The following is a 1,153,433-nucleotide window of genomic DNA, read 5'->3' on the forward strand; positions in this document are numbered from 1 at the left end:
AGGACTCCTGCAGAGGTGATCAAATCAGAGAGGATTTAGTTGTTGAACACAGCCACAGGGTATTCTGGGGGATTAAGTTGGCTGCAGAAGGTGATAGCACCTGCAGAGGGCCATTAGGGCCTGCAAGGGGCTATAGTGCCTGCAGAGGGCGATAGAGCCTGCAGAGGGAGGTAATGCCTGGAGAGGACAGTTAGTGCTGCAAAGGACGAAAGCACCTGTGGGGGAAGAGTAGTGCCTGCAGGGGGCGAGAGTGCCTGCAGGGGGCGATTAGTGCCCTTAAAGAGTGAGAGCTGTCCACCGCACAGCCTGTGATAGAATGCTCTTAAAGACTCACCTTTGCAGAGAAGTGTTGGGAGTCTGTACTGTGCAAGATACTGAAAGCAGGCTAAGGGGAGGCTGAGTGGGTAAGAACTCTTGCTGTTCAGGCACAAATTCCTGAGTTTGAATCTCCAGCACCATAAAAAAGCCAGGTATGGCCATACATGCCTGTAACCCCAGCATGGATTTGGGGTGACAGCAGGGACAGCTGGACTCTAGGAGCTTACTCACCAACCAGCCCAATAGAAAAACAGCAAGCTTCATTCATGTTCAGTGAGAAATGCCATCTCCAGAAATAAGGTAGAGAGTGGTTTAGGAAGATACCCCATGTCCTTCTCTACCCTCCTGGTATGCAAAGACAGTGCGCGCGCGTGTGTGCGCACACACACACACACATACACACACACACACACACACACACACACAGGCACACACACACTGTGCACATGAACAGGAGATGATACAAATGCCTACTTTTTACTCTTAGGTATGTATCTAAGAAAATCAAATTGCTATTCTGTGTTAAGCTAGCCTAACACAGCCTTTGCTTATAAACTGTAGGCTTGAGTAAAAGTGAGTTGAAGTTTTACCTCAATGTGTCAATGTCTGCCTGCTTGTTAAAGTCCCTCCCCATTAATTTGAATGCAAACAAATGGTAAGAAACTACCTTAAGAAGTAGTTACCAACTATCTGGGCAAAGGTCATACTTTAGATCCTATTTGCTAAGGAAGGGAGTTTTTTTTTTTTTTTTTAATTGATACCTGCAAATGTTATATGCTTATATATTGCTACCTGCAAACCATCTATCTCCCGATGTTTGTTCCTGTAGTTTCTGTCTCTGTAAGCATTCATAACTCTGATCAAAAATTCTTTTGGAGGGAATGGGACTTGGAGACCACCTACAGGTATCCACTGTTATCTGACCTATAAAAGCTCTAAGAAACTGCTTTTTTGGGGGGGGGGAGGGGTTGCTCAAACTTGCCAAAGCATTAATGCATAAGCTGAGATCTTCTGTGTCTCAGAGTGCATGGCTGATTATTTGCTGGGTAGAATTTCTAAAACACACTCACAGAGAGAGTATAGGAGAACACAAAGAGGCAAACACAAGGCCAGGTGACCTATGCAGGGCAAAGGCTAGTAAGAGGAGAGTTTGGGGCACAGAATACCAAGGAGGAACCACAAGGGAGGAGCAAGGCTGATTTGTGGAGAACTGAGAAAGCCTGGATAAGTTGTGCAAGGAGAAGATGAAGTCCTGAGTGAGTGTGTATTTTGTCCATGTTGAGGACCCAACTCCTCAAAGCAATGGGAATGGCAAAGCCTTCACACCGGGGTGAGACTTAGAGGGATAGCAAAATCTTTACACTGGGGTGAAGCCTAGAGGGATGGCAAAGCCTTCACACCAAGGGTGAGATTTTGAAGGGTGGCAAAGCCTTCACACTGGGGAGAGACTTGAGATGGCAAAGCTTTCTTCTGGTCAAGGGCTGGTATTGGCAGTGTGTGCAAGGATAAGTATTTACCAACAACTGATGAGTGTGTGCAAAACCTTGCAACTGTAGCTTCTTTCTCCTGGATATTTACAGCCTGAGACTGCTGCTCAAAGAGACCTCTTACTGAGGCTAGCTGTACCCTACTGAGGCTAGCTTCCCCTATGCTGTACCTAATAAACAAACTGAAGTTCCAGGTTGGGGATTGTTTGGACCACTCCATCAGAGTGCCCCAGCCTACCTGACTCCAGTTTTCCTATGCCCACATGTCTTTAGTGTCTGTCCTTTTTTCATTAATTACTTAACTACCCTTAGTCAAGAATCCATGCCATGCAAGCACTCAACATTGATTTATTCCAAAGAGATAATAGTTGGTTGAGAGGAATAGAAGATTATAAGAATTTGAATGTTGATATTGCATTTTAGATATCAATTTGATGATTCCGGGGCTGCATAAACCTGGGCAAGTTTACTCAACTTTTTGTACCTTGGTTTGCTCATCTATGAAATGGGGTTGGCAATTGTACACATATCTAATGGTAAGCCCGAGGAATCAAAAAGACAAGTGTCTGATGTAGTTGAATTCTCAAATACAGCTCTCTTATTTAGGACATTGTCAGTGGGTAAAGGAAATATTTTCTGGTTGCTGTTTAAATTTCAAAGTCACATGAAAAGTTTATATATCCTCCCTTTAGTAACTTTTCTGTATTAATGATAGTAAAATCATCAACAATACTACCTCCTTCTATATAATCAAGCATGTTTCAATCCTCAAATGTAGGATGGACACAAACATGGAAATAATCATATCATAGTAACTTTATGACAAGCTAAGAACAAACTGAAAGTACACTCATCTGCTGAGGCAGGTAGGACCCTGAGTTTGATGAAATAAGGAAGCATACTTCAGAAGACTTCCTGGGAGAGGCTTCAGCTCCCACTCGTAGAGCATGTTTTAGAAATTCCCAGAGATAATTGCCCTAGAACCAAAGAGAAGCAAGAACCCAACTATATATGGAAATTCTTGGATGCTCCCATGAGAAATGAGAATACTTGCCAGGGAGCTCCCTGTGCTCATTGGCTATTTACAGAGGTGACCCTGTTGAGACAACTTATGTTCTTAGCTGTTTGAGTATATCCTGGCACCTCAGAGGTGAAATTCCTCCAAATGCCATGTGCCCAGAATGAATTGTGCATTTTCAGGTGAGATTTCTTCATGCCCTTGCAAGGCTTATGCTTTCCTCCACCACTTTCCCTTCAGGCTAACTCTGTAGGTTGGGGCCCTGAGAGGATGCCAGGGCGAAGAGGGTAGAGGTGGGTGTTGGGGTAAGACTAGAGAAGCCAGAAAAAGGGTGTGGATCAGCACCAGATGTCCAGGAGTGAATCAGGGTTTTATTTCCCCAAGACATCATTCTTCCATTTGTAAACACATCCTCTGAATATTTACTCTATACCACATACAGCCAGTTAGCTAAAGTAGATACAAAGTGACAGGTAGAAGCTTTACTGATAGGAAGGTGGCTTTGCTGTGTCAGGAATACCCATAATAGGGGCAGAGCTGGCCTAGCCAGCAAGGCCAAGGATATTTTGTTAGGTGCCTATGGCTTGAAACAGCAATATAAGAGCAAGAAAGGGTTAATTCAAGGAGGAGATGGAAGAGTGAAATGAGGGGAGAGGTCTCTGTCAAGTTTTCAGAGCAGACAGGCTCTGTAAAACTACACAGCAAATCAGTCAGCCTCCCAATGCATTCGCCAGCTCCAAGCTTGGGGCTGGTGCAGATGCTCAGCTCTATAAACCCCACTATGAAGTGCTTGTAATCCCAGCACTGAGGAGGGAGAGACAGGATGCTTATTGGAGCTTGCTGGCCAAGCTGCCTGGATTATTGGGCAAATTTCAGACCAGCGGGAGACCCTGCCTCAAAACCATGGCAGGGAGTATTTGAGGACTAACACTTAACCTGCCCAATGTTGTCCTATACCTTCTACATACACACTTGTATAAATATATACATATTTACTCTATGCTACATACAGCCAGGTAACTAAGGCTACATGTGGCATAGACACACATAAATAGAGGCACTATGAAGTACACACATACACACACACAGATATAGACACCCAGACTTACACACAGACACACATACCACACACACACACACACACACACACACACACACACACACATGCACACACATGCACAGGCACATACACATGCAGAAAGTAAGCTCTGACTTGTGCTGTTTCCTAAAGACATGGTAAGTCAGTTACAAAAGACATCCTGCCTGATTCCAGGTTGAGCCACACAGCATAGTCAAATTCACGAGACAGGTGGTCATAGGACACTGGCATGGAAGGAGAGGGACTAGTTGGGTACTGAGAGCTTCAGTTTTTCAAGATGAAATGTTTCTGGGGATTATGTGCACAGCAGCGTGCATATAAGTACTACAGAACCAAGTACCTACAATGGCTAACACAGTAAATTTTATGTTACAAGTATTTAAAGCATATTAAAACTGAAAGAAGAAGAAGGAGAAGAAGGAGAAGAAGAAGAAGAAGAAGAAGAAGAAGAAGAAGAAGAAGAAGAAGAAGAAGAAGAAGAAGAAGAAGGAAAGAGTCACCTGTAATGTTTTCTAGAGCTTGGGACTGTTGGAAAATTTATATCACAGATACTTCTGACCCAGTGTTTATAGATGACACATCTCTACACTCTTCGGTACAACTGGAGCTTATGATACAAGCCATTGGTAGCCTGCTTATCTTCCTATATTTAAGACATCAAAAATTCCTTTGCACATGACTAAATATGTACATTACTCTTAAAGAGATGATAGAGAAATCCCCAATTAGTCAATTTTTAAACTCTGTTCCATGACTGACATCATGATTATCGACACCCTTACATTATGTATTAGGTTACCTCCTCGGGTTACACTCCACTGTTAGAATTGCTGTCTGGATGACTTTCAGCCTCTGAGCGTCTGCTAAGACTGTTGCCAAACCATCCATAAGAAAAGGCTGTGTGGCACTGCATGCTCCCGAGACATTGTGTGTTGTTCTGACTTTCAATCTTTTTTCATGTTTGATCTCAGTTCTGCAGTCTCAGGCAAAGAGGACTTGGGGGTGAGGTGATATTGGGTCTGAATCCTTGCGCAGCACTGACCACCTCCACTGCTGCGTAGTCTCCATTTTCCTCCTTATCTACATACCTGACTCCCCCTTTAGTACCAGGGACATAGAACCTGGCTCTGCCTGGGCTGTGGCAGCAGCAATGACTGGGGACTTTTTACAAGGCCTTCTAAGGAAGAGACAGAAAGATGTATTTCTAGAACTGAAGGAGATGGGAACAAGGAGTCCACACTGAAGCCAAGAGCACCTCTATCTTTTTTTCATCTGTTTCCAGGCTTGGAATACTTTGGTTGAGTTTCAGATATTTTATCATTCAGAACAAAGGGTTCCCAGCTGGGAAAGCCAGCAGGCATCCTCAGTGGGTGCTGTAGGTTCATTATCCCCAGCCCCTTCTACAAGGGCAGCTTGCCAGAGTCACTGACTGTGGGATTTTTCTCATCAGTAAGAAATGAGCAGGGGCCAGGGTAGGCATCTATAGGCAAGCCTGCTTCTCTCATAATGCAGTTTGGGATCTAGGCAGATACCAAGTGCAAGACTGCCTTGGAAATGAGGGTCTAGGGTCTGCCTGTAACCAGCCAGCTGTTCTTAAGGGCCTTCTCCACCTGCTCTGAGGATGCTGCTGGGTTTTATGGCCCTGATTCTTGTAGAATTCTGGCAGCCTCTCAGGGAATCTGTCCTCTCGGGGAACCTGACCTTTCAGGCAATTCTCATGCCTGGAACATATTTGATTTCATGAAGATCGACTTCCTCCCAACAGAAATCACGCTGACATTATAACTTTCCAGTGGAGGAAGGGGTGATCTGCTCATTTGGTGAACTGTGCTCCCTGAGGCCCAGAGATTTCCATTAGTGTTTCCTGGCCTGGAGAGTTCAGTGTGTTTTAGAGGTCCATGCACCTGGCAAATGTGAGATATCTTCAAAGAGAACAAGTTTAGCTGAGATGGGCTAGTCATTTGAGTGAAGTCACTCTTGGCCCTCACGTCTTGCCATTTTTAGTCTCTCCGTATCAGGCCCCTTTCTGCATTATCTCCATTTAACTTTTCCAGCTGCCCACACAAGGGAGAGTGGGGCAATACTGTCCTGTTACTACCCCAGCTGTTGGAGCTCTTTGTCATTCATATCTGACAATGAGTAGAAAGTACTGAAGAGCTTCAGAGAGAGGAAGTTGGCTCCCTTGCACAGTAAGCACACGATTGTTCTACTCTGGAGAAAACGATGTTGGAGGCAGAGGCTTACAAGAGGAGGAATGCAAGGGTTATGATTGGTTCTGCTGGGAGCGGAGGGAAACAGAATAGCTATAATGATGGCAGAAACAAGAAAAGAAAGCTGAGTCTAGGATACCTATTAAGAAGATGTTGACCAGGCTGTGATGAATTCTGTCATCTGTAAAATATATGCAGTATCCTTCAAGACTTCTTTTTCGACATTGGAGATTAAACCCATTCTCTGCTTCTCTCCCCCACCCCCGGCTCTGTCTCTGTCTTTGTCTCTGTCTCTGTGTGTGTGTGTGTGTGTGTGTGCGCGCGCACGCGCGCACGTGTACAAGATATAGCCTCCAGGTCTAGGTGGCACAGTTTTACTTGGGTAATGTTGATGAAAAAGTTTGCTCTTATTTGTCTCACTTGACCTTCACATCGCAAACCCTTAAGGAGAAAAACCTCCAGGGCTTTTAGTTCTGAACAGTTTCTCATCCAAAAGTAGCAGAGCAGGTGGTAATTAGCTGAGAATGTAGGGCTCTAAGTAAAACCCAATGCTCCTGATTGCCAGGCTCCTGTGCCCCTCCTCGCTTTTTTTCCCTTCCCTCTTTTCCCTCTCCCTCCTCCCTAGTAGTGCACTGATGTTACGAATGAACTTTTAGCCTTAGATCATGATACTAGCTGAAAAATCTTTAGCCTCAAGAGCCCAAAGCGTTGCCTTCTGGAAAATGAGGGGGCTTCAGTATGGGGTTCGAGTGTGTGGAGAGCCCACAAGCCCTGCTTCTTCAGTATGTCATGGGTAGCTGCCTGATTTTGATGTGCACATCTCAGCGCTTGGTCTCCACCAGGCAAAGGATTCAGAATGAATAGGGATTTTGTACTTCACTTGGGCCAACCATGGTTTTAATAACTTCAAGTCAGGACATTGGCTGGCAGGTTTTCTGGCTGCAGCTTGCACACGCCCAGGCCCGGGAGAGCTATACCACAGTCCATGAGGATTTCCATTCCTGCTCACTTCCCCCTTCCTTTCAACACTGGCAGGGCCCATTTGTACATAGTTTGACTAAGAAAAATCCTGTTGCTTTCCAAGTGACGCTTCGTTGTTTATGTTACACAAACATCTGAAAAACCAGCATTTCCTACTCCACACCAAGCCAGAATTGACTGCTGTCTTTTTATAATAAAGCAGCATGTTTTGTTCCTCGCTTCTAATTGGAAGACAGAAGTCTCTGCAGACAGAAAGAGTGTGTTTATTGATCCAGCTTCATCCCAGAAACTGGCCTGCACCACAGGGGATGAGCCAGAGAAAGAGAGCAGACTTTAAATAGTTTGCAAATCCTCCTTAGTGGCATTAATGGGCAGTCGACTGCAAGGTGCATTAAGACTGCACCTGCCAAAGTAAATGAAGGCAGAACGAGCTATTTTGTAATGACCTGAACATTCTGTGGAACGACTCATTTTCTTAGTTTCTTGGCTCCTCATGCTGATCTGAAAACACAGTAGTTCCCCAAATGCAGGGATAATAAAGCTTTTATGAATGCAAGAACAAGCTTTGCATGCCCAGAGAAGAGCAGATTCATCAACGAGGTCTCCAAAGAAGCAGCAGAGAGCAGAAATCTGGGGCAGCCTAGCTAAGCAGCAGCCCACGAGGCCAGCCCTGGTCCTTGGAGTAAGTCTCCGTCACCTCCAGTTTTTCTTATCCTATCCTCCCACGCAGTTATACTTACTACAGCAAGAGCAGGACTGGGTCTGGCTTCCTAGGACCTTCTGTGACCCCCTTGATCATGTCCCACCCCAGAATGAGCTAATAAGAGCTCTGAATATACTACTAGCAAAGGTGTGGACCTGGGCTTGAACCCATGGCTGAAGTGAATGCTATTCCATCTGGTGTCACCAGCTGCCTGCCCAGGTTCTGGCCTCCCTGACTCCAGTGGCTTTTTGCTTCCTATGTCTGACACCATTTAGTTGTCGTACTTGCATACAGCCCCAAGATGTCCCTTCTGCCAGTAGAGAGCTGTTGCAGTGTATCTTGTCCTTGCTCCCACCAGGAAAATGAATAGCCTTGCTTGCCATGGGATTCTAAGGGAGCTCTCCTCTGTTGAAGGTACCCCTGGTTACTATTGACAATATGGAAAGCCAGTATTCCAAGGAAATGAGGACAAATGTGAACAGGAGTTGCACAAGGCAAGAGAGTTTTGGGTCCAGCAAATCTGAGTTCCAATCCAATCCTTGATTAAACACCAAAGGTGTTTACCCAGCCCTCCTTAGTGGCTGCCCTTAGGCACACAAGGGTGGATTAGTGTGCCATAAATAATGCTAAGTAGAGCACTCAGCAGAGGCCATGACTACAGTCTTTTCCTCTCACTGTCTCTCTTCACATTTCTTTAACCACTAAATACTTAGTTATGTTCTGTAACCCAGAACTGAAGGACAGAGGAATCCTGTAACTGAGGCCTCAGGGTTTTGATGGATTAAGTCTCGGTCTGGACGTGTGCTTTTTAGTTCTCAAACTGACATTTAGTTGAACCATAGAAAGAAATTTACAGATTTATTACTTTCTTATAGTATTTTTTCCATGATTTTCTTTTAATTGTAGCAGAATATATTTAATGGAACTTGCCTTTTTGGTCACCATTAAGTGGGTATGTCAGTAGTATTGGGAAAATGTCTACCATTTCTAGATTTTCTCTGTGGGTGTGCATTCATAAGCCATCTCCCCAGCCCTATATATCTGCTTTATGAAGAACTTCCAAACTGTAAACCACAATGGCTTCCCATCTTACACTTTTCTCTGACCTTTCCTAACACTTCGTTTGTCTTTCTTATTTCAGCCACCAACATGTAATGTCATCTCAATATAGTCTTGATTCACATCCTGCTAGTTACTGAGGATCACCAGCATACTTTTGTGTGTGCTGTGGCTATTTATGTACTTTCTTTGGAAAAATATATCTGTTGAATTCTCTTCACTGCTTTTAAGTGAATTGAGTTTTTGATGATTTAGAAGGATTTATAGACTCTTGATATTAAACCCTTATTAGACATTTGACTTCCAAGTAATTACAAGTTTATTTTATTTAGTTTTATTTTTTTACATAAATTCCAAGCACTTTCTAGTGTAACTTAATTGCCTTGAAACTGTTCAAATCTTCCAATGCCATATCTTGAGAATTCAAGCAAGCATGGGAACTTCTCAACATCAGAAGACAGCAACTTGATGTTGTGAAGCAATTTCCTAGAGTTGAATATTTCATCCAGACTCTGCCCTCCTTCTTAGCATCCTCCACTCTGGCTTTCCCACCCAATCTCTAATCAATGAGAATAGTACATATTTACAGTATTCAAAGATTGTTCCACAGCACTATCCCAGCCAGTGTATCTCTTCCACAGCCTTAATACTTTTGCTATCCAAAGAGAAAGTGGCCTGAATTGAGAGGGGGAGAAAAACAAGTAAGGCACAGGTACTACTTCAAGTCCCAGCCTTTGCATTTCCACAGCACAGAACTCTCCATGGTATGGTTAGTCTAGAGGGCAGGAAAGAAAGGAAGCTGAGTCTGCAGGGTCCATGAGCATGGCCTTGTCCAAGGAAAAGACAGAGACGGATGCTGTAACTCACAGGAGAAAAAATGCTGTGATTAAATGTTTCAGCCCAAGTAGACCTGAGCTATGCAGAGAAAGGAAGAAACAAAATGAAGCCTCACAGCACCAGGCCAAGGAGAGATAGACAATTCCAAATCCAGGTGGTAAAATCAAGAATCTCTACACAAAGTACTGAAAGGATACTTGGCTTAGCATGGGATCCTGGGCTGATGTCATGAGATATCTATGGCTAGAGGAAGCTTCCTGCCAGGAGAGGCCAAGACCCAGTTGTAATAGAAAATTTTGCTTGGTACCTGCAAAACACAAGAAACATACCCATATTTATGAATGTGCACACACACACACACACACACACACACACACACAAGGTTGGGGGATAGAGAAATTAGTTGATATGGTAACAGAAAAGAGGCATTGGCTCCTGCCAACTTCTGCCCAGAAGGGATGCCAGGGTGGCAGGCTCTGAGTGCCAAGAGACAGCGAATGTAACATGCTATATTTCTGGGTTTTTTTGTTTGTTTGTTTGGTTTGGTTTGGTTTTTTTGGTTTGTTTTTTCTCACTATCTTGCCAGATGCCCATGAAGGGAGCTCTACCCTAGCCCATAAGCAATCAAGACTAATAGAATACATCTAGCAAAATGGACAGACTCACTGTTGTCTTCAGGGCTAGGCTCCCAGAAGGGACCCACCTATCCTTGTTGTAGAGTGAGGTTATCATGTCCCACAGAGGAGGAAACATGTACTCTGGAGGAAAAGCAGTTCCCAAATAGGGCTTTATTGCTCTGGAGACATCTTTCTGGTCCAGGGGTTAGAAGTTGGAAAACTTTCAAGATGCTGCTCTTCCTATGGAATAGTGGATAATAAGACTGGTTCCATGAACAGCGCGCTGAGGCCTAGGGAGAGAAGATGCTATGCTCATCCTGTGCTCAAGCCCATGCATCTCCCTGTCATGCTGGCCTCAGGGCAGGAGAGTCATATAGCTTGAGAGTTTCTCTTCCCTGGGTATTACACTTTCTTGCAGGCTCTGCTAAAGGCATAGCACTCTTAGCAAAATCAGTTTGTTATTTCCTCTGTGCAAAGCCTGAGGTCTACATAGCTAGTGCCTATAGTTAGCCATTAGGTAGCAGAAGACTGTAATTAGGGCCCAGGCTCGGTTTGATTGGCTGCACACCACTGTGTGACTTTCAACAAGTTTCTTCTCTGGCCATGATTTCTATGTGTTTTGGCAGTGTTGGCCCAGTATTAATAATGAAGGGTCAGAGCCAGAGCATTTGACTGAATCTGCTAGTTACTGTCTCTTTGGCTATAGGTAAATGGACCTCCTCACTGGGAGCATGTTTCTTATGTGCGCAAAGTGGCACATTATACTGTAAGGAGTAAGGTTTTTCCTCCCACATCTAGTCTTGTCCCGCCGTCACTCCTACCGAGACTCCGTATTTGATATAATGCTGTTGGCCAAGTACTAGTTTCTTATTGGCTAGCTCTGTCTTAATTATTAACCCATTTCTATGTATTTCCACGTGGTCTTATCTTACCGGGGAGAGGTGGCTGGTGGTTCTGCTCTCTCCAGACTCTCCATCTTGACTCCTCCTTACTCCTTCCTCTTTCCTCCTTGTCTCCTAAGTCCCTCCTTATCTTCCTTTGCTATTGGCCAATGTGCTTTATTCATTAACCAGTATGAGAAACATACATACAGAATGACATCTCCCATCGTTATACTATCCGGGGACAAGGCAGATGGAAGCCTTGGATGGCTGTTCCAGGAAAGTGCTGGGGACAGACTGCAGAAAAGGGTGTTGAAAACCATACCCCTGCTTTCCTCGCAGCAGTGCACACCCTCTCCACTACTCCTCCCTGCTCTCTACTACTCCCGCCCTTTCCAGGTATTGCCACAGGCTATAATTCTGCCAGAGGACATGCCAATGGTTAGCAGGTACATGTCCGATGTTAGGATGTCAGGTTACTTCAATACTGCTATATTCGCAGTATTTTCTAAATTACACATCTCTCTGGTGTTTATTGACTGAGCTAGTGAGTGAGTAAATGGATGGAGAAAAGCACAGTTCCCTCAGGCTGACTGTCACTGTGTAGACATTCTACCTCCTGCCTACCAATGAGCTGCACTGTCATGGGGCTAAGTGACAATCCATTATGATTGCTCTGTGAAAGAACTATAAACAACGGTGGCACTTTAGCTTTAGGAACAAGGTGCTTGTGATACTCCAGCACAATGGGATACGCAGGTGTTTCTGAACCTTCAAGTGACAAGGAGGATGGCTTGTGATCTCCTGAGGTGGTAAAGCAGAATAACTAAGGATGAGGGCTCTTCAGGCAGACAGCTTGAAGAGAGCCAGCTCTGGCCTCAGTAGCTGTGACATCTTGGGGAACCCGTGCCTGTACTTGTCCCCATGAAGGAGACTGTTCTTGGGTTTTTGAAAAGATAAAACATCACATACACAAAGAACTTGACACAGTAATTCCTTCATACATGCTCATATGATATTTTCAGTTTAGATTTATTTTAGACACTGCAATGAAATCCTAGGGACAAAAACAAATCTTTTTTCCTAGCAGATTTCGAAGCCTGAGTGAAAGGAAGTCAGCAAAGCCATTTAAATTATATGTGCTCAAGATATCTTGACTGATGTTAATCCAAGCATTTATGATTGCTTACTGTGTGTTTACCTTAGCCACTGGGGAGAAAAGAAAGCATCAAGTACACATAGTACAGCATGTCTAAAGGACCTGCATAAAAATTTAACACCATTGGGCATGGCCGTGCAAGCTTGTCATCTCAGTTACTCCCGAGGCTAAGGTGGCAAGATGACAAGTTCAAGGCCTTGCAATACAACTTAATGACACCCTTTCTTAAAAATTAGAATAGGGCTGGCAGCATAACTCTGTAGTAGAGCACTTGTCTGCCATATGCTAAGCACCGGGCTCAGTTCTCAGTATTAAGAACAGATGAGAGCACTGTATGCATCATGTTTCCAGTGGTTGCTGCAAATACACACATTTTTTGATAGAGTACATTTCCTTTCAGGGTTGCAGTGGAGCTAAATAAATCCTAACCTTTCTAGACATTTGACCAATAACTAGATGTTTTAACCTATGGTGCACAATGAAAAGGCATTTATGTCAATATCAACAGTTCTTGACTCTGTTATTGGTAAATTGCCCTCCTGTCCCATTTACCCAATTTTCTAATGGTCTGTATGAAGCTCTAGGAGAAGGAGGAGCCCACCAGCCTGTGCCCTCCCTCCCAGGACCCTTGCCAGCACCAAGCTTGTTTTTGAGCATAGCCTGCCGGGTAGCTGGCGGTGTGCTCGCCAACTAAACTTCACCTAAAAATTACCAGAGCCAGAAGTGTCTGGACAATACCTAGGAAGACTAATGCTTACTGGGGTTGTGAACATCCCACACTGGCTCACCATTGGTGGTATACAGTAAGCAAGGTTTGTGATTAATTGCTCCTTAGCCACATTTGTGTATGGACCAAATGCTGTTGTTTGGGTGTGTGTGGGGTGGGGACTGTTGACAGAGAAACTATTCAGCTTTTCTAAACTCATTGATTACAAATATATATATTATATATTATATGTTATATATTATCAGTCATATCCCAAGGACTGTTCTAGGCTCTGTTTACTTAGTGGTGATCAAGAAAAGCTACCTCCCTTCCAAGGGACTTAGACTCTATAGGACAGAGATGAACAAGCTAAAAAGTAATTGTAGTCATGGCACATGTTAAACTGAATGTCATGATGGAGAGTCCTAAGAAGAGGATGGAGTATAAGGGATGGTGAGCTTTCTCAGGCATAAATGAGCCAGTTGTAGGAGGATCTGTAATGTATCGGCCCCAATCAGGAAAGAGGATGTTCAAAGGCTCTGAAGACTGAAACACACCTTATTCTGAAAGAAAGGTAAACAAGCTTTTATTGTGACTGTGTGGTGAGCAAAAGTCACCCAAAACCAGAGAGAGATCAGAATCCTTGGACACCTTGTTCAACAGTCTGGACTTTTTGTGACAGAAGCGTTGTGGCCCCTGAGTAGGGTATGCCTAGCCATTTGAAAATTATGACAGATGTTTCTCGTGGCTGATGTGTCCTAACAGGAAGACTCAAACGCGGCCCTATTTCTTTATCACTGATCCTCTTTTAAAGAATGACATTAAGATGCACACCCTTCTCCCTTCCTGGGAAATGATTCTGTGGTGTGATGGCACTAGTGGGTCACAATTGTGGTCCAGCTGTGTGTGCTGAAGTTATTTTGTGCTGTATAAAAGAGGGCACACCATGTAAAACTGTGCCTTTCGCTGAGAGTTTATAAAAACTCTTTTACCTCATTCTGCATCTGCACTGTCTTTAGGCTCCATCCAGACAGCACCAACTGATGAATGAGTATTCTTGGGGTTAGAAAGAAAAACATCATATTAGGGTAAATTGAAGAGCATTTGTGTGTATTACAATCTGCCCAGCATGTCTGTCAAGTACTGACTGCACAGAACTCCAGACTGTTCCAGGACATCAGCTGGGATTGGTACCCACTGTTGACACAAAGTAATTAAATTTACTTCTTCCTTTTATCCTGTTTGCCCAAGTGGACCTACTAGCCATCAGTGTGTCTATTTGTTTAGCCAGACCAGATCTTAGCCTTTCTTTCCCTTGCCCTTGCAGTTTAGCTCTGACCCTGAAGCCTCACTCCACACCAGGAGTCTCAAATCTTCCCCAGTTTAGTTCCTTTGTTATCAATTCAGAGACTCTTAAATCCATATCAGTTATTCAAGTCTCCACTTAATATTCAATGGAAGGGAGATACTATAATTTCACAGGCCTCTGAAAACCCTTGAACGTTTTGCTGCTTTAGTATCTGACAGCTATTCTGTAAGCTACATGTACTTATGGATGGGTAGGTGGGTAAGAAGATAGATAGACAAATGTCATCACATTTACTATGTGTTGTGTAATTTGAGAGTTAATGTAAATAAGGAAGATTTGTATAAAAGTATCTGTATTTAGCTTGGCCTGGGTTATCAAGGAAAGCAGGAATATCTGGCAAGTTGTTTTTATTGACACCTCTGTCCCTTGTAAATTTATTGCTATACAAACAAATTCGAACATTATGCTAAGACACAAATGTGTTCTTTGATATTTCTGACATAGCACACTCACAACAGGTCCTATAAAGACTATATATATACTGGTACATTCCAAGTTCCTGGGCTTTAGTGAATCCACTTTAGAAATATATTTGACTTATTTCATCACGTAAAAGACCTCCTAAGGGCAAAATGAGTCCTTCAATTCCAGATGGAATTTGAAAAGTTTTAGGTAATATGTCAAGTACAGAAAACTGTTATAAGCAGTGAAAGGAAGGTCTACCTCAATAGAAGGTACTGCACAGGGTTTCTTAGCTTGTTCATCCTCATAGTTCTTAGCAGAAAGGTATCAAACAAATGTACAATCATAATAAGACTCCCACTGGAGCCTACAGAGAATTAGCTAGAAAGGAAGTAGATTGAATTTCCACAGACCAACTTCTTAGCAGAGTGGTTTTAGAGGAAAGGGACGCAGATGTTAAGTCCCCAGCAGGCTGTAGTGTCTGAGCCCATCAGTGTGCCTAGCACCCAGCAGGTACCTCACGAACATCTGTGGATCCTGAATAAATTTCCACAGTGTATCTACAAATATAAGTACAAGGCACAAAATGGTGCTCAGTATAGCCAGGAAGACAGAATACTGACCCCAACAGTGGCTAGTGGCTAGAACTTCATGGAAGAAGAATCTAGAGTCTAAGCTCAAAGCTGAAACCAGGTTTGACCATAGAGACTTTTTAAGTGACTCCAGGGCCCATGGTGTACCTGACAGTAGAGGACAGGCAGGTAATAGAGGAAAGGCTCATTGAAGAAGGAAACATTGGAAGTTGAGGGTCAGGAGTACAGATAGGTTGACACAAAGAGCAACAGATGCCCAATCTCTGATGGGTAAGAAGTAATGATTGGAGCACAAAGCCATGACAGTGGCAGTTAAATGGGTAAGCATTGAACAAACATTGTAATGCTAAAGACCCCAGATTTCTGATGCAATTATTGGGTGGACCAATGGTTTGTCTTTCTGAACACTGCTGAATCATAAGTTTCTTGGGGGAAAGAAGAGGGCTAAAGCTGCTATCATATCCCGCCTGCCCGTGATATGTTATTCAGGAATCAGAAATCCAGGTATCTAATGGGATGATCAAAGTGCCTGTACTGAGGGACACTTCTCTGTAACTCATGTGTACCCAGCCATCCTAACAATGAGGGTTCTTGTTCCTATTTCCTCACAAGCTTACCTCTCTTAAGAGTAACCTAATAGCATCCGCAATGTTTTTGTCACCTGAACAGGACACTGTCTCAGGGACAGTTGTAGTCTTGGAATGAGCACATCAACAGACATTAGTAGGTGCCAAATATCTGCTGTTAAAAGGAAAAGGAAGCATTTGCTTTCATTCATCCCCTGGGCTTGCTACCTTATTATTATTATTTTTTATAAGATTTAACAGGTAAGTTCAGGAATGTTTACTACAGTAATGGGCAAGGGGGGGGTGTTCAACATTGTTTACTGGACCTTGGGTTCATTAAAACACTGTAATATTTGGTCAAAAGATTTAAGTTTTATTTACAGATTTATTTATGAATGTGTCTATATACATAAGGTTTAGTAGTGTACACTAGAAATCTAATTCTGGTCCTTACAGATCCAATTCCTCTTTTATTTATTTTTTTGATAATTTTTTTTATTTATTTTATATAACAAACTCCAATTAAATGAAAACAAACATTTATACACAATATTTGGGAATTTGGGCTTTGTTCTTTCCAAACTACTTCCTGCTGGTAAGGGGTGCTGTCATGGGGGATTCGAAGAAGATTCAGAAATACTGGCTGTAGTCTGTAAGGCTGCTTTGTCCAGCTGTTTTGAATGTAGGATCACCTCATACTCTGTTTCAGGCGGTCTGGCTTAATCAAACCACATTAGTCTGGAAGGAATCCACATCTTTTCATTTTCTGTGGAAACAAAAATAGAAATCCTTTTCTCCAGTAACTTGTCCTTCAACTTAAATTTTGGAGTCAAAGCATTTTTTTAATGTAATTTATTATTTTACATGTTGATCCTAGTTCCCCCTCGCTCCCTCCCTCCCTTTTACCCTCTCTGCCCTCTCACATGCACCCTAACCACCCTCCCCTCCCATCCCCCCACCCCAATTCCATATATAGGGGAATGCCATCTAGTTGGGGTCATGTATATCTGACAGGTCATGTGAAGTAGGGACTAGAGCTTCTCTCCTGTCTCTAGGTTAAGGCAGTTATCCCTCCATGGGGGATGTATTCGCAAGGTCCTTTTGTGCACCAGGGATACATCCTGGCTCCACTGTCTGAGGTCCCTCCCTTAGACTGCTCAGTCCTTCTGGCTGAGACCCATATTCAGGGGGGCCTGAGTCAGTCCCATGCTGGCTTCCCAGCTATCAGTCTGGTGGCCCGTTAGCTCCTCTTTGTTCAGGTAAGCTGTCTCTATGTGTTTCTGCCTCCTGGTCTTGTCCTTTCCATCTGCATCTGGGTTCTAGTTCGACTCAGTGTTTATGTATGGGTGTTTGCTCCTGTTTCCAACAGGCATTAGTTGAGGGCTCCATGGAGAAGTTAGTTGTTGATCTCACTCTCCGGGAAGGGAATTTATGATAGCCTTTCCATGGAAGCTCAAATTGTTAGTTGAGAGCAGTCTTGTAGTTCTCTAGACCTTTCTTTGTGTTCAATTTTATCTTCAAACCAATATTGGCTCCCTCTTTCATGTTCTCTCTCTCTGTCTCTGTCTCTCTCTCTCTCTTTCCTGTCTTCTATTCCTAACTAGGCTCAATCTTCCTGGTCGCACATGTTTTCCTTTCCTCCCCCTTGTTTTCTCCCACTTCTCTCTCCATTCGCTGCCCCCCCCCACTTCCCCTGAGCTCTGGGGGACTTGTCCCTTCCCAGTTCTGTGAGGGACTTTATATGAATCTCTTAGAATACACCTTGTATCCTAGTTCCTCTGGTGGTGTGAATTATAGGCTGGTAATCCTTTGATCTAGGTCTAAAATCCATATATGAGTGAGTACATACCTTATAAAGATGACATTTAAAACTGATTTGAGTTGATTTGGCCCTACCACTATTCCCCAAGGCTCAGAGATCATGGCCAAAGAGGGGGCAAAAAGACTGCAGATGTCAAAGGAAATGGATTTCTACAGCAAAATTATATTCTGAACATGGGAGCAAAGTTGTGCACATGAACTCACAATATCTTGGGTCACATACACAAAATTTGCATGAAATCAAACAAGCCCAAGTCTCAGCATGGATAGGGAGAGACTCAGTAAGCCTCACCCCTATCTGAGGAGCTACTAGGAGAGGGACAATCAGCTTTCTTCAAGGATTCAGGCCTAGATATGCTACTCATCGTTTATTAGATGGCTCCATAACCCATGTACATGCAGGCAATATTAAGTGAACACTCTGGGTATCAAATTACAAAGTTTGTGTGCAAAGTTTGTGTCAACTCCAAAGGAAACTCTATTTTTCCAAATTTTAAAATGCAGACATGACAAATGGATAACCCTGGTACCCATCAGCACAGCAAAGCGCATGCCAGCCTCCATGTTCCCCAAGAATCATAAGTACCTGTTACACATTTCCACGTTCATGTTCTTCTCGCCTACCCTACCCAAACTGCCCTCCCCCCTTAGACTCTCCTTATCCCAGCTACTCCATGTCCTTAAATTCTGCTATTGCCATGCTCATTCTCTTTATCTTGTCTCTCTGTCTCCCTCCTTCCCTGCTCTCTGCTCCCACATGTCCTCTCTCTGTCTCTCTGCTCTGCTCCTCTTTCTCTCATGGCCATGTTCAGTCTACTTTCTCTCTCTGCGCCGGGCTCTTTCAGATGCCTCTGGCTTCTCTCTCTACAATAAAAACCTTCCCTACCCCCCTAACCTACCAAGTATGGAGTGGCCGTTTCATCAGTTTATACAGCTGAAAGACAAGAAATGTCCATGAAGTTGGAAGGGAAAAGTAGGGGAACACATAGGGCAGGAGTTGAAGGGGAGGAAATGGGAGACAGATTGGAACCAAACACTATATGAATGCATGAATATAAAAGAAAATATTTCATTTCAAAAGAGGGTTTCCTCTAAGAGAGAATGTGTTGTATTTACTTGAGAAAAGTTCAATAAACAAGAATCAGAAAGGTCTTTGGAAAGTGAGGTCCTGCACAAAGTTGCATTGTTATTTGCTTAATTAAAGAATGACATGGGCAATATGAGTTCGTTTCATGACGTTTTAGATGGAGGGACTGCTGAGGGAGCACACTAGGCTGTTGAATGCCATAGAAGGATGGTAGTAACATTCTCCAGCAGGTTTGGCGAGGACAAGTGGAGAAAGCTGGCAGGAATGGGAGTGAGGGCTGACTTATTCCTGACTGTGACTGTTCATTGACAGTAGCTTGTAGTACATTTTCCAATAACAGCTAAAAGCCATGGCTCATTTTGTGTAAACAAAGTTTTTCCGGGTACCACCAGGAAATGAAAGAGACATTCAGATCAAATCTGACCTGTGTCGGTCTCAGTCAGTTCATAGGCTTGCTTGGAAAGATACACGTACTCTCACTAGAGTAAACTCTGCTGTGTAAACATCCAACTAAACCTATCCCACAGCTGGAAATACAGCCAAGAAACTATGAAAGCTCTAGCATGGAAGGACCCTATACCCTGCAACAATAATACTAATTTCACAGTAAAATAATTTCCCCTGATACTCACTGCCTCTTGGGGTTAGGTCAGAGACCAGATGGTTGTCACTAGCCACATCCAGTGTTGTTTATAAAGGCTCAGCTCTGCTCATTACATGCATATTGTGACTCTTGGAAATACTGGCTTCCTTTGTGCAGTCAACAAAACATGAGCTAAACACAACAGTGAGGTTTTACATCCCCAGGGCTGGAGGGAGTAGGGAAAACAGAGACACCTACAAATGTGTTCTGATGGGATGTGGTGGTAGGGGGTGTGGGTTTTCATTTTAACTGGATTGTATTAAGACTGGGTTTCAAATCTCATCTCCACAACTTGCTAGCTGGGTAATCCCAGGTAATTTAGGAACCATTTCAAAGCCCCAGGCTTGTCTACAAAGTAATGATGATAACTGCCCTTGCAAGGTTCAATAAAATAGTAAATGGGAAGGAATTAGTCCAGTGCCTGGTAATAGTTAATGTTCAATAAATCTGTCGTATTCTCATCCTTCTCCTTTTATGACTCCTATTACTGCTTCCATCCCCTCTATAATTGCTCAGATCACTTCCATTATAATTCTTACACAGAGGTGGAAATGAAGTCAAACAGGAAACTTGATGGAAGGAAGAAGATTCCCAAGAGGCATTGAGATGTGGAGTTAAAGACTTCAAATCTCAAAGAATGCATAGCCTTTCACTGAGAAGGGAATAAATGTGAAGATCACCCTAGGCTAAATAGTCAGCAGAAGCAATAACTCCCAACTTTGAACTAAAGTGGCTTTCTGGGAACAGAGAGTGGTCTAGTACAACTAGATACACCTGCTGATGAGGCTCTCAGCAAGGAATGTACCATGCAGTCACATGGATTTGCTGAAAGCCAGGGGAGGAAGATTTTCCAAGGTGTGTCAGTGATCTCCGATACCAGATGCAACGGCTGGGATTAGATTAATGAATTGTGTGATGTGGAAGGTGTGGGTGATTACGGTGTAAACAAGTTTAGATGAAGGGTGTATGTGCATCACCAGGAGAGTTTTCAACCGTTTGCAAACTGAGGCCAAGAGACAACACACTGCCCTTTGAAGATGATCCCTTGCTTCTGTCTTTATGCCAATGGTTTAAGGTTCAGGGGAACAGCCAGCTTTCTCCCTGGCATTTGTGAGCTAACTATTCCTTTTCTAAGGCCAGAAAGTGTTCTTTCCAAAGACAAGTCTATTGATTTCATCTGGTAACTCATTATTTCATCCACTTACCTACTCATCTAATCTCTTTTTGACTTTCCCATCCACTCAGCACATACATGTCAGGGATCCACTGAGTAGTTTTAGATTGCTGGAACAGAAAAATATCTTAAAGGGGGGGCGGGGTGGGGGAGAATTTTACTTCGGTTTCATTATTTGAGAGGAATTCCGTGCATCATGATGGGGAAGACTTGGCAGGAAAGCTCAGACATGGTGATGGGAGTGGGTCTGAGGCCAGCTACATCACTAATAGTAGATCAGGAAGTTGGCTGTGAGAGAAGAACCAAGGTTGAATTATAATCGTGAGAAGTCTACTTTTCTGACATTTCCTCCAGCTAGACCCCACCTTCTGAAGTTTCTCAGGCCCCTTAAACAGTAGGGAAAACAATAAAAGAGAAGCCAGCAGAGGACATTTCAGCTTTGAAACACCTGTCAAGCCCCTCCCACAACATGCTCCAGAGAAAGGCAGGAGTGCTAGTTCCTGCTTTGAGATGCTACACTGTCGAGTAAATCTCAGTGCAGGGCCCTTTGGCTCACTGGGCACACTGGTTCCACCTCTAACCCCAGCTACTCGGGAAGCGGTAACAGAATCACACTGGGATTCTGTTGCAAAACCCCAACATAATGGGAGCCATCACTGGTTTTCCATTTACTTACTGACAAATCTGAATGCCAGGTCCAGTTTTCTTCTTACCCTAGATGTTCTAAGATATGGAGACAGCCAGATAGTTACATTTTTTAAAAAATTGGCTTAGGAAAGCTAGTCTGTGTAGATAGCATCACTTAGAATGGAACTGTGGCACTTACATCATGCATTATTGAGTTGCCCAGCAACATTGGTATTACCTATTCAGGGGTATCCACGGAAGGAAATGCACATGATCCTTGGGTTTTTACAAATCCAAAAGTCAGTGGCCAGAGATGCAGTTTGTCCTTTTTTGGTGCTTCCAGTGACATGCGAGGATGTCACACCCCAGCTTCTGCGTACTTGGAGCAGCAGGACCATGCACGATTGCTACTGTAATCTAACACTGAACTTTACTCCTTCTGCTTCTGAGGGAAAGTGTGTGGATGCAGTGCTAACTATAACTCAGGTATTCAAGGGTTAATGCTGAAAGAAAGACACTAGCTTGGAGAAGGGTCAATTAGCAGACATGGAGGAGGTTTCTAAACTATTTATTTTAGGCTCAGATGTCAGATTATCACATAAACAAAATAGAAATATAGTCCCCAGATAAATGCTGCACTCTGCATATTTTAGACTCATGGCTGATGTATAATGGGATGTAATCAGACTTTCTATACAGGAATATTTCAGGAAGAAAAGTCTTGGTTGTGCTTCTATATATGCCTGCAGAAAAATCACAGCAAAGGCAGGGTGATGATCTGCCCCCTGGAAACTTTGGAGGCTTTCTTCATTATGAGTCTTAAAATAAAGCACTTACTGGATAATAAGAGTATGTGCCGGGTATACTTTAAAATGTTACATGTAAGTATTAAAACATTCTTTCATCTTCCTGGTCAGTGTGGATAAGGAACAAGTCAGTGCCCCTGGCAGGAAAGATGTGTATGTCATCTTTAACAACCAGGGTTCTTCACAACGAAATGACTCTGTGGTTTAAACATGGACATTTTGATCTTATTTAACCCTCATATCAACCTGTAACTGGTTGTGGTAGTCAACATTTCATGAATAAATTTGAAGCATAGAGAGTCAGGTAATCCACTCAAGGTCATAGAGTTTGTAGCCTCTAAACAGGAAGCTTCTTGTTGGTGACTGAACAAGCTGCTGTGCTTTAAAGGCATTCACCACCATTCTCCAGCTTAAACCTGCCTTGAAATCCTGCTGCCTCTGGAAGAGCTGAGCCTTTTCTGTACCTCAGAGGGCAAGCCTATGGAATTCAGATGCAGAGTCTTTATGCCAAATGCAGAATCAATTTAACCTATATTCCCAGAACTCTTGAGGCTAAGGCTGGAGGATGGTGAATTCAAGGGCAGCCTGAACTACACAGTGAGTTTGAACTCAGCTGACTGCACAGTAAGACTATCTTCAAATCCACACACAGAAATGTCCATTTGAGAGCATAGTCCACAAGATGGATGGGAAAATGAGTCACTGCCTCTCTGGATACAGAATCTGAAATGTTGCCCCTTCTATTATTTAGGCTAACAGTCACAGTTTGTTGTTTTACCGTCCTTGTGTTCAGTGAGGGTCAGGGCCAGTAGCGGTTTTAAAGGACACAGTGAGGATAGGTTTCCATTTTTATTTAAAGTCCAAGACAAGTTTATTAAAGAAAATCAGGTCATTGCTAAATATCATTGGAAACAGTACAGGAGAGCAAATAGACTCACACATTTTCCCAGCCACAGCAAAGAACCGGCTGTCTGAGAGGAGCAGAAGGGCTCCACAGGGAAGGCTCCCCATGTTTGCACTGCACTAGGTTCTTCTTGTATCCGGTCCTTTTTCAGGCTAGGCTGCTGATCTAGCTGTTATCTCTACCTAGAACATTCTAGCGACTTAAAGCTGGATTCGTGTCCAGCAAGTCTGGGCTAAAATGAAATTCACCCCTGGGAGACACTGTCATTATTGAGGTAACTGAAAGCAACCAGGCAAGTCATTTTGAGACACCATCTCATGATCGTGAACCTTTATTGGCTATTTCATTTGCTGCTATCATCCCTTTGAGGACTTGGGTCTTTCATACCAGGACCTGGGTCACTGCCTAAATTCAGTATGTCCCTTAAGACTTGGCTTATTGCCTGTGAATAGTGGGTCTGAAAAAACATTTATTAAACAGGACTTAGGCCAAACCCATCCCCACTGATTATACAATGGCTAATTCATGAATTATTAATGTGCAACTGTCCCTATACTTGGCACTGTAAGTAACAGCCATTTACCCCTATTCATGTGGTCTGCTCCATTTACCAGTATTCATGTGGTCTGCTAATTAGTTGAGAGTCAGCTGATACAGACTATGATCACCTTCTGTTGACTAGGCTAGATCACATATCTGTAGGTCAGCTTGGGGCTGCCTGTTTACCCTGGTGCAGCTGGCGTGGCACCAATTTTGTTCCACCCATCTCTTCTTCTTGAACCAGCAAGTTTTCCAGGGTATATTTTCTTTTAAATAACTCTATAATCCTAGGAGGACAAGCTCAGAACTGGCCCAATGGCATCTCTGCATTTGCACTGTTGGCTAATATGAGTCAAACAGTAAAACAAGGGGACCAAGGGACACTCTGTTCATGATGGGGTTATGGAAAAAATACAGGTAGACAGCTGAAAGCATGCGACTGTAGCAAAGGATGTAGTAGAGGATGTTCGGGTGCTTGGTAGCCAAGCAACGGGCCCAGTTCACGGTAAATCCCCAGATGTCTCTTTTCTCCATGATAGCCTCGTTTCTCTGTAGAGAGCTTTCTTGGCCTCCATTCCAGCATTTATTCATATTCTCTCTGAATTCTTTGCACATATTTAGATTGCTATATTGAGTTCATTTTCTTGTGTATCACCTAAGTTACATTCCTCTGGGAACGTAACAGTGGAGTAATAATTGTTGGAGTCCAACATACTATGTGTAGTTTTCTGGTTGTGTTTTTGCACTGGGGCTAAGGTACTTGAGGTTCTTCTTTGTGCCACTCAGTGCGCAAGTGCTTTGTGACTGGGGTATTAGCAAAGGCAAAGTGCAAATTCTGACCACAAGAACAGCCCCCAACACAAGCAGCCCTCCAGCAGGAAGCAGCCCGCGCACGCACGCACGCACATGCACACGCGCGTACACACACACACACACACACACACACAAGAGCAGCCCTCCAGCAGGAAGTAGTCCTCAGCAGGAAGCCTCTCCCTACCTGAGCAGCCCTCTGCAGGAAATCGCCCTCCACAGAGTGGGCAGGCTCTCAGTATAGCCCAGGGCTCAGACAAGAGTCCTTAGGTGGCTGCCACTGGGGCTTCAGGTGATTTACTTTTTATTTAACTAAACTTATTTTTATTGGATGCATGAAAATATTTCTACTAACATGATAATGTGATATTTTGATACATGTGTACATTGTCTTGTGTTGGCATCGGGTTAAAATTATCTGTCTTCCCGAACTTCTCTTCCTGCAGTTTTTTCCTGGATTTTATTAGTTTACTCTTTATTCTTTCTATCTTTATAACATTTTTATGTTTTACCTAAAATAAAAGGGTATTTTTTTTAATTGTATTTATTGTGTAGTTTTAAATTTCTTGTTACAGACGAGTAAACAGTTATACAAAATTCAGCCTTTTTATTTAATATATCTTTACAGTTATTTTTTCTATGAGTTATTTATACTGTTTGTAAAACTACTTCTTTATCTGGCAGAGATATATGCCCCTTAAATAAAATGCCTTTCTTTCCCCATATATTGTTGGTGAGAACACAAATTGTCAGCTCTTTGTGGTGGGTGACTTGGAAATACTCACACTTTTAACTCAAACATTCCTCTTCTAGAAATTTACTCAATATATGGACTTACTCACACATTCCAAAGTCTTCACTGACATGCCTTGTACTTTCAAATGGCTATAAGGGAATTATCTATTAATGGAATTGGTTAATCTCCTTCTGTCTCACTGTGTGTACATGTACCCCTCCCCTGTGTGTGTGTGTGTGTGTGTGTGTGTGTGTGTGTGTGTGTGTAAGCATGCTCAAGTATGTACAGTATGCTCCTATCCCAAGATGGCTTTGACTTTTCAATGCTCGCCTTGGCCTCACAAGTGCTGAATTTACAGGTGTGCACCACATACACAGCTAACTATGATGATCTATCTACACAGTGATCAGGTCACTTTTTAAAGAAGGAAATAACGCATTGTGTGGAAAGGTTTTCAAGGCAAATTAATAAACATCAACTTCAAGGAGAGAATGCAGTTAGAATGTACCAAGTGTGTTTATGAGTGATATATAATATGAGCCTGTATGCATGCTCAAAACATGGAAAAACATTTTCTATGCACTTAAATAGAACTTTCAGTGTGTGCGTGTATGTGGAACTTTCTGTTTGAACGCATGGAAAAGTGCTTATAGTGATTACCTTTACTAATGAATCAGAAATGAAAGAAACACAAAGCTTATTTTCATTGGCAACTTTAGGTTATTTAAAATCTTAGGTGCTATTTTCCTCCAGAACAGAAAGTGGCAAATTATAGCCCATGGACTAGATCTAGTCTCTCAGTTGATTTTGCAAATAAACTCCTATCACAATACATCCACACCCATTCATTATGGTGTCCTCTGTGTTATGATGACAGATTTTAGCACTTGTGAAAGCTAAAAATGAAACACTAAATGTGTACTGTCAGAAAAAGCTTTATAAGGGGGATCATATGTATAAAACAGCAAAGTAGAACCCAGGAAGAAGAGGGAATGGAATAGAAACTAGCGTGGTTAACAGAATAATCTGTGTTGGGAAAAAGTTTGAAGGGCAGCAAGAGCACTGAGCATTTGTTAACTCCCAGGTATTATCAGAGTCACTGTGAAAAGCGTGTAATGATGGATGAATGAAATGTGGTAACTGTCCTTAAGGTGCTCACAAATAGATTGGGAAACATTTTAATTACTTTTCTGTTCTGTGATGAAGAAAAAAAAAGCACAACCAAAAAGGAAGACTACGCCAGGCATTGTTGGCTCACACCTTTCATCCCAGCACTTGGGAAGCAGAGGCAGGTGGATCTCTGTGAGTTTGAGGCCAGCCTGGCCTACAGAGCGAGTTCCAGGACAGACTCTAAAGCAATACAGAGAAACCCTGTCTCAAAAAAACCCAAAAAACAAAAACAAACAAACAAAAAAAAAAAAAAAAAAAAAAGAAGAAGAAGAAGAAGTAAAAGAAAAAAAGGAGGACTAGGAGGAAGGACTAGATTTAAGGAAGACTGAAGTCTACTAGGATAAGCCCCAAATCCTGTGGTTGCGCATCTGGTATCTAGGTCCTCAAAGGCAAAGAACTTATATTCCTCCCCACCAGAAGCCCAAAACATGTGACCTTTCTTGGGTTGGTTCCATTCCCTATATGCAGCTCTTCTTGGCAGATGTCTCAGGGCTCTGGCATCATCAACATCTTGACGTTTACAAATTAAACCAAGGCTTTACCTTTACACTTTCACACCATAGCTTCTTGGGGCCTCCTTGCAAAGACTCTGACTCTGGTACATATTTCATGGCCTTAGTGGCTCTTTCAAACCATGGAGTAAAATTCCATGACTCCCTCAACCATTCCTGTTTTCAAAACCAGCATCACATCTAGGATACCACTAAGTTCTGCCACCTGCTTGGGATGGATGCTGGCCACGCTGGACCACAGTTGCATCAGCTTCAGTATGCTGAAGCTAGTGGGAAAACTTTCCTAAGTAGTTGCTTTCTAGAAGGAAACACCCCAGGCTCCCTCCTTTTCCAGGCTGAAGGGTTAGTTGGGTGAGTGTCTGTCCTTGGACCACCTTTCCTATTGTTCCTATGCAGCCCACCCTCTCTGTCCTTCCATTCTTCCCATGTACAGGTTCTTTCTTAGTTTTCAGTTTTGAGGCTACTCAGTGTTCCAGTGCCAAATGTAAAAAAGAGGTCTTTTTTTTTTTTTTTTGTTTTTTGTACATCTCCTATCAGTCAGTATAGTAGCGTAAATCTGGGCTGTAGAGATCCATGTCATGGTATGTGTGCATGTACATGTATGTCATATTATTCTATTCTGTCTTTTAGTCATAAAGGAGAAAAATTGAGTGTTCTATTTACAAAAACTTGGTATCCTGTTGGAGTTCAGAGTAATATCCATGTATCTTCATGTAGAATGCTTGACTTTAATTATTGACTTTGTGAGGTGGCATGTCATTGAGTCAACTCTTGCCCACTATAAGTCATATCACAATTAGAGGAAGACATTTTTTCTTACAAATGTCATGAGAAAGACTATGCATGAAGTTGGAAAGATGGCTCAGCAATTCAGAGCACTGGCCCTTCCTCCAGAGGATCGGAGTTTGATTCCCAGCACTCACATGGCAGCTTGCAATTAGAAATTATTTATTATCCTCTTGTGGACTGTTCAGATACTGCACACACATAGCTCATAGATCTGCAAGTAAAAACACTCATATACATGGGTTTCTTGTTTTGTTTTTAAATTTAGGAATATACATTTATGGGAGTTCAACAAGCACTCTACCATTGAGTTACACTCCTAGCTCTTGATAATATAGTTTTAAAATAACATTTTATGGTTAATTACTATTTTTTATTTTGTACAATATAGATTCCATAACAATTTCTATATACCTTCTATCTTGTATATAGATATCAGTGATCTGAACTCAGAGTTTTAGAATCCTTCTATCTTGGAAGGTTTTTAAACATTCAAAATGTTCCATTTCTTATGAAGTTTCAGAATAATGGAGGAGGTTAGCATTTTTGCTTAATCATGTGTTTGATGACCTTAATCCATCTTCTTAGCTGTGAACTCTTTGGGATCAAGAGTCAATCTATAGGGCACCACATTCTGCTTATACTAAATAATCAATCAATTGACCAAATGTTAAATGTAAATAGTACCTTTAAATTCCCAGCTGCTACATACATTAAAAGTTACATCCATTTTCTGAGAACAGGCAGGTTACCCCTCAAGAATATTGGCTTGAAAAAAAACCCAAGGTTATAAAACTAATTATTTTGGTCACTGCTGTCCAAATATGATGCAAGCCACATACAGAATTTTAAATTTTACAGCAACTACATTAAAAAGCAAAGAAAAAGGAACAAGGAAAATTCATTTTAGTAATATATTTCATTAATCTCATATATCCAAAATATAATTATTTAATATTCAATCAATATGAAAGTTATTAATGAAATATTCCTCACACTTTCCAGTGTCATTCTAAAAACATACCTCAGCTGGGACAGACAAAAGCTGTGTGGGCTCTCGTGGCAAGTGGGTAACATATTGGATGGTGTAGATTTAGCAAGTAATGGATTGCATTTAAAATATTATTCACTAGAAGATCATTCTAAATCAAGGGCACTTTCAGAACATTTAAAATAAAATTCAAAGTAAAAGAGAGGAAATTCACATGCCTGTTAAGAATAAATGTGTTTCATAGAGAGGAAAATCCTGTTAAGTGGAATAATTACAGGCTAGAGGTAAAAGCTCATGGGCAGTTTGTATTGTTCCTAACCAAGTAACCATGGAAGAAAATCTGACATCTTTTAGACATGATTTAGGAACTATACAGTACTTGTATTTCAAACCTTCCCTATGTTGACTTCACATTTGGAAAAAACACCAAGGGGGAGAAGGGGTGTGGGGTAGCCAGATATCTCTGCAGTACCCAGGCCTGAGGAGAATTTACATGCCTGGTTCTGCAATGGGCAGATTCCATGTCTCCCTTCAATCAGACAGAAGAAACTTGAGGGACTATTAAATACAGGCAAGATTTCCATAGTCAAATGATTCAGACTCATGGTTGCAGAAGTAGAATCTCTCAAGCTCTGGGGAAATTGCTTAGATTGATTCCTGAGTCTCCAAGGCCTGCCTTAAAGTTGCATGCTGTCTGTGCTATGCCCTCAACATTCTAAGATGGCTCCTCTCATCCTTAAACTTTGGCTTAATTTGAGCCAGTTGCCATGCACACATGAGTCTGAAATGTTTGTTGCGGGTTCATTTCATGTACTTGGAGAAGAATATTCAGTGTTGAACACTTCAGCATGGGCATCTGAGTTCCATCTAGAATGATCTCTGTGACAATGGTAATATGTGGATCATATGTCAGCAAAAACATCTTTGAACAACCCAGCTGCTGGTGTGCCTACAACAAACTGCCCATGGGTTGGCAGACTCTCCGTCAGTCCATGAAGGAATGAGCCTTAAATTTTCTAGATTCCCTCACAGACCTACTTTTGTGAAATATACAGGGCAGGGTCCTGGATGGATTTTTATCAACTTGACACAAGCTAGAGTTATCTAGGAAGGGTAACCCAAGTTGAGATAGCCTTCATCAGATTTTATGCAGGCAAGTCTGCGGAGCAATTTTTGATTAATGATTGATGTGGGTAGGGCCAACTCGTCAGGAGTGATACCACCCCTGAACAGGTAGTGTTGGGAGATATAAGAAGGCAAGCTGGGTGAGTCATGGAAAACATGACAATAAGCTATGTCCCTTCATAGCCACTGCTTTATTTCCTGCCCACCTTGGCTTCCTGCACTATTTCCCTTAACAAAGGACTATAAGCAACAAGGTAAAATAAACCCTTTCTTCCCCAAGCTGGTTTTGCTTATGGTCTTTATCACAACAATATGAAAGCAAAGTAAGACACCCAATTTTCCTTTTGTTGCTTTATATCAACAGATAAAATGAAGCTATTTCAATTCAATTCAAATAGGTACATTGCAAGCTATAAGACATGTACTAACTAAATAGGAAGATATGTATGGTCTCCCAGAACAGGGTAGGCATGTTGGCTTTGTTGCCTATACCCACCAAGTCTCTGGAATCAGCCCTGGTCAGGCCACAGTGGGAAGCAGATTTAGTGCAATTCAGAGATGAAAGGGTAGGAATGAATGCTGATATGTTCTTGAGAAGTTTAATTGCATCCTGTAGAATTGGTTCAGGGAGGTTGTACAAGAGGCCCTATGCCTTCTCTGGAATGTGGCTACATGGGACTACTTTTCAGAGTCAGAGTGTCTATCTTCTCTCTTCCTGCCTGCTTTCTGTCTCTGCTTTCCACAGGCTTAAACTCACCATTTTATATGCAAAAAAATTTACAAGTAGATATGGTGCTGGGTTTCATGCAGACATATTCACACAGTTACATAATGTGCTTTACCAAGGATCCTCTCCTTCCTCCTCACACCTCTCCCTGTAGTCTTCTTCCTTTCTCCAGACAACTTTGCTTCTATTTTCATGACATTCATACATATACAACTGTATGTATTCATACAAAATCCAGGATGCACAAATGAGAGAAAACATACAGCATTTGTTTTTCTGAGTTTGTCTCAGAAATTTAATATCAAATTTCAGATTGGATCCATTTTCCTGAATTTTCTCTTTATGGCTGAATAAGATGTCATTTTGTATAGTGACACATACGTACCTGTACCGTGCTTCTGGGATGGAAATATGCCTTAATAGTTAAAAGCACTTGCTACTTATCTTAGTCAGTGTTCTATTCCATGACAACTACATCTCTTATAAAGGAAAATATTTAATTTGGACTTGCTTACAGTTTCTGAAGTTTAGTCCATTGTCAACATGGTGGAGAAAATAGTGGTATGCAGGTAGACATAGTGCTGGAGAAGTAGCTGAGAGTTCTATATCCATGGAGACCAGGAAGAGAGAGACACTGGGATTGACTTGGGCTTTTGAAACTCCAAAGCCTAACCCCTGTGACACACTTTCTCCAACAAGGCCACACCTAATTCCTCTCAGGTTGTGACACTGCCTGATGACTAAGCATTCAAATATATGAGCCCACAGGGGCCATTCTTATTCAAACACCATAGTACTCTTGCAGAAGACCCAAGTGTGATTCCCAGCACCTACATAGTAACTCACAACCATCTATAACTCTATTTTCAGGGGATGCTGATGCCCTCTTCAGACATCTATAGGTACCAGCCTATGTGTCATATGCATGCATACAGACAAAAAGAAAACATCCATGCACATAAAGTAAAATAAATACATCTTGAAAAGTTTAAAATAAATACCGTGCTTCCTATACCCATTCTGTTGGCAGAAGCACAAGTCAATTCTAAATACTTAGTCATTGTGAATGGTGCTGTATTAAGCACTGATATACAAGTTCTGGTTGGTAGAGAATATTCTATATATCTTATATGAGACACAATAGGACATGTTTAGAATATCCAGAGGTCTATCATTATTTCTTCATAATGTGTGAAGACTTAAGAAGTACATGAATGATCACTTGATAGATAAGGAAACTGAGGTTCAATGAAATCAACTGACTTATACATAGTCGCACAACCAAGGGACAAGAGTTAAGATTCAGATCCATGTCTAAAGCAATTACGTAGTACTGAATGGATCTGAAAGGAAACAAAGAAACAATCACAGGTTGTATGCACCTAAGTAGTGTAATAATGGACTACAGTGAGAGTGCCTGTGCCTGTCCCACCCTAAAGGAAGCTGGCTTTCATGTTCCAAATATACCAAAGAATTATGAGTGATTGGTTTGAGGAATCCTTGGACATTTCCACTTTCAAATTCCTCTACTCTAGGGCTAATCTTCAGAGCCCAGCATGCTGTGGTCCCTGAGAGGGTTGGCCCTGGGTATGAGCTCAACCTAAGAAAGACTTTTCCTTTGAGGCTAAGTACTAGCTTGGGCTGTTGAAAGCATAAAAGCCACTGGAGAGGCCTTCTCTCCTGCCTCCTGGAGAAGCACAGGGCTCTGGAGGAAAGGAAAAGGAATCTTGAGCCCAAGAGAACTTGAAAGGCCTGGACTGGATTTTTCTTTTAATTATCACTTTCAAAGTCTCCTTTCTTTCCTCTTTCTTTGCTGCCTCTGTTCCAGTGGGCTTTTGAGACAGGGACGTTTTTCTGTCTTTTCACGCCCAACTGGACTATCAGAAAGCATAGCAAACCTGCTATCCAGGCAGAAAGTCCTTTCATTTCCCTTCTGCCTTTCCTCCTTTCCTGGATGCTGCTACAGGTCTGGTAGAGTCCCTGCTGTGGACGGGTATGGAGCATAATTAAAGAATAATTAAAACACTGCAGATCAGGTTTTCACCTCTGCTTGTTAATTCCCCAAGCAAAACTGGCCTCTGCTCTGCCTAGTGAGTGAGACCTGTGAGGTCACTGGGGTGAGCTTGCCCAGATGCTTGCAGTTATCTCCCTGCAGGTTCTGACAGGTCCTCACTTGGCCTGGGAAGGGCCTTGCCTCAGAGAAAGAAATTACATCGCACCAGAGCATTGTCTTCTAGTGAGATTGTCAGGCTAGCCCTTACTTCATTTCTCTACCCACCTACATGAAGAAAAGACACTGCCCCACAGGCAGGTGTACAAAGTAACACAAGCAAGCCTATGTCTGGAAGAGCGTAGGAAGGTCTGCATGGAGAAGGTTTCTGAGCTTTGGAACCTGAGTCTGAATAGATCTGACCTTAACCCCTCATTTTTGCTGCTTTTCTTCTCCATTTCCTTAGGTTCATTTTGCTGTGTTTGAGATTTCTCATTATTATCCAGGTCCTATATTCTGAATAGGGGAAGAAAAAAAAAAAAAGGAGAGAAGGAAGGAGGGAAGGAAAAAAGGGAGAAGAGGAGGTGATGAGCTCACATATTGAGCTGTTGTCTGACATGTACTTTTCTGTAAAGTAGGAGAATGTGCCCAAATCTCTAGTCATACCAAGTCTTTTTTGAGTACATTTTTGTGGGGGCAAAGGAGAGACTGGAGAGACCATGCCGTGCCCTTGTGAACACAAGGTGCCACACCAGGTCATGATCCCAGATTTGAGACATCTTAAGTTCTGATTCTATAACAAATCGTGGACCCCTGAGGACATGCCTGGGCTCTGATGGTCTCTGGCAGTGTAGGCGTGCAAGATATCTAAGGAGACAACTTAATGCAGTGTTTTCCAACTTCTCTTCCAGGCCCCTCATGTCCTCAACAAACTGTGGAGCCGCTGTGTGGAATGAAGCAAGAAGAGCTCAAGATTTTCCTCGAAAGAAGGGTAGCTGAGCCATCATATCCAGCACATTGTGCATTTCTTTGTATTTAGGGGCAGTGGAGAGTGGGGAAATGCCCAAATGAAAATACAGTAGAAGACAGCTAGTTTGTGCTTTGCATCAAGTAAGCAGCTAAGCAAAGCCCCTGCTAAGTGAGTTGCTTGTATTTCAGGAAGGTGCATCTGTCCTATCGTCTTATGGTGAGTTGGGCTCAGAGCAGAAGTCTCTTACAGTAGGTTTTATGGCCACAGTGGTCATCTTTACTTTTCCAGGTATTTCTAGATAGCCCCAGATGGGGAAGGAGGGGAGATTTCTAAAAGTCCCAGTGTTTTATGCATCCCAGTGGGGGGCTTGGGATTTGGATTTTATATGGCAGATGCTCCTGCATCTGGTATTCATTCTATGGATCTCATTATAAAAAGGAAATCACCAGGCCAACTGCATCCAGATCTGGTGTCAGGAACCAGACTGTGTGAGATGTTGTCTGTTGTACCCAACAAGAGTTAGCCATTCTGCAGCAGAATCCCTGCATTTCATGCCACATGTCTTAGGCAAATGGATTGTTTAAAGAAGTCAAAAGGAAAGGAGAGGGCCTGGGTCATTCCTGGGAAGATTAAGCATCCCTTAGAGACAGCAGGACTGCTCAAATGGGCTGTTTTCACAGACAATTGAATTGCACTTCTGCTCAATCCAATTGCCTGCCATGGGACTGTCTCTGGAAAGACAACCTAGGCTCTGGGATGGCCCTTCCTGCCCTTGTCCCCTTTCTCAGCCCTGGGACATCTATCTTGTCCTTAGCTATTCATCCTACAAGCAAACTCACATGAAAAGCCTAAAGTCAAGTCAGTTTGTGGCTCAGGCTGTCTGTATATCTGGTCTGGAGTTTAACCCAGGGTGGTCCACAACCCAGACATTTGCACCTGGAAAAACTTAAACACATGCATTTAAACAATAACTCGGGTTTCTGAGACTTTTAGATTTATCCTCTTCTGAAATCTTGAATTTTATAAGAAAAGTTTGCTTTGCATAGCTCAGGCCTATCATAGACAGGAAAAAATAGAAATGACGAAAAAGAAGAAGAGGGAATGAGGAAGGAAATGAATCATTGAACACCAGTCTGCTGGAGATAATAATGGAAACGCCACAGCCGTTTGTTGTTATGATGACAGGAATTTGTAGGGTACTTTACAAATATTATCTCAATTAATATACTCATTTATTTGTTCAGTAAGCTTTGAGTCTTATGCAGGGACTGTGTGAAAGACTGAAGTTTAACACAGTGTAAACTAGCCAGAGTTCTAACTCTATGGAGGCCACACTCTAGTGAGGGAGAAGGATAATCAAATTATTCTTCAAATAGGTTTGCAAACTAAGAAGGCATCTAAAAAACAAAACAAAACAAAAAACACCAACAGCAACAAAGCATGGTTAGATATTCTGAAGGTTCAAGAGATCTTACCCAAACACAGTGACAGGTTTCCTTGGGGAATATAATGGATCTGAGATCTGAATGATGCAATGGGTATTTTCTCAAGGAGATGAGATAGTAGTTGGTTTGTGAGGACAAGTAATGACCAGACACTTTGCTGAGAGCTCCAACATGGGCATCTAAGCCACAGATTGAGGGGCACATGCTGTCTATGACAACTGATGACTTCTAACTCATACTATAACTCTACCTAAAACATTTTTAGGTTTTCTTTCTTTTGTATTCTTTTTTGGTAGCATGGGTACCAGTTCTCCAGTGTGACCTATAGAGATGGCAATATCCTGTTGCAACATCAAAGGTTGGATGTTCTTGCCAGAAGTTCAGAGGTAGGAGCACACTCTCCTAGTTGGAAATATAGTTAAAAAAAATAAAAATAAAAAAACAAAATCCAAAATAACTCTTGCCAAAAGAATAGTAAAGCATTTTGATTGTACTAATCGGGAGACTGTGACCATTTATGAAGCCACAGCATGACATATTTTCATGTATCCCCCAGTGTGAAGATTTTAGGGCACTCCAAGTGATAATGCTACCCTCGGATAGAGCAGTTATTAACTTGAGGACTTTCTTCTCCAGAATATGTTAGACAGAATCTGAAGACATTGATTATAACAACTGGGGGGACAGAGGCAGGGCTATTTTCTAGAGTTATGGGTAGAGCCCAAATCCTGTACTAAACATCCTACAGGACAACCCTCCCACAAGAAACAGTATTGAGCTCCACTGCTAATATTTCCAATGCACTTGAATGTCTCAGTGTGTCACTGTGAATCTATGCTAACAATGTCAGGCTCCTGGTGTCTAGAGCACACCCCTCCATGCCTTAGCCACTTCCAGCACATTCTCTTCCAATGTTGGCAGTCTTGGTCAGCACCTTTTCCTGTGAAATTCTTGTTTCTGGAATTCACCATGCCCACTCTCTTTGGCCATTTTTAGCACCTTAGATGAAGGAAATGGCTTGCTGAGGGAATGGGGCATACTCTATGCATTTTGAATGGATTTCTCTGGACTCTAGAGTTCAGCACCTGCATGAAAATCCTGGCTGGAATTCTTTAGCATGGAGAGGATCTATCAGCTCAGTCTCACTATCCTTCACACTCCCCCTTATTTCCTGGCAACCAGTTCATCAGCAATCCCTACCACGATTGCTCCAGAACAGATTGTAAATGAAGGGATTTGTTATCACCCCTTCTCTATCCAGCTGGAGCCAGAGGCATTTTCATCGATCTTCCCTACCTTCTCTTTTCCCACTCTTAACTTTAATTTGCTCACTTGTTAGGCCTGGTTACTGCTCAGCAAAGCACAGCTCTTCTCTCATAGGCGTGTGTCCTGTTTCTTGTCTGTGCCTTCTCCTCTACCTTGGACATACTCCCCTAGAAACTTGCATGACCCGTTTGCTCAGTACCCTCTTCGCTGCTGCTGCTGCTGCTGCTATACCTAGAAGTCTCTTGGGACTGCTCTCTCTAGTTCACCTACTACAACTCCTCCTTTGCTACATGTATTTTTCTTATTACTCTTTCAACAATCCTTAAAGTTATACTTAATGTCTCTCCCTCCCTCTCGTTTTCTCTCTGCTCCCTCCCCTGACTTTTTCCTTTCTCTTCCTTTCTCCCTCCCTCCCTCCCTCTCTCCCTTCTTTCCTCCCTTCCTTCCTCTCTCCCTCCCTTTCTCTTTCTCTTCCTCTCTTTCCCTCCCTGTCTCCATTCCCCTTCCCCCGTTTTCCTCCTCCATTCCCCCTCTTTCTTTCTCTTCCTCTCCCTGCTCTTTTCCTGTCTCTCCTCCTTTCTCTCTCCATCTCCCTCCCTACCCCTGTCTCTTCTCCTCCCTTTCTCTCTCCTCCTTCCCCTTCCCTTTCCCTGTCTCTCCCCTCCCTCCCTTTCCCTGGTCTCTACCTCTCTCCTCTTCCCCTTCTCTTCTACCTTTCCTTCTCTCCCTCCCTCTCTTCCCTTCCATCCTCCTTCCCAGTCTCTTTCCTCTCCCTCTCTCTCCTTCCTTCTCTCCATTCCTCCCCTTCCCCCATCTCTCTGTCACTCCTTCCCTCCATCAAGACTAAGGTGGCTGCCCAATGAGCCTCAGAGATCTGCCTCCATCTGCCTTACCAATTCTAGGATTACTTTTTTTGTTGTTTGTTTTTATAAACATGGTTTCTGGGAACCAAACTCAAGTCCTCATGCTTGCAAAGGAATTACTTTGCGGACTGAACTATTTCTCTAGCTAGTATACTTGTTTCTTCACTCATCCACTTTCTCTTTCACTGTGGTATCTGCCATGTGGACACTAACACTTTGTAAACAAAGCAGATGTATCCTGTATATGTGCCAATGAGGAGACCAACATAGACATTCTGGAAACCCTTGAACAAATAACTGAGTGTACACGGGAGCTAGAACTTAGTTTGAATGAGGACTGCAATTAAGAAAGGAGACAATAGTTCAGGTGTGGCCTTGGGCACAGTGTGAGATGCTGAGTTGGAAAACCATGATAGAAATTGCAGGGACTGTAAGGACAGTGTGTTTCTGAATGAGGGCAGGTAAGAGTGCCATTCACCAAGAGGAAGAGGACAGGGCAGTTGGTCTTCTTGGCAGTCTGTCAAAAGCCATTGCTGGTTTCTGTCTGCTTCTGGTTCTGCCCCAAAGTCCCTCTATAACAGGTGGTTTTAGCTTCTGCCAGGGAGAGCCATGGAGAACAGAGGCTACCTCCCTTTGGCCTTCACCGAGAACATCCTCAGCATCAATTCAATTAGCATTTGTGTTATGACAAGAACTTATTTTAATTTTTATATGCTGATTTGATGATGGAAGGATTTGTTAATGCCAATTTGTTAAGTGTGTTTGTTAACATTTGAAAATATTATTCCATCGTCTACACAATTACACTTCTTAGAGCACAAAGGGACAAGGCAGATGACTATGACATTTCTTTTCTCTGAACATTTCTAGTAGATATCTTGATTGGTCTCTACAAGTCATCACAGAGAATCCATTTTCACTGAGACTATTGGGAAATTGGATAGATTTCCTATAGGCTTTTCTTTTTTATATTTCATTATCCTTTTATATATCCTATTTATATCTTTTATATGTTTTTATTATGCATTTTTGTGTATGCTCATACATCTGTGTGGAGCCTGGAGGTTAATGTTAACTGTCTTCTTCAACTGGTTTCCACCTTTTCTTGGAGCCTGGAACCTGGTGTCTCGGTGAGACTGCCTGGACAGCAAACACCAATGATGCTCCTATTTCTGCCTTCCAGGGCCCTGGTGCAGGGATTACAGGAACATACCCGGCTCTGTGTGTTTGTGCTGGGAACCATGTGGTCCTCATGTTTATGCAGGGGATACTTCATCAACCTAGCCATCAATTCAATCTCTCCTGAATAGTTTTCTCTCCTACTCAGTTTTGAATGTCGCTCAGTATGGATTTCAAATCTTGTAGCATTAATCTCTTAAAATAGAGATGCATAGACAGGTTAATCTCATTATTAAGAGCATAATTTTTTAATACTACAAATTTAAATTTAAATATTCCTTGGTGTTATGACCTTGGGCATTATACATAATCTTAGAGACTCCCTATTTTTTCAATAGTTGTTTCCTTTATCTACAGAATGAGATAATAATGAGGCCCTGTGGATTTGTTTTGCATTTACTTATCCACTTGTTGGGATTTGAGAGTTCTGGAAAGAAACAAATTAGCGGTAAATAAATGTTGTCAACATTCATTCAATGTTTATTGGTGGCCTTTTTCCTGTTCACTTTCTACACTGTAGGTAGAAGTTTCTGTCCTGCAAGCTGCTCCTGAGTAACCACATAAGAGCTTAATATTAACTATAAATGATTGGCTAATAACTCAGACTGGTTACTATTACTAGCTAACTCTTACAACTTTAATTAACCCATATTTTATCTATGCTTTGCCTTGTGACTTGGTGCCTTTTTTTCCAGAAGATCATGTCCATCTTGCTTCTCTTTGTGTCTGCTCAATACTCCACTGACTCTACCCTTCTTCCCAGAATTCTCTGTTTGACTCTTCCCCTAACCTTATCCTATCTAGCTATTGGCCAGTTAGCTTCTTTAGTAAGCCTATCACAGTGACATATATTCACACAGTTATAAAGGAATATTTACACACCAGACTGACTTCAATGCTCATTTAAGCTAGGCAAGAGACACTAGAAAGAGGCAAAGTACAAACACCACCTCTCTCTCTCTCAGTCCAGAAGAAGACCACACATGGACACAAACAAACAGACACACATGTGAGCACACATGCATGTACACAGACACAGACCAACACACACACATATACACACATACACAGACACACACACTCATGACTACATGGCTGTGTGAACACGGTGATGGAAAAAGAAGGCTTTATAGATGATGATGAGTTTCTGTCAGGCTGTGGAGAATTTCAGATACAGGTCTTGCAAAAAAGGAAGTACAAAGACTTGCCTGGCATTGGTATAGTTATGGGAAGTCCAGTGGTTTCAAACCTTAGGCTTCCCAGATACCTGGAAGCTGCCAACGGGTGAGCCAAATGAATTCAGATTACTGCAAGTGTTGTGGTTGTTTCGCAGTCTGTGACAACATGCCTCCCATTCAGTTCCTAAACTCATTGCTTTTGTTAGCTTCTTCAGAGGTTTACAGTAACTGGGGCAGGTTGAAAGAAAATAACCCCTAGGGGTGTGGCACTATTAGGAGGTGTAGCCTTGTTGGAATGGATGTGATCTCACTAGAGTACTCCTGTTGGAGGAACTGTGTCACCGTGAAGATGCGATTTACGGTATCATATATGCTCAAGCCCTGCCCAGTTAGACAGTTTTCTTCCTGTTGCCTGCATATCAACACATAGCAGCTCCTTCTCCAGCACAGTGTTTGCCTGCATGCCGCCATACTCCCTGACATGATAATAATGGGCTAAGCCTCTGAAACTGTAACCGCCACCTCCATTAAATGCTTTCCTTTATAATAGTTGCCCTGGTCTTGGTGTCTCTTCACAGCAATAGAAATCTTAACTGAAACGGTAATGCAAATCAACAGCTGGGGAAGCCTCCTCTGTTCATCTGCAAGATTGATATCTTGTGTGTCTTTGATAAGTCTGTGTTGTGGTCTGACTGCCAATTGTCCCCAAGGGCTATGGAGTTTGAGCATTCATTCCCCTGATAGCACTGTTGTTTTTTTTGTTTGTTTGTTTTGTTTGTTTTTATCTTTAATCTGATGTTACTTTGAATCTTTATGTTAAATTTTATAATTTAACTGTATATTTCACATTTTCCCACTGTTCAGAATAATCAAAATGTTAAGGTAAGGAGAAAGCCCCAAATGCCTATAAGTATAGAACATAATGAATGGAAAATTTTGTCTTATTTTTACTGACATTGAAAAAGGGGAATTGATACTATCATCTTACATAACAGAAGCTGCTTACAAAACCATGTAGCCAATGTAAAACAACTTGTATTTTAGAAGAGATTCTCTCTCTCTCTCTCTCTCTCTCTCTCTCTCTCTCTCTCTCTCTCTCTCTCTCTCTCCCTTTCTCCCTCCTTCTCTCTCCATCATAGAGAAATGAGGGGAATAACCTGGAGGCAGGTACTGATGCAGAGGCCATGGAGGAGTGCTGCTTACTGAATTGCTGCTTCTCATGGCTTGGCCAACCAGCCTCCTTAAGACATGTAAGAATATCATCCTAGGGGTGGTACCACCTACAGTGATCTGGACCTTCCTACATCAATTATCAATCATGTAAATACCATTCAGACTTGCCTACAGGCCAATCTGGTGGTAGCTATTTCTCAATTATGGTTTCCTCTTCCAATATGTCTCTAGCTTGTGTCAAGTTAACATAAAACTAGCCAGCACACTGTCTCACATCATATATTGATTTAGATATAAATCTATAGACTATATGATTGCTTTTCCCCCTCCTTTTTCCATCTGAAAAGCATACTATTTTTAAACCAGAAAAAAGTATGACTATTTGCATTCTTAAAAGGACAAATGTTGCAAGGCGGTGGTGGTGCACACCTTTAATCCCAGCACTCAGGAGGCAGAGGCAGGCGGATCTCTGTGAGTTTGAGGCCAGCCTGGTCTACAGAGTGAGTTCCAGGACAGGCTCCAAAGCAATACAGGGAAACCCTGCCTCAAAAAAACCAAAACCAAAAAAAAGGACAAGTGTGTATTGACATTCAGTCTGATTCAGCACTGACCTTCCTTCAAGAAGAAGAGGTGTTCTAGAATCCCAGGAGTAGGTATTCCAGGAAAAAGATCCATTTTAGTTTGTTGTCAGCACAGTTGGGACTCCAGTCTTGTCTTGAAAGTTCTAAATGGGCAGCTGCCTGGAGAATGACCAACATATCTGAGAAATGCAATCCTAATGCACCTCTGTGCTGCTGTGGGGCTGGACATGCACTCCGCAGATACCTGAGAAGCTTGCAGTGGAGTTGGAGATGATGGTTTTTCTTCCTTTAGCGTTCCCAGCAGATCCTCCAGGTCTAAAAAGCAGCCTTAGATGGTCATTTTTGGGCTTGAGCATGTACCTTCATTGCCTCATTAGCATAATGCCCTTTCTTGTCTTAAAAATTAAGAAAGAAAATAACAAAAAGATTTGTTCTGTTGTAATTCCTTCCTAGTTGCCCAACTCCAGATTTCAGTATATTCAACATGCATGTGGATAAGAACAGCCCTTGAAAGAGCTATCCAGTGCCACTTCTAGTAGTGAACAGCTTTGTGTAATCTTTTCCTTAACACGAATAAGCATTTTTCTCCTAGTTTATAATCTGCTAGCTATTCTTATACCCATATTCTCTCCTCTGATCCTACTTTAATTCTTTGAGAAGGGCTCCTAATTATTACTGTGTTTCAGATGAGAAAGCCGAAGTACAGAGAGCTGACGTTACTGTCTGAGGATCTTTGTCTGGGTATATTCACTTGCATACACCAATCACCTAAATACAAAGGAAACTTAATCAACTCGTATAACTTTCAAGTCCAAGATACACCAGATCCAGGTACAGATGGATTCAGATGTTTGAGATGCTATCAGACTCTCCCATGTCTAGGCTCTGTTTTCTGTGTGATAGCTTCACTTTCAACACGTTTATATATGGTATCCAGATGGTCACCTGTAACTCCAAGCTAGCTGTCAGCCTCAGTCTACAACTTCTGCTTCCCAGTGATTTTTCCCCACTCTGACTGTCATTTGGCCCTTTTTGGCCCAGTCTCCCACAATGTCTAGGAAAGGGAAGGTTCTGGTTGGCCATGGGGTATGTCATATCTACCACATGATGTGATTTCAAAGTGAAGGAAAGAAGTTTTCTGAAGTGAAACAGTGTCACAAACAGAGGGGGCATGAACAGGAAGTCTCTTGATCAAAGATAAGCAGTAAGGCCTGAGCTTTCCAGGGAATGCCGAACTCTGGGAGACTGCAGCAAATTCCAGACAGCTCTAGGGGCTTTCTAAATAGCTCACACTGTGCCTTCCTTTCCTTTGGGATACTAGAGCTTTGGACAACTTGGATGTCCTTGAAATCATACAGGCACTAAACATTGTCTATATAAATGTATGCCATGCTTCATTTGCATGATCACTTTCAAGCACATGTGTAGCTATGGTTAACAAAATACAAATTTGCTTTAAAACATTACTGAATTCACAGTAGTTTTGGCTCTCATGCATACTATTAATGCATATGTAAATTTCATGTTACTCAAATTTCCCAGGAAGGGAGACAGGTTTGGAGGTTATCTCTGCCATTACTTAAGAGAATGCTCCCATAGGCCTCAGTTTCCTGATCAGTGCTATGGGGGTGCCACTGTCCTCCCATACTGCCTTGCAGGAATGTGTCTGTATGAGAAATGGGGGAACTATAGGAATATAGTTTTAAAACTTATAAAATAGCATTGATATTTTATTTTTACTTATCCTGTGTTCAAGGATGCTGCTTTTAATGTGTTCTATAAACCACTAATGGGCTGTGATGCAAAATAAGCCTGTTCATTCCTAAAGTAATTGAGCAGATCGATGAAGGCCGTCTGTTGCATGTGGGAATCAGCAGACCTATAGATTTTTAGATGACCTTCATCCAAAGCTTTATATTCTAGGAAGCATATTTTATCTTTCTCATGTAGAAAATGGTCAGCCATTTCCAGTTTCTGCTCAACATATTACTATATACAAATGTGATTTTGGTATGTTTTTATAACCAGAACAAACTTCTTAGTGTGTTCTAAAAAGGAAAAAATAAAAACACTAGCTGCTCCCCAGCAGCATACAGTCTGTTCTTTCTAGTTGTTAACCCACCCAAAGAGAGCCACTATTCCACCCAGGAAGAACCACCACCCCACCTAAGAGCAGCCACTGTCTACCCAGGGAGGGCCACTACCATAATTTCTAACAGCACAAAGATGTTTTGCCTGTTTCTTCAATCCATTTTGCACCTAGCATTTTCTATTAGCACCAAAAAGGAAAAATTCATTCGTTTTGTTATATAGAATGATGCCATACAATACAGTTTCTTCCATTGCTGTATAATATTCTCTTCTCATCTCAGAGTGCATGCACGTGTGCGTTCATGTGTGTGTGTGTACATAGGTATAAAAACCATTAACTAACTTATTTCTGGGTATTTGTGAATATTCCAAACAGTATGTTCTGAGGGACTTTTTGGGTGAACACATGAGTAAATTGTCCCACATCACAGAATGTACATGAACTCAGATTTAATAGATACTACCAAAACATTTCTCAAAGCCAATTCATCATTAATGTACCTTACTAGTAGTGTTAGCAGTTTCTGCCCACATGCTTATGGATACGTAACTTCTCTGTCTTTAATTTTAGTTATCTACTAAATTTGTTTGGTTTTCATTTGCAGTTTGCATTGGAACTTAATTTAATTTGCTTTCTATAAATAGTAAAGTTGAAGCATTGCTTAGTATTTTCATTGGCCTTTCAGACACTCTTTGTCAGGGGGACGTGCCTATTCAGGTACTTGTTTGTTTCTTGCTTATGCTAGTATCATCTCGCTTTTGTCTGTGGAAAAATATTTTCTGCTCCTGTTTTGTTGCCTAGGAAATTGTTTTAAGTTCTAATATTTCTAAAATTCATTTTAAAAACCAGAACCCATTAAGTGACCCATGTAGTTAGTCTTTCTCCTGCCATCCATCTACCAAATAACCACATGGAGACATCTTATTAATGATGAAAGCTCAGCCAATAGCATAGACTTATTTCTAACTCGTTCTTATAACTTATATTAATCCATTTCTTTTCATCTGCATACTTTTACATGGCTCAGTTACCTTTACTTTGTAAAGTCGATGCTGGCTTGTTTGTGTCCCTGTCCCTGGTTTCTCTTTGTGATCCTACATTTTTCCTTCCTAGCATTCTTTCTGCCCCCCGCCCAAATCCTGCCTACCTATTGGCTGTTCAGCTATTTATTAAAACAATCACAGTGACATATTTTCATACAGTGTAAAAGAATATTCCAAAAACATTTTCCCCTTTTGTCCAAACAAAAAGGAAAAATTTTAACGCTAACATAATAAAACTATAAATAATAAGAATAATTATCAGGTAAGAATTACATTTATAATGTCCAATACATTTGTATTTGGCATATTTGGAGAAAATACTCAATTATTTATTTTATCTTGATGAGTCTAAAGCTCTACCTAATTTACCCACTATCATACCTAAGGAAAACTGCACCTGTAACTACCTAGTCTTCAATTCCATCAAAAACCCAAGAAGGATATAATATTGCCTGAGTAAACAGGAAGTGCAGTGCAAGCCATTCATTTCCAAAACTATAGAAATGGCAGAGACAGTTGCCTGAAAAGTAACCATGGTTCTTCAGCAATGTTAGAGCATCCGCCTTCAGCCAACAGGCCTACAGACTTCTTTATGAAGCAGGAATTTTGAAAATTGTCCCACCTGGTCTTGGCAAAGTTCAGTAACTGCTTTCTTTTGTGTCCTGCAAGTCTAATTTGGACAGCACACTGTCAACAGTTGAGGCAAGGGCAAATTGTTGCCCAGTGGCTAACTTTTGCCACAAAAATAGCAAACACTCTATGGAGGTTCTTCAGTGCCCATCATCTTCTCTGAATCTGAAGTAGACTGGTGCTGCCAACAACAAGTGTGTCTCACTGTCATGAAAAGCCATTTGTTATTAAAACAGCTTAAATGCCATATTCTGCAGATCTCTGAAGTGTTTGAAGACTACCTATCTATCTAAAATATATCTCTGTTTGACCTTGAAAACACACTTAACATGACTACAGGTTTTACTGCTATGGGTGATTAACTACTAACTTGCATTTCTTTATTATCCTAAATAGTTTGTAATAATAACTTTCAAGGTCTAGAAATTTATATTATATTTTTAAATTGAGGTACATAGGTACAATATCTTAAACAAGAGTAGAAATGTATGTACAGTATGTTAAAATAAAAACACTTAAATTTGTCTCAATATACAAAAATACCTTAAACAAGAGTGGAAACATATATATATTATCAAAAATAGCCTTAAACTTGTATCAATATACAAAATATATACCAATGTAAAGCATTTAAGACAAATAGTTGCTTTTGTTTTTTGTTTTTGTTTTAGTTTAGAAGTAGATGCAATGATCTATCCTTTCATCCTATAATTTATACATCCCCCTTTTCCCTTCAAAAAGAAATCTGTGAATCTAATCTTTGTTTGGCTTTGTCTCTGATCATGTCCAATAGTATCTTATAACCAACCTCCCTCCAAATGACAAACATCCATAATTAGCCTAAAGTAAAACCAGCCACCCCAGTCTTTTAGGAATGTGGGCATTGTGTTCTCCAGACTTCTTCCTGTTGTTTGGAGGGCAGGGGAGGGGACAACAGCATCTCTAGGAGACCCTGAGAAAATTATGATAATGGTCAAGTCATAGGAGAGCTAGAATAGTCCATGATGCTGGACCATCTCAGTCAACAGCCTTGAAGCTGTTCCGGATACAGAACACTCAGGAAACTGCAACAGAGGCATTCTGAGAGACTGAAACACCTTAGCCTCCAGTTTTCATTGATGGCTGGTCCCCTTGCTCTAAAATCACACATACTTTCAAAGGTAACATACATATCTGCATTAATACAAATGTAGACTGTGCATTGCACACAAGCTAGCCAAAGATTTCTTTTTGTTTTATGTTTGAGCAGATAAAATATACATCACGTGTCTTGTAGTTTTTCTAGGTTTATTTCTTTTTGCCTGTAGCTGGGATTTTCAGGGAGTCTCTCCTGATCAAACCTGATCCTCTTTAACCCTGAACAAATACACAGCCTTTCATTTTCTGTAGAAACAAAAGAATAGCATCTACTCCAACACAACATAATTGTTACTTCCATTTTGAAGTTAAGACATTTTAAAAATACATAGGTTATTTTAAATTAGAGGTTTCCATAATCCAGTGTCTCTGGGCAGCTATCATTTGTTCATCAGCAATCAAAAAATTCAAACATAATACTATATCATACAGCATTCAGACTTCCTGTTTAGTTCTCATCTCTATATGGATTCTTTTTCCCCCTAATTACATTACCCTTTCTTTGAAGACTTTACTGTATTATTTTTAAACTTTTTATTTTTTATGACTATACCTTTTCTTATTTTTCCTTAAGCCTACACACATTGTTAAATATGCTGAGACCTCTTTAGAGGGTTTTCCTATCTGAACCTGCTTTACTGTGATTCTATAACCTTTTCTGTCCGCATGAGATCATAGAGAGCTGGTGGCTCAAGCCCACAGGCTGTATGTAGCCAGAAGGTTCATCTCTGTACTGTAGCCTGCATGATAGACTACAGGCCTATGAACTGGCTCCATTTTTGTGTGTCTCAAGCCTTTGTTTTTCTAAAGCTTTCTCAGGTCTTATGTAGAAATACATGCTTGAACATTGGGCGACATATGTAAATAGTTTTTCTTTGTCCCACCAGCCAGCTCCCAAATAACTACATGGAGGCTTCTTTGTGATTATAAAAGCTTGGCTAAATAGCTTAGGCTTGTTTCTAACTAACTCTTATAACTTAAATTAATGTACATCTTTTCATCTTCATTCTTTTTTTCCCAGTTTTTTAAAATTATTTATTTATTTATTTTATATAACCAAGTCCATTTAAATGAAAACAAACATTTATACACAATATTTGGGAATTTGGGCGTCATTCTTTCCAAACTACTTCCTGCTGGTAAGGGGTGCTGTCTTGGGGGATTCTAAGAAGATGCAGGAATCCTGGCTGTAGTCTGTAAGGCTGCTTTGTCCAGCTGTTTTGAATGTGGGATCACCTGGTACTCTGTTTCAGGTGGTCTGGCTTAATCAAACCACATTAGTCTGGAAGGAATCCACATATTTTCATTTTCTGTGGAAACAAAAATAGAAATCCTTTTCCCTAGTAACTTGTCCTTGAACTTAAATTTTGGAGTCAAACCATTTTTTTTTAATTTAATTTATTATTTTACATGTTGATCCCAATTTCCTCTCTCTCCCTCCCTCCTTTCTTCCCTCCCTCCCTTTTACCCTTTCTGCCCTCTCACATGCACCCTAACCATCCTCCCCTCCTATCCCCCCACCCCAATTCCATATGTAGGGGAATGCCATCCAGTTGGGGTCAGGTAGATCTGACAGGTCATGTGAAGTAGGGACTAGGGCTTCTCTCCTGTCTCTAGGTTGAGGCAGTTATCCCTCCATGGGGGATGTGTTCACAAAGTCCTTTTGTGCACCAGGGATACATCCTGGCTCCACTGTCTGAGGTCCCTTAGACTGCTCAGTCCTTCTGGCTGAGAGACCCATCCATATTCAGGGGGGCCTGAGTCAGTCCCATGCTGGCTTCCCAGCTATCAGTCTGGTGGCCCGTTAGCTCCTCCTTGTTCAGGTAAGCTGTCTCTACGTGTTTCTGCCACCTGGTCTTGTCCTCTCCATCTGCATCTGGGTTCTAGTTCAACTCAGTGTTTATGTATGGGTGTTTGCTCCTGTTTCCAACAGGCATTAGTTGATGGCTCCATGGAGAAATTAGTTGTTGACTCAATATCCAGGAAGGGCATTTATGGTAGCCTTTCCACAGATGCTCAAATTGTTAGTTGGAGGCAGTCTTGTAGTTCTCTAGACCTTTCTTTGTGTTCAATTTTATCTTCAAACCAATATTGGCTCCCTCTTTTATGTTCTCTATTTCTCTCTCCCCCCCCCCTCTCCTGTCTTCTATTCCTAACCGGGCTCAATCTTCCTGGTCGCATGTGTTTTCCTTTCCTCCCCTCGTTTTTTCCTACTTCTCTCTCCATTCGCTGCCCCCCACTTCCCCTGAGCTCTGGGGGACTTGTCCCTTCCTGGTTCTGTGAGGGTCTTTATATGAATCTCTTAGAATATACCTTGTATCCTAGTTCCTCTGGTGGTGTGAATTATAGGCTGGTAATCCTTTGATCTAGGTCTAAAATCCATATATGAGTGAGTACATACTATATTCCTCTTTTTGTGACTGGGTTACCTCATTCAGGATGGTTTCATCTTCATTCTTACATGTGGCTCAGTCACCTTCCCTTTGTAAAGCCCATGCTGTTTGCTCTGCATCCCTGGCAACCCCTCACAACTTCACCCTTCTTCTTCCCAGCATCCTCTGTGCTCTGCAAACCCTGCCTAGCTATTGGCCATCCAGCTTTTTACTAAACCAATCACAGTGTCCTATCTTCACACAGTATAATGGGGTATTTCACAAGAGACCTCAACAATGGTGCTATTTCATTCTTCACCCCTTCTTCTCCAGAGGAATATTTCCTTGCCTCTAATCTTTGAGGGACAACTGGCTCTTTAACACATGATGAACAAGTCAGGCATGCTGTTGTCCATTTGTCAGCCAGGAGAAGATTCATATGCGATTACAGCTGGGGTAGATTACAGTGTTTCCATGAAAGAGTCAACAAGATGGGGATCAAATATAGGGGCTTCTTTTCAGGTCCACAAACTTACCTGTTACTGAATGTGAGCTCTGAAACCCAAGACAGCCGCCACATAGAAAGGCCAGGGAAGAGGCCATGGGCAGCATGTCTATAAACAAGCCTGGCTGTGTTCCAGTAAAACTTTATTTATAACAATAGGCAGTAGGCCAAAGCTCATTCCTGAGCTGTGTGTAGTTTGGCAACCTCAGGTCTCAGTCAGGGAGAAAATTCCAGTCTCATTGTTCTCTGCCTCATGGCTCATTTCTAGGTTTCTTGCTTCTAGCCCTCCTCTCCCATATTCTAGTCCTTGGCAAATCTAGAACCTTTCTTTGAAGGTTATGAAAACCTTGCTTCTCATTTCTGATTACACCCTGCCAATTTTCTAGTTTTCCCAGTGTTTCTAGTTGTTAAACATAGACTAGAAAATAAAGCCCATGAGGACCTGGGCTACATGGTGCAGGATCAGAATGCCCTGTAGTGCAGCCTGGGTTTCAGAGAGAGATTCTGAATTCCCATCTCTTCTCTGTAAGTGAGAGATGGTAGTTACTGGGCATGTCAGAGGAAAGAGAGGGTACAAGGTGATTACTAGTCCTAACTTTGAAAAACTTAAGGAAAGACCTTTGGGGAACTTCCTAGAGCAGCTCTGAGCACACTAGACACCCATAATTTCCACCTGCGTGGTCTCTGACCCCCACTGCTGGTTACCTACTGGAGTTCCCGGCCCTTGCCTGAGGAAGACCTCCTAGAGAGCTTGGACCACTCAGAGCTACAGACATCGAACCTCTGACCCACCTAAGCCCACCAGGGAAGTACCACAGAGAGAGGGAGAGTCCCCACCGACACCTATTGGAAGAAGCTATGGGAAGACGGTAAAACAAGAAAACACATAAAAACAGACAAGAAAACAGGTAAGCATGACACCACCAGAATCTAGGGAATCTATACCAACTAGACCAGAACACAACAAAGCAGATGAAGCAGAAGTGATTGACTTAAAAATTATCGTCATAAAAATGATAGAGACCCTCAAAGAAGATGTGAGAAAATCCCTTAAAGAAATGGAAGAAAAAACAAACAAAAAAGTGGAAGAAATGAACAAATTTCTTAAGGGAAGTACAGAAAGCCAAGAAAAAACAATTAAGCAGGTGAAGGAAATGGTTCAAGACTTGAAAACTGAAACAGAGAAAATAAAGGAAACACAAACCGAAGGAATGCTGGAAATAGAAAAACTGGGCAAAAGATCAGGAATTACAAACGCAAGCATAACCAACAGAATTCAAGAGATGGAAGAGAGAATCTCAGGCGTGGAAGATAAACTAGAGGAAATAGATTAATCGACCAAAGAAAATCATAAATCCAACAACTCCTTAACATAAAACAGCCAGGAAATGTGGGACACTGTGAAAAGGCCAAACCTAAGAATAATAGGCATAGAGAAAGGTGAGGAAGCCCAGCTCAAAGGTGCTGAAAACATATTCAACAAAGTCATAGAGGAAAACTTTCCAAATCTGAAGAAGAACATGCCCGTGAAAGTACAAGAAGCATACTGAACGCCAAATAGCCTGGACCAAAAAAAAAAAAAAAAAAAAAAAAAAAAAAAACAAAGATCCCTCGACACATAATAATCAAAACACCTAGCATACAGAATAAAGAAAGAATATTAAGAGCAGCAAAGGAAAAAAGGACAGGTAACATATGAAGGCAGACCTATCAAAATTACACCTGACTTCACCATGGAAACCAGAAGGTCCTGGATAGATGTTCTACAAGTACTAATAGTCCACAGATGCCAGCTCAGGCTACTATAACCAGCAAAACTCTCAATAACTATAGATGGAGAAAATAAGATATTTATGACAAAGCCAGATTTTCACAGTATGTATCTACAAATCCAGCCCTACAGAAAGTATTGGAAGGAAAACTCCAACCCAAGGAAGGTAACTATGCCCACAAAAATGTAGGCAACAGATAATCCAACTACACCAGAAACCAAGGGTAAAGCATAACTAATATATTCACAATACCACTGCCAACAACAAATCTAAAACAAACAAACATTAACAATAAATGGTCCTTACTCACCCTCAACATTAATGATCTTAACTCACCTATCAAAAGACACAGGCTAACAGAATGGATACAAAGACAGAATCCATCCTTCTGTTGAATACAAGAAACACATCTAAGCTTCAAAGATAGGCATTACCTCAGGGTAAATGGGAAAAGATCTTCCAATCAAATGGACCCAAGAATCAAGCAGGTGTGGCTTTCCTAATATCTAACAAGTTAGACTTCAAACCAAAATTAATCAAAAGAGATGAAGACGGTCATTTCGTATTCATTGCAGGAGAAATCCATCAAGATGAAATCATAAATTGCAATTCTGAACATCTATGCCCCAAAACTCAAACCTCACATAAAACCTCACACACTTATACTGGGAGACTTCAACACACTACTCTCTCCACTAGACAGGACTGCCAATCAGAAAATCAACAAAGAAAGAAAAGAACTAACAGAAGATGTGTCTCAACTGGGTTTAACAGATATTTATAGAACATTCCATCCAAATAAAAAGAATATACCTTCTTCTTTAGGGAACCTTTTCTAAAATAGACCACATACTAGGTGACATAACAAACCTCAACAGATACAAGAGACCTGGAATAGTCTCCTGTATCTTATCAGACCACCATGCTTTAAAATTGGAATTCAACAACAACACAAATAGCAGAAAACCTGCAAACTCATGGAAACTGAACAATGTGCAATTACACCATACCTAGGTCAAAGAAGAAATAAAGAAAGAAATTAAGGACTTTCTAAAATTCAATGAGAATGAGGACACAATATACCTGAACTTATGGGACACCTTGAAAGCAGTGTTAGGAGGGAAGTTCATTGCACTAAGTGCCCATGTGAAGAAAACAGAGGACAGTCACATTAGAGAATTAACAGCACAACTGAAAGCCATAGAACAAAAAGAAGCAAACTTACCCTGGAGGAGTAGATGCCAGAAAATAATCAATTTGAGGGCTGAAATCAACAAAATAGAAACCAGGAAATCAATACAAAAAAATCAATGCAACAAAGAGTTGTTTTTTTGAGAAAATCAACAACATAGACAAACCTTTATCCAAACTAACGAAAAAGCAGAGAGAACATACAAATTAACCAAATCAGAAATGGAAAAGGGAACATAACAATAGACACAGAGGAAATCCAGACAATTTTCAAGTCATACTTTGAAAACCTGTATTCCACAAAAATTGAAAATTCAAAGGAAAGGGACAAATTTCTGGATAATTATCACTTACCAAAATTAAATCAAGAACAGACAAACAACTTAAATAGACCTATAACCCACAATGAAATAGAAGCAGTCATGGAAAGCCTTCCAACCAAAAAAATCCAGGGCCAGATGGCTTCAATGAAGAATTCTACCAGAAATCCAAGGAAGAACTAATACCAAAAATCCTCAAATTGTTCCACACAATAGAAATAGAGGGTTCATTGCCAAACTCTTTCTACGAGGCCACAATCACCTTGGTACCCAAGCCTCACAAAGACACATCTAAGAAAGAAAACTACAGACCAATATACCTGATGAGTATTGATGCAAAAATATTCAATAAAATACTGGCAAACCGAATCCAAGAATACATAAGACAAATCTTCCACCATGACCAAGTAGGATTCATTCCTGGATTGCAGGGATGGTTTAACATATGATAATCTATTAATGTGATCCACGATATAAACAAACTGAAAAAGAAAAACCATATGATCATCTCCCTAGATGCTGAAAAAGCCTTTGACAAAATCCAACACCCTTTCTTGATAAATGTCTTGGAGAGATCAGGGATAACAGGAACATCCCTAAATGTAATAAGGGCAATATACAGCAAACCAACAGCCAACATCAAACTGAATGGAGAGAAGCTTAAGGCGATTCCTCTAAAATCAGGAACAAGACAAGGCTGCTCTCTCTCTCTCTCTCTCTCTCTCTCTCTCTCTCTCTCTTCCTCTCTCTCTCTCTCTCTCTCTCTCTCTCTCTCCATATCTCTTCAATATTGTATTTGAAGTTCTAGCTAAAGCTATAAGACAACAAAAGGAGATCAAGGGGATCCAAATTGGAAAGAAAGAAGTCAAACTGTCTCTATTTGCAGATGACATGATAGTTTATATAAGCGACCCAATAGACTCTACCAGGGAACTCCTACAGCTGATAAACACCTTCAGCAAACTAGCAGGATACAAGATAAACTCAAAAAAAAAAATCAGTAGCCCTACTTAATTCAGATGACAGAGGCTGAGAAAGAAATTAGAGAAACATCAGTCTTTACAATAGCCACAAACAACATAAAGTATCTTGGGGTAACACTTACCAATCAAGTGAAAAATCTATATAATAAGTTTATTTCCATGTTCTCTTTCTGCTTTTTCGTTAGTTTGGATAAAGTTTTGTCTATCTTGTGGCTTTAAAGAAAGAAATTAAAGAAGATACCAGAAAATAGAAACATCTCCCATGTTCTTGGATAGGTAGGATAAATATAGTAAAATTGGCAATCTTGCCAAAAGCAATCTACAGATTCCATGCAATCCCTATTAAAATCCCAGCACAATTTTTCACTGATCTTGAATGGATAATAATCAACTTTATATGGAAAAACAAAAGACCCAGAATAGCCAAACAACCTGTCCAATAAAAGAACTTCAGGAGGCATCACCATTCCTGACTTTAAGCTCTACTACAGAGCTGTAGTTCTGAAAACAGCATGGTATTGGCACAAAAATAGACAGGTAGACCATGGGACTAGGCACTCTGCATATATGTGACAGCTGCCTAGTTTGGCCTACTTTTGGGACTTCTAACAGTGGGAACAGGGGCAGTCTCTAATAGTTTTGCTATCTTTTGGAACTATATTCCTCATAGTGAGTTGCCTTACCTGGCCTTAATACATGAAGAGGTGCTTAGTCTTCCTGCAACTTGATATGCCATGATTTCTTGATACACATGGGAGATCTGTTCTTTTCTATACAGAAAGAGAGGAGGAGCAGTGGATTGGGGGACTGGGTGTAGGGGAGGTGGGGGATGGAGGAGGAGAAGGAAAAAACTGTGGTTGGAATATATAAAATAAGTAAATTTATTTAAAAATACTTACTGTTTTAACTTCAGCACGTAACTTCAGACATCTATTTTTACAAGTCGGTAGATTCTTTTTGCTGGAGACAGCAAGGTTGACAAGAAATGGTGATGGACATTTCCTCCAAAGGAGTTTCTGAACCAGAGCCTCAGCTATGAGACAGACACATCTTTTTTTTCTTTCTTTCTTTTTTTTTTTTTTTTTTTTTTTTTTTTTTTTTGCCATTTTCTTTCTAGTCCTTGGCCCAACCTTGTCCATCAGACAGTGGTAAGATTTGAACACTGCTCCTTGGAGCGTCTGCTCACAGCAGAGCTGACTGCTTGCTCACAGAGAGCAATTGGGCATCACAGGGAATCCGAGACAATAAGCACTATTAACAGGATCCACCTTTGCATTTCTTTTTTCAACACAAACACATATATCCTATTAACTCTAGGATCCATGTATAAGAGAAAAACTTATTGTCCTTCTGGAGTCCCCAGTAGTATGCATTTCCTGCTAATGTCAAACTACCTTTGTCTTCTTTATGGCCTTATAAAATTCAGCTGTGTATGTATCCCATTTTCTTTGCTCATTTGTGTGTTGATGGGCATCTGGGCTGTTTCCATATTGTGGCTGTTGTAAATAGTACAACATTAAACATGGACTTGCAATTACCTCTGCAGTTCTTGACTTTGGGCTCTCCAGAGCCCATACTTTTGAAAGCATTGTTAGACAAGAGCATCCTGGAGAGAGGGGCGTCAAAACAGAGCTTGTCAGAGCAGGGAGGTGAAGAGCTGCTGAGTCATTTCCTGCAGGGATGTGAGGCAAGAAGCCCATGCATGAGTGAAAGGCAAAGCAGTGTACAGAGATGAGACTGGGAGCTATCTGAATGACTTGTAAAGGCCCCACCACAGCCATGGCTGCTCTCCTTCTGCGAGTCTGCTCTGGGCCTCATCTTTCTCACAGGTGAAGTGGGAATCATGATAGAGTCACCCATAGTATTACCAGTCAGGCAGAAATGACAAGGGTGTGGAAAGTCTGGTGTGTGTGCTTGCTAGTGTCAGTGTTGCTTTCCTACATCATTACCATAGAAGCCATGACTCTGATGGAGATGTAAGCCTAGATGAAGCATGTGGTGAAATGAAATCTCGGGAGCACAGGGACCAGGCAGCATGTGGGATCGCTCTAGATACAACTTTATTATCAGCTGACCTTGAACAAGCTATTTCCTACCTCAAGGCCACAGTTGCCTCTTCTGAAAACCTGGAATGATAATTGTACTTCATTGTGCTTTTGGGAGGATTGAATGACAAGGCACAGAATGGTACCTGTGTAATTCAAGTGAACAGAAAGTAATAAGCATCATTAAAATGGAGACACCCAATTTGATTCTGGGCTGTAACTCAAGTTGTTCCTAGAGAGGCAGGGGCTTGGCATTGAGCAGGAACTTGACACTGCAGTGCCAAGTACAAGCAGGGCTGGGAAAGGCTGGCCACACACTGCAGTGGTTTCTCACACTATGGGTCCTGCAGGGAGTCTCGGCTTCCCTCTCAATCTGCTAGGAAACCAGTAGCTGAAAGTCAGCATCATTGCTATGGCTGGTTATAGAATCACATGACTGTGTGTTACTGTGTGGCTGAGGAGAGTGAGATGGGAAAGAGCTCAGGACACACTGCACTTTTGGGGTCACATCCACGAGGCAATAGTTACTCTTTAAGGGGGCCTTGGTCTTCATCTTTTGTCTGACTTACTCCCATGCTCACTCATGAGTCATATAAACACTTTGTCCTCATAGTTGTGAAATAAAGCAAGATTCATAAGGGGATTAATAAACAAGCCAAAAAACTCTTGTCTGCCTTTTAATTATAGAAGAGTGATTGCTATGCTAATCATAATCAGCATCAAGGTCAAAAGTTGCCACCACTCTGGAATGAACGTTTAGAAAATAGATTAGCTAGAGTCCCCATGCTATTTCTGAACTCCCAGCTCACACTGCTTCAAAATAGAACGATGTGTCTTTTAAGTGGAACTTTATAATGCTGATACATTGATTAACTAAATGTTGCCGCACAGACTTGCCAGTGCTCACAGCAAGCAGACCCATAAGAGGGCCCAGGAATCAGAGTGGAGTGGCTGTATACACAGGTAGGGTAGATGCTGGTAATTTGTTGACTTAAGATTGTGCTTCGTCCCTGGCAGTCACCACTATTGGATGTGTTAAACGTAGTTAGAAGTTTGGTTAATGCAAATAAAGAAATAAACATAAATGTACTTGTTGAATATGGATTCATTTCAATTTATTCCTGGGAATTGGCATCTACACCATACTCCTCTGTCAGTGGCTTTATGAAATTTTTCTCATCTCACACCACATGCAAAAACATATTCCAGTTATAAAACAAAATGAAGTTAAGGGATATTATTCGTGTATGAGAACATTATTCAGCCTTGAAAAGGAATGAAATGCTATTACATGCTACAACATAGTTGACTATTGGAATTTTTATGTGAAATAAAATCCTGAGATACAAAAGGTCACACATGCTGTGTAATGTCACTGAGATGAAATATCCAGAGTATATAAATAGAGACACAGAAGAGGGGGGAAGAGGGGATCGGTAGCTCCACTGATAAAGCTGGGGTCAGAGGAAATAGGGAAAGGCTGCTTTAGAAGAAGTGGATCTCTTGGGGATGAGGAGGTATTTGGGGGTTAGATAAAGAAGGTTTCACCAGATTGCCAATGTCCCAAATACTACCAAACTGAATACTTAAAAGTAGTTGACTTTATTGTAAAAAGTTCATATTAATTCAGAAAAGGCTTAAGGAAGAAGAAAAATATAGAATGAAATCATATGATTTTGGATAGAGTTGCTGTTTTTCTTTTTTAAATATTTATTTTGGGTTTTGGGTTTGTGTGTGACACACATACATATACACACATGTGTCACAGCACACATGTGAAGGGCTGAGGACAACTTGTGGAAGCCAGTTCTTTTTTCCCACCATGTGAATTCTGGAGATCAAAGCAGGTCCTCAGTTTGGTGGTAGGTACCTTTGTCTGCTGAGCTATCTCATTGTTAAATGAGCCTCCATTGTTAAAGTGTTGTGTGTGTGTGTGTGTGTGTGTGTGTGTGTGTGTGTGTTACTGTGCACACATATAGAAGTCAGAGAACAACTTGCAGCAGTTGATTCCCGGGATCAAATTCAGATTGCCAGGCTTGGCAATAGGTACCGCTACCTGCTGAGTCGTCTTGCTGACTCTGGGTGCCTTCCTAAGTCTGGGCCCTCAGTGTCATTAAGTAAAAGAGTCAATTTATGCTTATAAACTAATAGTCCTCACCATGATTGGTATAAGAAGATAAAGTACCAGGGTCTAGCAGAAGCAGAGCAGATGCTCATCAAATCCATAGGAAGATAAAGATAATTTAAAATATAAATGTCTACAAATAAGTAGTTCATAAAAGGCTAAATGAAAATGACCAGGAAATATAAGACTATTGAGTTAAAAACAGTGTAACTATAACTAACTTACAAGATCCCCCTCACACACAGCAGCCGTTGCTAATTCAGAAGATCCCCCCAAAACACAGTAGCTATCACTGACAAAATGCCCCCCCCACACACAAAGATGAGAAAGTAGGAGGGGCCCTGGTTGGAAGGAGGGATGAACTCAGTTGGTGGGAGAGGAATAAGAAGGTTAGGAAGTGAAAATTCATAACACGTTGTATGAATGTATGAAATCATTAAAAAGGGAGGGGGATTCATTTAATAGGGAAAAAGACAAAGAGAGACATTTTTTTGTTCATCAAGTTGGGAAAAATCCCATAAAAACTTTAAGAACAATGTTTTTAATAGGTGAGTAAAAGGCAGTATTATATCCTGCTAGAAGAAATGTGGTAGGTAAAAACATGCTGAAAAATAATCTTATAGTCTTTATTAAAATGTTAAATGTTTATGTCTTTGAACAATTTGCTCTTAAAATCTATTTCAAAAAAAATCAAAGCATAAAAATGTAAGTATGCTTTAGAAGAACTTTTATTGTAACTTTATTGGTAGTAGTAAAAATTATGAGGAATAACATGAAGACACATGGGACACAGGGAGACAGATTGTTACATGGAAGAATTAGAATATTGAGCTGCTGTATTGCAGAGATGGCTCAGTGGATAGGAGTGCTTGCTGCTAAAGCCTGACAAGCTGATATTGGTCCCTGGGACCTGCAGTATGCGTGAAGAGACCTAGCATTGTCCTCTGACCTCATGCATGCAGCTCAGCATGTGCTTACGCATGCATACATGTTCACGAGATAAATATTGATTTTTAAACTTAACTTTTAAGAAGGATATTAATCATCTATGAAGTGTGTCTCTGCACCTCTCTGTGTTTCTTGTACCTTTCTTTTGATTCTTTTCTGTTTGTTTTCTTTGTCATATTCTTGTTTGTTTTAATTTAGTTTGATTTTTTTTAGATGCCTGCATGTTATCTAATGAAAGAGAGGAAGAAAGAATATGGATTTAGGTGGGTAGCAGGTTGGGAGGGTCTGGGAGAAGTTGGGGGAGGAATTGTGATCAATATAAAAGAAAAAATAAAGAATATAAGAAATATGTCAAACTATGTGTGAATATTTCCTTATAGGATCAATTTTAAAAATTAAAGGAGAGAAAAGTTAAAATGTGCATTTAATGAAGGGATTGAGGAGATGATTGGTTATTTTTATACACCTTTGAGGCCTTTAAATCCATTTGGTATTTGTTATGTTTGTGTTTTAAGAAAAAAAATAATTGCTCCAAATAATAGGGGCATAAATAAAAGTAGCTGCATTTAAGCTGCCATATGGCTCATGCTTGTAGTCCCAAAACTCCAGAGGCTGAGGCAGGGGAACCATGAGTTTGAGGCCAGCTTGGGCCACATCATGAGACCTTATCTCAAAACAGTAAAAACTCTACAATCAATATATTCTACAATTACTTCAATTCTTAGGCTTTCTTTAGAGGCCAGTGTCTGGGGCTGGCATGGAGGTCTGTGGTAGAGTACACATGTACACAGTTCTGGATTCAAGGTTTGTTTTCCAGGAGTGAAAAACACAAAAGAAAACAGGCTGGTGTGTATCTGTGACTACTTAGACAGAGTTGCTTTAAAATCACATAAAATTGGGAAATACTGAATTTCATCTGGTATCTCTTTCTAATCCATTAAAAACCAAGGCCCAAATGAAAAGCTGATGTTCTGAGGCACTTCCAGACTTGGCAGCTTAAATGCAGCTACCTATATTTATGTTCCTATTGTTTGGAGCATTGCATTTTTCTTAAATCACAAACAAGATCTCAGGGGTCATCAGTACTGTGCATGGGAGGATGCTGCATCGCATCATGTCTACCACCCACTCTGGCCTGGGTTCCACTTGGGTTCATTCCAAGACCCAGATCCATTCCTCAGCAGTTCTAGCCCCTTGTATGTTAAACCACACACATTATCCTGGCCTTGGATCCAGTAGATCCAGGAGTTTAGAGGCCAGCTCTGGTATTCAGAGGAATGAAGCTATGGGGCATGGCTCTAATATCAAGCACTCTTTGATCTTGTGCAGCTTCCTTGATACTTCCTTTGCCTCAATTTCCAACCTGTGTTTGTCCCCAAGATGATGACAAGGGACAATGAAAATTATATTCATAGAATGCCTCTAGATGACTTGGCATATTGCAAGCATTCAGAGACTAGTGGCTACTATAAATGGTGGGTTCTGAAGAAGATGGCTTCTATCCTCACTAACACATGCACAGGACCAGCTCTTTTTTTTTTTTTTTTTTTTTTAATCATTCAGTAGTCTACTCATTCATTCACTCTCCTATTCACTAAGAGCCAACAACCCTAACCTGTCTTAACACTCTACTCAACGAGGCCACTTAACCTGCCCCTCAGACTTCCCTCTGACTCTATTTCTCTGCCCTATGTCCTTACCTTCCTTCTGACACATCAATCTCCTGGCCTCTCTTTCCATTGTTTAGTGATTTAGCAATGCCTTTGCCTTTCCTATTTGCTCTTTGCAGAATATTTTTCACCTACTTCATTCAGATTTTGCTCATATGTCACCCAAATGATATATGTGCTACCCTTGTAGACAACAGGAGCTGGTCACCTGTGTGCTCTCCTATGCACATCCCTGTGTTTGGTTCCCTATTAAGCATGGAAGTCTCACTATTACAGGATACTTTTATTTCCTTACATTCCCCATGTTTTTAAGGCATGTAGTGGGAACTCAGGAAACAAGCTTTGTGTGAAGAAGTTGACGGTGTGTGTGTGTGTGTGTGTGTGTCCCATGAAGAGACAAGGTGTGTAAATTTGAAAGCAAACAACACAGAACTTCCTTTAGAACTATTCTGTCTTGACACAACATGGTTTTAAAATCAACATGGTCTTAAAAAGCCAGCTAGCAGACTGCCACAGTAAATGTTTTTTATGTACAAGGCATCTTTATGCTGAGGCTAATAAAAGAGCCCTGTGGCTCCAAAAGCCTCAAGTTGAGTGACTGATTAACTGTTCGATCATAAATATTTGAGTTGGCAAGAAATATTCTCCCTTCAGCTTGTGGTGGTATACTGTCACTTCTCTGAACTCCATCTGACACACTGGGATATTATAGACTGAAAAGTAAATAAAAATGGGCTGTGGCCAAGCTGTACAGATCAGACAAAAAGGAAGTAAGACTCCAGCTCACCAACAGCTGGCACTGTGTGAACTTGTGATGGTGACATTGTCTTATGACTGTAAGTTGTCATTGAGGATGGTTTGAAGGAAACAGTGTGTATTTCTGTCCTTAAGAACAAGAGAGTGGCTCATTCTATCCCATTACTCTCTTCACAGCACCTTAAAGTGAATAATTGGTGTGCTTAGCATTTTCAGAACTCGGGGGTTAGAGTTAGGTCATAGAAGCTGGGGTTAAGAAAGGCCAATTAATATTTGCTCAAGGTCACCCAACTAGGTATAGCTTTTCTGAACCTCAGTTTCTATGACTCTGAAATGAATGGTGCTGATGAGATGGGTCATCAGATAAAGGCTACTGTAGCCAAGACTCATGAGCTGAATCCCATTCTTGGAATGACCTGCTCCAAGGACTCTATTGCAAATTGTCCTCTGATCATCACACATGTACTATAGCATGTATGCATGTACTCATAGCCATACACACAAATAATATAATACAATGTTTTAAAGAATGTAATATAGGATGAATTGGATGAAGGTATTTTATTTTTACTCATCTAAGGACACCAGCTACTGAAGACCCCTCTTCTTCTTCTTAGATATGTTCTCAATTTAAACTAATCCTGTTGACAATGCAATCTACAGGCATTGGAGTCCTTGAGATAGTAGGATAGACCAAATGGTAGCAAGAAAGAGTTCTGGAATCTTCTGTCCACCACTTTCAAGTGCTTCTGGAGAATTAGTAGTTGTCACAAATCTGGGACACGTGAAAACTCCCTTATGTGAACATAGATATTTTCCCTCATTTGCTCTGGCTTAGTTTTTTATACTGGAGATCTATATGGGTGTTGTGGAAAGAAGAGCTGCTGTGTGTGACGCTTTCATGCCATGGATCTCTAATGGATTTTCAATAATGTTCCGACCACCTCTAAATTTCTCTTACTGTAACAAATAACTTCCTGGAAACATGGGGTCCACAGTGAAAATAACACTCTTGTGTTTCTTCCTTCCTCAGAAAATAGAGGGGATTACAATGGCTACTTCAGTTCAAGACACTGTAAATCCTAATTAGGTCATGTCTCAGAAACCATGAGCAAACTATCCTAGGAACACAAACTGCAGAATAGCCGGAGGGCAGGTTGCAGCACAGATGTTTTGAAGGATCTGAGATGTGCTCCAGTTTTGGTGATGAGGGGAGACAAACACGGAGAGTAGAGGTTGAGATGCCTTGTGGGGAGGGAGATTGGGCAGGGACTGATGAAGAACTAAACTGAGGAAAGGAGTGCGTGTGCAAATGCTGCCCACAAGAAGCTCCAGGGATGACAGACTGCAGGGGAATTCTGTATATAGGGCTAAGAATCTAGAACACAGAGTTTATAAGTGGGAAGGTCTTCAGAATTCAATCTAAAACCCACCTATGTGACTTCTGGCATACACAGTTCTTCCTTTCCTCTTTCCTCAAGGGAACCTTCAATGGCAAGCCTGAATTACATTCCACACAGACATCTTAGCTACTGTTGGTAGCTGTACCTCCTAAGGCTATTGAGAAGAATGCTTCTTCTAGAAGAAATGGAAGCCAGATACAAAGGGTCTGGATATTAGAATAACACACTAATGAATGCCTGTGAAATATGTTCGGTAGTCCCTAGGTTTGGGCAAAGGTGAGCAGACTATGCTCTGCCACACACAAGTCTCAATGTAGGAACAGTGTTTTCTCCCTGGGACTGGTCTGTTCCATGTGCTCCATCCCCCATTATCCTGCTTTCTAGAAAATCTAGGGATGAGTATGTTGTGAGGACTTCTGACTAAGCACACATGCTGGTGCCACTGTAACATTGAGATGAGGTGCAGAGTTGAGATTTTGGCACCCTATAGAAGGCAGAAGGTTAGAACAATACCAGGGGTGAAGGTAAGGCTTCTTGGAGACTGATTGGCTCAACACTAGCAGACTCTGATACGGTAGTAGCTATAGTTAGAGATTGCTGCCTACCTTTGGGTGGCATACATTGTAAGACAGTAATTGAGAAACTAATGTTACATAGTTTCTGAAATGGTGATATGAGAACAACTTTGAAAAACTGCCAAAGCAGAAGTTGAACTTCCACACTAGGCATGGTAGTACATGTTGTGGTCCCAGCACTCTGAGAGGCAGAGGCAAAAAAGATCATGAGTTCAAGGCTGTCCTGCGCTAGATGGTAAAACTATCTCAGAAGAGCAATAACAAAAAGCCAAGCTTCATGGACCCAGAAAGTTCATGTTTTCTGTTCTCTGGGTGCTTTTATTGGCAGCTGTGTCATCTTGGGGACATAATTGTTCCTGGTCCTTGCTAACTGTATATACAAACTGGATTGGTGGATTTGTGTGTGTGTGTGTGTGTTTGTGCATTTGTCTGTGTGTATGTGTGTGTTTGTTTGTGTGTGTGTGTATGACTGTGTGTGTGTGTCTGTGTATTTGTCTGTGTATGTTTGTGTCTGTGTGTGTGTCTGTGTGTGTGTGTCTCTTTGTGTGTGTGTGTCTCTGTGTGTGTGTGTGTGTGTGTGTGTGTGTGTGTGTGTGTGTGTGTGTGCTGCACTGGGATACCTCTTACTGTCAATCTCTGTACTAATGTCATGGATTGGTCTGAAAATTCCCTGAAATCATGAATATAAATTATTTAATAGCATCTCTGGAATACATTAAGTGTTGTGATTACTGGGCATTGTTACCATCATCACATTGCTGGTGGGGTTTGCCAGGAAAGGAAACTAAGTTTCCTGAGGCTGAAGCAGGCTGCTTAAAAGTCTGACTCTTCGCATTAGGTTTCACTCATGACCTGTCCTCCAAACGCACGCCATCCACAGCTTGGAAAGATGTTCAGCAAAGTACAGGCTTGGGTGGACGTGAGAGAGTGCCTGCTTGCTACTTGTACTGATCTCAAAATGAGAACAGCCTCTTTCTCTGGCCCCCAGGACCGGCTCTAGCATGTTTCAGTGCCTGTCCTCCCATTTCCAGAAAGAAGATGGGTTTGCTCTTATCACATGGCTTCAAGAATTCCTTTCACAGTTCAGCATTTGTGCACTTGACAACAAATGTTCTTAAGTCTTGTCATTATCTTTTAGTGCTTCTGAAAAATAAAACCTCAGTGTGCTCTCTTTCTGGCCTCCACCTGACCTAACAGGATCAAGGCTTTGGCCCCTGTCCATTTCCTGCTAGTTCTATGACAGCCGTACCTTGTTTCCTAGACACCACAGTGGGACATAACAAGGCCTTTTGCCTTGTTTTGCATCACAGGTAAGAACAGAGCAGAAGCTAATGTGGAATGCACACAGGTCTCCAGACAGATCTGGTCCTTGGATGGCAGGTACCAAGCCCATCAAACTCACAGAGTACCTATTCCTTTGCTTCATTTTCTATCAATCAATCCATCTGGGAGAGCCAGCATGCAAACCTAGCTAAATAGAGCATCTCAGCCTCAGGATATGGAGCAGGAGGAAGACTGAGCTAGCAGAGGACTCCTTTAGGATGGGCTGTTATGTACCCCAAAGGAACCACAATCAGGTTCCCTGGAAAGGCCACAGTATGGGAGAAATTAAATCATCTAGGAATTACTGTCAAAGCAGCTGTGGAGAAAGGGCAGAGTTGACTGCTGCAATCCCAACAGCCCCCAAATCATACACACACCCTGTCTTCTCACAGATCCCCTGGGACAATTCAGCCCACCCCCTCCATATGAGGAAACCTGCAGATTGTTTCCCTATGACAAGTGCTCCATGTCAAGAGCTGTACTCAAAGCAGAGCTAATCAATGTCTGCATATTCCACAATCACCCCACAAACCCAGCTCTTAGCAGACTCTGCATCTCATTTCTAGCCAACCAACCTCTGTCTCTTTGGCTGCAGAACAAAGACCTCCATATAAAGGATGGAATGAGTTCAGGAAATCCCTGCCGATCTCCCATGGGCCTCTACCTGAGAGTCTGTGCATTTGGAGCCATACCTACCGCCTCACACAGAGAGGGGATAATGAGTACCTTTGAAGGCTCTTTACAAACTGTTAGTCATGGTGTGTCTGGAAGCAACAGACAGCCTCGGTATCCAAGAACACAGTGAACATGATGCTCTGATCAAATGGCAGGCCATCTGGAAAACTAAAGAGGAATGTTCGGAGTAAAACTCAGATTTCAAAAATCTTGAGAGACTCAAGCAAGTTCTAGAAAACAGAGGAATCAAAGGAAACAAGGCAATCAGTCTGAAAATAAAAGTTTGGATATAAATTGTGTTGTCACAATGTTCTGAGACCTTAGGATTCACAGGATGAATAAAACATAATCCCACCTCTTGCTGGAAGTCCTAACAGTGCAGGAGAAAAACTGGGGTTTGGTCTTTAACTGACACTAGGCACAGCAGTTATCTTGATGCTGAATCTTGAAAGAAGCTGGGTGTAAAGGATGGACATGTGTAGTACTGAGCTAACTAAGAGCTTGGCACTCGAGTTTCCCTGTGTATGGACTGCAGGAGAGGGGCCTGCACTGCCTCCCCAGAGGGATCCCAGAGAAAGCAGACTGCACTAGGAATTGCCAAGTTTCCCTAAAGTCATCCTAGAAATAAGACCAGAATAAACATTTAAGTAATGATTTGTCCATTTCCTTTACTTTGAAACCAAACAAAAGTGGTCTACCTTTGAATCAAGTGTAATTCAAATATGTGCATCCAGCATGTATGTATAAAGGCTGGATAGTAATACACAACTATGAGCTAGTGGTCTTCCTGAAGTAAACTCAGTCCCAAGAACTTCTTCTGGGTGTTTGTTGCTGTTCTATTAATAGATTTGGGCATTTTAGAATTTAGAATTATCTTAAAACAATTGGAAATCCAAGCTAGTCTTCTGTGACCCTGATCTGTTTGCTAGAAAGAAAAAGCAACACTTTTAATTTGCAGGTTGTTAAGAAAACACTTGGGGTCATTAGATACAAAGTCAGTGTTAAGAATTGACAATCACTGTAATTGTTCAGCTACTTTGAGAGAATGAATCCAGTTGTCTCCATAATACCTTTGATTATGCCATCCTCCAAGAATGGAGATGATTGATTATTCTATTATTTGATGTACCAAAACCATGACAAGCAATGACATATTTGTGCCTTGGTAGTCCCTGGTCTAATGAAAAGTGTAATTAACCTAAAAGGGAATTTTCACAATTGAGTGTCTTGTGATTGATTTTGAAAACTTTTAAGAACTGCTTGTGTTTGTCTGTTTAATCAAAGAGATTTGTGCCAGGGAAGGAATCCCTTGAAGTGCAAACTGCCCCTCATTCCAGCAAGCTGTCTTTTGTAGCTTCTTGTGAATGATGTGAGCTCACTGTCAGTACAATTGACCCAGAGTATCAATAGGGACTCTCTAGCAAGATTCTAACAGGAATCTTTACAGTGAGATGCTTGCACTTGCAATAGTTTATTGCCATAGGTTTCTTGTCCCGCCAAGTCATGCTGCTCTTCAGCCCCAAATAAACACAAGGATGCCATATTAATTTTGAAACTGTTGGCCAGTGGCTTGGACTTCTAATTGATTATCTCTCCCCAAATTATAAATCCATATCTGTTAATCTATATGTTCCCACAAGGCTGTGGTTTACCTGTAATCCGAAATGATACTCTTTTGGCCACATGGCATCTCTGGTGGGCTCTTGTCTAATTTTCCCAGAATTCTCCTCCTCTCCTAGTCCTGCCTTTCTTCCTGCCTCATTGGCCAAACAGTGTTTTATTCATCAACCAATAAGAGAAGCATATATACAGAAGGACATGCTCCATCAATACTTTAAATAGAATGTCTAATTATTTTCACTGATTTCCTTTTTTCACCTTGACCCTCACTTATGACATGAGAATTTTATAACAAAATGAAGAAAATTCCAGCAAAGAAAAACTAAAATGGAAAAGAATATAAGCCTTGAAAAAAATCAATACATTGACACCTCAAATTTGGTAAGTTAGCTAACATTACAGTATTTGAATATGATTTCATCCTAAATAATCACCGAGTTTGGTGACCTGTGTGCTCTTCAATCTGTTTCAGCTAAAATCCCCATTTTAAGTGGTAAGTAAATGTGAAATTCTATCAACTTGCCGAGAGTGTTGTCTCATTTAGCTTTAATGAAATTTGGCTTTTAGCAGCGTCATGAATGCTCCAGTTCGCTGCTGTAGTCACTTTAAGTAGGCCACAGACACCCAAGGATGTTAACGTATAGCAAATCAAATGTGACAGTGTTTACATCAGTGTTTAAAGCCCCAAAATAACAGCCTCTAAACTTCAGCAAAAACAGTTCTCTTAAGAGTTTTGCTGTGTGCTAAATATAACAGGCCTTTCTGGAATATTCTCTCTCTGTATTTGACTATATCAGTTATCTGTCTCCTTGGTGTAGTGAAAGCAACCTTAAGAAGAGAAGGGTAAATTGGTTTATGGTTCCAGATGATAAAACTCCATCATGGTGTAGAAGGCATGACCACAGGAAAAGGACATGCCTGGTCACATGACATCCACAGTCAGGAAGAAGACAGACATGAATGCTAGTGTTTAGCATTGTTCCTTCTTATTCAGTCTAGGGTCCAGTCCAGGAGTAGCACCACTTATATTTGGGGTAGGTGTTACCACCTTGGTTTACCTAATCCATGTAATCCCTCAAAGACATCAAAGATAATTATTTCTGTGGTGAGTCTAAATCGCATCAAACTAACAACCAAGACTGGTCATCAAAATGACAAAGGATAAGACAGACAAAATATCTGCTACTAACCCACTATGTCCCTCCCCTTGAAAATACTCCAGAAACTTCCAAGGAAATAGGGGGGTGGGGCACAGTATTGAGATGCAGTGATAAGCAAGTTCTATGGCCGAAAAGATGCCTCAAATTAAAGAAAAGGTGTTTCTCCTATGGTATATGAGAAGATGGAGATGGGGATGACTGATGCCCCATGGTACATGCAATATGGAGGAGATGAGGATGACTGATGTCCCCCTGGTACATGTACTATGGAGACAACGGGAATGACTGATGGACAGTGTGCCAGACTTTGCTACTAGCTAGCATGCCTGCAGCCTTTGAGCATTTAGTCATTTGTGAAGAACTTACCACTGAAGCTTCTGCTTCTAGTTCTACATATTGCTGTAATCATCCCTTCCCACAAACAAAGATGACAAGGATGGTTTGGATAGGAAAACAAAAGCTGGCTCCTGGGGTGTTTCAGAAAAGCCATAAAGTACAAGAGCTTTTATGATGTGCCCCAGATAGTCGGCAGGGTGTTCCTGTAGTGGTCCAGGCCCCATCTGTGCTCTCAGGTGTCTCTGCCACTGTTGACATTTGTAGATGGATTAATAGAAGTGAAGCCACTTTGTACTTAGATGTGTCAGATGAAAATTTCAAAGGCTATTTTTCATTTTTTAAAATTCATATAAGACTCATGTTCAGAGAATTAACACTCTGGATAGCCTGGCCCCAACCCATATTAAGGAGTGTAAGATAGACAGCATTCAGTTTATAATCCCAAAATCAAAATGGCAGCATGGTTACTTTCTCCTGAGGTCTCTGTTAGAAGATAAAGCAGCTGTTCCCATGGCTTGATCGTAAGGAGGTAACTCCCTTGAAGGTGGCAGGAAGGACATGAGAATGGCTGTGGGATTGAGACCAAGTTTTGACATTTGTTGACTTTGTGACATGATCTCAGCCCCTTTCTCATGAGAAGTGAGAAGACATAGGAAGATGAGGAGGAGGATATGATTAGCTGTCTGTGTGATTTGGCAAGAAAGCATGGCCATGTGGCTATGTGCTGAGCTGGAGACAGGCGCCCTGGACTTCACTCAGTCCCGAGAACTTCTTCTGGGTGTTTGGAGGGTCTTTATTCCTATGGCAAGAAAAGAGAGAGGAGTAAAGCATAATGTGAGAGGGACCAGTATGTAGAAAGTGGAAACACCTCCCCAAGAGGGCTACATGTGAAGAACAGACAGAGCAGGCATGACAAAAACCTGGGATATAGCCACCCTGGAGAAGGCAGGTGCTATTCAAACATTTCAACCACTGAAATTCCACTGAGATGCCCTTTTCTTCTCCTGTGGCCCATTCCTTTCTCCTTTAAGAAATGATTTTTGTTTCTACCTCTGTCCATGTGTTCCTGGTACATTCCCTTGTTCCAGGATAGAAGAACCTGGAAATACCATGGGAATCTTCCAAAGGCGACACCTGTAGCACCCCGACTTTATTCTCTTTATTTGCAAAGTGAGAGTCTTGGACCTTCAGCCTCTTTATACCCTGGGATTCTCCTACTATGTTTCCTTGTTTTGCCTGAGAAGTAATAAAACTTCCCAAATCCTCCATGTGTCAGGAGGCTCAGGGTAGTGTAAGGAGTATGGTTTTTCCTCCCTTCCCTAGTCTTGTCCCGCCACTGCGCCAGCCCCAATTAATGCACAGAGACTTTGTATAGATATAATGCTGTTGGCCCGTAGTTGTTTCTTATTGGCTAGCTCTGTCTTAAGTATTAACCCATTTCTGTTAATCTAATATTTCCACGGGCTCTTACCGGAGAGCCTGCTGGCGTCCTACTCTCCCCAGATTCTCCATCTTGACTCCTCCCCACTACGTCCTCTTTCCTCCTCATCTCCTAGTCCCACCTATCTTGCTTTCCTATTGGCCAACAGAACTTTATTGTGTTGGGTGCTTTATTCATTAATCAGTATGAGAAACATAGTTACAGAATGACATCTCCCATCAAGGGAGGAGTATGGAGCAAATGCTTTGGAATCAGTCTGGTTGAATTCAAGTTCACATTTTCCTGATTTGAATCACATAGGTATAGGCAAATATTGAGTATCTTTCCTACCTCTGGGGGCAATGATGAATCTTTCCTCTAAGTTTAATGAGGGGGAAATCTGAATTAATAAAGACAGAAGGTGTTACTTGAAATGCCTGAGCTACCATAAACTTAGTGGATTTAAACAGTACACCTCTCTTGTCTCATGTTTCTATGAAGAGAATCTATAGGGGTCATATTGGGGTAGAATCGAGGGCAGTGTTCCTTTCAGGAGCTGGTTTGTATTTCCCTTAATTCATAGGTAAACCTCAAGATTTCAGATTATCCCTATTTGGAGACAGGGTCTTCAAAGAGGTAATCAAGTTCAAGAGAACACCTTAAGGTGGGGCTTTCGATCCAATCAGACTGGTGTAGTGCCCTTACTAAAACGAGGTTCTTGAACACCCACAGAGACATCCTGGATGTGTTCCTAGCTCACATAAAGTGAGGACCCTGTAAGGACTCAGCAGCAGACACAGCTCATACACAGTGAGGCCCTACCTGTAAGGACACAGCGGAAAGGCTACTGACTAAAAGGCAGGGTTAGAAACTTCAGCAGACGCTGACCTCGATGACCCTTCCATGATGATTTCCACTTCCAGAACTTGACAAGGTAAATGTTGCAGCCGTCCAGTTCTTGGTCCACACTGTGACTTCTTAGAGGAGTGCAGATCCTATAGGAGAGAAATTATGAAGCTCCTAGAAGCCACTTGCATTCCTTGCTTGTGACCCTCTTAGCCACCTTTCAAGATAGCAATGAGGAATCTGCTTCTTCGCACATGATGCCCGTGTGACCTCTGTTGCCTCCACTCCTAAGAGATCTTGCTATTACTTTGGGGAACCTGTATAGTTCGGACTAACCTGACTACTGTGATGTCACTATTAGCACCCTCATGCTTCCTTCTCTGATTGTACTCTCTTGCCATGCATTGAGGGTTAGGCTGTGATTACCTGGGTTAGAGTGATGACTCCATGGTTAACAGATTTGCTTTTCCTCCAGAGGACTTCCTAAGTTTTCCAAGGGACTCAAGCTTGGTTGCAAGCCCTCATGCTGGGTGACTCACAATCACCTGTAACAGTAGCACCAGGGGACTCTTTCTGACCTCCACAGACACCTAAACACACACACACACACACACACACACACACACACACACACACATATATGCATGCACACACACACAAATTGACATACACATTACAAAAATAAAAATAAAATACTGAAAAAATAACATTATAGTTCTAGAATGCCATTATTCTTCCCACAGTGCTCCATTACTTCTAACTGGTATGTAGATTTTTTAGATTTTGTATTGTCCTATCACTTTACCTGGCTCCAAAACTAAAAGAAACTTATGAAATAATTAAACATCATTGAGAGGTAACAGGGGAATCATCTTGTGTAGTTTTTCCTTGCCTTTTCCATCACAGCACGGGCTTCTGCTGACATAAGCTTATGCTAGGTCACAGCAATAGTGATGCTCCAGTGAGGTGAAGCTTCAGCATCTTGATCCCACTGCTGTTTCACACATATCACCAGCCTCGTCCCAGCGCTTGGGGATTTTCTGCTGTGGGTAGACTGGAGGTTCCAGCCAGAATTAATCATGCCATTTCTAATAGATTTGCTGTTTTGCTTTGAAAGGCAAGTGTCGACATGATAGGTGGATCAAGGTTGTATGATCTCCATTGCATGTTTGACTTCAACATAGTTCAACAAATAAGAAGCTCAGAGCACAGAAAGCCAAGACAATGCATCTCTCAAGTTATTTGCAGTCAAAATGGCATAAAATAGACTAAAGGTATCTTAAACTGAAATGGGAATGTATCATCTCGTGTAACCACCAAGTACTAGAGTGGCTCTCACTCTGAATTAGGCTGTTTTAGAATATCCTGACAACTGGAAGTCTCTTTCACACCATTCATAAACTTTGGTTCCCTTCACAATGGCCAAAAAAGACCTTTCATTTCCATATCCTAAGTCTGGGTACCTCTGAGCCTAGATTAGCCTTAAAGACAGCATGCTTCTCCAGAATGCAAACTCCAGTCTTAGGGTTAAGTTTCTAGGGATCAGCTCAGGCATGGGCCTCTTCTGCACTATTAACAACAAAAGGGAGACAGTTCGCTTGGTGACCTGGGTAATTTCTAGCATGCCTTGGAAATGTAGAGCTTGAAAAAACATTAGCCCTACCATAAAACACATAAATGGAGACTGAGAAGAAAACGAGGCTTATGTGCCCACAAAAGAGTAAATCCGGGAAATGTTTCTTAGTCCATTTTCTCTTGGTATAACGCAGTACATGAGACTAGTCAATTGGCACCTTTTATTTAGCTTATATCTTTGTCTAATGGAAGCTGGTGCATGCTTCCTTGCTGTATCTTTCATGAAGTAGGACATCACAGGCAACAGAGGGCAAACTGACCACAAAGATTTTGTAACAAGGACATTTTCTTGATAAATTGTCTATCCATTTTTGCTGGCTAACATTGAATATCCTTACAGGAATCAACCTTTCATGGCCTCTGGGCATGCCTTTGAGAGAGTATCTAGATTAGGTAAAGTAAGGTGGGTGGTACCATCCCAGGGACTAAATACAAAGAAGAAAGTGAGTTGAGCATCACTATTCATCACTCCTTGCTACCTGATTATGTATCCATAATATGACCTCAAGATCCACTGTTATGATGCCCCCATATGATAGAACCTTAAAATGTAAGCCAACATAAACCCTTGCTCCTTCAGTTACTTTTGTTATAGTGTTTTATCATGGAAACAAGAGAAGCAATTAATACATCACTAATCCATGAATAGATTAATCCAGTCATCTCCTGAATCCTCCACTTTACAGCACTGTGCATGGAAACCAAGTTTCTAATACACAAACTTTCACAAAGACAAATTCACACCTCACTAGACAAAAGTTTCGAATTCCAGCCTTTCCAACACCAACATTCTTCTCGTCATTTTTATTTTTTCTGATCAGTGTCAAAAAGGGACTAAGTAGAAATTCCCTTGGTTACCTCCTTGTGTGGGTCTCATAGTAAACCCAAGAGAGAGTTCTGTTCTATGCATCTGGATTTCAATTAATAAGCAACTACAGAGCAATTATAAGAAAAGCAGAAGTGATGCCAGCTATATACACAAGGTTCATCTCTAGGGGCAATGATAATACAAAGATGACCAAGGCAGATGGCAGTGCATGGGAAAAGCTGCTGACTCATGAGCAGACTGTCATGAATGAGTCCCAGAGGTCAGAGACATGCAGAATAGAAGTCAGTCATAGGTAGCATTTCTCACCAAGAAAACATAAATTACACCAGGAGTCTTTTAAAGGGTGGCATTTGAAATGATCCTTGAAATAGAAACATATGGTTATAAATGAAGGCTGCTGACATAGATAGGATAGGTTAAGAATAACCATGATGTCCTAAGGAGATAGTTCAGTTAGTCTGAACAGCAGAGCCTGTATAAAGAGCATGGCATGGTGACACATATGTGTAATACTAGAGCTAGGGAGGTGGAAGTAGGCTTATTGCTCATCCTGCAAACTAACTTCATAAGTCCCAGGTCAGCAAGGGACCTTGCCTTAAAAGACAAGAACAGCTCCTGAGGTATGACACCCAAGTTTGATGCCTGATCACCATATATATACCCACACACTTGTATATAGGATTACCCTAATATGTGCATGTATGAACCCATACCCCCAGCTACCCTCCCAAGCCTCTCCTCCCCTCCACACTCACACAAAAGAATAAGCATGATATCAAACAATGAACACAAACAAACAAAAAAGAGGGCAATCACTGTGTATCACAATGATTATATTGTGTGCAAGAAACTATACACAAAATCACAGTGTGATTTCTGTGTTAGTAAGTTTTCTCCATAAACAGAACCAGTATAGATACAGCTGTAAATACAGTCATATATGTGGACACAGACATACTTATGAGAGAAAACACATTTGGCAAATAGCTTGTGTATTCATTGAATCTGAGAAGTTCCATAGTAGGCTGTCAACAATCTGAAGACTGATGGATATCAGCCATGTGGTAGTTGCAAGCCAATCCTCATAACCAAGGAATCCCTCCAAGGCTGAAGGACTCAGAACCTGGGGAGCCTCTTGGTCAAGACTCCAAATCAAAAGTCAGGAGAAGGTGAAATTCTGAAGTCTAAGGATAGCAAGGAAGTATGCCAACTCTGTCTTAGTACTATCTGGGTACCTGCTATTTTGGATAGTACTGACCTAAACTGAAGGTATGTGTTCCCCTACTCAGCCTGAAGAATCATGCACCAATTTCCTCTGAAAACAGTCTCTCAAATACACCTAGTCCTATTGTTTTACCACCTCTTTGAATGGTGTTCTTCAAATCAATCAAGTTTGTAGCTAAAATTTCCTTTCATATGAACTCTAAGTACAGGCTAAAGCAATCCACAGGATAGGCATAACAGTAATGATGGCCTAAAACTAAAGACAAAGGATAATGGGAAGGGTGTGAAAGAGTTGAGGGAGATGGGACTCAGAGTCCTCAGAGGGACTTGGAGGTAAAAACACACACTATAAAACTAAAAGTTGTTGCTTTATTTTGGGTACATTTTACATAAATCAAAGACAAGGGGTAGAATGAACACACATAGCATTAAAATATATGCATGTGACAGGTTTGGTAATAGCTCCTAAGATATGACCAAGTTTGAATCCCTTGAGCCTGCAAGTATGCATTGCTTTACACCACAAGGGGAGATTATGGGTTGTAATTAACTGAACATCTTGAAATCATAATTAGTCATGATCATGCTGTAGTCATGAGAAAGAGACAGGAAGAACAAGGGTAGAAGGAAATTGGGTAACCATGTAGAGGTTTGAGGGATACACTTAGACAATGAAGGAAAGGACTAGAATCTAAGGGTATAGGTGGCCTTGAAAGGCTGAGAATGACTAGGAAGTGGACTTTCTCCACACTATTCATAAGGAATGCTGATCTACCAACACCTTGACTATCTGCCAAGAACAAATGAAACACTTATGATGTGTTAATCCCAATTTGTCAACATAATACTGAGCCATTACTATTATTTATTCTCACAAAGGAGTAACTGAAGCATAGACATGTCAGTGCCTCTCCCAAAGAAAGTAGGAAGTTTAAATTTGAGCCCTGACTTGAAGTTCCAAGTCTTCATTCCCCAGCTTTGTCCCTGGTGCACCAAAGGGACAGCTCGAGCAGTGCTTGTGTTCCAAGTCTGGAACAAACTGGAATGGACACCAAGGTCTGGCAGCAGTCCCACTTTGATCTTTCTATAGACTTGTTCTATCTGCGGAATGAAGTCTGGTGGCCTCCAGGGCCCATAGCCCTAAAGGAGTATGTAGACTGAAATTACTATGACAGCTTCATGATAAAAGACTGGCTTATGTGCCATGGTGGTCAGTTGGCACATTTCACATGTGTTTATTTGGAACCACAGTTGACAGCGATCTGTTAACCAATTTCATTAAAAAGGAAAAAGTTTGCCTGTCCCCTCCATGACATCAGCTGAATGCACAGGTGCACACCCATGTGCATTAAGTTGTACTATCAAGGGAATTGGAACAAGCTATTCTCTATCTCCCTAATTCCTACAGATCTTAGCAGACCCATCTCTTTAAAGATTTATTAATTTATTATGTATGCAGCGTTCTGGCATGTATGCCTGCATGCCAGAAGAGGGCACCAAATTTCATTATAGAAGGTTGTGAGCCACCATGTGTTTCCTGGAAATTGAACTCAGGACCTCTGGAAGAGCAGCCAGTGCTCTTAAACTTTGAGCCATCTCTCCAGACCACTGTCTCCCCCTCCCATTTTTTTTTAATCAAACACTAGTCAGGAGGTTGTACAACTAACCTGAATGGAGAATTCCATTATCAGAAGCCAAACATGTGACATAGGTTAGGTTAAGTCTTTTGGATGGCTCTCATGGTGGGCATCTTACTATGTATTTTTTTTTTTTTCTGTACTCAGTGATGTTTAAGGCACAGACTTTGCAGACCATCACAATGTCAGTTGTATCTCCTACAAACTGGGTGCATGTGGCAGGTCACACAGCTCTTCTATAAGGTGGGCTGTCTGAGAGGATTATTATTTATTCGTCCAAGCTCAGAAGGTCAGATTGCCTAAGAGCCCCCAGAGAGGGCTGCCTCAGCCAGTAACATGTTTTCTAAGCATAAGGACTTCATTTGGACTCCCCAGTGCCCACACAAAAAGCAGGCTTAGCTGTGTGAATTTATAATTCCTAGCACTGTAGATAGAGACAGGAGGATCCCCAGGACTGCTGTTCAACTAACCAGTCAAGCAAAATCAGAGAGCCCCAGATCCTAATGAGGGATCCTGTCTCATACACAAGGTAGAGTAGACAGTGCCTGGGGAATACCTGAGATTGACCTATGATCGTCACACATATGGATACACATGTGTACCTGTACCCTTCTACATGTACCCACATAAATGTGTATACATGTACCCTGAATCTCTAATCGAAATTCTGCATTGTTGTAGGGAGAGGTAGTCAAGAACAGAAGTGAGGAGAAAAGTGGGCCATTCAGACAGTAGGAATAACTGATAAAAAAAATAAAAAATAAAAAGCACTACTATGCAAAGCATTGCCAATAGACTGTTAAGCTTTCCATCCAGTTAACAAACAACTACGTTTATTAGTCTTACTTGAAGACATAGTGTTCAATTATGCAGAGCACTGTAGTGCAACAGTTTTGACAATTTATTAGTGATCAGTGCATACAATTTTAAATGAATATAACCAGCACTGTCCCCAGACTTACTCCTCATACACAAGAGATCAGCTACCCATAGAACATCAACTCACTGCCAGGAGAGGCATGAGATCCTTAAAACACTTTTTACTGCATGGTAGACTAGCAATTTTTGAAGAGATAATCTTACCCTCTAGCCATTGGGGTCATCCAGAAGGCTCTCCATGTAAGCAGAGGTTTGTTTCTTGACCCTGTTCTGGGGAGCATCTCAACATAGAAAAATGGATGGCTCTTTGTCTGTGGGTTCCTCTGACATTCACAAATGGACTTTATGTATTTATTTACAGTGTTAGAGGAAAGAAGGCTTAACCCAAATAGTTGTCAAAAAAACACAAAATACAACTCACTCTCAATTCTGAAAATGCATCATGTGGAAATGTGGAGACAACCCATAACTCCAACTACTTTACCAAGTGTCATACTCCTGTAAGAGGCACCAACTAATTACCTATTGGGGCAAAATGCTATTTGGGAGCTAAATATTCTCTTTCTTTTCCCTAGCTGGGCCATTCCATGCCTCTGCCATACACTAATAGCAAGTAGATAACATTTGAGGAGTCTTGAATAGAACCATTGCCCATAGAGAGTGTCAGAAGTTACAGAGCTCTCTCTCCCACCCCAGCCCCAATATATATATATATTGTCTGTGTGAGTGTACGTACACATGTGCTTGTCCTTGGGAAGGACAGAGGTCAACACTGGTTGTCCTCATCTCTTGCTCAGCACATTATTTTTTGAGACAGGGTTTCTTACTGAATCTAGACTTCATGGATTCTACTAGGCTGGCTAGCCAATGAGCTTCATAGATTTGCCAGTCCCAGTTCACTTGTGCCCAGTACTATAGTTGCAGACATGTACTGATGTGGTGATATATTATTTATGATTTATTAAAGCTTACCTGAGGATCCAGAAAGCAAGTCAGCCTCAAGATATAGAGATCAGGCAGTGGTGATACACACCTTTAATCTTAGCACCCAGAAGCTAGGCCTTTAATCCTAGGAATCACAATAGAGGTAGAGGGATCTCTGTTAGTTCAAGGCCAGATTGAGCTACACAAAATGTATCAAGTCCTAAAGAGAAACATCTCACACAAAGATGATCACAGCACTTGGGACCACAGACCTTTAATCCCAGGACTCGTGAGAGGTGTTTAAGACAGGAACAGGGCTCAGTATCAGGCACTCATTCTCCAGCCACATTGAGGATAGGAGGACAATGAAGTCCCAGAATTCTCCAGCCACAATGAAGAGCGGTTTGGTGGAGCCAGGGTCGCATTTCCGTCTGAGATAGAGTAAAAGTTAGTACCCAGCTGCTTTGCTTTTCTGATCTTCATCTTTAAGTTTGAACTACAATGCTATCTCTGGGTCTTTTGTTTTTTCATGTTACATAATGACATAACAGATTTTACATGAGTGCTACAGATCTGAACTCAGACCCTAACACTTACAAAGCATGAGCTTTACCAACTGATGTTGACTACAGCAAATCCATTCAAAATGGATCATGCTTAGTGAGAATTTGTATGGCAGTTGCATTAGTTCCTAACTGCTATGAAAAAATGGCTAATGAAAGAAATTTAATGAAAGAAGGAATGATTATGGTTCACAGTTTGAGGGTTTGAGCCACCATGAGGGAGAAGGCAGAGCAATGGAACCTGAGGCAGCTGGCCATGTTGCACCCACAGTCAGGGAGCAGAGAGATGGATGATGGTGCTCAGTTCCCCTCCTCCTTTTCATTCAGTTCAGAATCCCAGCCCTGAGGATGGTGCTTCAGCGTGGGGCCTTTGACCTCAATCAACTCTTTCTGAAAACTCCACTCAGAAATTCCCAGAGGTTTATCTCCTAGGTAATTCCAGAATCTGTCAAGTTGATAGTCACTATTAAGGGTCACAGCAGGGTTAGGGCTTAGTCTTCCAGCCAGGCAATAGGCACGGCATTCAACAATGTAGCTCCAATTAAAGTTAAGGAGCAAAGCTTTGAGTCTACCTTTGTGATTTGGAGTGAACAATTTTCCACTTCCAGGGCCTAGAGCATTCCAGGCCTGGGATGTACAGCTGGAGCAGGGGCTTGAAGAGCATCTTCCTTCAGCTGGAGCAGGAGAATGAAGAGCATCTTCCTTCAGTTGGAGCAGGGGAGTGAATAGCATCTTCCTTCAGCTGGAGCAGGGGATTGAAGAGCATCTTCTTTCACCTGTCTTTGAACAGAGAGGATTTCTTTCAGCAGAAGTTACCAATAGAAACTCAAGGGATACCTTTGGAACAGATCTTGTTCATTCCTTTGGATAAGGAATGTTACAACCATTGTTCCCACAAATATGCCTTTTGATACCCACACACCCTTCTTCATCTGCCTGTTTCTTTGATGTGTCAGTTACACTAGGCTGGCTGAGGATTTGTGAATGAAGAATGAGACCTGCAATACCCTGCCTCACCAGGGACTCATTCATTTTATTGCTGTATCAGTCAATGCTAATGCATAGGTCCTGGAAAAACACATGGAGATACTGATTCCTCTGAGACCCTTTCCAGTCAGGGCCAGTGCTGGAAGTCTATATTCCATCTTGTGTATGACAGCGAGTATGGTATTGTTAAAAAGAATATTATACTCCTGTAAGAATGTGAGTTATCTCATATCATTACTCAGTGTGGCCTGTGTGCCTCCTTACCAGGAATAGAGAATAATAGAAACTTCAAATACTAAGCTTGGAAGCTCATATTCCAATGAGAGAAACAGTAGGAAAATAAACGCGGTGTGCCATGAGTGTAGTAAAAGTGACATGACCAAAGACAGAGAGATGTGCAGTTTAGGAGGCTGTCTTCCTCATTGTGGGCAAAATGTTTCTAGAAGAGCTCACATTTGTGAGGTCTAAACTTTATGGAGAAACACTGAAGATAACAAGTACAGAAGGGACAATCGCAAGGCAGGAAAGAGTTCTCCCTATTTGATATTAAAGACATAAAAGGAACAATGAGATGGGGTGGGAGGAACAGGGGCGAGGGCCCAGAAAGTTTGTGCTATGCATGGTATTTGGGTTGTAGCCTTTATACATTAGAAGTTTGAGGTTGAGAACTGAGAAGCTCTACTGACAGAGTTTAGTGAGAATTTGGATCAGGCGGCCTATGGGTCAGGTTTTTCAGACATGTGACTAAATACTTTACAGAACAACTTAAAAGGAGAAAGGACATTTTGGGCTCATTGTTTCAGAGGTCTTAAGCCCTTGCTTCTTGCTCCGTTGATTCTGCGCTGAGTGATGCAGAGAATCATGATCATGCATGACACTGCCCACCTAACCAGGACAAGAAGAGAGAATGGGACCACGAACTGGGCATAAGTTTTGAGGGTAAAGGTGGCCAGCTTCTCCCAACAGTGCTCAACCTGCTTAAGTTTCTACCTCCCAAATTAATGCCACAAATTGTGGACCAAGTGTTATATACATGATCCTGGGGAGGACATTTCATTTCTAAAGCATAATGTGTAGGGGAGTCATAAGAGAGTAAGCTTAGAGCCTCGAGATTATGTGAGAGGTTGCCACTAATGTCAGACCAAAAACATCTGTGTTCTGGCCTATGGTAAGGATAAAGGAGCAAGAAGAGATGAGAGGGAGAGGAGGAGAATGGGGAAAGAGGAGGGAGAAGGCAAGAGAGAGGAGGGAGACAGAGAGCCCTGAGGCATGCAATAATAATGTAAGCAGATAATGGCATGGTGTTGCCCCTAAGGATAACGATGTTACCTAATGGACAGCATAGAACAGATAATCAGTAGAGGTTTGACCTGAGCTGAGCATCAAATTCATTTTCCTCAATGTGGGTCAGAGAGAGAGAGAGCAGATCTAAGACCTTTACAAGCCCAGACGGAAGGATTAAGGAAAGGGCATATATTCCAGGGGTGTCACGGTTAACAAAGTTCACAGCAGTCAGAGTGAGGCTTTAGCAAACCACCAAGGAGACTTGCATTTTTTTTTCTATTTATTTTTATGTACAGTTCTGACATTCTGACTTGGAAATGAGCTGAGTAGTCCAAGAATCTTACGGAGGAAGAAGGTGGGCACCTCCTCTTGACTTTGGATGAACAAGTCCAGTTCAAATGCTTCCCAGGCTCATGGAATCTGCTATCCCAGACTCTTCTAGGGTTTTGGGATGCACATCATGGAGAGCCTTGGGGATTATAGCTGATTATTTGCATTATTTCAGAGACTCATATGGGCTAGAAGCTATTGCAAGCAGTACAGGCAAGCTCTGGTTAATGAAGTTATGTGAGTCAGCCAACATGTCATTATTGGGCCCATAATTTCTCCTATTCACTAGGACAATACAGTGTAGGAACCTGAAGGTATTGGTGTTGGGACGCAAACACAATAACAAGGTGAGTTTGCTTCCAGTCATTATGGGATGTCTCTGTGCTGCTCTATGCCTGTGGCATCTTAATGGGAAATGGTTTCACTAGATGGAAAACCCTGGTTTGCGTAAAGAGAATTGTTGTTGTGGTTATTTATTAGCATAATAACAAAGAGCCCCAGAGTGAGCTTTAAATAAAGCCAAATAGAGCCCCATGGTTTCTCTTAAGATAGCCCTCTGGTTTAAGAAGAAATGAAGTTGGTATTCATAATGCCTTCAGCCCGTTCCACTCATTCAGTAATGGAGTTTAATCATCACTGGTAAATGCAGAAGATAAACAAACTTACCTTTCATTTTGGCAATAAGGATCCTGGTTTTCTATGTTCTTGGTGATGGTAAAGATATATGAATGAGATAATGACCTCTATGTTATTTCAATTTCCCATCTTTGGGATGGAAGGCAGGATGAGAAACAATGTCCTCAGTAAGGACAAGTGGAGTGTGCTTTGTGTTCAAGCTTTCTTTCTTGCCTCAGGTGCTAGATGACCATAAGCTCATCAAATTCCCACAGATTCAGTGGCATCTGGAGTCTCATGTTGTAAATATGAAGAATCAAACTCCAGGGAAATGGGGATATGGATTTAGGAAGGGGTTTTATCATAGCTGAGAAAGGAAGCAGAAAGCCCGTTCAGCACGAAGGGACCCTAGATAGAGATATCATTGAACTGCTGGTGTAGGGGCATTTTTACAGACTTCTGACAGAAACTGGGTCAAGGCATGGGAGGTGGTCAGTCATGTTGTTCAACTCACCTCCTGTGCTATTTGGTGAAATCACTAATTTCTGGGTGTTGGATTTCCTCATCTACCAGATTAGCAGATTTTGTAAGAAAGAAAGAAAAAAGAAATGAAGGAAGGAGGAAGAAAAGAAGGAAGGAGAAAGAAAGGAAGGAAAAAACAAAGAAAAGAACAGGTATAAAGTTCTGATATCAGGGCTTCAGTACCCAGTGAGTTGTTAGACTGTGGGTTCAGGCTTTAGGAGAGGTCCCTGAAAGTATAGTCTAGCCTCTAGGGAGAACACATCCATTTCTGCCTGGGTACAATGCTGAACAGCTCCAAATCTGGCAGAGAATATTCTTGGTCCAAGCACCAGCTTTTAATCTCTTTTCTGCCTGCAAAGGAATCTCAGGAAGCCAAAGCTGGGAGGTTTCAAGGTGAATTCAAGCAATCTGGGGTCCATTATTAAAGCACCAAGAATGGAAACCAAGACCTTTGCAGAAAGCTCTTTTGAGGTGGAAAGAGGCACAAAGAATTTCTTGCTGTTTCACACTTGTAAAGAGACCCCTGCTGGATTCCCAGTTCTCATCTGCAGTAGACAGCTACAGGGCTACAAGGCATGTGCCTCCGCTCACACCCTGCCTTTCTTCCTTTGCCTCTGGCATGAAAAACGGGAGCTAGAGAGACATTTTAAAAACTGGCTTCTGTGCTGCCTTTTCTGTCAATCAGCATCTGATACTGGAAACACAGAGATGGTGACACGACAGAATTTCCATTAATGTCTCTACTTCCTTTGTGGGTGGCGGCATAAATGGCAGTCATCAGCTATTTGTGCATGGCTTTCCAGGACATAGCACCATGAACAATTAAACTAGAGCATTTGGGTCGGAATTATGCTAATGGTGGCAATGAGGACACAGGAGGGCAGACAGGCCAGAATCCTGACTCAGTCTCCCACCTGGACCAGGAAGATGGGTGTTTGTGTGTTCATCTGCCAGGGCATGCCAACAAAGATCCATTACTTGCTTTACTGTCACTTGCTTGGTAGATTAAACCCCAGAGAGCATTGAGGAGCTGCACACAGTGCTTATTGTAGAAGTCTATGGGCCTCAGGTACAGCTGAATCTGGGAGCTCAGGTCACAGCATAAGGACTTGGTTTTCTCCTTGTGTACATGCATCTTCCATTGGCCTGTCCCTATGTCTTACTCATAGAATGGATGGGAAAAGGAAAGCCCAAAGACAACCAAACATAGGGGTTCAGTTGGATAAGGATGACCAAAGAAGGCTTTATGGAAGCAGGTCTTCAAGGTTGAGATTATACCCATTCAGAAAAGTCTAAAGCATTGTTTTGTGACTATTGCTTTCTAGCTCCCTCATAAGAGTCTCCAGTGTTTGGTTGTCATTAACTTTCAGGCTTCGTCTCAGGCCTGTGAGGTGAGATTCCTAGAGAAAGGTTTGGAGCATGTATTTCCTCAGCAAGTTCCTCTGATTCCCCTGAGGGACAACAGCTTTCTTTCTGCACAAGAGAACAACAAGGTAAGATTTGGGGATGCACACCAAAACTAGACCTGGGAAATGTGGATGCATGGGGTGGGTACATCAAAAATTTGAAGATCTGTAACTCTAAAAGGCTGCTAGATCCTCCCTATCCTCTAAGTCCCTCAAGCTACATCCATAGACCAGCTGGTGTGCTTGGTGAATCCTTGGGATCCTACAAGAAAGTGTGGAGAGGAAGAAGTGCTTTTCTGTGTGTAAGAGCTCTCAGGGAGTCCAGTGTACCCAGCCTTTGCTCTAGTGCTAGAGTGTCTCAGTTCCTCCCAATGTCACTGTGTCCATCTCCATCTTCCTGCCTCACCAAACACCTATATGAGCTCCGCAGGCTGTAGACAGATTTCTGTGCTGTCAGTCATGTTCATCTCCTTACAAATTGAATGACCTTGAACAATCTGAGATCTTTATAATGGTTTGATTCTCAACTTGAACTGGAATCACCTAGGAAACAAACTTCTGGGATATTTGTGAGTTTCTCAATTGGCTTAACTGAGATGGAAAGACCCTCCCTAATGCAGGAGGCACCCTTCCATTGACTGGGGCTCTGAGCTGAATGAAAGGGAGAAGGGGAGTTGAGCATCAGCATTCATCTCTCTCTGCTTCCTCACCAAGGATGCAGTGTGAGCAGCTGCCCCATTCCCTGCTGTTGTGACTTCCCACCGTGATGGGCTTGACACTGTGAGCCAAAGCAGATCCTTGTCAGGCATTTTGTCACAGCCACCACAACAGTGACCAAGATAATCTTTATGTTTTGATTTCCTTTTTGGCAATGAATATGGTAGGTGAAAATTATTAATAGGAAAGATGATTGGGAGATATTTAATTTGCCACCTCAATTAATGCACCATAAATATCAGCTACTAGAATTTATTATTCTCTTAAAGGTTTTCCTTTATTTTTATATGTAGTTTTATTGAACACACACACAATCTGTACTTAATGATGTTGTAACATAATATTTGATGCACGTATATATTGCATAATGTTGAAATCAGGCTGAACAGTTCTATTTCCTTATATAATCACCAGTACCTTGTGACAAAGCCTTCTAGCCTTCTCTCCCAACCTTTTGAAAGATAGAGTGCAAGCACAGGCATGGTTACAAACAGTACATTAGTTGCAGAGCTTGCTGCATCAAACTTTAACTATCTATGGAGGCTCTCATCCTCCCTCCAGTGTCCCAGTCTTAATTAACCTTATTAGCAAGAATAAGACCACTCCCTCAATCTGAGCCAAATTTGAAAAACTTTGATTTTTATTGGAGTCCACCCTAGAGCTGGCCAGCAACTGCCTCCTAATGCAGGTTAAAGAGAGCAACCCTGAGTCCATTTCTTGAGCCCTTAAAAAGGAGTAAAACCATGAGCAGTTCCAAAGCAGGTTTACAGAAGAGACACAAGATGGCAATAGGGAAATGCAGAAAAAGTTCTCAAAACCATCATGTGGTAACCACGTGATTAGGGAGGGGGCAGGGAAGGAAAGGGTGTTCTAAAAAGCAAGTCAAGGTCATGCGTTAGAGAAGGTCAGGCTCTAGGAAACAGACAAAAGTAGCAGCTCAGCTCTTCCAGTACATAGAAATGTATTTTTAACAATACAGAACAATGGATCTTCAAAATGGAGTCAGTCAGGTTCTTCATCAGCCTGTAGCAACCTCCATTCTACTTCTGCCTGATCAACTTTTTAAAAATTCCACATCTGAATGAGTTCTGAGGGAATTCATCTTTCTGTGCCTGGCTCATGTAACATTATTACATCTGTCCATGCTATTACAAATGACAAGACACCATTTTTTAATGATCAGATGATATTCCATTGTGTGTATGCAACATTGTCTTTATTCATTGGTAAGTTGATGGACACTTTCTTTGTTTCCAATTCTTAGCTCTTGTGAATAATACTGAAATAAACATGAGGGTAAAGACAACCTTTCAACAGACAGTAGTTGGAATTTAGATGATATGACAGTTCTCAGTTAACTGAAGGACTGCCATGCTGCTTTTTAGCATAATCCACTAATTTATATCTCTTACCCGCACCCTGCCCAGTCCTTTCTATCTTTTGCGCCTTTGATATTAGTCATTCTCAGTGGTGTGAATTGTTACCTCATTGTGATTCTGAGTTGCAGTAGCCATAGTGTGTTGTGTATGGTTGTTTCTTGAACTTGTGTGTGTGTCTGTGGGTATATATGTGTATGTCTGTATTTTGTATTATTTACATACGCACATACGTATATATTCTGAAAGCCAACCAACCCCTTGACAGAAGAGTTTATTGCAAATATTTTTCCACCCTGCAAATTATTGTGCTTTGTTTTTAGTTGTATAGTCTTGTTTACTTTTGGTGTGTGTTTGTTAGAGAGAGAGAGAGCATGAAATTCTCAACTCTCATGCCTCAGCCTTCCAAGTATTTGAACTGAAAGCAAATGCTTTCATTTCCAGATTATTTGTCATTTAAGGACCATACCTAAAACACTTTGCTGGCCCATTGTTCTGAAGCACTAAATGAATTGGTGATGATGATGATATGTATGTTGTGTGTCTGTGCTCATGTGCTACACACATGTGTAGAGGTCAGAGAACAGCCACTGGTATCTCTTTGTTGTCCAAATCCACACAGTCCAGGATAGTTGACCCAGTGACCTTATAGGGATTCCCTTGTCTCTGCTTCCCATCTCCATGTGCTGCCATGCCTGGATTCACATGTATTCTCATGCTTGTGAGCCATCTCCCCAGCCCTGAGTTGGTTCATCTTATTAGGACTTGATCTGTGGTGTTCACAAGGAGAAGAAATAAGATTTTAAAATAAGGAAGTCATGAGACTCATATCTTTTGCAAACTAACTATGGGTCAATAGCGTATTGGAGAAAGGTTTGGCTTTTATTAGTGTCTATTGGCATTAATTATACAGAATTAACTATGTGTAATTATAAAGAATAGTAACAAATACTTGGTTCATTTCCATTAGTAGCTCAGAAAAGCTAGGTAGTTAGAACTGTGGCCTTAGGTTCAAGACAGACTTGGGACCATGATTGGCTCTGACATGTTCTATAATCATTGGCAAGTCACAGAGTCACTGATACTCTCCCCACTCAAGGTACCCAACTGTAAGGCAAGCATCCCTCTTCCTGGATGTTGCTAGAAGCAGGATATAGTGCCTGTCCCATGGCCTCCAGGCCTCATTTGTGTAGACCCTTGTCAGCAGCAGTGTCTGTGTGCTTTGTGCAATTTTTGGAAAGATAGTTGTGATAGGTTTGCCATTTTTCCCATTTAAAACAGCTTCATGATAAAGCCATTATAGGCTCAAAGAGAAATCTGACACTAAGGAAATGTTCAGAGATTCACAAGGATGACCCCAACTAAGAATCTAGGCAATAGTGAAGATGCTACCTTAAATGCCCTTTACCTGTATTGAGAATGATGACTATCTTAAATGCCATCCTAGAGCCTGCACTCAGGAGCTTATCGAAGCAGAAGCAGAGATCCACAACTAAGTACTGATCCGAACTCCTGGAATCCAGTTGTAGAGAGGGAGGAGTGATGAACAAAGGGGTCACGACTATGTTGGGGAAACCCAGAGAAACAGCTGACCTGAACAAGGGGGAGCTCATGGACCCCAGACTGATAGCTGGGGAACCAGCATAGGCCCGAACCAGGCCCCCTGAACTTGGGTGTAGCTAGAAGGCCTGGGCAGTTATGGGCCTCTGGAAGTGGGACCAGGATGTATCCCTAGTGCATGAATGGACTTTGGGAGCCCATTCCCCATGGACAGATACTCTCTTAGCCTAGATACATGGGGTAGGGCCTAGGCCCTGTCCCAAATGACTTGACAGATTTTGATGACTCCTCATGGAAGGCCTGACCCTCCCTGGGGAGTTGATGGGGGATGGGATGGGGGGGAGTCAGTAGGGGGCAGGGAACTGGGAGGATAGGAGGGAACTGGAATCAATATGTAAAATAAGGTTGTTTCTAACTTCAATAAGATTTATAAAAAAATTATGACAATGACAATTATGGTATGTTTTAGGCCTAAAAAATATTACTATGGACACAGTTCATGTTACTATAAAGCAGCCCTACCCATGTAGGAAAGGGGAACGGATTAGAAGTGAGAAAAGAGTGGGCACATTGATTGTCTTGGAGTGCTTACACTTACCAGCATTTTAGATTCTTGAATGTGGAGATGGGCATTATTTCTGTCCTCTATTTGCAGAATTCCTACTCCATCACTCTTCCCTCTCCACTCCCTCCTCCTTTCTTCTGGGCATGGCAATGGGTAAGGAGAAGCGGTGGTAGACATTTCCCTCTTGAAGTTGGGCCATCCCTCTAGACGCTGATGAAACACAAACATTTCTGATTGTCTCAAAATGACAGGGTCTGGAGAAGGCGCTTTCAAGGGCCTTTGTGTTCAGAGTGATCAGGAGGACTGGGAGGTCCCTTCTTGCTGCCATGATATTGTGACTGCTCTCTTGCCTCAATTCTACTCCATCAGAATGTCACACGTCTCTCTCCTCCCAGATAAGCCTGTTTCATGGGGAGCCACTGTTCATGAGAGTGGTCATGAGAGCCCACACAGTCTGGTCTGTTCTTCCCAGGAGGAGGCACAGCTCTTCAGGAGTGGGGAGGACAATGGATTTCACCCGGTCCTGTGAACAAAACAAATCTGGAACTGAGGAACTTGTCCCTCCTTCTGTTCCTCTTAAGTCCTCCAGGAGTCAGGCTGTGGAGGTGGGAGGCATTTTCACACCTCAATACTACTTGCTAATGTCCTTTTATAATAAAGTGAGAAGGCAGGCCTCCGAGGAGGGCTCTCAGCAGGCAACAGTCCCTCCCTAGAATTTAACAAGTTCTATTTTCAGTTTTCCATGGCACTCATTCTTTATTGTTAGCGTCCATTTATGGCAAGGGATCCGACTTTTCCATGTACTGTGCTAACTGACACTTCCCTTTCCTCTGAGAAAATGGAGGTAAGCAGGAGAATTGTGTGAGAGGTGTGATGTAGCGGGGGCATAAATGTGAACCCTGGAGAACACTGGAGGAACAGAAGTGTGATAGACTCCCCACAGTGCACTCACAGATATTTCTCTTTGGGGTTCACTTCCCATGTGACTCCACCTTCCCATGAAGCCAGATGGCTGATGGGTTGGCTGATGAGTCACTGTGGATGTACAAACTTTGCTCAGTGCTGAGGAACTAAAGATTGCAGAATTATGCAAAACTCTTTACTCTCCCCAGGGGAAGGATAGAAAACAGCAAGATGGGCCTTAGATCTTAGCCTGGGCTGACTTGCCAGCCAAGCAGAGATTACCATGGATTCCAAGTCCACAATATTTGAACTTAAATCCAAGCTCTAACATCTCTCAACTGGGTCGCACCATCAACCAGGACATCCTTTGTGTTGTAATTTTCCTATCTGTAAAATGGGCTGATACTAGAACCTTCAGGGATGTTATGCTGCAAGCATAATTCGTAGTAAACACTCAATGAACATTATGTGCTATTGTTATTTCCAGCATCACCACCATCACCACTGCTCTAGGAAACCTCCAAGTCTTGCTTTCCTTGTAGGGTCTGGCTGCTCTTATCTGATTCCAAAGGTTACTTAGATGAGCCAGATGAGCCATATTCTTCAGCTCCCAGCCATTCTCTGATCAGGACTCCTGAGCTTCACTTTGGATGGTGGAAGTCCCGTTAGATGGGAGTTTGTTATACAGAAACTTGTTCCTGCCTCTGTCTAGGCCTGGATTCACTATGGATGCTTAATGGCCACATCCCTTAGAGCACATTTGAATGACATTTGTTCAGAATTGCTCTGTGACCTATGCTGGAGTTCTGAGTCCAGTGAAGCCCTTTGAAACAGGTCACACATAAAAATTCTTTTGAATAACATATTCCGTCAGCAGCATGGGCAAGTGCCTTTCTCCTCACAATTGACATACAGACGTCTCCAGCAGTTAGGTCTGGTTTTAACCAATGTTATTTATTGTGGCTGAAGTCACCATCATATTTTTAAGCCAATAGTAAGCTCTAGCTGCTCCACTTTCCTTCCCTTGTTCATCTTCTATTGATCTAAGCTAATCACTTAATTAGCCCAGACAAGAAGACTTCTGTGGTGTTAAATAACTCTGCGACCCTACTGGAGAGGCTCCAATGGCCGGATTGTATTTAACTCACAGCTCATTTCCTCCAGAGTAAAATATGTTAAATGCAGGTCCTGAATTCTCTAATGAAATGCTTCTATTTGGTTTTGGTGGGGGCTGGCATCCATTTATACTGCTGGTTTTCAGGATATGGGTTCTGACCTACCAGAACCAACATCAAAAAAAAAAAAAAAAAAAAAAAAAAAAAAGCACTGCTCTTCCTGGAGTGGAAGTGTGCATGGAAGGCTAAAGGGAAAGGCTTGTTCTCAGGGTTCTGCTTGTTTGTGTAATAGGGCTAGTATCAGGTGCTGTGCTTTGTGGCATCTGTATTTGTTTGCTTTCTGTTGCTGTGATAAAACACTCTGATCCAAAGCATCCCGGGGAGGAAAGGGTAATTTCATCTTACACTTTCAGGTCATAGCTTATCATTGAGAGGAGTCAAGGCAGGAACTCAAAGCTGGAGCTTGAAGTAGACACTGAAGCAGAGAAAATGGAGGAGCATTGCTCACTGGCTTGCTCCCAGGCTCATATTCAGTCATCTTTCTTATGTATTGCCTACAGTGGGTTGGGCCCTGCTGTATCTATTCACAATCAAGAAAATGTCCACAGACATTTGCACGGGTCACACATATGGAGGCAAGTCTTAAACTTAAGTTCTCTCTTCCCAGTTATGTCAAATTCACCACCCAGATTAGCTGTCTCAGAATCCACCTTGTTTTAGAAGACAGGGTCTTTTACTTGGACCAAAGGCTTGCTAATTAGACCTAGCTGACTAGTGAGTCCCAGAGGTCTGCTTGTCTATGTTTCCTCAGTTGTAGCCATTACAGGTGGGTGCACACATGCCTGCCTGTCTTTTTAATGTGGATTCTGAGGATCAAGCTCTAACACTTGACCAGCTGAGTCACCCCCAACTGCAGTTGGGGAACTTCAGTTCTGACATGAACTCTTGGTGAATCAGACCAAGTCTGCAGCATGACATCACAGCTGTCATGATGCTTCTCGAGCTCACAAACTCATTTTTTGTGATCTAGCTTCTGGCAAAGACAAGAACGTGAGCAAAGAGGGGAGCAAGGAGAAAAGGAGGCTGCAAGGAGAATTTAAAAAGAGACTGAGTGTTCAGAGTTCTCTCAATGCTGCCATAATGTGAGAAAGTTGGAGGGCAATGGGGGAGCAGCCCAGGAAAGCCTCAAAAATTCTCAGAAGATTCCCACAGGAAAGGCATGCTGTGGATACTTAGTAAATGCACTTGGTACTGACAAAGACGGAACCTAAGCTCAGAGTTAACTTTAAGCATTTAGGGATGCCATTGAGCCTGGCTAATGAGAGAAAGTGAAGAGTTCTCTCATGGGAGATGCCCTGTGCCTCCTTCTCCTCCATTGTGAGAAACGGCTTAGTTTAGGGGAAAGAGGGCAGCTTCTCAAGAAGACCATGCATTCTTATCATGTAACTTCAAGCAAGCCACAAACTCGCTAAGCCTCAGCCTCCTTGACTATACAAAGAGGATCTTTGGTTCCTGTGGATGGGTTTGCTGAATCCTGAATGTCACACATCTCCTAGTTGGGGGTATATGGTAGATGCTGAATCCACTTTAAAGAAAAGAGAAAGGAAGTAGATTTGCTTTGTGATGCTTGTTTGAACTTAGGTTTTGGCAATTTCTATCATAATGCCTGTCACGATGATATTCTGAAGGGTGTGTATATAATATGACAAGGAGGAAGGCATGATGTGACAGACAAGACCAGATTCCAATACCTCTCCCAAACTGCAGGACCTGCTCTACTGAAACAAGGCCTATTCTTCTCAGGAGCCTTATCTTTGCAGTTCAAACTAAACCAGAGTCTCTTGACACCACCTGGAACAAAACATAGCCAGCAAGATAGCTTCTAAACAACAGGCAGTCCTTCTCGTATTTCTGGAGGTATGAAATCAGAGATCCAGGTGCTCAAAGATTGTGTGTTCAGTGAAGTCCCACTTGTGGTTCATAGATGGTACCAGGTGCTCTCGGGGTGTGATGAGGGCGGGCAGCCCTATGGGTCATCGCTGTAAGAGATATGTTTTCATGATCAAACCCTTCCCAAAGGTCCCGACTCTGCCTGACCCTATCCCACTGTTTCAATTTATGGATGGGGGTTAGGGGGCATAAAAACACAGTTTCACAGCAGACCAGAAGAGACTCATCGAAAAATAGGCAGACATAACGGAACAATGCAGTGCTTTGATAGCACAGACAACATGGAAAATCAACCCAGGAATTGCAGTAGGATTCAGCTCGTGATCCGTGTGACTAAGTGCTTATTCATGGAGTGCTTCAGAGCCAGTGGGTGTAGAACAGAATTAGCTGCAGAGGCAAGAGTCGGCTTTCAAGTCCTGTTGCTACAAAAGCCGGAGTGACACATTTGAGCTCTATGATAGAGGAATGATTTTTTTATAGGGCTTTTGTTTGACTGACCAATCAGCAATCCTCCAGCTGGGGGATTTCTGGATATGTTCCCCATTCCCTCTAGTTCCCTAGCATTTTATGTACTGAGCACATCCTGTTCAGATTACAGAGCATCTAAGATCCAGCTAAGGAAAGAGCTTTGATGCCCAGGCTTGGGGGCAGAAGAGGCAGTGCCAGTTGGGGTCAGTGACTAGTCACTGTTTTGCAAAGACGTAGAGCAAGATTTTAAACAAGATGCACTGAGTCTATTATTCAAGATCAGAAACAGTCCAGTACTGAACACCCTAAGTAGTAGGTTGAATGGAAGGCTTTAAAAGATAAATCCCTTTCAGATTCCTGGAATTGGTGAGTGGACCCTTATGTGCGACAGGGACTTTGTAGATGGAAGCAAGTGAAGGTACACTCATGATGGTACCAAATATCCAAGTGGCTGTAAGTCCAAGACAGGTATTCTAAGCCATGAACATGCAGGGAATCAGGAGAAGTGTAAGAAAATTGGCAGTGTGCAAACAGCAGCAGTACGAGACAGCCACAGAACAAGACTTTACCAACAGCCAGATTTGGGACAATTGTTGTCTAAGATTGTGTGTGGGAATAATCTATGGTTTAAGTCACCTAGGTTCTGTAGTCACAGGATACTAAGGCACTGGAAGTGGCCAAGGCACTGTGTGTCTGTGATGATGTCAGGCTGTGAGTGGCTAATAAGCCAAAGGAAATTTGTATTGAAAAGAAAAATCCTATTTTCAAACATTCCTTGCCATGCTACCATTCACCTTTGTTGACTAACTCCCTTCTCTGAGATTTCAGAGCCAAGATTCACTTTCATAATTTTCTACTTAAAGAATTTATCAAGTTGGATAAGGGCACAATTTCTGAATAGGACTGAATATTTTCCCTGCTCCTTCCCCTTTACTCCCAGGATTGTGTGCAGGGCTGAGAGACAGCTCCATCAGTAAAATGCCTGTCACACAAGCATGAGGACCTAAGTTTGATCCCATAACCCATGCTAAAAGTGGGGCATTATAATCTGTGCCTATAACCAAGCACTTGGAAAGGTAGAGACAGGTGAGACCCTGGGTTTTGCTGGCTGTCCTGCCTAACATAGTCAGTGAGACCCTGTCTCAAAAAACATGATGGACAGCTGGTAATATGGCTCATCAGGTAGAAGTCCTTGCTGCTAATCCTGACAGACAACCAAAGTTTCATCCCCTGGACCCACAAAGTGGAAGGAGAGATGGCTCCTGAACACATCACACACACACACACACACACACACACACACACACACACACACACGATAGATGGAGGATGGATAGATATATAGATGATAGATAAGAAAGAAAAAAATTCAAAACCACAAAACAATGCAAGATATGTGAGCAGTGCATTGTACTCGCTTGTTTCCCACAATGACTTTGGCCATCTTGAACTCTTCCAACTTTGCTTTTGTGCCCTGGCAGCAGGAGGAACATCAGCCAATGACATTCTCTAAATCTCATCTCTACTCTAACTTTTGGCTCACTGGAAGCATTCTAGCTCCAAGAAAGCAACTTCTTCAGTTATACCTTTTGGAGGCCCCAAAATATCAATTTTTAAGTCAGCCAGCCAGCAACACCAGGTAAATATTTTAGCTACCACTTTATTTTCATCCAGGCTAAGGGACAGTTTGGAAAAGGTCCTATTCTAAGTATGTAACTGAGAAACTATGGCAGGGTGTCTATGCTACTGCTTGTGAAGTTGGTCTGTCAGTCATTGTGATTGAAACATAACCCCAGTGGCTTCCACAAGTACAATAAAATGCTTTGCAAAAGGCTGCAGAATCGTGGGATGTAATAAAGTCTGCTCAGCACTTCATTTCCAATGCTGCAGAGTCCAGAAGAGCGAGGCACATTTCCTTATGCCTTGGGATTTGTTTGAGTTACTTTCATGCCTGGAAATGACAGAACATAAAAACAGACATTTAGTTAGAACCGGTAGCATTTCTTTTGAGGCATAGCAATAAACAAAATATAAGTTTGTTTACTGTTAATCTGTTAGATTGCTGTTAACATTTTATGGGAGATGATATTGATGTGTGGGAGAGCTACGTGAAATAAATGATTTCAGACCTTTTGATGCCTACACTTACTCTCAGGGTTCATGCATTTTCTTTGCCCTTTGCCCATCACCCACATCACTAAAGGTCAGCAGAATAGACTCTTAAGTTTACACAATACCAATTCCAACCTTATATACGGAGAAAACCAATTCAGACTTGTATGTACTATGTGAGAAGGGCATGCCAAAAATTACCATTGACCAAACTCTGCTGAGCTTAAAAACACAGATTCCTGGACTCTGTCCCCATATTCTGATTCATCAAATCTGTAGAGAGGCCAGGAATCTGTTTCAAAACAAACAAGCTTTCCATGTGAAAGAGAGGAGTCTGGCACCTGGATTTGGGAATCTAAAGCACCTTGTAGCTAGCTGGCAGATACAGCTTTACACGCTATCTTAAGGATACTTGTGAAGCCTCAAACATTCCTACTCACAAGGTTAAACTCCCCATCGCTGTCCTGTTTTATCTAGCAAGAAGATAAGAAATTTCCTGGGGTGGTGGGGGTAGTTTATATCTAAATCCAGGTGACCATGAAAATACAATACAAAGCTCTGTCCCTGCCTTCATTGTTGCAGCCTTAACCCCTCTAAACTTCGATTCCTGGCCTCAGTAAAATGGGTGTGGCCAGCAACTGCATGGCAGGGCTCAATGGCCAGGAGCAGAGTCACCACCAGAAGGAAAGTGAAGTGGGAGGGGGAAAGAAAGGAAGACTCTATGAATTTTATTTCTTAAAATTTGGGGAAAGGTGCTAGAACTGGATAGCCACTGTGGATGTGACAAATGAAGAGATTTTGAGAAACACTGTCATGAATTACAGATTCTCAAGTGTTTTCTCTTTTTAAATTCTTGTATGTATGTATGTATGTATGTATGTATGTATGTATGTATGTATGTGCAATTGTATGTTGCACATGCACGCAAGTTCCTGGGGAGGGCAGGAGAGGGCGTTGGATCTTGTGGTGCTTGGGTTACAGACAGTTAAGAGTAGTCTATGTGGGTACTGGGAACTGAGACCCTCTGGAAGAACAGCAAGTGCTCATCCCTTCTGAGTGACAGCTGCAGCCCCTCCCTCAATGTTTTCAGTAGATTCCAGAATAGAATTAAGCTGCCTTTCACGTCTGGTTTACCATTTGTGGATTTTAGTGCAGCACGAAAGATACAGACCCATGGCCTTGGGTGTGAAGAGCTAGCTCCCTGTTTATTTCAAGGGTGTGTTTAAGATTATCTTGGTCTATTCAAACCCACCTTGGTAAGGACACAAACATTGATCTTTGGCATATAGGGAAGAACTTTCATGAGTCTAGAAACCCATTTCCTGCAAGTTGGTAAAAAAAGTCAGAGAGCACAGGTTGGGGCAGTTCTGTGTAATGATATGTAGTCTCTGTGGGATCATGACACAGAGGCAGAGTCACTCCTAACATGGACCACTCTGGGCTTTCCTCTGAACCCAGAGCTGTATCAAAAAAGATGGTGGGAAAGCCAGGTATTGGAAACAGCTAACTTGTTCTCCAGAGAAGAGCCCCATCTTACTCTCACATGACCCTGGGACCATTTGCTGCTGTTCCTAGCACTGCTTGCCTTGTCTGGAGATATGGGTCATCTCCTGAACATTCATCATAGACTTCATCCTTGAACAATTATTGACTTTGAGTCAGAGGCACCCGTGCAGGCCTGAAAATGGATGTGCCCTCTCTTTTCTTCTGCCTTGCCTGTCTAGGGCAGATTTATGTCCTAGAAGTTTCTATCAGTTTTATTTTTGAACATCGTGGTCATGTTAGTTCCACTGCCTCCCTTTTTCAGTCCAACTCTGTATTCTCTGGCTCTCCTATAGCCCTTTCTCCACAACAGGCTCTGTCAGACCGATATCACTGTTCTATAACTCAGCCTTCACACAGCCTCAACACCCACAGGTGTTATAAATGTGTATACCCACAGTGTATAAAGGGAAGGTGCAGCCTACAGAGCACAATTGCCCTTCCCCTCTTCACAGTAGTGGTGCCACATGGCTGCCTATTGGTTTTACCTAGAGAGACGGAAACATTCCTGTGCTGTGCCCCTTCTGACTGATCTAGAGTATGCAGAAACTGTGGAAGAGAATCACTAGACTTGAGAGTGACATGGTCCTCTGCCTCACATAAACGATTGGGGCCTTTGCTGCATTTGCAGGCAGTGGTCCTTGCCAATGACGATTAATGATACGATATGGTCTGCTTGGCTTTCTTACCAGGGCTGAGACAAAAATGATTTGTTATCATCTATGTGTGCATATGTGCATGTGTGTGCACACACAGAGAACAGAAGTCACTTTCCTTCCATCTCATTTTTTGAGGCAGGGTCACTCATTGAAGTTGAATCTCAGCAATTCCCTTAATTCTGACTGTCCAGGGAGCCACCCAGGTGTCCCCTGATCTGTTCCTCCCATCTCCACTACACCCAGATTTCTCTATGAGTACTGGGAATCCAACTCGGGTCCAGATGCTTTAATGGCAAGTACTGACCGAACCATCCCCCCTCCCAAGGCCAGAAGTAGTTTTTAAATTAGAGTACGCTATTTATCAATAACAGCCCTGAGAGACTCACACAAACACCTTCTCTTTAAAAGGCTCTTCTTCTAAAATCTTAGTTCCTAGCAGACTAGTGAGGCAGGCAGAGCAGCCACAGAAAGGCATTCTGTTCACACCGAAACAAGGTGAGCAATTTTCTAAGGGCAGGCCCCTTGACCTCTCTTCCTCAGCTTTTTCTTAATAAACTGGCCTTAAAAATTGTAGCAAAAAGCCGCTGATGGCAATGTGTTAAAGTAGGTGGGTAAAGGAAAAGCTGATGGAGAGATGCCAGGGTTCAGAGAGCTGCTCTGATTAGTATCTCTGAGAGAGTACAATTACATTTCCATCGAGAGATAGTAAGGGTTCACTGCTAGAAACCCAGCAGCATGAGGGTGAAAGCCAAGCATGCAACCAGACTCCAAATTACTCCTCTGTCCTAGCATGCTTCATGTGCTGATTTATAGGACAACTTCCTGAGAAGACCCAGGGCTAATTAACTTCCCAATCACCAGGGTCCATTTCCCAGTCTGCAGGGTCATAAGAAACAGAAGGCAGCCCTGGACCCCTCAGGGTCAAACCTCTCAGGAAGTAGGGTGGAGAAAATTGTTTTCTGGAAAGGCAGGAGCTCACCCACCTCTGCTTAGGCAGTGACCATGGACTTTAAGAATCAAACTCTAAGAATTGTAAACACACAAGCAAACCAACCTGAAAGCCTCCATCTCTGAGCTATATCATCTGGAATCCCCAGGCTTGTCTCCTCTGCAAAGGCATTGGCTCTGAGCATAATAGTGGGCTTAGGAAGCAGAACAGGCTGGGAAAGGCCAAGCACAGCTTGGGCACTTCCTGTTACTACTATAGATAGGCACCAAGGAGCTGTCTGCTACTGAATATTTCTACCCCTATTCCTTTCCCCATGTCTGCATGTCTGCCGCATGCCCAGCAGGGACTGTCCCTAAAAGACCCATCTTTTTGCTTGTCTCCAGATTTTCTGCTGATATTTCACTTCTCTCCAATCTGGTCAAAATGAAAGAGGGACTACTTTCTATCACTTGTATCTTGCAGGAAATAAACTAATTTTGTGAAATTCCTCACAATGGGAAATACTTTCAGGCTCTGTAAATGGGCAAAGAGGAAGCTGAAAGGCACACAAGCTCTGCCATTTCCTGTTTTTGATGGCTTGCTCTGGTGTTACTTTTAGAGGGTGACCTTCTTCCAGCACATTCTCTAGCTCTAACTCTCTGTCTTCTGCTATAATAGCGTTTAGAGACAAGCATGGAACAGACGACCTTTGATAATTAATGGCTCTGAGAGTTTGCTGAGCATGTCATCTAATTAGTGGTACTTGTGTCTGGAGTGTATACAACTCTGAAGCTGGACAGAAGGCACATTGGCTGAGACTGTGGGTGCCCACTCAAGAATCACCACACAGTTTATAAGATTTCAGCACTATCAGCTGACTAATAGGTTAAAGATTTTTTTCCTTCTTCAACATTTAAAAGAACTGGTGTTGATGAAATTATGTCTTTTTTCCTCATGAGTTCAGATTTTAATGCAAACAAATTCTCTGACCAATGGGTGAAAGACTTAGTCAGGACAGTCCAACAAAATCAAGAGAGGAACTTTAAATGCTCCATGTCGAGCATGAGGCAGGAGGTCAGGTAAGTTCTGAGCTACCTCAGTCATTCACAAGTCAGCCAGACTAAGTTACAATTTAATCCATCTTGGAACCAAAAGCCAAAGGGGTGAGGGGGCTGGAGAGATTGCTCCGTGGTTAAGAATGCTTGTGGATCTTGTAAGCAACCTAAGTTCTGTTCTCACCATCCACACTTATAACCACCAATAACTCCAGATCCAGGGCATCCAACTACTCTGGCCTCTGAGGTCACATCCCCACAGTTAAATTTTCTTTCTTTCTTTTTTTTTTTTAAGAAAATGTTTAATCTAAACAAGATGAAGGGTTGAAAACCAGAATAAAAAACATGGGTGAAGCATGAGCAGAGACTTTTTCACACTTGCATTTCCTGACAATCTAGTATCTGAACTCTAGACCAAAGGCTGTAAGACAAAAATAAAAATGCAACCATCTTTAAGCTTCTCAGTAGGGACATTAAAGATGGTGGTGCTATTCCTAGGAGAGATAATTGCTTTCTTTTGGGGACCCAAGGGTTATTTTCCTCCAGGACCCCATCACTACAACAGGGATACAAAAGTTCAAGTAAACATTCCCTGTACCAATCTAGGAGCCCATCTATAGAGAAAGAGACAAGGTCCAGAGGTGGCATTATGCCTTCTTTACCTCAATGGGGTACCACTCCACTGTTCACAGGAGATTGTAGTTAAGGGATGAAGGGGATAGGGACATTACCTTAGATTGGGCATTTTGGGAAATATTTTTAAGTGGTTGATATTTGAGTTCCATCTAAAAGAGGGGAAGAAGAAAGGGAAGCTATTCTAAGATGAAGGGTGCCCATGCTTCATGGTCCCCTGGGGTAGGCCAGTGTTTGATGTGATCCTATACCAACAAGAAAGGAGAAGATTAGGAAAGACATTATGGGAACTGTTATGGGGCATGAAATGGGACTTTTAGTTCCATCTTCCAAGACTCATGTGATCTTTCCCTGGTTCACTCTCCAGTGTGGCAGAAGATCACGACCTTGCTCTACATTTAAGGATAGTGACCTTAACTTTATTTTCTGTTTTAATGCATTATTTCTCTGGTGCGACCTTGACTGAGCCTAGAGAATAGAGATTTATTTTAAGAGTCAGATTTAACAGCTTACATATGATAGGCTATATAAAGAAATGGTATTTTTAATTGCAGTATTCTAGAATTCATTCTTACCTGGAATGAGGGAGGTTCTTAGATTTTTTTTTTCAGAAAATGCTTTTCTTTTGAATTCTTGAACTATTTCAAACTTTCATTGAGTTTCACTCTTTTAAAACACTGATGAAGTTAGTTGAAGCTAACCATACAGGAGGTCTTAAGAAATCCCCAAATCAACAACAGATCTTTGAGGGGAGTTAAGCAAGCACGACTTTCATGAGACTGTCAGGGACAAAGGCAGCTTTATAACATAGGTGTGGTCCTCAGCATAAAGTGATAACTCCAAGATTTGTACAGTCCATGGAGACATGAGCTAATACAGGAAGAAGACTTTAGTTAGCTCCTCAGAGCTTTCCAGAGACAAGGCTGGTGCTTTTTAGAAAGTTCCCTTTCTGGGATCTGTGACTCAGGGTCATTGTTTCTAATTAAAACATGCTTTGAGCATCAGCATGAACCTTGAGTTCTTCAAGGCAACATCACACCAGTGAATTGCATCTTGGAATGCAGCAGCTGTAAACTTTACTTCATTGTAGCAAGATGCAGAACTTTAGTGGAGGGAAATTGGTAAGAACACTTAATTGCATTCAAAGTCATTTTTGACAATCTTAAAAGAATGAAAATGATCTACCATCTTTTATAGGCCTCCTTGACCTAAAGATATCTGCTGGCAAAAAAGAATCTTTAATTTGGCTCTTTTATGCTTAATTATTATATGATCTATCATCTAATGCACTGACTTCCACTGTTTGAAAAATAAAAAAAAAAAAAACTCTTAAATACCCATCAAAAATGATTGGCTAATCCTAGATCACGAAGCAGCTCTGGGAGGGCATGTAATGGGGTTTGGGGAGAACAGAGAGCATCAGATAGACATGACTGATACAAAGTCAACTAGTTTATGGTGTGATAAAAGAAAGAAGTCAGTTGGGTCAGCATGTGAACAGTGCACTAGTGACTTGCCCAGGACACATGCACACACCTTCTTGTTCTTGTGGTCACCCTACTCCTTCAGAGTTGTCACTAGCTCTTATTTGGCAAGGAATAATTTGGCCTACTGTGACTAAGACTGTTTGGTTTCAAATGAGTTCTCAGAAAATAAGTTGTAATTAAGTTATAGAGACTCTCATTTAAAATTATCCCTAGGAAAATAGCTAATTGCTTGATATGGCCAGGAATCTTTTGATGATAGGCAATATGTCCCAACTTCAGATTTTTCAGTGGATGAAAAGTGGTTCAGCACCTTCTCATCAGAACTGGACCTCCCCTCTTTGTTTCTTGGAACTTTCCTTATGGAGAATTCTCCTGCCTCTGGTTTCTCCCAGTGATGATTGGGATGACTTCTTGAAGCTTGCAGTTGTTACCATCCTAGTTGAGGGCTTCTGGCTCCTTGTTAATATATCCATGGAAGGGAAGGTCTCTAATTGGCTTGGCTAGAGTCACATTCTAGAGTTGTGTTTTTCATATGGAATTGATAGTTCCCAAATCAAACTTCTGCTATGTTCCAATACATTCCCATTATTTGATTAAATCTTTCAATGGTCCTCTACATGTTTTCACATCCAGGAAAAATGTCGGATTCTCTATGACCCACCCTGTCTAACTGAAGTATCTTGAGTGGATCCCTAGAGAGTTCCCCCTGCCTTAACAATGTAGTATCTAGTGGATTGTCATCAGTGATGACTAGTTCTTTCTTATTCCTGGTTATATAACGAAGTGTGAGCTTTCCAGTTTGTTCCTGGGGATGTGGGGCAGCACCACCGCACCACCTCCCTGGTAAATGGCTGTGATGATGGCTAACATGATATACATAAGTTATCAAGTGAAGACTTTGTTCCTGAAGTTAATGAAGACGCAAGAATAAACTGTATCTCGATCTTCTGCTCCATTGTATAATTCTAGCCTTCAGTTAGCTAGAATTCTTCAGGGGCAGATGTTCCTCCAAAGACAGCAATTGTGTTGTGAAGGCTAAATATGGGCTCTGAAGTCACACAGTCTGTACCTTGAATTTCCAGAGTTCTTGAAGTCATATTGCTGCCTTCAGCCTCCATTTCTGCTACAAAAGCCAGGGAAGGCTGAAGAGTCATTGAGGGATTTAAGATTAAGTCTATGAAGTGCTTAGAACAAGTTGTTCATAATAAGCACTCTATAAGCGGCATCATTAAGAATTATTACTACTAATAAAGTGTCCTAGCTGTAGTGGCCTCCATTCTTCACTTTTAAAATGATGAGTTTGGCCAGTGTAGCTTCTTAAAGACCAGGAGGATGGTGGCCAGGTGGGGTGGTTAACTGTCCATGTATTAGCAGTGTGCCTGCAAAGAGGCCCTGCAACAATTGTTCTTTGGCTTAAACTGACATGTAACAACTGAATACTTAACCAGCATTTAAACCATAGAGTATAGTCAAGTTATTCCTTTCCTTCCCCATTTTTTGTTGTTATTGTTGTTGTTACTTTCCCACTTGTCTTACTATTCTGTTTCTTTTTCTTGACATATAATATACACACAGAGAGAGAAACTACAAATGCCTTGTATCTGGCTAACAAAATTAATAGAAAACATACCACCCATGGCAAGAAATAGAACATTGCCAGACCCCATCCACCCCAGCCCACATTGTCCTTTTCCCTTCCCATTTCACTCCCATGGCCAGACCTCTGTAGTGACTGTTCCCCTCTAATTTTACTATCTCAGTGAGTATCTCTATGCACTAGAATATAAGGTTACCTGATTTAGGGACTTAAAATGAAGGTGACCATGGTTTGTGTTCCCTTCTGTGGTTCTGTTGTTCCATATCCGTACAAGCACTAGATGCAGTCTGACTGCAGAACCTATAATGGCTGCAGCAAGTATGTCTGGCATTGCGTTCTGCTCTAAGCTACATTTTGCTGCTGACCAACAATGGGCCATTTCATCATTCCTCTTTAAATCTGATTTCTTGACCTTTTCTTGCTGAGTTTGATACCTTAATTGTTACAGTCTTCCCTTCTAGCAAAATCATGAAGATAATCTCTATACTGTCTTTATATTGAACATTCTGAATTAAAATTTAGCTGGAACCAAGATTTATGTACACTGTGAGGTAGGGCTTCGTTTTATTAATTTTCTATTTGGATATGCAATTTTCTTAGAACTATTAGCTGAGAAGTCTTCCCTTCCCCCAGAGTCCCGTGGAATATTGCTTCATCGGTCAAGTGTTCACATGTCCCTGCATCTCATCCACCTTCCCAGTTGGTTCCATCAGTCTACTTATACTTGTGTCAATACCTTTCTGGCTCAGGTCTTGTGGCCTTGTAATAAATAAGTTCTGATATAGTGTAGCTTAAGTCCTGGAGTGTTTCTAATTGTTTTTTGTTTTGTTTTGTTTAAGGTTTTCTTAATACAATTATAGGATCAACTTGTCACCTTTCACTAAAACCAAACCATGGGAATTGTGGTTTGCATCCCATTGAGTTTAAAGACCAACTGAAGAAAATTAAGTTTTCACAAAACCAGCCATTAATCGCTCTGTTTATTTAATTCACCTTTAATGCTTCTTATTATTTCCTAGTTTTCTGTCTAGAAGATTGCATATCTTTATTTCTAAATAGATGATCTTTGATGTTAATATAAATGATAAATTAAAACATTTTCTTTTCTAATTGTGAGTAGAAATTGAAACCATGTATATTGTTTTTATATTTAAAATTCCTCCTAAATATATTGATTAATTCTAATCAATTTTCCATATATCCTTGAAATTTTGTAAGTATACCATCACATGACTCACAAATAATGACAGTTTTATTACCATCTAATTCCTTCTCATTTATTCTGTGCTGGGAACTTGAGCACATTTCATAGTATAAATGTCAACAGGGATTACTCTGATGTCATTGTCAATCCCAGATTGACAGGCTTCCACCATTACTCATACATTCCCTTCCATCCTTCCCAGAACTTTGGTATTTATGTAGATGGTATTTTCATTTATAATTTAATCCATATCTCCTGAGCTGATCCTTTCAGTTTCTCTTTGACTAATCTGAGGGAAGACATTATTTGATAGTCTACCATGATATAGAAGTCATACTGATCAATTCATATTAACATTTTCATAACTGTTTGGACGCATAACCTGTGTGTGCCCTCCACCTCTCTGACATCGCTTAGGGCTTCGCTTACCCCATTAATCTGTGCATTTTACATTTGTACTGCTCCTCTTTGGTTTATTTCCAGGCAACTCATAGTAATTGGGCAACAAAAGAATTTTTCTTTCCTTTCAATTCACGCTTTGGAAGAATTTAAGTATGATTCTTATTTTGTTGTCTCAGGTATGGGAGGCTATACCAATGAATTTGTCTGAGCCTGACAATTTATTTGTTGGGAAGTTTTTAAAATAAGTTTGATTCTCTAATCATTATCAAATTATTCATATAATCTTTTTTATCTTATGGAAGTTGGATTAATTTTATTTTTCTAGAAAGTTGAATGTTTAATCTAAATTTTCAAGTGTATTTCCCTGGTGTTATTTCATACATTCTCTTTCTCTTTTTAGCAACTATAATAACTATATAGAAGTTTGCTTTTTTGTTTGTTTGTTTGTTTGTTTTTAACTTCAGATTTCCTTGGTGATTTTTTAAAAAATCAGGGTTTTGCCTCTTTGATATTTTTATTTGATTGTCTGTTTGCCATTGTATTACCTGTCTCTAGTATCTGCGTATGCATGGTTCTCTAACTGTAGAGAATGCTTTCTGAAAATAGCTCTCAGATATTATCTTATTCAGTAAGTTCGTTAAGTAATAATTAAAAGCAAATTATCCTCTAAATACTTGATTAGTTGTCTACAAGTTTTAGCTGTCTTCACTTAGCTCAGAATAGTTTCTATTTTTGACTTACTGCTTTTTATTTGTAATACCTTTAGTATGTTTCTTGATGATGAAGTCTCTCAGGTTTAAACAGGGAAAAAAAGTATTTACTTCACCCTCATCCATTGTTAGCTTCCTGCCAAATACCTAAGATAATCAACTCATAAAGGATAAAGTTTCATTTTGGTTCATATGTTTAGTAAATGGCTGACTAGTCTTCCTGTATTTGGGCTTGTGGGTAGAAAATCTGTTAGAGCAATGCCATTGTTGGCCAGTGAAAGAAGACCATGATCCTATAGTTCACTTTAAGAGCATGACCTAAGACATCTCACTATGATCAGTTCTTGGTTTTGTCACTTCCCAAACATGCTGGAGTGAGGCCAACCCTTTAACATGTGTCATTACAATAGGGACATTGCGGAGCTAAACTATAGCATTTACAAAGAATTAATCAACTCTATAGACACCTAACTCCCTAACTTGCAGTTATTTTACCTTGGCTATTTAATTATTCATATCTACTGATTTCCATAGGTTTTGTTGTTATTGCCTTTGAAGATATGTACTTCTTGAATCTAAAAAAATTTTACACCTTTGCTGCAATTTTCTTATGATATGTCTTCATATGTGTTCTCCTTCATTCTATACTATGGTTTGGATATAGTGTTTAATTTTTGGACTACACACACACACACAAGAGAGAGAGAGAGAGATAGAGAGAGAGAGTTATTCATCTTGAGGTAGCTTGAAACTAGCCATTTACCTAAGGATAACCGTGGACTTCTGGTCCTCAGGTCCTCTTGCCTCTACCTCTTAAGTATTGAGAGTTCCAGGAATGTGCCCCCATACCTGGTTTTTATGTGGTACTAGGATCAAAGGCAGCACTGCATGCATGCTAGGTAAGCACTCTACCTGAGCTACAACCCTAGTATCCCCTTTTTAAAGACAGGATCCTTATGTTGCATAGGTGGTCTTGAACACCTACAGTCAAATGGTTCTATTTTCCTAGCATCCCTAGTGCTTAGGTGACTGATATAAACAAGCACACCCAGCCTTTCCTTTATAGTTTGAGACATTACTCAGGCATTATCTCTTAAAATATAATTTGCACTAATCTGGATTTGCCTCCCATGGATTTGTAAATAAATATGTAGTGGAGTTTTTCATTGTACTTCTGTTTTCTCTTCTTTGTCTCTCTCCCCATTGTGGTTTGTGCTATTTCCTTTCACAAGGCCCACGGTTCGGTTGACTAACAGTCATGTTTATGAAAATGTGGTACTAAATTCATTATGCTTTTGTATATTTTTTTTTCAATTTTACATTGATTCCACTTGGTACTTTTCACATCATTTAAGATGGTCTATGAGATCTTATTTGATAAAAATACTTTTATCATCTAAGAAAAATGTAGCTTGAGAGTCATCATTTTGCCTTCCACAAAGAACTTTCATTTCCATTGTCTTTTTCTACTTAATTTCATTTTTATTAAAAATGTTGAATATTTTAACTCAAAATGAAAGTTATCACACAGTTGGTTTTAAAGAAGCCACTTGTGTTGCTTTGGATGAGAAATGTCCTCTAGTAGCTCCTGTATTTGAAGGCTTGATCCCAGGGAGCACTGGTTAGGAAGATTTATAAAGCCTACTGCAATAAGTCACTAGGATCTGGCTTTGGGGGGTTATAGCTTTGATCCACTTCCTGGCCCCCTTTTCTGCTTCCTATGTATAAATGAAAGCTCTATCTGTTAGCTTCCTCTCCTGCCTCCTGTTGCTATGCATCCCCTGACTATATTTTGGGGTATTTTATCAGAGCAATAGCACAGCATTACTCCACTCAAAACATGCACCCTATCCCAAGTTATACAAATCCAAACAAAGATCTATATACTTAGAATGCCATTCTGAAACCATGGAGCTTCAATATCAATTACATTTTATTTATTTTTATTATTCTTTTCACTTCAATACCCAAAAAGTTGAATTCACTTATTCACCATGAAAAAAAAATCTATAAAAATTGAAATTAGAAAAAAAAAAGGTTTGTAACATCTGTGATTTTTAAAATAGATTCCAGCTTTCTGCTAAACTAAAAATAATTAAACTAAAACATTCTACATTTTCTATCCATAAACAATGTAAACAGTTGTTTTAACATCTGTGTCTGATAATTCCAATTTTTTTATAAACTATGATTGGTTACTTATTTGTAACAAAGTACCATAATTCCATAGACTGGGAGGCTCAAACAGTGGAAATCCACCACCCACAGTTCTAGAAGACAGGTGGTCCAACAACAAGGCCACTGTTCTGGGGCTGTTTCTCTTGTCCTGAAGTCTGCCTCTTCTACTGTCTTCTCAAATGAGCAGAGAGAGACAAATCACATTATAAGGCTACTAAGTCCCTCATAGAGGCCACATACTCATGATGCCATCCTCACTTACTTACCTGTGGAAGAACCACCACCTAATATCATCACATGACAGAGGAAGAACATAGCATCTGCTTCCTGGCATTTTTTGGTGTGTTTGTGCATATGCACACAGATACACATGCTAGGTACTCTTGGAAACAAACCATAAAAATTATTTTAAGATCATACTCTGGTGTTATAGTCTTCCAGGAAGATACTTCCTTTTCTTTTCCTGCCAATAAATTTAAGGACTAGGAATATGAGATCATTTGAATTTAACTTTTAGGACACAGATTTTCTTAGATGTGTTGATGACTGGATGTCAGGCCAAAGTTAGTACAAAGAAAGGGTTACATCTGGCTCACTCTTATTCTGGGGATTTATACTGCCAGATGTCAGGCATTTCACTCAACCACTGAGGTATGGTAATTACTTTGTCATGCACAAGCCCTAATCTATCCTCCTCTCCGAAAGTGATGTGGCCTTCAGTAGAAAAACAGCCCAAAAGCATCACAAATGCTGGACACTTCTCTTGGCCTTGTACAATTACTATGTTGGTATCTCCAATATGTCTATATATTCTGTACAGTTTTTAGTTGAATATAGTCAGGGAATATAGTAACAGAAGCACAGGTTGTTATTTTTCTTTTCCTGTATGGTAGCATGAAAACTCCCCCCACCCCTTTAGTAGTTAACAACTATTTAAAGCAATTTCTCCTGACTTAATGATACCAATAAGTTGCCATCTTTAAAATATCAAGTAATATGGAAAACTATGACATAGAACCTGGAATAATAGTTTCATATCTTACTGTTTTATTCCCTTTATAACATTCCTAGCAAGTGCGCAATGTGCTTTCACCATCAGTGTGATTCAGGGCATGGGCAAATAATTCAGGAAGGAGCGATCTGTCCAAGTCCAGGGAATAAATGCAGTGGTCATATCTTACTGAAAGTAAAAACCAAAACTACAGACCACTTGGGTATGATCCTGAAGACTATAGACTTTCATCTCAGAGCACCTGGGATGTTTTTATTCACCTAGTTATGAAAACAAGAAGGGCAGGGAAAAGCTGGGATATAGTTTTATAACTATGATGTTCATTGTATCAGGCTTTTGGCTTCAAGTATCTTCTAGAATGTTCCCCTGTAAAGCACAAGACCAACATATTTGCCTTAGAAGAGGAATTAACTGCCATTAGATTGTTTAAACTCCTGTTTCTAAAATGTTTGCATGATGTTTTTGTAGGGCCTTTAGGTTTGCTCTATGGTAAGGGGAATGTGGGACCCAAAGAGCCAGTAAGTGCAGTGGAGCAGGGACAGAGAAGGAAAGGAAAGCAGAGATTCATTGCTTGAAGAGCTAGATTACATGAAAATGGGGGTCTGTTCCTCTCATTGTCATTGCATGACTAATGTTCATTTTAGAAAATATGACCTGCCTCAAATTCCCTTATAGGTAAAAGGCATTTGGAGTAAGAAAAGAGAACACATTATGTATATTTGGGTCGAGGTCTAAAGTTACTAGTTATACCGCAGGACCATTAATCCATTTAGTTTCTCCATAGGTGTGAGAACAATTTCATAGATAAGATACAGTTTGCAATCTCCATCATGAATATAATGAGCAATGTTTTGCCTCATTGAAGAAGAGTTAAAATGAGAAGGCACTACTTTTGCTGGTGAGCCCAGCTTGCATGGTCTAGGTTGAACAGCTATGTGATAAGCTGACTGATTTCCGTGAACGCCAAGACAAAGCAGCAACTACCATAGAAGAGGTGGCTGAGGTACACTATAGGCATCAGAACAGGTGAGGTGAATAAACATTAGATATTATTATGTGATGAGGTAAAAGATTAGGAACATGAATTTTCATTGCCTTTCTTCATATTAGCCTCCCATGATCTCCAGAAGTCTTTGTCGTTGTTAAAAATGAAGGAGGTAGGGAAAGACAAACTCACACAGTTAGGAGGGGACCATCAGAGGTGAGAGAAAGGAAGACCTAGTGACTGAACAGTTTTGAGGAGGTTTGATAACATATCAGAGAATGCTGGTTAATGTGCTGCCATCCATTCTGGAGACAGGGATGGAGAACTATGTTTTACTATATTTCCATTTTACTAGATGCAAGTAAAAAGCCTGAAACTCTATTGTTAAAGATTTGGAGTGTGTGTGTGTGTGTGTGTGTGTGTGTGTGTGTGTGTGTGTGTGTGTGTGTGTGTCTGCATGTCTACCCCTACCCATGGAAATGAGAAGGGGGCATTGGATCCTCTAGTGATGGAGATATACGTGTTTGTGAGCTGCTAGTAGCCCAGTAGCAAGTGTACTTAACCAATGAGTCATTTCTCCAGCCTAAAACTCATAGTTGTTTTATTTTATTTTACTTTGTTGCTGGATTATATTTTCCTGAAAATAATTTCCTATTGATTGCCCATGTTGTTGTAAAACTCAAAGGGGTAAAAATAATCTATGATACTAGTCATTTCTATTACAGGTAGAGATACAAAGATACAGTCACTTAGAAAAATCTATCCCTCACCTCACCCCTTACCTTACACTTTACCTTACCCCTCACCCCACCCCAACTTCACCCACACCTCAGAATTTGCAGCCATCAGTGGCCTGCAGAAACATTTTTATCTAAACTATTTGGTTCAATAGAATCCCAGCAAGGCAATAAGCAAAATGAAAGCCTATTTGCATATTGAGGTAGACTGTCTTACGCATGAGTATAACAACTTAAAAGATTCATCATCCTGGTATTCTGGATACGTCATTTAGTGGGACATTGTATTGGATTACTCTTGATGATTGCGTTTTATCATTCTCAAGTAACAGGGACTTGGCTTATGTTTATCTTTATGACCTTGCAATTGAAAGCACATTCTAGAAATGTAACACAAACAAAAGAGAGAAGAGGGCTGCATGACCTAACAGAAGCAAGGACTAGAAAGAAAAAGTAAACATTATCTTTTCTCACTTATTTTGAATTGCTGCTTTTTCTGGCAAAGTGAGGATGAACACACTCAAATATGTTCATATTCAAATATTTAGTCTTAAGGGAATCATCATCTCTTTCCATGCTAAAGAAAATCTGTGGTCATATCAATTGGGGGATGAGCAAAGGAGGTTGGCAACCAATTTCATTGCTGTAAATGAGGTCCCCTCCCCATGGGGGTCCAGACTAAGTCCTCTCAAGCTGAATTTCAGGGCTACCTCTTCCCCCAAAATTTATTTCATGAACCCCTTGAGGCTTTATCACTGGAAGCTGTTTGTGCAAAGGGCAGACCTACTCTATGGATGGTGGAATAGGTTTTAAGAGGCATAATCTACAGAATAGAGCATAGGACAAACAGGCAGCCTTGTCCCATCTTGTCTGCTTTGCTGTTCCTGACTATCAGCAATCGTCCAGTAGCTAAAATCATACTGGCTTTTAAAAAATGCTAGTGCCAAAGATCTCCCTTGACAGTACATCTGTAACTACTAATAATGTTGTTTTGGACAGACTCAGTTGCTTTGAAATTGCACTGCACTGTGATAAGTAAATGAGAGGCAACCAATTATCTATAAAGTAAAGACACACACAGAGGAAAATGTGATGAATTACAAATGATCCCTCTAAAACAACACAGGCTGGAAGCCTGTCCTGCTTTGACTTCCCATCAAAGTAGGGAGATGATGTTTGCATAACTTACAACATAGATCCCTCAGTTCCAGTGGGGAGGAGGCAATGGCAGCATCTTTCCCCACTGGTACACATGCTGTTGAATTAAAATTAGAGAGGCAGCAAATCCAAGTGTTAAATATCTACAGAGAGAATCATCACAATTAGGGGAGGAAGCAAGATTAGGAAAAGAGATGCAGAACCACTGTCACACGACGAAGTCCATCCTGGAAATCAGCCCAGTGTGCAGGGGGCCAATGTGTAAGTTCACAGAGGCAGAGAGGAAACACTGAGTTTTTGGAACTAAAGTCCCAGCCCCATTGGGGTCTGTCAAGTAAGCATCCAGAGAGCTATAGCATCATTCAGCAACCAGTGAGCTCCTGTCTTCACTGGCACAATAATACCAGTGTCTGCTTTTCAGACTGCCCAAGAAATTCTGACCTCGTTGTGTTGTGGCTGGACAAAGAAATAAAGAAGGAGGCTAAATCACCATCTCCCTTGCAGAGGCTTATGGGAGGACACTGAAAAATTCTCTATATGAGTAAGCTAATGTTGCCTTGATGATTGACAGAGGCTGAATATGCATGTGTGGTTTTCAGGAATTTTTTAAATATATGGTCCTAACAGCACCTCAGTTTATGCACAAAGAAAACATGGAGTGGGGTTTGTACCTTTATAAGACACCCTTATAGACAGAGCATCTCATTGCCTATAATATATATTCCTTTGTCCTATAGATTATAGGGTGTCTTAGCCATAGGTGTTTACATTCTTCTCTCAAATTCTTTGAAGGCTAACATAGACTCTCAGCAAGCAGAATGGTCAAGAAATTCACCTAGAAGCTTATTCTCCTAGGCAAAGCAGTAATTTTTCATAGACTTAATCGGTTGGGACACAGTAGGGCCTCTTGTATCCAGGTGCAATAAAATGGCCAAGGAATGAAGCTGGTTTTCTTCCATGGATGTTATCTTCTCCTCATGCTGGGAGGAGAAGGTTTGGGGTCAGTTTACTCTTCCATTCTGATCATCACTGTTGATTGTCATTAATATTAATGACTTATTAAATGTATCAGAGATTACTTTATTACAATACTTCTAAATATGTCAAGCAGGGAGTTTCAGGGTCTCAGTTTAGTGATGGAATTTAAGCCAAATACATGACTGGCCTCTCTTTCTAGAAGATGGAATGAAGCTTGGTGCTGGCAGTTGTAGGTGAGCAACAACTAGAGAGAGCTGGCATTTCCTAAGCACCACATCTCTTTCCTATTCATGCTTATACTTCTAATTAGACACAATGTTCGCTTTTACACTGAGGCCAAGATACACAGTTTAAGATAAATGTACTTCGGGGTGCAAAAAGTGAATCAGGGAAATAGAAAGTAAGCAGTGCCCTATGGGTTACACAAAGAAAAGAGAAGTTATGAGAATTTACAGGGCAAGAGAGGGAGGAATGAGGTTAGGCAAGCACTAGACCCACCCATGGTCATATTACTTGGGCACTTGGTCAGATGGTAGAGGAACAAGAAAGGACAGCGGTCTAATCAGAATCAGTATAGTTTGAACAAACCTGAAAGTGGAGGAAAATCAGTTGTGAATATGGAGGGCAGGGCACTTTGCTCTTTACAACTCCGCACAGGAGAACAACAGAATTCAGTAGCAGAGGAAAGTCACTTTCCAAGGAAACCAGAGAGGCTAAGAGCATGAAAGGACTCCTCCAGGGGTGATATAGGAGCTGGGAAAGGAAGTATTCAGTGGCTGGAAGAGTGAGTCTTGTAACAACTAAGAATGACACCTATGGGTTGAATTGCTATGTTGGCATTGTGAATATTGTCACTCCTAAGCCACTAAGCACAGAACAAATTAGCATGGCTGAGCTCAGGTTTTATTATAGGTTATTGTGTGTGTGTGTGTGTTCTCAGTAAGGATTGATGACTGTGTGTGTGTGTGTGTGTGTGTGTGTGTGTGTGTGTGTGTGTGTGTCTTCTCAGTAAGGATTGATGACTGTCATCCCTCTCTGGTCCCCATTCTACCTCCAACTGTGCCTCTTGAGATTTTCAAGATTTTGCAGAGTAGCAACAGACCAAGTCTTTCAAGTCATCCTGCCCATGATAGATATGCTGCTGAAAGTGTTATCAGGAAAGTCTGGGGAAGCCAAGTTCATCTTAATTTCACATAAATAAAAAATACTTTCTTAAGGCCAGGCAAATCTAAATGTTGCATTATTAGTCTAGATAACACTATCTACAAATTCAATATAAAGAAGGAATTTGAAATGGAGAGGCTAGCATCAAATAACTAAAGGGACTAATCTAAGGACCAAAGGTATAGAGGAAAGGAAATTAGTCCCTTTGTGCTGCAGGTAGTGGTGATGCTTTGGAAAGGACCCTCTGTTTAAGTGTCCCCTCTTCACATCAGTAGCAGTGGCTACCGTGTTTTATTTCCAATCTCAGTCCCCACATCAGGCTGCCTAATAGGTCATTTATTTAATCTGTAATCAGAACCCATTTAAGAAAGATGGAAGTTTTAGTTAATTAAAACAATGAATAAGCATGGTGCCCAACAGTTTGTATGACTGCCTAGGACAGATATCTTTCTGGCAAGACTTGCTTGGAAGACAGGTAAACTCAGGACTCAGGACAGAAGCTGTTAAAAAATTTAAAATCTTAATGTGTACAGATGACTTGCTCTTAGGTAGACCCCTTACGATTCCACAAAGGCCTTCACAAAACTCAGAGCTTTCTTGCCTATACCTGAAAATACCCATTGTACAGGGAGCCCAGAAAAACAATTTCAGTCTAATAGTACTTGAAGATGTGACACCCTCATTTCAACAGAGCATTCCAGAGTGACAAACTAGACTTCTAAAAAGGAACGGAATAGAAAACAGTGTTCATTATCAATCCTTTCTCTTCAGACAGAAGAGAAGGTGAGGAGTGAGGTTAAAAATAAAATATGACTGATAGCATCTGCTACACTTCTCTGCACTCCTCCATGGAAAGGAGCACAGACTTGACTCAAGCATGGAGGAACAAACTGAACTTTGCAGTGCTTGGCTGTGGTGGTCCTGCTTGAACTGAGGAGCCAGAAAGGCATAGAGGAAGCAGAGACCACCAGGCCACTGTAATGGCTGATACCAACATGGCCTACTGAGAACACCAAATAACCTCTGCTTCGCGCCAGTCCTGTCACTAGCCTTGTAAAATTGCTTGCTCACATCTGCCCCATGACACATCCAAAAATTACATAAGAAGTTAGAAAAGAGAAAGAGAGAGAGTAATTACTGGTTCCTGAATTTCCTTCCTTAACTCTTGAATAATCCTCCCTTGCATTCAAATTGACTCATCAAATATTTTTTCTCTAATTTCTTGTGTCTATACAGGTACTTCCCCTTTAAGTAGGTTATTTCAACTAATACCCTTGCATTGTCTACTCCAAATTCTTTCTGTGATGGTGACAAAAACCTGGGAAATGCCTTTAAAATTCCAGCACTTCGGGGGGGGGGGGCAGAGGCCAGCCTGTTCTACAAAGTGAGTTCCAGGACAGGCTCCAAAAGAGAAACCCTGTCTTGAAAACCAACCCCTGCCCCAGGGGAAAAAAAAAAAAAAAAAAGCACAAAACCTGTTAGAAAGAGGCATTCATGTACATGTACTCTTTCTAGCTTGAATCTTCAAAAACTTTCAACAAGTCACTAGAAGGGACAGCACCCTGAGACATTAAGTAACTAACATATTTTAACAGTAAGGCAGGGGAGAGAAAGGCTAGTTAATGCTGCCTTACATTTCATATCAAAGCAGTACCCAACAGTTTTCTTTCCATCTGTAGGGGGTTCTGTTCAAGATCTCCAATTGTGCCCCAAACTAGAGACAGTACCCAATGTTATTCTGTACATCTGATAAAAGTTAATTAGTGAAGTGTAGTGAGATATCAATAACAAAATAAACCAATTATACCAATGTACAGTAGTGAGATTTATGCAAACATAAATAGTGCCAGAGAGGTTGATGTTACTCAGATGGCCCATAAAGGCTCAACACTCTCCTGGCTGAGCCTATCAGAGACTGTAGCTTCCCCAGCCGTCTGGTCTGCTTGCATACTCAGAAGTGCTCTATTTACTAATAAATTACCTCTATCTCTACCGGTTACCAGACCCCTAGTCTAGTTCTTTGTTTCAGGACACAAGAACCTGGAAATATTGGGACTTTCTCTCTGGATTCCTATCCATGCCTACAACAGTGGCAAGAAGGGGTAATCAATCCCACATGGGTCAAGACTGTATTCACATAGCTTTCAGGTCCTTCATAGGCCATCATCTTTCATTTCCTGAGGCCCATCAGGGGATCATGGTGAAGGCGAAGAACTTGATGCTTACCTGAAAGTAGACACGCAGCTCCTCAGCTTCTGCAGCCATCTCGTCCTCAGATCTCCAAAGGGCTGGGGAGTCTTCCTCCTCTTTGTCATGTTTCTGGAGCTTTGGGGAAAATAGAATAGGCTCATTAAAGAATCCATGAGAATTTGAATAGTGTTGGGTAAAGGGGAAAGAGTGAAAATAATTTGCAAATTAGAGGCCCGTAGGTGTATCTTAATTACATTAATTGCCCAATTTTGAAAATAAAGAGTTTCACATAAGAAGTGACATTTCTTGCTTCTCTAATAAGATAACAAGATCAGGCTTAACTGGTGTTATTGCTGCCTGGTGCTTGCCTGATGAGCAGGTGCCTGGGACAGACAGGCTGTGTAAAGCGGGAGCTGCTGAGGGTATCCTGCCATTCCATACAGCTCCTATCGCCCTGCTGATGGGAGATGCCATTGTGTATATATGTTTCTTATACTGGTTAATGAATAAAGCACTGTTGGCCAATAGGAAAGCAAGATAGGCGGAACTAGGAGACAAGGAGGAAAGAGGAAGTAGGAAGGAGAAGTCAAGATGGAGAGTCTGGAAAAAGCAAAATGCCAGCCGGCTCCCCGGTAAGATAAGACCACGTGGAAATACATAGAAATGGGTTAATACTTAAGACAGAGCAAGCTGATAAGAAACAAGTAACTGGCCAACAGTATAATATCAAATACAGAGTCTCTGTGTGTTATTTGGGGCTGGCGCGGCGGCAGGACAAGACTGGCAGCGGGAGGAAAAGCCGTGCTCCTTACACCCTGCCATTCTCTTTTGATTGTCAGTACCATGTAATCGTTGTCTTCCTTGACTGAAGTTGTTTCCTGTTCGCCTCAGTCCTCCACTCTGACCTGCAGCTTATCTCTCACTCTCTCTGGCTTAACAGTCTTTTATGTACTCCAAGTTATTGCATGTGCCATGACAGGAAAACATTCTGAGCTGAGTCATGCAAGTCCCCTCCCTTTGGCTATCACACTATTGAAAAAAAAGAAATGGACCCAGCAGTCCTCAGCTGGGAAGCCTGAGGCTCTGGTCCAAGCAGGGGAGGGATTAGCCAGATTTCTCATTTTCTGACAGGTTAATAGTTGCAACTTCCTGGCTTTTCTTTAATGTTTCCTAGAAAGCTGTAACCCTGTTGCAAAGGAAGTAGCAAGAAACTAAGTCTTTCTTTCTGGGTCTGGATAAAATGTAAATGAATTCATTTTCCATTCTCAGTTTGTTTCCTAATCTCATTTAAGAAGTAGCAGGTTTATGAATCTAAGTGTACCTGTAACACTAGAAACTAGAAGAAAATAGCATAGAAAAACGACAACTTAGTCAATTTAGTTCCTCCATAGACCACATAAACATATGTATGTATGTATGTATGTATGTATATAATATATATTCACATATATTTATTTATACATTTACACAAATATATGTTTATGAGCAAATACGTTCAAGATTTCTGCAGAGTGAACAATATGCCTATTCAGTAGAGTTTAATCTCTCTCTTAATCTCCCATAGCTATTCATCATGTGGCTTTGCATGTGCCATAGTAAGCTGAAGGTGAAACTGCTCACAGGATGCATGTGTGGCGACTCATGTTACAGTGACTAGATAGGGGGTCGAATAGCACTTGGTGACTGACATCATTTATGATTTGGAGGGCAGCTTCTCTGATACTCATATTTCACATAATTTTTACATTTTCCTACTTAATTCCATTTACCCTGAAGGAAACTGGGGGCAGGGTGGATTTCCCTCAGAAAAGTCATTTACTTCTCCAGGTAGGTAATGCCAGGTGCCAGCATTTTCCCTAACCAGTTTCCTTTATCTTGGAGAATCTATACAAATGGGCAATTCCATAGTTACCATCCTCATTTCACTGCATATATACTCACTTTGAATTTTGATACTTTGCAAACAACCTTGAAGTTCAGCAAAACAGGTTGTCTAGGATGCTCAATGGGTAAGGCATAAACATGCCAGTTGATCACTGGAAACCATGGCAAAATGAGAGAATCACTCCCCACAGTTGTCTTCTGACTTCCACACACATGCTGCAGCATGTATCCCTAACCACCCCCCCCCCCGCGCACTATACAATACTGATAAACACAAATTTCAACTGAAAGAGTAATATTCATTCTCCTGGGCCCCAAACCCTCATCCTGCTGCAGAGACTCCACCCTGAAAGCCTGCAGCAGTCAAAGACTTTCCCCCATTCATCTCAGAGCAACTTAGATGTGGAAGGCAAAAAATACAGGAAAGATTAGCCTCGCTTTTCAGCAGGGCTGTATTTCCACACTAAGGAAGTCTGAGCCTAAATGAGGCTCATTAGCATAGAACTAGGCCACAAATATCTTTATGAGGGTCATGGATCTTCCCTTCAGAATTTGGCTGCCAGCAAACTGGTTTTCCATTTTGCCATACAGATTTAATTCTTCTTAGTGGAAGAAATGCACATTAAGAAGTCATTTCCTTGCTCGTAGAAGCAGATATGACGCAGTTGCTACAGGCGAGTCAAATGGGATTGCTATTCTACCCAAGAACTAATTTTCATTTTGCTACTACCTTTGGGTCTGTTATAAATCCATCTTGTAACAGTGTGATGAGAAAGACGAGAAGTAAGTCAAAAGCCAGAGAATGTGGCCTTCCCACTGTGGTTTTCCCATAGGAAGACACAGAAATCATGCTTTAAGCATCCTTGTCAACACAGACCATGCCAGATGACTCCAAATCATTTTGAGGCTAAAAACCATTAATGCTTCCTGGTTATTAGGCACCCTTCTGGTGGTATCGTATGCCTTACAGATGGCAGCACTTAGATAATGTTTATGGGAACTAGGAAACCAATAGAACAAACTAAACATGTTTGCAAAGTTCTGTTGGACATGACTGTTAACAAAAGTTTTCAGGTTTCCTCTTATAGGCCCTAGTTGAAAGCTTATGGATTTTTCTTTTAAAGTCAGCTGAACCCTGGATTCCTGTTGTACTCACTACAGAAACTTTAAAAGACACAACTTACACCAAGGATTCTGATTGAATAGAGATTTTGAAAAAGAAAAAAAAAAAAAAAAACCACAACTATTGAAGGAAAAATGTCTGTGTATGCAGGTAAAGGCTCTTACATGAACTTGTATCTGTGCCAACAACTTTTCAGAGGGTACCACAATCCACAGTTGTCCAGTCTCAGACATTAAATGTTTTATACATTGTGTGTGTGTGTGTGTGTGTGTGTGTGTGTGTGTGTGTGTGTGTGGTGTGTAGTGTTTGCATATAACCTTTGCATATCATCTGAAATAATACTCTCCCACCTGTAAATTGTCTATAAATCACAAATACAACACAAATGATATGACAATAATCATTCTACTTGTGTTCAGTAGAGATGCCATTTATTTTCTGCTATTTTCTGTCAATGGTTGCTTGCACCCTTAGATGACAACCCACAGACCTAGGGCCCACTGTAACTTATCTATCCTTAAGCCTATCCCTCAGGTCCTTTCAACTGTATGGCATCTGTCTTTTGCAAACCCCAATTTGGTGTGGTTTTCTTTGTTTAGTGTAAGTCAAAGCTGCTCCTGGGTGGCAAGATTTGTCAAAGTAGCATAATAATGCTAACTAGTTCAGGACTTTGCAGTCTCTTCAGGGACTGGGTGGTTTGAATAGCACAGGAGGGAAAATTTTCTGCTTTACAAGAGCTATGGTGGATACTAGGAAATTAAACCTGCAGAATTTTGTGGAAAAATTCTGAGTAAGCTAACAGCATGATTACAGTACTCCATTGCAAGGCTAACAAAGAAGAGTTCCACAGTCTTAAGTAATAGTTTACCTCAAAGGCCAGTTTGAGTTGAACGAATCTTAGTTGGGAATTTCATTTGTAAATAAATGACTATAGGCTGCAAGAAGGGAAAGGCAGTGCCTCCCTACTATCACATCTAATATAATCTGTCCCTGCAGTGCCACGGACCCTGTCTCCTGCAGTCCAAGGCATCCACACGGGGTAGACAGTCATTAAACAGTTGATTTCCAGTGCTGTGGGATTGCCAAATGGAAAAGAGCTGGGTCCAGGTCACCTTGTTGCAGAGCTTCTAGAGTCAACTGGATTTCACCAACCAATGGTGTTACAATCATAAATAGTGATAGTAGCCAGACAGGACAGCACACACCTTTAATTCCAGTCTTGGATAGATCTCTCTGAGTTCCAGGCCAGCCAGGGCTACATTGAGAGACCCTGTCTCAAAACAAACAAACAAAACAAAACAAACAAACAAACAAAACAGGAGAGTGATGGGAGAGAGGCTATTATCTAAGGCGTATCCAACAAGAGCTCCCCAGGCCAATGATTTAACAATAACAAGAACAAATTCCTCTGCCACAGTTTCGCTCTCTGTAGAATGGAACCAGGGGGGAGACTAGTCTGTAGTGCCTGACACAGGAAGGCCTCCTGCATTTCCTGTGACTTCTGGCTGTTGCTACCATTACTATTATTAGTGTTAGGCTGGATACATTGTCTTCATAAGTGACCATTGACCACCTCAGCAAATTGCTTCCAAGAATCAAAGACCCTTGCCTGCTTTTATGTCTCTCTAGCTGTATTCAAGTGCTGACCCTGTCTGCCCCATCAAGGATGGAAAAATATGGTCAGAACTGAAATCCCTGCTAATTAATTCTAATGACACAGTATATCTAAAACAGACCTTAGGTCCTTCATTTCTGTAATGATGCACAATAATCCCTAACTTCCACATTGATCCTAGGAGGAGTGAGTCATGAGCAGAGGCTTATTACAGAAGGCAAATCAGCATTCTAGAGTGAAAACATGAGCTGAAGGTCAAGGAAATCCACATTACCATTGGGGCATATGTTTGCTTGTGTACATGTGTACTTTTTTTGTGCACATGGGAAGCTGGGGGGTCAATGCCAGGTGACTTCCATTATCACTATATTTTCTAAAGCTCTCTCCCTGAACCTGAAGCCTGGAATTGAGAGCACAGGCAGACAGTGCCAGCCCAGCTTTTCCCCTGGATGCTGGGGACCAAAGCCCTCATGCTTGTGCCACAATCACTTAACTCATAGCCATTTTCCAGACTTAAGTGTGTATACTTAGTGAAATCCAAATTTAAATGGCCTCCACATTTGATCTGGAAAGTTACCTTAGGTGACCCTTAGGAAGTTGCCACAGGAAGACCATGAACTACAGCTGGTAACCAGGTTATTCCCAGACCTACTTAGCTGTGGACTGTTGTGGGGGCAGATTGCACACACATCACGTTCAAGAGTAGAATGAGACGTGCCCTCTATTGCTACTATTATTGCTGTGTGGAGTCCTGCACAAATCATGAGCTATTTTAATTCTCTAGTGCATCGATGGCAAGATGTACACTTCTTCACATTTCAACATCCTGGAAATCAAAACGTGACCTGTCACGAACAATGTGTCACAGTTTGATTGTTAGGGTTTTCATTTTCAGTGATACACTGCATAGCAGCACTTCTGAGTGTGGTGGGATTTGATGTACTGGAATTCTCCATCTCTTTTCTGCCTTAAGTCCCAGAAGCTAAAGGTGACTCAGCTGGCTGTGACAGTGCTGGACATCAAGGCTCTCTTCTTTCTGATGCCACAAGAGTTGACATTCCTCACAGATGTTTTGTTATTTGAAGGAAGGTCTGAGGCAGTGTGACAAAGTTAGCAAAAACTTGAACCAAAGTCTTTATTCCCACTCAATACATTGAAGTCTGTGATGGCTCTTCCAGGGGAATTCTGCTTCTCTAAAACTTTTGAAAAGGGATTTTTTAAAAAATGTATCTGCAGTCATCTCACTTGATCTGCTTGAAATGACTTTCGGGGAAGGAAGTGTTAAGAGGATTTCTAGAAGTGCTGATATGTACAGATTCTGATACTGCTCCCTGTGTGCTGAGTGTGTTATCGCAAGGTGTATGGGGAAATGATTAATTCCCCTGCGTAATGCCCAGGCTGTCTTGGCTATTGATGCTTTTCTAGGCCTGTAATGGAATACAGTAGGAGGAATGACTCACGGTAATTTGAATGTTTTGTAGAATGTGGAACTAACCTGTAGTATATGTCAAGCTGCCTTCAAAAGGGAGAAAACCAATTTAATGTGTTCCTTAAGAAGCACGTATCTGAGTGGAACCTGGTTGCTCTTATAAAAGAATATACTTTATTGTTATCAGTTTTATATAACAACTTACAGAAGAAAGAGCTTGAATAAAGCATTTCCATGGGTGAGTATTTCTGTTTATGTAGGAGTTATGTAAATAAATTATTTGAAGGAAAAGTGTTAGACTACATAGGACAGTGAATCTTTCATTTTTATAGCTCTGATTCTCCCCTGTTATTGCCCTCAACTAAACTAACTTTACCAAACACACCTCCTCTTCCAGACTCTGTGCTAGGTTTTATGAGTGATATCTTGATAAGTAAGCCAAAAATTCTTGTCTTCTGGAGTCTAATTCAATAAGGCAGGATGATTCATGTTTATATCGTGTAATAGGAATTTGAGGAATTGGAATTGTGGAACTGGACTGGAAGTTCCACCCAAATGCTGTTAGAAAAGAAGAATAACTCTTGCTAGAGTGAGGGTCTGAGGTTATCACTAAATTAACAGAGATTGGAAATGGATGTAATACCTGGTGTGAGGACAGGGTTTCACTGCTCATTTCATGCAATTGCTGTCTGAGCCAGTTCTCCAATATCATGTGTACTTGGCAGGCATCACCAGCTAACCACAGCAGCTTTTCTGCTGAACTATAACATGTTCTGGGCAGCTTCTAATCAGAACTTGTCTGTCCCAATAGTTTGAAGATGGTACACATATGCCAGTGACCCAGAAGATGTTTCCTAGTGTTACAAATACAGTACTATGGATACCTTAGAATCTATGGGCTAGGGAGTATGCTCAGTGCTTAATAAGTACAGTTTGCTCTTGCAAGGACCTGGGTTCGATCCCCAGCACCAACATGGTAACTCTGAACCACCTGTACCTCCATTCCCAACCAATTTGACACCCTCTTCTTTCCTCTGTGGGTGCCAGGTATGTACTGGGTCACAGACATACATGCAGGCAAAACATTCACACAAATACAATAATTAAGTAAATAAGCCTAAAGAAATGAACATTATCTAGCTTTGACTCTTATTCCCCTTCCAGTTATGTTTTAGGCCTTTTAATTGACCAGGAAAAACTCTTAATGAGTTTTATATGTCCTCATTGTACCACCAACATGACTTCTGACAAAATGGGAGAAACAATCCAGAATGTAATTGCCACAAAATTGTTTTGATTAGATCATTCTAATCTTATGGCAAATTATCTGTGGTTTCATTGAAACAGAAAACAATAGTTAATTTGAAAAATGTATTACTAAAAAGTAGGTATGGTTAGGCAGTGTGGGTTTTAGTTTAGTGCAGTTAGTAGATAGATTCAAAATCAGAGAACTAAGAAGACCAGAAAGCTTTCCATAAAAAATGGCTAGAGAAAGAATTGGGGAGGATAAGCCACAGGAGATGGGATGCAGGAACAATAGGATCTGAGATGGTATGGGTGGGGAACTTTAGTTCCCTATAACTTAGCACTTGGCTCTGCCTTGTAGATGTCAGTTCTATTCTGGCCCCTGGCAATAAAGCTCAACATGCTGGTTTCCCTAGGAGACTGCTCTAAACCAGTGTGAAAAACCTCCTCTTCCTACCCCAAAACTGCGCTACTTCTATTCAGCCCCACAGTAGCCAAAGTCTCTGAGTACCACCACCCCCAACCCTGTCTTCCCACTGACACTGAGATGTACTGCATTATTTAAAATATTCCCTCACTTGTGGCTCACCCTCCCAACCTCTGTCTCTTCTCAGTACCTTGTATGGTAAACAAGGGATAGTCTTTCTGGGTACTAGGCAGATTTGCCCATATGGACACCCAATATGTACTATCTTGGAGGCTTGATAAATCACATCTTGTGTCTTGCTTTGCTTTGTGACAGGATTTTGCTATCTAGTTCAGGTTCATCCTCCTTCCTTGGACTCCTGGGAGATAGGATTACAGGTGAATGTCACCAATTCTAACTCAGCCCTTACTTTAACATGGGGTTTTTGTCTATAGTTTTTCTTTTCTTAGAAACCTTGAGCTCTTCAAGTATCTCTTCATTGAAAACTACATTCACTGTTTCCTTCCTTACACTTACATGAATTATTAAATAATCATGTAATTTATGGGATTATTAAGTAATCCCATAAACCTCTTGGTGTCTCCATTCATTGGGGAGATTCCAAAGCCATTTATTTGTCATATTATATAGAAATTCAGGTAGTCATCAGAGCCATCATTATTTTATTAGTTGCCAAAGATTTGACCTAACCATAACTTGCTTGAAATGGTTTTGTGTGTATGTACTGGCTATAGGGCCAAAATGCTGAATCAGCTCCTCTATTAATTAGTGTCATCCCACATTGTTGAAGAAGTATAGAGTTGATGTTTTAATAATTTGGAACCTATTCCCCATGCAGGGATGCCTTGCCCAGCCTTGATGCAGGGGTAGGAACTTGGTCCCATCACAACCTGAAATGCCATGCTTTGTTGAATCTCATGGAAGGCCTGACCCTTTCTGAACAGAGGAGGAGCGTGGATGGGAGGGGCTAGGTGGGAGGGGAGTAGATGGGAGGTGGGAGCAGAGAATAAGAAGAGAGGAGGGAGGGGGAAACTGTGGTTAATATGTAAAATAAATGAAAACATTTAATAAAACCAAAAGGATGTGTAGCTGTCCCCCAAGTATTTATCAATAAGAAAAATCATAGCATGGGAAAATAATTATGCCAAACCAGTACTATAACAGAGTCCAATTGCTTATCCAATTGTATACTGAAGTATCACATTGTCAAACCTATTGCCAAAGCAGCAGATAAGACCTTGTGAGCTTTGGAGCAGATATTACTCAACTAACTGTGAACACTATGCAATATAGAATGTAACCATAAAACCTGTACAAACAGAAGTGGACATTTCAGGTGGGTCACATGCTGTCCAAAATCAACCAAACAGCAACAAAAACCTGTCTTCAATGACTCACACCCAATTGTTCAGTTTCCTATAAAATTCATGTTAGAAGCAGTTGAACAAACAGCAAATGTGACTCAATTGAAATATGCAGAAAGTCACTTGTCAGGAGAGCAATCACTGTAGCTATGCTGAAATGTATACAGGACAAACCCAATGGACCTGCCATGATGCCTCATGTGTGGCCATCATCATTTCTTATAGCATCTCTGGGCAGAAAGAAAGCCCAGAGATGAGCTGTGAGGGCTGGTGTACAACTTGTTATGCCTGAAAATCATCACCATAGATAGGTTGAAGTATGACCTGCCTTATTTTTGGGACACCCCACTGTTGAATGCTTCTGCTGCACTGAGTTTCATTGCTAAGGGTCATGACTGACCTCACTTAACAGCTAGCCTTGGAATTCTGGTGAATACCCCATTACATTGAGAGCCTGCCTACATGAGCTCAGTCAAGAAATCAATTGCATCCAGTAGGAGTTCTTTGCTCTTCAAATAATTATAGACTTCTGACTAGTTTTACTTTAGTAAAAAATCTTCCTGTCTCACTCCTGCATTTACGGAAGAAATGAACAAACCACAGTAATGTCCTTTTTTTTTTTTTATAGCCTCACCACTCCACCATTTCTGATACTTGGAGACCTTTCTGGAAGTCTTCTGCCTCGTGTGTCCCTGAACTGCTGCTTCCTTCTCAACATACTAAGTGAATCAATTTCACCATCCTATTTTCCTCATGAAACCCTCAAGTCAGGTAGGAATGTAAACCACTCAGCCAATGTTGTAGATACTTTGGAGCAGCATTTGTTTCTATTAATGTTTACTGGTTCCTACTGCACCCTTACACCCCTTGCTAATCCCTTTGGAATTTTGATTGGGTCAACATTTTTGTGCACATGGGCTGTACAACAGCACAGAAAACACAGTCACAGTTGTCCACAGAGAGCAACTCAAGGCTGGGATCAGGAGCCAGCTGGAGTTCCTCCTCATCTGAGGGCAAATTACATTTCAGGGCAGTTCTCAGGAAGTAAAGTAGGTCATCAATATCTCATCCCAGGCTCCATCATAGCTGAGGTCTTCTGGTTTTCCAGTGGGTGGGAAGCTGGTGAAGTGACAAGGACTGGAGACTTCTACAAGTTTGCTTTCCTGAGGCCTCTGCTTCTAAAATCATGCTCACTGAGAAATGAAATGAACTCTTTCTAAAAGTGGAGCTTGCCACGGCACAACTCCAGAGAAGGAAGCATTTATTCAGAAAGCAATTTCTTTGGCCAGTTATGTTCTGTAAGCCCTTTCCCCCTGTGTTTCAGATATTGGTGTTTGAGCAAGAGTGTTCCCCTTTAATCCTGGAGTGATGTCAGCCTTCAGTACTCAGAACAGGGGATGGAAGAGGCACAGAGCCAATTTCTGCCTCCTTTTGAACCTCCTGAACACTTTGTTCCATATTTGCTCTGCCACATATGGCTTATTTCTTTCAAAGGCACCTCACACGGTTTTTAGAAGCACGCTCTATAGGCAAGATAACTTTCCACTCCCTAAGAGGATAGAATGTTTGCCCTATAGGAAGCTGAGCCAACACACAACCAAGAAAGGCAGGCAAGCTCACAACAAATAATGCATGTAGACATAGCCTCACATGCCTTCTTAACCCAATATTCTAAACAGCATCGACTATGTTTTCTAGATAAAACACATTTGGAAAAGCTGGCCCAAATGGAGTTTTTGCACACTTCTAGTTTCTATGCATTTGATGCTCATTCTTTGCTGAATCTATTCCATTACTCAACAGATAGTAGTATGCTGGTACATGGTATTTCACACTCCAATAATAAACAGTTTAGACAGCACTTAGCACCCTTGAGAGACTGTAGGCAGACAACTAGCAAGTATGATCATTCCTCATTCTCCTATGAAGAGTTCAGAATTTACCCCAGCCCTGTAGGATATGAAAATCCATCCTTTAGATAAGGTGGCATGGTGTTTGTGTATAACTTTTGTATATTCTTCCATATACTTTAAACCATTCTTTGATAACTTATAATAGTTGATACAATGTGAATACTAGAGAAAAACTTTATATGTAGCATTGTTCAGGCAATAACAAGAAAAAGAAGGAGAAGAAGCCTGTACTTGGGTCCACTGTATTCAAACCTATCACTTCCATGAGAACAGGGGAGACTGACAATAGGCAGTCTGGTGTACAAAAATTGCTTTGAGGAGAGGGACTGCTAGGCTGAGAGAGCTCACCATCACCAAGTGCAAACACTGTGAGGAGGGAAAGATGCTGTGTGGACTGTTTATTGGCCAAACAGCAAATGACTTCAGCAGAGTGAGGAAGTCTTAAATAGAGGGCAAAAGACAAACACAGGAGCCCGAGTGTCAGAGAGAAGGTAATTGAACAGTTTCTTGTCAACACACACTTATTCAGAAGACAGTGTCAGGCAGGAGTGATAATCCCAGATGCAGGGAGCTGAAGGTGGGGAGGGCAAGCAAAAACATCGCCTGTAGACATGGGCAGTGGCTCTGCTGGGCCTTTCATCTCATCCCCCCTAATGTCAGGCCTTGCTAAAGAGATACTCTGCACAGAGAATTAGGTGAGCAGAAAGATGTTTACACAAGTGGTAGCCTCCTCAAAGCCAGGAAGACACAGCTGGCCTGTCACACATTCTCCTGCATTTCCATTGGCCTGGGGCTGGCACTAGGTCCCATGTCTTGGCAGACAAAAAATGACTAACATAAATTCTCTCTACCTAAAACTCACCTGAACTGGTCACTAGTCTTTCCTTCTACAGGAACAGGTTCTACCCCAGGTGACAGAAGCCACACCCTCTGAAGCTGTTTCTCACCCATTAGAAGTCATTGCCTCTGATGCCTACAAATTTATCAATTCCTCACTGGATCTGTCCCAGGGTCCTTCAAAGTCCCTGGCCTGAGTGAGTGTATTGTACAAACAAATTAGGAGCCAATCTTTCCCAAACATCTCTATTTCCTTTAAAACCCTTCTTTAATGAAGAAAGGAAGACATAAAGCCTCAATGGCAGCTACAACACCAAGTTCACCATGCATGACAGCAGATCTTTCTCACCAAGGATTTCAGTGTTTTTCTCCCATTTTCATCATATTTGAGAGAAATCAAGCTTTCCTTGCTATTGGCCCAACTGTTCATTTTATATCCCCCATGATTGCTCACAACCCAACACCCAACATATGTCAGAGATATAAGGCAACTGCAAATGCCCTTATCTGCACCCCCACACACATACAAACAAGTTTGCCACAGTGAAAAATTAAAATACAGCAGCAGGGTTGTGACAGTTTTGAAACATTGTTCTAAAAGAGAATCCTCACCTATCTCAACTTCCTACTGTGAACCTCATGGTCCAAATTTTATTACTGAGAAGTCTCAAGAGGCCACGGAGAAGGTCAGGCCTGGGACATACAAGTAAAGATAATGATGAGCATGTATTCCTTCATTTGAAAACCTTTTCCTGGTTGTTTTCCCCAATTCCAGATGAAAGTATTATTGGTGAGTGTTAGTGAATGAAGGACCCAACGAAAGCTTGCAAGAGCGTCACTATGTGAATTAATCTCACTTTCATCCTGTTCAAAGGTTTAAAGGGCTTTTTTCATTTATTTTTATTTTATGTGCATTGATTGATGTTTTGTCTTCATGTATGTCTGGGTGAGGTTATCGTGTCCCCTGGAACTGGACTGTCATGTGGGTGATGGGAACTGAACCTGGATCCTCTGGAAGAACAGTCAGTGTAGCCAACCACTGAGCCATCTCTCCAGTCCTAAAGGAGTTTTTAAAGGACAAAAGGTAAAAAATAAGCTTTGAAACAAATTCTTAAAATTTCTGGTTTCCATTTAAAGGCCCAGACACAAGTATATGGGAAATGCTTGGTCCCAGAGTCAGAGTTTGATTTGGTGACTGATTAAAGACACTCTGAAACAAACAGTCCTGTGATATTTGAATCCTGTTTGCCATATTGTTTCTCAGGATGCTGACATTATATCTTGCTTACATGTTACTTCTCAGGTTGCTGATGTCATAGCTTGCATGAAGGCAATGTGATCCTTTACTGTTCTGTTGTGTTAGAATTGTGTTCTATAACATGTAGATCATTCATGTCCCAGTGGAGTAGAGCAACAAAGTCTGATGTCAGAAGAATAGAATATTATAAAACAATATAAACAAATGTTCAATATCCCATATTCAAATCTTTCCTTACTCAATTCTTAGTCCCAAGTCTTATATCCATTATTGTCACTCACACACATACTAAATTAATGTAAAAATATCATCTTCAGCTGTAAGTGAATTTGAGATATAAATATATCTGCTGTTGTGTGGGCTGGCAAGGATATGACATTTATACCAAGAGTATACATGGGATCAACCTCTTCATAAACTAGTTTTATGTACCGCCTAATATTGTCTGTGAGATATTCACCACCATATACTCTGCTTTACACATTCGCACTATGTTCTATTTCTGTAGCAGAGTACCCCTTGTCTAGATGCTAATAACATGCAGGCAATCACAATATAAATTCGTGCTCTTTCTCCATTTTATAACCTCTTTGAGTCTGTTTGTTTATGTTGATTCCTAAAACAAGACTGTATTTTGAGAGTGCTGCAACTCCATTATTGCTGCCTTCCACTGGGGAAAGGAACAGTGAACTGATTCCTATTTGCATGCACAGGCTATTGAAAACAAGATTCATTTCCAAGCTATTTTGACATTGGCAATAACTGACTCTAGTTCATTGACATTAGGCAAAGCCTGGTAGCTAAATTATTAGTCCAAATCTGCAAGTGCTCCTAATTGGTTATTAGATTGTGGCTAACTGGATGCCAACAATCAAACATTTTCAAGTAAGGCAAACTGATTTTTTGGCATTCTAGAGGCAAAAAAGCTCAGTGATTAACTGTCCTTTCATGTGGCAAATGGTTAGTTTGGGCTTTGAGTGCATAGACAACCAACCCATCTACTTAAAAAAGAAGTTAGATTCAGGGCTATATCTTTCAGCAAAAAGACAGCAAAATGACCAGGAGTAAATGATGGTCTGTGGGGAATTGCCTGCTCTCCTGGCTGAGGAAGAAATGTCCTTGGTCTAGTTCTGGGGGGCCTTTCTGCTCTAGGTTAGTGGACATCAAGGGGTGGGAGCCCAAGGATAATGATGGCATCAGTATGTTGTTCTATTTTGATTGCAATTGATGGGGCATCTGCTTTCTGCTTAGCACTGTGCTGGGTGCCAAGTATGTAGTGCTACTACACAGAGGATGCCTTGGGGGTTTTATTGCTGTCATAAAGCACCATGACAAAAGCAACTTGGGGAGGAAAGAGTTTATTTGGCTTTCCAATAACTGCCCATCATCAGGGGAAGCCAAGGCAGGAACTCAGGCAGGACATGAAACTGGTAGCAGGAACTGAAGAAGAGGCCATGGTAGAGTGCTTCTTAAAGAATTAACTGTTTTGTTTTATGTAGCTTGGAATGTTAGGTCTTCATTCAGGCCTGAGAAGCAGCTTTCTTTAATGGACTTAGACAGAACCCTTTGCTCAAGGCCATTGTAGTAACTGTTAAATCCAGTGTCAGCCTAGTCTATATAGTACGTTCTTAGCCAACCAGGGATACAGAACAACACCTTGTCACAGAACAAACCAACTTCAACAAACCATGAAGAAACATACATAAGGGACTTGCCAATTTTAAAGGTAGAAACTGGATTATGAGTGAAGCCAAGGCAGCTTCAATTGGTTTCCTCATACTTGATGTCTCACATTTTGGCACTAAAGGCCCTTAATTTCCACTTCATCTTTATTGCTCAACCCATATGAATAGGCAATATTCTCTAAGCAGCCTGCTTTGCCCAGTATCAGCCCATTGCATGTGCTGTTCTCAACTTCATGGAATACATGAATAAACATTTATTCCCAGAACCCACCCAAGTATGTCCATTTCAGAGATTTCAGGAGATTTATTACAAATACTATCATATGCATTTATCTTCCTCACTAAGTTATAGCTTACATGAGTGCAAAATCGTGTCTATCCATGACAGCTCATCTTCATCGACCTTCAAAACATCCGTGATTGTAGTTCAATCAAATGCTTTAGCAATGACTTCAAATTTAATACCTTAATGACAGTGAGCTTGTAAAAATGACAGGTAGACACGGAGAAGGTGTTTATGAAATACTTTTTATCCAAATGAACCAAGCTTAAGGAAATACTCAGGAGGATGGCACAGGTCTATCCATCCTCTGGCCATAATCAATAATGGATTGATTATCTTTATGAACTACAACATGAGAAGGAAAGAACAGAGACATGCTGGAAAAGACATACAGAACAAAGAAGATTTCTTTGCAGCACAGTTATTCATCAGACTTTGATGGTATAATAAAGTTATGAAGGCTGTGAATAGAGAACCAGTAAATATCCCCTGCTAACCCAATCTTTGTCTCCAGAACCTAGTAGCTACATCATTCTCCTTTCGAGGATACCTAGAGAGAAAAACACACATCAGAAATGTAAATGAAAATCTGTGCATGCCTGTTTGTGGGCTGGTAGTCTACCCTGCTAGCGACAGTTGCACTTTTTAGTGCCTAGACTTCTGACTGTCCCATAGGAATCATTGTCTGAAGGGGAGGCTGGAGAAAGGACTGCAAATTAGCACTCTAAGATTTTGGCAGGCTTCAGATGGTCCACTAGCCAGTGTGAACCCAGAGCTATTCGCCATCTTGAGACACCCTAATAGAATAAGAGGGAACATTAGCACCCCATTGTTATGGTTAATCATGATTATCAACTTGACAGGTTCTAGAACCACTTAGAATACAAACCTCTGGTTAAGCCCATGAGGAAGTTTGTAGACTTAATTAACTGGGGTGGGAAGAGACGCCTAAATGTGAATAACACCAGACTCCCAGACTATCAGAAGGAGAAAGTGAGGTGAAGAGCAGCATTCATTGCTCTCTGCCTCCTCACAGATGATACAATGTGGCAAGCTGCTCATACTCTTGATGACAAGAGTGTCCCACATGATGGACTGTATTCTTGAACTATGAGCCAAAATAAACCCTTCCTTCCTTAAGTTGCTCTTAACACATAATTTATCAGAGCAACAGGACAAGTAGCTAGTGAACTCACTTTGTAAGACTTGGCTTGATACCAGCTGGTTCCTACAGCCCCTTCTCATAGAGTATGTTCTTCCACATGGCATCCTAATTGTGTTATGCACAAGCTGTGTGGAGTAGGGCTTCCTTTGCTTTTACTCACTGTGAGTATACCCAATAAAGTTGTGTGTGTGTGTGTGTGTGTGTGTGTGTGTGCCAAAGGCTGCTGTCAGGTTGTCTTCCTCAATCACCCTCACCTTATCTTTCTTTGAATATTTTTACTAAATCCAGGGCATGGGGTTTAGGCTATACTAGATGACTAGTAAACATGAAACTGGTATTCAGGCTAGACTAGATAACTAGAAAACACAGAGCTTGGTGTTCAGGCTAGACTAGTTGGCTAGTTGGATACTCTTGTTCTCACATTGTTCCTCACCCTAGGATTATAGTCACTAGGCTATATTTAGATCTTTTCATAGATCCTAGGGATTCAAATGCAGGTCCTTTCATTTGCATGACAAATACAGTAGTTACTGAGTCACTTTCCCCAGGCCATTTTAAATCAAATTATATAATTACTTAGTGCAAACAGCGAGGCCAGATTTTCTGAGAATTAGTCTAACTTAAGCCTGATAATCATGTTTCATGTTTTAGATCCACAGCAACACACATGAAATCTACAGATTTGAGCTGGCTTATATGATTCCAATTGCACAGTTTCTCAAACAGTGAGCTGGAAATTTAGCAAGAAAAAGAAAATCTATCAGATAAATATTTGGATTTAAAATTGTTCAAGTAAAATTAGCTAGCTACTTGAAATAGCTTCTCAAATGAATTGGACTGAAATAGGTTATTGTGCATTCTCATGGTCCAGTGTGGAGCCTTCCTCACTGAGATATGATCTTTTCATGCCCTTTCCACACCCCTTATTTCATGAAAAATGAGGGAAAAGGAGAAACAAAAGAAACACCTAGAAATTCTAGGATTTGTGAGAAAGGTCAGTCCTCTGCTCTGGGGTACAGGGGAGGGGGCTATAAATTCCCACACACCCAACATGTGTGAATAGTTGGATTATCTCATCTCATGATCCTAACAATGGTACTTAAGTACTATGGGTTCAGTTATGTCTGCCCAAGGCATGCTGAAAGCCTACCCCAAAGTACCAGAGAGTATAGCTTCCTTTGAAAATAGGGACTTCACAAGATAACCAAGTTACAATAGGAGCATTAGAGCTGCCTCAATCCAATATGATTAGTGTCCTTCTACAAAGGAAAACTTTGGAGAGAGACAGCCATGCACACCAGAAGATACCATACTGTATGAAGGAAGCTAGAGGCGAGGACAATGGAGTTACCAATGGAGGAATACTGAAGTTGCCAAATGACCACACAGCAGATGAGGGGCATGGATCATATTTCTCCCTCCCAGGCCAGAAGGAGCTGACACTGTTAACATCTTGATTTTAGACTTCCAGCTTCCAGCGCTGGGAGACAATGAGTTTATTTTGTGTTAGCCGCCATTAGTGTGTGCTTAGTCATAAGAGTCACTGCACTCTAAAAGCATCTTCCTCTACTCCACAATCCACAGCTGCCCAGGCACAGCAAATCTTCAGGGCCTGCCCAGGGTCCCAAGGCTGTCATGAGACACCACTAGAGTCCACAATCAGAGCTGAATCCAGAACTCAAGCCCACAGTTAGTGTCACACAAGGCATGTCTGGGTCTCCTTGACCCAGAAGCCTAACAAAGTCCTGTGTCACATCCCAGAAATGGCTAAAGTACTGTGATCCTTCTTATGTTTCATAACTAAAGTAAAACATAAGTGGTTCCCATTTTCATGTGGATACCCAAAGCCATTAATTTCAAACAAGAATGACTCTGGAAATACCTGCTTCCTAAGTCTTCGGAATTTACCTTTTCTCAGGGTGAGGGTAGCAGTGTTATTTTGTTTTTACCCCATCTCCAAAAACAGAATAAAAGGCCAAATATCACCTGCCAATTATGAAAGCCATCAGGGGAAATGACAAAGAACAGCACAACTTGATGACAGAATCACAGAAGAGTGAGCTGAGCAGGTGGGCATAAGAGGCTGTCGTAGCAGATAGGGAAGGAAAGACAACAAAAACGGATATGTCCCACAAAGGCCATCAAGACTGAAGCAAAATAATTGTTGAGAAGAAATGAACTCCTGGTATAGAAGGAAAAACAGAAGAAGAAAAAGAAGGAAGTTAAGACAATTCTATAAGAACACAGTACTGAGATGAATCCAATAGCAAAAGGTGACCCTACCAGGGAGGACAGCTCACATCCATGGTCAACTACAACTGGGCATTTTTAAGGATAAAATCATTGTGACAAAAGTTCAGTGGTGTGGAACCTTGCCTTGCCTTGTCTCTTATGTGTGTGTGTGTGTGTGTGTGTGTGTGTGTGTTTATGCACATGGGTGTGATTATGTGTGGAGCTCAGAGGAGGGCGTTGGGTATCTTAGTTACTCTGCACCATGCTCATTTTGAGTCAAGATCTGTTGCTGAATTCACATTTTTGTTCTCAGCTAAGGGGATAGCCAGCAAGTCTCAGTAATGCTCCTGTGTCATCCTCCTCAGTGCTGGTATTACAAACCTATGTTGGAACATGGGTGCTAGCATGCAAACACCAGTCCTCATGTTTGCACAAGAATTACCTATATCTGCAGAGCCATCTCTTCATTCTTGACTCTTTATCCATGAATAAATAGAGTCCCAGGCAGTGAAATACTGAAGGTGATCTGCCAGCACGTTATTGGTAGTACTGTTCAAAAGGAGACTCTCTTGCTTGACACCAGCAATGTCTATCACGTGTATATGTGCACATTCACATGTATAGCATAGGTTTCTTGATGTTGTTGACAATTTTTATGTTACTCTGGTGTTCTCCTCTAACAGGCATTAGTATGAGGCACAGCCACACTTGACCTGTGGCTCGTTTTCCTCCAGCACTGTTTGGAAGCTTTGCCTTTTCTCTTTCGCCTATACCGACTGTGTCTCTACCAGTCTCCTCTACAGTCCTTATAAATGCTAGAGCTGAAGTCTCAAAATCCCCGTGGGATGACTCAGAAAAAATACCCAGAGAAGAAGTGGACTACGAGAGGGGACATAATGAGTAACGATGGTAGTTACCCAAGGTCTCCTAATCCAGCAGGACAAGGAGCAGCATGTCAGGTGGTACACACATGGTGTGTACATCTCTGCCTTCCCAAGGGGTCACGTGACAGTGCTTCCTCCCTAGAAGCCAGCTGTGTCTCTTTTTCAGAGTTCACGCCACAGACCAGTAGCCCTTCAGCCTCATTCAAGGTGACTCCTAAACACTTTAAAATTTCCTGACCCAGCCTATTCACCAGTGGTCCCATACATTTCTTGTATGCACTACAAGATATTATGGCTAAAACACACACCAGAATTAGAAGATAACACAAAAAAGAATGTAAAATAGTTCACTCATAATTATGCTGCTCACCTGTTGAAATATTGGTAATATTTTCATTAAACAAAATGTACTGTTAAAATTAATGTAATCTTTCTGTGTTTTAAGCAAATCCACTATTAAAAAATCTAAAACTGTGTGTGTGGATCACATTTTATGTTTCCATGGCAGGGATGCTTCAAAGTAAGGGCTGATCTAGGATAATGATTAAGATATGGCATTGGTAAAGGACAGGTTATATGTAGCCTACTGCCTTCACTAGAACATGATAAGGACCCATTTCCAAAGTGTCTGTGGGTGCCATAGCATCAGAGAGGACAAGCAGAAACTGGACAGCTTACAGACCCTCAAGCAGTTACCACCTGGCCTCTTGCAATCAAGAGCGCACCAGTTGTGGATGAGAATTTTGTCTTACAATCACATCTCTACTACTTTTTAAGGCTACAAAGTAACTCACCTGTCTGTGCCTCTGTGCCTGTATTGAAACATGGGACAATAGGTCCCTTCATTGAGTGTGGTAAAGGTTATGTGAGGTGTACTACCCATGAAATTCTTTAAGTACTGCCTCAGACATGGGAGCTTCTCCCTATAACCTAACTCTATTACCAGCATATAGTTCCAAGGTGCAACTCCATATTTACTTTGTTTGCTTTCTTCCTATCTGACTCCAGCACACCAGAAGCCACAGGAAAACAGTGACTCTGTCTGTCCCAGAGATTGAACTGAGCATAGTTTCAGTAAATATCTGTTGAATGAATGAAGAGGAAGGGAGTCATTTTCCAGAGGCTACAAGGCTAAGAGGAGGACTTTAATCTGGTCCCCAAATCTGTAACCTTTCCTGTCATGTCAAGTGAGTCTATCAAGTGAGTCTATATACCCACAGTATCGAGCTCACCAGGGAGCTTGTTAGAAATGCTGACCTGAAATCTAGACAAGTTCCACTGAATTTAAACCACCATTTAACACACCTCCAAGAGGTTTCCGTGTGTGTAAGGTTAAGCGGTGATAACCCAGGCTACCATTCTAATACCTACCTGCGTGTCCATTCACCCTGTGAGCCCCAGAGCATCCGGCCTTTCACTAAGCATACTGTGTTCCACGTCTGACTCCACAGCATTATTTCTATCCATCAGGAGAAGGGTCTACAGCAAACCACTCCTTAGCACCTTCAAACCAGTGATGGCCGGCACCAAAATCTGATTCACATTTCACCAGCCTCTAATGACCATGCCACAGGCCCCAGGCAACACAGACCACAGGGGCCAGAATATCTGCTCATAACGTCCCGTTGGTGTGTCCCTCCATGACCTGGTTTTACTCTGTTTAATAGACCAACACTTTAATACAGCTTCTTGCCATAACATAATTTGATAGCTCTGGTTGTTTCTAATTTGATCTTACAAAGGAAAGCAAACCATGTCTTAATAATTACAAAGCAATTAAAATTCTCCCCCATGCACAGTGACTTCCTTTCTTTGTCCTTCCTTCCTTCTTCCTTCCTTCCTTCTACTTTTTAAAAAATATTACCTGTTTCAAAGGTCCTTCACGTCTGACTATTTTCCTAGAAATTATCCCTTATGTGGCACTTCAAGAGGAATAGGGTGCTTAAAATTAGAACAAAATCTCACAATGGTTTCCCATTTGTCACAGCCAGAAGCTTCAAATTGTGGTCATCAGATGAACACTTTAAATTAGAGAGAGACTGATTAGCATAATTCTTAAAGGTCTGGACTCTGAACTCACAGATGGCCTCTGAAGAGGACTGATGGTCCATAAAGGAGATTAGGGCAAATCTAATTAGTTAGGGGGCGTCTCATTTTTCAAGTCAAGTGGTGAGCAATGGGGAAGAAGTGATGGATGGACAGATGGATATAATGAAGCCCCATTACAGTCTCTTTGATTCTTTCTCCATGACGGAGTACATTATCTCATTAATGTTTTTGTGGGCTAACACAGCCCCATTTTGGTGCTGTGACCTCAGAAATGAATTTGAATTGCCTGCCCAGCTCTTTGTACACGTCCTCAAGACTTAAATGAGCATGAAAATTCTGCCTGCCTGCTTAGGAGCCACCCTGAAGTGAGCACTGGCATTCTCTGTTGGGGAAGGTACTTGGAGCAGAGCCCCACAGCTTTTCTGATAATGTATGACAATGTGAATCTGCCATGGAAAATGCTAGGCTTTGCACATGCCCCTCCCTGCCACACTCTGGGTAAGTGCTATGCGTCAGAACCTGCTCAGGAGCCCATGGGCACAGACAAAGATGGAAATCAGTCAGAGATCCGGGCTCACCTCTCTGTACTGATGGCATCTGCTGGCCCTGAGGACACAGTGAAAGAGTGATGTGCACCAGGGAGAAGGTGGTGGCCCCTGAGGGCTGAACAGAGGCACCTTTCTCCCCTGAATAATCTGATTTGTCTTTTGAATTGTTTCCTTGCTACTGTTCTTGAGTGCTTGCCGTCTAGCAGCAGCATCTGAAAAGTCTAAACCTGGACTGAGGCGATAGATCAGTGGGTGAAGCACTCATCATGTACGTGTAAGGATCTGAATTCAGATCCCCAGAAACTACAGAAGCTAAGAGCAGTGGTGCATCTGTAATCCCAGTGTTCCTCCTATAAAATGGGAGGCAGAGGCAAGTACGCTGGAGATTTGTGGACCAGCCAGCCTGTCGTACAGTGGCAAAGGGAGAGATCCTGTCTCAAACAAGGTGGGAAGTGAGGACTGAGAACAGATGTTTTCCTGACCTCCAAACACATGTATACCTCCTCTCAAAGAGAGAGACAGAAACAGAGAGACAGAGATAGAAATAGAGACAGATACAGAGAGACAGACACAGAGACAGATACAGATAAAAAGACAGGGGAGCCACAGAGACAGAGAGACAAAGCAAAGTCCCAGTCAGTTCATAAGACTTTTCCCTGCAATAGTAGTAAGGAAAGCCAACATTCCCGGAGTACATACTGCATGCTTGTATGCTTAGCCCTGATCTAAGCTTACTGCAAGAATTGTTTTCTTTATTCTTCATCTAACCTGCAAAGTTACCAATCCCAATAACCAGCAGAGCTTTTAGACAAACCCAGGCATCCCACTTCAGAATGCAGTTTCTTATACTGTTCCCTTCCCATTTTAGGTTCATTCTATGCCTTTCTATATGCATGGAATGATACTAAAACTTCTCTCTGACCACATCTTGCTTCAATCCTTCCTAACTTACTGTACTCTAACCACAGTCTCCAAGTTCTTCACACTTGGTCCTCTCCAGGCCTTTGCATTTGTCACAGCCTCCTCGGATGCTTTCTCTTCCTCTACTCCCAATCAAGAAATGTCTGAGTAGCCCACACTTGACTTCCAACTCTCTCACTTTCTCTTCAGCCCTCTTCCCATCTGAAGGATCTCTTTCAGGGCCATGGGTTTTAATGCTGTTTCTACAACCCTAAATTCATGTTTCTAGCTTTATCATGCCCAATGCTCTCCTGTCATGTTGATTCAGTGGCCCACTGAATCATGCCTCCTCCATGTATAGTAGACAACTCATTTATTATGCCCCTCAGGGAAAACTTGAGTCCAGCCTGCCTTACTTCAGCCTTTTCAGTTAACATGAGTTGGACGCTACTTAAGCTTTTCTTCCCACTAAAGGACAGTGATAACCACGATTTTCTTCTCTAAAAGGCAAGATGGGTATTATTTATTGCCCTTCAGCCCATTGGTCTGTGCCTCAAATATTTGTCCATTGTACTAAGAAAAAAGCTCATACGGCTAGCTGTATTTCAATACAACTCATTTCTCCAAAGAAGCAGCAGGCCCAACTTGGCATCTAGGCTAACCACATGAAGGTGTAGGCTTTTAATGTTAATCACAAGAAAACATGGGTTTATTATGTGTCTTAAACTCTCTCTAGAAGTCTTATACCTGGAACAACAGATCTGTGCCAGTCCTGCTCTGGCCTTGGAAATAGTCACTGTAATCAGGAAGACACTGCTTTGATGGCACATGGATGATTGACCTGGAGTTGACATCCAAGTTCTAGGGGGCTGGAACCACCAGATCCAAACCTTCAAACATTTGAGCCCAAAGCACCTTCATTCAGACTTGGGAGCTAAGTTAGCTCCATGACATTAACATAAATAACTCTTCCGTTATGTGAAGCAGGGTGTGCTTGCTTCCTGTTATGAATACACCATTTATTCAAAACATCAGCTTCTTTAGAATACAAACTAAGCTAGACTACCTAAATAGGTGGTAATCATTACTACAGTGCAATAGACAGTCTAAAACATATAGATGCAAATGTACGGGACTAACCCTATTTCCATGTTAAGAAGTCTTTGTGTCAGCATTTCCCCAAGGGCTCTCTCTGCCCCCCACATTTCAAGTTAATCTTCAACAGAGCTTGGTGACTGTTAGCTCAGCAAACAGAAAGCTGAGTAACAGTAAGGTCCCAGCACTCACCACTGTGTGGTAAGCATGACACATTGACGGTGGGGTGGTAAGAGAACACCCAACCCACATGAAACGGGTTCTGAAGTGTGTGACCACAGGGGCTTAAAAGCAGTCATCGGTTTCTGTGGCAGGAGGAGCAGAAGAGACCTGGGGGAGGTTACTCTGGAAAAATGAAAGCAGCTCCGTAAAGGTCAGCTTACTTTTCCCATGAAGGAGGCCACTCTTATGTGTCCTTGTCCTCAAAGCTGTCCCTTGCTCTGCCACTAGATTTTTCCACCATTCCCAAAAAGAATCAGTATTTTAAACTCATGTTCTGTGGACACTTATGTCCTCAAATGGGGAAGAGTACCCCGACTGAAATACTACGGTGGAAATTCACTAGGGCACACTGCAGGGAGCAGGCTTGCTGAGCACAGTGACTGATGGAAGGGTCCAGTGAGCAGTATGACTAGCATTTATAATACTCTGATCTTTTTGAGAGGTAAAGGAAGAAAATATAAGTAAGTTACAGGGAGAAGTCTAAGCTACCAAAACGTCACAGTTGAGATGTGCACCCGACATGCCTGGGTCCTTTTTTGCTTTCAAGAAGACAGCAAGAAGAACACAGATGCCATCTTGGTCTATAATGTCTGCTTAGATTGGCCCCAAGAATTCCAGAGTGCTACTGTCTCTGTATTCCCAAAAGTCTATGTCATAAAACCTCAACCCCAGTACAAGATTTCTTGGTGTGATCTTTGGTTAACGCTGTAGCCCTATGATAGCATTAGTGTTCTTCTGAATAGTTGAAAACTCCTGTGTTTTCTCTCTGGCATATGCAGATTCAGTAGTAGAAGATATCAGTAAGGCCAGAACATGGAAAGCCCTCACCAAGACCTTAGTCACTTAGCATTCTACTCTTGTATTGGTAGCTACCAGAACTATGAAAAAGTGGGAAGTCTAGATGTTCTGTTCTAGTAGTCTAGTGTAAGACAGAGAATTAGCTCAAGATGACTTAAAGCCTCCTCAGCATGCTCCAGAGAGGGGTAGAAAACAGAATATAGTTGACTTGCTTTCCATTCTAGGCCATATGAGAGTAAATCTGAATTATAGACCAAAATAAATACCTCTTCCTTAAAAAGATTGCATTACTTTTATTTATGTGTACATGTGTATCTGTATGAGTTCATGCCACTTGAGTACAGGTGCCTGTGGAGGCCAAAAGGCATTGGGTCCCCTGAAGCTGGAATCACAGGTAGTGGAGAGACACCAAACATATTGGGAACCTACCTGGAGTCCTCTGGAAGAGCTCATGCTCTTAATCGCAGACATCCCTTCAGCCACAAGTTCCCTCCATCAAAATAAATTAAATAAATAAATAAATAAATAAATAAATAAATAAATAAAAGCACTTCTATAGTGAACAGATGCTAGTATTGGTGAAGGTAGGCTCTCAGAGGCATTGGTAACCATGTTCTTTGAAACATGCACGAGGCCTGTCCTGGAATGTCACTGTAACTTCACCCCAGCATTGGTCCTTGGCACATAGGCAAAGGGACTGGGTATCCTCGGCAAACAAGAGCATCAGTAGTGTCTCCTAGGTCAGAAAAGCCCTGGCACCTGACAGGAGGGATGAGGCCTCTCAGATGGAGAAGTCGGGCTTTTCAGAGTGGACGGTGTTCCTCAGCCTGCTTAGCAAGTGCTACTTGGTTCATAAACTAGGGATTAAGTCAATTTTCCTCTAAGCCTTTTATTTCACCTTTAAGCAACCCCTAAGGTTTCTAGAAGAATTTTGTTTGACCTTTAGCTAAAGTTCAACCTCTACCAAGTTACGGACTTTGGTGGTCCCTGGGTGCTCACTTAAGACAGATTTCACTATTATTCTGGGTAGGCTAATCCCTGGTTCAGGACTTCAACGGGGAAGGATTCCCAGTGGTCTCAAAGATGGCAAAAGTTACAGATTTTATTCTGCTAATGAATTTTAGTGATATTTTCATTGTACAACATTGATCACTGAAGCTAGCCTGAGTGTATTTGCTGGATATTGAATTCAAGTGAGAATCAGCTCGGTGCTCCCTCGTAGTATCTCAGTCCCAACAGAAAGATGCAACCCAAGCTCTTGCTTACCTCCAAAATTATGATAGCAACCAACAGTGTATGCCCTCACTGTGACTTTGACACCGTGAATAAGTAGCATCTCTGTGCTGTGAGCACTTTAGGTCCAGAAGTGAAACTGTCTCACATATAGCTTTCCAGAACCTCTTGACCTTCAGAGAGGAAAAGTGGGAACACAATGGGAAGGGAAGTGCAGGCCCCTGGGGGTAGCTACTTCTGTCTCCTGTCTCGTCTCCTTGATCTGCCTGGTTCTTAAAGAACTACATGAAAATCTCTCAATGTGTTTAATCAGGTGGGTTGATCTCCCTGGTTTCTGACTATGCTGTCAGCTGGTGGGCAGAACACAGTGGTCCCAGTTTACAAGTCAATTCATTTCTATCTACAAATGCTGTGTCCGTTAAATAGAGACCCAGTGCCCCTTCCTTATGACTCAAAAGAGTGCCCACTGAATCTATCACCCTAGCTGTCTAAGTGCTACAGGACATCTGGATCCCTCTCTCTGAACCGCAGCAGATGGAAGCATGTTCACTTTAGAGAAATGGCTCTCTGATTTCTACAGATGGGTCAATACCATGATACTCCAGGTGCAGCTTCAGCCATTCTCTCTCTATTGATCAGCATACTCATGCTGTTAGGGTTATTAATTAAATGATAATTGGGGAGTGAGTACATAAGGAGATAAATGTCTCACAAATAGACTGCAAGCTTGCAGGAGGCATGCAACAATTTAAAGCATGTTTATCTTTCTGGCATCTTTCCTTCTTGGAAAACGTAGTACTTGCTACCATCTTTTGAAACCAGAGATACTTGCTTTCCAGGCAGGCCTAGAAGCTGGCCAAGAAAACATGAAGAGTATTTGATTTTTTATATACTCCTCTGGGATACCATGGCCTAAGTGACTTTTTCCTATAGGTGGTCTGCCTATGAAGAAACACCTCAGAGTCACTGGCTACAGCCAGTCAGGTGTCAGTCTCCCACTCCCTCTTATGAGTAGCTGATTTTGTTTGTTCATTTATTTGTTTGTTTCTAAGACAAGATCATACTTTCAGCCCAAGCTAGCCTCAAACTAGTGATCCTCCTGTCTCAGCTTTTTAGGTGTCAACCATGCATGACTTCTGACCCACTGACCTCAGCATATCCAGAGAAGCTTGAGCATCTTCCTTCCTGTCTGTGTGACTGCTGCATCCCTCACCCACACGTGTATGAAGACATGCAGGTTAGCCAGAGCAGCAAGTCGTGGCACACGGCAGAAGCGCTCAACCTTCAACATAAGAGCCTGCCGCTCTCACCTGACAGGTCTCTGCTTCAGGCTCTGCTGCCCTGGGCCACATCTTTCTTAGTTGTGGAAGGTTCTTTTGAGCACTATATGTGGATATGTAGGATCCCTTGTCTCCATTCACTTGATGTGACAAACTCACAGCTCCCCCTTCCACCATACCCCCAAGCAACTGCCGAATCTGCCAAATGTTTCCTGAGAGACAAACTTACCCTGAGTTAAAAATAAAGCCTTAGAGGCAAGTAGACATGATGGGCATACTGCACTGGCCCTGCAACACTACACACAGGCCATGTTGTTCTCACATCTCAGGTCTTATTTACAGATAATAGCTTTCAAAAGAATTTATGTGAACTAGGGGCCTCAATATGGAATATGGGAACAGTGGTGATTGATCTGACAGATTAACACTGGGTAAGCTATGTGTCTTTCTTAGCTAAGGCAGATGCAAGGCTTCAGAATACTTGGCTAAGAGTATAGAAGAGTAATCAGACTGCCCTGGCTGCTGTTAGGAAAAGGGCATCCAGGAGCAGGATGGCGTACCTGCTGTAGCTGTTTATTGAGTCAACACATCTAGGCTTCCCTTCTTCACAGCTGCTGTCCCAGCTGCCGCCACCATCTCCACAGATTCTCCCCCTCTGAAGGAGTCTCAGGAGCCTTCCTGCAGCTCTCTGCACCCCTACTTTGCATTGTGCCCTTCATTCCTTCCTCTGTAGTTGAGTCCTCTTTCTGAAACAAAAGTGAGCCTGTGCCAGCCCAGGATGTACTTCCCTGTCCATTCCGTCTTCTAGAACAAAATTCCTCAACAAGGCCTGTGGAGTCACTCACTGCCTGTATTACTTCCTTCTTCAAATCTTCATGTTTCGGCTTCAGCAGTCCATCTTGGTCCCTCCTGCATGGTGGACACATATCCCTGTCCCATGAGGTGTGTGTATGTGGCACATAGTCACGCTGCCTCAGGCCTGTTCACTTCCATCCTCCTCTACACGGGACTCTGAGGCTGGTGATCCTCACCTCGCTTTTTCTTCTCTCTCCAGCCCTGGGGACTGAACTTGGAGTTATCCACAGGCCAGGGAAGCGTTGGACAACTGGACATTATCCCAGCCCTTCTGTTCCCCCATTCTGAGCCAGAAAACACCAACCTAGCCTCAGGCCCCAAAAAGAGAACCCAAGATCCCAGGTGAAAGTTAGTGGCATTTCATTTTTTTTTTTTTTTTTAATGGCACCGATCACCTATCACTTGGTAGCTTTGATTTGCTTTGGCTTCAGGTTGTTTTGCCTGCTTCTTTGATTATTCCTTTTTATTGGGACAAGGTCTCAGGTAGCTCTGGCTAGTCTCAAACTCTACCTACCTATGTGGCAAGGCTGACATTGAATGCCGGATCTCCTGTACTCCACCCCAGGTTTTCCTGTTGCTTAGACAGGTTAAGGAAGTGGAGTCAGCTGAAATCATAGACATCCAATTATTCCTAGTAGTCTCATAGAGTATTGTTAGATTTTGATATAGATGCTACCCTACTAAAATCAGCTACTGCCCTAGTGAGCCCCCACCCCACATTCCTTAAACACAGCTGACAGTTTTATTCATGGACCTGAGCTCTGTAGTCATGCCTATCATGTCATTTCCAGGGCCTGTTACAGCATGGCAGAGACAAGGCACCAGATTGGTCCCACGGATGAAAAAGAGGACACTGTTACACTTTCAGCCGAGTCTGGGCCCCGCCAAAGGGTAAAGAGAGAATGATATACTCAGATTGTCTCCCTGGATGACAGGGCCCGAAGTTGGCGATATGGATTGCTTGAGAAGCCGCCTCCCTTTTCTTTTTCACATGGCATACCAGGGATTGACTGCCATTGGCTCATGAAAATCTGTGACTTGGTTCATCTTGGCCCTGAGCCCAGCCAGAGAATGAACTGCAGAGAATGCACAGAAACTGGCAAGACATGAGCTCGCCTGTCCCTCCTTTCTTCCCACCTGGCGCTTTACCTTGACAAATTGGTAGCACTTGGAGGAATGTTTCCCCAGCCACTTCTGGGTGGCAGCAAGTTCCTTTGTTCCTACTGACAAAATCTGAAACTTAGCCCAAAGCACGCTAGTGCCAGGGAGAACTGTGTCAGACATGTAATGTGAGATAAAATACTAGGGTGATGGGAAATGCTGCTTGGAAATGGTGCCAGGGCAGGCTCTCATACAGAATGATTGAGATAGCCTGCACATACAAATGGTAGCTCTGTGGCTCATCTGTAGACTCAATGCAGGAAAACTGGGATATTCTTTCCCTCCTTTGCAATTTGTGCAGCCTCTGGTTGAAAACTGTGGAGATTATACCACTAAAAGTAACTGCCATGTTTACCCTTTACACAGTTTTCACTGATGCTCTGTCCCTCACCATACATATCTGTATTAGAGGCGCCCCCTGGTATTTTAACTGTTGCTGTGAAAGTGTATTTGAAGAAATACAGGCGCGGTAGGTGCCAAATCCAAACACTTCCTGACTGGCCTGGGGTGGGGGATGGAAGTGGGGTCATTTTTGCTGAAAAGGACCACCATTTTGTTTACATTAGAAATAATGGGGTACACACCTGAAGTGACTTCAGTGCATCCCAAGGCCTTGTCAGTGATATGGTCAATGGGAATTATCAGGACATGCTCCATATAACTAGTGGGTGCTTACTCCAGGTCAGGAATTATAGCCTCTTTCAGGCCAATCTCACCCTTTCCTTAAAGATTATTTTTATTACTTTTATTTATGTATGTCTGTGTGAATAGATACCCATGGGGATGGACTGCCTGTGGAGGCCAGAAGAGGCTGCCAGATCACTTGAAGCCATGGTTAGAAGCAGTTGTAAGCTGTCCAACATGGGTGCTGGAAAGGAAACTCTGGTCCTCTGGGAATCCTGGTCTCTTACCTGCTGAACCATCTCTCTAGAACCCCTTATGTAGATATTCATTGTTGCTGTTCCCTTTTGCTTGCTTTTGAAATAATATCTCACTATGTAACCATGGATAGCCTAGAACTTGCCTTATTATACACACCAGGATGGCCTTGAACTCACAGGGAGCTTCCTCCCTAGTTTTGGTATTAAAGACATGCATCAGCCCACATCAAATAGTTCACTGATTGACCCATCACCCTAGCACCTAATGCTTGAGTTCTTCCCTTGACAATGAAAAGTCAAATATAAACCACTAATCTTCTCTCTCTGAGTTTGAAGTGTGTGTGTGTGTTGGAGAGGGATTTTTCCTATGCCTAGAAGTCATAGGCTTCATGAACCAATATGAAAGAAACAAATAGTGACAAAGAGTCAAGCTGGTTGCCTAAATGTGAATTTTTTCTTGTGTAACAGAACACCAATGACTGGGAAAAAATTGCATATTTCAATGGCATCTGTGACTTCATAAAAAGTGAAACTTTTCTTTTTATACAAAGGAAATAAAATATGTACTTTATTAATATGTTGTTTAATTCAGTCACTCTAAGGTGATTATAACAGTCACCAAAGATTAGCTAGTTGCCAACAGTCAAGTACTTTGCATGAAGGATAACACAATCCCTACAGCCCAGTGGTGCAGGCCCTCCCTCTGTCTCACTGATGTGGAGAGTTTATTTGTCTCACAAAGATTGGTCAATTCAGCTGGATTCAAACCCCAGCCTCTCTGGCTCTTGGGCCCTGTTATTACTATCTATCTTGCCATGGCCATTACACACCCTTTCTAGACACACTTCATTAGAAAAAGAGGGAAACCAGGTCCCTCCTCAGCCTCCTAGGAGAAAAGTAAGAATTCTTCAGAAGTGACAGTGTTTGGGGGAAAGTGCTGGTTTTAGGATGTCTAGATTGGCTGCCATCCAACCTGTGTCATTGCCTAGATATTGGCTGCCATTCAACCTGTTCCATTGCCCTTTTGGAGCTCAGTTCCCTAATCTGCAAATTGTTAGTAACAAGGGACATGGTTTGTCAGCCCTCTTGCTAACCGTAAAATAGAAAGAGCTTACCTAATGTGCTAGAATTCTATTGAACATACTTTCCCCTTTCCTACCATTTCTCCTGGGATGTGGGTTGTCCTCCAGAGGGTGCTATGACCACCAGCATCCTGCCTAGGTGGACCTATTCCAACAGTAGTCCCAACTTCTGATCAGCAGTTCCCAGGCTTTCCTGCTGGTCCCCAAACTGGCTCCCTAGCCCCAGAATCCACTGGCACTCATGCTCCTGCCTGGCACAGGCTTTCCTGACTTCAAATCCAGCTCAAGTAACATTTGTTAAGGAAGAGTTGCCCAATGCCTGGATTTCAGAGTCTCTTTAATTCTAGGTTATTATTTTCTGCAGACTACTTCTCCAAATTATCCCTTCTTCACTCGGTGTATACAATGACTGACCCTTTCACTATATTCACTCCTGTATAAGGAGACCCAGCTTTTGGCCTGGCTCAGTAGAGTCTCTCCAAGCTTATCAGGAGAACTCACATGTTACTAATGATATGCTACCCATGTCTACATTTCCTTGCTGAGGTTCAGGGAGGACAGTAAGCCAATCTCTTGAGAGCTCTGCGAGGAAACCCCTCTCAATCCACCAAGCAATGTGTCTCAGAGCCACGTGCTTTCCTGAGTGCAATTTTATGTTTTCTCAATTTCCAAACAGCAAGTAATCTCACAGATCAATGCCCGAGACCAAAGAGACTTATGAATGTTAAGAAGATTATGCACATAAATGTACCAACTATGACAGCCACGCAAAGAAGAATGGTAATACAGCACCAAGCGCTAGTTTATCAACCTTTGCCACTTACAAAATTCACAGCCAATTTAATTAAAAATATAACAGCTCTGAAAGCTGCTAAAATGACTACAACAATAATCAATCATTTTGTAATAGTGTAGAAGATCCATTAGGGACAATGCTCTGGATGCCAACTCCTTTAAGCCAGAGAGTAGGGACATTGCCTTCTATACAATCAATGTCATTGCATTTAAAATATTGACTATCTATAAAGAAAAAAATCAAACTTCTTTATAACCCACATTTTTATGGTCAAAACTTGCTTAGAAAGGTGCTTTGAATTTATTCACTATAAGCTGCACATTTCATATTCAGAAAATTAAAATGGTTTCCACTGACTAACTCATTTAATCATTTAGTTGATTTAATGAAAAACACTAGGCATTTTCTCTTCTTAGTTGCTAAGATTAATACTTTCTGTTCATTAGCAATCAAATATCACAGGAAGGTTTACATCGTCTTACTTAACTCATTGCCTTTTATCTCAAGAAATTCTAACAGAATTTAAATGGTATATTCTAAATCACATAGAAAATTTTCTCCTAGTACTCATTTTGTCTTGTAGAAGATGCATTGGTAGCCTGTGACTCTGAGACATTTATCTATGACTTCCCTCTCGAATCTATTTTATTTGGGGGGGCAGGGAGTATAAACCTTGAAGAAAATTATGAATATGGCTTTTAGGACTGCTAATTCATTAATGCCTCTGCAACACCATGCATCCTTTGAAAGTCTATCAGGGGTCCTTTGATTTAGTAGTGGTACTTTATGAGATACCTGGCAATGTGGAAACATTAAAACTGTTAAGTATAAGCATCTGGCTTCCATTTAGTAAATAATTGAAGGCACCATGTAAAAGAGAATCTGCCCAGACAAGACACCCCACTCCTGCAGTTGAGCATTTCCTGTCACACACAGCATTTTGTCACAGCGGTACCTTTTGCAGATGGACTGTCACGATAGCTACTCTCAGGATGTGCAAATGAGCAAAAAGTCTCTCTTCAAACTGCTTATGAGGGTGGATTCTACTGTGGAAATATCCAATGACCAGATTAATTACAAAGTAGAATAATTGACTTAATGATAAGGTAACAGAGTCACTAGTTTAAAAACAGCAACCCCAAACTTCCTTGCTCCCATACCAAAAAGGGTTTTCAACCTCAAATGCTTAATGGGAGACTACAATAAAAAGTAGATAATAGAACTCCATACTGGGATAGACACAGAGGACAAATTTGCCAGCTGCTAAGTGTGCCAGCAAAGCAGGCAAGCAGCTAGCCAGATAGGTGTAGGCAGTCCCATTGGCCTAATGTTTACTTTTTGTTAAAGGTGTCCCTTGTGGGGTGTGTGTGTGTGTGTGCGTGTGTGTGTGTACACACTCATGTCTGTGTAGATAGGAGTATAATCCATCTGTCTACCTTCTTCACTGGGTTATTGTATTGGTGATTGGTTGTAGCACCAGGAAACAACTTTAAAGTTGGAAAAATTAAAGCTCAAGGCATTAGTGAGCTATAGCCCTAGCATAGTAAACATCTTCCCTTAAGTACTCATTAAAATGTCAATTACTTTATCCTTTAGACAACAGTTTAATTTCTAACTCATGTCATACATGTGGAGGCCAGTGAACAACTTTCAGGAGTTGATTCACCCCTTCTACTATTTTTTCACACTTACTCATATAAAATGTGTCCCCTCTGAGGCCAATATTCCAAATTTTAAGCATAATATCTTACAAAAATAAATACATAATGAAGACATAAATACAAATGAGAGAATATAAAATATAAACTATTATATCTATGTTTAATATTCAATATTTCCTTTGATAGAAGTCAAATTATATTTAATTCCTTTTTAAAATTTATTTATTTGACAGTCTATGTTTTCCTGGTGTCCTCCATCCTCTGTGACTACTATCCCCTTCTTCCATGGTGCTCTCCCCCATCTCTTAGAGGAGGAAACTGAGGGAGACCTCAATTTAGACCCTCTCTCTACATAATTCCCAGCTCTGTATCTCTGTACACACTCCTATCTGTTTCTGCTTCCAGAAGAATCCCCTAGGATGATGACTGGACAAGGCACCAATATTATTATTATTATTATTATTATTATTATTGCCAGTTGTGTTTGGTTCTACACTCCTAGGTAGAACCAGCCTTGGGTCCTGGACTCCAGACCTGTTGTAGAAGCTTCCCACAGCTGTTTGGCCCCAAAGAAACACACAAGGTTTATATAAATTATAAAACTATTAGCAGATGGCTTGGGCTTTGAACTGGCTAGCTTTGACTTAATTACTAATCCATAAATACTAATCTATGTATTTCTACACGGTCTTATCTTACTGGAGAACATCTGACTCATGTCCTCTCTTCCTAGGCTCACATCACGACTCCTCTCTGCCTATACTTCCCAGAATTCTCATCATCTCCTAGCCCTGCTTATCTTCCTGCCTGGCCAATTCATCAATCAATAAGAGAAACATATACAGAATAACATCTTCCATCACAGACAGTGTCAGACAGGGCTCCCTCTCCTGACATGGGCCTCAAGTTAAACCAAACCTCGGCTGGCCACTCCCACAAGTTTTGTACTTCTATTGTCCCAGCACATCTTGCAGGCAGGACATTGGTAGGTGGAGGATTTGTGACTGGGTTGGTGTCACTAGCTCCACCTCTCCTATGGTCAAAGAGCTGTGTGGATGTTGTTCTTGACAATTGGGCCTGCTGTCAGTTTCCAGAGAATGACCCTCTGTCCTAGCATTAGCCTGGGTTATTTGGGGATCTCCACTGGATTTCGTTGGTCAATAACTCAACAGAATGTTACCCAGTCCCACCACTTGCCTGGCTACAAGAGAAAGCTAGTTCAGATTTCATATCTTGCTTTACTAGGAGCCCCCACTAGGGCTGCCCTCAGCAATTCTAGGAAGTTTCCTTTGCACTAGGTTTACACACCATCCTCCGAATGCCCCCTCCCCAGTTCCAGCTGTCTCTCCCCTCCCACTTCATCCTTTCCATTCTGTTCCCTGGATAACCCCAGTCCAACCATAGAATCTATTTTACCCCTTTCCAGATAGATCCATGCATCCCTCCTCCCCAGATACCCCATCTTTACCTACTTCTCTGGGTCTGTGTGGTTGTAGCTTGTTATCATTTACTTAACAGCTAATGCTCATTTGTATTTGTCTTTCTGGCTCTGGATTACCTCACTTGGGTTGATTTTTTTCTAGTTATATCCATTTGCCTACAAATTTCATGATGCCATCTTTTTAATAGCTGAATAATACTTCATTGTGTAAATGTACTATATTTTCTTTATTCATTGTTCAGTTGGGGGGCATCTAGGTTTTTTTCCCAGTTTCTGGATATTATGAATAAAGCTGCAATGAACATAGTTAAGCAAGTGTCCTTGTGGTAGGATGGTATATCCTTTGGTATAGCTGGGTCTTGAGGTAGATCAATTCCCAATTTTCTGAGGAACTGCCATCTTGATTTCCATAGTGTTTGTACAGGTTTGCATTCCCACCACAATAGAGGAGTGTACCCCTTGCTCCACATCCTTTCCAGCATGAATTGACACTTGTATTATTGTTCTTAGCCTCTCTGGTAGGTGTTAAGGTGGAATCTAAAAGTAGTTTTGATTTGCATTTCCCTGATGGCTAAGGATATTGAACATTCTTTAAGTGATTCTCAGCCACTTGAAACTCTTCTGTTGAGAATTCTCTATATAGTTCTGTACATCACTTTTAATTGGATGCATTTTTTTAATTTCTAGAGTTCTTTATATATCTTGGATATTAGACTTCTATTGCATGTGCAGTTGGTAAAAAGTTTTTCCCATTCCTTAGGCTACATTTTTGCCTGATTGTTGGGGACTTCTTCTCATAGAAGATTTTTAGTTCCATGATATCCCATTTGTTTTGTATAAGAGTCTCTATGGTCTTCAACCTTGGCCTCTTTGTCATCTTGGAATCTTTCCTTCATGTGGGTAACTCACCTGCTCCTCAGGCATTGGATATGGTTGGTTTCATTTCTATCTGGCTTTAGTGAGGACTCAAGATATCAGATCTGGCCTCATGGGGTATCCATTTCTTTGTTATGTTATTGGTGCAATGGTGGGCTTGGAACTAACATTGTCCCAGAAGAATCTTAGCAAGCATTTAACCATCATCACTTAAGCACCACAGAAGTGTTCTCACTATAAGGCCGAGGGTGTGGGCTTCAAGCTGCTCACACTTCCTTCCTTGAAGGGAGACTGCTTGAAAGAAAGACAGAAGTTCCTCATGGCAATGCCTGTGTCAGTGGGTTCAGGCAAACCTAAATCAGGTCCATGAGTGTTTTAGATTACACAAGCTAACAAAAAATAAAGACAGATGTGTTTGCTAGGACAGTGTGAGTTGGGTTTTTTTCCTTGGAACAGAACATTTGAGTTCTCTGTGTCACAGTGTACTTACTGAGCATGGACTCCATGAGAACCTGGGCCTTGACTTTAGTAAAAGCTAGTTGATTGGCAACCAGTACACTTTCAACACAAGGGAGTTCATGAGGCCAGATGTGTGTGTGGGGGGAGGGAGGCGAGTTATAACACTACAAGCAGGGAGCTGTTAGGGCACTAAGCACCTTTTGTATCAAATACTCATAGAAGGAAGAAGTCATGAACTCAGAAGCCCCCTTCCAAGGCTTGCTGGAAAAGAGACAACAGCAATCAGCCACCTGAAGAGGCTCTTATTGCAGCTTAACCACAGTGGGAGTTGTGCAGCCCAAAATGGATTTCACTTTTCAGCGTTCCTATAGTGACTAAGACTTAATAATCATCATGATAGGATTTTGGTGGCAAATGGTATTAACAATCCCACATGCTTTGGAAATGTTAAATTGTTAATAAGCTCCTTATAGCTTTCTTCTCTTTGAACTCAATGAATGTTTTTTGGCAACAGAACAGGTACATTAAACCTGTGTGAGCTGGTAATTGAGGGCCTCTCATATCCTGCCTGGAAGAGAATGGCCTCCAGTGTGAGGAGGACAAGATGGAGCCAACTTTGGGGTTTTATTCTGAAATTTGGCGATTCAAGGAACTATTACTTTCCAAGCTATTTGGTAGGTGAGGGTGGTGGGTACACCCTGGCTGCGACACAAGCATCATGAAAATGTGCCTTAGTGCTCAGCTTCAGAATAGCCCAGTGTTTAGTCAAAATGCCACAACTGGTACTAGTTTGGTAGGAGGGGCAGTCAAAAACTTCTTGATCAGTCAAGTCTATGAACTAGAGTGTCCCCATGTATAAAGTAGGACCATAACAACTGATTGAAGTGATTTGAAGAAAAAAAAAGAGAGAATTATTGCTCTTCAATTCTGATGAAAATGTGGTAACTATTAGGTGCTCAATATACTTTAGCTTTCATGATAGTGACAACAAATCTGATCATTCCCATGTTGTGCATTGCTATGTTTCTCACCTGGTGTGAAGGAAGTCTCAAGTGTCTGGGCACTGGTTCTCCATGTTTACCTCTTGTTATAGCATATTCTCTTTCCTTTGCTTGAGGCTTTTACCCTTTTCTGGAATAAGAACCCTTAGGGTGCAGTCTGAATGGGGAGTCTGGCTCAAGTAATAAAGCACCATGAATATGGTTTTTACTGTGGGCACACATGTATTCAGCACCCCCCACCCTTCCCACTCAAATAGAGGCTCTGCCTGCAGAGATCACCATTCATCTCCTTCCCATGCTTAGCTGAGTGTTTGGCAGAAAATAGACACATGATATCGATTTTATGGATGAACAAAACCCATGACCCCTTAAAAGCCACCTATAATCAAGCTTTCACACCTAATTTCAGGTCTGCTTGGGGACTCAAGTAAGAATCTCTATCAAAGGTGGTCACTAAAAAGGCAGTTAGGGAGATTTTTTAAGGGCAAAATTAATAGAACAAAACAAGAAAGACAGTGATCTCAAGGGACAGAGTCTATGAGAACCTGGTGTTAGTGCTGGAGGGCATCTTTTTACCTAAAATAACAAGCCTTATTGAAGTCAGTTCCAAGAGCTGCCACCTTCTAGATGACAGGCCAGTGTCCTTCAAACGCTGTTTTGTTTCTTATCACCATGCTGCTTTTCTCAGTAGCTCAGTCCTTGCAAAAATTCAGTGACAATTTCCAAACTAAGGGCACAGCTCTACCGAAACTATGTAGTATGTACAGGTTCTTGATTCCACCCCAAATACCACAAAATCAAAATGAAACATACATTTTTTTTCTATTGCCAGAGAGATATTTAAAGAAATACAGATTTTATTTGACTGTGGTTAAGTCAGGAAATAGGACTGTAGATGACAGACTGTATTTAAGTCTGTTGAATCTGCGGAGTGAAGGACTGCTTTCATTGCCTTGAGTAGAAGATGAAACCATCTCCTACCTTCTCTGTTCTATAACAAAAGTTTACAGTGGAGTGAAAAGGGCTTGATGATTGAGATCTTGGTTAGGAAAGGGCAGTCTGCATTATCCTAGACAGGGCCCATGGAATAGTTGTGTCCACCAAAGTGGTACAGGCTATGAATATAATGTTGTGGGAGCCTTTTCCACAGGCACAGTTTGACACATGATTAGCTTCCCTGGCGCACAGACAGCATGTCTTTGTGACTAGAGATTAGGGTTTTTTTTTTAACCATCAAAAAGAACCATGCCTTTGCCGCCATGGCAGATGCTCTATTCAATAAACATCACACATGGATTTTACAGAAATAGGATGCGATTTGAGAACATCTGCAATTCTCTGGAACATATTGTTGTCAAAATTTGACAGAAACTAAATAATAGACATCAGACTTCCCACCAAATGTTTCGCATGGAATTTTCCCCTAATAGTACAAATTGCTCCTTCCGGAACAGCATCTGACTGAATTAAAAATGTGTCCGTCTGTGAACATTAGCACAACTGCCTTTCAGAGCCACCCAGGCCACCGATATTGGTGCCCACTCCTGTTGCTGGGGTGACAATCAGAGAGGAGATATGAGTAGCTTTTCCTCATTGCTTTTCTGATTTGCTACGGATGCCATAAACTCAGGAGGACATTTATTCTTATATTAACCAGAATAGCCACTATGTAGGAAGTCCTCAAGCTAGCCTTATGTGAGTTCTCTAAAAATGCCTTCCTGCAACCCCCACTATAGTCCTCGGAAACAGTTACTGTTGTTGTCTATGCCTGCACCAGAGCATTAGAGCCGAGGCCCGAGTGGCATGGTTTGTAGGGCTCTATGGGATAAGTACTCCCTTGACACATTCTATCTGTAATCAATGAATTTAAGCAAATCCTTTGAGGTCATGCCACCCAAACCCCAAGATAACAGCAGAAGCTAGTACAGAGATCGGCAAACCAAGCCTGGTTTGCTACAGAGCTTGTTCAATCTTGTCTTACTTGATGGCATGTAGGGGGAATCTTTTTAAATACAAGATATAGACTCTGAAGTTAAAACTCCTTAACCTTACCCTTGCTGGCTATATGATCTTGGGTAAATACTGGCTCCATGACGGACTTTCCTCACCATAAAATAAGAAGATAATAGTGCCTGTGACAAGAGTGGGTGTTATAAGAACGTTTGTGGTTCTCCGGCCAGGAGCACTAGGTACTGGTTTCATTTTGGTAAAGCAGCTTTGAAATTAGGTCTCTGGAATCTCAAGGTAGGTATGGATTATACCTCTTCCCCAATTTCAGCTCAGCTCCTAAGTGACAACAGAGTTAAATCTTCAAATGGGGAGATTGTTATAGTAGCCTTTATAGGGACTTTGCTGTGGTTTCCTTAAGGGAACACTATTTTCTCCAAGTTAAAAGAATGTAATTGGCCTCTGGCCTCAAACCTAATATTCCAAGATAACCAAAACATAAGCATTAATACATCTGGGTCTGTCAATCATCTAGTAGACAGCACCACCAGAAAAGCTGATCCACTTTAAGCCATGCTAAAGAGAGGAGAGTAATAATTACCCCTTAAATGAGATAATATATTCTTCCTTCTCAGAATGCTACCCTCAGAAATAATTACTAAGTTTTCTTCATTCTATCTCTTTCTTTTGAATACATTACTGAAGGGTTGTGCCTCTGGGCCTTTCTACTCTTTCTCTGAAGCTATCCAGTTCTCCTCTGTCATGTGCCAAAGAAACATGAACAACATGGTTCTCTCTGTCTTCTCCATCCTCCACCTCCGGTCAAGCAGCAGAGGAGACAGTTTGCTTGTCTTGAACACAGTCTTTTAAATTATGAAAAAGCCTTATTTTGACTCAACTTTTAAATTCCTTTATTAGCAATACTAACAACCCCCAAAGAAACAGCAATTTCTCCAGTAGTACAGGATGTCTCAGGTGGAGGAGGGGTGTCCAAAATTCATCTTCTGAGATTCAAGGAACTATCATCTTAACTATGAGCTCCTATAATTTTTATTTAGAAGTTAGGTACTTCCTCTACAAAAAAGATAGAGCAAGCATTCTCATTCCATGAGGACGGAATGGACGCATAGCAAGGTAACATCAGCCCAAATAAGACAAAAACCCAGCACAGGAAGCAGCAAATCTTGCAGTTCTATGCCCGGCATTTGGGTCTCATGATGGAATCATCTGGGGACAAGCAGCCTTGGGGAGCCATATTGTTTGGGTTGTCCACAGCACACATGACCTCTTTCAGAATCACTCCACTTCATCCTCAGCAGATGTCCCAGGGTCTCCATTGCTACTTAAGATCCTTGCAATGGCTTCTTCAGGTCTCTCCTTAGCAGATTTCTGGCCTGGTGCTAGCCTCCATGGTATTACAACTCATATTTTTCATGTGTACAAAACCAGCACCATGTAGACAATGTTGCTGAGGCTTCTCCCAGCTCAGGATGAAGTCTGCTTCCTTCTTTCACAGCCTTGTGCCTTCTGTGCAACCTTGGTACCTTTGAAAATACTTCCCAAGGTGGTTCTCCTCCATCAGGGAACCCTTTAGGTGCATTCCCTGTTCTTCCTCTGCCTTTCCAGTGAATTTGCACTTCAGTTTACCTTCAGTGGGTGGGGTCTTGCCATCAAGGCACATTTTCTTTTTTCTTCTTAGTTGCTAAACTCACAGAAACCATAGCTGCCTTCTCTGCCCTTCTTGTGAGCAGCTTTCATCTCATTCCCATTCCTTTCCTCCCCAAATGTCTGATCTTTTCCAAGTAGCTTTGTTCTCCATGCTGACACCTCACAGAGGAAACTTTTATTCTGTGGACATTGATTTAACGTAGGCATTTGTGACAGTAATGGAAAGCAGATTAGTACATCCTCTCAGAGAAAGTGAGGTTTGTGTACATATAAAGGAATGTCATATTTGTGGGTGATTGTTAGGAATGCCAAATAGGCTTCAATACCTGTCAATTAGATGAGTTTGTTTGGAGCAGGGTCCTGAGATCAGCCCAATACTGTACTGTTCAATCTTTAGTAATGTCTGGCTCAGGAATGGTTAGAGCTCAGAGGCACTGGTATCCTATATTTAATATCTGTTCCAAAGGAATGTCCACTATGACCAGAGGCAAAATCAATGTGTCCCAAACACTTTCCTTTAACTTTAGATCACTGGTCCTTAACCTTTCGCTGGGACCCCCTCTGCCAAGCCTCTGTCTCCAAAAATATTTACATTAAGATTTATAACAGTAGAAAAATCACAGTTAAGAAGTACCTACAAAAATAATTTTATGGTTGGAAGACATCACAGCATGAGCATCTGTTTTAAAGGGTCATAGCATTAGGAAGGTTAAAAACCATAGCTTTAGATTGTGGTGCTTTAGGCATGTGTGATTCAGTGGTATTTGATACTGTTTCCTTCCTCCTCTGCACTTCAAATTTGTTTCACTGGCCATCACACTTTAATATCAAAAATTATAAAAACTACATAGATTCAGTCATATATCTAATATTACCACTAATGATTCTGGTATTTCTTTTTAAAATCATCAAAAGTTTAGAAACTCAGAAGAGACAAATTCCCCAAGTGCAACATAACTCAACATAAAACATCATTAGCTATTCGAATTTTAAAAATTTTCAAAGGCAAATGCCTCTAGTGATATTAAAATACAATTCATTTTTTGTTTTTGGATAAAGCAGTATGTGTTAGGGGCATGTAGTTTGTGGAATATCTCCTTTCTTAGCTTATTGTAACTAGCCCTGACTTTTGAATTGATGCTGTTATTACATAATTTTAAGGCATTGAAACAGATTTTAATTCACTTAATAATTAGGTCAATAAAAACCATTATAGCTGAGAGTACCATTAAAACTCCATAATGTTACCATAATGGGGGGAAAACTAATATAGTTCTGTTGGAATTTTTCCATGAAATTAATATTATAGAACTTTAGTGGGTGTCTTAAATAGTTTAAATGGACATTTTCATTAACAGAACTAATCACAGAATTATAACGAATGAAAATCATTACATTTGCTCTGATGAAGTATCCATCCCATCCGTGTTCATTGGGTTTTATCAGTCCTGCTCCTGTGAAGATCCTGAATATATATTACCCTAAGAACAGTGGAGCAATCTCACTGTATCACTGCTCAGGGTCCCCTCAGAGCTGACAATTTCTGTGTTTGTGGTTTCTCTTTGAACAGTATGGCTCTACTTCTCTGACACACTCCCCTCTCTTCCCACAGAAAGCCATTAACAGCCCTTAAGTGCTTTCATATGATGGGGCTGAGGAGGACATGCAGCATGGGATTGTTTGTATCCATACTCCTAGGACTGTTCATCACCACTCTTTAATTTAGCATCATCATTCAAGGCAGAGACTAGAGTGAATGTAGCACAGCAGCTCACTGTGATGTCCATCAATTGAGAATGTACCTTACTCAAGAATCCTATTTCAGACCATGCAACTCCCTTCATTATGTGAGTTAAGCTCAAGGTGACTACTGGAAACTTGGCTTTCTGCTCTGTGGTCTCAGCATACAGAAAACAGAAGTCTGTGCTTACTTGGAGAAAAGAGATTGCTACAGAAAATAGTATCTAGCAATGTGGTTAGCAGAGCACAAAGATGTCCTTTGGAGGAACAAAAGGTCTCTCAGTGGGCATCAGAGTAGTCTCAAACCTCATTTCCCAGGATACATTGAGCACAGGGACAAGAAAAGGCCAGTGTGATCTCCTCCCTACCCTGCGTGCTCTCAGAAGTTCTTGAGAATGGAACAGTGGTCACCAAGGCCTGAAGAAGGATGCAAAGGGTACAAAGTCTAGAAGATTGAGTACATTTTAGAGATTCTATTGTAAAATATGGGCCCTGTTGTCACTAATAATGTATAACATTATATATTCAGATACTACTGAGTAGATTTTGTATGTTCCAACCATAAAAGTATGTGAGATGATAAGTAGGCTAATTGAGTTGACTTTGTCATTCTACAATGAATACATACAGCCAAACATTGCATTACACCTCAGAAAGTTTAAATGTTGTATAAAATTGAGAAAACAAGAAAAAAAAAATCAAGGAATGATAGAACACATCCACTTCCTTGTCAAAGCTTTGCTGGGATCTCATGGAATACTTTACCTAGGAGTCAACAAACTATGTGAACAGGTCTGGTAGGCTGCGATTCCTATAAAGGAAAATCTTGAGATCCAATAAACTATATTTTGGAAGGTATATGACTAGAAGTGCCTTTTGCTACAATTTATTCACTTTAGTTTGTGGGGTTATTGGACATTAACTTAGGATCCTCTGTTCCTCTAGCAAATATTTTTACTAAAATTACTAAATATTCTCCAGAACAGAGACTCTTATCAGAAAATGGGTCTTTACTATATAATGGTATCTTTCATGCATGCACACACAGCTCTCTTTGGGGAGACTTTTTTAATGGCTCAGTGAAGGACTTTCACAACATCATGAATTGCTCAGATCCTGTCTCCCTGGGAGGAAGAAAAGGCAAACAGACACAGTGTTCTTGTGTCTTTTGAGGCTACTACCATTTTCTAGTTTATTCAACATGAGCAGCAGAGGTTAACAACTAGGAAGTACAAGTCATTCAGGAATAAGAAATTACAAACAAACAAAACAGGCTGTAAAACGCATTCGGTCATTTTTCTCTGACATTTGCCAGGAAGTGTAACAGAGCTCTTTGGGTATTATTTAAGTTAAATTATCAAATGCATGTGCTAAGTAAGAACCTCTCAGAAAAGCACTGGATTGTAACACCACATCTGCTAGTCAAACTGAAAGCTGATCACTGGTCCTGGGGCTATAAACATGCCCAACAATAATTTAATTGCCTTGCAGGTAGAGGGTTAGGTAGCACTTTTGTTCTCATTCTGAAATGCAACATGACTGTTTAATACAACATAATGATCATAAATACACACGTGAAGCCTCTGCCTGACACCTATTTTATAGAAGAGAAACTGTAGCAAATTTTTGCAAAGCTCAAGGAATGTGGTATGCCAGATTTCTCAACCACTGGGCAAAAGTGTTTCTCACCATGCAGCCTAAGCTTTTGCTCCTCATTCAGAGAGTTAAACAACGAATGTGCAAAGTGGATTTAAAACTACCATGAGTTCTCGGGGCAGAGGCCAATATCTAACAGCTAATTTGCATCCAATGTTCAACTGGAATGTTAACCAGAAACTTCTGTGAGTACTTGCATCTCAAGTCAGCAGTAAAGACAGCAGTCAACACTGCGGTCAAGTGGAACACAGCTCAGGAAGAAAGGAAGTGGTATAGTGAGGCTAGGAAGACATAGTACTTTCTGGGCCTTCCACTGCTGAAGCCCAAGTCAGAGGAGAAAAGACGCTCAGGAGAGCCAGAAGAGGAAGTGGCAGGCAGGGTAGGGCAGGAAACAGACTATCACATTTGGTAGCTTCCTTGGTCCCTGAAGTTCTTCCTCAACCAGTGCCTTGAAATCCCAATGGGCCACAGTTATCCCCTACTTCCTACTATGGCACCAGGGACACAGTGAAGAAAGGAGACCTTAAAGCCTGGGCCCAACTTGAATCACCTTCAAATAACTGCAACACAGGAATTCCTTTGTAGAGCTCCAGAATTAACCAGAATTTACCTGCCTGTGTGGAGCCTACTTCTGACACTAAAACCAACCTTATCCATCGCTGTGTGCCAAAGGCTATCCAGTACATCTGCTTTATGTGTGATATTTTACCGAGTCTTATAGTAACCCCACAGTGAGCCTGCATTTTTGTAATGTACATGAAGCTTCCTGAAGTGATCTGTATGTTATTTACTTATTATTTGTGAGACAGGATCTCACGTATCCCATGGCTGACCTTGAACTTGCTGTGCAGGTAAGGATGACCTCGAACTTCTGATTCTCCTGCCTATACTACTGGGATAACAGTGCAAGGGATGGGCCTTGCGGTGGCTTTGTGTGTGCTGAGAGAGCACTTTATCGCTGAGCTATATCCCAGCCTGTTAGTACTTAATTTGATAATAGTAGGGCATAAATGTCTCTCATCCATTTTCATACTTCACTGCTCTAAGGGGTCTCCCTCTTTTAAAAGTTTTATAATGTGCATTTCATCACATTTACAAAACCAAGAATTACTATTTTTTTTTTTTTTTTGAGAAAGTAGGAAGGGAGCAGTAAGTGCAAACGCAAAGTTGCCATAATTAATTCTGGTGGTGAGAGCACAGATTGTTGTTATTTTCTTCTTTGTATGCTTCAGAATGTTTAGCTTCCATAAATAAATAAATGAAGATGGAATCTTTAAACATGGAAAAGGCAAAGGAAGAGGCAGCCGTTGCAAGCATCACAGCATGAGAGAACAAAGCTCACACTTTGTCTTAAAGAGTAGAGACTCCTACTCCTCAAAGGGTCTGTCTGGGTACCAGGAACAACACTGAGCACTGTCTACACAGGGTCCTAGAACTGCATGAGGCAGATGCTACCATTCTGGCTGCGGAGCTGAGAATGACACTTTGATCGCTCTGAACTGGTGTGCCATGGAATGTCTCCTGACCCTCCATCATGCTCATTCTTGTGTCTTCAGAGTCCTTTTCATAACCCCACGGGTCACATTTCCCCCCTTATTTGGAAAGCACTTGGCCATGTGTTGTTCTCTATTTTGCAAATCTTCACTGAGGTTCCTGGCTATAAGCCACTGTTGCCTTTGCATGGGCAAAAGATAACAGGTGGAAAATCTCCAGCCAGGCCCATTGAATGTTTTCTATGGATTCCTTGGAAATCCCCAAACTAAAGTGTTAAAAAGCTTGGTGGCAAGACTGTGGCAATCTTGGAAAACGATAGACCCTCAACCAGAGCCTGGTGAAAATTAAGCCTGATGGGAGATGTCATTCTGTAAATATGTTTCTCATACTGGTTAATGAATAAAGCACTGTTGGCCAATTGGAAAGCAAGATAGGTGGGACTAGGAGACAAGAAGGAAAGAGGAAGTAGTAAGGAAGAGTCAACATGGAAAGTCTGGAGAGAACAGGATGGCAGCCGGCTCTTCAGTAAGAGCACGTGGAAATATTAGATTAACAGAAATGGGTTAATAATCAAGACAGAGCTAGCTGATAAGAAACTAGTACCTGGCCAACAGCATCATATCAAATACAGAGTCTCAGTGTGTTAACTGGGGCTGGCGTGGCTGCAGGACAAGACCCGCGGCGGGCTGGCGGAAAAACTTTACTCCTTACATATGGTGCCCACGTGGCTAATAAGAATTTCCACTTAAAATTTAACAAAAGCTTAAAAAGGGGGTTTAGAAACAAAAGAACAGAGACAAGCAAGGTTTCTTGGTAACAGCATTTTTCTGGGTTGCACTCTGTTTTGTGTGAGACAAGCAAAAATTTCTGAGGCTCCTTTAAGGTAAGATTCCTGATTCAGCATAAGCGGCAAAAAACTGCACGGCTTTAAAAAAAAAAAAAAAAAAAAAAAAAAGCATTGCTAACAATTTATTGGTGTGTACCAGAGCTGGCAATGGCAGTGACCACATCTCCAAGCCGGCAACATGCGGCTGGATGGCAGCATAGATCAAGACAGTGACCATAGCTCTCACTGCTGGCGGTAAAATAGCCACCTCCATCTTTGATAAACTGGGGCAGAAACAACTATGACTTTCATTTTAGCAATGTTGTTGTTTACCAGACAAAAGACTAGTGGCCAGAAAATGATAAAGATTTACAGTAAAGACAGATTCATATTTTAAAAAAGCACTAAAGGTTTACCCCAATAATCTGGGTGTATAGTTACTTAAAGACACATCCCTGCTTGGAAATAATTAACTGTAGCTAAGTAGCTGTGCTGTTAAATAAGAAGTCTATATTCAGTTCTCAAAAACCATCTTATAACTTTGTTTCTTATATTTGGCTGCTGCCTGGCCCATGTATCCAGGAAGCCCTGGAGCATAGTTTGCCTTAGATGTGATTTTTTTTTTAAATGATTTTATTTTGGTCTTCCTATACAGATGTAATCCTTTCTAAATTTCTGGTGTTTTTGCCATCCCACTGATGAGTAAGTACCTACTCAGTGTCAGTGACCATTGTTCTGAGCTCAGGAGGACACAGTGGTGGTCTCTATTAGGGAGATGCTGTAGGCATGAGGACTTAAGATCCCTGGCACCCATATACAGTTGGGAGCAGCAGTGTATGTCTTTACCCCAGTTCTGGAAAAGCAGAGGTAGGTGGTTATATCGTCGAAGCTGGCTAGCTAGCCAGTCTAGCTTAGTGGGTGAGCCCATCTCAATATTTAGGTGGAGAGCAATATGAGTTGATTATCTATCTCTGTCTTCCACATGCATACAATCAAACATAGACTACTCCCCCACACACATGTAGACAAGGAAGACACCCAAGTCAACTTCTTGTCTCCATGTGTATACATATGTACTCCATACACACATACTCATAAATACATGTACACATGTATAATACACATGAAAATATCTTCTTTAATTTGCACTTTCTACCTCAAATTGTTACTAGTATAGGTTTGTACTCATCTATTCTACTTGATCACATGCCTTCCTAAGGCATGTGTTGGTGGCCCACCTTCCCTAGCCCAGCCAGCAGAAAGACATACACTTATTAAGTACAGAATGGATATCAGTTCAATAACCATCAACTTCAATCCTGAAACCCTCAAATCTATGTTGCTGCTACATTTAGTAGCTGACAAGAATATATTCTTCCCTCCCACTCAATTGGAAAACTCAATATGTTAGTTTTCACAGTTAGAGACAAGAGACTAAGATATCACCCTACTTTACAGACAAGAACAGGCTATGTTTGTTCCAAGTCACTGAGACAGAAAGTAGGCTCGAGAATGAAGAACTTACAGGGAGACACTGGCCCACCAAAATTGTTATGTTAACCTCAGTGATGAAAGCAAGGGATAAGAACTGGCTAGGCAATTGAGGGACAGGGACTCCGAAAGTGAGCAGTTCTGATCTTTCCATGGTTCTTTCTAAGAATGCTAGAATGGAGCTCTGTTTTCTCACCTCCTAAATGAGCACTCCGACCTGCAACCTGCGATTGATGCTCTACTCTCCATCCATCAAGACACTTGTCTTTTCTGTCTTAACAGCTTTGGAATGGGATCTCTGGAGTTTCAAGGCACAGATTAAACTGTATCTACTTCCAAATAGATATCTATTCCAAATTTCAGCTAAATGATTTGTGGATTTCTGCTCTAGATTTTGGGATTCCCATTCTAGACTTTAAACAGTCTTAGAAGACATCAAGGTTCTGCTGAGGCTGCTCTAGTCTGAAGAATGGACTCTTTAGACCTCTGACCTTGGTGTCTCCTCACTTAAGACTTAATTTCGGGCTGGGACAGTTTAGAGCACTTGCTGCTCTTGTGGAGGACCCAGGTTTGACTCCCAGGTTTGAATCCACATGGTGACTTGAAATTCCAGTCCTAGGGAAACCAAAGCCTTCTTTTCACTCTCATGGGCACTAGGTATGCTCATGGTATACATACATGCATGCATGCAAAACATTCATAGACATAAAATTAATAGAATAATCTAAAACAAAATTTGAAGTAACAACAATAAACCCTTAAATCACCTTGCCAAGACCACTCATTAGAAAGACTGATCAACACAAGCCATCTAAAGAGATAGGAGGAATAATTATCCTTTAAATGACATAATATATTCATGCTTCCCAGGAAACCTACTCTTGATGTAGTCACTTTGTAATCAGCATAGTAAAAATATGCCTTGTAGACATGTAAAACTAGCTTAGTCAGGATCCTCACTATATCCAAGGAGGCTGCTATCCAGAACTCAGTGACATCACTCTTTCAAGACAACCAGACACAGTCCTAGACCCCATGACATCCACTGGACAGTATATAAGCAGAGTCCAAGAGCCATAGCTCTGCTCTGCACATCTGGAGAGATGTGCTTTGATCTGTCCTAAAGCTGGATAGTCTCCCCAGAATCCTGACCTGCAAATCAGAGACTTCTGTTAGAGACAGTATCTGACCTTCATGTTAGAGACAGTATCTGACCTTCAGCTAACACACATTGCACAGGTGAGCAGCCTTGGGGAGATAGGCTTAGGACCATAGTTAGGAACTTAGAGTGTGAACCTTGTGTGATGGATGACTCTCAGTATAATAAAACCCAACCACCACACCACCTTGTGGCTTAGGTAAGCCTGTTTGCCTTTTAAGTAACTTCTAAAAGTACAACTTTTCCTCTTTCCTTATTTTTGTCTCTTTTTCTTCCTTTTAATATTGTCCAGAACCCGGTGGCTTTCCTGGCTACTTCCTCATTCTTTCTGCTACCCTGCCTGGACCCCACATCTTGTTGCTTTTCTGCTATGTGGCTCTTAGCTGACCTACATACCTAACTTCAAAATCATGACATTCTTTCTTCCTCTTTTCCATCTCCTCTTCCTGAAAACTGCCGAGAGGCCCAGCTTGCCTGCTGTGTTGCTTCTCTGTCAAACTTTACTAAACTTGCCTCTCCTTAGTTCTTTCGTAAATTCTTTATCAGAATCCAAAAATGGAACCCCAATTTTTCTAGGACCAACCCTTGCAGTTTCTGGCATTCCCATCTCCTCTTGTTTATCACCACCTGAGCCAATAAGTGGCCTTGCTTCCATGATAGCAGACTGGATGGTAGCCATGAGAATGGCTCCAGCTCTGTTAGCAGGCTGAGTAGTGGTGAAGTCTGATTCCCTTTCAAGAGAGAGGATTTGCAAGGCAGAAGCCCTCACTTTAACAGCACACTTTGCATATGAACAAAGGCAGAAAAAAGTCAGGCTTTTAACTGAAATCTTGCCTCTCACTTGTCACTTAGCAAAATCTTTAACAGACCCTTCTAAGTAAAGAAGTTTATAACCTTCTCAGGCTATTAAGAGTGACCCAAAGTAAGCAAAGTGGCTCTGTTCCCCAAATTTCCTTTTATTGGTTGCTTTAGACAACCAAACCTGAACAAAACAGCCTCAGGGAGAAGGCTGGGTAATAACTCTCATTTGCTTCAGCTAGAGATGCCTCAAAGGAAGGATTTTTTTTTTAAAGACTAGCAGGATAAAAAAGAACAGAAGAAATTTAAGGACAGATCCTGAGCAGTGACAAGTTTCAGAGGCAGCTTCTCAGAACTGGGGCATTAAACATTTTAAACAGGAGGAAAAAAAATGTATATACTCATCATTGACATGGCTTCCTTATAAAATGTTCAGATCCTTCAAGAGAGGGAGGGCCCCAAAGGCCTGCCAATGAGTGGCTATCTGGCTGCTAACAGGCTTATGGTCCCAAATGGCTGGATCAGCCACCCCACTCCAAGATACCAATTAAACAAGGCTATGGAAGTGAGAGGCAGAGAAGGAAGGGTTAATCAATGTGGCCTATGGGGAGCATAATAAGACCCCAGTTCAATCTTTTGAGTTTAAATTGAGGAAGAACTCGGGCAAGGGGCAAGAGGCACACACATCTAAGCAGCCCCAGACAAAGTGTGGCCTGCTTGATCATTATCTCATGTCTGGTTCTCTGAGGTGGCTTGCTAGGTGGTAGTCTAGGACAGATAATTGCCTTCAATGGTCTGTCCTGCTTTGCTGTTCCTAGAACTCAAGGTGACTTCTAGTTTAGTACAAAGATTGGTATCTTTCTGCCTCAGTCTTGAGGGAGTGATAGATTCAGCATCACCATTTCTAGATAGCCAAGTGTGATTACCATGTCCATAGGCAGAGTCAGTATTTTTTAGAGAAAGCAGATATGAAATGTTATTGCATCAGGTTTTATGTCTGCTTCTTTTGGAACAAGGAGGAAATCAGATAACCCACAAGAACATCTCACAATTGTTCCTCACAAGCATATATTCTGCAGCCCAGTAGGTAGTCCAGGCCTGTGGTCCCAGTACAAGGGAGAGTAAGGCAGAGAGGCCAACAATTCAAGGTCAGTCTGCACTACATAATAAGAATCAAAACATAACCTGAGCAACACCAAGACAAAGAAAACACACAATCCACCCACAGTCCCAAAACCTTCTGGACATATAGTGAGTTCTGTTTGTTGTATTAAGATGAAGAACCATCATCTGTCTTGGGGGTAGGGATTGGTTCTCATGACAAAGAAAGTACTAGGAGCTTGCTCCACCTTCTGACTCCTATGCAGGGACTCACAAGACTACCCATCTTTAAAGGCCAGAGCTGCTGCCTATAGACTGTGCTCTGGGTATTAGCCCTTCCTACTCTCTCTCACCAAGATTAAGCTTTCTCTAAATAATTGTCATTAAATTGAGCTAATTATAGTCTGGCATAGGTCTGAGATGAGAAAGAGCTAAGAATCATACTGTTGTCTAGTTTCTAGGCTGGAGTCTACCTGGGGTGGGGGGAAGAGGTGTTTTGTATCTAGCCTCAACTGCCCCCGTAACGTGGGATCTCCTGTGCCCTGAGCACTTACTCTTTCAGAGCTTGTGATGACAGAGAGGAAGGCCACCCAGGCAAGCTCTGGGCTGCTTTGTATGACTCCTAGACTCAAATTTCCTGTTTCCAGTATTAAAAGCAGTTTATTACCATATTAGTGTTCTAGGTGATGGTGGTAGGATTAGGTCCTCCACAGCACAGGCTCTAGGCAGAAGTACCAAAATTTCTGAGGTATCGAAATTCTTTCAATCTTCCTTCCCTTTCTGTGGAATGGCATCCTTCCTGTACTTACAGGCAAGGAACAAAGGCTCACAGCAAAGAATCTGAGCAAACAGCCCTTTCTCTTTCTCGGTTTCCCTCCAATCACATCCCCTTTGACCTGTCACATGTCTCCACAGCTTCCCCTTTCACTCCTTTCAAGCACTAAAATAGCACCAAAGACATGTCACTTTCCCCAAGTCTTCTATTTCCCGCCAAGTTTCCCATCCATGTAACATGTTACAGACAAATCTGTCTTTTGTCATAGGATGTCACCCCTGAAGCTGCAGTGAGCAGAGGGGAGAACATTTTCTTTTCCTCCCCACAGAATCATGGAGGTTGAAGTAAGGGAAAGACCTATCCAAGGACACAGGACCAAATTTTTCTCCCAGGGTCTTCTTAAACAATCACCTCTGCTCTACTCCAGGCCTCTCCCCTGAGCTCCAGCCTTCTCAGTGTCAAGGTAGAACCTATCAGTCCTCTAGGATTCTAACACATGGCCAAAAGAACTGTTGTCTTCCCAGGAGAGCCAAACATCTACAATGTGGTCCCATTGGTGCTTTTTCTTGCTGAACAACACACAGGCAATGCTTTAAGCTTTCTAACACTCATTTTTAGAAAGGTTGCCCATCAGAATCCTTAAAACTCCACTGAAGAAAGGTGTGAAGGGAAGAGACTCATCAGGCTAAGTACTGCATTCAGAAGGGAGGTAACCCCTATTCAAACTCCTAATACAGCATTTCACAAATAATACCGCTGAGCCACAAAGAGAAGGGGGAGAGAAGGAAGAAAGGGAGGTAAAGAGGGTGGGAGGGAGGGAGGCAAAGGAGAGAGAAAGGAAAGGAAGGAGAAAAGCAACGCCTGCCTATTAGCTCACAGCTGATACATGGAGGAAACTGGACTCAGGTTGCCATCCTCATTTTGGATCCACGCTAGCATTTCTAGCCCATGTGACCTTTTGTCTACTTGCTTTTCTCACATCATTCATAGCCACTAAGTTCAACAAGTCCTCATAGACTGGCAGGACACTCTGACCCCTAATCTGTAGGAGCAGAATACAAGTGTGAAACATGGGGTGTACACCTAGTAACTCTTGGGAGAAACTGCAGTATCATCAGGTGTAAACCACCAAGGCACATGCGTGCCTCATTTCTAGATAAAGGGGGAAAGCCCTTGAGAAAACAAGACAGCTTCTCTTCTCATTAATCGCCCAGCTCATTCAGACAGGTCTAGAAGCAGAGTAGCCATAAAGAGAACGCCAGTCACACCTCTGGGGTATGTCAAACAGAAGAATGGAGGTTCCTAATACACTGTCCTGGGTGGGTGAGTCAGCCCTACCCTCCTAGTAAAGCCCAGTAAGACACTTGCAAGAGGATGTCTAGAAATTTCCATATTGGAGAGAAATAAGGAGGCTATGGAAGGGCTAGATACAGCAAGGAAGCTCTGAAGTTACAGTTTAAAATGTTGAGCTATACCTAATTGGACAGGATTAAGTCAGGATCTCTGAGAAGTCTCTCCTTTGGTCTCTCAAATCCAATGGCACATATTTGGAATGGAGATTTGGAGTGGAGATCTACCTTAACACCACTGAGAAAGATATAATACCTGGAGCATAATGGGTATAAGTAATACATTAAAGATGTTAACAGGATCACACTCTTGGGTATCACCAGCTAAAAGCCAGGGGTATGAAGTTCTAAGAGTAAGAAAAGACATTGGAATTCCTCTGCTCTTTCATTTTGTAGGAGAAGGAACTGAGGCTCAGGAAGTTTGTGTGGCTTCTTTCAAGGTGCATAGTGAATCAGAACCCAGGTTCCCAAGTCCCAGGCAAAAGCAAATGTTTAACTCATAATATAGTAGGTTATATCTTCCAGCAGTAGTCAACCCTCATTTATGTCCCACAGCGGTGGTAGACCCTAGATCACATTGTAACTTTGAAAAAGTTGCATGAAAGGGAGTTATATGTAGTGGAGGTTGCCCAGGATAAGGAACTTCAAATACGAACAACCGAGGGACATGACAGGATCTGAAGTACAGATAAGATGGAAATGGTGTTATCACTAGGGGATGGCAAGAGTTAACACAGGAAACATTGTCCCAGGAAAGAGAAAATGGACTTCAGTTTGGGTTTATACAGAAGATAGAGAACTAATTTGTAGATCATAAATAAGCAGGATAGGTTTATTGTGCTGAAATAGACATAAAATAAAACTTACCACTTAAAGGCTACAATTCTATCTTAAGGACTACAGTTCAGTGGCACTTAGCATATTCACAATGTGCAACTATGACTGCCATCTAGATACTGGTATACCTAACCTGCAGCTAGCAATCCTGGATTGCAGGTCACAGGCTACGTGCATTCCAGGGTTTATAGGAATATAGTTCAATAGGTTTATAGGTGATCATGGCATATTATAATATCAAAAAGTTAGAATCCTCTGATTATTCTCATTACCCCTCAAGGGAAACTGTGTAGCCATTAAGTAGTAATTCATCCTTTCTTCTTCTTTACCTGCCGCCATCCCTATCAACCACTACTGTGCTTTCTGCTACTCTTGGCTTGCCTACTCCAGATACTTTGCATGAATAGCATGACAAAATGCATATTCTTCTAATGTCTTGGAAATATTTGTGTGTGAGCATGCATGTATGAGTATGTGGGGAGGTTATGATTATGTGTTTATACTTGTGTGCACATGTATGTAGAAGCCACGGCTCAACTTCAAGTGTCTCCTGGGTTGCTCTCCACCTTATTTTTTGAGTGACAGTTTCTCACAGAGCTTGGAGCTCACCAGTTAAGTTAGAACAAACCCCAAGTTAAGCTCACCAGTTAAGCTAGATCAGCAAACCCCAAGGAGTCTCCCGTTTCTGCCTTCCCTACAGCACTGGGCTTACAGATGTGTGCTTTTAAATGGGTACTGGGGACTTGAACTCAGGTTCTTGTGCTTATATGACAAATCTTTTACTGATTGAGTCATCTCGCCAGCCTTGGAGTTGTTTTTATACCATATCCACAACTAGGTTTTTAGGTGACCAGCCTGCTTTGTAAAGGAGCTTGGGAGAGGTATCCATTTCAGGTGAGGCTACAAGTCTGTACAATGGGGTCACTGTGCAGAAGGTTCTGGAACAAAATGGAGGTGCTCCTGACAAGACCCTGGAAAACCCCATAACCTTTCATATTGTTGGCTCGGGGGAGGTGCTGGTTTGGGGGAGGGGTGGCGTGGGGGTGAAACACTCTCTCTTATAAAGTAACCCAGGTTTAGATACTCAGCTACTCCTGCTGATCTCTTATCTCCCTTCTGTTGACAATGCTCCAGCTGTCTGTTTGACCTTGGAGCACAGAGTTCTACTGAGTGATGTGCAGTTTCAGCCCTTAGCACAGTCAGGCTAGCACAGCCAGGCTAGTATTAAGAACAGGGATAAGCAAATATCACTTGAGCTTTAACTACACTGATTTGGCCTGATAAACTCATGTAAGATCTATAAATCGTGGCAATAAGGGCAATAAAATTAGCTATAAAGACACCATAGGGTAAAAATGAAGCTTTCTGTTGTTCTATAGGCAAAATATACACATACACACCCCAAACACTAATAAAAACATATCTTTCAGCTGCAAGATCTAAACCAAGTCAGAGGACACCCACTAATTTTGAGTAAGTATCAGAACCTGGGGGTGGGAGGGGTTGGAAATCTGTAAAAGCAATGTTTCTAGGTGGGGAGGGTGAGTTTCATCTAGGACTATAAATCATGTTAGAGATCTAAATGTACTCTGTATCTAGGATAAAAGCTGGAATGGCATTACAATAAACAATGAGTAAGTGCACTTGATGCTAAGCCTGACACCCTTCCTTAGATCCCCCAAATCCTTAAGGTGAGATTTGAGAACCAACTCTGCAGGGTGCCCTCTGACCTCCATGCATAAATAAATAAACCAATCAAGGAATTAAGGACCCTATAGGAATTAAGGACCCTATAGCTGATTGGATGCTATCATTAAAAACTCCTGTCTACTTGGTATCTCACATGCTGCCCTGTTTGGAAATAAAATCTGGGGAGATTCAACTAGTTAAGATGAGGTAATAAATCCTGACTAGGGTGAGTGCTACCATTAAAGATTGCTGCTCAGTTTTCATATCTACACAGTGAAGAATGGCATATAAATATACCCAGAAATTGGAGGTATATATCTGTAAACCTGGCAGCACTGAAAACTGCTGCCTACCCCCAGAGGCCAGCAGGGAGGGAGGAAGGCTCAGAGCATTCAAAGCCTTTAAGATCTGACTTCAGACTCCCAGCCTGCAGACCTGGATAAGTTCCTGCTGCTTACCCAACTCTGCCCAACCACACAGACCCGTTTTAAAGATGGAAAAGACTACTTCTCATCATGACATTTCATCACCACTGAAGTTCAGCTTCTGAATGACAATTTAGACAGAAGTCAGGTCTGAGCACTCTGACTTTATAAACTGGCTCTCATCCTAGGCAGTGACTCCTACGGGTTCTTTGGTATGGCTTGTTTTCAGGGTGAGAGGAAGGCAGACCCTTGCATATGTTTGTCTTCATGCCTCCCTTTTTGAGGCTCTCTGCTCTGAATCACAAAGCACTATTTACTCCTTGCTCCCCACTACTTTGCCAGGGCTAACCCCTTGTCTTGGAGGTGAGTGTGTGCTGTTGGAGCAGTGATGACTCCATATTTATCATGGTTTTTATTACATTATATGGGATCCCTCTGGTGGTTACTAGGGGATACATCAGTTCTGAGTGATTAGAACCAAATCAAAGATTCTTCAGATCTAGGACAAAAGAGCTTAAGGTGCAGAACTTCCAGCAGGCAACCTGAAGCTGGCTCATTGGCTGTGGCAGCAGGTGCCTTCTGTGAGCTTCTGAGATGGAAAAGCAAGGGCTCACTTGGGCTGTGAAGGCTGTGAAGGTCATCCTGGAAGCCCATCATTTGCATTCCTAGGAAGATCAGATGTGAAACTGTCTTGCTATAAGAAGACAGTATGGAGTATTTCTGCCACATGAAAGAAACACTTTAAGCCTCTGGCCAGAGAGGCCCAGGGACACTGAAAAATATGACAAGATGAGAGGCTGACAGGACAGTGTTGCCAGACCTCGGCATGAAATAGGTTTCTGAGCATCACATCAAATGTCTACAAGGACAGGTTCTGTCAGTGACCCTCCAAAATCAGTCAAAGTCAGCCCTTGTCTTAGCTATGATTTACATATAAAAGCATCCATCTGGCTAGACCTAGCCTGTCATTTTGCTGAGCAACAGTGGCAAAATACGATTTCACTTAGGAATGGCTGGACTAGGCTCTGATAGTTGGTACCACGAAGGCTCCATTAAAGCAACTTTATGGCCTAATGTGCACAGATGTGTTCATTTATAGCACATTCATCAGAAGAACCAATTAATCGTTCTCTGATGAATTTCATAACACCTTCTCTCTGCTTCTCAACCCTCCCCCAAAATACACTGAAAAGGTCAACAGTCCTATCAAATGCAGCACACTTAAACTTCCTTCCAAGCTTATAATTAAAGCTAATTAGTAGTTTTGGTAATTAGCACATGCAGGCTTTCTACTCTCCGAATTAATAAGTCTTACTCAGGTTGTGAGCCAAGCAGGCTCTTCGCTCACTGGTTCTGATTCTTGAACAGTGTTTGGCTGGTTCATTTCATACAGGCCTGTTCAAAGAGCAATACTGGAAAGGACACAGAGTTACCACGGCCAGATCTCAGGCCAGGCTGTGATTGTACACAAGAAAAGAGGGACTGGTGTCACTGGATGAAATCGGCACACACACGCCTGAGTGTCCAGAAACTGCCACATCTCATTCTTTCCATGAGAAATAAGCTGTGTCTAGTCAGCTGGGCGGCCAATTACAAGGACACCAGTGTTCCCCTATGTCACCCACTGCGATCTACTCTGAGCCTCCCGAATCCCAATAGCTGTGAGTTACAGTGTTATTACTACTCTTTTTGATTCAGTTAAAAATCACCTGTCTCTGCTTTTGTGCAGACAAAGTGACTTTCCCAAGAACTTCATGTTTCTTTTATTCCACTTATTATTTATTTAAATCAGGATGGGGACATCCTGTGTATGCAGATAGAATTAAAAGTGCATTAAAAAAATCAAGAAGTCAGTTCTATATTGATAAAAAAAAAGAAAATCCTATGTGGTTTGTGTCTGGACTTTAGACAGCTTTTAGGATAATTTTCTATGGGTGCCATACTGTTTTCAGGTTAAGAAAAAGAAGGGAGAGAGAAGAAGAAAGGAGGGAGGGAAGGAAGAAAGGAGGGGGAGAAAAGGGGAGGGTGACAGAGAGAGGGAAGGTCTTGCTTATTCGCTGGACTCATCACAGGGTCAGGGCAACAGGGGTGGTTGCTCACAGTGCTGTCTGTCCTGATACAATGAGGAGAAGGAACAGTCATTTCCACAGGGAACAACTACAAAGCAGCATTAGATCACCAAGACTGGCTTTAATGACACATTTAGTGCCACTATGATAGCTACGTTTTGGGTCCATACACTATAGCTGAAATGATTTAAGAGCAAGATGTCTTTGACTCTATGCATGGCTGTGACCAAAGGAAACAATGTGGGGTTCTGAATGGCCATGGCTTTAGAGACTCATTTAACTGGGGACCCTCAGGGGAGATACACTCTGGCAAGTTGCTAAGGACATATGGGATTGTCTGTATATTTTTAATTGTCACAATTAGGGATGGGAATCTGCTATATGTGGTGATTGCTTCAAATGGGTACATGAAAGTGTGGGTGTAAAGAGTTCAGACCCAAGATACATGATAAATGAGTTTTATTGGAGAACCACTTACATAAAACAATAAAGAACCACCACAGCATTTACTCTACCCTTCTGATCAGATCCACGCCCCAAGAGAAAGAAAGAGCACCAGAGAAACCATGCCTAATGCTCTTTCCACTTCAGTCTGCACCTGTAGCCACACCAAAAGGGTGTGGCCACTGTTACAGGTTCACAGGCAAGATGCTGCTACAAATAGAGGCCAGGGATACTGCTGAATACCGGACAATGTACAGGGTAGTGCCCTCATGCCATCTCCAGAGCCAATAATGACAATGCTGAGAAATGCTGTGCATGGAAAGAGGTCTGAGGTTTGCCTCTGCTTTAAAGATCATTTGACTCTGGACAGAGTAGAGGCAAGCCAGACCTCACCTTCTGGGCCTGCAAGAAGCCAGTAGCGCAGCCTCATGGTAGCTGCAGCACCTGATAGCCAAGTGTTGGCTTTTTTTTTTTTTTTTTTTTTTTTTTTTAACATGCAGCTAAGGCCAACACTTTACATTATGGATGAGCTCACGTGCCATGGCAAACAGTTTAAGAATGATGCTTCTCTTTAATGAATCTTAAGTGGTTTATTACTGAGGGTCAAGTTGCTGCTTGCAGTGGGAATTTGACATTTATGAAAATGCCTAGCATTAATTATTAATGGGGACATCCTTTCTATGGAAAATCACTTTCTGGATACTCCCAGCAGCCCTACAGTTTCCATCTGCAAAGTCGACTTTGCTGTTAATCCTCTAAGCATTAATTAAATTAAATTTACAAAGAAGGATCCAGGATGCATCTACCCTCTAATGTTATGCAAAAGACAACTGACTGCTCTTAGATTTTCCCTGCTAGTAGCCAACCGTCACCCATAGCTATTTACAGTCTTCCTTTTGTTCTTAACACAAAAACCTGGTATCTCTTCCCACTGAGAAGAAAACTATGCTTAGTAATTAAATTACACCACATTAAACTTACTTAACTTAAGTTCACCAGCAGGGAGAATTTTATGCCCCTGGGTTTAACAATAACTCCTAATCACATTTGCCAACCATATCTTTTCTATGAGTTGTTATAATTTTCGTTCCTGGGATTCCATTAAAAATGGTAATGTCATTACTCCTGTTAATGCTCAAAACCAACAGTATAATCCTGCATTTTAATTAGTGATTATAATTAATCATTATTTCATTAATGAAATGTTTAGTTGGTAATTGTCTTTGAGCACCTTACTCCCTAGGCTTATAAGCCTTTCATAACATCTCATTCGCTGCCTGTTTCTGATGAAGTGGCTCTGTCAACCTTATTTTATTTTAACACTTTCATGTGACTCTGCATCACAGGCTCTGGGCACTGGCTGCATATTTACACTTTGGAAATGTGTGGCTTCTGGCTGTGGATAAGGTTTGCATGAAGATTTACCCTCACATGCTTGTCTACCAGCTTAAGAGGGCAAGTCAGCATGCTCCCAGAGAGCAGAAGGCGTGAAAAGAAAATAATTCCTGGAGCCCTTACTTAATAATAAATGTGGATCCAAATTCATGGATTTGGGGGATGGAAAGGCTAAAGCGAGGATTTGGAGGTATTCTTTGGAATAGGAAAGTTGACTTTAGAGCTTAAGGAATTAAAGAATAAGCTGGGAGGGTTGTTGAGAATTGTACAGGAAGCAGATTTTCATTGATCTCTTGCAATGCCAGGATGGTTTGGGTGGGGAGTGGGGAGGAAATGGAAACATCGTAAGGGCAAGGACCCACATATACCCTACATCATGGCATTCCTAGCCTCGGTTCAAATTCTGGTATATACACTTCATCACACAGCTGGGTAAGCAGTTGTTACAGGAAGTTCTGAAGCTATGCCATGGAGAAAGTAACTGCTGCACAGGGATTTAAAAATTAGGTTGTGGTTTTGTGATAGGGCAAATTGGTGAGCAGCTGTGCTCACAAATGACCTAGTAATACATAGTAATACAGCTGTATCTGGCTGAGAATCTCAACTGAGGAAAGTACAACTTGTTGCTCATCTTGATCTATCTATCTATCTATCTATCTATCTATCTATCTATCTATCATCTATCTATCTATTTATCTACTATCTGTCTATCTACTATCTGTCTATATCTGTCTATCATCTATACTCTATCATCTTATTTGTCTGTTTGTCTGTCTGTCTATCTATCATCTATATCTATCTATCTGTCTGTCTATCATCTATACTCTATCTATCTAATTTGTCTATCTATCTATCTATCTATCTATCTATCTACCTACCTACCTACCTACCTATCTACAATCAAGAATTTTCACCTGGGGTAGGAGCCACTAGATCCATTGTGACCTTCTAAGGTACCAAGAACAGAACAGTTTTATCATATCAGACTTACCCTTGTGAACCAGTAACTGGGCTTAATTACTAAACATAGGTGAGGGGTTACTGATAGGAGCATGGTGGCCCCAAAGCAGTTCACTTGAAAGTTCCCACCCAACTTTAATGGCAGCTTCCTCACAAACATATAGACAAAGCCTCCTCCCCTAGCCCTTCCTAGCCTGTATACTTAGGCCCTCCCTGAGGCCTGCTCCAGAGAGTAGAGGCAGAGATAAGGAAGCATGACTATACATGTAGTGAACTGTATGTGGCCCTTAGATATTCCTGGCTCTGCACTAAATCAGCTTTGCATTCTTTGAAGTTTATCACCCACTCTCTTGAAGTTGGGTCCTTGTCTAAAGAGCACAATGGCCCACATTCACGTTGCTGTCCTCTTTAGAGATTGACAAACTGCCTTGTGCTTGGCAATGTTTGCTGAATGCACAGTGGGGATTCTGAGAATAGTAGTCTATCCCCAGTGAGAGACCAGGGGTTTATTCAAGAGCACTGGAGGGAAGCAGAGAGTTCTGCAATACCACATTTTCAGGAGCTGGTAATGGCTCACAAAATGGCTACAGTAGCCCTGGGTTCCAAAAGAGAAAGGCTTTGGAACCATATCAAACTGAGCCCAGACACAGAATCTCTCCACAAATCCCATTTTCCTAGAGCTGAGGCTTAGCAGATGGTGTTATTGAAATAATTTTCTAAATTGCAATCTATAAGATCTCTGTTTCCTAAAAACTAGTTGCTTAGAGGATTTAAGAATGTAATGTGAATGTTCCTATGTTGTTCCTGTGCCTGGACTGTGGGTTTGCCCTCACAGGGGAGTTGTATGCCAGAATCTGAAGGGTAGCAAGCAATTTGCAGTAGGCCTCCACCCACAAGTTTGCAGTCCCTTTGCTCTGCCCGCTAAGCTGGTGTGTAGGCCACGCCCCCTGCCTCATACAGGTGCAATTTCAGTGTGGTTTCCTGTGTTGTGGGGATTGCAGCACTGGGGGTCAGAAAAGAAGGGGGAAAAAAAAAAAGAAAAGCAAGAGCTGCAATGGGAACAGCCTGGAAACACGTCCTCTAGCCTTTTCAAGCCGCTAAAACACTTTGTTTCACATTCTCTTTGGCTTCCACAGCAACTTTGAAACTGATTCCGTTGGGTTCATTTGCAACAGTTTTCTCTCCAGTCTAACTCCTCCTTTATAAGAGGAGAGAATGAAGAAATAATAGCAAACCCCTGTTTTGTTGTAGAAAACTTTGGGGAAGGCAATACATACATATCTTCTGTAAGCAAGCTGAGACTGGGTGCTTTTGGATGATTCCAAGATAGAACAAAAAGGACAGCAACAGGAAGAGAGTGGGAAAGGAAAAGGCAAAGAGAGGGAAGAGAACCCATGGAGAGTCCTTGCTATTCTTTGTGATGGTGAGATGTGGTGGTGGGGGGAGGGGTTGCAATAGAAAAAAGAGGAGTGCATCAAGAGAAGGGCTCTGCATTAAGAGCTTATATGAATTCTGGAAAGAGAAAGAAAAAAATAAATAAAAGGAAGCTTTGATCCACTCCAAAGAGAGAGACAGAGAACTTCAAAGCAGAATAACAATCTCCTACACTTTGCCTTGCTTTAAGAACACAGGGCATCCATTATGGATCAGCCAACCTCCCCTTCCCACCACGCAGGCTCAGAGTAGTCTCAGTCCAGACTCTCAGCCTGTGCAGCCTTCCGAACCACACAGCTACGCAAGGTTTGATGATGCGAATACTCGGGCTGGCAGCTCTAAGCGAGGTTAATTTCCTGATGGAAGGCTTCCCACCTATCCAGATCTTGCTAAATAGCAACTTCCCACTTGTGCTTCAAAAAAATGGGATGGCATCCACCCTATGCGAGTCAGGTGTGTAAGACACATTTATCCAAAGGGACCCAGGTTCTATAAATATGATAAACTCAAAGTCTCTCAGCTCCCAACAGTAAGTTTGGTGTTACTGGGAATGTGCCCTCCCACCCTTTCCAAGAGTGATCTTTTCACAGATGTGGCGGCACCGGTCAGTTTGTACTGGTGTCAAACATCTGGCAGTCTGCTGGCTCCGCTGGACTCTGGCTCAGTCAGTGAGGTCACTTTCAGCTCACCTTTCTGACCTTACACAGAACCGGTCACCTGTCCAGAAATAAAGCAACCTTCCCAGCTGACGTTGATCTGAGAACACTGTCACCTTCATGTGTAGACATTGTGTTGGTTCTGGACTACCTATTGATTGCAATGACCATCTTGTGTCAGTCAGGGAAAATGGCAATGCCAAGAAAATAAATGATAATAAAAAGAAACACTAAATAAATAAATAACTGTTCTGGAGGTTTCTCCTAGTTATTTTTAAAATATTGTCTCTGTTGACTTGAAGTACTGTAGAAACACTCCCATCTGCTGTGTTTCTTCTTCTCCTGCTGCATTTTATAGCTTAAACATAGATCTTTTATCGGGTACAGCTTCTGTTAACAATATGCTTGCTGGGTGAGCACAGAACTATTCTCTTTACAGGCTCTGGATTAGGCTGCCTGCCAGCAAACAGACTGGAGCTTCCTTCTAGTCTCTTGTGGGAAGCTCCATGCTCTTGAGGTCTTTGCCTGTCCTTTATTGCAGCCTAAATTACATGCTGATGTCAGTGGTTTCTGGTCTGGTGTGGATACAATTAGGTTCTGAAAATTCCTCATGTTAGCACCTATGTCTCACTCCTTCTATTGGAGGTGGTATGTTTGTGCTTCTCAGAGCTTTGTAAAGACCACTACTACTGCACTTTCCTGAGTATTCTTTTCATTAGGCAATCAATTTGTATAGTTTAGTTTGCGTACTTATATGGTGAAAGTTGTGTACGTATCTATGAAGTGTGACTACCTGTCAGTATGTATGTATATATATATATGTATATATATATATATATATATATATATATATATATGTGAGTTTGTATGCAAGTATGTATATGCACATGCAAAAGGGCAACCTCTGGTGTTGTTTCTCAGGAGTTCCATTGGGTCTCTTACTGTCCTAGAACCTACCAAGTAGACTAAGCTGGCTATCCAGCGAGTTTCCTCCCTCACAGTGCTGGGATTATAGAATATGCCAGGCATTTTTATGTGGGTTCTAGAGATCAAACTTGGACTTTTGTGGCTCTTCAAATTTAAAATAGAAACACAATTATGAAATCCCTTCCTTGGAGACAGTGTTCTTCCCAGATTAATTTATGTTTTCCCAGAACACTTCCCGTACTATTGTACAAATTTAGGAAGTCTGTCATTTCATGGAGTTACATTGCAAAAAGCAATGCTTCATTGCTACTTATTAATTCCTTTGTCAATGGATGCTATGATCTGAATATGTTTGCCAAAATTAATGCCAGGCCCTAAAAACAACTACCATAGTATTAAGATTAATATTCAGAAGAACTGACTAAATCACGAGGGCTTTGTTCTAGGAAATTTAAGCAGAGTCTTTATAAAATTGGTTGAAGCGCACACTTGTTTTTGGTTGTTTTCTCTTCCTTCCTGTGAGAAGACATTAATGGGAAGGCACCATCTTAAAAGCGAAGAGCAAGCCCTTACCAGGCATTGAATGTGCTAAAACCATCATCTTGGGCTTTCCAACTTCTGGAACATTAAGAATTATATTTTTATTATTTAAAAATTACTGGTGCTAAGGTAACAATGGACTAAGAATCTCTCTCTCTCTGTATGTGTGTGTATGTGCATGTTAGAAATACAGTTCTATTTTCAACATTTACTAACCATACAACAAATGGACCAGGTGGCCTTGTACAAGTCAATATTGCTGTTTGGGCCAAAGAGTGGGCATGCATGGCCATTGATTCATTTAGGCCTCAGTGCTTCCATTACAAAGTCAGCCTTCCCACCCAGCAGTAAGAACAACTTCCTTAGCACTATAGTCTACCCTTAGCACTATAATGTTACATAGGAGTCACTGAAAGCTCTGACTCCACACAGAGGTCAACAGATATGATATGTCTTCTCCAGATCACATGATCAAAATATTGATATTTTGGGGGATTTCATGGCAGACAATAATCTTCTAACTTCTACTAAAACAAAACTGCATTTGGAAAGCCTACACTTATATGTCATGGCATGTAGAAAGAACAAGCTCTTCCAGCCCTTAGGAGGAGACTAGTGATAACCTGAAGCAGGAGAAAAGAGGACATGTTAGAAAAAGGAACAGTTTGGAATAGCAGGGAGGTGTAAATCCAAGAAAAGTATCCCATCCACTTTCTTATAGAAGTTCCAGTTCTAGTTCTTGCCATGAGCTCTTTGGGCCATCTAACATGCTGAGTCCATCTCTTGAGGCCATCTAACTCACCGTGTTTATCTCTTGAGGCCATCTAACATGCCATATCTATTGCTGTTTATTTGTCTATCTCACCTAGTGATAGCATCTCAAGAACAATCAACATGTCCATTTGACTTGTTTTTCAATCCCAGTATTTACTGCCTGATATACAGTGATCCTTTACTTTAGAATGTTGTATTGATGCAAAACTGGAAGGAAGTAAAAAGCCAGGCAGAGAGCTAGTACTTAGTATTATATGCCTTCTGTCCACATAGTATTTGTCCACTCTTGGCTCAGCTCTACTGAACAGAACTTCCTCACCAATGTCACAATGCAGGCACACATTTTTTTTTTTTTTTTTTTTTTCCTGCTTGGTGCAGATAACCTGCCAGGCACAATTGTGAAGAGATACTATGAAGAATCCTGATACAACCCACAATTGGAAACTAAATGACTGGGGCAGTAGCTCAGAGGTTAAAGTATTACAAATTTGAGGACCTGAGTTAAAATTTCCAGTAGCCATATAAAAGATGGACACAATGGCGTGCGCGCGCACACACACACATATGTATGTGTTTATATATATATATATATATATATATATATATATATATATATTATTCCCAGCACTTCTAACATGGGATAGGAAGCAGTATCTGAGACAATTCCCAAAAACTCATGTGGGGAACAAAATAGAAACTCGGAGGCAAGTGGGTGTAGAAAATTTTGAGAAGCCCTAACAGTTAACAATTAACATAGGCATAAACATAAGAAGTGTCTAGAAAGTGGAAAAAAAATAAGCATGAATATAATATTTGGAACTGGAAACAACTGACATATTACTTTCTAGAAGTGGTCTTTGATGTGCTCCGGCATAAATCTGGAGCCCGAGGACTTACTGTAGAGGCTTCTGTGGAAAATGCCCCACACCCATCGTTTGCTGAGAGGTAGCTGTAGTTTTGCTGCTTTGTGTGGTTTCCTCACACCCACCTCCTGGAAGTCAGTATGATTTCCCACAGAGCAGATGGGATGCTAGCTGGAGTTGCCCTTGCTTTTCAGAGTTCTGCCTCTCTTGAGCTCCTACAGTGTTTAGTAGTGCAAACAAATCTGTCTCGCCAGTTCCTGGCCCCTTGCAGCTACTCAGCCAGCCCTACCAATATCTTGCCATGCACAATGCACCAAAGTATATAGGCAAGTTGAGAAGTCCTATCTTTTGATTGCAATCTTTTAACCATTGTTTCATATATTTGGAGAGAGAAAAATGGGCAAATGAGACAGGAAGAGGGGAGAAAGGTAGAGGGGAGGGAGAAAAGGAAGTGGGCACAAGAACAAGCACATTAGAAATTAATTTTAAGAGAAGCCAGGGACCCTGGGGTCCTATATGCACTAGGCTGGGTAGCCTTGTAGAACTGCTAAGAAAAGTGAAGGCAGCAGCATATGCTCAGAGTCTAGCAGAATTCTGACATACACAATGCACATGGTCCATGCCTGTTATAATTATATTTTTGAATAGCCAGAGACAGCCTCTGAGTTGATAGGCTATTTGATATTATCCATATAGCCAATTCATGTCAAACAAATTTACGGAATTTTGTAATATGCTGCAGTAGTCTCTCTTAATATCCATGGGATACTTTCTAAGCCCCCCATGGGTGCCTGGAACCAGACAGCACCCAAAATTTTAGGCCTTCTGCTTTGTGCTATACATATAAACCTGTGATGAACTTTCATTTATGAATTAGATATAGTAAGATCTGTTCTCACTGTGGGGTTTAGCATATTAAGCTATCTTGTTATAAACTTTCTTTCACCTTTTACTTAAAGGAAGTGCTTCTGGCACTTGGGGCCATTGTTAAGTCAGGGTTACCTCAACATGCAGTCTACCTGATAAACCAAGATGACCAGGTGTAGCTGATAGGCAGTCAGACTTCAGTGCTGAAGAGAGGGATAATTCAGACTCCCAAGGAACAGACTGACAAGGGCGTTCAGAATTGTGTGCAATTTGGACTTTTCTATTTCATATTTTTATACTGCAAGTTAGTAAAACTTCTGAAAACAAAATAGGGTTGAGACACTTTGGCAAAAACCTGTGCACACTCTTTCTGCATTCTTCCTGGGAAGAGGATTTATTTAGCTTTGGTGAAAATACTTGCTACAATGTAAGGGAAAAGTGAGCCCACCCACAATGTGATAACAGCATACTAGAGGAGTCCGCATGTGTTGAAAGTAATTTAAACGTCAGTTCTGATCTTTTCTCTGACACCCTGCCACACACACCTTTCCTCAGTGGCTCCTGCCCTTCCACTTGTCTCTCTCCCCTTTGGGCTGTGGCCAGACTAATAACCTTCTAGACACCATCTAAAGTCTTTGCATATGTTTCCTTTAGGGAAGGCTTGCAGGTAATGTTCTCCAGCTAGTTCTGCAAAGGAGTTTTCAAAGGACTTTTTGAAATCCACAGTGCTGTGTATGTTTTGGTAAAACAAAGCAAAGGTTTTGTTTATTTGCCTGGGTTTGCTGTTTGAAGTGCTGTAGTCTCCCTCTGGGGCCTCCTCCTGTCTTCCCACCAGCACCTCCCAAGCATCTCTCCTGCCGCTCTACAGAGGGTTTGATGCTTTTTCAATAGTGCATATGCTGCTGTGTTACTGCCTGTTTGCTTTAGGTCATATTTCTTCCCGGGATGGATTTTCTATGAAGATCAACCCTACTCCTTTGATCTTTAATTTCAGATCTTGTCATTTTCTTTTTGAGAGTTCTTTTTTAAAGGAATGTTTCTTTTGGCAGAACAACTTTCTTCGGGCCTCAGTGGGTGTTAATGACACTTTCATTTATCATCACAGATGATGTTAGTTTCTAGGGGGAACAGCCGAGTCCTATTGTAGGTTGGAGGAGAAATAAATTCTCCTGCAGTTTTGGTCCTTTTAGTTCACTTTTGCCTCTAAGGAGGAGAGGGTAGCTAAGAACACTGGCCACATGGTCCATGAAGAATTCTCCATCATCACAATGCTTCTCAATGTAGTGAATACTCAGACAAATGCTCAGCCTTGCTCATCTACTTTGTTGTTCCTGCAGGAGAATAAAACTACATCTAAGGCAGAGAGTTCAAGGGTAAGTATGTAAGAAAAGCCTTTATCATTTTACACATCAGGGATGCTCACTCTAAACATGACTAATGGTTTCCACAGGGCCTTGCATGAAAAAGGGTTGCAAGTTAAGAGACTGAATTATTTGTGGGTCCCAGGAATTATTTAATCAATCTCTCCTCAGCAAGGCTTTGAAAGGCCTTTCTCTCTACTAAAACTAGTAGCATCAATTCACGAAGTGGCTAGGTCCCACCAATAACAAACATGTGTTCCCCTATTCATTTTTGATGGTCATTTCAAGTGCTGAGGATGGAACCTAGAACCTTATACATGTTAGGTAAGCATGCTGAGATACACATATCCATTTTCATGGCCATTTTATATTCAGCTACTGATCCATCAACCCAATGTATACATATATGTCTGTATCCATAACTAACAATAATGTCCCTAGGGCTGTTTTCTGCTTAAAGCTAGGAATCTCGAATGATGAAAGTCATTTCATTAGCTTTAACTTGCTCAACCTTTACTTGAGCACCCTCCCCAAAGATGATCCCTATGGTTATTTCCAGTTTAACTACATTCCACCTTCCCATATCTCAAACAAATGAGTTTGTTAATATTTTGTTCAACTACTATCTTCAACCCTGATCACCTACTGCAAACTCTAGTAGACTTGCCTTGTTCTTCAATCCGCATTCCCTCTGATGCATTCTATTTATCACCTCCTGGACTAATATGTGATAGACTTAGAATGAGGTTAGGATCTTCGTGAATTCCCTAATGCTTTTGAGTCCATGGGCAGGTTTATCAGAAGTCTGCATTTTATTGAGCATTAGGCTCCAGGAAGAAATTCTCCTTTAATGTCTCAACTTAATGCTCAGACTATTTTTCATTCACAATTGGCACTGGAGGAGAGACTGTTCTCTATGTGATTCCTGTATAAGTTGCAGGATGTCTGGTATGTGTGGCCATAGTCCACTGATTGCCACTGGGGCCTCCTATCATCAGTATAACTATTAAAATCCCTCCTTCACGTTTCTAGAAATTCTTTATGGCTCAAGTAAGGATTTTTCTGTAAGGTACTAGGAGACACAGGACAAAGGATCTACTTTGCCAAGGATCTATCTACCCTGTGGCACTTTTAGAGGTCCCTTTCAGAGATGGCACATTTTTCTTTTTATGTATCTTGATCAATGGATATAAACGTCATCTACACAATTAAAGAGAGCAATGGTTCCAGGTAGAACTGAGCAATCAAGGGATCTTTCTCTGTCCATCATTACCAAGCCTGCATACTAGTGTTTACTCAGTGCTTCTGAGCTCAATTCCATGCTTTGCAGAGCACACTATAGAGTGCCAACAATACTTCACCCCCACCACAGATTGCACATATGTAGTATCACCTGACATCAGACTCTCAGCTAATTTATCCTCATGTTTTAGGTAACAAATGGGCACCACAGAAAGAGAAGTTTGACTGATTTCTTTTCACTGTACCAGTTATTCAACTATGATGGACATACTGATGGATTAAATTAGAGTAACAGAAAATGACATCTCAAATCAGAGATGGTAAAAGTAACAGACATTTCTATGACAAAATATCAACAACTAATTGTTGATTGTCTCCTGGATACAAAGTACTGGGCATCAACAGGTGCAATTAGCATGGCATCAAATATCATCCTGCTGGGGTAAACTGTATTATGTGGGTGAATGATGATGTTCACACATGCCCTTACTGGGGATAGCTGTAGCTAAGTGCTTTATAAGTACTTTCTTACCTAACTATGGATCCTACACAGCCTTTATTTTTCCTTTTTCTTTCTTTCGTTCTTTTTTTTTTTTTTTCAAAACAGGGGTTCTCTGTGGCTTTGGAGGCTGTCCTGGAACTAGGTCTTGTAGACCAGGTTGGTCTCTAACTCACAGAGATCCGCCTGCCTCTGCTTCCCGAGTGTTGGGATTAAAGGTGACACAGTCTTTATTTTTCATATGAAGAACCAAAGCATAAACAAGATGAAAAAAAAATATCCCAGACAGGAATTGCTTGAACAAGTGTTTATACTCAAACTTGCCCAATAGTAGAGGGCCTTAGTCACTATGTGATAAATTAACTATTTTCAGTTAGCTGAATGTTCAGTTTTCCTGACAAATATAAGTAATTAACCAGGTGGTATTAACAAGTTTTCTTTAGAGAAATGCACAGTGGAGTGTTCTCCATCACTCACCCCCACCCAACTCTAAGCCTTTGGAGTCCCTCAGGCTCTGTAGAATTGACATCTGATCAGAAGCTGTTCATCAGGAAGCAACCATCACACCCCACATTAAAGAAGCACTTAGCGAGCCATGTCTCTTCCATTTCAAGAGACTTACATAAGAATTCCTTTTGATCTTTCCAAAAATTAAAATGAAAAGCCACACGCTGGTTGCATAGCAGAATAATACAAGTATTCAACTCAAAAATAATAAAAGAAAAGCCAGAAATAGAACCAATTCTTTGGTATTTAACACAAGATTGTTCCATTTGTTATTTTATTTTGAAGCCTACCTACTCTCAGATTTTGGTATTTTATTCTACATTCAAAGTTTTTAAAATTTAGTCATCAAAATCAAGAAACTGAAGGGTATTTTTTTTTCTTTTTCCAGTATTGAGGAAAATTTCCCTCTGGCTTGTACCAAAAATAAGTAGGGAAATATAGATAGAAACTTTCTGTGTTGCTTCACTAAGTTCTAAGAAATCAATACATTCTGGTTTTCTGCTACAACCCTCTGAGAACATATGATGTATCTCTTATGCACTGACATCTTTCTTTATCCTCTGAAGCAAAAGTATCCCAGCCAAGAATTTGTACCTGCAGATGACAGAGTAGACTTGCCTCAGAGTTTTCATCTTCTCACAGAGAGACACAAACTTCCCCAATAGAAGCTACTCAGGACATGATCACAAGGATTCCATGCCACATTCCATTGTCTTTGAGTCAAGAAAAGTAATGTGTGAGTCATTGAAAAACTGGTATATTGCCCATGTTACACCCTTGGTTAAAGTAGATTTGTGGAAATAGCTTTCCTAATAGTGTACGTGATTCTTTCAAAGCAAGCATCTTGTTGAATGGTGCGTTTTGTTTTTTCTTTTGAGGCAGAGTCTCTCCCTGTCAGTTCAGCTGGCTTCAAGTTCATGATCCCCATGCTTCAGCTTCAGAGTCACTAGTGCTGGAAATATGGGTATGTGCTCTCACACCCAGCTGTGTTTTCTTTAAGAGTAGAATTTTTATTTAAACCAGTGGCCCTACATACTGCATATGTACTTGATCTGTCTATCATCTATCTGTCTGTCTGTCTGTCTATCTATCTATCTATCTATCTATCTATCTATCTATCTATCTATCCAAGTCACTCAGTTATTAAGCATAACATATTTACTGGAGGAACTGATTTTGTGTTATGAAACATTCCACTACAGACCATCCTTAGTGTTTCAGAGGCACGCTGGCTTAACCATAATGTCCATGGGGAAGCATATAAAAAGAATGGAAGATGGAAGTTGTAGATAGAATTATGTTTGTTTTACTTGTATATGGCAATTGCTGGATGCCAATAAGAAAGTGATCATCAACTACAATAATTTCTTCAGATTGGCTAAAATATGGAGGTAGCAACAGGGATCAAGGATTTTAAATTGTGGACATAAATGAGAAGTAAGTTAAGGCAATTTTTGTAATATCCATACATTGTATCTAAATAAAGAATTCATATTTACGACTCAAAATTTAAATCATGTTTGTGGGTTTCCACTTTCCTATATCTTTGCACCAATAACATGAGGATGTGAGAGACTAGACTCCTTTAACTTCAAAACCAGATCCAGGGCCTACAAAATAGCTCAGCATGTTGTGGCTTAGTGACATAGTTTGTCCTGTGGCATACACATGCATGCATGCGCGTGTGTGCACACGCACATACACACACCCACACACCCCCACACACACACAGGGTTTTATTTCTTTAAAACAGATCTATAGGAGAAAAGCATCTAAATCTCATATAGAAGAGTCCCTGTTTCTTCCCTTCCTTGCTGCCTCAGCTACAACACTTAGAGTATCCATGATCTTCCATGCTTTACTGTCTTTGCCAAGTGAGTTGATTAGGTAATACAGAAAAATGCTTATTATTCTGGAAATATGTGCTCTTCCCTATTTCCAATGCTCTTGAAGATAAGTGAGTTCACTTTGGCCAGTTTTGACCAAGGGATGCTGAATAAAATTACTACATAAAGGGCCAAGGCATGTTGGAATCAGTATATAACAGTCCAGCTGTTTTTTTGGCTGCAGCCACAAAGAGGATGCTGAATATACAAGTATCCGGATTTCCACCAAAAAGTACTGCTGCTTTGAAATGGGTGTAGCCCTAGAGGGCAGTGGTCTTTCCACACAATGTGTAGCAACAGCAATAGACTCATGCTTTATGTTCCTGGGTTGGATGGAGGGTATTGCCCAACCAACATAAAATAGATTACTGGGGTAATATATATCAGTGCCAGTATGGTCATAGAAAACAGAAGCTAGATATTGACACATAGATTTAACTACAAACATTTATTTTTGTACTTATGTCTGTGGAGAAACATTATAAAATCAATTATGTACTCCAAATTCCAAAGGAGACAGGAATTTCTAGGGAAGCTTTCCTCTAAAATCACAAAATCTGTCAACATATAGAAGACTTCCACAGGAATGCTCTAAGGTAGTAAGAGAAATCTGTAATGTTAAATAGATGAAAAATGGGCTCTCTGTTTAGGGAGTCTGAAACATGCCATGTCAAAACTATCTCCTGAAAATCTTATATTTTGATTCAGAAAGTGGTCAGATTGTTGGAAATTTTCTAGGGTTTTTCAATGCTTAGTAGTGCCTAACAGGCAAAAAAGTCAAAGTAAAAGTAAATTAATCAGTACATTTAAATACTATACCTACCTATTCTACATACTAAATGAAGCATTACATTTCTATAGACAAAAATTTCCTCATTATTGGGGATCAGATTGATCACAGTGGGTCAAGACACTCCAGTAGGTCTCTGAGCCATGCCTTTTGCATAGCCACAAAGATACCCTCAAAATAGACTCACAGCTAAGGACTCCAGGAGACTTCAAGTGTGTACAGCAGCCAGCCTTTATAATTGGGTCATTTGCTCCCTGGGTAATTTACACAAAATGTATACCCAAGAGTGGTATTCTCATAATAATGTGCCTTTACCCCCAACTGTGACAGTAAGGCAGAGACAGGCACTGGCATCTGGAACACCCCCCAAACGTCTTATCTCCTAGCACCCCTATTTCAACTATAGAGTTGGTTTGTGTCACAACAAGAAGCAGTAGTGTGTAACTTTAAGGAACGTGGAGCTTATATTGGAAAAGATCTGCCATACCTCTTCTTAATTAGGTGACTTAGCTGGCTATTTCTTCTGCACCTGAATTAGGTGAGTACCATAACCCACTTATTTCTTGGGGTTCTTGGGAAGATGCATTTGAATTTTATGCCTGGTACATGAAAGACATTCAATAAATGCTACCTCCTTATATTGAGTATTGTTGATACAAGTTGCCAGTGTTATGTCATCGTTCTTATCAGCAACATCCTATGGCAGTGTCTACAGTAATGATAATCACTGATGCTCCCTTCTAGTAAATGTCTTCAGTGGGTTATCTCCAGCAGCCTTCAAGGCAACTACCCTAGACTATTATCTCCTGATAGGCAAAGACACTAAGACATGGAAAGATGAAGCAGCCACCTCGTGCTCCCACAGATAGAGATAGAGATGTATCCATCTCATGCCCTCCCTGCCATGATGGGCAAAAGTCTCTCTGAAACTAAAGGCCTAATTAAACCCAGGTTCCCTTCAGTTATTCTATGAAGTATTCTGTCACAGTGATGAGAAAAGCTAACACAAGCAGCTTGTACAAGAGCCTACCCTGAGGATGAGAAAGCAGGAGAGCTGGCCCTACTCCTGTTCATCTCTAAAAGGGGTGAACTAGCCAGGGCAAAGCTCAAGAGCTCACCCTGGTGTTGAACAGGGGAGAGTTGGCAGAATGACCAACATTGCAACTAGCCTGGCCCACAACCAGGGCTATGAGTTGACCCACTGCAACATTCACCCCCATCTGTGATCTGCTTCAGCACATGAAGGGGCCCATCCTGTATTCCCAAACCTGAAGCATCTCCATGACACAGGACAATAGCAGGATATCCCAGAGGAGGCCTAGGGAGGGCCCAGCATCAATAGCACACCAGAAATCTTGAATGACTTTTTACAATGAATACTTGTACATGAAGATATATGGATAAAAGGGTTTGCTCCATGACTCACCATGTCACACACAGCTTCTTGGATGAGATTCCCCCCCCCACGTTTTTGTGTCTCTTAAATTATATTTTATTGGGGGGGAACTGTTGCAAGGGCAGAGGGTGGATATGAAGGGACAGGAAATGAATGGAATAGAGATGTATGATGTCTTATGAAAGATGACAAGGCATAGGAACACATTGCATCGTGTCTGGCAAAGTCTGTATATTAAACACTAAATAAGAGGACTGGTCAGTGCGGCAGCATTGTTGGGTTCTCGTGTGGGCCTGCCTCCATGCTGGAGACTATGGAGTAGAGTCTTCACTATACTCTCACAGAGCAGAGAGAGGGCCAGCTTTCCAGCCTCCTAGTAAGAACACTAGTCCCATTTGGGTGGTTCTATTCTCATGGAACTCACATTGGTGATGAGGTTACATTTTTCAACTCATCTTGGAGGAACATAAGCACTCTGCCTGTAACAAATGCCTAGAAAAACCTGCCAAGGTACAAGTCTGCGGGAATACAGACCTGAATCTCTATCTGCCCATGCAAAGTTTGACTAAGTGAACCATTAGAAATCAATGAGTGAATCCTCTCAATAGATTCCCAAGTCTTTTCAAATTGTTAATGCATCTTGCCCTTTACTCAAGCTGGAGTTGATCAACTGACCTTTGCACAGATACACATGGATGCCACCCACCCACCTACCCACACAGTCCTATAAATACCCTTACTGTCTGCCTTTGCAACAGCAGTATTTACCTAACAGCTACAATTTCAACACATTGACTGTGTGGATCAAAGCGCTCTGACTTATATCAGCATGGGCTAAAATAGTCATTGTCATAGATTTCTACTCTCCTCTCTTAATGGACAAAGCTTTTAGGTTCTTGGTAATGCTTTTGGGTGTCACACAAAACCTAAAATCTTATTTTAGTTGCAGAGAAAAAGTAAGAATAGTATCCTTTCCTCATCAATGGAGTTTTTTAGTTCCCCGCTCTGTCAGTCCTGAGGTTATTGTGTGCACACACAAAGCTCTCATTCCTACTCTTCATTCACTTATATTTAAGTATTTGTGTGGCTCATTCCTTCTGGAACTGCAATGACAAAGGGGTAAAAAGTATTATGCTGAAGCTAGAATGTTTTTAAACACTCTTCTGGATAGTATCCTGGACTGTCATGAGCAAGTCAATTTCTATGGATGTATCTGTGAGCTTCTAAGCACAAAGGATTGCATTCCAACTTAGCCAAAACCAACAGACCTTCAAGATTGAATATATCACTGTTAATGTGTCTTCCTCATAGACTAGCTCAAAACTCAGCATTTGTTGGGATGAGATTTAGCCCTAGGCATCATATCACTCTCTGAGAAGCTTCTTAGCAACATTAGAAGCAAGCACTTACATATCTGAAGACCACTGGTTCATTAAGCTGATTAGTTCTGTGTAATTCTATGAAGAAATTCCAGGGCCTTAATGGAACAAATACTAGGTGATTAAATCTAGCCATGTGGCTCACACACTTAAGATATAGCAATAAGGAAAGAGGAGCTGTGACAGCTTGAAAGTAAGGCTGGGGTACAAAAATTACTCAGGAGAAGATGGTTACCAAACACCACAACAAATATTGTCTTCATTGGCACCTAATTATTGTTCATATGTCTGTATCCTTATCACTCCTTATCTCAAAGATCTCCATCAATGTCATACCCAAGACAGAGGCTTTCCCTGTGATTATGAAGCAGGTAAGACTGTCAGATCAAGACTTAAAAGATTAGAAGACCCTGCTTATTCTGAGCATGGAAGAAAGGGTTTCTTGCAAGACACTTGGCAATGAGCATTATTCTGCAGAATTCTCTAGGTTTCACAGGAGACTCTGCTGCACCACCCCATACTGTTAGATTGGGTCTTCACATCAATTGTACCTGCTACTCAAGGAAGAAAATGAACCACCAAGCCCTTTCAAAGCTGGGTGCTGCCCAGGCACTTTTGCACTATTCCAGCTGATACAGTCAGAGAACTAGTAGGTGGAAGGCAGCTGGCTGGCATGGATGTTGGATGCCATAGTACTTGACGAACCCATTCAGCATTCTTTCTTTCATCCAGCTGACCTGCGCAAATGCCAGATGACTTGGCCCTTAGGTTTTCCTGTATGCGAATGTGGCTCATGTCATCTTTAGGAGTGTCATTTGAGATCAGATTATTAGGAAATGAATTGGCTTAAGGACTGCTGCTTTAGACTGTCAGCTGAACCCACATTTTTATAGTAATTGAGTCCAGGCTGTTAATAGGTGCAGCCACTTTCTACCAGGGAGAAAGAACTTCTGCCACCGACTGTTACATGGGGCTCAGCAGAAAGCTGCCTATCAAGAGACATGGAGTTGGATGGGTGTGGGGCAGGCAGGGAGGCAGTGTATAGTACTGCCAGGTCTGAGTGAAGAGCAAATGAGACCTCTACAAGGACTGGAATGGCCCAGGCTCATAATTAAGACATGTTCTCACCCTGCATAGTAAGGTTTTGCTTATCCTGGGGCTGTTTCTAATTCTTTATGCACTATATGCTTATGCTATCATTTCTGTTAGCACATCCTGAGCAATACTAATGCTTGGAGAAACACAAAGTAAGTTTTCTGTGAGAAAAGATGTTTCTCCAAATATGCTTAGGAAACACTGCATGGTATAGGCATTTCCAGGCAATTCTCAGGGCATGTTGTTTCATTTAAAATATGGCTGAGTGGTACCAGAGCCTAGAAACACGATTAACTTTAAGCTACCATCTCTTGGACTAATACATGTTGTCATGAAATCTCTTATAAATGTCTCATGGAATACCATTTGAGATAGTTGGTTTATTTCATATTGAGAGAACTGATTTTCTGTATTGATGCATGGCCAAGGCATTTAATTGAGGCCTTGATTACAGTTTTAGAGGGTTAGTCCATAATTATCATGGCAGGAAGCAATCAGACATGGCATTGAAGAGGTAGCTGAGAGATTTACATTGTGGCCTGGGGCTGGCATGGATTTTTGAAACAGAAAAAAACCTATCCCTAGTGACACACCTCCTCCAACAAGGCCACACCACTCTAACAAGGTCACACCTCCTAATTCTACCTAGATAGTCCACCAACTAGGAGTCAAGCACTCAAATACACGAGCCTGTGGGAACCATTCTCATTCATACCAACACAGTGGGCAAAAGAGCAAGGTGAGCGGTCAGAATTGTGGCCTGGGTACCATCTCTAGGATGTGTGAGCAATGGCATCTTGAGCATTCTGTTTCTTCGGAGATTGAAATGGAAGGGATAGGAAGTGACAATGAGGGTATCTACTCTGAGGGCTGTAGTGGTGCCAAGCCAGGCAGCATATGTAAACTGCATAGAACACGCATGGCACATCACTATCTCCATCCACTGTCCCAAAGGGAAGTTGTCCTGCCACTCCTATTCACCCCCTCTGCATCCTTCCCCTCTTTCTATCTATTAAGAAAATCCCTTCTCTAAACCCAGTCAAGTGCACACACCTTTAATGCAGCGCCTTGGAGGCAGAGACAGGTGGATCTCTGCATTTGTGACCAGTCCCCTCTACAATGAGTTCAAGGACAGCCAGGGCCAAACAGAGAAACCCTGTCTCGACAAAACACACACACACATACACACACGCACGCACGCACGCATGCACGAGACAATTTATTTTCTAGGGAGATGTAAGCAAGTCGACTTGTCACTCATGAGGTCTCAACCACAAACCCAAGTACAATTCCACCAGAGTTTAAGGACAAATGAGTTTATTGGCTTTACTCGCAGAACATGGGTGAGAAGTTACAGGTAGAAGTGTGGGTGACCCTTGAAGTAGCCATACAGCATGGATGATGACTTCCTCATAACCACACATATGGAGTTTCTCTCCAGTGAACTTCCTCCATCTTATTAAACCCTAGCATCTCCTGAAGCCACATGCAGTTACTGCAGAACTGCATACAGATGGCTGGGGCTGAAATCTCACCTGAGAATCAACTGCCTTTCCCATGCCCTCCTCTGAGGGAATATCAGAACTCCACAGGCCCATCATGACTAAGTCTTGTAAGCTGGCAAAGGCCATCTATATTTCTTCAAGAACAACACTCCCATCTTGGTCTTCGAGAAGCGTCTGCTCTACTTTTCTCTAACCAGCCTGAGGCCATGTTGCTTCACACTGATATCTGCTAGGTTTCCTGCCTTGGGCTCCCTGGCTTCTGGATTACTGCCCCACCTAGATCTGTCTGATCCCATCATCCTTGTGCTTTCCCCAGAAAATGCACAGACTCAGTTTTCTGCATCTGGGGATGTCTCAGCCTCTGGTCCCTTCAGTTTTCTCCTCTGGATGAGATGTGCTTGCTCTACTGGATTTTATCCTAACTCTTAAATGTACAGCTACATGGCATTTATTGAGTTGTGTAACCCCTTCCGCATCATAGTTCCCTTAGCTGTAAAATACAGATAGTCTTTATAAAAAGTATATAAATAGTATAAAGATAGCTACAAAATAGTAATGTTCTTTATAGGTTGTTTCAAGGTATAAAGATTCTTTGTACACTTTCACCATTTCCCTTGAGTTTTCCTGGGTATGTTTTGCACAGCCCTAGTTTTGGTGAAGGTCTTATACAAAGACAGGAGAAGAGGAAGCAGGCTGTCAGATCTCTAGTCCCACTCCCACACTTCAACTGAACTAAACCAACTGATCTCCTTATGAAAAGAAAAAAAGGGAAGGAAAGGGAAGCCCTGCTCTATGAAGTATCTCTCCCATTAATCTGCTGTTTCATGAGAGCATGCCAAATATTTCCAGTCCTCCTGAGGTGAAGGGTCCACCCCTTTAAAAAAAACATTATACTGGGATTGACATGGAAATACAGGCTTTTAATCCAGCACTCAGGATGCAGAGGTAGGTGGATCTATGAGAGTCTGAGGTTAGCTTGGACTCTATACCCTGTCTCAAAAGAAAAGAAAACAAAAATTATACCCAATAAGGAACTAGACATGCATCACGGGGAAATTTCACACCATGCCACCCTCCTACCTTTTCTAGAAAGCCCTCTGATAGGTGAGGTCCACCAAGAAACCCTCTTTCCCCTGCCTGAGCAGGTGGCTGCTCTGGTTAGCTGTACATCCCATCTTCTGGGAAGGCAGCCCTCTCCCCAAAACATCACACAACCCCAGGCGGGTCTGGCCTTTAGGTCTGTTTCCATGGCAGGAGTCAGAGGATAACTGACATTAGACATGAATACGGGTGGGAAGTGGGCATCCATCAGGACATCTTGTCCTTTCTAGCCCACCAAGTATTTTCTTCTTCTTCTTCTTCTTCTTCTTCTTCTTCTTCTTCTTCTTCTTCTTCTTCTTCTTCTTCTTCTTCTTCTTTTCTTCTTCTTCTTCTTCTTCTTCTTCTTCTTCTTCTTCTCCTTATTATTATTATTATTATTATTATTAATTTTTCTTATTTTACATATTGATCCCAGTTCCCTCTCCCTCCCTCTCTCCCACCCTCCAATGTCCCCCGACCACCCTCCTATCCCATTCTCCCCCCACTACACATGTAGGGCGATGCCTTATAGGAGAGGTCATCTAAATCTGTCAAGTTATTTGGAGTAGGGACTAGGTCCTCCCTTCTGCCTCTAGGTTAAGGGAGTATCCCTCCATGGGGAATGTGCTTCCAAAGTCCTTTTGTGCACCAGGGATACATCTTGGTTCCACTGTCAGAGGTCCCTTAGACTGCCCAGGCATTCTAACTGAGACCCATGTTCAGGGGGGTCTGAGTCAGTCCAATGCTGGATTCCCAGCTATCAGTCTGGGCGTCCATTAGCTCCTCCTTGTTCAGCTCAGCTGTGTCTGTGGGTTTCTGTAGCCTGCTCTTGTCCTCCCTCTCTGCATCTGGGTTCCAGTTTGGCTCAGTGTTTAGCTGTGACCACCAAGTATTTTCTATATGTCTGTCATGCCCGTATTAACTGCTTGAAGTGATAAGGCCCCTCGGGGAGAAATCTCACTGAACCTCATGCTAAGGATTATTTCCTCACCGACTTTGCAAGGTTGCTGCTTACCACTTGTCCTTCAATCAAAAGCTTCCCTTTCAGTACCCAAGAGATGAGGGTGCAGAGGCCACAGACAGACTCACCAGGAGGGCACCTTATCGCCTCTGTGATGGTTCTTCTTCAGCTGCAGGGAATTAACAAGCATGCTCCTCCCACTTCCACAACTCTCCTCAAGAAAAATACTTGCCCCATCTTACAGATTCCCACTTCCCCAATTCCTCTCTGGGCAGCTAAATTTATTTTCTTTTGTATTTGCATGTTTATATTCCTGTTTGTGCTTGGGTGTGCATGCACTCCCATGTCCATGTGTGAGGTGGTTCCACGTCAGGTGTTTCCCCCAGTCACTGTCACCCTGTCTTTTGAGGCAGGGTCTCTCCGTGAACCTGCAGTTTTCTGACTCATCTAGACTAGCTGGCCTAAAAGCTCCAGGGATACTCATGTTCCACCTCTTTCAGCAGCACTGGGATTACAAATATGCGCTGATGTGCCCGGCTACTTGTTTACTTTATTAAATTATTTTTACTGATAGGAAAGTGTGTGTGTGTGTGTGTGTGTGTGTGTGAAAGAGAGAGCGTGCATGAGAGAGACATAGACAGAGACAGAGACAGAGAGCAGGGTCAAAGGACAACTTGTGGGACTCAGTTTCTCCTTCCACCATGTGTATCATGTGTGTTCTAGGGACCAAACCACTGGGCATGACCACAGGCATCTTTACCCACTGAACTATTTTAGCAGTTGACTTTGCTGTTGTTTACTTATGTGCATGTTGGAAATCTGAGCTCAAGTTTTCATGCTTTTAAAGCAAGAATTTTCCAAAGCCAAAGATATAACTTCACAGTAAAAAAATAAACAGGTCTTCTATTTGTCTCATCTAGTAGAAGAGATTGGGATTAACAGGACCATTATAATGCATTAAAATAATTGAAAGCTGGGCATGGTGGCATGTGCCTTTAATCCCAGCACTAGGGAGGCACAGGCAGGTGGATATCTGTGAATTGGAGGCTAACCTGATCTACAGAGCAAGTGCTAGGACAACCAGGGTTGTTTTACAGATAAATTGGTTTCCAAAAACAAAACAAACAAACAAACAAAACAAAAAAGAAAAGAAATAAAGAACTTGTTGCCAACAATTAAAAAATAAGAGATTTCACCCTGAAGTCTTGAATTCCGAATTATCTTTTAATGAGAGGATAACCCTCATCCTCCCATGAGACCACAGTGAGGGTGAGGTGGATGGTGGCTGCCTCTCCTAAAGGATCCCTGTGGGTATCTTGAGCCTTTCAACTAGTTTGAACACAAATGTAAAACACTGTTGCTACTTACAACAATAACTTTCAACAATGTATCCTACAACAAAGGCCATATCACAGACACCAGCCCACAGGACATCACATGGGGCGCACAGGAACAGAAAGAGTGTCATCCTCCAACACTGTTACTCAGCTGTTATTCCCAGGAGAGAATGAAAGGACACTCATACTGGAAGGGAGGATGTGAAATCATCCCGGATTCCATATGGCATGGTTGTGTAGGAAGAAAAATGTAAAGATTCCATCAAACAGGTGTTAGAGCTGCAGGTGATTTAATTAAATTATAGGATACAAAGGAAAACACCAAAGAACAGAAGACTAATGTTTTTAAAATTAATAATGAACTCAACTGAAAAAGAAATCAACAAAATAATACCATGGAATGCAGCTACAGAAACAAACAAAACAAACAAACAAACAAACAAACAAAAAAAAAAAAAAAAAAAAAAAAAAAAACCAGAGGCAGAGGAATGAATAGTTTCTGCTATACTAAGTGCCAAAGTTGTTCTAAATTAACCTAAGGTATGATCATTCTGTACAGTTAGTTATACCACATAGGTTCTGTTTTGTGATTGTAGTCTATGAAAGGACTCAGAGTTCTCATTCTTCCCTGAATCCTCTCCTCATTTATATTTTAATATATTTGTTTTTATGATAGGGGGTTGACAAGAAGATAAATACATAACCTATTAAACTTTTGACAGGCGTACTGAAATTTAAAGAAAATAATGTTGAAACAAAGGAATTGATTTTAAAGCAATAAAAAGAATAACAACTGATTTGTTAATATAATAACTTTCCCCATGGAATCTCCCAAGTACAGATGCTTAAAGATGTCTTAGTGATGTTAGATGATGAAGCGGGAAAGCAGGGTGAGTTCATGTAACCAGCTGGCTCAGGTGCTCCTCTGTGTGCTGCCATGGAAATACTATTCAATAGTTTTGCAAGGGCAGCAACATTGCTAAGAAAATCCCTTCCATGCACAGTGATAATAAAATATGTGGGAGAGAAGGCACAGCATGGAGTCTCTCTTGTCTTTCATCCTGGGCATTTAGCTATATCTGTCATTCTCTATTGACTTTGAATTTCTGCTCACCAAATATCACTTGATGTAAAATAAAATAAATCCTGTTGTTAAATGGATTCTCTCTAGGACAGTGTCTTCCTCTAAAAGGATACCTCTTTGTTCATGCATAGGCAAATTCTCCTCAAGCTAACTTGGACTGTAGTTTGTTCAGAAATAAGAATCTCCTGTTATGAAATACACAAGAGGAAGATGAAGTGGCTGGAGAAATTCTCCTGGAGATGAAATTGGGGGCTCTCATGTGATTGTTGGCCTGCAAACTATCTCTTCATCACAAAAGAACAGAGAAATGGGCAGGAAAAAGACAATCCATTCTCCAAGTAAACCAGCAGGCACCCACAGACTGTATGAAGGGACAAGACAAGAGGCAAGTGTTCCAGGAAGGATTAGTTGGTTTCCAGTCCAAAGCAAGAGAGAACTTTCTGATTCTCTATGAGAAAGACTGCATAGCTTCCAAAGGGAAAGTGTGCTATTCTGAGACCACACATGCTGGCACATACCTGCCATCCCAGCACTGAGAAGAAGGAGGCAGGAGGATTGTAGTTTGAAAGTGACCTGAGTTATACAGCAATATGGTGGGACAGTATGGCAAGAACAAAGGAGTTAATCTGAATTGGTGACACAGATCTACATTCTATGCATATCACGGGGTGAAATACATGTGACTTCCACAGTGAAGAAAAAAAGCTTAATCCATTTTTTTTAACAAAACTTAGCGCTATTATAAGACAACAGGAATGGGAAAATGACTCACCAAGTAAACATTCCAGTTGCTCAAGTGAGTTTTCAGCATGGTGAAAAGGAGAACACACATGTATGTGTGCATGAGCACACACACAGACACATGCACCCATACAAGCACATATACAGATTTACTGTGTACACACATGCACAAGCACATGAAAACACATAATGCTTCTTGAGAGCTTTTCTGTGCATAAATAATTAAATATATGCTCTGAAAAAAGTCTTTTTGGGTTAAAGATTAGTGTGAAATCCTCTGCCTGCTGGCAGTTAATTCAATAAAAATTAAAAAGGTGAAGTTCTGCTCCCTGGAAGGGGAAAGATTTAACCCAAAGCATTCATTATTTCCTTGTAAGTTATAAAAGCAAATGTGCTGGATTTCACACCTGTGTGGGAGAAAACAGTCATCTTCCACTAACCCTAACCCTAACCCTAACCCTAACCCTAACCCTAACCCTAACCCTAACCCTAACCCTAACCCTAACCCTAACCCTAGGATGGATGTCTTAGAAGACTGGAATTGGCAGCTCAGCCTCTTCATCAACATCACCATTAACTCAGAGTTTGTAGATGTCTAAGTATTCTGGAGGACCAATGGGTACTTTTCTTGAGGCAATGGAATGCTACACTGTTTTCTTGCATTATATCATTAAAATGAAATTGAGATTCCACATGGCCCTGAAATACTTAAGGCCTCCATAAAGAATGTGGTAGGTTTCTCCTCTTCAATTATACAGCTGCAATGAAGGTGAGTTCATCACACAGGGAAACAGTGAAAGGTTAAGCAATTAACATTAATGAGGTGATACAAACTCAGATTTCCTAAGCAAAGAAGTTAGGGACAGAAAACATGGCCACCACAAGGAGTCTTACTTAAAATATCAATTAAAACCAGATTGCTTTTCTGCTCAATTTCTGAACTCATCACTGACATGAGGAGCAAGAGCTGGAGGGTTCATGCATGACTGAGAAAATGTACCTTGCAGGCATGACTTAAGCAAGAGACTTTCTGTATTCACAAGTGAAGCAGAAAAGTGGCCATGCAAAGGAAGGCAGGGGTGGAGATGAGTGAGGGTGAGGTCTCGAGTCTGCCAGAGGTCCTGTTCCTGAGAAGAAACAGGCTCATTGCCAGCGCCTCTTCCTGTCAGCTCCTCTTCCTACTTCTAACTTCCGGTCTCATTGTTTGTCAGGGGCTGCAGACAAAACCCCAATTTAAAAAGCAGTCTATCCTCTATTGTGGATTTGGACATTGGTGATGGAGTTGTGATAAATGGTTCTGTGTGGTCCTGGGACATGACGGATCTGAGTCTAGTCAATGAGCTGTTCAAAGTTCTCACACATGGAAGGTACAGTTGATGATGACTGTGGTGGGAAAGGCTGTACAAGTTCTTGTAGCACAAAACCCATTCAAACTCATTAATTATTCATTAACTCAAACTTCCATAGCTCATTAGCTACTAGTTAAATGTCAGTTAAAATGCAGCCCTTAATAGAAAAAGTTAAGACTAGACATAAATGGAGCGTTCTCGTGAGTCAGAACTATGCTTGGTATTTCACTTGTGTTATCACTCTTTATCATTATGACTTTTATATAAGGGACCTATTTTCAACCACATGGGATGAATATGATAAATTTGAGTCTCTGACATGCAGCTCATGGGCTAAGAGTTCTTGTTGCTTCTCCATAGCCTGGGTTTTTAGTTCCAGCACACAGGATAGGTGCCTCGAAATCAGCTGTAACTCTAACTTCAGAGGATTAGATGTCCTCTTCCAGCTTCTAAGAGATAACACTTATATGTGCATATCTTCACACAGGTATTCATGCTTACATATAAGTTACAAATAAGTCAAAGAAACTAGTCTGAGAATCCTATGAACTTTGTTAACTTTAAACAGCTAATAGACAGGAGATCTGGAGTTTGGGCCCAAGTCTGGACAACTTCAAGCCTGTTTCACTAACATTTGATACAATCTGAGCAATGCTTAGTTTTATTCTCACTATCTACACTACAGAGAAGGCTCCTCCACACCAAATAACACACATTTAGTTTGTTAATATTCTCAATGGCCAATAGTGTCTTACCAAAAATGATGGGAATGTCAGTGTGTAAACTGCTCCTCTTATCATACTTTATCTTGTCCCCAGTGGAGCCAATCTCATTATATTGTTAGTGGTTTTGAACTTTAACATTAATGCTCTTTTCAGCTGCTAATAACTGAAAATAAGTCATCACTTTCAAAACAAATCAGGGGTCTTTTCCAATTAAGCCACAAAGAGCAGGCACACTTGCCTGTCCACATATTTGTGCATTACATCTCAATCTTGTTCTAATGCACATTGCATGAGTCTACATAGACAGATGTAAGATTCACCCCAGACAGTGATATTAGTTGCTTCTAAGTGTTTCAATAACAAATCTGTCAAACAGAGCAGCCTTTGAAAGTAAACTAGTTGGAGGTCTTACATGTATCCCTTTGCATTTCCAAACTCTCCCTTGATGCTTTGTTCTTGTGGTAGAGAGGAGTACAGGAAACAAGCTACCGAAGAGAAACAGGACATAATCTACCAGGAAGGCACCCACAACCCACTTCTATATTGAGAAATTCCACACATTCCACAAGATGACTCATTTTAAACCTGGCTCTTTTAAAAGAAAAGCTATAGGTTCATGCAAAAACTGAGAAGGTAGCAGAGTACTTCATATAATTCCTGCCTATCTGCTCTATCATTACTGTCCTCAGCAGAATGAGACAAGTTGTTACAATTTTTGAATACACACAGGTAACTATTTCAGGCAGTGTTCCTCCTTGGTAACAGGGTCCTCTCTTGGTGTAGTATATTTTATAAATCTGTACAAATGACACACCACTAACCCTATAGAAGCATAGCAAGAAGTTTCACTGCCTTTAAACTTCTGTGCTGTATATTAATCCTCTCCACCCAACCAGGTAAGCACTGATCTTCCCAAATTGTCTTCCAAGTTTGCCTTTTCCAGCCAGTCATCATCAAAATCACACAGCCTGTGGCCTTGTTAGATAACATTTGGGCCATGGAGAGAGCATGATGATATCATTTCCAGCCTCAGAGACCATTAGGGAAAAAAAGCTGGGTTTGGTAGTTTGTACCTGCAGTTTTAGTGCTGGGGAAATGGAGACAGAAAGATTCCTGAGGCTTACTAGCTAGTCCAGTCTAGTTTGTAAGCATAAAGCTGAAAGAGGAAGATTGACTCAAAGGAGGCGGACAGCATTCCTGAGGGCTACGCCTGAGGATGTCCTCTGGCCTCTGTTCCCAGTGAACACAATATATGCATATGTACTCAGGAGCGAACACATCCATTAACAAAAGAACATTTGCATGTAATTGTCTTCCCCATTTCCTTCATGCGTTGATATTTCTTTTTAGTCTTGATATTTAGTTGTTTAGATGGAACACAGGTTATTTACTCATTTACTCAAGGACAGCTTGATTGCTTCCAAGTTTGGCACTCATACACAAAACTGCTGTAGTCTCTGCAGGTTTTTGCAGACTTGAGTTTGAAACCCCATTGTGTAAAGACCAGGAAATCCAGTTGTTGGATTACCCAGTGTGCCTTACTTTCTAAGGAACAGACAAATGATATTCCACAATCTCGATCCGCTTTATATGCCCACGTGTAATGAGTGAGTGCCACTGTTGATCTCATGCTTGCTATCAGTCTTGCTGTCGCTATTCTGGCTTGGGCCTGCTGTAATAGGTGCAGAGTGATATCAAACTGTTGTTTGTATAATGCAACTGAGAACAGAGGGACTGCATTGGCTGGCCTGGGTTTGATATTTGATACAATTATGCTTAACATAGGTTATCATGATCCATCTCATTTTACAGGTGGGTGAAGGCAAGGATGTAATGACTTCACTAGACCCAAGATAAATGATAAATGGGTGTTTATGGGGGAACACTTACACAGAAGCATAGGAAGGATGGCAGGAGTGTTTCTCTGCCCTTCCTACCACATCAGCTGATACACCAGAAAGACTGCTCAAAGGAAAGCCATGCCTCAAGCTTCCCTCTTTCTGCTTCCATCTGCCTTTGGCCACACCCAAGGGTGTGTGGCCACTGTTACAAGGTCACTGCAGACTGAGGAACTTGAGGAGCACACATAACTTCCTTCTATAAGCTTCTGAGCTAATATTAAACCCAGGGCTGCCAATGGAGTCTCTCTGTTCTCAACTGCATTATACAAATCCTAAGTGTCCATGAAGTACTCCTCGAATACTTCTAAATATAAAGTCAAAAGATTAATGTTACTAATACTGTCATGATGGCTCATTATTTTATTTATTTTAAACATATTTGTTTATATTTCCAGTTACATGTATGCAAGCATTTCTATGTGGGAAAATGTACATATCAATACAATAGCCTGTGGAAACCAGAAGTAGAAGTTGGATCTCCTGGAGCTGGAGTTACAAGCAGTTGTAAGCTTCTGATGTGGGTGCCTGCAAGCAAACTTAGGTTGTCTTTAAAAGAAATATTCATTTTAAAAGATTGAGCCATGTCTCCAGCCTTGCTTATTATTTTAAGTATAGCATCTAAATTGATAGTAATTTTTGTGGACCATTTATTTTTCTTCATGCCATTCTATTATATATCACTATGTATGGACAATATGCAGAGACACAAATCCACAGATGCACACAAACACTGGCACACATATAGGTGATTTCCCTGCACTTATTCTAAGGGTCCTGGAAGTTCCCACAGTTGAAAAGAGGAATCAGTAGAGGTTCAGTCCTCTACAGAAGCCACAATTCAAATACCATCAACAGAGTAAGTCATGGGACTAATTAGTCCATTCATAAAGGATAGGCAAGGAAGAGGCCCCTGAAAGGTGAAAACACAAACAAGCAACAATAACAAATCATTTGAATCCTTCAGCAATTTGAGTCCATGAAAGTTGTGTAGTAAATCAATTAGCTTTGCATCGATTGGTATCAAAAGTCATTAGCCCTGCACTGTCAGGAAATCCCAAGCAGCCTGAAATGTGTGAATGGAAAAGGCTAGGGAAGCGATCCATCTCTGTTTTTAAGAGCTGATGCTTTAAACGGTCCCAGCTGTATAACTGGCCCAGAAACATTCCAGGGGGAAGAGCTATGGATTTATGTCTGACACATGTGTCACTGAATATAAATATTTTTGGTAAATAATGAGGATTAGCAGAAGAGACTCCTGTGTGTCCCTGCCACACATGGAAAAGAACAAGGAAGATCCACAGAGGCCTATGACCTGGGTACTTCTTATTGATTACACTTCTCGTCCATCAGGAAATTATCAGAGCTGTGTCTTACAGCACAATCCAGTGCTCATCCCACAACCAGCAAGTCTGGCTTTCCTGTCTCATCTACAGAGCCACAGCACTTTCCTAGGTGTTCAGCACTGACAAAACCTTACTTTTTTCTTAAATTAAAAAAAAAAAGTTTTTGAAATTAAAATATAATTGCATTAGTGATAGGCATTGGTGGCACACACCTTTAATCCCAGCACTCAGGAGGCAGAGGCAGGTGGATCTCTGTGAGTTCAAGGCCAGTCTGGTCTACAGAGTGAGTTCCAGGACAGCCAGGATTACAGAGAAATCCTGTCTCAAAAAACTTGTGTGTGTGTGTGTTTATATGTATATGTGTGTTTGATATATATATATATATATATATATATATGATATATATATATGCTTCCTTTTCCCCTTTCCTTCCTTCAATCATTCCCATGAACCCCCACTTTGCTCTGTCTCAAACACATGGTCCCAATTACTTTGTTTTCTATATCTTTTTATAACTATCCACATATGTATATAGGTATACACATGTGTATATACGTACATATGTCTGCAGCTATAGATATTTTCTTGGCTGTGCAAGGAGAGCCAGTCCTGTGATTTCAGGGCTGAGTATTTGGTACTGATGGGCATACTCTTCCCTTGGGAAAAGTGTTAATCCCACTACTCTCTCCTCTTTCCTCAACTGCCTAGAGTTCTTTGCCTAGGGTAGGGCACTCATAAGACTTCCCTTCCCCCACGTCTCTCGGTGGTGTCTTTGTTCAGGTCTTGTTTAGGCAGCCATGTTGATGAGACTTCATGAGTGTAGCTTCTCTGACATTTCTATTTCTTACTTAATCATCACAATCTTGTGATTTTTACAGATTGTATTGAGTTACAATACAGGCCCAATGAGAAAAACTCTAGTAAACAGGACAGAATCCTTGGCCTGGCTGGAGACCCAGCGTTTCAGTTGGGCCCAGTCAGTCACCTGGTCAAGTGTCCATCCCTAGAGAGGAAGAGTTCGCCTCAAGCCGTGCTAAAGAGACAGCAGAATAACCTCTCTTTAGTGATACTTCACTGTTTCTTCCCTGAGTTCCCTTTCCCCTATGCAATGCCTAGGACTCACTGTGAGCTAGCTAGGTCTGTCTACCATTTTGGAGCCTGAGTTAGAAGGGCACAACATTTCCTTTTTCCCTTCTCTGCCTCTTTCTTTCCAGTGCCAGGTAGAACCTACACATTCCTTTTCTGACTTTTGGGTTTTCCTTTCTCATCCTCTAAAGATCTTGTTCCCTACACATTATTAGTGATATGTCTGACCTCTATGTGGGCTTGGAGTGCTTTTCTTTTAATAAATAAAATCAAATTGTCCTTGAACTATGAGTTGAATCCATTCTTATTTTATTTATGAGACTAAGAAAGAACCCAAGAGGGGACCCAGATTTCTCCTGTATTGGTTGTGGCTGAGGGTAATGTACCAGGTTATGGGGCTGGTAAATAGAGCTAGCATTTGAACCCAGGTCTGGGGAGCTGGCAGTAGTAATCCTGGCATATCACTTCCACCTCCACTAAATAATGCTTGCATTGAGCAAGTGAGGAAGAGATTTATGTATCTTTTCTCCAACAGCACATCTTTGGAAGGGATAAAGTTCTTCTGAACCATCCCAATGACAGGGTGCTTCCTACCTCACTGTATTAGTCAGGGTTACTACTGCTGTGATAAAACACCATGACCAAAAGTATGTTGGGGAGGAAAGGGCTTCCATAGTACTGGTCATCATTAATGAAGTTGGAGAGGAACTCACACAGGGCAGGAACCAGGGCAGGAGCTGTTGCAGAGGTATTCCATGTATCCACCCACAATGGTCTGGGTCCTCCCCCATCAATCACTAATTAAGAAAATGTCCTATAGGCTTGCCTACAGCCCGATCTTAAGGTAGCATTTTCTCAGTCAAGTTCCCCTCCTCTCAGGTGATTATAACTTGGTCAAGTTGGCATAAAACCATCCAGCACCTCTCAGACCTGAAGACCTGGTTATCAGAAGCTTTCACCTTGCTGTTATCATGATCCCACTCATGGACGCTTTAGCAGCTTGGCTCAGTACTCATTGAGCAAGGAACTTGGGTCTGTACTAAAACTCAGTGGTAAACAACAGTCTTGCCTACTACTTCCCTTGAGATGAGCTAATGAATGTTGAACTGGTTGGTGTCTGGTACATGTTAAGTACCCAAAGTTAAGAAAATTCTCATAATTTTATTTAATACCTTATTCTTTGGAGTACAGTAAATACTTTTAAATGTCACATATAAATAAAAGTTTTTCTGTTTCTTGGATAACCCTGTCCTGTTTTGTCTCCACCCACTGGAACCACCATCCACATCCCAGGCTCCTCCCCTTATTTATGTGGGTCTACTCTGTATAGAAATGTTAAAATGCTCTACAATCTAAGCTATTTTTAACACTGTATCCATATCTATACAAGCTTACTTTTCTTTTTAATATTTTATTACAAAGAAATTAAGTTACTTAAACTGACTAACAATGAAAATGCATATTAAAATATGTCAAATTTAAGCATGTAAAACATTAATAATGAAAGTCTATAGCAAAACAAAAAAAATTAAGTAAAAATATAGATCAGGAATTAATGGGATAGAAACATCAATGTTTTCTAAGGAAGATGAAGACACTGAAAACAGCTATTTGTGTGGTGTTGTCTTGAAAGAGTCTAATTCTGTACCCAGGCTGGCCTGATATTTCACACTGTAGCCCAGACTAGCCTCAAACTCACAGTATTCCTCTTGCCTTGGCCTTCAGAGTGCTGGCACATAGACCAACCATGTCTGGCTCAAAAGTGGGTTTCCTGATAAAATTAATGAAGCAGATTAATCTTTGGCAATACTAGTTAATAGAAAATAAGAAGAGAAAAGGGGAAACAATATTTTGAATTAAAAAGGTGATATAAATATAAGTAAAATATGATGACAAATGACTGTTTTCCAGTGATAATATGCTAACATTAAAAAATAGATGCAAAAGACAAATGCCTAAAAATGTGTAATTTACCAGGATGAGAGATAAGAAAAAACAAACTCTTCATGCATATTTTTTTTCTTTGCAAAGAAAACCCCACACCAGATGGTTTTGTAGGCAAGATTCCCACAAGCTCAAGGAAGAAGTCATTACAGTCTTATGTGTTTTTCCTAGACATGGGAGAAAAACAGAGATTTTATCCACTAACTCTATAAGGTCAATATTACCCCAGACAAAAGTACTATACAGGGGTGAAGTCACAGTTCAAGCTTACTCTGGAGTATGCGTGGGCATAGTTCTTAAGATGGTACTTCACTATGACCTGTGAGAAACTATCCAAATGGGTGAGTAGAAGCTGTAGAGTAGATCGGTATCTAGTAGTATGAGGCGGTGGGGTGTTAATCTAGCAATTTCAGCACTTACTCTCCTCTACTGCAAAATGGCTTTCTGTATCATCTAGCCAATTCTGCTAGAATTAATACACTAAATAGGAGAAACCCCTTCCCTGGTGTCTGGAAGTGACAATGAATTTCTGTTTATCAAGCACTATTGAAAAACCACAAACTTTCTTTTAGTTTAAGAATGAGCATGATGCACCTGGAAAGAAGGAGTTCACAGTCTCCAATTCGAGGACAAAGAGTCAACAGGACACATCTAAGAACTCATTTTGAGCCACCAACTTTCCAAAGGACACACTAATGTCTGGATCATGCATGGTTTCTGGATACAGTGGCACACGGGTGCTTAATACCCAAGACAATGCTAACTTCTACGAAGACCAAGGACTTCTTCTGAAGATGCTGGAGTTACATCAACAAGGCATGGGATGCATTCTCATTGCCAGGTGAAATAGATTACGTTGTATCTGCCACAAATGAGATGAAATTTCAGTGTCTGGGACAGAAAGGCTTGCAAGGGCAGATAAACCCTTCTCATTTCTCTGCTGAGCATTAATGGGATCAGAGATGCCAGGGCACCTCCCTTTGCTTTTGCTATAGACTCCAAATCTTAGAAGACTTTTTTACTTTCTGCTCACTTCTCTGCCTCTGGAAATTCTCTCTCTCTCTCTCTCTCTCTCTCTCTCTCTCTCTCTCTCTCTCTCTCTGGCTCCTGAGATAGAAGACTTATAATCATTATACTGTAGGCAGGCCTCTGGTTTTTATTTCATTCAGGCTGCCAAGAACATTGTCAATAATCCATTCATATTTCCATAGAGTGGCATTACTGACATAAGCAAGTGGCCTGGGAAAAATAAAACAAAGGAGAGTTTTCCACTCAAGGAAGAGGTGGATGGTAGGAGATTTATAAGACATGGGAATCTGAGAAGATTCCAAGCCAGTGTGACTTCTGAGTGTGGGAAAACACACAACTCCTCTGCTAGATTACCCTGTGGCATCATTTCCAGGGTGCTGTATACACAATCACAGAGGCCTGGCATTCCGTTTGTCTTTATAGCACTGGAACCTTGGGAAAGAAAGCAAGAAGAATGTGTTTCTCACCATTTGTGTCTACAGCAATACTGGGAACTGTGAATGTCAACAGATTTTTTTTTTTTTTAAGAGCTTGAAATGAGAAAACCAGATGGTAGAAGTGGGTATAGAAAAAAGGGACGGCTCCAAAATAAATGTACTTTGAGCTGAACCTCTGAGCTCCACCTACTGGTTGTCTGACACTACTGCCTGGAGTAGCCAACTGTGGTTCTCTCTTTAGGCTTCATGTCCAGCTGACTCACTGGGTACTGTGAAAGGATTTCTGTGTGCCAGGTGCTTAGACACAGCTCTCTGGATGGAGACAGGAAATTCAAGAGAGTAGAGGAAAATGAATGGAAGGCAAAGAAACATGCAGTCATTTATCACCAGGACCAGTGAGGGGGAAGGGAGGAATGCAGCCATTCCCCCAGCTTTAGCTTTCAGGGCAAAGCACAGATGCACTTTCCCTCCTTCTCCATTGTCCTTTTCTGCTCCCTCCTCAGGAGAGGTGACAGCATCCGAGGAAGCCAATGGTGGACGTGAGCACATCTCAGGAGGTGGATGGTGATGCAGCAGGCACATTGCTGAAGGTTCAGGACAGCATGGTGAAGGAGGAAATCATACAGAGATGGGGAGGGACAGTGGAACATCTGATGCCTGAGACGAGGACGCAGTGAGCAAGAAATGCTCATTCTGAGCAAATGAGTTTATGCATACCTACATTCTCCACCCTTATATGTGTGTGTGTGTGTAATAAATATATATATATATATATTTTACACACACACACACACATATATATATACACACACACACACACACACACACACACACACACACACATATATATATATATATATATATATATATATATCTGGAGATATAGAGACAGAGTAGAGAGAGAGAAAAAGAGAAGGTTGGTTAGAGGGGATAATGAAGCTAATTTCCTCTTGGCTTCAGTGTGGATCTATAATCAGATAACAATGGAAAGACTTGACTCTGAATCACAATTATTGGGAGGAATTCATATGACATGTGAGTAAACATGTACATAAGACACAGAGATAAAGCTTCATTGTGACTACATACATACATATATACATACATACAGCTATATCCTAGTGTTGGGTGGTTCTAGAAGCAATCATATCTCAAGGGCATAGCAAGTACTCAGGTATTTAATGTCTAAAAGAATCCTCCATTGAAAGGAGTCAGGGTTGTTTGTTGGTGAAATGGACAATTCCAAGGATATTTGAGGAATGAATATTCATGGAAGATGCTCCCAGACATCTTATTGTTAAGAGGTAAGTGGTTATGGTGAGGACACAAGGCAAACAGCAACTTGACCAACTGGAGTGAGTCTATGGAAAGAGAATCTGCTCATGAAGAAGCATCCCAAGTTCCTGAAGATGACTGGCTTTCAGGAAAAAATGCACCCCTTGTAACATAAAGAAAAGTGGAGATGCGATTGATCTAGATGCAAAGATACCGAAGTAGAGGCAGGAGCATCAGAAGCTCAAGGCCATTCTCAGCTGCACTGTGGGTGTGAAACTTGCCTTAGCTACATGTGATCCTATCTCAGAAAATAAAAATAAGTTACAGGATATCATGAATCTGAAGAGATAAAGAATTGCTGTGAGAAGGCTCTGGGGAATAAGAGTACTTCCTGATAACGAAGAGTTTTACAGTAACAATGAAAGGACAATCCTTGGTGAAGTTACACACTTGAATGTAGACAGGAAATCCTGCAAGAAAGTGAATAACTATGCTTATGTTTATCGATCTAAGAGAGAGAAAGAAAATAACATGAAAATGTTCAAAGAAGTCTGGGCACGCTTGGTGCATCTATAATTTCTGCACCAAAAGGCAGAGACTGGAGGACTAGGAGTCAAGGCCAGACTTGCTGCATTGTCTGAGCAACATGGGACTTGTCTACAAAATAAATACATAAGAACACAATAGTGTTACAACTTGGTTAATTTGTGTGAAAGGATACCTCAATTCTTGCTACTCTTCTATAGGTTTGAAGTTGCTTAAAACTACTAAAAGTGCTCAGCAATGGAAACAGGAAGCCTAAGTTTCAGGGGTAAAACTCCGTCCTAAATGGTTAAGGTCCCTTCTGTGCTTCTGCAATATAAGGACCCTGAAAAAGGAATTTTTCCCCTGAGAAGCAATAAGCAGGGATGCATATGACAGCAGCTGGGAGCACCTTGGAAGACCCAGTGTAAGGGAGGACACGGGCAGAAGATGCTCACTGCAGAAGAAAGGGGAGGGGGAGGGAGGGATAGAGAGAGGGATAGAGGGAGGGATAGAGGGAGGGAAGGAGTTTACAAGTACGTAAAAGTTGTTATAGGGGATTGATCTAATAAAAATGGAAAGTTGAACAAGTCTGGGAGTGTTATGTATGACATACTCCTTCCATTTTAAGACACAAGCAATAACACTCACGGTATCTAGCCATACTACGAGGAGATGCATACCTGTTTGCCTGGTTCATTAGATGGTCTTAATGACAAATGTGAGACTACAGAACAGGCTCCAGGTGGCAAAGGGCAGTCCATAATTGATATGAATACTTAGGTTTGGAATGAAAAGTGAGAGAAAACATACATATACAGAAGATCTGAAAATGAAAATGATGGAAAGAAATGAGCAGAGAGCAATGTTGGAGCAGCAGACACACTTAGAGGACATGTCACAAGATGGCCTGAAGAAGACATCTATTGCTCTCAACTCCCTCTCTGAGCCAGGAGGTAGAAATTACATACAGACATTAATGAATGGAAGCCCAGGAACAGGCCAAGATGTTTCTTCCTCACACTAGTAAATGGCAGAGCTAAGAGTGCAGTTCATTCATACGCTACTCTAGGTTCCCTAGCCTGGAGCTGTTGAGAAGGGGAGTGGGGGTACTCTGAGAGACAGAGCTTCATGGAGCAAGTGGCCCTAAGCACAAACTGACTCATTGGATGAACATAATGGGCTCTTGGTAGTAAGCTGAGTCAGCACAAGTAAACAGAAATAAGGATAAATATGTGGCCCAAGGGGAAGTTTAATGTACTTCACAAATGGCTAAAATAAAGATCATTCATCACTTAGCAGGATGGATGTCCAGATCATGAATAGTTGGTCCTTGGAATCTACAGGCTGAGCATTCTCAGGTTCAGTCAAAAAACAGATGAAAGTATTGGGGTAGGAGAGTGCACAGACTGCGAGGAGCCGCTTTCTTTTAAAATTCTTTGAAGAGGATAGCAATTGCTTGCATGCTATTTACATGGCATTGATTATTATAAGTAGCCTAGAGGTAACAGCATACTAAAGGATGTGCATGAATTATTTGTAAGCACTGAATTTTTATGTAAGAAACTTACATATCTGGGGGATTTGTTATCTAGGAAGATACTATGGAACCAAGAAGAAAATGTATAAGGAGAGCAAGGAAAAGACTAGGCCATTCGTGATACTTCCTGGGAACTTGGAATGGACAACACTGGAAGTGTTCCTACATCCTACTGCTCTTCCCCCAAGCAAAAAGCCAAGTCATGTGTGCAAATACACACACACACACACACACACACACACGCACGTGTGCATATATATATATATATATATATATATATATATATATATATATATATATATACACACACATTATTGGGAAACACTCATTTTCAGACCTCATTTAATGAAGGCAATGTCTGAAAGTCTAAAAGGCCCAGGGCAAACTTGCAAAGCGCTATTTTTGAATCTGCAGAAACTTCCAGTTTGGTTATGTTCTCTTAAACGTTTTCCCATCATCATTAGCACTTCTGCCAAATAATCACATCTAAAAAAGAACCCTTCTTTGATAATGCACAAACAAGGTCTTTTTATTTGGGAGAAGCATGGGAAGGAAGATGACGAATTGCAAATCAATCATCATTTATGCTGAAAACCTACATTTATCACCTTTCCCCAAACAGCACCTCGTGTGTTTCCTTAAGAACAAAAAGTCTATTCTCTTAAATTGGACCTTAATTTATTTCTTTAATCGATATATTTTTAGGACAAAAAGCTAAGTGGTAAGCAGTGCATCTGGGAAAGGAATCCTGAACTAGAACAGGAATCACTGTAGTCAGGAAAGAAATGAAACAGCCAAATAAATCTATTTCCTCAGTCACCCTCCTGTTCTCAAACACCCTCCCACTAAAGGCCTGTGTAATGGAACTGGTCATGATGACTAAGGACACAAAAATACCAAATCATCACAAGATGCTTTTTTGAAAAAGAACTGCAATTAAGGCTGTAGAGATGCTGCCAGCTGCGGATGCTGTGGCTAAATACACAAACAGCAATGTTTTCAGAAGCATGAGCCAAGCAGCAATCAGCTAAGGACTGCAGGCCAGTCAGTAACACCCACTGCCAGTTCCAACTTACTGATGGCAAATCTCACTGCTTTTTCTTAGCATGTCCATTGTAGAGGAACAGTGAAAGCATCAAAGGTTCTGACTCTTGGTATTCTGGGCAGATAGGTAACACCCACCCACTCCTGCCACTACAGCTTTTCCCTTTAAAACATGTTATAAAGTCCATTCTGGCCTCAAGCTCTCTCACAAGCCTTCTGAATGCTGGTACTACAGGCTGTGCTGCCCAACCAGCTTATAAACAAAGCTTTCTGAAACTAGTTTTTTGAGAACACGCAATAACAAGAATGCTGATTTAGTAGGTTTGGAGATCAGTTTGTACCCTCTAAGTTCTTCCAAAGTGTGTTTAAAATAATGGTGTTCAGGCTGTACCCAGTCCTGGGTGACTCCATTTTGAGTGTCAATGGAGAGCTACATCTCATTTGGGTGTAGACACCACCACTTATCCATGCAAGATGAAATAAAATGTACCACCAGTAAATTTATTGATGTAGACTGGGAACAATGGGACTGTTAGTGTACTAAAATTATTTGAAAGACAGGTATGGTGGCTCATAATTCCATTAGAGGAACTGAAGCAGGAAATCACTGTGGATTCAAGGCTAGCCTGAGATACAAAGTAATACCCTGTCTCTAAAGAGCAAACAACAGTGTAAAAGTAACCATATCAGAAAAATCAGATCTGAGGCTACAAAGCCCCCACTGGAGGAACATAACACAGAAACTCCATATAAAGGTATTTAATACACAAGAATTTGACTGCAAGGAGACCACCCAGATACATCAAGGGAAAGTTTAACAGGGCTGTCTCCATACCTTCAGGGTTTTAGCCCACAAAGATCACTCTGGTGCCCATCCCATTTACCTGTCCTTCCATCTGGAGTGTACCTCCTCCTGGCTTCCCCATGTGTCTCTGCTTCTACTGCTCTCCCACTGGGCTCTTTAATATTCTATTGATCACCTGTTGTTGACCCTCTTTATATCAGTAATCAGTCCTCTGCTTTTGCTTTTAGTGAGGCCTCTACAAACTTTATGTAACATTTTTGTAGCCCTTCTGTACTCTCTCTCTCTCTCTCTCTCTCTCTATATATATATATATATATATATATATATATATATGTATATATATATATATATATGTGTGTGTGTGTGTGTGTGTGTGTGTATAAAATATAAGGTTTCATATTAGAGTCAGTAATTTAAAAAAAAACTGTGATTGTTAATGATCAACTATCAATGGAAATTGAAGAATCCTTGGTGAGCTGCAGCCAAAGAACAAAATGTAGCTTATAAATTGATAGTGTTATTCACCACTGTGAGTCACAATAGCTAGTTTATAAATGTTGTAACTATGTAATAGGACAGGTATGTCTGTGTTTCTGGAGAGGCCACTAACAGCATTTGGTGATTCCAGAAGTCTCCAGGAAGACAATAAAAAAGTGAAAGGGAACAAGATGTTGTCAGAATGTGTGCTATCAGGCAGATGTTGTGGGCAAGAGAGACTCTTCCTCTGGGAAGCAGAGGAGACATGCTGTAATGTTTTTCTACCAAGGGAGTGATGGGGTTTAGACACATTCTCAAGTTTTCCTTAAGCAGAGCAGACACCCATGGCTAGAAGGTTCCTGTGCTTCGGAGAGACAAGGAGCGTGTATAAAGGAACCATCTGGGAACAAAGGCATCACACTGACACATCTGCTACAGGGTCCTCTCAAGAGATGCCCTGAGCAGGGTTGACCATTGACGTCATCCCCACCCATTCTTCTCTGATCCAGGAAACAATGGTGATGAGTAGCCAGTGGGCGTGTCAAATCCTGCCTTCAGATTCACAATAGTTCTTAGGCTGCTGTAGTGTAACCCACTTCTCAAAGAACATATCATCTGAATGTTATGTGCCTTGTCCTACTGGTCTACCTAAAGGATTTGCAACTGTAGGTTATTCCCTTCGCAGAAGTCAGGGTACTGTATAAGGGTGAAGAATGATGAACACCCGTAACCTGCTTGCACACCTCCAACCATTAGCATCCACATTTATTAATTATTTCATTTAAATTATTTGTCTCCCCCAAGAGAATTAAATCTCAGTGAGGTCAGAGACCATGTCTGATGATTTATAGATCTGCTTCCCATTTCTAGCACATTCTAGGGACTAAATTAATATCTTTGAATGCAAAAACTAAAAACCAGTTAACAGAATAGAGATTATTACTATCATCCATCAGGCAAAATGGATTACATGGCTGGGGGCCTGTACTGTTGTTATCTGTGAGGTAACTTCCTGTAAATGAGGAAAGTGTTCTTCTTTTGCTATATGGATACTGCCTTGAGCCAGGACTCAGTGCTTCTTTGAAGGACTCTGGCTGAAACTGAGTTCCTCTTACTGACCAGACGATACCTCTTATAGTCTTAGATATATGCTGATATTTCTAGTTTATCTCATTCCTATTAAACAGAAGGATAGCTCTCCTCAAATGACATGGGACCATGTGGCTTGGATGCTGTTTTCAAATGAATGATATAAGAAATGAATTACTTTTAGAAGGAAACATTTAAGAACTGATATACAATGGCATGCTCTTTGTTATTTTCTCTCTGTCATGGTAACCAGCAATATGTAAGAGGTAGAGCATGGGTCAGCATAAATATAAATGATGGAAGTTTACCTATTGCAGAAGAATTACCTAACACACACACACACACACACACACACACACACACACACACACACGCACACACGCACACGCACACGCACATACACACACACCTGCAAAACCTATGGCATAAGGTTTAAATTTATTGTTTAAATTATGGGACAGACAGATTGTCCTACAACGTACCTAGCTTGCTCATTCTACATAGGAACCCAGTCTTCTGTCCTGTTTCCTTGAGTAATATAATGGGAAATCTTTGTCATATGCATATCACAGTCTCACACGGGTCCTTTCATCCTACTACACATGCCAGGATTCCTTTACAAGTGTACATTCCATGTAGGGAAGGAGGCTGAGTGAGTGTTCCTGCAGAATTCCATTCTCAAATTCTATAAAGGAGGAAATAAATCATAAAAAGCACAGTGTGCATGTTATTCCTTTGGAAGGGAAGCCTGGTGCTGCCACCCTTCTGTAATCTCAAGAGCAGTTCCCTAAACACCAAGGTTGTCCTTCCCCAGGGGCAAGAACTGTAGGTTGACAATTAACAATTAGTGGTATTATTGCAACTATCACTGCTAATTAATGGCCAACATTCAGCTTAAATTGAAAACCATCCATTTCTGACTTCTCTATTCTGATACAAATAGATAGTTCCCCATTTCCAAATTGTGCCTTCATCTTAATATTACAATTTAAATTTCACTTTAAAATCAGAAGAAAAAAAAACCTTAAATCAAGGAAAAAGATGACTCTACACTAGTGAGTCACATTATCAAAATTAAAAGCATAAAATTTAATAGTAAAGGATTCATATTATTATAAAATCGTATTCATTCTTACATTTAAACACCATTCTTGTAACAGAAAAGCCACCACACTCAGTGTTAATGGTATTTAAACATAAATCCTTCTCCCTATGAAATGAAAAGCATTGTGCAGCCATGTTAGCTGGTTTAGTCACTTTAGAGCCGCTGCCTGGTAGAGCGCTTTAACTAAGCCTTGTCAGTGTTAATCCTAATGTCTGGTGCTGACATGAGGGTTGTATGACTTTATGTAACTGAAGAATAGGAAGCCTTTATGTTGGATTATCAGCTGAAGTAATGGCCTCCTCCTAGAACCAGGCCTGGGATATAATGAAGTATCAAATGAGATTCTAGGTTGGCTCCTCCACAGGACTTAAAGGGAAGCAGATCTTTTGTTAAGATCCATTCACTCACTAACAGGATGATCTTGCCCCTGGCCATCCACTTAAGGCTCCTTCACTAAGAATTGTCTCCATTCACAGGCCAACATGCCAGCAGGCACAGGCAGTGGGTAGACAATAGTGGAAATATATCTAGCTCAGCTTCAACCTTGTTCACTGAAACTGTTATCTAGTGATGTTTGCCCAAGGCTCTGTGGCTTAGGGCTAGAAATAGGAAGGCCTAGAAGCCCAGTACCCTATCCTCTGCTCTTGCTGTGTTCAGAGTGGCTGCTCTTATACCTCTTTTCTTCCCCAGTGCTCTGTGTAATGCTGTATGAAGAGAACTTACCATTCTACAACTCTCTGCTAGACACAGATAAACCGCCTACATCAATGAGAAAATCTAAGATAGGGATACATAGTACAAAGATAAACAACTATGATGATCAGATAGGGGCATATGGAATAAGGAGTACCTTCACACAGAAGGCAGGGAAAGCCTAGCCAAGGGTTAACTTGAGCTGGAACAGAAATTAGAACCATCTAATAACAGGAGATGGGGAAAAAGTCCAGGCACACACACAACCTTAGAGTCTAAGGCTGGGAGAAGCTTGGCATTTCCAAGAACAGGAAAGTGTGAGTGTGGTTTAGTAAGTGGCAAGTGGTATAAAAAGGATGAGGGGTCAAATCATGGCAAGCACTGTAACTCAAACAAGAGGCTTAGTTGTCATGCTGAGGTGTGAATGGAAGCCAACAGAAAGGAGAGAGAGAGAGAGTGTGTGTGTGTGTGTGTGTGTGTGTGTGTGTACATTTGTGAAAGAGAAAAAGGCCCATCCACCTTGATTGATATTTTTTTTTCCAAGAAGCATAATTGTCCTTTAATCAAAACAACTGAAAGGAGATTGTGTGCACATGCTGTGGAGGGTCTTGTTTTATAGGATGATAAAGGGGGAATTTGGGGGAAGTATGAGTCCATCTGCAGGTCAGTTCCTCTGAAATCTGGAAGTGAGAGAAACTAGTAGGTCTACCAATTTTCCTGCCCAGAGCTTTTCAATTCTTCATTCCAGACCCCGAGGAAGGGGGCAATGCATTCCCCTTCTGGTAAGGGGTCAGTTATATAGATACATCATGACATGGGTGTGGATCTATAGTGATGACAGGCAGGAACAGCCCAGGAGTACTGGACATTAGTGAACAGATAGAAGTCTGTTTAAGAGGGATTCCTAGCATTCTAGTGTGAGGATTAAGGGGATAGGTAATAGTAGAGTTCATAGACAGACCGTGATGGGGGAGGTAGGAAGGGGGAAAATGAAGGAGTTGTGAGTAATGCAAGGGGTCTCTATGAAAAGTCAGAGATGGAGGGCTCCCAAGGAGGAGTGAAGAAAAGCTGGCAGCATATGAGGCCAACAATGGTAGTCACAGCGAGGCTAAAAAATGCTAGGAGAAATTAGAAAATTGTTGCAGGTGAGGGTAACTGGTCCTACTGCCAGGAGTGCTACACTGGAAGCAAGCTGGAAGGAGGGATGGGAGGCTACAGAATATCACAGGAATGGAAGAGGGGGAGCTAGGACTAATGTAAAGAATTGTGTCTGGTCTGGGATGGAAAGGATGAAGGTTCTTGCACCCATTCCTCCTTCCCCCATTGTCTAAAATGCCTTTTAGCAGGTGCACCCAGAAGAAATGAAGTTGTTGTAGGGTGAGAGCCACCAGGAGAGCTTACATGGAGCATTCCTGTTTGGGTGGTGGTGGTGATGGTGTGTGTGTGGGGGAGGGGTTCTGGTTATTTTAAGGGTGCCAGGTCCTGTAGGCAAAACATGGATAAGACAGGGTAAAAACAAAGTGTAAGAATAATAAGCAGGAAAGAGTGATCAAGTGGAGGAGGCAGCATGGGAGATAGCCAGAAAGGTCATGCACAGGAGAAGGCTTTTTCAGTGTTCAGGCATCTATACTGGCTGCCCTTGGGTTCTGATAGGCTATGTCCTCAGCCACAGCCACTAAGAGCACCACCTATGCACATTCACTACATTTCCTTTCCCATTCCCTTTTCCCTAATAAAACACTCCTCCATGTGAGCTCTGTCACTGGGCGTCTTTCTCTGTTGCACAGCTTTTTAAAATTACAGCAGGATTGTCACTGAAATTCTGTATGGTCCCTTCATCTTTGCACCCCATCTGGAGCCAGTTAGGATGTGTTGGTGTAACAGCAGGTGAGAGCTGGTGAGTCACAGAGCTTAACTGATGCAAAGAAGCCTGCTCTGAGTCCTGAAAAAATGCCCAGTGGCAAAAAGAGGGATGAGTTAGACATCCCAATAGTCTTTTTTCAGAGGCCATCTGGATAGCTTTTATAGTTGTAGGGGTGCAGATATCTCTTGACTACTTTAAGTTCACAAAAAGGGTGACTTAGAAGATTCAGCAGTTACAGTGCTTCAGATGAGGGTCCATCTAAGGGGCAACAACAACAGTTAACAGATGGCCAAGATCCAGAATAAAAGGTAGCCATTTGATGACAGTATGCATCCTTGGAGTGTGTTGTCTGATGGGGGAAGATTCTGTGACACACAATGGTGTGATTGTCAGGGTTATTACAATTCTTACAGACTGTAGTAAGAGAACAGTCAGGGCAATTCTACCTGCACTGAGAGAAGAGAACCAGCAAAGCAAAGCATCTCTGATGGGAGATGTCATTCTGTAAATATGTTTCTCATACTGGTTAATGAATAAAGCACTGTTGGCCAATAGGAAAGCAAGACAGGCGGGACTAGGAGATGAGGAGAGAGGAAGTAGTAAGGAGGAGTCAACATGGAGAGGCTGGAGAGACCAGACGCATGCCCCTTTCCCCGGTAAGATGAAAGCATGTGGAAATACGTAGATTAATAGAAATGGGTTAATACTTAAGACAGAGCTAGCCGATAAGAAACTGGCCAACAGCATCATATCTAATACAGAGACTCGGTGTGTTAATTGGGGCAGGTGCGGCGGCGGGACCAGACCAGCGGCAGGGGGAAAACCCTACTCCTTATACATCTCAAGATGCTTGCCAAGGGTGGCAAGCAATGCCACAGAGGTTAGCAACTCCTGATTTTTGTCACTGCTGTCAATTACAGAATATAAGGCTTGGTGGAAAAGGATGAGATTTTTTTGTATTAGCTAGCAGAAGTTCAGAATCAGCCATTGGGGCTCCTTTGTTATAACCATTTGGGGAACATTAAGTCTTTAATATAATTAAAGTATGCTTTGTTTGGTAAGGTTAAAAGTAATTATACAACTATCTGGATCATGTACCAGAGTGTTATAGAAGGAAAAGGTAGCTGTGATCATCTTTTTGTCACATCAGTTTCCTTCATAAGGAATAAGCATCTAGAAGCTTTGTAAGATAAGTCAGTGGCTAAGTGACAATTTAAAAGAGAATAAGAATCCTACTGAATCATTTTAATAGGATGTATACACATACACACACACACACACACACACACACACATATATATATATATATACATATATTTGTATATACATATATATTGCAGAGAGGATAATTAGTAATAATTGTCCAAATAACAGTTCACATGGTTAAGTATAATGTCTCATGATCATGTAGTTCCTTCCTTGAATTGTTATGTAGGTCTGTCTAAAATAAATATTTTGAAAAGAAACCACAATTTTCATCTGCTAGTTTTGAAACACACACACACACACACACACACACACACACACACACACACACACAAACACATCGATCTCTGTGAGCTGGAGGCCAGCCTGCTCTTACAGAGTGACTTACAGAACAGCCAAATCTACAGAGAAAACCCCTGTCTTAAAAACAAACAAGAAAACAAACAAATCCCAAATCCTTAAACATATTTGTACTTATACATGCATTCTTTTACATATGAAACATACTTAATAGCATAGACATAAATTATTGTCATCTAAGGGAGGCAATTGTCCAGAAGGAAAAAAAAATATAACCTGGAGGACTTCAATCTTTTCCCAAAGTTAATTTAGAACTGATAGCATTAGGGCTGTGTTGTAGAACCAGGACTGGGATAAGGATCGAGGAGATAATGTTTTGACCAGAATTTTATGACTATGTACGTCTTGTCTTTAAAAGCAGATTTGTGGTGATATATTATTTATGATTTATTAAAGCTTGCCTGAGAATTCAGAAAGCAAAGCCAGCCTCAAGCTATAGAGGTTAGGCAGTGGTGATACATACCTTTAATCCTAAAAACCATAGAGCTAAGTGGTGGTATACACCTTTAATCCCAGGACTCAGGATTAAGAAAGAGGTAGCTGGATCTTTGTCAGTTCAAGGACATACTGACTACACGAAATTGATCCAATCTTAAAAGAAACAGCTCACATAAAGGTGATGTCAGCACTTGGGATGCCATGCCTCTAATCCCAGCCCTAGGGAGGTGGCTGGGCAGAGAAAAGAATGTAAGGAGGAAGAGACAAGAATTCAGAACCTTTTGCCTCTGAAGATTCATGAGGACAGGATTACCATTTCAGCTGGGTAGAGGTAAGGTCCAATGGCTTGGCTGCTTTGCTTTTCTGAACTTCAGTTTGAAGCTTGAACCCCAATATCAGTCTCTGGGTTTTTTATTTATCATGCTACACAGATTTAAAAGTTTTACATTTAATAACTCATGTTAATTATTCTAAAAACATTCAGGACCATTAGCCATTTTTTATTATTCTTTGTCATTTTCATTCTTCCTCCTCCTTCTCTCTTTTTTAGTTTTACTACAAACAAAATGAAGTTGGGCCAAGTTTTCAACCTTAGTTTACACAACGTTTACTTATAAGTCAATTTTGGCATTAACTGCATGTTGTAAAAAAGAAGAAGAAGAAAAAAAAACCTACATAATCACACAGGGCAGCCTAAGTATACATAATAATACATAAGATATATTATAATAAACCCAGATCCTGGTATTATTGTTTTGGGGTTATATTTTTATGATCATCATTATGAAAGACAAACTTAAAAAGTAGACAGAAGGTTAGATTGGACAGAAACAAAAGCAGACACGTATAGAATGGTACATGTTGAGTCAGGAGAAGCACATTTTATCTTTCAGGTATATAAAGACTAGCCTGGCCATAGATAGAAATGTAAGGCACTGGGACCCAGCACAGCCCACTGTGACAGTTTCTCACTGGCAGCAGCTTGTCTAGCACTTGGCAATTTGTCCTTTTTTCTCTGTTGGGATCTATGAATCTCAAAGTGTTAGCTCCCTGTGTTACTGTGCCAGTGTTGGAGGTTTGTGGCCAGGAAAACTTTAGGTTCTCCTTAGAAGGCAATCTAAAACTGTATCAAAACTATATCAAAACAATAAAACTCATTAAAATTATCAAAAAAAAAAAAATCACAAGCAAACAGGTCTGATGTTTTCTCCTTGAATAAAAAAGAGATGTAGTGATTCCCGTAAGATTCAATGAGACCATGACATCTTATAGCTGCCACCATTTTGGATTTGTGCCATGTGGTGGCATTAACCAAGACAGTTGTGCAATCACATAACATTTGTCTACTTTATGATGTAATTGGCAAAGATGATAACCAAGTCACATGGCACTTCCATCTTGAGGTTCCCTAGTCACAATAGCAGTATACCACACAGCTGTTTTCTGCTCCAGGTGAATTCAGCCATGTGCTGAAGTGAGCCCAACACCCCCCTCCCATCTGAGCATTTCAAGTCCCTGTTGGAACCCATTATTTTCCAGATAAAATGCAGAATGTGACACTCTCTTTCTGAAAACAAACAAACAAACAAAAACATTACTTAAGTATGTTAGTATAGTCACAGGACCTACGCACGGGGCCATAGTACCTATGACCTAGGCAGGTAGGCGGAAAAGAACAAAATAAAGAAATGAAGAAAAGAAGGAATTCCATGGTCTCATCTCAGGGAAGATGAGTCTATAAGTAGCTGACAGAGTAGTTAGAATCACAGTCCAATATTTCAGTTGTAGAAGAGTAACTTCCTGAAGAATGCTACCAGCCCTGTTCTAGGATAGGGAAAGAACTGGGCTGCTTTGCTGTCCTTTTCAATCATAGAGTCTGAGGCAAGATAGGGTTTAGATGACAAACATTCATGAGTGTGGAGTGGGAGGACCCTCTACCTATTCAGTCTTATGAAGCTGTCTGAGCTGGTAAGACTCTGAAAGTCAAAAGGATTATCTACTTTTTATTAGGTTTAAACATCAGTTACCAGTTACCTAAAGGTTTGCTTTAAACAAGCCAAAAAATGTATAGGAATAGAAATTTTGAACCCATTTTATGCAACAAAAGGGTGAGTCATACTTCTGGCAACAAACTATCTATAATCAAAAAGTGGCTAGAAATGAGTGACTGGGACTACTATGAATGAGGGTTTCATTCTAGGGCACCCTGAACCTGGACCTTACTGTGGTGTGTGGTTGTTGAATGTTCTGTGGAGGAATACCTCAACAACTGAATGCTGGAGGAGAGTAGGGGTGGGGTGGCGTGTGAGAGAGCAGGGCCAGACAGGGGGCAGGGAGAGGAAATAGATGAGGGAGAAGACCCAAACTGCATTTATATGACATACCCAAACCCTCTAGGTTTCAAGTTGAGACTCCCAGCCATCAAACCCTTAAACCCTAGTAAGATCATAGAGCTGCTGATGGTATGAGTGTCACAAAAAAAAAAAAAAAAAAAAAAAAAAAAAAGAGCCAGATGTTTAAGGGGAGAGAGGAAAGTTTGCCCAGAAAGAGGAGCTGAGTCTCAGGACCCCAAAACTTCCTCTGGATTTTGGCACCAAAATATAAGCTAGGAATTGATGGAGGTGATTTGGAAATAATAGAAAGAAGACAGGAATCTCTAGAAGCAGAATTGTTCTTTAATTAGAACATCAGTAATGGCAGTCTCTCGTGGAAGTGAGACTGTGCCCCGTCTTTTCATTTTCCTTCCTTCCTTCCTTCCTTCCTTCCTTCCTTCCTTTCTTCCTTCCTTCCTTCCTTTCTTCCTTTCTTCTTGTGGCAGGATCTCTCTCTGGACTACAATATACTGATTAGGCTAGACTGTCTTAGGTGAGCTCCAGGGGTCCCGTGTGGTAGTTTGAATGAGAATGGCTCCCAAGGGCTCATATATTTGCACTCTTAACTTCCAGCTGAACTGTTTGGAAGGATTAGTTGGTAGCATTGTTGGGAGTTGACTGGGAAGTTTCAAAAGCCCATTCGAAGCCCAGTGACCCTCCCTGTCCCTCTGCCTGCTGCCTGTGGATCAGAATGTAAAGCTCTCCACTACTGCTACAGAACCATGCACACTGCCTTGCTAAAATGTATCAATCCCTCAATTAAATGCTCTCTTTCATAAGAACTTCCGTAGTCATGGTGTCTCATTTTCAATTAATTTGACAGTAAAAGGAACTTATCAGAATACACAATTAAGTCATAAATGAATCATTTAGACAGAAATGACCTCCCTTCTAAGTTCTTTTTTTCCACACACTCTGACACCACAAGAGAGATTTAGTGTCCTAATCCTAAATCCTTCACTGAGACAGTGACTTCACTTGTTTTCATATAATTAGCTGTGTTTTGTCGTCATCTTTCCCATCCCGTCGTAGGTGTAACTGTTGAATCCTCTACCCTTTTTGGTAGGCCTCGGGTAAAAGAAAACGACAGGTAATTCAGAATCATACACATATTATACACTCCCTAGACTCTGAATCTACAGACAAAGCTCCACCATTCTTCACCCTGCACTGTGTCCTCATAAAGTACCCTCTGGTCAGTCTGCAGGGTGGGCAGGCATCATTTAATACAGCTACTTCCTAAGTAAACAGAGTCCTGTGAAGAGGTGAGGACCGCCACACACAGAACTGGTTACAACTTGAAGCTAAACCTCAGCTTTGAACTAACATTTTAGGTGTAGATGGTGAACTATTGGGAAAAGCATTTCACATATCTAGTTTCCTTGTGTTTTAACTCTATACAAACTGAAGCTGGATCTACCACATGAGTGAATTTTAATATTTTCAAAGCAATATGCTCTCAAAGGATCAGTGTGCTCCTGGAGTGGCTATGTCTCTTTCTGCATTGCAGAACACCCAAATGCCAATGGATAGCCTCCACAGACATGCTCTCTGCATTCCAAAGCAGGGAGGTTAGTGTTCTTTTACTTTCTATTCATAGGACATTCTTTAGAAACAAAGGAGCCCAGTATTGTGTCCTCACACAGAAAATAATTGCTTTCTTTATGCAAAGGCAGGGTGTGTATTTCAGAATGGTAAGGAGGGATGCAGGGTACATGGTACTGCCCCTTGGCAAAGGGACACGTGAAAAGGAAACTACCTAGTATTTTCTGTAGAAAACACAAGTGTGATCCTGAATCAGTCCATCTGTCCCTAATAAACTTTTATTGAAAGTCAGCTTCTGTCTCCAAGTACTACATGGTTCACAGTGCATTTCCATCAACACAGAACTTAAACAAATATTACCTTGACTCCCAGTGGTGATCAATGGTGGATGAAAACTTGGCTGCTCAACTTAACAGCATTCAGAATGCTGAAATGCAGGCCCTCAGATGTTCTTTCCACCTTAGCTATTTGCTCTTTTATGACTGCTGGGCGCTTTTCTGCTCACCATAGTACTGGGGAGTCTAGAAGAAGTAGAAGGTCCAAGCCACTTCTTGACTAATTTCTCCCAGTTCTGTAAGCTCACATTAGAACAGCAAAAGGAGAAAAGAGGAGGGAAAAACGCATTCCTCTGTTCATATTTAACAGTCTGGGGGAGGTTCTGATAGTTCATTTTGGATCATATGCTCACTTGGCCAAGGGACAGAACAGATAGGCTAGTCATACCCCTATCCTATGATATAAGGTTACTGTAATAGCACACTGCCCTAAACCATAGGAATGTAGAAGAAATGGTTATTCCATGAAAATAGCTCTTCTTACAAAAAAAAGGACTCAAGTTTAGCCAGGCAGACAGGAATGCCACAGGTCCAGGGCCATTTCACAACAATTTACTTTGAAATGAGAAATACAAGTTCTGTTTTCTAGTGGATCGTTTCTGGGAGTAGAAGTAGTTGGCCTTTTTTCCAACTAACATGAACCACAACTGTCCTCTTTGTACTTTGTTCTTCTGCACCACTCGTCCTGCTCAAATTCCATAAGCACGGCCTTAACATACACACCAGTGATGAACTTGCAGTGCAGACAATCTACTAAGGAAACAAAAGCTCCCCTCAGCCCTGGGCTTGGTACAAATGCCCCTGTACAGGAACGAATAGCCACCCCAGTCTTCCTTAGAGCTTTTCTTCTTTAGAGGTACTAGTTGAGGCTGAGCCTCATGGTGTGCTCTTCTAAGTGAAGGACTTCCCTCATTTATGAACACTCTTTGCATGAACTTGGTTAGCCTTCCTGTCTCACCTGGAAGAGAACTGTCACCTATATATAAAGCTATGGGCAATGAGCTTTAAAGGAACCAATCAGCAGAGCTAGTTAACTCTGTGACTACAGAAGCTGTGATAAAACCTTGGGGTCACAACCTGGGCCCTGTGTCAGGCCCAGTCACTCACCTTCAATAAGAGACAAATTAAAAGTGGAAAGCAGAAAACACAGATTTAGTCAATGTGGCCATGTTGCAAAGATGTTCAGAGGGACCCAGAGAAGCTTTAAGTTCTGAGTGAGATTAAAGTTAAAACTGAAGGTCAAGGATTGCACGTCTAAACAGTCTCCAGAAAGGTATGGTGTGCTCTCCGTGTCCAATCCTTGTTGGGGCTCAGTGTCACCTGTAAACCTGACAAGGTAGAAACCTGTGAAATCTCTTTTTAGAGAGACAAGATTCCTCTGTGGATGCTGCCATTTCCTTCTCCCAGGATGAGATTCCTAAAAAAAATTCCCGTTTCTTTGGGAATTGTTTCAGTAGCCTGATCAACTGACTGAAAGACACAAGGTCACTTTAGGAAAATCTTCATTTTTGCCAGCCTATCACAAAACTAGGCAATTTTCATCTGTAATCTCTGTCTATTCTCCTCCTTTCTTTTCATTTTCTTGTCTTCTCTTTAGTGCAATCCTAATGAATAGTCTGGTTAGAAGACAACTCATAGTGATAAAATGAAAAATATGAATACAGACAGACGCAAAGAACCACAACTGAAACAAAGCCATCTTGTAAGGATAAAAGCTGTTCCTGTTTATGCTGCTGCTAGCTCTTTGGGGCAGTGACAACTGCCATATGAGTCACATTCAAGGAAGCCTGCCTTGCATGCTCAGAGGAGTGAGTCTGAAGTAGAGAGGCATGGTAACGAGGAAGGAGAGCCCTGCATGGTGAAATGACTAATCTCCTAATGACTCTACACTAAGTACCATGAACATGTTAAAAGTCAAAATAGGGGAGGAAGTCTCTAGTAAGACAAGATTTAAAAATCCCATATAATATTGTAAAAGTTTGAAGGACAAAGAGACCGTGTACGTTTCTCCAAAAGGAGGGAAAATGCATGGTCTCTTTGTCCTTCAGTGTTTCTCAGCTTATCTACAATGAAGGACATACATGTGTCCCCCAGGTGTATCCATATATGCATGTGTGCATCCATGTGTACGTACATGAGTGTGTTGTGGCTGTCTGAATCATAATGTCAGGGTAGATGATAACTTCAAACCTCATCCCACAGGTGACTTGCATCATAAGTTTGAGTATACTCCAACTAGTCTTGGCCTTGTTCAATAGGACAAGTCCACTGACTATGACATGGAATATCAATGCTGTGTCAAATTGCATAATGTGAGTGGAAGATGGAGGAGTAGATATGAGGCTGACTCTTGTGCCTGGTGACTCAAAGCCAAACCAGCACCACTTAAAAGGCTCATGTCCAGTTCAGGAAGGACCAAGGTTCCAAAGAGGGAGAAAGTTCACTAAATTGCCTAAAAGGGCCTTGGAAAGAAATGGCCCTTTCTGAGAAAAGCAATGGCTATTAGCAGCTGAAGAATCCCAGGGCTGAAAGGGCAGTTTTCTACCAGGTCTCATAGTGTAGACTCATACTTAGAACAGAAAAAATAGAAAAACCATTTAGGCTTCTGGAAGCTTGCACAGTTCTTTTCATGAAGACAGCTGATTTTCGGCTCAGCTGAGTAGCCAATATTCTGCAGCTGATGGGATCATGACACACTAACCTGAGGATTAAGCAATTGTGCAGAGATTCCAACTGGACTGCATTTCTAGGCTTTGAAGACCCTTTGCCGGCTCCTCGGGGAAAACTCCAACTTGTACCAACAACACATCAAACTGAGCAGGGTCACAGGAGAACATCCCTATTTCCTCCCAATGGAGGTCATATAGTGTACCACCAGTCTTTAAGCATCTGGACTTACAACCCTAAAGCAGTCTGGGTTACTTCATCTCCTTCATATCCTGAACCGAATCAATAGGCCAATCCTAAAGCTAGATTGGACATGTTGCTTGAACTTGCTACATAGCTTAACTTTGTAGTTAGCTTGAACTTTATAGTTAACTTCCTACAATGTTTGAACTTCTGATCCCCCTACCTTTACCCTCTGAATTGTAGTCTGCAGAACCACCCCTGATTTACATACAGCTAGGGATTGAACCCAGGGCCTTATGACTGTTTGGCAAACACTCTACCAACTGGAACACATCCCTGTTCCTAAGAAGAGGGTTACAATATTACCCAGCTGAGAACTACTGCTTAAGAGTGAGGCTCAACTTATGCCATGGGAAACAATGACTAACAGTCCTTTTCACTCACAAACACACCCCAGTGAGGAACAAAACAAAAGCAACTTCCTGCTTTCCACCTAATGTCTCCTGAGTAAGCAGCCTTGCTTTGCTCTTAAGGAGATTCAGGATGGGAAGAAGCACTGCTGAACAGGTTTCCCTTTAAAAGAACAGATCCCAGTCTTCAGAATGTGCATTTCGACAAGGCATCAGAAGGCTTTGCTAATCATTGGTTGGCTTCTTCAGGTAGGGAATTTTCAGTTAACTAGAATGAAATGCCCCCTGCAAGCCTGTGTGGTGCAACAGTGGCATTGTCAGGGTAACATGGTCCCTAGTGCTTGCTGCTTCCCTTCTTAGAGATGGAAGCTCTTCTTGAGTTTTCTACATTCTAGCATGCTGACCTCTTCATCACCACAAGAGCAAAGGCAGAAAAGCCAGAATAAGAAAACCAAACAAAACCTTGGGGTTCTAAAAGCAACCACCTACACAGACATATTCAGTGAAATCTTCAGTTTTACAGTGTCTGATGATTTCTTCAAACTCCCTTATTAGAAAGGCCCATCCCAGGAACATCCTTTTATTTCCTTTAAAATAGTGTGTGTGTGTGTGTGAATGTGTGAGTGTGTGTGAGTGTATGAGTGTGTGTGAGTGTATGAATGTGTGTGAGTGTGAGTGAATTATGTGTGTGTATAAATGTGTGTGAGTCCATGAGTGTGTGTGAGTGTGTTTGAGTGTGTATATGAGTGTATGAGTGTGTGAGTGTGTGTATATGAATTGTGTGAGTGTGTGAGTATATGAGTGTGTATATGAGTGTATGTATTTGTGTGTGTATGAGTGTGTGTATTTGTGTGTGTGTGTGTGTGTGTGTGTGTGTGTGTGTGTGTGTGTGTGTATTTCCCCCTCATTTGTTTCAGGTCTTAAGGTGAGAAGAATGCTTTGCTCAGTGCTGATAACCATATCTGAAGTGGCCTCAGAATTGCTTCCAGGGAACAATAATTCAGAGTATGATTTAGGATGCTTCCTTCCTCTGTCACTGTTAGGAAGGCCTGAGGGAAAACAATCTACAATCTCATTGACCTCTGAGTTGCCTGCTAGAGGTGTCTGCTGCTTCCCTTAGCTACTCCTTACTATTTACTTTCCAAGCTGTGTCTCCCAGGGAAGCAGATGTAGGTCGCCTGCCTTTTCATCATCATTCGGCAAGGTGAAGGGGACATGGGTCCTGGTATTCTCACTGCAGTCATCATGACACTTCTCTGATGCCAGGGCTCTTTCTGGGTCTATCATCTCTGTTCAGGGAATAAGGGAAACATCCTGTGACTTATACTCTATCTTTTGCAGTGAAGAGGGAAGACTTTCAAATAACTACATTCCTATTGTCTTATTTTCAATTGTAGAAGGATGGTTCAACTTTATGAGAAAGCAAGAACAACGATATATTTTAGAGGCAGCTATGTATGGTTTAACTTATAATTACCACGAAAAGTATCGGCTTTAATGAGAGATGGGGAGCAGTTTTAGAATGGATTAATGTGGAAAGATGGTTTGTGACAAGGATTCCTATCTCATCCATGGTACCACACCGAGATGTCATCCATAAGTCATTACCTTAAATACCAGAGTTTCTCTGAAGTATATATATCCTTAGGATGCCAAACAGCTCTCCTATATGCTGAAAAATATTTTTAGTACAAGAATTGTATAAAATCTAAATTACTCTTTCCTCTATCCAAGGGTAGGAAAACAGAAATAGAACAGAGGCCAGCCACTCCAGCCCACAGCCTTTCAGATGGGACTACTGGAAGAAACAGTCATACTTAGCTCATATGCCAGTCTTTGCTTTGCAGAGGCACCAGTGGGTGGTGTGTCTTTGGATTTCTATGAAATTGTCATATTTTGACCAGCATGGCAAGGATGAAAATATTCTAAAGAAAATACTTGCATCCTCTTTTTGGTTATTCAACTACTGAAATAGCAGAGCCTGAGAAATTAAATTCATTCAGGAAAGGCTGGTGCCTTAGAGGTAGCTAGAGGGGGAATTTTCTCCATGGGTGAAACATTTATAACTTGTCAGACTACCTTGTAGGAGGAACTAGAGCCAAGACAATGATGGGCATTTGGGGATGGGCCTTGATCAGGAACATGTGGTCTTCAAAACTCTTGCCCTCTGTTCAAACCACACTTTCCCATTTGGAAACACAGACTAAGGCAGATTTGGGGGATAGGTTCTAATTCTCATTTCTCCTCTTTCCAGTCAATGTATCCACACTGGAAAAGCATCTACTTAAAAATTCACCATTGATTTAGCTCTTTCAATTGGATGGTTAAGGGATGGGTGGCAGAGTCTGGCTTATAGAATTCCTCAAACACAGACTCTGACCCCGAATTCAAAAACAATATAGGTCATTATTTTAAATGCTTCACAAATCAGAAAATCCATTTATGAGCATGGAATGAGAGACCTGATTTGGAAAAGGATGAACTGCCATAGAGGGACAGTGAAAAGATGTCCATAGGGCTAGAGAGGCCCTTATTCTTGCAAGAGACCTGGGTTCCATTCCCAGCATCATATGGGTGTTCACAACCCTCCAGTGAGTTCTAGGGCATCTGATACTCTCTTATGACTTCCACAGGCAACAGATATGCTTTCTTAGGATTTTGTCAGAGATCACAAGAGATACACCAGGTGATAAATGGTGTTCAACAGGCCTACCTACTAGATGGGTGATTTTTTGATTGGGAGCCCCACCTGGGAAGGCCGTGGAGTCACTGGCTGTAGAAACCAGTTGTTCCTGTCTGTAATTTCTCTCATAATTCTCTTTATTTCTTCCCTAAGAACTTCATTTGTTTGCTAAGAATAGCTTTCCTACTGCTTGTGTGTTTATCTCACGAATATATTCCATCTAGTGGGCACATATATCTGTGGATAGTCAGGAAGATGACTTTTCATTTGTCTATATAATTGTGATATATTGAATATATACTGGAACATGTTTTTATAACTGGATCTATTTGTCTCACAAGGCCTTTAGACACTTAAAGGCCTGCTTGTTTTGTTCAGACTAACTATGTACAATTAATTCACTTTCGCTACAGATCAAGTTCAAACTAGACTAAAGGCTTTTTGTAAATAAGTTTGGAACTTTGCAGTTATGCTCAAGGTCCGAGCCACTGATGTACAACCAAGGTTACTACGCATGCCAGTTCTTTGCTTTCCAGTCTCTTAACAAAAGACCTATGTCTCATTGTACCCCCTCCTCCCTCTGGTCATTATCTCTCTTCTGCGACCTTGAACTTTGTGCTGATATGGCAATGGCTTAACTCTCTATTGCTTGCCCTAGGACTGTGTTCACAACTAATGAGAAACAACTCTTGGTTTTAGACTAGGAGAGAAGTTAGAAGAAGAAGATATTAGGGATTAGAAATAGGACAGGAGAATTAGAATAGAAACAGAACAATAAAGGAACAATAAAGAAAAGTATGTACTGGGGAATTCATTTTTGCCCTCAGATTTTTCTACTCTCCCCACTTAATGAAGCGTTCTCTCTGAACCATGAGTGGGTATTGAGCCTGGTCCTCAAAAAGCCCTCATTAGGGTTTCTAAAACTGTGAAGAGACATCATGAGCACTGTAACTCTTATAAAGGAGATCATTTAATTGGGGCTGGCTTACAGTTTCAGAAGTCTAGTCAATGATGGTCATGATGCATGATGCATGGCAGTATGCAGGAGAAGGGCTACATCTGGATCAGCAGGCAGCAGAGAGTGAATGTCACACTACACCTGGCTTGAGCACTTGAGACCTTAAAGCTCATGCTTTAAAAATGCATTTCCTCCAACAAAACCACACCTACTCCAACAAGGCCACACTTCCCAATGGTGCTACTCCCTATGGCCAGAATTCAAACACTTAAGTCTATGGGAGACATTCCTATTTAAGCCACCACACATACATATGTGTATACATACATACATACATACATACATACATACATGCATAACCCTCATACACATGAAATCAAATAAATAAATAAATAAATAAATCTGATTTTTTTTTTTAAAAAGATGTACACACTCTGTCATGGGATACACTCACTGTCATACAATCAACAGGTCTGTGATCACCTCTGCAGTATTTATTGTCCTTTGCAAGCTCTTGTTTTCACCTACATGGATCTGAGGTATGCTGAACTATATAGCTCTGGAGTTGTGAGCACAGTTTGCTATTTTTAAAACATGCCAGAAATTTCTGTTTGGTGGTGAAGTTAGTATCACAAGTCTGAAAGTACAGGAAACAAAACATCAATCACTGCGTTTTGGGAGTTTATGTAATTTCTTCCTCTTTTCCTTGACCTTGGGGATACTCTATCCTTGTTCAGAAAAGGAATAGTCTAGAAAATCTTTTTTGGTCATGATAGTTTCCACAGCAAAACTGAAGGAGTTCTCATCCAGCAAACAGTTTAAAAATGGAGGCTTCAGATGACAAAGGCTTTGTTTAAAAAGTGAGATGGTACACAAAAGGCCGAGGCCACATGACGCTATTCTTTAAGGAAATGCAAATGAGGACTCACATGCTTTAGGATGGCTGGTAGAAAAATACAAAACAAATTATGTTAAAAGGGTTTTTTGTTCATTTGTTTAGGGGAAAATGACAAGTGAAGAAAAATCTGAACACTAGTGCACTATTGGAAGGACTGTAAAATGGTACAGCCCCTGTGAAAACCACGATGATTCACCAAAACTTAAAAATACAATCACCGTATGGTTCTGGGTGTGAGCTTAAAATAACTGAAATCAGGGACTTGATCAGATATAGACCTGTATTCGTTGTATCTATTATCATGATGACCAAGGGGCAAAAGCAGACCAGTGTCACCAACCAATTATTAGGTAACCAAATGTGGTCTTTCTGCACAGTGAAACAGCATTCAACACTGACTGGGAAGCAATCCTGATATATGACAAGTGGATCAACCTGGGAGACAACAGTTCAAGTGACACAGAGTGGAAAGCCAAACTGCTGTCTACACACTGTTCTAGAGCATCAGATTCTCACAGACCGATAGCAGAATAGTGGCTGCCAGAGAGTGGAAGGAAAAAAAAAATCCATGTTTAATGCATTTAGAGTTTCAGATTTCTAAGATGAGAGAATTCTGTATGATGGTATAACAGGAATCATATACTAGGATTCCCTTCCTTTCATCATACAATCTGAGTGTATACCATGCCATGAAACCATAATTTAATGATTTTATGTTAAATGTATTTTAACTAATAAACTTTTTATAATTAAAAAATATATTGATTACATTCCTAAACAGAGCTAGTCACTGTTTATTTCAAAATAGCATTGTGAACTGCATGAGGCTTGAAATGACCTAGTATAGATTTTCGGTAAGTGGTGTGCCCTGTCATTTAAAGCAGAATAGCCCAGAACAGGAAAGTCATCTGTGTGCAACTTCTGCCACTGGGCAGCGGGAAAGCTGGGGAGCCATGGAGGAATAGTGGGGGTGTTGCCTCCTCCTAAAACAAAACAACCCCAAAGGTTCTACTATCAATAAATGTGAAACACAAAAACAGGTTTCAAGGGTGAAGGAGTTCATGGCATTTGCTTGTGGGGACAAACAAGCCCTTGTGGTAACCAAGTTAAAGAAAGTGGAAGACAAGATGAATATCAGGGGATTCCTCTTCTCATCGGGTAATTCGAGCTAGGGACCAGTATGCAGCCTTCCTCCTGGTTATATACCTGCCTCCTCCTCTCCTTGCAACACCAACTAAACTCCATGGTTAAGGGAGCTACCCTTTTCCATCAGCCCATATTCTTTGCAGAAAGTTAACCCCATCTGGACCAGACTGATCTGAGCCACTGGCAAGAATAGTCAGATGACAGTTCTGGTCACTGACCTGCTCAGCTGGCAAGGAGACTGTGAATGAGTGTCCATCCCTCAGGACAAGCACCTGGGAAGACAAGAAAATCATCTTTCTCCATTTGTGAGCTGATACCACTATAGTTATTTTTGTGACTATGAAAACAAAATGGCTAGCTTTGAGCAAGAAGCCCATGAAGGGAAAATGCAGGCTAGGACAGTATATAAATTGTAATAAATTTTAATTAATAAATGTTAATAAAATTACTGATTTGACAATTTTACACACACACACACACACACACACACACACACACAAGCACACAAAATGTATTATGATCATATTCTCTCCAATTCCCTCTCTTAAGCCCCTTCCTACTCCTGCTGATCTTCTTGATAAATTATATTCTTAATGATCATGTTTATGTGTAAATGAATTAACCAACCATGAAGCCATCCTACTCTTGAGTCCCTGAGCTTTTTAAGATTTTTTTTGGTAAGTGTATAAGGAAAAGCATTATATTTAATTGATTCAGAAAATTGTAATTACCTCAAATTTCTCTAAACAACAAAAACAAAAAGGTTGTTGTTTTTAACAAACAATAGTTTACTGTGATCTATGGGATTTAGGAGGGGCTGAGGACATAAGAGGGAAGAAAAGCTTCAGGAAAAGCCTGAGGAACAAGAAGGTGTGTTATCAACAGCAAGGTAAGCAGGAGTAATCTAGAGCGTGAAGGGACAAGGATAGCAGGGCAGACTTATAGGGCATATAGACAGGCCCTGAGGGTTTGCAAAGAGGAATTCATGCAAGACACTGACCTTGTTCAGTCATGCAACTTAAGGCCTTGGGACATCATAGATCGTAAATGTGGAGGCCAGCAGGAGAAGAGGAAGGGTTCCGAGTAGCCCTGACCTAAAGGAATCAGATCACCTGTGACCTCTCATGACTCAGTCTGGATTTCCTGTTGGACACTCATCACCTAAGTGACAAATTTCAAGGACAATGGAAGGGAAAACTCTCCCCCCTCCCCAAATGATCTATGCCACTTGCATAGTTAGAGGACAAAGCAAAATCCTTTTATCACACACTGAAAAGCTAAAGTCGGACGAAGAAAAACATAATTTTTAGTTCAAATTTCTTAACTAGAATATGTGTATAGCCAAAATTAAGAGGAACTACAAGGGATATGTTAGTTGAGTAGGGTGGCATTGGCTGGCCATAGGGAGGCTGAAGTTGGAATATTATAGGTTTGAGGTTATCCTGGGCTATGTAGCAAGACAATTTCTCAATACAAATAAGCTGTATTTTAGGTAAAAATTATATCATTATTAAAACAGACACAGCTTTAAATATTTTCTGCCTTTAAAGTAAAGTCATGGCAATTCATGCCTTGGAATGCTGAGGCAGGATGACCAGGAGTTCAAAACAAACTTCAGGTAAATGTAAGTCCTGCTGGGCTGGAGAGATGCTCAGTGGTTAAAAACATTGACTGCTGTTCCAGAGGTCCTGAGTTCAATTCCCAGCAACCACATGGTGGCTCACAACCATCTACATGCCAGAACACTGTATATATAATAAATAAATAAATCTTTAAAAAAAAAAAGTAAGGCCTGCTTGGGCTACCTGAGATCCTTCATAAGAGAATATCAAACAAACACATCTATATGTATATTATACTGAAAGGGATAATTGATTACATTTGGCATAATTTTCCTCCTGTAAGTTATATAATGATGCAATTATGAAAACAACAACAACAACAACCCACAAGCACACACACACATACACACACACAAATACTCTTGAAAACCAAATTGGAAGCTCCAGGCACATGTTTCAGTGAACTACATAACAGTTAGGAAATGAAACTCGGCCTGCTACCCAGAATCCCATCTTCCTGCCTCAAGCAGCTGCCCACATTGACATACGGTGGTTTCAGCTCATTTCAATGATATGGGCATGTGGGCTCAAGCTGACAGCTGCCCATTGCACTGATGGTGCTCATGGTCACTGTGGTTAGATCAGAGCCCATTTCTGACAATCAGCCAGCATAACAAAATGCTGACTCCAAAGAGGGTTGCTTTTTAAAGCACACTCTTCCCTTCAGCACCACCCAGAGCCTGAGGTTTTTATAAGTTCTTCAACTAAAGAATTCACAGTAACAGAGCCCAGTGTGGGGAAAACAACACAATGACAATATCATGTCCTATGTAGCTTGGAGATGGTTACCCTCAGATATTGGCAGGTATTTGGTGAAGATTCATTTGGTGAAGAGGATTCATTACTCAGCAGTGATATTACCAGCAGAGGGCTTCACAGGGAATTTGGGAGGTTGGAGAAGAAATAGTCAGACCCACTGCTAATTTTCTGTTCATGAGAATTCTGCATGCTGTTATTTTCATCCACCTTGCTCACATCTCATGCTGTGATTAAACCTGCTGATGGTAAACCCTTTTGTTATGTCTCACTAATTCATGTAGGCGTAGTGTGTTCATCAAAATGTCAGCAAATGAAAAAAAAAAGTGAAGGGCACAATCCTAATGAAGAAAAATTTGAGCTTTCTACAACACATACATTTTCCAGTGGCTGAGCTTTCCATGGAGTAATTATTGCACTCCTCCCAAAGATTACTGATTACATCACACAGAGAAACCGAGAGAGGCCTGGTTTATCTTCCCCATCTATCTGCGGTTCTTGTGCAAACTTATACTTGTTACCATGAAAAATGGCAAATTTGCCATGTGATCGAAATGTTAACAAGGTAACTGTCAGAGAGATGGATCTCTGACTGTCACTGCAAGTCAGAACATGAGGATACATTGATATTTCTCAATACAGCCTCTGCTTCCCCAACGTTCACTAACAACATTTCCATGGTGAGGGTAATAAATCACCCAGAAATAACAAGCTGTGTAGGATCTCTTGGATATGATAGATTTGTCTTAACAGCACTATCTGCAAGGTAAAAAACCATTTATAAAGACCTAAAGAAAGCCCTAATCAACCACCATTTGCCATAATGGGGTAGATGGAAAAAAGATTGGAAACCTTAACAGTTTGAAGGATGAAAAATAAAAACACAGTTTGAAACATAACACAAATAGATTAATATTCAGACTGAAATAGATGGAAAATGGAGTTAATAACACAGACCAAGTCCTATAGTTACATTAGGCATTGATAGTAACATTCTCATCATATAACATCAACTGCTGGATTCATAAGTAGAAAGTAGGTTGTTCATCATACAATGCAAATGAATATTGCTTTAGTTCCTGGCTAAATGTACTTTCTCTGGGAAATTTTTGTTGTGCTTTGTCTGTTTGTTTGTTTTATAAAGGACGTTTGGGCTGGGTTATGATAAATCTTTAATTCAGTGGCTTGACTAATTAAATATTCAGTGGTTTAACCAATGAAATATTTTTTCCTCACAGCAAAGTGTGGCAAAGTCCTTCATCCAAGGGACCAATGAGAGGAGGAGAAGATAATTAAAAAAAAAAATACAAGAAAAAAGATACATCAAACAAAATAAAGGAATCTTCTGCAAGGCAGTGCTATCAGATCACATAGAAAATGCATGTGGTCTGTTTGTGCATCTATTCACATGGGCTCTAAGATCAAGAGGCACATGGAGCCACCTAGTCTCCAGTGTCTCCCCCTTTGCTCACTACTCTTTGGCTAGTAGTCCTGTTTCCATTATTGCCAGGCTATTAGAAACCCTTTACAGGCTTTTCTCCTTGTCAGCTTAAATACTTCTTTACTATCTATTTGTTTCATGTAGCCTCCAGACCGTTTGGTCTCTACCATAACCTCTTCTCTCAGGGCAGAAAGAACTATGTCTGTCTGGATCAATCTTGTTTCTAAAGCATACACATTCCCTGTTAGAGAGCAGCCAGCGGTTCCATGCAGCTCTGATGCTAGGTTCTCAGAGGGTGGACTGTCTTGCTTTGACTCAGAATAATAGGACCTACTAGTTATATTATTCTATGTAAGTGCTGAATGTCTGTGCACCTCAGGTTGCCCATCTACCTATCAGATGAGGTTATGAATGACAGTATTGCAAGACTAATTGAACTTATCAAAGCAAAGAGATTTGGGTGAGATGAAGCACCAGGGAGTCACCAAAATTCATCAGCTTTTGCTGTTACTATGGTTAGAACAGAAGCAGTTAAGGCTCATGTATGTGAATGCTAGGGCAGTGAGCATCTTCTTCAGGCCTCGTCTTTATTTCAACATTAGGCACAATGATAGTATGTTGTAGCTAGTTCCAGAGGGTCACACTAAGGTGGAAAGAGTGGGTACAGCATATAAACCGTGACAGTTCATTGTGCATCTAAACAGTATAATGTCATTGGGACAGCATTGCTGCTGTTAGTCCAGGCACATCAACACTACTTCAAATGAAATCAAAGCTTGGGTCCATGGATCTAGTACCCCCAACCAACAGATAGACTTGATGCACAATTATTTGTCACTAGTAGTGATGTTACTATACATGTGGTGTCCATTTTACAAAAATGTATCTCTTCCTCTGCTCTATAGTCATATTGTTAAGTGATTCCAGGGCCACAGGGCAGGCAGAAACAATTGGAAAACACATAGGCACAGTGACACTTGCTTCTACAGAGGCTGGTCCCAATCCAGTACAAGTTGTTGATCATATGAATGATCAATTACATTAGATATGTTTTTCAGTTTTTATAAAAATCCTCAGTGCTACAGAGGTGGCTTTGTGGGCAAAAGAGTTTGTTGCATAAGCATGAGGATCTGGGTTCAAATCCCCAGCACATACATAAAAGTGTGGGGCATGGGCATACACATGCCTGTAATCTCAGAGGTGGAGGTAGGCATTGTGGTTGGAGACAGGAGGATCTTTGAGTCTTGCTGTTTGCCCTCCTTGCTGCAGGTTTACTGAGAGACCCTGTCTCACAGGAATAGGACAAAATGGGCAGGTCATTAACACACACATACCATATATGCACAATACTCATACATATGTGCCCCACAAATATCTCACACATACACATACATATCCATCTTACTTTACACCAGAACTACACACATATACACATATGCACATATATCACATACTACACCAATACATATGGACATTCACTATATACACATCATAAACATGTACACATGAACATATACTATATCTACCCCATATAACCCACACATACACTCTACTCATATCACACACACACACACACACACACACACACAGAGTTTGTCTGTCTCTCACTCACACACACTCACACATACATACCATATGCACTACTTAGATACATACATATATATATATATATATATACATCCATGTATACCACACACATACTCCATACATATATATATGCATATACCATACATATTTACATCAGATACCACACATACACCATACTCACATACATGCAAATACACCACACACATGTGCACACACATCATACACATTAACATATACCACATAAGACACACACACACACACACACACACACACACACACACACACACACTTACACACATTTCCTATATATGTTAGTATTTATCCATCCATTGACTAGAACTTTGGAATAAAAATATTCTTTAAGAGACATTAAATTATTAAAGAACTAATTCAATGAAAGTCAATTTAAAAAATAACTAATTCAATAAAAGTCAATTTTAAAAATAACTCATTCAATAAAAGTCAACTTTAAAAGAGACTTAAATAAGGAAAAATGGACCATAGTTCCTCAGTGAAAATCATTTCCCATAGGCATAGAGTAGAAAGTGGGTCCCACACTAAGGATTTAGCTTCACAGATGAACTCTTGCTTATCAGGCAATGGGCCCATATTCAATTCCTATCACCTTAAAATATAACAATAAAGAACTCAAAGTGGGTCCTACTGTCCCTATCAGTGGGCGATTTTCAGCTTTAGGACATCACATACACCCTGTATGTGGACTGATGGAAACGTTCCTCCTTGAGGAAACATTTCCACATAGGTAGAAATGTTTATATATAACTTTCAAATTCAGAAATCCAGATAAGATCCCCCAAAGCCAGTTAATGAATCCATATAGTTCAGGATAAACCAGGACCCAATCACCCTTACTTTCTTTGAATATAGCTGTTTTATACAGAGATAATACCTGAAACAAAGTAGCATGAAGTCAGGATAGAAGAGGTTAAAACAAGAAAAAAGGACATCAGAACTTGCAAGGTCAGTCAGTGCTTGGCTATTGTTTACACTAGGGATATCTCACAATCATGATATAAAATTAATCAAAGTCAAAATGAGTAAGATAAAGAAGATATGTCCCCCTATAATTCCTGAGTTGATAAAAATAGACCAGTTTTTTACTGCTATCAAGTAAGATTGAGGCAATCTTTCTCTTACTAAATGAAGGCAACACAGGAAAGAATGAAGGACATTTAGCATCAGATGATTTGGAAACTATCCTAGAAAGAACTATAATGGCTACTTTCTTTATCATGGCCACTGTACTTTTCCCCAATTGTAAACAGTGTCAGGTGTGAGCTGATTACCTTCTCCACAGTTTGAGTTAAGCAGTTCTGATTGCCAAGCACAGACATACTCACAATACCATCTTTTTAATGGCCAGTATTCATTATAAAATCATTGCTGGTAAATTGTGAAATTATTTAACAAGTATTAAAACCTTTAGTTATAGAAGAAAGAGCACAGAAAACAATTTATACATCAATGTGTCTGAAAGAATAAAGCTAGCCTATTTCATGGAATTGGTTTTGAGAACCAGACTATTGAAATGTTGACAATCGAGACTTAAACTGAGGGGGGGGGGGAAGCGGATACAAGAAGCAAATATACTTCTGAAGTTAGTAGGAAGAGGATCAGAATACAGTTTTCACCAACAACAGAGCAGCCAGTAATTGAGTTTTAAGAAACCTCTGAGATGGTACCCATCAGAGAAATTTAGACTTGGCAATGTAATCTAGTTCCCCTGCCATTACATTTCTCAGTCAAGGGGATACCCCATACCCTCACAACACAAACCGACTATGGAAAAGATTGACAAGCAAAGTAGGTAGATGTCCATAGAGGGTGAGACCTCCCAAGGACTTCAGATTATCCCAAGGAATGGGCAGATACAAGCCCCATTATGAGGACACAGACAGGTGCTCAATCAAGAGGCCTCTTTTTCCAAATGTGTAATCTCCAACTCACCAGTTCACTGACTGATAAGTTGTCACATATCAGCCTGGGTAGTCCTATTGTCACTCAACAAGCCTGGAACAGTTCTTAGCATTACACACAGCCTAAAGTTGGTGAGTGGTTTTCTGAATCAATTATATAGATAGAAAGGAAGAGGTTAGCTGGGCGGTAGTGGCACACAGCAAACCGGAGGCAGAGACATGTGGATCTGTATGAGTTCAAGGCTAGCCTGGTTTACAGACATAGTTGCATGACAGCCAAGGGTACACAGAGAAACCCTGTCTCAAAAAAACTAAAAGAAAAAAAAAGGAAGTTAAAAGTAAGGAATAGATGACTTGGGTTGTGAGTGTTTTGCAGAGGACAAGGAGGAGGCAAAAACAAAATAGAAATGGTTCCATAGAATATAACTACTTTTGTTTCCACGCTTGGGTACTGCTTGCTGATTTGGGAATCCATACAAGCAGGATATAAACATTGATTTGTTGGAGCTATCTTATACTAGCTCCCAAAAACTGTCTGTATAATTTCAAAAAACCCATAAGCTGTTTAAAAAATCATTGCTAGTTAAATTATATAAGTTAATATGAAATAATCACTAAAAGCAAAGGTGGAAAATATCCATAATTCCTATATCCTAATGGCTTCACTATACCTTATTCTTATCTGTGTTACTGGGTGGTTGTGTCTATTGTACCTGTAAGGTAGAAGAGATATAGATAATATACTATGTGGCCAACTTTTCCCAACCCTGTGAATTTTAGCATTAAGTCAGTAGCATGAAATTAGGTATGGTAAGACAGAATGTACTTTATGTGGCAGAATTTGTAACCATGGCCCATTTATTATTTTCTTGATTATCTAGGCTTAAGAAAACAATATTGCACATTAAATTTAAAAGAACACTGTGACAGGGTGAATAGCTCAGAAATTGAGAAAATATCCCCTTTAGTATTCTAACCTTATTATTCACCAGCAGAGTCACTCATGCACTGACAAATGAGTTCAGTTTGGTAATGAATTTTTGTCATCTTACTTGTGTCTTGTCACATAAACAAAGCTATCAACAAACATTGATATCTCAAGCACTCTTGCATGTCAATGATAGGAAGAGGGTCTAACTGGATTGCAGCTAAGCATTTAATTCTATCAAATTTCCCAGATCATGGTTACATTATAAACAGATTGACCATAGTTACAGCAATTCAACATCAACAAAAACATGGGGTGAAAATCATATTGACTTTATGAAATTCACTGAAAAGTTGAACAAACATTTTATGATTATGTATAAATTGTGTGTTATACATACTTTTTCACCAGCAGAATTTACGATATAGTTGTATGTGCATGTTGGTGCATCTGTACCTATACACAGGTTTGGCAGCATTACCTGTTTAACAAAAATCTTTATTATACAACTTACCTAGAGAAAACTTCATTGTCATTTAAAGCAAAATTTGGGGGGAGGCATTGCTGAGTGATCACTAAAGTTCAACAAAGTCATTTCACAGTGCTAACATTACTTGAATTTGGTTGAAATACCAAGCTACTAAAGTCCTGAGACAGCGCTAAGTCCAAGCCCCTTTCCTCTTATGGTGAAGGGTAGTTGAGTCATGCTATGGGACAGAGGGTAGGTCCCCATTAGCAACAAGAAGATGAGAAAAGTCAATACTTCATAGACTGTCAGTGGACTTCTGAGGTGTAGCTACAGGAAGCAATAGAAAACAGTAAATAGAAAGTGTAGCAAGATGAATATTGGTCAGCTCTGCAGTAGTTTGGTTCACAGTGGTATTAAAATCTTCTGCATAACATTAGATTATATCCACATAGATTAGATTGAAATCCATTCTATTTTAAGGACACACACACACACACACACACACACAGAAGGGGATGGAGAGGGCACCTTCAGAGCCAAGTATTGCAGGGTTGATTTTTCAGATAATTAAATATATTTTGGCAAAACATAATTACAGCCAAACATAATTAGAATTCTGAAAGACTGGCTAATTTTATTTTGACATTTATAAGTAAAGAAAATGTCAGGCACTTCCATACCAGTTTCTCTCCCTGCTCTTATGCCCTATGGGAAAGCTCCCCAATTGGTCATTAGCATTATTTGGAGGTTCTCCAGGTATATTTTGTAAAGATGCTCACAAGAGGACAGAGGATTCACACTGGATTCAGCCACTCAGCTTCCTTACACCTTGTTTTAACTTAAAACACTGCTAATGTATCTACTTATCACTGAGATTCTGGGAGTGGACAAGCATATGTGTCCTCTCTGCTCAAGAGACTCTAGGATGGAATGACCTTGGGAAGAAAGGTACCTTCTAAAACAGCCTCCAAAGGATGTTTAGAAAGTACACGATACCTGGGTCTTTGGGTCTCTTTTCAACTATTGACATCTCAGGTGTGGTTTACATCAGGTTATTCTGAACAGCCATAGTTGAACCAGGAGATTAACTGCTGCAGCCTATGGAACTTGGCTTTTATAGAGACTGTGCTGTTTGTTCACTGTATTCTAAGGTCTAGCCTGTTGTCCTGATTCTTCCCAGCAAAGATTTGATTCTTGATTCATGTTTCCCCTCTTGGTCCCTAAAATACATATGCCTGGGATGTCAACCACAGGAATGTTTTTCTTAGACTTCCCTCCATGGGAGCCTAAAGGCATATATGAAGGACATGAGCATTACTTTCATTAAAAAAAAAAAATCAGCTTTCTACTGGTAATTGCACTGTAGGATTTCTAAGAGCACACAACATTCAGGGTGAGTATCAGCAGGGAGGTAGATGTTGGTCAAGAGCACATTTACTAGCTTCCCTTGTGATTTTTGAACTCATATCCTAAAAGAAGTCAATGCTGGGCATTTGCTTGTAAGGATGGGGATGTCAAGGGATCAAGGGAAAAATCCTGTGTGTGAGAAGCAATCCCACCAGGCAAGTTCTGGCTACTCTTTCTACCTCTAAATGTGTATCCCAGAGCTTCCTGTGCTTCTGTGGTTGTATATCACATTGTCAAACAAATGAAGATGGCAACAGAGCAAAGTACCCATATCCTATCATATGTGTGGCATGGGGATTTGGGAACACAAACTCCCCTACAGTGGCTATTTGGGGAAAAATAAAAAAGGAGAAGGGGATGCCCATTCTCAGCAGAGGACAACACCACCCTCAGTGGCTGAGATGATTAATCACGCTCCTCACAGGCTGGGGAGGTAGCATTGGAATGTCTACTCAAGACCTGAAGAGAAAACATGTATTTTCTGAACACTAACTACCTGTCAGAAAAGGTGCTGTAGGCCTTCCAGAATGTGAGGCAGACATGGCCTCTGACCCATCTGAGTTCAGAGATATGGACAGCAAGGAAATAACCTGTAGCTGGAAGCCAGGGCTGAGTGAAAGGGCAGCAGGGAACAGAAGACTAGTCAGAAAAAGAATGTAAGAAAAACACTGACCAAAGATCAGTCATAAGCAAAGGAGCCAGAATCCCAACCCATTTACTCTCTGCCCTCACCTTGTCCATGGTCCTGTGGGCAACCTTCATTGCTGACCTCTGTGGAACCCGAGAAAGCAGAAAATACTGGCTCCAGACACCCTCCAGTCTCCCAGTCTGTGCCCCAGATCCTGAAAACTATCTTTAGGGAAGAACTCCCATTTGTAGTCAGCTTGAAGATTGGAACTCATTTGCAGAAATGAAATGAGGGTGAGAGTAGCAGGAGCAGGATGCAGCCTGCCCTTTTAAATACCCTTTATTAATATCCTTCAAGCCTGCTGGTAATGAGAAGGTACAAAATATAGCCCCCTCTGGCTGCCACAGACGGAAAGCCGGAAGGAAGACTGTGTGTCATGGTGCCCTATTATGATAACAGATTAAAAGGGCACAAACAGGGTACTAATTAGCAGTCATAAAATCTGGAAGCTGCAGATTGCTCATCTTCATACCTGGGCTGTCAAACATGCACATGTGCAGATAAGATAGGGATAGAACGCCAGGGTGTGGATATCCAGGGAGGGCTCAGGTTGCAGGAGCCAGCAAGGGGGCTGGGTTTTGCAGTAGAAACTGCATTCTCCTAAGCATTCAAAGGCATTCAGGTGACTGCCCAAGAATGAAACCACAGGCAGCCTAAATCCAGACAAGCACCTCCTAGCTTAGCAAAGGATGGTGGAGATATCTGATTGATCGTCTGAGAGTCCCTCTCCTAAGATGTATTCCACCATGATCTCTCCTAGGGTTTTATGCAGAAGGCTGCTTCTGAGAAACAAGATGTTTTATTAGCATGCAGGGGCCAAAGTTTAGCCTGAAGGAGAGATACCTTCATCAATAAAATCTTTTTTGATTAAATTCAGTCTTTCTTCTTGGGTCTGCTCAGAGCGTGGAAAATAAGGCGGGTGTGCTTTCTAACTTTTATCCCCAATTTGTTCCCTGAGGATTTCAAGGATTCTATTGCCATGAGAGAAATCTCTAAGAAGAAAGGAGTGTTCTTTCATTCACAAGTTGCCTGTTGATAAATTCACACCTAGTAATTCAGACTGGCAAACATTACCCAGATATTTATTGGGTATTACAAAGTTACTAATTTGTTATTTTTAAATCCTCATATGTGGTGCATATCAATAGCCCTCTGTTACAAAAAGAGCTTAAGCTTTTCTTTTTTTTTCCAATAAGGAGAAGAGTGTGTCTATATTATATGTGAATCCGAAGTTGAGTTAATGCATTTTAGCCTTTTAACTGGTATAATTATCAAAAGGCTACATTGAAAACACAGCAATATTACAAAAAAACTACACACCAATCACCATTATACTTATTTTATTCCCAGTCTCATAGAGATGTCTGTGTATTACTTATTGGTAAATATTCCTCTCATTGAATAGTTAAATATCTGTAGTAAAAATGTCAAGGTGTGTGTGTGTGTGTGTGTGTGTGTGTGTGTGTGTGTGCGTGCACGCTTGCAGGAGTTGAACTTGGGCCCTCATGCTTACTGGCCAAATGATCTATTCAAAACAGACAAGACCTTCATATAAATATTTGTCTTTATTTTCAGGTGTGTTTGTGTATGCATTCATGTCCCTTGAAACAGTGTTGTCTCTGAGGCTGAAGCTTACCATTTTCTAGTTATACTTGAGGCAGCAAGTCCTAGTGATCACCTGTCTCCATTCCACTAGAATGACAGACACCCATGACACATTCAGAATTAAGTAAGTTCTAGGCATCGAACTTAGGACCTCATGTTTGTGCAACCATTGTTATTACCTGCTAAGCTGCTTTCCCAACCACCAAGCCCTTTTTGGATATGAATTTCACATTTGAAAAAAGATATGTAATCCTCATTTTCTCTCTCTTGAAGGGGTTGGGAAAACACCACTCAGGTGGGTTGATATCTACCCTCCTTACAATGATGAGTAGCTTGTCCAGTACACCATGTTAGAGAATTTACTTGGTCTTTGTGGTCTCCATCTGACTCATTCATTTCAGCCTTGTAATGCTGCCTAAGAAAATACACAAAAATGGTCAGCAATGCTTGGATTTGAGCTCATAAGAAGTAGACTAGGTAGCAGGTGCCCATAGTTAGTCTAGGGCATCCCACACACATGTCATTTGTCCCCAATGGTTCTTAAGTTTATGATGATAGTGTGGGTTGTCTGCCAAAGGATGTGCTTGCTTAACTGGTTCTTAAAATGGTAATTCATGAAAGTCTAAGGGTAGTAAGTCCAGCGTAGCAACCACAGACCATTTAGGAAAACTATTCTTACACCAAATGAAACCTCCCATACCTTCCAATTAAACCATGTGGGTGAGGCCCTGAGCATGGTGCATCAGGCAACTGTGGCCTGGCCATTTCTGTTTTTCAGAAGTACCCACACTTCTCATAAAAGAGACAACAGCCTTTGTCCCTCTCCTCCTTAGACAGGAGTTGAAAGGCCAAATAAGAGAAGGCATCTTGGATGTGCTTTGCATATTTTCCAAAGAAACATGCTTTCTAAACCCAAGTTGTTAAGTACTAATGAAAGCTTTCTCTTTTACACAAGGGTTAAAGGACTTTTATTACATACATTCCCTGGCTCTCATTAAGGAGACACTAATTCTTCATGGGTTCATAAGCATCTACATAACTGAAAAGAATTTGCAGCCACCATGCAATAATCAATGTAAAACTCTAATGAGAGGACCCACACTGGCAGGGATGTGTGTTGTTCTTTTCCCTTTTCCTGAGTTTTAGAGAGGCTTTATTAGTTCTTGCTTAATATTATTTCCCCTTTTCACGTGAAAACTTTAGGCTTTCAATGTAGTTATTAAAAATAATATCTAAATGGTGCTCAAAACACCACATGTTTATGCATCTGAAATGTCTAAACCAGAGTTTCTCAGGTATAGTCTCCTAACTATTTTTTATTGCAGAGCTTCCTGAAAGAGAGTGAAAGAATGACAGGGAAGGCATCCTTTCTCCTTTTGCCCAAGAAAGCTGTATACTGAATGTGGAAACATCCCAAGAGGGAAGTGTGTTGCAGTCATCAAAGCCAAAAGGAGTTGGAGATCTGAAGAATGACTTAATATCAGACATGGAGATGCACATTATCCTGCTGGTTTTTTTTTTAATCTTGCTTTGGTCTTGTATTTCACCTATGTTCTCTGTCCACCCTTTTGGAATGGTAATGTATATTTTGTACCATTGTGTGTTAGAACTATGTGATCTGATTTTTTATTTTGATTTCTTGGGGGAGTTACAGTTTAAGAGGTTGCCACAAGTCTCAGAAGAGATTTTTAATTTTGGATCTTTAAACAGTGATGAGATGGAAAGATTATGGGTACTTTTGAAGCTGGATTGAATACTTTTTTTTTTTTTTCATTGTGATATAGCTACCAGCATCTAGGGACCAGGGAGCAGACTATGGTGATTTAAATAAGAATGGCCCCATGGGGTCATGTATTTGAATGATAGGTCACCAGAGAGTGGCACTGTATGAAAGGATTGGGAGAATTAGGAGGCATGGCCTTGCTGGAGTAGGTGTGGCCTTGGTGGTGGAAATATACCACTTAGGGGTGGACTTTGAGGTTTCAAATCTCAATCCAGCCCAGTGTCTCTTTCTGCCTCTATGTTTACATATTAGGATGTAGCTCTTCTGACCAACAAAGAACACACTTCTCACTGAAGCCTAGTTTAACAACTACTGTCAGAAGAGCACAGGAGGGTAAACTAAGTCCTAGACTATACTATGGCCTAGTATCAGAAAGGCAGACAATCCCTTATGTTGCAAACAAATTTCAACAAATTCCTTCAGATGAGGAATCCATCATACATACATTTTATGTCCTGCTGGATGTCGGGAATGGAGCAGACCTATTGGTTTCCCAATTGGCCTGGAGAACTTGGCCTGTTGGCCTTTCTCAGACATCTCTTGGGTGAGCATCAATATTAGGATACACTTGTGCTCTCACCTTATGGAGCTGAAAGTTCTTTAAATGTTGTATGTTTGGTTATCTTGTTTGTAAACTCAATTTGCATGAGTATGAGGATCTTCCTTTGCAGGATCCTTCAGAGAGATTGTCTTTAAGGAATGGAGACAAAGGCAAATGCTGGAATTCAGACTTAAATTTTTTTTTTTAAAGAGAGAAGAAAATCCAAAGAGGCCAGACTCAATCGATAAAGGGCTCACTTTGTTAGCGTGATGAGCTTGATCCTGAGAAACCATGCAAAAATGCCTGGATATGGTGGTATGCACTTGTGACTCAAGTGTTACAGATGCAGATAGACAGATTCCCTCTTCCTGTCTGGCTAGCCATTCTAGACAAGTTGATGAGCTCCAGGCCAAAGAAAGACCATGTTTCAAGGGAGGTTGATAGCATTCCAGATGATGACATCAGAGGTTGTCCTCCATCTTTCACATGCACTCACACACATGTGCATCTATCTACTTACTAACATGCATATATGAACACACTATACATGCATTCAGGAAGGTAAAGAGAAAAAGATGAGAGAAAACTTAAAGGTCACAGTGACCATAGGATGATAAACTGGTGTCAAACAGTCAAAATAAAAGATCTCCAATTTGACTTAACCAAATCCTTGTCTTCTGAAAACAATGAGTTACACAGAAGAACATCTCACCCTAAATAATGACCCTATGACATGCAAATTGAAGTGGAATGACAGAGGAAAAACTGGGGTATTTTAGATGTTCACACAAGCAGTTGCTTGTGAGCACAACAAAGTAAGCTTTGAGCCTCCTAAGCAAACTGACAAATTGTCCTCTAGAGTCCAATTCCCAGCATCAGCACTACTTTGCCACGATGGCCTGTCCAGCCTAATGGCTCTCCATGCTAAGAAGGGCAGTCAGTGTGATTAAAATAACCATCAACAAAATAGCCCAGTAATTAACCGTCTTCTTTTTAAAATATAATTGTGGTCAGTGAGATTGATGGGCTCCTTTGGTCATTAACAATCGATTTAACAACTTTAAATTTAAAGTCATCACTTTCCTGAGCCCTAGTGTTAAAGAGGTTAGGGGGCAGTAAGAGTTAAGAGCTGGAAAATTAAGACAGAATCTGAAAAGCAAGATTTACAAAGTAGTATTCCTCTGAGAGCATATGGACCTAGATGGAAACGAGTGTTATTAATGCTACTGGATGTATTTAATTGCTTTCTTAAGAGGAAAAAAAATCTTAATTGATGCCCTATGCCATAGAAATGTAACTTAGGTGGGACTATAGCACCACTGAAGATTGAATGCAGACAAAAATCAAGATTTTTAAAAATGAGCCACCTACCCATAATAGTTTAAATAGTGCTTAACATGATAAAATACATAGAACATATATTTGAACATTCTGAAATAATCAATTCTTGACGAGGTTTTTCAAATGCTACTTGAAATACCTACAGGTGTTAGACTACCTTGAAAATATCTGAAAAGCTGCCTTGAATGGATGAATGAAAGGAATTCTCATGACAGCATCTCATGTATGTCTATGAACTTCAAGCGGTACTTGTGCTGATAAGGTAGTTGGTTGTGAATGACAACGATAGTCATAAATCACGCCTCATTTTGAGCCAAGTTTTTGTTGTTGTTGTTATTTTCTTTTCTTGCTTTTTTTTTGGTTTTGTTTGTTGTTGTTTTTCTTTTGTTTTGCCTGAACGTTAGGCTGGTCGACTTATTTTATCCCTTGCTCATGAACCAGTCAAGGGAGCAGACAAATAAATCTTCCTCTGGATTATTTTCTAAGCAGCACAGAGTCTCAGTGCCAGGTTTGAAAATGCCAACTGGAGGCCCAGACCAGGCACACCCGACCAGTGGTCCAGGAAAGAACCAATGGCCAGAGGGAAAAGGAAACACATCTTTCTCTACCCTTGTGCTTTGAATTGTTGTAGGGAGCTCTTCCTAAGCAGGAAGTAAAGAAACTGAGAGTGGAGCTGGAGAGATGGCCCAGATGGGCAAGAGTGCTTGCTGCTATGTAAGTTTCAAGGCCTGAGCTTGCATCCATGGACAGCATCCATGTAAAAAAGCTAGATATAGTCATTAGTGCTGGTAATCCTGGGACTGCTGGGTGGCAGGGGTGGAGACAGGAGGATCACTAGAGCTTGCTGGTGGCCAGTCTACTATTGTGTTAGGTGAGAGATCTCATCTCAAAGCACTAAGGTAGAAAGAGACAGAGAAGGACACGTAAGGTCCTCTAGTGGCCTCTGCCCACAAGCACATCTGCCCCTCCCCCCACATGTTCATGCAACACACACACACACACACACACACACACACACACACACACACGGAAATAAACCATATTTAGTACATTTTAATTTGTAATGAAGTTGTCTTCCCAAAAGGAGAAATAGAAGAAACCCCTGGTGAAGGGCTGGGCTTTCCACTAGCGATCTCTAATTCTGCTGATCTCTATTAAAGCAAGGGTGCTCTGTCTGTGTGGGAAAAGGCAAATGAGGAAGCAGAACTGCACTAGTTCTATTGATTAAAGTTTAAAGGAGCCTGAAAAATTCCTGATGAGACACATTTCAAGTACTTTCCCCTTCCCTACAGGTTCTCTGGGTATTAACTCAGGTGTCTGCAGAAGCCCCATGTTTGGCCTCAGAGAAACTCACAGCTTAATATTTCAGGATGAAGAAGAATTCCGTCTTGATGGGTGAACAGTTTTCAGCTAAAATACCATTCCTGATCATGAGAGTAATGGCAAACACTGGACTTAATAGAAAAAGAATAAAGTGGGCAGTTGTCAGCAGCTGTACAGTATCGTGGATTAGTAAGGATTGGGAAAACAGGCTTTATAGATGTTTATTGAGGGAGAAATAACTTACAACAGAGATAGATGAACACGAGTAGGTTCCTGGTCGCAAGGATGCCTCTGGATCTGTCTCTGTCCAGTGAGCAAGAGAGCACTCTGGGGCCCTTTCCCCAGACCTAGTTCCCCCAGGTCACATCTGCCCCTGTCCCCACCCCAATGGGCATGGTCAGTGCAACAGGTGGGGACAGAGTGAGTGTCTCACTCCAGTAGAGAAAGCTCACTAGAGAGCTGAGGGCATGGACCCTGAAGGCACAGTCCTGGATGAGTCCCAACCCTGCTTCTTACCAGCTTGGTGAGACATGCAGTTTCAACTTTCTCAACATTAAATGCTAAAAAATCAAAAATGTTCATATTACATACATAATACAGACAAATTTTTACAGTATCCAGACTATAACTTCCACTTAATACTCCCTTAAACACCAAATAATTGTCGAAAGTGGAGATCATTGTGTCAAGAGAATAAATCAGACTCAAAAAGACAAATACGTAGTTTCTCTCTTCACCTAAAAGTAGTAACACTTGTGGAAGGTGTAGGAGTTTGGGAAGAGGAAAGGCGCATCGGGGAAGGAAGAGAGGGTAGGTTGGGGGTAGATAGGATCAGTTTAGATCATTGATATGTCTGTATGAGAATTTTACAGTGAAGCACACAACTCTCTTATACAATGACTATTCTCTGAGAAGAAAACAACATTAGCCTCCTCACCAGTGGTCAGGCATCACTACTTATTGGCAATGCAGGGTGCAGTGCTGGCTTGGTCTTCGCCTATCTCACTGCCTACTTTGGAATTCAATCTTTACTTGATGTGTACAACTGACAAGCCCCACACTTTGAGGTCACGGTGGCAGTGGAGATCAGCACAAGCCACCGTGTACAGTCACTGTATGCGAAATAAGAATTTAGCAGGGCTAAGCCCTGGAGTGGAACATGTCATAAAGGTGATGGTCTAATGTATTTGGACCTTGAAAGGTAATATGCTATTTTAGGAGTTACATTTTTAGGACACTGAAAATTGATCCAAATTGAACTAAAACAATCAGACTATCTCCTCTGGGTTTCCCAGGCTGCTTTAGATATCTAACCCCACACTGGCTCCTCTCAACTATGGTGAAGAAAGGATGAACAGGAGGCTGTTTCAGCACCATTTGGCTGGAGCCTTGGAAAATATGGAAGCTGGCTATGTCAATAGCAGGAAAAAATGTTTTAGAATCATGAACATAATGACAACACACTTGGGGCTTCTGAGAATCACTGTCTTTAGGCATGAGGAATTGGAATTAGTAGTCACCGATGATATCAGGAGATCCTTTTTATTGTCACAAATGGGTAGAAAGTGTGTCTGCCAACAAAGGAATATATACCTGGGATGGTGCTGGACATCCTATAGTTCCTACCTTCCCTTCTCCAATTCAAAACTCTTCAATATTTTCTGTTCTAAAATAGCACTAGTACTGAAGCCAGGAAGCCCTGTGCTGCACAGGGTGAACATTAGTGTGCACTCAGCTGCCGACCTTTCCCAACGACACTAGAGTCATGCTTTGCTGTGTTCCCTGTGTCTGACATGGGACATCACACTTCACAGGGACTTATGAAATGCTCGCTCGTGGAGTGGTAGATTGGCCTACTGCATAGACAGCAGCACTGTCTTCTTTATTCTACACAGAAGAACAAGCAGTTCTTTGATATCAGGGTCAGAAAGGAAACAGAAAAGAGGAGAGATTAGCTCTTTTGGTCCCTCGCACATTGGATACCACTAACAAAGCTGTCCTTCTGCCAGCCTATCACCCCTTCCTGGTGTCTGGTAACACAGTTGTCTGAGTGGTGTCAGTTCCCCCATCAAAGCGCTTAGGGGCTGGGAACAGTTTACTTGACAGAGTGGTTACCTATCATTAACAAGACCATTATTTTGATCTTCAGCACCACATAAATTGGCCAAGATGGCACATGCTTATAATCTCAGGATTTAGGAGATGGAAACAAGAGGACAAGAGGTTTAAGAATATCTTTGTTACCTACTGAGTACAAGGTCAACCTGGGATCCATGTGATGCTCTGTAGAGCCAGTCTCAAAGCAAGCAAATCCAGCTATATCTGGAATCCATTGGTCTTCTCCCATGCTTAAAGCTATAGGCAGGCATACACAAACCATCAGCCTTATCTATGATTAGTCACATTCTACTTTGTTCTTGATGTCTAGCTGCCATTCTCAACACAATAATCACAGTGCTATAGAAGCAGATTATTCCATGTCTATGTTCAAAATCTTCCAATGTCCTCAGAATGCTTTCAAATACCTTATAAAGCCTGGCACTGCCTGTGACTTGACATTAAGCACAATTGCCAAGTCCCTAAGTAACAAAATGTGTCTGCTTCTTTCCTACTCTAAAACCTTTGCACTCTCCTTGGAATGCTGGTTCTTCCCATTCTGTGTGGCTGGCAATTTCGCATCATTCAGGAACCAGTTAAAAGCGAGCTTATCCAAGAGGTAAGTATTGGATCATCAACATTTTTAGCCTTGCAAGTCAGATACATCACTCTTTATTTGTCTTTGAATCTTGGGGCACAGTCTGAGAACTTACTATTTGTCAGTAATTGTACATCCTTTCCCATCAGAACATTGGCCATTGGCACTGTGAGAGCAGGGAGCCTTTTTTTTTTTGCTGTTCCTCAGACATAGCTCTGGGCACAAGAGAGGTCAACATGTCTCTACTGGATTCTGAGCACAAAAGACTGGTCTGTAAGTGGATTGTTATGGGGAAGCATCTGAAAAGATGTTGACATAGATTGTACTTGCAAAAGAGTTTCTCAAAATTTCCAAATTCATTCCCAACTTGCATGCTTTGCTTAAAACATCAGTTCAACATAAAACAAAGCACTGTCGCACTAGAGAAGTTGACATTTCCTCAGCTAGCTGATATAGCTCGGGAAACTGAATTCACTGTATAAATTTCTCTCTTCATAAGTCACAAATTAAACTTCATCCTATATTTTAAAATATCACTTCAGAGACAGTGGAATAATAGAATAACAATAAAATGTTGCAAATGTTGCTCAGTATTTAGCCAAAAAAGCAATTTTGTATTTTCCCAAATATGGTTAAACTAACATGGTCTGAAATTTAAAGTCTGTTTCCTTTCATAATTGTGTTATTGTAAAAAAAAATACCCAATTCTTTTATTTTTACAGGCAGTATGCATAGTAAGAGTGTACTATTCCAAGATTTGTGGGGAAAAAAAAAAAGATGATTTCAAAGTACAATGTTACTTTTGGTGATCACACCATATTTCTGAATGGCAAGCAGTTGTATAAAAAAGAAAGCCAGAGATAAGTTGGGGATGGCAGGGGATTTGGTGGATGGTGTCACATAGAACCAAGTAGAATCAAGAGATCAGGTTTTTCCCTACTCTATGTAATGCTATATTGTATCAAAATAGCATTTCCTCAGGCTGTGCCTTGCTTCAGAAGACATTTTATAAGCAGCTTTTGACTTCATTTCAAGGGAGAGGGATTACTTCAGCCCTGGGAGGACTGGAGACCAATAGTCTGTCAGGTCAACATGGGCTCATGGCAAATAAAGAGGAAGCCACTCTACATGTCTACTAGGGCAAACTGGGACTGTAAGCACACATGGACATACTAAAATCTTATTAGAGAAACCAGACCCATGAACTTATCAGACATACCAGACTAAGAAAAGGGTATAACTTCCTCACCTGAACCCCATAAAGTGATGGAACCCCAACACCGAGGTGGCATGGCCTTACACCAACTTATCACGGAACAAGCATCTGTGCTTGTTCCATGGGTGGGTAAATAGAGGGCTTCATGATTATCCCTGGAGTAGAAATCCACTTTATCCCCTGCTATTGACAGGAACTAATCAACTGCCTGCTGGTCTACCTGTTTTCCCTTCTAGATCTGAACATGGACCCACTGCTTCCTGTTCTAGCACACATGTTCAGACTTTCACATTGCACATCGAATGGCTTTGCCCTTCACACTCCAGTGTTGTTCTTCTCTTGAGTCCCTTTCACGTTCCCATTCATCCATGGCATTCTGCTGAGATACAGATGGCATCTACTGATCGCATCAGTAAGGGATGATTTCAGGGCACGTCAGTCCATCTTACTAAATCAAGACCTTGAGGGTAGAGCTCTTTATCAAACATGAGAATTGTTTGACAAATATTTGATGGTTGTTCAAGTGAAATAGTGAAGCCATCTTTCCTTGTGAACAAATAAAAGTTCAAATTCCTAGAACGTGCTTCCCCAGGAAAGGTTAACAGCCTTAAGATAAGTTGCAAACCAGACAGGCTGGTCTTCAGGTATGGTGAGTTTTTGCATAAATTTTTTGTAGGGGAGTGGTTTTTTTGTTTGTTTGTTTTTATTGGAAATGAGTGCTTTATTTTATTTCCAGTAACCTACATTGAAAATTGTTTTCTAGTGTCAAAAACAGACTCCCTGCCTTCTTAGAATGGTGATGATATGTGAAGTCTGAATTCCACATTTGGGATTGGCAAGCACAAGCCAGAAGGGAGTACACAATTGTCTTTCTTAGATAACAAGCACACACCACAGACAGCTTCTGCCTTCCTCTCACTCTCAGCTCGCTTCAATTATTTACAGTCTTTGTCTTTCTTTTGCAGCCATTTCACCTTACAACCCACACAGTGAAAGAAGAGCCAGGAAGTTCAAGTTTTCCCACTGATCTCTCATTCACAACAGTACAATTACAGCAATGTCATAAAAGCAACAACGGTGACAATAATAATTGCTGCTACTATATAATGAGAATTGCATGTCGGGTGTCCCATGAGGCAATTAATAAACACTGTCAGATGGGATCTTCCACAACAAGAAAAACATCCCAGGCTCATTCAATTAACACTGAGACCAAGATCGTGAGAGGCATCTCTGAGCTTTCATTCTCATTGCTTCATTACAAAGCTGTGAACATCTCCTCATCACTCTATGTTCATTCTGGCCTGCATTTTGACTCCAAAAATAATATAAAGTGTGATCCTGCTCAACAGGAAAAATGCTTTTATATTTTGTTCCTTTAGTAACAATGAACTTCAGAAATAAGAACTGGAGTTATTTCCAGTAGACTGTGCTGACATACGAGATGGTGTGGTTGAGCCACTGAACTGCTTACACACTCTCACTAATGCAAAGCCATCTATTCTAGGAGGGCAGAGGTGCCTGGGAAAACTGGAACACTTGGAGCAAAGTAAGAAAAACTTTAGTCATTTGAAAAAACAAAAAACAAATACAGTGGCCTTCTGGCTTCTGCTAGTCCCCAGTCTTGGCCATAAAGGAGGTGTACTTGGGAGAGATTATCTCAGTATAAGTAACAATGGATCTTTGGAGTTTCTGTAGCTTTATGGAAGATGCCATGGAAAAGATACATGTTAATGGAGAGTTTAAGAATCAGATGTTAAGAACCACATTCTCTGCCAGGCCAGAAGCTGGAAAACAGTTTTTATAAGGGTTCACAGACAAGGAGATGAAGAAATGGCTCACTCAGTGAAGTCTGCCTTACCAAGCATGAGGACCTGCATTCAATCCCCAAAATATGGGAAAAAAAAGCTGGGTATGGTTTATGTTTTTAATTCTATCATCAGGCAGTTCCCTGGGACTTGCTGCTCAACTAGCCCCTAAGCCAGTTCCAAGCCAGTGAGATATCCCACCCAGCCCCCTTAAAATAGATGATGCCTAGGGAATATAATTTCTGGCCTCTACACATGTATAGAGAGAGAGAGAGAGAGAGAGAGAGAGAGAGAGAGAGAGAGAGAGAGAGAGAGAGAGGAAAGAAAGAGGATTTGGGGCTTTTGATGTGATGATAAACAAATACTCATAGTTCTTTCCCAACAAAACTTTATTTATAAAGTCAGACTCTTGCTCCCAGGGATGTTCTGTTGCCCCTGTGCTAGACATCAGGGAAACAAAGCATGTGCTTTCTATAAAATTGTAGGGAGAAAATGATAGTGTCTAATCTCAGGGTTAGAAACAGAGACTTTCAACCTCTGTTTTCCTTCCTCTCTATGAGATGTCTTATGTCTGATTTACCAAAAGTAAATAAACGAAGATGTTTAGAGAAAGAAATTTCTGGTGCATTAGTACAAAACACTAATGCCCTTTCACCAGACAGCTCTGCACAGAAGGCAAAACTAAAACAGAATTTCTCCAGGTATCCCAGATGAATATTCATAAGGTAGAGAGTTTAAATGTTGAAGAAACCTCTTCCAGTTCTACAACAGGAACACAAATATTTAACTGAAACAATGAACATAGGGTCTGAACAGACTTTTCCCCAAAGAAGCCATACAACTAACCAAAAATCATGGGGACATGTCCAACCTGGTTAGCTACAAGGGATGGAAAACCCAGTAAACATCACAATCAGATATCACCTCAAAAACATTGGGATGAGTATAATTGAAAAATTAGAGAAGTCTTCTTAATATAGATTCAGGGGCACTAGAGCCATTATTGGAAATGTAAAACAACCTGGCAGAATCTTCAGGAATTAAACATGCAATTGTCATATGACACAGTAATTCCACTCATACCTAGTTACTTATGTAAAAAATTGAAAATATATGTTCATAAAATACTTATAAATGAAGAGAGTTATTCTTGGATTATTAGTAAGAGCAAAATACGAAAACAAACCATGATTTTCTATTCAACAATGAATAGGTATGTGTGGGGATATTATTTGGCAACATATAGAGAAGTGTCTGCCCAGCAAAAGAAATGATGTGTGTGTGTGTGTGTGTGTGTGTGTGTGTGTGTGTGTGTGTGTGAGAGAGAGAGAGAGAGAGAGAGAGAGAGAGAGAGAGAGAGAGAGAGAGAGAAAGAGAAGAGCACTTTGGAATGGAAGAAATATTTTGCAATATGTCTATAATATATCCAAACTGTATTTTGTGCTCATACAATTTAATAGCAAAATAATACTAACCTAAATTTTAAAGATGGATAAAGGTCTTACACAGATGTTTTTCAGTATCACAGCTAGAAACCAAGGTATTCTGCATGCTGGGTAAATATTCTACCACTGAGCTACAGACATTCTTTTCAAAGAAGCAATATAAAGAGCCAAGATGTTTATGATAAAATGTTCAGCATCATTAATCATCAGGGAAGAACAAATAAATACCGCAGGCTATCACTTCACACTTGTTAGGATGAGCATGACAAATGGTCAGAAGAATAAGAGGAACACTTGCACATTGTTGGTGGGTTGTATTTTAGTGTTGGTAGCATGAAAGCACTGTGTAAGATTCTTAGACATTTAAAATGGGACTACTGTGCAAACTGGGTATTTGAATTCTGGGTATTTATACAAAAAATAAGATTACTATCTCCAAGAGATATGAACATTCCTATGCTTCTACAGCTTTATTTACAATACCCAAGATAAAGAAGCAAAGTGTACACCGAATACACGAAGAAAATTTGTGTGTGTGTGTGTGTGTGTGTGTGTGTGTGTGTGTGTGTGTGTGTTTGTGTGTGATATGCTGGCAGTTCCCCAGGTCTAGGACATGAATATGTGACATAATGGGTAAAAGTTGACTAAATTCTGATAATCTTGTAATAGCATGGTAATCATGGTAGATAATTTATTATAATACTTGAATCTTGCTCAAAGTAGATGTGAACTGTTCTTACCAATACAAATAAGGTAACAACCTATGATGAACATTTTGAAACTTTGCCCTGACAAAAATCTTAATGGAGTACATGAAATTATTAAATTAAATGTTCTATATAAATGAATTGCCCAGCATGTGAATGATATTCAATAAAGTTGTATTAAAAATGGAACATTCCGTTTAGTGGCTGACACAAGAATGCAGCTTTAAATGATGACAAAAATTAATTTTAGTCCACCTGAGGTCAATCACAAACATGACTTTTTTATTCATGCGCACTGAGATCTAGACCCCTTAGGCTCTCTTGTTCTGAGACCCAAGGTAAAGCATGTAGGAGGTTCTAGAGAAACTGGGCACCCTGGGGGAGTGTTGGGGAATATTATTTTAAGGTGTATGACTTTTTTTTTTTTTATGCTGCATTTGTTTAACTCTGTAAAGCTGTGATTCTTTGGCTCTCTAAAACACCTGATGGTCTAATAAGAGCTGAACGGCCAATGGTGAGGAAGGGAGCAAGGATGGGCGGGGCTGGCAGGCAGAGAGGATAAATCCAAAGAGAACCAAGGGAGAAAGAAGTGCAAGGAGAGAATATGGAGAGGAGGGTGTCAGGGGGCAGCCACCCAGCCAGCCTTGGAGTACGAAGCAAAGTTGGATATACAGAAGAAAGATGAAAGCCCAGAGGGAAAAGCTAGGTTAAGTTAAGAAGAGCTGGCTAGAAACAAGCCAAATTAAGGCCAGGCACTCGTAACTAAGAGTACGCCTCTCTGTGATTTATTTGGGAGCTGGGTGGGCACCCCCAAAAGCCAACAGAGTAAAAAACAAACACAACAGGGGAGTTTCTTCAGAAATATGGACAGGGTGAGGCCAGAGGCTGCACTTTTCAGAATTACCATAAGCATCACTTAGAAATAACAAAAGTGGGAATGAGTTGGTTTACCGGCAGGCACTTCTGTTATAAACAAAACAAAAACAAACAAACAAAAGACCAACCAAACAGCCAAACAAACAAACAAGAACCCCCCCCCCCCCAAAAAAAAAAAAAAAAAAAAAAAAAAACTGTCTCCTGTCAAGAAAGCAAATTGACATCTCAAAGGTTCTTGGAAGTTTAGCCTGGACACTTAGAACCTCCCTACTTCTATACTGAGGTATTTTTATCTAAAGAAACTAACTTGCCAAAGTGTGTGCTAATGAGAGTCAGAAGAAAGTGGCAGCCACAGGGATGGCAAGGAAATGAGAAAAGAGGCATGTTATCTTTCTGTTTCCCATGCCAACGTCCAGCAACACACACAACCCACTATAGCAGAATGATTAATGTCAGGGTAGTTCACTGCTGAACTCTAGGCAGGGAATTAGGCAGTTAACTTTAAAATATACATTTTCTTACTATTAAGAAAAAAGGGGTGGGAGGAGGGAAGTCCTAGGGAGGTACATGATTGTGCTGTGTTTGGGCAAATACAAAGATTTGAAAAATCATGAAATTTTCCTTATAGTTAAGAGAAGACGTGGGGCATGGTGGTGCTCACCTTTTATTCCAGCACTCAGAGGCAGAGACAGGTGAGTTCAAGGCCAGCCTGATCTATACCGTAAGTTCCAGGACAGAAAGAGCTACACAGAGAAATGCTGTCTAGGAAAAAACAAAGGCAAACAAACAAACCCCAAACAGAACAATAACCAAACCAAACAAAAACAAAACAAAACAAAGCCAAACAAAAAAAGCAAACCCCTCCCAAAAAACAAAAACTCCCCCAAACCCCAAAGCAAAACAAACAAACAAAATTGAGAAGAGCAGACTAAGGACAATATTTTGGAACCTTGTGAAAAATCCCAGATGGCTACATGAGGACCTCTGCCCAGCCAAAAATAGGAATTACCAGTAGTCTGGCAAGAAAAGCTAATATAGTACAACACAGTGTGCTAGCTACTTTTAAATGCCAACTTAACCTAATCTAGAATTCTCTGGGAATAGAGCCTTAATTAACGAATTATCTAGATCAGGTCAGCTGGTATGTTTTATAATAAATACATAAATATCTTTTGTAGTAAAGGTAATGTCATGAGGCTTTACCTTTATTATGGATTGATAAAGACCACTGTGAACAGTCCATTCCCTTTTAAGGGGATCCTGAACCATATAATAGAGGAGAAAGCTAGCGGAGATCATGCAGGCAATAATGGTGTTATTCTCTTTTTGCTCTCCACTACTTGAGTTTTTGCCTTGATTTTTCCAAAACAATGGTTCTGCCTTGATTTTTACCAAAATGATTTGTAGTTTGAAATTCTCTTTTCTAACCAAAGTTGCCTTTTGTAGATTATTTTTATTACAGTAAAACTAGGACATCTGGTGATTAAGAGATCCAGGGATAAGATGAAAGAATTCTAAGCTTAGATTGTTCCAAATAGGAGAGCGATGAGTAATGATAAGTGGAGAGGGGAGTTCCCTGCCATCATGGCATGTCTCTGTTATCAGAGCCATTAAGTGTGAACACCTGATCACTTGGATTTGTAGGTCTAGGTTTAAGAAACACATGTCTAACATATCTTTTATATATTTAAGTGAAAAGCACATCAGATAATAGGAAACTATAATAGGTTAACTTCCTCTACTAAGAACAGTAGAATGGTGAATTCTCACCACTTAGAGATTACCTACCAACTCAAAAATATTCTTAAGTATAATTAAATATACTTATTTTGTATACTTAAGTGATATTTTATAATCATTAAACATTGGAAATGAAAAAGTCTATGTCCTCTCTTTTTCTCCATCTCCGTCATCTGTCTTTTCTGTCTACACCTGTTTCTCTGTCTCTCTCTTTCTCTCTCTCTCTCTCTCTCTTTCTCTCTCTCTCTTACACACACACACACACACACACACACACACACACACACACACACACACATGAAGTGGAAAGGTACAGATACCAATTTATAGAAGCGGCCACTTTTCTGTTAGCTATTATGTAACTCTAGAAGTGGACCTTTAATTAAAGGTTGAGAGATTTGGACATCAGTTGTTTGTTGTTAGGTCCCTGATGAATAGTACTATTCAAAGTCCTTGAGGAATTCCCTTTGTGGAAGATTCCCCCTCCTCACTGCATATTCTGACAGGGCATGTCTGACATTTACTCTGAGAATAAATTAGTACAATGTTTTTGAATTCAGAGAACTGGCGCTTACAAGGAAACACTGAACTGAAAGGCCATGAGTGTCATTACTTGATTTCAGGTGGGTATGAACATGCATAAACCTTTTTGAACAAAACCAGGCTTAGTAACTGTATTAGTTATTTTTCTATTGATAAAGCCTTGGCACTACTGCCAAGGCAAATTAAATAAGGAAGTGCTTATGGTTCCACTGGGTTAGCATTCATGATAGGGGATCAACTGGCATGGACCCAGAGCAGCAGCCCAGAGTACCTATCTTGTCTGTCAAACATGAAGCAGAGGTCATAAACTAGAAATGACAAGAGTCTTTAAAGTCTCAAAGTTCACCTCCAACGACACATTTCCTTTAGCATAGCCACAACTCCTCAGCCCCCCTAAACAGAGCCAACAACTGGGGATCAAGCTTACAAATTCTGGGGACTATTTATCATTCTTAAAATACTTCCTTCAGGGGCTGGAGAGATTGCTCAGTGGTTAGGAGCACTGGTGGCTGCTCTTCCAGAGGTCCCGAGTTCAATTCCCAGCACTCACATGGTGGCTCACAACCATCTGTAATGAGACCTGGTGTCCTCTTCTGGCCTGCAGGCACAAATGCAGGCAGGACACTGTATACAAAATAAATACATACATCTTAAACAAACAAACAAACAAACAAAAAAACTACTTCCTTCTGAAGATACAGCACAGTGATCTTCTGAACTTAAGCTTTTCTTCTCTCTACTTCTCTGGGGCTTCTGTGGTCAGGACTTCCACAATTCTAAAAGCAAGCTCAAAGTTTAGTCCATCTGTGTAAATACATGTTTAAAAACACATGACTAGTTTGGGGGAGAGTTTTCAAAGGAGTCTGTAGCTAAAAATGCATTAAGAATCACAGCATGTAGAACTGGTCAAAACTTAAAGACACTGCCGTTTACTCGGTGGACATGCACGTATTCAGACAAGTTCCCAGTATTGCTGGGAGTCAGTTCCTAGAAACCTAGGTACTAAGTTATATTGCAATTGTATTCATGGCTTTCCTGACATTTTCATGTCCAACTGATTATTTTCTTAATGCTTCCATCCAAAAAATAAAACTCCAAAAATATTCTAATCAGTCTTAGCAGCATCTACCCTCCTTTGGAAACATACTATTGTTGTCACTTTGACAACTGTAAATAGCAATCAGGATGATATTTAATTTTAAGTGTGTGCCAACTAATTTAGTGGAAATGGCTATGTTTTGAAATAGTAGAGAGCTCACACTCCATCTGGTGTGTTTTCCTTTTATCTTCCACTCTGAGTGAATTTTAAAAGTCAACTGAAGTGTAAATATCTTTTCTGCTATGCTAATGTGCCCTCATGGTGGAAATCAAAGGGAAGGGGTAGATCTTTCCCAATTGAACTAGTTAGTGTCATAGCATCACAAGGAACCAGAGCTGAAGGCAGGCTTTGAGGTGACCCTATGGATCCATCTCAATTGGAGCACAGGGAAACAAGAGAGACAAAATGAATGGCTCACAACCTCATCAGTCAAAGAGCCAGGATGTGAGTCTCTACTGGAGGGCTTTCAGATACCCTGTTACCAAGTGACTCTGTGACCTGTTATCAGAGTATATGAACCTGGGTGAGTTAGTGGCTTCTACTTTCCAACACAGCGTAGTCACCACCACTTATTTCTCACTCATGTGCAACAGGCTAATATTTCATAGTATTTCAGCTGTGTCATGTTCTTGCTGCCTCTACTGTATCTGAAGGCAAACGCACTGCCTAGCCCTACTTTTCAGGGCAGACTCAGTATTCAAGTGCAAGAGGAACAGGCCCAATGCCCGGCTAGATCCTACATTGATTACTCTTTTTCTCATTTGCTGCTACAACAAATTTGAAGAAACAGGATGACTTGACAAATTTATTATCTGACAATTAAACTAGATCTTTAATATTCAATATTAGATCTCTATGTGCTAATAATCAAGGTGTTGATCTGCTTACATGTTCCTTTGGATTGTCTAGTGGTAAATCTGTTTCAGGTTTTGATTTGCTTGGCTTTCTTTTTCATTTTGGTGGTGTTTCTATTTATCATCTTCATCACCATCCTCTTAATTATTATTGACCTTTAACATTTCTAAAGGGTTTCTGTGTTTCTTGGCTTGAGACCAACTTCCCATATGCAAAGTCACTATTCACTCTGGGGTAAATGTAGAAAATATGAGCATTTTTGAGCTTAGAGGGAGACAGAGAAATGCCTATTTCTGTTTTAGCAGGGTGACATGTTTCCAAATATGAAAGTACATGTGGATGGGTCTGTTACTAAGAGCATTGATGGGGTTCTCAGAAAACATTTGGCGGTTACTTTTTAGGTAGACTCCAGACATGCGTTCAGGGTTCAGAGCTGGCCTTTGTCATTTGGTTTTGGAGTTAATAGTCCCACTGCTGTCTAGATTAAGGTTTGATATTCCAGCTTTAAAATTCTTTCTTCTTAGAGGACTTCTTAGTTTAAAAAAATATGTTGTTATCCTTTGAAGGTTAAGAATATGAACTGCGGTTGTGTACAACTGAGGTATAAAAGGACATTTTGACAAAAAGGAAGACAATGCCAAGAAAGTATGGGGCTTTGCTGCTGACAAATGAAAGCCAAAGAGCTGAGGAAGGGAAAAATGAGACTCTGCAATTGCAGGACCAGAGAAATAACAGATCTAGTACAGCTAGCATTTTTGAGAAGATGTCCTATGAGAGAGTAGGGTTTTCTGTGTGTCAGAGGTAGTCACAAGAAAGGAATGGAGATACTTTTGAGTGTTTGTAGAGGACATGGCATGAAGGAAAAGCCTGGCTGGAAACAGGAGGCTTCAGTATGAATCTCCTGCATGTCCCTTATTCTCTGTTGTCCTAAAAAAGTTATGAGGTCTCTCTGTGCCTTAGTTTCTGTACCTGATGAAAGGAAATAGATGTCAGTGTCCTCCTGGATATATATATATATATATATATATATATATATATATATATATATATCCTGAGAGCATTATTTAGGATAATCTTGCTCTATGCTCTCTCAACTCTAATTCAGTCTCATCACTGAGTGTGAGCAAATGAATGCACTGAATTCTTGAAGTTATCACTTTTGAGATAAGACCTGAGTAAGGAACGTATTCCATAAAAAATACATGCTTGATATGTGGGTCTGGTGTGTGTGTGATGTATTGGGATACTTAAGAAAAAGGTTTGGTTGCTTTTATCTGGTGACAAAAGCTCAACTGAATGTCAGTCTGGACATCAACTGATGGCCAAGATCACCAGAGAAAGTGAACAGAATGTTTAGAGTGCACTTAACGCAAGCATGCTAAGTCCTCCTAATGAGGAGAAAAAAACATTCTTCCAAAAGAAAGCTACACATGCTAGAACAAGGCTGCATTCTAGTGCAAAGGGAATATTCTATGAGTTCCTTAGTTACTACTAATGTAAGATGGATTTCCAACGAGTACTGGCACAGCTGGCCTAGAAGATATTTATGTCCCATTGAGAGTTGTAAGCAAGGGCTGTTTCTTTTGGAGAAAAAATAAGGCAGTGATTTCCTTTTAAATATTTTAGTGTGTTATTGTGACATGAATACACTATAAGGCATGCAAAAGTATTTAAGAGATTTGTTGCACAAAATCAGCTTCGGAAGAATGACCCTGGGAATTGTAGAAGCTGGGCTACAGCATGTTGATGATTTCCTTGTGTTTAAACAAAACTGCAAAAAGGAGTTATAATGAAGTTCCAAAGCTAGCAAACTCATGGGCCATATTCTAAAAGGATAAGAAAATGTTAACTTTGTAAAATGCCATTTTCTTCAATATATGTTTTACCTACTTAATTGGCAGGGGGTATGTCCCTGCCAATTAAAGCTTACAATATATTTGTGTGTGTGTGTGTGTGTGTGTGTGTGTGTGTGTGTGTGTGTGTGTGTGTGTGTGTGATCAGAAATCACAGTCTCTAAGAAAAATGCTTTGCTCACTATGTTTGACTTTTCCATAAAAACAAAGATCAAAGTGAAGTGTTCAACAGCATAGGTGTAAACAAGCTTTGCCACTAAGGCTTAGGAAGATGTGTCCCTATGAGGCTCAGTTTCAGTAAGCTATCCTGATGTCTGTAAGATATGGTGATATGTGCATATAGCACCTGACACAGATTCCAGCACATTGTGGCTTAGTAAATTGTAGCTTCACTCCTTATTAGCTTCATCAGTTCTCTTGGGGACAAAAATCTAAGAAACATATTGCTTTATGATTGGTAATTTAATCGAGAAGCCTCATTCCAACATCTATGAGATACCGAGGTTGATACAGTAAGCTCAATATTAAAAGATATAGAATGAGAAAGAGAGAGAGAGAGAGAGAGAGAGAGAGAGAGAGAGAGAGAGAGAACATAAAAGAGGGAGCCATTATTGGTTTTAAGAGAAAACTGAACCTAAAGAAAGGTCTAGAGACCTACAAGACTGACTGACTCCAACTAACAATTTGAGCAACCATGGAAAGGCTACCATAAATGCTCTTCCCTGATAGTGAGATCAACAACTAACTTATCCACCATAATGGATCTAGTACCTGTTGGAAACAGAAGCAAACACCCATAACTAAACACTGAGTCGAAATAGAATCCAGATGCAGAGGTAGAGGACAAGGACAGGTTGCAGAAACACATAGAGATAGCTGACCTGAACAAGGAGGAGCTAACAGGCCCCCAGACTGATAGCTGGGAATCCAGAATGGGACAGACTCAGGCCCTCTGAATATGAGTCTCAGCTGGAAGGACGGAGCAGTCTAAGGGACCTCAGACAGTGGTACCAGGATGTATTCCTGGTTCACAAAAGGACCTTGTGGACATATCCCCCATGGAGGGATACTCCTTGACCTAGAGACAGCAGATAAGTCCTAGTCCCTACTTCAAATGACTTGACAGATTCACATGACCCCACCTGGATGGCATTGCCCTACATGTGGAATTGGGGTGGGGGGATGGGAGAGGAAGGTGGATAGGGTGCATGTGAAGAGAGAGAGAGAGGGTAAAAGGGAGGGAGAAGGAACTTGGATCAACATGTAAAATAAAAAAAATATAATTAAAAAAAATCCCAAAGCTGTTGATATCATCCAATATTTTCACTACTACTTGACTGAAATAAATCCCTTTATTGTTCTTAAATACATTTATCAAAATAAAAAGTGCAGAGACTTAAAAAAATATAGAATGAATCACTGTGCTAGTCCATATATACAATTTGGAGATATATAAGTATGGAAGACTTTTCTTCAATTGCTTTAATAGAAAAACATCTGGTTACCTCTCAAAGCATGCTGCTAGGTTGGGAGGTGGAAGTTGTACACTAGAACAATTTCTTTCTTTTGAACTTTTCTTTACTTAAATTAGAAAAAAAATCTGATTTTATATATCAATCCCAGTTTCCCTCTCCCTCCCATTCTCCCATACCCCTCACTGACCCCACCCCTCTTCTACTCCATTCTATGGAGTGAGGCCTTCTATGGGGGATCATCGAAGTCTGTCATATCATTTGGGCAAGGCCAAGTCCTCCTCCATGTGTCTAGACTGAGAGAGTATCCCTTCATGGGGAGTGAGCTCACAATGTCCATTCCTATACTAGGTATAAATGCTGTTACATTACTAGGGGCCCCATAGATTGTCCAAGCCTCTTAACTGTCACCCACGTGTAGGGGGCCTCGTTCCTGCCTATGCTGGTTTCTAAGCTGTCAGTCTGGGGTTCATGAGCTCCCCCTTGTTCAGGTCAGCTATTTCTATGGGTTTCTCTAGCCTGGTCTTAACCCCTTTGCTTATCACTCCTCCATCTCTACAACTGGATTCCAGGAAATAGGTTCAGTGCTTAGTTGTGGGTCTCTGCTTCTGTTTCTATCCACCACTGGATGAAGGAATATAAGGTAGCCATCAATCTCATTATAGGGGAAGAACAATTTCTATACAACATTGTTTGCTAGTCTGTTGGAGTGATTTGAAAGTCTTACAATAAAATTGTAATCCACAATGTTTTCTCTCCAGAACAGATTTCCTAATCATGTCTACATGACAGGATCATGGGGGCTTCCTACTTGTTACTGTTTGAAGGCTTAACATGCTCATTGATGGCTGTCTTTGAAGGCCCTTAGTCCACATACATGTGGTAACAAAACTCTCTCAGATGGCTTCTCTGTAGTTGGAAGATGACTTCTGACCTGTTCCCTACCAAATTCACTCTACAAACTACTCACAACAGTCTGTCAGAATAATGATAATACTATTACTACTCATGTAAATTATGATAATGGATATTTATTGAGTACTTCTCATATATCTTAAGGTTTCATATATAAGAAGCTATTTGGTTTTTAAAGCAATCCTACATATATGTTAGACATGAAGAAACTGAGGCATGGAAAAGTTGGTCAATTTATAAGTCCATGGACTAGAAACTGAACATGGAGCAAGCTGGATCTAGATTCCATACTTAAACTTACATGATGTTACCACAGAAGTACATTGCATCTCCTTTTAAAACTGAATGAGAAATTTCAGCTACCCTCATGAAGGCTGACTAGGCTGTAGAAATAATGATGCAAATGGTGCCACTCTTGTCCTCCAAGTCCATGATAGTCTCATGATCATCCCTGGTAGTTCTAACAACAGACAGAAAGGGAATGTACCTTTCACATAGGGATCTGACTAATCATTTCATTTTTAAAATTCCAATATGATCTTTGATAAGAGACAATAGGCTTCATCTCAATGGCTTTCATGCTTTGGTATTTTGTGGTTTTGAGGGCAATGAAACTACTGTCTTTTGGGTTTACACAGGAAGGATGAAAATTAAACAGATTTTTGCACTCAGTTCCATATAATAATAATAATAATAATAATAATAATAATAATAATAATAATAATAATCCCTCAAAGATCTCTGGATTTAAAAATCTCTATAATTGTCCTACTTAATTTGGTACTCGCCCATCACCTGTGGCTAATGTGAACTGAGATGTATCAGGATTGTGCAAAATAACCTGGGTTTCAAAGACATAACATAAGAGAATATAAATATATTATTAGTATGATATATTTTATAATATATATCTGAAATGACAAGCTTATGGTTGTTTTGGTTTAAAATTCTATTCATAAATTTAACTTCATTAGTTCATTTTCATATGTCTCAATCTAAAACAATCCATAAATATTCTTAGATTTTTACTGGTGAGTACTGACTACTGTGGACTGGGGGCATGAATAGCAGATATCGCCTGATGATAACAAAAGCAAAACCTTAGCAGCATTATAACACCTCTCTGCTGGCATGTAACATATGCATTTCAATGATAAATATTTTGTTCAAATTATAGAGGTAATGGGACTTCTTATAAAATGTATTAGTAATATATGAATACTTTATCCAATGCTTGACTGCCAATATCCAAAAAAGCAAGATCACTTACAAATTCTTTAGAATATAAAACTTGTATTAATTTCGTTTGCTTCCCTCTTCATAATTCTTGCTCATTTATATGTTATTTTGAGAGAGAGTGGGTCAAATATATGGGATCTTTTCTCTTTGATGCCATCATAATTTCCACTGATAAAAATATATTCATGATTAATTAATATCCCTCTTTCCTCTGCTTTATTTATCTGTTTGTGATCATAACTTATTATTAGAGTAGCCTTTCTCTTCTCTGAGTCAGACATTCTCAATCCTAAAAATATGGATTCAGAAGAATTTTTGCTTGGTAGTTTGTTTATTGCATCATAAGTTTCCAAACTGTTAAGATCTTTGATTTTCAGTGATTTGTTAGCAGTTATGTCAAGAACATTCAATATAAAAATGAAAAATTTTAAGTACACACATAGCCCATTATTTAGGCATGGTGTTTCATAGATGCTTGACTGCAGCCATCAGTGAGACTAAGTATTATCCTGTGAGAGGCATGACAGAAGACAGAGGGACATCAGACACAAGAATACTATAGAGCAAGCATTTTCCATCTTCACTACATAGCACCTTCTAGCTGTACTGTGAGATATGGCTAAAGATTGAATAGGCACATGGAATCTTCCCAGTAATGTCTCATTTAAGAAACGATGAAGAGGTTTAATGAAGTTCTTTTGCTATGAATATCATTTTTAATAATGTATTACTAACATGCAACTGCAGATATTCAAGTGACTTAGAGAAAATGTGAGAAAAACGTGACCTAGGATGACATCTTTTTAAAGCAAATTCTAATAAGACAAAGACTCCATAAAAGTGGCATCTTTTGCTATGGGGCTCATACAGGGACCTGAAATTCACCATTGTTTATTTTGCTTTCCTTTTTTGATCTCATCCATTTATGTACAATGAACTCATTATTGTTTTTGGAGGTTTTCATTCCATCATTATCATCATTGTCTTTTGCCACTCTGCAATGCTTGGTAAGCACTACTCAACATGAAACCAACCTGATTTTTTCTAATATTCATTCGTTATGAAGAAATAGGAGCAGAAATAATTTTTAACCTGCTAAAATACTCTTTCCTAATTTTACCTTCTCCTGTGAGGGATTATAAAAATGTAACTGGATAGCAATGTGGCATAGGAAACAGCAGTCCAGTTCTCTTAAGTTTGGTATCCAAAAGAACAAACAAAGATGTATATGGGGAGCATATGAGGCATATCAATTAATTAAAAGTGACTGTATTTATCATACTCATATTCTTTGACTTAAGAGTCTCAAAGAATGCAAAACCACATAAAGCTGCAATTTCCGTGTGAACAAGAAGCCTTAATGTCTGCATTCTAAAGTTCTCACAAGCTCAGAGGCATACCAATCACCAGGAAGAGATCAGTGAACCCAGAGGGAGAACAGCTAATTAACTGTCTCACTGAAACATTCCTTCCTTTTTGTAAAATCAACTAGGGATCCATGAACTTTGAGTACATTGTCAAATGATGTGTGAAAGAGATCCAAGTTCAATGATAAACATCATCAGCAATATAATGCATCTCTCAAGCCTTCAGGGCCAAAAGACCTGAATTTGAGTAAATTGATTTTGTTTATGCATTGCAATAAGCCAAGCAATTGTTTTTCATGACATGCCTGAACCCATGGTTGCTCTGTTTATAAAGTTCATGGTTGAATTTTTCCAATTGCTGGTTGCAATTGCCCTTTGCTTTAATATTAGGCACTTCTTTTTAAAGACAAGGAATAAGTTTATATACAGTATGAAACCATAACCATTCAGTGTCACTCATAAACATCTGATGAATTGACCAATCCAGCTACAAGTGTACTTATCTGAGCCACAGTCAAGGTAAGTCTTACTGAGCTAATGAAATGATGTACTGTGGCATTAAGTGATGGGCACTCCCCTCCTCCACATTAGCTATGCATGCTCTTTGATCCAAGGAACCATTTGTGTCATCATCATAATCTTCATCAACTTGTCAAGATAATAGAGGTCTTGGAGAGTTCAGAGAAGGCCTTATATAATTCATGCAAGTTCCAAGAAAATAAAACACAGACTTTGTGAGCTGTACATATCCATAGAAAAAATAGTGAAAAGGGAGCTGTACGTTTTAGAAAGGTTGCATTTACACTCAGTTTTGGGAGAGAAAAGAGGCTCATGCTCTGAAATGTGGTGGTTGAAAGGTGAGTAAAATGCATAAGGACAAGTCTAGGACACAAAGCTTGAGGGAGAAGAACAGCAAATGAACTCCAGGACAACAACCGAAGGATGAAAGTAGAAAGGTTCTGCAGCCTACTTTCAGCAAACCTCACATCTATATTTGTTTCAGGAAGACAGATCTAGGTTTCAGGGGGGAAAGTTACTTATCGTCCTTGACACAAGTCTACCAGACTTGCTTAGCAATCAGACAAGGTTTATAATTGCTTCTCCGAACCTTCCTGGTATGCCACAAATTTCAGCCTTCTGCAGCACACTGATTTCTGAACAAAGGGTTCTGTTCCATCAATGCCCCATTAAATTAACCTTAGATGGCTGATGGCACCATGTTCCATTCACATCCAGTGAGGCCATGAGTTAATGAATCAACCCCCTGAAAGCAAGATGCACTCTTTTTAAATTATGTTTTAGCTTGTAGGGGATATCAAGTTCTTGAAGTGTGACTGTTGTCCTGTCATACGTGAACGTAGTTAACAGATATTCACTGAGGGCCCACCCTATACCAGACTAGGTCCCTGCTCTCAAGGCTTTACAATGCACTTAAGGGATGCAGATGTTTGCATATAAACTAAAAATTATCTTGAGTGAGTTATTAAGGATGTAGCAGGCATGCTAATAGGAAGGAGCTATGGTGGTAAGGCAAGGCTGGTTATTTTAGCTAACGCAAGAAAAGAGTAAGAAGTGTTCTTCTAGGAGGTGATCCTGACCTAAGATTTGGATAAAGGCACAGACCTCTATGAACAGGAACAGGTGTCAGTCATTGCAGGCAGAGAACAATTTGTACAAAGGCCCTGAGGTAGGAATCCCAGTGCTAAATTTGACAAAAGCCAGCTATTTGAGAAGGCAACTCACTGGTGGCAGAAAAGTAGGCAGGACCCAACATTGAATGTGAAGAAATCACTTTGGGTCACACTAATGTGAATAAGCAAACAAACAGGAAGTAGAAACAGATGTTCCAGACAGTTTGGCATGAAGTGCTGAGCCCAACAGATGTTTCAGAGAGCAGGAACATTTAGATGGTAGAGATTGGAACAGGGGCTCAAACTTAAAAGACTTTGGGAACTAGCACTGTTTATACTGGTCTCTGGGTCTGCATTTGTGGGAATTACTTTAATGCTCAGGGTGAGGAAACCCTGTAAAGACACATGTGAATCTAAGTAAGAGAGAATCGTGGGAGCTCTATTGACCTACAGCACGAGTTACATGCTTAACAGTGTTCAGTCTCATTAGAAAGCACTTTTCAGACAAAAATGAAGCACATCATTAAAAAGTACTTGGCAGGGAATGGCAGAACACATGTGAGGAAGCAAGCAAAGCTTACAGATCATCAATATGCAATGCTGAGCTAGAAAAAAAGGCAGGAAAAGGCTGGAAATGATGAAAAATTGAGAGAATACAGTCTCATAAAAGTCAAGAAAGAGTTACATCTTGAATTTCTAAGAACTAAACAAAGAATGCTTTGTTGGGCAGCTGCCCAAGTGCCATAATACTAACAAGAGAAAAGCATCATCTTTTTACAGAGCTCACAGATTCAACAAGTAGAAATACATGGGAGAATGGGCCAGATATGAAGAGGCAGGAAGTGCAACCATGTGGTCTATGCAGTGACCACACAGACTTCTGAACTATCATGACCTGAAGGGATCTGAGGATGGAATTCTCTTCCTTTCACACAAAGGTAATTCTAAGTGTTAGAAGCCTTTTTCCTAAATGTGATTTATCCTTTTGACATCTGTTTCTTTGGAGCCCAATATTCCTAGATTTCTGTTTAGAAGCCACACAGAACATATTAATGGCACATAGAACATGTTTAATGTCCTTTCAAAAATTTTTCTAGAATGTTAGAAACTGTGTTTATGTCATCCTCTATCTATACATACTATGTTTCCCTTTATAAGTATCTTTGTCCTGCAATCTTCATCCCCTTTTTTCTATTTCCAGAACTTGACTTCCTGTATATCTTATGTGAATCTTCTCCAGTTATGACTATTCATCTTAAAACCATGCTTACAAATAATGTAACCTTGTGGCAAATTTAACCTAGGACTTCTTTCAGTACCACGTTGTAAGACTGCAGTAGTAGGAGTGCAATTACATTTACCGAGCTTGGTCTCTTGCTGTTTCTATTTGCCACACATCTTCCTCCAAGGCAGCCTATTTGTTGTGTCATAAAGAGATACATAATCCACAGTGAGTGATTTCATCAGTGTAAAGAATGTCATCCCTCATCACCCTATCATTTCTGATTAAGATCACTCAGTCTAATGTACATTACATCTTGTACCACTAATGTCTGCATGATGCCTCTTTCTGGACACTACCTTATTACATACTCAAACGAGAGAAGCTTCTCAAACAAAGAAGATTAAGCTGAGGCTGAGAACCTAAAGCCAGAGAGAAAATTGGAAACATGATGTTTTAGTCACTCTGGAAAATAGTGCTAAATGAGGACATTCAATAGCATAGCTTGAAATCTAGATTACCCATCACTTATCCTCTGTATATGTTCAAAGGCAAAATTAGCAATAACAACAACAATAATGAATAGAAATCTACTAATAACTGTTTAGTATGCACCGATCCTCAGGATCTGCTTTTAGGAGCTGTACTTCAAGCTTTAGAGTGATAAGCATCAACTATTTTAAAGATAAGAAAATTAAGACACAGAAGCCAAATGAGTTTATTGACTGTCACTAAGTTGCAATGAACTCGAATCTGTTCTTCAATCTCTTTCTAGTCTCATATTACTATCTCTGAAAAGCGTACTATAAGCTAATATTGACTGAAAAATTGTTCTTATGACAATTACTTCTTCATATAGTGGGAATATACAGGATGTAGTAACACATTATTGCTTTATCTGGGAGTCTAGATATGCCACTAGAACATGCTAGAAGAGCGAGAGAGCACTAGATAAGAGGCCAGAACTGTGCAATACCAGCCATTGTGTCTTGAATGGAACTGAAATGTGTCCACACAGATTCTGTCAACAACACATTTGGAACATAAACAAGACTCAAGATGACTGACCAGCCTAAGAAAACAGTGTTTTCAAGCCCTTCGCATGCCAATCCAGCAGCATTCACTTGTATATAAATCATGTGGTAATTTATTCATTAAAATACCCTCTACTTGGCAACATTTTTTAACCTTGGTGTATATTAATGAGCTGTGTACTTGTGTTTCTATCTATCTCTGTATAATGGTCCTGTGATTCTGATGTTCTTCCCACATTGACTAAGCCATTACCAATCCCCAAACTGCATCCTCCACCTGCTGAAACTAAGTTCACTTTAGAGTGTTTAGAAGCATTGGGAAGCCCAGGCTATGACAGCACCTGCTTTTACACCTACATCTGCATCAGAATCGCCTACAGGGTTTCAATACATGTGATAAGTTATTCCTATGTGCCTTTGCCATCTACCCAAACAAATCTCTACAGAAAAAGATATCCCTAAAAAAATAATAGGGGTTTTAGCTACTGTGTCACAAATCAGCACTGACACTGGTGGCTGAACAGTGTCTACCCTCCACGACTTCACAGCAAATGTTGGAAAATCCATTAAGTGATCCACCAAGTCCCAGAACAGACTTGTTACATGCTGACATTCTATATTTACAATGTTTGGATAGCCATTTTAATTCCTTGCTAATTAGGAAAAACCCTATGAACATATATAGAGATGTATGTGGCCCCTTGGGGACAAGTGAAGATCTTATCTTCTAGTTGACAGAGACACATAATAAACAGAAAAAAGTAAAACTAAAAGTAGAAATTGTTTCCAAAGGACGGAAGAGGCAAATCAAATACATGACTAATATCTGTCTATCTTATTTGACACCCAAGGCAGATGTTGCTAATCAAGACAAGCACCTTTCCTTGTTACAGCTAAAGTGCTTCAGAAACAGCCACTCTAGCGTATTGGAACCACCTGATCAGCTCGCAAATGCATGAAGTATATTTCCCCTTCCATTGCTATAGTTAGTATGTAAACTGGAATGACTTACATTCTTTTCTAATCTACTCTATCATAGGCAATGTTTAATACAGCACATGCAGACACTGGAAGGTTCTCATGTGGACAAGACCCTAGATTAGAGCTGTGCAGCCTTTGATGGTTCATATCATGCTGATGTGACATTTATGTCTTTGGGTGGAATTATGAAGTCATCCAACTTTTAAAATGTTCACGAGATACAAGTCATATGCATATCATTTAAGCCAACCTAGTTTTTGTTGAGGTTGACTAAAAATTCCACTTTGAATATATGTTCTTTAGAGAAAACACTTGAGTTCAAAAGTGTGCTAAATGCAAAGGCATCGTGGTTTTCATATGTGTACATGTTAGTGTTCACGAATATGTATATACATATGCAAGAAGAGGTTGACATTGGGTATATTTCTCCATCACTTTTCATATTGTTCTTTGAGATAGGGTCTTGGTGACTATACAGCTCACTGATTTGGCTAGACTGGATTCCAATGAGCTCCAGAAATCTTCCCATCTATTTCATGACCATTTTGCTCCTAGTGCTGGGGTTACAGACATGCATGTATTGCCACTCCAAGTTTTTCATAGGGTGCTAGGGTTCTAACAAACTCAAGTTCTCATGCTTGGAGTGGAAGCCATTTATCCATTAGGCCATCTCCCCAGCTGCCTAAGATAGCACATCCATCTCAAAACTCATATGTCACTCTGCTTAATTTCTACTAGGGACACTTTACACTCAGTATCATGTCTTCACTTAGATATTAAGTGTCCTGGTAAACATGACAGCAAAAATCACATGCAAACATAGTTTGCTATTCGGTTTCATTAGTTAAAAATCATTATAATTCATTTATTTTACCCCAATCATCCGTCACTCTAAGCTTGTTAGCTTCTACTTCCACTTCACAAGCTCTACTGGATAGAATATAATGTCTGGCACGACATCTAGTTAATTGAGTTGATTTCATCACCATGACAGGGCCTGTGATCAAATAATAAGGTCACAAAGGACAGACTCACCTCATCATAGATGCTGTCATTTCTGTGGAAGTCCCCTGCCTTCCTGGGAAGAATGTGGACATGTACATGCTGAAATTATAAAAGAAAGAAGAAACGTGTTTAATTCACCTTCTATCTTTTGACTTGACAGTGCAGCTTTTCTGAAGGCTGATTACTCTCCACTGGTTCCTGCTGTATTATCTTCAGAGGAAGATGATGTCCACCTTCAGAAACAATATTTGAAATCTGCTGAGAGTAAAGAAGCATAAAACAAGAGGGACACTGGTGGCATATGAGAGTTTGAGGGAAATGTCAGAGAACATTATTCATCACTGTCAGTCTGGGTTGTAGTTAGCCAGTGCTTTGAAATGACAGTACATCTTAAGAAATGGCTGTTGTGACTCTGAAACTGACAAGAGATAAAAATTAGCCAACAGAGAATAAGTAACTGGTGAATTAGTGAAAGGACGTAGTATGGGCCAAATCAAGAACAATGGCTTTGAATAATAATTATATAACTATAGGACAGACAGTTCTTATTCACTCTTATTTACTGTGACAACCAGAGCTTGTATTAGTACTGGTCAGTATTTTGTTTAGTATTCCCACCATTCCTTTACAAAATGATCTTCATTTTACAGAAGAAGTCAGTATTCAGAGAGGTCAGAGGTCCAGCTCCATAGAAAGTAATTGAGTCCTCAAAGGAAATGATGTCACATGACTCTTATCTTCTTGTTCCTTATCAGCATACACATTAATTCTGTGAACTTAATTTTTTTAATTTAAATTAAATTTAGTGTGTGTGCATGTGCGTGCGCATGCATGCATGTGTGTGTGTGTGTGTGTGTGTGTGTGTGTGTGCGTGTAGGTCACATGTGAAGGTCAGAGGACAATACGAAGCAGGTTCTGTCCTTCTACTTTCTGCATTTTGGGAATTGAACTCAGGTAGCCAGTCTTGTTAGCAAGTCCCTTTACCTGATAGCCATCTGACTGGTTTTTATTTTACTCTTTTAAATTCCTCATTTTCCTGGTCTAGTCTATTAAAGCACCAAGGTAATAATAAACACAGCACTCTTATTAATCAGAGGTCATGAATCAAGGATCACAGCATCTCTAATTTAATATATATTCTTCAAGGCTAAAGTGCTATTTGAAAGTTTCACTCTACCAATGGCATCTATTGTAATTCTCTCTAAACATAAACCTTATCCATGCCCTTGAGCTATAATCCTGCATTTGCTATTAATTGCAGACAATGGGAAATGGAAAAGCCAAAGTATGAAAAGACAGGCAAATAATCAAAGCATATGCCCTATCAACTCCACCATATCTTGATTCTTGAGGTTGGGCTACAGCCGTGGACCTCCAGTAAACAGTGCATGAAATGTCTGGGTGTCTTTGTGTACAAAGAAGGGAGAATGAGAAGCTATTTCAGAAGAGGCAGCGAGCTAGGCTGTCCAAGGTGAATGAAAACAAAGAGGAGTTTCATATCAGCTCCTGAGTACAAAGTCCCCAAATAGTAACATATTACTGCCACAATATCCTCTAGTCAATGATAAAGGCAATCTCAAACCCTTCAGCATCAGGGACATAGGCATACTTAAGTCTCAGACTATGAGAGCAAAGACAGAGATTCAGAAGGAAACAGACATGGGAAAGTAAGTTACAAACTATCCAGGAACCAAATTCTTTAGTGTGTGTGTGTGTGTGTGTGTGTGTGTAAGTAAAATAATTTATTTAACTTTATGTGCATTGGTCTGAAGGTATCAGATCCCCTATAACTGGAGTTACACATAGTTGTGAGCTGCCATGTGGGTCATGTGGGTGCTGGGAATTGAACCCAGGTTCTCTGGAAGAAATGCCAGTGCTACTAATCACTGAGTCATCTCTCCAGCCCTAGGAACTGAATTCTTAAAAGATAGCTCTACTACATGGGCCCAAGAAGAAACTAACCATGCTCAGTATCTGAATGATTCAGACATCAGATAAGACAAGGAGGGGAAATGGCTGGTACAGGATGAGAGCCCAACCAGGCTTCACTTGTAAATCCTGATAGAATTCTTTCCTCTTCTCCTTCCCCATCAAGACACCTTTTCTCTTTCTTCCTTGCTGTCATCTACCTACTCTCCAACCCATTTCTTACATAGAAGTCATCATAATTCTCAGATTAGTGTTCTATACTCAAACTGCCAGAGAACACAGAATATAATAGTAATGGCTTTTAACCAGAGTACAGTATGCACTATATAGTTGGACTTCCTATGTACTAGTTGTGTTACCTTGCAACAGCAGGCCTGTGGCTCAGCATCTTTCTCTGTACTACAATATTCTCACCTTATAGGCCTAAAGCAGCAAGTCTGCTAAGCACATGGCTGCCATATGTCTGTAGTGCTACCTAGCACAGTGTTCTCAATATATGCAGATGCAATGGGGGTTTCTTTACTGTTAAAAATGCAATCTGAGGACCAGAGGTCACATTCAGTGACTGGTTTTTATGTTACCAAGGATGTTATTTCAAAAGTTCCTTAAGTGGTGAGTGGGGCACTATTAAAGCATCTCCTGCAGAAATTGTTTCTGTTGCCTTGATTAGTGTTTCCCAAACAGCAATAAATAGCTATGTATTGCTCAAATTAAGGGACTTCAAATTTACCTTCTAATAATTCCCCAAGGGACACTGATCAAGGGTCACACTTTGGGAGCCACTGACTAAGCCCATCTCTTTTGTTCTTAGGTCTACTTTTGTGAAATGCACAGAGGTAACACTTTGTTTGCCCTGCCGTTCTGTGCTGTGTGGAAACCTATCTTCATGTGATGGCTGCCCAGGCTTTCAGCACCTAGATCATCCTCTCTGTCTGTCCTCAAGGCTAGGCCAGACTCCTGGGTCTGGACCTGTCTCTGATTCCCTTTGTATACCTTCCTCCTCTAGGCTCACTCATCAGAGCTATACATATATATGTATATATACATATATACATATAATATATATACATATATATAATATAATGATAGCATATATATAATATTGATAGCATTCAGTCCTGGAAACACTGCTTTCCATTACTAGCAACTATTCAAAACTTGCCATGATACCAAATACAGTAAACATTTCACTGTCTAGGTGATTTTTCCCTAAAGGCATGACCTCACATCCTCCTGATACATGATATACTGACACAAATTCTTAAATGACAGCCTAAGACAGCCTAATCACAAGATTCTGACAGCTACTCAGCTGCTCAGGACAGAGAAATCATGACAATACCAGCTCAGAGACTTCTAAGGAAGAGAAGTAGGACTCAACTTACAAACACTGTTGCAGGTTATACCCTGCTCAAACGCCCCCTTGGGGGAGGGATGAGAAGGTGCAGCACCAATGACCCAGGCTCTGGGAGTCAGTGAGCAGCAGAGTTTGCTGCAGACTGGTTTATTAAGGAAGTTAGACCTGTGTTTATAACCCTTCTCAAGGTCCTATTGGCTGAGATGGCTGAGTCTGCTGGGTTGTCATTTCCTCATTGGTGTCTCTGGTCAGATGTCACTTCATCAGCCCGCTCTGGGCTTAGAAGCAGGCTTGGCTCAGTGAGGAAGTACCTGCCAAGCAGTCTCATCTCATGCAGGCTGAGGCACCTGGGAAGGATGGCTTTGGGTTGGGTAGGCTGGCTGCAGTTTCTCCTACACAACACAGTAAGTATATAAACCAAGAGGTGACAACTTCCAGAGGCCCAGAGAAGGGAGAATTTTAAGAAATTCATCACTGGTGAATGCTTGAGTTGGTCTCAGTGAGTCTGGGAAGATAACCTGCAAAGCCCATGCATAGATGCTCAGTGCCATTAGTCATTAGTGAAACGCCAATCAAAACCGCACAGCCATATCCACCAAGCCGTCTGTAATCAAAAGACAGTGCAAGTGTGGGTGAGACTGCGAGACATGGAAGCCACAAACACTTCTGCACAGAGTGCAAAATGATGCAGCTGTATGTTTGAAAAACAGTTTGGCAATTCCTCAAAATATGAAACATACAGCCACCAAATGACCCAAAATTATATCCCCAGTATATACTCAGGATAACTGAAACCATGTATGCACAAAACCTCGTGATGCATATTTATAGCAATATTATTCACAATCATCAAAAAGTGGAAACAATCCAAAATGACTACCAACCATGAATGCCCCAATAACAAGACAACGGAAGATGTTTGGGCTTAAAAAGGAAGGAAGCATTATGCTAACTGAAAGGACTCAGATACGGATGGCCAGATATTACACTATTCCATTTATGAAATGCCCAGACTAGGCAAATTCACAGGGAGAGATCAGTGTTTCTTGTGGCATAGTGAAGAGTGGCTGCCAATGGAAACGGAATATTTGGGGATGATAGATGACTTCTCTTCTGGTATCATAGAGTGAGTATGGTCTCACAAGTATTTGAATACATTAAAACCCACTGAAGTTTTTACCTTAACAGTGTGAAGTGTATGGATTTGAGCTCATTAGAGGTGTTGATGGAATGGGAGGAGTAGAGATATAGCTGTAGGAGTACCACCTTTTCTGCCCTGACTCTTCCCGCCTGAACTGTTTCTTCCACTTTTTTTTTTTTTTTAACACATGTATCCATCACCAGAGGATGGTGCTGTCAAAATGAAGTGCTTTTTCCTTATTAGACTGTTTCATAGTTCAATTGCAGGAAATAAAATAATGGCAGGAAAAGGTATAAAAGGCTTTAGGCTAGCCTCTTTATAACTGGATTATCTATGCACCCAGTCACATGAACCTATGTGAACCCCTCTCAGACCACTTCTTGTCACCTCTGAGTCAAGATGTAATGTCTCTCAGCTTCAGCACCAGGTCTGCCTATATGCTGTCATGTCTCACCATGATGACAACAGACTGAACCTCTGAAGATGTAAGCTGCCCAAATTAAATGTTTTTCCTTTAGAAAAGTTGCCATGGGCTGGAGAGATGCCTCCTCTGTCAAAGGCTAGGCTCACAACCAAAAATATAGGAGTTGCCATGATCAGCTGTGTGGTGGTGGTGCACACTTTTAATCCCAGAACTCAGGACGCTCAGACAGGTAGATTCTATGTGAGTTTGAGGCCAGCCTGATCTACAGAGTGAGTTCCAGGACAGCCAGGGCTACACAGTGAAACCATGTCTTGGGAAAAATAAATCAACAATGAAAAAGAAGTTGCCATGGTCATGGTGTCTCTTCATAGCAATAGAAACTCTAAATAAGACAGTGAAACACAAATTTTCCACAATATGATTTGACTAAGCAAGGCTCATGCTTTTCATGAAATTTAGAAAATTTACCAAAAGCTCTCAAATGGCAATAGGCAACTATGCTTACATAATAAATTTGTTCCAATTTGTTGATCATCAAACTTACATATTTAGAGCACAGGAAATATGGAGAAGAAACAAAATCTCTCAGGAGAAAATCAAGAGCATCCAGGTGTTCTCTTGACCGAGGGATAAAAATTCCTTTTCTCCAGAAACATAAGAATGTAAATACTTTCCTTTGTCTCCATGGCCCTGAAGCACACTTAGAAACAAGAATAGAAATTGAAGTGGCCTACTGGGGAGGTGACCCCTAAACACAGCAGTCAGGGCCTGTGGGACAAAGTACAGGAAGAACACTGCAAGTACATGAAGCATTGTGAGGTACTTCTGTGACTGACTAGTTCAGTTCCCTGGAGGAGGGCACCGTCTATATCATGTACCCGAAACTGCCATTCTTGGATTGAGAGAGTCAGGCTATTTATACACTGGTTGAGTTCTTGGTAAGGGATGGGTAATCTAACATGTCTATTTCCTTTGCCTTGAGAGTGAAGAATGACACCCTGCCCCCCCCCTCCCCCAGCAATATCTCAACAGAAACCAGGCCAACAAAAGTATGTCATAGCCATAGAACATGTGGTCAAAGTAATGTGGATAGAGTTCAGATCCCATTTGTAGCAAGTGGTGTCTCATATCTAACACCTGGAATCTCATGAGCTACTGATGGGCTACAGAGTAAGGAGCTTAGTCTCGCTTCCATGTGTGTGTGAGAGAGATAACAATCTGATAAGTGTCTCATCCCTGGTTTCCAACCTGCCAATCAGAAGGGCCTATAGTTCCCACACCAAGCTTGGAGTGGCCGGGAACAACACATTTGTGAGTAGGAATGGCAGCCTCCATTTGGCCACATCTGATTCAGCTGGAACTCTTAGCTCTTTCTGTATGGAGATTTCATGAACAACATAAATGGCAAAATTAATCTATTACTAAAATGAAAAACATTTTTTAAAAGCATACTAAGGATGCAAATTAGGAAACATTAGGGAGACACACAACCGTGTTTTCAGTTTGGAGAAAGGAGAGTGCCTCTTGAAAAACAAATAGCAACCTGAAGGTCCGGCCAGGATGGAACTGTAGGCCTGGGCTTGCCTTCCTGTGCTCCTATCATGCCATTTCATCCCTCGTGCCCCAGAATAGAGGAAGGGAGGAGCTCCACAGAGAGGAACTTGGGGTCCTAGAGATGATGCCAAGGTTCAGATAAGACTGTGTCTCTTGGTGTACGAGGTTTTCTGGTTTTGCTTTTCTATTGGTGTTATTGTTGTTTTATTCTTTTAAACTCATTTCATCTTTCTACATCTATTAAGTGTTTATAAACCAGAAAACTAATTCATGGAATTATTGCCCATGTATTATAGGCACTCATGTTGTTATCTGTTTGGGCTGATATTGTCACATCCTAGGAATGACTTTATCACATGTCAGTCTTCTGAGGACAGCATGAACAACCTGCTTTTACTGTAAACTGGAGGGCTTATTCTGCAGGAAGCTGCGCTGAGCACGTTCTACTCTGGGCCGTCACTATCTCCGGTGCCTGTGCTTTTGACGTGACTGGATCTGCGTGACTTGATATGGAGAGACCTCATCTTCTGCTACTGTAGCCAGGGTCAGCATGACATCACTGGAAGCCACTTCATTGTGAAATAAATGTCAATAGAAATGATGCCATTCACAGAGCTTTGAGGACATTTTAGCATGACCATCTGAGGATTAAAAGGAGTGAGCTGTCAAAACTCAAAGACATACATGAAGGCATACAGACGGCTTCTGAGCCTGCTGACCAGAGAGCTTTCACTGAGAAGGTTGACAATGCTCAGGCAAATGGGTTGTCTTTCACAAACCAGGGAACACAGAGTTTCCCATGTGTTCAAACTGTCCCAGTCAAGTTGGGAAACTTAAAGAAAAAGGATAAAGAATCAATTCTGTTACAAAACAAAACTCCCACAGGGCTGTGGAGCCCCTGTAGAGTTTTGTAGCTTCACACTTGTGTTTTTGAGCCACACATCGCTGGCAGCACTCCAGTGGTGAGTTATAATCATACATCATGAGAGGGATGGCACGCTTCTGATATATGGGCTCTGTACATCATCTGAGCACCACGGATGGGATGATGTATTGCTCTGAGCCACAATGAGCATTTAAAGGAGCTTTAGCAACCAGGCAGTTTTAAATTTCAAATTTTCTAAAACTCTAGGTCTTTTCAAGTCAGATAAAATCAAGGCGAGGGAATGTGATGTCACCAAGTCTGAGAGCCTGCCAACCTGTCATTGCCTTTTGGCTTCAAGCTCAGGAGGAGTGAATAATTGGCAGGCGTTTTTTTGTTGACTCCTCCTTCATAGAAAAGAAGTTCAGGGACCTGAACAAACAGAAGCAAATGTCAATGTATCTATTCTGCCAACTGGCTACTCCTGTCTTCTACATTGTAAGCATGAGCCACTGGTTCATTACCATCCCAAGCATGGCCTGGCAGGAGATGCTGTGATAGGGCACTGACTGAACCCAGGAAGAAAGTTGATAAGCTTCCCAATCTATTTCTATCAAATTCCAAAAAGGGTAGAAAAGAGCCTTTACTAACTTTTGTTTGTAAGAAACAGGAAGCCCTGATAGCAAAAGAGAGAAATGAAGGTGAATGAATGGTTTACAGGTTTCTTGACCAGCGGTGGACATGGGAGCTACTGTCACAATTCAGTCACCTGTCCTATTTTAACTTGTTAATAAGATAGTAATGTAGCTTCTGAGAAAGTAATATGGCTTTATGAGAATGCATTCACTTTGATTAAGACTTACCTGCTGGGGGCAGGTGTGTTCAGAGTAATTACTTTCAATTAAGAAAACAGGTATTGGGAGAACTACCCTCCCCCATTCAAAATCTCACCTCAATAAGCAGAATAATAGGAAAATCTCCCTACTGTCACTAATAGTGACACTAAGAGACAATTACATTTCCAGTGGCATCTCCTGCCCTCCTTCACCAAGTGTATTGAAGGCAAGGACAGTGGTGGAGATACTATCATGAGGAGAGAAACATCTAGAAGTGAGGAATTAACAGACTAATTCCTTTGGCTTCCAGCAGTAGACTCTAACTCTCAAATTATTATAGATTTTTGGTGTCTACTGCCAAACAATGTCTTATGTGGAAAAAAAGGACCAGTTGGCTTTCTTTCATAACAGAGGGCTAATATATAAAAAGGGCAATAGAATATGGGAAGGAATGCATCACTTGCCACTTTGAGGCTGCCACATCTGGAAAGATGGGGTCCCTGCCCAAGCTGTTAAGTGAATTCACAAAATCTATTTCTTTTCTTCTCTACAGAGATACAGAGTTGAAACTTTTTTCATAAGGTAAAAACCTTCATCTATACATGTATAGTAATATTATACTACCTATTTATCCAGAATTTTAGATATTTTTACTTTTATTAGTTATTATTGAGTGAAAATATGATATACCAAGAACTATGCTTAGTCATGTATGCATATATTACATGCACAACCCTACCAAACATACCTTGGGAGTCTCTGTCTGTCTATGTGTTTGATAGGGGAAATGACATAAGATTTTGATGTACAATGCCCTTCTGTATGCTGTGATTATGTGTTTCTCTTATTGGTTGATAAATAAAGCTGTTTTGGCCAATGGACAGGCAGAATGTAGCTAGGCAATAAATCCGAACAAAGAGACAGAGAGAAGGAAGACAGAGTTGAGATGCCATGTAGCCTCCAGGGAAGCAAGGTAACAAGCTACAAGCATCATGGTAAAATATAGAATATTAGAAATGTGTTAATGTATAGGTAGAGCTAGCCAATAATGAGCTTAAGCCATTGGGCAGACAATTATAAATATATATTAAGTGTCTGAGTGGTTATCTTATAAGCTTCTGCAGGAAACCAGAGAGAAACTGGTCATCTAAGTGGGACCAGGCTACATGGCCAAAAGTCTCTTTTTAGCAAGTTGTACAAGGTCATCAAGCTGATAAAGTGGCAAAGTTGAGGTGCTAAGCAGGACCATGAGACACTGACTTATTTTGTCTTATATTAACTAGAACATCTGTGATAGACTCTGTAATGCACATGTAGTTCATGTAATTGCCCAAGCCTAGGTCTTCAGCTGTAAGCAGGCCAGGTAGTATCACAAAGCATCACACACCCTTTCATTGTACAAAATTATAATTGGGTGATAATTTATATATTCCCTCATCAAGTCATATATTTTATGTATATCTGCAGATTTGAGCATTCACATGTGACTCTAGTGGGTGCAACCAAGATGGAAAGTGAATAAAGAAGGGTGGTTCTTATGAAGTCCTCAAAGAACAGGCCACTAATTTTTTAGCTCTGTCAATATGATTAAACCTCCACTGTGTTCCTAACAGAGCTTTGAGAGTGAAAAGAAACATTTTAAAATAAAACAGGTCCCCTCCAGTCTTAATAGAAACCAACCTCAAGCTCTCTAGAAATTTCAAAAGTTGAGTACTCATTGTTTATTTTCACAATAGGAAACAATAGTTATCTTTGCTACTCATTAAGCTCTTACCATATGCCACACATCATACTCCAAAAGCTGAGATAAGCACTTTATCTACAATACTTCAATTATTTATCATGACTTGCATGACATTTATCATCAGAATCATTGCCATTGTTGGCAGATGAGGAAATGGAGGCCATAGAAGTGGAATGAATTGTCTGCTCACTTCCAAATCTGCAATGTGATATCCTATTACAAGTAAGCTCAGACTAGTAGAAGTTCCAAACACTTTTCTCACACTACTTACCCTCAAGACAGAAAAGTCAACTGCAAGGGAGGGCTTTAAACACATTGGAAATCTGTATTTACAAATATTCTGAAGTGTCTTTTGGCTCCTAGTTCACGTTCAGTAACACAAAAACCCCAATTCCTTAAAATTAATTGTCAAGAAGAGAGTACATTTACAATTATTGCTCATAAAGAGGTAGATAAGCTCAAAGGATGCATCAAACTAACATAGCCTAATACACAGGGATATGAGAGGACGCCAGTCCCTACTCTATTGGGCATTGCTCATATGACAACAGAGATGGAAGATGGGAAAACCATTTTAGAAAAAGAGTCTTCCTGGTCAGCCAGAATGCAGGAGCTCTCAGGTCCTCTTGGAATGTGTGTGTTGGTTATTGGGGGTTCTTTGGCTCTTGCTAGGAAGTTAAAAACCTGGGGATGTTATTATCCACTTGACATTGTAATCACTGTATTATGATGGGTTTGGTTTTTGGTAACTGAAACTCGAAGTGTTCTTCCTTCCCTGTGAAAATTCTTCCCCCTACCCTAGTCTTTCAAAGCCACCTTCATTGTACAGAGTTCAGACTCTCCAGGGCTCCTCCAAGGCCTGAATAGTTGGAGAAAAAGTTAAATAAGGTCTACTACAGTACTCTTGATTTCTTAGTTCATATAAAATTTAAAATGTCTAAGTGCTGAGTTTCTTGACCATGCATGTCTTTTCCCTTGAGATTGAGGGTCTCTTGTCACACAAATTTATGACTGACAAACAAAAGCCATCATGAAGACAATACACACATCACTCGTCAACACAAAAGAACATCTTCCCGCCAATGCCACTCTAGTGGTTTGCTCTTTGTAATTGGTTTTTAGAACTCCTCAGATATGCTCTGTGTCTGGATTAACATCTGATTTTACAATCAGTATTGAAAGGACTGACAAGGAGGTTATGCTCATTGCTTAGCACTGACTTTACTATAACAGTCATGATGGCTCCCTTTCAAAAGACAAGAAACCCACCTTGCCTTTGACCTTCATAGATTAACCCGCTCTTTGATAGGTAGAACACAATAAACCATGTAAATATCATTTGCATTCAATATCAAAACATTAACCCAGGTAGTTAGTCCCTCCTCTATCTTTATGTAGAGGATACAATAGAAGAATTGGATGCAAATGTAACAAAGATGACATTTTTCCTTGTCCTCCTTATTTTGTGCCAAATTCACACTGCTTTATAATTCACCCTACACATAATTACTGTTCTTTAATTTATGTTTCAATAAAATGTATAATAATAAATGTTTACTGCTCAATGAATAAACATTGAGCTGAAGCCTTTAATGGGGTTCCATGTTGTGAAGCAGCACCGTGGCTTTCCAGAGATCTAGTCCTCTACTTAATGAGCATCGTTTCCATAATCTGTGCATTATGGCTTAAGCCTCCCTTTAGGAGTATTTTATGAAGCAAAATTCATGATATATTTCTAGTTCAAAGGGGGATAAAAGAAACAGACCAAGCTTCATGCCACCCCCGAGACCGCAACTTGGTAATTATGGTGGTGGCATTTCCTAATTATCTCACTAGTCAGGTGCATATCTACAACAGATTTTGCCTCTAAAATTTGGTTTAAATGAAAGTGATGAGATACTCAGAAAGGACAGCCATGAAGGTCAAGATTGTGCAAACAGACTGACTTAGTGGAGCCCATTCTATAGAAATATACTATGCCTAGCCTAGACCTATCAGTGTGGGGGTAGAGCATAGCCTTGGTCCTGCCTCAACTAGATAATGGGACAGACTTAGTAGACTTCCTAGGGGAGGCCTTACTCTTCCCATGGACCAGATGGGAGGATGGGGGTACAGGGAATGGGTGGGAAGAAAGGAGGGGGAACTGGGATTGGAATGTAAAAAATAAATTAATTAAAAAAGAGAGAGAAAAAGATTGTGCAAAGTCCTTTTTGTGTGTTAAAAAAAATAGACTAGGCAAGAGAACCAACCTTTAAAGGATATCAGGGCACAGTCACTGTGGCCACTTGTGGAACGGAATAAGAAAAAATTGGTTTCAATACTATACAGACACATGGGGAGGGGGCAGCAAGACTGTATAGTGTGTAAAAATGCTTGCTGCCATCCATGACAGCCGGAGGTCAATCCCCAGGACTAACATGGTGGAAGGAGACAACTGCCTTCCACAACTGTCTTCAGCCTCTGCATGTGTGTTGTAGCACATGCACTGAAACATATGTGCACACAAAATTAATTATAAAATATGTGTTAACAAAACAATCATGAAGCTGGAGAGCTGGTTCAGTGTTTGAGGACTTCTGCTACCCTTCAGATGGCCCAGGTTCAGTTCCCAACATCTGAAAGCAGCTCACAGCCATCTGTAACTTCAGTTTCAGAGATCTGATACTTTCTTCTGATTCTGTGGACCCTGGGCATTCATGTAGCACATATACATGCAAGTATACATTCACACACATGATATTAAATAAATGTAAAAAAAATTGGAAGTCACCCTGAAGTAGCTAAATGTAGACTAAATTCTAAGGCGTCATTCATGTTGATTACCCATACATTATTTTCAATATTAGGGTTTTATTTTTTAGGTAAAATTATGTAAGAGAATTTAACACTAACATCATTTCAAAAGGTTAATCTACTTCATATAATATGAACACAATGGGATATTTTGTCCTCTTTGCCAGTAACCAGGACTGAGCTATTTAACTGAAGGGATCTGAAGACACAGGCGAGATCAAGGAACAAAGATTCTTCTTGATAGTATGACAAGCACCAGCTACTCAGCCTCTGCAGAGCAATAACGAGGCATTCAAAGTGACAGCTGTCACTCCATGGTTTGCTACCCTGCTTACTGGTGGGTTGGCACAAGTTATATAAATATTGTCATGAAGGACTAGTTGGCCATTGTCAGAAGTCATAAGTGTTCAGTATAAGTGAGTGTCTCCATGTCTGTGTGCCACATTATGTGTGTGTGGTCATATCTTCTGTGGGAAATTGAGCATATGCTTTGAGTTCCTAGGTGAAAACTGCACTGCCATTTTGTGATGTGCTAGCATTTGTTCATGCCTTGCTTTGAATGTCACTGCGAAAGCTTTCCAATGAAGATTATCTTCCCTTAATATGAGACAAATATAAGATTTTCATCAGTTCGATATTGCTACTTTCACATATGAATTCCATAAAATAAAATACTTGGCATAAATAGAACTTGATGTGATCCAAATTTGATCATATTTCTCTACAGGATTTAATTTATTTTCACAAATTCCACTCTTCTCTTTGTGTGCAAGCTTTTCTATTTTCAAATGTACTTGAATTAAAAAGCATAAAGCTAGGAACAAGGTGGTCAAGAGGGCCAGGGGAAGGGCTGATTGCTAGAATTGGGTTAACTCATCATTTAGATGGTTCTATTTTCCTTTTTACTCAAGGGAGCAGATGCTTATTCCAGAGTAAAACATTTTAAAAATGACATCCTTTTAGTATGGAATAAATTGAAACCAACTGAACTGCTGAGGTATCTTCAGAGGTCTATCCAGTGTGTCACACAAGCATATTCTGACTTTGGAAATCACCTTAGGAAGTTAGCTAAGTCTGTGGTTCATTACAGACCTGTGGTTTGTGATGCATGTACACAGTGGAATATTATTCACTCAGTAAAAGGAAGCACTGACATTTGCCACTATGCTGGAGATGAATCTGAAGCACGTGGTCAAACAATATAATACAGGAATGAAAAAGAACTGAACCTTCCATGATCTTACTTATGTTTGAGAATAAACTCTAAACAACTAAAAAATAGAGAATAAGCAGATCATCAGATTGTGGAAGAGAATGTAAAAATGGATAGATATGGAACAGAAGACACAAAACAGCAGACTTTGAGGATGCATACATCTAGAGATATAACATTCAGCATCAGAAACACATCAAATAGACTGCATCATGTTCCTTACTGTCTACAGGAGACAGGTCCTACAGTCCTACTGGATATCACAATCTGTGGATGCTCAAAATTCTTGAGTAAAATACAGACTTTGCGTCTTTCCTAGATAACATATAAAACCTAATTACAAACATCATATAGCTATCATATCATATTATTTAAAGGGCAATGACCAGGCTGTTTTTAGAACTATAGCTCTGTAGTAGAGCTTAAAGACAGGAATGGTGATGCTTCCTGATGTTCTTTTATTGTATAGGGTTGTTTTGGCTATCCTGGGTCTTTTGTCTTTCCATATAAAGTTGACTATTAGCCTTTCAAGGTCAATGAAGAATTGTGGTGGGATTTTAATTGGGATTGCATTGAATCTGTAGATTGATTTGGGCAAGATTGCCATTTTTACTATGTTTATCCTACCTATCCAAGAGCATGGGAGATCTTTCCATTTTCTGGTATCTTCTTTAATTTCTTTCTTTAAAGCCACAAAGTTCTTATTATATAGGTCTTTTACTTGTTTGGTAAGCATTACACAAAGATACTTTATGTTGCTTGTGGCTATTATAAAGGGTGATGTTTCTCTGATTTCTTTCTCTGTCTCTTTGTAGTTTGAAAAAAGTAGGGCTACTGATTTTTTTGAGTTTATCTTGTATCCTGCTAGTTTGCTGAAGGTATTTATCAGCTGTAGGAGTTCCCTGGTAGAGTTTATTGGGTCGCTTATGTAAACTATCATATCATCTGCAAATAGAGACAATTTGACTTCTTCCTTTCCAATTTGGGTCCCCTTGATCTCCTTTTGTTGTCTTATAGCATTAGCTAGAACTTCTAGTACGATATTGAAGAGATATGGAGAGAGAGGGCAGCCTTGTCTTGTTCCTGATTTTAGAGGAATTGGCTTAAGTTTCTCTCCATTCAGTTTGATGTTGGCAGTTGGTTTTCTGTATATTGCTCTTATTATGTTTAGGTATGTTCCTGTTATCCCTGACATCTCCAAGACCTTTATCATGAAAGGGTGGGAGTGCAAACTCATACAGCCATTTTGGAGATCAGTATGGCAGTTGCTCAGGAAAATGGGAATTAGTTTACCACAGGACCCGACAATCCCCCTCTTAGGCATATACCCAAAGGATTCACATCCATGCAACAAAGACATCTGTTCAACTATGTTCATAGCAGCACTATTTGTAATAGCAAGAACCTGGAAGCAACCTAGATGCCCCTCAATTGAAGAATGGTTAATGAAGATGTGGCACATCTACACAATGGAATATTACTCTGCAGAAAAAAATAATGGTATCTTGAAATTCGCAGGCAAGTGGATGGCACTTGAAGAAACAATCCTGAATGAGATAACCCAATCACAAAAAAGAGGAACACAGTATGTACTCACTCATATATGGATTTTAGACCTAGATCAAAGGATCACCAGCCTATAATTCACACCACAAGAGTAACTAGGATACAAGGTGTATTCTAAGAGATTCATATAAAGTCCCTCACAGAACTGGTAAGGGACAAGTCCCCCAGAGCTCAGGGGAAGTGGGGGGGCAGCGAATGGAGAGAGAAGTAGGAGAAAACGAGGGGGAGGAAAGGAAAACATGTGCGACCAGGAAGATTGAGCCTGGTTAGGAATAGAAGACAGGAAAGAGAGAGAGAGAGAGAGAGAGAGAGAGAGACAGAGACAGAGACAGAGACAGAGACAGAGACAGAGAGAGACAGAGAGAGACAGACAGACAGACAGAACTAGACGGAGAGAGAGAGAACATAAAAGAGGGAGCCAATATTGGTTTGAAGATAAAATTGAACACAAAGAAAGGTCTAGCGAACTACAAGACTGCTCTCAACTAACAATTTGAGCTTCCGTGGAAAGGCTACCATAAATGCCCTTCCAGGAGAGTGAGATCAACAACTAATTTATCCATGGAGCCATCAACTAATGCCTGTTGGAAACAGGAGCAAACACCCATACATAAACACTGAGTCGAACTAGAACCCAGATGCAGATGGAGAGGACAAGACCAGGCGGCAGAAACACATAGAGACAGCTTACCTGAACAAGGAGGAGTTAGCGGGCCACCAGACTGATAGCTGGGAAGCCAGCATGGGACTGACTCAGGCCCCCCTGAATATGGGTCTCAGCCAGAAGGACTGAGCAGTCTAAGGGACCTCAGACAGTGGAGCCAGGATGTATCCCTGGTGCACAAAAGGATTTTGCAAACATATCCCCCATGGAGGGATAACTGCCTTATTCTAGAGACAGGAGAGAAGCCCTAGTCCCTACTTCACATGACCTGTCAGATCTACCTGACCCCAACTGGATGGCATTCCCCTACATATGGAATTGGGGTGGGGGGATGGGAGGGGAGGGTGGTTAGAGTGCATGTGAGAGGGCAGAGAGGGTAAAAGGGAGGAAAAGAGGGAGGGAGGAAGGGAGGAAGAGAGGGAGAGGGATCTGGGATCGACATGTAAAATAATAAATTAAATTTAAAAAAATGCTTTGACTCCAAAATTTAAGTTCAAGGACCAGTTACTGGTGAAAAGGATTTCTATTTTTGTTTCCACAGAAAATGAAAAGATGTGGATTCCTTCCAGACTAATGTGGTTTGATCAAGCCAGACCGCCTGAAACAGAGTACGAGGTGATCCTACATTAAAAACAGCTGGACAAAGCAGCCTTACAGACTACAGCCAGGATTTCTGCATCTTCTTTGAATCTCCCATGACAGCGCCCCTTACCAGCAGGAAGTAGTTTGGAAAGAACAACACCCAAATTCCCAAATATTGTCTATAAGTGTTTGTTTTCATTTAAATGGACTTAGTTATATAAAATAAATTTAAAAAATTAGTTAATATTTAAAAAATAAAGCTCTATAATCACATATAAGAGGCAAAAAATAAATAAAAGGCAATGACAATGTTTTTATGTTTGTTTGTTTCCTAACCTTATCCATTTTGTTTTTTACTGTTTTTTCTTACAATATATTTTGATCATATTCTTTTCCCTTCCCAACTCTTCCTAGATTCCACCTCCTTACCCACTTATATTCTTTCTCATTATTAAGAAAAGAAAACCCAAAACAACCATGGAGTGCATCTTCCAAGGACATTTTTTATTCCTGTTTAACTGAACCCATGTAGAACTTGCAGATATGGAAGAACAACTCTATTAGATGTGGGATCCCTGGTAAGAGGGGATTTTAATATGTTTTGCTGCAAAACAACTGAAGTGTGGGTAACTATATAAACTGATGTACATGTTAAATTTCTTTACTATAGTACTTATTTCAGTAGTTATGTGTATCCAATAATATTAATGTTACATATGTTAATTCTACATAATAAGGACTACTTAAAAACAAGCAAAGAGCACATTTTCATGAAATAGTTATTCCATAATACACTGAAAACAAACAAGTCTCCACAATATACAGGCATTGTTTTGGTAGCCAAAGACTACAAAATGAGTGACTTGGATCAGACCAAATAATGCCCATTCTATAAGAACCTCCTAAATCAGTGCTTGGTTTGGGGATAGGACGATGGTGATGTGAACATTACGAGGGAGCATAGCATTTGAGCCATCTCCCACACTGGAAGCCAGGGAGATTCGTGGAACCATGTATAGTAGATCTGAGGTACAAAAACCGAATACTGCTAAGGCAATAACAATCGAAAAGGAAACAGGCAGTGGCAAGGGCCCAGGAACCAAACCTCATTTATCTTATTATAAACATGGTTGTCAAGTGTAGCCAAATGAGGAATTGGAGAACATGAGGAGGCAATGATACTCCTTTTCTGGGTGATTTCAGGGACTATGGTATGGTGATTGTGTTGATTCAAGTTTTTAGGCTGATGTTGCAAGGCTCACTGCCTTTGGTGTCCCTGCTCAAAACAAATTGGACATTCATGGAAAGAAGACACTGCTATTGAGTATGGGTAGAAAATCTAATTTACCAGACAGCTTACAAAAATGTATACAGTGTTATAGAATTACAGTTCTCAAGACTTCTTAGGAACACTTGGTAGGAACAACACCCTCTGATGGTGTGGGTCAGAGGTGAGGTGTAGCGTTTATGATACTTCTACATCTGTGCTTCTCAACCTTCCTGATGCTGTGGTGACTCCCAACCATGAAATTTTTTTTGCTACTTCGTAACTATAATTTTGCTACTGTTGTGAATTGCAATACAAATATCTGTGTTTTCTGATGGTCTTAGGTGACTCCTGTGAAAAGATCATTCAACAACCCAAAAGGATGAGAGCCAACATTCTACATGGGTTTTTTAACCTTTGATATTAACATTTGGTGAAAAAGACCATCTAAAGGCTATGTATTTCACATGTGACAGAATAATGCAGGGTACTGCTATACCCTGGCTATGGTGGTCAGTGTTGGTTTAATTCATTACATTGGCAAATCAACAATTAGTTTTGTTTAAAAAAAGTTATGTAAAACATCTATGTCAGACACCAGGATACAGAATTTGTGAATTAAGTTTTCCTTCAAAATAATATTGTATCGTCAACAGTAATGTGTCTGTAATATGTCTACAGGGCTATCACAGGTCAGGCTTGAAAAATGACAGAGCCAATGGTGGTACAAGTTTGTTGTGTGTATTAATGGAGAGGCAGTCACCAAGGTGAAATGTTTAAACAACTGTTTCTTCTGCCTTAAGCCTAGTGCCAAGAAATATTGAGCACCCTAGTTCAAGGTCATTAGATGACAGTAACATAGATTCTGGAACTCCACAACCTGAGTTTAATTCCTGGCCCTGTCACTAAAACTGAGACAGCCATTCAACATCTGGAAGCTCCAAGTTCCTCATTTGGCAGATGAAGCTATCTGGTGGGGTTGCTGAGAGAATGGGATGCATTACTATTTGCAAACTTCTCAAGCCAGGTTGCATTTGCAGCTTTCACTCATGTTGTCACCAAAAGATCACTTAAAGTGACTCCTAAATTAGCCACTTTTCTCAGAGATACTCAACCCCACACAAACCTTCTCCGAATGTCTTAAAAGAAAACCTCTAAAAGTTTATTAAAGTCACTTCTCAACTTTATTTTAATGAGTTCATAATTCTTAAATGAAATTGCTCTATTGCAGCCTAATTTATAAATCAGACAGATGTAGAATTACTCTCCTGGAAACCAATGTGGGATTGCATGCATGTGTATGCACACATGCGTGCATACACACACACACACACACACACACACACACACACACACACACACACACACACATACACACACACACACACAGAGCATGACTCAAAGCAGTGCTGTGACTTCCACAGAGCACAGTCTGGAACCCTTTAGTTTCAGCCCATGGGAGAATGAGGCTGAAGGCACAGATCTGGGATTTCTCCTGCAGGGAAACATGCTGGAGGCTGTGGCATTCTCAGATGAGCTGTATGGAATCCTCATACTCATACTTATTTTCAGACTGGGAAAGCAAGGGAAAAATCTCTAAGCTTGACTCCCATATGTATAAAATACAAATAATGAAGGACCTTCTCAAAATGGCTTCCAAGAAGATCAATTATGTGAAGAGAGATCTTCTAGTACAGCTCCTGGTACAATAAGTTAATACCTAATAGACATAAGATGCTCAGTGTATCAGCCTCGGTCACTTTGAAATGTTCCATCAGAATGATGGCTTCCTAATTCTTTCATATAAATGAACTCCCATTTCAATGCAGCCACCACCCTGTCCCTGTCTGAAATTCTCTGTCACATGTGTGGCTGTTATCCCAGCATAGGACCATGATAAATATAAAGTAAAATGAAGTGGATTGATATAAATGGACAGATTAAATGGAATAGGATGAAGAGGAGAGAGGAAACATTCCCCTAGCTATATGGGAGACTGAGCAAACCCTACTGTCCTAAAAAAAATAGGAGATATGTTTTTATTTTGTTTTGTTTTTTGTTTTCTTTTGGAGTGATCGGAGAATCAGACTCAACACTGTGTGGAATAGTGTGAGGCGATGGCTTCTTCTGTCTCTCAGCAGCACCTCTGCCATGAAAGCACAGAGGAGAGGAAAGCAGGTCCACCGTGTTTGGAGTGAGGGCATGTGGGTGAAGCCAGCACAGCATTCACATGCTGCAAACTGAGGTTCTGTCCTTGCATCTTACCATGCCTTCTCTGAAAACTGTTTTATGCTATGATCCCTATCTCCTGCTCAATCTGCCAATTAAATATCCATGTATGTACAAGTTCTTTATCCCTACTCTTTAACATAGTCCATAGCTTCCTGTCACAGTTATAACCAGACTTGGGAATCTTCCCATGTATTTGAGTTTGCTTTGAGGACAGATTTAACATCTGCATTCAAACTATGCTCTGAGAGACTAAAATTTGAGATGGGATTGAGAGCTGTATTGAAGATACCAAGATATTACCTGAGCCAGGGAGATAGTCCTTCAGCTATAGGCTCAAGACACAGAAGCACAGAACACCATGGATACTCTGAAGACAAATGTCTCAAATATATGAGATGAGTATTCATTAGCATGAGGAGAGCTGAGAGGTAGAGTGGGGTGGCTGAATTGGGAGAAGCTGTGGACTGTTAAGGTGGTAAGCCGAAGTCACTTTGCTTCTTCTTAAGATTTATTTTGAATCATGTATATAATTGTGTGTCTATGTGTAGGTACATACATATATTATCACAGGTATTTGAGGAATCCAGGCTACTCTGGAGCTGGAGGTACAGGAGACTATAAGGCATATGATGTCCACACTGGGACTCAAACTCAAGTACTCTAGATCAACATGCACACTTAAGTCCAGCCCCAAGAAATTAATTTTGATGAACGATTCTTCCCTTCAGCAAAAGCTTGCTTAACCAGGAATGTATTCTATAGATTCTTTCTTGATATCTGCACTGTGACCCAAGTGGATTGCACAAGAAGATGCTGGTGTCTGTCCACACCGCTCTCATGGGAAGGCAGGAGACTCTTGACACAGGACCTCTAGCTGCCCTGCTCACAGGCCTTGCCCACATTCTGCTCCTTTACCTTGTCTGGCATCCTTCTTGATCTTCACTCAATGTTTCATCCTGGACTTGGTTATATGTCCTTCACACAGATAAGGTTCTTAAGTAGCTATCCCCCTCTGAACCATTTTTCTAGAGATCTTTGGAATCTATGTTTCCTGCCTTGCCTACACATGTGTCCTCTTTGATGTTTCCAAGCCAGTTTTTAAGACCAAAACTCCTTTTAATGACCTGTAACATGTCTGGGCAGGGTTTGTCACACGACTATGGGTTCAAATAAGAACTGAAATAGCCAACACAGAAGAAAACTTGTCTTTAAAGTTCTCCACAGTGCATGAGAAAGTAATAATAGTAATGTTTTCCAAGGTCCCAGACTGTTTATTTCCTCTCTTCACAGCAAAGCAACTCTCTACCAGGACTCCATCTAGCTGGTTCAAAGTGCCAGGGCACTCAACCAGTTTCATCCAGAATACTGAGCCCCCCTATTTTGAGAACAGATATGTCATTTAGCATACTGGTAAGAAGGATAACAATGCTTGTTTAAGTACTGTGGGTACATGCTTGGAAGCATGTAGCCTGTTGAGATTTCAGTTTACACAATGGAAGCCATTACAAAAGGCAGATAGAAATCAGGAAGTGGAAAGGCTTGAGCTTAGAGCTAAAAGAGGAAGGCAGTAAGCAGCAGGCATTTTCAGCCTGCTTGAAAAGAGGGAAGAGACAACTGGATGGATAGCTAACAAAGACATGCCATCATCTTCAAAGGTACTGGCACAGAAACTGAAGGAAGAAGACACTGCAGAGACAGAACAGGAAGAAGACTAACAACTCCTTTATTCTGAGCCCCTTTTCTCCATAGAGTGCTAAAAATGAAACTTCTACTAGCACCATTGTCTACAAATGGTAGCAAGAATGATCTAGTCCTCGGCTAATTTTAAAGACCCTCTTAGTACCACATGTACAATGGGACAGAGTTCTGCCTAGAGATGACACAGACAATATGCAGTTCTCTCTCCAGTGATAATACCAGTTTGAGTGGCAGGAGGCATCCAGCTCCACCATGGAAAGGGTCTCTAATCCCCACATAAATCCTTAGTAACATAGATGTCCTGGTTCAACCTCAGGTACATACCTCTCAAAGTTGTTGGTGTCCAAAAGAAGAAAAACCCTGGTGAGAACTACAGCTCTGGAGCTACATGAGCTGCCCAAATCTACCCATAAGACAAAGTTGGAATTCTCCCAGCCTTAGTTTCTTCCTGTGAAGGTCCACATAATAATGTTTGAAACAACTCTTGCCATCATCCTGTTGGAATTAAAAATCAATTCCTAGCAAAGTCCCAGCATATAGCGGGCATCCTCAAAGTGTTAGTTTTACTATTTTCTCTGTAATTAAAAAATATTTTAAGATTATTGTGAATTTTTTTTAGAAAGATTTATTTATTTATTATTTACATAGTTTTCTGCCTGCATGTGCGTTTGCATGCCAGAAGAGGGCACGGGATCTTATTCTAGATGGTTGTGAGCCACTATGTGGCTGCTGGGAATTGAACTCAGGACTTCTGGGAAAGCAAGCAGTGTTCTTAACTTCTGAGTCATCTCTCCAGGCCAGATTATTGTTAATTTAAGGTAAGCTTCAAAATAAAATAGAAAAAATATTTTTAGTATACCTGATCTACTCTCCCCAACTACTAAGCCACGTGGTAGGAAAAAAGTACACATATCCAGAGTACAACATCAAAGACTTGACCGAGACATCTGTATGGCAGGATCACAGTTAGTTCTCTGTCACATTGATTAATGTGGGCGTAGGAGGCTCATACTCAAAATGCAGAGCACCCTTGCGCCATTTCTTGATACCTTTCCTTTTTACTTTCTTACCTTATCCATCTCCAGTTATCTCTCCTCTATCCAATCATTTTGCCAGCTTATGAATTATATGTAGAAAGAACCATATGTTATATGACTATTTGATATTACCCCTTTCCCTCAACATTAATGTCCTTGATATCTACCCAGGCTATTGTATGCAGTTGCTTCTTCTTTGTCTCTGAGTAATATTTTATGATGTGGATGTGCTTTTCCTACCCACTTATGGAAGGACATCCAGGTTGGTTGTAGTGCTGAACCACTGAAAATTAGCTACAATAATACTGCCATACAGATGTTTGTGTGGCTATGTCTTATCATTTCTCTGTGACAAGTGTTCAGAGGTTAAGGGAGGATTGTTGCATCATACAAGCAATCTACATTTGGCTCTTAAGCAACTGCAAAACAATTTTCCAGAGTGGCTTTTGCATTTTATATTTCTATCAGAGATGTGTGTTTTTTCTCATCCACCAACATCTGATAATGTGGATTCTTAATTTTAATCGGTTTTAATTTATGTAGTGATAACTGTGGTTCTAATTTACATTTCCCAAAGGACTGCTGATGCTGAATATTTTTTCATGTTCTTATTTACAGTCTTCATTAAGACATTCTTTACATCTTATGTCCACTTTCTAGATGAATTGCTCTTTTTTCTCTACCATAGAATTTGAAAATCCATTATATAGTCTGCATAAAGTTATTTTATGAGTGACTATGTGCATGTGTGTTGGGATGTTCGGGAGAAATGTATCTAGAAGGGGGCATAACAGTGGTTCTGAAGGAGAGAATCATTGTATAAGATGTGATCCACAACCCAGGACCTTGTTAAAGCGAGACAATTGTTATGTCCCCCTGTGAGTGACCATTTTAGTCTTGGGAATCTTTCTCTGGTCCTTTCAGGTAAAAGTCATCTTTTCTTTGCCTAATTTCTTCCCAGATACTCCTTTTAAGACATTTGCGCCTCATGATCTTTAACTTCCACAGTCAACATTTCTGACCCGCTATAGGAATCTACGTACAGAAGGTACACTTGATTCCACTGTCCCCCCTCCCCCCACAGCTTGGCCAAGCTTTTGTTACATTTCTGTCATTCCTTTAATGTCCACCAAACAACTGAGTCAACAATATATAGATTTTTTTCTTTTACTTACTACAAGAGTTTGGCACAAAGCAAAAACCATAGTTACCATGGATACACAGGCTTGGAATCTAAATAAATCACTTAATACCCAGGAAAGGGTAAATAATTATAAGAAGAAACACATACACACACCCAGATGTGTTAGTGATTAATTTCTTCTCAGCTACCACACTTCTAGCTAATGCTGTGACATGTTACTGTTTATTGAGGAGTATCTATTTATGCCAACCTGCACCTCGTGTTTGGCTAATTAAGTACACATACATTTCAAAGCCTGTGATCTGTGGGCTGTGTTTACATATGAACACCATATTCAATACACAGGCAATTGTTTAGCACCTCTCACCTTTTCCCAGCCTCATATTTAATTAGTGAGCATTGCTGAGGGGGAATGTGGGGTATGACTTCGAATTAAACAAACAGCCACCTTCCTCACAAATCACAACAACAATGCATAACTAAGTAATGAGACACCTGAGCTCTGCTGGAGTTTTTCTTATAAAGGAACTAGGGCTCTGAGAAGGATGGTTACAGGGACTTAGGAGAAGAGTGTGGGAAAGGAGGCACAGGACAAAGTCTAGGCTTTTCTCATGGCTTCTCTGGGCCCCAGGTTCCTTCCAGAGAAGTGAAGGAGGGGATACTCTTTCTGTTTCCATCCCTCCTCCTTTTTGCCAGGGATGCTTTAAACATCACACAGAACAACAGACACAAGCTTCTCTGCAAAGGAAAAGCAGAGAATAAAATACACAAACGAGTACATGATGATCCCTAGTTTAAAAGATTGCACTGTTTTGGTCTCACAAAAGAAGAAGAAATTACTGCTCCAGGGGCTTGCCAGAATGGCCCCCATATCCTTCCTGACAGGATGCATTCCCTCTGCTCACTCATGAATGTCACCCTGACATCTCTCTGTTTACCAAAACATCAGGATCAGTCCAGTCTAGAGGTCTCTACTCTGGTTACCCCTCCCCTCAACAGAAGCTCTCCTGCACTGACTGCACTGGGGTGAACTTGCCTCCTGCTTACCTTTGAACTCACTCACGGTGCTTCTCCCTGTGTTCATTTCCTGAGTGCAGGCACTCCTTTTGCAACCAAACTGTCCTCCAGCAGACAAACAGCAGGCTTGGCTCTCTTCTTTCTATGCTGTAAATTCAGGTGAGTTCACTGTGGTTCCCAGGACAGGAATGGTGTTGTTTTCTCTGCGACAGATGTCATAGCCACTACACAAAAATCTTTTTTAACAGCATGTAAGTTTGGAACCACTTTTGATTCTAATGTTGAAAGAGATCATCCTTCTGCTGAATTCTTAAGAGCATTCATGATTCTGTCACCTACAGATGACACAGTAAGAGTAAAGAGTGGTGACAGAAACACAGTGAACCACATGAAATATCGGATGTTCACTTCCTTGGCCCTAATCATCTTCCAGTTCTATATACTCCAGAATGAAAGTCTGTAATGGCCTTTTCTGAAACATCCTAACAGACATCTCCATAAGAATACCCATACTGTGTGTCAAGTTCAGCAGAGTCAATGCTTAGGATGCTGTCCCATCACTAAAGCCTCCTTTCCAGACAACAAACCTAGAGACTCTCAAGACGATATTGAGATCCCCCATTCCAGTCTGCTGTGAGGCTCTGTGAATTATTCAACTTCCCTTTTGACCACTCCTCAGTCAGACTAGTGTGACTGGCCATTTCTAGGTGTTTTTCTCCCCCAGACGTATGTCCTCTCATTGTTATCTGCTTAGGGTATCACTATGTAGATAGAGTTTTGGTGTCACTTTGTTTCTCAACATCTAGATGTGAGCATTTGAAGCTATTCCTACATGTAGAGGACAAGTTCTGAAGTGAGCCAGAAGCTTGGAAATCAAGGTTAAACTGCCCCACAAAGTTTCTTTAAATCAACCATGATCCCTTAACAAAGCTAAAATTTTCCAATATTCCTTCTTTGGAACAAAATATTGGTTAGAGACTTGTTTGGAGTACAGGGGAAGAGCTGTCAACACCAGTAACAAAATTCTTAATTACCAAGGGTAACGCTCAACATAGAAAGATACTCTCCTATGAGAAGAGAAGGGGACGGTGGCCACTGGAAAGGACCATAGCCCATCCAAAGTGTCCTTTCCTGATGTGGGGCTAGCTCACAACATTACCCTGGCTATTACTTCCTCTCTCCTTGTCGTTGTTTCCTCTCCTCCATAAAGTGCATATATAGAGTTGATTTCTGCATTTCTGCTCTGTCTGTATGTCCTGTACTCCTACAGATATAGGTCATGTGTCTGTACACCTGTGTATGCATCTTGGGGAATATCTGGGAATGTGTCACTATATTTTTATATCGTGTCTTTGTGTGTCCTGGTCTGTGTGTATATGCATGTTTCTGTGTTTATTCTGGAACACATGTGTGTTTCAGTGGTTGTCTAATTCTTTTCATTAGTTTCCACATTTCCCTCTACAGATCCCTCTGTTGGAAGCTTTATCTTTGAGTGGGCATTAAATCTGTGTTTGCATGTTTTTCTCTTTGTGCAAATGTCTCTCCGTGTACACAATTTTTTTTTGGGGGGGGACGTAGGCCTTTATCAAGCATTTTATGTTGGTTGATTTGCAATTTGGGGACTCACAGGATCTGAGGTCACAGAAAAGTCTTCCTCTGTCCTGTCTTGTGGACATCCAACCCTTCTTAACCTAACCTGCAACATCTTCTATAATTTTTCCATTCTGGATTTGCCAATGTGCCATGCTCTACACTGCTACATTTACTATATCCCTTAGCCATGAATTTATACATGATTTGAGCAAACCAACCTTATTTCCTCCCAATAGAAACTTACAGATGCTGAAGGAATCTCTGTTATTTATTATAATGAGGTTGAAGGATTTAGAAACAACCTTCAGGCCAATGACCTGGAGGAGTAAAAGCATTGTCGAACACTGCTGTTGACATGGACAATTCAACTGTTTAGCCTTTGTGGCTCCCTCAACCAACATTTGAGTAAAGCACCTTGCTTTTGACAAGCATAAGGAATACCCATGGTTCCCACCTTGGGTGAGAGAATTTTGGCTAATTGGCTAAACCTTGTGTAATCGATTCTATTTGGTGGCACAGGCTGAATATCATCAAAACATTTGTGACATATACTGAATTTCTCTCCCACATAAAGAATGACCGTAATTATGCCCTCAATCTGTGTGCAAAGAGGACTGGTACACAGCCTGCAGGACATAAGCTGTCCCCCTGGGACACACCAGGAGAACTAAAGAAGACAGGACTTAAAGGTCACCCCTGGTAGGACAGTTATGCAAATGCATAAGAAGGATTCTGTACCATGGGTACTTTCCAAAAAAGTGCTAAACAAATGCATGTTTAACTTATTAGTTTAAATTGCTACTACTGTAAGGTAAATGAGGATTTCTAGGTAGCTAATAGTAGATTTGGGACAGGGCTTCTGAGACCGTATGTCTCCCAAGGGTCTATAGGTAGAGACTTTTATTTTCCACTGGTGTAGCCAGAGTAAGGTGCCCATGTTCCTATAAACAATTCCCCATTCATGTCCCTATAAACAAACCTAATAAGGCTCATTGGGACATCTCCACTCAAAAAGAAAGGAAAAGCCATTAAAGCAAAAGAGGGACTAGTTGGGAGGGAAAGCAAGTGTAGGAACAAAACAAGAGAACAATGGATAATGATGAAAATATATTTCATACATGGCTGAAAAAATAACTGTACCTGTTATCATACATGGGTTAATATACGCTAATAAAAGCACCAGAAAGGAAATGAAAATAAGAAAAGTAGTGTTGTTGGCTATTTAAGATAGAAAAATTCTGATGCATTTAGACCCTCAGGTAGCCAACCTCAGTTCTGTAAGACAGGAGTAACAGCAGTATGACCATGACATCATATTAAAAAATTGTCATTGGCTGTAAGTTGTCAAATCCAGTGGATGCATTTTTACCTCTAGCAAGCTCTGAACAAGAGCATGTAACAGGCATGACCTCCTTTCCAGAACACCTCTACTATGAACTTATCTCCTTGGGTGACTTTCTTCCCTGGCATTAGACTTCTTCTCCAGATTCACTTTTGCTGGATTATCTTCTGCCAAATTCCCAATGGTGTTGAGTCTCAGGTCTTGGCCCTATATCTATGGCCATATCCAGCAGTAAACATTGGCTAATTGATCCTATTTGGTGGCACAGGCTTGAATATCATCAAAACAGTGGTGACATATACTGAATTTATCTCCTGGTCAGGCTCAACACTTAATATCTACTTGAGATTTCAATGTAAATTCTTCCATGAGGACAAATCTTAAGCTAACATACTAAAAATTGTACTGCCTAATCCCTAAATGCAACTGTGCTATGCTTTGGTAGACAGTACCTCCCCTCATAGCTTGCCCCAGTAGAAATCTGAGACATCTGTCCGCTTATTCTCACTAAGTCCTAATTACTTCATTTTAAAACACATGTTATCTCTGTTGTGATTTCTCTTAAGATCTTCCCCAATGCTACTCCAGTACCAGCTTCCCCTGTATTCTGTATTATCAACTGTTTATTTCTGGACAAACTTATGCTATTTCATAAATCCATTTTTCACAACCTAGTCATTAACCTCTTCATCCTTCACCCAATAGTTTCCAGTTGCCATCCCTGAAGGGAAACTGGTTGTGTGATCCAGTAAAACTGCCTCACTTTCAAAATCAATACAGTGAGAATACTGCCTGCTTCCTATCCATTTCAATAGCAAGGGAAATAATATGAGTATAGTATTGAAATGATACTGGACACAGAGGAAGCATTCAACAAGTGATGTTGAAAAGGCCACTTCTATGCTTGACTTCTCATCTTAAATTAAGTATTATTTAAGTTGTATTTAGATACTCTAACCCTCGGGTCCTTCAGGTTAAACCTATTCAATTTTAAAGAACTAATCTTTGTCTGTTTCTTTCTGAGATGTGTGTGTGTGTGTGTGTGTGTGTGTGTGTGTGTGTGTGTGTAACAGCTCTGGTTGTCCTGGAACTCACTTTGTAGACCAGGCTGGCCTCCTACTCAGAGAGATCTGCTTGTCTCTGCCTCCCAAGTATTGGGATTAAGGGTGTGTGCCACCACTTGGTTTATAGAACTAATCATAATTAGACATTAAATGCTGTTTGATAGTTATTCTATACTTCTGTCATATTCTGCAGAAAATATGAAACTGTGTCTGTCTTTGTCTTCAGCAGGAGGGAAGGCCCTCTCTTATATAGGCTGAATAGTGTGCCTGGCCCCTAATCCATAAATGGAAGCCCCACTCCAAGACCTCTAAAATCTGAGATTAAAACTTTAGGATAGCAACAAATGCGAAATGTTCCTGGATGGACTCTACTGTAATCTGACCTCTCTTTAAAAGATGAGAGAATTGGAGTACATACCAGGGTGTTTATGTACAAAAGATAGGCCAGATGAAAATGCAGCAAAGGATGGCCATGTACTATCCAAAGAGGGGCCTCTAGAGAGACCACACCCACTGAAACCTTGAGCTTAGATTTAGTCTTTGGAACAATGCAAAAATAAATTTCTGTTCCTCTGTTACCCAGTCAGTTGTATTTGCTATGTCTACACTAGGAAATGAATGTAATCAGTAGGGTAGCTATATGAAGAGACAAGTGTGACAGTCCATTTTCCAGCACAGGGCAAATGTACTGCAAAGACTCACTTGTACCCTTGATGTTACAGTAATAGGAGTAGCAAGGTGTGAGTTGCAATGTTAACCTTCTGCTTACTGTGCAAGCCACAGGGGGAAACAGCTGCCCCTGTGACATTTAGGATACACCTTGACTGTGATGTTGAAATGCAATGCAATTAGTTATAAAGATCTAAAACTGCCCTTTCTGAGATACCAATACCACCCTCAGAACATCTCTCTGTTTACTAATGTGTATCTGTTGTAACTTGACTATGTTTATGATGGTCTCTTGGATGGATATCCTAAAACATGAGGCATTTTATACTCAGTAAACAAATATTTCCCAGACACCACAGCAAAACTAGACATAATGAGCAGAATATCAATTTCCCCAAACACTAGCCCTGCTGGTTTCATAAATGTGTCCTTGAACATGTTTGCATTCATTTGTAAGTGTCTGGAGATGTGAAGGATGCCTGTGTATATTAGATGTATGCATAATTTATTCCAAAGAAAAACAGCCATAAAACACAGGATCTCAAATTAGAAATGTAGTTTTTTTAGGAAGCCACATACAAAATACCCTCAAGAAAATCCATGTCTATTTGGGATATAAACCTTATTCTGGAAAATGGATCATGCCTAAAATCATGACAAAATTGGTACATATACCATCTTTATTGTGGCATCCTAGTAGCAGAGGTTCATATTAATGCATCTAATTTCAAAAATGATTGTTTCTCAATGGAAAGAAGCATGTCTAGTGGTTCCTTTAATGGGTTCTGGAACATGACCCTTCAAACAGATCACCATGAAGGATCACCAAGTAGACCACTTCACAGTGGAGACTTACTAAAGGATAGTTGATGGTATGAAAAAGAGATTGTCATTTGAAGAATGACAATTGTGTTTCTCCACCTTTCAGACTACGTTTTGACTGAGAAAATATGTAATCGGGCATTATAATTAAGTATTCCTATGTAGAAGAGGCATACAAATAAGAACTAACAAACAGGTTTGCTACTGTCAATTCTATTCGATAGCTATTGCTCCTTAGTGAAATGTACTTGGAAGTCTGATGTGGACAGTGGAAACAGGCCTGTTAGAAAAATGATGTTTGGCATTAGCGCAAGATATGCAACAAAAAATGCTTGTTAAGTTTAGAAAGTTGACTCACTGGACAAAAGCTCTTACTGTCCAAGTATGAGAACCTGAGTTTGGATCCTAGCACCCATTTGAAAACCAATAAAGCCAGGCAAGGTTGTACATGTTCTATAATCCTAAAGCAGAAGGGGTTGGTGACAAGTGAGTCACTGAAGCTTGCTGGTCACCTACTTCCAGGTTCAGTGGGACGCCCCACTCAAAAAAAAAATAAGATCAATGGTAAAGAGGAGCAACTTTTTCCTCTGGCCTTTGCATATGACAGAGGTGCATGTGTTTCCCCTTTATGTATACAACACATGCATATACCTTGGCCACACACACATGTACTCTCACACACTCAAACAAACATGTAATTTTTAAAGTCATGAAAGAAGAGGCTGGAAAATGCCTTAAAGATCGAGTGTTCTTGCTCTTTCAGAAAACCTGAATTTACTGGGTTCCCAGTACCCATGTCCCAGCACCCAACAACCTGTACCTACAGCTCCAAAGGACCCATTGCTTTTTTCTGGTCTCTGTTGGCAACTCTCTTCCATGTAAAATAAAAACAAAACTAAGCATTAAAAGGAAATTAATTCAATAAACACATATATGTACACACACACATATGTAAACACCTATGATGTATGGTACATATAACAAACCCCTCAGGTTTTTGGTACTACTCTTCCACAGCCCACTCCTTGGTCCTCACACTTGCTCTCACAGGTGAGATGAACACTTCTAATTTAGCCCTCTAATATGAGGAACTATAGTTTAATTCAAAGGGTACATAAGTTTAAAGCTTAGTCCCTGTCATGAGCATGTTATGTTGTAACTTTGGGAGATAGAACCTAGCTGTAGAAGTTAGATAATTACAAGCTTTCCCCTGAAGGGGATAGAAGGAATTCAGTCACTTTTGCCCTCTCTCAACTTTCTAGTTTCTAAATACAAGCAGCTTTGTCTGCCACATTTTTGCCTGTCATTTTGTAATTCCTCATTACAGGGACCAAACAACAGCCAAAATAAACCTTGAAACCATGAGCCAAACTAAGTCTTTACTGGTTCTAAAGTAAATATTTCAGGCATTTTGCAACAGTGATAGAAACTAACTAATTCATAAATCAAGTATCAGACTCAGATTCTGTATCAGGTCTCAAGACAGTAACTTCTTTTTTCTACCTAGTGTCAGTTAATTATGTGTGGCTTTGGTATGTGTACTGAAGGGATGCAGCAAAGTCCTACTGTCACTGAAGTAATTAGACTAAACTGTATCAGGCAAGATGAGGTAACTGCTAGAGACTGGATTTGGAAGTGGCCCACGGGGTCTTCTCTGGCAGAAGATGGATAGATGAGGCATTTGCAGTGCAATACTGTGTGCATGCATAATTACAACAGGTAGAGGACAATATAATGAGACTGGCCCACTCTGTCCTGTGATACAGTCATCACTGTCAGAGGTCCCAAATTCCATTCCCAGTTCTTTGACACTTCTCAATCATTTTCATAGCTACCATTTAATTTAGTCTAACTATAAATAAGCAGCCTATCAACATACTTTGTATGAAATATTCCATTTCATCCCTTCAACGACAACACCTATGAGACATTATTCCCTCTAGTTGATATACAAAGGAAGCTGAAGGATATTAAGTGACTATCAGGCAGAACATTAAACTAGGGGGTCCTGATTTGAAGCCCATGCTCCTAATTTCTTAGAACAGTAATATCTCAATGCATGATACATCTGGCAACACTGTGGATGTTAAAGATCTACACTGGAAGGAATTTGAGCTCTTCATACAGTCAACTATTTATTTGTTCATTCATGTATCCAATTTCTAATTTTTCAGTAGATATTTATCAGGTAATCATTCCTGCACCTGTTACTTCAATAAAGTGCAAAGTAAAACAAACGAGGAGGCTACTGTCCTCAGAGCTGATAGTCCAATGAAAGAGAGGATGTCAATCAATGCCATTACTATATAGTCACAAGTTGAGATAATGCTCAGGTAGAAAGGAAAAATGTTTCATGTGATCCTGTGATAACAGATTGCAGCTTGGATTGGGAGTCGTTTGTAGAGATGATGCTCTGATCAGAAATGAAGATCAAATCTCGGCTAAGAAGATAACAGCAGGCAGAAAAGTAGAAGCAGTGCATCACTGAGGAGATACCAGAATACAAAGAAGATGTGGGGAAGCATGACCTATTTAAGAGGTTCAGGGCCTGTTCATTCAGGGCAGAGAGGAAGGTGATATGAGAAAGCCTAGAGAGGCGGGCAGGTGCTGGACCATGTAGAGATATACAGGGAAATAAGAAAAGATTCGATGGAGAAAAACAGATGTGTTGAAGAGGAGGCTATGCTTATGATGTTTTGTTATTAGTGAGAATTTAAGTGATATAAACTATAAAAGGAACCCAAGAGAACCATAATAGGGACATGACAATTGGTAAACATCAAAGCCATATGATAATTTATAAGAGAGAATTTGGAAGTTGTGATTTGATGGTGTGCAGTAGTGAGAAGGGAAAATAAATGGACTTTTAAAGAAAACATTTGGAGGTGAAACCCTAAAGTACTCATTGCCATTTTGAATTTGAGAAGATAGGGAAGTAGGAGGAGTCAAAAGTCATCCCCAGATTGTGACTTGAACTATTTGTTACTGACAGGAACCATAAGCAGGTGGTCACTGGGATGCTTATGAGCTGTTTGGTCCTCCGGCTTTAGTGTTCCTAAAAACTAGTTAAATTACACACTTAAGGACATGACAAAAGAGATCTAGGATTGACATACTGACATCAGAGTCAGTCATAAAGAGGGATGCTACTGGAAGCAGCACTCATGGCAAACTCGGCAGTACATATTTGTCAATGTCTGTTGTGTAATACTGTCCTCAGCACAGCATGAATGCTACCATCGTAATTTCAGCAGCTATAATCAGGCCTGTTGACGGTCCCTCATGAAAGGGCTAAGGTAAATATTAGCCTCTTCTCTGAGACCTCACCCACTCACTCCCTGCCTGATCTCCTCCCTCTTTTGCCTCAGAAGCTCATAGCTTCTGGAGGTTCCAGAGTATCCAGGAAGTTGAAGGTTGACAGCAGGGAAGACCATCTCTGGAGATATGAGATTTTCACCAATGTTTGGGCCGGGAGTTACAGTTGTTTGGTGGGTCATCCATGTTTCTGTAAGTAAGCCCGATAAACCAAACTGGAGTTGAATGGAAGCACCTTTTGGTCTGTCATTGGTGTAGAGAACTATGTTCACATCTCCCAGGCAAAGTTCATACAATGATCACACTGTTCTTCCAGTTTCCTTTTTTCTTTAGGTGTGAATCTCGATTCCTTTCTTTCTCTGACCTTCTATTTTCATTGGCATTAGTCTTGGTCTCGTTTTAAAAATTATTTGTCTATTATATGCCACATATCGTATAGCCATTCAGGCTTTTATGGAATGAGAGGAGAGATGGATCAATCATAAGCTTTCTACAGAACCAGATGAGAGTCTAAAAAGTCAAATTACCCTGACAGCTCACACAGCAAGCATTAGATTAAATTCACTCAGCAATGGTATGTTCAAAGGGACTGTCTTTGAGATTTGGAGATGATTTTTGATGCATTTACTACATGAAAGTCAAAATGTTTGTAAGTGCCAATGGTAAGGAGTGAAGGCTGAGTCAAAGTTGATGCCCAATGAGTTTTCCAATGTTCAACTATTGGGAAGATTAAATCCACTGTTTGTAATGGAAGGATTCAAAGGTATTGGGACATTCTAGCTGTTCCAGTTCAGTTTCAAGTTTATTGTTCAGCTGATTTGTAGCCAGAACTGATAGACATTATTGAAAGGGAATGCAGTCTCTTAGGATAGAAATGCTGATAAATAAGTAAGTATGGCAGATTTATGTGTCAAGCAGTATTTTCAACTTCTTATTTGATTATTACACATTAGGCACTCAGATTTTTAGATCTAACCAACACTCTTTCCATGTTCTTACTATCCTCCATTAAAGCTCACTTTTCTTTTGTTCTTCTTAAAGATGTGTGTGACAGGCTATGAGCTTCCTTTAGTGACAGATTAGGCAGTAGTGTCCTTTTTTCCTCCTTCCCTCCCCTGCTTTTTAAAAATTCTTTAGGCCCAGCATAGTACCTGTAATGTAACAAATGCACTTATAGGCTCTTATGCAACTCCTGTGAACACAGCAGAATCAGTTCACAAAATGAATGAATTCATTTGATTTAAAAATCGACATTATAAAGATGTTCAACTAAAAGAGTCTCTGAACCAGAACACTTAATTCAGCAGTCCTGGCCACATCCATAACCAAAGAGCTTTATCGTTCACATCTTTCTGAAAACCACCCCATATAGTAAAATAATTTATAAGGAATATTAAAATAGTAAATGAAGTTGGCCTTCGTTTTTGACAAAAAAAAAAAAAAATGCTATCAGTTACAGCTCAGGCTCTGAGAGTAAACTTGATGTTGCCTGTTCTCGCCATTTGTCTTCTTCCAAGTTTAGTGAGTGTTAGAAAACAAACATTCTATCTATCTATCTATCTATCTATCTATCTATCTATCTATCTATCAGATCACCTTAACTTATTTTAAATAAATCTGGGTATCAATCAAAATTCAGATAAGCAGAAAGTCCTTGAAGGGAAATACAAACATTCATATGACTAGAGAGTGTAGCAGGAGAGATAAACTATTATTATTGTTCTAAGTGAAAGAAAATTCTCGAAGACAAAGTGGTCAGTCTTGATTTATAGACCACAGGGTTACAGGGAATTTTTAGAACCTGCATTGTTCAGAAATATTTAAATGTGAACAACTCTCTAACCTTGAAAGGAAACTGATGAGAAATTGTACCTGGTTTTGCAGTAGAATTTAATTTCTCTGTCTATATTTGTTTAACTGTTAAATCCCAAAAACTGTTTTGAAAGCAAGTTTTCACATTCATATGAGGGGTTCATGGGCACAATATAGGAAATAATTACAGAACAAGAGATCCGTCCCTTTTTCTCACTAGCATGCATTACGGCATTCTGCATAGTACACAATGTTGTCCATCATGTCTATGTAAAAAGACAAAGATAACAAGAAAAGCAAAGTGTTTAGTGTTGCATGCCTTGTGGTTTTAAATTTGACTCAAAAGTCTCATGATACATACAAGTTCTAATTTCAAGCCTAAAGTCTAGGGTTAAATACTAGTACCTTTAGTTCCCTAAGTTAACTTCCTTTTCTTTTCTTTCTATCTTCATATTACTTATCTATAATCACACCAGGGAGAAACTGGGCATTGGTGGTGGTTGTGGTGTATTTACCACTGAATTAATATTCATGTTATTTTAAAGGTAGCCATGAGGGGGAAATGATGTTCATTGAGCAAATACCATGTTTCAACTATCCAAGTTGCACATCACAAATGCTCATGTTCATAATCTGATTTATTTCTAAAATTTATGTAACTGAGATTCAGAAAAATGAAGTCATTCTACAAGATTTTTGTGACTAAATGACTGAATTTGAGATTTAAGGACAGGTCTGTTTGTCTCTAACAATTCTCTTTCCACAATTATGTACTATAAATTGGTAGGATGGATTAATTTTAAAGTACTTTGTGAATAAATGAATGAACAAAGCTACTATGGGGACATGAACACTAAAAAGAAAGAAAACAATTTAAATATTGGATGTGAATTGGTAAACAAATGCATGTCACTAAAAAGTCACATTTTTCATCATAATAGTTTGCTGTCTTTTGGCAAAAACCCCAGGGAAGCTGTTTCCACACTGTAGAAACACAGCTGGTTAAGAAGGGAAGAGATGTGGTCAAGTAACTAAGACAGTTTATTCACTTATCTCCAAGAATTTGCATGGAATGCTTGTAAAAAAGGAAGCAGGCTACAAGTTAGATGACCCATAATAAATTATTATTTTGTCTTTAATAACTTTATTTGGTCAACTTCTCTATTAGTAGTCTGTATGCATGTTAGTTACTTTTTCTCTGCTGTGACCATGACCAAGGCCCCTTACCGAGGCTTTATATGGCCTTGTGGTTCCAGAGGAAGGAGACTGTAAGCCCATCACAGTAGCAAGGCACAGCAGCATGAAGGCATGGTGGCTGGAGTAGCAAGCTACGAATTCACATTTTTAACCACAAAGAGGAAGCAGAGAGTGAACTGGAAATAGCAGGAGTCTTTAAACTCTTGAAGCTCATACCAGTGACATATTTCTTCCAGGAAGCTCATACTTCCTAAATCTCCCCCAAAAGCACCACCAACTGGGGCCCAAGTATTCAAACACCAGAGCCTATGGGATACATTCTCCCTCAAACCACTACAGATACAAAAGTTGTTTTAGACCCTAGAGACTTTCTCTACACATAAGTACAAAAAAAAAGAACATTTAAGTGTAGTTCTTGCTAGGCACTCTCATACCTTATGATTCCTCAATAAAAGGTATTGTCTAGTGTCCATCTCCCCCTTAGTCCATATTTTTTATATGAAAAGTGTATGTATGATATATTTTATATATAATTTATATAGGATAATCTTATATATGATAGCATACTTTCACGTCCATTACTCTATATGATGAGATAGTTCAAATGTTTTTGGAATATATAATAAACTAACAGTCTATACTTTTCACCTAGAATGCTAGCTACTTTGAGGGGCTTTCATCAGCATAGAGAACCCTCCCACAATTACAAATAAATTATTCAAAATATGTCTCCAATAATTACCCAAGATAAAAAGCCATCTTCAAATATTGAATGTAGCATGCTAAATAAAAGACCCAGAAACTGATACTGGGGTTCAAACTTCAAGCTGAATATCAGAGAAACAAAGCAGCCAGGTACTAGCCCTTACCTCTGTCACAGTTCAGAACAAAGGGGTGATTCTCAAACTGCTCCTGACTTCACTGCTCCTCAAATTCACTCAGACTGCTATAATGTCTGCAACTTAGCTATAGACTAACTCTCAGACTGAATACCTCTACCTTTTATACCTCTCAAATCCTGGGATTAAAGGCCTAAGCTCTCATTTACTCTCCAGTAGCCAAGGATGGTCTTAGACTCAGAGATCTATCTACCTCTTAATCCTGTCTTGGAATTAAAGGTGTGCACCACCACCATCTAGTTTCTATAGCTCATTAGTGTGGCTGCTTTGCTATTTTGAGCTCCAGTGGCTTTTTAATAAGTCATAAACAATATATCATCACAACTGAATATTTTGGGAATAATAAGGGAAGTCAAACATCTTTATTATCAATTATCATTACTTTCTTTGGCAGTTCTTAAGTCAGGTGCTTATAAAATTAATTTCATGATATTGAATGTAAATCTTGATTTTCAGAGAATATATGTAGAAAAATTAGGTTTTATAATTAGTGTTGTTAGTTTCAGATATTACATGTATACATATGTATGTACAGATGCATATAAATGTATGCATTCATTATACAAACCAATAGCATGCTACTGGTGTTAAAACAAGCCAGCAGGTTTAGCACCTTAAATTTTGCATGACACCTACTAAGCCATGAATTTGAACAGAAGGAATTCAGTATCAGTTCCATAAATCAAATTAACATTGGGATAAAAATCATTATAGCAAAAAATTATTCAGGGGAAAATTGTGTTTGCTGTTAAAAAAAACTTGGCAGCCTTCTACAGTATTTATTTCAAATCTTGGAACATACGTAATTATTAGAGAGTTTTAAGACAAGTAAATCAGAGTTAGCAAAGCAATCTTATTGTTTAATAAAAGCCATACTATGGGTTTTTATTAAAACATAATCTAAACTTGTGAGGCCTGAAATTGTGTAGCAGAACAGGGACAAATCTGATCTGTGTTGACAGAGATCTATGTGTGCCTATGTATTAGAGAGATATAGCTGACATACTTGCACATATTTGTGAGATGTAAGCATATACTAAATCTGGCAAGTCTACACAAATACCCCCTCCTCTCTTTATGCAATTTCTTCAAGAGACTATTATTTAAGAGATGAGAGGCTTTTAAAAAAATGTTGAACTTCATAATTACTTTGTTCCTTGCTGAGTTATGTTTCTTACAGTTAGAGAATACAGTCTTTTCATAGTGTTATACAGTCAAAGTGTGCTAGCATACTTTACCTTCTCTGATTTCCTTCCTCTGGCAAAACAAGTGGTCACCTAGTAGAGCTTAGGTTCATAAGAAGTAGAGCTTAGTTCATAAGAAGGGAATCCTTAGAAAGAAGTAATTAAATCAAAATTGCAGCCTGAAAGATTCCCACAACCAGATGGAATTTATTATAAATTAATATTTGAAACAAACTCTAAATATTTAAAATTATTTTATCCCCAAATTAAACTGGCCAGTTGGATGGAAGTTGGGCTTGCCTCCTGATTTCCCTCTCCTTGTTCCATCAATTGAGAAAGAACAAATCAAATGGGTTACTGAGAGAAATGATAACCAAGTAAATCTTAGAATTGGGCTATATGGGAGCACAGCAATATTGGAGATGTTTTTTTAGGTGGGAGCATGAACTGTACAAGACACCATCCAAGGAAGCCCCAAGCAGGCTTGTAGATCTGATGTGAGGACCCTTTAGGAAACACTGTCATGGTAATGGATGTCTGCAGAGAAGTCTGGAGCTTGCAGAAAAGCTGATGTGCATCTTAGGGAGCCTAAGAGGATGTATGGTAACAAGAAGGGGGATGTGGAGAGACAGTGACAGTAAGCTGGGTCCACTTGGGTAGAAAGCAGCAAATGGCTCTGAAAAGAAAATCTTTAGTCCCCATGCCTACTGCTTGATGAAGTTGGACTGGATTTTTCCTTGAATCCTATTTTGTCCATAGATCTGTAAGTAGCCAGGAATCTGTTCAACCCGCTCCAGCTGTCTCTTTATGAAAACAACACCATAGGTGGCAGAAGGTGTGGGGGGAAAATCCATCATTTTAATATTACTGGTAGAAACATGGCAAGAAGCTCTCTACAATTCAGAAACTACTCCTGAATGTACCTCTGCTTCCATGTGTGCAGGATAAGCCTTGTACGACACAAGGGATGCTACAAACTTTGTGTGAAATTTTGAGGTAAGATATAGAAAGAATTTTGAGGTAAGATATAGAGGAAAGGACAGAATGAAAGGGTAGTTAATGAGATAAGAAAGGAGAAGAGAGGAAAGCAAGAATATGAAAGAAATGTGAACATACAGAGAATGGACAAAGAGACTTTAGGGCATAAAAAACAGGAAAGAGAACATGGGCAATGCATATGTTATACATGAGATCCTTGTGAAGTATCACATGCTTGTCCAACACGGGAGACCTGTCCAACAGGAATATTTACACTATTTGCTGAAGTTGGACCTTTGACTTCTGACCAATCTGGAAGGACTTTAAGCAAGACAATACACCTTGTGTCTTTTTAGGTTGTTCTCAGGAGGAAACTGCTCTCAGCTGCAGCTGATGATGACTTAACTAAAGACCATGCAGCACTGCTGTTGGCTGCAGTAATGAGATTACCGTTTTTAATTTCATTCTGCAGTATGAACCTAGGTATAGGGATTGTTTATAAAGTAAAGGCCTGCCAGGAAAGAGAGCAGGGACCTGTGTGCATGTTAAATAGCATGTTGAACAGCTTATTTTGATTTAAAAATATGGTGGAGTCAAGGTAGTAACTTCTTACATTAGTTACTGTTGTGTTCTTTGACAAAACACCCAACATAATTAATGTTTTGGTCTAGAGTTCATCATGATAAGGTAGGTGCCACAGGAGAGAGCAGCTTGCACTGTGACTTAGCAGAGTAAAGAGATACAGACAGGGGTCAGAGAAAGGCTGAGCCACCAAGAAGAGACCTCCCCCAGTGACCCACTTCCTCTAGTGAGGTCCAACTTCCTACCTTTCCCATATGCCAATAATGGCATCATGTTACAAATCCTTGATGAACCCATAGCTTAGTTTCAAGCAACCTCAAAGATGCATCCAGAAGTATGCTTTAGTAGTTGAAGCATTTCTTAGTTCAATCAAGTTGGCCATCAAGATTAACAAAAACATTTTTAAAAATCTGGAAAAGAAGGAAAAAGGAAAGGAGAGGGAAAGGCAAGCAGGAGAGAATTGAGCTGGGCTTTCAAGATTGGTTTGGTAGCAAGAAGGTAGTTTGCTAATGTGTGACTGAGGTTAAGTCTACTATTTTCAAAGCAAAGCCTGTTAAAAATAAGCCTTAACTTCTTTACCTGCTTGACATTTCCATGACTTCTTACCCAGTCACTAGGCAGGTCTTCACTTTATCAACCTCTTCCTCCTCCTTGGGGGAAGCTACTTTACCAAGAAGCAAGCTGTAATCTCATAATTTCAAAGACCAGATGCCATATCCCCAAAATAACTAGTGTATCTGACTTCTATCAAAGCTCTTTGACTTCCTGAGGGACCTCTGCACTTTACTTGCCATGAAGTACTTAGCTGCACATGCCTGCCTGGAAGACACTACTGTAGGCCAACATTTGCTAAAGCGTGTTCCCAAGGCACTCCAGCTGCTAAATGTTAAAATGCATTCTCAGCAGAAGGGCTTATGTAAAAGGAATTCCAGTGATGCTGGAGTTAAAGGTACATATTGATCACTATTTCTCAGAGCCTTTAAGATGCAAAAGTAACTGTGAATAAGTAGAAAAGAGGCCCAGGATGCAACATGTCTCAAATGTTCCTAAACATTTCTTAATCCTCTAAATTTGCTAAGTATCTTTACTGTATTTTGCTGAATAGAAACAGCATTGCTCCGGCACATGGAGTGACAGAGTTCTGTTTTATACACTGTTCACACTATTTTCTGTATAGTTCTTCCTAATGTCTATGAACACAACCACAACCAGAACAAAAGTCTTCTGTCTATAAATGTACAGTTTTCTTTACTCAGAACTATCTAAGTATCTAAGAATACTTTTTCTGTTGCAATCTTAGTCTGTTATTCACATTGACAGTTTACGTGTGTGTGTGTGTGTGTGTATGTGTGTGTGTATGTGTGTGTGTGTGTTGGATGATAACTTTGTAGAGTTGGTTCTCTACTTCAACTTTTATGTTGGTTCTAGGCTTTGAAATGAGGTCACCAGACCAGAGCACCAAACACCTTCAACTTGCTAAGCTTTCTGGAGCCCTCAAATTCACTCATTAAATACATTCCAAGTTATTGTTTCAGATGTCTAAAAACATGTATATGCTGACAGTCCATATGTAAAATTCTTTTACCATTGTAATGGCTAATGTTCTTTGTCAATTTCACAGTCTGAGAAGAAAGATCTTCCATTGAAGAACTGCCTCCATCAGAACATGCTTATGGGCATATCTGGATGGCATTTTCTTGAATCCTGATTGATGTAGGGGCTCAGCCCACTGTCAGTTACAGCACCATCGAGGCAGGCAAGCCTGGGCTATGTAAGAAAAGTAGCTAACCATGTAGCCTGAGATCAAACCAGTAAACACCTTCACCCATGATTTCTGTTTCCTGCCTGCTCCCAGGTTCCTGCCTTGGCTGCCCTCAGTGATGGGCTACAACCTGTAAAGAAAATGAACCTCTTCCACTTTGGAAATGGTGTTTATCAGAGCAACAGAAAGAAAACCAGGACAAACAGGACTTCCAAAGGAAGCTTTGATTCTCTCAAACGGCCCCTCCACAGCCCCATCATTTGTAGACTTCAGTTTGCAGCACACAGGAAGGAAAACACAAATGTCTCATTTGCCCTAAGGCTTGAGTTTCAGTTCACCCTCTGCCCTGTTTTGCTCCCTCTCAAGCACTTATTTTTCTCTTCACTGAAAAGCCCTGGTTAAATAAATGTTAAGTTAATGGGAACAGTTACTGTGTTTTGAATAATTTGGGGCCATTACCAGCTACTTTATGCTTTATTTGTGTACTTGGGGATATTAAAGTTAAGTTCACCTGAGGTCAATTCCCTCACCAGGAAACTCCCAGTGCCTAGAAAGCGACTCAGATCTGCAACACAACTTTGTTGTTTATACTAGTATTCCCAGCCACCTTTCCAAAATGAGGCATTTTCTATATGACAAAATATACAGCATGCCTGATATTGCAGCTATGACTCAAATGATGTAGAATATGCCTACAAAAGGGATTGTTGGAGTCTGGGAATTTTAGCTACCCTACCCTTTGGTAAAAAGCATTTTTCAATGATGGTCCTTCAATGAGTATCTTCGTCAAGGAAAAGAATGTTGTTTTCTTTCCCAACCCAGAACGTGTCTATTGTTTTTGATGGACATTAAACGCCTCTGAACCTGCTGGAAGAAGTCTCATATATCTCTATCCAACTACAATTCTTGACTAATACGACCACTCACTGCCACTTGGCCAATTTTACCTCTGGGACGGCCAAAAGGATGCTGCTTATGAACAGATGGTTTTTCAAGGCGAGGTAGTTACATTTAAATGCTGATAAATGTACTGTAAATAATGGTTTTAAAAGAATGTAGGTCTTTAAGGGGAAAATATGAGAGCGTAAAATACTATTCTTTAATTACATGAGATTTTTTTCCCCCTTCCCTTGAAGACAAAAGCAATTCCTAATGAAGCATAATGCATCGTAAAGAGCCACCACTCTCATTCCAACAGATGTTTATTGACTGGTGTTGACTGCATACAAACAACCAGCGCAGCTCACTGCTGTCAGTTAGCAGTGGGAAGCATGCAGCTCCCCCGAGTTATTTTACCTTCAAAGACAAGCTGACAAATTTATTTTGTCATGAGCAGCTGTGTTCTGATTTTTAAAGGGTTAGCTTACAACTAAGAAAGCAAGTAGAGAGAGCAGCCTGTTGGTGTCCAATGTGTTCTCTGGCAAGGACAGATTGTTTTAGGGTGCAATGAAGAAGATTTTTAATGAAACTCCCTTTCAAGTGAGCAGCATATGCTTGATTTCCCCTTCTGCTGCCCGTCCTGCCATTCGCTAATTTTGCTTATTGTTGTTATCCTGGACTCCTAAATTTTCACACAAGCTGTCACATCCAGCACTAACCCAGCTGGGGGTGGATTGTCATTTGAGATGCAAGGGCCTGCACATCTTACTACAGCCTATGATTTCTTTCTTTCTTCAAGTTGTCTACAGACAGCCTGAGTTCACTGGAGAGCCAGCTGACTGAACAACTAGAGAAGAAAAAAAATATTCTAATCCAATCCAATCTCCGCCTGCATGAAGCCTCAGAACCCAGATCCTGACAGTGCGGTTTCACAATGTGGGCAGCTTGTCAGCAGCTAGGTCAGCTACAATCATGGGGTTAGAGCCCGGAACAGAGGTCTCGAGAAACTCTGAAATTGGGAATTAAGGGGAAATTTCTTTCCCTTTAATACAGTAATGCCACATATTAATTTAAATGATTCTCTCAGAATGATTCTGTGGCCTAGTTAAATAAAGTTCAAGGAAGTGAATTTCCATCTTCAGCATTCTGAGTTATATTTGAAAGTGGGCAGTTTTATAAGCTTAAAAAATTACAGGGAATGGGAAATTCTTGGACAGCAGCTGCATTGATAAGTGTAATAACTTCTTTTCTTAAAAAAAATGTGATCACACATGAGAGCAAGGCAACCCTGCTACTATTTTTCTAGGAGGTTTTATGATGAGGATTCCACTGTAGCTGGGGACTAGAGACACGGGAACTATAATGAAGGAAGGGTCCTGCATCAGAAGAAGGATGGATTGTTCTATCAGCTAGACTTGCCTCTCCCTTAGCAGTTGAATTTTGGGCAACTCATCCATTTCTGTGGATCTTAGAAATTGATATGGAACCTTTGGTCAATTTCAAGTTCAGGCCACTTGTGAAGGCTATTCTTGGTTGTCAACTTAACTACATCTGGAATGAACTACAATCCAGAGATGGAGGACACACCTGTGAGAGAATATTTTGCTGTTTGAAGTGCAGACCTTTGAGGTAGGAAGACATGCCTTTGATTCAAATCTTGAGGAAGGAAGACACACCTTTAATCTGGGCCACACCTTCTATTAGAAGCCAGGAGGCTCTTTGCCTGCTTGGTCTTGCCCTTGTAACAAGGCCATTCCTTCACTGGCATTAGAACCTATTGCTTCAGGATTCCAGTGTGTGCTGAAGACCAGCTGAGAGATACAGCCTCATGAACTGAGAAATTCTGACTCTTGGACTTCCTGCTCCCTTCTAGCCAGCCATTATTGAGTTAGTTAGATCATAGTCTATAATCACTGTAATACTCCCCCACCCCTACCCCAGCATACATGTTCTGCTATGGTGCTCTAATAACACAACCTTTGGTCCATGTCTGGATTGGCCACCTACAAGGCCTCAAGTAAGTTGTGTCAGTTCCTTCAAATTCACTTGTTCACCTCTAACATGGGCATGACTGTGGCTATTGTAAGAGTTCCTGCACAAAGGAAATGAGATGTCACAGGGCTTCATATATACATCTTAAATGACAGCAAACACAATCAATTGTGGTACTAATGTCTTTTTCATTTCTACCATCCAGTATGAGGTCATGAGGGCTGACACCTTCAGGCAGGGCTCTGCTCAGATGCACCATGCTCTCTTAAAGCTGGCCTTGGATGGACAATGCTGTTTATGGCTTGTTCTCGGCTATAGAACTGTCATGACATATGCTGTTGCTGTGCAAACAGTGCACCATGATTCAATATAGATGGGTATTCATAAATACCCATCTGTATGCTTAGCTATGATACACATTTCAGAAGAGAACTCTAGATAACAGGGTGGGGTAGGCAAGGCAAACTGCAAGAGATGTAGTAGATAGTGACATGAGGACCTGATATCTTCCTCTGGCCACCCACCCCATGTATTCACATATGTGCACACAGCTGCAAAGAGACATGGACACATTCATGTATTACACACATGAACCAAAGGTGTGTATTCATGCTCTGTGCATACTTGGCCTCATTTTCTACACGAAGCTGAGGGACTTTGATTTCCGAAGGGGAAACCGGTGAACTTTGCCTTTTAAACCCTGTTGCTAAGCATGATGGATAGATGCTTCATTTTTGCAATGAAACACTCCAGTGCCAGGTGTTTGTGTCCCTCTGTCCAAGTCCCACTCACAATTCCAGGGCATATAAAACACGTGCCAGCATGATAATCAAACAGCCTTTATTTTCTCCTTCGTCTACCTTGCATTTCTTCATGCATAATGCCATCCTGTATTAAGCATCACTAACAGGCTCAGAAGCCTGGTGAAGGATGAGCCTGCTTAAAAGCAACTGTGTTCACACACAGGGAATATCGACTTTACACATACCTAAGTGACTGCAGCCTGCTGAGCAGCCAAGCCCAGTAACCACTAAATCATAGAGCTCACATCAAAAACCCTATGTCACTCTAGGTGGGGGTGGGGTTCTATTTTTATGTTAAAGGTTAATAATACTCCAATGTTAAGGAGTCAGGTATAGAAGTAGAGTCAGTCCATGGTCCAGAGCAAAGGACTATGTCAACTCAGAACCCGCTAGGAGTCAGTATTAACTGAACAAGAAAAGCAGGATTCATCTCTCATATGGCTATTTAAACTTTTTAATTATCCCCCAGGTAAGCTGCCAGTGTTTTCTCATACCTAACTCACTTTGCTTTCCCCACAGCTACATTGTGTAGTTTTGTGTCTTGCACATTTTTCGTTTGTTTGTCTTTGATACAGGGTCTTGCTGTGGTGCCCATCCTGACTTCAAATTCATGATCCCCCTGTCTCTATCTCCTGAGTGCTGAGATTCTGGACGTGTGCCACCATGCTCAGCTCAGGACAGATATTTTAATCATCAGTTTTATTTGCTGCTGTGTCTCCAGAAGCTTGGACACAAAAGACTTATGGTTATTTGTTGAATAAATGAATGAGCATCTTCCCATTTGCTAGGCACCATTTGTTCCTATTGCTTTCTGTAAATTAGAAGGCAGCACAGATGAATAATTCAGAGTTAGAGACTGACAATCCATCACCAAGTTCTAAACTTTGCTGAATTGAGCGGGGCATTGTTGCCAAACACCTTTAGTCCTAGCACTCGGGAGACAGAGGCAGGCAGATCTCTGTGAGTTTGAGGCCAGCCTGGTCTACAGAACTAGTTCCAGGACAGGCTCCAAAGCATTTCAGAGAAACCCTGTCTCAAAAAACAAACAAAAACAAAAAACTAAAAAACCTTGCTGAATTGTTACCTTGATACCCTCTGAAACCTTCCTGTGCTTCTTATGACCATGTCTTTCATGAGAGATGATAAGGAGTCAGTGTGACCAGCAATGGGTGGTGCTTCACAAGCAGTAAGTGTGCAAAACATGCCTGCCTTCATTCTCACATTCTTGCTATTATTCCAATTTTTATCAATAATGACTATTCGCAAAACAACCCTAAAGTGTAGACACTACTTTTATTCTCTTTCTGTAACTGACAGTGAGACAGTTGCAATGCTTTTGTATAATATTGTAAAATGGTTAACTATTAATAGATGTTAGAGAGTAAAGGAGGACAGAGGGATAAGTTGGGCATAGGTGTCCTCAGATTAAACAATTTAGAAACATTAGCCTAGAAGTAGAGCGTGGACCCTCGAACATTCAGTGTGGGAACATGTGGGTACCAGGTAGAGCCAGGGAAGATGCTTCTCATAAAAGAACTGCTGGCGAACTCAGTGACCCAAATGGTTAGGGAGCCAGTTATATAATTTTTGAACCCTGGTTCAGTGCCCTCATTTCTATTATTTTGAGCTCCATCTTCTCCCCCTGTCCTCAGATGACCTGCTACCTCCCACTGAATTGTGGGGAAATAAGATCTCTATGCAGACAGAGAGTTTACACACAGCACCAGCACTTGTAAGATGAGTGATCTCATCCAATTTAATTCCACTCATCCTCAATTTCTTCACTCGAGAAATAGAGGCACTAACTATCAAACCCACTTGTTTTCCAGGGAGATAAAGTGAGATGTTTCCTGAGAAGTACTGAATGTATCACAAGCTACTTTCAGAAATAAAAGAATGTCAACAGAAGCAACATTCAACTGGTAGCACTAAAGTGGTTTATAACTGTATCCCAATTTCCCAGGCTAGAATACATGGCATTGACAAATCTGAAACCACCCCAAAGCATTCACAATTAGCAGCTGCCACTCTTCATCACCTTTAAGCATAGCACCTTTAATATAAAAGGAACACTCTTCAGATAAAGAAATATTTTACAAAAACAAGTTGACAAAGTTTTCAGAAAGGTTGTTCTAAGACTCATAGAAGCAAGAGAACAGCATGAATTCTAGAGTGTTCAAATGAAAGAGAATTGAGAGAGATGAAGAGAGAAAGGGAGGTCATGAAATCCTACTAGCCATGCTTTCTCGCCCCCAAACAGCAGAGCCATAGCCCACCTACAAATCTAACTCTGTCACATACTGATTTGTCTTAGAACATTCTCAGTAACTCATTTACTGCCTAAACTTAGAAATACAGATGAGAGGGATCCAAATTCACTTGACACCAAGGTCTATCATTTCAAAATGTCACATAGAATAACAGCTCTGCCTTTGCTGAGCTGTTAAACTGAACAACAAAGAGGTCACAATCCTGACAGGTTAGTCAGTCAAGACAAAGAAAAAGGACACAAGATCTAGTTAGGATAGTTGTGGTTAGACATGGCTTCAACACACTTCTTATACAGGAAGTTCCTATTCAAAGTTCTTCCTACAGCCAGTGGGTGTACGGCCAAAGGGTGATTTGAATGCACATGCCATGTGGGAGGGCCCATAGGAGCCTGGTGAAATTGCCTGGGAGTGAAATTTGTCTTTCAGACTGGTGTATAGTTTCTACAAATAATATGTGTTAGCATCCAGGCACACTTTGGCCCCACCCCTTGGGGAACCTGGCAGAGTGCATCACCCCTGCCTGTGTGGCAAGCAGTACCTATTCCCACTCTCTCTTTTCCATTATTCCTCTGAAGATGCAGGTCTTTGCCTCTCTGTCTTTCTGTCTTTTTCTTTCCCCTCTCTGTCTTCCCGTTCACCACTCCCTTGCCTTCTCCCAATGAAACTTCCCACATAAGTTCAGCCTGCATGGCATATTTGTTTCTCATGGGCCATGGGATCTACCAAGGTCCCATTGGTGGTGCCACATATCATAACAGTAAGGACTTAACAATGTATTTCTAATGCTCTTGTTTAAAGGACACCATAACTGAATCCTAGGTAAAAGAATAGGGCTTTTCTCCACACCATGTGTCTGATGAGAGTCTACATTTGCCTTGGACTCCAGTCAGCTGCTTCTGTCAAACCACATGTTAGGACAAGGGGCTTTACTTGCCAAGATGCCAACAATTTATGCTCCTTTCCAATACGTGACTACTTCAATTGAAAACACAGGCACTTCAGAAGCACCTTTGTTTAAAAACAAAGTCGCTCTTTCACACCATCATGTACAACCCTAGAGGAAGAAGCCATCATAGGCCACAGCAATAGCAGTAGCAAGTAACAACGAAACATATTTCAGCCTCCCTCTAGTTGGCTTTCTGTTAAAAATGATGATGATGGTGATAAAATACATGTGACCCAAATCAACATGGTGGGGAGTTTAAGAGACTCACACTTTCAGGTCACAATCTATCACTGAAGGAAGACAACGTGGGAAGCTGAGGCAGCAACTGAAACAAAGACCATGGAAGAATGCTGCTTATGAAGCTTGACCTGCTGGCTTGCAGGTTCTGTACGTAACCTAGGGACACCTGCCCAAGGGCATCATCTTCCTCAGTGAGCTCTATCCTCCTAAATCAATTTGCAATCAAGAGCATTCCCTCACAGAAAAGCCTGCAGGCCAGTCTGTGAGACATCCTGTTCCCAGGTAATTCTGGTTTGTGTCAAGTTGAAAGAAAGCACCCAAGCCGGCCTGCACTCTGAAAGAGATTATTATACACAATGTACACAATGGCAGCATATGATTCTCCTTTGTGTTTAAGGCGAGCAATCAAAGTAGATTTCACTTCATACTTTACCAGCACCACCAGAGATGCATATTTAACTCTGTGTGTGTGTGTGTGTGTGTGTGTGTGTGTGTGTGTGTGTGTAGTTCAAAGGGCAAGGGTGTCTCTTTTGGAAAGCTATCCATGGCCATGGCTCTAGCCACTCATTTGCCTGCAGTTCACCAATGAGACTATATCAGCAACAGGATCACCCTGTCTCTATCTCCCAAGCAACTCCATGTCTGGAATTTCTAGTCTAACAAATAAGACATGGAATAGGATGGTCTTCCCTCACATAATCCTGCTTAGCAAATCTAAAGCAAAGTGAATCTCTCATGCCATGTTTGAGTGCACTATAAATATTTATCTTCAGCCCCAATATATAACAATGATTTTAATAAGTCAGAAAACCAAAGGGGGGGCGGTTAGGCTAGGTTATGATAGCTCCAGGCCTCACTTACTAATTGATAATGAAATGAGATAAAATGAAAGACAGTGATGGTTGGAGTATTCCAAAGTGGATGGTAGATCTTTTGTCTTGTTCTGTCCTTAGAGATAAGACAGCCATGGTAGTTGAGTTCAGACTACCACCCACACAGCACACAATAAATTACATATATGCAGTTAACCTTTGCTGTGTGTCATACACTGCTCTGTGTGAGGTTTCACACATGATCTCAGTGAATCCTCATGGTTCCCATTAGTCCCAGTTTATAGTTACAGAAACTGAAGCCTCCAAACAGGCTAAATGGCTTCTCTAGATATATGGCTGAGAACCCCCAATATGGATTCAATTTCTAAAACCTGCATGCTTTTATTGGCTGTGCATCTGGTGTAGAATAGGAATATTGATGAAATCCTGTAATTAATGCTCTGCTGACAGGAATCCTAATGCACCAACTAGGACATTGTTTAAAGTGCAAAGTAACACACACACACACACACACACACACACACACACACAGAGAGAGAGAGAGAGAGTTTAGTTAGGGTCCCCAAACTACTTGTAGATAATTAGCTACACCCATGATCTGAATATTAAAAACATCATTAAAAGCCATACAGACAACATGGATAGCAGCAGTTGGATGGGTTAGTCAACTAGCACTCCTCCATTTCTTTTGTATCTGAGAAAACTGAGCTAGCATCTAAGAGGAAGCTTGGAAGCAGTGCATATCTGCATAGGCCTTGCAGTCCGGAGGAGACTGGGGAAGGCAGAGACTTTGTACCTTCTGAATCCGGAAAAAGGATCAGACAGACATCTGTGCATTCCTCTTAGGAGAAGGTCCCAAGGACCAGAAATAAAGAAGGATGAACCTCGGGGAGAGACCTGGACATGTGTAAGATTGCCTTCCACACAGCAGCTCAAGTTATGGTTGCTGGAGCTTTGCTGCCCAAAAGGAAACCAGTCATTTCCTAATTAAGAATAGAACATAATTCTAACTAACAATTAACTGAATATTCATTTCTGCTGCTAGAAAGCAGGACTCAGAAGACAGGTATATTCAAGCATAGTGTAAAATGGTCTGTGTGCTCCTTTTTCTGACAATACTTTGCTTTCCCATCGCAACATGTAGCAACTTTTTTGATGCGTGTGACTAAAATGATCCATCATATGGATCCAGATTGAGCCCAGGACCAACCAAGACCTCTTAGTTACAAGTATAAAAATCAAGAAAAATCTTGAACTTGAGTTGCAGACATGAAAATTCAGATTCATTTTAGAACATCTTAGATTCATAATTGAATTTGAATTTCCATCAATTCAAAATACAACTGATGGAAAGCTAGAAACACTCTTTATAGGATAGCATTTCCCCCATGATATTTTAATGAAATATTTGGCATGTGCTTCTGTTTCTAATTTGAGGCATATAGTATCTTTAGTGGGAAATAATTAAGGTGGCAATATTATAAATTACACAGTAGTTGTGGGAAAGGAGAAAGCATTTTGTAAAATATCTGCTACTGCTATAGGCATAAAAGTTTTTTTTAGAATCTCTGAAAAAATCTTCACCAACTCTGCATTTGATAGAGGGCTGATCTCCAAAATACACAAAGAACTCAAGAAACTAACCACCAAAACACTAAATAACCCTATTAAAAAAGGGGTATAGAACTTAAAGAATTCTCAACAGAGGAAATGAAAAAGGCTAAAAGACACCTAAGAAAGTGCTCAACATCCTTAGCTATCAGGAAAATGCAAATCAAAATAACTCTGAGATACCATCTTACTCTTGCCAGAATGGCTAAAATTGAAAACACCAATGACAACTTATGCTAGAGAGGATGTGAAGAAAAGGGAACACTCCTCCACTGCTGGTGGGAGTGCAAACTTGTACTGCCATTTTGGAGATCAGTATGGCAGTTCCTTAGAAAAATGGGAATCAGTTGCCACAGGACCTGGCAATCCTACTCTTAGGCATATACCCAAATGATCCACATCCATGCAACAAAGACAACTGTTCAACTATGTTCATAGCAGCATTATTTGTAATAGCAAGAATCTGGAAGCAACCTAGATGCCCCCCAAGTGAAGAATGGATAAAGAAGATGTGGCACCTTTACACTACACTGTGAAAAAAAAAAATGGAATCTTGAAATTCGCAGACAAATGGATGGAACTTGAAGAAACCATCCTGAATGAGGTAACCCCATCACAAAAAGAGGAACAGGGTATGTACTCACTCACATATGGATTTTAGACATAGAGCAAAGGATCACCAGCCTATAATTCACACCACCAGAGAAACTAGGATACATGGTCGATTCTAAGAGATTCATACAAGGTCCTCACAGAAGGGGAAAGGGACAAGATATCCTGAGCATATTGGGAGAGGGGGGGCAGTGAGTGGAGAGGGACCTGGGAGAATGAGAAGGGGAGGAGAGGAAAGCACATGGGGCTAGGAAGATTGAGTCAGGAGAGGAATAGACAAGAGAAGAGAAAGAGAGAGACACAGAGAGAGAATGAGAGAGAGACATACACACAGAGAGAGACCATAATAGAGGGAGCCATTATAAGTATGAAGAGAAAACTGAAAACTGACTCTAGACAAATGTCCAGAGACCTACAAGACTGACCCCAAATGACATTTTGAGCAACAGTGTTAAGTATACCATAAATGCCCTTCACTGATAATGAAATTGATGACCATCATAGAACCCTCATCTAGTAGCTGTTGGAAACAGATGTAGACACCCACAGATAAACACTAAGCCGAACTGAAATCCAGATGCAGAGAGGGAGGACAAGACCAGGATACAGAAACCCACAGAGACATCTTACCTGAACAAGGAGGAGCTAATGCCCCCCCCCAGACTGATAGCTGGGAATCCAGCATAGGACTGACTCAGACCCCCTGAACATGAGTCCCAGTTAGAAGGCCTGGGAAGTCTAAGGGACCTGGGACAGTGGATAGGATGTATTCCTGGTGCACAAAAGGACTTTGGGAGCACATTCCCCATGGAGGGATACTCCCTTAACCTAGAGGCAGGAGGGAGGGCCTAGTCCCTAATCCAAATGACTTGACATATTTTGTTGACCTCCAATGGAAGGCATCACCCTCCCTGTGGAGTGTGTGAAGTGGAGGGGGGATGGGAGGGGAGGGTGTTTGGGGGATGTGGGAGGGTGGGAGAGAGGGAGGGAGTAAAATTTCAGGCAGAATTTTGCATACTCTCATAGAGCCTTCTAGGTTAGTGAACCACACCAAAGCTCTAGCTGGACTCAGATACAGTGGGACTGCTGTGTGCTGCTATAAAGAATGCCCACGAAACAAGCTGGGTACACCTCACCCAATCTACTGTAAGTGAGTGAGCACATGTGACAAGAGTATGAATTCTCAACAAGACAGAACAGAAAACAGAGAAATAAGTGCTATGTTCTTCCCACACTGAGAGTAAAAAAAACAAAACAAAACAAAACAAAACTAGAGGGTTCAGGAAACTCTGAGAGATGGCATGGAAGCTCATCTGAGCCCTTCTGGACTTATTAAGGTTGGATGATAACACTGTTCCACTTAATGCCTCTGACAGAAGGCAAATACATGGTGTTGACTCTTCTCCCCAATTAAACGAATCTGAATCTTTTATCAGTGTTTTTTCCTCAGGTGAAAATAGACTTTAATATACCACTTATGCTCGCATTCTCTCACCCCTCTTGCTCTCACATTGTTTGACACACTCTAAAGGAACCAAACCCAGCACACTGTGTTAACTCATCATTGCAGGTCCATCAGTGATCATCCCAAATGCACACAGTCCCAAGTGTCAACTCCCCAATCACTCCGTGAGGCATCTGCTCTCTGGGGCAAGGAAGTTTCTGAATGACGGACAAGAGATCTTTCAACTCCTGGAAGTACCACACAAGAGAAGGTATGTGGAGGCCGAGCAGAGCTTGTTGCCACAGGAGCTCACTCTTCCTCTCCACCATTTCCTTGTGGCCCAGCATGTGATAACAAAGTGAGAAATGCCATACACCAGGCAGTGAAGCCTCAGATGACAGATAGGGGACCACCACCGCATTGATCTTGGACTCCTCATCCTTCAGAATTACGAGCAATAAATCTGTTATTTATAAACTACTCATGGTTTTTGCATTACGTTATGTTACAGCAGCTGAATAGAAGTCTATTTTCCTGAATTTCCAATTTGCACTAAAATTGAGTATGTTACCATGAACGTGAAATTCTGCCAAACTTGCACATAAAAATATTTTCTCTTGCAAATCTTCGTAGTTATATCACCTAAGAATATTTTTTAGACAAATCTGCAGAATTTCAGTTGTTTTATATAAGCAACTATGTGGGGGGAAAATCCTACCATCATTATTGCCAGAAACAATAATTTCATGGTGAAATGAATTTGAAATTGTTTAGTTATATAAAATAAAAATTACTGTAACTGAATAAAAATCCTCAGAATACCTCACAGGAATGAAGCTTAGTGAAATACTATTATTTAGAATTTATTCCTAAATCTAAGTGAATTTATTTTAAAATTTACTCTCCAGGGATTAAGTTCCCATACATGAATGGTGTGCCACTGTACCTGAGACAAGAGGACTTAATGTGTCTCATGTTACATATTCTTCTTAGTTGCTAGGTCATTCCTGTTTCTAGCTGATTACTGGCTTAAGTCAACAGAAGGCAAATGGCCTCGTGAAAATAGGCCACCTACACTGTGATAGATTTAATATCCAAATTCTACTGCTGTCCTTGAACTGTGCTCTCTGATTCTGTGCTACAAATAAGTAGGCCATCAGTGGGGACTTGAAAATCTTTTATTATACCTAGACTCCCACAGTGGCAGTGCCCAGCTAAATTACCTAACCTATAGATAACACGCCACCACCTGACACATGGCCCACATTTTCTCAGTTCCACGATAAAGAACAAACCGAAATATGTACACATTATGGCAAAGAGATGTCCTAGATAATTAATGTTCTTACAAAGTTTCTGGTGTGATAAATGGCTGAATAATGACATTAAACAACAAAGTATTTAATGTGAAATGGCTCAAATATACGAAATTAACTTTATATGAACCCAAAAGACCTTCAGATCTCAAATGAACATTAATCACTTTCTAGAACTCAGGAAACAGCCTGATATGGTTAATTTTAAATTATATTTTATGATTGGGAGCAATAAAATCTCCCAGGATTCAAGGTATCTATTAGTTTTCATTCTTGCCAGGGTCAGCAAAAAGCCCACTATTGATTTGGGATTAAAACTCAGTTGACCTCACTTCCTTCTGAGAAGGTATCCTGTGACTGCCGAGGACCACTGGGGCTTGCTTCTCTCTGGTGCCAACACATAAGATAAATGGACTATTCAAACAAAGATCTTTCTTTACATTGCATTAGCTGAATAAATAGTGCAGTCCGGGCCTCTTTTCTCAAGTACTGACTTAAGTTTGTAGAGCAGAGAGCACAAGAGGTGCGACATAAATCCTAATAGAATGTTTAGGCAAACACTAAATAACCTCTCTCAATATCACAGTTCTAAAGGAAAGAGGAAAAAAAATGAACATTTTGACTTTTCAGTGTAGATTCTGGGACTAAGAAAATGGCTAATCATATATATTTGTGGTTTAGGTCTTGGTTGAAATTATAAGAAAAAAATGTTCTCTGTTCTCTGAGCATATACAGAGGAAACAAGATCAAGTTATGCGGTACATTGGCAGGCAGAAGAATTAGGACAAACCAACTTAGCCAAAGTGAAGTGCATGCCAATAGCTCACCTACCTGTCTTTGACATTGTTTCAAATGAATTCTTGCCCATAACTGTCTCCTTCTGGCTTGCTATGCTTCCCTTCCAGAATAGATGAGCTCTTAAAGCATGGGAAGGGCTATGGGGAGAGCCTGTGGTTAACATTATAACCAAGCTGCTTACATGGCTCTCACAAAAGTCAGATACCTGAATAATGCCACCACTACAACTCTGTAGAAGTGACAGAAAAGGACCAACTCCATAAGGCTGTCCTCTGGATGCATGCCATGGTGTGTGTGTGTGTGTTCCCCACAGACTTATCACACCCACACCAATAATACATTTTAAAAATTAAAACATTGTATGAATAGTGTTTCATATGGTCTCAGTGCTACTCCGCACAGGGACATCAGCCATGTTCCCTGTCTCTCACGAGTGACTTTAACATGGCTCAGTGGCTTCTGGGTATGTTTCACTACCAAACCCCATGTTTCCTATTGGTAAATTACAGGCTATAAGAAAGATGAATTATAGGTTGAGTTATGAACAGAGTATATTAATTTATAGCCTTCATAACAGAGAGAAGTATGCATTTATTGTTTCACATAAATACAGTCCAGGAAAGATTAACCAAGCAGGGGCAGGTTTCCTGGGCCACTGGCTTAGTTCTCCCAAACTAAAGATAGCAACATGCCTGGAGAAGGTGGTCTCAGGAAGTTTCCAAGCTAGTCACCACTGATGGTGGAGGAGGACCAAAGAAGAATCATTTGGACCAGAAGAGGCCTCCCCAAACAAAGATAAAGACTTGGCTGTATCACCTCAGCAGCTAAAGCAGATTTACCTACTATAGCAACAATGGTCACCTAGCAAGCAAAGAATGCTGGGCAGGCTAGAATCAGCAAAGCTACGACATACTGTGAGAGAAGGGTGGAGACTAAGTTTATGAACCATGCTTAATAGAATCTGTGTTGTGTGAAAATTCCTAGAAGACCTATACTACTTGACTTTTTAGTATTTAAATAGTTATTTCTCTCTTACCAAGTAGCCTGTTCTTACCTATTAGAGAAGGGATCTACATGTTTCTGGAAGGTACTGGAAAAATGAATCTATGGCCTCAAGAATGCTAAGCAAACCAGTGAACCACATACCCAGTCCATATAACAAGATGTACACACCACAAGAAAATGATTTTCCATTTGTAACTGCAGAAATACCAAACACTCTTGTTCCTTCTGACTTTTCTTATTAGTGCCTTTTAGACTGGGTTCCTCCATAGTAGATCCCAAGATGTGACTATGAGTACTAGTGGATTTTCTGAGAAATTATTCCAGAGAGTGTCATTAGTGGGGCAAGAGAAATAATACAGGAGAGAAAAGAAGACTCCTATGAGGTGTCTTTGTAAACAGGTCACTGCTTTTTGTACTAACTAAGGGTCCCACCAAGGGCCTCCGAGAGATGATATAGAACACATTACAAATTTTCCTCACTAAGAGGAAGAAAGCTTGGAGAATCCACCTCCATATTCCATGTGTCATTTGCTGAAGGCTGCTTCTAGAGTGAGTAATTCTCTAGCACTTTAGGTTTGTTTGCTACACCAGTGAGAGAATGCCCTACTCTGCAGGGGAGAAGGCCCCATTAGACAGCAGCTTCAATTCATGAACACGAATCCCAGGAGGATGTAGCTAAGGCATACTGCCTTGTCTGATATCATTAACTGCCATTTCCCAAAGCATACATTCATTTGTTAATCAAATGTTTACCTAGCTCCTATTATATGTATTTTTCCTAAGTGCTAGGAGCACATTGAGGCACAAAACTAAGAATAGGGTCTTTATTAATATACAACACCACTGTGCTAGGTTGAAACATATTGTTGAGGCTGCCATATCATAACCTACTTCACAGCAACAGCTTCAAACAAATCCCTTAATTTTAAGTTAGGGCAGAGTTATCAACAGTGAAGTCTGACTCGAATACTAGAGTCATGAAAAGAACAGCCAGCTGTGTACTGGAAGAGAGTAGCTTCTCTCCAAGCAGAGCAGGATGGATTTCACTCACAGCATTCTTTGGGTACGCCTCCCTAGAGGTACTGCAGAGTTACTAACTCTGACAGCTGAGTCTTCTGTAAAGCTTCAAGACATGAAAAGGACTACATTAACTTGCCCACATTAAACTGGCATCAGTGACTTCAAATGCACCTAGCAGAGACCAGCAGATCTCCATTTCAGAATCACAGTGTTATGCCTTCCCAAATTTGACAGAGTCCCACATTATCTATACTGGTCATTTGGGTGCTTCCCTAAGCTCTAGAGATAGAGGATTATTTGTAAAACCTCAGCATATCATCATGTGTTGTTTTAAATAAGCTATTAACATTCATGTAGAAAATAGTTAACCATGTAACTTGAGAAAAGGGATAGGCATAAGTATTTTTTAAAGTCCATTGTAAGCAGAGAAAGTAAATCTGACTCCTATTTGAATACCTATCTATTCTGGTTACATCTGCCAAAGGCATTTCCCATCTCAGGACATGATGGTCACTAAGCTGTAAGGTCTCCATTTAAGGTAGGACTTAAGTATGCAGAAAACACAATGCCTTTGAAATTGGGAGGACCTCTGTAAGACAATATATGTAGTGTATACCCTTAAAAGGCATTATCAATTGATCCCAGTTTACCTCTAGCTGAGTGTAGAGTGTAGACTCAGAAAGCATCATCTCTCACTGCTCTGGACAGTTGGGACTGAAGTGTCAAGGTCAACTGTATTTGATATCTATGATGACTTCATGCAATCTTTATGCAACCTTAGTACCACACCAATCTAGGACAAAGACTGGAAGAGGAGAAGAGAGGGTGGAGGAGGAGGAGAGCACAGTGAGGAGAAATGGGAGGAAGAAGAAAAGAAATTGAAGTATGTGTTTCCCTTTGTTCTCTTCATGTTGCAGGAATAAAAGACCCACTTCACTGTAAGCCTAAGGTGACGCTAATAAAAACATGGCAAATTAAGGATTTGATTTATGGTCACCCACTCTAAAATGTTATCACCTAATATTCTCGGGAAAACTCAGAACCAGCTTTTCCACAAAACTAATTGGTGGTGCATGCCTGTATTCCCAGACCAGACAGTCTACCTAGGGAGACTTTGCCTCACAAAGCAAGTGGGGGAAGAGAGAGACACACAGAGAAAGAGAGAAAAGAGAGCTGAGATAGAGGGAACTAAGATAACTGGGAAATTCCCAGAAGGAAACAATTGTCCCATTCAAATTCCTCTACCCCCTCAGAGGCCAGGAGACCCTGACACATACAATACTCCAGTAGATGCTGTTTTTCTGAACTTTGGAAGCGGTTCATCCTGCCAGCTGCTTCTTGTGGTGGCCTGGATCATCACTCACCTGGCGTAAATAAGCTCAACCATGGCAGCCAGGGATGATGTATTAGCTCAATTGCTTGTTTCATGGGACAGCAGCAAACTGATCCCTGGAGTTTTCTAGGTTGGCTTTCTGAAACTTGGAATCACAGTCCGTATCTTCTTCCTCTCCTGCCATCTGAGCCCTCCCCCAGTAATTAGCTGTTGTAACATTTTCGGGAGGGCAGCAATATGAATGTGGAGACTGCATTCCCAGCAGCGGAGCACAGCTTCATTCTGCCAGCTCATCTCCAAGCATTATTTGTTTTCATAAACTTGAGCTGGGATGACTCTTTCCTCTCTGCCTTTAATTAATCAGGAAGGCTTAATATGCACATTTTTGTTTCATCAATCTGGCGCTAAAAATGCTGAATTGCTTTTGTAATCATTTGAAAGAAGAGTTTGGGGCTATTAGAAGAAATTCACATCAGGCATTTCTCTCCATGGCCTACTTACAGTCTTCAAAGTGTAGCGATGTTTCAAGGAAAATGCACAAGTTGGGGTGCTAGAGATGTCTGGACCTTCTCAAGTTCTATTTTTTTTTTCAGTTTTCTACACAAAGACACCTCATGGTGCATTTTAATAATGCAACTTGAAATATTTTGAAAGGGATGCAAGTCATAATCTGGCCATCACAGAAAAGCCTCACACAGATTCCTGAGAGAGCGCTAGCCACGGGGGTCCTCCTCTTTTGTCTCCTGGGTAATTATTTCACACATCTGGGAGGTTTAGAGGCAATGTATATGCGTTTTTCAAGTAAAGTCTGTGAGGATCTGAGTCCTAGAAATCTGGAAGGAACAGAGAATAAGAATTTAGCAGTTGGCCTCCCTCATGAGAGATCCTGAGGCCACCTTCCAGGCTGAATATTCCAGAGTTATCTTCGTTAAAAATGCAGAAACAGCTTGAGAACATATCAGACTTTACCTTTTAAAAGGAGGATTAAAAATTTAAGAAGCTTCATGAATTACTCTCCTACCTACCTATCCTTTGATATTTTTTAATCCCTTAAGCTTTAAAAGAATCCTTTGTTGATTCATGTAAAACATGATCAAATAAAGCAAGAATATGAAAATGCGATTTAAAAAAATAAATCTAATCCAAACATCATAATAATATTGTAGCCAAAAAAGTCAACTCAGCCAGCAAGCCATATACATTTACACACACACACACACACACACACACACACACACACACACACCTATATATGCATGTATTATGTGTGTGTGTATATGTGTGTATGCACAGATATATATCTGATGATTTATTTAACTAGGTACTTTTTTGTTTTGTTTTGTAGCATACTCAATGTACCAGATACCCTCTAATAAGCAGTATAAATGCACACAACCTACTGGAGGAAGATTAATTTTCATGTGCAGAAGTATGTATGATGCATGTGTATACACATGTCCACATCTTTGCATGTGGAGGCCAGGAATCAGCAGTAGGAGTCAGTCAGTCCTTACCTTCTACCTTGTTGGAGACAAGGTCTATTTGTTGCTGGTTGCTGAGAACCCTGAAACCTAAAATCTTCTGGAGAATCTTGTTCCTCCCATCACACACCAAGAACACTGGGGTGACAGGCAGGCTACCAATCTCAGCTTTTCATGGCATCTGATGATTCAGACTCAGGTCCTCATGCTTGCATAGCAAGAGCTCTATACACCGAGCCATCTCCCCAGCACAGAAGGTTAATTTTGATCAAGTGACTGCACATGAACAGGAGGATTCCAAACCAAGGGCTGTGGGAGAAAGGGGAGCCTCAGATTTGCTCAGGTGAAGAACAGCTAAGTGAGAAGGAGAAGGAAGGATGCCTTTTCAAAATGGCAGAATGGAATGTGCTGTTTAAATGCTTCTGTGGAAGGGATCAGGATCAAAGTTCTGAGAGCAAAGGACAAGTGGGCTATTTGAAATGATATACTATCCCTCCTAGCTTGGTAGTACGTATAATTTAAAGTTGCTAAACATGAATACTGTTATAAGCCTATTTAAACCACTTCTATTTTTAGGAATCTCAGTTGGGTATAATGGAGAAGGTTTTTTGCCTTAGGCCAGGCATTGAGGGGTTTCTTTCTTTATATATACTTTTTTTTTTTAATTCATTTTACGTACCAACCACAGTTTCTCCTTCCTCCCAATTCCCCCTCCCCACACACCTCCATCCACTCCCCAGAAAGGGTAATCATGGGAACTCAACAAAACCTGTCACATCCAGTTGAGGCAGGACCAACCCCTCCTCTTCCCCACTCAATCCCAACCTCCCGTTCCATAAAAAAATAAGCTCATGCACTAGAAATACTAGTTTCTCTGCCATAGGACCCACAAACAAACCAGGCTACAGAACTGTGGCCCACATGCAGAGGACCCGGCTGGGGCCCATGCAGGCTGACAACTGGGGAGCCCTGTTGGGGTCTGAGATGCTGAAAGATGGTATAATTTTCTAAAGCAGAGGCACTGCTATGAGTTGTGGATAACAGTGAGGTCCTGTCTCAAGACAAACAAAGATAGAGAACCTTCTATTTTATTGAACAACTAGCCATATTTCAAAGCTAATAACAGCATCTAAGTGAAGCTTGGTTTTGTTCATTCAACCAGATAAGTGGATCTGCACCAAATATGTGTTCACAGGGCATTCTACTTTCAGACCTGGTACCTCTGATGGCCCTCCCACTTCCATTTCATTTTCAACAACTGTATCCACCATCTCACATACTAAAGAGCATTCTCCTCACAAAAATGCCAGAGGTAGACGGATACAGACAGTCAGGTATCAGAAGCCTCTTCCCATGGAGGAAGAGGCTATTCCCGCATAGAAAACTAGTTTGCTTCTGAATCAGTGTGGAAGGATGTGCATGGAAGTGGAAAAGAAAGTCCTAACACAGGCTTGTTTTATACCACAGAGCTTCTTTTGACCCTTTATGAGAGGTAGCTCTGCCCTGGTACTTGTACTTTAGACGAACGGGTTTGTTGTGGTTGTTGTGGTTTGCTTGTTTGGGTGGGTGGTAATTTCCTAAATGCCATCAGCAAACATCTTAATTTAATCATAGGTAATTTCTATTTTTCTGAATTGGGTTTCAATATTTTCCACATATCTTTGGTGAACAAGGCTGTCCTTGGAGCCAGAAGGAAAAGAATAAGATTCCCAAATGAGATCCATGTGTGTCTGATGTCAGGAAGTGTGAAGTGTGTGCATGGGTGCCTGTGTGTGTGAGAGAGAGAGAGAGAGAGAGAGAGAGAGAGAAAGAGAGAGAGAGAGAAGACACACACACACACACACACACACACACACACACACAGACAGACAGACAGACAGACACACATATATAAAGACAAACAGAGAGAAAGAGGAGAACCACAACGGTTTACAATTCTATTCCCTGTAGAATTTACATCAGTTCATAGTTCATTGAAGTCTGTAATTAAAGGAATAAATGTAAGATCTTCTAATACATTTACAGGAAATATGTTAAATAAGCACTCAGTGTTTCAAATTGCATGTAAGCATAAGAGGAGGTCTCAGCCCACTCAAAAACTGCTTACCCTCAACTTTCCTCCCTAATTAGAGCATTTTAATTTGTGGCTTCATACCATTATTGCCTCATGATAACTTTGGCTAATACTCCAAGAAGTGATAATTAATAGTAATCACACTAGCTGAAAGCAGAGGAGGTGGCATGATCAAAGACCTAAGCTGGTGTTATCAATGGTCACTTGGATGAAAACAATGGAGGGGGTTTTATTGACTGTAGTAGCTTCACACGTATCATGGAAGTGATCTAGCAGCTTCCTAGAATAGCAGAAAAACAGCTCACTTAGTAAGTGCTTCCTTAAGATATCCCTTATGGAGCGTTGGCTATGGATCAAGAACAAAGGGTTATAGGAAATAATTCTTTATGAAAGTTTGAAAACTGTTGTAGAATATCATTTTAAGGTGTGTTACATTTGTTTATTATGTGGAACATTTGTTTAACAATGTACAGATGTTGCTTTTGTTTATGCTGTATTTGTTTAAATCTGTGAAGCTGTGATCCTTTGCCTGTCTAAAACGCCTGGTGCTCTAATAAAGAGCTAAATGGCCAATAGTGAGGCAGGACAAAGGGTAAGTGGGGCTGGCAGGCAGAGAGAATAAAGACGAGAGTCTAAGAGCAAGGGGAAGGATCAAAAAAGGGGGACAGGAGGACGTCAGGGGCCAGTCACCTGGCCACCCAGCCAGCCATGGAGTAAGCGTCAAAGTAAGATATACAGAAATAAGAAAAAGATAAAGGCCCAGAGGCAAAAGGTAGTTGGGAGAATTTAAGAAAAGCTGATTAGAAACAAGACAAGCTAAGGCCAGGCATTTGTAAGTAAGAATTAAGCCTTCATGTGTGATTTATTTGGGAGCTGGGTGGCAGGCCTCACAAAAGAGTAAAAGAGCAAAGGTCAAAGAGTAAGACAAGGAACAACCAAAAACACATAGTAAAGGTAAAGTAGTTTGGACTTGAATAGGGCTTATTAATTACATTTTCCAATTGTGTTTCCCAGAAATAATCTTTCCATGAGTTCAAAACTGTAGCACTGAAGGTAAATAGATACGGGCAGGCTATCAGCTCATGGATTAAGGCCATATTTGTTTGACAGAACAATGTTTGGAAAACCAGGCTGTGTGGCAGTAGGTATTTAGATCTTGAGTGCCCAGTGAGAAAAGGAGGGTATTTATAGTACTATCTGATTTTGCTAATAGAAAATCAATCTTGAGCTGGACAGACAGTAAAGTCCATGCTGAAGAACCATGATGATATAAGTTACAGCCCAGAACTAATGTTCGAATAGCGAGGCATGGTACTTCATGCTTGTAAGCCTTGTGCTGGGGAGGTGGGGACACGTGGATCCTGGGACTCAGTAGCTGCAAGTCTAGCCTACTTGGAAAGTTTCGGGCAATTGAGAGAGACCTTGCATTGCAAAGCAAGGTGGACAGACCCTGATAATAGCACAACAGATTGCCCTCTACATATACACACAACCAGTCTTTCTGAATTTAAACTCACAGGTTGAAATTCAAAATCATACATAGTTGTGATATTTCTAAATTTAGCAATAAAGATCCAAAGAACTTCTCCAGGTAGAAAGAGGTTTCATCAAATAACTTGCTCTGTGATATTATTTGTTCTGCCACATAAGTGGTCTCAATAGCTACCTGGGTTCTATCTTTAGCAAATAGGCTCTTATATTTAAGTCAAAATTACCACTTCCTTAAAATTTCACCTGAATTGTATTCTCTCTTAGAAACATAGATATAATGGTAGATGTGATCATCAATTTTCTATTTCAGAAACACTTCAGATAATGAACTTTAAAAGGAAAAAGGTTTGTCTGAGCACACACTTCCGGAGGTTTCATCCCCTGAGCAGTGGAATCCTTGCACAGGGGTATCAGGTGAGTAGGGCTCAATGGGTCCAAGTTGATGACTTATGAACAAGAGGTGAGAGGTATTGAAGGGGGGCAGAGGTCCTGCAATCATCTCCAAGGGCATCAATTCCTCCAATGCCCTAGAAATGACCAACACATTAATACCAACTCCATGCCTGAGTTCAAGCCTGCCCTTTGGCAGGGAAAGATGAACACAGAGACAGAAAAGGGGATGCTGAATCCTGAGTTTCTTGATCAAGATACATCCGAAGTCAGGTGGTTTCCTTGAACTCTTTCATTATGTGTTCCAATGCATTTTCGTTTACTTAGCCAGTTTGAGTTTTCGGTTATTTGCCGTTGAAAGACTCCTGATAGATGTAAGGAAGGGGAAACGAGGGAGAAGAAAATGCAGCTGAAGCAACAGACACAAATATGCCCTGATTTGCCCTGAGTTATATTCCATCTTCCTGGTATTGTTCGTTTAAGAATTTTGTTCACATTTGAGCTTTTCAGATGAATAAGAACACCAAATTTAGAGAAATACTAGTGCTAAAATTATGGTGTAGCTCAGCTGAATCGGATCTATGGAGAAGAATAGTCTACACTGCACAAGTCATTTCCCTCCTAGTGCTTTTTAGAGGAGAATACCATGAGGACTTTCAGGATCTGCCTCAAAACAATTTTCCTAGAAATTGGGCCAAACAGTTAGTTTTCCACACATGAGATGAAAATGTTTTATCCTCAAACTCAGAGTACTTAATTCATTTTTAAATACAGATGAATTTTCCAACAGAACAGTGGTTTACAACCTGTGGCTGGTTACTACTTTGGTAAATCTCAAAAAAAATTTACATTACAATACATAACACTATCAAAATTATTATATAGCAACAAAAATCATTTTATAGCTGAGGGTCTCACAACATGAGGAACTGTATTAAATATAGGGTTGCAGCATTAGGAAGGTCGAAAATTGATGGGTTATATCTTTTGTATATATGTTTCTCTTATTGGCTGATGAATAAAACACTGATTGTCCAGTAGCCAAGCAGGAAGTATAGGCAGGGCTATGAGGAGAATTCTCGGGAGAGGAGGCAGAGAGAGGTAGTGAAAGAGACACCATGTAGCTGCTGAAGGAGTAACAGGTCTCTAGTAGATAAGGACACGTAGAAATACATAGATTAATAGGTATGGGTTACTAATCAAGAGAGAACTAGCCAATAAGAAGCCTGAGCCAATGGCCAAAACAGTTTATAATTAATATAAACTTCTATTTATTTGGGACTAAGGGCAACAGGACCAGGTGGGAAAGAAACTCCATCTGCCAAGAACAATTGCCAGAGAGGATGCTGCTTTCTGCTGTGTGTGTGTGTGTATGGTGTGTTTGATTTCTTTTTTCTTTTAGTCTTCTTTCATATATTATATGCCAAGCACAGTTTCCCCTCCCTCTATACTTCATAGTCCCTCTCCCTACCTCTTCTCTCTCCAAGATCTACTCCTCCTCTATTTCCCACCAAAAAAGAACAGGCCTCCCAGAGATATCCACCACACACACATGGCCAAACAAGTTACGATAAGACTAGGCACAAACCCCCATATCAAGGTGGAACGAAACAGCCCAGTAGGAGGAAAAAGGCACCAAGAATAGGCAAAAGAGTCAAAGACATCCTAACTCCCACTGTTGAAAGTCCCCTAGGAACACCAAGCTGCACAGTCATAAGATACATGTAAGGGACCTATCTCAGATGCATGCAGGGTCAATGTTTGTTACTTCAGGCTCTGTGAGCCCCTATGTGCTCTGCTTAGTTGATTCTATGGGTCATAGTCATGTTCTCATGTTCTCTACCCCTCTGGATCCTATGATCTTTCCTTCTCTTCTTCTGCAGGGTTCCCTGGGCTTCACCTAGTATTTGGCTGTGAGTCTTTGCATCTGTTCCCATTGGATGCTGGATGATACACTTCAATTACAATGGCCCAATGTATGAGTGCAGCAGAATATCATAATATCATTAGAATTTTTTTTCCCCGTAGTATTTGGTTCTATCCTGGGACTCTGGGATATTCTTCCTCTGGTTTCTGGTCATCCAGACAGTGTCAGACATAGGCTTCCTCTCATTAAGTGGGCCTCAAGTTGGACCAGACAATGTTTGGCTACTTCAACAAGTTCTATGCAACCACTGCTCCAGCACATCATGCAGACAGGACAGATTTTATGTCAAATGTTTTGTGGCTGGGTTGATGTTTCAGTCCCACTGCTAGGATCCTTCCCTGCTTATGGAGTATGGCCAATTTGGGTTGAATAGGGTCAACCTTACAGATTTCAGGGTGTTTCCATTGCACTAGGTTTCTACATTACCCCCCCAAATGTTCCCCACTTTTGTTCATCTCTCCAAGTATTCTCTTCTTCCCTACCTCCTACTCCCCATCTGATCCCTTTTCTTCCCAATCCCACTCACTCCCTACCCACCCCTCAAAATCTATTCTATTTCTCCTTTCAATGGAGTTCCATTCTTCCAAATCGAAGAAACAGACATAAATCCACACACCTATGGACACCTAATTTTCGATAAAGGAGTTACAAACACACAAGAAGCAAAGCAAATGGGGCTGGTCTAACTGGATCAGTTTGCATGTAGAAGAATGTAAACTGATCCATACATACTGCCCAGCACAAAACTGAAGTCCAAGTGGATCAAAGACCTCAACGTAAAACCAAATATATTGAGCCTAATAGAAGAGAAAGCATTGCATAGTCTTGAGTGCATTAGCACAGGAGACAGTGTCTTGCAATAATACTGATAATATAGATACCAAGGAAAGCAATCAATAAATGGGACCTCATGAAACTGAAAACCTTCTGTAAGGCAAATGACACTATCAATAGGACAAAATAGCAGCACATACAACAGGAAAAGATCTTCACCAACTCCACCTCTGACAGAGGGTTACTATTCAAAAATATATAAAGAACTCAAGAAACAACAACAACAAAAGTCCAATTAAAAATGGAGAATAGATCTAAACAGAATTATCAACAAAGAAAATCTCAAATTGCTGAGAAACACTTAAAGAGATGTTCAACACCTTTAGCCATGAGGGAAATGCAAATTAAAACTACTTTGAGATTCCATCTTACATCTGTCAGAATGACTAAGATAAAAAATACAACTGACAGCTTATGCTGGAGAGGATCTGGAGCAAGGAGAACACTCCTTGATTGCTTATGGGAGTGAAAACTTGTACAGTCACTCTGGAAATTAGTAAGATGGTTACTCAGAAAATTGGAACTTGATTTACCTCAAGACCCAGTGTGGTAATATCTTGCTTGTACAAATAAAGCTTGTCTTAAGGCTGGAGAATAGAGCTTGCCTCTAGCTAACCATAGAAATCTGGAGGTCTATACAGACAAGACAGGAAATGAGGTAGCTGGACAGAAACAGAATATAAGCAGGAGGAAATAGCCACTTGCCCTCTTGTCTGCTGAGATGCTAAGGAGATAAGGTGTGCATGGCTTGTTCCTTTTATGATCTCTCAGCATTTTCTTCAGTATCTGATTCTGGGTTTTTATTACTTAGACCAATTAAGAACCCTATTTACAACCCAGCTATACCACTCTTGAGCATATACCCAAAGGATGTTCTATTCTGCCACAAGGACACTTGCTCAAACATGTTCATTTCAGTTTTATTTACAATAGCCAGAAACTGGAAACAACCTGGATGTCCCTCTATTGAAGAATGGATAGAGAAAATGTGGTACATTTACACAATGGGCTTCTACGCAGCTGTTAAAACAATGGCATCTTTATATTTGAAGCCAAATGTATGAATTAGAAAAGATCATCCTGAGTGAGGTAACCCAGACCCAGAAAGACAATGTGATATGTACTTATTTATAAGGGAACATTAGCTGTAAAGGATAATCATGCTACAATCCATAGATCCAGAGAAGCTAAGTCACAAGAAGGGCTTCTTTCTGCTTTCTGATGTCCTGGGCTCCTGATGCTTTGCTAGGAGGGAAGGCTCAGTGGAAGCAGCTGGCATCTATACCACAGTTACTGATAGGCAGTGGAGAGAGAGAAAATGTACAATATACTGTCTCCACTTTATGACAGCAGCAGCATAAAGATCCAGGCTACAAGCAGGATGACAGGACTGTCAACATTTCTGCAGACCCGGATGACCAGCAGGCAGCCCTCACCAACTCAAGTCAAGGCAATGGTCTATCTCATCAAAGACTGGATTTAATGATGCCACCCATGAAGGGTCCCTCTTGATATTCAAACAGTTTGTGAAGCACTGAAAACAGGTGGGTCTTGCTTGTGATGTCTCCCTCAGGACCTTCTTTCCCCCTTTCTATCTTTTTTTTTCTCTTTATTTTTATTTTATATATAGACCTAGTTCCCTCTACCTCCTTTCCTCCCTCCCTCTTTCCCTCTCCCTCCCCTCACATGCACCCTGACCACCCTCCCCTTCCACCCCCCCTCCAATTCCACATGTATGGCTATGCTATCCAGGTGGGGTCATGTAAATCTGTCAAATCATTTGAAGTAGGGACTAGGACTTCACTCCTGTCTCTAGGTTAAGGGAGTATCCCTCCATGGGGGATGGGCCTGCAAGGTCCTTTTGTGCACCAGGAATACATCCTGGTTCCACTGCCTGAGGTCCCTTAGGAAATGCTTTAAGCACTCAGTTCCACACCATTTGCTTTTCACCTTCAGCCCCTGGTTTGGTATTAGGATATGTTACCTCATGTTTCTGCTTTTCCTTTTAATTTCCAGCTACCCTACAGAACATCAAACTCCTTAAAAAGAGAACTAAAAATTACCCATCTATCTCAGCTGAGTCTAATAACACAAACTGACAAAACAAATACTCAATAATGGCTTAGAAGTGTTGATAGATATCATGCTCACATGGACCAATAATTCATAATTTCTTAAACATAAAACTAATGACTTGTGGATATATTGAAGCATTGATATAAATATTCTGGGAAAAATAAATGTGACAATGAACTTTTGAAAAATTATATTTGATATTTTAGCTTGGAAATACAGAAATTTATGATACTTTCAATAGGTTTTCCCCCTTCTTCTGCAATCCCAAAACTCCTAGAAGACTTGCCTTCTCTCTAAAGAGCCCATTCAGGTACCACCATCCCCTGCCCCAGAAAGTACATGTCATGGCTTAAATGTTGTTACTGGGAGGTGAGTTTATCAGCCACATGTTGACGAGGCTGTAGATGCTAAAGCCACTCTGGGAAAGTCAGCTGAATTTCAAAAATTTTCCTTGAGTGAGATATCACAGGCCTAGTTTGCTGTTTAACTCTGCCTCTGATGAAATTCTAGTTAATGAGCAAATCATGATTCCCTTTGGAGCTTCAGTTGCTTAACTTTAAAATTTTAAAAGAAGAGTTAAGAGCTTGGGCAGGGGACAAGTTGCTTGTATGGCATGCATAAAGCCCCATGTTTCATCCAGAATACTGCATAGGCATGGGATGATGGCATGTATCCATAATAGGGAGGTAAGTAAGAGGGTGGTCATTTAAGTGTCATCCTCAACTATATAGAAAGTTTGAGGTCTCCCTTGACAACATATGGCCCTGTCTCAAAAATAAAATAATAAAATAAGATAGATAAATGTCCTAGGGTCACATCCACTTGATACAACAGGAATAATAATGCTGATTTTGATCATGGTTAATTGACAAAATGATTCTTTAACGTATACCATATGCCAATGACCATGTTAAGTTCTGAATGTCCTTGAGTTTTATTATCCTTGTAAAGATTCTAGAATCAGGCACTGTCACCATCTTCATTGAATGGATAAGAAATGTATGTATGTATACATACATATATACATACATACATATGAGGGATTATTATACTGATAACATACCAGTTGAGAAACAATTATACTTACATTCCATTATCACAGTACCATTTACAACAAGGAACACATTCTTCTCTGGAGGTAAATTATGACTCTTCCTGCTGTTTTGGCCATTTAACACCTGTGCTAGAACATGGGTGAAAATGTGCATTTTAGCTGGCCCAGGGATGTGTATGGTGACTGAAAACTAGCAGCATGTCCAGCAGAGCCCCAAGAATTCATGCCACAGAACCCATTTCCATCAGCCCCATAGGCCATGTGTGCCTCTGTAAAGGAACTAGCATAAACCTACAGCCTAAACAGGCTACCAAGGTCTAACTGTTGATAAGATATGGCATTGTGGGTCTAGGCATCAGAGGCCAAGGATGAAAAGGGATTGGAATATGACACATTATTTTCCAAATCCCGGTTTCCACTTGTCTACTCACTAAGTTGCTTTGACATCACACCTGTTTTCTGTTGTGTTCTGGAAGCCTAGGCTGTACAACAGATGGCGGACTGTTTGCCTAACAAATGTTCTCATGGGCCAGGCTAAGGAGGTGACAGTGGGGACTGTTGCAGCTGGGAAGGAGGGAGGTGGGGAGCACTTTTCTAGGTGGCAGAGAGCAACCACAAATCTCCAACTTCACTGTAAAAGCTGTCACCCAAGCAAGGCCTGGAAACTGCTCAGCTCTGAATATTCTAATTACTGATCTCACATTCTGACAGTCACACCCAGGATAGCAGGAATCAACAGCTGTCACCCGAAGCTACAGGTGATCTGATGGGTATAGGGAGGGGCAGCAGGGGCTCTGCCAAACTTGGAAACTCCAAACTTAGTCCTAATGAAATCTAAATGTAGCTCTCTTGAGTCTAATGTAAGATAAACTCTTTACAGGACACATGTCGTGTCGTTTCTTAAATTCTAAGCCATAACTTTAGAACTTTACACGTCTTAATTGTAACTTAAACTTAACATTTTAAGAAGACAGAGGTCTAGAAAAAACACTGAACAGTGAATTGCCATGAATTCCTGTGAATCATGAGCCAGCTTTATCATAGCACCTGCTCTTCAGAGGTTAAGAAAGCCACTACTTTCTGGAATGAAAATTTAACCTCAGACTCATGTTTGTCTATACTGGAGTATGGAAGAAATGGTTTCTTAATCACTTTTTAAAGAATGTATTTTGTAAGCTCATAATAAAGTATCTTCAGTGATGCCAACATTCATCTGAAGGTCACAGTTTTACAGACAACCAGAGAACACCCCCACATGTACCCCAGATCACTCATGGCATCTTGTAATTGTTTGCAATATAAAATCTGGTCTACATATTCCCTTCTATCTGATTTACTGCCTTGCTTCCTTAGAACCAACTTGCTTACTATTAAGATTTTTTGTCCCATTAAGAAGAGCTTGGAAACAAACTAAACCTACCTTCTTTCTTCTCCAGTGTTTCTTTTACTCATTACTATGCTCATAAAAGCTGGAGTAGAAACTATCTTGCAGTGGGTTTTCCATAAATAATTGGGTAATAAAGAATAATATGCCAAACACTATAAGAAGGCCTACCCATTCATCATCTCACTGACTACTAAATTCTTATCTGGAAGGAGTAATGATTTCCAGTTTTACAGACAGGGAAACAAAGGAAAAGTGAAAGTCATTTATTTACAGCCACACAGATATAAACAGACAGGATCAGATTTCGAATCTTAAGAATATTGCAATAACTATGAGTCAAGAAAATGTTTGTAAAACCAAATCTCTCATATGGGTAGAACATGGTTCCTTTTATCCTTGGGAAAATGTTCTTTCCCTGAATACTACATTGAAAGGTTCTAAATCAGGTAAGCTGAGTGTAATAATCCATGGCTGCCTAGGCCTGAGTGACCCTGAGACCTCTAAAATTAGATATTGAATGATTAAATATAGGTGATTTTCCCATAGAAAAACTTTACATATTTTAAGTATGTTAAAATCTTTCCAGTGCACAGAGACATATGAGTCAGCCATTCTTAATTGAATTTATGCTTATAATAGTCATCTTCAAAGAGTTCAAGGGGCTCCAGATGGCTTGTGCATGCCAATTGGAAGGGAAATGATGACTACATGGATGCTTTGAAGGTATAAGAACTGAGAAATGCCTTGCAATGGAATCCCCTGAGTCATGAAAAGCACCATTGCAGAAGAAGCACCAATGAGGGAGGGTATTAGCTCAGAATCCATTTCCCAGTTTCACAGGCAGCTTAAGGAGCCACTTTATCACCTAGCTATGCAATTCTGATGATGCTAACACCACAGAATTTTAGTACCAGGTCCAATGGAGTTCAGAGTACAAAAAGAATCCTCGATATAAAGTCCAAACCATGGCAGAGCTGCAAACAAAACCTTTCCCATCATTCCATAGTCTACAAAAATAATCAGCCCTGAAGCCCAATAGTCATTTATTGAAAGTTAACCATGTCTTTCTCCAGTGTCATCTGAATGTCCTGTATGGTTGCAGGTTGTAGATACAGTAGAGGAGTATACACACAGGAAAACAGTAGATGTGGGAGCAGTTAGTGAAAGAGTAAAATCATCCCATGAGTACAGTAAGTCCCTGACAAATCCTGTGGTCAGGGGTTGAGGGGATATATCATCTTCCAAAGTCTACCAAGCCTCTAGGGATGAAAGGAAAGAGTCAAACAAGTCTTCCCAAAATGTTTGAAAGAAGAAGAAAGGATGCATAGTTCAGGAGCGTGGCAAAGGGAGGGAGGAAGGGGGAGGCAGAGAGAGAGAGGTAAGAACAGGGACCATGAGCATCCTGTGGCCTCATGGATGCAACTGCTGGAGACTGAAAAGAAGGCAGGAAAAAGAAGGGGAAGTGATCTTTGTTCCATGCTGTTATGTAATGATTTTATCAATCAAACTGGGTATTTGTCATTGTCAAGATATTGAGGCATAGGGAAGGACTTTCCTAATTTGCATCATTCTATCATGGAATAAGACATGGTGGTCAAAAGTCAAGCTACTGCAGGGAAAATTGGACATAGATTGGTACACTGGATACATTAACGCTAAGACTACGAAGCATAACAGATAAAAGATGAGGTAATACAAGAGCATCAGGCTAAAATACAAAGAGATGAGTTTCATAACTTTTCAATCTTTTGCAGCTGTGTTGCTTATGCTTATGCTTAAACAGGAGGAAGGAATGCCACAATCACATACTTCCCAATTCTGTTAATGTAATGACCATGGGGAATGACTCATAGTCTTCTTTAACCTAATGAGCATGGTGAGAACAATCAATTAGGTTGCAATTAAAATTATAAGTCATCTACCAAATTCCCTCACCATTCACCACCTCTTTACAAGGCTCAGGAGACTCAGGAAATAAACATGGGTCTTCTATACTGGCTACCCTACTACTTTTAAAATCATTTTTGTTATGCATAATGTATTCACTTTTAAAATCTTCCCTATTTGTAAGTTTCAGCAAAATTTTGTCAGGTTTCAAAAGAGTGTCGGGATAATTAGGACAGTTAGCAGTAATTTATCGTTTCTCAGCTGGGTTTTCAAGCTATCACTGACTGCAAGAAGAGATCCGTTAGCTAGTTCTACATGGATCATTATGAAATCTCCTTCATCTTTGTGCAAATTGCTTTTGCTATTGTCTTCACACAAGATGAATGATGAATAGATCCATTCCTAAAACTCCAGCCCCCGGTATGTGTGTCTGTCATCAGAGGGCAGCAGGGGCCAGACTGCAGGTGGACTTCCACAGTCCCTAGGCGGGAAGACAGTGCACAGAGCAGCTTTATTCCAAGCTGCTGTGGTTAGCAATTTAAAGCCATGAGCCAGGCTTTCAGTTAGAGCTTCAGAATACAAGCAGAATACTCTGGACATGCCACTGCAGGTCTCACAGAACAGATACTGCCTCATAGTCCAGCAGCGATGAGAAGCCTGATGAAGGCAGAGACACCTCTGCCAAAGAGAGGATTTGATTACGGTTGAGCTGAAAGGGGAAGCTCTCCTGTTCTTTAGACTCTGTTATTAGATGGTGAAAAACGAGTGCTGTGGGTAATTTCATTTCCAATTGATTTGTTTCTAAGTGGGGGAGGGGCGGTGAAGAAAGTAAAAAAGCAAGTGTAGGGATGAGCCAGCTAGTCTCAGGTATAATCCAATTATTTGAACACAGACAATAAAAACACAGAAGGAAGTGGCTGAAGGTCACATAAGACTGTTATTCCTCACAATGAATACCTTCCTGTCCACCTCCCAAAAGATCCACAAACCAGAAACTGACCCACATTTCCAGTTTATTTCTGACACCTGAAGCTAATCGAAGTTCACTATTTAGAAGTTCAGTAGTTACTCTCAATTAGACTACCCAGCAAATTAAATCATAAATTTATCTCTCCTAGCCCTAGTTGTCTCATTCCTAAAATACAACTTTCCTCCCTCTGGCACTTTATTTAAATCTCTGAGGCCAGCCTCCAGAGAAAATTATGGATTTGATAATTTGCTAATGTGACCATGATAATTATTTTGAGTCATATTTATGATTTTATTGTATCTTGCAACAATCGATAATAATCCACTGATGTCCCTGACTTTAGGGGTTTTCTCAGCATCGACAAATGACATAGGAAATTCATTTTTAATGCACTCATTTAGGACTCCCTCCCAGGGAAGGATAGTCCTGAATATATTAATAAAGACCAAGGAATGAATGGCATAGCTGCATATACTTTACCCTGAAGAGTTAGCTGGAGGAGAAGATTTAATGCCAAAACCAAAGAAGGGAATAGACTAACAGGGTCCATTTTGTGCAGCAATGCCACCATTAAAATTAATGGAATTACTGAGTGGTCATGCACCAGAGACAACCTATTGGAAGTTAAGTTCTTCTAGGGCAATTGATTTGCAGACTTTCATTCACAGATTGCCATTGGCATCTGATGAACACTGCAGATATGCACAAGAACTTAGAAATTGTTTATGAAAACTGCCAGTTAAACATATTGAGGACTAACAGTAACTGAGTATTTTAGAGCAGAGGGTCTAGTTGAGCATGGCTTCTCTTGAAAGTGGCAAGGATCATCTCTACTTAGCTTTAACAACAGAGAACTTGGTGGAGTCACCTAACTGAAAATGCATACAGGTGGTATGGCAGGCTTCAGGACTGCTGAATAAAATAACTTGATGACATCAACAAGAATGGAGCTTTATTCTATTTCTGTCATTTCAGATCTTCATTAGCATGTTTCCCTACGTACTGTACAATAACTGCTAGCCGCTGTTAGAATGAACTCTGCTTTTGTTGATAAAAAAAATCATGAGTGTAGTGAAATAGTCCTTCTGTGGCACTGACCACGCCCATTGGGGGGTGGAGCCATGGGCAGAAGTGACCTGTGGAAGGAGGTCGGAGGAAGAGCTGGGAAAAGCTCTCTTGCTGGCGGGACTCGGACATCGGGTGGAATTTCCTGGTGTTCATCTGTCTAGGTTGTAAGTTATTTCTCCCTGAATAAACATCTATTCGGCCTATTTGTTTATCCTGATCCTTATTTAACCGCGATACATAAGGAGAACATTCACTCCCACAGCTAATGCCTAGAAGTCTCTGTGGTGACTAGAACATGAAATCTGGTAAGCCTATACTTGAAGGGCATCAGTGAAGATTAGTTTCCTAAGATCATGACATAAAGAATTAGGTGAAATATTGTAGGTCTGAGGCCAAATGTAGACTACTACCCCCATTATAAATAAAGTATTATTCCAACACAGCCATGTCCACTTGTGAAAATTCATTTTCATACATTCTGTGAAGACTTTAATGTTACAAAATCAGAATTGTATTATTGCCACACAGTACATCTGGCATTCAGAGACTAAAATGTTTACTGTCTGGCATTCAACAAAGGAAGATTGGCACCCCTCATATTGTACAAGACGAAGTGTGCAATTGGTGCTATAATAAGTGCTCACCCCATTTTAACTCCTTATACCTTAAACAATCATCACGTGTAGAAAATAACCCCACTGGTCATAACCACCAAGGCCATAATAGACACTGGATATTAATTATTCAACTTCTAGAACAATATACGTAGACACTTAAATATAAGTCTAATTAAGGGGATCTACAATAGGTGAACTTCAATGCTGTATGTGTGTGTGTGTGTTGTGTGTGCGCATGCACACACACACACTGGGAGAGGGAAGTTGTAGAGTAAACGATAAGAGGTTATTTCCCAGGTCACTAGGACTTTCAGAATTCTCTGATGGCCTATGCTTTGAGTTTCTTCCTCAAGAATGAGATTCATCTACAACCAGTTGATGGTGGATCTGAGCTTAAAATCACGTTTATCCTTTTCATGGCTGAACAGTTTCATTCAAATTATACTGCTACGACATGAGTGCATCTGGGAATTTATAGCATTTACAATCAACAGATGATTTGAAACACAAATAAATGCCCCTCTTGAGTTGTTTTTCAGGGCACTAGGATAGGAAGCATAAGAAGCCATTTTTTTTTTTTTTTTTTGAGAACATGTACTGATCTATAGACCCCCAGAGTGAGAGATTTGAATGTGAACATTAGGATAAATGGATTTCATCATGAAGTAAAAGAGTATTTGGCAGTTTACTTTGTTCACTCAATGTTATTTATTTTTCTTAAATGCTTAAGGGAAGGTCAACTTCTTTAACAAATCCATGTTTATCTTTCCTATAACATCAGGAGAGAGAAAAGCCTTTTGAAAAAAAAAAAAAAACAGAGACAAGAAATGGCAGCATCCATAACAGAATCCAAGTACATTATCTCTACATTGTTCAAACACAAGATTTCAAATCATTGTTTGCCATTTGCCTTTGAAGCTGGAATGTTATCTTGTTGAAGATTCTTCATGATTGCATGTCTCTATTTTTCTGATTATTGTGGACAAGAGTCTTCTCCAGAGGAAAAAAATCTGTCATTAAAATATAGATGCAGGAATGATGTCTCCTGGCATGAAGGTTAAATTTCAAGATTACTCTTTGCCAGCATTGACATGACTCACAAAGGGGGGAAGGTGGTCATTGTATTTGGCCTGAGTGTATCATCAACCTAAAATTTTTTCACTCAGATGTCATTAGGCAGATCATCACTCTAATTTCTACATGTCTGCAGTTCAGCAGGTTTCCATGGCTATAATTCATTACTCCTGTTCCCACCTGAGCCAGGCTCAGCCATTCAATCCTTAACTTTTCCAGTTCCTTTTTGAGTCTTGAGAATTACTTTATTAATGGGTTTGGCACACAGGGCAAAAAGAGGAGTCCCCAGAAGGAACTGAATAATTCAAAATGAATATGGGGCTAAGAGTCAAGTCATGTCATTTAGGGCAAGATTCAAAAATGTATTTATATAAGAAAATGAAAGAGCTGATCATAATTCTGGGTTACAGCTAACTGTGGCTTTGCAAAACTCTGCCACAATCCCTATTCTCAGAGGTTTGGATTCAAGGGTATGAGAAGCATATATATTCTGGAGATAATAAAGCAAATAGGATAAATTGTAATAGTTATGTCTTGGTGAAAAACCTTCAGATAGGGCCCTTGTAAAACAAAGTCACTAAGATTACCATATATGTTTCCTGTATAATTGATAAACCATAAAATAAAAATACTTTAAATTTTGAGTATTATTATTAGCAACTGGAGATGCATTACTCGATTTGGAGATGAAAAGCTACAGATTTAGGCCACCTGAGGAGCCATTGCCTCCCTCAATATGTTCCTTCACCTGTTTCCACCCAGAGGCAATTTTTAAGCAATATAGTTTTAAAACTTAGATAGGTAGCTCAGGGGAACTTGCTCTTATATTTTATTATTTTTAGCTATTAGTAACTCTTGAAATCTCATAACATCTGGACTTACTTCAGCTGAATGCCCAATTCCTACCACAGCACAAATTATGTCTGGGCTCTCATTGAACACTGTGCATTTACAGAAAAGTCATGGTAACAAAGGGCTCGCCTATGAAAACTAAAGTGGCCCTGTGCACTTAAGCAAAAGTATTAAATATTTTTCATGTTATTTTAGCTGCTTCCACAGTTTTGCCAAGGCTATTGTTTAGATACAGCAGGCTTAAAGATCTGATGTTGGAAGGAGGTGATTACATGGGGTTAGATAATTTCAAATAAAATTGTATAGGCCTGAGACATAGCAAATCGTGAGAATCAACACTTTTTGTTTTGTTTCATGCTCTCTGTTTGCAATTTTATTTATTTTATTTTTTTCTTTATTTTATTATTATTATTTATTTTACATGTTCCCTCTTCCTCCCTCCCAACCTCCCTTTCTCCATCTTACCCTGTCTCCCCCACTCACATGCACCCTGACGAACCTCCCCTCAGGAAACTATGAAAATCTAATGAATTTTTTTAATTATTATTATTTTTTTCTTATTTTACATATTGATCACAGTTTCCTCTCCCTTCCATCCTCCCATGATCCCTGAAACCCCTCCAATTCCATTCCCCATCCACTCCACAAGGAGGGTGAAGCCTTCTAGAAGGGATCATCAAAATCTGTCTAGGCCCTCTCTCCTATCTCTAGGCTAAGGGAGTATCCTTCCATTAGGAATGTGCTACCAAAGTTCTTTCATGCACCAGGAATACATCCTGCTTCCACTGTCAGAGGTCCCTTAAACTGCTCAGGCCTTCTAACTGAGACCCATGTTCAGGGGGTCTGGGTCAGTCCAATGCTGGTTTCCCAGTTATTAGTCTGGGGGTCCATGAGCTCCCCTTTGTTCAGGTCAGCTGTCTCTGTGGATTTCTGTAGCCTGATCTTGACCCCATTTTCTTATCACTCCTCCCTCTCTTCAGCTGGATTTCAGGAGTTAGGCTCAGTGTTTAGCTCTGATGAAGGTTCTAGGATGGCATAAAGTTAGTTATCAATTTCATTATTCTCTACAGTCAGTTTTCTCTTCAAACCTATAATGGCTCCCTCTATTATGGTATCTTTTTTCTTGCTCTCATTTATTCATCCCCCAACTCAATCTTCCTGATCCCATATGTTCTCCTTTCCTCCCCTTCTCTTTCTCCTAACTCCCTCTCCACTCACTGCTCCCTTCCCCCCTCCCAATATGCTCAGGAAATCCAGTCCCTTTCCCCTTCTGTAGGGGACCTTGTATGAATCTCTTAGGTTCCTCCTTGTAACCTAGTTTCTCTAGGAGAATCAACACTTTAATGGTCATTATTATTTTGTGCATGTGTGTACCTATGAATATTCATGTGTGTGCAGTTTTATATGCATGTGCATATTGGAGTCAGGGGAGTGCTGTTGTGTCCGGTACTGTACCTTTATTTTTGATGACAGAATCTCTCTCTTACTGGCCTGGAATCCCCACATAGGCTAGGCTAGCTGGCCCCTGAGTCTCAGAGAGTACACCTGTCTCAGCATCTCCAGCACATGGATTACAAGTGTGTGTTACCACATTACATTTAATAATATTTTCCTCAACAGAGTTTCTTGGGAATAAACACTGGCCCTTATATTTTTAGGCAAATACTTTATCAACTTCAAAGCCCCTTCAATTATTGTTTTTGGAGCACCAACAATCTATCACACATCAAAAATGGAAAGTGAGTGGCTGGCTTCATTACTGGTTCAACAGAAGTGAAAAGCTGAATAATATCTCACAATTATTTTGGACTTTAGGGTCTACTGAGCATCTCTCTTTGCACAGAACGTTGTGCAAAAGAAGTCCCCAAATCTAAGCTAAAGATGGAAATCTACAGAATGCAAAAAAAAAAAAAAAAAGACAGCAGATCACATCTGTCGTGTTTTTTACATTTCTGCATTACAGATCTCAAAATAAAATTAAATCACTAAATACCAACTCTGCTGTATGTCAGGGCCTCCAATTGCTGGTGGGATTTGTTGGTAACACTAACGAAAAATCTAACACTTAAAACACATAATTCAACTATAAATGGACATACTACAATAAAGCAATGTTTTGATTTGTTAATCTTCACCTGTATAATCTAGTTAACAATGAGAGTCCTCAGAGTATTTCTGGGTAGAAGCCAGCATTATTCTAAGCCAAGCAAAGGGATATAGAATCAATCTGTGTTGCAGTGAACAGAATATTTATACAACCTCTCCCTCTTCTGGACCAACTTTGTTTGTGCTGATTCAGGGACTGAAGTTTTTAAAGGACAGACAGACCACAGACCACATGATACAAGGAAGATATGGGTCTTTTCTCTGGTTTGGGTTTAATTTCCTAATTCCACTACCTGTTAGGTGAGCTTTTCAGTAAGTAACTTTTCTCTGTAAACCTCAGCTCCTCATGTGTAAAATATTAATGCCTATATTTGAAGCAGCAGAGATTCAAGTGAAAATAATAAAAGCTCATGACAAATGTATTTTGAGATATCACATATGCAAGGCATAGCTTTAAAGGCCTGGGCACATAGTCATACATGTGGTTGTTACAATATCCCTAGAAGGTAGTGAAAGACCAGGGAAATCCTAATATTCTGTATGTGTAGAGGAATATTGGGTTTCAGCAGACTTGGTTTACACTTGGCAGGTGACACATCTGTGTTGGAAACTGGGCAGTCTGGCTTTGGAATCCTCTCTTCTAATTTTATACTACCCAATCTTTTAACTGCCTTGTATTTCTTAACAACTGGGCCCATCCCCATCCTTTCTGGATTACTTACCAAATGTTGCAGAATATAGGACATATAAACTATAATTTAAAGAAAGTGAAAACATGAAAATATCACGGAGCTTGGTTAAGATTTCATTTGTTCTGACCCTACAGGTATCATGCAAATGAAAGCCAACTGGAAATGGGAACATTCTGCTTCCTCCTCCCCCTGCTTCTCTGGAGAATGAAGAGAAAGAGGGACATTCATTCAGGTAGCATAGCTATGGGACTGAGAAGATCCCAGGGAAATATCCAGGCAAGGCCTGTGTGGTAGAAAAGGCCCCCAAAGCTCAGATAAGGAACCCAGAGAAAATTAAACAGCTGGGGCCTTAGGGTCTCACAGCTTTCCTTGATTTCTACTTCCTCCTGCAGGTGCAAGCAGCAACCCCTCTCTTTAGAACCTGTCCTTTGTACTGTTTCAGCTTTCTTGCCAGCCCCTCTTTGCAAGAGGAGGGATACATATGGCCTCCTGTAAGCCTCCTTTCTCTCCTTCTTCCCTCTTTGTTGTCAATCATTCCTTCTCTGTCTTAGACTGCTTGACTGTCAATCTTTGTCACATCCAAAGACTGTTTTGATTATCATCTCCTTTCTTACTGCTAGAAGGAGACAGATCCTCAAAAATCTCTTCCTTTAATTACCCTTTTCGAGGACAGATGGAAGGACAGAAATTCCGGGGGGAAGGAAACTGACACATCGATAAATAAAAACCACCATGCTGAAATGAAAATAAAAAGAAATGGAGAAATCTACTCTTTTGATGGATACTTATGAGAAAGAATGCTTGAAGGTTTAAGAGGAGAGAAAGGGTTTCGTCATAAGGAGGACTGGGAGGCTTCCAGTGGCGTCTTTGGCCAGGAGGGATAGGGACCAAGCATTCTGTCCCCAAAAGCATCAGAAGGAGGTCAATATGGCATGGGCCTGGAACTTCAAACCAAGCATCCAGTCCCACCCAACAAGTACATTCAAAACTGTTCACTGGGAGGACTGTTTTTGGTTTATTGAACTCAGTCAAATTAGATTTATTCTGGGAACAGATGCAAATTATAAGGCAATTCTACAAGATAAAAGCTACTGCATCCTGAAGATACTAATTCTTCCGGCAGTAAATACATGCATTAGGTATAAACAGAGACAAGGCAGTGTTCGCGGTGGCTTTCATCAGAGGATAAAAGTCCTGTGGCGAATTGCAGCTCTCTGGAAATTTCATTCCAAATGAAAATAATAAATAACAGACCCGCATCTTTTTCATTATCAAGCTACAGATTTCTCCATCCTGTGCACACCATATCTTCCTTTGCAGCAAGTCTGTCTGAGGGGAAAATGGAGAGTGCATGGAGTCTTCCATGCCTGGTTCTCACTACCCTTTCATAGACTTAGCACTAAGATGCAGGATGGCTCAGAATCACCATGGTATCTGTTAAAACAAACTTCTGGATCCACACTCACTGGGTAAATGAGCACAGGGGTCAGGTTTCTGCAACGAAACCCTCTCTAGACAATGTTTCTGGTCACTGTTGATTCATTCACAGGACTGATGTAGAAGCGCCAAAGTTTGGAGCAGACAAACAATCAGGATAAACACAGAAATATTTTCAAGGGATATTTTTAAAATATGCACTTTTGAGTTTTCAAAGTGTTTCATGTTTGGGGTATATGTGTGTGTGCACTTGCATGTGTGTATGTGTGTGTGTGTTATGTGTGTGTATCTGTGTGTGTAAGGAGTGTGAAATGGGTAAAGTCTTGCTTGTAGTCCAATTCAGTCTTGAACTTGCTTCTCCCCTGTCTCTCCCTCCCAAATGCTTGATTTATTATTTGTTACCATACCCCCTTCAAGTGGTCATTTTTCATAACAGGTTTAAAGCCTTAAAAAGAAAAACCCAAGGCATATGAACAGATCCAAATTTTTCCAAAAATTTAAGCTACTTGCTAGTAATTAATTGTGAGAAAGTGAAGGGTATATTAGTAAAGTGAACCCAGGGCCACAAATTCAATGCCAGGCACACATCACTAAGGAACATTATTATTCTAATTTAAAGGTGAGAAAATAGAAATAAAATTATTTTTACAAAAAATGAGCCAGGTGTGGCAGTGCACACATTTAATCCCATCACTCAGCAGGCAGACAAGTCTGATTTCTATTCAAATCCAAACTGGTCTACATAGTGATTTCAAGGACAGCCAGGACTATATGGAGAGGTACTGTCTCAAAAACAAAGAAAGAAAGAATAATTAAAATTTAAAACGAAGAAAACAAAAGAAAAATAGAAAATAGAGCCGGTGTACTGGTACTGGGGAGATGGCTCAGCGGGTGAACATTTTTGTTACACAGCATGATGACATGGGTCTGAGTCCTCAGAATCCATGTAGGAGATGTGTATCAGGGGTATCAGTTATGTCAGTACTCTTACAGGGAGATGGGAGATGGAGGTAGGAAAATCTCCAGAAGCTAATAGGCCGCCTATCATATGCAGTTGAAAAACATAAAAAGACCGTGCCTCACGGTAGAAGGTTAGAACGGACACTAGAATGTACACTCTGGTCCCTACACATGCTCTGAGGCTTGTCTGTACCTGCACTCACACCCATGAATGTCCATATAGATATACGCAAATAGGCATACACAAATACACACACATGAAAGAAAAATAGGACTAGTCGGATAGCTTAATCAGAATAGTTCTTGACATGCAATTATGAGAACCTGGTTCTATGCCTATAACACACATGTAAAAATGTGGGCACTTTTAAAACCAACACTGAAATAGCAGAGACAAAGGATCACTGGGGCTTGCCTGCCATCTACCTTATTGTGCTTTTAGAGCTCCAGGTCAGTTAAAGACCTGTCTCAATAAAATCCAAGGTGGAAAGACACTGAAAAATAAAATTCTTCTCTATCACCAACAAATAAGCACACACAGAGACAGAGTCAGACACACACACACACACACACACACACACACACACACACACACACACCAGTGACAGCATTTATCAAATTTGAAGTGTCATCATCTGGGTCCAAATCCTGTAAATGTGTCTCAATCCTACCTAATATCTTATACATTCCCTATGTCCACATCAGCTTCTTCCCAACATCATCCAATCCAATAGTCTTCCTTCTGGAAAATTAAGAAGGCAAGGCTCACAGTTATGAGGCTTGCCCAGAGTGGCAAAGTTAGTAAGTTAAGTTATAGTGCTTACCTTCCTATGGTGCCTCTGACAGATGCCAAGACACATTAACTCTTAGACTTTGTTGAAAGCTAAGTGTCCTCTTTGTACCCTAAGCTATAAGATTGCCAGACCTCCCTCCTGATCCAGAAAACTAAAAGAAGCCACAGGGAAGAGAAGATTAAAGATAATTTTTAATAACATTTAAAGAATCCCCTTTTTCTGCTGAAGCAATCTAGAAAGTTATTACTAATATTTCAGTGGTTGTTAAGACATATTTCCTACTGCATTAAAGGCATAAAATTAAACATTTAAGTACAGCATCTAAGTACCACAATCATGGAAGAGCATGTGCAAGCATGAGGTGACCTACTAGGAATAAATATTTCCCTTTAATATACCCAAAGTAACTCTACATAGTAATGTTCATGTAACAGTCTCAGAGAAAATTATCCACACTAATCTTATTAGGAAGCATTCCTTTAAAAGGAATGAGTATACCTTAATTACACTTGCGATTAGGATTTAGTGTTGTGGAATATTTTGTTCATACTCTAGCACTCCTGAAACTGCTAATAAAGTTTACTTTGAATCAGAAGACATAGTTAGCTACTAGATGACCAAAATTAGTCATAGATATTTTGAGAACTGCAGACATATAGAGAGAGGTAGGAAATAGTATGGAAGGACTTGGAGAGATTCTAGGCATTTTGGATTGAGGAAGGAGAGGTGGTCACCAGCTGTTCCCCTGCCGATTCTCTAATCGGTCAAGGTCTTACCTTGATACCTGACTTGTGAGTTTTTATTGATAAAAGATTAAATAGATAAACCCTTAGATTTAGGAACATAATTTATGGGAAATTTAGTCTGATGCCCACAATATAGAGAATATTTCATAGAAATTTCTGGAAAACAAGAAAACCTGGCTGTGCAATGGAAAACAGATAAATGTCAAATGTTACTTCTTGATGCCTAATGATAGAGACTTGGGAGGAGATAATTGTCTCAGCACAAATCCCATAGTGTCTCCATGTGACTCACTTCAAATAAATGAAGCGCTACAGAAAAAGGATGGGAGAGAAGCATCTCTACCCTCCTCTCCTGTCCCTTCTCTCCTATTTCCTATTTTCTTTGATGCTGGTTGGGATGAAGATCACTGCAACAGCATTCAGATTAACAAGAAAAACAGAAGCAGGATCACTTGATGTAAGTTATACGTGCTCAGAGAAGCTTCAGACACAAAGACCTAAGACACAGGGGAACCATTTTTTTTTTTTCTGGACAGGAGGAAATGAAATGGGGGAATGAAAGCAGCATTGTGATGGGTCAGCAAATGCTAGGGTAACTTACCAAGGCCCGCTTGTTCATAGTCTTTACAGATCACCAGAAAACAGGAGGGCCCCTCTGGAGGGAGTGGCTTATGTCTACTTTGGGGTAGCTAGGTCAGATAATCCTTTTATGGCCTACTTCAAGGTAGGACGGTTGATCAAGGCTAGGGAGTGGTGAACCTTCCTTCTGCCACAGTTTTCTTAGCTTCTTTCATCTCCACTCCAACTATTCCAGGGGCTAAGAGGCCATCTTCCTGGGCAGCTTGTTCTAAGCACCATCAATAGTGACAGAATCCAACATACATACATAATACATGCATACATACATACATACATACATACATACATACATATTCCCTAGAGAATAAAGAAATGACATAAATAACGAACATATGTAAACAAACAAATGTGTAAGAAACAATGAAGACTTTCTTGACAGGAATCCAGCTAGGTGACAGGCCAGGGAGTATGATCTTCACCAGGGCAACTTGGGTGGGTTCAGGAAAGGGTTAAGTAGCTGAGAGAGGAGACAGAGATTGCTCCTCAACCCTGTAGGGTGTTCCTGATCACCATGCTGATCATCTGGTGCCTGGTAGTGTTCTACTTTTAAACTTGAGACAGAAACTAAATAATCAATTGCGAAGTAAAAGGTCACTTTTTACTTCAATATTTCCTTTTCCTTGTTACATGGGTCTTACTGAGTAAGCCAGGCCACCCATTGTGTTGCTAGGCAGAATCCAATGCCTCAGGGAAAAAAAATCCTGAAGTGCCATCATGTTCAAGAGGCTAACTCAGTGGTGTAGCCTCATTAACAATAATACCACTTGCTTCATGGGAAAAGACCATTAGTGACTTATTGCTATTACTACCTGGCATAAGACATAAGTGGTTTAGAACTCAGACATCAGACATAGCACAGAGAACCTCACACTTAGGCAAATTAAAATAAAAAAAAGTGGATAGGCCCCATGCTTTAGATAGTAGGCTGTCAACCCTCTGTTTAAAATGTGCAACTGTGTTGATTTCAAACCATGAAATGCTCCCAGCCTTCCAGTGGTACCACAGGATTCTGAAGGTGCAACTCTGCCCCCTAGGGAAGCTGCCTGTGCTGCAGGACTGGATTCAATGCATCCTGGTTACCTGGACAGCATCACTGAGTTATTTGTCACCAGAAGGTAACACAGCTGTGAAATAGCCTTCTTCTGAAAAGATCAGACCATGCATAATGATGAAGGCTCCTATCCCATCCATGGCATTATGAGTTAGGGAGTTAATGAGAACAACAGCTGAGATTCTTTGTGGAGGTGGCTGTGTTTTTTAGCTGACACCCAAATAAACTGTCATACAATGTACTGTAAACATCACATCACAGTTTGATAACCACAGAATAGACACTTCTATATAGAAGGACTTGTAGCAGAATAGTTAACTGAAGTTTACTATCTACTAAAGGTGGAGTGTATCTGGGATGTGAGTGTGTGTGTGTGTGTGTGTGTGTGTGTGTGTGTGTGTGATCATATGTGTGTGATGATGATTTTTATCCCTTAATTATATTTCACAAAGCTGTGACCATGCTGGAAACACTGAAATAATTTTCAAAACATAATATGCTTAATTTAAAGAAAAAAAAAGTTGCAATTGTTTACAGAAATCAGCTTAAGCTGAACAATGCTGGTTATGGTAAGTACAGTCAATGATTCATACATAGTGAGTGCTTCATATTATAAGTCAGTGCATCTTCAGCACCATTAAAACTAAGGAAACAGTACACCTGGTTTGGGTGAGAGGGATCATACAGCCGTTTGAATCTGAAACGCCATTGCTGTGGTCTTCAGCCCTGTTGGACTAAATGCTTATTTGTCTTCTTTAAACAATTACATTTTAAGAAAGTATCTCCATCTCCCAAATACTGTAACATCTCTATCACCCACATGAGAGAGCTATTAGCTGTCACTCCCATGTCATCCTTCCCCTGGCCTCTAGGAACTTCTAAGTTACTTTTATATCCCTATTCAAGTCCATTTGTATAACAAACAATTTAAATGTCATCTTTAAATTGTGAATAAAATCTTGAGAGCATATAATCTACCTGTTCACATAAAATTCGGCTGTTTATCAGACCATGTATTCTACCATATAACTATGCGTTCTTCCATGCATTAGCTCTACCTTTAGTACCTTCAATGGTTTCTGAAACTTCACCAAACACTAAACCAGTGCATGTTAAATTTACATTCGAATTCTAAGTTTTCAAACTCTAGTAGACAACTTTGAATATCTGTGTGTTGTATTTCAATGATCAATGACACAGTAAAGACAGTGACATTGATCTGGCATCTGTCTATTTAAATGCTTAACATGGCAATGGAGAGGGGACATGGAATGTCCCTCAGCCGTTTTCCATGTCATGTGTTTGGAGAAACTGGGGTCATTCTTTTGGTCATTAGGAATTTGCTGGATTTCCCTTTGAGACAGTCACTCCCCATTAAACTTTCAAGATATCCTATTTCTAAAAGTCCCACTGCAGCATGTTCTTCACTGGATCCACATACAAACAAAATTCAGAAAGGAGCCACATTCATTTGCTGTGATTTAGTCCCAAGTTACCCTGCCAGTCAAGGCAAGGCCTAACACCCGAAAGCCTTATTTTACCACATGTTGCACCAGCAGCATCGGCAGCACAATGTGGCTTACTTCTGATTTCCACCACCACAAATCCAGCCTTCTCTGTCACTTAATATTGCACCCAACCACACAGGAATTCACCTGGACTCTTGCTTCTTAACTAGTAGAACTTTCTAGTTTTTTCCATTTTCTGTGATTAGAGGCTGACATAACAAATCCTCCCTTCCTCTCTAGCACACTTCAAAACCATTTTGAACTCCATTCATCCCATTAAGATTCAACTTTGGCATTTAGTTGCTAGGGAGAAGAGAAATGCGTCCACACTAAGAGAAAACAGGCTGAGGGATCAGGTAGGAAGGCAAGCACCTGACACAAAGCAGATGTCTCCACACTGAAAAAGGAACAAGTAAAGTTAAATTGTGTGCAGAACTAAAGCTTTACCAGGTGCTTTAGTCTATACAGGACCCATAAAATCCACAGGAAGTTGATGTCCCCTGCTTTGTCCTGTTTTAGGATTCCTTGATTTAGTTTCTGTTTTAGCATTTGCACAGTAATAATTTTACGACAAAGGGTAAATGTCTTGTAAACTAATGGGAAACATACTGTTTGGCACAGTTTATAATGTCAGGATTTATGGCTCTAACACTGAGGGTCTCTCTGACCTCGAAGATAACATAATGAAACAGCAATGTGCTTCAAATGGCTCATTGTGATTTTTTTATTAGTTCCTATAATCGTCCCTTCTTAATTTGTGTGCACATAATAAGCACTCACCTTCACAGTCTGTCCAGCCTCAGGACCATCCTAAAAGAAGGAGAAAGAAAGAGAAAGCATTGGGTTGAGAACTGACTGATGATATCGCCCCGTTATTCAGAAATATTGTTCATTAATAATTTAGAGCCAATTTCATTGTGTGTTAATTTGTAGTAATCTCATGGGACCCATTCATTTTGAACGTGTGGGACTAGACAGGTCTCCATTTCCTTCTGAGTGAGGAGTTTTGTATAAGATGATATGAATTATCCAGCAAGACACTCCTTTCTATTTTTTCATGCTCTTTGCTTTCAGCTGTGGTTTTAATCACATTAAAGGTACAGCTGAAAATGTTTGGGGAGGCAAAGTACCACAGTTTGGTTATCTTTAGATCAGAAGTCATTTAATTAATGATACCTGACTAAATTTCTCCTCTAGAAATCAACTAAGAAGATCAGGCATTTAGATGGGCACAGTTCTTTCAAGTGCTTGTGACCTTGAGGCAGAAAAGTAGAAGTGATTGTTGTGGGTGGATCCTTATCCATGTGCCTATTTTCCCTCCCAGCTTCTCATGGACAGCAAGATCATTCTGGATCGGCATTGGCACAGTGGAAAAGGAGCACATAGGCTCACTCTCCATGCACAGTAGAAAGGGGAAGTGGATGCTCCAAGGAGAAGAAGTTGGAAAACTTCTGTGTAATAAAAAATTCAATGTAGAATAAGCAGTCTGTGGATTTGGCTAAATACATCTCTCTGTGACTAGTGGGAAGGATGCCAATATGCATGTGACCTACAACTGCTTCTCTGCTAATATGGGGTGGGATACAGAGCCCCACATAGGTTTGAGAAGAGAGGGAAGAAATACACCTAACAATCTATATACTCACCTGCATGGAGAATGTGATGGAGGTCCCCTGGAAATGCTTCTCCACTACTGTCCCCACTCTCTGGGTCACTTGGAACAAATCAGCTACTTCATCAGGACGTAGGTCACGGAAACGCTCCACTGGCCTCAAGGGGCATACAAGGACATCTGTGGTAAGGTGGGTTAAGGAAAGTTTGACTTGTTTGGGTAGTATTCTTAGAGAGTAGTTATTCATTGATAGGGAATGTCCTTCTGTATATATATTTCTCTTATTGGTAGATGAATAAAATACTTTTTGGCCAATAGAGGCAGGAAGATAGGTGGGACTAGGAAATGAGGAGAATTCTGGGAGAGTTAGACAGAGAAAGGCTGGAAAAGGATGCCATGTAGAGACCAGGAAGATAGGATTCATCTGGTGTCCTCTGGTAATATAAAGCCATGCAGAAATACATAGATCAGTGTTATGGGTTAATAATTAAGCAAGAGATAGCCAGTAAGAAGTCCTAGCCATATAATTAATATGTCATCTTTGTGTGTTTATTTGGGACTGAAGTGGTGGTAGGACCTGGTGGGACAGAAAACTCCTACAATAATACACAGCACTGAGACCTTTTGATCCAGGGACTTAACTCTTGAAGACTAAGAAATGAACAAAGAAATACGTAGCAACCAAAAGCTTTAAAATATGATTAGTTTACTTCACGGGAGATGCCTTGGCACAAAGGATTTAAGAAAAGACATAGTAATGTGCACAGTGATACCATTACTCTCTGCTATAATTCAGAAGGAGGCAGGATCTCTTCTGGGCCACTATCACCTGACCCCCATTCTGAGGCAGCTAAAGACATTGAAGCAGAAGAGGAACTGGAATATCTAGGTGTTTCTGCTGGTTAGAAATCATGATTACACTGTCGAGTTTCCTTCTAGAGAAAAGATATAAACCCAACAAACGTCTGAAAGCGGACTATTTTAAAGAGCTGCAGAAACTCAGAAAAGGTACAGTGGGCCTCATCTGTAATTACCCATGTGTCACATGGGTATGCATTTCATAACATGGGTTCCCTGAATTTGTTTCTCATAGTCCAAGACATTTCCAGTTAAATATTTAAAGAAAAGAATCATCTCTTGTATATAAGAAGTTTATGTAATAAATTCTACAAGTTAGACAGGACAAGACATGTATATTTCTGGTCTGAGAAAATACCCAGGTCTAGAGAAAAATGATTAAAGTTCATCATTTATTGATTGCAAACTTACAGTTATGATTACATTCATATTTCACATCTTTTTGTGCTTGAAGCTATGGTGTATGCATTTGCACCCACATATGTACTGATACAGAGATTTGCCCTTATGTGATATATACTTTAATGCTTCTTGATGTGTGAAGTAGGTATATCTCAATAAGTAAGCTAAAACTATTTTTTCAGAAATTCATATAATACAGATAACCTAAGGAGCATCATTGTTTAGCATAGACTTACATAACATTATCCTAAAATGTGGGAAAAATTATCTAACTTGCAAAGTTCATTTAAAAAAAAAACATGCTGAAAATTAAATGTAATTAATTGAAGGCTATAAGTGAAAGTCCGAGTGGCTACATTGGAATGCTTTCCAGCTGTAGTAAATGAGAAATTAGTGTCAAATCCATTATACATGGGGATTGTCTATGTGTATAAGCATACAGCATTTATTATTTGTTCAGTTTCCAGATACTTGCCAGTGAAAACAAAACTGTTAAATTTTCTTTAAATTTACCACCCCACCCCTTCTTCTTGTTTTAAGAAATGGTGCTTCTGCCTGGAGCAGAGCAGCACGGGATCTAATAAAACCACAATCCAGCAATTGCAAGTCTCACCAGAATACAAAGCACTTTAACCCATCACACTGTTGGACTCAAGGCCTAGAAGATGTAGACAGAGCTCAGCTTGGCCCTATGTTTATATGACATAGGGGAGAAAGAGGTAAACAGATGAAATAGGCTATAGTCTGGGAATTCAGATCAACAATAAACTAGAAAATGGGGTGTTTGTTTAGTCTGAGTTCATTTTTCAAGAGGAAAAGGGTGGCTCCATTCACAGAGCATCTGATACTAACAAAGATAATTACCCTTCTCTGGCAAGGCTGTTTGATTATCATGGGTCAATGAAACACTTAAAAATGAAGAATTTGCTTTGTTTTTCTTTTAGCAGATTGCCAGCCTCTATTCCCACAGGGTTCTTTCCTTTTTTGGTAAGAGGGACGATTTCCCATCTTCTTCCTACTTTTTTCCAACATATTATTTTTATTGTTTATTTGAGGATTTCATGAAATATGACCTTATCACACTTCTATCCCATTTCTCCCAGGTTCACACCTCAAAAACCAAGCAAGCAAGCAAGCAAACAAACAAACAAACAAGGTACACCAAGTGCAATTTGTGTTGCCCGTACACTCATTGGAGCTTGGTCATCCCCTTAAACACAGTGGAGTCCTTTCCCATTCCCCTGTCAGAAGCCATTAGTTAATAGCAAAGAGCTATGTGTCAGCATCTTTATCCCAAGTTTAAGGACCCTCTTGAAAGCTTCCTGTCCAGGCTGTTTCTTTGTTTTTGTGTATGTGTGTGTGTGTGTGTGTGTGTGTGTGTGCGGAGGTGGTTATTGCAGAACCTTTCCATGTCTCTCATTCTCAACTGTAAGTCTGGAGTCATCAAAACCACTACAGCAGAAGCTTCCCTGCCCATAACAGCTGGAGACATCACAGATCATTGACTTGCACATGGGTTCCCAAGATTGCAGAGACAATGAACATCCACAGGGTATTCAGAGGCATCATTTACCATGGACCTCACTGTGGCTTCTGGCAGCAGCACAGACATCAACATGACCCCAGCACAGATCAGTCTCTGGTGGCTCTACAGACTTCAGATGTCCACATGTCCTCTAGTGGTAGTATGGTCAATGAACATCAACATGTTCTCAGGCAGCACAGAGCATGAACACCAACATGGTCTCCAGTGGCAACAAGAACCATGGTCATCAACAAGGTCTCACATGGTAGCTTGGACCACTGGCATCAACAAGGCTTCTTAAAGCATCTCAGACTATGGACACAAATATGGCCTCACGGGGCAGCACAGACAACATACATCCCGAGGCAGTATTGGCCATGGACTTCCATGTTGCCTCTGGACCATGCACACCAGCATGGCTGTAGTGTGGCAGCAGATCAGACTATGGAGGTTTTTGTGGATGCCCAATCTAGAAAATGAACCATTGTCCATTTTGGATGACCTTCCATTGCTTAGAGCCAGGGCAATATTCAGGCCAAAAAAACTAGATTTTTTTTTTAATTCTTCAGATCACATCCATGTACAAAGCCCTCTGAGCAGCACCCACATGTTCCCACTCCTCTTGGGAGTAAGTTAAATGTCACATTCCAGAATGTCAACAGACCCTGAGGAGCATTTACCAGAGAAGCAACCATTCTTGTTGATTTTCTGTGAGTTTCTTTCTCAGGAACAAAGACTGGAACTCTTCAAGAGCTGTTCAGATTGTCTCTTCTCTCCTCACCATTCATAGCTCTTTGTTCTTCTCCACAGATGAGCAGATCCAGCTGAGCACTGTAGACCTGGGTGGTTCCAGGGCTGCCGGGCTGCAGTTCCTGCCACCACACTGCTGACTGATGACTTTCCAGGCTCCTCTCAGCAGCAACTGTGCCTTAGGAGAGTTTGCAAGTTCCCCAATACCTGACTGAGTTATTCCACAGCCAGTTCTGGACCACAAGGTTCCCTGAAGGCCAACAGGAAATTCGCCTCCCTATTTTAATTTACACTTTCATAAGTCTGTTCATCACAATACAAGATGACAACCACACAGTTTCCAGCAATTGCTGTGGTAGGCCATGTCTGCCTGAAGCACCTAGCTAGGGAAGGGTTGGCATCTCACATAAGCTACTCTCTGTGGAAATTGGTGGGATAGAGCTGTAATATCAGTAGCACACATTAGGTTTTCCTTGTTGATGCCACAAAAACAAAAACAAAACAAAACAAAACAAAAAACAGAATTCATCAGTTTTGCTTCTTAGGTGCTAACATATAAGACAATGTTTAATAGTAAAAGTGGAGGGGATTAAATGAAATTACTCAAGCTTTTCTTCTGTATAACCTACCTCAGGTCATGCAGCATACACGTGCACTACTTTCAGACTATTAATAATAGTAACATAAGTCATGATCAAATTAAGTGGATTTAATGCAATCTCACTGTGAGGAAGACCCTTTGCTTCAGGTGTACAACACTGTTGCACATTTGTGTGTATGTTTATGTATAGAACTGTGTATGTATAATCCCTGTAGCCAATCATTTGCTAGTGAGTCACCTTATTGGCATACAACATACATTAGTATACAGCCTGTAATAAGATGGAATAAAATGAACTCTCTAAGGGGCTTCCATTAGTGGATGCTCATGTGACCATTAACTTGGCTGGAAGGCAGATGACTGACCAGACAGGCAAGCTGCACAGTGTTTTTCTGAGGCTCTAAATCTGCCAGACATCATGTAAGTGGCTGAGCTGGCCAGTGGTAGAGACCCTAAATGATCCTCTCCCTGTGCCACTTGGTGATCTATCCAAGGCTCAAAGAACAAGAGTTGGCCCCTTGCTCCATTTTCAGGCCTAAAGCCCAACTGTGTGCACAAATAACTAGCATTCATGTTTATTAAAATAATAAACAAACTCCCTCCACTCCCAGTCCCTGGCAACATTGATGGACAGGAGTGAATTTCCAGCTGGCTTCATCAAGGGCTGCCCTGGGTGATCTTTGTCTACCTGCAGAACCGCCCTTTCCCAGTCCTTCCTTAAACATTATGGGCACCCATCTTTCTTTTGATCCTCAAACATACTAAGCTTGTTCCCAATTTGGAGGAGCTTTCTTCCAACTATTTCCTGTCTAAATTTTAATTCATGACTGCTTCCTTCTCCTCATTCAAATTTCAATTCCACAGTTATTTACTCAAAGAATTCTATGATAAACATTTTATATTACTATCTTATTGTTCTACTTAAATTTGTCTTATGGCCCTGGTCACCAGCAGTTATAGCTCTTGACTGGTGACCACTTACCCAGATGAGTAAGTCTCGCAGGAAGAGTGACTTGGTTTCGATTATTGTTCGTTGGTGCCTAGAACTCCAGACACATTCAGTAATGTTGGAATGCATAAATAAATGATAATCATGTACTCATATCAGCCACCTCTGAGTTCTAAGCGCTTGACTAACTAAAGGCAATATTAATGTAATATCTAGGCTTATATAAGAGAGGGATAATACATTGACTTTTCCTCTTTAAATCAAGGAGATTTGTTTTTAACAAAAATCATAGTTAGAACTGATGTTTACTAGTAATTCAGAAATGTAAACATATTTTTATGTAAGATAGTGTTATATGAGCCCAAAAGAAATATAATGTTGACAGTAAGATTATTTTAATAACCTCTTAGAATTAAGCAAAAAAGTTTTCCAGAAGTGGTTTGTTTCTATTTGGAGTCTCAGATAATCTATATCTATATCCCTAAAGTGTTTGAGGCCTATGAGACCATCTATAACACTTGAAAAAAATAAATGTACTTTATATATTCATGTAATTAACATTGTGCCCCAGTTACACATGTGCACTATTAAGCTCTGGACATAACATAAAAGCATATGAAATTTCTGTTGTCTTTGCTCTAGCCCAGAAGACAAGGCAGGAGCAGAACACCTCAGTAAAGAAGGAAGCACAGATATAAGCACAGAGTGGTTCAGAACAATAGAGAAGAACCCCATTCCACAGGGCAAGAATTGCAAGTGGTTAAGCATATCTCCTGTGTAATGAGAGTATCCTATGGCTAGCTGCAAAAATAAGCAGGTCCATTAAGGTCTTAAAGCAAGATGGTAGCCTAGCTCTATAAAGGATCAGATTATAAATGTTCTAGGCTTGGTAGTTCATATGTTGAAGAAACCATAATCAATTAAAAAAACTAATAGGTATAGTACCATTCCAGTAAATATTGTTTACAGAAAGAGGAGGCAAGCCATTTTTGGCACACTGATTAGAGTGTCATCCCCTGGTTCAGAAAGATGACATCTACAAGAAGTAACAAAACATACATACAACCTCTCCCCTAAACAAACAAACAACAAACAAACAAACAAGACATAAAGAACTGGGAAAACTGAGAGCCTATTCTTTGTTTTCCATGGTTGAAGGCCAAACTCCAAACAAACAACAACAACAATAACAAAAAAAATGTATTATATAGTAGTTCAGTAGGGAAACCATTGCAATATCTTCAAGTTTCACTATTTCCTGCTTGCAAGGACATTGTCAGCACTTCAAACTTAGCTAAAATTATGATCAGAAAATGTGTTATAGTGTCATAGAGATAGATCATGGTCATTTCTTTCCAATACAGCTGAGGAGTTTCTGGCCTTCCTGCTTAGATGAAAAAGTATGTGATCTGTGCACATTTCCAGTTACAAATTAGTCTACAAGCCAGGCCATGATCCTCAAAAAAAAAAAAAAGCACAATATTGCCAGATGATGGCAGGCATCATTTCTACAGGCTTCTCCCAGGATGCACCTCTGGGAAAGAAAATCAAGATTGAAAAGCAACAGACACCTCTTGTGATTCTGATGACAGTTATATGCCAGTTATTTTAAGATAGCAACACAGATGCAGAATGATACCATCTAGGACCTTGCTAACCTGTGGACTTTATACCATACCTTATCTAAAAGGGCACCAGTCTTCTGGGTTCTGTTTGCTTAGTGTTAATACCCCATTATAGTTTCTTAGCCAGCAAGCATGTAACTCTTTCCAAGCCCAAACTGAAAAATGGTAGCACAAATAGTGGGATGAGATTTGTGCTCTCCCTATGAACTGGAGTAGAAAGGTTTATTTGCTAAGAATGTGTTTCAGGGAAGGTGGTGTCAATGATTACACCTCAGGTCAGCTTGGATCTTCTAGTTGGTCAACATTCCTCACAAACAAGAAAAAAAATCATATCTTAGAGCATATGATATTTCAGCTTGACTTCACAATCAAAGAATACTTCCTACTGGGGATTGAGTGTAAACCATTCATCCATCCCAAACCCATAGCCTCCTCTCTGCCCAAGGCTTGTGCTAGAACTCTGGATGTCAAGATGGCTAGGTGGTTTTGAAGACTTTGCAATCTAGTACCCGAAGCTGTCATAGGCTATGAGCAGATCACTGCAACCAAGACACAAACACAAAGCTATGGAACATGGAGGAGGTTGAACCTAGCCATGTTTGAGACATTAAACTTCTCCATTAGCTTTCTAAAAATACTGCTCCTCCAAAATCATAGGAAAGTTGTCTTTGAAGACAACCTAATAATTTAAATATAACTTCAAAGAAAGAGGTAGGGCATTCCTCCTGAAGGCAGAACCACTGCCCTACTTCTTTCTGTATTCCTATCTACTTAACCTTTCCAATGAACCCATGAAATACTATTATAACTCCCATTTTCAAGTGATAAAATTATGGCTTACTGAAAAGAAACTTACCAAGGTAGTACAACCAAAATAAGATTAAAAGTAGAGTTGATTCCCAACTCTGTATAACTCTACAGACCATGTCAGTAAGAGTAGTGTTCCATGTTTCAGGTTTGGACCTGACCTTTATTAAAAGGACAGCTTATATCCCCAGAATTCCTCTGCTTATAAAAGAGGAAAACATGATCCAAGGGAGATATTGTGCACAACTGCACAGTCTAGAGGAACACTTAGTGTCAAATGAAGAACAGTTGAGACGGATAATTCCACATTGCAAAGAAACGTTTTTGCTGGGTAGTAACACCCTTGTCCTAACAAATAATTACAATAGTCTAAGTACCTTCTTGCAGCAGTGGTTGAACTGATGGACATAACTTTGGTTTTTTTTTTTTTTTTTTTTTTTTTTTTTTACAGGTGACTTTGGCTCTTCCTAAGGAAGATTAGATGCTATAGTCAATATCAGTGAGTAGGGTTATCTCAAAATATATGTCTTTGCTTTTTGGACATCTAATTATTGACAATCAATGGCTTTTTCACATCATTTATGTCCTGAGAGACCACCAGAAAACTTGTCTTGCCTCTTCTTACTCATTTCCATGCCTAGCCCCAGCCATAAAGTGACTTTCTTCACACTGAAACACTGTGACCACATGACAAACCCTGTGTTAAATTCACATGTAAATATTAGCAGCAGATTCAGAATACACATGCACACACACACACACACACACACACACACACACACACACACAATGAATGGAATCTTTCTACTAGTCAAGTACTTAAAGTTGGTATAGTTAGCTATCTGTAAACATGAAATTCAGAATCTCATATTGTGTAGGTATCTTTTTCCAGTGTGACTTTGGCCCTCTTCACATCTGACCTTGAAAAATCTCCTCTCTGGGATCTCCCCCTGCCCTGAGATGTGAGAAACTGTCATCATGTGACTTTCTAGGTTAAATCCGAAGGAATCCTGACAGTAATGATTTTTGCCCTTTGTGGTAGGTTGAGACCAACATATTATTAATGAGATCAGCTAATTTACTACATAATAATAGGGAACATGGCATCTCAGTTGACAACTGACAACAATTATTATGGCCTACCATATTCATTCTAGCCCCAAGATAGCCATAAGTGACTTTAACTTTCCATGCCTATTTTCAGCTACTGCATGACAGACCACCTATAAAGGGGTTAATGTCAAATCATATCCATGTATTTGGCATCACGACTCTATGTGGGTTTTGCCTTAAGTCTATCCTGAACTCATTTATGTAGCTATTTCACTTGGAAGATAGGCTGAGATTGGGGCTTTTCCTTTGATTCTTCATCCCAATCTAGACTTAGAGTTTTTAATGTTTTCTAGGGTTAAATTATTTCACATTCTATTGGAAAAGGAAACTAAAAGCCAGACAGGGTAATATAGAGAAATAAAATCAGTCTTCTCAAAGAAGTGGAAATATCACATTGAAGTTCAGCATGGGCTTGAGAAAACATGTTGCATTGCGGTCTCTGTTACAATAATCTACCACAGTCAGTGTTGCTGAAAATTATTTCTATGAATTTTATAAAAATGAATGATTACCCTGCATCCAAAATGTCTTAGTAACAATAAACAGTCAAGACAGGACAACATGAAATATTATTTTCATAATATCTGGTATTGTTAGATTATAACATGGGGTTAAAAGCAGTGGCTGGAGATGATTTACTAGGTAAAGCAAGATCCAGTCAAGCATGAAGACCTGCAGTGGATTCCCACAACCTACATAGAACTGGATAAGGTAGCATGTGTCTGTAATTCCAGTATTTCATCAGAGAAACAGGCGGTGGAGACAGGAGAATTCCTGGAACCTCAAAGGCCTCCTAGCATGTTGTTGACACTGGTGGGATAGCAAGAGGCCCGATCTCAAATAATGTGGAAGGAACTTTCATTTCCACATGTGTCCCTACACACACACACACACACACACAGAGAGAGAGAGAGAGAGAGAGAGAGAGAGAGAGAGAGAGAGAGAGAGAGATGAAGATTAAAAAATAAAGTTAATAGACTGATTCAAATTCACAATGTTAGTTGGTTAGTTAGTTAGGAGTATGCTCTCTATTGAAATTCAGGATGTTTAGCTTCCAAAATCAAAGCTCTTTCAATTAAATGAGGAGCAAAATGTTGCAATTCTGTAGCCCCTCTCTGCCATGGCAGATATCAACAACCACTAGCAGAGTTGTCTTCTCCAATCAGAGCTTCAGAAATTTATTACCAATATCCTCTAGCCATTACTATCAATCGCTTTGGGCACCAAGTATGAAACTCCCAGGCCATTTCTGGCACCTCTTCTGCTGCTTTCCTTAACCTCAAGAAAATCACAGATGCCTGGTTGGGTGGAGAACAAAAGAAAAGACTGCAAAGGTAATATTCTTGTCCCAAGGACATCAAATGTTCATTATGTTTCTATATTTGTATCGAGAATAAATATATTGTTTGAAATTTGTTCACTAAGGATAGCAACTGATAGATTAAAAAACCTTTCCAATGCATTTATATAACATATATTTAAATACAGAACCATGGTAGAGAAATGGAAATGTATTTAATCGGGGTAATTAGACAGAACAGCAGAACCATATTTTCTGAATTGTTTGTGTCCAGCTCCATTTGTTTTGTTTTTTCTTTTTTAATTTGATCTGTTTTAGAGATTAAATTTTAAAAGTCAACAAATAAATTACCAAAATGCCACTAATGTTGGAGAGGCTTATTAGCATGTATACAGATGAATTTGTAACAAGGGGATATTAAATAAAATGATAAAGAATTATTCCTTGGAACCAACAAAAGAGTTTGTAATAATTTATGCCACAGTACTTCATATAGCTAAATAATAAAGAAGATATTTTTATCCTGTATAATTAATCATTTATTCTAGTCTTTGCATTGTCTTTCCTTTTATCTTTGTATGTTCTCCCTTCTTTGCTTTCTTCCCTACCTCTTTCTCTCCCTCCATTCCATCCCATACCTCCTCTTTTCCTTCCTTCTTTCTTTCTTTTTTCCTTTCTTTCTTCCTTCCTTCCTTCCTCCCTCCCTTCCTTCTTTTCTATTTTCCTTCCTACCTTCCTTCCTTTTCATCCATCTTTCTTTCTCAAGTAATGGTGGATATGAAAACTAGTTAGTGTACTTTACCCCTGACCTCCATATCTAGCACTTTCATAGTTTCTTTTTTTCTTTTCCTTTTTTTTCCCTTTGATAAGAACTTGTTAAGCTACTTAAACTGGTTTCAAAATTTGTGGTTCTCCTGCCTCAGCTTCCTGAGTAACTGTAATTACAGTGTGTACCATCATGCAGAGTTTCTTATAGATGCTTTAAGTTATCATTAATGTCACTGGAAAGAACATCATGCCTTTTAAAAGAGAAGAATTAATGCATTTGATTTAAATAGCACATTCATAGAGCTTTGAAATGAAGTATAGAATATGCTCTTGGCAATGTAGTTACTTCAGTGAATTTTCATATTGCAAAGTAGAACTTCAAATTTAATAAGTATGGTTACACATTGAAATAAAAGAATGCAGCATGATGGTGGTTTGGAACACACCTTTATTCACCGAATACTATCATAAGCATTGCAGTAACTCAATGAAAAATTAATGGTACACTCAACAGGCATTGATACAAATGACAGACATGTAACTTAAAGCAAATGGGATGTCCAGAATGTGATCAATTGAGAAAGGTGTGATATATTCTATATACATTTGGGTAATTCTTTCACAAGTAAATATCATCTCATCTTTTGTGATTCTGGGAAATCCTCTGTGTCAAAGACAAAGTAAGGACATAGTCATATGGACAATGTTAAGGTAACCTTATCTGAATAGTGTCATCTGAGTCATCCTCAACACTTCCTCGTGGCTCGCAATGCTCAAAGGTGAGAATTACATCCATAGAGAAAACAAAGGAGATTTAAAATAAATTTTGAATGGCAGGGGACTATGTACCCACATTGAACTATGCTATAGTTTTTGGCTTAAATTTCCTATATATTATCCGTAAGCTTTTTAACACAAAGGAATCTTATATTGATTGATGTATACTAGCATCACATTATGGAAAATATTTATACAATAAACTACTCAGATTCAAAAAAGTAAACAATACCAGGAGAAAAAATCAGTAAGGACCCCATTTGTTATGTCTTATTAGGGCTATTATTGCCATGAAGACACCATGACCACAGTAACTTTTTCAAAAAAAAAAAAACCATTTAATTGGGGTGGCTTGCTTGTAGTTCAGAAGTTCAATCCATTATCATCTGTGGTGATATTTTGTTTATGATATACCAAATAAAGCTTGCCTGAAGATCAGAGTACAAAGCTAGCCAACCTGTAGAGGTCAGGTAGTGGTGGTACACACCATTAATCTCAGAAGCCACACTACTTAGCCATAAAGGCCAGGCAGTGGTGGTGCACACTTTTAATCACAGTACTCCAGAGAGAGAGAGAGAGAGAGAGAGAGAGAGAGAGAGAGAGAGAGAGAGAGAGAGAGAGATCTGTGAGTTCAAGCCCATCCTAGGATACATGAGTTTAAAACATTGTTTAAAAGAGAAACAGAGCTCACATGTATGATCCCAGCACTTGAGACGACACATCTTTAATCCCAGCACTAGGAACATGAAGCCAGGAGAGAAGAATATAAAGCAGAAGGAGACAGGGATGCATAGAGTCTGAAGTTCAGTGGAGAGCATTGCAGTCTGAGGATTTGTGGAGATGAGATCACCCTTTCAGTCTGGACACAGTTTCAGTAAGAGATAGTGGATGGTTGTTTTGCTTTTCTGATTTTCAGCTTTAATCCTAATAGCTGTCTCTGGGTGTTTATAATTTTTTGCTACAATCATCATGGTGGGACATGGCAGCTTCCAGACAGGTATGGTACTGCAGAAGTAGCTGAGACTTACATTTTGCAGGCAACAGAAAATAGACTGAGTTACTGGCCTCAACGCTCACCTCCACAGTGACACACTTCCTCCAACAAAGTTCTACCTACTCCAACAAAGCCACACCTAGTAGTGCCCCTCCCTATGAGCTTATGGAGGCCAATAACATTCAAACTACCACATTTTACTCCGAGGGCCCCACAAGCTTGTAATAATATCATAGTGCAAAATGCATTCAGTCCAACTTCAAAAGTCCCCATAGTTTTTCACAGTTTTAACAATGTTTTAAAATCCAAAATTCAAAGTCTCTCCTGAGATTCATGCAATCTCTTAACTGTAATTATCGATAAAATCAACATCAAAAATCTGATCACATGATTTGAACATATAATGGTACAGGAGATACAGTGCCATTACAAAGCATAGGGAAGGGAGCACAGGGAGGAGATATTGGACCAAAGAAAGACCAAAACCATCTGGGCAAACTCCAAACCCTGCATCTACATGTCTGATGTCAAAACACTCTTCAGATCTTCAACTCCCTTCAGTTTTGTTGACCGCAGTACACTTTCCTTGGGCTGGTTCCACTCCTTGTTATCCACTTTGCTCAGCAGGTACCCCATGACTGTGGCATCTCTAATATCTTGGGGTCTCCAAGGCGATCCAGGTTTCAACTTCACAGGTTTATGAAATGGCCTCTCTAGGCCTCTATTCAGGGACATCCCTGATACATGCCTGGCCTCAACAGCTTTCCTTAGTCTCTGGGGCAAATTCTACAACCTGTTTCTTCTATCCTTAATTATAGAACCATGTGGCTGAAGCTGCCAAGTTCTGCTTCTTACTGGGGCAGGAACAGGGCCCCTTGTCCCATTACATCTTTACATGCTTTCTGTTTTTGATGATTTCCTGCACTGCTTAAGCTTGGCTGTCCTGAAACTGGACCTCTAGACCAAGCTGGCCTCAAACTCAGAAATCTGCCAGCCTCTGCCTTCCCAGTGCTGGGATTAAAGGCTCTACTATTTTCTCTCAATCCTTTCAAAAAATGGAAATTTAGTTGGGTGGTTTCTTGCCCTGAGGTTACCTCTCCCTTTATTCTATTTCTTATCTGTTTATCTCTTTGAACACAGGATTTAGCTCTCTACCATTTCCTAGTGTCCCCTTTCTCAATCTGTACATTTTTTGTCTTTATTTGCTCATTATAAATCTTCATCAGAGTGAACACTAATAACCACACAACAGAGTCTACATTAGGGTGTTTGGGGATTTCCTCTGCCAATAGAATTAATCTAAAACTCCCCACTTCAGCCTCAGGCAGATATTCAGATAAGGACAAAAAATAGCCACATTCTTCATCAAAATATCACAAGATCAGTCACTAGGCCAGATGCTAAAATTATTCTTCCCCACAATTCAAACTATTCTCAGCATCTCTGTCTTCAATGCTGCTATTAGTGTGGTCCATTGAGCAGTGCTTAAAGCATTTCACTGTTTTCTTAACCCAAAGTACCAAAGTCAAAATTCCTCCTAACAAAAACATGGTCAAGCCTATCACAGCAATACCCCAGTCTTTGGTGGCAACTACTGTCATAGTTAGGGTTTCTATTGCTGTGAAGAGACAACCATGACCATAACAACTCTTTTAAAGGACATTTGATTTTGGTGGCTCACTTACAGTTCAGAGGTTCAGTCCATTATCATCATGGTGGAACATAACTATGTCCAGGCAATCCTACATCTTGCAGGCAACAGGAAGCCAACTGAGACATTGTGCCATATCCTGAGGATAGGAAACCTCAAAGGCCACCCCCACAGTGACACATTTCCTCCAGCAATGCCGTACACACTCTAACAAAGCCACACCTTATAATAGTGCCATTCCTTATAAGCTTTTGGGGGCCAATTACATTCAAACTGCCCCATGTTGTGACAATTAGTAACTCCTGGTGCTAGGTAATATTACAACCACTTCTCTGTTACCAGATTTGGAACTTGATAAAAATGTTCAAATGAATGTTCAAGGTATTAGAAAATCTTTGCAGGGGCCATGTTTTAATGCCTCCCCCAAACATACAGGACTCCATATACATACTGTACATACAGGAATCCATATATCGTTACTACAGTGGTATGGAAAAATACAATTCATAATACATTTCTTGATACAAATTTCTTATACTCTAATAAGACTGTCAAATATTAGATATAATGTAATATAGCTTCCTTCAACTTCATCAGGATATTTAATATATTAGTGTGAATTCTGTCCCTCCAAAAGAAATTGCAAATAAAGGGTAGTTCTCAAATTTGTATAAATATAAAACTATTATTTAACTAATTTAAAAAGTGTGTGTGTGTGTGTGTGTGTGTGTGTGTGTGTGTGTGTGTACATGTATGTTGTGGGAAGGCAGGTGCTCTAGAGCTACTGTATACATGTGGAGATGAGAGGACAAATGTCAGAAGTCAGTTCTTCGCTTTTTCCAGGGGTCAATTTCAGGAAGATAGGCTGTAGGGCAGTTGCTTCTGTCTGATGAGCTATCTGTCATTCTTAAACTTGTTTAATTAATTATATAAAGAACACTACATAGGACAAATGTTACAGGAATATTCTTCAGGAGTCACAAGCATCATTATTTCAAAGAGAGATGTCTGAAGTTCTCTAGTTTTAAAACATAAATTGAAAGCTGGTCATGATGGTTCATAATCCCAGCACACAGGAGGTTGAGACAGGAGATCCACAATAGTATGAGCTATATAGGGAGACCCTATCAGTCATTAATCAATACATTTAGTATATATTTTATTGGTTATATAAACAAAAGAGAGAGAGAGAGACAGAGAGAGAGAGACAGAGAGAGAGAGACAGAGAGAGAGAGACAGAGAGAGAGAGAGAGGAAGAGAGAGAGAGAATTAATGCCTGTCACATGGGAGGTGATTGTCACTAGGAATGTTGGCCAAGCATTTTGAGTTATGTATGTCTGCATACATAGTAGGATTCTGTCTTGGTTCCTGGCAGTTGAGTAATGCCCTAGGACTTTAGGTCTAAGTATCAAAAGCAAAAATGACCTACACCACTTCAAGGTCAGAGTCCCCACTCCTGGTATGAAGGCTATAGAATTTTTTTTTCTTTCCCTCTTTGAGACAACTAGTTATGCTGTACCATGGTGTGACTGACATGCAAGTTTGGGGACTGGAGTACTGGTCAATGGATGACAAATTTCTTACCAAAATGCTTAGACAGTGTTTATTACTAAATAGATTTATCTCCTTTGCTAGCTCCATCCAACTTGTAGTAGCTGCTTGGAGCATTGTAGTAAAGTGGTTTCTGAAGCCCTGCTAGGGATAAGGATGAAAGAACTGGGGATATTATTAATTTTGACTGCCATGAAGGAGGTAAGAATATTAGTGTGTATACCAAGTGTGCTGCCATTCTTCAATGATAAAGCAATAAAAGTATATTCTCAAAAACTCCCTTTCCTCCTTTCTTAATGATGAGGAAGTCATTTCTGGGTCTCACCATGTCTCTGAGTAACCATTATGAAAAATCTATTTTTATTGTTATTGTGCTAAAGATAGACAGAATTATCAGTGATTCAGATAATTCTAGTTAGGAAAGTTCTGGGAAAGAAGATGAACTGTCACTCAAATGTGTCTGTCCATCATTCATAAAGACAATAATGGGACACACTAAATATGAAAATGTTATATAAAAATGCTCTCAGGAGCTACAAGTCATAGGCATGTTGGGACTGCAGAAATATCATACACATAACAGCTGAAAGTTTTAAGAATTGCCTCTATTGAGAAAAATTTTAATAACCACAGTTAGTATTTAGTGTGAAAACCATTTCCAAAATGCTATATATTTATGTCTAATACGTATCAGAGAGTAATACTAAGAATTTAAAATTTGCCAGAGATCTCCTAAAATTAAAACATGTAATAAAAATAGGTACCCAGTACTGTGGCATGTATACACAACTATCAGTATCACATGAGGTAGGAGTGGCTCCCTGAGATTCTAAGCTCATAGAATGTCAGAGCAAAGTTAGACCTCCCCAACTCCTGCACTCCCAAGTACTTCCAGAGTGAGCTTCATTACAGAAAGACAAGTATATGGATTTGAACTTTGGGATATTTTCATTCTTTTCAAGAGCTACATTGCATTGGATCTTCAGTATAGTTGCCCAAAGCAGCCTAGAAGCCACACTTCCCTTACTATCTAAAGGCTATGAGCTGACAATATTGACATGGAATGAGAAAAGGGAAACTGAGAGGTCCAAGGGTAAGAGGATGGAAGTTTGGGACAGGGATGGTAGTCACAGATTAACTGGAACTGGATAAATATCTCAACTAGCATTCTATGTTTCATATATTGAGCTTAATAAAGGGGTTCAATAATAATTTGTTGAAAGAATAAATGTAGCCTGCTCATTGTTTACTCTTGGAAAGAGATTTTTATGAGTATGTAAATTGTTTTGTTGTGTGCATGTATATAATGTATGCATACGACATGTATGTTGTATGAGTGCAGATGTACACATAGCATGGCACATGTGAAGCTCAAAGACCAATCTCTGGTGTCAGTCCTCTCTTACTTTCTTTGTGGCAGGGTCTGATAATCTCATCACCACATATTACCAGGCTTGCTGGCCCAGGACCTTGGGGATTTTTTCTGTCTGTCTTCCACATTGCTGTAGGAGTGCTGGAATTATAGATGTGAGGTACCGTATCCGGCTTCACTAAGGTCCCAGGAATCTCAAGCCAGGGCATCACACTTGTGTAGTAGGTCTTTTTTCCTCTGACCCATACCCTCCATAAAGAGTATTTTCAAGAGCATTTAATTTTTTTTATGAGATCAACAAGAAGTCAAGAGTCAGCTTATTTAAATGTAAGTAACTAATTGTAAATATATTCAACTCAAAAAAAAAAAAAAAAAAAAAAAAAAAAAGACTACAGATCCCAGTCTGTATCCCTGATCTAAAGTAGACTAATGAATATAACCTGTCCCATTTTTCCCTCACCAAAGGACATGTCTTTTAAGTAGAAAACTTGTGATCTTGGAAGACCCCAATGTAGTATTATTCAAACCTTTGACTGGCAGTGATAAAAATTTCTTTTGTTATAATTATTAATGCTAGTACAAATTTGCTTCCAAAAATGAAAGCCATAATTATATTTTTTTATCTCTTACAAAATTCAAATCAATGTCCATCCAATTCTCAATAATTTCAGTCCCGTACAACCTAAAGCAAATGATATGAGGATATTTCATACTGAGAGGTTTTCAGCAGGTAGTTTATAACTGAATGTTTAAATGAATTAATTAGGGAAAATTCTGTAGAAAAGGTTAAAGCCAAAATAATTTGAGAATTTTGTTTTTCCTGTATTCATTCAATTAAAAAGTTATTGTTAAGAACCTATTTCTTGGTATATATTAAGACAAAAAGAGAAGAGGTGTAATGCAATTACTGATGTATACATTATTTATACATATATAATCCCCATATCTAAAGTTCCAGACAATGACCTAGAAAAAGGCATGTCATATATCTAAATGAATTCTTTTCTTTCTTTTTTGTAGTCCTGAGATCTCAATTAATCTGGGCCTTGTGCGTCCTGGCCAAATGCTCAATGACAGTATTCTATCTGCAGTCTCTTGCTGTATCTTGAGAGAAGGTCTCACAGTTCAGGCTTCTCTAGAGCTATGGAGCCCACATAGCCCTGCCTATCTTCCTTGTAATGCTCTTCTAACAGCATCTTGGGTGTTGGGATTACTTGTGTGTGTGGCCTCACCTGACTATGGTTTTTGTTTTGTTCTATGTTGTGCTTTGTTCTACAGATTTAGGAATTGAACCCAAGCCCTTGCACATGATAGGCAAGCCCTCTTCCACTGAACTGTATCTCTGGTCCTGAGACAAGGTAACTACTGTAGAAGAGACAAGATCTGAAATGAGAACTCAAATATGGAAAAAGCATTCAAAGCTAAACTTGCTAAGCTGGAATGTATTTGGCCCATAGATCAGGAGGTTCAACAATGAATATAGCTTTCAGCAGCCTTGACCAATGGTCTAAATTTATTGTAAAGGCAGACAGAGGCTGCTAAAACATTTCAGTCGGTAGGAAGTACAGGTTTACAGAGGAATCTGAGTTCTATTTTAGTAAGAACATTCTAAATATTTGGTAGATATATTCAAGCCAAGCAAGGATAATATCATAAGGCTAGTGAGTGTGTCTTTGGGAGATAAGGCAAGAGCTATCAAAGAGGACTGGATTGTGGTGATGGGAAATGGACATTTGGACAATCTGAGGTACTTTTCTAAGGGTAAAACTACAAGAGTGACAGGTACAGGTATGGGGTCAGTTAGAGAGAACTCAAGAATTTGGGCTTAAGATGGGGAGAGTGGCGTAAAATAGGGGATAAATTACAGAGCTGAATGGAGTCTTCATTCACATACAAATCCTTCTTACAGAATGTACTGACTTTCTCAGCTCTAACTAAAAGTAGACTTCCCTAATTTGAGTTGCAGTTGGTCTCCAGTGTTTCTTCAAATCTAAAATTGTTTGGAAGCACCAAAATGGTGAAGTGAGAAAAGGTGCTTGCCATCAAACCTTATAACAAAGTTGGGTTCCTAGGATCCATAAGGGGGAAAGCAAAGAACCAACTCATGAAGTTACATACACACACATACACACACATGCACAAACTCAAGCACACACACATGCATGCATGCACACACACACACACGCATGCACACCTACACACACACACACACACACACACACACACACACACTCAAATAAGATGTAATAAAAATATTTGAAATGGTTTGGAAAAATGGTATGCGTTTACATTCATTTCCTGTGGTCTGCATTTTTTTTTTTAAGTCACATCCTCCTGATCCTATATAAGGCTCATTGATTTAGATTAGCAACATCCATCCACATATTAAAAAACAAATGAAATAAAAAACACTCAGATTTGGGGTATATCTCAGTGGTAAAGAATGTGAGGTCCTGCATCAACTTCTGTAATCCACTTGCCTCCAAATAGCAAAACTACTGGAAAAAGCAATTCATCCTCCTAAACAGTTACAAATAGGCACTGACTTTGTTCACTTTGACTTAGAATCTAATAAAGCTATTCATGAAAAATAAAGGGGAAAAATGTTTGTTCTGCATGTGAGCCATGTGCTCCATCCACACAGATGCCCTCTCCACAAAAGACAAGCAGGAGAGTTTTAATGGCCTAACACTAAAGTCATTTTAATCTGATTCAATAGGGAACAATTTAAGATATGTCTCCTCTAACAAAAGCCAGCTGGACACAGAAAAAATGATGGTGGGATCCATTCAAAACTGAAGAAAAGACTATATCATTTGCAACAACAAAATAGAGAAAATTCTATCAGATGCAAACAAAATGAAAATTCTCAGCAGTGAAGTATTTCCAAATGTTTCCCAAACAGGAAGCAAAAGACATCTATGTGTCATTGTGGAAGCTTTGAATACAGAAAATGTTAATCAGGCCTACTTTGAAAAGGAAACAACAGCTCTCTGAAAAACAAACAGCCAAGAACTGCACATCAGAGTCAAGAAGGCAGGCTTTCTCCACAGTGACCTCTTTGCTAATTATGCTGCACACTTTCATTAAGTTTTAAAGGTTTTTAGAAGGAAAAGAAAACAAGAGCATGTTCCCTACATGCTTAAACTTTTCTCGTAATAAAGTCAACTGCCAATGACTCAACAACATCAAAACAATATTAGAAAAAAATGCATTCAGTAATCTAGAGTTCCAATCAAGAAATGTCCCCCCTTCTATGTTAGGACTCACTTTATCAAATCTCTAAATTGTTTTCTTCAAAAAGCTGGGATGATATTTGTACATGATTTAATAGGGTATGGTTTCTGCACCTACCCCTTGCCAAATAATAGAATCTCTCATACCATGAAGTAAAGGCTGCATGGCTGTTTACTTTCTGTAAGCCAATGGAAATGAATTCCACTGAAGGCTTCCATCTATTCTGTGTCAGAGTCTTTACAACCATTATGTGAGTTGGTGACTTTAATACTCTCTCATTAATATCAACCATATCGTCTAGAGATACAAGCATGTTCAGTGCCCACTGGAAGCTTTAATCTGCATTTCCATGCTCAGCCACCCATCTACCTCTATGCTCTGCTTTGATCCCTTGTCTACAATTTTCTTTCTCATCATAATCTAAGCTTCGTTGGGACAGGGAATTATTCCTTTGGTTTTTCTTTACCTCCTTTCCAGTTCCAACTGTATGAAACATATATGTTTTCAAAAGATAATCAGTAGTAATTTTCAAAGCCCTCAACTAAAAAGAAACAATTCATATATCTCAATGTATTTAGTATATTCAGAATCTCACTAGTCTCTCTTTCGTGTGTGAAGAAACAAAAAGAAATCGTTCAAATTGGGATGGATAATATTTTGGACTTTGAATGCTACTGATAGCTACATTTCTATAATAATTTGACCAATATCCTTCACTACCTAGGGACCAATGATGACTAATGGACTTTTTGCCATAGTGGTGAGGTTCCATATTCAGTGATGCTCTTTCCTCAAGCAGGTAACCATACCGACTACTGAGGCAGGAAGCATCTGTTTAACTGTCTATTTGTTCTCAGGTAACCCAGAAGTTTGATTGCTATTTGCAGCTTTCTTGGAACTAACTTCTGACTACAGGAAGCCTTCACATCCATGGCTTTAAGGAGATAATTTCAGTAAAAAAATACCATTTCCATGGAGTATGATTCAGTTTCAGTTGCCATGAAAGAGTAACTGAGTAATTGCATAAAGCCAAAACTCTACCACTATTTCAGTTTCAGTACATAAATCACAGTGCAGAAAACAGAGGTATACAATGACCAAGTAACTACTAAGATTGCTTCTTTTCACATTCCCGGATTGGTAGTTGGGTATTTGGAATTCAGTTACACATAGCCAATGAAGTGGCCAGGAAAGTACAAGTTGCTCTGTGGCCTCCAACTGAAAAATTGTCAGCATACTTCACTAAGATAATCAAAAGAGACCTGGGTATAAAATATACAAAAGCACAGCAGAGAAACAAATGACTGTAACAAGGACGTTATATCTGAACATAAATGAAGCTGTACAGGAAACGGAGACCAGAGAAATCTAGACTATGCTGCTCTGTGTCCCGCCAGGGCAGCTCAACAAATCCAAACCCTGACAGACAGGAGCAGAACAGCTACCACAGAAGGGAGGCAGGTGTGGAAGGAGGCAGAGTGGAAGAGGCGAGCACAAAGAACCACGCTACTAAAGTTTCTGATTTCACTGTGACCTCATAAAGTCTAAGGGCTGGAAGAGGAGACACAATGGACCAGGAGGGACACTAGAAGAGGAGGCACACTGGAAAAGGCACAGGCAAGATTCTCAGATTCCATCACTAATGAGAAAATGAAGGCAAGGAAGTGCCATTCAAATTGGTCATGGGACATGCTTCAAAAAATAATGTCCTTTAGTTTTCAATGTCTCTTAGCTCGAAACCAGGGTACACTATTTAAGTATTTAGTTTTAAAATATTTCCAGATAAATGATGGCAAGATTGTCTTCAGAAAGCCCCATTTCTGCTTTTGTTACTTTATATGATTTCAATTTGAATGGTCATTTTTACAGCTGTACACTGAAATGCAAGGTGAGGGCAACCTGTCCTTCAGAGTACATAACAGCTTAGGGTTGGATGAGTAAAATATATGACAGTCATGCCATACGTACATTTAAAAGCCATGCCAAGAACTTGTATCACACAATGCAAGCACACATTTTGGTAACAATAGGAAGAAATAAATCAAGAAGAATAGATGATTTTAAGAGATGCACTGCTATCTACAGGAACAACATTGCTGCCATCACGTTTACTCAACTCTCCCAACATACCATTTGGCAAAATAAAGTCAACAGCTAACTTCATTCCCATGCTACCATGTCTCTTATGCCTTAAATGCACCATAAAATCTGGTTGCCACCCTTTAAGCCTCCTTTTTCATCAAATGTCCTCTTGCACCCCACAGCATATTCAGAGGGAGATCAAACAGTCTGTGACAACCGTATGTGCCATATTCCATATGAAACATTGCACAAGTAGCCATTCTGTATTCTTCCCCCTGTAATGGTCTATTGTACTGGCTTTATACAGTATGTGGCCTGCCCATAGTCCAAAAGCTATGTCAAAACATATTCCACATTTCATACATGTACAGATCCAAAGACCAGCACATGGGCTCAAGTTTCCTCAATTCACTTCTCATTTCTTAATAGACTAGCCACCTATTTAAAGTATTCCTTCTACCATTACATTTCCCATACTTGGATAATTCGTACCAAACTCTAGAACTGTACTACTCACCTATACTTTAGAGTTTCATATATCGTGTACACCCAGCCCTGTACATAGATCTTACATGTATGAATAAGATGGTGGCAGATGGTTGGAGAGTTAGGTGGATGCTTTACACAAATGTCTGCTTCAGTGAATTATTATTTGAACAAATGCCTGTTAAAAGGAATCACTGCTCCATTAACAAAAAGCCAAGTAAGATACAAAGGCAAACCTAACAGAATTACACCTGACTTCTCCATGGAAACTCTGACAAATTCTAAGAGATCACGGATGGCAGCCCAGACTACTATATCCACCAAACTTTTCAATCACTATAAATGGAGAAAACAAGATATTCCGTGACAAAACCAGATTTAAACAATACATATCCACTAATCTAACCCTACAGAAAGTATTGGAAGGAAAACTCTAACCCAGTGAATTTAACTACACTCACAAAAACATAGGCAATAGAAAGTCCTACTTTACCGAAAGTCCCCCTGCCACCCCAAAAAAGTGGAGTAAATCCACACACAACACGACCAACAATAACAAATCCAAAACAAATAAGAATTATCAATGGTAATTAATTTGCCTCAATATTAATGGTCTTAATTTGCCTATAAAAAAGACACATGCCTACAGAATGGATACGAAGACAGGATCCATCCTTCTGCTGCATACAAGAAACACACCTCAACTTCAAAGACAGATGTCACCTCAGAGTTAAGGGTTGGGAAAAGATTTTTTCAATCAAATGGACCCAAGAAACAAGCAGGTGTAGCTATCCTAATATCTAACAAAATAGACTTTAAACTAAAATCAGTACACAAAGATGAAGAAAATCATTTCATATTAATCACGGGAAAAATCCACCAGGATGAAGTCTCAATTCTGAACATCTATTTCCCAAATAAAAAGGCACACATGTTCATAAAAGAAACATTAATAAAACTCAAATAACACACAAAATCTCACACAATATAGGGGGGAGACTTCAACACTCCACTCTCAACAATAGACAGGACTACCAGACAGAAACTTAAAGAAACAATAAAAAATAATAATAACAGAAATTATGACCCAATTGGGTTTAACAGACATCTATAGAACATTCTATCCAAACACTAAAGAATATACCTTCTTCTCAGCACCACATGGAACCTTCTCTAAAATCAACCACATACTCAGCAACATAGCAAACTTCACAGATACAAAACAACTGGAATAACCTCCTGCATCTTAATAGACCAACATGTTTTAAAGTTAGAATTCAATAACACAAATTGCAGAAACCCTACAAACTCATGGAAATTGAACAATGTGTGACTGCAACATTCCTGGGTCAAGGAGGATATAAATAAAGAAATTAAAGACTTCCTACAGTTCAATGAGAATAAAGACAAAGCATACCCAAACTTATGGGGCAGTTTGAAAGCAGTACTAAGAAAAAAGTTCATAACCCTGAGTGCCCACATGAAGAAACTAGAGAACAGTGATACTAGAGAATTAACAGCACAACTGAGAGCTCTAAAACAAAAAGAAGCAAACTTACCCAGGAGGAATAGAGGCCAGGAAATAATCAAATTGCGGGGGGGGGGGGGGGGGGGAGGGGCTGAAATCAATAAAGTAGTAACTAGGAAAATGATACAAAGAATCAATGTAAAAAAAGTTGGTTCTTCCATAAAATCAACAAGATAGACAAACCTTTATCTAAACTAACCAAAAGGCAGAGAGAGAACATACAAATTAACAAAATCAGAAATGAAAAGGGGGACATAACAATGGACACTGAGGATATCTGGAGAGAGAATCTGCAGGTCATACTTGTACTCCTCAAAATTTGAAAAGCTACAGGAAGTGGACAATTTTCTGGATAGATATCACTTTCAAAAATTAAATCAAGAAGAGATAAGAAATTTAAACAGACCTAAAACCCCTAATGAAATAGAAGCATTCATCAAAAGTCCCCCCCCCCAAAAAAAAAAAGCCTAGGGCCAGATGGCTCCAGTGCAGAATTCCACCAGGAATTCAAAAAAAGGTCTAGTCCCAATACTACTCAAAGTGTTCCACACAATAGAAGCAGAAAGTTCACTGCCAAACTCTTTTTATGAAGCTACAATTACCTTGGTACCCAAGCCACACAAAGACACAACTAAGAAAGAGAACTACAGACCAATATCCCTCATGAATATTGGTGCAACAATACTCAATAAAATACTGTTAAATTTGTATTCAAGAACACATCAGAGAAATCATGCACCATGATCAAGTAGGCTTCATCCCAGGAATGCATGGATGGTTCAATATACAAAAACCCATCAATGGAATCCACCGTATTAACAAACTGAAAATAAAAACTATGTGCTAAAATAGTCTTTGACAAAATCCAACTGTGCTTCATGATAAAGATCTTGGAGATAAGGGATAACAGAGACATACTAAACATAACAAAAGCAATATACAGTAAACCAACAGCCAACATCAAACTAAATGGAGAGAAACTTGACATGATTCCTCTAAATTCAGGAACAACACAAGCCGGTCCACTCTTTCCATATCACCTCAATATCGTACTTGAAGTTTTAGTTATAGCAATAAGACCAAGCAAAGGAGACCAAGGAGATACAGACTGAAAAGGAAGAAGGCAAACTCTCACTATTTGCAGATGATATGATAGTTTACATAAGTGACCAAAAAATCTCTACCAGGGAACTCCTACAGCTGATGAACACCTTCAGCAAAGTGGTGAGGTACAAGATTAACTAAAAAAAATAAAAATCAGTAGCCTTACTATATACAGACAATAAAGGGTCTGAGAAAGAAATCAGAGAAACATCATCTTGTATAATAGCCACAAAAAATACACAATATCTCAGGGTAACACTACCTAAGCAAGTGAAAGACCTATATAATAAGAACTTTGTGTCTTTAAAGAAAGAAATTAAAGAAGATACCAGAAAATGGAAAGATCTCCCACATGCTTGGATAGGTAGGATCAACACAGAAAAGATAGCAATCTTGCCAAAAGCAATCTACAGAATCAATTCAATCCCCATCAAAATCCCAAAACAATTATTCACAGACATTGAAAGAATAATATTGACTTTATATGGAAAAACAAAAGACCCAGGATAGCCAAAACAACTCTGTACAATAAAGGAACTTCAGGAGGCATCAGCATCCCTGACTTCAAGCACAATTATAGAGAGTTATAGTACTGGAAACAGCTTGGTATTGGCACAAAAATAGAGAAGTAGACCAATGGAATTGAATTGAAAATCTCAATATTAATCCACATACCTACGAATACCTGATTTTTGACAAAGAAGCTAAAATTGTACAATGGAAAAAAAGAAAATCTCTTTAACAAATGGTGCTGGCATAACTGGATGCTGGCATGTAGAAGACTGCAGATAGAACCATACCTATTGCCATGCACAAAACTTATGTCCAAATGGATCAAAGACCTCAATATAAATCCAGCCACACTGAATGTCTTAGAAAAGTGGGAAGTACCCTTGAATGAATTGGTACCAGAGACTGCTTCCTGAATATAACACCAGTAGCAAAGACACTGAGATTAACAATTAATAAGTGGGACCTCCTGAAACTGAGAAGACAATGGCAGCATATAGAATGGGAAAAATTTTCACCAACCCCACATCTGACAAAGGGCTGATTTCCAAAATATACAAAGAACTCAATAAGCAAGTCATCAAAACACCAAATAATCCTATTAAAAAGTGGGGTACAGAACTAAATAGAGAATTCTCAATAGAGAAATCCAAAATGGCTAAAAGACACTTTAAGAAAGTGCTCAACATATTTAGCCATTAGGGAAATGAAAATCAAAAAAACTCTGAGGTGCCCTCTTGCTCCTGTCAGATTGGCTAAAATAAAAAACACCAAGGACAGTGTATCTTGGAGAGGATGTGGAGAAAGGGGAACACTCCACTACTGGTGGGAGTACAGACTTATGCTGCCAGTTTGGAAATTAGTATGGTGGTTCCTCAGGAAAATGGGAATCAGTTTACCTCAAAACCCAGCAATTCCACTCTTAGGCATATACCCAAAGGATGCACGCTCATACAACACAGACATCTGTTCAGCTATGTTCACATCAGCATTATTTTTAATAGCCAGAACCTGGAAGCAACCAAGATGCCCCTCAACTGAAGAATAGGTAATGAAAATATAGTACATTTACACAATGGAGTACTTCTCAGCTGAAAAAAAAAAGTAAAAACATAAAAATAATGGAATCTTAAAAATTACAGGCAAGTGGATGGAACTAAAAGAAATCATCCTGAGTGAGGTAACATAGTCACAGAAAGACAAACATGATTTGTACTTACTCATATATGGATATTAGACATGGAGCAAAGGATTACCAGTCTACAATCCATACCACCAGAAAAGCTAAGGGGCAAGGAGGACTCTAAGAGAGACATACATGGCCCCCCAGAGAAGGGGAAAGGGACAAGATGTAATGAGCAAGGGAAAGGGACAAGATGTAATGAGCAAATTGGGAGTATGGGGGGGGATTAGGAGAAAGAAGAGGGGAGAGGAGGCCATGAGGGAGCATGAAAATTGAGTCATGGGAAAAATATAGGAGAGCAAGAAAAGACATCCATAATAGAGGGAGCCATTATAGGTTTAAAGCGAAATCTGGCACTAGGGAAATGTCCAGAGATCTACAGGGATGACCTCAACTAAGAATCTAAGCAATAGTGGAGAGGCTACCTTAAATGCCCTTCCCCGATAATGAGATTGATGACTACTTTATATGCCATCCTAGAGCCTTCATCTAGTAGCTGATGGAAGTAGAAGCAGATACCACAGCTAAGCACTGAGCTGCACTCCTGGAATCCAGTTGCATAGAGAGAGGAGTGATGAGCAAATGGGTTAAGAACATGCTTGAAAAACCCATAGAAACAGCTGACCTGAACAGGGGGGAGCTTATGAACCCCACACTGATAGCTATGAAACCAGCATAGGACCGACCTAGACCCCCTGAATGTGGGTCTCTGTTAGGAGGACTGGGCAGTCTACGGGGCCTCTGGTAGTGGATGAGTATTTTTGTCTAGTGTACAAATGGACTTTGGGAGCCCATTCCAAATGCAGGGATAGTCTCTCAGCCTAGACACATGTGGGAGGGCCTATGCCCTGCTCCAAATGATGTGACAGACTTTGTAGGCCTGACCTTCCCAGGGGAGCAGAAAAGAGGTGAAATAGAGGGTTGGTGGGGGGAAGGGGAGTGGGAAGGCAGAGGGAACTGGGATTGACATGTAAAACAAGATTTTTTTTCTAATTTAAATTATAAAAGTGTGTAAAGAAAAAAATGAATTAGGCTAGAGAATCCTATCATATTCTAATATGTGTAAATTAGAAAAGAAGTGGGTGTTGTCTTGCAAGACAACATTTCTCATCCAGAATTGCACACTTCCTGGGCCATCTTCCTCTTCCTGGCTGTTCTAATTTGCAGAAGAGAGTTCTTCCTGTGGGTGAGCTCCCTGGGTCCAGCTCACCATGTGCTCAACAAGATGGAGGAGCTCTGCTTCACAGCAGCATGTGTGAAAACAGCTTGGGAGTTTTGCTGAGAATAAGCTCAAGATGAGTCAACATAGAACTGTTGTTTCCACAAAACACATTTTTATCTCAGACTGTGAGCAGGGAGATTTCTCACTCTGATCTTGTTGGCAGGGACACTCTGTAGTCTTCTGTCAATGTGGGGAGTCACCAGGGACAGCCTCTAACACATCACAAAACCCATCAGTTTCCCTGAGGAAAATCACACACATGGAAATAATGAGGACTTGAGGCCAGCCTTTCTGGTGCAGCAATGCAAAGGCTATTGACAATTACTATTAGTAAATACTGGTAAATTTCTATTTCCATTGTTTTTTTAAAAAAAAATCACACGTGTGTGTGTGTGTGTGTGTGTGTGTGTGTGTGTGTGAGTGTGTGTGTCTTGTGCATATAATACTGTGCTACACATGGACACTGTCACATAAGCATACTTTGCACTTACCACATCCCTCCTCATACACCTCTCTTCCCATTTCTGCTATATCTGTTAGTCCCCTTTGTTTAAGTTTCACATTTTACATTTCACTTTGACTGAAGTAAAATAAAAACAATGAAAATAATGCAGAAAACCTAAGTATGTGCAGATCTCAGGAAGCTGAAACATAGAGGACCCACAAACCAGGCTGCCTTTGATCTTTGGAGATGTATCTGGAAAGTTCTTCTGGAGTCTGAGTGTGAATGCTGGCCTTGGCTCCGGACTTCAGGCTCTCTGTTTGGACCTATCTAATCTCCCATTCAGGTTTTTGTCTCTGACCTTGCATACCCTTCCTCAGAGTACAGTAGGATTCCGATGCCAGGTATTTTCTTCACAGTCTAGACGCATTCTGTCTGCCAGGTTTCAGTGTATAGCCCCATAACATTCCTTCTGAGTTTCCCAGGAGGGCAGTACTCTGAAGGCCTTGGTCTACCAAGACATTGCATCAGCAGAGAACTTTTTGAAAATGGCATCTTGCTGATACAGATCAGTCTGTAGACTGCTTATCTAGCATGCATCAAATCCAAGGTTTGACCACAAGCATAGTATCAAGCCAAGCTTAGTGACACATACCTATAACCCAGAACTCTCAAGACAAAGGGAGGAGGTTCAGGAGTCCAAGTTCGCATGGGTTTTAGGGCTACATAGAACCTTCCTGGTTTCTATAGAAAAAGAACTGTATCTCATTTCCCTCATTGACAAGTACTGAAGCTTTCCTAACAACACCTCCTCTCCTTGTCTTCCTCCTTCTCTTTCTTCTGCTACTAATAACTTTTATCTTCCTTCCTTCCATTTCTCCTTTCTCTTAAAATATTACTTAGAATGGGGCCCCACTTTCTTGAGGCTGTGTCCTATGCCTAGCTCTTGTCAGTCACTCTCGCAGGGATGGGGAACTGCTCAGACCTTGACAATCTCTCCCAAAGGGACTGCTTTTTTTCATGGTGTTCTTTTTAAGGCTTCTTGTTTATTTTGCCTTTAGATGGGAAATTTGGGCGCCATTACACACCTCTTCTGATAAATGGTATGCAGTTTCTCCCAGTTCATTTTATGCAGATTCTAGCAGTCCACACCTACATGTCATCTACCATATTAGAGCCTACAAGTCTTATTTATTTTTAAGGATGTAAACTGATATGTATAGAGTTGCGATCCATGTTTTTGAGAAACTGGCATTACATAGTTTAGCAAAAACAGAAGTGAGGAGATGAATCAAGGTGGGAAATTCAAGATGAATAGGGTAAAGTTAAAAAGCATTCTATATTAATTTTCTCTAATTTTAGGTAAATTTGAGATGTATAAAAGTGATTTTAATTGTTCTTGTTCATGTAGAAAACACTCAATATGTGTTAAGTAGCAACAATTATCACTGCTTACCACTAGAGTTGTGTAAAAAGTACAAAGAGGTAGCTTTGGATTCAATGTAAGGGTTTGTAACTGAGAGAGCTCTAAGAGGATGAAAATGGCCCATTTTCCAATACTGTAGCCAACAGTGTACCCAAAAGAACAACCATAGGAACAATTTTTGTTTACTAAGCACTTACAAGATGTAGACATGGATCAAAATTCTTTCCATCTCCCTCTTCATTCATGCTTTGTGATACTATGAGGCAACTCTATGAGCCTGTCCCTGCTACTGTTTTGCTGACAGAGATTGACTACTTAGTGAACATGCTGCAGAAGGTCAAGACAAATAGTTTTGTGGTTGGCATTCACTATCTCTGATACTCCTCAACTTTGAACTTTTCTGAGTCAGTGAACATATCTGTCAGTGAATTATGTGAGTTGGACTCCTGGCTAGCCTACACTTAGCCAGTGAACAGAACATGTTTCTTGTTTTACTCATCAGAAAATCTTTATACATCACCTTTCCCTTTCAAGTAAAAGGGGAAAACGTCACAAGAATTTAATTATGTGTAGGCAAGGAGATATGATCAAGAAAATGCTGCATCAATGACTCCATTTATCCAGTTTCAACTTTCCCATAAATCCCAAGAAAACATCTTCCCCAGGCTGCCATTTGATTAAGAAATGTCCGTGGTATGTCTTTGTCAACATGTTTCAGAATATAAATCCAAATTACAAAAAGTAAAGTTGGTATAAAGGCTGTCGTCATATATTATATCACTTGGAAAGAAATATTGGTGACCTTATCCAGTATGACTGTTATAATAGTAATAAAATTGAATCTTGGAAGATTACACTTCTGGTCAAAGTAGTAAAATGTGACCTTATTCTATTCAACATTGACATTTATTATATTAATTCATATGTAAAAAACTGCATTAAAATGATATTAAAGCCCTGGTTAGAAATGAGAATGTTCAAGAACTTCCGAAATTAGATTTAACTTTACCAACTATTCATGCTATTGAGCCTGTTTGATGCAAATCAAACTAAATTTCTTTCACCCATCTCTGATTCAGTTCTCATTTTATTATTATTACCATCTCATTCACACAGAATGTATTTCTTCCCTGGTGCTTCTTCAAACATTGTATAATCTTAAATTCATTTTCATCATGCTCATGAGGGAAAAAGATAACACAGAACAATGAATATACAAGCTTGATACAGACAATCCAGTCAGGCCAATAAAACTGCATTTAGCACAATACTCATCAGTACTCTCTCAGGTCCTAGGAAGGGTACTGAGGCCCAGGGGTGAGGATTCTACAGAATGGCTGACCCTGATAGACAAAGCTATCACTTGGGAGATATGACATTAGTAAAGTATTTGCTACCTTGTTGTCATCTTTCCTTTTTTTTTTGAAAAACCTGTCAAGGCTTTATTGAGATACACTTTGTTTAAATGTAAATCGGGTACACCTTTAGTATAGTGGTGGAATATGGAATAACACAATGAATTGAGGGCAAAGCCCATCCATACCTCAAAAGATTGTATAGTTTTTTGTTTGTTTGTATTTCGAGACAGGGTTTCTCTGAATTTTTGAGCCTGACCTGCAACTTGCTCTGAAGAACAGGCTGGCCTTGAACTCACAGAGATCTGCCTGCCTCTGCCTCCCCAGCGCTAGGATTAAAGGTGTGAGCCACCACCACCCAGCTAGTTTACTTTTAACATTACTTTACTGTTTTAAACTCACCATCATAAACCCCAACTCTCTTTCTAACCATGGCACAATTGTCAGTTTTTATAACTATGATAAAATACCCAAGAAAAGCAATTTAAAAGAGGAGAAAAAAAGTCAGTCTTGAGGTTTCAGTTTTCTGTTAGCTGTTTCTACTGCTGAAGACTGGAGGCTGGATTAAAACATCATAGTGGAATGCATATCAGATGATAGCAGCTAGATTATGAGCCAGAGAGTAGAGACGATGCAGAAAGAAGTGGTGGACAAGATAGATGCTTTCCTTACACTCAGGCCCACCTTTCAGATTCTGCTACTGCTCAATAGTCCCCCAGGGACATTCCTGATTCAAAATATAACATGTTGCTTCTTACTGGTCTCTAAATAAAATGCTCTACGTACTATGTTCTAAATCAAATCTGTACTTTTGCTATGTATTTACCCATTTTCTTCAGTTACTACTGTTCTGTGCTCTAAACATCCTTCCACTTTATATCACTAGATGCAGCTAAGCAAGACCATGATAAGGTACAATCCTGACCCTCAGTCACTTACAAAAACTAAAGTTACTTTTTGCCTGAAGCCTGTCGTTTGGGAAGCCAGTGGGTCTATTATTCCCTCCCTTGCTATGTAGGCATCCAGGCTGGAGATGAAATCATCAGCTTAAAATCCATTGGGAGTCAGGCTGGTGAAAAGAAACTCTTTGTGTTCTTGTACTAAAAATTGGGGGCTTGGTTCAGTGGATCACTATTGCCCCTCCAAGTCAAGTAGCCCTAAAATTCTCTCATATGGCTTGAAGCAGAAAGAACTAAATGCATTTGGCCCACACCATCAATGACTCATTTTCATGTGTCCCAAATTTGATGATTCTGCCCAAAGTGAAGGAGGCAGATTCTACCTCTTCCTAAAAGGTTGACTGGATCCTATGCTGGGATGAGACTGTTCATGGGGTTAATTTACAGATTCAGGTATTTTTCTCTTCAGGCCCTTAAGACACTGAGAAATGGGATTCTGTGCTTCCCACAATGTCGTAGTGGATTAATATTGCCCCAATGATTGAATAAGGCTGTATGTATAATGAGAGTTTCATCTCTGAAGACTTCATATACTCTGGAGGCCAGTAATCCTTGATAAGTAATAAACCATTTTTATTTTTTCTTTTATTTATATCATAAAGATACTTAAAACATTAAAGTGATCATAAAGGTGAAATAAAAATGAGCCATAATCCCACCACCTTAAACCAACAAATGCTTTCATTTATTTTAATTCCAGACTTGCTCAAAGGGCATTTATTTGCTTTACTCAGCTATCTTCACAATATATACAAAGGGCAGGGGAATTCAAAATAAAATACAAATGACCATCCAGTCAGCATGCCACTCATCTTCCCCAAGGCAAAGGCACATTAGGTTATAGCTTAAGACCTAATTTTATTTCACATAATATAAGTGCCAGTGATTTTAAGGCTTTGAAACTACTTATTACAGTCAGCACATTGGGAGACAACAATATACCTTTTTCTTTTCTATCCCTGCATGGTCTAGTTCTAGAAGCTGCTAATAGATCAAGGAGCTTTGTGTTCATCACAAGAAGAGAAAGATCAGGGAAACTGGAAATGTCACTAGGCCATTTTGCATCATTCAGGAACAAATAACAAATAATATTGACAGGACCACACTGCAACACATTCATTTGACTTTCACTCTTAAATTCTTCTTATTGTCCTATAGTTCTACTCAGTGAATCAAAATGTGATGGGGATGTCCTTCTATGTGTTGTGAATATATGTTTCTCTTATTGACTGTTGAGTAAATGCTGATTGGCCAGTAGCCAGGCAGGAAGTATAGGCAGGGCTACCAGACTAAGAAGGCTGGGAAGTGGAACACAGAGAGAAAGAGTCAGATGTCATGTAGCTTCTGGGAAGGTAGGATGCTAGGCATTTTCCAGTAAGATAAGGTCATGTAGAAGTACATAGATTAATAGTTATGGGTTAATAATTAAGAAAGAGCTAGCCAGCAAGAAGTATGAGCCATTAGCCAAACACTTTATAATTAATATTAGCCTCTGTGTGTTCATTTGGGAATAAAGGACTGTGGGACCAAGCAGAACAGAAGCTCTGTCTTCACAATTGTTCTTCATTTTATCACACACACTTAGTATTTACGTAATATCTGAGTTAAGACTCCGAGTAAGGTGAATGCACACACACACACACACACACACACACACACACACACACACACACACAGAGTATATTTTCATTCTCCTAGGCTATTAAACAAGCAGAACGCAGAGTTGCTCAATAATCTAGATTGTTCCCTAACTCACTGAGATCACTTACTATTGAGTCAGGCTTAAACTGTGTAGTCATAGCTGCTCTAATACAGAGAAACAAAGAACAATTCAACACCTTGCAATCATATTAAATTTTAGAGTGATGACTTCTCAACTATTTTCTATTTTAATAACTGATAGAATATTAGGTTTTCAAGCTATAATATTTTAAAGTTTTATGTTCAGTTTCTCAGCTACTGCCACAAACTCATATAATTTATATTATTACGTTTTTGAAAGGGTTTATTATTTTATGTGCCATGGTTATTGATCTGAATCAAATCTTTCTTACCTGATTCAACAGAATAGAGTGGGAATAAAATGCGACTATTTACGAATTTTAAGCACTGCTATAATTCACACAGCATGTGCCAAGCCAACTATATAATGAGTAATACTACTTATTTTTCTAAGAGTCTAATAATACCTACCTAAAACATAAATATTCTCTGCAAATTTGTCAAAATAATTACTCATTGTCAAAATTTTTTTATGAATATAGAAAGTTGCTAGCATCTTTCTCTTCAATTTTAATACAATCTCAAAATACTAGTTGTTTTTCTGAGTTGTGCCTTCACTAAGGTGAAAAACATTAAACACCTGGAATGTTGCTCAAATGTTCTTTAGGGAAAAATTTTTGTGGCAAATGAAAGGGAAACATATTCAAGCAGAGGAAGTTGCTTGCTGCTGACAAGAATTTATATCAGAATGGGCTCATGGAGCTGAAGAAAGCAATTGAAAAGAAATCTAATATTAACAGCTAGTGTGGCACAAAACCAACATCAGCCCCCCAAAATGATCAAAATTAGATATGAAATATGAGACATGTATTGTGCCTATGTCCCAGTTACCAACTGCCGTGTAACAAATGACCTCAAAGCTCAGTAACCTAAATAACAGTCATCATGCAGCACCTGTCATGATGGCTGACAAAATTATTGTCAAGAATTTTGAAAAGAATAGAAAAGAATATATATATATATATATATATATATATATATGAGAGAGAGAGAGAGAGAGAGAGAAAGGAAAGATAAGGAAAATTAATCAATCAAAACCAGATTTCCATAAGGAATTAGACTTTAAAACTCAAATAACTTCAATTCTGCCACATTCAATTTACAAAATTTCAACCAAATCAAGTAAAATTTTGTATACTTTACCTCTTGATGAAAGAGCATCACCTATCACACTATAAAAAGAGTATGTAGAATAGTCATGTTAGGTTGACACACCTTAGAAAAAAATCCACATACAAAGAGAGAACAAGGACCCCAGGCTCGCTCCCTTGAGTCTACCACTATGCAGGGCAGTGAAGAGCAGAAAAACTGAAACAAAACAAAACAACACAAAAACAAACAAAAAACCAAAACTACTTTCTAGGATAAGTCTCTCTACCCAGGGGCTCTCTGGAGGATGCCGCAGAGTAAATGCATTTTCTGGGAGCTGTGCAAACAGAAGAAACCTTAGGATAGAGCAGACCTGTAGAATGATACAGAATTACTTGTTCTGCCTCCCACAACCTTCAAATATGGGCAGAGGCTGGACTATATGCCAGCCTACTTGCCTACTTGCCGATGGGAAAGCTGTCCTAGGATAGGGTTTCTTAACCATGCCTCACACTAGTGTGTGCTATATCTCAGAATGTCCAGAAATGGGGGTACTTATTTCCACCTATACATTCAAACTCGGAATTCTCTGGAGCAAGTCTGGATGACTGTCAGGAGTATTCCACAAACATACATGTTCAGTACAGATAGCCACTGACAAAGAATTCTAAAGCACTATTTGAAACTCACCACCAGCACTGGACTCAAAAGAACAGAGTTATTCAATTAAAGAGAATTCTTGTCTTTGAATGAGAGTCCAGAGGGACAAGTAGGCAAGTAGGAATAGTATTTAAGAGCATGGACTTCTGGGCATGTAACTTTGGGTAAGTATGATGTCATTTGTGTCTGGGTATCAACATCCATGGATGTGGTAACAGTGGCAAATTGCTCTCTGAGCTGCAAAGATTCCCAAGGTGGTATGTGCAAAGTTATCAGCACAGTGCCTGATAACTCATAATATGTGACCTTGAACATGGCTTGATGTTGCTATTTTGGTTCTTCTGTAGCTCTTTATTGACATAATATAAAATGTTCTGGATTCTGACTCTTCAACCTTCCTGGGTCACTAATGATTCTATGACCTTCAGGATTGCACTTAGCTGCCCATGACTTTTTTTCCTTAACTATAAAATTAAGAACATTTATCTACGTCAGTGAGTGTTAAATCTGTTCTGAGAAATGTTAGCCTTTTTGAGTAAGTAGGGCAAGGGGGCAGAACCCGGCAAACCTGCCTCTGTTCATCCTATTGGCTTAGATCTGATACTCAGACCCATAGCTTTGATATAAGATCATGTTTGCCCCAAGGCTTTTTCACACACTAAAAAGATACAAAATTTATAGAACAGTTGATAGAATAGTAGCTATCATCTATTCCCTCAACTTCTCTGAGTCTAGAGAATGCAGCAAATCTAAATAGGAGCTAGTTGGGCATGGTGTTGAACGGCCATTCATCACTCATTTACACCAACTCACTTCCAGTTTGCCTTATTTTCCAAACCTGTAGTCAACACAGCAACATCTATAAAACAGAAAAAGCAAAAGATAGACCCAACGTATGTTTGGGTGGTGGACTCAGCCCTTTTTCAATGGGAGAATGGTGATGGAAGTGTACTGTCTCCTGATGGGGCTTAGTATCAGAGATACTGGATTGGAAGCATTAACTCTGTCAGTCTCTGGTCATAACTTTGAGAAAGTAAATCATTTTTCAGAATCAACTGTCTCCATCTGTGAGGTAGAAAAAGTTATAGGCATTCCCAAATTTGTATTGGGGAATCACTGTTATTACTTTTTTAACTCGCTTGGTAAATATTTATGGAGGACCAAATATGCTGTTTCAAAACATACTGGTGAACAAAGTGGCCTACAATGATAACAATGACCAAAAAAAAAAAAAAAAAAAAAAAAAAAGCAATATTAGCAGCACCAATATCCATAAGATGCCCATCAAAAATTATAATTACAAATATGTCTAAACAGTATGTTTTCAAAACTCCTTTCTTTCTTGCTTGGCTTTCTTCACAGTATGTTCCAAAGGCAGTGGCGAAATATAGTTACACTTCATTGCATGTAAATCTCATTGCCTTCTCACAAACATCCCTTAGCCCTGGTTCCTGGATTGTGTGCTCAAAATATGTTCAAATTGTTCTGAATGCTTCCACATACACAGTTTGGTGGGCTGAATCTGTGTCACAAAGTTTGGGCCAGAATCTGGGTCAGGTAAGACCTGAAGGAACAGATGAGGTGGGGAATGGTGTGGGAACAATTCCAACTCAACTCCATGTTGGAGATGTTCATGTGGAAACATGCTCTCATGTTGGAGAAGAAAATTGCCTAGGGGAAAGACATTGATATTGCCATTTTCAAAGATTCTAGAACAAACTGGATTTCTTTTAGTCAATTTGGAGTAGCTTTGAATTAAACTGTGGGTGGAGATCAAATGGTCTACAGCTTCAAACTTTATTAGGTCCTCCAATAATAAGGCCACAGTTGTCTGAAAAACTCATAATTGAAGTTTATAAAAGTGAGAAACCACTATTGTTAGATTTATATCCAAACCATAGCTCTGAACTATTTTCTCAATAGGTAAAACACTACTATATTTAAACTTAAGAAACTCAAGGACCAGAAGTAATTGTACGGACAGGCCTTTTACACACACCAGCACAGGAGACAAATTTAAACCCTGCTTGGCAGTGGTGACACATAACCTTTAATCCTAGCATTTGGGAGAAAGAGGCAGGCTAATTTCTATGATTTCCAGACCAGCTTGGTCTACAAGAGCTAGTTTCAGGACAAGCTCTAAAGTTACACAGAGAAGCCCTGTCTCAAAAAAAAAAAAAAACAAAAAAACAAAAAAACAAAAAAACAAAAAAACAAAAACAAAAACAAAAAAACAAAAACAAAAACAAAAAAAAACCAACAACAAAAACAAACAAACAAAAAACTTGTCCTTGTTGGAGAAAGTGTGTCACTATGGGGATAGGCTTTGAGGTTTCCTATGCTCAGGAAAATGCCCAGTGTCATGGTGTCTCTTCACAGCAATAGAAACCCTAAGATACTATTGTTACTCAATTTTAAATAAAAATCTCTTCAAAACCATTTTTCTCTAGTAAAAAGTTCCAATTTTACTCTTCTGAATCCTCATTCTCATTTCACAGCAATATTTTATATACCTTCTGTGAAGATGTACATTTTAAAGGAGCTGATGACAAAACTTCATGGCAGTTTCCTCCAGATCTTCTCTGAGGAGACTCACTTTTACCGCACACTTGAATGCTACCAAAAGCTTATCAAACATGGCCTGATGTGTCTCTCAGGGCTCCTTGGAACTCTGTCTGATGCATTATTCTCAGGGAGAGGGCACTCAAAATTTATCAGAAGTCATTTACTCTTCTTTGTTTCTGAGTTCCAAAAAAGCACATGACAAATAAACTTATATTGAATGGGCAAATACTTATCCGGTGACCAAGTATTCAAATATGCACTTATAGGGCCATTCTCATTCTAGCCACCGCATTGATGGCATCTTACTTGTGCCCAGTTGTATGCTATATGCACTTGAACAAAGAAGGAACTCAGAAATCTTCTGCTCCTGAATTTTGTCTTTACACTACTCTTTATCTTGGGGAATGTGGTTAGAGAACCAATGTTCCAAATATGAAACATTCTGAGCACCTGTTTTGTTCTCCTCTGCTCTGACATTTAGATGTTTACAAGTCTTAGCTGTAGAAGCGGCAACTCAGTGATGCTACGAGGAGGGCTGTCAACAAGTCACCATCCCAGAACAATGGAATGAGCAGTTGACTTAACACGGACATGACCAGTCTAGTCCTATCCACGTCCTATGACAGGACACCTACAATAATTATTTTAATAAAAGGTTCTGTGAGCAAATGAAGATGAGAAACCAATCCTTCTGTTTTCTGTGACTTACTCTTTCCAGCACTCACTGTGTTTCACCATCATGTCAGATACGCAGATATAAATCAGCAAAAACCTTGAGCTCCATTTTACAGATGAGAGAAGTGTGGCTCAGAAAGATGATCTACCTTGATCATCGTATGCGCACTGAAGGATAAGGCTGAACCACCCTGTATAGAAAGCAAATTCCAAGGGCTTAAGCTAAAGCAGCAGAATCTCTTCCACCTTCAGAACTTTCAGCAACAGCCTTCAGCATGCGTGATTGTGCATATGGACACATATAGAGACACACCCACACACCCTGCTGTATGTGTAAATGAAATCTTCATTTTTAACCCCAAATTATGTAACTAATTTTAATCCCTTAGCAAAATAAACTGGGCACTGATATAAAAAAAAGTACATTTGAGGTGCTGAGGAGCCATGGTGTGGAAGGGACAATGTATAAACCTATTTAATTGCTCGATCGATTATAGAGTTTAATAATGATGATGATGATGATGATGATGATGATGATGATAATACCAAATAATCCACATAACAAGCCAACATGGCAAAAATATTTAAATATCCACCCAAACCTCAAACTGTGAAGCAGAAATATTTATACAAAAATCTAATAGTTTCAGTATTTCTCTTTTAACTGTTATAAGCCAAAAAGAACCAGCTTGATTTTTTTTTCTCTTTGACTTGTGCTAAAAGTTCACTTGTGAACGGATTACCTGCACTGCTTTGTAGCACAAAAGAAACTAAAATCAAGTAAACCCTCCTCCCCAATCTCAAAAACATGGGTATGTTGGATAAGAGAAAGGGTTTGACAGACCTTTAATTATAGCAGGACAAGTCTGTGTTGACAGTTGAGCTGTCTCTTCATGAATTAGACTTTAGTTTTCAATTCTTTGATTAACTTCTACTCAGAAGCAACCAGGAAACATTTAGAACAATGTCTTTAAACATTGAAGTAGACAAGAATGCTCAGAAAGCATACAGAAGCCCCTGAAACTACACTGATGCATTGTGGGTATGAGAATCCTGGACACAACTTCTCTACAATCTTGCAAAGCAAATGTGGCCCTCTGAGCATTCTCTGTTGCCAGTGTCTCAGTAATAAGTGATGTTGGAGGAAGGGGGCAGGAGGAAAAACAAAAACAACATCTGGGGAGTCCCACAGAAGCTTAACCTTAAGTTAAAGGACAAAAGCTCTTAGCACAAAGGATTTAACTGATACATGGTCACAACTAAATTACTGGTCAAATGAGACTCGAATTTACATTATTAATTTTCAAAAGCCCACGTCTAGACACGCTCATACTGTGACGAACTATGGCTTCTAAAACAGAGCAAAGTTATGAAGGCAAACAGTGAGGGAATCACATGACCACTACAGGGCCATGTTTGGATTTTTCCTTAGTCAACAGGCTCTCTGCATGGGATGCTCAGAAACAGGCAAAAGCCCTCTGATTGTGTCATGGCGATACTCTTGATGACATTAACTGGAGCTGCTGACAACCCACAGGATTCCATTTACTGTTTTAGGAGAAACTTCAAAAAAAAGCATTTGAAAATGTGAACATGAAAATAAAATGCTTCAGGGAGATTCCGATTGTGCCATTGTTAGCAGTGGGACTAATGCTGATGTTTTTGTTTGCTTCCCAAATACCTCAACCTGACGTATGGGAAGTCGGCCACCTACAGCACACAGGCAGCCTGGCCTCAGAGGCAGCACTCAGGCACTACTTCTTCCATAGATTTTCTTAGTCTGCCCACAGCCCCTAGGCCCAACATACTCATTCCAAGTGCTATTACTGTTACATATAAATACAGAGTGAAAAATGAAGAGCGCTGGAATTGTGTGGATGTTGGAGTTATTTATTTAACTTGAATTTTAGTATGGATCTTGTGATACTGATATTATCCTTGTACCATTATGCACTTGTAATCTCCTTGTCAATTTACAAGTAGCTATGGAGTCACATCATCTGTTTCAGCCATCACTACCCACCCATATGTGACCAATGAGCACAGGAAACTTAGTTCTCAATTTTAGTTTACTTTTAAATAATTTGTATTAAGACTAGCTATTCTTATTCAGTTATTAGAACACCTTTAAGTGCTTTTTGGAATGTAGTTTTGTTGTAAAAAAAAAAAAAAAAACCAATGAGATTCATTAGGACCCATGCATCTGCTTTTGTAGATATTCTTTTTATGAAACTTCCATGGAGAGCAGTTATTTCCAATAAAGAGTTAGCATTCAGCTAGAGATTGTCCTCTGAGTGTATACACATACCATCCAAAGAGAAACACACAAAGAAGGAATATAAAAGGGGTCAGTAAGAATTGATAATGTACTGAAATAACACAGAAGACAGATTTAGCTAAACACACTATTAATATTAGCATCTACCTAACTCTTTTCACTTAAGGAAAATGAATTAGGCTTTCTTTTTAGCTTTGCTATGTAGTACTGAGAGCCTTGCATGGTGGCTCACTCTGTGTACATTGGGAAGTGCTAGTCCAGGACTTAAATCTGAGTCCTAGAATTCTTCTTAAGAAAGATTAAGAGAATTCCACTTCTCCATTCTCTTATCAGTAAACAAAGAATTTATTTCTGGTACTTTACTATATCAAAGAACCCTCAAAAAGCCTTTTATGCTTCCTCAATAATACTTGCTATCTGGAGTCAATTTGATCTGCAAAGCAGCATTTATAATGTAAAGATTCATGTCTTTGAATGGCAGTGAAGATGACTGTAACTCCAGCCTTCCAGATGTTGAGGCAGGAAGATCATGAATCACTGGACTATTTAATCAGACCCTGTGTGAAGAAAGTTTTTAAAGTTTCTTTTTATGAATAATTCATTTGTGTGACTAGCCTGTTATAAAAGCATTTGATATATTTGTTTTCTCTGATCAAAGATAGTGTCAGTTGAGAAGTTGAGAAGAACATTTGCTTATAACAAAGTGTACATAAATCTAGGAAGTGTGCACACTTCCATGCTAAGCACATCCATGTATTCTTGTATGTCTGGTTAATAGAACCCAGGCAATGGATTGCTGAATATTAACATTCTATCGCTATCCCAATTCTTCACTACATTTCCCATGGCTCTCCTTGGTGTCAATTTTTGTGTTATCTCATGTCCTCAACTACTTTATGCTTTCCTTAAGGACAGTGACCTAGGTTCAGACATAGCCAAGATTCATACTTGAGCTGGAAGGGCTTAATAAGAAAAGCCCTTAGTCATTGACATTCCAGATATTTGATTCAGAAAGGGAAGTGGCTCATTTGCCCAGAGGCTATTTTAATGACACTTCAATTAATTCATACATTCAAGGATAGCACAACAAACTTGCCTGGTCCTTGTGGTCCTAGCCTAGATGCAAGGTAACAAATAGGAGAAGACGTAGTCTGGACCCTTGTGAGTTTTAACTTTGAGAGGGGACACAGACAACACACAATTTCAGTTTAAACACACAATATCAATGATCCACTGAAGAAAGGAACTGTTCAAGATGAGAATTTAAACAGGACCTTTTGATGTGGGAATAAAGAAGGATGTCTAGGTGTGAACCATGTTTAAGCTGAGCCCTAAAAGGCAAGTAGTGTCAAATTAAATTAATTTGGCTCAAAGTGTCTTTTATAACTTGAGCCCTCATCCACTTATCTTAGTATATAAATAAAGTAAAATCCTAATTCAAAAGTGCACCTTTTAGATATAGGCAGCCAATGACTGCTAAGGGATGGTAAAAAAATTTTTCTTCAGGGATGAGCCTCTCACGTATTATCCAGTCCCAAGAAGATAGGCCTAAACCCATCTGAAGTGCTAGCTGGACCCAGTAGGTTTTATATATGTATGCATAAGTAACAATGAATCCAGGTTGGGGAATGGTGGAGGAATAGGGCAGAGTATAAATGATGTATACAGAGTAGATTTACATATGAAATTCTCAAAAAATAAGTTTTACATACTGAATCTTAGATCAAAATAATTTGATCAGAGCCAATTACAGAGGTGAAACTTCAGCTAATGGAGTTTCAAACCATACCCAGGTAGGCCGAGGCCTAACTATAGCCACCAGGTAGGCAAAGGCTCAACCATAACCACTAGGTAGGCAAATTCCCAACCATAGCCATCCAGGGAGGCAAAGGCCTGAGCATAGGTCCCCATGGAGGCAAAGGCCCAATCATAGGCCCCAGGGAAGCAAAGACCCAATCATAGGCCCCCAGCCTCCTATGCCTGCCTTCCACATTCCACCCTTGATGCCACTGCTCATGCTGAGCCCCAGAGTTCTCTGCACCTTTTCTGGCTCTGCCCATGGCCTGATTTGCAGTCCCTCTTTACTCAATGACTCAAAAGTCAGCCCTGTGAAGTTTTACAGTCAGCAGTGGGAAGGAAAGTCCAGATCCCGGAAACCACACTGCCATTAACACTGGGACCTAGAGCTCTTCAGCCTTTCCTCCTAGGGATCAGAAGGCAGCAGTGAAAGTCCTCAGTGAGGCAACAGAAGCACACCTTCAGATCTTTCAGAAAGCCCTCAGACCACAGCTCTCCCCAGTCACCAGTGCCAGATAAAACAGAGCCTGAATGTGACTTTCAGGTAATTTTGTCTTTTATGTTTCCTTTTTTCATTATGACTCCCTGTATAGTATGTTTGTTAGTTTTCAATGAAAAACGTGTAGAAAGCTACTAAGATGGTCTACTCCATGACATGTTTGTTGCCCAAGAGCCAAGGCCTATGTTTGATCACTGGAACTCAGTTAAGAAAGCTACTTGTGCCCTGATCCTGCTGCTCCTATGTCCTGTGCCCATCGAGAGCACCTTGGAGCTCTTATACACCTCCACCCATCCCCACCGCAAGCCTGACCCCTCTACCCTGTGCCCTACCCTGCCCACTGTCCTGCCGCTCTGGTTGAGCACTGGGAGAGAGGGTGGAGCCAACAGTCCACTCTACTTCAGAGATACCTCGGAGCAACTCTGAACAAAGGAGACCTGCCTATCCACGTGGACCACCGGTAATTTCCACCTGCTTGGTCTCTGACCCCCACCTCCAGCCCTATGGTGGAGTCCCGGGCCCCTCCTAGAGATCCGCCTATCTCTGCTGGTCCACTCTGAGTTCCTGCCAGCAAGATCCTTGACACGCAAATCAGGGCCTCTGCTAAAGAAAGAAGCCTCAGCTGGAGAGTCCCAGTTTCCAGTGAGATCCAACTATCCTGCAAAACCTTCCCAAGTTTCAGCTCAGCCTTTGTCTTCCTCTGCCAGCCATTGGCTAGACCCATTGGCTAGTGGAAACTTCTACTGCAACCTCAGCTCTGACCTCATCCCTGGGTCCCTGTCTGTGGAGAGACCTCCTATAGAGCTTGGACCACCCAGAGCTACAGATATTGAATCTCTGACCCACATAAGCCCACTGGGGAAGTACCATAGAGAGAGGGGGAGACCCCACCAACACCAACTGGAAGAAGCTATGGGAAGACAGCAATACAAGAAAACACCTAACAACAGAAATACAAGCATGACACCACCAGAATCTACGGAATCTACACCAACTAGAATGGAACACAACAAAGCAGAGGAAGCAGAAGGGAACGACTTAAAAATTACCATCATAAAAAAGATAGAGGCCCTCAAAGAAGATGTGAGAAAATCACTTAAAGAAATGGAGGAAAAAAACAAACAAAAAAGTGGAAGAAATGAACAAATTCCTTGAGGAAAGTACAGAAAGCCAAGAAAAAACAATTAAGCAGGTGAAGGAAATGGTTCAAGACTTGAAAACTGAAATTGAGAAAATAAAGGCAACACAAACCGAAGGAATGCTGGAAATAGAAAAACTGGGCAAAAAAAATCGGGAACTACATAACCAACAGAATTCAAGAGATGGAAGAGGGAATCTAAGGCACAGAAGATAAACTAGAAGAAATTGATTCATCGACCAAAGAAAATCATAAATCCAACAAATCCTTAACACAAAACATCCAGGAAATGTGGGACACCATAAAAAGGCCAAACCTAAGAATAATAGGCATAGAGGAAGGTGAGGAAGCCCAGCTCAAAGGTGCCGAAAACATATTCAACAAAATCATCGAGGAAAACTTTCCAAATCTGAAGAAGGACATGCCCATGAAAGCACAAGAAGAATACAGAACCCCAAATAGGCTGGACCAAAGAAAAAAGACCCCTTGACATATAATAATCAAAACACCTAGCATACAGAATAAACAAAGAATATTAAGAGCAGCAAAGGAAAAAGGACAGGTAACATATAAAGGCAGACCTATCAAAATTACACCTCACTTCTCCATGGAAACCCTCAAGGCCAGAAGGTCTTGGATATATGTTCTAAAAGTATTAAGAGAACACAAATGCCAGCCTAGGCTACTATATCCAGCAAAACTCTCAATCAATATAGATGGAGAAAACAAGATATTTAATGACAAAACCAGATTTTCCCAATACGCATCTATAAATCCAGCCCTACAGAAAGTATTGGAAGGAAAACTCCAACCCAAGGAAGGTAACTACGCCCACAAAAATGTAGGCAACAGATACTCCAACTACACCAGAAACCAAGGGTAAAGCATAACTAATATATTCACAATACCACTGCCAACAACAAATCCAAATCAAACAAGCATCAACAATCAGTGGTCCCTACTCACCCTCAACATTAATGGTCTTAACACACCTATAAAAAGACTCAGACTAACAGAATGGATATGAAGACAGAATCCATCCTTCTCCTGCATACAAGAAACATATCTAAGCTTCAAAGATAGACATTACCTCAGGGTAAAGGGTTGGCAAAAGATTTCCCAATCAAATGGAAACAAGAAGCAAGCAGGCATAGCTATCCTAATATTTAACAAGTGAGACTTCAAACCAAAATTAATCAAAAGAGATGAAGATGGTCATTTCATATTCATCGTAGGAAAAATCCATCAACACAAAGTCTCAGTTCTGAACATCTATGCCCCTAATACAAAGTCACCCACATTCGTAAAAGAAACACTACTAAAACTCAAAGCTCATATAAAACCTCACATACTTATAGTGGGAAACTTCAGTACACCACTCTCAACACTAGACAGGACCACAAATCAGAAACTCAACAAAGAAACAAAAGAACTAACAGAAGTTATGTCTCAACTGGGGCTAACAGACATCTATAGAACATTCCATCCAAAGACAAAAGAATATACCTTCTTCTCTGCTCCACATGGAACCTTCTCTAAAATCGACCACATACTAGGTGGCATAACAAACCTCAACAGATACAAGAGAATAGGAATAGTTCCCTATATCTCATTGGACCACCATGCTTTAAAATTAGAATTCAACAACAACACAAATAGCAGAAAACCTGCAAACTCATGGAAACTGCACAATGTGCAATTGTACCACTCCTGGGTCCAAGAAGAAATAAAGAAAGAAATTCAATGAGAATGAGGACACAACCTACCCGAACTTATGGGACACCTTGAAAGCAGTGCTATAAGGGAAGTTCATTGCACTAAGTGCCCATATGAAGAAAACAGAGGATAGTCACACAAGAGAATTAACAGCACAACTGAAAGGCTTAGAACAGAGAGACGCAGACTCACCCCGTAGGAGTAGATGCCAGGAAATAATCAACTTGAGGGCTGAAATCAACAAAATAGAAACCAGGAAAACAATACAAAAAAATCAATGCAACGAAGAGTTGGTTTTTTGAGAAAATCAACATAACAACAGACAGAGAGGAAATCCAGACAATTTTCAGGTCATACTTTGAAAATCTGTATTCCACAAAAATTGAAAATTCAAAGGAAATGGACAAATTTCTGGATAACTATCACTTACCAAAATTAAATCAAGAACAGACAAACAACTTAAATAAATCTATAACTCACAATGAAATAGAAGCAGTCATCGAAAGTCTTCCAACCAAAAAAAGTCCAGGGCCAGATGGATTTAGTGCAGAATTCTACCAGACATTCAAGGGAGAACTAATACCAGTACTCCTCAAATTGTTCCACAAAATAGAAAGAGAAGGTTCATTGCCAAACTCTTTTTATGAGACCACAATAACTTTGGTACCCAAGCCTCACAAAGACACAACTAAGAAAGAAAACTACAGACCAATATCCCCTGAACATCGATGCAAAAATACTCAATAAAATACTGGCAAACCGAATTCAAGAATACATCAGAGAAATCATCCACCATGACCAAGTAGGCTTCATCACTGGAAAGCAGGGATGGTTTAACATGCAAAAATCTATCAACATGATCCACCATATAAACAAACAGAAAAAGAAAAACCATATGATTATCTCCCTAGATACTGAAAAAGCCTTCGACAAAATTCAACACACTTTCATGATAAAGGTCTTGGAGAGGTCAGGGATAACAGGAACATACCTAAACATAATAAGAGCAATATACAGAAAACCAACTGCCAACATCAAACTTAATGGAGAGAAACTTAAGCCAATTCCTCTAAAATCAGGAAAAAGATAAGGCTGCCCTCTCTCTCCATAACTCTTCAATATCGTACTAGAAGTTCTAGCTAATGCTATAAGACAACAAAAGGAGATCAAGGGGACCCAAATTGGAAAGGAAGAAGTTAAACTGTCTCTATTTGCAGATGATATGATAGTTTACATAAGTGACCCAATAAACTCTACCAGGGAACTCCTACAGCTGATAAACATCTTCAGCAAACTAGCAGGATACAAGATAAACTCAAAAAAATCAGTAGGCCCACTTTTTTCAGACGACAAAGAGACAGAGAAGGAAATCAGAGAAACATCACCCTTTACAATAGCCACAAGCAACATAAAGTATCTTGGTATAACGCTTACCAAACAAGTAAAAGACCTATATAATAAGAAATTTGTGGCTCTAAAGAAAGAAATTAAAAAAGATACCAGAAAATGGAAAGATCTCCCATGCTCTTGGATAGGTAGGATAAACATAGTAAAAACGGCAATCTTGCCAAAAGCAATCTACAGATTCAATGCAATCCCCATTAAAATCCCACCACAATTCTTCACTGACCTTGAAAGGATAATAATCAACCTTATATGGAAAAACAAAAGTCCCAGGATAGCCAAAACAACCCTATACAATAAAAGAACTTCAGGAGGCATCACCATTCCTGACTTTAAGCTCTACTACAGAGCTATAGTTCTGAAAACAGCCTGGTATTGGCATAAAAATAGACAGGTAGAAAAATGGAATAGAATTGAAAATCCTGATATTAACCCACACACCTATGAACAGCTGATTTTCAACAAAACAGCTAAAATTATACAATGGGGTGAAGACAGAATCTTCAACAAATGGTGCTGGCACATTTGGATGAGGGTGTGTAGAAGACTACAGATAGACCCATGTCTGTTGCCATGCACAAAACTCAAGTCCAAATGGATCAAAGACCTCACCATCAATCTAGCCACATTGATTCTCTAGAAGAGAAAGTTGGAAGTACCCTTGAACAAATAGGTATAGGAGGCCACTTCCTGAACATAATTCCAGGGGCATAGATACTGAGAGAAACAATTAATAAATGGGACCTCTTCAAACTTAGAAGCTTCTGTAAGGCAAAGGACACAGTCGACAAGACCAAATGGCAGCCCACAGACTGGGAAAAGATTTTCACCAATCCTATATCCGACAAAGGACTGATCTCCAAAATATACAAAGAACTCAAGAAACTAGTCAACAAAACACCAAATAACCCTATTAAAAAGGGTTATTTGAAGAAGGAAGTCTCAATAGAGGAAATCATAAAGGCTGAAAGACACTTAAGAAAATGCTCCACATCCTTAGCTATCAGGGAAATGCAAGTAAAAACAACTTTGAGATACCATCTTACTCCTGCCAGAATGGCTAAAATTAGAAACACCAATGATGACTCATGTTGAAGAGGATGTGGAGAAATGGGAACGTTCCTCCACTGCTGGTGGGAGTGCAAACTCATACAGCCATTTTGGAGATCAGTATGGCGGTTCCTCAGGAAAATGGAAATTAGTTTACCACAGGACCCGGCAATCCCCCTCTTAGGCATATACCCAAAGGATTCACATCCATGCAACAAAGACATCAGTTCAACTATGTTCATAGCAGCACTATTTGTAATAGCAAGAACCTGGAAGCAACCTAGATGCCCCTCAATTGAAGAATGGTTAATGAAGATGTGGCACATCTACACAATGGAATACTACTCTTCAGAAAAAATAATGGTATCTTGAAATTCGCAGGCAAGTGGATGGCACTTGAAGAAACCATCCTGGATGAGGTAACCCAGTCACAAAAAGAGGAACACAGTATGTACTCACTCATATATGGATTTTAGACATAGATCAAAGGATCACCAGCCTATAATTCACACCACCAGAGGAACTAGGATACAAGGTGTATTCTAAGAGATTCATATAAAGTCCCTCACTGAACCTGGAAGGGACAAGTCCCCCAGAGCTCAGGAGAAGTAGGGGTGCAGTGAATGGAGAGAGAAGTAGGAGAAAATGAGGGGGAGGAAAGGAAAACATGTGTGACCAGGAAGATTGAGCCTGCTTAGGAATAGAAGACAGGAGAGACAGACAGAGAGAGAGAGAGAGAGAGAGAGAGAGAGAGGAGAGAGAACATAAAAGAGGGAGCCAATATTGGTTTGAAGATAAAATTAAACACAAAGAAAGGTCTAGAGAACTACAAGACTGTTGCCAAATAACAATTTGAGCTTCCATGGAAAGGCTACCATAAATGCCCTTCCAGGAGAGTGAGATAAACAGCTAACTTATCCATGGAGCCCTCAACTAATGCCTGTTGGAAACAGGAGCAAACACCCATACATAAACTGAGTCAACATAGAATTCAGATGCAGATGGAGAGGACAAGACCAGGCAGCAGAAACACATAGAGACAACTTACCTGAACAAGGAAGAGCTAACGGGCCACCAGACTGATACCTGGGAAGCCTGCATGGGACTGACTCAGGCCCTCCTGAATATGGGTCTCAGTCAGAAGGACTGAGCAGTCTAAGGGACCTCAGACAGTGGAGCCAGGATGTATCCCTGGTGCACAAAAGGACCTTGCAGATGCATCCCCCATGGAGGGATAACTGCCTTAATCTAGAGACAGGAGAGAAGCCCTAGTCCCTACTTCACATGACCTGTCAGATCTACATGACCCCAACTGGATGGCATTCCCCTACATATGGAATTGGGGTGGGGGGATGGGAGGGGAGGGTGTTTAGAGTGCATGTGAGAGGGCAGAGAGGGTAAAAGGGAGGGAAGGAAGGAGAAAGGAAGGGAGGGAGGGAGAGGGAACTGGGATCGACATGTAAAATAATAAATTACATGTAATACATTACATGTAAAATAATAAAATAATAAAATAATTAAATTAAAAAATAAAAAATGCTTTGGTTCCAAAATTTAAGTTCAAGGACAAGTTACTGGGGAAAAGGATTTCTATTTTTGTTTCCACAGAAAATGAAAAGATGTGGATTCCTTCCAGACTAATGTGGTTTTATCAAGCTAGACCACCTGAAACAGAGTACCAGGTGATCTTACATTCAAAACAGCTTGACAAAGCAGCCTTACATACTACAGCGAGGATTTCTGAATCTTCTTCGAATCCCCCATGACAGCGCCCCTTACCAGCAGGAAGTAGTTTGGAAAGAACGACGCCCAAATTCCCAAATATTGTCTATAAATGTTTGTTTTCATTTAAATGGACTTGGTTATATAAAATACATTAAAAAAAAAAAGAAAGCTACTTGTGCTGGTGCATGCTTGGGATCTTGTCATTAGGGAGAAGCAGATCCTTGGCACTCACTGGACAGCCAGAGTAACCTAATCAATAAGCCTCCAGCCAATGAGAGACTGTGCCTAAAATAAAATGAAACAGACCACAACAACAATAAAACACCAATGAAGCAGATGGTACCAGAGGAGTAAAACCCAATATTGTTCTCTGTCCTTCACATGAATGTACATATGTGCACATATCCACACACATATATGCACTTGCACAACATGACTGCTCATATACATGTGTGCACACATAAATGTTTGGGACTAGTAGTGCTTCATATTGTGAATATTTGTGGGTGAATAAAGAGAAATTTTTGGGATGGAAATCAAGTCTAACAAAAGATTTACTTACATTTCAATTATACACAAAATGTAGGGGTATTTTATTCATATATGTATTAATTCCATTGTATTAGCTACCTTTCTATCACTGTAATAAAACATTATAACTAAGGTAACTTACAGAAGAGAGATATTTGCTTTGTGTTTATGGTTCCTAAGGGTTAGAGTCCATGGCAGTAGAGTAGAGGTAGCTAGCAGTAAATGGCTAGAGCTGCAGGTGGACGTTCCCACCCACAATCACAGACAGACAGTAAGCAGGGAGAGGATACTAGAAAGTTCACATGAATTTTGAATCCTCAAACTGTCCCTAATGGCATGTGTCCTTCAGCAAGGCCATGACCCCCAACCCTCCATAAGTAGCTATCTACTGGGGATCAAATACTCAAGTGCCCAGATTTATGGGAGTCATGTCATACAAACTCCCCATTTGTTCATGCACCAGAATTCTCTGCTATGGCATTTCCCACTTGAACCATTATGTCAACACTTAAAACATTCTGGATTTGGGGTTTTCAGAGTAGAGATATCTAACCTGTATTTCCAACATTATGGTAACTAGCGAGTATCTGTTCTTTATCATCAAGGAAAAACTATATTCTACTTTTTATTTGTTAAATCTGACAACTCAGGACACTTTTAGAATCTAATATTTTACCTAAAACACAATCCTATGTGATCTGGCTTTTCTCAGTTTCTAATCTTCCCCATCCTGTCCCTGACCTGCCCCATAGCCTTCTATGAGTACACATGCCATGTTCCTTCCCATCCCAGTACCTTGGTCTGGGTATATTTTGTTTTCTGTTTGAAACATTTTCTTCCACTATGAAACTGGTACTTTTCCTTATTTCCATGCCATCCTCTTGAGGGCCTCCTCTAAAGGAGTTACAGCCTTATGTGTGCCAGTCTATGGTTGGTTCTCTCCAGTGTCACTGGTGTTCACTTCTCCTGAATCTTCTCATTCCTCAGCTTGTGAGATGGAATTGTCTGCACAGACAATGCTCTGCCTATGTGTAAGGATGGTTGAGAGACCATGAGGCTAAAAACACAGTGGAGGCTTTCCCAAAGTTATTGCCTTGTGAACAGTCTCTGGGGGAACTATAAAAGTAAAAGAAGTCATGCCCGCCATTGGATGAGTCTCCCTTTGCCTTTTCTCTTCTATATAATTTCCCTTAGTCTTTCCTAATTGACCTTATACATTGTCCATATCAGTAAAACCTTCAACATGGGAAAACATTTTTCTTAAAAGCATACATGTGCATAAATACACAAATTCTCCAGTTTCGTTACTGAGCATAACACTTCACAACCCCATTCCAATGGACACTTCACACATGCAATCTGAAGCAATAACCACTGTATCCTTCCAAGGGATTACTGGAGGGGAGGGAGTGTGGATATCTGAGAGCAGAACATGTGTAATTATTTTACTCAATCCTTGAAAAAAATTGAGCTGTTATGGGGAGTGGAATCAGCTTAATTTGATAACAGCTTTACATATGAATTATTTAGCTTTTCTGTTCAGAATGTTTTTTAAAATTTGGATTAGATTCAACTTTCCTTTCAGAACCAAATGACATGTTTGCAAACAATTACTGGAAAGAAAAATTAATATACAAAAGCAAAAGGAAGAAGAAAGTTTATAGACCATGAAATTATTGAACAGTATGAACTTGATGAAACTGGCCTAGCTCTGATGGACTGGTCCCTGCCTCTACCTCAGAGAATGGCTCCAACATAACACAAAACTCTGTCATCCATCATAGTGAAATGAGGAAGTCCATTCAGCACCCTCAGAGCTGTTGATTATTTCCTTAAGAATAACACAAATAAGCAGCAGAGATTCTGTGTGATTGGCTTATTAACATCCTCACACTGGTACTGACTGAGGAGATCAAGGCAGGTACATACTTTGTACTGTGGCAGTGGCTACTGTTGCTTTTGCTTCATACTATAAGCTTTCACTGGTACTAAGGTAGTGTGTGTGTTCAGTACCTGTGTGCGCACTAGAGCAGGTAGGGCAGTCTTACAGTGTATGCTAAAGAAATGTCCCGGCCCATTTGCACTTTTTGCAGACTAGCCCATTCCACTGGAGAAAATCTTCTAGTTTTGACCTACCTCACACACTTTTCTCACATTCCAAGAAAGGTGCTGCTTTTTGCCTTCTCTCCTTTTGGTGCTCAGTGTTCCTGTACACCATCAGGTTCTCAAACATATCTCATTGGTAGCTGTACTTACAGCACAGGAAAGTGCCATCTTAAGTGTGCATCTCCTTATCACTTTTCTCATACTTTGGCGTGAACACACACAGAGTCACACACACACACACACACACACAGAGAGAGAGAGAGAGAGAGAGAGAGAGAGAGAGACCACCATTTTTCAGCTGAGAGGTTTTTTTACTTATAAGTCTCAGACATACTTTTGAACATCCTGGTCAATTCTATGTTATCATGATGGTGCAACATAGAGAGGTTAATTGCTATTATGTTTGCATCAAGAAGAATTACACTGACCACTTTAAGAAGAAAGCTGGAGTGAGTGGGGAGTGGACTTTTATGGGTCCTGACTATGTGGAAAATGGCCCGGAAAACATTTAGAAAAAGGTTTACCTTCAATTTTGGTTTTATGAGACAAGACTCTCTCTGTAGAGTCCAGGATGTGATGTCAAAGGAATGCTATCTCTGCCACAGTCTCCTGATTGCTAAGGAGAAGCCAGCATATCAGAGGGATTGGTTTGTTACTTTACTGAGGAACAAACCTGGTGAATAAACACCAAATTTATAGTCTGGTGCTTTGAGAAGCAGATTCTAAAGCATACACACCCTGAAATATGGTATAGGCTCTTCCCTGGCAGCACCAGTGGTGGAATTTAATTTGTGGCTCCTAAAGACTCAGTTAACATTCAGGATAGCTGGCCATGACAGACATGTTGAGAAACATGACGATAAGCAGAAACGACATGGAAGAGCTGCTTCATGCTCAAGCAGGTCTCCTTCTCATCTCCTGTGGCCCTCACAACCTTTGTAACTGGCTGGAATTTCTCAGTGGAACAATGTATAAAGAGAATAAGAGGATGTCTATTCTAAACACTGATCATGAGTCACACTACATACATCCTATGCATTATTTAGAGAAACCAGAGAACAAATCCATAATAGTAATTAACTTATCCTTGTGATAACTGAAGAAAAATCTCAAGAAATGAAACTAAAATCCCAGTTTCCAGCAATGAACAGAGTATCAGAAAGACCTATGATGTGAACCCTATTTGAGCCATCATTTTATAACCACCTTTGCCAACAAGTAAACCTGTCATGCTATCCCTGCCCTAGAAAGTCCAGTTTACAATGCTAAACTTCGTGCACACAAAATGCAGCATATACAAACAAATTCTTTTCAAACAAATAAAAGGCTGACATGGTACAGCATGTTTGAGCCTAAAACATGATATCAAGTGAAATGAGCCAATCCGTCATTTGGGGGGTAGAGGCAAGATAACCAAGAGGTCAAAGGTAGCGTTAGCTATATATTTGAAGCCAGTTTGGGATACACAAAGTCTTGACTCAATTTTGCTTCCCTAACTTGAATATTTTAAAAGATAAATAATGTATGATGTGTCTCTATCAATACCAAACCCACAGAAAGTGGAACGTATAGCTAAGATCAGAAGTGTGCTGAAACAAAAAAAATGGGAGTATGTGAGTGAATGTGTGTGTGTGTGTGTGTGTGTGTGCGTGTGCGTGTGCGTGTGCGTGTGTGTGTATGTGTGTGTAAAACATATAGCTTCTCACTGAAATGGTACAGAGTTAAGTAAAAGGAATGGTTGTACAACACTATGAAAATAATGCTAACGAATGACTTTTAGAAAGTTGTTAAGATGGAAAACTGTGGGGAATACACTTTACCACCTCAATGAAATGTTTCCTACTCTTTTGTTTGCGTAGAAACTACATTGGACCATATTGTAAAGTTGTTCCTTGAAATTATGCTCTGGTAACCTGAAAAAAGACAGGAAGGATTGCCTATACTAGATATGTCAACCCTAACCCAAACCAGAGATCACGGAGATGGTTGGTTGCTTGAAGAAAGGCCCTACAGATGTGTGTAGGTTCAGCAGGAAGGAAGACCATGGCTGATTTTCACAATCTACACATAACATGATATGAAATATTGCATACAATATGACATGATAAGCTCCATTGATCTTGGAAATGTTACTTGGGATACACATCGGGTGACATGAGGTCAGGTTGAGGGTACAGACAGACCAGGGTGGGTAATGACAAGTCCATATTCCCAAGGCAATGAAGCAAGCAATAGAATCCAGGGGAAATAGCAGAACTTTCTCATGTCTGTAAAGCTCATGACACCTGCCCAGAGAGTGTTTTCAGTTTGTGTTTGATTTGTACTTTCAATAAAAAGTTTCTTCTATGCAGCCTTGTAACAAATGTTCTTTCCTTTCATAAAAGTTTATTGTCTATTTGTTAAGTATAAAGTACTGGAATGTCAATATCTTTAAGGTGCTCATATTGTGTATCTTCCATAGAGGTCACTTTTTAAAAAATTTTTTGTATGATGTTTGTGGGTATGCAATATGTGTACAGTATGTGAGTATGGGCCCACAGCTGCCATGGTATGCACTTAGAGGTCAGAAGACAACCTTCAGTGTTAGTCCCCACTTTTCAACTTGTTTGAGGTGGGATCTCCTGTCGGTGACCCCTGAGGATGCCAGGTAGGCTGGCTCATAGCTTCCAGGGGTCCTCCTACTCTCCTAGCTCACCATAGCAGCTCTGGGATTATAGATGTGAGCCATCACTTCCAGCTGTCAATGGCCTCTGAGGATTCAAACTCAGGTCCTCATACTTTCCTGACAAGGACTTTACCCACTAAGCTGCATTCTCAGTCAAATTCAGTCATAGAATTTGTGCATGTTATATTGTGTATCACAAACTTTTTCTTTCTGCTTTGATAGATACCATGCAAACTTTTATGGGGAGTAATTGATACTCATCCAATTCCTGTGATTGGCAGAAATATGGTAATAGACAAGTGATATGACTAGCCCTGGGGAAACTAGAAACCTTCCTGAACCATAAACAAAAATAAAGAACATATTGGAATATATAATTCGCATTAAAATGTAAAATGTTTGTTGAAATTCACATTCATGTAACATAAAGAAGTTTTCCTTGAAAAGCAAAAACTCCTTCAAGACAAAATCAACTTTCCTGCTATGAAAAATCCAATTAAAATGAATTTATACCATAAAATCAACACTTGGGAACTAATTAAGTATTACTAAATCCCATGCTATTGATTACTTAGCAAGAACTACATTTTTATATGTATTACCAAAACAGTTCTCTATTACTGAACTTGCCCTAAGTCCTGAAGACGGATGGTTTATCCAATGACTAATCTCAAGCATTAACCACTTTAAACATCAGAAACATTACCATGACATCAGTTGTTCAAGATAAATTATTTTCCATACTTTCTTCTAAAATCATACTACCTATTTAATAACTTAGATGAAACTCAATGCATGTTTGGGAAGAAAGCAGGTTTTTTTTTCCAGAGAAAAATGTGAATTTTGCACTGTAAGGTTTCAGTACACAGCTGCCAGCCGTTTTCAAAATGTGGTACAACTTTTTTACCCCGGGTGTGGTAGCAAATGAATATTTTGCTTTGTCTTGACTGAAGAGTACTTGTTAAATTTAATCATAAAAAGAATTGTGTTTCAATTTCTTCTATCAATTATTTCCTGTGGCAACCCTATTTGAGTCTCAGAAGACCAGAGGCTTCTTTTCAAACTGGAAATGAGGGTGACGTAGGTGTGTGAAAGAGCTATGATGTGGTACGTGAGAGCCTGCATCTCCAAATGTCAGCAGGATCTGCTTCACAATGGAGGAAATCAGGAGGGGCTGCTGGATGACACACCCAATGCCTAGGCATTAGCTGCTCTACTCTACTTCGACCCATAACTATAATGAGTCCTGTGTCCTTCAAAAGTGTAAATAACAGGAGAAGAAAAAGGGGGCCATGCTGGACATTTTCTCACAAGTCTAGTGGAAGGATACCTTCCATGCAAGCAGCATCAATGGTTTGAGAGCAGATGCATAGATGCCACACTGTGGAAGGACCTATGTAAAGTCACAATGAGTCTTTGGTGAGAGAGTTGAAAGGCAATGTCCCTGCCCAGCACTCCAATCCCAAGTCCACATCCCTCAGCCTCTGAAAATGTTCCTTGACAGCCCTATAGAATCCCTTGGTAAAAATCCCACTATGGATGGTTGGTTTACAGACATCTGACTATGGAATGAAGTTCTTTCCTGTTTTACGTTCTGTTCCTCAGGAATGGCTTTGTCTGTCATTCACATTGTGAAAGAAGATGCAAATTGAAAGCATTTTGTATTTTTGCATTTCAATTCTCTGGTTTGTTAGAGAGTAATTATAGCAAATAAAATATTACAACTTGGACTCCAAGATCACACTTGGAGATTCTTCTTCCAGAAGTTTTTCATCACAGTGTCTTAAATATTAAAATATTGCAAGGCAAATAAACATAACTAAGTTCTTGGCTCAAAGCATCCATTTTAAAGAACATTTCACTCTTATCCTGATCATATGGTAGGAAACAAAAGAATATGTCATCTGGAAAGAAGGTAGTTAAGAAATCATATACACACAGGCACTTAAGACACTAGAGACACATTTCAAACAGGATGGCTGGCAAGTCCTGTCTAGAAGAGTGGGGAAAAGAGAGGGTTTCAAGGGGAATTCAGAGAAAGAAAAAGAAACAAAAGAGCCTTTATTGCTAAAAAGAAAAAAATGAAGCTATCTTTCAGTTTTCATCATCATGCTTGTTCTCCCAATGTTAAAAAAAAAAAATCCACTAAGACATCCCCAACCCCAAAATCATTGAAGGAAAAGAAAAATTAAAATGTCTGTTTCATATCTTACACAAGGAGTAAACATTAAATGCAGTTCTCTCTTTCCATAAATATTATATTCTTTCTTTTACAAAAACAGGAGATTTTTCTGAAGAAGGTATTCTGCATTCCTCTACCATGGAATGGAACACTGTGCAATCCAAACATACATAAAACAGAAAAGATCTCTGGGAAATGGTTTTTGCAATGGAGATGCTTCCTATATGATTTAAGATAAGGTAATGATAAGGTAATAAAATACAAGTTTTATTTCCCTTTTGTTTAAATTTGAAGGAAAAGTATGCCCTTTGAACAACCATAGAACTAAACCAGGAGGTAAATACATCAGTTGCCATAAAACCATTGGAGCAGAAGCTGAAGCTTCTAAAATGGTAAGAGGGGCAAGGAGGAGAGCTTGAAAGGAAGAAACATCGAATGACATGGATGGCATCTAAGGGCAAACCTCTTCTCACTAAACTACACAACAAAGACTTGGAAAGAAGATACAAGAGAAATTAAAGAAGGAAATAAAAGAGGGTAATGTTGCTGAAAAATATAAAGAAATTGCACATGCAACCGAGTTGGGGCAAAACTACTTTAACACACATGGGGAGGCGAAATGGCACCTTGCACCCTCACGGATCTGCAAGGAGCCTGGAAAGACTTTTAAATCCCCATGAACTGTGGGAAACAGATGGTTCAAGACAACAATAGTGCAGTTTCTACATAGTGAGGATGTTGCTATAGGACTAGTTAACAGAATCAGCTGTGGGATAGCATAGATCATAGATCATTTTGACAATTACTGGATAAGACTGGCAATAGTTAAAAAGGAGAACTCTTAACACTTAATGAAATTGATCATTATACCACTTGAGATTTAATGAATTAGAAAAATTCCAAAATTTTTTTGGGTGAGGCAAACAAGAACACTGACTTAACCCATGTTCTTGTCAGGGCATCCATCCATCTATTTTCCTTCAAACCAACATAAAGGGCAGAAACTCAGTCACAGTAACCCAACAAAATCCACCCAGCAGACATGCCATTCAAATGGATGATAAAGCCACTGGGAAGTAAAGAAGGAAAACTGGGGGAAAGAGATGATAGTATCTTTTATTCCCTGGTTGTCAGTCAGAAGGTATTTGGAAATCTAATCCTGACATTTGGATTAACATTATTAACTTGAAGTTTATTGCACCAAGCTGTAGATGCCCTCTGTAGCAGTGATGGAGGAAACAGTATATCTGGTGTGCCCTACAGCCCTACTGCATCTCCACCTTATTCTTAAATCATACGCAGAATACAGTCTCTTGCTTGCTACTACTCATAGTAACTCCTGGATTTTGACATAAGTTGTAACAATTATTAGATTATGAACTCCTTGACTTACTTTCTGTTCTAGTTATTGTAATAAAAAAAAATAGTCTGACAAAAGCAACTTAAGGGAAGAAGTGTTTAAGGGAGAATGGTCTTGCAGTTCAAGGTACAGATCATCATAGCTGGGAAGTGGAAGTCACAACAGCAGGAGGTTAAAGCAGCTCCTCTCATGGCATCTACTACCAGGAAGAAGAGACTGATAGTATGCGGCCACCTAGGTCCCTTTGTTCATTCACACAATTCACTGTCTCATCAAGAGCAGTCCACTCAGTGTGGGTAGTTCTTCCTTCTGTGGCTTACTTAAGTTAGTCCTGCACAGGCATACCCAGAGGCTCCTCTCAGGTAACACTAGAATCTGCCAGGTTACCAATGAATACTAGCCATCACACTCCTGAGATGATGGAAGGAAACATTGCACTCCTGAGATGATGCCATGTGAGACAACAGGAGTACATCCTTGAGCTGTGGTAGCTACAGAATCCCAGCCTCACAAAGAAAACATAAGATAAGCAAATTCACAACCCCAGAATAAGAGGAATCGTAGTAACATGTAAAGGACATTTCATATCTATCAAAGAACCCTACATCCATCTGTGTTTATTCCTTTTCCTTTATATTTTCACAAATAGTTATCAAGTGAATATTGACTGCATTGAGCATATCACAAGTATTATAGCATTTTTTTTTCATTAAGAAAGACATTGGACATGAAGAACCTGACTCTTGAAGATACAGCACTTACACACTTCACAAGACACCCTAGCAAGTGCCAGAGGTGGGATTCCAGCATAAACCCAGCATGGTTCTTGTACAGCACACTGCTTTGGCCCCTGATGAAGGTCTCATGCACCGTTCAGAGTTTGTCCTGTCACATATCTCTGGCAAAGAGCAAGTAACGTAAATGAAGAATTCCCAAGCCCACATCTGAAGCTACAATGTGGCTGTAGACATGTAAGATACATGTGTTCTCTTTTTGAAGCTGTGTGTAGTGCATGTGTTATTGATCAAAGCCCACCCTTCCCCTTATTTTTATCTAGAATTAGAACAATTTCCTAATGGTATTCAAGAGCATGCCATTTTCAGGTGATCCCAGTGTTGGGGGAGGGCTGTTTGTTTTTAAAGGAAATTTGGATTTTACTACAGTTGAGTTTTATTTTCACTTATTTCCTGATTGATGTTGTACTAATTAGAGTATGTCATCATTATCTCCACACAGGCATCATACTTTCATGTTCAGAGTCTATATTTAAAATGTGTAAATAAGGTGATGGTCAGTTAAAACGTACGCTCTCACCTAACTGGAGAAATTAAACAACCGGTTTCTTTATCTGATTTTCTAACAGGAGGTACAGTGTAAAGGGCTGGTGAGTCACGCTCATCAAGAGAAGTCCAGGTGCTATCTGGCTTATCACAGCTTAACTTATCAGTTGCCTTTGTTGTTTGGTGGATATTGATCCTAGAAGACCTTGTATCTTGCTAAAGTCACTTGTGCAGCAGATCTCTTTCTTTTGTGGATGTGAAGGCCCTAGTGCTACGGGCTTTGGGAATTTCTACCAGACAGCCCCACTCCATCATTAAAGACGCACTGAAAGCTCGTTATCCAGATAGATGCCCCAATTAAGCAGTGCATCCCACTCACTCCCCACAGTGGCAGCAGGCTCACAGCCAGACTTTCAGGGCCAGTGACTGATGTAGGAAATGGTCTATAGAACTACAAATTTACTTTTACTTGTTTTACTTTCACCTATTCATTTGTTCATTCGAAAAAACACTTATTGACAGTTTCAATGGTGACTTCGAAGCTTAAAATGTTACTTGCTTTCCTGAAGGGGTAGAGAATTGTTCCTAATTTTTCTAAACAGCATAGTGTTTAGACTTTGACTTGACACCAAAGTACCCATAATTAAACTGGTAGCCCTAAGAACAGGAAAGGATAAAAATAACCTGAATAGAGGATTCCAGATGGTATGATTGCCCACAGTCAGATATATGCATGACTGTTTAAGTCCAGAACATCCCATGACTGGGATTTTGACATAAATGGTAGGGGAAGCAGAAGGAACCCCATTACTTATGTTAATTAGCAGTATAAGTTTTGTTCAGAGCATCCCCTAACCCAAGAAGCTCAAGCCACTCAGTACTCCAATTACTATCATTATTTATTTGCTATAAAGTAATTAACCCATGGTCTCATGCACACCAAGCAAGCATTAACCCTAGTCCCAACATCTTATTGAGAATTTGTTTTTAATTTATTTCACATATATAATACTCTATTAATTTTTAGAGAATGTCACACAACATCATACAACTGCTTCTTGTGGTTTTTTTTTTTTTTTTTTTTTTTTTTTTTTTTTTTTTAGAAAGAGCATCTTTGGTTCTCTGGCTCTTATACCTCTCCTAGTTTCATATCCTAATTTGCTTCCACAGTGCTGGGGTTCACACCTTGAGTTTTGTATTCTCTAGACAGGCATCATATCACTGAGTTATAGCCCCAACTCAAAAACTGTGTGTGTGTGGGGGGGGGGTGAGACACACACACACACACACAGAGATATTTAATCTGATTATACAATACATTTACATTTCACAATTAAGTTGTCAAATGTAAAGCTGCTAAAAAAGAATGCTTAATGAAAAATAATTTTCTATACTTGATTTTTAATTAAGAATCAACAAAAGCCCAAAGGAAATGACTGATTAATAAAATGGTTCTTCTTTGAATAAAACAGAAAGTCTTGAAAATCTCAGCTGGATGAGGAAATTAATATGCTTAAAATATATGTGTAAGAATGTTGTTCCACTGATTCTAAGTTACTGAAACTTATGTATAGTTAAGTAAAGTATGGTTCCTTTATATGAATTTCCATGAAGTCACTCAGAAGACTGGGACATACCACAGCATACCCATAATGCAATGCAAGAGTCTGTCCAGCATCAGAATGATCCAGTTTATGATCAAACACAGGTGACACTGTACACACAGGAGTGTTGACATGGAAGTAGACATGGAGAAAGACATACCACACTGTCACATGGCAACCTCTGGAGGCTCAAGAGAAATTGAAGCAATTTCCTGTTTAATATGGTGAAATTCCAGTTATAGATTTTTAAGTGACAAGAAATATTTATGTATCAACAATATTATTAAAAACTATCCAATCAGCAAAAATGGCAACACCCAACTTCAAAGGTTATGTATACTTTAGTCTCAACTTGTTTTGATTCATGAAAATTTTCTTAAAATAAAATAAAATAACCTATCTACTCTCAGTATATAACATGCTAACAGGCATCCAAGGAGCACACACAACATGAAATATAAACCATCACTCAGAACTGGGATCCATGCAGAGCATCAGTTCAGGAAAGTACACAAAGCAAGTATTCAGGGAGACTTCCAGATTACACATTATTTTTGTGTTAAATAATTTAGTTAGTTCTAACACTGGATACTGTGGCTCAGGGAGAGATTTGCTGTGGTTCTGGTAAAGTTCCTTCTCAGGGAGCCATCAGCTCTGTAGCACACATCTTCTGCCTATCAAATATTCATCCAGTATACCCATCACTCAGCTTAGGCTCCCTCAAGGATTCCATAAAATAATAATGCTTTACATTCATAGAGGAGTTTCCACCTTCCAGAGCTCTTCCAAACACACAGCATCCCAAGAGATGGGTGATTGTAATGCAGGAGCAGACTAATAAAAATTTAACATGTAGGAATCTTCTGTCTGCACACTTTCTTCCAAGTTCTCTCTTTGCTTGGTTTGTCCTTACCCCTTAAAGGACAGTTTAGATGTCATGTCTTCCAGGTAACATCCAAGGCTTTTCTGGCAGTCTCCTTCACACCTCTACTGTTTTCTTGTTGCTCTGATGGATTAGGAATGGACCATACTGCTTTGTGAGGCCACCCTGATGACTGCATCCAGGCTCAAAAAGCTTTACAGTGCCTTATATATTACCTACCAGGAAGAATAATACAGGAAACCACTACAGTATAAATTAGATCACACAGGAATTATAACGGATGCTGGGGTGTGCCTATCTATATCACCACTGCTGTCTCAACAGATTTATGAGAATTCCAGAATCTTACTTTCCCCTCTGTTCCTCTGCCTCCAGAGCTTGCAGTGTCAGGGGACTGGGTCTCTTTACATGCCCAGGTTCATATCTACACTATATTGCTCACACTGAGCTGTACTTCCTATTCTGCATTAAGGACATGCCAAAGGAATTCCTGTCTCCTTTATACACTAGCTCTTTCCATAGATATTGATACAGCACTTTCAGCATGTCAAATTCTCAGTGAGTGACAAAATGAGACAAAGTTTGGTTAGCATATAAATTCCATTACTAAGATTTTTTGAGTCACCTATGTCTAAAGCAACTAGAAAAAGTCAACTAATAGGTCCGATGGGCCTATAGAAGGTGATTGGGGAAGAACAGAGAAGGTTCTAGGCTTAGTTTTCTTAGGTGCTGCCAGGATGTCCACAGTGGGCTCCAACTCTCAGCTCCATTTAGAGGTTTGATCCATGCCTAGTTAGCTGAGGGGAAAAGGAAAGGTAGGCACCCTCTGCATAACATTATCTGGAAAGGTGTTACTCAGAGTTTATAGGCCTTTATTCTCCAGTTGTCCTCCCAGAGCAATTTAGGAATATTCCTTAAAGGGTTAGTTGTTACTGCTATTGTTTACATAAAGGTCAACTTTATTCTTACTTCAAAAGAACAAGTTAAAATAGAACTGTGTCCTAGTGAGGGGTTTTGTCTGCTTCTGCCTGTAATTTCTCACTTACTGGGCCATTCTCTTCCTTGCTTACCAAATTTTAGTCTTCCAGCTATAGAGTTGCTACCACTCATATGCTTATGTGCCTCTCATCCACGACTGTTCCAGAGTGAATCGATGTAGTACTACAAAATGTAAGCCAGGTTTCAGAGACAATGCCAGGAAACACCATGTAAAAGAATTGCCTTATTACATTTTTAATTACTCAAATGTTGCAGTAATCCTATTTTAATATACTGCTTTTAAAAGTATGCCATTAAAATCTCATTCATCTGTCTTTTACTCCTTATGCTTACTATTAAAAATTAAAGTGGCACGTGAAGTTGACACAGTGTTCTGTTCCATTGGTCAGTATAAATGACTTGGTAGCGGCCTCTCTCTTCCTTCAAGATGACATTACTTCTCTGCTAAGGTAACCTTTCTTTCTGCTTCACCTACAAGACTCTTGCTCCACACATTCTGGATGGCTCTTTTGCTCCAAGTGCAGCTCAAGCAGCCTCTCTAGGGTGAGTGCATATCTTTGTACCAGAGGCAGTCAAGAAAGCATAAGGATTAAAAGGGGGGGCAGCTATGGCTACCAAGACTTGAGGCCTGAGCTTTGGGAGCTGATTTCCCAAAGATAAGATAACAAAATGGTAACAATGAGTAGAGAAAAGGACACACAGACACACAAGTGATGAAGGGCATGAGTCAGAAAGGGAAAGCAAAGAGAAAGTACAGAAGCCAGGAGTGCTATCATAACTTGTCTGCCCACAGCAAGGCCAATGCTCTTGCTATAAGCAGAAGAAATCTAACTGGCTTCTAGTACATTCCCTCCAACTTTCCATCTGAATAAAATAGCCAACTGTATTTAGATCCAGGAAGCCCTTCCTAGATGATCAACTAGCTGTTAATGTTACAGTTTGCAAAGTATCTGCTTAAAGGGTTGCCATAACCTTGGCTTAAGTGTGTGGTGTGTGCAAAGTAGCAACAAAACAATTAACTAAGCAACAAACCACAAACAACTATGACTCTGTAAACAAGAGTACCCAGGAGTGTGCAGATGCTGCCTTATGTGCCATCCACTGACTTAGAATTTTATATACTAACTTGTCTTAGCCAGTGGCTTTTTGAGATAGTCACCACTGTTTCTATTTCATAGATGTACATCCTAAAGTTTGTATGATATCCTGGAGCCATCAAGGATTCAAACACAGGCAATCTGGGGCGCTTCTCATCTTTTTATTTTCCCCAACATCTGACATCTTCTTCTCTGTCCTTTGCTATGAGCACCAGGGTTCTGCACTCCATTAATACTCATTATTCAGCTACCTCCCATTCCCAGATGGAGTGGCTGGCACTTGAATGTAGAGATCTAACCATATTTTTTTCTTTGGATGCCATATGAGTTCTGTAATTCTAAGGTCATAATCAATGCATACACAATGAGTGGCTGCATTATGGCACTGACCTTGGGGATTAAAACAGGATTGCAGTGACTTACAAATTCTTGAAGAAAAATCAAATGCCTATTCACCCTGAGTTTAAATTATTAGGTCTTCTTGTATTATTGGGGGAAAATGCCTCCAGGTGTGAGTGATTAAAAAAATTAAACATCAATTAAGAATTCAAGTGACTGCCTGGGTTAATAAGCTGCTTATTAACTGAATAGGTAAATATTGTACCCATACCTAATATTTGAAAATAGGGTTAGTAAGTAAAGATGGTCTTCTCAGGCCTCAAAATTTTTGTGACAACTTCAGTGTGTCACATCTGAGGCTGTGTATGCCAAAGCTATTGGGAAAGGGAACTACTCAAATACTGCTTTGTTATCTTATTAAATGTGCGGAATGGGAGGCCAGGGTGAAAAATACAATGTCCGTCGTCTGTGACTCATCATCCTGGAGTGTCATGAAGCTTTGTTGCACTGAGCACATATGTGGATTGCTTTCATTCCTTCTCTCTCCAGTCACAAGCCCCTTTCCCTCTTGCCCTGGATATGTAATAAAGAGAGCCTGCTACTGACTTTCTCTGCTTCCCTATGCAATGTCCTCTTCATCCATTGCCTAGCTTTCTGCAACCTTTATTCTCTTCTACACCTGATGCTTGAAAAGATACCCAAATCCTCATGCTCAATGTTTTTGGGTGGGAACTCTCTTTGGTCCCAACTCACAGGGTAAACTCACTCCTTTATTTGCTACTGAGATGTAAACCTCTCTCATTTGACCAGAAGGCCCCTTTAAGAGTCTAAATCCTGCTATTTGTTAACAAGCTTCTCAGATGGACATCCTGGCATTTTCCATGACAATAGAGTAGCCCATCATTCAGGCAATATTCATTCTGTTTGTTCTTCTCCATCCTGAGAGGAGTACATTTCTGTATGTTTCTGCTCCTTATCTTGACTTGAGCAATATGTGTCAAGAGATAGGACTCATTGAGAGATCCAGGTTTGGCTCTAGCTGGAGAAGCTGACATCATAGTTTCTGAGCATTGTTGTAGAATGATAGACACATGACTCAAACCACATGTCAGAGTTAAGTCAAGCAAAGCCATCTCACAGACTAAGAATAAATGATTGCTTGAAGTCACTATATTTGGAGAATGGTTGTTACACAACAGTATTGGGAAAGAGTTAATCCATGAGCTCATACAAAATTTCAGACCATTCCTCTCTTTTGCCTTTGCTGATTATGTTTGATGTAAATTTATTTTCTAAATTACTAGTGTTACCTCTCCCACACTTCATATTTATCTTCTCTTCTTTACTATGTAATATTATCCTAAAATATTTGCAATGCCCTATCACAACAGCATCAGAAGATCTTACCCCTAGACAGAACCAAATTAAGATTTAACCATTAACCACTAATTCATTAACTAATGGGACTTCAAAAATCAACCTCTGTCTCTAAGTTATTGAATATAACACCTGCCACAGCTTCAAGGGCAGTGGAAACATCTTATTTGGTAAGACAGTATCACTCAGTGCCTTTGCTAGTCCCACTAATTATGTAGGGGGAGAGGAAATGACATGTCTTATGGCTTGTTGGCAAAACCACCAGTTTGTTCTCTGGTATTTTCACTTCCAGTATGCAAATATTATCTTTTTCTTTTTTTCTTTTCTTTTCTTTTTTTTTTTTCTTGGCCTATTCCTTTTTCACAAAAGCCTTTCTCTGGAAACTATGGATGTTCTTATCAGTTTTCCATTGTAAGAGATCATTTATATTCTAAGGCCATGGGACTTAGCCTCAGTTAGTACTTTTACACACACACACACACACATATCATACCCAGAGAAAGAGAGAGAGAGAGAGAGAGAGAGAGAGAGAGAGAGAGAGAGAGAGAGAGAGAGAGAGAGAGAGAGAGAGAGAGAGAGAGAGGTGGGGATATAAGATAAGAGGAAATAAAAATGAATGGATGAGCATTCTGGTAAAACCTGACCAAAACTCATTGTTACATTTATGGATTAGGATTAGGCCAACATGTTATCCAGTCTGAGCACTTCTGGTCATCATTTGGAATGTCAGCCATGGAAGACCAAAACCACTAAGATTTCGGAGCAAAGCAACTTTGACCAGAAATAACTACAAGTTTATTTGTTACATCCAGGACACAAAGGCACATTCTTAATTGGGCCATGTACAAAACAGAAACTTATCTATTAAGACAATTAAGGGAGTAAAATATTTATTTAGTGCAAAATAGGGGAATATCTTCTAATTCCATATAACACTCTTTAAGGAAAGTGCTAGAGAACAATGCTCTAGCCACGCACCATCCACAGATGTAAGCACCCATAGAAAGAAAGCAGAAAAACAACCTTCAACTAGATACTTTGCAAGTCTTAGTCATCTCACATAAAAATAATATAATTGAACACTATGAAACCATTTACACTTAACCCTTTGTTGCTGAAGTGGTTTGTCTAAAGTGGTATTCCTCAAAGTGGTGGTGAATGGGTTTGGGAATCACTTGAAGATATTTTGGTGGATTTCTGTGCCATGGTTCTTCTCAGAATCCTCACTTGTTAAAACAGAGAATGATTGCTGGTGCATCTGAAAGCAGACTTTACCAATTTAGCTGCAGAAAAAAATTCGTGTGCTTCTTACCATGAACCATCGGGACTGGGGCTTTATATAATGCACAGTCAAATATTGTGCAAGACAGAAAGATGCTAAGAGAAAGACTGAGTCTTGAGGTGTAGCATTCCCAAGAAGTCAAAGCTAGGCCCTCTGCTGATTGTCCTGAAACCCATCATGCTAAGAATTCCATCTCTGCTATGATTAAGACAGCTTAAACGGATAATTCAACAAAATATCTTCACTAAGGAAAAGAACAAGGAAGGGTTGTGAGAGAGCCTATGTGATCTGCTTTTTTCACTCCTCAATGGTCACACAGCTGAAAGAACGGCTCCAGACAAAATGGCTGCCTGCCATCACAGAAGCCTCTCTCCCCTGCTGGGGCATTTTCATATCCCAAGAAAGCATCACCTCACACAAGGAAAACCATTAAGAAATACAATTACTACAGGAAACGAAGACCTTTTGCAGGGGACTAGATATTGCAGCTTTCATTAAGAGTTCTTCCTCTCTGATGTTCACCTTCTTCTACTTTAAAATGAAAGTGACTTCATTTTCAAGTGACCTTTTAAAAAGTCCAAACATCAAGCACCATAAATATTCAAGCTACTCCGGATGGAGTCCCATACTATAATGCTCTGTTGGATGTGCCCAACCCTCAGAAAAGCCACTTCTCTTTCTTTAAAAAGTCAGCTTTGAAAATGATTCATATTCTCTTCATGGTTTCTCACTATATGTTCCTTTTGGAAAAAGGTTAGGGTTCCCCACCCCAAATCACACCATGGAGTGATGAGGCTCAACTAGAAGCTCTCTAGGGAATTTGTTCCGGGCTCCACTATAATAACCATTTTATTAGCTATCTGTTTTTGATAACATATTGCAAATCTTAAATTGCACAATACAACCTAGTTTTCTTTTATTTTTAAGTAAAAAGGATAGCACCTTCATTGTATAATATCTAGTGATGGGAGATGTCATTCTGTATACGTTTCTCATACTGGTTAATGAATAAAGCACTGTTGGCCAACAGGAAAGGAAGATAGAAGGGACTAGGAGACAAGGAGGAAAGAGGAAGGAGGAAGTAAAGAGCCAAGATGGAGAGTCTGGAGAAGCAGAATGCCTGCTGGCTCCCCAGTAAGAGAAATACATAGATCAACAGAAATGGGTTAATAATTAAGATAGAGCTAGTGGATAAGAAACAAGTAACCAGGCCAATAGCATTGTATCAAATACAGAGTCTCTGTGTGTTATTTGGGGCTGGCGCGGCGGCGGGACAAGACTCGGTGGCGGGCAGAAAAAAACCTTACTTCTTACAATCTAGTAAGAAATAAGCAAAGATTACATTAGAAAAGCACCCTTTGGAAACTGTAGCAGTGTCACTACTTCAGGTATAAAACATCAGTGAAGGTGTTATAAAAAGGGTAAAACGATAAGCAAACAAAATACTTAATTTTGCCTGAAAGTACTCCATCATGGTATGCAATTTTAAAATGAAAATAGTTTTGTTCCTCTCCACTCACACCAATGGAGGAACATAGTAGATACATTAACTAACTGACTAACATTATTAAGAGGCCTCATCAGCATTGGGCAAGTAGATCTTCGTCATGAAAGAGGATGTGGTGCCTTTTCTGCAGTATTCCTGCTAGAAATGAATGAACGATGTCATCTGAATCACAAATAAATATCTCATCAGAAAAACCCCAATTAAGGAACATTATAAGCAAGAAGCCATGAGTCTCCAAACCATACAAGACAAATTCCTAGGAATTGTTTGAAATGGAAGGAAACAAAGTCAGGAGAGATTAGTGCAATGTGATCTGTGTGACCATCTTTGTGAGCCATGTGATCCATATGACCAGTGTGATTCATGGAATTATGGTCGAGAAACTATCAAACAAATGAACAAGCAACAGAAACAGCATTCTGGTAAGGTGTGCAGATGAACAAAGCTTTGAATCACTGGGAATTTCCTGATTGATAGTGATAGTTTTTCCTAAGAGGCTGGGTTTTTTGTTTGTTTGTTTGGTTGGTTTTTTAAAGATATTGTATAATTTGAGACACTATGAACTGTAACAAAGGAGGCATTGAATATGCAACTTGGTTTTAAAAAATTCAAGTAAAAGGCATGTATGTATACATATGTAATGCGTATGTAAACACACAGATGGAACACAATGAACTGAACAGAGCTTTGATAGCTGGGAAGTCTGGAGGGAGCAGAAAATGGTTCTTATAGTACATTGGCAATTTCTAAGGGTGTTGTTTTGTTTTTTAAAATAAATGTAATGTTATTTCAGAATGAAAAGTAAAGATGACAAGGTGGGAGGGAAGGAGAGAAGGAAGATGAGAGAGTCAGGGGACTTACAGGAGGATAAAGAAGAGGAGAGCCCAGGGGAGGGCTGTACAGGGGATGCAACCTGAGTTCAACTCTTAGCAGTCTTACTGACAAGTATCCTTGAAGAGGTCCTTGGTGTCCCTAAGGCTCAGCTCTTTCAGAAAGTGGAGGCAGGCAAGTTTCACCAGGATTCAAAGACAGTAAGGTCCTGCAAGGAAACCTACACCTCAGGGACTGGCTTCCAAAGCTCTTGGTAAGTGTGGCCTCGTTCTTTTCCACTGAATCTCATTTAGACCAACTGTCCTGAGGGTTCTACAGCCTACAAACAACTGGAGAGCAACCAAGGTTACCTGAACAACCAAAGCTGTACTGGCTGGTTTTGTGTGTCAACTTGACATGAACCTCAGTTCAGGAAATCTTTCCAGGCCAGCTGTAAGGCATTTTCTCAATTGGTGACCAATGGGGGAGGGTTCAGCCCATGGTGGGTGGTGTCATTCCTGGACTGCTGGTCCTGGGTTCTATAAGGCAGGCTAAACAAGTGTGTGAAGGAAGCCAGTAAGCAACACACTTCTATGATCTCTGCATCAGCTCCTGTCTCCAGGTTCCTGCCTTGCTGGAGTTCCTGTCCTGGCTTTTTCAATGATTAACAGTGCTGTGGAAATGTAAGCCAAATAAACCCTATTCTGCCCAATTTGCTTTTGGTCATGGTATTTTATCACAGCAATAGAACCTCTATCTAAGCCAAGAGCCATTGTTCCTTGAAGCACCTGCTCTTAAATGGGTCTGTCATTCTTATTATTTCAAGTATTTCTCCACAGCTATAGCCCAGACTGCTTTTTCCATAGTGGCAGAATGCAAGCCAATGTGGATGGGGAATTGTTGAGAAAAGAAACTGAGTTTTCAATTTCAAAACAGTGTCAAGACAGTTAAAAATATTCTTTCCTTCTGAGAAAGCTCTCTGGGTTCCCACTCTCCAACCTGTTCTTTCTCCAGACCCTTTCTTCTTGACTGCTTCTTGCTTCCAGATGTTCATCCATAATCCATACCCTTCTTCCTGCAATACCCAGAACTCTATATTCCGCCCCCCTCTCTCTCTGCTTTGGAAAATATTAATCCCAAATGAACAAAAAAAGCTGTGTGGGAAGGAAATGAGAAGTGAGCTGTAGTTACTTCTCCAACTGCCAAGTTCTCAGTTCTTCCAACTCACACTAAGCCCCCGGGCATCCAGAATGGCACTTTTCCCCAGAGCCCCAGGAGGCTAACTGAAAGGAAGACAATGAATAAGGGCAGGAGGATGAATCCTTACTGTGCATGAGCGCTAAAAATATGCTTGAGTGTCAAACAGTGTTACATTATTTAAAAGTCATCATCATCATGAAAATGTCCTAATTACAGCCCTTTTCCATTTCAAAGTGCTTTAAACATTGTAAGCTATCATTTACTATCATTTTAGTGTAGAATATTGATAACTCAAACCCCGGTTAATTCTCAAAGGTAATTTTCAACAAGGGAAACTCTTTTTATTATTTCAATACTCTTTATCATTATTGGACAATTCAAACTGTGGGTGCATAAGATTAGCTCAACCTCCCCAGGAGTCAAATGTTTCCTGATAGGTCATTTCTACATCAGAACTCACTTTCTTTAGACACTTTCTCAATTTTAGGAAACAAACAATCTACCTCCTTGTTTTACAACTTCTTACTTTTTTCTACTTTAGGATTGTGTTTGAGGATGGAGAGATATTTTTTAGAATGTGTAAAAGCTGCAAGATGCAAGTAAAGACTCCAAGAAAACCATTTCCATGAGGTATATACTTAATTCTGATGTGTGCACTGTGTATCTGAGAACACCACCATCCAAGTCACCTCAATTGCTACTAATATTCCCCAGGACTCTCTGCTCTATATATTCTCCATGTCTCTTCTTTATTCACTAAGGATTGATTGAGCACCTATTTATTTAATGAGCCCCTCTGATAACTACAGAGCCATACAAAAGTACTGACTGGAAGCTGCCTGCACCATCAATCAGCCTGAGCCATTGGCTTTTAGAGCATTCCTGATAAACATTCCTGAAATGCATAGGAAATGCAAGCCCATTAAAGTACTAAGAAGGGTGTGAATGAGGAGGAAATGGCATATCCAGAAAGACAATAACATTGTTTACAACCTGTCACAAAATGTGATGGCAAAATTGGACTGAAAGACAAGTCCAGTGGTTTTCACAGATGCAAACATCTGTGTGCACTAGAGGGGAGAGGAGAGAAGACCTGGAACCATGCCAAGAAGAGGAGGAATTAATGAGATGGAATATAGCAATGACAGTTCTCATCTGGTTCCTGACTATGCCATCTTCCCCATTTATCTGTTCATAGACTTGTGGGGACAGAAGTATGCATGTGTCTGCAAAGGTTCATTACGTGTAAGAAGAGAAAGCAAACGGGAAAAGCAGATGAGGTAAGGTGAGTTAATTGCTTTTCCAACTTTAGACTGGAAGTTTCCACCTGAATCATTTGAGGTGTTTATATAGAATGTTGATTCCTGGGCCATGAGCCTGGTCTAAAGACACAGGGTATCAGGCCTGAGATTCTGGGTGTGTATATTAAATAAATTTGCAGATTGGGTTTCCACATTAAAATTCAAGAGGCAATCTACTTACTAAATTGAAGATCTTTATTTTTACTGACCTGACCATGATCCCACAGCTCATAAGGCCTTGATCCCACCAAGCATGGGGTGGAACCTTCTTTACCTGCTACCCAGCCTCACACTCCCTCTTATCACACCAAGGAATCCAGATTGATAAAGTCAACTAAACGTCAATTCTGAGCATTACTGGTCATTGGTAATAATGTTCTATTGGCTAATAGTTTGTACTGTCATTGAGAAGCCAGAACACCCTGATTTTATGTTAACTACAGATGAATTCTAACAGGAGCTTCAAGGAAGAACATTCCATATATTGTGCTACTTACTGGTGTTAAAAGGGTAAGCTATGCCTTATTTACACTGTGGGTTACTAACTGTGCAATGACATACCAGGAACACTGAGTTTAAACAAACAGATGTGGAGGGTGTGTTGATACATGTGTGTTTTTTGAGAACTGTAAACAGGGTCTTGATTAAAGAAATTGAAGTGATAACAAATTCACATGCCAAGCATCTTCACTGTCTCCTTTCCAATCACCTGAATCACATTTCAGAAACTTTCTAAGAGAAAGAGGTAACTACAACAGCAACAAATATAACCTGTTTCCAGTGTCTCCACGAATTAGCTGAGCTTAACAATTACCTTTAATACTACATGCCATTGGCCCTACAAGGCAGAGATGGACTAGCTCCCCATAGTCCATCCATGATATCACAAAATATAATGAACAAGGAGCATATATTTTATATTTTTCAGGGTTTATGGTCTTTATATCAACAATTTATTTTGCCAGTACATCAATGAAACTCTCAGAGCCAATGCATAAACAAATGATAATGTTTGATAATAATTGAAATGTGTTTCAATAAAACTTTATTTACAAAAACAAAACTGTACCAAGGCCAAATCATGTGCATGTAATATTTAATGTTAACAAGGATAGTCTTTGATGTGTGGAGAATAAACTATTGTCTCTTGACCTTAAAAATTACCTTTTGATAGCATCCTCTGTTATATCTGGCGCACTCATCTACTGACAAGGATATCACCATTTCTTATAATAAAAAATTGCATGTTATAGCAATATGGCCTTTTCCTATCAACAAAGCAAAACAAAAATAGACTCCTCTTCGGGTGGAGAGAGAGAGAGAGAGAGAGAGAGAGAGAGAGACAGAGAGAGAGAGAGGGATAGAACATTTCCAATGTGAAAATCTGAAGCCAAGATTGCCCAAGCATCTGAAACCCGCTACTAAATCACTGAAAACATTTAGGATTTGAAGTCATTTCACATGTTAGATTTTCAGTTTCAGAATGCATTACTAATAAATTATATGCAAATATTTTAAAAATTAAAAAGCTTTATGTGAAATGGTCTATTGCCAAACATTTTGAATAAACAACATCCGGCCTATAATGTGGGAATCCACAGAATTGACTCCATTCTGTTTTGATTTAAGGTTGGAGAGTTTTTATCTGCCCTTGCTTCTCCAAGGTGATACAACAAAGATGTTGAGCCAGATGTAAATGCAACATGATGCTTTTCTGCTGCATGTCCTGCCTAAACAACAGAATACTTACCTCAAGATATAGTTACGTGATGTTTTGGGTATTAAAGAGGTAACTACTCTATTCCTTGTATCATTGGAAAGAAAATCTTTTGCTTCTCCCCCTCTTTTAATGGGGGTATAAAATACTTTGAAAATTAAAACTGGGCAGATTCAGTATTCACTAAATGCCCTCCTGTCTTCTGCTATTTCTTTCCTCAATCCACACTCCTCTTAGGTATGGATCCAACAGATGCCCCTGCAAGTGTGGGTTACTACACTGTATCTGAAATATCCTGGGACTAACCTCTGCAAAACAGAACCCTGTGTGTGAAGAGAATGTAACAATGCTTTGTCAATTCTTTTGCAGTCATTAAATTTTACTAACATGAGCAAATAATACCTTTGTTAATTAAAACAAAGAAAAAGAAAAAGAAAAAACATGCCCCAGGCTTATGAATGCAGAACCTATTAATAAATTCCCCTGGCTTTCATTTAACCCTTCAGAGGGGAGGTTCTTTATATCATCACCCAACCATTTATCATCCATACACACTAATAGGCACTGAACACTGGAATTGGTGTAAGGAATTCTTGGAGTTTGCAATCTGTTGAAGCAAACAGTCACTAATCAACTACATATAGAAGCACAGCTAAATCACAATTGAAATGAATGATACAGTAAATGGCACGGCACTGTTTATTCCTGTTGTAAAATAGTTACGTAGTGTACAACCCATATTGTTGGAGTATAGAATGGGTGGCAATGAATAGAGCAATATGACATAGAAGATGATCATAAACAGCCAAGGAGATCAGACTATGGTAAGCAGGAACTTGTGCACCATCCACATATAATTCCCTTGAAACCACTGGGAATGCTCAAAGGACAAAAGCCATCTTAAAGAGACTGAAATAGGGTTCAGTGGTGCAAGGCATTCTGAAGTCATTCCCTGCAAGCTTTCTGACTTCACCTATTGTTTTCACACTCTCAGAACAGAGGAAAGGCTGATGCTGTGGCCTTCTTTTCCTTCAGGTCTCTCCTGATAGAGTTGCCCCTAATGAGAAGTGAAGGGCAGGGGCCATGTCTTATTTGTCTGTGTTAGAAGCACCTTCTGAGTTTTCTGCCCACTGATTTATCTGGAATTAGCTTGCCACTTCCTAATGGATGAATCCCTGTAGCCAAGTTTGCAAACTAGACTTCAAGAATGTGCACATGATCCTCACAAGGCCAGAATCTGTTCCTTAGATAATTAGAATATGAAAAAAATTCAGTCTGGAGTTGACATTAATTCTGGAGACATGGGCTTCCATTAAGGTGTTCTATGAACTAACTCAAGGCAGACAAGGCCCTCACAGAGAGATCACTGGTGAAGACACACAGAGAAGCTGTGACAATCAAGGACATATCATTCTGTCCAGATATTGCTGAGTTTTGAGGTTTCTGTGAAATGCCCTTTTACCATCCATTGCCTGAAAATCAGAAGGTGTCATTGTGTAATTTTATAACATAGATATTTCTCTTCCTGAAGGCCTTCTGCTACATAAAATCAAGATATCCAAAGCAAATTCTCAACAACAAAATTAGTCTCACTACATTATAAATGGGAGAAAGCTTATTAAATCCTGTGGCCCCTGTGTGATGTGACAGCAAAATACTCAAGTAGATAATTTTCAAAAGAAAGAAAGTTGTTTCTTACAGATTTTGAGGCTGGAAAAGCCGAGGTCAAGGTGCCAACACTCAGTGTTTAAAGAGAACTGTCTTCTTTTCCCAAGGCTGACCTTCTAATGCTGAGACCCTTTAATGTAGTTCCTCATGTTGATGTGACCCACAACCATAAAATTACTTTGTTCCTTTTTTCATAGTAGTAATTTTGCTAATGTTATGAATCAGAGTGTAAATGTCTGATATATAGGATATCAGATATGTGACCCTCCAAAGGGGTTACTATCCACAGGTTGAGAAGGTGATGGATGCTGTGGACATATTCGCCTCTGTACCTGTAGCAGTAACCACGCCTTTTGAGCATGGTTAATGTGGCAGACTTGACCAGGATAAGGCAAAGATCAGGGCTCAGTTCTGAGAGGCAGGGTCTGCATCCTTGGAGCAGGAATGCTGCAACAGTCAGTCACTTGTTTTCCGTATAAGTTCTTTCCTCAAACAAACATTTATTATTCTACCAAGTCTAGTTAGTTCGTTACAACCTGCCAGTATCTGGTGCCCAACATGGGAAAAACATACACAATTTTAGACCTACTGCCGGTGAAGTAACAAAGAGCAATTGGCAAGAACTACAATACTCCTCAAAAATGGTCATGTTTACACTGGGGATTAAGGTTCAATAAGAATTTCTGGGGGAGATGTCACAAAAATTCAAATTATAAAACCTCTCTAGAGATGACAAGCCTGGATAGGCAAGTTGTGAGCTGCAGTGATGCAAATAGCAACAATAACACTACAAAAGCAGCCCACACTTACACAAATCTGTATCCTGGGTTTCATAGTGAATGCTTGATTTGTATGCACTCCTAACTTACCTATGTGTATATTTAGTTAGTTGTGTGTATATGCATGTGGTTACATGTGTATGTATGACCATGCTTGTGTGCCTTTGGAGACCATCAATCAACATCAGGATGTCAGTCTCATTTGTTGACTCAGTCTGTCATTGGCCTAAGATCACTAGTTAGCATATGCTGGCTAAGCCATAAGACCTAAGGATCTACTGCCTCTACCTTCCCAGAGTTGGAATTACAAAGGTACCACTAGATGTTTTAGGTGTATTTTGGGGACTGAACTTAGATCCTCATACTTGCTCAGCAAAGACTGACCAATCTCTTTAGCTTTCTTAATATTACTTATCAAAAAGAAGAGGTCTGACCATTCTTCTCCCATATTTATACAAGCACACATACTACACACACTCACAAACACACTTACACAACATACACACACTCATACTACACATACCATACATTCACACAGACTCATAACACACACAAACTCACACCAAATATATACACCACATACACACACCACACCTAAATCTCACACTCTCACATACACACTATATACCCATGCCACACACACAAAGACACATACTCACAGCACACACACACTCACACCAGTGATCTACATGGCACTGTGTCATCTGTTTCTTGAAAGAAAGCTAACCTTCCATTAACTACCCAACCAGAGCATGCATGGCCTCTTAGCCTAAAAATCTAAAGTACCAATCTGGAACTTGTTTTCTACAAACTTGCCATTTCTTCTTCAGATCTCTCCATGGAGAAATTATTTTCATACTTATCAACAGCTTGGGAATACTAACTAAGCCTAATGAATAAATAAGTCAGTAATGACTATGCTAATTCAATGGCCTCTTTAGTTGTAAGACAGTTACTTTTCTTCAAAGAAAAAATAGGATTATCAAGTAAGCTAGAAGAAATTTTTACATGATTGATGGGAAGAAAAAGTAACTACCTTTGAAGTGGCATAAGATATCCCACCACTCCACGGGGTTCTCTCTCTCTTCTTCTGACACTCACGAGTAATTGAAGGGACAGACATCTCTTAGAATGACCAATGAAGCAAACTGACAAGTCTGTTTCTGCTGTCTATCCATAGAGCAACATGCCGAGGGCTTGGATATTTGACATGATGTGAAATGTGTCTTTGATGGGCTGCTGACACTGAGTGAAAGACAGGTCTGTGCAGAAAAGCATGGTGCTGTGTAGAAGTAAGTGACCTAGAGAACTGTTGTAACATTATCTATCTGACCTTGAGGGACAAGGAGACATGTGCAAGGTAGAACTGAAGGAAATCAAAGAGGAAGGCATGATGATAGGTAGAACACACTGAACATGATTTCAAAATACTGTCCCTTTATCTGTAGTGACTAATCAACGACAGCATCTGGACTGACAGCCTGGAAATCATTAGCATTGTCTTTACAGTTCCAGCTCACTGAAGCAGAGGTAGACAGTTCTACTCTTGGAGGAGGTGCTACTCTATATCCATGAGTTTCATAAGATGTCTTAGGAAATAATTACATGGAAATACACAGTTGCTTATAAACTTTGAGAATCAGAAATGATCAGGAAGGTAAGAATTTTGATATGCCCATGCTCATTTTCTCTAAACTTCATAAATCTATTCTCTTCATGAAGTTTCTACTATTAAAACAGAATGTAGTCACCAGTGACTATAATTCAAGGTATGCATTCTTAGGTGATTTTCATGTTTGGAGCATCATGGGACATACTTAACTAAATTAATATGGCTACAGCATTACTGGAAAATGTATAGTCATTAACAACATGGGTCATTATCCTCACATAACTATATTGCAGAATGGGTAGTTATCATAAGTACCTAATCATTCTTCAGACTGAAAAAAAAAATATAAGATTAAGGAACTTCTCTTGTCTTCCAAGCATAGTGGTACACTGATATCACATAGAAAAACTGAATACAATTTTATAATGAACACACCCTCCAGCAATTATCTTTATCTATTATAAGGGCAGGACCTACATGAAGTAATCACTTCCTAAACATCCCAGTTTTCAACACCGCTAAATCTCTGACACATGAACTTATTCAAAATATGCCATTTATCCAGGCAAGGTTAGATCCATTTTAAGTAACAGTACAACAACAACCTCTAGTGTGACTACAACCCTATCAAATAACAGTCTCTCTCAGAAGCCATACCTGGAAAATAGTAGAGAAACTGGAGATACTTATTAAATGAATGAATACAAATGCAAGATGCATTTCTGTACAACATTGTTGCTTCATGAATACAATCAGTTTACCTGCTTTGTGACATTTGAATTTTGATTGTAGGTTATCCATTGTCTCTGCATGGCATATTCCAAAACATACAAGTGAATTTTTAAAAACACGTCTCTGTCTGTTGAAATGTTTATGTTTATATGTTATATTGTGATCTATTTCACATCATTTTCCATTACCTCTTTCCAACTGATCCTATTTCTCCCATCAGATCTCCCTCCCAACTTCTTATCTTCCATTTGCATTCCTGTTAATAATCTGTTCAGTACAATTGGCATGGCTTTATATGCATATAGGGTGGGTGTGGGGCCATGTGCTGGGAAATTTTGATGGGGTTCTTAATCCAAGTAGATAGATGGGCTAGCCACAGCTACAAAAAAATTACCTTATGGATAATGAGTAAATTAAAGCCAATGAGTTCATTATACATAGTTTGTAAATGAAGACTGGGCTGTAAGAACAGTGTAAAAGAATGTATCACTTCTAGACTGATTTATTCTATGGGTGCTTTATTTCCAATATTTAGTTTAGAAAAAAGGATAATTTTAGTAACAACAAAATCAAAAGGAAGTGCCAGGGGAAATTAATAAGCAGGGGAAACAGAAAGTAAGAGAAACTCAATCAAGGCCAACATCTAACAAGATGGGGAGAAAAGTGTGAGCTGGCTGGCATAGTAAAATAATATGAATGATAATGACATTTGCCATGAATAAAGAACCCTACACGCTCCCCAAAAACATCAGTGTGAAAGGTATTCACAGCTGCCTATAGTGAATTTCCTCATGCAATTGCAATGTGCAAGAAGGAGAAAATAGATTTTGTATCTGTTCAAAGTGAACATGTCTGATGCAGGAACTAAGTTTGGTCCCAGAGACATCTGGGTTCCAGAGAGAAAGCCATTGTAGGGAGATGGAGAGCTCTTTTCAGTACATACCCCCTGAGTTAGGGGAAGAAAACCAGGAAAGTACTGCTGTAACCAGTACTTAGGAGGGCTTCTTAGGCCTGCAATTAATATAGTAAGTTAGCACAACCATGGTGTCTTGAAACAAAGGTGACACATTATCTTGCTGTTCTATAGATTAGAAATCTCACTGGAGCTCCCCAAGGCAGAAGTTAGCCATAGGACAAGCTAAAATATTTTCTGTATGGAGAGAGATACCTTGCTCAGCCTAGACACAGGGATGTGGGGGTACAGAGGTGCCTTGGTTCTGCCTCAAGGAGATGATGGGACAGAGTTAGACTTCCTAGGGGAGGCTTTGCTGGCTCCATGGAGCAGATGGGAGGTTGGGGGAAGTGTGGGGAGTAGGAGGAGAGAAGGGAGGGGGGACTGGGATTGGATGTAAAAAATAAATTAACTAAAAACAAAAAATAATATCTGCAGGCTCCTCTCCCAGAGTTCAGAACATGCTAGCAGCACTCACTTCACTGGCCCTCCATCTTCAGGGTTAGTGGTTGTGCCTGTCCTCCCATGTGATCCTCAGACGACTTTCACCCCTCTCTTCCACTCCGAGTCCTCCCAGGATTACCTGGGGACTCCAGAGGGAGTCTATGACTATATGTCTGTTTTAAGTTGAGTTCTTTAAATTCCACTTGAAATTTTAACTCTCCATGACATATGCATAGTTCCTAAGGATTAGGGCATGGCCATCCTGGGAGGAAGAAGGTGTTCCATATGGCCTGCTAAAAGAATTAATGGGCTATGTTCAGTGTGGGGGGGTATGTCTGCCTTAAGCTATTATAAAAAAGAAAACAGTATTCATGTATGATGGAAGATTGAACCCCTGTTTTGTCTATATTTTCCTTGCTTTTTTTGTTTTATTTTGGTTTTGTTGTTTTATGTTTTGGTTTTATTTCAACTGAGCTAGTGTATGTGTTCTTAGCCACCATCTAAACAATAAAACCCAAACCAAAATAACACTGAAGGTTAGGGTGAAAACAACAGAATACATAAAGTTCACAAGCAACTTAGCTAAAGGGTGTCTACCTCTTAATAATATTGCCACTATCTCAGGTTCTCAATTGCTCATTCTGACATCTTTTGTATATTGGAACAGTGATATCTATGGAGCTTCATCTCTATCAGCAGTCTGGACATTTATGATAAATTAAAACCCCATTACATGTGAAAGAATCAAAACAATAGTAAATTCACCTTCACTGAATACAGTCTAGAATGACAGCTGGGCTTCACCTGATAAGAATTGTTCACCACACTCACAGTTCTGGATCCATAGCTTAAATACACTTATTTTTGTAGTACTGGGGTTGGGGTGTGTGTGCCTCTACATGCAATACCTCTGAAACAGAAATAAAATTACAGCCAAAGACATCCAACCATCAATCACTCAGATCTGCTTAATTGTTTCCTAACCAAAGACACCCTGATGGAGGGTGGCTTGCTGAAGTTAAACTCTCCTCCGATAATATCTCATGCCAAACATCTTTCAAGATGAAATGAGACATGTATGAAAGAGAAGTGGGGATAACCAAGCCGTATCCCATTTCTATAAATGATTCCTAACTTGGGGGCTCCGTGTCTCCTCCTGGACGCTGTGGTGGCTCAGTGCCACCTGGGCTGTACCACCACTTGTAGGTAAGGAAGAGGAGGAGAGAGGAATGACAGTTCTAATGCATGGGGAAGTATCGAAGTGTGGTAAGTCTAGCAGGCGAGTCTGAGCCTGAAAGGCAGACTCTAAAGGAGCTTAAACTTTGGGATTCAGCCCCTGAGCCTTGATCCCGATTAAAGGCATGGACTTACTTTTTAATAACTGTTTTACATAATTAAGGGGCAGTGGCTTTCATGCAGATGAGCCCTTTGAATGCACACACCACACCACATGGGCCTCATTAGTTTAGCTGGGCAATTATAAAGCAGGAATGAAAGGGGTTGAGATAAAACCTTATCTTCAAAAGAGTCTGAGGCAGGATGTGCTAAGAGCCAACAGGCCAGATGACAACGCATTTTGCAAGTTTATTAAGTTGGAGACGAAACTTCTCCAGTTCCCGGTGGCTTTGAAAGCAGTGGCATACATCCTAAATGAGAGGGACAGGTGGCGTGTTGAAAGCTCTGGAGACCGTCTTGAAGTATTTCCCAAACATTTGTACATTTCACCAACCCTTTCTCTGTTCTGAATGTCTTTTCTATTGTTTTCCAATTGTTTTCTATATTTTCCTCCCATGTGCATTCTAAAGGAAAGTAGAGAGCCAAAAATGTGACTAAATATATTAATGTACTACACGCATGGTAAGTCAAACTTGAGAAATTATTTTGGGTACATATCTTTCCTGTTCTGATAAGGTAACTGCAAAACCAAATTAGCCTTGCTAGGGGATTGGGGGGGGGAGCAATTTGTTTACAAGGATGCCCAGTGTGCAGCTGGAAAGCTGAGCTAGAGACTAGACTGTCCCCAGCTATTTCGAAGCAGATGTTTTTCTCGATTTTCAGCCTCCTGTGCACCCTGAAGCATGAAAGAGAAGCCAGTTCTTCCTGGGTTGAGGATTCGGGCTAATCTGGTATAATCACCTTATCTGATAGACAGAGAGCAATTCCAGCACAAACTTCCTCAGATTTTCTAGAACATCAGAGTAGTCGCTATCAGTATTCAACCCCAACATCTGCTTCTCAACCCAGTTCTTTATTCTTGCCACATGCACAAGTGGTCTCTGCTTTAGGAGGAAAGGGGCAAAGGCCCACCCATTGTATATACTGAACACATATACACATCTCTATCAGTTTTATTTGTGCACATTTTATTTTCTCAGAACTTTTTTTGATTTTATGACTGTGTCTTTATTGTACAGCTAAAAATAAAAGTGCATCAACACCAAGATCGGCTGATTGCAGAACAAAAATGTTTCAGAGCTTGCTTGTTTGTTTGTTTGCTTGTTTAAACTCCCGAAACTTTCTGTAGACTGTGAGTCAAGCTCACAAATCTACCTCACAGAGTTTAGGTCAGAGGCTACAGTGGAGGAAGGGAACTTAGAAGCGTTCTTTAGGGAATGAACTGACACACCATTGCTCAGTCACTCCACACCTGCCACTCAGTCTGTTCACATACATCTTCCAACCTAGACATCTCTTTCTACTTCTTATTTGCTTCTAGATGACTTATCTGTGAACTGGTCATAACTTTTTAACATCTAACATGATTCACCAATAAAATGGGATGGCCTAGAAGGAAGGCAATCTCAGTTTTAAAGTGTCCCAGGAGAAAGGTACTCCAACATAAGGTTGCGCTTGCATCAGATCAAGATGTGCTAAAATAAAACATAACGAATCTGGCATCTAGAAAAGGTCTGTATATGCACCATAAACTATTCTTATACTCATCCCTTATATGCCCAACAATCCTCAGTTATAGATGGGGCCCAGGAAGGTGATGCAACACAAGGTCATGTTATTAAAAACTCAGAACAAAGCAACAGAGCATGGGAGCTAACTGTTAAACTAACTTACACGTCTCTAAAGGCCTTCCTAAGACTGGGAACCTGGCATTTTTATAATGTTAGTGATCGTCCTTGGACTCCTTTTTGACTATATCAGGAAGGCATACCTTCAAGTTATCTCACTGGCGTCACATGACAAGGGTGATGGGAGATGTCATTCTGTAAATATGTTTCTCATACTGTTTAATGAATAAAACTTAAAATGTAATATATAATGTAGTACAAATTATAGATAATTACCTATGATAGTCAAAACATAGAGTTAAGTTAGTTAGGTTTTTAAGACACACAGAGATGTATTTGAGATAAATAGGCATTTTTCAAACCTTTCAAAGACCTACAGAATATGGAATTTAAAATGGTTTAGGGTTTTTCTTGACAGTGAGGCACAACTGCTCCTGGCAACACCACCTGTGTCAAAAAGGAAGATGAACAGCAAAGAAACGCGTTATGGAGTTTGCTTTCAATAGACTAGCCATTTGAGCTCTGGTCATGATATATAAACTGGACGTGCAAAAACCACAGAAAAGTGACTGCTGATTCAAGATGGACATTGCTTCATGGAAGAGTCTGTCAGACATTCTGCATGACACAGAGAAAAATGACTGATAAACTGCCAATACAAGAAGACTGTTTAAAGTTTCCTGCTTTGCTGAAGAGTCTGCCAGACACACTATGATCTATGGGCTAAAGATGGAAGATTGCAAAAGAAATTTGGGTGACTGACCAGGCAGTGAGTTGTCTTTGTCATTTCTAGAGTTTATATATTATCCTTCTGTGGTCTTTGATGGAGTTGAAGGCAGATAGTTATGGTTATAGTTTTCCTTAGTTAGGATTAAAGATAAGTCACATATAAGACTTAAGACTCGCAAAAATAGGATAGATGATAAAATATTTTCTTTAAATCTTGCTAAATGTTAATGGGCTAAATATTGTTAACTGTGATTCTTACTTAATAAGTATTTTGTTATATATTTTGCTTTGTTAATGTTAGAACCCTTCTTTTTATTTAGACAGAAAAGAGGAGATGATAGGAGATGTCATTCTGTAAATATGTTTCTCATAATGGTTAATGAATAAAACACTGTTGTCTAATAGGAAAGCAAGATAGGCAGGACTAGGAGACAAGGAGGATCCGAGGAAGTGGTAGGGAGGAGTCAGCATGGAGAGGCTAGAGACAGAAGAACACCAGCCGCTCTCTCCAGTAAAATGAGACCCCATGGAAATACTTAGATTAATAGAAATGGGTTAATAATTAAGACAGAGCTAGTTGATAAAAAATTAGTACCTGGCCAACAGCATTATATCAAATACAGAGTCTGTGTGTGTTATTTGGGGCTGGTGTGACAGTGAGACCAGGCTGGCCCAAAATCTTACTCCTTACACAAAGGTGTACACAGTTTCTCCAAATATTTCAGATTTTCATATATGCACAAGATTTGTTTTGATGAAATACTCTCTCCCAAATAAACCATCTTCTATTACCAGCACCAATTTCCCCTCCCAATTTCATGTTCTCTCTCTCTCTCTCTCTCTCTCTCTCTCTCTCTCTCTCTCTCTCTCTCTCACACACACACACACACACACACACACACACTTATCTCAATGAATCCAATTTGTGCTCTTAACTCAATGAATCTAATTCATGGTGTGTGTGTGTGTGTGTGTGTGTGTGTGTGTGTGTGTGTGTGTGTGCGCGCACTTGTATGGATGTAGGACAATCTATTGGAGAGTAAGGAGCTTTTCAGGGGCCACATTCCCGAGGAAACTTTAGTCCTCCCATGGCCACCATTGAGTAGGACTTCATGAGTCTATCCCTTTTCTAACTGGGACTTTGCACATCATGTCTTATGAATTGGCTAACAGCTGCTATGAACTCGTGTGTGCAATGGTCCTTGCATGTATAGTAAATACTCTTTCACTAAAGATGCTCACTACTTCTTGCTCTTATAATATGTCTGGATTCTCTTCCTCAGTGACCACTGAGCTTTTTGAGGAGGGCATTTGAAGTAGCTGTAACATCTAGAGCCAATCACTTATTCTCTGCACACTGACAAGTGTTAGGTTTCTGTTAATTGCCATCCACTACAAAAATAAAATAGACTCCTTGGATGGCAGTTGAGAAATTCATTCATGTGTAGGATAAAGATAAGAGCATGCAGGTTAGTTTAATATTATGCCAATTTAGCAGAGTAACAGTGGTAGGTGCTTCACTAAGACTTATGATGTAGTGAATCACAGGGTCTTTGCACAATTAACAGCATCATGTACAAGCTTTGTCCTACAGAGCAAAGCTACAACTATCTCCCCTCAACAACTATTTGGAAATGCCCAGAAATCAAGGCCCTGTCTGATCTAATAACAGAGTACTGCCTGAGATGCAGCAGGTCAGAAAGTATTCCTCCAAATGAATATTTTTGTAGTGCCTCACACAATAACAGAGCTTTACAAATGGTGGATACATTTATATAAGACTTCTACTTAAATACACATGAAGAACAATCTTCATGGTCACAGACAAGAATCTCTTTTCTCTGCTGAGAGACTGGTCCTAACCTTGACCCAAAGGCCAGCTAGACAGCATTATTTTCCAGGCTCCAGGGACAACTGCACAAAAAACCCCTGTCTCCAGCCAAATAGTTACACAATTCTTTGTTTTTGTTTAAAACCACGAGATTCTGCACTGTGGCCATATGCAGACAAAATCACCTATTTTTAGATTGGAAGAAGTTCAAAATTGAGCTATTCATAAAACAGGTTTTCCTTAATTTTTGTGTATATTTATGCATGGCCCTCTCATGCACACATTTATGTGTGCACTCCCATTATTTGTGGATGTGTATTAATGTGTGTGAAGACAGAACACAACCTCAGTTGTCATTACTCAACAGTCACCTTTATTTTTGAGACATGCTCTCTCACTAAAGCCTGGGACCTGCTACTTAGGGTAGGTCTTTTGGCCAGTGAGCATCAGGAATTCACTTGTTTCAATCTTGCCAGCGCTGGAATTACAATCAGATGGCACCATGTTCTGCTTTTTATGTGGCTGCTGGAAACCAAATTTAGGTCCTCAAGCTTGTAGAGCATGCACTTGCAGAACTGAGCTATCTCCCCAGCTCAAACAAACAAAATAAATAAAACAAAAACAAAAAAGAAGGAAGGAAGAGAGATAGAGAGAAAAAGAAAAAAAAGGAAGAAAGCAAGCAAGCAAGCAAGCAAGCAAGAAAGAAAGAAAGAAAGAAAGAAAGAAAGAAAGTTTTTAGAAACTACTTAGTTCTTTCTACTTGCAGGCACATAGATGGGAGTCCTCCTACCTAACCAGTTGACCTCTAGTAGTTCTAACTTCAGCGTTTTGATTTTCACTCTCTGATTTTGCATCTATAATTCTCTCAAACCCCTGGGATTACAGCAAGGTTCTTGGGATAAAAGGAGTTAGGAGGACAAAAGTTTGCTTGATTCTTATTCATGATTCTTTTTCTTTGTGTGTGGACATATGCTGTACACATGTACATGCATGTGTCTGCCTGTGTGTGTGTTCATTGGATGGAGTTGAAATCAGAATGCAGGTGTCTCTCTTTTGCCCTACAATCTACTTTCTTGAGACAGGGTCTGTCTTTGAACCTGAAGTTCTCCCCTTCAGCTAAACTGGCTAGTCATGGAGCTCTCAGAGTCCGTGTTCTGCCCCATAATACTGGAATTACAGGGACATGAATCTGTGCCTGATCTTTCCATTGATTCTTGGGATTAAAACTTAGGTCTTTATATGTGCATAGTAAATACTTTGTCCACACATCCATCTCCCCAGATCTGCCATTACTTTTTCTGATCTCTAAATAGAGTTTTGATAGTGAGGTTGCATCAACTACGGATATGAGTCACCTGACCTTTAAACCACTAAGGTGGTACAATAGACAGCCCTAGGTGCTATGTAGACAGCCCTTAAAGGTAAGATCCCATTCTACAGAAAGGAACACATGATAGGTCATATTCCTAGTGGTTCTACTTCCAAAACAAGGTCTGATATACTAATTGAGTTTTGACAACCATACCCGGAGGTATGGACAATGCTGTCTTCTGACTAAGCTTCTAGTCATTGCCTCATGTCACCCATTCATTCTTCAAATGCCAGCAAGGGGGACTTTTACAATGCAAAGCAGGCCATTCTCTTTGTTTAATGGCTTTTCATTGCAGTGAGAATAACATTGTTCCTTACCTGGCCTGTAAGACCCAAATAATAGAATAGAATACCTCCCTTTATCTAACTTGAGCGATAGCCCAGACTTCTCATCTCCTCTCACAGTTGAGTACTATAGTTCCTTTGGTATGGAACTCTCTGTTCTCAGTTCTCCAAGTCTGGTAGGCATCAGCTCCAAACACCCTTTGTGGCTATCATTTCTATAACTGCCTGTGCCCTACCCTACCCCAACCCTACCACTAAATTCTATCATGCCCTAATTTTTCCCTTCCTGACACTTTTAAAAAAATAATATTTTAAAAATATTTGTTTCTCACTCTCAATTTTTCACACATCAGTTAAGATCTGTTATCTTGTTTGGCAATGTAGTCCCTATTTGATCAAAATACAACATATCCAGTCGGGCAATAGCTGTGAAATGAATACATAAACAAAACACCAAATCGCACCATACTGCAAGGCCAGCCATTACCTGGGCCCCTGTCATTCCTTCCATCCTCGCCAATAAGTCCTCTCCCCTGTGGACCAATTACACACAGAACTCCAAGTCTATGGCTGGTAGAAGTCACTGAACTTTTATTGTGTTGATATCTTGCTTTTACTACTAATGCCTGTCTGGGGGTTAGAGAATGGAGTTTGCCACTATATAACCATAGAGGTCTGTAGGTCTGTAGAGAAAGACAGGAAGTGAGGTGGCTGGGCAGAAACAGGATATAAGCAGGGAAACACAGGAAATTGCTCTCTTGTCTGCTGAGACTTGAGGGAGGTAAGGTATGGCAATGGCTTGCTCCTTCTCTCTGATCTCTCAGCATTTTCCTCTATATCTGACTCCAGGTTTTTATTATCTAGAATAATTCATAGCTCCATTTACATTTTATTCCAGCTGTCACTCCCTACCTACTAGGGCAGCCTCTTCCTTACTGTAGTTAAGTACAACTCACCTCACAGCTCTTATACTGGATACTTGGTTCCTGGTTAGGGGAACTGTTTGGGGAGGGTTAGGAGATGGGCCTTGTCAGAGGAAGTGTGTCACTTTGGGTGAGCCTTCGAATTTCAAAAGTTGACACCAAGCACAGCCCCCTACTTCCCCTTGCAATTAGGGTATAACTCTCTCAGCTAGTGCTCCAGTACCATGCCTGTCTCCTTCCTGCCATGACGGTCATGGGCTCATCCTCTAAAACTGTAAGCAAGTCCCAATTAAATGCTTCTTTCAAAATATGAGTTGCTCTGGTCATGGGGTCTCCTCTTCACAATAGAATAGTAAAAAAAGACACAATTTTGGGATGCCAAAGAAATATGAGAAGGTTCCCAATTAAAATGGAAACAGAGTAATCATGTGTTAGGATGTGTTCATTTCACTGGATGAGTCCCACAAGTGGTAAACAGTAGCCAAAACACAGGCATACCTTCAGCAGGACAATGCCTGATATACGGTAGGTATTACCAAATGTTAGGCAAACAACTTAGTTCTAGTTGACCAGCATTTATCTACCATTCACTGTATTCTCCAATCATTGGCCCAGTGGAAGATCATGCTGAGCGCCTCTCTCAGGGGAGCAGCACAGCCCAATTAGATAGCCACACTGCAGGCACTCTGTGTAGAGCATAGGTACAGAGGGTTATGAGAGAGCCCAAGACAGACAGCTGCCTTATGAGTCAGAGGGCAATGCAGCACAATGAATAATACAGTCCAGAATTATTTCTTACCGAGGTTCCAAGAAAGCCTCAGCAGTATATAGTCATAATTTAAAATTCCCTACAAAGACAAAAGGTATGAACCCCCAAAGTTCCTGACATAGTCATTAAGTTATTTTGTAAGATTAATGTGAAATGAGTAAGAACTTACAAAAAAAACCCCGTCATCCTTTCCTGCAATAAAGCATCTCTCAGAGGAAAAGGTTGCCGTGTCATTACTCCCCCACCTTAGAACTCTGTTACATTTCCATTCTTAGATCCACAAAGACCTGTCACTAACTTCATCATAGCATCCAAGGGAGGATGAGATGAAAAGGACATGGGATAATTTAAAAAATAAGAGAGGAAAAAAGCAGAATAACACTTTTTAGGAAGCAGCAGTCCTGCCTGTTTCAGATAAAAATCACAATTACAGCTGAGAATATATTTACTGGCTCATGCCTGACATTCATTTGAAAAGATTCTTGATGATGGAATTGCCAAAAGACAAGTTCTCCTCAGTTTTATTTTCTTTCTGAGAGGATGTAACAATTAATATTTTTCATTCCTGTCATATGAAGTCATGATTTATACGGTCCCATTTTTTCTTCTTAAAAAAAAGTTAATGTACCTTGCTTCCTCTTTGAGCTACAGTTCCTCTCTTCTTCTGTGGGCAATTCTAGTCTCCTAGACTTTTCAGCATGGGAAGAATGATGGCTGTGCTCCTATAGTTGATAGACATATTTTCACCCCACTAATAACTGTGCAAAGCCCCCTCCTAGATTATACTTTCCTGTGATATTAAGTTGCAACCAATTTTAATCAGATCTGGCTTCAGCATAACATGAGCACTTCTAATAATCAAACCCCTTGGAGTCACAAGATGTATCTGTTTTCCTCTCCTACCGACGCTGTGGAGTGAGAGAGAAGCAGCCCTCCTATCAGATGTGTGCTCATATTACTGCTTCAAAGTCAAGTCCCATGTTCCTCAAACAATGTGGGAGATATATTCTTTTCAAATAGCACTAAAGGTCAAAAATCAGGAGTCATATCTAGGTAGTGGAAAGACCAACACAGCATCAACAAATTCTCATTAAATTTTACCAGTAAATGGCCATATAGCAGGAAGAAAGCCTCTTCCCTGTCAACCAGTCATCAAACAGCAGTAATGATGACTCAAGCAACAGTGACTGTAATAGACATCTATGTTGCACTCAATAACCAGGGGTCAGGCCCTTTGTAGTAATAACCTTTAAAACTATTTTAACCATTTGAAATAACCACAATAAGTTTATATGGTAATATCACAAAGGCAGCTTGACTATGCAAAGTGAATATCCCAAAGAGAGTATGACTTAAAGACCAGCTTTAGTGTTTATTTTAGGCAGGGCCTGGATATGAAGCATAGGCAAGACTTGAACTTGGGATCTCAGATCTCAGTTCCTCAGGTGCCAGGAGATAGTGATGATCAACTGGAGAGGGGGGGGGAGAGGAAGGGAGAGAGAGAGCAAAACTTGAGTGAACAAGTAAACTTTATCTTTGAGAATTGAATTGTTCTTCACAGTGATTCTAAAAGAACACTCATTACCATGGCTGACACATTCAAATAAAAGGGAAAATGAGATACAGAAAAACACAATTGGCACAAAGAGAATGTAACATCATAGAAAGAACCCAAGGAAGGTCTTTTCCAGACTTCACTTCATGACGTATGGAATTTACAATTATTTTTAATCCATAAAAAAACAAAGCAAGCTGCTTCCTCAACGAAATTAGGTCCAAGTTGAGGCTCCATTGGACTTAGTTGCCAGGCACACTGAAGTTCCTTTTCCAACAAGAGAGTGTTATTTCAAATGTCACCATCCTTAGTTTGTCAACTAAATCAGGATCAGAGATGCCTGCTGAGCATTCTTGCTTAAAGACCTAATTGTCTCAGTATACTTTAAAATAAAATAAAACACAATTCTAATGATAAAAGAGCTCAATTAAGTCTAATTTGTGCTTCCACATCTGGCTGGGTGGCTGCTTCTGCACTCCACACTTGTGCCATAAAGTGTCACACTTTTTAATTACGACTCCCAGCTCTGCTTCCTGTGAACCAGCAACAGGGCTGGGGGCTAAAAACCCTCTCTAGTTCGAGAAAACGAAGGAGCTTTGTTGAATCTGAGTGCAGACTGACATCTGGGCTACTACTGAATCAAGAGAGCACATAGAGTCCCCACCTCAAACTTCATCTCAAGGTTATTTTACAGATCTCAGGCTTAGTTGCTTTTGCATAGCACTTAGAAATGAATGTAAAAACACATACAACAAACACAAAGCAGGCATTATGCATAGACCAATATGGAGCAGAATGCCTGCTAAAGTACAAAGGCACTGAATGGGAGTGTGGGGTGACAGATGTGTGTGTGTGTGTTCATGGGTGTGTGGTTGTGTATGGATGTCCATGTGCAAACATGTGTTTTATGTCCATAAAACAACACTGAGTGCTGTGGCTCTAAGACACTGCTCCTGAACCCAAAACTTGTCATTTTGACTAGGCTGGCTATCTGATGAGCACCTTGGTCCTCCTGGATTTTTGTTTAAATTGACTAACTTATTAAATTATTTTTTAATTTCGTGCTTATAATTTTAGATTGAGGCCTTTGTGGCTCCTCTGCTTTGAGAGAATTTTATTTAAAATAGGGGGCCTCATTCACCTTATACACTTGCTAATGTCAACACCACTGTGATAAGACAGAGGAATGAGAGACTGCAGAGTCTAGCATGGCTACTCAGCTAGCTTTGACTACAAAGAAGCACCTCTCACTCAGCTTCACCTTGAGTTGACTGCCTCCCACCCTGCCAGGTATGGTTAAAGTTACCAAGACAGAAATGCGAGGTGCAGTAGCTTCCACACCCAAATTTACAACCACCAGATTTATACAATCTCAAATGAAGGAGTTTTCCAGTGAAAGCCCGTCTTGAAGCCCTTGGCTTTCAGTCTAAATGTTTTTGAAAGTATATTTCAAGAAGAAAATGAATGGGGTTATGAAATTAGTAATAAGGGATAACAGTTTTCAGAGAAATTTACATCAAAAGAAACTCAGTCTCAGTTGTCCAGTGGAGGACATCGGTGTTGCTCTAAATACCAAGCCTCTCTATAGCTGCACAGGGTGGGTACATATGGTCCAAGCTCCCTCATCCCTCACATACAGGAATGTGCCCCAAAGATGCAAGTGGTGAAAGGGAAAAGTGTGGCCATGTGGGCCCTGAAGAACCTGGAAGAGAGACTCCAACCACAGCTGTGCACACACTTCCTTCCAGTGTCTAAGTTAAACAAATTATATTGCAATTTGACAGCCTTAAGAAATAGGAAACTTCCTCCAAAAAATGCTATTATATAAGGAAACAAAATTCCTTTTTATTGTAGGACATCCCATTGTATAAATATAGCTGAGAAAAATTAGTGATAATTCATGCTGGTTTATGATAGTTGAAAAAAAACTTAAAAAAGTTATCTTTTTTTCCTAGGGAAAGACTTATTTAAATTAAACAAATTTTGAGCTAGAAAAGATTGAGTGCATTTTTTACACAAAATATTTGTGTGTATGCGTGTGTGTGTGTGTGTGTGTGTGTGTGTTGTGTAAGTGTGATGGTTGGACCTGTTTGCATATTCAGAAGATGTACAGACAGATCTTCAGAGTCAAAACTATTGCTACAGATAGCTTTACTCACAGATAAAAAATGCCGATCAATAGTCAGACTCTTATCAAAAGAACCTATCAATAGAAAAATAAGTGGACTGCATATAAGCTGATGGTTTTTCAATATAACCTTTCATAAGTACCAGAAAGTATGGTGTTAGCAATTTCTGCATGCTTTGTTAAGACCCCAGCTGTGTGACTAGACATCCATTTCAATGATTTAAATATAAAGAAGAATTGTATGCAGCTTGGAGGACTGTCTGAGGATGGATGTCCAGAGTAGAGGTAACTGCTGTCAGCTTTGTCTCCAAGCTTCCAAGGTACACATGTGCCACATCCTTGTAATCACACATAAAGGTATGATAATTAGCAATTCAAGGTCACCAAGTGAGACCATGCCATAAACAAACAAAATATCTCAAGGATTTGTCTGTCTCTACACATTAGTCTGATTACTTTGACAGAGTTTGATGGCTCTGGAGGCTTCTGGTGGGCTTGGCCCACAGGCATGAGGTCAGAGAAGTTCACTGGGAGCCAATGTGACAAGTCTCCTGCAGGGACTTTCCCATAACAAAACAGGGACTTTTCACATTGAGCAGGGCGCTACAAGCTGCCTGAGCAATAGTTCAGTTCACAGTATAAGATCCTCTGTTATCAGATGTCACTGAAAGCTTACTTAAAGCTAAACCAAGGCTATGAGTTCTATAGCAGCACCAAAAGAAAAGAGAACACTGAATAAAGACACTCAAAAGTTAACTCTCAGCAATACATAATACATACATACATACAATAAAAGCCCCCATCACTGGTTGGTTTTTCTGTGTATGTGTGTATGTTTTTTTTTTTTTTTATCATCTGCCTGTCCAGCACAGAGCCTTCTGTCCTATCTTGCCAGAATCCTCACTGTGTGGTGTCAGGGCTAGATGGGAAGCGCCCAGCTCTACTGTTAGTAACTTCAGTTACTCCTGTGGTGCCTGTGACACAGATGACCCCTGATCCAAACGACAGGGAGCTTCACATTTCTTGGTCCTCTTACCTGCCTTGCCTACTTCCATTTTCTCATCTTGGTGGTTTTGTTTGTTTTTCTGTCAATTGTGAACTCTTTGATTTCTCTCTGCTTCTGATCCTCTGTTTCTCTCAGGATGACCAGCATTGACTTGTATGTTGTATCTTGAGAGCTACTGACATGGGTGCCTTATAACCTGCCCACTCCCCATTTCCAGCTATGAGGAAAATGGGAGGAGAGTGGGACAGGGACATCAAAATGGTACCATTCCTGTGCTCTATCCACACTTGCTAATTTAAATGGCAAGGTTTTCCAAGTTTAGCACAAGAGTCTAGGAAGAAACATTAGTTTTCTACTTAATGCCATTCACACAGGAATTTGCCAGCATGGTTGGCATTTGCACTTTGCCTACCATCTCACATGTGTGAGGTTATTAACCTTCACAAAACGTGATTCCAAAAGTAAATTATTTTCCCCAATTTGACTCTATGAGTCTTGGGAAATAAATAAATAAATAAACACCCACAATCCATCTGCAACTAATTTTTATAGAGGAAATAAATAGGGGTATGGGGTGGGGGCAAGTCATGGAAAGAATTACAATCCTTAGGGTTATGTTTCAAAGCCTTCGGATCCCAGCAGGCCTAGAAAAGCAGAAGTGAGAAAGCCCCTGAGCACCTGCTCTGAGAGCGCAGCAGCAAGTGGTTAATGGTTTCCTTAAATGCTGCAGAAAGTGGCTTCTGTGTACTGAAGTGCTTCATGCTGTTGAGGCTTAGTGAGAAGAAAAGGTGAAAATGGAATTCAAGGGCCCTCCACACTCTTAGCCTCACCTGCTGCAGGCTTTCTGCAGAGGTCTGACCTTCCCATGGCCGAAGCAATTCTTCATGAGCTCAGGCTCCTCCCAGGCTCCTCCTCCCTCCCCTCCCTGTCTTCCAGTTGGATGCCTTCCACACAATTGTCAGAATCATGCAGATGATATATTTCCCATACTTCCTTCCATTTTTTTTTCTGAAACAAAGTCATAATTCCCCAAATTTACATTGCCTTTGATTGCTGCATCTAGAAAAATTACCAAGAATGTTAAACAACTTTATAGACTTTTAAGATACCTATTGGATGAGTCATGTAATTAAGGCCACAAATGGTCTGGTATCCTCGCAGTAGGAAAACAAAATAAAACAAAACAAAACAAAAAAAAAAAAAAAAAAAAAAAAAACCTGTGACCCAAGGACACCCTGTTAGTGTGTGTGTGTGTGTGTGTGTGTGTGTGTGTGTGTAAATCAGTTAATCCAGGGTACCCACCTTGATTTTACAGACAGGGTATCTCACTGACTCCCTACTATGCCCAGGGAACTGACTATCCCTTCAGCCCCAGAGTTACAAACATGTATCACAATGCCTAGGTTCTGGGGGACTGAGTTCAGGTACAAGCCTATGTATCAAGACTTCACTAACTGAGCCATCTCTCTCATACACTCAGTATTTGCTACCTGTCTTATACTTTCTTATCAGGGAAACACAACTCTAAACAATGATTGCAGGAAGCAGGAAATCTCTGTAAGAAATCTGAAGACCCATAGGTAGGTGCCATTGTTAACGGTTTAGTGATATAAAGAAGTTGTATTATATAACCAAAGTGACTTGGACTCAAATCCTTCTTGCCTTTGGCAGCTGTGTGTGCTAGAGTAAGCTGTGTTACCTCGGAGACTCCATTTCTTGCTTTGACAAATAGAGGCAAGTAAGATTACTTCAAAGGAGTGCCAGCCTACAAAGAATATCAAAGATGTCAAGTGCTGTATTATGCATAATCAATTCATATATTTATGCCCCTTACCATTGAGGGTGTTCCCTGGTCACCTGGGCAAAGGAAAGAGGCTGAAATAAATATCTCTTAAAATTCCTTTCCATTTTAGGGCTTCAAGATTGCTTTGAGATTTGCCCAGTCTTACACACCTCAATTTATTTATCCCAACCCTCTATGTATACATCTCAACTTACCTAACATAATCCCTGCTCAACAGTGTTTTACTGTGCCTACCCCATGTAACAGTCACCAAAGCCGATGAGCTGTCCTCATCCTACACAGCCTGAAATACAAATATCATAAGCAACCCACACATTCCAGGATATCATAGCCAACACAGGGACAGCACAGTGCTTGCCAGTCAACAGGCCAACAAGGGAAAGAAGAAAAGCTAGACACTGTTTGCTGTACCAAAGCATGCCAGTATACATTGGTCACCCAAGTCTTTCAAGTCAGGAGTTCCAACAACTCAAAGCAGGGTTAGAATAAATGACTTAGCTGGAACCTAGAACAAGCATGAACAATAGTAATAGAGTTAAAGATGAGGCTTGAGTAAACTAAGTATACTCTCTTTACCCATGTGCATAGATAAAGTACAATAATAAAGTTGGTAGTAACATCCCTCTACAACTATAGGTGGGTAACAAACTCCAGCTGCCCCTCAAAAGATCATACCATCTCTAGGTATTTCTTCTCCTTACATATGTATCTGGTACAAATAAAAGATAGTTTAGGAATTAGAAGTAGTTGTTATTTAATACTTAAAATTTTAGTGTTTTGTGTACTAGGAACAGAACACAGTCAAAATGTTCTTTCAGCATGTACTGAAGAAATCTGAACAGGTGGTCCCTAAATTGACAAGCTCACACTTAACCTCAGCTCCATTCTACAGCCCAGATTTTCCCACCTGGATCAGATTTGAGAGTCAAGAGTGCCCATCCCACATAAAGACTATTTTTAAAATTCAGCATCATCCAGTTCTATATTAGTACACCATTCCCTAAGATTAACTGGGGTATCCTATCTTTCTTTTTCTTAATTCTTTGTGTGTCGTGGGGTTTTTATGGCTATGATAAAACACCACGACCAAAATCAACTTCGAAAGAAGAGGGTTTATTTCAGCCTTCCACTCTCAGATCACAGTCTATCACTAAGGGAAGTCAGGAAGGAACTAAAAATCAGGACCTGGAGGCAGGAACTGAAGCAGAGAGCATGGAGGGATGCTATTACTCTTCTGCTGGTTTGCCTGTCTGCTTTCTTGTACAATTCAGAATCACATCATGAGGGTTAGTACATTCCATAATGGGCTGGGTTGTCCTATATCAATCATTTATGGAGAAAATGGCCTCACAGGTTTGTCCACATGCTAATATGGTGGATGTGTTTTCTCAACTGAGGTTTCCTCTCCGGAAAGTAATCTAGCTTGTGACAAGTTGACATAAATAAATAAGTAAACAAACAGAACATTGCCCCTGTGTCTTCAAATGCTTTCAGTTATAAGAGAAACAAAATCCTAACTACAATTAGCTTGACCAGTAAGAAAACTGATCATTTCATGTATTTATATAAATAGCTTAATATACTCACTCATCAAGTGTGGGGTTAGCTCCTTAAGTAATTTAGAGGCGCTTCCATGTGTGAGTGGAGGAGACATAAAACAGTCAAAACCCATGCTAGAGATTTCAGCAGAGATTTCATGTAGAGGAGCTGGCCCTTTAAAAATCACTGGAAGGGATAAGTAAACAGGCTTTTGGCCATGCTTCCAGGTACAACTCCCAGATCCCCTGACTCCAGACCACTAGAAAGTCATAATGAGCTATTTGATCCCATCTTCAAGCCATAAAAACAATCAAGAACCCCCACAAGTGGCTCTCTATCTCCACACAGAGAGAGCCACAGTGACTACAACTGAGGTTTGAGCTCAGGAAGTTGCTGCCGCCACTCTCTCTAATATCCTTCAGCCAGCCCTTAGAACTTAGGAATTTTGGGAATGGATACCTGAGCAAGACACTTGGGTAGCCAACTTTCTCACACTCTGGTTACCAAAAGAACTGAAAGGGACCTGAAAGATGCCTCCTCTCTCCTTTGCCTTCTAAGCATCACACACTACATCTACTTGGAGACACTGTTTCTGTTCTTTGTCCTAGTTAAAAGGGAAGCTGAGAAAGACAGCTTTTGTTTTCTCAACAAGTCTGACTTGAATGAGGGCAGAATAGCGATGCAATGGTATGAATCCTTCTGGAGTATACAAAAATAATGACTTTGGGGTGAGTCCTGACACAGGAACATGGTGACAGGTAGCAGCAATCAAGGCCACAGGACCCTTTGATAGAGTTTGACAGCAGGGAAAAAAGAAAAGTTGCCCTTGGTTTTGCTATACGGAGCCTTCTTTTTATTTTATTGGGCCAATATAAGCCATGTGTGAACCCATGACCCAAAGCCAGTGATGAGGAATACGTAAACTGATTGATTAGATGAAATACCAGTAGAAAAATCAAACAGGGTTCCCTATGGGGCCCTTACTCACAAATCATCCAGTTATAAGTTAGCCAATCAGAGAGGCCTGTTCCCATGACCCTGTCTCCTTTCGCCCTGGCACTTTTTTGTCTCATATCCTGTTATGTCTACAGCACTTACGCTCTGACATGATCTGGTTTCTCTTATTATTATTTCCTTTCTCTATCAAGGAGCAACCCCAATGAAGCAAGAAGTCTTGGCTCTCTTTTTCATGTCTCCTACATCCCACATAAGGCTCTACTAAGCATTTTATAGAGCACTGAAGGTAAAAATGAGTGTGTTGTACCTTAGGCTGTCTTGTTACAGCTATAGCCCTTATGTTCTTCACTTAGGATTAGCAGTTCACCTGACAGAGGATGAAAAGTGAGAGCTGTTCAATATGTATGTGACCACTCAGCTAAGTAATTGCATAGTCTTTGGAATTCAGGCCAGTAGCCATGCACACATCACACACCTTTGCCCTGTAGTCTCTAATGACACATGAAGATTAAGAATATGTTACACGAACTATATGAATGCTTACAGCAACTTTAGTTACAGCAACATTAGAACAGAAAGGCTGTGGCAATCAAATGACTATCTATGGATGAATGGTAATTGCATAAACATATAATGCCTGGCAAAGGACAGGCATGTTTGCATATGCTAAACACAAACTTAAAGGCATTATGATAAGTAAGCTAGAAAATGGAATACCTTAGAACCCCACTTATATGTCTCTATTTATATAACCAATACCTTCCTATCTAAAAGTGGGGTCTAAGGTATTTGTTTGCAGAGAGGGAGGATGAAACATATGAACAAGGGGGCTCAAGAACATGATGGAGAAATCCACAGAGACATCTGCCCTGAACTAGTGGGAGCTCACCTGCATGGGACTGAATGGACTGAATTAGCCCCTCTGAATGTGGGTGGCAGTTATGTGGCTTGGTCTACTGGGGTAGGGGGAGGGGCTTGCAGAGGTACCAGGACCTACCAGGACCTATCCTAGGTGCATCAACTGGCTTTTTGGAGCCCATTCCTTATAGAGGGATACCTTGCTCAGCCATGATACACAGGACAGGGCCTGGTCCTGCCTCAACTTGGTATGCCAGACTTTGTGGACTTCTCAAGGAAGTACTTCACCCCTTTGAGGAGTAGAAGGGGGGTGAGAAAGGGGAGAATTGTGGGTAGGAGGGAGGGAGGGGACCTGGAGTTGTTATGTAAAATTAAAAATAATTTTTTTAAATAAGAAAAAAAGACAAAGTAGATCAGTAGCTCTCTGGGGCTGAGGGAATCTGGTGATGGAAATCTGTTATTCATTGGTACATAGTTTTGGTTTTGTGAGATAAAAGGAGTGTTACAGAGTGGTGGAAAAGCTGTGTGAAGCTACTCAGCACTGCAAAATCGCACACATACAAGTGACTGTTAACTAATTTTGGTATATGCATTTTACTGTTTACAAATAGCCATTTCCTCATAATTGGAAATTAATATTCTGAACCCAAACCAGCACTTTATATAAATTATTTAATTTTTATAATCCAACAAGTTAAACATCACATTTTTAAAATATAATACTTTTCTTAATTGATAAATTTATGGATGTATACAGTGTGTTTTTATCATAATTACCCTCACTCCTGCCTTCAACTCTTCTCATATTCACCCCCAACTCTCTTCTCCCTGTCAATTTCCTATCATTGAGTCCAATTTGCTCTGTCCATGAACATCTACATGTAGAGCTGGAGTGCTCCCTTCAAGAAGACTGACTCTGAAATGTCTCTATTTTTAAAACCCTGACATAGCCAGCTTGGGGTGCAGCTTATTGGCAGAGTCTGACACATACAGGCAGCATGAGGGCCAGGGCTCCATCCAACAGAGGGAAGAAAAGAAGCAAGGAAAGAAGCAGAGAGGGAGGGAGAGGGAAGGGACAGCTGAAGCAGAAGAGACAATTAGGCTGATGAAGACTGTATGATTTTTTGGGGTGAAACTTGGCCCAGGAGCTTAATCTCAGTCTAGAAAGTCAATGCTGTGAAGTGGCAGCTACAGGGCTGGGGATGCAGCTCAGCAGTTGATGCTACCTAGTCTGTGGAAGCCATAGGAGCTAACGCCCTGCACCACAAAACATCACAAGCCAAGACAGGGTCTTCCATACATCATTTGACTTTCATAATCACATGGAGAAAGCAATAGGAATTTTCCAGTTTGGAGATGCTGACCAAGGGATAGGCACAGCTCATGCAAGAACATGTGATTAGCATTCATAGGGCCCAGATTCCACCTCCAGAAACTCAAGGACTAAAGGAATTCAGTTAAAGGGATATACAGACACATGTAATCCACGACATCATGCTTGCAGATGGTCTATTCCCTCCCTCGAGTCTATTTAATTGATAAAGTTTTCACTGATTTTTTTTTTCTGAAGTGGCAGTTGAATAAACAGACTAATGAATGCAGATTTTGTTCTTGAATTAGATTAGGTAAGAACTTTAAAAATCTTACTCTCTTGAACTACACTTGCTTAAAATGAAAAAGACCAGAATAGCTGGATGAGGGTTCATGCCAGGACACTCAGGCAGATGGTAGAACGGAACACAGAAAGACTGTAGTGTGCTAATGATCCCAAAATTATAATGGTTTGACTTAAGATTTCTTGGATTTACAATAGAGAATGAACCATAGGCATTCAGCAGTCTGGATTTTGAACTGTAACATTGTCATGTTGCTATGTAATACAATCCCTTCTGTTACTATGATGGGCAGAGACAGAGGCTGCTGCTTCTAGTGAGTCAGTCACCTGGGAAACAAGCAGGACTCTCCAGACCACTGTACTGCAAGGCTTTGAAGTTGGGCAGTTTTACAATATCTTCAACTTTTATGGGTTTATCAGGAACTAATACTATCTTAAACCAAGAGTGTTTGCTTATAAAAGACGCAAGCCAACAAAGCCTGATAGACCAGATCCTGAAGACTCTCAAAGCACAATGGCAGAAACATTGGCTAATTATTTGGGGAAAATATAGTATAGTGTATTTATTCCTCATAATAATTATTGAAATGAGAATAAAATTGAATCACATTATAATTAAAAGAAAATTTGAGTATCTGGACAAGGACACAGTTTTAAGTTAAAACCATTAAAACATTAAATATATATATGTTATATATAGTTGCATACATGTATTGTATATACATATATACATATACATACATACATATATACATGAAACTAAAATCATATCAAAAAACTGAAAAAATATTAGAAAATTATTTTATGAAGAGCAATAGATTACAGTTTAGTGAACAACTATAATACGAATGCATTCAATTTCACTATATTCAATTAGCTATAATTTCAGACAATGAAATTACGCTTTTATTAGAGAAGCTGGCAGCCATTATTCAATAAAAAAACAACAGAGGTTATAAGGGCACACACACACAGCTCCCTCTAAAAACAAATGGACATGCATATTAAAATATTGACTCATAGATGGATAAGTATTTAAGCCAATGTAATTGTCCGAGACTTAAAGAAAGAATATGTGTCACAGTTTGTATATAACAACTTTTATAAAACAAGGAGAATAAATTCTAATACATACAGACTAATATTTGAAAGTTAATAGTATGAAAATATAACTAAATGTAATCAAAGCAGAACACAAAATAAGCAGATGAATGTAAGAATTTCATGAACACACAAAAGATTTCCATGTTTGTATATTTACACTCAGAGAAAAGTTGTACAAGGCACTGTCAAGAGATTAATCCAGATGTTAAAAACTGGCACAACTGAAAAATATGTTGTCTGGCCTCATTTTTGGGTGATAAGGCAACATTTTCAGGTATTTTAAATTAGTTAATAGATTGTTTTAAAGACTACAAGATACCACAAGAACTTACTCTATATCAGACTTGCTGTATTTACAACTGATCATTATGCTAGTCTAAGAAACTAGGATAAAGACAAAACAGCTGTCAGAAAGTCAGACTCTTGACATTAGAGGGTCATCTAGAAAAGGAAGACCACTCATTAGTATAGAAGGTGTGATGTAAGGAAAAAGGAAAACAAAAAGGTGTGAGCATTATATTGCAACTCTAGCAGCCAAGAAGGCTTCTTAGGACGGCGGCAGATGCCTCACCCAATGGAATAGGATCTCTCCAGAAGCACTGGAGCCACAGATCCTTAAGTCCCAGGCATCTGCTGGCACTGTAAAGCCCGTGTCTAGCTCCTTGGAGTTCTTGCTTTTCTACTGACCATATGGCTCCCTTCTTTTGAAATCTTCTGTTACCTAGGAGTAGGACATTCACTCTTTAGAACTAATCAAGGAAGACTCAGGGGACAAGTCCTCACATCCATTACAACATATTGCAAGTTAAAGGCAAATATCAGATGTTATATGTGCTCTTGAAGCAACCCCAATATTAGCTGTGCTTTCCTATACTCAAATGGGGAAATGAAGTGTCGCCAGTCCTAGAGTAATACCATGTATGAGGTAAGACAATGCAGCAGCTCCATCTAGAAAATCTGGCAAAGCACTGAAAAATCCCACAAGCTATCTCTCTCTCTCAATCCAAAACCTTTCTTATAGCTCATCCTCATAAGCTAATGATATGTATAAATCTAAAAATTGAGGGAATTCAACTTAGTTTAACTTCAATTTTTATAGTTATTTAATGCTAACAATATGCCCTCTAGTTAACTAAAAAGTTAAAGAAAGTGTTATGAAAATATTGCATAAAGGCACTATGGGTTAAGTAATAAATGGAGATCTGGATGTGGGGAAATAATCTGTGCTAAACCTGTCTTCTAGGGGGACCCACGATGTCCCAATCCTGAAATGAGAAAGTCAGCAAAAAGATGAACTGAATCCCAGATGTTAATTGCACAGGCTTACTGGATTAGAACTAGATATAATTAATTGCTAAATTTTAATATGCACGGGGCTAAGGGGATACGATTCCAGTAGTGGTTCTGAGGACCGGAAGGAAATGATTATTTCTTCACAGGATTGGGAGCCCAGGGGCCAAAGACAGCTGCAATGTCTATATCCGCGAGACTGAGTGATAAAGCAATGCAAACAGCAGTGTAGAAAGAGAGTGGGACGTTTCCCCAGTCTTTTACCATTTGGAATTTAGAATACAATTGTGTTTAGGAATAAAAGCTTTAAAGATTTTGTTGTTGTTTTTCTACTTCAGTGAGTAGCATTCCTTTCTAATAATGCCAACACTAAACCCAGACAGACCCAAGAAGTCCATTACTGCTTATATGGAAAAAAAGAAAGAAAGACACTGTTTATCACCTAGATAATTATGTTTTTTTTATGATCTTAAAGATTCAAGAGAATACTGTTGTTAATTGGGGAAACTGTGAATTATGGCTAAAATGTGCCTATTTTCTTTTTTTTTTTTTTAAACTGGTAAGAAAGCAGACTATGAAGAACCAACAACTGTTTTGCTACGTCATTCTTTGAAAGACTCAAAACAAGAAAACAAAACAAAACAAAACAAAAAATGCATTTCTTCTCCCCAGCATGTCTACAGCAAGGGCACAGCCAGCATGAGATACCCCACATTGCCACCTATAGGGTCTACTCAGTGAGACACTGGGCTCTATGATAACACAAACAGGTTCCTGCTCATTGCAGTCCCCCCCCACCCCCGCCCCGAATAAGCTCAGCATGCTGTCTGGTTCACACATAGTAGTTTCTCAGGAAGCCCAGAACTTCTTCACAAAGCTTCAATTGACTCAGAAGTGAGGTTTCCACAGGTTAAAGATACAAGTCACAACCAGGCAGTGGTGCTGAACACCTTTAATACCAGCAGTCTGGAGGCAGAGGCAGGCAGATCTCTGTGAGTTTGAAACCAGCCTGGTTTACAGAGCAAGTTCTGGGAGAGACTCCAAAGCTATATAGAGAAATTCTGTCTCAACAAAACAAAACAAACAAACAAAAAGAAACAAGAAATAAATTCATGGGATTAAAATTTGTACTCTTGTAGTGCATACCTGCATACTTTACCCAACATGCAGGACATAACTCTAGATGACATCATGCTGATGGTGTAAAATTCTCCTTCTCCATCTTTCTAAACCCATGAAACAATTTCCTGTCTGACTATAAGTGTGGCACTCATGAGGACAGGGTTATAAAATTTTATTGTAGGGTTGAGAATGTGAGTCAAATTGTGTCAAGTAAGAAACTCTCTAAATAGCATTTTTTAAATGGAAGTATTTGAATGGCCTATTTTGGAATATTTAATACCATCTTCAATATGAAGCCAAGCTTTACTAACTATTCAATTTCATGACAGACACTCTTCTGTAGGATCTGGAAAATGTGGCAGGGACCATCAATTTCTTATAGGTCTCAGCTGCTTAATCCTTGCATTCATTATATTCCAGGCAGGTGAGTTTTGCCTTTCATTTACACAGCAGAGGCAAGCTTTAGACTCTCAGTTTGCACAGTGTTTCCCAGATTTTGCCTTTAGGTTTACATTGTTTAATGAGTTTCAGAAGCCTTCTCCCAACAAATCCTAGGAGATCCTCCAAGTGTTTCATTCTCTGCCTGACCTCCCCAAACCTTCCAAAAGATAATTATAGAATATGAACTTCTCCTGTAGATTCATTAAAAAAAATTAGCATTGATAACATCTGCATTGCACTGAAAAATGAGGAGGGGGTCACTTTAACTACTCCCATAACTCACTACTCCTCCAATAGTGCTTATAAAATGAAAACAGAAACAGACCAAAAGCCCTGCCCAACACTGACCCATCACTGTTCAGGCTTCCATCTTACTCTCTAAAGTAACAAGTTGTTAGAACTCTGTGGACTCTCTTTCTAGACCACAAGATACCATTCTCGCCGGTGCATTTTCCTTCTCCCAGCCTGAGATTCATGGGGAAACCCCCTTTCCTTTTGTATGGTTGGTCATTGTTTCAGTAGGCTTTTAGTCAGATTGATAGGCACACGTCTCTTTAAATTATCATCATTTCTTCACTAGCCCCTCTTCCTAAAAGTCCACAGTTCCAATTAGATGTTGCACAAAACATTCTTTCTTTGATCTGAACTGCATCCAAGCTCTGCTTTTTCTTATCAGTCTTCACAATAAAAACTGGGTCACATTTGACATCTACTGTCAACCAACACACAAAAGGATTTCTGAGGTTTTGCTTTATTTCATTTTTTTCCATGCCAAGAATCACCCACCATGCCTGCTGTTAGCTGCTTGTTATGAAAGAAAACATTCAAAGAACATTAGATTTGGGGAGGAAAACTAAGAAATTTGCAAGATATTTAAATGACTGCAACTTAAAAATAATTCAATACATATGATGAGACATTACAAAGCAGCTTGTGATTGTCAGGTTAGTTGTAGTTGGAACATTAGAAAGAAGAATTCCCTTTGAGAAAGTGCAATCTCTCTCCTCTGCAGTTTAGAAAATGACCTAGAGATTACACGGACAAAATGTGCAGCACATAGAAGGACCAAGGAAGTCTTTATCACATTTTTTTCTTTAAGATTTTTTTGATTAGCATTCGAAATTGAGTTTTGTTATAATAACTTTTCTAATTTTTTCTTTTTTAAAAACAGGGTCATTCTTCCAGAGGTTCTGAGTTCAATTCCCAGCAACCACACAGTGGCTCACAACCATCTATAATGAGATCTGGTGCCCTTTTCTGGCCTGCATGCAGAACACTGTATACATAATAAATAAATAAATCTGTAAAACACAAAAACCACACCACCACCACCACAGACACAAACACAAACAAACAACAACAGGGTCTTACTGGGTTTCTCAGTCTGCCCTTGAACTCATGCTATATTTCAGAGACATTCAGGTTTTGAACTTCTGATCTTTTACTTTGGCTTCCCAAGTAGCTAGATGAGAGCCCTTCCCCACCAGGCCCAGATCAACATTCCCATACACATATATCAATATGTCATACGTTATTCTTATTCAGCTCTCAGTACCTTATGTCATTCTCCTCCCACTTCTTCTTGGTTCCCTTTGTCTTACCAAATGTTCCCCTGACTCACCTCTGCCTCAAATATTCCACTAGCAGTAGTAATATTGTAACAAACGTCACATATCATGTGCCCTTAACAGAGGAATTTCATTTACAGTTGCGTCAATCACTGCATATTGTTTGACGCATAGTTATAACTGTAGGGAAGCAGGAACAAGTTGTTCTGAGCCCGTGCCCACCAGAAATATTTGAGTTCTTGTGGTCAGCCTAAGAGTCGAGGCTGAGTAAGAGTTGTTTTGCCACGCATACAGGAATGTGGAACAGATCCAAGATGAGAGCTCTTTCTTGGGCACAGCCATGAAATAGGGTGGTAGTCCAAGGATTAGGTAAAGAATTTCGCAACGGGAGAATGGTTACATTTAAAAATCAATGGGACCATTTTACAGAAATCACTCCCATGCCCAGGGGCATTTAGTCCAGAACAGAAAAGAAAGAAAGCAGCTGTGAGGCATATCAACAAAGAGGAGACATGAGAGACACTGCGGAACCTGGACATAGGACATAGGCTTAGAAATGGTAGAATACAGACCACAGTAAAGTCTAGGAAAAAAGGGGGGAGCAGCTTCTTACAATTTACACCAAAAGGAACCATGCAGGAAGAATAAGCATTAGTTAAACTTTAAGGATTAAATTACAAATTTACTCAAGTGATTTAAACTTTTACTGCATGAGTAGCAATTTTAAGTTTTAAGGGATCTGAAATGTTCCCAGAGCTTTAAAACCAGCCATTTTACTCTAGTTTTAAAAAAGAAGAAGAGGTAAGGAAGAGGAGGAAGACTTTTTCTGGCAGTCGTGGAGTGCATAGCAAATCCTATGACTTATAATGTGCTGGTATAATTGCATGGTTTGATTAAAATAATTTTACTGCTCACTTCTTAGTATTCTGTTAATTATCATTTCAGAATAAGAAAACTATTATTTCTAAAGCCTATAGGAAAGCTTAAGCAAGCATGGAAAAGGAGCCAGTAAGAGAAATTATAAAAAGAGGCTATTAATATTAGCAGTTACAGTTGGACACTTGTTCATTTAATAAATCTTTGGCAATATTAGCAAGATTGATGAGAAGCAGTACAAATGAGAAGAACATGAGATAAGTGATCATTTGTTATCATTACTGAGATATAAAGTATGATTCAGTGTTTCATAATGGATGTTAAATTTGATTTAACATATGGCTGGCTCATTTGCTGAAATCTACCCTTAAAGACACAAACCCATCCTAAAGTCAAAGCTATTGTCTTAATAACCATTTGGAGTTATCTTGAAGAGACTGAATCGATTTTGTAAGCATAAGCTTAGGAGAGGACATGATAAGGCTCTTCCTTAATAAACAGATGTGCCAACGCTTCAGTCCCTCAGATACAGCATAGGAAACCCCGTAACCTAGGTTGAAATGGTTAAGAATGAAAACACTAACATCAGTACAGTCTTGTGAGACAAGGGTTCCCACATCAGTTGGGAAGCTGTAATGGCTTTAACTGCTCCACCTGAAAAACCTTCCTCTTTATCATCACCTTAGAGTGTCAGTGCCCTCTCAAATTTAGTGGATTAAGTAGATTAAGAGCTATTAAAATAGTTTATAATTGCTGCATTTCAAGGAAATGAGAGGCACTGAGATGCACTTGGTACATGCATCTACTCTTAACCGTCACTCAATTTGTCTGAGCTCTCAGTTTTATCAAGAGAAATGCATTAAGATTAAGAAAAAACAATCGATGAAACCCCTGGGAGACACTAGATGAGTTTGAATGAGCTGTCACTGCCATCCTGTACAGGCTCATTTCTTGAGCTCCTAGATATCAGCCTTGAAATCAGGCTCATTAACAAAATGTCTATTTTTTTCTAAACACAATCTGGATTGTCTTCTTTTGCTGATGCTGTGCCTTTCCTCATACCTGAGGTCCTACTGCCATGCTTAGTCTACATTCAGGTCAAATGGGGACTTCCAAAGTCACTCTGTTATCTACCCCTTTAAAAATTATCTAGACATGGAGAGTATCGTTTTCCCTTGCTGTGTTTTTAATATGTCTCTGTGGCTCAAAATGTCACCCAATTTCACATAGGCACCAGAAGCACATCTACAAAATGCTCTTTAGCCAAATAAGCCTCATTTGTGCACTCTCAGGCTTGACCCTTCACTAAATGTTATTCTTATATCACATTGATTGACAACATTGGTGTCCATATTTATTACCATTCTGACTATCTGGACTCCAATTCATTTGTAAAATGTAGAGTGTGAGTGCTCATTTAAAGGCAAAAGCAGAATTCCCTGCTAGGCTGGCTATACACCTGGTCCCTAATATCTCACTAAAGTGCATTAGTTGAGAAATGACGTTTATGAGGGTTCCTGTAGTTTGGTATTTTACTGGATTTCTAGATGATTCTTGAGATTCACTGAAAAGAAAGCATTGCAGCAATTTACACGATGAATGCTGAGTTAACTACTAGCTGAAAGGAAACAAAACACACTAAATCAACTCAATAGTCTACTCTGTGGTGATACAGCCCTTCCACCAAGAAGCTGTCCTGGAAAAGCCACTGAGCCAAGGAGATGAAGATCATGCAGCTAGGATGTACAGGTTCCTCTCCAAGGTCCTGAAAGGTCTTTTAAAACAACACATTCAAGATTCTTTAAAAACAGAAGCAGTGCAGACCCCAGGGAGGATAGAGGTTCATACTTCCAGCACTTAGCACAGAGCAAATACTAAGAAAACAGTATCTTCAAGTCACTGAATTTAATCCAACTACCAAATGGCATATGCCATTCATTTACCAAATGGCATATGCCATTCATTTAGGGCATCATTATTCTGAGTCTACTATTCCTAAATCACTCCGGTGGTCTCTTGCCCTTCCACAGGCATCTGCTCCCTCTTGTCTATTCTCTGAAGGGATCACTTGATAAGTTGCTTTGGTTTCTAGCTTTCCATGCAAGTTGGCCAGCGATGTGTCAAAGGGGACTTAGACCATAGGATTTTGTAGCACTACAGAGTCAGATATGGCATACAAGCTTAATGAACATGTATGAAAAAGGACAACCCATCCTTTCAAGATTTATATGTGGCCATGATATCTGCCTCAGAGGGCAGAGAGTTTAACCCATTCAGTGTTTTTAAAATATACTCCCAACTCAGACTGGGCTGATAGGCACACAGCTGCTCCAACTTTATTAATTAGTACTCACACCCTCTGAGAATTGATTTCTCCTTTGATCTCAGCCCGCACATTTCTGTTTCTGATATCTAAACAGCAAATCATGTTATCTTATAATTAAGTGATAATCTTCATGACAGAAAAGATGACAGGACTATAAATGGCTTCGGCAAGTGACAAAAATAACTTCTTCCCCCTTCCTGCCCTGAGTTGGAAACTTTCCCCAACTTCATAAATCTATTAGTTTTTAATAAACTCTTGGTGACAGAAGCCTTGTTCTGATTCAATAAGATCATATACCACTAACACACTTCCCAGAAAGTATACACATCTGTCTCTCATGTATAAATAGGGGCACTGTGTTATTTATGTTAGCAGTGCCACAAACCCAGTCAAGTAGCCAAGCATTTTACTTTAATGCCACCAACTGGGTCAGTTCTTGGGAGAACAGCTGCACACATTTGTCCCCATGATCAGTTCCTTCCAGGTGTGATTTACTTCCTCTCTGTCTCTTCTGTAATAACAGACCTAGGCCCTCAGTAGAGCCTGGGAAGCCCTGTGATTTCTTGAAATTCTAGAAATGTGAGACAAAATACACTTTGTTACCAGCCTCATGTATCTTGTTATAACAATAGAAAAATGGACAGAGACACCTAATTTTCTCTCCCCGAATCACTTGAAAGGGAACCATTAAGATGTAGGATGTATAGCAGCACTTAGGACACAGAGGAAGTGGAGCTCTGTGAGTTCAAGGCCAGCATGGTTGATGAACCTAGTTCCAGGGCAGCCTTGACTGTTACACAAAGAAAATCTGTCTTGAGCCCCACCCCCCAAATCTATCAGGCATGCTCAAAATGAAGTTGTATAGCCTAAGGTTTTGTATTTCTTATATATACAAGAAATACCTATATTTACAAAACTATAATCTCACATTTATGTGACAAACATTATGCTGGCATGTTATGTTACCAACTTGTTAAGAAAGTTGCCTTGCTTTGTGTCTTTTTCAAACTATGATTCTTTCCCAGGGAAGACAGCTTTATCTTCTCCCTGCCACATTCACACAGGGACACTCAATATTTATGTCTTCTTCCTGTCACCTATGAGAATCCTTTCCTCTTTCCTCCCTGTTCTAGGCACAGTCCTTTCAGCATCCCCACCACCTCCATCCCGGACGAAAAGAGCTTCATCTCTCTCTAGCACTGGTACTTCTATCTAGGGGATTTTCTTAAAGCATCCCTCAAGAGTCCTCCCAGCATGCCACTTAGTTCTCCCAAAGCCTGTACCATAGCCTCCCACACTCATACAAGTTATACCCATAAATGCCTATGCATTGAACTATAAATAAAACCCATTTTATTTTTATTTATGCACCATTGCATTGCCTTACGAGCGACTGTACAGCTATCTATTCCTATAATGGGCCAGGTCACCTTTCCTATCTGACCAATAGACTGAGTGTTTTGCAGTCTTGAAGCCTTTGCCTGTGCTGGCCCCTGGGTTAGGGATGTTCTTTTCTTACCTCCTGTCTGCAGTCACGCCTTCTCACCCCTTGATTCTGAATAAAGCCCTTCTCCCAGAGAGCTTTCCTTGTATGCTCATTTTCTCCCTCAGATCCTATAATTGTATCTTTATTTTTTATTTATTATTTTGTTGATACTTACAATTAATAATTATGTTATTGTGTGTGTGTGCATGTGTGCCCATGCCTCTCTGTGTGTGTATATGCATGCATGAGATCTTTCTTCTTTCAATATCATATAAGCCATAAGAAGGAAGAGGAGAGGGTGGTCCTTCTCAAAGTTCCACCTTCAGTAGTAAATTCCAAGTCCTGCCCAGACTACATAAAGTAATTATATACAAGTGAAAGGCTACTCCCTTAGCCTAAACACATGGGGGAGGCTCTGGGCCCTGCTCCAAATGATAAGAGCAGATTCCCTATGGAAGTCTGCTTCCTGGGGAGCAGAAAGGGGATGGAATGGGGATTAGTGGGGGGACAAGGAAGGATGGGAAGGAGAGGGAACTGGGATTAACATGTAAAACAACCTTACTTCAAATTTAAATAAAAAAAATTATTTTAAAATTTTTTTAAAAGAAAAGCAAAAATAAAACCACAGAACTTTTTATTTTAAGTAAAACTAAACTACTTTGGTTGTGGGAGGGTTAAAAATAAAGATAAGTTAGTGTTTTATATAGATACAATTTTGAGTCCTTGGCATATAGGAATAAGATGGAGACTGCAGGTTGTCTCTGAGCATGCTGGATATGTCCTCCTTACTGGGAAGGTTATGTACAAGATATGAACACTGGCTAACTAATGAGTGGGAATGTTGTGTGTAACCAGCAAGAGCTAATGGATTAATGAAAATTTCCATGAGGATGCTGGAAATCTCTAGGAATCCATTCCTCTCCCTTCCTTTCTCCTAGCTTATTTCCACACTGATTTTTATGGAACTGTGTTCACAAGCTAAGGTAAATGAAGTGAAACTCTGGAGAATGATCAACAGTAATAGAGTAGACTAAAATTTTTTAAGCCAAAATTCCTATTGCTTAAAATCACCATCAAACACATTTTATTACATTTGAGCAATATTTAAAAGAACATCATCCTATAATCTGCTCATGAGTTAGATTGCTGGAGATAAATGAGATTCTGAAAGAGTAACCGAGGGAACTAATATATAACCATCTAGCTGGTATAAACTTTTAAAAAGAGAATTGATTTTGTACCTAGTGAAATATAAGACATATGAATACTATGAAATGGGAATGTATAGAGGAAGGACGGTGAGGGACTAATGGGAACTTTGTGGTCTTCACTGTGTGGTCTTTGTCATCTTTGTAGTTCTTTAAAACATCTTCAATCACTGAAGGATGGAGACAGTAGAATCGGCTGTGACTGTGCAACTGTGCGCAGCACATCCCAAGCCTGATACCCCAAGATCCAATTTGCTTAGCCTAAAGATCACAATGTTCTGGGATGGAGAGATGGCTCAGAGGTTAAGATTCTCAGCAAACACATAGTGGCTCACAACCATCTATAATGAGATCTAATACCCTCTTCTGGCCTGCAGATCTGCATGCAGGCAGAATGCTATGTACATAATAAGCAAATAAATCTTTAAAAAAAAAAGATCACAATGCTCTCTGCTGCTGCTCTGCTCTGTTCTGCAACCTCTCACCTTTCCCTGAGAGAGGACATATTGGCCCCTAAGTAATGCAACATGTTAAGTATAACTCTTTCAGCTATATTCCAATTAGGATTCTTCTTTTGCTGGTGGAAAATCAGAGAGAGGAGAAGAGAGGAGGAGGAGCAGAGGGCAGAGGAGAGGAGAGGGAGACTAGGAAGGAATTGAAGGGTAGGAAAGGAGAGGAGGGGAAGGGAAAGTGAGAGGAGGGGCAAGGAAGGGGTAGGGTAGGAGAGAAGAGGAGGGGAAGAGAGGAAGTGAGAAGATAGGATGGGAGGAGAGGAGAAGAGGGGAAGGGAAGAGAGGAGAGGGGAAGGGAAGGAAAAAGAGAAGAGGAAAATGAATAAGAAGATGGTTCTACATCTTAAGATCCTTGCCCACTTCTTACAGCATCATCAGTAGATACAGCAAACCTGCACCATCCAAAATAGCCAGGCTTCTTTGATTTCTGTCTATACCCCCACCCCTTTTCCCAGTAGGGACGATGGTGCTCTCAAAGGGCCTGAGGAAGGCAAAGCCACTGACTGTGTAGAAGCTATGGAAAAGAAGAACTAGGACATACACTAGACAACACTAACTTCCCAACTCTCTCTTCCATTGTAGTTATTCTGTCATTTTTTTAAATCTTAAGAAAGGCAGCATTTCAAATGACCTAAATCTAAAAGTAGGTTACTTCCCACTCATAACTATTTCAAACAGCATCTATAAAACCCATACAATTTCCATTTTTATGATTTTCCACCCCTCCCTCAATAAATAGAATATGCCATAGCTTGGGATTTGTTTGGTCTAGAATCATCTCTGAGCAGGCTGGAACCCCACGTCTACTTAGCACTACACACAGCTCTTGAATCAACTATTTTCCTACCACTGAGACAATAACATGGCTGAAAGTCTCTCCATGGTTTGCCTGAAAGATTGGTCTAAGTGTGACGTAAGTGGGACAGATGTGATTCAAAACCAGGAACAGACACTCTTCAGTGATAGATACAACTGTATTTCTGGAGCAATAAAATTTAAACATTTTAGAGTTAAATGGCTTGAGACTAAAACAGACATATGAAAATAGCCCTGACAAAAGCTATATTTTCATAGTAAGCACTCACGTATTTGCTATATACATCACACAGCTGCAGTGGCACCCAGAACAGGTGTTCTAAGGGAGAAAGTATTGCACTCTGCACTTGAGGGGACCATGCCTTTTGTTCCATGCACTCAACCTAAGATTAGGTTGTAATTTACCCAAGGAGCCATTTAAAGAGTAGAAAATCATATTTCTAGGCACGGGGACCATGTGTATCTGTAGTACATTATAAGTTTGTACATATACAGTTCACAAAATGCATCAACACACACCACAGTGGCTGTGTTCATAAATAATGTATTCATCCATGCAATACTGACCTGACCACGTGGATGCACCTTGCCAGGCTCCAATTTTATAAGACTGGGCTTCTGCTCTATCTTTCCTTCCAGCCAGTCTTGTAGATATAGAAATATATTATAAATATATTATCTATCTATCTATCTGTGTCAAATATATGGTGTCATCTATCACCATTTATTTCAAGACCTTAAATATGAAGAGTGTGTGTATGTGTTTGTGTGTGAATGTGTGTGAATGACTGAGTGTGTGTGTGTGTGTGTGTGTGTGTGTGACTGTGTGTGTGACAGTGAGTTACTGAGTGTATTTGTGTGGCTGTGTGTATGTGAGTGACTGAGAGAGAGAGAAAGTGTGTGTGTGTGTGTGTGAGTGAGTGACTGAGTGTGCACCTTGTCTTCTTATCAAGTTGTGCTCCTGAGGCGTTTGCACTACACCCTTTCACCTGCAGCCAAGAGTGTGTCTCACTATATTCTCTGATGCAGGGAGAAGGCTCCAATTAATATGTAGTGAGAGAAGGGAGTGAGGAAGGGCAGAGTGTGGGGGAGGACAGAAGAGAGGGAAATAGAGAAGCCAGGAGGCAGCAAAGTATAGAGAGAAGAAAAAGAAAAGCAACTGATGAAGAAAATACATCCTGGAGATGGAGGAGGACTCTTGAACAAGAAGAAGGGGAGCCAGAGAAGTCGTTAGAAGATAAAGGGCAATGGACAGAAAACAGTACCAAAGGAGACAAGACATAAAACACTTTCAAAAGAAGTGAGCAGCTTCCTAAGCATAGATCTAAAGCAAAGTTTTTTATTTCCTTACCAGTATTAGATACAAAAACATACTCCTGCACCTAGGGCTTCCCAGGTAAAGGGCAACATTCGCAAAATGCCTTCTGGGACCAGGAAAATTGAAGAAACAGGATCACAGGGCATAAGACACTCAAGCATTGAGCAGAGGCTAGATTTGAAAAGGAAAAACCTGGGGAGAGCAAACTGCTCAGCTGACATGCCCTCACAACCTGGAATCAGAAAGATGCTTTCTCTCAAATACTGGTTTTTCTTTAATCTCAAGCCTTCGCTTGAGTAGATGCAACCTCTAGCCTTGCAGCTTTCCTTCCTCATCAATGCCATTCAATTTTCGTGAAAAGGTGGGATTTGACACAAAGTAACCCAACTCTCCTTGCTTTGTAGTGAGAATGGAAACACACCTGGCCTGTATGCTCCTCACTCCAGCAGGAAAAGTGTGCAGAAGTCTCAGCTTCAGGAGTCTGCGGGCACCTGAAGGTGTGGCAGAGATCACCACACATTGGCTCAAAAGAAGTCTTTGGTGTTAAAGCACTGACTTCTTCATGGGCTGAGGCAGAACATTTGAGTTGTCAGAGAGAAGCTCTTCAACTTGTCTGCTTTCTAAATTTTCTTCACTGAGAGCACGGCCCAAGTTCCAAACCCATCCATGTTGCTTATCACTCCTTCCCTGTTTCTTTCTTCACTGGAGCCTTTACTTGCTGTTGATAACATGTCTATTTACGCAACAGATGGTTGACTGTCCTCCCCCATGCCCCCAACACACTAAATGAATCAGAGGCAGGGTCTAAATTTGCTTATCACCAAATCTCTGCCTGTGTCACTTAGTCATTGTGGGCTATCTATTTCCTTGTTGGCCTGAAAATGTCACTCTGATTGGGGGTTTTAGTTTATCTAAAAGAAAGGGGTGAGTGGGGTGGGTATCTTTGGCATGCTCAACATCAAGATTATTTCCACCAAACCTGGAGTTGCCCACTTGTTATTTCCCTCTATGTGATTTGAAATGATGAGAGGAAAAACAAAGACTCCACATCCCCCACCACCCTTCAGCTCAGAAAGAGACACTCCCTGCACTATGATACTAACTCAAGCTCAAGCTCAGACTTCAAACTCAATATCTGGTGCCCATTCAAAAACCACTCCACTACTACTGCAAGCTTGTCTAGCCTTTTATATCACAGATAGAACGATCTGGCACTTTGAATTCTATCCCTGTCTATCCTATAACTATTTGATCTGCCCTATAACTAGTTGACCTAATATTTAATTTACATTATTGCTAAGGGTTTGGCTTCATACACTCTTAGTATCTCAGGGATGCATTCCCCTGTACTGCACACATGCCCTTTAACATTCCATTATCAGGGCTGGCACCATGCAGCTGTGAGCACTAGTCGTTGTATTGTGAAGACTGTTGCCTCTTGGTTGCACAATGAAATGTATGGGGGCTTCTCAAGCTCAGGCAGTTTTACAAGGCCATGTACCTTGTCAGGTAGCTGAGGGTCCACAGAAGGGAGCCCTTTGCTGAGTTGCACAAACTTGTTCTGTATCTTACAACACTCTTGATACTAGAAACTAAGTGTGAAATTAAATAGGATGTGGCATATAAAGTCCAGTGACTCACTAAGAGGTACAATGCTCTCTTTGGTTTAATATTTCATTTATTTTTCTAATTAGAAAACTAAATGTTAACCAGGAAATTTTTTAGGGGATATTCCTTTGCCATTAGTGTGGATGCCTCTAAGGGGCTGAATTAGAAGCTTTCCCCAATGATATCTCACCTCTCTGGGGCAAGCTGGCTTCTGGTTAGGGAATCTCTACTTTCTTCAAAGCAATTTTGGAAGTGTACTTAATGACATTTTAAAAATCAAAATTCCTTCTCCTGTCATCTCACAATGCAAGTGAACATAATGAGAAGCAAGAGTCCCCTTAGACAATAAAATATGCCTTTTCAAAGCTGCTAAAATGCCAGAGAGATGCCTCAGTGCTCAAGAGCGCTTGGGTTTGGTTTAGCACTCATAAAAGCTCACAACAGCTTGTAACAGCAGTTGCAGGTGACCTGATACCCTCTTTTGGCTTATATGGGCTGCTGTAGGCACACAGTACACATAAATTCATTCAGTCACATACATGTATTAAATAAATAAATAAACCATTTAAAATATTATGGGCAGCTGTCTGTCAGTCATTCAGTTGGGCAATCATGAGACTGATAGAGCTGGCTTCAGATCTTATACATGGGGTAGTCAAGAACTGATACTAATAATGGATAGCTCATGAGGTAGGTTGTAATAGAGGCTCATAGGAATGACTTTTCCCTGGGGAAAATCTAGAACTTACTGTGCTTAGGGTTGTTCTCTTCATTGGGAGCCACATCCAAGACACAGGTAGGAAACAAGTTGCTTGAATGTGGAAAGAGAGAGAGTGAGTGAAAGAGAGAGAGTGAGTGAGAGAGAGAGAGAGAGAGAGAGAGAGAGAGAGAGCTGAGGACCAGAGTCACAAGTCACCCCCTCCCTTCAGATGAGTGAAATGTATTGAATCATAGGTTGAACAAAGAAAATAAAAGTGGAGTCATTTACCATTCAGTGACATTCAGTGGCAGTGCGTATAAAAAAAATGTAAGCTGTCTCTGAACATAAGGGACTCTCAGCTGGGTGTGGTAGCTCACATCTGTAGTTTTAATTCTTAGGAGGGTGAGGAAGGAAAATTGTACATTTGAGTTATGCTAAGATTACAGAGTCAGTTCAATCAGTTCAATAACAGCCAACTTGATTACATGATGAGGTTGTCTTTAATTAAGAAAAAAAACCCAAATAAAAACAATGGCTGCAACTTAACCTAGTCAGCCATTACCAGACCTTCACGTCATGAATTACATGAATGGAAGTTTCCTCAATGTCTAGTTAGATGTAAAACAGAAATCTGGCTTAAAGATGAGGTGACTGAGGTTCAGTTCATATGCTCAGTAGCATATATTCAAAGATTCCCATAGTAAAATCAAGCCATCTGCTTCATTCTTCCACACTGTCTTTTGGCTGTGGGAGAACTCAAACTATAAATTCGTCTTAAAGAAGTGTAAAGTTGCATGAAAATAAAAGCACCTTTACCAAAATGTGAACCACATGAATCACTGACAACCCATAGCCCAAAAGGGATCTGGAGCTATTTGGAGATGGCTAATGATAATGCAGAAACCTCAGTAGCAATTTTCAAAACAAACATTCTCTTTCTTCCTCAAGAAAGAGGATAATAGAGCATGATTTTCTCAATGATGATGTTTCCTATAGACAAATCTATAATCGTATGGTCAAGGCTATCAAATTCAACATCAGCTAGTAAAAACCATTTTCCTGCGAACCTTCCCAACGCTGCTAGCCAGAGATCTCTTACTGCCTTCTTTCAGCTCACCCTGAGATCAACCACAAGAATTATGAGCTGTTACAGTCATCAAGGTTCTCATGCCTGAGGCTCAGAGAAGATGCCCATGTATACAAGTGTGGGGCTGCACTACAAAGAGAAGTTAAAACAGACAGGGGGGTTCATCAAAGTCATTGTGCAGTTTAGGCTCAGTGGAGAAACCATTAGCTAAAGGAAGGACCACTGTTACTTTTGACATCATCAAGAAAGTAGAGAATCAGACATCGATGACAAAAATGCTGACAATGGAAATAGTTTGATGGAATTCTACAGAGAAAGGTGTTGTCACTGACAAAAACTATGATGACATAAAAAAGCCACCTTTGTAAATAAGTGACCTTGAAGCTAGTAACTAGTGCTTGTACACTGGTTAGCCAGAAAAACTCATGTCTCTTCAAATGTTCCTGGGATGTTCCCAGCCTTCTAACTTTGTGACATAATATGTCATCTACAGACCTTTGGGTCACATCCTAAGCTATCCTAGGCTGCATTGAACCCAGATGCCTGAAGATGGATACATACATATTTGTAGACAATAGGAACTGAGGTGTATACAGAAAGACCACTTTACCTCAATTCTGACCTCTATAACTCATGAATGAATAGGCACAGAAGGAATCTTTTCCCAAACTCAGGCTATAAGGCAGTCTTGAAATGACAAGGTTTGCTTTTCTTCTATCTTTCATTAGAAGAAGACTCAAGATAAGCTCTGAAGGCTACTGTGCCCCAGTCACCATCCCTAGCAACAGCTATACCATCCTAACAGGCACTCAAAAAAATGAAGCAAGAACCAGGAATAAGGCAAGTCCAAATGCATGGGTGTATTCATGGGGGGCATAATAAGCAGTAGGCTAACAGGAAAAACGAAACAGGCTTAGCACAACTAAAGTGAAAACACATCTGGGAATGAGGCAGAGGATGCAGCTGTGGAGGCAAAGAGGGGCTGTGTAAGGATAAGTCTGTTATGTTAGCTTAGAAGCAGTTTCAACTGATGTCAGATATCACTCTTGAGCCTAAGAAGAATCCAACTCATTATAACTAACCATGCTCAGATATGCTCTGCTGCTACCCTTGACTATGAGGGTGGATGCCTAGGGTGGGAAAGAGATATATAATTTTGCATTTCCTGCAAAAGCCTGACATATAACAAAAGATCATTAGATATCTATTATGGAATTGCCTACCTGAGCTATTTCCAGAATAATCTATAATCAATTATTTGCTTAAAAAGAGAAAATTGTCTCATTTGCCTTATAAAACTTGGTTTCACATTATAAAACTTGGTTTATTAGAGATTGTAGTCAACTACTATAAATAAAATTTTATTTTTGCTATTTATATATGGTTCTACACAGCTGTTGCTTTTAACTCTGCAATTACTTCCTGACTGTGGAAATAGAACCCCATTTTTCTTGTGGGAATCACCTAACCATCTTTCAGATAGATAGAGGGGTACACTGTGCTTCCCCTTAGCCTTGAGGTCTGAGTCAGGTACAACCTTGTCCTGGCTGGGTCAATGAGAGTTCATTAGGACTGATTCAGACATCAGGATAGTCAGGTATTAACATAGCCTAGGGCTATAAAACAGAACAACATAATAATTGAGAGAGAAGACAACAGAGAGGAACTAGAGACCAGGTGGGAAAAACAAGAAACAAACTCCAAATGACATTGTCAGTTTTCAGATCCACAACTAGATAATAAATTCCTTTTCTCTCTTGATTGCTTGCCCTTTTCTTTCTTGTCAAATGTTTTGTAATTAAGGTTTCTGTCTTGTGACACTAAAAATAATTCATTTTTCTCCATTTACCACACATACTCTGAAGACTTCAATGGTTGAAAGTAGAATAAACTGAGTTGGGTCCATCAATGCCCATGAGTTAACATGCAGACATTCCCAGATGCAACATGGTCAAGAGAGACACAGCTCTTATTCTGCTCCTCCTAAGAAAAATAAAAGAAAACACAACAAATCCTTCTCTTGTGCAAATTCATAGATAATTGATTAATTGTAAATGATCATTACCAAGACTGCTTCAGAGTTCCTCAGGGTTATGGGAATTACAAATGATTTGAAAACAAAAACGATTACTTTCTATCTGTATCTGTACAGTAATTAATGGTATTGAGATAGCATGATCGTCATTTTAAAAAAATTGAAGATTTTCCAAACAATTGAGCCAAATGAAATGCTGAAATATCAAGAAAAGAAAGCAAAGAAGCATGGAAGAAACAGCCCCCAACCAGCAGGAGTCACTCCTATCCAAAAATGGCTGTGGTTTGTCATTCAAACTCACAGAAGACGCTTAAAAATCCATGGGTGTGGTAGTTTCTAAGTGATATGTCAACAAATACATTCACTGGGAATACTTACTCTGCCCAGAGCCAATGCTTCCAGAAAACACCCTAAAGAGTCAACTGCTAAATCAATAAAATGAATGTTGTGAGCAGGTGTTTGGTATTGTGCTGAGTTCTCCATATTTTCCACTTTAATTTCTCCATTTACCATCAAGCTTCTGCAGAAAACATAAAACGTACCTGCAAGTATTATGGTCCTCATAAATACAGGGACAGTTGTGCTGAACATTTCTGAACTGCTAAGGGTGATTCATAAATCATATTCATTGACCTGGATCCTTAAAGTTTTCTCATTTGATTTTAGTGATTGGAATGCCAAATGTCACAAGCTTAAACAGTATTTATAAGCCATTAGCAGATGACTCCTTAATTAAGAATATTTCCAAGATGTATAGACAAAATAAGACAAGCAAGGAGTAAAAGATGACTTTAGACTCATGAGAGGAGAAAAGAAATACTACCCATTCCTTTTTATCCTTTATTTTTAGTGTTTCAGAAAACAGCTTAGTGGTTAAGACTGTGATATTCAAAGGCAGGTTTCAGAGCTCTGTCTATCAGCTTAGAGATCATGAGAAGGCTGTATCAACTCTATTGGTTTCTATAGGGATAAAATAAGGTGAGTGTCTACATCCTAAGGTTGTTTGGGAAACTGAATTGCCTATTACCTCAAAGCCATTCTGGTTGCATCCCAAAGAAAAGGAATGCTCAATAAATGCTAGTTAGTACTATTCTATTTGTATCTTACTTATGAGCAGAGGGTCTAATAGGAATAGTGGTTTGTCATTCAAATAGTATTTTTATCTATCTTATTACACAAGAAATTACTGAAGACAATCCAAAAAAATATAAAAGAGGCAAAAAATAACACAATTTAAGAAAACAGGTTAAATGAACAAGTAAATAAAGGATATTAAGAAAGACTAAGAATAGGAAAAGGGCCAAAATCATACAGATACAGCTGTTATAATGAGATAACGCTATGTCTTAGGCTTTGGGGCATCTAGCTCAAGAAAGAAAACTGGGTTCACAGCAGTGTTGAATGCCTATGGGAAGTGCACAGTGATTTTTCTGGGTTGGAACACAGAGCACTAATGAGAACACATATAGAAAATGCCTATTGGAGCACTTAATTAGTAATCACAGAGGATAGCATTCACACCTCCATTGTCTACCCTGCTTTGGATCCACACCGGTGTGCTATGACACCGGTGTGGCCATAGTAATAGAAGTCAATGGCATAGATAGTCTGGTTGCCAATCAAGCGAATACAGAAGGCAAGGCAGAATCAGACACTGTAGCACTGTGCAAAAACCCAAATGATTCACTCACCAAGAAACAATCAATACTACATGACTATGGCTCTAAATGCCAGAATTTATGGATGATTTGATATTCAGCAATACAAAAATGAGTAATGTAAGCTCCTTAGTTAACTACTCTAATGAGCAATAATTAATGAATAAATAATAAATAATAATTAATAATAACAATAGCTAGCACCCACTGCACAGGACAGATACCTTATTCATTATGCTCACCACTAGGTATGAATCATTTTATTCAATTTATTGAACTGTAAAATAACTCAAGGAACGGGTATTTGGTTTTTCTTCTCCAACCCACTTCACCTTTGGCTTTTATTGCTATGTAATTCTGAATCTTGGAGAGGGTGGCAAAGTGCTTGTGGTAACAATGGCACTTCTTCATCTACAGCGTGAGGTGGCAAAACTCAGGTAGGCACACTTGATTAGTATGTGCTTTAGAAAAGTCTTGAACATCTTTTGATTATTTTAAGTTTTAATTGTTAGATAACTGAACTGGTCTTGGAAAGTGTGTGGCAGAGAGAGAGGCCTGTGTAAATAAATGGAAGGGGTACAGCTGCACTCAGGTACACACAACCACTTTAGAGAGGAAACATAAATTCTAGTGACATTATCTTTGGGTTTATTCAGAAGTCTTTAACTAAATCCCTTAGCATTGCCCTTTAACTAACTCTGACCCATCAGAAATACTGTTCATGTGTTCCCCTTGTCAGATGAATAACCTACAGTGCATTTCCCTTTGAATTCTCTTCTCCTGAAAACAATACACAGACTTGGTTGTCATTGAAATTTTCCCTGTGCATGGGTACACATGGCTCTACAAATAATTTATCTTCAGCTTTGTTTCTCTTGATTTTTGCTACCCCCAACAGATGACAATCTCCATATCTGCATTATAATATGTAAATTATGCAGGAGTTTCATCATGAGCTTTCAAATTAGCCTAATGACTTTCCATGAAGGCATCTGGGGCACATGATAATAGCCAGCAACAAATCATCAGGAATAAATTCAAGCCCATGGCACATAGGCTCTGAGCATCTTCAATGCATTTGGTCTTATTTAGCTTACATAAAAACAGATCTAAACACTGTATAATGACACAAAACATCTCAGCACTCACAGTGTTCTATCAAGGTAGCCTTCTGATCCAGAATATTCAAAATTTGACAGGAAATGATGTTCTCTTTGAATTAACAGTACAATCCTTCTATTCATCTGATTGTTAAAAACAGACCTAGGAACTTCTCAACCTGGATGACTGTATTTTAGGAAAGAAAATGATTACTGAAGATTACCATCTTCAAATTCTATGTCACTTGTTTTTGTTTTTGTTTTTTCCCATCACAGCATGTGAACCTATCATCTTATCCACAGGCTGGCAAGCCACACCTGTTGCTCCCTAGTTTGTCTTTTGAAGGTGCCGGGAAAGAATGGTGAGTAGTTATTGTTGTCAGCCACAAAAAAAGTTCAGTTATTTCAGATCCTCCACTGAATATTTTTAATATTCAATAAGCACCTGACAGTTTTGTAATCAAAGTTTTCATCAGTTACCTCATTATCTCATTCCATGTGACACTGAGGAGAAATATTTATCATCACCCAAACAGAAACAGTAAGAAACCATTTACCCAAGCCAGACTTCTTACAGTTGCATGTGACTGCACACTAACTCAAAGTAGCCAGTAAAATTATAAAGGGATGGGTGACAGGGTGTATAATAGGGAACTCATTACTTAACTACCACAACATGAATGATGCCTCTTTCATTTGGAATGGCTTTAGGCATCAACGACTGGTAAATGTTTAATATAGCTCCATTAAAAGTAAAAGGCACACACCAGACTGACCTGTGGTTAATATCAAACTACTAACATGATGATGTTAACTAGTCTAACATGATGTGAACTAGTACAGAGTCGTGAAAATGTGACAGACTGCTAGGTTTCTATGAGCCCGCCCCAGCACTGCGACACCCAGGTACTCAATCAAATGAGACCAGCAGTTTCCTTCCCCCTCATTGCCTTTCGGCTTCATTCCATCTGATTTGTTTCTCAAACAGGTTCATTCTACATGGTACTGAATTTGATTGCATGGTTGGTGCCAGCAGCCCTCTCTACAGCTTGGCTTTAAATGTCCTTTTTCGGAAGCCAACAGCACAGGGGAGGAAGGAAATATCCTGACCACCCAACTTGGAGGCTAAGCAGGTTAAGGCACCGGGATAAAGGTGTGCTGATCTGAACTGGGCAAGATTTAGTCTTATAAGAAAAAACATGTAGGTAAATATCATAAACTCCAGCTTTCAATTAAGTGTAATTAAATCTACACCAGATTCATACTGTTTCAAATTGTATAAGGCAACCAAGAAATCTTATTGTGTGTCCACATGCAGTGAAAATTCGGACCAAAGATAGAATGAGATTCATGAAAATAAAATGTGTTTGTTAGTAAAATAGGCTCCTGTAATATAGAGAAGCCGTCTTCAGTCACGGCTAAATACAAATAGTGAAGCAAAATAATTGCCACATAAATTTATTAATAGAACCGCTAATGTCATACATCTCACATCTCCATTTTGACACACAATCTTTTATTTTTCTTTAACCGGGGAAGAAAAATGAAGGAGCGGAACTGTTAATGCTGCTTGCAACTAAATTGGATTTTCCACCAGAGGAAGCTGTTCAGTAGAAGCAATTTGGAAAAAAAGCAAAGTAGTGCTCACAAAAGAGTATTAATGAGTCCAACCAGAGGGAAAGTCTCCCGCAACACAAACAAAGCATTTCAGGACAGCAAGCCTGGTGGATGCTTTGAACTCCCATTTTTGCAGAAATGATCTTACCTGTGAACTGAACATGAGACCCAGTTGAGATATAGAATAAGAACACTTAACTTCAACCGTGGGTCTTTCAGATGATTTAAGAAAAGAACCCCCAGCAGTGGGTTTAAAAGGAAACCTATACCTCTTGCCATCAAACTGTGAGGCACAGCAGGAACAAGTTGTAAACTACACAGGACCTGCATGCCTCCACCTCCACCACAGCTGGGGTCATAATGAGCAGGTGAAGGTCTGGCAGACCACAGAGAAAGCACCAGCCTGAGCTGGCTTTACCCTGGGCAGTTCTTTCCCTGCCTGACTGAGGACCTTTTTAAAATCATATTTTGTTTAGCTATTCAAGTGAAGAAAATAACAGAAATAGCAAGAAAAAAAAAAAACGTAACTATTTCTTCCCCAAGACCAAAGGAAGTGCATCCTCTTCATACTTTCTCATTGTCACCAGTCAGGCCAGCTGCAAAAATAGGGCAGCATTGCAGCTGCAGATGCTTCAGGAGGATGGGGCAGCTGGCGAATGACATCAGTTAAAAACACCCCATTTGTGCATGGTTTTAGGCCTACTGCCATGGTACTTGAGAGCCTAGCCAGGCCACAATTAGGACAGTGGAAAATTGCAGCCAGAGGCTCTGACTTATTCAGTTGTCACCAAGCATCTTCAATGGTGAAGGAGGTTCTGCATAGGGGCTTAATGCTAAAACTACCCCTTTCGTGTATTATATCAGACCACTGGAAGAAAATAAAGGGGTCAAATATTGCCTGTTGTGACAAGAGGAAGGGTTATCATTTCCTTCTGTTTGATAGTCATATTTGCAAGAAATACATTAACGTCTACAATTTCACCAGCAAAGGAGAAACAGTGCTGCATGCCAGTGCTTTCAGTGGGACACTGCAATATACAATGAATTCCGAGAAACACTGGGGTTGCCTATCACATCATATGAACACATAAGCATATTTTAAAGAGGAGAACATGACCAGGCATAGTTCAAAGCTGAGGCTACTGTTAAAGTATAGGAAACAAACTCTAGGCATTTTATTGCATTACAAAGTAAAAATAAGTGTAGGTGTATGGGACAGTAGGTGTTATAAGTTAAAGAGTGGCACAAAAGAGAAAAACACCCTTTGAAAGAGCTCACATGAAGGGTTTTTTAATTAGGGGAAAATGGGAGGAAAGGGACTGGCTTCTGGGGACAGGAGCAACAGAAGAGCAAAGAGAGTTGTGGTAAGGGGAGACAGACAGGCAGAGAAGCAGTGGAAAAGAGAAAGATGGGAGGTAGGCAGGTTCCTTTTATAAAAGAATGTAGTGAATATACAGAGGTGGTGCTCTTAGTGGCTGCAGCTGAAGGCATATCCTGTCAGACTCCCAAGGGCAGGGCAGTGCGGATGGCTGAATACTAACATACCTCCTTTTTTATTATAAAAAGGCAAGGAGTTAGAAAGAGGTAGCAAGTGATACAGGAATGAAGATGCTGTGTTCACAAGACTTCCTGCTAACCTCAGGGGGTATCCTTCATCTTTGGGGGACCTGGGACAGCTGGGGTGCTCACCAATTTCTGGAGTAAATGGCTGTTTCATTTCACTCTCCAGGGAATGGAGGGGGAGACTGGCCTCTGGGGACAGGGGCATACAGAAGAGAAAAGAAAGGAGGGTGCAGGAGACAGGCAGAGAAGCAGAGAAAGGAACAGAGACAGAGACAGAGAGAGAGATGGGAAGAGGGCAGGGACATTTTAAAAGGGAACATAGTGAATGTGCATAGGTGGTGCTCTTAGTGGCTGCAGCTGAAGGCATATTCTATCAGAAACCCAAGGGCAGACCAGTACAGATACCTGAATAGTAACAGTAGGGATGGAAGTGGGGATCCATATATTAAAGGATTTCTATGTATCCTGGTAAATTATACTTTGACACTCTGGTATAATTTCATCTTCATCTCTAAGTATTCTCCTAATATATGCAGCATCTCTCACCTAAACTTATAAAAATAGCTGGAAAATGTCTAAGTGTGGTGCACATGTTAGTATATGCACATATGTGTGAGGATGAGAATGCACACATGTGTATATGCATATGAAGGCCAGATGTTGAACTTCAGAGTCAGCCTCAATCACACTCGACTTTACTTTTTAGATAGGGTTTCTTCTCTAATCTACAGTGTGGTGATGTGCCTAGACTGCCTGGACAGCACACTCCCAGGGATCCTAAATCTCTGTCTTGATATTGATGGGATCCCAGGCATTGTTCTCTGTACCCTGGCCTTTTAACATGAGTGCTGGAGAGAGAACTCAGGTAATTATGATTATATGGTAATACCTTTAATGACTGAATAATCTCCCCTGTCTGGAATATGTTATCAGAGGACGAGAAGCTTTTGGAAGATACAGAGCAGCATGCATATATGGCCCTCATACTTTTCCTATTTTATGGGAACAAACTTGACATCCCTAGGGGACTCGTCATCCCTGGGTCTTGTTCTGTAAGGAAAAGAAAACATGCCCAGTGGAGCCAACAGAGGCATCATACTTCTCTGGCCATAGGATGGAAACATGACCCACACCATTCTAATCACAGTGACTCTCAGGATGTCACAAAGATGTAACAAAACAAACCTGACCTTTTCCTGTTGGGACTTCTGCAACCACATTGTCAGTACCATTCAGGCTAGGAAATGTTTGCAATTCCTTAAACATCTAAAGGGATAGGGGGATTACAGCACTTTAATTTCTCCCTAGGGTTTAAAAGTATTTAATTGTATCAAGGGATCTAGCTCTTTAAGCTAAGTCTCAGAAATCTCTCCCTCAGAATTTTGTTTGGTTTGTTCATTAGCTTGTAACAATTCAATACTTATTTTATTTTTTTTTATAAAAAAAAAAAGAAAGAAAAAACTCAGCAAGAAATATAGTTCCCTACAAAACACACTTGAAGCTTTTCATCAGGCCATCTGGAGCTTAAAGTGGCAGTGAAGAGTGTCCACAGAACCTGGACAAACAGGACCGGACACAAGAGTTGTCATAGTTCAACACTTAAGTGGTGACTCCACCCATTTGTTAATTCAGATTTAAGAGCAGTAAGCCTTGTCTGAAGTAGAAGTTGCATTCTCAAGTCAGCAAGTGATGGGAATTTTATCAAATTAGTTCACATGTATGTACATAATAATATAGCTCATGGTAATCAAAAGATATCAAAATTTTGATCATTTCTCATGAATCCCATCATCATCATCATCGTCAAACTTAAGCCACTATCATCGTCTCTCAGAATTATTCTCAAGACCTTTTAACTCAATTTTCTCTGCTTCTGAATTTGTTCTCACACATTCTATTCATAGAACAACCAACAAATTCTAATAAAATGAATAAATAAAATGGTGGTGCATCGTAGCAGCTTCCTTGTCGTTCCCTTGCAAACTCCTAACCATGGTCTGAAGTCTATCAACAGTGACTCCTGTCTCCCCATGCACCCTGATTCCTAGGATTCCCTTGCAAGCCTGGAGCTTCAACTGAGAAGACTCTTGCCTTGGGGAGATCATAGAACAGAAGCCCTGCAGGGTTCACATTACTGCTAGAAATGTTAGGACCTTGTTTCATATGTGCATATTCAAATGTCACTTCTTCAACAAATATATCCCAATCCTCACATCAACTTTATCATCCTCAGGCTGGAACTATGGCTCAGAGGGTAAGAGTAACAAGACAAGTGAGGGTGTTAATTTTATAGGAGACCTGAGTTCAGTTTCCAGCTTTGAAGTCTGTTGGCTCACAACCATCTGTAACTCCAGCTTCAGGGAATATGACATCCTCTTCTAACCTACAGACATCTGTACTCCACGTGAATGAAGCCACACACTCACATAGAAATTAAAATCTAAAAATTAGTATCCCTTTCCAAAATTCACTGTTCTTCATTTTGGTACCACCTCCTCTTCTTTTTGGTACCCTCTGCTATCTGTATCAGATATTCAGTATCCACTGAAATGTAACACCTGTGAACTCCAGGATTTGTCTTTGTTTTATTTGCTTCAGTAGCATCAAGTTGATCTATAACATTTTGGTGAATGAATAAAGGAGAAATTCAATCTTGCTATAACATGATTCATTGTAAACAAATGTTCAGACTTTACAAGTGCCCCTGGGATGGGGATTTGGTTCACTGATAGAGGGCTTATCTAGTACTAGCAAGACCTAGGGTTCCATCCTCAGCATAATCAATGCAAATATATTTTATATTTTAAAAGTCTACCAGGGAATTTCATTTAAAATTGCCATAATATGAGAAAGTATCTCTTGATATGAATCATATTCACATATATGCACAGAGATGAACACCATGTGATTAAATTACTAAATTTTTACCTAAAAAACGTAAGTTAGAAAAGTAATAGTTTGATGCCCTAACCATAGACAAAAGTGAGGCATAGAAAGCTATAAGCCTGCAGAGATGGTAAAATGCAGGTTATATACAGGCTATGAAGATCAAAGACATAGTTTTCTAGCCATGGGAAGCTTTTACACGATACAAAAATGAAGACTCAATAAACACATGCTCGACTAAGAGGAGAATCAGGAAACTTTAAGAAAATGATCCTAACTCAAATAAGACAGAGGAAACAAAGCCAGGCAAAGAACACAAGGGTGGCCCCTTGCTGCTGGAAGCTCGATGAGTCGCCTCTCATGAATTACTTCATCTATAATCTCTCCATCATGGGAATGTTCTCTGTGAGTAAGAGTGCCAGTAGCATAGGAGAAATGAAACCTAAGAAAAGTAATTTTCATAACTTTCATATGACAAAGCATTGTATGTCACTGCTCTAACTTTGATGCCTAATGTTATAACATTGTAATCTCAGTTTTCACTTACACTAATTCTTTGGCTCCAACAATATGAATAAAAAGCATCAAATACATATTTAGATTTATTTTATTTTTGTGTATATTAGTGTTTTGCCTAGATGCAGGTATGTACATTCTTCGGGTTTCTGGTACCTGCCAAGTTCAGAAGTGGGTGGTGGATCTCCTAGAACTGCAGGGTAGGTGGTTTTGAGCCACCATGTGGGTGCTGAGAACTGGACCCAGGTGTCCTGTACAGCTGTACCGTCTTTCCAACCTCCAAAGCATAAGAAATGTTACATTCTTCAATGAAAGGCTGAGTGAGTCTGGGGAAGCTGGTACAAGGAAGGAGGCTTTGCTCCTGGTAAAACCAAAAGCCAACTCAGGTCCCCTGTCTCCAGTAGCCTCCTTCTCCAGTCAAAACATGAGCATAAGCAACAGCTTGCTTTCACATTACAATTTAGATAGCAGCTTTATCTTTATTTTTCAGCTTCATTTACAAATTTTCTTTAATGCAGACTGGAGGAAAAGTCTTGGTTTTCCACATAAAATTTAGAAAAAAAAGACTTCCAAGCTATGATGTCTTAGAGCCCAGGTTAGAACCCATGTTAGCTAATGTCTTATTTACATGTCTTTCTACCAACCATAGTTTCTGAAGAAACCAAGTGAAACAATGACATCTTTCATATACCATCCACCAGAGAATACATTTTAAAGGAGAGGGGAAGTTTTAAGGCAATTAAAACAGGAAGGGGGGATAGGGCAGAAGATCACACCCTCCCCAATCACCTATGATCACCACATAAATTAATGAAGAATTTCCGCTAAAATTGCCTTCTTGTAGTCTCAGTGCTAAACCCAGCTGAGCCTATCCACTCCATGTGTTTTACTTTTATTAAAAGCACTAATTATTATAGGGAATCTTATTTTGAGGTCTATCATAAATGCTGGTTTTCACAAAATCCTTAATTAGGAAATGTTAGAAAGCTCAGCTCTCAGTGCAGAGGTCCAGAATACCCAGAGACACCTTCTCTTCTTTGTTCTTCCAGGGTAAGAAACACTAATGTTGAGATTAATTGCAAAGGCAACCTAGTGTTATGTTTCTGCAATAGAGCAACAAAGGCACGGAAGGACGTGATTATTTTCCATTTGGTCCTGCCCTAGGTGTGGGGTTAAAATGTAAGCTGAAATACCCATTTCTTTCAATGGGAGCTTATCTTCTTAGGCTCTTCTTGCCCGAGCCAGTACTGAATCATCCACTTACTGTGTCCTGCTGGTCATTTTGCAAGGTGGTGGTCATTTTGCAAAGTGCTGATCATACAATAAAGAGTATGGGTGAAATGGGTCCAGTTCTTCAGAGAGGGGGCACATATGAGCAAAACAGAAGCTATAGTGTCAGAGCCACAGAGGGAAAACAAAGGGAGCACCAGGGGAACATAATGCAGACAATTCTCTTATTAGTTTCTTTCACCTTTGCTCTGATAAAACACCCTAACAAATGCAATGCAGAGGGGAAAGGGTTAGTTTTGGTTCAGAGTTAGAAGAGGTCATGGCCCATCATGATGGGGGAGTCAAGGCAGACCTTGAAGCAGTTGGTCACACTGAATTTATAGTCAGGAAACAGTGGTGAATGGCAGTGCTCTGCTTATCATGTCCTTTATACAGCCTGGGATTACAGCCCAGGTAACAGTGCTGCCCAGAATGGACAAGTCTTCCCTACTTTATTAACCTAATCAGCATAGCCCCCCACAGTCAAGGCGCCCCCACAGGCAGAGCTGGAGGCCAGGCTTCTAGGTGATTTCTGTCTTATCATTTTGATACACTAGGTTAACCATCACAGCTCCCTGGAGAGATGAGTCAGTGACTTGCTGTCACCAAGCATTGCTTCCTAAACCCCACCAGCTTCAGTCCATAATATTTTCCTTACTTGATGGCTAATGACTTCAGCAGGCCTTAGCAGGGCTGGTACCAAGAATATAAGAGAATTTTGCCTAAGAAATGAGTCATGCAATGTTACTGATAAAAGAACAACAACAACAACAACAACAAAAAAAAAACACAAGCAAACAAAAACAAAAACAAAAAAACATCAACATAGAAGAGCCAGGAAATATCATCAGTGCAAAAATGCCCTCTTTTACATCTCATCAAGGTATAGTGACTCTATTTGACAAGAGGTATATCGCCAATAAATCTACAAGTCTGTTTCCAATTAATGCAAACTTACAATATTCCAAGCTGTTATTAGATTCCAATTAATAACGTGTGATGCTTCATTAATGCAAATATGCTTTCGATGGTGCTAAACCTTCATTACTGAAATGGGTCCTATGGCATGACTATTTCGTATGGTAATGGAACAAATGATTAAAAGGCACAATTAATCATTTTCTTCTACTAAATAATCTCTATAGCAGTTTACTTATGCCTGTATAAAACATTTGTTTTATATAAAAAGCCCATTTATATTTTGAATTATTCAATGACACAGAGAAAAGCAGGGATACTACACTAATATCTCTATTCATTGCAAAGCATTTGAGGAACAAGTGAGATACTTTAAAAATAAGGAAGTCTCCAGAGCTGGTGGCTTTCTGTAGTCTATATAAGATGCTGCAAGAGCATCAACTGTGTAGCAAATGTCAGCCTGTACAGTTGATTTTAATTCCCCATCCCTGCTCTCCTATGGGTCGAAGCCAGTCACAAGCACCAAAACACCAAGGAAAACAGAAAATGCAAGAGAACTCCCTCTAAAATTATATATTTTTTAGACAGAATCTGGCTATTTATACATGGCTGGTTTGGAATTTGCTTTGTAACCTAGGCTGGCCTCAAATTCACAACACTCTTCCTGTGGCAGGCTTCCAAGAACTTAGATTACAACTCTGCTCAACCACATTTAGCCCACAGCATCATTTTGACTCTGTTCAGTTTGTTGCTTGTGATGTTGTGGAATCTTAGAAATGACAAGTTACAGATAAATTGAACAAGGTCACCCTGTATTCCAACTTCTGCTCAGACAATCACCCATGTAATGTCTCTTATTGTGTTTTTGTTAGTTCCTAGTGTTACTCACTGGCAAAAGACAGTGTCCCAAGCCACACCCTTATGCAAGCAGTAGTTCTACAACTCTATTGAAGTCCTACATTAATTGTTGCTTAGTTACCATCAAATGACATCAACTGTTTTCTAGCCTTTACAAAAAGCATTGTAAAACAGTGATCTATCATTTTGGTGTCTAAAATTAAGGAACTGTCTTAAAGTTATTTAAAGACTCAGTTATTATAGTAGCCTTATATTATAAACTCAACTTAAATATATAAAACACAGCATTCCAAAATTCTGTTTCAACAGTTCTTCTATTTTCTGAATGTACAATCTGTGGCTATATCCCCTTGGAAATAGAAGTATTACTTCATTTTAATTAATATGTGTGAAAAAGCTAACAGAATTGCACTTCTTCGATACTGAGAGTCAACAACATGCATGTATGGCTTGAGAGTTTTAGAACTGATGATGATGTGAAAGCCATGGACATTTATAGAAATCATACTCTGAGCTGAGGATTTTGATCTTCTCTTTGACTGGTGTTATGTGGTCCAACATGCTTTCTCAGTGCTTAGATACAACACTGAACCACAGCTGCCTGCCAGTCCCAAGGATATAAGAGGAAGCAATGGATCTTCTAGAGAGTTCTGCATTGCTAAGCTCTGATATTCAGCAAAGCAGCTAGCATTAACATATTTTCAACTTACACATTTTATTCTGACCACGTGAGGGGTTTATTGAACTATATAACTCCATGGTAACTCAAGGAACATCTGTATATTACCACATAAGGCATGTTATATAAGACACATGATTACAATGATAAATGTATTTAAACAGATGTCCTTTAATTGGTAATAGGTATTGATTATGAAATATGTGCTGGGCAGTAATGGTTACAGTGCATATATGTCAGCAGAGATCAAATGGAATGAGCATAGAATACTGAGTCAAGGATTTCAAAATCACCTGGGTATCTGATAGGAGACTGGATAACAGTTACAACTTCAGGGGAACAGGGCTCAGAAGGAGCCCGAGATCCATGAGGACAGACATCCAACCATTGTTGCATGGAAAAGTCTAGTTGCTCTGTTAGAAGGTGCTTGATCTCTGTGTAGCTCTGACTCTGCCCTTTTGAAGGCTTGGATAAACTTACATAAACTGGAGAGATATTAAGTTTATAGTTTAAACATAACATAGTATTCTTAAGAAAAAATAGCAATAGCTCTTCAGTCAGCAGCCAGAGTGTTTCTGCATGGGGCAGACAACTGCAGGCACCAAGATCTCAGATGGAAATGTTCTGAAGAAAAGAGAGAGGGGAGAGGGCAGAAAATTTAAATGTCGATGATTTTCAAAAAGAATGTAGTTTGCATTCTAGATAACCTTTAAGCCATGTTTGGCCTTCACGGTTGGAAATGTGTTTGAGTTGCAGCCAGCCTGTTCTCAGCTATAGAAACCAGAAGGTCACAATTTCAAAAATGCAGCAAGTTCCAGGGAAGCATAGTGACTGGCAACATCATGGGTGGCTGCAGAGCTTCTGAGTTCTTTGCTCCATACACAAACTGAAAGCTCTGCCCTTAGGCTATTTGCCCAAATGGTGATTATATAGGTTCTAGTAGTTATTGCTAAGCCCTGCTCAATTTCTGAAAAAGACTGGTTTTTCTTTTGCAGAAGCACAAGTAAGTCTCCTTTTACCTCCATTTGGCCAAATTGGTTTACATGACCTCATATCTGAATCAGTACCTGGCTAAGGGATGAAATTACTCTGACTAGGGACGAAAGGAGAAAAGAAGAAAGAAGAGAGGAAGAATAGGGAAGATGGAAAGAGGGGAGAAAGGGAGAGGGGAGAGAATCCAAACAAGCTAAGGAAAATTCAGACATCTGAAAGTCAGTGTGGCACTTACTAGGCTCAGATTCAGAAGCCACTCCGCTACCAGCACACATTGTTCTCCTGCTGTATATAAATAATCTCCCTAACATCAACCAGTCAGCAAAGTCATCTGAGACTACTATAAATGAAGACAAGCAAGAAGCTGCACAATTCTGTCTAAGCAAAGATAAGAAGGCCATTGTCCCATCCAAAAGATAACACACATTTCTTCTGTCCTTTGAGTAATGACAGTGACCACTGCTTTAACACTTGTAAGTTTCAGCCAAACTCTAGGCTGTCCTCCCTGGAGAGATTTAGTGAGGCATCTAGTTACCTTTTCCATGACTGTTTCCATTGAAATGCCCCACTGTGAGAACAGAATAAGTATCACTTTCTTTGGACTTCTGAACACTTCTCGAACCATCCATCCAAAGTTCATGTTGATTGTGTTTAATGCATACAAGTGAGATTTTCCATCCTATTGATTGTCACACATTAACAGCAAGAGTGAAATTAGACTGTGACTGCACAGAATATATATTAGTAACCTCTCTCACCACTGTAACAAGACACTGACAGAAACAAGAAAACAATTGGTTTTGCTCATGGTTTCAGAGTGCTCCTTCAAAATGTGGTGGTGCACTTCTGACTCCCAAGCAAGGCAGAGCGTTTTCATAGGAGATACTTGTGGAGAAGGCTCTTCTCATTTCATAGTAAACATAAAGCAGAGTAACAAGAAGAGGCCAAGAACAAAGCATCACCTACGACATGTCCCTAGTAACTTCCTCCTATGATTAGTCTTCATTTTCTTCTTTTTACCATCTCCCAACTGTGTCATAATAGGAATCCATTAAGGAAGAATTCATTCACTCATTTAGTGAGGACCTTCATGACCATTTCTATGGGAAGGCTTCCACAAATATACCCAGAGCCATTTCTCAATCCAGTCAAGCTGGTAATCAAAATTACCCCTCACAAAAAGGATGCTGAAGAGTGCACTACAGAATGTTGAAGAACACACACTATTTAGGCAATGTCCCATAGTAGAGATAGCAAAGGGTTATTACTACATCACTTTCCATGTACAGACTTTTCCTGAGACATTTATTGTCATTTTCACTGTTTATCTCATTTCTATTCAGAAACCTACATGGTAAGCATGGGAGGGAATTAGCTCTTTCAAAAATGAAGAAATCAGAGAAGTTGGAGTTGTGGTTTGAATATGAAGTGCTCCCCATGCCATGTGTGTTTGTACAGTTGGTTTCCAGATGGTGCACACTGAGGAAGGTTATGGAACCCTTAATGGATGGAGCCTTATTATGGGAGGTAAATTGGTCCCTGGCTGTGTGCGGGACCTGAGGTTTATAGCTCAGTTCCACTTCTTGTTCTGTAGCTTCCTGACTGCAGATGTTATGTGACCACCCTGGCTTCTGCTGCCTCCATGTCTTCCCCAGCAAGAATGAATGCAGCTCCTCACGCTACAAGTCAGAACAACTCCTGTCTCTCTTCAAAATGTTTCTTGGCAGGTATTTTGTGGTGACAATAAGAAAAGTAAGTAATATATGCCTCATGCCACATGAGCTAATCCACAGAGCAGACAACATGTAGTTGGGCCTCTGACAGCAGAGAATACACTCTCCCAGGAACACATGCTACTTGAACATTGTTTTCATAAGCACACGAAATGTATGAACACACAAATAATCAGTTGGCCTCGGATACAGGGCTCGGTTGTCTGATGAACAAACAGTAGCCTTAAAATCAACAAGAGTTCAATGGTAGTTAGGAAAAGCACAGTACATAATGAAAAGAGGCTCACAAGGGCAATCTTACAAGCATCTTGGTCTAAATCTAGTATTAACTCTGTGCAACTAGAGAGGAGTTGAAAGATACAATTTTAGAGTTTTCACTAATTACCACAGGGGAATGAGCTTGTGGGATTTCCATGCTGTTCTTTCTGTCTATTTTATTTTTTTATTTTACATATTAATCCCAGTTCCCTCTCTCTCCCTTCCTTCCTTCCTCCCTCCCATTTCCTCTTCCTACCACCCTCCCATCCCATCCTCCCCTCACTCCACAGGGAGGGTGATGCCTTCTATGAGGGATCAAAATCTGGCAAGTCATTTGCAGTAGGGACTAGGCCCTCTCTCCTGCCTTTAGGTTAAGGGAGTATCCCTCCATGCGAAATGTGCTCCCACTGTCCTTTTGCACACCAGGGATACATCCTGGTTCCACTGTCAGCGGTCCCTTAGACTGCCCAGGACTTCTAACTGAGACCCATGTTCAGGGGTTCTTAGTCGGTCTAATGCTGGATTCCCAGCTATCAGTCTGGTGCCCATTAGCTCCTCCTTGTTCAGGTCAGTGGTCTCTGTAGGGTTTCTGTAGCCTGGTCTTGTCCCCATCTTCTTATCACTCCTCCCTCTCTGCATCTTGAATCCAGTTCAGCTCAGTGTTTAGCTGTGGGTGTCTGCTTCTATTTCCATCAGTTACTACATGAGGGCTCTATAATGGTAGATAAGTTAGTCATCGATCTCATTATCAGGAAAGGGCATTTACCATGCTACTATATCTGATGCTTAGGAATTAGATAGTAAAATCATGGAAACAAAAATGAGAGATCTAAAAGTAAAATGTCAGTCACACACACACACACACACACACAACCATCTGGTTAATGTGTTTAGAATGTATGTTTCAGGACTATCAATGAGTTAGAACACAAGCCCCATTCTCTGTGTGTAGATATTGTGAAAGCTGAAGATGCTTGGTTAACAAAGGAAAGCAAAAAGTAGACTTTCCTCCTCAAAACTGGGAATTAAAAAATGGTGATTGAATGACATCATTCATCTGCCAGAGGCAAGGGAATTCTATTCAGCCAATGGATACCACTGTTCATCTGAGCTCAGGTTTGCTGCTCTGTGGCTACAAGCTGAGACTAACTGTCTTCCCCCAAGAGCCACATTTCCCACACATTCTGAGCACTCTCCTCAGGGAAGCAACCTGCTTTGCATTGTTTGTCTTTACAACAATCTCTTTGTTCCTGCTGTCAGAGAATTCACGATCCTCAAAAAAATGTATTTCGGAGGTCAAGTGATCCACTCAGACGTATTTTGCTCAAGCCAGAGCCAGGAGCTGATTTTATACAATCACAAGAAGAAAATGGATTTTGTGATGAGCATCTGCTGTTTTGTTAAAAATGTAGTTAAAGACATTAACAAAAATGACATTGCCAGCTGTTGTGATGTCAAGCAGCTTAGCTAAACTGTTTTTTATCAAATGACAATACATGATACCCAAATCAATCCTAAACCAATAATGCATTGCTACTTACAAAATGGATCTGAATGCCAGTAAGAGTGAGCAATCATGAAGCATGTTCAGTAAAAATAAGGGGAAGAGAAGAGGGTTAGGATGGGGGGGGGGAGATTAAAATGCAAATTTGGATTTCTCTCAGTCAGAACAGTAGATAATAGAATTCTGGTAATTTTTACATACATACATACACACACACACACACACACACACACACACACACACACACACACACACACACCGCCTACCTGCTTCAAACATGAAGCAAATAAAACTATTCACTCAACACTCTGACAGTGTGAGAAACAACAAATTAATTTTGTAATGTGCTTGCAATGACAAAAAAGGATGACTGGGGTTCTGGCCAGTTTAAGTCTAATTTGGCTTCTGTCCTTGAGCTGCAAACCTCCCTCCTGAGGAGAGTCACAATCAGGAGAGAAGACCTGCTCTGTGTAGCCATGTTCAGCTGCTCTATTTTTATCTGCCCATCATTTTCAATTATCAGGCCATTAAAAGGTGGCAGTTCAGTAACACTGCCAACTGGGTAGTCCTTCTGGCTGAGAAGCCTGTAGCAGTTGATGCAATGGACCCATAGCCTATGTTCATCATGGAGCCTATAAAAGCAAAGTGGCAGCACATCAGCCCACCTAAATAGCCACACCCAGTCTGGCCAGTCACCTCAACAGCTATGGACAGTCTGGAACAAACACTTAATTTTCCCACCTTAATGAAATGAGGGCCTGAATGTTGACCACTCCCAATGGATAGGCAGGCCTGGGTTAGTTCTCCTTCCTGGACTGTTAGCTTGACTTGAGTCCTCGGGAAAACAGCTACATCCAAGGGCATCTCCCTCTTGGCTGGTAAACAAAGGCACATGCTTTTGGGGAGGACATTTGCCAGGAACATCTGCACATAGAGAATATTGCAAGGTAAGTAAATCAGGAGGGTCCTACACTTGGGAAAAGCGAGCCAGGACAAAGAGTCTGAAATGAGCAAGCAGGTGTGTGCCCTAGTTCTGCAGACTGAAAGAAGATGGGGCCCAAAGTCACCATCTGCGTATCCACACAAACAAAGTGAAGGCACCTGGGAAACTCAGAGCACAGCAGCTTGATGATGCCTGAGTAGCTAGAGGGCTTCATGGCAGAATTGCACATGAATGAATTTGTCCCCTAAACTGACACAAACATACGGTGACAAAGTTATCTATTCAGATCTACCTAGGCAGACTTCTAATACTACAGTGATCTGTAGAATATGGCATTTAAAATGTTAACTAAAAAGCTTATAATATCAGACAGAAGAATCCCAGATCCTGACAGTGACAAAGGCCTCTAAAGAAGATTATGGGGCACCATGGATTGTAACAACACTGACCAGTGAGCAAGATGCTCAAATGTGATGCCTGTTGTCAGGCAGGACCCGGCTCAAACTGTGGACAGGCTGCAGTTGATTGCACCACATTTGCCTAGACAAAATAAGATCTTTTCCATGTCCCCTCTTGCACAGAGAGAAAGAAAACTCTCACTTTATGGACCTGGTGAAGGAAGATTTACTTCTTCCCCCAAGGCTATAGAGATTTGGTTATGGCTAACTGTATATGACTGGTCCCTGTCATTTGTTAATAGATTCAAAAGTTAAATAAAATTTATCCTTCTTAGATCTCTAATAGTTTTGATGGTGGGTTAGCTGTAACTTTGTCAGCTTGGCAGTATCAGGAAGCCTTGATACAATACAACACCTAAATAAGGATCTGAGGATATAAAGACATATAAATAATTTAAGATATAAAAATTCAGAGCCTAACATTTAATAAAACTCTCATAAGCTAATAGAGCAGTAGCTAGCTGCTGTTTAGTCACAAGCTCAATGTTCCAAGATTTATTTTGGTTGTCATCTAACTATAAATGTCAATGGCTTTTTGTAAGGTCTAAGGCACCTCTGTCCAATCTATACCTGGATCTCTCTGGACAGAAGGAAAATGTATAAGCTTCTAAGCAAATCTGTAGTTTTTGCCAGGACTCAAAAGTATAAATATATTCCTGCTGTTTTACAGATACCCAATATCTGCTTTTTCCGCAATGTGGATTTCAGTACAGATTGGTAATGATAATATATCTATAACTTTTATGTCCTTTTATATAACAAAGTTCATATAGGCTTCAGAGGATCAATAGTCATGAAGCGCAGATCTTCTTCTCACAGGTCAAAAGGACTCCAGATAAGAACAGCCTATGTTTTCCCCTGTCTGTTTCTGGGGATGGGATTTTCTCCCTGGCCTTGGGACTCCTGTCCTTCTTGATCACTAAAACTAAAGTTCCAATTACATAATTTTTAACTTCTGTTCCCAGTGTAAACATGTCTCAACAGATTTCTGCTTCTGGCTGATGAGCATCAGTTGCTGACTGCAGCCTGCTCCTAAAGACTGCTAGCCCTGGACTTGCTGTAGAAGTGAACCAGCCCAGCTGATGTGAATTTGCAAATGAGTCTGTGAACTAGATGCCTCCCATTTCCAGAATCCCCTTTTTTGCTTTTGACTAGCATTTCAGCCTTCTTGGGTCCCAGGAAACAACACCCCAAAAGTCAGCAGGAAGTAGCACAGGAAAGAATATGTCACCCATTTTCCCTGGTTGAGATGCTAAAAAAAAGGAAACTCTCACACATAGGGAACAAGATAACAATAGATACAAATTTATTAACCTGTCCCAAACTTTCCCAGAGTCTTTTTCTAGTATCCCAAGAATGGGTTACCTATAGGAAAAGGAGGAAATGATGGACCAAAAATTGAAATTAATAAAAGTATAAAAACATGGGCCCTCAATCTATACAGACAAAGGGAACTTCTAATGGTAAAGGAAAATTTAACTCCTTAAATCAGGAGTGCCATGGCTGATGATTGAGCTCCCTCTCAGAGAAGGGGAGGTGACTGGCCACCACTTATGTCCATTCCTATGTCTGCTAATTGCTGGTCATAAAAGTTCCCTGATGGTTGTAAAGATCCCTCAGCCTAGGGGGTAACTGAAAGACACTGTGACCCTGTAACTCTGCAACCCCATGCCTCTCTTATTTTTCTCAAATGCATCTTGCTTAAAATATATAGTTAGTGTACTTTGCATGACTTTAAGTAACTATGGAAACTCTAGAATTTGTGGCCTTCAACTTTCTGGTCTTCCCCTTTAAAATCTTCTCTTTATGGCTGTTTGGCATCTCATTCCCTTGCCATGGAGTGAGATCTAACCTGGCCAGCTTCTACAATGAAGAGAAACCTTTGCATTTGCATCCGAATTTCTGGCTCCTTGAGTTGGTCTGGGGCATTGTGAACCTGGAACAACAGATTAAATAGCCTAATTAACCTAACCTAGAAACTGCCTCATGCACATGTGTTCTAGGTGATGCAGATCCTATCAAGTTGACAATGTTGACTATCATACAATACATAATACAGTGTCACTGGCCAAAGCAGGTAGATATGGACTTTAGCATACCTTGGAATCTAACAAGAGACTCTTCTGTGAGCCTGCAGGCTCTACAAGGCATTGGGTCATATACAACCTCTATCCTTCCCTATATCATTATTTTGGCTTGGACTCTTCAGGTTAATTCCCACAGAAACCTCTTCAATTTTTGCACACATGCATGCATTTCATCACATCTGTTCTCTGTCTAGGCACTGATCTCAACTTTTCTCTAATGGCTGACTACCTCTTGGTGATTCTTGAGAATTTTTTCAGGATATCCCCCCAAAAGTCCTAGATGGAAGCTGCCCATACCACAGAACACATGTTTTCAGCTTTGGCACCCAGGATTGGGGGCTGGGTCCTTCCCTGTGAGGTCTACACCATGTATCATATGCAGCTTAGTGGCACACACTAGAGGCCAGTTCAACTAACCCCTGACTTTTTGTTGTGATAATTCAAGGTATTTTTAGTCATTGCCAGAAATTGCTAGAGAACAAAGCAACTACTTGTTGGTAAGCCAATCTAAAACCTTTTAGAAGCACTTTTGACCAGTGCACTGTCTCCAATTTGACAACGCACATTTGCTTCTGTGATGACTTGACTGTCCCTTCATGCAGTTGGGCCTTGGGTTCCTGCTTTATTTCTTATGACTCAAGTGCAGTTGGATACATCATGTGATCTGCCCAGTGCTTTTCTCAGGTACAGGTATAGAAACACTCATCCTATGGAAGTAATGCCTATAGAATGTACAGTGTGTTCTGTGAAACATGCTCTCCTGTTTTCACTCTAGTCTGTGATTAAAAAAAAAAAAAAAAAAGACTTGATTCTGAACCAAAAGAATGGCATGAAAAACTAGGGCTGTTGTTCCAAAGATTTTAAATTTGGGGTGCTGCCATAAAGTGATTCTTCTATCCTGAGAAGGCAATGCCCAGCTGTGATATGAGCCTTCCTCCTGGGAATAGTTCTATCAGAGACAGAACAAACCAAGACAGGCATTATGGTATGGTGACTTCTAAACAGGCAGTACAATGGTGGCATCTGCTTGTCTTTAAATGTCCAGTGTTGGAGTTAGAGATTAATCAAAGTAGGATTTCAGGGAAAGCATTTGTGATGATTTTTACCTCCAAAGCACTGCTGATGATATCATAAACACAAGTCTGCAGCCAATGGGAAGATTGATGAAGCATTTTTGAGCTTAATAAATAATAAACCTGGAATCAAACTCTAGAGATATTAATTATCGGGTAGGATGAACAATATACACAAAAGCAAAGTTATAATTGAGGAAAGAGATATGAGTTTATCAACATACTTTCTCCAAGTACAGAAGATAACATCCCATCAACATGTCAGTGTAGCCCTCATTAAAAAGAGCCTGTTCTCTGATATGTATCGCCACATATCCATGGCACTGATGGGACATGGCATATCCTGCCAATCTGAAATCACACACCATAGCCTGGAATCTTTGCCCAGCTGTACCTCCCTGATGGAAATTAGGAAATAATGTAACCTCAGCTGACAGGTTTATTAAGACACACAAGACATTACAAAGGCCCTTTTGACATTATAATCTCTAACACAGTCAGGGGTAGAAGCCGGCTTGCCATCATTATTGAAAGTAATTGGTCAAAAAAAAAAAAAAAAAAAAAAAAAAAAAAAAAAAACCAGCACACAAGAGAGAAGGAGAACAACCCATAAAGCTGTCAAATTAATTATTTGGCTACAGGTGTGTTCTTCACTCACTGCCTGTTTCAGAGCTTTGTTCTGCCCTCCCAACTAGGCTACCTCCATCCCACCCTACTTTGACACACTTAAATCATACTTTTTCCTTGTCCAGGGTTATTCACATACCAATGACTGATTCTTCAGGAAAATTCCCTGTGCAAGGTGATGCACAGGATCACAGACAATTACAAGTGTTATTTAGATTATATGTAGGTTCTTAGGAATTTAAAATCTTAGAATCAGACATCTAAAACACATTTTCCCATGCCAGGTGGATAACATATATAAGTTAAGTCAGCCAGATGGCAACTAAAAGGGGGCTGCCAAGGATGATGACAAGTGGGAACATCTAGCTGTGTTCATCATCACCAGAGAAAATCCAAGGTGCCATGGGAGCAGGTCATGCCTTATACTGGTGCCAGGTCCCACTAACTGCAGAGTAAATGCTCACTACTGACTGGACAACTGAATACCTTACCAGTGTTCGCTCTGGTCCAGATCCTTGGGACCAGCACTGGGGTATATTTTTAGGCTTAAGTCTCTGAAGCATCTCACCAACTGTCATTTGGAAAGTAGGAAATGAATGGAAACAAAGATTGGGTAAGTACATGTGGGAGACACCAGTTATGCCAGCCCCAGACAATGAAGACCCTGTCATAGAGGGTAAGTAGGTATCACAATAATCCAAAAGCAAGATACCAGGGGACTGGAGTGGGAACCAACGCTCTGTTATTGTGAATGAACCATGCATGGTTTATAAGATTCCCGGGAAACCCCCTTTCTCTTATTGCAAACCCTGAAGTGAAAAATGAAGAGTTAATGACATTTATGGAGCTGGAAATTTGCTGACAACTTTTCCTGAGTGAACCACATGTCTGTAGTGAGAAGGACATTTACTTTTTCATCCGAATGAAAAATAAATTAGAGGGAGTGCTGTGATACTTCTCTGGTGGGGACCTGGCAACAAATACTTGAAAGGATCACTTGTATGAAGAATGAACAAGGCCGACAAGGCTGCATTCCTCCAGAGAGGCATCTTCTGTGCCTTCTCTATGGCTATTAGACTGGTGTCATTAATCTCACACACAGAGCAGATTTTACCCTTCATTTTCAAGTACACTGTCTATTAACAGTTGCTATGAGCACACTGATTATGCAAAATTCTTGTTAATGGACCCCTGCCAATCCAAGCATCAGGCTGATGATTTGGGCTTGCCAGCTCCAAGGTGAAGGATCACTCTTGGGCCCATCTCCCTAGGACTCAGAATTTCTATAAATGAGCAAGAAAAAGCAGGTGTCCACTCTCTTCCTGCCAAAGTCTAGTCCAGCTCAGAATGAGGGACTGAGGTGAGGAGAAACAAAAGCTACTAATCCATATTGGTTATGACTACTGACTTGACTCTCAAAGGAAGATGAGATAAAAAGAAAGTCATGTTTCTGAAAGGTGACATCTACCCTGTTATCCTACATTCCATCAATGTCAGCTTTTTAGTGCTGATTGAAGTTGATTTCTACAGCCTGGGATGTGTCAACGGTATCACACAGTGAAGTAAAAAAGTTATTCCTGTAATGACTGATATACTCTTTTTTGTGACAGTACTCAGGCATCTTCAGGTTCTTTCTTTATTCCACCTCTGCTTTTGTGAATGCTGCTGAAGGCATTTAGATGAAAATCTCAGAAGTCATCAGACCTTAAACATGAACTTGATGCTATGGGAAGCTATTTCTTCCCTGCTTCAAGCCCTGTCAGGCACATATAGAGTACTGTTGGTGGATTGTTAGAACATGAGGTGAAAGTCTGTGGATGACCTACATTGTCAAATACATTCTTCTCGGCCATATAAAAACACACATTGGAGAAGCAGATATTTCAGCTGACGGAAAGGCTGCTCAAATTGATGTGTACCTCAGGTAAGTCTCTCTCTATTATTCCCTAGCCCATTCTTTCCACATCAAAAACATAAATAGAAACATTCAAGAAGAAATTCCACAGAAAAACTGAATATGTGAAGAATCTAGCTTTAGGAATATTAGAATGCCCTCAGAAATTGTGCAAGCATTTAAGACTGGGTAAGGTAGAAATAATTGTTCTGGTTATAAATAGGTAGGAAAAGTAACAAACATATTATTGACATATGAACTTCACATAAGGTGTTCTTTATTTCACTAGGCAAGAAACCAACACATGTGGAGGTGACATTTATTTGCATGCAACACACACACACACACACACACACACACACACACACACCAAAGGAAGAGAACAATGCCCATGAGAAAGACTATGGGATTAAATACAGGAACAAGATTAAATTGTATCTTAAATTAGTAAATTTCCTTTAAGTGGCAAAAATAAAGGTGTAGTCCTATGCTTACCAAAGTGCAGACAGCAACTGTTTAGATAGATGTTCAGCATTGAACCCTCACCTGACTACCCTCTGGGAGCTTTCTTTCACACCTTCTCTCAGGTCCCTTGATTTTAGTTCTTATTGTATATCCCAACCCCAAACCATATCCTCCCTGGGAAAGCCAGTCTAAGAACTTCCTTTGAAACTATCAAAAAATGAGTATTGGTCATAACATTGGATCAGTATGTCAGTCCAGCAAGTGGTCTTACATCCATCCTTATCATCATCTAGGAGACCTTTCCCATGATTATAGAATTGCCTTAAAAAGTAGAGGTAGGAGATGAACAGAAGTTTCTAACAGCATGAGTTTTTAAATAAAGTCAGAAATTCTCACTATCTGAGCCAAATCTTCTACAGCAATCAAAGCTGCCTTAAAATGCACTTTCCCTACCTGAAAGGCAGTACATACACACGAGGCATACATGATTACTCTATGAACAGTCTCCTACAGTCAGTAACCAAATGGAACCCATCTTCCTCACAGGCACATGCCTTTCATTTTAAACAAGCTGATACAAACAGAACAAGTAGCTGCTTAATGAATACATTATTGAAAATACATATCTGTTGACTCAATAATTATTTTTCAGATTCATAGCTTTGAACATGAAGGTTAATTAAAATGGACTTGTCCTTCCTTAAAAGTCACAAGGCCATACAATGATCAAAATTAGCATCCTTCCATCAACCTGACTCCACATCATTACTTCACAGAGTACTTAGAATATATTCATTTGTTAAATGTTAATGTGTCATTAATCATCCATATGTTTCCCGCAAACAAGATCATGTAGTGCCTAAATAGTGAGCAACTCTCCCAAGGCCATGGTTATTCCAACTCCCTGGTGTCCAGTGGAGGTTAATTAAAACAGCACAAAGAGACAACTGTTCAGAAAGCAATGAGACATACAAAGAAAACCCACAGCCATCCAGCCACAGGGGACAGAGGAGACCGGGAGAATGAAACACTTCTCTAGCCCTCTTTTTCCACTACAACAAGAAAATTAAAACATCTGTAGTTTAATTTAATGCAACTACTGTGGTTTTCTTCCCTAATTTGAAATACAAATCACTGTTTATGAATGATGGAATCTCTCTCTCTCTTTTTAAATCTTCTTTCAGTTTACGCAAAGCAAATATTTTCACCACAAGTTCAGTTGTTTCCTAGGTTACAAATGACTGACCATCCATAGAAAACATGAAGCAAACAAGTTTCTGTACATGGAACCCTTTGGTCAATAATGTGGCCATATGACATGGATTAGGGAGACTGTGGCTAATGGAGAGTTGAATTGTTTCTATTGAAACAAAAACAAACTGCTCAGACTACACTGCATATAGAGCTAGCTGTCCAAACATGGCAACCTCAGTGTGAATTCCAAGGATCCACATAAAAGCCAGAGGAGTAGCAGGGACATGTGCAATCATAGTGCAAGTTTGGAGTGATGAGGAGTGAAACCTAGAGAAACACAGAAGCCTATGGACTATTGTGGGACAGCTAATCTGCCACATGGCCTACAAAACCAGCAGAGAGAGACTATTATCAAGGTGGAATGAAGATATCCTTTGACCTCCTTATATGCACTGTGCATGCCAGTATCAACTGGACATACACACATACACAATTAAAATATAGAATAAAAATGAAACTATAAAATTCTACAGTGAAATTGCTCCTTAAACCGTCTGTTGAAACAGATTCTAGTTGAGTTTCAAGCCTCAACTTCTCATTCTTAGAATCCTATTATTAGTATTATTTTTGTTATTTTGCTTTTCTTAGTTAACATACAAAGTAATGGTTTTGTTGTGACATTTCCATATAAACAATATTATACTTTGTTCTTAGTCTACTGTCTTCCCTGTTTCTTCTCTCAACTACTGGCAATCATGCTTGCGTTTTAATCTCATTACACACCTGTTCCTCTCACCCTTTATATCCTCCACTCTCACAGTCATTTTTCATGTACAGGTGCACACATATGTACACACACACACACACACACACACACATGCATGCATACATACAGGCTTCAATTTAGATTTTTCATAGAAAAGAAAAGATGAAATTGGTACGTCTATGTCTGCCTTGCTTTACTTAATGTAACGACCTTCTGCTTTCACATATTTTCATGACTTTGTCAGTTCACCTGTGCTTCCAGGCTGGATCTAGTTTGTGAATATTCACCAATAAACATTAATGAGCAAGACTCTTGGTGTTATGGTGATTACAAATACTTCAGAGGTATACCCCACAGCTGTACAGCCAGATTTTATCATAGTGTATTTTGGGTTGTGTAAGAAATCTCCACACTGGTTTCCACAGTGACTATACCACTTTACATCCCCACTACTAGTGCTGTGTCTTCTCCTTGCCAGCATTTGTTGTCACTTGTTTTCTTGCCTGAGCCATCATTATTTTTCCATGTGGCTTTAATCTACATTTCCCTGGTGGCAGGCCGTTGAGATACTTTCCAAGTATTTTTTAATTGGTTTTATTTCCTCCCTTGAGAATGGTTTATTCGTTGGACCATTTATTGACTAGGTGATTCAATATTAGTGCTAATATTTTGAGTTCCTTAAAAATCCAATAAATTAACCCTCTGTAGGATATACAAGGCAGACATTATTCTCATATTCTGTAGCTTCTGTTCACTCAGCTATTTCCTTAGCTGTATAGAACATCTTAATTTCATATAATCTTATATTTGTTAGGTTTATTCCCTGAATTATGGGTCCTTTGAACTAACTCCATGCCTAAAACAGTACCGTGAAGTGTTTATTCTATGTTTTTCTCACAGAAGTCTAGGTTTCATACTTTATATCAAATCTTTGGTCCATTTTGAATTGATTTTTGTGTAGGGAATGTACATGGAACTAATTTTATTATTTTACAAGTTCATATCTAGTTTTCCCAGTACTGCATGTTGAAAGGGCTACCCTTTTATCCAATATATATTGTTGACAGCTCTGTGGAGACTGTAAGTATATGGATTCATTTCTGGATATTTTATATCTAAGGGGTTCGGTGTTCGCTTTTTTGCCAATGCCAGACTGTTTTATTACTATCGCTCTGTAGTCTAGTTGAGACATTGTATTTGATCCTTCTAGCATTGCTCCTTCCTCTTTCTGCTTATGATCACTTTGGCTATTCAGGGTCTTTTGTGCGTCCATATACATTCAGGATTTTTTTTCTAGGTCTTTATGAATAGCATTGGAATTTTGAGAGAGATTATGAGGAATCTGCAGACAGCTTTTAATAATAAGCCATTTTCTCAATGTCAATTTTAACAATTCTTCAGCTCATTTTAATTTAGTTATTTTTTTTCTTTAAAATCCTTCCATGTATCAGTGCTAAAACACAATCATGACTGCCATCTCCCAGTGTCCCAGCTTTAAAGAAAATCCTAGGCTAATGAAACAAAGAATGAAAGATGCTCCAACTGAGCATTAATATTAATACAACAAAAGTTCTGGGAGCTTTAGGCCTTTACCAAAAGGTAATAAAGGTGAACATCTGATGTCATGAGAAGTTGATTAAAGGAGGATGCATGTGCAGGTATCAAGGAAGTGCATTTTGTTGGGCTATAAAAAACAAAGAGAGTACACATGGTGGAAAGTAGCCTAATGCTGAGAGAAACCAAAGAGGCCACAGGGGCTGGACCTTGAGACAAGGATGGTTATGAGATCTATAATAAAACCAAGGGTGACTACCTCAGCAAGAACATTCTAGACTGTTTAGTTTGGAGTTGCCATTTTAGTCATGATAAAAAGATGATCCAATCTCATTTAAAAAAAAATGATGCATGTAGTATATTTTTGTATTTAACTAGAATTTTAATTGAATTGTGTGTGAGAGAGACAGCCCGCATAGCTTGCTTACATCACCTGGCCAATGAAGCATATTTTTTTTACTTCTCTTTTTCATGGATGTGGCATTATTTCCTTTGCTCATCTCATGGTCATGGCATTTGTAATTTAAAAGAGCAATTATAATAATTTATGACAACAGCAGCTAGTACTTGTTGAGACTTAATATAGGAAGACACTGAACCAACTAATTGCTATGCATTCCCACACTGAAAGAAGCTACAGTCAAAATTTGGGTTATTTTGTCCTCATGACATAAAACTGAGGGCTACAGAATGTGGCTACAAGCCCAGGTTAAGTAGTGACACTGCAATACTACTACCAGGCTACAACTTCAAAGAATATCATTATTTCTCATTAGCTACAATTGATATAATTAACCACTTAAACAATTCAAGAGCATTTACAAATTCATAAATATGAAACCAATCCACTTTATTTGAGTGAAAAGTCCTCTTTTACCCCCATATTTTCTTCAAATAAACGAATAAGTTCTTATAATATATACAAAATACTTAAATGCTAAATAATTATTAGAAAACAAAATCAGTACTTCCTTCTCAGTTATTTCATACTCTGTATGCTATAAATTGTTTAGTCATCCATTTAAAGATATTCATATAGTTTCACCTTTTGATTATTAAAAACACTGCTGGTATAAATTGCATGTGGGGGTGTGGGGATATGTGTCTATTGTTTATGATCTTGGATATGTATCAAGAAAATACAGTGACTGTTTAGCTTTGTTAAGAGAGTCTACACTTTCCCAAGTGGCAACACCACACATTCCACCAGCATTAGAAGAAGGATTCCAATTTCTTCAGTTATTGTCTGTTGTTCAGATTATAATTATCCTACTGGGTATGCAGTTGTGTCATACCTTCAATTTGCATTTCCCCAGTGATTTGTGATGTTGTACATATTTTTTGCTGTCAGATGAAGTTTTCTCTGGGAAATGCCTATCCAAGTCCTTTACCCTGTGCATGTCTTGATTATTAGGTTGTATTTATGTGGTTATAGCATTCCTATCAGGTATGTTGTTTTCAGAGAGTTTCCCTCATCATAAAGCATGTTATCTCTTTTTCATTCCCTTGATATTGCCTTTTTAGTCAAAATTTCTTAGTTTTTTTTTTTTTTTTTGATTTGCAAGTATTTTATTGATTACTTTTGCTTTTGTGTTCAAAAGGGAAATTCATCTGTATTTCTCTTCTTGCTTGGGTCTTTTTTGTCTTTTGGGTACAGGGTGAGTGTGGCCACATGAAATGAGTTGTTCCCTTTTGTTTTCTATTCTGTGGACCACTTACCAATGTTAAGTTAAGACCAGATAAGCAATTTAAAAACCTATAAACCATAGTGAAATAGATGCAGTCATTAAAAGTAGCCCCTTCCCCCCGCCCCCGAAAGCGTAGGGTCAGATGGTTTTTGCACAGAATTCTATAAGACTTTCACAGAAGAGTCAATGCCAATACTACTCAAAGTTTCTTAGTTGTAATGAATTCTAATTTTATGCTTTTTAAAAAAATTTTATTTATTTGGGTTTTTGGGAGGATTGTCTTGGTTTTTTTTTTTTTTTTGGTTTGTTTGTTTTTTGTTTTTTTTTTTTGTTTGTTTTTTTGACACTTGGAGTCCTATCCAAGACTCCTCCCACAAATACAAAGTAATAGAGATTTACTCCTATGATTCTCTTAATGGCTTTAGAAGTCATGTTTAGTTTGTTGTACAGGACATGAAGTATTAGCATATTTAGGTAATTGATATCAAAATGGATAAAAAGTCAAATGAAAGCAACACTTCATGGAAAAGAATTCTATTTGCCCAGAACATTAAGGAATGTTCTAGTATCCTTCAACAAACTAGGATTAGGTGAAGGTCCACATGCTAGTAGAAAGAACTTTGAATGGCCAACAAATACTGTCTCTCCAGCAGCATGTACAAGGTATTATAAATATCTTGTTTAATGTATCTTATTAAACATCATGTATCACATTCTATTACATTACTCATGAACTGAAGTGAGAATTTTCACATGAATATCAAGACTTCCTGATCCATTTGAAAGTATGGCAAACTCCAGCCAGAACAAGCAAAGCTTCTCTAAATCCCCAAAGGTGAAACATCTCTTGGGTCTCCTCAGCCCATTCAACTCATGCTGTACCATCTATCCAACCTCTGTCTGTCCATATGGGCTGTAACTTTGCCTGAGAGACAATTACAGTGCTTTAGGCTGCTCAGTCTTACAGGGCCCTTACTGAACACAGATACAAGGGAAAAGCAAACACTAATGATTGGTGGCTTCTACCACTTAGGCAAGGTGACCTACATGGGAATCACAGTGAGGAGGATTGGAAGTTGAAGGCTATCATGATGTATTCATAAAACAGATATTTTCTTTTGAAGATGGAATGTCAAAGTTTGGGGATGCTCATAATTTGTGTTAATGCTCAACCCTGCTCACTGAGAATGTGTCAGGATTTTGTCTGTCACTCTGTCTGGACTCTAGGATATCTTTTGAGATATTTCACATTAAAATTAAATAATCCTTTGATGTCTCTTTTTAGCTTTGTTGCGTCATTAGCTACACAATCTGTAAAGCCATCAAGTAATACAAATGAAAAATTCATTGTTCAAAATGAATTAAAAGGCTCAAGAAGGTGACACCAGAGTACTAAGCCATGTGGAAAGTCAAACTAAGTTGGGACCCTGGGTATGTGCATAGGTGACAGGTCTTCAGATCAGTCAAATACTTTTCTCCTCTGCCTTGGAGTTTACCATCCTTCATTACCATCTCCTCTTGTCTTTGAATCAGCCAGCAGTTAATGCAGCACACAGTGTAGTAAATGTCAAGAAATAGAGTCTGACTGTCTGAATGAAAGGATGGGGGTGGATAATGATTAAACCTCCATAAAATTCTGAGCTATTGTTCTAACATCCATTGTTCACTGCTCCACAAATGCTCCTTCATATTTTATCTTCTGTAACAATGACACTATGTCAACCTAAGCTTGGAGTCCAACAGTGTTAATGCTGCCTGCTAATAAAATCATCTTTCCCCCACAGAGGTGGCTATTTATTAAAATGGTGATTTAGGATTTAGAAACTCAGGGCTTTATATACTGGATATTTACCCCTAAAACTGAGCAAAACTATGCCTTTGGCTACATTAAATATAAAGCTAATGTCACTTGAGCCCCTGAAGAGATCTGAGGATGGTGAGTCCCTGTCCCTAGTCTGGAAACAATCAACAGGTTCTCAACCTGTGCTACAGGGTAGCTCAGGGTGTGATGTAATGGCACAATTACATAGGTTGAAAGTTCTTCCCAATAGAAATGCCTCAGAATTAGATTGAGGTATAGTTAAACAAAGTCAAGTGTTTAAAATGACTGATTTTTGTTAAATACATTGACTTTTTGGTAAATCTAAATAGTAACATCAGTAAGATTGTGATGTGTATCTTAAAAAAGAGAGGACAGATAGAAGACATATGCTAAATTCATTCTTAAAATATATTTAACAAAACAAAGACAATGGATGTACAGTATATCTATATATCTTACAACATATAGCACATAACCTTTCACCAGTCTGGCTGCTTTAGGAATCACACTGCTATCAGCAGGACTCTAATAATGCCTCCTCTATCACATCCCATGAAAACTTCCTATCTAATTCAATCTGGAGAAACCACTGTTTAACCTTTTGTGCACATTCTCGAATAACTTTATGGCCAAACAGAAATAATCTCACATGTCACACAGACACATGAACATTTGAAACAGGGTTAAACTTACTCAAAAAATAATGAACTTTAAGTTTATGTTATTGAATTAATCTACATTTAAATAACTGAAGGTGACAGTAAACTGTTGTAGTAGGTAGAGCCTTTCTAAAGTGGCTACGACTCAGAGAGAGTCTGTCCAAGAAAAAGTAAAGAAGACAAATTATCTACTTCTCACCGGAAGCAAACAATGCAGCATTGAGTAAGGGAGGTTGATTTATGACATATACAATTGTATACATTACAGTATATAATATATACAAGCTGGATGGCCATGTGAGGGAGCATAGACTGGTAGGTGTCTGGGAGCCTTGGAGAGCCACTTTTGTTCCATGAGGTCCCCATGTTATAAAGATGTGCATTGGAGGATGCCACCAAATAGGAAGAGTTGAACTGGCTACTCCAGAGGCAGCAAGTTGCTGTGCTTTTCCCACGCCATTCCCCTGGAAATAGAATAACTGGAACACAGTCTAACCGGAGAAAGAAGTCCTGGAAAACCAAACCAAACCCAACAATCCCAAAACAACAACAACAAAAACCAAGGAGAGCAAAGTGGAGAAAAGCTGGGAATTCAAATGAAAACACCAGAAATGGGATGAAGAAAACAAAATATACAAAATGATGGAGGAAATGAAATGTGCATAAGGAAAGGGGTGACCTCTAGATTTCTTAGGAGGTACAAAGGCAGAAAACAAGAACCTGTGTTAAACTAAATAATAAAGAAGGAAGGAGAGAGAAGGGTTAGGGAAGTGATTTATAATCCAAGTGACACCCAGAGAAAGCAAGGGGAGGGAGTATATGACTCAGAGGTGGAGACACCATTAATTAATTGAGAAATAATGAAATGCTAGGTTATGTGCTGGTACAAGCAGCTGTGGTCAAACTAAAGCATTAACGTGGGTACTGGTGCTCTGAGGAATGCCTGGGATCAACTCCTCCTCAACACTAAATTAGACACAAAAACAACTGAGTAACAACTGTGCACATACAGGACCTTCCCACGAGCAGTAGATCAAACCGGGTCAAACCTTCAGGGTGGGAGGGCTGAGGGACAGATTCCCTCTTGTGATAGCCATGGAGGTGTTTATTGAAAGCCCTGGCTTTCACAGTGTTTCTCTGCACATCACGATGAGTGCTTTCTGATCACATCCCCAGGAATTACTATCTCTGGGTTCTTGTTGGATGTGTTATTAAGCCAAACCAACTAGCACTCATCTCTTTAAGGATCTGGAGATTTCTCATTCCACCAGAGACTTTCCCTGTCTTTAAAAACGTTGCCATTAAGGTTGATTGTTCCCCTTACTTTCTCACAGCAGCATTTGGCATAAGGCACTCAGGGCTAGAGCTGTGAACAAGACAGAACATAAGTAGCCCAGACATTATCAGTTGCTGGTACACAAACACCAGGCGAATCTTCCAGAAGAAAGCTGTAGGAGAGGAAGTTGTTCATATTTGGGTTTTTGTTTGCTTTATTTTGAGACAGGGTTTCTTCTTGTCATGTAGCCGAGACTTGCTTGGAACTCTTGATTCTGCCTTCTCAATTATCAAGGGCAGACTGGGTGTACTACACCACAAAAGAGTTCAGCCTGCAGTTCAAGGCTGACTTCCTAGCTGTGCAAATAAGGGATAGCATCTACTTCACACCTACTAGCACCCAGTGTGACATTCAATATGAACTAATCCAATAGGCTATTGTATAGAATGCTAAAAGAAGAAATGTCTACTAAAGAATTGGTGTATTCCAGAGAACTTAGGGAAGATTCCTGACTCCTTGGTGCCAAATACATAGCCAAGCTTCCTGACCTCTACTTTCTTCATTCGTGTGTACCACATTGTGTCCCTACAATATGCACCTTGAATAAAGGTTTTCAGAGACTGATTTAAAATAGGAATGTTCTTTCTGGACATGCAGGCAGAGGTAAGTAGATCTCTGAGTTCAAAGCCATCCTGGTCTATATAGAAAGCAAAAGCCAGTCAGGGCTACACAACAAGATGCTCCCTTAAAACAGAAACAGAAAACAAAACAAGTAAGCACGTTCTAGAAACTATATTTTCTACCTGCAAACTTGACACACTGCAACATATTACACTCTCTGGAAAGTTCCTCATCAACACAAGCCCACTTTGTCCACATCATCCTTCCAATGTGGTTGCTCTTAGAGTCATTTTTTTCTTCTTTGCTCTTTCTATAAAACATCTACAAACATCTCACATCTACAGCCACAACGAACTACATACTTCAGGAAGTACTGAGGCATCCCTGAAACTAATTATACTCTTAGACAGTGCTGAAATAGACTTTCAGAAAATAATAAAGAGACCAAAGTGTTCTGAGAATAATCCTGCCATAAGTCTAAAAGGAAGCGAGAAGAGCATGAACAGCAACAGGGCAAGTACAAGCTAGGTACATTTCGGTCTCAGCCAATCCTCACACAGTTTTCTGGTAGGTGCCATTATTCTCTCTCACACAGCAGTGGAAACCAAAGCTCAGCTCCTTCACACAATCCACAGAGGGTCAGAAGCTCAAGAGGGGGCAGGACAGGGACTTTTGAGAAGGCCAGGGCTCTTTGCCCTGGCCACACAGGGAGATCAATTTACTATGCAGAATGCAAATCTGGGCCATTTAGAAATATTTGTCCTTAATGCTATCCTTTGTCCCCAATTGTCTTCTGAGTATGAATAAATTACACTATTAAAATAGTCATCTAGTGCCATGACCCGTCATTTGGGAGACCATGATAGAGCACATCAACTCATTGTACAATATCTCAGGCACATCTTGTGTGTCTGTGGAGACAGAGGGGTGTGTGAGAAGGAATCTCCACAGCTGTAAAACTTCAGGCATCAAGAGTCAATATGGTTGTGCACTGCTGATGTACCACAGAGAACAGCTCCCTTGAGTTCCACAGACCTAAATGTGGGAAACATTCCAGGTGTTGGCCTATATTCACACCATGACTCAGAATGTAGTGGGAAACATAGCCTTCTTTCAGGTACCGCTTATGTGTTGTTCTTCCCACATTGGTTATTTTCAAGCCATTAACTTTCCAGCCACAACTCCAACCTCGGGTAGTGGTGGGGTATTAACTTCAGGTACCATCTTCATTCATAAGGATGGTGTTATGCAATGGCCAATGGAAACTCTTATATCCATAATCACATGGACTGGGGAGAAAACCTGCCAAAGAGGTAATGAGTGAGACTTAGACAGAACTAATATGCAAGCTTAACAAAAAACAAAGGCCCTCCATCAGAAGATGGATTGACTTTATAGCTAGGAAAATCAAGGGGGAAAAGTGAGTCAAACTTTAAATGAAAAGGAGAAAAGTATACCATGCTGTTGCAACCAAAATAACCTAACTGGTGCTTATGTTAAGTTATAAAAAGATGAGGAAAAAACTTTTCACACCTGCAAGAGAATCATTAAAACATGACAGGATGGTTGAGGATTGTCAGAATCATGGGGCACCTGCTGCTCTGTAGTTCACCCTCACCCCAATCGAAGGTCCTGAAAGCAACGGCAAGGGAACTGAAGGAATTTTCAGGAAGACAAAATCAAGCAGAGCTAGTGTCAACCAAAGACTGTTTTTCTGGTTTGCAGGAAATGGGCTGCAGTGTTCCCTTCAACTGCTCCATTTCTTATGATTTTACCATGATTTTTTTTGTCATAGACATTCAGGATGATATGAATTTTATTTGTTTAATTATCTTTTACAAATTGGAGTGTATGTTGTAAAAAAAAATGTAGAGGCATCTTCATTTCCGATTTGATGCTAATGCTTTCAGGAAAATAACAGGCATTTATTTTTTAGAATCTCAATATAATATGATGTCTCAAATTTAAGTCAAATCTGCACTTCAAAGAACCAGATGGGAAGGTCACATTCTCTCTGAATCAATACACTGGAAGTTAGACAAAGAGAATCAAGCTGATTCTATTTAACATATACAATATTCTCAAAGTTTAAAAGTCTTGTATTTTAAATAAAGCATCTATTTTTATTAGAGAGTCTGCAATTTTAGTTACTACTTTAAATTGGAGTTTATAGAGAAAAATTATAGCCTCTTTCAATGATTGTGAGTAGAAATATCACCTAGATGCTATTTACTAAGCCACTAAAACATGGTAAACAAAACCCTCTGGGAACATCATGTTTGTCTTCAGAATCCCGATAGTGACAGAGTATGTATGATCCTCATTTGTAGATGTAGCCACCTCAATAGGGAAATCTCCCACGGACATTCAGCTAATAGGCTGGGAGTCCCAGCCCTATATGATGTCAGAGATCATGTTGGTAGAATGCTTACTTGACCTGATAAAAACTCAGGGCTCACTCCATATTTTATGAACCAGGGCAAATACATATCCCTGTATTTCCAGATCTTAGAATGTGGAAGCAAGAGGATCAGTTGGTCATAGACATCCTTGACTACATAACAAAAAATTCAATGCCAGCCTGAACTATATCAGATCCAGTATACAGAAGGGAAGGAGGGATGGAGGTAAGAAGAGAGAGAAGGATGGAGGGAGTAAGGGCAAAATAAAGGTAGAAAAAAAAGGAAAGGTACAAAGCTTTGGAGTAATAATGGAAATTAAAGCACAAATTCCCTTCACAGAGCCCTGGTTTGGCTTCCTGTAGACATGGTAAAATACTTCCAATGCATTTCTTCAGCTACCATTGATGTTAATTTCCGTCTATACAGTTCTTTATCACCAGCAAAATCATATTACATGACTTCACCTTGACACTCTCATGTCCATAATATTTTAACTCATATTCATTAATTTATCCTATACACTCCAAAGGAGTGGAACATTCTCCACTCTTGATAACTAGTTTCAATTTGCCCTTCGGTCCCACCTTGGTCTGGGTTTCAGCAACCCCCATGGAACAACCCTCTTATACCTGCTTCTGGGGGAGGGATGTAAAAATCTGAACTCTGGGAAGATACAGAAAGATGCACATTCAAATGCCCAGGGAAAGAGAGACACTACAGAGCTGGGTTCATATGGGCCAAGCAGTAAGAACTATTCAATGCAGGTCTGAAGCAGATTCTAGCAGCCATGAGCTCTGCCAAAGCAGGGCCCATTAACACCTTTAAATAGTGCAAGACATGTCAGCACATTTCTCTCTCTCAGATTTAGCTGCATCTGGTTGCTAGGCAAAATCTTAGTGGGCTTCTTTACTTTTGAAAAGTTTTCTGTACATATGGACTGGAGTAAAAAGCAAAAAAAAAAAATCTTTCAAAGAGAACAAAGTTGAGTTCTTCTCCTTTGAATAAAATCTTACCCATTTCTTCCTACCTATTGCAAAGACACAGCAGCCTCTCGGGCCATTCACATGGAAAAATGTAACCCTCAGTAAATGTATATTTCATAACAGCTTGTCTAGGTTAATCCTGAAATTCTCCTTCACTGATCTATTCTCTTTTGTTTCTTTATTCAAAATTTTATTCAAAATTTATTTATTATAAACAAAACTATTTGGTTTATAATCCAAACTATTTGTGGCTCAAAGTAACCCATCTATGAATTGGCGCAAATGGCTAGGCTAATTTCACATAACTTCATCATTTTGGATATTGTATGTTCTTGCTTAACAGCATAAAGTACCCAAAACATATCTGTTGTGTTTTCTTCTCTAGTCCTAGAATGCAGTATGTCTACAAAGAGCTTGATTACTTTAGTGGTTAAAATGACATTGGAAAAAAAAGTTCTGGGTAATAGTATATTCACTTCCCAAGAGTCTAGGCTAATAGAACAGGGAATGCAGGGGTGTGTCAATACCTGTAGGTCAATCATTGGTTTTATGCAGAAGTGTGTCTACAGATACACATAGCCTCTGCCAAACAGGCCTCAGCTGGAGAGTGCCAAGCCCAGGCTAGATCTGCCTATCAACTTAAGGAACATCCTGAGTCCCAGCCTTCGAGATCTTCAACTCCCATCGCCAGTTTTCTGCTGGAGCCTGCTCTTTGACCTCATCACTGGGCCCCTGCCTGTGAAGAGACCTCCTAGAGAGCTTAGACCACCAAGAGCTATAGACATCGAACCACTGACTCACCTAAGCCCTCCAGGGAGTACCATAGAGAGAGGGAGAGACCCACTGGAAGAAGCTATGGGAAGATGGCAATACAAGAAAACACCTGACATCAGAAAGACAAGCATGACACCATCAGAATCTAGGGAATCTACACCAATTAGACTGGAACACAACAAAGCAGATGAAGCAGAAGAGAACGACTTAAAAATTACCATCATAAAAATGATGGAGGCCCTCAAAGAAGATGTGAGAAAATCCCTTAAAGAAATGGAGGAAAAAAAAACAAACAAAAAAGTGGAAGAAATGAACAAGAAAACAGAATTAAACAGGTGAAGGAAATGGTTCAAGACTTGAAAACTGAAATAGAGACAAGAAAGAAAACACAAACCGAAGGAACGCTGGAAATAGAAAAACTGGGCAAAAAATCGGCAACTACAGACACAAGCATATCCAACAGAATTCAAGAGATGGAAGAGAGAATCTCAGACGTGGACGATAAACTAGAGGAAATAGATTCATCGACCAAAGAAAATCATAAATCCAAAAATCCTTAACACAAAACATCCAGGAACTGTGGAACACCCTGAAAAGGCCAAACCTAAGAATAATAGGCATAGAGGATGGTGAGGAAGCCCAGCTCAAAGGTACCGAAAACATATTCAACTTCTAGACCTTTTAAAAATTTAACTCATAACTCTAATTTCCCTACTGGGTTACAACACGATCCAAGTCTACCATTTTTAATCTTACATACTACATTTATTCTCAGTTGCTTATTAACAAGCTATCTCTCCCCCTCTCTAGTGACTAGTGACATATCTTATACACTCAGACCACAACAGATTCCCCTCACAGGGATATCACTTTTTAGGGTGTGTTCCAAAATGTTTCTATGGTGCAATAAGAACTTCCAATATTTTGAGAAAGAAAGGGACCACACTAAAATTACTTTTATTACAAATGTTCTACTCTATCATTAATTATTGGTGTTAACATCTTACATGCTGAATTGAGTGATTAACATTTATAGTTAGGCCTGAAGGAAAGATACGTTTTTGGAGCACAGTACCACCCATGGCTCAGGTCTGGAGAAATTAGAATAGTTCCTCAGAGAGCTGGAGTGATACTGGCCTGTGACATATCCTTCCCACAAGTATCTACTGGGCTCCTAAGTGATGTACAATTTCCATGCCTTGAGATGTACACTTTGAATTGGAAACTCCCAAGGTCTTGTCCAGCATTACAGTGTGACAGCAGAGTTTTACACTGTCCTTCACCTGTTCTGCCTCAGCCCCAAAGCTCTTACAATCACTGATCTGTTTATACCTCCAAGGATTTATTTTTTTATCAGATATTAGTCTAACAGGTATATTTTATGATGCTTTTTCAGACTAACTTCATCTGTACAATTCCAATTTGTCATTGATATAATAAGAGCTCATCGTTTTAATTGTTTAATGATATCCTAACAGTCACCTGCATCAAAATTTGCTTATTTCCCTTCTGCCTTTAGCATTCCTGTGTAGATTTTGATGAGGGCACATGCTTACATCTCAGTTGGATATGACAATGATGACTTGGTTTATGAAAAAAAAAGAACTGTTTAACTTTATAAGAAATAGCAAATTACCTTATAAAGTGGTCACACAATTTGACATTCTCAAAAACAGAATTCTCAGAATTCTTATCAAACTAATAACTTCCTAGTGATGCAATAACTTCTCTAAGATTTTTGTTTAATCTACTAGGTGTGTGAGAGTAACTCAAGCTCCTTGTTTTAGTGCATTATTGCACATCTCTCCATACACCTTCCATTTGTATATCTTTATAGTGAGGTATTAATTCGAAGCATTTGCTCATCCCTAAACTAACTTGTTTTCTTATCATTTTCAATTCTACTATGGAGGATTACAGTTCTTTACCATTTCTCAGAGCTTTGCCTCTTCATTTCAATCCTCTAGTCTATGTTAACTTTCTGTTGCTTTTTTAAAATTAATTTTGATTTAAATTACTATCTCCTTTTACCTACCCAATCCCAGTTCTCTCTCACTCTCATCCTCCCATTTCCCCCACGAACCTCCCATCCAACCCCTAATCCACTCCTCAGTGAGGGTGAGACCTCCCATGGGGAATCTTCAAAGTCCATCACATCATTTGGGGCAGGACCAGGGCCTTTCCCCTTGTATCTAGGCTGAGAGAGTATCCCCTCCATGGGAAATGGGCTCCCAAAGCTCGTTGGTGCACTAGTGATAAAAAAGCACCAACTGACACCCATGTTTAGGAACCCTGGTTCAGTCCTTTGCTGGTTCCCCAGCTGTGAGTCTGGGACCATGGATTTCCATTTGCTCAGGTCAGCTATTTCTGTGGGTTTCTCCATCATGGTCTTGACCCCCTTACCCATCACTCCCCCCTCTCTACAACAGGAGTTTGGCTCAGTGCTTAGCTGTGGGTGTCTGCTTTTGCTTCCATCAGCTACTGGGTGAAGGCTCTAGGATGGCATTTAAGATAGTCATCAATCTCATTATAGGGGAAGAGCATTTAAGGCAGCCTCACCACTACTGCCTAGTTGGGGGTCATCCTTGTAGATCTTCAGTGCCAGTTTACTCATCAAGCCTACAACATCAAGCCTCCCTCTATTAAGGTATCTCTTTTCTTGCTCTCCTTCTCTGCTCTTACCCCAACTTGACCTTCCTGATCCCTCATATTCTACTCCCCCCTTTCTTCTTTCCTCTTTCTCCTTCCTCCCTCCCCTGTGCTCCCAGGAGATCTTGTTCCTTTCTACTTCCAGGGGGGAGGGGGGCAGTTCCATGTATGTCTTTCTTAGGGACCTCATTGCTTCATAGCTTCTTTGGGGTTGTGGATTGTAGGTTGGTAGTCCTTTGCTCTACCTCTAACATCCACTTATAAATGAGTAAATACCATGATTTTCTTTCTGTGTGTGGGATACCCCACTCAAGATGGTTTCTTCTAGTTCCATCTATTTACCTGTGAATTTCAAGATTTCATTTTTTTTCTTTTCTTTTTTTGTTTTGTGTTTTGATTTTTGTTTTTGTTTTTTCACTGTGTAGTCCATTGTGTAAATGGGCCACATTTTTTTTATGCATTCTTTGGTTGAGGGTCATCTAGGTTGCTTCCAGTTTCTGGCTATTACAAATAAGGCTGCTATGAACATAATTGAACAGATGTCCTTATGATATGTCCTTTTGGTATGACTGTGAATCCTTTGGGTATATGCGTAAGAGTGGATCTTGTGGTAGACTGATTTCCATTTTCCAGAGAAACCACCATACTGAATTTCAAAGTGGTTGTACAAGTTTGCACTCCCACCAGCAATGGGGGAGTGTTCCCCTGTCACCACATCCTCTTCGGCATAAACTGTCATCAGTGTTTTTGATTTTAGCCAAAACAACATCTCAGAATTGTTTTGATTTGCAGTCTCCTGATAGCTAAGGATGTTGAGCAATTTTTAAGTGCCTTTCAGCCATTTGAGATTCCTCTATTAAGAATTCTCTATTTAGATGTATACCCCATTTTTTAAATTGGATTATTTGATGCGGGAAAAAGATCTTCACCAACTCCATGTCTGGCAGAGGGCTGATCTCCAAAATATACAAAGAACTCAAGAAGCTAGTCACCAAAACTTTCTGTTCTATTAACAGGGTATTCTGTAGAGTGTCACAATTGTTTCTGCTTTTGCTGTTATATATAGAAATTTATCATCAAACCCAAGACTGTGTGCATTTTTCTTTCCATTTTCATTTCTAAATTTTATAATTTGACATTTTAGTATATTGTTCATTTTAATAAATGGCAAGGCTATGTCTAGATTTATAATTTTGCAGTGTGTAGTCTATTGTTCTTCTACATTTGGTTAAAAAAATAAAACATTTGTCTTTTACTATTTTGTTGCCTTCATGATCTTGTCAAAAAGTGACTATCTCAATTTACATTAAAACATTCACTATATGAAAATAAATCATTTAAAAAAAAATCAACTTTTAAAAATGTTATATACTACTGAGAACCAAGAAAAGAAGGCTCAATTTTTAGCCCCAAGCAGTATGATAATGACCAGTTGCACTGTGGTCACTGAGTATGCAGGGCAGCTGTACTGAGGATGACCCTAGTGCAACTGGGCTATGACAGCACTTTGCATCTTCCAAGCAGATCATATTAACAATGAGAGAAAGGTATGGTAACACCAAACCCAGAGATGCTGGTTTAGAGTAGAAGACCTGTAAAGAGGGCAGAAGGTACCACCTATCTATGAACTTTTTACATGGATTGTGAGGTTTTTCAAAACCAACATGACCACCTGTTCGTTTCCTGAGAAACATCCCACACTCCCTCAAATTAAGGGAAATAGGAATTTGTTCTAGTTGCCTTTAATATGTATTCCTCATTAAAGGTGTGCCAACATTTCACTTTACAGCTTCTTGCCTTTGCAACATCAAGTTATGCCAGATACAAGTTGGAAAAAAAGAAAAAAAAAAAAAGATCATGATTTGAGCTTTCTGAGAATGTGAAAACTGAGACAAGGTCAGAGCAACCTTTTTATGTTCCAGAGGGGCCTATGAGGGATCAAATGGAACAGATTGTTTTTTGTTTGTAATTATTTGTCCAGAATGTTTGTCAGTGAAGTTGGCCTGTGAAATGTGAAACCCTCTAGAGACAACTGGAGTTCACACATCATAAATGTATCATTAAAGCAGCTTCATGAAATCAGAGACAAAAAGCACATGAATTTGCCATAAATAGTACGTGATTGAAGGGGAAGAAGAATAAATTCAGGAGGATTGCTGTTCTGAGGACCAAAGTCCGTAAGCATTTTAAAATGAGCCACGAATACAGACTATTCCTCTGCTGTTGGCATCAACCGAACTCATGGGTTGTCTGCAGGGCACTGCAGTGTAAAACAGGGAATGCAATGCATGGGATCTCATCTCAGTCTCCAGTCTACATAGTATGTGATCACTTACTAAATGGCATTCTGCTGAATTGCTAGCCATGCCTATTACACCCACTCTGCTGAAGCACGAAGCCAGAACAACTGAACCCCAAGCAGCAAATAAATTTCAATAAACAGATTTATTGTCCTATTTCAATACAAATCACAGTCTATTAAGAATAATGCACCCTGGTCTGGGCTCTGACAGGCAGAAATACTGATTTAAGAAGAAAATTGTACTTCTAATTTAATTCATTCGTTTGCATCTCTCTCCTAAGTGTGAAATAATGCAGGCGTACCAATCATGGCTGGTGATCATTCTTCTGTTTGTGGTTCAGGTCATGCTTCTGAAAATTATAGATTCTCCCACTTAAGAATGCGCATATACGTTATTGCTGCAAGATGAATGCTTACCAAATGAAAATATGGAAAGAATGGATATTCAAAGTGACTGTGGAATGATCTCATGTATTTTAAGAATAATGCTAAAATCACACCCCTGAATTATATTGAGTTTTGTGAAATCCAAATACCTTTTTGGAAATGACGTGGTCCCATTACACAAGATGATCTATTTATACCAATTGTCAATGATGTTTGGGGCACTAAGAGTTCATGAAAATTTCTTTGCCTTTCTTTTTGTCTTTTTGATAAAATAAATACACTAAATTGTACACTCATGCTTATGACCAGCATTATGAATTTTATATGCATAATTCAAATTCATTTTCTCTTATATTACGTTTAAATTGAATTTAATGAATGCATGTTTTATCCTGAAATGTAGCTTTGAAACAAATATAAGAATGCCCAATGCTTGGACATAGACAAGGTCTACATTAGTAGAAAACAGATGACATTCTATCTGTCCAGAGCACTGTTTTATAAAGAAATCAAATTCACACACTTCCAAAACACCTTGAAACTACATCATGCTCTATGCTGCACTGTGATAAGAGACACTACACCTTACATCTAATTCTGCTAAAGGAGACACAGGTGATTTTCATCTCCAGTATAAACTGAACTATAAGAACAAGAAAGGGGGAAGGAGAAGAGGAGAAGTTTGTACTCAGTGGTGTTAGAGATCTCAGAAGGTCAGATGACTGAACACAGTGATTGTGAAGGGAAGGGAAAAACACATTACAAACCACAGCCAAATTATCAGGAACTAGTTTTTTGCTCCATTTGAAAGCTATTCATTTCCTGCCATGATGTCTGACCTAAACAGCCTATGACTATCAAAACCTCTAAGATATATTCTTTTAAATCATTGTTTTAATTTTAAAACAATCTTTCTTATTTTATATAGCAATCTCAGTTCCCTCCCCTCCTCCTGTTTTCCCCACCCTCCCCCTCCCCCCATCCACTCCTCAAAGAGAGTAAAGTTTCCCCTGGGGAGTCAACAAAGTCTGGTACATATTTTTGAGGCAGGACCAAGGCCTTCCCCTCTATAATTAGGCTGAGTAAAGTATCCCTCCAAAGAGAATGGGCTCCCATTTTCTATTCCTTGAGGTTAAGTGTGGCTAGAATTATGTTGAGGACTTTGATTCATTTTGACTTGAGCTATATGCATGGGGGTAAACAAGGCTCTATTTGCATTCTTCTACATATTGACATCTCATTACAGCAGCACCATTTGTTGAAGGTGCTTTCTTTTTTTCCATTACATAATTTTAGCTTCTTCGTCAAAATTCAGGTATTCGTAGGTGTGTGGGTTAACATTACGGTGTTTGATCCAATTCAATTGGTCCACCTGTCTGTTTTTATACCAATACCAAGCTGTTTTCATTACTATAGCTCTATAATGGAGCTTGAAGTCAAGGATAGTGATGCCTCCAGACATTCCTTTATTGCACAGAATTGGTTTTTGCTATCCTGGATCTTTTGTTTTTCTGTATTAAGTTGAGTATTATTCTTTCAAGTTCTTTGAAAAGTTCTTTTGGGGGGATTTTTATGGGAATTGCATTGAATCTGTAGATTGCTTTTGGTAATATTGCCACTTTTATTATGTTGATTCCCCCATCTAAGAACATGGGAGATCTTTCCATTTTCTGACATCTTCAATTTCTTTCAAGAAAGAATCAAAGTTCTTGTCACAAAGGTCTTTCACTTTTTTGATCAGAGTTACCACAGGATATTTTATTATTTGTGGGTGGCTATTACAAAAGTTGATGTTTCTCTGATTTCTTTCTCAATGCTTTAATCATTTGCATATAGGAGGGCTATTTTTTTTTTTTTAGTTATTCTTGTATCCTGCTATATTAGTGCTGATGTTTATCAGTTGTAGGTGGTCCTAGGTACAGTTTTTTTGGGTCACTTATATACACTATCATATCATCTGCAAATAATGAAAATTGATGTCTTCCTTTCCAATTTGTATCCCCTTGATCTCCTTTTGTTGTCTTATTTCTCTAACTAGAATTTATAGTACTACATTAAATAGATATGGAGATAATGTACATCCTTGTCTTGTTTCTGATTTTAGTGGAATCTCTTTGAGTTTCACTCATTTTAATTTGATGTTAGTTGTTGGCTTGCTATATATTGCTTTTATTATGCTTAACTTCCTTGTATCCATGATCTTACTAATGTCTTTTAACATGAAGTGCTGTTTGATTTTGTAGGAGGCATTTTGGCTTCTGATGTAATGATCATGTGGTTATTTTCTTTCAGTTTGCTTATATGAATTACATTGACATATTTTCATATGTCACGCTATCCCTGCCCTCTGGGATGAAGCCTACTTGATCATGGTGGATGATATTTTCGAGTGTTCTTGGATTTCATTTGCAAGTATTTTATTGAATATTTTTGCATCAACGTTCATGAGGGAGATTCATCTGTAATTCTGTTTCTTAGTTGAGTGTTTATGTGGTTTGGGTATCAGGGTAACTGTAGCCCCACAAAAAGAGTTCCTTCATAGAAGGAACATTGTTTGGAACAGTGTGAGGAATATGGGTATTAGCTCTTCTTTTAAATTATGGTAGAATTCTATGCTGAAACCATCAAGCCCTAAGCTCCCCCCCACCCACCCAATTGGGAGACTTTTCATGACTGCTGCTATTTCCTTAGGAGTATTTTATTTGTTTATCTGGTCTTGATTTAATTTTGTTGTGTGGTATCTATCCAGATAAATGTCCATTTATTTTAGATTTTCCAATTTTGTGGAGTGCAGGTTTTCAAAGTGTGACCTGATGATTCTCTGGATTTCCTCAGTATCTGTTGTTATGTCCCGCTTTTCATTTCTGATTTTGTTAATTTGGATATTGTCTCTTTGCCTTTGGTCAGTTTGGATAAGAATTTGTCTATCACGTTGATTTTCTCAAATAACTAGCTCTGTGTTTCACTGATTCTTTGTATTATTTTCTTTATTTCTATGTTATTGATTTCAGCCCTCAAATTGATTATTTCCTGTCATATACTCCTCCTGGATGACTCTGCTACCTTTTGTTCTAGAACTTTTAGGTATGCTGTTAAGTCACTAGTGTGAGATTTCTCTACTTTCTTTATGTAGGCATTTAGTGCTATGAATTTCTTCTTAGTACTGCTTTCATAGTGTTTCATAGGTTTAGGTATGATGTGATTTCATTTTCATTGAATTCTAGTAAGTCTCTTGTTGGGGAACATCACCATCCTCACAACCTCAGATATCAGAGATAGAAAATTACTGCCTCCTAAGAAATAAGCAGAATGTTCAGCAGAACATTCCAAGGTACAGGCTTTCAGTTTCACAGCCAGTCAAAGAATAGCTCAGTACTATCTCTCCTGCTGCAATTTACAGCCAATTACAGGTTAGCTAAACAGCTTAGAACATTCCTTCCAATGACCTTCTCACTCTGCCTACATGCTAGTGCCCATGCCCTGGCTACATGCAAACCCTGCCAACATGGTCCTATATAAGCCTCCCTTGAGAAAATAAAGTTTGTCAGCTTGATCAGAATACCATCTTGCTGTCCATTCTTCGTGTTCCTTGCCCCCCATTTTCTTCTAGGTGTTCCCTGTTTCATCTTTGACTGCCCCAAGGGTTCGGGCAGTCTCTAATATCTTTCTTTATTCCTTCCGTGACACAGGGGTGATTAAATTGAGCACTGTTCAATTTCCATGACTTTGTAGGCTTTCTGAAATTAATGCTGTTGTTGAATTATAATTTTATGCCACAGCGATCTGATAATATACAGTAAGTTATTCCAATTTTTTTGATAGCTGTTGAGGTTTGCTTTAGGTGACTGGAGTCCATTGACATTAAGAGATATTAATTACCAGGAATTGTTAATTCCTGTTATTTTTCTGGGGTAATGTTTCCTTTCTTTTGGGTTTGCTGGTGTGAAGTTATCTGTTGCCTGTGTTTTCATGGGTATAGCCTCCTTGGGTTGGAATTTTCCTTCTAGTATTTTCTGTAAAGCTGGATTTGTGGATAGGCACTGTTTACATATGTTTTGTTGTTTTGTTTTGTTTTTTCATAGAATATCTTGTTTTTTCCATCTATGGTGAGTGAAAGCTTTGCTGGGTATAGTAGTTTGGGTGGCATCTGTGGTCTCTTTATGCATGCAGCACATCTCTCCATGACCTTCTGGTTTTCAAAGTTTCCATTGAGAAGATAGATATGATTCTGATAGGTCTACTTTTATGTTACTTGACCTTTTTACTATGCTGCTTTTAATATTCTTTCTTTATTCTGTATATGCTTAATGTTTTGGTTATTATATGGCATGGAAACATTTCTTTTTTATCCCAGTCTTGTTCTGTAAGCTTATTCTTTTTTAGATTGGGAAAGTTTTCTTCTTTTATTTTATTTTTTGAATGTCTTTTCTGTGCCTTTGATCTGGACTTCATCTCCCTCTTCTATCCACACTATTCTTAGGTTTGGTCTCTTCATGTTGTTCCGGATTTCCTGGATGTTTTGTATTAAGAAGTTTTTTGATTTGACATTTTCTTTGTCCAATGAATCTATTTCCTGTATGGTATCTTCAGTTACTGAAATTCTCTCTTCCATCTCCTCTATTCTGTTGGTTTTGCTTGAATCCTTGGTTCCTGTTTATTTACCCAGATTTTCCATTTTCAGATTTCCATACATTTCTGCTTTCTTCATTGCCCCTATTTCAATTTTCCAGTGTTGACCTGTTTGTTTCCCCTCTTTAATTGTTTTTAGTTATTTTTCTTTTTTAAAGAGGTTGATGGATTTCTTCCCATTTTTTGCTTGGTTTTCCTCCATCTCTTTAAGGGATGTTTCCATTCTCTCTTTAAGGGTCTCTATCATCACCATAAAGTTATATTTAAGGTTGTTTTCCTTCTTCTTCCTCCCCCCCCCCCCCCCCCCCCCCTCCTCCTCCTCCTCCTTCTTCTTCTTCTTCTTATCAGCTAGGATGTATAGCTCTTCCTGTTTAAGGACCCACTACATTCTGATGTAGTTACATTAGGTTATTGAATGTATGCCTGCATTTGAACCAAGAGGTGAGTGAGCAGCACCCCAGCTGGACAACCCAGTCTCTAGGCCATAGGACAATACCAGGGTCCCTCCATCACCTGCCTTAGCAACACCAGCAGGGCAGTGAGCAAGCCTCCTACAGGCAGGCTGCTCTAGGACCATCCCCATTGGACCCTCTAACATACAAGTTCCACTCTGTCCCCAAGCTCACCCAACCACTGTAACCTCAGTGGCTCTCTGAGACACAGACTGTGTCTGCAAGAAGGGCCAAGATACAGCAACTGTAAAGATAAGTCCAAAAGAGGATTCCTGAGACACAGATACTGACTGCAAGAATTGGACCAAGAGCCTGTACCAATTAGAGGAAGAGATGGGTACGCATCAATCTAACATATAGTTTTAGAAAACCGTTGACTTCTGGTAAAGACTGAGACTCTATACCAGAATTGTCTTTGCTTTGTTGTAACCTGTATACTGTGATCACCACCAATTTGTTTATTAAATACCTTAAATTATTACTTTCTTTTTATAGCTAGTACAATCTCATATAACCACATCCACAGTGGAACTTGTTTTCCAGAGCAGCATAAATCTAGGATCCTGGCCAAGGGTCACTTAAGAAGAAATTCATTCCTTTTGAGGTAAGACCTGTGTACTTAAAACTACAGGTTTTTATCTTAAACAGGAATGTAAACGTTTTTGACAAAGAAATAATGACAAACTCTATTTTCTTCTTAAAAGCACAGAATTTCATAACCAGCATTTCTAGGCTACAGTATGTTTCTAGCTGCAGGGTACTCCAATAGAGTTAAAAATAAATTACACTTCTCTTCTGCTCAGATAAGGACATTAATGTGAGCACTGCAGCTTGGTGCATTTGGTTAAAATCAGAAATGATCTGTGGCTGGGTGAATAAAGTTGATTCACTTACAGAATACGAGCACTGCTCTCCCTGCTCAGCCTTTGAAAGTCAATCCCACACAGCCCCTACCTACCAAATTGCAACGGAATTACTCTCAATTACAGGCTTCTGTCTGTTAAACAGTAAGAGATGGTGATCACTTCTGACCTTTTTCCTCTTGACAAGTCAAAAACTGAAAGGAAATAAAATCTGACAGTTGTTCAGTTTAGAGGCTGGGTGAGGGGAAAGAAAAAAGTAGAAAACCTCTCTTGCCTCCCTGCATCTTGAGATATGTGGGGATTATTATGCATCTTAGTTCTAAAACCCCCTTTCAGGGGATAAATTGCATGTGGCAATGTAATTTTGCTTGAAGTCACTCACTTAATGTTTTAATTCCAGTATCATTTACTGAAATCTTCCCACAATCAATCATTCAGGCTTTTAGTTTCATATTTTGAGGCAATTTTGCTGAATGCTAAGCAGTATTCCTGCCTGCCTTCTTTCCTTGCAAGTAGGCTATAAAGAACTACAAAGAAATAACCAATGGGCTCCTCTGCATGCCATGGTTCACTGAAAGGCAAAACTTATGAAGGCAACCATGAATATCCTAGCTGTTTATACAGCTACTAGACTTGACTAGATTAGAGATGAAATTGGTTTAATTGAATGTGACTGTTTTAAATATAACACGAATAGTGTCACAGCTCTCTGACATTTATCCACGATTTTCCATTTCAAAAGAACAACTACTTTGCTAAGGATTAAAATAGTTATTTGAATGAAAGTTGAAGTCTAAGACATTCTGTGCTTTGGGAAGAGAGGTGTCTGTTAAAACCTAGATAATCCAGTACTTGTTCAGAAAAACTGCCGCTTAGAGGTGGAGGCAATGCGAGCACTGACAGACTGCATACCAAACCCCTGAAGAGAAGAGGTCCAGACTCCATCTTGCCCCATCCATGGCCATCCATGGGCCCAATTGCCTTGGAAACCCATCCCTTCTAAGTCAGCAATTCTTCTGTATGGGAAAAACTATTCTGAGAAGGACTAATGATTACTAAACACACTCTAGAAGCTAGATTGTAAAAACACCACCACCCCAACCGACCTGCAAATGGCATGTGGAAATTTGGATCCTGACTGACTGATGACATCATAGAGCAAAAATAATGTCCCATATTCTCTTCTTGGTCTGCTATTTTTGTTGCCTTCAAAACAGTTGAAGCTGCTTTTTCTGAGTTGGGTGAGATAGTCAGCCGAGATGTGACTCATTGAAATAGCTAATGGCCAGCAGAGTAAGATGATACCACAAAGAAAGAAAAATTAAAAGAAAACATGTTGGGAAGCAATGATGCTCTTGTAGGCCAATAACAACCTCACTTTGCTTCCAGAAATCTGAGATGGTACCCTACTAAAAAAAAAAAAAAAAAAAAAAAACAAAAACAAACAAACAAAAAAAGAGTTCCATCCTGTGATGGATCAGCAAAAAAGACAATTGCAAGTGCTGAAGACCTTTTCTACCAGTACTAGCCTGCCAAGGGGCTAATGGCAGACACAGAAGCTATGCCTACATCGTCTAAAGTGCCAGCTATATTTAAAGTCCCAAGAAAGGAAGTACCTGGACACTAAAATACCTACCTGTCCTTACCTCTAGGAACAATCTGTTTTTGTCTGCCCTGGTATTTGGGAAGGGACAAGTGGGTAAGAGTTCTATCACTTGGAACATCTGCCAGTGCAAAGGGAGGTAAGCATTTCAATACTATGAACTTAAAATAAATACACAAGGGATATAAGGAACAATCTCATTTAAAAACATGATTAAGTATAGGAATCCAAACATGATTATACTTGTACATGATTCCAAAAGCAATAACACACGGAAATAAATATATAATAAAAACAAAATTTTTAGATCAGCCTTCATGAGGCAAAGGGAATATAATGCCCTTTAGCTAGCTTTGTTTGTAGCATGAAACTTGAACTTAACTTTTTTCCCACTTCACAAGGATAAGGTATTTAGTTATCAAATTTCATTTTCAATATTGAAGACAACAGAATGAATATACCTTACCCGTAATCATACCTTATTTCATATAATGCTTCAAATATTAAAAAATATTTCAAACATTCTGTTTGAAATAATAGAACAATTTTAATGCAAATGCGTTTTAAAATATGTATTAATTATTAAAGACTAGGTAAAAGAAACACATTCATTATGAGCTAAGGTAAGTAAACAGAGAATAAGGTCAAAATAAGAAAACCAAAGTATAGAAGATAAACTTGATCTGCGAACTATGAAACAAGAAGACTAATTGCCACATTCCTGGGTAGAGTTGGAAAGTATAGTGACAGGTGCTGATATTGAAAACAAGCAGAGAATGGTACCTCCCAAGCTCTGGAAGAGGTACTAAGGACTTCTACCCCATGATTTCATGTGTCCTCTCTGACTGAGCACTACAGAGTTTGAAATGATGGGACAACCTGAGTGTGGCTAAGATCAGACCAAAAAAAGAAAGCGCCAATATCTGCTTTCCTGGAAAGATAAGGAATGAGCTGGGGCAGCCATCAGTCTATACATAGAAAGGAGGGAAGGAACAACATGCAGAGGGGAGATAGAAACCTTCCATCAACATATGCAGAGCAAGCTGCCCAAACCTCGGCTGGAAATCCAGCTCTGGACCCCATCTCCATAGAGCTCACCTGTAATTGTAGGCCTTCATCCCCAATGGTATTTGCACACCTAACAGTAAGTTTAGTGGAGGAGTCAGAGTGGCCAGTAGGAAGGGAAGCATTGCCCTTTCCTACATGGACCCCGAGTTGCCTCTAGAATGCTCAAACTTTCTAAACCATTTTCTACATATTGCATCCATTTGAAAAAAAAATCTCAGGAAAGCTGTCTTCAAAGATAATGAAAAATACTTGAAAACAGAAAAGTAATCAAAAGGGGGAGTAAAGAAAAAAGGGGAACAGCTCATACTCTCTTCCAAGGCACAGAATTAAAAGAAAAGCACACCCTGCAATGGTTGAGACTGATATAGAATACAAGGCACTAAGGCACTTTAGTTCTCAGGTTCTTTGAGCCATTTTAAAATGCAAAACCCCTTTAGTCAAGCACAGTGCCTCGACTTCCTATAGTCTCTTGCAGATCCAAACCCAAGGCAGTGTCAGTCTTAGTTGGAAGGTCCTAGTAGGAACAGGAATCTAGGTTGAGAACAGATGATTTTAGCATTGGTATCCAGACATGACTCCCATTTTTCCATTCAGAGTGTACTGCCCAGATCCAATGCAGACAGTAAGTAAAATCTAGTCAATAACAACCAGACACTCAGGGCCTAACTTACAACTGGTGGAAACAGAACACACAATTTTATAAGCACCGTGGCTGATTTTTATAGATAAAAAAAAGTGAAAGTTGGAGCTACCTTTGGTCTTGCTTACCCAAGTTTTCCACTTTGTTGGTTGGCCTTCAGGGACAGGATCTTACTACATATCTCAAACTCGTCATAAATTCAATATTCTTCTGCCTCAGTGTCTCTAGTACCGAGATTATAAGCCTGGCCCATGTACTCTCAATATACAGACCAGTCCATACATTACTAACATTTTCTTCTTAGCCCTTCTGATTTCCATCTCTCCTCCAAATCTCTCAGTTTTCATCTTCCATCCCTGCCTCTTCAAATGTGGGATATTCTTGAGGCTTCTTTACCTATAATGCCATCAGCAACAAAAGATGTCAAATAAATGGCTGGCACTGATAGAATTAGGGGAAGTCTCTGTTGAGTGGACTCTAAGGCCATGTAGAACACATAAATAAACCAGAATTCCAGGTCCTATGATCCCAGTGTCCTGGGTCATATTTCTCACTTCTTTGTCCTACATGCCACTTAACTTACCTGTCTACTCAAGATCCCTCCATCAGCTCATGTCCTTTGAGGACCGGCTTTGTGCATTACCTTCCCAGGAGGTCCAGCATCACCTACGCCAGCAGTGATGAGAAATGTGGGTGGAGTAGTTTTGGGTTTGTTCTTGACATTCTCTAACCACAGGCAACGAGAAGATTTTTGGAAGTAATTGTATTTTGTGTGAACTCTATAATTTTAAACAATACAAGTTGCCACTGGAGTGACTGGTTCATTACTGAAGCTGCCATTCAAAAATGACTTCCTCTGTGATTTCAAACCATTCATTTTAAATGACACTGGGTCAGGATGACCGAGAATGGAGTGAATGACATTTTCCTTAAAAGATAGAATTGTGAATTCCAGATGCGTTTAACAGGAGAACAAAAATTTCCCAACCCTTCAAATCCTCAACCATGAGTAGCTGAATAAACAAAATGTACTTCCAAGATATAATCACTTAGAATATATCAAATACTATAATCCTGCCCAAGCCTACACAGGGGTGAAGGGAACCAGTAGCCAACTGAGGGAAGGCTGAACAAAACCCTGGCACAGCCCCATGCTGTACAACACAGATTTCAAAATGTCCTAGACCCAATATCCTTGCCAAGAAGGCCCCGAACACATGCCTTTTTAAGCAGAGAAAGGGACAAAGAATCTTTATATCAAATTTGCTTCAAAAAGAAAATGAAAACATAAACATTATTTATTTGGCTAAAGAGCTTCCAAATCCCAAGTAGGACTCATCTAATTGCAGAAAATACACAGCTCTCAAACACATGAGCAGAGATGAGGCAGGAAACAAGAGCCATGCTGAACACCAGCTTTGGTCTTCACAAACCACCACCTCCAATGCACAGAATGTAGTATGCAAGCCTTGAGGTACTCCCTCACTAAGAGCGAGTGATCAGGGCTGGCTATGAAAATGGAAGATCGTGGACCTCTAAACAGTCATGGGAATACAGACTCTCATATACAGGACTACAGCCCTGTAACATGCATATAGTATCAGAGGCCGGAAAAAGGGGAGAGCACTGGGCCAGGTGGTTCAGGGGGGAAAGTACTAAGCTTTGGTTTCAGAGAACATGGTTATTGTTTTTTGGTTTGTTTTTTTTTTTTTTTTTTTTCTCAGTAGCTGGAAGTGGTAGGTTTTTAACCATCTGATCATTCAGGATGCATATACTAGTGACAGTGACTTGGACAAGAAATGACTTATCACAGACCTAGGGACTGAAAATAACAATCCTTTATTTCCCAGTTTTAAAGGCCAAAAATCCAAAGCATTCTTACTGGGATAAACTCAAAATGACAGACAGTAGTAGTAATTCTCAGGGCCACAGGAGAGACTGCATTTGCTTGCCATATCTAGCTTCCAAGGGTTGCCCATATTCGTTGTCCCTTTGCTCTATACACAAGCCAACAAGGCCTGTTTAGCCTTCTTACATCTCTCTGATCTCTGCTGCCTAAGCATCTCCTGAGAATCTCTTGCCTCTCAATTTGTTAAAACACCAATGACTCACTTGAGCAATCAAAGGTGAACTCTTAACCTTAAACCTTAACTCAGTTATATCCCACAGACTTCCTTTTGCTACATGAGGAGGTATCACAAGGCCTGGGAATTAGAATATGTGCTCCTGAGGGCAAGCAGCATGGGTTCAGCCACCAGATGTTTAGGCTCCCTCTACTAAAGAGCCATGACCCAGCAGGAGTGGCATAGGAGGCAGGTCTAGTTTTCCCCACACAGTGCTAGACCTAGACTAATCTCAGCCATCAGTTTAGCCATGAGGAAATATATATGTCAGTGTGTATATATGAAAATTGTAACTACATAGTATACACACACACACACACACACACACACACTGTTATATAGCTACAAAGAGATCTAGCATATAGATACTATGTAAAGTAATTATTCTATGTATAAGAATTAATCACAAGGAGGATTATATTAATCACATTCCCTAAAATGCTCCTAAATTTTTCTATACATGCTCTCACAGACACAGAATACACACACACACACACACACACACACACACACACACACACACACTGTTATATAGCTACAAAGAGATCCAGCATATAGATACTATGTAAAGTACTTATTCTATTTGTAAGAATTAAACATAAGGAGAATTATAGTAATCACATTCCCTCAAATTCTCCTAAATTTTTCTGTACATGCAGTCACAGGCACAGAATACACACACACTCACACACACACACACACACACACACACACACGAGGGAGTGAGAGAGAGATTTGTGGTTCTGTACATCCATCAATGCAGAGCAACAGGAATTTGAACACCATCCATCATATCACTGAATATCACCCTCAACCAAAAAGTCACAGATGTTGCAGGGTGGTGGTGGCAAATGTCTTTAATCCCAGCACTCAGAAGGCAGAGGCAGGCAAATATCTGTGAGTCTGAGGTCAGTCTGCTCTACAAAGTGAGCTTCAGAGAACCCAGGCTGTTGCACAGAGAAACCCTGTCTCTAAAAGCAGAAAGAAAGAAAAGTCAAGGATTGTGAGATATGGTACATATTCTACTACTAAATGAATACATAACTGGCATGTCACACCATGAACACATAAATGTCCCAGCTTAGAATGCCTGTGACCAATACAGAAACCACAAACCATGGTATGTGAATACTTACAATGTAAATAGTACAAACTGGAACATAATTTGAGTATAAAATATACATAGGATTTCAAAGTCTATTAAAAAACAACATAAGAGATCTCATTTAAGAAGATGTACATCAATTACAGATTAAATGACACAAGTGAAGATATCCTGGATTATAAAGTAAAATAATGAACCTGTTTCATGTTCTTTCCCCCAGTGTGACAACTTGGATGTTCATATTTATTTTGTATTTCTATTGAATAACACTATAAGAAAAGTAGTATTTAAAACAAAGCTAATTTAGTTAAAGTAAACCATAGAAAAGTACCTTGAAATTTAAAAGCTGTTGATGATGTTGGTAACTTTAGATAGCATCTCTTGAGAATGGAATCTGGTGTTTTATTTTTAATATTTTCAGAGAAGATCTTTATTATTCTGAAATTCCACCAATATCAAGAAATCAACATGGTGAAAAATTCTCTTTGCTGACTATAAACCTGTAAATCCTCTGTATTTTTCTCACCATGGGCTTTTAGTTCAGGTTGATGAAACCAGCATAAAGCTACTCTCTACCACCCACAACCAGCTGGTCTTCAACTTCTGAACCTTTAGTTTCTGTGTCCCCTGGAAACCAACACAAGAGCTCAGGGAGCCCATGCACTTCAAAGGCCATGATGTTGGAGGAAGATTCTGACTGTAGACCCTGCCAATCCCCACTGTGGAGCTGAAGTGAGTTATTAGGAAGTTCTGTACACACTTTCCAATGATGGATAAAACAAATGGATGTGCCCCACAGGCACAGCAGGAATCAAAAATACATTAGTTCCTTGCAACTTCTGATCTGGGATTGAGACTGTTTGAATGAACACCTCCTCCCTTCAAATAAAGTTGAGACAGGAATTCAACCCAAAGCACAGTTCTGAGACTCTCTAGGTCCAACTCAGCACTTGGAGGAGAATCAAATATTTCTTATGTAAGGTATGGCACTAACTTTCATTCAAAGATTATCATATGCTCAGTCACAAATGGTTATTGTAAAATCTTTATTAACCTAAGTACATATAAAAATTGTGAATTCCTAATACAAAGCAGTATTTGACTTTTAAATTTCATTTTAAGCTTGGCCCGTTCACTTGGAATGTGATTACAGAGTAAATTAAAAAGTAATCACATGTGAATTACATTTCCTCATGAATGTAATGACTTCAGGAGGCTGATTAATGTTAAGCAGTGCCTGTCCTACGGTCTGTATACTATACCTTCCCAGGTGAGAGATGCAAGAGAGCAGATAGCAGTGTGAGTTGATTTAATTTTCTTTCACTGGTATTCCAGGGAGACTTGTCTGAACATTCATTAGGACAGGGGATGTCCTTCCCTTTTGCTCATTCTTCCTGCAAAATACTATCATGTAAACTTTGGGTAAGAAGAAACCCAAGTAAAGCAATTGAGCTCCAGTGCTATTTTCCAACTAGCCAAGTCTCAATTTCTCAGTTTTGGTATTTTTGGCAAATTCTTCCTATTTGAGTGTAATAATTGAAGTGGATCACTAAGAAATTCATTTGCACTGGTAGGAAAGTGACAAGTTTTCTCACAGGAATGAAAGCTTATTAATAATCTACAAAAGCATTACTGCCGAGAACAAAATTTAAACAATAAATTTAAACTGGGTAGAACCTAAGATCATTAAAATATCCCCCTTGTGGATAAGAGGGAATGTAGGAGTGTAATATATTTACTACCTCTTAGTATATTTACACAGATTCTGTTTTCTAAAGAATTTATCAGAGGAATTTGGCTATTGGTGGTATGGAAAATCATAGTTTACCATTATTCCTATTTAAAAGACATATAAATGCTAGACTTGAGAACATTCTAAGGAAAAGACTGATAGCTACCAAGCCTAGGAATGGGTCTCCATTCCTGTGACTTCCTATTCCATTATATTGGACAATGGACCAGGCCAGAAAGCTTAAAATAACACTTGGGGCAGAATGTTGAGCATAGTATAAAAGTCAATGTCATTACACTGGGAACAAAGAACACTATGTGATGGTCTTTGATACCACCTGTCTGAAATAGTTTATCTTTTCAAATTGGTGAGACAAGTTGAATTAATAATCATGACTAAGTCTTGACCAGGAAATAAAAATGGCTTATACTGGAATGGACAATTTTCATGGAGCTGGGAGGTGAATACCTTATTTTGTGGTCATTTATTTTGGGTTTTTCAAGAACTGTAATATTTCAATGTCATCTAGCCTCTGCTAGTAGGATGCAATGGAGGAAATGGCAGGCTGGTCGTCATTGTTCAGAGAATGAAATACAAAAGGCACAGAGTTATGCCCTGTTGCTGAAGGTCATCCTTGGAAATTCCCTTTAATTACTTGTTCCTTTGTATTTCTACTGTGTGTTTAGCCTGAGGTAAAAACTTGAAGAACGTTCTTGGTCAATTCTAAGGATAGTGGGGAAAGTTAAATTCACTGAAGGATTAAGAAGGGTTTTGTGAAAACTGTTTCAGGCAACTTATACATCAGTTCTGGACAGAGGGCTGAAACAATTACTCTTGAATTTGGAAGTGCAAATGACAGACATAACTACAAACACAGTGTCCAATGGACAACAGTTGTACTGCCCCATCTTAAGAGATGGTTACTAAAACTCTTCAATTGCACTGAAGCTTCAATTCTCTCTTTTACTCTTCATTGCCTGGGCATGGTGACTTCTTTGCTACCATGATCTGTAACATGTAGAAAAACAAGATGAAGATGGCAAGTAATCTTGGTTATCATGGTGCAATGAACCAAAGGATGGAATTGGTCTTGTGTTACACAAAGTAAGAAACAGGACTATGGAAGGCCTGAAGAAAACTGGTCAAGACCATAAAGACCTAGACTATGCACTCTCTCCGAGATGCTAATGGAGGTTTTATTCTTTATAAACACAACAGGCTAATCAAGTCCCTTCCTTTGCACACTGTCAACTTGAAAATGAGGAATGATATTTAGATCTTTTCCAGCATTGGGGCTAGTATTTGAGAGCTGCATTCTATGAATCCTGTCCAGCCATGTTTGACTGAAACTATGGTAGTATCACTACTCTCTGGGATCTACTGCTAGAATCTGGTATGCATTTCCAAAACTTTAAAACTATTTCTCAATATGGAGTTTTATATAAATGTGTTCATGACAGAAAGTTACTTTGGTAAAGTATGAGCACTTTTTTAAACAAGTGTTTGTTATGTTTTGTTTTGTTTTGTTTTGTTTTTTTGAGACAGGGTTTCTCTGTGCAGCTTTGTAGACCAGTCTGGCCTTGAACTCACAGAGACCTAACTGTCTCTGCCTCCTGAGTACTAGGATTAAAGATGTGCACCACCACTGTCCAGTTTTTACCAAGATCTTACCTCTTTTAGCATTTGTGGTTAGAACTTTAAGGATAGCATTAAATGAAAGTGCCAGTTTGTCTCTTCAGGAATAATTTCTTGTTAACTTTTCAAAAAATTTGTCTCTAGACATTTAGTTGGGTTCCAAAATGTGACCTGATAAAACATAGAATGGCCTATTTTAATATTGTATTGCCCCTAATACTATCTGCTTTAAAATGGCCAGGCTCTGGGAAGTTCTGACATCTAAAATACTAAGGCTACTAATTTACTTTTAGCTTCTTAGATATCATTATTTGTTCCTTTTATTAAGCCAACATACACACATATATAAATGCATACAAACATCTATGCATCCATCTACCCAAGGATTCATTATCAGATATTAGGAACACACATTCAGAGTGTAGTTCCTGTCACCATACATGCATACACACATGCATGCATTTATGTAACCAAGGAACTCTACATTTTGTCATCCGTTAGGAACACACATTAGCATGAAGAGTTTAGTTTCTGTCTCCAGTGGCATATAATAAAGTCCAGCTGAGAAGCCTTTGTTGCCTAACTAAAACCAGAACAATATTGGCTGATAGAACCCATCCCACTTCAGTTTTTGTTCTGACATGTATTTATTTCACCTTTGGTTTGGCCATTTATTCAGTCAGCATTGTCTCTGACATCCTGCGTTCTTCACTACTCAGTTTACCAGGTTCACAGAAGCGGTCGGTTTCCCAATAGGCCATCCTCATTCACCAGTAGGCCAGTTTCCCTGCAATATCTTAAACATCAGAGGGCAGCTCCATAGTAGGTTTCAGTATTTACTTGTAATCCTGTATTTCATGTTGTAAATTTATACTTTTGGGTGACATCACTAACTTACTTCTCAACAACACACACAAAAAGACAGACACTACTTCAGGCGGATAACCAGTAGCAAAGTGCCCTATATTAGCCCAACCCAAATCCCTTTCTTCTTCCCAGATTTGAAGATAATCTGGAAGGAATGTAAGAATATAATCACTATGTCCATTTTACAATCACCATTCCACTCCTCAGCAACTCTGAGCACCACTACTAGCACAGCCATATGTTATCCCAGTCACTTTATTCTTCCTGTTTTAAATTTCCCACAGTCACCTTGTTTCCAAAAGCAGGACAATGGCAATCAGCAGCTGAGACATCAGAGGGTGTGCCCTTAGGGGACTACAGAAACTCAACAGAAGGCACAGCCAGAGACAACCCAACTATACTTCCTGCATAGCTTCATAAGAGGAATGAACACTTGCTCTAAAGAAAAATCTCTGAATGGATTTCATCAAGTTAGCCTAGCATGAGGCCTTGAGCCATTATGACTCTCCTACAAGCCAGACACCTATTCCAGGCTAGACCTGTGTTCATATAGGAACCCTACTAATAGGCAAAAAGTAACTTCTCAGACTATAAACTACTACAACAGTTGACTTGACTAATCAATCTATAAGCAAGCCAATACTATAGTTTTATTGTGGGGAAAGTCATCTATTTAAAGAAAAATCCCCTTTACTTGTAGTCAAAACCTAAAAAGACACAAATCATCCTTATTCTTTTAAGAAAATTTCTTCATTTTTCTGGGCCACATTTACATACAGGAAAAGTTAAGAAGTTTTAACAATATGCTATGGGAACAAGTTGCTATCTCTGATGGTCCATGGGCACTGCTAATATCAACTATTTCCAGCATGAATCTAACAATATTTCCTTGAAACATTCACATGGCAGAGACCTCATAAGATGAAAAATAAAGTAAAAACCAAGGGTCTGAAGAGACAGCTAGGATGTTAAGAACACTGACTATTCTTCCAGATGATCCAGGTTCAATTTCCACAAATACAACTCCTGGCCTAGGGTATCTGGCTCTTTCTTTTGGTCTCTGCAAAACTACACACATACAGGTGTATGGACAAACATGCAGGCAAAACATACAAAGTAAAAACTAAGTGAAATCAATAAATATTTTTTTTATTTTTAAAAAGTGTGTGGTGACTGAAGACATGGCTCATCAGTTAAGAGCTGTTTAGCTCTTCTAGACATCTTGAGTTCAATTTCCAGAAATCATATGATGGCTCAAAACCATCTATTATGTTATCTGATGTTCTCTCCTGATATAGAGGCAACAAGCAAGTATTCATATACATAAAGTACATCAGCAAATAAACCTTTTAGGAGTCAGTCATGGTGCCCCACGCCTTTAATCCTAGCACTCCAGAGATAGAGTCGGGTGGATTTCTGTGAAATTGAAGCCAGTTTGGTCTACAGAGAGCCTTGTAGGACAGCCAAGGAGAAACCCTGTCTCCAAAAACAAAGAAACAAAATAGTTGGTCATGACAAAGCTAATATGTATAATGGGTAAAACAGTCTTATAAATACAGGCAGGAAACAAACAAAAACTAAAAAAAAAAAAAAAAGAAGAAATAAAGAGGCATTTTGAAGAGAAATGTAAAAAGCCACCAGGCATGAATACTGTGTCTGACCTAGCAGAGGGAATGTGAACTGGCAAACCAGGAGATGCCTCAGACCTCCTGGTCCAATAAGTGGAGATGCCTGCTTCTATTAGAAAGTGCAGAAATAGGTACTCTTCCATGGCAATATAAAATGTGAATTATTAAAGATTTTTGAAAATAGTCTGGCAATATGTATTAATATCAAATAGCACCTTTTCTTAAATTCTGAACTCTAATATCTAAAAGTGTTTCCTATTAAAATTATATAAACTTTCTTATAGTGGTAAAATACAATGCATGCCTACAAATGAAGTAACTACAATTTCAGCATATTGTACATTCATTTTATAGTCACTCAAATAATGAGTTATACAATGGCCTTGAGGGGATTTCCACAAAGAACCATTGAAAGGGGAAGGAAAAAGAGTATTCATTGTTTGTCAAACAGTGCCTAAAACATTCTTCAAAGTCTATATGTGAAAACACACATATATTTACATGTGGGTGAGTATATTAACATACTAGCATGTTGAAGAATATTAAAGCCCTTAGCTCATTGAGGACTTCTCAACTCTTTTCAAACTTTTGGCAAAAATAGTAACTCTTACTTGATAAACTGGGGTAAAACAACAGAGTTTGTTTCCATCCAGATAGGACCAGCCTACAGTTCCATGTCTGAGCACAGGAAGTTGCACCTTTCAAAGATGCCTGGTAACTAGGAGGGTACCTGAGCAGACAGGGAAGACAAAGCTAGATTGTATAGTTCTATATGGTAGTTGGAAGAGGATAACTTCAAGTGAAATAAGGAGACCCCCAACGTGTGAGCATTTATACACACAAAAATGTACATGCATATACAGACTCTATGATCTTATTCATAGATTTCAAAGAAAATTTGGTTTTATCACTAATTATGCAGGAGCTGGGAAGATGGTTCAGCAGGGAGTGTTTACCATACAATCATGAGGGCGTGCACTGGAATCCACAGAACTCTGATGAAAACTGAAGTTAATAAGTTGTGCCTGTAATTTCAGTGCCCTAGTGGAGAGCTAAGTGGTGCACACAGGAGGACTGATGTACACAGCACAGAACAATGAAGAGTCCTTCCTTAAACAAGATGGGCATGACAACTAATACCTCAGATTGTCCTGTGACCCCCATATGTGTACCACATGGCACTGAATCACACATGTGCCTGCACTCAGACACACATACACAAACACACACACATATGCATACATATTATGCTCATATATCATAAACACACACAAAATGATTTTAAAACTTATTTTATATTATTAAAACTAACTCTTGAAAATGGTGCTTCAAGAATCTGCCCCATGATCTCCTCTTGTTAAAAGCCAGAGTACATAATATCTCCTCACCTTTCTTCTGAGTTCTAGCACTCATGAAATGAAGATTAAATCCAATTGGTTCTACGAGAACCAAGGCATTCAGATTTTAGAGTATGCAGCCTCTCTAAGTGGCTTGTGTGCAAAGGGAGCTAGAAGTTGACTGTCCTAGTAAGAGAAGATTTATGGCCCAAAGCATATTGTTTCTTCTTTTGTTTTTGACTTAACATGCTAGCAAACCACACAGAGTCATGGGAATTAAGCCTAATCCATATAGCCATGCTCTATAAGATAAAAAAGGCACAAAGATTGCACTAAAATGAATTTATCAGTTTTGCAATGAAGAGTCCATTGTATGATTAGCATAAATCCTTAAAAGAAGGCGAAGCAGGTGGGCAGTTCTGTGAGATCATCCTGCTAAAGGTAAACACAGCCTGTTAATCCTAAGTGGAGAGACCAAGTCTCAATAGGGTGCTTTACTGTGTGTGTGTGTGAGTGTGTGTGTGTGTGTGTGTGTGTGCATGTATGTGTGTTTGTGTACTTGTGTCTGTGCATGTGCATGTGTGTGTACATGTGTGTGTCTGTGTGCCTTCCCATATTTATAAAATAACAAAAAGGGAAATCCTTTTAAGTCACCACACTATACATTGTTAATCTAATTTGCAGTCAACATATGTAAAATTAAATTACAATTATTTTTGTACTTTAATTTCACATATTTCATATATTTACTTTGAAAATATTTCATTAGTTCACAAAACTATCTACATGGGCCAAGACCTCTCCTCACACATACCCATCCTCACCCCCATCACACCCAGCACACCACACATAATTATTGGCCCAAGTGTGTTGACTTTGGGATCTGGAAAGATGGAAGCAATTTTAAAAAAATAAACAGAATCCACCTAGGAAATCCAAATTCACTTCCTCACCAACAAAGCACAGTCTCAAATATTTTACAAATAAATAAATGTTCTTATATACTAATACATTTCCAGAAAAATAATGGTTAAAATATCAGTATAGTAATGTAACACCGAGTGATAAAAAGCTGTGGGATCAATGCTCCTCAAAACTACTCTTCATAATATAACCTTTCAAGACATCTCAGTGAGAACTGGAAAAATGGACAGAAATACATGACAACTAGAGATGCTGTCTGGAAAGGTAGGGACAATAGGACTCTGTTAAAAGAGAAGCTGAACTTTTCCTGCTGACAAATTAAAAGATTTCTATGTGCAACTTAGAATGTGGTATCTTAATAGTGTGTATTTCATGAGTCAGAGGGGAAAGCCAGGAGCTGATAAAAATAAACCACATGAGAAGAGGGGAGGCACCCCACAAACAGTGGTCAACCGAGCAGATCCCCTGAGAAGTTGACAGCCTTGGTTTTTATTAGGAATGCTTTACCTTTGCCGTAGCATCAGCCCTCCCTCTAGTACTGGGCTCCACTTATCTGTCACTTTAATCGTGTTTACACTTTCTCCACATAGGCTACTGTTGACAAAGCCAAGCGTGGCATGCCATACCAGTGTCATGCTGGACTGAGGAAAGGCAGAGTGCCACAGGAAACCTTGGACCAAATGAAGCATTTTAATCACATTTTTATTGGAAAAGCTTATTATGAAATACAAGTGTTAGGAACTTGATAAATTTTCCTCTTTTGACAAGTCTAGGAAGAGCAAAGTGCATTCTGAAGTCACTCCCCCAACCACAAACTGTCCTTCAGAATTAGATATTGAGAGAAACATTGTGGCCTATGCCCATAGTCCCAGGCCTTGGGAGGATGAGGTAATCTCAGGGGAACTGGGGCAGCCTGAATTACATAGTGAGTTTCAGAACAGCCTAGGCGAAAGTATAAGACCTCATCTTTGAAACAAAGCACTCACTACCACAAACTCGCTAGATGATGACGCAATTAATGTCTACTCAGGATGTGTCTCTCTGTGTGTGTGTGTCTTTGTGTGTGTGTGTGTGTGTCTTTGAGTGTGTGTGTGTGTGTGTGTCTTTGAGTGTGTGTATGTGTACACAACAACAATAATGAAAGGAAAGGACAATAATTGGAGAGGGATGGGGCATACAGGAGGAGCTTGGGTGGGAAAAGGGGGATGGAAATATGAGTACAGTATTTACATATGAAATTATTTAAACATTAAATGATTTAAATGAAAAAAGTTAGATTGCATGACTATCTGGCTATTCTACAATGGGTGTGAAGGTTGAAAATTTTAAGTATTTACATTAGAAGTCAAGACAAAGGCCACAAGGCTAATTTAAAATTATGTTAGCTCCTTCCTTACAGTAGTTATGGTTTAAGAACGAATTCATTCTTTTATATAAACTATGTGTATTTTCAATCGCTATTAAGGAATAGGCCACTTTGTAAAACATTGGCAAATATTTTTCACAGAAAGCTAGTTTCTTAATGTATGGCTACATGTTTGTGGACTAACAGTATAGTTTGAAGAATATAAAAGGATATAAGCAGTAGAGGAGGCAAAAATTTTAGAAATCATTCGCCAGTTGATTACCATTAAAGAATCATTTACCTCTAAGTTTCCAGGAGTGGATGTAAAAGAGATGCATCATTCATTATATTCAAGAAATACAAGGAGAACATTCACAATATTTCAGGCACAAAGATAGGTGCCACTGGGGTGACATGGAACATACTAATTAAAACTTTAAGGAAATGTACAGCCTACTGTTTTCCATCTACCATGTCACAGAGAGGAGAAATGTTTATTGGTTACCTTGACATTCTCAGAGTATAAAGACACTCTGAATAAAACATTTAAAATTCCAAATAAGACCTCAAACTACGCACCAAAATATTTACTCAATTTATTCAGCCTTTGTGAACTTAGTGCTTAGTATATTTTTAGGATAGCATTTCAGCTACCTTCAATAAAAAGGAAAAGGAAAATTATGTTTCTTTCTTTCTTTTTTTTTTAATAAAACTGCAGTATATAGTACTATCCTGTCCTTGCTCTCCCACAACAATCTTGCACCTGTAGCAGGAGCAGCGAATGTGCTGAAAGAAGATATGATAGGACTCGCGACCTCAAGGAACTTACTGCCAGAAACGAACACAAATGAGTTGTTCGTTACCAGACATTTACCCCAAGCTCTCCATCTCTCTTTGATTCTTACCAATCCCCACAATTTGCCTCATTCATTCTAGCCCATCCACCTGCCCCACAGCAAAAAATAAAATTCTTTCTTTGCTGGGAATGCATCTGAATAAAGGGGTTGGCAACATTTTAGCCAGAATAAATAAAACAAACGAGGAAGCAGATAAATGGAGCATTTCAGGAAGTATCTACACTCTTTAAAGAGGTGGAAAATAAGCTCCCCCCAACAAATTGGTGCACAATTTGAGAAGGATGGTACCTTCAGATCAAGGAAGGAATGGGGTATCATTTCAATAAGCACTGTTGGAATAAATGAATAGTTTTTATGTGGAGAAAGACACAACAGGAAAAATTACAACTAAACCAAAATTTATGGACATTGATAGACACAAAGTATACATACAGACACACACACATGCATGCACGCACGCAGGCACACACACACACACACACACACACACAGAGAGAGAGAGAGAGAGAGAGAGAGAGAGAGAGAGAGAGAGAGAGAGAGAGAGAGAAAGGAGAGACAGAGACCTACAGAGAAGAAGGTTATTTCCTATGCATTCCCTGAATTTCTGGCTGAAGATAGCATTACATGTGCAAACTGCCTCTAAGTACCATAGAGGCTGCTGCTGTCCTGTCTGATGTTGTATTCTTCTTACCCACTCATCTTCAGCTGCTGGCTACTTACATCACTAGGAAGAAAACTTGTCCTTTGCTTCACTCACCAACTGGGATTTTATATATCCGCTGTGCTATCAAACCAGTTTCAGTGTAAATGTGGCTAGACTCACACCCTATCTTCAGAAAGCTGAGATCCAACATAAGGATATTCATCCAAGAAGTCATATGGAAACTATTGCTGGCAAGAATGTGAAAGGCACCAGTGGTGAAATAATGTTACCACCATGTCTTGAGGACTTAGTTGGTAGACATTATTTTAGATCCAGAAGAAATAGTGGCAATATGGAGGCTCAGAAGAAATGGCTTGATACACTACTAACCTCCATTCTAGCGACATTATAGAGCATTTTCTACTAAGAAAAATCTCATTATCATAATGGGAGACATAAAGTATTTCAGTGAAACCAGCTAAATACATTTTGTAGAATAAAAGAAAAATCTAATGAACTATAGGAATAGGGGAAAGTTCATGTGTAAAGTAATAGTATTTGGTTTGAAAAAACACATATGGTGTGTAAACTATGAGAAAGGAATTTACACTATGAAAAGTCATATGAGAGACACCAGCTTCAAATAAAAGGTCTGATTATGTAGACAAGACTTGCAGAAAATGAGTATGGTAAAGCCAAGCTGGATGTAGTTGCCCAGGAGATAAGGAAATCATAGCTCTCCAGAGACTCTTGAGAACAGAGGCACTGCCTATCATGATCCCCAGAGCCCTTTAGCCTCAGGTCCTATGGATATATGCTTAATACCCTGTTGATATATGTTTAATATCCTGTGTTGATTCTAGCCTACTGGAAAACAAAGAAAAGCCCTATAGTCTAGCTTCATGTGCTTGTTTAGTTTCTTGGGTTAATTATTTAACTACTTGGTTGCATATGAAAATGAAAACTAAACTATCCTCAAAGTGAAGACTATGTACTGATATATCACTGGTCATTCCAAAGACAGCATGGCAGAAAATCCTTTTTGAAGGCATGTACCTATAAGTTCTCTCTCCTCTCTCTCTCTCTCTCTCTCTCTCTCTCTCTCTCTCTCTCTCTCTCTCTCTCTCCCATTTCTCTTTTATATCATATCCAGTTGTTTGTCTCATTATCTTTGGGCTTTGGTTTCAAATTTGTACATCCATGAGGTTCTAAAACACATACCCACGATTTCACTAATCATCTCATTCCCTCAGTATAAAAGAGCTCATGTTTTCTTGCTATCTATGTAGGAAGTTGTTCAGCTCTTTGGGGTAAAAGGTCACTAGATCAGATGTTCAAGTCAACTCTCTAACCCTCAATGCAAGCATGCCAGGTCTATTCCACCAGCATGGGTTAAGTAATAATAAATTTCCATTGGATCCTAATGGCTGATTCTTCACACAATTCCTCCAAGGAGAAAATCGTTTTGGTCTTCTTTATACTTTAACATTGAATTTCTTAAACACACAACCCATGATTAAAGAGATAAGACCTGAAATTTCATTATAGACATCATCAAGGAATTATTCTGATTGCTTCCATTAGCTGATTATGATTACCAAACCAGTAGGTGACAAGTGCTTTTTAGAATCATGAGCGCAAGAGAGACAAGGACAAGTCAATTCGAAAATACCATCAGGGGGAGGCTTCTCTCTCCACATTATTTTTGTTGAAGCTATAAACTGATGGCAGGTGAGTAACAATAAAAATTTTTACAGATTAGAGAAGAGGGACTTAGTGGACAAAGGGCCTTGTAACCCAGATATCTAAAGTACAAGAGTGATGCAGAGCAATCTTCTAGACTGGAATTAAGGAGGTGGTCATGGGGGGGGGTGACTAAGCACATAAAATTCTAGGTCTTCACCCTCACTCTCAAGTTCCTGATTGCATCCTTTCTTCCTTGTTCATGGATTACACAGTTGGGTATGGTGGCATTCACCTTTTATCCTAGCACTCAGTGGTAATGGCTAGATGGGTCTTCAAAAAGAGTTCTAGGACAGCCAGGACTACACAGAGAAATCCTACCTCAAAAATAAAAATAACAAACAAACATAAATAAAACCAAAATAAAAAGAATTACATACTAGTATTTCAAAAGGAGATCATATTGTCAAAAATTAACAGCAAAATGTATTAGTTTAAAAATTTTTCATTTCAGAAGGATGCTATCATTATTAAAAGGAAAAACATGAACTTAGAATCATCTAAATCTCAATCTGGCACTCCTTCACTTCCTGGGATTCTCTGCCTTAATTTGAATTCTCAAAGAAAATGTTAGTTAAAAGAACAGTATTCTAGCTTAAGTTCTTAAACTGAACATAAACATGTGACTGGTGTATAAGGTCATTGTAAAATTTTGAAGAGCCTCCTGAACTCTCAACAATCCTAAAAAACAACATCTACATCAAATGGTGATATAAGACAAACCTATATTCCTATATGCTGAGGTATCAATAAATCTAATAGTAAATTCCTTCAGGAAGTTACTTAGTCAAATAACAGGCAAAATCATGGTTCATAGTGTATGGACTCAGAAGTAAAAGATCTCTCTCTCTCTCTCTCTCTCTCTCTCTATATATATATATATATATATATATATATATATGTATATATATATATATATCTTATTCTGCATTATTATTTTGAATTTTATATATAATACATTAACAATGTCCAGATTTGGTCACATTATTTCCAATAACCTTTGTTTCTGATTTTTTGAAATTTTGTCTTATAAGTTAGCCTAAGCTGGTTCAGAATTTTCTCTATAATATACCTGACTCTGAATTTCCAGTCATCTTTAAGAAAACATTTAAAGCTTTTACAGTGATGAAAGATAATGCTTAGAATAATAAATGACATTGCAAGCCCTAATTCATTGCTATGATAAATAAGCACACACTGCCAGTATATGGCAAACATAATGACAGTAAAATGGACACACACCATATACAGCACCAACTCTTAAATCAAGATGACAATAAAAATGTAATTTCTTCGGTGGCCCTGGTAACACAGTCTTATACCCCCAGCACTGGAAAGGTTGCATAGGAGGATGAGGAGGAAGTGTGCTAGTTAACACAGCCTGTGGCTACACAGCAGGATCTGTCTCTACAAAAAGCAAGCAAGCATGAGGCAAACACATCCTGTTTTTGCAAATGTCAGTTGAGAACCCTGACAATAAAAGAGATGAATATTGGCCAGCTTCCCATGTGGCCAAATGCTATACTGGATTTTAAGATATTTTAGAAAACAGAGGTTAATTTATGCACTAAGTGTGAACAAGTAGAAGGTTGTTGGCTATCTATGAAGGTACAAAGAACCTGTCTAGGAATCGATGCACAATTCTAAGAGTCAAATATTTTCCTGTACTCTTGGAATTTTGACAGTTTTGCACAAGCTAGCGTCATCTGGGAAGTGGGAACCTTAACTGACTAAATGTCTCCATCAAATTGGCCTGTAGGGATGCATGTGAGGTACTTTCTTAATTAAGGATTAGTGCGGGATGTATAAGACAGCAGGTAAGCAAACACCAGTGTCAAGCCACTAAGCAGCATTCCTCTGTAAATCCTGTTTCAGCTCTTACATCTAGGTTCCTGCCTTGAGCTCCCGGCCCTGACTCCCATCTGTGATGGAGTGTGACCTGAGAATATAAGTCTTTCCTCCCCAAGTTACTTTTGGTTATGGTATTTTATCACGACAGTAGAAACTCTAAGACAGGTTCTTTCTATCTGATAAGTCAAGTTATATTACTGATGAGAGGTAATGTTAAAACAACATTTCAATAAAATGATAAAGCCTTGCACACCTTTCATCTTATTACAAATCAAAATGTCATTTTAACAGTGGTAGCTTCTTTTTTCTTGTTGGAAGTAGAGAGAAAATGTAGACATGTAGTTCAGGCATAGGTAGTAGAAGATCAGGCATGGGTAGTAGATATTGCAGACATGTAGCACAGAGATAGGCAGTATAGACAATGTAGACATATAGTGCAGGCGTAGGCAGTAGATAGACAGTGCAGACATGTAGTTCTGACATCATCAGTATAGACTTTGTAGACATATGGTACAGTCATAGGCAGCAGATAGTGCAGGCATGTAGTCCGAGTATAAACAACATAGGTGGCATAGACATGTAGTGGGGGCATAGGCAGTGAACAGACAATGCAGACATATAGTATAGACATAGGGAAAGCCACTTATAAAACTATGCATTGCACTACCTGTCTATAAAATTCTGAGATAAAACATATCTACTAATCAGGCTATAAGCACCCTCTGTCACTTCTGTAGATGCACTTAAACAAGACTGGATAGATAGATTATTCCAGACAAAAGCAGGATTCTATAACACACAGTATTTCTGAATGTCTCAGGCTATCACCTAACCACAAGCAAAATTGATTTTTCCAGACATGTTCCATTGTCTGCTCACCCTTTCCTGCTACCAACTGTCATCTCATTCCCCTGATAAAACTCTTGACATGTTTTGCTGTACCCTACTCCTTCCCTATTCTGAACAGCTGCCTTCCTTTCCTGGCAGAAACTCTCTGACATCTGGAAACTTAGGACAGCTACTGTTATGATGGGCAGATTCTATTGTAAACCAGTACCCAGCTCTCAGAATTTAAAATGAGCAAAAGGGGGAGGAGTATACTAGTTTCACCTGCCAACAAAATACTATTTCAAGTAATGTCTGCTTCAAAGCATGAGAACCCTAGATAATTGCTTTTTAAAATGCCACCTGCATGATGATGCTGAACATGAAAAGGCTATGATTCTAGAGAATAAATGATGACATGCTTCCCAAATTTCTACTAAGATAGGAACGATAAATCCTAGTTCCTAGCTTAACAGAATTTCTGCTCTATAGTCCTATTTGATGATTTGTTTACAAGACTTAAGGACAAAAGCCACACGTAAAAGAAGAAAATGGATGAGTTAGAGAAAACTCAGTGGAAGGCACTTCATTGGAGCTCCTGGTCCATATCCTGTCAGTGGACCAGCTCCATTCTGCACTGAGGATAAGCAGTGTATCATCTTGTTGATATTCTGCTATAACAAGGGTTTAAAAATGTTTTACTGTATGTATTCTTCTTATACCTTCAAGCTTTACCATAAACAGAGAATTACATTTTTTTCAGATGTTTAGAAAGGTCCATGCCATTACCACTCTTCAATTAATAGGCCCTTTTATCACTACCACAAACCTTACATGTGGGGCTTCCTTGGGAGAAGACTCGGTGGCTGCTGTGTAAGCAAGAGGGTCTGAGCTTCTATTCTTACCACTGAGGACAGCCTGGTATACCTGCAACCCAGTGCCATGCATGTTTGAGACACAAAGGTAAGAGGGGCTTTCTAGCTACCAGATTTGCTCCAAATTCAGGGAGAGGCCCTGGAATAAAGTAGATTAACAATAAAATACCTAATATCCTCTGTCAAGTACACACAGGAGGTTTGCACACCCACAAACAGATGCATGCATGCACAACACACACACACACACACACACACACACACACACACACACACACACACGTCCACATACTTGTTTCAATGTTTTACATGATCATCCTGGCCACAGTATCTCTCTAGGTTCAAAGGTCTGTCACCCCCTCACTGAACATATTTAATGTGTTTATAGTCATCCTGGGTTTTCCTTCTATTATGCAAATGCACCCAACTACCACCCACTACCCACTCCACCATGTGTTCATCTTGCACTGTGCTCTTAGCCTATTACTCCTTGCTCATGGCTGAGATCTTGATTTATTATGTGTCACTTACTCAGGGAATTACTCTTCAATCAACTGGAATATGTTGGGTATCCTTCTACATCTCTCCTGAGATCTTGCCATTTTTCTTTGTGGCAGATTTTACAACTGTATTTAATTAACATACCAAGTTAGACATTAAAAAAATTTGCAAAGCTGTATATCAATGCCATTTTCCTCATTTTTTTTTTATTTTAGAGAACACTGGTTATTTTTACTTAACAGTAGTATATTAAAGGAAAATGGGCTTGTTGTTATTTTAGATGAATTAACATTTTTAAACTTTCCTACATTTAATTACTAGTATGGCAAATACTACCAGATTTAATTACACAAGCAAACATTAAGTAAGGGATCTTAAGAAGAAAAAAAATGTTATGAACTTGAACATAAGAAATTGCACTATGCCTTTTGAAGGCTACAATGCTGCATGAACTTTAAGCCTCTTAGAAACACACATTTATAATCTTGCTTAAATACACTTTATATACTGCTAAACAAATTACAACAAGATCAGTTAGGTCATCAGCAGTGTAGTAATTATACAGAGTTCATATGAAAGTTCAATTTCCTGTGACAAATATGGTTTACATCTTTAAAGGAACAGTTTACTTCTTTGAAAATGTTCGCACAAGTGACATCTGCAATGACAAGTACACAGAGCCAAAGACATTCAAAGCAAAGATGCTTGGAAATCCTAATTAAAGCAAACTTTTGCTATTAGATCCAAGTCCTTACCAGAAGATTAATAAGCAATTTCACAATGACAAGACAGATCATGTTTGTATATAACAGTTCCTGCCATGATTATTACTGTAACATGGCAGTGGTGTTGTTCTGAGAGCTTTGTATTTTTTAACATTCCACATTCTTAACAAACATTAAGTTTAGACTAATTTTTACTCATGAAACAATCACCTTAGTTATTATAAGCCCTATTATATATAGCCTCTCCAGATCTGACCACAAAGTAAGTATTAGAAGTGGGATTTATACCCAATTCTGAGCCCCGATTCTATACTGCCTACATATATATTAATATACTTTTCCACAGCCTACTTCTAAACAAAGAGCATAAGCACCTGATTGATGCTTCATATTCTTCAAATACTCTTTGCTACAGGTTCTTCATGGGCTCTTACAAAGATCATGGAGACCAGAGCCTCTTGTTTTAATTTCAGTTTGACCAAAGCTTATTCAACGAATTTTGAGCTTAATTTGTTTTATTGAACTAATGTTCTTCTGCCCAGTTTGTTGTTCTTTCATTAACAATTACTATCTAATTTCCTCTGAGATCCCTATTTTCTTGTCTGCCCATCTCCTTCTCTTCTTTGGGGGTTACTGTTCCCAAATTTTCTGGCAGAACTTGGGGGAATGATTCCTTTAATTGTTAACTTCCAAAATCACCTAAAAGAAAGCTTCATTGAGGGATGAATAATCTAGATCAGGTTGGCCTGTAGGTATGTGAGGGGATGGTTGTCATGATTATGAATGGTAACTGATGTATGAATTCCCAGACCACTGTGGATAGCATCATTCCCAGGAATGAAAGCCAGAAAGAAAGAGAGGCCCGAACACCAGTAAGCATGCATGAATTTATTATTTCTTTGCTTTTGACTATGGATGTGACTATATGCTTCAGCTTCCTGCCTTGACTTTCCAATAATGACTGACAGTAACCTGGGATGTAAGCTAAATATATCCTTTTTCCCCTAAGTTGTTTTGGGCAAGGTATTTTATCATAGCAACAAGAACCAGAACTGGAACTCTCAGTTTTAACTCCCCCGGTACTTCAGTAGCTTTCAATATCAAACAATAACATCCTCAACACCAGCTGTGAGAGAACCAGCTCAGTGAAATCTCTACTTTGTTTAATACATATTTCATCTTTATGCATTAATACACTATAATGTAACCAGTGTCTGGAGTCTCCAATTAATTGAAAGAATATTCTACTCAAGGTCAATGTATTTAAAAACTAAAAATAAAAGGCAGGTCTTAATGTTTAGAATGGTCAGGACTTTAGACCTGTCATCCTTCCTCATTCAATGTGAACTTGTCTTGGGTGTCTTGGGCATGATTAGAATTTTAAGGTAATACTGGCCAAGCTCTGTTTTGTTGTTTTTGTTTTATTTTGTTTTGTTTTTCAAGACACAGTTTCTCTGTATTGTTTTGAAGGCTGTACTGGAACTTGATCTGTAAATCAGGCTAGCTTTGAACTCACAGAGATTTCCCTGCCTCTGCCTCCTGAGTGCTGGGATTACTGGCAGGTGCCACCAACACCCAGTTTAGCCAAACTCTTTTTATGAAACTACTGTTACCCTGATACCCAAATCACACAAAGACACAACTAAGAAAGAGAATTACAGACCAATTTCATGGACATAAATGCAAAAATACTCAATAAAATACTGGCCAACAGAATTCAAGAACACATCAAAAAATCATCTACCATGACCAAGTAGGATTCATCCCAGAGATGCAGGGATATTTCAACATATGAAAATCTATCAATGTAATCCATCATATAAACAAACTAAAAGAAAAAAAGCCTCACAATTATCTCACTAAATGCTGAAAAAAGCCTTAAACAAAATTTAACACCTCTTCATGATAAAGGTCGTGGAGAGAATAGGGATACAAGAAACTTACGTAAACATAATAAAGGCAATATATAATAACACAACAGCCAACATCAAGCTAAATTGAGAGAAACCCAAAACAATGCCACTGAGAACAGGAACAAGACAAGGTTGTCCACTCTCTCCATAGTACTTGAAGTACTAACTGCAGCAATAAAACAAAAAAAGATCAAAGGAATACAAATTGGAAAAGTTATTGCTATTTGCTGATGATATGATAGTTTACATAAGTGACCACCAAAATTCTACCAGAGAATTCCTACAACTGATAAACCTCTTCAGTAATGTAGCAGGATACAAGATAAACTCAAAAAAATCAGTAGACCCTCCTATATACAGATGATAAACAGGCTAGAAGGAAATCAGAGAAACATCACTCTTTATAATAGCCACAAATAACATAAAATATCTTGGAGTAACTCTCACCAAAGAAGTGAAAGGCCTGTATGACAAGAACTCCAAGTCTTTAATTAAAAAAAAAAAAAGAAATTAAGGAAGACATCAGAAAATGGAAAGATTCCCCCATGCTCTTAGATAGGTAAGATCAACATAGTAAAAATAACAATCCTACCAAAAGTAATCAATAGATACAGTGCAATTCCCATCAAAACAGGAATGAGTGAGGTAACTCAAAACCAGAAAGACAAATATAGTATGTACTCACTTATACCTAGATACCAGATATAAAGCAAAAGATACCCAGCCTACAATCCATAACCCCAGAGAAGCTTAAACCCTCTTCCAGAAACAAATGTAAGCAGATGTAGAAATCCACAACAAACCACTGGGCCAAACTCCTGGAGTACAATCAAAGTGAGGGAGGAGTGATAATATGAACAAAGGAGTCAAGATCATGATGGGGAAACCCACAGAATCATCTGACCCCAGCTAGTGAGAGATCACTGACACAGGTCTGATAAATTGGGAACCTTCACATGATCATACTCCCTTAATGTAGGTGACCATAGTGTGAATGGAACAATATATGAGGCCACTGGCAGTGCATCCAAGATCTAACACTAATGCACAAAATGACTTAGTGGAACCCATTGTATATGGAGATGTACCTTGCTCAGCCTAGACACAGGGGTGGGGTGGGGCTGTGGGGGGGGGGAGTGTGGGAGTGGAGAGGTGCCTTGGTCCTGCCTCAAAGAGATGATGGGAGGTGGAGAGTGGAGGTGTTGGAGGAGAGGAGGGAAGGAGAACTGGGATTGGAATGTAAAAATTAATAAAAAGAATGTGAAAATTAATAAAAAATGTAAAATTCATGTGATATAATGTTAAAACTGTTTAGGAACACTGAAGCTGGACCATGTTCCCACTTCTTTCCCTTTATTTATTTCTAGTGCCTACTTATCTCTCCTATATATTCAGGGTCACCCCTTTCAAATTAGGCATATAATGCCCATGCAATTCTATCAATTTGAAATAGCAGTTGATAAAATGTATATACATACACACATTCTAAGACAAATTTCAATACTTCATAATTAGATTTTATTGAATGTTAGAGGTTTTTTTTTTTAGTATTAAGGTACAAAAAGTGTAATTACAAGTTTCTTGGGCAGAGATACATTGTTTATTTCAGTGGCACCTACCACCCTTACGAAGAATTTAAGTAGCCATTTCTGCATGGATGTTATGGTCAGTGATAGGGACAGCATAGGATGCACTGAAATTCAAAGATAAAGGCATAGGAAAACCCTTTTATTCTAGGACAGAATATACCAAGGAATCCCAGATGATATATTTAGGACCTGATTTTTCTTCACTGTAGTACTGGAAAAGAAGAGGCGCAGTAGACACATATCCATGGGCCTTTGTGGACTCGAATACTATTCAATTGCCCAATGATACAAGAAGAACTTGAGTATATGTGGGGTGAGGGTAGGTTAATGTATATTCACAGCAAGTGTCCTGATGGCTGCCAGCTGCTAGTCAAGCAAGATTAGGAAGATGAACTTAGAAAGCTGGGGTATTACAGCAGCACAATGACTCAGATATTTAGCTAGTTTCTTTAAAATTCTTAATGGACCTTCTCAATAATAATGTCAATGTCTTTCCATCTGTCTTGAAGTAGTGTGTTCATGTGTATTATTTTATAGTTTTTAATTGACAAATTATATATGTACATATATATGCACACACATATACACATATATATGCACACACATATACATATACATATGGAGTAAGCTGTACTACTTGGGTAGGTGTACAATAATGAAATCAGGATATTTCCTGTTTTGTCAACTTATGTTTTTGTCATCCCTTTAGTGTGAAAACTTTCAAAACCTTCACTTCCAGCTGTTTTGAAATATTCAACACACTGTTGCTAACCAAGCCACAGGACTGTGCTGGAGAATAAAAGCTTACTCCATATCCCATGCCACAGCTTTGTACCCGATGGCCACTGAGTTCGCTCCCTCCTGCTCCATAAGCTCTCGGGCCTTTGGTTATCACTATTTTATTTTATGTTTCTATGAAATTAATGACTTTAGATTCAACAGGAATGGGATCATTTCATATGTCTCTGTTTGCATCTGGCTCATTTCACATAATATTCTCTACGTCTATCCATATTGCCACAAATAACAACATTTATGTATATGGATGAAGAGTATTCCATTATACATAAACTACATAGTTATTATCTGTTCACTACTATATAATGAATAGCATTCTAGTGTGTGGGGGGCTGTAGATACATGTATTATATTTCCTTTATCCTTTTACTTACTGACAGAGTAAAGAGGCAACCTCCATAGTAGTGAAAATGTTTGCAAGGCATGCCTCTGGCAAGGTGAAATTATGCAGACTATATAAAGAACTCTACCTAAAAGAATTAAAGGAAAAATTAGAAAAAATAAACCTACATCAACCAATCAGAAGCTGAATAAATTAGAGAAGATAAATAAAAAGATCTTAAGAGACAGTTCTCAGAACAGAACATAAATGTAGTCAACAGGTACATAATAAAATGTTTATCATTACTTATAATCTGAAAAATGTTAGCTAAGAATGCATAAGCTAAAATCCAATGGAATGGCCAGACACATTAGAAAAATAACAAGAGATAGTTTTAATGGAGGAGACAAGTATTCTTGGAAAAGTAAGGGGTGATTACTATATCCTGTTGGAGGAAATGAAAATCAGTGCAGACATTACAATAACATGCATGGTTTTCAAAAAATTAAACATACTACTTCTGGTCCCATAGTTCTGATGCTCAGTATATTAACATATGTAATGGAAGCTTAGAAGGCATATGAGCACCTTAATGCTGAAGCACTATTTGTAACAGTGAAGTTTAGGAACCAACCTCAAATCAGCCCTGAGAAATCCTCACACTGGCTTTGCTTTTCATCAACAAACTGAGGTCACTTCATAACCTACAGATGATTGGAGACAAGTATTAGAATGACAGACAGTAGACAGTAATATCAGAACAGCTTAGTGTGATAAAATGATGCTCTGTCATACTTCTACTTCAAGAGAACACTAACAAGTCTTTGTGCCTCTGCCTGGCTCCTCCACATCCATGCTCTACTCAGAAGACACAGACATCTAGGAAACATCATACCATATCATGTCACCCTTCAGTTTACAATACTCCAAGGACAGCGGCTTGCATCAGAATGAAATGCAGAATTCTGGTATCAACCTGCAGCTTCTTTAGTACACATGGGGCTATTTACCCCTACCGCTTCTTTTGTATGACAGTCAGGCTTTTAAGTGCTCAGAAAATAATTTTCTGGCATGAAAGCAAAATGAATCTACTAGTTTCACAGTTCCATCAGGAACACAAGGAAACTCAATCTGTGAATATTCAATTCACCTGGTTGAAGTATCACTATGAAAATACTGAATCCTGGTCCGTCTTATTAAAGAGAGACAAAGCTCCTCCTTGTCCTCTTCCACAAATTTCTGCAACATCCATCACCCCAGTACAGTTTGTAGCATGTCTGGACATCATTGGTACCATTTTTGTGCCTACAAACACACATATACACATTTATATAAGTTTATCTATACAAAATAATCTCCTTCAGTACTTGGAGAAACAGTGCATTGTAAGTGAAGAGGTACACTGTCTTAGAGGTACATGTTTCCCTGGGTAAGATGCTGCTGCCCAAGACTACAAGAATAAAGGATGCTCAGTAGCACCTGGACCACAAGGCTAACGTATGTTCATGAGCACCTGCTCTTCAGAGTTCCTATGCTAAGTACCTGACTGATTACAATCCCAAAGGAGGAGGTTCTACTTGGTATTATCTCTCTTTCTCAGAGCAGGGCAGGTGCACAAAGCTCACAGTATTTGCTCAAGGTCAGAGGCTGTACAGAGTAGAAGCAGCATCCGAATCTATATTTGTCTGGCACTTGGGCCAATTCTATTAACCACTGACCATACAGTTTTCTTTACAAAGCATAATCAACCCATGTTTTGTTGACATCAACCCCCCCCAACACACATATTTCTCTGAGCTACTAAAGCCAGGGCTTTTATGTCATTATTTTAGTTACTAAGATGAAAGCTGCTGACACAGATGACATCCCTTCTAGATTCCTAAGCAACAAGCTTATTGAGAGGGGGCTAAAACCAAGCCAAGCTTTCCCTTTTACTATTCAGTGATTTAAGTGTTGCTAATCTCATCACTGTCTTTCCTACTATCAGACTTTTATTTTCATAATTACAGGCTGCCACGGGTTTCTCCCAAAGCAGCCAATACTCCACCCTGGTACAGACACTAATTGCTGTTTTTTTTTTTTTTTTTTTTTTTTGCCATACTGGTTATTCTTCAACACATGCCTGAAACTTTGAGTTGCAAACACAGACTGACAGAATCTGGGTTGGTCACTCCCTCTATGTACCCTTTAGCAAGAGGGTCCTGTATCCCAGAGTGGGCATAGATGTGGCCCCAATCTAAAGTTGAGTTATGCACCTGTGCTGATGCTGTTTCCCTCTTGACACTTGTGTGGCAGTCAGAACAATCTAAGCTTAGTCAATCTGAAATGAACTTGAACAATTTCAATTTGCAAGAATGAACAATAGAATCTTTAAAATGAACAAGCAACAAATCTCTGTTGCTTTCCTACCAAGTCTCATGCTAAGATGTGTGTGTATGTATGTATATGCTATTATTATCATTATCACTATCATTATCATTTATGACAGGGTCTCACCTCCAAGTATTGGCTGACCTGGAACTTGCTTTATAGACCAGGCTAGCCTTGAACTCACAGAGATCTACCTGCCTCTCTTTCCTCAGTGCTCAGATTAAGGCACATACTACCATGCCAGATACAAGAAGTGCATTTCTTAAAAACAAAACCATGAGGGTAGGGAGCTAGCTCAGTCAGGAAAGTGCTTACTGTGTAAGCCCAAGACCTGAATTTGATCCTTAGAACCCACAGAAAGAACCCAGACATGGTGGCACATGCTTATAATGCCTGTAACACTGAGGTAGAGACAGGTGGACCCTAGTTGCTGCTGGCCATGCAGGCTGGCAAATATGTGAGCCCCTTCAAAAGACAAGAGGGCAACTCCAGCAGAAATAATTAACATGTACGTGCCCACTCATAAACACACACACACACACACACACAACAACAACAACAACAACAACAACACACTAACACACAAAGGGACATTCTTGTAGATTAATGCTGATTTTTGTTTTGCTTCTGCACTTGACAGAAGTAGAATCTAGAGTTCACAAGAGCTAACAGCATCCATCTGAGAGAGAAATGCAAGATTCTTGGTCCCAGAGCATCTGTTCTAAGGATCCATGCTACAAGGTCTCAGCTGGAATAGTCCCAGCTGGATTCTTAAGAAAAACGAGTGCAAATGACAGTGTTTGAGAGCTTTCTTTGTGGTAGAGAAGCAGAAGGTAATTATGAGCAGTTAAGAACTTGGGAGAGTGGGTGTCTCTCCTCAAGTTCTGTCATCTGTTCCTGCAAGGTTCTCCAAGGATCTTCTGGAGTGTCCCCTTCAGGAAGTTTCTCCTTCCTTTAGTCCTTCATCTTTCATAAGGCACTAAAGGCATGGTTTGCTAGTGCTTCTGGATACACAGATATGTATTCTTCCTCCCTTCCCTTCTCCTTTCCCCTCTCTCTTTCTGTTTGTGCATGCATGTGAACTCATGTGTACAGCAACAGATTGACACATGTGCCTATTTGTGTACAATGTCATCCTCAGAAATGTGGCTGCCATTCCCAGTGCATACCACCACACCAACCATGTTCATATAGGATCTAAGGACCAAACTCATGTCTTCATGCTTCCAAAGCTAACATCGGACAAGCTATGCTATCTTTGTGGCCCTAATGGCATTTTAAATTATCTCCTGCAGTAGAACATCACATGGCCATCCCTCCCTTGTCCCCCACCCCAGATCCCTAGTACCATTTCTAAATACTTACTACAGTAAAATATCACTTGTCCATCCTTCATATTGAAAACTCAATTTTCTCTTAATATCCATCTTAGTTTATACTTTCCTGTAAACAGATATTGAGGTTTTAACTCTGTAATCAGAACAACGGAAGGCAGATGGAAAGAGACAACACAAAAGTAGAGAGTTGTGCAAAAAGTGAGCCCAGAGTTCTGGGAGGAAAGAAAGAAATCCAGAAGGTAGACTACAGGCTGAGGAGACATGCTCATCTTCAAATGTTGGCAGCTTGCAGTGGGTAAGAGTTAATGGGGGCCTTTCAGGCAGAGAGACAGGAAGTTCACCTACAAGAAAGTATGTAGCTAGGTGAACTAAGGTTGGAAGGCTCTCTATGGCTGAAACTCCAAGGGAAATGAGCAGGCCAGGCAGGGCTGCCACAAAGGATGCTCTGTAAATACTGTGGTATATGCTATAGACATGTATGCCACATTTGTCCATATTTGAGGAGCATCAGAGTTGTGACTACAGGATTAGACATGGTAGCCCATCCCTTCGATTCCAGTACAGAAGTGGTAGAGAGAGGTGGATCTCCATGAGTTCAAGCCCAGCTTGGGCTACATGTGAAGTTCTAGGCCTGACAGGGTTACATAATGAGGCCCTACCTCAAAACAAAACAAACACCACAAACAATAAGAAAAATTGAGACTATCACTAGGGGGGATAGTAAACCAGCAAGAGGGGAGAGATGAGGGGCAATTTACTAAGGCTAGGAACAAAAGGGAGGATTTCTTTTTTTCTATTTTTACACATATGTCCATCAACAAAAGAGGATAATTGGTTGACTTGAATTGATATCAATATCAAAGTCATCTCCATGTTTCTCTGGATCCCCTGTGCTGCAGAGAGCCCCACAGGAAGCTAAGACCTCTGTTTATAAGCTATACTGTGGGATCATTAGATGATCCCACAGGGTGGTGGTGGCAGACAACTCCACACAAGAAAAGATGGGAAATGTTCACAACACATAGCCAGAGAATGGTACTGGACTAGCCAGGGGTGCTGGTGATCAGTATATCACACATGGCGTCCAGGGGTGCTAATAAGTACCTCACATATGGTACCCAGAGGAGCTAGTGATCAGTACATCACACATGATAACCAGGGGTACTAGTGATAAGTACATCGCACATGGTACCCAGGGGTTCTAGTGGGGAGAAAGCACACACAATATGTAGAGAGGTGGCCCTGTTTAGTTTGAAATCACAGTCTATAGTTTAACAATACATCTTAACTCCTAAACTCTAGCCTGAGCTGAAACAAATGGTATCCATATTAGAAGAAAGGATGGGGGGGGTGACAATAGTTGTTCACCTTCACTGATGGGTCACAAAGGAAGGAGTGAAGTGAAGAAAGGACTCAGTGTGGGGAGGGAAGGGCATGAAAAAAAGAAAGCATGAGAAACAATACAAACATCCTAAAAGCTTAAGCTTGGAGAAGTGTGGCTTTAGTGCAAGCTCCTTTAAAGGCCATGGGCAGCCCACATCCTCTACAATGGTGGTACTCCTCCCTCTAAACCCAAGCTTTTTTCCTCTCCTCGGCCAAGAACATCTATCTGTCTAACATGGTAATTGAATCAAATTTAATTTAAAGAAAATCAAAAGTCCTTTCAGTGCATTGACATAAGAAAGCACTTAATCTCAATAAACTAGCAGTTAGAGTGGTGAGAAATTCTACAAGAGCTCAGAGGTACATAGCAAATCAAAATCTTTCTATCTCCATAAAGAAATAAAGCCGGAATCAGCTTCCTTTCTGGCCTAAGTCACATACTACATAAATGTATTAGAAAGATGGGTTGGGGCAATGAGCTGTGACCATTGGTGACTCAGAGGAATCCTCAAACACGAGTCACCACTTTCCCACAACTGTCTTGGCTCTGGAAAATGACATTTACTCAGGTAAATGAATCCCTTGGCTGCTTCAGATATTATTGAATTTTTTGGCATATACCTTGACTCTATGAGGGAGGTGGGGTTTCCCATAAGGCCACCTTCTCGCCCCCTTGAAATACTGTATTGCCCCAACCAGGGGAAATGAGAGAATGAAAGATTATTTAGTCTGGCTGGGAAGACAGCTTAATTCAGGTGAGTTATGTTTCCATTATTTGTATTTCCTTTGGAATATAAATTCTGTCTTCTAGTATTGTGATGTCTTTTGTTTGTTTGTTTGTTTTTTTTAACTGCTTTTGTTTAGTGCCTTTTCCTTCCTTCCTTTTTTCCTTCCTTTCTTTTTTGAAAGAAGAAGACCAGAGCTGAAATAAACAGGACCACCTTCAGCCTCCTACATGGTCCCTTTACTCCATGAAGGTTTACTCAGATTTTCATGGCATAAAGCAAGTGTCAAACATCACTAGATTGTTTGAATGCGGACAGCCACTAATGGCCTCTGAGATTTCCAAATCCATTTCTCACCTGCAGAATGGCAGGCACTATTTTGCCTTGCAGCTGCCAACTCTGTCTGTGGAGTACAACATTGACTTTTTTTTTTTATGAGACTGTATGTTAGTATGCAGCCCCTGGTTAGGCTAATGCTTGCTGTTAGGCCTTTATTCTTTAGTTATGCTTTGATTGCTTTTAGAGCCAATTCCTCCTGCACAGATCTTACCTTGTAATAAACAAGAAGTAGGCAACCATGTCACTCCAGACAGTTTTTTAACTGTAGCAACAGCAACAACACAAGCTTTTAGCTTTTCATTTATTTCCCACTTACCTTCTGGGGGACATTTATCTAAACTGTTGGAAGTTATAGAAAGAAAGGCTAGAAGCCTTTGACCCTGTAATTTCATATGATTACATCTAGGTAAAGCATTCACAATAGGCAAATTCAGAAACCTCAAGCAGATTAGTTGTTGGGGATTTGGGGGACATGAAGTGCAAGCATGGGGGTGTAGTAGTGACATCATAATATAGTATTTATTTTGGAGTAAATTGAGTAAAGGCTCTGGACATAGATGCCAGTGGTAATGGTTACAAGGTCTCTAAATTACTACAAACTTACAAATAATGCAATCTCATAGGAAACACTGTTAGAATGCAGTTCTTAGCTACCAAAGAAATTAAAACCAATTAATCTGTGGCTCTGACCACATACATATATACCACAAAGTTGTTGTCTGTCATCTGGTTGTACTATTGTTATTTAAGAATCAGTAAAAGCATATACATGAGGTCAGTAGTTTTTACAATTTGAACCTTTCTGCATCACCACATCCAAAGACAACTGGCATTCGCTTCCCAGACATTACTAAAACATAGCATCTGGAGTCTTGAAGGACCCCATGTCTCCCAAAATCAGGCCCCTCTACCTCAAGTATCACACATCAACATCACTCTTCAGAAAAGGCTTCCTCTGACATGCACAGAGAAAATGCCTCCCCAGCCCATACTCCTCTGCAACTTTTCTGATCACCGTGACCATTTTAATATTGTTCTTTAAGTTTTTATACAAATATGCAACATATGTGGAGAATTTTGCTTCCTCCTCTCCCTGCATTCTTCCCTCTACCCTTCTCAAATTCCCCTTTGTTCACCTAGACAATTTTACTTTCATGTTATATGCACACACATGACTTTAAATGTGCAGGCAGTTCTCAAGAGATGAAATGCAAAAGTCAGGAAACATATGAGAAAATTTCAACTTCATTAGTTACTGCCAGCAAATAAAATCTATCTTTGCTTACTTTTTATGTTCATGAAATGTGGAACCATTATATACCTTTAATAAGTCTTTTGTTAAAAAAAAATAAGTCATTTGCTGTCAGTTTCTTCTAATTATAACACAATAACTAAATTTCCTATTAGTCCTGATGATTAAGGCTTCATGCATAGCACATCATCATCAAAAATGTATCATATCTTAGAACTTTAAATTATTCTTACATGTGCACACCTACAGTATTGATGAATAGTCCACCTGTGGACTTCCGTTGAGTTCAATATATATCTACATTATAAATTCTCACACACATTAACATATATAATACATACATATATGCACATAATACCATCTTCTTTTGACCTATGTGCAATATATCTCTATCCACAACACATACTTATTTAGTTATTATTCTGATGCTAAATGTGTTGTATTATTGATTTGTATGGAAAGAATATGACTGTTTATGATGCTACATTTCTGGCAAGAGATTTTATTGCACATTCTGTAGCTAAGCCTCAGACTTTAAAATTCATATCTAAGACTCTTAGCTGGTGTAAAGCAGCTTGGCATAATAAGTGAGTTTTGATTTCCTTTCCAATGTTCCTGGCTGCTGCAGGAATTGATTTCTAAGACTTCCCATTGACCCAGGAGGCTGTGAAGAGGAGATAGTCCTTCTTAATCTCAAAGATCAGGCAAAGCTTACAATCCTTGCCATTGTGCAGATGTCACCTTCAGAGCCTGCTTCATTGTATCTCTCTAGAGAAACACAAATGTTTTAGTGACAGGACACTGACTGACTGACAGATTTTAACATTCTGGATGATGCTGTGAATAACTATGGTGTGGTATTACCCACTGGAGGATTCCTGCATTCACACAACACTGTCTCATCAGAATATACACATCTGAGTATTAGTGTAGTTCTTTTATTAGAGTATTTATTACCCAAGGGCACTGAGAGCAATAGTGAGCAAGATGTACCTTTTCAGTTTTGATTAAGCACTTGGAGCAACAATTGAGACACATTCAAACCCATGCAAACTGCACTTCAGGTGACTTGCCTTTGTAACTGGTAATTCTGAAGAAAGCAAGGACATGACCATGAGGAAGAACAGTATTGTGAATCTGGCCACTTTCCTAAAGCTAGTTTCGCCTAATCATAGAGTGAGCTTCATGGGCCTTAACCCATTTCCTCTCCTTAAACAACTAAAATGCAGAAAATGTAAACCTGTAGGCAATTGTCAGGAAAGTTCTCTTTATCTCACATATCATTTTCCATGCAAGGATCTGAGAAGCTGAAGAAAATGCTAAATAATGACACATGTAACCCCTGTGTTAATACCCACAACTCATATGACAGTCTAAAATCAAGTGATTAGAAATGGTCACACTGGGCCAGTTCACTCTTATTTCATCATGGGATGAAAATATCACAGTTGGAGGCTGTCACTCTTACTTTGACCAACCAAGGTGTGTAAGGTATGCTTCCTACACAGCTTGATTCCAACAGGTGGACACAACAAATAGAAAGAAAACCTTCAACAGAGAGCCTCAGAGCATTTAGGTTAAAAAATAAAACAAAATCAAATCACTAAAACTCCCATTAATTCCATGCTATGGAGTTTCACTAGTGTGAATGTCTTTGAAAAACATACATACGACATCTGCATTTTCTCTCTGGACTTCTGGGTCCCCTTTCACTCTCAAATCATAGACCTCTACTGCAGAGAGTTAGCTTTCCCAATTCACACTCACAAGTCTGTTCTCTTTAGAATGTTTGTCTTCCAAAACCTGGGCAGGACTGCCCTGAAGACTGCTCCATTAGCAAATCTACCCATCTTTCCAGGTGATAACCTTAGTGTATTTGTTGCAGTTTTGAAAGCCAGTTATAACTCATTTTCTACAAGTTTGTCACACCTCCTGTGGCTCAAGTATGAAACGTCCCCCATAGACTTTTGTTTAAGATTCAATTCCAACTGTTTGAATGATTGTGGGACATCCAGAAGTAAACTTTTGCTGGCAGAAGAACATCATGGAAGGCATGCCCTGAAATTTAATTAGCTGGCCTGTTCTTCCTCTGGCTCCTATTCCTACCACCTTAACTTCCTACCTGCTGCCATGTCTTCACTGCAAATATGTGCTGTATCTTCCATAAGGTTATAAGCCAAAGAAGCCCTTTCTCCTTCGAGTTCCTTTTGACAAGGTCTTCTAACATAGCATTAGAAAAATAGCCAAGATATCTACAAATGTGAGAACCTAGATGGCTAAGATGAGATGTTCTGCTATATGTCTCCCCAGAATCCCACAAGGGGCCAATACCAAGAAGCTTCTCAGAAAACACCTACCATCAGGGAAGAGTAAAGGATGAATGAGAGAAGCAATTTAGTGTTCTAGTATGTACCATTTGTCCCTGCAAGTATCTTTCCATTCTATATCAAATTGAGTGTGCCTTCTGCCCATCCCACCTCAAACACTGTGCAGTTTCCAAGTTACTAACAGCAAAAGGCTGGTGACCTACACTGGCACAATGATTTTGCTATTGGATAATTTACTACAGTGGCCTATGTAAACAGCAGGTCATATTTATGTGCTCTTAATTGGCAGATGCTTTTCTTCATGAATGGAGATGCGTGCTTATGTTTTACTTCCTTCTTTATCGGTTTAGGTATAAATTCATATGGGAAATGACTCTCGGTGTGCAAAGTCCAAGCCAAAATGAAAATTTTGACACCCACATCTTATCATCTTCCCCTAATTCACTTACCTCTCATGAAATAGTCTTTGTATTCAGTTTCTTATCACATTTAGTCATATAATTACTTATACATACACATTTTGTGTTGTTTAGGTGAGGACTGTATACCTGTGTAAATTCATACAATTTTATAAATATTTCACTTAAAATAATGTCTCAGAGACATCCTTGGGTTAGAAATGGACCACATGCTTCCACAGAACTAGCATTACATATTGGATACTTCAATGTTTATTAATAGCTCCATATAGAATGAAATGAAATAGCTCTTAACTTTTATTTTTAGAAAATCCCTGAGCATATCTCTTTATCACAAGGTGCTGTCTATCTAAGGAAATTATTGAAGACAGAATTCTAGATCAAACATAATACAGAAAGAGCAAAGTATGAACTTGTCTCTTTGTAAAACCACCAATGGTAGTCAGTAACATGTTTGTCTCTCTTTCTTGCTTGCTTTTGTTTTCTCTTTGGTCAGTGTGGTCATATAAACTATTTTACCTAGCCAAATGTGGATATAGCTGAATAAATCCTCGAAAAAATCATGGTACACAGACATTAGCAGTGTCCTTCTCAACTCCTCACAGACATCCTGATAATAGAAACATGGATCCAAACTTAATCCACATTTAACATCAAGAAAGGGCCTGACGTGGTGGCACACTCCTTTGATCTCAGTATTTGGGAAGCAAAGGCAGATAGATTTCTGTGAGTTTGAGGCCAGGGAGCCTATATGGCAAGTGGCAGGCCAGCCAGGACCCCATAATAAGACCCTGCCTTAAAATAAGCAAACAAACAAACAAACAAGAAAGGTGTTAGAGGAAGTGAATGGTGAGTTTCTTCACCTACACTACCCTGTTTAAATCTCTTAGCAACCCACAAGGCAGAATAACCTTCAGATAACCAATCCCCCAAATTGGAGAGTCCACCACAACATATCACATTAAGGTTGTCCATATGGTCTTGTCTCTATAGCATTATATTTCTGTCAAAAGGGCAGAAGCCTTCATGTATTATTGTAGGATAATCTTTGGTTTCTAAAAATGGAATTGAGCAAGAGAAAGTGAGAGTAGTTTGGCAGAGACTTGTAGATTAGACATAATACCTCAGTGAGCATGAACTTGACTGAAAATCACAGTGTTTGTTCTAAAAATGAGTCTCCCTGTTTCCCTGAGAGCTAGCCTGAAATGTCAGTGGGTAAAATCCATCAGAATTGATGAAAAGTAGATGAGGATAGGAATTATACCCCTGACATCATAGCAAACTTTAATATGAAATATTTCTAATCTTTATCCTAGTTGTAAATAAAAAATAAACCCATAATTTTATTGAAAGTTTATGAAAACTACCATAGAACTAAAATCCAAATTCTGAACTAAAACAATACAATTTGGCTTTCATACTATTTAAACATTTCTACTACAAAAAAAAAAAGAAAATGAACAAAAAAGAATGCTTTTAAAATATAAAAAAGCAAATATAGACATTTCATTGTGGAGATATGACACTAAACCTATGACCACCACCTACCTAATGTTACCCAAGATAATTTTGAGAACATGGATGGTCAAGGCATATTTTCAACCTTTAAAGTAGCACCATCATTTCTTTGCTGACCGATGACAAAGTTAAGCAAAAGCAAAGATTTTAACTGAAGGGGAAAAGGATAGTAAAGGGGTGGGGGTGGGAGACAGCATGAACCAGATCCACTCCTCTTCATCTAGCTTTTTAGTTTCTTCCTTACTATACAACAAAGCAAAATAAAAGTGCTGGATGTGGAAACCAGAGAGATTCTTCATGGCAGAGTCTTGGCAAGATCATTTGCTTTAGTAATGGAGCTGATTTCTGTGACCTTTTCTGTTATGATAATCCCTCAAAGAAAATTAAAGTCATTTCATAAATCATGGCCCAAGGGCTCTCATAGAATATTGAAGAAAACACTCAGGACCTTTTTTCAGCCATTTCCTAAGTGTGTAAAATACCTGGGTCTGCTATGCCTCTCCATTTCAAGAATGATTATTTGTGAATAAAAGGTCAAATGAACTTGGGATATGTTTTTAGAAACCCCTGTTTTCACTCTTTGCTCCTTATATTTCTCTTCTATATAAGTTTTAAACTAAAGAACACCTACTACAAGGGAACTATGCATTTGTTTACACTTCAAGAGGTTTTGGAATTAGAACAACTAACACTGCACTCAGAAATGATGCTTTGTTTTAAAGATTACTGTTAAGTGAGTGGCTTGAGAGTCATTGGGTTTTCCACTCAAGCTCTAATGAGCATTTATCCCCAGAGCATGAGTGCATACAAACATTTAGACATCTGCCGTAAGATGATCCAGGAGGTTCACTCTTGCACAATGAAATGACTCAATAAGTGTGTTCCAATTCTCATCAAACGACTGAGTAGACTGAAGGCAATACAGACTAAGGAAATAAAAAACTGGCACATTGGTGACTTATATTAATGAATCTCAACCTTGATAAATGCTGAAACCCTGTAATGTAGTTCCTCATATTGTGATGACCTTCATAAAATTAACTTTATGTAATTTTCTACTGTTACAAATCTAATGTAATTATCTGATAGGTAAGATATTAGATACTTTTTTGGGTTGCAATTCCATAGTTTGAGAACCACTGGATTAGATGACTTGATTGCAATTCAACCTCAACAATGAAAATCATACCTATAGAGACAATATTGAAAAGCTCAGACATTTATAATCTTCTCTCCCTTATGACTGTGCCCCAGTTTCTCCTAGTTAAAGTGGGAACAATACTAAATAACTCAGATGACTCACAATATCACTTTGATAATTAAATAAGACTAGGTGAGTGACCAGCTTCCTATTTGGAGCACATAGCCACCAAGTCCTCTGTCCCAGGGCAAAACCGCTGGCCTTCAATCCACCCATCTCAGCCAGAGTAGCAAGTCATCAGGAAATACTCCTGCAGGTACACCAACAGCCTATAACCTACAAACCCCACTCTGCTGCCAATCCCACCCATCCCCAAGGGCCTTAGCAGCTCCCTGTGACAGAGACATCTACTGCCCAGAGAGGGCTAAGAGAGAAGACTAAGGGTTGGATCAAAAAGCAAAGACACTGTATACATCAAGAGATGGGTAGATGTCAATACGAGAATACATTCAACAACCTAAAGAGCAACATGGCAATACCAGAAGCCAGCAGTAAAACATCAGGAAGTCCTCAAAATCCCAAGGCAGAAAAATCAGAAGAAAATAGCCTTAAAAATAACTTGATCAAGATGATGGAGGCCCTTAAAGAAGAAATGAATAATTCCCTTAAAGAAATGGAGGAAAAGAAAAACAAAAAAAATTGGAAGGAAGAAATCAATAAATCCCTTAAAGAAAGCAAAGAAAACCAATGGGGAGGAAGAAAAAAAAGGTCCAAGACTTGAAAAATGAAATGAAGGTAATAAAAAAGACAAATGGAGAGAATTCTGGAAATGGAAACAAACAGGAACTACAGAGGCAAGCATTACAAATAGAATGCAAAAGATGGAAAAGAGAATTTCAGACATTGAAGATATGATAGACAAAATAGTTGCATGGGTCAAAGAAAACATTAATGTCGACAAAGTCATAACACAAAATGTCCACAAAATATGGAACACCATGAAAAGACCAAACCTAAGAATCATAGGGATAAAAGAAAGAGAAGAATGCCAGCTCAAAGACAAATAAAATATATTCAACACAATCATAGAAGAAAACTTCCCCAACCTAAAGAAGGACATGCCTATGAAGATACAAGAAGCTTACAAAAAAAAAAATTCTCTCACCACATAATAACCAAATTGCAAAATATACAGATGAAGAAAAAAATATTAAGAGCTGCAAAGGAAAAAGGCCAAGTAACATATAAAGGCAGACCCATCAGATTAACACCCAACTTCTCAATGGAGACTTTCAAACACAGAAGGTCCTGGACATTAGGCAGACTCAAAGAGATCATAGATGCCAGCCATGACTACTATAACCAGCAAAGCTTTCATTGATTATACATGAATAAAAGAAGATATTCCATGTCAAAACCAGATTTAGGCAATACCTACCCACAAACCCAGCCCTACAGAAAGTACTAGAAGAAAAACTCCAACCCAAGAAGGTTAGACATACCCAGGAAAGCACAGGCAATAAATAATCCCATATCAGCAAATCCTAAAGAAAGGAAACACACATACCACCATCACCAAAACAATAACAGGACTCAATAATCACTAGTCATTGATATTCCTTAATATCAATGGACTCAACTCACCTCTAAAAAGACATAGGCTAACAGGATAGATCCGAAAACAGAATCCATACTTCTGCTGCATACAAGAAAACCACCTCAGCTTCAAAGACAGACATTTCCACAAAGTAAAGGGATGAGAAAATAATTTTCAATCAAATGTACCTAAGAAGCAAGCTGGTATAACCATCCTAATAACTAACAAAATAGACTTCAAACTAAAGATAATCAAAAGAGATGATGAAGGACATTTCATATTCATCACAGGAAAAATCCAGGAAGAAGTCTGAATATATATGACCCAAAATACAACAAGGGCATCTACATTTGAACAATGAAACATTACTAAAGCTTAAATTGCACATCAAACCCCACACATAAATAGTGGGAGACTTTAACATCCCACACTCACCAGGGGACAGGTCTGCCAGACACAAAATTTAACAGAGAAATAAGGGATCTGACATATGCTATGACTTAACTGGACTGAATAGATATCTATAGAACATTCCACCCAAACACAAAAGAATAAACCTTCTTCCCAGCAACCCATGGAACATTCTCTAAAATTGACCACATATGTAATAGCAAAGCAAATCTCTACAGATACAGAAAAATTGCAATAACACCCAGTATCTTATCAGATCACCATGGTTTAAAGATAGATGTCAACATCAACATAAATTCTAGAGAGCCTATAAATTCATAGAAACTGAAAAATGCCCAACTTAATCACCCCTGAGTCAAGGAAAACATAAAGATAGAAATTAAAAATGTCCTAGCATTCTACGAAAACTAATGTACAACATACCCAAACTTATGGGACACTATGAAAGCAGTGCTAAGAGGCAAGTTCATAGCACTAAATGCCTATATAAAGAAGTTAGCGAAATACCACACTATCAAATTAACAAAAAACCTGAAAGCTCTATAACAAAAAGAAGCAAACTCACCCAGGAGGAATAGATGCCAGGAAATAATCAAATTGAGGGCTGGAATCAATAAACAAGGAAAAAAAAGATAACAATAGAAAGAATAAGTAAAGCAAACAGTTGGTTATTTGAGAAAATCAACAAGATAGACAAACCCTTATCAAAAGTAACCAAAGGCAGAGAGACAATATCCAAATTAACAAAATCAGAAAAGAAAAGGAGAACATAAAATTGACACTGAGGAAATTCAGAGAATCATCAGGTTATACTTTGAAAACCTGTAGTCCTGAGTTCTCCCCCCCCCAACATCCTTGACCCCCAAAGCAGGGCCTCTGCTAAAGAAAGAGGCCTCAGCTGGAGAGTCCCAGTTTCCAATGAGATCCAACTATCCTGCAAAAACCTCCCAAGCTCAGCCTTTGTCCTCTTCCGCCAACCATTGGCTAGAGGTGAGTCTGGGCCCAATCAGGGCGGCCTCTCCCCTACAACCTCACCCCCCCCCCAACTCCCTGGGTTGGGCCCCTGATCCCACTGCTCCTTTGTCCTGTCCACATTGAGAGCACCCTTGGAGCTCTGATACACCACCACCCATCCCAACCAAGAGCCTGCCCCCGCCAACTCTGCCCTACCCACCCCACTGTCCTGCCCCTCTGGTTGAGCACTGGAACAGAGGGTGGAGCCAATAGTCCACCCTACTTCAGAGACTTCTCAGAGCAACTCTGAACAAAGGAGTCCTGCCTATCCACCCCACCTGTAATTTCCACCTGCTTGGTCTCTGACCCCACCTCCAGGCCTCTGCTGGAGTCCTGGGCCCCTCCCAGAGATCCGCCTATCTCTGCGGTCCACTTTGAGTTCCTGCCAGCAAGATCCTTGACCCCCAAATCAGGACCTCTGCTAAAGAAAGAGGCCTCAGCTGGAGAGTGCCAGTTTCCAGTGAGAACAGACTACACTGCAGAAACTTCCCAAGTTTCAGTTCAGCCTTGGTCTTCTGCTCCCAGCCATTGGCCAGAGCCATTGGCCAGTGGCATCTTCTACTGGATCCTCAGCATTGACCCCATCACTGGGTCCCTGTCTGCGGAGAGACCTCCTATAGAGCTTGGACCACCCAGAGCTACAGATATTGAATCTCTGACCCACATAAGCCCACCGGGGAAGTACCATAGAGAGAGGGGGAGACCCCACCAACACCAACTGGAAGAAGCTATGGGAAGACGGCAATACAAGAAAACACCTACCAACAGAAACACAAGCATGACACCACCAGAATCTACAGATTCTACACCAACTAGAATGGAACACAACAACAAAGCAGAGGAAGCAGAAGGGAACGACATAAAAATTACCATCATAAAAATGATAGAGGCCCTCAAAGAATATGTGAGAAAGCAAGATATTTAATGACAAAGCAAGATTTTTCCAATACGTATCTACAAATCCAGCCCTACAGAAAGTATTGGATGGAAAACTCCAACCCCAGGAAGGTAACTTCGCCCACAAAAATGTAGGCAACAGATAATCCAACTACACCAGAAACCAAGGGTAAAGCATAACTAATATATTCACAATACCACTGCCAACAACAAGCCTAAATCAAACAAGCATCAACAATCAATGGTCCTTACTCACCCTCAACATTAATGGTCTTAATTCACCTATAAAAAGACACAAGCTAACAGAATGAATACAAAGACAGAATAAATCCTTCTGCTGCATACAATAAACACATGTAAACTTCAAAGATAGACATTACCTCAGGGTAAAGGGTTGGCAAAAGATTTTCCAATCAAATGGAAACAAGAAGCAAGCAGGCATGGCTATCCTAATATCTAACAAGTTAGACTTCAAACCAAAATTAATCAAAAGAGATGAAGACAGTCATTTTCGTATTCGCAGGAGAAATCCATCAACACAAAGCCTCAGGTCTGAACATCTATGCCCCTAATACAAAGTCACCCACATTCGTAAAAGAAACACTACTAAAACTCAAAGCTCATGTAAAACCTCACACACTTATAGTGGGAAACTTTAACACACCACTCTCAAAACTAGACAGGACAACTAATCAGAAACTCAGCAAAGAAAAAAAGAGCTAACAGAAGTTATGTCTCAACAGGGTTTAACAGACATCCATCCAAACACAAAAGAATATGCCTTCTTCTCTGCTCCACATGGAACCTTCTCTAAAGTCGACCACATACTAGGTAGCATAACAAACCTCAACAGATACAAGAGAATAGGTATAGCCCTCTGTATCTTATCAGACCACCATACTTTAAAATTGGAATTCAACAACAATACAAATAGCAGAAAACCTGCAAACTCATGGAAACTGAACAATGTGCAATTGTACCATGCTTGGGTCAAAGAAGAAATAAAGAAAGAAATTACGGACTTTCTAATATTCAATGAGAATGAGGACACAACATACCTGAACTCATGGGACACCTTGAAAGCAATGCTGTAAGGGAAGTTCATTGCACTAAGTGCCCATATGAAGAAAACAGAGGATAGTCACATAAGAGAATTAACAGCACAACTGAAAGCCTTAGAACAGAGAGACGCAAACTCACCCCATACGAGTAGATGCCAGGAAATAATCAACTTGAGGGCTGAAATCAACAAAATAGAAACCAGGAAAACAATACAAAAAATCAATGCAACGAAGAGTTGGTTTTTTGAGAAAATCAACAAGATAGACAAACCTTTATCCAAATTAACGAAAAACAAGAGAGAGAAAATGCAAAATCAGAAAAGAAAAGGGGAACATAACAATGGACACAGAGGAAGTCCAGACAATTTTCAGGTCAATCCTATATCTGACAAAGGGCTGATCTCTAAAATAAACAAAGAACTCAAGAAACTAGTCAACAAAACACCAAATAACCCTATTAAATATGGGATATAGAACTGAAGAAAGAATTCCCAATAGAGGAAATCAAAAAGGCTGAAAGACACCTAAGAAAGTGCTCCATATCCTTAGCTATCAGGGAAATGCAAATCAAAACAACTTTGAGATACCATCTTACTCCTGCCTGAATGACTAAACTTAGAAACACCAATGATGGATGACTCATATTGGAGAGGATGTGGAGAAAGGGGAACACTCTTCCACTGCTGGTGGGAGTGCAAACTCATACAGCCATTTTGGAGATCAGTATGGCGGTTCCTCAGGAAAATGGGAATTAGTTTACCACAGGACGTGGCAATCCGGGTCTTAGGCATATACCCAAATGATCCACATCCATTCAACAAAGACATCTGTTCAACTATGTTCATAGCAGCACTATTTGTAATAGCAAGAACCTGGAAGCAACCTGGATGCCACTTAATTGAAGAATGCATAATGAAGATGTGGCACATGTACACAATGGAATACTATTCTGCAAAAAAAAAAAAAAAAAAAAAATGGTATCTTGAAATTTGCAGGCAAGTGGATGGCACTTGAAGAAACCATCCTGAATGAGGGAATCCAGTCACAAAAAGAGGAACACAGTATGTACTCACTCATATATGGATTTTAGACCTAGATCACAGGATCACCAGCCTATAATTCACACCACCAGAGGAACTAGGATACAAGGTGTATTCTAAGAGATTCATACAAAGTCCCTCATAGAACCAGGAAGGGACATGTCCCCAAGAGCACAGGGGAAATGGGGGGGGGCAGCGAATGGAGAGAGAAGTAGGAGAAAATGAGGGGGAGGAAAGGAAAACATGTGGGACCACGAAGATTGAACACGGTTAGGAATAGAAGACAGGAAAGAGAAAGAGAGAGAGAGAGAGAACATAAAAGAGGGAGCCAATATTGGTTTGAAGATAAAACTGAACACAAAGAAAGGTCTAGAGAACTACAAGACTGCCACCAACTAACAATTTGAGCTTCCATGGAAAGGCTACCATAAATGCCCTTCCAGGAGAGTGAGATAAACAGTTAACTTATCCATGGAGCCCTCAACTAATGCCTGTTGGAAACAGGAGCAAATACCCATACATAAACACTGAGTCGAAGTAGAACCCAGATGTAAATGGAGAGGACAAGACCAGGCAGCAGAAACACATAGAGACAGCTTACCTGAACAAGGAGGAGCTAACAGGCCACCAGACTGATAGCTGGGAAGCCAGCATGGGACTGACTCAGGCCCCCCTGAATATGGGTCTCAGCCAGAAGGACTGAGCAGTCTAAGGGACCTTAGACAGGAACCAGGATGTATTCCTGGTGCACAAAAGCACCTTGCAGACACATCCCCCATGGAGGGATAACTGCCTTAATCTAGAGACAGGAGAGAAGCCCTAGTCCCTACTTCACATGACCTGTCAGATCTACATGACCCCAACTGGATGCCATTCCCCTACATATGGAATTAGGGTGGGGGGATGGGAGGGAAGGGTGGCTATGTTGCATGTGAGAGGGCAGAGAGGATACAAGGGAGGGAGGGACGGAAGCAGGGAGGAAGGGACGGAGGGAGGGAGGGAGAGGGAACTGGGATCGACATGTAAAATAATAAATTAAATTAAAAAATAAAAAATGCTTTGACTCCAAAATTTAAGTTCAAGGACAAGTTACTGGTGAAAAGGATTTCTATTTTTTTTCCACAGAAAATGAAAAGCTGTGGATTCCTCCCAGACTAATGTCGTTTGATCAAGCCAGACCGCCTGAAACAGAGTACCAGGTGATCTTACATTCAAAACAGCTGGACAAAGCAGGCTTACAGACTACAGCCAGGATTTCTGCATCTTCTTAGAATCCCCCATGACAGCGCCCCTTACCAGCAGGAAGTAGTTTAGAAGAACAACACCCAAATTCCCAAATATTGTCTATAAATGTTTGTTTTCAGTTAAATGGACTTGGTTATATAAAATTAAAAAAATAGTAAAAATAAAAAAATAAAAATAAAAAATAAAATAAACATGAGTTAGTTAAAAAAAAAAAAAGAAAAGAAAAGAAAAAGAAAAACTGTAGTCCACAAAATTGGAAAAATCTAAATGAAAAGGACAGTTTTCTGAATAGGTATCAGGTACCAAAATTAAATCAAGACCAGATAAACAAATTAATAGACCTATGATCAAACATCTACAAACCAACAAAACTCCAGGGCAAGATGTTTTCAGCTCAGAATTCTTTCAGAATTCTATCAGAATTTCAAGAAGATCTAGTACCTATACTGTTACACACAATAGAAAAAGAAGGAACACTGACAAACTACTTTTATGAAGGTACAGTTACCCTCACAAAGACACAACAAAGAAAGAGAATTACAACAAATTTCGCTAATGAACATTGATGCAAGAGTAATCAATACAATACTACCAAACTGAATCCGAGAACACACACACACAAACACACACACACAAAATCAATGACCACGACCAAGTAGGCTTCATCCTGGAGATGCAGGATTAGTTCAACATATGAAAATCTATGTGAGCTGTAGCCTTCCCTCCCCTTATCCTTGTCATACTATGACCTCTGCCTGGGGTGAGTGTTTGGCCAGCTCAGATCCAACACCCCCATCCTCTCCTTAACTTCCTGGGTAAGCTCTGTGTATAGTAGACCCATACATCCACGCGGAACTATCTGGAGCTTGCCTTCACCTGACCCTTGGTCCCCTTCACCCTCTGCTTGAGATCTCTAAGAAAGCACGGATCATCCAGAGTTACCAACATCAAACACCTGACCCAACTACACCCACTAGGAGAGGAGGAGGAGCAGGAGGAGAGAGAGACAGAGAGGGAGAGACCACCCACACCCAATAGAAGGGATGGGAAGATGGCAATACAAGAACACATTCAACAATAGAAAGACCAATATGACACCAGTAGAATCTATAGACTCTACACCAACAAGAACTGAACACACCAAAAGCAGATGAAGCAGAACATAATGACCAAAAAAAAAAAAAAAAAAAAAACCTTTGTGAAAAAGATAGAAAAGATAGAGGCCCTCAAAGATGATATGAGAAACTCCGTTAAAGAAATGGAAGAAAAATCAAACAAAAAATTGGAATAAAAAGAGGAAAAGATGAGCCAAAAAAATGCAAGAAATCAACGAGAAAGCAAGGAAAACCATGAAAAAAAAAATCAAACAGATGAAGGAAACAATTCAAATAGTTCAAGATCTGAAAACTAAAATAGAGACAATAAAGAAACTACCAACTGAGGGAAGGCTGGAAATAGAAAAGCTTGGTAAATGATCAGGAACAACAGATGCAAGCATAACCAACGAATACAAGAGATGGAAGACAGAATCTCTGGCAGTGAAGATGCACTAGGAGAAATAGATTCATTGACCAAAGAAAATGTTAAGTCCAACAGATCCCTAACACAAAATATCCAGGAAATATGAGAAACCATGAAAATGCCAAACCTATGAATAATAAGTATAGAAGAAGGCAAAGAAGCCCATCTCAAAGGTGAAGAAAATATATTCAACAAAATATCTGACTTCTCCATGGAAACTCTTTCAAGCCACATTTTCCTGGATAGATATTCTACAGACACTAAGGGAACATGGATGCTAGTCCAGACTATTATTCCCAGCAAATTCTGAACCACTATAGATGGAGAAAACAAGATATTCCTTGACAAAACCAGAGTTACACAATACATATCCACAGACAGTTCTGGGAAGAAAACTCCAACCAAAGGAAGTTAACTATACTCACAAAAACATAGGCAATAGATAATTCCATTTTACCAGAACCACCCCCAAAAGTGGGGCAAATATATGCACAATAACACCACCATCAACAAATTCAAAATAAACAAGAAATAACAATCAATTGTCCCTAATTTCCCTCAATATTAATGGTCTTAACTTGTCTATAAAAACACACAGGTGTTGTCATTGAATATCTTGTGCAACAAAAACATCTGTTCAACTATGTTCATGGTAGCATTATTTGTAATAGTAAGAACCTGGAAGCAACCTAGATGCTCCTTGACTGAAGAATGGATAAAGAAGATGTGGCACATATACACAATGGAAAACTACTCAGTGGAAAAAAACAATGGAATCTTGAAATTTGCAGGCAAATGGATGGAACTTGAAGAAACCATCCTAAGTGAGGTAACCCAGTCACAGAAAGAGAAACATGGTATGTACTCACTCATATATGGATTTTAGACATAGAGCAAAGAATCACCAGCCTATAATTCACACTGCCAGAGAAACTAGGATACAAGGAGGAACCTAAGAGATTCATACAAGGTTCCTCACAGCAGGGGAAAGGAACAAGACCTCATGATCATATTGGGAGTTTTGGAGGGGCAGTGAGTGGAGAGGGAGTTAGCAGAAAGAGGAAGGGAGGAGAACATGTGGAACCAGGAAAATTGAGTCAGGGGATGAATACATGAAAGAAAATAAAAAAGAGGGAGCCATTATAGGTTTGAAGAGAAAACTAACTCTAGAGAAATGTCCAGAGACCTACAAGGATGACCCCAACTAACAATTTGTGCAACCATGGAAAGGCTAACTTATATGCCCTTCCCTGATAATGAGATTGATAACTACTTTATATGCCATCATAGAGCCCTCATCTAGTAGCTGATGGAAACAGAAGCAGACATCCACAGCTAAACACTGAGCCGAACTCCTGGAATCCAGTTGCAGAAAGGGAGGAGTGATAAGAAAAGGGGTCAAGACCAGGCTACAGAAACCCACAGAAACAGCTGACCTGAACAAGGGGGAGCTCATGGACCCCAAGACTGATAGCTGGGAAACCATCATGAGACTGACCCAGACCCCCCTGAACGCAGGTCTTATAGTTAGGAGGCCTGGGATGTATATGGGGCCTCTGACAGTGGAACCAGGATGTATCCCTAGTACAGGAACAGATTCCAGGAGCCCATTCCCCATGTAGTGATACTCTTTTAGCCTAGAGATATAGGGGAAGGCCTAGGCTCTACTCCAAATGATTAGACAGACTTTGATGATCCCTCATTGAAGGCCTCACCTTCCCTGGGGAGTGGATAGGGGATGAAGTGGAGGGGTCTGTGGTTGTGGGAGAAGTGGTTGTGAGAGAGAACTGGGATCAATATGTAAAATAATTTTAAATAAAAATAAAAAAGTAAGTCTGTCAAAGTAATTTACCATATAAACAAACTTAAAATAAAAAAGCAACATGATCATCACATTAGATGCTGAAAAAGCCTTGAAGAAAATCCAAAATCCCTTCATGATAAAGATCTTGGAAAGATCAGGGATACAATAATATACCTAATCATAATAAAAGAAATATACAGCAAGCCAAGTGTCAACATCAAACTAAATGGAAACTCAATATGATTCCACTAAAATTAGGAACAGAACCAGGCTGTTCACTTTAAATGTAGTACTAGAAGTTTTAGCTAGAACAATAAAACAGCGAAAGGAAATCAAGGGAATACAAATTGGAAAGGAAGATGTCAAATTATCACTATTTGCTGATGATATGATAGTATACATAAGTGAACCTAAAACTTTACACAGGAACTCCTACAGCTAATAAACACCTTCTTCAAATTGGCAGGATATAAGATTAACTGAAAAATATCAGTAGCCCTTCTATATGAAAATGATAAAAGAGCTGAGAGAGAAATCATAGAAATATCACCCTTTGCAATAGCCACAAATAACAAAATATCTTGGGGGAGCTCTAACCAAAAAAGTGAAAGACCTGTGTGGTAAGAACATTAAGGCTCAGAAGAAAGTAACTGAAGAAGATACCAGAAAACGGAAAAATCTCCCATGCTCTTGCATAGGTAGAATCAACATAATAAAAGTTGGAATCTTACCAAAAGCAACTTACAGATTTTGTTCAATCCCCATAATAATCCCAACACAATTCTTCACAGACCTCAAAACAACAATACTCCATTTCTTATGATAAAAGAAAAGACCCAGAGTAGCTAAAACAATTCTGTACAATACAGATACTTCTGGAGGCATCACCATTCCTGACTTCAAACTCTACTATAGAGCTATAGTAATAAAAAAAAAAAAAAAAAAAAAAAAAAAAAAAGCTTGTTATTGGCATAAAAACAGATAGGTGATCAATGGAATCAAATAAAAGACCTTGATATCAATCCATGCACCTATGAACACCTGATTTTTGACAAAGAAGCCAAAATTGTACAATGGAAACAGGAAAACCTCTTTAGCCAATGGTGTTGGCATAACTGGATGCTAAAACTAAAATCTAAGTGCATTGAGAACCTCACCATAAATCCAGCTACTTTTAACTTGATAGAAGAGAAAGTGAGAAGTAGCCTGGAATGCTTTGACACAGGAGACCATTTCCTGAATAGAACACCAGGAACACAGACACTGAAAGCAACAACTAATAAATGGGACCTCCTGAAATTGAAAAGCTTCTGTAAAGCAAAGAACAGTCAATAAGACAGAAAGACAATGGGAAAAGGTCTTCACCAGCCCCATATCTGGCAGAGGGATGGTCTCCAAAATGTATAAAAAGTCAAGAAATTAGACATCAAAATAAATACAAAATATCCTAATTGAAAAATGGGGTATAGAGGTAAACAAATAATTTTCACCAGAAGAATCACAAATGGTCAAAAGACATTTAAGGAAATGCTCAATGTCCTTAATCATCAGGAAAATGCAAATTAATATCATCTTACAACTGTCAGAATGGCTATGATCAAAAATACTAAGAACAGTTTTTGTTGGAGAAGATGTGGACTGTGGGGATCACTCTTACACTGCTGGTGGGAGTGAAAACTTGTATAACCATTTTGTAAATCAGTATAGCAGTTTCTAAGAAAATTGGGAATCTATCTACTTCACAAACCAGCAATATCACTCTTGGGCATTTACCCAAAGGAAGTCTAATCATACCACAAGGACATTTGGTCAACAATGTTCATAGAAGCATTCTTTGTAATAGCCAGGACCTGCAAACAACCTAGATGCCCCTCAACAAAGGAATGGATAAAGAAAATGATGTACATTTACACATTGAAGTACTACTCAGAAGTAAAAAAGAATGACCTCACAAAATTTTAAGACAAATAGATAGAACTAGAAAACAACATCTTGAGTGAGGAGATCCAGACTCAGAAAGACAAACACAGTATGTATTAACTCATAAGTGGATATTGGATGTAAAACAAAGGATAACTAGACTAAAATCCACAGCTCCAGAGAACCTAGGAAACAAGGAGGACCCTATGAGGGACACATTGATCACCTTGGAACAAGACATTAGACAATATCTAGAGGGCAAAAAGAGGGTGGAAGAATGGTAAGGGGGGGGAAGAGATGAGGAATGAGAACAGGAAAGAGGGTACAAGATGGCCTAGGTGGGTAGGGATGGAGTGGAAGACCAATGAAAATGATATCTTAATAGAGAGAGCCACTATGGGCTTAAAGAGAAACTTGCTGCTTGGTTAACTCTAAAGAATCCAAATAGAAGACACCAGCTAAGACTCCTAGCAATAGTGGAGAGGATGCCTGAACTGACCTACCCCTGTAATCAGATTGGTGAGTACTGCAGAGCTCATCAGCAGTAATTGATGGAACCAGACTCGGAGATCCACAACCAAGAACCAGGCAAAGCTATCCAAATCCAGGGGAAGAGAGGGAGGAGAATATGAGCAAGGGAGGTCAAGGTCATAATGAAAAAATCTACAGAGACAGCTGAAGCAAGCTTGTGGAAACTCATAAATTCTAGACCTATAACTGTGAAGACTCCTGAACTACGCCCTCAGTACGTGGGAGACAGTTATGAAGCTTGGACAAGCTGAGGGGCCCCTGGCAGTAGGACCATGATACAAACCTAGTACTTGAGCTATCTTGTTGGAGTCCATTCCCTATGGTGGGATGCCATGCTCAGTCTTAATGCATGGGAGAGGGGACTGGCCCTGATCCAACCTATTTGTGCCAGACTATGTTGACTCCTCATGGGAGCCCTTACTCATGAGGAAGAGTAGACAGTTTGTGGGCTAGGAGAGAGGTGAGAGGAATGGAAGGAGGTGAGGGGGCATAGGAGGAGGGAAGGGAGGGAGAACTGTGGTTGTAATGTAAAATGTAATAAAAAAATTTAAAAAATGGAAAATATAATTATAAAACATTAGCGACAAACTAAAAATTCTACAGAATATATATAAACAATGAAAATGTAAATATGAATTACTAGTTCTGGTTCACAAAGTTAGATTTTCAGGATAAATAATAATTTATCTCCTGCAGCAGGAGGGAAATTATGGATCCAAACAACATAACACATTCTGCTACTTTGTAAGTCTCTTAGTAAAAAGCATAGACTTGATTGGATAGAATGAAAAAAAGTAAATGGCCTTTGTTTCGAATTCATATTTCTGTCGCTTTCTATTAAGAGCCAGTAATGTACCAATTAAGGCACAGTGTGCAATTTAAAATGCATAAAGTGACGGATAACTAGGGCCTTTAAATCCCATCATCCAAGCAGATCAGTCTCAAACATATGCTACACAGGACACAGGGCAGATAATGAAGATTTCAGTATCAGCATTATGACCCGTATATTCAAGAGGAATGCGTTCTATTGCTAGAGCTTCTCATGCATAATGAGAGAAAAAAAAAAAAAAAAAAAAGGAAAGCACAAATGCCATTACATAAAAGAACCCCTTGCTTCGGTCTTGCTGTTTTTCCATTTCTACTCAGCTCAAAAACACAAGACAAAAGATAATAAAGAAGAATGCTTGGTAGAGAAGCCAAATCTGTAAAAACCGAGTTGGAAAAATAAAACTCAATGTATACTCCTATGTTCCAAACAACCAGAAGGCTACATGAAAGGCCTGGGCATGCCTTCACAATGCACCGTCTGCAACCTCAGACCCCTGGGTCACAGGTACTTTGAAAGAAACAGATAAATAGCAAATAACTCATTTCTTTTGGAGGGGACAATTGAATATACCAGGGCTTTGTCACAAAGGAATTAAGAAAAACATTTTTAGATTTGAAGATACTTTTTCATACATGATGGTCTTAAGAGAATTTAGAAACAAGCATTCCTTTTTACAACCTCATTACAGATAGTACTTTTGAAACATCAAAGCCAAGAATGTGCCTGCAACACTACTTAGAGGAATGGGATAAGGGCGATGGAGACACTCCACTGAAGGGGCTTACACATGAATTTGTCTACAGAGTTTGCTTCCTAATGGACTCTTGCAGCATCTTTATTATCTAAGGTAGTAGCAGCGAGAGTCTCGGGTTTTTATATGTGTTAAAACAACACTGAAACATTCACAAATATTGGAAAATTTTGCCAATAATTTCATGGTTTGCTATTACTGTTTAGTTTGCAAGTAACTTTAATACCATCCTCAACTAGAAAACATGTGATAACAACCAAATGGGGACTGGGTTAAAGACTAAGGCAGGAACTCATAAATTCAGAATGTATCATCCAGGTCACAAAGACTATGAACATACAGAACCTGAATGCTTCGAACATGCATAATCCAGGCATGGCTGTGAACATGCATAATCCAGACATGGCTGTGAATATTTATAAGTGGGGCATGGCTGGGAATATGCCTATAATGCCAGCCTAGTGAGAGGCAAAGACAGGAGCGTGAGAGGGCCAGGCCAGCTTTGTGTTCAGCAGCAGAAACTGTCTCAAGTGAGCAAGATTGAAATTGATGAAGACACTCTAAATCTTCCCCTGACTTCTGTATGTGCACACACACATATGAGCACACACACACACACACACACACACACACACACACACACATACACACACACAAACACACACCACATTTTAAGAAAAACAACAAAATAAGACATTATAATTATTAGTTACAGAAATAGAAATAAATATGAATTAATTATAAAAATGTGGTCTATAACTATGCTGAACCTTTATTTATTAGGTTCTTATTAAAGAAAAAAGAAATAAGCCTACATAGCAGTACCCAGTTATAATTATGTAACCATTCATCACAGAACAGTGATGGTTCCTCTAGTCTTGATGCTAATACGTCAATCAAGGGAACAAAGAAAGACAGTGAGTTTGTTTTGAGATAGAGTCTGGCTATGCATACCAATCTTCCTTTGGACTCAATATGTAGTACAAGTTGGCCTTGAACTTGTAACCTCTTGCTTCTGCTACCCAAGTACTGTGAATAGAGACATAAGCTACCAAGCCAGTTCTAATCATTTCATAGAACAGGTAAATAAGTACATTATAAACCTACTTTCTAAAGGTGTGTGGGAGGTTTTAGTTACCATACTTTAAGCAGGCAAAGTAGAAGAAGACTAGAAGTACAACTTTAATGACTTTAAACTCAATAAAGGATCTCTTGACTAAATTTTACCCAGTTCTCTAAGCTACTAAACCTCTTTAGAGTACAGAGGCAACATCTCTTATGTAACCCATAATCAATCACAAGTTCAATAGCATACACTATTACTATAGGCAGAAGCACAAGTGACTTTGAGGAATGGTGCCCACCATCACAGGCTGTGGGCCTGGAACCTGCATTGGAATCTTTGTATCACCTTAGAATAATCATTTTACCATACAGGTCCATGATCAACTAACTGCTTTTTTTTTTTTTTTTTAAGTCAGGAAAGGAGATAGTGAAGTGACAAGGCAGAGGACACACAGGATCAGATGCATTCTCTATATATTGTTCTACAAGGTCAGCAGGGGCATCTAGAAATTCTGACTGTTAAATGGTTTGCACATTTGAGAACCTCAAATCCATTGTCCCCCTTCAGCTCCACACCTCCAGAAATTCAGTCAAAGGCTGGTGAAGAAATTTTGGTTCCTGTCAAGCCAAGATATTGAAGGTGGATTTTCTGATCACAGCAATTCTCAGACAGTGCAGGTGTTGTGATGAGTCTTAAAAGACAATCTGACATACTTTCAACTGCTTGTTCCAATGTCCAATACTGCAATTATTACATGTCATAGCATATCTGGAAAAACAGCAGGGGAACGTATTTTCAACTGGATAGATATGCACACATGAATATCTCTATATAAAGAGAGGAAGACAGGAGTTTTGCTAACACCAGGGAAGAGAGAGAGAGAACAGCTAAATAATAAAGAAAACAAAAAAGGAACAAAAAGGAGAAAGAAAGGTTATACAATCGACACTTTCTAAAAATAGTGTCTGGGGATCTATCATCTTTGTGATGATTCTATTAATGAATTATTCATTGAAACTTATTAAAACTAAGAATTTAAGTAATACCTCTGAATATACCTCAGAATAATGTAACAAGATAATCACAAACCCTCACTCAAATACACATTGATTAACAGGGAATTTTTTTTGGACTCAACTGATTTCTGCCTAGACAGCTGCCTAGATAGATTCTTGCCAAAAAAAAAAAAAGTCACAGAATTGTGGTGGGAATGAGTTCTGATGTGCTCCCCAGTTCTCCAAACTGTGCTCAGCAGCCTTTGTTGCACATGATGCAGGACTGCAAATACAACACTAAACCAAACTTTTATTTAAAATGTGTGTATTTTACATTTATTTTTTAAAGCTAAAGATTTTTATATTTGATGAGCATGACTTCTAATTTTAGTTGTAATTATTTTTAAATATGCAAAGTTATTCCTGACATCTCAAAAGAACAAGTTATTACTGTCTGTCGGCTCATTTTTAGAAAAGCTATATCATAAAAAATGTATACCTTCATATAATTAAAAATATCTAAGTAGTGTGAGTTGACTAAAGTAATATGGACTATTAAATAATTCAAAATTGTGTTTAGCGGCAGCAGCTGTTTAATTAAAAGGTAAAAACTGCAACTAATCTACTATGGGTGACAGAAATACAGCCTATATTTGTAACAAGATCCCCTTGGAAAGAGACTATGGAATGAATTCAAGAAGTCCTTGGCCTCACCTAATAAATATAGTAAAAATAACCATAATAAATCATCACTTAAATATATTTATATCAAGGAGTATCCAAACAGTGAGTGCTTCACTTCCAAGTTCTTTGTAGCTTGAAATTTTGAATTTCAAGGTATCAAACCTTCTCTACTGCATATATTGTTAACATTCATCCTACTTAACTAGAGGGCCTACAACTTCACCTCGGCTTACAGGAGGCTAGAAAAGCTCTTAGAAGCACTAGATTCTTTCAGTGTTAAAAACTTCAGGCTCAAGAATCAAGCACTTGTTAATAATTACTGTACGAAATTAATAAACACAATGGCCAATTAATGTACAAGGTTAACTAACCTCCCCAACAACAGACAGTATAATTCCATGGAGTAATTGTTTCCATTTATTATTTCTGGGGCAGGGGACTTTGTTAAGTAAAAAGAAGAAACTAGCGTTAAAGAGAATAATAGAATAATTTGTGAAGATAAGTAAATAGCAAACACAATTTCCCTGAATTATTTATTATAGATTATGAGATTCTAGTCAGTTCTCTTAGAAAGCAATCACAATAAGTGGGTAAAATCATATGTGCAAGATGTTTATTACAGAGATGTTTTAATAAAAGGAAAAATGTATAAATACCAAAAGCAAAACTTGACCAAGAAATTACGGCACAATTATACAATGAACTAATTTTATGAGATTAATATTTATTTTAAGACAATCTAAATAACAAAAAGCAAACTGTACAATAAATCTATCACTAATTCATCTTTTTTTTTACAAAGAAACTGAAACAAAAAATGTAAATGATTGTTTTCTGAACTTTGCCTAGATTATCTAAATAGCATTAATTCACTTTGTAACTTGGTCTATTTTATCTATACTTTGCAAAACACATCAGCTAAATTTGTACTCAAGAGATAGACAATGTAGTATGTAAGTACAAAAGAAGCAGAAAGAGAGAAAAGTATAAGACAGAGAAATGAATTCTTGTTTGGTACAATTACAGTATAATTTGACAATCTATTGCCTCTGAGAACATCTAAATAGTTGTCTAACAGAAGAAGTAGATTATTTCAATATTTTTTCTGCTTCCACAATGGGATGGATAAGGAATGATAGTCCTTCTAGAGTTACAGAAGAGAGAATGGGAAAAGAGGGAGTGTCTTTCACCTTATAAACGAGCAACATAAACAGTTCATGGGGTTTTAACATTCACATCATATGTCCTGTGGATTTTATTTGCAAATTATAGGGTCAGCAGAGCAGAAAATTGGAGGCTGTAATTAGGCAGAGCAGGTGGCTAAGAGCCATGAGGTGAATATTAGCCACATTGCTGTCCATTGCCAAAAATCATGGATTTGACCTACAACATGAATTTTAAGGATGAGGATAACTATCTCCAAATAGTCATAGCTTGAGTGAAGTCCAAGACCTGTGTGCAGTTTGCTGAATTGAGTTTATTGATCTTTAATGAGTTAGTTCACTCTTCAGTTGGGTTAAGATTTACTGCTTCCAAATTACTTTCATGCTATCCATACTGCACAGCCCTCTGTTCTGTGGCTAAAGCAAATTCTTGACCTTCCAGTAGTTCTGCTTCCTTTACTGGGTTTCCTAAGCATCATGAAACATTACAAAATGAGAATAACATTCAACTACTTCTATCAGTCAAAAAAAAAAAAAGATTTTTTTTTATGGTAATGGAACTCTTCTCTGTGTTACTAAAACATACATAATTCCAAATTTATCCAAACCCATCATCAATGCAACATCAAGTGTGAGTGCTGATACAGACTGTGCTCTGGGAGGTTCGGATGAGTCAACTCAGGTCCTCCAATGACAACAAATATGACAACTGGAGGATTGATATTGGGAGAAGCATTGGATTGGCAGGTCAGGATATTTCTAAAAAATCTCTGTAACTTCTGTTCCATTTTTATGTGAACCTATAAAATTCTTTAAAAATAAAGATACAAGCCTTTAGAGGCTCTTTTATTATAAGAAGGCTTTGGCTTATAAAATAAAATAGTTTTGTTATTAACTTTCTAGAAGAGCAGTTATCTTAGAGTTCCTGCTGACCACCTCCACACTGCTCCAGCTCACAATTATGTGGCTGGGTTACTTGTGGGCAAACTGCTCTGCAGTGAACCTAGAAGAGGCTCGTGCCCATGTGCTATTTTTCACCAGGTACTTACTCTCACACCTAATTTTGCTCATCTAGCACATGGGAGAAATGGTGGTTAACTGTCACTGAAAACTAGGAAAGCAGTCAGGAGATGTCCACTCCTTTTGTGATGATTTACTACAACTTAAAGGGAACCAGTGATTCTTCATCCTTGACCAGATTACACACTAAGACTAAAGAAGAAAACATGAAAAAATTAGGAATGATGACATTCCATTTAGAAATCATTAACACTGGAGACTCCCACCTGTGTAGGGAACCATTTGTAACCATATCTACAATCATTATTGTTCTGCACTTGAAGCCACTCAACTCAAAGGTCTCAATGATTTTAGTTAATTGGCCCAGGAGTTCAAATTCTGCTTCTTAGACCATTCTTCAGAAGAGGATGCTTTGAAAAACTGATTTGCAGAGTATGTCACCTTTATTTTCAGAAATAATATGCTTTATTTAATATGAAATAAGAAATAATTTAGAAGGTCCACATTCTCCGGGACTTACACTTTAAATGATCAGTTGGGCATCTCTTGAAGGAAAAGCACCTGCCTTAGTAGTGGGATGCTACTCTGCATTTAACCCGGTTCCCTTTGGAGATGATGAGATACTTGTGGGAGAAATAGAATGAATCTTGGCTGCATTCATAGAGAGAACAAAGGCAGGCAGGCAGGTAAAGGACACGGCACCATGGAAATGACATTTAGTTTCTTTTGAGTTCTAAAGTATTGAACATTTCAAAATCTCTATTTGAAGAAACTCTGAGAAATCTGTCGAGTGGGTATGGAAAATGATACAGCCTGCCACTAAGGTGCCAAAAATGTTAGCAATTATTCAGTCTAGTTGTTTTGTGTTAAGGCATAGGTGGGCAGAAAATGTCATCTCTTCACATCCCACTTTGGTGTAAAAGCCAATAGGGACAGTAAGGTCACTCTGACACTTGCCTTGTCTTTGCTGAAAGCAGGACACAAAACTTCTCCATAGAAAGTCTCTCCTAAGAAGGGGGAAAAGCATTGTGTATGTATATCTTTGTATCTGTGTGTGCACATGTATGCCTGCGACACTGAGGCATGAATTCAACATCCTGTTTCTTCACTTTAGTTTTCAACCTTCCTAATGCTGCAACCCTTTAACACAGTTCCTCATATTGTGAACCCCAACCATAAAACTAATTCATTGCTACGTCATAACTGTAATTTTGCCACTCTTAAGAATCATAATGTAAACTTTTGACATGCAGGATGTCTGATATGTGATTCCCAAAGAGGTCATGACCCACAGGCTGAGAACCATTGCTCTATGCTTCATTTTTTAGGACAGGGTCTTCATCTTGAACCTTATCTAAACTGTCTGGTCATAAAGCCGTAGGGATTCTCCTCTCTCTGCTTGGTGTGGGAATACTCAACCACAGGTGCTTTATTTTGTTTTTATGGGTGTTAGGAATCAAACTCAAGTCTTCGTGTTTGCACACTTTACTGACTGAAATATAGCTAGCTCCAGCAAAGACAACCAAACCACAACATGTTCTAAGTGTATTACTTTTCTTGTCAATATGACAGAAACCCTGACAAAAGTAGCCTAAGAAGTGTTTATTTTGACTCACAATTTGAATGCACAGTCTAACACCACACTCAGGGACCTTTCTCTTCTATATTCAGTCCAGGAGTTGAGCATGGAATGGAACCACCCATATTTAGGATGGCTCTTCCCACTCAGTCTAGAAACTTCCTCATAGGTGTCACCATAGGTTTTTCTCCTAGGTTATTCTAGATATTATCAACTTGACAACCAATGTTAACTATGATATTAAGGCTAGAATTTCATATAAAGATATCTTGCAAAAGGAATTCTTGTCAAATTTTAAGCTTTACCACATAGCAACTTTTCTACAACTGCTCCTGTTTAAATATATGTATTTGAAATAAATGTGTGTGTGTGTGTGTGTGTGTGTGTGTGTGTGTGTGTGTGTATGTGTGTGTGTGTTCTACTTATTGACTAGTTAACTCCTTGGGTGGAGGTTCTGTGTCATAAAATTAATCTGACATGCTTTCTTATGTTTTCTACTACTATTAATTCTATTATATTCTTTGTTTTATTCAGTTAAATTCTCCCATCTAAATACTAACCAGTCCCAACCCTGCTTTGCTTCTGAGATCAGATGAGATCGGGCACATTCTGAATGTGAGATCTGAGATCTGAATGTAGAAGGAATTGAATTCTTAGTGCCAGTTCTCTTCCACAAATTCTAAGGAAGTAAAGAGATGTAAGAATTTTCTTTTATGCCTTTTCAACAAGGCAAACTTCTATTCTGGAAACTCCCCATAAGTTTCTAGTTCTCTAACAAAAAGTCTTGAAGACAACCAATTTACTAGAAAGGCTTGAACACATTCAGTTCTTTATGGTACTCTCATTATCCGTCTCTGGAAAAGAACACCCCACCTCCACCCCCCCCCCCAGGCAAAGCTGACTTTCAGTTGGGCTATAGGAATTGGCCTCAGTTCCAGCCTAGAACAAGGGTATGTACCCACCCATTTGCCAGATTGATTGCTTCAGGAATGTTATGAGACTAAAGAAGAGATAAGAAAAATGCAGAATCTTTGTTCAACAGTTATGGAAGAGATATTTTTTCCTTATAATTCTGAATGGCAAAATGGGGAAGGTCTAGACCTACGGTGATCATGTTCAAATCACAACCTGAGAGTGTGCTAGAGAGTGAAGCTTAGGCATGCTATCAAGGCAAGAGAGAAAACAGAACCTCTCTCTTTGACACACACTCATATAAGGGGCTGGATGGGGTGGCTAGGGAGAGGGAGTCTGACTTATTAAGAAGAGGGCAGAGGAAGAATGGGACAGGATAAAAAGCTGGGAGTCCTGTTGATGCAGGTCCTAGCTAATCCCCAAATGATTCTGACTGTGACACACCTTTCCAGATCCAAGCCACCCAATTTCCTTGTCTAGTCCAGCCACAAAGAGTCACTTGCCATTCCTTGCTAGTGGAATTAACTCCAAGGTATTAACAGGCAAGCTGAGGCAATGACTAGTGGTCCCATTTTTTATCTCCCACCCTCCTCCTCCAAGAGCATTGTTCTGTCTTTTGCTGCTGAATGAAGAGAAAAGTTGGTTCCTAAGGAGCCCCTCAGCCAAGAGCATGGAAGCCATCTGCCGAAGTCACAAGTGACTTGTCAGCAAAGTTCAGCAGCAGTAAAACCTCCTGCAAAACAGATCTCTTCTCACCAGTGGGTATTTATATAATTAGGGTCAATTACAATTTAGAATTTCTATGGCATGGGGCTAAATTACAGTGACATTTAAAAGCTCTGCTAAATTTTCCCATTTATCTAGAAGATTTCTGGAGTAACTACATTGTAATTAAGTAATTTTCTTCTTCCCATTTTTATTACAATTTTCTTCTTCAGGCTTGGCAATTACCCACCACTCCAGGACACCTTCTTTGAGATGTGTGTCGGGAGGAGGAGGACCACCCAGACTTCGCTGGATGCCTAGACTAGCTTTTGCAACCTGCTGAGCCTTAAATTTGGATGTGTAAAACAACTTTCAAGTTAGTTGCTTCAACACCCTTCCCCCCCCCAGCCCAGAGCCTACAAAAGCCTTATTAAATTTTCTGAAGGAGCAATCAAAACCCAAACAGGGCACACTGTGATTGTTCAATGTTCTTTGCTCAAGTGGTAGAGATTTTCATCAGTTCCAGGAAACAGAATAGAACTATCACTTGCTTATGCTTTTTTCTATGTGGCTCACCCACACACACTTTATGGGGCTATACCTTTTGAGCTTCATTTAATATAGAAAAAAGAAAGATTCTGTGGTTGGTTAATTAAAGCAAAAGTTAACTAAGCTAATCTACTTGCATTCACTTCTACCAACAAGGTGTCATACCTGTAAACAAAAACAAATCACAATGGTACTACCAACAACCACCATGAACAAAAATGTATCTCATGCAAGCACCCTACCACTCAAAATATCACCCTTTGCCTACCCCATCTGAAAAAAGGCAAACAGCCAGCATGGTATCACATAGTGACAATGCCAGTACCTGGGAGTCTGAGGGAGAGAGCAAGAACATTAGAAGAAAACTAGGTTATACTACAATTCAAGGTTATCTAGGAAGACTTGTTTCAAAATACAAATAACATAGAGATGATAACAATATTTAGTTGTCTGAGTATGGGGGTATATACCCTTAATACCAAAAGACAGAGGTAGGCAGTTCTCTGTGAGTTCAAGTCCAGCCAAGTCAATAGAAAGATCTAGATCAGGCATGGGTACCTAATGAGACTCCCATCTCAACAAAATAAAATATTTTACTATGTATTATTAGCTACTTTAAGCATGAAAGAACACATCCATCGAACTCCAAAGCTGACATTTCAAGTTGTACTTAACTGAGGAAACAAATGATACAAGTAGCTACACAGTTTTGAGCTCAGAAAAGAGTATAATTTGGGTAAATCATTTGTATCTGAAACCATCTTTTGTTGAGCAGACATTTCTAGAGAAACTTGCAATGATCTCCTCTCTGTCCAACTTTGGGGTCACTACTTACACCATTTTCCTACATACCACACCCTTCTTTGCATTTCCATTTCTGCCTCCTGAAATCTGGCTTCTTGTCTAAGGCCCTGCTACTTCTCTCTCACATTAAGCATTTACTTGGTACGTGCTATTTATTGCAAGAAGACACACTGGAGACTATGTTGTTAACCACACATTGATATAGGGAAGGAGCTGGTGTTTCTGAGCTTCCTGGGGTGATTCCAGAACTGCCAACATTCCTACCAAGTCTGGAAAAGATTCCAAAGGTAACCAACTGGAATCAACAGAGCCAAATTTCAGTCATGAATACCAAATGTGTCAGCCATTTATTTATGGGATCTAACCCACTCATTAGCTATATGACAAAAATTTGAATGTAAGTATATCAATGTGTTCTCCTAAAATAGTTTTTCAATAGTTCTGGTGGGTAAGGTACTGTGATAGACACTTGACGCAAACCAATAATGAACCAAACCATAGGAAACTATGTTTATTCAAACAGCCAAAATGATGGCAATACCTTAATCTGGAGAATCAAACATAGATGTGTTCAAACTATCTGCTATCTGTAATTCTGCTATCATTCACTTTTGGGTTCTTAAGTGTTATGATAATGCTTGTGGGGGGAACCTAGGAGGATTCCATGGCAGGTGAGGGAGACCAAGGCAGAGGGACAAACATGCCTGGCAGACAGAGCTTAAGTGAGAAGTTTCCTTAGAAAGGGAGGTAAAGGAGAGAAAGGGAGAAGAGAAAAGACACAGACAGAAGAGGACAGAAGAGAAGGGAGATAGGAAAAGTCCTGTCTGCCACAGGGGAATATCAAGAAAAAGAGCAGGAAAGAGATGGGGGGGCGGGGGAGGGAGAAGGGCAGCTGGAAAAGACAAGCACTGGAAAGAAGAGCATAAGTGGGTGGAGGTCTTTTTTTTGAAGGGGTCCTTTGCATCTGGACTGATCAGGGTACTGCCTGAGCGCATTCTGCCAAGTGAGAGGGGCCGGTCAGCATAATGCCTGAATCCTTACACTAAGGAACCCTCTTCCTCTTTAGATGTTCTTACCTGATAATGTTTAGAAGTTCCCTTTGAGTAGAAATTAAACGGTTGTGGGTATCTTCATTCCAGAAAGCCAGAAGTGTCCCTGAGAAATGGTACAGGCATCCAGTCTACCTTGTGACCTCTAAATGCAAGTTCACAAATTCAAATGCCTTTGACCAAAACGGCTGATTATGATAAACAGAAATGTGGTGTGTAATGAAGTCTATCAAGGGCATATCATGAAGATACACCAGAGAGGAAAAGGACAGAGCACTCTGAATATGTGTTAGGAACTGAAGAACGTGTGTAGATGACAAATTTCAGCCCGGTTCCATGGTTGGGAGCTTTTTGGGAACAGCATGTGGAATTGGTTATTACGTACATAAGAACAGCTGCAAGGATTCCTTTCTCCCTGTCTCACAGTTGCTGACTTGAAGAGCCAATGGCTCCCTAATCCTGCCCTTCAACTCTAGTTTTTCTTTTGTTTCCATACAGTTTAATTTTAGCCACTCTGATGGTTATTCAGTAGTATATCATTTGAGTTTTAATTTGTACTTCCCGAAGAACTAATAATAATTATGTTTTCTTGGGTGCTTGACTTCTTTTGTATAATGTCATTACAGTGTGTATGTGTGTGTGTGTGTGTGTGTGTGTGTGTGTGTGTGTGTGTTGCCCACTTAATTAGCTTGTCTATGCTGACAGTAAACTCTTGAGAGTTACTTATTATTCTAGTTGTCAGACCCTTGTTAAACGTTACACAGATTTTCTTCTAGTATATGATTTGCCTTTTTTTAAAAAACTGTGTCTTTGAAGAAAACTGAAAATGTTTACATTCATGAAATTGAAGTCAATCTCTTCTACCTCCAAGTGCTGAGAAAATTTTCACCGAACTCCTGCTGTGCAAATTTCCCTTTAAAGGTTCATAATGGTAGGTAGCCATGATGCTTACTCATGTCTCTAGTTACTGGAAGGATTCAGGCATTATGCTGACCTGCCCCTGTCACCTGGCAGAATGCACTGAGGCAGTACCTTGGTCAGCCCAGGGTTCCATGACTACTAGTCTGCAGGCAGGTGCAAAGGACCCCTCTAAAAGAAAGATGCCAGCCCACCTATGCTCTGCCCCCCCTCCACATGTTCTTTCTCTCTTTCCTGATGTTCCGCTGGGGCAGATAGGAATTTTCCTGTCTCCCTTTTCTCTTCTTTCCTCTCTGTCTCTGTGTCTCTTTATCTCTTTTATCTTTCCTTCCCCCTCCCTCTCCTTTCCAATAAATCTTCTGTCATGTTTGTCCCTCCACCTTGGTCAACCTAGCCCAACATGGAATCACCGAGGGTCCCTTTGCACTTTATCATAACAGTGACTTCTGAGCTCCTTGTCTGCATGTATAGCCCAGAGACAGCTGAGGTGTTTCTCAAGATCAGCCACTTAACACATTAAACAAGTGTGTTGATTTATACAGGATTTCTTTGATTACTATAAATTTTATGAAATTGTTCTTTTGATATTTTCTGTTGTTTTTGTTTGTTTGATTTCTTTCTTTTTTTTTTTTTTTTTTTTTTTTTTTTTGTACATGTCTTACTATGTAGCCCTGGCCTGACTCCAAGCTCATGGTGATCCTCCTGTCTCTGTCTCTTTAGTGCTGGGATTACATGCATGCACCATAGTCCCCAGCAAACTGGAAGACTATTCAATTAAGGCAACTTTAGTAGACTACTTTTCTGTGTTCCTGTGTAAGGAATGGAATTCAATTCAGTGAGAATAGCCCTTCTGGCAGGAAAACAGAAAAACTAGCTAGCAAAAATAACTGTGAAGCAGAAGATTTGCTCTCAAATGATGCAAGTAAAACAACTTCCCCACTCTAAGAATGCCCTTTACCTTGCTCCACAGTGGTTCCCTCCCCCCTTTAGTTAGCACTCCAAACACTTGTGATCGAGTACTCTATTTTTGTTAGCTCATATAGACTTCTTAATGTTGTGTCTGTGTGAAAGTCAAAGCTTGACAAGGGAGTATCTTATTAATTGCTATTACACTAATCTTTTTTTGCGGGGGGGGGGGGGGGGGGGAGGGTGTGCCAGACAGGGTTTCTTTGTGTAGCTTTTGGAGCCTGTTCTAGACCAGGCTGGCCTTGAACTCACAGAGATCTGCCTGGGCATGCCTCTGCCTTCTGAGTGCTGGGATTAAAGGTGTGCGCCACCACACCCAGCTAGCCTGCAGTTTTTGAGACAAGGCCTCTAGACTAAACCTGGAGCTGTTTTTGATAGACTGGCTGAGCAATGAGTCTCTGGATCCACACATCCCCTGCCTCATTACAGGGGAGTTATAGATGAGCAATGTTGTGCCCAAGTCTTGGGGGATGCTGGCTATCAGTACTCTTGTTCTCATGCAACAAGCACTTGGCCAGATGAGCCAGAGACCCTGACTTACCCACCTTAGTATTTTAATGGGCCTTACTTTGTCTTGTTTTTTATATTATGAAAATTAATAGTGTAGACATAAACTCTTGGTTATTCTTTTTCAAGATTGTTTTGACCATCCTAAATCCTTTCTGGCTCCATACAAATTTTATAATTAGCCAGGTCTTACAGTCTGTTGAAAGAAATATTAGCAGTTCTTAAAGGAAAGTTGCAAGAGGCCATTTGGAAGTAATGCTTAATTGACCCAAACAAAGATCAAAATGGAGGACCAGCAACATGACTAAGAGAATAAAGGCATGAGCACCTAAAAGTGATTCCCGGGACCCACAGGGTGGGAGGAAAGAGGCAACTCCTGCAAATAGTCCTCAACTGCTTGTGTTATTTATGTTATCCTTGTGCATGCACACATGCACGTGCATACACACACACACACACACACACACACCCAAAGACACACACACACTCACACACTGAAATAGAGTCAGTCATAGTTCAGGACATTGGTCCTCTTCTCTTCCTGGAAATCCAGATAAATGAGAGACAAATTCCCCCCAACCGTTACATTAGTGTGATAAACTCCCTCTGATTTAATCCTTAGGAAGGAAATGACAGTGACACCCTGCACAGAAGGAGTTGGAAAGAGAGTTTGAGCCAGAGAAGATGAAGGACACCAGGAGAGCAAGGCCCCATAAACCAACTGAACAAAGCTCATATGAATTCACAGAGACCGAAGCGGCAAGCACAGGGCCTGCCTAGTTCTGCACCAGGTCCTCTGTTAGTATATTATAGTTTTGAGTTCAGTATTTTTATGGGATTCCTGAATGTGTGGATGAGTGGCTCTTTGATTCTTGTGCCTTTCTTGGGCTCTTTTCCTTCTGTCGGGTTGCTCTGTCTAACTTTGATATGAAGATTTTTATTTTATCTTATTATATTTTATTTTGTCATGTTTGGTTGTTATTTCTTAGAAGCCTGTTTTTTCCTAATGAAACAGAGAGTGGATTGGCTGTGAGAGGAGGTAGAGAGGAACTGGGGAGAGTAGAGGGAGGGGAAAGCGTATAAGATATACTGTAAGGAAGATAACCTTTTTAATAAACGGGCGCGGGGTGAGTGCGGTGATGCTAACCAGGAGGTGTCCTCATTGTGTTGCCTGCTGAACTGTCACTGTCCTGAGGAAGAGACCTTTTCAAATGCCCAGCCTCCTCTCTATTCTCTCTCTGCTCTCTAAAAATCCACTTTTCCTGTAAAACCAATTCTCCCAAGCCCAGCCCCTCAGAATGCTTCTTCCTTTCTAGGAAGAGATGCTTCTTGATGCTGGCTCTGCTGTTTCCTTTGAAGTATGGGCATCCACTCCAGGCCCTTCCACTTGGTAGACATATGCTGTTCAGCACAGCTTCCCTGCTAGACCTACTGTTTGAATAGAAAATAAAGCCAATTAAAATCTTCTTTGGAAGAAGAGGGTCATTTTATAATAATAAAGAAGACAGTTCAGTCAGAAGACCTGAGTCCCCAACTTTAGGGATTGATTTCACCAGGGGTTGTCTTGAAGTTCAAAAAGGCTTCCATCGATTAGCCAAGCAGGAAATATTTGTCTCTGAGTCCAGATAGTTTCATAGTTACAAAGAATTCTGGTCTCAGTTAACTGCCTCTGAGGGAAAAGAAGGGAATTATGAGTAAAGGGATTCAGTCAGCAGAGAGGGGGCTTCTGAGCTAGCCCAGCACAGGTAGCCCTGTGTTCCATCATTGCACTGAAGGGAAGAGGGTGAGGGAGGCTTCCTGCCCGCTCTGCTCTGTAAATAGGAAGGTGTGGTCTGCAAATATAGGAGTTCCACAGGAGGGAGATTTCTCTATGTCCTCCCCGCAGGATGCTGAAGACATGGCAGAATTGTCCCTGGACTTCAGGGCTTGAGTTTGTAATTTTTAAATTGTAATTCCCTAAAGGGCAGGGCCAGATATCTTTAATCAATGCTATCAATATTTGCTTGGGCAAAGAACCAGCGTTCTGGTCCCCTCATTAAAAATTAAATTTTGATACTTTATTTTGTGTGAAAGTAGATTTACTAACTTAAAAACTATTATTTGAGGAACTGGAGAAATGGCTTAGTGTTTAAGAGCACTGGCTGCCCTCCCAAAGGACTCAGGTTCAATTCCCAGTAACCACACGGCAGCTCATAGCCATATCTCCAGTTACAGTTTATATATATAAAATAAAGTTAAATAAAGTTTAAAAACTTATTATTTGATATATTTTGGATCTAAGGCAATTAATAAAAGGAAGAAAGGATTTCTTACATTCCTCTAAATTCATACCTCACATACATATAAACCAGATTATTAAGACAAAGTATATTGATATATTTAATGCAAATTTTATATGACATAGGAAGCCTGATATATGAAGGTCTGAGAAATATAAAAGGCTATCTATTATAATCATTATGATGGAGTACATGTTTGTGGGGAAATACAGTTGGAGGTCGGAAGGTCTGATGATGTGGCAGGAATGTTGGTCAGATTCCTCCATGCTTCTGTGTCTTTAGACAGCCCATTCTTCAGTTTGGGGTCTAGTGAGGCTGTCTCTAGGGAGGAAACTACTACCATAGGAAGGAAGGTCAAAAAGTCTTTCAAGATATGCTTTCTGAGAGGAGGGCTTAAAGCCAGGGTGCTTTCTACTTTTGCTGTTGCCCGAATCCCAAGATGGGTGATGTTTGGTTGCTGTGTACTAAGAAGGTGTACTGGTAAAGTCAGCTTGTCTGTTAAATTTCTCTTCCATTTAATTTATCATGCTGACTATCTTTATACAGGAGAGATTTTGACTTGAGGCTAGTGTCTTGAAGTTTTTATGTTTGTTTGTTTGGTTTGGTTTGGTTTTTTGTTTGTTTGTTTGTTTGTTTTACAAGAGTTCTTTACATATGCTTTACTATAAATGTCTACATTTTCTAGCCAGAGCTTACTGAGCAGGAACTGACTATAGTTTGTCCTGTGTTTGGTCCCCTCTATCCTTCATTAGAGTGCATTTATGACAGTGTCATAGACTTGACAGGACATGAGGTGTCTCCCCCCCTTCTTCTCTGTTACCCACATAAAAAGCAGATTGAATGAATAACCTTTAGAATTCATCAAGATTTTGAAAAACATGAGTTCAAAGCCATATCATCTTCTTTTCAGTCGTGTTCCTTAAAACTTCTGAGCTCGCTAATAGTTAATGCTCTGATTTTCTTAACACATTGTCTCTCCTGACACCACTATTATTTTTTAGGGGAGAGGAAAGTCTCCTGCAGTGGCAATAATCCAGTAACTGGAGTTTTAAAATATCTCACTATGCTCCCCACTAGTTTGAAGTAGTCATCATATTTAATTGGCACATCCTGAAGCGTGAACCAGCCTCAATACCCTCAAAGTCTCAGCGTCGCTAGGTGCATTTGCTAGGTGTGTACAAAAACACTACTCCCCAACCCCCACAAGTAATATGCAGTAGTCGAGTGTACACCGAACCAAAATGAGTATTCTCAGTGTTTCAAAATGTTTTGAAGATTGTTTTCCTGGCATGTGGGGACTGAGGACTGTTAGCATGTGGCTGTAGTCCTAGTTCAACCATTCTCCTATGTAGTCCTTGGTTTATGGATGACTCTGCAGTGAGGCTCAGGCTAGTCTCACACTCAAAATGCTCTAGATTCTAAGAAACTCATAGCATAGTCCTTGGTAAATGCTATTGCACAATGATTTTGAGTTTAGGCAACCTCAATACTTACAACAAGATTCTGGACAAGTTAATTAACCTCTCTGAGGCTATGGCCCTTTATACAGTAATGAGATAATAACTGTACTTAGCTCCCGAAGTTACTATAAGGATTTAGTGAGGTAATAAATGTCTATCGTCTTAGCCCCATTCCTGCATGTTTTAAGGTATTCTGGAAAGTCTATCATGTGTCCAGGAAAATCTGAGGATTTGTGGTAGTCTTGCCTAGACAGTAGTACCACCACCCAGCTTTATCCTTTCAACCTTGTCTCCATCTGGATTTTGAAGCATTAGTGAAGATTCTATAGCTTTCCCTTGTAGCAGTTATAGCTGAGTTTCTAACCCTCTTCCCTATCCTGACGGTATCTGTTTGAAGAATGATGAGAGGTAGTACCAGGGTACTGCAGACTCCCCTCATTCCTTCCTCTGTCAACTACCCTCTTTCTAGTAGTATCTCCCTGAGGTCATAATCCAGTCTGAGTTCTTTACTGAGGCAGTGATCCCCTGAGTCCCTAAGACTGTGACCCTTATGGTCACTCTTAAATGGTAGTGGGAAAAAACCACCTTTCAGAAACATCAAGTTTGTAGTCTTTCTCAACGATATGGCTCAGGAATCCCTAACATCTTAGAGGGTAGCAGAAGAGGCCTGCACCGAGGGAAAGCATTGGATCTCCATCAGAGGTGCCTTTGTGGTATGGGGGAGGGGCAAAGAAGCCCTTCCTCAATCCTCACACTATCAATCTCCAGGACTGCCCCATTCTCTTTTGAGCCTAGTATTCAAATATGAACATGCTACTCTGTGTCTTCCACACTCCATTTCTTTATGAAGGATCTTGTGCTCCCTAAAACTCTTAAAACTGACAGATTTTCTCTTGTTAACCTGTCTTCTGTTGCAGGGACCTCAGGCCTGAGCATGGCTATGAGTGAAAGTATTTTTCCTGTTTTTGCCACACCACTGTTGGAATACATCTCAATGATGGTCTTAAGAGACATCGTATAAATCACGGGCCTTTCATGTGGGGCTGTGCTTTCCAGAATGTCATATGTCAAATGAGCAATGCACTGAGCAATGAGGATGGATTTATTCAGAGTTATGCAGTAGGGAAGACCGTGTAGAATGTGGTAGAAAAAAGGGACAAGTTGACAGGTTTTAAGGTAGGCAAAGGAATCTTGGTATCACAGGAAGGTTATGGTTTGGGGGCTCTTAACCATCTCTGTCTTCCGGGTTCAAAAGGTCAGGGAAGTTCAACAAACTGACACATAGTATCCCATCAGATTGTGCACAGACACAGGTTAGATAAGTCACCTTCCCAGAAAGTTCATTGTTCCCTGTAGTATTTGTAGTAGAGACAGTATTTTTCATGAAGGTCCTTGTGCATATATTATGTGTATGTAAAAGCTGTAGATATTTTTAACAGACCTGATAATATTTACAGCTTGTCACAGTTCACTTTCCCCTTTCCTTCCCCCATTGCTTACTTTCCCCTTACAAACTAGATGTTAATTCTCTTTGCCCATGTTCTTTCCATGGAGAAGTTTGAGAAACATGAATGTAAAATACATCAATGATTAACGAGAGATCACATCTTTAAATAAGGTCAGCATTGACTGGAAGGTGATGGAGCCAGGGATAGAAAGGATGTGGTTAATGGGTACCGCCATTCACGATGTGTTTTGGATGCTTTATAGCACAGTAGCCAACTGTAGTCTACAACCATTAGTTATACATTTCCTAGTAACAGGAGCAGTAGAGCTTGAAGGTTGCAAACACATGTGAATGATAGAAGTGCCAATTACCTGGTGCAATCTGTATACACTGTATACATGTACTGATGATAACATTACACCCTATTAACACATTTCAGTATTACATGTCTATTGAAGACAACAATTAAAAGAAGAGCCTGGAGAGCAGGATGCACAGCCTCCTGGACATGGTGGGAACTCAGATGAGCCCACTTGGCCTGTGCTCTAGACTGGGATTTTGTAAGCTATGAATATGAACTACAGAGGAGCCTGGCAGGAATTGGTTTGCCTTGTCACCTGACAAAGGAGAGGCTGGGGCCCTTGGAAAGGAACCACTGGAGGTTATCAGGGAGGAAGTCAGGTGAGAAACTAGTTCACAAATCCTGTAGCAACTTTTCTTTCCTTCATGGTTCTGATGATCCCTGGAGTCCTTGGGCTTATTCCACTTACTAAACATTAACCTCAGTTTACTTATCTGGAAAGGAGAATTTGGCTCTCATTCATTTCATTGTAATGCTATAAAGCTTAAACTGAGCTATGGACATATGCTCTGGAATGTGTCTGACATTAAATTAAAGGAAATCACAAAAAAATTCGTAATTGTTTATTTTTATGGGCAGTAAGAGGAGGGCATGGGTGAGTAAATGAAATAGTTACTTTAATAATACAAATTATGTATATTTTTAACAGAAGGTGTTGAACAGCAAACTCAATTATTTATTGATTTTTCCATTTAGAAATTAACACAGCAAAACTTTGTAAAAAGTAAAACCAGTATTCAGGGTACCTACCCAGAGACTTGCCAATGTCATTTAGTAAAGGTGTGTCTTTAACCTCTGGAAAGAATAAAGGATCCCAGCAGCATTCAACATTCTGGGGAAAGCCATATTCTAGGATGAGCAACAAAGAAAAGGGGAAGGTGAAATCTGTTACTGTGGCTGGAGGGTTACCTTACAGACTGGGAATGGGAAGGACAGGATGCAGTACATTGTGACTAGGGTTGAAGTGCTGAGTTAAGGGTCTAGACTTAATTTCAATAGCAAGAGGTGTACATCAGAGGCTTTGGATCAAGGACTTATTAGAAGATGAACATGTTAAAAAATAATTTTTAATACTAGGTAAAGTTGTGACTCATGTATACATTTACAAACCAACCTATGATACAACTGTTTAATTCATGAAGGAGATCCTGGAGGTTATAGCTGGTCTGAGGAAATTCAAACTACAAACATATGTAATGATGGAATCTTAGTGAAAGCAAACCTGTTTTTCTGGAGCTGGATGGGAGGAAGCTAATCAAGCTTCACACAAACAGGAAGTAATTTGTGTGCTTAAGATTCCTCATTCTCAGCCACCTATAATTACAGAATTACAAGTACCTTAAAGACAACACTTTCTCCCTCCCTCTTTCTTTCTCTCTCCCTCCCTCCTTATCTCTCTCTCTGTCTCTGTCTCTCTGTCTCTCTGTCTCTGTGTGTGTGTGTGTGTGTGTGTGTGTGTGTGTGTTTGGTAGTGCAATCTCAAGAAGTGGAAGACTGAATTCAAGGGGAACCAGAGTTATCGAGAGCTGTTAGAGAACCATGCATGGTTTCAGCATACCTTTGGGTGATGTCCAGAAGGTTCGGTTAGGGCAATACTGCTATCACTAAAAGGGCCAGGAAAAAGGCAAGAAGAGTGATGGTAACATGCTCCATAGCTGTGTGATTGACCTTGGGGTTCTCTGCTTTGTGGCTACAAGTCTGATGCTTGAACTCTTTCAGCCTCAGTTTGCTCATCTACAAAAATGACATAAAAATACAACTTCTCTTCAGTGTTGTGAATGCAAAACCAGATGGCATATTATCTTGGTCAGTGTGGACTTCTAAAACAGAATGCCTTAAATTAGTTAATGTAAAAACAATGGAACTTAGGATTGAGTTCTAACAGGCTGGAGGGTTCTAAGAAAAACATTTGAGAAAAAAGAATACATTTTGTGTGATTGAGGGGATTTCAAGAGCTTGGTGCTGATGGGCACAAGGTACCCAATGCTGCTGCAAAATTAAAGAAAAGAAAAAAAAATAGCTTTGTGAATTTGCCAGAATCACTTATCATGACTGATTCTGCAGAGGCTTCAGATGGGCATTTAGGATGGGCTCTGTGGAGAATCTGAGGGCCAACAATACTACTGGAAAGAGCCCTGCCTGATAAACTCAGAACATAAAACTGTCCACAGGCAGCAGAGGTGGGCCATTTCTTCAGCTCCATGCATATTTGCCCCCAGAGTGCTCTAAGGGAGCACTCCTTTGATTCGGTAATGTGTTTTTATTCGGAGGGTGAATTCTGTCATGGCTCTAATGTGAGTGTCCCTTACAAACCCATGTCATCAGTTGTCTAAGGAGAGTGTCCCTTACAGACCAGTGTTGAATGGTCAGCTAGAAGCCACACGTTGATTTTCTTGAGTCCCTGTGACTTTATTTTCTTAAATATAGAAGTAGCTGACAAGTTTTAATTGGAAGATTTCAATTGTAGAATAACTTTGAAAATTGGTCAATTCTGGCTGCATGAGGTCTGTGTAGCATTCCTGAAAGCAGCTGGTGAAAGGTGAGGTTGTCCCATGCCTCCTTCACCCATTCACAACCCCTGCCAGATCCCCATGGACATCTGCCTGGCCAACACTGCTCTCCCCAACCGTATCTATCCAAAGTATGGAGTTATCTCTGTTGTGATGCTTGCATCCTGGAAATTCCCCTCACCCTGGGGTAGAGAAATGTATTCCCACATCTCATTATACTCATCTAAGGTGAACTAAGGCTGTTTACACTTTGGTGAGAAAAAAAATACATCATATCTATTAAATGTATTAACATTATGGAAAAGTTAGACAGGAGGAGAATTCTCAGGACACTTCATTCCTAACCTAAATCACAAGCAAAAGTTATTATAATTCTGCCATCTGTTCAAGTTTTTAAAGCCATTTTGGTAAACTTAAAGCTAATGCAAAATACATGCCTTAGCACTAATTAACTGGAAAAAAGTCTGTTTCATTCTTCTCAAACAATGAGAAAAGATGTCAACGACATGATTTCTTAAAGAAAATCTAATTTGTGGCACTTAGGCCTTTAAACCACCCTTGTTATGTGCTTATGAGTACAGGCCTAAGAATAACAAGAAGTCACATCAAATACCCATCAGGAAAATACACACACACACTGGCTTTTGACATTTACAACTGTAACTTGGACTTCTATTTCTACTTAAAGATTACTGTGTTTTCTGGCTGAAAGGAGGCTTTTTCATTATTGATTCTTGATGGGAGGAAAGAAGATTGGAGTGGAGGTCTGTGGAACATGGGAAGTATCCATAAGGCCAATATTGATTTCATGTCTGAATCCAAATACCACACGACTCCTCTCAAAATCTAACTAATTGAAATTTATGCTGTTTGAGTATGTTCACATTACATGCCACTGGAAATGACTTTTCAGACTCATTCAGTCATATTCTGTTACAGCAATGGAATAATGGCATAAACCAGCTTTCAGTGGGTTTTTGTTTTGTTTGTTTGCTGTTAATACTCTTAGTATTTAAACTTAAGCAAGGGATTCTTTTGACAGCATTCATTCTTTTGTTCCCCCTACGGGTCTTTTATATGTTCCATGTTAGCTTGGAAGGACATCATTTTGTTAAGAAGCCCACTTAAAATTTTTCTTTGTTTCTTCATTATCTGTTTCACAGAATCTCGAATAGTCAGGATCTTTGCCCATTGACTTTCCAATTACATCTTCCAGTGTCCAGCACACTATGAACTCTCTGTTTTATGGAAATTCTTAATTTTTTTCTTATGACTCTGAATGTGCTCCCCACAAGTCTGAGTTGTCACTCTGTGGGGCTCTTATCCTGATTTCTGGGATGCCTTAACCATCCAGCAATGATGCAGGTAGCAAATGGTGAACCAATGTTAGAAGCTCTCTCTCTCTCTCTCTTTCTCTCCTCTCATGCTGAGTGTGTGTGTGTGTGTGTGTGTGTGTGTGTGTGTGTGTATGTATGTATGTAAAACCTACTTAATTACTTGTTATTTCCTTGGGCAGGGGTTCTGTGTCACAAAATTCATTTGAAAAACTTTTAATACTTTTTTATATTTTCTAATATATTCTGCTGACTTTATTTTATTTATATAATATTTCTAGAAAAGCCTGACCAATCTGCAATGACAGAAAGCAGTAAAATGAATTAGGGGGTCAGCAGTGAATAGCAGGTTGATGGCAAATGGATAAGGAAGAACTTTCTGAATGGCCAGGACAGATCTACAGCTTTGGGTATAATTTTACACATTTAACAAAATTCAATTCATGATGTACTTCAAATTTGCTTTGTTCTATGTAAATTACATTTAAAAACACAAAATTAATAAAGTACTTAATGTAAACATACCCTTCAGCTTGCTCCTCACTCACAAGCTATACTGTTGCATTGGAATAATTTGTGGGCACCCAGAGAAAGTTTGTGTTAGAGAAAGTGAAAGTGTGTGTGTGTGTGTGTGTGTGTGTGTGTGTGTGTGTGTGTATTTTGTTGTTGATGGTGTTTATATTTTGTTTTTAAAATTAAAGCCATTTCAGATTTATTGTGGAAGCTTTCCCAATTTTCCTAAATATTTTCTTTTTGAATCATTTGATCTGTGCAAGTAAATATATGTTCCTAGGTGTCTGACTAAAAATATCTTCAATATAATATGTGTTACAACCTTCCAACAGTAAGCCTCGGAGTTGAAGAGACATATTAGAGATACACCCAGAGAGGACACTTTCCAGCTAGGTGTCTGTCCATTCAGCCTTGCTTTTCAATCCTTAAATTCATGGGAGAAAATGCTGTCACAGGACTTCCCTGAGGGAGGGACATCCTGGCAGACACAGACAATACTTTCATGTAACAGCAGATCAAAACTGGGTGAACACTGAAGAGGCCGTGGCATCGGAAAACACTTTCAACCAATAAGCCATCACATATTATACAACACAACACAACTGGGCAGAAAAGATGAAGCTAAAAAAATATTACACTAAGAGGTTGTTGGATGAGATAGTCTGCTTAAGGATAAATTTGAAAGTCCCTCAACACATGCTATATTTTCCCACAGTAAGGTACAGCAAGAGAATAACTAAGTTAACAGTCACTACAAAATCACAGTAACACAAACTGCAGCCAAGACATTTACAAGTTTCTGCAAGCTTCTAATGGTTATGGCTATGAATTCCAGGTAGCCAGCAAAAATCTCTCGTTTTCTGTGTTTCTTCCTTATTTAACTGCTTCTCTTACATTCATGCGCAGATCATTATACCAAAAGCCATTTATCACATTTTTAGTCACATAAATTTTCAAGGAAAAAAATACATACACACATATGTATGTATGCATGTGTGTATGTACATGTATATGTATGTATGTATGTATGATTAGTAACAATGTAAAATGGTGCCTCCTCTTGGCAAAGCACTATGGTAGTATCTCAAAAGGGTAAGTATCTATTTGTCTTTATGAGCCAGCATTTCCACCTCTAGGTAGATAAGGAAATGAAAACATATCTATGCGCGGAAACTTGTACATGAACTTTCAAAACTGGACCATTCGTAAGACCACAAAATGGGAAAAAATTCTTTATAAACACACACACACACACACACACACACACACACACACACACACACATACATACATATTGTACATATCATGGAAAAGTATTAGCAATGATCAGAAAGCCCTGATGCTTATAGGAAGGTGGTTGAACCTTGGAAAAAACTATGCTAGCAGAACGAAGTCACGCACACATGTCCACACATGGTTGTGGTTCACATATTTGTCATGTCACTCAGACAAAGTGATGAAAAGTTAACTAAGTGTCCATTTCTGGGGTAGCAGCTTCTTGATACATGGGGCATCTGAGGATGGTCAGGAGGCTCCTTTTGTAGTGATGGAAATGGTCTGAAGTTCATGTGATAGTGCTTGTGCAACTAGTTAAATCTACTGAACTACATAAAGGGAGCGAATAAAATAAGGTATATGTACAAAGTCAAGAAATAAAGCTGTCAGTCAGCCAAGAATTCAAAAAAATGTGAAAAGAAACAGTTCACATGCCCTTCCTTGCTCCTTACAGAGAGGATACCTCCATGCTCAGTTTTGTTCTGTGGCAGGAAGTAGTGGCTGCCTGCATAGGATACACCTGTAATAGTCAGATCAAAGCTCCAGGAAGTACTTCAGAACAATGTCACTGACAGGAAGCTACAGTGTGTGCCTATCATGTTTCTCCCGACTCCTGAAGTCAGGGGGTTAAGACAGTGATAAGCATAACAAGTTATAAAACAGGAAATTACTATATTCAAAGACAGCAAAAGTCAGGTTGGATGTGGATTCTGAAAGTACTTACTGATGTTTCTGTTTCAGATGGCATTTAAAGAGTGTACTAATGCAAGCATTTCATGCTGACTTCATAAAGTGCACAGGGAAACTGTATATATGGATGCAGAGGGACTGAGAATGGGACATATGGAAAAAGCCTCTGCCTCCACATTTGAAAATGCAGAGAATAAGATCAACATTTTAAGCAGCAGAAGTCTATTTAGAAGCATGGAGCTAAGTACTGTTTATACTAAAACAATCCATTAAAAAGGAGTGAGGGAGAGGTGGGAGGGACACTGCAGGGGTTGCCTTTATTGCTCTTTAAGTCACCAACCTAGTGGATCTAAGTGGCTTTATATACATATCCTGCAATTAACGAGGAATGTTTATAAATCGTATAGTGTGGCAAAGATATTTTAAAACTTGTTAAGGATAACATGGAACATTTTCTATTACACTATAGGAATTGGGTCCTTGGATATAAATCAATATGTTAATATATAAAGTGTTTTAACTTACTTAGTAGGCAAAATACTCAGTTTTGTTCCCTCAAAAAGTTAAGTGAGATTCCTCCCCTAATATTGAGCACATTTACCCTATGAGTCATTGGCTTTTAAACACAATAAATATGTCAATTGTGCTTATGAAATCCCAGCTAGAAAAGCTGAAGGGTTTAACTAGCATTTAAGCTTTCATATTCAACTTGTCCTATTTAAAATTTTAACTTATTCATTTATTCATTAATTCACTTAGCAAATATATATGAGTTTAATATGTGACCCTGGACTCCCAATTAAGAAATTGTTATTCTGGGATTCTATTATTCTTAGAGTGTTGACTGCCATGGGCATGTAAGTGCAAAGTCATTTATCCAGGTAGTATGGTATTGAGGCTAAGACCTGAGAAGTCTGGACTTGATATTCTATGGAAGTATTAGATGAACAAGTATTTGAAGGACATTTTTAAATGTACTAAACCATAAGTATTCTGATTCACTGCTCTCTCACACGTACTAAAAAAATGACTTCACGCAATCACTAACAAGAGGTAGGTTTTGTATCTCACTGAAAATGTCACTTAATAAATAACCTTCAGAATAAAATGCAAACTATGGATATGTTAATAGATCCTTAAAGTTATTCTTGAAGTCTAATGGGCAATGAAATAACTAAAACAGGCTTCCTTTCATTAATATATTAACTTCTTAAAATGTTCTAAACTTTTAAAGTATTTACAAAAGATTTATTTTGCTTTTAATTATTTGTAGTGTATGTGTGTATAGGTACGGGGTGGGGTGTGTATGTGAGTCAGATGCCTATGGAGGCCAGGGGCATCAGACCCCTAGAGCTGGAGTTGCCAGCAACTGTGAGGAGCCTAATACAGTTGCTGGACCTGATCTAAGGTCCACTGAAAGACTTACAAGATTTTAGCATAACATTCATTTACTTAAGAAACAGCATTTTATACAGCACTTAAATTGAGGGTGTCAAGTACAGTTTGGGGATAATTTTCAAGTTTTATATCTCAATCACAGTTTAAATTATTACAAGTTTCAGGGGAAATTAATTTATCTCACAATTTATTTAGATAACATATCTACTTAAAAAAGTGATTTCCTGTCCATAGGGATATGCCCTAGTGTGTTGATGTTATGTTTTGATGCACACTAGGTATCCAGTAATTGCAGTCCAAAAGCTAAAGCTGAGAAATATCCCCAGGACTTGCACAGTCAGAAACTGCAAAGCAGACATTTGTTGAGTGTAATTTTCAGAAAGAAAATGTGCTAGCAGATATTTTTGAGATTATTTGACATTGACTTCATCATTAGACAGCAAATCTCCCTGATTATAACAATTACATATTTTATACCTTTGTATTCCTCATCCATACTTGATTATGTCCACAGTGGCTGGGAGAATAATGGCTACCAATGGTGCCCATGTTGCCACATCAAGTCCTTAAGTTAATGCAGTCTTCCCTGATCTTGTAGTATAAAAGTTGTAGATAGAAGTAAAGTTCCTACCAGCTGCCTAAAGGATAATGCAAGCAAGCAACATGGACAAGTCAGCCCAACGTGAACATGAGTGTTCTTAACACACTGGAGAAGCAACTGAGAGTTCAGTAGAGTGATCAAATGTGGGAAGTATGTAACCTCTTCCAGACGCTGAACAGAGAGATTTGAAGGCCATGAGCCAAGATTCACCTTCAGAAGCTGCTTGCCCATAGACTCTCATTTTAGCCCCAAGCCGCCTATCTATGAGATCTGAACTTCCAAAACTATTATGTAGTATGCTGTTGGTGTTTAACTCTGTAAGTTGTATAGAAATTTGCTATGACAACAACAAAAAAATAATATAGAGGATAACCACTCACTGTGCACTCATTAAATCATGATGTCTTTCCTTCCACTGACCCCTACTTCCAGGTTTCCTCAAGCCTGTTTCCCCAGTGAGCTCTGACTGCTGTGCAGGTATCCACTGAGGCTTATCTCAGTTATTATTTATTTGTTCACCAACCTAAGCAAAATATTTTATAAACTTGGGAACACTAAGAAATATCTGCTGATATAACCAATGTTTTATCTGTTTATTCATTCAGCTAAGTTACTGAACACTTATGATTCCCTAGCATTGACCATTGGAAGAATGAGCCATGTACTCTAACTGGATTCAGATTGCTCCCACTATCCTTAAGGAGACAAACAGATATCTGTTCTAGTGCTAGTTCAGGAATGGGATCCATATATCATTAAATGACTCTCCAGGGGGTAATGAATGACTTCACAAAAATGAAAGCTTCCTATAATTCATAAAAAAATTGCATATTTCTAGATGAGGACTCTGACCTTGTAATCAGTCATTAACTTGCGAGTTGATTAAAGACTCTTTGGAATTAATAAGCTCGCTAGCAACGCTTTTCTGAATACAACCCTCTATATGCACACATTCAGAATGGAACACCAAGGAATGCACCAATCAGTCCCTCACTACCTAGAGAAGGTAAAATTAGAGTTTAAGGGATTAAATTGTTTCCATTGATGAAGAGAGGACATGCTCTGTTGAACAGGAAACTGTCTGTCACGCCAGGACATGGAGATTCACACAGAGATAGCCAGCTGCCCATGGAAAACACTTCTGCACAGCCATTCAGACCACAGCTCAGGCTCTAGTTAGTTGGAGTGCTGGAGTGCTGGTGACATTTTTTTTTTTTTTTTTTTTTTTGGTCAATTTGACACAAATGCGGTCATTTATGGAACAGGAATCTCAATTAATGGATTGTTTTTCTCAGATTGGCCTGCAGATATTTCTATAAGATTTTTCTTTTTAAGATTTATTTTTATTTTATGTTTATGGACATTTTGCTTCTGTGGATGTCTATATACCACATGTGTACAATACCCAGCCAGGAAAGTGAAAGAGGGTGTCGTGCCCAGAGAACAGGAGATACAGACAGCTGGAAGCCACGGATGGGCTCTGGGATTTGAACCTGAGTCCTGCAGGAGAGGAGCCAGTGCTCTTAAACTCTGAGCTGTGTCTCCAGTTCTACTTCCTCCTAGTTATTGACCGATATGGGATAGCACAGCCCGCTGTAGGTAGTCCTACTCCTGGGCATGGGGTCTGGGGTTTCATAAGAAGGAAAAGCAAATGAGGCATGGAGAAAGCCAGTTAGCAGCATTTTCTCCTGGTCTCTAGACCAGTTTCTGCCTCTGGGTTCCTGCTTGAGTTCCTGCCTGGCTTCCCTCACTCGCATTTCTATTTCCAAAAGACACACCTCCTATGTCCGTGATCTCAAATCCCTATTTTTCTTAAAGATATTCTCAGTGAATGCCTGTTTCTTGCATAAGTTCTATCAGACAGACTATATCAGTAAAACATCCTCCTCACCAAGTTTACTTGCAGCATGGAGATATTGGAACAGTTTATCCTTTCAGGGAAAAGACCATAGAATTCATATGGAATGCCTGAGCACAAAGGTCTAAACTCCAAATTATCATAAAACTTGGAACTATGCACCTGTTTAAGAAACATCATTTAGAGATTTTTCTAGCAAAAATAGGTAAGAGAAACTCCAGCTTAAAATGGGTACTAATTCAAAGTGGGTTCTGTATTCAAGTTCAAAGAGTAACTGACATCAAGCTGCAGGCATCAGGAGATTATGAGATGTATCTACAGCACAGCTTCTGCATCTATGGCTTAGAGAACATGGAAGAAGAGGGCACAGAATGATTCTAAGAGCCAGACTCTCAGGAAGCCTCTCCTAGAAATGGCTGCATAGACAAGGTTGGGTCAATTTCATTATTATTGGACTTGCTATCATGGAAAGGGGAAAGTTTCATGGGGTTTCAGCCCTAAACAAATCTATGGCAACTATTGACTACTGGAAAGAGAATTAACCTTTCCCAAGGATGAGCCCCCTTTTTGGATGTCCAATGTGATCAGCCTTGAAAGCGTGTATACACAAATAACTCTCTCTCTCTCTCTCTCTCTCTCTATATATATATATATATATATATATATATATATATATATATATATACACACACACACACACACACACACACACACACACACAAATGTGTGTATTTATATTATGTGTGCATATGTGTGTATATTTGTGCATATACATACACACATAGGGAACACATATAATCAAAGAAAAACATTAGCAAATTGAGAGTGGGGAGCATGGAAGGGGCTTGAGTGAGGACCTGGAGGTAAGAAAGGGAGAAGTGGTTTAATTCTGTTTCAATTAAAAGCAGAAAAAGGACTAGAACTGCTTAGTGCAAACAAAAGCAAGTGGCTCACAGATACTGAGAAGGTCTGTCTCTGACTTTCCTGGGCAAAAGGATACAGTAATTTTGAGAATGACATCCCAGAGCCCTATCCATCCACCACTAACAAGAGCAGACAAGTGACAACTGTGATTAATCACTGGGCCCCTTTTGAATAGGGCCCTCTGGGCACTGTCAAAATAACCTGTGGTAAGAATTCTGTCTGAATTTAACTGACTTGCTTCTGTGTAGCTATAAGATCACTACTTCTCTAAAAAAGTAAACAATGTGCTAGGTAAAATCTAAACAGATCAGAACTGATACTAAACATATAAGATTTATTAAAAAATATGTGTATGATATGTGTATCATATGTGTATGATAAGGCACAATTTGTTTAGTCATGTTTTTCAAAAGTGTTGGGTAACAAAAACTTACTATGTTTAAATATATACAATTCTCTTTTAGAGTAAATTTGATTAAATTAGAAGATTAAATCTTTTTAAAGGAAAACCTTTCTATATATGTATATATGTATGTATGTTTATATGTATATATTTTGTGGAATACACTGATGGTGAAATTTTGGCCATTGTCAATAAGCAAGACAGCAGGAAATCACCATCTCAGAACAACAGTTAACATAATGGTACTGGGTTTACTGAATGTGAAACCACCATTATTGTTGGGTAGAATAAAGAGGAGAATGCAGTCTCCAACAGGGATGTGTGGAAAAGGCTTTCAGAAATGTTTCAAGTTACAGGAGCTATGTTCTGAAACATTAAAAGAAATTAGTCAAAGTGTCTCATCTTGGTACATGTTAGATATTAAAAGACACGTTTGTAACCTCTATTAAAATAATCAATACTTAAAACAGACCATTTACATGGCACAAGGATGACAAACTGTGCTTTGTCACTGCTGGGGGACTCTTGAGTTCTGGTTCCTTCCTCACAGGCACACTCACACACCCTGTTTTCTCTGCTTAGGAGACTGAGATTGGTTATTTTCTGTTTGTTTGGGGTTTGTTAGGGGGGGTCTTCCTCTTTCCACATTCAGTTCACTTTTTGTCCCCTAAGGTTTCTTCATCTGGCGCCTCAGTGTGCATCTGGGTTTTCAGAACACCAGACCAGTGTTTCTCATGTTCATGACCAGAGTTCACGAGTTAAGGCTAGGAAATATCTCCTCACAGCAGTCATGTGTGAGGCACTTGATCCCCAGTGGGTGTCACTATTCTGAGATGCTCTAGGCATATTAGAAGGTAGAACACTGGACACAGCTTGAGGGAAAGGTCTTTGTGGGTATCTTGGACCTGGATTCTGTCCTGTCTGTTCCTCCTCTGTCATAACATGATGCAATTTCTCTACCACATTCTCACTCTGTCACAATGCTCTGGCCAAGCACATTGGCCCAAGCAGACATGGAGCGATCTCTCTAAAACCCAGATCCAAAAAATTCCTCCTTCAAGTTGACACCTTGGATACTTAGGTTACAGTAACACACAAGAAAAAAAAAAAAAAAAACACTAAAACTGTGCATCTCATTCCTAATTCACCATCTATCTCCCCTACAGGATTAGAACATCCTTGGCAGAGGGCTATTTCCTTACTCACTAACATCCTTTCCTCCCTGTCCTCAGCATCATCCACATCTTGCTATCCCCACTGTACTCATTCAATAAACAGCTAAGAAATAAATCAATAAAAATCATTTACAAAAATATTTGCCAAAAAATTTATCTTCCATATGGAATGGGTGATCCACAGTTATGACATCATATGTCAATTTAAATGCCATATTTTCATGTGCTCATTTGAAAATAGTGGCCATTAATATCTTTATAATGATTGAGTTTTATGGGAAGAGGAATGAATCTATAACAAAATCTACCCATGACAACAGCAGACAGCAGCAATGACAGGAAATGTTCCTGGAATCAAGGCAGTGGTCTGACTATGTTAAATAACTTGAAAAGCAGTAAGTGCATTGGAAAAGAAAACTGACTGGTAACTCAACTGAATGAGTCTAGGCATTGTCATGTGGTCAAGTCCATGACAAACAGATCTTCAACCACCACAGGTAGGGGAGCCCAGCCCAGCCCAGCCCAATCTGACCCAATCCAACCAGGCCACACCAGATTAGCTAACTCCAGGGCAGCCTATGTATTGGTCATGTTAGTGAAAACATTCATGCTGTCAAATTTAGCATGAAAAGTTGTAAGTGCAAGAAGCTTAAAAATGTTTTTTATTATAAAGGTCTATAGTTTCACCTTTGGAAGAACATCTATTATAATTTGCATTTTAAAACAGAGAGTTGTATTAGAGTAACAAAAGATATTTCCCACGATTTATCTATTTTTTAAGATGGCAGTGGCAGGGATGAGGCCTTTTATTTATTCCCAAGCACAGATCCGGATGAAGAATCCAAGTTCAATAACTCAGGACAACCAAAAATCTTTTGTCCATGTGACAGTTCTAGAACAAACTATTTTACTATGCTCATTATGACAAACAATAAACAAAAGCAGTTTATCTACATGTTCTTGGAAAATCCTGCTCCCTGGATAAAACACCCAGACCATCTAAAGTTTCTGATTTGTTATGGTGGGCAGTTATTCTTCTGGGCTTATTTCATATCCCCCCCCCTTTCAGTGCTACAAACATGAAGTTTATTTTATTCTAAACTCCATTCAATTCCAAACAATCCCTTCCTTGTAACACTTGTCTGGACTCCCTCAGCAAGCCCTAGCATGACCTCCTCGCTCCTTTATTAGGGGAAAGACTCTGGTTTTTCTTAGAGCGGTGAATTTTCTTACTGCTGTGGGTGTGAATAAACAGCTCTGTTTCCTTGACAGCAAACATCCTGTGCCCCATTAAATCAGAAACCCATGAGTTCACACATGTTGACTTGACCCTAGCCATAGGCTTAATGCAGGCAGAACTGCTGGCATGCATGTGGCCAATAATTTTCTATTTAGGATCCAAGGTAGAGTTGAGCAATGTTACTTTCTCAGATTATCCAGGGCCAAAGGTGTAGGAAAGAAAAGCTCTGTGATGGAAACTAGCATTCTCTGCTGTCATGTATTCGATACCTTCCTCTGTATGAACAAATTAAGGTATTATTTACACATTACAACAGTGTAGCAATTACCATCATTCCCCCAGCTGACCATGATGATGGAGTTGGAGGATTTAAAGAACAATAATTTCAGCAGGTGGTGGTGGAATATGCCTTTAATCCCAGCACTCAGGAGGCAGAGGTAGGCAAATCTCTGTGAGTTCGAGGCCAGCCTGGTCTACAGAGGACAGGCTCCAAAGCTACACAGAGAAATCCTGTCTCAAAAAAGAAAAGAAAAGAAAAGAAAAAAAAAAAAAAAAAAAAAAGGAAACAAAAGAAAGAAACCCATCCCTTCCCCCCTCAAAAAAATACCAATATTTCAGTATCGCCTTATAGAATTTGTTTCAAGCCCCAAAGATGTAATCTGAAGTATCATAATCAGTTCGTGAAGAGCAGGCAATCACAGAGAATTTCAGGTCATACCTGGGAATAGGGAGGAAGTATGGGTGGCACCAGGGTATCATTTCAAGCTTGTTTTTGTCTGAGAGTCTTCACACACAAGCTAGTGAGAATTTATCTTAGGTTACTAAGATGCATCGGGAGTTTATAAAGCTAATGAATACAATGGATTACAGAAAACCATGTGGCATTCTTTTTCAAAGACACCATGGACATAATAACACCTAGAACATTTACTTTCTTTAAAAAAAAAAAAAAAAAAACACCTATTGCCCTAATGGTCTGCTGGACAGCTGGTGATGGAGAAGAGCCTAGAAATTGTAAGAAACTGCCCATTCCAGCATGAGACGGGTTTTCCCTATGAACAATTTACAGAAAAAATATCTGGAGGTGGGTCCGAGTGACAGCTCAATGGTTAGGAACCCTGGCATCTCTTCCAGAGCACTGGGATTCAATTCCCAGCATCCATATAGTAGCTTACAACACTTGTAACTCCAAATCAAAGGATCTACTGCCCTCTTCTGGTATCCATGGTACACAGACATACATGTAAGCAAATCACTCACACATGTTATAGATAATATTGCAAAATTTATAATTTAAAAAAATCTTGAGATGGACACAGAAACATATCAGAAGCTACTGGTAACAAGAACAAAAGATCACAAGAAAAAAGAAGAGGAAAATCAATGGCTGTGCTCAGATCCTTTAGAGAGCTAAGGTCACAGGGTGAGCCATGACTTGGGACAAAAGAATCACAGCCAAGCACAGCTAACCCGGTCACACTGACGCAGCGGACTGGAGGACTGTGGTAAGTGAGGAGAGAGCAGAGGGGAATTCAACCAATATCTGGAGGATGGAGTAGATTGACCAAAGTTACAAATCCTTGGGTTCCAGTGTGCACTTTACCTCAAGAAGCCCCACCGTGAAAGCCGGGGAAACTCCTCTGACTGAATGAAAAAGGAAATCACTGTAAGCCTCTCAGGCTGCTCCCTGAATCAACCCTTCTCTTCTCAGGTGAGCACCCAAGCTTCAGCTGACACCAACAAAGTCTACAGATAACTTCTAGCCAACTTTAGTCTTCTAGTGCGAAGGTAGACAAGAAGAAAAAAAAAAGGCTGAAAATCAGTGTAGAAAATCAATTCAAGGATTCAGGATCACTAAAACTCTGCATTGGAAACACAGTACTCTAGGACTTGTCCTTTCCCCAGCCCCTAACCACAGCCTCAGGAGTTCGTCAGTATAACCATAGCTCACAGCAGAGAGACACAGGCTATATTTCTGAAGTAGCCCCTAGAGACATCCAGAGACAAGGATGGGAAAAAACTCAAGGAGTCTGAGCACCAGCACATACAGCAACCCACCATCATTAAACATCATATGAACATCCCAGTGTCTCAATTGCTGTAATCTCTGGAATTAGTTCAGGATTTTATTTAAAAACTTCATAAGGCTTATGTAATGAGTACAGTAAAAAAAAAGTCTTAGAAATGTAAAAGTAGCTTAGTCAGGATCCCTACTATACCTAAGGCTGCACCTACCTGATAACCAGAATTCAGTGACATCATTCACTCAAGATAACCAGACACAGTCCTAGAAACTGTGATGCCACTGGACAGTATGTAAGCAGACACCAAGAGCTATGCTCTGTTCTGCACATTTGGAGAGATGCTGCCTTGATCTGTCCTGAAGCTGGAGAATCTCCCCAGGACCCTGACCTGCAATTCATAGATTTCTGTTAGAGATAGGACCTGACCTTCAGCTAAGATACATTACATATGTAAGCAGCCTTGGGAAGACAGACTGAGGACAGTGGTTAGCAACTTACAGTTTGAATCTTGTGTGATGACTCTCTCTGCATAATAAAACATAACTTTTGTTATAGTAATTACATGTGTCTTCTTGCTTGCAACAGCTTCCTAAAGAAAATTTATTAAAAATATTTTTTAGAAGTTTAAACTAAAATAAAAGGAGAGTCTAACTCTTAAGAAGAAATTAGAAATATAGAAGAGACAATGTTTAATAGAAAATCTAAAGGATTCAATGCATATATAAGACATGAAGGAGATAAAATATTAAAAAATTAATAATCTTACTGAAAGCAGTAATAGGAATCCCAGGACTTGGGAGGTAGAAGCAGGAGGGTAAGAGGTTCAAGACATTTGCTTCTATATAGAAAGTTCAGGGCCAACTTAGGTCACACGAGATCTTAAGAAAAGAATAAATCAACAGTCTGAATTTTCCCATATTATAAAACCGCAAGAAATACACGATTGAATCCAAAAGCAGTCAGAAAGTTAGAAGAAATAAAAATCACAGCAAAACTTGCTGAAATGGAAAACAGTAAGTCAATTAGAGAAAATTAACAAAACTGAAAGCTGTTCAATTTTAAAGGACCAATAAAATTGTAACCCTTAAGACAAGTTAACTAGAATTTAAAAAGAGATAATCAGTTACTAGTTATGAAAGATGAGTCATTACCATAGATAGCACAGACACACAAAAACATAACAAGCAAGCAAAAATGTCTGTGATCTAAAATTTAACAACTTGAATAAATTGGACCCAGCCTATCATGGTGGTACACACTAGTTCAAGGTCATCAACCTGGCCATGTAGTGAGACAGTACCTCAAAACTAAGAGAAATTAAACTAGACAACCTGAACAAATCCCTTAATTGAAGCAATTAGAACCCATAAAAAGAGTTTAGCCTTTTGAGAAAGAAATGACACCAATTGACTATAGTCTTTTTTGAAAAAAAAAAAAAAAAAAAAGAAGAAGAAGAAAGAAAAGGAAAGAAAGAAACAGAAAGAACACTTCCGAAGTAAATCTGTAAAACTGACTACAGGGAAGAAACACTAAGTATGAAACACCAATAATTGTAATATATTATACAAATAGGCTTGTCTTATTGTGAAACACCATAACCAAAAAGCAAGTTGGGTAGAAAAGGATTTATTCATGTTATACTTTTACATTACTATTTGTCACTGAAGGAAGTCAGGACAGGAACTCGGACAGGGATAGAACCTGGAGCAGGAGCTGATGCAAAGGCCAAAAAGGGGTGCTGCTTACTGGCTTGCTCACCATGGCTTGCTCAGCCTGCTTTCTTATAGAACTCAGGCCCACCAGCCCAGGAGTGGCTCCATTCACAATTGGCTGAGCCCTCCAGAATCAATAAGTAATTAAGACAATGCCTTTACAGCCAGTTTTTATGGGAGCATTTTCTCAGGGTAAGGTTCCCTCCTTTCAGATAACTCTAGTTTGTGTGCCAAATTTACTAGCCACACAAGGCTAAAGAAGAGAATTCATGTTATGAATGGAGAAAATGTTTAATGAAATTCTATACTCACTCATTAAAAATGTCTGGTAAACTAAGAACAGAAGCAACTTCCTTAACCTGATAGAGAAAAATCTACTAACAACCTATAGTTAGGAGAACTTTGCACCTATAGTGAGAGCTTAGGTTTCCTTCCATTAAGCATCCTGGTTAAGCATGTTGCTCAGCAACGGAGCACTGGTCCAGAGCACTGAGCTAGGAATTAGACTCCCAGCACCCCTGAAGGAAAAAGACACTGGGGGGAAAGGAAGGGAAGACCTTTGGGAAGGAGAGGGAGAATAAGAGGGAAAGAGGGGACTCAATCACTGTAGGAGGTTGGCTCAAAGATGGTTCTTGTAAAAAGTAAATGTCAAGTTGACAAAATTATTTCTGCAACTACAACTAAATGAAAGATTTTGAAGTAAAATTACCCTGAGTTATATGACAGACGGGGCCCTACCAACATCTTGAAGGCTCTTAAAATAGACAGGCAAGCACAAATAAACCAGGTTCCCAAACAGCAGCTGATGTATGTAACTAGTCATTGACTCGAAATGAAGTGTCACGACCACAATGAAAAGGATGTCGTTGGAGAAGGGATGGAACAGGGTGTGTGTGACTCTGTGAATACCTTGATTTTTTCAATTCTGGCTTCTAAAACTATAACAAAAGAAGTCTCTTCTGTAATAAGCTACCAGTTTGTCATAGTATCAAAAGAAACTGGTATTTCTGGTAACAAGACAACCTTACCTTTTCTAAATTTTAGTGTTCAATATTATACTACAATTACATGTAAGCAGTAAAGAGGAAAGAGGAAATACATACAGATTTGGAAGGAGATAAATTTTTTTCAAATGACCTGGATGACTATAAAGAAAATACCAAGAAATGACAGAAATATTTCTAGGAACAATCAGCAGTTATAACAATGATGTAGGACACAATTTGTTTTAAAATAGCAATTACTTCCTAGTATACTAGCAAAACGAAGGAGGATTTAAAATTAGGGCTATAATGCAACTCATAACTAGCATAGACAATAAAATTTATGTTTATATATAAACCTAATTAAATATGTATATGATCACATAACTAATACAAAAAAATTCTAGAAAAAGAAATAAAAGGTCTAAGTAAATGTATACAAACCCACATTCATAAACAGGAAGATCTGGTACTGACTAAAATGTTATTTATTCTCAGCTTTATTTATACATTTATTGTAGTCCCAATGTAAATTTCATGAAATTTTCTGTGTTTATCAATAATCAGATTCTAATGTTCATTTGGAAATGTACAACTAGAGTTGACAAGACAGTATCAAAGAACAAATTTTTCACCACTTCAAGTCATAGGAAATACGTGAATGGAAGTGAGGCTGGGAATAGGCCCATACAAGTGCAGACATGACATGTCAGTCTCCATAATAGAGCCATGGCAATTGAATAGAGAAGGGAGTCTTTTCCACAAAAAGGGGAGGAATGGTAAAGTATTTACATGCCCTAAAAGGAAAATAAAGGAGTCAAGATGCAGACTTTCAGAAAATTAACTAAAAGCAGATCATATAACTAAGTATAAAATGCAAACCTGTAAATGAGAAAATGCCATAGCAACAAAATTTAGAATTTAATTTGTTAAGAAATTCATAGATATAACACAGAAGAATGATAAATAAAAAGTAGAAAAAACAGACTATTAAAATTAAAAACTGTTTTATAAAAGGTATTTGTTTTTATTATTCTATTTAATTGATTTAATTTGTGCTTTATAATTTTATAAATGACCACAGTACGTTCATTTTACTCTTATCTCCATCTCTTTCTTGCCTGCTTCCTCTTTAGGTCCTGTTCCCTCATTCACATCTTTTGTTTTGTGACTCTGATTTTAACCAGGGCTTTCTGTGTGACCAGGGTTTGGAACATTGAAGAATGAACTAACCATTTGATCTATAATTGAAGGAAATGACTGCTCTTCTCAAAGCACCCCTTAGTTACCAAATGCTCAGCAGGAAAAGGAATTCCATGATTCACTGCCAGGTCCATTCTTGTACAAACCCAGGGAGCTATCAGAACTCTTGTGAGATCATGTCATATCCAGAAGAGACCACTTTTCATCTCTGCTCCCTCTCTACCAGCTCCTACACTCTTCCCACTCTATCTTTGAGATATTACCTGAGCCCTAAAGGATGGAAGCCTGAAGTATCATTTGTTCTAATTATTTCAAGTAGCCATGAGTCTTACATTCCCTTCAAAGAGAAACTTCTATGCTTTAAAATGAGAGCAGCATTTGTCTAGGGGATAAACATAAATATTCAGACTAAAGTTTGATGCTATGTACACTTTGCTAAATCACAATATCAGGTCCCTCATGGGATGTATCACCTCCCACCTATGTGTTTTTTACCATGTTTATAAAACTGGGTATGTATTTCCTCCTGTGGAGTGCGTTTCAAACCAATCTGAGAGTGAGTGGCTGATTACCCTTTAGTATTCATGAGTGTGTGTGTGTGTGTATGTGTGTGTGTGGGGGGAGTAGGGGTGAAGTTATATCAATATCAGGAAATATATATATAAATGAAAATCATTATCTTAATCAAAATATTTCAGACCCAGAAAGACAAATGTCATGGTTTTACCTCATAAGCAGATTCAGATTTTAATTTTCATTAACGTGGGATGGTATAGATCAAGAAAATGGGGGGAAAACTTTCAAAAACGTGACAAGAGGCCTGATAAGAAAGTGGTAAGGGTAAAACTCAAATGGAAAGGAGGAGACTGGGGACAAAGCGGCCTAGCAGGAGGGGACAAGAGGGTGGAGGAGGAAAATAAGGAAAGGAGATTGACAAATTCAAGTACTAGATGAATGCCTTAATGAAATCCAATTACTTTGTGTGCGTTTAAAGAATAATTAACAAAAGTAAATATAATAAATAAATAAACTTTTTAAAAGATATGAGTAAAAGAATGAGGAGACTAGCCACAGCGTAGCTGAAATTACTTTTAGTATACTTGTATGACAAAAACCTAGTATCCAAAATATATAAAGGACTCTCAAACTCAATCATAGGGTGACTAACTCAGACAACAGAGACAGCTTGGTGACCAAACCTGATGCCTTGAGATCATCTTGGGAACCACACAATAAAAAGAAATACCTGACTCTTGCAAGCTGTCCTCTGACCTTCACACATGGACATGCCACCTCCACGTACACTATTAAACAAATCAATGCAATTAAAAAAAGTTAAAACAAACTATAATTTTAAATACGGGAACCTCACTAGAGAATATATATAAACATTAAACAAAGATAAGACACATAACATCAGAAGCCATTATGAAACTAAACGTGACACTTCTGTATACTTACCAACATATCTAATCCATATAAACTGACAAGTGTGAGTAACAAGAACAGTCTTGAACACCTACTCACTGTCAGTGGAAAGGCAACATCATGTAGATAGTCTAGAAAATTATTTTGTAGCTTTCTAATAACCACCTCAGAATTCATAATCCAGCTCTGAGATCAGTTGAAAATGTAAGTCCTGTAAGCCAGACCTAGATGGCGGTGCATGCCTATTATCCCAGCAGTAGGGAAGCTAATGGTTTGTGGACTCTAGGCCAGTTTGATGTATGAAACGAGAACCCCACAATCAGAAAAAAGAAAGAACTAGCAGCTGATGGGAGATGCCATTATGTATATATGTTTCTCATACTGGTTAATAATAAAGCACTGTTGGCCAATAGGAAAGGAAGATAGGAGGGACTAGGAGACAAGGAGGAAATAGGAAGTAGTAAGGAGGAGTCAGCATGGAGAGACCGGGGTGACCAGACGCCTGCCTCACTCCCTGGTAAGGAGACCACGTGGAAATACATAGAAATGGGTTAATAATTAAGGCAGAGTTAGCCGATAAGAAACTAGTACCTGGTCAATAGTATAATATCAAATACAGAGTCTCTGTGTATTATTTGGGGCTGGCGCGGCGGCAGGACAAGACCAGGCGGCGGCAGGCGGAAAAACCGTACTCGTTACAAATGGCGCCCATGTGGTTAATAAGAACTTCCACTTAAAATTTAACAAAAGCTTAAAAAAGGGTTTTAGAAACAAAAGAACAGAGACAAGGAAGGTTTCTTGGTAGCAGCATTTTTCTCAGTTGAACTCTGCTTTGCTAGAGACAAGCAGATATTTGCGCAGCTCCTTTACGGGAAGACTCCTGACTCAGCATAAGCGGCAAAAAACCGCACATCTTTTAAATAACTCTGCTAACAATTTATTGGTGTTTATGAGAGATGGCAATGGCAGTGACCACATCTCCAAGCCGGCAGCATGCTTTCTGGGTGGCAGCACAGACCAAGGCGATGAGCACAGCTTTCCGTGCTGGCGGTAAAAGTACCCACCACCATCTTTGGTAAACCGTGGCTGACACAGCTATGACTTTCATTTTAGCAATGTTGTTGTTTACCAGATAAAAGACTTGTGGCCAGACAAAGATAAATATTTACAGTAAAGACAGATTCATATTAAGAAAAACCTCTAAAGGCTTACAGTTTGTTTTAAAATATACGTAGACATGAAAAAAAAATGGTTTTAAAGAGACAAAGAGGAACTGGGTGTTGTAGCACACGCCTTTAATCCCAGCACTCAGGAGACAGAGGCAAGCAGATCTCTGTGATTTGCAAAGTAAACCTGGTATGCAGAGTAAATTCCAGGACAGATAAGAGTTACACAGTGAAACCCTATGTCAAAAAATAAAAAAATAAAAGTAAAATAAACAGAGTAATAATAAAGCCACGTAAAGATGAAAAGCTCAGAGAGAATCTGTTTACTGTATGCTATTGTGTTGTCTCTGCATTGTTTGACTGCTGAGAAAATAACAACAACTGATAAAGGAAATGCTGCTGGATTAATTCAATTTATATATTTTAAAAAATGCTTTGACTCCAACATCCAAGTTCAAGGACAAGTTACTGGGGAAAAGGATTTCTATTTTTGTTTCCACATAAAATGAAAAGCTGTGGATTCCTTCCAGACTAATGTGGTTTGATCAAGCCAGGCCCCCTGAAACAGAGTCGCTGGTGATCCTACATTCAAAACAGCTTGGACAAAGCAGCCTTGCAGACTACAGCCAGGATTTCTGCGTCTTCTTAGGATTCCCCCATGACAGTGCCCTTTACCAGCAGGAAGTAGTTTGGAAAGAACGACGCCCAAATTCCCAAACATTGTTTATAAATGTTTGTTTTCATTTAAATGGACTTGGTTATAAATGGTTAATGATCACAGCCAATTCTTTTTAAAGGTAAAAAGGGAATTATGGTATAGATATGGATACTTTGTATTGGAATGGATTTTCATTTACTGATACAATTTAAGGTCAATGTTGTGATATGTATATTTCTCTTCTTGTTTAGGTATTGTGTTTATATAGCTCATTTAGAAATGTAATGTATAATGTAGTACAGATAATAGATAATTATCTATGATAGTCGAAGTTTAGAGTTAAGTTAGGTTTTTCAAGATACACAGAGATGTATTTGAGATAAATAGGCATTCTTCAAACCTTTCAAAGACTAGCCATTTGGACAAGATACTGCTCTTGTCTGGACTGTTTGACTTTATGCTGTATAAACTGGACATGCAGGACCCACAGAAAAGTGACTGCTGATTCAAGATGGACATTGCTACAGAGATCCTGCTTCATGGAAGAGTCTGCAAGACAGTATGCAGGACACAGAGAAAAGTGACTGACAAACTGCCATTACAAGAAGACAGTTTAAAGTTTCCTGCTTGGCTGAAGAGTCTGCCAGACACACTATGGCCTATGGGCTGAAGATGGAAGATTACAATAGAACTTCAGGTGACTGACAAAGCAAGATGTCTCTGTCATATCTAGAGTTTATATACTATCCTTCTGTGGTCTTTGAAGGAGTTGAAGACAGATAGTTATGGTTATAGTTTTCCTTAGTCAGGATTAAAGATAAGTTACATATAGAACTTTAGACTCACAAAGATGAAATAGATGATGGAATAGTTTCTTAAATCTTGATAAATGTTAATGGACTAAATAGTGTTAACTGTGATTCTTATTTGATAACTGTTATGTGATATATTTTGCTATGTTAAGGTTAAAACCCTTCTTTTTATTTAAACAGAAAAGAGGAGATGATGGGAGATGCCATTATGTATATATGTTTCTCATACTGGTTAATAATAAAGCACTGTTGGCCAATAGGAAAGGAAGATAGGAGGGACTAGGAGACAAGGAGGAAATAGGAAATAGTAAGGAGGAGTCAGCATGGAGAGACCGGGGTGACCAGACGCCTGCCTCACTCCCTGGTAAGGAGACCACGTGGAAATACATAGAAATGGGTTAATAATTAAGGCAGAGCTAGCCGATAAGAAACTAGTACCTGGTCAATAGTATAATATCAAATACAGAATCTCTGTGCATTACTTGGGGCTGGCGTGGCTGCGGGACAAGAGCAGGCGGTGGGCGGAAAAACCGTACACGTTACAAGCAGCACATGCAACCATCTAATCCCAAATGCAATCACTTAATGAAAGTCAGTGCTGCGCAAGGAATGCTCACTACTCTACGCCAGCAACGCAACACTCCAAAGAAGGAAAGCCAGAGATGGAAAGAGGCTCAGTAAAAGGGCTTTTGAGAGCAGGATGAAATTTTTGTATGTGTGAAACTGTAAGGATAAACAGATAATGATATGCAGCCACCAAAACCCAATGGAAGCCAGTGCAATACTTACACAACAGACTTAAAATATTAATTAAGGAAATGGAGGAGAGAACTCTGTACTATCTGCACATTTTTTTTTTCTGAAAATTTCAAACTTCTAAAAAACAATTCTGTACTTAAAAATAAATGTATAAATCTTTAGAATGACTTGGGAGGGTCTCAGCTTAGGGGAGGGGATGGGTCAGCAACAAGAAGTCACTATTTCAGTCATCCGGGAGCCCCTGCTACTAACACATCAGTTCAGTGCTTGAAGGACTCAGAGCTCAATAATGGCTTCAAATGCCACTTGGATGTAGATGCAGTTCCGAGAACAGGGCTTGACTCTGAAAGAACATATCCCTTAGAGATGCAGGCTTCTGAATAAAGCCAGGCTTTAGGAGGGTACACTGTTATAAGACTGGCCTCTTGTTTCAAGGTTCAACAGCAAGAAAGAAATGTAGAGGGTAGAGTGGTTTCAGAGTGAGCAAAAAGTCCTTTCACTGTAACTATTAAAAGAACTGTTTGATAAGGGTATATAGTGGTCTTGAAAATGAGTGTTTGTGTGTGTTATTGCTTCTAAAATAGTAGTCATCTTTCCCCATCCACTTAGCTTGGCTTCCTCATCATTTCATTAAGTTTATATATAATGTTTTAATCACATACCATAATGCCTTATCTTCTTATAAAAGCATGAAATTCAGTACTATTTAGTATGTTCACAAAAGACATTTTCTTCACTATTTTCTAATTCTAGAAGCCAACTCTTATTTTACTTCAAATTCTCTCTCTCTCTCTCTCTCTATCTATCTATCTATCTATCTATCTATCTCTCTCTCTCTCTCTCTCTCTCTCTCTCTCTGTGTGTGTGTGTGTGTGTGTGTGTGTGTGTGTGTGTGTGTGTGTATGTGCCAGATGTGACCAGAAGAGGGTGTAGGACCTTCTGGATCTGAAGTTATAGGTGGTGTTAAGCCCCCTGATCTGCACGCTGGGAACCAAAATCTGGTTTTTGTAAGAACAGGACAATCTCTCAACCATGGAGCCACCTCTTAAGCCCCACAACTTTTGCTTTCAACATAGCCCTCACAATCAGAATACACAAAGGGATGGTCAGCAAGGAATGAGGACTATATGAGAATTCTTGGCTTTAGGAAACAATTATTAGCTTTGCAGAAAGTCAGTCAGTATACAGCTTGTCAGGGCAAAGCTCCTTTTCTTTCCAGCCATCAGGTAGTCTGAGACTTTGCTACAATTTTACCACATAAAAACTGCCATTCTGACCTAGAAAAAAAATTCAGTGTAAAAATACACATTTGGAATAAATAATGAAAGAGAGGTTGAAAGGAGTGCACTGAGAGACAGATGAGGAAGGAATGGGCCAAAGGTATACAGTGGGGAAAATAAAAAAGTTTCTAGGGCACTGCAGAAAGACAATGTATTCTAATGATTACCTTTATTAGACTCCATTGGATCCAGAGCCAATTCATTAAACATTAATGGCAGGGGAATGCCATCCATATATTATAAATAGCCATTAAGTTGAGACAGACAGCTCTGCACAGGTCAGTATGAATTAATAAAAAAACTGAAGCTGGCATTTCAGAATCATAAAAGGATAGATTTAGTAGAAAATATTCAATAAGAATAAGGAAGAATGGCATATATTACTCTATTTGTCTGAAGAACAAACTAAAAATGAGAACAAATTTTCCATAAACCTAAAAATACCCTTCTGAATGAAATGAGTATTCCTTAAAAATGGATATAACTTACATTTAAGGACCTCAGCTCAGTGTGTGACATTGCCAAATGGAGAATGACAGGACAAAGGAGAAGATGTGTAGGTGGAAATTAGACAAGACATTAATAAAAATGGAGTATCTTCCCCAATTCAATCCCAAGCATAGAGGACAGCAGCAGGATTGTGGTGTTCACCACAGGAACTTCATGGTCAAGATTTTCAGGTCAAACATAGAGCCTACTCCACTCAACTCTATTAACCACGCAAGCTTTGTTCAAACAGCCATTTTGATGTCCTTCCTGTCAGCTCTTCCCACATACATACTGAAGCTGTGATGCAAAAAGTCAGCATATTCATGGTTGCTTGCAGAAATAATTGCAGTTAATAATTTTCTTTTTCACCTCTGTCAAATTGCACACATTGATTGAGAATAATTTGGAGAAAAAAAAAATTGAGAGACATTCTTGAATGGTTGTCCTTGAAATTTCCTGTGGCAGAAGAGTCAATATCTAGTTAAGAATTATCAAAAACTCCAAACTCTCCTGGAAAATCTCTGTCTCTATCTCTTGCTTTTATAGATGAGCATAATTTTGAAAACCTTCTAAGATAATCGCAGGGTAAAGGCAGACTTGGGAAGAGAAGATGGCAAGATAAAGAACTGTAGAAGAAAACATTTCCAATTTGTACCTCAAAAGAGCATTCACTGGATTTCACCAATTACTCTCTTTGACTAAACTAACAAAGTATAATAGAAAAGGAAAAATAAATGTTAAAATCTTGTACTGAAAATCCTGACAGAGGCCTCAGTGATCCAGTTTTGTTTCCTTGGAGCTGGATCCAAGCAACTTGTGGGGCATTTCACATTCAAACCATAATAGATTTTGTTTATTAAACCCACTCAAGAATTACAGAGTTCTTCAAGATGATGCAGAAGTGTTGGCTTTGGCAAAATTAGTGAACACTAAAAAGTTATTGGCTACCATGATACAAAAGAAAATTGCAAGGGCTGTGTTCATCTTCTTTTCTTGTATATTAGTTAGTGCATATCTAATTAGGAATTAGACTCAAATACTCCTCTCCTTTCTCTCACCTATATTTTTAAACAAAATGCATATATCTATCTCTCTATATATATATATATCTTTAAAATTGCCAAAAATTATATTAATTTCCTATTAGAATTATTAAATCTTGTGTTTATTTAACATAGACAGTTCATTCACATTATTGTCTTAAAATGCTTTGTGAAAAGCCTTTCTTACATTCAAAATTAAGTATAGCATAAAAGAAAATACTTTCCTTTCATTAATAATTAATAATTTAAAAAATAACATTTCACCATAAATGTAAGGAAACCAAGGTTTATAGGAATTTTCTACTAAGAAAGTCAAGCTTGAAATCAACTTAAAGCAGGTAAAAGGAACTGTTATTGACAGAGATATTTTTCTCTACCATAGTCAAGGGATTCCATTGAAATATAATTTCATGAGTCTGGTTAACTTTGGTCTATTCTTGTTATTGTTTTTTCCAATGTTTCTATAATAAATTTTACAAATAAAAAAGAAAATATAATATTCAACATGTAGAATATAAAACTACATCCACTTGCCCAAGTGCTTTTTTGGGTTTGTCACTATTTTGAGAAATGAATAAACTTAAATATAAGTAACAATGCTTTGGTATTGTTATCCCAATTGTCTTGATGGCTTGTTGTGAATCCCCAAAAGTATGTCATTGAGCTACATTATAAAACACACTGTATAAAGCAGATGACAAAATGTGTGTTTACAAATTATAGCATTTTCATGAAGCTCTTGCTGACTTCTTCAGTTTGTCTAAGGTGAACCACATTCCCATACCACTCAGTCAAATACTGGCCTAGAAGTTGCTGTGGATTTAAGTAAAAACCTTAGTCAAGTCACAGCATCCTAAACCAATGAGGATATCCTCAACTTGATGCTGCCTGAATCACGGCACCCTAAACTGATGAGGGTGTCCTCAACTTGATGCTGACCACCAGCTGAGAACTGAGTTGGTCTTCAGCTGAACACTGACTCCTCAAGGCAGCTGAACCTGCACATGAAGAGCCTATGACTCGGTGACTGGATTCTGAGAAGTGGAATTCCAGGATAAGGTTGTCAGACAGGGAGAGTGTGGAGAGGAGGAATAGAAGTAGAAGATCTGGGTCAAGGAGGGGAGAATGGGGGAAAAAGTAGTATCTCTGTTGCCAGATCATAGTGGAACATATAGGACTGAAAATATAAATGCAATCAATTTTGGAGAGTTTGATTCACCACATTAAACTCTGGCTCTTTTTCTGAGGGTTCACTCATCATTCCCTTAATGTTTTCAAACATTTTAAATGAATCATGATAATCAAATCTAAAGGTGGTGTGAGCTGTAAATACTTATTCTCATGCAAATGTATTTTTGTTGTTATTTTTATATATCTTTCTATTTTCTAAGTCCCTTGGTAGTATGTAAGTTTTACTAAATGGAATTGAGTTCTTATTGAAGTACTTATAAAGGATTCTTTCAATATTAGTGCACACACCAATGATGTAATTTACAATAATTCTCATAGTACCCAATGTTTCCCTCAAAAGTGGTATTTTATGAATTTAACATAGTTTGGTATCAAAGAGAGTTGCCTCAGAATTTTCCTTGTAACTAGCAAGCTAATCTACTATAGCAACCATAATGAAAATGTTGTTTAAAAATCATACAGAAGAGCAGCAGAGAAAGCCAGTGTTTGCTATTTAAATAATGCTTTTATACCAGTGAGTTTAGGATATTATGGAGGCCCTTCTTTTTCAGTTAGTGTTCTATCTCCTGAATGCTATTGAACTGTAGATGCACAATTCAGAGATATTTCACCTGCATCGTTCCCCCTCCAACTCAGGAATACAAATTCAAGTAGAGGAAGATAGTCTTTACCTAAGGTGTTTTAATTTTTAATTAAAAAGTCTGTGATATTCTTATACCTACCCAAGCAGCGAAAGCATTACTTTTAAATAAATGTCATCCAAATTAGCTGATGACTCTTCCTCTACATCAACAGGATAAGTAATTAACTAGTACCAAGAGAAGAATGCTCTATTCTTGTTCTTACACAGCAATCTCTTGTCACTGTGAAATTTCTATGTGAGCAATGAATTCAGTCAAATAATCACTAAAATGGGGACAGTGTCACCTGTGTGACTAAGCTACTGCAGAAATCAAGGGGAAGCCTTCTGTTTCTCCAGCCCCAATTCTGCCCAGTTTTATCCCCAGCTCTTTAGCAGAACACCTGCTGCAGTCTCCCTTTCCTCTCTGACCCCATCCCCAAATGATCAGGAAGATCCTCTCCTCCAACCTTCCTTCCTCCATTCACCCATTATCCCAGCCTCCAACACCAACAGGCATTCCCTGGGAACTCACCAGCTGAGCAGGCTAGGGAAACAGCTAAGCTAACTGAAGACCTTGACCATTCCCTCCCCCAAACCCTATCCTCCAGTCTCATCCCTGAGCTGCAGACTTTTGCCTTTTATCTACTGCCTGATATTATTCTGCTAAGCACAAGATATTATTCTAAATCATACACAACACTTCTTTCAGTAAGATTGCATTTGATACTTTGACTTCTGTTTAGAATATATATCAAATACTCAATGTTGACTTGGTGTTTTCTTAAGAATTTACAGAGATCACTTGAGCTGATTTCTTTTATCATTTGCTCAGTATCAGTGGTAGATGGTACATAGAAGGTCAGAAAGGGTATTAATGGAGGAAGACAAAGGAGAATCTAAAACAAGATGATAAGGGATCCATAGTGAGGTTTAATAAGGATCAGGAGAAGTAAATAAGCCGAATAGATGTTTATTCAGGGAGAAATAACTTACAACATAAACGGATGAACACCAGCAGGTTCCTGGTCTCAAGGATACCTCGAGATGCTCTCCTGTCCCCGTGCTGCAAGCAAGAGAGCTCCCAGAGCCTCCTCCTTAGACTTAGCTCCCCCAGGTATCATCCCCATTGGGCGTGGTCTGTGCCCCAGGTGCGGACAAAGTGAATATCTCACTACAGATCCAGCAGTCTGATTTTCTCTACTAAGCTGATAAAACAGTGTCCTTCAACAACAGGACTAGGATCTCACCCTGCTTTTGTCACTCGCCAGTGCCATGACTTTGGGGATGACTCAGAAACCCTGTCTCAGCTGACTGTTGTTACTTAAAAAAAAAAAATCATCATCAAAGTTTATATACAGTTTTATCTCATATAGGTAAAACTTATGGGGCAGGGATTTCAAAAGCAATTTAGCTGAATGGACTCAGGGTCCTAGAAAGCAGGAGTCCAAGTGCACTGTGAATGGAGAATAGTTAGCAAGCTTACTGGGGCTGCAGCAACTGCTGCAAGATGGCTCCTTATCAATGATGGGGAATTGGTATTGGTTGCTGAGAGGTCTTGCTCTTGGCAATGAAGCTCCCTGTGGGACTGTTGAAGTGTTCTCTCTAACAATGGTGACTGACTTCCCAGCATCCCCTTCCAAGTGAGGTTTCTTGATCCAGCCTCAGAACACACACACACACACACACACACACACACACACACACACACTGGCAGGTCAAAGCAATCAATATCTTACAATGTGACATGAGACTTCAAAAGGGGAAGATACAAAATGGTGAGGGTTGGTGGTAGTCTCCTAGGGGGTCAAGGAGATCAGTGGCTACCAAGACGTTTACTTCATAAAGTTGATGAAACATTGCATGACATTATGCTATCATTGAGCGCCAAGATTAATAATGCAAGCCATAAGCTTTACAGATTGTAGCATAGTAAGTAATCTGTGGGAATGTGTCTGTGTGTCTCATAGGACCCCTTTGAGTATGTGATGAAGAACTGCTTCCAAGAACACAGTTTTTTCAAATGGAAACGTATATAGTGTTACAGAAAGTCTCAGTTATGCTGGAATGCAGCAATCAAAATATTTTAATATGTATTTATCACATAACATTTCAAAAATATTTGTTAAACAACAAGACACAATGACAAGTACAAATGACAAAGGAATAAAAAAGCTCAAATAATAAATTAAGGTTTTCATAAATACAGTATTAGATAACATCATAGACTGCTTTCCTATTTAGTTCTTTAATTAACCCTGGTTAATTATACATAATGGGTTTTTTATGGCATTCTCATCATATATAATGTTTTTTTATCATTCCCCTTCTAGTTATTATCTTCTAGTTCTTTCCTGGTAAGCCCATATCTCTTCCCAATTCTACTTTCCTGTAGTTTTGATGGATGGATGGATGGGTGGGTGGGTGGGTGGGTGGATGGATGGATAGGTGTGTGGGTGGGTGGATGGATGAGCCCGTGAGTTTCATCAGAGTTGCTCACATAGTGCTGGGTGAGTGACTATGTGTATGAAAGTAAGCTCTTACTATTGCCTACACTGCTGCAGGAATTTCCTCCCTTCCCACTAGCAACCATGAAAGACTTCTAGATACTCAAGCAGGCATGGTTTTTTGTGAGCCCCTTCTCTCTGGTTTCCACTGTACTTATATAGGTCCCGAGGGTGGAGAAATTCATGGACCCTTCTTCCCAGCATATTGACAGATCCAGTTTTATGCAGGCTTTGTGTTGGCAAGCACAACTGCTGTTAGATAAAGAGTACAAGGATGATGGATGACATATCTGAAGACAGCATTCTACCTCACTTTACACCTTCGTCTGACTCCTGCATTTTACCTCACTGTAATCCTTCCTTCATCTGCTGCATTCTTTCTGCCTTGCCTTCTGTGATGTTCCCAGAATTAAACTGTCCCTTAGTCTAATCACTTTGCCCAATTATGAGACAGGCTTCAGTTACAGCTCTCCACTGTAAATGGGATTCTCTAACAAAAGCCAAGGATCATATTAATCTATGGGGATAGCCTTATGGATAATTGTTTAAATGGAAATTTGATGGGCACATCATGTCTATTTTGCAAAAAAGGAAACAGAAAAAAAGAAAAAGATATGCTCACTTGGCTTTATGGAATTGTGAATGTCATAGATACCTATTGGTAATGAATTCATAAGTATTTCCATTACTACTGTGGTCTCTAAGAAATAATCATAATCATATTGTAAAGAAAGGCTACCTTCTATTTATATGTATAAGAGAAATGCAATTTTATTTTCCTGTCTAGGTTCACAGTGTTATGACTATTATCAATCTATGAACCAATGGTGACCATTGGACCCTGAACCAAACTTCCTATTTATCTTGCATTTAAGAAGAAAGACACAGAGAAGATGAGAGAAGATACAGTAGTAATCTCTAAAATATGATTTCCTTCTTACTAAAACTTCTACTGTACACAGGATTACCCAATGTCTTCGTTGTATTCTCATTTCAAAGTAATCATTCCTTGGATTATACAAACACCTCCATAATACTTCTATTTAAATGTATGCTAATGAATCTTTAAACCTAGATAAATGCATTTATAGAAGTGGTGTATTAAAAAGCCATTTCAAGTTTGGGATCGAAAGGACCTTTAATTTATAGCTCCAGAAAAATATCCATTCCATGGCTCAAAGATGCTCGTGGATTATAAAGGAGGAAATGACTAACAGAAAAGGAATTATTCACCACATTATTAAACATGACAAAAAGCTTCTGAATTGGAGCTTAAAACGAGCTATTTAAGATTCCAGCAATCCCTAGGACTTTGGCAACAAAAATGTTCAAAAGCCTTTTATAGCGGCTGTCAGATTTTTGTAAAGCAGAAGATTCCTGTGAACTTATTTATATAACAAGCTGGAACCTGAAGCTGCCTTGAAAGTCTTTCTACTCTAATTATGTAGCATTGGAAATGCCTAGAAACGATGCTCTGTCTTCTCCCAAGATATCTGCTGCAATGGTGGCTTCAAAAACAAGTATTTAGAAGCAAGAATGAGCGTGTAGCCACTGTGGCTTATTACAAGGAGCAGTTACAGCGGATACACAAACTATGGTTTAGAAACACGGTTTGAAAGAACTGCTATTAGCTATTCTCTCTGCAGCAGCACATTGCAAATGGCTGCTCACATTGTTCCCTCCTGGCCTACTATAGCGGTTTATTTCTGAAGCTCTGTAGTTCATGTGTAATCACGTAGCAAAATAATTCAGGATATAATAACCCAGCAGGGTCTCTATGGATTGAAGTTCTTATCATAATACTGTGCCTGCTGCTCTACATGGATTCTCAAACGAAACCCTTGACCTCTGCACTTTTGCATTCTAACTGGACATAAGGCTCTGTGTTGAGAAGAATCAGTATCGACCCCAAGTTATAAATAGTAGGAGATGCTCCAAATGATGATGGTGGTGGTGGTGGTGGTAGTGGTGATGATGACATGTTTAGAGCAGGGCCTGTGCTTCACAGCTTCTAAATGAGCTTCTAATGATGTTTCCTCCTGCCAATCATACCCAGGTGTAAGCCCCTCTGCTTTTAGGCATTATCTAATGACTACATTTTAACAAATAGTCTCTGATTTGTTTATAAAACACTGCAACTCCAACCATTCTTCTTTGCTCAAGGCTCTTTGAGTTTGCTTTACCACATGAATCTAGCTGCCCTGTGGATAATACCAGATGGGCAGGAACCAGAGAGCAAAAAGCTAACACCCCAGAGGCACTAAATCCTGCCAACAAAACATGACTGTGTGGGGAGGAAAAGAGTCTAATGAGATGCAGATGCTGATTTGAGAGATGTTGAATGACTGGCCTGAGTTCCAGGCCAAGCAAGGGAAGGACTATGAAGGGAGCATGAAGCCAGCCCCTTCTTGCTCCAATGTCTCTACTTACTTTCTTGACCCACACTGTGTCCACAGATCAATTCTTTCCCCACACTGAATTACACTTTTGCCATTTGGGAGCCAGGATGTGTTTGCCTAGATTTGGGAAGGCACAATGGAGAAAGGGAGGCAAAGGAGATACCAGGGTAGAACTGTCATCTAGATGTCTGCATGGAAACCACATTGGTCTACTGGGCTGATGAGGGCTGCACTCATAGAACAAGAGCTGAAGCCCAAAGTGCCTGAACTGAGATAGATTTGCTTACTTGCTTGCTTGCTTACAACTTTGAAGACATAATAAAGGATCACCAAGATGGAATCATCCCTCACTAAAATTGGAGCTTAAATTCAGTAATTAAGATTTTTATAACAACAGGGGAGGAACTGGGGAAAGAGTTTAGTCCATAATGTTATTTCTGCCACAAGTTTGAGGACCTAAGTTCAATTCTCAATACCATATGTTGATTAAGACACTGTCAGGCATAAAAAAGAGCCACAAAAAATGGGGGTTTCTTTCCAATTCAAGGATAAAAATCTGGCCAACAATATGGCTCAGCAGGTACAAGCACTTGCCAGGCAAGCTTGACAGCACCTCTGGAGGATGATACTGACTTCCTGAAAGCTGTCCTTCAACCTTGATGAATGCCATAGCATGCAAGTTCCCACACTCCCCTTCAACACACGATAGAAACAATTGTGGATATAGCCTCTAATTGAAGCGCCTAGGAAATGCAGGTGGTGTTATTCTGACTTAGGGTTAGCTGTTCTCTATCTTTAAACTTTAAACCCAAAACAATGCAATAGACTCTACTCTGGTAACATATGTCAGACAAAGCAGAGAGGAACACCAAGATTATTGAAAACAGACAATGAATTTAAATGGTGGGTCAGAAGTCCCCACTGCCCAGCAACTATAAACACTGGCTAGTAAACAACAGAATTCAAAAGGTAAAGGGCAAATATTATAGAACAATGGGAAGAAAATTTAGAATGCTTTTATGATAGAACCTACCTAGTCATAAAATGAAATGAAATGTTATTAGTTTTGTTTCAAATGTCAATTGTGAAATCTTGATAGTCAATTAAAATGCATATACCAAACTAGAGATCTGCTGGGTGTATAAGTGTGTATACATATATTATGGATTATTGAACCAAAGCATTAAAAGTTTCTCCATAGCAACCTTAATTAAGCCAAGACTTTTTCAGTTCTCCCAATACTAATGTATGGTATATTGAACCCATCAAGAATTCAAAATATTAAAAACACCTCTGAAAACATATTTAGTGATGATATAGTGGAGTATACACCTCAGTTAATAGCTATTATTTTTTCCCTCACATTACATTTCTGTGAGAAAACTAGCATTCCGAATAACATGGGCTCATTATTTCTAATGGTGGAGAGTGGAATTTTGACTTTTCGAATTCTGACTGCTTAGATTTCTGCACCTATATTAATAGATTGCTTATGTCTGTTTGCAAAACCCAGACTGAAAGACCACAGAGTTTATAAACAGCAGAAGTTAAAGAAAACCAAGAAGAGGAGAAATCAGGCAATCCCAGTTAAAGCTGCAAAGTTACTGTCCCCACAGTGGGAGGAAAAGCATCTATTTCAGGGACTTCTTCTGTCTCCAGACACTGCTTAATAAGCAGTGTTAATAAAAAGAAGGTCAGATGTAGACTGAAGGTCATCTAACTGGACACTCTCTTCTCATTAGGGCTGTGGAAAGATGGTGAAGCAGGCCTGATAACTACACTTGGAAGATGAAGCAGTTCCTTGTTTAAAGCCATAAAATTCATCCTGAGAAAGTAGAATTCTCAGTCTGATGCCCTCCCAGAATTTAGGAAATTTCAGCACTATTCACCGGAAAGAACTAATTGAGATGATAAATATGAAGGATTTAAGATAAGGGTCTTATATATGATTCCAAGTTAAAAAACTGAGCATTGAAATCACACTGGTCATGTTTTGCACAGAATCTATCACTATGGACAGCAAACCTAATTCTTTAAAATTATATTAGTTGAGCAGGTGAATTCTACCTCATGTGGTGCCCTGGAAATCACTAGAAGGTAAACCTCTGCAAATTGCATTTTAAAATGCAATTTCAGCCATATGTTCTACCCTGAAACCACCAATTCCCTTTGAACCAATGTTCATTACAAACTCTTTCAACATCTGCCTAAGAGCAACACAATACAACGTCTTCAAGAACTCAAGAGGGAGTCTGTTTTACACAAAGAAGCACAAGGAGTTGTGAGGAGGGTCATTCACCACTGTCATTGTTACAGAGAAATGCTGGTTGGTTTTATGCACTAAAATAGCCCATGCAAAACGTATTTGACTAAATAAGATAAATAACAGACCTGCTCTTCCATGACCAAGTGTACTTTGGAGATGCTGAAATGCCTCTGACACATTAAACTAGGAAGCCATCAAATTCTACAGCTGGAAGGGACTCACCAGATGAATCATTCTAAATTTCCCTTGAGAAATCCAAGCTTCAAGCAGTTTGAAGAATGTCACCAAGGTCATGGGACAGCTGATTATAGAACCTGGACTAAAGTGTGGGTTTAATTTCGTTATTCCACACTTTTGATTTTTAAACTCCAACAAGCATGAATGCATCGTGAAATGAGCACAACCAAAGGTTGTTTCTAAAATAACAACTATGAGATGAAATACATTCAGAAGAACAAACAGAACATAGAGAGTGCACAGGGCAGAAGTCGAAAAGCTCACTGAAAGGGTGCCTTCTAATCTGTCAACCATAAGTCACTTAGCCATTTCTCCTTGATTTTCTTTTCTATAATATGAATGGTTCTTGCTTAGATGCCTCTATACAGTTACGGTGCATAGCACTTCATCAGAGGATGACTCATGTTCTCCTGCTCCTCCCACAGAGCTCAGTTCGTCCCAGTTTCTCGTGATTTTCCTCGTTGCTTCTGTAACTATAGATCTACTTGTATAAGCTATGATTGCAGAAGCATTTGAATAACCTGACTCCTCTGATGCACCAGCCCTACTGCTAGCCTTCTGGAATTGTTTTCAATATTCTTTCTTTACTCTGAGAGCCCTTGATTCAGGGAGGTGCTGTCATATCTAGTCTTATCAGTCACTTGGTAAATGCTCCTGATTTTAAACACTTGACTCAAGAGCAATGGACTCTGTAGATCATCTCTACAGAACCTAATTATTGTCTTCTGAACATATTCTAGGTTCCCCTGGATCCATAGATGTCTTTGTGCTCCTTCTAAGGGGAATATCACTGTTAATGATTGAGTAGAAAATGCTTCCTATGGGAACTTACCTTCATAGTTGATTCCCACTCAGTGTGCTATTTGGGAAGGTAATTGACACTGTTGGAAGTGGGTCATTGAAGGATTGCCCATCCCCCTGCTTGTTTTCTGTTTCCTGACCATCATGGCATAAAGGACATCCTACACTATATGCTGCCATTATTGTGCTGTTCTATCCAAGTACCTGGTACCAAGTGACTACGACTCAATTGTCTTAGCAAATTCTCTCCTCCTTAAATTGTCCTCTCAAGTATGTTGGGCACTGCTATATAAATGAAAACAACACTATCACTCATTCTTTCAAAAAGTTTAAATGATTCCCTTAAATGACTTCTTCAAAATCAAAAATCTTATTTGAAACATCATTATGAAACTCTCTTCAAAAGCCTTATAATCAATAAATGAACACCATCATTTTAAAATAGGAAAATATCCTTATGGTATGCAATATTGATATAGCAGAAGAGAAAAAATTAAAACTGGAAATGTAGATTTTTATTAAGAGTGTGACATGTGACTGAAATTACCAACTCTCAGCTACATAACTGCACAGAGTCTCCAAGCACACAGGTTAGAGCTAACTACATGAGCTTATCTGCTAAGCCTCACTCTCCAGTCACACTCTGTCAACCTCATGCATTCTGCTCCCAGTCACATAAGTCTGCTCTAGACACTGGTAAGATCCAACCATTATCTGAGGTGCCGCTCACTGCTTGTTCTGGCTTATCAAAGCCTATGGGTCTTCTTTAGCTTTTCTTTTGGTGGTATCCCATAGTTATCCTTGGGCCTGTTCATACATGTGAACAAACAAACACATAAAAACTGGACAAAGGAATCAAAGCAAACCTAGCAACTGCCACTACCTCAAGGACAAAAGTAAGGGGCATAGAGGAGAAGAGGTAGGTTGCTCCAACATCCTCCACATCAGACTCTGATAATCTACAAGTCCCACTCTGTCTCCAAACTCACCCATAAATACCACAGCAACTCCCTGATCAAAGATTGTGACTATACAGAGAGGACCAAGAGGTATGTGACCAGCCCCCTAGCTGGACAGCCTAGCCTCTAGGCCCTGCAGCAAAACCTCAGGCCCATCCCAGATGTTCCTCAGCCACACAATGATGTAAAATACTCAATAAAAAACTAGCAAACCAAATCTGAGAAGACACACACACACACACACACACACACACACACACACACACACACACACAAATCATCCACAGTGATCATGTAGACTTTATCCCAGAGATGCAGGGATGGTTCATCATAAAATATATCAGTGCAATTCATCAGGATAAAGGGCTTAGAGAGATCAGGGATACAAGGAATGCATCTAAACACAATAAAAGCAATATGCAGCAAGCTGACAGCCAACATCAAATTAAATGAAGAGAAATTCAGAGAAATTCCACAAAAATCAGGAACAAAGCAAGGCTATCCATTATCTCCATATCTATCCAACATAGTACTTGAAATTCTGCCTAGAGCAATAACACAACAAAAGGAAAGCAAATTGAATCAAAAATGAAAAGGAAGAAGTCAAACTTTTACTATTTGTAGATGATATGATAGTATACATAAGTGACCCCAAAAATCCTACAGCTAATAAACACGTTCAGTAATGTGGCAGGATACAAGATGAACTAAAAAAAAAAAAAAAAAAAAAAAAAAAAGCAGTAGCCCTTCTATATACAAATGATAAAAGGGCTGAGAAAAAAATAAGCAACGCATACTCATACCACAAGGACATTTGCTCAACTGTGTTTATATCTCCCTTATTTGTGAGAGCTAGAACCTGGAAACAATCTAGATGCTTCTCAACAAAAGGAAGAATAAAGAAAATGTGATCCATTTATAGAATGGAGTACTATTAAGAGGGGGAAAAAATGACATCTTGAAATTTTTAGGCAAATTGATAGAATTAGAAAAAAAAATATCCTGAGCAAAGTAACACAGACTCAGAAACACAAACACAGTATGTACTCACTCATAAATGGATATTACAAATAAGGCAAAGGATATGACCCCAGAAAAACTGGGTAACAAGGAGAACTCTAAAAGAGACACACATGGAGCCATCTGGGAAGGAGACACAGACAAGATCTCCAGTATAAGTTGGGAATGGGGGAGAGAAGGGATGGCAGCAAGGGAGAAGGGGAAAGGAGTGAAGAACATGATGGAATAAGATGGTTGAGATCGGGGAAGCATAGAGATGACACTAAGGAAAGAGATATCTTGATTGAGGGAACCATTATGGGGTTAGTAAGAAATCTGGCACTAGGGAAATTTCTAGGAATTCACAAGGATGGCCCCAGCTAAGAGTCTAAGAATTAGTGAAGTGGGCACCTATACTGGCCTTCCCCTGTAATCAGATTGATGACTACCTTAATTGTCATCATAGATTCTTTACTCATCAACTGATGGAATCAGATGCAGAGATCCAGAGCTAAGCACTGGGCTGAGCTCTCAGAGTTCAGTCTAAGACAGGGAGGAATGATAATATAAGCAGAGGGATCAAGACCATTTAGGGGATACCTACAGACACAGCTGAGCTATTGGGAACTCACTGACTCCAGATTGACAGATGGGGAACATGCATAGGATCAAACTAGGTCCTCTGGATATTGGTGACAGTTATATGGCTTGGATCATCTGTGGGGCCACTGGCAGTGGGATTAGGATTTACCCCTAGTTCTTGAACTGGCTTTTAGGAGCCCATTCTCTTTGGAGGGATAACTTGCTCAGCTTAAATATAGAAGGGAGGACCTTGGTCCTGACTCAAAGTGATGTGCCAGATTTGTTGACTCCCCATGGGAAGCCTCACCCTCCCTGAGGAGTGGATAGGGGTGGGGTGGGGAAGCTGGAGGAGTGGAGGGAGTGAGAACTAGGATTGATATGGAAAATGAGAAAAAATGTTTTAAAATAAAAGAATGATAAAAAGAGAAAACACTCATATATTACCTCTGTGATTTTAAAATTATTATGATGGGCAAGTCTTATTTGAAATTCACAAATAATCAACTAAAAAATTTATGTTGAAAAAAAATTAAATGCTTACTGTAAGTCCTTAAATGCTGTAAGTCAAAATCTTATAACAGAGAACAGATGTAGGCTATCTGGAGATTAAATCTCATATTGGCCAAATGTATATAAATGGGTTATTATCCAATGTCATACTAATATGTGTCACATCTATTTTAATTGCTTTTTAAAAGAAGGATAAAAAGGTTCTAAATAGAAATTAACTAAAGGACTCTTAAGACAATATATTATGGGTATTCAATGGTGTGTGCCTGTGTGTATGTGTGCATGAGTGTTTATGTACATGCGCGTGTACCAGTGGGTACATATGTCTGTGTATATGTGCGTAAGCATGCTCATTCTTGTGTGCATGCATGTGCACAAGCGTATGTACGCACATGTGACAGTGTATAGAAGAAAAAACTTTTCTTGCTCCTTCCTAAATAATCAGTAGTCAGGACATTCCAATTCTTCCTGCAATTGGCATTCCCGTGCCACATGAGTGGGATGTGATGGTGGATGAATGGTTTCACTTCTCTTGCCAGGTTTGACAGCCTGGCATTCAAGGAAGAGCCAACATGACACCGCTTCTGGCCTCTATGTAGAGATGAATACAGTCTCCCAGAAACTGCCAGTGTAGCGAACCATGCTCATAACTGGTTTGGGTCCCCTGCCACTGCTGGACATACGGGCAACTCACCTTGTAGCTGGTCATGGTCATATACCCAGTTCTGATTAGGTGGCTTTGATGTGTAATGGTTTGTTTTCACTTTATGAACCAATTGTGACTGTTTATATCTCTCATCTCAGATTGTGATTAAGGTTAAAAGCTTTATTTACATAAACATTCTAAAAGACAGCACTGAACAAAAGTATAGTGCCATTCTTTGGAGCAATACTCCGAACCAAATGAAACTATGGATATTTCATGTGTGTTACTGCATGACAACTTAACCTGTTTTCATCCTGGGGAATGAGCTGCAACAGGGGTAGCCAACACTTGGCAGTTCTTAAGAGGCTTCTAGGTGAGGTAGGAATACTGGTTGTTCTTACCATTGTAAGTGTCCAGTTGGTATAATTGGGATTCTTATGCCATCACCATGTACTGAATACCCATTGTGACCTGCACATTAGTTCCTGACTATCTCTTTTTATCATTTTTTCTCTATTAGGTGAGCATAAAAACATCCAAGGCATGTTTCCATAACATAATGATACACGCAATAAGTGTCTTTCAGAAAACTGAATGGCAAAAGCCACTTTTGGTGGCTGCTTTCAAAAACTGTTAACACACCAGCATTTTAAAACAATTCTAAACTATGAGTTACTAACTCTGAGTCAGCCTATATTTTGACAATTCCAACTGAATCTTCAATTGCCAACATCATAATCAGGAAGATTTCTTTACTTTTGGAAGATCTCTGCCAAAAGATTCTGGCAGAAATAAAATTACAACAAATGTCCCATAGAAATAAAAGTTTATACATCTATAGTGCTTGCTAGAAGCCAGTAACTCCATACATTTTGCTGTGATCAATACATTTAATCCTCTCAATAACTTGGAGATCATTATTTTTATTCCAATTTTATACACAAGAAAATGTGTGTGTGTGTGTGTGTGTGTGTGTGTATATATATATATATATATATATATATATATATATATATTGTTTCTTCACCATTACACTTGAACAAAATTTTCAAATAAAAAAATACTACTAGCTTTTAAAATTCAGATCATGGAAAAACTTGTATCACAATTGTTATGTCATGTTACAAGTTACGTGGCTTGCAAAACAGGCATATATATATCATGTTTACTTGATACAACATTGAATCTCTTGGGAAGACAGTACCAATTTAAGGGATTGTTCATATCAGGGTGGCCTGTGCACATACCTATAAGGGATTGTCATTGATGTGAAAGGAATCAGGAACCAGACTAGAAGTGAACAGTACCATTCTCTGGTTGCAGGCCTGAGTTGTATATGAGCAGAGAAAACTAGCCGAGTACTAGGCACACATGCATTTATTCTCCCTCTCACCTGTTGGATATACTGTCACTAGCTGCCTTTAGTTTTTGCCTTAATTCTCCCAAAATGGTAGGCTATAATCTGGACTTATCATACTAATCTTTTTAAGCTGTTATGACAGGGGATTTTATCATATGATCAGAAACAAATATAGAATAAAATGTTATTTTGGGAGGTTGTGGAACCTTTAGGAGGGGCTTAGCTATAGGTTATGGTGAGAGAGAAGGGCAAGGTTCAAATCCTCACAGCTCTCTCTCCTCGATCTCTCTTTCTCTCTCTCTCTCTTTCTCTCTCTCTCTTTCTTTCTCTCTCTCTCTCTCCCTCTCTCTGCTTTTCCATCAGCTAAGATATAACAAGCTGTGTCACACATTCCTGCCCCATGAATTCCACCATGCTTTCATAAAATTATGGGCTGTATGACCTTGGGTCCCAATAAACCCTTTGTCCTATAAGTGCTGTTGTGAGGAATGTTATCAGAGAAATGGAAGAAATAACTAATAGAGAAAACCATGAGCAGCAGTGGGGATATTTCTGTGATGCACCTGACAATGGAACTGGTTTGTAGAGGAATGTCAAAGAGTTTGATGCTACAAGCTAGAGAAATAATAGAATGCAATGTGTAGTGATCACAGGCTAATAGGCCATTCTGGTGGGGTCTACAAGATCAGGATGTTGATAGAAATGTGAACATGAAGTCCAAGTCATGAGATATTTTAGGGAGAAAATGGACTCTACTGGGAATTAGGCTACAAGCCATTTATTTTATATTCAAGGAAAGTATCTGCTATGTTCTGTCTGAGTTGCAAAACAAAGGAGTGAAGCTCGTTTAAAAAGGAGACTGATTTGTTTGTCAGATGAAATTCTAAGACAGCATAGCATCAAGGTTGTGGGTTGAATGTTGTTCTCTGTTTTTAGCTGCTGTATTAACAGCAAGAATTATAAGCAGAAAACAAAGAACTAAGATGTGGAAATGTAGAACTTGTTGTGAAAAGAGAGGACCCAGTTAAATGTATAGATAAGTCTGGTGAGAACAGGTGAACTATGTAGTTAAAGAGATTGCTGTTATTACAAAGAAGCCTTGTACATTGTTCTAGAGCAGTCAGAATTATGCCCCTCAGGGCAAGGCTCTACCTACTGAAGGCACAAAATCACAAATTCTCTTGTAAAGAAAAAGCCTAATGATAGAAACTTCTGGGTGCTTTATTGGAATATTGCTGGCAAGTGAAGTGTTTTCACTAGATCAGACATATGAGAACATGAAGATTATTGATGGGGATGTCATTCTGTATGATGTGAACATATGTTTCTCTTACTGGTTAGTGAATAAACCTGTTTTGGCCAATGGGCAGGCAGGACCTAGCCAGGTATGAAGAAAAGGTGGGGTTACCAAACTAGGAAAGGGCTGGCAAGAGGAACACAGAGAAAGGGAGTCAAGGAGATGCCATGTAGCTGCCAAAAGGAAAGAGGCCTTGGCATTCTCCAGTAAGCCAAGACCCCATAGAGATACACAGATGGTTTAATAATTAAAAAAGACCCATACAATAAGAAGCCTGAGACAATGGCCAAAGAGTTTATAATTAACATATTAGCCTCTTTGTAGTTGTTTGGAACTAAAGGGCTATGAGACCAGGCAGGACAGAAACTTCCATCCACAGATTATGGTAGCCGTGATATAAGGGAGTAAGGGGTCAGCTCTACTTAAAGTTGCCAGTAGATCATAGTTCACAAAGGGATGATGATTCAAGGACATGCGATCCAAGAGGGCAGAGACATGGAGGCTAGTGGCAAGGTTTCAGAAGAAAGCCTCCAAGGCTACTATGAATTAGGGAGGGATTAGCAGAGATATCCTAAAAGGCCAATATGTGATGATGTTCTGAAGAGGAATTCTGATTGGCAATGAGATTGAAAATGCCAGGGATGTGGAACATGAATCAAGGAAAGCCAGAGGTACCAAGTAAAACCAGACCAAAAGGAAGCTTCCATGTATTGAACACTTAAAGGCAGGAAGAAGAGGCTACCCAAGGACACAGAAACTCCAGTGATGCCATGATATGTCCTAGTTGCAAACAGGAAGTACAGGGATTGTTTGCTGTGATTGATTTTGACCTTTCTTTGGTCCCATTTTTCCTTGCTATGCACCCATAAAATGGGAATTGTTACTCTGTACCATTGGAACTACATAGATTTTTTTTCTTGTAAAAAAAAAAAAAAAAAAAAAAAAAAAACTCACAAGGACTTATAGCTAAGAGCTTGCCATGAACTTGGATGTTACATCCGGACTTTGGGCTTCTGAATCGTGTATGTGTGAGGAGGTGGGGGGGGGTGGGTGCTGGGAAGACTAAGGGGCTTTCAGAATTATACTGAACGTGTTTCAATATGAATCTATGGGGGCCAAGGGTAGAATATTATGGTTTGGGTATAAAATATCCTCCACAGGGCTTGTGGGTTTGAACACGACCCCCCCCCCAACCTGATGACACTATTTCGGAAGGTTATGGAATCTGTAGAAGGTGAAGGCTAGCTAGAGAAAGTGGTTCCTGAGGAGTGGGCCTTGAGAGTCCCAGGCAGCCACCCTCCTTCCAGCCTGAATACTCTCCCACAATCTTTGACACATGCTCCTGCTGCCATGATGGGCTACCCTCTTAAGTCAGTAGCCAAAATAAATCTCCCTTCCCTCAAATAGCTCTGTCAGGTATTTTGTCACAGCAGCAACAACAAGAAAACAATTAATAAATGTGTCAATAGATGAATGGGACACTCCCTTAACATTTGTCAACTTTCAAATTCAGATTTAACTGCCCTCATTTTAGAAGAATTAGTTGCTGAATCTGTCAACTGTGTATGAGACGCTATATTTGAACCTCTTATTAACAATCAGTATCTTTAACCTAATAGCCAATCAGCATCAAAATTAAAAAAGGGGAAAGAAAACTCTCAATTGAGTCTTCCAGATTAAAAAAAAAAATTCACACATATATTATAGAACAAAAATTGTCTCTCTTTTTCTTCTAGAAAGCCTGCAGACGGCAATAGTTCTGAAGGATCCAGATGTGGACATTAGCAATTGTGCCAGCTGTGCAAATCTTACCTGTGAGTTGCTGAGGCACTCAATGTGTTTGGATTTGGGGGGTTATGTCTTTTATCATAATTATAACACAAAGCTTGTTAAAACAGCAGCATGAATATTCCATCTCCAATAGAGATCAAACAACATAATAAACAGGAAACACTGTTTTCCCAGTGTGTTCCCAGTCAATTATGTTCAGTAAAGTTAATCAAAAGGCCTGTTTTCCATGGTAGGAGAATCTGCTGAGTTGAACACTCTGGTAAGAAAATGGAGCTAGAAACAGGTGTGAACAAAATTTTCAAACCTAATAAACCTAGAAAAGAGTCTCCAGGGTCACCCACCACTGGGCAAACACACACACCCAGAAAGCCACTTTATACTCTTATTCTGTATTGCAGATTCTACTTCATGGAGATCCATGAGCTACTACCAACAAATGTATATCTACTTTCAGCCCAAACATAGAGCATCTTCAATCGCCATTCATCAACACATGTTGATTTTTCTACTTATTATGAATATTAATAAATTAGGATCTTCAAGCTGTCTAGAAAGAAGTAAGAAATAACTGCCATGAGCTCTTCTATCAATGATATATTTACATACATTAGAGAAGAACCATTAACAGTAATTAATGATGCTTTTACATCTCAGAATGCATTGCAATTGACTGTCGATTTGTTTTGGAGGTGTCTGCAATCATAAAATAAATCTCATTCTAAATGGCAGCTTAGTAATTTTTAATAATTTTAAACTATATTTAATGCCTTGGCAATAACACACTGTTTTATGAAGATAGTTTTTAAATTTAGAATTTTTATTGAAATGTATTAAGTTTAATGAGACTGCATTGCTTATGTTATGCCTTAATTTTAAATGTTTATATAAAGGTCAGAATAGCTAATTTTAAAAGTTCTATTTTTGAGAACACAAATTCTGTTAGTTAATGACTCCATATTTAAAATGTAATTCTACCATTTTCTCAGGACTAGAAGCATTTAGTGCTATGTATTTTCATGAGAGATGATGATGTAAGAGTTCAAGGAAGTTCTATTGCCAACAAGAAACAGCACAGACCAAAATGCAGAACAGCCCACTCACCACAGTTTCCTTTCTGGAATTGGTTTGATTTCTTTGTTAGAACAAGAGTGCACAGAGTCTGGCAGACTCCAACAGAGAGTATTTATATCTGCCCAACTTCCCAAGAAGTTAAAATGAGAAAATATATCTTCCTTGCGTTAACATAGTCCACAATATTCCACAGGTGATTCAAGATCCATTTTGCTTGAGGAAATGAAGAGTAAAACAGAAACTGTTTTTGCTATGATAGTCAAGGGTATGTGGAAGAGAAATTTGAGGTAAAATAACAAACCTAGCATATGTACTCTCCATGAGAGAATACATCTAGAAAATATCTAAAACAGTTGTGTAGGTATCATTTGAGGCCCACTCGTGTCTCTGGGCTTCAAGGTCCATCAGCTCCTCTTAGCCACTCTGGTCTCTGGGCTTCGAGGTCCATCAGCTCTTCTTGCCCGTAGTCCCCCTCATTTTCCTGAGAACAACCCTTTCACCAAGTTCTCAAACTTTCTCTCACAATATGCATACAAAATACGAAGAGACTATTTTCGGTATGGTAGGAGATTTTCTAAGGCAAAAATTATAAATGTCACACATAACACAAACACATTATATGATCTTAAAGATTTAAGTAAAATATGAAGGAGGGATATCAAACACACTTGGCATATTTAAAAACATGCTTGGTACTTGTTGGCTCCCACACAGTGTAGACATGGGGTTTTTATGGATTAACAAAGGGGACTTCTTCCCAGCATAACTATCACAATAAGTTGAACACTCTGTAATTTTTTTATTAGATAGAAGTATGACAAAAATCCAGTGAAAGTAGAATTTGTCACTTTTACAGGTTCCCAAAGACTTCCACATCAATGCACCATGCCTTCTTCTCACATTAATCGTTGATGATTCTCCAAACAACAAAGGTGAGGACATTAAGAAACTATTGATATAACTGAGCAATCAAATGCACATGTGCTCACTTCCCAGCCAGGGAGGCACAATGGTCCAACCTGTGCTTTTAGAAGAACAGCTGTCCTAAAAATTCACTCTTACCATCTGTAGAAAAGTCTGATTTGACCATCAGAAAATCAACCAGCCATGTATTACTTTACCATTTCACCACTGATTTTTATTCAGCACCCTTTAATTCTAAAAGATGAGATTCTTACAGATGCCTGTATTAGCTTGTCTTCCCAAAGTGAGACTGAGATAGTATGTACACATAGCTTACTTAACATTCGAGTTAATCTTCAGTGCTATAGAGGTGACTGGAAAGGTGGCTGTGCCGGGCAGGATGGAGAAGAGAGGGGCACTATTTTGGACACATGTGGCCTCAGCTTTTGCAGGGAGTTGTGTCACTGTGGTGATCATTGCTAACATGAACAGGAGCCAACATTTACTGAGTGGTCATCACGAGATGAACACATATGTACTTGGCCTAATGTATCATCTCATGCATCCTCATGATGTCAAATTGAGAGGCTATTAACACCACCACTTTCCAGATTAGAAAAAAAGAAGTATAGTGACTATCTTTACCAATCTTCAGACCATCACCACTCTGTCATCTGTGCAGCCATCAGATGTCAATCTCTAACAATTGTTACTGTCATTGTTGAGAATCACTCAGTCTTACAAAACTTCAGCTCCTTCATTTGTAATATGTGGATTATAGGCCTTCTTACAGCAAAAGTTATCTGTGGAGGAAACAGCATTCCCCAGGGAAAAGAAGACCAATTGCCTATCTAATACCAAGTGGTCATCCCTGAAGACATATATGCAAGTCTATGTAATGTGGAGTTTCTATTTATATATTTATGAATATATGATTATTATGACTAAAGATATATTATGAATACATATTCATAAATATATAAATACATAACAAATTTTTGTATATATTCTACAAAAATTGTAGAAAAAGAGGCCATGAATTTGAATGAGAACAGAGTTGGGGATGGCTCCAGGGAGGAAATAGGAAAATTTTGTTATATTAAATCTCAAAAGAATATAAAAATATTTTTAAAGCCATCTGAAACCTGCAAATAAGCAATTGAGTTTGCTGTATTCCTATACTGGAGACTTGCTTCCCATACAGGGCTTGACTATCTGTTTGAAGGATTATTTTACAGCTCTGAGCAGGGAGAATGTTCTATATGGTCTGTTACAGACCAAAGGGATATTATTGTTCCATATCAAATACAAAAATCTATCAAGCCACACATGCATATACTGCTGTCAAATGTTCTTTGGACTGACTGTAATTTTGCACCAATCCTCCATCAATTAATGAAGTGCAAAAATCTCGACACTCATTCATAGCACATTTGCACAGAGCCAGAAATTTGTCTTTCTGCAAATGACTTTCAAATGGGATTGTTTTTAGAATGAGATGATACACACAGAATGTTCAAGATAGGATTTATATTAGATATGATTTAATAGTATTCAATAGTTAACATCCATCTCCTCAGTGTTATCTATGATTGTCTCAACAATTCATCACTACAAATATTCTATTTAAAAACTTCCTATTAGAAATGGTTATCTACTCATATTCAATTATTAACTAAGGAATTATTTCAGCATCTCTGAGAAGAGTTGCAGACATTGAGACTGTAGCCCACATCTGAGCCTTTTTTCAATCTGTGTTTTAAAAGTAAATACTTCATAGATCACACCCCAGCACATACATGGAGTATGTAAGACCCTCCATTACATACAGAAGGTTGTGCACCAGCTGAATTGCTGGAAATCTCTGCTCTCCATCACCTTCTCTCCTTTGGTAAGCAGAGTTCCTTAGAGTGATCACCGACAGTTGTTGGATTTTGTAAGTGAGTGCTCTGCACTCCAATTAGGCTTTGCCAGGGAAGTGGAAGCAATTAATTACTGATAAAATACACTCCAAATTTGCTTCCAGTAGAAGATTTGGGATCATTTATCCTGGAGTCATGGAGATGTCATGAAGAAGAAGAAATATACCTTCCACATATATGAATGTTTTCTGAGAATATGTACTGAGAGTATGCAGTTATGGACAGTCTTTAGATCAGTGGTTCTCAACCTTCCTAATCCTGTTCCCCCAGCATTAAATTATTTTTGTTTCTACTTCATAAGTGTCATTTTGCTGCTGTTATGAATTATAATATAACATCTAATACTCAAGATAGCTAATATATGACCAAAGGGGTGGTGACCCATAGGTTGAGAACCACTGCTCTAGATGACGAAGAATGATGTTTCCAATTCTGAGGCTCTTGTTACATTTTTTAAAAGTCATATACTAGTAGTTCAAAAACAGTCTATTACAACATAAGACACTGATCCATAAAAGATAAAATGTAGACTCATTATGATAATTATAAGACAATGAATTTTTTCTTTTAAAATTCAAAATATGTTTTATGAATGGTTGATACAAAAGAGGCAACACAGGCTTTCTCCCATGTCTATCTGAATATCCATATAGTCTCCTCTCTTGAAACTCAGAAGCTCCAACTCTGTGTGACAACCCAGTTTGAAACCCAAAGATTTAAGCACCACCCACAGCCTCATGTTACATGTATAACCTTTCTACCATCATCTGAGATGCCACAGTGCATCTCCACCTCCTGCTCTGGGGCTTTAGTCTTTCACTACAGGGCCACAGTATCACAGGTCCTCAGAAGACAGGTTCTCAAACTCTCCAAGTCAGTTCCCTCTACTCCATGACCATGAAAGTCTTTTGATCTCCTAGATTTCTACCACGTTTGACTTACTGAAGATGGTGGTAAGTTTACAATGAAATTAATCACCCACACTTCCAACTGGCTTATTTCCTAGCAAGATGATAATCCCTGTAGGACAAGGGCACATGATCACTGGACAATGAACAACCACAGGGGCAGAGCACAAGCACTTGGGAAAGCCTACTTTCCTTACTCCTCTGACATTCTGCTGCCAAGAGAAAGAGGAAACAGACTTTAAAAACAAAGATATTTTGTGGGTGTTTGTGCTTCCTTGGAGACCACAGCCCATCATTCAAAGGTTTTTGACAGCGAATGCATCTAAATATCCATTGATGTCTGATGTTCTCTGGTGGTTCCAGGATATTTCTCACAGATCACTTTGTTGAAAAGGATGAGTGTTTAGCTAGCAGGGGAAGAAGGAGGCTAGCACTAAATACAAGTCAATGCCAGCCAATGGCCTAGGTAGAAAAAGCAAACAGATCCAGGTAGCCAGGCATTGGCCTTGACCCAGGGACAGGTACCAACAGAGGAGGAAAAGGCCAAAGGGACAGAGAAAGGCAAGAGACATAGGTCAGTAGTTCAGGCTGCTCATTGATTGGGGAGATAACAAAACACTGAAGACTGCAATGCAAGTCATCATGTTGATAAAAACAAAACCCCGAGGCACAAGCACTCTCAGGAGTCAAGAGACACCTAGATAATGATGAAGAGAACAGACAGAAAACAAAGGGCTCAGCTTTTAGATTTGTATATTGAAATTAACTTCAAACAACTTCTATTCTACGTGCCATGACAATTAAAACCTGGGCATAGCCTGAGTCTTCACCTCAAATCTTTCCCCTTCTGCTTACCTGCATGCCCCCTTACTTCAACTTTATCTGTTTGTGTCCACCTTTTCCCTGCTCTGATGAAAAATAAGTTGTACTCAGGGCATATTTCTCAAGAACAGGGATGTTATTCTCTCTTATCTCCACAGTACAGTTACGACTTTACTAAAACATAACACTGTTACAATATTTTATCTATTCTTCCCCTTTGTTTCTCAATTTTGTCAATCTAATGATTTCCCTATGTCTTCCCCTGCCACGATAAAAATCTACTATAATATCTCATTAGTCTTCATGTCTCTTAACCTCAACTTTTTTCTTTGACTTTTCTTAAAAGCAACCAATCCTCTCCCTCACACACATTTTTCCAAATAGAACTATTTTCTTTTAGAGTTTCTCTGAAGCACATGGGAATTTTCTTGTATTATTTTTCATGCGGGTTTTTTTTTTTTTTTTTTTTTTTTTTGGCATCCATTTAGTTTTCCTTCAAGAAGGGCACAACAAAACCTTAGCAAAGAATGTCATATATTAAATTTTACATGTTTGAGCCAGCTTTGGGCTCATGAGAATGATGGACTTTCTGATAAGCTTGTTCATTTTGTAGAGTGAGACCTCCAATTACTCATTGCTGGTGGCAGGTCACTGTACTGATGTCTGTGGACAAGTTGGATTGTCACTTGTGTAGCATTGTTTCTTTTTAAATAGGGTCTCATGTAGTCTACACTGACTTTAAATTCCCTGTGTAGCCAAAGCTGGTGTTGAACTTGTGATTCTCCTGGTGCTGCTCCCTCACCGCCCACACACAAATGCTGGGGTTACAGGCATGTACTGCCATGGGGATTTACCCCACGCATACTCATGGTCTCACCACATTTATTGATTTAGGTGTGTGAGGATTGCACACATTGCTATGGTGTATCTGTGGAGGTCAGAGAAAACTTGCAAGAATTGTTTCTCTCCTTCTACCATATGGATTCTAGGTTTTACAGCTCTGTTTTGCTTTTGGAGATAAGTCTCACTCCAATCCAGGCTGGCTTTAAAACCTTACTTCAGCCTCCCCAGTGCTGGGATTACAGCCTTTGCTGCTGCCCTTGGTTTCTGTCCTGCCTTTGGGTTAAATTCATAGACTCATGCTATGTGCCCTATCTGAGACCATCTCAGCCATGGTGTGTTGCCCTCAGCATATCCTATAGGAAGGATATAAGCAACTATCTGTCCATTACTGGTAATCAGAACTATTTATAGGTCCAGATGCCATCTGATTTCTCCACTGCAGTTACCATTATTACTTTTCCCTGCTTAAGACAGCTTAATATTCTGACTGTGTATTAGGCAGAAAAGGATTCAGCTCATTACGTTTTAGTTATATACTAACAAACTGCACATTTAAAATAGCTTACACTGGTGTTTGTTTGTTTTAAGTAATGACACATGTTTAAGGCTCACATAATTGCTCACTCCTGTTGTCAACTACTCTGAGCTGTAAGCTGTGGCTTGTCAGACACTGTGGTACCTATTCCTTTACTCTCAGAGAACACACAAAATATCTGGTAGACATGGTCGTTCTTACGGGTTGTCTGGAAGCTCAGATTGATGGAAGTGAGAGGCATTTTAAAGCAATTGGAGGTTGGGAAATGACTTTGTGTGTTGAATACTCACTGTCAAGGCATGAGGGCCTGAGCTTGGAACATCAGTACTCATGCAAAATGCTGGAAGTTGTGGCAAAAATGAGGTGGAGAGCAAGAAGGAAGGTACCCAGTGTCAACCTCTGACTGCTACATAGGCCATGGATGTGCACACCTGAACACACAACCATACATCAAAGATACTCACATCTGCACACACAAAGCAATGGGTCCAACCCTAACATATGTACACTTAAGAAAGTCAAGCCTTAAGTAGGAAAATGAATCTTTTCTCAGGATACAGAGTAAAACTATTCTTACCATGTCTTAATAAGATCCACTTAGTAGGCCATGGCCATCATGTTTTAAATCTAAATATAATTGTTTTTGGAGATCTGAATGCCTATTATACAGCATGGTATAAGTCCTATTTGGAAAACTTATTTTTTAATTATTATGTCTGTGGATGTATATTCTTTCCCGTGCTGGTTAACTGTATAAAAATGCATTCCTCACTGAAATTCATGTGAAACATTTAAAATGACAGAAGCAATTCTATCCTTGGTTCTTAGAACCAATTCCCCCAAACTGTGAGCATCCTTCCCAACTACTGTTCTGTAGGCTTTAGCCTATGAACAAATAAAGGCTGAAATGTAGCTTCTGATTTAGCAGGTCCTGAGAATGCACACACTTGAAACAGAATCCAGGTGAGATGTAACATGGGTTTGCTAGCCTGTCATTTGTAGACCTCCTTAGAAAAGAAAGATAAGCATGTGACTTCTGAGTTAGGGCCTGGCTGCTTCTGGCTGCTTTTGAGCAACAGCAATATGACATCCAGGTAGATGGATGGATTGATACATAGGTAAATACATCAGCACCTTGAGGATGAACAGTTCTAGAAAACACTTAAAAATAATTATCTTCGACAGAATTTCAACTCAAGTCATTGTCAGACAATTTGCTAATTATATCAAATAAGAAAAATAATGCACTTTTTTGTTATTCATGACAGAATATGTATGAGGTCCAGGGAAGCAGCCACTCAGTACAGATTGGTATGGCTTCCCCAAAATTACAGACAAGAACCAGAATCAACTTACATTCCTCAAGATCATGTGCTTTGAGACTGGACTTATATGGATTAGGATCCAGCCAGTTCCTAGGGTCTTTCTCCTGGCATAGTCATGGGTTCACAGGAAATGTGAGTCACACACACATACACTATCAATTTCCCATGGGATCCATACCTGTGAGGATGTGAGTGTCAGCAAAAACATGTTTATTAGCATTGTAGCCAGAACCCATTTCCTTAAAATCACATGCTTCTGAAGTAGCTCATGCAACATTCACACATCTAAATTACAGGAATCTCCAAACAAAAAGAAAAAAAAAAAAAAAAAAGAAAAGAAAAAAAGCAGTTGCTTGTGTGGAACATGGGCTGAGCTCCAGAGCTTCAGGCTGGAGTGGGAGGAGAGTGGAGAGTGAGCAGGCTAACAGCGAGAGCTCCACACGGGATTCTATCACCTATAACCTCCACGTGTGTGGTATATTTAGCTCAGGCCCTGGCACTTTACACAAATAGGTTGTCGCATAAAGTGCAAACAACTCTCTTGACAAAGTGATAGCACTGTGGTGCTGCCTTGATGGCTTTTTACATCACAAGGCTCATCAGGTGACAAATGAAAGCAAGGCCTTGAAAATCTAGTGATTCCGAATGACTGCAAAAACCCTTCCTGATTTCCTAGGGGCAGCGAGGATGGCATTTTGCAATTAATTAAAAGAAAATCTGAGACGTTGAGGTTGGAGCTTTCTCAACTTGATTTTTGTAAAATGAACTTTGAAGATACTAGCACAAAATTGAGATGTGACCTCACAAACTTCTTCCAGTGAGATGTACAATCCTGTTTAAAGAACTGCTCTGAGTCCAAATTATGCCAGGCAAGGGTGCAGTAATTATCTGTGCTAGAAATGTCTCCTGCACTGGTGTTGAAACCTTTTTGATATGTTTGATAAAGCAGCTTTTTGTGTGCACACACTGCTTTCTGAAGCTGTCGACATCAGTGTCATGTTCGAATAAAGCTGGAGAGTTTAAAAGGCTGTGTGTTCACTCTGGCTTTATTTAGCTTGAATAAACATTTCTAGCAGATTTCCTATCCACTCTGCTGCATAAACATGGGCGCACTGCTCCCTCTCTTGCTAAGAACCCTCACAAAGAGGCCTAGTGTGCACAGATATCTAATAGTCGATCAATAAGAAACACAGTTTCTTTTTGAAAACATTATACTTTGACTACAGAGGGCAAATTCATTACCCATGAATCAAAAGGAGCCAAGAGTTTCCATAATATCAGAATCCTGATCTGGCTTCAATCTGACAGTTAACTCTGGGCTGTAAATGATTAAATAAATGTCCAAGCTCTCCCAAGCCCGGATAAGATAAAACTCAAAGCCCAGAAACATCAAATGAAATGAGAAAAAAAGTCATAGGACTTTCAAACTCTAAAGGAAATGGAGAAGTGTGGGGGTGCATTCTGGATAGTGTGATTTCAAATGAAGCTTCCCTTAATTCTTGGTGTCAGTCAGACTTGACTCAACTTTCTTAATAGTCTCCAAGAGAGAAGAAGGTTTTTTTTTATTTGTTTGTTTTTGTTTTTTGGGTTTTTTTGTTTTGTTTTTGTTTGTTTGTGGTTTTTTTGTTTTTGTTTTTTTTTTTTTTTTTTTTTTTTTTTTGGGGTTTTTTTTTTTTTTGAGAATAAGGAGACAGCCATTTTTCACGGATCTAAGACATGCCTGACGTGGCCAAATAAAAATGTTCACATTCTTGCCCCCAAGAAGCACAGTTGAGGGTTTGTGTTTCCCCTCTTTGAGTATGGTGAACCCAGTGAAGGCTGGTGTTGGATAATGCAGATTTTCTTGAACACACTGCTTTTCCATCCTCAACAGAGGTCAAGGAGAACTCACTCTGCCCATGTTGTAAGGAGGGTGTGGATTTGTTCAGACTTACTAAGACTCACACTGTCCTGAGGTACTAAATCTCATCTCTGGAAGCCACTGTGTTATAAGGAAGTCAAAGCCAGAGAGAGCAGAGAGAGAGAGAGAGAGAGAGAGAGAGAGGGAGGGAGGGAGGGAGGGAGGGAGGCAGGGAGGGAGGGAGGCAGGGAGGGAGGGAGAGAGAGAGAGAGACAAAGGACAGAGGGGGAGGCAGATGGACTCAGATCATCCGAGTCATCCAACAAGAGACACTGGAACTGGGGTCAGCTTTGCATTATACGATATCATGCCACAGTTCCTGATCCACAGCCTTGTTAGATGCAATAACAAACAGTTTCCAGTTATTCTGATTTAGAGTCATTTTTTAAAGAGAGAACACACAACAAAGGATAAACCTGTATATTTTGCATGAGTAGATTCACATGCAACTAAAAATGGAGTTCTCCATTCATCATATTTCTATCATCTCTGAAAACCTCCATGGCCCATTCCTAGATAAAACTCTCATGAGTAATGTCCCCCATGCCTTGAACCACATACAGGTAACTATCCTGACTTTTATCACTGGTAATTGGGTTGACCAGTTCTTGAATTTCATGTGCAAGAAATCACTTAAGTGTTCTCCTTCAAGTTCAGCCTCTTTCAATCAAATTCTGTTTTTTAGTTGTTTGTTTGTTTGTTTGCTGTTGTTTTGTTTTTTGTTTTATTTTTGTTTGTTTTTGTTTTGGTTTGGTTTGGTTTTTGGTTTTTGTCAAGACACAGTTTCTGTTTTTTCGAGACAGGGTGTCTTTATATTGTTTTGGAGCTTGTCCTGGAACTCGCTCTGTAGACCAGGCTGGCTTTGAACTCACAGACTCTCTGCCTCCCGAATGCTAGGATTAAAGGCATGCACCACCATGCCTGGCTTCGGAGGTTCTTAAAGTTTCTGAAAGTGCAGTAGATTGTGTGTGGTCATTGCTGCAAAGTGTTCACTGATATAAATAATCTACACCTATCCATTCTGCTGGTGGTGGACATCTGGGGCCCTTCCGGTTTAGGAATTTTATGACTCAAGAAGTTAGGAATATTTTTGTACATTCTTTAGTGGCTGTGCACCACCATTTTTCTTTTGCAGGATTGCAGGTCAGGGAATATATATGATAAAGCCCTAACACAGATGTTGGCAACTTATAAAACTTCTCACCAGGGCTACAGCTTAGTTTTCTCTCCCCTAAATCAGGCAAATACTGAGGAATAATCATGCCACTTAAAGCTGTTTTTCTTCTGTCCTTCCATATTGACCTTTCCTGACTAAACATACGATGTTATTGTCTTCAATAATGTCTACTGTCACCAGCCTGATATTGTTCTTGGAAAAATCCTATGAGGCAAAGTCACCCTCTAAAACAGCATTGTAAAAAATATGCAGAAATGTCACTTTTTTCATTAGCCAAAAGGTTTTGTATAGCTTAAGGATATGTGGAGTAAGCTAACTATAAAAATAGAAACTTGACAGTGGGGATGTGTGTGTGTCTGTGTGTGTGTGTGTGTGTGTGTGTCTGTGTGTGTGTTTGTGTGTGTGTGGGTGTGTGTGGGTGTCAAAATCACATTAGCTTTTTGAATGCATGGCAGAAAGAATGACACTGCATCCCTCAGCCTGGTTTTTATGGATCTTCCTCTTTGCCAGATGCCACCTTTTATAAACTGCTTTATAAAAATATGACAGCCTAAATGTAGTAGTGTGTTTATTACTTGATAAACTTTGGTGATAAACTAAGGATTGGCTGAAAATTAAAGCCTTACAGCCTATTCATTAAGCATTTAGGTCTAGTGAATAAGCAAAAAACTGCAAGCTATTAAATCCTAAATGCATGCAGATCTAGACATCAGCAGCATATACTATTTCTCATTGAGCTAAACACATTACAGTTATACACACATGATGCTCTTTGCATCACTACAAATATGAGTGTAATCTAGGAAGTTACAATACTCAAAGATGTACTCAAAACAACACCATTTTCAGAAAGTTTGCTCAGGTTTTAATATATTGTTTTATGAGAACATTTAAAAGGATCACAAGAACATCTTAAAATAATGTCCATCATTATTTATAAAGCATAAATGGCAATGTTTCTTGGAATGTAGCATAAAAGGTTTTTTAAGATACCAACTAATATGTACAAATTCACATTCATCTTATCCTTATAAGTATATATGAATGCCCACAAAATAAATTCTAATTAACAACTTTCAAAGATCAATCCTTGTAACAAATGTATAAATAAACTCTCCTGAGCATTCTATGTCACCAGAAATGTTATTTGTAATTTCTGTAACTTTAAGTGATCAAAGAAGCAAATATGAGAACAAAGGAGCCCTTACCAAGTGATCAGGTAGGATTCCTCTGCTCATCAGGTTTCCCTATTCCTTTCCATTTACCCCTAGAGTTCATGGACTTCTTCAGTGGTTATTTATTTTGAAGCTAGCAATATGAATGTTGTATTAAGCAGAATCTCACAAAAATGATTCTCAGAAAAGTAGAAACATGATGACTTCCCTATTTACTAGTAAGTGTGCCAAAGTCACAACTTACAGACTGCCAGGTTTTCATACTCACTGAACATTAGGGCTGGGAGTTACTGGCCCACAATCCATTATGGTATCTAAGAAAATATCAAGACAGTATGAAACAGTATGCCTGCCTCTTCCTTTGGAAGTCATATAAAAGAAATGGAAAGAATAAAGTCAAATTCAAGTTCAGATCATTTTATCTTACCCAAAAGAAACAGCACTAAATCAAGAGTGTAATTAAAATAAATTCGAAGTTACTAGAAACGTTTCATCAAAGGCTATGAAGTGGGCAACAAAAGTTCTTTTAGAGAATAAAACAAAATGTTAAAGCAAATGGAGATGCAAATAACACCAGACCTTTCAAAGTTCCTTGCTCTCTGAGCCTTGTCACAAAACATGAGCCTCATCAGAAGGGCCATGACCTCTATTACTGGATTTCTGGTGATTTGATGAAAAGTAGAGAGCACTAGAACACAGTCAGCAGGACTGAGGGGTCTGACTCCAGCACTTACTAATCTACATTTCAGATCTTGGTTAGCTTCTGGATGCACCTGAAATGAGTGGTCATGAATGCAATGACTTAGAACTGCACAGTTACTTTCCTGCAGTTCTGTGGCTCAGAACTAGACAGTCAGTCTCACTGGTCTAACCTTGAACTGTCTTCCCTCTGAGTAGTGCTGGAGCTTTGTCTAGCGGTTTCTTCTGAGATTAAAGCCTTCCCTCTTGCAGAAAGTTCTGAACACAGGATGGGTTGAAGGGATGATTGTGAAATACCAGGAAGCTCTGATAGGAAAGCTCTTTAAGACATACAATGTTATAAAGGGAGGTGAAGAATTCCATCCAGCATGATAGCTCTTTAAACTCATGAAGTAAACTCACAGTTTTCAGGAAGTATCTAAAACTGACCAGATTTTGTAGGTTTCTCCCTCTCCCAGTCTATTTAAGCAGTGAGGACCACTCTATGACAAGCTGAGATTCCTAGAACATGCTCATACCACCAAGAAAAGAAAATCAGCCAAGCTGCCTAGATAAGACAGAGACAAGCTGAGCTACCTGGAAAATGCTCAGACCAGCTGAGCTACCACAGAAGGGCTCTATCCAATATGCTGAGCCCTCTGTAGCTAGTGCATTACACTCCCATCTGCTGTGACTTATCACCCATGCTGGGGTGGAGTCTGGTGATGCCGCTGAATTTGAGTCAGTTCTGTTCCTGTCAGTAACTCTTTGCCCATAATCCTGTAAGTTACCCCACAGAGTTTATTATTGCACCAATTCAGAATTCGGTCCATTGTTGATTCCCTGTCTTCACTAAGGAGGTGTTTGCCCAGGTCTTACACAACAGGCTTGAAGGGGAAGATCCACTTCCGTGTCTTCTTCAGCATCTAGCAGTTGTCTGTATTTCATGATTTGAAACATTGGTCCCCAGATTCAAAGACTTTCATCCCTTGCTTCTGTTTTCACTGGCTTCTTTCCAATTTACTATTGCCTGCCTCTTGCCATGATCCCTGTCATTATACCAAACCTACCAAAGCACTGGGGAATCATCTCTGAGCCTCAAAATCCAATACTTAACTCACAACAGACACATGCCTTCTGCTACATAATGTAAAAGCCAGGGCTTCCAGGAACTTGGGCATGAATATCTCTAGCAGCCACTACCCAGCCTCTCACAAACTCTGAGTTTTCTGCTAAGCCTATTTTATTCATTCTACCCCTATAATGGAACCAATTCACCACTGGTTACCAACTAATGTGACAGGAAACAATAGTACACCAAAAACTTTTGAAGGGTATAGCAACAAGCTCAGACCACCACATAAACCTGCTTTTTGCTGAAACTGAGAACACATTTTGACAAGGTGGTATTTCTTGGGGTGGCAGTAATGAAGCTGGGCAGCTCCCAGATGCTGAAGTACTGTACATCTCAGAAAAACTGACTTCCAGTGAAACAGTAGAGTCCGGTCTTAACCTTAAGGTAGAACCAGAAGATTCTATCAGTTACCAAAGTAAGTAGGCCTGGGTTTGCTGGAAGATGCAGGAGCCTGCCTTGTAAGCTCTTTAAAAAAAACACCTGGCAAGGATAGCAAGTGGCTCAATTCCAACAGCTGCCAGGCTACAAAGTGACTAAAGGGACTACCACGGAAACTTCCAGAGAAACTGTGAGGAGAGGATGCTCCTATTTACTAGAGTTGGTGCTAGTATTGTCTGAAGTTGAGTGGCTGACCTTGGCCATGGAAGACTCCTAAGTCTAGGGGAAAATTCACATTGCAGTAGTACCTGGGAAATGGGTAGATGCCCACATGAAATATGATTTCATGGGGAGAAAACAAAATCAACTTAGGTAATTTAAGAGAGGAGCCATTGAGGCACACTAGCAAAACCACAGTGGCAATAGTGTGACAACTACACTTCAATGTCCCACACATGTGGTCTTTCCCAAGGAAATGTTTTAATATGCCACCCAACCATGCATTGAGTTAAAATAACTTTCAAAATTTGGAAGAAGTTATCTAAATGTTTTCACATTTTTAGGTTGTAAGAATTTTTCCATCTTTTTTATGTTTTTCACATATAGAGATAAAATTATAATGTTATGATTACTTTTGTTTTAATTCTGTTTAATTTTGTGTACAACTCTTAGTGAAGGAACCAAACAAATGTGTTTATGTGTATATGATCAACAACAGTGCAGGTGTGTGTGTGTGTGTGTGTGTGTGTATAGGATCACAAGAGTGCAGGTTGAGTGTGTGTGTGTGTGTGTGTGTATGTGTGTGTGTGTGCAGGATCCCAACAGTGCAGGTGAGTGTGTGTCTGTGCAGGATCATAACAGTGCTGATGTGACAAAGTTGCAGTTAAAATGTTTGCAGAACAAAATCTCAAAATGAGATGTAGGTGCCACATGTAACCAAAAGAACCTATAACAAGTTTAGGTGGAGAGAAAACTAAGATAATTATTGAAATTGTATAACAGATGAACTGGTCAACCCACTTTAATACCACTTATACTATCTTAACTTCAACTCTTTTCAGGCAAGGTTTCACTTTATAAAAACCCAGGTTGGCCTGGATCTCACTTTGTAGCCCAGACTAGCCTGGGATTTATATCAGTTCTTTTTCCCAAGTATATCAACTGATAGGATACAGATGTTTCCACCACTCCCAGAAATATAATTCAAATATTAATCCTTGTCTAGGTACTAGATCTGTGATAAACAACGAGATCTGTACAGTACATTTGAATTGGCTGGCAATTACCTTTCTGGTATCAATTCCAGCCATTCACCCAAATCATAAGAAAAATGAAGTTATTGACCTAAAAACACCCAATCAAATTTTTAAAAAGAATTTTATAAAACATGTGGTATAATTTATTTAAAATTAAAGCTAACTTAAAAAGATGGATAATTATAATTAGGAAGATATAAATTTGAAACGGGAGAATATATTAATATTTTAATCTTCCTGATAATTATTTTAAATTACCCAATATTCTTATGCCAGAAAATATTGCCTCAAGGACCCAAATGAAAGGCCATCATAATGATCACCATTTAACGAATTTATTAAATAAAGCATTTCAATTACATAGTAAATCTAATGAGATGGCCAAAATAAAAGGAGAACTAGGAATTTTAGTGAGAATGAGGCAAGTGATGAATGCTGTCTGAACTTCATGTCTATGTGTTCAAGGACACTGCAAGCATATTTGCTTCTGTCTGTTCAATGAGCCCAGAGTTTCCCCAGAACGATTACTTTGTGACCCTCCTTGACATGAAGGGACATCTAGACCTGAGGTATTCTTACAGCAACCCAGAGGATTAGCCTGCTCTAGGGATGAGGAATTGAGTGTTTAGAGATTAAAATCCTCATGCAAGAACCCAGAAGAGGCAGAGGAATCCCCAAACCTTTAGAGTTTGATAGGCAAGTCCTAGACTGAGCAACATTCCCAGCTATGCACTATTTATTGACTAACTGATCGACTGGATGATTTTTTTTTTTTTTTTTTTTTTTTTTTTTTTTTTGGTATTGGGTAGTTGAATCCAAGGCTTTTCACAAAGTAGGCAATTATTTTATCAGTGATCCACATCCCCAGCCCAATCTAAGGAATTCCTTTAAGGATAACTAAAAGGGACTTCTGTCTTGGCTGGTTTAAGATGCTATAGCACAAGATCTTTGATTGGATAACTGGGTATAAACAATAAAAATGTATAAATCAGTTCTTCACATTGGACAATACAAGGTCAGAATACAGGCAGATGCAGTATCTGGGAAAGTCTAATTCTCTGACTCTTGCCTGTGCCTTTTCTCCCTTGTGGGAGGCAAAACATTGCCTTTGAACATCTTTGTAAGGTAGGTGATCCTATCCATGATAGTAGAGCCTCCACTATCACTTTCTTCTCAGTAGGACTTGCCACCACTTACTTCTTTCATGTTTGATATCATGATAAATAATATGATAAAATTCATTTTCTAAGGACATTAAAAATGTCACTACTTTTCAACCTAGATTCAAATCAGAATTACAGTGTGTGTGTGTGTGTGTGTGTGTGTGTGTGTGTGTGTGTGTGTGCGCTCATTTATGCAGGGGACACACATGCACTGTGGAGTAGGGGACTGATATCAGCTGTCTTCCTCAACTACTTACCACTTTCTACCTCTTTATTTTAAAATATGTTTATACCACTGGGTTAAATAAATTTTTACATTTTCATTTTATTTGTATGAGACTTTTGCCTGCATGTAAGTATGCACATGTTTTATGCACATGCCTGGTGCCCATGGTGACCAGAAGAGGTCATCAGAACCCCTGGAACTGGAGTTAGAGATAGTTGTGAGCTGCCACGTAGGTGCTGGGAATAGAGCCCAGGTCCTCTGGAACAGCAGTCAATGCTCTTGAGCATCTCTCCATTGAGCAATCCCTCTAGCCCCTCTACCTTACATTTTGAGCTTCACTCGACTTAGTCCTGGCCTTCTCAATTGGACTGGCTAGCTACTGACTCTCAGGAATCCTCTCCCTCTGCTTCCTCAGTTCAGACTATAGGTGTATGCAAAGGCATCTGGCTTTCTCCATGGGTTCCAGGATCCACAGTCAGGTTCTCCGGCTTGCACAGTATATTCTTTATTGACTTAGCCAGCCTGGAAAATCACATTTGTTGTTTGTCTTTCTTTTTCTTCCTTCTTTCCTTTCTTCCTCTCTTCTTTTTGTTTTTACCAGCTTTTTGAAGTGAGGCCATGCTATGTACCTAAGCTTGTCTCAAAGTTGTAACCTTCCTACTTCTACCGCCCAAGTACGAGGACTGTTTTTACTGTTTTGGGTTTTTTTTTTTTTGTTTGTTTTTGTTTTAGATTTTATTGGTTCCAGCATAGCAGTGATTATGTTGCCCACCCATAGTGAAGAAATCTTGGTGTTTGTGTTTCAAGAGACCCTTGAGAGCATTAGTACTTAAATGCACTTATTAACCACAGTACATGACAGAGACCTGTGATGCACAGACCCCCTACAAAGTTAAGGTACTTTAATACATGTCACCATGTGTGGCATCTTATTAACAATGGTCATGAAGAAAGGTTGGTAATTATGTCAAGTGAAGGTTTAAGCCAACAGACACAAAGAACAATTAACTCCCTGACCTTGTAGGCCAATTCAAACATTGCATTACCTAACCCTTCTGTTTTATTCATAGTAAGTCTAAGGACAGATACAACGACTTCCCCAAGATTGCACAATTACTAAATAAGAGCAAAGGGCAAGACTTTGTCCTGCACTCCTGAGACAATGCCTTGCTGGTGTCTACTCAGCCTGCTTCTCATTTGGAAGCCAGCGGGTTCACCGTTTAGCACAGGTTGGTGGTAGTATGGAGACTGATACATGAAATCAAATGGCCATATTACTGAAGCCTCAGTAATTTCCATTGCAATTGATACAGAAGTAGAAGAGGAGAAAGTACTATTTTTGAACCACTGATCGACACAATATAAGACAGCAACAACTACTGAATATGATTGGGACAAGGGGGCCCACATCTTGACCTTCCAAGTTATGAAGGAAGAAAATGTATCACTGGAATGTTCTTTATATGTGTCAAAGATAGAATTAACTGGGTGAGCAAAGAACCTGGCAACAAAGATGTGTAAGGAATTCAAGATTCAATATTTGTGACTGAAATGAAATTTTTTGATGGAAAAGAACATGTCCCCATCCTTTTTCACACCTCCAACTCCAGAAAGATCCTAAACACATAAAGCACAGGAGATATCCTCAAATCAGCAAATTAGTTAGTTTTCCTGTCCTCTCCTGTCCTCAAAGCCAGCAGTGGTAATGGTTGCTGTCGGTTTAGGAAGTGTACACTCAATCTTTTATGACTTCCACATGCTCACAGCTTTCCCACTCTCTTCATTCTGCCGAGTACACAGATCATTGGAGAATGAGAATCTGGGAGGAGCTTTCGTTACTGGTCTGCTCCAAGTGCGCCTATGACACACTTACATGTTAACTTGTTAGAGACTTCCACAAATTAATGTCCCCACAGAGCAAGGAAAAAGAAGTCCATCTGGGTCATTTGACCTGTCCTATGTCACACTGCAGAGTGGAAACAAGGCTAGGACACCGAGGTCTCCAAATAGCACAGAAAGGCTGGGCTCACATGCTGCTGCTACCCTCCACAAAAGGACGAGCCCATATGGCATATCTGCCTGCTTACTGCATTCAGCTCACCATACATGATTTTGATTGAAAAGGAAGCAGTCCACTTGTGCCTCACTGGAAAACCCCCAGTACCATCTACAGCTGGTTAACCTTGTTAACCTTGAAACACAACAGACACTAAAGGCTTGCCAGAGGTTTCTCTGCCTGAGGCCTTGAGCCTGGAGCCAGCATGCTGGTTATTATGAGGGAGATTGTTATAGGAACAAAGGTTTTAAAAAAATATTTCCGTGTCTAATGAGAAAGGCTCAAAGAAATATATGGCTACAAGTGGAAGCTTGCCAGAAAGGCCAGCACCCACAGCTTTACCAATGTGCTCTGAGACACAGACATTTTGTTCACATGGATCCTGCCAAAGAGAACAGCAATAATGATGCCAATAAGTAAACATTATTTGCATCAGGCCAAGCCAGCATCCAGGAACACATACACTACACACCCACTTAGCCCTCAGTGTGGTTGGGAGGCATAGGGAAGGGAAACAATTTTCCCATTCTCCTCCAAGGATGGGACAACAGGATTTGATCCTAAGATTTGTGACCCAGCAGTCAGGGTACTCAACAAACATCAAGTCTCTCCAGGTTTCCATGGGCTCTGCTAGTTGATCTGAGGCAGCTGATGTGCCTGTGTCAACAGACAGAACTGCTCAAGAAGAAAGGGATGATGAGGAGGGGGGAGTGCCTCCATCTCCTGCCCAATGGTACTGTCGTAGGCACAGGTAGAAGTAACATTATTTTGCACCTTAGTTTTTTTTTTTTTTTTTTTTTTTTTTTTTTTTTTTTTTTTGCTTCTTTAATGATAGTCACTTTGGGGACCAAGAAGGCTCAGCAGGTAAAGGTGTTATACCAACCTGAGGTTTAGGATTCCATAATAGAAAACTGGGGTTCCATCTGTGGGACCCACAGGGTAAAGGGAGAAAACCAATTCCCAAAGATTGTTTTCTGAATGTCTCTCTCTCTCTCTCTCTCTCTCTCTCTCTCTCTCTCTCTCTCACACACACACACACACACACACACACACACACACACAGTCCACTTTAAAAAAAAAAATAAAGGAAGGAAGGAAGGAAGGAAGGAAGAAAGAAAAAAAGGAAAGCAAATCACTTAAGCTCTCTCCAATGGTTGGTGACACTCTTATATTTACTAAGCACCGTCACTGTGCCAGTTAACTGATTTAAGTCTTTCCCCTTTCTCCTTGAATGCCAATCATTCCTGAAGTCATTGCATGCTCATGAACATGCTAAATATTTATGGACTGGCTCCATAAAAGGTCATATAGAGGTGACTGGATTATTTCTACTGTGCTAATATGTCTCTCTAATTTTCATTCTCAATGCTTACTGAAGGACAGGCTGACACTTCATGGTAAGAAAAAAGGATCACACCATAGTTTTCTCCTACAAAATAGCACAGAGGAGTAAAGAATGAAAACCCCACTCACTCTAAAAGTGTAGAAATGGGAGGCATGCAACATATTTCACAATTACATTTTATTGCATTCCATTAACTGGCCAGAGGGTTTTCACAGAGCAAAGACGATCTCAAATTAAATTACTATTATTAAACCCCTTAAGCCTCATAGTGAGTTTATGTTACTGGAAACTTTTGATAAATTAAATAACATCTAGTATATAAGTATTAGATAAAATCTGATATATTTAAAATGGCTTTCTTACACATCTATAATCACAATATAAGACTTGAAATTTCTTAGATACTTTTTTCCTGCAGTGAGAATATTTTATTTAAATTCAGTCTTGTAGAAATCTCATTAATGAGATCTGCAGAACAATAATCTAGCATTGAAATGCCTTGAGATGTTTTTCCCCCTCAAATTCTTCTGTAAAGTAATTCTGTTGCTAAAAATGCATTTTTATTTTGAATCTAATACAGGTTTTGGTGAATAAAATAATAACGTGCATATGAGGCTAAATCTCCAGTAGTAAAAGAAATTTTAAATGCAAAATGCCTTGGCAACAAGGAGATTAACAATACAGAGTCAAACTGTACTGGACTCTATCCTGAAGGAAATTGGATCAGTGCCCTGCTCTCCTCCGAGCAGGACATTTACTGCAGTGGAATAGATGGGGCAGATTTGCTCTCCCCTGATAACCATGTTAGACTTTCATTGAATGTACTCACATTTTGGACTATGTAATAGTTCTTGAAATGTTTCCAAATGTATGTAATTATCAGCCACATGAGAGTGCAATTCTACTTAGATTTTGCAATCAATGGGGAACCACATGCAAATATAATCTAAGGGCACTTCCTATCACTAATAAAATACAGAAAAGAACCTGAACCTGAGCTACCAATAAATTCAGCCAAGTACAAACCGCATACACACCAGCTATACCTCACAATAAATGGTGTTTACAAGACACACAATTTTCTTTAACAAAACTGTGATAGGGATGTTTTCTGTACACATGTTTCTCTTATTGGTGGTTGCTGAAGCAAACACTGTGGCCAATAGGGCAGCAAGTTAGGTGGGACTAGGAGATGAGGAGAAGGCTGGGAGATATTGGCAGGGGCGAAGTCATTATGTGATCCCCAGAAGAGACAACACAAGTCAGACATTCTCTGGTAAGATAAAACCATGTGGAAATATATATATATTAGTCATTATGGGTTAATAATTAAGACAGAGGTAGACAATTAGAAGCCCTAGCCATCAGCAAACCATTTCATAATTAATATAGTATCTGTGTGTTCATTTGTGGCTCCAGGTCTGGGACCTGCCAGGTCAGAAAGTTCATGCTTAACTCTCTGCCCTGTCTAGAAGTATTATTAGAGACCACTGTCAGAAGGACAAAGTATACTTGTCCATTGTGAGCCACACATTGTGGTTAGTTTTTGTTTTGTTTTGTTTTGTTTTGTTTGTTTTTTGTCTTATCAACTTGACACGGCTTAAAGTCACCTGGAAAGAAGGCTCCTCAATTGATGACTGCCTTAAATAAATTGGTCTGTGGTGATGGTCTATATGTAGCCTGTGATGATGTCTCTGGGGCAATGTTTTCATTGTTAGTTGATGTACATGGGCCCAGCCTACTGTAAGCGGTACTATTCCTAGGCCTGGGCTGTAAAATAAGCTAGCACAGTGAGCCAGAGAGGCAGTCAGTAAACAGTACTCTCTCTTGCATGCTTCTTGCCTCTGACTTCCCTCAGTAAGGAACTGTTACCAGGCAGTGTAAGTCACATAAACCCTTTACTCTCCAACTTGCCTTTAGTTATGGCATCTGTCCAAGCAACAGAGACGGAAATTAAGCAAGCAACAATGTAAGGCATGTTCCTGGAAGAATAACTTGACAAAGCTATGTTTATCCTGTCTTTCTATTACAGATTTATTTAAATAATAGAAAGAAAGAAAAAAAAGAAAGAGAAAGGTCCTACTTTTTAGGTTTTTCAGATTTTAATTCTATAAACTCTGGCAACATCAGTTACATGAATTAAAGGAGACTGGGGAGAAACCCAAGAGAGAGGGCGCTGCAGGAGACAGAGGCTTTCTTACACAGTGCTGTCCAGATGACCCCCCGCCAATGCTTCTGATATTTCTTCCTTGGGTTATTTATCTCCCTAGACTTCATCACTCCACAAGGCAACACACATTTTCTATTTGATCTTCTTTACAGCATTCTCTCTCCACTGCAGGAGAAGTGTTCCATAAAGGTGGTTAGGATGTTTTTCTCTGCTTGGCCCCAGCCATGGATGATGGATGGTCCCCAACTTATTTGCCAATATCTTTCCAAGATCTAGTCCAAGGGTCTTCCACCTTTATCGGCAAGGTGTCACAGGATAAATACTTTAGAATTTGTAAAACATACATACTATCTCTATTTCAGCTACTTAACTCTGACATAAGAGGGGTTAGGACAACTATGAATGATATGTAAATGACTAGGTATGGTTGTATTTCAGCTACACTTTATTTTCAAACATAGCAAAGGACCATATCTTTCCAGGAATAGAATTGTTAAACTTGTTCTAAATTATTCTCTCTTTATGGCAGGTCCTGAATAAATATTTAGTATTAGGAATGGGTATGATATCTCAAACCAGCTAGCAAACATATTTACCTTTCTTAAACACTTTCCAGCCACCTAGTTGTACCAGATCTGCAATAACCCTCAAGCAGAAAGGAGGAAGAAGCACAGTTCTCCTGAATGACAGAAGCTCTCACAACAAGAACAGGAAGTCAATCAGGGAGGAGCAATAGGCACCCCAGATCTCCCTCAAATGATGAGTGTGGAGGCCTTATGGTGCTGACACCAGTAAGGGCTGGTGCAAAGAGCAGTAGTTACTCAGAGAACTCAATTCCCTTGCAAGGGAGGGAAGAGGAGAGAATCCCCTAACACTCTACTCCAATTTTCCGATTTCCTTTCTAAAGCCCACATGACTCAACCTAACATCCAAGTAGATATGGGCAGTATAGTCCATAGGAGAGAGAAGGGAAGTAAACCATGTGAGCGAGCCAAGAGGGGTAGAGACAGGATGGCTGGTGACCATGGCATGATGAGTAGCTAAAGACATGTGCGGCCAAGCCTGATGACCTGAGCACAGTCCTCATGTGGAAGGAGCTAAAGGAGTCCCAGCAGTCTCCATACACATGGCATCATACAGGCATACACACACACACACACACACACACACACACACACACACACACACGCACACACACACGCACACACAACACGCATGCATGCACAGAACACACATGCATGTGCCCACACACACATACATGCATGTGCACACACACACACACGTATATGCATACATGTACACATTACATGCTGTAAAACTTCAGACATTGGCCAATTGAGATCAAGAGAGCACCAGTCTGGCTATATAAGTACAAGATAAAAAGTTCAGATAGAAGTTTCAGAGCAGATCACAGAAAGTCCCACCAATCACTGGGCCATGTTTACTCATGTTGATCTGTACCAAACCAAAGTGATTTTGCAATTTATTCCATGGCTTTTTTCACAGGGGTAGTTTTCCACATTCAGGTAACAGTTTTTTTTAAAAAAAAATTATGTTAATGGAGCTAGTATTACTCACAGAATTAGAAATAAGTGAAAAACAGAGCCTTTAATTTTCCAATTATAAGGTAACAAGTTGACAAATACCCACTGTGTGATTACTCAATTCGGGACCTCAGTGCACAATGGAAGAATCCATCTGTTATCTGCTCTGCACAATTCTTTCATCTCATCAACTTTAGAAACAACCCAGGAAAGTTAACTGTCCCTTCATATAAAGCCTTCTGAATTTCACATGCACTTAATTAGGTGAGCACCAGCTCACTGACAGGAGTGATGACAAATAGTTGTTCCTTTCAAATTAGAATACACTGTTCATTGTGCAGCATTGGCATTGTACCTGCTTATACACATAAGTTTTCTACAGTGTTTTTCTTTTAGTTTTGCTAACCATTTTAATATTTAGTGACATGTGGGAGGGCATTGTTGTATGGCTCGCGATTATATCCATTAGCTTTTAAAAATAGCCAAAGTAGCCTCACATCACCTCCATCATGACTGAGGAATTCTAACAGGGCCATATTTATGAGTGAAGAGAAAAGCAAATAGTGGATATTGATTTCTGCTCAGTCTAACAGGGCGGCAACTTGTAGTCATATCCAGCCTAGCTGCCGCAGACCTCTTTTTAAGTAACAATCAGAAGGCTGGCAAATGGATTTGGATGCAGAGGAAGGTAGGAGGGTAGCCAGCTCCAGAGGCACAGACCTTGGTAGTCATATGCATTTCTGTCTTTGCTCAATAGTGTCTCCGAGCAAAGAGCAACACATTTTAAAAACATATGCTTGCACATTCTTCTTGCTGGCCTGGCTTCGTTCTACCTTTCAAACATGGTGCTTCTCCTTCCGCACACACACCTTAAGTAACTCAGAGTACTAAATAGACTGGCACCTTAGAATGCTAGTGAACAATGCTTGCCTTTAAAAAATATTTGCACTCTATATCATATGCAAGTGTAGCTACTGTGGATAAGGCACAACAGAGAAAGCTATAAAATCATTTTGTTAGAGATAACAATCTTAAAATCCAAAATAATTACTTCCAGCTGAGTGCTATAGGCTAACACATTGGGTAGCAGTTCTGCTGCTATAATTGAGGCGTTTATTCAATATGGCTTCAGAATAGAAGGAATATTCCCATTTAGAGGTCTTCCTGATAATTCTGGCTGTGTTTTACAAACAACTGGGCTCGTAGTTTTCTCAGAAATTCTAAGCACATTGTTCAGACTGACAGAGTAAGTATTCCACACAATTGGGTCCCTTGGGGTCAAGACAGAGATGCTCGATCAGGATTCAAACGGGTCATAAACCCTTCATGGATCTCTCTCAAGTGGGTGGTGATGGTTCCCTGGGGCCTCTCATCATTTGCTGCGACAGTCAAGCACTTGTCATTATAGACAAACCCTCTGTCAGTCTAAGAGACTCATCCAGTTGACTCTCACAGCAACTGGTGGAGAAAAGCAGTGGTATAAAGAAGCCCAAAGAGAAAAATCAGACACGCGTGCCTGCTCAGGCATGACTGCTCACTGCACACCATGTTTCTACATTTGCACTCTCAGCTCTACCATGAAACTCAGTAACTGTTTATCCACGATGATTACAGACATCCCAATCCTCCTGGGACTGTATGCACATAGATTTTAATAGTTCTAAAACGCCAAACCCACTGCTGGGAATTTATCCTAAGGAAATAATTGGACAAGTGCCTAAAAGATGTATATACAAGGTCGATGTGCTGCTATATTCTTTACAGAAACAAAGAATTGGAAGCACATCAATATCAGTCTTGATATAGCAGTCCACAGAGCTGGATTGCACAATCTTACTTACACCTGTTACAAAAATGTCTTGCCACCTACTACCAAGTGCCAACAATTTATGTCTTTAGGCTACAGAAAGACCATTGGCCAGACTGCCTTGGAGAACAGACAAGGGTGTAAGTCTTTTACGTTGAAGACCCCAAACCCACTCTTGTTTACATTGCTTGGCCACCAGAGAGCCAAATTTTGTCTTTTTGTGTACGGAGGTGACTATGACCTCTTCTGCTTTAAAAAGCCCCTGGTTTCATGTTAAAACCAGGATCCTCTGGATTTCTCAGTATGGAATGAAGGAGCAGGAAGATCCTAAGTTCCACTCATTCTCAGCTACAACTCTCCTTGCCTTTGTGCTACTCATGCCACCCTGGAAGGCACAGGTAACAGCAGGGCCCTTGGAGGCCCTGCTCATTCACCCTCCCTAGAATTTCTTTTTTCCCGACTGGCCACAGTAGCTGGATTCTACTTGTCTTCACTTCCGCAATTTCTCTTTCCTTCCCTGGGTAAAGCCCACCCCTGTGGTCTTAAGCAGCGAGTTCCATGTTTATTGGCGTTTTACATATTCTACTCCAGTCTCCTGAATCCATATCTATCTTCCCTACCATTATGTCAGTCACCTTGTGATGAGAACACAGGCACATCAAATTAGAAGCGATGCCCATGCCGTCCCCTTGAACACTAATTTGGGGTGGCAGGCTTTTGTTGCTTCTTCCTCAGTCCTAATTCATTAATACAGAATAACTCTAAAAGATATTGTTAGCTTATGATTCTCATATTAAGTTGAAAGTCTTCTGATTACTCTTGGCCCTTCTCAATAGTTCTTTCCACTACAAAAACAAATATGAGTAATAGTTCCATGAAGGAAACCTAAAGCAGAGCAGCTCCCACCAGATAGTTTTTGCTCACTGCTTATTAGCTGCTGAATTCTAAGGACCATCTCAGCACATTATATCTGTTTATTCACTTGCTGGCCACATCTAGTCATCCCACTGTAGATATGAGTGGACAGTCTCAGAGAAGTTCATAGGGTGCTCTCTGACCTCCAGGCTACTAAATGTCTTGTCAAAATTTGAACTCTGACTGTCTAGCTTCCATGTCTGTGTACTTTAAAAAAGTAATGGGGCCTTTTCAACATTTGCTAGATGCCTGAGCCCCCAGACACAGCGATGTGACATGTTAGACTAGAGTATCTGCAATAGAGTATATTTGAATAGATGGTGTCATTATAGAAAGAATCTGACAGAAGCAAAGCTGAGAGACAAGAAGGCAAGCTACAACAGAAATTGATGAAGCCAAGCTGGGTTACACTATTGTCCCCAGAAGGGTATGTGAAGTGGTTTGAACATCCACACTACTCAGTCTCATAAACACACAGAGCCATGGTAGATGTCCATGGATGATGGGGGATGTCCTTCTGAATATATGCGTTTCTCTTATTGGTCTGTGAATAAAACACTGATTGGCCAGTAGCCAGGCAGGAAGTATAGGTGGGGCTATGAGATGACGAGAATTCTGGGGAGAGGATGCAGAGAAGAGCTGGAAAGGGATGCCCTGTTTTGGGGAAGACAGGACACACCAGGCATTCTCTGGTAAGATAAGGCCATGTGGAAATACTTAGATTAATAGACATGGGTTAATAATTATGAGAGATCTGGTCAGTAAGAAGCCTAAGCCATTGGCTAAACAGTTTATAATTATAAGTCTCTCTGTGCTTATTTGGAGCAAAGTGGCTGTTAGAACAGTGGGAACAGAACCACCGTTTATACATGGATACTTCCTGTAAGATCTAACCATCCATTCTAGCCTTCTGGACAAGTTCCAGCATAAACAGACAGACAAGACAGACATCAAAAAATTCTACAGAGGTGACATTTCATTTTTCACAACATAGTACTGTACAGATACAAACTGCATTCCTCTAAGCCACTCTTTGACTTTCCAGCACAATCAAGAATTTGCTCCCCACAAATTATAGGTACAGAAATAAAATTTAGAAAGCTGAATGACTATCATGGCCAACTCACAAGAGTATTTATACCCCACTGCCCCTTAGCTCAAAACCCAGTTTGGCTGACAGTATGTCTGCTGCTAGACATCATTTAACAAAAGACTTCAGAAACTTTAGCAACAATTTATTTAAAGAAAACTCCATTTCCAGGATCCTATGACTGTGTTCCAAGGTAATAAAATATAAATGAGAATAAAGAACAAGCTAATAAACTGAATTGAAGGCTGCATTTCAATAACAAGGTTTGGGAGCCATTTACTAGCCATGCAGATCTCACTCTCATGACTTACAACATCGGCTGAATTACTTAACAGAAATGAAAACTCATATTGCTTCTGTTATCCGATATAGATGCTTTTTGGAGCTGAACAATGTGACATTTGCTTCAGAGCACTTGTATCTAATCAATACATAATGCTAAATGTGATTTAAAATCAATTTAATTGTACTCTTACTCTCCCATGAGTCAAGAGGGGGAAACAAAGGTATCATTTGAGATATAAACCATTCATCTATTTCCCAAAGAAACTGTACATTCCTTGCTCCTAATGGAGTCCAAGAAGGAGATACATTTAGTTTATTCTAGAAACTTTTAGAAAGGAATATTGCTGAAACAGCTCTTATAATCTCTTCTAATAAAAGAACAGCTCCTTTATTTCCAACCAATTTGACAGTTAAAGCTTCTTATTATAAAATTTCTCCAAGTTATGGAAAATTTTAAAAGAAAAAATATAATATGTATAATATATATATACTTACTATTTTTCATCCAGTATTCTAGAACTAAACATATATTTCTTATCATCATGATTCTATGCAATTTTTCTGAGCCAATCTTGACTGTATACAGTAAAGTGATTTAGACTCAGAAGTTCCCTCAACGTCCATCAACCCAAACACTAATTACTGAGTGCCAACTCTCTTCAAGGCTGCATCATTTATTTTCAAAGACAATCTCAGCTGAGAGATTTTAAAGGAAAAAAATCGGGATCCATATACCTAGTAATACAACAAAGTCTTCAGAAATCACACACTATAGGAAAGAAAACACATGTTTTAAGGCAACCATTAAGTTGTGCCTGAATTTCAGCCCACACTTTAAGTCTTACTTACAAAACTAATTTGGGCCACCAAGATGGCTCAGTAGGTAAAGGAGTTTGCTGCCAAGTCTCAAACTTGATGACCTGAATTTGATGCCTAGGACACCTGAGGTTAAAGAAGAAAACCAAATCCCAAACGTTGTGTATACACACACACACACACACACACACACACACACACACACACACACACACCACGTTAAATTGATTTTGTCAGATGACTATTGAGGTACTACCTGCATGTAATTTTTTTGTGCTAATTTGTAAGTAATTGTGTAGTTACATTATGAAGTTTTTGTTTGTTTGTTTTAAACCATACGTCAGTGAGTGTATGGCATTCACAAATTAAACTTAGGTTTTTTTTGTTGTTGTTGTTTTGTTTTGTTTTTACTTCTTCTTCTCTTTCAGGGGAGATCACAAAGGAGAGGGAGGTGGACTTTTGAAGATGGGGGAGGTAAATGTGATCAGAGTGCATTAGGTGACATTCTCAAATAATTAATAAAAATATTATGTTGAGAATAAAGGAAGCTTTTAAACCCTGTTCTAACAATATCTTAAACTAATCCTAAGCAATGTGTCCGCACAAAATTCATGTTTTCAAAAATATGGACTTGACTAATAGAATTATTAGACAGAGAAAAGTCACATTTAATGATGATTAAAACTACAAATCAAAGTTAATTATATTATACTTGCTTTGTTTTGAATCCTATGCAATGTGGGCAGACATGGTGGCATGTGCTGTACTCTAGCTGTTTGAGAAGCTGAGGAAGGAGACTAAGGTAAGGCAGGAGTTTAAGATGACCTTAACAATTAATGGAACCTTCATCTTCCACACTACACACACACACACACACACACACACACACACACACACACACTTACAAATAATCTATTTCTAAGTAAACAATAGATTTTTTAAAAATCACCTTAGTTTTTTAAAGGTTGGCTTTAAGAAGAACATAACAAAATGAGGTTATTAACATAAGATAATCTATGGTTATAAAGGAAAATAGTGTAGGTCACCAGAAAAAAATAATTTATGCTTCAAATATTTGAAAATACACAATGGATAAAAAAACATTCAAACTATCTTCAGAAGTTGTCACAACTTATAAAACCTTGACTTGTACCAAAAAGTTTGAACAAATTGTCAAATAAATTACAATTGCAATGGACAGTACAGTGAATAAACTGTAGGCTCAGAGAATAACACACAAATCTAGAGATTAAAACACAATTCACTATACTTGACAATTATCTTGAATATACACTGTTCTGTATCATCATCACTAACTACACGTCACTGCAAACACTGTCCAAAAGCATTATCACTAACTAAATGTCATTATTCTGCCTGTGATACCTATTTCAAATCAGATTCCCAAAGCATAAAATGCACCTTGGATTTCAAAGACTCACCACAGTCAAAAACAACACAAGCTACCTCATTAATTTTTTATATTAACTACATATTAAATATGTTAGATGTAACAGATTGACTCCATTAAATTTAATTCTACTTTCTTTTATTTTTTAAATGTGGCCTCTGGGAAAATTAAATTCTATGAGACATGCATTCCATTTCTATTTAATAGTTCTTGGATAGAAATTTTTTTAGGATAGTGTTCTTGCTGTTTTAGATAAAATGTTTGAGTATGTTAACTGGCTAATTATATTCTTCTCAATAAAATACAACGCAATCTAACAGATCACACAAAAGGTGTGCTTTCTATTATACTGATTATTTTCCAGCTCATAGCAGCTGTTGGCCTATACAAGCAGGACTCTGTTTTTCCACATATCACCAAGTACTAGCATTCAATCATGAAAAAAAGAAATTCTCCCTGGGTTTTCCCCACATGCTTGACATTGGTGGCAAGCTGTGCTTCACTATGTACTCTAAGAATCATAACCAAGCTGGCTTGCTTTCCGTCTGACTGCCTGTCACTAGTCCTGAAAGAAATATGGCAAACATATAGAACTTGTGTTGGGAGAATTAAGAAGCAAATGAACCAGTCCAGGCCTGGACAAAGCACTGACCCAAAGGAACTTTCAGACAGGTATTTTTTCTCCTTGGCAGTTACAAAGAAGATATGCAGTTAGGCTATAAAAAAAGTGGGTTTAAAAAGTAAACTGTTAAAAAGAGTCTTGGGATGATGAGATGGCTTGCAGGTAGCAGTACTCTAGACTTCTAGATACATATTGTGGCATGAACAGGCCCAGAAACATCACACACATGCATGCATGAATGCAGGCAAGCACGCACACCAGTAACAAGTGATGATGCCTATGCTTATGGTGGTGATGAAGAAGAAAGAGAAGAAACCCATCTTCACAGCATAGTTCAAGGGTATTGCAAGATTCCATTTGTTACGGTGTGTGCTCAGGGGTCAACTTAGCTGTGAAAACAAACTAGAACTCTACTGCCAAGTATGTTTTCCCCCAAGTTACACATGTCTAGTCAAATTACATGAAGAGAGCAAAAATTAGAAACTCACTCCCTCATTCTCAGGGATCATGGCCCACACGGACAACAGCTAGACAACTGGTATCATTGCAGAGAATTTGGATAGAGAATGCTGAATCATAGAATAACAGACAGTAAGTTAGCAACCCAGATTATGTGGACAAAAGCCCAAGGGTTGAAAAAAGGTACATGACAAAAATGAAAATGAAGAGATAAATTCAGAGTAAATCACATCTTGCAGTTGCATCGTGTCAAGCCAGACATAGGGGTATCTTCATTAGTAGTTTGGTGAATTCATATCTTAGACTCAAAGGTGTAACTGCAAAAATAAACAAATGAACAGATCTCTCTCCCTCTCCCTTCTCCTTCGCCCTCTCTCTTGTGTGTATGTATGTTTTGTATGTGTATATGCACAAGAGTATATTGGATACCTGTCAAAGCCAACACGAATTGCAGGAAAACTAATTCCCTATGAGTCCTAGTTTTTATTTTCTACAACGGGATACTATGCTCCATGACATTTATCTTTTGCCTGAGTTCACAAATGAGACGTTCTTTAATGCACTGAACAATGTTGGCAAAAGTGAAAGAATGTGATCACAATCCATCTCTTACATAGATGAAGCTATGTGTGGGACCTAAGTAGACTAACAGTAGTTCAAAGACTTTCCCTGGCTATACAAGCATATGCTCTGTTAAAGTCTCCTCATTTTCAAAGTTTAAATGAGATAATGTCGAATAATTTTGATGCATATCAATTCTGACTGAAGGAATAGTTAATGGTGCAATCATGATTCCCTTGTCCCAGTACTTAGAAAGTTAGTCAGTTACTGATTGTTTTGTTTGAGAATAGGTGTACACTATGATAGAGTTTGGACTCCAACTTGAGATATTCCTCCTGCCTTGGCCTTCTGAGACCTGAGACAACAAGCATGTGCCTACACAACCAGCTCAATAATTCTTTCTCTGCTACTCTTTGCTATTTAAGAGTGCTATGTATATTTTGGCCTTATCTCCACACGCAAGTATAACTCAAGCGTAATATCTAAATACTGTAGCAAAGATGACACCAACTTCCCTTATCTCCCACAGGGTGCTTCCATTGACCACAAGTTGTGGCTATTCACTGTATATATTCTCCAACAACAAGGCTCCCTGACAAGGCCAGCTTATGAAACTGAGAGAGAATATTGAAATGAAAGAGAAACATAAAGGTTTTCTTGGAGATGGCATGGAATCTATTTCCAAGGACCTCAGAGATGGAAAAGAACAGGCCATATGAGTCTAAAATGTTGAAAGAGCTCATAGACAAAACAGCTTGTTTTCCTGGACACTGTGCAAGCAGACTTGGGGCACTGTAAAGGCACTGCAGTCTAGCCTGCAGTATGTAATCACACATTATTGCCAAGCCCAGGCAATTCCACCAGTCTGTAAAGAAAAAACCAAACACCCAATTTTTCATTTTCAAGACAAGTTTGCAAACTAGTTCTGTTCTTCCATTTGTGTAGAGCCCTGCAGAGAAGTGTCATTCCCAAGATGCACCATGAACAGGAAGGTAGGGTGCAATGGATTTTCTAGAGAAGTTTTCAGAAAGGAAAACATAGGTATATGCTGCATTAATAAGATTAATCACAGGAAATGTCCAGAATAGTACAGTATTCCAGTCCAATAGTATACTTGTCCAATCAACCAACATTATCTAAATTCTTGCCAAATGTTACACATTGGAAGCCATCAGCTTTGAATTGTACCCAGAGACTGTAACCAAAACTAGGTCCCCATAAATTATCAAAACATCTAGAAATTCAAATATCTTAAAAACTCAAATACATACAGATTGTTTTTTAAGCCTGGAAATGACAGAAAGCATAGTCATCATATTGTGATTTTTGAAAGAGTTCAGAAAACATGGCAATCACATTTAGGCTTCCAGTTTCTAAATTTTCCAATGGTACTAAAGACAAAGCACATGCTAGTTTCTGAATGGCTCTGAGCTATTCCAGTAAACATGGGAATTCGCAACACATAACAGAGGCTTATGATGCCAAGCGGATAATTGATGAGGTCATTTGTGGAACCACCTATTACATGAAATGTCAGTTGCACAGCCAGCCTTCATCTCATCCTTGAAAAGGCTGGGAGCCTGGGAAGAGCCAGCAGGACCTGCCCCAAACAACATAATACACTAAGGGCTACATGCTTCAAGTCTCCCTATCTCTGAGGTGGAGACAATAATACATCCTTTCCGAACTTGGTATAAAGTAGGGGACCTAGGAAAGACAGAAGCCACCATCCTGCTTATAAAGGAAACAGAGAACTCTGTTTTTCTATATTCCATGCCTATGGAAGATCCACAGACCCATATTCATATTTACCATTTGTTATGTATAAATGTATAAATATGTACACTTGGCTTTGTTATGATATATGCATGGTTCCGTGATAAAAGCATATGCATAAAACATATACAAATGTATGCTTTTACATATGAAAAGAGAAGTGCTTTGCTCTTTGATCTGCACATTTTTTTTTTTTATTTCGCGTTCCTTCCTTTTTGTCCCTTCTTCCTTCTGTCTTATCACCTACCCTCTTCCTTCTTTTCAAATTTGGATCTCAGCATTCAAAAGCAATCTGGCTCTGCAAATCTCATTTTGACCTCATTGCCTTTCATTAATGTACTTCTGACCCATATAAAAAACATAGGGAACTGCCTAAATAGAATTAATTTCATTTCTAGTTTTCCACCCTCCCACACACCAGGAACTGTACCCCCAGATTCATTCCCTACTCACTGTACCCACGCACTTGCACTTATTCTCTACTCATGAGCCTTTTGTTGACATCAGCTCTTAACACCTCAGAACTGTGTCGGGGAGACTCAAGACAATCTGTACCCAAACTCATTCCTTACTCTCATTCATGCTCTCTATCTGCTTCCCTCCCTCAGAGAGAGAGGAACCCCATCTGCCAGGAGGAAATATTTGCAGCCAACATGACAAGTGGTATCCCTGTTTCTCACAGCTGTGAATCAAAACTCCGATGACAGAAATTAACTAGACAGCTTCCAGACAGATGTGCATGCAGAATCTCACCCAAGCCTTTTGTTTCCAGGACCTGGTACAAACCAGGCACATAGAAATCACTGGCGGCGGCCATCCTTTGCTATGTGGTTACTCAAGTCTTAATGGTCCCCTGGAGCACTGTAGGCTTTCAAATGTAAAAGAATACAATAAAGCTTCAGAATCCTCTGTGCTCCCAAAAGAGGAGACACTGAAAGTTGCCAATCACTCACTGGAATCTGTGACTAAACAGATGGGTTTTGACACCTCTGGTTTGATTTCAAATGCAAACATGTCAATTTATGCTCTGGCACAGGTTCTCCACTCTTCAAATCTTTTTTTGGGGGGTGTTTATGGTTTTTATTTAAAAGTTTTGTTCTCTGAGTTCAGTTGTTCCTGCATATCAATTAAGGCAACAGAGAGCTCAATACCCAGACACTTTCTTACATGTTCACTATCTAAACCCCATATTCTTTTTTTCTTTTTTTTCCTGAGACAGGGTTTCTCTGTGTAACAGCCAGGCTTTCCTGAAACTCCCTCTGTAGACAAACTAGTATGGCCTCAAAGGCACAGAGATCTTCCTGCCTCTGCATTCTGAGTGCTGGAGTTAAACGTGTGTGACACCACCCCCTAGCTAAATATCTGATACTCTTAAATAAACTTAAATCATTACTAAAGACTCTGCAAAATACCCACATGTGAAGAAACACCTGCAATTTAGATTGCAGGTGAGTCTCTGTGTTTATATGAATATAAATGCAGAAGGCTATATGAAAGCTTCCTTCAGGACTCCCTGCATATTGACCAAGCACTTGTTATATTTCTCTAACCAGAATGAGCAAATCCATGGCCCATTGACACCACTCTATATTCTCAAGCCCATGCCCAACTTCGGCCATCCTTTCCCTTCACAGGTAAATGGCTATTCCTTGCTCTTAAGAGATCAAGGCCACGGACAAATGTGAACTCCAAACAATAGATTATCTAGCTACAAAGATGAAGTATATACAAAAGAAATCACTCGGGAATATTTTAAGAAAAATGTCAAAAACTACAATGATGGAATACAGATACTCAATTATTGAAGGAGGATATTTGTTTTTATTCCCCAATGGACTTGTGTTGTTTTGAGCTGTTTATATTCACACACCATGTTAGTTTATAAGGCAAGTGTTGAGGCTTGTATTCTTTTGTAACAATGGATTAACTTTTTAGCATTTTAAAGTATTGTGTTGCGTTGTAAAATGGAGCAATTAATATCTGTTCAACTTCAACACTATCTTTTTAAGCCCAGAGATACATGAACTCTATTGAAACCTGTCTACACAGAAACAAAAGTTGTGACCTATGGATAATTAATCAAAACAAAGAAATACATTATTTCAAAAACTATAATTATCTACACAAGTCTTTACAATGCTATATATTCTGTGAATATCCACACACTGGAAATAACATGCCATTCATTTTCATTCACTTTTCAGATATCTTCTTCCTAGATAGAGAAAGATGCCTCTGTTCAGTTTGTTTTACAAGGAGTATCAATCCTTCCCTAACTCTAGAGTTAGACTTACATCTTCATCGCAATGGTTAGAATAATAGTCCCCACCTCTGTCTCTCAGAGAGCAGCAGGCAAAGGTTATAAGGAAAGGCTAGTGAGAAGGTCCTAACAGCTTCTGGGACAGTCCCTGGCATGCAGCGTGGCTCTCACTAGTACTGAAAGAGGAACTGCATCAGCAAAATTTAAAGAGAAGAAATAGCTCTTTGTAGAGAATAGCAGGCAGCTGATCTCTCAACTGTATTCAAAAATGCACTAAAGAGGTAAGCTAGACCCTTCATCAGGCTGCGAGAGCAACATCCGAGTCTTCCTTTCGGTTTGTGGGTACTAGATCTTTGGACCATGAATGCTAATTTTTCTTCAGTGTTCAGAATCAAACCCAGAGCCTCACCCAGTGTAAACATACAATGTATCACTAAGCTCTACTCCCAGATGATTTTAAAAAAAAAATTTTTTATCCCTGTAAAACATACATTGCATAGGAGAGTAACAACAGCTAAGTGAAGATGCTCCTTGATTTATGATAGAGCCGGAGACCACGTAAATTCATCATAAGTGGAAAATGTTGCAGATGGCAGTAAATGGAGTACACATAACCTAATGAGCATTACAGACCATTAACAACACACATGACTCCACAGCACCAGTCGTTTCTGGGAGCTAAGCTTCCTGGCATCACAAGGCACTTCACTCGTACTCATCCATAGTCCACAAAAGATGAGGACGTGAAGTTCCAAGGACAGTTTCTACTAAGTGCACACAGCTTTTGTAGTGTCCTAAAGCCAAGCCACTGCAAGTTACGGGGCAAACAGACTGTGCAGCCTTGCAGGGTGTCCTAACAGACTGGGTGACCTCATGGAAGCTATAGCAATGAGATTTACATGAGTTCATTAAAGGATAGCTTGTCAACTCCCCTCAAGTGAAACTTAAAGATTGAAATGCCAACGTGGACAACAGTCAAAGAAGGAAACTGAGATTGACCAAGTGTGGCTTTGAAGGACAAGTCAACAATCTAACTAAGAGGAAGTAAAATTACCATCCTGTGACATCAGAAATTGATAATTATAAAATTCCACTTTACCTGAAGAAGTCACAGAACTAGGGAGAGAAAATGGGCATGCGCTCACTTTTATTAGCTTCTGAAGTGAGATTTACAAGATCCCTCGGGCAATCCAAGAAATTCAGCATCATCCCTTTTAGTTTTTGTTTTTATTTTCTTTTAAGCTGATATCAACATGTAGGGAACTATGCTCTCCATCCTTCACACATGAAAACAAGAGCTCTGCCCTCTACATGGGAATGTGAATCAGTGAAGGTCTGTTTACCATGACAACCAAGAGGCACCCCCACAGAGGTGCTCTGTCCTCTTTCTGTCCTTACCTGTTATTCAGAAACCTGAGCTACACTGAGGCCACTGTGAAATATGGCAAAACGGAAAACCAGTGTTTCCCACTAGCATTTGTGGTTTAATGCCTAATATTAAAAAAAAAAAAATGAACTGAGTTGTCCACTTTCCCAAAATAAAGCACAGCTGAACATTGTAACTGAGAACATGGCTTGTTCATACCCCCAACAACTCTCTGTAGCTACATATTAAGGATTGGAAATAAAGGACAGGACAGAGATGGTAGGGGCTTAGTGTGAAAAAAAATGGACAAACCAGAATAAAAGTTACATAGAAAACAGTCTTGCTCCCTTCCTAGGTATCCAAACCTATGAGAAAAAACAAATAAACACCAACAAAAAAGGTAGACCATTGATGTATATATGAATATGCCTCTGTGTGTGAGTGTGTTTGCATACATCAAAAGTGACCTCTGGTGCCATCATCAGGGACACTGGTTTGCTTCCCTGAGATAGTATGTCACATTGGTCTGGAGGTCTCCAACGAGGCTTGACTGATTGGCCCATGTGTGTGTCCAGGAATCTCTCTTCCTTTCTCCAGCTGCGCTAGGATTACAGATGAGGGCCATGGGACACACTTTTTCCACATGGGTTACAGTCCTCTAAGTCAGGTCCTGGTGTACTAGCTGTGGTATTTCCCTGTCTAATACATCGCCTTCTGCTGTTTAAATTTCACCAATGTGTGAATGTCATACTCATACCCTAAATTACCGTTAAAATAGGGTTAAATCAAGAGCAAGAGAGCCACATCACTCTACCAGAATCCTGGGCAGTGCAGAAACTTCCTGCCCCAGAGGTTATGAGGACAGCAGCAACTTGGAGACCCACAACAGCTGTCATTGAGTACACAGAGAGATGTGAGAAAACTGTCACCTGTCTCCTAGACACCACAGTGGACAATGATGTTAAAGACATGATCTGATGGTGTTCCATACCAAGAACACATATTGCCACAGAGAACATGGAAGTGGTATTCATATAATAATATTAATAAATAAACTCTTTCCATTAACCTGACAGCATTGGTTTCTAAAATAAGAAATTCAATTTCAGCAAATGAATATAGTTTTATGTATCTGATTTTGTGTAATTAATACCTCCATACAGTCTCTTATAGGACGACTCAGTATACTGGAAAAGCCACAGACTGACCCAATCCAAATCTTTCACTACTGAGGATACCCAGTAGAGTGATTCTAATATTTGTGAGGAGATTTTTACTTTCTATCCTCTACTGAATTCTGAAATGTAATGGCAAGTCTCTAAGAATAGGAATGGGGGTGGGGGTAGGCAGAGAACAAACTTGGGCAATGTAGGCATCTAAACATCAGTTTTACAAACACCAAGTTCTCCACAGCCCTACTTAGAAGGGTGGGTAGCAGGCAGTCAGAGGGGAGGTGCATCTATGCACCCATCCCACCATGTAATTAGGATTCATCTGCAACACTGGAGAAACACAAGCCTTTGACAAGCTGTCGTTGATAAGTTACTAATTCTACTCGAAATTTTCCCATTCTTCCTGTCACAATTTTTGTAGCCAAATTCATAATGTCTCATTTCTTTATGCTAATATATGCTTCATTGTAAAGCTTGTTGCCTGTGGTAAAGTAAACCATTTTCTCCATCCATAGTCTAAGTTTGTGGGTAGAATTGTCCATAACAACAAGCATTCTTTTTGTGCTTTAGCTTCCTTTGTGAAAGCCCAGAACTCTGCTAATGTTTGACAGAAAATAACTTCTAACAACAGTGGACACCTAGAATTCCATTGAGTGAGCTCTCAGTGGCTTCTGCTTATAAAATTCTGTATCACTTTCTCTTGTAACCTGTCATCAAATGTGACATAATTTAATGCGACAGCTCTAGTTTTAAGTATGGCATTTTGCACTTTGCTTTCAAACTTCACAACTTCAGTTTTCCAACAGGAGCTGGCCAACTTCAATGGAGCAGACGGGGAACTGTTAACAGGTTCCAACTTTAAATTACTGCTGAGTGGCTTAGCAGATCTCCAGGATAATTCCTTTAACAAGTAATTAATCATTTCAAAAACATCCTGGTGAAGTACATTTTCTGCCTTTACTTACAGAAGGCAGTTTTACCAGGCTGTAAATACTTCTGTATTCTCTGGCCTATAGTAACATTTCACGGCTTTCAAAGTGTGCATGGGGGGGGGGGTATGGAGTGTGTGTGTATGTGTGTGGTGTGTATGTGTGTTCAAAGTGTGGGGATGTGGGGCTGTATCTATGTGGGGGTGTGTATGTGTGATATGTGGAAAGTGTGGAGGTATATGTATCTGTGGTGCGTGCATGCGTGTGTGTGTGTGTGTGTGTGTGTGTGTGTGTGTGTGTGTGGTGTGTGTTCTGCCAAAGGATTCGCAAGCACACAAAATGAGATGTGTTCAAAACAGACTACTAACTAACAATTCTTAAGTGTGAACTTTAGGCTCCTAATGCCTTGAAGTATTTCTACTTCACATCTATTTTCTTCCTATGTCATCTCAAAGTTCATACCTTGTGTTGGAACAGATTTAGAAGCACACCCATGGCAGCACAGCAGAAAATAAATCCCACAAGTCTGTATCTTTGGCAATATGAGTGCACCCTAAAAATTATTTCAGGTTAAGCTATTTCTTGAGGGTGTAAAAGGCAACTGTCAGAGTTAGGAAAAGTGAGGAGAAACTACAGAAATAGCAGAGGGCCTGATTTTTTAGAGTTCTCCAAACATGTGTGAGGAAAACATGTTGACTTTTTGGTTTGTCAGGGAAGCTAGGGAAAAATTTGTCTAGATTCATATGTATCTGAAGGCTATTTTTATTTTCCTAAATGAAAAAAATAACTTAATGTAAAGTTACATATTAACCCTGCTGTGAAATATATATCAAATCATACCATCACCTAGTTGAAAGTTGCACTTTAATTTTTTAACCATAAAATATGAAATGCACAGAGAATGTCTTCACTCATAACTGAGTCACCACCTGAAAATTATTTCTATGCAAATCCTAGATTTACTTAAGACCTTATGGTTAGCTAATTTTCCCTAATTTAAATACCACAAACTTCTCTAGAGTAATTTGTATAAATACATTATGCCTTACTCAAGTCCAAGAATAATCTTCACTCCATCCCTGTACAATAAATGTTTTAAATAATTTGTCTCACTCAGAAATTTCAGCACCCAAACTCGTTGAGGTGTCCAGCAGAAGTACTACAATATTTCTGAAAGGTATCCCTCTGGTCCTGCCCTACTTCCTGGTAAAGATGGGAACTGAGTGCCAACACAGTGTATCTGTCATCGCAGCAGAGAGCTAGGAGAACCATTGGTGCTTCCTTAGCCACTACAGAGCATCCCATGGCCAATGGTAGGCTTCTTTAATAGCTCTGGCTATTGTAAAATATCTACAGTAACACAGTTCCTTATTGAGAATGAGAAGTGTCCATGGTGACATGGAAAAGTATGTTTACTCATTTTTTTTATTCAATTCCACAGAAAAGGAGATAAAGTGCATGATGGTATGAAAGCAAGCAATGGACCGTGAGTTTCAGACTTGAACAAAGGCCTAGAATGATGTACCCAATTCAAGCTTGAGCGTATCAGAGGTGTTGTTTCTTTTGTCAGTTTAGAGAAAGCAGATGACCGTTAGAAGACAGACAGATATCTTTTCCTTCTCCACGGACCCACTTTTCCAGGAAAAAAAAAAGATTCCAAAATAGCTATCTGTGGAATCTTACTTAAAAGGTAACAGTGGTAAGATCCACCACTTTTTATAGTGTTTTAATAAAAGAAAGATATCTTTCTGAAATCTATGATGAACTAGCATTTATCTGAAATATTGTGGGTGGGCATAGCCAGTGTGTGTGTGTGTGTGTGTGTGTGTGTGTGTGTGTGTGTGTGTGTGTGTGTGTGTTTGTGAGAATGATTGCCTGGTGTACATTGAGGTCCTGGTTTCAATTCTAAGTACTGCATAAAGTATAAGCCTCGGCTCCATATTACATGCCTGAAACCCTAACACTTGGGAGTGCAGAGGCAGAGAACTCAGATGTTCAAAGTTAGCCTTGGCTATACTGACAGATAAAGATCAGCCTGGGCTACATTGATGGTTAAAGGTCAGCTTGGGCTATATGTGCCCCAATCTCAAAACAAACAAGCCAACAAACATCAACTACTAGGCTTCTCAGAAAATAGAAACATAAATGTGTGTCTATGTGTTGCTTTGAAACAGTGTCGTTCTGTATCCCAGACTGATCTCAAACTAGACATTCTTCTGTCTGCATGCTGAGATTACAAGTACATACTGTCAAGTCTGGCTTCTGTCTCCTCCTTTACGTAACTTTCCTCCAGTGATCACTAGATTGTAATGGTAAATTTTCTCACCTGAAGTGTAGTAGTCATTCCTGAGTAGGCATGTTACTTATAGAATTAAAGGCTGTCTGGGAGTATTATCTGGGAAGCTTTAATTCCTGTCCTCTTCCTCTATTGTTCTTTCTTTCAAGGCAATTCTGAACCCAATGTATTTGAAGCAAAGGAGAAGGCTCTGGCTAGTGAAGCTGAGGCTGTTCCCACCTAAGTTTATATGTCTGTGTTCAGACCAACAGACAACCCTTAAAGAAAGCCTCAGAAAATGCCCATATATCAGTGTTCTTGTTCTTATTGGAATCAATGCCACCAGCCTAGTCAGGCTACTCTGACCATAGCTACACAGTAAGGTTTAGATAGTTGTCACTGATCTAGAGCCAAAGGTGCTGTTCTATTATAAAAGTGAAAATAATGAAGAGGACACTAATCACGATAGCTCCTGTCAGACGGATGCTGAAGGGCCCCAAATGTTTCTCTACAAACAAGGCAGAAATATGAGATCAAAGGAGGGAACAGAGAGTCACAGCAGCACCCCACAGAGCAAGATGTGGGAAATTCTAACATCAGTCTCACCTTATGGTGAGGCAGAAAAATAAAAACTCAAATTGTTGCTAAATCAAAGTGACCCAAGTCTAAGTTTTTGATGTATTTTGTAGATATTGTTTTCTTAGAAAGTTTTATTTTTCATAGTCAGAGAGATGGAAGGCCCTAGTCACATTCCCAGAACACGTGTAAATCTAGATGCAGTAGCAGTTTCCGACATCTGTAACCCTAATGCTCCTGTGGTGAGATGGGATGTGAGAGAGAAATTACTAGAAGGTGAATGTCCTGGCATATACAGCAACAAACATCAAAAGAGTGATTCTGACTCAATGAAGGTAGAAGATAAGTACTGATACTTAAGTTTGTCCTCAACACACACACACACACACACACACACACACACACACACACACACACAGAGCACATGAGACAGAGATTGATTCATTTTTCAATATATTTTATGTTCCTCTTTATTTACAAAGAAGCCCATTTTCTATGGATATATGCATAGTTAATCTCTTCTATTGGCATATCATCATGAACTAGAACATCTAAAGTCAAAATACATTATCTTCTTATTAATAAAAAATAGGGTTGCAACTATGCTTTTATGAAATTCTTCATTTTTTTATGCAAAGATTCCCAATCTGCCTACCAATTGGACTGTCCTGGTCATGAAACATTACCTTCTCAGCATGTGGTATGCCCATCAGCAAGAAAGTAGCAAGCTGCATAGACTAACTTTATTTATTACATTTGCATTGCCTACAAAGCCATTTACTTAATGGATGAGTCTCATTAGCAGTCCAACCACAATATAAAGAATACAATGATGTGTTTCATGGGTTCATTAAAATAATATTTCAAAGGAGTCATTAGAAAAAAAAAGAAGCAGAAGATTCAACAGACAGTAAGTTGTCTGCAAATAAATGAGATGGAACCAACATGTTTTCTGGTAAGTTAGAAACATGTTTACAAATATATTACAGCCATTAAAACAGGAAGCAACAACTTAGCAAGTGCTGGGGGGACGATTACTCATGCAATTTACCAAATCAAAACTGCAATACTTTCACACCAATGGTTAGTGTAGATGCAGATGGCTATAGGAATAGGAAAATAGAAGTTAAGAAGGAGATACTGTTTTTCATAGCCCTATGAAGAGTTTTCCATTAGAAGTCAAATTGCAAACACTGAATTCCATGTTCAGATCACTGAATTTTTCCCACTATATATGCTTGTGTTATTTACTGGATCTACCCATCATTCCAATTTGAGAAGAAAGTTACAATAAAGTGGCAAACATGTCATCCTGAAGTAGGAGAGCATACACACCAGCCAGACAAAAACCACCCAGTGTCTGTTTATCCCTTGCATTAGACACACAGTCCTTACTCTTGTTCCACACTTGAAGGTTGAGCAACATGTTTCCAGCAAGTGAGAGATGAACAATTAAAAGGACAAGGCTCGCTTTTTAAACAGAGAAGTATTAAAGTGGACCGTAACTATCCTGCTTTTAAAAGTCTACTATATCCACCTTTAAGCAAAACAAAAAAACAAGACACATCACCTTTCCAACAGTGCCAGAAACTTCTCACATATTAATGTGAGAATAGTATATAATCAAAATCTAGTACAGTAGACTATACTAGAACCAAGGAGTAATACACACTCACACACACACACACACACACACACACACACACACACACACACCACTGAAGACTAGGAAGCAAAATAAACTAAAATGTACCAATGAAAAGGGGAATGCTAACTAGCTATCTTGTAATTCTCTGGAAGGGCTTACTTTTCTAGTTCTGGGAAATTCACTGAGTTCCATGTTTGCATACTCATGAAGAAGACATGAACCAGGCATCAGGCTTGGGCACATGACACAGGTGAAGAGTCTGACCACAAATCATCTTACAGTGAGGTGTTCCTGCACTGTGCCTCAGCCTGAGCTACTTGGCTCTTTGATTTGATCAGTAGAAGACTAGACAACACAGTCCTGAAGAGTCCTGAACGGAACTGGAGAAGCTGCTTGGCTTCTCTCTCTCCTATCATCATGGGAGCACACCTAGGCCAGACTGCTGGGGGCTTAGATGTATTTGAAGTATAGCTAAGTATAGCTAAGCCAGTCAATTTAGTGAACTTAGACATTCACCTGTAGCAGGCTTTCATTTGGGCCACCAATCAGCTCCAAAATCATGACACGGAGATTCCTTATAAATTATGAATGCTTGGCCTTATTTTATTCTTGTCCCTCTAGCTCTTGTAACTTAATTTTACCTGTTTCTCTTCATCTGAGTTTTGCCTCAGGGCTTTTTACCTTTCTTTCATTCTGTATGCCCTACTTTCACTCCTCCTGGCTGGCTGGCTGGCTGGCTGGCTGGCTGGCTGGCTGGCTGGCTGGCTGGCTGGCCAGGGGTGTCTCCTCTTTCTCCCTTCTTCTTTCCTCTCTCTCTCTTCCAAGCATAGATTCTTCCTTCTACTTATTCTCCCTGCCTACCAGCCCTACCGATCCCTCTACTGCCTAGCATTGAACTTTCAGCTTTTTTATTATACCAATGGAGTGCCCTAGGCAGGTATGGTGAAACAGCAACACATCTTTACACAATTAAACAAATGTGACGTAAACAAGTGTAACGTACCTTACATAGTTAAATATTCCACAACAGTCACCAGCCAGTAAGGTCACAGATATGTGAATAAATTTAGCTAACTTCAAGAGCTGCTTCATGACTAACAGCAACTCTACATGTGTGAGGAATGAATGTGTTTGTAGTGTGGCATTATCCAACATCCAACAGACTCATGCATTGCTTTTGTGTTCTGTGGAGGGACTTATTCTCCCTAAATGGAGGAACAAGGTGTATAAAAATTAAAACAGCACTATGGTTTACTAAAGCCATTAATAAAGCATGATTTATGGCCTACTCTGTAATGAGAAAATACAAATAAGACTTGTAGAAGAGGTGCTATAACTCAGAGAGCAGAGTACATTTCTACCATGCACAAAGCCACAGGCTCTGCAGCTACCACACATTAAACAGGCAAGGGTTAGATGTTCTCAGCTATAAAAAAGGTATAGGAAGAACTGTTTCATCTAAGAAAACAAATGCAGAAACAAACTTATATACATAGTCTCAAGCTTTCAATGTTAGATACTAACATGGAAGCAATTGACATACTGTTGAATTCAACTTCTAACCTGTTCATTGCTTACACATTTCCTAAATATTTAAGAAGCTACAGGACTATGAGCAAGTGAAGAAATAAATAGTCTACCACATACAAGAAACGATGATATCTTAGTATCATCCATGTGAACAAATAAAGTTAGAGTCCCCAAATGAGGTTTTGAATATATATCTGTGTTCTCTTTAGATAAAAATCTGTTCAATTCCATAACTAAGGGTTTAATAACTGTTTTGAGAGTATATAAGCTATGTACAACAGAGATTTGAAGACAACCCCCGCCTATGCCTCTGTCTCAGTCTCCAGTGAGACTTTTACTGCAGTACCAAGCTCTGAAATAGAGTTGCATCCCAGAATAAACTATAATAAAGCAAAGCCTTTGACAAACCACAGCTTCCTCCCTCTCTCTGCCTCTATCCCCCTTCTCTTCCTTCCTTCCTTCCTTTCTTCTGTCCTCCTTCCCTCACTCCTTCCCTCCTTCCCTTCCTTCTTTCCTACAAAGTCTTGCTATATAATTCAGTCTGGTTACTAAATGGCTATCCCTCTGCCTCAGCCTCCAATGTGCTGGGACTACAGGCATGTACCACTATACCCACTAATTATAGTTTCTTGGGATAAAGCAAAACACATTTCAAAAACCAACATTTTCCTTTAATGTTTTATCACATCTTGGATAATGTCTTCCAAAGCAGTAACAGTAGAAAGAAATATTGTAAAGCCAATTGTGCTGTTAAACCTAACAAACTGTAAACCATAGAGTTGTGATGGTAATATCTAATGGCACTCACTCCTTTCTGGGTCATCCACATCCTGAGGGTAAGGCCCTGGTAATGTTTCATCTGTTTTCTAGAGTATTTACCATTTCTCAATTGATTCTTATCTAACTAAAAGAGGCAAAGGTAATGGTGGTTATCATTCTGACAGGAGAGAACTGGAACTGTGTGTGATCCACTGCTGCTCATCAGTGGCTATGTCCCATAAAAATAAAATATATGATTTCAGTGCATACTTCTGCACTGCTGTCGGAGCCAGGTTTGGGTGATGGGTTCTGGGGACATTGGAGGGTAGAGCAGGCTGATACCCATACATGTATGCACAGAACTTCTGAGCTGTGGACAGTAAGCAGGCAGTACATTTCCAGCATGAAAAAACATGTTTCTGATACTAAGCCCTCACCAAATGGGAAGAATGAGCCTCAGTAACTGAGGTCTAGTTTTGATTTTTCATTATGAAGCTGGCACTGGCCTGGAATCCAACAGGTAATTCAGGTTGGCCTGGAACTTAGAATCCTTCTGTCTCAGCTTCGTGAGTGACAGGATTAGATGCACACACTCTGTCCCAAGCTGGAGTTTTATAAATTAATTCAAAAGGAAGCATAAATTAAAAAACCTCTCTAATTTTAAATGATGCCACAATCCTTAAGTTACAGTGTTGAGTAAATAAAACACAAGCTATAACATTAATATTTTCCTAGTCGACAAGAAAATAAACTATAATAAACTCAAAACTGAAGCACAATAGCTAGCTACCTCCATCCATCCATCCCTCCCTCCCTCCCTCACTCCCTCTTTCCCTCCCTCCCTCTCTTTGTCTGTCCCTCCCTTCTTTCCTTCATTCCTTCCTTCCTTAATCATGGTCTTACTCTGTGGCTCAGGTTGCCCTCAGACTGGCTATCTCCCTATTTCATTCTTGTAGTGTACTGGCTACCTAAAATATGGCCCAAGCATCTTGTACCCTTCCCCACTGCCCCCCCCTGAAAAATGTAAGTGTGAGGGAATCCTTGCTGTTCGCATGGCCTTCTACATGATCTCTCTTCTTAGGTGGGAAAAGTAGAACAAGAAAAAGTAACATAATGTTGTTATCACTTTATGTAGGGCCCTAACATGATGGAAAACTCACTCAAGAGTCGTTCTGCCTTGTTGGGCTTGCAGAAGCAAGAGCTCATGAGTCCCACACTCATAAGGTAATGAACTTCACAGATTTCTGGAAGTAGACCTTTTCCAAGCCACGCTGCTTTGTGCCAGCCCCACCCCACTCCCACCCCCCCCCCATGAAACTCAGCTTAGAACCTGATAAGACAGGAGTAGAAAATCCAGCCAGTGCAGGTCTGAACTTTTGGTGCATATTTTAGTGTGGATTTGGTTGTTTTGGGGGGAAGGGTGTTCACAAAGGGTTTCACATTATAGGCTAGGCTGGCTTCAGGCTGACAGCAGTCTTCCTACCTCAGTTCCTGAATACTTGCATTAAATACCTGAACTTGACTCACAAAACATTAAGTAAAAAAAATGTGTCTTGTTTTACATCACTTAGTGTGGGTTAATTTGTCCCACAGCAAAAGGAAACTAACACAAGGGACTTTCTCCCACATGTCAATCAATTACAAGTTGCAGACATTACTTGGTTCAGCTGACTTATTTTTTTCAAGTAAGACTTGGTTAATGAAGGAAGCAATTCATGGAACGACACTCTGATACAAGCTTGTATACGAGTAGATCAATATTTTGAGTTATGCAGTCACCCTTGCATAACTATCTTGTTTCCATTTAACATTTGTATAATGATATACACAGCAGAGGATGATGACGGCAGGGTTAAGCAAATAGTTATGAGGAAGGTGCAAAATCACCTGCCACTCTCAAAGACATAATAAAATGTGATGGACATAAAGCAAAGGGTGAGTTAAATGAGATGAGCTATAATAAGCTAGGGACAACATGATATGAGGAGAGTTTGAAGAAAACTCCTATAAGATTTTGATAATGCTCTTCTTCCTGGGACAGTTAAATGTGTATTCCAGATCCACAAGCAACACATCAGTGCCCATCGGTCCATTGCCCTATGCTGCAGATGGCAGTCAAGGACTGCACACTTCATCTGCCCTCTATAGAGAACAAAACTACACAAAACAAAACAAACAAACTCATTTTTTAAAATGAAGAATAAAAGAAAAATGTAGGGTATTCAGTTTAATACTAACTCTTGGCAGAGAAGAGACCTCTGACCTTTGTTACCCCTACTCATAAATAACTTACCAAAACACATATACACTGCTACAAACAGTGTTCTCTTTCTCTCTGAGCCTTAGCATGAGCAATGAGTGTTTACTGTTAAGAGTTTGCTCTAAACCCTGACTATAAGGACATCTAGTACATTTACCAACCTCCATTACTTTGGTGACAACCTGTAGAATTGCCAGTCTTCTACCTGCCCCGTGTTGTAGGTGCCTCTTTAGAAGACTGTTTTATCTGCTGTCATAATTGCTATCTGAGATATGCAATTATGACTCTCATTTTTGTATTTCTGGCACTTGAGAGTGTTCTAACTACAGAAGGTGCTTGATAAATGCTATATGAAGAGAAAATAAAAGAAATCTGGTACCTGATGGTGTATAAGAACTGGGAGGGGAACCTTCAACAATAAACCTGCATAATGTAGGGAAAAATATGCTAAAAGCTTTCAAACACTAAATCCTTTAGCTCTAAGCCTGAGGCAGGCCTTCAAAGATAAAAGATTTACACAGAACAATTGGAAGCTAAAATTTTACAACCTAACACATGTTAAAAATTGGAAGAAATATCATAGGTCTCCAATCTATCCAGCTGTTAAATTTTTTCATATATTGCTTCAAGCAGTGTGTGAATTTTATTACTTTAACATAAAGGGCAGTGTTTTTTTTTTCTAAAACATTTATTATAAGAGACATGCTTGCCCAGCTTCTTAAGGTGCCAAAAAGTAAGGGTGTCCCATGATTGTGTGTCTTGTGAATGTAAGAATGTCCTGTGATTTTAAGTGAGCCCTGTGATTGTACGGCTGTCCTGTGGTTGTAAAGGTGTCCAGATTAGCTCCTTCTAGTCAGAGTGGCCCTGCAGCTCAGCAGGAGAAATCCAATTCTGTGTCCATATCTCACTTGTCAATCAACAGGAGATATCCAATCCTGTGTCCACACCTCGCTTGTCAATCAGGTCCATATAACACAGCATGTGGCCCACCAGATAGCCTTAATTTTCAATGAACACTATGGTTTGTTCTTAACATTTCAAAAGTTTGATAGGATAAACTTGAAAACATTCTTTCTGAAGAAAATTCAAGGAAACTGATTCTATTATGTGGGTTCCTGTGAAGTGTTTTATGTTATGTGGGGAGTGGGCATGTGTGTACAAGTTCATGTGTACCTGTGTGCATACACATGGAGGTCTTAGGCTGAACAGGAGTCTTTCTGGATGTCTCTCCACCTTACTTACTTCGAGGGTTTCTCAGCTGAACCCAGAGGAGCCAAGTACAGCTGTTCTGGTTGGCTAGCTTTTCCCAGGAATGCTAGCCACCACACTAACCCACAATTTACCCAGTACCTTGGATCTTAACTCAGTCCCTCACACTTATTCAGCAATCACTTAACCTCCTAGAGCCACCTCCCTGGCCTAATTTTATTCTAGAATGTCTATTATGGCCCTGTCTTTATATGTACCATTTCAATGATGAAGAAATATAAAATTATTCAGTAGAAAATTAATTAAGTTCCCTCTTCTTCATCTGGCGCTCTTCTGTTCACAACACTGGTGCTCTTCTGTTCATAAGGAAGGCCTGTCAGTAAGAGCTTCACCATTTCCACAATTATGCTTGGGGGATAGGTCATCCACACTCTACCACATGCTGCAAAGTCTGAAAATTTAAACCTTCCTAAAGGAGGTTCCCTCTCCCCAGAGCACAGATGTCCTGGGCCTCATAGCAGGTGTACTGCATCTCCTCCTGATGGCCAGGCTAAGTTTGCATTGCTCTTCTTTGTTCAATCAATTTAGACATCAAATTAGGCATGAATACTGTTTGGCATAATAGTTTTAATCAAACAAAGAAGCAAGCCCTTTTTGTTTGCAAACATGTAACATTTGGCAAGCCTAAGAGATTTAATGGAAAAAGGAATTACAAATTAATAATAAAATCAACTCTAGATATGAGATGAGGGAAGAAAGAAAAAACAGGCAATTCACATAAGGAAAATATGCAAATAGTTAAAAAATGGAAAAGAAGAACAATTTTAGGAGAGAAATAATTTAGAAGAGAAATTATATTCATGGGTAAAGTCACATTTAAAAAAATATTATACAAAATAAATAAAAAGAAATATGTGAAGAAGACATAGCATGATGAGGCTGTGTTCTTGTGGCAAAGTACAACAAAAGCTTGATAAATTTTATACATATATCCTGGCTAGTTTACCTACTACATCTCCATAGAAATATCCAAGTATAGCCAGAGATTTACATACTAAGGTAGTTCTGCCATGACAGAATGTAAAGATAGCATTATAAAGAATAGATGATGATCAAAAGGAACATGATACAATGAATTATGTCATGAATAATAACATTTTAATGACATGAGCCATAAACAAAGCAGAAAAGAAGCAAGTACCAAATATGTTCAAATAAAAATGCTATTTTACTTATGTATTTTTACTTTTATTATTTTAATTACAAGTATTATATACAAGTGCATATAAAAATATTCTGTACATACCTCAAGATCCAGCAATTCTGCTCTTTGGCATATACCCAAAGGATGTATATTCATACAACAAGAACATATGTTCAACTATGTTCAAAGCAGCATTATTTGTAATAGCCAGAATCTGGAAGCAACCTAGATGCCCCTCAACTGAAGAATGGACAAAGAAAATGTGGCACATTTACACAATGGAATATTACTTAGCGGGAGAGAAACAATGGAATCTTGAAATTTGCATTCAAATGGATAAAACTACAAGAAACCATCCTGAGTGAGATAACCAAGTCACAGAAAGGCAAACATGATATGTACTCACTCATATATGGGTATTAGACATAGAGCAAATGATTAACAGCCTACAATCCAAAACTCCAGAGAAACTAGGAAATAAAGAGGACCCAATGAGAGACATTCCCTTCCCTAGGGAAGGGAAAAGGGACAAGACCTCCTGAGCAAATGGGGAGCATGGGAGGAGGGAGAGAAGTTAGGAGAAAGAGAAAGGGATGTAGGGGAGGCAGACATGAGGTGCCAGGAAGATTGAGTCAGGGGAAGAATAGAGTAGAGCAAGAAAAGAGATACCTTAATAGCTGGAACCATTATAGGTTAAAAGAGAAATCTGGCACTAGGGAAATCTACAGAGATCTACAAAGATGACCCTAACTAAGAATCTAAGCAATAGTGCAGAAGCTATCATAAATGAGATTGATGGCTACCTTATACGCCATCCTAGCGCCTTCATCCAGTAGCTGATGAAGCAGAAGCAGACACCCACAGCTAAACACTGAGCTGAATTCCTGGAATCCAGTTGTAAAGAGGGAAGAGTGATGAGCAAAGGTGTCAAGACCAGGCTGTAGAAACCCACAGAAACAGCTGGCATGAACAAGGCTCATAGATCCCAGACTGACAGCTCGAAAACCAGCATAGGACAGAACCAGGGCCCCTGAATGTGGATGTCAGTTAGGAGGCCTGGACAGTCTATAGGGCCCCTGGTAGTGGATGAGCATTTATCCTGAGTGTACAAATAGACATCAGGAGCCCATTCCCCATAGTGGGATAAACTCTCAGCCCAGATACATGGGGGGAGGGCCTAGGCCCTGTCCCCAAATGATGTGACAGACTTTGATGATCCCCCATGGAAGGCCTCACACTTTCTATGCAGCAGAAGAGGGATGGGATGGGGGTTAGTGGGAGGCATGGGAGAATGGGAGGGAGAGGGAAGTGGGATTGATATATAAAATAAGAGTGTTTCTAATTTAAATAAAAATATTCTGTACATTAAAATTATATAAGTCACTATTCATAAAAGGTAGACACATCACTGCCTTATTTCCTTTATTCTACATGTTTCATAACCACATATGTAGTCTACCAGGGCAAGAAAAATTCTGAAAACATAAGGATTGGAAGATATAAAGTTCTTCTTCATGTCCCTCCACACATAGGCTTGGTTTCAAAAATCTCCTGCCACAATTATCCTGAAGTCTCGAACCAGCCTCAAGAACACTTCAGTCTCTGAGCATCACTTAGGATCTTGCGGCTCTAAGTCATGAACATTGTCAGAATTAGGACCCAAGACTAGCAAAGTCACTCCCCAAATCATATTGTAACAAAAGGACCTCATTAGAGATCAGAGGTTAAATCCATTTAGCAATGTTGAGTTATTTTTTACTCCTTTTGGCTACCACCCAGCTCTCAAATAAATTACACATGGAGTCTTATTATTACTTATGAGTGCCTGGCCTTAGTTTGGCTTGTCGCTAGCCAGATTTTCTTAACTAAAATTGACCCATCCCTCTCTTCCCTCTGGGTTTTATGTTTCTTAATTCTGTATATCTTACTTTCCTTTTTACTCCATGGCTGGCTGTGTGGCTGGGTGGCTGTCCCTGGTATCCTTCTCTCCTTGTTCTCTTGCTTGTCTTTCTCTTCCTCATTTCTCCTTCTGTTTATCCTCTCTGCCTGCCAGCCCCTCCTATCCTTGCTCCTGCCTCTCTATAGATCGTCCATCTCTTTATTAGAACCACCAGGGGTTTTAGAGGCAAAGAATCACATCATCACAGAGTTAGACATGTCCAGCATAAACAAAGCTCACACCTTAGAATAACATTCTTTTTCTTTTTTATTATTTTTTATTCGATCTTTTCTCATTTTACATACTAACATAGCAAGACTAAGTTAGCTACAGCTGAACCCACAGAGAACACAGAGTATCATATAAAGCCAGATGATACAGTCTGATTTCTGTTTGTAGACATTCATTCCCTCAAGTTAACCAGGGGCATCTGTATTTGCATGATGCCTTACTTGTTGAACTATACTGAATATATACCATTACCTATAGAGAATTTGCAATGCTGTTTCTTCTTGTCACCATTTGGTACTTGGTATGTGAATATAAAATGAATCAACTTTGATGATGAAATGGGTGCAACAGGCCATGTGGCCCTGTGACACTTTCACTTCTGTGTTTCTGTGACCATTATTCCTTACACTGCACCACTAGATTTAGGCTTTGCTAGAAATCAACTTTATATAACCTGGATGGGAAACTTGAAGGAAATCTTAAACTATTTTACACCCGTAACATAGCCTAACAAAGTAATGGCAAATGTATTACTTTTCTATGTTATATGAAACACATAAACATGGCCAGAAGAAATAGCTGTTCTCAATGGATTGTCTTCAGAACACTTGTCATATAGCACTAGGACAAAACAGTTACACTGATTACCCAACATCCAGTCTCACTTCTCAATTTACAAGCTATCCATTCTATTCTATAAATTCTTTGCTGTCAGGAACTCGGGAACGATTACTGTCATCAATAGGAAGACAGTTTAGTGGTACAGATGGCTGTCCTTTTATAGGCCAACTTAATGACTTGTTCTTATCTAATTTGTCATCTGTTATTTAGTTGTCATTATGAACTTTTTGGGTTTCATATCAATCCATTTTCATGTTGACTAAACAGATGGCTTTAGTTTATTTTTTTTAAATAAAAAGCAAGAAAATGACATTGAATGATTAAAAATCTAAGTCTGCATACACTTAAATATACCTACATAAAATGAAAATTTGAAAGACTAAATTAGGATCCAAAGTAATACAGATTTCAAACTCAATGGACATGCAAGGGCACAATCAGTAGCAGATGCCTACAAATGGACAAATTGATTCAAATATAGGAATACTTCATTTCCTTCCATTTGTCACACTCTTTTTTTAAAAAGAAATCTATCTTGACAAATAGAGATGACAAATGCCAACTGATAGACATCACCTACCAGAGCTGTCTTTGCTAAAAAGCCATAGGTGTTGACCCTTTGCCTGTTGTTTATAATCCTTTTTAGAAACTAGATAATGTACACAACTGAAGAAATCAGTCCAAATTCTACAGGTGACACATGTAAGTTACGGGACAACTGTGTAGAAGGAAATCACATCTCTCAGTCTGTCTCAGGTTCAAGTTGTTTTTCTTACTTTGTGATCTTGTGATCCATGGTAAGTTCTGATCTGTCCAAAATATTCAGAAGCCATTTTAAATAATTAAATAACTGAAACTGCTTCAAATGACCTGGTCTCCCACAAATAAACACTAGCCAAGACAACCTTTACGGAGTCCAGTACAATAAATGATCTTTGACATTCTAAATGACAATGAAGATTGGCCTGAAGATTATCACAATATGACATTACATATCAATGCTTCATTTACTCAAATTGCTCTGTTCACTATACATTTGCAAACTCATATACACTTAATATATTTCAGAATAGATTTTGTAAAAGTATAGGTTTGAGTGAACCCCACAGCTATCACAGCCTTGGGTTAAGAGATCTTTTGGGGATAACTTGGTGTTGTGTGCCTTTCAGTCTCAGTGGTACAGACATGAGACATGAACATCTCCCAGTTGATGGATGACTCTCATAATCTGATCCAGGAAGTGCAAGAACCTGTACCTCAAAGCATGCTAGAAATTAAAATATGTAACCCCAATCTAGATCTTCTGAGCCTCAAACTCTGAAGATGAAATTAACTAATCTGAGTTTCAATAAGCCATCTGGGTGTTTTGGTGATATTAAGTTTGAGAGACAGGACACTGACATGTAGAATTCTTCAGCATGAAAACTGTTCGCTCAGCTCGCCATCCATCACTGTATTGATCAGTATCTTTGGCATTCAGTAATGCCAGTAAATTCCCCCTCATTTCAAATATTCTGAAGACAGGGCACACACCTTACTTCCCATACAATAGTCTCACAACCTTTCATGTATGAGGGAGTTCTAAGAGTACAAGGATTCCTGGGTCCATCAACAGAGAACCTCAAATACTCTTACTTCCTAAATGTGCATACTTACTATTATGATTGAAATATAGTTTGCATCCTCTAAGAATTAATGTGAAAATGGAATATTTATTGTGAGGTCTTAATAGAAGTTAAATTGAACTGTGATTTTGGAGATTTTGACAAGTTATTAGAATTTGGTAAGTCCATAACAGTACATTCCTATGATTAAATAGCAGTGACTTTAGAAGATGGAGAGGAGATTGGAGGGATGATACAGTGGTTACTACTTGTGTGGAGAATCCAGATTTGGTTTCCAGCTTACAACTGTGACAGGGAATCTGTTAATGGGGGATCTGATTCAGGAGATCTGTTATAGGGCATCTGATGCAGAGGATCTGATGGAGGACATCTGTTACAGGTGATCTGATGCAGGGTTCAGATGCAGAGCATCTGTTATAGGGCATCTGATGTAGGAGATCTGTTACAGGTGATCTGTTACAGAAGATCTGTTGCAGGGTATATGATACAGGACATCTGATGCAGGGGATGCAGAGGATCTGATGCTGATGCAGGTGTCAGATGCAATTGATCTATTACTGGGAATATAATACAGAGCATCTGACATAAGGGATCTGTTGTAGGCCGTCTGTTACAGAGGATGTAATGCCTTTTTTTTTTTTTTTTTTTTTTTTTTTTTTGATGTAGGATTTTTGACTTCTAGAAAGTTATATGCCAAAGAATGCATTCTTTAACTAGGCATTCCATGATTCTGTCATCCTGTGATGAACCAAAACCAAGAAAGGTTTTCTGTCTCCGTGTATACAGGACAGAGCTACTCTATCCGTTTACCTACTTGTTATAAGTAACTGAAAAGTATGATGTACTCTTAAACACCAACTCACAACAAAATAGAGCAATTGAGCAAATACTAGTGGAAGATTCGGGACAATATCCAATCCCAATATTCTAATGTAATAAACAGCTTAACTTCAGGTCAATGCATAGAAAAGGAAAAGATCATTGCTAAGTAAAGAAAGGAAAGAGAATGAGAGCACAGCACAAACCATGCAGACAGCCTGGTACTGGCACACTCTTCTCTGCCAGCCCTCGCCACTGCGGCACATTAACCAGGAGCCTTGCTTGGGCTATGATCTGCCCCCAGCCTTTGCCAACTGCAAGACCCTGGGGAAATTACTCACTTGCTTTGTGTCTGCCTCTTCTGTAAAATAAAACTCACATTAGCTAACTCAGAGATGATGAAAGGTTTAGGTTAAATAATGTTAGGTTTCTTTTGTTCTGTCTAGAGGTGTCTCAAATGACAAAGGTGCACTCTTCACTTCATTTAATGTGTTTGCAGTCTATCTGTCCAAGCAATGGGACATGAAACAAAAGATAAACAAACCATTAAGTCAGGAATAGCATCCCATAGGGCTTATTCAGCACGAGGGACACAGCAGGTTCCCAGAAGTGCAGGCAGGTTCAATGGATTTTCTCAAGCTTCTCAGAGGCCTCTGCCCAAATCCATGGTGGAGAAGGACGGTGGGAGGGCAGGGTTACACAGACTGGAGTAGGCTGGATGACTGCATGATCGCTGAATAGCAAAGCTACAAAAATAAATTTCCCAAATGTGTTGTTGCTTTGAATGTTGAAGTGCCTCTTCATAACTCCCTGTTACCCTTTCTTCTTCACCATAGCAACCCATGCATGTTACTTGTCTTTAGCCATAGAGACAGAAGCAACAAGCTCTGATGTTGAATCACAGGGTCTTTTCTTAGTGACATATGGAATTCCAAGTCTGTTTTCACAGAGCCAGTTATTTGCCTTCCTCAAAATTACATTAATATCATAGGCAAAGTATCCAAAGTACAAAAATTTTACCTTTAGGAATGGGACTCTGTCAGAGGCCAGTAAAACCCAATGTAAACAGGAAATGTAAAATGAAGTTAATAGCAGAAGCTGGGATAAAAATTACTAGGCAAACATTGGGGTTTCCAAGGCCTTTTTACTCCAAAGAAATAGCAGTAGTTTGATTGGACTGAGACTACATACCCCCCCCAAAAAAAGAATACACACAAACAACAAGCAAATGCATAAATAGAACATACATGCAAGGGTTTGAATGTATTCTGAAATCAGCAACTTCCATCCTCTGCACTTAGATGTTGAACTTTTTAGAGCTTCTATCAGACTTCATGATCTTAATATTCATGGCTATACCCTAACAAGATAAGCAGAGCAGTAAGTAATGGAAGAGCCTGAGGTTTTACAAAAGTGCTATAAGAAATTATCCTGCAAGACCATCTTTGTAAGGTATAAATTCTCTAGGCCTATAACAGACAACTATCACTTGAAAAGGTCAAAGGAGTCAGGGGAAAGATTCTGAGGAGGAGGATGTGTTCAAAAGGCAGAGGGAACAATGAGGAAGAGAGTATAAATACACATAGGGAAGTGAGTTTATTGAAGAACAATGCTATGTTATAAGAGAAAGATCTGATTATTTGACCTGGGGGTGTTTGGATTTAAATTCTTCTTCTGACCTATAGATAGACAGAATTTCACTAAGATTCATGCTGAGCACCCACTAGGGCAACAAGAGCTGCCACATGAATTAGCAGACAAATGTCAACATCATGAGCTAGGCATGTAATACATTCACCAGTCTCTACCTAGTTACACTATCTTAAGAAATTCTTGACTTCAAACTCATCACATGCAGAGGGGAATTTCATATGTCCACTCTTAGTCAGTGTGCTCTATCACGGAGCCACTTGGGCTCCATTGCCACAAGCATGCAACATCTGATGGAGCACTGCCTTGATTTCACATTCAAAACCAACGTCCAAACCAGCTCCTCCCTGCAACAGGTCTCACCTGTGCCCATTTCACTACCTTCATCTTCTGTCTCAACCCCAAAGTCTTGTTACTACAACAGTTCCCCTGACCTCTGTTTCCTAGTTTTCTCAGCAGCTCAGTGCTTCATCCTGTGGGAACACCTCTGAAAGGCACCCCAGCAATGGTACCCAATGTCCTACTATTCAGTTACTCATGTATCCATTCATCTCATAAACAGTTTCTAGAGATCCCCCAGATATAAAGCACACGCTGTGTGTTAGAGATGCAAAATGAATAAATCAATCTTAAGAGTGCAATGGGGAGAAGACACTTTGTAACATGGTGATCCAAAACAGATGTTCAAAGTATGCCAGCTGACCTGGAGGGCTGTGTCTGAAGACAGTGCTTGTCTGTGGAGGCAGCTCAAGAAATGGATGTCAGCAATGTTCTGCCAAGATAAGAAACAAAATAACGAAGATCTTCTTGTACATTTATTTATTTACTTCTAATGCATGTGGGCATGTGCAAGCATCTGCAGGCAGCTTGTAGGTATCAGTTGCCTGTTTCCATCATGTGGGTCTTGGAAGCAAGCACATTTACCCCACAAGTCATCGCACTGGCCTTTAAAAAACCCTATATTTTATACATAAAAGCATCCATCCTTCTGTGCTCAGAGTTAAATGGATTCATTGCAGCAGTACATAACTGGGTGACTATCCAGGATGCAGACTTGGAAAATAAAAGGTACTTTTTAGATCACAAAAGTTTGAAAGTCCATCACACCTGACTTTAAAAATAGATGCCAAAAACCACTCTAATGCCCGCACACCTCCACACCCCACATTCCCACTCACATGAGCACACACAATAAAATAGTAGTTGATTCAAACAGCTTCATATTCATTAGAGAAACTGTATTTTACTGTTGTATTCTAATGTATCCCTTTTTCTACCAATAATTATTATCCATTTGTTTAGTCCCAGTCAAGGATGCTTTACCTTGCCGTAGAACTTAGAAGACCATCTTTATCAGGAAAATATCTGATGCTCACTTGTAGCTTCAAAAGAGTTAACACTGTTTAGATTCTTAAAATTTACCTGTAAAATGTGATTTCTAAGAAAGCTGAACCCCACTCTAGTACCTTAAAATGATTTGGCACTGTATGTTTAATAACTTCATTTGTGTCTAATTTCATTTAGATATGGAATATTTTTTGTCCTTTCGTGAAAATATGTAGCAAAAAAATACAGTTTATTCCACGTGGTGTGCTATGTTCATAGATGCTCATGTCTCTGTAAAGAGTACAAGGTATTTATGAGTCATTTGGCCTCAACTGAATGCCCAAAATTATCGGTGTTTGAAACAAAAACGCATGCCTAACTACAGTAAGATGGGCCGGGGAGTAGATATCCCTTCCTAGTGTCTATTTTACTGTGGAAAATGAGTGTCCAACAAGCCTCACATGTCACTCTCCAACAGAGGTGAATCATCAAGAAAGGGCACTTTGGTTAGAACACATATGCTCAGCCTTTCTGTAACACATATCTAACCGGGGTCTGTCTATAGTAACCCTCTCCAAAAAGCTCAGGAAGTCTAAGGGACTAGGCTGAAGGGACTCCTTACCCCACACTTCTGCTTTATGGGGTGCTACCTCTGTGTGCAGGCTGATGCTATACATATGCCAAGTACAGGAGTGCACATGGCAGGCTGAGCACCGAGGAGCCGGGAAAAGGAGAGAGGGATTTTTGTGTTAGTCTATTATCACCGATCCTCATCTGTAAAAAGCTAATCTGTAAAAGGAACCCAGCCTTCACCTGACAATACAGAATGATAGCAGATGCTGGACTGGCCTTTTCAATTTCATTCTCAGAGGACCAGGCTTGTTAATGTTTTATCATCAGTTGTTTTCAATTAGGTCAGGTCATAGTTCTTCCTGGCCACTCATCACCCAGACTAATGGCTTCAATTTTCTAGGGTGTGTTTCTCAATCAAAAGCCCATTTCCTGGGACCAAGTAGCTAATATTTCCCAATTATCATTCCCCTTTCAGATTATTTTATGAAGAGAATTCAAGGAATATTCCATTTCAGTGTACTATGTGAGGACTATATTAGTTTTACAGGAAGGAATTTTGTTCTTATTTAAATAATCCCTGGAAATACTAAGTAAACTTTTACTCTTAAAAAATAATAACGTAAGTGGAAAACTCCAAACCAACTCAATTATGATAAGTCCTTGTACTTATTTTTAAATGTTATTTGTCACGATTGTATTTGATGTATGTGTGAGAATACACATGTCACAGCACACATATGGAGGTCAACTCTCTCCTTCCTCCTTTCTGTGATTTCCAGGGACCAAACTTAGGTCATCAGACTCAGGCAGCAAGTGCCTTTACCCATGTCTAAAATGAACTCTGTGTGTTTTAAACACCTGATAACTTTATGAACACATTGACTTCAGTTTATTGTACAAACTCATAATGATTAATTTGCATTCGTTATTTCAGTGTTTATTGTTTTAAAACAAAACAGCCAATCACAAGGCACTGATGTGCTCAATGGCTAAAAGATATCCAGTCTGAAAACCTGAGCTTGACCCACGGACCCACATGGTAGAGAGAACCTTGCCGGTTGTTCTCTGTGCATGTGCCATCCACCCACAAATAATAAATGAATTCATCTTTAACTTTCCTTTTAATTGTATTTTTATTTTATGTGTTTGAAGTACTTGGCCTGCAGGCATGCCCATAGGTTACCAATGAAAGCCAGAAGATAACACCAAATCCCCTGGAACTGGAGTCATGGATGCTTGTGAGGCACCACATGGGAACTAGGACCCTCTGTGAGAGCAATTAATACTCTCAACTTCAGGGCCATCTCTCTACCCCCAAATAAATGTATTTTAAAAATTAAATCATGTTTTAAGTAACCTTAAATAGATTTTACAGATAGATAAATCTATAGAATCCATGATGAAGATTTTTGACTAATGTATATACTTATGAAAACAACACTTTAGGAACATTTACAAAGCCCTAAGATGCTTTCCCGAGCACATGTTCTGTCCTTTCTACCACTTCTATAGCAGATGCTGAGTTCTGTAACCACAACTTAAGAAGCTCTTGAAATTAATACAAATACAATGGCAAAGAACACACACATGCTTTTGTGCTGACTTTATTTCCACTACTTACTATATGCATCTATACTTTTTATGCAGGCATTGTTATTTTTTAATTGGGAAGTAGTATTTTATTATCTAAATGAATATTCACATCCAGCTACTTTCCTATTGACTGATTTGTAACTCTTTATTAGAAGAGTTACTCTGAACATCTGCATAGAGATCTTTTGTACTGAGTATATGCTTCCCTTCTGCCTTGGCAAATATCAAAGAGGAGACCTACTAGATCATCAGGGATATTTTTAATTATTAAAAAAAAAAAACAAAAAACAAAAAAAATCCTCAGGAACTACTAACCAGAATGTCCTTACTCACCCTGGAATTCATAATTGTATCTTTTAAGATGATATAGAGATAGAACACATTTCTAATTTATTTTTTCATTATTTTGTTCTCTTATAATAATTATACCCAGGATTTTAATGAGCTTATTGGTAATTTGAATACATATACATAAATTTTAATTTTTAATGTGGGGCACTATTTATAGTTAAAGCTTTTCCCTTTTTCATAAAATTGGCTGGTTGATATTTATCATTAAACTCTTGGAGTGAAGGGTTCTATTCATCTGGATACATGCTCCTGTACAACGCAGTTATGGGTGCTTTCTTTAAGTCTGTAACTTGCCTTTACCTTTCCACTTGAATTCTTTGATGGGCAAAACATTTTGCTATTAACCAAGTCCAGTATTTGAATTATTTCATAATAGAGTCAATGTTTTTCATATGTTCAAGAAAGTTCTGTTCTCTAAAACATGACCCTATGTTTTTGGAGAAACCTAATCTATAACCAACTGATTTAAAAATAATTCAGCTTTCCATTCTTGTTTCTCACTCTCTTCTTCAAACTGGAAAATTCCAACAGCTACAGCTCAAAGTTCATTGGCATCTGATAATGCCAAGTATTCACTTATGTATAAAGAGTAAGGTTTCAGTAGTCAATCAAGTTATTATCATACTGTCTTGGTTCTTCCAGATTTGTTCTTATCTTTTAAAAGCAGCCCTCCTGGAATTTTGTAATTTATCAATTTGTAATTCCCCTATATTGTACCTTGATGAACTTTGTCTATGACCTCAACTAAATTTCTCAGATGTTCATGAAGATCATTCCATTCTGACAAGGCCAGAAGTATACATCTCTTAGCATTTCTCTAAGTGACCTTTTGGTTCCTCAGATCTGCAGAAGCCATCCTTTAGAAGGCCTTGTAGAGTTCACGTCTGCAAACACTAAGCTCAGCAGAAAGGGCCAATGGCACATAAGGGTCCCTCAAGAGCTCCACAGCTGGGATTGCCGGAAGCTTCCTCCTCCATATAGCTCTGACCTCAAACTGCAACTACTTCAGCAGCTCTGATCCCAACCTCAGCTAATGTCTCTATTCAATGGGCTCTCTGCTATCTTCTCTGATTTCCCTTCCTGTATATCATGAGAGCTCCTATATATTTCCCTCCAAGGCTCATACCTATGTTGTCTATCTCCCAAAGCTTTCTGCACTTTGTTCAGCTTTACAGTGTTTCACTATTCAGTAACTCTTATTTTATCACACCAAAATAAAAGTTGACATTCAGTCTTCACAGTAAGTTGATTCAAAGTTAGAGGACAGTCTTAGAGAGAATGCCGCTCCCAAGAAAGGCTAATCAAAAGGGCCAACATGAAAACAAATTCAAAACCCGTTGATAGAATAGCTCTTAAGTAACAGACTAAAAGCCAAGATTACTCATGTTCACGATGATCTCTGATCTATACATAAAAAGATGTTTGTATCGTATCTGTATTACCCTAATAAAAGTTTTCTGTAACAAATGATTCATCACCTATGTCCCAGACCATAGGACCTGCATTCTCTATACACAGTGCTTCCCTTTTCTTACATAATGTTTGGGAGGAAGCATCATTAGAAACCCTTATATCATTTGTTACCTTTATTGGTGTAAGCTTGAATTAACATGTTTTGACAAAGATTCAAAATGATTTCATATTTTCTGAAGCCAAATTCATTTAGAACTTAAGACCAGCAAAGCAACCAGGTACAGGAGCTGACATAAAAACACATTTCCTCTCTGTAATCCTTCAGGCATTATTTAATTGTGTTGAATGCTTTTCTCCTACTTTAGACATCTTCCTCCTATCCGGGCTTTCACTAAAAGTTACTTCATCAAAGATGTCCAAATCAGCAGCCCAAGGTCTAGCCTTCTTTTGAGGTTAAATATCAGTCCAGATGCCCATCCTTTACTCAATGCCTTCAACCATATTAGGTTATAGCAACTTTGTTATTCTCCCATGACCTACAACATATTTTTGACCATTATTTTAAATAAGTTTCAATGGAAACCTACAAGTTTAGATCTACCCAAATGAGTAGTTTTGATTAACTCAGAGTTAAAAAACCAACTTTTATTTCCCCCTTTGACTTTTCTTTCAGTCTTATACTCATTCAATATACAGAGCAGGAAGCACCAAGACATTCCATCCTTGTGAAGCTATACACTCCCTCTTAGTATCTATTATTCAAGTCTAAAGAGTATAGCAAAGGGGCAACACTGTTGGACTAGGTCCCATCCTTGAAGCCCATAGCAGGTGTGTAATAAAGATGTGATCAACTGATGATACTAATAATACTAATTATAAACACTTTTTAATCAGCACTTCCTATGAGAAACAATGTGAACAATATTCAAAGGCATGGTATCACTTAGCTGCGGGAATACACTGGAATATTTCTCATTGAGTCCTCACACAGATGAGGCAACTTGGAGACAAGGAGGGATAATAATCAGAGAGCATCCAGGCAAAGAGCCAGGCTCTGCTCTTGCTTCTGACATTACACTCCTTGCTTTCTGAGAGTCAGCTTCCTTGCAAAAAGCACTGTGTAATGTTATTCCCAGCTTAACACTAGAGGAACTGTAACAGAATGATATTAGAATCCACTTGTGGAAGAAACAAAATATAGTCTGCTTCATAATAAAATATCTGTTAACCAGGCATTCTGGCATGTCCTGTAATCTTAACTCTCAGGAGGCCAAGAAAGTGAGGTCACAAGGGCAAACCTACCAAAGGTCACACGGTGAGATTCTGTGATAAAAAAAGAAAGAAAGAAAGAAAGAAAGAAAAGGTTTGCTGCAATCTAGTAGTTATCCAAGGAAATAAAGGTGACATCAGAGCAATCTGAGAGAACTGGAAGTACCCTGTGTGTCAGAGTGGATTCCCATAAGTCCTTCCCTTTTGTTCCCAACCTGACTGGAATGAAAAGCCAAAGTTGTATTTCATAATAGTTACCATTCTTTTCTATAATTTCATTTATAGAATATAGCAAAATTGCAATATTATTCTCAAACTGCATTTTGAAAAGCTCCTAGCAACTACACACTAACAATTGGTTTTATGATCTTTCAGGAAGATAATGACGGGGTTGATAGAACAAGAGAGTGGAGAGCAATGCAGCTTCCTTGAGCTTTAGCCTCTCCCTTCTTAGCAGGTTGATGTTCACTGGGCAGGTAAGGCACAGGAACCCACCAATCACAACTTTCCTTTCCTACCAGGATCCTTATAATTATGTAAAAACTGTCAAGGTACTGCTGGTCATATACCCAGTATTTTAATAGCATATGTCCTTTGAACTCAGCATTTATTACATCATTGTAATACATTGTGTGATAACTTTGAAATGGGGTGATGCTTCCTCTAGTCTTTGTAGATGTTCTCTGAGCATGTGCAAGAAGAGATACCAAGACCTTGACTATGGCAATGCCATTTCCAAGTCCCCAAATTCTGAGATTGCTGGATGTTTGAGCTCCTCCTTCTCTGAAATGTTATAAAATAAATAGAATGTTAACATTTATTTAAACCTGCATTTCCAACATGAAAGACACAGCCACATTCCTTCAACATCAATCATCACCTTTTATTTCCATATCAATATCTATTAACAGTAGATCCACTGGTAGAAGGTAAATCCAGGATTGTGGCACATCTTTGGCTTACTTATTTAGAAGTAAAGTTAGCAGGGTGCATTCATTTGCTTCTCTTCCTCTCTTTTCCTGATCTCCTTTCTCTTGTCTACTTCTCTGACATTCTCAAGTTTGAGGACTCTCCATCATTAATCCAAAAAATGGTTTCACAAGCGCAAAATGAGACTAATCTACTTCACTGAACAAACCACCTGAACTCAGCTTTTGGCTTCCTGATGACAAAAATATATGAAATAAGTGACACCTACTTCAATATGCATTAACCTCTCTGTAACAAGCTTTGTCTTTTATCTTCCATTCCAAATTTACTTTAGGATATCTTTTATTTTTCCTTATCAAGAGCTCCTACTTTCATATAGACTCTTTATAAACTGTGTTTGGAATCTGATATGATCAGCGTATTTTCTCTGAAATTAAAGTTTCTTTTGATATTAAGTTCAGTATATTCAGAGTGGAAATCAAAGGATTAGGCTGGTTATAAAGATTTAAGTCAACAGAGAAGAATTTAATCCACTGGTGTTCAGTTTCATAACCAAACAGTGAAGGGCTTGTTTATATGCTAAAATCCAAATACAAAATTCAAAATATCTCCACAACCCCATCAAGCTTGTTTATTTGCTGAACAGATGTTAAATAAATACATTAATGTGCCAGACACAGAAATAGGTGTCAGGGTTACTGATATAAACTGCTTATAACCTGTGTTTACATTCAGCGGCTTCTAGTCCAGTAGACACTCATCCTAGGCTTAGGCCTATTATCACCAGCTTGCACTTGTAACAATCAAAGGGGACTGTGGAGCTGACCTGGTCTAGCTGTGTGTGGATACATAAAAGGACATTCATTCAGTAATGAAGGGATGACTTCAGTATGCAACACTGAAACCCCTGGTGAGAGCTCAAATAATCAGAGTCAGATAAGAAAGACGCTCACCACATTTAAGGAATATTAGTGAATAGAGAAAGCAAGGCAATGTAGTGTGAGAGTAACCACACACAGGTTTGCCTCCATGGGAGTTGGAGCCCTTTCAAGAATTTAGAACTTCATGTAAAACACATCAGGAAGCCACAGATGGTCTCTACAGCAGAACATGGGTGTGATTAGATTGCGTATATACATAGACTTTCCTGGCTGGTAAGAGAAATATGTTTTCTTGATGATAAGTGGAAATGTGGTGCTTATCTCCATAATGCCCACAGACTACTAGGAAAAGCACCCCAAATACCAATAAACTAAAGGACACAGTACAACAACCTACATCACAATCCAACTAAATAGCCTGTCCTAAATTCCTCCTGTTCATATCCTAAATAGTACATCACGAAGCAGGAAGGGTGAGGAGGAGAGATTAGATTAGACAGGTACTCAAGCTGATGACAAAGCAGAGAAAGGTGAATGGATATGGTTTATGGCAAAACTGTTCATTCAATGCTGGTACATACCATTCTTTTGTTAAGATCAGTGACTATTTTCCAATGAGATTGATAGAATAAGAGTGTGCTCAATGTGTGTGTGTGTGTGTGTGTGTGTGTGTGTGTGTGTGTGTGTGTGTGTGTGTGTGTTAATGTGAATGGAACCCAGAGCCTTTTTCTGCATGGTAGGCAAGCAATTAACTACTTAGTTATACCCCCAGCCTTTTCCATAATTTAGTTAACATAAAGTAAAAATAAATGTCAGCATGTTTGATGTTCAAATTGAAGAATTAAATCACCGAGAACTGCAATCAATTCAAAGTCCTTTGGAAACTAACACAAGGACAACTGAGTTTAATTATAAATGTTTCTTACCAAATCATTTTTCTGAGCCCTATTGAAAACATATGCAATCAGACACCATCTTAGTTTTTTACCTGTACAACTGAGAGTAGTAATTCCCTGTTCCTTCAACAGTATCCTATTATTTGGCTCAGTACTAAATTAATTTCCACCACTGCTAATCCAGCTTTGAGGGATATTTGTCAATCTTATGCCACATGATTAAAATATACTAAGTCCTCAAATGTCATGACAATATAGCATGCCATTTGAAACAAGAAGCTTATGTGAATCCCTACAGAATGTGGACATGAAAAATTCGGCCTGTAGAATCTTTCATCCTAGCTCTCCTACCTCTATATCCAAGTAATAACTTGATTCTAAATTTCTATGTAGGCCAAAGTCAAGATCAAATAAGAATCACTTTTTTCCATAAGCATTCAGAATGTTTCTTCAATATTGAAGTGTGATAACTTGTATATTGTTATATCTTTCTGCAAAAGTCTACTAGATAGGAGTTTGCTAATCACTGAATCAACCCCAATCTCTTTTCTATACTCTATACTCAGTTAATAGGATGGCATGGGGGGGCGGCATGGAAAGAAACAGAAATGGATGGAGTCAATGGCCACAATAAAGAGCTGAGTCACAGGAGGTTTGAAGGCTTTGAGTTCTGGAAGGAAGCAAACACTAAGGACAATTGTGTGATGTAATGTGTGGAAAGGGCAAGAAAAACTGGAAAAGTCTTCACTTTTTAACATAACATGACACTTTGATTTTTACTTTCAACAAATATAAGTCCACACTGAAGATTCTAAAATACCTTTAATTATTGTTGGTATATATTCATGATTCTTAGGCAAAAGCCCAATACAACTTCCCTTTGTATAGGAATAGAAATACTGACAGCACGGATACAGTCTTTCTACCCGAAAACAGGTGTGTGGGGGGTAAGGACACTTTGTGAGATTGGAGAGATGGCTCAGTGCTTAAGAGGGCTGGTGTTGTCTCCGGTACCTACATGATGGCTTACAGTCATCGTAACTCCAATTCTGGGGAATCTGACATCTTCTTTGGCCTACGAGGGCACTACAGGCATGTGGTAAACAGCCATGCCTGTGGGCAAAACACATATAAAAATTTAAAAAGCAAAACAAAACAAAACAGCACTCTGTGAACACAATATCTTGTGTTTAACTTACTTCCTTATTTTATAGACTTCCTGCCAAGGCTTTTCTATCTGGATTCCAAGTGTTTATTAGGTCTGTTTTCACTCAGATGGCATTTCTAGATTCATCAGTTCAGTAGAAAACCTTTCCAATTTTAGTGGGCAGGTCTGTCACAGTTTTAATGTGGCAGGCCACACCTGATGCATATTGTCTCTCCATAAAATGCTGCTCAGTAACTTATTTCAATGAAATATCAGTATTTTAATCATGTGCTATTAATGATAATTGTTGGTTTCATGCATAATGAAGACTGACATAAAAAATGGATAGCAAGATATTTAAAAGGAAACCACAGAACAATGGCACCAGCATTTATCAACATTCTTGTAAAATGTGTCCCCACTGATGTTTAACACATACACACACACACACACACACAGAGAGAGAGAGAGAGAGAGAGAGAGAGAGAGAGAGAAGCTCATGTGCATACACATATAATATTACTAACTTCAAAAATACTATCTCATTTTTCTCTAAAACTTGATCCTGTTATTATAATGATGGCATTTTTCTGTAAATTAAAAACTTCAATTCAAAACAAATTTGGACTATAGTTCAAGTTAGGATCAGGAAGATAATACAAACATACAACCCCATCCCTACCAAGTTGAAATGACACATTTTAGCTATGGATTTTGGAAACTAATTTTGTAAATCCTTTAAGAATGCATTAATTTTGCCAGAGGCAAATATTCATAAAGTTATTTCTTGCCATCTTAGAGAATGAAAGCAAATATATGAAAATTAAAGCATATATTAACATACTGCATAAAATATGACAGTTTTCATACCACTCATTGAAAATAATATAGCACAGAAAAGTGAGCAGTGTCATAAAGACAAGAGTTCTAGAAAGCAATAGTGTTTAATTTTAGTGTGAAGCACAGCTAATCTGCTCTTTGATCCCCCATTTAGGTATCTATGTCTCCATGTAGAATGTCTATCCTTTATAGCTTCCATCATGGAACTGTTAATCTGATGGGAAAAAGAAAGGCAGGTTATCGCACAGATGACTACCAGTCTTTCAGAAGAGCAGAACCCCAGAGGGTTAGACAGTTCATTACTGGGGTGTGCCACTTATGTGAGAAAAGGCCAAAGAGGACCAGAATATGCCAAAGCACTTCCATTAGAATATTCAGTGCCAGTTCCTTTCCCTGTAATTCTGAAGGGTTAGAGACTGAAGGGAAATTGAATAATTCATATACCTTGTAACAACTCATACACTAATGACTAAATTAATTGATGAAAGGTTTAAACGTATCAGAGCAGAGCTCATTGCAACAGTATACTGAAATGTCATGAGAGACAAGTTCACAGAGCAGTCCCCATCCAAACAAGCCAGATATGAAGTGATAGAAAAAAGCATAGAAATTCTAATGCTTGCCTACATTTTCTTTCAGACAGCATTGCACATGTGCCTGCGCTACAAACTAACAACGTCAGGGATGCTGGTCTTCAAACTCTTCTCCTGAAAGGGCTAGAGTCTTTTAAATATGTTGCCTCAAGGTGGACAGGGGAAGGTATTTCCCCCAAGGGTGCTATCATTTGGCAGTAATTTAAAAGAAGAAGCATCTGTCAAAACTACAAAATCATCTACATAGATCATGCATGCCAAACCAATGTGATGAACGTAGTTTATTTTGAGGGTGAGTTCAAGATGGTTGCAACATTTTTTTTTCTGTCTCTAGAAAAGCAAGCCGTTTCTTCATCTATCATTAGCAGTGCCTGACCTTCAGAATCACTGGCCACACCAGTGACACAGAGTTCATGATGGTTATGTCATGAGCTGGACCCTGAGGCCAAGGCTTGAAAGTTTGTAGCACCATCACAAAATAACTTGAAGGGAGACCCAACACAGACTCAAATATACAAGGCAACAGCCGGAAGGAGAATAGATCCCATCAATCAAGCAAGCAGTGTCCATCTGTCCTTACAGAACTGCCTGTATCTATGTCTAAAGCTGGTCTTGCAGAGATTGACCTTTGTCTCAAGTTGCACAATGACAAAAAAAAAAATCCATTTAATCCAACAGTAGTGAAAATGAATGCACATTACTGCTGTGGGCAGAACTGCCAAAGGTTAATTGAGTTTTAGATACTTATCCCTAATTGTTCAAGATTTTATCCTAATATCAATTTCTGCATTAATGCACAGGCACCCTCAGGCCATGAAAGAGAGATTCCATTCTAAATTTAAACACAACCCCTCATCCAAAAAAAAAAAAAGGGGGAGGGAAAAAAAAAAAAAAAAAGTATTTTTCCCCCTAGAGAAGTCCATGAATCAGAATTCAACTTCTGAGGTGAAACAGGTCAAATTACCCAAATATACCCCGGACATTGCTTTAAGTCAGTGAATGGTTGAAATGCCTATATGGTTAATTCCAACACTATATTCAGAGAAGGAAATTGACAGCATTAGTTAAATATGAAAATATACTGTGTAGCCTCTGTTAAGGAGCTGCTCTTTAATTTCACTGACAGTTCAGCGTAAGAACTTTGAGGTATTTTTCCTGTAACATAAACTGAGTACCTCTGATTCATCAAGGGTTGATTTAGTATGTCATTCCTTCCTCAGCATTCAAAATAGGTCATTATTTTAGGGTGGTTTTCCTCTGGGCCTAACATGATGCCACATGATATCATTGTACAGCCATCTTGAACCTTGCCTCAGTAGTCATGGAAACTGGAATAGAACAACACAGTGGGACATAGGTCTATTGTAATTGCAATGAAGCCACTAACACTCACTAGTAGAAGGCAATGGATAAGGGTCATAGAAGATACAAGAAGTGGAAAGTTAAAGAAAGAGCCAGCATCTGTGATGTGGCTTCTAGAGGGTCCTCATCTGTGATGCTGTGAGATTTTACAGTGTTGGAGCTACGTGGGGTGATCCATGGCCCATACTCCTATAACGAACCCCTTACCTATTCTCTGTTACGAGCATAATAAACTGTCTGGTCTCACCAAAATGTACTTCAGTGAAGCTGCTCCTAGTGACCATCTGGGGTGAAAAGATAATTGTTTGCTTTTCCCCAGAAAAAGTTAACACAATACTCATTAACAGAATGAACATTGTCATAGTATTTTTAAGTCATTAGGGCACAGTTTTGTATAATCAGGCAATACCTTAGAAGACATTTCTATTTATTGCCACAATAACCCATCTGGTAAGTTTTAAAGAGTCGTTGTTGTAGGAAAAGGATGCATATGGCTTTCAGAACACCTGGTATATAAACATTTAATTCATAAAATAAATGAAATTAACTGGAATTGATTTGCATTCCAAAAGGCTATCCATGTTATAAGGAAAAAAAACAGCAATAATAAAACATAACAAAACACATTTTTCAGGTATTCTTTGGCATATAGAATCTCAAGTGCTTTGTCAATTTGGACTTATAATAATATATCTTAATACATGACTTTGAAGATACTCAACAGCAATAGTAATAGCAAAATAAATAGAAGAGTTATTTGTCCCAGGTACTATGCTAGAGTCTATACAATGATTTCCTCACTTGAGTCTACTCTCTGAATAGCTATATGTTATATCCATGATAGACTTTAGTTGTATCATTGCATGAAGACCAATGTTCAGACATATATTATAGATGCAAACAAATATCAGCTATTACTGCTACCAGTTTCCAAACAGCCTGCACATCCTGACCTGACAAGGCAAGGACAGACAGATACTTCACATCTCACTCACTGTGAGGCATCCTACTGGTTACGAGGTGACTGATGGTGCCTTGGCTCAAGCATGATGGGAAGCTTTATGGAGTACTTATAAACCCCAGAACAAGTAGTCTCTTATATCACTTCCTACTTCTCCATATCAGCAGGATGGCAACCACGCAAAAGTATTCTGAACACTTACTGTTATCACTAAGGTCCTTCTATCTTCCGAAATGTCACAATTAATAACAAACAGTTCACAAATAAGACTGTGGTGCTTCACACCATACATAAGTGATTCTGTATCACACAAACAAACACTGCATTCCTGTGAATCCTCCAAACAGACCTTGTGAACCTGACAGAGTTATATTAAATTGGATAAGAGCAGGTATGTCCAACTGTTCGACAAGATTCATGGTTGAGATCTGCATAGTCCAAGGGGGGAAAGTCACTGCAGATAAAACAACAAAAACACACACACATAGAACTATTTCACTGTTTAGATAAAATTTCAAAAGCAGAAAACAGAAGATCTAAAAGATACTAGTCTGAATTGACTCGCATTATTCCTGTCAAAGTTAAACAGGCCTGTGTCTGATATTGGGCCTCGGTAAATCAACCAGACATTGGCTGCTTAACTTTCCTGCTGCTATGAACAATAAGCAGTTGGTACAGTCAACACTGCTTTTTGCCTTGGTAGACAGGCTTAACGTTTGTCTGCTTGCCCTGTAATTCTGCTCAGAAGGCCTGCCAGCTGTGTCCAATTGGAACCCCCCAGGCTGCACATAATCAAGCATAGCTATGAATTTGGCCAATACAAACTTGTAAACTTACTTAAAACATGATTGTTGTTGCTTTTGGTTTTGTTATTTTTAAATTTTGTCTTTTGTAATTTGACTATGCAGTTCTCAACCATGAATCTTGTGGAACAGTTGGACATACCTGCTCTTATCCATGATCCTCAGCCCTAAATTGTGTTTCAGAAAATGTGTTTTTAACAACCTAGACCTGTGTCATCCAATATGGTTGCTGGCAGCTACAAGTAATTTTTTCAGTGAATTGAAATGAGATAAAGTTTGGATTTCTTTGTCATACTAACCACATTTTAAGTATCTTGGCCATATGTGGCATAATAGCCCCTATATCAGATAGTGTAGAAATGGTTATACAGATAGTTCTTGCCTAGAGTTACATTTGGACCCTTGGCCAGGGTTGAAATAACAGGCAGCCAGTGGGTTAGAGTTTATATGTCAACACAGGTCAGACAGAACTGGCTTCTGAAGTTAAGAAATATGTAATTCTTGGAGTAGATACAGAGTACAGTCTTGGAATTAGGGAGAGTAGCCTCCTGTGAAAAATAGAAATCAAGAGACCTTCTATTTCTATCAACATATCAATCAACTGTCCAGTGGGGGCTGAGATGCAGCTCCTGCTTAGCTCACACAAGACCCTTAGTTCAAGGCCCAATGCACCAAAACTCAACAATCAAATGGGGAAATTATATATATATACACACACACATTCTATCTATGTGCCATTCCAGGAAAGCAGTCTTTCCTGGTCACTCAGAAATAAAGTTCTTCACAGCAACCACAGTCACTATCTGTCTTTCAGACCAAGAGACATTATTTTCTCATTAATTAAACTTGGAAATAGTCTCCATCTTAGCAATAAAAATAATGATCAATTTGGATGGTTGTTTGCCTACATGGGGCCCACACCCTCTGAATATCACTCCCTTAATCCATTTTTTTTTTCTTTTTAGGCTAAGTAAACAACTGTGTCATTTTAACAGCACTAATGCTGATTGCACGTTTCTCTGTCCAACTGTACAATTCATTAAGAAGACTTTCTACTCCCAGCAATCATCAAGCTCACTGTCTCCCAGGGCATTCAACATGTGCACGGAAACAGCCACAGCATGAGGGCAGATGCCTGGAGCTCTCCTTAGCAGTCATCTCCTCTAGATACCATCCCTACTTCTCCCCAGCTTCTGGCTCCAAACACGTCCTGCCGATGTCATGATTTGCTTGTGAACTCCAGTTCTGCAGTGTACAAGAATCTGGGGTGATGTTTTTCCTTCTGGATTTTTATTCACTGGGAAGGTATGAACTCTATTTAGTAAATCCATCTATCCATTATATGCCATATTTTAAATGGCTTAAGATACATTACTAAAATTAACTGGCACTGGAGTATTGAAAATGATTATTAAGAGAAAAGTAGGTATGCCCAGAGAGGTCACTTTTATGCTTATTTTCCAGGTCATTCTAAGATCTGGCAGAAGGTCAGAGTAACGGGTTTTATTTCATTTTTTGACCAGAGGTGGAGAACTCATCTCATAATGGTTTTAATGATATTTCTAATCATGGTCACAACTGGTTAACTTTTCCCACTGGGAACTTTAATTAGTTCTCAACTCTTTGAGCAGTAGTTATTAAACATGGGACAATTTTTCTCCTGCCTCTTCCAGCAGGAGTATTTAGCATTGTGTATATTTGGAAGGGTGTGTATTCCTGGCATCTCCAGGTATAGAGACTAGGCATGTTGCTGGGCACAATGCAGTGTACAGGAAAACTGCCCTCAATGAAGAACTATCTAGCCTAGGTGGAAAGAAGAGAGTTAGCAGGGTGAATGAGCTCCGAGAGAGATTAGCAATATGTGTGGTGGGGTAAATACAACAATGTAAATGTCTGACAATATCATAATGAAACAATCATGTATGATATATATAGGAAAACCATGAAAATGTAAGTGATTTTAAAAAAATGTATTATCTAATTCAAAAGGTCAACAGAGTCAATGTTGGAAAAATACTTTCCCCAAAGTGTAGTTGATTATTCAGGACTTAGGTTTTCTTCATCACAAGCTTCCTAAAAACACAAAACTGAGAACTGTTTCATTTCTTCACAGCTTTCAAACTTAACAAGCCCAATGTTAACATTTTGCCAGACTGTGGCTCATGCCTGATATCTCATGGGCTGGTAGGCTGGGGCATAAAGTTTGCAAGCTCAAGGGCTTGCATTTACCAACAACATTTAAATATTGTTGGACCAAGGTTTAACTTAAAAAAAGCTAATACTTCACATTAATTGCTTGAAAAATCAGAATGCATTCATAACAACACTTAGTCATTTCTGGAAAACCTTTGTGTAAACCTCTGTTTTAATATTTTAGAAGAAGCCTTTAGAATTTCATTCTATAGGAAATATCATTAATTTCATAACAATAATCAATAAATATTTTAAGGAGAGAGTTCACAGTAAATAGGTCAATATGGAAGTGGGGGCCAGTGATAAGAGTGTGTAATTATCACTGCTGTCCTTTGGGTGCCAGATAATTCATTAACCATTTGCTTATCTTTTGTCTATGGTACAGCATGGGTAGTTCTTAGTGGGTGGGGATGACAGCTCCAGATGAATGTTTACAATCATGGAGGGAAAGAAAGGATATCAGCAGGGAAGGCATAGTGGCCAGAGAAGGAGGCAAGCTGTTTGCATTGCATCTATTCTGAAAGTTCTACCGCCAGCGACCCAATTCCTCCAACAGGTTTCCTTACACAGCATCAGCAGCTAGGGACCAAATATGCCAAACATGGGAGGCATTCTGCACTCAAACCATGTGCTGCAGAAAAGGGAACCTGCAGTAGGTCTCCCCTAGAGGTTTCCTAAATATGTTTTCTTAGCTTTTACTTATCCGTAGGTATAAGTTTATGCACGTGGAATAGAAACCAGTGTTACTCAGCTTTTTCAAGCTCTTTGTTTTAGAAAAGAGCAAAATGATGTTAAAAATGCCTTGCCCTAAGATGCTATTAATATTATTAAAACAATAAAGTACTGAATACCACTGTTTTAATAACATGGGAAAGTGTCTGTGCTTCCAAGACCACAACTGGGATCAAACTATTACTACTGTTTTGCTAAATGAATTAAACTGACTTCCAAATTCTAATCTCTATACTCAAGAGATGAGTACATCTCTATGACTCCATCAAAGAAGTTTCTCTGCAGTAGAAAGAGATTACTCACAACTGGTCAAAGTTCTGAGAATACTTATGAGTGCTCATTATAAATTGGGCTGCCACATCTCCCTCTCCCAAAATATCAGTGATCATTATGGAGTGGGGGGGGCATAAAGATTGCAAGAGTTGGAGATTAGGAAGGATGTAGTGGAAACGGTGTCAGGACATAACAGGACAGCTGCACACATGAACTCACAGTAGCTATAGTTGCCTGCACAAGATCAAGACAAGTCAACATTTGTTGTATATAGGGGGAAAGGCTCATGAGCTCCTCCCATTAACTGAGGAGTGACTGGCAGCTGATGGCTGCTGGAGGAGGGAAATTCTATGTTCTTTAAGGGTGTGGTCCCTGGTATGCTACACATGCCCCAGTGGATGGCCTCTCATCCATAAGTTTATGGGAGGCAGAACCTGGAATCACTGGCTTATTAAGAAAATGCAAGAAGTCCTACATGGAAGACTTGAATCTGCGATGGGGGTCTAGAAGGAGTTAGACATAGAAATGAGGGACTAATATGATCAAAATATATTATTTACATGTATGTTACTCTGAAAGGATCAATAAAAATATTATACTGAAAAATATGTTTTTTAAGGAAGCTTGAGCTCTCCCACTTGGGAAAGGAAGCAGGGCTGAAATCTCATTCCTGATTTCTAGTTCTCAAGTGAGAAGTGGCGAACATGGAGGATGTGCTTGTCAGGCACCAATGTAGAATTACTACATAGAGCACAATACAAAACCTTGAAAGAAATTAATCAAAGTCATCATTTGAAATATGGTAGGTCATCAACAGATATAATTATGTAAAGCAAGAGAGAGAGAGAGAGAGATGGGGAGGGGAAAAAGGAAGAGAGGGAGGGAGGGGAGAACCATTTTTCATTCTCCAAGTACATATAAAGCTTTCCCCCAAAAAAAAAAAAAATGTCTAGACATGATGAACAAAGACTGAAAGTATTTATGCATTTAGGAAAATAAAAATCCCAGAATTCCTGTCAATGAATACTTATCATTCAAATTCTAATTTTATATCCAACACATTCCCTTCTTTCTGCCCTATACAGTTCTTCCTTCCTTCCTTCCTTTCTTTCTTTCTTTCTTTCTTTCTTTCTTTCTTTCTTTCTTTCTTTCTAATTGTTCAGCAATGGACATGGCCTTCTAAGTACATGCATATTGTGAAGACAAAAAGAAATCAACAGATAAGTTGCAGAGAAGTAATAACTCTTCACCTAATCTAGCAAAGCAGAACAGAACTGTAATACTTTTTCTGGAGAAAACTCTTCCCTGCTGGGGCAGAATTGTTACACTAGGGAAGCCAGGGCTGTAAGCTGCTGTGCTTACAGAAAATTTGTGGTACTCTTTGGCTCCTAACTTCCAGGATATCTGTCTGAGTCAGAAAGCAGCATTTTTAAAATTTTCTTGGCGTAATAAATACTTCTCTGTGAAAACAGGTATTTGGGTGTAGTTTATTCCTAATTCAGGGTCAGAGAGAGAGCCCCTGATGTGAAGAAGAAGTCCCCTTGGAGACTGAGATTCAGGATAATTCCTGATGGGTACAGAGTCTCTACCCACTGGAATGTCCAGCCTCTGGAAGATTCTTTGCTTCCCCACTCTTCTCATTTCTCCTCTCATCCATAGAATACCATTGTACTATGAGGCTCTGGCGTCATATATCTGAGACCCTGTGTATGAATGCATCCTTCTGAGGGGTCACCTTTCTGACAGCACATTTGGGAGCTTCAACCAAAAATGAAACATTTTGGCAATGATGACAGGGCAGTGAGTACTAAATTACGGCTGTGCTGTAGGTGTCAGTAAAAGCATTGTGGTCATTACACTATTTGTTGGACCTGTTCATCCTCTGTCACTGCCGCAGGAGAAGCCACTGCTTTTCCTGACCCATTTCTTACACTCAGGTGACAAGGTGCTCATGCTCTTGTGTCAGTAGTCCTCCTGCTGGAGGGCCTTCACAATCCTCTTCTTGCGTGTAGCACAAACAACAATAGCCACAAGTGAAAAGCACTCGTCTGTTCCCGGAACTCTACACGCAGTGGCAATGTCTGGCCAGCCACACAGCTCACATTCTCCTTAACAAGAGGCCTGCTATGTGTCCCAGAGAGCAAAGGCTCGTGCTACAGTCCATCTATCAACTGTCCTTAAAGCAGAGTGATGACCGACTAGAGTACAAATGTGCTGAGGGCCAGGGGACAATTAATATCTGAATAAGACACATGGAAGCTAGTGTGCCAGTGAGGATTCTAAGCCAGAAAGTGCCCACTTTGTAATATTTTCCTTTCTGCCCCTTGATCTAAGGAGTCTTTGGGCTTCTTCCCTTCTGAGTGTGTTGGAGTGTCATGTGTGGGGACAGAGGACAGAGGAAGAGTCTGTTCTTTCCTTCCATCCTATGGGTTCTGAATCAAAGCTTGTCAGGTTTTACAGTGAGCACCTTTCCACAGAGCCACCTCATCTGCTCAGGAACTCCATTTTGTTATTGAGTGTCTCTTCAGAACCCTCTCTTATCTACCTTGACTTCTTCTGTAAGAATAAGGACTGGGTAATCTGAGCCACCTGAACTAATGTAAATCTGAGAGGCCAGGGCCTACCACCCCAGGGGACTCTGTAGCAGTTACATTATAAATGGATGGAACAAATTGGTGTCATTAGAATCCCGAGAAAGTTTGAATTCCTTCGTGTCAGAAACATTTTGAAATGGTGATAAATATGAGTCCCCATTTCTATCCCTTGCTTTGCCCTCTCTCTCTGTTCCCTTCCTTTCTTCTACTCAATTTCTCTGTCTGTCTCTTCTATTCTCTGCCTTTATCACTGGCGTACCTGTCCCTGAGGGCACTATAGACATTACTATAGCATACACATTGTCAGCAAACACATCTGAAATACTTACAACACCAATGGGAATCAAGTGCCACCAAATATGTTTGGTAGTGCTGATGACAAAGAATCCCTTGCAAGTGTACCCCACATGACCTTTTGAACACATAAGTCTAAATTAGCCAGCCCCAAATTAGATATCCAGATCCAAGAAGCCAGGCGATACCCAGATATCTCATACGTGCATTTGTATCTCTACTCTGTGTTTGTGGATTCCGGTGTCTTCATCTATCAAGCAGTTCTATATACCGATTATACTTGTGCACACTAGCCTTTATACCAATATCTCAGTCACATCCTCAAGGAATTTCCTTTTTTAATATTGTTAATATTAAAAATTATGCATTTTGCCTGCACATATGTGTATGAATCAGATGCATATGTATGCTTGGTGCCCCCAAAATGGCCAGGAAAGGGTATCAGATTCCCTAGAAATGGTTGTGAGCCAGTATGTGGGTGCTGGTAGTCGAACACTCATTGCTTTTAACCACTGAGCCATCCCTCCAGCACCCCCACCCTCCCACCCACCATGGAACTATGTAGCTCCAAGGTTGAAGAACTATTTGCCTGACAAGAAAACCAATCAGTTAAGTTCAACAACTTATAGGGACCACAGTGACAGCAGCAGAGGATGCTGTCCACACCGGTGGTACATTCTTCAGGCCCACAGTCACTCAGTACAAAGCCCCTTGTCTGCCAACTCCATCCCGACTGCTTCTGATTGGCCTGGTGGTCCTTCTTTGACACTAGCTTCTAGCTCGGAACCAATATGATTTCTTTGGATTGGAATTACATCTTCCCTCTGAAGTCACTCATCTTCTCTAAACAGCTTTTTCTTCGACAGCAATAACCACACAACTTAGAGCATATTAAAAAATGCAGATTTTTAGGTCCTACCCCAGACCTACTGAATGAGAACCATGGAGGGCCTGGCTGTGGCTTCACAATCTCCCAGGTTATTCTTAGATTTAGTCTTAGATTCACCAAGTCTTCTGTTTGAAGACTTACCATCTGAAACGGAATATAGAAGCTACATGGAAAGGGATCAGGAGAGGCCTCTGTCAGTAATGTACACAGGAACCTTAGTTCACAGCCCAAGACTCATAAAAAAAAATAGCACAACAAAAATAAAGTCCACTATCACTTGTCTATAATCCCATCACTGGAGCAGACATGGACATATGTAGGTCTCACAGCTCACTGGCCAGCTCAGTCAGTGAGCTGAAGGTTCTGTGAGAAACCCTGTGGATTTCAGCAGGAGAGGAAGAGAGGGTAGTGAGGGAGTAGAAAATGACCAAACTTCACTCTATACATATATAACATTGTCAAAAAGTACTTTTGGGAGCTGGAGAGATGGCTCAGTGATTAAGAGCAGTGGCTACTCTTCAGAGGTCCCAGGTTAAATTCCCAGCACCAACATGGCAACTCACAACTGTCTGTAACTCTAGTTCCAAAGGGTCTGGCATCCTCACACAGATATACATGCAGGCAAAACATCAATGCACATAAGCTAAATTAATAAATAAAATTTTAAAAGTAGTTTTAAAGGTGGAGAGTGATTGGGGGAAGACATTCTACTTTGATCTCTGGCCTATACATATGCATGCACACATAAGAACATAAGAATACACATGAACACACAAAAATATACAAAGAAGAAGAGACAGACAGACAGAAAGAAAAAAGAAAGGAAGGAAGAAGCAAGAAAGAAAGGAAGGAAGGAAGGTAGGAAGGGAAAAGAGAGAGAAAGAAATGAAGGAAGGGAGGAAAAAAGGAAGACAGGCAAGAAGAAAAAGAAAAAAAAAATGCATTGCATTGCAAGGCATCTTGTTTTAGGAATATCCACGGTATATGCTGTTGACAATTCTTCACACTGCTGTCTGTCCTCACATAAAGGCTTTCTACCCAGACTCTTCAAATTATATGAATCTAACATCTTCTGAAATGAGTGGCCTGAAAGGTTTTTAAATGTTAGGAGATCTCTTTCAGAATTGGACCTGTCCAAGACGAAGCAAGACATCACTATATCTGCAGGAACTAAGTATTCCTACTTAAAAGCATCATGGTTATATGTCAAGTATAGTCTATAATGAGGCCTTCACCATGCAAGCATGTTTCACGTGTTTGTTCACTTAAGTAAACACATTTTAATTACTGTCATTTCTTTTATCAAAAATTCTATCATAAATTTTATAATAAATTTCTTTATCATAAATTCACTGTCCAAGTTCATGAGAGCCCAGAGGCAAGTGCCATGGCTGACCATTGCTAACAGCTCAGCCTTTCATCTGTTCCTTTGAAGATTTTCAAATGCTCACAGTGTTCCAACTGTCTGCAATTTGGGTCCTGAAAAATTGTTGTTGGTGAAGCCACATCTACTGTGAGCATTGGCACTTGGAAGAATACCTGAGCAGGAAAACCAAAATCAATATAATTGCAAGTTATCAACCCCAAATTTCATTGACTTGCTTGCTTCAGAACTGTAAAGTGAAAATGATTTCAGTTTACCTGAGTAGCAAATAGATAGATTCTCATAGTTTAAAAGCTTAATTTTAAATCTAAATACTAATATTAAAAAGCAGAAAAGCACTCACTGCAATTTTTCCTTGTTAGAAAATTCTATTAATAAAATAAACTGGGTCAAAGGAGTTGCTTGATAATTCATCATAGGATTTACTGAAATGTGCATTTAATCCAAATTCTCATTAGTTTAACAAGAAGCTATTGCCTTTCCCTGCTTTTGTTTGTTTGTTTTTTTGTTTGTTTTTTTTTAATCAGGTTACAGGCTAGTGAGATGGTTCACAAGGCAAAGGCGCCTGCTGCTAAGCCTAACAGCCAACCCAAGTTCCATCCCTGAATCCACAAGCAGGAAGGGTGAAACTGACTCCCACAAACTGTCTTCTGGCTTCTCCATGTACATTGTAAAGGTACAGACACTAACACACATACACAGACTCATACTAAATAAATACAATGTAACTTAAAAATTGAGAGTGACTCCAAACAACCTACATCCAAACAACCTAACCGTTATGATTGAATCATTATAAACAGAATTTTATTTGCTATTGGTTAGGTTTTATAATCCCCAAACTTTCAATATTAATTATTTAAGTAAGTGTGTGTGTGTGTGTGTGTGTGTGTGTGTGTGTGTGTGTGTGTGTTTAGAGAGAAATCATGTGAGGACAGTTTTTTCCCTAGTGCTTAGAAAAATCTGGCCACATAAAAAGAACTTACTTGTCATATAACATGAAATGGGTGCAGAAGGAGGTAGGCAGCTTATGGTAGGGGCACTCAGAATAGAAATTTGGGGGGCTTCTTGCTGGGGGCAGGGAGACCAGAAGAGAGCTCTGGCTCTGGGTTTCTTTAAGCCTCTTCTTCTAACAGACGCCTCTGTTTCAAAGCTCTGTGTGGCTGGAGTATGGGACAAAGCTTCTTTATGTTGTGACTGTGTTTTATTTTCATTTGTTAACAAAGAAGCTGATTTGGCCTATATCGTCAGGGTAAACCTGGGCAGGAAAGCAAAACCAAAACTGCAGGGAGATCAAAGGGCAGAGTCTGGAGAGAAGCCATTGAGCTGCCAGAGGAGCAAGATGTACTAGAGAACAGGCAATGCCATGAGCCATGTGGCAAAACAGACTATTAAAAATAGGTACATTTATGTTGTAAGAGCAAGTTAGTAATACGCCTGAGCAATAGGCCAAACCATTTGTAATTAATATTTAGCTTCTGTGTGATTATTTTTGGACTGGGTGGCCAGGAAAAAAAAAGTGCCACCAGACCTCCATGTGTGGCTCTCATCCCTTCTGGTGACAGCTTTGGCATGGGATCCTTATCTTTGATGGTAAACATGGGTTCTATCTACTCAACACTCTGGAAGGAAAAATGCTGTGACAGCCTTGGAGGACACAAAGGCACTGTTCAGGACCATTACAGAAAAGCTCCTTCCTCTTGGTCAAAAGAATGAAATCTACCCCTGACATATCATTGTGATCTGCTCCAGAGTTTATAACATTATATACCATTGTCTTCTCCATTTAGAGTTATTCCAGGGGGCTACAAAGATAGCTCAGTGGTTAAGTGCACTTGCTGCTTTCAGAGGACCCAAGCCAGTTCCTAGCACCCACATGGCAGCTCACAACCATCTATAACTCTGATTCCAAGGGAGCCAGCCCCCTCTTCTTGCCTCCATAGGCAACAAAGACACATCCATACATGTGAGCAAAACATAGATACACATAAAATAAATAAATCTCAAAAAAAAAATTAAGAGTGAACCCAGCTGATCCTGAAAACGACCTGGTCAAGAGACCATCCCTAAGAAATGATGACTCACCTAAAGTCATGCTACAGAGATGGGAGGAACAATCAATCACCTGTTGCAGGAAATGTGAACCCTGAGATGGTGTTCTTTACCAGAAAAACCTGTTTCTAGTTGTGGTGTGACTCAGCCATATCACATGCTTATAATTCAAGAGCTTTCTGCTTAAATATTGTAAACAGGATTAAGTAAAGTCAACCGTAGGTCAAGAGGAGGAGCAAGTATCAAGGTGACAGGAAGTGAACAAGAAAATATGATAAAGAGTAACAGGGAGCAAGGAAGAAGGATAGAGAGACACATAGGAAGTAGAACGGAGAGTCATTCAGTTGGAAGAGTCCTGTTTTGTTAAAAACAACAATCACATACATAATAAATAATATACTTCTCCTTCCCAGAAGCCCTGTTTCTATGCAATTGCTTACAGAAACAACTATGCAGGACTACTAAATCCGTCCCCAGACAAAAAGTGTAACTTTTCCTTCTCTGTCTCTTTGTTTCAGATAAAAGCCAAAATTCAAACCTTCAGTACTTGACTCCAAATGACTATAAAAATCTAGAACTATGTTATAAACCCTCTAAACCAAATTTGTATTCTCTCTACCCAGCTGGCTCCACTCTGTTTAGGTACTCAACTAGCTGCTATAGGCCTCTGAGTTTATTTGCTATTCTGTTATAAGATGGTCCAAAGAGAATTCGGGAAGAAGCATAACAGAGAAGGACCAAAAAGTAAATGTTGTTGAATGAACGAAAAAAGAAGGGTGTCTTTGGACATAGTCACAGAGCAGAAAAGCATAAAGGGTGTGCAGAAAGATGTGTAAACAGGGAACTAGGTTAAAGACTTAGTTGGGCAAAAGCAGAGTGTAGAAATAAGAATAATTGTTGAAAAACCTCAGAAGATGACTAGACAAACTGAAAAAAAATTCAAGGAATAGCCAGTCGCTAAGAAATTTCATGAAATTCAGGACAGAGAAATGGCTACCTCTGCCTTGACTATGGTATGTTCCCACACAGGTTCAGGTTCCTAGACTGGTACCCAATGGTGGTACTGTTGTTATGGAAACAGTGAGACTATGCCCTAGCTAACAAGCCAGTTCAGCCAGAGCTTACAGGGCTACAGCTTGGTCCTGCTTCCTGTCAAGATTTCTGCTTTCTGACCCACTGATGAGTCTGCTGTCTCCTCCACATGCTTCCATCCAGCAAGAACTCTGTTGCGCCTTCCAGAAAACCATGAGCTGGTGTAAATCCTTCCCTCCCTTTGGCTCCACTGTAAGGCATCTTATCACAGCAGCAAGAACTAACCCAGGTCACATGCCTGACTTCCTCTTTACTTCATGGAGTGGGGAGACATTAATTCTGCTTTCATTTGGTAGAAATGCTACCCTAAATCTTGAAGATTCATACTGAAAGCAGGAAGACTATTTTAGAAAAGAAATGAAAAGAATAAGAAAGCATTAAAGGGCCACTTAAGAACAAAGTTATCCTAGTCACACTGGTTTCATATCCTATATGGTACTACAGGATATAAGCACTATAGCTTCCACTATGTGGTAATACAAGAGATACACAATACAGTTTTCTGCAGGGTCCACCGTGTCTCTGAGTATCAAATTCCTCCTGTCCAGTGAGACCAACAGTATGACCCATGTATGAGAGTTGTGAGAACTGGGTGGAATGATGCATTCTCAGGGTAATTGCTGAACAAGGAAGGAGCCAGTAAGCAATCGCTTTGGTGCCATTTTTTCTGTTCCACTTACTGTTACCATCATCACCAGTATGAGCAGAAAACAACAAACCCTGCTCAGTCCCAAGGTTTGATGTGTGGCTCTGACCAGAGGAAAGAAAGCAGACACATGACAAAGAGATAGTGAATGAGGAACAGACAGGATGTGGGGGCTTTAGAAGTATGAGTAGGGGGCAAGAGTTCACTACCTGAATCTGAAGCTAGCTGAAAGGAGAGAGAATAGGGGTGGGGAAGGTCAGAACGAATCTGGAGGAGTCACACTGACCAGGGAGCCCAATACAGCAGGGCTATTCAGAAGCAGCTGCAAGGCACATGCAATAGAAAGGGCTGGGCCATAGTGCAGACATGACAGCTCGTGATGCTTTGTAAGGTTAATAATTCCTCCAAGGCAAAGGGACTGGGGACAGGGATGAGCCATGTCATCATGACCATCATTTTCAGATGATATTGACTGGATACTTTCTCTATGCCAGGATACTTTGTAAGCTTTTTATGTAGTTGTTCTCATTAAACTCTCATCATAACTGCCTCTCTATTTTATAGACAAACACATTAAAAATCAAAAAAGGTAAAAGTGTTTATTTGAAGGCATCCGGTTTTGTAAAATTAATTTTTAATGTCAGCATACAGAGAAACGAGTCTCACTCACTGCCGAAGTATTCCAGGTTTTAGCCAAGCAGTAGCCAGGACTAGGGAGATGGGTTCTTCCAGTGAGGTGCTTGCCTGGCAGACATGAGTGCCTGGGTCCAATCCCAGGATCATCCTGAGAAAAGACCAACACAGAAGTGGGTGTTTGTAATTTAAGTGCTTGGGAAGTGGAGGCAGGGGGATCCCTGGGACTTGGGAGTCAGTCAGTCCAAGCTACTCAGCAAGGTTCAGACCAGAGTGAGACCCTACCTCAAAACACAAGGTGGGAGATACCGGGGTGATGACATCAGAAGCTGACCAGTCCCATCTACAGGGGTCTACACACAAGTTCACATCTCTCCCATATATGTACGAGAAACGGAATTCAGAGTCTTCACACTTGTTTGTTTGTTTGTTTTGTCTCCTAAAAATGGAAGCATAGGTTTGAAAAAAAGAAATAAGAATTAAAAGACACATGTAAGCATCGGCCATCAGCTCTGACAGAGGAAGACAGTGGCTTTTGGGGTTGGCAGAGAGCCTTCCTGAAGCTTTGGTGTGCTCTGAACATAGAGAAAAACAATCTCAGGAGAAGGGAAAGGAGGTTTAAAAGCACAAAGGTATCAACAGACCCAAAAGTACACAAGTAATCTCCAAGGACCAGTTTTAGTGACAGTCAAAATGCAGAACAAAGGGCCAGATTTCATATGTTTAGTTTCAGCAAAGAAATGGACACCACAATTCTGGATTTGACATTTGTGGACAGTGGCTTCTGAAGTTAATTGCTGCCTTTCCCAGCTTGAACAAAACCATTACATTCTGCTCTGAAAGGACACCAGTGCTTAGCCTCTTCTTTAAAAAGATTCTGGCTTCTAAGGGGTGTGTCCTGTATGGCAAATAACATCATCTCTACAACACTGGTTCCAGTGGTGTAGAGACAACACACTGCAGATCATACCAAAGGCTGCTTCAGGCCCACTCCCCAACCTCCACCATGCTAGGTAGCCTAATACTCATTGATATCTATGCCCACATAGTAAGCTGTGTCCCATTGTGTAGCTCTGGCTTTCATCGATAGAACTTAGGATGGACCAGGCTGGCTTACCACTCAGAGAAATCCACCTGCCTCTGCCTCCCATGTGCTGTGAATAAAAGCCTGTGCCACCACACCCCAAAAGGTTGTCTTAGTGATATTAAGATAAGAACTGCCTTTTTGAGCCTGAAACATTTATTTACCTTACTTGAAAGTGAAGACTACTTTCCTTGGGACAGCTACTGCTATATGATACCTGGGAGGCTTATCCTCTGTCCCTCTAATATGAGGGTGCAGATAAAGCCAATATGCTACAGGAGAATGGGTAAGGGAATAATCTTCTTGTTTCTGGTAGCTTATGAGGGAGGTACAAAGAAAAAGAAAAAATAAAACATAGGGTGACAATTCTTTTTGTGCTTCAAAATAAGACAGTGCTGAAAGAAAATCATTTCTGTACCAAGTAAAAATGATCATTATTGCCAAGGACATTTTTGATGAGAAGAGAAACGAAGATTAAATTGTAGGTGCTAAGTGACGGAAGCATAAGTACAAATGGAAGGTTGTGCTTTTAACTCCATTTACATGAAACATCCAAAATAGACACACCCACAGAGAGGAGCACAGACAGGCAGGCGCCTGGGGCTGGAGCTAGAGCTACAGGCAAGAAACTGCTTGTTGGATGAGAAGCATCACTGTGGAATGATGGGAAAGTTGAGCAAGGGCACAGAAGACAGTTGTATCATATAAACCGCTATGTTCTAATAATGAAATTCTACTTGGTGAGATTTATTTCACTGCATCGGGCATCACTTTTAAGTGTTAAATTTTAGAAGGAACAGGAGCCAGGTGGTATGATACAAAAACACCAGTAAGGCTAGGGCAGATGGATTGAGGGTTGGAAGGTAAACTAGGCTACATAATGAGGTCTTGTCTAAAACACAGTAGGGGGTGATGTTCCATTCTAGAACACAAGCAAATGGACTTTCCCTCAAACATTTACTGAGCTTCTTTGAAAGGACACACCACCTTCCTCACACTTGGGCTTTATTCTGGGAAGGGGGAGCGGTGTTTATATCTTGCTTTCCCCTTCTTCACAAAATCACATATAGAAATGTTCCAGGGAAACAATGAACTACATTTCCATGGTAGAGACAGGAGGGTAATTAGTTTCCACACCAGCCTGGGCTATAGAGCTAAGCTTCCTCCCTCCCCTACACACACACACACACACACACACACACACACACACACACACACACACACACACACCACTTCAATTGCAGGAAAAACAAGAAGTAATGTTAATTTGGAGGCAGAGCTTGGGTTGCTGTTTGTCTTAGCTTAGTGTCTTTGAGTAGTAGACATGGAGTCCGGGTTAGACATGTAGGGATTACTGAAGATGAAATGAAGGCAAAGGAGAAGATCTAGGAAGGGAAAGCTTCTGGACAAGATGGCCCTGCTATGAAGAGAAGAGAAAGGATGGCAGATTTAGGTTATGGGAGGATGGTTCCAAGAAAATGCTGGAAGGTGAAGCAGGTAAAGAGGTAGCCTTGGATGAGGAAGTAGATGCCAGGGATGAGATCCACAGATGGCAAGCCAGATCATGAGCAGGAAGAGGAGAAACATCTGTTGTTAGAAGAATTTTTACAAAGAAATGCATACCCTTGCTTATTGCCTGTCAGGCAGCAAGGTCATTCATAAATGTGTCACTGTCATACAATGCCCTCAGTTGAGCTACAAACTTGTTCTGAGGAACAACAGAAACATATTATAACTTGTACATGGTACTCTTGTTCAAGTTTAGTTTTTTTTGAAGTTTAAGATAATACTTCTTCATAAATTACATTTGATATGCTAAAAATACACATTATTATAGAATCAAATAAACCAAATTTTACATAGGAGAAATCAGGTACCTAGAATTGATTTGTGAAAGTTAAGTAAGAAAATTATTTACAAACAATATTGGTGGAAATAATCTATATTCTGGGGGACAGGAATCAGTGCAGCTTTTATATGTTGCCCCAACTGCTTAAAATAACATAAACAAGAAGTAGTTCTGCACATATATAATATGTATATACATATTATATGTGTGTGTGATATATGTTTACATACTTATATAGGACAATTTTAATAAGAAGAAAGTCTAGAAGGGGAAAAACTGTACAATAGAATAAAACTAAATCTTATCTGGAGAGTTTCACAAAAGGAAATGCTACTGTATCTATTCAGCAGCAGAAAATCAGACAATAGGTCCTTTTGGAACAAAATGCACTTTTTTGGGGGGGGGGTGGGTTGCTATAATAATCTGCTTAGCAAGGCCTAAATAGCCTAAAAGCAAAGTATATCTTAGGGTGCTTCTCAAAGAATAGTTTCCTATTGTCACAGCTCCTGGCTTAGAAACCTCAGCTTTTTAGACAAAGCATCTTTCCTCCTCTTCCCTTCCCTTCCCTCACCTCCCTTTGCTCTCTTGTCTCTGCTGGTTTCGTTGCTGCGGTCCTCTCTTGTTTTAAAATGGCTGTTCCCTTTCCCTCTCCTCAGCCCTTAGAATGGAGCATCACCCTCTGATGAAGTGTGAGCACAAGGGAACACAGCTGAATACCAGCTGTCCGCGAGTCACCATGACCACCAAGAGACAGTGTGATCACATGACTCCTGACTCACAGTCCTGGGATCCAGAGGGGAGAGACACCTTGTTCCTGGTCAGTGGGCAGTCTACCAATCACATACACAATGAAGCAATCAGAGGAGGTGAGCAGGTGAATATCCCCTTTCAGAGGATGAATTACCTTTTTCCTGGAAAATGATTATTGGCTGGCAATGAGGTAGTAATTTGCCTCCTTCCAGCCCATAATAAACAAAAATACAAAGTAGGATGCCATTTTCAATAGCTATGTGGGTGATTGTAATCACCTTTTAGTCTTGAAGCCAGTTGCTACCTCATCAGCTATGATACATAATATTTCTTTTTTCAATTTTTTTAATGTATAGTAAAAGAAGATGCTTTTGAGAGGCTAAGTTTGGCAAACTGTCTGAAGTGTCAACTATTACTGAATTCCACAGAGTTTAAAGTTTCTGTTTCAGAAAACCCATTTTTGTAGTTCACCATAGCCTCTTGCTGTCCACATTCAGGAACTAGTCTGAGACAGTCTGTTCTGTTACAGAAAGAGAACAAAAGGAATGCATTGCATCAGTGAGCTATGATGGAGCTGGCTGGTCTGGACAAGACAGATGTTCTTTAGGTGACAATAGCTGTTTTAGTGGGTCATATGATTATATAAAAGCCACCTCTAAGACAAGAGCTGCAAGAGTGTTCAGCATTAACTAGAATTCAACAGGATGGGAATTCAAGTGTTGTTTTTAAATGTTGAATCAGGGAATGGGATGGGGACAGCTGCGGGGGGGGGGGGCATAGAAAAGAGAGGACAGACAGACTATGGCCAGAAGCAGGTAACAGAGAACCCTGATGCCACAAACTGCACAGGAGACTGGCCCAGCACAGGGCGTGAGGACCAATTTCGTACAAAGGGTTCTAACTGCCATGAAATTTCCCTCTGCTATTATAATGCCACAAAAAAAAAAAAAAAAAAAAAAAAAAAAAAAAAAAACCCACCACCAACAACAAAACCTGTTAGAAAGAGAGGCTCCGGGGACTGATGAGCTAGGGAGTCTCAGATTCCATTAGAGCAGTGAACCAAACTGGGTAGTCAACATTTAATGTGGGAGAACTTCATTTTCCATTGACAAACAAACAAACAACAGACGGATGAATGAATGAATGCTTCATTGGTGAGGGAAGAGCAAGAGTGAGAGGGAAGTGGGGCGAGAAAGAGAGGTGAGGAAAAGAGAAAGATTAGGCTTGGCTTCCCCATGGCTGTATAGCAACCACTGGCTTCACAAAGGGCCAGGGTTAAACAGTTCACAGCCTACTCCACACTCTGCTGCCTTTCACCAGATCAATCCAATCATTCGCATGGCCTGCCTGCCCTGAGCGCCTGATCCAGGAAGCTCTTGCTAGTGCAAGATTTGAAGGATCTATCCACGACTAAAGAATGTGTGTGTGTGTGTGTGTGTGTGTGTGTGTGTGTGTATCCTGTTGTACTTAGTTTTTTTGCCTTACCTAAAACCACTTTTAGTGACTCCCTTAGTTCTGTATGTTGAGATTAAAAGCAAGTCAGTCTGCAGTATATAGTGATTTTTCTCCTGGTTCCATGTACATGAAAGGCAGGTGTGCTGGTTTTTTGAGGCCAGATGCATCAGCACTCTTTGAGGCCACACCCTGTGGTGAGTAAAGACTTACCAGGATGGAGCTTTGGATTAAGCTTCGGCACTAGACTCCATATGAGCACAGGGAAAATCAAAATGGACAGACTCATGCTCAGGTCCCCTGTGTGGGTGGGGCTAATCTGGAAACACCTGAGCTGGGGTAAACCAGGATTAGTGAGAGGCCACATTTCCAGCAGGCCAGCCCTACTGAGGAGGGCGCAGAGTCACTGAACATCAAGGATTGCATACTTTCTTTCCTGTTAACACCCCACCCATGCCTTATATGAAAGTAACTCTGAAATGTGCAGTAACATTTGTATTCATGTTTGTTTTTCTATTTTCTTCAGCCCTTTATGAGGTTTAAATCAGCTATTTCTCACCAGGCCTTGATAACCTTCCCATTGATGGGAGGGACCAAAGGGGAACTGTTTCAGAGATTGAAAGTTAGATGAAGCCAGCAAAGATTTTTACTGGTTTGTTTGTTTGTTTGTTTTCATTTGTTTGGGTTTTTGGAGTTGACACTAGCTAAATATTTCTTTAGAAACAAATTCTGAACATGGAACTCAGGCAACCATCATCCTCCTCCATCATCACTAGACCCAGCTTCATGAAAATGACTTACATAAGTTTTTCAGACTCACTTTCCTCAGACCTTTGGTTAGGTTCAGGCCATGAGAGTCATCAGGAACAAGATGGGAGCAGGAAGGGGATCAAGAGGGATTTACTCCTTTTCTGTGACCTTAGAACCTCTTAGTAAATGTCAGCCCTCGGTGGCTTTCCTGCCATCCTAGTCTCGAGGTTCTCAGGTGCCTGGCTTCCCTACTCACTAGTCTCCATTGTGTCTCCACAGTTACTGGCACTCTTGACCTTAAGGATGCGGATCCATGGTGGACAACTTCCTCAGCATGGAGCAAGCCTTCTATCACTGCACAAATAATACACAACTAAATAACATCACTGTTACTAATAAAAATACCTTCTCTTGAATCCTTTGTACTGTGTTTCTCAACAGGACCCTCCCAGATAAATCAGGAAATTATGTACAAGGGTAGATGGATAGAAAAGACAAAGGGAATTGATAAGTAAAAAGATTTCAAATGAGCCTTGCAAGCGATTTTAGATAAGCACAATGCAGCAGATTGGTCTTCAAGGCTTGCTGGCCTCAATCAGATATTCAAGTGGCTGAGGGCTGGGGGCCACTTCTTCTCTGAAGCCTTTCATTTCATACATAATTAGAAAAGCTCCAGTCTATGATGACGGCAACCTTCAGAATGGTCAGTCTGTCACTTCCCCATCCCTCACTACAGACACAAATGCCTCCTGATTACCAAGAACCTTATTAAGATGCTATTGTTTCCCATATCACTCCAACTCCTCCTAGCCCCTGATCTTTATCATCTTGCATTCTACTTAAAGAAGGGTTTTCAGAGAAAAAGAAAATCCCTGAACACCCACATCAGGCTGTATTCAAAACAGTGGTAAAGTGCAACTGCTCTTGTCACTCATAGGCTTTGTTTTCCCGTCTAAATCTAAGAATAACTTGCAATCAGTTGCAAAAAAGGAGAGGAAGTTTTCCAAAGAGCACACATGTGACAGAAGTCAAGCATGAGGTAAAGTACAACACTACAAGTTGGGTTGGACTCTCCGGTGGCCACCATTTAACTTGCTCAATATTTTTGACCATGACATTCATTGTTAAAAATATTAAGGACAACTACTATCTCTGTCAAAACTACTTAGACAGATATTGTCCCTTGAAGAGGACATCCGTTCTCCAAACTTTCCAAGTCCTCTCCTGGTTAAGATGGGGGTAGGGGGAAAACAAACTGTATTTGCAAAACTGATTAACAATTTGCCCCATCCACCAAATCTCTGCTCCTATAACATTATGCAATATATTTCTGACAGATTCCCATCTCCAAATTATCTAAATTTCAGAGCAAAACACTTGGTTTAGAAGTGACAGTATTTTATCTTTAATAAAATACCATGAGTCCTGATAAGTAAAAAGGTTAAAACAAAACCACACTTTAATTGTCTAAAGGCGTAGGAATTAGTCACTACTCTATTGTTAAGCACAGTACATGGTGTGGAGAGGATATTCAATTGATGGAATGAAAGGAATGGCTCTGTGGCCCAGTGTCTTGGCAAGTTTCACCCTCTGTCATATCAACACTTAGAACAATTACTGCTTTCAAGGCCCACCTTTGTTTAGGGAAGTCACCCCAGAGTACTATTCTGACTTTGTAAAAATACAGTAACATCTACAGTTTGGAGAGTATTCCTGCTTCAGAGCACAAAGGAAAATCTCTCCTCTACAGAGAGCAGAGAATAGCAGCCAGCTGCTAAGACTTCTCAAGAGGTACTTACTTCCTTTTAAAACAAAGGTAGACAAAGATGGCAAAGAAGTACAGAAATGACCAATGTGAGAGAGCAGAGTTACAGTCACAGCCCCTGGCAAAGAAGAAACGCAGGGAAGCTGGTCTTCAGGCAGTTTCCAGAATACTGACTTTAAAAATTTATCTCACAACCTGGAGATGCTTGCGTTTCCTTTCTCAGGCACTGACGTCTGTAGCATTTAACGTCCATGCCCAAGACTCATTCACTGACATCTTATCTATGACTGGACCACCAAGAGCACTGAGACTTGAGCTTCTCTGGCAGTAATTTCATATCCCAGGCTGAAAAGTGGAGGTGGGCAGCTGTAGAGGCGTCAGGGAGCAAGGACAAAGGACTACACTTATAGATCCACATGGTGTCAAATGGTTCTTTAGAGAGTGGTGTCTAAAACTGGTGTTGGCAATAATAACTGGTGTTGCTCAAGAATATTAAATGCACAAAATCAATAAAAGTGAATTAAAAGTATTTTACACCACATCAGTTTACTGCTTAAAAAAAAAAAAAAAAACAAAAAATGTGTCTTGGAAAAATATTTCTTCTGATAAAGCAAATAAAACAGAATGGAGCTCACTTGGGGGCTATTTTTAAAATATCACAGAGAAGCCATTTAAATTTTTAAACTCTACTACTTAGAAAAGAATGACGACCAAACTCAGAGACCCATAGGCCACATCAAAAATCCCAGCAGTGATAAAATTGAGACTATTTACCAAGCAAAACAACCTTCAGCACATGACAAGCCTTTAGAACAACAGAATGGATTCACAATTTTCAGTTGTGATCCTAAGAATCTATACAGTGTTCACAACATAAACGACCAAACACAAACGTACATTTTTATGGCTAGGAGCAAAAAAAAAAAATTTATCCTTTTGGGCACCCAAAGTACTAAGACTTATGTGATGATATGGCAGAACCCAAGAGCCTCTGCCTGACACAGAAAAAAAAAATGATTACAATTTTAAGACAATGATTGAACCATTGGTAACTCTCCTTTAGCTGACTCTGGTGTTCCTGTGTGGACTTTTACAAACAGCCTACCCTCATTATAAAATGCTGTCACACTGTGACAGGAGGCAGGCTTCACTGAGCTAAGACCAGGTCTTTCCTCTGCATTTCCAGTACCTGAGAGCTGAGGCTTTTAGGAAGAATTTTGTTGAATTTGGGGGCTGTATTGTATACTGCTAGTATGAAGTACTTCTTGCTGCATAATAAATACTTGACCCAATCAACTTCAAGAACAAAGGGAAAGCTTATTCTGGCTCCCAGACTGATGTCCCACTCAAGGCAGGGAAGGCACAGCATTAGGAACATGAATTGTTACCCACATTGCTTTCTAATTGGGAAGTAGAGACAGGTAACTATGGATGCTTTCCTTGTTTTCTTCTTTTCATTAACTCTGAGACCCAAATCCATGCCTACCACACACAAATGTGTGTGAGTGTGTATGTGTTCCCGTCCAACTAAGAGGCCAATTTTTTTTTACTGTCAGAGTGAGAAAATGACATTTATACAAAATAAGTAGAGGACCAAAATGGTACCAAACCATACATAAGGCAAGCCTCTTGAAATCTGTCGATAGTGGTAAGGCAGAAAGACATTAGTCTAGACCTTCCCCAGACAAAGATGATACTTTCACCTCTCCAAACCCAGAAATAATGGCAACAAAAGTGGCCATGATACAGGTGTCAAATGGTGAGTTAAGACAACACACAAAATTCCCCAAGACTGGCTCAGTAGATACTCAGACATTTGTAATTGTCACTTCATAACCAAAGCCAACATCAACAGGAACATCTTACTAGGACAGTGCTAACTGTCCTACAAACTGGTGGTTATTACTGTGTATGCCCCAGGATATGCTCAGGAAAGATAAATATTGATATATCACTGTTTATTAAATAGATGCATAAAGAAGGCAGAAAGACAAAAAGTGCATGTCATGGTATAATGTTCATATCCATAATTAACATTCTTTTATCCTATTAATACTTTCTTTTAAAATGGTCTCTGATTGTAAGAACCAGGTTGTCCTACGTGAAAACTCAAATGTGTTTTATCCTCTTCTTTGTACAAAATGCAATAAAACAAGGCATGGCTGAAACCTATTACTGCAACCTGGGCAGACTGCTGGAGCCAGTGCTGCCTCTAATTCTGTCCTATAGCTTGCAGGAAAGTGAAAAAGAAACACAGAACTTCCAATAAATCAATTTTCTTTACTGGCTTCTTTTCTTTATCGTTTGCTTTTACTGTATGTTTTGTGGATCGAGTTAATCATTTTCATGTAAAGATCGATTTCAATATGTGCTTTCAATTCACAGCAATTGTCAGATACTGTGAAGAAAGCAGGTTTTCAAGAAAGACATGGAAGTATCCGCTTGTGTAGTTGTGTCCAGTGTCCATGTCACACCACTCCCAATTTCTCACGAAGTGTCCAAAAGTCATTTTCTCTATTGTTAACAACTGCTTAGTTAAGATGTGTTCCAGACAAGACCAAGTGTGCTCTCTCTCTCTCTCTCTCCCCCTTCTTTCTCTCTCAAGGAAGACTCTTGATTGGAATATGTGAATATCTGAAAGAGAAATAAAGAACTAACGGTATCCTCACAAAGCTTTCAATAGCATGCTCCTAATGACAGCTTCAAGTCTATCCTGCTTGTCACTCTCCTATCCCCTTAGTGAACACTAAATCAAAAACCAATTTCCTTCTTTCCTCCCTTCCTTTCTTCCTTCCCTCCTTCCTCCCTCCCTCCCTTCCTTCCTCCCTTCCTTCCTTCCTTTCTTCCTTCTTTGCTCCCTACCTCCTACCCTTCCTTCCTTTCTTCTTTCTGCTTAAGGTAGCTGTAATCTACCTGTTTGCATATATTTACACAATCTTGTTACTGGTAAAGCACCAGATTATCATTAAAATCACACTACTGACACAAATTTGGAGCCTATCTGTCCCTCTTTTATTTAACTACTAACCCACTTAAGATTTGAATTACTGGCTCTGAAGAAAATTACACTGAGGAAGCCTAACAATTTGAGATTCTAAGGGGGTGTTACTGTTCCTGCTTTATCCTACCAGTTTACCTACAAAGACCAGCCAAGTAATTCCAACTTTTGAGCCTTTTGAAGAAAGTCCCTTCAAATGTGACTAGACCAAAACTAAGATTCCTGTCACTTCTGAGTTAAGGAAAACATCCATGTTTAGGTAATATTCCTGTGTGTGTGTGTGTGTGTGTGTGTGTGTGTGTGTGTGTGTGTGTGTGTGTAAATAAGCACATACATACATGTAATAGCACCCCTAACTTTCTCTTTCCCTTGGTGAGATTTTGATTGAGAGAAAGTGAAGAATTCCACAGAAGCAGCTGTGGGACCTGCTGAACCTGCTATAAGTTAATCATACTTCTGCTCTCAAACATTGGCTAAACAAATGGACTACTAGTGACAGCGCATGCCTCACTTTAAAGAACACTAAAAGAACTTTCCTCAAGTCTTTTCAACAGCATCTCCCTTCAGTATACTGCACACTTTATTCTAGAAACATTGGCTTCAAATAAGCCTACCTTGGTTTCATTCTAAGCTATTGTGTTCAATTCAACTAAATATCTTAGACATGCTGTCAAGTGGCAACACAGGTTCTTCCACTGAGGATGAGTTAAAAATGAGAGCAAATCTAGCTTCCAGACCTGAGCATTTTACTCCAAATAAATTCCATCTTCAAACTGGTCCTGTAATTCTCAATTCTCACTTGCAGACTGTATTAAATGGTAGCTCCATCTAATAGAAAATTCATTGCCTACAAGTCTACTACATGTAAAATCCAATGACTCAGAATATATAAAAAGAAGAACATTTGAAGATCTTTAAGGATCAAAGGCAGAAAATGGTTCAAGCAAAAGTCACAATGTGATGGAACATAAAAGAGATTAAGGCAGGCAAGCCAACGGAAGAAAAGAGAGGATTAGGGCTGCGATGAGAGATCACTGTAATAGAAAGTGAAGGTCAATCATCTGGGCCAAATGATCATCTCTTTATCAATTTGGCATTTCCTAAGATCTAATGGTGTTATAGATACTATATAAACTGGAAAAATTATATGACTTTAATATTGATTCAGCTCTACCTTGGCATATGACCTCAGAGGGAAGATCAATTCCCATTATCAGAGTATGGGTTTGGGGATAATATATATATATCTCCATCTTTCAGAAAACAAGTTGCTTCAGTATTAAAACTAATAAGGAATATACTAATATCAAAATATGTTAATAATATAAAACCTCCAGTTTTCACAATAAAACAATGCATTTAGTAAACCAAGGCACTCCTATACAATACTAAACTTCTATTTTACCAACTTTTCTTCTCGATGAATATATGAAAGAGTATAAAGAATATCCACTATATTTCAAAACAAGCAGAGGTAATGCATCAGTTTAACAGATTAAAAAGAGCATTAAAATGAAGCAAGCTTCGAAATTCAACTTCAAATCATAGGAAATAACAAACAACATCAAAAAGACAGCAAAAATGCCACTTTAACGCTTAATAATTATAACTGGTGGGAAATCAATGGTAGAAAAGCAAAAGCACAGCAGGTGTGAAAAATTCTCTAGATTTTGAACTTTGGTTCCAAGGAGGCAACAGTGCTGTCTTCCATCATCCCAAATCCAGGCTTGCCTGATACCAGGGGCCTCTACCATGCCACCCAAATTGGTCCCCAATGAGATGAAAGTTGTGTGCCTGAGGTGAACTCAATGAGAGGTCAGTGCCACATCTGCCTTGGTCCTCAAGTTAGGTCCTCTGGGTCTGCCTCCAAAAACAGTTGGTGATGACATTGTCAGGGCAACCTTTCTAGAAAGGTCTGATTACAGTGACATTACTCCAAACAGGCAGGTCCAAATGAGGTGGTTTCCTCTGACTAACCATTAGAGCCCTCAAAGAGACACCAAGAGACAGAAAGAGGCAGAAGAACACTAAGCGCTGTGGAACAACACTTTTGATGAGATTGTCAGCATTGCCCAGTAGATGTGGCACTGGTGGTTAGCCAGAGAACTTTCTGGAAACTTTATGGAGATTTTGACTACATAAAAGTCTGTGGTCTGCAATATGAACAGCTGCCACCCTTGCTACATCATAAAGGACACAAACAGTGGTGCAGTGGAATGCCCAACTTATTAAGGGCATCAAGAGAAAATATTTCAATAAAACAACATCTGATTTTTTAAAAAATGGGAAGGAAGAAAGGAAGGAAGAATGAGGGAGTGGGTAGGAATAAAATGGGCTCTAAAAGTCAGGCCAGCAAGCAATATAGGGAATTTTAAGAAAATACATATGAACAGTTAAATAAAATCATTAAAATAACAGATATAAAATTCTAAATATGATAATCAAGTAAATGGCCAAAGAAAGATTCTGCAGCTGTAGAATATAATAAGAGGGCAAAAATAAAATGCAGTAGGGAGTTTTAATAGCAGACATAGTCATGTAGAAGAGGAAATTAGCAGGTGGGAAAGCAGGATGTATAAAACCAGTCAGCTGAAGGAAAAAGAAAGAAGACTAAATGAAGGTAAAGAAGGAATAGGAGATGTGTGCAGCAGCTCTACCAAACACGCGCAAACACAGTGAGGCCCCAAAGAAAAACAGAGGGGACTATTTAATATTGTTTAAAACAGTATTTGTAGGGAAATGTCTCCAATCATTGGAGGCATATGGCTTTTCTTTGAAAATATAAACAAGATCAACAAATCTTCAGTCAGAGTAACTATAAATCAAGAGTGAAAATTAAAATTGGAAAGATGAGATAACAGAAATTATACCATAGAAATAAAAGAGATATTGGGATACTATCAACAATCACATGGTAACAAATCAGATAACCTATGAGAAATGGACAAATTCATACCTACTAACTCTGAATAAAGAAGAGAGACACAATCTAGGCAGACCTGGGGCAAATTGAGAGATGACTCAATAACAAAAGAAATCCCAGGGCCAGATGGCTTGGCTGTAGAATCCGACAAAACATTTGAAACTAATATTAACCTTTCTCAAACTGTTCCCAAAAGACGACGGTGAGGGAATACTTTAAAATGTGCTTTTACGAAGCCATCAGCAACCTGCTACCAAAGTGAGACAAAGACAGAGAAAAGCAATGGCAGATCAGTTATTTGTGATGAATACAGATGTAAAAATCCTTAACAATGTATTATAAAACTAAATTCAAAACACCAACATGCTAAAAGGATTATATACTACAACTAAGCAAGATTTAGCAGCTCAGCAAAAAGCCTGAATGTCTCTTCCAAAAGGACCCAAGCTCAAGTCCCAGCACCCATGCCAGGTGGCTCACAATTGCCTGGAGCTCCAGTTCCAGAGCTTTTCCACCTCTGGCCTTTCAAGTGCCATGGACACACATACACATGATGAAAAATAAAATAAATCTTTTAAAATCTGACCTATGGAATGGAAGTCTTATTCAGTTTATGCAAATCAAACTATCCTGTACTTCATATCATTTCAATAGATGCAGGAAAAGTACTAACAGAATTCAATATTCTTTCATGATTAAAAAATGCTTTCAGTAAAGCAGAATATACCATGGAAAGAATATACCCCAAAACAGAAAACCATTCTATGCCATTGACATGTTATAAGTTCAGGCAAAAGAGAAATGTCACTCACCTATCTGTTGAGTATACATAATATTAGAAGTTCAGACCAGAGTAATTGAGGCTAGAGAGTTGACTCAGCAGTTAAAAGTACTTGTTGCTATTGCAGAGGACCTGGGTTTAATACCCAGCACCCATATGTTAACTCAAGGCATACATAACTCCAGTTCCAGGAGATCAAACACCCTCCTCTAGTCTCTGATGACACCAGGCACATATGTGGTACACATGCATACATGTAGTCAAAACACTCATGAAATAAAACATGAAATAAAACAAATTCATCTAGAACAGAATATAAGCAAAAGAAGTAAAAGGGATTCAAAAGGAAAGTGAAAATTGATTATTACTTCTGTTTGTTGATATTGTGATCTTACATTGTGAAATTTGTAATCAACCCAAAGACTGGATGGTAGCTGAGTAGTGTTTTGCTTTGCTTCGCTTTGCTTGCTTTGTTTGTTTGTATTGTTTTTCCTTATGATTCGAGGCACTTGGAAAACTGAGTCAGGAAGATTATAAATCTAAGTATAGTGTGAATAATATAGTAAGACCTCATCTCAAATACAAACTAAAAACCATTTTAACTGAGAAGCAAATTAAATACTGCTACAGGCACAAAGCTATCCCATAATCTTAGCAAGAAAGAAATAATTCTATATACAATATCAGAAAAATAATAAAATAAAACAAGAAGACAAAACACCAAACAATAAGTTTACCCAAAAATGTAAATCATTTGAATTAAAAGTGTGAAATCTGTAAAAGTAATTGTAGGTCACACAAATGCAAAGGAATTATGTACTGAAATAAATATTGTTAAGACATCCATATCATCCAATGTAATCTACAATTTCAATGAAATAATTACCAAAATTCCTAAGTTGTTATTAATGGGAAAAAATACTTCAAAACACATGCAGAATAACAAAAGACCTCAGACTCACAAAAACACCAAAACAAAACCAAGCCAGGAGTGGTGGGCCAAAGGCATACAACTATATGATTATAAAATCTATTACAAAATGATAGTAATTAAAAAAGCAAGGTACAGGCACTAGGGTATAAAATCAAGAGGTAAGTTTAAAATGTTTGGGGCAATTAATTTCTGACAAAGCTTCTGTTCGTAGCTGAGGTCTGTTGCTGTGATGAACACCAGGACAGAAAGCAATCTGGACCAGAAAGGGTTTATGTGGCTTACACTTGGTTCACAATCCAGCACTGGGGGAAGTCAGGGCAGGAACTGGAGGTAAGAACCTGGAGACAGGAACTGAAGCAGAGTGAGTAGAGGGTGCTGCTTATTGACTCGCTTCCCAAGGCTTGCTCAGCCTCCTTTCTTACAGAACCCAGGACCATCTTTTCCAGGGATAGCACCATCCAAAATGGATTGGGCCCAAATCAATCTTTAATCAATAAAATGCCCCTGAACCTTGCCACAGGTAAATCTGGTTTGGTCACTTTCTCGGATATAACTTGTATCAAGTTGACATAGGTTCCTTCTTTGGATATGATTCTAATTTGTACTAAGTTGCCATAATAAACAAACAAATAAATAAATAAATAAATGACAAACACCAAAATACACAATTGAGAATAGACAGTATCTTCAACAAAATTGTGTGGAAACTGTATATCCATTAAGTAGAATGATGCTGTACCTCCTTACTGTTTGGAGAGAGGTATCCCCATCAGGGTCCTATGTGTGAACATCTGGTCTCCAGATGTTGATTTTGGGAAGAAGGAACCTCCAGGAGGTGGCATAAGTATTAGTGCTTAGCTGGGAAATGCATCCAAGGGCTCCTGCCTAGCCATGGTTCCAACCCCGGCCCTCTGCATCCTGACTGCTGTTCCTTGTAACGAGTGCCTCATACCATGCTCCCATAACTGCAGCTTCTAGCTGCTCCTACCATCACGGGGAGGGAAAAATCAATCCTTCCTCTCTTATACTGTTTCTATCTCAGTGAAAAGAAAAATAAATACAGACCCATAGCATATCATTTCCAACAATCAAATAAAATTAAAATAGATTGAGTACTTACATATAATATCTAACACCATACATTTACTAGATGAGACAATAGCAAAAATGTTCCACCCATTGATCTAGGGAAAAATGTCTTGGTTATTATGCCCAAACCACGAACAATAAAAGCAACAATGAGTGAGTGGGATTGCATCCAGGCTGAGCAGCTTCTAAGAGCAAAGTTAAAGCTCGTGAAGGGAAGAGACAATCCACAGATGGGAGGAAATATTTATAAAGTGTAGTTCAGGTAAACAGTGATTATCCAAGCTATGCAAAATGCTCACAAAAGAAAGTAATTAGCTCAATACTGATACTAAAAAGATAATCAATAAGGGTTGATAACCTACATGCAAGCTTCTCCAAAGTAGGCACACCAATGAGGAACAGACACATGAAAACTCCCAGCATCAATGTGAGTCAAGAGATGCAAATTGAAATAGCAAGAGGATAGTGTCCACACTTACTAAATGGCTTCTTCCTAAAAGACACTGGGAAATGTGGACAATGATGCCAAGAGGCGGGAAACCTTACACACTATTGGGAAAATCAGTTACTATAGTCATTTTGAAAACCATTGTGGAGGTTCTTCAGGAAACTTAAAATATAATACTATATGGAACACTAACCCACTTCTGTAGATACATTGAAAGGAAGGCAAAGGAACATGTGAAAGCCATACCTGCACTTACTGCTCATTGTACACTGTTCCCAGGAGCTGAGACATGGAGGCACTCAGTGTCCATCATCAGATGTATAGATAGGGAGAGAGTTTGTAATTTATATCATAGAATATTATGCACCTTTAAAAGGTTTGACATGTTGACATTTGTGACTGTATGCATGAATGTGTAGTGAGATAAGCCATCCATAAACAGACAAAGTTATATTTCATTTATAGGTTGACTAACAAAATCAAGTTATTGAGGAAGCTATTATAATGGTTATTACCAAAGGCTGGAGAGGGAGTAAATGGGGAAAGAGAAGGTATTGCTCAAGATGTTGATCAAGATGCCCATTTCAGTAAGATGGGGATAAGCTTTGGTGAGCTTTGCTGCAGCAATGGTGACTGTGGGAATTCATTGTATATTTCAGACAAAGATCTGTTTTCAACAAGGCAAATATGTATGAATTAATAGATTCATCAATAAACTTGTAAGCATTCCACATTATGAATATGTAGAGAAGCTTTATGCTTTACCTCATAAACATATATAATTATTTTATAATCCAAAATAAAATTTTCAAAATGAAGGCTAATTCAGAACATTTAGAATTTGCTATTTAGCTGAATGAATATGTAAGAGTAGAGAGTGCAAACATGCCATTACATTTTCACATTACATTTTTACCAGCAACATTTAGAGAGAGGCAAGTAGCTATGACATTTCTAACATACCTAGGGGAAAGTACCAAGCAGCTAGCAGGAGATACTCATAATGCAAATAGTGTAAAATAACTATAAGCTGAGGAGTTCTACAGAGAAACAAAGAAGAGACAGTCTTACTAAGACAAAAGGAGACAGATTGACTATTTACTTTGGACATTTTTATACTCAAGACTGACATTTTATATTCAAGATTAACTTAATCACTTCAAGTAACTATCAGTAAATTGTCACAAGGTCTGAGAAAAAAAAACTGCAAGAAAGCATTTTAAATACTATATTGGGAAAAGACAGCTATCTACAGTTTTCAGATCACATGTTTATTTTTAAAAATAGGTGACATATGTAGAACACATTTTGCTAGGAACTCCTTTAAATATATATTGGTTACTATACACAGATGTGTAAAAAAAAAATAGTAGAGTCAATTTCTCATGTGTAAGATGAACACTATAGTTTTTATTTTATTTTACTAATACAATTTAGATAAATCATTGCCTTGGAAACACCATCAAGCAATGCAGAGGATTCAAGGTCCTGACATTAATTTTTAAAATATTAAGCGATTTATCATAGAACCTCACTATTGCTCGTGTGCACTACTTTTCCTTAGGGCATCTCTCCAAACACGGAGCCAAAGCTTATCTTTCCAATATGCAGTAATCAGAGGGTAGACTCAAAAGTTTGGTCCTTGTAAAATGTATCCACCATTCTTTCATCCGTTGATTCTAGAACACAGAGGCAGAGCAGAAAACTTAAGTAGTATGCCAAAGGTCATTCAGAGGGACTGAGTAGATAACAGGGTTAAGAATCAGCTCTACACACATACATAAAGTGGGCTGTTGTATTTTTTATATGGTCATAAAGGAATGTTAGGGACACAAGCTCCAACATACTCTACAGTTCACAACATGAATGTCAACATCCTTTATGAATTAGAAAAGCCTTCCACCAGCTCTGAAATCTGATGCACTGAGTTCCCTCAGCTTACTCCATATCACATTTGATTTCTATTAAGAAGGAAAGCTATTCTTCATTCTTGTTTCCACTTGAACATTATTAAAGAGCTCAGCATTTGCTGCAGGGGAAAACGGCACATTATTTTTCATGACCTTCTCTCCCCTGACTAAGAAAATAATCCACTTAATGTGTCCAGGAGGACAATAACCCTACTGCTACATGAGGGCAGTACAGATTTCTAGGGAACAGAGCCATTTACAAAAACACTGAGGAGTTTGCCAAACACTGTAGGGTTTATAGGGCCATTGGTAATTACTGTGTATAATGCATCCTGAACCCCACTGGCAGTGAGCTGGCTGAGCTTTCTGGGTTGTGTCTTTCAGCTGAATGCTGTTTATTTTCTACATAACAAATGACTGGGAGGGTGCTATCCATTTTGTAGAAAAACCTAAAAAGTATGCTTCAGGTTACACCAAAATATGCCAGTCAGTCATTATAAAAAGCAAACTCATTTTGATAAGGCTCATGCAACATGTCAAGGCTAGAGAGGTCTTTTTGCTCACACGTTTGAGCATGGAGGAGTGGCAATGCTGATTGTCTAGCACAGTGGTTCTCACCCTGTGGGCTGTGCACCCTTTGGGGTCAGGGTCACTTAAGACCATAGGAAAACACAGATACTTACAGTATAATTCATAACAGTAGAAACATTATAGTTATGAACTAAAGTACAGTTAACAACTAAATAACTTAATGGTTGGGGGTCACTACAACATGAGGAACTGTATTAAAGGTCACAGCATTAGGAAGGTTGAGAGCCACTGCTCTTCTACGAGCTATTCTTGAAGTTGCTTGAGTCCAACTTTTCCCTTTGCAAGACTGCTAGATGATTCCTATGAAATGTTAGAAAATATATTTAATTATATTTTATAAAACCATCTTTGGACTTATCACTTCCCTATTGTTCTCTCTTACATGGAGAAATTTATCACACCTTCATTATCTTTACCTTTGGAGCTCTAGACTGGAATGTTTTTCAAAATAAAATAAACTTTTATTATTATTTCCTTATTGTGAATCCTGAAAGACACAGGCATGCGGCAGCTTACATTTCAGACAGTACACTAACAAGGATTTCTCAATCAGGTGTGAGAATAGAGAAATAAGACCAGCTCCACATTAAGTCCCTAATGTATTTCACAAGCTACATCTCACTTTGCCTGCCAAGATTTATATATAGTTTGATGTGGCATTTGCATGAAACTACCTCCCTCTACAGCTTTCCAATACTCTCCACTGTAATAACTGCAATTGTATTCAATATCAGTCAAGAGTGGGCACCAAAAGGAACCAGGAAATTTCATATTATCCTCATAGCTATACAAGAGGGAGTATTTCTGTTTTAAAGATGAACAAACCTTGGCTCATGGAAGGTAAGAGTCTCACTCTGGTTTGTTCATGTGAGAACTGGCTTCTGAGTATCATTTTGAATGTAAAATGTCCTTTCTGCCACATCCACAAACACACACACTTCTCACTCACACACACACACAAACATACATATAAATACACATACACACACACACACACACACACATACACACACATGCATGCACATGCATACTCACACATATATATACACATATGCATATGTAGCATGTGCACATTTACACACACACACACACACACACACACACACACACACACCAGACACACACACACACACACACTGAACATTTGGTTCCCCAAATGATGGTATGCTTTTTAGAAGCTGCAGCATCTTTGGGGCAGGATGCATTGGTGGCATAGTAGATTACTGGATACAGACCTCTGAGGGTGACAGTCCAACCTTGTTTCCAGTCCTAGTAGGCTAAGATGTAAGACACTGCTATGTCACACTAAGTTAAAACTTCCCAGAAGCCTTGCCTTCCTTATGGTAATAGAAGAGTCCATACTTATTCGGAAAGAAGAGTTGTTGAACACAAACAGCAAACAATTCTCTCCAGCCTTTAAGACAATCTGATGAACAAAAGGAAGAGGGACTGCACTAAACAGAGAGAGAGAGTCATCAATAAACACAGAAGTTCAGGAAACAATCACATAAGTTAAGAAGGCAGAACCAGGCAATGACTTTCCTGACATTAACTTCAGCAACAGCAGTAGCTCAGAGAGCTGGGATGACTTGGCTAGCAGAGATGAATGAAGGTCTAACTGAGGAAGTAGCATGCACCTTCCATTCCTAGCTGTCTGACCCTGATCTGCTATATGTTAGATCATCATTGAGAACACATTAGGTGAATTGAAAACTGGCTCTTCTGAAACTGAAATGTCTATAATGGCAAATACACTGACCCAAGATTTGAGAGCTACAAAGCAAGTTAGCTGGAGGAAACTCCCTCTTCTCCCTCTTCTCACCCCCTCTTCTCTCTCACTCATGTAGGTTGTTAAGTTATTTCTATAAACTGGTGATAAATTAGTTATGAAACTGGTGGTGTGTGGTTGTCTACATCAGTAACGAAATAACAAACAAGCAAAAAAAAAAAATGAAGATCAGAAGAAATACAATCTCTGTCTCTTTCTATTAACTGATCTTTCACTCATCCATTTGCTTAAATAATTATTTAATATCTGCCACATGCCAAGAACTGTGCTGCATGTTCAGAGATACACTGTTAATAAAAGATTTACATACACTCTTGCTGGGAAAATAGACGCTACTTACATACAAGAGAAAAAATACGTGGTCGTGAATTCTAACACCACATGAGGCAAGCAAACCACAGGCAGCAGCAAAGACATGCTGGGCTGGTAACAGATAAAGCTGAGTGCCATGAGTGCCACTTGAGAGTCTTGATGTGTCTCAAGGACAGCTTGCTAAAATCGATGGCTGACATTATCCCATACCCTATCACCAATCCAGAAGTCTGTGGAGAATTTGTATTTTAACAAGGAGGCTGATGCTGGTGATGCCACAGCACAAGGAAGTTTACTTGGAGAACCACTGGCATAGAAAACAGCCTTAGAGGGAGACAAAAGCAAGAGCTGAGGTTGAAGAACTAGGTAAGAGCTGAATGTCCTAAAAAATGCTAGGTAATGGAAATCACATCTGTTCTAGACTCAAACTTGGCCTAGGTAAGCCTACATATCGACACAATTATGAATCTCTCTATCTCAATCTCTCTCTTTCTATCTCTCTGTGTGTGTGTGTGTGTGTGTGTGTGTGTGTGTGTGCGTGCGCGCATGTAGGGATGCATGTATGTATCTATGTTTATGTATGTGCCTGTGTGAGTGTGTGCAAGTTTGTACCTGGATCCATGTGTATGCTGCAAGTGCATATGTGTGTCTATTCATTGTGGGTACAAGTGCACATACATGTACATCTGAATGTGCATGGAACCAGAGGTCAATGTTGGGTGTCTTCTTTAATTTCTCTGAACTTTTTTTGAAAAGAGATTTCTTACTAGAGCTCACCAATTCACCAAGCCTGGTTATTCAAGGAGGTCTCTACTTCTCTAGTGCTGGAACAACCAATATTGACCACCACACCATCCTTTGAACTCACAATGGGGATCTGAACTCTGGTCCTCATGCTGTATGGCAAGCGTTTCCTCAGCTGAGCCACCAACCATCCAAAGACAGGTATGCTCATGTTTCCCAAAGAAGCCCTGTCACCTATTTCTAACTTAAGAAACTAAGATATTTAGTCAGGAAATATTAAGAGCTTACGCCCAAATCAGTAAAGTATTCTTGAGTTAATACAGCATCTCATGCAAATGGTCAGATGTTATCATACCATGATTAACAGTAAAGATAAAGGACATTAATGGGTGAAAATTGTCACCTAAAGACTATGACAAGAAAGCCAGCTTTTAGCAAAGTAAGGGTGAGCACACAATTGCTCTAAGAGGAGCTATACAAAAGGACTTTTTCCTTAGCCATTTGAGCCACTGAGCTGGCTTCCAAAGGAAGATATCTTTACTAGTAGTTTTCATTTCTGAATAGACAGACAGCCATAAGAATGCTGATAGTTTGATAATCCTTAAAATTCAGGCTTCCTCCATGTCATCTAGAAACTGTTGGTAAGCTATGTCCTAAAATGTGCAATGTAAATGGACTAACTAGATACCCCATTGGTGGTGGACTGAAGATCACAGTGTGCAAAATGCCCACCAAAGTCCTGGCTCCTTGTTTAGGTTTTGCCAGGTGGCTAATCTTAATCTTCCATAGATTTTGACAGAGATACAAGTGTTCTTAAGTTTACTGCATTGGACATTAAAGTATCTCTTTTACTCTTCAACAGTATTGTTAACTATGCTTGATAAAGCCCTTATACACTGATCTCAGAGAAAGACTATGTAGAGTAGGGACCCATATTAATGAGACCATGTCTCTGGGATGTAGGTGCAGCTCAGTGCTGGAGTGCTTTCCTATCAATCCACTGTCAGCAATGCAAGATTAATTAATTGACTGATTAATAAGTAATTAGGTGATTCATAAATCTTAAAGACATAACTAACTGGTCAGCTACATTAATGTAGTTGATATTGTCTGTGAGCCTCTCTCATACATAAAATGAATAATATTAATACCTAGGAAGTTATATATATATTTATATTACTATACATATATGTTTACACTTTATAAACACACACACATGCATGCACACACACACACACACATACATACATACATATATATATATATATATATATATACAGAGAGAATGTTTTGAATCATTTTTAACATGAATCTAAAACCTAGCAGATTATATATATGTACATATATATATATATGATCTTTCTTGTTTATTAATTATAACCTTTAAGGAAATATAATATACTTAATAAAATAGAGAGAATAAACAAAAAGAACAAATAAACACATGTGAAAATGGCTAATTTAATTATAATCTTAAAGCAAAAGAAATTAAAGCAAGACACCATTGAATTCTCCAGGAATAAGTCAATTTTTATAATAGAAAAAAATCATAATATAAAAAGAACTCAACACCTAAAAAGACATTTTATTATTTATATTAAATGCTATGATACAGGAATAATATTTCTTCTTCCTTGCCTCTAAAATCAGCAGGTCAAGAAGCAGTAAATTTATCTATAAGGAAATGAAGAGTACATAGCTAGGGATTTTAAAGCATTGGAGTCTATCTCATACCATCTTGTTCAGCCATGATTGCTCACAAGCAGAAACAGACAATACATGTACGGGCATGGCTGAGTTCTAATACAAGTGTATATATACATACTGAAATGCATATTCCCCATAATTTCCCAACTATCAAGAAATATCGTTCATCCTTTTTTTTTTTTTTTTTTTTTTTGTGTATTTTTTATTTTTTTTTTTATATAAATTTATATAATTAAATTAAAATAAAATTAAAAAATAATTTTTTATTTTTGGTTTTTTTTTTTTGGTTTTTCTTTTTTGTTTTTTTGTTGGTGGGGGGTGGGGTGTTTTGGGGGTTTTGGGGGATGTTTGTATGTTTGGTTGTTGTTGTTGTGTTGTTTTGTGTGGTTTTTTGGGTTGTTTGGTGTGGTTGGTGTGTTTGTTGGGGGTGTTTGGTGGTTAGGTGTGTTGTTTGTGTGGTTTTTTTTTTTTTTTTTTTTTTTTTTTATTGAAAAATTAATAATTTTTTTTTTTTTTTTTATTTTTATTTTTTTTGTTTTTGGGTTTTTTTTTTTTTTTTTTTTTTTTTTTTTTTTTTTTTTTTTTTTTTTTTTTTTTTTTTTTTTCCTCCCTCCCCCCCCCCCAAGCCCTCCTCCTCCCTCCTTCCCTCCCTTTTACCCTCTCTCACCTCTCCCATGCACTCTAAACACCCTCCCCTCCAAACCCCCCCACCACAATACAATATGTAGGGGAATGCCATCCAGTTGGGGTCATGTAGATCTGACAGGTCCTGTGAAGTAGGGACTAGGGCTTCTCTCCTATCTCTAGAATAAGGCAGTTATCCCTCCATGGGGGATATGTTTGCAAAGTCCTTTTGTGCACCAGGGATACATCCTGGCTCCACTGTCTGAGGTCTCTTAGACTGCTCAGACCTTCTGGCTGAGACCCATATTCAGGGGGAGTCCGAGTCAGACCCCTGTTGGCTTCCCCAGCTATCAGTCTAGTGGCCCTTAGCTCCTCCTTGTTCAGGTAAGCTGTCTCTATGTACTTCTACCGCATGGTCTTGTCCTCTCCATCTGCTTCTGGGTTCTAGTTTGACTCAGTGTTTATGTATGGGTGTTTGCTCCTGTTTTCAACAGGCATTAGTTGAGGACTCCATGGAGAAGTTAGTTGTTGATCTCACTCTCCCGGAAGGGCATTTATGATAGCCTTTCCACGGAAGCTGAGATTGTTAGTTGGGAGCAGTCTTGTAGTTCCTTCGACCTTTCTTTGTGTTCAACTTTATCTTCAAACCAATATTGGCTCCCTCTTTTATGTTCTCTCTCTCTGTCTCTGTCTCTCTCTCTCTTTCCTATTTTCCATTCCTAACCAGGCTCAATCCCTCCTAGTCGCACATGCCTTCCTCTCCTCCCTCTCATTTTCTCCTACTTCTCTCTCCATTAGCTGTCCTCCCCCCACTATACCTGAGGTCTGGGGGACTTGTCCCTTCCCAGTTCTGTGAGGGACTTTATATGAATCTCTTAGAATACAACTTGTATCCTAGTTCCTCTGGTGATGTGAATTATAGGCTGGTGATCATTTGATCTAGGTCTAAAATCCATATATGAGTGAGTACATACTGTGTTCCTCTTTTGTGACTGGGTTACCTCATTCAGGATGGTTTCTTCAAGTGCCATCCACTTGCCTGCGAATTTCAAGATACCATTATTTTTTTCTGCAGAGTAGTATTCCATTGTGTAGATGTGCCACATCTTCATTAACCATTCTTCAATTGAAGGGCATCTAGGTTGCTTCCAGGTTCTTGCTATTACAAATAGTGCTGCTATGAACATAGTTGAACAGATGTCTTTGTTGCATTGATGTGAATCCTTTGGGTATATGCCTAAGAGGGGGATTGCCGGGTCCTGTGGTAAACTAATTCCCATTTTCCTGAGGAACCGCCATACTGATCTCCAAAGTGGCTGTATGAGTTTGCACTCCCACCAGCAGTGGAGGAGTGTTCCACTTTCTCCACATCCTCTCCAACATAAGTCATCACTGGTGTTTCTAATTTTAGCCATTCTGGCAGGGGTAAGATGGTATCTCAAAGTTGTTTTGATTTGCATTTCCCTGATAGCTAAGGATGTGGAGCATTTTCTTAAGTGTCTTTCAGCCTTTTTGATTTCCTCCATTGAGAATTCTTTCTTCAGTTCTGTACCCCATTTTTTAATAGGGTTATTTGGTGTTTTGTTGACTAGTTTCTTGAGTTCTTTGTATATTTTGGAGATCAGCCCTTTGTCGGATATAGGATTAGTGAAAATCTTTTCCCAGTCAGTGGGCTGCCGTTTGGTCTTGTCAACTGTGTCCTTTGCCTTACAGAAGCTTCTAAGTTTGAAGAGGTCCCATTTATTAATTGTTTCTTTCAGTGTCTGTGCCCCTGGAGTTATGTTCAAGAAGCGGTCTCCTATACCAATTTGTTCAAGGGTACCTCCTACTTTCTCTTCTAAGAGGTTCAATGTGGCTGGATTGATGTTGAGGTCTTTGATCCATTTGGACTTGAGTTTTGTGCATGGCGACAGACATGGGTCTATCTGCAGTCTTCTACACACCCTCATCCAATTGTGCCAGCACCATTTGTTGAAGATGCTGTCTTTGCCCCATTGTATCATTTTAGCTGTTTTGTCGAAAATCAGGTGTTCATAGGTGCATGGATTAATATCAGGATTTTCAATTCGATTCCATTGGTCTACCTGTCTATTTTTATGCCAATACCAGGCTGTTTTCAGAACTATAGCTCTGTAGTAGAGCTTAAAGTCAGGAATGGTGATGCCTCCTGATGTTCTTTTATTGTATAGGGTTGTTTTGGCTTTCCTGGGTCTTTTGTTTTTCCATATAAAGTTAATTATTATCCTTTCAAGGTCGGTGAAGAATTGTGGTGGGATTTTAATGGGGATTGCATTGAATCTGTAGATTGCTTTTGGTAAGATTGCCATTTTTACTATGTTTATCCTACCTATCCAAGAGCATGGGAGGTCTTTCCATTTTCTGGTATCTTCTTTTAATTTCTTTCTTTAGAGTCACAAAGTTCTTATTATATAGATCTTTTACTTGTTTGGTAAGCGTTACACCAAGATACTTTATGTTGCTTGTGGCTATTGTAAAGGGTGATGTTTCTCTGATTTCTTTCTCTGCCTCTTTGTCGTCTGAAAAAAATAGGGCTACTGATTTTTTTTGAGTTTATCTTGTATCCTGCTAGTTTGCTGAAGGTGTTTATCAGCTGTAGGAGTTCCCTGGTAGAGTTTATTGGGTCGCTTATGTAAACTATCATATCATCTGCAAATAGAGACAGTTTGACTTCTTCCTTTCCAATTTGGATGCCCTTGATCTCCTTTTGTTGTCTTATAGCATTAGCTAGAACTTCTAGTACGATATTGAAGAGATATGGAGAGAGAGGACAGCCTTGTCTTGTTCCTGATTTTAGAGGAATTGGCTTAAGTTTCTCTCCATTCAGTTTGATGTTGGCAGTTTTGCTGTATATTGCTCTTATTATGTTTAGGTATGTTCCTGTTATCCCTGACCTCTCTAATACCTTTATCATGAAAGGGTGTTGAATTTTATCGAAGGCTTTTTCTGCATCTAGGGAGATAATCATATGGTTTTTCTTTTTTCAGTTTGTTTATATGGTGGATCACGTTGATAGATTTTCGTATGTTAAACCATCCCTGCAATCCAGGTATGAAGCCTACTTGATCATGGTGGATGATTTCTCTGATGTATTTTTGAATTCGGTTTGCCATTATTTTATTGAGTATTTTTGCATCGATGTTCATCAGGGATATTGGTCTGTAGTTTTCTTTCTTAGTTGTGTCTTTGTGAGGTTTGGGTACCAAAGTTATTGTGGCCTCATAAAAAGAGATTGGCAATAAACCTTCTGTTTCTATCTTGTGGAACAGTTTGAGGAGTAGTGGTATTAGTTCTTCCTTGAATGTCTGGTAGAATTCTGCACTGAATCCATCTGGCCCTGGACTTTTTTTTCGTTGGAAGGCTTTCGATGACTGCTTCTATTTCATTTCGGGTTATAGGTCTATTTAAGTTGTTTGTCTGTTCTTGATTTAATTTTGGTAAGTGATAGTTATCCAGAAACTTGTCCATTTCCTTTGAATTTTCAATTTTTGTGGAATACAGATTTTCGAAGTATGACCTGAAAATTGTCTGGATTTCCTCTGTGTCTGTTGTTATGTTCCCCATTTCGTTTCTGATTTTGTTAATTTGCATGTTCTGTCTCTGCTTTTTCGTTAATTTGGATAAAGGTTTATCAATCTTGTTGATTTTCTCAAAAAACCAACTCTTTGTTGCATTGATTTTTTGTATTGTTTTCCTGGTTTCTATTTTGTTGATTTCAGCCCTCAAGTTGATTATTTCCTGGCGTCTGCTCCTGCGGGTGAATTCGCTTCTCTCTGTTCTAAGGTTTTCAGTTGCGCTGTTAATTCATTTATGTGACTATCCTCTGTTTTCTTCATATGGGCACTTAGTGCAATGAACTTCACTCGTAGCACTGCTTTCAAGGTGTCCCATAAGTTCGGGTATGTTGTATCCTCATTCTCGTTGAATATTAGAAAGTCTTTAATTTCTTTCTTTATTTCTTCTTTGACCCAGGAGTGGTGCAATTGCACATTGTTAAGTTTCCATGAGTTTGCAGGTTTTCTGCTATTTGTATTGTTGTTGAATTCCAATTTTAAAGCATGGTGGTCCGATAAGATACAGGGGACTATTTCTATTCTCTTGTATCTGTTGAGGTTTGTTATGTCTCCTAGAATGTGGTCGATTTTAGAGAAGGTTCCATGTGGAGCAGAGAAGAAGGTATATTCTTTTGTCTTTGGATGGAATGTTCTATAGATGTCTGTTAGCCCCAGTTGAGACATAACTTCTGTTAATTCTTTTGTTTCTTTGTTGAGTTTCTGATTTGTGGTCCTGTCTAATGTTGAGAGTGGTGTATTGAAGTCTCCCACTATAAGTGTGTGAGGTTTTATATGAGCTTTGAGTTTTAGTAGTGTTTCTTTTACGAATGTGGGTGGCTTTGTATTAGGGGCATAGATGTTCAGAATTGAGACTTTGTGTTGATGGATTTCTCCTGAGATGAATATGAAATGACCATCTTCATCTCTTTTGACTAGTTTTGGTTTGAAGTCTAGTTTGTTAGATATTAGGATAGCTACGCCTGCTTGCTTCTTATTTCCATTTGATTGGAAAATCTTTTCCCAACCCTTTACCCTGAGGTAATGTCTATCTTTGGAGCTAAGATGTGTTTCTTGTATGCAGCAGAAGGATGGATTCTGTCTTCGTATCCATTCTGTTAATCTGTGTCTTTTTATAGGTGAGTTAAGACCATTAATGTTGAGGGTGAGTAAGGACCATTGATTGTTGATGGTTGTTTGATTTAGGTTTGTTGTTGGCAGTGGTATTGTGAATATATTTGTTCTGCTTCACCCTAGGTTTCTGGTGTAGTTGGATTATCTGTTGCCTACATTTTTGTGGGCGTAGTTACCTTCCTTGGGTTGGAATTTTCCTTCCAATACTTTCTGTAGGGCTGGATTTGTAGATACATATTGGGAAAATCTGGTTTTGTCATTGAATATCTTGTTCTCTCCATCTATATTGACTGAGAGTTTTGCTGGATATAGTAGTCTAGGCTGGCATCCGTGTTCTCTTAATACTTTTAGAACATCTATCCAGGACCTTCTGGCCTTGAGGGTTTCCATGGAGAAGTCAGGTGTAATTTTGATAGGTCTGCCTTTATATGTTACCTGTCCTTTTTCCTTCGCTGCTCTTAATATTTTTTCTTTATTCTGTATGCTAGGTGTTTTGATTATTATATGTCGAGGGGTCTTTTTTCTTTGGTCCAGCCTATTTGGGGTTCGGTATGCTTCTTGTACTTTCATGGGCATGTCCTTCTTCAGATTTGGAAAGTTTTCCTCGATGATTTTGTTGAATATGTTTTCAGCACCTTTGAGCTGGGCTTCCTCACCTTCCTCTATGCCTATTATTCTTAGGGTTGGCCTTTTCATGGTGTCCCACATTTCCTGGATATTGTGTGTTAAGGATTTGTTGGATTTATGGTTTTCTTTGGTCGATGAATCTATTTCTTCTAGTTTATCTTCTGCGCCTGAAATTCTCTCTTCCATCTCTTTAATTTTGGTTGTTGTTTTTGTTTCTGTTTTTTCCTTTTTTTCCCCCCTCTTTTAAAACCCCCCCCCCCCTCCTCTTTTGTTTTTCCTTTTTTTTTATTTTTTTTTTTTAATTTTAATCCGTTTCTTTCCTCTTCTTAATTAATTTTTTTTTTTTTTTTTTTTTTTTTTTTTTTTGAAATTTTTTTTTTTTTTTTTTTTTTTTTTTTTTTTTTTTTTTTTTTTTTTTTTTTTTTATTTTTTTTTTTTGTTTTTTTTTTTTTTTTTTTTTTTTGGTGATTTTTAAGTCATACCCTTCTGCTTCCTCTGCTTTGTTGTTGTGTTCCATTCTAGTTGGTGTAGATTCCCTAGATTCTGGTGGTGTCATGTTTGTCTTTCTGTTGTTAGGTGTTCTCTTGTATTGCCTTCTTCCCATAGCTTCTTCCTGTAGGTGTTGGTGGTGTCTCTTCCCTCTCTCTATGGTCCTTCCCAGATGGGCTTATGTGGATCAAAGATTCAATGTCTGTATCTCTGTGTGGTCCAAGCTCTCTAGGAGGCTTCTCTCTGGCCAATAGCCGGGAGAAGAGGACGAGGGCTGGACTGGAACTTGAGAAGTTTTTGCAGGGTAGTGGGATCTCACTGGAAACTGGCGCTCTCCAGCTGAGACCTCGTTCTTTGGCAGGGCCCGGATTTGGGGGTCAAGGATCTTGCCTGCAGGAACTCCAAGTGGACCCGCAGAGATAGGCGGATCTCTGGGAGGGGGCCTGGGACTCCAGCAGAGGACTGGAGGCGGGGTCAGGGACCAAGCCGGTGGAAATTACAGGTGGTCCCACGTGGATAGTCAGGTCTCCTTTGTTCGGAGTTGCTCCGAGAGGTCTCCGAGTAGGGTGGACTGTTGGCTCCACCCTCTGTCCCAGTGCTCAACCAGAGCGGCAGGACCGTAGGTGGGGTAGGGCACAGGGTGGGGGGGGTAGGCTGGAGGTTGGGATGGGTGGGGGTGTATCAGAGCTCCAAGGGTGCTCTCAAAGGGGACCGGAGACAGGAGCAGCACATCCTTGACTTTTTCCAACCATAGAAAAATGAAGAAGGTAAAAACCCTTCTGAATTGTTGGGGCTATTGGACTGTGTAGCACAAGGGTGGCATGTTGATTTGGCTTAGAGATTGGGTGGAGTCTTCCAGTTCCCACCTGAGAGTAATCCTCAAATGTCTGTGCAAGCACTGGAAAAGACAACAGTTAAGGCAGCGTGGGAAACCTGGCAACACCAATCAATTCACTGGTAGCAGAAAGGCTGATTGAGGGATGTAGTACACATAATTTGTTAGCTATTAATAAAAATATATTCAGTAAACTGTTCAGTAAAATGGCAAGTTGTAAACTATTGAATGACAAAGTAAAATGAGCTACCACAGAGGTCACCAAGGGTTTAGTCCTCATACTGACCTGGCACTGGAGAAGCTGAAAAGAGATATGATAAGTCATTTTGGATCCACCATTCTGAGATCTCAGAACAGTGCACTGGCCCATTTGCCTTGCCAGAGCCAAGTTGCCAATCAGACACAGGCCTGAATGAGGAAAGAGGCACACATAGAATAGAATGAGAAAGGCTGGAGGCAGTTCTCTACAGCACTTCTCTGGCAACCAGCCATCCTCAGTTATCATGAGGCTAACGGTGGTATTAGCAGACCGGAGAGTTAATTCACATTTCTGAGTTTCCAGAGACTCTGATGGACATCAGGTCACCTAACCAGATCAGGGAAGAATGTGGTCACAGCAAATACCTCATCTCAGCTTATTACTCAACACCTGATAAACATGATTAACAGTCCTGCCTCATTATGTGTTAAGAGATTCTCTGTCTGTAATGGATCCCAGAGGTCTATGAAGTTGACTTTATTTACATGTGTTTCTCCTTTCACAAGATCTCAGCCAAACATCACCAAATTCCACAGAGCAACTTATAAACTCCCAGGTGAACAACTCAGAGTTCCAAATACACCAATGCATTCCTACACAGGGCAGGGAATAGCACAGATATATGTCTGCTCTATAAATAAAGCTTGCAAAGCTTAAACTTGTAGGCCACAAAGGGGTCCCTAATGGCAATGAATCTTTAAGAAGCTGCTACCTGTGTGTATTAAACTGATTATTACCTTTTGTATACTTGGAGAAAAAAATGGAGCATTTACTTAGGTGATAAAATGACCAATGTCCTAGTCAACTTTCTCCTTAAGGGAAGTGAAATGGTAAAGATAGGCAATCTAAAGCTCTTCAGAAAATCTTCATAAATTTTAGTTTAATAATATCAATCTATGTATACATTTCAAATATATAATATTCAAATAAACATTAAACATATTAATGTTTAAAATACATGTTCAATATATTGTTGAATTACATGGTATGTATACTATTTCTATTAAATATTCAATATCTGTAATCACTTATACACATAAACAACAACAAAACCTTACACAGCACAGTAATAGTGCATACTTCTTGGTTATTTAAGTAGTATTGAATCTATTAGTGAACTCCTCCTAGAATTAGTTAATTGAAAGTCAGCTAATTAACTCCATTTTTAATGGCATTCTAATTTACAATATATCATGTGTGATCATCCTCACAGATATACACAATCTTAATAATTTCACAGTATCAATCCAGCTAGATTCTAGTCAACTTGTCCCCAGTGAGCAAAATTAATTTTACTTCAACTATATAGGACTGTACTGAGTAATCCTCTGTGTGTGTGTGTGTGTGTGTGTGTGTGTGTGTGTGTGTGTGTGTGTGAGCGCATGTGCACACGTGCATATATGCACACTCACACTTACACAGATATGAATATATGTATGTAGCAGATTTGGATGACAGTCCTCTCTAAAAGTTTGTGTGTATTTTCACTATATACGGAAGTGGTTAAATCACTGAGCAATAAATATGTGTCCAACATCTCTCTGCATTCTAAGAAGCCATGCACGATATTATGTATTTTTAAGTGGAGCTTTTATCAGAGGTGAGAAATTCCACCTGATTTTATTCAGCCATTATCTGAGATGGATTCTTCCTTTTTATTGGTTATTTGCAGTTTTCCTTTCCTGTAAGCCACTCCTTCATAGTCTATTTCCAGATGGTTGACATAAGAAAACTTCCTTTATGGACGCTCATCTTCCTGGGGGGATTTAACTGTTGGCCTTCCATGTAGGATTACCCATCGATTCACCTGACTTACTGGGCAGGGAACAGCACTTTATGCCATCCATATGGCCAGCCCACCTCACACTGCTCTGCTTGGCAACTGAGGGTTCATCTTGCTGCCACACACCCTTTATATTACCAGCATGTCTTAGAGATGTTTCTCTCTGTCTCCCCACCCTCCTGCTACCACAGCTCCCTCCATAAAAAACTAAAATGTCTCCTCTCCCTTGCCTTCCTTTTTTCAAGGGGGAATAACGCTCGGACTGAAGACCGTTTTGATGAGATGGCTGCAAAAACTGCTTTTCTTCATTGGCATTTTGAAAATATTGCTCGGGTGTTGGGGGACCCATTTGTTTCTACTGCCTCCATCTATCTTTGCTTTATGGCTTTGACTTCTGTTGCTTTAACTCCATATGTGGTTCTGCCTCACTTGGACTGTGCAGCTGCCAGTCTGGGTCTGGTTTCAGTGATTTACTATCCCTAAACCTCCTCCCTCTCTGGATTCTGGACCCTATCTAGAAAAAACATTTCCAGCTCAGAGACACGTTCGTTTATTGATTGAACAAAGTTTACTCCAATAAGCATTTTAGCCTGAGTGGGTTCATTTCCAATAGCACAGATGTTTTCAAATCAGTTTAGATTGTAAGACTCAGGAATTTTCAATTTTTCCAACTACAATTAGATATTGAAGCAGATACATTTGTATTGGGGAAAACACAATGCAAATAAGTATAATTATGACATAAATTATTGTTTCATTTATGTTATAGTAGTAATTATATTTAAATTATGGATATTATATTTACTATATAGAGTATTATAGTAAAATTTCGGATACCAGCTTTAAAAATAAAGCTTTTGAAAAACATTTTCTTTAATTTGTTTCCTCATTAATACCACGTTGCAGTGTTTTTCTACTTTAGGCGGTAGCATAAAATACTAAAGAAAGTATTAAGGGTGAAGCAAGACACAGAACATTCTGCTACTTGTCCGAGTAGACAATAAAATACAATTTGTAGTATAGGTGGCATGAAGGCCAGCATTGGGAAGGAGTGATGGTTCAGGTTAGGAGTACTTGCTGGTTTTGTAAAGGGCCTGCATTCATCTCCAAGTATTCACACTGCAGCTCACAATTATCCATGCGTCCAGTTTCAGATGACCTGATGTCCTCCATGGCCGTCAGGAATAACCACAGTGCACATACACACATTCAGGCAAAACGCTCACACATAAAAGTAAAACAAATCTTTCTATAACATGTCAACATAAGGAGTGTGGCTGAGACACTGTTGCCATATATTTTGGGATGAAACTGCCTGGCCACAGCAAGGTGAGGGGGACAGTGGCAAAAAGCAATGAAAGATCCATTTCAGAGGTGAGACAACAGGATTTGCTAGAGAAACAGCAGGAAAGCTTATTTTGACATCGTCAAACCCATACATTTTAAATTTTCTGGCCAGTTGTCAATGCTGCCCATCAAAATCTCAACCCGGTTATCTGTTCACATGTGTGTCAGACATTCTGATCAGGCTGTCTACACACGGCTCCAGCTTTCAAATGTTTCTTATTCTTTACATGCCCCAGTCTAAATATTTGTAGCATGGTAATATTATGAAGATTTGTGTGCAGAAATGGTGTGCCATGTGTGGAAAGAAGAGCTAAAAGATGTGGTAAGTCCCAGAGAACCTACAAAATGACCCACTCTACAGCAGCCAGTATGAGAAGGGACCCTGCAGAACTCAGACAAAAAGTCTCCATGTCCCCAACCCAGAACTTAGAAGCATTTCCATTTCAGAGCTGGCCTGGGGTTCCCAAAGCTCTTCTCCTATTTATACTTGACATATCTAAAAAGAGTCACAATTAGACTGTTAGGCATAATATGCTATTTTCTGTTGCTGATGTGTTTGTGTAAGGCCAATCAATTGTGATTTGCATAAACTCAAGGGGAACTTTTAAAAGACAGCTGCAGTTAACTAAGATTGAACCTGGCATGTCTCCCTCATGAGGTATGAAGCAAGGTAATGGCTGTCATTTCACAATTGAGCCAAAGGGTAAGTCTGTCAGACAGCTTGCTCCTCACACCTTGAATCTTTTCCACAAATGGCAGCTTGGCTGATCACATCTTAATGAAAAATCACAATCACTCACACTAAATCCTTGTATTGGTTTTCCAATACAGATGGGGACAAAACAGATGGGGACAAAATTCTTCAACCTGCTTCACAATGCCCTTCACTTCAGGGCGCTCATCCAAGTGGTCCACTCTCCCCTTTCCTACAAATATGTTGTTCTTTCCCTCTTTACTGTCCTAAAAGTGTCTTCCATACATATAATATACCTATACTCGTAACTTAAAAGTTGTAATTCCTTAACCTTAATGTCAAAGAGAAATTACTGGGAATGAGGAGAATAAGAAGGCAAAAGCTCTCATTTCCCTACTGTCCTTAGGGAACATGCAGCATCAGTTAGTGGAGGCTGCATCCATGACTATGGGAGGGGCTAGCCCAGCATGAGCCAGTTCTCTGTGCAGACAGCAATAGACAGACAGACAAAAGTCAGACCATAGCAACTTCAGCACACGAAGGAATCAAAAGATCTAAGGCCCACAGTACATACATAATCCAAACCAATAAATTCATTTTAACCTTAAATGTACACTCATTCACATAAAACATTAAAAGTCATGCACCCAGGCAAAAACAGCAAGAGTGGTTCCAAGTACCTTTTCCAGCTTCTCTATTCCAAGCACTTAGAAACCATCAACTCCTTTCAAACTTTCCTAGTCACACTTGGGTGATTATTATTTTCATCATCATTTTGCTGATGAAAACACTGATGCTCATGTAGCTTAAGTCACTTACTCAAAGATATATGCTGACTCATGCCTCTCAATCCAGCCCAGTCCAGGAAAGAGATGCTGAAGACACTCAAGGGCTATGAGAACATGAACTATCAGATACCTCAGAGCTTTTAGATAAAGGCACATAACACTGTTTTCTAATCAGATACAAATAAAACAGCATTTTTTGAAGAGTGTGAAAAGCTAAAACTAGAAATGCAGGTAGGGAAGCTAGAGAGATGGCTCAGCAGCTGATTAAGTGCTGCTCTAGTGCAGGACCACAGCTTACTTCCCAGCATCACTTCTAATGCCTTCCAAATATTTATCATTCCTTCTCCAGTGGATCCAAAATCTCTTCCCGCCTCCATGCAATCCATCCTCACATGTGCATATTCACACAGAGATTCACACATACACAAGATTAAAAATAAAATAATTTTAAGAAGAAGAAAAATGCAGCTAGAGAACTAGGAGAATATGTTCAAGATATAACACAGACTGTTGAAGAGTCCATTATATGAGCTGGTATAATGAGCATACATAATTCCAAATTTTAAATGAAAAAGAAATGGAACTTCATATTGTCCATTCTGCCCACCATTAAATCCACCCTAAAGTCTAGGCTCTGGTCATCTATCCTCTTATACACTGATATACTCACATTTACACACATTTGTGCACTTGCTCATGCACACAGGCACCAAGCATTTATCAAAATGAAATTGGCTCTCTGGTGTAGCTGCAGACTCAGAAGGGGATGAGCACCCTGATGTTTTGTACAATACTTGCACTTAGAAGAACAGGGATCAGTCACTTTTTATGTAGCATTCTGAATGGCAAAAGAGCTTCTCTTAGTCAGGGGCTCTATTGCTGTGAAGATACAACATGAGCACAGCCACTCTTATAAAGGGAAACCTTTCACTGGGGTTGGCTTACAGTTCAGAGTTTTAATTCTTCATTGTCATGACAAGAAGTATGGTGGCACACAGGCACACATGGTGCTGGAGAAAGAGCCTAGATTTCTATGTAGGGATCTTCAGGCAGCAGGAAGAGAGTGAGCCAGTGGGCCAAGACTGAGTATCTGATGCCTCAAATCCTCTTCCAGTGACACACTTACTCCAACATGGTGAAACCTACTACAATAAGGCCATACCTCCAAATAGTGCTACTTTCTATGAGCCTATGGGAGCCATTTTCTTTTAAACCACTGCAAAGTTGCATGATCCATCCTGCTGGGACATAAAAAAAAAATGAGGTTTATTTCTTTGACTGTAGTTCATCTACACTACCAAATCATAAATAATGATCCATGAGCTCGAGTCTTCATCATTAACCAACTTTCCTATTCACGAACAAATGAAAAATTATTTTAATCTCCACTTTCCTTTAACTCCCAACTTCACACTGAGTGTCTCTGCAATGGACACAAAATAGATAAGACACATTTCCCATCAGCTGCAGGTGTCCATGTGACAACTTTCCTAGTTCTTCTCACTTGACACAAAACCTGGAAAGGGAATCTCAAATGAAGAATTATCTCCATGCAAATGGCTTGGGGACATGTCTTCCATAACCCCTGTTTAGTTCCTGCTCCAGATTCCTTCCTTAAGTGCCTGTTCTGGCTTCCTTCCACAATGAATCATACCCATGTAAGTCAAATAAACCCTTTCCTCCAAAAATAGGTTTTGGACAGGGTTTTTTTTATCATGACAGGAAACAAACTAGAATGACAACCTTAGTTTAACTTACAGCTATTTATAAGGCCTTCATAGGCAATTAGTTGCAAAGGCCTGTTCCCCATTGCACTACAAGATACTGGGAGATGGCTACTAAATAAAGAAAACAAATCTGTTTCAGTTCCCAGTTTGGGGGTTAAGTAAATTCAGGAGCATAGTGCCAACATCTGCTTAGCTCCTGGTGAGAACTGTCTACAGTGTGACATCATGATAGAAAAGTCAAAGATAGCACACATATGAGACACCATCTGGTTTAGGGACAATAACTCCTTCCAGAACTCATCACCTAAAACACATTACATTACTTAATGACCTATCGTTTCTTATTAACATCATCTTGGGGTACAGATTTCATCTTGAGTCTCAGGAGAAACAAATTAGAACATGATGGGAAATATGATCACACACTCAGGTGACTACATGGCTGTCCACCTTGTCCCTATGTTCATGCAGTGTTGCTATGATTTGTGTTTGGTTCTAGTAGAGGAACAACTATTTTTATTTCATTCATGAAAAAATGGGAGAAAGGGGGTGACAGTGGTCAGACAATGCCAAGGCCACTGCCAAGGGTCTTGCTTTCTAGAACTCAGCACTATCTGTGCAAGTTCATGGTTCTCTCCTACCTTGGACCTTGTCTTTCAGAATTAAAATATAACTCAAGAGGGCATCAGGCAAAGAACTCTTCTGTTCCCTTAAGAATGTGGGGGAGAGATGTCTTCATTTACTCTTTTAATTAAGTAAAATCTGTTTTATTAAGCAAGAAATGTTCAGGGAGGTCATAGATCTATCATGATATTAAAAGTCATAAAAATTATAGTTACAGGCTAAGTAGTTAAGTTAAAATTACTCACCACCCCATTAATTTTATAATCAATAGAGATAAAAGAAATGAGGAGGCAAATGATAAAATTGTAGCTTAAATCAAATCAATACATATTTATTGGCATCTATTACATATAAACTGCCATGAAGAAGAAAAGGAACTGTGGACTGATGTCTCTGAGGGGCATATAGTCTGGCTGGAAAACTGATATGCAGCCTCCAGAAATTCTTGTGTGCAGTGCAAACAATTCAAGGGCATATCATAGTTGTTTCTAAGTATATGTCCAGAGAGCCTGGGGAGAAGATATGGTGCAATCATACTGAGTCCAGAGAGGCCGGGGAGAAGATGCAGGCAGAGGAAGGACAGGACCTCCAAGGCCAGACTTTCTGTTAAATCCCAACTTTATCTACCAAGTTTCTCAAACTCAGTATGGATAAGGTAGATCCTAACTCATACAGGGACCAAAGAATTAAGTAACTAAATACTTGCCAAGTGCTTTACATTATTCATGGATTTAATTGGGAGGAGGGAGATGTCTCTCGTCTATAGTTCTGAAGTTCCTAAGAATCTTAAAAGCATTTCAAAAGTAAGAAAACATTTAGTTTCCCCTTACTGAGGTTCCTTTCCCCATCACTACAAACACTGTAAGCTCAACTCATAAAAATGAGAAACAATAGCTGGGTGTGATGGTGGGAGCGTTATAATCCCAGCATGCAAGACCAAGGGTTCAAGGCCAGTCTCAGCCACATGATGAGATAGAGACCTGCCAAGGATACAGGAGACTCTGTCTCCAAGAAAACAAAATAAATAAACATTTAAAACCATAAATGTTCCCGGCATTGTTAACCTCATCCCCATTATGATGGGACACTATAAGCTTCTTCTACACATCTCTTCATGTATTGTTTGCACGGCCTTTCATCCCCTACAAAGATGGACTCCAGCCCCTCACTTGCCACTCCTAGTTCTGCAGTACAGACTCAGCATTGCCTTTTACATTTACATTTACCTTCTAGTTTTCACTAGTTGGCACTGGTTCAAACATTAACAACAATTCAGCGATTGATGACAATTTTCTCCTTTCCAGGCTCCATCATTCTATTAAAATATTGACTTCTGGAAGCAAGAGACTTTCTTTTTCTTTCCCACACTCATCTCTTGATATTCAGTAGTATATCCAAAGTGAATTTGCACTGCGAGACTATCGTTTCACCAGTGAGCAGCTTCGTGAGGTAGCATCCACATCACTGGTCCTGATGTATAAAAGGAGTATAATTCCATTCTTTTGGTATACAAAGGTCTTTGACATGATGGGATTCAGTCCTGTGATTGCTATTGTATACAATAGCATACATATATGGCAATCATAAAGACTTTTGTAAACACAATTAAGATACACCATTACAGTTTGTTTTGTGGTAGTTAAGAGTTTAACTTCAATGAGTCTGAGCTAATCAAGGGAACTCCTTCGAAACAAACTAGGTAGGTTTTCTCCCTTAAGAGAAAATTTTAAAGTAGAAAAGGAATGTTCCTGCTGACCACTAAAAGAGCAACTCACCAATACTGGTGCCTAAGGCAGAACCATGTGGCAAGGAGCGAGAGTGAGCATGGGCCCACAACCAGCAAGACAAGGCCTTCAGTCCTACAACCACAGAGAAGCAGACTTGACAATCAGGAAGCCAGGAATTCTTCTCCCAAGCCAATCCTCCAACCAGGTACAAAACTGGATGGCCCTCAAGGAGCTTAGCAGAGACTCCAGGTCAAACATGCCAGAAGCCAGGCTTAGAAACTCTGAGGAAAGATCGGTGTTGTTTGCAGAACCAAGTTTGTGATCATTTCTTCTTCAGCAGTCGGAAAGTAATGAGCTTGCAGACTGCTCCGCTGGACTTTGCCTTCTCTTCTGTCTTCTCCCAACACTAGGAAAACATTTGTTCTCCACTCTCTTCCCACCATCTCAACAAGTTCCAAAGTAACTGAATCTAATCAAATGACTTTAGTAAACATCTGCAGTAGCCGTTTCCAGGTTTTTGGATTGTCCTCCTTCAAGCCTCTTCTATTTTTCCTGCTGAGCAAATTGATGTTAACTTCATCAAAATCTTCACAGGGTATATACAAAAGCCCCATTCCTCCTTACCCTCTGCATGAACTCCTGGATGTCCTGACAAGATATCGCCTCCTTTTTTACCATTCATGAAGTCAGCAATCATCTCTCTTCTTGCTCAATCTATGTTTGAACACACACTGTGGTCTGTTAACCACAGATGACATTCAAGACATCTTTTCCATTTCCATTCAAATGCAGATCCTTGATATTATTAATCTAGCACTAATTTATTAAAGATCAATTATAAATCTCTATAGTAGGTCTTACTAAAAGCAAGGAATCTGCACAGTTTCACATAGAATCTCAATAATATTTTTGTCATGTCTCAGGGTCATAACTTCCTCATATTATTATTGGAGAAGGTAATATCACCTCACAGAGCTGACATGAGAATTACATTAAAAAATTAGTTCAGTAAGTGGTTTTACATCTAATTTCTACCTAGAGTCTTAGGAACATGTGGAGTTTTGAATGAGAAATGACCCCCACAGGTTCACGGTTTGTGGGGTTTTTTTTCCTTTTCTTTCACACTTGGTCCCCATAGCTACTTGAGAAGTTGTGAACCCTCTATGAGGTAGAACTTTGCCAGAGGAAATAAGTCACTAGGGGACATGGGGGCTTTGAGGTTTTATAACTTGTCTCAGGTTTCTGTGGCCTGCCACTACCACCATTTCCTGCCTGTGGGTCAAAATGTGATTGATCAGCCAGCTTCCTGCTCCTGCCATATGCTTTCTCAGACAGTTGCCATGCCAAGCCTGCCCTGATAGACTCTATCTCTCTAGAACTGTAATTCAAAATAGACCCCTATTTTCTTAAGTTGTGTTTGTTGAGTTATTTTATCATAGCAAAGGAAAAGTGACTAATACAGAACAGGTCCGATGTTCCTGTCAATCAGATGCACAAAGTTAGCAAATATCCCCTTTACCGAATGGTTAGTGCCACTGTGAACCATGTCCTATGTTGTAACTTCATCACAACACACTTTGCAGCTCATCTCAGGTAGTAATGTCTTAGAGAGCATTAACACTGCTGTCTGCTTACACTGCCAAATGACGACCAACAATGATAGCGTAACTGAGCCGGTTAAAACAGAAACTTGAGCATACAAGAAAAAGGACAGCAAAGCAGCGGGAAATTACAAAGCTTGCTTCGTCTCAACTGCAATCAAAATGAAGTCAAAGTGGCCTGTGTGCTGAGCTTAGTTTTAATGAGCAAGTGCTCTTGGGACACATGTGACACACATGGTTCAGCTCTGCTTTTGGGATGGTACACCCATGGGTGTACCATTTATCACATCACATGCCATCCAAAGAATTATCCAGTATGAATGTTATTCATTTGTAACAAAGGGGAGAATAAAATAATTGGACATGCTTGGCAACTTGCATTGAGCCCACTTGCCCTGAAGCTGTAAATCATTGAAAATCTAATGTTTACCAAACACAGCGGAAACCCTGTCATGGGAAGGCTTCAAAGCAGCCACTAAAGAGGTGACAGCACTGAGACAGTGTCTCTTGGGAGATTTAGTAGGTTACTAAATAGTAACATGACATAATTGCGTTTCCTGCCAAACACTTATAAAACTCAGATATAGTTTATTAAAAATCAAATAGCAGGAATCAAAAAACTTGTAAATATATTCTCTTAAGTGGGTCAAAAGGTCATCTTTGCATTATTCCAATCATCATTGTAGCGAAGTCAGAGACATCCTGAATATGTTTCTGTATGGAGCCATTTTAAATCTCTATTGTGGAGAAGAGATGTCACTGAGTATTTAATCAATCCAAAAGGGACGCATTCATCAGACTATGGAGATGGTTTGCCGTAACACGGTTGCTGAACAACCATGAGGACCTGAGTTTCAATCCCCAGAATCCAACTAAAAGCCAGATATACTGTTCCTAAAGGAAGAGAGGAATGGAGGTAGGAGGATCCTACGAGTCCTTGAGCCAGGTAGCCAGGTACGTACAGAAAAGATACCATGCTTCAGAGAAACACTGGCACCTCAGGTTGTCCTCTGACCTGTATTACATTTGTTTTTATATGAAGAGAAGGAGATACATAAAGAAGACAGGGGTCAGGAGAAGCTTCATGTCCAAGCCCAACAACTGGAGACCCATGAGAAGAAACAAAAGGAGTGAACAGTCCAGTGGTTCCTGTGGGGGCCCAGCAAAACTATCTCTGGTCATCATCCTGAGCTGGCTTTGTCCTAGAGAGTCATACCTGTCCACAATGGATGGTAAAGCTCTGGTCTGGCAGGCCACAGGATGGAAGAAAAGAAGTCAGACCAAGTAGACAAGTTGCCCACCAATACAAACTGCTTGTGTTATTTGCATGCATTTGTTGTTTTTTTATCTCCACAACAACTACTAAGAAAAATATCACTATAGCAATATAAGAGCAGGCACCAAGTGCAGAGGTAGGCAGCGAGTTGCCTAGTGGGATTGGAAGACTAAACGTGTTCATTCCAGACTTTGGAGCCTGGCATATAACCTATACACAGCTTCAGTGGAGTGAGGGATGCCTGCTATCAGCCAATACGTCAAGTCATCTCCACCTGCCCCTCTGGGAAGTCCTGATGGCTTTGAGAATAACATGTTCCACATAAACATGAAGCCATGGTGATGGAAGCCACAGTGAAAACTGAGTTCAAGCCACTGCCCTTTCCTGGAGACTCACAATAGGAAAAATAGCCCCCAGCTGTTCCTCAGAGCTGGAAGGGGCACTGAGATCACTAAGTGTCAGCAACTGAAAGGGCAACCAGTTGTTGAAGTCTCTAGAAATGATCTTTTCTTTAGCTGCCACCTATTAGCACCTTCACTACAGCTAAAACTTAACCATTTTCAGATCAAACGTTTGTTGTGTTGTTTCTCAAAAGAGAAAGCCATTTCTGATGTCTGCCTCCTCAACTCTAAGCATAATACAACTTTAATTTAATGCAACTCATGTCTAAGCAAACTAGACCTTACATAGCTTCTCCTGTTTACTAAGTATTGTTTGTAGAGAGCTGTGCCATGTGATCTATCTTTATTCCCTGCACTTTTTGATTTTGCTTCATTTTACAAACCAGATTAGCTAAACATATTATACTTTATTCTCTACCACCATCGTCTCTTGAGTAACCTAAGTTCTTCTCTGTATTTCTGCAAATCTCATCTAGTATTTGTTTCTGCTTCCTGCACTTATCTCCATCAAGTGCAGATAATAGTCATGCTCGGATGATGCCAGGCTTTTACTGAGCAACATTTATAAAAGGGTTTTGATGCACTCGACCAATCAAAGAGCTTTTTGTACCACTTCCAAAATTTTCAACCTCTCACATGAAGCCAGTATCTGAGATGGCTGTCAGATTCATGGATGCAATAGATTTCAATTACTTTAATACAAGACCTGTCTTCTTTTTGAAAATCTTAGCCTTCATGACCTGCTTTGATCTAACAGTGATTAAGAAATAACTTATCATCATTACACTACCCCTCCATCCGGCACTTTTGTGTTATTCATTTATGGTGCTGGCCTGATAGTTTAGTATTTAAAGGTTTTGTTGTTGTTGCTATTGTTAAGATTGGTTTTGGATTTTGAGACAGGTTTTCACACAATCCACATTGACTTTACTGTGTAGTCAGGCATGCCCTTGAACATCTGATACTCCTGCCCCCCACTCCCAACATATGGGTATTACCAGGATGTGCCACGATGTCTACTTTATTTGGTACTATGGATCAATCCCAGAACATTTTGAAGACTAGACAAGTGATCAACCACCCAAGCTACAGCCCTAGCACCAGGAACAGCATTTGTAATGGGAATAAAATCAATGTGTGTCTGAACTGCCAACATGCCCTTGAATTTGCCACCAGCATCATACCAACTACAACTCCTGTGTCTTCTGATTTTTTGAATGAGACTATCATATCTTCTCATTGAATAATAAAGTTAAAAGAGGTCAAAGAACTTGCTAAAAGAACTATTAAACAATTTATTGATGGACTCATCATCCTTTGCTGTATTTTACTAAGATATGACACTTAACATGAGATCTACCTTCTTAAAATTGTAAGTGCACAGAGTAGTATTGTCAAGTGTAGATAAAGTGCTGAGCAGCTGGTCTCTAGAATATTCATCCCACACATCTGACACGTGACTCCTACCAAACAGCACCTCACTCTCTTAGATGCCTCATGCAATAAGAATCATCCAGACTTCACCTTCTGTAACTGGCTCATTTTGTTTAATATTGTGCCTCTAGCCTCCTCCAAGCCATCATCTTTCATGGTTGAATCCTATCTTTCTTAAGGTTGAAAAAGAGTATACTGTATGTGCAAACCATACTGTTTTCATTGGGTTATCCATGGGCGAACATCTAGGTTACTGTATATTTTACCTATAGTGAAAACAAGTCCAATGGACATGATGCCGCTAAAATCTCTTCCAGAGCCTGGTATTAATTCTTGGGTAAATAACTCTACATCATTTCCTTAGGAAGCTCAGGCTGTTTTCCAGACAGGCAGCAGCATTGCATTCCTGCAAGTATTGCACACCCTTGCTGGTTGCTGGTTTACCTGATGACTCTTCATCAGCACCTGTTTTCTTTTAAAAAACAAAACAAAACAAAAACAGCAACAACAAAAACACTTTTTTTAGGTTATAATTACAACATATCTTCCTTCCCTCCCTCCAAACCTCCTAAGTACCCCTCCCCACCCCACTATTCTTAAGTGCATGGTCTCTTCTTTCATTGACTGTCGCTGCATTTGCATATATGCATATGCACGTATATTCCTAACTATAACCTTCTCAGTTTCTCTAATGTTATTTGTATGTGTGTTTTCAGGGCTGACCATTTGGCACTGGACCATGAATTTGTGCTCTCTTTCCTGTGGAAGACTACCTCTTCCCTCCTAGCTTTCCTTAGTTGCCTGTAGTTCTTAGTATGATGGAGGCCTCAAGCACTTTCTCCATTCATGCTGGGTTGCTCATTGGTGTCATCCTTGCTCGGCTCATGATTGAACAGTCACATTGTGAGGCTTTATGGGTAAAGCTTCTGATATCACCAGAGACACTATTTCACAGCAAACTCCCTGGTCCTCTGGCTTTTATAATCTCTCCATCCCCTTTCACAGTGCTTCCTGAGCCTCAGGTGAGTGAGTGTTTGTAGATTAGGACCAAATCTCTCTCTGTGTCTGTCTGTCTATCTGTTTCTCTCTCTCTCTCTTTCTCTCTCTCTCTGTCTATCTGTTTCTCTCTCTCTCTCTTCCTCTCTCTCTCTGTCTATCTGTTTCTCTCTCTCTCTCTTCCTCTCTCTCTCTGTCTATCTGTTTCTCTCTCTCTCTCTCTGTGTGTGTGTGTGTGTGTGTGTGTGTGTGTGTGTGCTCGCATAGGCATATGTGTTATGTCACTATAGTTTTCATTCACAGTTCCTTGATGATTAGTGGCACTGACCATCTTTTCTTTTCCTATACCTATTAGCCATTTACATTCTTGCTCATTTTAAAAATCAGATTATTTGGGTCAGTGTTCAGAATTTGGTTCTTGTTTACATATTCTGATAGTGCTTTTATATTTAACCTTTATCATATATGTGGCTTAGAAATGTGTTCTCTTTCTCTTTGGGTTTCTATTTTATTGGCAGTTCCTTGGCTGTGTAGAAGTATGCTGGTTTGGTATTGTTTCACTGATCCACTTTTGCTTTTGTCTCTTATGTCATAGGTAAGAAATAATCGCATGAAGTAATGCCATGAGTACTTTGCCATATGTGTTGTCCTAGAAGGTTTATATATTCTAGCCTGACAATCTTTATTCATTGTGAGGTATTTCTTATGTATGGTATAAATGGTATTAGATCCCTAAACCATTCTCTACCATTGGCTATAACAGCATCTGATGCCAGTTGTCCATCTCATCTGTACCCCTAACTTCAACATCAGCATCTCCCTTTGGGAATATGTCACAGTTGCTTCCCACTGTCCACCTCTCAGCACTTAGAGGATAAATGTCTTCCAAGTTTATACTGTGATTCTATATGTTTTATAGTCAGCTTGAAAGAATGGGGGACTTAAACACAAAGCAGGAATCAAAAACATCCAGGATTGGGTCACTCTCCTCATCTGGGGTGAGTTCAGGGTTTCCTTCCATTTGCTAAAACAGGGGAGAGTGACCACATTTGAAGTCTCCCACAGCCACAGCTGTGCTTCCCTGCTGCTTAAGGCATAGTCTCTATGCACTGCCTTGCCTCCAATTTACCTCTTAATAACAAATTCAAACTGTCATTCTGCTAATGCCTTGACAGACTTAAACTAGCATTGCTCTGGATAAACGATTCCTTCCCAAAGAACTTCCAGAAAGAATAATTTCTCTTCAATTCACTCCCGTGTTTTACCTGTTAATTATTTTAGAAACACTTTACAGTGTATTGCTTGGGCCCATTAAACAGAAATTCTCTCTTTAATTCTGTACCACTCCTGCCCACCCTCCAGTAATCACTTTTACACTTTAAATTGTCAGTTTTGAAATGGCACTTTACTAACTGCAACAGTCATAGTTAAACTCAGGGAAGGAGGTATCATTTGCAACAGTTTTTCTCATCAGAAACATGTATCAACCTATCAGAGTTGTTCCTTCTTTTTCTTTAAGTTTAATCCACCTCCAAACAAACAAATCTGAAATTAAAATATAAAGTATCCTTTCCTTTACAGTCTTTGCAATAAGGCAGGTAATCTGCGTCAAGCATGATGGAACTGTACTGACTGGGCAGAATCAATGGCAAAGAAGGCAAGCAGTAATCCATCAAAGGACCACAGCCTATCAATCAGTGAGTAGCAAAATGACTGTGTTGCCCAGCAGCAAGCCATCATCACACACACACTTCGCTCTGTGACTTCTACACTACATTCATTGCTACTGAAATACAGGCTATCCTATATGAGCCTTCAGCCAAATGCCTGTGGGAAAGAACTGCAAAACCATAAACTTCCAGCCCCTTAAAAACCTTCATAATGGATAAAATATGCAAATACAGTCCCCAGCATTCCCAGGGAGTTTAACTTGTAAATGACGAAGTGTTATTGGAGTTGACTTTCAAATGAAAAATTTAGATAAGATAGCAAAGCTGTTTTTCACAGCCTTCCTGATATGGTCCTGGAGCTGATGTAGTAGTGAGAAATTATATACTTCATGATGCAATAAAAATGTTTGGTTTTTTTTCCCCACTGACTTGGTTTATGAGGAATGATGTACATGCCTGCTGAAATATTGAGTAAATGTCATCCACACATGGGAGTAACCCAGGGATGTAAGACTCCCAGGGCTTGGAAAAACCTCAGCTTTCTCATGCCTTTTCAAAAGTGGAGTTCAATGCCATGCTGAGTTACTTTAACTCAAGACTTTCTCACCAGCATATGCTGTGTGCCTATTAGAGATATGATAGATGTTATCTTGATCTCTTGGGGCACTGAAGTGGAGAGAAACTCCAGAGTCTGCACTCATGCAGTTTTTATTGCAATCAACAGTGTGTATTTGGAAAGATCGAAGTCAAAAGATACATATTTTCATTTCTGAAGTATTTGACACTGAAATTAACTCAGTTTGAATTACTTTCATTTTCCTACAGAATATGGGATCCTTCTCATAAAATGTTTTTCTGATATGGAGGACAAGTGTTATCGGTCTGAGAGTTTTTCAACTATACATCTCCTTCCTAGAATATTCTGCTGTGAATTTCCCAGCTGACAAGAAAACTTATTCTACAATAAAAAGCTGAATCCAACTTGTAACTCCTATTTTTTTTTAACCTGCTTGATTTTACTCTTGCTGAAATCCATCTGTGCTCCTAGCTTATAGATAAGGTCTACTGAGCTCTCAGATTCAGCAAGGATTTGTTTAAATTTTCCCAAGTAACAACTGAAAGAAGATCATATACCTTAAGAACCTATCAATGATGGCCTCCATCAATAGCTGAGATCAATAAATCTTAAGTCTCTGGACAGCCTTTCAGAGCCAGGAGAGTGGTTTGTATACAGATAATGCCAGTTAGGCAGAGAAAAGGGGCAGATCCCTTAAAGAAAGAGGTGATTATATAACATATGCAAATCATAAATAAGCAATAAGCAATTTGTGTAGTTACAGAACTCAGTACGTTCTTAGGAAGCCTGCCTGCCATCCACTTAGAGAAAAAAACACAAGTGCTAAAAGGTCATTCACCCAAAACTTACTGAACCTGATGGTAGGCGCAATGTATCAACTGTATCTCGGACACTGTGTTCTGGGTGACACATGTAATCCAGAGCAGATTTTCAGGTCAGATAGTTCCTTTATCCTCACTCCATAGTTGAAGTGAACAGCACCCAGGCAGGTCATGTGACAACTAAATAACCCAACGCCAGAGAAGGCTCTGCTGTTGTGCCAAACTTATGATCTTTTTTTTTTTTTTTCTTTTTGGGTGGGTGGGGGAGTCGAGACTGGATTTCTCAGTGTACCTTTGGAGCCTATCCTGGAACTACCCTTGTAAATCAGGCTGGTTATAGAACATACAGAGATATGCCTGCCTCTGCTTCCCAAGTGGTGAGATTAAAGGCATGTGTCACCAGTGCCTGGACAAACTTGTGGTCTCAACTACTCAATTTTCCTGTTTTCAGATTGGTTGCTTATATTAGCCATAGGTTTGTCAGCACCCTAATATTTTGAGTAGACAAGGTCTCTAAATAGTGTGGCTGAAAAAAACAAATTTCAATAGTCAATCTGTCTTCCATGATGTGATGACTAGTAGGAGGAAAACAAGAAATTGGAGTGGATCCTAGCACAGGGGTAAATACAGCCACAGCTGTAAGAATATTAACACCATACACTTCTTAAGTAAGTGTATGAATTGCAAGCACTGTAGGTAGATCAACTTCCCTCAGCTCCACCACTTGATGAACTTGGTCCTGTCACCCCCATGTCACAGGTGAACAACTATAGATCAGAGAGAAAAATCTTTGCCAAAGTTTCACAGTTAACAAAGATCAGAGCAGGGACCTGGACACAGATTTGTACAGCTTGAACCACTACACTGTTCTACCAATTTTCCCAACTCACCAAACCTTTTTTAAAAAGAAAGAAAGAAATACCCTAGTTTCTCTATGACCCTTCTCTGGACCATACCATCCTAAAATGACACCCTCCTTTCCTCACCTCTGGGAAAAGCTTTGAGACTTGATGTCATCAAGCTGATTCTGTGGATGAATGCTTGGAAGAGATCAGGGAGACTTTCCAGAACACAGATGTTTATGGGACCAGAGCAAGAGGGCCAGGAAGAAGTCACAGGATGGGAGCTCTGACAGGGGACATGAGTGCTGCATTCTTCAGCCTCCCTGCCCACTCTTCTTTCCCATCTCACTAGACACTCACAGCCCTGCTTCATTTCCCCAGATGCATAGTGGCTTACTCTCTATGACAGCTCTGGATTCTGCATTGGCAAAAATACCAAAACAAAACAAAAGAAAGCAAACAAAGAAAAATACTGACACAAAACTGAGACCTCTGTCTATTTGCCAAGTGAAGACTTCTGGAGAAAACAAGATCTGTGAAAGATGCTGAAGGACAGCATGCTTCCCTTGCTCAACTCCTCCTCCCATTCCAAGTCCAGTATTCAGTCAAGGGGTAATGGTCAGTGCCCATCTCTACTTGGAGGATGGCATGCATACACACATGTGTGTGTGTGTGTGTGTGTGTGTGTGTGTGTGTGTGTCCTTCTCCCTTATTAGTAATTTCACTTTCAGAGAATCTAGACATGTTGAATTAAGCATATGCCAAAATAACAATATTGTTTTAGGCAATAAAAATAAAGGCCACAAAATTGTTAGTTATGTACCAAGTCCTGTGCTAGAATCTGACATGTGTTGTGGGCTGACTATCTCAAGAATCCTGGAGGCAATTTTATTGTTATCTCTCATAAAGAAGCTGAAGCCATAGTCACAAGGAACATTTGTTCATTTTTATCAAATCCCAAGCCCAAACTATCCAACCTAAAGATTCTTTAATGTAACCCAACAAACAAAATATTTGTACATCTGAAGCAATTTTTCTCATGACTTTGTAACTGTTTTTTTTTTTTTTCCTTTTTTTTTTTTTTTTTTTTTTTTGGTTTTAGGGTATTTCATCAAAACAGGAACAGGATCACTCACACAAATGTTCTTGAGTCCTGCTTCCTGCAATTGCATAGCATGAGATTTTAGACAAACATGAAGAAGCAAATTTCTTCTGTCCATCCTAATGTGACTCTGAAATTATGACCAAATCCAGCAAAAGTAATGTTCCATGACAGGCTTGTTACGTGATCATAGCATTTCATGACCCAGAGGAGTGGCTTAAAATGCTCACATCTGCTTAACAGTAAATAGTCTTTCTTTCAGGTACTTTGTGGTAGGAGAAGGAGCCTCCATTCATTGAACAATGAAGTAGCTTACTGCGGAATTATTTTAAAATAGGCTAGAGAAAACAATGGAACCCTTAGAACAATTTATCATCTCAAACTTCCCTAGAACTATTTCTTTTTCACTTGTTTACCTTACAGAACAGAGAGAAGGAGAAAAAAAAAATCATTTCACCTGCACAGAACACAGCCCATAGGCACACTTGAAAATAGCCACACACAATTTGATTAAAAGCTAGGATTTTTTTGTCTTAAAAAGTCTTTGTTGCAAGCCTTAAGCTGAAAAGTTCTTGAAGAGTTAATTGTTTGATGAGTGTATATGATAAAGTACTGTTTTCATTGAGAACTTCATTTTATATGCACAGCGATGTATTAAGAACTTGACCTCCACCTACCTACCCATTGTCCTTCTAAAAGCTGAGTCCCCCCCCCACCCCAACCACCCTCAGTATCAGTGATTCTCAACCTTCCTAATACTGCAACCCCTTAATATAGCTCCTTATGTTGTGCAGACCCCCAACCATAAAATTATTTTCATTGCTACTGTATAACCATAATTTTGTTACTGTTGTGTATCACACAGTATCTGATAGGCAGACAGGTCTTTGGTGATTCCTGTGAAAGGGGCTGTGAGCCACAGGTTGAGAATCATTACCCTACATTATCCATCATCTTTAGATATTTGTCCATATAGTTATTCTTCAAAGAGTATGAATCCCTCTTTTTCCTTTCCTTTCTTTTCTTTTTTCTTTTTTTTTTTTTTTTGTTTGTTTTTTGTTTTTTGTTTTTGTTTTTGAGACAGGGTTTTTCTGTGTAGCCTTGGAGCCTGTCCTGGACCTCAGTCTGTAGACCAGGCTGGCCTGGAAGTCACAGAGATCCAACTATCTGCCCCTGCCTACACAATGCTGAATTAAAGGCATGCTCCACCAAGGCCCAGCTAAGTTCCTCTTTTTAAAGGAGGCATGTTCTGCCCAGTTGTTTTATTGCACAGCTGAGGAACCCATTGCTTTTCTAATCACAACACACACTTTAACATCGGATCCCAAATATCTGTTACAATGCAGAGGAAGGTATGGTCTACAGAAAAGAGAACACGGTTCCAGATGTTCAGAAAGCTTTGTCCTCACATCCAAGAGATGAAGCATGGTGTTCAGGCTGGGACTACAGAGTCCTGTAATATAACAATACACTGTTTTACTGTGCCACAGCATTATCATGTATGCACTTCAAAATGATTCTGACCCTTCCCAGTGATTCCATGTGGTCTACCATGAGTCATGTAGAGGAGTGCTACCAATTACTCATGTGACCTACAGCATTTGAGAATCTTTTGAGAGAGTTTTGAAAGTCTCATCTACAGAGACTCAAATTCTGTTGGACAAGGTAATACTCATTAATACCCTCTTATAACAAGTTCAGATGATGCTCTCAGATTCCAAAGCCCTCAAGAGACCCTTTTCTCCAATTAGCATATGTCTCAGCTTTGAGAAATACTTAGAAAGCTATTCCTATTTGAAGAAACCACACTGCCTAAATGGCAGGCTATATCCTTCTATAAACAGGGGAATGTGTGACTTGATATGAAGGCTCCTCATTTGAAATGATAACAACCAACTGTGGTTCTGCAGATCGATGTCATCCCCAAGCCTTCATTATCCAGGACAGCTATGAGAAGTCAGAATAAAAAGGATGTCACTCATGGAGCCAACTGTAATTCTGTTTAAGTCTGTCTGAACTTGCTTTTTTTTTTTTTATCACCACACCCCCATAAACCCTGAAGATCTCCTCTCTTTCAGAAAATAATTCAAACCCAATAACATACATGATTTCACTAGCAAACCTAACAACCCTTGAAGCAAAAAGCCCAAGAATTACTGTTCTTAATATGGTGTCTATTTTTCTGTCCTTCTACCGATTTTCCTGTACAAGAAAAACAAAGTAAAAATATTAACAGCTCCTTAAAACTAAGTGAATTTTAAGATAATCCAAAAGTTACATTGCTAATACCATACACATGCCTGTAATTTGCTCACCCATATGATGTCACTTAGAAGACCAAGTGCCTAAAGAACGACAGAGCAAACAGCAACACTAGACAGAAAAACAGCAGTTGCAACCTGAAATGGACACAGCACAAGTAAGCAATGTAGTTTAAGATGGAAAATGAGGAGTAGGGTGGAGCAAGCAGTAGGACAGAGAACTCCAGAGATCTAGCCTTATCTAATTAGGCAAAACTCTAATTGTGATCGTGCTAATAGGATCTGTTTTTAAGTCTTGGTGGACTTTCATATGATCTGTGGTTTTAAATTGAATTGAAAATGCTATATGTGTAATATATATTCTGTTTGCTGGGAGTGGTGGTGTTCACTTTTAAACTCAAAAGGGGCAGGTAGGTCTCTGAGTTCAAGACCAGTTGGGTCTACATAGAGTGTTCCAGGCCAGCTGGAGCTCTACAGTGAGATCCTGTCTCTAACGAATAAATAAGTAAAATTATACTCTAAATGAGAGGATTTACAACCAAAGATCATAGCTATCTTTGGAAGAGTGTGAGATGGACAACTTATCTTTATCCAATTCAAGAATGAGGTGACTCCAAGTCAGTCTGCTTTTTGCAGGATTTGGCCTGCCCCTGGGCTGTCTAAACACATCCAATGTAGGCCAGCGGTGTTGACAATTACCCCTGTCATTCACATACACTGGACTTCAGTCATTGTTCCTTCAGTAAGTACTAGAGAGGTTGTCAGAAATTGCTCTCCTTTTCTGTGACTTTTTTCTTATGCTCACGCCACAAGGCACAAAAATTAAGCAAATTTATACAAGGGCCAAGTTAACATCCCAAGGTCTATCTTTCCCAAGAGCTGTTGGTCCCTCTGAATCTTGGCTGCTTTCTTGTCCTGCTTGTCTTTTCTACCTTGAGAGATCATTCTTCTACCTTCTACTTACTCCTGGCCTCTCAGCTGCTTGTCCAAGCTCCAAGCGTGCACATTTCTTGTAAGTAAAAGCAGTGTGAAACCAAATGGCTTACTACTCCACAGCTGCCAATTTTCAGTGAGTCATCATTTTTTGGGAGATACACTTCACTTTTGTCAACTTTGGGCTTTTCAGTGTTTACAATGAAGTGCTGCTTGTCATGAATTACAGCAACTACACCAAAGCTGAAGTCTCTAGACAGATTTGTCATGTAACCATTTCTCCAATAAATAATGTTTTCAACCCAGAATTTCAGATTCAAAATCAATTTTTTAAATTAATTAATTTAAACAAACCACATAAGAATCATTTTGGAAAGAATGATTGAATATGTGATAATATATATCTACTCAAACCAGTAAAAATAAGATAGCAACTAGTTACTCAGGTTCAGTGATCTCTTTTGAGATAGGTATCCCAGGCAACTTTTGCAATTTGTCAACAGTCCTAAAAGTAATCTAAAATAATCACAAATCAGTGTTATTATTTTATTTGGAATCATTGAGAAACACTTGATAAATTTTTGATGATAAATGGATACAAGGTAAAGAAATCATTTCATTTAATACAGCAATATAAAAGGAATAAGCCACACTCCTACACTTTTGCTTATCAGAGAACATGAGGAGGAGGATGCTGGTTCAATATCACTCTACAGGTGCAGCCCAAAACAAAGAGATAGACAGTTAAATGGGAGCATCATTTGTTCTCAAACTTTTAGTACAACTTAGTATCCTAGACGAAGATCTTTGCAGAGGGATAGAGAAAGAGCCACCTAGGTGTTCCCTATGGAAATGATATCAGAAAGCAAAGTCTAGGTAACTGCTTGATTTCTCACATCTTTAAGAATTTTAAGATTGAGCCACTGAACATATAGACCTGAAAATACAAAGCATTGACTTTTGCATGACATTATGCAGAAACTGTAATAACTGAGGGGAAAAGAAGGCACTTCCTAAATGTACAAGGCACAACGCCAAAGATATTACATGAAGTGTGTTCATCTCCACAACAAGTCTATAAGGTTGAGAATAATTTTATGGATGAGGAAATTGAAGCTCAGAGTAGTTTAGGAATTTATTCAAGGTGAGGCAAGTGGTGGAAAGTCGATTTGAAACTTGGTCCCTGGATGCTCCATCCAAAGCTCTTAGCCACATAATTTTACTGGCCTCTTGGACTACATTGATCATCTTAATGTCTACCCGCATATTCCCCACACTTCACTAATGTTAACTATGGATTATGGATATGTGTCTTTCCTAGCTGCTCTTACAGTATGAGCTAGATATAAAATTAATGAATCCTGGGGGCTGTGATTCTTCCCTAGAACATCTTGCAAAGAATGTGGTTTATGAAATCTTTATATCCAGTTGAAATGTGTTTACTAAGCTCTGCCAGGAAACCCATTTTGTGCTGGTATTAAACACAGGCAGTACAAGTTGCTATAGGTCTAACAAGCTTCCATTCCAAGTGTCCCTTCCCTCCACATAATTCCCTAGCTCTGGCAAATGAAGTGCCTGGTCCATTTCCTCTCCCAGGTTGCTAAGCCTTCATGAAGGTCCATCAGATAAGAAAGTTCCAGATCTCACCAAGCACTAGTTCCCTCCATTTTGCTGCTGTGTGTCAATGTATAGAATGTGTGTCTCTGAAGAGGCACAAAATTGTGTCTATCTCCTAACAACTTCACACTGCAGCTAGTAATGAAGCATTCCCATCATGCCAGAACCTAAGAGGCTAAAGAATGTGAATAGGGAGTTCAAGAATGGCCAGGATGACACCGCTACATTGAGAGAAGGTATCGCAAAAACTGCCAAATAAAAGAAATATAGAAAAAAGCAATAGAACTTCACAATGAAAACCTGCATTTCAGAGAGCATTTACAAAGTATAGAGAAATACATGATCTATCCTCTGGGAAAAAAATTATACTGTGAGCCTTAGTCTTTCTCAGTGAAACAAAGCAAGCTCCCTCATGGTGGTGGCACATATAAAAGCATTTTAGAGATTCTTCAGTTATAAAAATATGTAGAGACATAGTTAAACACACACACATAGACACACACACACACACACACACACACACACACACACAGCATCTATGTCCCCAGGAGCAGTGTAGGGCATATTCTCAGATATTAAGGAGCCCACAAAGCAGGAAACAACAGATGAAATCCACTGTGCTTCCCTGTAGGCAATTAGCTGGGGAGGAGATAGTGGGTTTTTATAGTGATCGGAAAAGGATAGGGGGCCATCAATCAGTAGGATAGAAATGAACAAGAGTGTACATGAAGAATAAAGCTGCTCCTGAAATATTCCCACGATGCATCAATGTTGAGATGAAGCAGCAGAGGCAATGACTCATGTCACACCAGAAATTCATTTGGCCAAAGTGCCAAGAAACCAGAAACACCAAGAAAAGACTACATGGACTCAAGTAAGAGTGTCTTGCTAACAAGGTAGGAAGATTTCCCATTATTATAATTATTACCAGAAACTTTGGGGTTCCACCCTGTTGAGTACCATTTGCTGCCAGAAAAGTCTGGGTCCCTCTTGGGGTTCTTAGCCCCACTAATAAAATATTTTAACAATGGATGCAGACCAAAACTCAAGGACTATTTGTGTTTTTAAAGATAAGAACTGTAGGGCAGGTAAGCTATTAATCTTTACAGCTGCCTTGTGAAAGGCCATGGAATAAAGAAAGAGAAGCTATCTTTGTGAGGTAGGTATGGAGGTACAGAAAGAAAGCAGTCACATGGCAAAAGAAAGCTAGCTTCAGGAACTGAAAAATCCCAAACCACCAGAGAAACTGTGCTTCTGTTCTGGCCAGCATTGGAAAGAGCAAGACAGAAATGAGGAAAAGTAGAAGGAAGGGCTTTCCATGGCAGCATTCAGAATGGGGACAGATCTCACAGAGCCTCGCGACAGCTCTGCAGCTCCTGCACAAAACTGACTCTGTGAGGGAAAAGCACATGCTCTCAGGAACGGAGTAAGTGTTCCTCCTATCTCTTAAACAGGGCATTAGGTGAGTCCACCTTCCTTAGGGGTGATAATTTTGCAAGGTGATTGACAGGTTCAACTGGGATAAATTCTGATGTTTTGAGTAGCTTGGATGTTGGCCTCTACACAGGCTAGTTATAGATTTTATTCTCTTGACCAGGAAGAAATTGCTTTCCTTTAATGAGCCTCAATAGAGCCCTGATCAAGGCTATTGTAACAGAATGGTCAGGTATCAGAGCCTGTGAGCAATTTACCAAAAGCCAAGTATACATAGAGCATAATGGATGAATCAGATTCACAGAGAGGCCCATTAATACTCCAGGGCCTCAGCACACAGACGGGAATCTAGGCATGCATTTCTGAGAAGGAAAACATCACTGTGCTTGAGTACATGGAAAAAATGTCAACTAGGCTGTACATTTCAAATGTTATATGAATGGATATTTTTGTGCACCTGGATCGCAGTAGATTCTGTTAGATACTACTTGACCTTAATGATCAGAAAGGAAAGAAAGCAAAAAGTTCAATGTAGCTTTACTTTTCCATGTTCAGAACAATTTTTTATTTCAAAATTATTTAGAAAACCTATGCAAAAACAGGCATGTCATGTTAGAGTTAACAGAAGTCATTGATTATACTCTAATATAATTCCAATATGACTCTTTAGAAACTGCGAGAACCCTGACATTCGATCCACTGTGAACACAGCCTTGAAGGAAGGCTAGGAGTCACTGACAGCGGAAAGATTATCATTAGACAGCTACTAGTGTGAGAATGTGTGAGCAGGACTGAAGCCAGCACCGGAAGCCATGCACTTCACATGGAGAGAAGACACAGTGGGGGGAGAGGCGTGTGCAGGGGAAAACTAACAGGACCATTCTGATTCTTACAATGGAAGCTCAAAAAGTGCAAAAAGTTTCAAAAGATTTTTTATAAAGTCTGTAAACCTCTTTGTGGGCTCTTGGGGGACATGGGGACACTGGTTTGTATTCACTAACATGGGGAATGTAATCATCTATTATTAAAGCAAGACTGTAGACTATTCAAATAAACTTTATAAACTGATAAAAATAAACCCACAACCCACACTTGCATTAGTTTGCTGTTGCTCAACTGTATGATGGATTCATGCTTCTAGGAGACCTGGGTTCCTTTCCAAGCAAGCACCTGCATGGAGGTTCGCAACTATCTACAACTCCAGTTTGAGTGAACCCAAACCCCTCTCCTTATCTCTGAGGGGTACCAGGCATTTGCATGGTATAAACAAAACCCATAATAACATAAATAAATCTAAAGTATAATTAATAAAAAGCTAGGAAGGGTAGCAAATGCCTAGTAATCAAGGCTCAAGGGGAGTATTTATGAGTTTCGGTCCAACCTGGCCTATGTAGTGGGACCTTGCCTAAATAAATAACAATAATAATAATTGTAATAATAGCTCCATGGTTTTAGTACATGGAAATATATTACTTTCTATAAAAAAATCTTTTTCACTTAATTTTCTCAGAAAAAAAATCCATATTTATGTTAAAAATTCGATAAAGATGACAAACAAGGACTGTGAGAGTGGAGAGTTGCAATGTTCCAGGCCCAGAGCCAAATGATTTGGGGCTATCATTAGCAACCTCACTATTCATTGCTATCCTTTGGGCATGCCCTAACAGTCCTGTGACCTAAGACCATGAATAAAGAAGCCTGATTCCCGAACAACATGAAATTTTCCCAATGAGCCACCCCATAGGCAGCAATCGGTGCAGAGCACAGGCCTGAGGGTTTGACCAATTCTGACAAGACAGGAAAGAGAAAGCTATAGCTTTGGTAGAGAAAAACATTAACCATGACCACTAGGGAAAGACACAATCTTTATGCTCTGAGAGGATACAGATACAGGGAACACTCAGTCTTACATTTATTTGCTCCTTAGGAAATCAATAATACAAAGTTTTTTATATCTCTATTTCTGTTGAAATCCTCATATAAATAAATGCCCAAAACTGAGGCAGGGAAGGTAATACTCTTTACTTGTCTTCATTTCATACCCTACATGAATGAACTCTGGTTACAAATCAAAGTTCAATAAAGGCAGAAGAGGCAGCCATACTTGACAGTACCACCCCATTAAACAGAGGAGCTAAGAACTACTAACCTCCCTGGGCAGTGTATAACTGACTCATCACCTATCAGTCTACATAGTTGACAATCCTGGAAGGAGCTAAGAACTTACCTATCTTATAGATGACAAAAGGAGGGGCTAGGGAAAATTCAACTACATGCCTAAGAGGATTCCATTAGTTAAAAACCAAAAACAAAATTGGTGAGACATTATTGCTTGTTGGGGAGGATTCAACACTAGACACTGTAGCAACAAATAGATACCTCAAGCAGGGAATGTAGCATACAAAGGGCCTTAAGTTTGATCCCCAGAACCAGAAAAATAAATAAAAGCTACTGTGATTTGTGAAACCAAGAAAATGGGGCCAAACAAAGGTGTTTAAAGTGTACTGTGTAATGAATTCAAAGCAGTCATTACTAATTAGCCCATCACTCTGGCTGCAGAAGGAAGGCACTACAGTGCTGAGGCTCACTTGAAAGCTGGCTGCTCTTGAGTTGATTAAATATTCTTTCCAAAATCTTGTTTACATTATTAATTTCCACAGCAACCCTGTCTTCACAGACGGGTAAACCTACACCTGGTCCCTCTAGAATTAACACACATTTTTAATCAAAATGGTCTGGAATAAATTAAGTTATTAATTTTTTTGGATTTTTTTATTACCAGTATTAATTCTGAAAACAGGAGACTGAAAGACTGCAAATACAGGTGTTCTAAACATTAACATACCTAAAGATTGAATGAGGACTCAGCTGACTTCCGATTACTAAAAATGGATAGGGAAACACTTTACATGAATAATTTAAAACTTCAGAGAAAGATTTGTCAAAAGTTTACAAACTTCAAGCAATAAGCTAGAATTGTCTTTGAGGAAATACTAAAATGAAAATAATCACCATTAGTAAGATTTGACACATTGTTTTCTTATGATCCAATTTATAGTAACAGAGATCTATGAATAATAATGCAATTATATGCTGTATGAACAGTTTAATTTGTTTTTAATTAAGGGCCTCTCGGAACTTAAATGTGACTGCTTCTATCTTGGTTTTGCTACCATTTAGTAGACACTTTTCAAAACACAGTCCATTTCTTAGTGTCCACAGAGTAGCAAAACCTAGACAGACCTAGTCACAGCTTCATCTGTCTAACCCTCCCTCTCCACCGTGTGTGTGTGTGTGTGTGTGTGTGTGTGTGTGTGTGTGTGTGTGTGTGTGTGCGCGTGCATGCATCCCTGCCTGCCTGCCTGCCTGCCTGCCTGCATGTTGGTGCAGACACACATGGAGGAGATGAGAAGCCAATCCTGCTGTTGCTCCTCAGTTGCTGTTCACCTACTTTTTGTAGCTGGGTTCTCTAACTTGATGAGGCTGGCCGGCCAGTGAGCCTCAAGAATCCCTCTGTCTCCACCATGTCTGGTGCTGTTGGTTCATCACAAGGGTTCTGAGGCGTGGCATGGAGATCCTCATGCTTTCAAGCACACACTTCATTGAGGTGCCACTCCAGCCCACTATGTCTGTGTTTCTATAGACATAAACAAGTGGATTTTGTTTGAAGATGACTCTGGTAACACCTTTTGCTTTTCTCCTCACTCCTTACAAAGGGACCTACTTTTCAACACCTGCTCTGCACAGGCTGGGCTTGGCTCAAGTGTTCTTTGCAAAACTGCACTGCCTCTTATATCCCAGGCCCCACCTGACCAGGAGTGGAACTAAAAATAAACAGGGTGTAACAACATCAGAAGCTGCTAGAGGGCAAGTCTGTGTGCTCAGGTGCTACATCATACCAGCTATAAATTGCAGCTTGGATTTAGGTGTGCTATTTCCCTCACTAATTTCCTCACCACTGAGATAATGGGAGCAATGCAAGTCCCTGCCTCAAAGGGTTTGTGGAGAAAGAATGAGGTGATGATGCGAAGTGTTTTAGAGAATGCCTGACACTCAGCATAGACACAGTGAGTATTGGCTGTCTTGAGATTCGTAAGAATATGTCATTAATTTGTACACTAGAGTGTGTGCCAGGATGAGGTACTTAAATAATGCTCATAAGAACACAAAGGAAGAACACATTCTAAACATGCAGAAGCTTCAAGGAGAGAGAGAGAACTCTTGAGTAACATGTATTTAAATTCTAGGAGGAAAACAATGTAACCAGAGTATTGCCCAAGGAAAAGATGTGGCATTCCATAAAGTAACTGTTACAGTTTATGAGTTTATGAGTTATGTCTCAGTGCCATATTACACCAGATCCAGACCATGATGGTGAGCTGATGGGGATTGTCACATTCTTCATCTATAAAGTCATGTACTATGTCACATCTTGGCATAGCAATGCTCATCTGTAACAATTATCCCTTCAGTCTGACTGGAGGAGAAAGCAAGCAGAAAGCAGCTTCCATAACATTTAACATTCTGAAATGTTCCTCCAATTGAAAGCATATGAGACCACTGGGGAGGATGCCTTCCATAAAAACACAAGATTGCAAACTCTAAATGTAAGGTTAAAAGCATAGGAGAGGGGGAGAAAAAAAAGAAAAAAGAAAACTCCAAAATGCTATTGAGTTTGTCTCTACTCGTTGTGGGGCACTGGATCTTCCCTTAATAGTGTAACATGTTCTAAAGTGTTATTTATCTAGTACAGGAACAGCACACATACTGAATATCCTTTTACACGGGCTACGCCGTATGTGTGAGAGAAATAATTGAAGCAGTTGATTAGTTTGTACAAGTAAGGAATACTAAGAGCAGCTGCCCTTTTTACATGTTAGCAGTATGTCAAGATTTATCTTAATAAAAGTTGGCCGATAGAAAGAGAGCAGCTCTAGGACAAGGCTGGATAAAGAGATAGGAAATTCATATATAGGAGAATTTTAAGAAATTTGCTTTAAAAGGGAGAAAATGCATTATTTGTCAAACTTGCTTATCAAATACAGTTTCAGTGAAAATACCATTAATCCCTGGGTAAAGTACATCCAGAAGTGGATGGACTCTTGTAATAAGCTGCTTACTCTGTTAGTTCAATATATCTTGTGCACGAAGACACTGCCAGTGAGCTGTAGTCTTGGAAAGAACTGCCCCCAGAAGAGGCTACCAGATTCAACAACCTCACATCTTCTCAGGTTCCTCTACATAACACTGGCTCACAAATGGAGTTACATACCATAAAATACATAGCATGCCATTTAACCATTCATGGGCATAAACATTTTAAAGAGTGGTCTTCCTTTTTGTCTTTATTTTTCTTTTCACTTACCACAATCTCTAACAGGAAGAGCCTAAGACTGCAGTAGTCCTTGTTAGGGCTCAAAGAAACTCGGGGACAAAAGGCAGAGGTGTCTATTTAACATATTCAAAGGGATGTTGGCCACAAGTACCTGTTCTGGAGTCCTGACTCCTCAGTACTTCTCACCCCCTATCCTAACCTTCTCCAGCCCTGGCATTTCCTTCCCTTCTGCAGCATCCCCTTTCCTGTGCAACCTCCGCCCTTTCGGGAGCTCTCTTGGTTCTGGTTTTGTCCTTTCTTGATTCCCTCGGCCCCGCTGGACTTCTTTTGTCTCTCCTCATTTTTCTCTTTCTCTCTGGCTCCCACCCTCTCCCCTCCACCTTCCTACCCCTCCACCCATGCCTCACGGCTCAGTCTGTTATGTTGGCCATGTTTAATCTGGAGTTTTCCAGATTCTTGTGCCTGAATTCTCAAATATATATATATATATATATATATATATATATATATATGTATTTATATATATATATTAAATATATATTAAATATATAATAAATATATATATTAAAAACCTTCTCAGTCACTCCTAGCAGTGGTCATGGCCTCATTTTCTTTCAGTCCTAGGCACTGGAAGAGAAGGGAAACCACCATTCCTCACCAAAACTCAGGAGCATGCCCCTCCCACTCGCCTTACCATTTCCCAAGACCACATCAGACGTGGTCCACTGTCTGATGCTCACCTGAGACATGACTGTCACTTCTGCCAAGTCACACTGCAGGGAGCATTGTGCCCCTTCTTGAAAAAAACACTAATTATGGAAGTAACCTCTCTAGTCTCTTGCCCCAAAGAGTTCAGCATTTAAGCAGACTTCCCCATAATTCACTGCACTTCAGAAATTAAATTAATGGCAGCTTAGCTGGCAGCACAGAACCTGATAAACCCCTAAGGGCTTGTTCCTTTGACTAGTCCAGATCAAGGTGGCAGCAGCTATTTGCAGACAGATTAGGGGGTACGTAGGCTTGCATGCTGTCAGTGTCAGAAATTGTTGACAGTGTGTCTACACCCATCTGTGACATATAACATTCAGGTAATTCATAAAGAAGTTCCATTTAAGCACAGTGGGGACTCTATGTGGTAAAAAGGGCCCTTCATAAACTCCCAGCACAGCCCTTAGTGGGTTTCTGTTCACATTCTCTGTACACACCATTAGCCACCACCACAAGCCAGGATTCCAACAGGAGCAGGCATCACTTGGGAGTCCAGAACACTTTTGTCTGTGGTAAAAAGACAGGCATATCTTATTCTTTATCCTTCCACAACTTAGCTTCACATTACATGGCACTAATGATTGGTGTTTTCGTGGCTGAGTAGTAGAATGGTTGTTTCTGGAAGTTTCCAGGGTTAGTCTAGTAATTACTATTTCTGGGAATCATTGCAATGTGTCAGATTATAAAGCTGTAGATACATGCAAGTAAGTAATTGAACAGAAGAGAGTGGCAGGTGATATTCTCCTAAAATCCTATTCTCTCTGAGTGTGATTTTCCTCAGCTCTAAAATGGATCATGGTATCTGCCAAAGATAGTGTATTAAACCATTCAGCACTGTGTTGAAACCAGAGTAAGACACTATACATTATAGAGATTTTAAAACATAGATTCCAAGAAGTCTACAAAACAAAGCTTATTATAAATGTGTAAACAATTTTTCCAATAAAAGCAGCCCTTTCTTTCTCACTCAATTATTTTGACTTAATATTGGGCTGCTGTGGATTAGGCTGAATTTAATGAATAAATTAGAATTAAATACTGCATTACTTAATAATTTATTTAATTTTATGGCACCCTCAATTTCTAATAGCCTTTGTATAATTATAAAAAGAAAAAATAAAAGAAAGAAGGTAACATATGTCGTCATTATAAACTGCATTCTAATTTTCAAAAATGTTTTAAATGTATTGGAGTGATATAGGGGAGTTTAATGCCAAAAAAGTCTCTAGTAGAAGGCCATGTTATTAGCATCCCATCAAGTTGCGATCTACAAAATAAAATTCTTGGTCTGTACAGCCCCCTTTGGGGAATTCCATGAGATTTCATATATAGATAGATAGATATAGATATAGATATAGATATAGATAAAGATATAGATGATATAGATATAGATATACAGATATAGAGATAGAGATAGAGATAGAGATAGAGATAGAGATAGAGATAGAGATAGAGATAGAGATAGAGATAGAGGAGATAGAGATAGAGATGTGTGTGTGTGTGTGTATTTAAACAGTAACTATCATCAGGACATGTTGTGAAAAACACACACATCCCCCCTAATTAAGGAAAACATTGTGTAAATATCCCTGAAGAGAATAATATAAAAGCTGCCGGAGAAAGAGTTCCACCTCCTTGAACCCTTCACTGGCCATGAGAATCACAAGATGCCAGGCTAGCTGCATGGGCAGCTTTTGCAGATTCTCTTGTCCTGCCTCCCATCTCACCATTAGAGTGCTGAGATTATAGGTGAGTACTACCATATCCAGCTTTATGTGGGTTATTAGCCTCCAAACTCAGGTCCTCACTCTTGCAAGGACTGTACTCTCTGAGCCAGCCATTTCCCCGCCAGTGAATCATGACTTCTTTTCAAGTTAAATATTTTGTGATTACTGGTTTATTCTTTTTCTAAAACTAACCATGCAAAAGTCACAAGAAAAGCCATGAATTTTCAGATTACTTCATCAACATGAGAAATCATTGAACAAATCATACTAATTTAATAAACAGAAATTTTTAGATAATGAACCCAATGATAAGAGAGAACTAGTAGGAACTACTTATACAGGCCAACTTAGTAAAATAAATACATGTAATAAACCCAGAGTATAGCAACTTTAGCTTTACAAGTGGTCCAGAAAGGGCCATTTCTTCCCAAAAATGTACCACCCTGTATGTGCTGTGATTTACAATCCCCAAACATTAAAGTTTAAATTCTGAATTGACTGTCTTGGACTCATTGGGATTCTGATCTAATAGTCTATCCAAAATAAATGCAGGCTAGAAGACAATTTCCCAAAATTAAAAGCCAGATGGCACATATCAGCTAAATATTTTTCCTTTCTTTTTCAGAAGAAAATTCATGTTGGAAGTAGTGAATCAACTTATGTAAGATAAGAATTTAAGGGATCCTTATTTACCAGTCCCAAACTTAGGACTCTATTTAAAGGAAACACATTTTACACACACACACACACACACACACACACACATATATATATACATATATATATATATGATATATAAAGACACTGGCAGAGGAAACCCTTCTTTGAGGAAATTCCCATAACATTAAAAAAAAAAGATACTCCTATTTTTCCTCATTAAATTCCGCACAATCTAATAACCCTTTTTCCTCTCACTAAACATTGGGATCTGTGTTGAGCTAATCCTGGTAGTACCAAAATGTCTCATTATTTTATCAAGTACTCTGTTATTAAATGTGTTATTCAATATTAGGTTTTATTCAAAACTTTCTATTTGATATTTGAAAATAGTGCAGAAAATCCAGTTCTACTATTGCTAATCTGAGCATGGTAGAAACCCTAGTTGTAAATATATTATGTGACATTCTCAAGTTTATCTACTGTTTTCTGTCTCCTGTCATGGACAGAAATCCCCATAGTAGCCTAAGGAGATGTTACCATACTGAGCCATGCAGCCAAAAGACATTCAGTGTCAAAGAAAGTTCTCCATCATAGTTAACGTCCCTATTCTCTAAGGTGAAAGGTGGCTATTGTACAGTGTCCTTAACTAGACCAAGACACAGTGGGTTCTCCTCTCCATGCAGCACACACAATTAAGCCCCACAGTGTCAATACTTCATATTATCCCCACCTACATCTAATTGTTGGGATCTATTGCTTTCTGCAGGTTATTTCCATGTTTGCTCACTGGGCATTCTAAGTTGGTACTGAACTTAATGTTCTTTGAGAGCATCACTATTAGGACAAAGTTTGATAGAGACAGTCAGAAGGAGACTAAGGGTGAAGATCATACTCAAGCCATACTGTTACCTAACTCAACAGCTCTGCTTCCAATCTCTTTGATGCCCAGAGCTTCTTTGTATAATGATAACTAATGTAAAGAGCTCTGCATCTAGTTCCCTAGCCACCAAGTAGGAACTATTAATATCTATGACAAGAACATACCTCCAAGCTCTATGCACAACCAAGTGTTGACTCAACCAGAGGTTGAAGTGATCACAGTTTGTCTAACAGGGGACCAGGACATGATTAAAATAATTGCTTAACATTCCCTACTGTGGGTTAGTCATCAAATCGGAAACATATGGGAGCCTATGCAACCAAATCTGATAACCCTCATCACCTGGAGTCTACAACATGATGGTTGGCTAAATTAAATAGCAGGCAGACACTGAACTGCCTCTATAACCCCTGTGCACTAAGTCCTGTTGTTTTCACTCTTCTATCAACTCATTTACTCTCTACATGCCAACCACGGGTATTTTATAGAGAATCCACTGAGTCACAAAAATGCCACAGGGCTGCTGAGCACCAGAGTCTGGTATGCGTCTAGAAGAATAGTCTCCATGTTCTGGAGCTCCACTACTACATCCTATTCCCTTGCTCAAATGTTATCAGAAAATTAATGAAAGTTACATCTAAGACAAGTCCACTAAAGTGAGGCCTGGGACACAAATGTAACTCCAATGAAGAAATGACACCAGGGGCTGGAGACATGGTTTGGCCATTAAAGGGTTAGGTCCACAACCAAAAAGATAAGAAATGATACTGGAGCTGAGTGGTGAATGAATAGTAGCGAAGAGGAGAGGAGAGTGGGGTCAGAGGACAGAAGAAATAGCCTCCACGGACCCACAGGGACAAAGGGTTGGGAAAGTGAGATGACAAACACTCAGCACTTTAGCACAAATTATGATGGAGGGTGACAGGTACATAAGCATGGCAACTGGAGGTAAAGAAAGAGAGGCTAGTGTGAACCAGCTGGGCTAGTGGGAAGTCAGTGAGGGGATCTGTAGGGGGGCAAACAGCTGTATACATGCTTTCAAATACTGTTGAGGCTGCATCAACCCACCAGGAAAAGCTACAGTACGCCCAACATGGAGACTAGTGCAGAGTAATCCTGTTCAGGATTGTTCCATGTGCTCCTGAATATATCACCACAGTGTGTCAGGTGGCGCCTGTGCTTTGCAGTTGTAGCCCCCAAGTGGAGTCCCCCAGTTTTGTCTCTTGGCAAGATGTGAACACCTTGGGCTTTCACATAGAAAAGGAAGTGTGAGCTCTGAGCAAGGAAAGTGTAAAAATATGACTATTCTCTTCAAAACTTTCCATTTGTAGACAGGAGAAATCAACAGATATATCACATAATATTGAATACCATGGGACATTTGTTCACACATATAAGAATTTAGGTGTTATTACATGTAAATGTTGAAAAAGAAAATGACTCCAGTTACTATCTCTTCGGAGTAAGGTTGCTTTCTCTCTCTCTCTCTCTCTCTCTCTCTCTCTCTCTCTCTCTCTCTCTCTCTCCCGTCTTTTTTTTTTTTTTTTTTTTGTTTTTTGGTTTTGTTTTTTTGTTTTTTGTTTTGTTTTATTTTGTTTAAATAACTTCAAGTTGAAAACACTTTTTCTGTCCTTTGTTTTCTTTTCTTTTTGTTGTTATTCATGAGGACTTAATCACATTTGTGAGGACTTATCATAAAGGAAAAACGGCTGAGCTCTGGGGGAGTGTGGAGCTCTGCATACATGCTCACTCAGCCAGAGTGACCAGCTCTAAACCTCCAATTGCTTTGATGGTTATGAAATGCACACTGCCCCCCCCCCCAACTTCCATCATGTGCTAAGTTATCCCTCTCTGGGGAGAGCAGAAAAACATTGAGGAAATCCACTGCTGACTGTTTAAGGACAGAATCCTCATCATCAGAGACTTGAAAAACCATCCGTGCAGAAGCATGTTCCCAAGAGGTGCAAGGGTGAAGCTGTGGCCTTGAACTCAGCAGAATCAGCACTGTTATCTAGACCTCAGATTTGGGCTATGCTCGTCGGTCTTCTGGGCATCAGCATTCACACATATGAAATGGAGAAGGTAAGATTACATAATTAGCACAAAGCCCTGCTCAGTAAAGGCCAGTGATAGCAGTTATTTATCTAAGTTTAAAAAATAAAAATCCATTTTTGCAAAATCCTCCTTCAGCTACAAGAAGTGTTACCAAAAGGCTATTCTGTGGGACGGTATACCATTTGATCTTTATCTGCAGAGCTTGGCAGTATCATTTGAGCAGACTTTGAAGACAAAGCCCCATGTTAATTTGTCCTGACAGTCCTCTGAAAGCACAGAAGTCATGGGGGTAGAATGACCTGCTTAGTAAGCAATACTACGATTGAACTGAGTTTACCAAAAGGCACTCATGTGTCTAGCTCAAGAAGGCATGACTTGAGAACAGAAAAAGGTCTTCCCAGGTCTCTGTATATTCCTGACACAAGGAAAAGGTCTCTAGGTACAAGATAGCCACTGAGCATTCTACTGTCGAGTTATAAAGTAGGAAATTAAATTTCGAGTCATCAGATCAATTGGATATCAATTGATAATGGTTTTATGAACTTACTAACCAAATACTATGCTAAGATCACCAAGACTGTGTCTTACTGATTTCTCAGTTGAGTAGATGTGTTTGCTGGCCCATTTATCTCTTTTGGCTCCAAACCCTCTCTTCACTGTGCAAAGCTTCTAGCAAGAGCTCTTGTATAAAGCCCATGCCAGTCATCACAGTCTTCCAACTGAAAAAGCGTTGTTTGTTTGTAGGAAAACTTAGAGATAGTCAACATGCTTAAAACTCTACTGACAAAACAGGAGACTACCTTATGTGTCCAAAAGCTACCAATCCCAACAACATCTCAGTGAGCTAAATAGAGGGATATTTTAAAGATAAGTAATTATCATAATCTTAGATTGCAAGAAAAATAAATGCCTCAAATACTGTTATTCATTTAATTTTCTGACAACCCAATATTTATCTCTGTTCACATCATATAATAGAAATGTTTTATTCTCTTCACTTTACAAAGAATGAGTAATTTTAATATTATTAAGATGTACTTCCCAGAATTGATGTTTTTTTTAAAAAAAAAAAAAAGTTTGAAAAGCAAAGACTATTACATTAATTACAAACCAAAGTGAGGTTCAGGAAATGATGCGAAGAAGATGGATGGAAGGAACAGGCACATGTACTTCAAAGTGGTACCTCTCTCTGCTCCCCAGGTGTTGCTCTGAAGATATACACCAACACCGAAACATCCATCTGCACATAGGTAGCTGGTTTCTTCGATAATATTCAATTCAAATCAAACAGTAATTAAAGCTCTTAATTTGTATGAGCACTGTTCCAAGATTAACTAAAGGGCTTAGGGGAGCTAAAGGAGGGGCAATCAATTAGGAACCTATTAAAATATCCAGAAGAGGAGGAGGGGGCTGAGAGCGAATGCACATCACAGGAACATGAACTTGGGAGATTGAAGAGAGAAAGCAGCAGGAGAAAGTGAGAAATGTTATGGGGAGAAAATGATTAACAGCTGGGCAGATAATAGAGGAGTGGGAGGACGACTCAAGGCCTGTGCTGGTGACAAGACCATCAGCTGATGGAAGAAATGGCAATTGTCCTGGTTTGGCGGGAAGGGTTTTCTTTTCAACTGTTGAGTTTCACATGAAAACCTAACCTCACAGAGAACTGTAGGTAACACTGAGAAACATATCAGAGATAGAGATACGATTTTGGGAGACAATTTTTACAACCTTATACTCACAATTGGAAAAAGATATCTCCATAAATTCAGAGACATTTTTCTTCCTAACAGCAGCAGTGACAGAATGAGGACAGTGACTGTGTCTGCTCATCCAGCAATCAGGGAGATGAAGTAGATGAGGCAGACAGAGGGCAGAGAGGGTCAATGCTGACAGAACCCACACCAAAGGTTCAATTTTCTTCTGCCATGGTGAGATGAAATAGCTTCCCTAGTTAGGCTTGTTTTTCTCCATCCAAAGAAAAAAATTGAACACATGTTCACATTATAATAATTTGAGAAACTCAAAATTAATGAAAAAAATAAGGCCTGTAATCGTAAGTCAACCAAATAAAGTAACAGAATAGCTAGAACCCCCCACAGGCTTCTATCACACTCATATATATTAAAAACGCCACCATGTTGATACATCAGTTTTATGGCCAAATTAATGACCATATTTGAAGAACTCTGGAAATTTCATCTATATATTCAATATTTGCATGTATTAATAATCAGACAAGGAAATCATTATGTATATCCTGGAAAACTAAGACACAGGAGGCTCAGTCTCACATAGCCTTTGCTCTCAACAGAATACAAATCTGTTTTAAAGAATGCCATTTCAGTAGCACACACATCCGACAACTGCAATGAGCCAGGCTGAATTGTCTGCCACTGCTGACCAAGATTCTAGAACTTTGCTCATGAAAGAAAAAACATATATACTTATTCTTCTTTCATATAAACAGATCTTAGGAGAAATGAAGGCTAACAATAACATCAACAATAGCTACAGCACCTACTGAGTAATCACTTTTGCCATGCAGTGGGCCAGAGACTTTTACAACATCACATATATTCAGTGAGAAAATCCTGCTGTAGAGGTGTGAACTAAAAGGTCAGGAGAGGTAAGGAACTCAGTTACTTAAATATTTTTCTTCTTGAATAACACAATACCTACTGAAGCTCTAAAAAACCTTTTTCTTATTAATAGATATTTATAAACAAATAGATATTAAGCTCAACTGCAGAAGAGCTGGATTTAGTGCTTTGATTATTCTTTTAAAACTCACGCTCCATCATTGCCAGAAGACCCACAATAACTACTCCTGCAAAGGCCAACTGCAGGTCCCATTTTCCATTCTTCACTCCAAGCAGCCACAGATGATCCAGAGAAGCCTTCATGGATGTGTTTCTCTGCTTAACCTGCTCAGACCTTATATCTCTTCAGTGGAAATCCAAAATGGAAGTGAACAGGAACACAGCTACCATGTCTACATGGTATTCATCTTGGGCTCTGTGGTGAGTGTTATCTAGAAAAACACACAGTTGGGTGGGGGTGGGCACACCTTTAATCCCAACACTTGGAGGCTGAGGCAGGTTGATCTCTGTGAGTTCAAGGACGCCAGCCTGGTTTACAGAGCAAGTTCCAGTACAGCCAGTGATACACAAAGATGCCCTGTCTCAGAAGAGACAGAGAGAGAGAGAGAGAGAGAGAGAGAGAGAGAGAGAGAGAGAGGGAGGGAGGGAGGGAGAGAGAGAGGGGAGAGAGAGAGAACAAAGGAACTGGTAGAGCCATCCCACCATTGCCTTCAGTTTGAACCAGGACATCAAGGATTTCGTTCTGACAGGACAGGCAGCAGCAAGCTATGAAATCAGTCAAAGAAGTCTCCAGACTCTATGTGATTATTTATCATGCAGGAAGTGGGAATGTGGAAATTCTAATTCTGGAATGAAGAAGTCTATGTGCAGAGCATGGTGGCTTACCTAAGTCATGGAGAAGAGTTACTCTTGACAACTCATTTTCAGAACATAAAGGGTGTGGTTCTACCTGTCTCACTGCTTGTCATCCTCTGGTATTTCTTCTCACCCTTCCTTCCTTCCTCCCTTCCTTCCCTCCTTCCTACCTTCCTTCCTCTCATTCGTTCTTCCTACCATTCTTTCTTTCTTTCCTCCTCCTTCTCTCTCTCCCTCCATTCGTACCTAATATCTTATTAAGGAGTCCAGGCTGGCCTTTAGTTCACATACTCTGCCTCAGCACCTGAAGGCTAAGCATCCTCAGACTACTGAGGGACCTCAATGTGCCCAGCAGAGATTTCTATACCAACAGCCTTTTACCAAGATCACTGGACTCAGGATGACAGATACTACTGTGGAAGCAAGGCTATGATTGAGAGACTAGAAAAGGAACAGGTCCCCAATGTAACCCTGTCCTGAGGTTGTCTCACAAACAGAAAACCTCAGATCTCTTCTGGCCAATGCTACCACAACAGAATAGTAAAAGTGCATAGTGAATGAAACTTGGCCACAACCAGACCAGAGGCCAACCCTCACTTGAATGGTGGGAATTACATCCTAGGGAAATTATCTGAAAAGTGGATCACTAAAGGAGTCATTTCCATTATTGCCATACCCACCACTCTTTTTGTAATGTTTTCAATAAACTTGTCTGTCTTTGTTAGTGTTTCTAATGTGATGAAATACCATGACCAAAGGAAAGTGGGGAAGAAAGGGTTTATTTGACTTACACTTCACATCACTGTTTATCATCGAAGGAAGTCAGAACAGGAACTCAGGCAGGGCAGGAACCTGGAGGCAGGAGCTGATGCAGAAACCATGGAGGAGTGTTGCTCTTTGGGTTGCTCCTAATGGATTGCTTATCTGGCTTTCTTACAGAACTTAAGGACCACCAGCCCAGAGGAGGCTCCACCTACAATTAGCTGAGGCCTCTCCCATCAATCACTAATTAAGAAAATGTCCTACAGGCTTCCCTACAGCCCTATGTTATGAAGGTATTTTCGCAAGGCCCCCTCCTCTCAGATGACTTTAGTTTGTGACATTGACCCAAAGCTATTCAACACCCTTGCCCTTGCTTTCTACTCTGGTAAGGGGTGAATTTTGCCAACAACCTACCAAAATGTCTCTACCACAGTAACCATACATTATGTATTATGTTTATATATGACTTAAAGTCAGTTTCTAAATATGCATCAGCATTTATATCACATATGTAAATCAGCTGTGATAGTTTGAGTAAGAATGGCCCCTTTAGGCTCATATATTTGAGGGCTCAGTCATCAGGGAGTGACACTAGTTGAGAAAGATTAGGATGTGTGGCCTTGTTGGAGTAGGCATGGCCTTGTCAGAGGAAGTGTGTCCCTGGGGGGAGGGCTTTGAGGTTTCAGAAGCCAGGTCCAGTGGCTTTTGCTTCTTCCTGCTGCCTTTAAATTCATATATAGCTATTTCTCCAGCATCATGTCTGCTTACTTTCCACCATGATGAAAATAAACTAACCCTCTAAAACTGTAAGCCAGCCCCAATTAAACGTTTTCTAAAAGTTGCCATGGTCATGGCAGCTCTTCACAGCAGTACAACAGTAACTAAAACAGAAGTATTTCTATAAGCGTCAGTATTCTATGTTCATGCCAATATATGCATTTTAGTGTTTTAAGCAAAGAATTTGGTATCATACTCAGCCATGCCCATGCTTTTCTTAGAAATGCTAGCAGTATGTAGGTCTGATAGCTTGAAGGAGAATGGCCCTGTAGGCACAGAATGTGAATACTTGGTCCCTAGCTGATAGAACTGTTTGAGAAGGATTAGGAGGTGTGGCATTGTTGGAAGAAGTATGATACTGAAGGAGGGCTTTGAGAAGGCAAAAGACTCTTGCTACCCCTAGTATACTCTGTCTTCCTCCTGCTTGGGAACAAATTGTGACCCCTCAGCTACTCCTGCTGCATGTCTCCACTCCACCACTACTGACTCCAACTCTCTGAAACCATTAAATGTTTTAAGCTACCTTAGTGGTTGTTTTGTTATAGCAACAGAAAAGTAACTAATACCATAGGCAATGAAAAAAGTTGATCGTAGAAGAAACAATTTTAAAATTTGAAGATTTTTAAGATGATTCATATTTTCCCCAGGTCTGATCACTTATTTGCTACTCTTAAAGACATATATTACTGGACTTGGACTTAGAAGTGGGAACTCTCAGCAAGGACAGCTTACGTCTCTTGGCAATCTGTTCCTGGTGTTTTTCTTTGGCTTCCTTCATGCTCTTGGTCAAAGTTTAGCATATTCTGCAGTCTCCTCTTTGCTTTCCTTAGTGTGCTGTTTGTTCAGAGCAATACTTCAGTGTTTGTGTTGGAGGATACATTGGTGCTTTAGTCTTGGGCTTCTTAACTTACCCTCAATGTTTAAATACTTCCTGACATGTTGGTGGACATCATCTTCTTTAGAGAGACTGAAAAGCTTTCAATCTCTGCTAGTTCTTTTGGGCCCAACTTCTGAGGCACAGGAGCATATGTCAGCCAGGAATCTCCCTCTCTCCCTTGTTCCCAATAACCCAGTCAAGAGCACTCAGATCAGCATCTCTGAACAGATATGCACTTCTGTTCTCCAGTTCTCCTTTGTCTATAATAAGAGCATCCATTTTCCAAAAGCAGGCACACTGCCTTGGGTCAAGTCACCCTTCTTCATGGGAGAACCCTGTTTGTCACTCACCCACTGACTGTGCCACATAACCCACTATTCACTAGATTATCAGCAGCTACTTCTGTGGCCATGTACTTTACTCACAAAAAGTATGAAATTTGCGACCATTAGCCACTTCAAGGACTCTGACTGCAGGTGGTTGGGAAGGAGATACTCAGCTTCATCTTGACATAGCCGACTGCCTTGGAGTTGCTTCAAAAAAATGCTCAGGGATGTTGTTATTATTGCTTTTTGGTTCCTTTTTTTTTTCTCTCCTTTCTTTCTTTCTTTTGTTTTTGTTTTGTTTTGTTTTTAGATACAGGATTTCTCTGTCCTTACAACTTGCTATGAAGATCAGGCTGATCTCTAGCTCACAGACATCCACCCATCTCTGTGCTGGGATTAAAGACATGCACCACCAGCAGCAGCTATTTTTGGCTCCTTGAATGTACTTTCCTTGATCAGAACTTTGGTGTTATTTTGTTTATGATACAGGGTCTTATGTTAGGGATATTTTTATACATATCTTCAAATACAACAAAAATATATAATTGACTAGCTGTACAAAATGAAGGCTACTAAGAGAATGAGGTAATGGTTCATTTATTTTCTTCACTATCCACTGCTTTTCTCTGAAGAAATATGCATGGATGAAATCTCAGTGTTTAAATTTGTCACTGGCGTTCTGATTATAATTGGTTTTCCAGTAAATGCTTTTTTTTTTTTTTTTAACCATCAATAGTACTAGCCTTTGCATACTTAATGCTAACCATCCTAGCAGGCATCACACTACCCAAAACATGTAGCAATTACTACAGATTTCCATACAGTCCAGTGGACTTACTGCTAACAAGTTTCAAATAAATGTTTGCATTTTGGACCTAAACTACTGAGAACTGCATATGATTAATTTTTCTGGTTGAGATAGTTCATTCTAAGTAATAAAGATATATGTAGCTGATCTGCATGGGATGCCTCAGGAATCAAGCAGAGTGTGTGTACATTTTTATCTCGGAGGGCAGGATTGATTTAGTGATAAAACCAGAATTTAAACTGTTCTGACAAGAACAGAGAGCAGCACTGTCCCATCACAGTTATGCTGAGTGAAAGGTGAATTGTTTTAGAGGGGTTTGGTTTCTGCCACCCCACTCTAGAAAGCAGACAGAAAGCATAAGGAAGCATGGAGGGTCTTTGTTGCATTATAGGCAGTTAATTGGTCATCATAGTATAAATATTAACAGTGACAAAGATATGAACAAGTAATAAATAGTAAGAACAAAAGTTAGAGCAAAAGAGTAGAAGTTACAGCTTTGACACCCTGACAGCTCACAGTGTGCTCTGCACTGGGTTGGCTGCTTGCTGCACCATCTAACTGAATCTTCCAAACAAGCAAGTCTCATGAGCTCTACACACAGATGAAGAGATGAGACACAGTTACCAAGAGTGGGAACTCAGAATGACCCAAGGGAGTCCGACTGCCAAGGTCCTTCCAATTCAAAAGACCCTGTCTTAGTCAGTATGTTAGAGAAGAGTCCTAGAGGATACTCAAGGATAAAATAGTAGAGCAAATGAAATTGTGCCTCATGTACTGAAAAAAAGTTAGGTTAGGTTTTTGATAGGACTGTCTCATCTTCAAATTATTAGCTCCTATAGCAAAAATAAATAAATAAAGTAAATCGATATAAATTTAATCTGGCCAAAATTCTTGGACCAGTGAGGAAGATGATGGTGGTGGTGGTCATGATAGTGATGGTGGTGATGCTAGCTTTGACAATATAAATCAGGATGTATTAAATCCATCTCTTTTTAGGAGCCAGGTATTACATTCCCAGTACCATTTGTTGGTTTTCCCCCTGTTATATCACATTCCTCTTCAAATGTGTTGCTATTTCTTTTTACAAGGGACATTCCATTTTGTTTTTGGCATGGATAAAGGGTGAAAATATATAAAACCACAGAGTATGCTGAATGTGTACAGAAACAATTCATAACAGACCCTGAAAATTCCCAATGACACAGAGGGCATCTCACCACACTGAATATGAAGTTGAAGCCACATACAAAGGAGTGTGCTCTTGAAGAACAAAGCAATATAACTATTGTTTGGAGAGTTACAGATGGGATCCAGTAGAAGGCACTGTATTAATTATATTGTTTTCCATGGAAGTTTCCTAAGGTAACCCAGGACAGCAAAACTGTAGAACATTCACAATGAAACTGTCAAAGAGGACTAGACTTGAGGAACCTTTGGGAAAAAAAGGAGATTTGAAAATAATGTACTGCCTGCCTGTAGTTCAGACATGCTTGTCTCTGCGAGTATGACCACATTATTGATTCTCCAAGGAAGAAAGGAGAAATATGACTTTGTCCCTTAGCTGACATCAAAGTTACAGTGTGATGCAGCACTGCATAAAAGCATTTGCAAATATTTCTTATTGCAGTATCCTAGGAGAAGGTTATTATGCCCATTGTTTTAAGAAGTTATGGTAAATAGGTGCTGAAAAAGCAAAATCCATGAGTGAGGAGGAATAGGAAAGAGAAAGGGGATAAATAATTATTTAGAATGCACAAATCCTTAGAACCAAAGATCTTGAAATTCACTGCAAACCCAGGAGTCCACAGATCAAGGCATACTAATTTCAAAATGGCTTCCATATGGCTGGTTATTTATTGAAGGTTTTATTGATCATTATGACCCCACAGAGTACAGGACCTCTCTGTGCACTGATTATCAAATATCAAACAGCCTCGTCACAACCCCTGTATCTATTAACTGATGGATGTTGTCCAAGCTTAATAGAAACTAGAAAAGGCAGGAGTTTTCATGAGTGATAGAAGGTATGTAAATATTTGTAAAATAATTACATGAGAAAGGACAGAAAATCGTGGATCACAGATGGCATTTCCGACAAAAAGTTTTGTTTTTAATTAAAAGACAAAATAGAACGAGCCATGTCAGATGCAATTTGTTTATTTTTCATACACAAAGACCACAATCCAATCATAAAATGGTTGGAGCCCTGGCTCCACTGACATAGAGCCTATAGCCCATGGTGCAGGCAGCCATAATTTCTTGGACAAGTTCCCAAAGCTGCCTAACACCAAACATTAATCAGTCAGTTTAGGATCCATCAGCAAATTTAAGTATCTGCAAAGGGGCCTGACAGGTTAGGCAAAGAAAGCACAGTGTCTATCTGTTCTTCTACTGAAGACTAAAAATCTATAGTTTCGAAAAGGGCAAGCTCTGATATCTCCTCTATTAGTTATTTACAAGAATATTCTAGATGATAGTAAATCAACAATTTCACATATAATCCCCCTTTGGCTTTAAAGATGTGCTTGCAATAAACAAAATGCAAAATGCTTTCCTTATCCCAAAAGAAATCTTCTTAAGTGTTTTCTAACCATGGAGGGAGCAGACTCTCACAAGTGAATTTGAGTCAACTTGGTATAGCAGATGGGAGCCTTCTTTTGTTTAGAACACGCACTCTACAACTAGTTAGCCATCAGGGAAAACACTCTATTAGTTAGCCATGAGGGCACACAATCCACTGTTAGCCAACAGAAGACACACTCTACTATTAGTTAGCCATCAGAGGACACACTCTACTATTAGTCATCAGGGCACACACTCTACTATTAGTTAGCCATTGGAGCATGTACTCTATTAGGTGGCCATCAGGGTATTTACCCATGTACCCAGCCCTGGCTAGCTTGTCACAACTGATACAGAGTTCCCTATAAAGCTTGTCTATAGCTAAGAATGAGAACTGAGCCTCAAAACTCTCTGGCTGAGTTTATCTTTTTGTTAAACTATATTATGAAGACTTTCAACCACATACAGATACAGATGCATAAAATCAATCTTAATACAGCCATCATTCTGCAAAAATAACCAGTTGTGGAATTCAAGATCAGACTTGTTTTAGCTACTCTTACCTTCCTCATCCTTTATTATGTGGAAGCAGCTGTGGACATCACAGGGTTTCATATTATACTTTTCTGTATGTAACACTCCAAGGAAAAGACTTAAACAATTAGGCCTCTAGAAAAACCTACAAACCTTTTAAAAAGTAAAAATTATCAATGACAAAAATCAACAGTATCAAGTGAAAGGGCATAAATTTCTACTTTTATTGTAAATTTAAGTTCAAAACCACCTCTTAACAGTCATTAGTATTTCCAATAATTTTTCTTTTTGTTTTCCCTTTGTTTTGTTTTATTTTGCTTTTGATACAGTGTCACTATATTAGTTTTCCACAAATTTATGACCTTGGCCTTCTTGCCACTGCATCCCCAGGGTTGGGACTCCAAACCCAAATGTGCACCTTGCTGGGAATCAAACCAGGGCCTCACACATACTACCCAATTGCTCAGCCAAGTGAACTGCACTCAGGATCCCTGCCTGTATCCTTTCAAGCTAATAAAATGTCTGTACAGAATTCATTTATATGTGCTCTAATTAAAATCATTGCCTCATTGTTTTTTTTCCCCCAGTAGAAATAGCATAAAATGCCACCACAGGTTTTCAATATTGTGATTTTTTTCAGTTACTGATTATACAAAGTCACATGATGTTCAAACAGATAACCCAGTCACAAGCCAACTGGCTCATCTATGATGCCATATGCATGAAGTATAGAACAAATATAAGTTGATGCCTGCTAAGGAATGCCCATGCAGGATACTCAGTTATTATCACTTGGCATCATCTTATCAAAGCTTTCTAACAAGGCCTGGGAAGGTTTGGTGACTTGACAATGGTCACCCAGCTGGTTAGGGACAGAGAGAGAGAGAGAGAGAGAGAGAGAGAGAGAGAGAGAGAGAGAGAGAGAGAGAGAGAGAGAGAGAGAGAGAGAGAAGTAGCCAGGCTGGCAAAGCCAGCAAGCCATACTCACATGACTGCACTACCATGTGAGGACACAGATTTGAGAGCGCCTGCAAGGGTGGCATAAGCAGAGGAAACATGCAGAACAAGTCTCAGGAGCTACTTAAGGAAGAACCAGAAACTGATTCTGGATGGTTCCTGCAATTTCACAATCATTCCTTTCTAAGTTTAATTACTGCTGAGAGTCAGAAACACAAGCTGGGAAAGTATTTCCCACATAGGGGTCCACTAATGAAAGCAATACTTGAGAGAACACACCCTTCTCCTTGAAACACCTGGCGGGCTCTGCTGATGCCACCTTCTTTTAGGAGCCTGTGAAGGAAACACGGATCTTGTGTGCATCATTGAATAGGTGCAGTATGAGTACTTCCACGGCTGAGAGTAATCTGTCTTGAGTTTCGCTCTCAATTACCCAATGCTTGGGCTTCCTGTGGGGCTTGGCAATCAGAAGCTTGCCAACACTGAGGAAGGAGCCTACCCTTGACTCAGAACACTTCATCATCATATTTTACAGCGCAAAGCAGCGCGTCCTGGAGGCGCTAAATCCCTCCCAACTCAAAGATGATGAAGTCATTAACACCAAGCTGCTTGCACAGCAGTCTCTGCTCCTAATTCTGTCTCCACTATTCTGCTATCTCAAAGACATAAGCAGGTAACAAAGTTCAAGTTCATTACACAGAAAATCCACTTTGCCAGCCAAAGCAAATACATTTTGGATGAATATCCTCTATACCAGTTAAAAAGGCCAAGTATTAAATGCTCCTCTTTTCAAGTGCTTGCAAAACTGAGAAGCCAATGGTCTGCCATTCCTATGCAAGATGTTTGAAGAAAGATGAGGCAGCTAGAACAGGAAACTTGCCCAGAGGGATGGAGATCCTTGACAGATTAAAAAGACCAGTGCTACCCTAGTTAGGCACAGACCCTGTGCCCTGGAACAGAACAAGTCGGTCTAGGTCACCAGGATTAAGACAATTAAAAGACTCAGATTAATAATGAAAAGCAGAAAAGTTCATTTGTTGTGTCCTAGCATGAAGGTGAGACTTAACAAAGCATAACTAAGCTACCAGGTCAAGGTATGGCCCTGCAGTCACCACAGTCTCACCAGCAAGGTCACCTAACAAGGTGTAAGTCATTCTGCAGGAGAAAACTCCCTCCAGCTGCCCAGAGCCCTTCTCCTACCATGAGCTTCCTGGGGATATTCGGGAGAGGGGGGTGTCAGAGCATGTCTTCCTTCCTATCAGGCTGGCAGGTTCTATTAAGCAGAAGACTTCTTGGCCTGACATATGAGCCTTTCTGAGGTGAACAGGAGACTAGAGCATTTGAGCACGTGCTGAAACCCTGGTGAAGCTGGGAGACATCACATTGCACAGTCCACCCATGCATTTCCCGACATTGTAGCATCAATATAGTTCTGGCTTGTGTTTGTTGTCCTTTGTTTATCTTTGTAAAAAAAAAAAAGACTACACATACTTGTTTATCTCCTTATTATTTATTTGTGGAGTTACACACATGCCACAGCTTGCATGTTGAATTCCATGGACAATTTGTTAGAAAGTCTTATACCAAGTGGGCGGTGATGACTGAGCTCAGGTCAAGAGATGTCCCCACATTCTAGTGCTGAAAGCCTGGGCATCAGGGGGTACTTTAATTGTAAGGGCAAGCATCCTGCTTCTCCTTGAGATATTAGTCGACTGCCTTTATTGTTTTTCTTCTTTGATTGCTGCTTGTGAAATCAGTGTGTTATAGGCACAGACATGCAAGAACTTAAAGCGGATCTCCAAAGAACAGATATGAATCACTCCGGTCCTACACCTCCTACTCCTAACAAAGGAATTCACCTGGGGTCAAAAAGCTTCACCAGACCTGGAAATGTCCTTCTCCAGGAATGGAATAGTTATATTTCCTCACAACTATGTCTTCCTTTGTGGGATAGTTTTCTATGACAGTAAGACACTCCTTTCTGGCACTAAGTCTTGCTAACCAAACAAAACAAAACAAAAAACAAAAAGTCACAAACAGATTTAGGCCAATGCATTTTCAAGAAAAACAACCAGTCCTGGGGGGAGGGCCATGCTCATGGCTTTTTATGTTAGGCTCTATGAAAACAGGCATATTTATCAATGGAGATCTATCGGCACTGTGTGAGCCAAAGTTATATTTTAAGTATTAATTACTATACTTAAGAGAGCCATGTAAAAAAAAAATATGTCTGACCTATAAGACCCTTGACCAAGGACAAATACTTCCAGAAAACGCTGGAGGCTATTGTTTACAGGAGATATAATAAGCCACAGGTTTTCAAGTTTGACAAACTATAACAGATGTTCTTAATCACATGTGGGCGGGTACATGGGCAGGAAATACATCAGGATGTATGTTTGCCTCTGATTGGGGCAAATACAGTATGTTGTGGGTGTTGCCTTTTTAAGCCCTGCAAACTGTGACTTGGAGTCATTTCCCTAGAAACCTGGGTATGGTGGACCTGGCCAGAGTACATCAACCTGGCCAGTGTTTAATTAAAGCTTACTTCAAATTTGACTTTAATTTGTGGTAGTGGTCTTATTCTTGACTGGTAGGATTTACAGAAACTAAATGGAAGAAGAGGTTGGGGTCATCAGAGAAAAAGTGAAGTCTAGACTCTCAGGGAAAGAATGTTTAGGCTCTGGGCCAGTATCCAAAAAAAGGGGTGGGTCAGAGGAGAGACAGACAGCAAGGAAGGAAGGAGAGAAGGAAGGGAGGAAGGAAGGAAGGAAGGAAAGGAGGGAGGAAGGAAAGAAGGAAGGAAGGAAGGAAGGAAGGAAGGAAAGGAGGGAGGAAGGAAAGAAGGAAGGAAGGAAAGAAGGAAAGGAGGAAGGGAGAAAGGAAGGAAGGGAGGGAGGGAGGAAGGAAGGAAGAAAGAGCAAAGCTCTAACTCAGACTGTGGGAAGGCTACAGTGCATCAGAGGCTTCTGGGAAAAATAAGTACATTTTCTCATTAAAGGGATAATTATTCCTCCCATTTTCTTAGTGAATCTTCAAGTGACTTAGACTGGGAGGAGGAGGCTGATGTCTCCCAGACAGGTGATTGATAGGCCCAGTCACATTAACTCTTAAGAGAGAAGACAATATGTGCTGTCCTAATCTTTGAGGTAGAAAGGACTGTCATGTCTCCTCCAGGGCCACAGGTTAGAAATCAGATTTCTCCTCTAATCAGGAGGAAGTGTCTCCCCGTTAATAGGCCTCAATAAACCCTTAGTATCTAATATTTTTATATAATACATTTAAGTCAAAGGAGAAGTAAATGAGCTGTTTACCTTTCTAATGTCATAGGGGAAATAAGAGGCGATGCTTAAGACTGACTGACCATAAGGGATCAGTTCACCATCGAGTTCAATGTTAATGATCTTTAATCTTGTTATGCTCTGTGACATTTCCACCCTCAGAAATTGAGATTCTAAACCAATTTAGAAGGCAGACTGAAAAGGAGGTGTGGAATGGTTTAGGGGCTCTGTGCTTATTGAATTTCGAGGCTTGGAGGGACAATCAAGAAGACCCAGACAGATAGAGCTAGACTGCAGCAGGACCGTGTGAGTACAGATCTATTGCAAAAAGAGGAGATACAATTGAGACAGCAAATGAGTCCAAAGATTAATAGTGATCACTATTAACATAAACTGGAAGTTGATTGCGCATGGCTTTAATCCCAGCACTCTAAAGACAGAGGAAGGCACATTTCTCTATGTTCAAGGCCAGCCTGGTCTACAAGGCAAATTCTGGGACAGTAGAGGCTACTCAGAGAAACCCTGTCTCATCCTGTCTCAAACAAACAAACAAACAAAAAGATTGGATTAGATAAAGTTAGAGCAGAACCTAGAGGCTCTGACTGGTTAGGTAGCACTGGTTAGGACAGCACCAAGAACAAAGTGACTTGTATTCAGGGATAGGTATGGACATCCTTACCTCTAAATAGTTCCACCAGTTTTTATCTCCTGTTTTCATGTCTGGGGGGAAAATTTACAACTAGCAGGATGACCCTGCAGGACAGACTAGAGATAATGTCGAGTGGGCAACCACAAGGCCAGGACTGCATACTCACACTTCTGGTCTTCAATTAAAATCCCACTCTCCTGTTAGGAACCACATTGATGAAACTGGGGAACAATTAGATCTCTGTGCCTTTTTCCTCTGTGGCCACATTAAAAAATACAGTGTTGGTTTTCTGCTTTTCACTATTAATTTTGCTCTTTCAATTGGCTTACTGAAGACAAGTAGAAAAAGGCAGGCTTGTTATGGGGTTCTGCCCCTAACTCTAGAAACACTGCAATTGTATATATTATCATCATTATGTTGAACATAGGTGTTAACTAATACTTAAATCTTTCAAAAGAAAGATTAAAAGAAATACCAAGTTTCTCTACAGAACACGGACCTACAGAGCTTGTATTAAGATAGCCTGAATGACTGCAGTAAAGCCTGGCTCCACCTTTGCTGGTCTACTTCGATTTTGACTTATTTACTCTATATTTTATGCTCCACTGAGAGAGGATTTCCATACCATGCCAAGCATCTAATAGGACAAAACTTCCAAAAGTGAGCATGAACAGCAGGAAGAGGAGTTAGAAAAGTACAAGTTTTCTCTCAAATTTAGAATAAATAATAAATGTTACAGAAAATAATTTTATATTTCTTCAAACAAATATTATTATTAATTATTTCCCCTTCCAAAACAAGGGCAGTGCAGTGACCCAGCATAAAAAGACCTGTAGGTATGAAACTCTCCCATAACATAATGCAGAAGCACTGCCAGGAAAATTTGAAATACCAAGTAAAAGTTGGTTGCATCTCACCAAGCTAGGTAGTAAGTCTCCTTCCAAAGGTGCAGAAACCCTTCCTATCTCTTTAGAAGGATACCAGAGTACTTTTCATTTCTAGGAAACCAACAAAAACCATGGCTTCTATTACCATCCAGTTTCACATATGTTAAATCCATTTATCATATTTTTGTGCGTTTGTTTGAAAAATGCCAATGCATTTAATTAGATTAGGACACTATGACTAAGACCAAATTGTAGTTTTCAAAGGTACAGCCTTCACCCCTTTGGCGATTGCTGTTTGTAGTACTGACCCCACATATATCAACTAGAGCCACCTGTACCCACTCCACTAATCACCCACACCTGCTTCTCCATATTGCTGCTCACTAAGATACCCACTAGAACATCTGCCTGCTTTATGTAGATTCTGCACAGATCGAAATTAGCATAACAGGCTTTTAAAGTATTATTGCAAAAGAGCTAGTCAATATGCTAATTTCCAAGGCTCTGTGCCTAATTTTCATTAGGCTTACCCTAATTTCTTCCTCCAGTTTTGGCATGAGGGCCTGAACCTATTTTCATTGCCAAAAAGATGCCCATACTCACAGATGACTGGAAAGTATAAGGAATAACTTCCATTCCATGCTTCCTAAGTCATCAGCTAGGGCACCGTTATTCCAAAATTCACACACAAGACAGGAGCTAGATCTTTCAACCCAATCCTCCGATTTCATCACTTTCAAGGTTCATGAGCAAATTCTAAAACAGTAAATCAAGTCAATGAGAAGAAAAAGCATTCTACCAACAGCGAGGTAACCACAGTATAATGAGACAAGAGCTTGTTCACTGAGGACAGTGGTTCCCAGCCTTCCGAATGCTGTGACCCCCAACTATAAGATTATTTTTGTTGCTACTTTATAACTCTAAGTTTGCTACCAAATGAATCATAATGCAAATATTTGTGTTGTCTGATGATCTTAGGTGACCCCTGTGAAAGAGTCATTTGACCCCCAAAGATGAAGAATCCTAGTAGTGATTATTGCAGCCTCCATTCAGGAAAAACCATGGAAGAGCACCAGCAGGCCAGCCCAGCATGGTTCCTACCAAGGAGCCCTTCCCACACTGCAGATTTCCTTCCAACTTTTACTTAACAAATCTACATGTACTCCTTGTCTGAGCTTCCTTTCTTGTTTTGGTCTTGAGATGATTTTGATAGCCATTGAGTTTCTGTGCCCCCACTGTTGGTTACCCATAGAAATGGATCCACTCCATCTTGGCTTAAGGTCAGAGAGTTTATAACTATCTTTATTCTTCCAAGGTTAAAGTCATAAGACCTAAAAGATCTAAGGCACAGCTACTGAAGGATGTTTGGTCTAAGGCATGGATGTCTTATGTAAATAACAAGAAATTTGCTGTGAGATGTGGTTACTCTTGACCCTTAAGGCCAGGTAACAAGAAATTTAGCCTAAGGTGTGGTTACTGATGTTTGGAGAATTAAGGAAGAAAGTCTGTTTCTTCCGTGTAACATGATAAAGAGTTCATTGCCATGTAACCCTTTTTGGTTGGTATTTAAGAATGTTGAAGAATAAAGTTGGGGCATTCAATATTGACTTGATTACCCTCCCGACTCTATTCTGTGTCTCTGTCATTTTCTTAGTGTCTTTATCTGCCTTTTCTCAATACACACTCTCCCTCTCAGGTAGGAACCTGGCAAGTGAGCTGGATCTGACTTAAGCCCCGTAAAGAAAGTTTACAACACCCCACCACCTCCCATACGAGGTTAATCACACTAAAAAACAAGAGAGGCTCCATTGCACTCAATGAAGTCAGACCACTAAGGCTTATTTGTGACTTTCACCTGAGGACATGGTTCTATCGAATCTTCTTCTTTGTATTTATAATGACAAATCCAGGTGTTCAGTTAATGTTTATAATACCTACTAGTAGGAAGAAACAAAATACTATGTTCAAACAAACCACTCCCTTTTGGCAAGTAACAAAATACAACTGGCAGAAAAGAGCCACTAACGACCATACTAATACTGTCTGCCAGAAATTACATTTTATCATTTTTTAATTAGCATTTATTCAGAACTACTCAATTATTTTTTCAACACAATTATCTGAGTGTAAAAAAAAAAACAAAACAAAACTTAAGATTTAAAATGTATTTTCCCAAAGTCAAAATTGTAGGTACTGTAGACCAGGTGTGTCTCCAACCTTCCACTGCTTCTCCTGAGGCTGAACAGGACAGCCCCAAGTATTTAGGCAGTGATTTCATTAACTAGGAAGCATCAATCAGCACTGTTAGAAATAAGTTCAGGCTTGCAAAAGAAGAGCCTTCATTCCAACTGAAGCATATCCACAAGGCAAAATGTAACTTTGGATTAAGGGGAAAAGGAACACGTTGAGAAGCATGGAGAAAGGAAGTAACTTGTTTAAATTCTAATGTAGGTAGTGACTGTGGCTTTTCCCCGTTGGTTGGGCGTCTGACACCGTGATTGACTATTTTTAAAAGAAGTGGTAAAAGAAATAAAGGGGGAAAGGGCCAGCCACATTAATCTGAGAATGTAGTGGGGAGGGCTTAGTGTAAAGAAAGGTTCACACCATAGAGGGATCCAAAGATTTGCATAACAGCCTGACAAGGAAGGGGAAGTAAAGATTTTAGTGCCTTGCCATAAACACAAGTTTTATAGGATTTGATGGAAAATTCATATTTAATGTTTCTTACAGTAACAAAAAAAATATTGAGATCTGAGTTCCAAGCCTGATTTTTCTCTCCTGTGACATTATTGCTGAGAAACTGTGGCTCCCTGTTGTATTTTTAGTTTCACTAATAAAAGAATTTTAAGATGGGCTCAGAAGGCCACCCCAGGACAATTTTATTAGTTTGAAAGAACAATAGCAGGGTAGGCAAGCTTTGACTCTCCATAAGTGCTGGGAGGAGAGAAGTGGGGAAGCTTTGGAGCCCCAGAAAGCAGGGTGTTCAGTAAGGAGGGACTGTGGGCAGCTGCATGGCAGAATTTAGACAGTGGGGGAGGTGAGGGAGTGGGAGGGGATTCAGAGAAAGTGAAAAAAACCAGAGTGTCTGGAAGGCATACTTGGGCTTTTGATCAGTATCTGAAAGAAAAAAGAAATAGAAAGGAAATGTTACAGGGTTTTGAACTCAGAACAGAGGGCAGATGTGAAAGTGAGCCAAGGCAGAAGCCAGGTGGGCAGACTCCCCATGGGAGAGGCCTACAAGAAGTTTCCTGCTGCCTCAGTGAGTCACATGGGGAGGCAATGATAACTCTTGGCCAGAGGATTGACAGGCCCAGCTGGATTAACTCTTTAAGAGAGGGACCAAGGGTGTGATAATATTCTAATCTCCAGAGCTACTCAGGATGTCGTGTCTCCACTCACACCCAGATACTGGAGGCTGATCTCAAAATCTACTCTGCTAACTAGAGGAAGCAGCTTTCCCTGAGGAGCATCATCAAGGCACCTCATTTCCACCTGTTCCCAAGGAGTTTCAAGTCCTAAGGAAGGGCAAAGCTAATGTTTCCCTTCCTGTTCTTCACGGGAAATGGGCAGTGGGAACCGAAGCTGACCAGGAGGGAGGGTCCATCCTCAGGTGGCCTCTAAGGCTGTTATCCTACAACAGGAAAGCCAGAAGGAAGATTGCTGGGGAGGACAGTGACAGAGAGAAGAGGGGAGGTGGAAAAACAGAGAGTATAGTGAAGGAGAAGGAAGGGAACAGGGTACACGAGTATACAAAAATGTCATTAGGACACCTTTTAGTTTTCACACCAATTCAAAAACTATAAAAATTACACCTTCTACTAATTCAGGCATTAGTAACAGGTATCATTACTGAATTTTTTGTTTAGTGCTCTCTATGTACTTTAGGAAATAGTCGAAACAATGCTATTAAGTAAGTACTAGCATCACACCGTACCAATGTATGGAGATCTTCAGTAACTGATATAGTGTGATTTGGATATATTTTGATCTTTTGGACATAATGTTACTCAAGGAGAGGCGGTGCAATCTGTAAGTGGTGACTATATTTATGCCTTTCTTGTGGGAGTTGATACATCCTGGAGATGTCCCTCTTTGTGTTTTGTGTCTCAGACACACAGCCTTTCTCTTCTTGTCCTCAGTTGAAGCACACAGCTTGCCACAGATGGCTACCTGATCTGAAACTGTCTAGCCTATTTTGTGAACCTTGACAAACTGCTTAGTCTCATCTGAGAAATGGCTCAGTTGGTAAAATGCTTATCTTGCAAGCATGAGGACCTGCATTCAATCCCTAGAATCCAGGCTGAAAAGGATGTAAGTTTATAATCCCAGTGCTGGGGAAGGGGGGTAGCCAGAGACCAAGAGCTGTCTACCAATAAAATAAAGGTGACAGTGTCTGAAGAACATCCTCTGGGCTACAAACACACACACAAACGCACACACACTCACACTCTCACATACACACAGAGAGAGAGACAGAGGGAGAGAGAGAAAGAGAGCGAGAAATCTGCAAATAAATAAATTACCCAGTATCTGTATTTTGTTATATGGTTATAAAACAGGGATAAGGCACACTGACAGCAAGATTGGATTCCTAACCCTTAAAGAAGTCTAATGTGTGTTGTGACCTTTCGCTACACTATTTCACTGCTCAGAACTACAAAGAAGAATCTGAGATGCTAAGAAGCAATAAATGAAGGCTCCTTATTTGACAGCATGGACTGTTTGCAGCTCTCTGTTTGCCTTTCAAAGCCCAAGATCCCCATTGCTTACCAAATGGACAGCAATCCAAGGAGAAACAGTCAATCTACTCAGTCAAAAGATAGCTTTGCTCATTTCAATGCAGATTAAGACAGCATGAGAACTGGAGAGCCAACTTCCATGGGACACAGCAACGACCACTAGCTGAAGTACTGGGTCAGAAAGCAAAGCCACTAGTTATGCTTGGCTCAGAACATACCACATCATCTAACAGGTTAAATGACTCGATACCAAATTAAGATTAGAAAACTAAACCATAAATATACTGAAATATAATCTTAAAATTAAGAAACATTAAACTAGAGCCTATTAACACTTTAGGAAATGGAAGTGGAGATCTTTCATAATCAAGGGAAACTAGCCACCACCCCCCACACCCTCCACCAGAGCTCCAGAAAAAGAAGGGCTCTAACTGAAATGCTGACACAACCAGCCTTGTAAGTGCTTCATATGAAAAGCTGTAATTCTATTTTCTAATTGTATACTAGATGAAAGAAAAGCCGACCAGAACAAAAACATAATAACTAGCTAGAAACAGTCCATCAGAATTCTTGGATTATAGACAATGCACATGAAATGCTATTATCTTCGGCCACAGCCAGAAGATGTCAGACAATCAATTCATATAACATGCCAGCTTAATAAAATCTGCATACAAAATTTATGAATGCAGTAATATTCCTTTTTATCACAAGTTATTAATGGTCAATTTAATGAACAGCTACAGCTGGAGTGCTTTGGGTTGGTATGATATTTTAATCATCTTTAGGCATGGATTTAAACGAGTTTCATTTTATAACTATCAGCTATTTGTGATAAGAAAGCTTTAACATAAGTACTGAAATATTTTTTGGGTAAGTTACCAATTTTGTCTTAATGATATTATTGATTTTTCTTACAATTTATTACAATAGAAAAAGGACCAAATGTTCCATTCTAATCATATTTGCTTTAATACCTATACTATGATGCAAAAAGTGTAGCTTAAAGCTGCAATACATGTTGGGTTTGTTTAAAATCTCCCTCTGTTCCATTGCCAATAAAAAACATTCTAGTCTTGTTTGTAAAAAAACAATTTTGCTCTAAGCTATTATCTTCCAAAAAGTATCCTGCTGGAATGTTGACATGATAGACATAAATATTCCTGTAATTAATGTGCTGTTTTCTCTCAAGTATCTTACTTATTTTTATTGACTAGTTGACATATTCCTGTTTTAAAAAGAGAGTATTTTGTTCTTTGTTTCTACTGTTCCCATAGATTCTTGTCTAAAAATAAATTTTAACATGTGATGTATATGTGAAGAAGATGGCACTCCTTAAAGAAGCTAACACACACACACACACACACACACACACACACACACACACACACACACACACACAAACTACATGGTAATCCAGACAGGAAGCATATACAATATTGAAGACTTTCAAAGACAATAAATGAGTGCTTCAAATCTGGAGCCCTGGGAGTTTGGTGCACAAGTTATACAGATCCTGTGCAGTCATCAGAAAAATATGGCTATCTATCAAAAGAAAAGGAACCCAGATCATAAGTATGTCTTCAGGTGTAAGCACTGCTGGAGAGACTGGGAATTGTAATGTAGTAACCATTTCCTTAGCTTTCCATCACTTGAACAGGTGTGGGAGACAAATCAATTTATGAAGTGCAAAGGTCTACTTTAGTTGGTGCTTTCAAAGGTTTCAGTCTTTGATCTTACCCTAGTTCTTTGGGGCTTCAAGAGTGCCTTGATCCTGGCATGTGGCAAGTGAGGGAACAAAGCCTCTTATAGCCTCGTGACCAGAAATTGAAAGGGAAAAAAATGAAGCTGGAGCCCCAATATCCCTGTCAGGCCATGTCCCTGGTGACCAGGAGACCTCTCAATGTTTCCACCACCTTCCAGTGATGCCAAGTAACACATGGACTTTTAGGGGACATTTATTGCTATTGCAGCCATTGAAGACTGAACTGGACTCCCTGAATATAGGTGACAATGGTGTGACTGGAACAATATATGAGGCCACTGTCAGTTGGTCCAAGATCTAACTCTAATGCACAAACTTAGTGGACCCCATTCTATATGGAGAGGTACCTTGTTCAGCGTAGGCACTGGGGATGGGGGCATGATTCTACTTCAACGAAATGATGGGACAGACTTAACAGAGGAGGCCTTACCTTCTCAGAGGAACAGATGGGAAAGGGGGCAGTGGGAGGAACAGGAAGAGACAAGAAAGGGGAGACTGGGATTGGAATGTAAAAAAATATTAATAAATAAAAAAATCTTTTTAAAAAATTAACAATTTCAATTTGTCTTCAGCTTTGCATGAAGTTAATGGTGAGATTTCTAGAAAGCCCTGTGCACAGGAATTAGATGTATCCAAATGATGCTTTGGGTTCATTTAATTTCCCAATCCTTTTATTTCTCATTGAGATCCAACCACCCTTTCTTCTTCGATCTAAGTATGATCTAGAGAAAAATGTTCTATTGTTGAGGCATCAATTATCTACACACAGGCATAAACCCACTGTTAACAGAGTAAAAGGGTGAGAGCTATAGAGAAACACCAAGCAAGAATCCCAAGGAAGTATTTGCTTCTTGTAGAGGAGGTGGCAGGAAAGCTTTGTAAATAAGCTTGAGTGTACTATCAGAGGACTGGGGAAGCAGGGAGCAAGGGGAAAGCAAACAACATGTAATTACTTAAAGATAATAAGCAAGGTCAAACTTGTCCACAATATGAATTTCACATTTAAAATACTGACCTTAAACACACACATAGGTGTGTATATATCTGCAAAGTGCAGGTACCCTCAAACTATTCTAGGAAGTAGGACATGCACAAGTCCACACTATCACTGGGTAAATTCCATCTTAAATCCCTAAATCTGTCTGATTGTTCTCATCTTACCAGGCAAGCCAATATATGCTTATACTGTGGGGTTAAAGCAATGCACTTGTGAAAAGAATGCAGCAAATCAAATTATCAACAAGCAATGGTCCTGCTGTTGAGTATCTGAGCAGCGATGTCAATTTTAAAGAACTGTACTTGCACTTGCATTTGCATTTTAATTAGGTCACACCTTCAACATCATCACATTAATTTCCGTTTAATGCTCTATTTTATCGCCATTACCAAAATGACATTTGAAAATATGAACATAAAGAAAAATATATCTATTTTTGACACCTCGTACATATTGAACTTTAACTCAATATTTGGAACCATATTGAATAGAGAGTTCAATATTTGGGATAATGTTGAGAATACAGATGTGACTATGTCTAAAATTCTAAATATTTGGAACAACTGAGTTTTTTAAATATACTAAGTGAAATATTAAATTTTTATCTAGAAGCATAATGAGTTGGTGGATGACCATGAATCAACAGAACAGTCATTTAAAAAGTCATTTTGGTTTAGACTTCCATGCTTTCCATTCGAAGTTTGTTGGGAACTCATCAAGGGGGAAAGGACAATTATAAAAAGTCTCCACTTTAAAAATTATATATTCAAGTACATTTTTAATAGTTGTAGCTTTGGGAAGTATACAATCAATTAACTTAGTCATTTTAATGTATACAATCCAGAGGCATTTTATGATCAAAGTATGTACAGCCTTCACCATTATCTGATCCCATAATACTTTCACCATCCCCACACAGCATTTTCAAACACATTTCAAGTAACAATATTTGTGTGGCTAAGGGACAAGGATCATCGTAGAGCACTTATCTACCATGTATTCTATTACCAGCACCCAAGGGAGAATGGGAGAGAGGCAGGGAGAGGAATGGGGGAAACAGGGAGAAAAGCCCTTAGAGGAAAACTGGCTAATTTCCTCATTTCTCACTGTATTCTCTGTTTCTTTTTCCAAATTTATTTTAAAATACCCATGAGGGTTTGCATTCAATGTTTATGAGGTCAACAATTATGAGGTTGTCTTTTTTTTCCTCAAATACATCCAAACTAAAAAGCCAGTGGCCAGTGACAAAGTTTTATTTTTTTTTTTTAATTTAAGGTATTTATGTCATTACGATGTGAGCCTATCCAAAACAATACAAAAAAAAAAAAAAAAAGAAAAACCTAAAAATGATAACTAAACTGGAATCATAGATGAGGAAACTTGATGGCTCCTGTGGTGGCTAATTTTAAGTCAACTTGACACAAGCTAGTATTATATGAAAGGAGGGAATCTCAATCGAGAAAATGCCTCCATAAGATCTGGCTGTAAAGCATTTTCTTAATTAGTGACTGATGTGGGAGAGGCCAGCCCATTGTGGGTGGTTGCTATCCCTGGCTTCTATAAGAAAGGAAGCTGAACAAATCATAAAGATCAAGCTGGAAAGCAGGATCTCCTCAGTGTTCTCTACATCAACCTCTGCTTCCAGTTTCCTGTCCTGTCTGAGTACCTGTCCTGATTTCCTTTGATGATGAACAGTGGTATGGAAGTATTACCCAAATGAACCCTTTCCTTCACAGATTGCTTTGGTCATAGTGTTTCTTTACTGCAATAGTAACCCTAACTAAGGCAGCTCCAATATATCCAATCAGTCAATCAATCTATGCATTCCATGCTATTCCTGATAATTACTTTAACGGTTTTGCTCACACAACTTGACAGAAAGAAAACATGCATTTGAAGGATCAAAGGGTAAAGCCCACCTCAAGAAAATGTAAAGGCCTCAAGGGCTTTCCTTATTTGTGGATCAAGATTCCATAACCCTTTCTTCTACCCTTGACTCTAAACGCATGGCTGAAACTGCTAAGTTCTGCTGCTTGTTCACCTTGACAGGCCATGGCATAAAGCTGTGAAGGTGAAGCCTAGATTGCTTTGGGGACCCAAAATGTGGGAGATGCCAATGCCAGAGCCTACAGTACCTGATGAGGAAAACTGATTACAGAGAGTGGAACCATCCCAAGAGAAAGAAGTGTGTTGCATTCAACAAAGCTGAAAGGAATTGGAGATCTGAAGAGTGTTTTGACATCAGACTTGGGATGCAGAATCTGGAGTTTGCCCAGCTAGTTTTCAGTCTTGCTTTGATTCAGTACTTCATCACCATTTTCCCTTCCCTACATTTTTTAACACACACACACACACTATATGTTGGAATGATCCCACATTTTGATTTTATAGGGGATTATAGTTAAGAGATTTCATGAATCTCAGAAGAGACTTTGAACATCAGACTTTTAAATAAGTTTGAGACTGTTATATACTATAGGGACTTTTGAAGTTGGATCTAATGCATTCTTCCTTTTTTTTCTTTTTTTTTTTTTTTTTTTTTTTTTTGCATTATAATGTGGCTATAAGCCATGGGGGCCAGGGAGTGGAATGTGGTCTTTGAAAGAAAATGGCCCCATAATGAGTACAACTATTAGGAGGTGTGGCTTTGTTGAAGGAAGTGTGTCACTGTGAAGGTGGGCTTTGATATATACTCAATCCATGCCCAGAGTCTCAGACCACTTCCTGTTGCCTGTAGATCGAGATGTAGGAAGGACTCTGGGCTCCTCTAGCACCGTGTCTGCCTTTATACTGTCATGTCCTACCATGATGGTAATGGACTAAACCTCTGAAATAGTAAGCCGCCCCAATTAAATGTTTTCCTTTATATAAATTGAAAGATAAAAAGAACAGAAGAAAGGAAGAAAAGAAGGAAGGAAGAAAGGAAGGAAGGAAGGAACAAACAAACGAAAGAAAGAGACAAAGAAAGAAAGGAAGGAAGGAAGGAAGGAAAAAAAAGAAAGAAAAGAAATATAGAGAAAGAAAACTAGTACTCTGTGGAAAAGATACAACCTTAACTCTACAATCAGAACACTGAGAAACAAGACTTAGAGACTAAATGTACTCAATGGACAGGACAAAAATACACACATCAACACCATGAACTTTAATCACAGTACTGAGAGTCAGACACAGGCAGACCTCTGTGAGTTCAAGGCCAGCCTAGTCAATACAGAAAGCTCTAGGTCATCCAGAGCTATCTATATACTAGAACACTGTTTCAAAAGAAAAGTAATTTATTAATTAACTAAATAATTAGAAAATTATAAAAATGAATGAGTACATGGGAAAAGAAAGACTAGTTGTCCATTTGAAGAAAAGCTGATTAATACATACCACATGCAAGAAAAAAATGTCCAATTTATATAAAAGAAGACATTAATGCTTCCGAAGAAACTTACAAGAAAGAACATTTATTATAATAGGGTCAGAAACAATTTATTATGTTAGATCCAAACTTCATAAACCAAAAGAAAATATTATTAAATTTAGCTACCATAACTTATGAAAAATGACCACGTAAACATATGTACATAACCTGAACACACACACACACACACACACACACACACACACAAATATAATTCTGAGCTACAAATCAGGAAAATATATTGAAATTAATATAATCATAAAGAATTTAGACCTAGTAATCACTAGAAAAATATAAATCAGTAGAAAAAGTGATCCATGAAAAATGGAGAAAGAATATGGTACATGAAACATGACAGAAAGGGAGACCAAAGGATCTATGTAACAAATTAAGTGACAACTGGACATACGAAAACTAAAACAATAGTCAGGTAACATCGTATATTCACCAGGGAGTGAATGTTTACAATTTTTTCTGAGGCAAGAGTTGATAAGGACATGGGAAACTGCCCTTTAGAGTTGAAGAAATATATGGGAATTCCACTATGAGCTGAATGTTTAGCAGAGAAACTTGATAGCATATTAGAAGACACACACAGGGACATTTGTTTCATATAATCTTAAAGAAGAACAAGAAATAAGCTAAGAAAAGGGAACAAGACACTAACTTGCCATCTTTCCAGAGCCTAGAACATGATACTTGGGATGCAAATCCAGGATCCAATCTTTGTTTGCAAGAGCAGCTAAATGAAGCACTGGTTAGATAGAGTGAAAGAAACATGAAACACCTTTGAGCAAAGAGGGTGCTTTCCTTTATAGAGAGGACTCAGGTTGGAAGCAAGACCTGAACACACTTGAAACATGAGGTTTGGGTTGTGCACACCTCTAAAGCAATCATTTCAAGTTGCCACAAACATGTGAAAACGGTTTTGTTATCAGAAGAAGAGAGCATGCCTCCACATACGGGTTTAGGAAAAAAAGAAGTTGCTAAATTTTCTATAAGAGAAAACAGGATGCACCCCAAATGTCAATGACCCCAAGTGTGATGAACCAACTCCACAGAGATAAACGACGGTAAGGTGCCAACCAGGGAGAGGCATGAAGCCACCTCCGCATCTCATTTTCAAGTAGAGTCAAATCATACATGAAAATACGTTAAAACTTTAACGTGTCTGCCATGTCTTTCCTTAGACTTTAAAAATATTTGAAATGTCTTTTATATAATTTTAAAAAGTTTAAACCACTCTATACAAGTAAACATGGCCTATTTCAGAATCTGCCAGAGGTCACATAATGCTTTTTGTGTATTTCTATAAATTTATCTGGGAAACAACTCTTCTCATACTCATGATCATATTTAATTCATGAATTCTTTTCTTTCTACTTTTAGGGTGTGTGTGTGTTATATACAGAGATGTGGAATCCTAGTTTGTCCATCACATCATCATCGTCATCATCATCATCATCATCATCATCAACATAAATGCTGGTTCTGTGAACAGACCATTTGGTCTCTGTCAAACACCCTGCAGCCCTGTCAGTGTAACAGGGAAACAATCCACCATCTATGAACAAAGGGTGTGTTCTAATAAAGCTTTAGTTACAAAAGCAGGTGGGGGATTTGACTCCAGGTCACAACTTTTCAATGCATGGAAAGTTATCAGGAATAATGCTGTTTACACTGTCTTTCAAATTTTAAGGCATCTTATCAAGTTTTCCATTTGAAATATTGCTTTGCCCATATTTCAATCTGTGAAAAATTTTTATAAAACAGAAAATGAATTCACATAGATGAAATAATTCCACAAATGATGAAAATGTCTCTCTAGATTTATGGACTACCAACTTCTTTCTAGAAGAGTGTATATGATCTGATTTGGTCAATTACTAATTATAATTGGTTCCATTTATTCAAATTAAGCTATTAAATATTTCTGTAGTAAAATAAATACACATATCTTATCGTCAATTCAACTCAGGGGTTGGAATGACAAGGACAGTGAAATTACTCTCTCTGTACAAATAATAGGTTTGCCATTTCACCTGAATAATTCCTTGTAATCATGAATAATGATGTTATTTGACAGCCTAATGATATCATGGTGTGCTGCTTCAACCCATCCGTCTTTGTCAAGAAGGTCAAATATTTGTATTCCAGTACACCAGGCAAAGTTGAACAAATAGTTAAACAATATCATACACTTTGATTATGCCTCCAAATGAAGCTACAGAATTCCATTTCACACCATTCTCAGACCTATGAAATACACATCGATTTCAAAGATATTAAATGTACATTTTTAAACAAAGTTCTGGCTCAAATTAATAAAAAAAAAAAAAAAACTAGCAAACTAAGACTAGTGAGATGGACCAGAGAGTAAAGCTTCTGCCAGCAAGTCAAACAACTTGAGTTCAAGCCCCAGCACTTGTATAGGGGAAGGAGAGAACTGATTCTCCCTAATTCTCTGTTCTACAAACATGCACACAGGCTCTGGGGTACATAGGTGTACAACATACACATACATACAAAATAAAGAAATGGAATTTATCAGTAATTTAAAAATAATAAATTCAAAGTAAAAACCTTCCAGCTCGTCCAAGTATATGCTTAAATGGTTGCAGCCACAAACACAGATTTATGAGTAGCTAAACCTTCCGGAGACTTCTGTATTCCAGACATCTGAAATAATCCAGAGGATATCTTGGAATTCACACGGAGGCTGTGAGAACTAAGCATTAGTAAGACAAACCTAAACCATACCATTCACATCATAGAGAAATTCTCCATGGTAATAAGAAGTTCTGAGGAAGAGGGCCAGATATCTGGAAAGGATGTCAATTTTCCATGTACTGTTTCGATGGGGCGTGCACCAAACCTGGGCTGTTGGGACAGTGGATAGTAAGAACAAATAGGTATGATGTAGAGATGCCTAAATGTCACTACTACAGAAAGTTTTACAAATTAAAAATCATTTCCTGTTTCTCTTCCTTTTTACCACTGGTATCATGGTACCACGTTCTTGGACACAGAAAGGCTCCTTCTTAAACCCTGTCACCACTCTGTTGGCACACTTAACTCACATTAGCTCTGTTTGGTAATATCAAAGATACAAAGTGATTTCTGCCTGTGAGTCTCTGTTCATACTTTCCTTTACCTGGGGTCCTCTGTCCATTGTCCTTAGCTAAGCTGGTCCCTGTGCTTATCAGAGCCTCAAGTCACACATGACTATGCTGCATGACGCAGTCACTCACTCTCACTCTTGGTCCTCTTCCTTTCTTAAGAACTCAAAATCATACTGTTCATAGTACTGGTTCATATTCATGGATTAAATCTTTTGTTACTGCCATTGGCATACAAAAACAAAAGCATGACTCTTATCAGACTGCTCAGTACTGAATTCTCAGGATCACGCATACAAATAAACAGTAAACCAAAATATCCACTTACTCATGATTTACAGAAAAGTATGGCTTCAATTCTAGGTCAGTAGACTATGGCTCTAGAACCAAACAGGTAGGTGTGTGTGTGTGTGTGTGTGTGTGTGTGTGTGTGTGTTGCATGTATATGTCTCTCTCCATGGCTTCTTTTCTTTTCTTTCTTTCTTCCTTCCTTTCTTTCTTTATTTATTTTTGGACATCTCAGTATATAAGCCATGTTGGCTCAAAGTCATCCTTATTTCACCTCTAGACTTACATCTGTTTCTGTTATTATTGTTAATGTATATGGGGCTTTTTAAACACTTATTTTATTATGATTTGTGTGTGTGCTCAAACGTGTGTGCATTCCATGGTGTGTCTGTAGAGGTCAGAGGACAGCTTGCAGGAGTTGGTTGTCTTTTTTCATCATGTGTGATTCAGGATTGAATTCAGGATGTTAGGCTTTACAGCAAGTGCTATTACTGTCTGAGCCATCGTACTGGCCTTGACATCATTTCTAATAAAGTTTTATAGGAACACAGGCATGCTCACTTCTTTGCCAATTGTTGATGACAGCTTTTGCAGGATTATAGCATAGCTGAGTTGGGTAATTTGTAATAGAAAATATATAACCAAAGGAATATTTACTACCTAGTGCTTTATAAAGACAGGTTGCAAACTATAATTCTACTATACAGAATATATTTTGAATAAATAAAATTGACAAAATACTATCCTTTTATTTGGAAGATTTAAAGACCACTGCATGTACATTTGTTCAAATTCATTTGATCAAATCTTTAAGCCCCAAGGAAAACTACAACATCTCAGTGTCACCTATCAGGCTCAAATTCTGGCCAATAGCACCTGAAGTAGTAAGGCCTGGAGTAGGTCAAGAAAACTATAGGGGGCTGGAGAGATGACTCAGAGATTTAGAGCATTGACTGCTCTTCCACAGGACCCAGGTTCAATTCCCTGCTCACAGCTGTTTATAAGTCTGGTTTCAGGGGATCTGATACCTTCTATACCAATGCAAATAAAATAAAGTTAATAAATAGTTTTTAAAAAATAAACTATAGTGAAGAGACAGATTTGTAGCTACACTCAAGATAGTAGTCACTACTTAAATTAGATCAACATCAGTTAAACTTTCAGTTCCCCATAAACAGTAGCCACACTTCATGTCCTTACTAGCCACTGAGATTCTTGTGCTGACAGAAAAGATTTATGGGGCCTTCCAACCATTACAGACAGCTCTGTTGGAAATATTGATGTAGAGTTTCAAAAATATTAATTGAAAATACTTGGTCAACAGTGGGCAGCATGAGGCTGTCCATGGCAAAGGAATCATAAGGACACAATCTCTGAGAAAATGCATGCCTTGTAGAACAAATCAAAACCAAAGATGTCTTTTTTAAATGGTCTGAAAAATATAGTATCCTACTCACATAGAAAGATCAAGAAATCACAGCCATGTGTACCTATTCATGAATAGTGGTTAAGAGAAAGACAAAAAGATAAATAACAAAATAACACCAAGGATATTTGAAAATGACATAGGGAATCACTATTTATAGTGACTTAAAATTAAACATAGTATGCATGCATGTGTGTGCCTGTGTGAGTGTGCGTGTGTGTGTGTGTGTGTGTGTGTGTGTGTGTCTGGATTATATTACTTGGGATGATAACCCCTTCCTTAAGATCCATAAACTGTATCTTAGTCATGGTTTCTATCACTATGATGAAAAAAAAAAAAAAAAGATCAAAAACAACTTAGGAAAGAGTTTATTTGGTTTAAAGGTCTACACTATAGTCCATCACCATCATCAAAGTATTGATGATGTGTGAGCTGCCAAGAAGAAAATGTAATCAATGTTCTTATCCAGATATGACACCTATGAGTCACCATAATGATCAGGATGGCAAGATATCCCTACAGGTACAGTAGGGGCACTTACATAGTGGCAGTAACCAACACTTGTCTAACTGTACTCAAGGCCTACTCAACAGGAGAGGAATAATGCCTAGAATTATATGCCTGGTTAGTGAGAACAATGGATCTAACAGGCAGATCTACTGCCACTACTTTACTAAAACAATGGAATCTCTAACAGTATTTTAAGTGTTTATTCTTATGCCCACAGAGAAGCACATGGAGTTCATTGTAAAAAGCCATAGCCAAGAAAAATTCAGAGAACAACTATGGACAAAGGTTTCTATCCCACCAGAGCCTGCAGCCGTTTAGCACCAAATAAACACAGAGATGTTTATAATAATTATAAGCTGTTTGGCTAATAGCATAGACTTTTTATTGGCTAGCTCTCTCTTAATTATTAAGCCATATCTATTAATCTGTCTATCTCCATGTGGCCTTATCTTACTGGAAAATGCACAGGCATTCTACCTTCCTGGTAGCTACATAGCTCCTCCTCCTCTGTTCCGCTTCCCAGCATTCTCCTAGTCTGGTAGCCCTGCCTGTACTTCCTACCTGGCTACATCTTCCCTGGCCATTGGGCAAAACAGCTTTATTCATCAACCAATAAGAGAAACATATACTCACAGCACACAGAAGGACATCCCCTATCAACTGACAGCAATGTGCCCAGCCCCTAAAAAACAGTCTTACACCTAAAGATCTAGGAACATGGCAGAGGAAATGGGGGGAAAACTGTTAAGAGTCAGAGGATCAGGAAGTATGCTGTGGCTGTGGGAGTGTGTCTTCCAGCTCTGACCAAAAAAAAAAAAAAAAAAAAAAAAAAAAAGCTGCATGGAGCTTTAGTAGCTAGCATGGCTACGCAAACAGGATCTGATGAAGTTCAATAGCAGCTGCCATTGAGGTAAATATCACAAGGCCAAACCCTTGGATTAAGAACTATAGGCAATTAAAAACTGCTGAGAGAGGGAGAATTAGTCATCCCTGGGAATGAGCCCATGATTGGTTAGTCACTACCACATGTTCAGTCCTAGAAAAATATACATGTGGCCAACACTGAATAGAATTAGGTTTTATTTATTTGTTTATTCATCTATGTGTGTGTGTGTGTGTGTGTTTGTGTGTGTGTGCTTATGGGTGTGAGTATGTGTGTGAGTGAGTGTATGTGTGAATGTGTTTGTGTGTGAGTGTGTGAATATTTGTGAGTGTGTATGTGTTTGTGAGTGTGTGTGTGTGAGTGTGTGTGAGAGAGAGACACAACAATGGTTAAAGAAGAGGAAGCCACAAATTTTGGAGGGAGTAGATGAGAAGGGGAACGAGAGGGATGGAGGAGAGAGGGGAGGAGTGATATGATGATGCTTTGATTCACTAAGAGAAACAGAGTGAAGATACCCAGGGCAGACTGTTAAAGTTAGATCCTGAATCTACTTTAGATGAAGAAGGTCACTTCTCTCAGCCAAGTCCCTTATTTGTCAGATGGGGACAGAAACTTAATGGAATTTAACAAGATTTAGGTGAATTGAAATCCTCCAGCAAAGCCAACAGTGGTGGATTGGTGCTCCATTCATAACACTATAAAAGTGTTAACAGTATCTGATCTCCAGGAAATACTGTGTAAATACTGGCTTTTTTTTTTCTTTCTTTCTTTCTTTCTTTCTTTTTTTTTTTTTTTAAGCATCATCCCCATCAAGTAACACAGGTTTAGTAGATAACAGGTAACATTCCAATTTGTTGAGCTGACTCAAATTGAAATTGACTCTTTGAGCCAGAAGTACTTACAGGAAAACTTGTAAAATTCTTGATCAAAAACCTAACTTACACTTCTAAGAACATTCTAAGAACAAACCATTCCAGAAAATAACCTGAGCCCCAAGAAAACATTCCTTGTTGTCCTTCTTAGGATGACTGAAAAACACTTGATCCAAGGGGCCAGACTTCAATACATACTTAAAGTTTGTTAATAACATCTTGCAGGCAGCCATTATTTATCTTGTATGGACTATGGGTATATAAATATAAAAGTTAAACAGTAATTCATGTAGCAGCTGTACAATAGCATCCTATAATGCTCACTTTTATAGGGTTTTTTTTTTCTTTGAAATTAAAAGGTACAAACAAACCAACATTTTCACCTGGTCTCCCCATCATGACTAACTGGTATGCATTATATCTGTAGATCCCCCACTGTCAGGGACATTGTCTTTCTAAACTAGTTCCTGTAGGTGTGCCACAAGTTATCTAGAGGGCTTTGCATTGTTTGAAATTCTAATTCCTATTTCTTATCTGTTTCTTCAGTCAAGATCCTAGTACTGAGGGGTCAGGCTCTGCCTATCTGACATTTTAGCCAATACCTCAGGTGATTTTTTTTCAACCCCCTGGGAATCTGTTAAGTCAAAATTTTCTAATATTCACATTAAGAAGAAATGCCACAAAGCTACAAACTTCTACAATCACTTTTCCATACTTAGAAAAGAAATGAAGCAATAATCTGTTGTCCTTGGTCACTCTTACGAACAGTATATGTACACACAGCTCATGTGGGAGTGAAATATTAATGAAAAACACTTGAAATGTAGCATTTTTGTTAACGATTAGATTCTTAGCTAAGGGGCACACAAGCAAAGGTTAGAACCATATATGATTGACAGCTCACTGGGTAGACGTAAGATTTCAGAGAAAGAAGCAATCAAACTTCTCTAGCATGTCAGTGATGTGAAAAATGACTTTCTTTGAACCCAACAGTAATACAGGCAGGGAAAAAAATGATGGTAGTTGTCACCCTCAGTAGACATCTAAGACCTGCTCTTCCTGCAGTTGTGATGTGAGATCTTAGACACAGAAAGAGCGAGGCAACATCTCCAGCTTCCTCAGTGATTAGCACACAGCCCGGGGGAGATGACTAAAGACTGAGAAGCTGCTCCAAAGTCCATGCAACTCAGTCGTCTCAGAGAAAAGGGTCTGGGCCACCTTGTGCTGAACAAAGAACTGAACACCGAGGCATCCTGTTGCTCCAAGAGTTGTCCTGGAGGGCCACACAGCACAGCATCTATATCCATTTCCCATGGCGACTGTGATACAAATCACTGTCTCATCTCATTTGTCACTTAGTCAAACACCCTGACCTGGTGACTTTTCTGATCCATTTAAGTATAAGCTCTCTAAGAATCCTACAAAGTTCTGGGAAGCAGGACATGTCTTATTTTCCAACGTCTTCCCATTTTTTTCCCATTAATGCCATGCCTCATTGACAGGTATCATTTAATCGTTTATCAGTTTCTTGGTGAATTCCTCCTGTTTAACAAGCATCGTGGTAAGTACTTAGTAGAACCAACAACTAGACTCTGAATACAATGGCAGTAACTAAATAGTGTGAATCCAAAATGGCTGAAAAATAACTCCATGTCAATAGCAGAGATCAGTATTTATATGCTTCAAATTAATGACATATATCTGTTATAAATATAGTCACAACTTAGAAGTCCTCTAAAGTGATATTTTTTATCTACAGTTAAGTTATTCCTATTCAGATGTGACATGATATTCAATTCTACAAAAAAAAAATGAAATATTTCTGAAAACAACAAATAAAAATAAATATGATTCCACATAAAGAAGTTTGAGTAAGAAAACTAGGTGGTGGACCCTAACTTTCCCTTAGCACAAACTACTTATTTGAGCCTCAATTTCCTCTCAACTAAAAATGGGGCAACAAGCTTTTCAAAAGCTGTTTAACAATTTTCTCATGATCAAATAGATGCAAACTCACATTAGATCATCTAAGTGTATGAGTTCCCATGAGTTCTGCAGAGCATTGCTGGGTGTGTACTCAACAGTCAGATGGTTTCCAGTGAGAATGCAAATGCTACAGTACAACATGAAACAGCAAAAAGCCAGAAAGCAAAGTCACAACCAGGTGAAGCAACCAGGAAAAGAAAAGCAATAGACTGTTACTGAGTCACTGAAAATAAAGCCTAGGAACACTATTGAAATGGAAAGCAAGTGCTCCTGTTCTGTTAGAAATGGAATTAACAGCACATCATATATGGAATTTTATCCTAGACCATGACAATAAAACAAACCATTTTAAATAATTAACACTTTTCCCTCCTAGCAATAGGATTAAGAGTCTTTTTTACTTTCTTTATGCTCTGTAACCGGAAAAATTAACAGCATTAAACTTTTGTTCAATTTATTCATATGCAATGCGTGTAGTACTTATTTGAAAGAAGGGAAAAATATCTCCCACATTATGTGGACTTTATGGATTACATTATAAAATAAGGCTAGTTTTACTGCACCAATAAACAACTGATAACATAAATAATAAAATAAATAAATAAATTATGCCATGTGTTCTCAGTCTATAAGCTTCCCAGCTATGGAGCCACATTCACAGCCCCTCACACTAATTCTACTCTCAAGTTTCTGGTTGAACAGCGGTGCTCAGCAATCCAGTTTAAGGTCTTCCTTATCCTAACCAAGAACTTCACATCCCATATGTTAACTAGTCACACCACTGCAGAGCACAGCTGCTGAAGGGACGCCCAGATGGAATGTATTGACCTGAGGGGTCTTATGAAGTTTTCAGAGGTTTCAAGACAGCCATAATGTCTGGGCGGAGACTCGCCCACAAGTGTGAGAGAGAAAGCAACAGATGAAACAAATAAGGAGAATTATTGCAAATTAAAACACACTAAGAAAATTAATTTTAAAAACTAACTTGTGGAAGGCTGTAGTGGTGGTTTCCTGTTGGTGACACGGCTGGGTAGTCTCTGTCCTGTAGTAAACACAATTATGGAAATCTAAATTCCCTTTTATTTAGCTTCCAATTATTTTTCCCAAGTCTGGTGAAAGGGGCCAACTTGCAATGTGTTCAATGGGCTGAAAACACAAAGTTTGATCTTTGAGTTCCGGACAGAAGTTAAAGTGCCATGTAGCAAATGATACCTCCAGAAGGAACCAAGGCAACCTGGACACAGATGCCTGGTTCTGTACCTTCCATCACCTCTGGATGTCTATAGATCTTCTTCTAATCCCTACAAATTTGCCAAAGACATTTTCCCTGTTTGTTTGGATAAGAGTTACAAAAGAAACAAAAAAGTCTAAGAGTTATAATTCAACAAGAAAAACAAAACAAAAGAATACATAAAGCAGAAACCTCAGTAGTTGAGGGGATTCCTTAGGGGGAAAGCAGCTTGCTGTGAGAGCAAGAGTACCCGAGTTCAGATCCCCAGTAGCCATGTAAAGCCTGAACATGGCAGCATATGACAAAAGCCCTCTCCAGTGCTGGAGAGGAATGGGTAGAAAGAGGGGTTGCTAGGCAGCCATCCCAGCCCAGAAGGGGCAAGTACCAGTTTATGGAGAGACCCTGCCTCAAAGGAGTGGGTGGAAAATAAAAAGTGCACATGAGGTGAGGTTGGGCTCTGGTTTACACATGCCCACACCCAATGGGTGAGTAAAGAAATCTATCTGAAATTTATATATTTATTTTTTTTCTTCTCCCAGAAAAAATAAAATATGGCAAACCAGACCAATTACTTAACCAAGGCTACTTTCAGGGATGAGATGGGGCTGATGGACAACTATGGTAAATTTTTCAGTTAAACTGCTCTTATGCCCTGCATATTCATCAGGTTCTTTCCCTGACTCTAAGTTCTTTCTATTATATGTGAAAAGCATAATTAACTAAGCAGCACTCAGCAAGTGGCAGCTGTTATCACTACATATAAAAGACCAAAAATTGGTCAACAAGCACCTGTTACTATCAATGCCCTGTGACCTATTCTTGAAAACCTATTTTCAAACAAGGTATAACTTCAAATAAAACAAAACAAAACAAACAAACAAACAAAAAATAACATGCTGTAACCATAGCAGGTCCACCTTTCTCTTTATTTTTCATTCTTCCTTCCTCTTCCCATGTGGAAAAGCGTGCAGTTCAAAGACTCTCCCAGCTGTTTTACTTTTCTATAATCAGACTGGATTGGGAAGTCATGTTATTTGGGCTTGAAGGGTGTGTGTGTGTGTTTGCATGTGTGTATTTGTGTTTTTGTATATTTGAGTGTGTGTACGTATATATATATATGTATATATATATATATGCATGCATGTGTATTTGTGTGTGCATATATGTATATATTTATATATATTTGTGTGTATGTGTATTGTATGAGTATATATATACATATATATATTTGTGTGTGTTTATGTATGTATTTGTTCGTGTATGTGTATATATATACATATATATTCATGTATGCATGTTTATTTGTGTGTGTTTATGTATGTGTGAATGTGCGTGTGCACGCGCACGCGTGTGTGTGTGTGTGTGTGTGTATGTAGGTACCCATGCATGTGTGTGTGTGTGTGTGTGTGTGTGTGTGTGTGTGTGTGTGTGTAGGTACCGATGCATATGTGTGTTGGGGCCAGAGGCTGGCTCCAAGTGTCTTCTTCCACCACTTCTGCCTTGTGTTTTTGACACAGGGTCTCTGACTGAACCTGGAGTCACAGATCCAGCTAGATCAACTGATCCACCAGGCCATTTCCCATTGCTAGTTACACCTGAGTGTCACCATACTGGCTCATCTTGGCATCCTGGGGATCCAAACAGGTCCTTATACTAGTGCAGCAAGTATGTTACCCACTGAGCCATCTTCCCAGCCCTGGAAAGAGTTTTTTTTAATTATTTATTTAAATTTTTCTATGGAAAAAAAATCCCAAAAAGCTTCTCAAATCCATGGTTGATGGCCCTCACCAAAATGTTCATAAACTCTGATGTCTCTACTCCTAATGAGAATCCATTAGTATTCCCATAGCTCTTTGCTGTCTGATGAACAGAGAGCTCTTTCTAAATTAACTTCTACTAAGTTGTAATATGATGACAATCACTGTTAGGAGATATAGCATCCTTCTGTCAAATTATCTCCACTTTTGTTTAAGAAGATTTTATTAGGCTGTTTAGTTATCATTTTCTTGTTTGTTGTTTGTTTTTTAAATCAGGGTCGATTCTTATTTTCAGGGAAATTTTATAAACTGGACCAACGTTATCATTAATCTTATTCTCTTCTGATTAATTAACAAGACAGTGAGTAAAATGTAAAGGCCTGATAGTTCTGTCTGGGATCCTCATGGGTGACAGGCTTGAGATTTTCCAAAAATTAGCTTCTTTGGTGAAAGAAACAACAATGACATAGTTCATTAATCCTTCTTACAGGTACATGTGCAGTCACGTATGGCCAATGACTGTCTTTCACTCAGGGAAGTGGGTAGGTAGAAAACTACAGGCTATTGCAGGGGTCTTCAGCAACAAGGATGGAGAGGCTATAATGCCAGGGCATGAAGAGGGGAAGACCCAGCACAAATTGGAGAAAACAACTAAGTAACAAAGGCCTTTGAAGGCTGTGATGAAAAGTTAGTGTATTTTGTCCTGTGCACAAAAACAAATCATCAGGGACCAACAAGACAGTTCAGGGGGTATCATATTTGTCACCAGACCTGAATACCAGAATTCAGTCTCTGGTACTCACATGGTAGAAAGTGGGAACTGATTCCAAAACTTTGTCCTCTGATCTACACACAGACATACACACACACAAGACACACACACACACACACACACACACACACACACACGACAATCTCTCTCAACCCACCACAGAGTGGATCTGGCAGATTTACTAACTAAACCACTCCCACCTCAATTCTTTGGTACCCACTCCTTTGTCTGCAATAACAGGTCTGATAATCTGCCAAAACAAACACCTCTTCTGGCCTAGGCAACAGAACCAGGAATGACAGAACAGATGGTCTGCCCTGGGAACAGTTCCTCATGACTCAGGCACATTCATGGTTGGAGGTCCATCATTTCCATGGCAGAATCCCAAGGAGACTGCCATTTCTGCAACTAAGATACTAAAACCCTCCTGTAATCACAATTATTTCTGAGGCCTGTGACTTTTCTTTCTCCAGGAATCACATGACCTGCTTTTCTCAGGCCTTTTCAGCTCATTATTTTGACAGACAAATAGGTGGTGCTCAGATCGGGTAACAAGATTGCCAAAGTCAAACAGGTAACAAATGGCTGCATTTGGATTCACTCCAGTGCTGGTCTAAATTCACATACAAGATCTTAATGCATTCACTCCCTGTTTCCTTTTATCATATTTCTTGTGTGATTTGCTTATAGCACTTATGTAACCCCTAGAACATGCAGCGAAATGTAATCTGCTATTGCTGCATTTGCTATTCGCAATGACTTTGATGAATGCTTAACTGTAATTACCAAAACATTTCATCTATACTGAGCCATACAGATGTGGTCACCACTGCCTTCACACTGCACAAAAATTAGTCTGTGTCTCTTCAGACAAGCAAAACACTACTGCAGACCAAAGGTTTAGAATTCTGATGTCCAATTCTAACATTTTTACCATGTTTTATGGGATTGCATTATAGATATAAGCAATCAAAAAAAAAAAAAAAACCATGAAGTAGGTATAAGAGAGGAGGTGAGCAGATTGTGTTGGATTTCAAATAGAGAGTCAGTGTCAATTTAACATGCAAATTGTATGCAGTCATATATACATTCCAGTCTTTTTCAGGTATGCTACAGTGTTACCTGAGCAGCTATGATCTGGAGCTCTTTGATAAAGCTACTTCCAGTTGGAGAATTGAGAAAATACAAAATGAACTTGAACATAGTGTGCCAAGAAATAGGAAACCATTCAACTAAAAGAGCCATCATATCAAAAGTTCATAAACACCTGCATGAAAGGGCCCATGCTACAGTCAGACATGACCAAAATGGCATAACAGATTCTCATACCCAGAATTCAATACATATTGAGTCAACTGAATGAGAAACAACAGAGTTAAAACAGGTATGATGTGTGTGTGTGTGTGTGTGTGTGTGTGTGTGTGTGTGTGTGTGTGAGAGAGAGAGAGAGAGAGACTGTGTGTGCTAAAGGAACCAGGAAATAAACAAAGAACAATGGAATGGAAAAGCCAGTATCAGAAGAACAAGGAAATAAATGTTCAAAGAATGATAGAATGGAAATGTCAATATCTTGTAAACTTGCTAGTATAATGACTCAGGCAAGTATCATGAATGAATGCTAAAATAACGTGTTGGGGGAGCAGCACTGGAGGAAAACACTGACTTGAGAACTGAACTTGTGAAAAGTCAAGAAAAAAATAATAACTGGATCCAGAACAACCAGAAAAAGATAGAGGCCTTTACAACTATCTAGAGCCAGCTAATAGTAACACTTCATTGTTGCTGAAAGTCAGCCAACCAGAAGTAGATTAAATCTGACTAAACATCATCCAATCAAAACCAGACTCATTTCTCAGTATGTCAATCAACCTGATCCTCCTCTCATTTGAACATGTTTCTGTCCCTCTCATGGCAATGTGCTCATTACTGAAAACCCTTCCAATTCCCTATTTAAGTTTGATCTGCCCAACGAATCTCCGACTGGTTAATTTTTACAATAGTCCCAGCTTTGCTATTTTTTTATTACAAATAATAAGTGGACTACAATACTCACTATATGCTATATTAAAACACTTTAGACTTTTACAGTGATGCAATTCAACAGCCATCATCTAACCAAGTACTCAAGCTTGTCATTGACTGTCCCGACTCCAACAGCATGACAGGATGTACTCTGACATGACACAGAGGTATATAGACAAAGACACACATTCTCTGTCTTGGCCAGATATATTTGACCTAAACAGAATCACAGGAAAATAATCAGATGACTCAATCAAGCAGATTATGGCATTGAGCTGCTGTCCTGGAAACTACACATGAAATAATTTTATAAAGAACCAAGATAGATAGTGAAATGTTATGGATTAAAGGATATTAAAAGAATTAACAACCAGATGCAAGTTATAGGCCCTGACTGGCTCTTGTGACATGGAGGCAAGAAGCCAATTAATGAAATTTGAGCATGGAATTATGATATTACTGAAATGATGCTAAAGGCAAAATCTAGGGGCTGCAAAAAGTATCTAAGCATAGCCCCACAAGGCCACATTCCCAGCCATGTGGACTTTCTTGGATGCAGTAGACAGGTAGAGTTATAAAAAATGAGAAGCCTCCTTCATTCTCAGGATGCACATGAGATGTTTGAGGGAGAAGCATGGGATGTGTGTAACTGACTGCCACTTGTTGGTGTGTCAAAAAAGGAACATCTATGTGTCTAAGAAGAAGCAGTAGGAATGCTTAAAAGCTTATGAGTAGTAATAAGTTACGCCAGAACAGAGTCTTGCAAACTTACTGTGAGTTCCAAGTACATTTTTTTTAACATTATATTCACATACTGCATTTAGATAATCCAGGTATTTTCCCCCTGCCCCATTTTCTCACTAAAAACCAAAATAATTCTATCATACTGTATGTTAGTAAGGGGGTTTAAACTATGATTGGCAAAAGGATTAATCCAAATTGACAAAACCCGTGGCATTTAGTTCTGAAAACAATTTTCATATGCATACACTTATACACATATATGCATATTTTTCCACAGGCAAATGTTTTAGAGCTAAGAACTTGCAGGATGAGAAACCTTTTCTAATCTAAAAATCTGTGAATCGTTATCACAAAACATTTAACTTCTCTTTCAATAAAACAAGTTGAAGGCTGTGAAGGGAAGAAGTGAAATTTGTATCAAAGGATTCAGATGAACCCTCAAAACGCTCAGAGTATCTTTGGACACAAAGGACTCTTCCTTCGCCATCTACACTGACATTAGCAGTCTCCTGCTGAGCAGCCCCCAGAGGGAAGACTATCTATCCTTCAACTGAGGAAAGAGCATGTGCACAGGCTGGATAAAATGCAGCTGGTTACCAAGTCCCCAGGGGGAGCTGTGAGCTGCCACAGAGAACTTTTGACAGGGAGAAAGGCAGCTGAGAGCCTGTGCCACAGATGAAAACGCAGAAGCAGAGTGTTGCCAGTGTGGAGACACCTTCAGCCTGCAGTGGGGAGTGGGGCACTTGGGGAAACAAGGCCCAAGTGAAGGTCATCTGATCCTGGTAGGAGATTAAGCTGCAAAGAACAATGCTTTAGAGTGAATGGTACTGTGGGTAACAGCTGTCAAGAAGGCTGGAAACCCCAGGCACAGACAGCAAATCTTGCCTATCTCTCCAGCAGAACATAAACAATGACCCTTGACACAATGAAGAGAAGGAGGAAGGAAAATCTATACATTTACTGGATGTGAATGCACACAGTTGAGGGAATTCAGCAAGGGAGAAGGACTGCCAGCATTAATGTTGGTGCTTACAGATTTACCAGAAGTCAAAGGAATTCTGAGCAAACCCATCCCGAGTGAACTAATCATATACAACAGACAATGACCACTTCCATAGCCCTGCAAAGGAAACAAGCTAGAAAGGAAAAGATGGGCTTTAATTATCAAAATGCTTAGGAATAAGAGAAAACTTTAAGGAACACAAAACTCGCAGCTGAGTCATCTACAGATATCATAACTGCGGCAGACTTCAACAAATGGAGGTACCATTCAGCCTATCATGCACCAAAAACAAGTTACACATTTTGCATGCTTTAGCTCACATGATGTCCCTAATAAGCCCCTGAGGCTGCTGCTATTCATCCCCACCATAAGTAGAAGGTAATTGAAGGAAAGTCATTACACAGCTTCTGGAGCTTACTCCTGGCCAAGAGATGAACTGGGATTCACATCTAGGAAGCAGGCATGCAGTTTACAATCTTGAACCTTAGATCCTGCTTCTCAGTATCTCCTGGACTAAGACTAAGTTGTGGGTAAGGCTAGGGAGGATGGCTACTGGGAACTAAATACAAAAACTTAATACACACCAAGGTTCACTTCTTTTTAAGTGAAACTTAGAGCAAAACAGTAGGGGAACAGGACAAAGCTAATACATAGAAAAGAGATTAGAGGGACACACCAAGGGTTAGCACACACAGGAAGAAGTCATCCATAAACATATTGTTCTCTGTACCCCCCTACAGGGTGCTAACAGCTTGGACTCATGTGACTGTACTTTTGATAGAAATGAAAACTAAGAAAATCCTAAAGTATTTATTCATTTCCTCATAAAATTGCATCATAGTCACATGAATAATATTTTGTGATAACCACATATTTCCAAAACAAAGTAAAGAGCCAAAAAATGGTACTGTATTCTTCTCAGACCAGTACATGATGCGATGCGAGACAACTGCTCTCTTCCTTTAGCCTTTAAATGCATTCAACTGATTATGATAATCTTCTGACTTGGTGGTCTCATACAGATACCACAACTGCAAAAGGAGTTAGAGGTCTCCTAAAAGGTCTCTGGGACCCTGGGGACTCTAGGGCCATTGGTTTAAAGCATAGACTCAAGTCAGACCAATTGGATTTGAAACCTATCTCTTCCAGTCAGTAACTGCTTGCTCTAGAGTAATTACACTGAAAAAATCACATTCCATCATCTACCCAATGAAGCCACCAAAGATATCTATCTCATGAAGTTGCCAATGAATACCAAAATAACAATCGCCTAGCTGAGGACACAGCTCAGTGGCAGAGCATTTGCTGAGCTTGCACGGGGCTCTGAGGTTCAAACTTTGAAACAATCAAGAAAGAAAACCAACTAACATTTGTCACGTATTAAGATTTCAAGTCTTGTTATATGAAGATTTTAAAGAAGTCAACAACAACGACAACAAAAGATTTAGTCTTCATACTGAATTCTGTTCTCACAGCTGAGGCAATACTAAGGGTGAGTGAACTAGAATTGGACCACTGCATCCACGCTGTAGCAGTAGTCACAGTGAATTGAGGATTCAATTTAGATTCATACTTCAACTGCCTTTGATTTAAGAAAAGGATGGGGGAAAAAAATCACTGGAGTTTCCACCCTACAGAGGATGAGTAGCAGATCTTGTTTCCAAAAACCCTTTCATGTTCAAAGTTGTGTCAGACAGAAAATTCTTTAATGCAATGCAATTTTAATAAGATTCGTTATCAAAGTATTACAGGAGGTCATTAACATGAGCAACTCAAAAATATTTCTTAATAACAAAAAATAAGCAAATAGAAAGAATCAATAGACAATGTCACCTGAAGGTTAGATACAGTTTTATTTGAGCACTTACCTTTATAGATTTCATTTCACAACTGATAAAGTTCAGTCAAGGTGGTACTGTGATGTGAACAGGGAACCTAGGCTGTTAGCACTGTCTTCCTACATTCATGTGTGATGCATCTCCAGTTGTGACTAATGAGCTATTCTTCCCCCCAGCCCTGTGATTTCTTTCACACAGCCCTGGGTTTTTATTCAGCCCCATAAAGCATTCATGTGCCTATCTCCCAGGAGCATGAGAACCACAGCAGACAGACTGTTTCAGAGGCTAGTCCACATCTTTCTCCATGAGATCACAGGAAAATGATTTACTCATACTTCTGTGGCTTCTGAGTTCTTCATCAAAACCAAAGAACAGTCCTCAACCAACAAGGAAGGTCTGGCTAGCTAGGAGCTACTTATATTTTCCAAAAAATTACAACATTGAAAATGCATTGTATGGTAATTACTAGATATTAGCCATTTAATATAGCGGCATGGCATCATACTATGTAGATCACCTTTGATCATTTCATTCCTCCTATGTTTCAGTATCATTTTTGTGCAAAGAATATTTAAATCTGGAAAGCCAATTATCCAGTATGACTTGGAAGTTCAGCAAAGAGTATTATTATTTTCAAACTGCAAAAATATGGCCACTCTCCTAAAACCCTCTGTCTGCCTTTATGTTGCACCTTTACCTCTTCATGTATAACCTCGGAATTAGTATCCTCTCCCTCCTTCATAGTGTGCCTCAAAATCAAAGGTAGAAGGCAAGGACTGGCTCTCTTAAGTTGCCCTGCGATCTCCACATGTGTGTGTCCATGCTTACATATATCTCACACATATACCACACACAACAGAAGAATACCCAGTGGTCTCAGTCAACTTTTTATTGCTGTATTAAAACAACATGACCAAAACATTTTATAAAAGAAAGCGTTTAATCAATCATCTTATGGTTTCAGAGGGTCAGAGTCCATGATGGTGGAGAGAAGGAGTAATGGGGATCTCATAACTTTATTCACAATCACAAGGCAAAAGGAGACACACACACACACACACACACACACAGAGAGAGAGAGGGGGGGGGGAGAGAGACAGAGATACCAGGCATTACCGCAATCTTTAGAACTCTCAAAGCCCCCCCCCCCAACCCCAGTGATATACCTCATCCAAACACCACATCCTCTAATCCTTTCCAAACAGCTGGCCAGCTGGGTGCTAAAGCATTCAAATATGTGAGCCTGAGTTGGAGAGATGGCTCAGCTGTGAAAGACTAGGCTCACTAGCAAGTACAGGAGCCTATGGGAGCCATTCTCATTCAAGCCACCACCCCAGTGATTTGACTAAACATAATTTCTTCTCTCCTAAACATCTCAGAACTAATTAGGGCTGCTGGCTAACTGTTATATCAAAAGACTAAGGTGTAGAACAAAAGGATAAAACAAATAAGGGTAGTTTCATGTGAACCCAGTGAAAGAGAAATATACAGTTCAGAAAGCCAGCGTTCCCTAGCTCAATCCCTCCTGCAACTACAGGCCAAGTGCTCAGAACAGAGAGAGACCACTGCTTCTCAGAAGATGTTTAGTGTCCTGTGGCCCTAAGGACTCCACTGAGATGCCTAGCTTAAAAAATACCCATTACAATTAGATAGCATAACTAGTGATCCATGCTTCTTTGACACATATAGTACTTGACAGGAACCAACCAGCATCTTAAGAAAGGCATTTGAGTACTTCCTCCAAGAGCTATAACAGACTATTATGAGATGGAAAAGATTTTACCATGCCCCCTGCCTCCAGTCCCCAGGAACACTACTCTTTAACATTTCATACCCCCTTATGATAGAAGGCACCAACAAACGTCCCCTGTCTCACCTGGTATGCACAGCTAGACAAAAGAGACACAAGCATTATTGCATGTTCATATATAAACCCAAATTCATAAAAGAAACAAAGCTACCTAAAGCTGTAGCAGAAATAAATAAAAGGACCCAGAGACTGATATTGGGGTTCAGACTTAAAGCTGAATATCAGAAAAGCAAAGCAGCCAGCCACTAGCTTCTTACCTCTACCTCAAGCTAAAAGGGTTGATCCTGTCTCCTTGAGCTCTCACCAAGCCTCAGACTATAACCTCTCTTTAGCATGGCTGGAGACTGAATGCTTCCTACTGACTATGTGTTCCTGTCTTTATACCCCTCTAGTGCTGGGATTAAAGGTATGACTACAATTCTCTTTTAGACTGATTCAATCTTGTGTAGATCTGGGTGGCCTTGGACTCACGGAGATCCGTCTTCCTCTTAATTCTGAGTACCACCTCCTAGCTTCTGGCTGCTGGCATTAAAGGTATGTACCTGGCTTCTATGGTTGTGGCTCACTTTGCTTTCTGAACCCTTAGGCAAGCTTTAATAAGTCAAGTAGTATATCACCACACAAAGCAACTTGACTGTCCTTGCAGAGAGTTTTGGAAGGCAATGTTTCATCATTTAGGCACCAATACAGGGAATGAGATACCAGCTTCTTTCTCTAAGCAGCCTCCTTCCATGCATGGCCTTAGTGTGCAATGGGTGTAGCTACTCCAGAAGGCAAAGGAGGAGCAAATGTCAGCAACCCCAAAATAGCCATCGATCTTTGCCCTTGACAATTCTTCCCTTACTCAGTTCAGAAGTGTGAAATGCTGTTCAGTGAGGTGTGTCTGGCTTTGCGCATGTAACAGGAGATAGGGAATATGTGACCCCAACTGTTTTCACCCCTCTGGCTTAGGTTCCTAGCTGTCTCTTTCACTGTATAGGAAGTCTTCCACAATCTCTGTCACACCCCAGAACTTCCATTAATTACATGACTCACAATACAGTTCCACACAAAAGCTCTGGGAGCCATTTGCTCCCACATAGAACAGGAAATACCAACTGGGTTTTCTAGATTCTGCATGCACACTAGTCGGTGAAGATTTTAATGTAATTCCTGCTGATTTATTTTTATCCTGACACATCTTATTTAACAACTATTAAAGCAATCATCTCTGGTGAAAAGGAGATATCATGGTTGACTTTTAAAGCATTAACATTCAACAGATAAATCTTAGTTCCCACAAAACTCTTGAACTGGAAATAAATCCTGAAGATGAAACGATGTCTTGCTAACTCCAGCCATTTCAAAACCTTCTAAGAAAAGGAAAAAAATTTAAAACCCCATGAACCTATCCCTCCCAGACTAATTTCACCTCGGAGAAAATTATGCAGCAGCCAGGCAACTGTGCCTCGTTACATGCAGCTTACAATGAACAGTTTCCGGAAGTCATCAACTTAATTATATTCCACAATCAACCATCATGGCAATTGAGATAACTATTAAAGCCACCAACAGAAAAGTGACTGACAAGGAGAAATGGCAAAGCACACATTCTTTACAAATGACAACACTAGGAAGTGGGGCTCCTGGGCAAGGGTTAAGACTCTGAGGAGTAAAACTTCTTGGGGCACCAAGGTCAGCATGAGGAGGAGCAAATAACAAATGATATTAAAGAGGCCTGAGTTAAATCATGATTTCCATGCTCTGGGGGTCACTACTGGCCTGAGCCTCGGCTTTTCCAGTTAAACCGCTCACTGATCATGAAGGTTATGAAGGATCATGAAGGACTTAGGGCCACAAAATGTTATTTTAGTTCACCCACTTATAATATTGTTGTAGTTAAGACAGTAATGAATTGTGTTTACTAGACACAGCCAATCCTACTGTACCAAGAAAAGGCAGGAAGATGGCATAGTGCCTCCCTAACCTCCAGCACACAGCAGAGTCTCCCTGAAATGTGTGGAAGATGGCCATTGGAAGAAGAGGAAAAGTGCATTGTCTTCACCCATCACTAAGTCCACAACTAAGCAACACTCAGTGAAGCTGAAGAACAGGCATCATGCTGGATCCCAAGAATTTCTGGCAGACCCCTCCATCAATTCTCACACTCCAGAATATTAGAATATTTCAAGATTGCCTCTATGTGTTGCTTGCTGCCTCCTGTGGACTCTTTAGATCTGTCCACATTGGAGGAATAGCTAGGTGGCTACCTGGTGCTAAAGAGAGTTTCCAGGAACTATGTGCAGCTGATGGGGGTGAGTATTATGGTCACTACAATTGTTACACCCAGAGATAATTTCCCCTTTTGAGGCCACACACATCCTCAATACAAGCTGGGATCCACAAACCCAAACCAAGGCTCCAGAGATATGCTCAAAGCCTGTAGCAAAAAACCCAGGAAAATGGCTCAGATTAAAAAACCAGTTCAGGTACCTAATGCTGTACAGAGTCCTTAGGCAAAGGCCCATGTAGGATTGTGCCCAAGAGCTATTTGTACAAATTTATCGTTATTTTTTCAGTCAATTAGCTTGAGGAAGGAAATGTGAGCTAAGTAAATAAATTAGATCATTAATTTGCAATAAATATAAATTAGGTATGCTAATTATACCAGTTGAACACATATACAAATTATGTATATATAACAAATAACAAATAAGGGACATACCAAGGCTCAATGAGAAGAAAGCCATCTGACTTTGTTTTAGAAAAACCACGTATATTCCCTCAGTAGAATCTAACAGTTTTTATATGTTTATGAAAATATAAGATAAACATTAACTGCCTACTGGTGTGCTAGTAAATCTATTTTCATGCCAAATGGAATTTTGAATATATTTTACATTATTTGAGTTAATTATGTGACATTCCTTATGAATAGTGATGTATTATTCCATTCATTACTCCTAATTATGCTCCCTTACAAGTGCAGGGCTGGCAAAACCATGACCAGGCTTTTCCTGTCTTCATAATATGATGACTTGCATGGAAAGCAGGTCAAAGATATGCCTAGAATATAATGAACAGAGTTCATCAGCTGTGACCCATGACAGTTCAAAGCTACCTGAGAAAGTTAAACATGGAAATAAAAAAAAAAAAAAAAAAAAAAAAAAAACGGAATCAGATTTCGCATCACAAGATACCCATGTGAGCAGTCAACATGATGAATACTCAAAGTACAATTTTAAAAGATATAATTAATGTACCCTTGGCTTGATCTGGACAGAGAACATTCCTAATGTCATCCCCCACTTCTCTCTTTCTCTCTCAGAATTGTATAGAGCTACTGTTTGCAAAGGTATTGCTTTCTGCTTGTGAAAAGACAAAGAGGATTCACAGCCTTGATGTAGGCTGAGAAATGTACCACTAAAAGGCGCGGTTATTGAAAAGCCAGCTCAATCTTTCTCGTGCAATGTGTAACCAGGTCAGGCCAGCCCTCTCTCTGACATGCAGTGGGGCTGCAGCTACAAGGTAAATCCTGACATGGAGAAGTTCCAGCAAGGAAAGAAAAATAAAACTGAATTATCGAGCAACAGAGACAGGGACCCAGTGAGACTGGCATCTGCACATGCAACTCACTGGGAAGCAGGCAGTAAGGAACAGGAGAGCCAAGATGCATAGTCACAGTGAAAAAGGAAGCCACTTCTATGGGGTCCAGCGACCACAATGCACTTGCTTCAGGCAATCTGTCTATGGGAGGTGTCCACACATACTTCTCCATTCTACTTCAGACCTTCCTTGCACATATACAAAATATGTATTTAACTCTTTCATTCAGGACCGGATGCCCATCTATCGTCAGTTATATACTAAAAGCAACCGAAAGTAAACTAGGAAGATGAGGGCCTGGTGGAAGAAAAGGCTTCCTTTTTTTATTTTATTTTTTTATTCATGTTTTTTTTTTCCTGGCACCCTTGACAAATGCTGCCTGCTAACCCTAAATGCTACTTCAGAGTCACATCCTGAGCTGACATTGGGATAAAGATGACCTCATTTCTATGCAATCATTTCCTTGGATAACACGTAAGTAAAATGACTGTCGCAAAGGGTTGTCTTCTAAAAGAAACTGACAGGATCCTTTGTGGCACATTCTAGACTAAAAACACACACTAGTGAAGTGAAATGATAATGAGCATCCAGGATGGCCCCTTGTTCCCACTCCCCAGCACTATGTGGGCTGCTGCAGCCCAATAAGAGTGCATGTTTAGGTTAATTAATCAGACACACACATCTCTGAATGCCATACTCTGCCAACTTAAAAATATGAGCGTAAGTAAACCAAATTTCCCATTGCAGCTAGGGACAAGGACCTGCACACCATCTTTACAGATCTCGGTAGGAGTACTTAAACCAGCTAATATGCAGAGCAGAGAGATGTGCTCATGGCAATTTAAAGATCAAAATTCTATCTTTAGCAATAAGGATATTAAAATAGTACTTGCACTCATCTTATTTGTACAGGAAGGTTTAAAAGGAAACAGTGCTGAGAAATGTAAGATCAGCAGATCACGAATAACTGCGGTTTCCTGAACAATTAAAGGAATTCAGAAGATTAAAACCCACTCAGGAAGTGACAGATATTTCTGATTTTTATGGACAGATTAAAAGGGCAACTTTATCTATAGTATCTATTCTGCAAGAACCCTAGTCAAGAAAAGACGTTATTTTCATTATTTTTTTTCATTCATTTCAGGAGCAAATGTGGTAAGAGTCTGAAATCAGAACAGTGAACATTTCTCACTGGAAATGGTAAAAGTTAGTCTCAAAAGGCATCTGTCAGGTTTTTCTCTCCTAGCTGCTAGGGCTGCATCTTGCTACACAGTTCCCAGCGCAGCAAACTTTTTGTTTGTAATACGTCAGCAGAAATGACCTTTATGTTGCCTCATCTAATTCTTCACAAATGCACTTTGGAAGACTGCCCCCCCATGTATCATCCTAACATTATTTGGCCCTGATAGCATTCTGTGTGTGATGCTCCTGGCCCAGAGAATCTGTTCCTTGTAGCAATTGATTCAATAAACTGTTGACAAATGATTTGTATAATACAGTATGGCCACTGAGCAAGCTTTGTCTCCATCATCACACAGAACATTCTAAGCCTCCACAAACACTGCCGTTCCTCTTATGTGAGAGTCTCTTGTGCCATGCTGAATAGCAATCCACAGATCAATACACTGTCTGCTGAAAACAACAGGACATAACAAATGAGTGATTTTATTTACAATAAAATCCCCAGTCACCAAATGGATTCCACTCATGTTCAAATTCATTTTTCATGCTCAACCCAAGAGGCGAGGTGGGCAAAGCATGACGCAAGGGGAGGGGCAAGGAGAAGTACTAACTGTAATGTGCCAATTTATTTAAGCCATGAACAAGAACTGAGCTGCATTGAAACATAGGAATAAAATGTTCAACAAAATTCTGAAGACGCAATCCTTCAATATGGGTCGGTTCTCTAACCAAGAAAGCTGGAAAAGCATTTTCCTGTACCTGAAATGAATGGACTAATGGTATTCTGACATCCTTTTTGAGGTGTTGCACCACAGAGGCCAGAGCCTATTCAGTTGGCTCTAAGAACCTGGCAAGGAATGGGTTTGTGTTACATGAGAGGGAAGGAACCCCAGTGATACTTTTGTGAATGATGTGGTGCCTTGTTTCAAAAGCACACCGTTGGCCCCTAGTCAGACAGCTATCAGAACTCCAGTTAGAGGGAGATGGGGAGGTGGCTCAGTGGGCAAAGACCTTGTCAGGCAAGCATGAGGCCAGACGTGCAAATACCCATAACCCATACACAAGCCTGACATGGCAGCACATGCATGTAATTCAGTTCCAGAACTCCCATGGTGAGATGGGTGGTACAGACAGGAGACGCCCAAAAGTCAGTCTGTGTACAAAGTTACAAACTATAAGAGACCCCAACTTACACAAGGTAGAAGGCGAGCACTGACACCTGTGTTCTCACTGAACTCTACACGCATGCCCACCCACAGATGCGGCAGACACACAAACATTTTCTCTTTGAAGTCAATAAGCAAAATCCCAAGGGAAAGGGGATGGTGGGGACAGACAAATATTAGTCAGGACATCAATTCAAAGACCGTATTTCTAAGTCACTCATCGATGGCACCCTCTCTGCTGGGTGCTTAGATGTCATTTTTTTAAATAATAAAACCACTGTAAAAAGCAAAACATTACATGAAGTTGCTATAAAACTGCCCTGAAAACACAAAACTGTCTATCATCTCATTCCTTCATTGTGGGCTCACCCTCTCACCCCCAGACAACAACTGAAAACAGAGATGTAAGTGACTAAACAGGAAGGGGGAAATCCAGGCAGTCAGCCTGAACACAATTCGAGAAACGTAACTTGGCTCTGGGCATGCCAGTAAAGACAGGAGGCAACAGGCCCTTATTGCCTTGTCCGTTAATTACACCACAGTATTGCTCTCAGTGTTCGCAATTTCTACTTTAATTTCAGTTACTATAGTCTTAGGATGCTAGAAAAGTAAGAACAAGTCCTCCCTCAGAAAGGAATGGTTATGCAGAGATGAACAAGAATGCTCAGTGCTACATTCTGAGGCAGCCTGGGATATGTGGCATGAAGCCAGGAATAGAGCATGAGCTGAGTAAGTAAGGGTTGAGTGAGTGAGAAGATGGAAAGAAATGTCATAAACAATGAGGGTATCTTTACTAAGAGGGAGTAATATTTATCATAGTACCATAGTTGAAATGAAATGGCCTGGAAGAGCTTCAAAGAAGAGGGGAACAGGGCATGTGTTAAAGGGAAATACACATTTAGCAGATGGCTGGACAGATAGAAATGTATGAGGTACTAAATATCTTTAAAAACTTGCTACAGACTTTGGACGTTTTCTTCCAAAATGCTCTGTAAATAAGGGGAGTGAAAAATGATGGGTTAGAAGTTACAAGGTAGAGAAGTCTAGAAGCAGAGGCTGCAGAAAGCTAGGTGATCCCTAGCAACAGGGTTATACTGGGGAAGGCAGGATAGAATGATGGCCAAGGGTAGACACCCCTCACCACTGGTTTTATGAAATGTGAGCAAACAGAGCTCACCACAGGTACAACCCCTATCTTAGGACAGAAGCCCGTGGTTGTCTGCAAGCAAGCAACTGCTTACTAAGATGCTTCGCAAGGCTGTGGACCCTCCCCACACCTCCTTAGTCTGCAAAGGAAATATGAAAGGTTGCATAGTTATCTAGGACAGCATTGTCTCAATGTATTTGATTCCCAACAGTGGAGATATAGGGTGACCTCCCACTCTGTCAGTTCCCACACATCCCAGCTCTCACACCCTCCAACAGAAGCAGGATCCTTCCAACGGCTGTGATGCCCCATACTCATTAGATAGAATACTTTTGATATTGTCTTACAACAGACATGGTAACTGCTAAAGTTTAATTTAGGAAATGGTGAGTCCATGGCACAAATGTCACTATTGTTTATGACTCACTATGGCCGTTTTCTTAAAGAAGTCTTAGGATGCTAGAAGTTTTTGTCATATATTTTCCCAGTCTCAGCATCACACTTTCACAGGTGATTCAATAAACAAAGGGGGGAGGGAATAAAGTACTGTCAAGTTACAAATGGAAATTCACAAAGCAGAGTCCACTCCATTATTAACCATTTGGCATATAGTATATCTGTATGACAACAGAGTATGAAGATTCATTCACCTAAATTCTCATTTTCATCCCTAGTTCTCTTACCCTTGTTAAAAGTCAGTTCAAGCCAGCACAAAGAAAACAATGTAATTTTACCTTTATTCTTTTGAGATCTGACTTTATTTTACTCTACAAATTTCCCAATGCAAAATGACCACCGCACACTTGCAGGAAAAGCAAAGGAAGAAACAAAAATGGTTTTATTCCAAGAATTTCAGGGTCCATTTGAAGAATGCAATTAGCCATAACTTAACAGTGATTCTGTGTCCCAGTCTCCTTTTAGTCACTCTGCCTTGGCCTTCCCCCATTGCAGAAGCAGAGAAGGCTGGTTACTCAATATTGAGCATTTAGGCTCAACTTAATCTTTAACACTTTACAAAAAGTTAAATGACAGAAAGAGTAATTTTTATCCAACATTATTTAAAAATTGATTGCTCATTGTTTTTGTAATTTTGCAAATTTTAGATAAAATTTGGGCTTAGGACTGAGAGTTTAGTACAGAACCACAATTTTATTTTTTAGGTGATTTTTCTTTTTCCTTTCAACCAAGCAAAGTTTACAAGACTAGGAAAGCAAGTTGTTCAGGACATTCTTAAGAACTTCAAACATTTTCACTAAAAAAAAAAAGTACTCCAAAAAATCGTGAAATATTTCTACATTCAGGACTATGTTACAGAATCAATTTCAAAGACAAACCATGGTTCAGTGTGGAAGATACCTATTATCTTCAAATATGAGGCTCCCTTCTTGTTACCCCTTGTATAAAAAAATACGAAGGAAGAGAAAAGCATTGTGGAAACTATAAAATCCATATGTACACAGCCAGAAGAAATATGTTCAACATGAAAAAAAAAATCACCTCCTCGAGTGTCCCTTCCATCCCCATCTTCACTGCAGAAGAGAACAAAGCTCCTACTAAACGTTCCCAGTAGAAGGAAAGTTCTTCCAACAAAATCAAATAACTCAACCAGCACTCAGAGTGGATAATGGTCTACAAACCAGTGTTTTTCCCAAGAGAAAATGACATTTCAAATTCCAGCACAGATCATGACATTCATGACATGCTAGATTGTATTTTTTAGTAATGTCAAAAGCTATACCGGTAAAGTTTCATCAATGTGACTGCCCAAACATGAGCTGAACAAGGACAGTGCCAATAGACATGATAAAAAAGAAGGGGAAAGCCCATGAGGACTCAACCCTACACAAAGAACTACAGTCAACTAAGCAACACTGAGAGTGGCAGAAATAGTTTTCCCAGGGAAGACACACCATTTGGTTATCCGACATCAAATCATCAGCCCTGAAAATATACATATGAGAAACATTGTACAGATCAAGCAGGTTATATCTGAAGAATATATATGTATATACATGAATATACGTGTGTGTGTGTGTGTGTGTGTGTGTGTGTGTGTGTGTGTGTGTGTCTGAGTGTGTCTAACAATAACTAATGAAAACTGAGGCCATTAATTTGAAAGAGAAAGAGAAGGGGTATATGGGAGGGCTTGGAGGGAGGGAAGGGGGAAATAATGTCATTATGCTACAATATCAAAAATAGAATAAAGTAAAATGAACAAATTAAGCAATCTCCATTAAGCAAAGAAACAGCCCATCTTTAATTCTCCTGAAATCCCTTAATTCCATCTCACAGAGTCACCATCTACCTTCTAACCTCCATTAAAATTCACAACGAATAAAAGGAATCAAAGAGTCCATGATATTCATTGAGCCAATTTTAGAAACACCTATTTATTTACACAGCTATGGTAGTGAAAAGGTCAACCAAAAATCCCCCTCCAAAGCTACAGTTGCTAAGCAACCCTCCTCAGAAGTTCTGCAACACTGCTCAAGCATATTACGGGTGCCACCAACTGGATTCAAAATAAATGTGAATAATATCTTACCTGGTTACTCCAACTTGGGAGAGGGGGACATACCTTTCGTTGACAGACACTGAAGGCTGATTCTACAATAATTTGGTTGGTTGGATTCAGATGCTTCTTTTACAACAAAAGGATACGGCCAGGTACAACAGGTTTTCTATTCACCAGGGCAAAGGACAGTTCAGTTTTGAGAAAAACCACAGAGGGCTTGATGAGATGTTGGCCAAATCTAAACGACATGGTCTCACAGTGAATCTGAAAGGGAAAATAATATAGGAAATGAACATTCAAAGAGAAAGCAACTTGGTTCATGGACCATTTTAAAGAGGATAAATTGCATTATTAAAAGTTCTTGGATTCAAAGAGGGTGCCATTTAAACTGGTCCTGATCATCTCCCTTCAGATGAACTCCAGGAAAGTCCTTCTGGGATATTCACATCTCCCTACAATGCTGTTTTGATTCCAGTCAAGGTTGCCAAGTAGGACCAGGGTCATGGATGACAAAGCAGTCTTTCATGCCTAAATTCGCTGGCCCTTTAAGTTGTCGCCTCAGATCCACAGGTCCCATTTGTTAAATACTTAATTGTTCCCAGATCATCTCTGCTAATATGGAAATATTCATTGTAAAGTACTGAGTACAAACATTATTCTTAAAAGCTTCTTTCAAATGCTTTTCTCTTTGTTTGTACAACAGCAATTTAGCGCAAGTATAAACACTGTCTGACCTTGCCTACAATTACAAAACACACGTTCCCTGAGAACTATTACTATTCAATTGCCAAAATTAGAGAGAAAAAGAAGGAACGAGTTAAACAGAATTTCAGACAGACTAGCTCCTTGCTGACCCAAAGACAGAGCAGTTGATGAATGTTAAGTTTTCCATGTCCTCCTTCTGGGGGAGGCCCAATGACAGAGTTAGAATTTGACATAAAATGTCCCCCTCAAGCATATGTGTTGAGCACTTGGTGCTGATATTTTAGAAGATTCTTGAAAATACAGAGGAAGATGATTGGTTGGCAGAAGTAGATGATGTGTGTGTGGCAGGGAGCATATCTGCCTTCTATGGCTGTCCCATTGCTGTCCTGAGATGAACAACCTGCTTCTAACCACCATGGTTTCCTGTAGCCAGAACTCTGAAACCTTGAACCAAAATAAATCTTCCTTCCTACTCTAAGTTGTGTCTAACAAATCTTTTGTCACAGCAATGTGAAAGTGAATTGATGGGAGATGTCATTCTGTAAATATGTTTCTCTTACTGGCTAATGAATAAAGCACTGTTGGCCAATAGGAAAGCAAGATAGGCAGGACTAGGAGACGGGGGGGGGGGGAAGGAAGTAGTAAGGAGGAGTCAGCATGGAGAGACTGGGGAGAGCAGAACGCTGGCCCCACTCTCCAGTAAGATGAGACCACGTGGAAATACTTAGATTAATAGAAATGAGTTAATATTTAAGACAGAGCTAGCTAATAAGAAACTAGTAACTGGCCAACAGAATTATATCAAATACAGAGTCTCTGTGTATTATTTGGGGCTGGCGGGGTGGTGGAACCAGACCAGCAGAAAAAAACATACTTATAACAGTGAACGAACATGAGGGAGGGTGAAATGAAACTGGGCATTTGGCAGGCAGCATCGACTAAACCCAACAGGGCCCAGGAATAAACTTAATCAGGTGATCCCTACACATAAGTGACTCCTAAGTAACTATGGCCCTTACATTTTTGTAAGTCAGAAGCAGCTTACTAGGGAACAGATGGCCAGAGACCAACCTGAAAGAAAAGCAAAGATGAAAGATGAATGAAGAATCATAAAAAAGGGATGAAGAGAAAAAATGGATATCTATTTTAAAGTAGAACAATAACAACTGCATGATGATTTGATGAGTCAAATGTTTACAGTGAGAGTTGTATGAAAGTCCTCTACTGTAGTGAACTGAACTTGATACACTCTGTGCTGGGGGGGGGCACTCATGTCAAGTATAGAGATACTGGCTTGCAAAATAGTTACACCATCTAATAAAAATTAAGGCTTTCAAACATTGTCCAGCTGTGTGGCTTTTCGGGCATGCTCTCTGAGAAGCTAATAAGAATATGAATTCCTATTTCCTATAGCTCCAGCCACATTACCCTGAATTTTCCATGGTTGACACTTTACCATGTTCTAAATGTTGGCTTTCCTTACTGTTGAATCATGTCTTGCGGATTGACCCAAGTATCTGTAGTCCCCTAGCACACTTATACTTTAGAGTAGACGTGAGGCACAAGGAAGGTGCGATATCAAAGACAACCAAATCCCTCTGCTGATCACAGCACACAGCATGAAAGGTCCTTTCTTAAAGCTGAATCATCAGTCTGTTGGAGTAAGACCTCAACAAACGCAGCCAGACATAAGCCCACACTCAAAGACATTGTCTGAGCAACTGTTTAACAATGCTAGAAGGAACAACATCCCTGTTTCCATTTAAGGGTAACTGGACAAACTTGACTCAAGCATGAACTCTTATCCGGAATACCTGGTTGGTACTCCTTTGGGCTTACTTGTTCTTTTTTTTTAAACCTTTTCATCCTCTATGCCCCAAATCATCCTGTCTCCTTGTAACTCAGGGATTTGCTGTAGCATGACTAATATAGTGTTTATCTTCTTTATAGATTTGTCTTCCATATGTCAAAAATATGAAGGGCTCTCAAAAACATTTCACTTTAATTTTATAGCAATTATTTGTTTTAAATCTCATCTGTTTCTTAATTCTGTCTTAGCTATTCAGTGTTGCTAAAATTGGCTCCTGGCTGGTTCTTTCTTCTCACAGCAATCCACTGTAGCTTTTGTGTACAGTTCACTCCTACTCAACAGTTAGCCTAGCTATAGTATTTGATAACGAACACTGTGATGTCTAACGTAATGTGTATCACATGGCCTTAGAGCAGGGTTTTAGTTTATAACCTTACACAGCTTTTCTAAGACATATGTACCAGTTTGCATTCCCAAGAGCAATATATAAAGATGTTCCTCTGTCCTTGTCAGCACTTGACACTGTCCGCTTTCATGATTGATAGATAAAATGGTATCTTAGGCACAGCTCACTCACTAGCTTTCCCTGGTGCCTGCCCAAGCTATTCCACAACCATGCTTAAATGAGACCTGAAAGATGACTCCACCAGTTAACAGTGGGACCACAGTGGATGGCAGCTCCTAAGAACACGCCCATATAGACACAACAATGGGTCTGGATTCTGTTCGAGCCTACCACTGATACTCTAGCACAGGAGAAGCTAAATTATTTTCTATAAGGGACAGTTGCAAGGGGCTACACAATTTCATAACTACACACTTCTGGCATGTAGCCACAGCTGTGTCTGGCAACTTATAGCCTGGACTTAGCACACAATCTACAGTTTGTCAAGTCCATGTATGTTGCTACCCCTTCAAAAATTTCCTGGGTAGAAGTTGACTGGATTGTATTTAAATTTTGATGGAGGGAAGATGACACATCTTCAGAATATTCAATGAAGTCATCTCTGAACACTGCTTTTGTGTTGATTAACACCATAATAAAGCACTGGTGATAGTTTTTAATTTCTACTTTTTGTTTTATGTATTCTGTCTTAGAGTTCTCCTAGCCAGTCTTTAGGCCTTATCAATGTTAGAAGTGGTATCTTATTATTGCCACAGTTGTTGGTAACTATTGACTTTTGTGTGTTTTGGCAGCAACCAGGCTACATTTCCCCGTCACTGCTAATGGTCTCCACAGAGTTTCTCTGGTTTTCCATGTAAAATTTTATTTAGAAGGGAGTGAGGGAGGTTGGGAGGGAGGGAGAGGGAACTGGGATCGACATATAAAATAATAAATTAAATTTTAAAAAAAATGCTTTGACTCCAAAATTTAAGTTCAAGGACAAGTTACTGGGGAAAAGGATTTCTATTTTTGTTTCCACAGAAAATGAAAAGATGTGGATTCCTTACAGACTAATGTGGTATGATCAAGCCAGACCACCTGAAACAGAGTACCAGGTGATCCTACATTCAAAACAGCTGGACAAAGCAGCCTTACAGACTACAGCCAGGATTTCTGAATCTTCTTCGAATCCCCCATGGCAGGGCCTCTTACCAGCAGGAAGTAGTTTGGAAAGAACAAAGCCCAAATTCCCAAATATTGTCTATAAATGTTTGTTTTCATTTAAATGGACTTGGTTATATAAAATAAAAAAAAAAAAGAAAGAAAGAAAACAAAATAGATCTGGTAGAGAGGCAAGGCCAGCTTGAACACCATAAAAATCCCACATGTTTCTGATGAGCCTTAAGCTTTCCAGCAGCTAATATGAAAAGCGAACTTTGTATGAGATGAACTTTGGAAAACTGAGGCGGATTTTGAATGTGTTAGTGGAGGTTGCTATTAAATATAATGTTTATAGTGAAAACAAAAAAATTTACTTAGAAATAATACAATTATTATCATTTTAATTAATCTATTTTTCTTGTGTGAGATCTCTGGCAATGTGCTCAAATCAGAAGCAACAACCTTACCACTGTCTTATTTGAAAATTATCATGAATAAGTATAAACTTTTGTTTTTTATTAAAGAAAACATCCACTATAAGTTTTAGTTAGGGAGGGATGGAGGGAGGGAGGGAGGGAGAGAGGGAGGGAGGGACAAAGAAACTTGTATACTGAGCAGGAAGGGGAAAAAAAATCTAAATTTCCTAAAGATTAACTCTATTTATAAATAAATAAATAAATGCATAAATAAATCTACTAAACATACTTTTTTACAATACAATTTTGTATTCTTTGCCATTGATGTAATTAGCAGATTTCTTAAAATATTTAATTATGCTGTTACTTTTTTTTTTTTTTTTGCTTTAGCCACTCATATAATTTTATTCTTTAGTGAGCCGACTTCTGGGTGTTGCAGGTAAAGTCGACCAAATGCCTTTTAACTGAATTTATTAGGTATTTATTGTCCACCTCTACCTAAATATGTTGGCTCATTTGGCTTGTTTTAAAAGAAATTTTACACTACTTTCAGTTCCTTTAGCAGTGGTTCTCAACATGTGGGTCACAAACTATTTGGGGATTGAAGGAACTTTTCACTAGGATCACATATCAGATACCCTGCATTTCAGATATTACATTACAACTCATAACAGTAGCAAAAATTACTGTTATGAGGTAGCAATGAAAAGAATTCATGGTTGGGGTCACCACAATGTGTGGAACTGTATTAAGTCACAGCATTAAGAAGGTTGAGAACCACTGCTTTAGATTTGAATAAAACTCATTTGTCAAGCTGTGTGTCTTTTCCTATTACAGGAGGAAGTTTTGACAATCATGATATTTCTTGATTTACCTAAGTGACTTTTTTCTTTTATTTATTTCTCAGACTTTTTATACAAACTTTACCTTTCCTTATAAAATTATAATTTAATCAGTTAAGAATATAATTGATAATCACTTATTATTTATTTTGAAGTTTATCAAAATACAAATATTTTAATCCATCTGTAGCTTATTATGTTTTTCTATTTTTTAAAATTTTATTAATTATCAGCTAATTTTTCCCAGAGTGATCACAGTGTCCCTTTCCTTTTTCCTCTCCTCCCAGTCATCCCCCCATCTCCTCCTACCATCCACTCCCTCTCTGTTCCCTTCAGAAAAGTGCAGGCCTTTCATGTATATCAGCCAGCCATGGGATATCAAGTTGCAACAAGATTAGGTACCTCCTCTCGTATTAAGGCTAGATGACACAGGATAAAAGGGTTCTAAGAGCAAGCAGCAGAGTCAGAGACATTCTCAGGTCCCTCTGCCAGGAGTCCCACAAGACGCCCAAGCCACACAATGGCAATAGACATACAGAAGGCAATACCCTTCACAATAGCCACAAATAATATGAAATATCTCGGTGTGACCTTAACCAAGCAAGTGGAAGAACTATATGGCAAGAACTTCAAGTTTTGAAGAAGTTGAAGAAGATAGCAGAAGATGGAAGGACCTCCCATGATCATTGGCCATCTTACCAAAAGCAATCTACAGATTCAATGCAATTCCTATGAAAATGCCAACACAGTTCTTTACAGAACTTGAAAGAACAATACTCAACTTTATAAGGAAAAAATATCAGGATAGTTGAAATAATCCAATACAATAAAAGAAGTTTCAGAGGTATCACCATCCCTGATTTCAAGCTGTACTATAAAGCTACACCAATAAAAACTCCATTGTATTGGCATAAAAACAGATAAATTGATCAATGGAACTTAATCAAAGATCCAGAAGTAAATCCACACACCCACTGATACCTGATTTTCATAAAGAAGTCAGAAACATACAATAGAAAAAAGAAAGCATCTTCAACAAATGGTGCTGGTCTAACTGGATAACAACATATAGATCCATATCTATCACCTAGCATGATACCCAAGTCCAAGTGGATCAAAAGCCCCCAACATAAAACCAGATACACAGAAGCTAAGAGGAGAGAAAACCTGGAGTAGCCTTGAACACATTGGCACAGGAGACAACTTCCTGAATGGAACACACATAGTGTAGAACTAACATGTACAATTAATGAATGAATGCGACCTCATGAATCTGAAAAGCTTCTGTAAGGCAAAGGACACTGTCAAAAGAACAAATGGCAGCCAACAGAATAGGAAAAGTCCTTCACCAACCCCACATTTGACAGATGGCTGATTTCCAAAATGTATAAAGAATCCAAGAAGCTAGACATAAAAAACTTTCAAGTAAAAAAAGAAAGTGGGTTACAGATATAAACAGAGAATTCTCAACAGAATAATCTCAAAATGTCCAGGAATCACTTAAAGAAATATTCAACATCCTTAGTCATCAGGGAAATGTAAATCAAAATGACTTTGAGATTCTATCTTATACCTGTCAGAAGAGCTAGGATCAAAACCACAAAAGCACAGTTCATGCTGGCACGAATGTAGAGCAAGAGGAACACTCCTCCATTGCTGGTGGGAGTGCAAACTTGTACAGCCACTTTGGAAAGCAATATGGTGGTTCCTCAGAAAACTGGGCATCTACCTCAAGACCCAGCTATACCATTCCTGGGTTTATACCCAAAGGACACTCCATCTTACCACAAGGACACTTTATTCATAATACTCAGAAACTGGAAACCACCTAGATGTCTATTGACCAAAGAATGAATAAAGAAAATGTTGTACATTCACACAATGGAATATTTCTCAGCTGTTAGAAACATCATGAAATTTGCAGGCACATGGATGGAACTAGAAAAGATCATCCTGAGTGAGGGAACAGACTCAGAAAGACAATCATGGTGTGTACATACTTATAGGTGGATATAATCTGTGAAGTAAAGGATAACCATCCCACAATCCCACAATCAAAGCGAAGTACCAACTACCTCCCTCCTCTCAGGGGGCATGGATCTCACTGTGAAGGGCAGTTAGAACAGACATCACAGGTAGACAGGGGAAGGGGTATGGATGGGGTATGGGCACGGGAACAGGAGGGATCAGGTGGGGGGATGGAGGGAGAGAATACAGGGAAAGACAACTGGAATCAGGGGCATCTCTGGGATAAACTGGAAACCTAATGCACTGAAAACTTCCAAACATCTGTGAGTGTGACCTTAGCTTCTTACGTTTTTCAAAGAATCAACTCAGATTGTTTGGCTTTTGTTAATGCTATTATTATTCATTTTCTGTACTTTTGTTTCTTCCTTGAGAAGATTCTTTGTCTTTACTTTTTCTTCAAATTAACGCTATCGCAGTTTTCCTACCGACTAGAGCCCAACACCATGTCTACTAGTTGCTCGGCTGTTTTTCTCTTCTGTAGCAATAGCTCGTGCTGCCTTCAAATCTGCCCATTAGCTGCATCTTTCTCCTGTGCTTTCATTATTTCTCAGCTCTTGGAAACTGCAGTTCTTGTCATGATTTCCTATTTAACTCAAGGGTTACTTCACAGTGTCCTTTTTCATTTGCAGGCACATGCGATGTTTCTCCTAGCTGCTTGTTAATAGGTCTGATTTACTGCACTGTGGAAAAGAAAAAAACTTTATGCCAGTTTTGCTTGTGTTTTTGCATTTGAAGCCCCTTTCTGGTCTATCAGAGGAACCATGTCCCTAATCTCATATTCTGAAAAATGAATTATATTCTGCCTCCATGCAGCCTATATGTACGATTGACTTCACTGTTTCCTAGATCTCTGTCTCTGCTTGTCATATCTGCCTCATTAGTTTCTAGGGAAATTGAATCAAATGTCTAACTATAGTTTTCAAGTCAATGGCAGATGCCATACTTGCTGTTTTGTATACCACAGTCACATACACACAGACCTATGTTCCATCTTGCTTCACTACATTGATTGTTTCACTCATGTTTGACAAATATGGACCTTTCCTATCATCCCATCTTCAACTTTTAAGACAATGTATCCTAGCATCTTGTTTTGTCTCTATTATCGAGGACTCCCAATAGCCTGAACCCCTTGTGGATTCTCTTTATTCCTTAAATTCGATGTCATTACAAAGTTTCATCTATCTCACTTTTTCTCCTCTTTCCCAATAAGTTTCCTTCCCTTCTGATTTGGCCAGGTGGGTGATGGGTGAGCCTGAGGGATGTGTCTATTTGTGCCTCCTCACTGGGATTACAAAGGTGTGTCCAGCTTTTGCATGGATGCTGGGGTCAAAGTCAGGCCCTCAGCAAGCACTTCCCTGGGCATCTCCTCAACACCCTTACCCTGCTGGTGCCTTTCAGACTTCACACCCCATCTTTCTCTCGTGTTTGAATTTTGGGCATGTCCAAATAATATGGGGCTATAATTTTTAATAACTGTACATTTCCCAGACTTCACTGCTTACTTCAGGATCCTATCTTTACTCCTCAGCTCATGGAGGCCATACCCTCCTCCTCAGACTGCTGAAGCAATAGGTCCTGGCATTGTTGCCCCTTGAATCTGACCCTCCTCTTTGGTTCTTAGCACACCGTTTCCTCCAGAATTCAGTTATCCTCTGACTCAATGCCATGTACCTTATGCAATCCTTTTTAGCAAAGAAATCCCCTGAATACTTATTTCATCACATTCCTTGAGTCTAAAGTTATCATTACTAATTGATTTAAAAAGGAAAAAACTAAATTATTTGCTTACTATTTTCCATTCTTCCTCCTTTATGTATTTATTTTAACGTATACTTTAATCTCTAAAATTACTTTTAGAAAGGGCCTTCATGTACCATAATGTGAATTTTTGCTCATAATAATGTACTTACTTCACCCTACCGTTTAAATAAACCGCCTACAATAATAGTCTAAACTTTAAGTTTGCCTGCTTCAAGACTGATCAGTTGCATCTTGACCTCTTTGTATCATTGGCTGACACTCAGGCTACTGTTTAACATCGGTTCTTCTGGTTTCCAATCTCAAAATAAGGTCTTATGAAGCCTGAATATAGAACTATATCCAAATACCCATCAATTACTGTAACAAATTATCACAAAGTCAAAGGGTCAAAGGGTCAAGTCTCTAATGAGAATTCCTGTCTCTTCCTAGATCCAGGTCACCTGGCTTACAACAGCGCCTCCTGCATGCTGCCTGTGGACACTCAGTCTCTGTCTCCCCATGCACACCATCTTCACAGGCCTTTTCCACAAGCCTTCAGACCTTAAACTAATACAGACTGAGGGCTGAGGAGAGGGCTCAGTTGGAAAAGTGCCTGTTGCCTAAGCAGCTTCCAGTGAGACCGCTTCTCAGCAAACACAGTGGCTAAGTGCTGAGGACACTTTACGGTGACAACTTGCCTCTCTCTACACACAGGTGCACATTTGTCCACACACCTCTACAACACACACTAACAGCAGCCACCAGAGATAGAGCCAGTGTGTTTAGGGCCCAGCACAGCCCATATTATAACTTCTAAAACAATCGTGTCTACAGAGACTTTTATTTTCAAGTGAGGTCATTCTGAATTTCCTTTTGGGTGTGGCAGAGTATGATTAGACTAACATTTCTGATTTCTATTGTTTTATTCTTTTATTTTATTTAAATGACACTTTTTTGTCATTTATTTTGCATACTGACTTCAGTTTCTCCTCCCTCCTCTCCTACTGTTCCTACTGTTTTATACACCATAAGGCCAGGTGTGAGGCCTTTGGTTTCCACTGCATCCCTTAAGTGCTTGTTTTATCATCTATCTTAAGATACTCCTGAGCACAAGTTAACACATCAGCCTTTCAGAGAGCCTATCTGACATTTCTATTCATCCAGTTTCTCTCTAAGCTCGCATATCAGTCTTCTCATATCTATTTCTTTTGGGAAACAGCCTTAAAGCAAACTCCAGCCATTCATTTGTCCATTTATTTAGCTCCTAAATTTCTATCAGAAGCTTACTTATATTCAGTTTTCCCTCTGTGCCATGGCTACCCTTCCCTGCATGTCCCTCCTTCTGACATATCACTTCTCCAATAAACTCATATAGCTGTACTATGTATTTTTGCAGAAGTCTGGTTGCAAATAATTTATAATACTGGATGCCCTCAGGTCTCTCACTAATTCTTCTTCCCTTTTGGTGATAGATATAACTCAAACCATCCCTGTCTAAAGAAAGCAGGGAGAAATGAAGCCAGAGTTCAAAGGTCCCTACTTGACTGAGCCCCACTCTAACTCTCTACAATGTGAACTTCACACCCATGGATACCTCATCTGAAACCAGGAGACGATGGCATGCATTCAGCATACGTCACTGACACACAGCATAGGCAGCCAAAATAGTAATATTTTCCACTTTCTCTACAGTGGTCTCATTCTGCTTCTCTTTTAATTATAGGAAAAAATTCTCCCCAATTAACGGACCTCGAATTTTAATTTCCACAAAGAAGCGAAATATTTCAGGGACTGTAAAAAAGAACACAAGTGTGTAGCATAAGTAAAAAGTCAGCAGTGTGATGGGAAGGTGCTGGCGTCTTCAGGATCTGAAATGGTCTGCAAGACTGAGATAAATATTAAATATTTTACTCTCATATGAACATGGCAAAAGCAATTTTAGTTTAGGCTCAAGTAAAACTGCTGAGTCTTTCTGCCAAACAAGGAAGTTGGATGTACTCTGTTGAATTTTCATATCCAGGAAACCCTGTTACTTAGCAAATATACAGATAACTATTTCTGGAATACAGAAAATTAAGGACTTAGTTATGGAACTCACTCAGTGGGTCATGTGCCTCAATTATATTTATTAATAGATGTCAGTCAATAAAGAAATTCTAAGGACTTGGTTTTTCCTCTTGTTATAAAGGGAAGTAGTTATGTTAACCAAAACCAAAGACATATTTGTAGCCTTTTCCCCCTTCTTCATGGTATTGTGTGATAATAACTTGTTTTTTGTTTCTCCCATTTTTCCATTCATGAAAGGTATCATCTTTCTGCTCTCTCTGTCCCACCTCTGTCCTCTGCTAACTCTATTCCTGTCACTTTTAGAAGCTAGAGAGCATGAGCCCAAGGACTTCATCTTCAAAGTTAATCAAATGAAAAGGAACTAGCAAAGTGCTTTCTGTCCCTCACGTATGCAAGTGTGTGAGTCAGTGTGGCTGATTTGTGATGTTGCCGACAGGACATAGTCTTGTGGACTATGGTATAGTGTTCACAACAGAAGAAGACAACTCATACCAGGGACAGTCAGGTTTATTCCTGTTTGCTCTGAAATGTTATACTAATGTTTCACTCAACTGCCTAATGCTTCAACTCTTGTTTCCAAAAGGAATAGGCACCTCTAGAATTTCTGGGTGGAAAAGAGCCTGTGAGATCACTTAGATCAAACTGTATCATTTTAGAGACTCTGAGCACATCCTGTTCAAATGAAAACTGAACTTCAGTGGTCTCAGGGTCTTTATACAGGATACTATTTAGGCATCGATTAACCTTGGAAGCCCAATTTGAGAAGCTAAATTAAAGTTGACAAACTTTGTGGCATCCTTTAGTACTAAATCCATGAGCAATATTCACTATAATAGGTTCAACAGAGGACTCAGAATATAAACCCACATCTATTAATTTCATATTACCTCTTCCAGCAGAGAACACTATAAACTACCCTTTTTAATTGTTGATTATGTATAGACTCTTCAAAATCCATGCCCCAAACTTGGAACTTCAGGACTTCCAGTAACCACATGCCCAAACCCATAATGATGAGGAAGTCTAACCCACTGACTACCAAGAAGCCACTGAATCCGATCTCACAGTTAATATTTACCGATTCTGAATAGCAAAGCATTGCTGCAGGATGAATGCAAAGATGGTGTGTTTCCACAAGCTTATATGTTCCAGCTGTGGCCTGCTGACCAGTAACATCCACCTCACCTGAGAGTCAGAAGCAATGCCTATCCTGCAGTGTGGCATGGCTACACCCTGAAGTGTGGAAAGTGCTCCCCCAGAATGCTAGTTATAATGCCAGGCTGACTAAATCCATCCGGGGAGCTTTCAAAAGGACCAAACTCTTTGACATCATCATACCCTCCATACCTCCAACAGAACCTCTACAAGATGAGACAAACACGGCTCCACAGGAAAACAGACTTGGTGCAGGGTCTGTTTCCTTTGTGAGCCTATTTATTGTATGACTGTGGCACCCTAGCAAAAAGTAAGCAGTAATGTTTTGTTTTGTTTTTTTCTTTTAATAGGTAAGAGTTGATTCTCAACTAATACAAAATTTGATACAGGTAAGGAACTTGATACTATTATTATCATAAAATGGTGTTTAGTCACTAAAGACAAAACCAAATCTGGCATGGTACTGAGTAGACAGTATAGTGCTCCTTGAGACTGTGTTGGTTAGGAAGTAGCACCTGAGCAACAGGGAAAGCCGTCCATGCTTGTTCACTGCTTCCAGCCTCCTAACTATTTAGACGACATACCCTTACTCCTCTGCACAGTCCTAGGAAGAAGGCACTCCACACATCTGCCTTCATGGATCCCTTTGATTTTCTTACTTACAACAATTCTGAGATTTTAAAATCACCATGCTCAGAAGATATTGAATTATCTAGGCTATTGAAATCAATGGTTAAATAGCTCTCAGGACATTTTTGTAATATTTTGTAGTCAACAGTCATGTGGGGTAGATGGCCCATTTCCATAGAACTTTTGTCAATATTGGACATTCTTTAATTCTCTAAATCTGTTATACAAATTGTTATTACTTAGGAACACAATACAGAGGGAAATGACTTCTTCAAAATGTTCTAGCTAAAGCAATCTACCATGAACACTAATGTCTCCTAGGCAACCAGGAATCCAAACATGATTAAAAAAGAAATGCTGCTCCTTTTGTTAAAAGAGTGGGGGAAAAAAAGGTGTTTTCTTTAAACTAGAAAATTAAAGATCTTATTCCATTAGAGCTGGGATTGCAAAGGTTCACTGTGAAAAACAAAGTAATCTCCTACTTCATGGCCTGACAATACTCAGTGAATGACAAAAGGCTGGATTAACCTTTTGGGACCCATACCCTGGACTGTTCTAATGGCTAGGGGACTCTATTCCAGTATATATGAAAACTAAGGGCTCACTGTGAACCAGCAATGTAAATGAGCTTGAAAGCTGCTGGCTCGTGGGTCCCAAGACTCACCAGGGAAAATGGTAACTGAGCAACAGCACACACTGGGAGCTGGCCAGTCCCTCAAATATATTTCATTGACTTGGAAAACAATCAAGGTACAAAATGAATGGCTGGAGACATCCATTGAAGTTTATATAATTTTAAAAAAAACATTCTTAACCTACACATATGTCACAATTTCACAGAGGGCAGCATAAAATTCCATAAATGATGGCAAAACACAAGGAAAGGCAACTGGAAATGTCTATGATTTATTAAAAAAATCCACAATTTCTTAATATAATTTCAATCTTAATTTTCCATATCCAAACTTTAAAAAATAGGATACCTATTTATTAAAAGAAAAAAATTATACTATTTAGGTAAGTTGAAATACTTTTTTCCTCTACAATATTTAGTATCTTTAATATTTCCAAAACTATGTATGATTTGAAGCTAATATCCTGGAGTATATGTATATATACACATGTATACACACATATGGAGTCTTTATACATTGTATACAGTATAATACAATGTGGAACAATAATGTAAATATAGGACATATATGTATATATGAATGTATATATAATACTCAATACATGTAAAACTATATAGTTTTTCTTTGACCATGTTCAATTGTCTTGATCACACACCTAAGGTAAAATCCTATACTACATACAAACTATTTTAACCTCTGGAGTTGCCAATCTCTTTTCTGTAATGACTGTTCATTTCACGTTCCTACATGTATGGACAAAAGTTTCAAGGGCTCTACACTGCCAATAGCCCACCCTCAGGAACTCGCATGTTCTATATGAGACCTGGACACAGGGTACTTTTCCTTTGTTACGTTCTCTGTGACATGACAAATACTCAAAGCTCTTTATTCATACTGTTTATCTCTGGCTCCTGGAGAATATTTCCATCTACCAACCATGTTGCTTATATTGGTCCAGATTTCTTTAGACATTTTCTCATTCTTGTCACACCTTATCATCCCAACGGTGATTTATTCAAGAAGAAAACAAAAATGAAATATGAAAGACAGCATCCTATAACAATCTCATGTTTATTTTCCAAGGGATAGGGAATACTTTTGTTGTTGTTTTTGAGTTTTTGAGACAGGGTTTCTCTGGGTGTAGCACTGGCTCTCTTGAAACTAGCTCTATAGACCATGCTGACTTTGAACTCATAGACATTCTCCTTCCTCTGCCTCCCTAGTATTCAGATTAATTCAGTGTGCAACTGCCAAGTCCTTGGTTGCAGAGCTAGTCAGCAAAAGACTCTCTATGAGCAAGGCCCCCACACCAAAGCTGAAAGAGTTTATAGCTAAGAAGTTACCCCTGAAGTTCCATGGCACCAGACATATTCAAGGGACACACAAGGGTTTTTATCTCTTCTTGGTTTTATGAATTATGAATGTGTAGAGATGTAACAGAATGACTGGAATGATGGTCATGTGAGGAAACGTGAAAAGCCTGGGGAAGAATCTAATCAATGGCTGTTCAACAGAGTTCTTCACATCCCTCCCCAACCGGGCCTATTGAACTATGCTCACATGAAACTTCTTGTTAATAGTGTGATACTCAAAGGAGAAAGAAAAAGGAAAAAAAGACTTTTTTAGGTCACTGTGTACCTACATACAAGGAGAAATATAAAACAGATGGATGATTTTCCTCATAATTTTGAAGTCAGGTCTGTTATCTTTTCTGCATGCTTTCATCTTCAACAAGAATCACAGACAGGAGAGTCTGTCTGAAGGGATTAAAAAAATCCTTGTGTAATGTGAATCATGGATCCCAGGATCCAGTACCGAACTTTCCTCTCAAAGGAAAGCACCTGTAAAGCATACTGACTTCCACAGGTAGTCTGGTCTAATGAGAAAGACAGTGAACAGGTGACATGTATGGTCCATTCAACCACCAGACCTTGACTATAAAATACAGTACTATATATGCAAAAGTGTATACTACTCAATTTTATGATACTAAATTAAACACAAAATGTACTACAATATGTATACTAAAGTCCTTTTTAAAAAATCCTGTATTTAGATTATTATCTCTGGGAATGCCAGATGCGTGGGCAAAAGGAGCAATTGCTAAACTGAAGGCCTAAGCAGGGTTCTCCTGTTTCTCATGAAGGCCAAGATTCACCTCAACAAGAAAGATGTGTGCCTGAAGACTGATAGCAGAAAGAAAACTTCATGTTATGCTAGTAGAACATTAGCCTAGGAAGAGCAATATGGTGAAAAAAATATCACTCAAGTTATTCTTTCATCTGCTTGGTCACACGTGATACACAGTATGAAAATCTTTCTTCTGGGTTGCTATTTTTTCTCTACAGGACCTTAAGGTATTTGCAGATAATCCTCTTCATGATAGCAAGGTTGATATATTGAGCCAGCAACTAAAACTGGGGGCAAAAACCTTCAGTGTCATTGTTAAGGCAACTACACCCATCTAGCAGCTGAAACCACATACTAGCATCTTTACTCAATGCATGAGTCTCTCAGATGTTAAGAGATACTGGGGTCTACTTGTTTTTATATATCTTTAAAAAATTAAAACCAAGAAATGCCAAAGCATAGGTACATACATTTTATCATAGACATTAACATTGAAAAGAACAAATTTTATATACAAATTAATATGATAATGTTACTATCTCTGCACATAGGAAAGATTATTCTACCAATCCCTTGCCTATGTGGACGTTCTGCATATTTTTTGTGTGAGTGACAAAGCAATGTCATGTCACTCACAGCTTTTTGCTAAGGCAATGTAGGGCTAATTATAGGGTCAAGTACAGCTATGTGTTACTTGTAATGTATAGGCTGTCTTCTATGATGTTCTACCATACTCAGTGATTTCTAATTGCATTATACACAACATAATTACATAACCGATAAATCTCCTACTTAACAATGCACCACAGGTCATACAACCATGTGAGGGGATAAGTTTAAAAGTATACAATGAAAATACCCCATTAACTCTCCTCTGTAACAAATGGAAAGCCCACTGAGAAACAACAAGTTGTGCATCTAAGGCTTGACCCTAAAACTATCACAGACCCCTCCAACCCACTGAGTTCTTCCAGACTCTGCTAAGATACTGGTTAAATGAAATCACAAGAATCAAATTCTTGCCTCTGAGTTTTATCCTCACTGAAATCATCGTGTGTAGAACCTATTTCTACAGCGACGATCAAGAAAGGTTCTCATTCAAGGGTCTTGAAAAAGAGCTTCATTTCAACAAGTTTCTATTGTAAATCATGAGCTTGAATGCACTGGAATCTTGGTCTGTTTTCTACCATAATAGATTCACAATGCATCAACAGCTGGGGCTCCTCCATGGGGGGTCCAGCGCCTTCTCTGTCTCCCCAGTGCCTTCCCATTTCCCTGCAGACTGGATCTTCTGGGAATAATAATGGGAATTGTTCTCTCTCTCCCCCCTCTCCCTCACCCCCTCCTTCCACCCCTATCTCCTTCCCACCCCTCCCCTGTCTCTCTTTTATTTCTTCACTCTCTTACTATGATAGGCACACTCATCAGGGGTCTCCAATCCTACCCATCTTATTACCCTTTCATTCTATCTATCCCCATCTAAATGCAGAAAACTTTTAATTATTAGATTACTCTTATGAACAGTAATGAGGCTCTGGATGCCTAGTGATGGGCATCATCAAACACTAAAGAACTAGCATACTGGGACCCACCCCTGAATTCCATCGAGTGATCCCTTTGTTAGGCCAAGTGGGATGCTTCCTTCTACAGGCAGGCTTCTGCAGGAGAGCTGGAGTTTGCAGGGTGGTTATTATGCATTCACTCCCATCTCATGCAGCACACTGACTCAGACAGTTTTCCTGTATGGTCTTTCTCATTTACACACTGGTGATTACCTCCCCCATAATAATGTCTCACTGTTTCATTCTTCTTTGTTCTCATCTTTGCCTTTAAAAGGACTTCCTGGAGCCGACACTTCTCAAAAGGAACACTACTAATTGGTCATTTTCTTATTTCTACTTTCGATCTCTTCCAGACCTTCCAAGAAAATAGGCCCCATTTGGGTGATCTGTGGGTATGCAGGCCTTTCTTGATACTCCCAGTGATCAGCTTGTTGCCTCAGCATAGGAGATGTTAGACAAACACTGATTGTCATCTATAGTTTTCTGAGCACCTAGGGAAAACACACCGCATCTACAGGAGACAGAAAATGTGCCTCCTTCCCCATGGTAAGTATTGATAAAGTTATCTCTGAAAATGTGACCAACTCCACTCCTTCTCTTCCCAGACTTTCTAACCTTTCTTAATAGTAAAAGAACTCTTACCAACAACAGGCATTGTCTACACATTGCCATGTGCCAGAGCCTATACAGAGCACTTGACCTACATTAGCTTGTGTCAACACTCTCAATCTATGCAGTCCATATAGAATCAAGCAAAACCCAGGGAAATGAAGCATCTCTGTTTAACTAAGAGCTTAAAGCTCCTCAGTAAACTAAAGTGGCTACAAGTACTGCTTTAAGAAGGGCAGGGAAGCACAAGGGCCCAGCAAGACAACTGGCTGATGGGGAAACACACGGGTAGCAGAGCATAAGGGCTTGTGTCCCCTTAGCTATCTCTTCCTATCCACAAAGATCACCTGTCAGTCCTATGAAGGTGCAAACATCCATTTCTGAAAACAGTACATAGGGTCAGTAATTATATATGACTCTGACAAGGCCACCTCCCACTGAATGTAGAGGCAGCTAATAGAATTACGTAGTAACTTAATGTAATTCAATTTAATGTGAATGATTACTTCTTCCGGGTAGGTGATCATAGAGAATGACACGGTGACATACAAAAGAACATCAGCCCCATACGAACAAAACCAGAAAGCACAGTGTCATATAAGCTGTTTTTCAAGCGCACAGCTGGCTCTGCTCACAGATTGCACCTGCTTTCACATGGCAGTGTCCATGATGTAGCCATGTTGGCTCTCACAGGGTCAAATGGGCAGGCCAGGCGCCCAGCAAAGCTCTTCTTTGCTCTCTCATGACATCAGAGAAACTAGTCAGTTGGAAGCCAGTCTACTCAGAGAATGTGTTGCTGCTAAGTCTAATTTATTGCAACCCTTCACTGTTAAGTAGGTTGAAAAGAATAACATCATAATAAAAAGGATGACAAGCAGTCACTAATTAAGTATATATGTACTACAGAGACAGAAATGTATTTAAGTTTGAGGGAAATGATGAAAAATCTCCCAATACTGAAACTCTTGAGCTCTGCTCTCTTGAAGCTACTTGCTTTTAAAATACTTTTTCATATGCTTGCTCTTGGTAACTAATACAGTTGACTTGATTCTTTGACAAAAACAAAGAAGGACCGTTGCTCCTCAAAACAGCAACAAATAAAAATTATTTTATTTTATCATTTCTCTTGAAAAGTTTTAACCCGGACCTAAGTGACCATTTATTCAGATGACCCTTATTCTGAGAGCCTGAGAGCGTGGCTGGGACTGGGCTTTGCTGGCACAACTTAATGCCCACCTTTGGCCTCGCCTTTGTATCCTGGACATGCAGGTGTGTGCACTCCAGTCCCTGTCCCATGCTACTCTGGAAGCCATTCTCAGTCCCCTCCCCAACCTGCCTTCCCATCTGATACAGATCAGCAGCCACAGGAAGCTGCTTCACACAAAGCTGCCAGGCTCCTTAAAATGTAAGGTAGTGCTGTTTAGTACTTATACCACAGAGCTCAGTAAAAACATATATTCCCTTCTAAATACAAATTCCCAGGCTTGCAAAGCTCCACTGGGGTGTGGGGGAGTCATTTGATAAGCTCCCTGCTTGGGTTCCTGGAGGGCACACACATGGCATGAACTCAGTGACTTTCACCTCCCACAACCTTGTCTGATTGACTACACCATGTCCTCCAACAAGACCTTACCAAGAGCCTTGCATATGCCAAATACCAATCAACTGGTGTCACCATGTGATGCTATTTTTCAGAACAGACAGTAAGAAACCAGCTTCATAATAAGCCTAGGTTGCAGCCATGCTAATTTGTGGGCTGGCCTATGAGTTAGAGTCCTAACCCAGCTTGTGACTAACTGAGAGCCTCAGAAAATTCGCATCACAGTTAATATCAGGTAATTAAAAGAAAATGGAGGAAAGAAGGGAGAGAGAAAGAAATAGCAGGGGAGTGGGGATGGAGATGAACTGGGAGAGAGAAGCTATGCATTGTCCTCCCTGGGGAAAGAGGCATGGTGCCAGAAAAGCCTGTCTTCTTGACACTCCACTGGAGCAGAGATGAGAAGACCTCTGCCAAACTGACAGGGAGGTCAAGAGAAAAGGTCCCTCCCAGCATGCTTCATGCCCAAAACCTGCAGCAAAAACCAGGGGACTTTACTTTGAAACTGGCCTGCAGAATACTTGTAACCAAGGGGGCATTTCTAATCAAGAACTGCAGTGTTCTTGGGGTGGGAATTTGCCCTGAGAAATAGCCTGGGTTGGATACAGAAACTGACTCGGCACTTGCTTTCTCATACAAGGGGTCATACTGAGATGGGGTATGTACCTGTTCCTCCACAGGGGATGACTGCCACCCATACCCCCCAAAAGTCAGCACAGAGGCAGTCTAAGCACTTGTGCCCATATAAGCAAGAACAGGGAGTTATTCCAGCATGCAGATCCCTCCCTATGAGTGACTACATAAGGGAAGGACTAGTAACTTCCCTCCATTCCCATAATGTGCTGAGCAAAGAAGCCGGTCTCCCTGCCCCAGTGAAGAACAGGCACAGACTCCATACCCTAGTGCAGCTGTCTTTGAGACAGGCCTTGTTTAGTTCCTAATTTCAAGCTGGCCAACCAGCCTTTGCCCATCCACATCCGTTCACCACAACCCCCACCATTTTTTGTTCTTTAGCTTTCCCAAAGTAAATAGGTTAGCTTGGAGCCATGCCTCTGGTCTCCTGCATGCTGGGATTATTTTAGTTAGGTTGCATTCGCTATCTTTAACTAAAGCTGCTGTATCTCTCCCTTCCTTTGTATTGCCACCTCTTCAATTTATTTCTCCTATTTTGTGATCCCTTGCTCTGATTTGAACACTTGGCTTTCCTCTGCTTATTTCCTTTCCATTCCTGCCCTTAGTTATAAATATCAACACTCAGAGCTTCCCCCTTTACTCCACAAAATGATCGGACTGTACACGACCAAATGATGAATGCATGGATGAAACATGTAAGACCAGAGTGACACCAGGAAAAGACCAGATGCATGACTCATGGATCTTGAAGAGGTAAATGCTATTCCAGCTAAACACATAGAAAATAAGCAAAACCTAACAGACAATATCCCAAGTCTAAGAAAGAGATGGTCACCTAGATACCAGAGACACTAAGAAAAAAATCTAAATAAACAAGACTCAAAGAAAACTTACCCATGTAATATATCATTAAAGGAATAAATATATAGAACCCCCCAAAAAAAGAATAGTAAAAGCTGCAAAAGTACCAAGTCAGATATAAAGGCAAATTAATCAGAAATACTGCCAACTTCTCAAGAGAAATCCTAATAGCTAAGAAGATACAAAGTTTTGAGTTCCATGGTCTGAATGGCAGTGACTGTCAATGTGAATTATCCATCACAGCCATGCTTCAGAACTGAAAGAGAAAGGAAAACTCTTCACAATAAACACTAATGAAAGGAATAGATGACTTAAGTCGGCACTATAGACCATAACTGAAGAGAGAATAAGGCACTTCCAGGAGGCTATGAGAAAGAATAAACCAGGCTAGAACATCAAACAAACAAGCAAAGGATTGGAATAAAGTAAACACTACAAAACAACAAAATGAAAGGAAGTCATGTATACATTTCATAATCACTTGGAATATAAACTGCTTCCATTTTTTAACAAGTGCAATAGATAGAAGTGATACCAAAGGAAAGTAGTCAAAGGGTCCCTATGCGCAAATGATATGAACAGAACAGACCTGCAACTCCACCAGAAAACGTAGGTCTGATAACCACTCCAGAAAACTAGCAGCATGCAAAACCAACACCAACATCTTTTCCATATACCAGGAACGAACATGGTAAGAAACCAGAAAGAAAACTAGAACACTAGAAAAAGCACAGTCATAAGAGCTTCCAAAATGAATAAATGCTTAGGAATAAACCTGAACAAAGAAGTAAAGATCTTAGCCTGGTAGTTGAGGCACATGCCTTCAATCCCAGCACTCAGGAGGAAGTGGATAGCGGATCTCTGAGTTCAAGGCCAATCTGGTCTACACAGGTAGTTCCAGGACAGCCAAGGCTACACAGAAAAACCCTGTCTAGAGAAAACAGAACAAAAGAAATAAAGAATAAGAGGAGGTGGTGGTGGAAGGAAAGAGAAGAAGGAGAGAGAGAAATAAGGGGAAGAAGGAGAAGAATCAGAAGATCTCTACGATGTTTGTTTTACAACATTGAGGAAACTGAAGAATTTCTTAGAAAACTGAAAGACCTCCTATGGTCATAGAGGGGCTGAATAATTGGAAATGTCTGTATTAGCAAAAGTATTTGAAAGAATCATTGGAGTTTCCATTAAAATTTCAGTTTTATTTGACACAGAAATAAAAAGAAAAAATGCCAAAATCCTTGCAGAAGCACAAAAATCTCAGACAGCCAACACAATGCTGAGCAAAACAAATATCCTGGTGGCATCACCATATAGGTGAAGCTACACTATAAAGCTATAGTAAATAAAACAATGTGGTATTGGCATATAGGCAGACACAGAGATAAGTGAGATACAAGAGTGGCCCCCAATAAACCCACACAGATACAATAACTTGATTTTTTGAAAACACACACTGGAGAAAAGCCAGCATCCTCAACAGTTACATGGAAACTGGACCCCCATATGCAGAAGAATGGAGAGGTATCCCACTCTCTCTCAGACTCACTTTCATGCAATGAAATTATGCCATTCACCAGAAAGTTTTACAATGTAAATGGAGATCACAATATAAAGAGAAATGAGCTGGATATATATATATGAGTTTTATGACACAAAAGCAGAATGAAGACGGGGGAAGGAAGGAGACCCATGGAAGAAAGACACAGGTGGGAATTTCAGAATATGGGAGTGAATATGGCTGAATACACTGTATACTTGAAAGAGATTGTTTCTAGGAAACACAGCACTATGCATTATGTATATACACCAATTTAACAGAAAATCTAGTTTTCTTCCCAGGCTCAGGCTTTAAACTAACAATCCATGGGTACTGTTCACAGCAGCCCTAAGATGGCTGCATCCATTTCAGACAAAGAGGTGATTGTGTGTGCATCTGCCAGCACCTGAACCTTTTGTGAGGAGTATGAATAATATGTTCGCAGAATTGAAATACTGAATTCTGTGGTAATCACGACTAATCATCTTGGTAATAAATATCTAAAGACCACATTTTCTCTGTGCTTCCAGCTTCCAAAAGAACATTCTGATAGTGACATAATTTTTAAATTAGTGGGTTTATTCATAGTTTTATATTAGTAAATGTCAAGCTTATTACTAATGAGCAAACTCTGTAAATCCACAGTAGTGTTAATTTTTAACAGTACAAAGAATTAATATTAAGAGAAATAAGGAGACAATTAAAAATTTCCTTAGAGGTATATACTCCTATAAAATTCTGTGCAAAGCAAGAAAATATGAAGCCACTTTGGAACATGCATTTAGAAAGGGTGATAAAACTGTGTCACTGCAGGGGGTAAGGGCAAACCCAGACTTACCACGGTGCATCTGCTTACAGACACCTTCCCTCACGTCTCTCTGTTCATTGCTATTAAGATGTTCCTGCTGGCCTTTGATTTGCTAAAGTGCACATTTACAGCAGTTTTTCATTTCATAAGGTTTTATTGCCTCCTTATTGATGTTGTCACTCTAATCACTGGGGCAAATACTTTTACTTGAGACCCAATAGTTAGTGTAATATTCAGCTCGTCCAAAGCTATGCTGTGAAAGTTCTCTTACCTAGCCAGGTTTTGCTAACACCGACCTTCCTTTCCCTATGAACCTACTGAGCGGCAGCATATGTATCTGTGGCTATTTAACTGCCCAACTCCAAAATATGAGAAGCATATACTTTATGTGGGATTTACAACACTTCCCTATAAAGCCATTCTACAAACACTCTCAAGCAAATACAATTGTTTTTCAAACCTTCCTAAAGCTTAAGTCTATTTGCTATGATGTTGGAGGCTTCCTCTGTTGGTGGCCATGGAAACCACCTATCTTATGATGACAAAAAAAGAAAAAAAAAGGTCTTTTCTGCAATTTTCCTGGAAGCTTGCCAGGTTTCTGGGGACCAGATAGTGCCCTACATTTTAGGATGTCAAGTACAGATATTTTGAGTGATAGCTCCCACAGGTTCCAGATCACAGTTAATATTCTAAACATATAACATAGTTTGCTCTGATGGGGAAAATTGCATAGTTTTGAGTGCATAAGCAAGCCAATGAACCAACAACAATAGTATTTACTTGGAGGTACTGTCTTCCCTCATCATGGCTATCAATATAATTTGTCATACAAGAATGGGGTCTTACACACAAGAATGATGTCTGAACCAACTAGCATGATACACTTTATTCTCCACCTCATATACATGGTGATCTCCTTGGAGGCAGGGAAAGCTGTCCAAAGTCCAGTTTGTTTATCATCCTTCCCCCAGATTCAGACCTAAGCAGTTCATGGAAGTCAAAAGAGCTTTGAATGATTGAGCAGTTCCCATTCATCTCTGAGAATCTACAGGCAAACGCAAACTTGACTCAGTAGAACTGAAGTGGATTTTCCTGCTCCTTCACCACCAAGAGTCCATGTTCACAAAATGAATCAACAGGAAGAATCAGATGGGCCTTGCCTGGCCTGCTCACCATGAAGACTCTGAGATGGGCACCTTCCACAGCACAGGCAAATAGGAAAGAGAAGGGTGACCCCTCTCCTATTTAGGTTATAAGCTTCCCATCACAAGCATATCAGCCTTGGCTCAGTAAGTGCCAGGTAATCTCCAGGCAGGAAAGGGGACATTCACCATGACATAGCATGTGTGGTGACATGGCACAGACAGAGGGAAGATGAAAGTAAGGGTCACAGATATAGGCTAGAGAGAGAGTTCCTTTCCTCAAGAGAAAACAAACCTGTCACTTGCCCTCACATCCATAGCCACTAGCACAGGGTCAGCTAGTATCACTTGCAGTCTGAAGGATGGTCTACTTAAGAGCCCAGCCTCGCCCAAATCAAAGAATCAAGGTAGTTGATATTTAACCTAATGGATGGGTTAGGGTGGGAAAGTGGGTCTGAGCCCTTCACTGTGGCGAAGAAACAGAAAGCACCATGCCACACTTTTTAATGTAATCTTTTTCTTGATTATTTGGAAATTTCACATAATGTACCCCAATTATATTTACTTCTCAGCCTTCCCAAGTCCACTCCCACCCTTGTGACCTTCCTGAAAACTAAAGGAGAAGAAAAGAGAAGAAAGAACCAAGTCCAATTTGTGTTGCTAATATACTCAATAGAACATGGTCAAACTCCCAGCTCCTTAAAGAAAACCAAGGCCTTCCCCACACCACCCCTGCTGGAAGCCATCAACTCTACTTCAGCATCTCTGCCACAATTTTTAAGAGTGCTCCTCAGTGGCTCCTGTCTAGACTGTTTTTGTGTCTCTCATTGCCAATTGTGAGCCTGCAGTCATTAAAACCATTGCTAAAGAAACTCCCCTGGCCTTCAAAGTCAGCAGCAGCATATATGGATGTCCACATGGTTTTGGGGTACAACATGGGCCACAGACATCAACTAGGCTTCTGGAAGCAGCACAGATTACAAACATCTCCAAGGCCTTTGGTGGTACCTTGGGCAATAGACATTAACAGGGTCTGATGGCATCAGCACAGACCACAGGCATCAACACCGCCCCAGGGAGCAACCCAGGCCACACACATGAACATCTTAGCCATTTTATGGAGCTATTCTTTCAAAGACTGTGTGTGTGTGTGTGTGTGTGTGTGTGTGTGTGTGTGTGTGTGCAGGTATGTATATGTGAAAGCCAGAGTATAATTTTGAGTGTTCTTAGGTATCACATAACTATTATTTATTTCTTTACTTATTGAGACAGGGTTTCTCACTGACTCAGAACTCATTAGAGGACCCAATTCAAATCCCTGCCTAATACTTCACCAACTGAGTCATCTCCCCAGCTCTGAAAGAAATTCTCATCAGCAAAATGTATTCCTTCTCACTACTTTGCCTGCCATGATTATGATAGTTACAGCCAACTCGTAAAAGCACAAATCACTGTAAGTTGGCATTGATAGAGTAAAAGAATGTTTGAACCATTTTTCCCCAGCCTCAGATGAGCAGGGAAAAAAAGTCAACTCCTATCAAGGATGTTGAAATGACCAAATCTGCAATAGCCATTTGGACAGAGTATAGGTGAATAGTCCAATTCATCTTGTAGAAATGGACAAAAGATCCAGGCCATTGTCCAAGGCAACTTAAAAAGATAGCTCAGAGGCTGAAAATTGTGTTTCTGATCCCATTTGAAGGAAAATAAGAGTGAAGACAGATACCTAGTAGCTCGTTCTTCCTCAATAACACTTGTGCCAGTGCTTGGCTGTGTCCATGCACAGTGGTCTCTGACCAAATGGCGCCATCTTTAGCACCCTCTACACAAGAGAAAAATAATCCTGCACAAGCATAATAATTTAAAAGGATTGCTATCGATGACTTAATGTCAAACCACAGATTTGTATATTGCCAAGAATATACAAATCTGAAAATAAAATTTTTAAACAGAAAAGTAGGAAGGTCATCTGAATTACCTTTAGATAAAGCAATGTCAACCAAATGATTATTAGAGACTTGATAACTCGTGTTTAGTCTAGCACTTTCTTCTATGTGTTCAGTTCAGGTGCTCATTCATTTTTCAACATTATCACAAAGCAGTTAGGTGCTTGATATACAATAAAGGAGACCATTTGTGGTCAGTTTGGCTTGTGGTAACTACTCCATTACTGTATTTGACAACTACATAGTTTAAATGTTGCCTTTCACAATGATGAGGGGAAAGCAGACAGTGAGGCCAGCCTGGGTAAAACCAGAATGGTGTAAATGTCTTTGAACATGGCCTTGGGATGAACTGGAGATTAGATGGTCAGGAGAGGCGCCTCCAAGAGCAAAGGGGGAAGCCCACAAGGCTAGTTGTCAGTTAGGGGGGACCTGCTCTTCTCCTGCTCCCAGGTTTCATGAATAACTACCACTTCAGTTAAAGAACAGGGGGATAGTTTGCCAAGTCTGAGAGATCAGACAACCCCTTCTTATCATTCAGTGAGAGGAATATGAATTTGCAGCTCCCTACAGATATACTCAGTCAGAATTTGTAGCAATTTGATCCCTAGATACATCGTTTATTTCTTAAGGCTATGCTAAGTCCAAAGCAGGCCAGCTTGGCTAAGACTAAAAGTCCATTAATTCTCTTGTTTGCTTCACTATTTGAGAACCAAAGAGCAAGGAGAAAAGGGGAGTCATCTCTAGATGCTGTAAAGGAAAACTTAATCCAATCTAACTTGAATAAAACTACACAGAAAAAAGGCTAAATCATTTAAACTTTGCCTATATTGAAAAGCTATCCTGTGGGAATGCATTAAGCAAGAAAGTTAGATGAAATTTTCAGATGATAATTTGTAAACTGCAAAGAGAATGGACTACATAGCTAAGCAAGAGAGCTAGAAATGTTAAGAGGGAGCCAGATACCAATGGGAAGGTGATGGGGGATGTCCTTTTGTATGCTGTGAATGTATGTTTCTCTTATTGGTTGATGAATAAATGCTGATAGGCCAGTAGCCAGGCAGGAAGTATAGACAGGACGACCAGACTAGGAGAATGCTGGGATGAGGAAGGCAGAGAGGAGCCTCCAAGGAGACACCATGTAGCCACCAAAGGAATAACATGCCAGAGCATTATGGGTAAGCCACAGCCTCATGGAAATTCATAGTTAAGTAGAAATGGGTTAATAATTAAGAGAGAGCTATTCAATAAGAATCCTGAACCATCAAGCAAACACTTTATAATCAATATAAGCCTCTGTGTATTTATTTAGGATTAAAGGGCTGTGGAACCTGATGGGAAAGAAACTCCATCTTCAGGACAAACTCGAATCAGTAAGATAGCAGTGAGCAAAGTAGAAGTGGTCACACGTGGAAACATTTTGAAGACCCAGTAAGACTTACTGATGGATAGAATTATGGAGTTGCAGTAGGGCAAGCGGGGACCAAGAAACTTCCAGGCCCTATGGTCTACCTGGAACTGCTCTGATCCCAAATGCAAAAAGAGAGTATGAAAACTACACACCTCTTTTAGTTGACGGGTAATGCCATAATGCCTAGTATCTACTTCTCTCTTCCTCACCATGAAATTCTTACCTGCTTTTGCCTAAAAAGAAAGATATCATAGCAATATAGTACTGATGTAAGAAAGAAGTAAAATAATACTGTCTTTAAACCAAAATGAATGGTAGCTAGCTTGCTAGTGATGGTGCAAGCCTTTAATCCCAGTACTCAGGAGTCAGAGGCAGAAGGATCTCTGTGAGTTTGAGGTCATCCTGGTCTAAGGAGTGAGTTCCAGGACAGGCTTTAAAGCTACACAGAGACCCCTATTTTGAAAATACAAAAAACAAACAAACAAATAACAGTAGCTGAAATTCTATAGATAAGTGCAGAAAACCATGGTTTAAAAACTAGGGCCTGAGTTTCCATGCTACATAGTCAAAGGTTGGCAGTGATAGTCAGAGCATCTTCATACTTCTCTACATTTCAGAAATAGAGCTTAACTCCTAAGGCAAAGAACTAAAATTCATGTCTGGAATCCAACATTTAAGTTTCTAGAAAGGCCACTTCTAAAGATTCTTCAGGTATAAGTCCAGCTCTTCTTGGCCTTGGTCTTTCTTCATAGTAGGAGAAGTTATTCTGAGGTCAATAGCCATCATCTCTACACATGGGATGAAGCACCCTCAGAAGTATCACCATCCCACTCTAGTTCCCTCAAGCATACTTTGAAAGACCTCCTCATGATGGAGAACCTCTCTTTTCTCGCCAAAGGCTACTCCTTTCTGTATATACTAAGACTGGTAAAGACAGGCCTTTCACCCTCCCCACCCCAAGCATGACCTCATCAGAGCACATGTGTGTTCTGGGCCTGAAACCCAAATGTGTTTCCTATTATAGCCAAACTATTTTGTGCACACTTTCTACCAAATTCAGCAGACGGTTGACAAAGGGCAAGGCAGAATTCCAGACAATATTTTTTTAAGTAAAATTCTATTTTCAGGTTCTGGGATTTAGTTGCCTCTGATTTTATGTTAATACCAGCATTTTTCTCTTCCTGTGTGTTTGTGGGGATACCTCATGGTCACCCAAGGAAATTAATCCAGTTCCTTCCAGCATTCTAAGAAAGGACTGGAATTTTTTTTCCCCAAAGGAGAATTTTATTCTAAATCCAATTATCTTACAAATTGGATTCATGGCTTATCTAATAGGCTATGGTGAGAATCTACAGGAAAATCCTACAATTTTCTGTCTTGAGGAGCCCTGACTACCTAGGATATTTTCTATCATCTGTCTGTCTGCTTTTCTTTTTCTTGCTTCCTTCTTTACTTTTATTTTTCTTCCATTCTTCTGTCCTTCCTTCATTCATTTCTTTCTATCAACCTATCTATCCATCTATCTTAATACCCATGTTTAAATATGTATTAAAAGAGATTTTTTTTAATATATAAACTCCAACTCTGATTCCAAAGGAAAGGAAATGAAGGAAGGAAAGTAGAAAGGAAGGACAGAAGGAAGGAAGAAAGGATAGATGGAAGGAAGAAGGAAGGAAGTATAGAAGGAAGGACAAAAGGAAGGAAGAAACGATAGAAGGAAGGACAGAAGGAAGGAAGGAAGGAAGGAAGGAAAGAAGGAAGGAAGGATGGATGGACCGAAGAAGGAAGAGAGGGGGATGGAGGAATCAAGAGGTGAAGGTCAGAGGAAGGGGGCAAGAGGCAGGGAATTATCACTACTTCTCTGAGCATGTGTCTGTGGAGTAATATGAACCTGTAGGATTGTCTTTGTGTTTGAAGATTACAGTTTGTTTCTAACTTTCTGTATCCCTATTTGCTTGGCAAAAATGCTTTGCAGTTTAGTGCCCTGTATGTTTTGTGTGTTCATCTGGTCTGTCTATGCAGCCCAAGCTGGCCTGGAATGTTCATTCCTCTGCCTCAGTCTCCTGTGTGCTGGGATTATAGGCATACAGCAACAGGCCAGCATGCATGATTTTAAAATACAACACCCAGAGATATAATTTGCATATCATCAGGTTACCAGCATGCAAGATTTCAGAGGGTTCTAATATATTTGCCAGTTGTGCAGCCATAAACCCAATTGATTTTAGGACATTTCCACTCTTGTGGGAGGATGCTTTTGAGAATTTCAGAGCCCACTCTATGCCTCTTAACAATTAAATCATAGTCTTCTGGTGAGAGACGGGTACATGGAATCTGTGTAGCTCCCTGGGTGTTCTCAAGGGGCAAGTGAGTTTTGTAAGTAATGCTACATAGGACCACTATTAGCACTGGATAGGAAACACATACAAATAAATCTATGGACATATTTAACATAAAGATGAGTCTAAATTATCATAACCCTAAAGAGGTTTCAGGGAAAGCCATATTGAAGATGAAGATAAATGGAAAGTTGTCCTAAAGAATTATATTCTACCACAGGTGAGATAAACAATTTCTCATCACGAACACATTTTCAGAATACGGAGTACCCTGAGCATGTAAGATTTGAACAAGAGTGTTGGTGGAGGAGAAACCACAAGGGGTGGGAAGTGACCAGTGCAGTACTTTCTAAGCTTGCTCATCTTCTCATAAGCTCTGGGCTGGTCTTAAGGATGCTAATGATGTATAGTTCCTTTGTGAAATCTCTTCCCACCAAGTGTATTCTGTACTGCACCATTAGCTTCTACAACACCTTACAACAGAGTTCTTACTAGCCAGCAGACCTCAGAGCTGAGCTTCACTCAGCACAGGGACAACTCTTGGACTCAGAAGTAACATCTTCATTGAAACAACAACACCCACCTCAAAATCCTGTGCATTTGTTTTGACACAGAGATGACAAATATTTGTTGGGCTGAACCACAACGAATTCACAATTACTGTCAAGCAAGAAGGAAAAAAAAAAAAAAAAAATAGGGCACTCATCCCAAAGAGCTCAGAACACTTAGTGACTGCAGTAGCTTGCAGAAGACTGGCAAACAAGACCTACAATTTTTTTCTCTAGAAGGCATATCCTGAGAAGAAACACTTTGGGCACTTAATAATTCCAGTGACTAAGTGGCAGGACCACAAGCTGTTATTAAGAACACTGAATGATGTATTACCAACATGGGGATCAAGAAAAAAATGCTATGCAGGGGAAAAAGATTAATTAATATCAATTAATTTTCTTTTAAGGAAAAGATTATGCAGAAGTCTTCAGGCTTCTGAGGAGAATGTGAGAAAATTTTACAGTAGCAGATCGCCAAAGTTGTCCCCTGGGGTACGTTCAAGATGAAGAACAAAGGGCAGTGGCATTTGTGTTATTGTGTAGTCCTGGGGGTGGGAAGGAAAGAAAAGCAGGCTTTAGAGGGAACAGAAAAAGCTTATGGGCTGAAAAGAAAGAGAATTTTAATTACAATGGAGCTGGGCAGTTACACAATATGCAGTACTGTTAAGTACCCTCAGCCAGAAGGAGAGTAGTTCTTTGAAACATAAAATGCAGAAAGCAAGTTAACCAGAGCCCCAGGTAAAGTCCATTAGAGAAAGGACAATTTCCTTAGCCTCCCCTTCAAGTTCAGGATGATCATGCCTGGTGTGTTCACAGGAATCTAATATAAGAGATTCACCATCTAGCAACCTGGGCAAGTCATTTCTTTGTTCTTTGCTTTCATTTCTAAATGGAAAGCTTAGACAAAGATAATGCTCCCCAAGTTTGTTACAGGAGCTTTAACATAACAGTACTTAAAGAAAACATCCCATGTTCAAATAGCACTGGGAAGAAATAATATAATCTGACTACACTGGTTTCTTTCTTACAGGGTTCATGGAAGGTCTGTCGTATTAAAGTTCACTTCCAACTGCAGAATTTAACCTGCAGTACTTTACTAACCAAAGATCTATCTCCTCTCTCTCTCATGTGTGTTTGTGTGTGTGTGGGGGGGGGTGCTTATGGTTGTTACCTGTGGAGTGCAGAGCTCAGCCTCAACTGTAGTTTCTAGAGAGTGTCTGACCAGTATGAGGATTGCAGAGTAGGCTTGGCTAGCTGGCCAGGAGCCCGAGGGGTTCATTTCCACAGTCCCAAGATTACCAACATACATCAGTCCATTAGACTTTGTTATGCAGGTTCTGGGGGTATACTTAGGTCCTTACCAACTGAATCTCTCCTCATCCTCTAACCAAAGAGCTGCTTTGGGATAGACTACACCAAGTGATTGCCTTTTGCTGAATACTCAACATGACTTGCAAGTCTATTTTGTGCTTTTTGGTGCACAGATTTTTAGCCAATGGTCACTTGGAATCAACATCACAAACTACTAGTTAGCCTAACTAGTACTACTAACTAGCCTAAAATTTTACAAAAAGTAAATGCAAGAATTCCAGCACAATTAACAACTACCTAAGGGCTCCCCTCCCCAGCCATAAACATGCAATTTCCTAGGAATCTCACCAGACAACAAATCTACAGGAAAAGTGCCATACTAAAGCTCTTGTGCAATACTGTGCAGTACTAGTGTGTCTGGTTTTGGTTTTTACTTTCTCAGATTATGAGCTCAGCGAATATTCCTCCAGAGCTACCCTGCAATCTCACCAAAATAAAGAGAAAAAGTGTTAAAGTGTTATTGATTTTTTTTTTATATTTTTAGGAGTGTGTGTGCTTGTGTGCATGCATGTGTGTGTGTGTGTGTGTGTGTGTGTGTGTGTAGGTGCCCTTGAAAATCAGAAGAAGAGGTTGCATTGTCTGGAGCTAAGGGCTCATCGCTCCCCTGATATGAGTGAAAGAAAGTGAGCTCTGGGCGCTGTTCTGCACTAAGTCAGCTCTGCAGCCTTCAGGAAAAGGCTCTTCAGTGATGTCCTAAGATGTAACTGAGAACTACCAAAGCCACTATATTAAAATAGCTATGGTACAGTCTTCAACTTCTCATTCTGGCTAGTCCTAAAACTCTTCCACACTGAAGTAACAGCTCTGTTTTAGTCTGAGGTGAGGTCCCTAAAACACTAGGTAACATTTTCAGGCTGTTGAGGGTGACAATGCAGAGCTGTGTCTCTGCCCTCACCCATCTGACAACAGGAACCCAAGTCTCCACGTGTCACTGGGAAACCACCAGGGGAAGTCCCAAGAACATGTGTGGCCATTCCCCCCTTGGTGTTGTTTTCTCTACAAAAGTTCTCATCTCTGAGCTTTGAATCTCTGCTGAGAAGCAAGTGCAAATTTTCTCCCAGCCTCCAGTGCAAAAAAAAAAGCCCATCAGGAGTAAAGAAAAGAGAGTCTTTTCCCCGCACTGGTGTCCATCCCAGCAGCCTCCAGAGCGGGCTTGTACTGTGAGAACTACTGGTACCTCTGTTTCCCAAGTAAAGGACTGATTCACAGCGTGCAGAGCAGGCCAAGAAGCAGGGACAGTTCAGGCAGGCAGTTCTCCGCTGTAACTTTCAGGAAGTGACATCAAGCAACATCAAAGTCGAGCCGCCCCAATTAAAGGCTGGGGTTGGAGTGGGGGTGGGGTGGAGGTGGGGCCAACCCTCTCTCGGAGGATTCTGACCTCTCTCCCAGACCAGATAACCGCAGCAGGCTGCCGGGACTCGCACTTCCTGGTAAGCCACTGTGCGAGCCCAGGCACTTAGGTTTGTAAGCTTTTCACTAAGTTGTTCTACTCCCTAGCTAAACAGTGGCGCTGGCCACAAGGGAGTTAAGCAGTGGGGGCGTGAGGGGTAACCCTTCCAGACAGCCTCCTCCTGGCCTCAGGCACTTTCCCTCTCCTGGGAAAAGCAACACTTCAGCAGCAAGGCAGCCTAAGCTTGAGGTTTAGCTCAGAAAGTGTTAGCCCCATCCTACCCGCCCCCATCTCTCTCTCTCTATTGTAGCTTGCCCCCTGATTTGGAGCAGGGCCAGGAAATAGTCCTGTAGCTATAGGAGCTGTGAACTGGAAACTGGGGCTAATAAAAACTTTAGAACCCCCACCTCCAGGTCACTGAGACAGGTAAAGTCGGCTTGGCTTTGGAATTCGAGTTATCCTTTGAAAAGCTGAAGGTGTCTTTGTTCTAAGTTCTATCTCTAATCCCAGGCAGAAAGAGCTGGCCTTCCAGGCTATCCTAGAGAACGCAATTAGCCCATCAGTAAGATGTAGCACATCTTCCCACAAAGACACTTAGCATCAGCCTGCTTGTTTCTGAGGGCCCAGAAAAGGGTAACTTACTGTTTATTTCTTATTCCTTTTTCTGACACTGGCCAAAGGTGCACTCTGGGCTTTCCAACTCTTGCTTTTGCCTTGTGTGTGCTTTTCCATGCCCAATGAAATGATAAGGCTTCTTGCTCCCTGGTGCCCTCAGGGCTGCTGGGTTTTAAGCTTACCGCCCTATTGTTTTTTTCTCTAAACCCTAATAAAATTGTCCTCAAGCTCCCCTTGGAGTTCATCTCTGATTTCTCTTATTAATGAGGCTGTGACTCACAAAAGGGACCTCAGTTTCCCAGATAACAATCTTAAACTGGTGTCATCTAAATGCCTCCTGGGCTCCTGGGCAGTTGTCAGGAGAAGTTGAAAGGGTGCTGGGTATTATGATAAAGTGCCTTGGGGGGGGGGCGGTCCTCAGGGGATTCCAAGGTGGGCCAGGGTGACTGAGGGACTCTCATGCCAATGCAAAGCAGACAGCTCTGAAGTGTAAAGTTTTATTAGAAAAGGGAGGGAAAGGGGTGAAAGAAAGGGAAAGGGTAAAGAGCCAGAGAAAGGACAGAAGAGGAAGACAGGAAAAGTCCTGTCTGCCCCAGGGGAACAGAAGAAAGAGAATGGAAGTAAGTGGGTGGAGCTTTTCTTTTAAAGAGCCAGGGTACATACACCTGCCATGCTCAGGTGAGTGAGAGGCAGGGCCAGGATCGCCTGGACTACAATCCCGGGAACACAGCTGAGCTCGGTGCTGTTCTCCTATCACCTCTGGCAATGCATGATGGCAGCTTCAGGACGGAGAAGAGCGTAGGTTCAACACCACTCTAATTGGACTGACTGCACCACGATCCATTTATCATTTTGAATCCAGGGACTTTCTTAAGTGTGACCCTAGATCCCCTCCACACAAGCCCCATTTCCCGGGCTTAGTTTCACCACTGATAGCACACTTCACTCCCTCCATCCACCCGGCAGAGGAAGGATATTCCCAAGCTTCTCATACCCTGTGGTTATCTAAGCTTTACGTTCCTCTTCACCCTGTGTTCCCTTTATTTATTTATTGTCTCAACAGTGGATGGTGAATTGCTAAGGTCAGGGACACCCACCTGTCTCCATGTCATTTTGATAGCTCCAAGAACAGCATAGATAGCAACATTTGAACTAACAAATGAAAGGAAAAATGCAAAAGCTCAGTCTGCCATACATTTTAGGATATAAGCATGCTCCGTGGCAATGAACAGTAAGTGTTAGGATAAAAAGGAAAGTCTGCAGGAATTGCCTGGAACCGCTAGTTAGGCAGTGACTGTGAACCCTGTATGTGTGCACTGACACAGGGGAATGAGGCATGGAGAGTCATGCCTAGGTACAGCACATGCTGCGATGGGGAATGGGAAGTGTGGGCCGAGGTTCATCTGCGAAAGTTTTTCAGTAACAAACAACACCCCCCCCCCATTTTTACTCATAAACATCAGAAAAGTGTACACTAGGAATAGCCACTTGATTATGATATTTAAGAAGGCTGCAAGTGCTAGAAGCAGTAGCAAGGAAACTCCATGGGAGACTGTAGAATCAGGCTAACCAGATGAAGAGAAAACCCTTAATACTAATTGTAATCAAATAAGAATGCTATCTGAAAGAATAACAGAGTTAGGAAGACTGCATGCAGCACAGAGGGATACTCATATCTGCAGAGAGCAACTGACTTCAGGGATAGAATTTATAGATCAGAAAGGAACATGTACACCATAATTCTTAGCTGTAAATGCACACTGAAGCAATAATTTGAGAACAGGTTGTTTATCCACCACAAAAGAGGATCTGTACTCCTTTCCCTGCTCAACTATGGGCTACTGTTGGATGCAAGAGCAAAAGTTACTGTGTTTAGTTATGTACCACTGAGGAGCCCACCAGCCTCCAATAGATAGACACAAACTCATAGCACACCAAAGACCATGGTTAAACTAAAAGAGAGAGGGAGAGGGAGGGGGCAGAAAGGGAGGGAGGGAGGAAGGAAGGAAGGAAGGAAGGAAGGAAGGAAGGACAGGAAGGTAGGACAGAGAGGAGGTCAGGGTCAGAGGAGGGGAGATTAGAGAAGGTGAAAGGTTGCAGTGATCAGAATACTTTACACATGTGTGAAGCTGCTAAGGAACAAATTCAATAAAAGTTACTAAAAATACACAGGTAAAACTAAATTTTGAAAATATATGAGAAGTGGAAAGTAAGATAGAAAAAATTTCTGAAGGCAAGAAAGATACAGAGGGAAATAAAAACTTTGAGGAAAGCGTGAGGGAACAGTAAAGGGTCCCAGAGAGAGTCCAGAAATTACTAAACACCGAGGGTCCAGTGCCAGGGAAGGCTCCAGGGGAAAACACAAGCAAACGCAAAGAAATGAAAGCTGGTAATTCTTTAGGATTCAATAACATGTAATGATAAAACAGTTCTTTTGCCCCAAGTCCTTGGAGCATAAGGAAATCTGGGACAATCTGTTCTCTCATCACATCGGGAAGGAGGCTCTTTGTTTCAAAAGGTCTGTGGTCAAACAGGAGGCTCTGACGTTAATCAATTTATTTCCATTGAGAGGGATGTATAAATGAAAGGTCTCTATTTCAGAAAAGGCCATGAAAATGTGAAGACGTTATTATTTGCAAGCTGAGAGGAGAGGTGAGGCTGTCTGCATAGCACATTTCAGAACGGTTCAATCAGCCGGGGCCAGGGGATGGATTTAAAATAGAAAAGTAATGGGAAAAGGGCTTTCTATGAACAGAGACGATGGTTGATGAAAACCATCCCTCTGGAGCCAATTCTATTAATACACACTTACCAGGCAGCTTGAGAGTTTGGGAAAAAAACCTATATAGTTCTCATTTCCCATAGCTTCTGGGTCTAATTACATATTTGTATCCATATATGGATAGACACAAGTTTTTGTATGATTGCACAACACACACACACACACACACACACACACACACACACACACACACTGTTTTTTATATAGTGACAGAGATAGCTGCATATCTAAGTTGTAGTCCCTTACCTTAAAATACATGCGGTCTTTCAAAAATAGAGAAGAGGAGAAGGAAGAGAAAAAAGGAGGAAAAATAATATTGGCTCAAAAACTATCTTACTAATTCATTCATTAACTCTACAAGTATGTATTGGTTGCTACCCTATCTGAAAAGAGAGTTGGGCACATCAAGGTTCTGACTACTGAGCCGAGTTAGGAAACAAACTCTCATGGTTCAAATGCAAGAGATACATCTGGGGGGTTTTGAAATTCAAGTACACAGGCCACTCTGTTGTCTAGAAAGACACAGATACCCCTCTCCTTAATTTATGCCCAATGAATTTGGGCCCCATGCTCTGTTGTGGGTCAACAATAAGGACAACTTCAAACCTATGACTGCTCACTAAATATCTAACGGAAATACTCAGCTGGAAGCTGCGAGTGCATGTTTAATGAAAGTATACCAAATAAGTTCGCTGGAAATAAATCTCTTGATGAAAATTTAGTCAATGGGGCATTTAATTTGATGGCAGAATCTGCTTTCAAGTTGTTCAAACATTGGATTTGTAAGAAAAAGAAAAAAGAAAGGAGGCAGCACAGTCCACCTCACTCAAGCTGTTCCTTAGGAATTTATTTGCCCACTTAGAAGATGCCAATGCTAAGACTTTCTTGAACATTTGCTTTTACTTGGTGACCATTTCACTTCTTTTAATTAAATGATATTTAACTTAAATGTATATATTTATGTATATATTTAAATTTATGTATATGTGTATATTATGTATATAATTGTCCAGCCACCCCAAGACATTTATGAAAACAAGATGCTGTGTTAATGAGGGGAACTGCAGAGTGACATTTGACTCATTAGATGCTTCATTAGCTGCTGTGAAAATGCACTCAACCGTCTCATCTCACTTCCCAATATCAGCTAACAATAACTCCCTTCATTCAGCCTCTCCAGGTATGTTCAGCTTCATAGCATGCTCTGCACAGGTTAAAGAATCACGGTAAACCCTCAGAAACCGAAGACTAAGTGTGCTTAACTCCCAGCATGCTCCAGCCCAGCAGTAGGCACAGACAGGAACAGACAGAAAGGACCAACCTATCTTTTAACTTTATTGTGGATGCCAGCACAGAGAGTAGACATTTACATACACAGAAAGAGACAGAGAACAACTGTCCTCTTTACAGCATTCAGTTGACTCTTATTTTCCTTCTCTGCCCTGTGTTATTTAGCCATATTACCATGGACTTTATCTTATAAGGTGTGTGTGTGTGTGTGTGTGTGTGTGTGTGTGTGTGTGTAAGTATGTGCAAGAAGAAAGTGGGTCTATTTCCTTGAAATAAGATCTATCACTGAACTTTGGTAGACAGCCAGCAAGCCCCAATAATTTCTTTGTCTAGGGTAACAGATCTGTGTGTACCATACCTTTTTATGTGGGTGCTTTGTTTTCAAACTCCTCCTCATACTTGTGCATCTGAGCTGTCTTAACAGCTCCTATCTGTATGTCTTTACTAGAAAGGAAACAATTTATGTTATATGAGAAAAGCATGTTTATTTGGGGTAGTGTTTTGCTCTACGTAACAGGCTGTCCTCGAACTCCAGGACCTTCTACCTCTGTTTACAAAGTGTTGTGATTGTTGGTGTGTTCCACCATGTCTGGCTTACACTCATTTTTCATGAGATGTGCATTAAGAATAAGAAAATACAAACTCAAAAGTTAATATAAAATGTAGCAAACGAAATGGGTCTTACTGATCCTCATGCTTATATTCTAAAATAATGAAATATTTAGTTTGTTGTACTCTGTGACAACTGAAGGGAATCACATGAAATTTATGTATGTGTCTGCACTTACAAAAACACACTTCTACATTTCATTCACCTCTTACAGGAGGAAATTCCTAGAAAAAGTATCCCAGGCTTATTTTTTTTTCTGATAATATTTTGTTTGACATAAAATGTTTGACATACAGGTAAATCAATTAAATACTCAAAAGAAAGAAAAATATCATGATATAAAATTCAGTATTATTTCAGGACAGACTGACATAGTGTGCTGGTTTTAATGAGCTCATATATCTGAATGTCCGGTTCACAGGTGGTGAACTCTTTGGGAATGATTGGATTAGAGCTCTCTCTCTCTCTCTCTCTCTCTCTCTCTCTCTCTCTCTCTCTCTCTCTTTCCTTCCCCCTCATGTGGATCATATAAGCTCCTGCTTCGTTGCCATGCCTACCTGCCAAAATTCCCAGCCAGGATGCTCACTGTAACTCTCTGGAACTGTACATACTCAAATTAAAAAGCTCTCTTTCATGTGTTGCCTTAGTTATGGTGTTTCATCACAGCAATACAACAGTTTCTAAAACACATGGCTTCTGAGTTTGCCTTCTATGAATCTGCAGTTATCTTTCCACCTGTTTCTTACAGCAAAGGGGTAAGCATATTTGTATACGAAAACTTCCTGGCTAAGTTACTGCTCAGGGGAAGAACTGATCTTTCGTGTGTGTGTGAGTGTGTGTGTGTGTGTGTGTGTGTGTGTGTGTGTGTGTACAGACACTAGGCTGACAGTGAATGTCACATCAGCTAAGGTGGTACCTCAGTTCAGGATAAATTTGAAATTATTTTATTTCTCATTGTTTCCTTCTGAGAAGAGCAAGAAGCATCCCAGTGTCTGCCAGACATCAGAGGAGCACTGACAGTCAATAACGTGTGCCAAATGAACAGCCCAGGTAAGAAAATGCAAAAGTCTTTCGCTAGTCACTTGCTCTGTTGGCTGGATTGGGCCCTTTCCTTCTTCATGTATCCCCACCAATTAAATGGAGCATGAGTCATTTGAGTAATGACTCAGAAAATGTGTAGCAACCTCCTGCAACAGGAGATACAATGCTTCAGAAAAATTCAGAAGTATTAGGATTTTTTTTCTTTATTTCTGCTCTAGCTAGACCTCATCTCTCTCTCTCTGTCTTTTTGTCTCTCTGTCTGTCTCTCTCTCCGTGTGTGTGTGTGTGTGTGTGTGTGTGTGTGTGTGTGTGTGTGTGTGTGTCAGAGGTGAAATCTTCTCTCCTCTTGTGGAGGAAACAGAGGCTGGACCATGTACTATCTTGAGGTTTATTCCATCTCTAAAATTTAAAATTTCACAGGAGAATCACTGTAAGAGTATATAAATGTAAAAGTATATAGGTATCTGTGATTTGTGCTTTGCATGTTTTTATTAATTTATTTTAGTCACCTCTCACAAAGTGTTGTGTCATAGATTCAGTGGTCATCTTAATGATAAATTTGCCTGTAAGCACTATAAGCCCTTGTTAAAAAGAAATGCTTGAGGCAGAGAAGATTGCTCACAGGGCAAGAGTGCTTGCTATATATGCATAAAAACCTGAGTCTGTTCCCACAACACCCAAGAAAATAGTCAGGAATGACTATACAAAGCCAGTGAGCTTGATGGGCAGCAGGCCAGTGTTAATGAACTGGTGAGCATCTCGTTTAGTGAGAGACCCTGTCCTGAGTTAAGGGAATAAGCCCAACTGCAGGTAGGTTCCATCCTTTGACCTTCACAAACAGGGACGTGCACCCGCACATACATGTGCACATATAACACACACACACACACAAGCACACACACAGTGACACACAAATACAAATTATTTTTGGACACTGCTTAAGTAAAAACATTCAAGAATTGAGTTGTGGAGTTCAGTAAAATCCATAAAAGATCTTTTTTTTTCAATAAAGAAATTTGTTAATCATCTCTGGCTTATTCAAAATCATAATGCCTACATTATTCTAACAGGGATGAGTTCAGGACTTTGGGTTTTAAGTAGTAGCAGTTTTATCCACCTATTTGTTTTAACATCCACTTTAAAATTGAATCATAGTTTGTCTGCCTATGATTTTTCACCTTCCACTTGAAGCACAAAGTTGGCTATACATTCATATATGTTACTGAATAACATTAGCATGGGCCACACAGAATAGTATAAAATAACTCTGCTTTAATGATTAAAGAGCTCTGAGTGTGAATTTTATTTTGCCAACATACTGACTTTCTCCTTGAAAGTCACTACTTTCCTGCTGGAAGTTCATCTTTCATAACATCTGGCAGTCAGGTGAGACAGTACAAGTACACGAGCAGCCTGGAAGCCATGACAGACAAGGGAGGCCTGTCCAGGATGTGTGACAGGGATGAGGGTCAAGTTTTACTTCTTGTTTGCCATTTACTAAGTAGAAATCTGTCCACATTTAAGAGTGGGATCTGTCTAAAGGTCAGTTTCTGTTTCTTTATGTCTGAATTGAGGGTTAAGAGGCCACATGTCTAAGAAATTTCTCCAAGTGCTTACTTTATGCCAGCAACAATGATAAGTCCATCACTCAGGTGATCATTAAATAGGTGATTAATATGTGTGGTTGTCCCTACCCTGGGCAAAGAAGGCTATACATTTCTAGGTAGTGAAATGGACATGTAAAGACAGCAAGTAATTTTCCAAAAATTCAGAGCTGTCAGGTACTCAGGAGATGAACCCTAAAAGGCTGATCCTTGCTCCTGATGACATTTCAATGTCATATCAGCATCTCATTGCTTACCCACATCATGTTGCTTACCTACAGCATCTCATTGCTTACCTGTAACATCTCATCGCTTATATACAACATCTCATTGCTTACATACAGCATCTCATTGCTTACCTATAGCATCTCATTGCTTACATACAACATTTCATTGCTTACATACAGCATCTCATTGCTTACATACAACATCTCATTGCTTATTTACAGCATCTCATTGCTTACATACAGCATCTCTTTGCTTACATACAGCATCTCATTGCTTACCTAGTACCAGGTACTTGGCTAATTTACACCAATCTCCACTGTTCATTTTTCTGGGTTTTTTTGTTTGTTTTTTATTTGTTGTTTATTTGTTTGTTTGAGACAGGGTTTCTCTGTGTAACAGTTCTGGCTGTCCTGAAACTCTTTCTAGACCAGGCTGGCCTTGAACTCACAGAGATTCACCTGACTCTGCCTCCGGGTGCTGGGATTAACAGAATGTATCACCTCCTTCCTGGCTCTCCCACTGTTCTTAACAACCCCAGCAAATGGGTAATATCATCATTTTTATTTTACAGATAACAAAATTATTTAACCTTCTTCCTCCAATTGTCTCTAACTCAGTGAAACTATAGCAATTCCTACTTAAGGAAAAGATTAGATCAAGAAAATATCTACAATGAGCTAAACACAAGGAACAGTACATTAAGGAAAGAACAATTTATCAGCATGAATATGTAAAAAACTATTAGTAAAAGCATAGAAAAGACTGCCTTGCACCTCTGTCCTCTGTAAAGTCATCATGACAGGTAGCATCAACTGGAATAATGAAGCTGAGCTATGAATCTCTTCTAAGCATTGGGATTTACAGTGGGCTTCTTCTCTCAGAAGAATCTGATTCATTTCTTATCGTCATCTTTTACCCTCTGAAAGATCTCTCTTTATTAAGCTAATGAAACAAGATGGCATCAGTAAATTTCCCTGGAGAAGAGACTGCAATATAAGCAGCTCACAATGGATGCTGCACTTAAGTATGCTTGAGAAGAGCAAACACCATATAACGGAATAGCAGGATCTCTGCTTCCTATGTTTAGAGACATGTCTGTTTGAAAACCCAGGGTTCCCAGGAGGGGTTCTCAACTGTGGTTACAGGCTGTTCCTTCAGTGTAAGTCTGTAGCAGGGACTTTAAACACCATTACTTAGCTCTCAACCTCAGATGGTGATAAGCCAGACAGTGGCTGGATGCTGGGATATTTTAGATGGACATTGGGGTACTTGAAGCTAGAAACTGGGATATTTGAACTGGCTGCTGAGTATCTTAGGCTGAAAACTGGGGTAGTTTAGGCTGGATGCTGGGGTATTTTAAGCTGAACACTGGGCTATTTTAGGCTAGACACAGGGATATTTTAATGTGGTCACTGGGATATTTTAATCTGGGTGCCGGGTAATTTTAGGCTGCATACTGGGGAACTTTAGGCTGGACACTAGGGTATTTTAGACTAGACACCAAGGAATTTTTAGGCTGGATGCTGGGGTATTTTGGGATGGTTACTGGGGTATTTTAAAGTAGACACTGGGGTATTTTAGGTGGATGCTGGATGCCAAGGTATTTTAGACTGGGCACTGGGACATTTTAGGCTGGATGTTGGGGTATTTTAGACTGGTTACTAGTGTATTTTTGGCTAGACACTAGGGGATTGTAAGCTGGATGCTGGTTTACTTTAGGCTGGATGCTGGGGGTGTTTTAATAGCACTCTAGTTTTGTAATGTGCAGCCAGGGCAGAGATCACTTGATGAAAGCAGTGTCTGTCCATGGTTGTTGGAGGTTCCTGACTTGTGAAAACTTTCAAGGCAGACTAGGGGATGGCTGAGGGGCTGGAAGCCTCCCTGTCCTGACCATAGGGATTTTATTAGCAGAAGTACTTTAATAGAACAGAGTTCTACATGACATGGGTGTGTGATTGATAATTGGCTTCCTCTCCTCTGCAGAATTCTGTTGCTAGAAAGCAGCCTCTTTTGAGAGGACATAAAAGACAGCATGTAGCCTTCTTTCCAGATACAAGCTAAAAACAGCACAAGTTGTATCTCAAGATGACCCCCTAAGGTGGAATATGTATCTTTCTTTCTTTGTTTTTCTTTTGTTGGGGATTGAACTCTCGTCCTCATGCATGTCAACCACTGAGCTAACAAAGTGAATCTTAACTCAGAAGATAAACCCACAGTTGAAGCAAATATCCTGATCTGTACCAAGTCACCATCAACAAACAAAACAAGCATTTGTTATGTGCTGCTCTGTGGGATCCTAAGCTGACATGTTAAACATCTTACCTGAGCCTCACAACTGTCCTGGACTTGAAAGAAGAAAGAAGTAAGCATAAGGAGTTAAGGGAAATGTGTCCATGACCAACATCAAACAAGATGAGTCCGTATGTAGCCCCATAACAGCAGTGGTACCAGTTAACAGGTGCTTAAGATGCAGCATGGGCCCTGCCTAACATCAGTGTATGAGGGTCCACAGCACTAAGATTCCTCCATAACAAATTTAAGATAAAGTGAAAGAAGATGATTTGAGACAAGTAATACATTTCTCGCTCAGTGTATTGATTTTATATTTTGAGAACTGTCATGAATGTTTTATGCTCCTTATACATTTTCCCAAGTTTGTATGTGTGTACTTGTGTATGAAGTGTGTGTATATGCTCATGTTTATGGAGGCTGGAGATCTATACTGAGTATCTTCTTTCATTTCTCTCCTCCGTAATTTTTGAGCCAGGGTCTCTCACTGAACTAGCTCACTGATTGGCTAGGCTCTGGGGATAGGAAGCTCCTGGGACCCTTCTGTCACTGTCTCCCAGCACTGACTTTATCTGTAGGTGCAGGGATCCAAACTCCATGCTTACATTAGCAAGCACTTCAACTGAGCATCTCCCCAGATCATGCTTCCCATACATTCCACATGTAACAACTTCCAACCACATTGAGGAGGAACCTGGCATTGTTATTTCTCAGCTTCCATCATACTTCACAGTCATAACTAGCTAGTCACGCTTTCTTGGAGACAGACTTGCGAGACCAGGGGTTGGCAAACATTTTCTGGAAAGGACTGGATGATCAAAATTTCAAGCTCTGAGGATCTCAATCTGTGCTGTTAGTCCTTGGGTTTATTGGTTCAGCAGGAAAACACTCCAGATGCCAAGATAAAAATGGTGGCAGTAAGTATGACAGACCAGCCTGTGTTCTCAAAGGCACTAAAATTTGAGTTTAGTATCATCTTCTTGTGTCACATATTATTCTTGCCATTTTTTAAGCATTTGAAAATAAGAAATCCCTTGGCTGATGAGCCACACATGAAAGGGCAGCATTCATTTGTGGGTTGGATTTGCCAACCCGTATCTTGAATGAAAAGGTTTCCCATATTAGAGGCATTTGCCTCAGTACAAAGTTTTGTTATGCAAAGATTGCATAAAAAAAAAAACTCCATGTTAAAAAAACAAGGGTATCCCCAGGTACCTTCCTCTAGGGTGGCAGAAGGAACTGTCTTCTAAAACCCCACTTTTTAATACTGTGCACTAATTCCCTCCAGACATCCCCATTAAATCTTGTAAGAATTGTAAGGCACGTTTACAATAAGGAGTAAGTAATATTAATAGCACCCTAAAACCATTTACCACATACAACAAAACACATGTATTGCCTTATGAGTATGTCTTCTTGAGTAAGAATGACAAAGTCTGGAATTTGAAGGGAACTTAAGGCTCTCAAAACTGCTATTTACCAAATACTTTCTCCAGAGCTTTCGAGAACATTCTAGCTACAAGTACACTGCAGTCCTTCTAGAAAACAGGCTCACAGAATTACTAAGCCAAGGAAACTCCTCCAGGAGCCAGCTGAAGACAGTTCACAGCTGCCCATAGAAGAACCTATTAAAATTTTCAGAAAAGCTACCTGACATGCACTAATGACCTGAGATTGGTGATAGTGGGACCTTTGTACCACAAAATTCTGAAGTTAGATTTCTTTCTCTGATTACTAATGAAATACTTTGTATGGCACCTGGAGCAATGGCTCTGTGGTTAAGAACATGTGTGGCTTTTGCATAGGTCCCAGGTTCAGCTTTCAGCATCCACATGGTGGCTCACAAACACTTGTAACCAAGTTCCAAAAGAATCCAATGCCCTCTTCTTGCTTCCACATGATTCCACATACATGTCGTATAGTCACATACATATACACATAAAAATTACAAAACAATCTTTAAATATATATTTGCAGACTACAAACCATTAAATTCTTCCAGGAGGGAATGCTCTCTGACTGTGTCAGACACATGTAGTCTCACACACACACTCATGAACTAGAAAGATGCTAACTCAGATTTCGTGGAAGGAAGAAACTTTCCAATATCATAAGCAGACAAAGATAAGTTGCTGTTTAGACCCCTTTATATCACTGCTACCTCTAGCATGCCAAATGTATCTTCATCTTCTGTTGATTGGAGAACTAAGCAATATAAACATTTTGTCCAGAGTCAAAAGTACTTTTCAGTACTTATCTCTTCTAATTTTACATGTTTGTCTAACATGAAAAGCACACAAGCTATTACAGAGGCCATCATTTGCTTGTACAACTGATCTAAGAATTACCTGTCCAGAGTTGTAGAGAACTGGAGTTCTGTTAGCAGCATCAAGGTAAGGTGGCTCTGTACACATACATACATACATACACACACACACACACACACACACACACACACACACACATCCCACACACACAAGTACATGTACAAACACATACATAAACACACAAACACAGACACACTTAACAATATAATAGATCCTTTACAAAGGAACCATTCCATTTCTGGATAATGCTAGTTCATGACGTAAATCTCTGTCCAGTTCATTGCCTTTTGCATTATTGCTACTATTGAATGAAGATTCCTACAATGTAATATCGAGTAAGGGCAAAAGGCTCCCAAGAAATGTGTTTGTTTTTAGGCAAGAGGCTTTTTGATTATTCCTGGTTTCTGGTCTCAGTCCACAAAACTACATGAGACAATAACCCTAAATCAAACAAATCATCTTGAGATTTTCTTTCTGCACTTGCTGCTGTTGTCTTCATTTGTGTCACTTCAGGCATCAAAACCATTTTTGTAGGACTCTTTCCTGTTAACTTTACAAGATTAGAAAATAACAAAGAACATTTATTACTAGGTGAGCTGCAATATCAAACAGGGGATTATATCCTTATTTGTCAGTAAATGAGCTGACAATAAATGGCAATAGCTCATAAGAACGAAAGCAGACTTGAACTGCAAGCTCTACACCTAATTCTGAAGCACATTTCTTTCTAGGCATTAGGGGAGACTATCTCAAGATTGAATGTTCCTGAAACTTCACAAAAACATATTCCTGCATAATCAGAAATATGTAGACTCAAATAAATCTCCTTCTGCTCTTCAGAAAGCAATTTTCAGAGCCAGTATTTTGTTGGAGTTCTATTGAACCTCTTTCCATTACACAACCACAGTGGTGGTCTCTCTGGCGTTATTCATAAACAACTTTAATTATTTATTTATAAACTCAGAGAGTATTGCTTTTCATCCAGATCCAAAGCTCATCACACATTCTACTACAAATATTTAAATGAAAGCTTGAAGCTCAGAAAATCTGGCACCGAGGCCAGAATCATCCATTGTTATATTGTGAACACACCTACAAATTAAAGCAAGTGTGGCACTCAAAAACATGTGTCAATATGAAGTCAACCCTGCAGTTCATAAATCTGACTCCAATTTCTTTGGAAGACAAGTTTCGTGGCAACGTTTTCTTCTTCTTTCAACAATTTGTAAGGAACCCAGAGCCTTTCATTGCCTACGAGAACTTTTAGTTGCAGGTTCTTTGGAACTCCATCATAGAAACTTACAGCTGTCTCATTGGGCCTTTATTCTATCTGTTCAGTTTCTCTGAGGACTTCCAGGAATGTTAATATGCTAATGTTCCAACCATTGTCCTTGTTTACTTGGATTCTGTAAGGAAAATACATAATATTATCATTGTTTTTTTTATTGTTTCTGCTTTTTAACAGCAGCGATCAAATCCACGGCCCAACAGAAGCCAGACACATCCTGTCACTGAACCATACCCTCCATTCACTTTAAACACACAATTGTTTTCCTGTTGAAGGAGATAGACTCAAGGGAATACTGTGTCACACAATTGTACTCCGAGAGTGCTAGTTTACACATTATACACAAACCAGGACTGAAACACTAGAACAGTCAGAGCATTACAAAAAGAGGGAAATCATGAGACTCCTGTGACAGGAACACACACTCATGCCAGAACCTGGAAACTGCTCAGTTCTTCCTCAGGCAGACTCTGGGAGATGATCAATAGCACTGATCAAACTCAGAGGGCAGCAGTTGTGGGAAATAACCCTCTTCAACACTCTTCTTGATAGAACCTATGGCTTCCTATGGCTTCCTTCTTAATCAATATAAGTGTGTTTCACACTAGCAGACATGACATCCATGCTGGAGATGAAAAACAAAACCAGGAAAACTGAGCACCTTGGGCTGAAGAGCATCAACACAAGACAGAAGAGTTTAGGCATCCAGTCTAGGACCCAAATTCGCCCAAGAGATTAATCAATCAATCAATTAATTAATTAAGAATGGATAAGTAGGAAAATAAGGCCTACAAGGGGAAGAGATGAGCTACCCTAGAGTCTGCATGTGGGCCTAGCATGTACAGAGGCTGTTAGAGGTCCTAATCATGCTTAGCCAATGAGAGGTGATCATTCAATGTCAACAAATCAGAATGCACCTGGCTGCTGGGAGGAGTAGATGTAAGGCTCTCCCCATTGCTGAATAAATGAGTCTGCTCTTTGCATTTTACCTGACTCCCAGTGTCCATGCTGTTGTTGATGCCATGCCTTCTCAGACCCTCTCCAATGGAGCCCTTAGGACCTAACAACATTTTTAGCCACGCTCCATGCTTACAAGTGTTCCCTTGATACTGATTAGAATAAAACTTAAAAGATAGCCACGAAATGGTTCCTTTTGCTCTTATATAGTAAGCAGGTTAGAAAGCAAGAGAGTTAAATGAACATGCTTATATTACAAATGAGAAAACTGGGTCTCTGAACTTTACTGGGTTGTGGGAGGACAAGGAAAATGTTAACTCTGATCTCCTAGAGTCTTGTGAGCTATGATGACTCCCTCAGTCTCTGTGCTCTACTCCTATGCATATGTAGTTACCATTTGTTGGTCTTCTGCTAAATGCCAGGTACTGTGCTAGGCTGTGTGCATACAACTCTTCATCTGTTTCTCTGACCATGGTAGGCTGGACTGTCTCATTTCGCAGACATGACACAGGGAAACTGTCTCAGGGCCAACACTGCCCTGTTTTCCAGGAGTAGAATCTGTACCAAAAGGTAAGTCTGCAGAGCCCATGCTCTTCAGACAGCCTCCTTTCCCCATCCCATACTTGTCACAACTTTTCCTTCAGACTTCCATTTTAAAGAACTTAGGTGGGGAAAACAAAAACAAACAAACAAACAAACAAACAAAGCAAAAGGCTCAGCCGTCCATAACACCAGTCTTCTCTTTTCTTTTCTCTTACAGACAAATTAGGGTCATCTGTCATCACAGACCAAGAAAGACTTGGCAGAAACAAGAATGCATAAAATAACCAGGGTCTTATCACAAATAGGACACCACAAAGGGACAAATTCTCTTTGCCCTTCAGGAAGCAGAGCCTGGTCACATTTCTATGTCTTCTGTGGTTACTAAGGACAAATGACACAGAATGGATCAAATTGCTCACAATTTACTACTTTCTTTAAAATATATCAAAGAAGGCACATAGTAAATGACTTCAAAATCTAGTGGCACTCTCTGAAGACACTGTGACCTCAGATACCCCAGATTCTCAAAACGGAATAGAAAAGGGTAGGGGAAAGGCATATAGGAAAGAAGAACAATGGAGATAAGAAGCGCTCCACAAATCATCTGCAAAGAATTCTATCACCTAGACCTGAATCACAGCAAGGTAGGAAGCAGGGTTCTTCATGTAGGCTACCAAAGGTAACCTATCTAAGACATGATTTGTAAATGTGCTGCTTAAGGACCTTAGACACTTTCAAATTTACTTTAGGAATGCAGATTTAGTCAGAGGCAGAGTGCTGGCTCATATGGGAGCCAAAGCATGCAAGAACATGCAGCATTGTATGAGGAAGACATCCTGTTCATGGAGACAGTACTCTGTGTCTATAGTGTCTATTTAAAGGAGATCAGCATCAGCAACTTTGTGTTGCAAACTCCTTTACATGGTTGAATTTGAAAACTGTAGTCGCATGCTACATGGTGAGGTTTGGCCAGGGATGGACAACATGTGTGATAGAAAATCTGTAAAATTCCATAACACAGTAATACTGTGGCCACATCAGTATGTGTAAGCATTCCCTACGAGTTCACATGATGGAATCCATAAATTTCTCAGATGCGTCTTTTGGTGCAACCTATGTATCACCTAGCACATGCAAGCTCATGACAAGTTTGCTTCCACCCCAGACCACCTGTGTTCAAAGAAGTGTTTCCTTTTTCTCAGAAGCATGTGAGCCCATATTCTCCTTTTTGTTCACACAGTAGTAGTAGTAGAAGGTGCATTCTACATGTCATCCTGTCACCTTTACCCTCAATAACCCCAGGAGACCATGCTTCCTCATTCCATCTCCATCTATAATTTTTCCTAAGGGAATTATAGTTTGACATTACACAGAAGTAGCATTTATCATTTAGGAACTGGCTTTTGATGGACATTTAGAATTCCTATACTCTTTGCTAACACAGATAACATTATGAAGGGCATTTATTCATGTCTTTGCTCACACAAAGGCATTTATATTTAGGATAAATTTCTCATTGTAAAATTTAAAGAGCAAAGAATACATGCATTTTTATTTCATGTAATGCTAAAAAGATTGTAATGTCAACTTCTAGTAATATCTTATGATAGTGCCTGTTTCTCCCACAGCATCACCAAAACACCATGGTTCTTATATATTTTAATTTTCCACTATGACTTCTCTCTGCAATGAGTACCAAGTTGGTAACATCAATGTGACTTGGCATGTCTATTTCACTGGAGAATGGGCACAGTAGAATGGGGGATAGGTGAACATCATAATTAACCAGTCATGTCTTACTGATTTCATACTTTCCATCCTTTCTCCTAGATAAATCCTGCATCAGAAACTTATTAGATTATCTCTTCCTGGAACTCTCCCAAATTACCTCCGGGCTTGCTTCATTCTCCTCCGAGAATCCTACTATTGCCTAGGCTCTCTTTTTCCATTTCTCTTGTTAGTTCGTAGCATCCTCCTTTTAGATTGTCACATCTTATCATGAGCTAGCCAAAGTGTAAGTCAATAGCCTTGTCCCCCCCCCCTCTGGGTACATTTTTAAACTTGAGTTTCTAGGTTCATGGTTCTGCAAGACTGAAAATAACAATCTTTGTTCTACAAAACTGTAAGTTGCAAAACCATAATGAAATAAGATCAGGAAACAGTTCTATGGATAAAGCATTGCTGCTTGAGGATGTAGACTGGAATTTTAATTCCCAGGTTCCATGTAAAAATGCAAGTAGGTATGATGGTGGCCTGTAATCCCAATACTCAGGAGGCAGAGACAGAAGACCCCTGGGCCAAACAGACTAGCCAGACTAGCCAGGGCTGGTGACTTCTAGGTTCAGTGAGAGATGCTGATCTGGTAAACTGAGTGAAGAGTGACCCATACATGGAACCACACACACACACACACACACACACACACACACACACACACAGAGGCACGCACGGGCACATACACATACATGCATATGAGCATGTACATCACACAGGCATGCAAACAAAAATTATAACTTCTAATAAGACTATGATGAGCTGGAGTGTCAGTCAGATCCCTAGCACTGAAATAAATAACTGTAAAAGCAAAACTAACTGCTGAAAAATTTCAATGACTATTAAGCAAATTGTTCAGGTCTGCAAGAGAGGAGGAGCTGTTCTGACACTTCCAAGCAAAGCCTCTATTACTGATGGACAGGAGGGACCTCGCTCAATCCAACCACAGACAGCGCTCTGCTTTAATGAATGCCACGGTTAATACAAACCTAGGTTACCAGTTCTGTCTCTGCCTGTCACAAGAGAAAACCAGTACCCTCCCCCTCCCTCACCCGTTGTGGCTACACTTCATCTTCAGGGAAAAACAGACAGCATGCCGCTTCTTCCAGTAATTTTGAGCCTGTTATTGATTTATTATTTATTTTTCACTGAGTCTATGCACTTAGAAGGAAACAGGGAATAATATATATGTACTTTCAGAAAACTGCTTCAATGCTGTAAATAATATCCCAGACCCTTAATGAACCTTTCTGGATGTTCCTGCCTTGCAACAGAACATTACTTAAGCACTGAAAATCCAATCAGCAAATATTTATTTTGCAAACTTTTATGTGCATGCTTAAAACTCTTATTCCATAAATAAAATAAGTCTCTCTAGGAAAATACATTAATTCAGCGCATATTTACTGAATACTCACTGTGTGGCAGGCACTACACCACCAGGCTTGAATAGGACAAAGGATCTACTGTTAAGGTAAGAGCAGGTTGAAAGAGACATGGCAGAGTTGACAACTGCCCTGAATCCAGATATGCCAGAGCATGGAAACTCATGAAAAAGAGCTTCTCGTGAACATTCAGGGAACTTGGCGAAGGCTTACACAGGAAAACCTTTAAAATGACTTCCATGGCAGGCTTCAGCTTGGACTATTAGACAGAATCAGAGAAGTTGTATTGCTTCTTATAGAAGTTGACCTAAATCCACCCAAGTCCAACAGAAGTGGTTACCATTAGAATATGGACAGTCCTGAGGACATAAAGCAAATCCCTCCCACATTTTCTGAAATTTCTTAAAGTTAAATCTATACTTACGAATGAAAGGAGAGCACTATACTCCACTCTCAAATTGAAAACTATTTGGCACTTACCTCCATCTTTCTTCAATTCCATAGCAGCAGTACCTCTGCCTCAGAGCCTTCTTTTTATAGAAACCTCATAAAACCTAGTTAGAGACAGCCGTAGAGGAATAGGAAGGACTTAACAGATGGAGGCATATTTTCTTTCCCTGGTGTTTACATTATTTTGACAGCAAGGAGCCCCCCAAAGCATGAAGTGCTGCTAAGCAAAGTCCGCTAAGAATATCAACAAGGAAAGACAGCCACTGGGTTGTATAAATCCACCCACTACACACTTCCATACGTAAAATTTTCAGTGTGGGATGTTATGTGAAGTGAAATCCTTACCCCAAACAAGGGAGAATCCAGGTACATTATCAGAGTTGCCCTTTGTTGGGAAGAGTGAAATCAGGGCACTATTCCATGAAGCGAGATGGAAACGACAAACAGGAAACTGAAATGAACCTTCCGAGGTTCATTCTTCAGTCTTTTCATCCCAAAATGCTGCAGCAAAGAGTTTCCCATCAGGGATTACTCGGTTTTGACTTTGCTTTAACTTGTGCTGTTTAGAAAACAGTTGTCTCCCTCTACCTCAAAGTGGATAGTTTCAAAGAAAATGTCTTTTGCTTCGCGGAAAGGCGCATTTTAAGGGAGTTGGAGGGGGCATTTATTGAATACCATCATGGCGCAGTAACAGCCTCTAAATAAAGATTTCTATTCTGTTCAAACACTTTCTAATATGTTAGGATTACAATTGTTTTCTTTTTTAAAAATAGGGTCTCCTGTAGCCTAAGTGTGTCTTGAACTCACTATGTAGCCAATGATGACTTTGAACTTCTGACCCTCCTGTCTCCGCTGCCTGAGTGCTAGGATTACAGGTTACCATATCTAGGTAACTTGGTGCTGGGGATTGAACTATTGTGCATGTTAGACAGGAACTCTACCTGCTGAGCAGCATTTACAATCCTCGTTCATAATTTACCAGGAGAGGAAAACAAAACAAAACAAAAATAGCAGATTTCAAAACCATCATTAATGAAAAGCTGCTAAAATAATTTACCTTTCCAAACAACCTTCCAGTTAGAGATTCTGTCTATATCTTTAACATTTGAACTCCATACATCCTATCAAAATTAAGTAAAATGTAGATTTTCTAAATCATACATATGTCATATATCCATATATAACATGATAATTTCCTACACATACATCAAAATTCAAAAGAAAAATAGGTACTTTTTACAGATACATTGAACATCAAGTTGTCTTAGGATTGTTACTATTGTTTAATGAAACACCATGACCAAAACCATGTTGAGAGGATAGGGTTTATTTGGATTACACTTCTGTATTGTAGTCTATCATTGAAGGAAGTCAGAACAGAAACTCAAACAAAGCAGGAACCTGGAGGCAGGAGCTGATGCAGAGTTCATGGAGGGTGCTGCTTACTGAATTGTTCCTCATCGTTCTCAGCCTGCTTTCTTATAGAACCCTGATCCACCAGCCCAGGGGTATCCCCAAACTTAATTGGCTGGGCCTTCCCCCATTGATCACTAATTAAGGAAATGTCCTCCAGACTTGTATGCTTACAGCCAGATCTTCTGGAGGCATCTTCTCAACTGAGGTTCCTTTGTTTCAGATGACATAAAACTAGCAGCACGCAGGGATCACATGGTTTTATTTTCCCATATGCATTTGGCAGTCATGGACAACAATTGTTCTGGCTGCCATGTCTGAGGTCATATAAATGTAAGGCTGCATCCAGACTATTTCTCCACCACTGGAATCATCTTTATTCTCTTGGTGGTAGTCCAGTCATCCCATCAACTTCCTACAATGAAGGATGGGAAGCAGGACAGGTCTCCAGTTGTTAATAACACATCTTCTCATTCCCATTGGCCAGAAGGTAGTTATACAGTCACAGGTAGAAGCAAGCACACATGGAAATGTTATCCTCACGGTAGGAAACAATGGAGGCTCACAAGAGAAACGCAGCTATATTCTTCAAGGTGGGAAACTGTCACTTGTGGAAGAATTGCCTGACTCTAGAGAAAGTAAATTTTCTCTGGTGTGTTGTCTCCTGCAGTCCATAGGGCTGGCATGGCACAGGTGAATCTCTGTGCTTGGGGTATGGCATTGCCTGAATGGCTGTAGCAAAGGTCCCCAGGGACTATGATCAGCATTATTACAGAAGTCGGCTGCAGCAGTGACAAAGCCCAGCCTTGAACTGATGATTCAGAATGGGACCATGAGCAGTCTGCCTGCCCCTCAGCTATCTTGGAGACCAAAGCCTTTCTCCAAGTTCTGTAGGAGGATGTTAGCATTCATAAGATTGGTGATGCCTCCACTCTTCTCACTCACCTGGAAGCAAGATGCGTGCTTTTGTTATGCTTCTAGGGAAGAACATAATTTCTCCCCTGTTAGACTAAACCACAGGCTGGGCTGCTTTGAAAAGTGGAGATCAGCTAGCTCGAGTGACCTGAAATTCTTTCTACTAGTTTTCCTGATACAATGGTTTATTCATGCCACATACTACTAAAGGACACACACACACACACACACACACACACACACACACACACACACACACACACACACATTCAAGCATGCAGCAACATGAGAACTCACTGGGCACAGGAAAACAGCCACAGCCAGTGTGTCTCTACCTGCTGGATTCTTAGTTCAGCTGTCTTCATTGGAATCTTTTATTGTTTGTCACTTATCAAAAATAATGAACAGTTTAATGTTTAACAGAAAGACTCCCCTAGTCCCCTAGTGCCTTGTTGTGCTCTATTGGCTGGAACTGGCCCACACTATGTAAGGAGTATCTTACACTATGTAAGGAGTATCTTACACTATGTAAGGAGTATCTTACACTATGCTTGACACCTTCTCTTCCCTCCTATTAGCCTCCATGTGAACATAGCAGGGGCATATCCAAGCCCAACCCTTTTGGAACACATTACCCTTCTCTCAGCTGACATCTCTTAAATTAAGAACTGAGTCAACCAAGATGAAAACCCCTTCTCTCTCCAGTGTCCCATTCTTAGGTGGGGCAGTAACTAAATCAAATTCCACTTCACAAATAGAGCTAATACCTATAAGGTAGGAGGCTGCATTAATACTTCCAAGACCAAATAGTCTCCCTCAAGTAATATAAATTTATAGGTATGACTTTTCCCCATGTTCTATCGACTGTTTGGTAGATGAAAGTAATTAGGCTTTTCTGAAACCCAGAGTGGCATTGAGAGCTCTATTTGAGTAAACACAAAAGAAAAGCATTCTGAGTTTTATTTTTAATGTTTTCAAAAAGTTCATATCTAGAAAGAAAGCACATTTTCAGTTTTCTGTACTAAATCTCTTCCCTTAGTTCCTAACAGGATGTGTGGAACCTTGGACAAATGACCCTGCAATTGTGCTGGCTGGAATGGCAGTCTGAGAACAGATCTGGTCAAGACCATGAGTTTTACCAGGTGCTACATGATGTGATGTGCATGGGGACAGAGGAAGGCACACAACACAGAGAATGGCCATTGAGTCCATTAGAAACTAAATCTGCAATAGACAACAACCAGACTCACACACTGTAGCAGCTAGTCCAAGGGGCACAGCACAAGGTCTGTACCAACTGGCCCCAACAGGCATACTTAACCAACACCTGCCTAAGTCCTAGCTTAGTACCTATCAGAGAAATCTAAACAAACTTCCCAAGGCAATCAAATCGGATTCCTTTTCTCCCCCTTAGAAAACCTCCACTGTGCGAACAGTCACCCATCAGATGAACTGTAGGCTGGCCCTCTTCTCCACCATGAAGCTTCCACACTCACCTGCCTCTATAGAATTATTTTACACAGCTTAATTTCAGCCTAGTTTCCCATGCTTGTAAGAAACCGAGAATGGAAGAGGCACTGTGTATCTGTGCCATCTATAAGAGGGGGAATGGAGCACAAGAGCAATAAGGGGAAACAAAGGAAGATATGTGCCCAAAATAATCAGAGAAAACACCAGGGAATGATATGAAGAAAGAGGTGGAGATGAAGGACCCTGAAGCATCTTATTGATCTCTAGCGGCAATAGTATTCACTGTTCTTTGAAAGCTAGTTTGAAGAAGCTAATAACATCTATAATATCTATCATGGCTTGCTGATGATATTCAACAGCAGAGCTGTGCTGTGCTGTACACACATCAGGGGTTTGTTCAGGCTCCCAAACAGCTCACTGTGAGATTAGGCTCAGACAGGAACAGAACCAGAGCTGGACATTGGACGTTGAACAATCAGGAGCCCTGATCCACTTTCAATCTCATATGTGGCTTCTCTAACACAATCCAGTAATCTCTTCCTGATATCTCTCCCTGAAATGAACAATCAAAACCCTCTAAGTCAGACACTCTGCAGAGCCACATGGCTGGAAGTGCCTCACCCAGTGCCACTCCCCACTTACCAGGAAACCACAGAGACAGCACATTAAGGGCTGACATTCTTGGCAGTTGAGGCTGTGCTTCTATTGCAGCTTCAACAGAAGCTATGGAGCTCTTTAAAACTCATCTGAACTCATTGTTCTTTCTTCATCTGGACCCCAGTTTGAAGTTTCAAACAACCAAGCTATGCAATCCACATGCTAGGATACACACACACACACACACACACACACACACACACACACACACACACATCAAAATTGTAGGATGGAGGACAGAGTCCCAGTCTGATAGGTAGAAGGAACAATAAAACTAAATTGCTGCATACAAAGAAATGAATGAGGTACATCACAGAGATTTAAAAAAAAAAGGCAGCTATTTACACAGGGGTAATGCAGAGAAATACCTATAGCAAAAATGGTAGGTAAGCTAAGGGTGCTGGAATCATATTTTTTGTAATTTATTCTTTTAAGTTTCATTTTACATTCCAACCACAGTTCTCCCTCCCATCGCTCCTGCTTGCTTACTCCCTCAGTCCACCCACAGTCCACTCTTTCTCATGGGTTAGTGGTCTCATGAGGAGTAAACAAAATCTGATACAATAGGTTAGGACAGGGCCAAATTCCTCTGCCATGCATTAAGGATGAATATAGCATCCCACCATGGGGAATGGGTTCCAAGAAGCTAGCTCATATACCAGGATTGTATCATGATCCTACTGCCAGGGGCCTCTCTGATAGTCCAAGCTTCACAGCTGTCTTCCACACACCAAGGGCCTAGTTCAGTTCCCTAGAATCCCTACGACTGTCGATCTAGAGTTCACAAGTTTCCATGAGTTTGGTTCAGATGTCTCTGTAGATTTCTCCATCATAATCTTGATCTCCATTGTTCATGTATTCCCTCCTCCCTCTCTTCAACTGGATTCCTAGAGCTAGGCCTGGTCCTTGTGGATCTTTGTGTCTAGTTCCATCAATTACTGGATGAAGGCTCTATGATGGTAGTTGGGGTATTCACCAATCTGATTGCATAGGAAGGCCAGTTTAGGCATCCTCTCTACTATTGCTAGGTGTTTTGGCTGGGGTCCTCCTTTTGGATTCTTGGAAATTACCCTAGCACCAAGATTCTCCCTAACCCCATAGTCGCTTTCTCTATTAAGATATCTCTTTCAATGATCTTCCAATGTATCCCTCCCTCCCTTGACCATCCATTCCCTCATGTTCTCATCCCCCCTCCCCTCTTACTACCCCCAGTCCCCAGTTTCCCCAGTAGATATCATCTTAGTTTTCTTCCCAGTGTGATCTATATGTTCCTCTTAGGATCTTACTTGTTACCTAGCTTTTCTGGAGCTATGGATTTTAGTCTTGTTATCCTTTAATTTATATCTAATATCCACTTATGAGTGGGTACATACCATGTTTGTCTTCCTAGGTCTGGGTTACCTCACTCAGGACTTCATACATTTGCCTACAAACTCCATGAGATCATCATTTCATGAGGTCACCTGAGTCCATTCTTTGGTTGAGGGGTATCGAGTTTACAAATAATGATGCTGTGAATATTATTGAGCAAGTGTCCTCGTGGTATGATTGAGCATCCTTTGAGTATATTCCCAAGAGTGTTATCACTGGGTCTTGAGGCAGATTGATTCCTAATTTTCTTAGAAACTGCCATGTGTATTTCCAAAATGGCTGTACAAGTTTGCACTCCCACCAGCAGTGGAGGAGTATTCCCCTTACTCCACATTCTCTCCAATATAAGCTGTTCTCAATACTTTTGGTCTTATCCATTCTGATAGGTATAGGATGGTATCTCAGTCCATATTTGCATTTCCCTCATGATTAAGGGTGTTGAGCACTTCCTTAAATGTCCTTTGCCCATTTGAGATTCTTCCAGTGAGAATTATCTTTTTAGAGCTATGTAAGGAGTAAGGTTTTCCTCCTGCCGACTGGTCTTGTCCTGCCACCACACCAGCCCTAAATAGCACACAGAGACTCTGTAATTGATACAATGCTAATGGCCTGGTACTAGTTTCTTATCGGCTAGCTCTGTCTTAGGTATTAACCCATTTCTTTTGATCTATGTATTTTCATGTGGTCTTCTCTTACCAGGGAGCCGGCTGGCATTCTGCTTTCTCTAGCTTCTCCATCTTGACTCCTCCTTACTACTTCCTCTTTCCTCATTCTCTCCTAGTCCCTCCTATCTTCTTTTTCCTATTGGCCAACAGTGCTTTATTTATTAACCAGTATGAGAAACCTATACAAAATGACATCTCCCATCAGTTCTGTACCTCATTTTTCAATTAATTTCAAATTCTACTACAGAGATATAGTAATAAAAAACTGCCTAATGTTGGCATTAAAACAGACAGATGAATCAATGGACTAGAATCAAAGACCCTGACATTAAATCACACACCTATGAACACCCGATTTGTTGTTGCTAGTGTTGTTGTTTTGTTTTTACAAGAAGCCAAAATGGTACAAAGGAAAACATCTTTAACAATTGGTGCTGGTATAGCTGGATGCCAACACATAGAAGGTTGCAAATAGATCCTTATCTATCTCCATATACACAACTCAAATCCAAGTGGATCAAGGACCTTAACATAAATCCAGCTACACTGATCCTGATAGAAGAGAAAGTGGGAAATAGCCTTGAACACATTGGCATAGGAGATCACTTCATATACATGACACTAGTAGCACAGACACTGAAAGCAACAAATCAATAAATGGGATGTCCTGAAACTGAGAAGTTTCTGTAAGGCAAAGGACACAGTCAATAACACAAAATGCCATCCTACAGAATGGAAAAAGCTCTTCACCAACCCCACATCTGACAGAGGTCTGATCTCTAAAATATATGAAGAACTCAAGAAACTAGACATAAAAATACAAAATAACCCAATTTAAATCATATTCTTACACTTAAAAAAATCTAAAGCTATCTTAAAACATGCACTATTGTAAGCTCTTGACTTCTATTTTACAAAGATGAGCTTAAACTCCAGCCCCAGATTACAGAGTGCAGAGAACTTAGCTGAGAAGCTATCAGATGTTTTCTGAATAATTAAAAGATACAGACTTTCTCAGATAAGGAGTACAATAGAGGAATTATGTGTTTTTAGATGACCCAAGTAATTGTCAGGAAGAAAGGTAAACATCAAGAAAACTGGAGACTATGTTCAGGCTATCCCCTTTGCCCAGAGCTATTAATAAACTTGACACATTTTGCTTAAAATATCCATTCATGGGAAATATTAATTTCCCCAAAACAAATAGGGTTATACTATTTAAAGTGTATTTCACCAACAGAAATTAATTTGGGTAAAGTATTTGAGTGCGAATAATTCCACTGGGCAACAAAAGTCACTTAATCTCCCACCCTGTCACAGGAGCAAAGCAGAGCAACTGCATTTTAAACATTTAATTACAGTTAAAATCAAGTTTATATAATGATATACCACACTGCTAGCAAGTAATGAAGATAAATACCCATACACACTATCAGTACCCAGAAGCACAGTCAAATTTTTGTTTTGCTTACAGACTGCAGAAAGATGGCTGTTTAAACAAATGGCTTTTTTGATGCCATGTCTTAGTTTGGTGACTTCCTTTCTTCCTGCTCTCCCTCCTTCCCTCCTCCCCTCCCTTCTTCCTTCCTTTCTCTTTTAAGAACTTGTAACTTGTAATAATTTGAAACATTAAAGTTTAAACAGTGACGTTTTGTCTTGTTTGAGAGAAGTTTAGACACAACTGTGTTTGCTTTTAGCAAACATACTGTTCATATTTTGAGGAAAATTGCTGATGCAATCTGATGCGCATGCCCCAGCACTTGGAAATCACAGCAGATGTGCACTTGCCAAGGGATTTCCCTACACACTTTCCCATTTCTTCTATGAGTGTTGAGAAAGCTCATTTCAAAGCTGTTAAAATGTACTAGTCTGCAGTATGGTATTATATCACACTGTGGGAATATTGGCAAAAGACAGATTATACAAACACAGGCATGGTGGCATCCACCACACTCTCAGAAATCCACCCAAAGCAGAAGCCTCTCCATATCAGTCCTTCTAGAAGGGAGAGCTCATTCAGGCCACATAATTTATAGCACATGATTTCACAGAGAGCATTGAGGAGGCAGGCCTGAGTCCTTGGAGCAGGAATGCTGCAACCTCTGGGCCTTCCAAGAATGATCCTTTCCCTTTAACTAGTGACATCTGCACCTGTAACCACACCCAAAACGTGTGCAGATGTGAATATATTGCTACACTCATCTACTCCTCCACATCTACTTCAAAATATACCCGTTGTTAACACTGCAATCCAAAGAGTTTAAAGGGTGGGTATACAGGATCAACTGCCCAATAATACACAATGGAGTTACATGCAGAAAGCCTTTAGATTTAAAAAAAAAAAAAAAAAAAAAAGGAAAGACATAATTTTTAAAAATTTCCAACAGGGATACCATGGGTATGTAAATAATGGTGTAATAATATGAAGGCATAGGTAGTAAAATGAAATTCTCAGTAAATAGATCAGGTTACATCTCTCGGAGTTGTCACCCAGGAAGGTCCTATAGGTGCCTAAACCTGTGTATCTATGGCATTGCTCTTGGTTACTTGAATTGAATAACAAAATATTGTTGCTGAAGACTCCATATGCCTGGTTGGAGAGTACTGAGAATCCTTTCTGAAACTGAACTGAATGTACGTATTTCTCATACTGGATAGCCTGCCATGGTACTGGGGTTTTTATGCAGCAACTGGAAGTGTAAGTCTGCAATGGTCTTTTCCATTGTGCAAGCCACAATACCAATTCACCATGCTTACTGATGTAACAGTACCATTGCTGTGTGTGTGTTGTGTGTGTGTGGGGGGGGGGTTAAAATTGATTTCTGATTGGATCTGAGTCCCACTCTACAGAAAGTTCATGTATTGTGGATCTGTTCAATGGCCTGTGACTGGGGAGATTGTAGACTCTAGGGATGAACCTAATAATTTTGTTTCTTTAAATGGGCATAATATCAAACTGCCTTCTTAGTGTTGACATATGTCATAGAATACTGTAGCACTCAACCTTCTTCAAAGAAGCTCTATAGATCTGTTAATGCAGAGACAAATGGTTGGTCAAACTGTTGAGAAGAACAACAGGACATGCAGGTTTAGGAGACATCACGGAAGAGGGAAGAGAAAGACTGCAAAGCCAGAGACCATGAGAAAGACACACACAGAGCCCTGTCTTATGGGCAGGACATGGCCTGAGCACAAGGGAATCCAGGAGGGCTAGAGCTGCCTGAAAAGACTGAGCCTGGAAAGCGTCAATCTTAGATGAGGTGGTGCTTACTGAGCCCTAGCCAGGGCAGTAAATGCTATAACTACTGATAACCATGTTCCTGTGGATAACACCACATATTGCCCCTGTTGCTGTCCCTCATTAAACTACTAGGTCACAAATTAAGAAGAAACATAAAACAAGACCAGAAAGTATGATGGGACTTCGTGGTAGAACAGGCACGGTAGAGGTAAGAATACGGTGAAAGGTGACAGGATGAGTGTGACTGGCATGTTTTATACACATGTGTGATACACCACACACACACACACACACACACACACACTCAGAGAGAGAGAGAGAGAGAGAGAGAGACAGAGACAGAGACAGAGATAGAGAGAGAGAATTTTAAAAAGTCCTAGCCTGTTACAAAAAGATGTAAGACTCAAGGACTCTTCAGTTTTCTGCCGAACACTTTTATTTAATACCAAATCAATGTTTTGTTTTGTTTTTCATAGCTCCTATGATAATCATTATGCATGGATCAATTTTCACAAACCACATTAGGGTTAGAAACAAATTTAATCATTAAGGGAAAGATCAATATGGCCTTTGTTAGTCACCCCAGGGGTGAAGCAAGTGTAAGATACTATTGTCATGACTGTCATCTATGGAGCTGAAATGTTCAATTCTCTCTTTGGTTTAAAATAAAAGTCTTTAAAATATTACAATACTGGAATTATCCATTCTTAGGCTAAGAAGTATTTCCTGCTAACTGAAAACCATAAGAAACAGCTCCTGGGCTTTCCATATGGATACTCCTATGTCCATGGAAAACTCTTTTCCATGGAAGTTGTGGAAGGATGCCCTAGTTATTTCTTGTAAGATGCTCAGGACCTCTAAGTTTGAGGCCTGATCTACAGATTGAGTTTCAGGACAACCAGGACTACATAGAGAAAGCCTGTCTTGAAAAGAAAAAGAAAAAGAAAATAAAGAAATAAAGAAAGAGGGAGAAAATGGAGGGAGGGAAGGAGGGAGGAAGAAAGGAAGCAAAGAAGGAAGGAAGGTAAGAAAAAATAAAGCCAATAAAATTATTCCTTGAGAGCTTGTTTGGAGGCTCTAGCAGGGGAGTGCAGCTACTTCTAGACCCTTGACTGAGGACTGGTCCTCCTCTATTCAGAGAAAGACAGGTCATCCTCTTCAACTGACTGCATAGCTTCAGGAGGGATGCACATGGAATGGTGAGGGAGCTAGGGAACACCCACCTAGCCAGCAAGAACAGCCAAATCAACCCTGGCAATCAATGGGGTAACAGATATTTCAGCCGGATCACCCTCACATTTAATAAAATTATTCTTAATGACATTCTGCTATATTCATAGATCAGTGCCTACTCCAATTCTCACCAATAGCACTTCTGATGATGCATGCAGATTCAGAAACCTTCAACTAAAGATTAGGTGGAGAAAGAGCCCAAATTGGAGATCTCTATCAGGTCACTCTCCTTAGAGCTCGGGGAACTCTGTGGAAGAAGGGGAGGAAGAGTTGAGGGTATCAGAGGGTTTGAGGACACCAAAAGAACATGGCCCACAGAATCAACTAAGCAGGGCTTGTAGGTGCTCACAAAGACTTGAGTGGCAATCATGGAGCTTGCATGGGTATGTGCTAGGTCCTTTGCATATATGCTGTGGTTGTTTATCTTGGTGTTCTAGTGGAACTCCTAACATTGACAGTGGGGTGTCCATGACTCTTTTGCCTACTTTTGGGAACCTTTTCCTCCTAACGGGTATCTCATTATGAGGGTTTGTGCCTTGTTTTATTGCATCTTATTATGCAATGTTCAGTGGACATCCCTGGGAGGTTTACTTGTCTCTGAAGGAATGGAGGAGCAGTTGATCTGTTGTGGGGGATTGGGAGGAGTGGAAGGAGGGGAAGCTGCAGTCAGGATGTGTTGAAGACAAACAAACAAAAACAAAGCCCATTATTAATTATGCATGGGTTGCTGTCACTCACATTCCATGCCCAAAAGGTATTTAGAATTCAGTTTTCTCACTGCTAGGGCTTCACCATTCCCAGAAACATTCCTTCTGAGAGCATTGGTTTCTTTAGGAATTGTCCCTTAGCTCCATCTCTACCTAGCATCCTCCCAAAACTGTTCATGTCACTTTAAGGAGACTTTGTTGGTTACAGCAAGAAAATACACCCAGTGAAAAGCTGAGCAGGAGACAAGTCTTCACATTTGAATTGGTAAACATGTTTATAATGTTTTCATGGTATCTTGATAGCAGAGCAAGACTCCTGGTCCCCAGGCCTCTCCCCAAGGCAGCTAATGGAAATAGTTACAAGAGGCTAAGAAAGGATGTTGCTTGATTGCTGGTGCTGTCTCATGCCTTTGACCCCAACATTCAGGAGGCAGAGGAAGGGTGGGTGAGGTCTGAGTTCAAGGCCAGCCTGGTCTACAGAGTATGTTCCAGGACCGCCAGGGCTATACAGAAAAGGCCTGTACTGACAGCAAACAAACAAACAAACAAACAAAAAAGCCCTGATGGGATATGTTCTTCTTTATATATGTTTGTCTTATTGGTTGATGAATAAAACACTGTTTGGCCAATAGATGCAGGAAGATAGGCAGGAGTAGGAGATGAGGAGAATTCTGGGAAAGGTAGGCAGGGAGAGACCATGAAGGGACACCATGTAGCAGAGGAAGGAGTAACAGGTCCAGACCCTTCTCCAGTAAGTTAAGACCATGTGGAAATACTTAGATTAATAGAAATGGGTTAATAATTAAGACGGAGCTAGCCAATACGAAGCCTTATAAATCGGCCAACAGTCTTATAATTAACATAGCATTTATGTATTCATTTAGGGCTGAACTGGTGGGACCTTCAGAAACAAATCCCCACAAAAAACAGGGAGGGGTTGCTGGGGTGAGTAATACACATGTGTGGCATCATAAAAGAATACATTTTATAATGTTATTACTTGCAACCATTAAAGCAATAAAGAAGTATGGATTTATGGCATAAAGCTGGGTTACACAATTAATCTTCAATTGTTAATTGAAAACAAGGAGATTTTAATTGTGTCTGTTCTAAATGCACATAGACTTTGTTTTTCTTATCATCATTGGCAAAATAATACAGCATATCAACTACTCACATTGTGTTAACTAAGTAAGAAATAAATAAAATAGGGTGCACTCAGGTTGCATATATGTAAATAATGTACTGCTTTATGTAAGATTTAGTAAACCACAGACATTGCTATTCATTGCAGTCTTAAAAATAATACTTCATGGATACCAAAGGATCGGATAACTGGGCAACCACAAGTCAGCAGGTAGAACCTTGAGAACTTGCAATAAATAATATTCTAAAATTTGTAAAGATCTGGACTAAGGAGAAGGGATTGTTGAAGCAAAAATCAAGGAAAAATAGTGTTGTTGTTGAAGTGTCTATATATCATTTTAAGATCTCATCATCTGGCTTAAGCCTGGTATCTAAGCACTCAGGAGGGGAAAGCATGAAGATCAGGATTTCAAGGTTAGTCTTAGCCATATAGTGAGTTTAAGCCTGGGTACACAAAATTCTGCTTAAAAACAAATAAAGAAGAAGAAGAAAACAAATTTCCCAGGCCTCTCCTTTTGTAGGAAAGATGCTTCTTCTGGGGAGAATAATTAGAAAAAGGTCCTTCCCGTAGAGCTAATGCAGGGCTGTCCAGGCACTGCCTCTGGGAGCACAGTTCTACAAGTTACTTCCTCCTCAATCCCCTAACTCAGGTATCATTCCCCCAGGGACAATTTACATAGTAGGTTACCCTGACAATCAGCAAGAAAAGCTCTGATTTCCAGACTCACAGTCCCAGTGAGGAAATATGTCCAAAAGAGTGGTACTTTACTTTTCAGGAACAGGCGCCTCCAGTGTAGGGTCAAAACAGCAGAGCAGGATCTGGTTCCTAACAGAAAATGCATTCAGCCAGGGCTAGCTTTCTCAGGCCACACCCCCACCTTGTTTACTACACTTGCTCTCAAATGTTAGGGGCCAGCAGAGCCATCTGGAAGGCATCTGACATATGCAGCATTGCACTATACGTGCAGAGGATCTGATTCAGTGATGTGAGATGACAACCGAGCCTTGCCCTGATGAAGTGATGGAGCTCAACCAAGGACCACATCAGTCATCTTTAGGAAGGTAGGTGGGAAGCAGTGGAGCTGTGGCTCACAAGAGAAGGACACACTCCAGTAACTTGAAAAGAGGAGGCCAAGCCACTCTCATCCATTCAGTGAGTTCACACCACCCACTTGAACACAGACAGACAGAGAAGGCCTGATGACATGGGCATACAGACTTACTGCATAAGGAGGGAGCCTGGGAAGTGTGCTGGAAGAGAAAAGCAAGCAAAAGGCAGATGGATAACTCAGCTGGGAGAAGACAGAACCTGGGAACAGAACAGACTGCCCCGTCCCTGTTTTACAAAGAAGCTAGAACTGTCAACAAGGGTTTACAGTTGAGAATATAAAACATGAACAGAGTTTTTAAAAGGAAATCACAAGGCTAAGGGAATACTTTGAAAACATTGTATACTACCAAAAATCTAGCAAATTAAAATAGGAAGGGACAAAACTGAAAACAAATTAACAGCACGCTGAAGAAATGCAGCTTAATTACAGGTGGGGCGTCTTTATTTATAATGCTGTGACCAGATGTGCCTTGAATTTCAGATTGTTTTATTCACACCTTACATTTCTGAATGCAACAGTGAGACATCTTCTGAATGGTACCCAAGTAGAAACATATTCAGTTAGGTTCATGTATTCTTTTATACTTATTGTCTGACAAAAATTTTATACAATATTGTGCTTTCATTTTTATTGTAACCAGTTATGTGAATCAGGTGGAATTTTCCCACTTAAGAAATCACATTGGCTGTTTGAAAACTTTCAGAGCTTGAAGCAATATGGATTTCATATTTTTTGATTAGAGATGCCCAACACATATAATTAGGTCTTAAGAAAAAAATGCAAAGAATTTGTTATCACAAACAGAAAACAGAGTATAAATTTCAAAGATAAAGTAATCAAACAAAATTATCAGTTTCCCTGAAATATTAGTCCATAATAATTTTGATGCTGAGTTATCACATACAGTGTGTCCCCTATGTAAAGGAAGAACCAATCCCCTTGATGGAAATTAGGTATTGGGGTGGAGAAAGTAACAGCACATTCTACTAATTAACCTTATTAAACATTGTGGTGATCTGAATGGTAAATGTCCCAATAGCCTCTTGTATTTAAACACTTGTCCCTCTATTGGTGACACTGTTTAGTAAGGTTATGAAACTTTTCAGGAAATGGGGCCTCGCTTGAGGATTTATAGCATCTCCCTACTTCCTATTTGCGATCCCTGTTTCCTGTTTGTGGATAAAAATGTGACTAGCCAACTTCCTGCTTCTGCTGACACACTGTCTTGTCATCCCTGATGGACTCTATCCTAGATCTCTGGGAATATATGCCAAAATAAACTTTCTTCTTAAATTTGCTTCTGGTCCTGATATTTTATTCTAGCAACAGAAAAGTAACTAATATAGAGAACGAACTAGTTATTATAGAATTCCAGAAGAGGGCAAGTCAGCCCATCATTCTGGCCCCTGTGTTCTCAGTATAACCTGTGTCAAATACCCAAAGACTGTAGGAAAATAAATGTCTTATCACCCACGGTCGTTATTCCAGCATGAAGGCAATAGGCAAATATACTTTCAAAACTATATCTCTAGAAGAGATTTACATGACCCTTTCGTGGGAAAAAATTAATTGTTTAATGAGGAAAAGTAACTAAGAGATACATTGAAATAAATAACCCTGGAATGAGAAAATCATGGTAAAATTGTTAAAGTTGGACCCAAAGAAAAATAATACAAGTATTAACAGTAGGAAAATTACATTCTCAAAATAGGTAAACTTTCATCCTTGACTGAGATTAATGTCTGTATAAAAAAGACCCCAGAAAGTGGCTCCTAAAAACCACAGCACAGGCAATATCTATGGGGGAGATGCAAACCTGCACGGATATTAGCTCTGATAATGTCTTGATCTTAGACTTCTCAGGACTACAAGAAATAAATTCCTGCTTCCTAGCCACCTAGTCAGTTTTATTACAGTAACTCAAGAAAATGGAGAGAAAACATCAGAGACAAAGCAATGTGAGCAACAAAAAGTCAGAAGGCAATGAGAAATTTATTTTAGAAGAAGTGAAGCTATTCATGATTTTTCCAGCCAACTTCAAACATATAAATTTGATTTATTTGAAAGTTTAGAAGGACTTCAAATTTTCATATTTCTTAACATTCAGAAAGGTCTTTTAAGGAAAAAAATAGGCTTTATGATTAAGTGTCTATATGTGGACTTCAATTATTCCTAGAGTTACACTTTACTTTCTTTCTGTTATATTTAAATAAATTAAATTTGATGTGTCTATTTATGTTGCAAGTCTATTACTGCCTCAATGCCACTTGTGTGGTAATAATACTAATTTTTTTATTTTGTTTACCCATTTTACTCTTTCCTATCTATAATGTGTGTGTGTGTGTGTGTGTGTTACCTTTAATCCATCACTCAGGAGAAGTGGAGGCAGAGAAGATTTTGTGACTGCTCTGCTTTACATATATGAGCTATGAGCCCCAAGCCAGCAAAGGCTACATGGTAGAACCCTGTCTCAAAGCAACAACAATTAAAAAAAATGATGTTCTTCCTTAAGAACTTCACAGAAGAGGGGAAGAAATGTAAGAGCCAGAAGGGTCGAGAATACCAGGAGTACATAGTCCACAGACATTAACTAAGCAGGGCTCATAGTGGCTCAGAGATTGAAGCAACAATCACAGAGCCTGCATGGGTCTATGCTAGCTCCTCTGCATACACGTTTGGTTGTATAGCTTGGTGTTCTTGTGGGACTTCCAACAGCGGGAGCAGGATTGTCTCTGACTCCTTTTCCTGCTGTTGGAATCTTCTCCTCCTACCGGTTTGCCTTGCCCAGTCTTGATATCTTATTATAGCTTGTTGTGTCATGTTCAGTTGATATCCCTGGGAAGGCCTTTTCTTTTCTGGGAAAAAAACAGAGGAGGAACGGATCTGGAGTGTGGGAGTGGGAGCTGGGAGGAAAAGCTGTAGTCAGAATGTAATGTATGAAAGAAGAATAATTTTATTTTTAAAAAGATACCCTGTAGGGAGTCATAATGCATGTTCTGGGCTTTAAGATTTTTGAGTGATGCCCTGTTTTTATCATTTTCTTCATTGCTTACATTTAAAAAGAAGTCACCCATAAAAATGTGCAATCGTAACTCCAAAGTGATCACATAAAACATGATTCTATGTCACTTCATAATTGAATCTCACTGAAATTCTTTAAATAAACAGAGACTTTGAAGCATCACTGGATGCCCTACATTCTCAGCCCCACCCACATGCTAAGGTACACCAGCACTGAGAGTGAAAGCCCCTGGAATGATCAAAGATGATGTCACAAAACAAACAAACAAACAAACACTCATCATGTGTCAATTAACTTTGTGATTTTGTGTTCCCCACATTCATACCTATTTCTGGCCAAAGGCTGGATACCCCCAATTACCCTGGCTTCAATTTCACAATAAAATGACAACAGTTAATAATGTTGATGACCAAATAACAGCAGTTTAGATTTTTTTTTGTGTGTGCCTACTATGCACCAGATACTGTTTCAAGCACTTTCTTTAAAACAGTATTCTTTGGTGGGAAGTACTTACTGCTATGGAGTCCTTTGTGTAGTATAAGAAAAAAGCCATCTTCAAAGCTTCTCAGAAGTGCATGAACCTGTATTTGCATATGTACTGATACCTTGCTTGTACAAATAAAGCCTGTATGAAGGTCAGAGAATGGAGCTGGCCACTAGCTACCCATAGAGGTCTGGAGATCGGTATCACCACACACATTATCTAGTGATGAGCCTGACCTTGTGAAGAGGGAGGTTTGGAGTGCCATGGAACTGAGTACTTGTGCTAGACATGTTGAGGTGAATAAGAACTACACTGAAACTGATGAAGCAGATACAAAGGCCTAGGCTCCCTTCTTGTCTAGGGACATCATTCCAATCCTTGTAATAGAATCAAATCATACACTAATAAAGACAGTAGTAGTTAGAGCTGAAGCCTCACTTGAAGCCCAACTCTATCTCAGGAGGAGCCTGAGATGTATTAGTCCTTAATGAACAAACTATGCAAGAGTCCAGATGAAAAGCACATTCAAGAGTATTGCTCCACTGGCTGTCACTTTTGCTGCCATTGTGACCAGGTCAGTGAGTGTCACAATACCTTCCCTTTCAGCTGCTTCTGTCTCCTATAGGAGCAGCATGGAATGGATCACAGGAAGATTACATTCTTATCCTGTATGATTTGGAGCAGACTCAACAAAAGCATTTAACCCTTAAAACAGCCTTGGAAGTTACAATATGCTATCCACATTCTTCAATTCACAGCTGGCACTGGGGAGTAAACTGAGAGGATAAGGGTCTCCATAATGGGATTTTATTTCAAGTTTTGTAGATTTAATAATATGTGACACAGAGACCACAGAAGTGAACAAAGGAAAGAAAGCAATGGGTGAATCCAAACATTAATGAAGAACTAATGGGTAGACACTTCTTATAACTGCCTTCTCTTGGTGCCTTCTCAAACATTTCCTAATCAGAGCTCTTCCGTGTGACTGTTTGCTATCTGCAAGATAGAACCTTTCTCTGGAAAGCGGAAAGTAGTTTACACTGTTAAACAGTTCTCACAGAGGTGGGTCATGAGTTCTTAGATAAAGGACAATCTATTCAAGTTCTACTTGAAATAGCATAATGTCTGTTTAGACTTCTCTTTCTCTCTCTTTCTCTCTCTCTCCTCTTTCTCTCTCTCTTTCTGTCTCTCTCTCTGCTAGTGACTTCTTTCATCTCCAAAATATTCTAATTGTTTCTTAGGATATTCATGCTAATATAGGCACTTTTGTTAATACTCAATTAACAATTCTGTACTGTTGTACAAATGCCCTCTAGAGAGATGGGGTTAAGGTGGGGGAGAACAGATTATTTTCTCGGCTACTGAGGCCTATGAATTAAAAGCTCAGCTCCAACATACAATGATTCCATTTCATTCAGTTCTAAGGATGTGGCTTTGCAAATTAAAGGTGTGATCCCTTGAAACCATTGTGATAAAAGTAATTTGAAATTCTACTGTTGACAGTGATTATAGAAACAAATGTCTGTGGATCACACATGGTTTAGCTTTGGTGAGAAAATATAGAATAAAACACTTTAAACTTCCTAGAGCAAAACTGTACCTGAGAGACACCAGGAAATAAGTATTCACACTTCTAAGGACCCAGTGTGTACAAATTAGAACATAGTGAGAAGGCAGTAAGAGGAAACACCAACAGAGCTCAACTTGCTTGGCCTCTGCTCATCAGTCTTTATGCTTCAATCTGACCACCCCTTCCTATAGCATGCAAAGCTATCCACTCACCCCAAGAAACCCACAAGAAGAGAAACAAAGGAAAGATTCTATATAAGTCAAGTTTTGTGAACTGATGCTCTTGATTGAGGCTACTTACAGGAAAATGGGCAACTTATGGGTAGCTACACTACTGAAGTGCCTATACATCCCTGGAAGGGATATGGTCTTATGAGTGCCTTCTTCTCCATGATGGATAGTTAGTGGACCCAAACTTGTTCAGGTCTCCTTTGCGCAATCAAGACTGCTAATAGTTCAAGAAGGTAACAATCATATCACTCACACAGAACAGTATGTGATGCATACACATCACACACACACACACACACACACACACACACACACACACACACACACCACTATATTGTGACCTATCACCCTGGTAATTTTTAAAGTTGTGTGCTGAAGTGGTACTAGGTATCAAAACCACAATGAATAAATACATCCTAGTCTTTTTTCCATGTGACAGTTGATGCAGTAGGAAGGATAAGTCATCACCAGTAAGAACACTATAACGAATGCTTCTCCAAGATGGAAACCAACATTTCACTACTTTTTAAGATGATGTTAATATTCCAAATCATAGAAATAGGAGCATGTGTCATGATCATTTCTCTTCATGTGGTCCTAAGATGGAAAGTGTCTCTGTAGAAGAGCACTTACTCATGTTCACTGCCTACAAGCTCTTCTGGACATAAGAATTTGTCCTTATGGAAGATACTGGCCTACAATACATCCACTTTGGGCTTATAGAATCCTCCACAGCCTACCTTCAATGCAAAGTATTATTACTCACTCATCTTGAGTTGGGATAATGAATGTTTACTTTTAGAGAAATTCAACAAAATGATGGAGATTTATTACATTTAACTGACCAATCAGAAGTGGTGACTATCCTTTGGGCACCATTTCCTGGTCCCTGTGTCTGGTAAATGGATTTTTAGTATTGTCAACTAACCATCCACTTCCAACATTTCACCATTTCAAACTCTATGACTCTGTACTCATTCTATGACTATAGGAAATCATTTATAGATATACACATATATAAATGGACAAGGGGGGGAGATAGAGACACAGAGACAGACACCACCAATCATCAAGAAAACAAGGTTTCTGTGAAAATCAAAGGGTGCTAAGGGGTACAGGGCAGATAGTTCCTTCTTGGAGTCTTCTCCAAGTACTCAAGGAGCTCATCTGCCTAACCCAAGACTTCTCTTTCTTCTCTTTCCCCCATCCCTTTCATGCCTCTCAATCAGTGAGAGAGACCCTTGAGACCGGGAGGCAGGATTCTCTCACCCAGGGCACCAGCCCCTGCAAAGGAGGCCCAGAGAGTTCAACAGCCATCTTTCCTGCTCTCCAGAGTGAAACTCTCACTCCTCTAACTCTTCTTCCCCCTCCCTCCCTCTCACCCATCTTCTCTCTTTCTTTCAATCTGTTTCTTCTTTCCACTTTCTCTCTCATCCTGTCTCTGACTCTGCTCACCTCTGAACCTCCCTCCTTCATTTGTTCTGGCCCCAGCTTTAAAGAAGCAGGTCACCCAAGCAGGCCTGGGCCCACTGACCTTGACTCAGAGGTGAACCTACTCCTATTTGCTGGTTCCATTTTCTCATGTCTTCCATGTGAGCATGTGTTGGGTGTGCCCTGCATTGCCCTGTCCTACAGCTTAGGTTGGAGGTGACTCCTAATTTGGGATGAAAAGAAATTAATTTCCTGATGCATATGCAGGCTTCCAAAGGTACTTTCATGCAGGTAATTATAATCAGGACATATGTTCATCAGAGGTATGGTAAACTCATATTGGTTTGATTCTGGGCAGTAGGGATGCAGTAAAACACAGCTGGAAACAAGGGGGAGCTCGACTTTAATTTAGTGCCTCTGGGAGGCTTTCATTCTTTATCTTTTCCTTACTAACATACCCAGAGAACAACAGGGCCAAACAGGGGTTGGATGTCATATCTTCATAGACATACCATAAGGTCACCCTCCAAACCAGTGCCAGAATCAGCTGGCTAGCTCCCTTCCTTCCTTCCTTTCTCCTTCATTCCTTTCTTCCTTCCTTCCTTTCTTCTTCCTTCCTTTCTTCCTTTCTTCCTCCTCCCTCCATACATACCCCCCCTCTCTTTCTTTCTTTCTTTCTTTCTTTCTTTCTTTCTTTCTTTCTTTCTTTCTTTCTTTCTTTCTTTCCTAGATTAATAAAGGAATATAAAAAGGAAAAAATACATGCCAAGTGATACATGTCCTTAAATCAGAGTCACAGGAACTGAGAAACCAATGTGTAATATTGAGATACCTGAAGAGGTAAAAGTAGAGAAACAAGATAATTCTCAAGTAATGAAAGTAAGTGAAATTTTAAATCATGGAATTGCCATTCCTCTTCACATTTAATGGTCTATAAATGAGGCTTCTTTTCCAGTGATGTGCATACTTAATATAGAGGTTTTAATTTCTTCCTAATAACTCATTAAATTATTAGTACATTTTATAATTCATGTTATCTTGAAATTAATGAAATTTGGTAAATTCAATCCTGTGACCTTTGGATCACATACCAGAGAGGCATAAATTCACCTCCTCGGGAAGTTTGCGCATGCTTGGAATGCCTTTTGCAGCATTTTACTTTATTTCCTATGAGAGAGATTGACCTAAATGACTATAGAAGTAACAGAATAGGCAGTTTGTGGTCTTCTGCTGAATTACCCCATTTCTTCAAAAATGATGAGTTCCGGGACTGAATAGATGGCTCAGTAGTTAAGAGAGCACATGCTGCTCTTCCAGAAGACTAGAGTTCCATTTTTAGCACCATGTCCAGTTGTTCACAACTCCTTGTAAGTCCATCTCCAGGGCCAATGCCTTTGGTCCCTGTAGGCACTGCATTCATTTGTCCATACCCACATGGACACAAAAAATAAAAATGAACCTTAAAAGGATTATGGCTTCCCTGGTACCAAGTGTAAACTCACCCTTGGAGTTGAAAGGTCAGAAATATATCCCTGCAAGAATGCCACATGAGACAGACAAGAAGCAGGGACAGGAACCAGACTCCCCAATAATGATCCTCAAGATTAAAGGGACTTTGTCTACCCTGAAGCTTTGGCCTGAAGCACATACTTCTTCCTATTTTCTTTCTCATATTCAGATGAGCTGACCACTCTTTCCACAGCCCCAGAGTTAATCTTGCCAAGTAAATGATCCACTAGATAGGACCTAAGCCCCTGAGGACTGTGAATACTATAAAGGGCATTAAGTAATGCTGAGCTGTGTGGCAAAATGTTATTTCAATTTAAATTCTGCTTGAGGACCTTTTATTACACTGGAGAAAATGTTTAGATGTGATGCCATGTGGCTTGATCAGACAACACTGTGAACTCCCCCGTCTTTCTACCAAAGGGATGCTTGTGGCAGGATCATTAGCATCAGGAGCACTATGTACTTTGAATTAATCTTTGATATCTTTTTATAGAATATTTTTAGTTTGTTTCCCTTCTCTTCATGGTAGAGACAGAATAGATGGGTTTCATTTTCCATGATCCTTTTCCCCTCCCTGAGTCAGTTTCTTGCTATGTAGCACAGGCTGGCCTTTAACTTGAAACCATTCTACTTCAGTCGCACACATGCTGGGAGTACAGATGTGAACCACTGCAGCCAACTTGGTTTGGATGTTAAATCACCCAGAGGCCTGGGTAATGAGTCTTCCTCTGTTCCACCAACCAATTCCCAAACAATGACATAGAATCTTATTATAAATAATGAAAGCTTAGCCTTTATCTTAGGCTTGTCTCAACTATCTCTTATAACTAAAATTAACCCAAAAATTTAATCTATGTTCTGCCACATGGTGTTACTTCTCTTCCATCCGGCACTTCCCAATTCCTCCCCATGTCTGGCTGGCAAACTGTCTTTCTTCTTCTCAGAATCCTCTCTGTTTCCAAAAGTCACATCTAGCCTCTCCCTGTCTAGCTATTAACCATTCAGCTCTTTATTACACCAATCACAGCAATATATCTTCCCACACTACATAAATATCCCACATTTCCCCCTTTTGTCTCAGTAAAAAGGAAAGGTTTTAGTTCTAAGATAGATAGTAAAATTATATACAACAAAACATTATCAAGTAAGAATTATATTTACAATGCTTAGCCCATATGCATTTGGCAAATCCAAAGAAAGTACTATATTATCTATCTTTTCTTAGTGAGTATAAAGATTTACATGTAAACCATTTCCTGTCATAACTTATATTAACATCCTAAAAAATATCTTTTTATACCTCAAAACATCTTCTTAAATAAGCAATTCAAACTTTTATGTTTTTCAACCTAAAAAATTTTACATCTCTTAATAGAAGTTTCTTTTCAGAATTTGGTAACAAGGAAAGTTGAAGCTATAAGTATATGATCTTCAACCCCATCAAAGACCTGATTTATCATTTATTATCCAATTTCAGAGCTGTTCCTGTGTTGAGGGATCAACATTTATGACACCTGTCCTGTAGTCTTTCTTGGCTCTTCTCCTCACATCTGCAGCCAAGATCCTCAGGAAATCTCCCCCCAATAAAACCTGATCTTTATTAATTTTGAAGAGAACCATGACTTTTTTTTGTCTCCTGTGGAAACAAAGACTTAACCTTTTCCCCAACATAACATATTTTTTTACTTTCATTTTAAAGCTAACACATTCTTAAAATATATAAATTAAATTAATTTAGCAGTTTCCACAATCCAGTGTTTCTCAGCAGCTATTGTTTAGATATATCAGCACTTAAAACTTCAAAGTTAACAAGTACCATAAGGGCTTGAGACACCCTGTGTATTTTCCATCTTTACATGTCATATTTTTATATTTACTTTATATTTATATTTAAATTTACTTTACTCTTTCTTTAAAGACATTATTATTGTTAAACTATTTTTTTCCTATGACTGTCTATCTACAACAGCAGGTCTGTGTATTAAAAACATTTTGGAAGAGAGCTCCCAGAGTCCTCTCATTGGGGTACTGAGTGTATGCTTTGAAACCAGCCTCTCTCTTGTTTTCTGGCTCACATAGTGAACAGTTTGTTCCATTAAATCCTTTTAGTTGTGATTATATGAGCCTCACCAAAAGTCCCAAATCAGTGGGGCCACCCAATATCATACAGTTACTTCTACAAAAAAAAAAAAAAAAAAAAAAAAAAAAAAATTGAGGCCAAATACCAAATACTCTTTCTCTTCGGAAGTAAACTATTTCAGATATTTCATTATAGGAACTATTTCATTATAGGAACATAAATCTGACAAATGCAGCTAGTTATAGCTAGACTTGTTCAAACTGTGGCACAGTTAAAGAGATGATTTTCATGTCATTTTGGTAAATAATGTGGTCCAAGACTGAATAAAACACGGAGAAATTGCTGAGCAGTGCCATTCATTATTCTCTGTTTCTAGACTGGGGATGCAATCAACTGACTTACATTCCACAGTGAACTGAATCCCCTCTCATTGGTAGCCAAAATAAACCCTTCAAGTCTTAGGTCATTTAGTGTCAAGTATTTTGTTACAGCAACAAGGAGAGTAACTCATACCTTCCCATATTCCCCTTGGTACGGAATTCACCTGTTTGCTTTTTTATGAAGCAGTATTTTTCATGACTACAACCATTCAGTCAGAGAAGAACTACTGAACCACCTTGCCACACATGTAGCACAACCATTTATTTCTACGTAGTCACCCTTCTTCATGGAGTCTCTGGTCCTGGCATCTTCATTAAGGGTCTCATTTCCTAGATGGCAAGCAGAGTAAAGCAACTCTCATCCTCCTTGAATCCAGCCTAGTGTTCTTGCTACTGTAACGTACTGCAAACTCAGTGCACATGTGTAAAATAAAGAACTTCATTCTAATAAGATGTTGTTTGCAGAAGGAAAAGTAGTTTGATTGAATATGTTGTTCTGTACTGATTTTAATTGTTGTCATATTCTGATCTGTATCTAACCAGATAATTGGAATTTAATCGGTTTCTTTAATTTTATCATAAAACAGCTAGAATACAGCTGTAGTGAGACACTATATGAGTAAATAACACATATTACTGTTTCATTATATTTATGCATATGAGCTTTTGTTTATTTGTGTCAAGATAGTCACTTCCACATGACTATAACTTTGTTTGGGATGAAACATTATTGTGCAGTTGCATGGTGAAAACAGTGAGAGGCGTCTAGTTATTGCCAAGTGTAAGTTATACAATACATTTCTGAATTGACCTTCGTTTGCCAAATAATCCCATGACTCATTTAAATAGTTACACAGTGCGGCAATGGCTGATAATGTTTCTATTAACTAATGACATGCTTGTTAAATTCTAAGGGATACATACATAAATGGGGAAAACTTAGCACACCCATGTGTAATAGGAACTGACTTGTTCTCTTCAAAGGCAAGTCTATTGCAGTTTCCACACAGTTGTCACATGTGAGGTATACCAGCTTTAATGAAGCTTGGTATTTTAACAGATTTCATCACGTGTTTGCCGGGTCCCAAATCTTGTGTTTAATTTCTTGAGCGAACAACTATGGATAATCACAAGAAAAATCATGGACCCACACAGTGCCTGCCAGAATGGTCTCGGATACCCATAGCAGGCTTTAAACCCACTGATAAGATTAAAGCGCCTTGGCTCTACTCTCTTGATATGTGCTTTCTTTTCTGTCATTTTGGCTGTGCAGAAACATCATCAGCCCTCTCCGTGCTGTTCTAGGGAGCTTCTTCCTCCCTCTGGAGGAAGCCTGGGGAAAAAGATGAAAGGTGGATTCACCGAAGAATGACCAGGGCTTTTATGTAGATGCTGCATGCCCTCGCTTTTCCTTTGTGAAATCATTCACACAGCTACTCTTCTGTTGTGTAAAGATCAAGTGAGATGCTTCCACAGATAGCTTGATGCTTCTGTGGCTGCTGGGATCTAAGTCTCATTCAGTTCTGTATAGTGGTTCATTGTTCAACCATATATCAGTGTGTGTGTGTGTGTGTGTGTGTGTGTGTGTGTGTGTGTGTGTGTAATAAATTTGAAGATCTAATTGGAAACACAAAACCCAAGTTTCTTTTTTTATGAGAAAGAAAAGAACTGGATGTCCCTTTAAATAAAACATGCTCAAGTAGGAATTTTTGATAATTCAAAGTAAGCAACAGAAAACTATATGGCTGTACATTAGGGAAGGATGGAACCCTCAGGATCAGGTGAGGAAAGAAGCCATTGTTTATTTTGACTGTGTCAAAGTGATATCTATATTTGCATAGGATTATTTCCCATTTGTGAATAACTGTAATATACAGTAGGGTAAAGATGCCCTAACTTCCAGGCCCATACTACAACATATATACAGATGGACCCATCAAATATCCTTGCCTCTCTTTCTCACTGAGGAAAGGCTAGCTAAAAATGCCTCAATGGAATACACTGCCTAGTCCTTTGCTGTTACCATCCCCCAAATTTGAACTGACTCTATCTACACAGTACAGTGGTATAGTCAGGAAAAGCTACTCTTGAGTGAACAGTAGTTGAAGAAGGAATATTTTTGACTCTTTTCTTGGCAACCACATAAACAGCCCCTTACTTTGCTCCTACATGGTTAGTTTTTTACCCTGATATTTTCTATGTTTCAGAGGTCATTTCTGGGATACCCAATCTTTCACTTGACCCCAAACTCCTGGGCCAAGAGAGTCTCTCCCACAGAAATGGCTTTAGACTGTTAGCCTGTTCTGGCTTCTTGACCACACTCAGGGAGACCTCTCTGTCTGGAAGCTGACTGGGCTACCTTTGGCACTTGGAGAGCATCATGCAGAGAAAAGGTCAACATGCCTCGCAAAGGAAAGGTAAGTCATGAAATTACTATAGAACTCTGACTATATCACATAGTCTGTATTGGTTGTTTTCCTGGTCATATGAAAGAAAACTGAATGACCAGCTCTAAGACCACAGGGAGATGCAAAACGTAGTACCATAGAAAGAATGTATCTGCTAAAAAATCCAGGGCTACAGTCTCTCACCATTTCCTATGGTGCTGATGGTCTCACTCCACCAGACGCCCAACCTCCATGAAACTGAGAGCTGTGCAGTGTATGTGTGAGCAGTACACAATGTTGGTGAATGAGTAAATTTTAAGGAGATTGAAGGCTTATAAAGATCTCTGCTGTTTTTCTCAATCAGGTCATTTATCCCAAGGCTAGAGAAACTAACTGTGAGCAGAAGAGGAGATCCATTTATTTTCAGAATTTTCTAAATAGTAGAATAATGTTCCTCTGTTGTAAAAATTAACAAAATACCTATATACAGCAGACACAATAATATTTTTATTTTGAGAATTTCACACCATATTTTGTTAAATTTTGGTCAAATTTATCCCTGCCCCTCCTCCAACTACTTCCAGATCCCCACTCCACCACACCCATAACCCTCTAACACTACATTCATACCTTTTTTCATTTTACAAAACCCACTAAGTTCAATCAAAATAGTCGTAGAAGAATTTTCATGGTAGAAATACAAATATTTAGCACAAGGCTGCAGATAATACTAATTCATCATGAAATCCTTCTTACTATGTCATATCTGTTCGAAGGCCTCTGAATACAGCACCCCATGTTGCTGCTGGCAACATTTCTTACTTTGAATGATGAAAACCATCTAGAATGCCTGGCTTGATGTATCTAGCTGTGTGGCTCTCGCTGTCCTTTGTACAGTAAAGAGCCAATAGTCTCTCAATAGCATTACTTACATAGATTAGGAATGAGATGCTCAATAGACATATGGCTTTTACAATTAAGGAGAAAAGATGTGTTGCATTACTTCAAATGTACCAGGTTTTTTCTTTGTGGCCACCAACCAGCTCCTAAATCATGACACAGAGACTTTTTATTAGTTTTGAATGCTTGCCTGGCTGAGGCTTGTTCCTTTTAACTTAAATCTTTTAACTTAAATCAACCTGTTTCTCTTTATTTACCTTTTGTTTTGGGACTTCTTACTTTTCCTTTTTTCCTTGCTGTGTCTGGCTGGCTGATGGGTGCCTGGCTTCTGTCCTGAGTGTCTCCCTTGTCTTCTCCCCCTTCTCTTGCTCTTCCTTCTCTTGAGCCTAGATTTCTCCTCTTCTTTATTCTCTCTGCCCACCAGTCCCACCCATCCTTTATCCTGCATAGCTATTGGCTGTTTAGCTCTTTATTAGCCCAATCAGGTACCATAGACAGGCAAGGCAAAACAAATGCAACACATCTTTTCATAATTTTTTAAAAATGCAGCACAAACAAGCGTATCATATCTTTACATCATTGAACAGTTTCAGCATAAGCAAATGTAACACACCTTTCCACAGTTAAAGTAATATTCTGCAGCATAAATAAATGTAGCACATCTTTGCCTACTTAAATAATGTTCCACAACACAGGCCATGAGCGAAGGAAGCAGAAAACCTGAAATCAGGGAGAAAAATAACATAGTTCTGAAGATAGGATCAGCAGGGCCAGGAATAGTGCCAAAGTTAACACAGGAAAAACAACAGAAAGCAGGATGTGCTCCCAGTTTTAAAGAGAGAGAGGTGCAGGTCCGGAGAGAGGCAAAAGTGGGAATCCAGCAAATTAAGCAGCTGCATTGATAACAATGAGCATCCATGACAGGTACGGGACCTGGGGAGCAGGTGTTAGGGGCAGAGGTGGAGAGTGAAGACAGTGAGCTGTGCCTGCCTTCGTAATTCCTGTCAAAGGAAAAGCCATGCTGACTCAGCAGAAGCGGCACTTTGAGAAGATCTGAGGAAACAGGACTTGATTTTGATTGAACTGCTTCCCTTGAATTACTGCTCTGAGACTTAAAGGCAACCTATATCAGTTCGAGAGCCCAATACAATGAGGCTCCAGTCACGCAACAGTGTGGACTGACAGCCCAGAATTTCTTTGTTCAACCTACTCTATTGGGCCTGAAGGGTGGCCCCATAACAGGATGCCTTTGGGGGTCATTCTTCCTAATTAGTTATTGATTTATAAAAAAAAGAATATGTGTTTTATATCAAATGACTCTTCCTGAATTGTAACCTTGCATCAACAGAGAGTAAACTTTGGCATTTTCATATGGAAATCTGCTATTGGTGAATAATCTAACCTTCCTGGAAGGGTGAGAAGAAAGTACAGGATGGTCATTTATGAATCATACATTATTAGACAACATTAATTTACCATTCATCATGCTGTTCTCATATCACTAGAGGGGCCATTCAACTACTCTGCAACACTTCAGGTAGGATTGTGTAGGAAAGGGCCTCCCACAGTTGAATGTACCACGGCTGTTACATTACTCTAGGCAGAAAGTTAATGGCCAGTCCCAACTATCATGTCACTATAGAAAAAAGCGGCAGTTAAAGCTGAAATAAAGCAGATATTTCATTATTGTCATTAGTCAGAGCAGAGAAAAGTGATGGTCTACTTCACCTACATAGTAATTTACATTGATTAGAACTGTACTTTAAGTCACATCATTCATTAATTCATTAAACAAATATTTCATTTCTTTTAATTACCTAATATACAACTGGTACTCTGCCTGATATTACAAGACATTCAAATATTTAAAATAATAATAATTTCTACCTTCTAGAGACTTTTATGGGGTAAAGACTTCTTTACGAATTGTTGTACAAATAAGGCAAATTATGAAATAAAGGACTCCTAAGTTCTTTGCACTGAAAAGGCAAAAAGAATAGCCATATTTGCCAGCATGGTCTCCAGAGGAAAGGCTGTCATGGAGAGGATAACGAGACAATGGAGAAGTAAAGAAGATGGGGAAGCTATTGTTTGGAAATCATGCAATTGTGTTGGAATCTTAACTGTTGACTACTGAGTCAATGGGAGTTGAATGCTCAGCATTGCTCTGTTGTGGGAAGTGATATTGACATGTCTCCGGGTTACTAATGCTCTTGTCACTGACTTCTTCTATTTCTCATGTTTCACTTCTTTGTGTAGTTACTGGGCTCATTGTTTGCCCACACCATATATTATCAGTTGATTAGTTATCTTAGAACTTTCTTACAAACTCATCCCAGATGTGTGGTTGTTGATCATGTTTATTACTGGACTCTGTATCAATAAATATAATCAAAGGAGATAGCTGATGTCATACCTAGTGTCATAGCGTTTCCTCCCACTCAGTGACTATGATGTGTTCAGGTATGCTGGACCCATTTTGTCCTCCATCCTTTCCATATGTCTTGATTCTTTTCTAACATTTAATTATACAAGTAATATATTTCTGTAACTAATAAGCAATTGTAACAAAATTGCCATACACAAGTATATTATAGGCAAGTTGATTGGTTGTTTTCTTACATACTAAAATGAACAATTCAAATTTGAAATTAAGAACAAAATGTTATTTACAGTAACACCAAAATTATTGAATACTGAGCTATTTGTAATTCATCTTGATAATTTGATCCGTGAACTCAATACAATTTCAATAAGGACTTTAGAAAGTTATTTTGTGGATATTAACAAATTCATTCAAAAGACTTACAATATCAGATGTAATGTCAAATGAGAAGAACATGGCAGCAAAAGCTATTCTACCCTCTTTGACAGCTACTAAAATATAGTAATCAAGATGGTATGGTATTGACAAGGAGAAAGAGAAACAGAATACAGAGATCAGAAACAAAACCAGAAAAATGTTTGACAAAGGAGCAAAAGTAAATGAATCATGAAAGGATAGTTGGTTTTGTTTGTTTTGTTTTTTAACAAATTGTCCTAGAAAGGTAGGCATCTATTTGCAAAATAGATGTGTGTGTGTGTGTGTGTGTGTGTGTGTGTATGTGTGTCTTGAGATGCATTTTACATCATCAGAAAAATTACCTCAAAATGGCTCAGAGACATAGATATAAGACACAGAATTGTAAAAGTCCTAAATGATAGCAGAAGTGGAAGTCTAGGTTGACTATCGACATGGAATGGTTTCAAAGACAACAACAATGGTACAAGTCATGAAAGAAACAATTGATGAGTTTGCTTCATAAAACAACAACAACAAAATGTCTGTTGTAGACAACACTCTGTCAACAGAGCGTTCAAACAAGGCACAAGGCTTGGAGAACATACTCACTAAAGGCATATTCCACAAAGAGCTGCTGCTGAAAGTGTATAAACAATTTGAAAAGTTGACCATAAGAAAAAAAATAGCACCCAGGTCAATTACATATTAGCAAAAGGCTTGAGCAAAATATACAATTACCATACAAGCAAACAAAAATATACTCAGTAACATATGCTACCAGGTAACTGTATGTTAAAATACCAGCTGCATGCTACTATTTATCCAGTAGAAAGCACAAATCCAAAACAATGGCAATGCTGCAAATGGACACAGATATTAAACAATTTCAAACCCCATCCATGAATCAGTCTGCACTAGTAACTTCTTACCAAACTAAATGCACCTAATCTTGCAATCATGACCCAAAGTATTTGCCTTAAAGAGCAGAAAACGGGTCTATGCAGAAACCTGCACAGGGTGCTTAAAGTAGAATTTCTTTCAAAACTGCACAAACCTGGAAGCAGTCAGGTGTCTTTGAATAGATGAATGAGTAAATATGTGATGCTAGGAGGAAATGAGCTGTGCTATCCCAGACAGCAGGGAAGAACTTCCCATCCATATCACTAAGTGTCTGGAGCCAACCTTAGTGCTTGACTCCAAGCATACCATTACTGGAGAGGACAAAGGAGTGGAGACAACAGACAGATGATCAGTGCTTCTCAAGAGCTTGGGGAATGGTGGGGAAGGGTGGACGACTATCTGGAACACAGGCAATGGGCAATGTTCTTTACTTTCTGTTGTGACAAACACCAGAGGTAACTCAGAGAAGAAAAGGAGTTTAGTTTATAATTCCAACAAGCACAGCATCATTGAGGATGGTCAAGGCAGACACTCAGGCAACAGTAGAGAAATACTGTTCACTGGTTTGCTCCATAGCATCTGCTAAAACAGCTTTCTTGTTCAGGCCAGAACCCTGAGCCTAGGGTGAAGGGCTCCAGGGGAGCTGAGCATGGCATACATGGCTTTTGCAGGCCTTGCCCTTCTCCCTCATTACCTCTGCCTTGCTAAAAAAAAAAAAAAAAACCTCTAGATTACATTGCAAAAACTAGCCACCGAGGTCTATTCCCTTGATTGTCTATTTCCTCCCTGGAAGTTGACTACAAAGGTCCAGCTGTCTAAGTAGTGAAGTCCAACAATCAAAAGCTGCATTTGGATTGCCTAATTAACATGCCTAATTAAAATTCAACACCTCATCCTAACATGGGGTTTCCCCCTTCACCTTTATAAACTGTCATTTTCCTTCCTATGTACCACATCTGTCTCCTCTCTGTCCAGAGGCAGTCCTTTGTCATCCTCAGCCCCCTGGACAAATATCCCTTCTCTCTCTCCCTTGTTCCTTTTCCCTTCTCCCTCATCCTCTATCTGCCATCTTTATCTCATTACCTGCCCTTCATCCCTCTGGGACAAATAAATCCCCTTTTGTGCTGGAACTTGGTCTTGTGTGTTTTGTAGGGATACTGGTCCTTTTAGAGGGACAGTACCTCCTATAGTCAGCCCCAACCTACAGACCCACAGTGGGTTCCTAACGGGGGAATGTCCTTCATACATACTTTTTTATTGGTTGATGAATAAATGCTGATTGGCCAATAGCCAGGCAATAAGTATAGGTGGGGCTGTCTGAGGAGGAGGATGCTCAGAACAGAAGAAAAGAGTCAGTGCAGAAGACACCACAAGGAGACACAATGTAGCTGAGGAGGAAGAAAGAGGCCTGAGTATCACAGGTAAGACAGGCTACATGGAAATACATAGATTAATATTATGGGTCAACAATTAAGAGAGTCAATAAGAAGCCTGAGCCATGTGCCAAACAGTTCAACCGTTCATAAGTATTATAAGCCTCTGTGTTGTTTATTTGGGACTAAATGGCTGCAGGTCCAGGTGGGACAGAAACTTCTGGCATCAGGCCCCAGCCCAGACATAGCACCTCCCACAGTGGACCCCCATACTGGGTATAATACCTCCCTCAGTGGACCCTAGCCTAGGGATAATACTCCCTACAGTGATAATAACTCCCATTGTGGTCCAGGCCTTTCTGGATCACCATCTGATTGAGACAATCCTCCAGTGGAGACCCCCTCAGACAACTCTGTTGTATCAAGTCACTGAAGTTAGGTAGGAAGGTGGTTTGGGGACAGTGGAGCTATCCTGCATGGTGCTGCAATCTCAATTACACATCACCAAGCAATTTTCAGGAGCCACAGGGTACACAACACAGAGTGAACTTAACATAAACCACAGACTTTAGTTAGTTAAGGTGTGTCAGAGTTGCCTGATCAACTGCAAGATGTTAATAAGAGGGAGCCAGCGGGAAGAGTGACTGACAGCCTTTGAGATTATCCACAAACATATAACGGAGAAAACTAAATATTTAAAATTTTTAAAAATACCAGGAAAACGGTGTTACATGTGAATATGTGATTAGGGACTACAGGAACCTGGAGGCCAGCTTGGACATTGATATGCTTATAGTCACCACAGGTATATGTCACTGGGGAGCCAGATATCCCCTTTGCCAGAGGCAAGAAAAGATAATGAAAATGGCTCTTTTTGGTGGGCAGAAAACCCTTTCAAGGGTTCCTGAGGGAAGTTTCGGTGAGCTTTCATGTATCAGTCAACAATCCATCTATGGTCTAGCTTGAGCTGAGCCAAGACTGTCATTTGGGGATTGGTTATTTTCTGCCTTTGGGGAATGGGGATTCCTTTTGAACCTGATGGTGACCACACAGAGCATTGTGTGGGGAAAATTCCAGGCAATACATTATCACATGAGCATTGTATAATTCAAAACGCTTGATCATTTAAGGGTACTATACAGGAAGATCAAGAAGTGGGGCCTCCAGAAACGTCTACAAATTGACTGGCAATTAAGCCTCAATGAAAAGAGATAACAGCATTACAACACATCTGAACTTGATCTAACACAGATTCTGGGCAAAGTCAACCCTTTGACTATGCATCCAAGGTGTTGCTGAATTAGTCATAGCCCCTGTACCTGTGGGAGCATCTCCAAGTGTTTATTAATGGCGTTAGCTCTTGTGGCTTTGAGCTACTTAAGCACTGTTATTGCCATTTCAGAAGCAAGAATGCTAAGTCTCAGGAAGTCTGCAAAAATATAGACTTGAGATGGGGGTGAGGCAGAGCTGGGAGAATGCTTGCTTAGGGTACAGAGCCCTGGATCAGCAGCACTGAATAGAACTATGTGTGGTGGCACCACCTGTCTGTAATCCTAACACTTCAGAGGTGGAGACAGGAGGACCAGAGGTTAAATTCATCTTTGACTGCATGGTGAATTCAAGGCCTGTCTTAGCTACATGAGATCCTGTGTTAAAAACAAATTACAACAACAAAGCACGTTAGCCTGAGGGCAATGGAGTCAAGACCGAACACCCTTTGTGACATCATGTTATTGCTACCAACAGTTACCTAATAGTCCTAAACTGACTGAAATGGTCACCCATGACCAAAAAGAACAGAATTATACCTGTGACACTTTTTATCATGTCTTTACCTGCCCCTGTCCTTAACACACATTACATTAAGAAATATAAAGAGGGTTTCAATTCAATCTGGTATTTACTGCTTGAGAAACATTGGCATTGGATGGAAGAGAAGACACTATGAAATGAGAGAAAGAGGCAGAATATACAATAAACCCAGTATCTTTGTGAATTTCATCTATACCAACTACAACAAAATCATCCCAAAACAAAGGAAAATGGAGATCTTTATGTTGTGAAGTAAGTTAGTAAGCAATGCACATCAACTTGCTTTGCCTTAGGCTGGCTTGGAGACTTCTGGTGAAAAGCACACTTGCTGAGAATGTGGGGCTCCTTAGCTCTCTGTTGTTTTGTGGTTTGCGTTGGTCCTAGGGGAGGCACTGTGTGCTGTCCATGGAGACTGTTCTTTAGGAAAAGAAGTCTGCATGAATAAAGGATTGAAGTCATATTAGTTCAAGACCTCATGGCTGTAGAAGCAGTTGTGGCCTTTGCTTCTAGAGAAGCATGCTGTCCGGTCCTCAGCACCCTCTCCATTCCTCTGTCCAACCAGGCAAGGATCCACCACTCAGATGATTCAGAATGGCCTCTCTCATGGCTCAGAGACTCTGGGGGAGAGTCAGATATCTTCAGTCCACAGCAGATGCAAACAAAGGCACCTTTTCTCCCAGAAAGCCTATCTTTATTGGAGTTCCATGAGACCCCTTTGTTCTCTAAACTTTCCTCACCAGTGACCAGCACACAGCCCAGGGCACACGTAGTAGATACACAACAGCATTCACAACTTGATTACATGAGCAACAAACACCTCATTTTGTTACACCATCCCATCTATTTGTCAAAACTTAGCCCCATTGGAGGAACACAAGTTTATGGGTTATTATCCCTTTGGGAGTAAAATAACCCTTTCACAAAGGATTAATATCAGATATCTTGCATATGAGATATTACATTACAATTCATAAAAGTAGTAAAATTACAGTTATGAAGTAGCAACAAAATAATTGTATGACTGAGGGTTACCACAACACAAGGGACTGAATTAAAGGTTGCACCATTAGGAAGGTTGAGAAGCACTGGTCTAGACAGTGATGGACATATATTTAGAGAACTGGGTTGAAGATGGACAGGCTGGGTATGAAGTGTAGCAAAATCCCTACAGCTGCTATAAATTTGAATGGTGTTGGACTTCTCCAGGTTCTGAAGCTACCCTGAAATCCTAATGATAACAGGCATGACAGGAAGAGGGAGAGGGAATTATTTGTCAGTGATGCAAAAAGTAGAGAGATTTGGGGATGATGAGAGAAAAAGATCATGAAACAAAAGAAACAGTAAGAACACACTGCAGCTCACTGAGAGCATCCTCTAGCAATATTAATCACATGGAGCATTTCAGGTACAGACATTATTAACTTCTCCATTACCTAAGACTTCCTGAAACTGGCTATTCCAACTAGCCGTGTGTTTTCAGGTATTACCAAGTAATAGTTGTGAGACAAGGACATATTTTATTTTCCCATTCATTGCTTGATGGACACTTGGGTTGTTTTCACTTTAGTAAGGATGAATAACTCCACAAGGAATACTCAAGTAAATGTTTTTGTTTGAATATGTGTTTTCATTTCTCTTGAGGATGTATCTAAGAGTTGAACCATATGGTAACTATATATTTACTCCTTTGAGGAAACACTAGATTGTTTTTGCAAAGTGGCTCCAGCATTGTGTGTCCCCAGCAATAGTGTGTGTGTGTGTGTGTGTGTGTCTAATTGTCTCTATGGCTTCTTTGTCATTTCAAATGCCCTAGTGATATGCTATGTCATTGTCATTTTGGTTTGCATTTCTCTGAAGGCGATTGATGCTCAGCATCTTTTCATAGGCTTATTCTCACTTTATACTTCTCTATACAAATGTCTATTAAGATCCTCTGCCAATCTTAATTGTGTCGATTGAAAATCATTATTGAATTATAAAGTTCCAAGTACATTTTAGATACTGATTTCTTATCAGATAGATGACTTGCAAATATTTCCTCTTCTAGTCTATATATTGTACTCAATAGCTGAAGATACCCAGCAGTGAATAAGCAGGTTTTTATCTTTTCCCACCCCTTGATTTTACATTTGGCCTATGTCTAAAATGCCAGTTGCTCATCTAAGGTCACTAATTATAGTTATTTTTCCATCTATAAATTTTATGGTTTAGGATTAAGTCCTTTATCCATTTTGGGACATATTTTTTATAGGAGTCAAATAGGGACCCAAACCATCTTTCTCCCAAGTCAATATCTATTTCAATAATCTATTCAAAAGATTATTCTGTACCATTGGTCTACTTTGGTATCACTGGAAGAAATTAGTTGCCAGAAAATGTGAGAATTTATTTCAAGTACCTCTGCTTTATACCACAAATCTCTGTGTTCCGTTTATCTTGTGTGAGTACCACTCTATTACTGTGGAGATGTATTTCATTTGAACACAGGTAGACTTCCAAATTTGTGTTCTATTTTCAAGATAGATTTGACTATTTTCTGGGTCATGTGAATTGTCATACAGTTTAAAGTTATCCTGTGATTAGTGACAAGTAGCTCATGGCAGACATTGTATTGTATCTGTATGCCCCTTTACAACATCAACAACTAAATAAAGACTTAACAATCAGTGGACATAATCCATCTTGTTATTTTGCATTTAGTTTCAGAACTTTTATGAAATACAGAATTTAACTTTTTCATTTCTTTTATCAAATTTATTTCTAAGCTCTTTATTCTCTTTGACATCCTCCTAAATGGAATCTTTTTCCTAATTTCAGCTCTGATTTATTAAATGCAGGTATAATCAACTACATGTGCATACATATGCCACCCAGACTCACACACATAGCAATGATTATGTCATTTGTAAATCAATATAGATACTTTCTCTTCTTGAAAAAAAAACATTGTTCTATTTAATAGTGTATTTTAAATATTATAAAATTATACATTTTATTGGGTAAAGTAGTATGTTTTAATACGTTTATATGGTGTGTAATTAAATGCGGATTAATGGTATGTCATTCACCTCAAATTTTTATCTGTATGTGCCTGTGTGTGTGTGCGTGTGTGTGTGTGTGTGTGTGTGTGTGTGTGTGTGTATGTCAGGAACATTTCAATCCCTTTCTACCTCCTATATTTTGAAAGAGTTGTCAATCATAGTTCACCCACTATGCTACAAAACATTATCTAACTGCTTGCCTGTATTTACTAACTATATGGACACCCTTAGTGAATCTTTCTTGCCCAGTTGCCCTGGTTACAACTATTACATAGTCTGGAAAGAAAATTAGGAAAGCTATCCTTGCTTCATTTCTTGTCTTAAGGGGAGCTTGTTTTTAATAATTAAGCAGAGTGTTAACTAGGGAGTTTTAATAATAAAGACCTTTTAGTGTTTAGAAAAGTCCTGCCACCCTATTGTAAGGAATTTTCTTTTTCTGTTTCTTCAGGGAGTGTTTCATATGTAACTACTGTGGCTGTCCTGGAACTTTTCTCACGTAGACGTGGCTGGCCTCAAACTCACAGAGACCCAGAGATCCAAGGATTACCTGCCTCTACCTACCAAGAGCTGGGATTAAAGGTGCAAGACACCACTACTGGGTCTAAGGAATTCTTTTATAATGAGGTTCTAACTATTGATTTTTAAATTTCCCTGCATTCACTGAGATTTCTATATTTTTTAGCATTTACCCTATTTGAAGTTGCAGTATATTTACTGACTATCAGGTGGTAAGCAAATTACCTGGCTCACTTTATAGGCTACTAGTAAGTGGTTTCACATCATCTTGTAAGGATTTTTATGTCTATATCCACAGGAAGCATTGGTCCACAGTTTCTTGTGAGATTTCTGTGAAGTTTTAGTATCTAATACTATTTATCTCTTACAATGCATTATGTATTTTTGGAAGAGTGTCCGAAGAATTTCACTGTTTCATAGAATTTCATAGACCCAGTAAAGCCATTGAACCTAGACTCTTATTTGCATGTTTTTTTAATTACACAAATTGCATATTTACTCTCATTATTTTTAAGAAACTATTCTACCAGATATACATGTAAACATTCTAACACACACACACACACACACACACACACACACACACACACATACACACACACACACACACACACACACACACACACACACACTCACTTGTTGGTATGGGAGCCAGGACCTGGTGTGTGTCACATAAGGGACCTCTCCCATTAACCTCTCTGCCCAGTCTCTCACATATACATCCAGTTTGCCTTGGCACTTTGTGTTTTTCTGGGAATTTGTCTACTTCTCTTCAGTTATCCGGTCTATCAGTTTGTATTTCTTCTTGTACCACCATATATCTTTTTCTTCCTTTGATGTAGAAGCATTAAATTACACCCATTTTCTTGCCTCCCACTTTACTCATTTCAGTCTTCCAGTTTTTGGGTTGGGCTGTCTTGACAATGTTCTGTCCGTATTGTTGATCTTTTCAGAGAACCATTGAGTCTCTTGATTGTATCCTTCTCTCCTTAGCTTTTTGAAAGTATATTTCCATTAATTTTGGCACTAATATTTGTGATTTTCTCTTTTTCCCTTAGGCTTACTTTATTTGCTTATTTACTTATTAGTGTAGTTTCTTAATGTAAGTGGATAGATTAAATTGAGATGTTCTATGTAAATACAGAAGTTTCCTTCTCAGTACTATTTATTATGCATTCCATGTATTTTCATTTTAATTCATCATTGGCTTTCACTTGATTCACTGGTTGTTGAAAAAATGATCATATAATTATTATGTATAGTCAACCCTTATCCCTCAGTAACCATGGGGAATTGATCTCAGGATTTCATCTGGACACTAAACTCTGCAGATTCTCAAGCCCCTTACATAAAATCATGTAGGATTGTCTATGGCTTACACATATCTTACCATATACTTAAAAGAATATTCTAATAGTTTTTATACCTAAAGCACCTACTTCAGACATTATACAGTAGTTTTTAGGGATTAATGACATGACCATTAAAGATAAAACTTTTTTTCTAGGCATTTTATTTTTACCCTTAGTTGATTAGAATATAATATACTACAGCCCTTATAGAAATCAGTGTATAGGCTTTTTTGAGCAAGTATGATATTTTTACTGATTTTTATTCTCACAGATTAGTTGTTGGTGTGTATAAAACTTACTAGTGTGTGTATGTTGATTCTGTATCCTGCTACTTTAACAAAGGTGTTTATAGATTCAAAAGTCTTTGTGGTGTGTGTTCATATACCCATTAATTATAGAATGTCTTCTCCAAGTAGGCATAGTTTAATGTCTTCCTCTTAATTTTTTCACTTTTATATCTTTCTCTTGTATTGTTGTTCTTGCAAAGACTCCAAGCACTGAATTTAACAATCATGGAGGGAATGAGCACCCTGTCAGATTTCTTCCTTTAGCATAACGTTGACTATGCTTTGTTTTTCAAGCAACAGAAACTAAATAGAATGATAGTCAACCTACACACTCAGAGAAAAATCATTGCCAACTATATTATAGATAAGAGATTAATATCTACAGCATATAAGGATCTGTTAATATTCAACATATGCAGCAATTTCCCCAAGCTTTACATCAATAAATGTGCCTGAGATCTGAATACACAGATCCCCAAAGAAAGAATAAAAATAATCAAATTTTTCAAATGTTCAACATCTCTAACCCCAGTAAACTCTCAATCTCTGAAGCTTAAACATGGCTTATTGTCATTGCAGTGGAGTCCAATTTATCATCACCAAAGCCAAATGTAGTAGTATAGCAGAACTGAAGTAAATTCAGAGAAAGGGAGATTATTATTTTAAAATATTTTCTTGTTAGTGTCAGTGGAGTGCTTAGCCATAAATGGGACCCCTGTATCATCACCTTTCCCCAAAGTTCAGGAAAGATTTTGGAGAGGGAGAGGAAAGATGGTAAGAGCTTAAGGACCTGGAGAACCAGACTGAAGCAGACATGACAGGACCACACACCAGTGAACACAATGCAGCTGGGGTTGCCTGTGCCAGACCCCCACAAAATCAAGCCAGTCAACATTTTAGCATGGATTAGGAAAAAGGCCATGAACCCCTAATTCTATCTGAGGAGCTATGGACTGTTGGTGGCTTAGGGGAAAGTCAGTTTTCTCTGAGAATGTGGCTCCTGGTATCTGACTATCCTCCAATGGATGGCCCACACCCAAGTAATCTAGGATATCACATGTGGAGTAGATGAGCTATTGAAATAATAAAGAGGACATGGAGTTGGGGAGTAGGGATGCAGGGTGAATATGGGGTAATTATGGAGAAGAGTTGGATTGAATATAATCTATGATCAAGTTGGTAAAAAAATAAATAAATAAAATTTATTCTTACCTTTTAAATTAGCTTATAAAGTGAAAGTGTTAGGAGTAGGTTTTTCCCTGTAGCCGGTCTGGTCCCACTGCCATGCTAGCCCCAAATAACACACTGAGACTCTGTATTTGATATAATTCTGTGGGCCAGTTACTAGTTTCTTATGGGCTAGCTCTGTCTTAAATATTAGCCCATTTCTATTAGTCTAAGTACTTCCACATGGTCTCAGCTTACAGGAGAGAGGGGCTGGAGTTCTTCTCTCTCTGTCAGTCCACCATCTTGGATCTCCTCCCTACTCTTCCTCTCTCCTCCTTGTCTCCTAGTCCCGCCTATCTTGCTTCCCTATTGGCCAACAGTGCTTTAGTCATTTTACAGAATGACATCTCCCATCAGTGAAAGCTTTTCATTTGTGGTTTCCACACATTTTATTTGGTTGATTCTCTGCTTCCCTTACCCTCTTACCCTCTCCCCATTCCCGCTGTACCATTTTGCTCCTGCCGTACCTCCTTCCATTTTGTTCCATTGTCCTCCTCACCACTCTGCTTTCTGGTCTCGTTTCCTGACCATTACCCATATTCACACTCATGTATATACACAGGATCTAGGATCTATTTAGTACAATGTTTTATAGTCCCGTCCATTGCTTCACAAATTTTATAATTCCATTTTTTCTTTGCAACTGAGTAAAATCCCTTTGTATACATGTCCCACACTTTCCTCATCTATTTCCCTGTTGATGGAGAGCTATGCTAATTAAATTTCCTGGAAATTGTGAGAAGAGCAGCAATAGATATACACATTTCTCTGTAGTAGGATGTATACTCTTTCCAGCATATGTCCAGGAATGGTATAGGTGGGTCATACAATACTTCTGTTTTTAATTTTTCTGAGAAGCCTATACATTGATTTCTATTGTGGCTGAACTAAATGATATTCCAACCAACTTCACAATGGTTAAGTTTTCCTCTTTCCACACATCCTTATCAGCATTTGCTGTCATTGTTTTCTTGGTGGTGGCTACACTGGGGTGAGCTAGACTCTCAGAGTTGTTTTAATTTCTATTTCATCTATGACTGGATTCCCCGAGCTAAGAGAAACATAGTCCTAGACAGTCACAGCAAGCATCTCTGGGGAGTGGGGGCTGTACATAAGAGACATTTGTTCCAGAAACTAACTCCCATACCAGCAGAGATGTCTGTCTGCTTACCCAGCTGCAAGCCAGGTCTGTCTACAGACTCTGCCTCTCACCCTCTCACATCATCCACACTTGCTGTCTAGCTTTGTCTGAAAGCCCCAGCTCATCACAACTCTCCCCTCACTGTCAGTGAAACTTGTCCTCAGAATGGCTTCACTCCGCCTTACCCAGGAGAATTAATTCAGTGTGCAAGTGCTGAGTGTCCTGCTGAGTCCTTGTGGACTTCTGTGACTGCCACATTCACCTTTACTTCCTCCCTAGGTCATTTTCAAACCAGAAGAAAGAGGTGTGTGTGTGGGGGGTAGTTTTTCCTTTTTGTTTGTTTGGTTTTAGCCTTTGGCATCAGCTTTGAGACTCCTGACCATGTATACATCGTGCTAAGTTTCAAAGAAAAAGCAGATAACTTGGAAGATTTTCCTTCTCAGGGGACAAAAGATGAAAGTCTGTGCCAGGTCATTAGTCGCTTACTGCTGAGCTTGGAGAGGTGGTGGAGGCACCTCTTTTTCTAGAAGATTAGGTTTCTGGGTTATAATTTGAGGAGGGATTTACAGCTGTGAAAAGATGTAATATCATCTTGTTTTGGATTGTACTAGGCTGGGCAGCCAGATTACATTTGTATGAAACTGTATTAGAAGATAGGACTGAAACCAGCCGAATCAAATAAAGGAAACATTTCCCAGAGAGCCTAGAAATAGGGACCTGGCTTCCCACCAGCTTGTCCTCGGCCTCTCTGACTTACTTGTGTGGGGTCTAAGCAGAAACACAGAGGGAGGCAGACAAAGTGCCACTGCCGGTGGGACCTGTCTATCCATCAGTCTGTCACCAACCTAATTTAGCCCCTTTCCTTGGCGAAGAAAGGAAAAGTTAATTAACCCCTAGACAAGCGGGCCCTTTAGTGGGTGAGGTGGTGTGGAGTGGTTCATGAAACATACTCAGCTTTCATCTCCTGGAGGCACTGTCGAATTCAGAGTCTCAGAGACAGCCATCACGTTGCCTGTAGTTTTACACCCACCTCCACCATTTGCCACCACATACATGTGTCTCAAGGTGTCCTCATGTGTCTCACGGTATACCCCAGGTAACTGTGGAAGACAATGACTTAAGAGGAGAGAGTACCTTTCTTCCAGAACAGACCTAGGCTGTTTGAAAGCTTTACTCTCCTCATGTGCATAGCGAACAATAAATCACTTTGGGTACCGAAAAACACAATTTCTCCTGAGACAAAGCAGAGAGACAAATTAGCTGTTGCTTGTAATCATTTGTACCAAACAGCTACCCGGAGCTGGGCAGATTACCAGCATCCTCCAGTGGGACTTAGAGATGGATAAATGGGACACAATGGGCTGAAATCTTAAAATAAAACTTATTTTGGCGACAGTCTTTAATATCAAACGGAATGGGTTGTCCATATCTGGGGAGGGTTTGAGAGAGCAGAGCTGCTTTCCAGCATCAAACAGCCATTAACTTCAATAGTAGGGCAGAATCACAAACAACTTCAGGGTTGGCTATTTCGTCAATCCCAGGTCCTTTCAGTGATTTATTCTTTTATGTATACAGGTGTTTCCTGGGTGTCCATATGTGTACTACATGTACCCTTCTACAGCTAGAGATGGCATGGGAGAACAGGATCCTTAGCACTGGGGCAAGAGGTGGGGTATTGTAAGCTGACACTGCACCTCTGAGAGATGGACCTTAGCCGAAAAGGAGAGAGAAAGGAAAGGGGAGAGGCAGGCTTAGCGAGACCCAGTAGTCCCCGCCTGTATTGCTTCTGTGGTGCTTTCCCGCTATGGGAAATATAAGTGTCCATTAAGACAGGCCTGAAGCTAGTCAGCCTCTAATGAAGAGGAAAAGAAGGCCTCTCACACAGACTTCACAGGAAGAAGGATGAGGTTTTCCCCGGAACTGCCAAGCCTGAACCAGGAGGCAGTGGGTGTGCTGGAGAGGAAGATCGGGTCAGAAGCATGCCACCTCAATCCACATCTTGCACCATGATAGCTGCATGATCTTCAGAAAATCCTTTTAACTTTCTGACATTCAGCTTTCTCTCCTGCCTAGGAATCACAATAAAAGGCCATTATAGTCAGCTAATGTGGAGGCATGTATACCTGTAAGCATGAATGTAGTCTGTCACCCTCAGCCAGCACACAAAAACAGTCATGCTAAAACTTCAAGGTGGCCAGGCCCCGTGACTTGGAGCCTTTAATCCCAGCAGGTCAAGGCAGAAGTAGGTGATTCTTTTGTGAGTTCCATGCCACCCAGGGCTACTGAGTGAAATATTGTCATTTATTTTTTAAAAAACGAAAAGAAATAAAAACAAACCGAATGGGGATAAATTTATTTAAATATAAAATGTAATCTTCACACACTTGGAATTGTACTTCCCTTAGCATCTATAAAACAAAGGTTCAAAAGAGAGCTGTCCAAACAATGGCATTGTATGTCTGCTGTCCTTTGGATTAATTTAAGTAGCAAGCAAAGCAATCCAAATTTAGAAAGCTCGTTTAGGCCGTTCTGCCATGGCAATGTCATTGGAGAAAAGGAAGGTACGCTCGCCTTGCTTGAGAGAGCTGTTAGGAAATGCTTGGTGACCCTGAACAAACCTCCATCCTCCCCAGGAACAGCATTAGGCAGCTTAATTTGGGCGAGCAAGGAGAAGGCATGAGTCTGCAGCCCAGCAGTCCCTGCCTTCCATCTGTGTGATTTAACCAGGCCTTGCAGCTTGCCTTTGTAGACACCAAGCCCAGCTGCCAGGCAAGGTTTCAGACCCACAGGGGTGCCCTGACAATTTCTGGTTCAGTGGAGAGCTGGGGAGCACACAGGCTCACAGCATATGATTTCTTCATATTTCATCAGTTTTCAGGTTTTAAACAATTTTACCCTTCTCTCTCTATGGACACAGAGTGGCTGCACAGAGTGCAAACTAGTGGGCTTTGAATACTAGGAACTATTTGCCTGTCCCCACCTGAGCACTCAATTAGCACCTAACCTTGACCACTCTAACCTCTGTGAGCCTCACTTTCTTTATCTGTAAAATGGACAGAAGGCAACCTCACTGGCTGCCTAGATGATTTGATTCTTTTAAAGGCTTGACTCACTTGCTCTCCTCCACTGAAGCTGTTATCTATGTGCCCCCACATTAAAACAATTATTTTTAAAAGAGCTACCATAACTAGGGACAGAAGAAAACTCACTCCTATACAAAGAAGCCAGGGGCAAAGCAGGAGGCTGCTGGGGTACCACATCAGCCTCCTGCAATTTATTCTCTAATAACTTCTGCTCCGTTTCTGGAGCACATCAAAGGGCAGTAACAGCTGAGCTAGCCATCCCTCACACACAGAGTGTAAAAGCATCCCCCTCTCTGAAGAGGGAAATCAATACCCCTCCCCCCCCCCAATCCTGGGGTAAGGGTGCTGTCTTTTCTCTCCAGTGGCCAGCTGCAGATGAGCAATTCCAGGAAGGTTCCCTATGACAGATGGAAAAGGAGTTAGAGGAATTCAGAGCACATCTCTGTGTGCAAAGCCCAAGAAGTGTTATGTTCTGATTAGTTTACATGCTGTATAGGACAAGCATTGACTCTACATGCATTTAAAGTCAGTGGGGCTCATTTTAACATGGTGACTTATGAGTTTTTCTATGTAAATGGCTTTAACTGAACCAGTATTTCTAGGGAACACCCTCAAAGCGGGTCAGTGTGGGCAGAGCTCAGAAATGCAAATCCACAGGCAATAAACAGGACTAATTATTGGAGTCAGACATATAATTATGGACATGCTATTTGCTTGTTTTTTTAATTCAGCCTAATAATCTGAATTCATTTTTAAAAACAAGAATACTCTGGGGTTTTAAAGCTTGGAAGGACCACATTTTCCCCTTTTCACTAGGAATATATAAATGTCAAGGATAACTCACAGCAAATCCCTATAAAAGTTGGCCTGTAAACTCGTGAAAGGCCTGGAACAATTTGTCTCTCCCTTCACTTAACCACTTAGCACTTGACTGCTGACTGCTCTTTCATAAGCTGTCCTCCTCCACGCAACACGCTCAACCTAACTCCCATGTCCCGTGTCTACTATAGTGCTCCATTCATCTTCGTGTTGATGTTATGGGACATAAAGCCATCCTCACCCTTTGCGTATGTTTGTTGTGGTCTGACCCATCCCCACAAACCTTCATGCATCATGTGAGATTGGCTACTGCCTGATTCAGTATTGCCTTTGAGCAGATAATGAGACAGAAATTCAGAAGAGCAAAACCATTTGTCTAAGAGAAAATGGATGATCTGAGATTAGAAACACAGCCCACCCAATGCTGGGCCCATACCGCAACCTTTCAGTGGGAAAGAAGCCTCAACAAAAATATTTAGGAGCAAGACTGGCAGAGCCTTGGTAAAGAGGAAAAGAGCAGTATTTCTAGCTTTATGAGCTAACTATAGTCACATGCAGTTCAAAGGCCAGTACACATTTTCTCACATAGTGTGAAGTTCCATGAAGACATTATTTCAAGGATAACATATCCATTGAACACATGTATCCCCATCCCATCCTCTTGTTATCCCTCCCTTCTCTCCTATGCTAATACCCTTCCTTCCCCATCACTTTTTTGCTTTCTGTCACAAACATATATGTACACACACACACACACACACACACACACAGAGAGAGAGAGAGAGAGAGAGAGAGAGAGAGAGAGAGAGAGAGAGCTTATTTATGTATGTATGAAGAACTGTACCCATGAACCTTAGACATTTCACATCCTGTTTGTATTCCCTAATTACTTTAATGCCATCTGAACATTTCAATCTGTCTGCCTTTTCTGTCTTCCATGTGATCCTCTCTTGGTGAGGTTTTCCCACTCAGATTTGTATTTGACCGTGGAGGTTTTCATCTCTGCAATTTCCATTTGATTGATTTTTTTCAGAGTATGTCTGTATTGATTTCTTTATGTTCGTTTTGACTTTGTTCAGGAGTTTATCTGCATCCTCTTTGGCTTGGTTGAACCATTCTTTTGAATTCTTTGTCTAAGGGTGCGCATAATGTTTGCTCACTGAAATCCATTCTATAGAACTAGGAAATATTTGAGGAATCATGCTGACCTTATTTTTATGTTTCTTGTGATGTTGCATTGACTTACACATCAGAGATTAGGTTTATTTTTAAGTTATCTCTAACATTTAATTGGGACTGGAATGTGGTAGGACTCCATTAGAGTGAGAATGTTTAGTCAGTGGCAAACCTTAAACCTAAGCTCAGGGCTTCAGATACATTGTCTATCACCACTCCATAGAACATTAACTGTAGAAACAGACAGAATTGATAGATCAGCCACTGGGTGCAGGGACGGTGTTTCTACACCTTCAGTTGCTTGCATGTAACTCTTGTTTTTCTATTTTGGTTTTTGGATTGTTATTGGATGAGAGCAGGATCTTTGTGGTATTAAACTTCTTTGTGTAGCTTGTTCTACAATAAAGGGTGATTCATAGGCCATCTGACCAGTGAGTATTGTAGAAGTATCTTTGAGTCTTTAAGCATGGGAAAAGGCTCTTGGTAGCTTTCCACTGGGATGTGATGGACCTTAGCACTTGTAAGCATCTGCCTTTTCATGCAGTAGTTCACCACACTCCAGTCTATGCCCAGACCCGTCTCCCCTACACAGAGCATTGCATGGTTCTGATTCTCAGTTTCCCTTGTACATAAAGATGTTCTTCTCAAGAGGTCTCTGGAAAATAGATCCCTAGCATTGGCCCTGGGTTTCCAGTCTGGTCTCTACAAGTTAGCCTTTGTCTCCAGAGACACTATAACCACTGACTCAACAGAGATCTTCCTAAAGTGGCTTCTCAGTGCCATTACAATTAAATGCAGAAGAAAAGCTTTTTTTCTCAGCATCTATGAGGTATGTAGAGCCCCAAGTTTCTGTGTGAGAGGATAGAGTTCTAATCATTGATGTGTCTCATGTGAGATGTGATTGTTTTTGATCCTATTTGTTTTCCTTTGGTCTCTTTACCTCCTTGTGATATATATATGTGTGTGTGTGTGTGTGTGTGTGTGTGTGTGTGTGTGTGTGTGTGTATGTATATATATATATATATATATATATATATTCTCCCTTCCCATCTCCCTCCCCACAAGCTGCCTTTTGTACACTTTCTGTTATTGAGAGGTGTAGATTATCAAGGCTCTCTTGTTTGTTGAAGCCCAGGTTCCAACACTGCAGTTTCTCTCACCCAACTTTGGGAGTACCATCCCAGTAGGGATGGCCCTCTTGAATGGACTTGATATTCTCTTGCATCTTCTGTTCTGCTTTCCAGTTTCCTATCTTAACTTCCTACTGAAGCTAGTGTTTGTCCATTGTCACTTGCCTTACCGTTGTATAGCAATATTCCTGGCTTATTTCCTGAACATTCTGATGCATGACTGCTATCTTTCAGTCTAATACTCAGTGATTTAAAGTATTATTTTTATGAACAGGTGAGATGACTCAATGGGTAACCAACCTGCTGAGAAGACTGGTAACTTGAGTTTGGTCCACAGAACCCATGTAAAGGTAAAGGTAGGAGAGAAGGGACTGCATAAAACTGTTCTGTGGCCTTCACATGCACTTTGTGACACGTATACCTACATATTTGTAATACACAAACATACATATATAAACATATTAATACACATGCCAACATCAATGCTAATAAGTAGAACTTTGAAAAGGAATCTTCTAAATACAGACAATTATGTTTTTGTTCAAAGGGTAATATAAACATGTCACAGAAAAATTGACCACAATAATTGTATATATTTTCCCAAGAGGACAATAATGTTTTATTTCTGGAGGGGACACTTTTCAACTTTATCTCACAGCATTGTAGAACAAATGCATTTTACAACAGTTTTATAGACTGCAAAGTAGGTGTTCACAGCAAATGCCAGCTGATGGCACCTTCCGCCAATTAAACTTACTTTCTAGTGGAGGGGTTAGATCAAATCTGTGGCTATGGGCAAGGCCCACCAGGGGTCAGAATCTTGAGGAAGTCTTACTCAGTGAAGAGAAAACAGAAAAGGATGGGGGCCACGGACTGAGAAGCTTGTACAATCTTGGGTCCAAGTTGGAAGCTTCCTCCACAGGCAGTGTGAGCTTCCCCAGATGGAGAGAGCACAGTGACTTTCATCTGCTGCCCCACTGCCCTGCTGAGATTGTCTTTTGGAGCCAAAACAGTGAGTCCTCTACAGCATGAGGAGACATCAAACTGTAAGGTGGGAAGCAGCTTTTTCTCCTGGCCCCTTTTAGACATTCACAGAAAGGGTTATCTCAAGACCTGTTCTTCACTCTGCGGTAACACTGAGGACCCGAGTGGCTTCCTACATCCGGGTTCTGCAGAAACTCCTCTGTCAAGGCATCCTTCTACTTTTCTGTTCCAGTTATGCTGTGCCTGAACAGAGTCCTGAGGGAAGAAAGGCTCTAGTCTCACCTCTGGAGCTGCTGCCAAGGAAGGTTGCTTAGGAAGCTGGTGTGGTGACTTAGAACAGTGGCAGAGACAATCATAACACGTTCAAGTGACTCCTTTGACAACATGTTTATGATGCTGTCATTTTGATGGTGGTAATAAGCTACGTGGGATTTTCTTAGAACCCAGAGAGACACTGTGTGGATGCTTCTAGATCTATAAAACTAATTTATTTTTGCCTATTTATTTGTTTCTGGTGGAAAATGTGAACAGTGTCCATCTTGTTTATACTGGCATCCATCCCTGATGCCAAACATGGTGACTTTCACAGAGGAAGCACAGTCTTGCTCAAGCGTGGCTTCTACCACCTATGCCCAGGGCTTACACATAGTAAGGGCATAATGGCTGTCTTCAAAATGGGCTGTGACCTCATGGCTAATGATATTGTTTCACAAGAGCTACCAACCAGAAACACATTGCTCGCCATGGTTTCTCTATTCAAGCACATGGCGAGCTGACACTAGCCTGGGTCATTGTCATCATTCTCACTGTACATAGAAGAACTCTAGGCACAGAGATGAACAGGGAAGTGTGGTGATACCCTTCTTGCACAAATAAAGCTGTTTAGAGATAAGAGCAAAGGAGCAACCCACAGCAACCTAACCTCCTCGGTGTCTCAGCAGAGAAGAGAGCGATTTTCTGTTTTTCCCTGCTTAAATCCTGTTTCTGCCCAGCTCTGTCACTTCTGTCTGTCTGTACAGACCTCCAGACCTCTATGGTCAGTGGCAAGCTCCATTCTCTGACCCCCAGAGACAGGCTTTGCTTGTGCAAGAAAGATATCACCACAAGCAATATGTAGTAAAAGGAGAAAATGGTGTTCTTACTCTGAAAGTTGAAAACCAGGTTGTACTGTTTTGGTGTCTTACCTTTTTTTTCCTCCCCTGCCTCTGCCCTCCCCCTGCCCTGCCATGTTTTATTTCAATGAAAGGATTTCAGGATTTAGATGAAATGACCATTTTTAGAACTGTGCCCATTAAGGACACCATGAACCAGCACAGTTTGCCATGGAAAGCTGTCAAAACGTAGTCATGTCAAAAGAACTTGGCACCAACTTGAAAGGGGACTCTGGCCAAAGACCACCAAGCTTCCACAACAAAAAGAACAGCAGACATGGTAGAGTGAAATTTCACCATAGTATTTTTAAAACATCATTGGTCACCTTCAGAACTCACTGGGATCCCAACTTGTTCATATGATATACAGATTATGGAAAATAAGCATTCCACCCACCTTTTCTTCCTCTACAACATCTCAAGGTAAATAAACTGGCATCTGAGAGAAACTGCTCTCTTCCAGAGGAATCCTTGCAAGAAGACTGACAAAATTTAAAAGTGGCCATTTCATAACTGCTCATGAAATAATGTATGTAAGCTTTACCATTCATGGCTTCAAACATTTTGGCTGGAAATTGATGGGGAACTTGATATGAAGGCATCAGTTTGACAACACCTGAATCTGTGAGTTGATTTTAATCCAGCTAAAGGTGGGGAAATCGGGTATTACATCAGAGTCTCCTAGGTTTTTCCACATACTAGAAACAGCTGGGAGCTTTGAAATCTCCCAGCATTAAGGCCAAGTCCCAAATCAATTCAGTTGACATGTCTGAGGTAGAAGTTATTATATACCGGCAATTTATTTCCTCCTTTTGGAAGTTTTCCGGGGGACTACAATGTAAAGCAAATTTTAGGAGCTCTTCCTGTTTGTGATTCATGATGTCATACTGTGCTGTATGTGACCAACAATGCTCCTATGATAGGATATCAATTAACACCCGCAGATCTGATTGTTCATAGAATCCCAGGGAATATAACAACATGTTATATAATAACACTTCAAGAAAACAATCAATGAGAAGACACCGTCAAAGGGATATGTATATTCAGATTCCTTTTAGTAAATAAGTGCAATTTTAACAAATATGGTTGTTTAGAAGACCTTTCTTAAACAATAGCTTGAAAGATTATGCACCTTGCTATGATAGAATAAATTGTATCTGACTAATAATTACTAATATGTAAAATTACTAATAATTACTAATATGTAAAAGCACTGTGGATAAATATGGTCAGAATATCTATAGAACCACAAAGTAAAATACAATGAAACTCACTACTTTGAACAATAAATGTTAATTTAAAATAATTAATTGAAAACATTTCAAATGAGATTAGAGAGAAGGCTAGGTAGTTAAGAGCAGTGGCTGCTCTTCCCGAGGACCAAGGTTCAGCTCCAGCACCAACACATAAGCTCACAACTGTCAACTGCTCCAGCTTTAGGGAACTTCCTCTGGCCTCTGCAGGCACCAGGCATGAATGCAGTACCCTTACATACCTTCGGGCAAAACCATTTAAACACATGAAGCAAAGATGAGTTAATCAAAAAAATAAAAGAGCATTGGAGATGATGAAAGCAGTCAGGGCTAAAATGTCCCAGACTTGACAAACAATGGAAATTATTATGGTATATGGGTGAATGTGTGAGTGAGTGGATGTGAGAATGTGTGTGTGTGAGAATGTATGAGTGTGTATGTGAGTAACTATGTGTGAGTGTGTATGGAGAGTATGAGTGTGTGTGCTGTAGGAGTGTGAGAATGTATGAGTGTGAGTGTGTGTGTGTGTAGAGTATGATTGTGTGTGTGAGAGTATGAGTGTGTATGTGAGTGACTATGTGTGAGTGTGTGTGGATAATATGAGTGTGTGTGCTTTGTGAGTGTGAGGGTGTGTGTGTGTGTGTGTGTGTGGAAAGTATGAGTGTGTGTGCTGTGTGAAAGTGTATTAGTGTGTGTGTGAATGTGTGCGGAGAATATGAGTGTGTGCTGTGTGAGTGTGAGAGTGAGGGTGTGTGTGTGTTTGGGTGGAAAGTATGATTGTGTGTGTTATAGTATGAGTGTGTGTGTGAGTGACTGTGTGAGTGTGTGGAGAGTATGAGTGTGTGTGAGTGACTGTGTGAGTGTATGTGGAGAGTATGAGTGTGTGTGCTGTGTGAGTGTGAGAGTGAGGGTGTGTGTGTGTTTGAGTGGAGAGTATGATTGTGTGTGTTATAGTATGAGTGTGTGTGTGAGTGACTGTGTGAGTGTGTGGAGAGTATGAGTGTGTGTGAGTGACTGTGTGAGTGTATGTGGAGAGTATGAGTGTGTGTGCTGTATGAGTGTGATGATGTATGAGTGTGAGGGTGTGTGTGTAAGAGAGTGTGTGTGCAGAGTATGAGTGTACGTGTGCTATGTGAGTGTGGGAGTGTATGAGTGTGAAGGTGACTGTGTGCTTGTGTGGAAAGTATGAGTGTGTGTGTGTGTGTGTGTGAGTTTGTGGAGAATATGAGTATGTGCTGTGTGAGTGTGAGAGTGATGGTGTGTGTGTATGTGTGTGTGTAGAGTATGATTGTGCGTGTTATAGTATGAGTGTGTATATGAGTGACTATGTGTAAGTATGTGTGGAGAGTATGAGTGTGTGTGCTGTGTGAGTGTGATGATGTATGAGTGTGAGGGTGTGTGTGTGTCTGTGTAGAATATGATTGTATGTGTGAGAGTATGAGTGTGTATGTGAGAGTATGAGTGTGTATGAAAGTGACTGTGTGAGTGTGTGGAGAGTATGAGTGTGTGTGTGTGTGTGGAGCATGCTGTCTCTGATAAATGGCTTCACTTGGTCTATATTAAACAGAACAGAGAGCATCACACAGGGAAATAAAGAGGGATACATTGTAGACCAGAATTTTTCAAAGATTAAATCACTCCCTTGAACTAATTCCAACCAACCCAGTCAACTAACATTATTGTTTGTCAACTAGTACCCATTATTGTTGATTTCAACCTTTATGATAGATTTTAGGAAGTTGCTTTCAACTTCCACATTTGCTGCTTCCAGCAAATGATACGCATGCATTATCTGGGTGAGGGGCTTAGAAGAGTAGGTAAGATTATACCTATGCATCAGCTTAGGTTGTAAAAGTTGGTTACATGGGGAATGCAAGGCAAGTAAGGTTGATTGCTACATTGTTCTCTTATAGGCAGGTTAAATAAAGAGTTTGAGTACAGAACAGAGTAAGCTAGCAATCTAAAGTCTCAAGTAACCTCAAGGTGCTTGGGAGATCCAGTAAAAAAATCCAGAAAAGAAACTACATTCTCTTAGTTAGAATATAAGAGATATTTCTATAATATCGCGCTGCCACATTTGTTTTTGTTTGGTTTTTTGTTTTGTTTTGTTTTTTCCCTCTGCCAACTACAACAAATTATGCTGTTGAGTTTGCCACATTTGAAGAAATTGCAAGGGTTAACATAATGGGAATGCAATGGATGAGCAATGCTGTGGAAATGCCACATTTGTGATCACAGTATGTTGATGGAGACCCTTGTCAGGTAAGTAGTTTAAGCAACTGTTTAATGGCAAAGGCATTCACTTACTTTATTGTCAGAGTAGACTAAAATATTAGGAGTCAGAAAGTAGAGGCTGAACTTGAAGTAGTTTGGGAGTTGGAGAAGGAAATCTTAAAGTTAAAGGCTACACTAGCAGTAGGTGATGCTCCAGAGACTGAGATTTCTGTGAGAGGGAAAACAAAACAATGAGCTGAACATGCTAACAAACTGTCCCCTTGAGAACCTGTAGAATTTTTATGCTATAAATGTGTATGCATAAGGCCAAGAATTCATAGAGTGGCGTAAAGACTAAGATGGCTTGTGAGTAGAGTTCGGGAGACCAAGAAAAGAATTTAAGGTCAACAGGGACAGAGGAACTCTGAGATCCACATCAGAATCTTAGCTGAGAATCCATAGGGTTGGAGTTCTTAAGACAGGATTAAAAAAAAAAAAATGAGCATGGCTTCCAAGAGCTTTACTTTGCTTATGCTGTGCCTGTTTTCCAGACTATTCTAATCTCTGTGGAAGAAGATTCCAAACCCACGTTAAAGGAGGCATTTAACAGAGAAATAAGAGGGTTATGTTGGAAGAGGGAAAATACACATTAGAATAAAAATAACCTAAACCAATACAGATTTAAGACATTTAAACTAAGAAAGATGTATGATGAGTGACAGGTTGGAATTTTTACAATACACAGAGGGAATAGGGCAATGACTGTAAGTGGATTTATTTTGCATTCTTCATCAGACATTGTCAGGCTGGAATAGTGAAAGCTAGAGTTATATATTCAGTAAAGATCAGAAAGAAATAAAGCTACCTTTGTTCGTAGTTAATATAATTGTGTTGTAGGAAATCTTAAGAAGCTTTAGGGGTAACTAATAAATTAATTTATCAGGGTTAGGGGCTGGGGTGACATGTAAAATCATCACTGATTTCTAAGAGAGCACACTGAAAAAATAAAACTAAAGATACAACTCCATTTACTATACTGTCCAAAATGTGACTGTGAAATAGTAGCAATAAATTAAAAAGAACTAAATAAATGAACACATAGACCACTAAAGGACTGGAAGACTTGCTATTGCTAAAATGGTATTTCTCTCTCAAAATCAACTCACCAATTCAATGTAGTCCATTCAGAAAACTCAGCAAGAATTGTTGTAGCAACTGACAAACTGATTTTTAAATATGCATGGAATATACACGTTAACTAAAATACAGTAAAGGCAATTTTAATAGAAATAACCAAGTTACCCATATTACTTGGTTTTAAGACTAAATATAAAGACACACTAATCAAGATAGTGTGTTAACAGTGAAAGATTAGACAGGGAAATTAAAGGAAGCAGATGTAAACCCTCAAACAGCTTCAGACTTTTAACAACTGATCTTTTACAAAAGGGACAGAAGTCTTTTAAACAAATGGACACTCAGATCATAAGGAATATTTAATAATAGTCCTTACTTAAACAACTTATAAACAGTACCTTACCAACTACAGACCTAAAAGTCTAAAACTTAAATCCTTATTGCTTCTAGGTGAAATCATAGGGAAAAAAGTTGCAAGCTTTGAGTAGACCAAGTTTTCTCAAAGATGCACAGAACTATAAACCAAAATCTATAATTTTTGATCCTTAAAAGCCACAGTCAACAAACAAACAACAAAAAAATGTTCTGTACATATCAAAGTCCCTGTATTCAAAATCTGGAAAGAATTATGGAAAGGAACAAAGTAAGAGCTGAAGATTTGGAAAGATCATAGAAAAGGTAATATGGATTCCAAAGAAGTACACAAGACCTGGATCAGCATTGCTTTCTATCAAGAATTAACAATTAAAAGCATGGGCAGATAACAATACATACTTCTTAGACCAATTAGAATGAGGTAATTCTGATTGGCTATGTGAATATAGAATGACCCAACCACTTTGGAGAACCACTGAGTTCCTGAATGCATGTATACACATACTCTTCAATTCAGGTACTTCATGCTAAGGTATTTTTCAAGGAAAATAAAAACATGTTTTGTAAAGGAGTTTATATATACAACACTATTCATAAATAACTCACTGAAAACCAGCTATAAACCAGCAACATATAGACTATTTAGACATAACATAGCCTCTGCAATTGTATACTGTTCACTAGTAAAGAATGAACAATACCAAACAAAAACAAACAAACAAAAAAGCCTGGGTGGTGGTACCACATGCCTTTGATCCTAGCACTTGGGAAGCAGAGACAGGCAGATCTGAGTTCAAGATCAGCCTTGTCAACTTTGAGAGCACATTTCCCATGGAGAGATACTCCATTAAACTAGAGGCAGGAGGGAGGGCCTAGTTTCTACTCCAAAAGACTTGACAAATTTTGTTGACTCCTCCTGGAAGGCATCACTCTCCCTGTGGAGTTGGGGTGGATGGGATGGGAGGGTGGTTGGGGAGCATGGGATGGAGGGAGAGAAAGAGGGAAGGAGAGTGGGAGGGAGGGAGGAAGGGAGGGAGGGAGAGGGAACTGGGATCGATATGTAAAATAAGAAAAAACAAATAAATTTTTAAAAAAAGATCAGCCTTGTCTACAAGGCTACACAGATAAACCCTATCTGGCAAAAAAAAGAGAAAGAAAGAAAGAAAGAAAGAGAGGAAGGAAGGAAGGAAGGAAGAGAGGAAGGAAGGAAGGAAGAAAGGAAGAAAGAAAGGTAATCACATAGATGTAGATGGCTCTTCAAGTCATTATGTTCATATAGAAGAATGCATGCTCTATAAATAAACTATTAAAAATTCTTTAATAAAATACAAAATAATTGATACTGACAGAAAAAAATGAACTATGTTTTGAGGTGTGGATGAGGGAACCCCAATATGGCAAAGAACCATTTTCTTCTCTATCTTGGTTTTGATATTAATGAACCCAGGCAGCACACTTTTGCTATGGGCATAGTTAGTGCATATAGGTTATACTTCATTAGTCACATTTTAAGGAAACAGTTGACTTTCCATAAAACAAACAAGCAAAGGAACAAACAGCCACATTACAAGGATGATGTCTGTGCATTTCCGTTTATATGTGATTAGACTTAGGAAATGAGATTGTTAATTTTAAAGATCAACTTGCTACAACCTAGAAGCCCTAAAAGAAGAGCTTCAATTTGAGCTTCAATATTAGGTTGGTGTATGAGAACTCTCTTGACTATTAATTGATATTGGAGGACTCATATTACTGTGGGTGGTACCATTCTCCAGAGAAGGAGCCCTAAATCACATCAGACAGGAAAAAGCTAGATAAAGCAGCAAGCAGATTGCCTTGGTACACTTTTTCTCTCTACTCTTTGGCTTTGGATATGATAGGACTCATTGCTTATGTTCCTACTTTGACTTCCTCTCAATGACAGACTGAAAACCTGGAACTGAAAAACCAATAAGCTGTTTCCTGCCGAAATTGCTTTTGGTCAGGGTGTTGTATTATAGCAACAGAAGTGAAAGTCCAAGAGGATGTTTTTGAATTCACAGTAGTGTAAAAGTCACATGGATTTAGTAGAAAGCATAGTAGGAATTTTAAATATTAGCATTTTCCTGAGCTAGAAACATTTAGTAAGATACTCTCAGGATTATGTGCATGTCAGTCCCCACATGCTTAGTCATCATGAGAGCCTTAGAGAGACAATGGGTACTCCACAGTGCACCGTGTTGCTGGAGAAGTAGCTGAGAGTTGTACACCTTGATCTGCAGACAACAGGAAGTAAACGGTATACTGGGTATAACTTGAACATATATTAGACCTCAAAATTTGCTTCCACAGTGACACACTTCCTCCACCAAGGCCACACCCACTCCACCAAGGCCACACCTCCTGATAGTGCTACTCTATAGGCCAAGCATTCAAACACAAAAGGCTATGGGGGCCATACCTATTCAAACCAACACAATACTCCATCAAAGGTTAAAAAAACTTCTTTATATAAGGATGAAAAATTAAGTCAAACCTTTCAGTAGGAGAATAGTGGTTACCTGGTGATGTAATTGGGAAACACTTCACGTCAATGCTTTTTCATATTTATCTGAAGGGTGTTTCCATGGGCTATTCTATTTAAAAATATTTTTATTATTTTGAATTCATGTATAAGTGGGTCTCCATGTGGGTGTGTACATTTGAGTGCAGGTGCCCACAGAGGCCAGAGATGTTGCTTCTTCTGCAGCTGTACTTATAAACAGTTATGAACCACTCAATGAAGGTGCTGGGATTCAAGTTCTGGTCCTCTGCAAGAGCAATAAATGTTCTTAACTATTGAGTCATTCCTCCAGCCTGAGCAGTTCTATTTTAAATGATCATCAAACCATACAATTAGAATATGAGAACTTTTACTTTGTTTTGGTTATTCTTCACTAAAAATATTTTAAGGAAGAGAGCTGTTATGAATCAAAAGGAAATTAAGAGATGCATCAACCAATAGAAATATGTGGGTGATGAGCAGTTCATGATTTGAAGATGCCAACTACAAGTATTTTAAGGGACTGGAGGCTAATCAGACATACACCATGTATCATATAGGAAAGAATCATCCTTTATGGAATCATGTGTGCTGTTTTGTTGCTTTAAAGTCTTCAACTGTAAGAAAAAGGCAATAAAGTATGCAAAGGTGTAATTAAAGAACTATGTTGGTTATTTCAGCAAAAGGCAATAAATACTGGAATATGTGATGACAATCATGGAAGCCAATGGTGAACTCATGGTAACCCATTTTTGCTGGGAGTTGGGATGACCACCATGAAGCCAACGATGGGCTCAGCGTAATCCAGTATATTGACCAGTCCCTCAACAGATGCATAAAGCATTTTTAAAGTAAAAATTATCATATTTAAATAAAGTTTGGATTTACAATTGAGTAGAGAGAGTCCAAAATCATGCAAAGACTTCTGTAATACAGTTGTTTCAACTCCAACCCTTTCTATTCTAAAAATCTGTATACCCACAGCATCAAAATGCCTGGCTCAAAATGTCTTACTCAAAACACACATGGAAGAAATTTCTCAGGGGTCCAGAAGCATGACAAGAAGTAGAAGAAAATTTAAGACTATCCAATTAGGTCCTGAATGTCAGCCTGGTATGTATATCATGAAAAGCAGTGCCCTTAGTTTCCCCAGAGACTGATTTATTTTGAAGTCAGTGTGAGGAACCTGAGCTTGTATAATCCAGGGAATTCCAAAATTATTCTTCTGGTCCCTGGTTATCTCAGTCTGATGCCTTCATGGTTTTCATAGGGACAGGATAAAATGTTTAGTAGAAAACACATTGTGAAACCATCAGTCAGAATCCAGCAGGAAGGAGAAGTCACAATCACCTGCACATCTGAGGTGAATCAAGTGAAGGAACAATTTTCCGAGCTATAGCGAGCTAAAAGTAAAGGATGCTGAAGACTGCAGCATGATACTTTTGGTATCCATAAAGGAAGCTAAATACTCTTCAGCAGGATGTCTTTAGCACCCATAAAGGATGCTGGAGACTCTGCAAAATGATACCTTCGGTGCCTAAAAGTATGCTGAAGACTCTGAAGCAGGATGCCTTTGGAAGTCTGGGCCTCAAATGGTAAAGGGAAAAGACATGCTACCAGACTATGGTAAGATGAAGTGAGTGGCCTCCAGGAGTTGGAGGAACTAAAGAGCCCTACAAGAAACATGATGAGAAAGGCAGACAATCTTTAACTAAATACCAACACCCCTCTCTTTTTGCTCACTGCATGATCTCAGTCTAGAATTTCCCCATGAACCAATCAAAACTGGAAGCCATGATCATGGGAACCCAGGTCTGTAGAGGAAACTGTGGTAATTTGAAAAAAAGTAGGCTCCAAATGGAAGGGCACTATTAGGACGTGTGGCCTTGTTAGAGTGTAGGTATGACCTTTCTGAAGAAAATGTGTAACTGTGAACACTAGCTTTGAGGTTTCGTGTACACTCAAACCACACCTAGTAAGACAGACTATTTCCTGTTGCCTATAGAAGATATAGAACATTCAGTTACCAGCTGTAGCACCATGTCTGCCTACATGCCACCATGTCCCACCATGATGATGATGAACTACACCTCTGAAACTGTAAGCTGCCACCTTAGTTAAATTTGTTCCTTTATAATTGTTGCCATGATCATGGTGACTCTTCAGAGCAATAGAAACCTTAACTAAGGTTGGTTCCAGGGACTGGAGTAGTGCTGTGATAGGCCTGACCATGCTTTTGTTAGAAGAAATATGGACCATGGGATTGTATATTTAAAAGCTGCTGAACTCTTTAAAGTGATGCTTAATGGGCCATATGAGTAGGAGCATGGAAGACAATGGTGCTGAGCAGAATTTGAATTGTGGGTGTCTCACACAAGAGTTTACAGAGAAAAAAAAATTAGTATGTTGACTAGAGATTGTTCTTGTGATATTTTGGTAAAGGAAGTGGCTGCTTTTTGGCAAAATGGGGATTTACATGACACAGGACAACAAGGTATTCAAGGGAAGCCCCAGTGAAAGTCCATTATTGTTGATATAGCAGAAGCCAGAGACGTTGAACCAGACCAATGACTCTTGGCAATGAACATTTCCAAGTAAAGCAGATTAAAGGGTAATCTAAGTCTCAACATGCCACACTATAGCTTCCACAACAAAATATTCTACTGTTTTGTTTGTTTGGTCTCTTTCTTTTGCTTTTTTTGTTTGTTTGTTTGTTTTTTCTTTTAAATTTGGTTGTGTTTTTGGGGAAAGGTTTTGAGGGCAGAGGGACAGGGAGATAAGTAGGATCAGCATGCATGATGTGAAATCCACAAAGAGTAAATAGAAGAAACAACTGGAATAAAAGGAGGGGTGACCTCGGGGCATGACCTTACCTAGCTAGATTCCCAACTAGTAAAAAGGAATTAAAGGAAAGTTTAAAGATAGGTGCTGTATTGCACACCATTGATCCAAGCACTGGGAAGGCAGAGACTGGCAAATCTCTGTGTATAAGCCAGCTTGATCTTTTAGGAAAGCCAAGCCTAGGCAGTAAAAGAAATGAGGGAAAACAGAAAGTTGGTGAAGATGTAGATGTAATTGAACAAGGGGACCATGGTCCAGCCCCAGCAAGTAGCAGAATTTGGAAGCTTTGACCACATGGTTCCAGAGTTGAGGTTAGAAGAAAAGGGGTATGGAATTTGCCTTCATGACTAAGCAAAACTGAGTCCAAGCAAAGTCAAGGCCAATGGGAGGAGCACCACTGGGTGAGGGTCCCTGGAACATTCATCAGTGTGGACTGGCTATTCCCTTCCTCCCAAATGCCTCTCTCTGACCAGTGGCATGGGCTCTTCTTTTGACTGATGATTCCCATAGACTTGGCCTTGGTATTTGATCTTTCCTGGCTCTTAACATGTTCAGGGATGGTTAACTCCTACATTCAGCTCTGCTCAGTTGTCCCTTCCTGAAGGAAACTTTCCCGACTGCCTCAATGAGCTCAAACAACCTTAGATACACTTTCACAGCAACTAGAAATTTCCCTCATAGAATGGCTTTCACAGATTTTGGTAAGACTGCTTGGCTGTTCAGTTACTACTTTACACAAACTGGGTTGCCGGGAGCCTCCTACATTACCTGATTTAGAGAAAGTAATGAACGGTTGACTGAGAAAAGACAGTTCACAAGAGAATGGGGCAGGGGAGAAGAAGAGAGAGGAGAAGTGGGTGGGGTAGGGGAGAAGAGAGGAAGGAAGAGAACAAGGGAGAGGAGGAGGAGAGGGGAAGAGGGACGGGAAGAGGAAGGGAGGGAAGAACAGAAGGAGAAGGAAGAGAAGGTAGGCAGAGGAAGGAGGGAGAGAGAGGAATTGAGAGGAGGGAGGAAGAGGAGGGGAAGGGGAGGTGAAGAGAGGAGATTTTGCATTTCACAGATATTCTCTTTCTTCTTTTTTCCTCCATTTTCTCTCTCTCCTTCCTTCCATTTATCCTTCTCTCCCTTTCTTTCCTTCATACCTCCAATAATCCGCTATTTTATCCTTTCTCTTGAATTATTATCTTTAGTGAACCATCTTTGAAAAATGCTACTGTAATCCCCATATAATAATACTCCAGATGCATACAATATGACCGCAGTGACCTCACATCCCAGTGGGTAGAGCTGAAAGTTTACAGAATTACTTAAATGTACGATAGACAGAAACACTGGAAAACACAATAGTGATTCCTTAGTTTTTGGGGTATTTTTGTTTGTTTGTTTAGTTTTTTGTTTTTTGTTTTCTTTTAAATAGGAGTTGCTGCCAATGTATTTCAGAAATCCTGCGATTTAGGTATTTGAATTAACTTAGTTATCATCAGAATTCAAAAACAGTAAAAAATTAGTGACCTTTTATTTCAATAGTGAACAACAATTTTTTATGACTACCTCTTTTGAATATTTTATTCCTTTTATTTTGATTTTTTACTTATTTTAATTTTTTTAGGGGATTTTGTTTGGTTGGTTTTTGAGACAGGTTCTCACTATATAGGCCTGGCTATCCTAGTACTCACTATGCAGACCAGGTTCACTTTGTAGACCCAAATGGCCTCATATTCACATAGATCTGCCTGCTTCTGCCTTTCCAGTGCTGGGATTAAAGGCCTGTGCCCCCATGCCTGGTCTTTGTTTACTTCTTTAAAACAGGAACTCCTGTGGCTGGAGCTGGTTTAGGATCTCTTCTGTAACTGAGACTGGTCTTAAAATTCCTTCCTGATCATCCTGCCTTGACCTTCTGAGTGCTGGGAAGATTACAGATACATACCACCAATGATGGTTGTTAGCACCATTTTTCATGGTTTCATAAATTGGTCAGATTTCTACTTTATTCTACACTGAATTTAAAATGCATTTCACTCCAGGAGTTTCATATGTTTGTGTTCTGTCTGGATTCTTATTTCTCTCTAAATTTTCTCAAACTCTGGGAAAGTAGTCTGCACATGGAGGAAAGGTTTGGTGAGTAACCAGCTGGACCATGGAAGAGAAAGCAAATATTTGTTAACATTTTTATGTTGATATTTTACAAAGAGCCTTAACATGCTAACATGTGATGAGCACATGATCTAACACACCCTCCTAACAATGCAAGGTATAAGCTATTAGGTTTAAACACTGGGAAGTGAGGGAATTTGCTGTGTGATCAGAACTAGCCTTAGTTCCTAAGCTTTGAATAGTTCTTTCTACTTTGCCTTTTTTGATTTATATAGATAATGACAATTAATCCATGAGTGCTGTGTAGAAGCTCAGAATATGGCAGAGAGACACAGAACTGCTCTGGCTTAGGAGGGTTTGAGGAACTGAAATTCTTATCTGACCCTTCATAATCCTGATGTTGCATCTTAAGAACTTCTAGTGCATTCTGTAGCTATATTTGGGGAACAAAGCTGTAAACTGAGAAACTGAGTTGAAGTATCAAGATTAATTATCTAATTAGGTGAGATACCAGACAGATTGATTAGCCTGGCTCAATTGTTCAACACAAGGATGAAAATATTTAATAACCTCCCCAAACTCCTAGTATTCTTAGACCATTTCCATGCAAGGAAAATACACCAAACACTGGCTACAAGTTGTCAAAGAGAGATAGCAGAAGCTATGAAAATAGTTGGCAATGCCATGATAGCTGTACTAAGCTAAATCCTGAATCTAGCACCACATGTAAAAAAGGTGTGTGTAGGGGCACCTGATAAAATCAAGCTTTTTGGGTTCCTATGATGATGTTTCTGGCACATACAGTTTCTCCAGCAGAGTTTCAGATTTGCTGTTTTAGTTTTGATTCTCAAAGTGAATACTGACCACCCTGCTTCCCCACCATCCTTATTGAATACTTCAGTGGTGGCAACATCAGCAAGTCCTTGTTATCTCCAAACCAGAAGGAAATGAATTTACCAACAGATGTATTTCCTTGCCTCTGGGAATAGATTTTAAAATCATAAGATACCGCCCAATCTAAACTATTTCTGCTGCTGGACTTTTGAAGACAACAGACTTAGAGTCACCAGGGCCTCATCTGAAATGCAGGTTTCTAAGCATGGCCCTCATCTTGTGTTCTGTGGTCACATGCATCTGAATAACGCCACCTGCAGCACACTCACGAGAAACTGAAGATATGTCACAACACATAAAGAGTTTGGGAAATCCAAAGGCTAACAGAGTTTGGGAAATACAAATATACTTTCTACATATTTTTCAACAGGGAACAATTTTATTTACAACAATTTCTGCAACTCAACTACCACGGAGACTTTTTTTTCTACAATGGAACAATGTTCTAGAACAGAGAGGTACCTCAAGTTTGAAAGGGGAAAATGTAGCATGCGTGGCCTTCTATTGTCTACATCCCTCTTTTTACACAGGTGTTTGCTCCCATAATGGTTTTGTTTTCTGATTACTTTAAATTGTATACTGTGAGAAAATGATATTAGAAAAAAGTATGTTGAATAATGAATCTGAAACACTGAAATCTTAAAATGAATTCATTAAGATTACTTACTAAGGAAATTCCTGGAACACAATCCCATTAATCAAAAACATGCCTCAGTTTTCTATATTTGATGAATACATTGGCTATCAAGAACTTCTGTAGCTATCATGTCAATATGAAAATATGTCTAACATACTTCACACATCATACATAAAAGAATCCTTCTTTCCTAATGTCCCTCAAAGCTTGAGTAAATGTCTGTAACCTTCTGTGTGCCTAGATAAAGCTCTAGCAAGCCATAAGTTTGTTATTCACAGATAGTGTAGAGTTCTGCAATATCTGACTGCAAAGTCAGTTCTAATTGAGAAATCAAAATAAATTCAGTGCCCACCTTTGCTTTTGTGACCCATGAATCCCCTTCACAACTCACCCCTGCTTCAGACTGGAAGTTCCCATGGGAGGATGGGCAGGGCTATTGTCTCTTCTACTCCTTCCCTTAGTCAATATTCTTAGAATGCCAGGGTTCAAGAAGTTAGAGAATAGGAGAGTTTCTTCCTGGTGATTGTGTGTGTGTGTGTATGTGTGAGAGAGAGAGGGGAGAGAGAGAGAGAGAGAGAGAGAGAGAGAGAGAGAGAAGGAGCTAGTTTTTCTGTCTTTGGGGTCTGGTAGATAGACAGAACCAGTGTTTTCTTGGAAACTGCCACAGTTTGCAAGTTGTCCCCAAGGCAGTTCACTGGATCCCTTCCTTTGTAAGTGGCTGTTTGTAACCTCTAACCAGGGCTCGAGAGCCTCTCATGTGACAACCAGCCTTGGACTTTACATGCTAAACTCCATGTGTACCCTCAGGTACCACACTGAACTGGATCCTAATGTATTCCACACTGGCTATCCTCTAAACATCTCAGTTCTGGTCTCCAGAGAACACTCACAGGCTCCATGCCTTGAGAAAGGCTGGGAAATACAAGCTTCAGCATGTCTACCCTGTCATCCTGGCAGGTAACAAGGCCCTCTGTATCTTGCCTTCAAAATCTTCTAGGGTGAGCTAGACCACAGGAAGTGGACCACTTTAGTTCCTTGGGCTTGTTTTAGGCACAAAGTTCATGGTGTTTCCCATGGCAAAACCACAGTTGAGGTGTCTTTGATTTGTCCACTTGACCTCTGTCAGAGCTTGAGGTTACAAACCAGAACACTAAATTTGGGATGGTACATTCTCACTGTCAATCTGACTAGATTCAGAACATCCCCAGGAAACTGGTGAGGAGGCACTCTTCTCTGTGTGTGTTTGAGGATATTTTCCAAGAGGGTTAATTTAGGGGAAGACAGCTCATCATAAAGATGGTGGCACCAAAGCTGACCTAATGGCCCAGATGGAATAAACGAGACAAAAGAAAACATTCATGGTATGAGCATCTGCTTCCTGTGCACCATGATATGAATATCACCCCTTCAATATTTATCCCTGCCACCATGATGCTTTCCTAGAGCAAAATTGTCATTGGATGATACCTCTGAAACCATGAGCCAAAGTAAATCTTCCATCTTGCTTCTCCCTGGTATTTGGTCAGAGCAATGAAGAGTTACCTTTTTTTTTTTTGCCAAAAAGACGACAACATCTCATTTTATGCTTTTTATGCTCTCTTCAAGGATTAGTCACCTCTAAACTCCTCTCAACATTTACATATCCAAATGCCATGGACCAGGACTGTGAATTTCTACACACTTGATAGCTGTCTTTTGGAAGCTAGCATGATAGGTGTCTCAGCAAAAATTAAAAGGAGAAAACAACCATTCTAGCATCCTATTACCTATACCCCATGGTACACATATGTTTACATGCCGTTTTATGATGCAATTACTTTAGCAATTTCAAGCACAACATAAGAGAACCACAAGAACCACAGTACTCCTGACCTCAACCACATCCCCTAGCTCTCATTGATGCCTCCTCATTCCAGTGCTAATGGTTGTTAGAAATGAATCTCTAATAGGAAGCTTACCTTAAGAGGCTTCCAACCCATATGCTCCCCAGTTAGAATAAGTAATATCTATTTGAAATGTGTGGGCTTAGAATAGTCTTCCAACATACTCCTCCCAAATTACAAGATATTGGTGACATGTGGATAGTGCCCTAGATTTTTCAGCTTTTTCAAGAATCCAGATGGTCAGAAAGAACTTCACCAAATTCAAATATTTGTTTTTGTCGAATGACTTTGAATATTCTTTAACACTGGGATGCATTGAAAATGCAGAGTTGCATTTAAAGGAAGCTATTTGCCTGTATTTACAACCAAGAGAACAGATACTTACCAGAATAAACCAGATACTCCCCAAAGCCTCCAAATGCTAAATAACACACATATGAAGCAAACATATTCCATTATAATACAACACAAGGAGAATGGTATTCACCCTGGTTGCTTTTACTCATGCCCATTTGAGAAAGAAGTCAGTAAATTTGTCTGACTTCAAGAAAAAAGATCTCTAATAGTTAAGTCAAATGCTCACTCATTGCTCTTTATTGAAGAGTTAAAAAAAATAAAGCACTTTAGATCCATTCACAATGAAATAAAGGCACTTTCCCATTCAATTCCATGCAAGATCTTTTGCCTATTATACTGGAAGATGGAGAATGGCACAAATCCCCAAAGAAGACACTTGGAAATCTCTTCTGTATGGGACTTTGTAAAAATTAGAATTCTGAGTTGGTAAAATGCAACCCAGGAAAAATATTTGAGAAGAAATAGAACACCTTACCAATGTTCTTGAAAGGCAGTTGGGAAATGGCATTACTCCCTGCCATTACTGTTTTGGGGGGTCTTTAAAAGGCCCCAAACAGTACAGTGGCAGCCATTATTTCACTCTCTCAATCGGAAAATGTATCCCTCTACATTACTTCATTTTGCTAGGGACAGAAAGGAGAAAATATAAGCACTTTAAGGCATGCAATGAACATATAGTACATACTGGCTGTTATTCTTTGCAATTATGATGCTCCCTTTTATTTTTATCATAGCTCAGAATTGGGTGTACTCTATCTGTAGTCCACGTATGGCAACAACTCTGCCTTTAATATAAGATACATTTTTTCTTGCCCACTTTCCTCTGATAACTCATATCTTTCTTTCATAACTTACATCCCTCTTCACAGAAATACCCCTTCAGCAGTGAATGCCAGGAAGACACACACTTATGAAAAGGCAGGAAGATCACTCACTATCTTTACTTTCTTTACAACCAGGCAGTAACATTTCTTTCAGGGTAGCTATCCCATGGCCGCATTGCTTTTAATACTCTGCAGCTGAGAATTTAATTATTTCTTTTCTGAAGGATAGGTAGTGAAGGCAACACAATGATACACTGACAGGGTCAATATCAGAACCTTTAAATGTGAACTTCTTAAATTTGGAAGAACTGCAGACAAGAAAAATAAGGCTTTAAAAGTCCGAAGCAAGCCTCAGAGGGCTGCCAGGAGCAGGCTAGGGCTGAGAGAGACTCTGGTATGCTCTTCCATTACCCCACGTTTCTCCTCTTCTCTAGCCCATTGATCTTCCTGAAAAATGCCCAAAGCCTCACTTAAGATAATCCCTAACTCAAAAGAACACGGGATTTCCAATAACAGAAAAAGAATTTGAAATATGGACTCCAAATAGTCTCTGGTTTCTGGATAATTCTCTAAGGCGCCCAAGGAAGTATCTAGTCCTGTTATTTATTTATTTCTATCCAACCCTTGTTCCAAAAATAATTTGATATACTTTACATAAATACAAAGAATTCAAACAGCTAAAATGAAATCAAATGTGGGAGATCATTACAAAGAGAAAGGGGGGGGGGTGTAGCATGCTAAAGTTGTAAATAGTCTGATCTCAACAATCCAAAAGAATCTCTTGCCTTAACTGTCACACACCAAGGATACACCTTCTACCAATGATGGATCCATAGCATGTGTTGCACCCAGGCCAGTGATAATGGTCTATTGAAATATGCCATAGAAACAGAGAAAATGCTAAGAAGAGCTCAAAGGAATGATGACATAGAAAATGTCCTACATGATGTTACAATACACATGGCTTGTATTTCTAAAGATGGTAGTTCCTAGGCCATAGAAATCTGTAAAAGGAAATGAGGAGAGGAAAGAGCAGGGTAGAGATGACAGCTTGGGTGTTGGAGTAGGACATAGAAAACAGGACAGGTTGATGTTGACCCATGTATCACTTATTAAAGAACTGGAATAATTTATTGCAATACTGGAAGCTCAAATTCATACATCATCTGGACTCAATTGCACTTTTCTAATGCTATAATACAATATTGTATAAATCAATTGGCTCAGAATTCAAAATTAGAGCCCAATTACCTGCGTTGGGGAATCATAAATCCAACTTGTATTTTTCTAATAGGGTTAACAACTTATCATGCAGGCTTCAACTCAGCAAAATCCATTTTCTGGACTCAAGAACAATGTGCGTGCTATTTCATCCCCCTGACTGGAGAGCCAGGTAGGGAGTCTAGAGGTGGTGAGTGTGGAATGTTTAGGGAAAGGAAAGGCCTAAAGCAAAACAAACAAATGTAGAGTATTGCATGCTGTTCAGAGCCCCAGATAACTGCAAGGTAAAGGAGGGTGGAACCTCCAGGGGGAAACAGGCACTCAACACCCAGACACCTTTTATTTGGGGATGCTGTAGAGCAAGAAAGGTAAAGGACTCCAGTGCTGCCCTCCAGAAAGACTTATCTGTAGGTACAGTAGTGAGATGAAATGCTAAAGCATGACACTTTTTGAAGGCCCACTCAACTCACCCAAACCAGGCCGTCCTGGATGAGTTCAGGCCACATTAGCCCAGACACTCCCTTCTCGGGTACAGTATCTTAAATTTCTCCTTGGTAGGAGCTATTTAAGAGTTTACTTAGTGATAAAGGGGTCCAAAGGGGTTTGTTTTCACTTGCTAAATAAGTATTTGGTTAATATCACCATTTTTATTTGTGTCTTTTGAAAAAGATGGGAGCAGTCACAATCTTACACAAAGTTGAGGCCAGCTTAGATTGATAGAAATGGGTTAAATACTTAAGACAAATCTAGCCAATAAGAAATGTTAGTAACAGGCCAACAGTTTAATATCTAATACAACATCTCAGTGTGTTTTTGGGGGCTGGCGCCAGGATGGTGATAAAAACATGCTTGTAATAAAATGGCACTGTAATGTGGCTACTAAGAACTTTCACTTAACAAAAGCTTAAGAAAGGGTTTTAGAAACAAAAGAACAGAGGTGAAGCAATGCTTCTTAGTAACAACATTTTCTCAGTGGGACTCTGTTTTGCTAGACACAAGCAGAGACTTATGCGGTTCCTTTAAGGGAGGTTTCCTGACTCATCATAAGTGGCAAAAAACTGCAGGGCTTTTAAGAAGCGCTGCTAACAATTCTATGGAGTGTATGAGCAGCTGGAGAGAGTAGCTGGATATGGTGGCACATGCCTTTAATTCCAGCACTCAGGAAAAGAGGCAAGCAGATCTCTGTGATTTCAAAATGAACCTGGTGTACAGAGTAAATTCCAGGGCAGCCAAAGTTACACAGAGGAACCCTGTCTCAATAAATAAAAAATAGACATATAAGAAATAGAATAATAAAAAAGCCACCTAAAGATGGAAAACACAGAGAGTTTGGATATTGTATGCTATGGTATTGTCTTTAAATTGCTCAGTTGCTAGGGAAGAAATAATTGCTACAATAGTCTTGATTATCAATTCTGCTAAATTAATCCAATTTGTATATTTTTAAAATGCTTTTGATCCAAAATTTAAGTCTAAGGACAGGTTACTGGGAAAAAGGATTTCTATTTTTGTTTCCACAGAAAATGAAAAGCTGTGGAATCTTCCCAGACTCACATGGTTTGAACAAGCAAGACCCCCTGAAACAGCATCCCAGGTGATCCAACATTCAAAACAGCTTGGACAAGGTAGCCTTGCAGATCATTACAGCCAGGATTTCTGTGTCTCCTTAGGGTTCCCCATGAAGGTGCTCCTTACCAGCAGGAAGCAGTTTGGAAAAAACAATGCCAAAATTCCCAAATATTGTCTATAAATGTTTGTTTTCATTTAAATGGCTGGTTATAAATGGTTAATGATATCAAGCAATCTCTTTTTAAAGGTAAAAAGGGGATTATGTTATAGATATGAATACTTTGTTTTGGAATGGATTTTCATTTATTGATACAAATTTAAAGTCAATTTTATGATATGTATATTTTTCCTCTTGTTTAGGTATTGTGTTTATATAGCTCATTAAAAATGTAATATATAATTTAGTACAGATTATAGATAGTTACCTATAATAGTTAAAACTTATAGTCAAGTTAGGTTTTCTAGATATACAGAGATGAAATTGAAATGAATAGGCATTCTTCAAACCTTTCAAAGACCTACAGATATGGTATTTAAAATGGTTTGGGGTTTTTCATGACAGTGAGACATAACTGCTCCTGGCAATACCACCTGCATCAAAAAGGAAGCTGGACAACAAAGAAACTCGTTATGGAGTTTACTTCCAATATGGCAAGACTAGCTCTTGTCTAGACTGTTTAACTTTATGCTATATAAACTAGACATGTAGGACCCATAGAAAAGTGATTGCTGATTCAAGATGGACATTGCTACAGGGTTCCTGCTTCATGGAAAAGTCTGCCAGACAGTCTGCAGATCACAGAGAAAAGTGACTGACAAACTACCAATTCTGGTGGACAGTTTAAAGTTTTCTGCTTTGCTGAGGACTCGGCCAGATGCACTATGCCCTATAGGCTAAAGATGGAACATTACAGAAGAACTTCAGGTGACTGATCAGGCAGTAAATTGTCTCTGTCATTTCTAGAGTTTATATATTATCCTTCTGTGGTCTTTGATGGAGTTGAAGACAGAGAGTTATGATTATAGTTTTCCTTAGTTAAGATTAAAGATAAGTTACATATAAGACTTTAGATTCACAAAGATAGGATAGATGATGGAATATTTTCTTTAAATCTTACTAAATGTTAATGGAATGAACATTGTTAACTGTGGTTCTTATTTGATAACTGCTTTGTTATGTATTTTACTATGTTAAAGTTAAAACTCTTCTTTTTATTTTAGACAGAAAAGAGGGGAAGATAGGAGATGTCATTCTGTAAATATGTTTCTCTTATTGGTTAATGAATAAAGTACTGTTAGCCAATAGGAAAGCAAGATATGTGGGACTAGGAGATAAGGAGGATTGAGGAAAGAGGTAGGGAGGAGATTCGAAATGTAGGACCAAGAGAACAGAGGTCCTGACCCTCTCTCCTGTAAGATAAGACCATGTAGAAATACTAGACAGAGCTAGCCAATAAGAAATGCTAGTAACAGGCTAACAGCTTTATATCTAAAACAACGTCTCAGTGTGTTATTTGGGGCTGGTGCTGCTGTGAGACCAGGTCAGCAGGAAAACCATACTCGTAACATACCACCATTTCTATTTGTGTCTTTTGGAAAAGATGGAAGGCAGTCACAATCTTGCACAAATTTGAGGCCAGCCAGGGTTCATGCAGTGTTTGCCACACAAAGCACAAGTTCCAGTCCCGCCATGGCTGTGTTGTAGAAATCCACACAAATTGGTACATTTTGTTGAGGAGACCAGCCAGGTAGGCTGAAATTAATCATGGCTCCCCCTTATCTCTATGACCCCTAGGCCATAAAATCATAGCCATAACTCTTCCTTTGAGAGCAAAGAATATTCTTTCTACACCTACAATATGTCGACAAAACTCTGGAACTCTACCTTCTACCTTTGGCTTATTGGTGCCTGTAAATTCCCACAGTCCAAATAGATGCATAAAACTATCATCCAGATAGTTCATGTTTTCCCCCATATGTGTGCATGTATATGCATGCGTACGTATGTGTGAGCATATGTCTGTATGTGTGCATCTATCTGTGTGTGATAGAGCTTGAGTGTGTGTGTGTGTGTGTGTGTGTGTGTGTGTGTGTGTTTGTGTGAAGGCCAGGGCACTATGTGTTATTTCTCAGGCACTGTCTGTTTTCTTCAGACAGGACCTGTCACTGCCCTTAACTCTACAAGTAGACTGGGCTGGCTGTATTCAGCCCCAGGCTCTGCTAGTCACCACCTCTCCAGTACTGAGATTACAAATGTGCTGCCATGTCTGATTTGTTTTAAATGTTGGTTCCCAGGCCTGTGTTCATGGATTTGTGCTTGCAAGGTGAGCGTTTTACCGGCCGGGTCATCTCCCCAGCCCCTGGCTTCTTGCTTTAAAGCACAGATTTACCAGTACAGCACCAGTCTCCCTGAGCTGGTCTGTGTCAGTCTCCTCAGGGTCATTCTATGGGAATATGGGAAGGTATTTGTGACAAGAGACCAAGAGACCAGGAAGGGCCTTGTTTACAAGGGCCTTGTGTACATCCCTATCAATGTATTCAGTTTTTTGCAAAGGGAATCTTCCACGAAAGAGCACAATGGGACAAAGCCTGAAAGTTGGCCTCAGCCCCTTGTTTTCCAACTGTGGTGGTTTGAATAGGAATGACCCCCCCATAGGCTGATAGGTCTGAATGCCTGGTCACCAGAGTAGCACTATTAACAGGTGTGGCCTTGTTGGAGGAAATGTGTTACTGGGTGGTGGCTTTGAAGTTTCAAATGCTCAAGCTATACCCAAGACCCAATCTCTCTATGTCTCTCTCTCTGTCTCTGTCTTTCTCTCTGCCTGCCTGCTGCCTGTGGGACTGAATGTAGAATTCTCAGCTTCTTTCCAGCACCATGTCTTCCTGATTTCTTTAGTAAGAGTTGTCATGGTCATGGTGTCTCTTCAAAGCAATAGAAACCCTAACTAAGACTCCAGCACACCTCTAATTACATTCAAAGATGTGAATTTGGGTGCCTGTTTCTAGAAAAACCGGATGATTATTTAGCTAATTTTGACATACATTACACTTTTGATTTTGCCATGAGACATAGGGATCTCATACAGGCATGGAAGTTTCCAATGATGTATTTACATGTTTGGGTAATGGAGAGAAAGGCACAGGTTATTGCACGGGCAATTCTGATTCTGCTAACAGTAAAGGTAAAATGTTTGAGTGGTATGAATGCCACATGGGTCATTTGGTGACATTTTTAAAAAGGCTTTAATGTCAGAAGGACAACTTTTAAAGTGAATTTTCCTTTTATTTTCCCCATTAAATGTAAACATAAACTATAAAACATCTGGGAAACAACAAAATGAACAGAAATTTAACTGAGAGAACCCAGAGTTAAAATGTTTATATAGTTCTTTTCATTTATTTTTCTGTTTGAGAAAGGTTGATAAATATCAAGCATTTTAAACTTTTTTTTTAATCCTTAGTTATAACTAAGCCTTTTATTGGCGCATACTCAAAACCATTTATAAGCACTGAGGATATTGTTTACAATCAGAGGCAGAGCATGTGACTAACATGCTTAAGCCCTATCAGTAACATTATATGAGTGTGTAAAGAGTATTCCATAGTATAAACATGCATAATTGGAATTATGTTTCCCTTAGCATGCTATTTGAGTTTTTTCTATAATACATAATGTATGCATAAGGCTATAAATATTAATTTATAAAATGAACTTAGACTTTAATTTTTTTTGATGTTTTCCTTTATTTTCAGTTCCTTCAATATAGGGTCTGACATTAAACCCTATGAACATTTTATGTTACTAGAAATCTTATAACAGATTTTCTTATTCTTACCAGTGGTGACAAAAGTATCCATCTTATATGTCTTAAGTAATGTGGTTCTTATTATATTTTGTACATTTGCTTTGGTTGGGGGTGGCTAAAGCACATGTGCTACAGGGTATGATTAGTGGACAAGGTTCAGGAGGCACTTCTGTTCTGCCACTGTGTGTGTTCCAGGCACTGAACCTAGGTTTTCGTCCACTTACCGGCTCTTCAAACCAGCAACATTAAACCAGTCATGGTTAATGTTATACGTGACAGATACCTATTTGAATCTTTGTCTTTAAATGGTTTCACAGGCTTTAAATGTATCACATTTTTTGTAGGCAAATCTACTCCTGAAGACTTCACCCACTTACAGAAAGAAAGACGGGAGGGGGGAAGTTTTCAGAAGACATGTATCATGTAGTTGTCTTTCTTTTCAGCAAATTAGAAAAAATGAAACTTGTAACAAATTAATAATAGTTACTATAATCACTAAAGCTTACGGAAAAAGAACTAACCCAGTTAAGAGAGGTAAAAAACAAAAACAAAAACAACAACAACAAAAAACTGACACAACCCTCAAGTGTAACATAACTTTACCTAATTAATAATTTGGTCAAGAAAAAATATGTGTGCTCATTCCAAGGATTACATTAACAAATGGATAAATGAATAAACAAAGTGCCTGATGGTACTTCTTCTCATTCCAAATATTAGATTAACAAACAGATAAGCAAATAAACAAAGTATTAGATGGTACTTCTTTGGTATAGGGCATATAAAAATAACATACTACCTTTAAAAATAAAGAAAGAAAGTATTCCAGGTTGGGATGCACAAGGCAGTAGGTTTACCCCAGCAAAATAAAATGAAAGCTCAAGAGACTACACTCTGCTTGTAACAAAGAGTGAGCAAACCCCAAACTTTGTCTACCACTGTATTTTATAAATAATATTGAAGGAATAAGAGGGGCAAGAGGCTAAATTATTCAACAAGTCTGTTAACCTTTGAACTGTAGCTCAAGAAATTAGAACCTGGGGGGTGGGGGCTGCAGCACAAAGAGCAAATCTGGCTGCATGCCTGAGAACAGGCCTCCAGAGAAGAGGGGAAGCGCCCTTGGAGTCAGCTGGCACGGGTGGGGTGGGGTAGGAACTGATGGCAGCCCAGCAGCTAGTATTTTGCCCTTACTTCCAGCCTAAAGAGAACAGTGGCTTCAAGACAATAATAAAATAGGCAGTAACCAGGACAGGTGTTAAATCTGGTTGCAGCATGCTGGGATTTCCCCATTCCCATCCAAACACCTTACACAGAAGGGTGGGGGTGTGTATATATATATATATATATATATATATATATATATATATATATATTACATGTCGATCCCAGTTCCTTCTCCCTCCCTCACTTCCTTTCTCCCTCCCTCCCTCCTTCTCTCTCTCCCTCCCTCCCTCCTTTCCTCTTACCCTCTCTCCCCCCCCCACATGCACCCTGACCACCCTCCCCTCTCCTTCCCTCCCCCCCACTCCAAATGTAGTGGAATGCCACCCAGGTGGGATCATGTAAATCTGACAAGTCATTTGAAGCAGGGACTAGGGCTTCTCTCCTGTCTCTAGATTAAGGCAGTTATCCCTCCATGTCCTTAAGGTCCTTTTGTACACCATGGATACATCCTGGTCCCTTGGACTGCTCAGTCCTTCTAGCTGAGACTCAGAAGGTTTTAAGCTTACAATGAATATATGAGACCCAGTGGCTTCAAAAGAGCTGGCAAATCAACCTTTCACACTGACCATGTGTGTATCATCAGAAATCTAATATGCCAAGAAAAAGGAAGGCACACAAAGCAGGAGAAAACAGCATGCTGCGGAAACAGACAATGTAGAGGGAAAAAACTTTAAAAAGAAAACACATTTAATGTCATCAAGAAAGAATGGGGGTTGTTTGGTAACTGCACAAACAAAACAATATTACCTGAAAAGAGAATAATCACACATGGAAAATATATTGAGAATTATATGATTTCTTAACTGAAAACAATTCTATAGGAAGTGTGATTTCAAGTGAGAGAAATCCCATGAATTACAAAAATAGATACAGAGATAAGGGAGAGGGCATAGGATATTAAAAAAAAAATCCGTCCAGGAGGTCTAAGAATGGGCTAACACAATTTTCAGAATGAGGAAGAAACAACTAAAGGAAATTATCAAGGATATTGTATTAGATTATTTCCTGGAATTAAAGGGAGGCACGAATCCTCAAGGCAAATAATGAATTCTGAAGTGTTAGAAAATGAAGAGAAATACTTAACAGCTTCCTGACAAGACAAAAAGAAAAGTCTCCTCAAAACAAAGGATTTCAGTAGTATCGGACTCAATATCCACGCATAAAAGCCTAGAGACATTATGGTAAACACAAAGGCTTATAGCCAAACTGTCAATTGAGTTTGATAGCAACTAAGGAACTCCATATACACAGGACTGACTGACATAGTTAACTTCCCATTCACCTTTCCTTACTTAGAGAAAAAGGAAACTTACAAGTTAAATAAAAAGAAAGTTCACTGGATTCCCCTGTGACACTTGCCCTGGAGGGGTCTAGGAGTCTCAGATGCTTCCAACATCCATGCTAGAAGCAAATGTCCAAAGGAGAGCAAAATGGAGGCCTGTGAGAAAGGAGAGCCAAGAGAACAGAGTACAGAAATTAGCTTGCAAACTTGTGTGTGTGTGTGTGTGTGTGTGTGTGTGTGTGTGAGAGAGAGAGAGAGAGAGAGAGAGAGAGAGAGAGAGAGAGAGAGAGATCTGTACCCAGAAAGGCCAAGAAGACATTAGCAATCCAAGGAAAAGCAAACAGAAATAACTTTGTAAGAAAGACCTGAAGCATATGTCACACAAATGAAATGACAGAAGGAGTTTACCAAAATGATGTGAAGGAAGGACCTAGATCCTGGATCCAGTCTCCTCACAGCAACAGAGGAGTTGTGACAATGTAACTACAGAGACCACATAGGATCCCACCGAACAAGCTGGCTAAGTCATAACCCTACAAATGTTTTTCTTATTTTCAACTTTGGATAAAATGGCAAAAAGGGGCTACCCTGGTGTCAGGGCAAATATACACTGAACTTCTGTGCTAAAACAGTGGCATGTTTCAGCCAATGGAAGAGGAGGGATTGTAGCAATGCACAGCTATAATGTAAGACGGATATGGAGTAGATGGCCAGTAGGAGTCCCAGACAGATATGGCAAGTAGCGAATGAGAATTCTGTTGTTATAATGGAAGGGTGTGTGATAATGCAAAGTAAACCCTTCCCATTTTCAGAAGAAAATCAGCAGCCAATGTAGTGTATTTCTCTTTAGAAGCCAGTACATTTGAAGTGGCATTGTGGGAGGATCCAAATGTGAGCTTTAAAAGGACAAGGACATCCTTCAAAAATGCCCACAGTGCCAGGAGGGCGGGGACTATGGCCCGCTACAGCTCTAGTGTTTTTTACACTATTTGAGTTGTAAATAGTTTTGATTTTTTTTTTTAAGAAAGAAAATTATTTTAAAAAGGCAGGTACACTGTGACCAGCTTGTACTAAAACCAAAAGTAAATAACTGAGCCTGAAGCCTGGGGCAGTGCGGGAGGAGCCGTGAATATAGTCTAACTGGATTTATTCCTAATGAGGAGAGAGCAAGTGCAGCGTTCGGAAATGAGACGCATCACTTTCCTCCAACAGAACAATTAAGCTTTCATTAGGGCTTAATGACAGGATGACAGTCTGCGCTAAGGGTAAGTAAGAGGGTAAATACATCCCCGCCATTATCAAATCAAAGATTACCAGTATCAAGAGGGACTCTTTATCCTAGATTCTCCCTATTACCAGATTGCCTGCCCCTAAGCCACATCAGGACCCCAAAGATAAAAATCAAACATTTCCTCCATGTTTGTTAATTGCACATTTACTCATTTCCCCCATTGCAGCCTCCTAGACATCTTCTACAAGTGACTCTAAAAACCAAACCAAATCATTCAAAACCAAAAGCCAGAACATGATTGGAACTGGAATGGCTGTGAATGTTTTCCCTGATGTTCTGGTTTCTATGGGCCAGTTGCAGCAAGGTTTAGTGGGACACTAGTGACTCTGTCTTCATATCACTAACCCCATCTTTCTTGCAGCCCTGGCATCCACGTTATTTAGAACAGCCTGCGTAAATGTATTACTACACCTTGTCTTCTCCGAGAAGGTGGTTCTGAGTTCAATTACAATCCCTAGCAGTTTAAACGATAGCTGCTGTGCTATAATCTAAAATAAATTGCTTTTCTCAAGAAGCCATGTAAGCTTTGCACTGTAACTTAGCAGAGCTGCTGGCTTTATCTCATCTGAAATTCAAGCAGAGTACAAAAGCTGTTCCTCTAACCCCTGCTTTTTTTTTTTTTTTTTTTTTTTTTTTTTCTTCTTGCAAACTGGCATTTGTCTATACTTCTGGGGCTCTCTGTTCACCCAGAATTTCCATCCTGGAATGACAGCTATCAGAAAGCAACATACTGTTTCAAAAAAGAAATGCAAGCCATCATTTTATTTTCTGTTTCTAAACTACACTTTGTGCTCTTTCCAAAGAATTCTATTACTAGGGCCAGGTGTATTCTCCAGCACACATGATGAGATAGACATCCAGAAGAACTCTGGAAATTCTGCAAACTCCTCGCTAGGCTTCAAGGGAGAAAAGAGGCAGGGGAAGCACCCAAAAATTGCAAAATGGAAAGGCTGCCTTTCTCCACCTGCAACTAACTCTCTGCTCCAGTTTTCACCAATGTGCCATGCTGCCGGCACTAGCAGGGAAAGCATTCTCCTTGGAGCACACATCCAGACTGAGTCATTCCAGAGACCAGCTGCCTCAGAACCTCTCTGATGACACGGTGGTTGCTGATGCCTGGGACTGCTTCCCCGTGAGGCAATTAGAAAAGTTTCCAATGCTAACTATATTCTTTCAGATTTTACAAGGCAGTACAATTAGTGCTTATTTTTCTGCCAGTCAACAAAAGAAAATTGCCCTTCTGAGAGATTTTTCACATTTATAAAACTAATGTATCAATTCTTTTCCTTTTTAAATATACATATGTATTTTCTATTGAAATTGAAGGAGGCTGACTTCGCAGAAGCTGGGTGGTGTGTGCTCTGAAGGGGGCATTCCTGCATAGGTCTTTCAGAAAGAACTCACTCACCCACATTCACTGCATTATCAATTACAAGGACATCCTGTTTCTATCATTTCCATGCAGCTGTGTCCCCAGGAAAATGGTTGCAACTCTTACATTATTTGATGAGCCCCAATTCTCTTGGGTCTATAATCATGGGTGGGAAGGAAAATACTGTTTCCCAACCAAAGTTCTTAAAGACATTATGAAGTAGAGAAGGGGACTTTTAGGTGCCGTTTGTTGGGGGTCAGTAATGACAATCACAGAATACTCTAAACATCACTGGTAGTCTCCAGTGTCAACACTAGAGGACAATAAACTATTCTTCCCAGAATGCCAACCCCGTGTTCAAATCCACATTTGAGGAATTCTAGTGAATTTTTACTTTAGTCATTTAAATTTTTTACCTCTAGAATTCTTAATGGTTTTCTATATAGTTGCAGTAACCTTTTTTTCAGGAGTAGTGTGCATACCGTAAAGGTGAGATTAGGAGAAAGGACACTGGCCTTTAAACACTAATGACTCTGCTCATCATAGAAACCTGGGCCACCATTATTGCTCCTGTCTACATCATAGCAAGTCCTCCTTCTGTAGCTGAAGTGACTTCAAGGAGTTTTTAAAAGATAGTTCGGATTTTCTCCATACTGCCTCTTTTAATTCTTATAGCATCTTTATTATTTTGGAGTCTTTGTCTAGTAGATCCATCATGTGTCTTTCTTGGGGACAATGTCTGTAATTATTTCTCTCAGATGGCTCATACTCTCCTCTTTCTTTGTATATTTTGCTGTTTACTATTTATGATAATGAAACAGGATATTTACACCAAACAATATAATACATCTGAAAAAAGGAATACCATCCTAATGCCCCACCCCAAGTTTGCTTGAATGTTTATTGTTTGTTTGTTTGGCTCTGTGCTGAGGGTCAGCCTGAGATAGAAAGTGAAGGTCTACTTGGATCTTTTCTAAGTTTGTAACTTTCCTTGGGTGTGGTGAGTGACATTCTCATCTCCTCTTTTCATGTGAGCTTTTGAATGTCCTAGGATTGAATGTCTGGCTACCAAGAGGAGAAAAAGGAAAGTACAGAGGAGGAGATGCTATCTTTTAAAAACTCCTTGAAGTCACTTCAGCTATAGAAGGAGGACTTGCTATGATGTAGACAGGAGCAATAATGGTGGCCCAGGTTTCTATGATGAGCAGAGGCATTGGCGTTTAAAGGCCAGTGTCCTTTCTCCTAATCTCACCTTCACGGTATGCACACTACTCCTGAAAACTGCACAAAGCTGCCTGACAGTGGGCCCGGAACTGAGGAATGAGTAGCTGGTACCAACCATGCCAAGAGCTATACTCAAGTGAACTCAACAGCAGCTTACTGTCCACGCCCTCTCTCTAGATGTTCCAACCCTTAAATAGCCTTCAAAGTTTCTAAATATTTATGTTTAGCTTATCTTTTGCTCATTTTTTAATTAAGTTTTTTTTTTATTGTTGTTTTGAGAGTTCTGCAATCAAAATGTCAGAGAGATGGACTCATCAGGGAAAAGTGGTAGCCACACAAGCCTGATGATGAAAGTTAGAACCCTGAATCCCACATGAAAAGATGCATGTGGGGGTGCACTCCTTACACACACACACACACACACACACACACACACACACACACACACTGAGAAATCGAAGAATGGAGTGGAAGTTCAAAGGCTGCCAGCCTGTAGTACTCCACATGGCAGCTGGAACAATACAACTGTGCCTTGACAAGGTCCAAGATGACAATCTAATACCCAAAGTTTTCCTCTGACCTCCATGTGTGGATCACACACACACACACACACACACACACACTCACATACACACACACACACACACACATACATACAAACTCAAGCACACACACACATACAAACACCCAAGCACACACACACACACACACTCACATACACATACATACAAACTCAAGCACACACACACACACACAAACACCCAAGCACACACACACACACACACTCACATACACATACATACAAACTCAAGCACACATACACACACACACAAACACCCAAGCACACACACACACACACACACACACACATACAAACTCAAGCACACACACACATACAAACTCACAAGCACACACACACACACACACACACACACACACTTTTTAAAAAGTAAGGTAAAGAACTACAAAAGACAGCATCAGATATTGAACCCTGGCCCCCACATGCATACATTTTTGTGCATAAGCACCTACATTCATACATACATACAGAAAATTAAAATGAAAAATTTAAAGAGTTTTTCCTGCGTTCTGCCCATGGCTTAGTGGTTGGACTGCAGAGCTCTCTCACTTCTTCATGGACATTTCCAGGGTAAAAATCATTTTTTTAACCTCAATTTTTCCTTTAATGAACCACAAAGTTGTAATTAATCAAATAATTTTTCACCTAAATTTGGTTCTCAGATATTCTCTCCTATGTTTATTTTTCTGGAATTTTTAGAATTTTAGAGCAGCATTCAAGTCTGTGAGTCAATTTTTAGTTCTTTTTCACAATAGATATGAAGCTTATATCAACCTCCCTCCCTTTTAAGGAGTCTAATGCTTTAGGAGTTGAAGAGCTGAACTAATTGAACTGATTTTATAAAATAATAATAATAATAATAATAATAATAATAATAATAATAATTTGACAATATCCTCCCACTGGTCCATTTATAAATTGTTTTCTGTTTAGTTTTGTTACTATACCCATGATGTGTATATACATGGCTGTGGAGAAATTCTTCACACTTAACTCCATGTCAATATTGTTTTCAGTATTATAGGTTTTAAGCATTTCCAAATAATTTAGACTAAGTTTGATGAAATTTTATTAGGAATTTAAAAACATCAAAGACTATCATGGGAAGAATAGGTAGCCTCCCTATGTTGGGACTCCCAAGGCTTATGTAGGTAGTTAGTTCTTTTGTGTCATCTGCTTAGAAATAGTTTACATTTGTAAAGAGCACAGTAAGTATGTTATTTACTTTAAAAGTATGGTAAATGTTACCGTCTTTTCAATTTTGGTTTCCGTATGCCCATTGCAGAATATAAAAATAAAATTAATTTTGTGCACACCCTGTCTCCTAGCTGAAGTCATTTGTCAACTGTAGGAGATTGTTTTATGGTTGTCCAAGATTACTAGGAAATTCTTAAGTAGACAACCATGTCATCTGCAAATATTGGTCATTTTCTTCTGAGCAGAGGCATTGGCGTTTAAAGGCCAGTGGTCCCAGTTTCTCCAGAGGCTGAGACAGCATGATGCCTTGAGCCTATAGGTGTGGGACTCCCCTCCATTTCTGTTTCTCAGAATTTTCACAGCAAATGAAAGTTGAATTATGTCCAATGCTTTTTAAAGAATCATATAGCTTTCCTTTTTTAGTTTGTTGATATGCTTTAATACCTACCTTTATTTTAAATTACTGAAGTTTATGTTTTTGGAATAAATGCCAGTGGTCAAGGTAAGTAATCTGTTTATAGTGTGTTGTCTTCAATTTTATTATTATTTTATAGATAATAGGTACAAGGGGCACGATCTGTTTCTTGGCCCTCCATTTCCTTTCCATAATCTTCCTTCCCCTTCTGTTCTTGTCCAGTCGCCTACATTCCTCCCCCTCCTTCTGTGCTCCCAAATAGTTATGGACTTAGAGAAACACTACCTTTGTAAAAGTAAGGTGAGAAATAAGCCTGTTCCTTTTATTCCCCAGAAAAGTTGAATTGACAATTCTTCAAGTATTGATGTGCATTTCCAAAGAAACCATCTACTCCTGGAGAGATTTGATTTTTTTCTTTTCTTATTTGTTATGTTTGGATTTCTGTTTGGTTTTTAGAAATGGAATTTTGGCTATGCTGCCCAGGCTCAAGGTATCTTGCTGTCTCAGCCCCTGGAGAAACTGGGACCACAGGCACTCAACATCCATCCGGCCTGGAAGTTTTACCTGTTGCTTCAATTTACTTGGTGATGGACATGCAGGGTTCTTCTTCCTATTGGGATTGTGTTCATAGTATTACAGCATTCAAGGAATTGGTCAATTTCTTCAGGTTGTTATACACATGAGTGTATAAAATCTTCACATTATTTCATTAGCTCCTCTTTGTGTGGTGTCTGAGTTGCAAGCCAGGACTTCATGCATAGGAAGGAAATGATCTACCACAGATATTCAGCCTCAGGCCTCATCTCATTTTTACTGACCACAGAATCTGTATCTGTATTATATTATTTCTGCCATTGGTAATTTGTTTTCGCTAAGTTGGCTAATAGCCTATCAATGTTATAGTTATTAGAAGAATCTGCCAATTTTTTTTCTATTTTTAATTTCATTGATTTTTCATTTTTTCCCCTCCTGTCTACTTGCTTTTGGTTTCTCTTTCTTTTTGCTTTACTTCTTAAATAAGGATCTTAAGTTTCTGACATCAGCCTTCCTTCACTTCTAAATGCAAAATTTGCTGGCTTTACCTGTCAATGCCCCTGTACATGCATCCTACAATTTCTGATGTGTTGTTTTTGCTTTTACTTAGTTTTATGCATTTTAAAATTTCTTTTAATTCTAAGTCGTTGACCTATTGCTAACATAGAAGTATGTTGATCAGTTTGTTGTGTGTTTAGTGCTTTTCCTGTTGTACTTTTATCATTAATTTCCAATGAAATTTTACTATGTTCTAACAACATGCAGTCTGTGGTTTCAATTTTTGAATGTGATAACCTTCATTATGGCATAGGATATAGTAATTATGTGAATGTTCTATTAGAGCATAACATAGAGTATCATCTGCCATTGTTAAAGGGAATGCACTATATGTCTATATGTCTGTTACCTACTATTGGATCATTGTAGTGTGTATGTGTATATGTCCTGAGGTTTGAACCTAGGACCCTTTATCTGCCAAGCAAGCACTCTATCACTTAGTCACAATATCCACACCTTTGTGTGAGTGTGTGAGTGTGTGTGTGTGTGTGTGTGTGTGTGTGTGTGTGTGTGTGTGTGAAGATCTCTAGCTGGCCTTGAACTTACTATATAACACAGGCAAACCTTGAACCTGTAATTCTCCTCCTCAACCTTCTGAGTAGCTAAGATGGCAGACCTGTGCCAAAGGCCTCACTGATGCAAATATTTACTGCATAATAGTTATATATACTACTAAGAGGAGGCACTGAAATAAGCAAATTGTCTCTAAAATTGTTTCTTTCTCTTTCATCTTTTCTCCTCCAGCTCTGTCAGCTTTTGCTGAAAACTTTTGATGTGCATGTATCTCATTCTGACATTAAATACTCTCCTTTGTTTCTACATATTTTCTTTGCTCTTAAATCTACTTTTATCAGATAATAATGCAAGTGTTGCAGGGCATGGTGATAGATGCTTGTAATCCTAACACTTGGAAGGCAGAGGCAGGAAGCCTGAGAGTTCAAGGTTATCTTCAGATACATTGCAAGTGCAGACCTGGCCTGGGCAACATGAGACCTTGTCTCAAAAGGCACACGTGTGTTTACCGGGTGGTATACACATCTGTGTGTAGTTTCTGTACTTACATACCCGTGGCACCATGTGACCTCTCATAGAAGAACTAGCCAGTCACTTGATGTAAGAGGAATTTCTAGTTTATCTCTGGAGACAGAATTCTAGAGTTGACAGTTCTTTTTTAGTCTAGTGACAGTCTCCCTGCCCTCTCTTATGTATGTGAAAGCAATGTCTTCAGATATTTTCACCACTCATAGACTTTCAATGACATTGTGAATTTAACTAATTTGATTAGGATGCATTTTGCATGGATTTCTTTAAAGTTCGATTTCTTTAAAGTTCTTTTGTTTGACCATCATTCAGCTTCTTAGATCTAGAAGTTTGTATTTTCTTATTAGACTTGTCAAGTTTTCAGCCTTTATGTCTATGACTATTTTTGCTCTGTCATTTCTATTTATTATTTATGCTTATGATTATATGATTATATAATTACATCGTTTTCCCCACATCAGCATGGATTTTGTGTCTTCTATAACTGTTTCCTAAATTCCCAAGGTTGTTGTCCTTTTTCTAGCAAATTGTTTTTTTTAATTTATTTATTCTTATTTTATGTGCATTGGTGTTCTGCATGCATTTATGTCTGTGTGAGGGTGTCAGATTTTGGAGTTACAGACAGTTGTGAGCTGTATTATAGGTGCTGTGAATTGAAACCAGGTCCTCTGGAAGAGCAGTCAATACTCTTAACCACTGAGCCATTTCTCCAGCCCCCAGCAAATTGTTTTATCTGCTGTTTTAACTGGTCATGATTCATTGTCCTGATCTGGTTCTATCTTTAATAATCACCCCCACACACACACACATCTATTCCACCTTTAAAACTATTTAGCAAGGTGACTGTTTCTGTTATTTTTCAGTAACAAAATTTATATTTAGGTCCCTTGTATAATGTAAAGAGTATGGTTTTTCTACCCGCCACCTGGTCTTGTCCCACTGCTGCACCAACCCCAATTAACACACAGAGACACTGTATTTGATATAATTCTGTTGGCCCAGTACTAGTTTCTTACCGGCTAGCTCTGTCTTAAGTATTAACCCATTTCTATGTATTTCCTGTGGTCTTACCAGCGAGAGGCAGCTGGCGGTTCTGCCTTCTCCTGACTCTCCATCTTTACCCTCCTTTTTACTTCCTATTTCCTCCTTGTCTCCTAGTCCCTCCTATCTTCCTTTTCTATTGGCCAACAGTGCTTTATTCATTAACCAGTATGAGAAACATATATACATTATGACATCTCCCATCAGTATAACATACTATTTCTTGTTTAAAATCTTCTACTTTTTTATTTTGTTTTGTTTTTCAAAACAGGATTTCTCCATGTAGCCCTAGCTCTCCAGGAACTCACTCTGTAGACCAGGCTGGCTTTGAACTCAAGAGATCCACCTGACTCTGCCTCCCCAGTGCTAGAATTAAAGACCTCTACTACCACCACCTGGGAAATATTTGACTTCTTAACATTCTCAAAAAACAAAACAAAAAAACAACAACAACAAAAACAAAAAAGAAATTGTGACTCAAGGCCAGTCATTTATACGACAGATGTTTATAATTCTTTGGAAGGTAGCTCCAGCATTAGATTTATTTTGATGTTAGTGTCACCAGATTGACCCTGTTTCTTTATTTTTTATTTTTTTTTTCTACTATGAGGTATGATTTTTTTTAATTGCATCCTGAACATCTTGTGTATTATGACAAGAATACCTGGTTATTCCTTAAATACCTATTGTAGAAAAGCAGCAAAGCTTATCAAACAGCTATGTTCATAGGCTGTGTTTCCAATGCACTCTAATTTCCTTGACTGCTTGGTCTATCTGTTGACCTCCAGGTCCCACTTGTCCTTGCTCCTACTTTACAGCCTATGCAACTGGAAAGGGGATTTCCCAACTCTGAGCTCCCTGGCTACTCTTATGGGTCGGGTCATGGTGTGGTGGGAGTCTCTTTGATGGAAAAGAGCAGTCAGGACCTGTGAGGACAAAGAGGCTTTCTTATCTGTGCCATGTTTGTGGGTGCACCACCGTTCATATTCTTCTCTTTTCCACAATAACTCTGGCTGTACAAATGAATCTCAGTCCACAGAAGCACCTGTCTTTATGAGACAGTGATGATAAGCCTTATGAAAAAGTAGAATATTTCTCTTTGTTCATTACTAATGAAGAGGCTTTTAATTAAAACCCCATGCTGGTGATACTGGACTTATTTGATATCAAATGCAATCAATAACCAGCCTCCTTTCTTTTTGCTAACTTGGGACCAGGGGACAACTAGTGTGGTGACCTTCTGTTTGGCTGCAGGTTACTGGGCCTTTCCCTGACCTAAAGTCTCAAACCAACTCTGATTTTCTTCAGAAATGATTCTGAGATCTTATGCATTTATCTCTAGAATCATCATCAAAATATACACATGTGCATGTAGCAGAGAAAAGCAAGAGAAGACTGCTCTGTTCCATTTTTCCAAGATGGGGACAACAGAAGAGTAAGAGCAAGAATGAACCTGCAAATGTGGCACAGGTTAGGAAGCCTCTTTGTCCCCACATGTCCAGAATGCTCCTTTCCAACATACAGAATGCTCCTTTCTAACAAACAGAATGCTCCTTTCCAACATACAGTGTGTGTGTGTGTGTGTGCGCGCACACACAAACACATGCGCATATATATATGCATATGTACATATATATATGTACACATATGTATGGTTTATGTGTATTTGTGTGATATTTATTTCAATATGTATTCATGTTTTGCTCCCATCTTTGTCTGTGTATCATGTGCATGGCTGGTGCCAATGGATGTCAGAGGAGGGTATTGAATTTGATGGAACTAGATTATGGACTGTTTTGAGCTTCCATGTTGGTGCTAGGAATTGAACCTGAGTCCTGTACAAGAACAAGAAGTGATCTTAACCATTGACCCATTCTCTTGAGTTGACATTTATATATAATTTTCAAGACAGGATATCTTTATGTAGACCTGTCTGTCTTAGAACTCACTATGTAGACTCGACTAGCCTTGAACTCACAGAGATCTGCCTGTTTCTGCCTCTAGTGCTGGGATTAAAGTCATGCATCACCATACCTAGCCTACTTAATGTATTTTAACTGTGTATTTCCATTAATGTTTACTTACAAGATGTAACCTTTATTTTTTTGACCTTATACAAATGCAGAAATTTGAAATGCTATGAGAATCTCTCTTTGTATACTTTCCAGGACCTTGAACAGCTCATACTCTCCCAGGATCACTCTTATGAATGAATGAATGTGCATGCACCCTGAAGAAAGTAGTTGCTGACAGAATGTAGTTGTGGTTCATAAGAATTCATCCCTGCATCTGGGTGCAAGAACAATGATAACCTTGCTCAGTATGATTTGCTAGAATTTGGAAATTGTGCTCACTCAGTCATCACTTTCCTAAGGTCATCACAACCAGCTTTCTGCCTCTATCAGGTCAGACGATGTGATCCTGGGACATGCTTTTCCACTGGCATTTGTAGCTCAATTATCCTTGCCCATTTTCCCAAATGCACCATAGCATACCATGCCAAACCACATATAACACACACACACACACACACACACACACACACACACACACACACACACTCCCAGAAGCCAAGTATGTGTTACATTTCTTCTCAAAATGAAACCACTACAGCTACAACAAGGATGACTTTAAAACACTGATATCCAATAACATCACGTAGATAACATTACTGGCATAACTCAGTTTATTGCTGCCTCACTGAAACATCATATAAAGATTGCATATACCAGCCAGAGGGCTTCAAGCAGAGGATACAACAGAATCTGAAATCAGGTCACTTCTGGGGCCAGTGGGATCACAGGCTATTGGCAGCTTTCTTGGTCCTTTAAAATCCACAGCCACTCATCCTCATATGCACATAGTCACCTCCATTTGTTTTTATTTTGAGAAAGAAATTTTACTAATTAAGGAAACCAAATCTACTACTATTTTATGGTCTTTTCTTTTTGCCTCATGCTAACAAAGCTCTCTTAGTCTGGTTGAGATAAACACTCATTTCTATTCTGGGTTTCTAATGATTGATTTTATACATTCATTTATTACTTTAATCCAACTGGAATTAATTTTAGCATATGGTGTGAGAGAGAGAATGTAATTTTTCCAATGCTAATGCATTTTTGATAAGCAGAAAACATTTCCCGGAGTAGAAATCTCAGCCTAGAAACACGCTGTTCAGTGTTATAAGGCAGGAAGAAAGTAGAGAGGGCACTTTTCTCAAAAACATGAAAACCTCGTCCGATACTTTTTAAGACTTGAGATGATCTCCCTTATTTCTCAGTGTCTGCTCTTTTCTGTATGGTAGGGTCACAAATATCATCCACTGTGTCCCCAAGGGTAAGGTAATTGCTTAAGCCCATCAAGTCCTCTGCATGAGTTCTGCAGAGAGGATTTTCCATTACTGGTTACATGGCAGATACTGGGCTCCCCTGGAGAATAAGACCAGAAGAAATCGAACTTCAGAAAACATGAAATGAGCTATGGGTTTTCCCATTTGGTAGAGACAGTCCTGGAAGAAGAGGGAGCCCCTGTATTTAGAACTGGTATATGTAACCTCCCAGATGCCAATGTTCTCATCAAACCTTGGGAGTTTAATTTAAAAGCAAGCAACATGTCAGTATTGGTATTTCTGAGTTCTGGGCATCAGATAGAGAAAGCCATATTAAGCAAAGAAATTTATAGTCTTGCTCCAATTAATAAAAGGCCTTGAGGGCTACTAGAAGCAAAATAGCCTCATTATTAGTTAATAACTCACCTAGCTGAGAGCCACAGGGAAACTGTACTTCTTGTGCTGTACCCCACAAGAGTTCCACAAATACAGAATTATATTAAAAATAAACACTTTGTTCTCTTTTACATACCCATTAAGATATACAGATGGCTCACTGTGGGCTGGGATCTAAGGGGAATTAAAATTTTAGGACAGTAGGTGGCTGCCCCTACTTTCCCCACCCACATTTGGGACATACCATTATTGTCATCAAAGAATGTGTCTTCTAGTGTCTAGATGATTAGAGGGTAGGGTAAGTGTAGGCTACAGTCACAATGCCCTCCATCTAAACTTTACCACTTTTTCATTATCTTTCAGATTGTATCTTCAAGAAATCTGAACATAGGTGCAATGTATGAAAGACAACAATAGATAAAAGCATGTTTTCAGAAGTGGGAAGTAAGTGTTCTCAAAGCTTGCACCACACACACACACACACACACACACACACACACACACACACACACACACACACACGCACACACACACACACACATTTTCCCTATTTTTACAAAAGCACTGAGAAGCAATAGGCAGGGAAGTACTTTTTATTGAAGTCTGGAGATTTTCTGAAGATTTAACAGTCTGTCTCAGCAGCTTCTGGTGCAGTATCATACTTTCTCTTGTATCTGACCAGTCACATACAATTTTATAATTCCAAACTTGCCTCTGCTACCGAGTCTAAACTGTTCATTCAGAACTTATTGAGACCTGTCATACTTAGCAATGTTATTGGCCTTCAAGGACATCTCATTTACAATAAACTATCTGCATACATTTTAAACTTCTGAATACTTAAGCAAAGTGAACTTATAGCAAAGCAAACTCCCCAAAATCTCAAAGAAGCGTAAGATGAAGCAGTGTAGTTTTAGAACTGGGAGAGACCACACATTTAGGAATGCTCAGGATTAGTCTTTCCTTTTCAACTTTTTATTTATTGATTTTTATCTTAAAGCCAAGTACAATGTCTAGCTAGAAGCCTCACAGGCCAGAAATCTAAAATGCTATATAGCTTTAGTACATGGTTCTTTAAAGCTTGCCTAGAAAAGAGAGAGCGATTCCAAAGAAGCCACAAGTGAAATATATTTAAGAGAAACAAGCATGAGGGGCTGCAGAGATGGCTCTACCAGTAAACCAGTTGCTCTCCAAACATGAGGACTGGGGAATGGATTGAACAAGATTCTTGGAGGGCATCGGCCAGCTGGCAGTAATAACCCAGGATCTGCATGTTCCAGAGAAATCCTTATCTCAAAGACAAGGTAGAAAAGCAGCTGAGGAAGACAGCTGCCTCTATCTCTGGCCTCTACACGTGAACACACCCATGTGTAGACAATAGCATGCAAACACACACATACACACAAAAATGATAAGTAAAACTTTAAAAAGAGAAACATATCAATAGCCACTAAAGTGCAGAGAAGAGAGTTTAAATGCATTAGTTGCACTCTAAGTGACTGAGATATTTCCACACTGGTTCATGTATCTATTTGATCAAAACAAATTTGGTTTTTTGTTTGTTTGTTTTATTTTGTTTTGTTTTTAAGCCTTATTATCCTTTTGCATGTTAAATGGCAACCACACCTTGATTTCATTTTCACCAATGGTGTTAAACTTAAATGATCACCTTTTAAAACAAGAAAACAAAGGTTGACATATCTAACAAGAGTCCCTTGGAAAGGTGGGTGGGTGAGAGGATGGATAGTAGAAGCTCTGTGTTGATCTTCCTTTAGTATGTCTACTCACCACGCTTTTATTCAACACTACCAGGCTAGGATACAGAGCAGAGCATCTTAGAGGTATTCTTTCTCAATTATGAAGGTCACAGTCTCAGAAGGCTCAGAAAGGAAGGCTTAGGGTGGCAAATGTGAGCAACTCAGAAGTCTTTCTCATTGCATAGCTTATAGTTGAGCATCTGTGGGGAGGGAGGGCTCAAGGCAAAGCTACTTAACACAAATTTTAACCAAAACAGAGTTAGCCAACCACTTAAATTGGCTGCTCCAGTGACAAACCAATTAGGCAAGATGAGAAAAGGCCTACAGTCATTCATGGAGAAGCTGTGAAGACCAGTTAAGTTTTGTTTATTATCGTTTTCCCCAACTTCCTTCCTGTAACCTCCAAATGCAAGAGCTAGAGAAACTGCACCACCCTCAGGAGTCTCCAACAATCTGATGCAGTCTCAGAGCTGTTGTCTTGCTTTTTTTCCCCTGTGTTTTTCAAAGAAGTCCCAAATCAGAAACACATTCCTGATATTTCCCTTTAAAGGACTTATCACGAAAGCTACTAATATACCTTTTTGGTGTATGAAATCATAGTTGATAATTTTTTTTTGTTTATTTTGGAATGTGATTCTATTTCTGTTTAGAAACTGTAACATGTTGGGCAATTAAGTAGGTGAAACAGAACACTTACTGCAGAATCACAATGTATATTGTATCATATCTCCATTCTATAAAGTGTAAAATTAGCAAGAGTCTGCCTTAAACTTGATTGGCAAACTAAAAACAGATTTTTCCTGTAAGAAGCTCTCCAGAATTCTATAAAAATTAACAACTCTCAGGGTCATTTTGTTTTTCTGATTTATGTAAAGTAGCACTCATGGTGTCATTCAACGAAGGGAAGACAGGAAGAAACTGAGCTGCAACGACTTCCACACAGTAGATTGAAAAGGAAATGCTTAGAGTTTGGAAGATTTTCAAGTGCCCCTGTTTTTCCCCTATGGATGACCAATCTGTGGAATACAACTATCAATAAAGAGCTCAAGAGTCCTTTTCTTTAGAAACAAGATTTAGCATTTGTTAACATCTGCTCTTCCCCTAAATGCCTCTCTCAGATACATCAGTTACACAGGAAACATTATTTAGCTTTCCGTCTGTACAAGGTTTGTCCTTGCTGTAGATCCTACAAAAAGGCTTGATTTGCAAATGCTCACCTATGATATAATACTAAACAAGGACAATAGCAGCAGCAGACATTTGTGCTGAACTTGTACTCATTAACTCAACTGTCACAATTCTCGGGTGACATATTGCCTCCTTATGCACTAGTAAGTGCTCATGTATGAAGCTATCCTACCGCTACAAACATACAGAGACGGTGGCAACCCAGGGGGAGATGAGCAGTGCATAAGAATTTATCTAGTTGTGGAAAAGTAACTTCCTCTCATGAAGCCCTGGTAGTTTTAGAAAGACGACAATGAAGCTGTTTGTAAGGATTATGAATGCAATACAGCATCAGTCCACCCTAACTGAGAAAGGCAGCAAATAATTTTTAAAATGAATATTATTCTATCCCCATAGACAGTGATAATGCTTTGATATCTCTCAGTTTCATTGATAAGTGTCCCTTCATTTGTGTCCATTGATCATTTAGCTTTAAACTGAATTTAGATCATATAGCAATAGCATTTTGAGACATTTTTTGGTTGAAAATTATATTACATATTTTCATGCCATTAAATACAGTTTTTAAAGATTTTCAAATGCTACCTTCTGTGCTATAATTTAACAATTGTCCAATTCACTGTCTGACTATTTAGAGTGTTTAATTATATTCAAGATTTGTAATTCCTAATTATAATTTTTGTCTGTAATTCTCTCTCCATAGAAAAGATTTCTAGACATGAAATTACTAAGACAAAACATATTTTTTTCTGTTTTATTATTAATTCTTTTGTAACTACACATACACACACACACATAAATACACACACACACACACACACACACACACACACACACACACACACACTACACACCTGTATCTAAGCTCTCTGACCATATCTCTCCCCATTGTCCTCTCTTAGTGCCTTCTAAAAACTGCTATACCCTTTTTGTCCCAAGAAAATCTCTTCCTCCCTTTCCTGTGATCTGTTTCTGGGAATGGGGAGGTTAGGCTGTGACCCATTGCATTTAATTACACTTGCTTGTTTTGTCATGGGTGGGTTTACTTGTGTCAGGACAGCTTGCCAATGGCTTCACCTCTGAAGACAATGGCTCTTCCATCCACACCTCCTCCTTTGTAGCTTCATTCATTTAGCTGTTGTTTATTTTTTCCCAGAATTTCCTTTCTTTTGTGTTTGTCTTATTTTATTTGCTGGAGTGTTTTGCTTGCATATTCATGCCTGGTGGTTTGGAAGTCAGAAAAAAGATGTCTGATCCCCTTTGCAAGAACAGTAAGTCTTTTCAACCTCTTCCCCATCTCTGCCATGACATTTCAGACTTTTTATCTGCTGTTACTTAGGAATTAAAGTGAATAGGCAAAATAAAGAACCCTGCGTCTTCTGGTTTGGCCTGGGCATTCCTTGGAAGGATAGTCAAACAAAGCTGACTGGGTCAAGAGATCACTTATATAGTCCATATAGAAGACATGGAGGTTTCCACTTGTCTGTCTTACAGAATCAGCAAGGCTCCACTCTGCATACTTAAGTCACATCACTCCAATCAATCAGCAATGCTCCCCACTACATAATACAGATTCTCTGCAATTCCACCTGCCCTTTCTATGTAAGGGTCTACTAAGAGTTAATACTTCACATAAAATGCAGGTGTTCTGTGATTGTATGGGCCCATCCACAAACTCCCTTACCATTAAAGTCTTCATTTACGTTATTTTTCCACACACTACAAGCTCCACAGGATGAAGTTGTTTTTACTTAACCACCTATTTATTTATTTATTTATTTATTTATTTATTTATTTATTTATTTATTTTTAAGCAGAAAATATCTGGGCTTACACATTTACTTTATGGCTATGGTTTCCTTTCTTCCCCCATTCTTACTTGTGTGTGTGTGTTTGTGTGTGTGTGTGTGTGTGTGTGTGTGTATAGTCTCTCATTATCTTATAAGTCACCAAGTGGGTAAAGCTGGTTTGGCAGCACACCAAGGAACTTATCTGGGATAAAAAACATATGTCACCACCGTCTGTATTCTTTTACACGGGTTCTGTGGATCAGCTCATACAGCCAGGATTTTTCTGACCTAGCTATCTCCCTAGCCCTTTCTTGAAATTTCTTCCATCTTGAAACACTTCCTTTATTCTTTATTCTGATATAGCTTAGCTGGCTGGTAAAATATCTCTCTCTCTCTTTTTTTTTTTTTTTTTTTTTTTTTACCTGCAAGCAACTTCATTTCTCTTGAAATATAGTTTCACCGGATCTTTAATTCTTTTCCGTTCAGCCCATTTGTAGCTGTTTCCTCCACTTGTGACATGGCTGTGGCCTTCATAAGCAGCACAGCTGTGGCTATATACAGGAGATCCTGACCTGCAGTCATGGCAACTGATACACAGAGAGATATCTAGGTCTATGGTAACAAGACTGCCAATATTCGCTCTTGAATAGAGAGAGGCAGAGCACAAGATCCTCAGAAGACCCTGCCCTGAGAATCTGGGCACCACCCTTACCTGCCCCACATATAGGTAATCAAAGAAATGCAAAGAGGTTAAATGACTGGTGAAAAATTGGGGTCTTATCTTCCCATGAGTCACCCATGATCCTTAGTGACCCCATAAATGCATGTTTTTGCTAGAACTGGACTTGACCATCTATCTACTCTTTGCCTATTTTGGGGACTAGACTGTTCCTATGTCTCCCCAAGAAAGTCAGGAACCACATTAAAGATACTGTCCCTCTGTGTACTGCTTTAAAGTTTCTAAGACAGGTCAGTAGTGTCCTGAATGTCAACCTATGTTTTCTTCTAGCTTCTATTAACACTGTACCTTAGATTCTCAGTTATTTGGTCACTTACATGATCATGACAAGCATGAGCTTTGTGACTATGGAAATTATCTTTTGTTGAATTGAGCAAGTCTTAGACCATATTTCTACAATCCATACAACCAGCAAATTTTGGATATGAGTCTTCTTTATGCTGTGTAGCTTTTCCCTTATTACTAGCCAGGAATGGGAGCCCTTCTATTTTGTACACATTGGTTTTACTGAAGTTGTTGGGAATGACAGAGCTCACAGTACTATTTTACTGCTCAATACAGCCTTGACTATTTAAATTTTGGACACAGAGTTCTGTACTTCCATCAGTTTGTAACAGATACGCTTTTCTATTTGAACCTGAGGCTGTTTGATCAAAGGTCTGCACTGCTCCTGTTGTGGCTATTACTGTTTTTCAACCTGTTCATCTTTGAATTAAGCCTTTGGAACTAATTTCTGGTTTCATTTCATTGTAGACACAGTATGCAGCCTGTTAACATTGTATCTTACATAATTTTACGTCACTCCTGTGAGGTACAACATATGATCAATTTTTTAAAATGTTTTCTTATCTCCTTAAGAAGAAAGTGTTGCTTATTTCTAGAGAACAAAACTCAATAAATACTTATTAAATCACCTCTATTCAGTTATTAGAATACTCGTGTATTTTATGTTTGTTTGATCCAAGGAAGATCAATGAAAGTGTATTGAAGTTCCACACAATCCAGCTACCAATTTTCCTTATATTTTTAATGTCCTCTGCTTCAAGCACTTTGTAGTGATTACCACATCAATAACAATTGCAAAGTCTTCACTGCAAAGTTCATCTGAAAAGCTGACATTCTGTCACATGAATATTTTCAATATTTTTGATTTGGTTTTGTCTAAAAATTACCCATATTTACTTTTGCTTTGTTTCATTTTTGCCTGTTAAGCTGTGCCATCCTTTTTTCTTAATCTTTTTTCTTATTTTTTATTTCAACTAAAAACTATCTTATTTTACATATCAATCCCAGGTCCCTCTTCCTCCTGTCCTCCCATTCCCCCCATCATCTCCTCATCCCACCCTCCATCCATTCCTCAAAGAGGGTGAGGCCTCCCATTGGGCATCATCGAAGTCTGTCACATCATTGGGGGCAGAACCTACTCCCCTCCCACTCCCTGTATCTAGGCTGAGAGATTATCCTTCCATGGGGAATGGGTTACAAAAGTCCATTCGTACACCAAAGATAAATACTGGTTCCACTGCCAGGGGCCTCATAGACTGCCCAAGCCCCCAGCTGACACTCACGTTCAGGGGACCTAACTCAGTCTTAATGCAGGTCCCCCAGCTGGGGTCCCTGATTTCCCACTTGCTCAGGTCAGTGGGTTTCCCCAGCATGGACTTTTCCCCTTTGCTCATCTCTCTTCCCTCTCTACAACTGGATTCCAGGAGTTCAGCTCAGTGCTTAGCTGTGGATCTCTGCTTCTGCTTCCATCAGCTGCTGGACGAAGGCTCTGTGATAGCATTTAAGGTAGTCATCAATCTCATTATAGGGAAAGGACATTTAAAGTAACCTCCCACTATTGCTTAGATTCTTAGTTGGGGTCATCTTTGTAGATCCTTAGAGATTTCCCTAGTGCCAGGTTTTTTTTTTTTTTTTTTTTTTTTTTTTTTTTTTTTTGTTCAGCCCATTACAGCTCCCTCTATTAAGCTATCTCTTTTTTTGTTGTCTTTCTCTGTTCTCCCAACTGGACCTTCCTGATCCCTCATGTTCTCCTCACCCCCTCCCCTTCTCCATTCCTTTTTCTCCTGTTTCCCTCCTTCTCTCCATGCTCCACTTTATCAGGAGATTTTGTCCCTTTCCCCTTCTGGGGGATGGGGGTGGTCCATTGTATGTGTCTCTTAGGGTTTCCTAGCTGCTTATCCTTTGCTCTATGTGTCAGGTACATGCCATCTTGGTAACTGAAGCTTAAGTGTGTTTTTAGCTGAAACAATGAGCCATTGTATCTAAACACTAATTATGTGAACTTCTGATATGAAAGCCAGCCTTATAATACACTTCAGTAGACTACTGAGCCACCTTCAATCCCTGGGGCTATTTATTTATCTCTTATTCAAACCAGTATTTCCTAGTTCAATGTGTGTAAGAATTGCATAGAAAAGATTTTTACCATACATATCACTATACTTGGGAAGCTGGTGAATTTTTAAGCTCAAATGAGGTTTTATTAATTTTTAGTTTTTATTATATTCTGATGGTTTTTCTTCCTCAAGCCTATATTTAACTCTTATCCTAGACCTAGGTGTTTATATCTGTGATTTACACTTTCTCTGTTTTAATGTCACATTATTTGTTTTCATGGCACTTTCTCATTTTGAATGGATTTTTCAGTTTTCCCCTCTACATTTGCAATTTCCATACTGCCTGTGCATTTGGGTTCCTTGATCAGTTCACCTCTTTTCCAAATAATCCTACTCTTATAATCCAAACCAATTTTCTTACTTTTCCTTTTGTTTTATAATGTAACTGAGGCCGCCAAACGGCTAAAAATCCACTTTCAGTTTTGAGTAAAACACCTGGAAGACTATCATTTGCTACAGGGATCCAGAATCATTTCCCCCCCCCACCTTTATACATTATGAATTTTTAAAAGTTTTCCTTATTCCTTCCTGTATGGTACTATTTTAAAAATTTAAAAACTTAAACAAAAAATGAATAATTTAAATTTTAAAATGACTGAAAATAGAAAAAGTAAATCTATTTTTTTTTCTGAAAAGCAAATGCTTTTGCTTATTCCTAAAGAGCCTACACTTGTCAAGGAAGAGTTGTGAGTTATTGTATCATGTGGATTCCCAATGGCAGGTTGCTATATAGAATTTATGCCCCATTTTCCAACTCCTAACAGCGCTTCATTATGTAGAATTCCTTGGATTGGAATAGAATCTTCTAGCATTGCATTACTATTTGGTTCAACCTGATTAGGAAAACAAAAATCCCTCAGACCTCAGCACAAGTATAATGCTTTAACCATGACTGATTCAGATACTGACAAATATCCTTCCAAAATATTGCATATTGTATTTCATTTAGATATGATAATGGCCTTGCTAAGAGTCCGCATCTTAATCCCTGAATCTGGAAATATGTTAGGTTGAAAGCCAAAGGAGAACTAGGATAACAAAGGGAATTGAGATTACTAACTACCAGCTCCTATGATGAAGGGGTTGCCACAGGGCTTGTTAAACAGCAAAGAGGGAATGGAAAGGTAAACTGAGGAAGTATGAAAGTGGGTACTGCTGGCTCTGAACAAGAATGGTGGTTTTCAAGAGGATGGGGAACTCCAAATAGGAGACAAAAATACATTCCCCCAACTCTGGAAAGGAAGCCAGCCTAGTTTACATCTTATTTTAGTTCAGTTTTATATCCATTTCACACTTGTAACTCCTTAGAATCATCAAGTGGTAAATTTTGGTTGCTTTGAACCAGTAGTCATGGAAAACTAACACACGGCCATCTCTTTGACTAAACATCATTTATATGCTCCCTGTAGACACAGAAAAGCAAAGGTCTTCATTAACCGCCACACTTCATTCAAAGCACTTGCAGCTTATGAGATATCTCACTCTTATGCACAGTGTCTGCATACTTGTGAACCAGGAGAAGACCAGCAGCAACACATTAGAGACCTTTCCTCTGCCCAGAAATGGCACAGGGAGCCCTTGGTCCTAAGGCTTCATTCTGAGTGAGTCTAGCTTTCCTCTTACTAGAATTCTATGCAGAAACAAAGAGCAGGGTGTTAGTGATAACTAATTTTTGTGACTGTGGCTTTTAATAATATCTTAATTCTATAAGAAATTAGAACAGTTATAATAGTGGCTACTGCCCAGACATCAGTTAATTTCACATATTCTTCAATCCCTTCTCTAGTAAAATGCTGTTCCCCCAACTCCCTTCAAGTGAATGTAAGCCCACAGGATCGATGTATTTTCTAAACTGAAGAATTATTATCTTATTATAATAAGAAAATGAGGTCTATTTTATTTGAATATAGCAGTAATTTTCCTTTAAGAAAGAGTAGGATATGATCCTTTTAAATTCTTCTCTCTGGGGCTGAATTGAAGGCTCTGGAAATCAACATTTGTCTTGCAAGTATGAGCATCTAAGCTTCATCCTCCAGGACACACACAAAATAGCTGAGCATGGTGACCCTCACTTATAATCCCAGTGTTGCAAGTGTGTGTGATGGATCTGTGGTATTCACTGGCCAACCAGACTAGGCAACTTGAAGAATCCCAGGCCAGTGGGAGGCCCTGTCTCAAAACACGGTATAAAGTTAAGGAACAAGACTCAAAGTTGCCCTCTAGCACACATATGCCCATGTACCTATAGACATATGTACCTGCACAGACACATAATACATATACACAATAAAAACACATCACCCTAAAACAAAGGAGATGACATTTCCATACAGTCAATGTGACCAATTAGGTATTTTTCAATTCACTAGTCTGAAAATCACCGTGTTTACACAAGATTTAACTCACGAGGATAAAGTCAGGAGTAAATATTAGGAGCAAATTGAGAAAGGCATTTTAAGTCTAAGGAACAGACTGTACTCCTCTAAAGAACACACTACAGTTGCCACAGAAGCCCTGTCACCCAGGGCTCTTCACAGGCTCCGGTCTGTACAATTTCAGCACAGAACGGGGAACACACAGTATGGGCTAATGACTAGCACAGCCTCCTGCATCTACAGAGACTAGATCTTCCACTGCCAAGCTTCTCACTGGTCCCATTATGAGAAACATCTGTTCCCACGCCACACACAACTATTCTGGAGAAATCACTGATGCATTGGGCCAGAGCTGAAGACTGGTCACTCTCTCATTCTCTACCATTAGTCTATTACACAGTCCAGCATTCCCACCCCAGTCACCTGACTGATAAGGGCCCTTCGTAAGGTGATGCCCTCAAGCAGAGGAGAAGCATTAAGCCTTTTCCAGTAAGGATATTACTTTATGACATGGCTTAGTAGAACTATCAGAGTCTTGAGGAGATTCTGTGAGGTGAGGTTGGAAACCAGAAAGCAAGCTAGGGACATTAGCTCAGAGCACTGTGGTGCTGAGTTTCTAGATGTCTCTGGGCATGGCCCTGCCTGGTAAAGCTGCCATCTGGCTGAATGGAACACACATATTTTCCTGAGGTTGTTAGCCAGTGAGAACATGACATGACAGAAATGAAAATCGTCACAATTCCTTAGAAACATACAAGTGTTCCACTTTTATGGGAACATATGAAATATGGTTAAATGCATGAGAAACAGCAAGGACCCAGGTGCCAGCCTTGTCCCTCCCAAATGCCCCATTTCCTTTATCAGGAAGCAGGCGGCCTTGGGGGTATTAGGTATCACGACTCCTGTAAGGTTCCCAGCACGCTACTTAATTCTAGCAGGAGTTCAGAACAACAGCTGCCACTGCTAGAGAGAGGTAGCAAGGCATTCTGGGTAAGAACTGAGATTCTGGAACTATACTGTCCAGGCTATGTAACCAACAGCTGGCAGAAATGCATTCAACCCCTCTGTGGCTCAGTTCTCATCTGTAGTTACCACCAAGAGGGTTATTTTGAGAGATAAATGAGTTAATATGTGTGTAGAGTTTAGGACAGGGTATGGTATAAATATATATTTGATAAATAAAGCAAGTTTACACAAATGGATTTAACATATTCCCCATGGAAAAGCAGGGGTCCTGGTGTGGGAAACTGGGGCTTTTCAGGGAGATACAAATGTAAGGAGAATATGGCCCAACCCTACTCCCCATTCAATCTAAATATTACCTATTTGACCTATTACATTCCCTGTAATTCAAACATCCTGACTCTTCCTCCCTCCCTCCCTCTCACCTCCCTCCCTATTCCTCTCTCCCTCCCTTCCCCCCTCTCTTTCTTACTTTCTTTTTATTTATTGTTTTTGAGACAGGGTTTTTCTGCGTAGTCCTGGCTGTCCTAGAACTCAGTCTGTAGACCAGGTATGACCTTGAACTCACAGAGATCCTCCTGCTTCTGCCTTCTCAGTGCTGGGATTAAAGGTGTGTGCCACCACTTCCTGGTGAGTCCTGCTGCTTTAATGAGAGGGAATCAGTAGGCAGCAGGAGGGAGCTCTGTATAACAGCATGCCTTCTATAAGGTGCATCAGTCCAGTTCTATAAAATATCTTGTGTATGCATTCGATAACTGAGTTAAACAGACTGTTCTGAAGGTCCCATGTACAGCATTCTCCAGACCTGGAAAAGTGAATTTCAGTGTATTTAAATTTAAATATACACTTATTTAAGATAAAAAAGAAACCTAAATACTTCCAATCAATAAAAATCATGATGACTAGGCTGGGAAGTGGTGGCTCACACCTTTAATCACAGCATTCCAGAGGCAGAGGAAGGGGGATCTGTGAGTTCAAGCCCAGCCTGGTCTACACAGCAAGTTCCAGTACACCATAGCTACACAGAGAAACTCTACTTCCAAAACAAAACAAACAAACAAACAAACAAAAAACAAAACAAGACTCATGACTATTCACCTCAGCCAAGAGAACAACAAATAGCCTCTGGGTTCAAGTGTTTGACATGCAAAAGCATCTATTTCCTAAGACATGTAGAAATCTGGTTGTAAATCATTTTCATTGTTCTTAATCTTGTGATGGTTTTTCAAAGCAATTTGGGACACGAAAACACCTCATCCACAGCATTTAGGAGGCAAGGAGAGAGAAGAGTGAAATACGTTGCCAGTAGGAATATGAAAGACAGTGTCCACGGATCAGAGGGCCAGGCTATGGAAGACATTCTTTAAATGTCACCAGATTATATTTATGACATAAAAAGGAACCTTCCTTAGACACTCTGAGTATTGTTATCTACATGAATAATAAATCAAAAGGCTCTTTATCCATTTACCTCTGAACACTATGACCTTAGGCTAGAGATGTGATTTATTCTACTGATACAATCCCACAGAAACCCATGGAGACTATCACGGAATTGGGCCTAAGTTCTGGAAAAATCAATGAGGCTTAGGAAGAGCAAACATTTGGAGGGGAGATATTAAAACTGAAAATGCTGTGCACCATTAACATGAGAGAAGTCAGCGATATTTAGCTTAAGGAATTACTCTTCTTTCTCACCAAAAAACGCAAATGTATCCAAGCTTCAAGGGGTTAGCCATTACATGATTTGATGGTGAAACATCAGTACTATTTGCTCCCAAACTGGATTTAATTATAAAAATAGTCACCTTCAAAGATGCATGCAGTAGGGTTCCATTTGTGTAACATTCAAAACATGGCAAAATACTCACTGACTATGCATTCCAAAACTGACTACAATGAAAAGAAATGTAGGGACATAATGACTTCACAGGACAGATAGCAATATTGTGGTCAGAGCTACTTCAGCTCCCTGGAGCTGTTGGACAGCCCCTGCCTTAACCTGGGTACAGGAGTGTCTATTTGTTTAAACCATGCATACACATGGTAGATACTTCCCCATTGCAAACAGTAATTCACAGAAGTATCTCCATAGACTATATTCTAGTCTGAGATGTCTAATGAGACACTGTGTTACTAAAGAAAAAATCCTACTCATTGTTTCTCTGAAATTCCCATTTAGTTAGGTATTGTTTGCTTTTTCTCTTTTCTTGAGACATAGTCTTAGTGTGTGACTATGACTGTCCAGGAATTCACTGTATAGCACATGCTGGCTTCAAGCTCCCAGAGAGTTGCCTATCTCTGCCTCTCAAGGGCTTGGATTAAAGGCATTCTAAATTTTTCTGGTCCCAACACAATATCACATAAGTTTATAAATACTTAAAAACCAGAAAACTACATAAATGAGCCACGGACATGGTACACTCTTTAAAGCATTAGCCATTCCCATCATATGACCTATTAATAGCACAAATCCAGTTTCATGGCTTGAGACCCCTTCTTATAGACAACATACATAAATACCCTTCTTGGAATATAAAAAAGCTGATCTTTGTAACAGAGCCATGCCCAAGAAGAGCTGCAAGTCAAACAGGAGTCCAGGAAAAAAATTCATTTGCTTCCTTTTGTTAAAGCGATGATTTGTGTTTTATAAGATGCATTTGTTTGCACAGGAAAAGACAATCAAGGAGACAAAATGGATGTGGTACTGTTCCCTTGTACACATGAAGATTCACACATCTGTCTAACAATGCCAACCACTCTGAAAGATAATTATGGATCAATGCTTTAAAAAAATATTCCGAACTGCCTGCAGAAATGGCAAGGAGAATTCAATTAAATTATTTGTAAAAGCCAGAGCCTTTTTTCCTATCCATCTGCTACTTGAAATGGGATGACCTTTCAAATAGTGCTTGCCATTCTCAATGCGAACTCTAAATAAAGAAATGGAGTACAGACTCCCACCCCGTCTTTCCATCATAGATATGGCTTTGTGCTGACATCCTACACTACTCAAAAGGATGCAGATTGGCTTCTAGAACATAAAAGAGCCATTTTAGGAATAGCCATGAGGCCTCTGTCTTGCCTTCGGTCCTGACATTTGCCTTCTATCAGAAAGGTGTGCTACTTCTGAGGTAAGTGTTTGGGAACAAGATACACGACGTGATTTAATTCCTGGAAAATCTTTGAGCATGCTAGGAAAGAAGTCTTTGTGAAGCGGCTTCCACAAGCAGAGCTAATTCAGAAAGGTCAGGTATTTAAGTAACGATAGACACAAAACAAACTTCCCAACAGGCCTCTGGGGACACATTAGGGGCTAACACATCCTTCTTGGAGACAATCACAGTGTTCTTTCCTCAGTCTGGATATTTTCCTACCATGTTGTATTATTACTCCTACCCTTCCTTCTTAAGTCTTAAGACAGTTCCAATTTGACATCTGGTACCTTTTAAGAACTTCCAGATTTTTAAAAATGACACTTAAGACAGCTCTTTGGTTTGTTTTGAATGCTGTTATGGGGTAAAATTTTGTGTACATGTGGTAAAAGTTCACTGGCACATTTCAAGGTTTGAAAACTACCCAGGATAGAAAATAATAGTTCATTATATCACCCAGAAAGCCCTATTGCTGACAGAGCATGCACGGTGGAGAATGATGCCATGCATCTTAATATACAAAAAACATAAAATCACATCAAACTACATGACAATTACTAGAGTGTCCCTTAAACATTAGTCACCCTCATGGTGAGCACCTACACTGTGGATAAAAATCTGAGCCATCGTGTGTAACTTCAGTGAGTTGTTATGTGTCTGAGTATGCAATTCTAATATAAAAATATAATAAGCAGAATCACCTAGTTAGCTGTTTACTAACATGGAGATTTACAGCTGTCCTATCAGAGTGAGTGATGCGGAAATCAACATCTATGCCCACTCCTTTACAGTTGTTTCCCGAGTGTTATTTCCCTTAGTGGCATCCCACATGGAACACTGTGAGATGTACTAGAGCTTTTTACAGGGTCTTAACAAACTGCTCGGAAAGCTCACCCAGTGGGTATGCAGTTCCCTAGACTCTGTAGGATGATGGGAAGTAGAGAGCTTTTGAACCTTTGCCAGTCTGAGCTAAAGCTCATTATTACTCTAATTATCATTGCTTTGATAACTAACAAGGTTGAATTTTATATCAGTGTTTTATATCTCTTCTTCTGTCGATGTACTTAACAGTAATTTATAAACTATTTTTAATTTTGGCTCATTTTGTTTGAAGCAGAATTATTTTAAAATATAACACTGTAGCTTTAAGATTAAACTCATCATTGGAAAAAAACTTGAATACAACAGAAAACAATTATTTTAGTTTTTAAAATAAGATATCCTCAGTGTAACAACTTAAAAATACTCACATATGCACATGTAATATAAACATGTGGGTGTTTCAAAATCAAGACAAATAGAAATCATTTACCCTCCCACATCCTCCTCTGTCTTCATGCCATCATAGATCAACATAAGTCATATCATATGTATATGTAATAATCTTTTCTTTTTATCTCAGTGAACTCCTGCTGTCCAAAGGAATCAAAGGACCACATATTATCAAACCATGGGCATGTTAGAAAAAACATACATGTATTTACTCATTTTCATATTTCACATTCCATAATACTGTCCTTACATTTGATAATTCTAACTTACTCCTAAGCTGTTTGATAGTTATTGTTTGTTTTTACTTGACAACTACAAACAATATAGAAACCATCTGTAAATATATATTTCCTGATGTCTATGGTCCCCAAAACCAGGGATGCAGAGTCAGAGGGCAGGCATCTCACTCATTTTGATTGACAGGTACTTTTAGATTTATCAATACATGAAAAATTCCATTTCCCTGCATCTTTACTAGCAATGATCTATCAATCAATATTTTAGCTTTATTTCAACTATGTGAGTGGGAAACAGTATTTTGCTGTGACATGAGATCATCTTTCTGTGAGTAATAAAGGTGAAGAAGATTTCCTGTCTCTGTCATTGGAGCACTCTCTCCTGGGCATTGCCAGTGAATGTCTTTCATCTTTATGAGTTCTTGTTTTAAACCCATCTGAATTTTTATGGTAAGAAACGAGTGTGTAACATTTACAGTCTAACTGGCAAAAAGCCAGTCTTAAACATCATTTATTACATAAACATTCAGATTTCTAGTGATTGAAAAGAGCTTTTATTCAATATTTACCTCATTACTATATATTTGGATCTGTTTCTAACTCTCCTTTCTGTTCCTAGATCAAATTTCACATGTCCAAGAATATAACATTCTCATTAACAATAACTTCATATTAAGGTTTAATGTGTATTAGAGTAAAAACAAAAACTAATTGCCATTCCAATGAATCACATTTATACACACACACACACACACACACACACACACACACACACACACTTTTCAGGAAGGATTGACATTTTACATTAGGAAATATTAGGGGACATGCTTTGACTATTTTGACAGACGATATTTATAATAATGCAATTTTCCTTTTTTGTATAATAGCCTTTTATTTTTCTTGGTAAATTTATTACAATGGATTCTATCCATTTCTTTCTGTATAACTGGTTATTGAAAAGAAAAAGCTTTGATTGTTGAAAAATATATTTACCCAAGGCCATCTAGTTTACTTATTTTTAATAATAGTGTGCATCAGTCTTGAATTTTTAAGATTACAATAATATTATTGCATGTAATAAAGATAACTATTCCACTTTTTCTAATATTTTTATTGCTTAATTTTTTTAATGGTACTGACAGAAGCCATAACCCAGTGATCAATAATAGTGCTGACATAAAATGTCCTTCTGTATCTTTCATAGTTCAATACAAATGGTCTTATGTATTATATTGTAATCTTGTGCTTGATGGTATAATGTTTTTCTTTTCACAATTGGCTATTAATTTAAATTCTTAGTTATCCCATGATTATTATTTCATTTTTAACTTACTTGTAAACAACTTTTTAGACCACTATTAGAAGTTTCCAGTGAATTTTATCACATTTTTGGTAGCATATATTCTGGAGTGACTAGAACCCTCTGCCCCACATCAGATTTTCAATTGCTTTTATTTTCAAATCATTTAATATATAATTAATTAAATCACTATAATTAGTAATGAAAGATAATATTGGACTAGAGTAGTCCCTAGCACAATGACTAGTGTCCTTATAAGAAAAGAAAAGCAAACACAAAAACTGACAGACAAGATTGATACTGTCTGGCACTGGGCACAGAGCCTAGTGTGGGATGCCTGTGATTCTAGACAAGCCAGCACAGCTGGTAACTATGAGAACTAATAAAATGACCAGAATGGGTCATTCTCAAGGACCTTTACAGAGAGCACAGCTCTACTGGTAACTTAATTTTGGAAGTCTAGCTCCATAGTTGATATAGAATAAATGTCTACTGTGTTATGCTATCTATTGTGACAATGTGTTTGAGTCACTTTACAAACCATTGAACATTACATGGACAGAACCAACTTGTCATGTGGTTAATGGTACAGACACATTTCCAAGACTGACATTGTTTGTAATTCTGGAAAAATAAAAACTCTTTCAAATGTTTTACTCCTTTTCATAAATTGACAAGCCTAGACTGCTGAGGTTTATGGAATAATTTAATATACATATATAACTGCCATATAACATCTCTGTAGAGCTGTCTATATCAGGTTTTGATATAAGGGCATTCTACAGTTATAGAGTCTCCTAAGGTCAATTCACTTTTTCTATGTAATCTTGAATTTTCTGATAACCAAAGGGCAGATTTTATTTAGCGATAAGAGCATCTTGGTCTTATGTTTTATTCAGGGGTCTATCTTTAATAATCATCTACTTCTTTCTAGGAGGATTGAAAGATTTTACTCTGTTTATGTGAGTTTTGCTTTACATATATTCATTCCCTGAAAAAAATCACAATGCCCTCTATGTTTTAAGGTGAATGTCTACAATTTTAATGTGGTTGTAGCAGTAGTGACTAAGATTGCATGTCTACCCTTCTGCCACCTTATACAGACTGAATGATGTCTACCCTTCTGTTCATGCCATCATGCTGGGACTGAAGGAAGGAGAGGGGTCCTCCCCAAAGGACACAATTACTCTTCTATCGAAGCATGGGACAGAAGGTGTGGTCATCATATCTGGATAGAACCGCTGAGCAAATCGCTGGGGAGGGTGACACATGGATCTTCAGGACTCTCAAAATTAAAAAAAAAAAAGTAGATGTTGAATTGCTAAGAGATTTGCTATTCTTCTGTGGTTTAGAAAAAACTATACAGAACCATTCTTACTAGTTCTTTCCATGGAGATACAATCTAGCTCTCGGTTTGGGAGAACCTTGACAATATTTTTTAAAGAATTATTTCCATCTCACACCTGCATCCATTTTCAAATATCTCCAATTTCTCTAAGAAACAATTTTCTCTACAATTCTGCCAGATTTCATCCTCATATTATTTTATTCAAAGCAGATGGAGGAAATTAGAGCAACATATTTGCTTAAAGTCATTAGTGCCGCGCCAGCTCTTCCCATCGCAATGGCATTTCATGAGGTTACTGCTACATGGAACAGGAGTGTGCTCTAGGCAGAAAGAGACACAAAAATATTTAAAATTAAGCTTTTTGGCAATTAACTTTTGTACATTAATTTCCTCGACAGCATTTTGTCTGGATTTTGAACACACATTAAAGGAATCACAGCCTGTACTCGCTGGTCAGTCTGTTAATGAAGCATTGTGGCTGATGCTTTAAAATGATGGGTAAAACATGCTATCAACTGTTTGGTTAGCTGGAAGGCTAAGAGGACAGCCTTCCCTTTAGCCTCATGGCATGCTTTGAAGTAAACTCTGCTTGGCAAACCTTAGGCAACCCTCTGCCACTGGCTTAAGAAGAAGTTAACCCATGGGTGCTTTGTAAGTTACTGTACTATTAAGTACATACAGAAGGTGTTATTCTAGTAGCCATAGAGAGACCAAAGAGAACAATGCAAGTCAGCAACTAACCCACTTTCTACTTCTGCAAGGCATTACCATCCTCAGACTTCTTCCATGGTATTTATTTGACTCTCATAGTAAATCTATAATGGATACAGGGTAAAAGCAGAAGGAAACAGAAACATGGGAATTTGGAAATGAAAGTGGTACTAAACACATAAATTGCCTTCTTTATAGATGAGGAAATGGAGACCAAAGAGAAATGCAGACCTTCACTCTGTTTCAAAGCTAAGCAAGCTAGGCTGATGCCTTTATATGGGTGTAAATGGTGCCATGCATACACACACTGTGCACAATTTATCAAGAGGAATTTGGAAAGGAATATAAACACTCCATACCTCAATTTAAAAACTAAAAATGTATTTTGACCCATCAACTCTCTAACCACCTTCCACTAACCACCCCAGAAAATCCTCATAACTAATCCCAATGTTGTAATTTATCTAGCATATGTTGAAAATAATCTTTCACTTAAGTGAGAATATATAAGGGCTACATATTTTCTATTGCATTATGTGTGTCTCAAACAATTCGCAGACTATCACCTCAGCTTTTTTTTTTTTATTTAGACAACACATAAGCTATTGCCCTAGTGAATTTTATTCAATACTTAGCAGCTGTCTCCCATGACTCAATGTAGGACAGTCTAAAACTTGCATCTGAGATATAATTCTAATAAGTGATGGAACTGTAGAAACATATAAAGGTAAAAGCATTAGGAAGGAGTGTTATCACCATTATTATTTAGAAAAGCAGAAATTCACAGTGGAAGGTCATATCAAGGTCAAAGAACAAATCTCTGCTACAACAGACACTGAACTTATTGTCAGAAAGCACAGAAACCCATGAAACATTTAAAAAGTTCATTTTTCCACCTTTAAGCATCTGGGAATAACATAATAACACAATGCCTGACACACATTGGGAAGTTCCATGGCCATCCTCATAAAGGAAGACAAATACCCTCATTGCTATTCTGCGTCTACACAATATTCGCCCTTATCCCAATTGCTCTTCCTTGCTCACATTTTGCTGAATTCTGTTTTTGTTCATTTTCATCATCCAAAGGATGTTTTAAAGACAAAAATTCATCAACAAAAAGGCTCTCAAAAGATGCTTTCAGTTGAAATGGCAAAGAAAATAAACACATGCTTAGGGAAGCAGCGGTCCAGCTCCAGAGCATTTCTGAGCATTAATTGCACTGCTGAATTTAGACAGACAATCAGCCACTAGGTTCAGACAGCAGTCCAACCGGAAGCATGGTCTTTGAACAACACTGCCTTCTGTTTTTTTTTCATATGCCTACACCTTTTTTGACATTTTCCTGAGCATTCTACCTAGTTGCAGTGTGACCATGACAAACGACTTCTGTAGGCATAGCGGCACATCTGTGGTGACTGGCACGGGAGAGAGACAGGCAAAGAGCCCCTTTAGTAGCTTCAAGAATCCCATAGGCATGCTATAATACTCTTGCATGATGATCTCAGCAAAGGATGTGAATAAATGAAACCACAATAGAGTTGTAATCACCTGACAGACTATTCTATGATCAACTATAATTTACAATGCTCAAGCCCCAGACACATAGGAAGTGGGGAGATCCCATTCTCCTGGTGCCATTCATACTCTACATGGTTGCTTACATGCGGACAGAGATAACCTTACCACACAATGTATGCAATAATCTAGTGAAAAGTTTAATAAGATGGAATCTTCCTGATAATTTTTAATTTTCAGATCCAAATGCCCTCCTTGGATTACAGAAAATTCTCCTGGAAGTTTCAGCAATCAGTCAGCCTATCTGTAGTGAAATTCTGGCTACATGGTGGTAACCATTTAGTCTCTTCCAAAGTACCATTTGCTGCCATCTGTCTTCTACATTGATGACTCTTTAACACAGAAATGGCATACCACTTTTACCCTGACAGCTCAGAAACTTAGTTAAAATATCACCCATAGCTTCCAAAGAAGCAGAGAGTTTCCAAAGCTGTTGGCAGAATGTAAACAGGATCGGGCTTTTTAAAAGCCAATCTGACACTATATAGCATGCTATTTTTATATTACTGAAGTTGAGGGACACTGTCCCAAAATTTTGAATAAACTCCAAAAGCCAGTCATCTCCATGCCAGTGATATATTCTTAATGTGCGAATATGTTACAGTTTTCTATTGTTTCCACATTTGTCAACACTTCCGTTGTTCTCAGCTTGGGGTGTTATAAATAACCCTCTACACAACATCTCCATAAATACATTTAACTCACATTTTGTTTGTTCCTAAGCCTTGATTTCAAGTATAATTTTATCCCCAAAATTAAGAAATTATTATCAGCAAATGAATTCCTAAACTAAAATCTAACAGACTATTATATATTAAAGTATATCTATCTGATTGAGATATATAAATACACATCACAAATGTTTACATTTTTTACATATTTATATATTGGGCATCTCTACCTTACTAATGGTTAATTCATTTCCCTGAAGAAATTAAATAGCATTTACACTTCAGTAATTGATAGGGAAAAAATATTGTGTCCCATTCAAGGGTCATTCATTAGAAGTCAAGAAAGCAGTGTGCTTAATTGTCTTTGGACCCAGAGTGATGACCTGGTCCCTAGGCCCACGGATGGGGGCCATAAGGAAACATTCTTACCATTTACATTCATATTAATTTATCTGTTGAGAACTGATAACAAACAATCCATGCTTATACAACTGAAATGTCAGATGGTAGTAATAATAATTTCTCTAGTTGCCAAAGCTTTTCCTCTGGTGCCTGAGGACAGAATTTATTATGGAAAATCTATTCATAAGAAAAGCATGATTGGACCCTAAAGTAACATCCCAGATTCTATGAAGTAACGACTACGGATGTGCAGTTTAATCTATCAATTGGGATTACTATGACAAAACTGAGTGCTAGCACAGGAAGAGTATTTTCCAAACTCTTTCCAGTGAAAACAAATATTTTAATGGTGAAATGAATTTAGAAAAGAGTGAGAGCTGAAGAGATTTCAAGCTGAATCTTTAATGTATTAGCAGAGACTATGGGTCTCCATCAGGGATGCAGCTTGGAACATTACTATAGTGATTTACCCAGACGCCTTCTTGGTGCATGCTGCCTTTGGTTTCTGGCCACTCTTCTGCAGTTTTGTAGAGTGTCTTGAGGGACAGCAATCTATGGAACATGCTTTAGGAAATGTTCCTCTAGACCAGTGGTTCCCAAACACTGTAGTCTCAAAACCCATTAAAACTCTTAAGAATTGCTGAAGGCCCTGAAGAGCCTTTGGCACATAGGTTAAAGCCACAAATACCTACTGTGTTAGAAAGTGAAACCCAGAACTTGTAAAACACTGTTAACTCTTTAAAAATAATAATAAAAATAGGAACTGGGGGTGTTAGCCAGTGGCAGAGTGTATGCTTAGAATACACAAAACTCTGAATTCAATCTTAAGCACAAAAATATAATAATAACAATAATAATAATAATAATAAAATAATAATACAGACAACTATACAGAAGCATGATGCATGCTTTGCAAAAGGAAAAAGAACTTGGGGAGATGGTAGATTTATTTCATAATATTGAAAATAATTTTTAATATTTTGCTTAACAGAAGACAGATGGATATTATTTTTTATTGTATATGGATGAGTGTTTTACTGAAGGTGATATATGTGAATTACATATAAGCCTGGTGCCTTCAGGGAGCCAGGAGAGGATGCTGGATGCCCTGGAATTGAAGTTAATGACAACTGTAAGTCACCATGCGGGTGCTGGGAACTGAACCTGGGTCCTCTGCAAGTACAGCAAGCACACTTAGTCACCAGGCCATCTCTCCAGTCCCCTCTTTTATTGTTTTGCAGTACATGAACAATTAATAGTTGGAATATACAAAAGAAACCCTAAAGGGCTATTTTTAAAGATTTATTTTTATCTTGTTAATTGTGTGCATGTTGGTCAGGGATTGCTCATGAGTGCAGTGACCTGTGAGGACCAGTGACATCAGGTCCCTCTGGAGCTGGAGTTACAGGCAGCTGTGAACCAAGAGATATGGGTACTGAGGACTACATTCATGTTCTCTGCAAGATCAGATCCACCCTTCAACATGGATGCATTTCATCAACCTTTGTCCTGACTATTTTTAAAGTTATTTGGAAAGAAATAGCTGAGGATATTTTATGAAATACTATTCAAACTTTGAAATATGGTCTTTCTTTTTGTCATTAGTTGCAGGGCAGAATTTGAAACTATATCAATAAACTTTCCATACTCTGTTATGTGAAAATCTATGGTTTCTGTAGCACTTTGAATGGATCCTTCCTCCCCACAAAATTTTCCAACAGTGTGCATTGTTCCAGTCGAAAATATTGGCTCAGTGACTTATGCAGATCTTTCAAATGGTGACACATTTCATTATATGATATAAAAAAGAATTACTTTCGTTAATGTCATCATTGATCTCATCAGAAAATTCTTTAAGCATTGGGAAACTGTCGAGCTCATAGTAGCAGATACAATTTGAACCAAAGCTAAAATTCTGTGTGAGAGTTCCAACTTCAGATTTGGCAGTGTATACTTTCAGTGGTTTACTTAAAGGGACAGTGTAGCAGGCTTTCTTTTGGTACCAGCTCCCAAATCATGGCATGAAGACTTTTTATCATTTATGAATGCTTCGGCCTAGTCTACTCCTGTCCCACTAGCTTTTCTAACTTAATGTAACCCATTTGTCTTCATTTATGTTTTGCCTCAGGGCTTTTTATCTTTCATTATGTATGTCCTACTTTCTGGATTACTCCATGTCTTCCTGGCTGGCTGATCCCAGTGTCTCCCTCTCTTTTTCCCACTTTTTCCTCTTCTTCAGCCTAGATTTCTCCTCCTACACCTTCTCACTGCCTACCATCCCTGCCTATCCCTCTATGGCCATTGAGCTTTTTATTATCATATGCTTTAGGCAGGCAAAACAGCAAGCACATCTTTACAACCTTAAACAAATAGAGCATAAACAATTTTAACACACCTTTATGTAAAGTAATATTCCACAACATAAACAAATGTAGCACATCTTTACGTAGTTAAAGTAATATTCTGCAACATAACAAATGTAACACACCCTTACATATTTATGGTAATATTCCACAACAGGACAGCCTCAGTGTCAACAGGCATTTGTTAAAAATATCAGTAAAGGGATTGGAGAGATGGCTGAGGTTAGGAACACTGGTTATTCTTTCAGAGGTCCTGAGTTCAATTCCCAGCACCTACATGGTGGCTCACAACCATCTGCAATGAGATCTGGTGCCCTCTTCTGGCCTGGAGGGATACATGCAGGAAGAAAGATGTATGTATAATAAATAAATAAATTAAAAAAAAAAAATCCCTGGCCCAGGAGATAATTAAAAATATCAGTAAAATATCCTAGTCTGCATATGCCATATTACATATTTCAAGAGTTCTCTCAAGTAAAACCTGAATTTCATTTATAATGAGGCTAGATCAGCTTATAAACTAGATCATGAATTGTCTTCCTGGAGACTGCCCCACGCATAAGCAGCAGATCATCTCAGGCAGTTTTGCAGTTTAACCCATGATCCTCTTAAAATTTACAATAGTAATTTTTGCTGTGTTGCTAAAATTTCTTCGCAGAGGGAGATGTCAGCAATGTTTACTCTTCCTCCTAAGGTCCCAACAAACAGAAGAACAATTCCATCAATGTTCACTCTGGGGACCCAATGAGTTTATTGGGCTTATTTATAGAACATAGGTGAGGGGTTAGTTCCTAGAGGTGTTCCCCTCAAAAAGGCTGCACTGGAAAGTCTTTACCCAGCAGAGATGATGGTTTTCCAGTAGTGAAACAGATGGAGTCCCTGCCTCTAGCCCTTCCCAAAGGCCACATGTAATTGAGGCAGAGCTGCATAGCACAGGTGGGATGGAGTGGCCATGAGGAGGCCTCTAAAGGGATGTAAACACTCAACAAGCCCAGGTAGGGTGATCATTTTCAAGTGAGCACAGCTGAACTCCCAAAGATAACAGTTGTTTGGCTCAGATTGTACTCCTGTACAACACTATCAAGTATATTCTTAAGCAAAATTATATTTTAATATTTTAACTGCAAGTGCATGGTAACAAGGAATGAAAAATTAATAGTTGATCTAGTGTTATCACTGTGATTAATGCCATAGTGTTAGTGGTACCTACCGTTACTCTTCTACATTAGCACCAATGTAGAAAATCGTCAAATAATAAGTTAATATAGTAATAATACATCTTGTATTTAGCAGATTGCCTGAAAAGCCACTAGCAGCTCCCAGGAAACTACTTTTGGGATGAGTGACTCAAACTCTAGTTTGATAAAACTGTTATCTGGAGACAAAACAGAAAGTGTTCACCCTCTCTAGCCATGCTAGTTCATAAGTATCAGGTACACTTTCCCATGATGTCATCATTTCTCATTATAACCATATTTTAATGGGTCTCCTCTTTAACCACACTTATTTGCAACATCGTTGCCTTGTCCAGGCAGTCACTGATATAGACAATCCATGTGAATAGTTTATAGGCAAAAACTTTGCCCTTCTCTTGTCAGCCTCAAACCTAGTATAATCCTGAGGAATTCTGTGATTGGCTTCAACAAAAACATGGTTGGACACATGTCTGTAACATGAGCATGTTCAACCCTACACACTCTCATGAGATGTCACTGTAAATGCCTGAGTCTTCACAGAAACGAATGGAAAACAACCTCATTTAACAGGATATCTGAAGAACCTAGCCATTCTATTTTCAATCATGTTTCTAGAACAATCAGTCTAAAAACATGTCACTTGAATCAATATCACATGAGATGCTGATTTTAAATGTCCTAGCATGACAATAGACTATAGCTTTCTAGAATTTATCTTTTCACAGAAACACCCCCCCCCAAAAAAAAAATTCATTCGGAGCCAAGTATTTACAAAATCAAGAAGACTGAAATCACATCATGACAAAATTATGATACCATATTGATAAAAGAAGAAATAATAAAAAGCCTACAAATGCAAGAGAGAATATGTTCTTAAATAAAAAGAAGACAGTACTGTGATATAAATGCAAGTGGAAACATTGCACAACACAAAGTATGGGTGTAGCAAACACTGTCCTAAAGGAAAGATTATGGCAATAGATACATCATTCCTGAAAGAGGAATGATCCTACACAAACAACCTAAAATCTTGCCTCAAAAAACAGAAGAAAAAACAGACTGAGACTAAATTCAGCCAATGGGTAGAAGTGAAATTGCTTTAAAAAATGAAGTGTAAACTTAAAAAGCAATAATAATGATTAATGAAAGAATTGGAATTAAAAAATAAAACTAACCAAAATTTAACTAGTCTAAGGAAAAGAAGAGAACATTCGAACAAAATTATAAATAAAAGAGACAATTCCACAGTAATGCCACAGTTTTTAAGAAGGCACTAAAAATAATCCTACATTGATAAATGTTATAACCTGGAGGAAACAAGTGGACAAGTTCTTAGAAACAGACCATACAAAGATAGACTCATAAAAGATTAAAACACACAGAGAGATGGGGGCAGGGAGCAGACCAACACCAGCAAGGGACATGAAAGGACAAATAAAACTCCCAGAGAGGAAAAGGCAGCCCTGTAACCACACTAATGTCTGCAGACTAAACACACACATCCTCACTTTCAGGGAAGAGAAGAGCTATGCTTAGCAATTCATTTTATAAAGTTGTTATTGTTCAGATACAAAGTTAGTCAAAGATTCAAAGATATTAGAAAATCACAGTTGAGTATGTCTGATGAAAAGAGATTAAAAAGAAACTCAAAAAAAATAGAAAATTGAATTAAAAATATAACTGTGTTTTGAATATATGATCAGGATGGGCTTTTTCAACTTATGGTTTTTATTTTTTAAATTTTAATTTATGAAAAATTGTATTTATATGAGTGTTCTGCTATGTATGGGTACCACATGTGTGTCTTATGCCTGCAGAAGTGTGAATGGTTCTCAGCTACCACATAGGTGTTGGAAATTGAAATTGGGTTATTTGCAAGAGCAACAGTGCTCTTCACCACTGAGCAATCTCTCTAGCCCAGGATTTAAATATTTTAATGCTAAAGAAAAAAACAATAAGACAAGAGGAAAATCATAGCACTGTCTATATAGATGTTAATGCTTTAACGGTATTTTATGATACAAAAAACACTTGCAACAAAAGAAGCACAGAAGGAATGTACATTGAGATAATAAAAATTATTTATGACAAACTCACAGCAAACATTAGGTGAAAACTGAACGGTTTCCCCTCTATGGGACCAGGATGAGGGACAAAGAGTTTCACTAGTTCCATGCAAAACAGTACAAACACTGGAGTACTTCAAAGTCCAGATCTTTAAATTAGGGGTGCTCAAGCAGTTACCCATGGTAATTCTCAAAGATCTGAAAAACTGTGAAATCTGGACTATTTCTTGTCCCAAACATTTCAGATAAGGTACACTCAATCTGTATTTGGTTTCAAATATACAATTCTATGGCAGCTCAAGCAACACAATACAGGTCCAAGAGCTAAGAAATAACACCTACATGCTTATGGTCAAGTGACAGGATTACCATGAATATACAATGAGCAATGACAGTCTCCAGCAAATATGGTTGTGAAAATCAAAGTGTGCCCTGGTCACACACCCCATACAAGAAACAACTTAAAATAAGCTATAGTCCTAAATGGGACAAATGAAACTATAAATAACCAGAAGAAAGCACAGGGGTGAGTACTATACACAATGCTGTTGGCAAGAAATTATTAAAGAAAACATGATGTCAAAATCACTAGAGGCAGAAAGAGAAGTCAACAAGTGACATTTCTAACTGACCACCTCTGTGCAGCAGAGGGAACAATCAACAGTGAAAACCCATGAGATCTGAGAAAATACTTTAAAACAATGCATCTGTCAAGGGGTTAACATCTAAAATACACACTGACTGCTCTTTGGAGGACTGGAGTTTGATAGCTAGGGATCATATTGAGTGGCTCACAATGGCCTGCAACTCCATCTACAAGGGATCTAGTACCTTCTTCTGGTCTCTTTAAATCTTTAAATCTTTAAGAGGAATAAAATACATCAGGACTTCAAATAACACAAGGCCCCCAAAATAAACTGATTACAAATTGCCCATGATCTGAATAAATATCTTGCAAGAGAAGATATGTAAATGACCAACAAGCACACAAGAAATGTTCCACACTAAGTACCACTAGGCATGTGCAAATGAGAACCGTAACAAGAGATGGCCTCTCCCCTGACAGAAAGGCAATTGTCAAAAGCGCAGCAGAAAACAAGGGTTGGCAAGGACAAGAAAGGGAAGCTCATAGACACTGCTGGTGGGAAATAAATTAATACAGATACTGTGGGAAATAATATGGAGACCCTCTAAATTTTAAAAATAAAAAAATGTTCTGGTTTAGGCTATGTATTTAGAGGAAATGAATAAATACCTTGAAGAGACAAATGTGCTCTTTCATTGTCCACAAAAGCTGTAATAGGGACTCAAACTGAGCACCTCTGGTCAACAACAATCCATTAGCCAACGAATGGAAAAAAAAAACCTCAGTATAAACAGTGGACTGACAGTCACTTATTTCAAAAGAACAGAATCCTACCATCTATGACATCAAAGGACATGGAAGTCATTATGTGACAGGAAGCAGACATGGCATAGAAAGACAATCATTACCCAGAAGGACCTTGATGAGGAGTTTAGAAAGCTGAATTCATTGAAGCAGAGAGCTGTGGTGGATGGTAGGGAATATGGGGAGATGCTGATCAAGGCCTCAAAATCTCATTTATACAACCTTAATAAATTTTGGAAATAGTGACCATAGTCAATCATGATTTTGCACAGAGTAGAATTTAATTGCACAGAGAATAGCATGTGAGATCTACTCTTATCACAAAATAATGATATATGAGACATCGTGAATGTTAATTAACTTGATTTAATCTTGTTATATACATATCAAATAGCACATTGAACTCTTTAAATATAAACAGTTTTAATTTGTCAATTATGCTTTAATAAATCTGGGGAAATGCCTATTTCTGAAATCTACTCTGAGGCTATTAAAACAAAATACCTGGGGGTGAGGCAGTGACATATAAACAGCAGTGAGGTTTGTGTCCTGTTGCAAAATGTCGTAGAGTGTAATTTGAAGGGGAACAATTATCTGTACAAGCAATCCCGAGTCTATTAAAATTTGAAAGAAGTTTCTCCTAACCTATGCATTAGAATTACTAGGGTAGCCAAAGGAGTCAGGGAACTAGCAGAGAAGGTACATTCTCAGAGAAAGCTTAAAACCTTCAAAAAGGAACTCTTCAGCAAGAAATTCTCAAGACACTTGTAACTGGTTAAAAATGAGCCAGAAGCAGTTTTATCCATCCAATGGATCCCCCAGACCAGCACCCAGGTCCGTGCAGAGTTTCACAGGAGTGTGAGCCAGCTGAGAGTACCCCAGAATCCCTCACAATCTCCAACATCCTCCAAAGCCCAGGACCAGTTCCAACTTAATTCAAATTAGTTGGTATAGTTCTACCGGACCTTCTCACACCACCCCCTCTAGGTCCAGGCTAGACAGGACAAGTGATAACATGTTCCTTAGGGAACTGGCTCCAGATCCCTCATCTAGCACCATCTCAGACACAACCAGGAGCCTCACTTGCACACTTTTGGTTACCACTGAGTTGGAACCAATCCAGTCTCTTCGATCAAAAATCAGTGCCAAATATCTGAAGGCCTGACCCACAAACTCTTCATTTCTGAAATCAATTAAGTTTGGGTAATAGCAAAAGCTTCCACTCAACAGAGACAGGCTAGAATATCATAAAAGACAGATAAGCAATGAAATGTCTACATTCCCAAGTATCATAAAAACACAAGCAACATGAAAGGCCAAAATAAACTGACCTGTCCTCCCCCACCCCCCAAAAAAAAAAACCAAACTGAATAGTTCTCAATGAGAATTTCCTAGATGAACATCAGGACACAGAATTTAAATAAACATTTTTGAACTTGATCAAAGACTCAAACTATTAAGGAGGATCTGAACGAATACATCAATAAGCTTAAAGAAGACCCAAACCTTGGAGTGGAGTGTATCTAAGAAAACACAAATATATGGCTCAATGAAACAACAAAGACAGTTCATGATTTAAATGTTTAATTCAATGAAGAGATAGAAATACCGAAGAAAACTCAAACTTCAATTGAAAATACCAATACCCCAATTAGAAAACTCAAGAGGAAATCTTTGGCCATAGAATGGATCAGGTAGAAGACAGAGTATCAAGAACTGTATATAAAGTAGAGGAAGTGGACCTCTCACTCTAAGAAGTACAAGAAATTACAAAAAAAAAAAAAATCAAAGGAACACAGCAAATTGGACACATCACGAAACAACCAGAAGCAGACCTGCATAGTAACCACACCAGCCAATAGCACATCCATACAGCTGGGAAGTATTTAAAGAGACCAAGATCTAGGTGAAGAGCCAGAGGCAACCAGTGGCTGTTGAGAGATGGGGAACTGGTTTTCTCTGAGTATGCAGAGAGAGAGAGAGGGAGGGCGGAAAAGAGGTGTGGAGAAGGAGCATATAAGTATAGGAGGAGAGGAAGGCAAGGAGACGCATGGGCAGAGTTGGAGTATAGAGGAGGGGTAGGGTGGAAATGGTGCAAATACACATATGAAATTTAAAAAATCAAAATAAATTAAAATGTAGTGAACATACAGACTCTCCTCTCTTAATCCATGTGCAGCAAAAAATGAATAAAATCTATACTTACATAATACATTTATATGTATATGCATTCAAATTACAATTATAGATGGGTGCCTAGAACAAAATCAAAAGAGAGCCAAAAGAGCATCTGATACACGTGAACCTGAGATGTGAGCATGTGAGCATCATGTGCAGACTGTGCGCATGAAGGCCAGAAGCAGGTGTCACATCCCCAGGAACTGCAGTTACAGATGCAGTGGGCTACTAAATGTGGGTGCTAGGAATCTAACCCTGGTTTGCTGTAACAAGTGCCATTGTTGCAGCCACACACACACACACACACACACACACACACACACACACACACACACACAGGTAAATAAATAATTTTAAAATAAAATAAGGTTGAACGTTTTGAATTAACATTAGACCTCTATTCACATATGACCTGTGTAGATGTACACCTTAGCACATGCACATATCTACACTAATATATAACACATATATACCACACACATAGATACAAATAAAAATAGAATTAAAACATATGCCCAAGTGCAGATCTAGATTTATCTAGTTGGGATCACTTGGGCAGAAGTCTAAGCATTTGTATTTTTAAGTACTTTCATGGTTATTTCTAGGCTTGCCAAAAAGATGAAAGTTATTTCTCTAGACCACAGATGCTACAACTGTGTACAAGAAATCATCTCTACAGATTCTGTAGACAGTGCACATACCAACTGTTTAGGCACCATTTAGACACTGTCTATTCACTAGCTATAAATTCATCTTATAAAATTACCAATGACTTTTAGAAAACCCAACTCTCCACTTTTTCCTGTTAGCATGCTTGTTTTCACTCTGTCAGGATAAAATTGGCTCTCAGCTTTGGATGTTATTCCACCCACATCTAGAAATGTATTTAGTCAGAATTTTCTGGTATTATATGAATGCTAGCTAACCATACATAATTCTTATTTTTTTTTTTCATCTTATACAAAATCCTCAAGAGACAAGACAAACTCAGTTCACATTCAAATTACCAAATTGACTCAGAGTTTTGAATGCCATTCTGTTTCATGTTATATACTTAACTTAAAAAATGACTCAGAGTAAATGTCATGTCTGGTTATAATCCTATTCCTGGGATTTTGTTTTTGCTTGAAATGGAGTGGAAATGAAGATTCTATGGCTGCCAAAATATAATTGATCATCTGGAAAGAAAAAAGTAGTATTGCTCTTCTTCCTAGAAAATAAGAATGCATGCAAATAAATCATAAATCAGTAATGTTCCTTCAAACAACCCCTGAAATATGTATGTATGTATATACATACATATATATAATACATATACACATATATATGTATATGAAGATATAGATATGTAGGGTGATGGGACAAAGCAAAGGGTAGGCTACCCTCTCATCCTAAATGCCAACATACCATATGCCTGTCACTCCCAGCACATGCTCAGTTTAAGCAAGTGATATTAGTACTCTCGAAGAGAGTAGATACCCGAGCACACCCCAGAATATCATGAAGTCCATCAACAGAACAACTCTTCAAAGGAATGTTAAGAACTGGGAAGGTCCATCTGTAACCAGGAAAGACTTCCAGTGGAGGGATTGGGACTTCAGCCCAGCAACACAGCCTCTGACTTTCAATTTGCCCTGCCTAAAGGAGATGCTGGGACAAAGGTAGTATAGAAATGGAATGGCCAACCATTGACTGGTCCAGCATGAAGCCCATACTATGAAAGGGAGCCCACCCCTGACAATGCCTGGAAGGTTAGGACCCAGACACTGGACAGCTCAGGGTCCTAAGTTAGAACCAAACATAATGGCAATAAAGAAAAAAGTCAATGAAATGATTCCTAATTATAATCTACTATACACATAGACTGCTGTCCAGACCAATTATTATCAGAGAGGCTTCATCCAGCAATGATGGAAACAGAGGCATAGACCCATAGTCAAACATTAGGAGACCTTGGGAAATCCTGTGGAAGAGAGTTAGGAAGGATTACGGAAGCCAAAGGGACCAAGGACACCACTGAAAAACACATGCAGTCAACTGACCTGGCTCTCAAACACTGAACCATCCATCAGAGAACTGGTATGAGACTGATCTGTGTCATAGTTTTGTGTCTTTGTCTTACTGTGGGACTCCTAGCAGAGGAAGAGGGTGCTATCTTTGACTCTGTTGCCTATTCTTGGGACTCTTCTCTTGTTGGATTGCCAGTCTTAATAGGAGAGGAGGTGACTACTCTAGTTGCATCCCATGGCTGGCTGATATACATGGGAGACCTGTACTTTTCTGAAGGGAAGAGAGAGGGAGTGGATGGGGAAGAGCAGAGATTGGGGGGGGGTGATTGGAAGGCGAGGAGGGAGGTAAAACTGTGATCCAGCTGGCAAAATCTTAATTAATAAAAATAACTTGGAAGAGAACACATGTCACTGCAGGGTCAAATGAAGTTGGAAAAGAATGGGTTACACAGAGCTGAGTGAGTTCTCATAGCCCTCCTCCAGCAATGCATCCTTGCTTTGCACACAGGAGGAAAAGGTCAGCCTAGAGAATATTAAAGGAAATGCTGATGGACACAGGTCAGTTAGTTAATGCAAATGTCCAGGAGTGTTCCCAAACTGTAATGGAAGAATCCAGAAGAATCTAGATCCTACAAAGCAGTGAGCCTGCCCACCACACACACACACACACACACACACACACACACACACACACACACACACACACACACACACACACACACACACACACACACACACACACACACACACACACACAAGTATCACATCCTTCAGCTTCTCTCCATAGGTCCCATTGGCTCCAAAGAAAGATGATGCTTATTAGAGTAGTGCCTTGGGATGCTTGGGCAGGAAGCACTAAATAAGAGCCAATTATTGTCCTCATTACAAGGCAGATGATCTAATAAAGCATCTCGATTAACTTACGGAGTTTGGGTGCCTATTTTCTTCTTGTATTTTCCACAGTCTAGCTTTCCCTTAATCGATCTAAAATGAGCAAAGCAAGTACTTTTAAGGAAACACATGCAGAAGCCATAGGAGAAACTTTCTTTTCTCTTTTCTTCTTCATTTTGATTTTGCATTACTAGTGATGGAACTTGTACATGTAGGCTGTCATCATTCTGTCTTGAGATATTCCAGCATAACAGCCGAAGATTTCTGATGATTCCTCTCAACTTATATATTTCCAATGAGTGTCAACTGCAAAATCCCAAATTTCTTAGCCATGTGTACAACCTTCCTAGGCTATAGCTTTCAAGTTTGGAGGCTGATAAAACTTTAGGCTCAGGTTACATTTTGGTACATCATAAGTTATTTCTCTTCCCTGATATATTAATCCTCAAGTGCCCTTGTAATTGGAGGAGGGGGCTCAGACTGTGCCTTGACAGTACTCAGAAGGCAGACTATGCCACACCACACATCCTCGATAAACCCATTAAAATATGCATATTAATAGTGAAATCAGAAAATGCAAATGTATTCAATGTGGTCACATTAGCAAATGGAGCAATAATCTAGTGAACCCCAAATCCAATCCCCCTTTAGTTCTAATGCATAAATAGAATGCCAGCAGTATGCATAACTAAACAGTAAGCCAGCATTGACCCATTACTGTCTAGGCTCTCCAGCTAAGTAGTCCAACAAGTTTTTAGTTCTCCTGGAGACAAGTTCCTCTGTCTGACCCCAGTCCTTCCTTCTCCTACTACAAGAGTCCTTGGGGAATTGCAATCTCTTGGTTTCAATAGTCTGTTAGTCAAAGGAAGGAACACATGTTTCTCTTTACAATATCCTCATTGCTTCCAGTCATGTGCTATGGGTATTAAAAATGTAAACTTGCAGGCATCTCTGCAAATGTACTCAAACAGAATATGCATGTCAAAAAAAATCCAAGGAGATCCCTCAATGGGAGAATAACTCATTTGCAAAAACTAGGGAATCACAATAGTAAAATATTAAAACTGGAAATGAACATCATTTTCCTCTCCTTCTCCTCAGGACTTCAATGTATGATCATGCTCCTGCCTTCCCTTCCCTATACCAGTACAAGATATTCTCATTTCTCTCCAGACTCTTACTACAAAGACCAGCCAGTTCATTACAATGCATATCCGCTGGGTCCCTCTCCTACCACTGACTACTGCAAAAGAATTGTTTTATTTTAAATTTCTTTATTTCTTTCTGCTGTGTGTGTGTGTGTGTGTGTGTGTGTGTGTGAGAGAGAGAGAGAGAGAGAGAGAGGGGGGGGGGAGGGAGAGGGAGAGGGAGAGGGAGAACAGGTGCCCGCCCAGAGGGAATCCCTGAGGTGGGGGTGGGGGTGGGGGTGAGGTGGAGCTCAGGGGTGGAGGGAATTGTAAGACATACAAATGTAACCAGAGTGTCCTTTTCATTTCAAAACAAATGTCAGAATGTCAGAAGCCTCTAGTAGACTTGTAACTTCAGCCTTGATGTCCTTTTTTCCCTCTTCAGCTTGATGACAGCATGTCTTCCTGTTTTCTTTCTATTCCATGTAAGAAAAATCCAGCAATTTGTTTCCCCTGGGCCTCTTGACAGCAACAGATGGTGGATACTTTCTTGAATGGCTTGAAGCAGATTGAAAGCTTCCAGAGGAACTCCAAGTCACCCGAACTATGATTAGGAAAGGGAACAGTAACACTGGGAGATGGGCTGTGATCCTTAAAGTTAAGTGTGAATTTTATAAAATTCATCATAATTGCATTATAAACCAGTCATAATTGTTTCCATGAAGCGGTTGCCTCATGGGAACAATTAATTTTAACTGCTTAAAAACAAAACTTAGATATCCTAAGTGGTCAGTGAGGAAACAAGAAAACTGAGCTAAGGTAAGCACTCCTTACCTGCCCTTTTCCTCTACTACTCAAGAATTCTGAATACTAGATAACCACACTGAACTTCATTGGGCTTATCCCCATGCTTGCAAATACATGTATAAGTAAGATATACTGCTGTGTAATTCTTACTCATTCTGAAGATTTCAAAAAGTGATGTAACAATGAGAAATATCCAAAGAATATTTAAAACATTTTTTCAGTTTTAAGGGCTTAAGATACACACACATGCACGCACGCACACACGCACACACACACACACACACACACACACACACATGAGAGAGAGAGAGGGAGAGAAAGAGAAAGAGAAACAATCTTGTCTAAAACTAATGACACTCAAGTCTAGTGCAGTCTGAGCACCACTTACAATTAATACCAAGCCAAAGCCAATACAAAGTCAGCACAAAAGCCTTGGGATTGTTACGAAATGCATAGGGCATCTCTATGGAAATAATATCTTGGTGAGATAAATTCCCCCTCTTTCTAATTTCCCATACTGGCAAATTGCAGAAAAACATAAATGAATAAAAAGGTAGCACGATTCATGAATATAAATTTTTCTTGGCTGTTAAAATCACTCACTGGCATAGTCCTCTCTGAGCCACGGCCAAATGAGATACACAGATAATGACAACTTTTCAATAAGTGGTTCCAGGATGAAGGCTTTACAAGGTCCTCAAATGGAAGGCACCATTAAAAAGGAGTATTATTATTACTATTATTGTTGTTATTATTATTCTTTCAAGCACCCAGAGAAACCACAATCAATGATTAGCCATAACAATTAAACTAACTGTAATACATCTAGACCAAATTCCACAGCAACATGTACTTCATGCTTAATAGTTCGAATTAATTTAATCTGATGGTGTTAGATGTACCAGTTAGGAGTTAGAGAGCACCGACATTCACATTAGCTTCCACTTTGAAAGATATTATGAAAAGGGAAGGAAGAAAATGAAGCTATAAACAGCAGTGGTAAACAGGAGGGCCTCATAGACGTTGCAGGCAAGCATTATTCTCAGCTATTAGGAATTCAGCCATGAGAACATGAAGGCTGGTATTTCTGTCCTCACACATTGCTTCAGATTCAATAATTGAACAAGCAACCCCATTTAAGGCAAGGGAGACATTAAGGCAAGAGAGATACTCAAGGTGTCTTGCCTCCCTTGAGCATCTGTTTTCACCCCCCTCCGCCACTGAAGCAGAGTTCATGATATGCAATTTTCAAGTCACAGATGTCAATCAATAAGACAGGAATACGGGTCGGGCAGGCACAGAAGTTGGTGAGTTATGTGCAGGTGACCTCTCTTGTCTTCCTCTATCTACTATGTAACTCTCTGAGCTCTGCTTTTCCTCTGAACACTCCCTGAGGTGGTATTGCTCAATCTTGCCCCTGACATGTTCATGTAGGCCAGTGATTCTCAATTTATAGGTCATGACTCCTTTGACAAATATTTACATTGTGATTCATAAAAGTAGCAAAATTACAGTTATGTGGTAGCAATGAAAATAATTTTATAGTTTGGGGTCACAACAATATGAGGGTTAATTGTATGAAAGGGTCATAGCATTAGGAAGGTTGAGAACCACTGACCTAAGCAATTCTCTGTTGCAGAGGGCCACTGTACAATGTTCATAGCATCTATGACCTCTACCAAATATGACTAATAACAAACACTATTATCCCCTTTGTCGTGGCAAGAACATAAGCAAAAATGTCCTCTGATTTTTTTCCTTCCCTCTGCTTTATTGAGGTGCTGTCATGTGTAGAGCAACTCTGCTCCCAAGGTCCCCAGGATTTTTTTTCTAAGATCTTCTGCAGATGTGGACTTGTCACAGAGAATATTAGGCCAGAGTAAGCATGAACTAGCCTGTGCCAAAATTTTTGTACATGAAGTTACATCTGGAAGCTGATCTAGAAAACAGTCTCCAACACTGATTTTAAAAATGTCCCTAAATGGCAGTATGGCCACTGTACCTACCCACTAAACCGACATGGTTTATGCTAAACACACACACTTTCCTTCTGGAATGGAATATGCATATGTATGTGCAGACCAACCTCCAGTAGAGACCAAGTGCCAGGGTGTATCAGGAGCTTCCCTGGTAGAAAGGACTTCTCACTCATCACATCTATGACTTGAGCAGTTACAAAAGTGTTGCTCTGCCTGGAGTAAAGCTCCTAGGGCTCAGCTCTGGTGTCCTTCAGACACATACCTCTTCCCTTTGTCACTTGTTCTTTGTATCTTTTCACCAGGCAACACACTCTCCTGGGAGAACAACTTATGGTCCCAACAGCCCTTCAGAGAGTTCCAGGACCTCTCTCTCTCTCACACTCCCATTCACCACACACTATGGGCCACTAATGTCAGATACGGTGACATTCTGTGGGTGGTAGTAACCAGACAAGTAATTACTCTAGCTTATTTCATCCTTCTTCCACAGAGCACACACTGTTTGGCATGCCTTTCTATAAGGACTATTTTCAAATATATTTAATACACCATATAACTAATACTTCTAATTGGTATATTCAGAATTGTAAAACTGATTAACAAACACTTTTTGAACACATTTATCACTCTATAAAGAAACTCCATGCCATTTAGTAGTCACTATCTATTTTCTCCAACCTCCAGAGCCTAGAAGTGTCCTTTCCTTAGCCTCGGACTTATCTACTATGAGTGGTCTGATAAATGGATCCCATAGTCCATGGTCTTTTGTTAAACATCTTTCACTTAGCAGTTTCAGAGTTCACCCTGATGTAACATGTATTCCTCCTACATTTCTTTTTAATGCATGCACCATCAGTTATTGTTCCTTCAGCAGTGTACAGGGAACTGTACTTTTCTTATTTGTGTTAGCATGCATAGTGTTACTGCGAAACTTTATAAAGTTCTGTGTGTACACACTACTGGTTGTCTCGGGTAGACATTTAGGAACGGAGTTGCTAGCTTACACTTACTTTTGACTTTCTAAGCAAGACTTTGCTTCTCAATATTAACTGATTTAGTTTATCTCCCATCTGCAGAGAGTGGGATCCTAATTCCTCCACATTCTTTCTAACCATTTTGGCTCTGATTTTCTGTACATTATATTTGTAGGTATGACAATTCTCTCATTGATTTGGTCAGTACTTCCTTGATGGTTAGTGATGATTAACATTTTATGAGATCTTATTGAACAATTATGAACAATTTATAAAGTATAAATTCAGAGATCACTTACCCATTTGAAAACCACTTGAAATGGGTTCTTTTTGTCTTTTTCTTTTCGTGTGTGTGTGTGTGTGTGTGTGTGTGTGTGTGTGTGTATACAAATCCCTCCTCAGGCATATTATTTGAGGAAAAGAACCTCCTGTCATTTGTTGATTTTTCTTTTAAATCAGTGGTATTCTTTGAATCATGAAAGTTTTAATCTGTATGATGTCTTGGTATTCTTTTTCATTGGAACACTTTGCTCTTGACCTCATAGCTATGAAGCCACCACGTGACATAGCCTGCAGCAGATTTATGGTTTTGTGTTTTATGTAATCTTTACCTTTTCTACTTCCATCTTCCATCTGTTGTGATTTGCTTTTTATCTGTGATGTCATATTTGGTTCCTACTCCCTTCTTTTGTATATAAAGTCTTCAAGATCTTTTCAGTTACTTCTGGCAATAGTTTCATATACTTTTAACTATGTAAGCTAACCAATACCAATACATAGAAATTAGGTGTGTGACTAATAGCATATGTTTTCTTAAAAAGAGTTTGTATACTTTTTGTTTGTTCTACATGTTTATTCTTGTTACTTTTGGAATATAGTAAGTATTCTATATCAAGAATCAATGTCACTATTGATATTGTGGCAATTAATTCTTTATAAGTGCCTGTCTTCAACATGTATTCACTACAAGAACTCCATATAACTTAATTATATAATATTCCATTGAGAAACTGGTTTGGTAGAATCAATATTTCCACATTAGCAAATAATGATGCTGGAACTCATTGCTACAGAGTAATTTTCCTTAAACTAACTCCAGGGATGGAAGAAAAAGTGGAAATAAATTGAGAGAAGATCATCACTGGACAGTGGAACTTAAGTAGTTTTGTTTGAGGGGTGTGACATATGTGTACACATATGTGCCTGTGTGTGTGCAGGAACCAAAGGAGGACTTCAATGTCCTGCTTCATTGCTCTCTGCTTAGTTCCTTGATACATGTTCTCTCATTGAACCTAGAGTTTGGCTTGAGAGCAAGTCCAGTGAGGCTCCTTCTTTGTTTATCACAGTTCTGGAGTTCCACATGCATGGATATGACACCTAGCTTTTTATAAGAGTTTTGGAGATTTGAACTCAAGTCCTCAGACTTGCCCAGAAAGCACTCTTATCCACTGTGTTAGCCTGGTGTAACAATTTTCTATGAAGCACACATACAAACTGTACAAAGCTAGATAATCCCAAATTGAGCACCAGTAGATGACATTCCCATTTCTTGTCAAGCTGCTGACAATAGAGTAGGTCTTCTTCTAATTTACTAAATAGCTTGAATCTAATCACAAAAGATATCAAGATTGATCTGGTAACTCAGAACTCTTGTCACACTCCTGAAATTATGTTAATGACTAGGTTATTGAAGGCCTAAGTTCAATTAGGGACAGATAGGAAGTCAATGACAGAGAATTAGGGAATCATGAATTAATAATACAATGAAAAGTCAAAAATTTTCAAAACTACCCTTTCTCTACCTATAGGGAAAAGTCAAAAATAGCTTTTTATAGAATGAAATTATACAGCACCGGAACTTTGGAGCATTTTCCCAGATGTCTGAGAATTGCACTCTCACAAATTCAGATCCAGACATCTAGACCACAAGTCTGGTCAATTTTCAGGGGATAAAATATAGTTGGAACAGTCAGTTGACTATTGCAAGTTCAAGCATCTATGTAGTAGAAAGGTCATGGTTCCTTACTTCAGGTCTAATTCTCCTCCTCTGTAGTGAGCTCTGAAATTACTCCATAATACCTAACATCCATTTTCCTGCATTATATGACCTTCTCTCTATGTGCTCCAAATATAAGGCTTATGAGGGGGTATACTTACTTCTATTTTATATACGAGGTCATATTTGTCTAAGATAAGAGTGTGCATCTGAACCCTGCACTCTGCTTGTCTAAGTGATATCTCTCTATGATTTCAGATTATCAGAAACTAGACACACAAGGGTTAAACACAGGAAGCCCAACTCCAAGTTGTCTTTCTTTCCTATTTTAACACTAGGCAAGGCTGTCTTCAATATACTTATAATAACTTTATACACCAAATAACATTTTGAGGTTTATTTCTTCCCAATACAGAAACATCCCTGTGCTTCCCCTGGGATCTTCAGCAGTGTCTGTTGTGGAACTGGTCTGGGCTTAGCAAGTATTGCTTTATCATTCTTAAATAAAAACCATTACAGAGAATGCAGAAAACAATTTCCCTTTCAGTCTCCCCACTCCTGCCCATATTGAGAAAGATGGATTCTAAAGTGCTGAGGGAAAGCTCACAATATAATAAAAACTCAGCATCCGAAATGTGCCTGGTCCCTCTACTCGCTTCCTATATTTAGGAAGTAAAATTTAATATAGGGCTTGGCCCCCTAGAGAATCCAGTGTATGGGAATGTTAATACACTTTTATACATATACTGAGATAAACAAGAAGGAGATAGAGAAGAAGCCAGGAAGGCAATGGTGAAGACATAATTATGATAAGACTAGTCCAGCCAATAGCAATGGAGACAGATAGTGACTCTACTGTGATGCTGTTGTGTAGTTTGTATGGTTAGAAAACTATATCCATATAAAATGTGGATGAGGCAGGAGCATTGTTATAGGAAAGCAAAGATAACATACCGTGTGACTCCAGAAAATAAAACTTACCCAGGAGACCAAGGAGCATTTGTCCTATTACTAAAATGCCATGTAAATGTAGTGTATAAATGGAACCCTGCATGAAATCATTTGATCAATGGGAATAGTGATAAAAAGGTGTATTCTTTGTCCATAAGGAAACAGATAGGGAAACCTCAGTTTCGCTTTCCATAACACAGCCAAAGCATTGATGTAAACCTGCAGATAAGTTCAAAAATCCTCCCACCAGCACTAAGTTCATGCATGTGTAACCAGCTGTGCAGCACTTCTCTGATCTGAGCAGCAGGACACCCTGAGATGCATACCAGGAGATTAGCTATATCAGTCCTCAAACTCGACCTATTATCTAGTCCAGTACTTGTACTTCATTCCAGCTTTTGACAATGTTATACTGACTTTCTTTTTCCAAGGATCATTAACTTTCTATTTAGAGCTCATTTTCACCTTCAGTTCTCCACCCTTTCCTACAGATCCAAACAAAATTCTATTGTATACCATGTCCTTGTTTACCTCAAGTCTTTGTAGAACATGAGATCAAAACAGTGGTTTCTATCCTGGATAGCTTGGGATATTCTACAATTCTCTATTCCCTTCTTGGTAAATTCTGTCTGGAACCTCTCTATCCCCTCTGTGAGGATTTCAAACCAAAATGCTTGTTGAACTGTGAGGCAGTATGAACAGTTGCAAAGCCACCAAGCTAAGAGGAGCAGACATGACATTCCACCTTGCATATTAAGCACACTCCTCCTCACCCAATGCTACCCTTCCCTGAGATGGAAATGTCTCAAAGCAGCTTTCCTCTGTCCAAACTTTCCTAGAGACATAGGTATAAAGAGTTACTCTCACAGTGTACACATCAGGTGTGACAACAACTTCTGATCTCCATGCTGGGAGACATCAGGGAGAAGGACATGTTAGGTCAGATGTCCAGGGATGGTGACACTGATTGCTCACTAACAGCTTTTGGGGGTCACACTAGAATTTAGACACAGTGTTGTGAGATCAGTGAACTGTTATACAGAATGAAAATTCGTATTTTTACGGAAAATCTCCAGTATTTCTGCAAATTTCTATTTTTTTGTGTGTGTGGTATCTCTTATTTCCCAATACATTCACTTTTGTGTTCTAGCATAGCTACCACTTGGTAATTGTTTATGCTTTTGTCAATGAGCTGACAGATCAAGACTTCTGATCTATACCACCCAACTGTGGTTGTATGAATGAGAATGACCCCATAGGCTCCTAAATTTGAATGGTTGGTTCCAAGATAGTGGACCTGTTTGGGAAGGACTAGAGGGTGTGGCCTTGTTGAAGCAGGTGTATCACTGGGAATGGGATTTTAAGTTTCAAAAGCCCAGTTCACAAAAAGCCATAGCTTTGAAATGTCATCACTAAGTAAAACACATTCCCAGCGGCGGGTCTTATAACCCAAACATTTCCTTCCAAGGGGAAAACAACCTCCTGCTTTAAAGATTGGGAAAGCTTATTTTTTCCTTTGGATAAAGGCATTTAGCTAAAATGAATGGCCACCCCAAATCCCAAGTGAATTTGGCATGTTCTGTATGGTACATGTTGTGAATGATACTATCAAGTCTGTTTACTTTTAAAGTAGTTATAATTCATCTTTAAAACACATATATAATAAATCCCACTTGTCTACATAAAAAAGCCCAGTTCAGGCCAAGTTCTTATTCTCTCTCTCTCTCTCTCTCTCTCTCTCTCTCTCTCTCTCTCTCTCTCTCTCTCTCTCTCTCTCTCTCTCTCTTTCTCTCTCTCTCTTCCTCTGTGCTGCAGGACAGGAATCTCTTGGCTACTACCCTAGGGCCATGTCCACTACATTGATCATAAACTAACCCTCTAAAACTCAAGTAAGCCCCCAGTTAAATGTTCTCTTTTGAAGAATTGTCTTGGTCAGGGTGTCTCTTCACAGTAATAGAACAATAACTAAGATACAAACAAAGATTTTTTTGTGGTCTTTCTTACTATCCGTCCCCTATGTACTCATCCTTTCCACCAATCCATGCATCTACTTCCTTTATGAAACTGCTCGTGAAATGCCCTCCTTCAATTTGTTTTCTTAGATTTCACTACTTTCCATTGACCATAAGCAATCTTATTTCTGTAGCTTTTACATGTTTAGCCTATGAGGCATTTGTGAGCTCCATTTGTGAACCCTTTGTCCCTTCCAGTCATTCCTGAACTGTAGACGTTCGAGGTTGAGGGCCTGTCTCCTATCAACTTAGTTGAGTGCTATGTCCCTCCAGGCCATGGGCATACACTTCAAGTCAATGCAGAGTCTATCTGATAAGGAAAAAATATAGTAATATACACACGAAATTATCACAATGAAACACACTGCTTTGTATGCTAAGAAAAAAATAATTCTATGAAAGAGTCTAATTGCCTATTCTTGCTAGACAAGAAATTTTGATTCTATGTTTGTTCCTTTCTACAGAAATATTAAGTCTAGGTCCACATGGCCATATATGCAGGGAAAACAGTTTATCTGAGCACTGAAGAAGGAAGTCACTTCTTGAACTACATTTCAATCTAGCAAATGCTCATGCAGGGAAGTAGTTTGAAGATGTCAGCAGGGATGGCGGCAGACTGGATAGACATTCACCGATCCCAGCTTCCTTTATTTGCTGAGCCTGAGTGTCACCTTAGAATATTTCTGACACAGTACCCTGGTAGTTCTTGACTGTTTTCTGACTGTCTATTAAGAAACAAAGTCAGCTTGTGACCCAGCCACCCCCTTTGGTAGAAGGAGCACATACAAGAGATGCAGCCCCTGCTTCTCCACCTTTCTGTGTTTTACATGCTGGATGGATTAAGATGGAGAGAGCTGCATCTCTAAATCTGAACAGTCAACAGTCTTCTAAATGAGAAGAAAAGTAACCACTTTAGTGACTATGGCAGGTTTACCTTACTATTAAATTTTAATCATGCAATATTTATTGCCTGATGAAGCTGGTTTTGCTGCCCTCTTAAAGCACATTGAAATCCGTAAACATTTAAAGGCTTGACTGAGACTGGTAATGTAATAAAATAAAAGTTTGAAAATGGATGGATGAATGAATGAATGAATGAATGAATGAATGAATACAGGGTATAGTAACATACAAGGCATTGTCTGATTTCTCAGACAGAACAAAACAACTTGCAATAACTTTGCCACAAAATGATCAGCACCAAGAATAATTTTTGAAAAACCAATTACCTGTAATTCCAAGTTTACTTACTAGTATTTATTGAGATAAATGATTAATCTTCCACTAGTAGGAGCCTTTTAACTTGACATGAGCCCAAAGGTAGGAAAGCTCATTGTAAGGATCTGTTTTCAGAGGTGCTGCCCATAAGTGAAGTCTACATGATCAGAAGGCAACAGATGACAAGCAAGACCAAGGACAGCAGTGGTCGTTTGAGCCTTGTGTTACAGTATGTATCTCTCCTTAGCTGGATAAGCAATTTCCTCACCTCTACATCCCCTATGCACAGTCCTGAGTCCACATGCTGTGTACACAGCTAGCTCCCACCAATAAGAGGGATCCACCTGGATGGAAGTTTTTGGTCAGAGAAGAAGGAACCTACTTGAACACTCAGAGATGATATCATCACACATGGCCTAGGCTGCTAAAATGGCTTTGGAAGGATGACTGTTTTTGTAAAGCAGAAAGCAAAGAACCCACAGAGATGCAAAAGGTCTTTTAAAACCCCAGCAAGCATTAAAATGGGAAAATAAAATTACCCAAATGATTTGCTCAGTTCTCTTGCTTTCTTTATTTCAAGAAATGTCCAACAACACACATAGAAGATGTTTGGAGACCTTCTGAGGTTAGCAGCATGTAACATATTGCCCCTGCCCCAGTCTGGCCAGGAGTGTAATTTATGCTACCGCCTTTCTGGTCTACCAGTTCCCCATTCAGCATACAGAGCCTTCTTGTTAATACACTACATTGTGAGCCGGATGCATTGTCTGGATAAAGTGCATTGTCCAAAATGCCCCATTATTACTGAAAATGCAGAATATAATTAGTATTTCTCTTTGCATAAGCCACAGCTCCCAACAACAGTGCCATATTATAAAGCCTTAATTAATAAACAAGAGTTGGGCCATGACCGGTTACACTTATTTGAATTTTATATTGTGAAGAAAGGCCACTGTTCAAATTCCATTTACAAATATCTGAATTCTGGCTAGCCTACATGAAGACAATCTTCTGTGGTGCTAATAGCATTGTGTTGGTACAGCAACAATAGCAAACGATTAACTGCTGGGACGTAAACCATCCTGAGAAATGCTCGGAGCAGGGTGATGATAACATTGTATTCCAGCTGTATTATATGGTGCAATTCTTCTATTTGTTCACATATGTTTTCTATTTAATAGATGGAGGAGCCAGGGTGGCTTTTCATATCACTGTGAAGCCTTAAATGTAACAAAAGAACTGAAAAGGGGGAGTTGGCAAAGTACTAAAAAGTTCAATGTGGTACTGCTGGCTGGAAGGAGGTTGCATCATAGTAGGGTGGACGCCCACAGCCGCTTTCTGCATTGCAGTTTGTTTTTACTGATTTTTCTCCTAACCTAAAAGCCATGGGCCCTGAACTAGTATTTGGTACTTGACCACTGAGAAGCTCAGTTTTTGAGCACCAGCTTGAGGAGCACTGTCATTAAATTGCACTGAACTATCTATTAAAGCCTATCACTTCTACCATCCCGAGAATACACAGCAACTGTTGGATAGACACTGGTGTGAGCACTGTCCCTGAGGAAAATCACGATCAAAGGGCTTCTAAACTCACACTCCAGAGGCTGTGCACTGGGGGAAGGAGAGGGGCAGGTCACAGAATTAAAGACTGCCCGTGCGCAGATCTGAACAGAGTTTTAAGCCCACTGAGACCACAAGGTTATGTGAACAAGATCATTTTTCCAACCAAGTCTGTAATGTGGGTTATGGGGTGAATGGCCTGAAACACAATGTGGCATCTACAGGAAGCCCAGGAAATGGCCTCTGAATCACTCTGGGATCTGAAAGCCCAAGCCCAGGGACTAAGGCAGCCTAAACCAAAACTGTCTTCCATTGATGCCCTTTTCATCAGATCCAGGCACTGAGCACAGGTTCAGTCCTATGGGTCTCAGCAAACCTGTTCCACATGGCCACAAAGATGACATTTGAATCATGAACAGGGTAGAAGAGTCTACCTTGCCACCTTTAAGGAAGAGCTGTCTCTTAGAGGCTGTTCAAGTTGGAGAATCATACCCTGCAGCTGTGTGAGCTTGGCTAAGCAAGCCAGCTCATCATCGTATGTATCAAAGTTGCTGCCAGGCAAGGCTGAGGAAACTTTCCCATCGCATGGGAGCTTTGAGTTCAACCTCTAGCACTTCCAAAATGCAAAGCAGAAACCCTAATTCTTTTCTTAAAAATGAAAATTTAATATTGACTGGGAAAAGGAACCTAGAAACTAGTTGGTCTTTCTCCTAGCAGGAACTGACACTTCCTTCAACAAGTCCCAGGACACTTGGTTTTACAGATCTGACAACAGTGGTGTTGATTTAAAGAAAACTGATAGCATTGTAACTTTCAGATTTCTTAGAGGTCCCTCTTCCTACCATCTCTGCTTGTTTTGTTTATTCATTTGCTTTTTAAGTGGGAGCCTGTGGCAGCTTTAATTAGGATGGACCCCATAAGCTCATGTATTTGAATAGCTGGGCCCTTTTTGGTGGAACTGTTTGGGAAGGATTAGAAAGTGTGGCCTTATTAGAGGAAGCATGGCACTGGTGGTGGGCTTTGAGGTTTCAAAAGCACATGCCAGGCCCCCCCCTCTCTCTCTCTCCTTGATGCCTGAATATCAGGATATAAATCTCTCAGCTACTACTCTTGGGCCATGCCCATCTGCTTCCCACTATATTGATCGTAAACTAACCCTCTAATCCTCTAAAACTTTAAGCAAGCTCTCAATTAAATGTTTTCTTTGTAAGAAATGCCTTGGTCATGGGGTATCTTCCTACAATAGAACAGTGACTAAAATATCAACAAAGATTGAGTATCTACTGCCTCTCAGGTAAAAAGTATGTAGAGATACTGACTGCTCTATTCCAAAGAAGCTCACAGTCTGAGTACTAAGTAACTTCGTCTAGCCTTATATCTAGGGTTAGAAGCCAGGGCATTAGGATTGATAAGGCAGACTGACAGAAACTTCTCCACTGTGTAAAGATTATTGCAAGCTAGTGCAGTGTACATGTCTTTAACCCTGCCTACTCTGAAGGCTGAGGCTGGAGAATCAAGAGCTCCAGGTGAGCTTGGGCAACCCTTGCTTTAGTGTTGCTGAAGGCATTTTAAGGGGAGATTGCAGTGCTAGATTGGGTACACTGTATAAAACCTAATCCTCTACAATGGGAAAGCCCAGAAGACATGCCTTCATTAATCCTATGGACTGGTGAGAGGAGCATCAACACATTAGAACTTGGTTGTCCCTCTTTGCCTTGTGCTAGACCATTGGGTTTGACAGGCTCCTTTGGACAAATTAAATGCAATGGTTTACCTGGGCCTGAGGTAACAGGGGCCAGGTGACAACATTGAATAACCAAAGGCAAAATGATCATAGGTATCATAATGGACAGTGTAAACAAAGCAATGTCCATAATGGCCTGACTCATAATAGGCACCATAGACAAAGGGATTTACGGAGGGTTTGTTTATTATTATTATTATTATTATTATTATTATTATTGCTACTACTACTACTACTAGTAGTAGTAGTGTGTGTGTGTGTGTTTGGTTTTTTTAGACACAGGGTCTCTCTGTATGGTTCTGGATGTCCTGGAACTCGCTCTGTAGACCAGGCTGGCCTCAAGTGTGCTACCTCCACCCAAAGACAAAGTGATTTTTATGGTGGCATGGCATGTATGGTGGCATGGCTAATCAATCATGGTGTTTCCACACATTACAAAGATAAGAAACCCACTGCATTTTTGTTTGATCTGTATAAGTGGAACAAAATCTCAAAGACTCCATTGGATCATAGTAAAAGAGAACCTTGGCTGGTGAACCAATGTCTAGACCTCAGCCAGTTTGAAGATCCAGAACTGCTTGAATGAAGGGGCAGCCAGATTCCCCTGAGAAAGGACCTTGGTAAAATACCCAAGGGTTTTACTGTTATTCTTTCTCTAGTCCTTCCCTGCCAGAAGGACCCTAGGGCCTCTTACAAGAACAGTTCTGCACTGGAAAGGAAATAATCAGACTCTCTGGGATCTGTTGGATCTGAATTGATGTTGATTCTGAGAGACACAAGAAACATTGTAGCCCTCCAGTCCAAGAAGTGGCTTATGGAGAGCAAGTGATTAATGGAGTTTTAGCTGATGTCTGGTGTGAGCCCCCAACTCATCCTGTGGTTATTTCTCTAGTCCCAGAATGTGTAATTGGAATAGCTAGACTGAGAAGTTGCCAGAATTCTCCCATTGGCTCCCTGAGCTGTTCAATGAGTACTATTATAGTTGGAAAGACTAAATAGAAACCTTTAGAATTGGTCGTGCCAAGGAAAGTAGTGAATCAAAGACAGTATCATCTTAGGAGGAAGTTCAGGGATTAGTGCCACTATCACAGACTTGAAATGCATAGGGGTGGTGGGTCCCACCACATTTCCCTTCAACTCCTTATTCGGCCAGTACACAAAGACAGATGGATCATCACAAACAAATTTGACTAATTGAAAACTCAATCAAGTAGTGACTTTAGCTGCAGCTGCTCTACCAGATGTGGTGTCCTTACTTAAGTAGATTAACACATCTCCTGGCACATGGTATGCAGCTATTGATCTAGCAAAGGCTGTTTTCTGTGTATCTGTCCACAAGGAACACCAGAAGCAGATTGCTTTTAGTTGGCAAGGCAAGTAGTATACCTTTACAATTTTACCTTGAGGATGTATTTTCTTTCCAACCCTGTATCATAACTTAGCTAGAAGGGATCTTGATTGTATATTCCTTCCATGAAATATCATATAGGTAATAGTGACAGCATTATGCTGATTGGACCAAGTGAGCAGGAGGTAGAAACCACTTTGGACTCACTGGTAACAAATAAGCACATCGGAGATGGAAAAGAAATCAAATAAAAATTCAAGGGCCTTCCACCTCAGTGAAATTCTTAGGAGTCCAATAGTGTGGGGTATGCAGAGACATTCCTTCTACAGAGAAGGATGAGTCATTGCACCTGGCCACTCCCATCACCAAGAAAGAAACACAGTGTTTAGTGGGCCTATTTAGATTCTGGAGATGGAGCATTACCCACTTGGGTGTGTTACTCTGGCTCAGATATCAAGGGACATAAAAAGCTGCTAGTTTTTGAGTAGGGAGTAGAACAGGAGAAGGTTCTCTTTGCCTGCTTGCTCTTGCTCCTATTGGCAAGTGCTTTCCTTCACTGACATTACAGCCTACTTCTTTGGGATTCTGGGGTATACTAAAGACCCGCTGAGACACTACTAGATTCTCAGGCCTTCCGTTGGTAGACAGCCATTAGTGAAGAGCTGGACCACAGTCTGTACCCTACTCTAATAAATAAATACCCTTCATATGTATAAATTCATTCTATCAGTTCCGTTCCCCTAGAGAATCCTGACTAATACAGCAATTTAGAGAAGATCTGTCTGAAAATAAGTGTTTAGTGGTAGATCACTTGCCTGGTATATACCAGGCTCTTGGTACATCCACCAGTATTCCCAGCAAAAAATAGCACAGGTATTGGAGGTCTACAGAGTTGTTGTCATTTGCTTAGGTCAATTTTTATTTGCTTTAGTGGCTTACCTCAGGGCTCTGTTGAGTGCTCCTTGTGGGATCCCTGAGGTGAGTTGTGATGAGTAACTGTTGCATAGAGGAGAATGAGCTGATTGCAAGGTCTGATACTTTTTCAAGGGCCACATAAACAGAAAATTACTAGAATTCACATCTAAAGCCAGGAAGTCCTATCCATCCCTCTTTTAGCTCCTGAGATTCCCTCATTCACCACTGTAGTAAGCCTGTCATGAAGCTCAAACCAAAAGCCCCAGATAGCCCCACTGCACTGCCACTGGACACTTCTGTTAGATAGCAGGCCACCTTCCCAGTTGCAGATGTGTATAATATGATTTGTCTTTTTCGGCATTCAGTCAGCTATATTAAGGACATTCTCAACATCCTTCTTCAGGATTGAACTTTTGAGCCATCCTTGTCCAGAAAGATACCCTGTGAGAGCTGAGGATGGGCCTTTGTAACTAGAACTCAAGTACCATGGAAAATGCATGCAGTGCTAAAAAAAAAAAAAAAAAAAAAAAAAAAAAAGGCTCTGGCTATGCATGGTTAGTTCGCTATCTGTTATCTACCTAGCAGCACTGGTTGAGGTCCACTCCTTTTTGTTGTTGTTGTTTTGGCAATGCATTCTGACCATGGACTCTGCCCACTGTAGGCCATGGAAGCATCCTCCTCACTCCACCCTTCTGTGCAGAAGAAAGCACCTAAGCTATGTTATCCTTGAAGTCCTGGGAGACCTGCACTCTGGTACCTTGCATGCAGTGCAGATGGATGACTTGTTGACCTCAGCTATCAGCAGCATGTGCTCTTCAGTGGACAGTGAACAGAAATCTACCTGCATTCTCAAGAGCATCAGGGAGTATGCTTTCAGGCAGACCTGAAAATAGTCGTTGACATTTTGTACCCCTCTCGCTTTTGCCACCATACCTGCCACACCTTGCCAGCCTGTTCCTAATCTGCTGGCATTTCTTAATGTGGATCTAGTCCGTTGCAGTGTAACTGAAGGCATTTGTAGACAGGAACCTCATCTGAGATGTTCATATTGCCAGCAGGTGGTTGGACTAGAGTTGCAGCTAAGGATGCTGGAAGCAGACAGACTATGGAAGAAGTTAGAGAGGCTCAATTCCACAAGTGAAGCCCACTTTTCCATATTGCCAGAGAAACATCCCAAAGCACTGACCTCTTTGATTCAGCTGATCATGAGCTTTGTAGATCTATCACTATCTGTGTAGGAATACCGACTCATAACAACTGTACTTGCAGTAGACTGCAAGTCTACTTGCAGCTCTGGTACTGCCGGTGATCACTATGCCTACAAGGTCTCTCCCCCCTCCCTCTTCTCCAACCTAACAAGACTTTATTTCCTCCTAGAGCCATCTGTTCTGTGTAAGGCAGACGTGGAGGTGATTGTGTTGAAACATTGGGGAGACAGTGAAATATCCTAACTGTAGCTATATTTTGATTTGCTTCAGAAGATGTATAGAAAGTGTGGCAGTGTTTTCCACTTCTGATATTTTAGCTAAATCATTTCACCTCTCTGAGCTGATTTTTTTCTTTGCTGAAATTTTGAGGATGTGTGTGGGGCAGCCATTTCATCAGGTTTTGGGAGCCTTAGTACTGCTTACTAAAACTTTCTTTAGAAACACCCCTCTCCATTTTGCAAAACCAACATCCAGCTTTCAATGCCTTCCTTTATCAGGGAACAATTTAGTCAAAGAAAAATATGGATTTCAAACCGAGATTACAGCTTGGAAAATCAAAAGGGACATTGAGAAGTGGCACCCACAGAAAGCAGGGCAAGGACATACAGGTTGGTTGTTCTGTTGTTCTGTTCCTACCGTCCACTTCTGATTAAAAGGATCCCCTAGTAGCTGAAAGAATTAACATATGTGAGTCCACCAAATGACATCTATTGTGGGGAGCTACCCCATTTGGTAAAAATAGGTAGGCTTTTGTGTCTCCCAAACAATACTTATGCTTCAAAAACCGTAATCAAGTACTTGTGCCACAAGAAAAGACTCCGCCTTTAGGAGCTGTGGCTTTCATTGTATACTAAGCTGCCAGTGAGTCACCACTTTGCCTTTAGTTGAGGAACTGAAACAAGGATTCTGTGAGCCACAGCTCAGAGTGCTGAGTCCCAGCAAACAGCCCAAATGTAGACAAACGTACTATCACATAAAGATACCACATGTTAGTCCATCATGATGATCACAATTACCTCAGAAAGAAGGAAAAGAAAGATAGAATGGCTTTGGATGCTGTGCAGAAGTAGAAGGAGATGGCCTGTGTGCCTGTTTCACTCTGTATATATTTTGGGGAAGAGTTAAGGGAAGGGCCAGACAATAGGCCAAGCTGGGCATCTTTCTAGAAGGGCTAACTAAGCTCTGCAGGGCCCATTCTGTCCTCTGGCCAGAGCCCACAGAGTGGTAGAGAGACTCTAGCATTGGGATTACAAATCAGTGTTGAAGGCATTGCAACCTGAATCAGGATTCCTTCATTGCTCACCTAGGCAACCAACTTGGGTTGGTTTTCTTAAGTTCTGGATTTCATTTGTATTAGGAAAATGTCAGCAATAGAAAAATTTACAGCCTCTAAAGTCATGCTGCACACCCACTCTTAACATGCCTACTACACACTCTATAGCAAGCCATAGGCACTAACGTGAATATTAAGCCTGTACCTCAGGCCTAGCTCCCTGAATGCCCTGAAGAAAGGATGGCTTCCCTCTTGGGGTTTACAGAACTGCAAAGGATCTCATCTCATAAGTAGGTTATTAGGATCAGAAGTGTGTCATTTGGTCTTGTTTAGACCTCCACCTGTGAGCTGGCACCAAGACATCAGTCTGTGACCACCACTTCTAAAGACACACCTTTAAATCTGCATCCAGATGTCCCTTTCGGCACAAGAAGCCCCCATCTCCTGATGATAGACCCTATCCTATTGAAGCTCTTTCTCTGCCATCACCTCACCTTGTCACTTACTGGCTTCAGGATGTGCCAAGCCCAGTAACCCTTGGGCAGACAGCAATACTGTTGCTATTGTTGGATGGTACCTTTGTTTGAAAGTCAAGCGAATGGCAACAAAGTGTGAGTCTCCTTTGGATGTCAGTCAACAGGATTTAACTACCACTCCAGCAAAGCCTGGGCCAAAGTCCTGCCGACACAGGTGCAAACAGTATGTACACCATCTGTATGGGCATTATGTGGGGCTTATATGGTACAGCTTAGAGCCTCACAGAGCATGTTTGCTTGCCCTGTTGTTTGTTTATAGACAACATAAAGCACGAAATGTAATAAACATGTTCACACCCAAGTCCAGATTTCTGGCTGCTTCTCTTTGAAAATACCCAAAATTCTGGAAGAAACAGATACCTCCCACCACAGGTCAAATCTTTTAAGTCCCTAAACACGGCAGCCAACTTTCTCCTCAGTATGGCCCACTGGCTTCAATTAAGACAAAGAAGTCCCTCTGGCTAAGCATGATGAGGCCCCAAGAGAATAGGGAGCCAAGAGACCTTAGGAGCCAGGTCTGGGTGACCAGAGCTGGGGAAGAAAGAAAATGGAGCTTGCTCCCCTTTGTGGGCTGTGCTTGTCTCAATCTGCACCTCCACCCCCCACCCCGCCAGTTTGTTTGGCTGGACTCAGAAAGGCCTGGAGGGGAGTTCTGATTCCAGCTTGCTCTTTGCACAGCTAATTATTTGGGGCTCCCAGAAGGTTGGCAAAAACAATGACTTCCCCAGCAGTGGCAGTTGGACTAGCTCAGTTCCCGGGTTTTGGCCCTGGGGTCAGAACTCAAGGAAGGGGAGCTATTTGTTTTGGCCTTAAACTAAATCTGCCCAAAGACAGAGACAGATGTTCTGACCTGAGTGCGGGAAGGCTACTATTTCAATGCCCAGTTAAGTTCCCCTCCCTAGGCTTCCCTAGCTCACATCAGAAACACACATTTCCCCGTTCAAACTGTTTGCTTAGGAAAAAGACATTTCTAGATATTCCAGACATACAGGGGCTGCCCAGGCAAGGCATTTTACGAGACAAGGGCTAATTGGGATGGAGCAGCAAAAGTTCATCTGTACAAAATACACTAATAAATGTCTGTAGCTTCACTCTGATGGGCGGTGGGGTGGGGGGAGAAATCCACAACAGTTTTCTTCAAAAAGAGGTAGGCTGCTCAGGAGGGAAATAATGCCACTCTGTGCTTTTGAACCAACCCACTAACAGAATAGAAAATGTTCTAGTTGTCTCAGAGACACTGTCACCACATGACGTTCACCACCCCTATCACCAATATGATATCACATCTGTCTGACCCACCTTAGACTGCTGTGGAGCAGGTTGGCTACAGCAAGCTGTGTCCTGCCCTCTTACATCTGAATGTGTTTCATTTTCGCTAATTCCAGTAGGAAGTGTCCGGGTTCTTAGCTAGATAAATCCCTGAGTGACAAGGCAATGCCCATTCTCTGGCCATTGTTGAAATTTGTTTTTATATCCAATTGTATCGAACGTACACAGTTGCTAGGCACCTCCACAATAATAGCATTGTGGGTATGAGGTGAGACAGGTGCTAAGATGGAGCCCAGCGGGGAGGCAGGTGTTAATCAAAAGGTCTCACCAATAACAAACAAAGCCTTTGAAAGGTACACAAGGAGAGCTATATGAAATCAGGAAGATCTATAACAAAATGGTAGCCTAGCTGGAGGTAAAGGATAGTGATGGGGAGGTAGCAAATAATTTGTTCTGGAAGAAATCCACTTAGGTTTTTAGGCAGTGGGAAAATATCTGAGATGGAGGCTACTGGATGTGCGCCAGTCTATGGAGGCTACTGGAGGCTACTAGAGGCTACTGGAGGCTACAGTCTATGGCAAGAGTGTTCAGTGAGTGCAAGGCCTGAGCAGGGTCTCTGATTACATTGGAATATGCAAAGAATGCAGTGAAGAAGGATTTTGAGCAACATCAACAAACCACTTAGGGATTTTCATTTCAGCATGGCCTAGTCACGGTAGTAGTTATGGTCACATTTATGGGCTGCACAGAGCTGGGACTGCTGGAAAAGACAGGGCCAGGCTGTCTAGACCATCAGGACTCCAGTTTTCGGGGTGGGGATGGTAGCTGGATTTAGATTGTATGCTGCAACATGTATTGGAAGAACAGTGACATATTTGAAAGGCTTTTTCCATAGTCAAGCTAAGAGCCCAACTCTGACTCCATGACTTCGCACTGAGAAGAGATGTAAGGGCAAACAGAGCAGGTAGGACCTGAGAATACCCATGCTCCCCTGTCTCCAGGAGTGGTACTGCCACACTCTCCCAGTGATTGGAGCGCTACATTTGAATTTACAAATACAGAGAAAATATTCTTACAAATAAGACTCAGCAAGAACCACACCAAGTAGGCTGGGAAGAAAATTTCACCAGTGAACACTGACAAACAAAACAAAACACCCAGCTACATAAATAGCTGACATGGACAATGTGTTGAGTTTCCACTTCGGTGTCACCACTGCTCATAGGGTTGGGGATTTTTGTTTGTTTGTTTGTTTGTTTTAATATTTTGGGTCCATCAACTGTGCCATGACAACAGATCCTGAAGTTAAGAGTCTTTGTTTCTGCCTCAAGCTGACATGGGCTTGGGCCAGAGGAGAGGAAGCAGCAGAAGAAGAAAAATTGTTTAAATCCATTCCCCCCTCAAAGGAGGTAAGCAATGAGACAAAGTGACATAACTTGCATGCAGTACTTTCCAGGAGTTTGTGATTCAAGGTTTGAGGAAAGAACAGAACAGGCTGGAGTAGCCAGCAGAACTCTGAATGAACACAGTTCCTTTGAGAGCAAACTGATGCTTTCTGAGCGGGGCTCGATTCGCCTGATGGCGGACATCAAGAGTCACAGTAGAAGGTAGGAGTTCTTCCTCTTCTTCCACAGAGTGGGTTTCTTGTTCCTCACATATTTGGCCAATCACTACCCATCTGAGACCGCACCTCTCTCGTACTGTCTCCCTATTGGTTACTCTGGATTTTTATGAATTTTTATGTTATCGCAAGTGCTGAGGGATGGAGAAGGTACCTTGGGAATGTGAGAAAAGGAACAAGAGGACAAGGTGGTGGCCTCTTGTGAACAGAGAAAACAGTTTTGTTTGGTGTAGACTAAAAGACATCAATGTAAAACTGTGGCAGTGGGGTACAGGTAGAAAGAATGCTTGTTCATTAATCAGTGCAGCCCAGATTCGCCACATGGCTCACCCCATAGCTTCTAAGAGGCACAGAAACTCTGGTAATGTGAGGCTTTGCTGTCTTACTGTAGTCAGCTTCCTCACTGTGACACTCCAAGACCAAAGCATGTGTGTCCATTATTTATAATGTCTAGAAGCACATTACTCAATCATCCAGGATTGAAAATCCCCCCATAATCCAACATTGGCGTATCTCCCCAGCTTTACCTCCTTCCAGTTCTTCTTCAAAACTAAGATTGTAGTCATTCTGTTCTTGGAAGTCACAAAATATGAAATTCTTCTTCTTCTGTGCATGTGAAACAACCTGCCACAATGCCCACTCCTACCAGCACCTGCTCAGTTCTATTCTTCTGGCTTCACCTGAGATGTGTCACCTTGGGATGCTATCCTCAAGCCTGAGCAGAGACAAACATCCCTTCTGGGCTCTCAACAGGGCTCTATCTCTCTCTCTCTCTTTTTTCTTTTTTCTCCTTTTCTTTATTTAAATTAGAAACAATCTTATTCTATATATTAATTCCAGTTCCCTCTTCCTCTCATGCCCCCCACAAACCCCCATCCTATTCCTCTTCTGCTCCATAGAAAGGGTGATTCCTTTTATAGGGGATAATCAAAGTCTGTGGCATCTTTTGGAGTAGCCTAGGTCCTCCCCTGTGTGTCTAGGCTAAGAAAGTATTCCTCTATGGGGAATGGGCTCCCAATGTCCATTTGTACACTAGGAATAAATACTGTTCCACTACCAGGGGCCCCATAGACTGCTCAGGCCTCCTAATTGACACTCAACATGCAGGGGCCCTCATTCTGTTCTATGATAGTTTCCAAGCTGTCAGTCTGAGGTTCATAAGCTCTCCCTTGTTCATGTCAGCTGTTTCTGTGTGTTTCCCCAGCATGGTCTTGACCCCTTTGCTCATCACTCCTCCCTCTCTAAAACTAGATCCCAGGTATTCAGCTCAGTGCTTAGCTGTGGGTCTCTCCTTCTGTTTCCATTAGCTACTGGATGAAGACTCTAGGATAGCATATAAGGTAGTCATCAATCTCATTATATGGGAAGGACATTTAAGATAGCCTCTCCCCTATTGCTTAGATTATTAGTTGGTATCATCCTTGTAAATCTCTGGACATATCCATAGTACTAGATTTCCCTTTAAACCTATAATGGCTCCCTCTGTTAAGGTATTGCTCTTCTCTATTCTTCCCCTGACTCAATCTTCCTGGTCCCTCATGTCTTCTTCCCTCCTCCTCTTCTCCCCTTCTCTTTTTCAAAACTCCCTCTCCCCTTCCTCCATGCTGCCAATTTGTTCATCAGGGCTCTTGATAGCAGGTGATGCTAATTAGACAATGTACATTTTCTGAAAACAGCAAGTTAATCTTTACCATCCTTGTATTACCCACCCCCGTCGTATTATGAAATACAATGCATAATACCGAGTGAATTTTCCCTGAGTGAATAAATAAATACCAATGTCAACCAATTTTCCAGCGTAACTATAACATTTTGAAATATAACAGAGCTGTGGTGATATGAAGCAAATTTTTGAAATATAACAGAGCTGTGGTGATATGAAGCAAATATAGGATGAGAAACACAGTGGACGGGGCAATCAAAGATCACCTGTGGCTGGGACAGCCAGGGCAAGAGTAGAGACTACCCTTAGCATCATTTATGACACATAGACTATTGAGTTATTGTATAAACAACCACACAACATGATTGCTTCCATTACTAAATGAGGAACCAGATGTTCACAGAATAGGTAACCAATTGACAGATGAGGCAGGATATAAATGATAAGTCCAACATTTCCAGAAACTGAAAATGAGAAAATAGGTATCTTGGGTGAAGTCAAAGTACACAGTGTTGGAAAGTGATTCAGGAAACAAATGACCTACTAACTTAAAAAGAGACAATTGGGTGATGGAGGGATCAGTGGGTGTTGGGGATCAGCACCTCTAGAGGATTGTCAACATCTTGTATCTCAGAAAGAAGGAATTGGACAGAGATAAGTGGGTGGTAGTGAGTAAAATGAGAGAATTCACTAAGGAAGAATAGACTATGAAGGGGAAATGGGCTAGTACAGAGAAGAAAGATATCCTGAAGCTTGACAACAAATACTGTACAAAGGTCAGAGCTTCTAAGTTATGTTTAGAGGGCTTTCTGGCCTATTTGCATACTATAGGCTTTCTCAGACATGCTTGGCTTTATCTAGCTCTAGATACAACTTTATTGTTAGGTGTCTCATTAGCATTCTGAATCTCCTTCCTGGAGTGTATGTGTGTTTTAGTATCATGAGTCACAGGCAACCTTCAATTACTCTAGAGCACTTCCATAGCAGGGGCTCCAGTGAGTTCTGGTGTGGTTCAGCACAGGTTTCCAGTCTCCCTTGCCTCTCTGATCATTGCTCATAGAGATACAAATGGTCTTTTCAACTTCTTCATTGTTATGATCACCACCCCCAACTCTAGACTATCCATCATAAGCTTACTCATCAGTGTCCTTTCTGATAATGAAAGCCACAATGAGGAGGATTTATGGAGGTGCCATTTCTAAAACTTTACAGAAGTTTCTTTCTATAAGTGGGATCATAAGTATCTTTAGCTTAAACCAGTCTTCCCACCAACTCCAGGGTTCTGAGGCTGCCTGTCCATTATCAGACAGAAGCCTAGTCAACTGTCTTTCTCTATAGCACTGATTTGGGGGGAATGGAATAAAAGTGATTTAGACCAGACTGTAAGAAAAGACATCAAATAATCCTAGAACAGAAAGGGAAAGAAAGTAAAGGTGGCATAATATTTTTATTTCCCTTGAATCCCGTTGTTGTAACAAAGTAAGACAACTAAAACTGAGGTTGACTTTTAATTGGTTTTTGTACATTGTGTCTGTGGTCAGTTTGGCAGTACATCACAATGTGATCACATGGTGGAGAAAGAGGCTCACCAAAGAGCCTGTAGTGAGAGAGGGGAAGGGATGAAGGGAAAGATGGACAGTTCCTTTAAGGGTCCATCCCTGTGTCCTGAAGACCTCCCACAGGATGTGTCTGATGTTCTAAATAAAGTTGACTGTTTCACGAAACTTCAGTTTGCCTTATTTTTAGGCCCCGCTCTCCTACATTCATTCAGCCAACTAGAAAGCTAACAGCATACATCTGCTACCCAGGGAGTGAGGGGAAGAGAGTGAGGAGACAGGCAGAACCTGGGGTGGTTAAGCCAGCCACTCTGGCCCAAAAGGCAAATTGTAGGTTCAAAGAGAGATCCTGCCTGCAAAAATTAAGGTAAAAAGTCATAGAGGAAGGCATCCAGCTTTTACTTGTAGCCTTTACACACACACACATACACACACTCATGTGCACATAAAGGGGGGTGGGGGTGGGAACAGGCTGAGAGACTATATTTTGCCCAAGTCTGTGTACTTACTAGCCAGAGAAGTGAGCTGGGATCCAGGCCCTCCAGTCATCCTGGGTAGAGCTATAGTATGGAGGCCAGCAGAGGGAGATTTTAGGGCACAACTGGAAGAACTCAATCAAGAGCAAACGATTGAGAAGGTAAGTCATCTGAGGACCTGCCTCTCAGCAAAAGTTGTGGGGATGGAAGTACTATTTGTCACTTTCATATCTGAAGAAGATTTGGAAAACTTCAAGCAGCGCAGGCATGGGTGCCCTCACGGCAGGGACCAGGCACAGTTGGTGATTTCCCCAGAGGGCAGGGTTTTGGTTTCCTGTCCACATTATTATCTCAATGTACCAGCCATATCCTCCTACAGTAACAAGTGTCACTCTGCTGTCTGGGTGCTACAAAGCCTTCCTGTCACATCCTTTGATTGTTTGCTTTGTTGCCAGATACAGCTTCCATGAAGCCTTGCATAGCCTACAGTGTAATAAACTCATGTCACTCTCTCCTCTCCAGTGTTAGGTGCCACGTATTAAGCTATCAATGGCAGGGATTCTGCCTCCCACCCCCATCATCAGATGCCAGAGTGTTCACTGTGAATGTTACATGGATGAAGTGCCTGCGTTAGTAGTGGCCGGCTTTATTATTGCTAAGAAACAGTGGAGTATTCTAATTTCATATAAGGAACTGAAAATCAGAGAGGGAAAACGGCCACTTCCTTCCAGAAGTACCCTCTCCTTCCAATTTAATGCTGTGTTCTAAAAGATAATAAAAGATTTATTTTATCATTTTGTAGTATGGGTGTGGGGATGTGTGTGGTATGGGGGCATGCATGTGAGCACAGAGGCCCAAAGAGGCCAGTGGTTTACCATTCCCTGGAGCTGGAGTTACAGGTTGCTGTGAATTGATAAACATGGGTGCTGGGAACTGAACTGGAGTCCTCTGCAAGAGCAGTAGGGGCACTAACCACTGAGACATCTCTCCAGCCCTTAATATCAGCTAGTTATTTGATATGTACCATAAGCCCTACTGTGCTACTTTGAAATTTCACTTCAGTGTTCCTCGGCAACTCAGTCATGCTACTAGGGAATACAGTAGTTTTTAAACTTTCAACAGACTTTAAAAAAATCCACGTCAACATCCCAGCCCTTAAGGATGCCAAATATAACTCGTTTGCAAGCACTGGTGTTGTTGGCATCAGGGTTCTTTATATTAGACCAAATTCAGGCACAGACTCTAGGACAGTTCTTGAATAGTCTATGAAAATGAATTGCAGCCAGTCACACAACCAAACATCTCCTTTAAAACCTTTTTTTTTTTTTTTTTTTTTTTTTTTTTTTATGAGGCAGATCTAAAGCTGGAGAACCTCTCGTTCACCACAGAGGAAATCTATGCTAAAAAAGAAAAATAAGAGCTTTATGAACTATTAAAAAAATAATGCCAGGGAGTTAGGGAGTTATGGATTAAGTTCTGACCCATTAATTCTTTTATTCCCTGAGTTGGAGCTAGCTGAAAACATGGGGGCCTCTGATGATGACAGAAATGGTCAGGTCCAGAACAATCAAAAGGAAAGAAGTGGCTGCCAGTGGGAGGGCTTGGCCCACTCCTTGGGATGGTAATTCAGGAAGGACTCCGAATCCCATGATTTCACCTCCCCCAGGTAAGGGAATGGTTGACTGGCTCTTCTGGGAGTTCAGTAAGCAATATCCTGCTCAGGCAGGCTGGCTATATTTCCCTTGAAGGAAATTGATTTCTTGATTCTTCCAGCGAATATAATCCCAACTCAGTGCTTTAGGTTTCCTTAGGGCACTACTAGCTGAAATCTAGTCTAAAGTACTTCTAGAAAACTCATGAGATAGAGACGAAAATGGAAGGCAAGGCACAGGTAGCATGTGGGCTGGGGACAGTCAAGCTTTGAACTTCCCCAGTGAGAACCACTAAAGGTTTGAGGGATAGTATGTTTTGAGTCTTTGCTGAGTGGGTATGTTTGACAATTTCCATGGGAAATTCATTTGTAAGCATGTAAGGCCTCTGAAAGCATAAATAAAAGATTACAAGAGAAAGAAACACCATGGTTTCTGGTTGTTTAAAAGACAACTCAACATGCCTCTATCAACACAAGGTAAAGGTCGGGATCAATAAAAAGGCCTTTCCTTCAGTGGGAGATCTGTTCCACTTTAACACAGATAAATTCTGTGGCAGGCCTTGGGAAGATCAAGGCAACATCAAACTATGCAGATGATCCAGTCTTGTCAGGAAAACAAAACCTGTCCATTTAATACCCAACAGTACCAAAGCCACAGCCAACTTCACTCACCTTTCAACCTTCCTCAGCTCTCTGCATGCCTGTTGTTAAAAGGTTAAACTAAAACATCAAAACAAACCCCCACACAGGAAGGTGTTACTCTTCCTAAGTAAAGTTGTGTTTTAAAAGTGTCTCTTTAGAAATATGATCTATTAATGGTTTTATTATCATGTTGGTGATGTATAATGATTTGTTTCATTATGACTGTTACCATGTCTTATTCCTATCGCATTCCCACTCTTCCCCTTCCCCTTTCATGCCTTTCCCTGTTTGCTACCGTTGTTTTCTCCGTGTGTGAACCAATGGGCTGCACTAGGGAAGCATGTGGGCGCAGTGTCAGCTCACAAAGAAAATCCCAAGAAATAAGCAGAGGTCTGGGTGGGAAATCCTGCAGGGTACCAAGTCTCGGATGACAGTGGGGGCTTTACAGACAAGACATGTGCTTGAAGCCATTTTGGTACAAGTCACCATCACTTACCCTTTTTTTGTTTGATTGCCATTGTAAAGTACTAGCTATTCATTCATCTTCCATTCTTTGACAAATCTAAGTCTTCACTGCAGCAGCAGTTGTCCCAAATACTTAGACTTCCTACCCAAAGAGATGTTCAACTGTGACCAGTAAATCCATAAGTCTAACATCTGGCCACTGCTGGGACCTCATTTGGATACAATTCCTCCTCTTCCTTTTTCTCCTGCCTCTCAAGAAGGCCTATCAGAGAGCAAGGTTTCTAACCCCTAAGTCTTCTTTCCTTTTTAAGAAAGGAGCAAACCATCTGCCTTCTTAAGCAATTTAAATACTATTAAAATAGAAACCTGGTGAAATTCAGCATCCAAATTATTCACCTGCATGAAATGACCTTCTCAGAGCACCTCTCCATTGTATAAATCCTCCCAGTGTCTCAAGGTTCATCTCGTCCACATTAGGAAAATCCTTCAAGGGCCTCTCTCTGAATTTCTCCACAACTCAAAAACTCAAGTGCTTCCCAGATACCAGGTTATTTGTAGGGCGAGGATATGGTGACTAAAGAGCACACATGCCTTACCAAAAAGGGGCACCAGCAAGTCAGCCCCATCCACACCCTTTGCTATGGGCATTTTATGGAAAACTTCTCCTTTTAAAATACTGAATTTAGAAGTTAAAAGTCCAATTTGCAGCTCCTATTTCCTACTGAACGTATGCTTCTTAGTGTTCTACGATGCACTGATAAAGAGTGAGAATTCTCCTATCATAAGGTCATGATTTCTTGAAGAAATGTAACTTCATTAATAAGTACTTTCAAAACAACACAGAAAAGCTAGGCAGGTGGCATATGCCTGGACTCCCACCATTTAGGGAGGCAGAGCAGGAAGGTGAGTTCAAGTCTGGGATTGGTTTATGCAGCAAGTTTGAAACCGGCTTAGGCCATGTAATATCCTGTCTTATACACACACACACACACACACACACACACACACACACACACACACACGTAAAAGCTTTTAAAGAACTTGAATAGTTCCTAAGTAGAATGATGAGGAGGAAGGCTATTACACCCATGAACTTGAAGCAACTGTGGTTGGTTGCATAGGGCCCACATACAAGGTGGGGCCCCTCAACATCCAGTCATGGGGTGTGCCCCCTCCTTGGGGAGCAATAGGCAACTGATAGCTGTTGAGGAATCTGGAGACACTTTAGCAATGTAGCCATTATTAACCACCACCACCACCCATGCTTCAGGAGCTATCTCATGTGGATGCCCAGTTAAACTCAGGAGGTCACAAAACAAAAGCAAAGTAAAATAAAACGATGGGAAAGTGGCAGGAGACTTGGTGGAAGAAACTGTTCTGACAGGAGTGGGAGGCACATGAAGGGCTATGTGACTGTCACCAGAATGCATTACATGTATGTACGAAATGGTCAAAGGAAAAAATTTAAAAGAAATACAGGATTCCTGGATTAAACACATAAGGCCAAATGAATTCCCACACTGTCATTGAGGTATTCTAATTTTTTTTTAAATCAAATCTTAGCAAAAGTATTTCCTCTCCATAAATTTCATAATCTTAATTCATGTAAAAGAAGACAGCAAGAACAAGCCTGGCAGAGAGAATGTGTTCCCAAAGTGTTATTTGTGCAACTGAACTGACAGAAAGACACTGAGGACAAAAACAGAGAGAGACAGCATCCGTGGGCTAAAGATTACTGGCCTCTCCTACGCCATTGGTGTCACTGAACTCCAACTTGCTTCTACTGGAGACTAGGTTCAGTTTCCTCAGGAGAAGTGTGGACACCAGAGCCTTGCAGCAAAACTCCCAACAACCAGGCACAGCCCCTGATTCAAAGCCTGATGCAACACACTGGGCAAGGACACACGTGGGCAGCAGCCATAGAAGCCTGAGGGAGGCTTCAGGCACACTGTGAAGGGAATGTAATGAATCCTAAGGAGAACGAGACACCACCCATGTGACACCAACTCTTGAAAGTGTCTGAGATTGTCCTTGTTTTTATAGGTGACAAGAATCAAGAGTCTAAAAAGCTGAGTCATTTGTCCACTGACTTACTCAGTTTTGTGCTTAACTGGAGAGATAAGCTAAATCAAGTGTTCCCTGGCATTGAACATATAATAAATGGAAACCTTACTCTAGACAAGAAAGATAGAGATGGACTCCCTGAGAGGGTGAAGTTTAAATGTTTGGAGTTAGACTGGAGAAGTAAACAGGCTGGGAAAGAATTCAAGAGCCACTGTTCTGCATAGGACAGGAGTCTCTGAAAGCCACGGAGGCAATGAACATCATCCCATCGGGGAAGTATGACAAGCCAAGGAGGAGTAGCAGGGATTGGCTGAGCAACAGATTCGAGCTGGCCAGACCTGTGAAGGATGGAAGCACAACACAGCAGGTCTGATTTTATTTCAACTGTAGCAGACAGCTGTGGAATGCTTTGATCCTGGAGCGTGGAGCCTCCCAAACCAGTTGATGGTTTCTTTTGGCTACTGTGTGCACACCAGGCAAGAGGAGTGTGAGTGTAGGAGCAAGGGACGCCTATTGTAGTGTGGGAGTAGATGCTTGGCTGTTGTGCAGGACACCTGCCATTTGCCCTCCAGCCCCATGTTCCCTAACCTGCATTTGCCTCAGAGATTAGCTGATAGTCCCTCAACCCAGAGCTCCCTGCCTTTAGTCTTATTCACTCTGTGGGAGTCCAGAGGAAGGATACTCAACCCAGTCTCTAACCAGGCTCCTAAGGACTTAGAACCTGACAACTGAAGTTTTTATAACAAGGTCCTGGCAGGTAGCCTTCGCCACACGGTCTCACCCAGGAGGCCTCCCCATAGCTTTTCCCAGGATTCCAAAAACCTTCCCTCCCTATTCACCTTTAGGCCTTGGGGAATCTCATAGAAGGTTGCTACCAGCCTCCAGGTACCGTGTTGTGCCTTGTGGTTTGAAAACAAACCTTTATTAAACTCTAATTAAATACTCAATTTGTATATGCCATCTGTTTCCTTTAGTACAGAAAGAAGAAACATTTAATATTGAAGAGTTCACAGACTCTGATCCTTAACTAATTTCTTCTGCAAAGGTTTCCTGCTTTTGATTTGGCAGTCATAAATCCAAAAGAGTTCACATCCCTGTATTGTTTGGGGACCTTCACTATGAATTGATCAAAGCTATAAAAAGCCACATGATGAGTTGAAGACTCAAAAAACAAGAATTCACTGCCATCTGCTGTATGTGACTATGACCTAAGAAGTGACAGCTATTGCTTAAATACTTAGATATCTGGTTGTCCTCATTCACTTACTCAGTCAATGAGCATTGAGTATCCACTTCTTAGATGGTACAGTGCTTTGAGTAGGTTCAGTCCCCATAGACTGATATGTGGGGATATGTGGCCCATAGGGAGTGGCTTTGCTGAAGTAGGGGTGGCCTTGTTAGAGGGAGTGTATCACTGTGGGGGCAGGCATTGAGGTATCATATACACTCAAGCTATGCCCAGCAAACAGACACCTGCTGCTGCCTGTGGATCAAGATGTAGACACTTGACTCCTTCTCCAGCACCATGTCTGCCTGCATGCCACCATGTCCCGCCTCTGAAACTGTAAGCCAGCCTCAATTAAATGTTTCCCTTTATAAGAATCACCATGGTCATGACATACTGTGTGTTCCTGTGAGAACAGAACTGTTCTGGTGGGAGCATAATCCCAGCCCCTGGCATCCATAGACCCAAAGAGTCTGGAATGTTATGGTAGAAGTTCCACCGAAGCCCCCCTCCCCCCATCTTCCTCCAAACCCTGCTGCATCTCAGAAAGCCCTCAAATGATTACTCCTTCCCTAGAGATCCTCAAGACCACTTCCACGGGGTAGTTAAATTGCCCTTGCCTCTGGAAATAGACGTGTGGTTTTCTGGTCTTTCTTTCCTATCTCCCCTCTGAGGGGGCTTGAAGGCCATCCAGAAGCATTGTATCCATTAAATGTGGGCTTTTTTCTGATTCATTTTGATTTGGTCTGATTTGGATTGCTGCATTGGTGGAGAGGTTTATGGGGTGTACAATCTTTTCAAGAACCTGGAGAAAACAGCCTGGGTAACAGTCGCCAACCTAGTAGAGTATCTGTGGTCAGAAAACACATGAGAATGAGGGCCCGGAAAATCCTCATGTCTCTCTGTACTCCAGCATCTTATAGGCTACCACACACAACCATCAGCTTCAGCATAGCTTGTACAGGAACAGTACCTTTTAGAAAGCAAAGGAACCATTATATTGGGTCACCATCACAGGGCACAGGCTGTAGTGAAAGGAAGGCTAGGGAAGCTTCTACCTACTTTTTCCCCCTGCAAAGCCAGAAGAGAAGTCATTCACACAGTAAGAACCAGTGAGTAGCTGTTTAATGTCTGAGTGGAAAGAAAGTGGGGAATCATCATGAGGATTGAAGAGATTGGGGAATCATCATGGAGATGGAAGAGGGTGGGGAATCATCATGGAGGACAAGATTACTGGGCAGCGTTTTGAACCTAAATAGTATCCACAAATGACTAATTTTAAACTAAAGTACAAGAAAACCTGGTTATCCATTCAAAGAAAGTACCTGCTGCATGAAAACTTCCAGAGGGGAAAAGGGGAAGCCCAAAGCTTCACACTGGGTAGTGTTCCTCTCCAGTTACCATGGAAGGAATCTGGTTCAACCTGAGTGCAGAGAAGGTGGTGGCTATGACTGCAGGAACAGCAAGCTCAAGGAAATGTGGATGTCCCTGCAGTCCCCAACAGGAGGGAAACAACACAACAACATTCAAATATATGGAATGATCTTGATTTTAGATTCTTTCCCATTTGGCATTTGAGGCTCAGAGAATGTAAAAAATATATTTGAAACTCCACCTTGAAAAGCTCTTTTGTAAATTATTTCTGGTATGTAAAAGCTCAGCTCCTAGGTAGAACTGGGGGGGGGGATGACCCCTGGCATTAAAATTTAAAACATCCCACATGCAAATCCCCCTGCCCTCCATCCTTTTGTAAGGCAATAACCATCGGGAATTAGAATTGCAAAAAATGCTAAAAGAGCTACGTGGAAATTATACAACAAAGTCATTTCATAGTGATATTGAGGCAGGAATGCGAAATGAATACAGGGAAACACAGAGACATACACTGATGCCAGACTTTCAGGCAGTGTGATTATGTCCATGAGGAAGCCAGCCAGTGGATATAATGGTATTTTCATCCTTTGCTTCTTCCTGAGCAAAACTTAAAAATGGAGACTACTCCCTCTGGTTACATTTCAATAATAATAATAACAACAGAGTTCTTATCCTACTTACAAATGGTCTTCACTAAATAGCTTTTGAAATATTTACTTGTAACTGTAAAAACCTTCCAAAATGCCTGCCTGGTTGTTAAAAAACCAAGCAAGTATCAACATAGACTTTCCAGAACTCCCTGATAACCGTTTTTCCAGTTATTATTTCTTTAGTTTCTAGACAGTACAGAATTCCAATGTGTCCTCTTCTCTCCTGCCTTCTCCTCTTCTCCTTCCTCTCCCTCCTCCACTCTCCCTCCTCTTCTGGGTTTCAGGGAATACTTAAGCTGTGGCCATGCTCAGGAAGAGCACTGTTTGCATGTCCTCCACACAAAAACACATTAACTAAAGAAGTTTGGAAAAACCACTTGGACAAGTATCAGGGACACAGACATTTAGTGAGGCCTGCACCTCCTACTTCTCACCCTCTGTGTGCTTTGAATGAGAATGGCTCCACAGCCGCATATATTTGCATACTTAGTCTACAGTTGAAATTTTGGAGATCATTAAGGGGTGTGGCCTTGTTGGAGGAGGTGTTTCCCAGCAGGTGGGCTTTCAGCCTTCTCATGGCAATTACCTGGGAACCCCAGAATGATCCAGGCCAGAGACCATCAATCATCCTGGCCAGTATTCAATTAAAGATTGTTTTAAATTTAGCTTAAAATTGTGGAACTCATTTTCCTATGGTGAATCTCAGGATTAACAACATGTCCCATTTGGTTACTATAAACGGAGTCTGTTTGAGGGTAGATGTTCTCTGTCTATTAGTGGTGAACATTTTGATATGATGTAAAAGGAAACGATGGGCATCAGTTTTAATTCTTAATGAGGGCCCCCACTTCTTTTACAGTGGTCTTGAAAAACGTACTTAGCTTTCTAGACTTTTGTGCGTCTAGGCATAATCAAAAGGGTAACTGAGCAATAAGACCCCAAAGAAGTGGCTTGATGAGGCTTCTAACACAAACAGCTCAATCAACATAGAGTTTATGGTTTTATTTTATTTTTCCTTTGCCATTTACCATACTGGAAGGTCTTGGGAGGACAGATGCTGGGGCTTCCATCTCACACCTGTGAGGATGGGAGACTGGACAAGGACAAGGTGTAAGACAGCAGTGATTGAAGGAGATGGTGCTGTTGGAGATTTGTGCTTGTTAAATTCTCTTGAGAAGAATACAGTCTCTTTTGAAAGTGTGGTAGTTAATACTACATCAGCATGCATAGGTGACTTGTGATGGCTGATTTTATATGAACAGATATTTAGTCAGTCCTATCTGGGTGATGCTATTAAAGTTTTTGTCTTGTTTTTGAAATGAAACCAACTATTACCTGTGGAAGCCCTATAAAGCTAATCATTGCTCCATGTTAGTGGACCTTTTCCCAATGTATTAAAAGGCCGTAAGAAAAAGGCTGGCCACCCCCTCCCCTGCCTGAACTCCGTGGGTTGGCCCCTGATCCTGCTGCTCCTGTCTCCGGTCCCCATCTAGAGCACCCTTGGAGCTCTGATACACCCCCACCCTTCCCCACCGCCAGCCTACCCCCCCCCACCCTGTGCCCTACGGTCCTGCTGCTCTGGTTGAGCACAGGGACAGAGGGTGGAGCCAACAGTCCACCCTACTTTGGAGACTTCTCGGAGCAACTTTGAACAAAGGAGACCTGACTATCCACGCGGGACCACCCGTAATTTCCACCGGCTTGGTCTCTGACCCCACCTCCAGTCCTCTGCTGGAGTCCTGAGCCCCTCCCAGAGATCCGCCTATCTCTGCAGGTCCACTCAGAGTTCCTGCAGGCAAGATCCTTGACCCCCAAATCCTGGCCTCTGCCAAAGAACGAGGTCTCAGCTGGAGAGCGCCAGTTTCCAGTGAGATCCCACTACCCTGCAAAACCTTCTCAAGTTCCAGCTCAGCCCTCATCCTCTTTCGCTGGCTATTAGCCAGAGAGAAACCTCCTAGAGAGCTTGGACCACACAGAGCTACAGATATTGAATCTCAGACCCACATAAGCCCATTGGGGAAGTACCATAGAGAGAGGGGGGAGACACCACCAACACCTACTGGAAGAAACTATGGGAAGAAGGCAATACAAGAGAACACCTAACAAGAGAAAGACAAACATGACACCACCAGAATCTAGGGAATCTACACCAACCAGAATGGAACACAACAAAGCAGAAGAAGCAGAAGGGTACAACTTAAAAATTACCATCATAAAAATGATAGAGGCCCTCAAAGAAGATGTGAGAAAATCCCTTAAAGAAATGGAGGAAAAAAACAAACAAAAAAGTGGAAGAAATGAACAAATTCCTTAAGGAAAGTACAGAAAGCCAAGAAAAACCAGTTAACCAGGTGAAGGAAACGGTTCAAGACTTGAAAACTGAAATTGAGAAAATAAAGGAAACACAAACGGAAGGAATGCTGGAAATAGAAAAGCTGGGCAAAAAATCAGCAACTACAGACACAAGCATAACCAATAGAATTCAAGAGATGGAAGAGAGAATCTCAGGCACAGAAGATAAACTAGAAGAAATAGATTCATCGACCAAAGAAAATCATAAATCCAACAAATCCTTAACACAGAACATCCAGGAAATGTGGGACACCATGAAAAGGCCAAACCTAAGAATAACAGGCATAGACGAAGGTGAGGAAGCCCAGCTCAAAGGTGCCTAAAACATATTCAACAAAATCATCGAGGAAAACTTTCCAAATCTGAAGAAGGACATGCCCATGAAAGTACAAGAAGCATACCAAACCCCAAATAGGCTGGACCAAAGAAAAAAGACCCATCGACATATAATAATCAAAACAACTAGCATACAGAATAAAGAAAGAATATTAAGAGCAGCGAAGGAAAAAGAACAGGTAACATATAAAGGCAGACCTATCAAAGTTACACCTGACTTCTCCATGGAAACGCTCAAGGCCAGAAGGTCCTGGATAGATGTTCTAAAAGTATTAAGAGAACACGAATGCCAGCCTAGGGTACTATACCCAGCAAAACTCTCAATCAATATAGATGGAGAGAACAAGATATTTAATGACAAAACCAGATTTTCCCAATATGTATCTACAAATCCAGCCCTACAGAAAGTATTGGAAGGAAAACTCCAACCCAAGGAAGGTAACTACGCCACAAAAATGTAGGCAACAGATAATCAAACTACACCAGAAACCAAGGGTGAAGCAGAATAAATATATTCACAATACCACTGCCAACAACAAACCTAAATCAAATAAACATCAACAATCAATGGTCCTTACTCACCCTCAATATTAATGGTCTTAACTCACCTATAAAAAGACACAGGCTAACAGAATGGATATGAAGACAGAATCCATCCTTCTGCTACATACAAGAAACACATCTTAGCTTCAAAGATAGACATTACCTCAGGTAAAGGGTTGGGAAAAGATTTTCCAATCAAATGGAAATAAGAAGCAAGCAGGCGTAGCTATCCTAATATCTAACAAGTTAGACTTCAAACCAAAACTAGTCAAAAGAGATGAAGACGGTCATTTCATATTCATCTCAGGAAAAATCCATCAACACAAAGTCTCAGTTCTGAACATCTATGCCCCTAATACAAAGTCACCCACATTCATAAAAGAAACACTACTAAAACTCAAAGCTCATATAAAACCTCACACACTTATAGTGGGAGACTTTAACACACCACTCTCAACACTAGACGGGACCACAAATCAGAAACTCAACAAAGAAACAAAAGAATTAACAGAAGTTATGTCTCAACTGGGGTTAACAGACATCTATAGAACATTCCATCCAAACACAAAAGAATATATCTTCTTCTCTGCTCCACATGGAACCTTCTCTAAAATTGACCACATATTAGGTGACATAACAAACCTCAACAGATACAAGAGAATAGGAATAGTCCCCTGTATCTTATCGGACCACCATGCTTTAAAATTGGAATTCAACAACAACACAAATAGCAGAAAACCTGCAAACTCATGGAAACTGAACAATGTGCAATTGTACCACTCCTGGGTCAAAGAAGAAATAAAGAAAGAAATTAAAGACTTTCTAATATTCAACGAGAATGAGGATACAACATACCCGAACTTATGGGACACCTTGAAAACAGTGCTATGAGGAAAGTTCATTGCACTAAGTGCCCATATGAAGAAAACAGAGGATAGTCACATAAGAGAATTAACAGCCCAACTGAAAACCTTAGAACAGAGAGAAGCGAATTCACCCCGCAGGAGTAGACGCCAGGAAATAATCAACTTGAGGTCTGAAATCAACAAAATAGAAACCAGGAAAACAATACAAAAAATCAATGCAACAAAGAGTTGGTTTTTTTGAGAAAATCAACAAGATAGACAAACCTTTATCCAAATTAATGAAAAAACAGAGACAGAACATGCAAATTAACAAAATCAGAAATGAAATGGGGAATATAACAACAGACACAGAGGAAATCCAGACAATTTTCAGGTCATACTTTGAAAATCTGTTTTCCACAAAAATTGAAAATTCAAAGGAAATGGAAAAGTTTCTGGATAACTATCACTTACCAAAATTAAATCAAGAACAGACAAACAACTTAAATAGACCTATAACCCGCAATGAAATAGAAGCAGTCATCGAAAGCTTTCCAACCAAAAAAAGTCCAGGGCCACATGGATTCAGCGCAGAATTCTACCAGACATTCAAGGAAGAACTAATACCACTACTCCTCAAACTGTTCCACAAGATAGAAACAGAAGGTTCATTGCCAAACTCTTTTTATGAGGCCACAATAACTTTGGTACCCAAACCTCACAAAGACACAACTAAGAAAGAAAACTACAGACCAATATCCCTGATGAACATCGATGCAAAAATACTCAATAAAATACTGGCAAATCGAATTCAAGAATACATCAGAGAAATCATCCACCATGACCAAGTAGGCTTCATACCTGGAATTCAGGGATGGTTTAACATATGAAAATATATCAACGTGATCCACCATATAAACAAACAGAAAAAGAAAAACCATATGATCATCTCCCTAGATGCGGAAAAAGCCTTCGACAAAATTCAACACCCTTTCATGAAAAAGGTATTGGAGAGATCAGGGATAACAGGAACATACCTAAACATAATAAGAGCAATATTCAGCAAACCAACTGCCAACATCAAACTGAATGGAGAGAAACTTAAGCCAATTCCTCTAAAATCAGGAACAAGACAAGGCTGCCCTCTCTCTCCATATCTCTTCAATATCATACTACAAGTTCTAGCTAATGCTATAAGACAACAAAAGGAGATCAAGGGGATCCAAATTGGAAAGGAAGAAGTCAAACTGTCTCTATTTGCAGATGATATGATAGTTTAAATAAGCGACCCAATAAACTCTACCAGGGAACTCCTACAGCTGATAAACATCTTCAGCAAACTAGCAGGATACAAGATAAACTCAAAAAAAATCAGTAGCCCTACTTTTTTCAGACGACAAAGAGGCAGAGAAAGAAATCAAAGAAACATCACCCTTTAAAATAGCCACAAGCACCATAAAGTATCTTGGTGTAACACTTACCAAACAAGTAAAAGACCTATATAATAAGAACTTTGTGACTCTAAAGAAAGAAATTAAAGAAGATACCAGAAAATGGAAAGATCTCCCATGCTCTTGGTTAGTAGGATTAACATAGTAAAAATGGCAATCTTACCAAAAGCAATCTACAGATTCAATGCAATCCCCATTAAAATCCCACCACAATTCTTCACCGACCTTGAAAGGATAAAAATCAACTTTATATGTAAAAACAAAAGACCCAGGATAGCCAAAACAACCCTATACAATAAAAGAACTTCAGGAGGCATCACCATTCCTGACTTTAAGCTCTACTACAGAGCTATAGTTCTGAAAACAGCCTGGTATTGGCATAAAAATAGACAGGTAGACCAATGGAATCGAATTGAAAATCCTGATATTAATCCACACACCTATGAACACCTGAATTTCAACAAAACAGCTAAAATTATACAATGGGGCAAAGACAGCATCTTCAACAAATGGTGGTGGCACAATTGGATGAGGGTGTGTAGAAGACTGCAGATAGACCCATGTCTGTTGCCATGCACAAAACTCAAGTCCAAATGGATCAAAGACCTCAACATCAATCCAGTCACATTGAACCTCTTAGAAGAGAAAGTAGGAGGTGCCCTTGAACAAATTGGTATAGGAGACCGCTTCTTGAACATAACTCCAGGGGCACAGACACTGAAAGAAACAATAAATGGGTCCTCTTCAAACTTAGAAGCTTCTGTAAGGCAAAGGACACAGTCGACAAGACCAAATGGCAGCCCACAGACTGGGAAAAGATTTTCACCAACCCTATATCCCACAAAGGGCTGATCTCTAAAATACACAAAGAACTCAAGAAACTAGTCAACAAAACACCAAATAACCCTATTAAAAAATGGGATACAGAACTGAAGAAAGAATTCTCAATGGAGGAAATAAAAAAGGCTGAAAGACACTTAAGAAAATGCTCCACCTCCTTAGCTATCAGGGAAATGCAAATCAAAACAACTTTGAGATACCATCTTACTCCTGCCAGAATGGCTAAAATTAGAAACACCACTGATGACTTATGTTGGAGAGGATGTGGAGAAAGTGGAACACTCCTCCACTGCTGGTGGGAGTGCAAACTCATACAGCCATTTTGGTGATCCGTATGGCGGTTCCTCAGGAAAATGGGAATTAGTTTACCACAGGACCTGGCAATCCCCCTCTTAGGCATATACCCAAAGGATTCACATCCATGCAACAAAGACATCTGTTCAACTATGTTCATAGCAGCACTATTTGTAATAGCAAGAACCTGGAAGCAACCTAGATGCCCCTCAATTGAAGAATGGTTAATGAAGATGTGGCACATCTACACAATGGAATACTACTCTGCAGAAAAAAATAATGGTATCTTGAAATTTGCAGGCAAGTGGATGGCACTTGAAGAAACCATCCTGAATGAGGTAACCCAGTCACAAAAAGAGGAACACAGTATGTACTCACTCATATATGGATTTTAGACCTAGATCATACGATCACCAGCCTATAATTCACATTACCAGACGAACTAGGATACAAGGTGTATTCTAAGAGATTCATATAAAGTCCCTCACAGAACTGGGAAGGGACAAGTCCCCCAGAGCTCAGGTGAAGTGGGGGAGGACAGCTAATGGAGAGAGAAGTAGGAGAAAATGAGTGGGAGGAAAGGAAAACCTGTGCGATCAGGAAGATTGAGCCTGGTTAGGAATAGAAGATAGGAAAGAGAGAGAGAGAGAGAGAGAGAGAGAGAGAGAGAGAGACAGAGAGACAGAGAGACAGAGAGACAGAGAGACAGAGAGACAGAGACAGAGACAGAGAGAGACAGAGAGAACATAAAAGAGGGAGCCAATATTGGTTTGAAGATAAAATTGAACACAAAGAAAGGTCTAGAGAACTACAAGACTGCTCCCCACTAAAAATCTCAGCTTACGTGGAAAGGCTATCATAAAAGTCCTTCCCTGAGAGTGAGATCAACAACTAACTTCTCCATGGAGCCCTCAACTAATGCCTGTTGAAAACAGGATCAAACACCCATACATAAACACTGAGTCGAACTAGAACCCAGATGTAGATGGAGAAGACAAAACCATGCGGCAGAAACACATAGGGACAGCTTATGTGAACAAGGAGGAGCTAACGGCCACTAGACTGATAGCTGGGAAGCCAGCATGGGACTGACTCAGGCCCCCCTGATTATGGGTCTCAGCCAGAAGGACTGAGCAGTCTAAGAGACCTCAGACAGTGGAGCCAGGATGTATCCCTGGTTCACAAAAGAACTTTGTGAACATATCCCATGGAGGGATAACTGCCTTAATCTAGAGACAGGAGAGAAGCCCTAGTCCCTACTTCACAGGACCTGTCAGATCTACATGACCCCAACTGGATGGCACTCCCCTACATATGGAATTGGGGTGGGGGGGATGGGAGGGGAGGGTGTTTAGAGTGCATGTGAGAGGGCAGAGAGGGTAAAAAGGGAGGAAAGGAGGGAGGGAGGGCTGGGGGGAGGGAGCGAGGGAGGGCTGGGGGGAGGGAGCGAGGGAGGGAGGGAGGAGAGGGAACTGGGATCGACATGTAAAATAATATATTAAACAACAACAACAACAAAAAAAATGCTTTGACTCCAAAATTTAAGTTGAAGGACAAGTTACTGGAGAAAAGGATTTCTATTTTTGTTTCCACAGAAAATGAAAAGATGTGGATTCCTTCCAGACTAATGTGGTTTGATCACGCCAGACCGCCTGAAACAGAGTACAAGCTGATCCTACATTCAAAACAGCTGGACAAAACAGCCCTACAGACTACAGCCAGGATATCTGAATCTTCTTCGAATCCCCCATGACAGCGCCCCTTACCAGCAGGAAGTAGTTTGGAAAGAACGACGCCCAAATTCCCAAATATTGTGTATAAATGTTTTTTTCATTTAATTGGACTTTGTTATATAAAATTAAATAAAATAAAAAAGAAAGAAAGAAAAAGGCTGGCCTCTCCATATACAAGGGAACTGTCCAAGCAGATAGCCTGCTGGGCTTTCCCAGTCCCCATTCTTCTGACTTACCCTATATATTTTAGTTTTGCAATCCTCCACAGCCATAAAGTGAATTTGTTAAATTCCCTTCCTGCCTCAGTCTCCATCTCCCCTAACTGTTGGGTTTCTCTGGAGAACCTGGTTGTACTACATGGCTCTGATTGGGCTTCTGTTTACTGCAACTGAATGTAATCCTCCTAGGAGCATCTAAGATCTCCCACTACTGTTAGCTGAATAACTGCCCATGCCTTTGTGAGCCCTAGCCTCCATTTCTGTAAAAATGACACTATGAGTAATACTGACACACAGCCTATCAGTATCTGGGTGAGGCAACCTGTACAAAGTGCTACTGATGTAAGCTAACTCAATCTTCATGAGAGATCACAGAGGCACCACATAATGAGGACACAATAGCTTCATCATACCTCTTCAGTTGTAATTATTCTTCTGTCATGGTTGTATTCATTTAAGATAACAATTTCCTTTAAATCTGACCACTGAAAGACATCACTGAATACTTGTGTTCAGAAAAGCACAATAAAAACTCAGCTGCCTGGACCCAGAGCTGCTGCTGTCTGTTTGGAACTTATTTATTGAGGTATTATGTACCAGGCAGAGCAGAACACAAGCTCTGTTTCTTTAAATGGGATATTACTATGTAAACCCACTTTGCATTCCTAAGCTCTGGGTCCTCCTGCCTGAGCTTCACAAGTGTTGGTGCTGCAGGCCTGCAACCCTTAGCCCAGCTGATGCCATGATGGAAGTACCACTCAGGCCTTGGAACCCAGCGCTTCAACAGCAACACCTGCCAGAGACATAATCCATTAATGCCCATAGTTCTGGGAAAGCTGAAAGTCTCTAAATGTACTAAGCTTGTCTTTTGGCTTTTGTAGTGCTATGTCTTGATAACTGAGGTGTGTCAACCCAGGATGTGGGTTTTGTGCATTAAATCTCACCTTGAGAAAGGCCCAGAATTGCACTCAGGCCCTGAATGCTCAGTGTAGTTGCTAGCCAACTAATACAGGATTTCTATTGGCTTGAACATGGGTCAGAGTGGCCTTCTCTAGTAGGTACCCCAAACACTGGAGTTGCAAATGTGCCCCCTTGCCCAACTGTGCAATGTCGTGCAGTGCGCTATGTCTAGCTTGTGGGTGTAGGTAATCTTCTGGTGTCTGTGTTGGTTAATTATTGTTGTGACAAATAATAGACATAAACAACTTTAAGGAATTGAAAGATTTATTCTGCCTCAAACTTCAGAGGGAACAGTCCATCATGACAAGGAAGGCATGACCGCTGGAATGGGTAGGACTGTAATTAAAAAAAAAAAAAAAAAAAAAAAAACTTTAAGGCATGGGATCAAGAAGCAGATGGAATTAGGGCCAGGCCAAATGGAATCCAAACCCCTCAGGGGCCTAAATTTCTAAATATTCTGAAACTTCATAAAACATTGCCACCCAAGGGGAACCACACATGTTCAAACACAGAAGCCTGTGGGGGATATTTGACATCCGAACTTTAACAGTTTATAATTTGTAATGACAAAATTACAGGTTAAAGAATGTAAATAACTGGCCTTAGGACACAGTGACCCAGTCAGAAATCAAGCTTGGGTTTGAATGGTTCCAAAGGCTGTGCATTTAACCACCCAAACAGCAAGTGATTGGCTATGTTATTCACCAACACATTTGCTAGCATAGAAGCAGTATATGATCAGTAGAATTTATGTGGGTTAAATAGCATATGCACACTGCTCAACATACAGGCAAGTCCAGAGTATCTTGTCCAGAACGGCACTTGAAGTGGAAGCCTGCTCTGTATTAACTAGTCCCTTCACTTCTGACGGAGATATTCCCTGAAATCCCCTGATGTTAACACTGGCTCATCCATTTGGAACTGCCTATATACCATGATCACATTTTCCCTCTATGTAATCCTTGACACTAAGACTGGTGGGTACCATTTCACAGGAAGTATGCTCAGGGGAGGTTAAGTAAATTGTCCAAGGTCACATGGCAAACTAACGTTCATGGGGGACCGGAAAGCCCATGTCCAGACTCCCCACTCAGTGCCTCCCCACATGCTGCCATGCTGTACTCCCTCACTTATCATTCCCACCACTCCTGAGGGGCTGGAGTTGATGAGGTATGCGATCAGTCCCTCAGCGTGAAACTGTCTTATCTGGGTAGGATAATGGACATGTATACACATGCTTGCAAACAGATGGGCACACATACACAGTCTACTATAACTGCATCTGCCAAAACATTTTATACAGCCCACTAAATAATGGAGAAAAACCCCCAGGCTGTCTTTCAGGAATGGTGCCTAGGGGGTCAATTTCATCATGAAATGGAGCCTGGGTATCCTAGTGGACTGCATTAGCTTTAGTTTTAGTGAGTAGTTTGCAGAATCAAAGCTCTCACTGTCCATTGCTGTTGAATAGTGACAATGCAAACCACAATGGCCAAGAAGACTAGGAAAAAAAAAAATAACAAAAATAACAAAAAAAAAAAAAAAAAAAAACAAAACCAGAGGCCAAAGGTCCATCTCTGCCCTTATACAACAATTTCTAAATTTCAGGATATGAACCAGTTTCTGTGAACTAAAGCAATGCATGTTTAACTGACCTGATATGGTATTAACAAGTAAAGAGAAGGGAGTTACTGATAATGAAGATTGTCATTGTAGTCAATCTGAAAACAAAGAACATCTTGAGGCAAGATGCTTCCCTGTGAACTCAGCAGCAAAGCCAGAACATTAAAGGAAACGTTTTGTGAGTTAGGCAAGCTGGAAGTTTCCTAATTAGTTACAGCACGGTGGAAGGAGCTTTCTTCAATTGGTTGGATGAGTGGGGGTATCTTAAGGCAAAAGAACGAGATGCAAAATCTGATTCTGAGACACAGGGAGTGGCTGTCAGCAGCCATTGCCAGGAAACTGAAACATGAATGCTTTGACCATGATGTCAGGACAGGTATAGGTGGCCAGGGACAATGCTAAGAACTAGTCTCCTGAAACTCAAAAGGAAGCACCAAGTATGTTTTCTCTGCAACATTAACAAAAGCTGATGTAGGATATCAACACCGGGAGACTGGCCACCTTTTCAAGAAGGAGCTTGCCCTACCTTACAGAGATTTATCATGTGGACTTATGCATCCTGATAAATGGAAATTTGTAGCAGTACTTAAAACAGAGAGTCAAACTTCATCTAAACATCTAGGGCCTGTGTGTTCTGGCTATAAAATGAGAAAATACGAGGGAAAATTCAACAGAAAGCAAACAATGAATTTTCAGCAAATATGCTTTTCACTAAAAATTTGCCCTGTCATACAGAGTGAATACAATCCAGGATTAGGAATGCTCTCTGCATTCTAACTTAGAGGCACAAACATACGAGAAAACATGAAAGGGAGGACTTTGTTTTTACTGTAAATAAAACATCACCAAATGACCCTCGCCTCACAGCTGCCTTCTTGAACATTCTTGACATGGCTGACAGCTGGTTCATAGAGACACTCCTCCTGGCTCTGGCCCAAGTCCTCTAATGCCAGATCTGAGAGGCCTGTCTCACTCATTCTCTTCATTTTTCAAGACTTTATTATATGCTTTGGTGGAGCTTCCTGAGTCTTCTCTATCCTTCCTGCTTTCTTTGGTTTTGAGGGGGCTTGGAAGTGTAACCAAGAAGCACAAAGACTAGGGAAATGTTAAAGATCATGGGTATTCATATAACAATAATTTAATCCTATAACACATTAACAGAGAATTTTTCCCCTTGAGATACTATTGTCCCTAAGAATGTAGACACTGGCATTGAGTGCAGGAGCCTTTGTAAATGGTGGACTGTGGATTCAAAGCAAGGATGGTGCTAGAAATCATGGTCTTCCCACACTGATGTGAAATAAACTAGAGTTTTATAAAGGGCCTTTCCCTGCTTTTGATTATGTTCATGCATGTGACCATGCACTAGAGTACTGCCTATATTCATGTCAACTTGACAAAGTGATAGTCATTTGAGAGGAGGAAGCCTAAACTGAGAAGATGTCTCCATGAGACTGGGCTTCAGGCAGGCCTGTAGAGCATTTTCTTAATTAGTGATTGATGTGGGAGGGCCCCACCCATCGTGAGTGCTGCCATCCCTGGGCTGGTGGGGCTGGGTCCTCTAATAAAGCAGGCTGTGCAAGCCATGGGGAGCAAGCCAATAAGCAGCATGCCTTCATGGCCTCTACATCAGCTCCTCTCTCTAGGTTACTGCTTTGAGTTCTTGTCTTGACTTCCTTCATCGATGGACTGTGGTGTGAAAGTATATGCCTTCCCTGCCTTGCTTTTGGTCATGATGTTTCATCACAGCAATGGTAAATCCCAACTAAGATAACTTTGTATTGATCCAAATAGAAGAAAGACAGAAATTATTAGAATAACATCATAACTCTCACAGAGGTCAGTTTAATGCAGTTTCTCAAACTATTCATGAGAAATTTCTATAGCATGAATACTGTTGAAAATTCACATATTCAATATTCTTTTGGATAGTTCTCATGTTCCTTGTACTCCACAATTAAATAAACCTCTTTGCTCTACCTTTAGCAATTCCCAGGTTACCTGACTCCCTCACCTTAGAGCATGTATCTCAGACTGAGTCTGTAAGTGCTGACATGAAGACACTGTCTTCACCTTAATAGATTTTCAACATTACACAGGGCTGATGCACACATGAACTAACAGAGACTGGGACAGAATGCGGAAGCCCTACACAGGTTCAAACCAGGTAAAATCCCAGCACAAAGAGAAAGCAGACACCAAGTCCCATCCTTAACCAAAGAGCCATTGTAATTGATACTTTTTGGGAAAGGCAAAATCAGTTTTCTCCAACGGAGAGTCCCTGGGTAAATCAAAACTAATCTAGGGAAGGCCTCATGACCAGAAATAGTCCAGCAACACAAAATAGACTGTTTTTTTTATGCTATTTATTTTGGTTTGATTTGGTATTTCTGCTTTTTGGGGTTTTTCTTTATTTTACTTTTGTTTTAATTTTTTTAAGATAGAGGGTGAAAGAATATGACATTGAGCCAGGGAGATTTAGGAGGAGTTGGTAATGGGAAAATATGATTGAAATAAATTATATGAAATTGTTTTAATAGTAAAAAAAGAAAATAAATTAAAAAAAGAACAATATTTAAAAAGGAAAAATGGAAGGGTTTTTAATGTAAGCTAAACCTAAAAATGAATTGAATGTGTGTTGTCTCAATGAAGAGCTTATCTGTCTCCTTTATAATTTATAAAAGCAAAGAGGATATTGAAGATGCCATAATGATCACATACTGAGGGCTTGTCTCTGTCAGGCAACCTATGGTATTAACCATGATATTTATTTAATCATGACAACAATCTTGGTATCATTTAGATCTTAAGTGTCTCCCAAAGGCCTTTATGCTAATGGATCAAGGGCAAATAAACCTATGTTGTCACTTGGAGGCAGAAAACCTTTAACATATGGCACCTACTGGAAGAACATCAGGCACCTTCAAAGGGGATTCTAGGACCCTAGAGGACTCTGTCTGAGTACTTCCTCCCCTCCCCTGCCATGGGAGGCTGCCTGCCTGCTAGAGGCCCAAAGACAACAGGGATAAGTGGTTTGGGGCTGTCTGGGACCTCAATAATTTATAAACCTGAACAAGTCTTTTTTCCCCATAAGTTGTTTATCTCAGGTATTCTGCCATGGGGAAGGAAACTGAATAATAGGACCCATTTTAGAATTCCTTATTGTGGAATTGAAGTCTCTGATCATGTACTGGTAAACCAATTCTAAACTAGGTTCTGCGACTGAAAGATTAGTGGCCCCAATCACATTTATATGGCTAAGAGACATTGTTGAGTGTACAGGAAGAGGGAAAGGCACACACGATGTTAGTAGAGAAGCAGATGATTAAAAAACTCAGGCACATATACATGCTCAATGATTAGATGATGACTAAAGTGTTTGGCAGAATGAAAAGGAGAGGAGAGATGCAAAAAGATCTAGATGAGAATCACAGCCTGACTGTGGCGAAGGGAAGGGAGGAAGGAAAGGAGGGGGGAAGGGATGGAGGAAGGGAGAAGAGGGAAGGAGGGACAAAGGTGAGGAAAAGAGAAGGAGGAAGGGAGAGAGAGAGAGAGAGGAAGGGGATGGGGAGGAAAAGGCTTACGCTTATGCATTACTTTCTGCCCTGCCTCTGCTAAGACCTGGGATGTTTTATTCCCCATAATAGCCCCCACAGATATGATGCTGTTTTCTCACCAGGCCAGTTTGCTTTGCAGGTGTGCACATTGTTCTCAGAAGCATAGCCTCGGGCATGTTTCTCTGGGCCTACCTACTCACAGTACCTTGAAATGCCTCATATCCTTTAATAAATTTCTTTGCTCATTTTTACAAGCCAGAACCCATTCTATTGCTTATGAATAATACCCCTGACCACATCTTCATGTTCCCTCTTCCAGTGTCCAGGCAAGAAATTGTTTGGTTCATTCATAATCTAACCATTCACAACCGTTCTTTCCAGAAAGCTCCAATCCAGCAATAATTTTCTGTGAATTACCCAAATGAGCACTTTTTCCCCTCCAAGCCTCAGGGAAGGATGGAATGAGCTCTTGCTCCAGGATTCTACCTTCATTCCTTTTCCAACTCAATCTTCTTCCTTTAGCCTAAGGCTGGCCTACTAATTGTTTGAAATATGCTTTGCTATGGGTGAACAAGCCAACTACTTTGGGTAAGTCAAAAGCTTCACTCTTCATCTATTTTTCCAGATGGAAACATGTCATAGCACCCCAGGGCTTTGTCTGCAATCTGTGTGTGTCTGTCCTGGTCTCCAGCAATCATTTATTCTCCTACTTCCTCTTTTTTCTCCTTCCTTCCTTCCTTCCTTCCTTCCTTCCTTCCTTCCTTTCTTCCTTTTTCCTGAGTTTCACTGGGTGTAGCACTGTGGTCTTGTTAGCAAGCTCCACAAGCATGCTGAGAGAAACCTGCCAGAGTGGTTTCAGAGAAGGACTGAGCAGTGTGCATATGAAAGCATTCTATGTCCATGCCCAAAGTTGGCCAGAAACTGCAAAACTCAAGCAAGTGTTGTCCAGGGGACATCTCCCTAGGAGAAGGTCTCAGAGTCTCCCTTTGCTTCAGTATAAAGTTAGCTGAGGAGTACTGCTTAAAAAGTGCCAGAGGAAGGCTGAGGAGATGCTCAGTGGATAGAGCATGTGGATTTGCCTGGTGAACTCCAGCACCCATACAGCAGCCAGGCTTGGTCATACATACCTACAACTCTGCAGTGGGGAGAGTGTGTATGGGAGACAAGAGGGCTAGCAGCGCTTGCTGAACAGTTATCTGTTAGCTGAAAAACACCGAGCTCTAGACCTACCAATAGATCTGTCACAAGAGGATGAGTCTGTGTGACAGAGAAGGACATTTGGTGTCCTGCCCTGGACTCACAAAGTGCTAGAGGAAACCAGTCATAGAAGGAAATCAGCAAATTTCTTAAAGTAATAATTGAAAACGATTCAGATCCAGCGTGCAAATCCCCACAGAGTCCCACTTAGCCTCAGCTATTCATTGCAAACATAGTTACACATCAGCTGCTGCTCTCAGTGCCCCTTAATGCTAAGGATTTATTTCTTATGCAAAATTGTTCCTTTTTTTTTTGTCAAATTGGAACCTTTTTAGTTTTGGCTTTCTTTAATAACATTTCCTTTTCAACTTTTCATTAAACCAAGGTCTCCTAAAACTAAAACTCTCCAGACATAAGTTTGGCTTTCTCGTGCAGGAAACTCCTAGATCTGCCCAATTCAGCCAACAGCAGATTAGCAAAGACTCTGTGACACATGCTACCCACTGTTTGGCAGGGAGACAACACAAGTGGCATGCCATGTTTTACAAAGATTTATGTTCCAACACATGTTACACCATAAAGTATTTGGCCATTCTATCTGTGGGCCTGGAAGCTAATATTTCTGCATGGCTTGCAGTGGTTAGCCTCCATGAGCCCACAAGCCCTTGGTTAAATGATACAATACCAAGAACTATGTAGATCATCTTTGAGGTAGAAATTAAGTTCTCAGATGACAAAGCAGAGGCACCTTGTTCCTCTCATCTTTAGTATTTATTTCTGGTTTTGACATCATGGAGATATAACAAGAAGACAAGGACTCAGTCAGTAAGGCACTTTGCCTTGCAAGCATAAAGGAGACATGAGTTTGATCCCCCAAATGCATGTAACCAGGTGTGGTTATGTGCGCTTGAGATCCCAAGGATGAGGAAGTGTGAATCAGAACCATTCCTAGTGTTTGCTGGCTAGGAAGTCCAGTCTAAACTGGTGAGCTTTATTCTTCAGGATGACAACGGAAGTTATGTTCCAAGATCCACACAAAGGCACACACATGTGGATGGCTCTGCATACACAAAATCATACACACACACACACACACACACACACACACACACACATACACACACACGCACGCACGCACGCACGCACGGAAAGAGAACGTTAAGTGTGAAGTTGGTTAGGAAAATTGCAAGTAAAGGGGTTAAACTTTACTCAAAATTTCAGGAACTGAAGTTTTAATCTGCATCATGATGGTTAAAAATCAAAGACAAGTCAAAACTTGGTAATTAACCCAAGGTCAAAGCCAAGAAGATCTATTTATTAGTACCCTCTCTAGCTCTGTGTCCAATTAAGTCCCAACATTTCCCTAGACTTTCTCCTCCTGGCCATATGAGTATTTAATACCTGTCACTGCAATTTTCCCGATTGCTAATGAAGGGCTCCTTGTTCATTCCATTAGTCTCTATCATCACTAGATTAAGCCTTTCTCCCTAGTGCTTTCCCCTTAGCAACCACTCTGAGCCACTGAAGCATCTCTGTTTTCCCTGGGTTTTATCTCTAAGATCCCAATGACCATTTGGTACTTTTTCTTTTTTTCTCGTAAATCAAACCAATTCAGCATCTTGTAAACAAGCAGGCAACTGCTTTACAGCTTGAGTTGAGCCTGAATGTCATATGGAGCTATCTAATTAAGCTGTGATACCATCACTCCACTAGTTCATAAGATAATCATCTGATTCCTTTTGTTAAACTGTTCACCCTTTGGCTTTCTGGTCTATTCACTTGGGAACTAGATTATGGCAGCTGGACTTCAGCCACAAAGGAGCAGCTGTGGTTTGTTACAAGCTTAATTAATGACCCACAATGCCAGTTCAGTCCCAGGCTCAATGCTATCTCCTGCCACAAACCTGCTCTATCAAGTTGCCTCCAGTAACTTTCTCTATCCATGTTTGTTCAAAAGTTTCTAAACTTCTTCCTGCCATATAATTAAACATTATCATGGGATGTGGCTAATTCATTATAATGAATTGTAAAATGTTCAGACTGTATTTATGTTTTAACATGTTTGGTGAAATGGCTTAAGGAAGATTTCAAAATGGTGAAGTTATCTTCATGATAATGTCTTAATATAATACGGCAGAGTCTATACTGTAAAATCTCATCCACCTTACTGAATTTCATTCTTAGGAGGGCTATACTTTACAAAAAAATATTATCTTGCCATTGGAAGCACCCAGATTTTCCAAACTGTTTCAATCCAAGTCTTTCCATATTATTTCATTTCAGAAAGCACATTTAGGTATAATCAGCATTTGAGTTAACATGAACAGTTTATATGACTGGAAAACCTCTTCTCTAGGGAAGTGATAAGGCTCAGAACAAGTATGGTGGGATCTACTGAAAAGACAGGGACTGCATCTTAGGCACCTATGACTAATATTGGTTTCCTGTGTGTGTGTGTGTGTATGTGTGTGTGTGTGTGTGTGTGTGTGTGTGTGTGTTGGGACCAGGTGTCTTTGTGTATCCCTGGTTTCCCTGAAATTCATTCAGGCTGGCCTCAAACTCACAGAGATCTGTCTGCCTCTGCCTCCCATGTGCTGGGATAAAGGTATGAGCTATGACTGCCTGGCCCAAATGTGCTCTTACCCAGGAGGGAGAAACACAGAAATGTGCACATGAGCTCATTCTGTTCAGTTTCAAGCCTCAGAAATAACCACATTTAAAGCCTTAGACAAGCACTTACCCCTCTTAATCCCTTCACCAGTGAGCTGAACATGCCCCAGCATTAGAAAACCAAGGCAGCAAAGATGGAAAATTCTCACATCATACCAGGGTGACACCCAGGAAGAAATTCTGGACCCACAGGAAAACAATCTCTGAACCTGCAGAACAAACTACATATCAAGTCCTTAGGAAACACAAGTCAGCATGTGGGTTCCTAAGAACTTTCCAGAAAGAGTGAGGTCACTGCCACTGGAGCTTCCAGCGAAGCTTTGGAAATCACGTGACAGAAAGAGGAAGTAAGTTCAGGAAGTGCCCAAGGTGTGCCTAACAGGGAGGAGGAACAGAAAGGAGTAGCAGCAGGGGCAAAGATAATAGGAGGGGAGAAGCGGGGACCTGGGCTGCAGTCCAATAGCAGAGCATTTGTCTTGGATGTGAGAGGCCAGCTAGGTGATAAAGTGTACCATGTTAAAATAAAACAGGATCTCAGGAGATGGGAGAACATGCTACTCCTGCAGAGAACTGCAGGTTCCCAGTGCACTGTTGTAAGTCCAGTTCTCATGCCTTCTCCGGGGCTCCTTGGACACAACGTATGCACCAGTGCATACACATACATTCAATCAGACACTCACACACTCCTTTGAGAATGGAGGTCACAGTGGCCTGTCATGTGGTGGACCCATGACTCACAGAAGTCCAGGAGCCCATCTCCTGTGCCGCACTCATAGAGCACAGAACTAAGTCCCACATGGAGAAGTACCACCTTGATTTATTCTGCAGTAGTCACTGACCTGAACAAGCTGGGCACCACACAAGAGTCATTTGCTACTGCCATTTGGCTCTGACTGTGTGCAAAGCTGACCTTCTGTGTCCTTTCAACTTTACTCCATAGAAAAACACATTGACTAGGTAACTCCCCAGGCCAGGAGAGAGGATTGGAGAATGCCAGGAAAACAGGGCTCTCTCTGCCCACTCCCCCAGCCTGGTCCTTGAGTTTGTGTGATTGTAAAGGAGCATGGTAGGCAACATGGGAGCCCAGCCCTGTGTAACAGTGTGTGCTGAGAACTGCCACACCCTAGTAAGAAAACTGCTATAGGAGACAAGGACCTAAATTAAATGACCTGGTTTGTTTGTTGTAATTTTCTCCAGCAGTAAAAATTTCCCCTAGAAATTAGCATGCATACAAAAGTGGTAAAGACACACACACACACACACACACACACACACACACACACTCCAAATACTTTTCATGGTTACTGTTAGGAACTAGCAGCCTGCTAACTCCGCCCCAAACGATGGGCAGGACGCTCATGGCCACGTCATCCTTACTTCAGCCTTACCTGGCTGCTTAAGCTTTACCTGGCAGCCAGAGGACTTAGTTACGCATGCCCAAGCCTCCCCTTTTAAAGCAAGTACGCCAAGCGCGCCCCTCTCTCTTGCCCTCTCTTGCTTTTTCTCTCTGCTCTTTGTCTCTCTTTCTCCCCTGCTTTTGGTTGGCCACCAAGCTACCCTCCTTTCTATCCCCTCTCTCAATAAACTCCACGTGGGTGCTGAGTCTCTTTTGCTGCAGCAAAAGAACAACAGTTACTGACAGCATATGCGAACTGAGACAGATAATTTCAGAATCTCAAATTTGTTGTTCAGGTATGTTTCCTAACTTTTCTACACTCGACATGAATAGGTACTCAAAGTAGAAAAAAGCAGTAATTTTAATAGCTTTAAAACATGAGAACATGATGCAAAAAATGGGACAGTCCAGGGTTTGAGTCCCAAGCACACCCCCTCCACCCCAATAACTGTTTTCTGAAAATATTCTTTTCCCAGTCTGTGCCTAAGTGTTCTCATTTTATAAAACAACCTAGACAGGGTTGCAAACAAGGGGGTATTTTCTGCTATATGATCAGGAAATATGACTAATAATAACAATAACACTAATAAATAAATGTATTAGAATAAACCTATCATTACATGTGACCACTTTACCTTAAAGTGCCTAATGGTGTTATGTTAATTAAAAACATGCTACCAAACAAGTGCAGCTGCTTGAAATTCTAGCTCTGTTACTTACAGTGACTTTCTTCAAAAAAGTTACTTACCTCCCTGAGTCTCAGTTATGTCACTTGCAAAAGGAATACAGTAAGAAACCCTACTTTAAAGGGAGCTAGCAGCAATGATGAGTATGCATTACTCCTGAACTTTTAGGTTCAAAATGAGTGTCTGACATTTATATATAGTTACAATTACCATCTTAAGCCTTGTGCTTCAGGCAGATCTGAGACATGAAGAGGTATCTTTCTATTGTTTTTAATCATAAAAGTGTGCTTTGACATATTTACATGGGGAAATGATTACCTCACACCAGCAGATTGGCCTATGTGTCACTCCACAGTTGCCCTTTATGTGTATGTGGTCAGATACTTTTTGAAAAAGCAACTACAGCTGTTTGTGTTTGTGTGTGCATGTGTGAGTGGGGGTACAACTGTATTTATGCATGGGTGGCCCAGAGGTCAACCTCAGTTGTTTCCCCTTGTTTTGTGAGGCAAGATCTCAGAAGCTCACTCAGTCAGCATGCTAGCTGGCCAGCAAGCCACAGGGACACCCCACCTTTGTATTCTATGTAGTATTACAAGCACCCACCATCACACCTGGCTTTTTATGTGGGTGCTGAGGATAACATTCATGTCCTTGGACTTTGGCAGCAGGAAGGTTATCCTATCCATAACATCTAGTCTTTTACCAAACTTCCAGTATGTGGCAATACGACTCATGCTGTAAGCTGTGATTTGGACCCTGCTATCCTCCATGACTGCACCTTTACTCTTTTTGACCCTGCCACCCATTTTCACATCACATTTTGCTCCAAGGATTTGGGTCTTCCTTTTTTAGAGCAAACACATCAACAAGGCTAGGCAGCATTTCTCTTTTTATGTCTGACTTCATTTAGGACAATATCCTCTAGGTTCATACACCTTGTTGCTGTGTAATGCTTCACTATACATAGCTACCACAACTTCTTTTGTCTGTCAATGGATATTTAGGCTATTGTCATTCCCTGGATATTAAGAATAATGCCACAAAGAGCAATTATGATGCTGACTTCATTTGGGTGTGGACCCAAAAATAAGATTGATGAATAACATAGTGGTTCTGGTTTTAATTTTGTTTTTCAGGAATCTCCATACTATTTGAATCTCATGTTTCTCAGACATGCTCATATGTTTGAACATGTGGTCCCAGGTGGTGGCTCTATTTGGGGAGGAGATAGGAGCTACTTGGTGGAGGGCTAGGGTTAGCTGAGCTTCTGGGGACACTCTGCTTCCAGATAGAAAGGGACAGACTGCACTTTGACAAGTCTTCTCTGATGTTACAAATGGAAATCACACAAACCAAGAGCCCAAGGCAGTGTATCCTCCTTTACAATACTTAATCAGACATCTTCCTGCTGAGGTGCAATGAGTGGACAGTTTACCATAGCAATCCCATGATGAGAGCCATGTGACCATAACCACTAACCACAGTGGTGCCATGAGCAACAGTGTTCTTCTTTGGACCAGGGCTGCAACCCCTCACTTGACACAAGAAATACTTAGAGAGTCCCTTCCCTCCATATCCCTCACAGCTCACCTTTCAACTTGTGATTGACAAGCCACCCCAACAGTGTGTGAGATGACCTCCCATGTGATTGTCCTTCATATTTCCCTGGTGACTGACATTGAGCTCCCTGGACATGTTTATGGACATTTGGGAGATGCATGCTCAGCTCCTCTGTCCATTTATCATCAGATCACCTACGCTTTATGGCTTATATGTGAAAGCTACCTTTTCATTTTATTGATTGTTTCCTTTGTTTTGTTAGTTTGCAATACAACATTACTTCTTCTTTTGTCACTGAGTTTTGGGTGTAATACTCCCAAATAACCAAGACCAAGGCCAAGGAGTATCATATGCCTGTTGTATCTTTGTGTCACCCAAGCCTTGCATAGGTTATCACAATGTAGGGATTCAATATGTAACTGAATAATGAATGAATGAATGAATGGGCTGATTGCCCTATTCCATCAAGAATCTTTCCTATATAATTACACTGGTCCAAATAACAAAAGCAACAACTACCTTTTAAAAAACATTTGTTTGTTTGTTTGTTTTTATGAATGCATACACATGCCACATGTATGTGGGTACCCTTGGGAAAAAGAAGTAGATGTCAGATCCCCTAGAGCTCAAGCTATGGGTACTTGTGAGTTTCCTGGTATGGGTTCTGGGAACCCCACATGGGTCCTCTGGAAGATCAATAAGCGCTCTTAACAATGTAGCCATTTCTCAAAGATGAAAACATCAAGTACTTAAATAAATTCAATAGAGCTAATTGGAAAGTAGTTAATTTAGCCAACTTCTCTGGGCTTATTCTACAGGAGTAGGAGAAACTAGAGTGTTAAGGCTTAGAACGTTGCCCAGGTGTTCACCTTCCTATCTTCCAGGGGAGACTGCCATCTCCTTTACAAGCCTGGGAAGAAACAGAGGTTCTTTCCTCCCTCTGGCCCTGGGGGCCATCATGAAAGAAGCTGGTTTAGAGGAGGGCAGAAAAAAAAATGAAATGCAGGAGGTGGGGTGGGGTGAAGGGAAAAGGACAGCATAGACACAGAAAGGACTGGTACCCTGGTGGTGCTCTTCACTCACCATGTATAAATTGTGTAGTCAGCATCTCTAGCTAAAGTTCTGAAGGAGTGAGAGTTCGAGTTTCTAACTAGTGACCATGCAGGCAAAACTTGTCACAGGTGTAAAGGAAAATGCTTTCTGAAAATGGAAAATGCATGCTTATTTGACAACTAAGAGAAAAAAGTGACAAAAAATTGTGAATAAGTCTAATAGCCATTTCCAGATTGTTTTGTTGTTTTGTTTTTCTTATGAAGACCATATTTGGCAACCCACTGCTCAAATGTTACTTCCGCAGGGAAAGATTCCTGTCCCTCAGCCTGAGCTGAGGACTTTATGTCAGGCTTCACTGGAAGCTTCCATTGTTATAATTAGGCAATTTTTTGGACAACAGATTGTTCTGTATCTATGTCTGCAAGTTTGATGGGGACCAGCTTTCTCTGGCACCAACTCTAGCCAAATAAGAGATAAACAACACACACACACACACACCAACCACATGGTTGATCCCCTTTTATTACAGATTCTGTGTTCAGGAATTTTCCAATTCACTCATTTAAAATGTATTTGTAAACACCAGGATCAATACTCTCAATGCTTTAGCAGAGTTTTGCTGACATCCTAGAGCACAAGTTGTCATGAGATACAAGTGTCCCATATGAGGAAGGACAACCTAGGCAGGTCCCTGGAATCTATTAATCTTATCCTGTGAACAAGCATCCTAAGTGCTACATTTGTGTGTGTGTGTTTGTGTGTGTGTTTGTGTGCTTTTTGCTAATTGGGATCTTTCAAATGACTCCTATGTGCACCGCTGAAATAATAGCTACTGCCCTGAATAAAAGAAGGCTTTGATGGACAGCTCCATTCAGTCTTGAGTTTAATAGAGTTTAATACTGTTGGTATTAATGAAACAAGTATATGTTAAATAAGATGTCTTCAAACAAAAGTGAATATGAAATAAGGTTATTTATAGATCAGTTAGCAAAAATGTTTGGCCAAGGGCTCATGGGAACCTAAGCCTGCATCATTTATGAAGGCAGTGACTTGGTATTAACTAACTCAGTGTTTGTGACAACTTTATGGAATATGACAATTGGCTGTGCTTATATTTTTGATACCTATATCTATATACATATACATGCATACATACATACATACATATGATAAACTTGTGGGCTGGGGATATAGCCCAGCAGTGGAATACTAGCCTCAGTGAGGCTCTGAGTTCAATCACTAGCACAGAGGGAAAAGAAAACCCCAACCCTCCTTTCAGAATGGATAGGGGGGTGGATATGTGCATCACATAACCCTGTGATACAGCTCCAGGGACCAGGTGGAAGAGGGCCACATTATGCTCTAGATAAATATTCACACCTCGGAGAGGCATTCAATGTGGAGACAATTTACATACATTTGCACTTTGATTTTGCACATTCATGACCTCCTACCCATCACCTCAGGTTAAGAGTCAGAAGGCTGGGTGTGGTGACACATGCTGTTAATCCCAGTACTCAGGAGGCAGAGGCAAGTGGATATCTGTGAGTTTCTAGCCAGCCTAATCTATTCTAAGATGTTCCAGGCCAGCTAAGCCACAGAATGAAACTCTATCTCCAAGTAAATCAATCCAAAACTTGACAGGTAGTTCAGTATCAAGGAGAGGCATGTTGGGATGGAAGTGGGAATGCAGTGAGAGGTGTGTGTGTGTGTGTGTGTGTGTGTGTGTGTCTGTGTGTCTGTACATATACACATAGCAACTTAATTTACTTCAAATGTTCCATGTAGGTCAAATTTTCAATTCTTTGCATTTTATCCATGATAACAAGAACTAGATAGCCAATTCTACTATACATGTATTCTCAGATATAAGATAGCTTATTATGAATCACTAGCTAAAGCAATTCTCTAAGCAAAAAGAGTAGAGAGCTAATAAACTATATGTAACCCTGAATATGGAAGCTAACTCTCTCATGTACTACCCTGAGATCCTTGGCATTCCATGACAGGTATGGAAGAGAATACAAGCTGAGACTTCTCTGATGTCAAAGGTCTTCAGAGAAAATCAGCAGTAACCACCTGCCTCTGCACAAGTAACATATCATGCTTTATCGTGGTTGAATAAGGATCAGGATAAACAAATAGGCCCAATAGATGTTTATTCAGGGAGAAATAACTTACAACCTAGAGAGATGAACACCAGGAAATTCAACCCGATCCTCTCCTCTCCAAGTCACCAGCAAGAGAGCTTTTCCCGGCTCTCCTCCGACTTCCTCCCACAGGTCACTTCCGCCCATCGCTCCACCCCCCAATGGGCGTGGTCAGTGCCAAAGAAGGACTATCTCACTACAACGCTTCCCAGAAAAGCTTCCAATAACATGTTCTGGGTAAAGACAAAATTAGAGAGGTACTATGAGGAGCAAAAATCCTGCCTGCAAATGGCCCCATGCACTGTGATACTAAATAAAACAATTACTCCGTTAATAATTCAGTATTGCCTGAAAACTGTACAATTGTAAATGATTTACAGAGACTCAAGCTGACACATGTTGTACCACAGGTGGATATGAGGTCATGAAGAAACCACTTCAGAGTTTTCCCACAAGAATAAAGGCAAAAAGGTCACTTGTGGTAAAAGATCTTTTGGATTAGTCTTCTAAATCAATTCGTGAATTAAAGACAATTTACATATAAATAGGCTAATCCTCTGGCTTTGAAATTAAATGGATTTTTAAAAGATGTAAGTAACTGTAGAAAAGGTCAGTTAGGCAGTAAGTACACATAATGTGATTTCTGAAAACTGCTTGTCTTGTTTATTAATATTTTGTATTCATGTCAGTGTCATTCTAAATTGTGTGCATAATTAGTGATGCACCAAAGTCAAAGACAGGCCACCAAAGTGAGAAACATGTATTTCACAAAGCTGGGAAGGAAAGATTAGTGTAGCATCTCAATACAGAAACAGTCAAAATTAACCTTTGCACACATATTAATACACATTAGATTCAAATATATCACAACAAATTCCAAATAAGTATGGATGACTCCAATAAAATGTACCTTGACTTTTAGCCTTGCTAATCAATTTACAGCTCTTCCCAAACAGAAGAGCTGCAAGTTTTGGCTGCAGCGAGAATGGCTCCTCTTCATAATCCGTAGTCCTGATCCTCGTAGCATCTTCCTAGAGATGATGCCAATGCTAGTGAAGGATGGGATTTCCACAGTGCCAACCTCGTGTGCCTCAGTGCACCTGAAGGAGTACTGTCCCGTGGGATGAAAGGGATGAAAGCAAAGAATACAGATGGGTTTAGGGAATTAGGGAGTTCCATTGTTTCATTTTGTTTGTGTGTGTGTGTGTGTTTGTGGTATGTGTACAAGTTCATTTGTGTGGACACATGCACAGGCATTCATACAGGTGTGCATGGAGGTTCAAGGTTGGCAGACATCTGGAGTCTTCCTTTCTTGGTGTCCACCTCATTCATTGAGGCAGGGGCTCTTGACTGAACTTAGAGCTTGTCCCTAACTAGCCTAGCTAGCCAGGTTCTTCTATTGATTCCCCATGTCTGCCTTCCAAGCATTGGGATCATATGTGGCATTTAAGTGGCTGCGAGGGATCTGAACACTCATGTTTCCTTGGCAAGTGCTCACTCTGCTAATTCATCCTCTGAGTCTGGAGGTGTTCAGGGGGCAGGGGGCAATGGAAAGAGGTGGGCCATTGAAGAGGTCCCCTTGTCTTCTCCCTCTGCTTTTAACACAGCTACTCCCCCCTTCATTTACTCTGCACATATCTTCAGATAAAGAAAAATAAAACAAAAAGCACAAGAACCACAGATCTCAGCCCATTAATGTACCTTAGTAATAACCCCCTGGGGCAATTTCCCAAGCTACTGTACAATGAGGAAAGGTTAAACCAAACTTTTCACCTTACTGTTCCTATAGCCTGGTATTAGGCTACATAAGTGCTAACCTAGCCTGGTAAAAGAGCAACTAGGAAGTACTGTGCAATGATACACCTAGAAGTCCAGTAGACCACATAACAGTTGTTGAACACCCCCGAAGAGTAAAACTTAGTTTTCCACCTCAAGAATCTTACAAATGTGCAGGACACAGGAAACCAAAAATTTGTGTCATAATATAAAAGCAATGTGCCTAAAGCACCCAGAACACAACTTGAGCTAAAATATAGATCTGTCCAGTATCACTAGACTGGCAGTTCCAATTCCAGTGATTTAATTTTAAAAGGCTGAATGAGGCCGGTCAAGGAGAAGCGCACCTTTAATCCCAGCCTCTGGAGGCAGAGGCAGAGGCAGATGGATCTCTGTGAGTTCAGAGTCAGCATGGTCTACAAATCAAGTACCAGAACATCCAGGGTTACTCAGAAAAACTCTGTCTCAAACAAACCAATAGATAAATGATAGAGATAGATAGATAGATAGATGATAGATAGATTGATAGGTAGATGATAGATGATGGATAGGTGATAGATGGATAGATAGATGATGACAGATAGATGATATACATACAGATGATAGATAGGTTGATTGATTGACAGATGATAGATGATAGGTAGATAGATGATTGATTGGTTGATAAATTGTGATAGATAGATGATAGATGATTGATAGGTGAAGGTTGATAGATAGATGATGGATAGACAGATGACAGATGATAGATGGATAGATGACAGATGATGCATAGATGATAGATAGATGGATTGATAGGTAGATGATAGGTAGATAGATGATTGATTGGTTGACAGATGACAGATTGTGATAGATAGATATAGATGATTGATAGATGATAGATTGATAGATGATGGATAGACAGATGACAGATAATAGATGGGTAGACAGATGATACATAGATGATAGATGAAAAGATAGATAGATAGATGATAGATAGGTAGTAGGTAGAGGAGAGATGGCTGAATGAATGCTGATGGTGCTTGACAACCAGATACTGACTGTACCTTGTAAATGCAGGCTTTAAGTGTGCTGTAAAGCTATCTATGCTATTGTCTTCAACCACACATATTTCTCCACTCTAAAATGCTGTCCCTGAGGTTGACATGATTATCAGTTTGTTAGAACTTATTGTTCAAGCACGAGACCTAGGTCTACACCACAGAATCCACACAAGAAGTCAGTATAGTGGTGTGCATTTTTAATGCTGGTACTGGGGAACAAGATACAGACAGTTCTCTGGGGTTTGTTGGCCACCCACACAAGTCTAATCAATGATGACTCCAGAGCCAGGGGGAGACCCTGTCTCAAAAAACAAGGTCTAGGCTTGAGAGATGGTTCAGTGTTTAAGTGCTGTTCTTTCCAAGGAACAGGGTTCAGTTCTCAGCACTCACCTGGTGGTTAACAACCATCTGTAACTCCAGTATCAAGAAACCCATGCCCTCATCTGGCCTCCCTGGACATAAAGCATACATGTGGTACACATATATAGATAAGGCAAAGCACTCAAAGGACAAATGAACAAAAATACTCAGGTTGGATGGTCCTCAGGAACAATATTGACCTCTAGCCTCCACAGTTAGCATGTATGTACATGTTGTCTCCTTGACCCAAGCATATACATACAAAATTGATGCTCCTCGTCAATAGCCACCAAATAGTTAATGCCCAAGATCTTGCAGATGTCAGGATGTTTCCAAACACAGACTTGACTGACTAGAACAAGTGATTTTTCTAGGGGCTATTGGAAGTCACTCTTTGGTAGGTTAAATAAGAGTCTCCCACAGGCTCCAGTATTTGAACACTCAGTTCCTAGTAGGTGATGTTTTGTGGGGAGGTTGTGTGACCTTTCAAGAGCAAGTATATCACTGGGGGTGAGTGTTGAGAATTCACAGCCCCATCCCCTTTTCAGTTCATTCTCTACTCTCTGCTTTGGTTGCCATTAGCTTCCTGCTCTGACCACCTGATACCACTCTTGCCAGTATGGACTCTCCCTCTGTCTCTGGAATGTTAAGCCAATATGCACTGTTCCTTCTGAGTTACTTTTGACTGTGGCTCTTCATCACGGTGATAAAAAAGGCAGGACTACATACCTGGACAGCATCACCAGCTCCTGTTGAGGTAGTTTTCTGCCCAAGTCCTCACCCCACTCTAGAGTAAACTGCCCCCTTCTCCAAGGACCTCAGAGAAAGCATTTCACTGGTTACTCCTGGAGCAAGACACTTTTCTTCTTAAGTTTGTAAGTGTGCTGTGCTATAAATTATCCTGCCTGCGGGTGTGAGAATAAATATCTAAGTATATAAGTGTGCATGCACATGCATTCTCACACACAATATGTTACAGTTAGAACCATGCTGTCAAGAGCCACTCCAATCTAGAAATTTATGGCTCTCAATGTATGCACACATTTAGGTTGGACAGTAAGATTATAAATGCTGTGACTGTTACCAGAATAAACAAACTGCCCTAGAAGAATAAACATTTATAAAATACCCACAGGCCTGTTGCAGATGAGTGACCAAGATAGCAAACATGATTAAAAATGCAAAGAAACTACATGCGAATGACATGCTGTTTTTGACAATGAACTCTGGACTCAGAGGCACCACCGCAATCTGCAATCAAAGTGCTTTTTGGTAATTCACTTGTCCGCAGAGGCCCTGCTGCTAAGGAATCATAATACAGGTCCCTCTTAAAGCAAGCTGAATTCTTTCCAGCCATTAGTGATTTCGTCTTGAGACTCCTTCAATAAAACAATTTCTTTCTCTTTTTTTTTCCCACTGACAAATGATGGTTTGTGCTTTACCAAGATGAGCTTCAGAAGTTGTTAAGAACTTGCATAATGCATTAGCTATGAGTAGCTGAATAATGGACTCCAGTATGTCCAGGAAAATGAAGGGCGGGCTGCAATGGCTGGGCCATCCTTTTACTTAAACTAGAGAGGAGCGAATACAGTTGGTCATTTAAAAAGAGAGAGGGATTTTTAAAGCCTGAAAGACGTAAGAGTGGCCTGTGCTCCTGCTCCTGCTGCTGTGGTCTGAAATGGTTACAGTACACACAGTTGCTCTATGCATTGCTTTCCAGGGGCTGAATTGCAATCCTTCCCTAATGTACACTAAGCCCCAGGTTCTGTCCACAGCCTAACAAGATGATATAATAATATACATATATATGTAACACTGAAGCTTTCAAGTATCCATATATTCATCATAGAATATGAATGTCTTATCTGAGAACCTTGAGAGCATGAAGAGTGAGTTAGTGACCCACTTAAGAAGATTCCAAGAGAAACTGCCCAGGAAGTGGCCTTCAAGAACTGGGCAAGGCTGCTATCTGTGCTGAAACCTTCTGAGGGGAGTCCCCAGCAGGCAGGGAGCCAGGCTTTCATCCACCTCTGCCAGCAACCTGTGCTAAATGCTCCTCCAAGTATCCTTAACCTTCTACCTGCAGATGTCATTACTCTGGGTGGGCTCAAAGGCAGGAGGGAAGAGAACTTACAGGTCCTGGGGGCAGGACTAGGGGACACAGGAAATGTGCCTCTCCAGGACAGAGCCCTGGCAACTCTTCTGCATCTAGCCTCCCATGCCCTACATCTCCTGACACTTTCAAATAAGTGTGTGGATAAGGTGAGAGCATTCAAGTGATAGGGAAGATGAAACAAAGCCCCCCCCAAAAAAATCCACCCTCCATGGCCCCTCAGTTATGTCTTCTTTCTAAATGTGACCCTCACACAGGTTTCCTGTAAGAAACACACACACACACACACACACACACACACACACACACACACACACAATTTATTTAAATATTCCTTAAAGCCAGTTGTGGTGATCCATGCCTATAATAGCAGCAATAACAGCATTTGCAGAGAGTGGAGGAAGGAAGATCACGAGTTCAAGACCTGCCTAGGCTCCATAGAAAGTCCAAGGCTAGCCTGGGCTACATGAGACTGTCAATTAAACAAAACAGTTTAGAAGCTACTTTAGATTTTGAGGATTATTTTCCACTTGAAAACTCACCTTGGGTTTTAGATATAGTCTTATAGAAATATATCTCCAGGAGGTAAGAGAGACAGAGAGAAAGAGGAAGGGGAAAAGACAGAAGGAAAGGTGAGAAAAAGCAGATGAGTAGATATGGGCTGGAGCAGTAAAGCGTGCAATTCACTGATATTAAGAGACTTTCCACTTAAAAAGCACTAATAATTTTTTCATATAATGTGTATCAGTATTTCCTGTGTGTGTGTGTGTGTGTGTGTGTGTGTGTGTGTGTGTGTGTGTGTACACTACAGGTAGCCTGGTATCCACAGATGGTATCACCTCCCCAGATCTGGGGTTATAGATGGTTGTGAGCTCTGAGCTGTCCTGGGACATGAACAGGGTTCCCTACAAGAGCAGCAACTGCTCCTAACTGCTGAGCCCAGTTCTTGCCATTTCAACTTTTCTAAAAGCAGGTTGCCCTACACATGACATCACTTCAGATTTCCTGAATAGAAGTCTAGCTGCTCTTGCAGGCAGATGGGCAGGTGTTTCAGCCCTGCTCCATCGTTTGAGAACAGGCACTATAGGAGTGAGGATAAATCCAAGTGCCCTTTGCAATCTGGAAACAGCACTGTTTGGGTAGGGCAGATGTTTATTTCAGTAGCTGAGCTCATATGCTCGATAACTTTTAACCAAGAGTATCTTGAGTCTATAGTGAGACTGAGTTACAGTTCTCTGCTTTTTGCTTTGATTCTGGCACAGTGGCTACATAAAAGCACATGCACACTTTTCTGTCTTCATCTGCTTTGGACAGTTTCATTCCTTTTTATAGAATTCTTTGACTTAAGGCATGAACACAGTATTGACTTGAAAAAGCAAAAGAAGGAATATACATTATAATGTATCAACTTCTGCTCTGTCTTAGGCTGTGTAGACCTTAGACCTAGAGGCAACCACTACTACCAGTGGCTTTGTGTTCCTTGCAAATACTCCACCTGCAAGCATATGAGATGCACACACACTAAAATGGTAGCAGAAGACAGTGCTTTGTGTTTTCTTTTGTAAACTGTACTTTGGAGACTTCTCCCTGGTACAGAATGAATCCTATCTAATGTCTCTAGAGCTTTTCACTACACAGATGTGAAATTAATCTTGCCTAGTACCCTTTAAAATAATAATATTATTATCTGTCCTGTGAAATGTCAAACAAATTTGCTATTAAAACTTCTCCCTGCCTTCCCTTCCCTTGCCTGGACATGTCTTGCCTTTTCCCTTGCCTTTCCTTCCTTTCCCTTCCCGGGAAATGCAGGGCAAGGCAAGGGAAGGGAATGGAATGGAAGAGAAGGGAAGGGAAGGAAAAGGAAGAGAAGGGAAAGCAAGGCAAGTGAAGAGGCAAGGCAAGTGTGAGGGCAAGACAATTCATCGCAAGGGAAGGCAAACTAAGAAAAGGGAAGGGAAGGGAAGGAAACGGGCAAGGCAATGCTAGGGAAGGGAAGGCAAGATAAGGCAAGGGAAAGCAAGACAAGGGAAGGGAAGGGAAGGGAAGGGAAGGGAAGGGAAGGGAAGGGAAGGGAAGGGAAGGGAAAAAGGAAAGGCAAGTCAAGAGAAAGGAAGGGAACAGAGGGCAAGGGAAGGAAAGGGAAAAGCAACGTGGGAAAAAAAAAGAAATAATCCATTTAAAAAAAAAAAAAAAAAAAAAAAAAAAAAACCCACAAAAACTTCTCTTTAAGACCCGAATCTCCAGTTCCCCCAGGCTGCTAGAGTTGCTCCTGCTCTTTCTTGGGTAAGTTTAGGTTACTGTCCTATCACAAATCTCAGTGTGGGAGATGTCCAAAGTTACCTGCACATTATTTTTCCATGGTTTTCAGCTCATGTTTCTGACTTCTTTAGTCATGAGTATTTTCCCCTTCTGTGTCCACTCCACTTTGCTTGTGTTGTTTTGCTTCAGTTTTGACTGTACTAGCCATCAGACGATTTCCTTATTTCATTTTTGTGTAGTCAATGGACAGCAAAGTGGCTCAGTGGCTGGAGAACTGGCTACATAGGCCTGTGCCCAGATTCAAATCCCTGGAACCTCCTCTGACCTTCACAGCTGCACTGTGGCACACATTCTTCTCCCACACCACACCACACACACACACACACACACACATACACACACACTACACACACACAGTACACACACACACATACACACACACTACACACACATTACACACACACTACACACACACACACATAAAATTATGAAGACATCTGCATTTATTTATGATACTAGTTTAAATTAGAAATATTACTTTTGTTTTTATCTTAGTTCTTACTGCTTTCCCTGTTTAGCTGTTTTATTTTAGGGGTTTTTTTTTTTTGTTGGTTTGTTTGTTTTCCTTAACTCGGGTGCTTAGCTACATCACTTTTTTGTTGCTTTTTTTGTTTCTTTGTTTTGTTTTTTTTTTTTTTTTTTGCTTTTTTTATGTGCTATTCAGTGTCTCAGACTATAGGTTTTCTTCTAAGCAGAGCTCTGGTTGTACTTATGACTTTGAATACTCTATTCTGTTATCAGTGTTTTGTGAACTTTTGTTCAGGTTTGGTTCTGAATGTTTGCTTGAATTTACAGTTGTTTATCAAAAAAAAAAAAAAAAAAACCTCATTGCCCATATTGTTTCAATTTCTAAATTACTGCATCGACCTCTGATAATAAGGGCCTTATTATTTAAAACTCAAAATTCCCCATCATTATTTGCTTGTTTATATTTTTGTAACCTGTCATGGTCATGGGTTTTAAAATTTCCAAAAGCCATAAAAATATACTGTCTCATTGTCAAGCCTTAAAGTTATATCTTCATTATGTAGACAACATCCATGGATGATTTTTGGACTATTGATCTATTTATGTAGAGTTAGAAATTAAAAATGCCCTAATTTTTTCACTTACCTTTCCTTGCTTGCCCTCAGTACACACAAGGAATGCATGAACCCCACAGTTTAGACAGAACCTCCCATTACAAACATCTCCATCCCAATAACAAGAAAGCACATTGAGAGCCCCAGAGGTCCGGGTTTGGTACTCACACCAAACACAGCCCCAAACTTCCACTCCTGTGCCAGGTGGGGGCAGTCTCGTTAGCGTTGATGAGACTGGGTGTCACTAAGATATAGACAAGAAAAAGTGAACTTCATGTGCCATCCCCTTTTCAGATAGCAAGAGTATGGAAGGTTAGCAAGTGACGACATCTCAGACCTAATCACGAAAAAGTGCTTTTCATCGGAACTGCTAACTCCAATCCACACCTGCAGAGGCTGCACACATTTGGGCAGGACTCACAGTTGCAGCACACAGGACCTGAAGTGCACTCTGGGAGTAAGGCATTAACTCCACCCTTCCTTTAAATAATATGTAGGGTAGAATATACACGGAAGAAATATGATACTGATTCTTTACATTGCCACCTAGATAGAAGGATTAAAACACCAGGATTCATACTAATTTTATAAAAAATATTAAGATTTAGAGGCAGGCACATCCTATAATTTTAAGGCCAGCCTGGTTTGCAGAGCAAGTTCTTGGACAGCCTCCAAAGCTACAAAGAGAACCCCAGTTTCAAAACACAAAACAAAACAAAACAACAACAACAAAAATTAAGATTTAATGAAAGTATCAATAAACTTAAGTATATTTTGATTGAACACTTTAACATTGGTTAACATACTTTGTATTTTGAACATTTCACGAGAAATGTACTTTTACTGAATATAAATGAAATATTTTTAACTTTTTAAAATATAATCTTGATGAAAATATATTCAAATTGTATGCATGATGAATACAAACAAAGGGTGACTTTTAATCTTTTAGGTAGGAATCAGCACGCTTCTTTGTTAAGAACTAGATAGGAAATATTTGGGGCTCCTAATGGCTGCTCAGGTGTCATAGAAGAAACCACAGACAATTCATTAAGTCAGAGGAGTGGCTACATTTGGACCTAGGGTTTTAATGTAGGATCCCTATACCAGATTATAACTGTTAGCAGACCAAATGTACCATTTTTTAAAAAAGGAAAACATTAAGTTATAACATTTTAATGAGATAAGAAATTAACTTATTAATATGAATATATCATAATTTAAAACTACATCTTGTTGTTTGTTTTTGTTTTTCAAGACAATGTTTCTCTGTGAATCTTTTGGAGCTTGTTCTGGAACTAGCTCTTGTAGACCAGGCTGGCCTTGAACTCACAGAAATCTTCCTGCCTCTGCTTCCCAAGTGCTGGGATTAAAGGTGTGCACCACCATGGCCTGACTGTCTTTGTTTTTAAAAACCCCCATACAAATACCCAAATAGCAGACCATGTACCAAAAACATCCTACAATTGTCCTTGATATTTGGCCAATTTTCAATCATATAAAAATCATAGCTTTACCTTTTCTTACATTTTGGCTTTAAAATATTTTTCTATAGTAGTAGACTAGTTAGATTTTTGAAATATTCAGATTCATGTTTTATAAGGTGGTTTCCGTTCTTACATTTGTGCTGGAGAAACCCCTGTAATCCCCCAGGGTTAAGTTAAGGAGTTTAGTTCATGTCCAGTCTCTAGACCTGAGGACATCAAACCTCTTGACTGTCTTCCCTACAACTATTCTTGATCCTCCTTAATGATTTCTATACAACAGTAATATTTTAAGAAAACATAGACTGAAAACTACCATCTCTGTTCTTCAACTGCTCTCTATTGTACATTCAGGACACAAATCTATGCATCAGATGTTTTCTCTAACTCGGTTCCTGCTAAGTTTCCCAATCTTGTGCATTCTGTCCTTGCCTGCCCCGCCCCAGTACTGTCTGTTCACCATCTATTCACAGTGGTCTTTGGTAGGCAGCTCTTTTACACTTGTTATTTCTTTACTCCACACCTTGCCTTAAATTTGGTCCCATGATGTGCATTCCATTAGTGATTGACTCATCTGAGGAGATGGCAAAGAAGAAAAAAAAGATAATCCATCAGCCACCAAAGAAGCTGAGAAAGGCGTGTTCTTACTTGAAGTTCAGCTTTGCTCCTCACACCAGGAATTCTGAGTATATGAAGAGAGCACAGTTGTCCCCTTTGTCCGCCTCAGCCAGGCATTGACCAGACAGAGCTCTCGGGTATGTCTGTGGAGGGTAGCACCCTCAGGGGAGAATTCATTCTTGGAGATGAGTTCAGCTGTGTGATCTTGGTGTACAATACACTAGATAGCTGAGGCATGGGTGGGCAGATCCAGCAAAGGCCACATTGGCAAAGGATGTCTGCATCCCTTGCAATGGGAATGTTCTCTCAGAATGCATTTTCGAAATGAGCAACTAGGGTGAACTAGAATGGAACCTAGGGAAACTGTCTTAGAAAACCTATGATCTTTAGATGTGTGTTTTGGTACAGTGTGTTTGAGAAATGCTTTAAACCAGACATAGGAATGGAGAACTTTGGCTTCTACCCCATGAGGTACTAATGCTTTTACATCATGGGGCGGTACACCTCTTCCCCCCACCCAGGATGCCAGAGGAGCCCTGGAAAAGTAATTGAAGCTCAGGCAAGGTGTGGCCTTGGGTCACATCTCCCCAAAGGTGGGTTCCTAAACTATGTTCAAAGCTATGAAAGAGACAAGAGATACAGGATTGACCACAAGAAATGTTCGGAGCATTCTCTAGCTTTCTCAGATCATTGGACAATACATCCAAGCTTATATATTCCCATGCAGAAGTGGAGGAAGAAGTTCTTACAGGCCTGGCTTGTATATCTTGGACTATTTGCCTAATAGGTATTTTCAGTTACATAGGTCATGTGGCCTTACATTATGCAAAAATAAATGTAAATTAAATCATTAAGCATTAGGCTTTTTACATTTTTCTTAGTCGCTGCTACTGATAGTATTTCATTTTGTGTGGACTATTTCATTAAAATGCAGACATTGTCCATCATGAGTACATAATGTTCCTTATGTGATAACGATCACACCAAAAAGCAGTCTCCGAAGCCATTCGTAAAGGCAAGTTGAGATTCCATCCCCCACTAGAGCAAAACAAGACGAGAAAGCTTTCCCACTCCGAGGAAAAAGGACAAGCACCATGCTCCTGGAACTAGCCCAGTTACTGGGTGGTTTTGCTTACAGGGTGTCACAAATGTGAACTACTAAACCTTCCTGTTTCACAGAGCCCAGAAAGAACTCAAATGCCCAGTCCATTACTGTCATTATGGGAGAAATTCTGCCAACAAGTTCCAGTCAGGTTAGTATCATTCAATCATGCTGCTAATAGGAATAATTTCGTGGTAATTGGTATATTTGAGATGAGAGAAGGACACAAGTGGCTGTGGAATCCTTAATGATTTGTGCTGACTTCATGGTGAAAATGACAATGTATTAGCTTACCAGATGCTGGATCAAGCCATGGGCCATTAATAGGAATGTGTTCTTGGAATACTTTCAGGACAAATACTGGCCAGTTTACCTGCAGCTTACAGACATAGTCACAGGCATCTCAAATTAGATCCCCACAATGCTGTAGGCTGGGGGACACATCATAAATTAAAGCCTTGGCAGGCTCCTTATTTGCTTTTATTCATCAAAGAGACACATTGTCCTAGAAAAAGCCAAAATATTATATTAGCACCCAAATAAACTGCAGAGAGAATAGGCTTGCAAACTGTCCCCCCACTTAAGAGTGTCAGCAGTATTTGAGCACTCAGAGTGTCCTTCTGTATGTTGCGCAACACTGATTAAGCAACAGCGAGCATCCCTGTCTTGTCAGGAAAGCATTCGTTCGGGACTCTCAGGAAGTATCAGCTTATTAGTAGATTTAATAAGCTGCTGTCGGAAGAAGACACGGCCTGAATCAAATAAGCAGATGAAATCAAAACAAAAGAGAAAGAAAGCCGCCTCCAAATTTTATGTATAGTGAGGGTATTAGTAACCAAGACAGCTCAGACTTCTCAGCAACCCACTGAACAGATAAATTCATATAAGGAAACAAAAATGAAACAAAACAACAAAACAAGGGAACTAGCCCAATCTTCAGAAGAAATGTGAAACTTATTTACATTTCCTTTCCGTCTCCCTAGGTACAAGGCTCTTCCTTGTACCTAGAATACAGAATACAGAATGATCCTATTTGGAGACAAAGAGATGTTGGCAAAAGGAAATAGACTAAGTCCCATTTCCAATGTTAACCCTATCACAGTGACAGCTTCTCAAGGTTTGATCATCACCTGGAAGGTGTTTTATTAAAAAGCCACTCCCATTAAAACTTTCTTGGAAAGGTACCAAGCTGAAAGGGTCAAATGGATGAGAGTTTGATTGTTCTTTCTCAATAGGAAAAGGTTAAAGGGATCAGGACCTGAGCTTATGACCCCAAACCCATTCTATATCCACGAGTTGTACTCTGTGCATGTAACAGGGCCCTTTGTAATGATGGTGTCTATATGTACAGTAACAGTTAATTAGCACATTCCCTTCATAGCCAGCCACCACCAAAAACAGAATGGCATTCTTAAATGTGATTAGGGGTTTTGTGAGCATCGTGGGCTTGGAGGGGACACTTTCTCACTGAGGACTCTTCCGCCCCATTCACTTTCATTCAGCTCTTTCTGGGGGAAGTTAAAAGCTGCAGTGATAATCCCTTAAGTATGGCTTGGAAAAGTATAAAAGGCGCAGTGTATAAGCAATTGGATGAGGGAGCCTTTTATGTAGAAGTCGCTGAATGGGGGGCCTCTGGGTCATGTGAGTTGGGAAAGGCAGGCACAGTGTTCTTTCCCAAGGTGGGCTTAGCGGGACCCCAGGGGGACTCAATCACTTGCCATCACCAATGCTGCTGCCCCTTCGTTCACCTTGCTTCTCATGCCCACTTCGCTCCTGGGGCCATTTTGATCCCAAAGACGGAGGGAGGGGCAATGTGATCTTTGGTAGGGACCCAATTTCTCTCTAAATGCCAACTCGGCCAGCTGGCACCAAACAGGCCGAGCCTTCTTCGGAAAGGGTTAGCCGAAACCCAAATTAGCATGCTCCATTTTAAAAACTTGCTCGTATTTAAAGACTAATTCATGACAAACAGTGGCTCCCGCACTGAGGTCTGGCGCCCCAGGGGCTGGCACCCTACCAAACACATGCAACTAATTGCTACCCTCAGATGACACGCAACTAACAAACTCCATTTTGCTGTAGCAGATTCACTAAGAACGCAAGCCCGGAAGGCAGTGGAGGCAGAAAAGGTCCTTTCATAATCCAGTCCTAGCTGTACAGGGCAGCTAAGCGCCTGAAAAACACCTTTGTTTCCCTGCGCCAATTTATCTCCACTGAGGGCTGCAAGCACTGGTAACTTGCAGGAAGGTGCGTTGGGATTCTGCAATGCCCCCAGATATGGTTGTCAGAGGTAGATATCTGCCTTTCCCTTGGTCCCAGAAAACGTGGGAAATTGTCCATTTTGAAACACCGCATCTTGTCCCATTTGCAAATCTGTCAACCCCAGAACTCTACATGCTTCACTGAGAGGCTCAGGGCTCCCTTACACCAGCCTGTGTGAGAGTATGTGGGTCCAGATCCCAGCTCCAGCATGTACTATGGATGATTATCTATGCCTAGGTTTCCTCATGTGAAAAGTGGGGGGATTGTTAGTATCTATCTTATGCAATTTTGTTGAGTGTAGATGGTCAATGTGATATGCATATTGTTCTTAAAGTTGAACCTGAGATGGCGTGTAAATAAAAGTTTGCCTGTGTATATTCTACATTTAAGTCAAAGTTTATGCCTCACTGTTAACTACCCATGAATTCAATCTCTAGGGCTCATTTCACCACCCTGTCTCCTCTTCAACTGCCCTCTCTCATTGGCCATCTCTGTGTGGCCAATTTAATCTATCCTTCAAAGCCCTCCTTTAATAGCAGCTTTACCAGACTCTCCCCACCCCATCAACTGCCCTAAGCCAATTTAGTCACAGCAATTTTACAAGCAAGTGACAGTGTTTATGCACCTGTTTTATTTCCTCGTGTAGAGCACAAATCCCTCATTTTCATCTATGAATAACTGGCTCATAGGTAGGCACTCAGTGAGTAATTGTTTAAAAAGTAGATGTTCAATGGAAAAAATTATACTATAATCCTGCTGGGTATTACTTAATAGGGCAGACAGGGAAATGATGTCTTAAGGACTTTTATAGATGCATTGGTCCAAATTAAGAGCACAATTTAAGTTAGTGTGAATCCAGGATCACAATTTAAACCCAGTGGTAGAATTTATCTATAACTTCTTAGCTTCTGCAGAAAAACAAAAACAAACAAACAAACAAATAAAAAAAAACAAAAATTACATGACATTTTAGAAATCAGGGTTGTGGGTTTTGGGAAGGAACTAACAACTTACCCTTTAGGGTGCATATTACCAGGAGAGATATCCCCATCATGGAGGCCATTGCCAGACCTTTATTAGAGGAAATAAAGGATCATCCAGAGACATGATGGAACCCGGACAGAGCTAGAGCACAGACATGATGGATGGCCTAGGGCAGGAGATGAGAGAGAGAGCCTCAAACAAATCTGAAGGAAAGAGATGTCCCAGCTTTTACAGGATTTGGGAGGCTGGCAGGAACTTACACATCATGAGATTTAATTGAACATAGCCTACGTAACAAGGAACCAAGTACTGGGTAGACTCCGAATCTCTCTTGCTGCTTCAGGGGCAGGACTGGGGATGGAAGGCCACAGCACTGTTTCTGAATTCTCTATCCCAGAGGTAGGGCTGCAGGAGTCCTGGCCTGATTTCTTTCCTGAATCAAATCTGGTCTCCTAAACAGCCAACCTCTTAGAGTGGCAGAGCTGTCTAACATCGGGGAGCTCACACAACAGAATGTATTTCCTACAGTTCTGGAGACTAAAAGTCCAAGAGTGCAGAGTCAGGAAGGCTGGGTTCTCTTTCGGCTGGCAAAGTTTACTTTTGTTCACTTGTCCCTGATTCTCTGTTTATACATAACGAGGTTTCTTCCTGATTTTATAAGGGGACCGGTGTATTGGATAATGGTCTCACCCTTAGAACTTCAATTAATTTCAATTACCTCTTTAAAGATGCTGCCTCCAAATACAGATACTGAGAGTAAGGCATTAGTCTGTGAAATGGAGCATATGACAGTCCACATCAGTAAAACAGACACATGTAAATGGTTAATATGCAAGATATAATTAATCCAGAAGACATCTGGAACCTTAAGTGAGAAAGGTCTTCATTGTGTTAGCAATATTGACATTGAAGCAGCTCTCACTCTAGCGGAAAACAAAATCAAAGCAACAAAATGCGGACAAATAAACCACAGCACTGCCTTTAGAACACTTTGCTGGGTAATGGGTGCAGCTAATCCTCTTCTAGACAGAAAAGCAGCAGCCCTAGCAGGGCCTGAGAGAATATTGGCTCCCATTAAAGTCACAGTGTCTCCCAAACAAATAGAATTTTCTAACTCAAGGGACACTCACACCCTTTATAGAGCCCAAGCTCACTTTGGTGTCAGGTCACTATTCTTCTGAATCGTTTGTTTCTCAAGGTGTACCCGGAGTTTTATGAACATCTGAAAAATCGGAAAAAGTTCTCATGCAGGCTCCTACCTATCCTCTTTAGAGTTTTAACCACACTCATTAGTACACACCATTTGTACCACATAATGTGACTTTCTAACAATTTTTTTCTTAAAGTATGTGTGTGTGTATATGAGTCCAGAAGTGTGTGTGTGTGTGTGTGTGTGTGTGTGTTTGTGTGTGTGTGTGTAAGAGTCCAGAAGAGGGTGACAAATCCCATTAAGCTGGAATTATAAGCAGTAGAGAAACACCCAACTTCTGTGTTAGATAACCAAACTCAGATCCTGTGAAAGAGCAGTGAACACTTGATTGCCAAGCTATCTCTCTAGGCCCTCTCACATAGGTTTTAATCACTAATTCTCTAAGTACATCTTATGTGGCAACTCTTTAAGCTAATGGTTGCCACCATATTTGTTCATTTCCTTCTCTTAGAACAATTTAAATCAACACATTTTATTTGAAAGATAAATCCCCATCACTAACATGTTAGTAAAGAGCCTAAAACAACAACAGCAACAACAACAACAACACACACACACACAGGTACACATGGGCAGGGGTTGGGAGGGGAGCCATCAAGAGGTCCTGAGCCTCCTGGGAGCTCATTTACAAATTAATCAGAACTGGAGGACTGACACACTTCCTCTATGGTTGGGTTTGCCTTCAGGACTAAATTACTAGTGACCCCTCTCCCTTCATTCCAGCCCTGAGCAGTTTCACACTATCCTTGCCATCACTAAGAGGACTTGGCTGTGTGGCAGAGTAGCTTGTCACTCTCTCCTTGTGTTCAATGATGGCCCAATGTGGATGCAAGTGATAATGTCTCAGGTGTAATGTGCTGTGTGGCTAAAAATGTCCACTTTTTTCTTTTATCTTTTCTAGCTTTTTTTTTAAAGAAGGAAAGTAAAAAAATAAATAAAATAAAAATGTGTAATTCCAATTATGTATTTTGAAACCTGCTTATGCATGTATTTAATAACTTTGTCAATGAGAATGAAGCCCCAAATAGCCAAATATTTAATTGTTTTATTATTATCATTTTTAGTTATTATGGGAAATAATGGGGTTCATTGTGATATTTTCTTATTTACCTGTTTTTGTTCTTTCTCATATGTCTTCTTGCTCCCTGCTCTTCCATCTTACCTCCTGTTGTGGAATATTAATTTAAGATGTGTTAATTTGTTTATGCTGTGGAACATTTGCACTCTTTTATGTTGCATTGGTTTAACTGAGTGAAGCTGTGTTACTTTGCCTGCCTAAACTACATGATTGGTCTAACAGCTAATAGCAATGTAGAAGAAAGGACAGGTGGTGTGATGGGGAATGTTCTTTTGTGCATATGTTTCTCTTATTGGTTAATGAATAAAACACTGGCTGTTGGTCAGGCAGGAAGTGACATAGTAACAAAATATGTAGGGACAAACAGATAACTGCTCTCTTCTCTGTGGAGATGCTGAGGAGTCATCATATAGCAGGCAAAGGAGTTGCAGGTCGGGCATTTCCCAGTAAAATAAGACCATGTGGAAACACGTGGATTAATAGAAATGGGTTAATAATTAAGACAGAGCTAGCCAATAAGAAACACTAGGCACGGTCAATGGCTTTATAATGTGTGAAGAGATCAAGGAGCAAGAAAAGGAGAAGGAGAGGAGGACCTCAGGGGCCAGCCACCAGCTACACAGCAAGCCATGGAGAAAGAAGTAAAGAAAGGTATGAACAGAGAAAGATAAAGACTCAGAGGGAAAAGGTAGACATGATAATTTAAGAAATGGTGGCTAGAAACAAGCCAGGTTAAGGCTAGACAGTCATAAGAAAGAATAAGCCTCCCTGTAATTTATTTGGGTGCTGTAGGGTGAGCCCACAAAAAAAGTAAGAGTAAAAATAATGAGAAAATACAAATCAACAACACCTCCATTGCTGAGCCTTTACTTTAGGGCATAACCTGTAGAGATGCTCTGTGCCCTTCCTAGACTTTTATGCCTTTTCTTTGGATGCTCAGCTCCACATTCAGGTTTTAATACAGTGCAAGAAGTGTACATATCTATACAGCTCTGGTTAAGGTGTCTGTTGGGGACCATCACCATCCTTACTACCTCAGGCCTCTGAGATAGAAAATCATTGCCTCTTAAGAACTAAGCAAGCAGAATGTTTAGCGGAGCATTCCTAGACATAGGCTTGCGGCTTTACAACCAGTTAAAGAATAGCTCAGGATGGTCTTCTTGTTGTAGCTTTACAACCAGTTAAAGAATAGCTCAGGATATTCCTCCTGCTACAGTTCTATAGTCAGGTAAAGATTAGTTCAGGGCTTTCCTTCTACTGAACCTTTCACCCTGCCCATTTGCAAACCCCCATTCACATCCTGCCCATGGTCCTATATAAGCCTCCCCTAAGAAAATAAAGTTTGATAGCTTGATCAGAATATGGACTTGCTGTTGTTCTTCTCATCCCTTACCCTTTGATTCCCCTATATGTCTCCCAGTTCTTCATTGACTTCCCTGGGGGTCGGGGCAGATGTCCCTCCAGTCATCATCAATATCTAAGTCTCACTCTATGCTGCCAGATAACACTAAGTGATTTTCATGATTGAAATCTTGGAAAATATTTTATAGTTTGCATTTGAAATTGGATGCTTACATATAATTTGGTTAATTTAATTTTAAAATTAGCTAATTTTCACCATAATTATCATGCATTCCCAGTAATGCTTAAGGAGTAAAAATGGTTAACTCCTAAACTGTCTATGAAAGTAGATGCTTTAGTAATTGTTAATTTTTGTAATTAATAACAACAGCACAACACTTTATTTTGCTGACATTTCAGTATCAACTTGTTTTGATCTTGTAGTTTTCCCATATTCTTAAATCAAAATAAGTTGTCTTTTTATTTAATAGACCTTTCAAAATATACTGGCTCTGATCATTAAGCCCTGGTGTACACAACCTGCTAGGAATGGAGAGATTCTAGATAAATACACATGCCTCTCCCTTGAACTATCAGAGTATTGTAACAATGACTCCCAGAAACTGCAACTTCCCAGGAATCCCATCCTAGGGTGCTGAAACCCAGTGCCTGTCAGAGCCAGAACTTGTCTCCATGACAGCATCACATGGTTCCACTCAGGAGAGGAGACTGATGAATTGGGGTCCACACCTTGACCTGGACTGGATGAATATGCATACTTCTTGCTCCCTCTTTAAACCCAAATCTCATGACAGGGCCTTGATGATAACTTGGGCAGGGAAAGACTTTTGTAGTGTGTGTGTGTGTCTCTCTGTGTGTGTAACTTGACCTTTTTGTCCTTTGTCCTTCTGTAACCATAGGTAACAAATCTTTTCCTGCTTTTCAAGATTATTTATTTCTTCCATTGCTTAATCTTGCTTATTAAAGCTGTTAGGGCTCAGGCCCCAACACTCGCAACTCTGGTGAAAGTTATATGTGGAGGTTAAAAAAATTATGGGATGGGTGTCCCTACTTGCTATTATAGGGTACTGGATGTGACAGCTTTGTCCCAAATCACTTTGACTTATAACATGATTACCGAAGGACCAGATGAATGTACCCAAATCCTGTACTGAACTTCTGTTTGTCCCCTTCTGAAGCTCCAGTGAATTCTTTCTGAAGACCATTGTGCTTCTGTAGTAGATTCTCACTGCCGAGAATGACCTTCTAACTCTTGTCAGACAGAGAGATTCCCGGGCTCTGCCCCAGAGAACCTTATTTAGTACTCTAAGTTGAGCCCAGATCTCAAGGATTTTAAACTGCTGAAACCTTTCAGGTGTGTAACTTGCAGGACACTTTAGTTGATCTGTGTGCAGTTGGTGATCACAACTGGTGATCATGACCTTAGAGACTGAACAACTAGAACCAGTGTAGACAATCTCTTTGAACTTTGGCTCACACTGTAATCACCCAGAGAGCCAGTAAGAACAGTGCCATGTTCACCACCCCTACCCGATCACCCTCAGCTGGGACATACACTACAAAAGATTCTGATGTGTTCAGTCTAGAGTGGAATTCAATTATTAGGGTTTTCTAAGTTATCTTACAGAGAACCACCTACAGCCTAAGGGCACTTAGTGTAAGAAAGGCTAAACCCACCGCCATGTAAGGCAAGGCCTAGACCTGAACGACACAGTCACAGAAGCAGAGGTTTGCTGAGATGAAAAACCACCAAAGTCTCCTCCTTCCCAGTTGCTCAGCACACCCAAGTACGCTTTGAAGTTACAGCACAAAAACAAGCCCTTCCCCTTGGTTTTCCGCTGCTGGCAGAATGATTTAGTAGTTCTATTATCAAAGAAACTCCATTATAATTACAGTGTTTGAATTATACACAAAACAAGAAAAATTCAGAAGGGAAAGTCCTTTAATCAAAACTGTAAAACAGAACAGTTTCTGGCTGCGGTTAAAAGCAAACTCTAAAGTGTTAAGAGTCAGTTCTCCAGTCCTTTGATTCTTGCCTCTTTCCCATAAGAATGACACTACACATTTTTTCAATTAAGCAGTTTGACAATTGGAAGAAACCCACAGTGCATGATTTAATGAGCATGTACTGTATGCCTGGTAATCGGCAGGCTGTCAGTTCACTCACTGCAAAGACAAGAGGCCACTGCACATTAACAGAAAGGTTTGGGGGTCTCTTTTCATTAAAAAAGCTTTACAGTTGAGGAACATCCAACTGTATTGGCAAAGCTGTCACTGAAGGTCCCTTGTGACCTTAACTTTCTGTCACTCTCCAAGTCTTCAAGTCTGTGTGATGAAATTCATTTTTAAAAACATAGAGAAAACAGAAAATATAGACACTGAAGGCTCTCTGGTGTTGTCAGGGTTATGTGGCATGTTTTGATACCAATTCCTTCAGTGATTACACAGTAAAAGAATTGTGACCCGGGATATACAGGTTCTTCATGGAAATAACACACAATTGGTCACATTATTCACCATGTTACAAGGAAATTAGTACACTGGAAATATGCACATTCAAATCTGACTGAAACACACACAGCCTTGGTCAAATTCTACTAGCTCACTGCAACTCATGCTCTTGATTGACTAGCTATGGCGGTAACATCATATATACATATACATATATATATATATACATGTGTATATATATGTAAATGTATATATACACACATACCCGTATATATACATACATACATATATATATACATATACATATATATGTGTGTATATATATATATATATATATATATATATATATATATATCAGAGATGGCCTTGCAGTTCCTGGTGGTGTGAGAGATTTAAATTAACCCCCAAAGATGGAAAATATGGCATATGTAACATGTAACACCAGGCTGGTGCCCTTGAGGTTCCCAACAGAAGCCTACATGCTGGTTAGAGAAAGAAAACAACAATCCAGCATCCATCGACACATCCCTATCTAGTGTGCAGAGGGAAGCTGTTGGCTCAGGAAACAGGACTTTACCATGTAGTTCTGGGTGGACTGTAGCTCACTATGTAGTCAGGATTGGCCGTAGGCTTGTGATTCTCTTGCCCCAGCCTCCTGAGTAACAAGAGTTACAGGTACGTACCACAGATCCCAGTTATCATTTTTATGTCTGTAACCAGAAGCGATTTTAATGGTCATGTAATAAACTACTGACATGTTTTAAGCTTTCTGATAGTAAGAATTTGAAACTTGCTGTTTAATGTCTTTGATATGCCTTCCAAAATCTTAGTTGAGTTTGCAACCCCAATGACTGGTAGTAGTAGATTTGTTTCTGGATTTACTAGATGTACTTTAGTAACCCTATTGAAAGTTGGCTGTAAACTACACATAGAGCAAACGTGTCATTTATATAGTAAGGGAGCTATGGCAAAAATGTGTCTCACTTAGGTCCAGGCAAGGACTCTTCAAGCACAATCTGAAAATGATATAGAAAATCTCTTACAGGCTTTGGAATTATAATTTATTGCTTGGGTCATGCACAATGTAAGAGAAAAATGATCTTTTATTTTAAAAAATCACATCTGGTAGTGTCAATGTCTTTATTGGAAATATGGGACAATAAAATTATCCTTAGATTGTTGTGACGATTCCAAGAGAATATTACCCAAGTCAATCAGGGTAGCATCTTGTGCTTAGCCTAACCATGAATTCTATAAGCTAATGGCTTCAGACACAAGTGCAGCACATCTTGCCAGAAGTCAAACTCAGTGATGATATCTCACACATCACTTAGAAGTTGGCATCCCACTGAAGCTCCAGCTGGACAGCAATCTACCCCAGCTAGCTTTCTCTCATGCCACAGGGGAGGGAGATCTAGGAAAGATTCCCACAGGTATTTCATTTTCATTCTAAACATGTGGAAATACATATATGAATCAAAATGTATATGTAATTTGGAGGCTCATAGCTCAGTGTTCAGTTCATGTAGAACTGGACCATTGCCACAGGTCTATCTCTATATAAAATAGCAAAGTTTCCTCAGGTTTTCCAGCCATTGGCCACATCTAGAGTATGGCCAAAGGTACCACTAAGATGCGTGTCTGTCTTCTGGAGAGTCTGTTGAAGGGTACTTCAGTTCTATGTGTTCATACTCTGGTAACAAAACAGTCATAGAAGGAGGGTGTGAGGCAGTAGGGGAAGCTTTGCAAGCAAATGTGGACTTGAACACTGATACCCATCAAGTTCATGGCTTTGGGCACTGAGCCCATCTGAGCTACAGAGTCCTCCACTGCAACGGGGGAATACAGAGAATTTACAGAGCTATTGTCAGCAGGGCTGGTCCAAAATATTTAAACAAGGAATACAGAAGGGGCACCAGCTGGAATGGACATAACATTTAATGTATTTAAATAGGAGCACTGTGGTATCCATCTTGATCCTAGGTTGTGGAACATGATAAAACCCATGATGCATTGCATGAAGCAAACAGCTATGGAAAATATTGTGACTAAAGATATAAGCTGTTGATTACCCTGAGGTCACTATACCCTCCAATGATTTTGCTTTTTGTACCTGTGCTGAATTTAATTAATCTGGGTAGTCCTTAACTGATGACTCACATATGTCTCTTGACTACAGTTGAGTCCTCCAAGAACCCCACACTTAGAAAAACACAATCAGATTTTACTTGGAATTTTATTAGGTACATATCCACTGATACTTGTTATGTCTTCTTATGCATTAACCCTTTTGTTATTACAAAATACTTTCTCTCTGGTAATCCCTTTGTCCTAGAGTTTCATGTCTTATACCATTCTACATCATTGCTTTCCCTATCAGTTTCCTTTAAGCCTATGAGCATCTTTACATTTAAAAGTTATCTCTCAATACAGTATTGTTGTTAAGGATTTTTAAATATATTCTGATCTCTCTGCCTTTATTTAAAATGCCTGGGGTCTAGTGACAATATAAAGGTTGGTGCTTGCATTTAGTGGTACATTTTCACTAATTTGTTTAGTTTGAGTCTCTTCTTGTTCCCCTGTTTCTCTCTCTCTGTCTCTCTCTCTTTGTTTTTTTGAGATAGTTTGGAGCCTGTCCTGGAGACCAGGCTGTCCCTGAACTCACAGAGATCCTCCTGCCCCTGCCTCCCGAGTGTTGGATTAAAGGCATGCCCCACCAACACCCAGCTCTATTTCTCTTTTCTAACATTGTTTTATTGTTTTTAAAAAAGCAAGGGAAGAATTTCTCTATGAGTTCAAGGCCAGCCTGGTCACACATTAAGTTTCAGGTCAGCTAGAACTACACAGTTAGATACTGTCTTAAAAAAAAAAAAAAAAAAAAAAAGCAGGGGAGATTATTGTATATCAATTGAAATATCCTTGATCATTATTTGAATTACTTTCATAATATCTCACATAAAAGTTGAAAATGTTGCACCCTCATAAGTTCACTTATCACCCCCATCTTTGTAGCTATAATTATCATGTGGACTACAGCTATACACATTACATCACAAGTTCATGGGACAATGTTATCATTCTTGTTAAATAGATTTTACAGATTACACAATGGACAAGAGTCATTTGCAATTCTGATATATTTATTCCATCCTGAGCATTTCAGGTGTGTACTCTTGTGTGCCTCATTTCTGTCTGAGCAGCTTCCTTTGCCATCTCTCGAAGCCTCTATGCTTTCTTGTATCTGATAATGCCTTGTCTTCATTCTTAAAGCACATACTAACTATGCAAATGATTGGTTTGTGTTATTACTGTCTTTCTATCCCCTCTTTACTTTAAAAACATGAGTTTTATTTTAGGCTGCTGAGATAATCAGTAGGGAAAGACTCTAGCAGCCATGTCCGACTAAGTATATCAGTTCATGTTCCAGGACGGACCAATGTGGTTGAAGAGAGAACCAACTCCTACAAGTTGTCCTCTGGCCTCCAAATGTGTACCATATACATACATTATCCCTACCCATCCTGTACCACAAATAAATATATAATTAAAAAAACATTGAACTGCCATTTTGAATAGCCTTTGTCACTTCTGAAAAAGAGAATGTGCTCATTTAAAACTTTTCCCCAAACATATTGTAATTCCTGTGAAGACCCCTCTTTACTGTCACTGTCAGATGTTTAAATGCGAAGGGCAGAGGCATAATTTTCTCTGATTCATCCCTTTTATGCTAGGACACCACGGTGATTCCCACAACCTCAGCACAGGGGTTTTCAGTGTCTCGGGTGACATATGAAGAATTTCCTGAGTCTGGAGCAGGAGAATTCTTAATGCAAGGGCAGGGTGGGCTGCATAACAGGAACCTGCCTAAAAGAGAGACAGTGTGCATGTGCTCAAGAAAGAAGTACTGTTTGGTGCTTGCTAAGTATTTTGGTCTGTGGATTTAAGTGTTTCAAACATACTTTCTGCATGATTCTACTTCGGTGACTCCATTCACATGTATGGTAGCCAAGTTATGTTTGTAGCACAGGTTCTTGAGCTTTGACTCTTTCTTCTCTGTTCAGACATTTAAGTAATTTTTTCTTTCTGTGCTTAAGAAATACAGTTGCCAGGGCTATATTGTAAGGGTTCCTGGTACTTTTCCTCATCACCTCCAAAGGTCTAATACCGTGCAGGATTCTGATTTCAGTAATGACAGCTCTCCATCCATGAAATTCCAATCTGGCCCATCTTAGAATAATTGTCAGACAATTGCCTTTATTTTCAGAATTGTTCACATATTTTTAATTCCTTGTATGTTATGGGGTTGTGTCCTGTGAATAAATAAATTTAAATGGTAAGCATGAAGAGCCATTTCTCCTGTTAGTTCTCCAGGGAATATTGATCTGCTTTGATAGGCAAGTAGACTAGTAAATAGAGCTAAACAGGTCTTGGAAGGCAGCCCAACGCTTGGTTTAGTTCTTTCTTTTCTTTTACTTTCTTACTATCTACCATGGCTGGCCTGGAATTCACTAGGAGAGCAGGTTGGCCTCAAAGTCACAGCAATCAACCTGTCCCTGGATGTTGAGGTTACAGGCATGTGCCACCACCTCAGATGCTGAGATTACAGGCATGTGCCACATCCCAGCTGCTAAAATTACAGGCATGTGCCACCATCCCAGCTCTAAGATTACAGGCATGTGCCACCATCCCAGCTGCTAGATTATAGGCATGTGCCACCACTCCAGCTGCTGATATTACAGGCATGTGCCACCACTCCAGCTGCTGACATTACAGACATGTGCCACCATCCCAGCTCTAAGATTACAGGCATGTGCCACCATTCTAGCTGCTGTCATTACAGGCATGTGCCACCATCCCAGCTGCTGACATTACAGTCATGTGCCACCATCCCAGCTGCTTCTTTCATTTTTGAAACTATGCTCACATGTCTGATCCTTATAAGCTTGGTCAGATGCTGCCCCAAATCTGAGAACTGTTTATACCCAGGTCTAGGAGCTTCTTTTTACCTCTTGCCTTCTCAGGAATGTAAGCTCACACTCCAGTGGCTATAACTGCCTCCAACTTTGTAGCTTGTGTCTGTATAAGGGGAACTCAGCTTTCAAGTTTTGAATTACAAATCTGCAAAGCATCAGCCTGTGTCCTTTCATTCTTCATGCCTTCTGGTAATAGGCGAGGGTGAGTCTATAATTGACAGCTTTGGTCATGTCTGGCCTAGTAGACAGCAACACCAGAAGTGGAGGTAGAGTGAACACTGTAGAGTGTAGAGAAATGTGTAGAGAAAACACTGAACAAACATTCTCTTATATTTCTTAATGATTCCTTAACCTTCATCCAGTGTCTTGTCTAGAAATACCTGGTTTGGGTCCTAAGAAGAAACAGAAGTCAGGCCTGGGGCTCCCTTGACCATCTATCTGGCCAAGTACACAAGGAGACTGAACTAAACTCACTGCTTACAGTTACACACTAAAACATCACACAGACATGGCAACATTTAATCTCCAAGCAATGAGTTTTGTACCAATCATTCTTCCAAGGAGTATCCACGTGATGTTTGGCCATGTCATTCTGTGTTAGTTGTCAAACTTAGACATCTCTAATGTCCATCACATTGACATGGTTATAACTAAGATTCTATACTTCAATACTAATACACAATAAGTGCCCATCTACTTTCATGGATAATTGTGACATCCTTGTCTTGACCAACAGTAATTATGAGTTCCATGTCTTAAAAGTTTCTGCATGAAAGGCATCTTCCTAATCACTTTATATACATTATCTTTCAATCTTTCATACCCATTCTGTGAAACAACTCCTAAGATTAATCTCATTTCATGGATGAAGAAAACAGAGTTCAGAGAGATTAAGCAGACTGACTAAGATCACACAGCAAACAGTAAAAATCATGTAGAAACAACAAAAGGGTAGTATTTGAAATTATTAGGTACTGTTCTTTATTGTTAAGAGAAAAAGCACAGAGGAATACGTGGGGTCTCTAAACTTGAAAATCATTTGCTTTTAATTACTCTTCCAAATAATTGCAGGCTTAAATTTTTAAGACTTCCTTCCAGAATTAAAATGCCAAACAGAACAAAAATCCAGAAGGCTAAATGGCTACATACTAAGCTTCATGGGAAGGAAGCATGCAATGCCAGTTCTCCACATCAATGCCCTGCATTCCTTTCCTGTTTTGTAGGTAAGCTCTCCAGATAGGCAGGGGATCTACCAGGATGTCAGTTGCATCAGGAAGTGAAATTGCGAGGCCCATCCCACTCTACCATGTCTTCAGTGAATGCTTTTTGACGATAAAGCAATGTACATCAGTAATACTAACTCTAGAGGCAGTCAGGCCCAATTTGATAAGCTTTACATAAACTGGCGGGTTTCAAAGGATTATGGAATGATGGGAAGGCAGGCAGAGCCAAGGACAAATAGGTGCACAAGATAAAGTGAATGAGACAGGGTCTCAACTGTAAGCAAGGCAGGGTGTGTGGTGTCTTTGTCTTTTGGTCCATGGAACTGTTCAGTTTACACATGCATGCATACACACACACACACACACACACACAGACACACTCTTTGCCAAGACATAGCCATGAGATACTGTTAAAGGAGGAAGCATGAGAAGGAGTGACAGAAAGGAACAGGGGTGTTAATGAAAGCAAGGGTAACTGAGCACAGCCTGCCAAGAGTCATGCACATGTCTGAGATCCTAGAATCCAGGCAGATGATGAGCTCAAGGCTAGCCATGTTTGAAGCCAATTTGGATTACCTAGAAAACCCCTATCTATACGTAAGTAAACAAATGAATAATTTAAAAGTCAAATAAAATAGACTAACTCACTGACCACATGCTGGTGAAATAAATAGATTGGAATTGTGGGGCTAAGGCCCATGTCTGTCAGGGCACATCTGTGTGTGCGTCCATGTGCGTGTGCATGTGCATCCATGTGCATGTGCGTGAGAGAGAGAGAGAGAGGGGGGGGGAGAGATTTTTCTCACCTAACAAGTACCACAGACAATATCTTTATTACAAAATATAGGTTAACAAGCAGAAAGTCTGACATAAAAAGTTTTTTTTAATTTTTATAAATTTATTTTTATTTTTTTATTTTAAATATAGATCCCAGTTCCCTCTCCCTCTCTCCCCTCCTCCCTCCCTTCTTCTCTCTTTCCCTCTCTCCCCCCTCCTCACATGCACCCCAACCACCCTCCCCTCCCACCCCACCCCCTACTCCACATGTAGAGTGATGACATCCAGGAAGGCTCATCTAAATCTGTAAAGTCATTTGAAGTAGGGACTAGGACTTCTCTCCTGTCTTTAGGTTAAGGCAATATCCCTCCATGGAGGATGTGCCAGCAAGGTCCTTTTGTGCACCAGGAATATATCCTGGTTCCACTGTCTGAGGTCCCTTAGACTGCTCAGGCCTTCTAGCTGAGACCCATGTTCAGGGGGTCTGAATCAGTCCCATGCTGGATTCCCAGCTATCAGTCTGGGTGCCCGTTAGCTCCTCCTTGTTCAGGTCAGCTGTCTCTATGTGTTTCTGCAACCTGGTCTTGTCCTCCCTCTCTGCATCTGGATTCTAGTTTGGGTCAGTGTTTAATTGGGTGCTTGCTTCTGTTTCCAAAAGGTACTAGATGAGGGCTCCATGATGGTGGATAAGTTAGTTGTTGATCTCACTATCCGGGAAGGGCATTTATAGTAGCCTTTCCACTGTTGCTCAAATTGTTAGTTGGAGTCAGTCTTGTAGGTCTCTGGACATTTCTTTAGGTTCAGTTTTCTCTTCAATCCTATAATGGCTCCCTATTTTATGTCTCTCTCTCTCTCTCTCTCTCTCTCTCTCTCTCTCTCTCTCTCTCTCTCTCCTATCTTCTATTCCTCTCCTGACTCAATGACTCAATCTTCCTAATGCTACGTGCTTTCCTCTCTTCCCCCTTCTCTTTCTCCTAGTTCCCTCTCCACTCACTGCCCCCCCCCACGCCCCATGTGCTCTGGAGAACTTGTCCTTTCCCCCTTCTGTGAGGGACCTTATATGAATCTCTTAGAATCCACCTTGTATCCTAGTTCCTCTGGCAGTATGAATTATAGGCTGGTGACATAAAAAAGTTTTATGTGACATGAGAGACTTTGGAAATAGAAACCAAAGACTGGGGGAAACCCATTTATTATTCTTAAAGTTAAAACAATATGGACATTCATGTAGGAATATGATTGCACAAAAAGACCATGTAGTAGTCTGAGACTTGTGGGACTGAGAACTGATCAAGGCCTAGGGATTCAGTAACATCTCAGCTTTCCTGTGCCTTTCCATTGACCTGCATTTGGAATATACTCCTAGAATGAGTTTTTATGACCACTGGCAGACAGTGGGTCAGAGAATAGCCAATCTTACACACTGCACTGGGGGAAATTATACTGCAACTGTCTTAGGTTTTCTGGCTGGTTTTAAGGAAAGAACTCTGGTTCCTACAGACAGCCTTGGGGAAGGAAGGCATACAAGAAAAAGTCAGAACGTACTGCCCACCCCTCCAGCACGCCTGACTGCTATCATTTGGAAGCCTGACTTCTGAGAATCTTGAGTTCATGTCTTCTCCTTAAGCTATTTTCATTTTTAATCTGCATATATGACTTGCTGGGTGAAAACACTTTGGCATAAAGGGAAGGGTTGACTATCTTTGGCCTTTGGGTCCAATGTTAGGATCCATCACACTGTACTATTCTGTACCAACAGAGGCTTCTCTGACCAAGACCAACCCTCCACTCTTTAGGACACAGGTTCCTTCACAGAGGCCTCCTCTTGCTGCTACTAATTTCATTTGAATCCTATCATCATCCTCAAATCCATACAAGGCGTTGAAATGTGACCTTTTTACCTTTCTATTCATACATAAAAAGAATTAAATATGTGTGCCTCCTGTAGTGGGGGAAGAACAGTTAATGGCACATCAATCAGGTAAACGGTTCAGCAGCACTTCATGGGGAGGGAAGGCAATGCTATCCTTCAGAAAGTGAAGCCATCATTCTTTTATTGGCTGACATAATATTTATATTTCTATTTTAAAATAGCAGCTACAAATAGAAGCAGAGAGACGATAGGTTCTCCATGGAAATCTAACTGTAAACATTTACCATTATAAAAGTTCTATTTATATGCAAAAGAACGTGACTAATACCATAAGGACATCCCCACAGTAAGTCAATTTATCACGCTTTTTGAAGAGAAATAAAATTAAGCAAACCCTGCCTTTCACATGAGTGCTGCCTCCTCGGGGTCCTTAGCCCAAGATGAAGAGTTTTCACAGAGGAGTGACAGAGCAGGTTGACCCAGAACACATAACTAGAAGAAGAAGTTCAGATGACCACTAGGCAGAAAATTGGACAGCTTGTAGATACAACATCATGAAAAGAGTTGTGAAGAACACTGAGCTGCCTTAGCTGCATTAGGAACTGTTTAAGGGGCTATAAAGGCATAAAACAGTTTCTGTAGTCATTGTCCTTACTCTGCAGGGGAAGGTGACTCAGAGGAGTGATAGTGTGTCGTGTGGCACCACACAAAGACAGTGTCAGAATGGTCCATATTGTGATTCCTCCTCTAGGGCATTTCTAGATGCAAGATCTGGCCTCCTCACAAATTGAACAGTCCTAACACTGGAACTTCTATTGTGCAAAACAATGAGACTGACCCAGGGTACAGTCAGGAGAACACTTCTCTGTCTTTGTGGAATTCTATGTCAAAGCCACTGAAGAGTCATTTGTGGATCATTTATTTAACTTCCTCTTCTTTGAAAGACTAGTGCCAAGTTCAGTTGATTACAAGGAAAATGTCTTAGTTAGGATTTCTATTGCTGTGATAAAACACCATGACCAATATCAACTCAGGAGAAGAAATAGTTTATTTCATTTTATTCTGAGGGAAGTCAGGGCCAGAACTGAAGCAGGAGAGGAACCAAAAGACATTAACTAATGCAGAGACCATGAGGAGTGGTGCTTACTGGCTTGCTCCTCATAATCTGCTGGCCAGTTACCAGCCCTGATGTGGTACCACCCACATCAGTCACTAATCAAGAAATTCATTACAGATTTGACTACAGCCAGATCTTACAAGTCTCATGGAGGTGTTTCTCCTCTGGGTGAGTCTAGCTTGTGCCAAGTTGACATAACCAGCCAGCACAGAGGAGAACCCAGATGTTTGGTACAGCTGCTGGGTTTAGATCCCACACTGCTGCTCAGACTAACCGATCTTTCATTCTGTCCCTGTCAAACAGACATAGTCTATGAAGGATGCATTTATTAGAGGGTGATTTTTTTCCTCATGTGAAAGTGACTAAGAGGTCACTGCCCACAAATGACTCAGTGATGTCCCCATTGCTCAGCTCCTCTCTGCTGTAATCTCTACCCTTAATTTGCCTTCAGAAGCATTTTTCTGAAATAAAGAATGTCACAGTCGCAGAAACTAGTTCATTCACTGTGAGTTTGTGTAAGGGTCATTATTTCCTCTTTTAAAATCAAATTATTTTGCTCCTTATCATGTCATTTTATCTGCATATACTGTGACTGAAATCAGTCATCCATCACCAGCAAATGCTTACAGAGACTACTGAGCTCCCAGACAGACAACCCCTACAGTGCTGAGAGAGAGAGAGAGAGAGAGAGAGAGAGAGAGAGAGAGAGAGAGAGAGAGAGAGAGAGATTCACATTCTACGGATCTCCCTGTCAGGGAAAACATACAAATAAAACAAGGCCTGGGTGATGCCATAGCCCTGAGAGCTCTGGAGAATGTTATCACTCCCTCCCTGCCCAAGGAGGGAGTGAGGGAGGTAAGGAGGGATGAATGGACAGAGGGAGGGAAATAGGAGAGGGGGAAGTGTTGAATTTCTATTTTCCAGTTCTACAGAATGGAATAGGGTTATTGAGGACAAAAGTTAAGATGATGTCACACTGGAACAGAATGGGCCAAATCTAGAAGAAGTGGCTTACATCTAAGAGGAAGACCACGTGAAGACAGTGACACAACAGGAGAGTGCTGTGTGATGACAGAGACTGGTACAAAGCAAGGAATGCTAGATTTGCTAGCAAGCCACCAGAAGAGTGGAGAGATGGAACCCTGCCCCCACTCCCCATCCTGCAATCCTTGGGAGATTTCCCTGGGAGAGTCTCTGGAGTGGGATAGACATAAAAGCAAGTGTGTTGTTGCAAGCTCCCCAGTTTTCAGTGTTTTTGTGCCATCCTAGGAAATGAGCACATTGAATTGGGGGCAGTGCTTACATCTTTATGAGAAAGCAGGTCCAGTAGCTGGCCTGCTACTGGTCACTGAGGCCAATGTAGGGTTCTGAGTTGAGGTGGACCAAGAGCTGACTTGCACTGTAGTAAGGTCTCTCTGGCTCTATGGTGAGAATACACTGGAGATAAGATCACTAAGAAGCCTCCCTGGGAAACCTGAAGAACACTACAGCAAGTCTACCGGAGACAGTGGGGACTGGACAGCTCTATGCTGCATATTCAGACAGCAGAAGATGCAAATGACTGGCAACACACTGCAGGCAGAGATACAGGCCTGACTTCTTAATGATGCTGAGGGTTAAACTAGATAGCAAGACCATCTAATCGACTGGAATGGCCTCCCTGAGAGCCTGTCACTCCCTAGTGGACACAGGGGAAACATTTAGCAGACAGGGAACAAGACATCAGAACATAATAAACCTCCTAAAGGAAAAAGAAAGAAAGGAAGAAAAAAAGAAAGAAAGGAAAAGACAGACAGTGGAGAACAATTGAGCTGAGAAACAGGGTTATTTAAAGAGGAAAGTACAATGGATCATGAATGTAAGAAGTTCAGCCACTGGACAGGAAGAAAAAGGAAATTAAAATAATATGATTTCATTTTCTTTCCATCCAAGTAGTTAACATGAAAAAGCCTGGCAAAATTCAATGTTGTCCAAGATGTGAGGAAAATAATGTAATATTCCAATTACTCCTGGCAGAATCACGAATTGGTACATTATTCTAGTGAGAGCTTTTATTGTATTTATCAAAAGCAGCACTGCATAGTCCATGCATACTGATCATATCTGGCAGATGTGTGTGGCTCAATGAACATGCATACCAGAAGGCACATGTTAAGAAGAGTTTCTTCACACTGTTTTTAGTATAATAAACTCTAACAATGATTTAAAAGCTCACCCTGAAAAGGGAATGAGTAATTGCTTATGGTGTACCCCAAAACAGTCAACACCCCTTAAAATGAATCATCTGGTTCTAGATATGTGCATCAGCATGCATGTTTCTCTTCATAAATAATCATTAAGTAGAAAAAAGCGTGAAGCACACAAACACAGTCACATATATCTTGTGGGTTCACATGTACACATGTGAAAAGGCAAATAATGAACTGTTCAGGGACACACCCCAGGTTGGCAGCATCAGGAAGTATGAAGAAGAGGCAGGAATGATAGGGAATATCTTTAAATCAACTAGCTCTTTGAAAAGGAAATGGAAAAAAAGCAAAACTCTGAAAGCAAATCTGACCAAATGAGGCAGGTACTTGTTTGGGGTACTGGAAATTCAGATGTCTACCATTCTATTTTTTTGTGCCTATTTGTGCATTACATATTTTTTCAAATAAAAGAATGAAGGAAAGAAGAGGGGACATAGAAAAAGGGCAAGAGAGAGGAAAAAGAGAGTTAAGGAGGGAGAGGGCAGAAGGGAGGGGGAGGGAAGTAAGAATGGGTGAGTGGGTGAGAGGGAGGGTCAGGTAAGGAATTCTTGGAAGTTTTGGAGTGCATTTAAACTGGTCACAAGAGTTGGCTTTCTTGAGGATGAAAATTCCAAACTGTGAGGTATTTTGCCATTGTAGCTTTTCTTTCTTTGTTGTCCTTTTCCCCAGCATAATGCTTTTTGATTATTGATTGTTTGGAAATTTCACATCACATACTCCAATCACACTCACTTCTCAGTTCTTCCAAGTCCACCACCACCCTTATCTCTCCCCCCAAACAGAAGGAGAAAGAGAAAGAAGAAGAGGAAGAAGACCAATTTGTTTTGTCTATATACTCTATGGAACATGGTCAAACTCCCAAAGGCCCTCCCCTTAAAGAAAACTGAATCCTTCCCACTGGAGCCATCAATTGTGGAGAAATACACTTCAGCATCCTTATCACATTCTTTAAGAGTTCTCTTCAACTTCTTTCTGTCTAGGCTGTTACTTTTTGGGGGGAGAGTGGGTGGGGATGAGTGTGGAGAAACTTTCCATGTCCCTTTCTCAACCATGAATCTGCAGTCATTGATATCACTGCAAAAGTAGCTTCCTTGTTCTTTATAGTCAACAGGCAGAGAGATCATGGACTTCACATGGTTTCTGGTGACAGCATGAATCATGAACACCCACATGATCTGTGGCCTCTTCATGTGCCAAAGACCTCAGCTTTTTTTCTGGTGTCTTCAGCTACAGCACAGGCCATGGACACCATCATAGTCTCTGATGGAATCCCAAGCCTAAAATATAAACACAGCCTCCAGGGTAACGTGGGCTATGGACACCAACTTGATCCCCAGCAGCAGCCCGACCCATGGACATTAACATGGCTTCAGGTGGCAATATAGAGCATGGACATCCACCTGGCCTTTTGTGGGAACAGAGGCAACAGACATTAACACATGACCCCAACTGCCGCAGGACCACAAACCCCATCATGGCCCTCTGAAGCAGCAGGATCACCAGTCACTGACTACCCCCATGGTCCTAGGTGGCACTACATGCCACTGCCACTAATCTCAACATGGCTGCCAGCAGCAGCATGGCATGCAGGCACTAACATGGCTTCAGGCTTCAGGCATCATCATAGACCATAGACATTTGCAGGCTTGTTTGTGGTGCTGGATACTGTTGGGGCCCATAAAGATGGGTCTGCTTCATCTTGCCTCAAGGTCAGAGAGTTTAAAACTGTCCTTAGTATGTCAAATGACCTAAAGGTCTAAACGCTTGGACAAAGAACATTCAGTGTTGACTGGGTGGCCCTGCTTACTCCATCCTGTGTTTCTGACTTTCCCTTAACATCTTTACCTACCCGTCCTTAATCAATACTCCCCCCAACCCCAGATGTGAACTGGCAAGTCGGTTGGCTCTGACTTCAGCCGGCAAAATCAGCTTCCCACAGGATAAGAAACCTAGGACCTCAGGCAGGCTAGGTGAGTCCTCTGCCATCACCTTACATTCCCACCCCAGAAGTCTTGCTTCAGTCATCATAGGGACCATGGTTGATCTGCCTTAGCCTGCAGAACAGCACAGGAAATAATCCAGGAGGAGGAAACAAGTGCCATTTGCAGGACAAAGGGCCCTCTGCTAGTGGACCTCAGAACACCAATAGTGGATATCATCAGCAACCCTCCCCTCCATTCTTGGAGCCACTAACACCACAGGGAAGAGGGAAACATGGGTTTGCAGACAAAGTAAACCAAAAGTATGCCACGGACATCTTTTCAACCTTTCTGAAATGCTTGTTTCAATTTTCTAGAATCAAGGGAACAATATGCTTGATTAGTCCTCAGTGGACTTAACAATTTTGCTTTTCTCAAATCTCTCTCCGCAGCATGTTCATCATTAACCTTATATGTTTTAAAGCTGGAGAGGAGCTTTTCCTCCCATGGAGTGGAATCTTTGCTTTCAAAATGAGATTGCTTTAGGATAATTCATTTGGGTCACTGATAATCAAAAGATCCTCTCCTAAGCAAGGGGTCACCTGTTAAAGGTTCTGCATTTACGAAGAGGGTTCCTTATCTTTCTGGAGGTAACTCTACAATGGAGAAAACTTATAGGACATTCCACCATTACTAAATGAAAACCTGGCCTAAGCATTTGATTTTGAGCTGATACCATTTGTTTGAAAACACATTCTATGTAGGCTTAGTTCAGAGGCCTTAGTATAAAACTTTGAAAAGGTGGTCACATCCCTAAGGCCTTAAGGCCTCGCCAAGACTTTCCACACAGGCAGCTAGGAAGCAGAAGTACCAATTAAAGGCTGGCTTTGCCTCAACTGTTTGGTTCACGTCATAGGATTGATATTTAAGTACTACCCGTTTGGGAATTATTGTTTGGAGAAATGGTTTGGATTGGTATCTTACAGAAAAGCAAACAAGGCAGATAGGGGCTTTATGAACAAGTTACTGATATTTGTGTAATTTTGTGCTTTTGAATTTGGACAATGCTAAACATGATTCTACACATAGAATGGACTTTTCCTAGCTACTTCTGCACAGAATAGTTTTTGTCTGCCTAAGTGTCCATAATTACTTGGCTGCCACGTGCTGTGGTAAACACAGAGAAATACGTGCTGCATCCATACAGACAGATGCACAGCAGAGGGCACTCAGCAAGGGGCTGTCTGCCCTAACAGGATGGGTGATGAAGACATTGCTTTTCAATGCCATAAAAATGAAGTGTCCTGTGGCCTTTAGTTTTACATTCCTGCTTCTGCATTCAAACAAAGCCAAGGGTTCACAGTGAAGTGATGGATGGCAAAGCTATTTTGAGTTGTCACAGGCTAAACTGTCACATTATTCAGGATACATGAAGACACCATCAACTCTTCTGCCAGATTACAGGCCTGGAAATGCTTTTTTAGAAAAAAAGGATCCAGTTTTGCTTTGTGGTTTGGATCCTGGGGTTTATAAACCAGGTCTCTCAGCAGGCCACCAGTCTTTATACTCTCATCCCACCAGAAAGTAGGGTTTGTAACTCTGCCTTCACAACAGAGTTATTAGGGGACTCCATGAGGGGACTGATGCACAGGGACTGTCACATGGTCAGAATCAGGAACTACATCGCCATCATCTTTTCTCACTATCATTATGTTTAGCCGGATAGCCTTTTGACCCATCATCCTCATTGCTATTAAAGGTCCATTTAAAGCACCACTCACTACATTGTTTAGTAATTAATTACTTTCATTCATTTAATGAAGTATTTACTGAGTACATAATAAGCATTAGACTTTATGTTAGGGCCTGGGGTTCTAAGATGATAAAAATTTCTCTGGAGAGCTGGTCAAGTATGTTGACTGTCATTGTATCTTTTCAAGCTGAAAGAAGACTGATGGAGGAAAAGAGCATTTTGGTCCAAGGCAAGCAAGCAAAAACAAAAGCAAAAACAAAAAAACAAAAAACAAACAAAAACAAAAAACAAACAAACAAACAAAAACTTCCTTAGACCTGGGACCAGGTACATAAGAAAGAGGCAAGGAGGATGGCTTTCTAAGAAACAAACACAAACATAGCCCTCTTCACTGTTGCTCAAGTCAGTAAAAACCATCCAGTGGGTCATCAGATTTAATAGAATTTTATCTCAAACACCCAATATGAGGCAGGCTCTGCTCATTTACAGAGGCAACCAATCAGGACAGACATGACGCTTCTCTCACCCTTACTTCTCAACCCTATCCCTGTGCTTGAAAAGTATGCTACAGCCAGCATTGATCTTGTAATCAACAAAGCCCACCTTCTACTCATTTCATTTTACTTTAATTTTTGGAGACAAAGTTTTCACTCTGTGGTCTAGGATAACTTGAAATTTATTTTGCAGCCCAGGCTGTCCTAGATCTTGCAGTAACTTACAAGAGAGGAGGGGAGGGGACCAGAGATCAAAGAAAACAGATGGCTCAGGTAACCCAGCATCTAGAACAGCTTCCAGGCTGTTGACTGAGATGATCCAGCCCTACAGAATACTATAGTCAAGACTTAAAAATTATCCTAAAATTTTCTCAGGTCCCCCCAAAGATTACCAATATCCTCACACAACAGGAAGCAGTCTAGAGAAAACAATGTCCAAATTCCCAAAACATTGGCTATGGATTTTTGTTAAAATTTAAGGGGAATTGGTTACAAGTTATTATTGGTAATGGTCAGAAAAAAAGCTAAACAAAGGAGATTAGATTTAAGAATATCTTTCTGAAAAGAAAATAAGGGGATATAGAAATGATAGGATAAAGGGGTAGATTATTGAATCTACTTTTAAAACTAAACAGCCACTACTAGTTTTAAATATTTTATATTGGTATGGATATTTGTATACAGATAAAAATTTAAAGTTAATTTTTATACAGTATATATATGTTTCTATTTAGCAACTCATTTAAAAATGTAATGCATAATTTAAAAATACAGACTAATAGTAACCTACAGTAGTCAAACATATAGTCATATATAGTCATTTTAGATGCATTTTCAAGGTCATAGATATATTCAGATAGATGGTCTTCAAACACTTTAAAGACATCCAGAATATGGTATTTAATGTTTAATAATGTAAGGCTTTTCATAACCATGGAACAGGTCTGCTCCTGGTAGCAACAATCTACTTTTTAGAAGATGATGAGCATCAAAGAAACTCCATGCAGAGTTTGCTTTCTTTATGGCAAAAGCTAGACATCTGGGCAAAGAATCCGCCATTGCTTCAACTGCTGACACTGTCCAAACTGGATCAGCATGACATAAGAAAGGCAACTGCTAACTTTGCCAAGACAAGGTAGGACAGTCCTTCAAAATTGCCTACTTAACAGGAAAGTCTGTTAGATATGCTAGGCCTGTAGAGCAGAGCTGGATGCCCCAACATTACAGAGAAACCAAGGGTGATTGTCCAGGCAGCCAGATGTCCCTGTCATTAGGTAACATGCCATCCTTCTAGGGTCTTTGACCCAATTAAAGACTAGATAATCATAGTTAAAGTTTTCCTTAGTTATGATAAAAGGTAAAATAGGTATAAAACTTTAGTGATGTGGGATGTCATCTTTGCTGCAGATATGTGTTGCTTTTATTGGTTGATGAATAAAGCTATGTTGGCCAATTGACAGACAGAATAGAACCAGGCAGAAAATCCAAACAGATACGGAGAGAAAGAAGGTGAAGTCAAAGAGATGCCAGGTAGCCACCAGAGAATCAAGATGTGAGGTAACAAGCCACAAGCATCGTGGTCAAATAATAACTAAACAGGTTAATTTAATTTTGAAAGCTAGTCAGTAATATGCCTGAGTTATTGATTAAACAATTATAATTAATATTAAGCCTCTGAGTGATCATTTTATAAGAAGCTGTGGAACCAAGTGAAATGCATAAAAGCTTCCAATTATTCTTTAGAAATACAAAAGTAGAATATTTTCTCTAATTTCACCAAATGCAAATGGACTGGATGTTTTAACTGCAATACTTACTTAATAACTGTTTCATTATATGTAGTTTTACTATGTCAAAAGTTAAAACCTTTTTTAATTAGACAAAAGAGGAAGTGCTGTGTAATAATGCTTCTATAAACTATGAATATATATTACTCTCATTGGTTATAAAGAACTGCCTGGCTGGTAGCAAGACAGGAATTATAGGTGCGACAACCAAACTGAGAATTCTAGGATAAAGAAGGGTGGAGTCTGTGGAGTCACCAGGGGAGACAGAGGGAGCAACACATGCTAGAGGACTGGCCAGTCATGAGCTATGTGGCAAATCATAGATAAGAGATATGGCTTCAATTAAAATGTAGGTGTTAGCCAGTAACAAGCCTGAGCTACTGGCCAAGCGTTTATAATTAATACAAACCTTTGCGTGGTAATTTGGGAGAAGGCTGTTGGGAAAGGAAAACTCTGCCTACACAATGGCCTTTCTGGAATCTCCCCATAAATGGCCTTTATTGATTAGGTTTGTTACAATGCCTGAACCTGAACTCAAAGCCATCTCTGAGTATCTCTCATGTACACATGATAGACACATATTACTAAACTTCTTTTACTTTCTCCCCCTCCCCCCATAAGTGCTCCTTTGCTGCAGGGCTCTGTCCCAGACATGAACCAAAGTAATAAAGAAGAAAGTTTTCCTCCTTCCATATATTTGCCAATGCTCCAATTATGAGAGAGAAAGCAGAGTCGCTGAAGAGTTTAGCATGATTTTTATGAAATACCTCAATAACCCCTTGAAGAGCCAGAGACCAAAATATGAGAAAGATTTATTGAGGACTGGAAATGAGCCTTCATGTCAGAATATTTCACTTTGTTACTCTAGTTCTAGAAAAGGCAAGAGAAATGTCAGAGTTTGATTTGACCCTTGATGGGGGGAAGCATTAAGCTTTTCTACCACAGAATGAAAATATATTTGCAATTTCCTAATGTTTTCTTGGTTTGGGGGAAGGAATAAAAAGATAAAAAGAAAATCCTTCTTGTTCTTTGGTTTTCCTATCTGTGAGAAAACAAAACTATAAAATGATCTGTCTGGTTAACTATCAGGAAGATAGAAGTAAACTTAAAAGACATTTTTTCAATACCAGAACACTTTAGAGTTCTATTTTCATGACCAAATCTTTCCAAATTCTCTGTCTCTGTCTCTGTCTCTCTCTTACACACACACACACACCGCAATTAAGGAAATATTAAATATCTCACCCTTGAGCCTCACTCAGCATATTACTGGGACCTTCTGAATCAATCTCTGGCTAGCTGAGTGTGGTCAATCTACTGTTGGCTGAAGAGATACAGCACCATAAGCAACGTCCAGTGTGCTTCAGCTAGCTTCCATCATGTCTTGATTATCTGGCAGGTGCACAATCTTGATGGTTAAATCAATTCTGTATTGTCCTAAGAAACTGTCCAGTGCTAATGCATTTATACAACTCCCCCAGCTGACTGATAAAACTGCACAAAGAATATTAAGTGATGGCACTGAGGAAATAGCTACTACTTAAAGGAAAAACTCAGAAAGGAGTGTGATGATTACATCTGATGGGCTTCTCAGACAGCCCAGTGAGGAAGGAGGAGCAGCTGAATAGTGTGTATTTTTTAAAGGTAAGTCATCTTTATAGCAATTACCAGAATGGGAGAGTTCTGCTCCTACTTCTCAAGCTTATACTCTGAAAAAGAACTTCTTCTAATACAAGACTAAAAGAACCAATTACTTCAGCACCAAGCCACAACCTAAATCCTTACACTTAGCAGCTAACTATTTTTTATCTTGGAAAATGTTCTTCTAAAAATCTTCACTAACAACTCTGACTTTATAATAACATTTAGATTCTGAAAAGATGAATGAAAACTAAGCAATTACATACCTAAGTAGAGAAGAGAACTACCGAATAAAACAGCCTTCAGTTATAGCTGAAGCTCACACCAAGGAAGGAGTTCTGCAGGTCTAGGTCATATTTATGGTAAAATGTAACAAGCATAAAAATGAAAAATTACAGGGCATTTTGTATGTGAGGGTTTTCCAGCAGCTGGTCTACGACACTATGTGACAGAAAAGCAGATGACAAGGGACTACAGTGCTGCAAAACTGGAGCAGACCCTATCTGAGTTACTGTGGAGGAGAAAAGGTGTATTTTGGCTCCTGGTCTCAGAGGTTTCAGTATAGTCACTTGGCCTCATTACCCTGGGCCAGTGGCAGTACAGTGGGAGTGTACAGTGGGGAAAACTTCATCTACATCAGCCAAGAAGCAAAACCACAGGTAAGAAGGGGCTGCCATGCCTATGGTCCTTCCAAAAACAGACTCTTAACAGCCTGTATTTTTCCAATTAGACTTACATCCTAAAGACTCCAGCACTGTGCCAAATAGAACAATGGGCTGAAGACCAAGTTTAAATACATGTGTCTTGAGAAGACAGCTTCCATAAGTCCACTCAGCTTGTGGTGGTTAGATTGGGGTTCAAGCCCAGGACTCCTACCCAGACCCAGTCCTTAGCAATACACTGTACACAGTGTGATAAACTCCTAAAATGCACCAGAAAGCTTCTTCCAGAAGCCAAGGGCTAAGGTTTATGAGGCATGATAGTGCAGCAGAAATATCTCAAGGCCCGGGGTAGTTCTTTCTCTAAGTGTCAGATAATACAAGAAAATCCTGTAGGTGCCCCTTGGCTGCAATGGGCCTGGGTTCCACGATAGCCATCACAAGTTGAAGATGGCATAAGTAGAAAATGCATTTCCTATGCATCCAAGATTATCAACACAGTCCCTCCATGGTCTCACGATTCACTCCTGTGGCCTGGAATACATGGGAGGTTCATGGTCACCTAATCACTGGCCTGGGGCAAGATCTCCATTAAGAATTGGAAATCTGTTTCCCATTGAACACATACTTGTTTTGTACCTTCCTCAAACTGAAAACCATTAAGCTGAATCATCTTAAGTCAGACATCATATATTTACCTTCCAGGCTGTCTTGTGGTTATGGAGACTAGTCACTAGTCCACTGAGAGAAGGCTTGCACTGTGCCTGCCACTATCTAAGAACCATGAGACTTTCACATGGGCCTTTGGAGTACTTTCCAAAGAATGACTCAAGCACACTGATGAACTCACAGTGATACTCAAATGACCTTTCCTATGTTCAATGTCTAGGGTAATTTAATTAAGAAAATGACAGAATTTATATAAATATGAAGACACCCTGCCTACTTTGCCATTCAGCATATAGATACAGATATAGATAGTTATTATTATTGTATTGTAAGGAAGCAGCCTTAGAAATGATAAGATAGCTCAGTGAGTAAAGCATGATCGTATAAGAGTAAGAACTGACTGGAGTCCAAATCCTCAGAGCTCACATAATGGTAGGACCAATACTGCCTATCTTCAATGACCATAAGAGGAAATGGGAAGCAGAAGCAGGAAGGTGCCCAGATGCCTGTGGGCCAGTCACTCTTGTTGGTTCATTCAGCAATGAAAGCCTGTCTTAGACAATGCAAAAGCAAGGACTAAACACCCAAGGAAGACCTTTGGTGCCACGCACGGTCACAAAGGATGACACAAAAGCAAACATGAACAGACATGTCACGTATACCCACTATAAGGCTTAGTATCTTTCTGGTTACCAGGTAACCCTTTGGGTTGATACCATGTTCTGCTGCACAAATCTGATTTCCTACTTTCCCCAATGGAGAAATCTATTTTTATTCATTTTTGAAACAAGATTTTAAGATACATTTTATTTAACCCAATAGATAGAAAATCTTTCATCATGCAATAAAATTTATGTATATTAAAATTTTTTATATTATGCATTCAAGATTCAGAGTGTGCTTTATATTTATAGCCAATTGAATATCATAGCACCTCTGAATGCTGAGGGTCCACATGTAAATAGTAGCTAGAGTTAGTACTAATTCATAAAGGTATTAGAGTTGGACCACATAATCCTAGAGTGAGTGGCTTGGAAGAGCTGTGTGTTTCTAGGTTTCTTTTCTCAGGCTGGACAGATTCTATTCTATACCTGGAAAGAGCAGGATCCCATATGGCGTCTTTCACTTAAACCTGCTGTCTTCATGTGGTTCTGCTCCTCTGCATGCCCTGTACTTCAGTCTCTCTAGCCTTCCATATGAGGCTGAAGGGAGTTCCAGACTCTGCAGGAAGGCAAGGACCTTGGTGCTCTAACAGATGTTTAGAATCTTTTCAATGTTCACTTAATATTCCTTAACTTAGTGCACAGTGTCACTGATTCCTGATCATTTCTAGGACGGCACTTTCAGTGCCTACACCACCCCTGCCCCAACACACTCTGCTTTTGAAGCTGTTCCTGTAATTACAGTCATCCATTGCCTAACAACAGGGACACATTCTGATCAGACAACTTCATCAGCATCAAACAACATGGAGTGCACTTATGTAAACTAAGCTGCTACAGCATTTCCAGGTGATATAATCTTACAGGACCCTGGCCAGACTCCCAATCAAAATGTCACAGGTCAGTGCATGCCTGTTAGTTGTATTACTCTTTTTTCTTCTATTTTAATTAATTCTCCCCTTCTGTCTTTTAAAGTAGGCTGCCTATTTTGAAATAACTCTACAACCACATGCAGATTGTAATAAGAAACACAGACAGACTCCATGTACCCTTTATCCAATTTCCTATAATGGTGATATTTTTCAAAACAACAGCTAGGATACTGATATATACAAGAAGACTTTTCTATTCCCATTAGGATCAATTATTGCCCTTCAGTGGCCAAACCCCCTTATTCTCACCAATTCTTCCTTAATACTTGATAAGCATTAAAGTGTACTTCCAAAATTTAGTTATTTCAATGTTGCTATACAAAAGAAGTGATATGGTATGTAATCTTTGGTATTGCATCCCTCTGTCCAGTTCACGTTCTTGAGCATTAACTGACTATTTACATGTTTCAAGTTTCTCGCTCAGTAATACCCACAGGAAGAATGTACTGTAGGGGTATGTCAAGACATTTTACCCATTTTACAGTTTTTTGTTTTGTTTTGTTTTGTTGTTTTGTTTTTGTTCTACTCTTAATATTGGGAGTGCTTTGTGCATCCTGAAAATAAGGGTTTTGTCTTCCTTTGTTTACTTTTAGAAACACAGCTTAAAGATATTTCTTACTCTTTGTATTTGTCCACTTTTCCTCTGAGAGAGCTCTGGGGAGCTTCAGCTCTGGTACAGCCCAGTGCATGTCCTCCCTTCCCATTTTATGGGTAATGTTTTGTAATAAGCCTAAGAATTCTTGGCTGGTTCTGGATCCTCTTATATTGTTTCCTAATTTAAGATAGTTTTACTCCATTTTTATGTTAGGTAGGAAGCACACTTCAAGATTCCAGTTTTTGTCAGTTGATCCAGGATCATGAAAGGCCTTGTTTCCTTCATGTGCAGGAAACTGCATTCCTGTCAAAGTCAGTGGGGTCTACGAGTTTGGGCCTATGTTGAGGTTTTTTATTCTGTTCCATTGACTTTTGAGTCTATTTATTCATGAATACTCATGCGATAGCTGCATACTAAATCTCTAAGTGGGGTAGACCAAATCTTCCAACTTCATTGTACTTACATTTTTATTTATTATTTTATGTTCATTGGTGTTCTGCCTGCATGCATATCTGTGTGAGTGTCAGAAGTCCTAGAGCTGAAGTTACAGACTGGTGCAAGTGGCCATGTAGGAGCTTTGGAATTGAACCTGGGTCCTCTGGAAGAACAACCAGTGCTCTTAAACACTGAACTATTTCTTCAGTCCCTTATTGTTCTTCTTTAACACTTTTTTAGGTACTTCAATTACTTTGTGTCAATTACTTTGAATGAAAATGACCCCCATAGACTCATAGGGGCTGACATTATTGGAGGTGTGGTCTTATCGGGCATGTGTGCCCTTGTTGGAAGAACTATGTCACTGGAGGTAAGATTTGAAGTTTCAGGAGGTCAAGCTAGATTCAGTGACTCTCAGTGGCTCTCTATTTCTCTCATTCTGATACCTGCAGATTCAGATGTAGAACTCTCTGCTACCCCTCCAGTACCGACCTGCATGCTGCCATGCTTCCCGCCATGATGGTGATTCAGCCCCAGTGAAGTATTTTCCTTTGTGAGAATTTTCATGTTCATGGCAACCCTTCACAGCCATAGAAACCCTAACTATGATACTTTTTTTGCAAATAACTTTTAGGATAATCCTGCCTATATCTAAAAGTAAGATTTTAAAAGAGAAGGCATTGAATTTACAGGTAATATTGGACATAATTACCATCATTACTGTGCTAACACCTTAAAACCACAAACATAATATGTTCCTGTATTTAGTTACATTTTTGTTACTTCATCATCTGAACATTTCATATGTGGCTGTAAGTAAATTGTACTATATTTTTAATTTCACTGTCCACAGTTATTGCTACCACGCAGAATCACGGTGATCTTTGTAATCCTGTAGTCCACAACCCAGGTGATCCCACTCACTAACTTTAGCAGCTGCATTTGTGTCCTTTTTGCATTGAACATCACTTACATTTTTCTGTGTAGAAATATCTACAAATCATGTCACTGGCAAATATCCATGTTTTCCCTTCATTCTTTCTATTTGTCTGCCTTTGTTTCCTTACTGCTCTGATTAGAACTCCCTGTATGATGTTGAATAGCAGCAAACATAATCTCCTCTGGTATTTCATTTCACTTGTTTTTACTCAAAACATCTTTATTCTTTAGTCTTGAAACAAGCCAAACTCTTTTTCTAAAATAACCATGATTAGCTTAATAAATGGGTGTATATCTACAAAGTATTTTCCTTCAATGGAAATTAATCTTATAAAAATTTAAACATTAAAAGATTTTTTTTAAAACAAAAGTCAGAATCTATTATAAGTCAAAGAAATGTATTCATGCATCAGAACCTTGTCCTCCAGGAACTAGCATTTTATTACTTCCATTTAGTAAAATCTGACATCATTTAGTAATCCTTCTTCCTTCTAGTGTAATCTCAAACTCTATTATATCTCCCAGCACCATATTGACAAAGTCATCAAATTCCAAAATCAAGAATTTCTTTATCACCCTTCATCACAATGTGAATTCTTGATCCTATACAAGAGTCTATAGCTCTAGTGGAAGGAGTTGCAACAGGTTAGTGGTCTAGTCAGAACCACGGTGGTCATATTAGAAGTCCTTGTGGTATTTGTTAATATTTTGGGGAATGTATGCTGTTTTTCATCAGCAAGCATAATATTTGCTATGGCCTTTTTTTTAACATTTATTTATGTGCATGGGGGGGGGCATGTGGGCATGTGTCATGGTGCTAGTGTGACAGCCAGAAGACAGCTTGTAGGAATCAGTTGCTTCCTTCTCCCGTAAGCATAGAACTCTGGTTTTCAGGCTTGGCAGCAAGTGGCCCAACTAGTAAGTCATTGGTAGCTGGTGGGTTTTAATATTCTTGATATTTACCAAGTTAAGAATGTTCCCTTAAATTCTGAGAGTTTTTCATAAACCAATGTTGAATTTTGTTAAATGCTTTTTACTTATTGATAGCTTTTTATTATGTATAATATGCTAAAGGGATAGATTATATTGATTAGCTTTTTAACAATTAACCAGAATAATATTGATTAACATAATAGTGA

At 39.8% G+C, this 1,153,433-nt stretch overlaps 1 protein-coding gene across 1 annotated transcript; it reads right to left on the reverse strand.

Annotated features, from left to right (window-relative positions):
• Nucleotides 1-93,188: 93,188 nt before the first annotated feature.
• Nucleotides 93,189-903,483, reverse strand: Fhit (fragile histidine triad diadenosine triphosphatase). Its single transcript, XM_051206707.1, has 7 exons — nucleotides 903,405-903,483; nucleotides 870,306-870,423; nucleotides 367,408-367,553; nucleotides 366,542-366,571; nucleotides 277,296-277,364; nucleotides 114,313-114,411; nucleotides 93,189-93,496 (listed from the first exon to the last, which is right to left on the reverse strand). Exons 2-7 carry the CDS (start codon nucleotides 870,406-870,408, stop codon nucleotides 93,491-93,493), a joined length of 453 nt encoding a protein of 150 aa, XP_051062664.1. The 5' UTR covers nucleotides 870,409-870,423; nucleotides 903,405-903,483; the 3' UTR covers nucleotides 93,189-93,490.
• Nucleotides 903,484-1,153,433: the final 249,950 nt, after the last annotated feature.

Source organism: Phodopus roborovskii, unplaced genomic scaffold (assembly GCF_943737965.1).
Source record: "Phodopus roborovskii unplaced genomic scaffold, PHOROB, whole genome shotgun sequence".
Taxonomy (NCBI): domain Eukaryota; kingdom Metazoa; phylum Chordata; class Mammalia; order Rodentia; family Cricetidae; genus Phodopus; species Phodopus roborovskii.

Coding starts and splice junctions, on each gene's coding strand:
- Fhit (XM_051206707.1), bottom strand. CDS start 870,408: ATGTCGTTTAGATTTGGCCAACATCTCATCAAGCCCTCTGTGGTTTTT. Junction 366,572..367,407: donor CCATCACATTCTCCATGCAG/GTGAGTATATAG, acceptor TCCTTCTTTTAG/GATGGTCCTGAGGCTGGACA. Junction 277,365..366,541: donor AGGCTGGACAGACTGTGAAG/GTGAGTGCTTAT, acceptor TTATAATTTCAG/CATGTACATGTCCACATTCT.